Source organism: Diachasmimorpha longicaudata, chromosome 3, assembly GCF_034640455.1.
Source record: "Diachasmimorpha longicaudata isolate KC_UGA_2023 chromosome 3, iyDiaLong2, whole genome shotgun sequence".
In the NCBI taxonomy this organism is placed as follows: domain Eukaryota; kingdom Metazoa; phylum Arthropoda; class Insecta; order Hymenoptera; family Braconidae; genus Diachasmimorpha; species Diachasmimorpha longicaudata.
The window spans coordinates 9,271,406-10,378,088 of NC_087227.1; the positions used below are offsets into that span (position 1 = coordinate 9,271,406).

General features: G+C 39.3%; 143 protein-coding genes, 8 long non-coding RNA genes and 1 other non-coding gene across 340 annotated transcripts in view; 76 read left to right on the forward strand and 76 right to left on the reverse strand.

The window, feature by feature from the left end:
• The first annotated feature begins 309 nt into the window (after nt 1-309).
• LOC135160839 (suppressor of hairless protein) lies at nt 310-5,211 on the forward strand. 2 transcript variants are annotated; one of them, XM_064117899.1, is made up of 2 exons: nt 310-810; nt 2,455-5,211. In XM_064117899.1, exon 2 carries the CDS (start codon nt 2,555-2,557, stop codon nt 4,079-4,081), a length of 1,527 nt encoding a protein of 508 aa, XP_063973969.1. In that variant the 5' UTR covers nt 310-810; nt 2,455-2,554; the 3' UTR covers nt 4,082-5,211. The 2 variants fall into 2 exon arrangements, with proteins under 2 accessions (XP_063973969.1, XP_063973970.1); XM_064117900.1 differs by lacking the exon at nt 310-810 and adding an exon at nt 840-2,110.
• LOC135160826 (myosin-VIIa) lies at nt 5,208-19,686 on the reverse strand. Its single transcript, XM_064117867.1, has 9 exons — nt 19,228-19,686; nt 14,512-14,567; nt 13,281-13,394; nt 12,857-13,188; nt 7,205-12,672; nt 7,008-7,104; nt 6,842-6,939; nt 6,461-6,630; nt 5,208-6,372 (listed from the first exon to the last, which is right to left on the reverse strand). Exons 2-9 carry the CDS (start codon nt 14,527-14,529, stop codon nt 6,160-6,162), a joined length of 6,510 nt encoding a protein of 2,169 aa, XP_063973937.1. The 5' UTR covers nt 14,530-14,567; nt 19,228-19,686; the 3' UTR covers nt 5,208-6,159.
• A 1,296-nt stretch (nt 19,687-20,982) lies between these two features.
• On the reverse strand, nt 20,983-24,310 carry LOC135160843 (WD repeat and FYVE domain-containing protein 2). Of its 2 annotated transcripts, none has more exons than XM_064117915.1 (6): nt 23,930-24,310; nt 23,213-23,376; nt 22,283-22,509; nt 21,807-22,185; nt 21,533-21,732; nt 20,983-21,440 (listed from the first exon to the last, which is right to left on the reverse strand). In XM_064117915.1, exons 1-6 carry the CDS (start codon nt 23,994-23,996, stop codon nt 21,299-21,301), a joined length of 1,179 nt encoding a protein of 392 aa, XP_063973985.1. In that variant the 5' UTR covers nt 23,997-24,310; the 3' UTR covers nt 20,983-21,298. The 2 variants fall into 2 exon arrangements, with proteins under 2 accessions (XP_063973985.1, XP_063973984.1); XM_064117914.1 differs by having other exon boundaries at nt 23,213-23,354; nt 23,930-24,309.
• Nucleotides 23,020-26,608, forward strand: LOC135160856 (protein crossbronx homolog). Its single transcript, XM_064117939.1, has 8 exons — nt 23,020-23,208; nt 24,711-24,907; nt 24,978-25,156; nt 25,430-25,494; nt 25,581-25,681; nt 25,855-26,042; nt 26,122-26,290; nt 26,370-26,608. Exons 2-8 carry the CDS (start codon nt 24,875-24,877, stop codon nt 26,457-26,459), a joined length of 825 nt encoding a protein of 274 aa, XP_063974009.1. The 5' UTR covers nt 23,020-23,208; nt 24,711-24,874; the 3' UTR covers nt 26,460-26,608.
• Nucleotides 26,590-28,962, reverse strand: LOC135160837 (X-ray repair cross-complementing protein 6). Its single transcript, XM_064117897.1, has 4 exons — nt 28,804-28,962; nt 28,396-28,561; nt 27,447-28,262; nt 26,590-27,309 (listed from the first exon to the last, which is right to left on the reverse strand). Exons 1-4 carry the CDS (start codon nt 28,960-28,962, stop codon nt 26,687-26,689), a joined length of 1,764 nt encoding a protein of 587 aa, XP_063973967.1. The 3' UTR covers nt 26,590-26,686.
• Nucleotides 28,963-29,240: 278 nt separating this feature from the next.
• On the forward strand, nt 29,241-30,342 carry LOC135160857 (thymidylate kinase). The gene is made up of 3 exons (XM_064117940.1): nt 29,241-29,374; nt 29,572-29,731; nt 29,874-30,342. The coding sequence occupies exons 1-3, from the start codon at nt 29,251-29,253 to the stop codon at nt 30,211-30,213; spliced, it is 624 nt and encodes a 207-aa protein (XP_063974010.1). The 5' UTR covers nt 29,241-29,250; the 3' UTR covers nt 30,214-30,342.
• A 155-nt stretch (nt 30,343-30,497) lies between these two features.
• On the reverse strand, nt 30,498-34,960 carry LOC135160831 (uncharacterized). Of its 2 annotated transcripts, none has more exons than XM_064117878.1 (3): nt 34,565-34,960; nt 32,690-33,774; nt 30,498-32,459 (listed from the first exon to the last, which is right to left on the reverse strand). In XM_064117878.1, exons 1-3 carry the CDS (start codon nt 34,719-34,721, stop codon nt 30,684-30,686), a joined length of 3,018 nt encoding a protein of 1,005 aa, XP_063973948.1. In that variant the 5' UTR covers nt 34,722-34,960; the 3' UTR covers nt 30,498-30,683. The 2 variants fall into 2 exon arrangements, with proteins under 2 accessions (XP_063973948.1, XP_063973947.1); XM_064117877.1 differs by having other exon boundaries at nt 30,498-32,462.
• Nucleotides 34,961-35,001: 41 nt separating this feature from the next.
• On the forward strand, nt 35,002-87,822 carry LOC135160841 (FMRFamide receptor). 8 transcript variants are annotated; one of them, XM_064117909.1, is made up of 9 exons: nt 35,002-35,253; nt 35,689-35,788; nt 66,325-66,765; nt 78,592-78,621; nt 78,716-79,417; nt 81,463-81,731; nt 81,827-82,016; nt 84,126-84,684; nt 84,901-87,822. In XM_064117909.1, exons 5-9 carry the CDS (start codon nt 79,109-79,111, stop codon nt 84,960-84,962), a joined length of 1,389 nt encoding a protein of 462 aa, XP_063973979.1. In that variant the 5' UTR covers nt 35,002-35,253; nt 35,689-35,788; nt 66,325-66,765; nt 78,592-78,621; nt 78,716-79,108; the 3' UTR covers nt 84,963-87,822. The 8 variants fall into 8 exon arrangements, with proteins under 8 accessions (XP_063973979.1, XP_063973977.1, XP_063973976.1 ...); XM_064117907.1 differs by lacking the exons at nt 35,002-35,253; nt 35,689-35,788; nt 66,325-66,765 and adding exons at nt 70,076-70,806; nt 73,215-73,353; nt 73,433-73,672; XM_064117906.1 differs by lacking the exons at nt 35,002-35,253; nt 35,689-35,788; nt 66,325-66,765 and adding an exon at nt 70,076-70,806 and having other exon boundaries at nt 78,716-78,798; nt 78,856-79,417.
• On the forward strand, nt 39,300-43,297 carry LOC135160245 (uncharacterized). The gene is made up of 7 exons (XM_064116573.1): nt 39,300-39,338; nt 39,383-39,706; nt 40,165-40,821; nt 41,333-41,398; nt 41,480-41,569; nt 42,901-42,950; nt 43,159-43,297. The coding sequence occupies exons 1-7, from the start codon at nt 39,300-39,302 to the stop codon at nt 43,295-43,297; spliced, it is 1,365 nt and encodes a 454-aa protein (XP_063972643.1).
• Nucleotides 45,571-49,660, reverse strand: LOC135160045 (uncharacterized). Its single transcript, XM_064116191.1, has 3 exons — nt 49,387-49,660; nt 48,534-48,911; nt 45,571-48,419 (listed from the first exon to the last, which is right to left on the reverse strand). Exons 1-3 carry the CDS (start codon nt 49,450-49,452, stop codon nt 46,986-46,988), a joined length of 1,878 nt encoding a protein of 625 aa, XP_063972261.1. The 5' UTR covers nt 49,453-49,660; the 3' UTR covers nt 45,571-46,985.
• Nucleotides 80,125-81,581, reverse strand: LOC135160863 (uncharacterized). Its single transcript, XR_010298641.1, has 3 exons — nt 81,444-81,581; nt 81,095-81,294; nt 80,125-80,937 (listed from the first exon to the last, which is right to left on the reverse strand). It is a non-coding gene; the product is annotated as an uncharacterized LOC135160863 (long non-coding RNA).
• A 413-nt stretch (nt 87,823-88,235) lies between the features above and the next one.
• On the reverse strand, nt 88,236-88,761 carry Neb-cgp (Neb-cGP). Its single transcript, XM_064117946.1, has 2 exons — nt 88,581-88,761; nt 88,236-88,488 (listed from the first exon to the last, which is right to left on the reverse strand). Exons 1-2 carry the CDS (start codon nt 88,653-88,655, stop codon nt 88,399-88,401), a joined length of 165 nt encoding a protein of 54 aa, XP_063974016.1. The 5' UTR covers nt 88,656-88,761; the 3' UTR covers nt 88,236-88,398.
• Nucleotides 88,762-88,808: 47 nt separating this feature from the next.
• LOC135160854 (GRIP and coiled-coil domain-containing protein 2-like) lies at nt 88,809-90,379 on the reverse strand. The gene is made up of 4 exons (XM_064117937.1): nt 90,247-90,379; nt 89,463-89,932; nt 89,142-89,348; nt 88,809-89,063 (listed from the first exon to the last, which is right to left on the reverse strand). Exons 1-4 carry the CDS (start codon nt 90,377-90,379, stop codon nt 88,986-88,988), a joined length of 888 nt encoding a protein of 295 aa, XP_063974007.1. The 3' UTR covers nt 88,809-88,985.
• Nucleotides 90,380-90,479: 100 nt separating this feature from the next.
• Nucleotides 90,480-97,923, reverse strand: LOC135160829 (uncharacterized). Of its 2 annotated transcripts, XM_064117874.1 has the most exons (6): nt 97,710-97,923; nt 96,134-97,562; nt 95,796-95,940; nt 95,339-95,590; nt 95,087-95,188; nt 90,480-92,383 (listed from the first exon to the last, which is right to left on the reverse strand). In XM_064117874.1, exons 2-6 carry the CDS (start codon nt 97,549-97,551, stop codon nt 90,806-90,808), a joined length of 3,495 nt encoding a protein of 1,164 aa, XP_063973944.1. In that variant the 5' UTR covers nt 97,552-97,562; nt 97,710-97,923; the 3' UTR covers nt 90,480-90,805. The 2 variants fall into 2 exon arrangements, with proteins under 2 accessions (XP_063973944.1, XP_063973945.1); XM_064117875.1 differs by lacking the exon at nt 97,710-97,923 and having other exon boundaries at nt 96,134-97,697.
• A 409-nt stretch (nt 97,924-98,332) lies between these two features.
• Nucleotides 98,333-99,207, forward strand: LOC135160872 (uncharacterized). The gene is made up of 2 exons (XM_064117958.1): nt 98,333-98,446; nt 98,551-99,207. Exon 2 carries the CDS (start codon nt 98,556-98,558, stop codon nt 99,051-99,053), a length of 498 nt encoding a protein of 165 aa, XP_063974028.1. The 5' UTR covers nt 98,333-98,446; nt 98,551-98,555; the 3' UTR covers nt 99,054-99,207.
• Nucleotides 99,208-99,315: 108 nt separating this feature from the next.
• On the reverse strand, nt 99,316-105,800 carry LOC135160869 (b(0,+)-type amino acid transporter 1). Its single transcript, XM_064117955.1, has 5 exons — nt 105,231-105,800; nt 101,539-102,584; nt 100,143-100,356; nt 99,767-100,072; nt 99,316-99,548 (listed from the first exon to the last, which is right to left on the reverse strand). The coding sequence occupies exons 1-5, from the start codon at nt 105,253-105,255 to the stop codon at nt 99,484-99,486; spliced, it is 1,656 nt and encodes a 551-aa protein (XP_063974025.1). The 5' UTR covers nt 105,256-105,800; the 3' UTR covers nt 99,316-99,483.
• A 264-nt stretch (nt 105,801-106,064) lies between these two features.
• Nucleotides 106,065-108,736, reverse strand: LOC135160873 (cytochrome b5-like). 5 transcript variants are annotated; one of them, XR_010298643.1, is made up of 6 exons: nt 108,472-108,736; nt 108,115-108,259; nt 107,770-107,898; nt 107,612-107,688; nt 107,356-107,503; nt 106,065-106,951 (listed from the first exon to the last, which is right to left on the reverse strand). XR_010298643.1 is itself a non-coding variant. In XM_064117962.1 (6 exons), the coding sequence occupies exons 2-5, from the start codon at nt 108,253-108,255 to the stop codon at nt 107,446-107,448; spliced, it is 405 nt and encodes a 134-aa protein (XP_063974032.1). In that variant the 5' UTR covers nt 108,256-108,259; nt 108,472-108,736; the 3' UTR covers nt 106,065-106,951; nt 107,416-107,445. The 5 variants fall into 5 exon arrangements, 4 of the variants coding, with proteins under 4 accessions (XP_063974032.1, XP_063974033.1, XP_063974031.1 ...); XM_064117962.1 differs by having other exon boundaries at nt 107,416-107,503; XM_064117963.1 differs by lacking the exon at nt 107,356-107,503.
• A 41-nt stretch (nt 108,737-108,777) lies between these two features.
• On the forward strand, nt 108,778-111,552 carry LOC135160871 (torsin-like protein). The gene is made up of 4 exons (XM_064117957.1): nt 108,778-108,935; nt 109,003-109,254; nt 109,552-109,817; nt 110,042-111,552. Exons 2-4 carry the CDS (start codon nt 109,056-109,058, stop codon nt 110,618-110,620), a joined length of 1,044 nt encoding a protein of 347 aa, XP_063974027.1. The 5' UTR covers nt 108,778-108,935; nt 109,003-109,055; the 3' UTR covers nt 110,621-111,552.
• Nucleotides 110,675-117,483, reverse strand: LOC135160868 (protein vav). Of its 3 annotated transcripts, none has more exons than XM_064117953.1 (8): nt 117,083-117,483; nt 116,516-116,993; nt 115,582-115,650; nt 115,136-115,262; nt 113,201-113,884; nt 112,702-113,106; nt 112,219-112,490; nt 110,675-112,009 (listed from the first exon to the last, which is right to left on the reverse strand). In XM_064117953.1, the coding sequence occupies exons 2-8, from the start codon at nt 116,965-116,967 to the stop codon at nt 111,652-111,654; spliced, it is 2,367 nt and encodes a 788-aa protein (XP_063974023.1). In that variant the 5' UTR covers nt 116,968-116,993; nt 117,083-117,483; the 3' UTR covers nt 110,675-111,651. The 3 variants fall into 3 exon arrangements, with proteins under 3 accessions (XP_063974023.1, XP_063974021.1, XP_063974024.1); XM_064117951.1 differs by lacking the exon at nt 115,136-115,262 and adding an exon at nt 114,253-114,448 and having other exon boundaries at nt 117,083-117,480; XM_064117954.1 differs by lacking the exon at nt 117,083-117,483 and adding an exon at nt 114,253-114,448 and having other exon boundaries at nt 116,516-116,588.
• A 331-nt stretch (nt 117,484-117,814) lies between these two features.
• LOC135160870 (plancitoxin-1-like) lies at nt 117,815-120,174 on the forward strand. The gene is made up of 6 exons (XM_064117956.1): nt 117,815-118,099; nt 118,177-118,354; nt 118,716-119,151; nt 119,224-119,326; nt 119,629-119,767; nt 119,923-120,174. The coding sequence occupies exons 1-6, from the start codon at nt 117,993-117,995 to the stop codon at nt 120,091-120,093; spliced, it is 1,134 nt and encodes a 377-aa protein (XP_063974026.1). The 5' UTR covers nt 117,815-117,992; the 3' UTR covers nt 120,094-120,174.
• Nucleotides 120,175-120,901: 727 nt separating this feature from the next.
• LOC135159967 (uncharacterized) lies at nt 120,902-125,451 on the reverse strand. The gene is made up of 2 exons (XM_064116054.1): nt 125,204-125,451; nt 120,902-124,762 (listed from the first exon to the last, which is right to left on the reverse strand). The coding sequence occupies exons 1-2, from the start codon at nt 125,449-125,451 to the stop codon at nt 124,297-124,299; spliced, it is 714 nt and encodes a 237-aa protein (XP_063972124.1). The 3' UTR covers nt 120,902-124,296.
• Nucleotides 125,452-125,499: 48 nt separating this feature from the next.
• Nucleotides 125,500-139,840, reverse strand: LOC135159966 (uncharacterized protein). Of its 5 annotated transcripts, none has more exons than XM_064116051.1 (14): nt 138,671-139,840; nt 136,776-137,625; nt 133,846-134,066; nt 133,180-133,403; nt 132,859-133,073; nt 132,328-132,583; nt 131,896-132,150; nt 131,657-131,787; nt 130,108-130,248; nt 129,800-129,952; nt 129,058-129,207; nt 126,760-126,927; nt 126,258-126,590; nt 125,500-125,774 (listed from the first exon to the last, which is right to left on the reverse strand). In XM_064116051.1, the coding sequence occupies exons 2-14, from the start codon at nt 137,269-137,271 to the stop codon at nt 125,500-125,502; spliced, it is 3,018 nt and encodes a 1,005-aa protein (XP_063972121.1). In that variant the 5' UTR covers nt 137,272-137,625; nt 138,671-139,840. The 5 variants fall into 5 exon arrangements, with proteins under 5 accessions (XP_063972121.1, XP_063972119.1, XP_063972120.1 ...); XM_064116049.1 differs by having other exon boundaries at nt 129,070-129,207; nt 133,180-133,421; XM_064116050.1 differs by having other exon boundaries at nt 126,760-126,912; nt 133,180-133,421.
• Nucleotides 139,841-141,382: 1,542 nt separating this feature from the next.
• LOC135160739 (protein ECT2) lies at nt 141,383-150,993 on the reverse strand. Of its 11 annotated transcripts, XR_010298619.1 has the most exons (15): nt 150,224-150,993; nt 149,396-149,745; nt 148,613-148,969; nt 147,306-148,229; nt 146,998-147,132; nt 146,174-146,423; nt 145,960-146,087; nt 144,802-145,639; nt 144,096-144,250; nt 143,932-144,017; nt 143,682-143,720; nt 143,266-143,440; nt 142,942-142,969; nt 142,704-142,822; nt 141,383-142,427 (listed from the first exon to the last, which is right to left on the reverse strand). XR_010298619.1 is itself a non-coding variant. In XM_064117635.1 (14 exons), exons 1-14 carry the CDS (start codon nt 150,288-150,290, stop codon nt 142,385-142,387), a joined length of 3,024 nt encoding a protein of 1,007 aa, XP_063973705.1. In that variant the 5' UTR covers nt 150,291-150,993; the 3' UTR covers nt 141,383-142,384. The 11 variants fall into 11 exon arrangements, 10 of the variants coding, with proteins under 10 accessions (XP_063973705.1, XP_063973698.1, XP_063973697.1 ...); XM_064117635.1 differs by lacking the exon at nt 142,942-142,969 and having other exon boundaries at nt 147,306-147,587; XM_064117628.1 differs by lacking the exon at nt 142,942-142,969 and having other exon boundaries at nt 145,960-146,078.
• A 149-nt stretch (nt 150,994-151,142) lies between these two features.
• Nucleotides 151,143-156,902, reverse strand: LOC135160749 (choline-phosphate cytidylyltransferase A-like). Of its 3 annotated transcripts, none has more exons than XM_064117654.1 (9): nt 156,399-156,902; nt 155,423-155,588; nt 154,977-155,085; nt 154,799-154,915; nt 154,583-154,734; nt 154,142-154,363; nt 153,774-153,941; nt 153,205-153,326; nt 151,143-153,019 (listed from the first exon to the last, which is right to left on the reverse strand). In XM_064117654.1, the coding sequence occupies exons 2-9, from the start codon at nt 155,546-155,548 to the stop codon at nt 152,917-152,919; spliced, it is 1,119 nt and encodes a 372-aa protein (XP_063973724.1). In that variant the 5' UTR covers nt 155,549-155,588; nt 156,399-156,902; the 3' UTR covers nt 151,143-152,916. The 3 variants fall into 3 exon arrangements, with proteins under 3 accessions (XP_063973724.1, XP_063973726.1, XP_063973725.1); XM_064117656.1 differs by having other exon boundaries at nt 155,423-155,549; nt 156,399-156,898; XM_064117655.1 differs by lacking the exon at nt 156,399-156,902 and adding an exon at nt 155,708-155,869.
• A 713-nt stretch (nt 156,903-157,615) lies between these two features.
• On the forward strand, nt 157,616-160,400 carry LOC135160752 (surfeit locus protein 4 homolog). Of its 3 annotated transcripts, XM_064117660.1 has the most exons (5): nt 157,637-157,802; nt 157,910-158,754; nt 158,817-159,011; nt 159,115-159,789; nt 159,927-160,400. In XM_064117660.1, the coding sequence occupies exons 3-5, from the start codon at nt 158,994-158,996 to the stop codon at nt 160,011-160,013; spliced, it is 780 nt and encodes a 259-aa protein (XP_063973730.1). In that variant the 5' UTR covers nt 157,637-157,802; nt 157,910-158,754; nt 158,817-158,993; the 3' UTR covers nt 160,014-160,400. The 3 variants fall into 3 exon arrangements, with proteins under 3 accessions (XP_063973729.1, XP_063973730.1, XP_063973731.1); XM_064117661.1 differs by lacking the exon at nt 157,910-158,754; XM_064117659.1 differs by lacking the exons at nt 157,910-158,754; nt 158,817-159,011 and having other exon boundaries at nt 157,616-157,802.
• Nucleotides 160,401-160,604: 204 nt separating this feature from the next.
• LOC135160743 (rab-like protein 6) lies at nt 160,605-163,988 on the forward strand. The gene is made up of 4 exons (XM_064117643.1): nt 160,605-160,805; nt 161,368-161,620; nt 161,838-163,343; nt 163,502-163,988. Exons 2-4 carry the CDS (start codon nt 161,387-161,389, stop codon nt 163,694-163,696), a joined length of 1,935 nt encoding a protein of 644 aa, XP_063973713.1. The 5' UTR covers nt 160,605-160,805; nt 161,368-161,386; the 3' UTR covers nt 163,697-163,988.
• On the reverse strand, nt 163,532-167,968 carry LOC135160754 (DNA-directed RNA polymerase II subunit RPB7). 2 transcript variants are annotated; one of them, XR_010298620.1, is made up of 8 exons: nt 167,828-167,968; nt 167,656-167,765; nt 167,428-167,587; nt 167,238-167,288; nt 167,025-167,162; nt 166,758-166,829; nt 166,297-166,587; nt 163,532-165,959 (listed from the first exon to the last, which is right to left on the reverse strand). XR_010298620.1 is itself a non-coding variant. In XM_064117664.1 (6 exons), exons 1-6 carry the CDS (start codon nt 167,837-167,839, stop codon nt 166,779-166,781), a joined length of 522 nt encoding a protein of 173 aa, XP_063973734.1. In that variant the 5' UTR covers nt 167,840-167,968; the 3' UTR covers nt 166,580-166,778. The 2 variants fall into 2 exon arrangements, 1 of the variants encoding a protein (XP_063973734.1); XM_064117664.1 differs by lacking the exon at nt 163,532-165,959 and having other exon boundaries at nt 166,580-166,829.
• Nucleotides 164,683-166,756, forward strand: LOC135160751 (uncharacterized protein C6orf136 homolog). Its single transcript, XM_064117658.1, has 5 exons — nt 164,683-164,818; nt 165,065-165,310; nt 165,574-165,662; nt 165,746-165,967; nt 166,299-166,756. Exons 1-5 carry the CDS (start codon nt 164,696-164,698, stop codon nt 166,435-166,437), a joined length of 819 nt encoding a protein of 272 aa, XP_063973728.1. The 5' UTR covers nt 164,683-164,695; the 3' UTR covers nt 166,438-166,756.
• A 36-nt stretch (nt 167,969-168,004) lies between the features above and the next one.
• LOC135160758 (uncharacterized) lies at nt 168,005-168,512 on the forward strand. The gene is made up of 2 exons (XM_064117670.1): nt 168,005-168,140; nt 168,229-168,512. Exons 1-2 carry the CDS (start codon nt 168,020-168,022, stop codon nt 168,441-168,443), a joined length of 336 nt encoding a protein of 111 aa, XP_063973740.1. The 5' UTR covers nt 168,005-168,019; the 3' UTR covers nt 168,444-168,512.
• LOC135160746 (transmembrane protein 268) lies at nt 168,462-174,602 on the reverse strand. Of its 6 annotated transcripts, XM_064117650.1 has the most exons (7): nt 174,462-174,602; nt 172,735-173,460; nt 172,089-172,469; nt 171,794-171,964; nt 170,700-170,895; nt 169,842-169,927; nt 168,462-169,519 (listed from the first exon to the last, which is right to left on the reverse strand). In XM_064117650.1, the coding sequence occupies exons 2-6, from the start codon at nt 173,329-173,331 to the stop codon at nt 169,869-169,871; spliced, it is 1,404 nt and encodes a 467-aa protein (XP_063973720.1). In that variant the 5' UTR covers nt 173,332-173,460; nt 174,462-174,602; the 3' UTR covers nt 168,462-169,519; nt 169,842-169,868. The 6 variants fall into 6 exon arrangements, with proteins under 6 accessions (XP_063973720.1, XP_063973716.1, XP_063973717.1 ...); XM_064117646.1 differs by lacking the exon at nt 169,842-169,927; XM_064117647.1 differs by lacking the exons at nt 169,842-169,927; nt 174,462-174,602 and adding an exon at nt 174,320-174,459.
• Nucleotides 174,603-174,970: 368 nt separating this feature from the next.
• LOC135160748 (protein catecholamines up) lies at nt 174,971-178,560 on the reverse strand. Its single transcript, XM_064117653.1, has 3 exons — nt 177,471-178,560; nt 177,189-177,264; nt 174,971-177,034 (listed from the first exon to the last, which is right to left on the reverse strand). Exons 1-3 carry the CDS (start codon nt 178,404-178,406, stop codon nt 176,859-176,861), a joined length of 1,188 nt encoding a protein of 395 aa, XP_063973723.1. The 5' UTR covers nt 178,407-178,560; the 3' UTR covers nt 174,971-176,858.
• LOC135160750 (tetratricopeptide repeat protein 19 homolog, mitochondrial) lies at nt 175,001-177,390 on the forward strand. Its single transcript, XM_064117657.1, has 4 exons — nt 175,001-175,234; nt 175,437-175,699; nt 175,838-176,145; nt 176,403-177,390. The coding sequence occupies exons 1-4, from the start codon at nt 175,001-175,003 to the stop codon at nt 176,600-176,602; spliced, it is 1,005 nt and encodes a 334-aa protein (XP_063973727.1). The 3' UTR covers nt 176,603-177,390.
• A 100-nt stretch (nt 178,561-178,660) lies between the features above and the next one.
• LOC135160735 (nuclear pore complex protein Nup214) lies at nt 178,661-184,022 on the forward strand. Its single transcript, XM_064117609.1, has 2 exons — nt 178,661-178,856; nt 179,329-184,022. The coding sequence occupies exons 1-2, from the start codon at nt 178,824-178,826 to the stop codon at nt 183,871-183,873; spliced, it is 4,578 nt and encodes a 1,525-aa protein (XP_063973679.1). The 5' UTR covers nt 178,661-178,823; the 3' UTR covers nt 183,874-184,022.
• On the reverse strand, nt 184,006-187,494 carry LOC135160740 (integrator complex subunit 4). Its single transcript, XM_064117637.1, has 2 exons — nt 187,181-187,494; nt 184,006-186,897 (listed from the first exon to the last, which is right to left on the reverse strand). The coding sequence occupies exons 1-2, from the start codon at nt 187,229-187,231 to the stop codon at nt 184,189-184,191; spliced, it is 2,760 nt and encodes a 919-aa protein (XP_063973707.1). The 5' UTR covers nt 187,232-187,494; the 3' UTR covers nt 184,006-184,188.
• A 182-nt stretch (nt 187,495-187,676) lies between these two features.
• Nucleotides 187,677-189,174, forward strand: LOC135160753 (elongation factor 1-beta'). The gene is made up of 3 exons (XM_064117662.1): nt 187,677-187,853; nt 188,445-188,854; nt 188,968-189,174. The coding sequence occupies exons 1-3, from the start codon at nt 187,774-187,776 to the stop codon at nt 189,120-189,122; spliced, it is 645 nt and encodes a 214-aa protein (XP_063973732.1). The 5' UTR covers nt 187,677-187,773; the 3' UTR covers nt 189,123-189,174.
• An 824-nt stretch (nt 189,175-189,998) lies between these two features.
• Nucleotides 189,999-192,841, forward strand: LOC135160756 (invertebrate-type lysozyme 3-like). Its single transcript, XM_064117667.1, has 4 exons — nt 189,999-190,159; nt 191,573-191,776; nt 192,031-192,104; nt 192,278-192,841. Exons 1-4 carry the CDS (start codon nt 190,108-190,110, stop codon nt 192,413-192,415), a joined length of 468 nt encoding a protein of 155 aa, XP_063973737.1. The 5' UTR covers nt 189,999-190,107; the 3' UTR covers nt 192,416-192,841.
• LOC135160742 (nucleolar MIF4G domain-containing protein 1-like) lies at nt 192,794-195,659 on the reverse strand. Its single transcript, XM_064117642.1, has 2 exons — nt 193,506-195,659; nt 192,794-193,362 (listed from the first exon to the last, which is right to left on the reverse strand). The coding sequence occupies exons 1-2, from the start codon at nt 195,522-195,524 to the stop codon at nt 192,940-192,942; spliced, it is 2,442 nt and encodes an 813-aa protein (XP_063973712.1). The 5' UTR covers nt 195,525-195,659; the 3' UTR covers nt 192,794-192,939.
• Nucleotides 195,660-195,738: 79 nt separating this feature from the next.
• LOC135160744 (2',5'-phosphodiesterase 12) lies at nt 195,739-201,544 on the reverse strand. The gene is made up of 6 exons (XM_064117644.1): nt 200,457-201,544; nt 200,220-200,359; nt 199,712-200,157; nt 199,497-199,617; nt 199,080-199,396; nt 195,739-196,667 (listed from the first exon to the last, which is right to left on the reverse strand). The coding sequence occupies exons 1-5, from the start codon at nt 201,305-201,307 to the stop codon at nt 199,134-199,136; spliced, it is 1,821 nt and encodes a 606-aa protein (XP_063973714.1). The 5' UTR covers nt 201,308-201,544; the 3' UTR covers nt 195,739-196,667; nt 199,080-199,133.
• On the forward strand, nt 195,921-198,978 carry LOC135160246 (uncharacterized). Its single transcript, XM_064116575.1, has 6 exons — nt 195,921-195,976; nt 196,206-196,320; nt 196,399-196,489; nt 196,572-196,669; nt 196,811-196,985; nt 197,067-198,978. Exons 1-6 carry the CDS (start codon nt 195,921-195,923, stop codon nt 198,854-198,856), a joined length of 2,325 nt encoding a protein of 774 aa, XP_063972645.1. The 3' UTR covers nt 198,857-198,978.
• A 402-nt stretch (nt 201,545-201,946) lies between the features above and the next one.
• Nucleotides 201,947-269,193, forward strand: LOC135160736 (TLD domain-containing protein 2). 16 transcript variants are annotated; one of them, XM_064117619.1, is made up of 19 exons: nt 201,947-202,444; nt 240,342-240,413; nt 240,821-240,927; nt 244,701-244,789; nt 248,084-248,315; nt 249,560-249,717; nt 250,020-250,406; nt 250,717-250,935; nt 251,067-251,426; nt 251,643-251,794; nt 252,162-252,329; nt 253,180-253,346; nt 253,851-253,886; nt 254,596-254,758; nt 256,203-256,419; nt 256,802-256,885; nt 264,243-264,524; nt 264,782-264,951; nt 265,036-269,193. In XM_064117619.1, exons 1-19 carry the CDS (start codon nt 202,425-202,427, stop codon nt 265,169-265,171), a joined length of 3,219 nt encoding a protein of 1,072 aa, XP_063973689.1. In that variant the 5' UTR covers nt 201,947-202,424; the 3' UTR covers nt 265,172-269,193. The 16 variants fall into 16 exon arrangements, with proteins under 16 accessions (XP_063973689.1, XP_063973692.1, XP_063973688.1 ...); XM_064117618.1 differs by lacking the exons at nt 201,947-202,444; nt 240,342-240,413 and adding exons at nt 209,210-209,375; nt 217,199-217,710; XM_064117610.1 differs by lacking the exon at nt 201,947-202,444 and adding an exon at nt 229,643-231,264.
• Nucleotides 231,265-235,568, reverse strand: LOC135160757 (uncharacterized). 2 transcript variants are annotated; one of them, XM_064117669.1, is made up of 3 exons: nt 235,187-235,568; nt 232,563-232,664; nt 231,265-232,475 (listed from the first exon to the last, which is right to left on the reverse strand). In XM_064117669.1, exons 1-3 carry the CDS (start codon nt 235,364-235,366, stop codon nt 232,389-232,391), a joined length of 369 nt encoding a protein of 122 aa, XP_063973739.1. In that variant the 5' UTR covers nt 235,367-235,568; the 3' UTR covers nt 231,265-232,388. The 2 variants fall into 2 exon arrangements, with proteins under 2 accessions (XP_063973739.1, XP_063973738.1); XM_064117668.1 differs by lacking the exons at nt 231,265-232,475; nt 232,563-232,664 and adding an exon at nt 234,650-234,994.
• LOC135160747 (uncharacterized) lies at nt 269,179-275,480 on the reverse strand. The gene is made up of 7 exons (XM_064117652.1): nt 274,176-275,480; nt 273,926-274,077; nt 269,955-270,339; nt 269,761-269,893; nt 269,542-269,658; nt 269,373-269,484; nt 269,179-269,311 (listed from the first exon to the last, which is right to left on the reverse strand). Exons 1-7 carry the CDS (start codon nt 274,424-274,426, stop codon nt 269,244-269,246), a joined length of 1,218 nt encoding a protein of 405 aa, XP_063973722.1. The 5' UTR covers nt 274,427-275,480; the 3' UTR covers nt 269,179-269,243.
• Nucleotides 270,393-278,422, forward strand: LOC135160745 (N-acetylgalactosaminyltransferase 6). The gene is made up of 2 exons (XM_064117645.1): nt 270,393-271,149; nt 271,605-278,422. The coding sequence occupies exons 1-2, from the start codon at nt 270,982-270,984 to the stop codon at nt 273,225-273,227; spliced, it is 1,791 nt and encodes a 596-aa protein (XP_063973715.1). The 5' UTR covers nt 270,393-270,981; the 3' UTR covers nt 273,228-278,422.
• Nucleotides 275,622-289,048, reverse strand: LOC135160734 (probable ubiquitin carboxyl-terminal hydrolase FAF-X). 3 transcript variants are annotated; one of them, XM_064117605.1, is made up of 4 exons: nt 288,946-289,048; nt 288,131-288,378; nt 279,402-286,825; nt 275,622-279,285 (listed from the first exon to the last, which is right to left on the reverse strand). In XM_064117605.1, exons 2-4 carry the CDS (start codon nt 288,194-288,196, stop codon nt 279,105-279,107), a joined length of 7,671 nt encoding a protein of 2,556 aa, XP_063973675.1. In that variant the 5' UTR covers nt 288,197-288,378; nt 288,946-289,048; the 3' UTR covers nt 275,622-279,104. The 3 variants fall into 3 exon arrangements, with proteins under 3 accessions (XP_063973675.1, XP_063973678.1, XP_063973677.1); XM_064117608.1 differs by lacking the exon at nt 288,946-289,048 and having other exon boundaries at nt 275,622-275,863; nt 279,159-279,285; nt 288,131-288,273; XM_064117607.1 differs by lacking the exon at nt 288,946-289,048 and having other exon boundaries at nt 275,622-275,863; nt 279,099-279,285; nt 288,131-288,273.
• Nucleotides 289,049-289,157: 109 nt separating this feature from the next.
• On the forward strand, nt 289,158-291,343 carry LOC135160759 (uncharacterized). Its single transcript, XR_010298621.1, has 2 exons — nt 289,158-289,411; nt 289,655-291,343. It is a non-coding gene; the product is annotated as an uncharacterized LOC135160759 (long non-coding RNA).
• LOC135160732 (protein PRRC2C-like) lies at nt 289,955-309,366 on the reverse strand. 9 transcript variants are annotated; one of them, XM_064117599.1, is made up of 15 exons: nt 308,781-309,366; nt 305,509-305,656; nt 304,895-305,152; nt 304,346-304,514; nt 303,386-303,640; nt 302,774-302,866; nt 297,053-302,451; nt 296,720-296,914; nt 296,136-296,627; nt 295,879-296,035; nt 295,231-295,584; nt 294,964-295,109; nt 294,333-294,588; nt 294,075-294,205; nt 289,955-293,822 (listed from the first exon to the last, which is right to left on the reverse strand). In XM_064117599.1, the coding sequence occupies exons 2-15, from the start codon at nt 305,599-305,601 to the stop codon at nt 293,817-293,819; spliced, it is 8,004 nt and encodes a 2,667-aa protein (XP_063973669.1). In that variant the 5' UTR covers nt 305,602-305,656; nt 308,781-309,366; the 3' UTR covers nt 289,955-293,816. The 9 variants fall into 9 exon arrangements, with proteins under 9 accessions (XP_063973669.1, XP_063973668.1, XP_063973673.1 ...); XM_064117598.1 differs by having other exon boundaries at nt 289,955-294,205; nt 296,720-296,899; XM_064117603.1 differs by having other exon boundaries at nt 289,955-294,205; nt 294,985-295,109; nt 295,900-296,035.
• Nucleotides 309,367-309,570: 204 nt separating this feature from the next.
• LOC135160755 (peptidyl-prolyl cis-trans isomerase-like 3) lies at nt 309,571-310,754 on the forward strand. Of its 2 annotated transcripts, XM_064117665.1 has the most exons (4): nt 309,579-309,921; nt 310,027-310,101; nt 310,234-310,514; nt 310,614-310,754. In XM_064117665.1, the coding sequence occupies exons 1-4, from the start codon at nt 309,919-309,921 to the stop codon at nt 310,738-310,740; spliced, it is 486 nt and encodes a 161-aa protein (XP_063973735.1). In that variant the 5' UTR covers nt 309,579-309,918; the 3' UTR covers nt 310,741-310,754. The 2 variants fall into 2 exon arrangements, with proteins under 2 accessions (XP_063973736.1, XP_063973735.1); XM_064117666.1 differs by lacking the exon at nt 310,027-310,101 and having other exon boundaries at nt 309,571-309,921.
• Nucleotides 310,715-317,789, reverse strand: LOC135160741 (sarcosine dehydrogenase, mitochondrial). Of its 4 annotated transcripts, XM_064117638.1 has the most exons (12): nt 317,537-317,788; nt 316,568-317,118; nt 316,423-316,482; nt 315,341-315,463; nt 315,139-315,250; nt 314,437-314,690; nt 314,150-314,362; nt 313,006-313,785; nt 312,358-312,823; nt 311,671-312,220; nt 311,062-311,169; nt 310,715-310,987 (listed from the first exon to the last, which is right to left on the reverse strand). In XM_064117638.1, exons 4-12 carry the CDS (start codon nt 315,449-315,451, stop codon nt 310,831-310,833), a joined length of 2,751 nt encoding a protein of 916 aa, XP_063973708.1. In that variant the 5' UTR covers nt 315,452-315,463; nt 316,423-316,482; nt 316,568-317,118; nt 317,537-317,788; the 3' UTR covers nt 310,715-310,830. The 4 variants fall into 4 exon arrangements, with proteins under 4 accessions (XP_063973708.1, XP_063973709.1, XP_063973710.1 ...); XM_064117639.1 differs by lacking the exon at nt 316,423-316,482 and having other exon boundaries at nt 317,537-317,789; XM_064117640.1 differs by lacking the exons at nt 316,568-317,118; nt 317,537-317,788 and having other exon boundaries at nt 316,423-316,561.
• LOC135160731 (E3 ubiquitin-protein ligase HERC2) lies at nt 317,154-333,761 on the reverse strand. 2 transcript variants are annotated; one of them, XM_064117594.1, is made up of 4 exons: nt 333,646-333,761; nt 333,153-333,426; nt 318,193-332,762; nt 317,154-318,029 (listed from the first exon to the last, which is right to left on the reverse strand). In XM_064117594.1, exons 2-4 carry the CDS (start codon nt 333,343-333,345, stop codon nt 317,796-317,798), a joined length of 14,997 nt encoding a protein of 4,998 aa, XP_063973664.1. In that variant the 5' UTR covers nt 333,346-333,426; nt 333,646-333,761; the 3' UTR covers nt 317,154-317,795. The 2 variants fall into 2 exon arrangements, with proteins under 2 accessions (XP_063973664.1, XP_063973665.1); XM_064117595.1 differs by lacking the exon at nt 333,646-333,761 and having other exon boundaries at nt 333,153-333,639.
• A 378-nt stretch (nt 333,762-334,139) lies between these two features.
• Nucleotides 334,140-338,400, forward strand: LOC135160506 (mRNA (2'-O-methyladenosine-N(6)-)-methyltransferase). Of its 2 annotated transcripts, none has more exons than XM_064117118.1 (4): nt 334,140-334,291; nt 334,540-334,850; nt 335,087-336,771; nt 336,900-338,400. In XM_064117118.1, the coding sequence occupies exons 2-4, from the start codon at nt 334,548-334,550 to the stop codon at nt 337,294-337,296; spliced, it is 2,385 nt and encodes a 794-aa protein (XP_063973188.1). In that variant the 5' UTR covers nt 334,140-334,291; nt 334,540-334,547; the 3' UTR covers nt 337,297-338,400. The 2 variants fall into 2 exon arrangements, with proteins under 2 accessions (XP_063973188.1, XP_063973189.1); XM_064117119.1 differs by having other exon boundaries at nt 334,162-334,291; nt 334,558-334,850.
• Nucleotides 338,401-341,562: 3,162 nt separating this feature from the next.
• On the reverse strand, nt 341,563-343,832 carry LOC135160508 (mitochondrial-processing peptidase subunit alpha). Its single transcript, XM_064117125.1, has 2 exons — nt 343,636-343,832; nt 341,563-343,371 (listed from the first exon to the last, which is right to left on the reverse strand). The coding sequence occupies exons 1-2, from the start codon at nt 343,683-343,685 to the stop codon at nt 341,799-341,801; spliced, it is 1,623 nt and encodes a 540-aa protein (XP_063973195.1). The 5' UTR covers nt 343,686-343,832; the 3' UTR covers nt 341,563-341,798.
• Nucleotides 343,833-344,036: 204 nt separating this feature from the next.
• Nucleotides 344,037-345,317, forward strand: LOC135160521 (glutathione S-transferase 1-1-like). Its single transcript, XM_064117149.1, has 5 exons — nt 344,037-344,331; nt 344,416-344,474; nt 344,533-344,674; nt 344,754-344,921; nt 345,020-345,317. Exons 1-5 carry the CDS (start codon nt 344,188-344,190, stop codon nt 345,170-345,172), a joined length of 666 nt encoding a protein of 221 aa, XP_063973219.1. The 5' UTR covers nt 344,037-344,187; the 3' UTR covers nt 345,173-345,317.
• Nucleotides 345,318-345,464: 147 nt separating this feature from the next.
• Nucleotides 345,465-346,994, reverse strand: LOC135160512 (uncharacterized). The gene is made up of 2 exons (XM_064117130.1): nt 346,860-346,994; nt 345,465-346,690 (listed from the first exon to the last, which is right to left on the reverse strand). Exons 1-2 carry the CDS (start codon nt 346,989-346,991, stop codon nt 345,527-345,529), a joined length of 1,296 nt encoding a protein of 431 aa, XP_063973200.1. The 5' UTR covers nt 346,992-346,994; the 3' UTR covers nt 345,465-345,526.
• A 780-nt stretch (nt 346,995-347,774) lies between these two features.
• LOC135160515 (large ribosomal subunit protein uL3m) lies at nt 347,775-349,561 on the forward strand. Its single transcript, XM_064117137.1, has 5 exons — nt 347,775-347,990; nt 348,062-348,158; nt 348,369-348,904; nt 348,999-349,188; nt 349,253-349,561. The coding sequence occupies exons 1-5, from the start codon at nt 347,929-347,931 to the stop codon at nt 349,499-349,501; spliced, it is 1,134 nt and encodes a 377-aa protein (XP_063973207.1). The 5' UTR covers nt 347,775-347,928; the 3' UTR covers nt 349,502-349,561.
• Nucleotides 349,553-353,085, reverse strand: LOC135160509 (importin subunit alpha-4). The gene is made up of 6 exons (XM_064117126.1): nt 352,664-353,085; nt 352,315-352,417; nt 352,044-352,248; nt 351,616-351,776; nt 350,610-351,529; nt 349,553-350,437 (listed from the first exon to the last, which is right to left on the reverse strand). The coding sequence occupies exons 1-6, from the start codon at nt 352,727-352,729 to the stop codon at nt 350,345-350,347; spliced, it is 1,548 nt and encodes a 515-aa protein (XP_063973196.1). The 5' UTR covers nt 352,730-353,085; the 3' UTR covers nt 349,553-350,344.
• A 137-nt stretch (nt 353,086-353,222) lies between these two features.
• LOC135160514 (alpha-methylacyl-CoA racemase) lies at nt 353,223-356,089 on the forward strand. The gene is made up of 6 exons (XM_064117136.1): nt 353,223-353,438; nt 353,625-353,957; nt 354,040-354,234; nt 354,416-354,551; nt 354,794-355,181; nt 355,324-356,089. Exons 3-6 carry the CDS (start codon nt 354,127-354,129, stop codon nt 355,829-355,831), a joined length of 1,140 nt encoding a protein of 379 aa, XP_063973206.1. The 5' UTR covers nt 353,223-353,438; nt 353,625-353,957; nt 354,040-354,126; the 3' UTR covers nt 355,832-356,089.
• A 101-nt stretch (nt 356,090-356,190) lies between these two features.
• On the forward strand, nt 356,191-358,206 carry Rpn3 (Regulatory particle non-ATPase 3). The gene is made up of 2 exons (XM_064117127.1): nt 356,191-356,300; nt 356,585-358,206. The coding sequence occupies exon 2, from the start codon at nt 356,594-356,596 to the stop codon at nt 358,082-358,084; it is 1,491 nt and encodes a 496-aa protein (XP_063973197.1). The 5' UTR covers nt 356,191-356,300; nt 356,585-356,593; the 3' UTR covers nt 358,085-358,206.
• A 202-nt stretch (nt 358,207-358,408) lies between these two features.
• LOC135160502 (structural maintenance of chromosomes protein 4) lies at nt 358,409-363,557 on the reverse strand. Of its 4 annotated transcripts, none has more exons than XM_064117108.1 (2): nt 363,420-363,557; nt 358,409-362,911 (listed from the first exon to the last, which is right to left on the reverse strand). In XM_064117108.1, exon 2 carries the CDS (start codon nt 362,853-362,855, stop codon nt 358,776-358,778), a length of 4,080 nt encoding a protein of 1,359 aa, XP_063973178.1. In that variant the 5' UTR covers nt 362,856-362,911; nt 363,420-363,557; the 3' UTR covers nt 358,409-358,775. The 4 variants fall into 4 exon arrangements, with proteins under 4 accessions (XP_063973178.1, XP_063973180.1, XP_063973177.1 ...); XM_064117110.1 differs by having other exon boundaries at nt 363,353-363,453; XM_064117107.1 differs by having other exon boundaries at nt 363,319-363,451.
• LOC135160507 (polypeptide N-acetylgalactosaminyltransferase 13-like) lies at nt 363,552-367,810 on the forward strand. Of its 4 annotated transcripts, none has more exons than XM_064117124.1 (11): nt 363,552-363,598; nt 364,044-364,206; nt 364,728-364,882; nt 365,074-365,183; nt 365,288-365,468; nt 365,527-365,696; nt 365,771-365,938; nt 366,278-366,377; nt 366,512-366,921; nt 367,017-367,426; nt 367,514-367,810. In XM_064117124.1, the coding sequence occupies exons 3-11, from the start codon at nt 364,746-364,748 to the stop codon at nt 367,646-367,648; spliced, it is 1,821 nt and encodes a 606-aa protein (XP_063973194.1). In that variant the 5' UTR covers nt 363,552-363,598; nt 364,044-364,206; nt 364,728-364,745; the 3' UTR covers nt 367,649-367,810. The 4 variants fall into 4 exon arrangements, with proteins under 4 accessions (XP_063973194.1, XP_063973193.1, XP_063973192.1 ...); XM_064117123.1 differs by having other exon boundaries at nt 363,553-363,598; nt 364,041-364,206; XM_064117122.1 differs by having other exon boundaries at nt 363,593-363,912; nt 364,041-364,206.
• A 423-nt stretch (nt 367,811-368,233) lies between these two features.
• Nucleotides 368,234-371,955, reverse strand: LOC135160526 (uncharacterized). The gene is made up of 3 exons (XR_010298579.1): nt 370,766-371,955; nt 370,581-370,697; nt 368,234-370,439 (listed from the first exon to the last, which is right to left on the reverse strand). It is a non-coding gene; the product is annotated as an uncharacterized LOC135160526 (long non-coding RNA).
• A 165-nt stretch (nt 371,956-372,120) lies between these two features.
• Nucleotides 372,121-465,442, reverse strand: LOC135160513 (transcription factor hamlet-like). 5 transcript variants are annotated; one of them, XM_064117132.1, is made up of 6 exons: nt 464,492-465,442; nt 450,536-450,634; nt 426,357-426,444; nt 399,806-399,935; nt 392,489-392,613; nt 372,121-376,850 (listed from the first exon to the last, which is right to left on the reverse strand). In XM_064117132.1, exon 6 carries the CDS (start codon nt 376,802-376,804, stop codon nt 375,524-375,526), a length of 1,281 nt encoding a protein of 426 aa, XP_063973202.1. In that variant the 5' UTR covers nt 376,805-376,850; nt 392,489-392,613; nt 399,806-399,935; nt 426,357-426,444; nt 450,536-450,634; nt 464,492-465,442; the 3' UTR covers nt 372,121-375,523. The 5 variants fall into 5 exon arrangements, with proteins under 5 accessions (XP_063973202.1, XP_063973203.1, XP_063973204.1 ...); XM_064117133.1 differs by lacking the exon at nt 399,806-399,935; XM_064117134.1 differs by lacking the exons at nt 450,536-450,634; nt 464,492-465,442 and adding an exon at nt 431,069-431,181.
• Nucleotides 390,208-392,191, forward strand: LOC135160525 (uncharacterized). Its single transcript, XR_010298578.1, has 3 exons — nt 390,208-390,336; nt 390,822-391,074; nt 391,128-392,191. It is a non-coding gene; the product is annotated as an uncharacterized LOC135160525 (long non-coding RNA).
• LOC135160142 (uncharacterized) lies at nt 418,431-420,538 on the forward strand. Of its 2 annotated transcripts, XM_064116351.1 has the most exons (5): nt 418,431-418,899; nt 419,044-419,118; nt 419,287-419,513; nt 419,663-419,831; nt 420,209-420,538. In XM_064116351.1, the coding sequence occupies exons 1-5, from the start codon at nt 418,632-418,634 to the stop codon at nt 420,442-420,444; spliced, it is 975 nt and encodes a 324-aa protein (XP_063972421.1). In that variant the 5' UTR covers nt 418,431-418,631; the 3' UTR covers nt 420,445-420,538. The 2 variants fall into 2 exon arrangements, with proteins under 2 accessions (XP_063972421.1, XP_063972422.1); XM_064116352.1 differs by having other exon boundaries at nt 418,431-419,118.
• Nucleotides 439,355-444,571, forward strand: LOC135160247 (uncharacterized). The gene is made up of 2 exons (XM_064116576.1): nt 439,355-440,579; nt 440,622-444,571. The coding sequence occupies exons 1-2, from the start codon at nt 439,355-439,357 to the stop codon at nt 444,569-444,571; spliced, it is 5,175 nt and encodes a 1,724-aa protein (XP_063972646.1).
• On the forward strand, nt 461,891-463,914 carry LOC135160516 (protein phosphatase 1 regulatory subunit 7-like). Its single transcript, XM_064117139.1, has 5 exons — nt 461,891-462,135; nt 462,216-462,319; nt 462,494-462,690; nt 462,796-463,267; nt 463,350-463,914. Exons 1-5 carry the CDS (start codon nt 462,093-462,095, stop codon nt 463,521-463,523), a joined length of 990 nt encoding a protein of 329 aa, XP_063973209.1. The 5' UTR covers nt 461,891-462,092; the 3' UTR covers nt 463,524-463,914.
• Nucleotides 465,443-465,540: 98 nt separating the features above from the next.
• On the forward strand, nt 465,541-474,368 carry LOC135160519 (serine/threonine-protein phosphatase 2A catalytic subunit alpha isoform). Of its 6 annotated transcripts, XM_064117148.1 has the most exons (8): nt 465,541-465,847; nt 465,936-466,000; nt 466,145-466,271; nt 466,417-466,489; nt 468,508-468,717; nt 469,222-469,485; nt 469,591-469,871; nt 470,016-471,213. In XM_064117148.1, exons 4-8 carry the CDS (start codon nt 466,439-466,441, stop codon nt 470,086-470,088), a joined length of 879 nt encoding a protein of 292 aa, XP_063973218.1. In that variant the 5' UTR covers nt 465,541-465,847; nt 465,936-466,000; nt 466,145-466,271; nt 466,417-466,438; the 3' UTR covers nt 470,089-471,213. The 6 variants fall into 6 exon arrangements, with proteins under 6 accessions (XP_063973218.1, XP_063973215.1, XP_063973216.1 ...); XM_064117145.1 differs by lacking the exons at nt 465,936-466,000; nt 466,145-466,271; nt 466,417-466,489 and adding an exon at nt 473,940-474,368 and having other exon boundaries at nt 465,543-465,847; nt 470,016-470,122; XM_064117146.1 differs by lacking the exons at nt 465,936-466,000; nt 466,145-466,271; nt 466,417-466,489 and adding an exon at nt 473,943-474,368 and having other exon boundaries at nt 465,543-465,847; nt 470,016-470,122.
• Nucleotides 472,960-476,497, reverse strand: LOC135160518 (solute carrier family 25 member 16-like). 3 transcript variants are annotated; one of them, XR_010298577.1, is made up of 9 exons: nt 476,173-476,497; nt 475,829-476,106; nt 475,626-475,718; nt 475,010-475,143; nt 474,681-474,866; nt 474,432-474,588; nt 473,924-474,065; nt 473,740-473,852; nt 473,551-473,682 (listed from the first exon to the last, which is right to left on the reverse strand). XR_010298577.1 is itself a non-coding variant. In XM_064117141.1 (8 exons), exons 2-8 carry the CDS (start codon nt 475,890-475,892, stop codon nt 473,508-473,510), a joined length of 951 nt encoding a protein of 316 aa, XP_063973211.1. In that variant the 5' UTR covers nt 475,893-476,106; nt 476,173-476,497; the 3' UTR covers nt 472,960-473,507. The 3 variants fall into 3 exon arrangements, 2 of the variants coding, with proteins under 2 accessions (XP_063973211.1, XP_063973212.1); XM_064117141.1 differs by lacking the exon at nt 473,740-473,852 and having other exon boundaries at nt 472,960-473,682; XM_064117142.1 differs by having other exon boundaries at nt 473,435-473,852.
• A 149-nt stretch (nt 476,498-476,646) lies between these two features.
• On the reverse strand, nt 476,647-480,292 carry LOC135160517 (lysosome-associated membrane glycoprotein 1-like). Its single transcript, XM_064117140.1, has 5 exons — nt 480,013-480,292; nt 478,692-479,047; nt 477,712-477,931; nt 477,416-477,601; nt 476,647-477,289 (listed from the first exon to the last, which is right to left on the reverse strand). The coding sequence occupies exons 1-5, from the start codon at nt 480,065-480,067 to the stop codon at nt 477,150-477,152; spliced, it is 957 nt and encodes a 318-aa protein (XP_063973210.1). The 5' UTR covers nt 480,068-480,292; the 3' UTR covers nt 476,647-477,149.
• Nucleotides 480,293-480,445: 153 nt separating this feature from the next.
• Nucleotides 480,446-481,962, forward strand: LOC135160524 (RNA guanine-N7 methyltransferase activating subunit). The gene is made up of 2 exons (XM_064117153.1): nt 480,446-480,860; nt 480,949-481,962. Exon 2 carries the CDS (start codon nt 480,971-480,973, stop codon nt 481,298-481,300), a length of 330 nt encoding a protein of 109 aa, XP_063973223.1. The 5' UTR covers nt 480,446-480,860; nt 480,949-480,970; the 3' UTR covers nt 481,301-481,962.
• Nucleotides 481,738-493,987, reverse strand: Pnuts (Phosphatase 1 nuclear targeting subunit). 6 transcript variants are annotated; one of them, XM_064117113.1, is made up of 7 exons: nt 493,852-493,987; nt 493,430-493,714; nt 492,083-492,157; nt 491,271-491,455; nt 487,750-489,437; nt 484,474-484,682; nt 481,738-484,337 (listed from the first exon to the last, which is right to left on the reverse strand). In XM_064117113.1, exons 3-7 carry the CDS (start codon nt 492,083-492,085, stop codon nt 482,943-482,945), a joined length of 3,480 nt encoding a protein of 1,159 aa, XP_063973183.1. In that variant the 5' UTR covers nt 492,086-492,157; nt 493,430-493,714; nt 493,852-493,987; the 3' UTR covers nt 481,738-482,942. The 6 variants fall into 6 exon arrangements, with proteins under 6 accessions (XP_063973183.1, XP_063973182.1, XP_063973184.1 ...); XM_064117112.1 differs by having other exon boundaries at nt 493,792-493,864; XM_064117114.1 differs by lacking the exon at nt 493,852-493,987 and adding an exon at nt 493,048-493,250 and having other exon boundaries at nt 493,430-493,845.
• Nucleotides 493,988-494,260: 273 nt separating this feature from the next.
• On the forward strand, nt 494,261-495,520 carry LOC135160522 (small ribosomal subunit protein mS40). The gene is made up of 5 exons (XM_064117151.1): nt 494,261-494,456; nt 494,528-494,705; nt 494,886-494,983; nt 495,120-495,250; nt 495,370-495,520. The coding sequence occupies exons 1-5, from the start codon at nt 494,403-494,405 to the stop codon at nt 495,518-495,520; spliced, it is 612 nt and encodes a 203-aa protein (XP_063973221.1). The 5' UTR covers nt 494,261-494,402.
• A 76-nt stretch (nt 495,521-495,596) lies between these two features.
• LOC135160511 (pyridine nucleotide-disulfide oxidoreductase domain-containing protein 1) lies at nt 495,597-497,157 on the forward strand. Its single transcript, XM_064117128.1, has one exon. It carries the CDS (start codon nt 495,597-495,599, stop codon nt 497,013-497,015), a length of 1,419 nt encoding a protein of 472 aa, XP_063973198.1. The 3' UTR covers nt 497,016-497,157.
• A 389-nt stretch (nt 497,158-497,546) lies between these two features.
• On the reverse strand, nt 497,547-510,179 carry LOC135160505 (kinesin-like protein KIF14). The gene is made up of 10 exons (XM_064117117.1): nt 509,694-510,179; nt 508,428-509,619; nt 508,155-508,283; nt 502,365-502,525; nt 502,099-502,278; nt 500,741-501,016; nt 500,501-500,573; nt 499,997-500,160; nt 499,460-499,916; nt 497,547-498,456 (listed from the first exon to the last, which is right to left on the reverse strand). Exons 1-10 carry the CDS (start codon nt 509,792-509,794, stop codon nt 497,803-497,805), a joined length of 3,387 nt encoding a protein of 1,128 aa, XP_063973187.1. The 5' UTR covers nt 509,795-510,179; the 3' UTR covers nt 497,547-497,802.
• Trnap-agg (transfer RNA proline (anticodon AGG)) lies at nt 499,038-499,109 on the reverse strand. The gene has a single exon. It is a non-coding gene; the product is annotated as a tRNA-Pro (tRNA).
• LOC135160523 (uncharacterized) lies at nt 504,213-507,824 on the forward strand. The gene is made up of 3 exons (XM_064117152.1): nt 504,213-504,683; nt 505,422-507,394; nt 507,454-507,824. The coding sequence occupies exons 1-2, from the start codon at nt 504,581-504,583 to the stop codon at nt 505,706-505,708; spliced, it is 390 nt and encodes a 129-aa protein (XP_063973222.1). The 5' UTR covers nt 504,213-504,580; the 3' UTR covers nt 505,709-507,394; nt 507,454-507,824.
• Nucleotides 510,180-511,089: 910 nt separating the features above from the next.
• LOC135160538 (uncharacterized) lies at nt 511,090-512,964 on the forward strand. The gene is made up of 3 exons (XM_064117182.1): nt 511,090-512,262; nt 512,444-512,621; nt 512,721-512,964. Exons 1-3 carry the CDS (start codon nt 511,267-511,269, stop codon nt 512,831-512,833), a joined length of 1,287 nt encoding a protein of 428 aa, XP_063973252.1. The 5' UTR covers nt 511,090-511,266; the 3' UTR covers nt 512,834-512,964.
• Nucleotides 512,965-513,408: 444 nt separating this feature from the next.
• Nucleotides 513,409-515,189, reverse strand: LOC135160539 (2-oxoglutarate and iron-dependent oxygenase JMJD4). The gene is made up of 4 exons (XM_064117183.1): nt 514,897-515,189; nt 514,382-514,679; nt 513,995-514,247; nt 513,409-513,881 (listed from the first exon to the last, which is right to left on the reverse strand). Exons 1-4 carry the CDS (start codon nt 515,135-515,137, stop codon nt 513,432-513,434), a joined length of 1,242 nt encoding a protein of 413 aa, XP_063973253.1. The 5' UTR covers nt 515,138-515,189; the 3' UTR covers nt 513,409-513,431.
• A 75-nt stretch (nt 515,190-515,264) lies between these two features.
• LOC135160543 (pre-mRNA-splicing factor CWC25 homolog) lies at nt 515,265-517,093 on the forward strand. The gene is made up of 5 exons (XM_064117193.1): nt 515,265-515,443; nt 515,751-516,090; nt 516,205-516,368; nt 516,469-516,740; nt 516,841-517,093. The coding sequence occupies exons 1-5, from the start codon at nt 515,426-515,428 to the stop codon at nt 516,953-516,955; spliced, it is 909 nt and encodes a 302-aa protein (XP_063973263.1). The 5' UTR covers nt 515,265-515,425; the 3' UTR covers nt 516,956-517,093.
• A 152-nt stretch (nt 517,094-517,245) lies between these two features.
• Nucleotides 517,246-518,998, forward strand: LOC135160541 (speckle-type POZ protein-like). The gene is made up of 2 exons (XM_064117190.1): nt 517,246-518,069; nt 518,176-518,998. Exons 1-2 carry the CDS (start codon nt 517,719-517,721, stop codon nt 518,881-518,883), a joined length of 1,059 nt encoding a protein of 352 aa, XP_063973260.1. The 5' UTR covers nt 517,246-517,718; the 3' UTR covers nt 518,884-518,998.
• Nucleotides 518,878-526,275, reverse strand: Gaba-b-r1 (metabotropic GABA-B receptor subtype 1). Of its 5 annotated transcripts, none has more exons than XM_064117162.1 (12): nt 525,610-526,272; nt 525,136-525,234; nt 524,684-524,818; nt 524,441-524,611; nt 523,731-524,229; nt 523,263-523,390; nt 522,849-523,141; nt 522,527-522,770; nt 522,055-522,298; nt 521,472-521,866; nt 521,237-521,297; nt 518,902-519,485 (listed from the first exon to the last, which is right to left on the reverse strand). In XM_064117162.1, the coding sequence occupies exons 1-12, from the start codon at nt 525,739-525,741 to the stop codon at nt 519,466-519,468; spliced, it is 2,421 nt and encodes an 806-aa protein (XP_063973232.1). In that variant the 5' UTR covers nt 525,742-526,272; the 3' UTR covers nt 518,902-519,465. The 5 variants fall into 5 exon arrangements, with proteins under 5 accessions (XP_063973229.1, XP_063973228.1, XP_063973232.1 ...); XM_064117160.1 differs by having other exon boundaries at nt 521,153-521,297; XM_064117161.1 differs by having other exon boundaries at nt 518,906-519,485; nt 521,159-521,297; nt 525,610-526,271.
• Nucleotides 526,276-527,020: 745 nt separating this feature from the next.
• LOC135160555 (mediator of RNA polymerase II transcription subunit 22) lies at nt 527,021-528,372 on the forward strand. The gene is made up of 2 exons (XM_064117204.1): nt 527,021-527,237; nt 527,680-528,372. The coding sequence occupies exons 1-2, from the start codon at nt 527,135-527,137 to the stop codon at nt 527,997-527,999; spliced, it is 423 nt and encodes a 140-aa protein (XP_063973274.1). The 5' UTR covers nt 527,021-527,134; the 3' UTR covers nt 528,000-528,372.
• A 157-nt stretch (nt 528,373-528,529) lies between these two features.
• LOC135160547 (deoxynucleotidyltransferase terminal-interacting protein 2) lies at nt 528,530-529,659 on the reverse strand. The gene is made up of 2 exons (XM_064117196.1): nt 529,477-529,659; nt 528,530-529,260 (listed from the first exon to the last, which is right to left on the reverse strand). Exons 1-2 carry the CDS (start codon nt 529,571-529,573, stop codon nt 528,599-528,601), a joined length of 759 nt encoding a protein of 252 aa, XP_063973266.1. The 5' UTR covers nt 529,574-529,659; the 3' UTR covers nt 528,530-528,598.
• A 1,672-nt stretch (nt 529,660-531,331) lies between these two features.
• On the forward strand, nt 531,332-542,389 carry LOC135160528 (uncharacterized). The gene is made up of 4 exons (XM_064117156.1): nt 531,332-534,219; nt 537,218-537,391; nt 539,160-539,340; nt 539,742-542,389. The coding sequence occupies exons 1-4, from the start codon at nt 531,886-531,888 to the stop codon at nt 539,963-539,965; spliced, it is 2,913 nt and encodes a 970-aa protein (XP_063973226.1). The 5' UTR covers nt 531,332-531,885; the 3' UTR covers nt 539,966-542,389.
• LOC135160548 (estradiol 17-beta-dehydrogenase 8-like) lies at nt 542,389-543,784 on the reverse strand. The gene is made up of 3 exons (XM_064117198.1): nt 543,607-543,784; nt 542,796-543,288; nt 542,389-542,708 (listed from the first exon to the last, which is right to left on the reverse strand). The coding sequence occupies exons 1-3, from the start codon at nt 543,644-543,646 to the stop codon at nt 542,492-542,494; spliced, it is 750 nt and encodes a 249-aa protein (XP_063973268.1). The 5' UTR covers nt 543,647-543,784; the 3' UTR covers nt 542,389-542,491.
• Nucleotides 543,785-543,957: 173 nt separating this feature from the next.
• Nucleotides 543,958-550,881, forward strand: LOC135160532 (raf homolog serine/threonine-protein kinase Raf). Its single transcript, XM_064117171.1, has 2 exons — nt 543,958-544,663; nt 546,057-550,881. Exons 1-2 carry the CDS (start codon nt 544,091-544,093, stop codon nt 547,794-547,796), a joined length of 2,313 nt encoding a protein of 770 aa, XP_063973241.1. The 5' UTR covers nt 543,958-544,090; the 3' UTR covers nt 547,797-550,881.
• A 1,558-nt stretch (nt 550,882-552,439) lies between these two features.
• On the forward strand, nt 552,440-565,761 carry LOC135160542 (uncharacterized). 2 transcript variants are annotated; one of them, XM_064117191.1, is made up of 5 exons: nt 552,440-552,818; nt 554,170-555,281; nt 561,488-561,641; nt 561,721-561,778; nt 562,750-565,761. In XM_064117191.1, the coding sequence occupies exons 2-5, from the start codon at nt 555,185-555,187 to the stop codon at nt 563,401-563,403; spliced, it is 963 nt and encodes a 320-aa protein (XP_063973261.1). In that variant the 5' UTR covers nt 552,440-552,818; nt 554,170-555,184; the 3' UTR covers nt 563,404-565,761. The 2 variants fall into 2 exon arrangements, with proteins under 2 accessions (XP_063973261.1, XP_063973262.1); XM_064117192.1 differs by lacking the exons at nt 552,440-552,818; nt 554,170-555,281 and adding an exon at nt 556,680-557,172.
• A 759-nt stretch (nt 565,762-566,520) lies between these two features.
• On the forward strand, nt 566,521-570,746 carry LOC135160530 (myotubularin-related protein 2). 8 transcript variants are annotated; one of them, XM_064117164.1, is made up of 7 exons: nt 566,521-566,687; nt 567,406-567,638; nt 567,718-567,936; nt 568,135-568,251; nt 568,477-569,846; nt 569,942-570,146; nt 570,250-570,746. In XM_064117164.1, exons 2-7 carry the CDS (start codon nt 567,423-567,425, stop codon nt 570,406-570,408), a joined length of 2,286 nt encoding a protein of 761 aa, XP_063973234.1. In that variant the 5' UTR covers nt 566,521-566,687; nt 567,406-567,422; the 3' UTR covers nt 570,409-570,746. The 8 variants fall into 8 exon arrangements, with proteins under 8 accessions (XP_063973234.1, XP_063973240.1, XP_063973237.1 ...); XM_064117167.1 differs by having other exon boundaries at nt 566,532-566,687; nt 567,489-567,638; XM_064117163.1 differs by lacking the exon at nt 566,521-566,687 and adding an exon at nt 566,714-566,994.
• Nucleotides 570,747-570,777: 31 nt separating this feature from the next.
• Nucleotides 570,778-574,837, reverse strand: LOC135160533 (nose resistant to fluoxetine protein 6-like). The gene is made up of 13 exons (XM_064117173.1): nt 574,388-574,837; nt 573,606-573,850; nt 573,337-573,530; nt 573,168-573,244; nt 572,753-573,001; nt 572,463-572,688; nt 572,225-572,390; nt 572,087-572,166; nt 571,911-572,006; nt 571,665-571,794; nt 571,354-571,528; nt 571,013-571,155; nt 570,778-570,919 (listed from the first exon to the last, which is right to left on the reverse strand). The coding sequence occupies exons 1-13, from the start codon at nt 574,617-574,619 to the stop codon at nt 570,800-570,802; spliced, it is 2,133 nt and encodes a 710-aa protein (XP_063973243.1). The 5' UTR covers nt 574,620-574,837; the 3' UTR covers nt 570,778-570,799.
• Nucleotides 574,838-574,911: 74 nt separating this feature from the next.
• LOC135160556 (uncharacterized) lies at nt 574,912-579,639 on the forward strand. Its single transcript, XR_010298585.1, has 3 exons — nt 574,912-575,048; nt 575,113-579,523; nt 579,625-579,639. It is a non-coding gene; the product is annotated as an uncharacterized LOC135160556 (long non-coding RNA).
• On the reverse strand, nt 575,635-593,535 carry LOC135160535 (EEIG family member 2). Of its 5 annotated transcripts, none has more exons than XM_064117176.1 (10): nt 593,186-593,535; nt 589,488-590,138; nt 584,150-584,270; nt 583,409-583,599; nt 582,583-582,677; nt 581,521-581,740; nt 580,248-580,832; nt 579,637-579,756; nt 578,683-578,888; nt 575,635-578,606 (listed from the first exon to the last, which is right to left on the reverse strand). In XM_064117176.1, exons 2-10 carry the CDS (start codon nt 589,631-589,633, stop codon nt 578,485-578,487), a joined length of 1,806 nt encoding a protein of 601 aa, XP_063973246.1. In that variant the 5' UTR covers nt 589,634-590,138; nt 593,186-593,535; the 3' UTR covers nt 575,635-578,484. The 5 variants fall into 5 exon arrangements, with proteins under 5 accessions (XP_063973246.1, XP_063973245.1, XP_063973247.1 ...); XM_064117175.1 differs by having other exon boundaries at nt 582,472-582,677; nt 593,186-593,533; XM_064117177.1 differs by lacking the exon at nt 579,637-579,756 and having other exon boundaries at nt 582,472-582,677; nt 593,186-593,531.
• A 397-nt stretch (nt 593,536-593,932) lies between these two features.
• On the reverse strand, nt 593,933-600,528 carry LOC135160540 (uncharacterized). 7 transcript variants are annotated; one of them, XR_010298581.1, is made up of 6 exons: nt 599,965-600,332; nt 599,393-599,416; nt 598,908-599,247; nt 598,144-598,801; nt 597,139-597,198; nt 593,933-594,466 (listed from the first exon to the last, which is right to left on the reverse strand). XR_010298581.1 is itself a non-coding variant. In XM_064117188.1 (6 exons), exons 1-6 carry the CDS (start codon nt 600,010-600,012, stop codon nt 594,451-594,453), a joined length of 1,140 nt encoding a protein of 379 aa, XP_063973258.1. In that variant the 5' UTR covers nt 600,013-600,330; the 3' UTR covers nt 593,933-594,450. The 7 variants fall into 7 exon arrangements, 4 of the variants coding, with proteins under 4 accessions (XP_063973258.1, XP_063973259.1, XP_063973257.1 ...); XM_064117188.1 differs by having other exon boundaries at nt 598,150-598,801; nt 599,965-600,330; XR_010298582.1 differs by lacking the exon at nt 593,933-594,466 and adding an exon at nt 595,336-595,707.
• A 392-nt stretch (nt 600,529-600,920) lies between these two features.
• On the forward strand, nt 600,921-604,998 carry LOC135160553 (SH3 domain-binding glutamic acid-rich protein homolog). Of its 3 annotated transcripts, none has more exons than XR_010298583.1 (6): nt 600,921-601,305; nt 602,419-602,601; nt 603,129-603,281; nt 603,390-603,430; nt 603,657-603,938; nt 604,232-604,998. XR_010298583.1 is itself a non-coding variant. In XM_064117203.1 (5 exons), the coding sequence occupies exons 1-5, from the start codon at nt 601,261-601,263 to the stop codon at nt 603,817-603,819; spliced, it is 585 nt and encodes a 194-aa protein (XP_063973273.1). In that variant the 5' UTR covers nt 600,922-601,260; the 3' UTR covers nt 603,820-604,998. The 3 variants fall into 3 exon arrangements, 1 of the variants encoding a protein (XP_063973273.1); XR_010298584.1 differs by having other exon boundaries at nt 604,368-604,998; XM_064117203.1 differs by having other exon boundaries at nt 600,922-601,305; nt 603,657-604,998.
• On the reverse strand, nt 604,946-609,850 carry LOC135160549 (uracil phosphoribosyltransferase homolog). The gene is made up of 7 exons (XM_064117199.1): nt 609,617-609,850; nt 609,457-609,499; nt 609,224-609,373; nt 608,523-608,667; nt 608,327-608,457; nt 608,050-608,113; nt 604,946-605,219 (listed from the first exon to the last, which is right to left on the reverse strand). The coding sequence occupies exons 1-7, from the start codon at nt 609,751-609,753 to the stop codon at nt 605,191-605,193; spliced, it is 699 nt and encodes a 232-aa protein (XP_063973269.1). The 5' UTR covers nt 609,754-609,850; the 3' UTR covers nt 604,946-605,190.
• On the forward strand, nt 609,368-614,408 carry LOC135160527 (sodium/potassium-transporting ATPase subunit alpha-like). 2 transcript variants are annotated; one of them, XM_064117155.1, is made up of 10 exons: nt 609,368-610,382; nt 610,540-610,852; nt 610,930-611,055; nt 611,133-611,539; nt 611,781-612,044; nt 612,171-612,485; nt 612,561-612,966; nt 613,172-613,460; nt 613,575-614,156; nt 614,325-614,408. In XM_064117155.1, the coding sequence occupies exons 1-9, from the start codon at nt 610,119-610,121 to the stop codon at nt 614,143-614,145; spliced, it is 2,955 nt and encodes a 984-aa protein (XP_063973225.1). In that variant the 5' UTR covers nt 609,368-610,118; the 3' UTR covers nt 614,146-614,156; nt 614,325-614,408. The 2 variants fall into 2 exon arrangements, with proteins under 2 accessions (XP_063973225.1, XP_063973224.1); XM_064117154.1 differs by having other exon boundaries at nt 613,575-614,339.
• A 30-nt stretch (nt 614,409-614,438) lies between these two features.
• On the forward strand, nt 614,439-616,677 carry LOC135160545 (protein obstructor-E-like). Its single transcript, XM_064117194.1, has 4 exons — nt 614,439-614,598; nt 615,246-615,569; nt 615,726-616,122; nt 616,442-616,677. Exons 1-4 carry the CDS (start codon nt 614,559-614,561, stop codon nt 616,569-616,571), a joined length of 891 nt encoding a protein of 296 aa, XP_063973264.1. The 5' UTR covers nt 614,439-614,558; the 3' UTR covers nt 616,572-616,677.
• Nucleotides 616,678-618,026: 1,349 nt separating this feature from the next.
• On the forward strand, nt 618,027-620,580 carry LOC135160552 (protein obstructor-E-like). The gene is made up of 5 exons (XM_064117202.1): nt 618,027-618,202; nt 619,023-619,217; nt 619,307-619,491; nt 619,874-620,106; nt 620,397-620,580. Exons 1-5 carry the CDS (start codon nt 618,160-618,162, stop codon nt 620,431-620,433), a joined length of 693 nt encoding a protein of 230 aa, XP_063973272.1. The 5' UTR covers nt 618,027-618,159; the 3' UTR covers nt 620,434-620,580.
• Nucleotides 620,581-621,828: 1,248 nt separating this feature from the next.
• On the forward strand, nt 621,829-624,025 carry LOC135160550 (protein obstructor-E-like). The gene is made up of 4 exons (XM_064117200.1): nt 621,829-622,196; nt 622,720-622,845; nt 622,982-623,270; nt 623,910-624,025. Exons 1-4 carry the CDS (start codon nt 621,941-621,943, stop codon nt 623,935-623,937), a joined length of 699 nt encoding a protein of 232 aa, XP_063973270.1. The 5' UTR covers nt 621,829-621,940; the 3' UTR covers nt 623,938-624,025.
• Nucleotides 624,026-625,044: 1,019 nt separating this feature from the next.
• Nucleotides 625,045-627,678, forward strand: LOC135160551 (protein obstructor-E). Its single transcript, XM_064117201.1, has 5 exons — nt 625,045-625,213; nt 626,193-626,411; nt 626,576-626,843; nt 627,328-627,462; nt 627,534-627,678. The coding sequence occupies exons 1-5, from the start codon at nt 625,156-625,158 to the stop codon at nt 627,547-627,549; spliced, it is 696 nt and encodes a 231-aa protein (XP_063973271.1). The 5' UTR covers nt 625,045-625,155; the 3' UTR covers nt 627,550-627,678.
• A 43-nt stretch (nt 627,679-627,721) lies between these two features.
• Nucleotides 627,722-633,271, reverse strand: LOC135160546 (protein obstructor-E-like). Its single transcript, XM_064117195.1, has 3 exons — nt 633,023-633,271; nt 629,432-629,839; nt 627,722-628,736 (listed from the first exon to the last, which is right to left on the reverse strand). Exons 1-3 carry the CDS (start codon nt 633,072-633,074, stop codon nt 628,426-628,428), a joined length of 771 nt encoding a protein of 256 aa, XP_063973265.1. The 5' UTR covers nt 633,075-633,271; the 3' UTR covers nt 627,722-628,425.
• Nucleotides 633,272-637,687: 4,416 nt separating this feature from the next.
• Nucleotides 637,688-642,529, reverse strand: LOC135160536 (uncharacterized). 2 transcript variants are annotated; one of them, XM_064117180.1, is made up of 6 exons: nt 642,271-642,529; nt 641,963-642,178; nt 641,083-641,256; nt 640,781-640,975; nt 640,095-640,537; nt 637,688-639,863 (listed from the first exon to the last, which is right to left on the reverse strand). In XM_064117180.1, the coding sequence occupies exons 1-6, from the start codon at nt 642,527-642,529 to the stop codon at nt 639,513-639,515; spliced, it is 1,638 nt and encodes a 545-aa protein (XP_063973250.1). In that variant the 3' UTR covers nt 637,688-639,512. The 2 variants fall into 2 exon arrangements, with proteins under 2 accessions (XP_063973250.1, XP_063973251.1); XM_064117181.1 differs by lacking the exon at nt 641,083-641,256.
• Nucleotides 642,530-650,823: 8,294 nt separating this feature from the next.
• On the forward strand, nt 650,824-655,784 carry LOC135160534 (collagen alpha-5(IV) chain-like). The gene is made up of 5 exons (XM_064117174.1): nt 650,824-651,100; nt 652,072-653,322; nt 654,011-654,153; nt 654,618-655,225; nt 655,317-655,784. The coding sequence occupies exons 1-5, from the start codon at nt 650,974-650,976 to the stop codon at nt 655,318-655,320; spliced, it is 2,133 nt and encodes a 710-aa protein (XP_063973244.1). The 5' UTR covers nt 650,824-650,973; the 3' UTR covers nt 655,321-655,784.
• Nucleotides 655,785-666,639: 10,855 nt separating this feature from the next.
• LOC135159932 (protein obstructor-E) lies at nt 666,640-669,976 on the forward strand. Of its 2 annotated transcripts, none has more exons than XM_064115995.1 (4): nt 666,640-666,828; nt 667,378-667,779; nt 668,447-668,660; nt 669,517-669,976. In XM_064115995.1, exons 1-4 carry the CDS (start codon nt 666,789-666,791, stop codon nt 669,575-669,577), a joined length of 717 nt encoding a protein of 238 aa, XP_063972065.1. In that variant the 5' UTR covers nt 666,640-666,788; the 3' UTR covers nt 669,578-669,976. The 2 variants fall into 2 exon arrangements, with proteins under 2 accessions (XP_063972065.1, XP_063972064.1); XM_064115994.1 differs by lacking the exon at nt 669,517-669,976 and adding an exon at nt 668,847-669,274 and having other exon boundaries at nt 666,641-666,828.
• A 1,273-nt stretch (nt 669,977-671,249) lies between these two features.
• On the reverse strand, nt 671,250-673,748 carry LOC135159931 (V-type proton ATPase catalytic subunit A-like). Of its 2 annotated transcripts, none has more exons than XR_010298479.1 (3): nt 672,981-673,748; nt 671,519-672,814; nt 671,250-671,376 (listed from the first exon to the last, which is right to left on the reverse strand). XR_010298479.1 is itself a non-coding variant. In XM_064115993.1 (3 exons), exons 1-2 carry the CDS (start codon nt 673,641-673,643, stop codon nt 671,582-671,584), a joined length of 1,896 nt encoding a protein of 631 aa, XP_063972063.1. In that variant the 5' UTR covers nt 673,644-673,748; the 3' UTR covers nt 671,314-671,376; nt 671,563-671,581. The 2 variants fall into 2 exon arrangements, 1 of the variants encoding a protein (XP_063972063.1); XM_064115993.1 differs by having other exon boundaries at nt 671,314-671,376; nt 671,563-672,814.
• Nucleotides 673,749-673,884: 136 nt separating this feature from the next.
• LOC135159933 (outer dynein arm-docking complex subunit 4-like) lies at nt 673,885-677,363 on the reverse strand. Its single transcript, XM_064115996.1, has 4 exons — nt 676,865-677,363; nt 676,621-676,782; nt 674,213-674,507; nt 673,885-674,153 (listed from the first exon to the last, which is right to left on the reverse strand). Exons 2-4 carry the CDS (start codon nt 676,771-676,773, stop codon nt 674,020-674,022), a joined length of 582 nt encoding a protein of 193 aa, XP_063972066.1. The 5' UTR covers nt 676,774-676,782; nt 676,865-677,363; the 3' UTR covers nt 673,885-674,019.
• LOC135159934 (uncharacterized) lies at nt 675,085-675,965 on the reverse strand. The gene has a single exon (XM_064115997.1). It carries the CDS (start codon nt 675,750-675,752, stop codon nt 675,171-675,173), a length of 582 nt encoding a protein of 193 aa, XP_063972067.1. The 5' UTR covers nt 675,753-675,965; the 3' UTR covers nt 675,085-675,170.
• Nucleotides 677,364-679,296: 1,933 nt separating the features above from the next.
• On the forward strand, nt 679,297-683,762 carry LOC135160639 (protein smoothened). Its single transcript, XM_064117397.1, has 4 exons — nt 679,297-679,578; nt 679,948-680,825; nt 680,947-681,284; nt 681,482-683,762. The coding sequence occupies exons 1-4, from the start codon at nt 679,558-679,560 to the stop codon at nt 683,179-683,181; spliced, it is 2,937 nt and encodes a 978-aa protein (XP_063973467.1). The 5' UTR covers nt 679,297-679,557; the 3' UTR covers nt 683,182-683,762.
• On the reverse strand, nt 683,582-696,162 carry LOC135160644 (androgen-induced gene 1 protein-like). Of its 10 annotated transcripts, none has more exons than XR_010298599.1 (7): nt 695,931-696,147; nt 694,047-694,355; nt 692,396-692,557; nt 686,622-686,759; nt 686,276-686,493; nt 685,781-686,049; nt 683,582-684,301 (listed from the first exon to the last, which is right to left on the reverse strand). XR_010298599.1 is itself a non-coding variant. In XM_064117411.1 (7 exons), the coding sequence occupies exons 3-7, from the start codon at nt 692,549-692,551 to the stop codon at nt 685,124-685,126; spliced, it is 729 nt and encodes a 242-aa protein (XP_063973481.1). In that variant the 5' UTR covers nt 692,552-692,557; nt 694,047-694,355; nt 695,931-696,157; the 3' UTR covers nt 684,362-685,123. The 10 variants fall into 10 exon arrangements, 7 of the variants coding, with proteins under 7 accessions (XP_063973485.1, XP_063973481.1, XP_063973483.1 ...); XM_064117411.1 differs by lacking the exon at nt 683,582-684,301 and adding an exon at nt 684,362-685,188 and having other exon boundaries at nt 685,898-686,049; nt 695,931-696,157; XR_010298597.1 differs by lacking the exons at nt 692,396-692,557; nt 694,047-694,355; nt 695,931-696,147 and adding exons at nt 688,595-688,815; nt 690,971-691,121.
• A 967-nt stretch (nt 696,163-697,129) lies between these two features.
• LOC135160643 (clavesin-2-like) lies at nt 697,130-703,651 on the forward strand. 3 transcript variants are annotated; one of them, XM_064117406.1, is made up of 6 exons: nt 697,130-697,375; nt 700,818-700,985; nt 701,126-701,330; nt 701,771-701,894; nt 701,974-702,186; nt 702,343-703,651. In XM_064117406.1, exons 2-6 carry the CDS (start codon nt 700,826-700,828, stop codon nt 702,997-702,999), a joined length of 1,359 nt encoding a protein of 452 aa, XP_063973476.1. In that variant the 5' UTR covers nt 697,130-697,375; nt 700,818-700,825; the 3' UTR covers nt 703,000-703,651. The 3 variants fall into 3 exon arrangements, with proteins under 3 accessions (XP_063973476.1, XP_063973477.1, XP_063973475.1); XM_064117407.1 differs by having other exon boundaries at nt 697,139-697,280; XM_064117405.1 differs by lacking the exon at nt 697,130-697,375 and adding an exon at nt 700,365-700,386.
• A 53-nt stretch (nt 703,652-703,704) lies between these two features.
• On the reverse strand, nt 703,705-709,448 carry LOC135160642 (fatty-acid amide hydrolase 2). 2 transcript variants are annotated; one of them, XM_064117404.1, is made up of 7 exons: nt 709,327-709,448; nt 706,214-706,434; nt 705,717-705,920; nt 705,422-705,627; nt 705,005-705,326; nt 704,383-704,772; nt 703,705-704,265 (listed from the first exon to the last, which is right to left on the reverse strand). In XM_064117404.1, exons 2-7 carry the CDS (start codon nt 706,403-706,405, stop codon nt 703,987-703,989), a joined length of 1,593 nt encoding a protein of 530 aa, XP_063973474.1. In that variant the 5' UTR covers nt 706,406-706,434; nt 709,327-709,448; the 3' UTR covers nt 703,705-703,986. The 2 variants fall into 2 exon arrangements, with proteins under 2 accessions (XP_063973474.1, XP_063973473.1); XM_064117403.1 differs by lacking the exon at nt 709,327-709,448 and adding an exon at nt 708,305-708,449.
• LOC135160641 (cytochrome b5 reductase 4) lies at nt 708,442-718,105 on the forward strand. Of its 4 annotated transcripts, none has more exons than XM_064117399.1 (10): nt 708,442-708,580; nt 710,563-710,839; nt 714,393-714,563; nt 714,647-714,747; nt 714,843-714,981; nt 715,377-715,859; nt 716,183-716,477; nt 716,577-716,663; nt 716,741-716,899; nt 717,351-718,105. In XM_064117399.1, the coding sequence occupies exons 2-10, from the start codon at nt 710,587-710,589 to the stop codon at nt 717,403-717,405; spliced, it is 1,743 nt and encodes a 580-aa protein (XP_063973469.1). In that variant the 5' UTR covers nt 708,442-708,580; nt 710,563-710,586; the 3' UTR covers nt 717,406-718,105. The 4 variants fall into 4 exon arrangements, with proteins under 4 accessions (XP_063973469.1, XP_063973468.1, XP_063973471.1 ...); XM_064117398.1 differs by lacking the exon at nt 708,442-708,580 and adding an exon at nt 709,314-709,453; XM_064117401.1 differs by lacking the exons at nt 708,442-708,580; nt 710,563-710,839 and adding exons at nt 711,705-713,032; nt 713,719-713,902.
• A 2,819-nt stretch (nt 718,106-720,924) lies between these two features.
• LOC135159971 (monocarboxylate transporter 10) lies at nt 720,925-782,375 on the forward strand. Of its 4 annotated transcripts, none has more exons than XM_064116058.1 (12): nt 720,925-721,427; nt 723,062-723,277; nt 746,175-746,680; nt 747,868-748,030; nt 755,558-755,668; nt 756,543-756,716; nt 765,973-766,141; nt 766,973-767,137; nt 769,635-769,920; nt 770,758-770,932; nt 774,622-774,828; nt 776,102-782,375. In XM_064116058.1, exons 3-12 carry the CDS (start codon nt 746,507-746,509, stop codon nt 776,578-776,580), a joined length of 2,103 nt encoding a protein of 700 aa, XP_063972128.1. In that variant the 5' UTR covers nt 720,925-721,427; nt 723,062-723,277; nt 746,175-746,506; the 3' UTR covers nt 776,581-782,375. The 4 variants fall into 4 exon arrangements, with proteins under 4 accessions (XP_063972128.1, XP_063972129.1, XP_063972131.1 ...); XM_064116059.1 differs by having other exon boundaries at nt 720,925-721,095; XM_064116061.1 differs by lacking the exons at nt 746,175-746,680; nt 747,868-748,030.
• A 1,390-nt stretch (nt 782,376-783,765) lies between these two features.
• LOC135160463 (polypeptide N-acetylgalactosaminyltransferase 5) lies at nt 783,766-798,956 on the forward strand. 4 transcript variants are annotated; one of them, XM_064117022.1, is made up of 9 exons: nt 783,771-784,391; nt 784,475-784,584; nt 791,742-792,537; nt 792,765-793,083; nt 793,176-793,353; nt 793,859-794,039; nt 796,102-796,340; nt 796,583-796,717; nt 796,918-798,956. In XM_064117022.1, exons 3-9 carry the CDS (start codon nt 791,946-791,948, stop codon nt 797,065-797,067), a joined length of 1,794 nt encoding a protein of 597 aa, XP_063973092.1. In that variant the 5' UTR covers nt 783,771-784,391; nt 784,475-784,584; nt 791,742-791,945; the 3' UTR covers nt 797,068-798,956. The 4 variants fall into 4 exon arrangements, with proteins under 4 accessions (XP_063973093.1, XP_063973092.1, XP_063973091.1 ...); XM_064117023.1 differs by lacking the exons at nt 784,475-784,584; nt 793,859-794,039 and adding an exon at nt 795,036-795,216 and having other exon boundaries at nt 783,766-784,101; XM_064117021.1 differs by lacking the exon at nt 784,475-784,584.
• Nucleotides 798,957-799,022: 66 nt separating this feature from the next.
• Nucleotides 799,023-800,116, reverse strand: Rpl37a (Ribosomal protein L37A). Its single transcript, XM_064117030.1, has 3 exons — nt 799,959-800,116; nt 799,359-799,487; nt 799,023-799,201 (listed from the first exon to the last, which is right to left on the reverse strand). Exons 1-3 carry the CDS (start codon nt 799,959-799,961, stop codon nt 799,055-799,057), a joined length of 279 nt encoding a protein of 92 aa, XP_063973100.1. The 5' UTR covers nt 799,962-800,116; the 3' UTR covers nt 799,023-799,054.
• Nucleotides 800,117-800,214: 98 nt separating this feature from the next.
• LOC135160459 (ATP-dependent DNA/RNA helicase DHX36) lies at nt 800,215-804,032 on the forward strand. Of its 2 annotated transcripts, none has more exons than XM_064117010.1 (2): nt 800,215-800,409; nt 800,751-804,032. In XM_064117010.1, the coding sequence occupies exons 1-2, from the start codon at nt 800,349-800,351 to the stop codon at nt 803,612-803,614; spliced, it is 2,925 nt and encodes a 974-aa protein (XP_063973080.1). In that variant the 5' UTR covers nt 800,215-800,348; the 3' UTR covers nt 803,615-804,032. The 2 variants fall into 2 exon arrangements, with proteins under 2 accessions (XP_063973080.1, XP_063973081.1); XM_064117011.1 differs by having other exon boundaries at nt 800,754-804,032.
• Nucleotides 804,033-808,931: 4,899 nt separating this feature from the next.
• LOC135160462 (uncharacterized) lies at nt 808,932-891,274 on the forward strand. Of its 4 annotated transcripts, XM_064117016.1 has the most exons (16): nt 808,932-809,304; nt 809,370-809,586; nt 809,938-810,121; nt 810,212-810,481; nt 813,383-813,853; nt 874,331-874,491; nt 874,855-875,024; nt 879,724-879,829; nt 879,947-880,047; nt 880,325-880,580; nt 880,765-880,935; nt 881,803-881,924; nt 882,228-882,435; nt 882,511-882,725; nt 882,935-883,143; nt 883,582-891,274. In XM_064117016.1, the coding sequence occupies exons 5-16, from the start codon at nt 813,741-813,743 to the stop codon at nt 883,772-883,774; spliced, it is 2,025 nt and encodes a 674-aa protein (XP_063973086.1). In that variant the 5' UTR covers nt 808,932-809,304; nt 809,370-809,586; nt 809,938-810,121; nt 810,212-810,481; nt 813,383-813,740; the 3' UTR covers nt 883,775-891,274. The 4 variants fall into 4 exon arrangements, with proteins under 4 accessions (XP_063973086.1, XP_063973088.1, XP_063973085.1 ...); XM_064117018.1 differs by lacking the exon at nt 808,932-809,304 and having other exon boundaries at nt 809,357-809,586; nt 809,936-810,121; XM_064117015.1 differs by lacking the exons at nt 808,932-809,304; nt 809,370-809,586; nt 809,938-810,121; nt 810,212-810,481 and adding an exon at nt 811,198-811,658.
• On the reverse strand, nt 858,038-864,597 carry LOC135160468 (uncharacterized). Of its 2 annotated transcripts, XR_010298572.1 has the most exons (4): nt 862,789-864,597; nt 859,715-860,168; nt 858,831-858,912; nt 858,038-858,633 (listed from the first exon to the last, which is right to left on the reverse strand). It is a non-coding gene; the product is annotated as an uncharacterized LOC135160468 (long non-coding RNA). The 2 variants fall into 2 exon arrangements; XR_010298571.1 differs by lacking the exon at nt 862,789-864,597 and having other exon boundaries at nt 859,715-860,334.
• On the reverse strand, nt 891,271-894,068 carry LOC135160460 (DNA helicase MCM8-like). The gene is made up of 2 exons (XM_064117013.1): nt 892,527-894,068; nt 891,271-892,437 (listed from the first exon to the last, which is right to left on the reverse strand). Exons 1-2 carry the CDS (start codon nt 893,842-893,844, stop codon nt 891,347-891,349), a joined length of 2,409 nt encoding a protein of 802 aa, XP_063973083.1. The 5' UTR covers nt 893,845-894,068; the 3' UTR covers nt 891,271-891,346.
• Nucleotides 894,069-894,180: 112 nt separating this feature from the next.
• Nucleotides 894,181-900,989, forward strand: LOC135160465 (serine/threonine-protein kinase fray2-like). 3 transcript variants are annotated; one of them, XM_064117025.1, is made up of 10 exons: nt 894,181-894,364; nt 894,597-894,927; nt 895,016-895,200; nt 899,272-899,382; nt 899,455-899,536; nt 899,649-899,666; nt 900,011-900,070; nt 900,151-900,409; nt 900,515-900,677; nt 900,881-900,989. In XM_064117025.1, exons 2-10 carry the CDS (start codon nt 894,602-894,604, stop codon nt 900,898-900,900), a joined length of 1,224 nt encoding a protein of 407 aa, XP_063973095.1. In that variant the 5' UTR covers nt 894,181-894,364; nt 894,597-894,601; the 3' UTR covers nt 900,901-900,989. The 3 variants fall into 3 exon arrangements, with proteins under 3 accessions (XP_063973095.1, XP_063973098.1, XP_063973097.1); XM_064117028.1 differs by lacking the exons at nt 899,272-899,382; nt 899,455-899,536; nt 899,649-899,666 and adding exons at nt 896,404-896,511; nt 896,597-896,678; XM_064117027.1 differs by lacking the exon at nt 899,649-899,666.
• A 1-nt stretch (nt 900,990) lies between these two features.
• On the forward strand, nt 900,991-904,964 carry LOC135160464 (protein O-glucosyltransferase 2-like). The gene is made up of 8 exons (XM_064117024.1): nt 900,991-901,127; nt 901,256-901,475; nt 901,537-901,748; nt 901,854-902,065; nt 902,135-902,379; nt 902,459-902,696; nt 902,789-903,088; nt 903,177-904,964. Exons 2-8 carry the CDS (start codon nt 901,288-901,290, stop codon nt 903,318-903,320), a joined length of 1,539 nt encoding a protein of 512 aa, XP_063973094.1. The 5' UTR covers nt 900,991-901,127; nt 901,256-901,287; the 3' UTR covers nt 903,321-904,964.
• LOC135160461 (basic proline-rich protein-like) lies at nt 904,960-907,984 on the reverse strand. Its single transcript, XM_064117014.1, has 4 exons — nt 907,537-907,984; nt 907,138-907,296; nt 906,800-907,028; nt 904,960-906,714 (listed from the first exon to the last, which is right to left on the reverse strand). The coding sequence occupies exons 1-4, from the start codon at nt 907,594-907,596 to the stop codon at nt 905,114-905,116; spliced, it is 2,049 nt and encodes a 682-aa protein (XP_063973084.1). The 5' UTR covers nt 907,597-907,984; the 3' UTR covers nt 904,960-905,113.
• A 186-nt stretch (nt 907,985-908,170) lies between these two features.
• On the reverse strand, nt 908,171-909,935 carry LOC135160466 (speckle-type POZ protein-like). Its single transcript, XM_064117029.1, has 2 exons — nt 909,039-909,935; nt 908,171-908,933 (listed from the first exon to the last, which is right to left on the reverse strand). Exons 1-2 carry the CDS (start codon nt 909,793-909,795, stop codon nt 908,647-908,649), a joined length of 1,044 nt encoding a protein of 347 aa, XP_063973099.1. The 5' UTR covers nt 909,796-909,935; the 3' UTR covers nt 908,171-908,646.
• A 3,523-nt stretch (nt 909,936-913,458) lies between these two features.
• On the reverse strand, nt 913,459-921,360 carry LOC135160490 (Krueppel homolog 1-like). The gene is made up of 2 exons (XM_064117080.1): nt 921,006-921,360; nt 913,459-918,569 (listed from the first exon to the last, which is right to left on the reverse strand). The coding sequence occupies exon 2, from the start codon at nt 918,556-918,558 to the stop codon at nt 916,981-916,983; it is 1,578 nt and encodes a 525-aa protein (XP_063973150.1). The 5' UTR covers nt 918,559-918,569; nt 921,006-921,360; the 3' UTR covers nt 913,459-916,980.
• A 12,712-nt stretch (nt 921,361-934,072) lies between these two features.
• On the forward strand, nt 934,073-935,462 carry Smb (Small ribonucleoprotein particle protein SmB). Its single transcript, XM_064117089.1, has 3 exons — nt 934,073-934,233; nt 934,568-935,102; nt 935,221-935,462. The coding sequence occupies exons 1-3, from the start codon at nt 934,231-934,233 to the stop codon at nt 935,334-935,336; spliced, it is 654 nt and encodes a 217-aa protein (XP_063973159.1). The 5' UTR covers nt 934,073-934,230; the 3' UTR covers nt 935,337-935,462.
• A 121-nt stretch (nt 935,463-935,583) lies between these two features.
• LOC135160487 (uncharacterized) lies at nt 935,584-939,365 on the reverse strand. Its single transcript, XM_064117076.1, has 9 exons — nt 939,161-939,365; nt 938,686-938,860; nt 938,247-938,425; nt 937,910-938,163; nt 937,197-937,799; nt 936,988-937,107; nt 936,550-936,896; nt 936,300-936,454; nt 935,584-936,209 (listed from the first exon to the last, which is right to left on the reverse strand). Exons 1-9 carry the CDS (start codon nt 939,219-939,221, stop codon nt 936,016-936,018), a joined length of 2,088 nt encoding a protein of 695 aa, XP_063973146.1. The 5' UTR covers nt 939,222-939,365; the 3' UTR covers nt 935,584-936,015.
• Nucleotides 939,366-939,620: 255 nt separating this feature from the next.
• LOC135160488 (uncharacterized) lies at nt 939,621-941,961 on the forward strand. The gene has a single exon (XM_064117077.1). It carries the CDS (start codon nt 939,803-939,805, stop codon nt 941,777-941,779), a length of 1,977 nt encoding a protein of 658 aa, XP_063973147.1. The 5' UTR covers nt 939,621-939,802; the 3' UTR covers nt 941,780-941,961.
• Nucleotides 941,951-951,309, reverse strand: LOC135160494 (TATA box-binding protein-like 1). Of its 3 annotated transcripts, none has more exons than XM_064117086.1 (5): nt 951,146-951,309; nt 947,677-947,976; nt 947,283-947,533; nt 946,748-946,845; nt 941,951-946,619 (listed from the first exon to the last, which is right to left on the reverse strand). In XM_064117086.1, the coding sequence occupies exons 2-5, from the start codon at nt 947,965-947,967 to the stop codon at nt 946,390-946,392; spliced, it is 870 nt and encodes a 289-aa protein (XP_063973156.1). In that variant the 5' UTR covers nt 947,968-947,976; nt 951,146-951,309; the 3' UTR covers nt 941,951-946,389. The 3 variants fall into 3 exon arrangements, with proteins under 3 accessions (XP_063973156.1, XP_063973157.1, XP_063973158.1); XM_064117087.1 differs by having other exon boundaries at nt 947,677-947,992; XM_064117088.1 differs by having other exon boundaries at nt 946,751-946,845; nt 951,146-951,308.
• Nucleotides 951,310-951,696: 387 nt separating this feature from the next.
• Nucleotides 951,697-954,837, reverse strand: LOC135160493 (uncharacterized). 3 transcript variants are annotated; one of them, XM_064117083.1, is made up of 5 exons: nt 954,661-954,837; nt 953,774-954,070; nt 953,233-953,612; nt 952,700-953,092; nt 951,697-952,558 (listed from the first exon to the last, which is right to left on the reverse strand). In XM_064117083.1, exons 3-5 carry the CDS (start codon nt 953,267-953,269, stop codon nt 952,038-952,040), a joined length of 951 nt encoding a protein of 316 aa, XP_063973153.1. In that variant the 5' UTR covers nt 953,270-953,612; nt 953,774-954,070; nt 954,661-954,837; the 3' UTR covers nt 951,697-952,037. The 3 variants fall into 3 exon arrangements, with proteins under 3 accessions (XP_063973153.1, XP_063973152.1, XP_063973154.1); XM_064117082.1 differs by having other exon boundaries at nt 954,159-954,837; XM_064117084.1 differs by having other exon boundaries at nt 953,233-953,604; nt 953,774-954,837.
• Nucleotides 954,838-955,123: 286 nt separating this feature from the next.
• Nucleotides 955,124-965,813, forward strand: LOC135160486 (CD109 antigen-like). Of its 2 annotated transcripts, none has more exons than XM_064117075.1 (13): nt 955,124-955,373; nt 958,829-958,899; nt 958,994-959,186; nt 959,335-959,559; nt 959,624-961,018; nt 961,146-961,200; nt 961,481-961,631; nt 962,388-962,505; nt 962,625-962,814; nt 962,899-963,059; nt 963,164-964,029; nt 964,115-964,851; nt 965,435-965,813. In XM_064117075.1, the coding sequence occupies exons 2-13, from the start codon at nt 958,844-958,846 to the stop codon at nt 965,635-965,637; spliced, it is 4,350 nt and encodes a 1,449-aa protein (XP_063973145.1). In that variant the 5' UTR covers nt 955,124-955,373; nt 958,829-958,843; the 3' UTR covers nt 965,638-965,813. The 2 variants fall into 2 exon arrangements, with proteins under 2 accessions (XP_063973145.1, XP_063973144.1); XM_064117074.1 differs by lacking the exon at nt 961,481-961,631 and adding an exon at nt 962,010-962,232.
• Nucleotides 965,814-965,913: 100 nt separating this feature from the next.
• LOC135160489 (uncharacterized) lies at nt 965,914-968,593 on the reverse strand. Of its 2 annotated transcripts, XM_064117079.1 has the most exons (3): nt 968,082-968,593; nt 967,549-967,995; nt 965,914-967,470 (listed from the first exon to the last, which is right to left on the reverse strand). In XM_064117079.1, exons 2-3 carry the CDS (start codon nt 967,975-967,977, stop codon nt 966,136-966,138), a joined length of 1,764 nt encoding a protein of 587 aa, XP_063973149.1. In that variant the 5' UTR covers nt 967,978-967,995; nt 968,082-968,593; the 3' UTR covers nt 965,914-966,135. The 2 variants fall into 2 exon arrangements, with proteins under 2 accessions (XP_063973149.1, XP_063973148.1); XM_064117078.1 differs by having other exon boundaries at nt 965,914-967,995.
• Nucleotides 968,594-968,723: 130 nt separating this feature from the next.
• LOC135160492 (uncharacterized) lies at nt 968,724-972,559 on the forward strand. Its single transcript, XM_064117081.1, has 6 exons — nt 968,724-968,894; nt 969,010-969,408; nt 969,524-969,701; nt 969,848-970,063; nt 970,249-970,500; nt 970,874-972,559. Exons 1-6 carry the CDS (start codon nt 968,831-968,833, stop codon nt 971,112-971,114), a joined length of 1,350 nt encoding a protein of 449 aa, XP_063973151.1. The 5' UTR covers nt 968,724-968,830; the 3' UTR covers nt 971,115-972,559.
• An 830-nt stretch (nt 972,560-973,389) lies between these two features.
• LOC135160496 (putative pterin-4-alpha-carbinolamine dehydratase) lies at nt 973,390-974,661 on the forward strand. Its single transcript, XM_064117090.1, has 3 exons — nt 973,390-973,536; nt 973,771-973,890; nt 974,092-974,661. Exons 1-3 carry the CDS (start codon nt 973,426-973,428, stop codon nt 974,275-974,277), a joined length of 417 nt encoding a protein of 138 aa, XP_063973160.1. The 5' UTR covers nt 973,390-973,425; the 3' UTR covers nt 974,278-974,661.
• A 338-nt stretch (nt 974,662-974,999) lies between these two features.
• LOC135160699 (DNA mismatch repair protein MutL-like) lies at nt 975,000-982,827 on the forward strand. Of its 2 annotated transcripts, XM_064117536.1 has the most exons (7): nt 975,000-975,117; nt 975,191-976,667; nt 976,744-976,856; nt 976,940-977,063; nt 977,157-977,489; nt 977,593-977,756; nt 982,693-982,827. In XM_064117536.1, exons 1-7 carry the CDS (start codon nt 975,070-975,072, stop codon nt 982,732-982,734), a joined length of 2,301 nt encoding a protein of 766 aa, XP_063973606.1. In that variant the 5' UTR covers nt 975,000-975,069; the 3' UTR covers nt 982,735-982,827. The 2 variants fall into 2 exon arrangements, with proteins under 2 accessions (XP_063973606.1, XP_063973605.1); XM_064117535.1 differs by lacking the exon at nt 982,693-982,827 and having other exon boundaries at nt 977,593-977,966.
• On the reverse strand, nt 977,785-982,313 carry LOC135160700 (endoribonuclease CG2145-like). 2 transcript variants are annotated; one of them, XM_064117537.1, is made up of 6 exons: nt 982,153-982,313; nt 981,256-981,357; nt 980,948-981,037; nt 979,271-980,393; nt 978,389-978,818; nt 977,785-978,313 (listed from the first exon to the last, which is right to left on the reverse strand). In XM_064117537.1, the coding sequence occupies exons 1-6, from the start codon at nt 982,205-982,207 to the stop codon at nt 978,080-978,082; spliced, it is 2,034 nt and encodes a 677-aa protein (XP_063973607.1). In that variant the 5' UTR covers nt 982,208-982,313; the 3' UTR covers nt 977,785-978,079. The 2 variants fall into 2 exon arrangements, with proteins under 2 accessions (XP_063973607.1, XP_063973608.1); XM_064117538.1 differs by lacking the exon at nt 980,948-981,037.
• Nucleotides 982,828-982,830: 3 nt separating the features above from the next.
• On the reverse strand, nt 982,831-985,765 carry LOC135160708 (endoribonuclease CG2145-like). Its single transcript, XM_064117569.1, has 5 exons — nt 985,542-985,765; nt 984,908-985,483; nt 984,116-984,461; nt 983,582-983,999; nt 982,831-983,486 (listed from the first exon to the last, which is right to left on the reverse strand). Exons 1-5 carry the CDS (start codon nt 985,591-985,593, stop codon nt 983,253-983,255), a joined length of 1,626 nt encoding a protein of 541 aa, XP_063973639.1. The 5' UTR covers nt 985,594-985,765; the 3' UTR covers nt 982,831-983,252.
• A 403-nt stretch (nt 985,766-986,168) lies between these two features.
• Nucleotides 986,169-989,632, reverse strand: LOC135160698 (endoribonuclease CG2145-like). 3 transcript variants are annotated; one of them, XM_064117530.1, is made up of 6 exons: nt 989,510-989,632; nt 989,068-989,442; nt 988,145-988,648; nt 987,240-988,074; nt 986,702-987,119; nt 986,169-986,558 (listed from the first exon to the last, which is right to left on the reverse strand). In XM_064117530.1, the coding sequence occupies exons 1-6, from the start codon at nt 989,559-989,561 to the stop codon at nt 986,325-986,327; spliced, it is 2,418 nt and encodes an 805-aa protein (XP_063973600.1). In that variant the 5' UTR covers nt 989,562-989,632; the 3' UTR covers nt 986,169-986,324. The 3 variants fall into 3 exon arrangements, with proteins under 3 accessions (XP_063973600.1, XP_063973601.1, XP_063973604.1); XM_064117531.1 differs by having other exon boundaries at nt 988,433-988,648; nt 989,510-989,631; XM_064117534.1 differs by lacking the exon at nt 988,145-988,648 and having other exon boundaries at nt 989,510-989,628.
• A 694-nt stretch (nt 989,633-990,326) lies between these two features.
• On the reverse strand, nt 990,327-991,375 carry LOC135160726 (stimulated by retinoic acid gene 8 protein-like). Its single transcript, XM_064117591.1, has 3 exons — nt 991,215-991,375; nt 990,931-991,071; nt 990,327-990,647 (listed from the first exon to the last, which is right to left on the reverse strand). Exons 1-3 carry the CDS (start codon nt 991,264-991,266, stop codon nt 990,514-990,516), a joined length of 327 nt encoding a protein of 108 aa, XP_063973661.1. The 5' UTR covers nt 991,267-991,375; the 3' UTR covers nt 990,327-990,513.
• Nucleotides 991,376-991,918: 543 nt separating this feature from the next.
• LOC135160711 (uncharacterized) lies at nt 991,919-1,001,606 on the forward strand. Of its 2 annotated transcripts, XR_010298615.1 has the most exons (7): nt 992,588-992,977; nt 993,656-994,234; nt 994,386-994,483; nt 994,551-994,586; nt 994,656-994,860; nt 994,992-996,429; nt 996,517-1,001,606. XR_010298615.1 is itself a non-coding variant. In XM_064117571.1 (6 exons), exons 1-6 carry the CDS (start codon nt 992,803-992,805, stop codon nt 995,105-995,107), a joined length of 1,209 nt encoding a protein of 402 aa, XP_063973641.1. In that variant the 5' UTR covers nt 991,919-992,802; the 3' UTR covers nt 995,108-1,001,606. The 2 variants fall into 2 exon arrangements, 1 of the variants encoding a protein (XP_063973641.1); XM_064117571.1 differs by having other exon boundaries at nt 991,919-992,977; nt 994,992-1,001,606.
• Nucleotides 995,687-996,461, reverse strand: LOC135160725 (uncharacterized). The gene is made up of 3 exons (XM_064117590.1): nt 996,314-996,461; nt 996,040-996,171; nt 995,687-995,845 (listed from the first exon to the last, which is right to left on the reverse strand). The coding sequence occupies exons 1-3, from the start codon at nt 996,420-996,422 to the stop codon at nt 995,715-995,717; spliced, it is 372 nt and encodes a 123-aa protein (XP_063973660.1). The 5' UTR covers nt 996,423-996,461; the 3' UTR covers nt 995,687-995,714.
• LOC135160717 (glyoxalase domain-containing protein 4) lies at nt 1,001,102-1,002,885 on the reverse strand. The gene is made up of 6 exons (XM_064117581.1): nt 1,002,606-1,002,885; nt 1,002,479-1,002,528; nt 1,002,046-1,002,311; nt 1,001,716-1,001,871; nt 1,001,430-1,001,605; nt 1,001,102-1,001,345 (listed from the first exon to the last, which is right to left on the reverse strand). Exons 1-6 carry the CDS (start codon nt 1,002,693-1,002,695, stop codon nt 1,001,232-1,001,234), a joined length of 852 nt encoding a protein of 283 aa, XP_063973651.1. The 5' UTR covers nt 1,002,696-1,002,885; the 3' UTR covers nt 1,001,102-1,001,231.
• A 104-nt stretch (nt 1,002,886-1,002,989) lies between these two features.
• LOC135160691 (bifunctional glutamate/proline--tRNA ligase) lies at nt 1,002,990-1,009,461 on the forward strand. Its single transcript, XM_064117512.1, has 7 exons — nt 1,002,990-1,003,149; nt 1,003,240-1,003,419; nt 1,003,519-1,005,293; nt 1,005,614-1,005,853; nt 1,006,435-1,008,869; nt 1,008,970-1,009,113; nt 1,009,197-1,009,461. Exons 1-7 carry the CDS (start codon nt 1,003,107-1,003,109, stop codon nt 1,009,351-1,009,353), a joined length of 4,974 nt encoding a protein of 1,657 aa, XP_063973582.1. The 5' UTR covers nt 1,002,990-1,003,106; the 3' UTR covers nt 1,009,354-1,009,461.
• Nucleotides 1,009,462-1,010,400: 939 nt separating this feature from the next.
• LOC135160716 (X-box-binding protein 1) lies at nt 1,010,401-1,011,731 on the forward strand. Its single transcript, XM_064117580.1, has 2 exons — nt 1,010,401-1,010,852; nt 1,010,967-1,011,731. The coding sequence occupies exons 1-2, from the start codon at nt 1,010,614-1,010,616 to the stop codon at nt 1,011,580-1,011,582; spliced, it is 855 nt and encodes a 284-aa protein (XP_063973650.1). The 5' UTR covers nt 1,010,401-1,010,613; the 3' UTR covers nt 1,011,583-1,011,731.
• Nucleotides 1,011,732-1,012,485: 754 nt separating this feature from the next.
• LOC135160706 (leupaxin-like) lies at nt 1,012,486-1,026,696 on the reverse strand. Of its 8 annotated transcripts, XM_064117560.1 has the most exons (10): nt 1,022,824-1,022,841; nt 1,021,881-1,022,001; nt 1,020,087-1,020,259; nt 1,018,094-1,018,253; nt 1,017,832-1,017,964; nt 1,017,371-1,017,554; nt 1,015,892-1,016,380; nt 1,015,391-1,015,621; nt 1,013,796-1,013,916; nt 1,012,486-1,013,678 (listed from the first exon to the last, which is right to left on the reverse strand). In XM_064117560.1, exons 2-10 carry the CDS (start codon nt 1,021,972-1,021,974, stop codon nt 1,013,533-1,013,535), a joined length of 1,731 nt encoding a protein of 576 aa, XP_063973630.1. In that variant the 5' UTR covers nt 1,021,975-1,022,001; nt 1,022,824-1,022,841; the 3' UTR covers nt 1,012,486-1,013,532. The 8 variants fall into 8 exon arrangements, with proteins under 8 accessions (XP_063973630.1, XP_063973636.1, XP_063973632.1 ...); XM_064117566.1 differs by lacking the exons at nt 1,021,881-1,022,001; nt 1,022,824-1,022,841 and adding an exon at nt 1,026,555-1,026,696; XM_064117562.1 differs by lacking the exons at nt 1,021,881-1,022,001; nt 1,022,824-1,022,841 and adding an exon at nt 1,025,214-1,025,438.
• Nucleotides 1,019,282-1,027,834, forward strand: LOC135160730 (uncharacterized). Its single transcript, XR_010298618.1, has 4 exons — nt 1,019,282-1,019,723; nt 1,020,784-1,021,042; nt 1,021,346-1,021,813; nt 1,022,002-1,027,834. It is a non-coding gene; the product is annotated as an uncharacterized LOC135160730 (long non-coding RNA).
• Nucleotides 1,027,003-1,029,385, reverse strand: LOC135160709 (RING-type E3 ubiquitin-protein ligase PPIL2). Its single transcript, XM_064117570.1, has 7 exons — nt 1,029,200-1,029,385; nt 1,028,569-1,029,104; nt 1,028,301-1,028,449; nt 1,027,900-1,028,172; nt 1,027,682-1,027,833; nt 1,027,259-1,027,594; nt 1,027,003-1,027,143 (listed from the first exon to the last, which is right to left on the reverse strand). Exons 1-7 carry the CDS (start codon nt 1,029,229-1,029,231, stop codon nt 1,027,065-1,027,067), a joined length of 1,557 nt encoding a protein of 518 aa, XP_063973640.1. The 5' UTR covers nt 1,029,232-1,029,385; the 3' UTR covers nt 1,027,003-1,027,064.
• Nucleotides 1,029,386-1,029,501: 116 nt separating this feature from the next.
• Nucleotides 1,029,502-1,033,208, forward strand: LOC135160707 (zinc finger CCHC domain-containing protein 8 homolog). Its single transcript, XM_064117568.1, has 4 exons — nt 1,029,502-1,030,493; nt 1,031,106-1,031,319; nt 1,031,409-1,031,580; nt 1,031,701-1,033,208. Exons 1-4 carry the CDS (start codon nt 1,029,646-1,029,648, stop codon nt 1,032,177-1,032,179), a joined length of 1,713 nt encoding a protein of 570 aa, XP_063973638.1. The 5' UTR covers nt 1,029,502-1,029,645; the 3' UTR covers nt 1,032,180-1,033,208.
• LOC135160727 (small integral membrane protein 14) lies at nt 1,032,972-1,035,654 on the reverse strand. Its single transcript, XM_064117592.1, has 5 exons — nt 1,035,496-1,035,654; nt 1,034,894-1,034,981; nt 1,033,827-1,033,881; nt 1,033,581-1,033,720; nt 1,032,972-1,033,487 (listed from the first exon to the last, which is right to left on the reverse strand). The coding sequence occupies exons 2-5, from the start codon at nt 1,034,963-1,034,965 to the stop codon at nt 1,033,440-1,033,442; spliced, it is 315 nt and encodes a 104-aa protein (XP_063973662.1). The 5' UTR covers nt 1,034,966-1,034,981; nt 1,035,496-1,035,654; the 3' UTR covers nt 1,032,972-1,033,439.
• Nucleotides 1,035,655-1,036,050: 396 nt separating this feature from the next.
• LOC135160701 (sodium-dependent dopamine transporter) lies at nt 1,036,051-1,044,477 on the forward strand. Of its 3 annotated transcripts, none has more exons than XR_010298613.1 (13): nt 1,036,051-1,036,713; nt 1,038,141-1,038,345; nt 1,040,435-1,040,569; nt 1,040,854-1,041,175; nt 1,041,265-1,041,403; nt 1,041,477-1,041,611; nt 1,042,008-1,042,111; nt 1,042,279-1,042,516; nt 1,042,650-1,042,778; nt 1,042,859-1,043,059; nt 1,043,163-1,043,330; nt 1,043,411-1,043,763; nt 1,043,832-1,044,477. XR_010298613.1 is itself a non-coding variant. In XM_064117539.1 (12 exons), exons 2-12 carry the CDS (start codon nt 1,038,171-1,038,173, stop codon nt 1,043,645-1,043,647), a joined length of 1,983 nt encoding a protein of 660 aa, XP_063973609.1. In that variant the 5' UTR covers nt 1,036,051-1,036,713; nt 1,038,141-1,038,170; the 3' UTR covers nt 1,043,648-1,044,477. The 3 variants fall into 3 exon arrangements, 1 of the variants encoding a protein (XP_063973609.1); XR_010298614.1 differs by having other exon boundaries at nt 1,043,846-1,044,477; XM_064117539.1 differs by having other exon boundaries at nt 1,043,411-1,044,477.
• A 1,417-nt stretch (nt 1,044,478-1,045,894) lies between these two features.
• Nucleotides 1,045,895-1,053,525, reverse strand: LOC135160728 (uncharacterized). Its single transcript, XR_010298616.1, has 4 exons — nt 1,053,316-1,053,525; nt 1,047,523-1,047,670; nt 1,047,123-1,047,226; nt 1,045,895-1,046,953 (listed from the first exon to the last, which is right to left on the reverse strand). It is a non-coding gene; the product is annotated as an uncharacterized LOC135160728 (long non-coding RNA).
• Nucleotides 1,046,387-1,053,314, forward strand: LOC135160713 (guanine nucleotide-binding protein subunit alpha homolog). 2 transcript variants are annotated; one of them, XM_064117575.1, is made up of 6 exons: nt 1,046,387-1,046,608; nt 1,048,821-1,049,081; nt 1,049,597-1,049,647; nt 1,049,820-1,050,037; nt 1,050,172-1,050,310; nt 1,050,441-1,053,314. In XM_064117575.1, exons 1-6 carry the CDS (start codon nt 1,046,387-1,046,389, stop codon nt 1,050,549-1,050,551), a joined length of 1,002 nt encoding a protein of 333 aa, XP_063973645.1. In that variant the 3' UTR covers nt 1,050,552-1,053,314. The 2 variants fall into 2 exon arrangements, with proteins under 2 accessions (XP_063973645.1, XP_063973643.1); XM_064117573.1 differs by having other exon boundaries at nt 1,050,172-1,053,314.
• Nucleotides 1,053,526-1,054,551: 1,026 nt separating the features above from the next.
• Nucleotides 1,054,552-1,078,052, reverse strand: Frl (Formin-like). 2 transcript variants are annotated; one of them, XM_064117514.1, is made up of 9 exons: nt 1,077,245-1,078,052; nt 1,063,122-1,063,205; nt 1,058,963-1,059,049; nt 1,058,515-1,058,594; nt 1,058,285-1,058,424; nt 1,057,983-1,058,161; nt 1,055,648-1,057,780; nt 1,055,444-1,055,557; nt 1,054,552-1,054,801 (listed from the first exon to the last, which is right to left on the reverse strand). In XM_064117514.1, the coding sequence occupies exons 1-9, from the start codon at nt 1,077,476-1,077,478 to the stop codon at nt 1,054,589-1,054,591; spliced, it is 3,264 nt and encodes a 1,087-aa protein (XP_063973584.1). In that variant the 5' UTR covers nt 1,077,479-1,078,052; the 3' UTR covers nt 1,054,552-1,054,588. The 2 variants fall into 2 exon arrangements, with proteins under 2 accessions (XP_063973584.1, XP_063973583.1); XM_064117513.1 differs by having other exon boundaries at nt 1,058,515-1,058,621.
• Nucleotides 1,075,888-1,106,683, forward strand: part of Sprt (sprite) — a 73,088-nt gene continuing 42,292 nt past the window's right edge. Inside the window, exons 1-2 of the mRNA XM_064117541.1 lie at nt 1,075,888-1,076,111; nt 1,106,018-1,106,128. The gene's annotated coding sequence lies outside the window, so the exon portion shown is untranslated. The remainder of the gene's footprint in view (nt 1,076,112-1,106,017; nt 1,106,129-1,106,683) is intronic.
• The window catches only part of LOC135160704 (uncharacterized), a 44,591-nt gene continuing 17,457 nt past the window's right edge, over nt 1,079,550-1,106,683 (reverse strand). Inside the window, exons 2-15 of one of the 15 annotated variants that reach the window (XM_064117544.1) lie at nt 1,102,289-1,102,700; nt 1,101,850-1,101,991; nt 1,101,539-1,101,556; nt 1,101,355-1,101,372; nt 1,100,322-1,100,423; nt 1,100,074-1,100,091; nt 1,098,005-1,098,144; nt 1,097,078-1,097,175; nt 1,094,843-1,095,052; nt 1,090,571-1,090,636; nt 1,090,116-1,090,244; nt 1,088,162-1,088,454; nt 1,085,151-1,085,282; nt 1,079,550-1,084,395 (exon numbers count right to left, since the gene is read on the reverse strand). In XM_064117544.1, the coding sequence (XP_063973614.1) occupies nt 1,084,170-1,084,395; nt 1,085,151-1,085,282; nt 1,088,162-1,088,454; nt 1,090,116-1,090,244; nt 1,090,571-1,090,636; nt 1,094,843-1,095,052; nt 1,097,078-1,097,175; nt 1,098,005-1,098,144; nt 1,100,074-1,100,091; nt 1,100,322-1,100,423; nt 1,101,355-1,101,372; nt 1,101,539-1,101,556; nt 1,101,850-1,101,991; nt 1,102,289-1,102,577 (1,881 nt within the window). In that variant the 5' untranslated portion in view covers nt 1,102,578-1,102,700 and the 3' untranslated portion in view covers nt 1,079,550-1,084,169. Of the gene's footprint in view, nt 1,084,396-1,085,150; nt 1,085,283-1,088,161; nt 1,088,455-1,090,115; nt 1,090,245-1,090,570; nt 1,090,637-1,094,842; nt 1,095,053-1,097,077; nt 1,097,176-1,098,004; nt 1,098,151-1,100,073; nt 1,100,092-1,100,321; nt 1,100,424-1,101,354; nt 1,101,373-1,101,538; nt 1,101,557-1,101,849; nt 1,101,992-1,102,288; nt 1,102,701-1,106,683 lie in introns of all 15 variants that reach the window. The other 14 variants (XM_064117543.1, XM_064117548.1, XM_064117545.1 and 11 more) reach the window with 14 other exon arrangements.

Below are 1,106,683 nucleotides of genomic sequence, written 5' to 3' on the forward strand. Positions count from 1 at the left end.
CTCCTCCTAAAATGTATTATGCAATGTTTCCCTAAAATCTACCCTTACACCGATAATCTCGATACAGTGATCGACTCTACAAGTAGTCCCTCCGCTCTCAACAGCCAATTTGTAATCAACAATCGAAGCAATTAAAAAAATCCTTCTCCACGTGTGAAATCAAAAACCAATGGTGGTATACCCTCCCCCTTCCATGAATACCGCGGCGCTGGGGTCGATACCACACCGTCACTCTTTGCAATGGTAAAACAATAGAAACTTCAAGGGACTTTGAGCGACGGTAATAACTCCCCACTGTCCCACGTTTTGTTTTAGTTGCACCGGGAGTGTCGGAGCACGAGGACGATCCCTCTCAACGCAAGCACCTCCTCACGTCACTGTTATTCCCACCACAGATATGTCACCCCATCACTCAATGAGTCAACTGATTAATTAATAATTAATTTCCTCGTGTCCTCCACCCTTGGGCATTGCCTTGTTTCACTGGGAATTCGAATTTCCCCGCGTAATTTAGGGGTTCAACTGTTGGCAGGACTGTCGGAAAATTTGGAAAGTGAACAGGTGTTTTTTGAATGGATCCGAGAAGGAGAGAATATACAACACAAGCGGGGGATTAATTCGGTAGCGTGTGTGTCAAATTGAATAAGTGATTTTTTATTGGGAGTATTTTAATGAGTGAGGAGTTGGGGATTATTTACTGAAGTGGAGGGTTTGAGGATTTTTGGTGGATGTAAAGGGATATTCTGGATAAGGTTCTATGATGCTTGGGTTAGTTGGAGAATCCTGGAAGCAGTGAACAACAATAACAGGGTGAGAACCCAATTTTTTCGAGTCGTTCGATTTTTCATTGGGTTTTGGGCTGTTATTAGCGGACATTTCCTTTTTTTATTCTTTTGAATCGTTGACGAATATGAAAACAAATTCATTATTCGTGTGCTTGTTATTGTGTTTCCAAAGGTTTTTCCAAGGCTGGGAGCCAACAATAGCAAACGTCCGGTGAAAAAAAAATTTGGAATCGAATTGATTGGCACAATTTTTGCCTTTCGGGGTTGATTATCAACAGAAGAGAGGGTGCTGAGCAAGATATTAGTTACCCTGAGGGATATAACCTCTACGTCATGACTTAGGGGGGGTCAGTAACAAAATCAACGTCCACATTTTAACACTGGATTTTTATCTCGAGAAACGAGAGAAAATGAGCAGAACTTAGTTGCTAAAAATTGGTAATTAAAACAGTGGACACAATTGCAAGAAAAAATGTGGGAACCTCTACACCGTTCGAAAATTATGATCCCTCAACTCCGATTGAACTCTGAGATCTAGACTTTTGAAGACAAGCTCACGAATAACTGACGATTTATTGGTCATTTGACCTTAAATAATGTAATTTTGTTGGCATAAATAATCATATACTTTTTTTTGAAGGATTTTCTTCTTGATATTCATCATCATGAATGGCGTAGGGACAAAATGATTCTCTGCATTCCTACTATCATCCCCAACTCTGTATTTTAACCTCGAAAAGCGAAAAAAATCGGAAAATCAATTCTCAAAACCCTGGCTTCAATAAATTAAACTAACAATTGAAACTGTAAAGACAAACCCTGAAATAATTGACGAATTATCCTTAATCTTTCGTCACATAATTCGATCCAACAACTAAATAAAAAAATACACAAACATTGCGCAATAGAATGCAAGGGGCAAAAATTGTGTCAAAGAATAATGCCCCAGAGGCAAATAAAAAACACCCGAGACTTGCCAATTAATTTATGCACATGAAAATGCACACATGGACTAGCTCGTCTATTCTGTTTTTGCATTCGGAAGTGACAGAACGAGCCACTGTAATTGCCACTAACTCCCCGAGGTCACAGTTTTTAATTTCCTTGTTATATTTTCATTCAATTCAATGATAACTCGTTCCCCCAATTCCATTGAATTCAGTATTTTCACAGAACAGTATTTTTGAAGATCACTTCGAACTCTTCAAGTTGTGGAGAGGAAAAAAAAATCATGACAATGATCATCATAAAAAAAATACAACGGCCTCGACGATGTTCCCACGTATCGTACGCATTTCCTCTTTCCTGTCTCGCTAAAAACCTAGGTAATTCCCAGGTTCATTTGGAACACCAGGATTTCTTTCCTGCATTAATTATTAACAAGCAGAACAAAACAGGGGATTTCTCACGTATTATGAAGCTGTACAAAAGAAATCCAGAACTGCAAGCAGTTGTTTTAATAATTATTCAAAATGTTTAATTCCTGTTTTCATAATTTACGTGGAAAAATACTGAAAATAATTTATAAATTGTTACGATGCCACTCGAACACTGCGCCGAGACGAAAATCTGTCCAATCCTCAAGGACAGCAGTAAAATGCTTGTCTACCTTCGTAGATGAATATTAATTTCAATGTTCCATATTTTTTAATCTCCCTGATACTTCCAGATGATCTCCATCGAGTCGCCGCGCATCTCAATGCTATGACGATCACCTCCTCTCGACGTGCCCCCCAGGATCGTCAGTTCCCGATCATCTATCTCCAATAATGCCCCACCAGTTTGGTCTGCCAGCGATGGCACACGGCATGCAGTCCCCTCCGTCCCCCACCGCGGTAATGTCGTACCCCCGTTTTGGCACTAATGTCTACCGTCCGGACCATCACCAGGATCAGAAGCTGACACGAGAAGCAATGGAGCGTTACCTCCGTGACCGCAGTGACATGGTGATAGTGATTCTTCACGCCAAAGTCGCCCAGAAATCTTATGGCAATGAGAAGAGGTTTTTCTGTCCTCCTCCCTGCATCTACCTATTCGGCGATGGCTGGAGGATGCGTCAGGAGCAGATGCTGAGAGAGGGTGAGAGTGAACAATCCGCCCAGCTCTGTGCATTCATCGGAATCGGCAATTCCGAACAAGACATGCAGCAGCTGGACCTCAACAACGGCAAGCAATATTGTGCAGCAAAAACCCTGTACATTTCGGACTCTGACAAGCGAAAGCACTTCATGCTGTCAGTTAAAATGTTTTATGGAAGTGGTCACGACATCGGGGTCTTCCACAGCAAGAGGATAAAGGTGATATCGAAGCCCTCGAAGAAGAAACAGTCCCTGAAGAACGCAGATCTGTGCATAGCCAGTGGTACGAAGGTCGCGCTGTTCAACAGGTTAAGATCCCAGACAGTGAGCACAAGGTACCTCCACGTGGAGAATGGCAATTTCCACGCCAGTTCGACCCAGTGGGGGGCCTTCACAATTCATCTGCTTGATGATAATGAGTCCGAGTCGGAGGAGTTCCAGGTTCGTGATGGTTACGTTCATTATGGTAGCACCGTGAAGCTTGTTTGCTCAGTAACAGGCATGGCCCTTCCCAGACTCGTTATCAGGAAGGTGGACAAGCAAATGGCAAGCCTGGAGGCTGACGATCCTGTATCGCAGCTACACAAGTGCGCTTTCTACATGAAGGACACTGATCACATGTACCTGTGCTTGAGTCAGGAGAGGATTATTCAGTTCCAGGCTACGCCCTGTCCAAAGGAGGCCAACAAGGAGATGATCAATGATGGTGCATGTTGGACTATTATCAGTACTGACAAGGCGGAGTATCAGTTCTTTGAGGGAATGGGTCCTGTCAGATCGCCAGTGACCCCAGTCCCTCTTGTTCACAGTCTTCATCTTAATGGAGGTGGGGATGTTGCCATGTTGGAACTGAAGGGGGATAATTTTACTCCTAATCTTCAGGTGTGGTTTGGAGACGTGGAGGCTGAGACCATGTACAGGTGTCAGGAGATCATGCTCTGCGTTGTACCGGATATATCGTTGTTCAGGGGTGAGTGGCTTTGGGTTAGGCAGCCCACACAGGTACCTGTTTCCTTGGTCAGGAATGATGGAATTATTTATGCCACTGGACTCACTTTTACGTACACACCGGAGCCAGGGCCCAGGCCACATTGTCCACCTGCTGACGAGATCATGAGGGCTCCCAGGGCTATTGGGCACAATCAGGCCAGTATGCCACCTGCTATCGCTGATGTTCCTTGGAATTCTCATCATCCACCCACGCAACCTGGGCTTTGATACTCCGGGGGGCTGCAGGAACGATCACGATGAGGGAATTTTGGGATTCCGGGGGGAAGAAACGTGATGGGAGAGTTTAGTTAGGATTTTTTTTCAATGAAAAGTCGACCGAAATACATGGGCGATTGGTAAAAATGAAAAAATTGTCTCATTACGTTTCACCTCATCGCCCCCTCGAGGTAATAGTGCTCCACTCATAAAGGACTGTTTCGTAGATGTTAAATACGGAAAGGATGTGTGTAATAATTTATGATTTTTAATACCAGAAAGAGATATTTCTATTATTCTTCGCGTGTAGAGGGGCTCAAAGAATAGTTCCTCATTAAGAATATATATAATAATTAATTGTAAGAGTAAAATTTTACTTCAGTTGAACATTATTGCTCATTTAGAATCATCCCTCTGGATGTCACGTTTCATTTGAGTTTAGCTGCAATGTCTCATTTTATCTCATCCAGTGATTTTCAATTACTAATAATTAACTACAGTGAATGTAAATAAAAAAATGTCTGAGTGAGCGGACAAGTGTGGATCAACGAGTGCAAATAGCGACATCTTAGTCGATTTTATACGATATCCTATAAATCATTGATGTAAATACAAAATTAATCTTGACATTATAAAAAATTAAGCATGTTTTACAGAGAATTCAGAAGCGAAGTTGATTATCTGTTAAATCATCAAGATGATAATGGGAATATCTCTGCAACGGCTGAGTGTACAAAAAACAGTCACAAGAGATTTGTTGCAGGAAATTTCCCGCTCTGCAGAAAACATTCTCTGACAATTTCTTCTAAACCCCCTCATTCTTGAGATAATCTAACTTTTAGTAAAAAAAAAACTTTCAATTTTTGTATCAAAGTTTTATGACTTCGCGGCTGAATAAAATATTGGATGTGAGATAAAAACTTCAAACTTCTGTAAATACAACGGCATAATAACTCCATATATAGTGTATGGATATTATACATATGTACACACACAAAAACAAACCTATAAACTCCTTTAATCGTAAGAAAATCCTAGGAACTAACTATATCTCTGATAGTTTAACGAAAGGATTAAAAAACTGAGTTTGTAATGGAATAAAGACAGCAGATGAGTGAGAAATAAAGTGAGTATCCAATTTTCTTTTTGTAACAATGCTCATTTTTTTAAATTATCATTTATTTTTTTTTATAAATTTCTCCTCTCCAGCCTCGATTTAATTACTAGATATAAATTCATTATAATTAATTAGTGAAAAATAGTTTAGGGATTTCGAAAAGAATTGGCATACATTGAACAACACTTATGTGCTTCGTGAGAATAAAAAAACAAGGAAAAAATTAATAATACACATGCATACATAGCACATTTTCAAAGAGGAAATGAGATAAGGATCGAAATCCGCAGTTGGGCTGTACCTCGGTAACATCCCTTCTCAAAGTTGTATTATTGTTACCAACGCAGGAATGTTGGTAATCCAAACGTGTGGGAATTTACCCACAATTAAATAATCCTCATTGTGACCAAAGACGTGAATCCATCAGAAATTCACACGAGACAAGAAAAAAAAAAAAGAAATCTGTGGCCTCTGATGATGAAAAGAAAAAATTCTAGAAAAAATAGATTCTGAGAATAAAAATATGATTTCAGCACGACAATTCTCGAATATACCTACTCTGTATAAATATGAATATTTAAAAAATATGTAATTAAAATATATACACTCATTCACCCACGAATCATACAATTTAATGACGAATTGAACGAACGAGATAAATTTCTTTAATTTTCAGTTCTCAGAATTTCACGAAAATTGCATCTTTCTCATCATCTGACAATAGCTAAATGTCAGGAGTGAATTAATCTCGTTTTGTCACTGGCCAAAAAAATTGAAAAATAGATCATTCAAAAAAAATATGTATCATTTCGACTTGCAAAAAGACCATTGCGATTTAAAAACAACTATTAAGCCCTATTGTACAAATTCAAAATTTCGCGACAATTTTATAATGCTCATCTCCACATAAAAATATCAAGAAATTCATCGACTTTAATCTCCTCATTACACGAAAATATATTGGAGATGATGATTACTGCTTAGGTATTCGTATTGTTCGCTGTTTATTCATGTTTGTGAGCATTAACGATATGTAAGAGGTGAGTAAATCATCCATTTTATACCCTAGGGATGTCTCACAAAGGAGTTTGGAACCCCTCACTAGATTACCGATTGTCATGTGGAAGTAGGTGTTCCCTGACGACCAGTTGGAGATTCTCGTGAACGGATGAGTGACCAATATATCCTGAATGAGGAAGGAAACATTGATTGGATTGCAAATTAAATTACTGATATCCCCTCCCCTTCACGGTATTATGAAATTGTAAATTTACCTTGGTTTGCGGATGAATTAAACTCACTCCGTGTTTATTGATAGCAATGAGCAAGAGTTCTGGGTAATTGGGCTCCGTTCCTTGTTTCACTTCGAAGAATGCCGATCCAAATGTTGGCCAACGATAAACAATTTTCAGAAATGTAATTTTGGCGTCCTCGGGGCTCATTCCTGACAAAATCAATCAACTAATTATTATATAAAACTTGATGACGAAACGAAATTGTTGTGGAGATATTTCCGGCATACACTTAATTTCCAGAAAATTTTCAAGCAAAAATGTCACGTAATTCATAATAATTTAATTTTTTTAAAAAAAGATCTCGAACCATTCCCCAGCGAGTTTATGTTACGTAAATTATTTTTGGATTGTTCTTCGTACCTGCATCTTGATTGTAGGCTGCTATTATCGAACGTTTCCAGTCGTTAGCACTCTGTACCTTCACCAAATCCCCGGGGATAAGTTCTCTCAACATTTGTCTGAAAAGATACAATCGAGTGATCGTTTGAGATGATGTCCTTATTTATCCGGGAAATTTATTACTCACGGTATTGCCTGCAGCTCTTGTTTACTCTCGCCAAATCTCACTCTGTACACCAAAGCAGCCAGTCTCGATGCCTCTTCCTTCGTGCACTTGTGATATCCTTGGGGAATAATGTAGAATTAGATAGAACGTGAAGGAAACAAAAGTAGAACAACATTCCACTTGTACAAAAATTTCGTTTCCTGAGATAAATTTCTCACCTCTCAGCAACTTCGGCAACTCCTGATGAAAATGAAAGATGAGATCTGCATTACGGTCTTTCCCCGGCACAGTATTTGTCCAAAGTTTCTTCATAAAGAACACTTGATACGTGAACTGTGGAGCTACCCCATCCTTCGAGGGTCTAGTCTTCCGGATCCAGTCGGTCAGATGCCTCACGAAATCGAAGAAGAAGTCACCCTCGGGGACCGATATAACTTTATCAGCAATTTTCACAAACAAGCTGAATCCCTCTGCCGATCTCAGGTTCAACCTCTGCGCAATATTCTGACAGAAATCTTTCGCTTTCGTTGAGGAATCCACCTCGAATGCCTCGTCAGTGTCATCAGGAAAATAAACTTTATGAAATATCTGCGTGGTTTTATGCTGAATCGCCTCCACCTCGACCTGATGGGGCGGATACTTTCTTTGTCCATTTCTCAGCGTCTTCTGGAGTCTCTGCAAGGAGTCCTGGCTGATAGGATGCCTCCTAGTCCTCAAGAACAGTGTCAACTCCTTCAGCAAACTCTGGCTGCACACAAAGAGTCCAGTGGCAAGCCACATCAGCTCCCACCCCCTCTCCTCGCTCAGTCGATTTCTGTTGTCCGTCAGTTGCTTCATAATTTGACAGTAGATCTCATCCCTCAGGATCTCATTCTTGAGGGGTCCATCGAAGATGACATCAGTGTACTCGTTCCCAATCCTCGGTCTTTTAGTGGGCAGATCCCCCATGTACTTGAGAATTGCATTGAATGCGAAGCAAGCCTCCTCAGCCAATTCCTCCTTGGACACGAGTTTCCTGAGAAGAGGTTGCTTGATTGGCTCCCTGGAATGTCTCCAGAGCTCGTCAACATGTCCCCGACGTGCAGCTGTCAACGTAAGAGCCTTTGACATAGTCCTCTTGGGAGGAGTCCTGAAATGATCGATAGCATATTCGAGAAGAGTGTGGGGTTTATCTCTGGGTTCAACACCATTAATCTGCTGGGGACAGAGTCGCCTGCCATTTTCACTGCCTTCGATACTGAACAACGCGAGAATGTCGTTGGGAGGCTTCGACAAGGATGGCAGAACGTAGACAGTCTCCGCTGGGAAGTCTCCCTTGTCTCCATTCCTCTCACAAGTCCCGATGCACCAGCCAGAGTTCAATACAGTCTCCCCAGTGCTCTCCTCATCGAGAACAATCAAATCCCCCTTGGAAAAATTCAGGAACGAGGAGCACGTACCCTCTCCTGGGGGCTTATAGTCCTGAAGAGCAATAACGTACTTGCTGCGTTTCTTCAGACCCTCCAGGAAATACACCACGAGGTCTCGAATATCTTCCGCATTGGGGCTCTGGAAAGTGAACTCCTCTCCTCGCACTGTCGACAGACTAAACGTTTGCGTGAACATCTTATTCGTTTTTTGACTAGACACCGTTGTGATCTCGGGGAAGGACAGCTCTAGGAGGACCTGTTCCTGGTCGTCAACAACGTAGACTCCGGTCCAGTTAACAGCGATAATGACATCGTTCTTCGGGAGATTTGGCCCGGAGTTGCGATAGGCTTCATAGAATCGGGAGAATAATAAAGGCCATTTGAATTTTGCGTATCCCACGATGTCCTCCTTGACTCGCAATGCTGGCACCTTCTCCTTAACGTAGTAGCTCTTCTTGAAGGCCTGCAGAACCAGATGGCCCCACCTCTCAATGGCCTTATCGACCCCAGTCAAACAATAATCAGGAATATAATTAGGAAGGAGAGCAAAAAGTCTGTCCACATTCATGTCAATGTGGTATTCAATGTAGTACTGTTGAGCTGCTATCATCGCAAGATCCTCCTCTTTATCGCACCTGTATTCCCCGAATTTTACCCCTCGCACCACCTGCTGATAGATTAAATTCGTCGCCACCTGGTCCTCAGTGGGTTCGTGCCAGGGTGCAAAGATCTCCTTTCTGAAGAACAATCTCCATGGGGCATTTCTCTCCTGGGCCCCCTGCTCCTTAGCATACTGTTCACACTGGGAAATAGCGTCCATTACATGATCTCCACCGCTACCCAATGAGGACACCTTATCAAACAGAGCGATGTACAATGAGAAACCAAATTGATCCCTCAAGGAGATCTTCTCCGAGAGCTGGTTGCAGAGTTCTCTGGCAGTGGTGGCTGAATCAGCCAGGAGTGTCTTCGTATTGCCATCCATGAAGGTAATTGGTAGCATAATGGGCTTCTTGGATTTAGTAGCTTGCAGCTCCAGCCAGCTGGGGGGTTGATTTCTGGTTCCATTATTAAAGGTACGCTTCAAACGATCTTCACAGTAGGGAGCGTAACCCGGTGGTCCCTCACGAATGAACGCCCTGAGATAATTGACGAACTTTTCCGAAGGTGCGAAGCACCCAACGCAGAGAGACAGGAGGATCCAACCTCTGGCGTGAGAAGACTTGGATGGATTATTCGTCAGTTGCTTGCAGATCTGACAGTAGACCTCGTCCCTCAACTCGGCCCTGAGTATTCCATGTCCAATGATGAAATGGAGCTTCTCCAGATTCGACGTGGGACGTGACTCCAGCCAGGACTGATAGCTATCAGCAGTGTACTCATCTTCCTGCAGTCTCCGCCTGACATCCTCGCCGAGTTTGTTCTTTCTCTTCAAAGTAAGTGAGACCAGCTTGTGTCTGATGGACCTGGGCTTCTGTTTAAAGCTGTCGGGATCCATTCCCATCATCTGGGCCTCCTGGAACTCCTTGCTCCTGATGAAATTCCTCCCCAAAGTGGCTGTCACCTTCGACATGACCGAGGTCGTGTCTCTGTTCATGGTGTGGTACCTCGGTTCAGGGAGATCCCCAGTGAACCTCAGAATGGTGATCCAAAGGGCCTGGGCCGCCAGCTGATCCCCTTGGGTGTGCAGAGGCAGCAGAGGATGCTTCAGAGGCTTCCTCGAGTAAGAATGGTTGATATTCCCTTGGAAGTAAGTAGCAGCGAATTTATTGAACTTGAACTCCGAGAGATCCTCCTCGTCCTCGGAGGCTGTCTGAAGGGGGCTGATGATCTCTTGCTGATCAGCCTTAGGTGCGGGGAGATCATTGAAGACCGACGTCTCCCTGGCTGGAGTGGGGGCCTCACTGCTTGAGTCTGGAAGAAAATCGAACATTGCCTCCACGAGTTTGCTGTCATCTACGGGCTCATCCTGCTTCTTCGCCGCGTCGTTTATTAGATTCTTCTTGATTTCCATTCTCCTCCGGTCCTCCAACTCCATCTCAATCTCCTTTCTCTCCAGCTCCTGCATTCTCTCCCTGTAATTCTGCTCGGCAATCTCCTTAGCTCGCTTGTTCCCCTGATCCTTCAACTCCCTCTCCTCGATTTTCCGCAGACGAAGTGCCTCGATGTGCAATCGATATTCATATTTAACTTTCTTAAACCGCCTCTGGGCGATTAATCTCCTAACGTGCGCCTGAATCTTCACGATCGCCCACATCTTCTTGCGATACATCCTCCTCACTAGGTGCCCTCGAGCCCGCGCCTGAAGTGCTACAATGTGACCCCGCAGATGTCTGAACCTGTGAGACAAAACCCTGGACCTCACCAGTGCCTGAAGTCTCATGTACCCACTGCGCATTCGCTTATACCTCTGCCTCTGTGCATATCCCCTCCAGAGTTTTTGCACCACAACAGCAGCTGTTCTCATCCTTAAGAATCGTCGCCTGTAAACCCACCCCCTGATATTTCTCTGGAGAATCAAGATTTTCCTCGTCAGTACCCGATCCCTCTCTTGCTCCAGAAACAGATCGTGAGCGTCCTTGAGGAAGACCTTGGTGTGCCCTAGCTGATAGTCAGATCTTCCAAGAACATGATGGCAGATCCTCGCAGTAGCTCCTCGGCAATCGGTCTTGTGTGCGGGAGGAATACCAGATATCAAGAATCTGTACCTTTCCACAAACTCCGAGAAAGCGTGACGAATGGGATAGCCAGCCCTGCGGATCCTGATGGTCTCCATCATCCCGGAGTATCTCAACTGCCTGCAGCACAGGCCTCGATCGAACATCATCGGTTTTTTATACTCATTCGGCTTGATGCATCTGATGAAGAAGGGCTGGCAGTTGCATAAAGTCCGCATGAGAGAGTCTAACGATTTCTTGAACTGCGTTGAGAGAGTCGGCGCTCTCTTCCTGGTCTCTGAGCCCATCCCTATGTCCTCGACGAAGCACGTCTGCAGGAACTTATTGGAGGATATGTGAATCAACTGAAGAAGATCAGCACTGAAGGTGTCCCTGTTCTTCTCCAGGAAGCTTCGCGTGTCGTAGAAAACAACACCAGCGAAGTGATTCAGGCCGAATGAAGTGTTGATATCGGATTTTGGCTTCAGGTAGTTCCTGTGGGTGCCGTGGGTCTTGTGGATCTTGGCCAGCATCGTCTGGTCAGTGCCCTTGGGGAACTTTGATTCTTCATCAATCAGGGCCATAATGTTCAGCTGCTTTATCGCGATCAGGTCCAAGGCGTCTTGATTATCGACGAATTCTATGTGCTGCCAGTTTATCCCCTCGTGATTGTACTCCTCTTGCTCGAGTTTAAATATGTGCTGCACGAAAAACTGCTGTAAATTCTCGTTCGCGTAATTAATACAGAACTGCTCGAAACTGTTGTGATCGAAATTCTCAAATCCGAAGATGTCCAGTACACCAATTGCACTTCTGGACTTGTGCTTTGGACGAAAGATAGCCTCATTGATGCGCTTGACGATGTGTATAAAGAGTCTACCGTATATCCCCTTGACGAAGGCGTCTCTGATGTCCACTGATTGGTCCCTCGAGAGCGTCGAGACGACTGTCTCACCGTGAGCAAAAATTGTTCTTCTCGTGAGGGCATCCACTAGGGACGGAATCGGTACACCCAGGAGGTGAGCGACTCTCTGGACAGCAGTGTGTTCAGATATTTCCGTGGCATCCAGATTATCAACGACTGTCGCCCTGTACTTAATGTTTCCCATGTGCAACAAAGCAGCGAGCAGCCTCAGAACCTCCCAGATCTCGGGGTCTGAGAAGAGAAGAACCTTCATCGCTGATCTTATATCAGCGAATTCAGCTGCATCGTCCCGACCTTCACACGTTATGCTGCCTCCACCTGTGAGGTATTTGTAGTGGGACGCATCCTCGAGCTCCAATTTTTTCTTCTCCTCGGAGGAGAGCCCAGCCAGCATGCAGTAGAAGATGTGATAGTTTCGTTCGTCAGCATTCTGAGAGACTATCCGGGATTTCTCCAGGAGGTACTGCTCGATCTTGGCGCCCTCGATAACCCCCTGATCGTTGAAGTGGATGTCTATGTATTTTCCGAAACGCGAAGAGTTGTCATTGCGAACAGTCTTGGCGTTGCCGAAGGCCTCGAGGATGGGATTCGCCTCCAGAATTTGCTGTTCTATCCAGGAGTGCTTGCCACTGATTGCTGCTAGGTATTGAAGAATTAACTTTGTGCTTTCGGTTTTACCTGCTCCGCTCTCACCACTGGAAGCAGAGAATTCAGGTAAGAAGCAGAGTTGTGCTATAGAACTGATTTTTTATCAATTATGCTCGTGACACGTGTCAAGAGACTTTTCATTGGACATCTTCGCCTCACACTTCGTTCACATTTTCAATCTACAAAGTTCTGAGGACCTATCGGGCAAGTTTATAAAAAACAAACGATTACCTGATGACGATGCATTGATCCTGCCCATATCTATTCATATGAGCATAACTATTATCACCAATGGCGAAAATATGAGGTGGCAATTCACCAATTTTTCTATCCTTGTACAGTTTAATCTGCTCGGCAGTGTAGATCGGCAGAATTTGGTAGGGATTAACGGCGACTAGAATAGAACCAGTGTAAGTGTAAATGAGATTCTCGTTGTATCTTATGAGGAGATTCCTGAGGATGCCAGCCTCGTGGAGGTCGCCGAGGCTTATCATATCCTCGACGCCCTGTACTGACGTGGCGTGCATCGCCTTTATTCTTCGTTCTGGAGTGAGCCATTGCTCCTGCAAAAATATAAAATAAAAAAAAAGCCACAATGAGAGCCAGTCCAAGTTTTATTTAATTAATTATGTGATTGTTGAGAGGGGATTCTCACGTTGTTGTCGTCGTCTTTAACTTGAATGCGGCGTCCCTCGGCGGAGACTACCCTTGCTCCTATGGCGACATCGAATTCCCGTCCCGATATTGGTTCGATCCATATGTAATCACCCTGTTGGCAGACATTTTATTTATTATTACCCTGGTGAACGATTCTTTATTATTAACGCCTGGGGTATCCTCCACCTTCTGATTCACGTCACATTCGTCCTTCCCCACTAACTTTTAACGTTATGGAGATTTTTAGTGTCGGGTTGATTTGGTATTCAACTAATATCAAATAAACTAGTGGTATAAAGCCTATCAAATGGCTGGAAATTCCGTAAGTTTTACAGTTAATGGCTCACTGTATAGAATTCTCTCGAGATAACGGATTGAATAGTAATTAAATTGATTCATGATAATGATATAGAAATGAGGCTCAGCTCTATTCTGAGTGGAATATCCTACTTTTGAAAATTTTTCGGCTTAATTGTATGACAGGACTTCCAACGAAAGGGCACCCAGTCAATATCATCTAGATTAAATTTTCTAAAATACTGATATTCTTTTAAAATGCTCATTGCTTAGGAGTAAATGATACAACTAGTTTTCCGAATGACTAATTATGATTAATTAACTCCAGATTATCAATTCGAACCCGTAACACCACCGATTACGATTACTCGACCGAGTCAAAAGAGAATTCCTATAGATAATTGTGCACGTTATATCCACGTATCGTTGAGCGCGTGTGTCCGTACAATATATTTTAATGTGTGCGTCCCAATTGTTCGGTGTCTCGGAACATCGGGAGAGCGAGAAGAGTCCGCTTGCCCAGTTGCCTTTTCCGCTCTTTGGTGGGTGCGCACACACAACTGGTTAATATTTTTTTTTTTTCACCTGGATTATCAAAATGGTGATCTAATAGTGGTCTAGGTATTGTGGGATTTTTTAATTTCCCGTGGGGTGGACCACACTCGTCACTTCCGGGTCGTCTCCCCTAGTGTTAAGAAAAACTTCCGGATTTTTTAAATCCGACACTTTCGTTTCCAGGTCAACTAGTCGTCCTTACGTGTATTTTTTTTCAGCAGTTGATTACTATTATTTTGTGATTTTCAATGGGCTAACGACTTATTTTCTAGTTTTCTTCAAGCAAAAAATTACTAGGCTCTATTCAGGAATCGTCTCTTGCAAAAATAGAGCTTTAATCGATTTCTCCAATTATGATACTTTGTTCATCGATTTACCCGGGTAACGATGACCATCTCTCGAGTCTCGTTCGACGTGCACACTGGCCCGCCACCTAAAACATAAAGAAATATTTAATGAATAAAAGCACGCCTCAAGTGTCAATGGATTTAGTCAATAAAAACTGCAGCTGTTGTTGTAATTGTAGCTGTTACTCGTCTCAGCGCGTTATTTTAGGAGAAAACATCGGAGGGATCTCTTGACATTTTCTCTTAAAACGACTCATCAAAAAGGATTATTTTGTAAGGTGTGAAAAGCCAACTTGTGGTTTTATGATTCGTCCGAGAGTTGAATATCTTCTCGAAACATTCGAAATCTTGAGAAACAATGGCAAGACCATGACTATTATCCGGCCTCTTCAACTCATGATGATGATGATGTTGTATATTTTTTTTTTCATTTTAATTCTAATGTTGTTCTACCAATTTTTGTACAATTGTTGTGCAATGACTTGACCCTAGAATTTGTCTACGCTTTCGACTCTCTAATTTATGAGTAAAATAGTAAATTCCATGTTTTCAACATCGAGTTTTCATTAATGATATTCACCTCACGTTAGAATTAAATCTTCGACATCCGGATCTTTCTCCCCAGTATCATCAGACGCACCAGTGAACGTCATTATGATTTTTGAGAAACGAATTCCTCGGGCTACCGAGGAGAAATAATATTCCAGAAAAAAAGTAGGAAAAGATGATCAGTGGCCTTACATTAACCAGTTTGTGCAAGTAGATGTAAAAATGTAATGAATCTTCTCAATATCATCATCAATCATGTGCTAGGATTATCCCCAAGGTCCATCGTCAGATCCTTCTTGAGTGATGTCATACCCACTCATCAATATCCTCTTATTTATTTGTCCAAGAGTGTCATTAGTACTTTATTAAAATTAAATGACGTGATAAATCTCCCATTGAAACCAATTTGTCGTGAAACTTTTCAAGATCTCCGCGACAATATAATTACCCAGTTTATTGATTAAACAGTCCGCCAAATGCTTGGAAATCATCAAAACCTTCAATTGAATCAGTGAATTCCTTCCATGCCACAATCAGCCGGCTGGAATCGCGTGATGAATTCATAAACCAAAGAAATGCTGTTACATTCATAGTTCAAGGTAAATAACGAAAATAAATTAAAACCTCGTAAGTGGGCGCTGATAAAAGTGGAGATATAATGACTGAACAAACGAGAGGAATCAAAATCAAAGGCCAGAATGAGCCGTATCCGCATAAGAATTACCTAAATACCTGGAAGATAAGCGGTGAACTTGTTTAGATAGTGATGTATTCAGTCAGAAAAATGCTGTTGAAATTTGAAGTGAAAGACCTTCAAATTTTTAACAACAATAAATCATCCAATATTTGCTAATGTTGAAAATGCTCTGACTCAAATTTCAAAAAATTTGCAACAGAGTCTCTTGCGTGAGCTCGAGATAATTCAATTGCTTTTGATTGATCGAGCAGGACTGAGACACTCGGAAAAACATTGACTTCAATTCTTCCAATTCTCGGAGAAGAGAAAAAAAATGATAGGAGACGTGGATACATATGTGGCCTGATGTCCGTTAGTACAGAAACCGTACGTTGGTGCTCCACAACGTGCACAGAGAATGGATAAACCTGTTCGCTAAGTGGGTTAGCTGCGCGACACTAGTCCCCTTGGGTATTCCACACTCGATTCCAGACGAGAAGTATGACTTAGTTCGTTATTACATCGGGGAATTCGAATGGGAGTGATTCCTGGAGAAAATATTGTTTTTGTTTATTTACTTTTAGAAGTGGGGGGAAGGCATAAATGTCTGCCCATTTAATTATGCCATCTTAATGAGTCAAAGCTCATTACTGATTGAAGAAATACCATCGAAATGAAGTAAAAAATTAGTTTCACTCGGGCAATCTAGAGCTATTGACGACCAGGTGGGTGCCCTTATTGCCCTGCTTCGTGACTAATTAGTTTGATTTCAATTTCAATTCTCCTTGGATAGCGCAGTGGTGACGAAAATTGCGATTTTTTTGTGAGAACCTTTTTTGTCGAGCACACCAAGGACTACAAAAAAGTTCTAACAAGAATTACGCTATCTCTCTTAGATTCCCGTCTATTCAAGGAGACCTAGCATTGAAATGAAATTAGTTCAAACAAAAATTGGGAAAAGTGAGCAATTTTCGAAGGAAAATATCTCGAGGTCGGTTGATCGCAGATGAAAAATGATTATATTGCATTGTAGAGACCGATTCAACCTTTAAAATGAGACCAGACTCGTCGAAATGGGGTGATTTGTTCAAGAGTTATTCAAATTTGACAAAAAAAAATTTCTTGCAGTGCTACATCGTTTCGCCACTTGGCTGTAAAATTGTGGGACTGACGTAAAAATTTCTGCAGCTTTCCACAGCCCATTGAGTCCCAATTTCCCTATTGCGATTCCCTCCATTTATATCGGCTATAAATGATTCTTTAATGGACCATTTCTAAAGAAATTTCAATAATCATCTTTCACTGTTTTGATTTACAACAAATGAAAGTTGCATTGACATTGATTGGTGAGAATTCCAAGTATGGAATAAAAGAAAGTAGAATTTTACGGTGGATTCTGGTGTTTCAAGGACCCATCGGGGTATTGATCTTGTAGTTTGAGAAGAAATACGAGCCGTGCGAAAGTACAGGATCTACCGTGCAGACACTAATACCCGGACAACTGTCTGCGGGGTCAGTGTCAGTGTCCCTCGCCTTTTCCGGTTTTTACTCTGTCGGTCACACTAATTTGTATGACTAAACGTTCGATTGAGTATTTCGCAGAACAAATTTCAGTCCAAGTAAAAAGCGATAAAAATCGTTTCACGTGTTGTTGAGCATTACTTCGAAGTTTTTTTTTTACGTTTTCCGTCAATCGTCCAATAAAAAAACCCAAAGGTCTCTTGACATATTTTTTTATCTTCGTAAGGATATCCGTCTTCTAAAGTCTAGTGCAGACCACACAAGAAACAAACACTCGGTGCTATTTCTTTTTGCACTAAATTATATGTTTTTCAGTTCTACCGATCCAAATGACACTTCACCTGTAGACTTCAAGTTTAAATAATAAATTAATTGGAAAATGTCGAAGACATTGGGGTCAGATGGGAGTGACCTGACAGCACTGACGTTCGACAATAAAAGTAAATGGATATCCTGAAGTGGGAAGAAGACTAAGTGATTAAAAAGTCAATATCCCAATGACATTCTCTATTATTTATTGACAGGAGCCAATAACTGAAAGAGAAATTGAGCCTAACCAGCAGAAAGTTTTCCCTCTAGGCCCCTAGAAATCCGTTAGCAACAAATAATGGGACAATTTCCCATTACGAATCGATTTTTTACATCTTAAACCCAACAATAATTGCATCCGACCGAGAGAAAATGGTCTCCAACCATTGAAACATGGATTTTTCGCCAAAAGGATACCTCAATGCTCTCTGAAACCTAGTCGTCAATGACATAAATATCCTGGAGCTGTGTAAAAAACTCAGAACGTGAAATAAAAAATTGCCATCTCGTTTTTCACAACATCGACATGAAAGACAAAATTAGTATCATTAAACGTCATCCTCTGCACTCTCATTTTTTTTTCGCAATTGACGAGCACTCGGGGTGTATCCGAGTCCAAAGGTAGACACAGGACAAGGAACTGAGGGGGAAGGGACTTTGCAGCACATAGCACAGGGATAATATTCCATGTAACAGGTGTCTCTCGAAGTTGTGCGCAGGGAGGGAAAGAAAAAACGAGAAAAACTGTACAGTACTGAACCGGGCAGGTGTCATCTACCTGTCTGGAACGGTGACCTTCCGGGCCTTTACAAATTCATAACAAAACCAGTGATGAACGAGGAAAACCGGGGAACATTTATATTTTTGTGTTTTTTAATTGCAATTATCCATATGCAACTGAGAAAAAAACAGAAAAATATATGTTATGATTTAATCTTTACTTTAATGTTCTAATTTGCAATACAGAAAAGAATAAAAAAAATTATTTACCATTCCAAAGTAATAATAAGTGAATAATAACAAGAAACAAACTAATTGGAATTGTTTAATATCTTCTGATCCAACGAAGCAATTTGAATAAATCTGGACGATTTTGAAACCATCCAAAAAGACCTTGAAAATTAAATAAAAAACCTGAATTTCTCTCTCCAGATACCTAGTTACTGACACTTCAGAATGACCCGGTTTTCCATCTCGTCCGGAACGTATTTTACTCATGAACTTCTCCCAAGTGACTAAGTTTTCTATTTCGGTTGAAATTCAACAAAATATGCTATCATTCATGATCAATCCATTGGACTAGTCAAGTGATGAATACTGAGTATTTCATCGTAAAAAGTTCTCGATAAAAAGATTTTTATCGAATAACTTTCGGCTTGACCGGTGACGCAGGAAATGAGTATAAAAAAGAACAAGTGAGAATATAAAAAAGCGTCTGGTTGGCTTCTATCCCCCGGTGAAGCCCCACACATCCCTTTCCCAACCGAAAAACAATAACCGAATCCCTCGATTCATCACTTCATCTACTTGTTGACAAACAAGGTCTTGGATCCCAGATATTCCTGATCCACTTCTCCCTCATTGAAGATACCGAATGGTAACCGATAACCCACATGACGAAAGATCGCATTACGAATGAAAAAAGTTAATCTTTGGCACGCGAAGTCAATAAAAATCCCAGAATGACGTACCTTGTGGTCTTGATGTTGTTCTTATTCAATGATTTTCCACACCTGAGGACGATTATCTCCAGGTAAAATTCACTTTTTCTCTGATATCACCGTAAATCATTGACCCCACTGTGGCTCTCTCACTAAATAACGAAACTCACTGTAATTCTGTTCACCAAGTCACTCATTCCGGAGCATGAACTTGACGACGTGGACATGTACAAAATAATGAAGCAGTTGTAAGTGCAGATTGAACTCTCTCACATTCGACCGGGCAATCGATTATCACTCGCACTTTGACTATTGGGAGACGGGTTAAAAAATTCCAGGGGTGGCAGGGGGGATTGTTACACTGATTGGGGATACAGATGTGAATAAAAATCGGCAAATCGGCCGCCCTGGTAAGCGATACCGAATGTGTAGAGCTCGGGCGAGCACGCCAACAGGTAACAACCGCGTATAGGTAGCACGGGGTACCGTCGGGGATCCATCGGTGACCGGCACATTAACACGTTCGTTCGGCGGAAGTCGGGGGGACTCGGCATCACAGGATCTTGTACAGGTGGGGTTCGCCAATGGATCGAGAGAGACAGTCTCTGTCAAAATCGTATGGAAATTGCTTCAAATCCGTTGTCTATTCACTGATTATTTATTCAAATAATGAATTCTGGAGAAATTTCCCGTTGATTTTACGACAGACTGAATAATATTCCATTGCTTCCATGAAATTAAATGGAAAATTGCTTTTGAATACCAATAACATTTTTTTGCTAGTGATAGAAACGTTGATAAATTCGTTATTTTGTATTTTCGTAGTATTGTTTAAATAAATTACGAAATTTAAAAGAATTGGAGCGACGACGACAAATTCTTTGAGATGATTTTCGTGTCAAAATAATTTTTGAAAGTTTGCATCAACCCCACTAGGGATTTAAGCTCATAAACATCGGGTAACCACCTCGCTGATCTAGGGGAAAATGGTAGAATAAATTTGAATAATTTATTGACTTGATAATAACGTCATATATTTCTTTTATCAATTGTTTTTACACATGATCGAGTGTACTTAAGTAACGAATACATCACCATTCTGAAAATAAATTGGAAAGGAATCTTAATATTTCTTAGGTACAATACATACATTAATAATATTTAAATTTGTCGAGTAAAGGGGCTGCCTATGGAATGGATTACACAAAGCATTATAGACACAGTGATCAAGGGAATCTTGACTTTCCTTGTTACATTAATCTCTATGGAAGCGCGTGTATCTCATTCAATTTTTATGAATCATTTGATACGCTGGAAATGACGGTAGAAACATTTTTGCGACATGCATGCAGTCATTCGTACTATCGAGTAATATACAGTGTTTATTTGTGGTGAGGGTGAGTGGTTGTTGTGAAGAGTACAAAGGATGCAATTTATAATGCATTCACAGAGAGGAAAAAACATTAAGAAATTTTCATTGTTCAATTAATTTCATTGATTAGTTTTCCTGGATAATCCGGGGGTGCAGAGGGCGTAGAAAAATGTCACTAATTTTTAGACAGAGATTTCTTGTGATGTAAGAATACATTTCTTGACTTTTTCATAAAAACAAACAAAAAACGATAAACAAAACCGTAAAACTCGTTCCATAAAATTCTATGGTTTACAGCTCTTTCAATGGATGTGACTGAAATATTTCTCTCTACATGTCAATACCTTCCCATTCCTATATTTTTACATTATAATTCAATGGATATAATCATTCTTTCAATTAAATACAAAAACTCGATGGATATTTCAGTTTCATATTGAAGTACAAATCCCACAGCAGTGTTTCTCAAGAATTATTTACAGTAATTGAAATAATTTTTTATCCAACATTGATGAAGAAATAGTTGTAGACTTATTATTCCCAAAAATATAGTAATTCATCTCCTAGAATTGAATCAGGCGTGCTAGTTAATTAATTTTAATCGTTTTGTTTTGATTCGATGAGTAGCAATTTCAACACACTTATGAAGCCATCGTATGCAATCTTACAGGGTTTTGAACCCTTCCATAAATGTTTTATGAGTTAGATCACTCAAGAGAGACTGACGGTTTATTGCTGGAGAAGGGCTGTAATGTCCCAAATTTTAATAACTCGGTCCTGACCGACTGTTAATAATTTCCTTCGGGAGACATCGAGGTCCATCGCTGTGATGCTGTGTTTTGCATCGTGAAATGATGCCATTGATGGTTGACTAGAAATTTATTATCAAATCATCATTACGTAAATAAATGAATAATAATGATGTAAACAATCTCGAAATTATTAAACAGTAATGGCACTGACTTGGCAGACTTGAGTTGAATGTGGCAGGGATCACAGACTCTAACTTCAAATTCAAAACCCATGGCAGGAATAGGAATCCTCTGGGATGTGCAGCGATCACACAGGGCCCTTCCACAATTCCTGCAGTGATGCTGTCTCAATCCCAATTGTCGTTGGTCCATCATAGCCTTCATATTCCAGAAGAATGGTCGTGAACAGCCCTACAAAGATCATTAAAATCCACCATAAAACCAAAATCAATGACAACTGGATAATTACATCGACCAATGCTCACTTGGCAAATATCGGACTCTTCCCAAGCAGCAGTCTCTTTCCTGGCCCCAGCCATGCTCCAGCCCACAATGACTCCATCCTCACCCCCAGAGAGTAACAATCTTTCGTTACTGGCAAAACACAACGCTGTGACTTTGTTACGATGCCCATGCAATTCATAAGCAACTCCCTGACGTCCTCCAATATCCCATACGATGATATTCTGATCGAAACTGCCAGAGAAGAGTAACTGCTTCTCAGAGTCCCATGCCAGGGTCCTGATGCTGCCACTGTGAGCATTGAGACAGGCTACAAGGCTTATGGATTTTGGTTCCACCTTCAGCATTGTGATTTCACCACCGTAGTCACCGACAAAGGCGTGTTTAGATTGTTCGTCAAATCTGACATTAATTATTGTAAAGAAAATTCAACTGCAGCTATAAAAATTTCAATTTCTAATGATTCATTCGTTGATCTTTGGCATGATAAAAAGGATACTGCAAAGCTGTGAACCAACTGTCGCCTAGATAACTAGACTTGGCTTTTCCAAAAAATCCCAGTCGCATTCCAGTGTCTGCACAATGCAACTGCAATGATTTATCTCTCCCGACGCTGAGTACCCAGCTATTAACTGCCGAGAATACTACACCCGTTACTCTACTCTGATGGGCCAAATACTCCCTCATTGCTGTCATTCGATTGTAATCCTGCTCGAGGAGAAACTCCTAAAAGCGAATGTCATCCTGAGTCAATTAAAATTTCTTCTACTCCTGCAGAGCATATCATAGTTCTTGGCAATTTCAACGCTCAGGAAGGAGAGGATAAACTATAAATTACTAATTGACTAATGCTTCTAATGATGGTTCATCCGTTTCTCATTAAGGCAATTTCTTAAATATCAATTTACAAAAAGCAATTGTGCCTTTGAAAATGCTTCTAATGCTCATTAAAAAACAATAAGTCATAGACGCTCTGTGTTAATTACAGGCAATCAGAAAACGATAACTGGGTCTAGGGCAAAAAGTTGAGTAATATTCATTTAGCGGAAGACGTTATCAGTAAAGTCCCCTTCCAACATTTACTTTGGCGGCATTAATCGACGAAATGATTTCCTAAGAAATTTCTCCATTGACTGAATTTTTTATTCTGTGTTGACGTCGCGCTATCTCTAATCAGAATAAGAAACCATGGACTGAGTCATCATTCGTAGTGATTCTCCCATAAAACTACCATTCCGTCGATTTAGTGGTGCGCCTGCAGTTGAAAATAAAGCTCCCCAAGAATGTAATCAATACTGAAGTGACTCTAGATTAATTTTTAAACCGATCAATTGTATATGAGTCACCAAACCAAACAAAGACAGTGCCCTTCTACAAGCAAAATTATATAAAATCCCTGGATGTGGTGAGAAAAATACGAGACACGTACGTCAATAGATCCATTCTCCAGCCCCACAAAAAGTCTTCTGCTCTCCACATGGTAATGCATCGCAGTGGCTCCAGCAGCCATGTACTGGCACACACTGGGCCAGTACTGGCCAGAGTCACGTTTCAGCCATACTCTAACAGTCCTGAAACCGAACAAGTGGGACCCTGGTCTTACATTGCATATACTGCATTAATTTTTGCTAATAAATCAGCAATAAATTCTCGAACTATCGCTGTGCCAAGAAAAATGGATTTTTCGGAGTATTGGGATCAGAATAAAAGGTCGATATAATGCAAACAATGGAAAACCTATGTTGAAGCCATTATAATGGCTTTACCCGGAAGCAAAGATCGTCAATACGCGAACAATCTCAGGAGAATGAACCCTGAACGAACAAAAGCATCAGAATTATCATAATTGGGGCAGAAGATAAATTGGATTCAATCGTCAATAATTCGGGATCGGTAGAGTAAATTAACAATTCCTCTTCATTTTCGAGATCGGCAGAGTGAACTCCAACGATTTTTCTTTCTCTTTCAAGAACTTTTAGAGACTTGAAAATGAGTCGTGACTCAGAAAAATCGCATCATTCGTTAATCAGATATGGAAGATTTCTGAAGGGTGGCCTCCCTCGGCCCCTCTCTGCCCCAATCAACTCCTGGATATCCCCTTATCATTCTCATGAACAAATTAATGTCAACTGAAACTAAAAAATACCTATCATCACAGACACTGATGACTCCGTCCTCTTTGGGTATAATAACAGCAGCATTGACATCGTCATTGCATCCCTCTAACTTGGACATAAGTATTGGCTTCCGGCTCGTACTGAATTTGTCATTATTAGCACCGGTCGCTGGTTTTATCTCAGCTGCCATTTCACCTCAATTGTTGTCCCTCTTCACCACCAATCGTTCAGATTCCACAATTATCACAACAATTAATCACATTCAACAACCGTAAGACTACCATTTGCCGAGAAATAAACCTTGATGTCGTTGAAAAACTATTTGTTTGTTCATGAGAAGTTTAACAAGTGTTTAATCCTGGGCCAAGGTAGCACGTCCTCTCTGACAACTCAACAAATATAACTAACATATTTACGCGTGTGGGTGTGAGAAATACGGAGTATTAGAAGTTCCACGATGTACGTAGTGAGGGCGCGACGAATGGCTTGGCGCTATTTTTTTAAACAATTATTTACGTGAAAAATTATTTGTCCTGTCTTTCCAAAAACCTCATTTAACTTTCAACCTTTAATTTTGAGTAGTAGAAGCGAATAGTTATACCTCTTGGTATAACTGTAATTGTTGTTAGGATCAAATGCAGCCCTTGTCTTTGTGTTTTGATAACATGGCGGGACAACAGACCCGCCACCTGAAGATAAAATTGAGAGTCTCAAACCCAAACCCTCTGAATCTCTCGACAACCGTTGGTTTTTTTTTTCAGTCTCTTTGTATTGAGTTAATTAATTATTTCAGTTGAATTAATTCATTAGGGAAATCAGATAACAGCCATCTTTGAACGCAATCATCATGTGACTGTGTGGTGTCTGTGTTGAATTGAAGGAGTAATCGATTCGTAGAGATGGCCAAGAGCTGAGTAGAAAGTTCATTCGTTTTCAGAAGACATTTGAGGAAGTAATTAAAAGGATTAGTCAGAATGAACGTCAACGTTGCAGGATCCAGCTCAAAGGTGAGATGACGACGGTCTAATTGGAGAGATATTTTTTCGGGGATATCTGATGACAGGATCTTTCATGCAGGCAATGGGTGTCGAGGATGAGCTGAAGAGACGGGGGTCCTTCAGAAAAATATTGCCTGGTGGATCTGGGGGAGATTCACAGCTCAATACGTCTATAAAAATGATTGACCGTCCTGATGTTGCTGGGAGTAACAGTGAATATGTGGTTTATCTGCAGGAGTACAGTATTTTATCGGAATAGTAAGGAATTTTTATTGTTGTTTTTTTCTGGTGACATCCCACTCAAACCAATACTCAACATTTATGTTGAAACCCTAACGCCCACAATGAATTTACATAACTAATTTCTTTAGATTATTAGCAACTGAAAATAATTCTTCTCGTCAATTTGAAAAATCCTCAGTCTAATTTAGGGAAACATGACAATCCCGACATTAACAAGCACTATAGATAAAAAACCGATAAATAACAAAAAAATATGTCTAAAAATATTAAATTCTAACTTTTTACTAGTAACGTCCTTCAGAATCAGGATCTGCGGGGGATTTATGTGATTCCATCAGCAGAGAATTCTTTCTGTACGTCAAATAATCAGGAATTCAATAAAACATCTGAGATTATTTTTATCTCTCCCAATAATGAAAACATCTTGATAAATTTGCAGTGTGGTTCGGAGTGTTATTCATACGTCAAGGATTCTATCAAGGTGGAGTCTTCAGATTTACGATGACCCTGCCTGAAAATTTTCCAGACGGTGGCTGTCCGGTACGTAATTAAATAAATGCCATAAAACGAGATTTAGACGTCACTCTATCTCAATACATAACTCAGAATGAATGAAGCCGTAGAAAATGTCTTTGATATTTCATTCATCTTATTTACCCCTTTACCACTAAATTATTATTTGTTTTCTTACCATTAATTTTCTTTCCTCGTAGAAAGTTGCCTTTCAATCAAACGTCTTCCATCCACTAGTTTGCCCAGAGACAAACGAGCTCAACACATCTGCCGGTTTTCCGGAATGGAAAAAAAACAACAGGATATATCAATTAGTGCAATTTATCGTTAAAGTGTTCACTAAAGTTGATGGAAAACTGCCATCGACAAATGTAGAAGCGTCCACGCTGTAAGTGAATCGCCAAACCAAATGAATGACGAGAATTTCCAAATATTTATTTACCTGCTATTTGTCATTGTTGCAACAGATTAGATAATAATATAGAAGAATTTCGTTCTCGTGCGAGAAAATGCGTACGAGAAAGCCTCGACCACGTCTACGATCCTCCAGAGACTGAGGATAGTCACTACATGAAATTCACCTCATGGGATCCAGAGATACACGAGCCAATTAGACAAAAAATTTACGAACCAAAGGTGAATTATTTTCAGTCACTCCTTCAAGGACAAAAACCTACAAGTTCCATTCATCTTGATATTTTTCTTCCCTTTACAGAGACAAGAACCAGAGAGAACGCCCACCGGATTTTCCTGGGTCCAGCCTGGTTCGCTTCAACCGCTATCGAAACTCGAGGAGCCAAGATAACGCTTGTAGCACGTGGGTAGGTTACAATGTTGACGAAAATGCTCTAAATTACACACTGCTTGCCTTCATACACTTAAACAGAGGAATGAATACGAAATATTTTTATAAAAACTTACAAACTCAATAAATCTTATTGGATTACAAAAAAATACGTGAACTTTATTCACTTCTAATTACGTACATTTGTTACAAGATATTTCATTTATTAGATTGACAGTGACTTATCTTTACATGGCTCCCGCATAATCCTGACATCTCTCAATGAGAACAGCTTTAACTCCAGTAATTGGCTGATTGAGGGCCCTCAGTAGAGCCCTCAACTGAGGAACCGTATACATAGAAAGATTTCCCTGAATCATTCTCTCGGCGGTTTCCCTATCGTACCTCACCACCTTGACCGCCTGATTGATCTCATTCTCCATCGTGCTGCGAAAAATCTCGAAGAACGAATCAAGTAGGCCTCTCTTACTCAGGCTCATCTGCAGGATATCCACTGCAGGTTTCGTGAAGTCCTCAAAGTTCTTCTCTTCATCCCACTCCTCGTTCAGAGCTAGCGCCAGTATATACTGTTGCTGCTTTGACAATTTTGGATTGGGAAATATTGCAGGGCTGTAGTTGATCCTAAACCTTTTGATTACCTTCTCCATGATGTTCAGCTTCTTCTCATCATTGTACATCTCTAGTCCATCAGTTGCCTCGCTCTTCATTAAGGCCTCGTGCGATTTGTTGATCTCCTCCTCAAAAGGGATTCGAGTGAAGTTGAAACCGTGGTATTCAGGGCATGGCCACATCCTGAATAAATGTGTTCTTCCATTGGCTCTGACTGTTGCTGCGCAAATTGCCATTACTCCTGTAATTAAATTATAGACCCACAGTTCATTGGTCACTTGAATGAATTTGAATGATATGCTCGACAACAATATCCTCGGAGTTCGGGATTGCAAGTCACGATTATTGTCATAAATAATATTGTGAAATAGGACAAACCTTTCTCCTGACATTTGACGAACAAAGCAGCGAAGAGCTTCTTCTCATTAGGGGACGCATCAACAGGAACCCCGAGGAACAATGCAGGAGGAATGTGATACCAAGGAGGCTCTTTCAAAGCCTTCTCGAACCTCAGGATCTCAATGCCCTTGGGCTTCAACTGATTGATGCCCTTGGCTTCCTTCAGCGTAAGAAGGATGTCCCGTCCACCCACCCGCTGCCACTTCCTGATGCTTGAGTTCATGATATCCTCACTGTCATCATCATCTTCATTTGGCTCTTCATCGTCGAAGAAATCATCAATTTTCTTGTAATGAAAGTAGCTATCGAGGGGTTCATTGGTCGCCTTATCCATGGCGATCTTGCGTAGCGTAGGACGAGTCTTGGTGATCGTCTGGAGCTGGACTTTCATCAGGACTTTCTCACCAATCCTCAGGTCTATCTGTCCCAGAGCCACCTGCCTTTTCATGACTTCTCGTTCAATATCCAAGGGGAGTGATCTTTTGGGTTCCTTGTCGCTGTCAGACGCCAGCATCTCCAGCTGCTTGTAGAAGTCAAAGCTCCAGGAATCACCGAAACCAACGACCTTAAGGCCCACTTGAATGTCCTTAAAATTTTTGGCGACAATAAAAGCTTGCTGTCGTGCATCATTGTCGTTGAAGGGAGGATCGTCGTGGCAGGTGATGAGGTTCACTTGACGAGTTGTCATTTTTTTCTTTATGGAGTCGAAGGAACGTGCGGCGTGGAGGAGAATTTGGGAAAGGGGATACGCTACCTCGGAGGCGATGCTCGCGTAGTAGGGGAGCTTGCGATTTTCTGGAATGGACAATAAACCAAAAAAATTTCATTGAAGTGTCGCCGCCATTAAGAACCACAAAAAATTACAAAAAATCCAGGGATACATCCTATGATTTATCAGACATTGTAGATACTTCTGTAATTTTCTTACGTATGTACAAGAGTTTTTTGAGCATCTCCACAGAGACTTGACCAAACTCCAAAACCGTCAGAATGTTCTTAATCTCAGGATCACTAGTGGTTGTAGCAAAAAGCACTAAACCCATCCAATCGTCCCTATTCCGAATGAGTTTTTGTCTCAAGATTCTCTCGTACATCTACAAGGAAACGGATTTTTATCGACACGGTAATCTCATCGTCTCTCGATAAGGGCTGAGTGAAAATCGTCAAGTCTTTTAAATTGTGACGGTATTTTTTGGAGCTTCAAAATGCCATTTATTCATCTGAATTGTATCGTTGAAGTACGAGATATTGGAGAGAACCTCGATTAACATATGGAGTTCGAAGAAAAGCTTACACTTTCCAGTTTCATGGTTAACCAATAGAATGATAAACTTACGGCAAGAGCCTCTTGGAAGTACGAGTTGGTGTTCGGGCCACGATTCCTATGCATACCCTGCGTTCCATCAACAATAAACAAATTTGCACACCGAAATGAATAGTCCACTTCTGGGTTTTCATTTCCCCTTTTCTCTATTTCCTGGTGGTCTTCCTCCATGATTTGCGCTTCACACCCACTTGTTTTCAACTAAACAGCTGCCTTTATCCAGAGGCTGACTAATGTCGATGAGCACTGACTGCTAATGCCAACAGACCTTGAACGAGTTCTAACCTGTACCGAGCTGATCAGCTGATGGCCATTACACATTTCCCGGTAAAAATCAGTCTTCACACGTGTTCACAAGTCATTCGTGAGGAGTTGACATTGTGCACCGTTTGGATATTTTCGTAAAGTTGCAGTTAAACTCGAGAGCGAACGCATTTTGTACAAGTGGAGTCAATTAAAATGTCTCGAGGAGCTCTATTGGTGCTAGAGGGTTGTGACAGAGCGGGGAAATCAACTCAAGTTAAAAAACTTGTCCAGGCCCTCAACGATCTGGGAATTCCCGCCCAAGAGCGACGATTTCCCGGTGAGTAGACTCTACAGAATTCACTAGTGGCCTAGAAAATGGCAGACCAATTATTTTTGAAATTATATTCATCAATTTATAAGCTATTTCGATTAATGGACCATTTCGCAAATGCACTGTTTCATATCTATAAATAAAGTTGTCATAATGATCTCGAACGAATTTCCCTATTTAGAAAGTGTTTTTTCATTTTCCAGACAGAAGTACAACAATTGGCACAGTTATAGACCAATTCCTGTCGAATAAAAATGATTTACCACCTGAAACCGTTCACCTGTTGTTCTCTGCGAACCGATGGGAGTGTGTAGCCCACATGCAAAAGACCCTTGAAGCTGGAACGACGTTAGTAGTTGACAGGTAAGTTGAAAAATAAATAAACTTCAGTCTGAATCAACTTTAGTTTTTTCCTCAATAGCTGGAGGGTGAAGACTATAGAAAACTAATTCTGGAAGTCATAGCGAGAAACACTTCTATAAAGCACTTTTGATTCTTTTGACAGATATGCAGCTTCAGGGGCTGCCTACGCAGCAGTATCAACAAAAAAAGATTTATTCTGGTGCAAGGAGCCAGACAGAGGTCTACCAGCCCCAGATTTCGTGGGTTTCCTAACCATCGATAACAACGTCCTGGCTACAAGAGGAGGCTGGGCAAATGAACGATTTGAGAAGCAAGAATTTCAGAAAATAGTGGCTGAGAATTTTCTCAAATTGAAAGAAGACACGTGGAAAGTTATACAAGCGGATCAAGAGGTCGATGTTGTCCACAATCAGATACTTAAAGAGGCTCTGAGGGTTATTAAAGATGTTGAGGGCCAACCGATCAAAAAACTCTATGAGTGATAAATGCATATGTTTTTCAGAAACAACTAAATTGTCAATTAATTACTAATTTTCCTAAGTACTTAAAGAACAAACTAAATTCAAAGCTATCAATTTTTTGTAATTGCAAATAAAAGAGCCCCCCATTATCAAACATCTCATGTATTTGTCAAATATGTAACCAATACAAAGAAACTTCCATCCTGCTCGTAAGCAATACAGAAAAAAATCGTGAAACTCAAAAAAAAAAAATTCTGAATAATAATGAAGACAAGCAACTATTCAGTTTCCCTTCGCCACCCAGTGGACGAAGTATTCCACTCCCTCCGAAACTCCCTTTGAATTTTCAATTCCAATAACATTCAATAACTCGTGAGAAACATTCAACGTACCAAACTTAATATCCAAACCAAAAAACAAAAAGAACAAAAAAATATAAACTTTGTACTTTCCTCCTCAATTCTGCTTGAGCAAGAGAGCCTTGCAGCCCCTCAAAACTTCTTGTACGAGCACGAGGGTCCAGGGGTCTCCTCAGTGCACCGGAAGCCACAGGTCTCCTCACTCTTTACCTCAATCTCCGCCGACACCTCCACTTCAAAATTCTCCCTTTTATCGTTTCCCTCTTCAAAATTGTATGGTCCAAAAACTGGAAAATTCTCAAAACACTTGGCCCAGTTCTCCTGCATCTGCTTTTTCTTGTGAGGCTCTTCTTCGTCTCGCTCGTCCCTCCGCCTCTTCACGGCTTTGTAACAATGGCTGGCCTCGGTCTCCCTCACGAGGAACTTACCCTCGGAAAACCCAGTAGCCTCACTAAGCCCTTTAGCCTCATTCAGAAGATCCCGCAGAAGCGAAGCCGTCTCGATGCTCTGCTTGCTGGACCTCGAGCTGTCCTCATCATCGAAAAAGCGGATCTTCCTGGAGGTATCACTGGCCTCCAGATCCCTGAGCTTCTCCTCGAGCTCCCTGGAGGCCTCCTGCAGGGCAAACTCCGAGTAATTCGTCTTCTCCAAATCATACTGATCCTGCACAACAGGGGTCGTCGTCAACGCCCTCATCTGGGAGAGGCCCTCAGGATAATTCTCATGTGCCTCTGATTTTGCTATTGTCTCGATGGTAGTGATCTTCGAAGCCTTCAGGGATCGATCTTCCGACTGCAGGACCGCGTTATCAAGAGAAGAGAAGTTGTTGGGGGTTATCTCCATGGGAATACCTGCCTTATCGGCGATTTGAGTGAGACATGGGGCTTCTTCCTCAGTGGAATCATCGGTCAATACGTTGCCCATGCCATTGGACTGGTTTCCAGCATCCAGTGGTCCTGCAGGATTGCTTTCTGAGATATCTGCCTTATCCTCTACCTGTGAATCCTCTGATACTTTACCAACAACCTCCATTGATTCCTCGGTCTCCAACCCTCCAGATGGTACATCCTCATTAAAATCATTATCCTCTGAATCATCTTGATCTTCATGAACGGTTGAAACGTAATATTTAATTCGTTCATCAACGAAATGTTTGGCAGTGAGTATTCTCCCTTCGTCTGAAGTGTCGAGTACAAGATCCGAAGTCTCCTTGGATTGATTATTTATGAATTCAGTTGCTAGTACGTTAACGAGAGGTGTGAGAACAGGAGCTGACGCGTCCCCTCTATTTTTCTTCGTTTCTTCGTCACCTTTCACGGACGAACCGGTGCACGAAATGTTCATTGATGGTCTAGTAGTTGTGGGAGAGCTTGAGGAGAGTTCTACTTCCATTGATGAAGAACCACTCACTTCGTTTATCTGAGCTCCCCCTGACGAATCAGCCACCCCAGAATCGATGAAGGAGTCGTCACTACGGCTGACTGTTGTAATCACACCTTCCGGTTTGTCTTCGGGGATGAGAGAATTGTCGAAAGTCGAGTCGAACTCTTCAGTCATCATTGACTCACCCCTGGACATACTGTTGAGGCTCATTGTGTCTTCGGATTGGACGAGGGATTCACTAGCTGCCACCAGACACGAATCGTTCACGTCGTTCTCGGTGAATAGCTTTTTGACTGGAGGGATATCATCAGTTTGATTCAAGAAACTTTCTGAAGACAGACAGTTGATGGACGTATCAATTTGTCCAGTACTTGGCGAAGGATTATCACAGCTCTGAAAGGTCTCCTGGGGTGTGTCAATGGTATCTATCACTGTCACCTTCACAGCTTCTTTCACCTGAACATCAGAATCTCCCTGAGGATCGATAACTCCACCTTCTGCAGGAATTCCCTCGCCAGTCTGTACCTTCTGCAGAAACGAAGAATCAGTATCACATTTCTTTACTGTTGAAGGGACTTCCCATCACAGTTAAAGAATAGTATGATTACTGATAGCTCAATTTCCAATAAATAATTAATTAAATAATTGAAAATTGCAAGTGAAATTTTTTTGTTCATTAAGCACTACTGAATTTTGGAAAAATCATTTTTCAAATAGTCATGCAGACGTCAATAATGAAATAATGCGGGACTCACCTTCTGTACAACAGACGTCTGCACAAAAGCTCTTGCCTCCTCCTGCCCCTCGACGTGATCAGTATCACCAACTAATCTCCTCTGACTTTCAGGTGCCCCCGAAGTCCCCTGACCCTCAGAACCCTGTTGACCTTCTGCAGGCTTTCTCGTGGGTTTGAGATTGAACTTGTGCTTGACATTCGTTAAAAACCTGAAGTCGTCTCTCAGGGGCCCCACACTTTCCCCCAGATGATCGTCAAACGTGACGAACCTCTCAAAGGTCACCCCAGTCTGCAGTCCGTCCCACTCTGGGTACTGGAAATCCGTGAAGGGGTCGTCATCCCTGAATTTAGTTCTCTGGAATCTGACGATTATTGTCTCTCGGGGGAGTTGAAGCCACGCGTTCACGAGGGTCTCAGAAATTTCTTGCGGTGTCCAGTGTTGAGCTTCGGGTGAGCACAGCCTCGAGACGTAGGATTTACGATAGACCATTTTGATGGAGTGCATGACGTCCTGGCGGAGAGGCTTGAGGTGTGATGGGAAACGATAGGGGAGAAAGACAGGAAGAATGTGAGTCAGACGCACCAGCTTAAGGACATTTATTCGGTTGCGATTCATGAAGAGAATAATCACACGATTGCTCTCAGCTATTCTGCGATTCAACATGAAGAGATAGGCACTGAGAATCTCGTCGGAAATTCTTGATAATTCGTTCTGAATGTACGTGTAAGTCTCGTTGTCCTGAGCTGGATAGGGGCCACAGACCAGGGGCTTCTGCTTCTGAGTGGCTGTGGCGTTGCAAACCAGGAGCATCGTCGTTTGATGCATCGCTGGGGTCGTTAGCTGCAGCTTTAGGGTTGACATGTCTACTGGGGCATCTGGGACCTCGTCAGTCTCCAGCTGGGAGGAGGGGAGGAAATCTGTGTACATTGTCAATTCGTCCAGGTGGTACTGGTCCTCGTAGCTGTACTGGTTTATCAGGCCACGGATCATCGATATCCAGGTCTGGTAATCGTCGAATATCGGACCAATACCCTCGCAGAGGTTCGTCGTGAAGTGGTAACGCTTCAGGAAGAGCGTTAGCCAGGACTCCGAGCATTTGAAGGCTGAAATTATTTGGGAGAGAGGCTCAACCAAAGGTTGTGCAGTCGTTTTGAAAAGTATATTAATTATAAATAATGGAAAATGTGAGAAATCACCACTGAATTCGTGTAAAATATATCCACCATATATTGAAAGCATGATATTGAATCCGGTGAACATTTCCGCACAGATACAGACACATATTTCACACATCGGAAGATGGATCTTCCGTTGGATTTTATTCAGAAGTGACCCAGAAATCGATAATTAATGGCACATCTGGCCCCGATTTTTCATTTCCCAAAATCATTAATCTTTATTCTTTCCCTGAATATTTATGGATTATAATAATGTCTGCATTCTCGTTGGTTTCACCCAACGAATCCGTTGGCTACCGGCATTTAGCCAAAATGTTCAAAGCTCTTGTACCAATTTACATGGCAAGTAAGCACTAGATTATTCAATATTTAACAATTGAGTGGTGAAAATTGATTTGCTCTAAACTTCATTAGACGTTCCATCTAGTCAAAAAATGCTCTGTTGTTTACTTTCGATTCCCCTGGTCCTCGTTCTCGTCAAAAATGGTACAACTTCACTTTGAATTAATTAATGAGAGATTTGATTGTCCAACATTGCCCTTGAGGAACAAAATAAAAAGGGAATTCCCCACTTCCTCAACGTAGTTGAGAAATTCTCAAGAAAATTTTTGTCTGCAATTTTGTCAGCTGTCAGAAAAATCCCCGTAAGGGATTGAGAGCTGTCATTTTTGTTTTTCTTCAATCTCTCATTACAATTAAAAAATTTAGTACTCACACGTCAGCTCAAAATGCCTGACGAGCTCATTAGCCTTTTGTCTCAGGATATCCCGGTCCAGGAGTCCATTGGTAGCATGCTGGATGCACAGCCACTTCAACAACTCCTCTTTCATCACATCAGTTATTTTACTCTGCGATCTCTTTCTCCCCGACATTATCTCACCACCAGTTACAACTTTTTCATGAAAATAAATAAATTAACGCAGTTGCTGTGATATCTAGGACCCGCAGACAGATGTCTACGGTACGTGTGACGTGTGAGGAGTCGATCGTGAGAAGTCGATTATTCTCTTGTTCCGTGCGTTCAGAAACAAAGGACCAACGCTCGAGGGTAATCGTCGTTGGTGTATCTATGCGTTAGGACTTTCGGATGGTTTCCGAACGCTCTTTCGTCGCCAAAAAAGTTTTTGTTCCTTCTCTTTCACGCTCAGGCGAAATTCCGGGAATGTACGGTTGACTCATCCATTTGTAAACAAAAAAATCTAAATAGTGTCGGACATTCGAGGCGAGTGATTAGTGCGAGGGATAGAATGGGTCGTGATGAATTCTCAGTTTGTTGGACGCCATTATTTTTATTGTCCCATTGTGATTATCATTTAGTGAAGTGGTGAAGGGGTGCATTGTGGGGAAAATGAGTGGAAAAACGGCTTGCAGAGCAGATCGTGTCGATTTTGTTTGTTATTTTGTGTAAGTAAACATTTGTCAAGTTTGGTGGACGCTTCTATTCGAAATTTAGGCAGTTGGATAAAAAGTTCAATGTCGTTTTCTCATCAGAGAGCTTGTGCCTAACATGAGACGACGATCAAGGTCCAATCTAGTTTATATTTAAGTTGATTAACATCTACCTAAATCTTGTATTGGGAAGAGGACAAACAAAATTTGTCTAGCTGCATCATCAATAGTTCATGTCCTGATGATGCAGTTGAGATGAATCAGGGTCCATTAGAGGCCTAAAAAAGCCCTTTTGAAACGACAAAGAAACCTCGAATTAAACTTGAAGCCCCTCCCCTCCGCAATAATTATCCCGTTTATCTGGAGTAAATGATTTGACTGATTACCCTGTTACAAAAATTCTTCCCCCTCCTTTCGTCAATTAATTAACCTTTAATCTTACTTCCGCAGGTGCACCACAACAGTTAGTCGACGCAACCCCTTCGTTGAGACCTCAATTAACAAGACCAATTACCGATAAAGGAAGTTGCACGGGTCGTACTGTATATGAGTGAGTAATATCAGATTTTTTTTTCTTGTTATTGATACGACAACAGACGTCGATTAATAGGTATCGATTTAGTGACACAGCCGAGTGAACCTCGCCCAGAAGATCGAATAAAAAAAACTCAACGTAGAATTTTCCCACGTCACAGCTGAAAATCATTTTTTTCAGATTTATTGCGAGTTATAACGAACACAAATCGCTGCAACTATTCCCCTCGATTCTTTTTTTTATTCACTAGCCCGTGGAGCTGAACGTAGATTCATTCAGATGTATCTCGTGTCCATTCCCTCCCCAATTAATGATCCTTCGATTCGCAATTGAATTCTCCTTTCACGTGCTCGTTTTTCTTTATATTTCGATGAATACAAAATACAGGGGTTGTGAGGGGAAATTATTGGGTCATGTTGTTGGACTCTATAACGAGTTTTTACGGATCTGTACATTCTCATATTTTTTTATTTGCTAGTACTATTCTAGCATCAATAGACAAAAACGTAACTCGCAATCAAATTGATTTCTGTACTTACCGAATTGATATGGCATCTGCTAATAATTAATCGACACTTTCCTTTGTTCTTATTTTTAATTGTTGGAAAAATTTCCTTGGAAGATTTTTCAATTAGTTCCTACTTTTTCCTCCACTTGATTTGTTGATTAGACGTGATCTTAACGCCTGCTAGAGTCATCTTTCAACTCAAATATGAATATTTTCTATCAGACACCCCCGTCCATAATTAGCTCCTACGGTTTGATACCCACGTTGCTCTCCTCCTCAACTTTGTACATTCAACTCTTGATTCTCTCGAATCATGCTGAAGGAGCGAAAAAAAAATCGATCATCATAATAAAGAGTCGCAGAAAATTGTAACATGAATCATCCAATTCTCCTCTCCCTTCCCCTCAATTTTCCGGAAAATACCTCGAGAAAATTGAGGTTTCAGCGTGATGGTCAAGGTGGGCGTAAGACTTCCCGGGTACTTGAAAAATGACCGCACCTTAATGGCTCCGGAGCCATCCGGCGATATTACAAGAATCGATGCGTTGCTCCCTCAGCTAAGCATTTTGACAAATTGATCTCTGCAGTTCTTGTGCCATTATTCTCATTTCACCAACTCCAGAGATTCATGCATCAATCCCTCGCATGTGTTCCATTCCGACTTGTTCAATAAGAGACAAATCAAATGGCTATTCGTCAAAACACCAATCAGTACATTGGTAATTGCAGCTGTCGAAGTGAGAAGTTCTCACAGCTTTTTTTCCTCCTATTTGCGAATTTATCACTTCTATTATTTTTTGTGGCACATGAATTGTTGCGTCTGCGGGGGGGGGGAGGGGTGCGACGTGGATAGATGAAGAGACCTCAGGGTGGAGTATATTTACGAGTGTGTACTGAGTCGTTGCAGACACGAAAGCTCCTTGTACGAAAATTTGAACATATTCCCGAGCTCTGGGGAACGGTTCATAATTGCATCCTTGACTTTTCTATTTATCTCGTCGACACCTTATGTTTTAAAGATGTACTAGGGAGTGAGTCGCTTGAGAAATTGCATTTCTCCAGCGAAAAGCTCTTCTTCAATGATTACAAAATTTCCAAACGTGAGTGATGAAATTGTTCAGTGAATTATGGACCGTTAAATAATTTTGAAGGTAAGACATGTATTAATATTTTTTCTTCATCAGTGTATTTATTTAGCAGAACATTTCAAACTTCCTCAAGTTTATTGGAGCAATATTGTACAATGATTTTATTATTCCTAAAATTTTAATCATTTATCTGAGTATAATATTAGACAGAATAATAATTTTTCGCCAAATGAATATGAATTCAGAGAACGTTTTCTGCTGTGTAAATTGCGGCCTACGCTAAACTGCAAAATATCATTGGAATATCCTTAATATTGTCCCTTTCATCAGTGAAATAAGACATTTGAAGAGGCCGTCACGTCTATGAAAATGTCCACTCGCGTCATAAACTCCAAATGTGTCTAGCCCCGATGAAAATTTCATCTGGCATTCGTGATGAATGCCAACACATTTCTGGGCCCACCCAGCAGTCAGTCTTCCCTCAATTCACTGTTCATTTCATCAGGATATTACCATGACCAAGCTATTGTATTACAACGGATAGACGAACAGTGAAACTGAGGGCTCTCACTGAAAGGTGATATTTGCATTCACTAATGTTCAGGTAACACGACATTTCCGCATTGTTTCTCCATGGATTTTCCCTGGATGTAATCCAGTTCTGTTCTTATTGAAATGAGGGGAAAACCGGTCATGAATTCACACGAGAAAATTCATTGCGAATCTTGTGGAAAGTGATAGAACAGGTATCAGTCAATTTTCCTTATCTTGTTGAATGTCTTCATCATTTTTGCTCTACCCCAGGGCTGTCCCTCATCAGGTGAATACATTAAATATCTCAGGACTTTGTTTACTCTCCTCTGGGTGCTAGGAACAGGGTGAATCTGCAAAAATATGAATCTGCACATTTCATTCATGTTTATCTAGGGAGGACAGATAAAAACACAGCCCTGTGTGTCCTCATGTACTTCAATAATTCATTCTACATGACGTGGAATAATATTTAACAACACGTAACCAACCAACCTCACGACATGCATCGAACCGTGTAATATTGCTTGTGTATTGTGCTTGAAAGCTGGTGGGGAGTGTACGTTTACTTAGTTTTATCCACGACATGACGTAAAGGGTACGGGGAAAATTGAGAAACAGGGGTGAACCACGGAAACACTCTGAGGAAAGTGGAATAAGTTGCGAGGTGAGTTACATGCTCAGAGCTTTTGTCGGAATATGCGATATCAAATATGGAAATGGGCTTGCTTGGTGGGAATGTTATTCTAGCGTAGGGTAAATCTCGTCAACTATTCGTTTTTCAATTTATCCCATTAAATTGGTGAATTAAATCTTTTTAATTCCCAGAATAAATTCAACATGAACATTTTTAAATATTTGAGAAAATGTTCCTTAATTTGCTTAATTTGTAATATTTTCTTTGGAAATATTATAGAGAGTTGGCTTTGTTTCTTTAATTTTATTTAATAAAATGTATTTTTCAATTTGATTCATGGACGTGACCTCTTCAAAAAAATTCATGAAACTCAAATTTGTATCAGGTAAACATTAGCTCTCCCCTTCTAAAAAACATGTTTTCCAATTTTTCATGTTTTCAGTAATCACAGCAATTCGTTTCCCGCCACTTTTATTTGTTTATCTAGTTCTCTTTACCTCAAAAAATCGATAAAACCTCGTCCTATTGTACAATAGTTTTGTATCGTGTGATAACTAATGACTCTAACACGAGTAGCGTGGGTTCACAACACCTAGGCAAATCCTATCAATTTATTGTCCTCTGTAGAGTGCTATCCTCTTGAGGTTTAATACTACACGAGGGTAAAATCCATGGTATCACTTAAACTCGAGATCTCCGCTGCACATTACGGCATTTGTTCGAGAAAACCTCTGGACAATTAATTTACTCATTGTTGGAAAAATGGCACAACGTGTCCTCAATAATCTGATAATAATTTCGGTTGGAATCGAGGGAAGTGCTGAGCTTTGAATATCTGCTTGCAGATATTTTTTTCCACAATGCAGATACGGAGGGTTGGGTTCCTGGGGGGTACTATCAACAAAACCAAATCGAGGAAGCCCACGGTGATTTATCGGGGACCGGAGTCACCACTGTACACCGCAGTCTGTCCCTTCGTCTACGTGTTCAGGATATTTGGGCTTGCACCTTATGAGTTTGCTGATGACATTCTCGTTCCCTCCTGCTTCAATGCGATATTCTCGTTCATGGGGATGGTTCTTTATTGTTGGATTATCTATGGGGTATTGGCGAGTTTCTATCATGTGGATAGGGGAAGCCCCGTGCTTGGTCATACGGAAACTGTCAAGGTAAATATTTTCGTATTCAATATGAGGGGATTTTTTTTTTTAACTTCCGGCCAGGGAGAATTTATCTCGGTTATTTTTTTCGATGAAAAAAATTCTCGTGAATAAATATTGACATTTTTCTCGGAATTCACTTGTGATGAAGATAATTCAATGTGGAGATCGTGCTGTATTTCTATTTTTTCCATATGAATTACCTCTATAAAATATAGATGAGGTGTTTATATGGAACTGAGGTCAACGACTGATGCTCAGTCTCTGGAGAATGTTATTTTGGAGCTGTGGATTTTTTTTCTTTGTTTATTCGTTTTCAAAGATTATTAAAAAATTGGTGTGACTCTATCTGAGGATTTTTGGTTCAGATACTTGGACTATTCATTAATAGTTGTCGATGGTTAACGTGACAATAATATTATTTTATCACTTTTTCTGGTAAATTACCTGACAACAATATTTTCCAGACAACTTTCAATTTCTGCGTTGCACTAATGGATATCGTCGTAGCCCTGTACTACCGTAGTGAATTCACAAAAATATGGAATTCTATTCAAGATCATGACGACAGAATTAGAGAGCTTGGGTATAAAAAAAATGAACGAAAGACAACGATCTTCGTGTGGACAAGCCTAGTCCTGAGTTTTGTCACGTGTATATCAATCAATCGTCTGGGAATGAGGGCTTTCATTCAATCCTGGTGGGACAATATCTCCTATCTCCTACCGTACATCGGCACATCAGTGTCAGTTGTGAAGTTTTCTGGAATTCTTCTGCTACTTGGTGATCGATTTTATCAGCTCAATGAAATAGCGAAGGAGAATATTCCAGTTAAACCGAGATGGATGAATATAGTGCCTGTTGTGAATGCCAGAAACGTCGAGCATCTGCACGACAATCTGATGGTGTTGGGGGAAAAACTCGAGTCCATGTACTCGTGGTCTCTTATGGCCTGGGTCATAAACTTGAGTTTTCATCTGGTCTTCAATCTTTATTTTATTATTGATTGGATTCTTAAGCCTGAAGTTATATGGGCGCCTGTCTTCTGCTTGCTATCATGGACAGTAGCTTTTGCTGGGCAACTCATCTTGCTCCATTATGCATGTGATTATGCATCTCAAGAGGTTAGAATAATAAATTTTTCATAACATTATTCATTTCCGGGGATTTAGGGAGCATCAGTGGGTTCTGAGCATTTTTTCTTTCACGGGAAAAATAATTATTCAAATTGATTATATTACTCATTGAATTATTTTTTTAAATCTAGAAAACACCTCTAAAAAGTGTGGAAAACCCCACTCATTTGATATGAAATACCTCATATCTATTTACTCCCCTTCAAACGTAAATTCTCAACCTCTCGAATAATTAATCCGTCGAAAAATCAACACGTAAAATAATTTTTAGTGCTATTTTCCAATAACCTACTGTTTTCCAATCATCGATTCTCTTCACAATCTCGAAATTCAATCCTCAATTGTATGAATTTGCAACCCCCGGGGTTTCACTAAATCTGCCCGATATACGAGACAACAAATACCACCGGAATCTCCGGAATTTTTCGATAAAAATCCAGAGTCATTAATTTTTCGTTCGTCTATAATCGACGTATTGATTCGATGAATTTCATTCCAGGCCAGCATGATGGCTTATATAATGCTCTCATGGAAGCGATGGTTGTGCACACGCAATGGAAACTGGGTAATCGTTGCAATGATTTTATTTACCTTCAAATAATTAATGAGGGATGTCGATACTTTAATGGGAATCTATCATGCACAGGTTGTGGAAACTTTGATGCATTTGCGAAATCGAAGACTTCAGTTTTCTGCCGCTGGGTGCTTCGATGTCAATCTATCGTTATTGCGTACAGTGAGCAATGTTTTTCTCCACTTGATTTTATTTGATTTTGTCGACTGCATTTTTTCATTTGCATTTGATTGGATTTTATTTCATTCTTTTTATTTTCTTTGCTCAGCCAAATATCAAAGTACCATTAGCCAATATTATAATGATATATTTTGTGGCAAAGGACTCAGCACATGAGTCTCACCCTCTTATCGAGCTTTTAAATATTCCATTCACACTATGAAAATAAAAATTGGAGAAGCAAAACTCGTGGTATAGCAGGAAAAGGAGAACAAAGGGACGTATAGGTTGATCCTGATCCTGATAGATTTATTTAAAAATATTCGTACACTTTCAGAACATCCTTGCAATTTATACAATAAAAATAACGTTGGCTATTAGCAGTAACTCTGGATATGACCCAGAACATGGAATAAAAAAAATAGAGACAATCGTTCTAGTCTTCCAGTCATGAAAAAATCCTAATTAATTTTGGAGAGGGCGAGGGTCAGTGGTGGGTTCATTTAGCATGGAATACACCAGGCACCCTGACATTTGACAATTCCATTTCTAATATTGAAGGATTCATGCTAAAATTCTAATAGAAAAATTCCCCAGCATCCTTTTTCACCCATAAAAAAATCCAAATTGGATTCCATAATCTCTCTCCCTACATGGATACACCACCGAAAAATGAGAAAAGTTATTTGTCTTCTCCACCCCAAGTTAAAATATTACTGCAGCATAAAAATATTTTTCTTGAATTACCCAGTAGAGGAGCCTCCCTTGCATCTCTTACGATTGGAAATCCCTCGATTTCTCTCGGATAAAATACAGAATTCATTGGTATTATAATCAGAAATAAATGCGGATATATCCGAAAATGTGGAACTGTTGGAAATACGAGGAAGTGTATCGGGATATAATATCTCTTTCGTATATGTGAACGGATTTTCTTTCGGGATTATGGGATAAGCTTGAGTGGAACTGAGATTTAGAAGTTCGTGAAGGATTACAGGTGGAAAAATATTGTCTCCCAAAATACAACGCAAGTTTTACCCCTAATTTTGTTTGAATTGCTCGAGACACCCGAGATTATTCACGACAAAATCATTCCAATTGTTGGGGGAAGTAGATTATTATTCTCTCCCTTTTGTATTATTTATTAATATCATCTGAGTGAATGAATTTATCACGTACATTTTATTATTTTCCTTTTTATAAGGAAACCTCAGCAAAGATAAGTGTTCTCAAATATTATCTTCAGTCTCGTTTCACTCAAAATTCATTGTTCATTCGTTTATTCATAGCATTTAAAATGTTCCACATAAATTGTCAACCCTCTTCTTCCACAGATAGCAGCCCTTTTGACGACGTACTTAGTGATACTCCTTCAATTCGAGTCGTCAGACTGAAAAGGCCCTCGAAAAGTAAAACAAATACCAGAGGCATGAAAGAGAAGTGCTGTTGAGTGCCATTCATCACCAGCCAGTCTACCGCGCTACATTGTAGACGTATAATAGTGCAAAACCCTCCCTCTACCTCGTGAATTTACGAGGGCCGGTTGAATTTTACATCTGTTTTCTTTACAATCCCGGGCATGGTTGTGGCAGGACTTTATTTTCTTTCTTCTTGTGGCAGTCAATGCTGACATCCTGGTTGCATCACGTGCAGACTCTCCTTTTTTTTACTCCCAAAGGAATTAAACACGGATTTAAAAAGCGTGTGCTTGCAGCATCGACCTTGAACTGATTGTGAGTGACGGGAATTGTTCCTGAGTCGGGCTGTGCTTTTAATTATTCACTGGAGACTGGGGAAATCACGAATTAACGTGGTATAGATTATTTTGTGAAGGAAGATTTTTAAGAGATTGGGTTTTTGGGGACATTGGAGTGATTCCATTACAACATTTGCTGTTCCACAGCTCATGTTGAGAATCAAGCACCTGTGGAGCTATCCAAGACACTTTGTACGATTGGGATTCGAATAAAAAGATAAAAAGACATTGTACACGGTTAACTGACGACGAAAGGGTGTATGTACCAGAACATTGGAGTTATAACGTGGCTGGGTCACCTCTTCGATGGACGTTCGCGTCAATTTTCCACGCCATCACCCCGGAAAATTGCCTTGGTTCTCTCTCCACCAGGGGAAACTGATATTTACATCTCTCTTTCTTACTCTCTGTGGAAAACATGAGCTTTTTGTATTTATATGACACATGAGACGCTTCGAAAATTCAATAAAGAAAGGGAAAAATTATACGTTTAGCCTCTGAGTTTTCTGTTATTCTTTCCCTGGTGAATTGATGCCATGGAATAACAGGGGGCCGGGTGATTATTGCACAGTATGTGCGCAGATCGGAAGGTAGTTGGTTAACTCTACAGTTCCAGGGGGAAATACCACGTCTCGTGAATAATAATGACTCTCATATTTTAGTCTTATTCTGAGATAATCTAAATTAGTTATTTTTATCAGTTTCGAGGGTATCTGCGATGTCGTGGATTAAATTAGTACTTTTAAAAATCCTCCAAGGGTCACTAAAACTTCGCGTTTTAAGTATGAATTATTGATCTTAAATCAAAGTCAAGGGTATTGAAGAATCTCCAGGTGCGTTATTTTCGACTCTAGAAGAGATTATTTCAATGAAAAAACAGCAATCAAACCAAGGAAACAAACCACCAGTTTATTTGTTTGCAAAAAAATGGAACAAAATAATTTCTCTATTTCCTCCCCAGAATTTTCGAATACATTTCATCCTTTATTACCGTAAAAGAATCATAAGAATAAGCTGCACGAAAATGTTATTTTTTAATTGAATTTATGAAATAAGAGTTGTCTCTGGATTTTCTCAGACAATTTTATTCATTATGTTCATCACGTCGTTCATGTTTTCTTCTTTATTCTCTTCATCCATTTCCTCATGTGCTATAAAGTGAAGGAGGAAAATGCCTGGTGTGACCCTCAGCATCTTAAAGGCTCGTGGTGAGGGTGGAAAGGAAAGAGGGGTAGAAAAGAGTGGTGACGCGGTTGAGTCTGACGGTGTCGTTAGACGTAACTGGATGAAAACCTAAACGACAAACCTATACCAATGTTTCAGCAATTGCTGTTGAATCACCTTCTCTGACCTTTCCACAGTCTGCCTAATTAATTGGTGCTAACAGTCGAGCGAGAATAATCGTAGAATCGTGATTGGAGTTTATTGGCTATTACGGGGGTTGAATTATTTTTTTTATTTCCCTGCCGATTGCTCCGAAAAAATTCTCACACTGTATTTCACCTCTGAATCCAGCTATGGGAAATTAAGAGAAATTGAGATAGGGGAATTGGCTGAGGCTTTAATAAACGTGTGATGAATTCGGCTCTGTTTAATTAATTCGTCAGTCTACAGATTTTTACCGATAATACTGTCTATTGCCTCTGTATTGTATAGCTTTAGTATCTAATTTAAAAAATAATTTTAAAAATATAGCGCCAAGATCTGCCTTCTGCCTGTCAGGATAATTTTCAAGACTCTCTCTCTCTCTCTCTCTTGGCGCCTGAAAACTTGGAGGAGCCCTTTTAAACCACTCAGGAGTATAAACATCGCCTAGTGCCTCGCTTACACGTCACATAATTTTTTTTAGAGAGCTTTTTCCCGGTGTAATATCACGTCAGCCCTGAACTCATTGGAATGCAAAAATGCATGCCATGCTTTTGAATATTTGCATGTCTTCGTTCAGAGTACATTCGAAGTCTTCGGGGAATGCGAGGGTCTGATTGGAAATGAGAGACGGGAATAATATAAGTCAATATTCGAGAGGCATTATTGACGTGTCATTTGACATTTCATTTCCATTCTTTAATTTTTTTACTCCATGTTTCAAGGATTCCAACAAAGAGACGGCATTACTACTCGTATATTTCCCCATAGAGAAATTTTATTTGAAGCAGTTTTCGCTCCCCCTCGTAAAATATCGAAAATAAAATGGTATTTCCATTCGATTTTTATGAAATGGCTCCCTTTAAATGAAAAATTAATCTAATTTTATACGTACACGTGTAAATTTTATTGATAATTCTTTTCTACAGGCTACAGGGTACTATAATTTTTCTATAACATTTAAAAAATATTTTTACATTTCTGAAATACTCTGCGACAAATAGACAGAAATAGGACCTTCAAGTACCTTCATATAAAAATTTAATATTCATTGTATAAAATTGGATCCAATTTATATTTTTTTATCATGTCCTGAAAAAGTAATTGTTCATCAAAAACGTCAAGTAACTCTTCACGTTGACATTTACAATATTTAATATTGTATCGTTACGAAAACATTATTTATTGAATGTGAGTGACCATAATTCGGCTGGTGTTCAAATAATTTCATTCCATTCTCACGAATTTTATAACTTTGAGTAAATTTGGCAAATGGAGTAAGTGTAATTTTCAGATCTATTGGAATGTAGCAATTTTTCTAAATATTGATCAGTTCATTATTACATTATGGGTTTTATCGTAGACAATCTGGCGACAGTTAACTCGTCTTACGAAATATCTCTCATTTTTATCGCTCGGTGTATGGATTTGATTTTTTCATTGAAGAATGAAATGGTCTTTAATTCCTTCGAATAGTCGTACTGATAGCTCCCGAAGTATTTAAAACACTGTTAATATTAAAAATTTGATGTAATCTCCAGGATTAAACTCTCCCCAAAAATCAAGCGCGTTCTCTGTTAAATATTCGCGTGTGCGAATACCGGAGACGCTGGGCGTGAAAAAAATCCCCAAAAATAAGTATCACGCTAAGTTAAACATTCTCTTTGGTGAACTGTCACTCTACAGACACCCCAAAAAGCCCCCAAATTGAGTTTAAATCCTGGAAATCAATGCGGTCGACTTCTCCCGTTACTAAGTGACATGAATTTTCCCCCTGGATACGTCAGTTCAATTTCAAGTATTTGACCCTCCAAATACGAAAGACTAGTACCGCTTCCCTTTCTTTTGAAATTACTTTATACTCGACAATTCCGAGATAGACGTCTGATTGACGCAGGAAGTAAATTTCGACCTAACGTATTCCTCCATATCACGCAAACCACTGCAGGTGGCAAAATTTTCGGTAAAATCTTTTTTGGAGATTTTTTTCTTCTCTACAAAAAAGTTCCTATCGAAAATTGGGCCAATGGCATCAGCTTCCGCGATATCCCTAAAAATAAAACAAATCATTATTCACTTACCATAACGTTACCCACCTGTCTCCTCAGGTCTCAAGTACCTGTAAAATATCGATAAATATTGAAATCCACTGAAAAAAATCAAAACTTTCGTCTGAATCATGCCTCTAGATCTGTTTCTGCGCTATAAAGAAGGTCCTATTGAAAATTTTCCTGTCTCCATAAGCCTCCGACATATCCTCAAAACAAACAGCCGCGTCACCCGCTCCCTCAGGTCCACCTAAACCCTATCAACAAGACTCAAGTTGCAATAATGGGATGTTCCCCCCCTGTTATGCCAGTGCAGATCGCTCATGGACCTGAGCAAGTCCTGACTGGGTACTATCTTTCGATTCCGCGGCTTCACCGTCGCATAATGAGGCTCCTCCTGCTGACAACCATAGTACCCTGATGGAGCAGAAGGTATCGATGCTGCCGCCATGTAGGCATTCCTCCTCTTCAACGAAAGTGCATCCTCGTAAACACTGGACTTGGGCCTCGGAGGGAGCTTAACAGAGGGAACGTCGTAGACGTGTTCCTCGAAGGACAAGTTACTGCTTCTGTTAAGGTTGTTGCATAATCCGGGCTCTGATCGCGACAAATAGCTTCTAGGTGTGTCATACCAATTCTCATCTAGGAACTTCCATGCAAAACCTCGCAGCTTGGCTTGATTGACATTCTCATTGGACAGTGACAGTTCATCAGAGTCATCAAGGACATCCTTGGAGGAGATGTAAGGATGCTTGGGAAGTGGTGGGATGTCAAGGCTGTCCTCATCGCTGTCCAAACAGAGGTCGTTGATGTCCTCTGAGGCAATGGTTGAAACACTTCGTTGTCGCATTATGAAGGACTTCAGAGGAAAGCTGGGGCCAAGAGAAAGACGCACTTCGGACCTTGGAATCTCCTCGAAGACGATCTTGGGTGCGTCACTGAATGTGTCTGCGTCGTTCTGGTCCTCCGGACCCTCCAGACTACTCTCCGGATCCTTCAGAGCCTGAAATGTTGAGAGACCGGTTCGCATGTAGGTATCTGAACCGTAGTTCTCCTGTTGATGAGCTACTTCAGGGAAGGATGTCAGGGATTTGAGGGACGATGTCGATGAGGACTTCTCGTCGTATCCAGAGTCGTGGTGCTCCTTACGATTTTCCTCTGGAATATTTGATTGGGATTGTGAGCCGAAGAGTTTGCTTCCTTTAGAGGCGAAACTGCGACCGGTTAGGATTGACAGCAGCTTCTTGAATGAGTGCTTTCGAGGGAGCTTCTTGCCGGTTATGGGGATCCAGTCGATGGCGGTGTCCTCGACTTCGATAGGCTTCTTCAGGAAGGCTCCAACAATCTTCGGGGCTCCCGGGACAAGTGGAGGAGATGAAGGTGATGGAGATGGGACGATGGGCCTGGGAAGATTCGCCTCGATCTGCACAGGAGTGCTTGATACCTCGGTGAAGGTGTCTTGGGTGAGGTCCATGGACGTGAATGAGGCCTGGCTGATGTCTACTGTCGTGTCCAAAGCGTTGAAGGAAGCGCTCAAGTCGTCCTCGTAGGGACTACGACGGTCCAGGTCGTCGGAGGATTTTACTAGGTACGTCTCGTTGAAGGAATTATTGTTGGACTCCTGGTGACACTCAGACACGGATGGCATGCTGCGGCGTTGCCAGCGCTTGTTGGCCATTTCATTCTGAAAAAAAAACGAGGGAGTGAGATGTTAGTTTGATATTTATCTTGACAATCAATGGATTCAATGGTGATGTTGATATATCCGGTTGGAGATGATGCGTGAAGTGATTATTACCCCGGGGGTTTTGAGATTCGAGCACTTCTCCTCAAGGGCGGCCACCATTCTTTTAACAAATTCGCCGTTGGCCCGGGCGTCCTCATGTGTCATCTGTTTTGCTGGGGACAGGTAGTTCTTTTCAAACTCGTTGACAATTTTCCCCAAATCCTGGGCGGCCTGGGGTGTCGGTAATGTCGCTGCTCGTTTTATAGGCATTGGATCGACGGAGCGGTACACCATAGGGGTTGTTATTTGCACGTTGGGGCTCTTGTTTTTGCTTGTTGATGCACCAAACTTCCACAACCACTTGGATCTGCCGCGCGGCGAGTTCTCCACGGGTTGGGAATTAGTTACCATTGCTTCTTCGGCTTCAAGGTGATGGTAATGATTTCCTGGCTGTCACAGGTGTGAAAAAATTCAATCAATTAATTTATTTTTGACAATATTTGGAGTTTTTAAAGCGAACTCATTAGTTATTGAAATCGCATTATTTTCGCAGTCGTTGAACAGAAAAAAATAGAAAAAATAAAAATAGCAGGGGAAATATTTCCAGGATTATTCATAAACACATGTTACTCAAAAAAATTAACATTAAATCCAGACTCTTTCGTCCCTTCGTGACGGTGTGGAGGGCCGAAGGACCTTCTGATCCCCGCGTTAAAAGTTTGAATCAAATTATTTTCACGAGAATGAATCCTCTCATCATTCTCAGCTCATTGTCATCCGAGTTCAGGCAACTTTTATCATAATCTTCCCTCGAAAGACGAAAAGCGGAAATGTCTTAGCTCTGAGTTCTGAGAATTAATTTAAACTTCCGGTGAATATTAAAACTGATACTAAATCCTGATCTAAAATGTTGAATTCAACTCACCTCGTCCTCGTTCTTTCTCAATATCCGTTGGAGGAAAACGTTTACTCTCGTCGGTGTTGACACCATCCTTCAGTAATTAGTCGATTAAAATCAATTATTCGATTAAAACTGTAGTCCAAAATAACATTCAAGGTCAAACACGCTAATCACAGAAAGAACTTCTTATTGCTGGCGTTCCGGCATTTGAACACAATATGACATTTTCACAAATTTTCGAGCATTCGTACTTGAGTATGACCTGGTGGGGCTGAGGGATTCGACCAATTGCAAATTTCCCTGGAACTGATGACTATCACCACCACCCCCCCTCCCATTCCCCTTCCCCAACCTCTGATACCTTCGACAATTTGGTGAATGTCAACGAGTAATACCAAATACCTTTTTGAATTTACCCAAGTAATACCTGCATTACTCTCGGTCTGGAAGATCCTTATCCTTCCGGGGTGGGGGAAGGGGAAGGGGGCTAAGTCTTTCGGGGAATTAATAGCTTGAGGTGTGTGGCGATGGACGCTACACCTGGGACAAGTGGCAATTGACAAATTCTAGTGTCTGAATGTTTGAGAGTTTTAAAGGAAATAATTTTGGACGTTCGGTTCTTCACATACAATTTTTCGTAAATTTTATTTTTTGCGTTTTTCAAAGACTGAATGATATTAGTCAATTAATAAAATAATGGGGTCATAAAATGTATCGAATGCCCTCATTATTAATGACCTTTGAATTTTTTTCATTAAGGAATTGGATTTGAGAAAGGAAAAAATTTACAAACATTTAAGTAAACGCGGAGTTTCACATTAAATTAAATTCATGGGATGGTAGAAACTCCTAACATTTGCATTCCCAAGAAGTTGAGAAACTCCCCGATGAAACTGTCAGTGAAGCTGGAATAGCCGCTGTCGGGTACTTCGGTAAATCAAAATTCCGAGTATTTTTTTTCCCTAACAGTTGATGAATCCTCATAACTTCGCAGGGTCTCCTCGTGTAATGAGAAAAATTCCAAAAAAGGAGATTTTCTACACGCTTCGATCGGAATAGGGAATATGGAGACAGCCCGCGGCAGATTTCTACCTCCAATATAAAAAGTTTTGTTGGAATAGTTTTGCACAGGAATATTCTAGGAATCCAATTATCTCCGATGGACAATTAGAGGGGAGTTTATTTAAGATTATTACCCAGTGAAATTGGGGATAGTAATTTTTTTTGAATAAAATCATTTTTTAATGGCAAAACAGAATAAATTTAAATAATTGTGAGAGGCCGCGTTGAAAATATATCGAATTTTGCTGGGGAAACAGGAGAAATTAATACACCAATTTCCATATTTAAATATTTGTAGCAGCGCACGCACCTCAACAACCTGGAATATTTGGAAATATTTTTGTATTTGGGGAATGGTCATTTTTGTAATTATATGGGACATCATTAAAATAACATTGAATATTCAGCAAAATGTACAAGCTTTATTTATTGCATTGGAGTTGTCCAGGTACCTGGAATATTCTGGGTTATACGTGCGGTGGAAATAGTTTTAATCCCCAGTCCCTTAGACCCTCGTTCTCAACGCTTTTCATAATTCTCATCGATTGGTCCCCACATAAACCATCGGGGGACAAAATTCATTTGACCATTCGTTTACCTCTATTATTACAATTCGGAAATCATAACGCGCCGGACGTTGAGAGTCGGACACTTCAGAATATAATCCCGGCAGTGGACCGACTCTATTGTACTACCGACGATCGCCTGTTTCAGGGTGCAATAAATATTCTCCTGAAGAATACCATTCATTATTGCCATCGAACAACTCCCACTGCCGTCTTTCGAAAATTCCAGTTTCTTATTTCATTTTCACAAAATAAAATTTTAAATTTTGAATATCGTGACTTCACATATTTAAAAAAAATTAATTAAAATTTATATTTTTCATGATAAATTATTAATACTCTCTACGTTCTACTTCATGCAGATTTTTTTTTCAGAATTATTCGAAATAAATCTCACTAGTTTTGTTTCTAATGAACGTGACCGACGCGTCACCGCGTGTCGGTAGTTTCCAAGATTTTTGAACTACGCGGGATAAACTTGAACCAATGAGGAACAGGTGGGACAGAATCTCGATATTTTCCATTTGATTCGAGATAGGAGTGTATAGGACTTATCAAGTAACCGCCGCATTTATTGATCAGAATAATTAATAATAAAAATTAATTAATTAATAAGAATAATTAATAATATTAGTTATTATTAATATTATTTTATTTCTGTGAATGGTGTTAGGCTTATTATAGACTCATCCACTCGTGTTAATTACTCACGAAAATCCATCCAACAAATAAATTAACTATAATAAATAATAAAAATAGAACTCGCGAAAAAATTCCGCGGTAACTTCTGTTACACGAGAGAAAAAATATTTCCTTTTATCAGGCCAAAGGACAAATGAATATTTCCTCATGACCATGAGCTCTCGAAAATTTTGTCGATGCAGATTATCGTGGCGCATGTAAATTTAAATTTCTCATCAGCTCTATTGAATCCCCCGTGACTATTCCCTCATGTAGTCTACCCTATCGCCAATCTCTTCAGTCCGCCACGTCCTCATTAGGGCTGCGTACGTTTTTGCCACGTGTATTGTCCAGGGAAAATGCAAATGCATGATGAATCCGAAGACCACCTGTTGACTCGCCACGGGAAATCATCAATTTCCAATCAGCGTCGTCATTTTATTCTCCATCGATCCACGAATTCAAGGCGAAAACATTAGAAAAATTATTGATTCTTTGCAATTTAATATTTCCCTCACTTAATAGTGGTGGGGTAATATGCGATGGAACGCGTCAACATTTTACGTTTTATTTAATCGCCTCCCCCCCCCTCCCTCCGCCACAACGCGCGCCCTCACGATGCGCAGAATGTGATAATTAATCTAGTGAATGTCTGACGTATGAGTTTTTTTCGCATTTTTCCGGCGTTGTGAACCTCTTTTTACATTTACCCGACCCTCAAATGAGTTTACCGAGTGTTCTGAAGGTTATGAATGCAGAATAGATGAGATCCTGACCCTTTATGACTCCTAGTCCCACGCGTCATTCTATTTTCCATTGAAAAGAGCCTAAAATTATCTCTTAAAATGCGCTGTTGGCCGGGGGAATGTAAAACTTTTAATGAAAGGCAAATGAAATGGCTGAATTAATCTGCGGGAATCGGCCATTAAAAAATGGGAATTTGCGGGATGAGAAACCGTAGGGGTAGCAAAATGGAGATAGTCGCTCTATGAAGGCCACAGCAACATACGATACATAAGTTTCATGGAGATTATTTATTCCTTTTTCCGGGGTTGTAATCTTCCTTTGAAGTTCACGCGATCCCCAGGTGAGTTCATGGACCCTTCTGACCTTTATGAATACAAAATATATAAGATCGTACCCCTGCGACCCTTAAGATCAGGCGCCTTTGAGTACCAATCTTCTTTGCACACCCCTATTGTTATCATATAGAGAGGAAACATCATAAAATACTTCAAAGATTTTTTTCATTATTTTCTATCACGAAAAGAAGTTTATTAAAAATTATCAAAAAAGTATAAATCATCATTGAATTTCGTAGAGTCATTTTTTCCAACTATTCGGGCATTTTATGGACCAGAAATAACTCATGAACTTCATAAAAAAATTTTGAACGTTCACTGCTCATTTCAAAATGCGTAAATTGTAACGTAAATACGTAAATTTTTAATCAACTCAAAATAACATGAAACTTAATTACCTGTCATTCCACATTAAAAATGAAAATTGCAAACTGAATCCCTGTATCCGACGTTATTAACATCAGCACTCATATGTGAATATGAATAAACATTAAATACATTTTTTAATTCAATAAAATATGTCAATTAATTTCAGTTTAAAAAATGTAAATTCCCCGGAAGCGACGGCATAACCCGGCGTATGAAGATTAGAATCACCAATTTATGGACACAGTAACATTATCCCCCTGCACTCAAAATTGATTGGAAATTCGTGTTATGCGACTGCGATGCAATACAGTGCATTAGGGCAGTTGCACACTAGCAATGAGTATTAATCTTTAATAATTAATAGGAACATGAATCAGTTAAGTTGGGCGCTGTTGGCCGAGCAACATTTGCCCCTGGCCCGCATAACAATTGGCTTTTGGACAATCGGGGTAATGCCGAAAATTTCGCCTCCCCTGAAATGGAGACATGTCAATTTGGTCGGGAACTATGGGGTGAGTGTAGATTATGTCATAATTGTTTCAGACGTATTACTGACCCTCCCCGGATTTTTTGGCGTCGGTTGCTGGTCTCGGGCGCCCGTTGTGATTAGAATTTGCACAAAAGTCTCTCGCAAGCCTAAGTAGGGGTGTGGAGGGGGTAGGGGCCGCCACTCTAACTGCTGTAATCATTAACGTCTGGGGGACGATAATGCTCTTTAACAGAGTTAGGTGTCTGTCTTGGCGCCGGTATTTTTTCGGTTTGTTGGGGAATTCATTTAACTATTTGGGTTTGGGAACAGACACCTCTCAGGGGTGGGGATAGGGGCGGAGGGGAGGTATCAGACGAATTTTCAGACAATTATGCAATAATATAATAAATTCAAAAATGCTCGGTTATTTTTCAAACAAATTCAAACTGATTTTTTCATTCGTTATTTTGTTCATCGTACGGTGATATGTTATCTTTCGATTCTGCTGTGCATCGATCTTCATCAACATCTGATAGAGATTAATGTGCTTCGATTTGGAAAAATATTGATGAGTTGGCTTTTGGAGTCACGCTCTAGCCAGATTCATGTCCAGTCAACAATAATTTGAAAATACCAATACTCCCAATTATTCTCGTTCGTATCAAACTATCCACTGTTTACACATGTAATATTCCGCCAGACGGGCTATTCTCCCCCAAAAAATGAACAAATGCAGGTTCATCATATCTCCTATTGGATCTATGTTGCAAAAGTCAACACGTTATCGAGAGTTTCACCTCATACATCCGTTATTCCCGGTTTTTATGAGATTTTACTGTGTACAGCCGCGTGAAATATCGCTACAATTCACGGATTAAAGGGGTGTTATAAATTCCACCGTAACCGACTCTTAATTTATACAACTCCCTCGGGGAGATTATACTGTTCCAATTTTTATCCTCAAATGAGAATAAATACGAAATATTCAATTATGGGGAATAATCCTGGTTACATTTGAGGCCAGTGATGAATCAATTCGATTGATATTTTTTATGGTTTTGGAAAAATTGGATAAATATTTTTTGTTATTCACAATTTATCACTGAAATTTTCAGAGTTTTTGAGTTTGAGTTCTTAAATTTCTCTGGTTAAAATCTAGCTTTTTATTTTATTCAAAAATTAAGGGAAAGGGAGTTTTGGAAATGTGGGTTGAACCGCTGATTATTTTATGTCAGAGGACCACGGAAATTCCGCAGATTAAGGCATCAACATTCTAAATTAATTCAGAAATCGTAATTCTATGACACCACAGCCGGATTATTCCCAGCTCCCACCCGCACCTCTGATGTGTTTTTGCATCAGCAACTTTGAACGTAGGACGCTGGGAGACAGTCTGTGGGGCGCCAGCCCAGACGTTGATTTATCTCCTTCGCGGTTATGAAAAAAAAATCAATTTTCATTCTCGCGTTTTCCAACTTCAAAGGAAATTTTCTATCATTCGCGCGTAATTTAAACAAAAGTTTTTGTTTGGAGATTTGACAGAACAAGTGGCTTCATAAAAAAAATTTTTTAACTAAAAAACAAATGGAACATTGGAAGGTAATTTTAAAAAATTCAATGCCTCATTCGGTTTTTGTTTTGGTTCAACGCCCCTTGTCTAAAAATGTGTTGACCCCAACAGCGTCTGGCGTCGGCTAATGTCGGGCGACCCAATAGCTGTAAAATCCGCCCCCCATTAGGCCCCAATAACCCCCTCTCCACTAGCCCTCCAAATCCCCCCTTCCACTCCGAATCCCCCTACCCCTTCGAATCGCCCCCCACCCCTATACTAGATCCGACGAATTCTCGACCTGGTAAATACTGCTTGCATTGCTAATTATGGCACATAAATTCACCAGCAACCGTCAGGTACACTTTGGCTCTGCTAAACATAACTCATAAAAGTGATAGCTACAAAAATTGTGCAGTCGGTGTTGAATGAAAAACCTACAAGTCTCCTAACGCCACTTCAAAATCTAAATCAAATTGCTAAAATATTAATTATATTTGTTTAAACATAACTAAACAACTTATAAAAGTGATAGTGAGAAAAATTGTGCAGTCGGTGTTAAATTGAAAAACTACAAGTCTCCTAACACCACTTCAAAATCGAACTCTTATTAATAGAATATTAATTATTTTAAAAAAAAATAAAGTGCTTGGAGTGATTCGTGAGAATGTCCTCTTGGTGGGAAAGAGCAAAATTGCTTTGCTACAACTACGAATTACCGCTCCTTCGTCCAGTGCCAATGGAACAGACGAATGACAATGACACTTTTTATTTCCTCTCGGGCCGGGATTTGTCATCCCTCCGATTGGACTCACAAGTAATGAATAAAGTGAACGGTGATCTTCCTGAATGTCCTGAAGCCGCTGAGAGGAAATCGATTTCCCCCAATAACATTTCGCCAGTTGGGGCAACTCCACCAAAATCCAGTGAAGTGACTCAAGTCCTGGAGAAGCTGAATGAACGAATTTCCAGGGAACCGACACCAGAGGAGTCGACATGGAGCGGTATGTCATCGGACCTATCTTTATCATGTCTGATGATGGCGAATGATAATTTCTCCACATCTTCGCCAATTTTCACGAGAAGAAGCGCGTGGCAAAAGCGAAAATATCCAGTGGAGGATACAGTCATCGCTGGAATGTCACCGGACGGTACTCCAACATCATTAATGTTGTCCACCAATAATGACACGTTTTGTGACTTAAATGTTCCTGAAGTGGAGATGGAAGGTGAACCAATAATCATCAACTGGGACAATGACAAATGTGAGAGTCAAGCGATTTCAGTGGTGGATGTACGAAAGGCGATAATAGCGCTATCGAACGGCAAGCCAGCGGGGAATGCCCCCGGGATGATATCAGGCGCTGCCAGGATGGAAGCGTGCCAGGAGTTGTTGAGGCATGTTGCTACCAAACTGAAGCACGCTAATCGTCGGCAGGAGACAGTGGGGGAGGTGCCGTTGGAGGAGATGTCTGGAAGGACCTTGGATTCTTTGGACGAGGACGACAACGTCATCAGGGAGGCGGTGCCGCAGACACCGATCAGACAAAGCGTTTACGAGGATAACTCTCCTCCTAAAGTGGAGCTACCCCACGCCATCTGGGACATCACTGGACATGAGCTTTCCAGTTGCATATACTCTTCATCTGGTGACAATGCGACAACTGCGGGAGGAAGGAAGCAGCTACCAGTCCCGGATCCATTTGAAGGATTCGATCAGCCTTTCCAAAACCTCATACAGCTGGGAGCATGAGGTGATGTACAGCAGCAGCCGTTATTCATGTCTTCTGGTCTGATTGACTCCGACAGTGATTTCGGCAAAAATTCTAGTGAGAAAAAAAATCTTCCAATCAAATAATGTCTCTGATCAAGTGACAAGTTGGTATTCTTCTGATAGAAATTTGAAACGAGCTCTCTGGTGGAAATTTGGGGGATTTAGTTATTTAAGAGATGATTGGAAATATTTTCTTTTCTCAGAGTGTAGCTTTCTTTGATGTTATTGATGATCATGGTTTATGTTGAGAATTAAATTGAAATTTATTACCAGATCAGAATTTATGGAGATTTTATCGGCTGGTTTCTCTCAATTAGACTAGTTTATGTCAACAAGAATATTGAGGAAGGAGGAGTACAAATATCAGTCCTTTCACGTACTTTCAAATATGTACTTTTATTTTGAAGGGAATTTACCATTTGAAGCCGCTGATGTTTCAGTAGTTTTGATATTAATTTTGTAAAAACTGCGCCCGATTTTTATAATTGTAATGTTGATGATTAACATTTTATTGTCACTGTCATATGAATAATAATGTATCACAATCGAGAACGTAAATGATATAATGTACTTTGGAAAAATGTAACAGACAAACGAATAACAAATTCTGAACACTAGGTTAATATTATTGATGATAATGATGTATATGGAGCTGTCAGAGTACTCTCAACTCGAGCTCATGTAATGGGTAAATCTAATTTGTGTAGTTAAGAAAAATTTTCGAATAAAATATATAATAAAAATCAATGCGATTTATTCTCAATTAATTAGCCCACCTGAATTGATTACCGCTCCATTACTCTGTCGATGTAATTTCGCAACGGGAGAATAGTTCAGTTGAAAAAATACCGGGGATAATGAGGAACAGCGCACTCGGGAGAACAGATGCTCTAGGACGGACGTTGACAAATTGCATCAGAGAATGCAACGGGGAATGCGCGAAGAGCACAGAGAGGATGCCACTGAACGTTTTACCGACTTACTTTTGTCCCCGGCTTTTCTCCATTGTCTCTTAAATTTGTCCCATCTAAATTTGACAAATGTCATTAAGGCGGTCATATCGTCATCAAAATCAAGAATTTTAGCCCATATTATTTACCATACAACACACGTTGAAGTGGTTATATTCTGATAGAAAATTATAATATCAATTTCTTCATCTAAAAAAAATTGCTACCTTTTATATTATTTATTTATAAAACTCTTTGCAGAAATATTAATAAATTGAGATAATTTTCTAGAGGACCTGATACTCCTGAGCCAACATTCGTGCATAATGATCTTGTTTTACATTAATTTCGTCGCAGTCATTTTTCTTTCTCAGTCTAGAGACTTTTTTTAGTTTTTACTTTGAAGTCGAGTAACGACTCTTGATAATATTCAGCTGGTTTTACGCATGATGATACGGGTGAAAATATCTGTGAAATCTCTGACAGTAGAGCATGTTCTGACGTTAATATTTCTCTTCCGGATGGTGTATCTCTTAATTAATGTCCTGTCACCGAATGTCCCACAGTCCGACCATAACTGGAAATTCTCAATGTTTCGATGATTAATTGACGTTAATTTATACATCGGATATCCACGCATTATTACCAAACCCGGAAAGTTCCGGTTGGGGGACGGACTTTTGGTGGTTGAAGGGGTATTAGCTCAGAGGGACTAACTTGATTTTACTCCTGAACTTTGGAGTGGAGAAACCCCTTTCTGCCCTGTTTCCCCGGGAGTTATGTAGAGCTTATTTAAGCAGTCCTCGACTATTTCTTATCGCTTTACGTTAATTTTTAATCACGGAAGTTCAGTGGGAATTTTCTCAGACAACTTTTTTCATAAAACTTGGAGCGAGAATGGGTTAAATGTCAATTAATTAAGTGAATCTGAACAACGATGACTCTTTCCAAGCATTTTTTGATTCAAGATTTAATGAGATTGAAAAAATATCAAATTGAATTTCCTTTTTGAAAGACAACTACTGGAAAATCCAGAGAAAAGTTTTCTTCAACTTCAAATTTTAATCATAATTTTTTTTTACAAATGAATACATTTTGCTAAATTAAATGAACAACTCATTTATTTCAAAGAAGTCTTTTTCTTAATATTAGATAATTGTTTATTCGATTCGAATAAATTATTATGTGCCCGTAATTTCATCGTCAACAAAAATCTAATAAAAAATCAGGTCCCAATGAACCATTTTCTCGTTCCAATTTCCAATTTACCCGACGATTCTGATGAAAAATAATCTGGTTGAATTTCCCGGGCAGGAAATTCGTCGGGTCCATCAAATTCACCCCCTTTCCGTCCCATTAAACCGTAATGATCTTCATCGAAGTGTTTGATCGAAGAATATCCGAAAAATCAAGGTCTAACTTTTGGAATATCTATACGACCGGTTAAAGTTTGCTCAGGATAGCTCAAGAGTAGCCTCTATTTACGTTTAGTTTACGCTCGACATACCTTTCCCTCCCTCGAAAGCCCTTTTTGTTGGGTGTGGATAAACGAAAGAGGACCAGAGTCACTTCGCTGCGCAACTTGTTCCCGCTCTAATTGTTCTTCGGGGATAATTACATCAGGAATTTCCCTCGAGAGGTGGGAAATGAAAAAGCTGGGACGAGTAAATAGCAACTTTTGTGATTTCGTTGGGTTGTCAGAGATGAAGATGTGTAGGGGGCATCTCCCCACGAAATGGCTTCCCAAAAATTGCATTTGCAGATTTATGTCTACAGTTTATTTTAAATCGATGTATTTTTTCAATTTTTTTGGAGAAATGAGCGTTTTCTCTTCTATTCCTCATCCAGTGAACCCGTCGACGAGTCACGTCGATGAAGAACATTTCAGTTAATCCTCTGATATTCCCTAACAAATTCAATACATGATATCTTCTGTGACAACCAATTTTCCATCAGGATCGGTCCCCATGATCCCGGAATATGCTGGAAAAATACAATAAGACGGCGCCAAAAGCTCGTCTCCAGCCCCCACAAAAGAATATCGAGGAAATAACAAGAAAGTCATGAAACGTGATTGGTTGCGACGGATAATAGCGTTCAATAAATACAGCGTTACAGAGTTCATTGATCTCCTCAATTTTTTTCTCCTTTATTTATACGATTTCTGCTCTTTTTCTCATCTCAGAACCGAAGAGATCACGTGCTGGGTGGGATTTATTTATGATAAGATCGCAGGTCCTCCCGTTGGACCCATCAGCAGACGCGATTAATTATCGATTTTCCAACGGTTGTGCACCTGCCATTGTCCCGTGGGGCTTTCACCCGGAAATTATTTCTCCCCGCGGGATAATTATTTCGTCGCGAATCGAGGTCATGTGACAACTTGTTGAAGTCCCAGTCAATTGTTGGAAGAATATTTGGCGATTGACATGGCATGTCATGTTTGGTAATTCACGATATTGTATGTTTCAGTTTGGAAATATTTCACTGAACTGTCACTCGTATTTGGATTTTTTTCGAGTTGTCAATAGCTCCTGTAAACCATCGATTTGTATTAAACACTAATAACTCCCAATTTATTATCTGCAAATATTTCTATGGGCTATTATATATATTCCATAAAATTCGTCAATCGTCGAGGACAACTGACGGAACGGATGTCTTTTCACAGCGGGGACTCATCAGGCGGTTCGTTAAATTTTCCGGAACATGTAATAGAATTGGGGTTGCAATTCGTGCAACCTCACTTCCAACCCATTTTTTAAATGAATTCCCCTTCATTTCGTATTACGTTTTGAACCGTAATTTTCCTGATGATCTTCATTGAATTTTTATCTCCTCGCAGTTTCCCCAGAAATGACTTTTTCATTCTCTCAAAGTTCTGGGTAATTTGCAGTTATTATCGTCTGAGAGAAATTAAACTTTGGGCTATTATGATTTAGAGATAATTCACACTCGTTTGTATTTACTGCTTCATTATTTGATCAAGGGGAAGCTCATCCCCTGCTATACGAGTTCTTGACCTGGAGTGTTTCATCCACTTTAGAAATTTTAAAATCTCCCTCCGACGAGGAAGTTGTCCTTTTATGGTAGTTTCAACGTCGCATTTTATAATGACTACATTAATCTATACGAAATAATCCTCGGTAAGGATGGGTTAATAGGTTTTCCGATAGTGGCCTACCCCTATGAGATTCATCTGCTGAAACGAGGCCTTAGAAACGTCTGACTCTCATTAATGTTCATCCCTTTTAACAGGGGGTCGTTAAAAACATCTATACTACCTCGTTTACAAAGTTTTCTAACTAAATGATGCGGTATCGTTTGCAAATGAACATTCTCGAATATAGCCCGATAAAATGCTGTCATTTCCGGAGAAATTAATTTTTCCCTGATTACGATTCTATGAATAGCAAATTTCATTGTTGATATCAGGATGCGTGGCTCATCTCCGAGCTTTAATGGGGTTTTCTCTTGAGAGAATTAAGCGTTCATTAAATGCCTCGTTCTTACCCTCAAACCGCAGAACCTCTAGCAACTATTCTCGTAATGATTCATTCGTTTTAAAAAATTAATTCTGGAATTTCCTCCTCTTCGGGCCTCCAGACTTCAAGAGTGAAGAGCTAGAGGTTGTCCCCTCCATGACAACAAGGGGTGTGGCTCCTCCAGTTTTGTAGCAACACCTTCCCCTCCGCTCAATCTCCATAAAAAATAAATTATACTTTTATCAAGCACTAGAATAATAGCCACCTCTCCCGTGTATCTCCACAGGAAGCGAACTAGAGTGGCTATTCCACGATACATCGAGTTGAACGTCTTCCAGAAAGTGGGTCCAGACCGATTGACCCCTTTTCAGAGCGTCAAAATGACCTCCAGATTGTGCCCACATACGTGCGCCCCATTATCGCTAGTGTTCTGGCCCAGTAATTGTGCATCCCTCTTCCATCCATTTCACTCCGAGATTCACTATCGACGTACCCTCGATATAAAATGCCAATGAACGATGATGAGACTGAAATCACTTGCAGAATCATTTTCTAGATGGTTGGACATAATCCATTAGCGCCAATGTACGAATTATAAAATTGGATAGGGAAGGGAGAGGGACTTGTCACGGGAATTCTTTTTATTGCTGACCTACTTCGGCATTTGTGGAGAAATTTTCATAATTTTATAAGTATTGGGGGAGAAACTGGCTGTTATGCGTGGAGGGGGCTCTTTCCCTGAGGGGCAGAACAATATTATTTATGGAATTATGGTTTTTTCGCGCTTTATCTGATCACACAATTTTTTATTATCAAATTACATTAGATAGTGGATCCTCAGTCGTCTGAGCAGTTTGAATAATTTTTCAAATTTTTTTATCCAGGTCTTGTGTTAGTTTTAATTCTTATGCCATCTTGGACTGCATTTATTATTAATTAATATCAACAAAAGCTTTAGCGAATGAGCGACTCAGCTGATTAATTTCAATCTCCATGGATGAAAGGAAAGAAATGATTGGAAGATTAGATGAAGGAATTCAGGAATTCCGCTTCCGATTTTCGTAAATAAAAAAAACATTTGAGGTAGTTGTTATCCCAGAAAACACGAGGCTCTTATTCTTAATGTAAAACTGGATCTGACGACTGAAGAAAAATAAGGAGAATTGGATTATCGAACGATGTCAAGACTCGAATAAATGCGAGTCTCTTAATTCACCCCAAAACCGAGCTATCGTCTTTTAATTAAATAGAGTTCACTCGGAGTAGAGTTGAGTGAAAATTTACGTGAGTTACTGCCCCATATCGGATTATTCACAATCATCTGGACAATTCGATCCTGAGGAAAATCATCTGCTGTTAACTATACCGAAACATCCCTTTCGTAGGTGAAGGGTCTTCTACCGCCACAGTTGTGAGAGTGACTTCCGGAAGGTATATCCAGTTAGATTGCACACGAGATTTCCTCTCGTCTCTGCTGTAACGTCTCAGGAAAGTGTAATAGTCGGGGAGATAAGAACGAAGAGATCTCGGGGTGGATGGAGATCCCGGTGGGTTGTACTCACCGAGGATTTTGCGCTCGTTCATCACCAATTCAAGATCAGCGTTGGGAAAATAAGATAAAATAAAATTTTTTATACACGAAGATCGATCTCGCGAGGGTTGGGTAAACAGATGGGCTTTAACAATTTATATTTTCTGACCGAACGATGCGATTTGGATGAATCAGGGCTCATTTTGGAGATTAAAAAATTATCTTGAAGCTGTAAAAAAAATAGAGAGACTCAACTCTGCCATTGACGAGTTATAAATTATTGAATATCTTGCAAAAAACGATTAAACGATGCACGACGTTTTTGAATATGACTTTTTGAATAAATATCTTGTTAAATAACAGAGACAGCTGTTATTTAACAAGATATTAACCACAACATTTTCTATAGTTCTCTAACACTGGACTTCCGTATAAAATTCAGAATTTATTAGGGGCGATACGTTTATTCGCTCCCAATATCTCAACCTCAAAATTCAAATTTAACAGAAATATCAGGGAAGTTGAACATAAACATTCTGAAATACCGGAGGGGAAAATTTATCGCTGGTGAAAAAAAAAAAATTCACGTACGGGTGGAGCCCACGCAGAACCACTCGTTATTCCTCCCCATTTTTACCAAACCTGAATCCCGGAAATATTGCAGAACCATCAGGACAAAAAGCGACAATGTGATCTTTGCCACCATAACGACACCTCAGCCAATTCCTTCTTATGTACCAAGAAAAGGGTGATGGAACCTTGAGATCGATACTGTCGCTTTGGGTTTCGTTGACTTTGCGACGATGTGAATGAGGGTGAAGAAACTTTCCGTTTCACTGCTTCCAACGACTAGCCATCGAAAGTGCATCAGAGAGGAATTGAAAAGAGTTGATGCAGAGCAAAGCTCTGGTTTTTGGAATCGACGGTTCGTAAACATGTCTCTTTATCCGTCTACTTTCTCGGGATATTGAATTTGCGAGGGTTTTAGCAATAATAAGAAACACCCTCAGTCAGCCTTTGATAATAATGTCGAAGAATTTGTGGAGATAAAAATATTTTCTGGAAGATATATATTTCAACCATGAGATGAATCTATGTCTGTTTAATGGCCCGAAGAAAGTCTAGAAGGGACGCAGAGAAAGGCTTTCTTTAGAGTACCAATTTATCTATTTTTCTTTAAGGGTTTAAGGTCTAAACATCGTCGTTTAAAGGTTCTGAGTACTTTTCAGTTTGTTGATCTTAACAGAAGTGAGAGTGTCTTCCTATTCAGAGAAGAAATCATTCTGTCGCCAATCGTCAGGAAGACACAATGAAGACGGATTTGGAGGAAGTATTGGGTGGAAAATTTCAAAAACTCCAGAGGGATACTTTAACCCGTTCCGGACAGTGTCCCATCGATCAAGTCATGCTGCTAATAATTCACCGATGGCATATGCCCATAAATTACGCGGTACGATCCATTAGCTGTCGCGATATAGTATACGTCGTTGAATGAGGAATATTGAGGGCTTCAAGCTACTCTGTGATCTGAGATACGACAGCTAGTCATAGCTAGGCCGAGATTAATACCTTAACGTCAGATCGTTGTGACGACGGTTCTTCCCGAAAATGGAAAAAGTACTTGACGCTTTTTTACTCACTTCCCAAAGGAAACGGTGATCCGTATGAGGTATGACGATGGTGGTGGTGGTGCTGGTGAATGTCATTTTATATAGAAAACAAAATGCTGATGTCTCTGGAAAATTTAAAATAGCTGTGGTCAGCCTGCGGCTGCAAGTCGTTTGACCGAAGATAATGCACATCCGTCGAAGCGAAAATTCACTCCCCCTATAATTAATTAATTAATTAGCACTTTGCAAAGTGGATGCTAATAACACTGGGCATCATTCCAACAGAGTGCCATTTGTTGTACATTTACGTCGTGCATTTTAGTAGTTATCCACTTGAAACTTGGACCGCTCAAAATCCCCAGCAACAAAATACTGCTCAAACAACTTCTGAAAACTTTTCAGGATGCATTGATCCAATTTCAAACTATGGGTACACCGCCATTTCAGTTGGTGGTTTTATTTTACAGCTTTTTACTGTTACTTGGGACATTTCCATTGTTCGCTACGTAGTCAGGGGGTTGTGATCTGTTGAGTAATGAATTCGTTGGGGTAAAACTTCGGAGACCTTTTTAACGACTCCTGATTCTTCATCAAATAGAGGAATGTAAAGTGTCAGGGGGAGGAATCAAAGTGAAAGGAATTGAGTCACTTCTAATTGAAAAGTTCTGGAGGAGGAAGCAATGAACTCATGTATCGACCTTCGTCTTTTAATCTTTGAAGAATGGGAATTGCTCTCAGTGGTGGAATTGAATGAATTCAAAGGATCATGTTTTATTCAAGAGTTGAATTGATATTGGTGAAATGTTTGAGTGAAGGTTACAGCCAAAGTTTTTGCTCCTTCATTTGGGATCCTGTGGAAAAAATTAAGAGAGGGTCGTATGGGTTTGTAGCAGTCGCCAGAATCGATTGAGGGGAAGCAATTGAGCGCCAGGATGACGAGGAGTAAATAAGGAACGGTGGGAATGTCTTTGAGGAATATATCAGGAGCTGAGGGAAGTGGGAAAATTTTTGAAAGTTGCAGATATTTATCGAACACTTGAATTCTTCTGGAAATTCAACTCCACGAGAGTTCCCTCTTACCTTGACATTCTACTGGGAAAATCCGAAATATAATCCCCGAATTCTGAGATAACACTTCCATTAACATTGGAGCACGAATTTGAGATTACTCAGGATAATACAAGGCCACTAACGGGAATTGTGCTGTGGGAATGTATCGAGAGTTGGGATACAATCGATAAGAGACCCAGCCACACCGATGTTATTACGTGAAACTGTGAGTGTCTCAAGCTTGAGGTCATTGATATAGATTATCAATAGCTGTGATATTTTTGTTGATACAATTTGAAGAAATTGCATCGACCTGCATCCTGGAAGTGAGGAAGTTCATTGAGGGATTGGGGGAAGATGAAACCTGATACAAATAGAAATTATATATCATGTCAGTTGACTCGTCCATCACTTGAGATCATCCACTTTGGCAATTCAACTCTGGATAATCGCGGTAACATCTGATGAATTCGAAACCCGACGGTATCGATATTTGTATTCCGTCGGTGCCACACCTCGTGCCAATATCCGGTTGTTTTTATCAGTATAATCAACGGTAGTGGTATTGGAAAATCTAATCTTTTGGGTGGCTTTGATATACAGTAGCTTCAAACCATAATTTTCGTTACCGATGAAAATAGCAGAGCTGACAATATTATCTCAAAAAATTGCAGCAAAAAATAGTTCAGTCGAAAATATTTCTAACGATAAGAAAGTGTGAGTTACATTTGAATTTATGGAAAACCGAAAGCCACAGGGATCAATAATTTTCCTTTAATTGCAGATAAGTCCGAGGAGTTCCAGCGCAAAAGAGGGGTTCAGTCACGCAAAAGGTAATTGGGCCTTATGAGCGTCAAAGTCCCGGAAAAAGCTGAGATTATTCCGGAGGTATTTTCGCTGAAATAAATAAAATAAAAATAGAGTCGACAGCATATGGAAATGAAAGTTCTCTTTGACGAAAGATCAACGTCGCGATTTCGCCTGGCCTGGATTCGCTGCACCCTTCGCGCCCAGGTATGAGGAAGGACGTGGCAAATTGCTGGAGGAAAATGGAGCGAACGAATAGCCAGACGTCAAAGTGATTTGTGAGTTTTTGTTCCGCGAAGGGGGAAGTAAGATGTCCTCGTTGAGAACAGATACCTATCTTCAGGATGGAGATGATTGTGGGGAGATTCCAGTTCATCTGATTGTTGATCTCAACGTCTTGATCATCCCCCGGGGAAGGGTGAGTTTGAATAACAGCCACTTTTTTTTCATTTTTCTTTATTATGTAGGGATCTCTCCTGAATTGTTGGACCCCCGTATTTCGATTATGATGACATTCTTGAGACCCATTCCATATTTTCTCGGGTGTAAAAATCGATGAACAGATTCTATCAGATACTTTTATTTAATGCTGGGCCATAGTCGATAATGAAAAAAAAATCGTCACAACGCTGTTAATAGACGATAGGATCAGTTCGATATGGTGGTAGGTGGCAAGTGGCAGGTGTTCCTCCTGCTCCCCCCCTGATCACGATATTTACCACAGGGGGTGTATCCTAGCACTAGCCATTTTTCATATGAGCTACACGTCGCCCATTTATGAACACTTGATGGTAATTATGGTTAATAGCGGTCATGGTTAATAAAGGACCTAGTGGGCACACGACGCTCCACTCAAGATGTGATATTTCGCGATAAGCTCGGATTTTCCACTGAAAATAGGTTCTTAATAATTTTAACAAGAACCAGAACACGCCAGTTCTCTATCGACGTAATTTTAGGGTAATAGGTTTGTCATTATCGTTCTCCATTAGAGTACAATCAAGGTAATAGAGTTATTCATATTTAATAGTGAGAAATTATCCGCTGGCATGAAAGACCAGCGATTCTTCACAATTCGATTTATTAATAATTTGATTAAAAATTATTTGAGAGCAGGTAGAGGACGTTCTATCGTCGTCGATAGCTTTTCAATTCTTTCCTCGCGTATTGGTCTCGCGATTCAAAGGCATTTCACATCATTTCTATCGAATAACCCCCTCCTCATTTTTTTATTGAAAGCCTTGAGACGACAGTGTAACGTAATTGGGACTTAAATTGGGGGGTATTGTTAGACGCTGGCCAATTGAGATTTACGACCCGATGGTACGTGAAGCTTATACATCATCCTGACAACTATGCGACACCATTGCAAAGTCTATTATATGTTATATTATATGTATATCGAACGGCAACACTTGAGCGTACGTTAAATTTATCCGAGAGCTTATAAATCGAGAAGTTGGTGAACTTTCTTGGAGAGTATCAGGGGGATTATCACGGAGGCCAGTTAGGGAAAATGCCAAAATGCTTTTACGGTATGACTTACCCCTAGAATCATCTGATTCCTGCTCTCCGGGTGCTATCTTTGTGGGCTTCCTGTCGTAAAGCTGAATATCGTATGGAGATGGAGATTTAAGAGTTTATGGAGTGAGAAATGATGGTGGAGAAAATGTGGTTAAATATTCAGGTACAAATTTGCCCTTGCCCTTGATAAAATTTCAATTTTAATTGATGAAATTGGAGGACGTAGTAGGGAGATGTATTAAGGCGTCATAAATCCTCGAGTATTCAACTAGGATCTGAACAGATATAGATTCACCTCGATGATGACTGTAAATCGAATCACCATTTAACTTCGGAACCCGTATAATCTAGATGAGCAGATACATCAACAGTAATTGGAACTGCGAATTCAATTCACATCAGTGTTGTACATGAATGGTAAAACGAGCAAACCTGTGATGTATGTAAGGGTTTTGGGGAGGGCGGGAGGGGGATTAATGGTTAGTAAATGCAGGGAACAGCTATTTGACTGAGATAGTCTGGGGGAAGTGCTACATTAACGGATTCCAATGTCTCAGAGATAATTTCGGAAGTTGGACCAGTTGGAGATATCCTCATGACTGATCGCTATTTTTCAGTTATCAAATAATCGGTTAAATTAATGTACTATTTGTTGAGAATATTCAAGTACGTTGGATACTTTTTGGGAGACAGTTGCAATTTAAACTAGACAATTTCAAGCCCTGAATGAGATAAACAATCCATTAATATTCACATTTTCTCAATTTATTTTTCTCCCATTGTGCAACTCTCCAAGTTTCCCTTGAATTTATTAAACTCTTCGTAGAGAAGTTTCTACAATTCGTGGATGTTAATTGCCCAACTTTTCTCCTTTTGCGGTGTTGGCGGATAAATTAGTCATAAACAGAGACGAGTTGCGCTGGTTAATTCTCTTGTTGAATTGAATTTTTCACGGGCTCAAGTGAGATGAAATGGGAAACTTTTTCTCTCCTGATCGATACGGAAATTCGTTCTTTGAGTTTACCGACCGTTTTATTGCATTTGGCATGAAAAATTATGGAGTTTATGTTTCGGAGATAATGCGATAGCCTTGGGATTAACATATATTAATACTTTCGAGGGACGAGTGGCAGCGACGCGACAGGGAATGAATATTTAAATAGAAAAATATTTACGTGGCTCGTTTATCCGGGAGGTGAATCTTGGCTGAACGTTTTTCCCTTTTAATTTCATTAACCAGAATGACGTTTACATTTCATGTTTTTTGTAAAATTTTTCTTCTACTTAGTATGAGGGTTTTAAAGAATGCTCTACAACCTTCCCTCCAAAATTGCGATTTCTTAAAAATCTTCCTGTACCATTTTCAATGATGGTACATGAAAAATTCCCCCTCATGCATATGCAACAATTTTTGGCGTTCTCCCTGCATAAATTTTCATGTAACTAAATCCCCGATTCACCAACACTCTCATCCTCATTCTATTTATATCTCGGTGGAGAACAGATAAAGACATGAAAATTATCTCGTTTAACAAAAGAATAATTCAACGGGGTCTTTGTAGTGTAAAAGTTGAACAACCAGAAGAAACTTCTTAATACCCACCGACTTTAACTCTAATCGGTTTTCTTGGCTGTTACCGACCACAGCCAATTATCCCTCTGCCATCCACGATTTTTCTCCCCTTTGTCGTCATTTTTTGAGTTTCAAAGTTTCGCGATGAACAGTGGTATCCCCACCGAGAGGCTCCGCTATATTCGGCAGCAGATGAACTATCGAATTTTTTTGTTCCCCAAATGACACTCGCATGAATTTAATTTATGAAAATTCATTAAATACTTCAGAGATAATCACAAGGGATAATTTTAAGGAAAAAATGTTGTCTTCTGGTTCGTAAAATCGTTGGAGAGGGTCTAGAAAGTCAGGGACAAGTGGAGCTGATACGAGAGCTTTTACGTTCCACCGCCGAAGTATTAAAGCATTGCACTGGTGAAAAAGATATTCAAGGTATTTGCACACCCTTAATGATGCATCTTCCCCATGCACTCCATCCTCTCACTATCGATACTTGGAATGCAAATGTAAGAAAGTCAGTTGACGTCTGTCGAAATTGCGAATGCGAAGAGCGCAGGCGGCGATCACTGCCAGGGTCATTTCTGACACCCTGACTGGTGGTCGGGTCTCGTCGTGGAGACTCGGTTGGTTCACTCACAGTGCGCTTCAGAAGCGCTACGATATTCTCCCGCGATCCACGCCGGTCTCTGCTCCTAAATTAAAACTTAAATAAAAATCCAGTGATTTTTCGGAAGAACGTGACATAATGTGACAATTATAGAAACTCATCGATGAGTAGTCGACGACACCAAGTGATCCCAACATCACTCTAAAAATTAATTAATCAATCAATCAATTATCAGACGTGTTGCTAATCCCCTGAAAAATTATTTTAAATAAATATGAAATATGATTTAAATTTTTTATTTCGTTTCGGAGAAATTTTTCAGTTAATTTCGGTGGTTTATTTTCATTTCAATAGACTGAGCCGGTTATGGGGATTTTTAACGTGAAAAAATTTGCTGTTTAAATCAAGCCCTTGACAATGACGAATACCAACAGAGTGAATATTTTCTGGTTGAAATATGGAATATACAAGTGGAAATGCATTCCCCAGGCTGAGTATGCACGACGTCTAATTTAACAAGGAGCTATGGGGTTTTATTTATATCTTCGCATTATACATAACCGGAGCCTGCTCGTGTCGTTTGTCATCTGTTAACCCAGTGCTAAAGTAAGTGAATCGTGATGCAACGTTTTGGATATGGTGGTTGCGTCGTGAGAAGTTCCAACAGTGTTAATCATTATTGTGGAATGTTTCACTTAAACTGGAGGACTCGTCAAATTGAGGGGATAAAGTCGAATGGATTGCCAAAGTTTACGGTGAATATGAGAATTTATTGATAATTAGTTTTCCTGGGAGGAGGAGGAGGAGGAGGAGGGGGTTTGCTTTGCATTATCCTTAGGTGTTGGTATGTAAGGAAATTGTATTGGTAATTTACGCTGTGTCAGGATAGAACAATTTCAATGGGCAATTTTGAACTGGCGAGTCATTCAATTATTGCAGAAGAAGGAAAATTACAATGAAAAAAATTATTTATATTCATTTATTAATTAAATTTTAATATTTAATATTTGAATAAATTTCCTGACTTTCAATTTATTGTCTGGTACATAGATAGAGGGGCTCATTGACACCTGATAGGACGAAATGAGTGGTTTATGCGTCTGTCACCTCGAAAAATCAATTTAGCGAGCAAAATGCACAAAACAAAAACAAAAAAGGTTTCGAATGAAAAGATTCTCTTGCAGTGTTTACACGAATGGCTGGGATTCATTAAAGAACAAATGTACAGAGCTGAGAAAGCATTCTTGACGAATGCTGCTGGCCTTTAGAAAGTATTTTTTTTAAGCTCCGCGTTGAAAAAAAAAATGGGACAATACAACTGACACGGATCATCTCGAGAGCAAATCTGTCTGCAGCTCCTCTTATCTTTCATTTTCCCGTCATTCTTCCCCTCTCGCCCATTCGCTTTAATTCCCATCCATTATCTCGACAATCTCAGCGCGGTCTATCAGAAGAAAAGGACTCAATTATCCCTTCTACATTTTTTATGACTTTGCTGTAGTTGAAAACGAGTGTCATGACATAATAAGTATTTAGGATTATTAAGTACTAAGTTTTTTTATGTGAGATCATTTCTCAGTTCAAAATACATTTACAGTGCTCACATTTATTGAATAATTTGTTCATTCAGTGATTTAGTAACTTTACTGAGAGTAAATTCATTCAGGAAAAAATTCCTCAGGACAGATTGCAAATACATTGACGATGGCAATTAACGGATTTTTTTGCATAATTTAAGTAGTTCACAATTCACACAAAAAAATCTTTTAATTAATTTCTGAGTGAAGAACGTTAAGTCCTTTTCAACGATACAATTTTTCACTGGATAATTCTGTATGGAGTACCTCCAAAGATAATTTTTTTCCAATGATCGATTTTTCTAAGTGACTGCTCGCAACGGCTCTGAGCCCTATTTCATCGCTCATCATATCGTAATTCCGAGCAGTCGAATGGATTTTTGATTTGCGGGAGAATCTCCAATTATTTTCCAGCACCGGGATAATCTCAGATTCCCGTCGATTTATTCAACAGATATCGTATTTGAACGAGTACTCATTGGATTTTGGGGGGAGGGGATTGATTGGCGCCATAATCCTTATTTACTCACAATTATGACAAAGTTCGACGGATTATTCGGATTACACTGTGATGCCATGGGCAATGAATAGAATCACATTTTTATCTTGAATAATTTCTTCGACGATTTAAATCAAATATTTTCCTCGTCAAATTGTCAATTCAATGAAGTGTGATGTGATTTTTTGTGTCCCTGAGATCATCCAATTTAGACAAATGGGCACTTTGAGTGGAACTTATGGGAATAAGGGCGATATAATTGATTTACGAGCCCCCCCCCCCCCCTCCCGTGAATGCGCAATTGTCATCACTCTTATCGCGATCCGTCACTATTAAGAATATTTGGAGATTTGAATCAAGAATAAATTGTGACATGAGTCTTCCTCAACGTCAAGGGTTGACGTCACTCCAGGGCTATCGTTTCCCGCAGTGAATTGATAAGACAGTACAGGGATAGAGTACCATTGCTGATTTCCCTTTGACGTACACAAAATGGAGAAGCTTGCATCAGACCAAAAATCGATAAATTAATATCTGTCTATCATTCATAGCTGCAATTTCCCCAAACAATTCTCATAACTTCATTTGATATATCTGAATAGACCTCGTCCCACCATATATGAGTGACTCGATTATGGACATGGTTTAGAAATCTCAGGGGGGAGAAAGCGCTTTCAATCAATTCCTTAATACATTGAGGTTGACCGTTTCAGTGAGGAGAAATGATTTAACTCGTTTATTCAATCGAATAATCCACGATAGTAATTTTTTCACTCGACGTAGCTCTCATCGAGAGCTAAAATTACCAGTGCGAAAGGGGTGAAATTCTTCGTGAATTTTATTTCACATTTTTGTGATGTAAAGACAAAAAAAACGTCATCTTGAAATTTTCTTATTGAGTTATTTATTATGTCAATGAAAGAGAAATTCTTCTGATGGAATCCATTGAGATATAAATTTGCCTCGTTGGGGTATGTTCACTTCTTGGACTTCTTCAACATCTCCATTACCGAATGAAACGTAACTCGTAAAATGATTTTAATGCCCGTGAAACTGCAACTTTGGTCGCATCATTTACATATTCCAGTGAGTCTGGTGGAATGCACTTAAATCTGCTGGCAGTGTTTTCCCCATTATCAGGTTGCGGTACCGGGGAAACTTCAGAGTACCTGAGGAGAGCCAACATGCCCCTGCGAACTGCGAGAAGTGAGATAAATAACTAAGGGGTAAATAATGAGAGTAAATCCCTCCAGACGTTTCATGGCTCTCCAGTTATCTAGAGGCTCTCCGTCTCTTCGATTTCAGATGATCCCTTTGAAAAGCCTCCAGATCGACTTCCCATCATCGGAGGAGCTCACGAATGAACGGATTATCGTCGAAATAATGGAACAAAAAATGTCAGATCCCTGTCACATAATTGTGGCCGTAGGACGGAATTTTTTATTGCACAAGCAGATTCCCTCCACCATGTGATGTTCATCGGGAGAATGTCCATTGCAGAGCTACCTAAATAAAACTGATCACCTCACCAGGGGACACAAGCTCGTATGAAAGTATATCTGTTATTGTTATACTCGAGAAATTTTCACAAGGGGCAACAGTGCATGTGGGTAGGAGAAATGGCAGATATGCCAGGTGATAACGTGTTTGCATATTACCTTCGAGCATTCCACTACAGTTACAATTTACCACTATAGATGCATTACATTGTACATGGTACAGGTGGCCACAATGCCATTGCAATCCCGTATTTTCTTTTCGTACGTGAGGCTCTGGCCCCGGGTAATTATTTACGAAGAGAATTTTCATATGAAAAATTGCATGAAACACTCGCTAATTGAAATTCCGTCAAAAATTTCTCTCTAGCAAATTCAACTTCTGCCTAAAAATTGCCTTCAGGCAATGAAATCCCATTCTACTTCCTCATTCACACAATTTTATTAAACTGAATAAAGTTTCATTGTATTTTTTATCAGTACAAAATACAAAATTTTTGGGATAATAAAAATAACTTTGCACGATTACAGTGCATCCCCTGGAAAGCGAACATTGACAATTGAATAGTATTGAAAAAAATAATCGAAACTTCACAAGCCCCGGGAAAAAAAATCGAAAATATTCCACTAGTCGAGTGCGCTTTTACGCACTGACCCTCAGAACTCGAAATTGAACAACAAAATCCAATTTAAAATATTTGCATGCACAATTCCCGAGTCCTTTGAATATTTATTCGACCGGACGAAATGACGTTATTCAGGGAGTACAATTGACCCCTAATTTATGTCCGCAAAGGATAACTGATATTAGCTCAATCGTCCCCGCGACGAGCACAAGCTCATCCCTAGTTTTATTTGTCTGCTAATTTATCCCGTGTACGTTCCGGCATCGAGAATAGACGGAAATTGAGGGGAAAACCGAAAAGACAATTAAGTATATCCCACCCGTTCACGATCACGAGCCACATCACACGTGTATCGGGCTTTATCCCCATTGTACCCATACATTTCACGTTTTATGTGCCCCACCGCAGCTAACCCACTTTGTTTATTTTTATTCCACGAGTATTGCGTAGAATTTGCAATTTCTTCACCCAACTCCTTTCCATTTATTCGATAATGGCTATTTCTTCGTACGTTTCAATGGTAAATTTCAGATGCTTATCGTTGGAGGATTCTCTTCTACCCTTGACCTTTAATTTTCGCGAGAGGGTGCGTTCTCTGCGGGGGAGTCATCCCCATTTAATTTGGGGTATTGACGAGTCTGAGAAATTAATTTAGAAAAATCCCAGAAAACTGGGGTACCAGTCAATGCAGAGACAAGTGATACACAAACAAATTACTCATCTCCATTCCCATAATCACCTTGTGACGCATGAGCGGAAAGGACGAAGTACTTCCAATTACTTCGTGTTGATGAATTACGTCCATTGAATCAACACAATTTGGCACATTCTTAAATACCGAAATTCAAGGTCACTGTACTCATCAGCATCTCCACTCCCCACTCGGTATTGTCCGAGTAAAAATAGCTGGGGAATAGCTGAACGTGAATATCAGACGTTAAAGAGAAGTGTGACTGCTTTTTGTTAATTTAACTAGACAAACAGACAGACAGACAGAATCACAACACTTTCGGACTAATGGATAAGTGATAGAGGATCAGTTGTAATTTTTTCACAACAATATAATTCAGAGAATTTATATTTTATTGGAAAATCGATAGTTATTTACCATAGACAGCACAATTTGCTTGAAAAATCATTAGATTCTCCGTCAGAATTAGGAGTAGGATGGCGTTATTTTTATTGAATATTCCCTTTGCATGAAATTGAATTCGGTGTATTAAAAATTACGTGATTTTCGGATTATCTGCTCGTCTGAAGTGCAAAAAAAATTATCTGGATTTAACGACTCGAGAATTTTTATCTACTTCATGAAGCTGATGCAGATTTACGTCCTAGGAGAGAGGTCTGGCGGACAGTAATAACATGCAAGTTTCAGTGTTGATGTCGGAGAAAGCATCAAGTGTAAAAGGAATAAAAATGGCGTCAGCCAGTCGGGTCATTGCTAAGTTCGAAGAAAACGACTTGTTCCACCTCAGTCGTGATTCCCGTATTTCCACGTGTAACTTTGGGGAAATTTATTCACGTATCAGGGGACATTGCTCACTCCTTTCATTGGATATCGTAATTCCATTTCAAGGGAGAAGGGTTCAACCTCGGAGAACCAATCGGATAATAGTCGAAGCACGTTCATCCAGGAATGGTGAAGCGTTTGTGCTTTCAACGTCAGAGTCCTTCAGTAATAAAATTACCCAAAAAAGTTATCCCTCAGGATTGCACTCTCCAAAAATTGGCTGTAAATTTTTTCAAATTCTCAGAAGACCAGAACATTTTTTTCATTCCATGGAAGTTCCTCCAGTAGTATATCTTCCTCCGAATATTGCTTCTCATTTTTTCCTCCAATATTCAATATTTGGCTCCATATGCCAAATCGGAAAAACCTGCTTTTCCAAAAATCACTCTCCCACAAGAATTTCTTCTCCCAAATGTGCTTAACCACGTATCGCCTTTCACTCACCGCCAAATCTTTTATTAAATTCATCCATTCTCCCCATGAATATCGCAAATGTCACGGAGAAATTGGAAGATACGTAAGATGAAAATTCTTACAGACGCAGAATGTTACCCAAAATAATCTCCGTGCCATGTTGGATGGGTTTGGCACAGTGAACTACCGAAAATCACTACCGTGAATTCTTTCGTCATTCACGAGGTCGCACGATTTCACATTATATTCAATGGACCAACCAACAAGTCGTCAAAAAAAAAATCCCACCTCACTTCTCTCTCCTCAACACTGCAATTGAAAGTTCAAAAAAATTGTTAATTACCGATATACGTTGTTTAGGAAAAATTTCCTAAACAAAAATAAATAACGGACAAGACCGTCCGACATAATCCGGTGATGGTGAGACTTTGCAAAAAAAGGAAAGTCTATGAACTGAAGGATCTTTGATGATTTGTGAGAGTACAATACCAGCTGTTGGGGAATTCGTCACAGCAAACGAATTATTAATAAATCCGGCGATTACTCAGATTTATAAATAGATAAAACACTGAAACAAACACTCGTTAATCCATGACGAATGAGTCTGCCCCGTTGACCAACAAACAGCTGGAGTAAAAAATAGTGAAGAGTCTGGGGGAATTGACCTGAATGTGAAGAAGAATAATACCTCGACGATTGAGCCTTTGATCGGCCGTGTTAATTTACCGGTGAGCATTAATCGTGATAGACACAGCAGCACGATGACGTATTCGCATGACAACAGCCACCCATAATGATGAGATACCTGAAGTGAATAAAGTGTTCATCTAGGCTGATGAAGCCTCCGCGGGAGTTTTCAGTATCTTCGCGCCCCTGTGTGATTAATTGCTTCATTACTGTGCTAATTATTCATATTAGACGTCGATGGGAGGCAGCTAGTTGGGACACAGTGGGAGGCCAATAACCCAGTTTGTTAGAGATTTTTAAAAAATTAATTAACAATTGCCCCGGGCGTCAATTTAATATAAAACTAATTTTATGGAACGATTCGGAATAATTTCGCAGGACCCTAGATGTTATGTTAAATTATGCTCCCCCTGAATAACTTTTCTCAAGCAGACAACAAATTTTAATAATCAATTGGATAATTTTTCTTTAATGACCACAATCACCAAACGGTCGGGTGATTTTTATCGAATTTTTCTATCTGTGTAGTCATCCGTTAAAGTCGACTTAAGACACTCATTTCCCTCAAACATTCCCATCCGGACATAAATTAAGGTCTCGCCATCGTTCGTACCCCGAGATATCGATCATATTCCTCATTTTTCAAATGAAACATCATCACTTCACCGCATTCAACCTCATTTTTTCCAACCCAATGTGGAAAAAAAGCCGAAGCACAACTCTATCACCTTGGGTTTCTCCATTCAACCCTTGTTACTCATTCTTCAATTTCACCCGGCCTCTATCGAAACACCGAAGTGAGTGGAAAAATACGTGCACCGGTCAGACACGGCGCTGGGTGAATCCACAATCTATCACGAGCACTGACATAAGCATTAATATCCCAAGCACATACTTCCGTGTCTTCGCGGGTATCCATGACACTTGTCGATTTACGAGTACCATTATTACGCTCAATTTACCCCCGCTTGAATAAAATAATATCCCCCATAATATTTTCATTTAACGCTGGACAAATCATTCCATCGAAATGGGGCTGTTTTCGTAGGCTGTCGGCACGGGAGGATTTATTCAACTGTGAAGGGTAGACAGACAGGATGGGGAAATGCGAGGAGCAATTTCACATTGTATACGAGTGTTAGGCAGTTTGACATACTGCATAATGAAACCACTGAATTGTTGCCTCGAGAAATTGCCACGTCGATCCAACCATCAGTTATTTTAATTATTTTTCAATGGGTTTTGTCTTCATATCGGCATTAAAATGCGTCTGGATGTGATCGATTTTCCAGCTTTGCCTGGGAGTAGAAGAATGAAGGGATATTTAGTGTGAAAACATCGGTAACACAAGTGACAAATCTCATTTCCTTCACTTGTGGAGTAAACAATACTCGGCTCTCATTTCCCATGCGCTCATACACACCTTCAGAAATTTTTGATAATTAAAAGTAAGTCGCTCTTGAGTTGCGGTTATTGTGAATATAAATTTAATTCAATATCAAATTGTTCCGGATCAAATGCAGGATAATTAAATTTTTCACGATAGACTATCGCAAAAATATTTCTAGAAGTCTACGAGATTTAAATTTAGGAGATATATATTAGGAGAAAATGAAATTCTACTGGCTTTTTCCACTTATAAAATCGCAACCCTCTGGAATTCCTTTGCACGTGATAAATTGAGAATACAATAAAAAAGCTCGCCTCATTTTTCTCTTTCTGTTCCAGATACGCCTCAACCAGCCCCTGAAATCAAAGGTAAACCCGAGAAGTGATTCAACAAAAATGGAATAACACTGTTATCCAAAGAAACAGGACTTCCCCACCGAAAACTTATATTTTATTTTTTCAGGATATTAAAACGCGTCTTGAAAACTAACCGTCTGCCGAACTCAACGAAAAAGCCCACATTGCGATACGAAAGTTGAACTAGAGGTAACAAAACTTCTGAATAAAATAGAAGAATGGGAGTGCAGTGGTAGATCCCTGAAGATTTTTCCAGTTGGAGTGGGTTTGCTATCGAAGTGAGAGGCTGGCGAGGAGAGAGAGGCGGGAGCCCAAGGGGCTGGACAGACATCTACAACTGCACGGTGAGAGAAACGACGATGGTTACGTGAAGCGCCGTCAAAAGACCAGGGTAAAAGTGGCCGAAGTGGAGGAGGACGACGAAGAGGACGAGGCCAAGTTGTTGATAAAATTTTCCCGAAAGAGAAGAAGGAAAATAAAGCCCTGAATAATTGAAAGCATGATGGAACTGGATTGGACAACGGTGAATGTCACCACTGAATTCCCAAGCGATTGGACTAATTATGATTCAACAGTTGTTAGTCTTCATGGAGACAGTAATCTTACACTAGAGTGCAACGCTGAACTCAACGATGGTGCTTTATTCGAGTTCATCACTAATGGAATTCTGTTGAATCTCGTCGGGCTGTTTGGACTCTTTGGGAATATCATTTCGATGATTATTTTGTCGAGACCGCAGATGAAATCCTCCATCAATTATCTGCTCATTGGACTCGCCAGGTGTGACACAGTTCTCATCATTGCCTCGGTAAGATCATGTTTCAAATATTTTTCTTATCCTGTGGGAAGTTCGCCTTGAATTCAGACCATTATTTTTTGTGGATTAATAAAATCCTGGGTCTGACTCGGGGTAGGCGTGAAAAAAACATTTATCCATCGGCTTTTATAGCTTTTGAAGGTTTTATTGACACGTGAAGGGTGAATTAAAAGGGAATGAACCTACATCTGTAGATAAAACCAATTGGAGCCAGATAATATCGTTAGAAAAATTTATGTTCTGATCAGTAAAGATACCGATGTCATTTCATTGTGATTGAATAACCAGACTTTTTTGAAGTTTCAATTGATTGAAAGGATAATAGCTCATAAAAAATGCATTGATAGTCACGACTGGCTGAAGGTCTTATTCCCATAGAAACATCAACCCTTCACCAAACCAATACTCGATATTCTGCATACTTTACGGAAGATCACTCGTAAAATTCAGTCGCGTTATCTATGTACATAGGATCGTTTGCATGCTGAATCACCCAAAGCTCTTCGTGCACTACGTCTGCAAATGAGAGTCTAGCGTGAATGTTTTGTGCTTCGTTTTCACGATCGCCAGTAAATTCTGCATGAATGGGGGTTGATCAACGGGACTTCTGATATTTACAGTTCACTTATTTCTACTCGTTCCATTGATTTTCGTTTCGCATTCTGCCAAAGAGAATACGAGTATTATCGAGGAATTTATTCGTGTACTCTGATGAATAGAATTGAGTAAAAAGGGCTGGGAGTTCAAAGGGATTTTTTCCCGGTATTCGTAAAATTCAGAACTGTTGGAAATAAATGGACTGATAAGCGAGTGAAAATCCACTTCAATATTTTTGGCTATGTAAAGGGGACTATGTACACCCCACAATCGCCCAATATCTCGGAAGGAGCCAGCATTTTTGGAGCTCAGAGGGAGAGAAATTTGAATGCAACTGAAGAATGCAACGAAACCTCAAAGCATTTCTCTGTATGCCCTCGAGAATGACGTGCATTCCAGACCCGGATGCATTGATATTTTTTATTCAGAGCTTCGAGGGATGGAAGGGAGTTTACAGACATGCGGATAGTTTATTTTTTTATTGAAAATGTATTTGACGGAGTTTAGGGGAATTTAATGGCGATAAAGTGGTAGGTTTCTGCCGGGGGATGGCTGTGATTTCATCGGTATTTGCGCATATTCAGCAAGTATATATGGCTTTATGGGCTATCATGTGGACGATGATGTATATGACGTGTGAAATTCAAGTATCATTTTTTATTTCAATTCGACGATATCGTAAACTCTGCAGAATCAACCCAATCTGGAGTCTCCATCTTGGCTTATCAGGGTTGGCTCGTTGTTGAGTGCATACGGAAAGCTCGATGTTATCGAGGAACAAGTGGTCTTTATGCTCGAGTGGTTTTTACGCAAGTCATTTCATTCTGTTTCACTTTATTGTGTAATTTTCCTGGGAAAAATTGGAATTTTAAGGATAGCTTCTGGAGAATTTCCCACGCGGGCTATCTTGAATCCTATTAAAGGGTAGGAAATAATGAAATTCTTAATTTCATAGGAAATTGAGAAATTGAGAAATTTTTACAAATTCAAGTCCGCAAAATTCCAAACGACTTGTCACTCCATAAATTCCATAAATTCACACAAAATTGTGGTATAAGGAAGTTTACTTACTCTTGAGCAGATGCTGATACGGGCGTGACCTTTGAAAGTCTCATTTCTCATTTTAATGATTCCAATCTGCGTCCTCTATCTAATTTATTATAGTTGTTTGGGTGCTGAATATATACGAAAAGCTCGGTAGTATCGAGGAATGCATGGAGGTCACGTTTTATTTTTTCTTCAAGTCAATTATTCTATTTTATTTTGCTATTCTATCGAGGAGAAATTAAATTAGATTAAGAATTTCAAGGGAAACTCACACAAAATTAAACTCTGAATTGATCAATGAAAATAAAGTTGCACGAGTTTTGCATAAATTTTTTTCAGATGCAAATTGATGCAAAATTTCAATCTAACTCACGTTACTTTTCTCTGAGCAGGTGCTGATACACGGGCTGCCGGCAATTTATGCATACACCGGACTCCTATTTGACTACAAATTTGGTGTATTTCCCCAAATAGTAAGATACTTATATCCACTGTCCTGCATGGCCCAGATGGTAACAGTGTACCTGACACTGACAGTAACAATGGAGAGATACGTTGCTGTGTGTCATCCACTGCGTGCAAGGTCATTTTGCACATATGGACGAGCAAGAATAGCAGTTCTCTGCATCGTCATTGTGTCGATTATTTACAATATGCCAAAGTGAGTGGTGCTCCATTCTCATTTAACATCAGTGATTTTATTCAAGGCATTACCGATAAATTTTATTCTGTTTCTACTCTTGCTTCTGGTTCAAGGTTCTGGGAGGTAGACCTCGAGGAGGAAATCCACTGGAAATACAATGTCACTGTGTACTGCGTTGTCCCAGCTATTTTACGATCAAGCGATATTTACATAACTATTTATGTGAATTGGATGTACTTTTTCGTATACTATGCCTTTCCATTTGTGGCCCTTGTGGTGTTTAACATCGCTATTTATAGAAGGGTAAGTCTTATTCTGTTTGTTTATTTATCGTTTCAGTCATTTTGGTTATATTGACCTACGAAGGGGACTTTATAATCCGCGGCTTCTTCCATTCTCTAATGTTTCTGGGAAGTGGGAAATTTTCACTCAATATTTTCACCACTTTAAGGGTCTCCAAGTACTCGGGTTATTATGAAATTATGATAATGATAATGATAATTATTCATTTATTCTTTAAAAAGGTAAAAATTGTTATTTTTTGCACAATTTAGATTTAATTACGTGCCATATTCAGTTGTCAAAGATTGAAGTCCCACGATACAGATAAATAACAGTAAAAAAATTCGAGCAGCGACGAATAGAAAAAATTCCAAAACAGTCTTGGGGTATTAATTCAGCGAATTGATAACCCAGTTTCCATTCTCCCACGGGATTTCACTAGAAATGTAATACGTACGAAGAGCGAACTCGAATAGATATTGCCCCGAAACGACTCACCCAGACTTTACAAGGAAATTTCTTCGCCTTGGAACGGAGTCAAACTTCCACCTCATCGGGTTCTGCCATCAAATTTTTTCGCCGAGCAGATACTTTTCCCCTTGCTTTTAGAGAGTTCGAAGGTAAAAACAAACTGCGAGGGGTCGCTATGTGGGTGCTAGATCGCTGAGGCAGACAGCCTTTCTAACATTTTTCATCGGGGAATTTTTTTACTTGTCGATGACATTCATTAATTGTCAGTAAACAATAGAGTTGAGTGCGGAAAAACAAGAGGAGTATTACCTGCAATTATTTCTTTTTTTGGAACTTCTGCTCCCACACAGATTAAGATTTTGATAACGAATACTTCCAGTGCACGAAGAACTCGAGGACAGAATGTTTTTCGCTGAGAAAAGCAAGTGGAGAAGTCTGTAGAGAAGCGGTAAAACAGTTTACGTGGATTTTAACGATTTGCCGGTTTTCAATGAATAACTCGGAATTCAAGGGAGATAGAAAAATTTTGGTTATAAGAGTTTTTGTAGAACGTATTGAAAGCTGTAAAAAAGTTATGACGAAAACTTTTCTATCTCCTTTAGGTTCGGAGCTGTACTTCAAAAACTCAGCGGAAAGCAAAAGCTTCTTGAATCGTTTTCCGGAAAACATCAACAATCGGTTTAATTTTCATTAATAGATGGATAGAGCTCAACAATATTCAAAGGGTACAAAATTCGCTTTCCTCCATTAGTTTGCGAATAGTCGAAAATAATTTGTTTACACACTCTACATACAGACATATAAATGCCCAGATAAATAGGCAAAAAATGTATCAATTTATTTTACGTCAGGCGATGGTGAATTTACATTTTTCGACTGAAATGAATGCAATACAAGTTTTGTTTCATCCCGCAATCGGAAAATTCCATAGTACCACCACGGGCATTACTACCCTCTCAGTATATATAAGGGGTATACACACCCCGTGGGGGCACTTTGGCAACATATTTTTCTCACTCCTCTCTGTCTCTCTCTCAAGCTACGGGCGCCAGATCCGCAGCTTTGCCGTCGAAAAGTATAATGGTGACTGGTCGCCGTGGGTTACACAGGATAGAAAAATGTAGCCAAGAGTAAAAAAGACTGAGAAAAAGTTCCAAAGAGAACAGGCGAGAGCGAGCGAGAGGGGAAACAATACCCCTTTGTCCCCATTTTTCCCCAATGCTCTCGCTTCTATTAGAACAACGGAAAAATTGAAAAACTTTTGGTTTAAAAATCGTTTTGAAATTCTCACCTATAAAAATAGAAGGAATTTATCGCTACAATTGTTCGTGATTTTTTCGCTGATAGCAGTTTGGGGAGTAATAAATCGGCAATTTCCTTTTTCAATCGGAAAAAGCATAAGAATCATTATTTATATGGAGCGTATGGAAATTTCGTAGGGACATTAAACACAAATAAACAATTTGGAAACTGCTTTCATTCCAATGGCGAAAAACATATCCAAACTTCTGACGGCAAAATTAATTATCCTTTCACAAAAAAATGGGGAATTTCCCATTAGATTTGAACAATGCTTCCACCCGGAAGTAAAATTAATCTTAAAAAATTAAGGCAACGATTAATGGTGTACACTGCATAAAATACATGAATTATTTACAGGTCAGAAAAGCAAACCGGGATCTTCAACAACTGTCTCGTCACCAGAGACGCGAGATTAACCTCGCAACAATGCTCCTCTGCGTAGTTATAGTTTTCATAGTATGTAATGTCCTTCCATTAGCGTCAAATGTATTCGAAAAATTTCAAGTACTGCCACCAGCCTGGTTGGTACAAGCTGGTAATCTCCTCGTAACAATAAACAGCAGTATTAATTTCATCGTTTACGTTATATTCGGTAGAAACTTCAAACGATTATTCATACGACTGTTCTGCAGCTCCAAGTTCTTTGGAGCCGGCAGAGACAGTCCTGAGTTTCAAACCAATGATGAATCGATGGTTACGAACACCACGAATATTGAACTGAGAAATTCAATACGACGGTGCCATCTGCAAAGATCTAATACGACTGTCCCGAGGAGTAATCACTCTAGTGTACATTTGAATGGTGGCACAAGACAGAGCCCTTGTGTTTATTATCCAGCTAGGAGTCCTGTCCGAAGTCCAAGTCAAATATCATCTAGGTCGTATGTCAATAATGGCTGGAGCAAGAATAATAATAGTGAGTCAGCACTTAATTAATTAGCGAGTCAGAGTAGCCAGATGTTTTTGGAAATATCCCGAAATCTGAAAGAGATGTGAAAATTTTCGTTGAGACCTTTTTTACAGAGCGCTGTGCGACCTACAAAAAAGGTATTGATGAAAATTTTGCTGTCTCTGATAAATTACAAGATATTAACGAAAAACTAATGAGCGCTAATTCCTTGTTCTGTTCCAGCGTTAAGGCTATCCAAGTGCTTTCGGTATTTTTTCTATAAATGTTCTTCTGTTTTTAAATGAAATAGCAGTTTTAATTTGAACCCCCTTGAGCTCCAGGTTTTGGAACATTTTACCTGCTGGACACACTTGGATATCCTTAAATGACCGATAAACGAATTAAAAAAATTTCACCTCCTCTTTGGAAATAGAAAAATCATTAAGAGCATTTCGAAACTGTAATGGAATTTTCGGTCGACATAGTGTGAGCAAAGACTCACCCACGCCATGAGAAACAACCGAGAATTTAAACTTTGTCACCGATACCCCAGTGACTTCTAACGATGGAAAAATAAAACTCAAAAAGAGTATTATGATAGCTGAGCTGAGCTGAGCTAAAAATTGAAGGCCTCCGTACGTGTCACGTACTTGAGACTTCCTCGTGCAAATAAATGGGATTTCATACGTATGATCAGCAAGTTGAGAAGTTTCTTACGTATAAGATGAGACACCTACGAAGAACTTTGATGCTGTCCTGGGGGAGTGGTTTCTTCTTGCGGTATATGAGCTTCGGGAGGGAGATAAACAATTTAGTACGAGAAGTATCGATACTCATCAAATTAATTTTGCGTATTCTGGGTAGATACAAATTGAGGAGGTCCTGGGGGAAAGTCTTTTCGATAAAATGAGTCACCGAAAATTCAGTATTGAAACGATAAAACCGATAAAATCGATGCAGTCCTCGACGATGTTTTTGAAAAAGGTTTCCTCATCCAAGCAAGATGATAGACTCTTTGCGATTATATTTTTTGCAGATCGAACTGAGAGCTACAAAAAGTATTGACACAAATTCCACTATCTCTCTTAGATCCGGAGATATTTTTCATAAAAGCTGACCAGTAATCCACATCGACGTGAATCGTTTCGTTACGCTGTTGAATTTTATTTCTCGAAAATAAATTTTGTGGGAAGAATTATTGCTCTAGGATACTCATGCACTGAGAGAAAAGTCGACATAATATCACCAGACCGTTTTTTGAGTGAAAAACAACGCTATTAAATAATATTATTGGATAGACAAAGGAAGTTCAAGAGGAAAATCATGTAGTGGCTTTTCTCGAGGCCAAGTAAACAATTTCATGAGTTGAAAAATTCCAAGTTTGTGGCCAAGTGTTCGTGTTCAAGTCGTGAACATTTCAGAGGATTTTTGAAAGAGCTGCTACATGGAGAATTTTTATCCCACGAGTGTTATCCATTAAAAAAGCTACATTTGACGCGAGAAATTGCTTTTGTAATATTATGCCGATATTTCTGTTTTGTAGCTAGAAATGTTAATGCGCTCATTGTGGCATTAATCATTCACAAATATAAAGAACGATTTTTGTGATGAAGTGATCAAACGTGATTAATTCGGCTTGAAAGTATGAAAAATATATTTTTTTTTTCGTGTTTTATCACTTCTCTGCGGGAATTATATTCTTTTGTTGTAAATTTATTTCACTAAAAGTGGAAAGAGTGGTGTGAACTGAGAGATATAATTTTTTTATAAAGTAAAGATAAACCATTTGTACAGAATAAAATAAGATAACTTGAGAGGACCTGTAAAGAGACAATGGAATAGGTATTGGGAAGAAAAGTACCTCAAAGTTTTGATGTGATAATAGAGAATGGGATTAAGAAGGATAGAACAAGCGAAGGATGGCCTTATTTCGATTTTAACATAATTTTGAAGTGACAAATATCATTATTTTCAAATTAAGGACCGAGGAGCTTATCTTTCCACATTCATAATTTAAAACATAGATACCATTGGATGTTACAATACTCAAGACTCCCCAAAAAAAATATAATTTCAAGTAATAAAAAGAAATTGAAAAGGAATTTTAATCGCAAGATAGTCTCCTGAAGAGTGAAAATACTCCCCTGTGTAAATATTAAAATAAATCTTCATCACAAATGATAATCAGCAGTACCTCACTATGATTTCCAGAGTAATAAACCTATGAGTATTTTTTTCACGCGAAAGACACAGGTAACTACTCATCCGAGAGAATAAATTTAACTGTTTAATCAATCTGCCATCCTACTCAATTATAAGCATTCAGTGTTTAAGATATGAAAAATAAAGAGGGAAAAAAGACGCTCTCATGGCTGTAACACGAAATAAATACGTATTCTAGTCATGAATAATTCTATCAGGTTAATTATCTAGGGTAATCAAGTGTATCAAGGGAAAATTCACAAAGAAGGGGTGAAGTTAGACGCTTCTCCTATTCCTAGACCATTCTCCTATTTCTCATCAGAGCTGGATAAATATGCAATTTATTAATTTGAATTCTAGAAGACGGAGAAAATTACGGCATATTAAAGGGAATAGTGAAATAAATGAGCAATTCGTTGCGAAATAAATTTCAAATGCAATTTTTATTTTATTCTGATGTAATAGCATCCAGCTCTGTGAAATATAAATATTCTTCACAAATAAAAGACACTAGAGATAAAAAATTGTCATCAAGACATTATTGGCTAATCAAATCTGTAATAATTATCGCTTTGATATTTACGACTGCGATCCAACAACTCTTCGATCTTCAAATTCATCTTGATAAACTTTGAATTCTGCAAAATTCGTCATTAGGGAACGAGAGGGCAAAATGGACAGTTGAGAATTTATTTTTCATGTTCAAACCTCACTCAATTATTGATGAATGTCGGTGATTAAATTATACCTAAGCTGGAATATGAAAAAATATCTGGAGTGTCCATTGTGTCCATCTTCCCCGATGCAAAAGCATTTAGTTATTCAGAGGTGGAATAGAAGTATATCTGCTATGGACGATAAAGTACATTTTTTTACAATCGAATGAAAATATTTATTCTTCCTTTACTATAATAGTTGTATTTCAAAGTTTATTGTAAATAATTATTAAATATGAAAACAAGACCATCGTTGTTTGATTTATTTAATGAGAAATTTGAAATTGTAGCAGAAGACGAATGAAGTTCAAATATTCTGATTTAATTGAAAAAATTTAGTAAACAAGGTCAGAAATGAAGGTAAGTTCTTTCTACTTAAGCTCTCCCCTTTGAGCTTTATCATTATTTGATTATACAAACTTTATTTCATTTTTTTTCGTCACAGGCTTGAATATTAATCTCAATAGTGAGCTCTGCAAATTAAATTGATGGGAAAGCAAAATTTTGGGCACTTCCCAAAATTAAAAATAACGTGATAATTCATAGAAAACAGAGGAAAACACTCGAGGAACCTTAAATAAATCTCACAACTAAATCACTACGTTGCCACTGAAATCCATCCTTCTTCACACTCATAAGGGTCAGTAAAGCATGAAAAAGTGATAATAAATGGAGTATTTATTTAGTCATTTATTTGAAGGGAGCAGAAAGTAATTTTGAAGATACTAACAATATACGAAGATACGAATAATCGGTAGGTGTTACATAAGCGATAGGTCCACATCTCGATCAGCTACACCTCCATAACATATTCTCCCTGATTCTACTGAGTAGGTGCTGGCTTGGCTTTCTTTGGCTTCAGGACATTGTAGGCGATGACAAGACCTAGTACGCTAAGAGTGAATTTCGCCACCTGATTTTATTAACAAATCAAATTAAAACATCAGCTTTTTAGTTGTAATTTACAGGGGGTGGAGGTTAGAAAGTCGAATTTTGGATACTCACATTCGCACGGCCATTCACTGTCGTGCTGTTGAAGTATTTGTGGATTCCAGTTAACTTCTCACCTTCCTGCGTCATATTTTCTTAATTATTTTATTTAAATAAGAAGAGAGTACGAGATTTGTGTGCAACACTCAGCTGGGATTTTCCACTTTTTAGCCGTAGAAAAATTACAAGCAGGAGAAAAACGAGGTTGCAGGGACTCATGAAAGATGGCAGGAGAGAGCACTGCCGCTGAATTTTGAGTAATTTGAAATTTGAAATACTCGGACAGTATAGGACCACTGATTTTGTCAAACTTCTATTAGTTATTGAATTGAATTGAATTTATGAACCGCAATTACATGAATAAGTCACTGCCCTCTTTGTTCAGTTGAAAGATCTCAATTATTTAATTTTGTTACAATTTTATTGTTGAGCCTGAGATCGTTTGCGACGCCAGTAGAGAAGCCCCAAGACGATTCCGGCGATTGTTAATTTGGCTACCTGCAAGGTAATCACCGAGAGTATTCGAAAGACAATAGAAATCAATTTTCTGGAATTAATTATGTGGAATTGCCATACGTTCGCACGTCCCGTCGCGGTTTCAGAGTTGAAGTGCTTCGTGAAACTGAATTTTCTGAGTTTATTTCGAATTTCCGGGGAGATAATGGACTTGGGAACGAATTTTTCCTCTTGTGATGTCGAAGTGGACTTCTTCGACTGCATGTCTGGAATTTTTATTTCTGACAGCGGCAATTTTGGAGGCACGGGCTTCTGTACAAGAGAATCCTGTGGAAGAGGAGTTCCCGATAATAAAGGATTAATCCCTGGAGAAAATTAGATTACATAATTTTTCTATGCATAATATTAAAAAATCCTGATATCATAAACAATTCCATCTACCTTCAAGGAATGCACGAGCTGTCTGCGCGCACTCATTATCCCCTCATTATCCTGGTTCAAGGTGTTCTTGAGATTCTGCTTGAACGAATCCAGCTCGGGCAAGACGAGGAACTCTGTCAGATTTTCAGTAATTTTTTTCAACTCATTCAATTTCCCTTCAGAGATTTTAATGAACTCGTCGAATTCCTCTGCAGTGACGACTCTTTTCTGCAATTTCTCTTTCACTTCATCAGTGGATTTTGAATGGTCTTCAAATATTTTGACAATAGTGGATTTGTACTCCGTGAGAATTTTTTTAATCTTATCTAAATCCTCCTCCGTGTGATTCTTCAGGCCCTTCATCTCATGCTCGAGGAAATCCTCAACAATTTTATAGATTTTATCGAATAGTCCTTTGATTTTCTCCTCAATTGGAAGAAACATTGTGGTTGGTTGAGGGTTTTTAGATTTGAAGAAGTCTCGATAAAAGTCTGATTATATTTTTAAATTTAAATCGAAAGAAATAATCTCACAGATTTTTTAATGGTAAATTGTCTTGGAAAAATTTTATCCTCACAATAAGAATTTGGAATATTTATGATAAATGAAGGCTTCTCATATTCAACTAGAACAGTAGGAAAGCCTGTCACTCGGAAAAAAATAACCAATACACTTGGGCCTTCTCAATACATCACGATTAACAAAAATTGTTAAGATAAAACATGAAATTAAATTATCTAGGTGTAGCTCCACAATAGATAATGCTCTAGAAAAATCACAAAGATAACCAAAATCATCAACTCACTTTGTTGTTTCAACCTCGCAAACAAATTTCGAAAGTAATCGTACACCCCAGTAATAGCCGGCCCTGTCTCTTCCACCCTCTTCTCCACAATCTTATTCTCATTCTTCTCTTTTTTACTCTCCCCATGGGGCATAATTCATCAATTCCTCGAAATAATGAATCTCATCCTTCCCATTCCAAAACCACTCGTCATTTGTTCATCTCCCCAGTAAAGAGAAAAGAAAACAACGAACTTCCAATCCCTCTTTCCGAAGTCATGGCATTATATTTATTGTCATTTCAACAGTTTCGTTAGAAAATTGCTCGAGTAAAAAAAACTAAATACACCTTTTAGTCGTTTTAAACTAAAAAAAATACTTTTTAACAAACGCTATGATTAATGAAACATCAACGTCAACGTGTCATCGTTCCCCAGGAACAAATCTCCGGACGATATTGATACCCAAGGTCTGCTGTCAGATCCTCATAAACAATAAAAATTAATGATGTGAAAAAAAAAACAAAAGCTTTTGACTTGATTCAGACAACTTCTCTGCTCGTTTAAACAAAAAGATAAAGCTTAATTATTCATTTGTCTGATGGCCTCCTTACAAGCCCTGAAGATTTGTGCAAAGTCGTGGAGGACAGGATGATGAGACACTCCACAGTTACTAGTGTATTGCCGGAGATCCTCTTGGGACACAAGACCAAAGGCCCTCAACATCTTGCACATCACGATATTCACACCCACGAGATAGAACGCATCATACCTTGCCTGTGCGTAATTGTCACTCCCCACTACCTTCCTCTCGATAATATTGAACATTCTAGGGTTCTCCTCTCTCCTGATAACTCTGAGACAGGTCTCATCACGTCGTTCAAGGAGAATATTTGTGATGGCAAGATTATCAGCGAAGTTCGTGAAAGCCCGTCTGAACTGATCGATAGTTATCCAGCCAGAGCCATTCATGAAGAAGATGAACACTGGGCCTCTTAAGAGCTCGACTTGCAGGCAGTCCGGTTGTCTGAACGATCTATTTTCCTGAGTGGTTGACAAAACATTGAAAATCGTATTTGCGGAATTGAATTCCGGAATTTCATTTTCATTTTTGGGCAGCTCTTTTTGTGGACTCTTCAGTGGGGCCACGGGTTTGAATCCTGGGGGCACAGAAATACCTCTAGACGGTTCTGGAGGTTGACAAACCTCTGAAGACGTCCAGTTTCCATTCTGCTGAACAAACAAATAATTATGGTTCGTCCACATCTCGATATCAGACCTGCTGAAGCTCTGAGACACGGTGCTATTCCCTTCTGAGACTGCCTCATCATCAACTCGAGACAGAGTGGACATACTGCATTGTTTCTTGGTGCGTGGGGGAATGGGGGGAGGCAGTACCTTCTGCTCGACATGCTCTGAAAAAGGAGATGTTGCCCTTGATATCAGATCAATCTTGAAGGGATTGGTGTCAGCTAGATCGTAAGCAGAGTACATGGACTCGTCGCACTCATCCAGGATCCTGATGGAGCTCCCAGAGTCGAAGGTGCCGAGATCCTCCATATCATTTTCATCCAAAGACTCCAGCCCCACCGGCACCTCCTGAACGTTGACATATCGGTGAATATCTGTAAAGATTTGTGCTCCCTGACTTTCGTCAATCTCTTTGGCGTTCTGGGAGGTACTGAGGGACTCCTGGAAGCCCCCTAGCTCCTCCTCAAGCTCCAACGTCGCACAGGCTACGTCACGTGTGCCATTCAACGACTGATCGATTCCGTTAACGGGAACTGTTGTCTCGTCATTTTCATTTTGAATTGTTTGGGTTAAAAAGCTCCAGGAGGAGTGGGGCTTCTCTGGGCAGTACTTCTCCCAGTCCTCGTGGATGACTTTCTCCAGTAAAAAGATGGACTCTACGTCGATCATAGACATGTCCATTCCCTTGGAATTCATGATTTTAATAATGTCGATAAGACCCATCATCTGTGCCCCACGCTCAGCCAGCCGAGTCGAGGCAATAACACCATTAACCACGAGATTCTGAATGATGGGATTATTTTCACTATTTCCTGCAGTTGCTTGAGACTTCTGCAAGGCATCTTCCGTCCGATCCCAGTCGTAGTCCTCAGTGTATTGTTTTAAATCGTCGGGATCGACTTTCACTCCCTGAAACCAGAGGGGGACATTCGTAAATAACGAGACCATTCAGATTTTTCGCTTACTTTATTATGCTTTATAAGGTATCATACATTTGGTTTCAAAGTAACGGAACTTTATTTTCTTCGTTATCTTTAATTAGATATATTTACCTAATTTTTGTTCGCCTATTTAGAATATTTCACATTAATTTAGTCACTGAATTAAACTTAATAGACTCTCCATTAGATCACGATTCAATCGGTATCATTAATTCCTAGATATTTTTATCTAAATTTTAGTTTCTGAATTATACAGATGGCGAGTATTAAATTTCTGTACTATAAAATTCCCATTCCACTCCATAAAAATCCAATGGCAAAATCGTTCAACACCATCCCCAAACGTCAGTATCAAAACTAAAGAAAATAAAACGAATGATTCGCCAGAACCAACTGAGGTCATACCATCAACCCGAACAAAATATGAAAGATAAGGCAGAAAAGGGAAAAATTAATCTGAAAGTGTCGAAACACTTACGAACGAGTCATCAGTCTCTTCAGGAGATCTGTACACCTCTTCGACATCATCATCATCCTCATCTCTCTTAATCTCATCAGATGATTTCAAGCTAAGCAGTTTGCAATTTTCTTCATTGCTGATATCTTTCACATAAGTTCCATTTATCGTTATTTCTCTAAGTCTCCCGATGTCCGGGCTCAACCCATAGAATTTATCTTCACCAGCAAGATAAACATCGAATTCTTCATCATCAGATGAAAAATCGGAACTATCGTAGATAGGAATGTACGTATAATCTTCAGAAATCCCGTTTGTTAACTGATTCTTTTCGTTGTTAATCAATTCTAGTCTTGAATTATCTTCTAACGATTCGCCATCACTATATTTTGATTTTAATTTGGACGTTAATGAATTGTCAATTGATTCCGTAGGAATTATCTCGTTATTATTCTTCTCAGTTGGCTCGACAGTTCCTGGGACATCATCCTGATCGATTATTTCAATTTTCTCGATCGACTTATCAATACTCTCTTTGTCATTAAAAATTTCCCTCGATTCATCGTCAGAGTCCAGCTCAGAGCATTCCTCAGTACTGTGGGGCTCGAGGATTTGTTTCAGGAAGCGCGGAGACTTCTTCAACATTTCAGCATAGACCGAGACCATGTCTACCCCCTCACTATCTTCGGAGAACGACAATTCTTCGATGAGAACTCTCTGCTGCCTTGGAGTTTCTGTATCAAGCGAATAATTGACTTCCTCGAGATTATCTTGAATGATGGTGTCGTCTAATTCTCGTTCAGCTGAAGGAATTTCTTCAATGAGTATCGTGGGACTGAGCCCTTCCGTAATTCCTGGAGTTGTCTCGAGGAGTGGGGAAAATTCAATCGTCTTCTCGTTATCTTCTAGGTCTCCATTTGCTCCAGCTTCTTCATTAATTCTAGTCTCTTCTCCTGGCAAACCCCCATTAACAGCGTTCAACGATGATGGTTGCACATCCAATGACTGTAAAACCCCATCCAACTCAGCATATTCTTTGTTAGCAACCGAATTATTTACTGCAACTGAAGGAGAAAGTTCTGATGGTTCTTCTCCTCCACTTCTTTTCTCTTCAGTCTTCTTTAACTCAGTGATAGGGACTCCTGAAGTCTCGGACGATTGTCCAAGACCATTGGAAGTGTGTCTCTCCCCTGGGATATCTCTCCGAACAACAACCCTCGAGTACTTCAATTCCTTCTTATTATTCCTCAAAGCCTGATTGATAATCGGTAGAATCATCTCCTGTTTGATTTCCCCCAATTCTTCTTCCCACTCTGCTGCACCACCTCCCCACGATGCGTCATCGAGTAGTTCATCAGTCGCAACAATTTTTCGTTTGGGTTTTGGGATGATCTTGAACAGTTCTCCTTTTTCCACTGGCTTTGGCTCGGAATTTGTATCGATGATCGTGAAAGTCTCCCAATCAATAATTCCACTCTGAAGAACCTGTCTCTGGGGTTTCATGACTGTCTCAAACTCAGACACCGTGTCATCCACATCAATAGTGACTGGTGGCAGCAGGTGCAGAGGTTTCATTCCAACCTCGATAGAGACTACAGTTTCATTCTCTGGGGTATAAGGAGCTTCGACGAAAATTTCTTCTGGAGTCTGAGTTTTCTCATCGAATTTTAAAGGAATTTCAATTTGATCAGCTGATCGGTTCGACTGTACGGGAATGTCATCCGCGGTGAGCCCCCTCTCCATCCATTCATCAGATGATTCTCTCGCTGGAGGGATTGCTATTCCTGGCATGTAGCCAGTCTCTACCCAGTGTCCAATCATCTGCATGGCAGTTCCATGGAGACGAGGAACTTCATCGTATAATTTACCCACCTGAGGCATTACTTCTGCCTCGACTGGAGATACGACTCCATTGACTCTAGGAATATCGGGGACTTGCTCGATTTTAGGATCAGGTAAATTAACAATGGCATGACCACATGTGGGGCATGTCGCTGCTGATTTAGCTGGTTTTTTCTCAAAAAATTTGGTTCTCAAACTCTCGACTTTACTAATACTTCCCCTAGTGTTCGATAATTTTGATACATCGGATGGGGGTGAGGTCTTTACAATTGAAATTAATTTCTTTATGGCTTTACGGGATTTCTTATAAGGTTGAGGAGCTTTACAAGTCAGTGATTGTTTGTATGGGAAATTTTTTGGCCTGATACGCACCATCGAACCGTACACCGCAAGCCCATCATTCACCAGCCATTCGCCGATATTTACGTCCTCGTCGCTCGATGTGTCTGTCAGACTGAGCAACATTGAGTTGTTCTGGAAATAATGGAGAATAGGAATACCTTGTACACATGAAAACAAAAATTCTGGGGGACATTAAAAAGACTATTCAGATTCTTCTCTCAATTTTATAAAATTATATTATTAAAAATTTCCTCGTGGACAGTTATTACAACGATAACTCACCTCATAAAATTTTTTTCCACAAATGGCAACCAATGGTCTGTCATGAACTCGTTGAACAAACCGACGACTGGTGTCGATGGACCATCTCACCTTGCCATCCGGATTTCGGAGAGCTTCATAATCCTCTGGTGGCTTAATATTGTAAAGGCCACAGGGAATTGCCTGGGCTGGTAAATTCGAGAAAATCCGATGGAGGAAGTAAATTTCATTGGCCGGATATTTGTGCAGAGTTCCATAGTCGTAAAAAAGAATCTGCAAGCAGATTATTCATTCGTGAGATTATTTATGATTTTACTGTTTCATAGACAATAAAATCCGCCCACTTCAACTTATGTCAATTGAATTTAATTTTCATGTTGTCAATAAGATATAAAATTGGACTGATTGAAGAGTCCATTTAAAATTTCTGGATAAATTCAGAAATGAAGTATACGAATGAATGGTTGCCTTCACTTACAGCTGTCGTTGACTCTGCATCTGGCTCGATATTTTTCACGATTCCTCTGTGCCATTTCCCATAGAATTTGCAGACAACATTCAGCCCCTTCTCAAGAAGAATCAGAGGTACACCGTAACTGCTAGCTTTTTGGTCGTAGAACACCCTATAATTCCATATAAAATAGTAATCAAGAGCGATCCCGAATCAACATTCAAATAGTGACCAATAAAGTTTAATATAAAAATAATTCAAATGAGAGCTCAAGTAATAGAATATCTGGAACGAGGATAAAATTATATATCCTGCAATTCCACTGAACTACTGAATAATTCGCTGGAATTCCATAAGGTACGCACTGCATTTCGTCCATCATACTAGTATGCTTGTAAATCTTTCTCCTCAGGTGAATCCAAAAGAACGAAGGAGTGAAAGCATCACAGACAACGATTTCCTCGTAACCCTTATCCTCCTGATTGAAAGAGTCAATGAGAACCTGCCCAACGCTTTCACCGAGTGGCACAGCATCCTCGGGAATCAGTCGATTACCAGTCTCAGGGGATAATCTAGCAGGTATCGCCCTCACCTCGTCCTCAGGATCCGGATAAATCCGATGAATGGCACTCAAAGTCAACTTGACAGGCATGACAGCCTCTCCTTTGTCTCTATTCTTGGCATCGAACACCCTGAAGTCGGCTGTGGGACTGGGCTGAACGCAGTAGAAGATATCAGGAAGATGAAGAACGAGATCGCTCAGACTGTTGAACCCCAGCTGCTGCCATTCAAGATTTAAATTGTACTTCTCATAGTACATTTTTGCCAGTTCCGAGCACCAGATCCCCCCAGGACAATTTTGAATTAACTTCTCAAGCCTGAACCTCATTCTCTCGTTGATGATCATCTCCACCTCGGCCTGAGTCCTGGGATCGTTGACACCCAGATTCTCCTCGTTTCCTCGAGCATCTCTCTGAGTTATTTGTGGCGCCTCCTGTCCCGCGGAGATTGCCGCCACCAGTTTATCGTTCTTGACGGTCACCTGATTGTTATCGTAATCCCCGTAATCATCGATACCAGATTCATCCTCTTCCTCCACCTGGGCATTCCTCACGATCACTGGATTCTTGGGTGGTGGTGGTTCCTGTTGATTACTATCCCACGAAATCTCATGCTGTCGTCCAACCTTGCTTGCTGCGGACACCATCTGATCGTCGATGATGACTTTCCCCCCGAGACTGTGCAGAACGTCGTTGAGGGTCTGCATATCGAAGTAGCCCGGCTTCTTCTCCCGCACCTTGTACATCAGGATAGTCTTCGTAAGTTTGATCGGCGATTTTTCGAGAATCTCAAGAGTTTCCGAGCACAATCGCAAGAAATTGTCACTCATTCGTGGGGATAATGCACTCTGGCTTCTGCTAAAATATCCAGATGGTACTCCACGGGGACCCTTTGTTCGAGCCGTGGATCTACTCCTCTGGCACTTTTGACTGGTTTTTTGCTTCACCACCAGATCAGTCAGTTCTCGAGTCTTCTCCGAGCCCAGAAAATTTATGAAATGGGTACCGTCACGCACAACTAACTGAATCTGTGGAATTGTCCTTAAAAATTCCACAATCGAGGGGTAACCGAGCAGTTTATACGGAATCCTCTCGGACTCTGTCGATCTGTACAATGACTCGAGCTTGGGAATCGGAATGTTGTACGATGGCTTCTCTGTCACGAGAAGAGACACTATCGTAAATACCACCTCTTCTCGATTTCTAGCGTTACTCCCCGCCATTTATTTCGTCACTGGAATTTTCAGAATGCAAGACGATGAAATTTGAGATGAAAAATATAATTTCTTGTTGATTTAAACGCACCGAAGGGCACTGGCAGACTAAGGAACTCTTTGTTCTCCGGACGCCACAGACACACGGAAAAAATGTAAACACTTACCCCGAATTTCTGATGACGCCACACAGCAGGAAGAATACCTTTGTGCAGACTTTTGCTAAATCTAACGCTCGAACGCGACTCTCGGGAGTGATTTCCACGCGGGGCAATGAGGAGGACTGGGAGAGAATTCTTATTTTACTGATGAGGATTTATCTCCTCGGAATAAGCATTCAAACACCAGGATGTGTGGTGCCGGCAGGCTCAAACACGCAATTGCACCAACGTCTGGGGGAAAACTGCTGGAGGGGGGCGCTCGTGTGTCCGCGAATGGGGGCTTTGATTCGCGGGGAGCGGCGTGGAAAAATGGCGGTGGCAACGATGATTGGGTGATCTTCAGCCACGACGTTCCCGCTAACTGAGAGCGGGAGATATTGGAATTTTTCGGGTTTTATGAATTTTTGGAAGGTATCATGATCCAATGAAATATCTCATGATCACGTGAACAAAGAAGGTAACCTCAGAGGCTTAATGATACAATTCATCTGGCAAAAAAATTGCGTATCTTTCTGACAGCTCAAAAATATATATCAGAAACTCAAAGACTTCGCGCGAATCCCCCCCCCCTCCTGTCGCTGTTCAGTCAACTGCAGACAGAGGTCGCTCCGTACATTATTTATGGACAACCTCAACATAATACCTCGACCAAACATAACCTCTAAACAACAACAATCGCGTTTGACACGTGAATTCCCCGACATTAGTGTTATCTTCATCTTTTCTACTGCGAAAAGAAGAGTGTAAGATTCTTTATTCCATATTAATATCAACCACGCCACACGATGCCCTTCCTAATTTATAAAAAGTGTTCTTGCCATCTTTAATAATTAAATTCCTGTTTCAGATAATATGGAAGACTTCGTTCCGACTCGTTGTGCCCAAGTGAACAAAAACCATGAAAAGGATTTCCAGAGTGTCACTTACATAGCTCACAAGAAGAAAATCCCATCTCCAGATGCCGATTCTCAATGCAAATCGCAGCTAGATAGTGGAAAACCTTCAGTTGAAGAAGCTAAACGTCAGCAGGAACGGGAAATGAAGAGACTCCGTTGGGATGTCATGAAATTCGGAGCCTCCGGGTTCTCCGGAGCCAGGAAGAACCAAGCAAAAGTCGCTCTTGTCCTCCAACTCGGTGGGAAACCAGTGAAAAGTCGGAAGAACGAGAATTACAAGGAGCTGAAGGTGAAGAAGGCCAGGGAGAAAGCCCGAGTGGAGAGGATAAAGAAGAAAGAGTCAGGTTTTTCTCATAGTTTAGTTAAAGTTAATGCAAAGACAAGGAGGAAAAAGGAGTCCGGTATTTTGGAGGTTTATGGAAAGGTGGAGAAGAAGAAGAACATGAGGAGATGACGATAATTATATTTCAAATATTATTTAACTATTGTTAGTTTTCCGAGATGAAGAATTCATTTTTTCATTGTTCATCTCCAAATTATTGTAAAAATAATTGATTCTGTGAATGAAGACATAAAGGTAAATGAATATAAATAGTGTGTTCCAATTATTTTTAAAATGTTTTTATTATTGATCTACAAACTCTCAATTTTCCCACCTCCATAATCTCGTCATTAATTAATCATCTCACATTGTAATCTACTCGACAAACAACAAGTAATAAAATAATATTTATTTGTATAATATATAAATAATCTTCGTATTATCGGATGCCCCAATGGAATGATTCGGCACTGATAAATTCTCTTTCTCTTTGTAATTCCTTATGTTTATTATCAATAGTTGAAAATATTTCATTTCATTCAGAAATCGAATGATTCGTCAATCAATCGTAAGCGGCTGCTGTTGGTGCCACTTCCAACAGCATTTGCAGAAAGACATTGACAGCTTCTGTAAGTCATAAATTTCCTTATTTACTTTTGACTCTAAAAATGAACTTCTTGAGACGAAGCACTCAGTCGTGAAGGTAGAATTAAATATTTAAATACATTTGTTATCTTGTTAAATAGTATTTTTAAGAGAAAACATCAAAGATCTTTCCTCACACTCAGTTAGTTCTCCTTCGCAACTGAATGAATTTTTAAAAAATAGATTAAGCGAATACTTACCCATAAACTTGGGCACATATCCATACTTAACAAACGGGAGGTAGACAAACACACCAGCAGCGATAAAAGCTGCGGCATAAACATACTCAATCTGCGGTTTATCAATGATTGGAGCAACAATCAGGTACACGGATATTCCCAACACGAGAATGGGTATAACAAGCGGACACTTGTAGGGTCTGGGATGATTTGGCCGGGTTTTACGCATAACCAGGAGAGCCAGCATCGAGCCACCGTAGAATATCCAAGCGGTGAATGAGAAGAAGTCGATGAGTGAGTCTATGTTGCCAGAGAGGACCATCGTGGCTGCAACAATTGCGCAACGTTAATTCACCAATTCGTTGCCATTACGATAATGAAAGAATCAAATATTTACCGGCTACGAGTGAGTGGAAGATGAGACCTGGGGCAGGTGTGAAACGGCGCACGTGCACGTAACTCAGGCAATCCAGAAGGTGACCTTGACGTGATGCGGCAAAGCACAGGCGTCCGGCGGCAAAGAGGGTGCCATTTGCCGAGCCAAAGGTACTCACTGCCACTGAGAAAGGCATCAACCATGCCATCACTCCCAGAATGCGATTTCCGAATGTCTGTGAATAAAAGATTTTTTTTTCATGCATTATGGAAGGAAATTGTGGGGAGAGACAAGAGAGATGAGATGATTTATTGAATATCGTTGGACTGATTTTTTTAGACTGTGACGCTGGCTTTGATCAATTTCAAGGGATGGAAGAATATATCGGAATGAGAATATAAAGTGGAACTTTAATTCTTAGTATAAGAAGTTGGACATTTTAAATTAAACATTAAATTTCTGCGAATTTATTCACCAGGAATAATCAACAAAAAGGGCAAATAATGATCACGTAACGATCACATGCTTTCTAACATAAGGGCGCGGCCTCCTGATTGTTCAACGTAGATGAGAATGTGACGCTTTCAAAGTCAATATCATGATAAAATCTATTGACTGCGAGTGAAATGTTGGAGGCTTGAGTTATGTGGGAACAATGGGGATTCAATTGACTCTCAGAATAGAGTGTGAAGGCGATAGTTCAATGAAGGGAGGAATTCTGATTTTTTAATCTCGTTGAGTATGAGATCATCTCTGTAATGAACGATTTCACGAGTGAAAAAATTTGTGAAGCATTCTCTTGAATTAATGCGGGATATAATACCATGAATATTTATACAAAATAGAGCTCATCCCCCCAGGAGCATTTCCACACTTTCACAATATTGAATCGTGCAGCAGAAGCTCTGGAAATTTCAACATTGAATGTTTCCATCAAAAACTTTTAATTGAATCCTCCCAAGTCCAACAGTCAAATCCAATTTCAAAGACCACTATTTGCTAAGTCAAATAATCTCCCCAACCATTGAATTCTATTTTCCATTTCAATTTCATGAACTTGACCCTCACCCTTGGGAAGCACGTGAGAAACTGTTATTCCGTTGCGCGTGGTATTTATTTTTGCTAATAAAAATTTTATAGCAAAATGCCTCCGCTTTTTCATTTTACAGATCATTTCCTTTTGTCGTGTAAATTCAGTGCACTTTGTGCTTGTTCCCCTTCCGTGCACTTAATAGCTCTTCTACAAATACTATCTCTCCCTCCAGCCCTTCGACAAGCCCTTAGTAGAAATATTTTATTTACACTCATGCATCTCAACATATCCAAAAGTTAAGATTAGAAGGACTACAATGTTTTCATTTAGAAGGGAAAATCCTCGAATGAATCAATACCACCCTCAATCCTCCGATAAACTTACCACAGCGACAGCCTCGCTCTCGATCATCTCCGTGGGCGACATGACAGCAAGATACGAGAGATTGATAAGCGCATAGCAGACAGTGACCAGGGGAATTCCAATCATAATGGACCTCGGAAGATTCTTGGAAGGGTCCTTGATCTCCTCCGTAACATAATTGAGATTATTCCATCCATCGTACGCCCACAGGCCAGTATAGAAAGCAGTGGCAAGTCTCCCCACATTGATGAGATCTCCCCCATCCATTGGCTGAAAAGCCCCACTGAGATGCTGAGTATTGCCCTTAGCCAATGACCAAGTTCCCCCAGCAATCACCACCAGAATGGCAATGAGTTTGGCAGCGGTGAATGCATTTTGCACACCAGTAGCCAGATTAACGCTGTAACAGTTGATGAGAAGGATCAGAACAATTGCCAGAAGGGCAACGAGCTTCACCAAGTGCTCCGGAGGCTGGCAGTCAGAGGCAAAAGCCTCCACCGCGTACTGGGCAAATGACAGGCAGATGATTGCCATCTGCGATGGCTTGAGAACCAGTGTTGATGTCCAGGAGAATAGAAAAGCCGGTGGTGCACCAAATGCATCCATGAAATATGCGTACTCAGCTCCGCTGCTTGTGTTCATCGTACCCAGTTCGGCGTATGCCAGCGCCCCGAAGAGGCTCAGAACACCACACGCAGTCCACACCAGAAAACTAATGCCAATGCTACCAGTGCGCACTAGTAAACCCGAGGGTGATACAAATATTCCAGATCCGATCATTGTTCCAACGATTAGAGCCACCCCACTGACGAGTCCCACCCGTCTCTTGAGGTGAACAGGGTCGTTCGTCTCTGGGTCCTTCCCCTCCAGCCCTCCGCACCCTTCGTCTCCCGTTTGGTTGTGCACCACAGGTGCACCCAGTCCATTTGTCTCGTAGGAGTCACTTCGACGAAATTTCCAACGATTACGGCTGTTGCTGGGGGCCGCGTCACTTGTGCACGGCATCTCCAGGACCCCATTGCCGTGGGGTGATTCGTGATTTGGTGAGGTTTCATCCCTGCCAGTTGCTGAAATATTTCGATATTTGTGATTAAGGTATTTATGGCGTCATCGGGGAGAATTTCAAAGCAGCAAGACTTTAATATTTTTTTTTTACTTGTAGGTCCTTTGATTTATAGAAAGAAAACACGTAATCTCAGGCTGCCCAGGAGAGTCGAGATAAGTATTGGAGTTTCCGAAGTGGTGGGCCATGCATGAGAAATGATTTTCTATTTTTGTAGACGAACATCAGAGCTACGAGTCGAAATTTCGTAAAATATAAATGTACACGCAATTTAATTGACAAATTCGACGAGTAAAAATACCTCGAAGACACTTGAAAGTTCTCCAAGGAATACATCATAAAATACGTCAAATCTAATCTCCTAGAAAAAGACAGGAGCTATTCACTGATAATCTCGGTTGCAATTGGATTGAGTCAACTGAATAATCTTAGCTCTCTTGAGATCTCGTGATATTATCAGTTTCGTCTCACGATCGTTAAAATCGCTCATGTGGAATTTATTACTCTAGAGTAATTTCGGTTTTAATAGGGGGAAATTGTCATCTGGTGTATTGGAATTATTTAGAGACAAGTGAGCGGGTGTCTAAAGGTGACCGCAGACGCTGCTGTTCACCGTATTGACCTGAATGGCATTTTCCCAATGTCATTACTGCAGTTAAAACTTAAGGAATGTCGATATGAATGAAAATAGCCGACGATTCTACAACTTCCGGGAGTTTTGGACGAGTGCGAATCACAGAAAAAAAACAACTGCTAATTTTTAGTCTCCTGAAATATGGAATTATTTCAAAAATGATTGGTTTTGGGAGAAAATGTCGTATGACCTTTTCTGTAACTGATGAAATTTCCCGCAAAAAACCTATCGTGAGATTTTTTTGTAAATCCCTTCGCTAGTGAAATAATTGCGTAACTAGGGAGTAATAAAAATTGACTCTTCAACATCCGCAGCTTCACGTTCAGTTGTATCATCTGCGCATTGAAAAATTCAATAAAATTTTTGAAACGCAAAAATGACATTCAATTCCTGGAGGTAATTCGAGTCTCGGCGTCACGTTCAATCACTTCTCATTGTCCAGGCGTTATACTCTCATGTGGTTTTACAAATGGCGTCGGATTTCAATCAAAAGCCCTTCGTCGCAGAAGACGAAAATAAATCAGAAAAGAAGAATCATCTATGGATGAATCGATTCGTCGATACTCGAATGAAAAGACAGAGAAATTTCGAGTGATCTATATTTAATCGCGTCGGAGGTAGTTATTTCAATCTGTCCAACGCGTGAGTTTGACGAAAATAGACAGTACGATACTGTCAAAAATCCACTGTCTGCACTTGACTCGATTTCCTTGAAATTCGTCCAAGCGTCCGACAATCAGAGAAAATATTCACCAGAAACAATTATTTCAAAACTTCCATTTCCCCTGTTATCCTGATGGGACGACGCAATTAACGTTTGTACTACTGGAGAGTGAGAGAATTACATAACATGGAGAAATTCACGAATATTCGGGGGGAATAAGAGGGAGAGGCGTTAATGATTCATGGTGGGAATCTCCAGCTGTTCCACGTGTAATTGTATTGTTGATGGAGGGGAATCCGACGCAATTATATAGCCCCGAAATGTGTTGGATAGCGTTACCACGCGTCCAAGCGCTCAATCAATTGAACTCAAGGTGATGGCAATTTATAAGTACAACAGCAACCGTCTCAACTTTGTTTAGTTACAAAATTGCGTTATAGGAGGAGAGTCGATCAAGCAACGACCAAATACATTTTCGTTAATGTTGAATGAGCTGGGTAATGGTCGGTTCCACGTGAAAATGTGAAGAGGATTTTTTTGGGGAAAATTCCTCAGAATTACAAAAGGTTTTGGGCGACTTTCATTCAAGGCAATTCATTTAGGTGATAAGTCAACAATTATAGAGTAATAAATGCGTGGATTGGTAATCAAGTTTATTTTCGATGCCTCAATCTCAAGGAAAAATCTCTTATTATACTTGTCATCGGCCTGTGGAAAAAGAACCTGCTTAGACAGATGAACCAAATAACACGTCAGCAAATCCCTGAGGAGATGGCCAAGTCGCAAGTTTGCACTGGGTGACCAACTCCACTCGGAAAAAGAAAGTTTTCTCAGAAATGCGTCGTTACTTTAATCAGGAAACTCGTGGATTGAAATTTATCAGAGGGAAAATAGCTTGCAATGAGGGAAAGAAAATTTTCTTTGAGAAACTTTGCGTCTCGAAAAATTCTCGTCCTCCCTTTGCTACCAAAAAAAATCACCCCATCATCCGGATGGGCGCACGTGTCCTCTCCTCCCAATGACGAAAATCCACCGTGAAATTGCACCATTCCGTCGAAGCAACTTTATTCTCAGTCAGTCTGAGTGCGACGAAAATAAACGAGTCGCGTCGCTTTCTTAAATTGGCGCGAAAAAGCTATTCATCGAGTGATATTGAGTTGATTGAGTTAACTGGATAAGCAGGCACATTCATTGGCCAAATCACGAAGCCCCAGGCCCCCAGAGGCTCCACAATTCCCACAACGAGATCGAGTATTGGGATCAATTGATGAGCAACGCAGAAGAGATAAAAATACCCCTCCATCTTCGTGAAAATAAATAAATAAAAAAAGTGATAATAGAAAATATCTTACCTCGTTTGAAAGGCGCGGCATGCATGACTCTAGGAAGGAGTGATAAGAAGGGCGGATCGTGAAACCGCCTCTCATGACACTTTGCCGACGTTAAATAATATCTACCACTCTGTCCTCCTCAGTCTCTTGTGCCTCTTGACCAGTAACTCGTTTATGACAAAGTCCCCTCGTGTCAACTGCAGGTCTAGCAATTAAACTCAAGTGTCTCGAGTATTATCGTCAAAACGATTCTCTTCTGCACTGTTTACTTTTACCGTTTTGCTCTGGAAATTTGGCGAACTGAACAAATCACAGGTGGACCAGGGGTGAGGAAAGAGACGAGAATTTACTATTCAAACGCAATAACTCGTGACAAAATGGGCGTGATGCAATTGACGATATTTCGCCGGTTGGTGATACTCAATAGCGAGAGCGATGTGCACTCGGGGTGTGAGTGAGCAGTTGTGCCCACCGGCCGCTCCTGCTCGTACATTTTCCCCTGGCGTCGGCGCTACCGAATACTCCCCCGAGCGCCGCTCGATACTCTCCCTCTTCTCCTTCGTTCGCCTCCGCTCATTCAATTTTTTTTCTCGACAGCCTCGTCGTAGCACTGGCTCTTTTATTTTCATTTGGAGCGATTTTAGGGCGAGGGCTTTTTTCGGGGGATTTCGGGGGAGGGAGGGGGGTAGAGGAGTAGTTGAATTATTATATATCCCATAGGTTTTATTTGTGTTTGGGATTTTCCTACTTCAGGCTGTTTGTACTTGAGGGTTCTTCGGGGATTTCGGATCTGTAAAAATTTAATTTCACGATAATTATCTAGCGAATGGTATTCTTCAATCAATAAATGTTCCCTCGTGTTTCATTTTGATTTATTATAACGAGAATCATACACAGTAATAGCGAGTCATAGCCGAAAAGATCTGTTTTCCATAGATAGAAATTACATTCAATAAATCCGAGCGGCCAAGTGATAAAACATGACTAAGTCCTTTACCCTTTGAATTCAACTTTTCCTGCTCTTCCTGCAATTACTAAATTTTATGAAACTATATTATTCACTTGATCAGCCACCGAGGAAAAAAATAACGCTGCCGAAAAGATTAACGTTCCCATATACAAAATTTTCTTGCCTAAAAAGTGTTTTCCTCCACGAAACAATATTTTGCAGGGAAATAAATTGATTCTTTCGAGTAGAACATGAGTGAGTCAATGAAATAGTTTCATAAACAAGCAATAATCATTTCAGGAGGAACACCATGAAAAATTTACATAAATCCATTTCCCCGTGAATCGTTTCGCTATTGAACTTGTGCTACAATGGCAGAAGTATTTGACATTTGTCCAGAAAATATTCAATAGAACGTATGTAAATATATTCATGACATTTGACTATCATCGCTAGGCCCACTGATCCCTGGATATTCGCACATGAAAAAGAACGTTCCCTAGTTCTACATAATACAATGTAAAAATAATAAAAAGTATTCATATAACAAATTTGCTGTATCTACTCCCTCTTCGGCTTTGTGTATTAACTCCCTGATAAAGCGTTAGAGAGAGTGAAGGATGAGATATTGAGTTGCGAATCTCATTTCTGTTATCGAGGAATGTATTCTTCAGCGAGCACCGATGAAATAACGGTATACGATTGTTGCGAGGACTCCCAGGGTGATTGGAATCAGCCAGGATCTCCATGAACCACTGCAATTGCCAATCATCACATCAGCACGCAGCAGCGACTATTTGCATTTTTTTTGCAAGACAGTGGACGAATTTCGTCAGTTGTGAAGTGGAAAAACGAAACAACTTAATTAATTTCTATTCAATTTTGATTTAATCTTGACGGGGGTGGGGCACTACATGATTTCTTTACTCTTTATCGCGATAAATTTATTTGAGGTATTCCATGCCGGCCAACAACCTTAGAATTGTTCTGGATTAATCGTATTTCCCTTTTACTTAGCAGAAACAATTGAATATCCAGTTCTATTCATCTAATTTTTTTCTGATGATATGTCAGATAAGGCTTGAGACTCATTTGGCAGGGAATATCCCATTTAATAATGAAGAAGTTAAGTAGATCAGTGAGTTCTGATTAAAGATGAATTTAATGACGGGAGTGAAATTTTGTCACACTGTTCACCAAATTAATTGTAGAATTAATTCATCCTCATTCCATTGAATCCATCAGCCAATTACTCACGTTGTTTTTCCATTTCAATGCTGATAGACTTCATAAATAAATGCAATAGATATTGTTAAAATATTTTTGAAGATATCCAGAATCTTTTCTGTTAGCAGAATAAAGTTGGAACAGGGTTAGTAAAATAGTTGAGAGCTCGGTTAGAATTTAGAGTACTTGTTATGACCTCGGGTGCAATTAAAACATGAAAAAATACCTGGATCCGTCGTCTTCTCCAGTTCCATTCGCCCCATCTCGCTTTGTATCGTCTTTCCAGGGGGGAGTTCTCTCCTCCTGTGGACATTTAGAATTTTGCATATTAGACATAACTACAATTAACAAATGTGAAATCAATTTCTCATAGTTTTTCTTTACCTCCACGACTTCTCCAATTTTATACTTTTCCATCATCTGCCGGGCGTCACTGGAATGCCCCACGTTTTCAAAAGGATCACTTGCATCGAGTCCTGATTGTTCTATGAGGAGATCTGCACCTCCAGGGTGCTACGTACGTAAAAAAATTATTCTGCAACCACCTTTCTTCAAACTTCTCACCTTACATAACCAAACTACTTAGCGTTTCGAACTTTTATTTTTTAAAAGAGAATTTTACAATGGCTGAGACGATAGAATTGAGTGGGGGGTCGAATGTATGGAAAGTTCATGAGATGGAATTATCCTCCTGTCTTCTTGTAAATGGCAATAAAGAATCCATCAAACCTTAGCAAGAAAGTCAGTGACATCATAGACACTATTGTGAATAATAATCCAAGTCTCATCGGTTTCGTCATGCCGTGAGACCTCATATCGCGTAAACAACCTGACTTTCGATGATGATGCCGGGCTCGTCATGTTCTCCATTTATCTGTCAACAATTAACAATCATCATCAAGACAACAGGGCACACCCAAGGAGTGTTTCCCATTCGAGCATGGTCACGAGATTTTTCAAGGAAAGTAAAATTTCATTTAAAAAACATCACAACAAAGGTTAGAGAATTCCAAAAGTCCTTTTCAAAATTTAAATAAACACAGACATGATTAAATGTTAACACACATTAGTATTGATATCTCTCACCAATTACTTGAGGATGGTTGCAGTTTAATTGTGAAGGAATTCTTTTAACAATGAGACACTTTACTGCGAACAGTTAAAAAAAACACTGGTTCTTCAGGTCAGAGCTCACCTTTACCAACAGTAGTGTTCGACATTACCGCCAAATCTATTGATGTCGGGGACGTTTGCGCTCGATATATTTGCAAAATTGTTAACGAATGGAAATTAGTTGTTAGATTTTTTTTCTACCAACTTCTGTTGACTTTTTTCTCACGTGAGTTGTGTCCATTGATTGTTTTTATCTTCTCCACAATCGATACCAGCCACTCATTCACATCGACTTATTTTCGATATCGATACTTTTTGAACATCGATATTCCTATCGACAATGAATGTGTGGTACCAGCTACCGGCATGTAAAGCACCAACTTACACATGAAGAAGAACACAAGAGCAAAACTCCAAGTGGCCTTGAAACTCCAAAGGTGCATAATGAAGTTTAATTAAATTTATAACCAATATTCATTTTTTGTTGTTCCTTTGCATGGACAGAGACCGTAGTGCCTTGAGAAAGGAACCAGGGGAAGTACAATCATTCGAGGAAAATGAGGTTGACAAGTGCTGGAGTGTATTGCATCCTTTTCACGGTGATTTTGCAAAGATGTGATGGACTCATTGATCCGATCACCGGAACCATCGCCGTAGGTTTCGTTAGTGCTCTTTATTACGGTTATAACCGGCACAGCACCAGGTGCGATCGTGAGGAGTGCTGTGAGTCAAGATACATCAAAGAGGATATCCCATGCAAGTATTTAATCCCATGTAAAAATCATTCAGGCAAAAGACATGCACAAACTGTTTCTGGTAATTAATGCACCCGGAAGGTTTAGAATAATGAAACTTTTTGATAAAAAAAATCTTCTGTAGCTTTTGCCCTGATCATAACAAGATAAAGCATCAGTTTAGGAAACAAGAATAACTCAAAAATAAATCTAAAGACAGAAGAAGAAGTCTGATTTAATTATTCTCATAAATTTCGTTTCGTAAAGGTCTAGGGAAAAATTGAAAATTCGATAATGAGTACATGTAAAAAAATTCTAGATTTGTATACTATACTACGAAAAAATCTGTTTGGTCAGCACATAGTGCTCAAAACGGTCTTGGGTGCCTTAGCTGCTCACAGAGCACTCGTCGATCCACCAAAACCCCTGACCATGAGTTTCCATGGGCTGGCAGGCACTGGGAAAAATTATGTTGCTCAAATGATCGCCGAAGCTTATTTCCTGAACGGCCAGAAGAGCAAATACTATTATTTCTTCAATGGACGAGCTGATTTTCCACTAGCTAGTCGATTAGAATCATACCAGGTAAGAACAGTCACAATTAATTACTAGCCGGCGTTGGTCATGGTTACCCTCTTTTTGAACAAAATTTAAAAATTAAAACGCTAACAATAATCGTCACTTTGATTTACTGCTAAATTTGCAAATATTTATATTTTGTACTTTCATATATTTCGCTGGAAGTAATTGTCTTGATGGTTTCTGAAAATATGATTTCCTAAATGACAAAAATACGCGATTCACAACAGGATGACTTGACGAATAAAATTTTTGAGGCTCTCATCCGTTGTCCCGACTCCATGTTCGTCTTCGACGAAGTCGACATGATAACTCCCGGTGTTTTAGACGCACTGGTACCCTTTCTAGATTATGGACACAGTTTGAGTTGGAGGGAGTATCCATACATTCAGAAAAATTCTGCTGTCTACATTTTCCTATCGAACACCGGGAGTCCGGAGATTGTCAAGACACTGACAGAGCTGTGGATGCAGGGAAAGAGCAGAAACGAAACGACCCTCAGTGATTTTGAGAGTTTGATACTGACTGGTGCCTTCAACGAGAAGGGAGGCTTCCATAAGAGCGACACCATCAGGACAAATCTCATCGATCACTTTGTGCCATTCCTCCCCCTGGAAGAGGAGCACGTGATAAGTTGTGTGAAGGCTGCTTTTGCCAAATTGAGTATCAATCCAACACCAGAGATGATTAAGGAGGCCATGACTTACGTGTCATACAGTCCACCTCATAATATTTATGCCAAGAGTGGTTGCAAGAGGGTGGAACAGAAAGTCAAGTCTATTGTATATCAACGTCAGTTCAATAATTAAGTCTTGAGATTATGTGCATTACTCATAATTTTTTTCGAGAGAGAGAAAACTGCATTTGTGGTTGAGAAATAAAATAGTGTATTTTTTATATGTACATTAAAATTTATATCTATGTATACAATTCATTGACTTAACGATTTTCTTATTGGCACAATCGGAAAACATGTGATGTTTAAAAATGAGGTCATTCAAGCGAATAACACTGGACATTAGTTAACAATCAGCGATACAGATAGACTTAGGCGATTTCTTTCATGATTTTATACTTTTAAAATTTCTCTCGTTATACATAAATATCTCTTTTGTCACGTACGATTAACAGAACCAATAATGTTGCTAAAAAGTTGGGCAGTGAAAAAAAAAATTTCCACAATAAAATTAGATATTAAAAACGCCATAAAAATGATAAAAATATTAAAATAATTGTGATAATGATTAAAATCCAGGGACTAGTTGAATTATCCTGTGTTTATCCTCACAGAACAATGCATTCTCTCTGGATCTCTTTGGATTTGACACATTATGTATGTTTTATAATTGAGGATGTACAGGAAAAATAATTAGATAGTATCAATAACCTAGTTAAAAATAAGCTTAAATCGTTCATCAATAAATTGATGGCATATTTTCAAATGATTTAGCCCATTTTCAATACGAAATATGAAGGTCTGAAGAAACTGCCTGCCAAGGAGCAAGTTGGTATTATACTTTCATATTTCAAACTATTGTACATGACTGTGACATAAAATAAAAAAATCTAAAAATAAAACCATTACAATGCGTCCATTCGGAAGCCGTATAAAAAATCTCTAAAATCATGTCAACAATCCTGAGACTATGTCTCGAGGATCACCTCTCAGGCATTGCATTCCATCTAAAACAATTTCATTGCTAACAAATTTTGCACCAAAATAAAGCATTTTAAATTAGAATCTCTACTGATTGAAGAATTATTGTTCTGCTGTACATCCCACATGCCCTTACGATTAGAAAATAATTCTTCATATACTACTGACGGTGGTAATTGCTGTCTACTCCTCCTCAACGTACTCCTTGGGGAAAAAACCAACTTGATCGCCAATTTTTCCCTTCCACCAACCCCTTGCATCCCCCTCCTTGCTAAGAACAACGACTCGACATCCTCTGCGAAGGTTCAACTGATTGCGCTCATTAGGACGAAAATCGAAAAGGGCTTTGGCTAGTACCCGCCTGAAGGGCCACAACAGCCGCTGATCAAGCTTCTCGAAGTTCTCAGAGAGTGACGCGCGCTCGTAATATTCTACTAATTCGACCACACTCTTGAAAAAACGTGATTCACTCAGGTAATACAAGTCAGCACCGTCAACGTCACGTTTGAATACTCTAATGTGTTTTACTGCGCCATCAGCTCTGAAAAATTTAAACATTATTAAAAACAAATGCAGAGTATTAAATGCAATCAACTTTTCTTGTCAAACACTGAAGCTTTCCTCCCTTTTGCGCTTAATTTACCGAAAATTTTGCAATGAGGCTAATCAAAAATTAGGAGGTTTACTTTTTATAATAAATTAATGAAACAATTAATACGTTTGAGTAAATGAAAAGATAATTTTACTAACTTGATACTGAGTGCATAATTGGTTTCATGTTTTAATCTCGGCAGCCCGGTTGGTCGCACCCTCAGCATGTAAGTTCCATCCTCTCGTGCTTCCAATTTATGGGCAGCCCGATCCCTTCCCAACTCCCCGACAAACCATAATTTAGCGGATAATGCCCGTTCACAGGGAAGAGGAGGCGGTGGTGGAGGTGGTGGTGGAATAGGCATGCATCGTCCAGCGTAGGAAATGCATTGTTTGTGGACAGCAAGTCGACAAACTTCACAACAATAGCCCTGCCGAAAAATATTTTTAAAACACCTGTAGACCAACCTTTCTAAACTAATTTTAAAAAAATAATTAAACCAATTACTATTCTCTTTTCTACTATTGATAAAATCCAAAACCACCGGATCATTAATCGTTTAATTGTTAAGACTACTCCACTAGACAATCAATAATTTTCCATTCATTGGCTAAAAAAACATGAAAAACGTTAATGCAAACCTGAAAGATTCGGCCCTTGAGGAATTTCCCACACCTCTGGCAACTCCTTGCACTTTCGAATGTGGTCAATCGAAATTTATGATTAGTCTGACGACAAGCGGCAGGACTGACATTGTCAATAGCATCCTGGAGAGCCTTGATCCACATCTGCTTGAGCTCCTCAGTCCTTGCATACAATGTATAAGCGGTATAAGCGTGTTTGTGAACAAGTAACCACTGGTAAGACCATCGCGCGTCTCTTCCCAAAGTCTTGCGTGTAACGGGAACCTCCAGTCGATAGTCGTCTAGTCTGAGGGTCTCACGGTAGCAATACTGGTCACCTCTTCCAGCTTTGCACACGAGCACTGCTTGCTCGAAGATGAAGGCATAACGAGCTTTCAGTCTCTGATCTCCATGTGCTTTTACCTGTATGATGTTAATTGAAGAATATATTTTAATGTCAAATGATTTATATGTCAGAGCCTCAAGATTAAATAGTAAAATAATGATAAAAAATTACTTTCAACTCTCCATCCCTAAGTAAACGGCCAAAATCTTTCAGCTGCGTGTCCTCAGGGACCTCCCAATCCACAATAGACGCCTGTATATCCTTAATAATATCTAGAGTATCGGAATCCCTCTTGACTTCATTAATATATTGAGCAACATCGACCATGACTTCCCTGGCCTTCGCCAGTTGTCGAAGATCATCAGTCCACTCCTTGGGTGTCTCCTCGACCAATTTATCCAACAGCAAGTGGTACTTGAGAACCCTCTGCATTGGAACTGACAGAATGTCACGTAATTTAAACTTTCCATTATTGGCTTCCTGTTGGCATTTAATCACCTCCTGATTTACAAGTTCATTTTTAGCACAGGCTTCCTGAAGTGTGTTCTGAGCTAGTGTCAGATTGGCACAGTAGTCTCCATAGATGAGAAATTTTTCCCGCCAGTCCAGGAATACTTGGGCAATTGCAGCACCATCCCTGGCCTTTCGCAATTGACAGTGTACACCCCCGTGGATCTCCGCGAGGTCTTTTATACCGAAAAATATTCTCGAGGCGTCCTCGGGACGCAACAGTGAGAGCAGGGGCCTTTGAAAGTGTCGGATGAGACTGTTCAATACCTCGGAATAATTTTTCTCGGTCTCTACCAACTCCTGGATCACGTAATCTCGCTTTTCCCCACCGGCAATTGCCCCGCCCTAACGAGAAAAATTTGTTTAATGGGGAATAGGGCTGAAAGGAAGTGATGAGATATTATTCTCCATTTAGCTGATTGAAAATACCGCGGAAGTAATTCGAATACGAAATATGGAGTTGGATATTTGTTTCAATTGTTAGAGAACTTAAAACTCTAACAACCAGAGATGAAATTAAAATTTACATCCAATGATAAAATTTCCTCAAACTTCCATGAAACTATGCGACAATAATTTCAATAAATTGTACAAAACATTCTAGCCAAAAAATGTTTCAAGTATTGCGCATGAACTAGCCCAGGACGTTGAATCTACCATGCACGTGCAGTGCCGCAAAAATAATAAATAAAAAAATAATAACAAATATTAACCTGCACAGAAGATGGGGGAGGTGGCAAGTGTAGACTACACAAATCCTGGTAGATTTCTTCACTCTGTGCATGACTGCAAAACACCCCGTAACCGTCCTCCTCATTGACAGCATCATCGCCGTCGACCCCCATCCCACAACCTGCCTCTTCCCCATCTCTCCTGCGTAACCTTCTTCGCCGGCCCTCATTCTCTCGTCTTTTTTTGCGATGCAAATGGTATAGAACGAAAAGATAACGAGGGAATGAAATAAAATAAATTTCGAATGAATGAATTGAAAAAGAGAAACATTGGCCATGCAATGTGGAGGTGGAAGTAGCTAACAAATTCAGGGAGTCAGTATCAAAAGAGAAAAACGAGATAACATTATCGTCTCTTTGTTTCAGAATTCAACTCTTTAAATATTGTCTCATTTATTTCATTCAAGCACTACATTATTTATTTTTGGTGACCTTGTTGCATATCTCATTATTTATAGTTACTCATAATATATGATAATTAGAGGAGAAAGTTATAATTTTTTCCAAGTCCTGAGAACTTAAGCAAAGAAGATCAGAAAAATCCTCGTATGTTAGAAAATGTATCTTTCCAATTTTGTTTTCCGTAAAAAATTCTTGTGCATAATTTTTAAAGACGGAATTTACGATACTCCATTTCAGTGCATCTCATAGAATGGTAAGAAAAAAAATGCCATTCATCCAAAGGAATTCCCTCTCGTTTTGCTATTTTAAACCAGAATAACGTCAACAAAAAAAATTAGGGGATTGAGTGGCACAGCTGATACGTATAACGAGTGCCACAGCATAACATAAATACAATATAACACCAGCACTAAATAATGAATTCAATCAACGAGCTGGTGATTATTCAAACGGTGGAATGTACCTCCTTAGGGAAGAACCAATCGTTATGGGGCGTTGTTGAAAAGCAGAGTAATTCCTGATAAACATCCGACTCATCGAGCTCCACTGCCCTGGGTTTTACGGTTAAACCTACCACTGGGGCTGTGGCACTAAACCCACGAAGATTATTCATGATTACAGATGTCTGTCCACTTTCAATTGATAATTTCAATCTAACAGATGTGAAGGTAATAATGATGGTGATATTGATTTTAGGCTCTTGAAATTTTCCTCTGGATAATTTCATGTAAATATATCCCATGTCTGTACATATTAGGCCTTATTTTTCGTTACTGCTGGGGAATTATAGACGTGACGATTGCGCATCGATTGTACAATTTTTTGTAGACTTTGAGTAGCAGTATTTACATTATTTTAATGGTTTCATGAAAGCGAAGGCAAGGAGATAAGAGAAAACTGGATAGTTACCCGATCCCAGCGCTCTGAAGGTCCTTGTAGGCATCTTCATGAGACCTCTCTGTGCCAACGGAAAATCCCCTGGTAATGCAAAAATATTTTCTATTTAGTACCGCAATTTACTCGATGGACTTCAACAATTTCAAGAAATTGTCGTGCAAAGCTACAGAAATTGTGTGAGAATTCGATGAATCCTTGGAAAACTTGCGGAATTATAAAATTTTCCTTTAGAGAAAATTTTCGAACTGACGGCTCATTAAAATTTTGACATCTCAAGAGGAAAAAGGGACCCCGGAAGAGGGAATTTCCTTGAGAAAATATCCCGCTCGTTTTTTCAACCTATTTTTTCCTCTCATGGAAAGGGGGGCAATATTGATTCAGGGCGAGAAACTTTCAAGGTTCACTTCCAGATTTAACATGGGAATTAAAAATTCAGTGGTCATGCCATCAGCTGCGCAAACATTGTCTGCTTTAATTTAGGAAATCGAGAAGAGCTAATGTTTCTGTGCGATCAAAAGAATATTGAAGATATCCAAGTTGGTGATTTATGGTTTTAACCCCAGATTTTTTCAATTACGAGCATCTTTAACAAATAAAAATCATTTGAAACTGACCCATTGACCTAATTATTTACGTAAACAAGATTCTCGACTGAATAATTGTATAGACTCTTTAAGAAAATTTTAACTGGAGATGTGAACCAGAATTCACAGTAACAAAACAATTAATAATTACATTGAGAAATAGGCGACGAAATAGATTCCTCAATTACCGGATGCCTGGCACATGATTATAAACGAGTAATACCGTAGAATGAAGAGCCAATCATTTCAGTTTTCATTCTATTATTCAATAAATATTCAATGGAAGTTAAAATCGATCAGAAACTGTCCTATTGACTCGAATTATTTACATAAAGCATTGAATTAATAAAACGATAACTCACGGGATCCCTTTGCGCCTGAACTTGGATGAGTAAGACAGGGCAGAAAGTGTGCAGAGGACTTGATGGAAATTCGAAAGATCAAAGAGAACTGAAGCTTCGAAGAGATCCGAGTCAGAGAGTCCAAAAGTAGAAGAACAAACGCTGAGAAACAATTTGATATTTCTCAGACACAAGAACTGGGCGAGTTGGGGTTTTTGGCTGACATCCTTAATGTCGATGCACCCAGTATCAACGAGGTTTAACAAATTGCACAACAAAACCCCATCTCTGAGGGTGTAGGCAAGATCGAAAGCTGTTGCAGTGGGCCAATTAGCCTTGTGATCAGCGCGCAATGCACCACATCTTGTCAGCCAGCTCGCACACTCCTGCCATCCGCACTCATGATCAGTTCCATTTTCCGATGAGGCTTGAGCACTCATTGCGTTCATTTTTCCAGTCATTGTCTTCCTCATGAATTTCGAATGGCTCTCTACAATGTCTGAAAATAATAATTGAACATCTAACTGCAATTAACTGTCAACAATTTACCGAGCTCAGAGCAATGAACATTTTTTTTCCATCACAAACCTGTGAGAGCAATTCCTACCGTCCCTTGACACTCCTTTGACACAAGATTAGTGATACACAAAGTTGACAAATGAAAGGTCCATTCAGTGTGTTAACCCTTCTTTTTGTACATGGAAATGTCTCGTTGAAGGGGCTTTCATCTGAGCACGTCTATGTCGAAACATCTTTCCTCCCAATTGAGCACAATTATTGATGTTGTTAACTGAAACCTCACTCGCGTCAATAACAACCGATAAGATTGATCTGCAGAATTGTTAGATCGGTTGAGTCCATTTTGGTGTTTGATATAGTATTCGCACTCGAAATAATCTCTGAAATTGTGGAGTTGGAGATGTCGAGGGCGAGGACGACCTGAGTGCAACTACTCCCTCGCCTCGTCACACTGCATCATTATCATTCTGGCCTTTTTCCTGTGCTTCAAGTTTTCAGATATCGACGCAAGATGGCGAGGAGTGTACAGACAGTGGTGCCCTCGTTCGTGATCGACTTTTTTTTTAAATTTGCCAATTTTCTTGAAGATTCTGTTAAATTTGGTACATCTGTTAAATTAGTCAGGAAGACATTAAAATTAATCCTTATCAGTGCTAGTGCAATTATTTTTAACCGAATTGAGGATTAAAATGAATGTTAAAAAATTAAAAAACAATATTTCTTGTAAAGTGATGAGGATCATTTTATGCGAAAACCAGGAACCTATTAGTCACTATATTAGTCACCATGGTGGATCATCGACCGCGATTTGTCAGACTTTTCAGTATCTGTTATCACCAAAGATTAAACAATGTGTGACGACTATAGCAAAGAGAGCGGTGGAGTGAGGGCAATGTCAACAGGTTAATTCCTTCAACGATGGATAAATTGAGATGGCTGGTGGTAATAGTCAACCAGTTTACGACGACTTCGTCCAGAGATGAAGACTAAGTTGATTCTACTACTATGTTGCTGTGCATTGGCAGCTGATGCCACTGATCTGGAATCCCTTCAGTGTAAAAATGAAAATGGAACCATTGTTGATTGGTGAGGAACCGTATAAATATTAGTGAAAGTTGAGAATAAGAAAGTAGAAAGTGAGCCTTCGTGGTGCTTTATTCCAGGTATGTTCTCTACAAGTTACCAAAAATAAGCAGCAGTTCGAATCCTTTGATACGCCAGGGCGTCGCATATGCCTATATCACTAATGCTACTGTGAACCAGGGCTGGAAACTATCAACTCGGAGTATCAAATCTGCACTATCTATCCCGGGGAGGACGCTTGACCTTCTATACAAAGATGTGAGGGCAATTATTTTTTATTCCTATCGATTCCATAGCAGGAGGCGTGTCTGAGTGAATTTTTGGTTGAACAATTGCAGAGATGTCTCTTTGTTTTTCATTGGAAGTTTGACCTTGTAGGATAGTCATGTAGGTGCCAAGAACTATATTAAAAAAACACCAGGAAAATGCATTTCAAATACGTTTAAATTGACTTCAATCAATGACAAGTTTTTCAGCTTTTTGTTCTAAAAAAAGTTTGTTCATAGCTGTTTCGGAAGATTATAAAAAGTGGGCACTTACGGGACTAATGAATGTTCTTTCGTTTCTGAAACTCCGCAAATCTTCTGCAAGTTTCCAATTAATCTAATCATTATTATAGAATGTAGCCAGGAAAATTGCGTGGCTCCTGTACAGTGATCAGGCGCCGGATGTTCCAGCCAAACCAACATTTGGCCATGCAAAAGGGGCTGTAGTGGCAGACTTAGTAGATGGATTCTGGATGATCCATAGTGTCCCGAACTTCCCTTCAGATACAAGATACCATTATCCAGACAGTGGGGAGCGCAATGGTCAGAGTTTTCTCTGTATTTCGATCAAAAGTGAAGAGCTGGATGTCATTAGCCCGCAGCTGGTTTACAATCAGGTTATACCATACAGCTATCATATACCTGAGGACTTTCCTCAGAGGTCAAGTCTCGTTGATGTGAGTCAACGCCCTACGATTAGAAACCCGCCATTCTACCGAAAACAAGTGATAAAGAGTATGCGGGGAACGGAGTTTACTTCCTTCGCAAAGACTAGCAAATGGCAACGGGGTACTTATTCATAAAATATTCATAAAAATCTTTAAAAACCTGCGGATTCTCAGACATACATGTTCGTTTTAGAGCTCTACGGTGATTTCGTCGCTCCCCAATTACAAGCTAGCCTAATGGTTGAAAGTTGGCAAAATGGACGAGGGAAATTACCCTCGAAGTGCCAAGCAATGAGGTAAATATTGCTAATTTTCTGCGGCATTGTATTCAAGTATCTGTTAATCATCCTTATTGAATATAATTTTTTTTCGGAGAAAATATATTATGATGATTAATAATGTATATTTTCTCCCACACACACGCGCGTGCGAACAACTCCTGTTCGATTTCTTTTGCTGTATTTTACTACTCTTTTCATTTATTTTTCTGCTTAACACAATATTTTGTATAATTTCATTTCTTTAATTCTTACAAAACGAAAAATTTTTGCTCAGCCATGAAAATCACATCATAACTTCATTATTATTATTTTCGAAGAGTTTATAATGTGGATTCTATCCTCCTGGAGGCCGCGAACATTCAGTTCAGCAGTACACTTGATCACTCCAAATGGGCAGTTACAGCGAGTAATAGAAACAATAAAAACTGGATCTGCATAGGCGACATTAATCGAGCTGTGAGTACTGCGCCATTTTCACTTCAAAATTTTCTCAACTTCCCAATGAGTAATGCCATAAAAAACTTGAAAAACTGGGAGATCATATTAAACGCATGAAAATGCGATAAATTCATTCCACTAATTGAATCGCTCATACTCCCATTTTCCAACAGGACGGTCAGTTAAACAGGGGTGGCGGCACCGTCTGTCTCAATTCGTCAGCCCTCCGGAGGGCATATAAAGGACTAATCAATGACTACGAAAGATGTCCAGAGGTACGCAAACAGGTTTCAACAACCTCCGCTCCGAAGGTGACACCTACAGGAACTACGTCCAAAAATTGAAAGTGAAACCAAATGTAACAAAAAGAAATTACTTTCTTGTAACAATTCCGATATGAAGGAAAATAAATATGAATATTGAAATACTGTCTGATTAATTAAACACCTTGAAAAGGAGGGGGGGGGGATTTGATGAGTGAAATAGTACATTTGGATACAACTGTAACGAGGTGTTGCCAATTACACGAGTTAAAAGAGACAAAAGTGGAAAGGATACTTGTCAACGAAAAGACACTTTTCGACTTGGGCTGAATGTAGGCAGCAGTGACAAAAATAAGGATGTTATTACAAACCCTGATAATGGAAAAATTAAACTCGAGTCAAGATCTTCATGTAGAGACCATAATAATGAATAATAATGCAAGACAAGGATTTTTGATCATTAATTTATTTCGATTCAAGAAAATTTGTGCAGTAAAGAAAATCACTGAATTATGTTTCGTTCGAGGATCAGCATCTTGGCAATTTCCCTTTAATTTCTATGCAAATTGACTAACCGTCGGACTGAAGACAAACTCATGATATAAATTTTCAGATACATCATGAAAATTTTTTATAGTTACATTGAAAACCAATTGAAATTATGAAGGGGAGTACATACAAGTTGTCAATGATTTTTTCAATTCTGTGGTATAATCTTTAAAATTAAAATCAACGACTAATGCCGAGTTGAATTATATACATTAAAATTTCATAATGATTTACAAATGCGAGGAATATGCAACTCTTGTTGTAACAATAATAAAGTATTTGATAAAATCAATATTAGGTTGTATAATTAATTAATGATAGTTAGAGGCAATAGTTGATATTTGTTTTTCATTAAATATGGTCAGTTCAATTTATTCTCTGCCTCTTTTAACGCCAGGGGATTACAGCTGTTGTTTTTCACGTTCTTATCGATGACATGTGATTTTTGGGAGTGAGGTGTAATCAACTGGATTTGCATGCGGTGATTGCTATTTGGACAATGGGATTCGGAATCATTAATGTCATTTTGTTCGTCGTTCGTTGAAATATTTGAAAAACATTCCCATTAAATGTTAATAATGCTAATGGATTCTATACAAATGTACGATAAGAATCATTCTGACACAAATTAGTATCTGAAGGTCGTATATGTTAAAAAATATTGTCTAACTCTACGATACTTTTCAATAAAATGAAAATTTAGCTGGGCTTCATTTGTTCATCTGGAATTCAATCAAATTTTTGATTGATTTAGATATTTTGAGGATTTTAAAAATGTTTGCAGAGGGTGTATAAAATTAAAGTATTAGTTTTCGCACTATTTCCCTGCATTTTTGGATTCTTTCAGACTGGAATTTTAAAACTAGAAATACAAATCATATTTTCTGTACGAACGGAGTATTTGTGCTCTGCCTTCTGTCAATTGGATATTAAAACGAATCATGGGCACAGGTGGTCTCTCATCATACAGCGAATTTCACTGTCGCATCATTAAAACCATCGATTTTTCATAGTATTACGATTTAGTATTATGTTATTGTTATTAGCGGTATTATGACTAGAATTTAGCAGTAGTATTTATCAAGTTCTCCTGTTCTCAATCGTCTGGTATTAATTCCTTAATTCTATCGGTAGATGAGATATTCATTTCAATTAGCAAATCCAAAGTATTTTTTGTACAGAAAAAAACGCACTGCCATGATCAAGATTGATGAATTATCTCTGAATCTGTAATTGTTTCCCTCATGACGGTTTTCTTTTTAATTATCGGGGAGCTATGAGATATCGTCAGTGCCTCACATATGCGAGAATAAATTTTTGTGTGAATGAGTGATAGCTCGTGGAGAATTAAGTAGTGAAGGACCAACGTAGTCAGACAATTCTGACAGCGCTTACAAAGAAAATCAATAATTTTTTTCCTTGTTTTCGTAGATATCAAAATAATGCAATGGGAAACTGGCCTAACGGCTTTTCTCATCTCAAATTTTGAACCTGAATTCGGCCAAAACAGTCTATGCAGTAATTTTGTTTGCCTGTGAATGGAAGAATTGTAAACAATCCAACTTCAGGCAAGTTTCCCATTGCAAAGATTTACATTTAGATTAATTTAAATTCGATGCGCTCACAAAATCTTGATACATGTGAATATTTCTAGTTGAGGAGTTTTTTCATCTTGACTCAACATGGCAGTAAAATTGCAGAATTTCATTCCCTATTGTGTCTGTCCTAAATATTTATTCACCTAATTTTCATAATTTAGAAGTACCTCTGCCGTAAAAACATGACGAATAATCGGAATCATATTGTCTTGGATGAGTGTAAGTTGAACAGTTTGAATTCAATCAATGCCCCTAAGTTGTTTTCAAAATTCGTAAAAAAGGTACGTTTTCTTTCAATTACGTCGAGTGACATCGTTGTATGAAAAAAGGCATTCTCAAAATCCCAAGTGATGGAACGGATTTTGACCAATGAAATAATTCTATTTTTTCCGTTTTCATTTGTCCTTCGATTATCCGCAGGTACTTCATCGATTTATATTGTTCATAAAGACACTTTTCACAATTCTTGGTAATTCATGAGACTAGGTAATGAAGAGTGGATTAGAAAAGGGAAGTGATTAAACACGAGGAATTACTTTACTCGAAAATATCTTGAATTTCGCGAATAAATTCCTCGCGTCGTCCTCCTTCACGTATGAAAAAGTTCAATAGAAAAATTTTATGTTGATACAATTTGTGCAAAAAACACAAGGAATCCCCACCGATCTTTTATCAAATTCACAAATATCTCTATTGATTTTTTTTCATACACTCGTCACGAATGTTTTTTTTAGTTGCAATTATTCATGAATGGTGAGAGAGTGATAATTTGACTCGAGTTTTTTCATAAAAATTTTAGTGATAAGATAATGCTCGCCTGAAATAGAGAAAAGCAATGGACTCCGAGTGTTTAATGAAGATTGAAGCAGGTATTGCTTGGTCCCAAACACGAACCGTTCGTGTTTCATTGATAACAAAAAAGCGCATCAAGCTATATGATTCTCAATTTTGCCATTGCACTGCTCACCCTTATAATTATTAATTACGAATTAATCCTAGATCACTCCATTTATCGGGATCTTTGGTTCACATCACTCATCACTTTGATCGTTTTATTTTCATACATTTCTAATATTCATACTCCCTAGGAAATTTCGTGTATATTAATTTGAATAAACGCCCTCTAGTTTACCCTCCCATTTTACGTCAATTTTTATTATTCTTGGCAGTTGACTATGTACAATTTTCATTTATAATCGTTGAGCAGTGAAGTAAATTCACGTCACATCCTTGTTAGATTTGTTTCACTATCGATTAAAATAAAGGAAATCATCGAACCAGTCATTCATGTCACCCGTACAAAATATACAACATGTCAGTTTGTACTGACGTCTCATTTAATTACTGACTACGATGCATTAATTTAGTCAATCGGCTTTGGGAATTGAAAATCAGGAGCGAAGTGGTAAAACATGGGATGATTTTTCCATTTCCAGGGATTGCCATCACTACGAAATTTTTGCGATTGTGAATGGATTTGAAACATTCACTGATTAATGTATCAACATAGATAACATGTGTAACATAAATTTCCAATTGATGATGACTTAAATATATGATCATGGGAAACCAAATTTTTTATTTAAGAAATTTTTTATTTACAGAATAATCGTCAGTCTTTTCAACAGAATCATGGCCAATGAAATAATTCAGAAATTCAATTTCTATAGGGAAGGGGTAGCACGAGGTAAGTTAACTCATCTTCAACCTAGTTTTCTGTTCCGATGAATATCTAATAAATAATGGGCAATTACGGAATTTTCGGAATAAGATTTTTTTGTAGAGACCGATGGGTTCTGCAAAAAAGTCTCGATTAAAATTCTCCGATTACTTCTAGATTTTTGGATAATTATCAAAAACCCAGATTGGAGATAAGTTAACTGAACTCATTTCACCACAGATAGCCAACTAATTTTAATAGTTTACAAAATCGTAATTTGAATATTCATATTGTTGATTGCTACACCAATTACAATGTTAAGACCTCTGTTAATAATTGACACCTGTAAAATTTAACGATAGTCCTGATTAATGGGTATGGCTATCTCCACGTACATCACTAAAAATCACATGAAATCTGTAAAATGACGAATGGCCCCTAACGTTTCACCACTTCCCCCCGGTAAACCATAAATATTTACACGAAAAGAACGAGCATGCTGTCCAAATACCTCCTCGCTTGCCCATTAACTTTCGAGCCATTGGACTCCTGTCCATTATCCTCATCACTGAAAGCCGACACATGTTCAACAATCGGTGACAACCGATCCGCCCCATCACTTCCCTTGGCGTCCCGACAGCTCGAGCCGGCATTACCATCATCCAAATCAGCATCCAATAACTGATCGTTGACCTGAATTTTCACGACAGCATCGACAGGATAATGCCCATTATCACTGGACGATGAGTTTCCGGGTTGTCCGCTCTTTCCATTAGAGTCGGTCCCTTCAGTGATCGGCTCGTCGCATGTCGAGCACAATCCTGGATCCTCGTCTTCGCACCGGAAGCAGATCAAGTCAGTCTCGTCATGAGTATTTAGATTGCAATGGGGGCAGTGGCAGTCGCATTCGTCGCATATTTTCGCCCTGTCCTCCTCTATGTACCTGTCGAATTTTTATTGTTCAACGAGATGAATCGAATGGTGTTTTTTTTCATTTTAAAGCTTGAAATCAATCGATCCCATGTCATTGACCATTGAAACCCTTTTATTTACCTTCCCTCTATATTTTTACCCGCGATGAAAAAAAAGTATGTGGGGATGAGGTACAATGGAACTCTTTTTATTTGAATTGGTATACTGGCAACAGAGATATGAAAAAAAATTTAATGGAAAATAAAATCATTTTTATACGTGTCCATTTTACTCCACCCCCATTATTAAAAAATATAAATTGGATTTATTTCATGCGCAAAAAAAGTGTCACTTTAACAGTGGGAAAAAAGTGAGAAATCCTCCTCTCTCCTCCACATAAAATGGCAGACGAGAGAATTTATTTTATTTATTGCATAATCGCATTGCCACTACGTCTTCATTAAGAATGTACCTGTCGAATCTGCTGGAGGGGGTGTGGGGTCTGTAGGAGCAGGCGCGTGCCTCCAGGTCACACTGGATACAGAGGAGAAGATTAGATTTACTTCCCGGATGAGACGAGAATCCATTGCATGTGCCAATCTCACTGGCGTTATCGCTCTCGAAGAATCGCTGACTGGGACTGCCTATCGATAGTCCACAGGGCGTTGTCGGGGCTGTGATGGCTCTGGTCTCGTCGAGGTATCTCGACATCTTGTCCATTCTGTCTGGTCTCAACTCGCCGCGATCATCACGCGGCCGAATTTCTCGTTAAATGATGGACTCACGATTGCGTTCATTGTCTTCTATACTTGACGTAGAACTTGCACCACATATCTCCATCTCAATGGCAGCTAATCTGTGCTCAACTTCCCACTGTTGCTGGTTAAGTTTTACGGTCATGGATGCATTCTCGGTTTCCAGACAGATTAACCGCTCTCGGAGACGCTTTATCTCGGCGAGAAGGGCTTCGTGACTGCTCACAGCTAGAACCGGGGTTACTGCACCCTCGGACACTAGTTGAGTCATACTGTTGCAGGTCATTCCTACGTTAAAGGGGACAGACAATGGATATAATTTTACATCACCTGGAATTACGTTGAAGAGACTTTTTGCTGTATTTTTTTTATTGAGGGTGTCGCCGGCTGAAGGATGATAGTAATAGCGATTGGTTATGGGCCTCTAAGACTCAAGGGAACAACTGAAGTCTTATCTTTTCACTGAAAAATTGCCCGTCTCGGCTACAACTCACGGAGAAAATAGTACATCTGTCCGGGGAGAAATTCCGAATGAATTGCTGAGGGACAACACAAAGTCCCTAATAAATCTGCGGAGGAGGATAATGACAGATCGAGAAAAGTCGTCTCAATAAAGAAAAAATCGATAATTAGGTCTGAGTCGAGTCAACAAATGAAATTAATCGACAGCTCGGATATCAAAGTTTGATGATGAACCTGAAAATTAGCCCGACATTTTTTACTTCTCTTCCATTCGAGAAGTTTCATCATTTTCCTGTGTGATCCTCTCACCTGAATGGGTAGACTGTTTTCCAATGGATAATTGAGTCGCAGTGGATCGGGGAGCTCGTGTCGTATGATCCTCACTACTCCTCCCACTGCTGGTGGCACTCATCGGACTATCGGCACTTCTACTGGGTGCTGTTGGAGCACCAATAACAGGTGCACCCTCGGTATCAGCGGACCTCAATCCGTGAATCGAGGAACCTGTTATTGGGCTCGGACTGGGGGAGAAGAGTGAACGTGCGGTTCGTAATTCCAACGGTGATATCCACATCTCGTCCAGGGGCACTCGACCCCGAGACTCTATCAATCCCGGAGTGCTCTGGCTTCGGCCCATCGCAGCTGTGCATGAAATGATGATTTTTTGAATTTTTAAAACATTGCTGTGACCCCCATAAAGAAATAATATTGGTTGTTTTATTATTTTTCGCTGTGTAATATATTGTATCATATAGAATAAAAGAATAAACTATTGATTAATTGTTCACTAACGTGCAATGCAAAAAATTACCTTTCTCAAGTGGTGCTCTTTTGTACTTTTCCAGTCTCTTAACAGCTATCGACTCGAGCCTCACTCTGGCTGCAGGATATTCCTTGAGCACATCCCACATGTCCTTCTTTTTTAACACGAAGAGATCAGAGTAACCGACGGATCGTACACTTGCTGTACGTCGATTACCTGCGACGATGTAGCCATTTAATGGTTATCGCGTTAATTAAACAACATTGAATAAAAATCTTGAGGAAAGTCTACGAATTATGTACATTTTGCCTTAACTAATAGCTGATTTAATAATTTGTTTTTAATTTTTTCTTTGTTAAATTCTTGCTATTTGTTTCAAAGGAATTCAACAAAGAAATGGAGGTGCGTAGTTCCACTGAAAAAACAAAGTTATTTTCGACGTACGTCTTCTCTCATGTTAGATCAACATTGCGACAACGAATATTTGAATTTCATGCAGATTGTGCTGTAGACATTTATTAGACAATACAAAATGCCTGAATAGAATTAACGTGTCTGAATTTCAAACATGAATTGCGATGTTTAAGCATGTGCTCGAGAATTGCGACGCACTTTCATGCTATTCAGGGGTTTTTTAGTATCTGAAAAATATTTGCAAAAAGTGTCTTGAATTCAAATATTCGTTTTTGTTCGAAAAAGCACGTGGTTCGATAATTTTCAAGACCAAACACAAAAAGAATTTCCTTAGAAAAAATTTTATTCACCTTGACAATGAGGACAATTTTTTAAAAAGAGAAAATCAAATAATCTGCTTCAGGGCCTCTTAAATTATCCACATCGTTCAGAAAAATAAAATTTGTTTTAATACTCATATTGTGCCCTTGATAATTCTCGAATTCCATGAATTTCCTGCTAGAGACGTACATCTCTGAAAACTCTTGTCTGGTCAGTGTAGCAGAGTGAATCGAGATAATTTAAAGAGGAAAGCAGCAGATCAGCTACTGGAAAATGTTTCACAAATTCTGAGCACAAAGAGACGCAGAAGTGTTCATCTGGAAGTTACCTGAAGTTAATTTAACTCATCTCACGTTTTCGCTTCACTCCTCATACGTCAATAAATTATTATCATCTAACTTGTTATCATTGTTAAATTATCTTGGAATGCTCAACACTACTATAGCGGATGCAAAGTGTGATCCAAGTCTACTGTAGGCAGTCAAGAAGAAGCTAGTTCGATTATTATCAAGGTATCGTATAAAATGAAGCGGTGGGTCTATTGTAGCAGCCAAAGTTGCCCAGTTTTACATTCTTTCGCATCACGTCATTATCAAAGATCATGAGATAATTTATAAAAAGAGCTTGCACGCAAGAGAGAAGTCAATCAGAAACGATGGCGTCTAAAATTTCTGCAATAATTTAAATGTCCTTTTTTTCTTTGAAAAGAGTGAATTCGAGGCTAGTATGATTCTAAAAATAATTCAACTATTTTTCATGAAGCGTAGCTGGTGAAATTATTCTCATTCATGAAATGCTACTTAGTTCGTTAAAGAAAAGCCAAAATCGGGAGTCGAATGCAGCCTATTTTACAATTGAAAAGCGAAAGAATTTTTATCGAAACCTTTTCTGTTGTAAATATAAAATGTTGAAATAATGTCGGACTATTTTCGTTTTAGTTCACTGCTGAAACATCTCAGTGACGTTTATCTTGTAATTGAACAAATGAAAGAATGTGAGGAATGTACATGGCACATCAAATTGATTGATGATGATAAACTACTCAACGCTACAAACACTTTTTATAATGATTAAATAAATGATGTATAGAAAATTGCACACAAGTTGTGCTAATTTATCTTGGATGATGGAAAAAAAATACAGCCGAGAGCGAGATGAAAGCGATAAAATTCTTATTAATTGGGATGCTTGTCAGACGTATTATTCACATGTTTAAGGGTAACTTGATAACATAAATTATCGTAATTTTTATCGTATTAAATAACACAAAAATGCGGGAGACAGAGGATTGTCTACTAATTATTACGAAGAAATTGGAGAATGTCAGGACAATTGTCACGAAAAATAAATAGTAGTCAACAGTAATTTACTCTAAGGAAAACGATAATGCTGACAGTAATTAGAATAAAGGAATTGTAAATATAAAAATGAAAGAAGCTGATGAAAATTCATAAGAAAAAATGGACATTCAGGGGCTCGCGTTGGTCAATGAACGAGTTGACATAAACAGTGAAATATACGTGAGAAGTGTGTAATTGATAAAATATGGGCGGGTAACGGCTCTCACGGCTATTCATGACTGGCCACCTGGACTGCTCTTGGAATATTTACCGCACTCTTTACCTGCAGTCCCCATATTGAGAATGCTGATTTCCCCGAAGTACGAGCCAGCCTTTAGTGTTGCTAGCACTGTTTTTCCGTTGTCTGCGACCACTTGCAGACGGCCCCTGTTCACGATGTACATCTCCTTTCCCACCTCACCTGTTAAAAAATATGAAATTCTTCCTTCACAAATTCGATCTCATCAAGGTGCCTGGCGGAAACATTATGATTTGACGTCATAATTTGCATGCAGCGAAACATTTAGTCAACATTATGGAGGAATTCACGTAATCCGTAATGGGCTGTCGTAATTTCTCCTGGAGGAGTAAAGCCTTATGAAAGCTTTGGACTTATTATGCCTATAAAATAAAAAATTCTCGAAAGTTGAAATATTTTTATGAAGCTGGTGAGATATTACTACGATCCGTTCCGTAAAATCGCACAATCGTTGAGGAAAAATTGTGAAACGACTTGTTGACCCTACAGCGCTGAGTCATTAATCGGATGATTAATTTTTACGGAATAAATCGTGGAATTTGAGTGGCAATTCGTGCAGGTTCACTGCCGACTCATATTTTTTATTGAATTTCATTTCTCTCGGAAATTCTTTCTGCTATTTTTTTATTGACTTCTTCCCTCTCAATGAAAATAATTTTTTTTCTATTATTTTCCGCCGAGCAAACATATTTTAAATGGCGATATTCATTATCCCAGGCCATCATAATACCGGAAAATTTGATAAAATACTCACCCTTTCGACAGATGTAGTCCCCCGGTGAGAACAAGACAGGCCTCAACCTGAGTACCAATTCACATAGAAAACCAGCCTCCGTATTCTGAAATATCTCCACTCTCCTCAACGTATCCAAGTGCACATTAATCGCGATCTCTGCCTTGAGTTTGTCTGGAATGCAACGAATAACGAATGTTTGCTGGTGCTGACAGTGCGATGGGAGTACGGGTTCTCGAAATTTTTGAAATAGCGTCGAGCCAAGTGGCCGGTGTTATTTGTCAAGGAACAAGACATTGATCGACGATGCAGAACTTTAATCTACTCACCAGGTAGACAGCTCACAGCTCTCTCCTCGTCCGAGCACTTTTGCGTCAGCCACAAATAGTCAAACCACTTGATGACCTTGACCTGAAGATGATTAGGCACTCGACGCATTCGCATGTACGTCTTGACGCCATCAAGTTTAGCTGGAAGATCATAAATCACGGGTGAATTATTCAATGGAGTGGCTGGGGGAAGGAATTGATTGATTGAGATACAATCGTGAATAGCAAGCCCTGAAATTCGTGAATGAACATTGATCCGATAGAAGAATAATTATCTTACGAATTTGATGAATTATTTAAAGTGTACGAGAGGCTCAATGAAAAAGGCACTCTAATGTAATTTTATATTTTCAAAAGAAAACCTCGCCAAATGCTAAATATTCATTGGTTACTTCTCCTAAAACGACTTTATACCCTCGTGTTTCCCATACCATTACTTTTCCCTGGGATGTTGCGGTTGTAACAGTAACTATAAAACTTCGTAATAAGAAAGCAATCCTGGAAACTACATTCACCGGCCACGATGAGAATTCAAATGTATTGCCGAAGGCCAAAGATCTTCGATGAAAAATCCATAAAAACACCAATAAAAAGAAAATCCATTAAAACAAACCACTAAAACAGTTTGAATTTTTGTTGAATAATTCTTCTGACATTTGTTGGGACCTATGGCGCCAGAGGGTCATTGCACTTATTCCACAAGAGCACATTCCTCGTTTATTCCACCCAGATATGTCCTGGAATAATCCTTACAGTCCCGAGAGTGCCTGGGTTGCATGTTACGAGGGTTGAATAAGAGGGTGGAGATTAAAATTATCACCCAGAATTTTCACCCACGAGTTACATGGTCCGGACGAAGTAGAAGAACCCCGTGATGGGATATCATAAATATTCTAAATTTCATTCGACGACCTCAGAGAAGGTGGCTCACTCCTGATGGTTTTTTTTCAACTGGAATTGCATCGACCATTACTCTTTTTGCAATTTCATTTTTAATCCGGGTTATTCTGTGTGTAAAGAGTTTTCATTTGCCACTTTCGAGATAACGGAATTTCTTTGCTTTGTACAATGGGCTCTTGCGGACTTGAATTATTACACATCTTTCTATGGTGTCGGTGAAATATTGACGAAGAATGCAGTTACCTGGTCTTGTTCATTGTCGAGAGCTATTGATCAAGTATTGAATTTTTTCGTAGATTGATATATTTTTTCACAATAACTTTTTTGTGGGGAAAAATAATTCTCCTATTGACTTTAGATTTTGAGAGAGTTATTAAAACCCAACGCTGGAGATGAGTCTACTTAACTCATTTCACCACTTCACTTCAGAATTAAGCATAAACTTCGTACTACACGGAAGAAGTACTCGAAAACCTCTCATTTTCTGAGTGTATACAATGTCAATATTTAATACATTTCATCCCCCTCGAGATGGAGATACCCAACATGCCGAAAATAAATATTGATGTTCTGAATTAAAAAAAAATATATATATAAAACAAATATGTACTAAAAATGATGGAAATATTTACACAAAATAGCAAGTTACCTTGAAATTCTTTACGTGCTGCACTAACCGAAGTGACAATATTGGCAACATGACCGAGAACTGTGGCGAATAGCAGTAGACCAAAGAGTAGTTGAGCTATAACAAATAAATACTCGCCCTTGCTTCTTGGCCTGTAAAAGAAAGTCAGAAAGAAAGAAAGAAAGAGAAGGAGGAACAGGGAGAAAAAACCGGGAGTGATAATTGTTGATGTTGAATGGTATGAATAAAGGGACACATACCTCGGCAAATCGCCTATCGTTGTCAGTGCCAATGTACACCAGTAGTAGCTCTGAAGATACTGCTTAACAACGTCCGCCTCTTCCGAATCGTCGAACACCCAGTTTTTGCTCCCAAAACCATTGTTCTTATAAATAATGTGGTAGAGGCACCCGTTCCAGTGGAATATTACAAGGAGATAGTGGACCAGGGAGGTGGAGCGAAATAAATTTGGATAATTTGTGTGTCGCTCGGTTCTGTCCATGAACGCCCAGAATCTGTTAAGATGCCGAATATATAATAATGTATTAGAATGCAAACGAGAGCGTCTAAAGATCTTGATATTGAAAAAAACAATGCGATATTGATTTTTGGAGAATGCGAATATTTTCTATGGAGAACTTATGGACAATCCAGTCAGTAATTAAATTCAGAGAGAATGTGGTTGCAATTACCGATAGATTTTAACCAATCTAAAACTCCGCAGGATACTGTTAAATCCTATTGATAAGTACAAAAAATCAAGGGGCAGCAGACATAGGCAGTCGATGTAGAACGTCGTACTATTCATGTAGTGATTCCTCAATTTGACAGCGTCTGTCTGCAATACACCATCTTCAAGATAACCGGTGCGAAAGTGAAAGACTATGTCGACTAGATAGAGAAGATCCGAGAAGTAGTCAAGGCAGAACCAAACTACCAGGGTTTCACCTGTGTGCAAGATACATGAAAAAAAAATTATTTTGAGATATCCTTAACTTTCGGACCAAATCACCAGAAGTCGATTATTAATCTTGTAATCCCATAAACAGGTGAATAATCATTAAAGAAGGTCATTCAACATCACGTGCAAATAATCCTCCTCCAGAAGAACACGATTTTCACAATTAAAATTTAATGACTCTCCCCTCCGGAGATAATCCGAGAAAACAAGCTCCCAAGTAAATAGTTGTCAAAATATCCGAAAATACAAATAGTGGACTAACCATTGATTTCCTGAAAGGCGAACCTGTAGATAATGACCCAAAAGTTGTACAAAAAAGCGAGAGAAACGACCATTGACCAGTAGTAACAGAGTCTCCCCGCTGGATCGAAGACGAACGACCAATTGGGTGCACCTGTACGGAAGCCCCTGGTGCCCATTTGTCCAGGATATCCTCGACTGCCTCGCTGTTGCTGTTGTTGCTGTGCCGTATACCTCCTTGAAGCCACATAATATCGAAAAAATGAATAATCCCTTGATGATACAATTTCCATAACCAAATTGACTGATCAAGATTCACCCTTGATTTGACAATGCAACTCACGTTTCGGTGCCGTTGCAGCTGCCGTTGTTATTAAGATGATTCGTCGATACCAATGTACGAATGTGTGGGCTCTCCCTAGTCGCACCAAGACCAGGTACATTGGGAAATTTTAACTTGCCCCTCGACTGATCCTTCCGCTTCGGCTTCCTACTGAGATCTAGTTCGCTGGCACCGCGGTTAACATACGCAGCGTGTAACGAGTCTCTCGACGAGTCGAAGTATCTCTGGGAGACAGAATAAATCTGTAAAAGTTTATTCATTCCATCACTCACGCATTTCCACGGGGGTGCGCGTATACGAAACAGTCTTTAATGCGAATTTACGTGCGTCGTAAAGCGTTTTTCTTTATGAGAAAACAACATTTAATGACGCTTTTTTTTTCAAACGAGATAACTGCTCTGATTTATCTGTTTTTTATTCGAATAAGTGCATAATATCCGGAGCTGGATTTTCTTGTTCACTTTCAATTAGTCGCATTTCGTATTTAAAATTCTTGGAGATAAGTGGAGATCTCTTACTGCTGAGAGGAACTTAAGAGAGATAATCCGATTTAAAGTGCCTCAACTACTTTCATAATTGATTCTAAACCAGTGAAATATCGTGGAATTCATTGGATGTGATAATTGTCCGTCGTCCGGAGTGACTGAATTAAGATGGGATTATTACCTGCTGCTCCTGACGAGCTCGCGACTGATCCGGACGATTTGGAGCCGGTTGGTAGTATCTGTTCGGTGTAGGATTGCGCGAGTTAAACCTTTCTCCAACGAAATCTAGGAGACTCTGTCGAGATCTGGATGCTGCACTCTCGACGCTCTTGCAGTCCTCTTCCGAGCGTAGTATTGTATCCCCACTCTTGAATTCGGTCCTTCCGCCGTTTTCTGGGTGCCCTGAAATGATAAATTGAAGATATTTGAGTGGCAAAAGTCATTAAAAGTCGATGTCAAGGGGGTGGGGTGGGCCAGCTCAGCGGTTGAGGGAAATTTCGAGTTTGGAGTAAGAGAAACCCTTGAATGGGGATGTAATAACCGGAGGGAATTACTGAATGTTTTAATTTACAGAAAAGTCGTTTTAAGTCAAAACAACGAGACAAAGGATAATTAAATTACGTAGGGAAGTGGTAAAAGGAGATAAGTTAACTCATCTCCAACTTTGTTTCTGAGGATAATTTAAAAAATTATGGGAAACGAGATTTTCATGAAACACCGCGGCTGACGCGACGTTTATTTTACTCCTGATGAAGAGCGTAGACAGGTGAAAGGTGAAATAATGAGCACAATATTCGGTTTATTAATTGAGGAATATTCAATGGCTGTTGAATCCCTTCAAATAATAATCCTACTGGTCATTAACCACCTTAGCAAATTTTAATTAAATTGAAAGTCGAAATTAATACCAAAATAAGTATCTCATCAATTTCGTCGACAAAATGGAGCTCTAAATAGTGTCAAGGGGATTTCTCGAAACGGATATGAAAGAGTAATTAAATAACTAGAGCGTTAATCAAAGGTTTGACAGGTTCGAAAATTGACTTTCAATTTAATGAAATTTCCAAATTTACTTACAGAGCACCAGGAACCATAAATGCATAGGAGCAAATCTAGTAAAAAAAATTCGAACTCGCGATTTGAGGAGAAATTCATCGGAGAATTTTAATAGAATCCCATTAGAGTTTTTAAAGAATCCGTTAAGTGTTTCTATTAAATGTTTCATGCATAAATTCATTAGACTTCGCCCTAGACGCTCACTCAATTATTGTGAATTTCAATTTTCAAAGTCACGTCCTCGTCAATTTATTCAGCAAAATAAGTGCACCCCTCGATATTCCGATTATTCATGATACAATAACATTCCAATGACCCATAATCCAGCGGATTTTTTCCCGCACGTAGTGCATACATTTGTATAAAATGAAATTGTTCAGATTGGAAATGATAAAAGAAGGAAATTTCCCCCAGTGGGTTTAACTGTGGAGCTCATCGATAGTTGGAAAATGGCCAATTTGAATGTTCGCTATCAGTGTGTGTGGATCCATCGATAAAGTCAGGAGGCCTAGTGCTCTGGCGTTTGGCCAGGGTATTATCAATGCTGGCTCATGCTGGTTCATCGATCAGCAACGGGTAGCACTGGTCCACCGTGTTTTACCAGCCAAACGCAAACTCGCTTAATAAATGAAGAGGGAAAACGTGTGTGCCGGACAGTACTGAAGAACTTGATGAGAATTTGTCTGGGTGCGATGTTGTTTAATGAAATTTCGCCAGGGAACTCTGGTTCAGTGGTCTAACAAAGAGAATGGGGACAGTGGGCAGGAAATTACGGGATTAGCGAGAATATCGTGTGGTCATTCATTCGCACGCTTTTCTGGAACTACCGAATGCTCGCTCCGGCTGGATGAGGAGTATTAGGTGGGCATTGTCTGATGCCTCTGAAGAATGACTTTTTTTGGCAGGGGGAGAGTAGAGATGGAGTCGCCATTAATGCCGGGAGAACAATATTCAGTAAAAACTGCAGAACTAGCTGTAGAATACAATCCGCAGCAAAAAATCATTTGCTGGAGATTTTTATTAAATTAAAATTGCAGAATTACTTGTTTGATTGGTATACTTTCAGTTGCGACTCCCATTTTTGATTGGATTCCCCTGCGCTTGTGGATTACGTTTCAAAGCGGAAATTCTCACGCTTTTTTTCTGAGGATTTTTATTGAATTTTTCCCTCCGTGTGAAGCTCCATGAAACAGCCGAAGCCAGTTGCATTTGCACATTTTTACGATTTCTGATGAATAAGATGCTCTGGATAAAATAAATTGAATTTTTTCCATCGACAATGTTTTGAAATCAAACACAAATAGAGGAAATAAAATCGAGATTCTGATGCCGCTTGTTTTAGAAGTCAATACTGAGTTCATTCTCAAAAAAATAAAATAAAAAATGAAATACGTTTTTACAACGAGTGACGCTATTCACGTCAAATATTCATTTCCATCTGCAGACAAAATACAAATGGAAATTTTATCAGATTTCCAGAGGGAATATTGAGCTGTTAAATGGTGAAATTGGAACGTCCATCACAATATCACAATCGGAGTGCCAGATTTTTAAAAATAAATATGGAATATGGATGAGTGGCTGTCAATCAACCGTTCGTCTAGCTGTTCTTATTCATTTTCAATTGATCAGCCGAATGGGAGCACCCCAATTTCTCGAGAATTATTATTTTTTAATAACTACCTTTGACATATCGGGAAATTTTCCCAAGATCATTTAAAAGAGAAATATGTAATAGAAATGATTCTACGATTTTTTTTCCGGAGCATTCCGTAATTGTTATCAAAATTCACGATAAAAAAAGTCCATCCCACCCCTTAAATTTTCTCAGTCCCTTCCGTAATCGATAAGGGAACACGAGTTCCATAATTTTTACTGAATGTTACTCTCCCTGTGCCCGTCAAAATGTGCATTATATCCATCAACTTGTTGTAACCCAAAAACTCGATACCCCAACCCTCGAATTCCCTCTCTAATCCCCAGCTTCCCCTTCAGAACATCCCTCCCAAACCCATTCAAATCTCCTACCCCCGAAAAATCTCCATAATCACTAACCCACTGTGGCATTGCTCCTATTCCTGGACGCCAGCAGAGTTGAACCAGGCGCAGTTGGTACAGATGCAGCGATGCTGTACAAAGTCTGTCCACTTCCATACTTCAATCCTGGACAATGGCAGGGAGTTGTCGGTGTTCCCCCGACCACAGAAATCTCATCGAGCTCATGCCCACTGTCATAATGACACAATCTCGTTGCACTTGTGCTTGGTCCACCGGCTCCAGTCCCACCGCCACTCTCATTACGACTGTTGGGACCAGTACCGCGGCCCCTGAGCGACTGTACAAGCCGCTTGGCCCCCGAAGACATTCCACGAATGTAATCCAGCCTTCCAAAGGTCACCGCAGCCGCAGCCGCTGCCGCCGCCGCCGCAGCCGCGTACTTCCACACTCTCTTCGGGCAGTGCCGCCTCTTCTTCCCAATAATTTCTCCGTTATTACCACTCGCTCCACTGACAATCCTCAATTTCTCACTGCGCCCGGCACAAAGACCCATTCATTTCATCGAATCAAAAATGTTCCTTCATCCAATGTTAATGTTAATAATCATTCAGCCGTTGATTTATTATCGTTGAGCTTGACGCGGACACGTCCAACGACTGGACGTTGCGTGTTTGTCACCGGCGTTGAGACACGTAACCCTCTGTCATTTTGGCAGGTGTAAAAATACTTGTCCACTGATTTGCCTCTGACAAGGCTTTTTTTTCCCCCGTCTTCCTCTTCTTCGTCCACCACAGCCACTTACGTCACGCTCGAGCAACAAGTGTCCTCCATGTACCAGCGATTCATTTTCCCCGCGTCTCGAACCAATGATCCTGATTACTCAATTGTCCGGGGATGTCTCTGTCACCTAGGGATCAGAGAAATTAACATCAGAATTTCTCGGAATTAATTATTTCCCTCCATCAATCACCAACTTTTCTCGTTAATTATTTTTTCCTCCCCGCTCCGGACATTGTTCGATTACTTGAAGTCTCATCTGTCGGGTTTCGTCACTTCTGGCGGAGACGTCAGTGGTTAAATAGCGGCACGTTCGACGAACAAACGTCCGTGAATCCTGAAAGACGGCGCGCCACTGGCGAAAAACTCTCAGTGGAAGCCCCCGACGTTACCATGGCGACCGGTACGACGTCCCGGTCCAAACGACCCCCCGGCATCCATCTCGCGCTAACTGAAAAACCTCACACTTTGTGGGCTTTTTTTTTTTCTTATTCTTCACGAGTTATCGTTAATGTCGAATACCTACCTCGGTGCTGCGTGGTAGACGTGGCTCGTGCCAGTGTTACTTGCAGATGCAATTATTTCGGATAATGAAGGACGGGGCATAATAGAATTGTGACCTCTTCGGAATTTCCTGGGGAGGTGAGGGCTTAAATAGGTCACGACTGGGGTAAAAATAAATGCTGTAATGAGGGGGGTTAATTACCTGGTGAGAAAATATGTCAAGCTTTTTAAAGAGGAGGGAGGGAGAATAATTGAACACGTGGAAGGTGAGTGAGGGAAAATGGCGAATAGGATTGTGAAGAAATTGTCGAGAACAGAATAAATTTTAGATGATTTTTTTCACTGAATTTTTGTTGATAAAATCAGATAAATAAAATGTAGAAAATTTTTCCATGAAATATCCTGATCTCTTTGGGATTCGGAATGAAAATTAACTGAATTATCTCGTTTGCCCCTTCAATGCCCAAATAAATCCGTCATTTCCAAATAACTCAAGCAGAATTAACTTATCCTGTCGCATCGCTTCGCTAATGAATCCCATTATTTCTCGACTCCTGATAAATCTCTTCAAGATCCTCTCCTTTCCCCCTCATCGTGCACCTCGAGACGAGAAATCAATCGAAGCTCTCAATAACAATGAAAAGAAACCGAAAAGACTAGTCTCCACTTACATGTACTCAGCGGGAACGGTGGCACGGTCATCGTGTTCCTCAGACGTCGAAAAATCCCTCCTAACCTCAGGGCGAATACCGGAAATCGTCGATGAGATGACAAATGAAACAGCGATACAACACTGATGATAAAAAACATTGATACACGCATTTAATGACGATTAATCAACGCACTTGCGTCCGCCATGGTGTGTCCTGTATTCTGTCCTCATGATAGTCAGCCCTCACCACTTGGGGAACGGAAAAAGCCGCAGTGCTCAATAAAAAATATTCCCGCAAATAAGCTGACGCGACACGTCCGAATCCCCTATCAACGTACCATACTCCTTTAACCACTCGTCTCAATCCCATTTTCACACCATTAACTCCAATCGTAAGACAGAAACTAACGTTGGAGACACGATTAATATCCCGAGATGGCGCGTCTCAAGGCAATAGACATCGGATGTTATTGAACTCAGCATCATCAATATTTCTTGGACAATTTTTTTTTCTCCTTGAGAATGTTAAGAACACTTTCAACTTCACTGAACACTCATTCTTTTATCCTCAGGCACACACACACACTAGCGAAGGCCCATTTTCCTCATGATTTTTTCCTCGCTTCTGATTAATAACGACAATTATGATACTCAAGACGATGAAATGCCCCCATCGGGAGTCAATGTTTGTGCATTAATCTGAGATAATTAGTACGCTCTTGGGGAACATGTGCTGATTAATTGATCAATTCTGTCAATTCAGCTGATTAATTATCATTTATTATATCGAAATGATCCACGGGAGCGGCTATGGCGGCGGCCTGGCCCTCACTGCTTCAACCCCCACAGCTTGCTCTTTATTTTCCTCCCCTTCTCCCTCCTCGATGTAAGTCAGAGTTAAAGTAATTCGTTGTCGTCGGAATGACGCACAGTGATGCTTGCGCAGGACCAGGGGGATAACGTAAGAACCGATGGGTTCTGTTGTTGTTCGCTTATGTCTGATGTATGCTGAGTTTGGGGGATACTGAGACGCAGCATCAGGGCGCAGGACCAATGGGGGAGAGTGCATTGCCAGACGAGAGCTCGTCGATAGGGGCGCCTGTCTTATATTTTTTTACTTTTAAATCGAAGCATTCGTCAATTCAAAGAATTTCTCGCTCTGAGGCCGGCATCGATAATTTTCCCATCAGGAGTTCGAATATGATATGGTCAGACCATGAATGGGTGTGTGTTTGCGGCCGAGCCATGACTGGAAAAATTACTGAGAAAATCGCTGACGTGACAGCTAATGATAGTCATTTTCTGGGAAATTTAAAAAGTGACTAAAATGAACTTTGTTATGTTCCATGTTTTTAACATTTAAACAACTTTTGACGTCGCTGGACAACCACTGCTGATGGCCGAGGAGTTGGAGTTTTTTAAAAAAATTACGAGCGGTTAAATAAATTTATGTGAATGGATAATTGTTGAAATGGACTCCACTGTGATTTTAAAAATCCGTCCCAATGCAGCGAGAGTTTGATCAGGATATTGATTGCAGCAGCATCAATTGTTCACCCGGAGAGCAATATTGAATGAAAATTATTTTTTCCGTAATTCCGGAGTGAAATGAGGACGTAGAAAATTTTATGGAGTAGTCACGTTTTATTAATTTTTAACCGATGAGCGAGCGTTGCATTCCGTAATTTTTACTGAGCAGGTGCCCAGCGTGCGTGTGAAGAAGGGGATTTTTACGGTCTAGTAAAATAATTTAATGATTTTTTCATCGGAAATATTCCCTTCGTGTATTATGGAATCTGGACGACTCCAAGTTCTTTCGATTCGAAGAGAAGAAAATAATGAAATTGCATTGGCTCATCAATGATTAACCATTTTCACGATAACACGATTATAATTAAAAATTTGAAAAATCTTGAGAATTGTATTACGTAAACAACGGAGACCAAGAGAATCACTAAATTTTTGTCCTTTCGTTGGTGAAATTTCTTTCAGTCTAAATTTGAAATGATGAATCGTAAAATTCTGTACAAATTCCACATTTCCTTGTTCATTTCTAGGTCACAGGGGGGGATTGATGTAAACAACATTGAGGATTTTTGTAGAAGGGACGTGGGCGATTATTAATGAATCATTTAGCCGCTCCACTCTCCCCAGTCCCTTGATCCACTTCTTCATGAGATACGATATAAAAATCCTGTCATCATGTCACAAGGGGTGCGGGTAACCGTAGGCTCGGACCAGGGATTTAAAAAGCTCCCTCGGCCATCTAGCATTTGTTCAGGATTGTTGGAACCGTTAGAATTGTGAATTTATTTCATCGTTAAAAACTTCTGGATTTTAAATATTAAATCTCAATTATCTTCACTATTCATTTATTCAATTACTCTTCTTTTATCTCTTCCTATGAATAAAAACAGACGAATCAGAGAAAAATAAATATGAAAAATAAATGGAAGAAAAGTAGTCGAAGAACCGCAGCATCAAGAGAAGCCTTAAGCCCGCATTCTCCGGAAAATCAATGCCCCTCAGCATCTGTACCACCTACTAGCCATCCCGATAACATGTTATCAATTGAGGTAAACTCAATTACCTAAAATGAAGTTTATGAAATTCGACGTCTGAGAGAAGTTGCGAAAATTGTTATCGAATTACCAGCAAAAGTGATGGAAAACACAGTTGTCTCCAACTTAGTGGTGGTCCGAGATTGAATTAAGGATTAATAATAAAGTCGTTCTGATATTAAAATTCATCTGATTATTTTTTACAATGTATTACAGTGTTTCAATATAAATCGGTTTAGATAATCCTTAATGAGATTAACCGAATGGATCTCCTATCGTTGTAATTTATCATAAAAAATATATAATTATCCTTTTACGAACTATTCGGTTAAGAGTATTCACTGATATTTACAATCCAACGATCAAAATGTTGCTTCAATTAATCGTAAACGAGCCTAATTGACGTGAATTTCAATTTTATCCAGGATTTTGAAATCTCCACTCGTTCAGAAAAAGATACTAAATAACATAATAATAATTAATAATGATAATAAATGTATGCAATTTAGGATTGTCACACCACAGCGCAGCTGTGTCTTATCATAACCACGTAAATTGCGGTCAGCAAGGCCACTTAATCATCGATAAACAATTAATAATAATATTAAGCCTCATGGCAATCTCAGTACTCTCACATTTCCCAATCTACAAAATCCACCCCATCCAGTGTAGTAAGATTTACTCAATCTAATTATGAAGGAGAAGAAAAATAAATAAAAAAAAAACATCGCGGACGCATCCCCATGCCATTCATCATTCATGATCCTGTTTTTTATGTACTAATTGTAGTCAACAAAATGCTATTCGAGGAACTGAGGAATTATTTTCATACGATCCCCTATTTTCACTGGCTTCTAACACTGAAAATTGCATCAATTTGATGGATAATAATTTGCTTAATTAACTCCACAATTGATCAATTCAATGCCATATTTTTTTTCAAACACTCAAAAAAATGCGAAGAAAAAATTATGAACATTAGTAGTAAAGTGAAAAATGAGATCGATCTATTAAACTATATACACTGTGTTCATACTGGAATTCTATTGGACACTCTCATTCCTCAGTTTAACGTTAATGTAATGATAATCACATGTTTACTAGCTTGACGTTCTTTTAATATCGCGTTACGTGAAACGATTAAAAGCGCTGATACGTAATTCAAAAAAATCTCAAAGATTTGATTTGTCCTCAATGACCTCCTCGGAGCAGTTTCTAAACCACAAAAGAGAAAAAAGGGATGAGAGACAGGTATTGCAGCCACTGACACTGATTAATGCTAAATGACAGTGATTACTCCAACTGAAGAGTCTTCTCTCGATTAAAGAAGAAAAATTGTTAATTCGTGTCTTGACAGCCTTGGGAATTAATTAAATTACGTTTTGGGGAAAGCATCGGCGGAGAAGCAATTAAAGCAGTATGTGTGATGAATGCTTGGGAACCAGTAGCTTCGTTATCGTGTTATTAATTAGGTAATTAAACCCTTACAACCTTCTTAACGAGGCGATACTCAGGGAGCTGCATTTTGCTTTTCTCGTAGGTTGTACTGACATTGGAGCAACGAGTACTTCGTCTCTAGACGACGAATCTGACCCACCATTGCCCAGTTCCTGGAAATAAACATCTCAATCATCTTAAATGAAGAATTTATTAAACATATTCCATGAAGGATTACACACACTCCTGAATAGTCATGCCGATTAGAATATTTGGCGCTGCATTTACTTACTAGACTTACGACGACAGTCTTCCTCATACTAGTGTTAAGCATTCAAAGAGAATCGAGAATTAGAGTAAAGAATCATCGAGGAACAGGAAATTATGCAGAAAAAAAAATGCAATTTATTCAGAATCCAAAAGAAAAATCAAGCCAAAAATAAAAATAAATAAAAAATTGTATAAGAAAGTAAAAGAAAAAAAATCGAAGGGATAAAGAAAAAGAAAGCTTGATGCTGAATTATGAACTTTTTAGTTGATAAGAAGAACTGCAATAAAAATTGAACTGAAGTGAAAAATCAAAGCCCAGTCAGACGATTATACTGAATCAACTAACATTAATATTGTTACAACTGGCCAATCGCATCTGCGCAAGCTGCTGACTCGCTGGTGTTAGGCTGTGTGTAGATCCAAAGGGTGACATCATCGTCGACATGGCCCTTTTCAGTTTGCTGGGTGTCTTATTGAAACTGAATGCTCGGCCCACCTTCATCTTCGTACGGGTAGCAAATCTAATTACCAGATTGAAATAAGTGTTATTAATGGCTGGTGAAATGATTCCTGTGAATGAACTCGATAATCATTTATCACTGATTATTTTCACACTTCAAACTCCACATTTTAATCCCACATGCCATAAAGCCACTCAGTTAGCTCTCGATATATCTAAAACGACGAGAAAAAGCGAGAAAAAAATATATCTAGGCGAAACAGACATTTGTGCCACACATGCTATTGAGTAGGAACACATACGGATCCATATACTCCAGGTAAAAATTATGAAATAGGCTCCTGTAACCAAACGTCATGATGTTTTCCCATTATTGTATCCGTTCCCATGCAGAAAGAAAAATAAAATACATTAACAATGATTGTAGTGAAATAAATGTGAAGATTGAAAAAATAATATGAAAATTGATAGAGTATCCTTTGACATTGACAGTGCCAAGCCTGATGTTTACAACATTAACTATTTAACTATGCCATTTATTCAGGTACTCACTTAAATGCTTTGCTCAGTGTTCCTAGAGCAACGTCACTAGTATCAATCTCCAGTTGGTGAGAGTCCAAGCTAATGAGGAAAGTGTCCTGAAAAAAAAAATTAAAACAATTATCCCCCCGTTTCGGTGAATAAAAAGGGAATAATAAAGTTAAAAATCGACTTACTGCATCAGCTTTGCAGACAGTATTGGCCATTTGTCTACACAGCGTCTTCAAATAATTATTCTTACTGACTTCCTCATCGGTAATAGTGAACGAAAATAATTTTTCTTTCAACTCTTGATTGCTCCTAACCATCAAAGCGAACACTTTCTGGCATTCTGAGTGAAAAAATAAATGAATAAGATCAGCGTTGTGATATGAAAATATTTTTCATATTTGTCTGAGCCTGATCAACACATTTATCAAATTATTTTCTCTTCTTATTAATTCCAATTGCTAATTATTAAATCCTCTGTAACTCTGTAAATGTACTGTTCTGCAAGATTTTATCAAGTATATGAGTAACAAAGCGTTTAAGAGATTTTATATGACTCACTGAAAACTTTATTGTCCATAAAAAAAAATTAACTGAAGTAATCTTGACAATTTCGTAATATGATTCTTTTGCGGAAAATGAATTTATTTTCACCATGACATGACTGAACGTATAATTATTCAATAATTATTTTCATTGTTATTTTGTGTGTTGATTATTTCGCATTGTGTGGTTCTAGTAGTTTCAATATTCATTGTTTTAATGAAACCATTAAAAATTCTATAGTCTCTTTCCTACGAGACACTTTTAACCTGCTAAAATATGATGAGCAAGCTTGTAAAGAAAAAAATACTAGCAGTAATGAAAAATTTATATTCCAGTGGAATAACTCACCCTCTGTTTCACGAATATCCACAACCTTTTTGATAGTGCTGAGAGAGAGCATTTTAATATGCTTGTAAGGCTTTCCCTGGCTGAGTTTAGCTGTATGCAGACCATTAGCCATGTTGGGGCTCTTGAGTGAGTTGAATGCCTTGGAGCGTTTCTTGCAAATTTCCAGTGTGTCAGTGAACAAAAAAAGTACCAAATGGTCACCCCTGCCACTCAAACCCTCCCCAAGTTCCATAACATCGCATTTACCAATAAAAGATCTGTGTGACGAGACTAGATGTGGTGGACAATTGTCGATTTCATTGAATATATCGAACATGACAAGCTGGCCCTCAGTTTTTCTCTTGTCCTCATTAATATGCGTCATAACCTCTTTAACACTGCTGATTGCCAATTCCAAGGCACTGTGGTCTGGATTATTCTTATTCGTATGCTTAAGAATATCGGTTAATAATAGACTAATACTGGGCAATCGTTGTACAGGCTTTATCATCAATTCTTTAAGACTCTGTCTACCACACTCGGGCTTTGTCTGGCAGATCTTCAGGAAGGCATGAAACCGGGGCTTGTTTTGATCACATTGCTCCAACATTTCCTTCGTATTCTCGAAGAAATTCACGTACGGAGGATAAGTGTCCACCAAGTCGGGGGCGTACTTTAAAAATATGTTCCCTATACTCGTATCCTCGGTCCAGTGAGCGGCACAGTAACGAAGCTCTTCCAGCATTTTTTTGTGAACCTCGTAGATTGGAGGAAAGTTACCGAAGATTATTTTTGCTTCTGTACTGTTTAGGAGCTCGTTGCTGGTCTCTATGTAGTCTTCCAGGGGAGATTTGAATAGCTGGGGAATGAGAGAATTATTTAGCTAATCGTTCATCCCGATTGGGTAGATTTCAATCGCAATGAATGAGGTAGAGCAAGAGGAATGAGGCGATTTTACTTCAGAAAATATTTCACTTGACAATTTCATTCATTCATAAGGGAGGACTTGCCTTTTATTGCTAATGAGCAATATATTGTTGGATTAGCTTTAATTCGAACGATTGTGAGCCGCCATTCGGAAGTCAAAATGTTCCATTTTCACAGAAAATATATCAAGTGCAACTGTCTAAACGAATTCCGCCAATTAAAAATAAAAATAAATAATAATCTTGACATTACCGTCATGATTGTACTGAGAATTCCAACATAATTAGATTCTGTTTGCACAAGTTCCAAAACGACTTGATGCCTCGGGGAGAGATTCTTGCGTGCAGAGTCCGTTGTAACAGTTTCGACCTCTGGAATATCTATTATTGATGAAAAATTCATTGTTTCATCTCAGAAAAAGTTCAATCCGTCAAATAATGCTGGTATTAACACTGGTTATACGAACCATCGAGCATTTGTTTATCAGGGCTAGCAGTACAGTCTAAAAAACTCCCACTGACACTCAGATGGCCAGCATCACTGATACTAGAACGTCTTTTATGAACTGCTGGAGAATCGGCTCCGTTCTGAACGAGACTTGAGAGCGTCTCTGCTAGGCGTTTACGTTTTCGCCTTGTCGATGCTGTTGTCGGTGTCGCTGCTGATTGGCTCTCCCTTCTGGATGAGGCACTTGGCGACATAACTGATTCGAGGTACTGGAAGAAACCATGAACCTATCAGATCAAGTTAATACCTCCGGTCATGCTAATACCTCAGGTCAATTTTCAGATTTCGGGGGAAAGGGTGAAATCAGATAAACTAAGATAATCTGAAAAACCATCTGGAGTTGGCAGTAATTATCTTTCAAGATTTAGCAAATGGAACTTCATGAATTTCTTTTTCCGATTCCTTTTGAAACAAACTAATTAACCTCAATTAAGAGAGCAGAAAAAATAATTAGTTTTTTATTACTGTAATTAATAAATTAAACTCAAGAACTGAATTTTTCAAATTGGCCGGAAAATGTGAACTCAGATAAATGATCTTTTGTGTGATAATTCATATGAAGTTTCCATTGAATATCCCGGGAATAATTAATTTCGAAAATTCAATTTTCAATTGGGCGGAAAAACTGAATTAAGACACATCATCTTTATCTGAAAATTAGTCGGTAGCTTACAATAAATAGCTCTAAATTTAGCGGACCCAATAGAATTCGCCTTCATTTTATCGTGTGCTATTGAAAATTGAATTAATTGTAAAATACAAATGTGGAGCTGAAAAGCTTACATCTTCAAAACGATATTCCTTCTCATCCGCAGCGCCCTCATTTTGTACAGACGTCCAGAACCACTCAGCCTTAACGATATGCGCACGAACGGAGGCGAGGTCCGGCAGTGCATTGACATTGGACTCGTCGACTACCTGGAAAAGTCCCCAAAAAAATCAGTAATTATTCCAGATAGACAAGCACCCTCAACAATAACCAATGGCAAAGACAAAGACTTTTTATTAAGGACACCACGATCCCCTGATATTCGAGAATGCTGCCTGCACCAACGATCAACACGAAAATAAACTCGATAAAAAAAAAATACCGTTGAAAATTTCTTGTCACAAGCTTTCAAATTCAGTCTCAATTGTTCCAATTTCATCTCCCTCTCCTGAATTCCCTTGGAGAGATGAGGAAGAGCACCACAGGATACCGTCTGGGAGAACTTGGGTGGAAACCCTTTGGAGGGATCGACCCTTCCATTCCGTTGGATCGATCGTTTGGGTACGAACGGAAAATTCACATTATCCAAAATCGACATTAAGGAAGGGGCCCCCCTCCGGCCCCTCGACTGGTAGCGGTTCCACAGCTTTCTCTTGCGACTCGGCTGAAATTTCCTGGAGTTGAGGGTTGACGAGTCAGTGAGAAAATCCTCATCATCATCATCATTTTTCTTCGATAAATTTGGTTGCGAGTAAATTTTGACGAATCGAGATTGATTCGACGTGTCCAAAGGCGGAAGAATGAAGCACGACCTTGACCTTCTCCACCTGAAACGCCTTTTGGTGGGGCCATTTCTCTTGAAGTAATTAACAGCAGTCTCGTGACAGTCTGAAACCTCTTTGAAGAGTCTCATACCCTCTGAGGATATGTGGATCGAGGACGACGTGCCAGAGTCGTTACGCGTCAGATTCACGCTTGATAAGGACTCTTTGCTAGTGTAGTCCATGCAAATAGCAGAGTCCTGACTCTGGTTCTTCAATGATTCATTACTAACCATTGACTCTAACGTTGAGGATGAGATCAAACTGTCGTGAGAGGTGGAGATATCCTTGTCCTCTGCCCCCAGAACTTTTTCCTTTGGGGGGAATATCTTGGGACGGTATGGGGGGAGCTTCAATCCTGTGCACAACTCGGGTTTCTCGTTGTGTAGGGGCGCGAACAGATAGTAAGGGTGATCAAAGCATATTCGAGAGTTAATGTTTGAAGTGTCCGCAATCTTGTAGCGGTTATTACCTAAATCCGTTACCTGAGGGTGTTTTTCATAAAGACCATTGTGAGTAGAGGAAGAAATACGTTAGAAACACAAATTCAAGGATGAAAAGTTGTAATTCTCCAGGGAAGTGGTCGATTGATTAGCAGATCTTTTTTCCTCCAATCAAATGTCTTCAACCTAGTTTACTATCTTCTCAGTTTTGGAGATATGGGCCAGAGAATGATGAAAGAAAAACTGGAACTGACCACTTCGCTACTGAATTACATTTTACAAAAATAATTTCTGTGAATTTTCTCATGAAGGACCAAAATTGCAATGAATATTCTTCAATAAAGAATTTTCACAGAAACTTGGGCAGTTGATGCTGTCAAGATGGAAGAAAATTGGTGAGAAAAAATCAATTCTCTTCAACTTACCACATGCGTACACTCTGGATCATCGATTTCCGTGGGCTCGCCACCCTGCTGCTGCAATACCTCTACCATGTGCTTCTTCTCATCATCTGGGAAGCCGAAGAAGCACACGCGAGCACCGTAGAAGGGCTTGAGTTTGTGTTGAACGATGAAGTCGTCATTGTTACCATAGCTGAAGATATCGTTCTTGGCATCCCAAAGGGCCAGGACCCAATTCATTGACATTATGGGTACTCTGAAGGTCACGGCGTACCTGTACTTCTCACCACCACAGCAGTTGGCGATCAGGTGGGTTACTTTGGCTCCCACCTCCTTGCGGATACTGCCGCCCATGCAGTGAATCATGTTTATGAGCCTTGTCTGCAATTTTTTTAGGTTTTTGGACGATTTTTCTTCTTGTTTTATTTTATTTTCTTAATATTTTCAATTTTGGGGGAGGGAGACGCAAATGGAATTTCTAATAGTTAAAAAATGATGAAGCAGAAGGGATTTTAGAGTGATGAGGCTGTTATGCGTTTGATAAGTTTCGAGCCATGAATTTCTGTATATAATTTATCTATTTTATGTCCAATGAGTCAACACCTGACCCTCACCTTTATGGAAATCCATCTCATTTTTGGCTGTGATTGAGGAGCCAGGCAAATTAATTTCCCCGAGGATTAGCATCAGGCAATGACTCATTTGGCGCCGAATATTTCAAATACAAATCTAACTAAAAATGGATGAATCCCCCAAAATGTCTATGACCAATCCCTCCCCCTGTTTTTTCGCAAAAAAAAATCTCACCAATTCGTCCTTCTTCCTGAACCCCGTGAACACAACGACAGTACCAAGCATAGCTCTCGTGTACATTGGCCGATTGATGCTCGGCAAGGACTCCTTCTTATGTGCCAGCTGCAGCAGAGCTGTGGGCCCCAAAATTCTGTGAGCACTCTTGTGCAGTGTCTCATACTCCGGTCCCTCAAACTCCCTCAGAATAAAATACGTGCAGTAGGCTGTGTCCTCGATATATTCAGCTCCAGTAATGGACTTAAGAACAGGCACCCCGAACTGCTGAGCAGCAGTACCAAGTGCTGGATCACTGCTAGCAGCGCCCACCAGACATATTCGCTTCTTCCTCGGTACAACAACATTGGCTGATGCCCCAAGAACACGAAAAAAAGCTGTTTACATCGATAGTTGAGAGCAAAAATTCCAACATCCGCACAAACTCATGACCCGCTGACGTAATTTCACAATTCTCAACTACCGATAGCCCAAGGACTCTCTCACTGTCAAGGAATAAGCGGTTAATCCTGGCAATTACTCATGACTAATCATCTAATAATCCATCAAGAAAAGAGCATCATCATCTCTGATTCCCCCTGATCGTCAGACATATCCGTTAATTGCTCTCGTTATCCTCGAGATTGTGGCATTTTGGGTTAGATTCATTGGTTATTTTGATACATGCATACCCAATACCACCGTCAGGGTCACCGAAACGTATCTCTCGAACTCGAGGAAAAATAAAATTCCCCTCTCACTCTTCCGACCCCCCCATCATCCTCATCGATTCATCCGGTGATTTTTTGAAATGTCGTTTAAGGAATTGAGAAGAAAAAAATTACTCACGTTCAGTCTTGGCTGGCTCCTCACTATTTATATCGCTGATACTGCTGTGAACGCTCTGCTCTTCCATTTTGGCTTATTTCGTTACAACATCGGGACGCCCATGTATCGTTAGCACGACTATCGAGTACTTTCGCACGTTAATTTAAACTAGAATAACATGATATGTTGTTGTGGATTATTCGGGGTTCTACTGATGAACAACATCACTTGAAATCCATTATGGGAGAGGGGGAATGCAGAGGCACTTGCGGAGCTCCCACTGGAATTATTGACGATGAACACAGGGGGAGATGTTATTCGCTATTGCACATTTATTTTTATTATTTTTTCCTCGTCGAGGGGTGCTTTGTTTTACTGCCGACAACCACACGATAAATAGAGGCACGGGGGCACGCACTTGATGGCTTGGATTTGACGGTTTTCGATGGATTTATTGTCTCTCTCACACTTTTGGTTGTGTTCGGAAGGCGAAAGCACTCGAGCACTCACGCACACATAGAAATTTCGTGTCTATAGCCACGGAGTAGGAGGCAAAGGTGGGAATCGATTTGTGATTCAACGGGATTTGTCGGTTGTCAGGATCACTGGAATGGAGAACCGGTAAGGTTTTTGAATTCTTTGAAGGCTTTGCTTTACCATGTTGAGTCACGCTTTTGGAATTATCTGTGGAGGTTCACAAGATAATGTCGAAAATGAAGAAAGAAAAAGACACTGCAGTGCGCTGCTGACATCTTACGGACAGCGGGATTTTTTAAATACTTTTTTATGTAGAAGTTTCTTCATATTTTTTTTGTTTATTGTTCATATGTTCAATAACTCTGTTGATACTGTTGAAGTTCTCATGAAATTAATAGGATCAAGTTGATGACTCTATTCAAGGAAGTAGATTCGAGGGTATTGACGTTTGCGAAGCTGATAATTGCAAATATTTACACTTTATTCAGATTTACTGTTTTCATCATATATTAATATTAAATAACGATCTCGATATATTTTCGTTATCTCTATTTATCTAATTTGTCTATCAATATTAATAAATACATGGCAGGGAGCCATTAACATCTTAATGTCTAACTTTTTTGCCTTCGACAATTGAATCTCCAACACTTCCAGCACTTAATCACTCTTCATTCCGAATTTTCACTACTTCGTTAAGTAAATGGCCGCAATTTACAATGGCTCAATGATGTCTTCCCAACAATTTAGCCAGTGCTCTCATTAAAAAACCCAGTCAAGAGAATCAAACGTCTCTATTACCGAAAAAATTTACCCAACAAAAGGACAAAAATCAGAACTTGGAAAGTTCTAGATGAATGACAGCTGTGACTGCCATTTTGCTTAGATAATTGAACAAAAGGACTTTAAAAATGGCGTCCACTCCACCGCCTCCATCCCGAACTCTTGGAAAGCGCTCCCCAAAGCTCATTCAACTTCTTCCTTCCATTCACTTCGTGGAGATGTATAATTTTTCGACCTATCTTTCAGACTTATATGTCCCCTTCAGATTGCAAATCTGTGACGCAAATTTTTCTCCGCATTTCAGCAGTTTTTCGTTGGATTAATTATTTCATAAATACATTAGCACAAATGTCAGGATCACTGTAAGACCCCACAATAGGCACCATTGGTTAATCATACGGCCCAGAGCGATAGATAAAATTCTACGCACTGCATTGAGAAAAAAATCATTAAAATATAAACTTTATGCATAAAAAAATTTATTCTGTAAAAACAATTTTTATTCTCAATGGCAAATGTACTAGTCTCAATATTATCATTAGCAAACGGCGTCTAGAAATGAAGAAAATAAAAAATTTCATATTGTCTTTTATCGAAATTTTTACATCAGCAAATATCAATTCCGATGATTCCGCTCGCATGTGCAGCACACTGCGGTGAATTAAAATCGTAAACTACGGGAGCTAATGCCTGTGCGAGAGACATTCATCAAATCGGCGGAAAAACATTGCAAAAGGTGATAATCAATTCAAATACAAAAGTGATGACCTGATAAATGGGAGTGAAGCAGTGTTCCAAGTCCAATCCTCGATATCTCACGATCGGCTGAGTGAAAGGTGACTATTTTTTCATGCTCTCAAGATAATTTATCAATCTTCAAAATGAGATGTGACTCATAGAAATTGCATCGTTGGTTCCGGAGATATGGGGGACTGAGCGAAGTTCATATTGCTTCACTTGCTATGAAAATCAGGGAATCTAACCTGTCACGTCCTTCGTCCCCCTCGGTATCGCAAATAAATATATTACATTCACACAGACATGTTTCATTAAATAATCCACTCACATAAAAAAAACTATGAAAGAACAACAAGTGTCTTCTAATGCTCATAAATGAGCTCCATTCACAATATCAGATCTGACATTAGATTTTCACTGGGTGCAGCTCTCATTCAATCCATTGAATGAAGTTCAATGTTTGGTGTTTCTACGAATACAGAACCGACTTCTCAATATTCATTGAATTTACAATTTTCTTAAACATAGTTGTCAATTTTTCATAAATTAATGAGTCAAAATCTAGTTGTGCTTTATCATTTGCATCTCTATTGATAATGTATCGTGATTTATCGATAAAATCGCTGCACAATGGTGATACAATGAAGTATCGTAATGATGAGAAAGGATGAAAAGCGGGAGAATGCAATTGATGATGCTGATTATTTTAATTTTAATCATTTTGAATGAAGATGGGACTCTTCATCATCACTGTAGTCGTCACTAAGGTAGTGACTCGGTTGTGAAAATTCATAACGGCCAGCTTTTTTCGGCGGTGGACTGGAAAAAGAATCTATTATGAGCTCCTTCATTTATACTAAAATGAATTAATAATTAATTGGAGTAACAGGACGTATCAGGCAATTTTTAAAAATTATTTTTGGTCAAAAATTCTTGACTCTCTCATGAGCATAACTTTAAAATCTCAATTGATTGTCAATTGACAACGATCTTCAATTACTAACCTGGTATGATCATCATCATTGTTACTACTACAACTACCATCAGGACTTGCTGCTCGTTTAGGACTAGCTGGCGGGGATAATGCCTGCATGAGCCGACCTTTACTCTCGTTCCAAATTGTTGACTGTGAACACAATTTTCCAATAATGTTTATAAGTAATGAATAATTTTCCACAATCAAATGCTCATATGAAAGGGTCACAACAAATTATTTTTGGACAGAAATTACCTGTATGCAGCTTACTCTTGACATTTTGACAATTACTTCAACTTCTTTAGCTCATTTCCTCGAAAAAACGAAAATAATGATAGGAGAATGGGTATGGCCTTATCAGCAGAAATTATTTATTCATTAGGTTGAATCATCTTTCATAAAAGATCGAAACTAAATTAGGAGTAGCAAAGGAAGTAAATATAAAAAAAGCCTAGTAATGAAAGTTCTTCAACGAAAATGATTGATTTTTCTGGCTGAACTCTGGACTATGAATTCTGCTGCTATCATCAAACCGAAGAGAAGGATTAACATGTAAAGGGTGAATCCGATAAAAACCCCACATTCTCGTATACCCACCAGTCTTCCTTCTCTTCCGAACAACAGGAGGAATGCATCGATAAAATCTCGTGATTTCTCTTCCCATTTGCTTATCATATCCATTCGTTTCTCCTCTATATTCTCCATTACCCGCTTTCCTTTATCTTTCAGATCGTCCAGCTTGTTTTGAATTCGAAATTTCTTTTCCTAATTGCAGAAAAAATTACGACTCAATCATTGTTAAGGAATGGACAAACAGATCAATTTAATTAGAAAAAAATACAGGAAAAAACGATGAAAGAACAAATTTAATCAGCAAATAAATAAATTCATTGATGAGTGAGTCGATTGTCCTTGAAAAATGTGAAAAACAATTCAATAAGATGGGTTTAAGTAAGAATACTCACGTTAAGAAATGAAACATTCAATTCTTTAGCGCTGTACCCCCTCGCCAGATTTCTCCTCACATAAATATCGTAATCTTTGACGATTCGAGCAACGATATCGGATGTTGAAACTCCCTCAGTTCTCTGGGTAGCAACAAACATTCCTTTGGCCTTAATCATTGCGTAAACGTCGTCAGCATCGTCTGTCACATAGGGAATATCGTCGTGCGCGACGAAATCAATCTGTAACGCCGAAAATGAATACATAAAATTCCAGAACGTGATGTTTTGAAAACAGAGACTGACAACAATCGTTACTTCGCTCATATAACAAGACATTTATCATGAATTAATTCATGTTCATTTATTTTTAGAAAAACACCTTTTAATGATTTAATTAGTCTTCCTCCAAGAATAAATTGGCTGTTATAATTTTACCTATGTCTATATGGGAATAATTACCTTATGAGCTGCCAAATACTCTTCGTCCAGTTCCCACGGTGCATCACGAATAATTTCATCTACATAACGGCAATGCCTGACAGCCTCGTACCTCTCCCAATCGGTCATTACAGTACGACCTTTTTTCTCATGCGTCAATTGATCGTTGCAAACTATTCACATTTGGGAAAAATTAATGAGTAAACTGTAGTGAGAGGGATAAACATCATTAATTACCTCCGACGATCAGGTAGACATTTGGAAAAATGTTCTTCGCCTGCATCAGCTGTCTTGCGTGGCCTTGATGGAACAGGTCGTAGATACCGTCTGCGTAGACCCGCACACGTCGAGGAGCTGTGGGAATTATTGAGATTAGGATTTGAAATCACTGGGCTTTAGCTATATCACAGCTCACCTTTTCCACTTTTTGCCAATTTTAGGGTAATTTTTGTGGCGTAATCACAAGCTTCTCGCTCCAGAATTGCGTCTGGATCATCGCTAAATGGTGCTTCTTTGTATATTGACTGTGAATCAAACGGAAGAGGGAAACGTTGATAAATTGAAATGTAAAAAGTGAACTAATAAAACTTTGTGACTGAATTGAGGAAAAAATGTTTCCCATTAGTTTAGAAATTACTTTTCCAAATCAATGATTTGAACATTAATGATGCCCCGGAAATACTTTCGTCAAGTTGATATTTTTTTGCATATAACATTACTCTGGAGCTATGACTGTATCTATCATCTCATTTCATATAAAAATATAGCATTTCCTCAAAGTTACGACTCTGGGAAATAAATTCCCAATAGAAATGTAACGTAGAAAAATCTGTAACAGATAACAACACCAAAAATACTCACTGGATACACTGGGGAGCTTTCCCTCTGAATAGGTGATTCATCTCCGTTCCGAATACTCATCATACTCGTCACCTCCTTATCATTCACCTCGTTATCCATAATCTCTTCGACAAGCTGCTTGGGCATCCTGCACTTCCAATATTACCATATAAATCGTCGTCTGTATCTGCAAAACCAGATTATTTATTCATGACCACCACATCTCATTTGTTCCCACACAGGAATAACAAGAAAATGTAATATGTGACGTGGGACGTGCCCTAGAAAATTCGTAATATCATTCACCTCTCGATCACTTTTATTTCTTTCAACAGTAAAATTTTCAGGAAAGACGATTGCCAGCAAATCTCAGAGGAAATTGTGACAATAAATTGACACCGCTGTCACTCGAGACCTTCTGAATGTCAATTCGAGGTTATGATCATGATTATGACAGTCATGTGTTCGTGTTCATACGCTCCAATTTCAGTGTACAAAACCCACAGGAAACAATAGCCACTCAAGTTGAGAATAAAACAGCTGTGAATGCAAACATATTTCGAAGAATTGAACCCTGAAATTCGCTGGGTCATCACTTTTCCTGCCTCAGGAGCAAAATATGAGGTGCAAAGCACATTCCGAACGCCAAATATATTAATATTAAATGCATAATAATAAGTAACGAGATCTCAGATGAAGACAAGAACGTGATGATTAATAACCAGCCCCTTTTCTAACCTAAATCACACCACTCCCACGAATTTCTCCACATTCCAGGAAATATTCATCAACTAAATTCCAAACTTTGTAATTGTAATGCCTGATAACAAAACTACGTCGTACTATTTTCTGAAATATTTCCTCTTGGAATGTAGTACCATAAACCGTGGAATTACCATTTATTTCGCGGACTGATGCCATTGACAGTGGATCAAACATCCAGGAGACGATTTTTGGTGACAATAATTCACAATCAAAGAGTAGTCAGTGGAATTACCTAAATTACTCCGAGTTGTCTTGGACGAAGGCAATCAGGAGAGATGTTGCCTCATGTCCCAGGCCCAGATGATCCTGTCTGATTCTGTAGGATGATTTTACTGTCACAAAAACCTCACTTGCAGCCGCTAACGATCAACAAGATCAATTGTTAATTAGGAACCACTGAGTCAAACAGCCGTGACACGTTTAGAATGCCGGGATGAAATAGAAGTACCACCGAGCCGCTGGGGAATAACTGAAGGTTCGTGGCGGCGTAGGCTATCCTCGCATGATGATCCCCCAGGGGCGTAACAAATACTTGCCATGACAGCAGACAATTTTTTGTTCCGTAGATCATCGACCGACCAACTTATTTAATCTAATCATCCGGAGGAACGTGTCGCCAATTGGTTTTTCTTTTGGTTTATCAATTGTCGAGGTATTCACGATTTTGTCAGGGAGTGGAGCGGTCTGGGAGACACTAATGAATATTAAAAAGTGCCGGTACATGCGCGAGGGGATTCCACGCTGATGAATTTGATGACATAATCGCAATCGGGTGATGCACTACGTCATGCATTTTCTACATTGTACTCGGCGTCTGCAGAAAACCTGTGGTAAAAATTAGTTTATTTGGGAATGTTAGGTTATCCTAGGACTGTGAAGAGGCCACGAATGTCTGAATATCCCACGCTATTTGTAGACATTTTTCAGACACCAAGAAACGTTTGAATAAAAGGAAAATTCGTCCAGGATTCAACCATGAACTAAAATCTTCAGGCACCTGTTCGTCTGAAGAGCAGAAAAGTTTAAATTTTTTGCAGATTTTTTTACTGTCCAGATGACTGCAAATGGTATCTCCAATTCAGCCAGGTCTTTTGTGTTTATCTCCTCTTAATTATTTATTTACTAAAATTTACCGTTAATGAGTAAAGCTACCTAATATTGAGTCCATGCTCTCTGCCCCGATTATTCATCAACTTTCGTTGCTCTCGTGCGCCTTGAAACATTGACCTCCGAACAAAATCCATATTTCCCGCTCGACCACGTAAACGGAAATGACGTCTATCACAACTCCACATCATTCGCCGTTCCGTGACGGTGAGAGCGCAACAATATGTACACACAGCCACGATACACAACACGCGTGGATATTCGCGCGTGTGATACCCACACAACTCCCCCAGAGGCCCATACACAGGAAGAAGGAGCTACGTGTTCGCCTGTGTAGGTGGGGGACCCAGAACCTAAAATATATGTCATGTACATTCCACATACCCTGACGGCGTGTGCAAGGGTTCGCGGTTAAAGTACGTGCGGAGTGGATGGATCTCCGTATTTTTTTTTCCACCGATTTTTTGAGTAAAGCATCATGGTAATCCAGCAGGAGGTTGTGTCCAAGGCCGAAGAAATTGCGGATCAGGTGAGATTTTGGATTTTCTCACAGGATTTTTTCCCTTCCCGTTGACTTTCTTCTTTGGAAATTTCAATGACACGTCAATTACTTTCACTGGATTGTTGTGGGAACAGGATGACTTCCCCGGGGAGGACAGGTGGATGTCAACGTCAGCATTATTGCAACTATTGTTATTTCCCAGTGGTGATATATGGCTGATTTATTCTCGTGATGTGATATCGCTATGACGGATGCGGTGGTATGGTTTGTTGGGTACAGGTTATATTTCAGAATTTCTTAATTGACAATGGTCCCATATTTTGGGGCTTTGTCGGACCCCGGGATGAGTGGAGAGGTTCTGAGGGCCTTCAATGAGGTGATTTAAGGGGATTTTCGGCGATAGGGGATTCGAGAATTTGTCAGGGTGAAAGGGTGGAACTGTTGTCAGAGGGTGAAAGGGTGGAACTGCTCTTCAGGTCCTCGGTGATGGGGTTTTGAGGGTTGATGAACATTATGGTGATTATTTTTTGTCTTCGGAAGGAATCACTTGATGTGGCTGAGGAGATCGGTTGCCACGTCTTGGTAGATCTGAATGTTGTCAGGAAATACTTAAAAAGCAATTAACACCTATTGACTTTTCCCTAAAATTTCAGATTCCAATTACGATGCTCTTTGAAGTTTCAGGATAACTGACGCTTGATCGACGATTTTCGTTGTCGATTTTTTTTTCATTTCTGTAGCGATCTATTAATGTCTCTTGGTTGAACCAGTTTTTGGGAGAAATCTGTTGTGACATCTTGATGCAATCAGCCTTGTGATGAGCTGTTCGAGTAAACGATTCTATAACACACAGTCGACGAAATAATGAAATTCGATCCATCGTGACGACTGACCCGCTGGCATAATTTCTTATTATAAATGATAATTCTCAAGTCACTTAAGTTTCCACTCACTACATGGATATTCAATATAAAATAACGTTTGTATTAATTATTAAAAAGCTCAAGAGTATATTCAACTGGATTTCGAATAATTTTCCAGGAAGAAATCAACCAAAATGAGAATTTTCATCAATTTTTTCCAAGATGTTGAATTTTCGCTGTCAACAGCCCTATTACGACTACCTTCCTCAATACCCAGCAACAGAGGTTGACTGAGCAATTTTTTAATGAAGCTGAAAGTAGCAAAAAATTCACCAACTCAAAATTCGATTTGTGAATGGAATATTCAATGGAGGTTGTAATTGACCCGCAGACATTAACCTATTCCCCTACATTTATTTAAATGCCATAACTTAATTACCAGCAACTGGAATAACCCAATGTTTCCAAAATTTCAGGTGATTCGTAATGGGAAACATGTGCTACCAACTCTCGCTCGTCTCTGCCTAATCGCCACATTCCTGGAGGATGGATTACGAATGTGGTTCCAATGGAATGAACAACGGGAGTACATGGACATATCCTGGGGCTGTGGAAAGTTCCTGGCGACGTTATTCGTCCTCATAAATTTACTAGGACAATTGGGTGGTTGTGTAATGGTAATCGGTAGATTTAAAGTGATGATAGCCTGCGGAGTACTCTTCTTCATTGTGGTCCTTCAGACATTTGCCTACAGTATCCTCTGGGACATGCAATTCCTCTTTAGAAATCTCGCTCTCATCGGTGCACTGCTTCTGGTCCTCGCTGAGTCCAGGGTCGAGGGGAGGTCGCTGTTCGCTGGGGTACCAACTCTCGGTGACAATAAACCGAAGAATTATCTACAACTGGCTGGACGAGTCCTCCTGGCATTCATGTTCATCACGTTGATACGTTTCGAAGTGTCTTTCATGCAAATTCTTCAGGATATCCTTGGAAGTATTCTCATGGTTCTTGTCACCATTGGATATAAAACAAAACTGAGTGCTCTTCTACTTGTTTTGTTACTCTCGGCCCTCAACTTTTATCATAACGCCTGGTGGACTATTCCTGATCACAAACCTTTGAGAGATTTTCTTAAATATGATTTCTTCCAGGTAATTACAAATTTATTTTGGTTTCATTTTTTTCCTTTTGATTAGGAATCGAACTAAACATTTATAATTGGTCTAAAATTGATTTTCTCTATAAATGTTGGAAAATATGCTAAAAAATATCAATATCTTTGTTCCAGACATTATCAGTTATTGGAGGGCTCCTGATGATCGTTTCTCTCGGTCCAGGTGGAGTATCCATGGACGAGCACAAAAAGAAATGGTAGAGAGTGCCATCAGGATAATGCTTTTACCTCCACTCTTCGTTACTGCGGCTCTTCCGGGTGTTGATGCATCGGGGGAAACCTCCCTTTTACTTCTCCTCCTCCCCGCAATTTTTCCATTTCAATCGAAGTTCAAACTGGTTTAAAATGAAATCGAGTGCATGGGATCGAATGAGTTCATTGACAGAATTCATTACTCATCATGTATTGCAATGCAAGATGGGAAATATTTTTCTTGAATTATGCGTACAGAAATCAATAGAATATATGTTGACGAAACACGAAAAATTAAAATCATAACAGACAAGACTAATTTATACTATCATAATAATAGTTGTAATGATTGTAATGGCATTGTACATATTACAGCGGTGAAACATTTGATTACAACATGCGAAATTATTTATGTCATTACCTAGATGATTAAGTTAAGTCTCATTATTCTTTAAAGGCTTGAATTGTCAATCTCATTTTTAGTTCTTAAATTTCAGCCATTGACAAAGTAAATTTCATTTCCAAACTTGGCTTTAAAAAATGAAAGAAAAACGCAAGAGAAATTAGCAGATCCTTCCTCGACTGTGGCGCCACTTATAATAATAACAATTCTCAAGATTTCTTTCACTGACAAGTGCTTTGTACCGTTTCTATACGGCTTCGATTCAATGAACCTGAGAACAGCTGTTTCTTCTTAATAAAATAAACTGTCTTCCCCTGTTATCAATGTAATTCTACACTTATCGGAACAAATAATGGTGTTGAGTTCAATTTGTGGGGTGAAGAACGTATAACATCGGGGTAAGTGGACACTTGCTGAGTGTTATTATCGGTTAGTTTGATATGACAGTGACAGCACCTCCTAGAATTATTGACATTTCACTCATTCGAATCCTAGGAGAATCAGCAGATTCAATTTTTCATGGAGATTAATTAAACTACCTAATTAGACAGGGAAAGTGACAGGAGAAAGCTCACCCGCATTTGAGAGTAGATTTGCTTTTTGGAGTTATCTCGCAATCCAAAAGGGACAGCGATATTTTTTGCCAAAACAAAGCTACAACATCTTTTCTGTAAGATGTACGGTATTTGGCTCGAATTCCCAGACATGAACCAAAAACTAATTGTTATTCTGATCGGGGAAATTGCATCTCACTTTTTTGTTCACTCGTTTTTTGGAAATATCTTGAAACCTATGGCAGATATCGGAAAGCATGCTACTACCTTTTTCGCAGCCCTTATATTTCTCTACAAAAAGTGTCTTGGTTTTTTTCCACCATCTCCTCTAGATCCTGAGATATCCTCAAGGAATTGATTTACACGGCCACCCTCTTGGGAGCTAACCCCCTAAAAATACTTTCAGATTCTTCAACCCCTGCAGAATGTTGTCCGCCTTCAAACGCCTGGCCGGGAAGCACGATGCCCTCCCGAGCCCTTCTCCCCGGCCGGCGCATCAGACAATGCCGTCGACGCTCCAGCGAAAATTCGCAAAAGGTGTCCAATATAACATGAAGATAATAATAAAAGGGGACAGGAATGTCGGAAAGACCTGTCTGTTTCACCGTCTCCAGGGTCAGAAGTTCATCGAGGAATACCTCCGCACAGAAGAGATTCAAGTAGGGATAGACACGATAAAACGCCTTATTTTTAAAGCCATTATTTAGTTGGCATCATTCCCAAAATTTTCCTCTTCCCTTTTCTCAATTCAGAAACTAGTGGAAGTGACTTTTCTAATTGTTGATTACATACCTAAAAGGTACAATAATGTGCGATGATGTGAGTATGTTATTCTAGTCGATGAAATTAAATATTAGTCGCTCCTCCTGGCTCCAGGTAGCCTCAATCCAATGGAACTACAAAGCCACCGACGACGTGGTGAAAGTCGAAGTCTGGGACGTCGTGGACAGAGGACGAAGACGAAAGAAGCTCGACGGTTTGAAAATGGACAATTCCTCAGGAGAGGGGGTGCTGGAAGAGCCCGCTCTGGATGCCGAGTTCCTGGACGTCTACAAAGGGACCAACGGAGTCATAATAATGATGGATATAACGAAGCCGTGGACCTTCGAATACGTCCAGAAGGAGCTTCCCAAAATCCCAGAGCACATCCCAGTGATTGTCCTAGCTAATCACTGTGACATGTCCCACCACAGAGCCATCACGTCGGACAAGGTCACGTATTTCATCGATTCATTGAAAAAGAGGATGACCCAAGTGAGGTACGCCGAGTCATCGATGCGAAATGGTTTTGGTCTGAAACTCCTCCACAAGTTTTTCAACCTGCCCTTCCTCCAGCTGCAGCGTGAGACCCTGTTGAAGCAGCTGGAAACCAACGCAGAGGAGACACAGCTGACGTGCCAGGAGCTCGATCTCTTCCAGGAGAGTGACGACGCCGATTACGATAAATTCCTGGACAATCTGGTGCATCGGAGACGGGTCATCGCCGACTCGACCTCAGCCACTGTTCTAGTCCCTAATGTAACGTCTTCTCTGAGTACTCACCATCATACACAAGGGGTCGGTGGGAATTCCTCAACGCCTGAGGTCCGGAGATCCTCGATATCGAGGCCCATGGGGGGAGGTACTCCCATCCCTATCAAGCAGCTGGAGAAAATCCCCAGAAAGTCGAGTAGTCTCAGTAAATTCAGCTCTGGGGAAGTGAATTCTAGCCCTAGGGATTCGGTGGTCGAAGCTGAGGATGTGATTCAACAAATTGGGAAGAATTCCCTGGGCAAGAGAGAAGAGGGCACTCTGATGAGCGTTGAGGACTTCGTGCCTGACGATGGGAACCTGGACAGATCCTTCCTGGAGGACAGCCAGTCGTCGCCATTGAAGAATCAGAACGAAAATCCGGACACTGACAGTGACACGGAGACTGGAAATCCCCTGGTCGCTGGGTACGAGGATGATCTGTCCTCTGGGGATGAGACTGCGGTTCCTGTGGAGCCCAGGCTCGTGGAGAATCCGTTGTGCAGGCGAAGTAAGAGGGTTGAGGAGAAGAGTGACGTCGAAGGGACGAAGAGGGACTCGATGTCGTCAAGCGAAGAACTCGCGAATTCCAATGGAGCACTGTCGGGGTCTAATAGCCAGCAGGATGGCTCTGATACCTTTGACAGCTGGCTCGCCAGAGACTCAAAGTGGAGACAAAGCCCTGAAGGTGGGGAGGACGTCGCTAGCACTGGGACGAGAAAGGATAAACTGGAGTTGAGTGACAAGAGTCTTGATGTCAGTGTCACTAGTTCTAATGTACACTTGGAGCTTCTGGATAGCTTAAGCATACGGAGGGGCGACTCCAATTCCAGTAGTCCAGTTTTGAAGGAGAAGAAGAAACACAGAGAAGGGGTGAGAATTTTTATTCAACTTATTCACGGGGGAGGTCTTCTTATTGGGGAATCGTTTTTTTTTATCTGCATCAGTTCTATAATTTCAATTAATCGATCATGCTTACGAAATAAAAAATTATCATCTCCTGTTCTCCTAAGCTGACGTGTGATTCACAGGGTGAAGAAAAGGAAAAACGACGGAAGAAGAAAAATAAGGATAAGGACAAAGACAAATCCGAGAAAAGCGAGAGGAGAAAGAAGAAATCACACCATCGTTCGAGAAATGAGGACAAAGGTCGAGACGAACTCGAAGAATTTCTGAATGGATCGACGACACGTACACCAGTTGACATGGCTTACGAGGCACTTTAACCAACTTGTCCTCTCAAAGACTTCATCAATCGCTTATCAATGTATCCAGAATTGTTATACGAAATTATAAATTGTGACGAAAACAGTTATCAAGAGGGAACGACAAATGCCAGAACTGCTGTCTCCAACCACTATTTTTATCAGTCTGTCCTAACTCTGCCCTAAATTCTCATTATGTTTTTCTCCAATTATTTTCCATTATTTTTGAGTATTGAAACCCTTATTTTCATTTTATTATTGTTATTTATCTTTAATGATATCTATAATAGAAAAAATCTGTTATCCATTCCTATTTTATGGTACAACTTTGAGTTTATGAATTTCCGCTAAAATCCCGTATTTTTCACCAAATTTCCTTCTAATATGCCCCTGTCTCTTCTGTGAGGATCGCTTTTTAAATATTTGTCTTTCAATCTGAGACTTTTCATTGCAAATGAATCCGACTTCCAACGGATTAACAGAGCAGTCTTTAATCGTGAATATCGCGGAATTGGCTGAGTGAACTTCAACATTTTTTATTTCATTATCAAGATTTTTTCATGAACTTGAAATCAAGAAATGACTTACCCAAGTCCGGTAACGCATTCCTTTACGTTACCGGATTCGTTGTATAGCCAGTCTATACTAAAGTCAGCATAAGTTTTAACATCGGGTATAACCCGAAGTCTACCCCCTCCCTTCTTCGCGCATGCGTAATTTCAGGATATTACCGCGTTACTCACATGAAGGGAGAAGGGAGGGGAGACTTCGGGTTATACCCGATGTTAAAACTTATACTGACTTTAGAATATCCATAGATATCATACATATATACCATACATACATATATCTATCATATACGTCTCCCTCTGCGCGTGTGAAAGGAAATCCATCGTGCAGTTGCCGAGAACATGGCTGGCACGAGGTCCGCTGTACAATTGCCCGAAATTTCGTGAGGAGTTCATTTCCAAAAATCCCCTAACACTTGAATAAACTTTGAACTCCAATTATTCAATAAAAATGTCACAGTGCGTGCGATCAGTGTCCAGCAGACTGATATCCTGCGTTAACTCGAGGAAACGGCTGATGGAAGTTGATCGCCGGCTGCCAAAACACACGAAAAGATGCGCACTGCTTCAAAAGGTACATTATCCCCTCATCAACCCTAGTCTTCAATTATCAAACACACCAATTAATTTTTTATTAACAACGTCATGTCTCTGGTGCTTGGACATTGTCATCATTGTTTGCCAGACGTTGAACGTTCTGGTAATGCCGCTCGCGTTAACCTCACATTTTATGACGACTTACATAATATGGTGGCTAACTGTCTTTACTTAGTTTTTCCACAGAAAGAAGAATTAACTATTGTATGTTAATAATTTCTAGTACGACACATTATCAATCAGTCCACCAAAAGTCGATGAATTGACAGCACCGTATCTCACAAACCGATTTGTCGTCGGCATTCATGGGAATCCCTTGAGACCTTATTCAACTGCGTCTAGTAGTCCCAAAGAATCTGTGGTTGTGCAGAATTATGATAATTCTCCAGATAATGAGAAGGGAAATGAGGAGAGGAGGAGACCCACTCCGGAGCAAATTAAAGCTGTCTATAAGGTTCTCGAGGATAATGTGAGTTCCTTTATCTCAATCATAACATAATGAGTGAATTTAGATCAACTTTACGATTCAGTTTTTCGTGAATATTACCGAGAATAAGAGATGATGGAGGTATAGTGAGGAGCTCTTTTGTAGTCCTTTCTTCGCTCTATTAAAAGAGTCTCCATGACAACGCCTGTATCTCTCGTAGATACCGCGGTATTCGCAGAATCCTGAAGTCGAATCTCAGCTAAATAATGATTGATTCAGAGAATTCAGCATTGTTTTTCTTACAGCTACCCAAGTTATTTGTAGCTCCTCTCGATTATCACATCTATCATCCGGACATAGAGTTCGTAAATAATTTCAAAGGAATAACTACAAAGTTCGTATAAAATGTCAAATTAATGAGAAAATATCTTGACAATTAATTTACTTTGAATGAAAATGTTATCCTGGTGGTTCCAGAGGAATCACTAGTTACATAAAACAAATGTTATACTTGAGGACGTCAGCCCATGTGATGTGTGCCTATGTTCGACTTGAAGTATTGAAAATAACGATGCACCCCGAGGACAATACCATTAAAGTCCGATGGCGAATTAGAACTTTATCAAACCTCAAGGCCTTCACAATGTTTTGGAAAATCAAGATCCTCAAGCTGTCTGAGAGTATGCAAGGGCTAGAATCGTAAGTGATAATTAATGTGATTATTCGTGTTATTATTAATTTAATATTTGATAATAGACTTGACATTTACGCATCTTGGGAGAGGGGCAAATTCCTCTACTTCAATCTCCAATAACTCATAATTGGTAGAGTGAATTTCATTTTTTCTTCTTCTATTTTAAAGATATTTTTTTATTCTTCAAAATGACACCTGATTCATCGAAATCGTATCGTTAGATCATGAAATATTAATACCTTTAAAAAAAGTACATTTTTCATTTCCTTGTATTCCATGTTTCCGCCATTTAATTTCTCAATAAAAGTTCTAAAAACGGCTCAAAATTACTTACAGCTGGTACGACGGTTTCTCCACATACTACATAGGCCCAGATGGTCGAGTAATAAGGCACGTTGCTGACAAAATGATGCCCGACGACGAGACGATCCCAGCAAAAGAGAAGCCTAGCATAGCAGCCAAACTGGCTGCGTGAGTTTTGCTCCCAGGATCTCGAGTAGATCCAATGATCAGCCCTTTTCGCCAGGTTTCCACTGCACGTATTAGAAAAAAAACTCCACAAAGCCTTTACCCACAGCAAATCGTGGACTCATCGAATTGACCAGCATTCAATGGAATAATTCCACTTAGACATATTTATTTATGATTACAATACGCGAAAAATGTTACTCTCGATCATTCGTAAAAAGTAATCAGCAAACTTTCTCCAGTCTTTCATCTCTAGAGTTCGAATGAATAGTTGGAGCTTTACGTGTTTGTTGATTTTATGAATAAAAGTCAATTTGATTTATATACACATGTGTTTGGGCGTGAAAATTATTCGCAGTTCAGTCCTAGGTAGTCATCCATCAGTGTTCCAATGGCAAACTGAAAGGGAGTTGTAAATTAATTCGTACAGTCGTGAGGATATCCAAGTACCCTGGCTATTCTATCTCCAGCAAATTTAATTAATCAATTTGATTATTGAAAATCGTTAAATCTCTAGTGGTGTGTGCATCAAATTATCCAAGATATTTGGATATCCTAAAATGATTTTTCAAAGGATATTGGTGAGGTTCTTACGATTCCAGTGGCATCGACACGTGTGCCCACGATTTTCAACCTGATTTCATCGTCTGCTTGTATCACTACATCCTCTTCTTTGGATTTATAACATGGGGGACTGACGTTTGGACAAAATTGCATGTCAGCTGGAATTGACTGGAATTTTCATGACAAAAATATTATTAACATGTCTCATCGTCGCTAGAAGTCACTTCTGATTGTTTTACTCACATGATGAGATATGAAACAGGAGAGAGGTCCAATTTCGGCGAACATTCCAACCTGGATCGATGAAATAAAACGTTACACCATTCAAAAATTTCAATTATTCTATTATCGCGGAAATATTGCCAACAAAAATCGTCTGCTGATTTTGACCGGTTGAAATTTGTTTTAGTAATTATAAAAATTGTTTGCATACTTTGTTAACTTGTGTGACGATGGCGTCAAGGACTTCTCCCTTGAATGGCCGGAAGACGATGGCCTTGTACTTTACAGGATAAACGACGAAGCCCTGACCCGGCTGGATGATACCAGCTCCAATGTTGTCGATCGTCGTCACAGCTACCACGAATCCATACCTGAATTCCAACAAGAAAAATTAATCAATTATTCCCTGGACTTCCTTAGTTCCAGGAAATGAGCATACTTTCCGGTGCATGTGCCTTCGACTTCTGTATACAATTTCTGTTTGACAGTGTCTAGTAACTGGGGCCCGAAGTACCTCGGATGGAGAAGGATCTCGTGTTCTAAAGAAATCTAGAAATGATACGATCAGAGACTGTTCATTGGAACTCAAGTCTTGTTTTTTTATTACTCACGTGATAGAACATTTTAACGATTTTTCGGGAGTTCAGAGGAACTTTAGGACCGTTTGGCGGGGTTCGTCAATCAGGTTATGTTGACATGTTGCTCGTGAGGGGCGATGGAAGGGGGATAATGGTAGACGAGCTCATGCATAGAGGGCGTCTTATCTTTCTACTCATCAAAAACAGAAAACAGTTGGAATAAATATGTTTGGAAATAAGAGAAAAAACTTGCCACCGAGGCCCAGTTTGCCTCAAGCAGACCAGATAACTGAAGATCTGAGAATTCCAACCACAGATGATGTTGTGTTTAGCTTCAAAGATCGAGGTTTGTGTTACTTCTTTGTCCTACAGAATTACAAGCACTCTTTTTCATTCAATCAGTAAGCAGTTTTGTTCACTTGGCTTTGATGCAGACGACATGCAGCCCAATTTACATTTTCCTACGAATGCCTATGACGTTGAAAACATATATGGAAAAGCTCGAACTTACCTGAATGGCAATAAACAGTTGAAACTCCTCGCTGAGTCCCTGGACATCGAGAACAGTGAATTACAAATAAATTACACAGCTATTGTGACGTTAGCTCAAGACATTCGAGATCAGGCACAGGCCGTTTTGACAAAATAATAATAATCTGCTTCAGTGTTCATGTAATTACCTTATTTACTTTATTATAAAATCTTTATACATGAATAATACGTGTAAAGATATGTTCATTTCATTTTCCATCAATTTTTCTATAAAGGAAAAAGTATAGAAAGGCAAATACTTTTTGTCATTGCAACATCATAAATTGGAATTGTATGATATCTCTTATCGACTGGACGGATAACTAATATCAATCAATATTTGAGGTATTCTATGTCAAATGAGTCAACAGCTGACCTACCTTTCCGCTTAAAAGTTAATCTGGATTTTTTTTACTACGAGGAGAAAAAAAGAAAGATGAGATTTGAAAATTCTAGTTTTTTAAACGGTACCATGATCACTCGGTGACTAAAAAAAATTATACAAAATATTTTGTGAATAATCCTTCAATCGTAATGAGAATCAATTTTCATGAGGATAAGGCTCAATTGTTGACTCATTGAACAGGTGATACCTCATTTACATTTAAAGGCACGTTCCCCTTGTACACTCCGGCACATCACAGAAGAATGTCTCAAACTCAGACAAGTTGTCAGTTTTTTCAAACGTTTTTTCGGGTCTAAAAAATATCTATAACCGGTGTGTTGAATTTGGACATTCGTTTCGACTATGGGGATGTGGGCATATCTTTCTTAAGAAACAACTAATTTCTATAACTACATTCACAACACTGGTAAATTTTCCCTTATAAACTATTCTAATACTATTTGAGAGCTCCTCCAACGACTTCCATTTTATCCATTTTGATTTAGATATGTACTTGGATCAAATAAAATATTGTTATTAGTGTTCATTGTCACCCTTGGAATGAATTGTGAAGTAAGGAAAAACTGATCTTTCTATGAGCTGTTCGATTATCTCATTAAAAGGCGATTCTTTTATCACCTGAGAAATCGATTTGCAACATTTTCTGGTAGCACTCCACCACTAATAGTTCACTACTTAAGGAAATAAAATCTATAAACTTCAGTTTGATGGGCTCACGTAGTACGGAGGATCATACCTAATGGCAGGATCACTCAAGTATGAGCACCAGGTGAAGCCCGGTGGATATCCTGGAAAATTCACACGAAGAATTAACAAAAGTCACCAAGAAACGCTCTTTAAAAAATACGACCTCTTTCCTTCGTCAAAAAAATCCGAAAACGCCCAAAACTAATAGATCTATCGAAAAAAATCATAAAAGTTTTTCTGGAGCTCTTAAAATTTCGCATAAAAACGCTGTATCATATTTTTCCATAAATCCACTAGTTTCAGAGATACTCCGAATTTTCTGAAGAAACTGAATGAATTTCTCTACAAGCCTTAAACTTCTACCCAAAATGGAAAAATGTTAGGCTTAACAATAACCCTCCCCAACAATGGATGTATACTTACGAATTTTTCACAACCACAGTATTTTTCTCAAGTATTTAAAGCGTGATTACGTGATAGCACAGATATTTGTTCCACTTTCCTTCCAGCTGCGTGCAACAATTGCCCATAATAAAATTAGTCAATAATTCAAATGAGAAGAGAATGAGCAGAATAAGGGGGTAATTAAAAACTGACATTGATAACCATCATTTAATAAATTTTATCTAACACAATTACATATTCAATACGTAGAAAAAAATATATGTACTTTCGTACATAAATATATGCACTATTTTTTTTACATATTATATTCACAGTGTATCTTATATCAGTTATCATGTTTTTAATCTGAATAAATCTTTAAGTACATGAGAACTCATAAATCTACAGTTAATTCGTATCGTAATCATCGAAAATTCAACATTTGGACGGAATTGGTGGTAAATGGGGCGATGATTCGCAGTCGTTAATTGGGGGCAAGGGGAAATCGTTAGTCGAAGGAAACTGATTGATAAAAAAAATTATAATCACCGTCACCAATCTAATTACATAATTCTAAGAGTGAAAATGGCATTGCGAGGTTCGTTGGTTAATCACATGAGAAACAATTAACGAATTATCACTTTAAGCAACTAGTTTTCATGATTTATCATTAAATACCATTATAAGAATGTTTTGAGTACGATACAAGGAGAGAAATAGGAAGATTTGTGACGTGATGATCAACGTTTCCAGAATGTCAATCTAGATTTTAAGATAATGGTTAAAATCCAAAGCTAAACATAAGTTAACTTAACTCGTTTTTCCTCTTCGCTATAGAATTCTCCCCCTCTCAGTTAAAATTCGGCATTTTAAATAATTGACGTAATGTAAACTTGCCTTTGGGCTTGCATTTGAGATGATCCTCGATAAACTGACAAGGACAACGGGCGAATATACAGTGACGGGGAGAAGCTGTAGATCCAATGATGACCCTGTTACGATCCTGTGAATCAACAACCAGGTCCAGCCTGTGTCTGACAAAGTTACGAGCCCATCGTGCTGCATATCTCAGCAACAACAGCTCCGCCCGCTCCTGCCAACACACCGTCACCAGTTTTGTTTTTACGAGAAAAAGCCTCAAAACATTTTAGCAAGCAGATGAAAGGTCTAAATCATTCAAAGGTTTTGGATTAATGAGGGAGACGAAGCTGCACTATTACAGAGAATCTGTCTGCAAAAGTTGAGAAGTCAAATTGGAGGCTAAAGCAGACTAAAACAAAATCAGCAAGAGACCGGGGGAGAAGGGAGGAGGAGGAGGAGAAAGATGATTAGAATCCTCGATCTCTCAGGAAGCTGCTCCACCTGGGGCAAAAGTCTCTGCCCTGTACACGTGGTTTATTTCTCAGCCACTCCTCGATATATTGACAGGGACAGAGGGCTGATGCCAGGTGACGTGGGCATGTGGGGTTTCCACCCTCTTCGTCAACTGTCCAGTCCAATCGACGTCGCAAGTAATCTTTCCCCCAGCGCTGCACGTAACGGCATAACACTTGTTCACTTTTTCCCTGACGATGGATTACACATTTTATTGGGGATTTTATTCTGAGGAGAGATTGGTGAAGAGGAAGATGGATGAATTTTAAAACAAATATTTCAATTTTGACTTCAAACTTTTTATGAAGTTTCCACATTTATGAAATGCAGCAATTTTTCTCATTCTTCGTGTTTATGATAATTTCCTCTATATGAAAAAAATCGAGAAGGGGTCTCAAACAATTTTTCCTAGAAAAAAGTTCTACCTAAAGGTATTCAAATGTTAGCGATAAAAGTCAAGTTTCTTATCTCACTCAGCTACTTCTTCATTGAAGCAGTTATCTGGTATGTATCACCAGGAAAATGTAGGTTTTCAACGATCACTGTCTCTTCGATTAAACACGAGAAAAACGATGTCATGCTGATAATTGTTATCTTGGAACTACCATTTGACTCACCTGTTTACGAGACAGTCGTGTAGTGGAGGAGCCTTGAATAACGATATCACTATCATCAATGTCCATACGCTGCTGCAATTCCTGTCTCCGGCGTTGCATTTCGCTCGTCTCATCGCCACCAATCACTCGACCGTCTCGTTCTTCTCGTTCAATGACCTCTTGCAATTTTTTCTGTCAAAAAAAAACATATACATCCGTTCAGTCACAAATGTCTAGCACCGGAACAAGTCATGCTCATGGCTCCCTCATTTTTTCCTCCTCTTTCCCTTTCAATTTTTATGAATAAAGGTCTTACAATGCAATCAGTCGTGTCAAAATAAATGAAGCACAAGTTGACTTTGTGACACGATATCTTCCCTCTGTCATCCAGCCCCAGCAAAATCTTGTGGCGCAACAGGTGTTTATTCACTTGAGCCATGCACTTCTCCAAATTATGATTGAGCTTTATCTTAACGAACATGCAGAGGAAGATCGCTGCTGCGTTCATGATGAGCCACATTATTCCAAGACCGAAAAGAGTCAGTCCTGTTATACCTGAGAACAAAAGCCCCAGGAGAATGACGAACGCTGTGAAGATCCACAGTACAAGAATGCGTTTGTAGCAGATGTTGTACATGTTGAAGCGCACGTCGTTGACCAGCAACTCCATTATGTGGACATAATCTTCCACTGTTAACTGAAATTATTATTTGTGGTTATTTGTTTATGGGGGAACGTCAATGAAGAGGGTTGTGTGACTCTAAAACTACTTGAACAATTGGAAATTTGGACTACAATTTTATGTCCAGTGATATTCCCATCGGAATCTGGAAAATGAATGTTACGTTACTTCAGGCCACTTGACATTACGTAACACCAAAAAGAAAGTTTTTGAAATGGTGGATTAGAATTCGTTGGTGTCGTTCCATTTTGTTCTGGAGAATAGATGAAAAATATCTTACCGTAAGTCCCTGAGCCATAAGCTCCTCCGGCACAAGTTCAGGTCGAAATTTAGCAGGTGTAATCCAGGGCCACCTCGTGTTTACGGGTAACAGGGTGACAATGGTGTCCCCATTGGCAAATCCTCGTCTTATGTTGCCAATTGGTGTACTAATAACATTATTAACATGACTTCTACCGTTGGACGTATCCCTAAGGTCAATAGTCTTCAAAGAGGCACTTTTTGGGTCCGGAATTTTACCGTCCGAAGGCACATTATTCTCAGGACTGTCCGAGGATATTGATCGGCTCAATCCCGATCTGTCTAAATTGAGTTGGACGGATTCGGTTGCTATCACAGCTCCACTGTACTCGTTGCCTCTTGGGCTCTTCCCCTCGTTCTCCTCGATGGATTTTTTTATCTTCTCGGGGTCGATGGCCACCACCTCGGGTGGAGACTCCTCGGGGCGTCCATGATTATCCCGAACCTTTGACGATGGCACGGCTGCCGCCACGGGCTCCTCCTCGAACTGCACCCAGTTCCGCGTCTTCTCAGAGATATCACTGATGTTTGGTACCACTGCGTTGTCTGGAGTGTCCACTGACTCTGGAGTACTCATCTTTATCCAGTGTTTTCACTCTAATGAAATTCAAGTACTTCGGCTCTTCGAGTTCTCAAGAGGAATGCTAAATGCGGAGACTTGGGGAGCTGGGGGAGAGCTCGATCATAATTTCAATGCACATGGGATCTGGAATTCAGAGCAATCGATTGGTCATTCTGGTGGGCTGACAACACAACCGAATGACAATGAATGGAGACATCGCGATCGTTCACATTTGAGTTTTTGATTGTTCTGGGTCTCGTCGTTCTATCGAGCTTAACTAGCATTCAATTGATTCATGAATTTGATGATAGTTGAAAATATTTGTCTTGATGTAATGAAAACAAAATTAAAAGATGATTACGATAGATATTTGGGTCAATTTGATTTTTACGATTATTCTCTCACTTCAAAGATATCCACTGCAGCCTGAGCCCCAAAAAAATTCACTCAAACTCTAGATTTACACAAATGGTTTCTGATCCATACGAGCTAGCAGAAAACTCTTTAGAACCTTTTTAATAGCTGAGAACTGCCTCTACGAAAAAGCTTATGATAAAAAAATTGATATCTCCATGCAATTCTGAGAAATTTCCAAAAGAAAAATAAACTTCATCTCGCCCTGTCCATTTCCCACATTCTCTAACAGATCAATTTCACTCCATCAACGCGAATGGGAACAGATTGATCCATTCATTACCAACCGTAAACACCAATTTAACGCAATTAACGACAACGAAGTAATTCAAACGAACATGTTGTTCACTCACTCCCACAATTAACAAGTTATTCCGCCATCTTTCGGAGATGTTGTGTATGTAAATAACAATAAAAACAGGGAGTGTCCGAAGCTCCGAAAAATCGGAGTAATCGACCTGATACAGATGAATGAAAAGCAATTGGACAGAACCAGATGATCCCGGAAGCCCCCAGACATCAGTCCCTTCCTCTGATCCCACCCTCAACTTTACGCATATTTACGCAAGACAATACTATGCCAACACACCTCACTCCGGACATCTCCACTAGCATAAATCACTTGGCGGTTGTGAGTTAAATATGGGGATCACCTCTTTGTCGATTTGATGACGCGAACCAATTCCGATGAGGTGTTCTAGAATATTTCAATACTCCGTTTAATCACTCACCTGATCGGGTTACCGTGGTACCTCCGAGTGTGTGTGCACACCTCCATCGTATGTTACATCAAGGTGTGTTCATCGAGCAGGTAAAAAGAGGCAGGAAGTATAGTGTGGAGAATCGTTACCTGGTGGTCGGCGCTGACAACAGGGTAAAGGTCATGCGGATAATTTAGAGAGTAATGAAAGGAGTGATCATCGAATGTTGGTAAATTGAGGGAAAGGAGATGGAGAATAGTGAATAAATGAATGAAACTAATAGAGATATTTCCATTGATGAATGAATTTGTTTAACAATGTGGGGATTCAGGGATTTTCCTTTGATGGTTTATGTTGATCATTGTTAACAATGATGCAATTGTTGGAACTATGATGAGCAGATTTTTTTTCAGGTTAAGTTGAAACTTAGTAAACAATTTAATACACATACTAGAACGAATCTCTTTTATTAAAAAATTAAATGCCATTCCAATTTCATATTGATAATTATGACATTATCGTCAAATATCTGCTCTTCATTTCAGGTTATATAGAGACTCATATGAATAATGATGTTGGGGAGGAGAGGACTGCAGGCGATTTATCTCATGGTACGAAGAGTAAATCCTTCGGTTATCAGAGCTCCTGTTAGACGTTTCCATTCTCACAAAGATACGGCGGGGTCCAAAGGGACGATTGTCGTAGGATTCAGTCTTTTGGGCTTCCTCGGGTTTGAGAAGGAAGAGGAGGAACTGGAGCCTGAACTTATCACCACCATCAAACGTTCCATTTTGCTCATTCAAGTAATCGCAAGATTAAAATTTAATCAGTCGAGAGTTTAGAAATATCTGAAGGCAAAGGAGATCGTCAACATTTCTCAGGACCTTTTTTGCAAGAAAATCTCAATTAGAGATTAGGCTTCTTCATTTTCAATATGTTTTGAGTAAAATTAATCAGATTTGAGGAGATGAACATATCTAATTGTTAATTGACCTGCAATTCTAGAACGGTGAATTTAAAAAAGCTGAGCAGATGCTCCACGTCGCCCTCCGCCAGGCCCAAACTCTCCAGCACTTCGACGGAATAACGTATGTCTACGACGTAATGGCAAATTTGGCGTTCCAAGTTCAAGAAGTGGAGAAGGCGAAAAAACTGTTTATTTCTGTGATGCAGCGACTCATGTCGACTGGAACAACTGAGGGTGACATGAAGATGATCCACATTAGTCTGAAGCTCGCAAAATTGTACGAGATGAGTGGAGAACCTGGGTAAGCGGTGGGTTGCCATTTTGCTATTTTACTTTCTTGTTGCTCTTTCTTTTTGATTTTATTCCAATTAGACATGTGTGAGAAGTGTTTTTACGTGATGCAAAAAAAATGCCAAATAAAAGCATTTCATTGCTGCAGCAAAGCCGAGGACGGTTACACCTTCTGTCTCAAGCACATTTTGGATCGAGCCAAGGAGACCCCAGAGGACGAGGATGTCCTCCTCCTCTGGGGGATGACCCTCGACTGGTACGGCAAAATGCTTCTCTCTCAGTCCCGGCTGAATGAGGCCTTAAAATGCTACCAACAGGCTCACAAATTATGCCACCAAGTCCATGGAGATGAGCACCACCAGACAGTCGTTCTCCTCAATGATTTGGGAACTGTCTACTGCCTTCTGGGGGAGTACGAGCAGGCACTGGGACATCTGTCCGACGCAATATTAATTGGTAAATTCACGTTACGAATTCAAGTTGTTTTGGGTTCTTTCGCAACAATTTTTTCATTTTATTCCCTTTTATTAACTTATTCTATCAGATGGAATGGGCAAGAATTAATTCATTCAAGTACCTATTCGTATGAATTAATGCTTGGAATTAATCTCATTTTCTTTGATTGCACTAAGTATTTAATTGATTAATCCAATTCCTTATGTCATTTAATTCAATAATTACATGATAATTAATGCATTTTATGCATTAAATAGGACAACGACTACCTGAAATGTCAGACTTAAGTTCAATTCACGTAAACATGGGCAACGTTTACCTGAAGAAAAATTTGTACAACGAGGCACGCGACGCCTGTCACACGGGACTGGAGTTAGCTAAGAAAAACAATGATATAGAGTGCCAGGAGCAAGCGAACGCTTGTCTCGAAGAAGTGAAAAAATTATTGAGTCAATAATGACGACATTTACAGTGGGAAAAATCTAGGCTGATGTCATAAATCGATAGTGAAAATTCCAGGAGGCAAATTGTAACAAAAAATGACAGAACAGAAATGTAAACAAGAATGATCTAAACCTATTTCCTTACAAAAATACGATTCCTCCTGGGAATTGATGAGGCGAAGGACTTTGTAAATATATTACAATAGAAAATTATCACAGGCTGTTCAATCCTGTACGATTCGATGATTCATTCTCAATCGAACATTTCATTCACTCGTATTGAGCTATTAGCACCATCATGTAAACCCCTAGGAGAAGAGCGATTATTTCCTTCAAGGATTGCCAGAATTTTGTGTCTGTTAGCAATTCTGGGATCACTGACACCGTCGCGATATAGATGAAACCTCCTGCTGTGAAGGGGAGTATCCAAGCTGTTGCTAAATCCCCTGGAATTTTTGAAATTCGAAATGTACTTTGGAGCACTTGCAATTTTATCTGCCAAAGTTTGGATTATTTTTTTAACGTGAGGCATAAGGTCTGTCTCTGTTGATTAGATTTGATTGGCATATCACTGAAATATCTAGTCATAGTGGTCCTTACCCATTCCTTCAGCAAGGAGGGACACATAAGTGCCACAGAGAGCTCCAACGGCTGTTGTCAATTGCAGCAGCATCGCCTGTAATTAACAATGCTAATGAGGACCTAATTTTTTTAAAATTCTAGTGTAACTTAGTGAAGTTTATTTAATATGAGATCATGATGAAGGCATTGTGTGAGGTAAATTAAATGAATTTCTTCTGAATTAATGGTTTTTTCCTATCATCATCTCCCTCATCAACAAAATTAAACGACTGTGGAAAATGGAATTTCAATGATAGGAACCTTTCGTTTGCTGCATCCACTCTGAATGAGAATAGCGAAGTCCCCGATCTCATGTGGCACTTCATGAAGAAGAATGGTGACTGTGGTGATATATCCAATGCTCTCCCCAGCGAGATAGCTGGCCCCGATGGCAAGGCCATCCGTGAAATTGTGAAGAAAATCAGCAGCAAGATTCAGGTACCCAGCAATTTTAATTTCTCCAGCAGGAGCTACACTCTCCTCCTTCTTTCCCTTATCCTTCTTGCTCTTCTCCTCCTTCCCAGCATGACTGTGAGAGTGTGAGTGATCCCCCTTGATCAACCTGATGCCCTTCTCCACCACGAGGAAGACAATGATCCCCAGGAGAACACAGAGTCCAACAGTCATATCATGGCCATGATGCTCATGATCATGTCCGTGGGAATGTTCATGTCCATGATCGTGTCCATCCGCTCCATGAGAATGGGGAAGCAGTGCATGAGGTATGAGATGAAGAAAGGCGTCTCCCAAGAGGCCCCCAGAGGCAAAGCTCAGGAGAATCTTCAGCAGAGGCTCACGTTCCTTGGTGTTGTCCAGAGGAACGAAGAACAGGAGAACAAAAGGAGCCGCTGAAATCAGCAGAGTTGAGCCCATGGCCTTCAGCATGATACTGCCCTGTTGTTCACGCTTGGCCTCCTCTTTGAGTAGCTCGTAATCATGAGCCTCCATATAAGGAAGATTGTGTGGATGCTTCACGTGCTCAAAATTTTCATTCGCCTGTTTCGAGTACTTGAAGCTCGCTGGCTCATCGTGGTGATGATGGTGATCGTGGTCATGATGGTGGTGAGCCTGGGATTGGCACAGAACTGGCAAATCCAGGAAGATTATCAGGACAATAGCTGCTAGGGCAAGCTTAATCCAGATGGTGTGTTTACTTGCTGATAATGCGCTTTCTGCTCTGTCCTCTTTTCTCTTCATTTCGATATTAATTAGCAATTGCTACAAATTGGTAATTAATCAACAAATGTAGGTCTCGGTGGTTATGAGGGATGACTATCCCTGCTCAGGGAAATGTTTTCGAGGGTAAATCAATTTTTAATCTACTACGTGCTGCTACGTACTCACTACTGATTCGTTTCTACACCAAACATTTCTCGACGTGGAGAAGTGATGAGTAAGAGGACCTGCCTGAAGAGGCGCTGGAAAATATCGGTTAGTCCACCGTCTGGAACGCAGATGTCACTACAAAATACATAAATTCAAAACCTTGTGTCGCTCTGTACATAGGATGTTTCAATAATTGTGAAATGTTTTCCTATCGAATTGCTACTGTTGGATATTTATTTGATTGATTGTTCACTCGGAATTGCAATAGTGGATCAATAATTGGGAGAAATGAAGGCGGCGCCGAACCCTGTTGAGATTCAAGTAATTATTTATAGAATTATGCCATTTACAAATGAATGATTTACTCCAGAAATTTAATTCGCCGGTTACAACCTTATCAAAATTCATATGATTCATGTGATAGAGAAATTTAATTGTACCTGGATTTACTGTTTTGCTAATGTGAAAGAATAGTTTGCAAAATGACGCAAACCATCGACGTTCACAATATGCCTTCGCGATTGTTTTTCCGGAATTCTGATGATTCCTAACCTCTAATGATTTTTCTCAAGGTGTACCTTTTCGATATTTCCAATTATCGAATTCTTCAATGTCATGGCATTAAACAAATTAAAAATATCTTGAATATTCCGCCTCATTTAAATGGTACATTGTGCAGAGGGTTTTCATTTTTTTAACCCTAAAGTATCGAAATAACAAACAATCACATAGCCAATTAAAAATATGTACCTTTGCAAAATAGTAAGAAGAATACGTAATCTTTGCATTTCAGCACTTTCAGTTCAAGCAATCGACATCTCGTCAGGTGTGCGATCCCCTGAAGCCGATTCCAAGGGCTTGTAGTCTGATCGCAACAGATTGTAAACGAGGTCTGATTTACACAGCCCACAGAAATGAAATCACAGTCCTCCCCTGTTCAGAATCTTCCACCAGCTCGCACCTTCAGCACACTCTCCCACGTCCCATCACCCGAATTTCCCTCAGCTGTGATTTCACCTATCTGGGCGTGACCTTAGACACCGCAACAGCCTACATTTACTCGGCGTCCTCCGTCAGCCGCCAGTCACTGGAGCTTCTCCACGAGATCCAGTTGTCCTCCTCCCCGCAATCAGTCTTCACTTATGACCTGAAATGGAACCCCTCGATCCCCGGGAATTTCTGCACAATCTCCAGCGACGACTCTATAGGCTCCTTCTCCCTCAATCTGGAGCAAAAATCAACCATAAGCATAGTAGCCCTGGAAAAAATTCAGGGCTTGTCACCTATCTGCGTGGCTTGGAGTCCAAAGGGCAAGCAGTTAGTGGTTGGTTGCAAGAATGGCAGTATAATCCAGCTGAAACCAGAATTGAAAGTGGCAAGAAGCCTTCCAGGGCCCTCCCCCAGCATGGGAGAAGTCCTGGAGATCACCTGGATCAGCAACTACCAATTCTGCGCAGTTTACTCAGACTCAAACGATCGTCGAATAAACGTCGTGATAATCGACGCCCCAAAAGGCCAGCCAAAGGCGACATTCACCAACTACGAGGACATCACGTTTGGAATGCCCCCTGGAGATGAGGATTACCCGAGGTACTACATTGAACATGTACCAGAGTGGAATATCATCCTGGCGGGGAGCAGTTGCAGCCCTGAAGTAGCTCTCCTTGGATCGACTGATACTGGAGTCACGTGGGAACAGTGGCTACTGATCGATAGTGGAAGGGCAGCATTGCCATGCATAGGAGGAGACGAGACGTACCCCCTAGGAATCAGCATCGATAAATCCCCTCAGGATGTCCTTCCCTGGGGCGATGGAGGCAGCCTCCCTCATCCGGTGCCCATGCTACACATATTCGATAACTCTGGGAGGATAATTTCGTTTCACATGGTCAACTTGACACCCAATGCTCCCACACTATGCTCAGCTCCTTGGGAACCGGTGACGATAGCCTGTCCTGCTCCACCTCCTCAGGAACAAACCAGGACGAGTCTGTTGCCCACGGAAATATCATTTGCTGCGAATTTAGCGATCACGAGTACACCTAGACCGAAGCAGAATGATGTGGCTATTGTCCAGCCTCCGACTGTCGCGACTAATCTCTTCGATGAGAGGATCACGACTCCTGTTCCTGCTGCTCCGAGTATCATTTATCCCGTGGCACCTGTAGTGCAGACTCCGGCGCCTCTGAATCCTCCAAAACCCAAGGTTGATCAGGTGGAATCTGTACCTCCGAAAGTGGAGACTCGTTTAGTTAAGGATCAGCCAACTCCACAACCAACTCCACCACCTGAGAAGCCTGTCATTGATGAGAGTATTTGTCTGCGGGTTTACAGGGAGGAGTACAGTTTATTCGAAAGTGAATTGAAACAGAAGTTGGAGCCACCGGTCTACGAGTGTGGGACCAATGATGAAAGAACAAGACTGACAGCATTGTCAACAATAATTGAGCAATTTCTTGGGGAGCTCAGAGAGACCACTAACAGTCTAACCAGTGACATATCTTATTTGAAAGCACTTCTGCTTCAGTCCTTCGCCTGGATCGAAGAAACTAAATCTAGGAATTCGAACTCTCTCGATATTCTTGAACGTCACGACAAGACTAAAATAAAGGAGCTTCAACGTCTCTATATGAACACTCAGTCCCAATTGTTGCAGGCCACGAAAGCCCTGGATATGGACTGGGCAGAGCGTCAACTTCGAGAAAAATCAAAAATGAAAATTCCGAGTTTGGAGTTCGTCTACCAGAGTTTAAAACGCCATTCGGAGATAATCGCCAAGGAGAAAGCAAACTTGGACAATCACATTCAGAAATGGAAACTGATGTCGAGAAGCTCCAAAGTGACGAGTCTCAATCGTTCAATGTCGAAGCTAAGTCTGGGGAAGACTTCTTTCACAGCTGTGAATGGAACCAGTGTTGATGGAATTGAAATTCGTTGCAGGACAATCGCCAATAACACCAAGAACTTCAGCAAGGATAAGCACATGAAACTGAGAGACATTCTATTCCACACTAAAACCAGAGTTATAAAACCGATGAATTCGTCGCCCATTCAGGATAAATTGGAGGCTACTCTGTCCTCTTTAGCATCACTAAGTCCTGTCCCAGCTCCTGTGAAGCCTAGAACTATTCCGAAAGCCATTCCAGAACGAGTAATCAGTCAGGCCCCTTCAACAACACCTAAACCATTAACGAATCCTCCAAGTCTAGTGAAACCTCAGCCCGCAGCAAGTGCATCCCCAACTGTGGCAGCACAGCCCTCACCATCGATCCCACCTCCAGCAATGGAGAAATCCATTCCAACGAGTCCGCTGGCCTCGTTGAACTCAATTGTAGCACAACTTGGAGGTGCTGGTGAGAAAAAGCCATCAATCATTCCGAATAAATCCCAGCCACTTCAATTCTCCATGGGTTTGCCATCCTCCCAAAGTCTCGAGACTGCAGCGAAAATTAATTTGCCTTCTAACTTACAATTGGGAACACCTGTTCCTCAGGTCAGTGTTCAGCCTGTTGGAAACCAACCAGCACCAACATTCTCCAAGATTCTCAACGTCTCCTTCCTGAATGCTGACCAGAAACCCCTGGGGAATGCCGCGAATTCGAAGGAAAATGCCAACAAGCCTGAGACTGTTCTGTCCTTCGGAAATAAGGATACACAGTCAGTTTCCAGCACAACTAGTCTCTTCTCCGAAGGGTTATTCAAAAACGCGGCACTGTCTATAACGAAAACGGGGCAATCATCTCCACAGACTCCGGCACCTGCTCTAGGGCCCGGTTTATCCATTTCATTCAAAGAAAATCCACCTGCGACTACTCAAAGTGTCTTCAGTTTTGCCAGTACTCCCGCTTTCTCCACTCCATCCTCGACAGTTCCATCCTCCAATCAAGGAGGACTCGATCTCTCAAGACTGACTACTGGTTTGTCTGCAAAGCCAGCAGCTGAAACGACATCGCCAACGTCAATGCTGGGAAAATTATCTATGCCATCTCCAAGTATCAATTTCGCAAAGTCGCCCATTGCTGCGACTCCCTCTACTGCGTCAACTGCTTCTCCAGGGAGTCCAGCTGTTCCTCAAGAGGTGAAAATTTCCGTCAATTTGCCAGCAGGAACAACAATAGAGAAGCGACCAGTCACAACTTCATCATCAACGACATCGTCAGTGTTTGGCTCGACCTCCCCCAAAGCATCTGTCAGTATTTTTGGTGGTCAGACTGGACTCACCTCCTCCATGTTCGGTGGAACTGCAGCCAATGCTGTCTCACTCGCAACATCATTACCATCAACGTTCAATTCAACTCAGGTGACCTCAACCCCCACTACAACTTCAGCCCCAACTTTCGGAGCCAGTCCGTTTTCTCAAGCAGCAGTGACAACCACCTCTACTACAACCTCGCCAGCCTTCGGCGGTACCCCTTCCTTCGGCTCGACGTTGAACACTGGTATGTCAAGCCTCAACTTCGGAAAGTTGACTCCTTCAGGGAATTCAGCACCTGCACCATCTTTCTTCGGTATAAGTGTTGCCGCCCCAACAACATCATCCCCAGGGTCAATTTTTGGGCAGGCCCCATCACTCCCTTCATCATCCACATCTGGCTCCGTCTTCGGTAAGGCCGCTGTCACGACAACAGCTTCAGGATTAATGTTCGGACAGACAGCAATGTCACCAGTGACCACAGCTTCAGGATCAATTTTCGGTGGCGCAACGCTTCCCCAAACTCAGACGGCCCCAACAGGTGGAACATTCGGCTCTCAAGTAGGGAATACTTCAATATTTGGAACAGCATCTCCAGGGTCATCGACGAACATCTTCGGAGGAGGTACTGCACAGTCATCAACGGCAGAAGGGGCCTCTATGTTCGGGGGTGCCCCGGCCGCTCCCTTCGGCTCATCAACGTCTTCATCGATATTCGGAGGTGCGAAACCCACTGGTGGAAGTGTCTTTGGGGGATCTGCTAGCTTTGGCTCTCCAATGGGAGCGCCAACATCTCCACCACCCCCAGCCTTTGGCGGTGCACCCGCTTTCGGGGCTAAACCAGTTTTTGGAGCTGCTCAACCTGTCTTTGGATCTCCTAAAGCAGAATTCGGAGGGAATGCCTTTGGGGTGCAGCCGACATTTGGAAATCCCGGGGGTTTTACCACTTCTCCGACTATGGGGGGATCTCCTGGACTCGGTACTGCCAATATGGGAAAAGTATTTGGAAGTCCTGGAAATTCGACGTTTGAATCACTCGCTGAACAAAACGGGGGCATGACTTTTGGCAGTTTAGCGCAGAAGAGCCCGGAAAAACCTCCTCCACCTGCGTTCAGTGGAGGCAGCTCTTTCTCCAGTTGGCGATGAATGAATGCTCTGTTGATTTACATTTTTATTTTATAAATTAGACGATCTTCATTGAATTAAACAATCATGCTCATTTCTTACGGAACGAAAATAAAAGGAAAATCGTGAAGGGTTATTGATGAATAAAAAATATTTTTAGAATGTATAAATGATTTTTATTGCTCCCATTTTTATCTACTTCTTTCGAGCTTATTAAACACTTATTAATATCACTTAATACAATAACAATTATAAAATTCAATAACGTCATAGCCCACGAGGGTTTCGGATTGATCTCCAATGTAAATAATACATTCCCAGCACTACTACTCTCAACTAAATCGCCCTTTTAACAGATTTAGGTGCTATAGCCACCTTAGTCGGTTTACAAAGGTCCAAAACACAAGGATCATCATTGGTTGGGTGAGTGCAGGCAAAAGTAGAGGGTGCAGCAAGTGCAATAGAAATTTCTACGTCACAAGCCTCCATCCACACCTGATGTGACAGTAAAACAGTAGTTCTCAGCCTGTAATCACCCTCCTCAGGGTTCTGGAGTTTGAGATCAGCCTTGCAAGGTAGTAGTAGTTGCACCTGTTGATCAGGATGCCTAAGTTTAATCCTCACGGCGCTGGGATCTCTCAAATTGAGGATCTTCGCTGTCAGGGGAATTCCAAGAAGTAATCCCCCAGTGAATTTGAAAGCAGCGTCACCATTCGGCTTGGGTTCTTCAATAACAGCACGACACATTTTTATTCTGGCGGAGGGCCTGGGGAGTCTCTCTTCACCCCTCAGAGGAGGGGTCGTCAACAGAGGAAGAAGAAGTCTGGAGAGGCTTCCAGGTTTGGCCTCTCCCAACGAGGGAATCTCCATGACCAATTGCCTGGAGAATGGTGGAAGCCTCGAAGTGTCCTGAGGTAGCCCATCAGCTTCAGAGAGAAAGTGCTTGGCCAGAGGCAGAGCACTTCCGGTTGCTCTTTTAGTCACTCTAATCAACTCAACAGCAAGGGCTTTCAGCCATACATCAGTTGCCAGGGTCACATCTGTCTCATCGAGACCAGTGAAGAGTCTCTGCAACTGCTGGGTGTACTTAAGTAGAGTTGCCAGGTTACTGTTGGACGAGGAATTCGAGGAATTCATGTCCACAGGGGCTTCGGTAACTGTCTCTTTGATGACAGATCTCAGAAGCAAGAGGGATCTGACGTACAACGATGTGAAGTGTGCAGCTCCTTCCATTCTGCTGTCAATCTCAGCAACTCTATCAAGATCAACAGCAGCAGCCTCCAGTAATTGGATGTAGACTTTACCCCCAGGTCTGGAATTTTCGATTCCAGTCGCCATTCTCTCGAAGAACTCTCGTCCCTTTTTATCTTTGGCTTCCTCGTTCGGTGTCTCTTGATCGTGTCCAGGTGTGCCAGGGGCTTTCACCAGTGCTGGCTTCAACTTCGGTACCAGGTGGGGCATTGTGTCCCTCAGGTAATGATAGTGCTTGTCTGCGTGTTCAGAGAAGAAGGCGTGCATGCTAGGGCAATGCAATGCTGCATTGAATACGAGAACTAAAAGACTAGCATACGATGGCTCATCCACGTCAGGCTCTGGGGTGTCAAAGAACGGATGTATCCCCAGGAGTTCTGGCACCAGAGGAAGTGTCAAGTAAGGATGGGATGCTCCTAAGGCTGCCAAACAGCTTCTGATACTGTCCTTATCTTGGGGATAACGTGCCAAATTATCAACGAGGCGATTCACACACATGTGGAGGCAATTGGTCGTGGCTAATCTGCTCGCTGCCAGGGTGGCGTGTAAACCCTCCCTGACTTCATCGGAGAAATCTTCCAGTGCACAGAGAATCGTTTCCAACTGATCCTCTTGGAGAGTCACGTTTGCTGACATTTTTCTCAGGGACTCGATTGCTCTTATCCTGACGTCCTGAATTTCATCGTTGAACATGTCCACCATAAAGTCCAGGGTTATCCTGGAGATACCTGGTTGCTCCAGGGACAGGGTACAGAGGGCCTCTACAGCTGCTGTTCTCACCTCGAGGAACTCATCCTCAAGGCCATGGATGAAAGCACCACATGCTGCACTCCGCTCCTCGATTTCCGAACCCTCGTCTTCTACGCGTTTCTGTTTCTTGTCGAGGGCTTGCTCAATGTATCTTTGAGTCACACCTTTCATTGACCCCATCAGAGACATTGCGGACGCCCTAACCCTGGGAGAAAGATCTCCCATAAGTTCACATATCTTGGAAAAAGCGCAGTCTATCATCCTGATGTCCTCACCATCTTGTCCAGCGACGACATGATCAGGATATTCATTTCCCAGTATCCAAATGAGCTTGAGAACGGCTCTCCTAACGATTTCATAGTCATCCCGAAGTGCTGTGCACACTTCAGTGAAAAAATTCGGAGGAAGTTTGCAGTTTCGTTGTGTCTGAATTTCAGCCATAGTTTCAAAAGCTGTTGCACGAACCCTGGGGTCCTGAGACCTCGCGTAATTCCCGACGAGGGTCAGAGTGTCGTCCGATGATGTCGGATGTAGAAATCGTCCAATGATTGTGAGACAACGTGTCTGAACCCCATGCCAGGTGTCCTGGAGATGCTCCCGAGCAATTTTGATGACTCCACTTTTGTTGAAGTCCCCCAATTTAAGGAGAGTCGAGAGCCCTTGACTCTTAACCCTGTGAGACTCCTCGGACCTCAGCAGGCGGGCAGTCTCGTCAATTATAATATTCTTCACCGCGGGATCTGTTGTCACTTGGCCCAATTCAGACAGGACCCACAAGATTTTGGCGCGCACTGGGGCCTCTGTCTCCAGGTGAAACCTCTCGACGAGTTTCGTTACAGTCACGGGTACGTCGTCCGAGGACATGCCCGAGAGGGTGTCCGAGAGACGAACGAGAAGTTGGAGGGCATCATTTCCACCCTTACACTTCTCCAGGCACTCTACATAAGCTAGGGCCGAACTTCCATCGGCTGTTGACGTCGAGGCCTTACCTGTTGTGAGACGAAGAGTTCGGAGACGCTTCAAGGGGGGTTCTAGGGTTGTTGTCTGGAATCATTCGAGGATTGTTTACTTTTTGGAAGATCTTTGGACATATCTGTTAATTCCAGTTATCCAAGTGCCTCGAAATTTTGTATATAACTTTAATTATCTTTAAATATTCCTTATTTATATACAATAATAATTAAAAATATCTCCGTTAGATAGATTGTCCAACAACTTAGATAAGAGCTGACTAAAGAACCGGACAACTTACAAAACGTGAAGGTTACAAAATGTTAATCTGTCAAGAAAGCACAGGTCCCAAAAAATAAATAATTGTTGTATTTACCTGATTCTGACTGAATTCTGCCAGCACTCGTTTTTTCATTAACGCAGCCATTATTGTTGATTAACTTCAGCTTTGTTTATTTTTCATTCTATGAACAACGATGAGGATAGGGAGGGATTATACACTATTTCTAATTCCAATTTATTGCCCGGAACTATCGTCACGAGGAAGTAGTTTCTGTCCCGATTATTTGAATGAGAATAATTAAACAATTTTTGGCATTGAAAGTCAGTAGAATTTGTTAGTTTTTTCTTGCTCACGAGCATGACATTTACGTGTGTGGTTGTCTGTGTTGTGTAGCCATCGGTGGACTTTGTAAATTCTCCCAATAGAGGGAGCTTTGTCTGGAAAAATGTGGGGTTCCCGTCATTACCAGCAGGCAGCCCGCCGACTGCTGTACCGATTGAACCCCAACAGCGCCGCCAGTGGAAAGAAATGTCCCTAGACGCGAGAACCGGAACAACGTTGTGTTCCCTCTACTCGACAATTCAGAGCCTCCCGTTCTCAACTTCCCCCCTTTTCCGCTCTAAGTAGACGTGTGAGTTTCACGGGGTTTCTGATTTTTATTTATTGAAATATAAAACCATATTATAATGGCCATTGGTGATTTGAAAACCCCCCAGGGTCTCAAGGACCTCGATACTTATCTCGCCGATCGTAGCTACATCGAAGGGTAAGTTTTTATTTCGATGTTTCACGGTTATTCTGTCCCTACACGTGCTCATTCTGTCGGCATCTTGAAGGCTATTTTAGCCTGACAATTTTTATGCCCGGGTTCGGTTGCTCCTTATTGTGTTCCGGACGAATATTGTTGCGAATACATGAGCCATCAGTGCTAACCGTCAAGATCAATTATTGACGTATCGGTCCCTGAAGGTTTTGACAGATGCTAATGGGAGATGAAATGCCTTTGGGCGTCAATAGCTCGGAATTGACCGATCCAATTTTAAGACGTCGAGGCTCATTTTAACCGTTGAAAAAATATATCGAAATTAAAAAAAAAATCAGAGAATTTCACTCTGCCAGTCCCCAGTTATTCAGGGTTAAAGGCATCGAGGCCGTTCTCAATTTTCTTGCTATGCTTTTGTTTTTTTATTTGCAATGGACGCATATGTTATTACAGGAAAATAAAAATAATTGAATAAAGACTAGCAAAAGCTTCTACAGTCACAATCGTTTTTTTTGCGACAGGAATGTTCTCCCATGTTTTACATTTTGAATTCCAATTGGCATGAAAAAATTATGGAAATATTTCGTAAACCAGATATCAAGCATCCCAGGCTGATGTGGCAGTGTATGACGCTCTCGGTAAGGCCCCGACATCAAGTAACCCCCATGTTCTGAGATGGTACAACCACATCAAGTCCTGCGATCAGAAGAAACTTCCAGGAGAAAAGAAAGTTCCCGCAGTTTTGGGTGTTCAAGCTGCCAAACCAGCTGACGACGACGATGACGTTGATCTCTTTGGCTCTGATGAGGAGGAGGACGCAGAGGCTGCGAGAATCAGGGAAGAGAGACTGAAGGCATACGCCGAGAAAAAGTCCAAGAAACCCGCCCTCATCGCCAAATCCAGCATCCTCATTGATGTTAAACCCTGGGGGGATGAGACTGATCTCAAGGAAATGGAGTCTTGTGTCAGGTCTATTGAGATGGACGGTCTTGTCTGGGGAGTTTGTAAGTCATTCGGAATAGATGAATGGAGGCTGTCCAAATATATGTTAACTATTTTTGCGTCAATGCGAAGTAACAGGATAATGATGCTCATTTTTTTTATTTTTATTCAACAGCAAAATTAGTGCCAGTTGGCTATGGCATCAAGAAGCTCCAAATCCTCTGCGTCGTCGAAGATGATAAAGTATCAGTCGACGAGCTTGTGGAGAAAATTCAAGAAAATGAGGAGCACGTGCAGTCTGTGGATATCGCTGCATTCAATAAAATTTAAATGATCTACTTCGTCTTTTACCCTGGAATAAATGCGTATTAATTGTTTCTAATTTGTTGTATCAATCATTCCAATTACTCCTGACTCACTGCGCCATACGAGAGAAAATGATGATAAATCGTGCGGGTCGTTGTGGATTGATGAATAGATTGACCTGTGTCGTCTGCAGCAATTTGATAATCATGAAACATAGACTCTTCGGATTTTTCCATTTATTCAAAAGGATAAAATAATATCAGTAAAAGTTGACAACGATAGTAAACAATTTAGAAAATTATTAGTTTTAAAATTTTCGAATATGCCCGAATGAAAACTGATGGTTAGAATTGATTTCAGTTATTAATTGGAAAATCATTTCGATGAAGTCATTCGATGAGTCCATCTCTTTCATTTTCTTTTCAATGATCTTCGTCTTTTTCAGTATTTTAATCTGACCTCGAGTCAAATTCGCGACACAAATTATTAACAATCTTCAGATCCATTTAATTATGGAACACTGAAAAAGGCAATTGTTGTTGCGCATGTTCCAGTGAAAAATACGACTTTTTAACGATCATTTCTTATATAATCCTGGGTTTTTACAGATATTAATCTCCGATTTATCGAGAACAATTACACATCTCCCCAGAAATATTTATAATTACAGAATATATCCTGTTCCCACAAAAAACATTATTTCATCGACAAAGTAAGAACAGTCTGTCAGCGACAAATTTACACGTTTCATACAAAATTTCCTCAGCGTGGAGACAAAGTAATTTTTTTGTATTTATGTCCACTTGCTTCTCGTATCCAAATCCCAAATGTGTGTGCGATCCTCCCACCTGGATCTCCATGTCACTGAAGGACATCGGTATATAAGCCCGATGTCCATTGCGAACCGGTCAACACTTAGAAGAGTTGACTCCAACTGCTCGGAGCTCACTAGAATTTTTTCTCCTTTTTCAGTTGAATAATAAAAATCGCTAGACAATTAATCGGTAAGATGACGCAGAGAATAGCTCTTGTCGCTATTTTGTTAGTGTCGTGTGCTCTAGGTAAGTTTTTAAAAGTTCTTTTCAAGTGCAGATCATTGAACTTGAATTATACTGATATTCTAGTGTTTTAACGCCGAAAAGATCGTGCATTTCATTAATTGATTTAGAAAATTAAAACCAGTCGGTTTTCAATAAAATTTTTAGTTTGAATTTTTTGCTGTTTTTTTTTCCATTCAAGTGACATCTCGTGTAGTAAATTTATGATATTATTATGGTCATTTCAAGGACTCACAATATAATTGAAATGGATAATTACGTAGATTTTATTTATTGAGTGGAAATATTAAAATCGTTTGTCTTTGAATTGAATATAAATTCAATTTTTTTCCTGGGATTTTTTTTCAATTCATATGACATCGCGTGTAACAAATTTATAATTTTCATTTGGTCGTCTCAAGGCCGTCCGGAATAATAGATCCGTACAATTACGTGGAATTAATTATTTATTTAAAACATAAAACTATTCATCTTTGGATTAAATTCTAAACTCGATTTTCTCTCTGAGATTTCTGTTTTTAATTCAAGTGGCATCTTCTGTACTAAATTTGTAATTTTAATGAGATCGTTTCAAGGCCTCAGATAATAATAAAAGCATCTAATTATAAGCTTATTTATGTAGGGCATTTACGTCTCTTCGTTGTGAATGAAATTCCAAAATAAAAACTTTTTACGAGAATTTTTTCATAAATTCATCTCACATAATAAATTTTCCAAGTTTAATTCAACATTCCGGAATGTGGGTGGGCGTAAAAGTGCGTCATCCGCGCGTACACCTTGACCCTGTCATCCATAAATGTTCTTGAACAAAGGACACTCAGGATCGCGATTGGGACTGCCGGAGGGATCCGGTTCCTTCGAGAATACATCTATTACTATTCCCAATTTGCCCTCGAGGCAGTCTACAAGTTCAGGAGTATCTTGTTCCGCGGGGTGATGGCGATCGGCGATTCTTCTTCCTTTTATCTAACGAAAAAAACTCTGCCCTGAAGAGAAACAGTTATGCAAAAGCGGTCTACAAGTTTTTCTGCCTCAGACAAAGTTCTAAAATAACTCAAATTTTATCGAGTGGCTGAAGACTTATTGAACGCCGAAATAACCGCCAGAAGAACGAAAAAAGGTGTAGAGATTAGAGGATCGGAATGTTGGCGATTTGGAAGGAAATCACGTTCGCGATTTTTTTCCTTTTGCAGAGATCAATGAGCTGTGATAGAAGAATTTTAACAGGAGGAAAAAATCTCAGAGTAGAATCTTATTATCCTTTTGTCTTGGTATTGGGTGGAATACATTTGAATTTCATTTCCTTCTGACATTCCGCTTGTGATGAATGGAAATATTTTTTTGGATGGGAGAAATTGTTATTTAGTTGTTAGTTTTAATGAAACTCTAAAAATAAAGGAAATTAACGTTTCTTAGCTCAGGATACCCCAAAAGCAAGTGCAGGGGCGAGTCAAAAGATCAGTCAAACATGCTTTGGCTGCATGTGCGAGGCAGCCTCTGGTTGTGACACGACTTCAGGATGCACAGGTGATGTCTGCGGACCCTTCCGCATCACCTGGGCCTACTGGGCTGACTCTGGTAAACCCACCCTCAACGGCGAGGCTGCTACTGCCCCCGGAGGTGCGTAATCAACGGAATTAACAGTTTAATTCAGACTCTTATCGATAAAGACATTCAGACTGTTCGTGAAAAATTTCTCCAAATCCAAGGAAGATGACTAAAATTTCATTATGATCTTTTTTGTAAGATATTTCGCAAGATAGACAAAAGAAAAACTGGTCAATCGTCAAAGTTGACTCCAGTTTTATCGATTCGCTATCGAACTCTTCACAGAATTGATCGATCATTTAGAACTATTTCCCTTTATGATTCAGCTTGGACTCGATGTGTCAACGATGCATTCTGCGCCTCTAAAGCCGTTCAAGGGTACATGGACCAGTACGCACAGGTGAGATTAGTTTCAATGTTATTGTCATTGTTTAATTCAATAAGTTGTCCTAGTGTTGAATTGAAAAATTTTCACGCAGTTACTCCTGAACTAGATATATCAGGATTAATTTTCTGCCACTATAGTACAACAGAATGAATAAAGCTGGTGCTTTAATTTCAATTCTTTCCTAGGATTGCAACGGCGATGGTGTGATAAATTGCGACGACTACGTCCGAATTCACCGCTTCGGAGGATACGGATGTTCCGGACAACTCGACGCCAAATACGAGAACACGTACAAAAATTGTGTCAAAAAGTTTGGCCTTTAAACTCCAGCATTCCATAAAAATTACGTCAACTTGCCGCGAGATGTAATCGATAAAATCTTCAATCATAAATACTCGTAATTAAGTGATCAACTCTTCATCAGGGATAGATAAACAAGATAATTTTTTATAAAGTACCAACATTGTCGTGAATTTATAGAAGTTGGGGCTCGTGTGGGCGTGAAGGGAACACCTTGTACCGCCTGATTCAATCGGTGAAATTTAGGATACGATACTACAAGGATCCGGTTTGGGTGGAGTGTGTGGGTGTCTGTTGCTATTTTCGTATTTCCGAATGAGAGACTTCTGTTCTCTATAAGGTGTCTAATTTAGTTTTTAAAGAATTTAAAATTCTTTTGACGTTATTAAAAATTCTGCAAGTGCCTTTTTAAATAAAACTTTGTTTTTTCTATAAAATGAAAATAACAATTTTCTTTTCTCCAATGAAACATGTCATTGAAGTAACTAAATCAACCATGACTTCATATCAACACATTCTATTATAAAAATATGTCCTCTGAATTGATTCAGAGAGTTGTTCTCATGCCACGAGATAGAAGAATTTTATCCACTAACCCGGCCCGGCTCGTCAGCCTCTCCAATTGCTCCCCAGAAAGCGGTTTCTCACTTGCATTTTTCAGCATAAAATGGCTGATGAAGAGCCTCAGTCCTTCCCTGAACGTCTGCAACTGAGTCGGGACCGAAATCCGTTGGAACACCTGGAGGCACTCCTCGTCGTTCTCATGGAGAAGTAAACACAGCATTATTTGTCTTATCAGTCTCAAGGTGGGCTTGTCCAGTTCTCCAAACTCCACGACTTTTAGAACCGACAGTGGGAGGCCTTTTTCCAGGAACAGATGGCTCAAGAATTTTGCTAGATTCCTCAACTGAATGTTTGAATAGTCATCCAAGGCCTTCAATTTATCCCACAGTGAATATTGTAACGTCATCTGTATAAAGAAAAATATCACTTTGTCAATTTAAATATCCTTCGATGTATTAACTTAATTTATTTTAATATAGTTAAAATTATCGAAGGGCATAAATTAATTTGAACGAAGAAAAATAAACGATCAATCGTGATATTACTGACCTGATTTTTCCTGTCGAAATCGCAGAACTTCTGCGCTAGGACAGCATAATAAGGATTGAAAACCTTCTCCTGCAGGCAGCAGTCCATAAGAACGTGAATAATCTCCCTCGCCTGTTGATCCTTGAGCCCCAAATGATGGATCTTCTCAAAAGCGTCCATATAATCTTCAGCCGTCATCAAAATACAAAAGATATTTCTCCTGACATCAGTGTTCATCCTCTGCTTCCTGGCGAGATCCAGAATTTTTTGGCTGTACATAGTTTCCCCAGAACTACTTTTAAGCTTAGACTTCGTCGAGTCAAGATTTCCCGTCCAGGCAGATCCCACAATCCACCACTTGCCCCTCTCATCCACCTTCAGAAGATCGTCGAGAGAGATATTAAATTGAGTAACAACGTTTCCCTTTCTCAAAAAAGTCTTGAGAAGTTTCTTCAGATGCTCCACGTGCGAAGGATCGTACTGGGGAATTTTGTTCATATTATTATTTTTAATTGCTAACAAAATGTCCAGCATGAACTGAATCCTGGAGTTGGATGATTTAACCGCTGCAGCCTTCTGCTGGAGCTTGACGACTAGTTCCTTGAGGGCCAGAGGGTCGTCCTTCCTCAGCAGAAAGCCCACAGTCTTTAGGACTATTAGAATGAGTTCGATCTCCTTCTCCGTGAACTTCTCAGCTAGTTTCTCCAGCACTTCGTACAATAATTTGCATCCAAAGACTTTGAAATTGTAGAGATGAGATATCATGAGAATCACGTTGTCCAGCTGTTTGTCTTCCACCTCTTGATGTGTCCCCATCAACTCGTCAAACTTTCTGATCAACGACAGCAGAAAGTGGGCTCCCACCTCGGTGCCCACGTTTGCATGGAGAATTGCTATCAGCATCATGTGCTCGGCGATGAGGCGGTCTGGGGTTATTACTGGGGATACGATTGACTCTGTCATCAGCTTGAAGAGGACCTCGTTCATGTTGTTTCTGCTGTTTGACATGTAGAGCTGATCAATTTCGTTGGAGATCGTGTGCATGTTGTGCTCGGCCAGACGATTTATGAGACCCTTAAGCTGCTTGTGGAGTCGCTGTATCTTCTCTTTTTCCTCGAGAGACTGCTCCAGGTTCTTCAAACGCGCTGCTGGGGGGATGTATTTCTCCGTTGTGGGGAGAATATTTCCGGATTTGTCCCGTTTCCGACCGTAAATATCTTCCCATTGGGAATTAGCAGAGGTTTTTGGGGAGGAGCTGTCGTCCTCATCCTCAACTTCATCATTATCCTCAACTTCATCGTCATCTTCGTCAACTACTTCTCTTGACGATCCGTTCGATTTGGCTTCAGAATTTATTCCCTCATCATCATCATCATCATCATCATCATCATCACCATCGGAATCTGAATGTTCGTCGTCAGAAGCTCCGATTTCTTCATCAGAATCCAGAGATTGTTCTTCCATTTCACTTTCTGAATGTAGATCATCATCAGGGGATTCTTTCGATGTTTTCGCTTTCTCTTTACCTGTCACCATAGCTAGATCCTCTTCGAAATCCGAGTCTGCGTCCTCGCCCAGCATTTGCTTCTCGGTTTCAACAGCTAATTTTCTGTCCTCATCGTTGCAAAAGTCCAGCAAATAGTCCAGTCCATCCACGGCGAATGACTTCGGGGTGCTTTTGCTCTTGCGTTTGTTGAGTTTCAACTTCTTCTCCATCTGATGGATCATCCGATCCTCCTCTTCATTGTCTCTCAACAACTGATTTTTTCGCTTCTTCACGTTTTCCAGGGCAATCCTCTGGTGTTTTTTCTCCTTCTCCTGCTGGAGTCTGATGTTATCGATATTTTTTGGGGCTTTAACCGCTGGAGGATCATCTTCGGTGGCCTCAGGCTTTCGGACAAATTGCCCTGGCACCCGCTTCTTCTGTCCGTGATACTGGGCTCGGTGGATCTTCTTTTCTTTACGTTTCTCCTTTCGTTTCTCTTTACGAGTTTTGTGGATCACGGGCTTTTTGACTTTACTCGATTTCCGGGACTTCATGATTTATTTATTCATTTTTCACTTTATGTATTTAACTGTGGATTTGATGAACTGCGGGACTTCGTGAAATATTTTAACCTCAAATGTCAACAACATGTGGGACAACGTGCGATTGCGGAGCGCATGCGCCGGTCTCGTTACCTTGCGCGAAATATGAATGACCTTTTTGGTTTCTTTCTCTTTTGTTTTGGTTCTCAATTATTTCAACATAGAGTTTAATTTTTTTTTATGTTTTTAATTGCTTTACAAAAAAAAAAATACATTGGGAAATAAACCATAAGCAGCTTGAATTTTGGTATACAAAACTTAAAATTGAAGGATGATAGAAATTCCTCTCGATGAAATGACAGTTGAAAAATTTTCCAATCGATTTTTGACAGCACATTTTTTTTGATAATGATAATTGGAGAGATAAATAAAGCGCAACACTCTGAGATAAAATTTTCTCAGACGTAAACTCTTAAAATGCCTTAGATTGGTATGACTCACCTCCGATTGCTCTACATTCACTTAAAATAGTAAGAAATACTACGAAAAACGCGGAAATACCATTTTTGTAATCCGGAAAACGGTTTAAAAGGTCACAGAAAACCCCCGATTCGTCTTATAATTGACCACTTCCTCAATAATCATTAATTAAGAGGAATTTTAGCTGACTTGGCTTGTTAATCGACGGCATAGACATTTTGAATCGAGTACTAGTGGGCCGATTCTGAAATCGGTGGAATCATGTGAACAGTCCAGTAAAGGGTTCACAAAAAAAATCGCGTTTCTCAAAATTTATCAAATTATCAAAGTAAATTTCTCGGATCTCCACGAAGTTTCTTGTCTATTCGCCACTCAGACCCTAAATGATCGATCATTCCTCTTACAGAATGACGTATATTCATTTATTGTTCGCGACTTGTGCGTCTGTTACCATTTTATTGTTCTGACAATGATTAAATCCACGCAATTTGTCATAGGCACTTCATTGCCGTTATTATTCGCTTCATATGGCTGCACTAGATTAAATAAAAACAGAGAGTGGCGTGGATAATTTTTTAGTTGCTCTCGAGCTCTCCAGGACAATAATGAAGTGCGTTTGGAGCATCGGTTCTGTTTGTTGTATTTTGGCAGTGGTTTACCTCCAGGGAATTGACGCTGTAAGCACATTGTTTGAAATAATCTGTCAATAACAATATTAAACATTCAACGAATTTAACATTGCATATAACCAGATCAATGCATTGCTCGACTGAATGGATAAATATTTATTGGATGAATGTTGTTATCTATTATTGCAGTACTATCCAGGATGCATTGCACATTTCAGCGGACTCTTGGAATACCCCCATGATTGTTCAAAATTTATACAGTGTGATAATGGAAGAACATTCATAATGAATTGCGGTCCAGGAACTGTGTTCAATCCCCACCTACGAGTTTGCGATTGGCCTTACAACGTTCCTGGTTGCGGTGGTAATTATTTTAGGACGATTTTTCATTCGATTCTGTTAGTTTCTGCAATGTCATTCGGTCATGTGCTTTTGTGACTTTCAGGGGTGATACATCCCGAACCAAAGCCTTGGCACGAACACGACGATTCGTGTTGGCCTGGACACATACCGAAACCCACGGAACCGCCAGAAGAACACAAACCAGAGCATCCAAAGTATCCTGAGGAGCCTGAACCTGAAGAACCGGAACATAAACCTGAGAAACCTGAGCATAAGCCAGAGAAACCTGAACATAAACCAGAGAAACCTGAGCATAAGCCAGAGAGACCTGAACATAAACCAGAGAAACCTGAACATAAACCAGAGAAACCTGAGCATAAACCAGAGAAACCTGAACATAAACCAGAGAAGCCTAAACCTAAGCCAGAAAAACCGAAACATAAACCAGAGAAACCTGAACATAAACCCGAGAAACCTAAACATAAACCAGAGAAACCTAAACATAAACCAGAGAAGCCTAAACACAAACCAGAAAAACCGGAACATAAACCAGAGAAACCTAAACATAAACCCGAAAAACCTAAGCATAAACCAGAAAAGCCTGAACATAAACCAGAAAAACCTATGCATAAACCAGAAAAACCTACACATAAACCCGAAGAACCTGCACACAAACCAGAGGAACCCCACCCTGAATACCCTGATGAAGATGAGCCTGAAGAGCCTGGCCAGGAGCCTGAGGAGCCCGAAGAGCCTGGCCAGGAGCCTGAGGAGCCCGAAGAGCCTGGCCAGGAGCCTGAGGAGCCCGAAGAGCCTGGCCAGGAGCCTGAAGAGCCCGAAGAGCCTGGCCAAGAGCCTGAAGAGCCCGAAGAGCCTGGCCAGGAGCCTGAAGAGCCCGAAGAGCCTGACCAGGAGCCTGAAGAACCTGAATACGAACCAGAAGAGCCTGACCAAGAGCCTGAAGAGCCCGAAGAGCCTGACCAAGAGCCTGAAGAACCCGAAGAGCCTCATCAAGAGCCCGAAGAGCCCCAAGAGCCTCATCAAGAGCCCGAAGAGCCTGAATACGAACCAGAAGAGCCTGACCAGGAGCCTGAAGAGCCCGAGTACGAACCCGAAGAGCCTGAAGAGCCCGAGCATGAACCAGAGGAGCCCGAGTACGAACCCGAAGAACCTGAAGAGCCCGAATACGAACCGGAAGAGCCTGACCAAGAGCCTGAAGAGCCCGAAGAACCTGAACAAGAGCATGAAGAACCCGAATATGAGCCTGAAGAACCTGAACACGAACCGGAAGAACCAGAATATGAGCCTGAAGAACCCGAACACGAGCCTGAAGAGCCAGAACATGAGCCAGAATATCCTGAGCATGAACCCAAGGAACCTGAACATGAAACGAAAAAACCTGAGCATAAACCCAAGAAACCGGAACATAAGCCCAAAAAACCTGATCATAAACCTAAAAAACCAGAACATAAGCCTAAAAAACCTGAACATAAACCGAAAAAACCCGAACATATGCCCAAGAAACCTGAACATAAACCGAAAAAACCTGAGAAACCAGAGCATAAACCCAAAAAACCCGAACATAAACCCAAAAAACCAGAACATAAACCGGAAAAACCCGAACATCCGAACAAGGAAAAACCACAAAAACCTGAACATCCACATAAGCCTGAGAAACCTGAACCCCCCATCAAACATAAACCAAAACATCCTAAATATCCACCTCAACATGAACCACATTACTCCCAAGAGCACGAATCAGATTCTTCCGAGGAACATAATCCAGAGTATCTTGACCATCACGAATCCGTAGCTGGAGACATTTCATTTGAGCCCGAAAATCTGCCCCAACGTAGGAAAGGGAAAATCGATTACAGTATCTTCGACTATTAGTTTAGTTCGGTTAATGCAAACGTAATATAAGTTTCCACATTATTGTTACTTTTATAGAGAAAGATTGTACAGTAGAAAACATCAGGATAAAGAATAAACACTCCATTGGAAATGCAAAAAAATGGAGTCTCATGGGTAATAAAATTTCATTTCTCTTCCCAAGAGTCTCAGAATTATTTTTTTTAATTTTATGGTGGAAAAAATTGTCGAAATGTGTACATACCTTTAGAATAAAACTATCCTCATTATGTACAGAATTGTTGGATACACAACCTCATTATGAGGTCCATCTAAGGTCAGCACAAATAGCCACATGATCACTGGGAAACACAATAGAAGGAATTGCCCCGTGCAACGAGAGCTCTTCTTTACTGGGCATTGGAACCACCTGTGTCACTTCAAGTTTATCCGTCTGGTAGAAAATGTAATCCAGGCAATCAGCAAATTCGACGGTAAAATTTGTGTATTCTGGAGTTCCACAGGCACTTCCCAGGGACAAATCGTGGGAGAGAGATACGTTTTCGATTATCTGCTCAGGATCTGCAACGAATTTTTCATTAGTAAAAGTCGGGGGGATAAAAAAGAAATATTTCGAGAGAACTAATAGCCAGGAATTTATTAATTTAATTTATTTACTCACTTGACTTCCAATTAAAGTGATCCTCAGGAATATATTTTTTCGTCATCAATTCGTAAATGGCGTCACCAGGACTACTATTGAAGTCTCCACTGAGAATTAATATTACATTTTTGTCTGGATGCTAAAATTCAATTAATCAATCAGAATTAATTACTGAGAATTGAATAGAATTGCGGATGAATTTAATTCATTTCTGGAGGTAAGGGATTCCTCACCATTTTTTTCGTGAATTCAACGGTATTTTGACACTCTGTCAGTGCGAAATAACCCTGCAACAGCCTTATATGATCGGCATCGGGATGAAAATACAAATGTGTGTTTCCTACGACCAAAATTTCGTCTGGATTATCCCTAGATTGTAACGTAACGATCAACAGAGAAGTATTTCGATCTAAAAATCGTTGCCTCGTGTTTTCATTCTGTACTTGAGCCCAAACTCTTTTGAAGGATTCATTCAAATCGACATTTTTGCTCATGATGGCGCACTTATTGTCTAAAAGTTGGAAGCGGTTTTGGTCGTAGAACACGGCCAGTCCCTCAGCTGTGTCTCCCTTCGCAGCGAATATTCCGTTGTAATTCACGGAAGCTAGGGCTGAGACTATGTCTTTCTCATAGACCTTTTTGTCGACCTCTTGCAGACATAGAATGTCTGACTTGTATCCTAGACGGGACAAGAACATAATTGAACTGAATGTGCGGTTAATAATTTTGACTTTCACTTACCTATCAATTCTTTAACTATCAACAACTTTCGATAATCAATTGCTAAGGCATATGGGGGGCAGTACGGGAACAAAACCGTTCGGGAGTAGTCTGAGTCTGCATAAGTGTCCGCTAAAATATTGTATGACGTTATCCTGAAACTGAAAAATAACCAAAGGTCTATTTCATAACCATTCAGTCAATACAATGATTTTCATTAATAATAGTACTAATTAAGTAATAAAAAATGGAACCTACTCTTTTCCGGACAATTTATTCTTCGTAAACTGTTGCCTAATTTCAAAGGGACAGGCTCCAGGTCCCGCCTCGACAGTGGATTTTCCCTCGACCTGAACCTCAGGTCCCAGTTGATTCTCATTTCCAGGAACACAGGAAAGTCTTAATCTGCAACCAATGTCCTCACTCCTAGGCACATAAATGAATCCTTCACCAATGATCTCCCAGGATTCTGCCTCTTTCTTCAAGTTATCGCTTTTCGGTATTCGACTCCTGTACCACCTGAACCTGGAGTGAGATTTATCTGTGTACATGGCATCGAAGGTTGAAGGATAAACTGGAAATCCAGCGAGAATGCAGGTAGGCAGCTCGATGTCAGTGACCCAAGGAGCATTGAACTTGATGACGTATTTTTCATCGAAAATCATGAGAAAGAGATCCCGGGGGTCTGCGATGAGCCTGGAACAGGGCATCTCCCACTCGACTTTATTTTCACCCTTCAGTAACATTATTTTTCCCTCCTCCACGTTGTCCCTCGTCTCCAACGGCTCCTGAGTCTTTCTCGATCTTTTCTTCTTTTTCTTATCCAGAACCTTACCCAGGTTAGTGTCAACTCTCTTGAGGAAGACGTCCACATTCTCGTTCACTCGTCGAGACAGGTTGAACTGTCTGTCGACATTCAGGTCTGCCTGGGTGTACCTGAAGGTGAAGTTGAATGTCTCGTCGCCTTCCACATGCCACAAGTAGGCCTCGTGCATCTTGAATACCGATTTGAAGGAGTATCTGCGAATGTGAGAGGCTTTGATGGGCTTCAACAGAGAGGTTAGGTACTTGGGTTTACAACAGTTCGAGAGAATCAACGCACTTGTCATCGTCTCTTTGCAGTATCGATAATGTTCGGACTTTAATCTTTAAAGAGTTGCTTGAAATTCATCTTTTCCTGGATTCAACACAATTTTTCCACTATCCTGAACGACTTTATGTCGCGATATTTCCAAACCGACAGCGGTTTGTGATCACACATGGAATGGTTTTTATCGGTATATTTTTTCATATGGATTACATTTTTTTATCATTGTTTATCACCTATTTAAAAATGACTATTAAAAATTACATTATTCAAATAATTTTTCATATCGATCTTTCCAATATCGATATTTCTAGACTGAACCGATTTGTATCGATATATTTTTTTACGGTTAATATTTAATTATTAACTATTTAACAATTAAATTAATTCATTATTTTTTCAATTCTGTAAAATACCATTGGCAGGTAAGATATTTCCATGCTCAATATCGATAAGCCCTATCGACTGTTGCTCACACCCACAGCAATCGATTCTCGCACACTTCGATCTCCTCCTATCGACAGACCCCAGTTCAACGTTACCCCACGCCTCCACCAGACGGCGCCACAGTCTGAGAAACGTGAAAATGGAGGTGAATTACCTTAAGAGTCCCCTGAGGAGCCCGAGGACGTCAACAATCGATGACAGTCGTAACGTGCTGCATTCTCGTCGACTTTTGACTCTCCAAGCTCCGAAAATTCACCAATCAATCGCACAAAGCGCATAATCCCTGAATCTCGAGTGCTGTCTGTTCCGCACGCGTCGCCAACCCCGCGGGCCCCCCTCGCCAATCAGTAGCCGGGAAACAGCTGCTGAGCCGACAATTATCATTGAAAAGTATTTACCAAGAATTGTGTTTATTATTTTTCATCGTCTCCAAGAGTCAAGTAAAATTGGCGCGCGCACGCCGTTTTGTTTCCTGCCACCTGTGCTTGTGTGCTTGTGTCTGTGCATCGCCGGGTTGTTAACGCCAATGTCGAGACATTTGAACGTTCCAGTGAATAGTTTATAATTTTTGTGCTGAAGCATTATCGCTGCACGTGCAGCGGTGTCATCCCATGGACTTGATTTTCACGTGAATATTCAGAAAACAGTCACGCTACTGCCGAGGAGAGAAGGCCAAGACCCACTCGGAGCGAATGGCTGACCCAGGAAAAATGTAAGTTCATTCATTTATTCTCTCGCTAATTCCCTGAGTAAGTTTTTCATCACGAAAGTCCTCCAACATTTGATCTCTGGCTTATTCTGTTCACCTTCGGGGTGGTCTATCCTCTGCTGACGTACGCAGGGGAGGTCGCACGTTTGACCCAATAAAAAATTTTTCCATTATTTCGGGGAAGAAAGTGCAGGAAAATTTAGGAAATGCAGTGCTTGGTTTTTTGGAAGGATTTTCATTGCATTTGGAATCATTTATTCGTTAATCCTGTATCGTTAACTTTGCAGATGAGTTGTAACAAGATTGCGACATTATCGACTCGTTGTGCTGCTTTAATTAATGGGGGTTTTATTGCTGTCTTTTAAGGATCAATGAATGCCTCATTTTTACTGTCGTCCGCCTTGGGCACTTTGATATGGATTTTTTTTTCTCGCTTTGTTTAATGTTTGAGGAGTGGAAATGGAAGGCTGTGGAGTGACGTTCGGGAGAATCGATAATCCAGATAGAGCCCGAACAATTCGCAGATTGACACAGTATTTTTCTTGTTGATTTTTTTTTTTCAAACAGATGGAGAAAAATCGATATGCCAGGGTAGAGTTTAAAGGAGAAAAAACGTATTCCAAATGGTAATGGATTATTCGGAATTGAGAGAGTTCGCGGCAATTGACTCCAATTGGCACATGGGAGAGGTTTTTTTCATTGGTTGATCTTTTTTTTAGTTGGGGGGAATTTTTTTATTAAAAATCTAAAGAATCCAATAAAACGTGGTATGGTTTTTGTGAAAACCGCAATAACTTCAAGGGATTTTTTCTGCAATCCAGAAATCTGGTGGAAATTTAATTGAATATTCTGTGTCAACTGACTGAATTTCAATTAAACAAAAATTGTTTATTGCTTGAATCGAACAGGCTCTCACCAAAAAAGGAAATTCGTTTGTAAGTTCTTTTGGGAAAATCCATACTAAAGATAAAGACCGGATGATTCGCAAATTGCAGACTTTTTATTGCCAAATTTTTTTTCAAGCAAACGGGGAAAATCGATGGGCCGAGTAAATTTTAGAGCGGAAAAAAACGAATTCCCGATGGTAATGAATTATTCGAAACTCAGGGAGTTTCCGGTAATTGACTCCAATTCGTTTTTTATTGCTTGCGAATTTTTTTTTAACCGGAGAGAATTTTTGACTGCAAATTTAAAACATTCAATAAAAGATGTCATGGTCTTACCAAATACCACAATATTTGTGGGGAATTTTCTCGGAAATGCAAAAACCTTATAAAAAATTCAATGAAGAATTCTGTGGTGAAGTGCACAATAAAAAATTCAGAGCGGATTTCGAGTTTAAGTCTGCAACAAAAGGCATAAAAACAAATTCAGACAGATTTTGGTGCGGATGTACGAATATTCATTTAGGAGTTGAGTATTGACTGGAATGAAAATTTATATCGTCATTGAGTCACCGCAGACATAACAATCACTATAATATATTATTATAATTAGAATAATAATCAGTCAAATTTGATGAGACAAACCCAGCCGTCTAAAATTCGCTCCATTCACCCTTTACTTCCGTTTTACCCCACCGTCTGCTAAACAAAGAATAAGCGAATATTGATAATCAGCAAGAATAATTGATTAGCTTATTAGGAAAGACAATATTATTGAAAGGCGAAATAATTGGAAAATTTAGTTTCTCGACTATTGTGCCAATTACTTCAAGATTTTAGTTCACCCTCAGTCACTCGGGGCTAGAAAAATAAATAAATAAATAAAATGTCCACAAAATGGAGGAAAAACAAATCGCACGAGGTTTCGAGTTCTCGAGGCACTCCTCTTCAGGTGTAAGATATACTTATATCCTACAAATGAAATGTCACGGAAATGATAATTGTACAAAAGAAGAGGCCATTGCGGGGGTCAGTACTGGGTGAGGGGGCCTACTGTAGCGTGTTTATCATTGTGCAATTATGATATTTCGTTGACATTTAATTTCTAAGGTACGAGTTGTATAATGTACTTGAGGAGGAGTGCCTCGAGCACTTGAAATGTCGTACGATTTCTTTTTCTTTCGGCTCACAAAGTTTTTATTTAATTATCTAAATAATCAGGATGGATTTAATCAGTAAATTTTTATGTATTTCCTTCAAATTTTTCCAAATTCATTCATTCATTTGCTTCGCAAATAAATTTTCCGTCCTATCAGAATTTTTTGAAAGTTCTTACTTTATAATATTTTCATCGTAATAAATACTTCGATTAATATCACCCCTTTCATCACGGTTATCACTTGACACGAGATGATGCGAGGGCAAGGTCAGACATAGTGTCTTTGCGCAATACAGAACGTTGGAACGTTGCGGTGTGGATTCAAGACGTATCAAACAGTATTGTTTCGTGTATACAGATGTCCGGGGAATAATCAGAACTATGTTGGGCCATCGATTGGATGTGGGTTATAGGGTGGAGTGTAGTGTAAAGCCTTAGGCAGAGCCCAGTTACAAATTATTCACCCAAAGGCAAGTGCACTGGGGAGCACTGGTTAGGCCTAACTATTGCATAGATATAATGCTGGCACGATTATTTTTTACCTCTAGTTTCTCGTATTTTTTCTTATACATAGTTGAGGTATTCCCGAGACACTGACAGTTGCTGGTTGCTTATCTAGTGGTGATGGGTACCCTGGATACATGAATGTATTGTTTATACAACATGCAGTGGATGTACGAGGACATGAAAGTATTTTTAAGACTTAAAATGTGGATTTTATGGTATTTGTTGAAAGAAAATTGCAAGTTCAAGGAAATTATTTGGAAGGCATATTTCAAGGTCAGGAGTAACTGGGCATTTAAATTGATTAGACGTTATTTGCGTCAACTGAATTTGTCTCACACTGAATATTATTATTATTGCCCAGAAGCTGCATATTGCATAAGCCTCAATAGTGAGAAAAAATTAATTAGCTCTTTGAGAAAAATTTTTGTGAATGAAAAAACCTGGAATATTAATCCCAGTGAATTTGACAGAGCGAAATTTCAACAGAATGGATTACATTCAATAATTGACATGCTTAAACATTTGTTGTTGAGAAAATATTCATATTCCACCATGTTTGGATAAACAATAATTACAAAACCAGAGTTTCCATTGGATACCCCACACACTGACCCACAATCAGTTTCTCTGAAGTTTATGTCAAGAGTAAATTGAAAACTTTTATTGCTTTTCCACCCAATAAAAATTTATTAGCCATATCGCAATACCAATAACAAAATTGAAGGGAGCAATGTTCAGGAGTAATTGAAAATTTTTATTGATTAAATTGCCTCGAACTAGGAAAAGAGTATTGCACAAAGAAAAAAATATAATTCTGTCAATCAAATATTTTTCTGATGAGAATTTCATTTGGTCTTGGAATGAGAATTTCGGGAATTCGGTTGTTGAAGGTAAATACGATTAAAAAAATTCTATTTGTTGCTCAGTGTCGGTCAAAACCAGTTATTGTTGTCAAGAAACTGCAGTTTTAGTGGAAAACAGAATTGCTCAATATTCTGTGAATAAGATGGAGGGAAAATCATGGAACAGATGGACAGGGTTGCAGTTGGCACCAGCTTCCAGATATGATCATCATCCTGTGCCTAAAATTGGAATCCCATACGTGCTGGGAATAATGGCAGTAAAAATGTTTCCATATTCTAGGGAATGAAGAATTTCTTATGCGTGACACAACATAATCTCTGGTTAATAACTCCCTTCTGCATTCCGATTTAATAATATTTTGCGTTTTATTTTTATTTTGTTGAAATGAGGTTGAATATTGGATTATTAGCAGCGGGGACGTTCTCGGGAAAATTCAGAATCAGAGTGGTGCACAAAGGCCTCGATAAGGCACGCGCGACCACCAACACCACTACCCCAACAATATATATTTTTTTTCATCTCCCTTTTGCACACAATCGTTTATTTTTTTATTCTAAACAACTGTCGTTTATGCTTATGGAGTGATGGTAGATTAGACGCAATTTGCCATTTTATGGACGATTTTGTTATTGGAATAACGATAAATCTTTTGCAGTCGGCTGGTCAGGTACAGGAATGTGGTCATTTTGCGGAAATTTCCATGATAAAGAGAAATTTTTGCACGACCACGGGCACTACCCCAACGATATATGTATTTTTTTTTTCTTACTCCCACTTGCACACAATCGTTTACTATTCTTTTTTAAAGTCTAACATTATTCCCTAACATCCATGAGCATAAACTGTAGCTTATGCTTACGGAATAATGGAAGATTGGACATAATTCTTCATTTTATGGGCCATATTGTTATTGGAATAATCATAAATCTTTTGTAGTTGTTAGATCGTGAAAAAAAATATGGCCAGATTGTTGAAATTTTAACGGTGAAGTTGAGTTTTCATTTTTCTATGGAGATTTTTCTTGAGAAAGGGACTGATAAAACGAGCATATAATGAATTATAAGAGCCATTTTTGCAGAAAATAACGCGAAATTTCTTTCTTGTTAGCTAATAATTTCCCTCGTCTTCAAGACAAGTTCCAAATTTCTTAGAAATTTTTTCTATTGCAAGAGACTCTGTTTCCAAAATTTTTCAAACCTAAAATTCTTTGACATAAGTAGAGGAGTATCCAAAAACCAAAAAAAGAGAATCCACTCGAAAGTGAATGCCTCATTAAGCGGAAATAATGACCGCGATAATTAAAAAAATTAAAATTGTCAAATTGTTTAGAGTTTGATTAAAAAAAAATGAATCTCCATTTTTTTTTCGTCATCCGTTGGAATTTATTCTCCAGTTTTATTCAAAAAAAGTATCGCAAAATAATTTCAGGTATTTGGTTCGATGTTGAGTGGAGCTTTTGCCGAATTTCGGTCACGACCTTGTCGAGAGAGGCTCGATGGAAAATCATTAGGCGTTGACCTCCACTATTTTTACTCCCTCTCACTCTTTTTCCTCCCTCTCTCTTTCTCATTCGCTCCTTCACCCCCGGCTTTTCCACCGATTTTTCAACCCCTCGTATTTTTCGTTTTTCTCACGTAAAATATTTTAACTTGCCTCCACCATTCCTATGGACTGTCCGTTACCAAAGAGGGGAGAAAATACTTGACGTGTTTGGGGGAAGGAGGATACTCGGCTATTCGAATTCTGTCGATATGGTATAGAGCCACGACGACCTTGTGCCATCGACCAGATGCGAAAAACCTCCTACATTTGTATCAACTCGTTTGCTGCTGTTGGTGCGACACCTGCCATCGATTACTGTGGTTTACCTGGGTTTTTTGGTTTAATTAGCCTGCGGGAACAGTAGATTTGCCTTCGGGTCTAGTTATTATTGAAGCAACGATGTGCTTTACTGGTACAAAAATTTTATTGGATTAAACCGGAATTTTCCCCTGAAAATTCCTTCTGTGAACAACTGTCGGAAGTCAGAATTTTGGAATTTAATTTGGATAATTAGAAAAATTATTTATTGATAAATTTTGCTCTGCACTATTCACCAAAATAACTGATCTCTTTTGCTCCGATCGTCCGAAAATTTCACCCCCGGAGGTAACACAATTGTCGTCCTTTGATACCGTTCCCTTTTGATTTTCGATCAATTGTAACAAGTTTAGTTCCCGTATTCGAGCGCTTCTTTTCCCCGAACTCCACGGGAATGACATTATTTTGGAATCGATTTAATACCGAATAACGAATCGAAAGCATCGATGGGATTAATTAATTCTTGGAGTCAGGTACGGGGAGGGGGAGAATTTGGCAGAATTGGGTCAAACAAAATTTCCGGTCAGGCACGAGTGCTTGGTAAAGGGTAGGACTGAGGGCTGCGGGGGGGAGGGGGGAGGAGGGGCTAATGGAAAATGAAGATTGATACACCGCAAATCGGGGATGACATGGATGAGGCGATATACGAGTGTTGTCATATCAAATCAATTGATATTCAATATGAGTACTATATCAGTGTTGAAAAATTTACGGATGATGGCTCCATACATCCGAAGAATTTTAATGGTTTCCGGAATTTTAGGGGCACTCGTTCACTGGAAATTCATAATTTGATGGGGGGTGAACTAATGGAATGTCAGTTTCTCTCCAATTATTCAGTGAATATGAATGAAAATTCGGAGAAATTAATTACCAGTTTATCTAATTGAATATTAACTTGTTCCTGAATTTTCAATGAACTTGGTCATTGATAGGTTATTTGCGTAGCTCTCCAATTATTCAGTTCCAGCAAAAATAGAATATCAAACTCCACATTTTTCATTTTTTACAAATTCAATTTTAATTGTTAATTTAAGAGTGAAGAGGAAAGGTGAACTTTGAATGATAAAATTGCGTTAAATGTCAACGAAAATATTGAAAAGATAAATTTTTTTATCGCAAAATCATGGGTAATCAGGGGAGTGAGAGAGCGTTTATCACGCCACAGACACATTAGTGTCAGTAAACTTATGTCCAAGGGATGGAAGATTGTAGAGGGCTCTCTGGGGCTGAGGAGGATGAAAAAAAAATAAAGAACAAAGCTTCTGTGCGTGCAGATATGTTCGTTCCGGGGTGTGGGGGTGACGGGGTGGTTTATGTTAGAGGGGAAAACCGTTGAATAGCCGACTGGTGGGGGAGATTCGACGCGCACTGAGGATGAGGCTCGAGGGGCGGGTTGCGCGTTTCCGTTCACCACTGAATACCGTCGGGCAGGGGCTCCTAACGCCAGTTACCCCGTGACTCGTCGTGACGCGATATTTCACTCTCAAACAACCCAGAGAATAAACATAAGTAGGGAATAGTTGCCTAAGCATATTAATTCCTCTGCGATCATTCACTTTGATCGATAATTAACAATAAATTGTACGTTTGTCTTCGCATTCTTATGGTTTTCTACGCACATTTTTGAAGATTTTTTTTTAGTAAATAATTTCGAGAGGTGAGAGATATCAAATTTATTCAGTGTTTCGAGTGAGAGCTGTTGGTTGTTGGTTACATAGTTAGTTAAGTCAAATTTAATTACTTCTACTATTTTTTATTTTTTGTTATTTCGCTGTACACTGGTAGCAATTTTTGGAACTTACAGGGAAAATTAGACAGTAAATCTCATGAGAATGACATTGAAATGGATTTAGGAGAAAATGGTTATGAAGTTTTGAGCTTTAGGTGAAATTCAAGGAAATTCATGAACTGTCACTCATGAAGTGACGCGAAAATTAAACGACTTGGTAGAATATTCAAGGGAACATTAATGTTTAGAAACAGAAAGTCATGAATTTTCAATTGTTCCCTGAATTTTCCGGATTTCTCAAAATTTTACTGAATAATCAAATTGAAAAATCCAACATTTTGGAATATTTGATTTTTTAGCCCCAAGATTTCCCCATTTGTCCGTTTAATCATATATACAATGCAAATTTACAGGATTTTTCGCGAACAAGTCGAACGTTAATTTTTAGTAATGTAATTGTTATTGAAGAGTTAATTTTTCGAATTTTCTCAGAAAGTAAAAAATTCATTTGCGTTAAATTTTTTATTTGAACTTCCTCTTTTAGTGGGTTGGTGGGTGAGCCTGCTCCTCGATGCATGACAAGCCCTCTGTTTATTTTTTATCGGGCGTGTTCATCAGAGCGATCGAGCTGGCTCATCACAACTGCAGTATAAAATAACGAGGGATGTTTAGAATTTTATTTTTAGCGATAGGATTATTTTTACCCTGACTTCTCATCCGGAAACTTCATTATAGAGGAAGTACCTCCGATCTCACTATTTTTCCTCATTATTTTGATTAAAAAGCCATTCGATTAAGTCGATGTTGCATTCAATAGATGGAATAGCCGTTTGTCAAACACAATTCCATTGAAATTGTCACTCCAACTCCTCATTCACAACGATTTACGCTTGAATTTACGTTTATCTGCCGCAAACTGAACGAGAAGAGTCTACGGTAGAATGGAAATATGGTGAAGATGAAAAATAAAATAAAAAACACGGGAGAAAAGTAAAAGTAGCTTTGAAACGGAGGTTTATCGCTTCTCAATCCGCGGTTAAGTGGAGGAGGAGAGGGTAGTAGAGTGGAATTCTTGAATACAACTAGACTGTTATTGGAATCGAGCCAGAGAGGGATGATAACCTTCACCCCAGATTGAGAGAAAAAAATACTGGCTAGAGCATCTTCATTTTTATTTCTCCCCCTTCTTTCAATTTAGCCCTGAAATTATGAGGAGGCGTAGTCTCGGTGCATCTTCACTCTCGTCTTGCCACTTCTCGATATTAAAATTTCTCCCGATACTTGTCTTCCCTATTTTGGGATCGCACAACTCCTCGGGACATGGCAACACGTATTCTCATTGCTGGAGAACAAGGGAAATTCGCGACAAGTAGATGGACTTTCCCTTTGGCTCCAAAGGGAGGTTTTCCTACCTCGCAAATTTACGGGGTTAATTTCCTTGGGATAACTGAATATGGTATGAAATGCATGCGTGCGTATCTCACAATTGTATTATTTTTACCAAACAAATCTCACAGGGAATTATTTTTTATTTTAATTTTTATCGTATCTTTGTTCTCCCTCGGGAAAACGCGGAACTTTAATGTAATTTTTATTTAACAATTTTTCTCTGGGTCTAATTTAACGTCGTCTTAATCAAGTGCCATCTAAGTCCTGAGTCTAACCCTCAAAATCGGGGTAAAATGACTAAATTTCAAATAAATCCCGACCAAATCCCGGATAAAATCAAAAAATCAAAAATACAATATAATTTAAAATATCAGTCCCTAGAAAAATATTCATCTCGAGAAAGGGTATTTGCTAATAATAATAATAATTACACATGTAGCCTCATATTTTTCCCCACTCATCTATCTCACCCTCGAAACGAATATTTTTATCGTCGCCCTCGCCATTCGTATTTCGCCTCGTCTCAGCAATTTTACAATGTTAGCTTTGGTTACTCCCTATCTCGTTAATGAAATTCTAGCCCCCTACCTCCCCCCTCCCCCTCTCCAACTGTGTTTGCATAAGAGAATGACATGTTACCAGCTCCATGTGCGTTGCTGAGTTAAACGGTCAGAGAGGAAAGGCATCTAGTAATTAACGGGCCCATCAGTCTGGAAATATTCGCATCAACGGATCGAATCAATATCGTACATTCGATATTCAATATTCTTGTTTTTGGGTATTTTTTAAATTTAACTAACAGAGATAAACTGGGACATATCGACACCGGGGGATATCCAATTATTTGCGAGAGGATTTTCTGATTTTTTTTCGCCCTTTGGGTTGATACATTCGCATCGAAGAATTGTTTCTTGAATTTTATGGGGTCTCGTAGTGTCTCGTTTCGATTCGCTATGACTTACCTCGGAGGTAATAAAATGAGCAATATTTTAACCCCGCTAATGAGCACTTTAGGTGGGTAGCCCCGTTGATAACGCTACCTGAATCCTAATTGCGGTCGCAACGACCCGATGGGACGTTTATCGCCCTCACAACCCTAGGCCGTCTTTTGTTACATGCAGATTTGCTCGTGAAAAAGGGTGATAAATTAGGGAAATAAGTGAAACGAGGGGGAATTGGTGATTAAAAGGGAATACGGTGTTTTAGGGGTAGTCAAGTGGGTTTTAGGGGTTGATAGAGGACAGGGAGACAGATATTTTTCATAAAAATTTGTCCTTTATTCAGTTTTGATAGATTAGTTTATTTCTGAGGATGATTGAGCTTTATTCGACACCATGTGGTTTACCGCAAATTAGTGAGGGTGCTCGAATATGCGACCACACCCCCTTGATTTCGCGAGGCTATCAATCAGACGCAATGGTGCCACTCGGGTGCTGAAGGGCTTGGGGTGTAAGTGATATGGATCATATCCATCGTCTCTTATCCATTTATTTGTTTATGTTTGTGGGTCTTTGTGGGATAAATAGCTGAATTGTACGTTTAAAAAAATGACAACTGAAACCATAGAGATATTTTAGGAATAATTTTTAAGGGGGAGACATTGCACGATATTTTCCATTTTTTTGGGATTTACTATTTTTTGCAAAATTACTAGAATTAAATTCTGCTTTTATTTTTGTGGAATATGAAAAATTTCCGGGTTTACCTTGGATTTTGCTGAGAATTATTGTCGGTAAAAGTCGAACCTTCAGATGTCCTTAATAAACAATTTTTTATGATACAAAAAAATGAGTTGCCGTTCCACTGCAACTGTCGTTTAATAAAAATGTCCAATACGTCTACTGGAAAAATATTTTACCAGCGTATGAAACATCTTTTCATCTCTCAGTTGAATTTTTATCCGTCGTCTCATCCTTCACAACCCTGAATTACCCGCTAAATAAAACCCTCAGAAGGATTCATCTCCGTGTTTGCGTTACTGTAAAGGCTGGTACACGTGGAGTCAGCCCCGTGCCCTTCTTCGGTATAATTCGCGCGTGCACGTGGGCCGATATTGGATTACAAATGGAAATCCTCTTAGAATGCACGGAGAATCACCTCGAAACTCCCAACCACCAATGCCACACAAACTCCATAAAAACTTCATTTTCCAAACTACATAAATCCCATCAAGTTAGTGGCTGACAGCTCTCACGCACTTTCTAACACAATAAGAATTATTCATTGTTTTTCCTGCAACTTTTTTCGTCCAACATTTTGCAACTTCGTTGATAAAACATTGTAAACAATTGATAGAATTTTAGTGGATATTTTCTTTAAAAAATTCCGCTGGAATTTCATTTGAATTTAACGTGAAAAACATTTCCTATTGAACCCTATTTTATTTATTCATTTATTCTTTAATTTAGTCATAATGTACGACAATTTGCCTTGTTTATACGAGAGCTTATGTTTTTCACTCTTCTTTCACAATAAAATTCGAAAGATGTGTCGATTCATTAGGAGAGCAGAAGAGGGAGAGGATGAAAACGTTATTAAAGTCAAACGGAAATTAAAACAAGAGAAAAATCAAGACCTCAACACAATTTCCTAGAGCTTCTTATTTACCTCGGGTATCTCTTCATTTTTTCTAATCATCAGTATTATTCTTCGTAGTGACAAATAGTGCAAAAAAACGGATGAAAAATACGGCGTTTAAAATGCAAATTTGACGTTTCGTTTTCATCATGACAGAATAATTTTTGCTTGACAAATTCATTCAGCGAGTGAAACAATATTTTCCTTCATCGTAATGGGAAGCTGGTGGTCTTCTCATTCGTGCATCTCCACGCGGCCAATTTTTAATATAAAAAATCTCCCTTTATTTCTGGAAATGAGAAAATTTTTCAATTTCCCTCTTGCCGAGGAATAAAAAAAGTGGCGAGGAAAATCGAGGGATCAGAAAATCAGAGAGCTCTTTTGCACACGTGTACAGTTGTTATGGAGCCTCGGGCGGAAAAAAAAAGTCGAGGGGCAAAAAATTATTTCGTCGTCGGGGAGGGAAAAAGAGGGAGGAAAATACGGGTAAAAGTTCTCTGTCCTTGACGTCAGGTATTGGGAGGGGGGTACCCTCCATCGGGAGAGGTGGTTCTCCTATTTTGCACGGGCTTTCCAGGCCCCTTGGCAACGAACCGACCGGAGCGCAACACCCCGTCAGGCATTGTGCGATTGTCTGCCCAAAGTAGGCCGTCACCACTGCCACAATCAGTCGGCAATACATTTTATATATTTCTCCGTGAGTCTACACTACTTTCAGCACAACGTCGCCTCCTAGAACGTGACATTTCTGGTGGCGACGGGAAAATACTGTACGCGAAAAAAAATTATCTGACGTATTTCAACAATTTTTTCATCAAATTTATCGCACACTGGAGGGGCTCATTAATTACCCTTCAAGTTCAATTTACATATCGTGATAATTGATACTTTAATTCATCATTATTAATTAAACTAATTATTCCGTCAACTCTTCGATGATCTTTCATTTTTTTTATTAATTTATCATAGGAATGAACTTCAGAAAATTTATTACAAATAAAATCCAAATCGAAACAATGAAATTTTGATGGACTATAATGGCAATTTAATTCACTATAATTCGCATTAATTAATCAATAGCAATTGAAATCTGTTGTACCACGATTTTACCCTCTGGTTTTTTGCGGTTTGCACTGATTATTATTATTAACCGACATAATGTGTCTGCACAAACCGAATAATTTCCCAGGAAAGCGTCCATTTGATCTATGCGGTATCCCAAGTTCATGCAAATGTTTGTTGTTCATTCGGCAACACATCCCCCGTCGACGGGCGGAGGGCGGGATGGGGTAACCCGGTTTATTCAAAACGACTGGGATTGGAATAGAGATGTATAAAGAGAGTTTGAAGAGGGGTCGGCTGAGAGGGGCAGGGGGGAGGGGGAGGGGGGGGCTCGAGGGGGTGATATATCGCATCTATCTCTCGCACGTGGCTTGACCCATTTGCCCCATTTTATGGTGCGTGAAAACTGTTATCCCGAGTTGAAGATTTTGCACCAACTGCTCCTGCGCTGTATAATAGCAATAAAGAATGAGGGGGGATAAGTGGCAAGAGTACTCGAGTGGTCAGCCCCGGTGAATATTCTGTAATACTTTGTCTTTGAGTGTTTATTGAGATTTTGTGAGTCTTTGCTCCTTGTTTTACACATTTTCGGGGAGGGGGAATTTTAAGGGGTAGTAAATTAAATTTGAGGGGAAAGAGCGGTAAATTACGGGCTTCGTTGGAATTTTAATGAAGTTGCATTTTTGGAGGACGAGAATTAATTTTAATGTAACAAAATATTGAATGGGATTTGAAGGGAGCAATGGTGTGAATGTTTATTTATTGTTGTGGAATTCTTAAATGGAAATTAGATATTTTTTGATGAATGCTAAATGGCATTTAACTCCCGAAAAAATAGAGACAAAATATTGCCATTTTCCAATTTAGTAGGGAATAAAAAACGAACTGTTGATTCTCTTTGTCTCTTTGAAAATGCAATTATCTCATGTGACAAAGTACGGAAACCGTAGAGGGGACACAAATGGCTTTTTTCAATGTTTTACACGTTTATTAAAGTGGGATTAAGTGTGACAGTGAATCAGATTTAGGGGACAAAATACAATAATATTTATTTATTATTATGGAATTAGTTTTCGGAAATTAAATTTCTTTATCAAAACTTTAATTTCACATAGTTCCATTACAAAATTAGAGGCAATATAAATCATTTTCAAAATTAGTGAAAATAAGGAGCAAACATAGTTATGAACTGTTGTTTCTTTTTGTCTCCATGAGAATGCAATAATCTGATATGAGAAAATATGAAAATCGAAGAGGGCATATAAGCGGATATAAGTTGATTGACAGACTCAATATTGAAGTGTCCCCGTCCGGTTTGAAGCGACACACATACCTCAAATTATCTAACGATTTGTTCCCATTTTATACAATCTCATCCACCCCAAGTAATTCTCATTGATTCAATAATCGAAAATTAATTTCACTTTTACGATGTTCTTTATCCGAAACACCTGATGCCTTCACGATTCAATCAACGTATTCATCCGGTGCATCTGTTACCCCTTCGAATCCATCAGTAAATTGTGGCAATACATCATCTGCAGTCAACTCCTTTGACTTTCTTCTCTTCAATTTAATTTTCTGGGGGAGCAGTATGAGAATAAGAGGGAAAAAAAAGTTGGGAAATTGCAGTAGAAAATTTACTTCTCGTTCAGACAAAAAATGATAAAAATAATCGTTAAAGTGATGGAAAAATTGAAGGTCAATATTTTACTCAGTTCAACTGGTATGCTTTTATTCCATAAAGTAGGTAAAGGCTTTTACTCTCAAATAAACATGTAAATTCTTCAATGAAACTCAACGTTTATAAGGGATAATGTGAAAATGTTTGAGAGATGTGTCCTCAATCGTCGTGGGGTATTAGCCCAAGAGCTTATACGTTATAGAACTAGTACATCAAGGTGGGGACGAGTACAAGGTCAAGCTCACAGCTGTTTCCATCTACCCCTCACCCAATGGAGGATCTTGTTCACTCTCAGAGTATTCTTTCCACCACCCTCAGACCCACGGAAAGGCCTGTATTGATCCCCTTTCACCCCCAAACTCAGCCAATCCCAGCCTCCATCCTGTTTTCTCACGTGGAGAATCACCTACAAACATATTTTCCAACATACATGTTTATGTTGGGTATTTCCGTGGATCGATGGAAAATATTGCGTTTCAATTATTACCATTTTTCCTTTTGATGAAGAGACCTGAATATGAACGTTTACAATTGACGGTAACTTCACGAATAGAGAGATAAACGAACATTTGAATTTTATTTGCATTTTGGAAGGATTTTTCTACCACTGAAAATTATGTTTGAATAAAATGAAAATTTATCTGAATTTTAAATAAGAATTAAGACGTTGTGGTGGGAGGGGGCGGGGGGCATCTGTTCACCCAGAATTGAGACTAATTTTCATTTTATTCAGACGCTTTTAGCGCCTGAAAAAAGTTTACTAAACGTGTGGGAAATTCAGACATTTGTTTTCCCTGTGGGTAAAGCACTTAGCATATATTTGAAAATTTATATTTTTTTCTCCACTGAATTTTCACTGGTGGAAAAATTAAAATTTAGGAAAAAAGACGCATATGAGAAATGAATGATTATTTTCCAATGTCATTAAAAAAAATCCAACATCCAACAGCCACTCTCACGCTCCAATAAAAATAATAAAATAATTTATTTGAGCGAGAATGAAAAATAATATCAGAACGTAAAAATAAATTCCCCTCAGCTACAGTGTGAATCATGTGAGAATCCACAGACTCCCTGGAATATCTCGTCTGGCTCTCGAGTAGTTTTAGCAAAAAAACAGATTTACAAAACAAGTGCGTGTGCGCAGTCGACACAAACAGACGGATCAAACGATCGGAGAGAGAGAGAGAGAGAAAAAAAAATATAATAATCACAACACTTGTAGTGAACGAGAAGAGACGAGAGGTGATCGAACGGTTTTAGAATGTCAGATGTTGGTGAGCAACCGTGCGCCAGTGGTCATTGCATTCTAGAGGAAAAATCAAATTGACAGAAGCTTCAGAAGTTGGTGGTTTTTTTTTTCGCGCTTGAATCGAAACGTTGACGGGTGAATAAAAGAGTGGGGGAAAGTATAGATTAAAAAATGGCATTATTCTCGGGGGGTGGAAATTCGCCGAGAGCTCAAGACAATAGTCAATCTCCAACACCCGCCAGGCAGCGCAGCTTCAAAGATCGTCTGCGGGAGGGGCTGAATGCTGGATTCAACTGGCAGTGAGTGAATTACTTCACATAAAAACCGATTTTTTTTTGAGTCTTTTTTTTGACTCACACTTTTAGTTTGCATGCAATAAATAATATACATACTCTTATATATAAGATCTAGGTTGCATTGACAGAGATTTTGCTGGAACATTTGTCCAGGAATTCGAACGATTTATTGTCTGCACTGTACCCTATCGGAAGAAAGAGAATTACGGACTTATTTTATTTTTCATGTATTCTTCTATTATCATCTCGTCCCCAGTCTTGAATTCATCCGCTCAATTATTCATAACAATCCAACAGTTGAAGTTAACAATAAACTTCACCATAAGACATCATTTATTGAACGCGTTATTCCCTTCAAAAAAATCATTGAATTTTATTCTGAAGATTATTTATTATTGTATTTATTGTTGTGATAATTAACGACATTATCATCTTGAACGATTGAGCCCAATCGCCCAGAGATGGCGCATTGAGTGTCACTCCTCCTGGCCATTGCTCATGAAATTTGTACTTGAATAGTCAATTAATTCAAAATTATATTCCTGTTGTCAAACTATCGAATAATTATCGTTCCCAGTGGAGTCGAAAACTACAATTCAGTTGTTCGAGTGCGACATTAATTATCCAAAATGACAGAAAGAAAAATCAGATTACCTCCAACTCTTGTTTCAACGACGAGTACCGCGTGACATTTACCCTCCGCAACCCTTCAATTTCCCTCCCTTTCCCTCCCCTTGGCATTGGTCAGTGAAGAGGTGACCATGAGTGTGACGTCAAAGGGTCCAATCGAGGCCTCTCTCTATGCGGTGAACAGCCATCGCAGAACTCCCTCTGCATACGTGTGGGGAAAAAGAAAGAGCTTTTCCGTGGAAACGTTCGAGGACACGTCGGTTACGGAGAGAATTCTACATGTCACACGTTTGTGATGTAGACCCTACCGTGACCTTGCTTGGATATACCAGACATGTGAAACAAAGCCAGTCGACGGCTACAAACGATACAAATGTTTTAAACGCTTCTAGTTGTTCATCCCTCCCCTCTGCCCTTCGTGGCTTCCTCTTTTCGTCATTGTTGGACAGAATGATACAGGTGTGCGAGAGAGCCTGCACTGCCAATGTGAAATTGTGCCGATTCACTTGGGGTAATACAATGTCGCTGGATGCTCAATATGAGACCTTCGATATTTATGACAACTGATGAATCCATTGTACGTTTTATACGGGAGAATTGAAAGTCATGGGTTTGATTCAAAATTTATTTTTGTTACTGAAGGCAGGGGCTGATCTATATTGATATTTCTACTGATATTTCACGTGTTTCAAGGACGTTATCATATGATATTTTTTGGGAAATTAGTACTCACTGTGATAACATGAGGGTTTAAGTGAAAAATTGACATTTGAAAATATTTTTGGTTGAGAATTGAGGTGAATACAAAAACAAGGAAGGACGTGTTGTTGATGGCGGTGGTGGTTATTTTCTTGATTAGTCAGAAAAAGTTGTTTAAATTATTAACTCAGGGGGATGAATAGAGTAGTTGGAATACCACATGACCAGAAAAATGATTGATTCGTACAGTAACTCATTGGAAAATAGTCTCAGTAAAGTTGAGAACGGCAATTGCATGATTACGTTATCGATGGACTTGAGTTTTCTATGGAATAAGGTTGAGGTAGTTGTTGGATAGCAACGCGCAAGATGTATTTATGCATTTGAAAGCTCCGGCGATGGGAAAGGCCCATTAGGGACGAGAGGATTATTCTTCCGGGATGGATTTGCGAATGGCCGTCAGGCATAATCGGGATGAAAATTTTCCGCTCGACTTAATTTCGAAATATCCTGGACATTTTCTCGATGTCTCCCCAAGACTCAATTTCCACACCGTTAAATATACATTCAATAAACATTTCTATTTTTTAACTAATGCTGGAGCGAAGTCTACCGCCATTGTCATTGAATCGCGAGTATTTTCCATGGGTTTCTGTAATTTCTCGTGAAATGGCCGGTAAACAATTATCCCTCGATTGCAAATCGCATTGCGTTTCTGCTTTTCGAGCTCTGCCAATGGGAAAGACTCATTAGGGATGAGAGGATTATTGTTCCGGTATGGATTTGCAAATGGCCTTCAGAAATAATTAGGATGAAATATCTCCAGCCAACATTAACTCGCGATATTCTGCTCCATCTTCTCGATATTTCTCCTATTCACATAAAAATTCAATTTCAAGGACTGAATTTCCAAGACTTAGTTATCCCTTTCAGGCGTCCAACTTCATCGAGCACTCGAGTTTATTTCTCTCATGAGTGGTTATGAATTCACAACAAGTTGTCGACGTTGATCATTCATACTTGATACACTTGAAACTCTTAACGAGACGGTACATGAAATAAATCCACCAGTGTTGGCATATGCCCGAGTCGCACAAATTCGTAACCTTGGCCCCATTTTTTACCCCTCAACAAGAAGAGAAAAAAAAATACTTGTCAGATGTACTTTCGCCGATGGATGAATTTCCCATTTTATCATGAATATCCGAGTTATCATATTTATCAAGTGAGAGAATCCCCAATTCGTCGGCTGCTCCCGTCAATATTTTCTCATTCGTCCAAATAAACCACTTTTTTCACCCTCAAACAGGGGAATTAAAATATATTTCCTGTTGCACTCTCTGTTTGCTTTGGTGATTAATAACACCCGAGTTTAATAATTAATAGCCCCGGGGAAAAATGCTTTCACTGGCAAGAAAATAAATTCTTCATCACCTCCGTTCAAAGGACTTCATTAAATTAATTAATTTCCCCTTAACGGCGCAATTAAATATAAATAATTCAACCTGTCAGCAGCAAGGATGAAATACCCTCGAAGCGGTTGTCCCCGTGCGGTCGATGCTCTCTTCACCGAATAAAAAGGGGATTTAAATTCCGCATTCAATATTTGGTTCAAGGATTCACAAGTCTTTATTGTTCTCAACGAAATACCTGGCCCTGAGGTGATTCTATCAGAGACATCAACCTTCTGGCTAATATCTGGGGTAGGGCCTGATGTTAATCTTTCCCTGAAATGAGACGAGGGGGAAAAAAAAAGTAATAGGAAAACAGAAGGGAGGGCTGATCGAAGGGCAACGAAACTCACTTGATTGCTTTTTCCGAGATCCCTCATCTCGTCAACTCATCTTTTTTGCACACGTACAAGCTTAGATGCGCCCCCTCCTCTCCCTCTCTCTCTTTCTCTCTCTTCACTTCCCTTCATTTCGTTCATCATCTCGTGGTTGAGCTTGTTTGCCCCACCGCGTCGCACGGAAGCCTTTCAATCAATCGCTTCCGTAAGTCTAGTGTATTCCCTGGGGGTTAACACACTTTCATGAAAATAAACAGTTTTTAGGTGGTGATGGGGACTAGGGGTTGATACTGATAAGGTTACCCGCTTTTTTAGAAGAAAAAACACGAGATTTTTTTATACTGATTGACGAATTCTTTTTGTTAAGCGCATTTTATTTAACTAACTATTTGAGTGGTTAATTTTTTGGGTTTTTAATGGCCTCGCACACCTGTCGGTCCCCCAAGTCGCTGGGGGTACGGGATGGCTGGCGCTGTAACCGCACCAGTCGTGCTCACATGTTGTTACAGAGTCGCAAAATTCGGTGTGTTGAGCTGTTTGATTTATGGCGAAGAGCCCCTCCACGATACTATGTAAATTTAGATACGGCACGATAATACGGTACTGACCCACATTTCAATTCAGGGTCAGGTAGAATTTTTGAGAATGAAGGGAGGTGAGAAATCAGTCTCGTGGGATTTTGTGGGATTTGGTGGACTCTTATTCATTTTTTGACACTTCTGGTATTTTTGGGGATTTGTGGGAATTTTATAACAAAAAAATGATGAGAATTATGAATTTTTGTCGAGTTGTTTAGTTAGAATTAGGGGAAATGATAACAATCAAGGAGAGTTGAGGTAACATTACTGAAAAATTCAGTTGTCATGTTGTTTTGATATAACGGTTGGAAGAGGCAAATAATGGGAATAGTTGGCTGTCAAATTAGTCAGAAAAAGTTGTCTAAATTAGTCCCCCATTGCGGGGAATGGAGTAGGTCGTATACATATAGCCTACGAATGACCGCAAGCACGAGAGAGGGAAAAATAATTCATTCGTGCAGAAACCCATTGGAGAATACTCTCAGCGAAGTGGAGAACGGCAATTGCATGATTAAATTATCGATGGACTTGGGTTTTCTATGGAATAAGGTGGAGTAGTCGGTGGATTGCAACTTGCAAGATGTATTTGTGCGTTAGAAAGCTCCGCCAATGGGAAAGATCCATTAAGAATGAGAGTATTATTCTTATGCCATAGATTTGCCAGCGGCCCTCAAGAATAATTAGGATGGAAACTCTCCATCTTCGTGGAGCGATATTTCAGGGGTGAATTTATTTGCGAGAGCTTTTGTACAGATAATCGTTACGATTACAATATTAATTGCAATAGAAATTTACTGAGTTAATCCCAAGAAACAATTTTTGATAAAAATTGAGGAATAAATTCGGTAAATTCTCATCTATTGGAGATGGGGTAATTTTTAATGATTCGACTTTTTAATAAACATTTTACTTTCTTTTATTTATATGCCCGGATAGTCACAACCCCTTTGGTTCATTTCCTCAGAATTTACCCCCATAAAATATTCCGATATAATAAACTTTGTAACCTGTATTTTGTATTTGCCTTCTCTCAATTTGACTCGCAAATTAAAAATCCAGAGGACACGATTGACATTTCATGCTGGTTACATAACCGATGTCAAACTACCCGGGTCGCATGAGCACTTCGCAGACATTCAGATCTTATTTGCCCAGTTACAAATATATAGACAGTGTACAAACATCGTTGATATGGCTTCCGAGCTCATAACGGACTAATCGTTTCAACGAGTCCAGCTAATTTGTTGAACAATTTCATACGCAAATCGCCTCGCAGTTTATTTTCCTTTCACTTATTTTTAACCAACCGGAGAAATGTAAACAATGATAAAGGGAATATAACGAAAACTCGCATTTTCTTTTTCACACGAAAACATCGCTACTGTTTCCTGTAATCGCTAATGTCTTTTTCGTTTTATTACGTTCAGACATCAAGTGTCATGACATCTGCTAACTGACACATCTTTCTGTCATTGTCAGTGTATATATTACGTGAAACACATGGATCGGTTATGAACATACGTATGTAGTTTACGTGGAAATGTGCTCAAGGTGCGTCTTTATTATTTAGATGTTACAGCTTTTTAACTGCTCTGAATGTCATTTGAATATTGAGCAAATGGTGATTATGAATGGTAATGCAGGTGTTGGGTATTGTTTTTCCCTTCGGTTAAACGATTTCAGGGTATTGCTTGGTAATTTAAATAATGGAATGGAGGTTTTGGCAGATGAGTTAAAAAGTGTTCAAGGATGTTGGGAGAAAAATTACTGCTAATTGGTGGATATTCTTTTTTGTGCGGTGGCAAGTGAGTCAACCAGTGATCCTCACCCTCTTGGTAATTGATCTTGATATTTTCTACCCGAAAGAAAATTTTTAATAAACATTATCCTACCCTCATCTTTACCTCAGTATTAAATGAAAACTAATAGTTGATGATTAGTAATTATTTATGATTAGTGAACGTCTTCATCTTCTGACCTTTTGGAAGACTCTAGTGAGCTTTTCACTAGAATTTTTGAAAACGTCCACCACGAATCTTACCAGGAAATGTTCCTCAACAATGTCAGCGTGTCGTGAAAGACAATTCAATTTCCTTCACCCCTGGAACTCTGGAAAATGATTCAGAAGCGTTATCATATTTATCGTGTCCTGTGCTGTTGGTATTTTCGTTTCTTAATCGCAATCTCCGTCACGCTTGAAGCATGTCTCGGAGACGCTACAACCTGACGTTTTAGTCCCCTCGAATTTTCCACAATGACGCGCACACGAAATGATCTAGTCAAAAGCGGGGATTCCCGAGATTCTCAGTGGATGGATCACAACCCCCCGGTGTCTCCAGTCGACCCGGGCTATCCTTTCAGTTGAATTTTCAGACGACGTACTTCACCCGACCTGGTTTGACTCCGTAAAGGATGAACTGACCCTGAGGGATTCGTCCTCCGCCATTTCAATGAACTGAAAAAGAACAAAATTCGTAATTCTTCGTTTTTCGAGCTGAGGAGAAATCCAATGAACTTCTGGAGACTTAATGTCAGAAGTTTTCCCGTGTGATGGTTTTTTAAAGAAGAGCTTTTTTCTGGTGATGTCCGTTGGCTCTTTATTTCATTCGTTTAATCTCCCGTTTGGTTTATTTTTCGGAAAAATTATAAAATTGTTGATGGAAAATTGACGGTACATTTAGTCATTTGGTGTTTTTTCAATTTTTGTCCACCAGTGCAGTTCCCTAGTTTATTGTGATCGTAGAGAAGCTCATAATTCTTGTGAAGTTTTTCCCCTCATTTTTTTTTTCATCCTCTGATATAAATAATTTTGACATTTATTGACTAGTGAAGATGTGTCGTTTGCGGGGAGAATGGGTGGGACATATCCCCCAGAATTGGTCAGTGGATGGACACGAAGAAATATGCCTGTGGATCTCTCCCTTCATCTTCTGCCTCTCATGCTTTACGGGAATTCTATTTATAGTTACATTCTCGACTGGTTACACCTCGATGAATGGCAGCGATTCGTTCGCGTCTGGGTCGCAGGAAAAGAAACTGGTTTGCACGATACTGCTTTACATATATATTCCCCATATCTCAATCATTCCGAGTACAAATTCGATATAGAAGAAGAGCGTGTGATCGAATAAACTCTAAGAAAACCGAATTTTTCCAGAAAAATTCTGCATTCCATCGAGACTGCGACGTTTATTAATGCTTTATCCTTTATATGTTTATTGTGCAGTTTATTCCCCCTATTTTTAGCCAAGAAGATGGCCAGACTTCCGATTTCAAGTGCAGTTCACGTGAAGAGAAAAAAAATCACCGTGAGCGCGCGAAGTAGTAAAATCCGTACCCGTGCAGACAGCGCGGAAGGTCTAGGGAAATAATTGAATAAGTAAAATTCTCGACTGGTTAGCCCTCCATGAATGACAATGATTTGTTCGCGTCTGGTCCCAAGGAACGAAACTGGTTTATATGTATATCCCCCACATCTCGATTATTCCGAGTGCAAATTCCACATACGAGAAGAGGATAAGGGATTGAATAAACACTGAGACAAATGGATTTTTCCGGGGAAAAATCCTGGATTTCAGACATTCCAGACAAACATTAAACTTCATTTTACTCTGAAAATATTTCCCCTGGAATCTATCCATATATTTGATTATATCGAGAGATATTTCAAGTATCACATTATAGATTCATCATTGATTCTACTGAATAAATTGCATAAAACATTGAAAATAATTTTTTTCATGTACTCGGATTATTTATTAATTCTTCCTACGTATCTTATCTCCATCGTTAATTAGCATTTTTATTTTGTTGAATAGACAAAGTGAAATATCTCGGGAAATAAATAAATAAATAATTTTTCTCTCTCCTCCTCGCATAAAATATCATTTTTTTTTCAACGACAATTTGATGCTAATAATTCTGAAACGCTCGAGTGATGTTATAAATTTGATTTTCTCGTCACGATCGAGGCAGAAAATGGCTTCCCGTATGGCGAACCGAATCACGACGAGATTCCTTATTTTCCATCATCATCTACATAGCAACACATTCAGTGATATTCTATGTACTATGTGCGTACGCAGAGAGAGGGGAATGAGCGATTTTATTCAACTGGGAAAGATTCCGTACACGTACACTGACAATGGACCTACTCGGGGTTCTTATTTTATGCTTCCTAAAAGCATTCTTTTATCTATCAAAACAATGAATAATTTTTTCTCGCATTTTTTTTTGTGTTCCAGGTGAGTAATCAATTTGCTACGTTAGACCTTTCGTATTCTGGTGGTGGCCTAGGGATGGAGTACGTGAGTATACGTAGATGTGTGGTTAGATGAAGTTAAGAGTTGAATTTCGACGTTTGAAGTGAAAACATTGGATTTTTTTCATTTTTCATCATAAAATTCCATTACAAGGTAACTTTCAATTAAATAAATTGTTTCATTTTTGTAAAAGCAATTTTTATGGATGCCAGGTGAATCTGCACAGTAGTTTGAGAATATTTGATGTTAATTATTTCCCGAATAACTTCGAAGTAGAGTAGAAACCTCATAATTCCCTCGAATTTCGATACAGATTTTTATATTATTTTTCAACGAACTTTAATGAATGAGTCGCAATTTATTTAATCATAAAGCGAATGAAAATATGTATTGAAGTGATTGAATCGGCCAGGTACTAAACAAAATCTATTATCCGGACAATAGGCCATCGATAGATCGTAGATAATGCCTATTAATAATGCAAAAATGCAATGGCAGAGGACAAAGAATAAAATTTGTTCAACTGCGTCATTATCGTAGAAACGAATATTTGTACGGATGCAACTGGAAAGGATTCACCAGTGTGGCAATCACGTTTATACAAAATTGTTTGAAAATACATACACATTGAAACACCTTTGGCAGGGGCTCGAGGAAGACGTACGACTCGCTATAAAATCTCAAATACGTTACGGATTGTTTTCGTTTCGTCAAACCACCACGAGCGAGAATTTCTCGGGTGGAAATCGATTCGCTGCACGTCGTGATTATTATTTTACTTGTTGGAAGGGTTGACAGTGAATTTAATTAGTTAATTATTCAAATTGTTTGGTAATAGGTCACGAGGAGTTCAGGGCCTGAGATAGAATTTCCTTTCTCATGTAATTCAATTGTTTTAATTTTTTTAAACGACTTGAAAATTATCAGAACAGAATTTTTTTGAGCTGTTTTGGTGAATCAGCACTTTGTGGCAGGTCTGTCATAAAATAAAGTGTCAAATACTCAATAATTTTTATGAATATCGTCGGGCAGAGACATGTATAACAGGTGCAACGAGTTTTAGTCTCCACGAAGAAGACCTTGAAGGATACTCTGCTCCACTTTAAACATTATACAGCCAATACAACCGCCCATTTTATCGGCCATTCTGTCAATTTAATGGCTGCCAATTACTCTCGTTCATAATTTTTCGTTCGTTGTTATCGCACGGTTTATTCTTTTAAGCAGGTGCATGAATGTCTTTTTAACCGATCGATTATTCTTTATCGGTAATCGTAATGAAATCTTGAGGATGTCAACGAAACAATGACTACCGAGTCGTTGAGATAACGAGAAAACATATCGGCTTTATTGCAAAACTACAATTGCGTACTTGTTTCATTTTCAAAGTTGTTTGCATTGATTCGTGAATTTTTGCTTCCGCATAGAAACTTGATAATGGTAGGAATTTTATCAATACTGTAGTGCTATATACTGGATATATTGATAGTTATACTCATTTATTTATCAATCGTTTTAATTCTGGACTGACGATAGCCATAGGATTCGTATCGTATTGATAGAAAAATTTAGCAATTATCAGGAGGAAATTAAAGCGAGCTATTTTCGACCAAGGGAGGGATGAACAACGCCGAAAGGAAGGAAATAAACCGAGAGTCATTATTGGGAGTTAGTCCGGCTCGATATCGCGTACCTTGACCCGAAAAACATCACCTGGAGTATCACAGGAATTGGTGTAGATGTATATCGTGATACGAATGTCGGGGAAATCGCTCACTGCCTGAAGCAGTCAAGACCTAGTCATTAACGACTTGATCTGCACTCAAATATTTTTCCTCCACTGTTGATGATCGTTATCATTTTTATGATTTTCAATGCCACATGCAGGGGAATATCAACCTTGGGGACCATTAAAAGAAGGGACAGGTTTTTTTCTATTTTTTTTTTCTTTCATTACTTTTTTGTGTTCTTAGAAAAACGATAGCATTTCCATAATTAATTCGTGGAGTATTCAAAATTTTAGATTTTCTCTTTATTCATCAAACAGAGGATTTTCAATAAAATGGCGCTTAATAAAAGTTTCCACCATTTGAATATAAATATTGAAGTTACTTATCACTCGCGGGATTTCTTTCTGAGTAATTTTTTTTCTCAGATAATCTCTCTCACATGTTTCCTCCTCAGTCATTTTCAAACTTTCCAGAAAAAAGAAGTCCGGAGTATTTCCCCAATTTCCTTCCGCGAAAATATTTATCTCTCGTGCACTCCTGAGGTATTTGTACTCTGATTATCACTGGTGACTTTAATAACGAGAGAAAAAAAGGTACGAACGTTTTCCTGATGTACTCAGCCCACTGCTTTCACTCATCCAGTAACAATAGCCAGTCTGCACCACTAACTCCATTAATGCCCTTTGACACTTTCGTCACACCAACGTGTTAATAGTCACGTCGTTACCATTCCCAGCTTCCTCAGTAGAAGATGATTTTTACATCTGTCTCTGATAATTTTTTTTTTTATCTCGTCACGCGCTACCGATAAAGACTAAACCCTAGAAGTCACGTCGAATTGTTTTTCGGTGATGTATTTTTACGAGTTGAAACTAAAATTTAACGCGACGAGTACATTTTTATGGCAGGAAATAAACCACAAGTTTAATAAACGAAAAATGTCTCTGGTCTTTCGTGCAATTGAATTTTTTTTATTCATTTCTGGTATTTTTATTTTGCAATTTTCGCAGTGACATTGAAAACAATTTTTTTTTTCTGTACATGATGACAGAGTACACTAGGTACTAGATGTGATATGTACAGTCTACGTCGTTCTCCATCCAAATATTTACATCTCCCTCCCACCCCAGAATTTTATCGTCTTGGTTGTGATTCACATTATTTTTATACTCACAAGTTGCTCGATTATCGCTAAAATCAGTTGCATATTCAATACTTTATCTCCAGGCGATATTTCCATTACAAAAGTTATATTGTTAAATGAACTGAAATTTTTACCTTGACATTTTCCATTAATTTCCGAAATATTGGCAATATCAATCGATCAATGAATTTCTCTCTGGTGATTATTTATCTGTTACTCATAAAATATCCAATGAGTTCAAAAAGCCATCTCTGCACATAAATAAATAAAATTAAATTGACGTAAAATGGGGATAAAAATAATATCATCGTATGCAATTCCCTTCTCAATTGAACAATAAACTAATGAATCAACGGACGAGCAAATTCCCGAAAACAGACTGACAACAACCTGTTAAATGAAAAATAAAAACAGTTTATGCCATGTGAATAACGCTAATCCAATTAAATCAAATTAATAAAATTAAATTAACGTCGAATGCGGATGAAAAATAATATCATTGCATCCAATTCCACCAATTACCCCCGTAATTACTCGACTGGCTAATAAACTAATGAATCAACGAGGGCACGTATTGCCGTGGAAAACCATAGGAAAAGCACAAGAAGTCATTAAATGAAAAACCCCATTAAATTTTCATTCTTCCAAATAACACAAAAATTCATTTTGACTTGTGAGGGCTCTCTCCACTACACATTTAACGAGAGTCGGACGTGCAAAGCGGTGGAAACAATTTGTCAATTTGAAAGCGCAATTAGTGAATTGCAGCGATAAAAATACACGGATGTTCGTTTTAATTCGATTAAGACCAATTGACCTCGGCAACACTCGTGAAAAGAAAAAAAAAAACATATATATTTTCAGAGCCTCCAACGTATTTACCCCCTCCGAGGGGCCTTTTCACAATTTTCATCTCTAAAAAACTGTCAAACACTTTAATCTACGATCAGTGATTTTTGTTACGAAAATAGGAGTTTTTCATTTTGGAAATGATCTTGTGGTAAATTTATTCAATAATAAAAGGCGCTCATTGCGGTGGGGGTGATCCCGTATGTGGGTAGTCGGTCTGTTGACGTATAAATACACGACTGAGCGATCGCTCAAGCTTAGTAACGCTTTATCTTATATCGAGACGACTTCGTCAAGAGAGAATAACCAGTTTATCAAACTCGCGGTGTGTGAACAAGTACTCATTAAAAATAATCATTAATCATTGAATATTGTTCGTTATTTTGATGTTCAATTGGTGGCGTCCGTCGCAATTCCGAGGAAAACAAAGTGCTTAAGACCCGGGAATAAATGACAAGTGGATTAATTGATTTTATGACCAATGGATACTAAAGACTAACGAAAAATGCTGCCGGACAGAAGTGAACCCACGGACGTGAAGCGAGAGTGAAAAGTTATTTGGATTTTTTTTACTCTTCGTTTCCATGGGGTTTTGTTTCACGATTGTTAATCCGAAATAAATGAGAGGAAATCGGCCTCGTCAAGGCCGACTGGATACCAGCGACAAATCAAGACGATTTGTGGGTATGTTAACCTCGGAAGGGCGTGGATTTATATCCCTCTGACGATTGTATACGCCTCGTTTCATCATTCCTTTCTGTTTATCACCAACGAAAAGTCGACGGAAATATTGGATGAATAATTAAATTGATTGGATGAACTATTGAAAATTTCCTGCAGTCTCCGGAAAATCATTACAAAAATTCCCAGTGAATTATATCAAATAAAAATCAGCACCACTAAAATACACAAAAAACAACAAAAAAAAACATGCCAAACACACTGAGTAGGAATCGTCAACTGCTGGGGAATTATTCATAAATGTTTATGGTAAATTAACAGCGTTTGAATCCCCGAAAAATCATACGTCTCCGAAATAACAATTCGGCCGACGAATGAATGTTAAAATAAAAAAAACTCATCAACTGGGTACAGGCCAACGCTCTGTCCCGGAGTGAAAAGGCGGTCGCGAGCCTGTAGGTCGGCTTTCACCCGGTGTATTTGCCACCAGGTTGTAGCTGTAGCCCACGGCATACCTCCAGTGAGTGCAGTATTGTCGGGCCGAGCGGATCGCAATGACGCTCGCCAACATATAAAGACAAAAAAAACAACATAACGTGATACCACAAAGGACGGTGGGACATTATTCAAGTGTTTGAAATCATAGCATGGAAATGTACATCACAGAGGCACCAGGTAGTGGCCAGACTGGCCAAAAATTCGCCTCAACAAATTCAATTCCTCTTGCTATCGAGGAATCATCGGAAAAATTACCGTCAATATTGCTGCGCGACACGAAGGGCCGACGGCACAGTGTTCTCGATGATCTACGTGCCAGGAGGGACAGCCTGTTCCAACGTGCAAGACGCAGCAGCATATTCGAGGATAAGGAGAATAAAAAGGACAAGGAGAACAAGAGGAACGATGATAAGAAGGAAAAAAGAAGAAGCAGTGAGGGCAATCGACGGGGCTCGGTGTTCTATGTGTCTGATGATTTGCTTGAGGAGAATCCTGACACAATGAAGGAGGAGATTGAGGTGAAAAAGGGACGTAGGAAGTCGTGGCATCCGTTGGTTAAGCCACCCAAGGCCGATAGGAAGAGGAAAAAAGGCCTCACTGGTATAACAGCTGATGTTGGTAGTACTGAGGGACTCTATGGAGGCAGACAGAAGAGGCTGTCTTGGTGGAATATTTTTGTTCCTGATTCTGTCACGAGGTACACATTTTCCATTATCACAGCATTCGTAATTCATAACAGAGATGTTACGCTTTTCTGTTGAATTATTTGAGCGAATGTTTTTTCTTTTTACTTTTATCAATGATTTATTAACTCGGGGGATTGTCGAGTGGAAGTCCATGGATAGGGTATTTCATCAATTTGTTTTCTTTTATTGCATCATTCATTTTTTTTTTTGTAAATATTCCTCATTTGGATGGCAAATTAGTTGGTTAAATCGTTTGAATAAAAATGTAGTTATTCAATCAAGTTAAATTATATTAGTCTTTGAATTCCCTCAATTTATTTTATCAATGAAAAATCATTCTTAATTTGATTTTAATGAATAACTATTTTTAGAAAGCAATAGTGTTGCATCCGGAATTTCTATTCAACGACACTATTTTTAGTGTTCGAATAAATAGTGACTATGATTCATTTCAAGATAGGCGCTCCCAATTTCGATATAAACTTATTTATCCAATTAATTTATATCTCATTAGTTCCCTAATTTACCCAATTATTTTATATTGTGAAAAAATGATGATTCTTTATTCAATTTTAATGGAGAATTATTCGTTGAAATGGTTTTGTTTTTTTCACGTATTTTTCAACGCGGAATTCTCATTTAACAATAATTATTGCTATTGTTAATGTTCAGAAGTGAAAATGATTTTACGAGTAAGAAAAAAATAAACATTAAACTCGGTTCGTTCGTTACATTCAATTATCGATTTTGCTCTCAACATATTTCTCTTTCGTCGAAATAATTCATAAGAAATCGGTTGACCCTGAAACACTACAATGTTTTCAAACTGCATAATAAACGTATCAACGACGATTGCTCGATTGACTCAAGCATCTGCAATATTTTTTTCTCCGCTGTGTAGGACCATAAATGTCTATTTGTGAGGGAAGCACGTGACATGTTTAATTGGCTCGAGATAAACTCGTCGCATGCCAGTGAAACGTGAATTGTTAAGTTATTGGAATAAATAGTCAATGGGGGGAATGAGCCACGCAGACGACCGGCCGGAAAAATCTTCCAAGTCGGATGGATCTTCTTTATTCTTCGGTCAGTAATTTCCTTGTGCTGAAATCCAACGGTCGCGTTATTAACGTCATCACGACGAGCCTCTTATTTTCAATTTCCCAACTGTTTTATTAACGTCACGATGATTAACTTCGGGAAGAAAAAAATCTGGTTTTAGCTGAAATTCCCGGGAATGTCTTCAGTTATTACACGAAGATTTTTCTTGAGCATCGGAAGAAGTTCGATTTATTGCAATTTTAATTACCTTTGCATCATTCTGTGCAGGAAACGGTGAATTACGCACGCAGGCGTGTCCGGAAATAATAGGCTTCCCATTCAGTCCAACAATATCTTCCGAAAATATTTCCTGAAAAGATTCTAATTATCATTAACTTTTGATGGAGCCTCTCATAATGTTGTCAATTGTAATGAGTCATTTGTCTTATTTGGCTTCTAGAATAATATTTTTCCTGTCCATGAACTTCTCAGTTATTTCCTCAAAAAATGATCCATTCGTTTCACACCATTCGTGAATAAATTTTTTTTCCCTCCCAATCAAGATTTTCGCTCCTCCCATGAATAATTTTGCAGAAAAAGGTCAAGCAATTCACTCTCCGTAATTTACGAGTTGATAAAAAAATCGAATATCGCATAGTTAAAATTTGCAAATCACACAATTCCCTGACGATACTATCTCAATGTCACACTGACCTTCTGTATGCATTTTTGATCAATGGTTTTACCACCGAAGTGATGTGTCATTACCTAGCGATTTGCTTCCGCCACTGTTGCATCAACTACGAAATTTATTTCATAAGCTGTCTACCTTTTTACCTATTTTTGCACCATGTTTTTCTCCTTTATCGAGTTATTTCATTCATGCAATTTAATCAAACTCTTATTGACATGATATCCATCAATACAATGAGCCTGAGAAAAAATATCTACTTAGATGATTAATTGTTAGAAGAGCCGAGCTCTTATTTAGCTCAGATACGAATCCTCTCCGGATCAAAACATCAATCAGAGATAATTCAAATTCCGGTTATGTCAAGCAATGAACAGAAAGCTGTTACTGTTATTTATCCGAGAAAATGTGAAGTTCTTGGTTTACATTCACAATTATTCAATGAAATCGTGTGAAATTATTGAAATATCGATTCAGAAAAAAATGAGATTTCTTTTCTGCGAAATCTCCGAGGATAAATGATGACTTTCACTCGGAGATATTACGCTATACCTGTCCACAGAATGATGAGCAATATCTAAGGTTATTTGGAGAAATCTTGGGATTGGTAACTGAGTTTCTTGTAGGAGGGATAGGCGAATGGAATTATTTCATTATGTTTGAATCGTTGCCATCGTTACGTTGATCTACGATTAAATGGTTTATCAAATGACTGCAAATTGGGGGCGATTACATGGGTATTATGTATAGTTCCGGGTGAAGCGATTTTCAGGATTGAAAAATGCGAACAGAAGAGATTGAGCTTCTCTTAGAAATTTTGTAAATGTGGGAAATTTACAGTTTTAGATATTAGTATTTTCCTTTTCATTTCTATTTTTGATAAAACATAAATTATGCTTGAATTTATGTGTGGCCGTATTTATATTTTGTATTATATAATATCTAATGAAATTTCATGGCCAAGACGGAGACATAGGTCGGGATATCGGTAATTTATTTTATTTTAGATTTTTAAATTATGAAATATTTTACAGAACACAGAGAGAAAAATTCTGTAGAAATTACCGTGTGGTTTGGTAATCGTCTTTTATTTTGGTCGTTCGGGAAACTTAATGAACTATTAAATAATTTTTTCTAAGCGGCTTGACAGGGAAATCAATGGTCCCTTATAAAAAATGCTTATTGACAATCAATGATTTCAATAGCCCGTCATTTAATGAATTCCATCAACATCTCGTTAGCTATTCGTACAGGTGACGATACACCCAATCGATAATCAGCGCGAGCTGTCGCCAACGTAACTCGCCACCACAATTATGTTACACCATATTGGATTATGCGTCGCTTCCCGTCGATATTGTATATCACACTGTGTGGTCTCGACGAGAATTATAATCATTGTCAGTGCACTCTTATCCAGCGCTGTAAAAATTGATGTTTGTTGTTTGCACAAGAAGCCATGTCATAAACACCTCAGGATAAGAATTTATGGAGCAAACACTAGGGAGTATTTTCGCAGGAAAAAATGCAAATTTTTCCATCAACATACGGGATATATAGTTTCGCTTAAAAATTATGGTAATTTCATTATTGGAAATTCCAAATTTTATGGAATAATCACAGGAAATTGTGAAGCTCAGGTGAATGATTTTTATTTTTTGATCACTGAAAATTAAAATTCAGTCAAATTATTCTTTAAAAATATCTAAAAATCTAAAATTCAACGTTTCCCCTCAGAATAAAGCCCGTCATCGCCCCTCGAAAATAACAATTTATCACCTAAAATTTTCATTTCACTCCCAACCCCGTATTCATAAAACACCCAGTTTATTCATTCCAAACAAAGCGAGGAAAATTCGCCTGGCTCCCCTCAAAGATTCCATCAATTTACCAACCTCACCAGAAATTACACAGCTGATTAATTCATCCAGCACAGAATATCCCTCAATATCGAAAGAAATATCGTACATCTCCTGCCACACAACAATCCTAACGCCCTGATTACTGAACTGAAAACACAAAGCCAAAAAAAATGGTAAAAAGAATTCAGACCGCGGTAGATTGCTCAACGCAGCTCTTGAGCGACCGGTAATTGACGTCGATTCGCTGCAGTGAATCCCGATTGCGTTTCAGCATATACCAAAAGCTTCAGAACCAATGGAATTCACTGGGAATTTGGTCTACCACACATTTAAACATACCCATGCCATTGGCGAAATCCCACTGGCATCAATTTGCCTCAATGCCTGCTCTCCATCGAGAGTCACTGTGAATTTGAGCACTCGGACTTGAAAATGTCCCTCGATCCTTCTGGTCATGCACTGATTAACCTGGCCTTTCACTCCAGGTCGTCCACCTCCCTCTACCCAGGAAAAAGCCATTCTCGTATTCACCTAAAATACCAAAAGATGAATAGAAATACGTTTCTAGTATTGCCAGTGACGCTTTGGCTCCGATCCAAGTTTAACGAACTTGCAGGGATGATTCCAATGACTCCCACAAGTGCCACTCGAGTCTCTTATGGGGGGTTAAAAAGTTTCTCAACATTGGACAATTCAACAGCACACGTATGACGCCTAATTAACGCACAATTAATCCGCTGTTGTTCGGACAGCGATTTTTGTTTTGAAAGAAGTGATTCTATTTGTATCACGAAACACGTGAGTCGACAATTATCGAGTATGATATCGCGCACTAACAAAAAAATCTTACGCCAAGAAATTCTATACTCGTCCAAATCATGAGGGCAATTGCTTCATAACTGTTGTAAATATTTTTCAAGCACTAGGAGACGTCGGAATAACATAAAAATTTGGCTGAACCTCAGACCAACAGGTACTTAAATATCTCAATTTTTGGATGAACTTTTCCCAAATTTCTGTTTTACTCAGACCTTCTTGGTGAATGTTTTGAAATAAACAATTTGTCCCGTCTAAAACCATAATTTTTTAATGGGCTCATATTCAGATGATGCGTCAAGATTTTCTGAAAAATCCTTGACTAAGACACTCCGGCTTTTCATAACTTCTGGTTTAATAAACTGGGGCCAGTAAAAGTGACTCATATTTAAGACAACAAACGTCTTACATAATGGGACAAAAGTACCTTAATTTCATATCCTGCTATACCAAGTAAGGCTCTACTTTTTTTTGATTTCCTCCTTTGTTTTATTATTATTATGATTTTTCATTTTCTTCCGGTAAGTTTGAAGGTCGCAGTTCATCAAGCCTAGCAAACGAGTAATTACCCTCGTTTCTGAGGGGCTGTTTTGTACGTCTGAGTGATAAGTGCTCGCTTACTGGGTCAACTTGGATGGACGATAAGGTCGAGGCTCTCGAGGATCTGAATTTTTTTCGGGTTTTGTTAATGTTGGAAATGAGAAAAGGTGATGAATAGGCTTTTCCATGGACAATGAAGAATGGAAAACTTCAAAGAAAAATACATAATTTCTTCTCCTGACATTATCAGACACAAGAATTCAGGAACTTGGATAGAAAATTGCTGAAGGAATTATCAATTTGTAATTTTGATCACCAGCAGCGGTTATTTTTGATGGTCTTATTCAAACGCTGATCACGTGTCGTGCTCCATGTAGAGGCAGGAAATGAACTCGCTTAATAAGCTGGTACATGTGCCAAGCCCAGTGCCTCTCGTTATGCTTCGGTGGTCATTATCGAAATTCCAATGTTGTTCCAAAAACAAAACAATGGGCTAATGCTGATGATGGATACTTGATAGATGATCCTTGGGATGTGGTTATTTGACACTTTTCAACCAAACTTGTTGACCCTGGTCACGAGCTCCTTCGTCCTTTGTTCTCATTAATTCAGAGGTCGATTGTCTCTCGATTCGTGAAATGTTCTCCATAAATCACGGTACAATCAGTTGAATGTCATTGACTTTCTAGAAGCGTTCGAAATGTATTCACCTCCCTCAATATCATGGTGACGATATTCCATGTAATTACGTTTCACATCTGCTTCGCAGGTCAACGACATTGCCATTCCACCTCTACAGTTCTCACCAGATTCTCTTTAAAGCAACAAAATAATATTAACCATTCCTCGTGATCTAGATTGCAAAATTCCAAAAAGGAATGAGTGAGTTGACCCTGATGATGGATGATTGATAGACAACACGATCCTTCGACTGTGGCCATCCAACACATTTTGGCCAAAGTTGTCGACCCTGGTCACAACCTCCTCCCTCGTTTGCTCTCATTAATTCAAAGGTCAATTGTCTCTCGATTCGGCAAATATTATCCATTAATCACGAGACAATCAACCGGATGTCATTGACTTTCTCAAGCTGTTCTAAGCGTATTTCATTCTCTCAACATGATGTTGAAGAAATCCAATGTAATAACGTTTTGCATCTGCTTCACAGGTCGACGACACCGCAATTTTAGCTCAAGAGTTCTCACGACATTTTTCAAAGTAAAAAAGGAAAAAAAACTTGGTATTTCCGCTTGCAAATAATCGCAAAGGCAAAAGTTCTGCGGTGTTATCACGGCCTGTGGTTCAGCAGGTATGTTGGTTGGTGTCTGCGCAAGAGAGGCGAAAAGACGATTTCGAAACCACTCTCTTGCAACTCCCAGACCGTTTATAAACTAGAACCCGCTCTGTACGTCTACGTTTGTCCTTTCTCACTTTCCAAGGAAGTCGATAGCATTCGCCGAGTTATTTCAAAAGCTGTACGTGATACTAGTCACGCTCAGTTATAGCTCAGTTATATACACAGGAAAGGTCCAAATTCGACCTTCGATTGGCACCAATGAGGAAATTCATTACGTGAGATACATTTACAAAATGGCACATGTCATAATTCACTTCCATGACGAGTTTAGTGATATCATTTTCAAGTCATGCAATAGAGTACTATTTTTCGATGGAGTATATCCCAATGCGTTCTGTTTGTTCATCAATTTCCAATTGTCTTCAATATGTTTTCAATTCAATAATTATTCACGTGGAAATGATTCAAAGGTACTGAGGAAAATTCGTACCAAAATGGCACCCAGTGACCTGTCAATTTCCGCAGACGTCACATTGATTTGGATTTGTAACGAAAAAAACTAGGAAACTTGAGCTGAATTTTCCTGATTTCCCTCTGCAATTAAAATTGTTTCATGATGACATCTTTATTTTACGCCATGATCATGTGCTCCACTGATTTCCGGAAATTTCCTCGTGACAATCAAGTAATAAGGACAAAACTGGGGGATAAAAAGGCAATGCAATATCTCGAGAAAAGACGAGAGTGCGTCCAATGAAATTACCCCCAGTATAATAAACATAACGGCTCAACTGCGAGGTACCACACGTACCGGGTTGGTTTAGGGTTGAAATACCTAGCCGTCGGGCACACACCAGCACTTAAATTCTGTTAATGTTAGGTGCTTTAACCCTGCAATACTCGCACGAACGCGTTTAGGTAAATGGAACGGTTGTCTACGTTGAGTTGAACGATATAATGTAATGCCCCCTGCGATAGCCCTGTTAAATCAAACGGTGCATGATTTTACAGTGGGAGGCTTTCTCGTGGGTGGTTGATGGTTTTTTTTAGATTCAACATTTGAAAACAAAGACACAGGGGTGGGAGGTGGACGGCAGATTGCCAGATAACTCGAGGATATTTTTGCTCATCTACTCAAGTTCGTTTTTATTGTGTGATGGTTTTCAACAGGTGAGAATCATAGATGGGCGTGGCTGGTCTCCAACGAGACGAAAAAGAAGAGTTCTACGTCTGGTTGTCAGCAGTGATATTTGTTTAGGACAGTCTGGTCGGGGTGATTGACGTTACACTTGTTTATTGCGTGAGGTCTACTTAAGTACGATGATTGGAGAGAAAAAGTTTCTTGTTTTTGGAATGGGTTTAATGATTTATGAAATCACTGGGTCTAGCAGAAACTGTCCTTGGGTTTATAATCATCATTACGTAATGATTAGCCGAGTAACTATTTTAGAAACGTTAATGGGGGAAATATGAAGAGGAGTACGAGGGTAATTTACTCGACTCGAAGATAAACGAATTAATTCCTCAGCTGTACCAATCGCTAATGGAGAATTTAAAATCATTTTTCCGGGAATCTTTAGGGTTATGAGATTTTGCCGGTGTTATGACATTTTCCCCTGAATCAATCCTTCGATTTTAATGCCGATTTTGTTTGGATGATTTTATGAGTTTGCGAAAGATTCCACGATGGGTACACAACTGTATACTGTCAGCAGGCATTTTTGGAAATAGTAAACAGCAGTGATCGTAAGATACTGATTTATTTTGAGAATTGTTCGGCAGTTGGTCGTCCTCAACCGATTCCTCAGCCTCACGGGAAATTTATTACTCCATGGAATGCGGAAATAGAGATGTTTAATCATATTTTCCACGATGTATGAAGGGAAGTAACTGCAACATCGACCTTGGGTGATCGGAATTTCAGCCTAAAATTATCGTTCGTCTTTGGAAATTGAATAATGAAGCGGTTAAACGATTTAAGCCGATTGAACTGTCAGTTTTGGCGAAATATCAATGAACAGGGAACAACGGCGTGAACTATTTTATCAATTCATCATTGAATGTTAATAGTAAAGCTTTTGTCGTCGGGATCCCTTACATTATCCATTGTTTCTAAAGAGCAAATAAATGAAACTCAAGGTTCAGCAGGAGAATAAATGTTGCTTCGTTATTTCTCCTCGTTAGAGGTCGACGCTCTCCGCAAACTCGTATTTCTCGGTGAAACCACCCCGGACGTAAAATTCGCTGAGACGATATCTTGTCTCATGCGATAGCGCTGGTCAGAAAAGTGAAATGTAAACTAGATGAACAAAAAAAAAGATAATCCATCAATCGCCGACAGACGCCATTGAATTATCGTGAACGAGTGATGTGGAACATTCGTATGCATGAAAGTTTTGTGTCCGACTCATCTGCATACAAATTATGCACCTGCAAGCATTCCGTAACTGACGGCCTCACAGCGTCACAGGCCATTCCATCCCCTGAGTAAAAATTGCCTTGGAAACTAATTAAGAATATCCAAGTACCCGTACAATTTATCAGGTAAAAAAATCTTGTGAAAAATCAGGTGACAAAACGTTATTGCGAGGTGAAATATTCTTGTGGATTTTTTATTTACAACATTTATATTGTTGCTGCACTGCGCTTTCACCAGAACGGCTTGATTATTTATCAATTAAACTAATTATCCAATGGCTCCAATGATTTACTGTGAGGTAGTGATTATTTTTTTTTTAATCGACATTATTTTAATTTTAGTGCACGCCAGCTGCATGTTACTTACACGTATGTTTTTTTTTTTTCTTTTTTTCACGTTGTGTTTATGGAATGACAACCCAGGTCACGACGCATGTCACAGCAAGATGTCTCTCAATCGAGATCCACGGAGAACCTGACAGCCTCATTCTTCCGGTGCGTATGATATTTTTTGTAGATACTAGAAGCAATATTGCCTGGCTTAGCAACTTCTGTTATCATGTTTCCTTTTTTATCCAAGAAATTACATGTCATGTTACTATTTTGAGGTGGCATGTCAGTTTCAGGGGAGTATCAAGTCAATGATGTAGGAACGAGTTGGGCAAAATGAAATTAAAATTATGAATTTCTGTTTTCGAAGAAGAACGTAAGTCATAAAGAAAATTTTCGAATGTGCCATCGATTGCCAGGTGGAAAGATATGTTAGTTAAAAATGATTTTGCGCCACCTCTTCTAACATTTTTTTATATGGTGAGGTTTATCGTCAACCGGGTAATAAATAACATTTTTCCGCAATTACTCAAGAATTTTGCAATTAATTTGAATGGGTTTTTTTTTTCCAGGAGTAAGAGCCGGAGTGTTGATCATGGATTCTCAACGCCGTACGATCTGGAATCACTGCGAAGCAAAGTCGAGGGTCGTTTCGAATCAGTCGACAAGCTTTCCAGAGGTAAATGAACCTTCAGTCACTGATAACTATAAAAGTATCGCGTTAATCCGGTGCGAACGTGTAATAAAACAATAATCGTTACTTCACGATGATTTCAACATGGTATTGAAGAAACACAAGTATTTGACAGTCAATATGGTCGAGTACACTTGATAAAATATTTAATCTAGATAAGAAAAATAGGTTTTGGGTAAAAAAAAAAATTCCTTGATCCAAATAGACATTCTACTAATTAGAATGAATCGGGGTGAGATACTTATCATAGTTATTTTTTACACTTTAAATATTTTTATCGTGTAAAGAGATAGAAAAGTTTTAAACAGGTGTTAAACGAATACGTCATCTCTGTGGACGTAAATTAATTTTTTTTTTAATGTTAATGTATGAACATTTTTTCCCTGTGTCGACTGGTACCTTCCCCGGGGATTCCCCCGCGACAAGTCCGAAGAATTCCCATAATTTTCAGTTTACATACCATCAATCACAGAGAGATGATGCATCGACTTGTCTCGCATTCAACTATTCATTGAGACCTCGACCCCCTCAATTGTATCGCATTGACTTACTTTTTTCAAAGTCAAACAAATACAATCCGGGTATATCTCCTGCCCAATAATATCTCAACATTCATAAACTTTACTGCAAGAATGTTGATTTACAAGTGCAATTGCTTTACAAAAGGCCCCTTTCTTAGAACAAACATTTCTCTTCTTCTTGTGAGTAAATTTCCTTTAAAATCAACAAAATCCTCGAGCATTATTCCTATTTCCATTTTGTTTAGTTTAGGTGGAACGAAACACAACAAAAGATATACTTATCTTATGGTCAATCAACCACTCTCATGACTTCACTCTCGTCAGTATAAATCCAATTATATAAACAAGTGGTGCCACAGTGTTTATATCCTTCTATTTAGTCTGAAGTGAATGAACGAATGCACGAGTGAAATGAATGACGCTGTTTGTATCAGATTTTCGGCCTCATTTCGTCGCTAATTTCTTTGTGACGCTCTCAGTCTCGTAAAGAGTATTACAGAGTGAAGACGTGGCTCCCCATTAATAGTCAGAGAGTGATCTCATTTCGCGGACAGAAATATTCAATACAGATTACGTTAATTTTCCGCAATTTCGGAGGAAAGTGTCGCTGTATGAAATTCCCAGGAATTTCGGAAAATTCGATGATAACAATGTCAGAATACTTTTCAACAGAGGGATTGTGATTGTTTCCAGTACTTGTACGAATTTTTTTTTTTTAAATTAAAGCCGTGAGTTTGGATAAATCGCCAGCTTTGGTCTGAGAGCTCGAATCTCTCTCGTTCCCCTTTTTATCCACATCTCCACAGGAGTATATATTGCTATATTTTCTGTGCACCGTCCGATAAGCCCCCACGCCGACAATTTTTTCTGCCTCCATCAAACAATACGCCTGTATGAACTATGCAACGATGACGCATTCTCTGTAGCATAACCGCAGCGGTACCGTGAGTTGACGTGCTGGTGTCAGTTTTTTCAATATTCCAATTACTTGAACACTTGAGTGTGGCGTTTAACTTAAAAAATAGGCTCGTCGAAGCGTGATTCGAGCGTAATAATTGATCAATCGATCGATTCCGCCATTTTACGAAATTTATTGTGCCTTGAATCCAGGCGTTTCCTCGAGGAATCGACAATTGCGATGATTTTTCAATTTTTATGTAATTCTTAACGTCCCCTCTACCACTGACACATTCTATCACACACCTTGGCATTCAGACTTCATTAATGAAATTCCAAAAATGATCAAGCGATTAAGATACCTATCCACAGCACGTGACCAGTTCAGCCATCAGCGACAGTTTGAGTATTTCCTCGTTGGATTATTATTTAGCGTGATTAACGTCTGTCGATTCTATATCTGACTTTGAGAGTAGAGTATGATTCAGTTGTCCGTTGACGCGTAGACTGTACAGTGCGATCATAAAATCCGCAGGGGGATAACACAAAAAATTGCAAGAGATAACAAGCAAATATTGCTGCTTTGATGAAGTTGATAGTCTTCGTGTATTTTTTGTGATTGTCGAACGTCCCAATAGACAAATTAACAAAAAAATTGTGAAGAAGACCAACTAGTAAACATTGTAATACCGCACAAAGTGAGCATTCCTCATTATACAACGGGTTTCAAAGGAGACCCACAATTTTTATGGTTTTTGGCTTGAAAATAAAATGCGTTTTACTGATAATAACTGAGTACAAGATCTCCAATGGAGTTACTCCCTTCAATTCTGCAGTAAAGTGTGTTTGGAATTGATATAGAAATGTTATTGAGGTGGTGTGGTGTAAAAGAATAACCGGAAAGGGTGAAGCGATAAACATTGTGGTCTTCAACCAAAGTTATCGCAAAAATCATAAGAGGGAGAAGCTCCAGTGGTTTATGAGATATTATGGTGTAGACAGGGAGTTCGACATTCAGTTTCAATTCACAAGTGCAAATGGATAGTTGGGTGATATGTGATGCTGTGGGAAGCAGCATGGAGACTGAATTTTCCCTGTCTGAGGAGGAATTTTCCGAGTATGAAACATCAAATGTTCACATACTGGAGGGGAAGTTTGGGGATTGGGTTGTGTTATATGCAGTGCAAGGCGAACCAGTTGCTACAAAGTTTTGGCCCACAGGTAACATACTCCTCGACGTTTATGGTCTCTACATTATAACGGATATTACATTACGCCTATTGTGGAAATACTAGACTCGGAGGGTTGAATGGTTCAGTTGATGACACAGTTATCTCGTCATTTGTTAAATATTAGCCGAGTGATGGTGGAAAATTTTCATTCCCAGTATTTTTATTCACCATTAATTTGTATTATTCCTGATAAATATCTTATGGTTTTGCCGAATTCATGGAGGATATAATTTACACAGTTGATGAGATCAGTTCCTAATCATTTTTACTCATTAATCTGCTCTTTATAAAGTCATGAACAGTCAGAGGATCGTGAACATTTATTTCCGGAAATATATTCTCCCCTCTCTTGCATCATCATTGGATTTTCCACAATAAAGCTGGGAAATATTGAAGTATAATCAAGAATCCCCGATAGAACGACAATTTTTTTATTGTTATCTCCGGGACTCATCATTCTGAGTGCCTGTGACCCTGACTTGGAAGGTCTGACAATTATAATCTTCATTTCCAGTTAACACACCGTTGAAAATTCTCGACATGGATTGCACTGCACGTGTATCTTTCGTTTGTTTGCCAGAGGATATTAAAAGAATTATCATTAAATCGTTTTTATCGCTGATGTCTAGGCGATAGACTTTTCTCTCCAGATATTGAACGTTTTATGGAGATATACCGATTACAGCACCGAATTTACTCATCAATAATCATTAATACTGATTTCCAAATGGACAATTGGAATATTTTTAACGAGAGTGATGACGTTTTTTGCAGCCCCCAGATCGCTCTTCACAAAATTTTATCACCAGAATTTTTATATCTCCCGTAAGGCCCGGATCCATTATCTGTCGAGTGCTATCTAAATTGATTTTTATGTTCGATTTTTATCTCACAAGTTCAATTCGATATGGGCTTACTCAGAGATACTGAGACATTCTAAATTTAGGTAGTAAGAAAAAGTGAGTCGACTTCTACTTACATTCGATAAAAGTTTCATCGCTTTCAATTTTTTTACCGATCCCCCGGCTGAGTTTTAACCTGAACTTTAGTGATAAATTTTGAGTCTTCCATTTTATTCCCTACAATTACCGAAATTATTTTCTTTCAGATTCTGACAGTGATGGGAAAGATGGGACAACCATTCAGGAGAAGAGACAGGCACGTCTCACTCAGCCCGAAAATACGATTGCTTACAGAGTGAGTACATAATAATTATGAATTAACTTATAGAAATTCATTCAATGGTCGCGAAACACTTGTCGATGAGAGACAATGGATCGAGTTCCCTGATAAAATTAATACTCGTGCATTCCATTAATTTCCTGATTTATTCGACATTAATAAGCCCACATTTCCCGCCATTTTTCGATAATCGAGGACATTGTCATCGGATGGAATACCGATAACGTCGAATCTATTCCTGAATTTGGGGATGGGAAATTCCTGAGCCACTGGCATGTCAATCATGATGCCAACAATTAATATATAGGAATTGTAAATTGCACTGACCTAGAAACTTCGGGGGAATTGAAATTTCTGGGCAGAAGAAAAATAGGAAGGGAATTTATTTGTCTATTGTTTACGAGTATCTGAGAAATTCCTGATGGACAACACGATTGCACGATCGATTTACAAAAGATGGGATTTTACTGAAAGTTGAGGGAATCTAATTCCTAGTGCAATTAATACCTAATTTCTTCATGATGTCCTCAATTGTTTCCCCTCAACTTTTCATGCAAAGTTTCAAAAAAATTCTCCAAAATTCTCTGTGAACCGAATCCCCCTCTCTCTCTCTCTCTCTCTCGAAGTTCCCCCAGCTCCTACCACTTAGCCTATCACAAGAGACCTCCAACTCCGTTGGGAAATTAGTCTACTATGAGAGAGGAGTTGGTAGTTTGGAGGATCGTTTCCAGAGTCGTACCCCTGTCCATCCAAAATTAGGACAAACGAAAGTACACATATGAATGTGTAGTCGAAATGACGACGAACAACAGGAGACGTCAAAGCTTCGGAACGTTTGTCGTATTGAAGACAGATCCACTCTATGAGGGTCACTTAAGTGTTAAGCTCATTCAAATGAGGCCTCCATAATCGCAGAGGTGATTACAATCGACTCTGTGAAACTACAGTGAATCGATTAATGGGGATTGAAACCAGTCTCCGCGATTTGGATAGGACACAGAACGCCTTCATCGGTAATCAGTGGACATGAGGGGAGAAACCAATTAAATGCATCCTTTGAATTATCGAAATTGCCTGCTGGGTAAATTGCTGCACTCCATCGATTATAATACCAGTGACCTAAACTCCTTTGACCGATATTGTTGGCCGGCTACGAAGCCAATTTTGCAGTACAAAAGAACGAAGTTTGGATAATTTCCCTAGGAAAATTTTCATCTTCACAAACATTGACATTTCCCCCAAACAAAATAAGTTTGCGATCTAATTCCAGTCCTATCGGGTTTTTCAGACGAGATACAATTTTTTTAAGACTTTACGAAGAACCGAAAGTCCATTTCAACATCTACCCCGAACCCCCAGAGCCAATGGGATCATGAATAAAGCTTACGAAATTCTACATTCATAAAAAATTTCCGAAATTCGTTTTTCCCTCTAACCCAAAAAGTAAAACCATAAATTCCAAATGAAAAATGAAAAGTCACTCACATCTCCAACACGAATTGCTCCCACCGAGGATTATTTCCACTGTAAAATTCCTCGAGTTATCATTCCTCCAATCCCCAACATTGAACCGTAGAAACCCACACGCTCTGAAGAGACCGGAGGAGATTCCTCCGGGTGTCTTTTGTGTGCCATCAAGAGGGCTCTCTTTGGCTCCTAAAAAACAAGAATCTCCCCCTTTTTTCTCCTCACTTCCTCCTTTTTTTCCCTCCCTCTCTCTCTCAACTTCTATTCATGGGCTGGCTCACATTATCCCCCTTCGCTTTCCTGTTTCTGTCTTTGATGGCACTCTTATTCGGTCATCATTATCCCTCCCTTTTCACCCCCACACCAAAGTACTGGGCTATCTGGAACAAGAACTGCTCGTGTCGTTTCTTGTAATTCCCCTCACCAAATATGTTTCACTTCTTCGTCACTCGTTGTTCACTTTGTTCCATTCTTCATCTTGAGGATAAATAAAATTCAATTCCTCATACTCCACCGAGAAATCAACTCCAGGTATTGGAACTTCTGGAATAACTTGTGGAGCAAAACTTATTGCTCTTGGATTGTAATTTTTTTTATTACATTTCCCTTGTGCTCATGTGAAATAACAAAAAATATATTCGACTCGAATTTCTGAGTTATTATCGATTTTCTCACTTGTAATGATGAAATTTAAATTTCCTACTCCTCGGGGGAATTAACTTTGCCCTCTCCCAGAATCGATTTCACCATTGCCCATCAGCCTGAAGGAGGATTACATCGGAGCTCATGAATATATTCGCATACGACGTTATTCATAATCGATTATCGTGATGAAAATAACCACGAGTCCTGTTATTCAAGATGGAATTTCATTTTCGAAATAACTACTGTTGCAAACCACCGACCGAAATACTGTGACATTGAAATTTATCCAGAGAAATTTAGCTTTGAATTCCAGAAATTATATGCTAGGTATTCTTCAGGGGAATTGAGGAAACATTTCGTTATACCTGAAAGTCCATTAATTTCCTCTGCATTCATTCATTCCACTGTTGGTAAATCTAATTCAATGGAAAATCCTTCATTTTTATTTCATATAAATAATTTTTTAAATGAAGAATTGAGTCCTTTTCACATGCAATAATTTATACAAAAAAAAGCCTGCAATGCATTTTGAAACTCCAACGGAACTACAGTTCCCCGAGACTGAATATCTCCAAAATATCCGGAACATTTGGAATCCATTCGGTGGAGCCGATTTTCTTATTCGGAAAAATGAAAATGTTGAAATGCAGTTTTGTGGTTGATCCGTCGTGCCAGATATTACAGAGCATTACTGGCAAAAGCATTATCATTGGACCGTGAAATTAAACTCTCCGGAGATATTCGGAAATGTATGGAGAATATCCGGAGGAAAGTTGTTCAAAGTGTTGGCGAAAACCATCAGTTTTCCTTTCTCGTAATTGACCCAAATTTGGGGTGCAGCGTTATCGTTCACCATTGTCTATGCACTTGGCCGTTACAGCGTTCATTGATATCACGAGAGTTCAATTCAAGGGACCGCGTATCACAAAGAAATTATCAGGAAAAATCACGGAACGTTTTCCGGACGATTCCGTTGGGTTTTATTAAAAAATTCCGTAGACCTTCATTTTTCCATTGAGACATTTTCAATAAAACTCCACTGCATAACTCAATCGGAGAAGTCGAGTAGAAAAATGACATTTTTTAAATTTTCTTATTTACTGTATTTTCCGGTGGAAGAATTCATTGGTAGATAAAGTGTCCCTGCCTCGCCTCTTCATTAATCATCCGTAATGAACAATTTAATTTGCATTTCAGGTGGGTGATAGAGATACTCTGACATCGGTAGCCGCCCGGTTCGATACAACACCATCAGAATTGAGCAAACTTAATAGGCTTGGCAGCACATTCATTTACCCGGGACAACAACTATGGGTTCCCACAAAGGGTGAGGCTCGTCTCGGTCCTGATGAACTTGGCTTGGATACACCCAGTCCTGATCCCTGTCATGATCACGATTCTCAGGATGATTTACCGCCTGAAGAGAAAGGTAAACACCAATATTCATAATTGAATATCAAATTTTCCCCTCCAGACACCGAAAACTTCCCTATTAAAATATTGGGGGAGAGAGGGTGACCTCCCATAGCTCTCTATTTAAACAATTAGTTTAATTTGATTTATCATTTCTGGTTATAATTTCTTCTATACACTTTCAAAATTTGAATGACGATTTCCCTGATTTTCCTCGAGTTTTCGCGCTCAGTGAAGATGTCCTCCGGCTAAAGTGGCCCCGTGGAAGCCGATAGAGCCCTCGGGGTCGAAGTAACGATAAAAAAAATTAATGAAGAAGAATAAACAAAAATTGTGAAATGTAAATATAAAAAATGGAAAACTAAACCAGTTGATTCAACAGCGGGAGATTAGCGTCACAATATGGCGTCTCTGATGTCATTCGAATCTCACGCTTGCGTCCACCACTTCTAACCACAGAGTGTAATAGGTGTTGAAGGTAGCAGGAACACAGGAAAAATTATTTCTAGTTTTCGTAAATTATTAATAGCTGCTTACCTCGGATCCATTTTGCGAAATAATCGCTGTTCGGGAGATCATGGCTGATTTGATAGGTACCCTGTGCTCCATTAACCAATAAAATAGATAATTCATCAACTAAAAATGAAATCCATAAGGGAAAACTGTTATTATTTAATAATCGTAGAGTCATTGCCACGAGCAATTAATTTTTTTACTTTATCGTATTAACCTCACCATTGCAGATCATTATTTAATACATACTCAACAGTAATTTATTAGTCCGAATTCTTATTTACACCAAAAGGAATAATTAATTAATTAATTAATCTGTTGATATGTCGTGAAAAATTGATTTTTAATACTGATTTTTTGATCAGTATAAATGATTTTTTTTAATTTTCACTGAACACTTGAATTCTTCAAGCGCAGTTTAAATTCGGAGATGTTGACACGAGGCAGGGGAATACCTGTTATCAAGACGATGTGACACGGTGATGTGGCTTATAGTCGTATAATTGAAATAGTTCAACAGCCAATTGTAGTAAAGCACGACTGTTGATCTAACAGTAGTCTTGAAAAATATTGTTTGTTAAAACGTAAGCCCGGTACTAGATGCCATGTTCCCTTTTTCATCTTGTTATTCTCCGCACTTTCAGCGTTGGATAGAGATGTTCAGACGTAATATATTATCACAATGCCTCGACAATCGGACAATTTAAGAGATTCAATGGTTTAAATATTTTTAAAAATATCTTTCAGAACTTTTGGACAATTTGCGACCTGTTTCACCGAAACCAGGTCACTCGGAACGAGTTAAAACGCCACTAGACAGTCGCACTGGTGCCAGGGATGAGGATGAGCCACCGTACAGGGAGAGATTCTTGAAGATAAATGTTCGTCATATCACAGACGGACAGGTGTGTATTTTTCATTGTACAAAATCTCGTAACCATTATCGTGATGAATATTTTTCTCTGGCATTTATTCATCAAAATAATATGTCACACATTTACGTTGACGCTATTATTGGGTGATAACAACAATGGAAATGACAGTCTGTGATTTGTTATAATTTTTCGGAATCACAATTCTTGAATTGATGTAGTTTTTTACTCAATTGTGGAAATTAATAAGTTAATATAACTTAAATAAATAGTGAAAGTGGGACTTTATACCTGAATATAGGAAAATTGTTGCATTATTGATTGTATTTTCACAGGGTGTTGTTGGTGGTGTTCTCCTGGTAACACCAAACGCAGTGATGTTTGATCCAAATGTATCTGATCCCCTTGTAATTGAGCATGGAGCTGAATCATACGGTGTCATAGCACCAATGGAATTTGTAGTTAATGCCGCAATATACTACGACATTGCTCACATGAGGGTCAGCCACACAGATGCTCTCGGTACAGATAAAAAGCCAGAAATTTATTACATGGAAAAACCAACGAAAGATGGAAAATGCCTGTCCCCTGGTAAAGATGAAAATTTTTCTGAACTCACTGGTGATGATAATGAGAGCGTCTGCAGTTGCGCTGAACGTGAGGGTGATGCATTTCCAAAGGCCTTTGAGAGGGATCTTGTTACTCCCACCAACCTTCAGAATGTATGTTTGAGCATTTAATTAACGTCTTTACCATTCCCATTTGTTAATGTTATTTAATTCACTGGGAAAGGAACCCTTTTCAGGAAGAGCTTACACATTTCCTATTATTATTTCCTATGAGTAGACATTTCGTATTATTCCAGGCCTCTTATAGACTAAAACTAGTTTTTTCATTACTTTGAGAGTATTCACCTATAAAATTTCGAGAAAAATTTCAGAAAAGATCATTGAACTACCGATAAATAATCAGAAAGGCTTTTGTCCTGGTTACCAGCCATATCTAAGTGCAAAAAATATACATTCTCCATAGGACGAAGGATCAACATCCAAGGAAGCCGAGAAGGAAAAAGACAAAGATAAGAAAGAGGAGGAGTCAGGAACAAGTGATAAAGAGTTGAGTATCCAGTCAATGCGGACCCTCGAGGAACGCAGGCGTTCCATGCTGGATCACCACTGGGCAGTGCCCAGCAAGGACAGGAACTCTATGTCAGTTGACGATGAACAGCAGGACTCCCTGAACTCAGACAAGGTAAACAAAAATTTCACCGTAAAAAAAGTATAGTTTTTTCTAATTTGAAGCGAAATTCATGTCTCAATGTTGATATATCCATTTGGTATTTTCTCATGTCAATTTTCCTATTTGTTCTGGACAAATCACAGGCTGAGTCATCAAAACCCAATGCCATACCCGAGGAGGAAGGATCTCTAGTCAAACAGTCGTGCTATGATTCTGGTATCGACATACGTGAATGTATAGCCCCTATTCCCGTAGTGCAGCCTATCCCATCGAAAAAAATGTATTCGGATGCGGAAATAGTTTTATCTTCAGATTGGGTACCGCCGATCACCATTGCACCAGCTCACATCACGAGCACCAGTACTCTGGATACAATTCCATCCGTCAATGGAAGGAAGAAGGCCAGCTCAGTGTCATTCAGTCTTGACAGCAATGCTGAGGAGCCTGAGGCGGATGTGGAACAGAAACATGAAGATGATAAACAGGAGACACGCAAAAATAAGGTGAATTGGATAGATTTTTATTACTTTTTCTGTTTTCATCTGAAAAAACAAACGAAAAAATTTGAAAACCTTCTAACTCATGTCTTCTTGGACAGGAATTTTGATAGAGAAAAATTGTAAAAGTGCTGAACAAGTCCTGGAATGTTATTTACGAATTATAAACCAGAAATAAGCGCATGAATGATTGAAAGTCCAATTATAATTGGTTGTTACCAGATGTTGAAGAGGCTGTCTTATCCCCTGTCCTGGATGGAAGGCCTCACTGGGGACAAAGACGATGAATCCAAAACAGTACCTGAAAAAGTACCAAGTCTCCCAAACAGTGCCGACAGCCACCACTCTTCGGTATTCAGTAAAGTCTTCTCGAGGTAAAAAAATCCCTCTTCAATTGCCTCCAACTGTCCTCCTTCAAATGATTAATTCCACTGATAAAATTTTGAATTTTAACGTTTTAACTGAGGAATTTGGCATTTGTTTGACGCATTGAATTTTCTTAAATGCTTAAATGCGTGATGTTTGGAGTTTAATCTTAATTATTAGCGAGAAAAATTTCAGTTTATATGCTAACGACCACGAAAATTGGCAAATAGATTCAAATGACATGAATAAATTGAATTCAATGAATAAATTGAAGTATTTCTCGACGCAAATTTGCTGAACAAAAAAAAATCATAATTAATTCATGAGTGAGAGTGAACTAACAAGTACTGTGTAATGGTGGTGGATAAAATAAAGCTCGCCGATCAACCTGGTGAGTGACTTTAGCTCGGGGCTATTTGCTAAAACACCGAGTGAAGAGAGCAGCGGAGGCGGTAGATCTGGTAGTACACCACCTCTTACCGCCTCCTCGCTCTCCCAGGACCACAGCTATCAATTTTCACCAGGGCCCACTAGCCTCTTGGGGTGAGTCTAGTCCTCATCCTCAGTCCCCCACTCCCCCCCACGACGTAAAAATATCTAACAATTTGTATTCTCACCTTCATGCTTAAATTGTACCAATTAATCTGTTGTTAAATCAAGCCATTTGATTCAGTACTTTTTTTATCATATTCAATTCAATTGAATTTATCTCCTTTAACAATATATGTGGTGTTTCACACCGAGTGCATTCATCTCTATTTAAAATTAATTTTTAAGTCCACTGAGGAGAGATAGTTGATTGATTTTTAACTATCAGTCGGCCGTCGTTTGGTTTGATAACAGAGAGTAACTTTCAACTTGAATAATCGTAATTTATCAACACAATAGATATAAATACAGTAAGGCTTTACCTGTTATTCACCGGGAGAAATATTCTTTTAAATCAAAGAATTAAATCAACTGAATAAATCAATGAACGAATAAAGAAATTTAGAAAGTGCTTCATTTTATTTAAAACATTATTTCTCTGGGTGTATCCTTTCTAACTGTTGCAACTATTGGAAAGTATCTGTTGTCAATTTGTGTTAACTTCTATGAACTCTTCGACCTCGTTCTGTTGCTTCTAGATGCATTATGACTTTTTACAGGCAATTTTTCCCACTCCATGATAAGTGGACCCTTGAAGACTGCTTGCAAGCGACACACAATCAACAAAAAAAAAAACAAAAATAAAAGTCAACAAAATACACAAATCAAATGATAAATATTGTACCTGTCATGCAACTCTGAATGTTCCTGCCACTTAAATGTTGTTAAACTTCTCCTAGACATGGTTGTAATGTTGCATTTGGGGTTTTAATTAGTGATGATTGAGTTTTAATATTATTTGCAGACGCTCCTCTGTCGGGACCTTCATTCGCCAACAGCCCTTGACCTCGTCAGGCAGCAGCAGTGCTGACAGCACACGTGGTAACAGAGTAACGACACATGCACCGAGGGTGGATTACCGCAGCGTCGTGTCTGTCGATGATAAGCCCGAGCTTTTTGTCAGTTTTGACAGTGAGTATTTTCATTCTAGACGTACATGCGGGGACGATATGTTTGATTTTACTGAAATGATTGTTGAAATTCACAATGCTGAGATTAATTGGCAGCTTCATCTAGTGACCTTGATAATTTGAGAGACAAAATTCGAGGGGAATTGAATGAATCACTCGGTTAATTATCTGAAACGAAGCATTGCAAATTTTGTTTCTTCATCATAAGATCCTGAAATTGATTACATAAACTGGGGAAATCTCTATTTCTTACTTTAAAAAATATTTTACACGATTTTATGCTTGTGATTGTTCAAATTTGCAACACTGGTGTTAATTTCCAACTTTATTTATTTGCCTGGAGATTTTGCGAGGCAAAATGTAAGGAGAATTGAACATATCACTCGCAGGAGATCATGAAGTTCAAAAAAACTAAAATATTCTATTATCATTGACATTGAACTACACGAACTGCGGAAAATTCATACTAATCTAGTAATATCATCTATTTCTGTTATCCCTCTAGTCCAAGCACCCAATTTCCCCGACTTTGAAGACCTCGGTAGGTTCATACTGTATTAGTTAACTCATTTCTTCTCTCTCTCTCTCTTTTTGCTCTGATTTAATCACAATTTCAACGAACGACTGAATATTCTGTTTCCTTGGCTTTAATTTTCTCACGTTCCACTTTCCATTTGATTTTCCTATTTTCTGGGAGTGTTTTTGAAATATTTTCTGAGGTAATGAGAAATATCGTTTGGTTTCTTTGCTATATTGTGACATCATTACCTTCGGCTTATGCATCTGAGATCCTAGGCTTTGAGTCCACGTGCAAAGATTTTTGCTTTTTTTTCTCTATTGAATACTTTTTACCCCACTATTTTATTCATCTCATGTTTACCACAGGACAACACAGACATGTACATGGTCCCCTGCATGTGAAAATTTAGTAGCGAAATGATGAAACGATTTATGTAGATTGTGGCTGTTGGGTGATTTTTCATTAAATAAATTGTACGCGAATATACATTCATTTGAAAGACTAAGAAAAATTGTCTTGAATGCCTGAATTAACTTATTGTGTTAAATTGATTGGTAATCCAATTTTTTGTTTATAAAATTTCGCCACTTTTTTTTCCTCTGCTGATTGTGAGTGGTGTGAAATCAGCATCCAAGCAATACTCAGGACCTCATGCGAATGACAAATCCTTGACATTTGTTCTTCGTTTGGTTGACGATATGCTCGAGAATTGAATTTTAATTTGTTTCAGAATTGATTCCAAGGCCAGCGAGAAGCTGTGAGGATCCACCACTGTACCTGAGGCTGCGCACTGGTAGACCAAAGGACAAAAAAATTCCTCAGTCAACCCCAATTATGAGCTACGGAAAAAAGAAATTGCGACCTGAGTATTGGTTCAGTGTTCCTCGAAACAGGTGAAGTACAATTCCAGATTTTTTCCTCAATTCTTCCGGCTACTTGACAGCCTTTCAAAAATTATCCTCCAATCACTTATAATATTTAATAAATTAAACATTGCGTTAAATAACGTGAAAATGGCAATAGTCTTAGAGGAATTATTTAAATTAAAAAATACATGTGACGGAATAAAAAAGTATCCTTCAATTGGAAGATATAGTTAAATCTATCGAATGAATTCGATTCCTGCGGAATGACTTTAGTAGAAGTAAAATAATTATTCAGTAGTAAAAGCGCATTTTCGTGAGATAAATATTTTTATTTGGTATCAACGTGTACGATAAACCAGTGCAAAGTTCCATAATTAATACTGAGAATTCTCCATCTACGATGAAGATCATTCCCTGAATTCCTAGTCGCGATCGAACGTCTTATCATTTCATTTATTTTTCCCGAAAATCGGAGGCTATCAGCGTTTTATTTTTGTACCGAGATGCCATCACCGATAAACCCGCACGTCAGTTCATTTTTTCACAACCAAATGTGTCATCAAATCTTGCCAAAACATTGTTGCCTCATCGCCGTTAATATTGAATTATCGAAATATTTCCGATGTATCAGGTGCTTTGATCAGAAAATACATTTGTCAGTCAACAGAACCAGTCTATTCCCAGAAATGATTCAATCAAAATAATTCTTATCTTAGAATTAAAATTCTGGTAGTGAGGACCGATTAATACAGCTCACTTTACGTATTTCAATCATATCATTAACTCCTGGCTGAGAATAGGTGGGAGGAGAAATGACTCGTGTCACATGATAATAACACGTGCTTTTATTCATCACGTCGTTTATTGTGGACTCGCAGTAAACGCCTACAGATTTTTTTTTGTAAATCTCCACGTAAATATCATTAAAATTGTCCCATCCCCTCGTGTTAATTATTTATTTCAATAGGACAGAGATAGATTTGCACATATAATTGATAAATCCATATAAAATGAAAATACTTTCACGAATAATGAGACCAGCTCGATTGTTGTTCAGTCATCCATATGTTCGTGGAATCATTGAATTCTCTGTCCCATTTTTCCACCGGAGGTAATCCTGCAGATTTAATGAAATTTGTTATTCGACTGTTGTTGTTCTCAATTGATCAGTTTTTAATGAATACCTCGCAATGTATGGAAGATAGCAGAATTATCAGTAAAATATTTTCTATAGCTCTCAAAGAGAAGGTTAGGATAAAAATTTTGCCATCTTCCTTCAATTCGAAGATATTTGTCAAAAATTCAATTGACAGCGACGTCCACTTAAATGCTTCTGTTCATCCGCTTATTAATTATGATCTCATTATGATAATACTGGATTAATAATTGAATCGGTAATGAATTTCCCATCACTGAATCAGCCACGATATTTTTATAATTTAATTAATGAATGATTTCCCATTGATTACAGGGTGGACGACTTGTTCAGATTTATTCATTCGTGGGTACCAGCATTATACGGTGAGCTTGATGAAAATTACTGGATTGAGCGTGGTTACATCCTCTCGGACACGGACACAGACCTATCCCCGGAAGCTTCGCCTCAGGAAGGGGGAGATACCGGTGAATCCGTTGAGGAGACCAAAACCGGTGACGAGATTAGTGAACTGACGCGAGAGTCATGGGAGGTGAGTTATCATTAATTATTTTTTAAGGCTAGTATAATGAGACTCATGAGTGTGAAGGAATTATAAAGCTCCTCATTTTCCCTAGGGAAAAAGTCAAATAATTATTTGATCAATTTGCAGTAATAAGTTGATTAGTTCAAATGAATTTTCGATGGGTTTCGTGATTTCGGTGCCTCATCTTAGCTAATTTGTCAACAAAAAATTGAGGAACAGTCTTGAAATAGTCTTCACAAATGAAATAAACATTGACATTCGATAATTCTCATGAAGAAGTGCACAAAAATTTGATTGCAATTAATGTAAAAGAGAATAATCGATTGTCAAAAAATTATGAAAGAAAATTTTTAAATAACTTGGTGACCATGTGCATTGGATAATTCAGCGGCTCAAGGCACCGTACGTAAAGTTATGCAGCATGCTGGTCTCGAGTACGTCAGCGGACTCAGAGCAGCCCCAGGATGCCCAGGTAGCCTTTAACACCCAAAAAAAAACGAAACAAAAACAGTAAAACTAAAAAAACAGGCTTCCAAGTAATTGTTTACCCCCGAGACACTCGTGTACACGCAAGATGTCTGCACTCATTGTCTCTGTGTTCCTCTGCACATTAGAAACTGATTGTGGATGTGAAGAGTAATTTAATCAATTTCTCCAGGCGCTGATATCTCAAATTAATGGTCCCGAGAAATGGCCCTAGTTTCTTTGTACGGTTTTTTTTAGTACTGATGATTCTAGTCCCGTAAAATCAGTAGTTTTCGTTTCTATTTGTTCAATTAAAAAAATGTTTCTCAGGATGCAAAAAGACAATTTGCACTGCATCATGGAAAAGCTCAGGAAATAAACTGACAAATGACGCATGCCATTCATAAATTTGCAGATATCAACTGATTAATGGAGAAGGAAAAAACAATTTTACCCATTAAACGCAGCTTTGAACACTTCCTTGGTTCATCTTCCATTTTTATTTTGCATGAACTTAAAGTTCAATCCTAACGAGGGAACTTCATCATTATGACGCGTGTCAAATTAACTAGAATGATTCCATTAACGCAATATGTGTCTTTATTTAACGAAACTGTATTGGATAGACGCACGAGCGTCGATAATTCTGAGAATGTCCCAACATACTTCCCAATTTTGAAGATCCCAATAAGGATCCAAAAGCGGGTACATTTTTCACAATTCATGAGAGCAAAACTCTTTAAAAAACAGTAACATCTTGTATCAAACTTGAATTTTCATCCACAACTCCATTCAGAATTTTTCGTATTTAAAAATTCCAAACTATAATCAGAACAAAACAGTTGTGTGCGATAAATCCTTTTTAATCCCCACGTCAAACCGATAACGAAAGAGGAATCCAAAATAAATTCCAGAGAATCTCAAGGCGATGGACAAAAATTAATGAGTGACATTTAATTATTTATTTTTTCCACGTGTCGAGGTGAGAGAGATGAAACGAAAAAAAATTTCAAATTATTTTGGACTTTGGAAGTGTTCCAGAAGGGACAATAAAAAATATTTCTTTATCCATTGGACTGCTAAAATTCACCATACATAATAAAAACCATAAAAATTCCCCCTGGGGAATGTGTCCTACGTTCGTTGACTCGTACTAGATTTTCCATAAAAAAAAAAATCATTGAAGCTCATGAATAAAATCCTCGATGAAGGTTGTGCAGTGAAGACCTCGTATTTGGTGGCCAGTATTCGCTGGCGTTAATCCAACATTCTTGAGCTCTTGTTTATAGCCTTTCGCACGGGTTATTCCTCTGCATTATCAGGGAAAACCGTTGTCATTGATTGCGCGGGGAGAATGAACCATTTCAGAGATTATTTTTTGTGGGAAGTAGTGGTAATAATTATCCTTGCATGGAACACCTTTTCCATATCGCCATTAAGGGATTCATTACGCTGTATTAATAGCCGTGCGGGTGGTATTAGCCATTATCCTCACTGGCTATTATCATTAATCACGTGCGACAACGTCCACTTTTACCTGATATATGCGAATATTGATTTTTCAGCGAATTGATTATTGGAGGGACTCAATTCTTTGTGAATTCAAGAGCAATAACAATTTTTTCCCTATTGTTCATAAACCTCAATTTTCTTCAATATCATTTTCACTTGATTGGAGCAATTTCTGAGTCATTAGGAAGATATTCTTGAGCTCATTGCATACAAATTAATTCAAACACGGTGGAAATATCCGGGGAATGATTGAATGCCAGTGAACACTTCATCTCTGGAGCTGTAACGTGAAAATTGTCACGTAGAGTTAATTTCCTGGGAGATACACAAAGCATCGTAAGCGCAGCTAATGGCAAACAGCTGCGAATTGCGGTTGCCTATGAGCTCAGTTATCAGAGGAGCGCTTGATTTTCGGTCAATATTTATTGGTCTGGTGGAAATTCAACGCGAAAGGTCAAACAATTTCACCTGAAATTAAATTATTCCCACTTTTCAAACCGTCAATCCAAAACACTTTAAAATACTCCACATATTTATCATAAGTAGTACATTCAGTAGATTAAGTCGCGTAAATATTTTGATAAAGTTGGTAGACATTACTGATACTGTCAATCAATTTTTTCGACTTAAACACTTTGAATAATTGCTCGGAAAAATTAAAATAACTGAATGAAATTTGAATTAGGGAAAACAACGAACATCTCCGCGAAACACAATAGGAAATCAAAATCGTTGAGTCCAAAAATGCCACAAAAAAATTATTTTGCATTCACATTTCAAAGAGACCACTTCAACAACATCGGGGAAAAAAACTAGTATCTAATAATATCCTCAATAAAAGAAAAAAAAACATATTCCACTGATTAATAATTCATGAAATCCTCACTCGTTGCTTCGTCTCAAAAACGAAACCGAGATAAATCTCCCCCGGACGCCGAACACGTGTTGCGCAGTTATCGATGCGCCATGAAAATTGAAAATACAACAATCTTGTGTATTAATACAATTCACTTTGCGCTCTAGTCGACGGCTATAACAAGAAGTCACCCGGACTTATCCCAGTGTTGCTTCAGTCTCCGTGAAGTGAAGCTCGACTGAATGTTCAAGTGATAGATAACAGAGATATCACTACAAAATTGAATGTCAATAAATTTCAATAATCAAAAAGTGGTCCGAATTTTCAATAATTCAATGTCGATAATTTTTTATAATTGAACGACAAAGAATGATATCTCGGAACACTCGCTGAGGAATTTCAATCAATACGCGATATTCTCTGCATTTTTTTTTCAACATTTATTCTACTTGAGATTATTTGCATACTGGAAATCGTGCCACTGTGGTATGCAGTGGAGAATTAAGATTTCAAATTATATTCAGTGAAATTGACTGGCTTTTTCACTGACGTCTCGGCGGGACTGTCATTTTTTTCGGAGCTTTTTTAAGTCCTCCCCTTAGAGAGACTCTCATTATTACATTTGGCAAGTGCATAGTAACTGGGGTCATACATTCGAGAATTTTCGAGGCAATAAAACAAGAGCGTGTGATTGAACTCAATTCAGTGCACTGATTCTGACGGCTGCTGTCAACATGCCGAAGACCAAGTTACCAAATCCAATTAATAAAATTACGAAATTCCTCAAGCAACGGACGAAGGTAATTTTTTGTCTTTCCTTGTACTTAAATTTTTTTGGCGCAATTATTTTTGACAAATCGTCGATGTCGGAAAAATTTCGGAATATCATTCATAATAATCATCCTAAATTAAGCTATTATGATTGCAACGCATGATACGAGATGAAGAAACTCTCAAATTGGATTTTTATGGGAAATTAATTCATCCAGAGATTTTTTTCGGAAAGTCTCTTTAATAAATCACCGATCTTATGATTTTGAGGTAAACTGAAAATTTAAAGATAACATCTATCATTATTCTACTGCATTCAGTCGTTATGATTGCAACATCTAGCATGTAATAAAGAGACTCAAATTGGATTTTTATGGGAAATTAATTCTAGTGAGAAATTTTCATTGAAAATTCTCGGAAATTTCGGTGCACAACTGAGTCATTTTTATTTTTAAAAATTGTGTCATTAGAATAGCTGCTCTCTCGTGATTAATTAAGCCAGTAAAATTGATAAAGACCTCCGATGTTTTCGTTATCGATACGATGGCACTGATAATACCTAAGGCATCCCAATTCTTTTAAACCGCAAATCGAAATAAAGACGAATTATGATAAGGAATGCTCAGATATTTTTGCTTATTTAACGGAAGCATCCTACGCACGTGCTCCAATCTCGTCATTATTTGAAATGTCTTATCTGCTTCGTATGACCAGTGGGATTGTTTATTTACCCTTGTTGAAATAATAACTTAAACAAGTGTAATGAAATTTCCCACTTTCACAGCGGAATTCTTGCAAATATCAGTTTGACAAGACAAAAAAGATTTTTCCTTGACAACAGATTCTTCTTCTCGTATTAATTCAATTAATAATTAAATTATTATTAGTTATCAAAAGATTTTGATTATCTGACGACGTCCAACATTATTCTCCTGAATTTAGTTAATTGAGTCGATCATTTCCTCTAAAAATGATCAACTTTATCGCGCTTAAAAAATTATTGACATCATTAAAACTGGGATGTAAAGATTTGGGATATCGGAGGAGAGTCACGAGGGATTCGCTGCATTTCCTGATCGCCTTGAGTTAACCCGGACAGTCCCTGAGGACTAATCTCGGAATGAAACCGCAAATTGAAATTTTATCTCAAGAAAATAATGCATCTTGAGAATTCTTCACGTCACTCATTAAAAATGACTCGTTAAGATTTACCACAAATCATGAAATTTAAAATATTAAAATTGTTGTACATGTTCTTTGTACACATTTGGAATTTCGTAGAATTTTCTAATCATTGGGGTAGTCCTTATCGTTGCTATTGACTCAGTAACTCTAAAAAGAGATCGCTGGTAAATATTTTCCTTCCAGTTGAGAAAGAGGTTTCAATAATAAACCCAGTAAGTTCAACGTCCAGTTGGCGCCATTTCCATTCGCGAGGTCAACACATGAGCCCCATATACTTTTTGATAAATTGGAAATGTGAAGGGAGTCCTCCAGTCAAACTCGTTATGTGTATTTTAGGCCCTGAAAACTGGAATAAACATCAAGGGCTGTGATCCTCAGTCTCAGTTGAGTTCGTGCTCTCGTGGGGATCAATTCGTTCATTTTATTGATTCTTCAGAGACAATTGTTATTCATCAATTTGATTGATCTCATTGTTCATTTGATTTCCAGTTTTTCAATAGTTCTGTGGTTAAAATGATTGCAGAGCAATATGCAATCTTGAATTATGTGCTACAACACTCGTCTCGATTGCTTTCGGTAAGAGACATATTTTTTTATTGGAAGGAAAACGGTACTGTTACATTGGTGGAAGACAACTTGTCAAATTAAACGTCAACGTTTGACCTTAAGTCTTCGGACATTTCATTATAAATTTTCAAACACGATAGATCTTCTATTCAGCTCAAACTTCCAACATTGAGCATTCAAATGGCTACTTAAATTTCTGATGATTCTCCCACCTATTTAATTCTGCATATTCAAACGCTATTTACCGCTGTTTGTCGAGTTTTTGCATTCATTGGTCTTACGACCCACTTGCTATACGTCACCAAGGTCACTTTCGATAAATCTCTTGGAGAAACTCCCTCCGACTTGATCACTCCGAATTTTCAATCGCGACGAGTCCTCTCTCTTTTTTAGATTCATCGCCGGCAACTGTTGGGTAATTTTCGGTTTAACAGCTCATCTGTGGCAATAATGCTGCAATAATAACTGTCATCACTGTCAAATGACAGATATAATTTAGCACTCGACATTTATACGGACACGACCCATCAGTTAGTAGGAAAACACTTGGACACAATTCATCTGCATTTGAAACGCGGAAAACTGCGTATGTGTCCCAGGGAGGGAGAGAGAGACAGAGGGAAAGATCATGATAATTTTAATGTCAAACTCATGAATTCCTGGGGAACAAAAGTGCACAACTGTGTCCAGCTTCATTGTTGATATGAGTAATTCAAATGAACAAGCACTCATTTATCAGTGATGTAACATCGCTCCTCTGTCTTGTTTTTTCTTTATTTTTAATTCTGAGGTACAAGTGCGAGAAGTCAAGGAAAAACGATAAACTCATCAACTTGAAGTTCATCTTGGGTCGGGAATGATTACCCCCAGACAAAAAAAAAATACCCCATATTTTCAATAACACTATGTCTTAGGATTTTATTCTCCCTAGATAAATAAATAGCATTCAGCAAATGCCATTTAGTCCGCGTCACTTGAGCTGATAATCATCACGATGATTTTTCCGTTATCATTAGTCATTTGCGTTTACCTATTTTTTTTTAATACCAAAGCAAGTGAGCAATTATATTTTGTATAAATGCTCGAATAAAATGAACGCTCTCCAACTGAATTAAATTTTCAATCTTCCTTCATGAATATCATTAAAAAAACAGCCCCAAGTCAGTAATTATGCAAATACATCTCATCGATATAACCCGCGACATTATAATTGCAATGACGTACAGTATCGGAATCACGGCATTATTAATTTCGAATCAAAGCTGATTATTGACGTATTTTCATGGCCATGCCCTGGGGGGATGGATTATTCACGAAGCATTTTTCCACGCGTTTGTGACTTTCTCTCACTTCCAAAAAGAACAATCAGGTCTCGTAAATCCGGACAATCGTTTTGTCCGGAGAGGATTAACATGCAGATGTTGAATTAATCAGCTCAGTTACATTAGTAGGGATTTAAAGAGGAGAAAAACCAGTATTTTCCCCCTCGATTTTAATGCGAGGCATTGACTACAGGGCCACTGGTCTGGGAAGCATATGCACCTGACCTTGAATTTTATTTTGTTGAACTTTCATGATTTTATTTTTTCCACAATTTTCATCTTGAAAACGATTTACTTTTCCACAATTGCATTTTTACGCAGTTTAAACAATTTATTAAAAAATGTAATCTCTCTCTATAATTGTTTTCCCAGAGCAAGTGTTTATTTTTTTTCACTTCTCTAAAATTTAAATGTCAATTATAATTGGATTTGTTACGGGGTTTCAACTAACAACCCTGGCACGTGTCAGTATGGAACGAGATGCATCAAATCAACTGACCTTTCTCAATAAATAATAATAACAGCGATAAGGATCACTTGGGTATTTTTATTTTACTATCAAGAGGTTCTAGTGGATAATATGGAACCATAAACATTAAATTGTAAGAGAATTAGCGAGAAATGCTTTGTTTCTCAATCTCGGTGTCTTCAATAATTCTTCATGTTTCTGCACTGAATGTCTAATTCCCCCTGCACCTCATAAACAACAATCATGAATGATAACACAAAGTACAAAAACAACGAACAACACTGAATGTCAATAACAATGTGTCGTAGCTGGTAGAATTTAGTACTAGTACAGTTAGAATGTTATCTAGTATCTAATTAGTTACCTTGTATGGAGCCCAAGGCCGGGGGTATCGTAGTCGTAGGTCAGGAATAATCGACAGTTGCAATACATTTTTATAATCCCTCCTATTGAATTTTCAGAGTAAAAATGTCTTGATACGTAATGTCTGCGTCGATACCTCCTCTCCTTGAGTGGAATTGATGATATGCAATGCAAATTACTGCAAAAATGCCATTTGATTTGTGTTTTCACTCGGAAATAATAATTATTAGATACTCGGGGAGATAAACAATGAGAACACAAATTAAATTGGTAATTTATCGAATGAACAGAATATTAAATTATTGTTATTTTATTTCAGGTATTGTCTATGAGCGAAGAGCTTCGAAGAGCCTTGTACGCAAACAGTGCAATATCCCTTGACATTGACGTCATTGTGCCTGATTTAGTCGGCACAACTGAGATACTGAAGGACGAGCACAGAGAGAGTCTGTGCCGGCATTTGCCAGCGAGAGCCGAAGGCTATCTCTGGACCCTTGTTTTCAGCACAAGTCAGCATGGTTTCAGTCTCAACAGCATGTACCGAAAAATGGCCAAGATTGAGAGCCCTATACTTCTAGTCATTGAGGATACTGAAGGAAATGTAAGAATAATCGAGATATTTGCATAAATAACAGGCCAGTTGCAGTTTTATTGCACTAGTTCACAGTGGAATTAATTAAACTTGATGGGGAAGACCTTCGTTAAGGATTGAGAGCTCTTTGAATTTCTGGAATTGTTCAATTGGGAGATTAATTAGGTGGCGAGTTCATTGTTTGAAATTTATTGAAGGGTTGTGTATTTTGAATTGAGGGGGGATTTTTAATGTTGAAAATTCATTGAGGAATTGCTTTTCTTCAGGTATTTGGTGCCCTCACGTCCTGTTCTCTCCACGTGAGCGATCATTTCTACGGGACAGGGGAATCACTCCTCTTCAGGTTTACACCGAGGTTCCAGGCGTTCAATTGGACAGGGGATAATGTTTATTTCATCAAAGGAAATAATGAGAGTCTGTCGATTGGCGCTGGAGAGTGAGTACCAATCAATTTTTGCATCTACGTAATTATCTGTAGGTTAAACTTATTTGATAAATTCCATGATTTTGTGCCAAACAGTGGTAAATTTGGGCTGTGGTTGGACGGCGATCTGTATCAAGGACGAACTCAATCCTGTAGCACATACAGCAATGAACCCCTTGCGCCCCACGAGGACTTTGTTGTTAAAACACTAGAGTGTTTTGCATTCATATAGGATTCGGCCACTTACAATCCATCCACCACAACGTTGGAGCCTAATTTGACCTGAGCTCGGGATTTGTAGTGGAAAAACAAATCCAAGTATCAGGAGAGATCAGACTTATTGACCATTTAATGAAGATTAAAGATGGAGATTCATGTACCGAGAAAAAAAACTGTAGAATTAAAAAGAGAGAACTAAATTGAGGGAAAAATACTGCAAGTATTGGAGGGAGGGGGGTGTCGATTAAAAAAGAAAATTATGATACTAAAATACTAGATAAATCGACACCAATAAATTCAATCAATTCTGTTGGGAGATTTAATTTTAGAAGAACTGATGCGAATGACGATGAGAATTGTGAATTTGCGCTTTAATTGCCGGAATGTCTACTGATCGATAGACTTATCGTTAACACTTTTTTTATTTATATTTATTTTCATTATTTTGTATTGTTTAACAGTTAGTTGTTACCCGCCGATAGATCAACGATATTAATTTCCTTCTGATGCAGCAAATAAATCGAGTTTTGCGCCTGAATATGTAAAACTTGATGTTTATTTTACCAAACAGATCGATAAACTCGTTCGAGGAAAAAAAAGAGATATATATTTTTTTTAGCCACTGAACGTGATGAGAAAATTGAGATAATGGTCTTTGCTAATTGCTAATACCTCAAAAAGAAGAGAGCGAGGGAGATTATGAGATGCTACCAAAAACCAATGCTAACTAACCGTTTGTTGATGTGTAGATAATGTAGATAGTGAATGTACATATATATATATATATATTGCAAGTCGTGTAGAATGATTAATTGTAACGCTACAAAAAAAAACGCAAAAATATATATTATACAAAGAGAATTAAAAAAAAATCAATATGTTGGATCGTATTATATCATGTATACATGCTATTACTGTAATGTGAGACTTGGGTGGGACTCGAGGTGAGAGACCATTCGAATCTGCCTAGGATCTGAGATAGATTAGTGTCACGTATGAATCGTACTGATTAAATCAAGGGATTTTGAATGGATTTTAATGAAATTGGTAATGTTTGATTATTGTTGATGAGATTTAGCAGGTAAATTTAATGTAGAATTCTACACCAGTATCACAACGAATGCAAGTGTCTGTGCATCATTCTCTGAATTAATCATCTTTCATTATTTGAAATCAAGTGAAATTGAACGGTAGATTAATCGAAAATTTTACGGTTCATTTGGATTTTATTTAACTTACCATTTACGAAATCTAAATCACGAGGGAAAAAATTTGAGAAACTGAGTGAATTCACGAGTCATCGAGTCCATGATTCATCGAGTGCTTCACAATCATTAGATATGATTGGGGTTTAACGGGGAAGAGAGATCGAGGGGGAATTAATCGAAGTTACAGTGCTGGATAGACAAATGTTGATGAGTAGCACCTAGAGGAGAGAGACATAATTCACAATAAACGTGAGTTATGGCTGACGAACTAGCGTATTATGCATATCAAGTCTAATGATTCAGTGCATTAAAGGATACTTTGATAAGTCTGTGTTATTTTTCATTAATCTCCATATAGTGATGATTTTTATTAACAATTTATCAATGAAGAACCGACGATTTATCCGGCATTTCATCATCAATATTTTAACGTGATAATAAAATACTAATTCATAGCGTAAACTCGTTGACTAATCAGCAAATGATTAATGAGTGAATTGCAGCTTTGGCTTCGATTTATTTGCATTTTCATTCGATAGAACACAATTAAAATGATGGAGGACGAGGGATAATTAAGAAAATAATCATTAACGATTGAAAAATATTGATGGAGGAGTTTTTTTGATAGATGTCAGCTTGCTAAATGTAGAATTACTCAAGCAAAATCATTAGTAAAGTTGGTGAATTAATGAAACATTAAATTTAAAAACAACAAATGGAATAAAATCCTAGATGTATTGTTTGTGATATAAAATAACACAACATTGCTCCCAGATTCCCCTTTTCTAACAACACGTGGATATATACTATTGGGGTAGAATTTACATCATAACTCAATGAGTGTTGAAACAAACGAATTTGGGAGCTTATATCCAGCATTGTACAGAAATTACAAGAAAAAAATTTAAAAATTGGAAAAAAAATATGTGCTACTGCCTATACACACTTGTAGGAGTAGATTTAACATAAATGTGAGTTGTTGAAGAGAAGACATAAATATCGGAGGACAAGTTTGATGATTTCGAATATAATCCTCAATACTCTTTGTGACTCAGGAAGTTTTCCATGAATCAATGTCTAAAATTGGCTGAAAATGTCTAATGATTAATTAAAAAATGTTTTTAGGTATGTAATGAATCGCCTGCGGTTGGTAGCTTCGATTATCGGGTGATCGAAATGGGAAGAATTCGATAGGTCGTTCAATTTCTTTAGAAAATATTGCTTCGAAATTATTTGAGACAATTTTCTAGGTTTTTTTTTCCAAATTGTTCTTTTCTAGGTTTCCTTTCACTCTGCAATTCGTGGGAAGTATCAGTAGAGTAGGACTCTTGTAAAACTTTTCTCCAAATTCTTTTCTTCTTCATTCCAAAGATTTTTAAATGAGGGACAAAACTTTTTCACACAAAATTCAAGAGAATTGATAGCAACTTCCTGTTTCTTCTCATTTCGTTTAGCCAAGAGAATAAAATAAGAAGCAGTTAAAACCGTACACACATACCCAGAGCGATGTTGATCTGTCGTACATTGTCAATTAGTTCCAGACTGACTGCAGGGATTGCGAGAGCGGATAACAGTTGTGTGTCTCGGTGTTTCTAGCCAATAGACGTGTCGTCGTCATCGTCGTTGAACACATCATTGTTTTAAAGAAATAAAATAATGTGAAAGCTTATAGTTGGGCTGTCGTCTATATCCGACGATGCGATACTTCAAAAGGGTAATCGAGTCTTCCTTGGGAGCAGATCAAATTCAGAATCGAATTTGAATGATTTCGGGGCCTCAGGCCTCTCAACACAAATGACCTCCTTCAAAAATTGATATTCTGTCCGTATTGAACCTGGGAGAGAGAATACTCGGATACCCTTAAACAACAATTTTCTGTCCAAGGCCCATAAATGCCACATTACACGCACGAAAAAGTTAACAGAAAAATGCAGCGAATACGTCGAAGCTTCTAGCAATTTTCTAGAGGCAGCGAACACTATTCGATTAATCTGTATAAGTTATTCTCAAAAAACTGATAGGAAATTCAGAAGAACTCCAGGGAATTCGCTGTTTTCCTGTTAATATTTTTATCCGTGCACTCCAACTTCATAATAAAAATTCAATGAGTGACCCAAAAAAATATCATTTAACTCCCTTAACTCTCTGTTAGACACACAATAACGGTTGAAAGATTGCAGAATAAAAAAAAAAACATAAAATTATGGAATGAAAAAAATCTCTGGACCAATGAATTTTACACTTTATAATTAAAGAGAAAAACCTAACTTCTTGAAATTGCTACTTCTGCGACTGCTTCTAGCACAATCTCTGGACCCGAATAACTCATTGATGATAAAATTTAATGTATAATCAGTAGAAATTGTTTCGAAATATTCGATTATCGTTATTGTATTGGCAGTGATGCCATTGTCGTGATAAAAAAAATTATTGCAACTTCAACGACACGAGATTAGTGTGGTGCTGATACTAGCTACCCACCCCCAGTCAATACCAATTGGAGCTGTTTGTTGAGTGATAATTATTCGGAGGGAGTAGGAGAGTTGAAAAGGCTTTTGTTGAGATGATAATTCAGATGAAAATGGTCTGTTTGGTTTTGCTTATCAGGATGTGAACGATCAGGTGCTGATCGAAGGGATGAATAATGATGCTGAGTGATGGTATGGAGTACGTACGTACCAGTGCGTCAATTGTATTTATGTAGATCATTATATGTAAATATACCTTGGGCTTGTGTGGGCTCACTGTAACATTAACACGAACACAGAGAACAATTAACACGCATATATTAAATAAAATGCCAACCAATGTGTTGTGAGTGAATTCATTCTAATTGTTCATTTATTCGTGCTAATTTACTGTAATATTACAATAAATTTACAAGCGGCTGTAGACGGACTCGTGGACAACCATGTCCCGGGTCACCTCCTTCAGAGATCTGCAACCTAAGAACAGAGAGATGGTTAGCAATTTATTTTTTTCGGATCTTCGTTATTGATAATTCACCGGCTAAGGCTAGGGACTCCCTGATCTCCTTCCTCATGAGTTCCAGAACTGCAATCGCTCCTTCCTCACCGGCGTGAGTCAACCCCCAGAGGATTGGTCTTCCGAGGAATACCTGGGGGGAAGTAATTGTTTCATCAAATTTTCAGGGCTTCTAGTCAATTTTAAGTACCATTTTAGCACCGAGTGCCAGCGCTTTGAAAACCTCAGTTCCCGTTCTCACTCCTCCGTCTAGGTAAACCTCTATCTTCCCGTCGATTGCTTTAACAATTTCCGGTAATGCCTCGATCTAGAATTAAGTGATGAAAAAATTTGTGACTGAGTGAAATGAGCGAATCCCTGGACACTTTTTGGACAAAAAATCAGTTCCATTAAGAAAAATTGCAATTACTGTTGCCGCTGTTCCATCGATCTGTCTGGCTCCATGATTCGAAACAATGACACCACTAGCTCCATTTTCCACTGCTAAAATTGCATCCTCAGCGGTCAAAATTCCTTTGAGTACAATCGGTAATTGTGTAACGCTAAAGAAGAAAAGAAAAAGACCGTCAAAATCATCCCGCAATCTACAGCCTAAAATATTACCTCTTCAGCCATTGCAAATCCTTCCACTCCAGTGAATCATCGAAGAGATCCGTCACGTACTCGCTCAATCCCGATCCTCCGGAGCTCTGATTGATCTGCCTTGACAATCGTCCCTCGAAATTGGCGAGCTTCAAGTGCCTCGGCAGAACGAACCTGTTCCGGACGTCGGCCCTCCGCGTCCCGAAGAAGGGGGTGTCCACGGTGAGGACCAGGGCCTTGAACCCAGCCCTCTCCACTCGTCTTATTAAATTTATAGTCACATCCCGATCGGTGTAAACGTACAATTGAAACCATTTTATGGCACCGGGAGCTGCCGCCGCAACTTCTTCAAGGCTGCTGGTGGATATTGTCGATTGGATGAATACTGTACCCGATTGCTGTGCAGCTAGAATGAAAATTGGCAAATTCTTTATTTAAAATGTGAGAGATTTTTTAAAGAGAAAGTTATCGATTTAAAAAAATCCTTAATGAGGGATAAATTGTTGACGAGGATCTCATTTAATGGTTCCATCTATATATTTTACGTTCCTGGGCTATGGATAATAGTTCCATGGTCAGCCGCCTTATTTGCTGGTGTCGCTTTTAATGTCACCTGCCTCGGTGGTTTCGATTATCGCCGCCATTTTCGATTAATCGATTCCACAGATGGCGGACCGCTGCGTTTCCCAGCTTCCCGTCGCCGTCAATAAAAGGATGAAAAAAAATACTCAGCACATGAGTCCGACCTTGAACAGCAGCGGTTGCTCATGTCACTCATCCCCGCCGATCTGTTTGATTCCAAATGGGTACGGATGGTGCGATAAAAAACGATAGTGCTCAGTTCCCAAAGAGACACCGAAGTCACTCGCCGCACGATTGTCTCGCCATCGTGTCCAATCATTCCAACACACCACGATAGTCTGATTATGTGATAACAAATGGACTTATTAGGCACAACTTGAAATGGCCCGTTCACTCGCAATTGCACGAGAAGACTCACCATTCAATTGCTGCACCCTTGGAATGTGATAGTAATATTACCGGGAAAATGAAGCGTAACGCTGTTAGTCTGATTAAATTCGTCTTCCTTGCGGCGATTACAGTGATAACGACTGTTATAGTATTTCGTTATGTGAGGAGCGGGAAAATAAGCTATTCTAGAGGGGGTCATTCACTTCAACTGCATAATTATCCAGAAGATCAACAAAAAAATGAGGTATTTTTAACGAGACTGATTTTTATTTTTTAATAATAGTTCAAATCAATTTAGCAAGTTCTGTTGCATCCTCATTCCGTAAAAAAATTTCTATTAGTTTTTCCCTGATTCTATTAATTAAATTATTCACGAATGAATTTAAAGTTCTTCCGTTTTGTCTCGCTAATGAATGGAATGTTAAAAAGTTTATTCGCCGAGGCTGTCTGATGCTTTCAATTAATCAGCTTTACATAATCAGCCAGAGCCAGACAAAAATTTCACTAGAAATCCAATAAAATTGTCCAACGAATTGGCAAGATTAATCTAGCAAATTTTATCTAGCGTGATGCATGATAAAATAGAAAGTAACTTTCTAAATTTAATTATTCGCAATCCGTGAAGAAGGTACCCCATGACACCTAGGCATCCCCCCTCGATGCAATCCCCCACCAACCATTAATTCCATTAAATTCCAGAAACTGGATATCGACTCCCCAGCGGACAAGATAGACTGGCACAACTTGAAACTGATAAACGAAGAGTCAAGAAGAACGGGAATTGGCGAGCAAGGTAGGCCAGCAAGTCTACCCCCATCGTCAGCCTCCCAGAAGGACAAGTTGTACCAGGTGAATGGTTTCAACGCCGCCCTGAGTGACCTGATCGCCTTAAACCGATCGATTCCAGACATTCGTCATCCGGACTGCAGACGAAAGAAATACCGAAAAAAATTGGACTCCGTATCTGTGATAGTATCATTCCACAACGAGCACTTCTCCACGCTCATGCGCACCTGCTGGAGCGTAGTGAATCGCTCGCCACCGGAACTCCTCGAGGAGATAATCCTCGTGGACGATGCAAGTACAAAACTCAATTTAAAATCGAAACTTGAGGACTACATTTCTAAGCACCTGTCCCTCGTCAAGATCATTCGTCTTCCAACTCGTTCAGGCTTGATAAGAGGTCGATTAGCGGGTGCCAAAGTGGCGCGAGCAAAGGTCCTGGTGTTCCTGGACGCTCACACTGAGGCAAATGTCAATTGGCTGCCTCCCTTGTTGGAGCCCATTGCCGAGAACTACAAGACGTGCGTTTGTCCCTTTATCGACGTGATAGCATACGACACATTTGAATATAGGGCGCAAGACGAGGGTGCCAGGGGTGCCTTTGACTGGGAGCTGTACTACAAACGTCTTCCCCTGCTGCCTGAGGACCTCAAGCACCCGGCGGAGCCCTTTAAATCCCCGGTAATGGCCGGAGGACTCTTTGCGATAAGTGCAAAGTTTTTCTGGGAGCTTGGAGGGTACGACCCGGGTCTTGATATCTGGGGTGGGGAGCAGTACGAATTATCCTTCAAGATATGGCAGTGCGATGGGGAAATGTACGACGCCCCTTGCTCGAGGGTCGGCCACATCTACAGGAAATTTCCCCCTTTTCCGAATCCTGGAAGGGGCGACTTCCTGGGGAAGAATTACAAAAGAGTGGCCGAGGTTTGGATGGACGAGTACGCCGAGTTTATTTACAAGAGAAAGCCTCATCTGAGGAGCCTGGATCCTGGTGACCTGGGGGAGCAAAAGGCACTGAGGACCAAACTCCAATGCAAATCCTTCAAGTGGTTCATGGAGAACATTGCTTTTGATCTCGTGGAGGTTTATCCACCGATTGAGCCCGAGGATTTTGCCAGCGGGGAGATTAGAAACATTGGAGCACCTGAGATGTGCCTCGATGCCAAGAAGAAGAGGAAGGATGAGGCCGTTGTCATGGATTCTTGTGTCAGGGATTTGGGGAAGAATAATGGGAATTTTGAACAGGAGTTCAGACTCACTTGGCACAAGGATGTGAGACCCAAGGGGAGGACTGACTGTTTGGATGTTTCTAGGGGGGATTCCCGAGCTCCTGTTACCCTCTATCCTTGTCATGGCAAGCAGGGGAATCAGCTGTGGAGGTATGACCTTGAGAAGCAGTGGCTTATGCACGGTTATTCACAAAGGTGTTTGGATGCTGACCCTGGTAGTAAGAGGGTGTTTGTTACTGCCTGTGATCCCACGAGCTCCACTCAGAAGTGGAGAATTCAGGACGTCAATATGAAAGTTATCAATGGCTAAAATAATATTGGACCAAAAGCTGAGTTGAGGGGCTCTGATCATTCCGGATATTCATTACTTTAACTAGTCATTGGAGCTTTTTTTTGGAGGAGGCACAACTACTACTTCTAAATTATTTTTCGTGGTAAAGTGCAGAAATAATTTACGAGATATTGAAACAGTTCTTTGGTAAGTCAACGTCATTTGCGTCTGAATGAAGCATCTGAAGGCTTAATTTTTCTCAACTCGTTCCTAATTTAATTCCGTTCTATCAAGAGACTAATTAGGAGATTATGAGAGTGATTTCGATGATTGAGAACAATTGTTTCCACTCCTCCGAGCTTAGATTGAATCAATTACGAGCCTCAATTAATGGTAATTCAGTTATCCATCACTTTTTTCTTCATGTGCAATGAATAATTATCAGAAAATGTGATTATTAATTTATTACCGAACTGATGTGTAAATAAATATTTCGCAGTGCCTTATGATGCATGAGAACCTGTACTCCTGTACTTTTAACGCGCACACTTGCTCAAGTTATTTTTAAAATTTCGTTTACTTGCCCTTTTGTCATTCATTTTATTACCCCGAGATGACAGTTGAATAGCTGTAGGTAGGATATATTTTTGTAAAGCCTGCGACCGAATGAAGCATTAATAAAGTACTCGAAAGTAACGAGAAATTTAATGACGTGGGGTTAATTTTCATGACTTTACCTCTTGCGGTGGCGCATTCACCGTCTGGATGTGCCATCCGTTGCATTGCTGTTGGGGCCACACCGACGGGCATGGAAATCCTCTCCCCGAGGGCTTTTCCACTGATATCGATGGTCGAGACATTTCTGAGGACTCGAGGACGAATCCTATATCTGTTCGTAAGCAAAAAATAATAGAAGAGCCAGCGCTTTTTTTTTTTCAAAATTAAATGAGATTTTTGCGAAAATTGATTATGTAATAATCGACGTACTTTCTAAATGCGTTTCTATTCCACTGGAGGGTCACCTCGTCCCCAGCTCCACTCCTATAATAATCCCTTGCAGATATTGGGAGTCTCTTCAACGCCGACTCTTCGAAATCTTGAACACATGTGAAAGCCTCCATAATGCGAAATTCACTTCCAAACTGAATAAATGAAGGATACGATGTAAACGCACGAACTAAATGCCAATGAGATAACTGGTGAAGCAATCGATCATCTCGTGACTGATAACTCCGCATGAATGTTCCTATTATTCACAGGAAGATTGCTTATCATTCCGCGTTGAGAGAATATTAACATCTCCATAGTGAGAATGTCTCTGCATAAATATGACAATAATTTTTCCAGCGAAAGTTGGATGGGGTATTTTTTAAACAGAACATGATCCTAGTTCTAGGGGCCTCAAATAAACTATCCGAGACGATTCAACATTTTATTATCATTCGGTAGAAACAATACACAAACTGTCGTATTTCCTCAATTTCCAGTGAATTCAAACAGACTTTGTTCCACTCATTGATGAACAAAAAAACCTCAAGAAATTTTAATTCAGCGTTGACACAGGCTTATGAAGAGCCAGTGTGGGACTGAAAATGCTTACAATAAATGCCTATCAACAATCATAACACAATTATTCGTTTAATTTTCATCTCACTCGTCATTCAATCTCCAACAGTGATGCCGCGACATGAGAAATGGCATTTTGTCATCTCATCTTGAGATACGAGTTTTTTATTTCTCCTCACGTATTGCTGAATCGAAAGTTGTTCTCGTCGTCTCCTCTGAGAAGATAAGGATTTTTTGAGAAGCACATCTTTACTTGTATCAAGATGATAATGAATTTTCACGAGTTCTATATTTTTGTTCTGAGTACAAGACATTTTAGTCCTGAAAAAAATGGAAAGCAGGAAAAGTAAGGATTACAAAATATAGGAGTATTGTCTATCTCATTCCCTCGACCAACTGTTCTCCTCTCGTATCGTCTGCTCATGTCTATCTTGAAACACTGTCTCATCTCGTTTCTCTCACAGCATCACCAACCCCCCAAAAGATCTAACCCTGCATCTACGAACTATCACGCACCCCAGGAAATTGCCTTCGCCCCTCTAGTCTGGAGACTTGGTCAATGCACTATTATTCCCCAATAATGAAAAAAATCCTCACTCATTCATCTACTTGTTTCTCTAAAATTTCGTTCCATCGATTCCTCCCTAATTTCCCCTAACAATGGAATCATCAGTTTAAAAATTGTCCTCGTGAGGCCCGTAACGATGTTCCTTGATAACCTGGTACCATTTAAAGTCTCTAGTTCCGTTATCATCTCCTCCTTGCTGACGAAAATATATTCGATACTCTCGTGTGAGCCAATTGCCCATTATTTTTCACAATTCATCGAGACGACTTGAAAGCACCGATCAATGACAGTGACACATGTCCATGTAAATACCTATTTTATTTACAGTACAACGTTTACGCGTTAATTATATATATTTTTGAGTAGAAACATTCTCCTCCAAGACATTTCATCTCTTTAAATACAATCGCATTAAAAGTGCATTATTCACTCGATTATTCTAATCTCTCTTTTATTCCTGAGAACCTCAAAGGTTTTTCAAGGCTCCTGGTGACATTAATCATGTTGGCATTGTGTTAAACACTCAATTGTTCAGTGTGACCTGTGTGCAAACAAAAAATTATGATTAAAATAAAAGCGCAGATGTTACAGTCATCAAGTTAGTCGAGTAATTTATTTAACTGTTGAGTTTCTTTTTCTCGATATTTTTTGTCATTTATTTTGGTTTTTTAAAATTCTTTTAATATCATATGTTGTTATGTACAGGTGTTTGATTGCTTACGGTATTAACGTTCTCTTATTCTTGTTCCGTACATTTATTCAGTAGCCCAAAGTGACATGCCATTTATTTAATCGATTTCCGAGTGAATTGCAAGATCGATTGATATTAAAAAATTCTAATTGAACACTTCCTCAATTTTTTTTTCAATCGTTTTTTCATCATTCGTTTATTTTTTCTTAAACTCGAAGCGTGTTAGTATCAAAGTCGGCATGATCATTTCTTTTTTGGCTTTGGTAAGAATCTTTTACATATAATATATTTTTGTATTATTTTTTTTCAACTCTCATCGCTAAAAACTAAATTCCTCTGAACAATTTACGCCATAAAAATTGTGAGAATAGCCATCAGTTGTTATTTGGTGGAATCAATTCACATGGCAGTCTTGAGCGAGAAAGTAAGGGGATTTGTTTAAAATTAATGTGTAAAAACACCTCAATCATTGATGACTGGACTTGCTCTTCTTAATATTCTTTACATTTATCCTTTTTCTTTTGCTTTAATCACTGCTTTTACTGACTAGAATCCCAATGCACTCAGCTATCCATTGGTGATTTCTAATTCGAAAGATTTAAATTTTGTGATAATTATTGGAGTCACAAAATCCAATCAAAAGCACAATATGTCGAAGGGCCTGGGGGGAAGACTGTATTTCACAAATTCTCAGCTAAAGGGGTGAATGGAAATCCATGACAGAGGGCTTGAAAAAATTGTTCATCTTAGGAGAGTTTGATGAAATGAAGCGAAGGTCATTCCAAAGGGTTAAATAGGGCCCTTGTGAAATAGGAAGGCGGTATCTAAACAAATTGGCAGCCACAACTGTTTGAAAATTATTTCATCTCTTCGTATCGACTTCAGCTCGTGCCATTCAAATCCCACACAAAAAACCAATTTTTCAACTATTTTCATGAACGTGGAAATTCCATGTGAATGTTTGTTTGTTTATAATCATAACCCTATATTGTTAAAAATGTAGGTTTCCATCCCCAATCAGCTGATAATTACAAACACTAATTTTCCCCCTCTACCAATCCCTCAAGAGAATACGTCCTTGCTGTCGATTGAGGGAAATATAAAATCCATCGCTCAAAGACATTACACTCAGTGACATAATTAAATAATTAAATAATTATTAACTATACTGTTCAATAACAAAAAGAAGGGATGAACTTAGATAGTAAGAGTCTCTGTGTACAAAAAAACCAGGATTTACAACAGCTCCGCTCTCAAAATTGTAAAATAGAAATATAATAATTTTTATCACATACAAAAAGCAGTTATTATTATATGTACATATTTTTTTTTAACCCAATATCGGCAATAAGTTTATTGATGGGGAAATTCAACTCGTTAATCATTGAACAGTGAATTTCAATAAATTTTTTTTTCGTTTAATATTGAAAATAATAAAACGTCAATTCATAATGATGGCTTTTCTGGGATGTCATGTGGGATAGTCGTTGATTAAATGTCTCTGAATTCATTAAATTGTCCACGTACACACGCGATTGTCACACTTCAATCTACTCGAGTGACATCTTTTATTCGGTCTTATTTAATATTTATATAACATACGTTATTACAAGTAATGGAGCTGTGATCAGTTCAAAATAATGATTTCATTACCCCAAAAAAACTATAATTTATTCATCGAACAGCCTCAATCCAACGATTCGTAAATTTCGTTTTTCCGAAGTGATGAGTTATACGTAATTCATTGAAAATACAAATGTCTTGGGTTTTTAGAAGAGACCACAGCTCCAATACGATGGCTCGTATCTTACAGCGATACAACTATTGAATTCTCGTAATCAAATGGAATAAAGAGAAGAAAAATGCTCAAGATTCAATGCTAATCGTTAAATTATCAGTGTAAATTTTAATTTTAAAATTTTAACAAGTTGAGATGGCCAAATTTGCAGGTGCAATAGTTACCAGAACAATTGATCCACCAAAAACACCCTGAGAACGATAAATAATACTCTCAAAGTGCAAAAAAATGAGCCTTAAATATCTCCGCGATCACCAAAGTGAATTAGTATTCGATCGTTGCCATTTCTAATCCTAAAATTTTCCCTAACATCCCACGCACATAATTCACCCCATCTCTTTATTCCCTTTAATTTCCAGAATTATATATTCCAGTAAAATTCGCAGTATCTCTCATGCATCAATGTATCACCTCTACCCCAAAAACTCATAAAATTTCTTTCAGTACACGGTAATTATCCGGGATCCGTCCATGGTCGTATTATAAAAACGTATAATAAACGTTTCACAATTCTAAATACATTAAACATTACACTTCGTTTATGTGAAAAATCTTACGAATTAACGTAAATTTACAATGAACGAGGGGTGTCTTGAGGGAATTACTCTTCTCCTATAAAAATTTTCACGACTGGTGCTAGTGCAAAAGGAAAGGCACAACATTTCAGTTTATCTGCTTCCATCATAAAAAAAATGTAAAGGAAAAAAAAACTGTGGGAAGCTAATTGCTACGAAAAAAAAAATGCGCGTGATAAGGTATCACTCGAGATGTTAGTGATTAAGTACAAAAATCTTGCGTTGCACGGTTCATAAACAGAAAAATGTCACTCATTTCTGGCCTCAATGCTCACTTATCTTCTCGTTACTTTTATTTCACATAACATTATGTTCAAATTTACATGGAGAATAATGACGAAAAAAAAACGCATTATGGTACTTAATTTGTTGTATTCTTTCGACATTAGACTGGATCCCAATAATCACAATTAACTATACATATTTATGACTTTAATTGTTCATCTTTCAACAATTTTAATCGTCGATTAGATGGCCATAAATTATCCATTCGTCATTTGCTAATCATCTCCATTGGAAATTAAAGAAAGAAAATAATGAGACAGATGTGACAAGTGATGAGTCCGGTGTAAGTTCTGTACAATTATCTCTCATAGCTTCCTTTTTTTCTATATTAATCCGGTAAATTCATTCAATCGTCACTGTTTTTTTATCTTAATAATTGGTGACGATTTTAATCGTGAGAGCGGAATAATCGTGAGTTGAAGTGTACCGTTCATTATGGATCCTGATTAGTTGTCTGTGGTGATTCACAATTCTGGGGTGTCTGTACCTGGTGTGAAGAGTGAATCGTATGGACTGGAGATGGGGTAGGCTGCTGTTGCTGCTGTTGAGACTGCTGGGGCTCGGGTTCCTCTTGCACTTGTTGGGTAACTGTTACGTCCGGCTGGGCTGCATAACTGAAATGAACAATTTTGGAAGATTGGTCAATGTGTTCGCGACGGGAAATTCAAATGGGACGCGCGGAGGGCGCATTCGCTCTCGTTTATTTTTAATAATAAAAACTAATGCTTACATCGCCTCCTCGACCTCGGGCTCCTCATCAGGACAAAGTTCAAAGGCTCTCTCCAGTGTTTTCTTAGCCGAATTACTCCTCTCCAGATAATACCCATTAGTTGACTCATTAGACTGTGCTGGTAGTGACCAATTATTATAAGTATGACTGTAAGGTGGAGCAGACGTGTATGGCCTCTTCTCGAGTTCATCCTGCAGCCAGTCAATGGCATGCAGCCACTTCCTCTTCATCTCAGTATTCTGATAGAGAAACTGATGCGCAGGTCGGCACTTGCTGAAGAGCTGTACCATGCACTTGATGCACTGGTACGCTCTCTTCTGATAATGATTTTTGCTTCTCTGAATGGTCTCAAAGAGTCCCTCCCTCTCATCAGGTACTCCCTTGAGAGCATTGTGAACCCTGTGAGTCTGCCACGAGTCCTCCATAAAGAGCATTGCCAGCAAGAGATCAGTGTGATGTCTCAACTCGTGAGTGTAAGCAAAGCCAATCTGCCACAGCAGTTCACTCAAAATAGTCCTGGACAAGTGAGGATTCTCCCAACAGCAGTACTGCAGTAGCTTAACAGTGTCCTCAGTGATGTTGACATCCTCGATGAGTTTCTTCATGTAACTGGTTCTCGTGAAGAGTATCTCAGCAGCTTGTGGCTGAATAGTCATGAGGTAGTCGTTCTGGCATTGGGGATCTCCATAGGGATTGGGTAGAACAGTCATTCCCGAGGGTGCCTGACTCGACTGACACCTGGAGGAAACGTCGCAGCATCTTATAAGCATACTGACAACTTGATGGAGCTTGGTGAGCTCTGGATACTGATACTTAATGGTGGGACCTGGTCCCTCGTCGATAGCCACAAGCATGAATGTCACTGGGACATTTAGCTTAAGCAGTTGCTGCTTCTCAGGCAGTCCCAGAGTCGCGTAAGAATGGAACAGTGAGAAGTAGTGAGGCAGGTGTTTACCATGATCAGATATTTCTCGATGGAGCAACGAGAGGACAGCATGGAGAAGATGATCACTGAGTGTTGCTGTTGGATCCAGGAGGATTGAGGGGGCATTGAGGCTTGGAAGTGCACATGGTCCGTCCTGGAGGGAAAAGTGAGCCAGGAATACCAGGATTTTAAGAAATGCTGAACGTACTTCAGTGCTCGGACAACTAAGCAGGTACTCGCAGAACCTGTGAGGATGATTGAAGAGGATATTGTGGGCGAACCACGAACGAACAGCTTTGCTGTTCCTCAGGTGATGGCATAGTATATCGTACCAATCCATGGCTGTTCCTCTCAGAGACTTCTTCGTGTGGAATCCAGTGTAGAATAAGAATCTCGAGGCCAATTGTACTGACAGCATCGCCAGCTCCTCCGCCTCTGGACTCAATTTATCATTAAGATTTGGCCGAGTTGTGTGAGGTGGATTGCAGGAAACCAATTTCCTGATGAACTGAAAATACTCAGGACTGAATTGATTCCTGTTGTGCATGAACTTTATGTTCTGCTTTCTGACACTGTGCTCAATAGCTGGGGGCATTTTCATGACTCCTAGTTTAGTGTACAACGACAATTCGTTAACACTTTTCATCAGTGAGTTCTCCTCCACATCAAGACGAGTGTAGAACAGCATGTAGGCATTCCACCATCTTTTTTGGCGTCTAAAATTCATTCGTTTCAACATCTGATCGAACACCTCACCCATGTAATCACCCCCAAAGCACTGTGACTTCATTTCCTCAGCCTCCTCCATTTTACATTCCGTCACATCACCATCGTCGAACTTGTACCACTTGGCAGTGCCATCATTCTGCCTGTGAAGTATGTACGAGTAATAGTGTCCACCACTTGCTTGACCACTGTGAACAACAATTCCACTCAACTGATACTTTGTACACGTCCCCTTGTTAACTTCCTCGTAATCACAGTCTATGACCTCTCCCTCGAGCTTAGCAAGCCCATTAACGGTGTAAGGCTCCATATCGAGATCCCTTGGGAACTCAAAGTAGTCGTTAAACTTAATAGCACAAACACGCTCAAAATCGTACTCAAATCGTTTCAATTGTATTGCAAGAATTGGGGGTAATTTTTTAACACACAAACGCTTAACAGTTACAACTTTCTTGTTGCACTTGTCGCAGTGATAGGCATCAGCACCCTCGAGAAGTTCTCCCTTAACGTACTGTTCCAACGAGTCTAGCAGATTACTGTGATTTCTTATATCAACACTGATCACACTGAAGGGCTCCTCCTTGGAGTACCTGTGAGGACAGCCCTTGCAGATCTTCTGATCACTGTAAGAGCCCCCCAGGATCTTCCCCATGATCTGTTCGTGGCCCAGGGCCTTAAGTGCCTCATCCAGACTCTCGACAAGACTCATAAAGAATTCCACAGCATCTTGCTGCTCCCTGAGATTAACAGGCTCCCCCTGGAGCTTGAAGTGCTTCCAGAGGCCCCTAGGTATATAGTACTGAAGTTTACTGTAGGCCAGGTGACCGAATATCGCCTGGACTTGCTTGAGAATTCCAATATTATACTCTTTTCTGGACTCGTCGATTCCACACTTCTCCTCGTTGCTGTCATTATCACTGGCCTCGATTGTCTGCTCCCCGTCGATCCTCTCCTCCCCCGAGAAATCTTCATTCAGATCCGTGGCTGCTCCCTCTGCCATTAGTAGCCCCACCCTGATACTCTCCACCATATACAGCTGCTGGAGAACAGAATTCATGTAGCAAGTGGCACCAGCATTTTTCAACCCCACGAAGCCCTTGAGAGGTCTTGGACCCACTGGTGGCAGATAATCCCATTCCTTCAGTGGCTCATCGCGATCCGAATAAAACATGTCAGTGAGCATTGTGACTAGAAGTTTCATATTGGGAACACATCCCAGGCACAATCCTACGAGCAGATCGAACGCAGCACTCGTCGATTGAGGGGTTGTGCAGACCGGGCTTGCCTGGGTGGAGCTCAGCTCCCCCGTGCTCCTCAGCTGTAACATAAGCCTCGACGCTGGAAATATGAAGTCCTCCACGAGTTCCTTGATGAGATTATCCCCACGTTTTTCATCAAAACCGAGTTCGTATTTTTTCGATGGTGGAAGAAATGCCAAGAGCTCTTTGGTGAGGCTCAAGTGACCCTCGAGAAGGGCCTCATCTATAACTATCTCTCCAGACTCCTTTACAGCTTCTTTAACCTTCTTCAACCAGGCAACCTCCACCTCCAGGAGTGTCTCAGCTGACATCAGAGGGCATCCCGATATGTGGGCACAACTCAGGAGTTTGCAGAGTAGTAGGAAGTACTCGTGACTCTGCTTCGCATTCTCGATGACAGTTGTGTCGAGAACATCGGTCAACAGAAGAATAGTATTCTGAAAGGAGAGATGATTGGAGTTGCACCAGGTGAATATCAGAAGAAACTGCTCAGCAGCGGCTATTCGGATAGCCCTGGAGGGACTCCCCAAGACGAGATCAGTGAGAAAAGTGGGCCACAGCTTCTCCTTCGTGAGTGCGGACAATGCAGAGGGATTTAATACAAGAGCAATTGTCAGGACCTCCAGTGCCTCCTTGCAGACAAGCACGTCATTGGGATCTAGGCTCTTCGGCTCTCGCTGATTGGCCTCGTGCATGGCATGCAGCATCTCCACAGTTCCATCGGCGTGATTCAAATTCCCTGAGGATGCTGCCCAGGCCAGTTTAATTATGGCACGAATTGTCGCCATGTCAGGCAGCTCCCAGGACAATCCCTGGATGAATAATTGACGACAACGATCAGACTCTGTACCTCCAGACAACATTTGGCTCGCCAAGTGTTGCGCCAATTTTGTGGCAACACTTCTCAGCATGTATTCAGTATTCTGATTGGGTACAGTATGCAGTGCTTGCTTCAATATAGCGACTAAATTACGATTATTCTGAAAATGTGTGTCATGATTCTCTGGTATTGTCGCCTGCTGCACCTCGTCCATAACGCAGGCCATCAAATTTCCAATGACTGTCAGCAAAAGTTTGCAGAGTTTGAGAACAGTCAGATAGGCTGATCGTTTGGTTGTCTCATCAGCATTTGGTAGGAACTTGTTCTTCGTAAGCATCTCGAGGATGACACCAGCCTCACCACTCTTGATGAAATTCAGTTGAAACTCAAAAGCTTTCTCTGAAAGGGGATCGAGTGCGGGCATCAGCAGAGTGTACAGCACCTCGAGATTATACAAAACTTGACTGGGAGATGCTGCAAAGAAAAGAGTATCAACACTCGTATTCTGTTCGTTGCAGTGGGGATTCAGTGACATCTCGTCGTTCTTGTAATGTCCGAAGAGCCACTGAAGCCTGAGGACAGTGAGTGCATCGGGAGGCACCAGTTGCAAGAGATTACGAGCCCCATCGCGAAGATTCGAGTGCTTCAGGGAGCAACCGAGGTCTGACAGCTGAAAGAAGAAGGTGGCATGCTGAACACGCTGAGACATCACGACCCCTGGTAGACTGTTCTCAGCTTCTAGATTGGGTGCATCGTATGGATGATGTGGTGAACTTGTCGATGAGTCAGAACTGCTGTCCGGTGAACTTGGCATGTTGCTGTTAATTTGTGACAACTTGGCTGATAGTAGCATCTTATCTCGGAGAGGAATTTGCGACAAAAGTTTTCTATCGTCAGCTTGCTCCAGAGACTCTCCATTGATAAATAAATCTAGCTTGACGTTTGTCCCACTGGCCTTGATTCTCCGGAGGATCTGACGTCTCAGCGATGCCAGTGTGTCGTTACTGTGGGTGTAGATTTCAATGTCGTCGATACTTCGGCCTGGATTTACGAAACGAATCACCAGGGACATGTGCTTGCCGCGTGCAGCACGATGAAGAGGTAAAATCTTCCTCTCCCCGGGAAAAGCAGTGTCACACTCATTAATGTACTCCTGCAGGACCTTCATAACACGACACATCTTCAGTGCCTCATTCTTAATCTTGTTGGAGACCTGTTCGTCCGTCTCCTCTTTGCCATCAGTGTGCACATCACTCAGAACTGTTACTGTATCGTAATGGGCTCGAAGTCTGTCCATACACTCAGCAATATAAGTCTCATGAAATGCAAGGACTGACAGCTGCAGTCGTGGTCCCAAATTTGTGTTGACTTCCTTCAGCAGTTCAATACCACGATTGGCAATTTCCTCAGGGCTGTTGGTAACCACTCGCCATAGATAATCAGTGCCAATGAGATCGACATCGTCCATCAGAAATGTTCGTCTCTTCAACTTCAATTTTCCTACCTTCGAGTTAACAGCCTTGAAAAAACGCTCGTAACATTTTATTCCACTTTCAGTGAGCAATGTAGGATCCAGTTGAAGAATATTGTTCTCAAAGAAGTCCTTGTTGATTGCTGGATCGAGGTCTGGCTCCTCTCCCATTAACTTGGAGAACCACTTGAAGCAGGCTTCTCTGTCAGAGACAAAAACAGCCTGATCAGCGAGGCACTGCCATATCTGTTTGGCTTGTTCAGCGCAAAGCCAAAGCTGTCCATCCTTGAGGAGAAATCTCAGGAAATCGAGTCTTTCCTGTACCTGCATCACGTGATTGTAACGACTATCAGGCGTGAATGTCGTGGCATCAATATCTGGTGTCTCTTTGACGAGAGCCCTGACCTTGTCCATATAATTGGTCAAACTGTTTGTTACCAGAATGACAACACTGTGCTGATTCTGCAGACGTTCAATCACCTCTTGCCTATAGTAAACGTGATGAGTCCTCTGGCTGTTACCAATGAGTGGATTGGGCTCATAAAGACAGCAAATTTCTCGTATCTGATTCAACGCTGGTACTGACCACTTGTCCCCATTTTTAAGTTCCTCAACACACTTATCAAGCCACACCGTCTTCTGGGCGTCCCTGTCTTGTGAGCAGGAGTAATCCAGAATCTTAACGTGAGCACTGAGCGCCTGTTCCATTATTTCAGTCGGCACTTCATCAGAATGAGCTAGATTCCAGAAGAGAGTCAGAACTTTGTGAGCCATGACACCATCCTTGTCGTCCTCAGCAAGTCTCCGGATTAATTCAAGGAGTTTTTCTCTTTGTTTCTTGTTAGCTGTCTTCCAACTCATCTGGAAGCACTCGAATAGATGGTCCAGTTGCTCTGGACTAAAATCCCAGGCGACTTTGGCCAACAAGTCATGAACATTCTTGACAATTGCCTCGTGCTTGCCCGCCTGCGCTGCCCACACAGCGTCCAAATCCTCCAGAGTGAGGGCCCGCTCTTTAATTATAAAACGAAGAATCTTCTCCAATTTCTCCACATACTGTGGCTGATGCAACGAGTCACGCAGCACTATCTCCAATACACCATTATCCTTTATCCATTTGGCCATTCTCTCAGCTGTCAACCACTCCTCATCCTCGAGAGCTGGATTACGATGTGGATAATAACTGACACTCGTTATAACTTTATTAACTTCATTAAGTGCATTCATTTTACCATTGAAGGATGATATCTGCAGCAATCGCAGTATCATTTTCAGTCTCAATATTTCCAGATTCTTGATCATAGCCTCCTGCATGGGTACACGCGACACCAGACACTTCATGGCTTTTATTATGGCCGATATGGCATCATTTTTGGATTCATTCTTAGCTTCTTTCTTCAGCTCGTCGTCTGTGAGATTGTCCAGAATTACTGGCACCATTTCAATAATTGGCATGAGGTATTTGACTATTGTGTGAACAGTGAGGAGTTCGTAGCAGAGGCCAAAGGGTCGCAGTAGTGCGTGAATAACGGGTATGGTTAGATTTCTATTGCTTTGGAATCTCGATAAGAGAATGACGAAGCCATCGAGACTTCCAAATTTATTAATGAGATCGACCAGCCATCCTCGGGGACTTCTCGGATCTAGGGGTGGACGAGCGTAGAGCTCCTCATCTGGTATATTGCTGCCTGGGGGTACACTCGCTGATGTTCTTGCTGCATTGAATGTGTGGAATTTATTGTTTGGATTAAAGACCATTGCCAGCAGGTCCAGAAGGGGAAACCAGTCCTCATCGAGCTTTCTTACACAGAGTTCAACTAGTCTGTCGCAGTTGGCGTTTATGCAGCTGTGGATGTGGGGCTTCCAACTGTTGACCGCTTCGTCGGTCAAGATTTTTGTAAAAGATATTGTCAGACCCTCACGAAAAAAACGCTGACAAGCCTCGCTGTGTACGTCGATTCCTCTCTTGCAGAGGTCTATGCTGGCCTCCAGGAGGCAGCGGAGCTCCTGATCCGGGAGCACTGGTACCACCCATCGTGACGAGGTGATTTTCTCGTCGAGAGTGGCAAGTTTTCCATGGGGAAAATCTGGCTCCGCTCGGGGTCGATTATTCTCCTCCAGGGAGGGATCATTTTGACAGTCTGTCTGGTGGGATACTGTTTCCGTTAGCTGGAGACCCGATATTGCGTCGGCCAGGTGCTGAGGACCTTGGGGACTGTGCATCTGAAAGTGGGAGACAGTTTGTTAGGGAACCACGAGTCCATTGGAACTCGTGCGACTGATGATTTTTATTTTCTGAGGTTATCCAAATACGTTGGCCTTTTTTTTCCTACCAGTACTTCCTAGTTTTGAAATGGTGTTTTTGAAGTCTATTTAAAGAGTTATGGCCCATTGGGTTGTCATTTTTTTTTATCAATTTCTCGGAAACCAAGTATCAGTGAATATAAAAAATATGCTGTACAAAAATTTAAGGCAGTTTTTTTTTAATTCGTCGGATCATAATCGGTACAAATTTATTCACCTTCTGGATTTTACGAAAATCGATATCATGCCTGAAAAGATAAGGCTCGTCAAATTTTCAATAAGTTCCATTATTTATTTATAAACATCGATTGCTTTAAGAAATAATAATACAGTGGAAAATATAAATCGATTGACATTGACGATTTATTTTCTTTTTTCAAAATGGTTCACGGAACGTAATTGAGGAATTTGATAATTGAACATAGTTCACGTTAATATGATCTGATAATTGAATATAATGTAAACTTTGAGCTGGAATACTTGGAGACCTTCAGTGGTGGACATTTAAAGATCTGATTCAATCGTTAACGGAACTCCTCATTTAGGTTAGAAATCCATCTTTAATTGAATTTTAAAATGACTTGAATATTTAGATTGCTGTCCACATTACAGTCATCATGATTGCCATGTGCACTTGAAAAAATCAGAATTTTGAGACAGTGATAGACTGGAAGATTCCGTAGGGCTCTGATGCAGACTTTTCTTTAAACTCATCAGAGTTTGTTTCTCTGAAACCACTTTATTTGTTTTTAATTCCGACGTGGCTCTTGGGAATTGAAATGTCGACAAAACCATTGAACCCCATGAGGACAGGAGGAATGAGGTGTTCACCAGTTTCATCGACATTTCAATTCCCAACAAGCACGTCAGAATTAAGAACAATTAAAGTTTCCAAGATACACATTCTGATAAGTTGGAAGAAAATCATGTCAAAAAAGTGTTACGAGCTTCAACGTCACTTCTTCGCCCTCCCATCAATAACTTGGAATTTTTTTTTAAATATTTGGAGGGCTTGAATTCCGGGTGAAGTCTCATACCACAAATCTCCTTCACAAATTTTGTCAAATTAATTACCGCATAAACACGGAGAATAATAATTGTTGATAGCCAGTACAGCTACTTGTCGGAAGGGAATGTTCATGAATATTCGTATAAGACGTGTAATTTTTCCTCAGCTAATGAATATGATTGGGAAAAAAATGTTTTCTCAGTGGATGTTCATACCTGCGTTGTCTGCTGATTCTCAGGTGGATCAATTCCGACCCCCTGCCCCCTCGTAGCAATAGTCATTCCGTCAATAGCCACACAATTTTTCCCCAAACTAAGTTCAGAGTTATCGATATCTCAAGCAAAATGTGAAATAACAATTCATCGACATTCACAATCGTTCACTGACATTAAATACAAACGTTAACGTAACGTCTTGGAGGCCTTTATACTTCACTCAATAAAAAAACCAGTGTCTACATTATCTGAAACCAGAAACAAACACGAATATCAATAAACCAAGAAATCGGCTTCCCTCACAGTGTGCAATCCATGATATTCACGATTAAATATTAATGGACGCCCAAATTAAATTAAAGCACTGCCTTCCCCCAGTTCTCCCCACCCCCAGAGCCCAAAAATGCCCAAAAATAATTTCTCGCAGTAGCAATAACGTGAAAACGACTGGCTAAATTCCCTTAAAATCATGGAACGAACTATTAACAAACTAAAAAAAAAGATGACAAAGACAATGACTCGGACGTTGTCGATGTCTCAATGAATAAACAAAGAATCCGAGGGGAAAAAAAAATGTGTCAATGGTTTTTCATAGCCTGAAGTGGCTTCCCTATGGAAGAAGAATCACAAGGGTCTGGCAATCCGATGGTAAAAAAATATAAACGACGTAGTGCTACGAGACAATAGACATAAAATTCACTTTTTCTTGGTGCAATATCACTCCCACCAAATGGACTTCCCCTCGCTAACCCCTCGCAAATAAAAAATCCGCAAATTTGTTATGGTGAAAAATAATAATAATAATGAGATGAGACCGGCCGCTGGATGGTACCCATGCGTCGTCAACGATCTTTGGGCGAGGGTTGCACCTAATTTTTCGCCCCGTTCGTCCAACCGGGCCTCCATCGGACAAAATGGCGACCCACCTAACGATTAGCACTGCCAATACGAAACTATGTGGATATTTTGGTTGTATATTACACGGTACAACACTAATTAATGCATCTGAGTAGGCACGAGGGCACGGGTGAGCCGGGGAAGGCGGTGGAAAAATTTGTTAATCGAGGGTGAACGCACCTTTTACATAGTAAAATCGTGAAATTGGAAAGAAATTTTTGTTGCAGTTTTTTGACGTGACGTTACGGAACTCACTGCCAATCTGTAAACACTACTGGGAGGGCGCTGGGGATTGGAGAGGGGGGTTTCTTCAGAGAAGGGAGGTGCTGCCACCTCGTGGAGAGAGACTGGGGCCATTGATATCGCCGAAGAACCGACGGATGAGTAAAAAATTCATGTTTTTTAATGATTTCACTACATATCGATAGAGCCTCGTATGTAGTTCAATAAATTAATTTGTCTAATTTTTGGTAAATATGGAACACAGAGGTCACTACTTACTGATGCACTGTAGGTTCCATTCTGTCAATCTCTGATGTCGTCGAAATTTCCTTAACTGTAGTAATTTTTCATTATAGTAATGAGTTGTATTGATTAAAAACACTTAAAATTTAATCTTTTATACAGATTCGAACAACAAACTATCAAAAATCGCTTTATCAACGATGACTTTATGAATTATCATTAAAATCGAATTAATGATCGCTCGAAAAAATTGATAACAATGTCTCCGCGGGTCGCCGTATATGTTATTGACGAAATCTGCTGACAGAGGAAAAGATCTAAGATTTTTGTGACACCTCAACTATTTAATGGACTACAACATAAAAAAATTGCAGAGAACAAACAGTTGGAGTTTCTCCAGGAAAAATTATTGCAGCTCGTTGCCCAGGAAGTGATCGGATGAAGAAATAACATCACTCAATAGACTGTATAGCAATGAATTTTATTACCTCCGTATCATGTCCGAGTGTATCGTCAAATTGGTATTTTAGTATCTCCACAGTCCTCCCGCATTACCTCATAATCACGTACTTTCTAAACATATGCAGTGAGAACAGTTGACTCCTCCCTAATTTGCATATTTATATCCTCGTTTTATCCATTTATTTCTCGTCGATACAGAAATCATTGTAGCGATTGTTAATACAAACATAAGAAAGACCCGTATTTGGCGTTTCATTTTGCGGGTGTTCCAGTTGAGATTTCATCAGCATCATTCAAATTTCACTTTACATTTATTTAATTTTTCATATCAATTGTTGAATCACGAAAAGAATAATTAATTAAACATCTCTCAGATCATTCACTAAAACATTATCTTTCATACGTGATTATCATAAAGTGTCATTGCGAATGCGATTCTTATCGTATTTTTAAACATTAGTGCAACATTTTTTGCTATGTTACAAAGCTAAATTAAGGAATTACAGTTTGATAAGTCGGACACTAATTAACAAGTGCCAAAATTCATTTTCTGTACATTATACATACATATTTAACTATTCCTCAAAAAGTTATCATTACTCTTTATCATTTTGTTTGTTTAAAACAGCCAAGGGGATTGACAGTCTTAGATGAGGTTGGTGGAGTATAATCAACGAGGAAAATTACACGAGTTGTAAAAAAAATCAAGCAATTCGTTGTTTAAAAAAATCACCTGAATTCAATTAAAATTTCAATAAACTCAGCCATCAATAATTTCCATAATTTTCCTCGTTCCCTTGTCTCCAAAAAATAATAATCGTATTCGCAATGCATTCAAAGTAAACGACATTAATTTTTTTTCCACTTTATTCAAATCCTGAAGAGACAGAATAAGGAGAAATTAAATAACATCACGCACACAAAATCAAAAATCATCGATAATTCATTTTCCCATTTTTTTTTTCATTAGATTTGAAAAATTACTCGTACATTAGTTACCAAAGATAATTCATTTCCAGTTCTTAGTAAACAACAATGATTCTCGTTATCAGATAATGAATTTCTCAGAGGGATGTCATACCTTAAAATTTATTGAATTGAAAAAAAATCTTATCGCCGAATAAAAAAATTTCATTGCAATTTCTTTGCCATATGAACGTTCAAGTTGCTCTCGTCGTGTACCTAACTAACAAGACAGGTCAAATTCGGAGGCTGTATTATTTTCTGGGGGGTCGAGAACAAGGATTCATCTGCAGCTTAATCAAGAGAAATAAATTAACTCTTTTCTCGTTTACCTAAACGCTTGGAATAAAAGCGAAGAATCTCTCTGTCCAGCAGTCTTTCGTTCAAAAAGTGTCTTCAAACGAATGAAAAATTTCAAACAATTATTTTCATTTATCGTTTAATTCGCGCTGAATGTCTGGACAAGTGTTCCAACACTCATGTGAAATTCAGTCTTAAAAATAAAAAGGAAAAACCATCGGAACCCAAATAAAATCCACGCACTGGCTCTACCAGCCCCTTCATCGAGAGCTTCTCAATGAATCCTTGTTCAATTAACAGAACCTCACGCCCACCCCAAACCCCCGGTTATTGTTTACCGTTCTCTCGTTAAAGGTGAAAAATTACAAATTAGTTAGCGATTGTGATTTATATCCAGTGTTTCTTCATCGACAATGATTTTTACTATCAAATAATGAATTTCTTGGAGGGATGCGTCGTCGCTTAAAATTTATCAAATTAAAAAAAAATTGTATCTCTGCATGTGATTATTTATTCATCAAATAAACATGTAAGTGGCGTCATTATGTCACTAATTAATAAGACAAAAATTCTGAGGCTTTCCATTAATTTTCGGGCGTCAAGAGCAGGGATTCACCTCTAATTTAATCAAGAAAAAAAACTGATTCCTCAATTAACTAAACATCTGGAATACAAGCGAAGAATCGCTCTGTCCAGCAGTCGATTGTCCAAGATACTGTTTGCGACCGAGTAAAAAAAATTTCAAACCATTATTTTAATCAATCATTTACTTCGAGTAAAATGTCTGGAAAAGTCTTCCAACACTCCCGCGAAATTCAGTCTTGAAAATAAAAAAGAAAAAAAGTATCAAAACGTAAACAAAATGTCCACAAACTGGCTCTGCCAGTCTCCTCCATCCAAAAATTGCTGAATAAATTGCCGTTCAATCGACAGAGGCCCACTCCCAACCCTAAAACCTGAATTATCATTCCCGTATCCTCTGCATTTCCCTCTAGACCCTTAAATTATTCTAATCCCCTCAACTCCTGCATTTTACTATTCGCAGCTCCGACTAATCATGTGAGTGAATCAGATTTTCTCAAGTAAAAATCAAGATAACCCGAGTGTATTAGTGATATTACCGTAGAGCATCGTGAAAAATAATGTCAATATATTAATTAACATTGTCCCCAATTAAACCTAACGTCCCCAGAAATGCCGACAATTTTTCCGCCCCGAAAGTCACTTATTGAATGAAAGAGCCGTCATTAAATTCAGAATGTGAACTCCACGCATCAGTAAGTCCCTAAAATTATCCCTCCCCCGCCCCAATATTTTAATTCGTTTTTGTGCAGCAGCGTGTCGAAGGCACTGGTACCTTCATCCACTCCATCACCAAATGATCTCTGAATCATTCCCTCTCAACCCCAAGAATTCGTCATTTATGTACTCAAATCGTGATTTATTTCCTTCAAAATTCTCTCATCGAGCATCCTCAAAGTATTCAGACAATAACGTAAATTCTTAGGCGAGCAAAACGATCACATCGTGTATTACAATAAAATTTTGAGTTTCTTCCCCCTCAACTGATTCTCAAAAAAAGACATTTCGCACATGCAATTCCACACTCAGGCTTTCCCTCCCCAATTGTCTCCCTGACACGTATCGATGACGTGAAAAATGTTCAGTTGTCGTCAAACACGACTGGCAGTTACATGAAGTGAAAAGTTTTATGGATATTTCATTTCTCTCACCAATGCCAAATATATTTTCCCCTTCTTGGCCCTGCGTGTGCATTCAACAATTACCACTCCACTCACTCTTCTCTCTCTCTCTCTCGCTCATTCTCCTATACTCGTGTGACCGTTGTTCATATATTTTTTTTAAACTTCCGCTCAATGAAACTAACAACACGACGGTATCTTTCTGTAAATACTAGCATTTATTATTTAATAGTATTATTATTAAGATTATTATCAGTAATCATTATTTTTTTTCTTGTATCCTTTCGAATAACTGTTTTTGTATCATTCAAATATTATAATTGATGCTTCAACTGCAATTGAAAGCAGGAAAATATACAATTGTACCCCTGACATTGAGTTTTATCGTAATTTCATGAGTCCTCGGTAAACACAATCCGTTTTTTTTTTTCACTTTAAATTCAAATTGAGAAAATTGGCTAAGACACGAGGAGACGATTTTTCATCATTCATTTATTGGAAAAAATTAGGGTCCCCTCAGTGCTGCGATAAAGCGGTGTACAGTTTACATTTGACAGCGATTGTGACTTATCATTTAATTTATCATTTTTTTTTTCGAGGGTTTTCTTTCATCATTACTTTTAATGCTCTAGTGAGCGGAAAAATCAGTGTTCGTGTGACACGAATTCTCATGTATCAAAATGTCATAATCCAGTGGTTTTTATTTTTATATTAATCGAATTCTCAATCTCGAATTGGAATTAACGATTTCAGGAGAATTTTCAAGTGCTTACCCCCCTGAATATTGCGTTACTGGTGTTTTTATATGTTTCCATTACCTCAGTCGAGCAGGGAGAATATCGATAGGTCATAGCCTTTGCCTTTCCCTCATTACTTACTCCCATTAAACGTGAATTCTACACCTACAGAGGGCGAAATATTTACTTAACATAAAAAAGAAAAATGTTGCACGCTTCAAACGTTTTTTGCATCAAACTACTTCATCTAGAGTTTCATAAAACTTTTCTTTTATCAATCGTTCAAAGCTAGTGTGCAACGGAAATTAATGTTTTTAACTAGTCATTCTTCATTGTATCTTTGTTGTTCAACCGGTTGACAATATCAAGATTGAAATCGTTGATTATTTGAATTATTTAATCGGTTTGTTGATTCACCTCTTCTTTAGTGTCAATTTCCTGTTGTGTTACACTGACTTTTGATCCTCCTGATTGATTACCAGACGATGAATCTGTGATTTTGTCGTTGTGAGTGTCATTCTTATCTGTTTGATCGATTTTGACGTTACCTGGAATTTTAGACAATTGAAATGGTAACGGAACGTAAAACAATTGATTTTCAATTTTCATAGGCTTGTTTAATCCCTCATTCACTTCCATAATGCAAACGCAATTGTCCAATTCTTGCTCTATTACCTTGCCCAGAATAATATTGCTGCTGCATCTTCATGTTCCTCTGCTGCTGTTGATGAATATTAGGTCGGTGACGATTCATCTGATTTTGCTGCTGATTGGGCATACAATTCTGCTGCTGTTGATTGGGATTATTTGGGTTTGGCCCGGGTGGAAATGGTACCACAGGCCTCTGAATTGGCGGTGGATACCGCTGCTGGGAGGGCTGAATTCCACCCCTGGGTGGCATTCCCATTCCACGAACATTCTGTTGCATCAACTACTTTTTAATCATTTGTGCTTTCTTCCTAATTATCATTTCTTTATTCACGATTTTACGAAAACCAGGGGCTATCTCATAAAAATCCAATGGCAATAATATGGCTCTTAATAATATTACTTTAATTTATTCTACAATTAAGTGGAATTTACCAATTACAAGTTATCCAGAAAAATTTACTCAATAGAAATCAAAATTTAGTAATCATTGTGAAGATTTTAAAATACTTGAGCTGTTGAGATTTCCCCCAGCGTTGAAATTAATAAGTTCTCATTGTACTAAAGTTAATTATTTAGAATTCATCCTACAATGAGCGATGAAGTATTAATAGTATTTCTTAAAATAAATCTAAAGTAATGAATGAATGATACATACATAGTTACTATAGCCGCTTACCATAGCAGACTGACTGACCCCTTGGTAAGGTGGATATTTATGGTGTTGTGTTGGACTTGGTTGTGGCTGTTGTGATTGGGATTGTTGTTTGCAATTTCTTGACTTGGGTGATGGTATTTGTGGAGCTGGTGACATTAAAAATTCATTGTAAAAACTAACAAATACTGGAATCACATTAGCATTTAAGTAGAGAAAAATATTGGTGAAGTAAACCTTGGATATCTTAAATTATGAAAAATTACTCACTCGAACTGAACACTGATGCTAGAACATCCTGTTGATTGCCAGATGGGCTCTTCAGTTGTCTCGGTTGTTCCTGTTGTTGATGCTTGCTTAGAAATGTTGCTGCAGCATTAGCTGGTCCTGGTAGCCCACCAGTGGGATTGCGAAATTGTTGTGCAGCAGCAGCTGCGGCTATTTGCAGACCAGATCCAGATAAAAATTGTGAACTAAAGTTCTGAAGCCCAACAGGAGTTGCATTGCCAGGTGTTGCTAGACTCTGGCTATGCTGTCCAAATCCCTGAAGGCCATACGGAGTACCAGTTTGTTGGCCAGCACCACCTGGTTGATAGAAACCAGTCTGGGAGCCTGGAAATACATCTGTAACATTTCCAAAAATGCCCCCATGATTTTAATAATTCCATAATTGTTATATGAAAAAAAATATTACGATCATTTGATAAAATGAATATTTTTTTTCATCAACAAAGCAACACAAAACAATGATTAAACACTCAGAGGATTTTTATGTTATCAACTACAATGATATTTTGGTGTGCGACAATGACAATTATTAATTGCACTGTTAATCACTTTACTACAATGACTAAAATTGTGGGAATTATTTAAATTAAGAAATGTTATAAGTTAGGAAAGTAGATCGGACAAGCTTACACAGAGAGATATTAGTTTTACCGGCGGACGTGGCGCTATAATAGCTATTTGCCGATGGTTGTACACTTGGTCCTTGACGCTGTACTAGCTGAGAATTGCCCATGTAGTTGCCACTTACACCGAGCACTTGACTTGGATCGTATGGTATATAAGCCAACTGAAAAAAAATGATGACAATTGAAGAGAGAATAATTTCACTATTAAAATGAAAATTGAATACGAAGGAACAACTTAAAAAAAAATGATTATAGACTCACCTGATTGGGCTGAGGTGCCGACTGTGCCTGGAAATGTGGTGCCTTAGTGCCAATAGCACCAATAGGCTGTGAGGACGGTTTGACACTAGCTGACATGAGTGAATTTGATGAAGAACTGATCAAAACAGTATTAGGATTATTGCTGAGTTGTTGATTCTGTCCAAATGGTGGTGCAGCAGCCGTTGGTATACGATATCCGGACAAATTATTCTGATACATATCAGGTGCTGGTGGATTTTGGGCATGCGGTGGTGGTGGTGCTTGCTGTAAGTACACATTCTGCTGACTGAATGAACTCTGGAGTGATGGAGCATAGGGTGGATATTGAGTGAATGGCGATCGACTCTGATCCAATTGGAATGCACCGTATAAGCCACCAGCTTGGGCTGGCAATTGTCCAGATCCTGTGTTGAATAGAACTGCTGGTGGTGATGGAATAGCTGACATACTGCCATATTGAGCTGCTTGGGAGCCTGGATATTGTGGGAATTCCTGAAACAAGAAAATAAAAATAAAAACAACGAAATTAATTCAATTCTTACATCAACATTTTTTTGTTTAATTAAAGTGCTTTGACGACTCACCTGATAATTCATGTGTGAAGGCTGCCCAGTAGAGTTGAATGGAGGTGGACTGAGTGGTGCCTGAATGCTAGCTGGTGGATGACCAATGGGACTCTGTCCAGGTCCAATGGGACTGGGTCCTGGTACTGTTGAATTTGCCTGTGCCCCACCACCCCCAGATGATTGCTGCTGCGGCTTCACCTGCGGGGGAACCAGCTGCGCATCAGGCAAAGAGTCAGCACAATTTCCCACAGGGGATAAATCCATTTTGTTTGTTTTTTTATATGATCGATCAGAGTGATTCGATATTGAATTAAAATTTTCTTTGAAAGAAATAAAAAATTATTTTCTCACCTTGCAAACATTGGTCGACGTTGTGATTTCGTTTTTCATGCTCGTTTGATTGTACTGCTGATGTGGGCTGTAAGAATCATCAACATCTGCTGCCTCAAAACTCTGGGGAAAGCTGTTGGCATTTGAAACAACACTGCCATCCTCATGTTCAACAACGGTTGGCATTGCTGCATTCTCCCAAACTTTTTTAACCGAAGCAATTTTTAGGTTAAGTTCAGCTGTTGAAGGGGATATTGTACTGTGTCCGCCGGTCATATGCATGGATCTGGGCATACCCAATGAGCCTTTACTCTTATCATCAGTTAACTGTGAGAGATCAGCATCAAAAGTGAAGTCCAGCTTCATATCAGCATTATCCTCTGTTTTATTGAAGGACAATGGCATTTGTATGGGATCCTGGGATGGTTTTTCTTTCAATGGGTCATTTAATTTATTGGCAAAGGCAACAGCCAGTGCCTGCTGTTGTTGTTGAAGTTGACTACCATCTTCCTCAATATCTCTCTTATCAGGACGTTGTTGAGATCCACTGTGTTTCATGTGATTCGAGAATTTGGACTTAATAGCCATGTCCGATGATGTTTTAGTCGTTTTGGAGTAATTTGTATTTTCAAAGATGAGGGTTTGAACAGGTGGTGAAGAAGTGTCTGACACATTTTTATCACTAATCACTTCTTTCATCCCTTTACCCTGAGCTTTATCAGTATTTGGAGAATTTCTTTGACTGCTACCACTGCTATTCACCTGATCATTGCCTTCGTGAGAGTGCTCACTGGATCCAGTCAAACCTGACATCAATTGAATATCAGCTGGAACGTTTGAATTGGGAGAATTTGATCTCATCTGACTGGTGAAGGGCTTGTCCCAGGCATTGACAGACGGTGGTGCCGGTGTACCACTGGAATCTTTCATGTGGCCAGAAGAATTATTAATCTTAGTGTCTCCATTGCCCCCTTCACCCTGGGGATGTCCCAGCTGTTGTGCCTGTTGTCTGGCCAATTTTTGCTTCTGGAATCTTGGAGCCAATTTCTGACGACTGGAATTCCTGTCAAAGCCCTTAGGTGGCATATTGGTAGGCTGGGGAATGGGCTGACCAAGAAGTGGAGGAATATTCTGAACTTGTTGGGTAGTTGGTTGTCCATTTGACTTTGATTTGGAACGATCGCGTTCCTTATCCTTCTCCTTATCTCTCCTTGGTGGTTTTGTCTCATCCTTCTGTCCATGTCTCGATGGATCCTTCAGATTCTTCTTCGACCGGACTTCCTGAAAGCCATCAGTATCAAGTTTCATGTCCTCAGTGCTATTGCTGCCACCATCATCACCCCCTGAAGGTGACAAATAATTATTTATCTCTCCATCAATATCAACCTGCTTCTTGTCTTTACTCTGTCCTTTCCATCCCATGTCCTTCAACGCCTGATCAACCAAATTAGCGTCATTCAGTTTTATCTCATCGACTCTGTTAACGGTAGTTTCCTTTCCACTGGTGCTTTTCGACGACGATGAATGCTGACTGTTGGCTGACCCCTGACTCCTCGGCCTTCCATTCTGATTGTTTGGTGGTTGCATAGAGGCACCCTGAGGTGGCATACTCATTGGAAAATGATTTCGTTGATTGGGAAAAGCACTTATACCTTGTGGACGTTTGTCGACCTGGCCAGGAGCTGAACGAGCAGTATTCGATGGTTTATTCATGGGTTTATCCCTATTATTCATCTGATCATTTCGCCTTGATTGTGGCCCAGACTGCCCGTGGCCCTGACGTCCAGGAAAGGGCTTATGTCCCCGCGAGTCCTTGTGCTCATCTCCATGCTCCTCACTATTCTCAGATGTTGTCTCCCACTCCTCGTTACCAACATCCGAGGAATTTTGTTTCGTAGCTGACGAACGAATTCTGTCTCTATTCTCCCGTCGTCTTCTACTGCCACTCCTTGTCCTCTTGTCATCCTTCTTCTGGCCCTTTATCCCTGAATTAGCATTAGCCTGATTATTAGACTGATTATTCGGTGATTTATTTCGTCGTCCGGGCATGCCAGTGATACCAGCAGTGAGTGCTTGCTGCTTAGCAATAATTTTATCATCAGCGGACTCTGATGAATTATGATTACTGTTGTCATTATCAGTTGAAGTATTCTGTTGTACTGGTGGTGATGTCTGTTTATCATCATTAGTTCGATCTGATGAGAATGGGCTTTTACTCGGTGGAGGTCCATATCCCTCCATTCTAGCTCCAAGGGTTGATCCCCGGACTCTAGCACCTCCTCTACCACGTCTTGATGGCTCCCCTGAGGGGGCAAAACCTTCACGTGGACGTGTCTCATAGTTAGGACGTTTATCAACCCCTGAACGTACCTGAACATTTGTTCCATAATCTCCACTTCGTTTTTCCTCCCGTCTTGTCACTTCCCTGTTGCGCTCGTCTTTATCAGATTTCTGCGCATCAATTGTTTTACTTGATCCTGTGGGCCTTCTGTCCTCCTTTCCCGACTCAACACACCCTGAAATCTCATCACCACTGATATCGGAGTCAGTATGAACCCCATAAGATCCACTCTTCGCTGATCCAGGACGTCCCATTGATCGTGAACCAGTACCACGTCTACCACGGGATTCTGGTCCCCTCCATCTGGAGTACATGTTGTATCCACCCCAGGTACGACCACCTCGTGTCTCACGTCCCCTGGAGCTCGAGCCACTGCCACTATTTGTTCTGTTGCGAATATTCTTATCGCGTTTATCGTCCTTTAACTCGTCTTTGTGAGAGTCCAGTTCTTCTCGTTTATCGATGGCTAATTTATCCATGTTCTCCTTCAGCTCTTCCTCAGGTTCCTTCTCATCTTTATTCAGGGTATCGGCTACTTTATCATCCTCCTTCTCAAATGTAGGAGAGACAGCATCAGCCCAAGCACAATTCAATCCTTCACGCTCACTTCCCCTGGGTATTTCAGGTGTTCTCTCAAGCTTCCTATTCCACACATCAGGCTCTTTATCTTTTTTAATGTCCTCCTTGGGAATCTCCTTTTTCTCCTGATGATCAAGCCTCTTCAACTGCGTCAGCTGACGCTTCTCAGCTTTCAAATCATCAGCCTGGAGTTTCTCCCTGGTTATCGGTCCAGGTGGTGCACGCCTGTCCCTCTCGCGCTCCCTGTAGTCCTCCCTCTCCCACCTTTTCTCCTCATAATCCGACATCTCGTGAGCCCACGAGGATGTCTCCCTCTTATGATCATCATCACGAAGTGACGTCCTGGATTCCCTCGATGCACGAGAGTCCCTGGAGTCTGGGCGTTGTGGCCTCTCATTTCTCTCAATCCTCTCGTCTCTGTCACGACGATCTATCCTCTCATCACTCCTTCGACCCTCTGCTGACCAATCATTTGTCTCAAATCTCTCACAATCATCATCAGTAGCTGGTGACTTCCAATCGTAATCCTTCGAAGCCTCAAAATCTCTGGGTTTATCGTAATCCTTTTCACGCGGACGATCTTTATCCTTGACATCACGAATATCCGAATCTCTCTCTCGAAAATCTCTAGAATCCCTAGGGCGTACATCCCTCATCTTATCTTCATACATACGATCCCTGTCACGCTCCCAAAACTCACGACCATGTCTCTCCTCGTGATCATTCTTGTATCCACGATAATCATCGTGATAGCCGGATTTTCGCGAGTCAAAGAGATGATGCATTGGAGGTCTGAAACGATCATCACGTCGTCCATGAGAGCTGTGACTGCCATGAGGGATATGATCCCTCGATGGTGGTCTTGGATCTTCCTCCAGGGGGCTGGACAAACCATGATCAGAGTCAGCACGATTTCTTCGAGGCCCTAGGCCCATGTGAGACTTTATATTCCCTGATGATGACCATCTGCCTGGATCATACTGTTGGGAGAATGGAACATTTGTGACATTTGGTGATGACAAAGTCCTGTCAGCACTCGGCGGTGATACTCTGTTGTATGTCGAGGATCCCCTCTCTGCCTGTTGTTTCTGGAAACGAGGTGGCAAATTGCTCTGGAATTTACGTGAAAATGCGGGCTGATCGCGTTCCCTGTTGTCTCTTTGCTCACGCTGATCCCTGTCACGTTCACGCTCTCGATCAGCTCTCGTTATATCCGGTCTCATAAAGTTTGTCCTTGTGGAAAAATCCTCCCTAGTATCTCGGCCCATCGGCTGCTTGTCCTCCTTTCCCTCTGATGAGGTGCGAGAACGTTCTCGGTTCTCACGTTCACGATTCTCACGCTCTCTCTCCCATTCAGGAACTGGAATTGGTACTGGTGGAACTGTTATCAATCCCTTCGGCTCTGCCGCTGGTGGATCCTCCTCGATCTTTGCTTTATTCTGTTTCATTTTATTCTCAAGATCTTGGAGCTTCTTGGCAGCTGCCTGTTTAGTCTGCTCCTGAAAACGCTTTTCCTCTTCCTCTTTACGTTGACGTGCACGCTCAACAGCTGATGCCAACTTCTCCCCCTGCTCCTTGCGTCTCTGATTCCATATCTCCTCCTCTTCGACACCTCGGAGAGGATGGGGACGTGGCTGGGATTGGTTACCACCAGTGCTGTAGTTATCCCTCATTGCAGTCATATTGGGTCCATTTGATGATGCACGATAGTCGTTACGTGTCTGTGGCTGTTGCCAGGGACGATAAGACATGTCACGATTGTCCTTGGAATCACGATTGTCCCTAGGACGGGGTGATTCCTTGTCATCGTGAACAGATGAACCACCAGTATCAGTCACTGGTTTATCATCCTTTATATCGTCTTTTCTGGCTTCTTTTCTATCCTCTTTTTTGGGTAATGGGGCCTCTGTCTCAGGCTCATCATCGCTGAATGCTAATTTCTGATTGTAATCAATATCATCGTGTGCTGCCCAACCTGGCTCGTGTGATATGTCATCCATTCTAGTGAGATCCTCCTCCTTGATTATTGGACGACTTATAACCTCTTCGTCGTGCTGTGGACGATCACGTTCACCAGGACGTGGGCCCATTTGGCCAGGTCGTTCATTGGAATTATTGAAACGTGGACGTGGTCCACTGGTACTAACGTTAGATGGAAATTGTGAGGGGAAACCACCGGGTGGAAAATTTCCACGGCACATGAATTGGGGTATCAGTCCACGATAGTGATGAAGATTTTGTCCACCCTGGGTAGTTTGATTTTGGGGTGTTGTCGATTGAGCCTGGCCTGCCTGGGCCGATACCGTGACCGGAGATTGGCCCAAGTTGGCACGAATGCCAGGTGATACGTCTTGGTGGGATGATTGCAGGGGTACACCTGTTATTCCAGCTATACTGCCTATCTGGGGGACCTGGGCCACTTGTGTATTTCCATTTCCTGTACCAGGGGATACGGTAGAGCCAGGTGTGCGACTTCCACCTTGGATCCAGCTTCCTTCTGCTGTAACACGAGGTTTTCAGGGTTGTTAGGGGGCTTTCGCAAAGCGATGTGGGGATGTTTGAGGATTTCCAAGGCTTTTTTACAAATTGGCGAGAATTTTATATTATCTCAATATTTCTTCAATTATTGTTGAAAATATAACAGCTGCATGGACTCAAAAGAGTGGGGAGTGAATAAAAAAAAAGAATCAAAAAAATCTTGGATGCCCTCATCAGTTTCAGCCTCTTTTAGTTAGTTGGTTAGTTGATTGCAAAAAATTATTAAAATTTTGACTCTACATGTTAGTTTGATAAATTATTATATTTCAAACAAGTGCAATTACTTTGTGGACGTAGGCTCGGACCAGGGCCGTACTGTGCGTTCAGCTCCCGATTTTGTTGCGACTGTTGCTGCTGTTGGCCAGCCGACGCACCTCCTATTCGCATAACAATTTTCATCTTTTACATTGAACGTATTTTCCTCGCTAATAATCTACCTCTCTCTCATGTCAATGTTCACTCGTCTAATTAAAATTAGACGTACGACCAAATAAGTGATTATGACTTGAAAAAAAAAAATGAAAATGATGGAAAATCAAGGTGTGCACAATCTACAAGTGGATGAAAATAGAAAAAACAACAATTTGTGGAATGCCCTGGATTGTGGGATATTCACTGAAGTGATGTGTCTAAAATAATAACAATGGGATTAAGCAACACATGTACAACCCATTCGTATCTACGAAATAAAATTCAATAAAACCAAACAACCTTCAAGAGAAAATTCTTCAATTGAAGATCACGAAGAATTTCTCTTGAATTGTGAATTTTCTCCAGCATGTGAGGCCTAAAAATCAGGCAAAAATCTAGGGTTTTATATAAAAAAAAAAGGGCTTTCGAAAAGGCTGGGGGACCAAAAAAAAGAACAAGCATCTAGATTTGCAGAGGAATCCCACCTGCATGATTGTGGGAATACGACTGTTGCGGTAGCAACTGATGCTGGGCATTTACAGATATTGCATTTGATGCTGTTGAGGTATGCTGTGTCTGGCTCTGAGTGGAGACCGAGGGCTGTCCACTGAGACTGGGAAACTCGTGTTGGAACTGCGGGGACTGGTGTGCGAGGAAACTCAGTCCTAGGGTACCTCTTCCCGTTCTCCCGCCCCCTACGAGACCCGCATAACCAACCGCAGTTGAAACGCCGGGTGTACCTGATCATACGGTTTTTTTTTTGCTTTTTTTTGTCATTTTGGGGCCCGTCGTAGTACTTTACCCATTAAACAATTAGAGTAATAAAATGACGGATCAAATTTGATAGACAACTGATGTTGTCATTCTCTCGAAAATCCCTTGCAAATCTCTCAACAACTGATTAACCAGAGTATTACAATATCAACAAATAAAGTTCCATTAATTTAACGCATTAATATTTTACACTTACCGTGTAATTGGAAATACAATCAATCGAAAGAAATTTAAACAATCAAAATTTGATTTACTGGATCATACGTTTGTTTGTTGATATTTACTTTGAGGGCATTCGAGATATTTCACCCACTCTACGTTTCAAGCATTGGCTTTTGTAGCTATTCGAAATATTCCACCCATTGAGCAATTCAAAGCACAAACTGACGAATCAAATATCTTGAAAATGAACCGAGTGGTTAATTTGCCGACCCACATCCACAATCCACAAACAAATCTGCGGTTTAGGGGAATAAAGGAGCGATGATAATTGAATTTTCCAACCCCCCTGGGGGCACGATAATGGGAGGTCAATGAAACCCTTGAAATATAGTAATGGATCTTTATTCCTCTCAATCACAGAATCTTTTTATTTTGCTTCGTAATGTCCAAAAGAGTAATGAAGGAATGAATAAAAGAAAATGATATTTTTAATTGAATTTTTCACTCACCGAATTCTCCGGGTCTTGTCATAATTGCACTCCATGATGATTTTCCTCCTACTTCTGATGGATGTGGAGACTGAGACGTATTCTGCTGTTGACCTGGCAGTGACGGATCTTGCGATGGCGTCGATGCGGGAGTTGTTGCAGCCACACATTGTGTAGGCGATGAATTGCTCTGGGAAATGGAATAAAAAATTAATTACCTAAATATTTATCTAATTGTCATCTGGAGATTTTTTTCGTGATATTAATTGTGAAATTGGGGTTCATAATTCATTGTTAAAACTTGTTTAAAGTAATATGAGAGAGCAAAAATGATGATTTCCTTTAGTAATAAAAAATTAATTACGGAAGTGAAAGTTTAAATTCTTCTTCTTTTTTAGTTTTCAGGATTTTAATCTTTTTCTAGTAGTATCAGCAATGAATGCACCAAAGTATTATCAACATCAAATTGGCTCACTCCTGTAGAAAAATCATCCAAATTCCCTGAGAATTATTCATCCACTTCTTAACATAATCACCACTTTCTTCTCAAAATATCAAAAAGATAATTACGGTTAAATTGTCGGATGATTGGGCTGATGGAGAGTTTGTAGAGGTAGTAGTAGTTGATGATGCTGGTTCCTTGGTAGTTGCCCAACCGCTTCCACCGCTGGGTACAAGACTGACAGCTGGATCACTGCTGCTGTATTCACTTTTTAAACTAGGCAAGTTAGCGGGTGGACGCCGTGCCGAAGGCACCTTTCCCAAACTCTGCATTCCATGTTTGCGTGGTAATGTGCTTTTCTGCTGGTGCTGCTCCAAAGATTCTCCCTGCAATGTTTACCGTTCCCCATGAAATCCAGGTTTTTATTGACGACATTGAGGGACTTGAGCGAATGATTCATAAAATAATTGAACAAAAACACAATATTTCCGTTGTCTTTAATAATTTTCATTATTTTAATGATATATCAAGAACTGCAGTAAAATTCTCGGATATCCTCCAACAAGCCGGGACATGTGATAATATTATATTTAGTGGAAGAGAGACGTCAATCATCTCATGTCAATTAATTGGAAATCTCGGATTATTCGCCAGTGATTGTTTCGAAAAATTCAGTTTCCCAATGACGTTTTCATCAAATTAACATTTCACATCACAAATATACGAATTATTTGCCACTTACCCTGCTGACCCGGTACAAGCTATTGATATCTAGAGATTGAAACTTTGATTTTCCTTTCTCCCCCTTCGACACAATCCCCGACAGAGTAGACATGCTGTCTGCAGGCAACCATTTAGTACGACTCAGACCCAACGAACGAACCCTTTGTCTGTAAACAAAACAATTGTGAATAAAGGAACATTGATTAAACAAGCTTAATTCTAATTCTGGTTTCATTCTTCAATCCTTTTTCTTCCAGTTTCCGACTCTTATCAATATTGGATGAATTTAATTGTCATTATGGTAAGATTTTGTATTTCATTATGGGCTTCATAAATTAATCCTTACGTTTATTGAAAATATGAGTAGTTAATAATAATATAGATAAATGTCATTACTGAATGATTGATGATTATTCAATCATTCAAATAATCCCCTAGACATTTTTTTTTCAATCCCACCCCCTCGTGCACGACCTAAAATTATTTGCAGACCCCTACATTACCCTCGAATTGAACGTCACGAGTGTCAGGTTCACAATTTTTTATCGACGGTTCGGAGTATTTTCTCTATTTCCCAAGTGCCTCTTGCAAAATAATTATCCATAAAAAAATAAAATGGCTAAACCTCTTCAAAAAAACCAGTGAAAAAAAATGTCCCCAGTCAAAGAACCCATTCAATAAGACCTAACCCGGAGTTGTCATCATCAAAAACTCAGGAGTGATTGCAATTGAGGCTGCATTTCCCCCAGACTGAATCATCACTGCTCAAAAATACAACTTCCCTGATAACAGTAAAGATTAGCCATAAGCATTGTCACGTTAATTGCTCCGAAAAATTTTCCCCGAATTTCCTAGTGAAAAAGAATTCTTTCCAACATTACGAATGATTGCCCCAATGAGACTTTAAAATGCCGCTGACAAGAGATGAGAGGACAGATAGAATGAAGATAGAGTGTGTGTGTGTGTGTGTGTGAGAGAGAGAGAGGGAAACACGGAGAATTGGCTGTTCCGTGCAGCCCAAGGAAAAGCTTTGTTAGGTTGTACACCACCGAGCAGAGCTCAACGGCTGAAACTCGCTAGAGAGAGACAGATGTATTATCCATCTTTTTGTTTTCACTGGCGACATTAACTTAGAACAAATAATCACAGTGATTTAAAAACTCAATGAACCCTGGAACGAATAAAGAATCTCAGAGAGGCAATTGAAAGGGGAGAGAAAATCCTGACACAATTAAAAAAAAAAACCCTAACAAATATCGATGAGTAATTGCAAAAGAATTATTGAAAATCCCTCGTGGACAAAACATTGCTTCACTAATTGCAATAATAAATGAACCTCCATCGATAAAAAAATTACAAGGGATAAATCAAATGAATTTCAACAGTTTTAAAGGCTTTTTGGATGTGCTTTTGGATTTGAGAAATCGGAAAAATATGATCTCCGGAAGTTAGCGACAAAAGTCTTTAATTTTTCACCGAAATTCTCCGACTGACAGCAAGACAAGTATGTGGTTTAATCATTTCAGGCTTGCTCCCCTCCTAGCTCCCTCCCAATCTCCCGTTCACCCTCCTAATGCCCCTCTCACAAGCCTGTCAACCCCAAAAAACGAAGCGACACACTCTTAAGGGGAAACGATAGCGGTTGGTCTATATCACCTTAAAAAACTGTTTTTTCTTCAACAATTATTAACTTTTATCTATGAGACTCCCATCATGGGTTATCGACCCAATCAAAGCATTGCTGAGTCAGTGGAGTAGTTTAATAGGAAGAATTGATTGCAGAAGAACATAGAATTCTAAAAATTGATGTAGACACAGGGCTATCGCATCACCTTCACAGAATAGGCACTCACCTTGGTCGATCCAAATGGATTACTACTCAACACTTTTCAATCCAAATGAACAAAATGACAGAAACGAAAAAATGGCATTTGCAAAGTAATGATAAACCCATTGAGGAGGAATTACAGTAGCACAAAGTAAATATCCCTCGATCGTCAGATAAACTCTCCTAGTCCGTCATTCCAACAACATTATGACTTTTATGAGAATTTCCCTTCCCCGACATTTCCTTAGAACAAATGACACAGACATTAAAAAATTTAATGAGTCCTGGTTCAATAGAAAAAATCCTCGCCAAGGGGGAATGTCTCCTTGAAACTGCGACGCAGTTTAAGATCCCTCAGAAATATCGATGAACATTTACGAAAGGGCTATTGAAAATCGCTTGAGACCAAAAAAAATGTCTCCCTACTAGCAACAATAAATGTTTCTCCAGGGATAAAAAATTTCCCAAATAAACAAGTAATAAATCCCAACATCTAGAAACCCATTTCAAGCTTTTTGAATCTCACAAAATTTTTCGTCCGGACTAACGGTACAGCAAATGAATATCCTCATACTTTCTGGCTTATTCCACGCCTCTTTCCCTCCGGAACACTCATTGACCCCCTGAAAGCCCGACACCCCCAAAATCCATTAGGATGCCGCCTGCGCCCCCAAAAATAACGAGTGAAAAACGAATGGGAAAATCTTAACCGTCCAAATGGGATACAATTTGCAACACCGATTTCCACCCGAATAAAAAAACCTGACAAATGAATTACCCAGGAATTACAATAATGCAACACAAATCCGTCGGTCACAAAATAAACTCTCTCATTGCCCAGTGCACGAGATTACTTGTCTTTTGGACGAATTTCCCTTTCCCGACATTTCCTGAAAGCAAATAACCACAGCTATTAAAAAATTCAATGAACCCTGAACGAGTAAAAAGATGCCCGTGTCCGGCGGAGGGAGGAATTCCACCGAAAAACCGACAGAGTTAAAAATCTCGGTGAAATATCGATGAGTAATTGCCAAGGAATTGTTGAAAGCCCTCGTGGACAAAAGAATCTGCCTCGTTAATTGCAACAATAAACGTACCTCCGCCGATTAAAAATCACCCGAGTAAAAACTTGATGAACGCCAACAATTTAAAGAGCTTTTCAAAGCATTTTAAATAGACCACAATCGACAAAAATTGTATTTTCTATAATTCAGCCCCAAAAGTCTATAATTTTTTTTACCGAAATTCTCCGGCCGGGCTAACGGTAAAGCAAGTGTATAGTTTAATAATCTCTGGCTTGCTCCGCTCCTCTTTCCCTCCCAATGCTTCCTTGACCCTATAGGACCCCCTTCAACCCCCAAAAGCCACGAGAATGTCCCTCGGAACCCCCGGAAAATGGAAAATAACGAATGAAAAATAAATGAAAGCCAGAGCATCGTGTTAACAACAAAATAAGCACTCACCTTGGTCCGTCCAAATGGGTTACTATTTGACAAACGGATTTCAATCCAAATAAAAAAAAAGAACCTAATAAACCGATTCGCCAGGAATTACAATAACACAAAACAAATATCCCTCGATCACAGAATAAACTCTCTCGATGCCTCGTTCCAATGAAATTATATCCTTTACAATAATCACACCACTAAAATTTCCTCGTCCAAGATGGCGAATGGCTTGGCGAATGCGCGACTTTCGTTGAGCCACCTTCTGTATTTTCCCCCACTACTCCTTATTCCCACCTCGAGGTTTCCCTAACGCCGATCAATACAATTACGTCATGCGTTTTTCGGTGTGACTAACTGTCCGGTATACTCCACTTGCCCAACTACTCACTGGTTAATCTATGCTGTCACTGTATTATTTTTCTTCACGTTTTTTGGATGCTTATTCACCGAGAATTTGGGACTATTTTAGACAGTAGTTTGTAATGAGAGTACTGGAGAATTTATTGCGGAGTTTAATAGGTTTTTTTATCGAATGATTATGCACGAGAATTTTAAGAGTTTCGCCTAACCGCAATGTGCCAAACGTGGAGAGTGGAGTGTTTCGGTAAACTAGAGAAACAGTGTGGGAAGATGGCGCTGGCGTTGGGACTTCAGGATCAAATTCAGCTTTTTAATTGAGTGATTCATTTTTACCCTCGCTGTGCGGATTTTAGCAATTTGTCAGGGATTTAAGATTGTTGCTGAGGGAATTTTAATGATTTGTTCTTCGGTTAACGGTATTAATTAGGATCTCGATGAGCGGACTGACTAGAGCAGTGATGTATGACAATCCAAAATGGCGGGTGTGTACAGTTAGTTTGTTTTTCCGGTTTTGAGCAGGTTTTGATTTTTCTTTGGAATAGTTTGTGCGTGTTTACAGAATTTATAGGGAAGTTTGCTGACGCTTATGGAGATGCTTCAACTACATAATTTCGTAGCGGTGCTACCTGAACTACGATGGTGAACGTATCTGTCGGTACGGCAGTACCACGGAGAATATGGCTACCCGGGCTGAGGGACTTTTGCCCTATGAGGCCCAGGAGCCCATAATCTCTGGTGTTTACGTCAGTTTGAAAATTCAACAAACTTTGTTGACCGGCTTGTAAGGGACACTATGGTAATTATTAGAGATTTAACCCAATAAGCGGATTTCCTTCAGGCTCTTAACTTGACATGTATTCATTTTTAATGCACATTTTTATTGGTATTGATTTTTAATTAGAGTGTCACTCTGCATACGGATGTAGGGGATATTAAAATTGAGTTATTTTGTGAATTGTGTCCGAAGGCGTGTGAGGTAAGTCCACTCAGTGATCCAGACTCTTATTTTTCCTAATTGTGAAACAATAGTGACAAAAATCCATAATTAGAAGAGACGTTGACGTTCTTAACCTCAAATAGAAAGAAGCTTCTTAAAACATTTCTCCAGAATTTTTTAGCATTATGTGCAAGTAATTACTACGACAACTGCACATTCCACCGAAATATCAAAGGGTTCATAGTACAAACGGGAGACCCAACACAGACCGGGAAAGGTGGTACATCGGTATGGAATAGAAAATTCGAAGACGAATTCAAGGAAGAGTTGAAGCACAACACGCGTGGCTTGGTATCAATGGCGAATAACGGTCCAAACACAAATGGAAGTCAATTCTTCATAACTTACGCTGCCCAGCCCCATCTAGACTTGAAATACACCTTGTTTGGAAAGTAAATAATAATTCTGAAATAAAAGTCATGTCTCAAACCACAATTTTGACGAGGAGCCCCTGAGAAGCGGTTTTAAACGATTAATAATTCTTTTCTCAGGGTGATCGATGGCCTGGATACCCTAGAGCAACTGGAAAAACTCCCCGTGAACCCAAAGAACTTCAAACCCCTCACAGACATCAGAATAAACAGTGTAACAATTCACGCTAATCCATTGGCTGGATGATCTAATTGTATTCCTATTTATGTTTTGAAATACAAAGATAAAAAAAAATATACAGTATTTCAATGTCATGTGGAGATTACACCTAATGAATCAGCTATAGTTGCCAAGCAGTCTTTTGTTTTCCGGGTCAAAGGGACTGTGAAGAAACACCTCCGCTGGGTACCTCGTACCCATAACTTCCACCTCATATTTCCCAGACTCTAGGAACTGTTTCGTTACTTTATCGCTACTGGGGTTGGAAATATATCTGCAAGAAAAGTCCTCAATCATTAGATTCCCAGTAATTCTTTGAATGATTCATGACTCAGATTAATTACTCACGCATGGCCAATACTATTGTTATATACGTATGAGTAATCCCCTCGCCTAAGGTACCCCACGATTTCGTCGTCCCTGTAGACAGCTTCCAAGCCCCAAAGTCTCACAGGGCTATGAAAAATTCATACATCAATGTTTTTCATTTCTCCGACTATGTCACTCCTCCTGTGCTTTTTCAATAGCCAGTTATTAATTAGAAAAGAAAAACTATTTTTAAGAGACTAAAAATGGTGATGGGTTGCCATGGAATACTTATCAACAATTAATATCGCATGCAAATGCCTCAACTCTAAAAATAATTATTGATCGTAAGTCAATATCCAATTTCGCCAGCTGCAGTTTATCATTCATTCACTTTTTAAAAATAATATCCAGACGTTTGTATTTTTCCTCTTTTTGCAAATTTTTCAATAACTTCAAAGTTAATTTGCGTTGCCTATTTTTTGGGAGCGCGATATCTTTACAATTAGAGGAAATATAATTTATCGTTTAAAAACATCTAAGGCTGAACCTCCTGGGTAGTCCAGGATGACACAGTATCTTCATAATCACAAAAGGGATGTACATAAAGGAACAAAATATTGAATAGAGGGTCGGTAGTCCCTTAATTACCTCTTCACATGCAAATGCACCATTTTCTTTGTAACTCCACTATTCCTTAGTTTCTCCACCGCCTTCTTTCCATTGTACTCCCCCTGTCGTCTGCAAACGTACCCGAGCCCAGCTTCCACTGGATTATCGTCCATCCTCAGGTCGCAGTTCCAGAGATGATATCCCTTCTCACAACTAAGACTGTACATTGCTCGGAATCCAGCTAATTTCATTCCATAAACTTTACCCGCCTCCATCAGTGCTTTGAATACTTTTTCACATGATTGACTAGGGATATGAAGCTCATATCCAAGCTCACCGACGAAACTCAGTCGAAATGCTCGCACCAGATTACTATTTATGTCCAAAATTTGACAGGTCGAGAAGGGAAAGAGTTTGTCGGATAAATCTTTGTTTGTTATATCCTCCAGAATATATCGACTATTTGGCCCTTGCAGGGAGAGAATTCCCATCGTGTCTGTGGCATTGTGAATTGTCGCCTCGAAGCCTCTCTTTCTTATTATTCGATTCAGATGGGAGTACGTGTGGTACGATGAACTTCCTCCGGCGACTAGGGAAAACAGAGTTGAGAATTCATATTTCCCTGCAATTTCTTACATTTTTTGACGAGATACAGATTTCAGTGGGGACCTGGTAGAAATTTTCACCTTCATTTTGACTATAAAAATGTAAAAAAAAATTAGTTACCAACGTAGAACGCCTTCCTCTGGAAAATTGGATCAGCCACTCCTCCGGAACCCGCTTCAATAGACGTAACCGTGCAGTCTGCCTCCACTCCCCCATACTTATTCAACGAACAAGTATAAATAGTTCTATTGGTTTCCCGATTGACATTAGCGGTGAACAAAAAATCTGCGGCTTCCTGGGCTTGGGCTCCGCAGAGATAGAACTTCCCGAAGTAGGAGAGATTGAAAAGGGCGGCCTTATTGCGACAGGCGAGGGCCTCCGAGCCGATGAGACCGTGATGCTCGGGAAAACCGAAGGTGTACTCCCTCTTCAGAACCTCGGCGTAATCGTTCCGACGATTTTTCGAGGATCCGTAGCTTCCCATGTAGTCGTAGGGCTGAATATTTGTGATTTTTCCAGGTTGATAATAGGCTGGTCGCTCCCATCCCAAAGCTTCCTCCATCACTGCTCCATTTTTTATCAGCAACTTAAGAATAAGATTGATTTTTTTTGCGATTCAGAGTAAAACTATTTCGTTAATTAAGTCAATTCGTTCTAAGCTGCCTTCCACTTACCAGTGCATCATTAAACAACAATGAAATAATTTTCCCCTAGAAAAATAAAACCAAAGCCTCCCAGTGCTCTTTCCAAGTAAATAATAGAACTCACATCGTGAAATAAATCCTTCTTGAACTGTCTGCCGCTCAATGGTGCATCATGTGGAAAAACAATGGAATAATTCTTCGCATAAGACTCGTGCGACCTCTCATTAGCCCACACCTGATCCCTCCTCTGCTCCGGGATAAATCTCCTGATGTCATAGCTGTACATGTGCCTCTCAGGCCTGCCATCAATAATCCACGAGGCGATTTGCTCCCCACACCCACCCCCATACATCATCCCCGCGCTGTTGTACCCGCACGAGTAAAAAAGCCCCGCACACTTGGGATCCTCACCCATAATCGGTTTATGGTCAGGAGTGAAGCTCTCAGGACCACAAACATTGGATTGAATTCCACTGGTTTTGATTTTCGGGATGAGTTCGACCACCGAATTGATGTGGGTGTTGAAGACAGTCCAATCGAGCTCGTAGAGGCTAAATGTAAAGTCTTTGGCGAGGGACTTGAGAATGATGGGATTGGGCTCGTATCCTCCAATGGCCAGGGATGAGCCCTGAGCCTTGATGTAGATACTGCCGTCGTGGTCCCTGATGTTGGGCAAACCCTGGACTCCCTCTATCCTCTCGGTTACCACGTAGGCGTGCTTCATAGCAATCAAGGGAATATCTACTCCTGCCATTTTTGCTACGTTCTTCGACCAAGCCCCTGCAGCATTCAGAACGCATTTTGTTCTGATTAAACCGAATGGAGTTTCCACTCCAGTTATCTTTCTCCATCCGTACTCCTGCTCCTCGGTGACTATTTTCGTCACTGGGCAATCCTCGATGATCTGGTGTCGAGTGGAAATTATTCGATTCATCAAAGCAGGGAATGAATTCAATGAGTTTGGTTCATATATTCTACGGAATTTCTTTGGCTCAATCATTAAGTTATTTGTTCACTCCATTTTTGTTTTCTTCAGATTAAAGAAGAAAAGAAAAAAATCTTGCATTTGATATTTTTATTTTTACCGAGTAATCAATTCTCTTTTCGATTGAGATATGAGAACACGAAAAAAAGAAGAGCTTATCAATAAAAAAACGATCAATTGTTCAGAACCTCGGTAAAAAATAGAAGAATAAATAATTAATTATCAAAATTGTTCTTTAGAGAACTACGAACGGGAGAATTAATTAATATGAAAAGATAATTACCCTTGCGCCATGATTCTTGGCAGCTTTCGTCAGGGCTGCTGTCAACATTGTTGGATCCATCGATCCATCCTGAGGGCAGTAAATGGATCCCACGATGACTTTCTCATCCAAAAGAGGAAACAACTCTTTGGTCTCATGTGCGGATAAAATGTGCGCTTCCACCCCGAGATATTTTCCCGCTGTCACGAGTCTTCTGTACTCATCCATTCGAGTCTGAAACATATGTAAAAAATTTACTCAACGTCACATCATCCCCGGAGTGACCTCCTACCCTTAATCAATCACACCTCATTATGCGCTATAAAAATTCCACCGTTCTGGATATACCCCGGATTTAGTCCTGTTTCCTCCTCTATATTAACCAACGTCGTTCTCGTGGAACTCAACAACTGGATGTCAACGTCACTGGGCCTCAGCCTCCAGTACATCCCCGCTGTGTGCCAAGTAGTTCCCGACGTCAATTTACTTCTCTCCAATAGAATGGCGTTTGACCCGCGCTTTGCCAAGTGATAGAGAGCATTAGTGCCAGCACTACCTCCTCCTGCATTACACGGGTAGACATTAGTACTCCAGTAAATCACGTGGAAATAAAATAAAATAATAGGGAAATTGAATTAAATAATTACGATTTCCACTAAATTTCGAAATTAAATCGAGGAACGTCACAAGAGAATCCACAACATTTTGAACATAAATAATCATAAACGTTTCAGGATTTTTTTAAACAATAACAACAGAAGATTTGGAATAAATTAAAGAAATTAACTGATCATGAACAGGCAATGGAACAACAATTTGTTTACAAATGCAGGCACATGCACTTCCATGTGGAGACCGTCTAAAAATTGAATTTCCAAACTTTTTCGGACATGACAGCTCCATTTAACACATACGTTAAATTTATACAATTAAAATTCTTCGATTTGGCCATGAAAAGTTATGATAAAACTGATAAATCAGAGAAATCGCGTTCGTTAATGTCCTCTCACCAATAATGACGACATCGGCGAATTCCGGAAGTGTCGGTGTCTTCTTCAGATTTTTATCTCCAGCATCAGTGAGAATGCTCCTCCTCGTGGTGATCTTATTCCATGAGGTCAACTACGATCAATTCCATTAATAAATAGATAAATTATCGATTGAAACTATCGAGAGTCAATGACCAGTGAAGTGATAAAGATAGTACGTTACCTTGGTCTTGACCGCTCGAAACATATTTCCTGTGCGGTTGACGATGGTCTTGATGCCACTACAATACTGTTCCCACTTAAGAGGTACACGGACTCCTCTCAGTCTCGTCATGGTCGATAGCAACTATTTCAAATAAATTTGTTATCAATAATTCTGTCTTCGTTGCTCTCACCCGTTGGAGGCTGTGTTCCAAGAGGCGAGAAATCGTATGAATTTCAGGGAAGAGAAAGAGAGAGAATAAATTGCAAATCGGAGAGCAATCAGCGCAAGTGGTGGGGCTTCGTTGCCTCAACTTCAATCGGGAGTTTTGCAATGCCTTGCACATGATAAACAGTGGGAATTCACATTTACCATCGGTTTATGTATTTCTGTATCATTACTTATTTAGTATCAGCATTATCGCAAGATGATGATAAACATGTTTTTGGTTCTTTGGATTTTAAAGAGCTGGAAATGTAGTTCATTGCTTAGGAAATATGTTTAACAGAGACTTAATGAATTTCTAACAACAAGTCAAGTGTCATTAACGTCATTATGTCATGGGGTGATGTTGGTGATTGACTTTCGCCAAAAGCCAAATTCACCAGGTGCTGAAATAATAAGTATTTTAAAATCCAAATTATACAGACGCGTCTAGTGCTTCAAAAGATAAGTCTTCACTAAACAAAATATTATTTCATCGCGATAACAAAAAATAAATTCAACTCAGTTGATTATTATTGAATTTATTATTTCACATTTGTTCTCAGTGCAAAGAAACCATCAATTTTGCGGACGATATTAATTACAAGTTGTTGATCTAAATAAAATGTTATGACATCGTTTATTATTCTCGTGAAGCCAATGAATATGATGAATTCCGATCCCTCCGTATTTAAATGATAAAATAATTTCTATCAAACGTACCTAGTACTTCAAAGGAAAGATGAAAATCCATAGAGAAAAAATATTATTTATTCGCTTCACCGAACCATCCTCAAGAAATTGTGCTTTTGCTTCAGAAAGCAAAGACTTTATTCAAATAAAACGACTCATGCTCCCGGGAAGCTCGAATTCCGTCGTCAATACTCCATCGGTCTTACCTTCTACATTGTCTCCACTTCCGCGTACAACCGCACCATCCGAGTAAATTAAAAAGTCACCTACATAAGTACAACTCATGAATGGAATGCCCGCACTTAATTAACTATCTCTCCGTTTAATGCACTCGTCCACATCTCCACTTACCAGACTTCGACATCGATTTCCTCCGAAAAATTTCCAATCTCAATCACAAAATCCCCCCAAACTTCACCTCTAAATTTTCCCCGAATATTTTATTATTCAAATAATCTATTCCCACTTCTCCGATAGCGTGACGACTTGACAATGAGTTTAAACTGACCCCTCATGTGTGCGTATGTACCACAGACTCATACACATTCATCATGTCACTTCAGTTCGCACATAAATCCCAGTGTCTATCCGCAGCCTTCGTTTGCCGTTCTCCCCTGAATGAAAAAAATAAATAAATAAATAAATTACTTGATCATGAGAATAAGGGCCCAATTACTCCCCTAATCGAATCACCAATTAAGTCCGTCAATTTAGCGAGTTGTTTAAAGTCCCAATCCGGTATTTAATTCCCCACAGCAAAAAATTTCAAGTCAAAGAACCCAGCAAAGGAAAGAAGACGTCCTTGAAACTCCCTGGGCTTCCAATTGGCTCTCGACTCATAAATATTTCAAACTGCAGCATCGCCAACGCCTGTTGAATTGTTGCAACAGATAAATCAACTCCTGACGGATGGAAAGACAAAAAATTTCATGAGAGGTCGTGTGTCAGTAACTCATCGTTTAATGATAAATAATCAGTGATTAGTTCTCCCCGAATTTCATGAAACATTGTTTCTTTTCTCGTACTAGATAAGATTCGTTGAAACTATATCTCACATCAATCACAAAACTTATAACAAATGAAATATCGATACAGATCACTATATTCAATGTTCAAACTTAAAGATAGATATTTTTCAGTCGTAAGAAATATTATCATATAAACAAAATGTCACAGTGTGCATATGGAAAATATTCTACGTCAATTTCATTGCATTCGCACCACCCCCAGGCACACCGACACTCACATCTACCCCAGACAAATCTTAATATTGTTACAAATAAATATGTGATAAGCGTAAATAATGCATCATGTACACACCCTCAATCACCCAATCATTGTATTAAATTGTATTTCCTCTCTCGTTTTGCATCTCGATTCTTGAAAATAAATCTTCGCCATTCAAAAGCCAGGTCCATCACACGATCCCTCGAATACCGTTCCATTCCATCGAGGAAAATTAATGAAATTTAGGTTGACATTTGTCAGAGTAGTTCAAGCGGTGCTCAACATTCAAAGCCGCAATAACGTGAATATACACTTATATTCCACATGACAGTGTCTAGGGATCAATCTACAGCTAGAGAGACGTATGCTCCTCACTCGCGAGACTATCCGTATCATCGGTGTCGGAATTTGTGGCCGGCTGAACTCTGGCGTATTCGTCTGTGTCGATGCTCTTGCAGAAGTGTATGGCGTATTTCAGTTTTTGACGGAGAACCGATTTGCAGGAGTATCGGGGCATTTTCAGGAGAAAGAAACACGTGTAGCTCTCGGGGAGAAAGTGGTCTGGTGGATTGTACTTGTCCATCACCTGGAAAATTCGACAAATTCGATATTTTATCATGGGAACAGAGATAAAGGTCGCAATGAACACAAATGATTTGATAAAAAATGCAGTGAATTAGCTAAATGCTTCTGTCCATTTCTCTGAAAAGTATGGAGTCAGTCTATGCTCCAGGAAAAAGACTAATTACCTGTAGAACAAAGTCTCTTCCCCGGAAATCAGCTATGGTCCTCGGTAGTCTGGTCCTCCCCCACACAAATCTCAAGAACAGTGACCTCTCCTGATTAGAAAATTCCTCCATAACCTCCCAAAACCACTGGACAAGCCCCGAATTGGCTTCAATCCCCTTGTAAGTAGCCACCGACTTGAGTAACCCCAGAGGAATATCCGGACTTCCACAGACCATCGTCTCCAGTTCAGCCCCACTGAACAGAGCGAGTAGAGGCACAGGAATCACTTTGGCCATACCCTCCCTGACAGCATTGACCTGAACATCGAACTCGTGGAGCCTGTAGTTGAGTGCTAGCCTGACGTACTCATGCCTGTTCTCAGGGGCAATTTTTCTGTACCTATTGGAGAGTGGGACATCTTGACCAGCTGCTGAGGGTGTGGAGAATGGCATCTCCAGTGTCTGGAAGACTTTCTCATCAGGGTCCATGTCTCTAATGCAGAGCAGTCCAGGAACATAATCCCTGTCGATTTCCGTGAGATCCCCAGGAGTCAGAGAAATCCCAGCCAATTGCTTCCAGACGGGTTCGGCCAGGTTTAGACTCAGTGGGCTTCCAGTTCTTATAGCAATTCCCATGAGAATCCCCAAGAACTGGAACATGTTCATGTGCAGAGGGGTCTTTGCCATGGGATTAAACAGAAAGCAGTCTCTGTTCGTTCCACTGTCATCCCGCCCATTGGGTGTGGGTATGAATAGTGGAAGGGAGCCGTTCTGCAGCTCATCACACATCTCGGCGATGCTCTCACTGTACCCCCCGCCACAGTCATCAACACTCTCCCCGACGAATTTGACCTTCCAGACCCTGTGAGGCAGGAACAAAACGTCCTGAGTCAACAACGCCATCTTCGCCACCATCTGTCCAAAGACAGACTTAATCCCATCGGGTCCAGCGAGTCCAGTGCCCTTGCTCCTTGCCCTCTTCACCTGAATCCTGTTGAGCTCGATGACCGGTCCGTGCTGCCTGTCCCTCACCATCGTCGCTTGAACAACTTTCCGGAACGTGGCCTCCTTGATGCTGTAAACCAGCATGGGAGCCAGCTTGTTGAGGCCAATGTGTCCAGCAATTGGAAACATGACGAGCGAGGGACAGAGTAGTTCGGCGAAATGGTGCAGAAGCACTAGGCGATTGTGAAGGGCTGAGAAAGGAAGATCCTTAACAAGATCGTACTCCATGGGAGTTGAAGCTGGTAATTTACTCTGGGTGGCTTTGGTCGTACTCCAGGCGAGCGTGTGAGCACTACCACACGCCACGCGCGTGATCTTCTTCCCCTGGAGGGCGTGCACGAGCCTCGGTCTCTGTAGGGCACTAGTAGTACCATCTCCCAATTGTCCTTCGTCGTTGTCCCCCCAGGTGAACACTTCGCCTTTGTCAGAGCAGGCGACACAGTGCAGAGAACCAATAGCTATTGAGATGATCTTCTTCCCCTGAAGAGCCGCGACTTTCCTGGGTCTCCTGACATGATCGTCAGTGCCATGACCAAGGCGATGATAATCACCCTTTCCCCAGGTGTAGACTGCCCCGGATCTAGTGAGAGCGACGGAGAACTGGCTACCGCACTCTACCTTAATGACTCCCAGTCCAGCCAACGATTCAATCTTCATGGGAGTCTTACAGCCATCACTTCCTCCTCGTCCCAATTTACCGTAATCTCCATCTCCCCAACTCCAGACATTATCGTCATCAGTAACGCAAAGGGTTTGCGCATCTCCACTGCCACAAGCCACGTCCACAGCCTTGTAATCCTGTAGCGCAGCCACTATCTTTGGTTTTGTCTGGTCATCACTGTCCCCATGCCCAAGTCTCCCATATCTTCCCTTCCCCCAGGTGTACAGTAGCCCAGCACCACTGATTGCTGCACTGTGATGCCCACCGCACGCGATATCCACGATCTCAGTTCCTAAGAGAGCTTCCACAAGCTTTGGCCGATCGTACGACATTCTGTTACCATGTCCCAGCTTTCCGTCATCCCCTTCCCCCCAGGAGTACACGTGTCCCTCCGATGAGAGAGCCAAACAATGCTTTCCCCCAGAGTTGACAGCAATCTTCTTGATGAAGACGTGCTGAATAGACTCAAGGAGAGTAGGTACCATTACCGAATCAGTCCCCCCAATTCCCAATCGTCCAACAGCTCCATACCCTGTGGCATAGATCTTGCCATCGGCAGTCACTGCGAAGAGAGTTTGCTCACCACCGGCCAATTGAACGGGCCTGAGGGCTGAGAGGCTCTCGCATGGGGAAGGGAGCTTTACCTTAGCCCCTTCGAGACCTCCCAACTGTCCTCTGTGGTTATGCCCCCAGCCGTAGATCGCTCCAGAGCCATCCCAAGACAGTGTCCAGTCCTCGGGCCTTCTGTTCAACCAGAGAAGCAGCTGCTCGTCGTGCTCTCGTTTGAACATATCGTGGTTCTCGTGAGGTGGCTTGTTGCTGTGGCTGTGATGGCCCTCGCTCTCTGCATTCATCATCTCGTTGATTCTCTTCGTGACATCGAGGCAGAAGCTCTTGGGCAAGGCTGACCGGTTGATGAGGGCCTTGGCGACTCTCGCCGCGAGGCAGTATCGTTTGAACCAGGACCATTTGTGGATCTCTGAACAGCAGGGCATTGTGTCAAGCTCCAGATCACAAGCCAGACCGACTAGGACCTTAAAGAAGTCACTGTGCATCAGTTGTTTGCCCCCTCTCACCGCCGGATCCTCGTACTCGTACTGCTTGAGGAGAGCTTGTGGGAGGGATCCCAACAGAGCTGACAGAGCAGTATCGCTCCTGATCCCTGGTCCACAGCTGAGGTAGACCACCTGCAGCTTCTTCAGCGCCCACATCCTCTGCTGGGCCGTTAAGATACTCAATTGACTGCACTGTGCTAGGCTAGCGACGAGCCTCGAGATGATGCTTTTCTCGGTTGAATTACTAGCAGTGGGGACGATCAGGGCATTGTCCAGGAGGCACTCTGCCAGGGCGATCGAGGGTTGTGACAGTACAGCACGGTCAGACCCCAGCTCGTGAGGGGAGAGTATTGCCAGGATTGGGTGGACAGTGAATCTCCAGCCCCAACCGTTGACCGATCCATCAGAGGTGAACCGCCAGAATAATTCGTCTCCTTGAATTCTGATCTCTGCTGACCACTCGCTCCACTCCCTCCCTGATTTTATTGCAACGACCCTTCCCGCCCCGTCCATTATCGTCAGAGGATCGTGACGGCGCTCCGTTGAACACTGCCTGTCGAACTCTACTCGAAGGGCCTCAGCCCCAGGGATCTTGACGTGGCCAGTGAGAGTCGTATCGTCGATGTAAGGATGAGGGGTCTCCTGGATCATTGGCTTTGGTGCGTTACTCATGCAGTGGGAGTTGGCTGTTGTGTCCTCGAGTTCCGTGACGCACAACTCCAGCAGCATGTTCCGGATGGTCTGCGGGCTTCTAGAAGATTTCGCCAGAGCTATGAGGACCGAGGAAATGGTCTCCTTGGCGCCCTCACAGACTCTATTGGCAACAGCCAGTTTCAGGAGATCCACGAGCATTCGGGCGTCGTCCTCAGTGAGGGTGGATGTAAACTCATCGAGACCATTTTCCCCAGGGTCGTGATCTTCTCCGACGACCTGAGCGTTGGAAGTCAATGTCGCCGCAATGACACTCATCGCTGCTGCACTGGTGGACATTTTGGAGGCTCTCGAGGAGAGGCTGGCAGAGCTGGACATTGAGGGGAAGTAATTGGTGACGACTGGAGGGATCCCCTCCTCCTGTAGGCCGGTGATAGAAGCGGAGATGGCTCGAGGGCTGTTCTTACCAGATGTGCTATGGTTGTGCGAATGATGGTGGAGGTTTCCCACTTCTGCTGGTGCCTCTCCACCGCCTTGGGCGATCTCCCCCACGTTCTGATAAACCCCAGTCAAGTTTCCGCTCATTACCATGGGGGTCGTTGACATGGAGAGCTCCCCCGTGGGAGTTTCCGGTTGCGAAACATTTTTCATTGTTTTCATGAGAGACGATCCCGATCCTGTCAAGGCGTTATGACTCTTCAATGCGATGACAATGGCAGTTCTTGCTTGGATGATGTCGAGAGCGTTGATGACGTGCTGGAGTGCCTGCTGTTTAGCGACATTGCTCTCTAGGGACAGGATAATATTCGACAGCGATGGTCTTATGTTCTGGGCGGGGATGATCCCAGGTATCGTTTGTTCCATCGGAGAATCTCCGAAACCCAGTGAAGCCTGCCCCAGGGGATCCTTCCCACTGGAGAATGTCACAGGCTCTTGATTGTTGGTGGCAGGCTGGTCAGAAAGAATCCAAGCGACACTGTGGCTAGAACCACAAGCTACTCTATTGATCTTCGTGTCCTCCAGGCCGTGAACCAACGAAGGCTTTCTGTTGACAATCGTCGTGCCATTTCCCTGCTGCCCGTGGTCGTTATCCCCCCAGGCGTAGACTTGTCCGGCGTCAGTAACAGCGAGACAGTGGAGTGCCCCGACAGCAACGTGGGTCACTTTCTTCCCCCTAAGGCTCTCGACGACAGTCGGCTTCCTGACGTGCTGATCGTTCCCATGACCCAGACGATAGTAATCCCCTTTTCCCCAGGTCCAAACTTCTCCATATTTCGTGAGAGCTAGGGAGAACTGGGCTCCACACTCGATCTGCACGACACCCAGGTTATTCAGACGATCGACGAGAAGAGGGGTGTAGCAGCCGCCACTTCCACCCCTCCCCAATTTTCCGAAGTCCCCGTCTCCCCAGGAGTAGACAGAGCCATCCTCAGTGAGAGCAAGAGTTTGGGCATCCTTACTGCCACATGCGATTTGAATGACTCTCTGTCCTACTAACGCCTCTACCAGTTTTGGTTTCAATTGTGTGGCAGTGTCGCCATGCCCCAGACGTCCATAATCTCCCAGTCCCCAGGTGTAGAGTTCTCCATTGCTCGAGATGGCAGCTGAATGCCCTGAGCCACACGCTATGTCTCTGATTCTCTTGGATTTGAAGGCTTCTATCAGTCTCGGTTTGTCCAATGACAAACGATTCCCATGTCCCAGTTTTCCATCCTCACCTTCACCCCAGGAGAAGACCTTGCTATCCTGTGTGAGAGCCATAGCGTGAGTTCCCCCAGAATGTACCGCCACCTTCTTGATGATGTATTGACTGAGAAAGGGGATTAATTTCGGTTCGTAAACGTTATTGTTGTCCCCAAGGCCCAATCTACCATTGGTTCCCTCTCCGCAAGCGTAGAGTTTTCCTTCCTGAGTGACGATGAAAAGAGTTTTGCTCCCACCTGCAATCTGAACTGGCTTTAATTTGGATAACACATCGCTGTAGACAGGGAGCTTAATCTTCGAGCCTTTTAGACCACCGAGTTGATCTTTGTCATTGAGCCCCCAGACGTAGACAGCTGAGTGTTGCTGAAGTTGTTCATGAATCCTAGAGTATCCATCACCTACGACGACTCTTCCCCTCTGAGGTGTCCCCGAAATTTGTTCCTGCACAGTCTCCCAATCAGACGCCAAAAATGAAACAGACGTTGCCAGTTGATTCTCGAACAGCTTCTTCTTGCCAAGAATCTGGAGACCATGGATTTTGCAGTCGATTCCTCCATTTCGGCACTGTTTTATAGCGATTTCAATGCAGCTGTAGTACTCCCTCATGTTCTGAAGCAGCGTCACACACTCATCACTGTTCCTAACAGTGATTGCAGCTAATTCAAGAAGAGAGTTGAAAGAATATCCAGCGTTGACAGCGATCACCATAGGCATGTAACTTCCGTCCTCCGGCTTGACAGTGATCTTCAAGGATTCTATCAAGATGTCAGGCATCATCTCCAGACGAATCCAGTGCTTTCCCCTCTGGCCGCAGCTCTGCCAGAATTTACCAGAGCCGTCCACAAGCCTTGTCGCCCAGTTGTCTCTCGAGGAAACATTCAAAGTCCTTATGCACTTGGACCAGTCGTCAATCAGCGATGACTCAGTGATGTCCTGACGATAGTGATACCTTCCAGGTTTACCGGCGTACACAGCAGCCGAGCCAGGCTCAGCAATTCTGTTGAATCCATGTCGATGGCATCTCTTCGTGTAGAAGCAGTTCTCGCAGAGATTGTAGTTTTCACAGACTTTGCATTTCAATCGAGCCCCAGAGATAGGTGACAAGTGGCAGGAATTGCAGGTGACAGCGTGGTGACACGAAGGGACTCTCTCCATCTCTGACATGCAGCCAGTCCAGTTGCTCTGCTGAGGAAAATCCACAGACACATCTTTCCCATTATTGATGATTGCAGTGAGCACTCCGACACTGGAATGATTGACAGATCCCCATTTGTATTTGGGTACTGTCACCGAGGTCTTCACCCTGACTTTGTCCCCGACCTTGAGGGCAGCAGGGGGTGTGGGCAGGGTGGGAGGGTGTCCGAGAAGTTCAATGTGAATGAACCTAACCCAGTAAGTGCCATCCTTGTGCTGCCAAGCGACTTGAACGTTCAAGTCGTGGAGCCCCTCGGGATCGATCTTCACGACCTGTCCAATGTCTCCATACTCGACCTCCTCGTAGCTCTTGCAGCACCTTACCAGCATCCCAACTGTGACATTATCCCTCACGTACATGGCGTACTCATCGAAGGAGAGGAAGTCAGATCGTTTCATGAAAGTCTGGGGGGCGTTGGCAGCTGCTGTGAGGACCTCGTCGTAAGATGATGGGAGGATAACCGGTGTTGTCATGCCAATCATGAACAAGGATGACTGCTCGTTGCCATCTTCACTGGAGGAGTCTTCGGAATCGTCAGATCCAGCGTCCGAGCTTGATAAAAGGGGAGTATCAGAATCTCCGAAGATAGTATCAGCCTTTTCCAGCAGCCATGCAACGACGTTCTCCGGGGTGATGTTGCCACCCTCTGTTACACTGAGGTTCCTGATGGCAAACTCCACACTCTTCCTGGGGAAGCCCATCTCTGTCAGTTGGGTTACCAGGGGGTTAGAGGCCTGTCGAGAGCTGACGATCTTCTTTCCACTTCGGCAGTGTCTTTTCTGACTAGAGGACAACGAGGCCAGAGAGCAGTCTGACGTTGGTGTCGTTGGTTCTGAGATGATGCCCGGGTTATGAATTCCAGCTCGATGTCTCAATTCCACTGCCAAGTACTGGGAGACCGCCAGGGCCGCACCCTCCAGTTCCTCCCTCTTGAAAATAGGTTTCAGGGGCTGGGGTTTGATTGCTCTTATCAGCAGCTCTTGAAAGAAAATCCTTCCCTCAGTTTCCTCCCTTCCATCCTCTTCGTCCTCATCGTGATCAAGTTTCTCAGCTGATATCAGTGACAAAGGGCACTTGAGTACCTGCCTGAGCTTCGTCTGGTGCTCTAGAAGGGTTCTTCCCGCGTTCAGAGCTGCCAACTGCTGCTGTTGTGTGCGAAGGATTGATGCATTCACCACTCCTGCTATTACAGGCATTCCTGACCCTGGCCTTCTGCCGGTCATATTGCTGTTGTTGGTATTTCCAAGAAGCAAAATGTTCGCCCAGATCGATAAGAGAGACTCTATCATGGGCATCCTGTCTAAATGAAACTTCTCGGAGACGTTTTTCACCCCAGGGAAGGGGACCTTCTTCAGAATTCCTGTTCTCCCACTTTCCTCGTGCATTTGGAGGACTAGCTTTGAATGGGGGGTGAATCTACTGACTATTCCCACTTCGTTGTCCACCTCGACAGTCCCTCCGATTCTCGGACGATTGTCCAAACCCCCGACGACAATCAAAGCGGCCATCACAGTCTGTTGGATCGTCATACTGTGCTCACCACCATTTTCGTTCATTCGAATGTGAAAAAGGGGTCCATCGTTTAGTAAATCCGACGCCAGTGATAGTTTTGAGGCGAGGTAGCAGTTGAGTGCGAGCTGCCATCCAGGAAGCAGATGAAGCCCTCGAATCAACTGAACCATCTCTTCAGCAAGAGTCGAACTGTAAGAAGCTGTGATAGAGACTCTGCACTTCGTAGAGTGAAGATCGATGGATTCTCCAGAAGTATTCACGGTATTGGCAGCACAATGCAGTCCAATCTGTCCGAGTAATCGGAATAATTTCTCCAACAATTGAGTCATCTCCACCTCGTTCTCCGGCCAGGATTTCAAGACGGCGAAAAGAAGTTTTAGGGCCATCGTCTGCTTCGCAAGATTTGGCTCCGATTCTTCAGAGATGATACTGAGAAGGAAGTCGATCCAGGCTGGAGTACTCAGGGCCTGGCAGAATGACACCTGAGAGTTGGCAATGGTTTTTAACAGGCCCAGAGTCGCCCAGGAATCGTGATGCTCTTTGGCAAGATCAGTGGCATGGGAACTCTCCTCATGACAGCCTGGCTTATTAGCAGCAGAGATAATTCCCCTGATGATGGAGACCAGAGTCTTGATAGCTGTCCTGTCGACTCCATTAGCATTAATCCCACAAGATAGAAGTATAATTCTCAGAAGATTGGTGGAGGCTCCCTTGAGATACGTAGTTGGATGAAACTCTCGATTTCCCATTTGACCGTCGTCGCGTTTTTTACTGGAATCACCAGGTGGTGATCCAGCGTCGCTATCAGAGTCACTCTCGAGAGGGACCGGAGGTTCAGCCAATTTTAGGTCATATTTTCCTTCCTTTCCCATTCTGTAAGAATTGGTGACGCCATTGTCCCATTCTACTCGGATCCACCCATCTTCTCCCAGCTCTCCGATGACCTTTCCCTCGCCAGGTGGAGGGCCATCCTGCTCTCCCCACTTCCAGTCCACCCCCCGGATAACCCTTGTTCCAATCTTCATCAAAGCAGCCAATGCAGCCCTACTCAGCTGTACAGCAGGTGGTTTATTCTTCTGCAAAACGTCTTCATAAATCGCAGACACATTCGATGACTTCTGCGATCTCTTGATCCTCATGGATTCAGTCATCATACCCATGGGGGTGGGGCCAATCTGTCGCAACAGAGTCAAGACACTGGAGATGAGTCCAGAGTTCACCAGCAGTCCAATTTCATTGGCATGATGATGACTGGTCAGCATTCCAATGATTGTCAACAAAAATCTAGCTCTCGGGAGTTTCCTCAGCCAGGTGTACGTCCCCTGGTTTAAACTGCTCTTGCCGCTGACTTTGTCCTTGTTGGGTAGCTCTGCCTGAATGACGTACGTTCTCAGGGCTTGGATCGTCCAACAGGTAATCTCAGCCTCCGATATAATGATGTTGGCTCTCTGATAAGGCGTTACCAGCTGAATATTACTTAAACAATGAGTGACAACTCGATCCTGCAGACGTTTATTCTCAGGAATCAACCCCAACCAACCATTCAGCAAAGAGTACTTAACAGAAGTGATGAGATAATCCTTCTTCAACAGCTCAAGGATCATGTTGATTCCCCTCTCCCTCACTTTCACCCGTTGGATCTGGCAGTACATGGCCCTCCTCAGAGTCTCCACAATATTTCCTCCCCCGTCCTCGGAAACAGCAAAATTCACTATGTCATTCATCAGTTCACCAGAGTCACCGCCCAAAGATCGAGTATTCAATTTGTCCAACAGCTGAAGCGCAATGTTCCTCATGGTCTGTTTATCCTCAAAGTACTTGGTTTCCTTCTCCTCAGGAACGCTGGAGATAGACGTGTCCTTAACAGGTCTGGAATTTTGAATGGAAGTGTTGACGATGTCATCAAGTTTCCCCCCAGACTCCTTATTCTCCTTCTTTTTTTTCTTCATCATTTCGTGGGCATTTGTCCTTTTCTTCCTATTGTCGGCAATGACGCTCAGAACGACCCTCTTAAATTTGGGAACAGTGTGTAAAAGTTTCAGTCTTTGGTATCCAATCACTTCGTAGCTTGTGGCAGGTCTCACTTCGTAAAGGAGAAATCTGCACTTCTCCAGTACGGGGGCGCAGACCTCCTTGTAGCTCATGTTCTGTTGCTGCCTGGTCCTTATTAAATTCCATTTGGTCTGGTGGATCAGCTTGACCATATCGACAAGGGGTTTAGACAGTTTTGCGTTATCGTCAGTGAGCTCTTGATCAACTAGGGCCATAGTTTGAAATCCCAGGGCAAGATGCTTGATGATGATCGCCATGAGAAGCCTGCCGACCTCCTCCACTGGATGATCCCCGTAGAAATCGACATGTGAGAGTAGATTATTCGCCTTACTGTACTTCTCTACCATTTTGAGGAAGGTCTGCACATAGTTGTCTGTCTTGTGACCCTCAGCTAAAGCTTGAATGAAGGCAGTCACCCTAGAGTCATTCGGTTTCATTTTATTCTGGAATTTGTCCTTCATCCCCGGAGTCCCTCCCGGGTTTCCCGCCGAGCTCATGGTGTTTGGAGTGATGGTACTGGCGGTGACGACCCCACTGGTAATTCCAATTGCTCCGGAGATTGGTATCCCAGGCTCAGTGGGTGAGTTAGCTGCTGTTGAGTGATTGCTCTTGGCCTCGTCCTTCTCCTCCTCGTAAGGGTTCGAGGGCTGAAGCACCTGTAGGCCTCCCCTGAGGAAATTGGCATTTAGCCAGATCCCCGCTTCCTCCTCAGCAGGCAACAGAGCAAGACTCCGGCGCATTCTGTGGGCGTGAAGACCCAGAAGAAAACTGAGGGCCCTCTCGACATCCAGAAGAGAGGAGCACACGTCCATGATATCAATCGTGAACTGCGTTGAGTCAGGTTCTGATTGACAGTAATAACCAACAAAACACGACTCCATGACTCCAGAATTCAGTTGTGATATCGCATTTTTGGTGTTAGAGATGTCCTTACTGCCGTCGAAGCGACTGCCATCAGTCTCTCTCGCCTGAACCATGGACGATGATAATGAAGAGGACGAAGAACTGTCACGTCCTTCCTGGCAGAAGTCCTGGACATCGTATACATTGTTGTTAACGACGATCCAGAGACCACCGTCGCGATTGTGATTCTCCAGGTCAGCCCACCTGATGAGCGTTGGCTCCTCAGGAATGGAAATTGCCTGCCTGGAGGTATTCCCCTGTTGTGGAGCGATGATCCCCGGCCAGGAAAGGTCATCGGCATCGTCCTTCTCGAAAGTAGGGGCGAGTCTGTTAAACTGATCAAGAATATCAAGCACTGGCGCGAGAATCTCCATCCAATTCATCCCATGGAGCAGCAGTGGATAGTCCACCTGGAGGAGAATCAGACAGATCACCAGTTCTGGTAGCAAAATAGTAACGATATCGCTCTTCAATATCATTGTGACTAGAACAAAATTCTTGCTACTGGTGGCACCTATCTCACAAGCTCTTGGGAGCACATCATTAACGTGATTGCAGATCTGGAGAATGTATTTCTGAAGAAGGGACTGGGAGCCGATGGTCTCAGGATCCTGTGGGTCCTGATTATGCTTGATTTTATTGATGCACTGGTAGATTTGGGCTATCAGCAGTCGTTGCCATCGAAGAAGAAGATTTGTGCTTGGGGAGTTGTCGAGCCTCTGGTTCTCTTCGTTCTTTTTCCCTCCCTTGCCCACATCCAGGGACTCCAGTCTGGCCTGCGTAATGCAGGTGCCGTTCTTTATCAACTGCTTTACCAATTGAACCAGAGAAATTGTCATGTTATGTTTTTCAGAACTGAACTCCTTGGATTCCTTAGTTTCATTCTTGAAATCTGGTGTGGAGTTTGACGATACTATCGACTCTTTATCATCGGATATATCGATGATTTCAGCTTTGATTGCTGCTTTGAGGGCAAATTCCAATCCTCCATCAGCCATCAGACTGGAGACCAAGAGGTCAGCCATAAACTGCTGTCCCATGTTGCTGCTATCACTAGTATTATTATTACTTATCGCATGATTGTGATTGTTATGATGATTCTTATTACTGGAATTGTGGAGATGATTAGTACTGAGGGATTTAAAATTATGACTGGAATTTGGAAGAAAGCTGGAGAGAGTCTTGGCTCTCTCATTGGCCGTTGGCAGAAGAATGCTCCATCCAGTTTGTAGAAGGGCCTGAGCAGCTTCTTGGATTGTTGCGAGGATTCCAGCTTCACTGGCAAGAGCAACACACCTGTGCTTCAACGAGTTCAACAGGCCGGTACCCCCGGCTAGTCCCACCGACTTGGGGTCGATCCCATGGGAGATCATCGCGTGCAGCTGAAGTCTGAGAAGATTCAAGGTGGCAACAGCCAGACACTCCCTGTCCTGAGTCGGTGGTCTGGTGCCGGGAAGTCCCTCGCAGGATTTCGTCAGCAGTATGTCAAGTAATTTAAATGTTTTCTCGCAAATATCCACGACGAAGGGGACCCTCGTGGCGACTGACCAAGTGGATAACGACCAGGCGAAGCTCTGAGTGGGACCACAGACAATTCCAATGACATTTTTTCCTGTTAGAGCTGTACACAGAGATGGTTCGGATACCGTAAAGCCCAAGGCTGGATCAATCTGTCCATAATCATTCCTCCCCCAGCCGTAGACTTCCTGATCTTCAGTGAGTGCAAGCACCAGGACACTTCCCACCGATAATTCCTTAATTTTTTTTCCTTTAGCTTTCAGGGATTCGATCATCTTGGGATATCGCACGTGGTCCTCGTTTCCATGGCCCAAACGATAGGCAGTCCCCTTCCCCCAGGTGTAAATCTCCCCCTGAGCAGTCAGAGCAGCTGAGAATTGTCCCCCACAGTAAACCTTGATGACATTGACATCCAGAAGCTTATCCACTATCTTCGGGATTTTCGATCCATCAGAACCCCCCCTGCCCAGCTTTCCGTAGTCACCATCCCCCCAGGAAAATACAATCCCTGAAGCTGTTACACAGAGTGTTTGGGAGTCTCCACTGCCACATGCCACGTATACGACAGCGTGTCCGTTCAAAGCTGTCACAGGGGTGGGGATCATTACGTCGTCACAATCACCGTGACCCAGTCGTCCGTAATTTCCTCTTCCCCAGGTGAAGAGCTCCCCAGTGGCTGTCAGAGCTGCTGAATAAGTGCTACCACAGGCGATGAAAGTCACTGCCCTTTCTGAAAGTCCCTCTATCACCTTAGGATTCTCATAAGACGTGGTATTGCCATGCCCAAGTCTTCCCCCATCGCCGTTCCCCCAAGAGTACGTAATACCGTCTTCAGTAAGAGCAAGATAATGCTTTCCATCGGGATGAGAAGCAATCATGCTTATCACAGTGTTTTTCTTCACTACTCCAAATTCAACTTTCTGCGGGTACTGTGTCTCCGATCCATAATGCATCATGTAGACCCTCCCACTTTGAGTAAGAATCATTAAAGCTCGTTCTGTGCAGCAGAGCTGCCTCACCCCCAGCTCCGCAATGGCATCACAGTAAAAAGGTGAGGCACCATTTCCAAATTTCACACCACCCCAGGCGATGACTTCCTGAAAAGTCGTCTGTGTCGTTTGATTCTTCGAAACGCCATTAGTCCCATTGCTGGAAGAGCTGGAGATGTTGAGAGGGGGCAAATGAGGGCTGGCAAGACGGGACATATTGCACATGACAACGACAGCTGCCTTGCGAAGATCCACCGGTACAGAATCATTATCAGGGAGTAGTAAATACTTCAGAAGTACTTCACAAGGTCCTGGATTTAATTTACTCTCAGCGCCAGCTGGTCTTCGTGATTTTGTCGGTGTAACCGAGTTCAATCTCCTCAAAAGGGGGACTAGAGGAGCACAACTACCCGAAACTGGTGGAATGACTCGATTGTCCTGGTTGATGGTTTTCTCGCTCAAGTGGAGAAGAAGAATAACCGAGTCCAGGAGGCTAGATAACGTGGCTCGTTGTGCCACGAGTTCTAAAAGTAGACAGAGAGCTGTGTGCTGATCAGATACTGGAACTGGACACCTGGTGGTGGTTGTGGTAGTGGTTGTGAGCTGGGCAACGTCGCCAGTTACAACCTGACGAAGAAATTTTGCGGATTTTTCAACGACTTCGAGCCAGACCTGGGAAACGTTGTTTTCCTCGAAGAGAGTGGCCTCTGGGAGAGACTGGAGGGTCTCCAGGGACTCCGAGAGGATCTCACTGCAGAACTCCACATCCTCCCCGGACCGCCAGGCCCTCCTCAAGTAGGCGAAAGAGAAATTTAAAGCTGCTCTAGTGCCAACTCTTGCTAAACCCACAGCAGCTCGTTCAGATGACTTGACTGACAGTTTGGGAGGTTTCTGAGTGGCGTTGGAGAGTTTAGAGCTCGTGCTCATGGCTGTGTCGATATTTGTCAAGGGTTTCTTTTCCTCCTGGGGCTTGTGCCTGGAGAGGGCTGTGAAATATCGCCTGGCTATCACCAGTCTCTGTCGTAATCTCGTAGCTGAGAGGGTGCTATTGGCTACCTCGTTACACAGCCCAATTTGATCTTTTATCAGGGCTTCTGTGCTTGTCTCCCAGTCCGATCGGGAGGGTTTTGTGCTCCATAACCAGGAGTCCATTGTCGTGTGAGTCAGGGGAAAGGATTTCTCGGTGGCTTTCAACAGAGCTGCTGCCATCTCCTCGTACAACGCTGCTTCCTCCTCGTCAAGCTTCTGACAGGGGCCACAGTTGCAACCACTCTGCGGACCGCAGATTCCGTCACAGCAGAGACATGACAGAACTCGTAGGTTGCAGTAGTAGTGGCCACTGTCACCTGTAATTAGTGGGGGCATTCGAGTTTTCTTAACAAGTCCTCGATGTACGAAAAAATTTAGAAATTCATTGTTCATTTATATGGCCCCCAAAAATTTTGGGTCTTGATGAATTTTGTGAGTCGAGAAAATACATCAGTTTCCATTATTTTGAATCCTCGTTGACTTACAAAACAAATGTTATCATTGAGAAACGCAGAAATAATTTTTACAAACAAATATACACAAGACTTGTTTTTGTTTCATCGAAGTAAATAAAGTTCATGAGAAGGACAATTACTCTACTGTTTGCACGGGTTTAGTGTTACAATAACAGCCTCATAACGGAGTAAGACGATAAGGAGAAAATCAATAAACCTCGAATAATATCTGAAAACAGAAAATATCATCACCTTTCCTCGAGATGACTCCAGCAGCATTGATGAGCCCATCGCTGAAACTTCCAACAATTTCTCCATCCCTAACCATTCCATTCCACAATTCAGCGAGTCCATCTCGACACAGAAACCTCTGGAGATCAGTTTTCAACCACTTTGCATCGAGACGTGACTCTGGCCTCACTGTTATGCTCAGCTGACCACTCATTTTGTTTACTTCCGATGTCTTTTCCCTCGGAATTTTCCTAGATATCCATATTTCCGTCACTTCCTCTTTTATCACTCTTCACTGAAATAAAATATCGAAGCTCAATAGTTTAGAAATTCCCCACAAAACGAAGTATTGATGATGTTCAATGGGTTTGATTGATATGACATATCAAATGAACAGAAATGTCAGACTCAAATCTGAGAGATTCAGTGTTGAATAATTATTCTTGTTGACTTTTTTATTTATCTATGAGTCGAAGAGTTTGGTGATAGCTTGAAGAGAAGAAAAGGTATTTACGGTTTGACGGAGACTAGTTTGACTTCTCTCATCAGCAGTTATCAACAGCAATTGTGTTTTTGACATATATCAGGGGGGTAACCTACCCTAACCTGCACTAACCTGCTGAGACTGGCTCAAATCGACGTGAATTGAGACGAGGAAATGAAACCGCCGTAACTCTAAGCAATTTTCAAGTTGAGTCCTCGCTCTGTTTTCCTTTCCCCGTCCTTAAGAATTTCTAACCAATAAATAGGAAAGTTCAGATCACGGATCAGAAAAATTCTGCAGAAAATATTTGAGTAGAATAATTGTCTGGGAAAAGGCTAATGAGATATGAGGAGAACTTTGCATCATTAATGCTCAGGCTGAAAGGAATCGGGGAGTCAACGAAAAGCATCGACATTCGCAATCAAAATCCGGACGTGTCCAGCACGCCGGAAGTCCCCAGAGGTTCGCGGTTCGTCCGCTGGGCGCTTCGTCCGTTCAACAAAGACGTGTTTGCCGCACATGAAACTCATTGCCCCGCGTTTTTCTACACGAGCAAAGGAGTATGAGCAAATGGCGTCTCACAGGTGGAGATTGTTGCGTCAAATTGCCAAAAATAATGACTGAACTGTCACAATAACCATGAAATACCTCTGAAAGACCATTTACATCGGATGTGGTAAGTCCCACGAACTCGATAACATAAAATAATCCCGTGAAATTACGAATTTTCCCGTTAAAACGATTGATTTTTGCGGCGCCTACTGCCGTTAGTATGTAAACAAAACACAAACTTTCGGTCATCTCCCAGCCCTGAAATTCAAACTCTCCGCAACTCGAGGCAATTCAGATGAAATCTCCTCTGACTCCCAATTATTTCCGGATTTACCAACAATTCGCGTTATTAAAACTGACGATAATTTAAAGATAAAAATATGAATGAAGCGAGTGGGGGAAAGGAACAAACGAATACACAAACTTGGGAAGCACTGTCAAATAGTCAGCAGTTATCGGGCCTAGCCGGTGCAATGCACCATCATCAACATCCTCATCCTCATCCCCATCATCTGCATCACGCCACGATGATGCAGCAGGAACAAACAGTGTCGGCTGTTAGCCAGGTTATCGTACCAACTCCGGTTAAACTGCAACCACAAACACTTGCGCAAACGGCGGGAATTGTCGAGCATGGTCCACCGATGTCCCATGTGCCACAGCAAATGATACCCATGGCCCAGGTAATTATTATTCAATGGAGATAATTATTTCTCACTCGGTCCTTTAAATTAACACTATCATCTCGGCGATTTTTGCACTAATTTTTAATATTTATTTATCAGAAAAAAAATTTTTGTTGGTTTGACTTTGAAAATTTTACAACTACAAACGTCACAATCTCCATAATCTATCTCTCATGGGCTTGAATTTCCAGTTTTTCCACTTGGTCAATTGATTGCCCCCCAATTTTCCCCAGGTGGTACTCCCAAGCGCCTTTCCCGAGCCGGAGCTGAGTCCAGAGCTCCAGCAACAAGGTTGGAAAAGGTTCTGGAGTAAACGAGAGAATCGTCCCTACTTCTGGAACAAATTGACCGGTGAATCCCTCTGGGTGATGCCCTCGCTGAAGCCTCAATTTGACCCGATAACAGATCCCCTCGGTATTTGTGGTGGCCCCGTGGTGTCTCCAGGCAATGGTCCCGTCCCTCCAGGCACCCCAGGAGGTCCCCTCAAACGTCGAGCCTCGGAGGATGGTAATGCAATAACTGGACTTGGTGCAGGTGCAATAAAAAAATTCGTACTGGCAGGCCCCTGGGATTTGGAAGTCGGTACAAACGTTATAATATTCGAAAGAGCCCAGTCCACTCTCTTCCAGACTCATCCCGATGTCGAGGCACTACGTTGTAGCCTTTTGGCAAAGCTGCGTCAGTGCTATCAGGAGTTGTGCCACACACGAGAATCGATAGACGCCCCCAAGGACTCATTCAATCGTTGGTTGATGGAACGAAAGGTCATTGACTGCGGCTCTGATCCTCTACTCCCCAGCCAGTGCTTCCCAGAGATCTCCATGTCGATGTATCGAGAAATTATGAACGACATTCCCATCAAAATTGTTCGTCCTAAATTCACGGGAGACGCTAGGAAGCAACTGTCGAGGTACGCAGAGGCAGCAAAAAAGATGATCGAATCTCGTGCAGCATCCTCCGAGTCTCGGAAAGTCGTCAAATGGAATGCAGAAGAGACGTTTCAATGGTTACGTAAAACAGTGGGGGCAACATTCGACGATTTCCAGGATCGACTCTCCCACCTGAAGCACCAATGCCAGCCGCATCTAACCGAGACCGTCAAAGGAAGTGTCGAGGGTATCTGCATGAAGATATACAATCTCTCCGCAGAATATGCGAAGAAAGTGCGGGACAAGAACAATCAGATAATCAAGGACAGTGGCCTGAGTGACATACTGAGGCCGAATGCCCCACCCCAGAGAAAAGTCTGGTGTTACCCAGTGCAATTTGTGTTGCCAGCTCCTCGTCTACCAAACGTCGAGTACCTTCCAGAGCGTGAGCAGACGATGCTTCGATTTCACGGTGATACAGTCTGCATCAACAACAATCACCTGACGAAACTCGAGCATTTGTACAGGTATAACTGCTTCGATGATAAAAAATTCGAGATGTTTCTGCCGAGAGTGTGGTGTGCACTGAAGAGATATCAGACATATCTCGGAATCAACGAGGGCCAAGCAACGCAGATGGCATTGCCAGTGAGTGTATTCGAGTGCCTCCAAAGATCCTTTGGGGTAACATTCGAATGCTTCGCCTCCCCCTTCAACTGCTACTTCAGGCAGTACTGCTCAGCTTTTGCTGATACTGACTCGTATTTCGGCTCGAGGGGACCTTTCCTCGATTTCAGGCCCATCACAGGCTCTTTTGAAGCCAATCCACCATACTGCGAGGAACTCATGGAGGCCATGGTCAATCACTTCGAGAGACTACTGGCTGATTCCACTGATCCTCTCTCGTTCATTGTCTTTTTACCTGAATGGAGGGATCCTGCGCCCAATGCTCTTGTTAAGTTGGAGGCCAGCCATTTCAAGAGGAAACAAGTTGTTGTACCTGCTATGGAGCACGAGTATAGACATGGATTTCAACATCTTTTACCGAAGTAATTACATTCATTGTATTGTTAAAATTTAAGAACATTCAACTTATTAAAAAAAAATTATATCCACATTTTATCGAAGAGAAATAAGATTAGATTAACAAACATAAATTATCTAACGATATTTTCAGAGCTGAAGTGAACATCAGAGCAGCTCACGGCACCCTAGTTGTTTGGCTGCAGAACACAGCCGGAGCAGCTCGTTGGGGCCCTACAGAGGAGCGTGTGGAGGCCCTTCTGGAGGCGTGGCGACCAGGCCGAGAAAGAGAGAGAGACAGACAAGAGCTACTCTCACCTCCGAGGCCAACAACACACCAGGCAATGCCGTCCACAACAATTTCTCTATCATCAACATGCACCCCAGCAACACCAACAACGATCAATCCCTCGACACCAATAACAACAGCACCATCGTCAATACCACCACAAGTGCCAAGCACAATGCCCTCAGTGAGTCTTAATTCAAATTCAACTGCAACACCAACGATAACACCTCTGACAGCTGTAACAGCAGCTAATCCCATTTGAAAATATCCTAGGATCTCATTGGTAAGAGTAATTAGATTTATTTAGAGTGATAAAAATCATTTATTTTCTGCTCTGAACATATTAAACTTGTAAATAGATGAGTTTACGATAATCAGAATTAACCTGAGGGTTAGAATTTTTTATTTAGAGATATGAACATGTTTGATATGATTGGGGTTCTATAGTGAGGGAAAATTGGAAATTTAAGGAAATTTTTCTTACATACACACTACCGGGTCGATATGTAAATCAATGAATTTTCGTACTACAGAAGTGTTTGTTCGATGGGAAAAATTCTGCAATAAAAATTTGATTTAATATTGTTTGAGGCAATATTTCGATAAATATTTTTTTTTCTCTTATTGGATTTGTCAGGCAAGAGTATAACAGCATAGCTTTATCATCACGCGAGGAGACTATACAGAAAAAATTATTGTCAAAACGTTACGTTACAATAATTGCAATGTATCTATTATATAGGTTCATTATGATGATGTGGATAAAAGTCTGTGTATTTTTAAATGACTATTTCATATATTAATCTTTTATCGAATAATGTTATTTGTTGTCTCAAAGAGTTGATGTGTTCTCCTTAATTACAATTCTTTCTTTTCTGCTGACAGATTGATATATAAATTGAGCTGTAGTATATTTAATATACTTACTGTACAAGGAGAACTAAAGTCACTAAAATGATTTGTAGTTTTACAATAGTTGTTAAGGAGAGGTAATTAATGAGGTTGATTCAAGTGTTATACGACAATTTCCGATGCCTAATGTAGTTTAGATGCGTAAATGCTGATTAATTTCGTGTGGTCATTATTTTTTAATCGATTATCTTGTAAATAAATTATACCATGTCAATAAAATCATTTTGTTATGATGTATAAAGATTTTTAACTAATAATTTCTCACTCAAGGGGTTTCCTGCAGATTATACATGATTTTTTTCCATATTTCTACACTAACACCAATTGATCAATCTCAAACATAACAACAATGCACAAATTCGTTGATAATTCTTGTGGAAAGGGATATATCTGTAAATAAAATGTGGAAGAATGTAAGAAATTGTAAATATACGTTATCAAATCGCAGAACAAACGTCCAATTATTTCTACCCATAGTCAATAATATAATTTTGGTATAAAATAATTTAAAAAATCATCAGATTGGGTCAGAATCTTTAATTTTTAAACAAATCGGATCAGTTCCAAGGTTCGAGAGTATGATCATTTTTGTTGACAATGATATATCTGTAAATAAAATCTGGAGAACGTAAGGGCGGGTAAATAAGAGCTTTATCAGATCACAGAAACAATGTCGTTATCTTTCCCCCACGCGTCCTAGTTATTACGCAAGCGCAAGAGCTTTTCCTTTATCGTCCTTCGACTATTCCTCCTGCCTCATGCTACCCGGTTATTCTCCCGTTGGTATCGCCTCCAAACTCACCTCAAAAGCCACCCCATTTCCACTATCAGTGACAACAAATTTATCCCCAAAGCATTCACCTCTATTTCATCCTGTTAATAATTCACGACCTCACTTCCGAGCAACTCATGATATCCTGCTAGAAACTCAGGTTGATGCTTTGAAGCTAAACTTTCACAAGTTCATAATTCAAACTCGATTCAACAGCATTAGAGCACCTTGGTGATCTTAACACAAACTCTGGAAGTCCTTTGATGTTGTGACAGCGGGTAAATCCAGTCGTCCGAGTCCAAAAGCTGACAAATCCAGGAGAATAAATAAATTCACTAATCGAATTATCAGCATTCACCGGGTTTTTCAATGGTCGTTAAAAATTATTTTCAACTTTTGATCAATTGACAATCGACGATTCTGCTATCCTGACTCCACAAGATCCATTCTGAGGACCATGCGGCAACATCCGCGTCTTTACTCAATTTCCAGATTGAGCCTGCGCAGGAATTTCCTCATAGTTAATCTAGCTTTCAATAGTTATACGATCCTGATGGTGAGAATGCTTCTGGCGCCACTCGTTTGACGAGTGACGAGACATTGACGTGTCCAGAAGGACCTCTCCCTCTTTTTTTTTTACTCATCGTCCTCTGGAGGCAAGACGAGGGTGTCACTCTCAAGACACCGCAAATGGTCAATCGAAAGATTTCTCCATCTCCTTGAAATATCAGCGGATTCCCCGACCATGCAATCCTGATTCGTAGAATACTTTTTCCGATGGAAAGTGCGCGGAATTCGAGATCTCCGAAAGGAAAAAGTACATTCTTCAAACTCCAAAGCTCCTGCGGTCCTGATGATAGGAATATTTCCAGGGGGTAAATAATCCTCAGTTTTTGTCGCCTCAGTCATTCAAGGAGAATTCATTCTACGTGTCGAACGCGGTCTCTTGCCCTCGAGCATTATAACTGTTGAATGGAGCAATCAGGAGGCAACAACCGCACCCCAGAGACATGAATGAAGCCGATTGATGACTGAGCACATTGGGGCGGGTCAGTTTCTCCCGGAAGGACGTAAGATAAAGTATTTCGCCTCGAAACGCATACTTATCGCCCTCGACGGGATCAGGAAGCCATAGACAACCAGCAGGACACGCCAATAGTTCAACCATCCTGACACCCACCAGGACTCATCGCCCCCTGATACCCGAACGTATCCAACGGTTTGAAGTCTCCTACATTATTTTCATACTAAAACCCATGAAATTCTTATGACAAACATCAGCATCCAACCGGATAATTTACTCGCACCTGGTGATTCCCAGAGTTGTCTTTGTTCCTCCGTCTGACCGGACTCCCACCGAGCTACATGAGCCGTGACATGTCCCAACACACCAGGTGATTATGCCAGCCCCTTGAGAAAGCGGGAAAGCCCGAAGGACATCTTCCCTGATAATTCTAGTATCCTGGGAGACTTCCAAGATTTTCCACGTGTTAGGTTGCATCCATCACAAACACCATGCATGATCATCATGGTGGGGTGATTGTCAACTTTCTCACCCGGAAACTCTTGGAAAGCATGAAGAAGCAGAATTCTTTGAGTACTCTTCCTCCATGACCTCCAGCCCAGGCTACTCCCCTAAAAGCTCACTTCCTGCACTCGTCCGGTGTCTCCAGCGATTTCGTTCCCCCCAGACTTACCTCCGAAAAGTTGCCAAAGGCAAACCGGAAGAGACTTTTGGCGATGGATCGTCATCAAGGCGGGTCTGCTTCATGCTGCTCGTTCTTACTGCTGTTCTCCTGTCTCTTAAAACACCGCTGACTTCTTGAAGTGCTCTCTTCTTGACTCTGCGCTGATGAAGCCCTGTTCGAGGGAGGGCGACCCTGTCAATACACCAGAATGGCGCTCAGGGAACCCCCTGCATCCTGCACCCGAGTCATACACGACATTCAGGACACGCGGTATCCTGCGACCTACACAACTGCATGTAACCTTGATCCGGAAATATGTTTCGCGTTTGAGGCAATTAAGTGCATTAGCGTAGGCGCTGGCCCAGCGACGACTCTGGCAACTGTGAAATTGAAGCTTTCATCGTCCCACCGCCATTGCTATTTCAGGGAATTAGTTGTGATCACTCGTGTCATTGGATTATTGGTTGTGGCTCGAGGGGATGGGCGGCATTGGGAATGGAATTGTGGAGTGGATGTTGGGGGTGTTGGGGTGGCAACCTGCACACTGTGATGCTCTCCTCGACGTGGGCGTCGCTTGAAAGCTCCACGTAACCCCGACGTCACAGTGGCACACTGATGCTCCCCTCGACGTGAATGTCGTCTGAAAGCTCCACGTAACCTCGACGTCACAGTGGCTCGATGGTGGCTTGGAGAATTTTCGTTCGGATGACGTAAGAAGGGGTTGTCTACGTGACGTGACACACTCGTCTACGTACGGGGTTACGTAATGTGACGTTGCGACAGTGGGATGCTTTGTGGGACAGGGGAGCAGGAGCCTGGTGGAGGTGGCTGACTACCCTTGTGGCACACCCCTTCGGTGGATCGATCTGTTTTGTTAGGGCAATTCGTGTTGTTCTCTCGATATGGTCATTGGGGGTGCTGGGATAATATCGACGTCTCGGGTAGAAGCAACGTGAATTAGAAATTGATCCAGTTTTAATTTGACTCTTTTTTTTTATTTTTTAACAAATATAAATAGATGAATTGCCAATTCAATTTTATTTCCATTTCAATTTAAAAGGATTTTAATTCCATATTATCGAATATAATATCCAATATCGAGATTCATGTTTAAATTACTTTAAAAATAATTTCAAGACAATGAAAATTCCATTAGTTCTATCGGTAACAAGATTTATTTACATGTTCGAATTTAGTGTCATTACAGTCAACCTTTGTCGTCATCGAAATAAACATTCTGGAATTCTACGTATAAATACTTTCGAATTTATTAATAACAAATTGTAGCACACAACTTTATACAATTGTTTGAGACCTGGGATGGAAAAGAAAAAATCAGTGGAAAAAAAAGGGTGTGTTATTTGAAATTCAATATCGGAAGAATCGAAACAGCTAACGAAAGAGTGATAGCCTGCTGCGTGTCCCAGGCATCCTCCCCTGGGCATCATGCAGTCCAGCCTGAATATCAACCAGAGTGGGAACATTTCTGACCTCCCCTCGAGCAGCAACACTGGGTGGCGACTTGAGAAGTCTCTTGGCCACCCTGTGCACATCCTCCCTCGTGATCTCCTCGATCGCTTGCATGAAATACTCCGGTCGCTTTCTCGCGCCAGTGGCCAACACCTGTCTGCCAATGTCCTCGAAGACCACTGGCCTCTGCTCGAGATTCATAAGAAGCATGGACTGCAGCTGCTTCTTGGCCCTCGCCAATTCGCTCTCAGTCATAGGCCCAGCCATGGCCACCAGCTCCTTCACGACCACCTGCGCCATCTCCTTGACGTGAGTCGGTGTCGACGACGCATGAATGCAGAAGACTCCAGTATCAGCATAAGCGTGATTGTAGGCTGTCGCACTGTACAGCCAGTGGTACCTGTTCAGCACATTAGTGTAGAGTCTCGTGTACATGCCTTTGCCAGGTCCACCAGCGCTGAAGCTCCCGCCACCGCCCATCATCATGTTGAGTACACACATGGCAATGAAATCGGGATCCTGGTGGGAGCAGCCCTCAAGGCCCACAACGATGTGGGACAGCTCGGGTAGACCACTTGGTCCAGCGTAGACTGGAATGCTGCACTCTTCGACGATGTAACCCCCTGTGTACTGGGCGACAGACTCGTCCACGATGTTGGCACCTGCATCAGGAAGCACAAGACTAGTATCCTCGTCCCAAATTGGCCTGTCATCCACAAAGTATTTCTCCACAGCACTGACTAGCTCATTGTGATCAACTCCCACTCCAGCGACTACCATTCTCTTCGGGGTGTAGTGATTCTTCAGGTACGTGAATAAAATTCTCCTGTCGATTTTCTCGATATTTCCTTGGGGACAGATCTTGGGGAGGCCCAGGGTGTTGTCCCTGTACGCTGCTGCATGAATCATGTCTATGAGCAGTGGCTCCTGCTCCGGTCTCGTCAACAGGGACTCGAGTTCGAAAGCCACCGTTTGTCTAGCCACGTTCAGCTCATCTTCAGTGATGTTCGGCCTCAGGACGATGTCACCCAGGACCTTGGTGACTGAATCGAGCCCGTGACACTCTGCAGACGCTGCGTAGACGAAGGTGTCCCTTGATGCCTGGCAATCGCAGATACCACCGTGCTTCTCCAGCAAGAGCATTATGTGATCTTTACTCTCGTAGTTTTTCGTCGAGTTGAATGCCAGCTTCTCGAGGAAGTGGGCGATTCCACTGGGGTATGCCACCTCGAATCTTGGTCCTGAGTCTATCAGCACTCCAACTGTGCAGAACTGACCGAAACGATTCTCAGAGGCCACTCGCAGGCCATTTGGGAGGACTGTTATTTGGGTGGTTTGATGCTCCTCTTTGGCGGTTGAGTAGATCGCCTTGGCGAGGTGCGGGAGGGGCTGTGATAGAGGGGGAAAACCGGTCACACTGGGACCTGGCTCCGGCGGTTTGCTCTCTGATGAAAAACATTTTCTCCAGGGTGTCAAGTACTTTGAATGAGCTGAACTGCAACATCATGATACAAACGTTGGAGATGGTGATTTTATTCTCTTGATATATTATATTATGTTGATAGTTGTTGACTCGATTGATTGAGTCGATTCTGTCTGTGACATGACGAATGGAAAGAAAAAGTCTAACAAATGTGCTGCCAAGTTTAATCGGTCCTGTCAATTTATTTCAATATTATTTGTGAATTGATTTGAGGCGAGAGAGGGTTAGTGCAGAGATCACGGTAAATAAAGCGTTTTATTGATTTAATCGGCTTACGCAGTCTTGAAAGCAGTGGTCAACGGCCCTTGGGGTATTCTCGCCAACATCTTAATGTCTGTTTGTTTCTATATTCATAGATTTATTAGTTTATAATAAATTGCTGTACAGACTTTTTTTGTACATAGAAAACATGCGAACGGGACTGGTCGCGTTCTTACACCGGCGATTGTCGCTCATGTGGATGTGGTTTTAACACGACAAAAAAAATCGCTGATTTAGATTTCAATACGAATTTGGCCGACAGATCAGCGAAAATTGATATTTTTCAATAGGCTCTCCACATCGATAGAGAATCATTTGTACTTCAATAATCTATTTGTTCAATTATTGATTAGTGGAAAATCTGGCACAGAGAGGTCGGCACTTACAGACGCCCGGTCGACATGAGGATTGTGACAGCTCGACCGTCGGCAAGTAGTTCAACCAGACGATAGAATTAGTTTATTTTGCAAGAGGCAATGACCTGTCGGCTATCTCCAAATGACATCAGCAGTATTGGAACTCTTCGCTCCAATTGTGCTCTCAGTGTTGTAAGAGATTTTGATAATAATGCCACGACCGATCTTGTACTCGACGATAGTCAGCCAGCCCTGTCGAGCTGTACTTCTTACAGCGGATTCCATTGGATTGGAATTAGAAGTTCGTGAGGTCAGCTTGATGGCCCAAGACCAACTCAAGAACAGCTTCACAAAAGTAAAACCTACTTTAGTATTCCTAAATAATCGGCATAGAGATACTCGACATCTTATATGTGACATTTCATAATCTTGTGGGTAGATAAATCCTCAGCACACAGTTCCGACACTGGATGACAATGGTGATATCATTTGGGACAGGTACCTTCTGCAAAATTTAAATTTTAGGGAGGCATATTTATTTTTTTCACAATTACAGTCATGCAATCATGAGTTATTTGGTCGGGAAATACGGGAAAAATGATGATCTCTATCCGAAAGACTTGACAAAGAGAGCACTTGTGGATCAGCGATTGCACTTTGACAGCGGAATCCTCTTCGCTCTTCTGCGGCAGATATCGGTAACTGAATATCCCTCAGCAGCTAGTGTCCGCGATAAATATCGATATCATATTATTACCACAGCAATGACCCTTTCAGTACCCAATATTCTTCGATAACGTGAAGACGGTACCAGAAGAAAAAAATAAACTGGTGAAGGAGGGCTACGACTTCTTGAATATATTTTTGGAAGGAAAAAAATGGCTTGCCGGCGATTCCTATACTCTGGCCGACATCAGTTGTGTCACCACCCTCACAAGTTTGGCTGTAAATGAATCTTCCTTTCAATGCGCGAGTGATCTTCGTGTATTTTTGTTGTTACCCTCATTACTGGTACTTGTAATCTTGATCGACGTATCCCACAGGTTTTGGTGCCCATTGACTCATACCCCAATATTGTCAGTTGGGTAAAAACCTGTGAGGACGAAATCAAAGGATACGCGAGACTCGGAGCCCCGGGAAATACGGCGTTCCATGAGAAGATCCAGAGCCACTTACAATCACCTGGACAGGACTAGAAATACAAGTCATACCGATGGAAGAAACAGAAAGATAAATTTTCAACCTTTCACCGATTGAATGTTTCTTCCTGATCTGTTTAACAGAACCGGTTCAAAACTCTTCGAACGTTCGATAAAAATCCATTAGGATTTGCCAACGAAATCCGTAGGTTTTCCTAGTATACGTTTTTTATTGATGATGACTAATGAACATTCCCACATTGCTATATAAACGATCAACTCAGTCAGCTCTAATTATCGCTCCCGGAAAAATTATGTAAGTTTTCACAGCAGTAGATGACTACGAAAATCCTATTATGTTGTTATTATTCCTCAAAATATGATACATTGAATTGTCTTAAATATACGATATCATTCTCCACCGGGATAATTAAGACGATTAAAACTCTTATCCACGAATCTCATCCTGATTCCGTCTCTCTCCTGAGAAACCGCGATGGTCGTTCCATTGACATCCCAAAGATCTCCAAATTCAAAAACCGAATTCCTCGTCTTGATCCAGGTGTCCGGAACTCGTTCATATCCCTGCCAATCATACACCGCCCAATCATTGACAGCAGCCGTGTGCTTCTTCACCCTGAGCCCAAGAATCAGGGAAAATTCGACATTGTCCGCTGCCTTGATCTGCAGCGGATGGAGTTTACCCACGACATTCTTCTCGACGTAGGAGATAGATCTGCTGAATGGGGCATGTGCCTCGACCTTACGCTCCAGCCAGCCGAGCTGTTCGGGCCCCCCAAAGTGCTGGAGTTTGTCCTCGTAAAACGACTTGATGTTCATCGTGATCTGCGTGGAGGCTTTGAAGTAGGCGTGAAGAATCTCTAAGAGCTTTGCATTGAACATGAATCGCGGGTAGACAACGTCAAAATTATTTTCCCTTATCCCGGATGAGTGAAGGATGTTTCGTTGGGCGTGAGTCAGCGGAGTTGCCGGCATCCAGCCGAGGAGATTGGCAGTTGGTAGTCCTGGATGAGCTTCTGTGGTGAACGGCGCAAGCTCCGGGGGCAAGTCCCAGTGGGGATTCCCAGCAGTGTCTCTAGTATAGGCGAGATCTTCCTGAATTGCCTGGGCGACAACAGCAGGAGCTGGCAAGGACATGTACTTCCAGTGGTTTGAGCTGTCAACCCGGCCGAAGTGGCCCTCCTCGTTCGGCCACATGATCACCGAGTACTCGAAGAACTGGCGATCCCCGGATCGTGGTGTTATCTGCAAGTCCCCCAGGTTGTACAGGAAAATGAAGACACTGTAGGGAACGCAGGACGCAACTCCGTAAACATGCTTCGCAAATTGCTTCTCCTCTTCGTCACCCAGACCCTTTGCAACGCGAATTTGGGCCAGACGAGCGTATAAATGCTGGATCATGTAGTAACGGTACATTGAGAGGGAGATTCTCTCTTGGAAGCCCTCGTCCTTGCTCGCTTTGATCCAGTAGGCTCGGTCTACCAGGGGGATGAAGGATTCGTAGGTTGTGGTGAAGCTCGCACAGTCCATTATGTAATTACCACCGTGAGGATCCTGCGAATGATAACGCAGTTACAGGGGACTGAGGGCTTTTGGCGGAGGGGTGGTGGAGGTCACTATTGAAGGAGTTCAAAAGTTTCATTTGATTTTACGGACACTTGCAATAGAATTTTTTTTGATTGTGGGGGATAAAAAGCGGAGGTGTGATAACAGTTGTCATTACCCTTTTCACTTTATTCTTTCTGCCACTGCTATTCATGATGCAGGGGGAATGAGAGGCAACACTGCCCACGATCAGTAAATGTAAACTGAATGTGGAAATTAAGAGAATTAAGAATAAATTGTTTCCCTCCATTTTCAACGGGACTCGTAAGGATCATCAGATTTCTGAAAATATTGAAACGTTTGAAATACTATAGAAAAAAAATCGAGCGAATCATAACATCGTAGTACACGATCGTATCGTTTAAAGTGACTATTTGAAAATTTTGAATTTGGAAAGTTATAATTATAAGACAATTTAAAAAAAAAAATCAAGAAGATAAATTTTAATTTGTGGGTTTGAGATATTTAATATTGGAAACGCACGTTTTTTCACTGTATGAAGATTCTGTTCCTCACGTCTTGCACAATTGATCTGTTTGTGATCAAGGATAATAATCATTCTGAGCGTATAATGTTGCACTTGCGCCTTGAGAATATAAATTACTTTACGGTAAATAGATCTCACCGGTTGGTGATACATATCTTGTTGATTGCTGGAATAATTAAGGCACCTGGAGTCATCGATTGAGGATAAAACCTCAGCCAGCAAATGATTTTTCCTGGTTCGATCGGATATTCTACAGGAAAATGAGAAACACTGTCAAGAATTTATTAATTTTCTCGAGTAAACTTTTGTTTTTTTAATTCATTCAAATATTGGGCGACAAATCCAACCAAAAAATGCGGAAAATTTTAACTAAACAATACGAATTATTTCTTAATTTTAAACAAACACTATCCTCGCCAATACTTTGTCGGCGTTTATTTTTTTAATTTCCAAATTAGACTGTCATATAATGAGAGCGTTAACAACAATTAAATTTTCCCGCCGAATATGGCGATATCCTCACAATTCCACAGATGGCGGCCGCCGCCACTTCCAAGTGTTTAATTTTTTCTTCATGTGAAACCACATGAGACGGGTCCAACAATTGTGGTTATTCCAATAATTAATCATCCGAATGAAATAACAAATGGTAGTGAAACGTTGAGAGTCTCTCCGAGCTCATATTTCTCCAGTAAATATCATGGCGAAGTTGTTCCGCGCTTGTTCTGGCTTCAACGTCTTCACAAATTTTCTAAAACCCAGGTAATGTCCAGTGTCCGCCGTTCCTTCAAGCATTATTGTTTTTTCCCAATTAATTACAATGTTTATTGCAGAGTTGAAGTGTTGACAGTGCCCAACAGGGGAGGGAAAAGAATCAATCCACCCCCTAAAAAACGGCACCCCTTGTGGTTTTTGAAGCAGGAACGTGCGGTGAGTATTTTTTCCGAAAAAAAATCCTAAAGTTTTGTTTCATTTTAGGTTTCATTGGCATGAAGTCAATGTTATTTTTTCGGTCTCAACTAATTTTTCGGTCATCGTAGATTAATTCTGTTTGACATGCTGGAAATGTTTTGGGAGAATATTTGGATACTCCCCAGTCAAAAGATCTTTAAAAAAATCACAATCAACTGCCTCTTACAGCTAAATAAAGACGACATAACAACGGAAAATGCAGCGTTCGTTCAGGAAGTAATACAGTCGAAATATGGAACCCCAGACCCCCAAACTGGCTCCTACTCCCCCTTGAAGGTCCCCCCAATCGAACCGACAGCCCAATGGACCCCAGACTCCCGTCGTACAGGAGTGATTGCCAGGAAGATAGGCATCTATCCCATGTGGATGAAGAACGGTAAAAAAGTCCTGGCAACTCTGCTGCACGTGTGTGACAATCACGTGATAAAATATATTCCCCCTGAGGACTGGACACCGTTGATTCAGCCGTCGAGAAAGACCGTCATCCCCAGGAGAAAGCAGGGCTGCCTGCTTGTTGGCGCTGACAGTGTTGATCCTCAAAAATTCACAAAACAGTATTGTGGACTCTTCACCGAAGCTGGAGTCATGCCGAAGAGGCTTCTCTGTCGTTTTATGGTGACACCAAATGCTGTATTGCAGCCAGGAACACCCCTCATGGCTTCACACTACAGAGCTGGTGATATTGTGGATATCAGGGCTAAAACGTAATCATCAATTTTAGAGCCTCAATAAGTCGACCCAGTAATTGTAGTTTTGAGTGGATTAACTCCGAGGTAATTGCCATGTCATTTTCCACAGAATGGACAGAGGTTTCCAGGGGGTGATGAAGCGCTGGGGCTTCCATGGTATGCCAGCGACCCACGGAGTCACGAAAACCCACAGAAGACCGGGAAATATCGGCTCTGGTGGTACAAAGGCTAGGGTGATGCCGGGAACTAAACTCCCTGGACACATGGGAAATCGATACAGAATGTTCCGCGGTGTCAAGGTAAATTTCCCTCTTCCAATGGACTTTGTTGCGTAATTCACGTTATTAAAACATTTTTCAACAGGTTCTCCGTGTAGATCACAAGCACAACGTCCTCTGGGTCTTGGGGCAGAGTCTGCCCGGTGAGACGAATAGTCTCCTCCAAATTTACGACAGTCTCCTGTTCCATAGAAGGATAAAGGATGTCGAGAAGGCTCCACCCTTCCCGACTTACGTCCCTGGGAAAGAGCCACTACCAGAGGTGCAATGGGAGGAATCGATGCACCAGTTCGACGCCCCAACGATAGAATTCGAAGATCCAGATAAAAAATAATGTTCCAAACCCAATGAAATAAGTGTAAAAATGATAAAATAAACATCGTCATTGTTTAAATTTCCTGTAAATTTATTCATAGCTGTAGATAACTTTGGGGAATACAGGATTGTTGCTAGCTGTCAACATGAGTGATCCTCGACATTGAAAATATTTTTTTAAAAATCAGAAATGATGAATGTATTTATGCTACAGTTTTATTGTTGCTGCTCCGTACAGAACGCCCGTAATATTTAAATCTACTGATCAAGAAGTAATCGATTCCAATTGATTCTGACAACCAATAGTGACTATAAATTTAACATGCCTAAAATATACACGAACAGTTGTTATTCACCGCGTTTTTAGCCTTCTTGTCTCCCAAAAGTCATTATAATTGAACCAAGACTCCAGACAGTAGCGTATAAAATCGTTGGTAGTCAAAAATACGAGATTTCTTTAATCAATTTCAGGGCACAATTTTTAATAAAAAAATTCACATCGAATCCAGTTAGCCTAGAAAAAAAAAGTAAACGAACAAATAGATAATTAACATATCACATTATTCTTCACCCAACTCATGATTGCAAATAATAATTGTCACTGTTATTTATTCCTCTTGCAAGAAAGAGTTGTACAACGAACTGGACTCTCGGTTCAAACTAATGTACCAGGGGCGCAAAGTTTTGTTATCATATTGGAGGAAGAAAAAGAAAGAAAGTAATGAAAATATAGTATTGAAGAGCGCCTCGTTAATTATCATCGGAGCAGTATGATCGTATCGTAATACAAGATAAAGTAAAGCAATGTGTCTCCGTACTCATGTCGAGTTAATGACGTTACAATTAGAGATGTGAGACGATCTCAGAATTTGAAGCCTTGGCTTGGAATTGATGTTGTTGGATCGAATTCAAATGTTACGTCATTAACCTGAGGTGCAAGATTTGTGTCGTCAGTCTGGAAATAAAAAAAACATGAATTAATTATTTTTTAAAAATACTTTTCCAGTTAGACCATATCTAGCAAGTGACTTGGATCATTAAAGAAAATTGGACAATTGAATTAGCGTAAATTGGTTCAACAATGGCCTTTTAAACAATCTACGTAAATGAAATAAAACAGTAATTACCTCCTCGGAGAAGTATTGTTCAATAATATCATAAGCTAATTTGTATATTTCTACATTTTCATGTGTCTGCAGCTGTTCAATTTTATCCAAACCATTGCACTCTTCGATCATATTAGCGAGTTGCTCGACCTCAGGGCCAGCATGTTTGAGCATATTGTGAATGCCATCAAGCACAACTTGGATAATTTGGGTGTCCTTGCATGATAGAAGATCGCAGAAGGGCTCGATAACTCCCTCGTGCACCAGTTGCGCAACTTGATCTCTATTTCCACTTATCGTGAAGTTGCTGATCGCCCAGGCAGCCTCTTTCTGAGTTTGAAAATCGGATTTCGAGAGATTACGGATTATCAGAGGAAGGAGACCGGCTTCAATGACAGCACTGACTTGTGCTTGATTGCCAGCTGTGATGTTTGACAAGAACCAGACAGCCTCCTTGCATATTTTGTCCTTGGAGTGTGTCAGAAGATTTTGGAAATGCGATAGTGCACCACAATTGATGACAGTCTGGGTTTGTTCGTCAGTGCCAGTTACGATATTGCCAACAGCTCTGAGTGCGGCTGTTTGGAGTTTAACTTCTTTGTGAGAGAGCAGGGGAATGAGACGGGGTACAACACCACTGTCTAACACCATCTGTATGTGCTCATTACCACTGTCTGTCAAGTAACTCAATGCCCATACTGTCTCAATTAGAATATTGATATCAGAGTGATGAATCAGTATGTTCAGGGCTGGGAGAAGTTCTTTTATCGTTTGAAGTGGTGGTGGTGGGTCTTTGTTCCTACACAAATTCACAATTACCCACGTAACGTTTCGCAAAAATGTTATTGGTATGTCTGGTTTTATAAATTGTAACAGGGGTTGAACAACACCTAGGTTGATTACGTAGTCTCTGGGTGTTGGACCATCACCAATGATATTCCCTGAGGAGTGAGAAATCATGTTAATGCATACGTTTATGTCTAGAATTGTTTATCAGTAGATGACAGAACAGTAACGGAGTATGTACCTAAAGCCCATACAGCTTGTTCGCAAACATTCTGTTGGCTCGACATCAACAATTGTAGGAAGAGCGGTACAGCACCAGCGGCCACAACCGCCTGAGTTTGAGCTGATGTGCCACTCGCGATGTTTGTCAATGCCCATGCTGCCTCGAATTGCAACGAAGGGCTGTAAATGACAAATTAAAATTTGTTGAGTATAGTTTCTAAAGATTGCAATTTCAATCAACAGTGAGGGTGAAATGGTACTCAAGTGAAAGCTCAGCCAAATTGATGAAGGTTATCTTCAACCTCAGACAAAGTTTCAAGTAGGATTTTGTTAAAATTTACTCAATGTCATCCTTAAGATTGTGATATCTCCAAGATTTGAGAATATCCCTAAAAAATATTGGCGGGCGAATAAGTTACCCGTTTCGCTTTTCAAATATTTACGTACTTGTCATGCTGCTCAAGAGAGCGAATTAAAATTGGTAATATTCCACTCTGGATGAGTGGATCAATCGGTGGATTTTTGTCTGATGACAGTAACTTTCGAGCAGATTGAACCGCTTGCAATTGTTTTACTGGATCACCCCCTGCTGCTTTCTGTACAAGTTCCATCAAGTTTATTTTGGACAAAGTCTTCTCGATGTCGTCTTCATCTGAGAATAAAAACATAATTATCCACTCGTTGATAAATAAACTCCAAAGGCTAATCCTCTATTTACCAGTTGAATCTGCAATGGGAACGTTTCTTCTCTTTTGCAGTGTCTCCTCTCTTTTATTTTTCCGCAGCTCCACTGTCACTTCGTTTCGTCGTCTCCTCATCTCCTGGCAAAACGTGAAAAATTTATTAACCATTTCTGGAATTGTTTGAGGAAAAAATAGCTATGGTGGACAGCTGAAGTTGAATTTTTTTTTCTGCAATAGTGCGGGAATGCCTGAGGGATGAATCACGCCGCATTGCAACGGATTCTCCCCGAGGGCTAGCCCCTCACTTCGATGAGCCCTCAACACTCTCCACCAGCCCAACCACCAATAGAAATAAGAATAAGAGTGACAAATGTGAAAACTCACGTCTTGATCCTTCCCTTTGTTCTTAAACACCATCATCCGATTCTTGTTTTGCATTTCGGCGGCCATTTTTACAATAACCAATCTGCGAATCTCGGTCGGGTTTTAACGTACAAAATTGATATGCCGGTACGAAATTTACAGTGGCACACTCCCCCCCGTCCGCCAACTAATGTCCAACGGTTAAAAAAAAAGCAATTTTTCCCCGAAACCACGCGCAACACGAGAATCACTTATTCACCTGCATTACGTATATCATTCGTAACTCCACTTTTTTTCACAAAATTCACGAGTATGATTATGCGGTGGCATGCATAAATGTCCAACTTTTCCTACACAATAAATTTTTTTTTGGACTTTATCGGCGGTTTCAATAACGGGCAATTGGTGCAGTCACGTTTTTTTCTGGAGAGCCCATACGCAGCTACAAGGCGTTTTAGAGCGCAGGCAACGGCGAGAGAAAAAACGAGAAGGGAGATGAGAGACACCAAGTGGCCAGCTCACGGAGGCGAAAATTCGTTGCCAAGAGTTTCGACAGCGAAGACAAACTTTGTCATTTTCACCATTGCGACAGCTGCCATCGCTTTTGAATATGGGTGAATGCATATGGAGAGGTTTTGTTTAAATCTGTAGATTTTATTATACTCCAGATGATTCCAGGAAAAGTTCTAAATTTTTTTCTAGTAAAAATTTTCACTTTTCAATTACGATTCGTTTTTCAAAGCACAGGAAGTGTGTACTTGATTTTCGTAGTGCGATAATTGCGTTTTGGATAGTGGTGAGTGTTTGAAATTGATTATAAACTGCTGGAGGAGGTCAGTTGGTCAATTTTCTGTGTAAAATGTCCGGACAATCAATGAAACTCTGTTTTGTTGAGCAAAGCACGAATTTTATTGGATAAAAATACAGAAATCATCGCTAGCAGTAAATAAATTATTCCGGTATTATTTTCTCTGTCTGTAAGGCTCTCGATCGTCTCAACTATTGACAAGTGATAATTTATTTAAAAATGAATGACAAAGTACCGAAACATTTTGAGCTCGGTACAAAGGGATACAAACCTACTACAAACGATAGCATTGTTTCATTTTGGAAAAAGCAATCACCTGTCGGCTATGTACATACGAAAAAAATGTGACACTTGTGCATTTAAATGAAATTACCAATTGAAATGGAAGAGATAATTTTCCCACTTGGTAATTATGCGCGAGGCTCCCAGGTTAAATTCTGGTTGGGTAGGATGAGATCTACCCCTTTAAAGTCGATTGTCATGGTCACTTAGTCAGTCGAATTAGAGGTCTGTAGCATAACAATTAACATAAATATTTACGAGACAGCAGAAAATGGTGGTTTTTCTATTGACGAACTGGAAATTGTAGGCTGTGACAATCTACTGACCTTTGGAATCGTATAAAGTCCCGAGGATGGTTGGTAATTGAGCAATTTGCTAATGACAAACATTTGAAATGCCTCTGAAGAAAATTAAAGTTCTGGAACTGGCAGGGCTTGCTCCAGGCCCTTTCTGCGGGATGATCCTCGCGGATTTTGGAGCCACTGTCATCCGTGTAGATAAGGTTTCCATTGACAATCATTATTACATTAGAAAATAGAAATATTACTTGGTAATCATAATTTATGAGCTCGTTTCATGGTGATCATGCACTGCTTGATTGTCAAACATATTTCTGTAAAAGTGTATTTTCCGAGTGAGTTTTGTGGCCCACAAATTTATTTGATGCTTTTATTTTTATTCAGATAGGCCTAAAACAACACGATTACATCGCACATGGAAAGAGATCTATTGCCTTGGACTTGAAGTCCCCCAAGGGAGTGGAAATATTTAAAAAATTGAGCAATAAAAGCGATGTGCTAATAGATCCTTTCAGAAAGGGTAAGCAACTTATCATTCATTAGTTATTAATTAGTGAAAAAATCATCGAGACCAATGTTCTTCCGAAGACATAAAAAAATTAGAATCTATAAACTTTTCCTATCAGTCCATTCACGATTTTTGTCAGTCTGTTTACAATTTTTAACAAAGTGACATAAAAGTTACTAACCTCCCAAGGAATCTGTTTATTCGTAATTTTTTATTTATTCGTTTATGCTACTATTTCATTGTCATACTTCAAGGGGTGATGGAACGATTGAAATTGGGCCCTGCAGACCTCATGAGCTCCAATAAAAAGCTTATCTATGCGAGACTCACTGGATACGGTCAGGAAGGTCCTTACGCCGAAATGGCAGGTCACGACATAAATTACGTGGCATTATCAGGGCTTCTCTCCCTCCTCGGACGGGCCAAGGAGAAACCAACACCTCCCGTCAACTTTGCTGCGGATTTTGCTGGTGGAGGACTGACGTGTGCTCTGGGAATCATGATGGCTCTTTATGAGCGAAGCCAGAGTCAGATGGGGCAGGTCATCGATGCATCCATGGTCGAGGGCTGTGCTTATGTTGGGAGTTGGCTGTTCAGAACGCAGAAGAGTGTGTTTTGGGGAAGACCACGGGGACAAAATATGTAAATAAAAATTATTTATAATACCGTAATAATAATTATATAAACGTTTGTGATTAAGAAGATTTTCATTCATATTCTCAGATTTAATTGACATTTTCTAGGAAAAAAAATTAGTAAATAAGTTACGATATTTTTTCAACAGAGTGGATTGTGGTGTTCACTTCTACGATACGTATGAAACAAAGGATGGAAAATTCATGGCAGTGGGTGCACTGGAGTCCAACTTCTACTCGATATTCCTGGAAAAACTAGGCCTCACCGACGAGGAAGTACCCCAGTTCTCGAATTTTGAGGAAAACAGGGAGAAGTTGTCGGCTATATTCAAGCAGAAGACCCAGGACGAGTGGAGTAGAATTTTTGACGGCACCGATGCCTGCGTGACCCCAGTGCTGTCCATAGAGCAAGCCCCGAACCATCCACACAATAAATTCCAGAATTCCTTTGCTGTGGGAAACGATGGAATTGTTGTTCCTAAGCCGTCTCCGAGGCTGTCCAGAACGCCTGGAAAATCAAATTTCGAGGAGAAGAATCCAGTCCCTGGGGAAAACTCCAGGGAAATTCTGTCCGAATTTGGCTTTGGAGCTAATGAAATCGACGAATATGTTTCTTCGGGAGTTGTGCAACAGGTTCTTCGAAAATCGAAGCTGTGATTGATAATAACATTTTTTGTAATTAGTTTTTTCGCATATATGGAGTAGGATTTTTTTTATTGACATGAGGTGATATGCAGGAAAATAGGTTTTAGCTTGAAAATCATTGACGTTATTAAGAAGAATTTGAAAACTGAAGAAATGTTGGAATTTTATTTATTTTTCCTTCTTCCTTATGCGAAAAGGGAATTAATAAGTTAAATGACTTTATTAAAAATATATATTGTTAAAAACGAGGAATAAATGTAATCATTTTGGTTTGCTGACTAATTATTCAAATTTGCCGCGTCAGTTTTCATCAATCGACCCTATTGGCGAATTCCTCTAGCAACAGCGCCATTTTTTACCTATTAGCCAATGGTTAGTCCTAGTCTCTTCAGCGTTGAGAACGCTCCAAAACCGGGCTGGAGAGTGAATTGACATCTTCCAAGTACAAAGTAACCAAACAAGTCATTCAGTGTATCACCAGGTAATTATTCAGGATCATTCTTTCATCCAATATCCTAAACTCTTGGGAAATGTCGAGGAATATCGATAAATTTCAATAAGTGCATTTGTGACCGAAATAATGTCCCAGCAGTGAATAACTCGTATACTAGGTTATGTCAGCCTTGTTTGAAGTCATCTTTGTCAACATTTTCTCCTAAAGAATTTGTGACCACAAAAAAGTGCTTTCCCTACTCAAATTTCAACTTTCAAAGGAGAATAGAATTAATTTTCCGTCTCTGAACCTCTCGATTTTCTGCCCTTCAGCCCCAAAAGATGACAATATCCAAAGCAACCGAAGCGATGGAGGTGGAGGTGTCAACCGAGCCCTCGACCACTGAGGAGGTCGTCGAGAAAAAGGACACGGACCTGCAGACCATCCACGATCTTCGCGAGCACACTCGCCAGATCGAGAAAGCAGTGCTGAACAAAGAGCCCCGTTTTATCCTCCGAGCCCTCCGAGCCCTACCCAACACGCGTCGCAAGTTGAATCCAATAGTCCTCCGCGGAGTGATCGGTGGTTTTTACACAAAATCAGCAGCTGAACGCGAAGCCCTGCTAGCCTGGGTCGAGGAGCCAATGGATACCGAAGGAACTCAAGCAGCGATTCAACGCTTTAAGAGCTCAGCATCGCCCCTTCTCCCCGAGATAGACGCCTACATTCACCTGCTTGTGCTGGTTCGTCTGATAGACACGAAGAAGTACGGGGAGGCAGTCCAGTGCTCTGAGGCCCTGGCCCAGAAGATAACAGCGACAAATAGAAGGACAATGGACCTGATAGCAGCAAAATGCTATTTCTATCACTCGAGAGCATACGAATTGGTGGGCCAGCTGAACAAGATCAGAGGATTTCTCCATCTTCGTCTGAGGACAGCAACTCTGAGGAACGACTTTGAGGGACAGGCTGTCCTCATCAACTGCCTCCTGAGGAACTATCTTCACTACAATCTCTACGACCAGGCCGACAAATTGGTGCTGAAGTCGACGTTTCCAGAATCAGCCAGCAACAATGAGTGGGCGAGGTTCCTGTACTACTTGGGTCGGATAAAGGCAGCAAGACTGGAGTATTCAGCGGCCCACAAGCACCTGGTGCAAGCCATGAGGAAGGCTCCGCAGACTACAGCTGTTGGCTTCAGACAGACTGTTCAGAAGCTGGCGGTGACTGTTGAACTTCTGCTGGGAGACATCCCTGAGAGGCAGATCTTCAGGCAGGCTGCTGTGAGAAGGGCCCTGGCTCCATATTTCCAACTGACTCAGGCCGTTCGTCTCGGTAATCTACACAGATTTGGGGAGGTCCTGGAGAACTTTGGACCCCAGTTCAGGGCTGATCACACGTTTACTTTGATCCTGAGATTGAGGCACAACGTTATCAAGACTGCTATTAGATCGATTGGATTGTCTTACTCGAGAATTTCGCCTGCTGATATTGCCAGGAAGCTGGGCTTGGACTCGGGCGTTGATGCAGAGTTCATCGTTGCTAAGGCTATCAGGGATGGGGTCATAGAGGCGACATTGGACCCTGAGAATGGGTACATGAGGAGCAAGGAGACGACTGATATCTACTGCACTCGTGAGCCACTTCTGGCTTTTCATCAGAGAATCACTTTCTGCTTAGATCTCCATAATCAGAGCGTCAAAGCTATGAGGTATCCTCCCAAGTCTTATGGAAAGGACTTAGAGTCTGCTGAAGAACGCAGGGAGAGGGAACAGCAGGATCTCGAGCTTGCTAAGGAAATGGCTGAGGAGGATGATGATGGTTTTCCTTGAAGATTTCTTCAGTTTGTGGAATTATTACTTGATTTTTCATGATTTTCTTTCCTATCTGATAACTATTCATTTCTGTATCCAATCCAATTTAATAGATAACAATAAAGGTAACATAAAATGAAGGCCTTCGTCAGTATCATTATTTTTTTACAATAATTTGTCTTAATTTCATTGAACATCATTTTTCTCTGACGTATCAAGTATCATTGTCAAAAATAAATTTAAAGACTTGATTAATGTAATTATTGCAGCTCTACTCTCTCCTGCATTTAATTTAACATTATTTTAATAGAATGGAAACAAAACGAAAATTTTCTATAAATGTCTTATTTAGTTAATACATTTCTTTATTGTCATAATTCCACTTATTTCACTAATACTCCATTACCTAGAAGAATTCCGTCATGTTAAGATAAAATCACATCTTGCTCCTCCATCGATTGCAAAATGAAAAACCCTTGCATTTATTAATTTATAATGATTGTGTTTCGATTTGTGGCACGTCACATTTGAACTTTACTTCCCTGCTCTGTTTGCACTACTATCTTGACCAATAGAAATTCTTTCAATTCTTCACCTAATTATTAAACTCTTTCTTAAAACTAGAAGAACTCGTGTCCATGAATACGGTAGAAATTTGAGATCAATGACCTTCGAATTCCCCTCACCGAAAAAAAATGAAAATATAAATTTAGGGGTTAGTCTCTCTCAGAGATCGTCGCGTTGTAAGAGGAGTGTCACCTCCCAGAGACCTCCGGGTCAGGGCAGAAGCTGGAGGGTCTGGTAATGGAAACAATGATTCATTCAAGTCTACATCGGTAGGTGCCAGGTTCTCTCTGTTATCCTCAATGTTCTCCAGAGCGGCAGGACACGTCAGGGGAATTCTATTCGTGGATTTTCGTTCAATAGCCACACCAACCTGACTAAGTGAACCTTTCCGAAGGCGTATCTCCGTAACTTTCGCTCTTTCCCTCTCCTCAATCACTGGATGAGCATTGTAGACCCTCTGCATATCAACTGGAACACTCTTGGTGGCATTGAACGTCTTGTAAATTCCGATCAAAGCATCCGCAAGTTCAAACATCTCCGATCTAAGACTGATGACAATAAACTGTGCATTTTTCGTTCGATCCTTGATGTAGCGGCCGACGATGGAGACATTTTTAAAGTCCAGTGCTGCATCGATCTCGTCCATGAAGTAAAGAGGAGTAGGTTTGTAATGGTGAAGGGCGAAAACGAGAGCCAGTGAGCTCAACGTCTTCTCACCACCACTCAAATTACTGATATTCTTCCAGGACTTCTTAGGAGGTCTAACACTGAAGGTGATGCCCTCGGTGAATGGATCCAATGAGTCGACGAGCTCCAGCTCAGCGGCTCCTCCCAGAGTGATCATCTGGTACATCTCCTTCAGCTTAGTTGTGATGACGTTGAAGCCCGCGTGGAACTCCTCAGCTCTCCTCTTCCTTGCTTCGTCGTAGGCATTCCTCATTTGATTTCTAGCAGTGGTGGCCTCCTGCAGCTGTGCAGATCTCTCCATAAAGACCTTGTCTTTCTCCAGATAATCTTTGATAGTTTGCATGTTGGGTATCTCTTGGGGAAGTCTCTCTTGCGCAGCAGCAAGATTATTAGCGACAGTTCTGGTATCGAAATTGGAGATCTCCTCATCAGTGTAATCGGCAAGTTCTTCTGTGGGTTCGTCCGGAATGTCGGTGAGTTTGAGGGCCTTGATGCTCCGTTCATACTTGTCGATCTTCTGCGTCAGTTCAGCCATTGTGCTACTACTAGTCTTGAATTTCTGATCCAAATCAATTTTCGTGGCCTTCATTTTGTTTTCTCGATCCTGAAGTTTATTTATTTTCTCCTTCAACGACGCTCCAGCTATATCCCGTTCCTCGAGAGCCGTTTCATGCTGTTTCATCTCATCGATGACCCCCTTGGCTTCTTCCTCGCAGCCCTGAATTTCCACCTGAATCTCCTTGAGCCTGTTCTGACACATTTCGATGTCAGCCTGCAGCTGATCTATTCGCTGAGTCGTCTTCTGGGTGTCTCTCTCAGAGCTCTTAATACCGACTTGAAGTCTGCAGATCTCTTTCCGAGCTTTGTCGATAGCCTTCGATAAATCCGATATCTTCTTTTGGTGCTCTTTGACCCTCCCTCCAGACAACTCTTCGATCTCCTCGTTGATACGTTGAACAGCTTGTTCAGTGGATTGTGAGTCAGCCTGAGTCTCCTCTAGTCTTCCTCGAGCCTTGTCCACAGCTTTCGTCAACTCGCGAACCCTCTCAGGACTGGATTTAGCCTCGATGACCCTCTTTTCCTGGGCCTTGAGCTGTTGCTTCAGTGAGGGCGCCTGTTCCTGAATCGTTTGCACTTCGATCTCAAATTTATCACGATTGAGAGTCATCTCCTCGAGCGCCGGTGTCAGAACTCTGATCTGCTCCTCGAGCGGTGGCTGTTTCATTCTCAATCTATTGCACTCCTCGTAGATTCTGTCAAGATCCCCCTGTAGCTTATCGATATCAGCAGTCGAGGGCTCGTTTCTAACAACTTTCTGTCCAATCCTACCCTTGGCCGGCCGCCCTCCGCCGCTCATCGTCCCCGAGGTCTCGATCAACTGTCCCTGAATGGTGACAACCCTCCACCGTTGTGCACCATAAGCGATCCTGGAACCTTGCTCCAAATCTCCAGCGAGTAGGGTATTCCTCAGGCCAAAGTAGAACGCCGGGAGGATCCTCTCATCCTCGACCTTGATGACATCGAACAGCCTGATAACGTTCTCCGGTGTATTCAGTCTCTGCTTGTAAACCTCCACCAAGTGCTGCTGCTTCTCCAGGGGAATGAAATTAGCCCGGCCAACATTCCCCCTGCGAAGGGACTCGATGCACTTCTGGGCAGTGTCAACAGTATCAACGACAATGTGATCCAGTGGCCCACAGGCAGTGGAGACAGCAATGTCGTACTTAGCATCGACAGCCCCCAGATCTCCAAGCCGTCCAATAACTCCAGGCAATTGACCCTCGCGCTTCTTCTGCATGAGAAAATCCAGGACTGCACTTCGCGACTTGGAGGCATTCATTGCTGACCTCTGCTCTTCAAACTGGAGTCTCATGCGCTTGAGATTGGTAGCAGCATTTAATTCCTGTGCTTTGGCTTCAGCAAGCTCAGTGCTCGCGTCTTTCAGACTCTTCTCTGTCTTCGGGATTTTTTTCTTGAAGACTTCCAGCTGTTCCTTTCTGTCTCGCAGAGTCTCGGCAGCATTCTGCAGGGTCTCCTTCAGCTTCTCCAGCTTTTCTCGCTCCGTCTGTTCGACTGACGTGTAGATCTGAAGTTCAGACTCAGCTAAATCGAACTTGGCCTTAGCCTCGTTGACGTTCCTCCTGTAATCGATCAGTTTCTTCTCCAACTCTGCTCGGTTCTTCATCAGGGGCTCGGTTTTCTCTTTTAAAGAACCTATCAGCTCTCGCAACTGCTCTTCCTCCTTCTCCTTCTTGGAGACCTGTCTCTTGATGAGGACCTCACACTCGTCGATCTCCGCTGCATTTTTTTCGGGAACTTTTGACAGCTCCTCTAGTTTATTCTGCTCTAGTTTGACAGTGGATATGTTTGATTTTCTTCTCTTGTTGGTTTCAATGAGCTCTGCATGCAGGGCCTCGTCCTTCTTCCTGATCTCCTCGAATTTACCAGCTGCTGCGTCTCGTTTCGCCTGTATCGAATCCCACTTCTTACATTTCTCCTTTAATTCCGTCGCCAGATGGTCTTTTTCCTCGTGTACCTTTCCCATCTCGGTCTTTAAATCATTTATATCACTCTCCAATTCTTTGTGGGATTCCTCTTTTTCTTTAATAACCGCCAGAGTGTCGACTTTTTTACAGTAATACAACTTGTGTTGCAATGTAGTAATTGTATTTTCAATCCGTAAATAAGCCACAGCCTCCTGCATTGGCTCCTTTAGTGTGTCTCTGTCTTTCTCCGCCATTTTCACACGATTCGTTCTCTCCACAACTCGTTCGGACATTATCTCGACCTTGGTGACAAGTTTTTCAAGTGGTTCTTTGTACCTCGTTGTGCCAATTATGTCCTCGAGAAATTCCAGCATTCCTGTGTCATTCTCGTTCTGTCCTTTGGGCTTCATAAGGGCAATCTGCTCCACCTCACCCTGGAGAATCAAGAAACGATTGTGATCGAGGTCGACACCCTCTTGTCTCAGCAGCTTGGCAATATCCTTGAATTGGACCTTTCGTCCATTCAATTCGTAGAAGGAGGAACTGTCCTTGAAGGCTGTGCGAGATATGATGATCTCACTTCCCGGGACTTCCTCGTAGGTTTCGTTCGGCTTGTCGATGATCTTGCGAAAGTGCACAGAGACTGTACAGCTCGAGCAGTTGGGATGCTCATTCGATGAGTGGATCAACGATGAGACTTTCTTGGAACGGATTTTAGTCGCTCTGTAACCGAACACGAAGAGCATGGAGTCGATGACGTTGCTCTTGCCACTGCCATTGGGTCCCACTATTGAAGAGAAGCAAACGTTAAAGGGCCCTATCTCGACGCTTCCTGCGTAACTTTTGAAGTTTTTGTTGATAATCTTGGAGATTATCAGGCGGGGGTCACTGCTGGAGTGCTCGGTGAGCTTTTTAGGGGGTGGAGGGATGTAAATATCTTCGTCTATTCTAATTCCTCCCTCCTCGTCTGAGTCGTAGGTCGGAGGCTCGTTCCCGTCAACTTCCATCCCTTCGGGGTCGGGATTCTGGGGCTGAGGGTGCTTCGCCATTCTAGATGGGCCGATTTTTTTGGTGTACCAACACTTACTGTGTTAGTGAAGCAATGCTGGAAACAAATGAATAGCACATCGGATTCGATTTAAAAAATTCACGTCCTCTTAGACCCTCAAAAAGGTCCTTAAAAATAGAAGCAAAGTCAAAAAAATTCACTCGACCGCTTCCGGTTAATTGACCATTCAAAGAGAAATTTTCTGTCATTCTCTTAAAGTTGAGTTCTCTGGGGGAAAAAATCGATTAAAATATCCACTCAATCGACGAAATAAACTTCTTCCCATGAATTATGAAGAGAAAGGAATGATAATTCCCCCTAATTACCCACCTTCGCTGTCCCATTACCAAAAAATTCCGCATCAAATTCCCCGACAGATTTCTTGAAGCAATCTTCACGAGAATGAGGTTAGGTCAAAAAACCGGCAAACACTTTGTCTCCATAAGACTGCGGGATGCACTAACCTCTAAAAATCACCACCAATCATCCCAAACACACCTTGATTTTTGTGACCATGAATTTTTGTCCTCGAAGTCCCACAAAACTCAAAAAATCTCACAATTACCTTTTTCTCTGGTTCTCCCAACCGTCAAATTCAAAACGTAAACATTTTCGGCGCACTCGCTCTGCGCATGTCCCTTCTCCGGCTCAACATCCTATAGAGGATGTACTTATAACTGTACTTTCCGGGGACCTGGAGACCTGGACTCAGACCACATCGCTGTATACCACAGAATCCTCCGCGTACGTACTCATCTTCCACCGATTTTGTTGTTTTTTTTTTTTCATTTCACTTTGGAATTCATCACTCTTTTGCATAACAAAAATCCCGCGAGGTACTTGTGAACATGGCGGGAAGTTTATAAATTTATTCTGCCATTTGTCACTGATTTTTCACACGATATTAACCGATAAATAGTGGGGAATCGATGATTGGGAAAGGATTAAATTCTGCGTCCTGGAGTTGACCATAAATGTACTGTTGAGAGAATGATCTATTGCGCTGACATCCTGGGATGTTGTTCTGACACTGTTTGCGAGAAAAATTGAGGAAAAGTGTGAGTGATTTTCAGACGAGTTGAGAATGTCTAGTCGTGGTTCATTATTCATTTAGAATTTTGGGGATCGTTGAAGGGAGGTCGTACGCAATTCAGCTGATGATAATGCAATAATTACGCAATTTCAGCAGAAAATGATCTTCAAACTCACGCGATGACCTGACCCAGAGAACGAGGCCCATGATAACAATTTGTGGAAGACTTAGAACGGAGTGACTGATGTAATTAGAGCAGATAATGGCATATTCATAGATCATTAGTGAAGGGAGAAGTCGACTCTAAATTTTGGATAAGGTGAGTTCACTGGATATTTTTCTTTCTTCTTCTGGATTTTTCTTTTGCGGAGTGAAAATTTTGGTGTCAGCTTTCTCATTTGCGTAAATTCTATATCTCCTTTGATTGCCAAAATTTTTTTCTATTAAATCTGAAGTTATTTCTTCGTGAATTCAACTATTCCTTTGTGGTGATGTAGGAGAATCCCCTGGTGTTCTTGATAGTGCTGTTTTATGGATCCTTGAGATCATTATGAAAACCTGAGGGCAAAGTAAATTGGAGGTTCTTCACTTAGTGGAATACTATCATCATCATTATTTTCATTATCCCTTTCTTCTATACAACTGATTCTCTCCTTTACGGTTCTATAGTTCTCCTCGCTCTTTCCACACGATATTAATAGAAGAATGCTCTTTGTACGTACCTCAATGAAGTTGAAACATCATTGCAAATTTTTTTTCCGGTAAAAAATTGCCAACTGAATTCCAGAAGCATGAAAAAAATTAATATGTCCCCTAGATGATGATAAATTCATTTTCAAGGTTGAAAAATCACGGAAAATGTGGCCACAGTTGCGAAAAATATTTCGCGCCTGGCCCCTCCTCATCTCAACCATCTTCATCATCTGCATGGTGCTGATATGGTCCCACAACAGACAGCGTGGCAACGATTACAGTGATGACTACGTATCGTTGAGGTGAGTAGAGTGCAGCCTTCCACCAACTGTTGTCCTCGATTAACAGTTACGCCGGGATAATGACACTGGAAATTCTCATCTCCCCGGGGGCAAGTGGCATACCACCGTTTTATACCATCCCTCAGAGCGTGACGAATGAATTCCACGAAAAATTATTGGATACGTTCACTGAATACCTCTTTTTTTTCTAGGCTTTTAGATGATCAGAAGGACTATATAGATCGTAGAGGGATTCATGTGGTTGTTGGACACTACATAGGGGATTCGGTGGATCCCTTGAAGAGTCCGAATGTCACGAAAGGTGAATACTAGATGAAGTACTTCCAGAGAATTTCCAATAATTGTTCATTATTATTCATTGCTCTTCGATGAGTTTGTTCATTGATTTCGCTAATTTTCTTTCAGAAATTGTAAATAAAAATATGTTTAGCCCGAAGCCATTCAACGGAAAGAATGGAGAGCCTGTTTTAATCTCACCAAAGGACTTTATCGTAATGCAGCAACTGTTCCAGATCAATAGGTTCAATTTAATGGCTAGTGATCGTATTCCACTGAATCGAAGTCTTCCAGACGTCAGGAAGAAAAAGTAAATCACGTAAAATCTTCTTCGTTGTATTTATATTATATTTGATAATAAATTTCAGGTGTATAACAAGGTACTCAAAGCTGTCAGGACTTCCCAAAACCTCTGTGATTATAGTATTCCATAATGAGGCCTGGAGTACACTCCTGCGAACAGTTCACAGTGTAATGTCCAGATCTCCCCCCGACTTATTAACGGAAATTCTTTTAGTTGATGACAATAGCGATCGGGGTAAATTGAAATTACTCCATTTTCATCGTAAAACCATAATGTTGAGACATTGTTAGAGTATTTATGGTTTTCAGAATTTTTGAAACAACCATTGGAGGATTACGTGAAGACCCTGGACATACCAACTCGAGTTTTACGATCGTACGAACGAGTGGGTCTCATAAACGCACGCCTTCTCGGTGCGAGGGAGGCCGCGGGTGAAGTACTTACATTCCTCGATGCACACTGCGAATGCACGGTTGGTAGGTAAGCTATGTCAACACTGAAATGTTGATTACAGGTATCTCCTCACGTACGAAAAAATTTCATTGAAAAAGCTGCATGTTTTTTTAATAGGTCTTGTAAATGTCTGATAGAAAGTATTGTTTAGATTTATTATGTAGGAGTTCTTCAGCACGATTTTTTTTCAATTTTTTTTATTCAAAGAAAACGATTATTTCTGTTAACAAATTAATAAGGAAGTCAATGCAAATTCGTTAGAATCGTTGAATCAACTGGATTCTTTGCCCTAGATTTTTTGATGAATTATTTTCGCACGTGTTTCGATTCCTGAGCGGAAGAATTAATTTCTGTTCATTTAGGATGGCTCGAGCCACTTCTTGAGGCTATTTCTAAGGATAGAACGAGGGTCGTGTCACCTGTAATAGATATCATCAATGATAATACATTTGCGTACACCAGGTGAGCACAATTTAATGGGGAAATTCAATTGTCATGTTAAAGATGGGTTTATCAATTTGTTGATGTTGAAATTACGGAAAAGAGTTATAAAAATTCGGTCTTATTGAAAAATAATGAGGCCTAAAAATTTAAAGATCTTTCGAGCTGCACTGGGGCGCATTCAATTGGGATCTTCACTTCCGGTGGCTGACCCTGAGTGGCCCACTGATGAAAGAACGCCGTGAGAACATCGTTGACCCCTTCAAGACCCCCGCAATGGCTGGTGGATTATTTTCCATGGATAAAAAATATTTCTTTAAACTGGGAAGTTATGATGAACAAATGAAAATATGGGGCGGCGAGAATCTCGAGCTCTCGTTTCGTGTTTGGCAGTGCGGTGGGAGTGTTGAAATAGCGCCTTGTTCACACGTCGGTCATCTCTTCAGGAAGTCATCACCGTATACGTTTCCGGGTGGAGTCGGGGAAATTCTTTATGGCAATCTCGCGAGAGTTGCACTCGTCTGGATGGATGAGTGGGCTGAATTTTATTTCAAATTCAATCCAGGTAATTGCCATTAATTAATTATCATTAATTTATCAAATTGTCTCATTAAATTGCATGTTATTATAAATCATTGCCCTTTAAAATATTTACTTCAGAGGCAGCAAGACTCCGAGACAAGCAGCAAATTCGATCTCGTCTGGAATTACGTAAACAATTGAAATGCAAAAATTTCGAGTGGTACTTAGATAACGTTTGGCCAGATCACTTTTTCCCTAAAGACGATCGTTTCTTCGGACGAATAATGCACATACAATACGAGAAATGCATTATGAAACCAATAGCCAAAGGTATATACGCCCAACCAGCGGGCTACGCTGCTTACGAGCCTTGCATGAATCCCCCCAATCTCAGTCAGATGTTTGTAATGACTAAATCAGGGATCATTATGACTGATGAGAGTTTGTGTATGGATGCACCTGAACGAGATACCAGGCATGAGAGGCCGAAGGTGAAGATAATGGCGTGCAGTGGGCTCTTCAAGCAAAAGTGGAGTTACGATCAACATGTGAGACACACCATCTTTGCACGATTACCCTTTAGTTTCCCATGATTTTCACTCAAGAGAAATTAATTGCATTTTTATTTTCTCTAGACGAGGGCATTGATTCACACGGCCAGTAAAATGTGTCTCCATGTCAATCCAGAGAGCAAGGAGGGCCCTGTAATAGCCACCTGCAATGGAAATATTGAGCAACAATGGAAACTAGAAACGATCGCCTGGAAATAATCAGCAGGTTTTATCGGAGAATATTTGTTTTTCACACGTGTAAATACTCAACTCACACGCGCATTAAATATCAACGCCATGAGATTAATTTTGTTAACTTGATTGCATAAGTTTTTTATACAGTGAATAAACGATTTAATTTCAACTGTTGTTTGATTTATTCTGGAGTAAGATGAGCTATAGAAATTTCTCGTCCGAAGGAAAATCATGATTAACATCTCTCAATTCAGGATTTATGAACTGTGATGGAATAATAAAAATAATCTACTTGTAATTCACGTTAAAATAAATCCTCAGAACTTTCCCAGCAATCAAAACCATCACGAATCCCCTCAATAAAATGATAAACATTAATAATAAGGCTAACAAATTGCTCCCGCAGTATATTGACTCCGTCATCGTCAAATGACGAATTTTTTCTTCAATATCCCCGTCATGATTGATTACTCTTCCTCTAGACATTACGAGCGCTACTCCCCACAGTACTCTCAGTATCCGAAGAATTCACGATAAATTGATAACTCCAACTTAAATGATCAATCATTCCAGCGCATCATCTACGAATGACGCACGTGGGTGTCTCAAGCCCGGCCCATCTATCCGCAACAGGTGACTCAATAGCACCATTTTTCCCCCCCAACTTCCTGACTCATAATTCCCATTATCATTGATTTTGCGTTCATCATATTACAATGATACTCATCAACAAGTCCCTGCGGTTGCGTTCCAAACAGGTTCCTCCACTCCTCTCCATATTCGTGAGGAGAGAATGAATAAAAAAAAATAAAATACGTGGCATCATTATCACTGTACTTTACCTTGTGCAGCCCAATGTCGCCGAGACAGGCTCCTCTCTCACCTTGAGGTCCGTTCCTGGATTGGGGGGAAAAAAAATAAAGAACACGACAGCTGGACTAATTCGGCAGTGGCATGAGTCCTCATCGCCATGGCTGGTGAACATTCGAATTGACCGGACAATTGTTGGATGATTCATACCCGCGAGGCTGCATCGCTTCTGTCTCATCATCTACAAGGTTGCGCTCAGCCAGCTGCCTCTAATTTCAAGTCCTCGTTAACGCAGATAACGTCTGCGTTCTCATTTGCTTATTCCAAGGAAAAATAACATTGTGTATAAAAAAAAATGACAATAAAGTGTTTTTATCCTGTTTATGGGGGATTGATGGACTTCGGGTTATTTTTTACACTTCCTCTAGTCCATATTATTGTTCCATTGCGTTTGCATGGAATATCTAGGCCTTGATCTCGATCCTCAAGGCAAATTTTCTGAAATTTTTCGAAAATTCATATTCCTGTTAAAAAATAATTAATGAAGAAACAGTTATTTTTCTTCCTGGGTATTCCTCTTCCGCTACGCGAAATGAACCCTGATCCGCCGGTTTTGTTTTAATATCATCATCGTTAAGAGAATTTTTATGGTGTCCAGTGGTTAATTAAGTTAATGGTCAACACCTTTTTCCGGTTTCTTGTGGGAATCGTGTTGAGCATTTTATGCGAGGGAAATAAACTTCATTGAATGTCAGGAGATGACCCCTTCGGAATAACTTGATTATTTCTGCTACTTAATTAGATTGACTACTGCACAATTGATTTTCAGTCAAATAATAAGATTAATTGACATGCGTAGGTAGACGGTAATATTAAAAAAATTAATAGTTGTACTAACGACCTGGCAACTTCAAAAATCAATAATAATTCTAATTTATGGATATGGCTATCTCCAGTCTCCATAAACCATTCCACCGGTTCGCTACAATATGAGACAAGTGGGAAATTGCTGCTGTATTCCCTGTGGACGACTTATTTTTGCTAATAAATCAGTAATATACTTCGGAATGGTTATTTTGCACATCGTTTTCTTCCACCATGAATAATTCATTATGTATTGTATTGAATTGAATTCGAATTCTTCTCATTATGCTAATAAATATTTGAACTTTTTAACTCATTCATTTTAGAACATTTTTTTCCCTTATCATAGGACAATCAACTGAAAAAATCCAACACCTGAATTGGAAAGATTCCATTGCTTTCATTGTGGAGAAAAATGCGATGGCAAAATAGTAAAATAAATAAAGGGAATTTAACCGCGCGACAGGAGACAATAAACATAAACTAAAAACAATCATCAGCGCAAGTAGTGAAACTGGGAGTAGAATGCTAGCAATTTCCCTTCATTCCATGCGGTTGATGGTTTAAAGAGCAATTGCAATCGAGAGCAGAATAAATTCCAGATGAAAAAAAAAAATTCAACAATTCCCTTTTCATCTCATGTCTGCAGCACGTTGTAGGTGAATTGCATCCCATGTAAACGTAGCGACACAGTTTATACCTGAATGTGGGTCAAAGTCATGTCCTTACTGAGGCCAAGAGAGCCCAGTACCATCGCTGGAGTAAATTCTCATGCTGTTACCCGCCCTGCTTCATTTTTTTTTTATCCCCGTCCTTCATCCCAACTTTGGCACGTGATGAGCAGATTAATCCGGGGGTTTCGTATTACTTTCAAATTCCCAGGATTAAACGAAATGAAAAACATGGAATTCACGAGAGCTGGAGCTTAATTACTTTCCGTAAAAATGTAGGGAGAGGATCTTTTGGGCATTATTATTTTCAAAGGGGTCTCTTTGTCCGGAACTCGTGGAGCATCTTTACACATAATTTGTCTACTCGGTCACGTCTTTCGCTGTCGTCCAGTGTTCCGGTTCTCACACACCTATGACCCTCACTTGACCAAGTAAAAAATTCTCCGGTTCTCACATTAATTGTTGGAGGCCTGAGAAAAAGAATCATTTCGATTGAGAAGAATTTCAGGCGCGGGAGAAAAAATTCGTGGAGAGATCTTGCGAAGAAAAATTGAATTTATTTGCATTGCAACAAATTTATTTTGAATAGTTCAAACATTAATAGCACTCACCATTTATTTAATTTTGAAGTCGGTCATGTCATTCGATATTTGTATTCCCGATTATTTGATCAATTAACTATTAGTTCGGAAGATAGGTCATTCACTATCAAAATGCGTTACCTTTCCCTGCATAATGCCATAAAAATAATTAATTAGAGCGCATATAAAGCAAAAAAAAGTAAAATTTCTCCTACCTTGATTTTTGAATTGTTAACCCAGTTCTCTGTTGATTTATCCTGATAAAATTAGCAATAGAAGGTGGAGACTAAAAACCAACACCCAACCACCTGATGATCGTCCACTCCAGCGAGAGGTGAAAGCCGGACTCTCTTGGTGTTTTTCTCGCACGTTCCTGCACTTCTTCTCCTTTTTTTCCCCTCATGATCGTGCCATCCAGCCGCAATAATCAAGGTTTAAAAAGCCCATTCACGGCATTAAGGACAAATAAAACGTAACTTCGTATGTTGTTTTAATATCGAATAAATTTTTCATCCAACATTTTTCTCGTTATTTCAAATATTACAGTATTGACAATATATACAGTCACCACTAGGCTAAACACGTGACTATGCTAGAAGCTTATTCAATCAACAATTGACCAATAGCATGGGCACTTGCAGCAATTCAACGAATATTGAGTATCATTTTGGTCCCTCTCGTTATTAATTATTACTTCTTCTACCTAAAATCATTAATCAAGAAAAAAATTGTATGATGCATTTTCAGCTTTATTTATTATCGCAGGTGCATCTGTCAGGAATTCCGCTGATCATTATTTATTCACGTTTAATAATGACACAGGATCATCAGCCAGATGTACCTGAGAAATGTTCTCCTTAAGACTAAACACGAGTCGGCTCATTCTCATTATCTCTTACTTCAATGGCTATTTCTCGTGCCTCTACTTTACGTATAAATCGGTAACCTTGAAAAAATCACAATCGTAGTAAAAACTAATTCAGAAATGAGTCGGTTGAATTCATAGCGACATCCCCCTCCGAATAAAATCACTCATTCGAACTATTTATCCTCAATTCATTGGGGAATTCACTCGCCCCTAGAGTAATTAATCTATTAACAGAACTGTATTTTCGTGAAAAAAAAATATACATTTTTTTATTGGGATTAACCCTTTCACCCGGAGGAAAAAAATCAAGGAGAAATTTCTAAGAAAATCCAGGAAAAATTCTTTTCGCCTCGAATTGGAAAGAAAGAACTTGTGATAAATTTCCAGGAAATTTATTATTCATCTTTGAATTCTGTCCTTTATTTATAATAAAAAATCGTGAGCCACAATTTTCGCCTGATTTTTTTTTCTCCTGTGGTTGTCGTTTGGTCATCAAAGGAACTGTCACATTATTATTTTTTTAATATTAAGAGTTATTGTTTTAACCACCGGGCACTGAAAGAAAGTGAAACGACTTTGGCGTCAGCCTTGCGGCTCGATTTCGAAAGTTGAGACACTCCCGATCGAATCGATATGAGTGCATCGAAGACGATCGATTCTTTCGATTGTATTTTTATTCCCTTATTCATTTTACTCGATATTCTCATTCGGTGGGTTTTCTGCACAATAATAATGTGCAAAAAAAAATGTTACGAAGATGTGGCGATTCTTCTTTCGCTCTCCAAATTTATTATTTACTTTTCGAGAGACATTTTTCTACTCCAAGAATACTCATGAGCTCGTAAAAAATGGCGGTGTCGTTGTTGCCCACGAGGAATCATCCGAATTGAATGAAAAAGGATCCAAGTCCTTGGGTTTTTTTTTTTATTTGTTGAGCGTCAGAGCTTTTCTTTAAGTTCCACATGAACGTGAAATTCCGCTCATTTTCGAATGATTTTATTTAGAAAAAATGGAAAAAATTGTAAGAAAAGTGTTTACTTAATTAAAAAATTGATGTACAAAAGTTCTAATAATTTCCATTGTTCATTTGTAGGCAAAGTAATTCTGCGGACTCGAATGATTTTTCAACTGAATGATTCCTGATTTCGATAGAACGTCGATAATCGCAAAATTGTGAGCTTATTATACGGCTGTTCTCTCGACGTTCGCTCTGACTATTTTACGGTATATACAATAACTAATGAAAAACAATAATACACTCGGAGAAACTCCAATTAATCACCTAAATTGAGCCTCGATACGAAGTCTACTCTCGCTACAATAACATAAAACTTATTTTCTATATTAAATCTACATTGATATATTAACAAATTTCTTTTTTACATTAAACTCGAGACATAAAACTCTTCATATATATTATTTATATCAATCCTGTGATTCTCGTTATTTACAAAATCGTAAGTACGAAGAATGTTTGAAATTTGCTTAGGTACGTGCGGCGTAAATAATAAAAAAAAAACTTTTCTCATTTTTTACCGTGTGATCTAACGCTCTCAAATGTTGTGCGGTATTAAAGAGTCGCGGAGAAATCAAGTGAAACGGGAGCGAAAAAAAAAAAATCTTTATTCCGGGAGGAAAAAAATATAGAATTACGAGCTCGACGAGACGTGCTAGTATTTCATGAATAGGACAGCTAAAATTTTGATTCGAGAGCATAAAAAAGTGAAATGGCCGAGAAAATTTAAAAATAGCAAAAACAAATTCAAGACAAATTGTGAAAGAAAGAGGAATTTTTTTATTTAAATTTTTTATGGAAAAATTCATGCTTTCATGGAAAGTACCAGGAAATTACAAACTTTATATTTTATCAGTTGCATTGAATTTTTCCGGAATTTCTTCACAGAAATATCGATGAAAAATCAATGGGAACTGTAAATCCTAGTTCAATGCCAAGGAATAATTGAAAAATTGTTCGACTATTGCGTAAAATTTCCAATTTCCCCATTTTTCTCCGCCTGTATCAATTCAATGCAATTCATCTGCGAATAACAAGTGATCTATTCATGAAATTCCAATGATTCCCAGTATTGTCCAACACTATCCCCTAAATATCTCATTCTCCTCCCCCCTCCCCTTCCTTTCCTCCGCTGTTTCTTCATCAAAGCTAATTTTCATTTATCGAAAAAATAAAATTTTGATAATACCTTATGTACTCTGCACTTTAACGATCCCCACATAACGGCAATTTGCTCGCGAGGGAGAGTAGAGGTGATGAATTAACCCCCGGTACCACCGAAGTATCAATCAACATGTGTCGTATAACCCAGGTCTCGCGTTTATTGCGTTTCACTTTCCCGAGATGAGCATGGGAGATGCTGGGGCGTGGCAGCAACTGTAACGCAAGAGCAGACCGAGGCCGGCACTTTCAAACGCGTATGTGCATCACCAGGAGAGAAGAGAAAAAAAATTGCCGAGTCAAAATTCTCTTAAAAACAGAATTACAAACGATATTAGTCAACGACAAAAGAAAAAATGTGAAAAAAACCTTCAATTGATGCTTGCCAAGGCGGGGATCATTTGAGCATCATTTTGCATAAATAAACTGAGATGGCTGAGAGTGACGTGCAGAGTCTCCCCCATCAGTTAGAAAGTTTGAGCTCCTGGAGAGAAGGGTTGCAGCGGAAAAAGAAGTCGGATACATACGCGCTCCGATTAAATCGTCGTAGAGAGTTTATACTTGGCAGTTGAGGCCATATCACTTCACTTCTACTCGAGTACAAGCATAAAGTTGCCACTGGGCTCAATGGGGGAGAGGAAATGCCTCGATTGCCACTTTCGTGTGCATAAGTAGGCGCGGATGCTGCGTTCATCCCGTTTCGCGGAGAGAGAGAGAGAGAGAGAAAAAAATGAGAGAAATGTTGAGCGAAAAATAAAAATGAAATGGGATGAAAAAATAGACTACGAAGTCCGTTACAATTTTCATATCTCTCGTTTTTCCTTCACTTTGACTTGGAAATACCACGGTAATATCTTCCAGGCACGTTTCATCCTCCTTCCCACGATCGCGCCATTTCCTCTCTTACTTTTATGTGTACTTCACCGACACCATGGTTGTATGCACGCCTTCCAGAATTGCAACTATAATATTCCTCCCCTCCCTTCCCTTTCAGCCCGAGGGAGGAGGGAGGTTTGTTGGATTGTAATTTATGATTTTTTGTTGGGGGAGGCACGCGAGATGAAGCCAACTGCATTTTTGGTGGACTTGTTGGAGCTATCTGTCATGAAATGGTGAAGGGAAAATTCCCGGCTCTGGTCCTGAATTTTCACGGAAAAATATTGGAAATTGAATGACAAAAAAACATTTTGTACTTGAAGTATTGGCAAGTATTGACAACCTCTCCCTCTCTCGTAATATTTTCCAACATTTAATTGGAGTATTTCATATTTAATTGGATCCTTCCCATTCGCAAATGTTCGGTTCATTGAGTGAGGTGTCGACGGTGAACGCCCATTCGATTTCTAATCCTTTTCACCAACTAGGGTTTATCGACTCGATCGACAAACCTATCTGAGTGTATTAGCAGTGAAGCTATCCCCCTTATCTGCCTCTGAATTCACTTTCTAGGTCGTAAAATCCATCGTCAACCCGTCCACTTCCTACCGGAACGAATGGACCAATTTTACCCACCGATACCACTTTTTTTATTTTCCTTCACCATCTGTTGCAACGTTATCCACCTGTATTTCTACCACATTTTCCACGAATACCTTTCTCGTTTTTCTGACGAAATAAGACGAGAGAGAGAGAAAAAAATGAAGCGATTACGAGATTACCCGATGCTCGTGCTGAACTAAATGCTTTTCGACTATTCGAAAGAAAGATTTTTTTTTTTTTATCGCACAACATTCTCACTTTCACCGCTCATAATTTTATGCGATTAAATATTTCATTTTTATACACCGACATTCCGCCGAGTGTCATAAAGAGATGATATCCCTGAACGCCAGCATCTGCTGGCCAGGGAGTCTCACAATTGTCCTCTCTCAAATCCATCACAGAATTCAAATCGGTAACTCATGATACAAAAATCTAGTATAAAACCCTTCAGGTATTGTTGCCAGGTGATGGAGGGGTGTTACTCTCCCTCTGATCCTCGTGAACACTCTCCGCCCTGCTGGCACTGCTGCTCGACCTGCTGCTGAGATTATCCCGATCGCTGAAGTACGAAGAGTCGCCTCTCTTCTCCTCCATCTGCAGTTGCTGCTTGTCACTCCTGAAGTCATCAGCAGATGGTCCCAAAAGTCCCGGAAAATACGGTATCCCCTGTCTCTGAGACGTAATCTTCCCCATGAAACTCCTGATCTCCTCGAAGTACGATTCATCAGCCCTTGGGAGCTGTCCATGATATCTGGAGCGTACCTCGTCAAGTATCGTAGGCCCATCTGAGTCGTGTTTCTTCAGATGTCTATCAAGATTCGTTTGCTGTCCAAAACACCTCTCGCAGAGTGGACACTTGAAGGGCTTCTCCTTATTGTGAATATTCCTGACGTGTCTCTGAAGATTGCTGGAGATGCTGAAGGATCTCTCGCAGTATTTACACTTGTAGGGCTGTTCGCCTGTGTGAGTGCGTAAATGTCGAGTGAGATTTGCCGACCTGGGGAAGACCTTTCCACAGAACTTGCAGGAGTAACGGTCCTTGGGTTTCATACCACTGGACACTGACACCGAATAAGTTGGAAGACTCGCTGATGGCTGAGGTGTTGGGGCATTGGGAACTGGGCTCTGTTGGCTAGGTACTGGACTCGAGGGTCTCTGTGATGACGTTGATGATGTTGATGTTGTGGAGAAACGATTGGTGGGTAGTGGCACCATTGTTGGCAGTGCTCGCACCTGAATTTTTGGTAGTTCATTGATGGGTGGCTGATGGTGGGATCTGTACATGGCTTCCAGTACCAGAGGATGGACTGCATGATGCTGGGGAAAGAGGACAGTGTGATAGGGTAATCCCAGACCATTCTGATTGAGCACCTCGATGTCATTCTGATTTTCATCACGGAGATGCTCCTTCTTGTGATCGACACGCAGATCCAGGGGCTCGCAGTCATTGCTCTCTTGTTCCTGGTGGGATTGGGGTGGTCTTGCTGCTGGACTCATGTGCGGCTGTTGGCTCAGGAGGGATGGGCTGCTGCGGGAATTTCCATGGCTAAGGTCGTACGGTAATTCTTCGGGATCCGTTACACGGACACTCAGGGGATAAATGCTCGCCTGTTTTGGGCTTATGTGGCCTGGCATTTTTCGAGGGCTCGAGTCCTTCTCCCGCATCGCTGCTGGTGGGTACTTTGAGTCGTGATCGAACGGGGAGAGAGTGCCGAGATAGCCACTCATCACAGGGCCTCAGGACGCCTCAGATTATTTGAGTCTTCAGGAGGATCTGAAAGCAGTCAATGTTTTTCGGATCTTGAGAATAATGTCTTATGGGGTGGGTGCCGATGATGAAAGGGGCGTTGAGTTTATTTCAAAAAATCATAAACAATAATGATAGAAATAAAATAACTGGATAATCAGTTCATAAGAAATCATATTCAATCTAATGAACGTAGTAAATTATGAATTATCCCATGGTAGAAGGAAATAATGCGCTAAATTACCATTCGGAAAATTGTTACTAATTTATTAGTGACATAACTATTCTGTACGCAATGTAACAGCAATTTCCCAGGTGTTTTTCTTTTACCCAACGCCTTGCTTGGCCAGCAGACAATTTTGTTATAAAATTTTTTGTAGAGTAAACTGATATGGAGATTTCGGGGCCTTTTTTCGGAAACTCATTCAACTCAGTAAACAATAATTAGTTTCAATTGATTGATTGATCGCTTTTCTATGGGTCAACATTTGTAGTTTTCGTTTATTCAGGTAAAGAAAATTTTCCGGACCGGATGTGGTGTCAAGACCACGAAAATTATCAATTCAAATATTTCGTAATAATTCCACTTTTAAAAAACGATTAGGAGTGAATAAATGACAGTTTAGAGAGCACTTATGACAGATTTGAATGTAGATAAAGAATGAAAGTGTTTCGGGGGCCTTTTCTAACATCAGTTGCTTTAAACGCGGTGATCCAGTGTGATGGATTGTCCGTTATTTGTCAGTCGGAAACGGGAAAAGAGGCGTTTAATGCGGGGTTGACGGAGATGAGGCAACTCAGGAGCGTTTAGTGCATTCAGGGTTGATGACTCGAGGTGAGGAGTTTTGTGTGAAAGTACCTACCGGTCTACCACAACTCGGAATTCCTCCGAGATTGGTATTTTACGATAAATCATCTACAACGTGGTGAATGGAGTCTTGGATTTGATTTTTTCCACAGAGAGATTCATCGGGTGCAAGACTCATGGGAGGTGTTGAAAATTCAATTAAAGCTATGGGGAAGGGGAGAATCTGTGGCCCTGAATATTCCAGTGATAATTTTTGTCGGAAATTATTATAGATTTGCGATAATCAGGAAATGAGAATTTCCACTTTCATTCGTCTTTTCATGAGCTAATTTTTATCCCAAGAATTTTTTTTAACATTTTCTTCATTCAAATAAATACTCTACTATTGAAAAAAAATGTTCAGACAGTGAAGAGAACGGTTTCATTAACTGACGGCAATTCGACTGATGAGTTATTATTTCTCCGGCCGTCTGTCTTCTCAAAAATAACTCCAAATACTTTTCACCGAATTTCAAACCTCCTGGTGAATAATAATTGGCTGAGACGCGGTCTCGCAACTCAAAAACTCACCTCCATCAAAAGCCCCCATATCCCATTAAACTCTTGAATATTAAAAAGCCCAAGCGTACAAACATCGATTGACATAACTCTCCAAAACGTCAATCCAGATTACTCCGATTTTAAAATTCCCCCAACAAAATTAATTCCGAGCTATTTTACGAGGTCCCGATGACGAGACTCGATAATCCCCGTCCTATATATTAAACCATTTATTCATTTTTTTTATGAGTTGAAAAAAATTAACGGGATCGAATAAATATCCGGTTATTGCAGGCTCTGTATCATACGTAAGGTGGAGGAGCGTTTAATCTCCCTCGATTCGAATCTCTAGTTGGTAGTCGAGAGGAGGGGGCATCGATGTCTCTTATACCATCGGTAAATGGTGGGCTGATAGTTTACAGCGTTCAACCGGCCTTCCTGCTCCAGCATTGATGTCTCTATAACGATACGAGAGAACATCGAGCTTACTTTGTATCAACGTGTCAACCACCCACATCGAAGGGGAGATTTTTTTCTTCTTCAAGAATACAAATGAATAAACCGTTTTTTTGCCCTCCCCCTCCCCCATCAACATTCGCCCTTTTTCTTTAATTTATTTATTTTTTTTAATTTAAATGAAAGAAAATCAATGAAATGAATGAGAAAATGTTCTAATCAAAACAATTTGTTTTTCTTTTTGCTATTAATGATCGACTGATTGATTACATTAAAAAAATTTCGGAGACAGTACTAGTTTCGCCGATTCCTCAACAAAATAGGGAGAAAGGACATGTTGTTAATTTACGATTAATAAAATCCCATTAAGACCATTCGCGCACTTTATTCAGAACTAATGGCTTATCCCAACTCCAAGTCCGAAGTGATTTGAGACTGATAACTTTAATTTACAGCATGCAAGTGTGTTTCACTTTAAGAACCGAATAAATTTAATTTACGTTTTCAATGTCTCCGAGGGGGTGATAAAATTCTGAAATACTTTCATCTCACCAGAATTTTCGTTAAAAAAAATAGGGGGAGAGGGGCCAGGGGTATAAAAAATTGTGAAAAAAAATTAATGTCGTTTTCTCCCCAGATAAACCCATAAATTTATGTAGCAATCTCCGTCTACTTATCTAGCAATTTTTCATGAGAATTACTTAATCATGCCTGCATGCATAACACTACAAAAAACTCACGATCTCCAACAATTTAAAACTCCTGATCTCTTAATTCGCCCTAACGATCAAAAAATTCCACGCCATCAGGTAAGGGGGGTGGGATAGATGATGGAGTAGGGGAGGTGAAGAGGGGAATTGGAACGCGCGAAAAGCAAACATTTCTCCGCAGTATTTTATTAATTAAACGACGTTAATATCCCCCAGCGTTGTAACCAGCATGAAAACCGCAACATCAAATGAACTATGATTTTCTCGTCGCCGGGGGAGCCCCATGATTCCGCCATTAGTAGGCACTAATCCATAAGAATTTCCGAGGATAAATATTCAGAGGTGAAAATTCACCGAGACTACTATAAAATTCTCATGAGTGTTTATCAACGGTTTATAGTCTTGTAATGGTTATGGAGTCTCTACTAAGGAGAGGATATACTATCATTGTCCAATAATTCATCGGCCTAAGAAAGAAGTTTAATTTTCAGGAATTGAGTTAATGACTCTATGAAGCCCATGCCGATGACGTGCATTTGTTGGGAAAATGACAGGGAGAAACTGGTGACTCAATTTGTGAATAAAAACATTTTTTTATTTATCGTTGAGACTGACTTATGTATTTGCGGTAGATATTTTCGTAAATTTTTCATTCGAAATTTTCGGGAAGAGTTTGAAAGCTAATTAAGTTTTATTTTCAGTGGAAAATTAAGATAGTAAGGGGAACAACGGTTTTTTCATTAGTTTTCCTTGATATTTTTGCAGCACTGGCACCAACTCATTGAAATTCAACCCCAGATTGAGCCCTGTAATCCATCAAATGCTAAACTCTCCGCAGAATGCAATTCCCTGAATAATAAATTCAGTGTCCACCTAGAATCACGGAACAGGAGAGAAAGACTGAGTGTAAGAACTGGATGTACCGTTGTGGTCTCCAGTTACTCCAGTTAAACTAGACCGATCCCGGGGCTCCACCTCGTTCCCCCGGATGAAAGAGAAACCTGTCAGTGGGCACGTGGTTGTAAAAAATATCAATCATAAAGAGAACAAAGTGTCCATCTCACCAGGAGTCGCATCAGTTGAGAATAAAATGCTCGAGAGAGATTGGAAATGCAATAGTCCACTACCTGGGACGGACAGAGTGGAAAATTTGTGGGGCTGACAATGGGTGAAAATCCTTAATTACAGAGTATTGGGGAATGTGACGATGCCCGGAAGGTACAGAGTGGAAAGTCTACACCATTCACTGATGTAGGTCCCTCTCTTGAGGATTAAAGTTGTGTCGACACAGACCAATTTTATAGATTAAAGTAGGAAATAATGTTTTTTTTTTTCGTGGAAGTTTCGTGAAATAGCAACAGCTGAAGTTCTGAAATGTTCGCATTGAGTTGGAGTTAGTTTTTTTTTTACTATTGCTGATAATTCATTTATCGATGGAGAAAGAGACAGACGTTATGAGGAATTGAGTGTAATATCACATTTTTCAAATAATAAATCATAGTTTTGATCGAATTCCATTGACTGGTTGTCATAAAAAATAGAAGGAAATTGGAGTTTTTATCTCACGACTTTCAGAGAGAAAAAATTGTTCTATTACGGATATATGTAATTCTATCCATTGAGAAAATTTGTTAGATGAATGGAGTCGGAATTTGTCATAATGTAATTTTGATTTGAAACTTTATGGGACTTTTATTCGTGTCTTTAATTATATTAATCGGATTTTATTTAATCTAGAGACGGCATTAGTCAAAATTCAACTGTATCAGTTTTTATGGATTCATTCTATCGGGTCTAATTGATATATTTTTATTGAAATCTGTAGAAAGTAATCGAGATAAAAGAAATAGAGCTGGGAAAACAATTTTTAGGGAGACGAAACAAGTTTTTTTAATTAATATTATTAAAAAAATATTTCTGGAGTGGCATTCATTCAATTAGACAAACTAAATCATTGGAATTTTCCGTAATAGAGTTTTTATTCAAATCTTAGACTGGAATTTCCTTCGTGTTTGTAATTGATTGGAATGAATTATGAATTTTATGGAATTGAAACATTTCATCCAAATAAATAGAAAAAAATCAGGAGGAAGAATTTCAGTGGATCATTTTATTCCAGTCCATTGAATTCTGTCATCCCAAGGAACAAGTGTAAATACATCTTCAGGTGATAATATTTCATGCTTCAGTGAATACACAGACTAGGGGAGAAGTTGTGAGAAATAATCAACAATTCCTGATGACGAATAAATCAACATTCCTCGGGCATTCACCACAGATTGCTGCATTTTTTTTTTCTCCTCATCAGGTTCATTATTTCTCTCCCTTAGTCAAATATTTACCTTTCGCCGGAGGATCGAACCTCATAATTTCATATTTACATTGATGCGATACCCGAGGTTTTTGGTTTGTAGAAAGTTTCGAGATGAGCCACAGGGCACAGTTGCTCTTGAATCATGTCCTTGATATGGTTTCTCTGGGCATTCACGTACATACATTACCGTAAATTCAACTGCAGTACGAAGGAATTCCCTACATAAGCCTATGGAATATATTTTTCACTCCTCTATTAATTTTCTATCAACTTAATTAATTCGTCTGAAAATTTACTCTGGGAAATAATGGTACAGGATAAATTGTGAAACAACTAGACTTCTCCTATTTTTTAACGGAATATTCTCTGCCCAACGTATGTGCAATAATACCGTAGATGAGTTTGCGAAATTTTCAAGAGAATCGTCGAAAAAGGGGGAAAAAAAATCACCAGAATTTCCCATGTGCCTCGACGTGTATTCGTCTTTATGATGTTGGGATGCCTCGAGGTGTATGCAAGAGTCTCAACTCCTGGCGTCCACCGTTCACTGAGACTCGTTAGAAGAGCCTCGCCCACCAGCAAACGAGGGACAGGGGCTCCAGAAGCCTCAGTTCTTGTCAACTGCGAAGGAAGAGGCGAACCCGCTATTCCACTCCAATTTCTTTGGTATATAATGCACTGAAAGCTCTCCCAGCGTGCCCCCAATGGCTATAAAACAGCTCTCCGGTGCAGTATCTCTTTCCTTCATTTTTATTCCCTCTTGCTCCCCCCCTTTTTTTTTCAATTTTATTCCAGTCTTATTATCGTCTCGTGAAAAATGTGATGTAACTGAGGCGTGGTATTCTGTTTTCTTTTTAATTGTCCCTTTCACTTTTCGTTGAAACGAGACATTTATTAATTGTCAGGTTTCAGATGATTCTCGAGGTTTTTTTTTTTTATCACGTCGGTCTGGTCCCCGTGGGCTTCAGGGGGTTAATGAGGAGATTTGTGGGATTGATACACGGAAAACTCCGGATTTGGTGTTGTTACAGATGTTGCGGAAATTGTCGTCTGAAGGACGAGCTTTTTTTAAGGGAAATCCAATCCCGAATGGAATTGATTTTCCAGGAAGTCTTCGAGAAATGTCAGCCGAAAATTTTTAACACCGGAGTATTGGACATTTTCAGCTGATATTTCCGACAGACATTGTAACATTTTTCCTCAGGTACTTGTTTCGATGGAAATAAAAATAATTTGCCGAGCGGTAAAATGATGATGTTTGACTCTTTGATATAATTTCACGGATGAAAAATCGCTTTCCCACGAGTATCACACGATTTTTTAATAACAACGAGTGGGAGAACACACGTCAAGTGAGGGAAAAATTACTTTTCGCACTGTGTAATAAAAAATATATTAGTTGTTCACGGTGCGATAAAAAATTCATGTGAACTGAGGAATTCCCGCAGTCTCGCTGTGAAATTCCTTGGAAATGTCACTCAAAAAATGTTTTTTTTTCAATCCTCTCGTGTCTGAATAAAAGCAGACTTCGTCTTTGTTCCACCTAGACATCGAGAAATCAATGTACAGTGTTGGGTATCGGTGGGAGGACCCAAGCGTCGCCCTATGCGCCACACATGGGTGATAATCCGTGACGATTATAATTTATTATTCTTAGCGTCCCTATGAGGCTCAGTTATTCTCATGTCAGAGTGTTTAAACTACCCACGCGTCAAGCATGCGCCTTTTTCCCTGGTGCACTAGGTGTATCATACTAGACGCAACCTTGCTGGGGTCTCGATAGCTCTACACGAGGCACCGGTTACTTTGTCTCACGGGTGATTATGCACGATAAAAGCCAATTCACTCATTGCACTCGTGAGAAATACATCGCGGATGGGGCGTCAAATTTATTTATCATCGTAATTAAATGTTTTCAAGCGATAGACAATTTCACTTCATCTCATCCGATGTCTATCCACTCGCCATTTTTGGCGTTCCTCGACGTTATTGCGACATGAAGAGAAAAATTCTTTAAAAATTACGTCCCCTCTCCGTAATCTGCCAGTCAAAATGGTATATCGTGGACGAAATGAAATTTTGGATAAAATAAAACCTTTAAAGGGCGAAAGGTGGGACGAAATAATGATTAGCTATTTTTTAAGTCAAGTTTTGTTGGAATAAGGGAACGATCATTCGGTCCGCTGACGCGAAGGGTCAACCCCTCTGTATACGGTATTAATAAAAAAAAATTGATTTATTCATTTCCTGGTTTCAAGACGTTTTTTAATCTTCAGAATGAGATGTCCCTCGTCCTATTTAATGCCTAATTTGGAAGTTTCTTTCCTCCTCGGTGAGTTCCACTTGATTCGATCCAAATACATACACGAGATCGTAAAAATGCGAATTTCGAAGAAGTGAGCCACATTGAGTAAGAAAGACTGTGGAATGGATTTAAATACAAATATCGAGGGTAACCCCGTATCTCAAATATAATCCCCCTTTAAAGATGTAAAAATCAATCTCTTCATTAAATCAAGAGGAATAAACCGTTACGCATTGTTTTTACAAATCCAACGGTTTCAAATATCCGGATAAATTTGCTGGTGAAAGCCACATACGAGATGAAGCAAAAAAAAAATCCAAGTCGGAGAGAAAAATTATTGGTTCGTAGGCAATTATTCAGTGTCTTCTTGCAATTTTCATTTCGAATATTAAATTATTTTGCCTTTTTGGAAAAATAGGTCTAGTGGTTTTATGAAAGGCAAGTGTGATACTGGGTCAGTCCGCTACTTTTTTACTGATCGATGAATTAAAATTGGAAAAAGGGTGGATTGATATTCCAATGAATTCACGAGTCCCCATCAACTTTTACAGACAATGTGACCCTAATAAGTGACATACGGAGGAGTTAATACAGCTGTGGATGGATCGGCTTAAGCCAAAAGACAATGGACGATGACATTTCGGAAGAGAACAAATGCGCATTTCGTGATGCTTCCTCCGCGTCTTTCAACTCCTCCTCCGGTTGAGATACGAGTGAATGAAGAAAATCGATTGAATTAACATATCTGATTGGCTCGGATATTGAATAAAAAAATTCCGGACGGGGGAAAAATAACTCAAGTGACTCGATTCAACTCATCAACCGATACCATCTTCCGATAATTTCTTCCCTCGATAATTTCATTAAAAATTAACCGTTTGATAAGAAAAATGTTAAAACGTCAAATTTCAGATCAATCATCGAAGTCTTTCAACTTCCTCCGTTGAAACCCGGATGAATGAAAAGAAATCGATTGAATTAGCATTCGTGATTGGCCCTAGTAGTGAAAAAAAATCTCACGAGGAAAGAAAAATAAATCAAGTGTCGGATCAAGTTATCAACTGCCTACACTGAATTTCCCTTTTCCAAAGAAATCAATCAATGTTGTTCCCGTCGATTTGTCACGGATCCCATTGAGGAATCATGGACGAGCGAGGGAAAGGGCAGCGTCAAAAATGTAGAGCCGCACTTTCGTAATCTGTCAGCATCGATTAGATATCCATTAAAATCAATCGTGTCCAACGTTTTGTTGCACAATGAACCGAATTATTCGCCGGGAGAACACGATGACCCGTGACCCAACAAAAGGTGGAGTGAAAAAAAAAAAAAAAGTTTTTAATTTTCAGCAGGACTACGAGATTACCACGTGCTACAGTGATGCAACGATCACTCAAGTTGATCGATTTTTTATCGTTTGTTGTGAATTTAATGTTGAGAGTTTCGAGAAAAAAAATTTTTGTTGGAAATATTTTTTTTTCAATATATTTTCATCGTTGGAAATAAAATAACTTGGAAAAAATGAGAGACACGTAAAGAAGTACTTTGATTGACGCAAATAGATTGTTTTTTTTTTTTAATAAATAAGGAGTTTCTCGGTGGAGAGTAAATGAGTAAATTCTTCCGTGTAATTAAAACATTTTCGTTGAGAAATACTTTTAAAATAAAAAAAAAGAAACGTTGGAATTTGTAAATTTTTTGTTGTGGTTTTTATCTCGTAAATGTCAGAAGAGAAAAATACTTTTCTCAATCAATACATTTCAAGTTTTTTCATTTATTTCAGAAAAAATATATTGGAAAAAATGAAGAACACTGAAAGATGGTTTATTTGACTTAAATAGATGGTTTTCATCATATATAGATTGACTTTATCGATTAGGAATAGATGAATTAATTATTCCATTTAATGGAAACCCGTTCATTAAGAAATACTGTTGAAATGAGTGAAAAAATGTTAAAAAAAGATGCAAGTTCATTAATTTTTTTACCGCCGGTGTTTTTATCTTGTAGATTTTTTTCCAAAGCATTCTTCAGTTATAAATAAAAGATATTTCATAAATAATAGACGCTCAACGAAAGGCTTCATCTGTCAAAAAATTAATCGTTTATTTTCATGAATGAATGGAGGAATTCTTTGGTGTGATAGATTTTACGGTAAAAAATACTGTTGAAATGAAGAAAAAAAAACAGAATAAAGAGGTGGAAATTCAACGAGTGCCGAAGGAGAGGACAACGACAATGGTTCTCACGGGAGGGTACAACAGTTGCTTGGAGATGGCAGATTGAATGAGAAAAATAAAAGGTGGAGTTGTATGTGAAAAGGAGGATAGAACGTGAGGCTGAGGTAGAGATATCACTGATCAGGACTACTTGATGCTCTCGACTCGTCCGAGAAAGAGAAAGAGAAATAAGGGGAGGGGGAGGGGGGTAATTTTCTTTGAGTGGAGTTTGCAGAAATGACTTCTTGGGCTGGCGGATATCCGAGTTTGCGAAATGAAAGGAGTCTTACTAGCCAGAGACTGGATGAACTAATCATTTTTCCTCTTCATTTGCGACTGATGGAGAAGTTTAAAATTCACATTGTGATGAGTGGGTGCTGACTGCGGGGAGGGATGAGGTGCTGAGAGGGAAATAGTGGTTTCTTGGGACAAATTAAGGTGCAAAGTGTTGGATAATGCAACCTGTTGGATTTTATTAGTTGAAATTGGATGGTTTTCGAGAAATTTCGCCATTTTAGTTGAATTATTCCACGAAGGTTAATGGAAGTCTCGATAATTCAGGTGAATATATTTTTAGAACTTCAATCGATTAATGATTCCGAGGAATTTTTGTAATTATTTTTTTTTGGGGTTTTTGAAAAATTATCAAGTGATTTTTCGACTCGAATCGTCACCGATCTCAAAGAAAAATTAAAATACATAAAGTAAATAACTCGACGTTTAATTATTTATCAATGAGTGGAATCAGCAGGTGGAAACGTAACTTTTACCCAGCACTCACTGTCAAAAAAAGCCATTCAGGTCAATTGCATAACGCCCGACCTATTTTTACACCCCGTCAACACCTGAACGTACAAGTACTATCTCACGATGCTCTTTGTCAAATTAATGAAGATCTACGGGGGGAAATATATTTTCTTGCTCAATATTTCTCTCTCTCTCTCTTTCCCCTTGTTTCTCCCATTTCCCCGGGATCTTACAGCACCGTTCGATACATCAGTTGTCCATGCCCATCAACTTCCCGATCCTCTGTTCCAGATGAATAAGAAAGGAAACGGTGGTGATACGGTTCTCCCTTTTATTCCCCCATGGGCGACAATCGAGTTTCTCTTTCGTACGTAAAGATCCCACGTTTCATTCGTTACCTTGATATCACGAAGAATGAGGAATAATAAAATTGTCAACTCGGGTCGTTGACTTCTAACAAAAATAGACATGAATAATACATTTTCTGATCTATTTTGTTTCCCAGTCTTTCATGGTATCACATGTTAAATTGAGGGAATACCCTGGGTTAAGGTTTTTTTTTGGCTTTCAGAATTTATTATTATTTTTTTTTTACCAATTTTGAATCGAATAATTGACAATAAAATCCTCCGAATGTCGATAATTCCGGTGATTCTAGATCCTTTAATTAAAAGAATATTTTCAAATTTAAATGACGGTATTTTTAATAAAAAAAATAAATAAATAAAAACAGAAAATCAAGAAAAAGAGGGGAGTATTGCGTTGACTCGTGAACGATGATTTCGTCGTACCGCGTGAATATTTCATGAGCAAAAAGGGAAGCGAGAGAGTAAGACCGAGAAATCACAACGAGATCAGCGGTAAAATGTACCAACGCGAGAAGTAGGGAGGAAGAAAAGAGAAAAAAAAAATGAGTTGAGAGAGTTTAAGGGGGGGAATAAAAAACATTGACGAAGGTTACTGTTGATGTTAAGCGTGAAAGATTATCCATGCAGATTCAGGCCACTGTTTATAACCCCGGGCTAGCAGCGGCAAGGAAAAATTCATGAAAATCTATTCAATTTTCAATGATGGTGTCGACAATTTATACGTCGATTCTGATTGATGAGAATATGTGTTACACCGTGAGCTCCCTTTTACGGTTAAGCAAAAGGACAATAGCCCAAAATGGCTGAAATGGCGATACAAGCCCCCTCCCCACCCTAATTTTTGCGAGAAATATTTGTTATCTTATCTGAGTTGAAAAGAAAATAAGAAAATAGAACTGAAATAATCGCAGTTTCCGGAAGCTTGAGGGAGCAGTAATAAATTCCTGAAATCCTTAATGTCCTTAATGGGGCACGAATTGAAAAATCGCTGACCCAAATATTTTCAATCCCGAATAATTTAATATTAGAACAATGCGTCGAGCTCTTGAAAAATAGAGATAAGCATCATGAAACCGAGAGGAGATGAATGGAGAGTATTGGACACTAACGGTACCCTCCGAATTCTATTGTCCAGCTGATCAGAGATACCTCTCACCTCCGATATTTTAAAATTTCCGTGATTTATGCCTGTGCTCTCAAAATACTCCTCAACGTCTCCTCTTGTCTTTTTTTTTTCCTCCGGTGAATTCTTTCCTCCCACCGATGACAATTCATTTTTATTGCCACGTTTTACGCCAGTCGGGGGATCACAGAAGTCCTCCGCATCATTGTTAACTTATGCGCTTGAGAATTTCTCACGATTGTCCTCCTCATTCTTGTAATAGTCGGGTATTCAAAATAGCGCGTTTACCCGTCCTGTTGGCGCAATTTAGGAGAACAAAAACGTCGGACGAGAGTGGAAAAATGGAGAGTTTTGTGAATAGATGACAAATTGAGGTACTAAATGACGAATAAATTAAGTTTTGGGGAGTTCCACCTGAAATCTCTAGTATATTTCATTCGAATTTCTATCAAATGATTGTTCTTCTAATATTTTATCTCACAAAACGCATATATCGCTGGAAAACTCGATGCCAACTGTCAATATCCGCCCAACAACCCCCCAAAAGCCAACACTAGTCTCATACATTCCATAATTATTAGAAATTCCTCTCTTTTCACTCATAAAAATTCCAAATTTCCCTCAATTTTCAGTGAAATAAAAAATGTTTTTTCTCTTTCTCCTGACATTATCAATTATTCGTCAATAGCCTGAACTAATTAAAAAATGTGATATGAATGGATTTACACGTTTCCCCCAGAAGGGTTGATACACCTGAATTTATGACCGAGGAAATTAACGCGGGAGTGGCTGAGGGACATCACCATCTCGATGGCAACCGAGTAAACACGTTGTCCCCGTGCCACAAGGAATAACGTGGGCGACGTGATTTTCCCTGCCTCAAAGACTTCCAGGAACCTCAGCGATTTCCCAATCCAAGTGAAAAATAAAAACTCCCCGATAACATCAAGCCCAAGTGAATGAAAACTATTTGAAATTAATCACTCGACATAACTAGGCCGAATACCATCGATAACCTAATGAATATAATCACAACGGGACAGGGCCATCAATCAGCGATATCGTCTCAATCCTGAAAACCTCATGTTGATTGACATCATAAATATTAAACCGGTAGTAGGGCTCCCCATGATGAACTAAAAATCAACTGACGATGTCATCTAATAAAATTTACCTTCTCCGTCATTCCATAACGGGCATCAGCTGCCGATAGACAACGATCACTCACACCTTGTCTCGTATCACTAGATAAACCAGAAATAAAACTCAAAATATCCCAGTGCACAGTCAGTGATAAAGCACGTGTTATCTCCAACCACTTCACTGTTCCTCATAACACCGAATAAAACCAGAATGTTTTCATTATTCAGACAGCCACTAGTCACCACCCTCACTCTGTCAATTTCCCAAAAAAAAAATAAGAACTCAATCTCAACGAGACTAATTCACAATCCTCGTAGGTATCCCAGAGGTATCCACGTGTCGTCAGGACAGACGAGTCCTGACTGATGCCCCGTTCGCTGGCATTAGTCAACAAACGAAGCCAAAAGTTCCCCCCAAAAAAAAAAATAAATAAATAAGCCTGGAAAGCCCTGGCTGTTGCACGTTACACACTCGCTTCGACAACTGGTGAACCGTAGTATGAGGAGACGGTGAAGGATTGAATGAAGGTGGTGGTTGTATCGAGGAGTAGGAATTGTAGTCTCGAAAGAATATCGCAAATGCGGGCAACTTGGGCGGGGATAGGTTGAGACCGATGTTACGGGTGGGTTTTCTAAGTAGGTAGTCCCAGCCAGACTAAGACAATTCCCAACTGAATAGTTGTCTTATTTTTCTCCACAAGTCCCCTCGGCCACCCTCCCCCACCGAGTTATTCCAGCGATTCTGGTGTACCGTTGTGGAATAACACCGATATACGTTGGTAAGGTAAGTACTCAACAACTAAGAGGTATATGTTGGATGAAATAGCCAGCAGCCGAGGCACAAATCCCAAGCACCACGCCGGCACGCGACCTGCCCTCCCTCTCCTTTGATGCCTCACCAGCTAGATCACCTCTTACCATCTCTCTTGGTCTCTTCAATTCTTCGGTGATACTTGCTTGGTGTGGTCCCTTCTATATTTTACCACTCCTGCTAACGCCCAGCCTCCCAACTCCGTGAGCCTTTGGCCTCCCTACCTCTTACAGATGAATCCCCTTCTCTGGTATCAAGCCTCCCACCGGTTTTCCTTTATTCTCACACCACACTAACCGATACAACACACAGATGAGAGTTCTCATCGTGAACCTCCCAGATACACTAATTCACATTTGCAACTGTACCAACACCCCACTCTTACCTGACTTACTCGTCTATCGGCGAGTGGAGTGGAGACTGAAAGGAAAAAGGATTGGTGACTTTAGTCGTTGCAGGGCGTCACAGCGAGAAGCATCACAAGATGAAAAATTAATCCTCGAGATGATCTGATGAATGTACAAATTATCAGCCCTGGTATTTTGGGGACAATGATGATGGATGGGGTGGTAGAGCATCTGGAGGAAGGTGGAGATTGTTTGAGATCGTTGGCTAATTTGGTCTGATGACATGTCTCCAGACATCTTCGAAGAACTTGAAGAAATATTGAATAACCCTTTTGCTGGAGTTATTAGAGGAATAATGGGTTTTGTAAGTTGCTTCGACTCTTCAACTTCCTGATGATTAACTTTTTACGCTTCTAGGTTACACTTTTCCCACAGGATTGGTAACTTTAGACGCAGTAGGGCGTCATACCGAGAAATATCACGAGTTCAGGAATTAATATTAGCAATATTTTGATGAATGCAAAGACGTAGCTCTCGTGGGGATATTAATCAGGCTTTTGACTTGTTGATTACCAACTTTTTAAGCTGTTGGGTTACGCTTTTCTCGCAGCAGGGCGTCACATCGAGAAACATTACGACTTCAGGGATTAATCCTTGACATGTTTAGGGGAATGAGAAGACGATTGGACATTACGATGACGTTGACAATGAATTTGAACGAGGCTATAACTTCAGCAACAGAAAATTCAACTCAATTGAATCCAGAAGTCTACAAATAGTTTTAAGTCATGCGCCAATTCATTATCATGACACGTCTCCAAACACCTCTGAAGGACTTAAAAGACCATCGAATGTTACTTTATATTACGAATCATTTCCTGGAGACATCAATTAGGAAAATAATCGGCCTCGAACTCGTTTCGGTTTTCGACTTCCTGACGGTCAAGTTTCTACGCTTTTAAGTTGGTTTTTATTGGTCCGGGGGAAGCTGAGGCCAATTAGGATGGTGATTTAGTTGGCTACGGCCTCCGGGAGCTTCCGGTTTTCTTGCCCATCGTGACATGATTTAAAGACATGGAAAGTTCATGCGAAACACGGCAGTTTGTCGAGGGTCAGTTGCATGACATCTCGTGGGGTTTTGTGAAAAAAAAAAAAAGAAAATTATGTATCACGAGACTACACAGGCGTTCATATTGGTCAATGTGAATTGAGATTAAGTCGTGTTCTCGAGAAATGGTTTGAATGGAATAATGGGATGATTAAATGGATTAATTCCTAAGTTTTAAGCAGAAATTTTTGCTCTGATATGAATATTTAGTGTAGGAATTATCACTGCCCCGAATTTTTTACCGACAGGAAAATTCTGTAATGTGAGTGAATAAAACAATCACGCAAAAATCAGATAAAATGTTTAAACAATGCATTTCCCTAGCCGCAAGACGATGAGGAACCGGTAATTTGTCCTCGGTGAAGTTTTGTCATTCCCTTGGAATATTAAACCACTCTGGTGTACCAGTTTTGAGTAATCGAGATTGTAAATTGAGGAGGTAAGTACACCAGATCTTCTGGGAGCTATATCGGATCAGTAGATATTCGTGCTCCATCGTTTTGATTCACCTCTATTCGCCTTCAACTGTTGCCTATCTTGCGCAATTTGTACGAGAGGAGATCTAGAGCGTCTTGACACAGTTATTATCCGATTCCTGGGCGTTTCAAGTGAGAGCGGAGGTGGTAAAAAAATATATACGGAATTGAAGATGACAAAAAAGTTGACTTACCGAAAGAACGATCGATGAGGAACCGTTTCTTCCAGCATTTTTTCCAGTATTTTTTCCCTCTCTGCGTGACATTTCGACATGGTCTCGATCCAGAACGCACGTGCAGGTGGACCATAAAAATGGAACTGTAAAAAAAAAAAATTATTGTAAAAAAGTGGATCAGAGGGAAGACAAACGTTTATCTAATCAATGAGATGTTTATGCTTCCATTGTCATCGGTCACAATGTAATCTGCGGTGTATGTGAAAAAAAAAATGGCATCACCGTGCGACAATTCGACGAGTGGAGATTGTGGAAGTATTGTTGATCCATCGATATGTTAGGAGATCGCACGCTCACGATTTTCTGCCACGATATTGGGGCATCAGGAATTTAATAACATTTAAATTCACGGGTGTCATTCATTTTCGGAGGGATTTATCAATTTTACGTGACAAATTTGTCTTCGCTAATGAAATATTTCTTCGTAATTTACCGATTAATCATTCGTTCTGAAAGAAAAAATCTGGGCACTATCGTGAGTTGAATGTGGCTGCGGGAGAAAGTAAGAAAGGGGATTTTCATGAGTGGAATCATTTTGCGACGATTTTTCATAAAGTAAAATGTCAAAGTCAAAATAGTATTCAATAAAACTACGCATTTTTTTTACTGAACGTTCTGGAATTTTTCCTGAAATATGGAATACGTATTATAGACACGAAATTGCAATAAAAATTCTGCACTAGAAATCCCAGAGCGCGACATGGAAATTTCCCAGGCCCATGTCCAAACACTTCCCCTTCAGTTTCAATCGCCTGAACCTCCAGCGATCATCGACCCAAATATTGCCATCCAAATCGCCTCATTGGCGGGACGATTCGGGCAGGCCTTCCCTGACACCCAAGATTTACGTTTGTTGAATGTGGAATTGGCCAGCGGGACAACAAAGCAAAGTTTTTTAAACGGAAGATTTAAAGCCATCTCGAGGCAAAATCCTGTCTGCGCCAAATATCCAAACTTCATGGAGTGGAAAAGGTTTCACTGGGTGAGGAAAGTCTTCCAACGACGGTAAATCATTCCGGTCCATTGCCTAATTTATTGAGTAATTTTGTTTGTCCGAAGGCACAAAAGAAATTGAAAATACCAACACCGGTGAAATTGAATCATTCAGGCATTTCTCGATCATTAACAAAATCCTTCACGACCTTTTCACTAAAACTGGCTCAAACTATTGTCACGTGGGCTCGTTGAAATTATCCATGGTAGCTTTATTAGGATTTACATGGTGGTTAAATCCCAAGATCCTGGTTCAACTGGATTCAGGATACTTACATATTCTCAAAACGTATTTTATCGAAGTAAAAAGTGTCCTCTTGCGAAAGACAGCCGATTCCCTTGAATCCTTGAGTATTTTTCGACGGATTAAAATGGGAATATTCTCACCACAAAAGGCATCTCACGTCGACCCAGTTATCCTCAGCAGTATCTCTATTAGGATTGCTGGTGCGCGCCCCCGACACCCGGGCATTGCAACCGAGTTTGATGGGCCAAGAGGCGTTGCTTCCAGTATTTACGAACACCACCGAGTGTTGCACAAGTTTCTGGAGTTTTTCCTTCCGAATGGAAGTGCTGTAATCCTCCAAATTTAAGGATAACCAACTGCCTTTCAACCTTTCGCGCTACACACGACGATATTAATCTAATAATTTTCACTAATTAAATTCGTCAAATTTAATTGGGGGAAAAAACGTTGCCAGGAAGGCCCATTTCAGTCACTCGATAGAGCTTCATAAATCCATTGCCACAGGATATCCATATTAGTCAAGATATGATCCGTCAATCGAGAAATCTCTCGATAAAGACGTTAGACATCACCAACCAAATTAGCAGGAAGCGAATCGTGATCTTGACACCTCGAAGGCATCTTATCGAACCAATCATTTCATATGTCTACATGAATTCCAACATCTTCACAAACCGGCGATAGTTTCCCCTCATCTCCCCAACGTGGGCGTACCGTAATGACGAATCTGCACAATGGAACGCGTGGCTCACACGTGTCTATCCCCGAAGGCCCTCGCGTCATACTGAGGCCCAGATTAACTGCTAAAATAGTCAAACCTTTGACTGTAATGTTAAATAAATTTCTAGAGAGCTATTTTTTTAAGGGAGTGAAAATAATTATTGGGGTTGATGACCTCTCGATGTGGAAAATTTTATTCTCCAACAACCCTCGAAAGTTGAACGATTTACCCTGAGAATAAAATAACGAGCCCTTCGGGATTGGTTAACAAACCGTTACATTATAAAGTGGGAGGAGTACAACCGGCACGTGAATATCCGCAAACATACCATGCATGCATAATGCAAGTTAACCTACGTAACTGTCATCAACGATGCACATTGCCGTCATTCTCACTTGTATGAAAACACCCATGCAACAGGAGACAGTGAGCGTAGGGTATTCCACACAACAAAATTAAATCCTGGGGGTCGAAACCACTTATAATCGTTGAGGATGGAGAATCGAGAGGGAAGGACACCGGGATTATCTGAATGCCTCTTAACAATTGTCGGCAATTATTTATCAACATTATTCTGCATACGGGTGTCGACACAATGCATCATGTTGCGTCAATCACTGTGGGATTTCTCTCCCTCTCTCTTACTCTCACATGGTAATGGGACTTGAGGCCCATGAATCCTCGATTATATCCTTGACTTTGATCATCTCACCGATGAAATGATGAAAATATTTCGGCCTCATTATTGAATTTTCGTGATAACATAATTGAAAAAGAGAAATTAAGTGAAATGATGCTTTTGAAGGTCACCGCTTCGGTCTAATAGTCCACAAATGACAGATGGATTTTTAATGATCTATCGGTAGTCCATTATAGGTAATGAAACAGTGAAAGATCGACTAATAATTATGACGAAATAATTTCACCAATGATCATTCGATATTTGTGTCGAGTCAATCATTTGTAATGATTTTATAAAAAGTGACATTGCCTAATTTAATAATCTTTTGTCACATTTTTTTTTTCTCCTCATCACTGACAAATCGATGAAAAAATTTTTATTGGGGTCGTGATCAGCAAAACATTAGCGCCAATCACTCAAGCGTAATGCTTAAGGATGACTAAACAAGAGAATCAAGTTGAAAACATTAGCGTTTGATGCTGGCATCTGGACAAGGTCTTTGGTGGTCTATACAATTCCTAATGTCCGGGACAATGCTCGATCGCCTTGGCGATTTAAACGCACACAATGTACCAGAGCGTTTATGTCGATCAACAAGTTGTAAGTTAAGCCTTTTAATGCTAATATGGCTGTAAATGTGACGAAGCACCACCACTTTTGTTGATAACTCGATTAATTTACTTTTTTGCTGAAACTTGTTGATGATCATCTGCGACCAGCTGGTCGCTTTGGTCTTGCAGAGATCTTTGTGGGGGCTTTTAGTCAGTGATTCGCTATTTTACCTATTCGTCAAATGAAAAGGTCGCGGGTGAAGTCACCACGTGGAGAACAATGGAACCAGGACGAATGAATCCCCTCCGACTGCAATTTTGGCAAATTTTTTCTCTGGGAATTTTTGAGAGAGAAATTCAGGGAAAAATTTGTGAAACGATTTAAAAAAATCCAACAAAAAAATTTCCTCGATCTCTTTTCCCATTGCTATTTAAAAAAGCTCATGTGCAATTCATCGGAAAGCAATACTTGATTTATTTTTCACATAATGAACGATTGTCAGACGCAATTCTTAATGCCTCATCGTATGAAAAATGACAGCTCCATAATTTTCCACAATTCTTTCTTCCCAAGTCAGGTGAATACAACACCATACCCGGTATAATGCCACCTGGAGGAGAATAAAAACCACCGACAGAATCCCAAAGTCGCACTTAATGTCAATGACGCTCATGTCGAATTATACGCAGGCAATTACCCGCGTAATAATTCCTTTTTCCCTCGTTCTGGTATCGTCTCAAGTGTGGTCGTGTCTCGTCATAGCTACTGGGGCTCTTCAATGTGTGGAAAATCAGGGTGATGATGAGGGGTGGGGTGGGAAGGAAGGGGGAATAAGGCTGTTGTGCCTTCCTGTAATGGGGCTAACCCGTAAACGGTTTGGATGCTCTCTGGCCCATAAATGGAATGCCACGGTAGTGGAGCGTATCAGGAGTTGGCATCCAAGCTCTCGCGCATTTTGCCCCTCACGTACACTAAATCGCAGTGTGTGTCCTAACACGTGTGGGAAGAATGTGAAATTATCGTGTTGTGGAATGAGGTAACCCCGGGATTCTGTTTCAGCTGTGATAGTGAACCGAGAGAAATAAAAAATATTATCTAATATCACGAAAATAATTTGTTGAACCGATGGAATAGCTCGTGTATTCAATTTATTCGGAGATTTTTATCAGTGTTGGACAAGTTGAAGGGCTGCAACTCTCTCAAGTACAGTAAATCTTTCCCATTTCACTCACATAACTCGTCTATTTTTTAAATAAACCGTACGGTTGAGAACGGATTTGCAAATTTTAGCGGAATTGCAAATTTTACCAAAATTTTCACTGAAAATTCAGTCCAATCAGAGACTAAAAGAATTTTTCCCCAAAATTCCGTGAAATTCCAGAGGCAATTGTGCTTGTCAGATGGCTCTGTAGGTCTTGGCGAAAATTATCGCAAAAAAATTGCAACAACTGCTGCGTTATTTAACCAAAATAATCCCCCGCAGACTAATGAAAATCCGTTAAATGTCTCCCAGCCGTAACATTATTCCGCATTATCGCATGGGTGGGGTTTTCTCTTCTCGCCTCGTCCTCGGTTTTACTTTCTAAGTCCGCCTCCTGCCCCCCTCCCCCCTCCCTTCCGCCCCCTCCGGGAATCAAAAGAATCCCCAAGTCTGATCCTTGCGTTGAGGACGAAAAATCCGTCTTTTTCCGGAGGACTTGTCCCTCTCCTCTCACTTACGCCTTCACAGATCGAGTTCTGCGGGCTCGTTGCACTGTATCTCGACATTTCTAAGTGTAGACAGTACCCCGTTTTCCTTTTTTTTTTTTTATTCATCTCATTTTTACGGATTATTTTTTTTCCTCCGTTTTTTTTTTTATTCTTTCAACTTTTGCAGCTCGAAGTTACCGGTTGAACGTGTGTGAGCGGAGAGACCACGCCAGGGTGGGGCTCACAACTCGGCGTTTTCAGTTTCACTTTCTAAGTTACCTCGCCCTCTACCCCACACCGCGTACTCCCCTGCCCTCTTCGCTTCATCTACGTCGTGATCCTCGGGACGTTTTTATACGTTTGCCTATTTTACAGTGTCAGTGTGTTGGGCTTGGGTGAACTGAGGATGTATAGGTGGCTCAGTCGAGGCGAGCCACCCCGCCCTGCAGATGCCATGCACCGAGGATTAACGGATGCATTGGAGAGACTGGTTACGGAGTCGTTGGTGATGAAAAATTGAAATTTTCGCAGGGAGAGTCGTTAAATAAATAGTTTGATGAAAAATATATAGAATTCATTAGCGCTTTTCATCTCATCAATTTGTGAATAGTAATAGTAATTATTCACGTCAGAAATGACGGTTTATTGTAGGAATATTTCATTTTTAAATTTTGTGGTCCAATTTACAGGCTTGAATGACTCGGTAATTACGCCAAACCCACCCCCAAAATATTTAAAATTCTTGTAGAATATCTACCTATTGCAAAACAAAGTATTATGCGCATGCCTCTGTGGTTAGCATTCGTAATAACTCCAGTGATTCTCCATTAAGTCACCCTAATTATCCAAAAATTCGTAATTTCACGATAAAGATGTTTTGTTCCTCTCGGTGCGATTACCCGTTTCCACTGTCTGACTCGAAGGTATAAATCTACTGGTTAATTGGATCGATGTTTTTCCCTGTTGGCGGTGGCTGTCAGTGTTGCCAATGAAAAAGGGGAGAAGGTGACAATTGAAACTCCACCGATGGATTTATTTGACCGTGTACAACATACATATGAGACTGCCCTTTTGCGACTGTGTGGAAGCGTGAAAGTACTTCGTGTTTTTGGTAACTAGTTGTAAAATATCGTTTCCCTCGATTCACCCGACTTTCATAATCGGGGAAATTTCAATAGATTGAGGCATATAATTGCCCGCTGTGACTCAGCTCTTTTGGAAATAATTGGGACATTCTTTTCGTCACAACAGAATCGCTCTTTTAACCACTAAATTACTTGTTTGCTTTTGAATGACATTAAAAATTGAACGAAACTAATAGCCGACATTGTTCCAACGTAGACAACTACTTTTACCCGAACGTTATCAGTGAATAATGTCCCCAAAGTAGCCACCAGTATTGCCCCGACTTTGCGCCGACAAAAAAATTTTTTTTTTTAATTCCCCTGAATTTTTATTTGAAATGAAAAGAAGGTGACGTGCAGGGAGCAGGAAAAAATATGAAAGCCAAAAGTCAGAATCGGCAGCGAGCATATCAATGATCAATGACTTGATAGTTGGCTCCTATGGGGCATGCCGAGGTCGCCCAGCGTGACGCCCAGTCGCGTGACTCTATCCATGGTGAATTATTTCTTTGGCCCGGGTCTTCGAATTTAGGATATCGTCGATGCGTGACAAGTCGGTCAATCAAGGAAGCATTTCTTACCACTTTATTTCTTTATATCTGTTACTTTGTTAATGCGCACGAGGCACCGCAGGAGCTCATCTACAGCTTCCGGAGATGAGAGGACTTTTGAGAATAATCGACAAAGCATTTCCAAATTTTTTTGGCCCACAGAATTGAGATGATTTTGAGGTGCCTTTCGTCAGTAGAAAAGGGAAGAAATGGACAGACAATTTTCTGATGAACGATAGACATGAAAACTCATGGTCATGCAGTCGATTTAATTCCGGAAATGAGCGATTTAATAATCAAAAATCCAGGAAGATCTCCCGAGATTCACCACAACGAACGAGTCAACATCGATAGCGCCCGTTTACGCGTAATGACTAGCAGAAATTAGGGATCATTAAGGGGAATTTCAATTTCCGTTGGGGCGTAGGTGAAGACGTGCGATCGACTAGGGAAACGAGTATGACTTTCACGGTTACCCGAATCAATGATTTCTACTTAATTTTCCAAGGTTAAATATTGCATTACCCTGAAAACAAGTGTCTTCAGGGTGTCTTCATTTAATTAATTAAAATAAACTACGATTTTTCCGTCTCACCAAGTTGTGCAGACAAGATTTTTTCATAATGCACTTGATCACGTTTCATGGTATCCAACAAAAGAAAAACTGTGTGCAAAAGGTATGTAAAATTCAGGCATTAATTTTTCTGTGCACTTACATTAAATCAGGAGTCTTATTGCACCCGTCATTTCCTGTCTCCTTCCCAATCATCTTTTCCGTGGAATTCAGCGTCACTTTGTTCGACGCGACTCCTCGACTTTGGCCGTGGACTCGAGCCCCCGATTCGTCTGAAACATGCGCCAAGGGAGACGAGAGATTTTTTAAAATGCTAGTGAATAAGTGAAGTCGGTTTGTCGGACTCCCCTTAAAAGTCTAGTGGACAACGAATGCCTGTCAATGCCGTCATGACACCTGGCCTACGGTGATGCATGACACCATATATAAAAAATCATTTCCGGTGTTAGGGGGCAATTGGCCTGTCTTGACACATTTGTCGACATAATTCAATGCCCAACCGGTCGTCTTGCGAGAGGCAAATTTATTGGACTTTGTATTAAGGGATATAATTTTGATTTTTGACAGGACGTGACATAAAATGTATCTTCTGGCATTTTTTTTTCCAAGCGACATTATTTGTACTGAACTTTCGCGAAATTTATGTCATCTAATTACTGTACTTTCTGTTGATTTTATGTTAATTATGTAATTGGGCTGTGTGGTGGGTCGATATAAAATAAGAAGGAAACAGCGAAGTCAGAATTTGGAGAGTGAAAATTGTGCCCTGGGCTTGTCTGACCATAGCCACGTCGGGCGGCTATTTCCACTTGCAGCGGGGGCAAGCGTTTTTGTCCTCGCGGGAATATTCAAAATTTCTGAGGAACAAGTATGGACATTAATCTGTAATGTTGGAAAAAAAAAATGTTGAATATATTCCTCATCCAAAATTTACCGCGTGCCAGGGTCATCATTTTTCGAAAATTCAAACTGAATTCGTCTATTGATTTAAAATGCAAATTTGAAGGAATTTTTTTTCGATATAATTGAAAATTTGCGGTGAAAAAGTATACCGGAAGCCTAAAAATCCCATGAAAATGCCCGTTAACCCCAGCGACAGTTACTTTTACCCCTCAAATTTCTGAAACTCCGCCCACTGAATCATTAATCCACCTAAAAATGCACCTCCTCCTGTTTAACGAGCGTAACTAACCACTATTTAAGCGCTCACTGTGCGGAAGTCCCCGTAAAATTGACAGTCTCATGATCCTTTCTCCGACCAAAAATCCTCCTAGCCAAACTAGTTACATTTTTCAACACTCGTTATCGGCCAAATTGCGCAATTCCCACCTGAATCATGCATTCTAATTTTTTATTCATTCTCCCTCGGTCCGTTTATTCGAATCCTATTCGGAATATCAGGTGTAGACCTCGATATTTCAACTCTCTATATGACTCGTGTCTCTAACTTGTTTCGATAACGTAAAAATTTATGATCTACTATTACAATTTCAGGGAGTAATATCGGGCATTCACAACTAAACAAACGCATACTTGAGGGCTCGGGGAGTCATTGAGTCAATGAAACAATTTTTTTTTCATTAAATTCAATAATTCTCACTTCTTGATAAGTCAATTCTCAATTTTTAGAAATTTTTCCAATTTAATAATTAATCGAAAGACTTCATGACTAATATTTCCCAATATCGTCGTCTGCATGAGGGACTTGGGCCATTTTTATTTTCTGTCATTGGCGTTGTGACATTGAAATGTCATCTCTAGCATTGAAAAATAAGACATTCGAATTCGGGCATGGGCTTTTCCCACGTCAAAAAATATTTCAGTTATTGAATCTATTAATAACATTTCTTCGGTTTCATTCGTCGATGAGCAATCGATGGGACGGTGGATGGGCGAGTTTTTAGGTGAAATGTTTCGTGAAATACCGTAATAGGGCATGTCGCTTTGGTAACGTGTAAAACATGTGAGTGATTAATGAAAGACAGGTACCAGAAATATAATTTATGGTGGGTGCGATGAAATGAAGCTCCTGTAATCTAAGGCCACGAATTGAGAATATCATTTTGAAATTTCTACTCATTTTGTGACTAAGCATTTGCACTTTTTGCCACGAAAGAGTCTCTTTAAACCCCATTGATCCAACATTATCGGAAACTCTGCAATAATTTTCTTATTATTTATCCTCTCGATGTTCTGATTTCCCTGGAATTCCCATAAAAATTGAAAATTTATTTCAATCACCATTATGCACTCCATTAAATTTAATCCAAGTCTGAATAATTCAGCTAAAGCTATTTCAATAAATTCAATATTTTTCCAACCGTCATTTGAATATTCTCAATAAAAACAAGTGGAAAATTTATTGTTGATAAATAAATTGGCAAAATCATTGATATTAAAATTTTCATGCCACAACATTATCACTCCCATTCAATGATCGATTGAATTCGCCATTCCCCCAACCCCGGCGTTCATCATCATAACGTTGGCCGCCGACCCAGCCTCACTCACCTTCCTCAAGAAAAAAATCAACCAAAAACCACTGAGTAAATGGCACGAAAAGAAAAAGGATCGATAAACGGCAGTTTAAAATTACGAAAGACCCAGTGGACGCACATCCACACCCGACAAGAGCCATTGCGCTCTTATCGTATGCTGGTGTAGGTGTTATCGCGTCAGGGCGTGTCGCCAGTCGCAGAAAGGCGCTCAACAGGGGAGAGTTAGTGGATGTGAAGGAGAGAGCTAGATCCCGGGCTACGACCGGCTGCTGCCGCAACGTGACTCCGTCAGCCTCCGCACGAGGCGATCCGGATCCGCGCCGGAGACCGTTCCGTTCCCGTATCTCTATCTCACTTATTTAGCTTTCGCATTTGTACACACCAGCTGCTTACGTCCATAACTCCCCTCCCCACCCCTCCCTCCCACCCTTACCGCCTCGCAAGTCGTTATATTTCAGGTATTTTTTTTTTTATATTTATTTATTTATTTATTTATTTTTCTTTGTTTTTATTTCTCTCAACTTCGATGGACTTTTGCCGATGTATATTTTTCCTCTGCTCACGGCACCGTGAAATTCTGGCGGGACAAACCGCACGGGTTATCGGGAATAAACTCTCCCCCCTTCCCACCTCCTCGGCCCCCCTCTGTACCCCACGGTACAAAAGTGTATACTCGTTACTCGTGATCACCTTTCGGTAAAGCCGCACACGAGACACTCAGCTAAAATCCTGCGGGCACCAACTGACAGGACAATTGTGAAATGTTTATTTTCAGGAGATTGTTATCGGTATTTTTTGTAATTGAATTTTAGTTGTAATGGAGTGTACCGAGGGGTATATTAAATAATGGATATCTTCGGTTGGATGGGTGGACTGTTGAGGGTGATAATTTATCGTTGAAGTGTGATAAATGTCGGAGGAAGAATAAATTGTAGAAATGAGAATTTCGATTTAAAACTGAGGGTTATGGAACAACAGAAATGATGGTCGAGATTTAATGGTGTAACTGAGTGGGAATTGAAGGGGGATGGGTCCAATTAACTGGATGTACTAGTTATTGTGATAATTGACGACTTAAGAGGTACTGAAGTAGTCAATGAAAAATGAAAAATCAAAATGAGAAGTATTTTTTGAGGGATTTCAGATGCCAGGGGACATCGATTTGATTAAGAATGAGATTCTTAATTCAATAACTCATATTCCTGAGTGAATAGGGCTATTCTAACGAATGGTGTGGATAGTCAGGTGTATTATTCAATTGTGTAATTGAGTTAGCATGAAGGAGACATGTCTCCGGTTGACTGCATGAACAACCTCACGATATAATTGAATTCATGCCCTGTAACAAAACACCGAATAAAACGTGAATAATCAAACTAAAAATTTTTTTATTATTTATTTAAACCTTTCAGGTGTCATTGCATATCTCGTTGAATATGGGATATTTATAATATTATCGTTAGTTCAATCATTCACTTCCCTGTGTGAATCGGGTATTATTCAATAGTTTTAATTAAATGTTATAATGAATAGAGCGATTGCGCCTGAAATAATTCACCGCTTCAACTTCCCCACTGAACATTGTTACATAATAAACGAATAATTATGCAGATATCAGTTATCTACCTAACATTTACATCAATGCCGGCAGTGAATCACAATGACTATCGGTGAATAAGTTGAGAGACAGGGGCGGCAAATTACGCATATGTGTGTATGTGTGGGTATTTGCTGATGCTGGTAACATTTGCCGGAACACATTTCTAGTGTAAACCAAAGTTATAGATACTTAAACACGATCGACTTCGCCCTCTCCACACACCCCTTCCCTCTCACATGTATGAGACTACATACGTGGTCTCGGCATGCGCGTAGAAAGTCCGCCCACCGTATGACACGATCCCTGTCGCTTCTCACTCCTAAGAAATATACGGAAAGAATTTTTTTTCTTTTCAATTTTTCATGCAGCACTTTCCCAAGCTCCTTCGCCTGTATTTTTTGATTATGCAGTTGGATATTTTCATGATGCGATAGTACCCTTTGAATTGCAAGGAATTTCATCATCAAGAGTGAGAAATATCTTTAAATTTCAGTCGGTGTGAGTAGAAATATTTTTGTGGACTGAAGAAGTTCTTGCAAAAGGTCTTGGGAAGATCGTTCTGGTGATTCAAAAAATGTTTTTTGGGTACCAGAGAAGGGTTTTGATATTTTTCTGAAGGTTTGTGGAACATCTCCGGCAGAGAGATATTTTTTAATGGGATAATTTGGAAAAGCTCTGGGGCACCCCGAGAGGAGCTTCGGAAGAAAATGCGGAGTTTTCTCTGCATATTTTTTTGAAGATTCTTATGAATATTTCTGCGACATGTTCTGCGACAGATGTGACTCCACGCATGATTCCTGAGGGATTTGGCAGTTGAAAATTTTGTATTATCGAAAGACCCCAACCTAAAATTCGTTTTTACATCACAACTAGCTCCAAGTGGCATGACCGCAGTGGAAATAATGACGCAATGCAAAAGCCGAGTCCATTAAATAAACCAAGTTGAACTCCCTCGCAGTTAGCTACCTATTCATTACTTAACAGACTGTCGATCAGCATCAAGGCCGCTGGCCATTGTTCCGAAATGCTCGTTTGCTCTCGGCACGTGTTAAATTCCGGCACCAGTGGTACATTATGAAAAGCGAAAGCCCCTCTCGCTCATCGTGTTACGCTAATTCTTATCATTTTTACGTTCATCTGTTGCACAATATGTCCTCAAGCCCCTCAGACTGACTCCTCTTATCGGTGCGAGGGTGGAGTCAGTGGAATGAGAATGAAATTAAAAAAAAAAAAAAACTAAAATAACATTAAACTATCCGTATCAACCTGAAAGCTATGGGTTTTCAATCGAGGACTAACAAAATTGTGTGGGTGGTTTTGCATTGCTTGAAACACCGTAGGAATAGCATGGCTGTATGCTGGCAGTGTGCACCAAGCCAGTGAAGGAATTTAGCCTTATAAATCAGCAACATGACTGCGCCGGCGCGCCACACCTTTCCCTTCTTGGGGCAATCACGAGTCGTCACCGGTATCGGCAACATCCCTCTTCGTATTAAAACCGACGGAAATCGTCCTGTGGACGAGACCAACGCTCCGTTACGTGATTGCCGAGAGCCGCAGGGCTACCTTTCGCGAATACTTGGGGAGAATTTTTTTTTTTCTTTTTTTTTTCACTTATTTATTGGGAAGGGGCCAAAGTTCACGAGAATTTGGGGGTGAGAGGGAGGCAGTTGGTTCGGAAAATTTTAATTCTGTAGATGAAACTCATCTACAGAAGCTGCAGTATCCAGATAACTCATTAATTATATTTCCGGTGTGAGTCGTTCATCAATCATCGGCGAGATGGACTATTAAGGTATTTCCGCTGAGAAGTCGGCCATCAATTTCATCAATCGTTATCAATGAACGAAGACGAGGAAAAATTATTAATGAATTCAATAAATTTCATATTTCGGAACGTGGGAAAAGTACGTGTCCGGCATTGGATGTCACATTTCCCAATGATCGAGATCAAATTTCAATGTTCGAACTGGACGTTTGAAAAACATTTGGTTGAATTTCAAAAATAAAATTTTGGGTTCAATTAACATCGCTCAGTCCACGAAATTATTTGCTGGATGAGTTTTATGAACAAAAATGAATGAATGGATTCCTTCGATTTTTTTTTAGATAGACAATACAGTTAAAAATGTTATCCAAGTCTTATTAATCATCTCCCCATTATCGACAGTTGCGCAACTCATAGTTGAGATCCAAAAACGTCGTCCACGAATGTAAAACCCCGTTGCATTCGAATGGTCGCCTTGAGGGCACACGCTCTCGTTTAAATACCTCGACTATCCACTGTCTTCCTTCACGAGGAGATCCGGAGATTTACGGTCATGAAATTTTTTTTTTTCCCCCAAAGAGAATTTCATTGTCCCCCACTTTTGTCCTAAGAAAGTTCCGTTCGACTATTGCTAACCGTACGACATGGAATTTTGATTGAAGAGTCATCGAGAGATTGGCTTCAAATCCGAGTTAATTAAATTACCTCGTCATCATTCACATAATTCAAACGAACCCTACGATATCCTCTAGAAAAATAATATTTATTGAATTCCCTCCTGAATCGTCTCATAACATTGTTGTTAATTGAAAGAAAAAATGGCAGACTGCGACGCAGTATATATCCATGGACATATTACTGTGGGTGCGACCGTCTTGATCAGTCAGGAGTTATCTCAAGGCCCCAATGAAATCAGATCGAAGGTATATTAAAATCATCTGCCATTGCGCGGCGCTGACTCGCGACGGGCTCATTACAGATTCACAGATCGATAGCTCATCCGTGTGAATAGAATAAATATTGATGACTGAGCGAGGGAAGATTGATTTCCGCCGATTATATATATTGCACAAGTGATTTGTAATGTTGTGCTAGGGAAGGTCGTTTTGCGTTACTAAATGGCCCTTGCGTTCCTAATTCAACACCTTTCATTGAAATTTATGTGATAGAAAAGGCCACTGGAATTCCGTTGATACGAGCGAAACATCGTGCATCGGTTCCTATTATCGGAAATTATCGGACGAATGTGCGCGTAAACTTTCAACACGCGACACGTAAAATTTTTAAAAATTTCATCGTTTAAAATGCACTACTTCATGGAAAAATCAAATAGAACTCTAAATCTTAGGTTAATTATTCAATTAACGCAATCAATTCACTTAAGGACAACCTAAAAATTGATAAAATTGAATTGATTAAATTAAATTGATCAATAACAGGAATTTATAGAAATATTGATTGAATTTTCACCTAAAACATTCAAATAAATCATCGCATTCCATTAAAATTCATCATTTGTCTCTATAAAATTATTTCTAAAATCCTCTCGACGATCAACACTGCCGAGCGTTCTATTTCTTTATTCAAAATTGGAATTTGTCATTCACGTCAATTCGAAACGCCTGACGAAATACCCCGACATAAACCATCAAGCCCTGGTCCATTGATAAATGGAAAAATAAATCAGAAAAATTTGTGTCACCGAGAAACTGATATTTCAAATTCTCGCAAACCTCTGAGGAAATACCTGACCATACCATCACAACTGATCTCCTTAATTTACCAAAAGCATCAATCAAAAAATCCAGATCGCGTAAGAATTGATATTTCAAATCGACGCGGTTTGGTGTTACCGTTGATAAATTTTATTCAATTAATTTACATTAGTCTGCTCACTATAATTAATTTATCAAGCTGAAAGTTATCGTTCCCACGAATGTCCCCCTGAAGTTCTGAGTGTCTAATGATAATTTTTTTCGTAAATCTCCTGCGAATCCCCTGATTCTCCTGAATAATGAAATTAATATTGACAGTTCCCACGAGCATCTCCAAGAAATCATGAATTTCCAATGACGAAATTCTCTGAAATTCCATTAAATCTCCTCTCCCCCTCCCCTCCACCGTCTCACGTGTAATCTTCCAAGAGTACGCCTCCGCATGATTGGCTTGCAACTCCACAATCCACGAGGATCTCCATTCGATGAAAAATCAACGAGTGAACGGTCTGTCAGAAAACATTACAATTCACTGAGTTTTTTACTCGGAAATCAACTGTTTATGCGGCAATGCCATGGAAACAAGATCACCGGGAGCGTGTGGAAATGGCTGGACCATTTGAAAATATACCACAGGGTAGAATATAAGTCCCGTGGAATGGCGAAGAAGTAACCGCTCCCATGTTGAAAACGCACGGAAGTAACGGAATGAGCGTCGACAGGATCGTAAGTCTTTGTCGAGTGGAATCGGGTCGATTCACCACGGCGATTCATGGCCAATACAGTGCTAACCAGTGGCCCTGATAAGACAGCTATTCGAAAAGCTCAACTATTATTTTCCCACTTCGTTCAATGCACGAACTCCTGAACGAATCCCTCTCTTTTCTGGGGGTGCAAGAGGGTACCACAAACGATACCACTGGTGAACCATCGATTATTATCGCTAGTCGAGGCACCGAGCCTAGGCGTGTCCTCAGGATGGCCTTTTCTTATCTAGATTACTCTCGAGGACATCTTGTTGAGCAATTGACTCCACCCACTGATCTGGCATCCACAGTATCTTGGGAATTTAAAAATAGATTGGCGACCGTATGACGGAAATGAGGGCCTCGATTTTATTCCACGGCCAATTAGTGAGATGATGAGGAGGAGATGAAATGATGGAAAAAAAATAATTAATAATCACATATTATCGAAATTTGTCAAGGGAACAGGGAGGAGGAGAGAGAGAGAGAGACGTCAGAAACTCTGATATCTGAAGGAGGATTTTTTTTTTTTTGGCGAATTTGGGAACTGATCTGATCAGAAATCTCCTGCACTCGATACAGCTGTTTATCCGCGTAAAACCGTTAGTGATAATGGTGAGTTAAAAATCAGGGATTATGAGGGCTGTCGAGTCACTCGCCCGTTGGATATGAATCGGTAAAACATCTCATTTTATTTTCTGTTTATCTTTACTTCGTTTTTTACGATTCGACACGCTTCTCGTCGTGAGTCCAAGTTTATCCGATTATCGCTCGACGCTTTCTAAACTACTCGCCGGACTGTCGCCCCTGTAAATCGCATCGAGACGCCCATGTGTTGTGCCCACGATGTTGAATTATTTTTTTTTTGTTTTAATGCAGTATAAGTGGAAGTTACACAGAAGTTTTTCGCTAATAATTTATGAAAAAATCATGGAAATAAATAAATCAGTAAGAAATTAACCCCCAGAAATTATTCACGTACACTAGTTCCATCATTTTCCTTCATTAATTTCCAAGATTAATGATGAAATGAGGTTTTTATTGGTGAGTTAATTAATCAGAGACATTCCCCGGGGGGAAAAAAATGCTAAAACAATTTAGAAAACGTCGGAGGAGCTGTGACAGACCCCCACAGAGATAAACTGTCCTTCAGGGCGGACAGTGACGTCAGAGGGCGTCGGTAAGGAAAGAGTATCGATGCTTTACTTTGAGTGTATGGTGTGCATACACAGTTGATGCTGGAGAACGCTCACCCGCGAGTTGCATGCCGTTTTATTTACCACGGTGTTGTATGGTTATTCGTGTGTGTTGGCCAGTCGCCCTTGCACCAAGAAGCCCCCCCCGAGGCACGGGCGTGGGCCTTTCACTCCTGCCATCCGCATCGTTCCTCTCTACCGCCACCGCACGGATATACGAGTTCCACCGTTCACGTGTATGAGGCCAAGACACGTAAAAACGGGTTTATGGACTGTGCGATATTGATATTACGGAAAATATTGCTTATAGGAAGATATCTTGAGATGTGATAGGGTAAAATGGACTATTTGAATTGACTCGCTGGGGAAAAGTCCTGTTTTTTTTTAGCAACAGGAAGACGGTACTTCCGCGATTTAAATTTTTCTTACGGGAATGAAAAACATTCGCTGCCAATTTTTTTTTTGGTTGGTCTTCGGGATTTTTCAATCGTTCTGCAGAAATAATGAGACTGAAATTTACATAAATTTTCCCACATTTTCCCATGAAATGGCGAAATTTTCATAATGCGCAGAGATAAAATTATAAAATAGTGGAATCAACCCTTTTTTTTATTCGATATTATCTAAACTCAAGCACCAGCGGATAGTTAACAAAATGGAACAAAAATGCTTCACATAACATTTTTTTGTAGTTTATTCAACTTATGTAAATATTGCAAATAATGATTCCTTCCTTTTTTAGAAAAGAATCCAACATTTTTTGTCAGCCACCTATTCCGTCATGCTTGAATTAGGATGATTTCTATCTTCCACTTATATATCCCATATACATTTAATAAAATACTACAAAATCAAAAATAGTATCTACACTCAAAAAATTTACTGCTAAAAAAAATTATATTCTGCACCACGCGGGGAAAGTGCTCCCTTTCCTCCCCCTCATCAGACACCAAAGTACGAGCTTTTGGTACAGGTGTGTTGAAATACACTATGACGTGGTCCTTCCTTCAATTATTAAAAAAAATCTCTTTCACTAAAAAATGTGCTACGTCAAGCTGTCGCCCAGTGGCACCACAAAATCTCAATCCAACTCCTCCCCCCCGGACCGACGAAATGCCATCATTGTGACGAGGTCCACTATCATCGGACACTCGGCAAAAGTTGGGCAGTGGCATTGTAACAGACCGACAACTATTCGTAACTATGTGTTCACGGGCAACGGTCCTGGAATCGGTTACGATTTTTATCTTTTTTTTGTTCCCCCCCCGCCCACCCCCCGCGTGCGATAGACCATTGGCAGGGTATCTTGCGCCATCCCACTCGGAATACTCTCTTGGGGCATACCGCGCTCGACCAATTGATCAATATCCCACCCGTTCCGATGATTTACTTTCACTTTGTCAGTTACTTGAAAAAAAAAAATCTCTATTATCTCCCTTGTGATATCCTATTTCAAGTAATTTACACTTTTACTGGCCTCCGAGGTGATTTTTTGCTGCTCCTCCCGCAGAATTTACACCGACATTCACCCGAGATAAAAAAAAATTGATGTAGAGAAGTTAATTGGCATAATTGAAATTAAGGGAGATAAACGAGAATAAATGGCTTCTTTTTTGCGAAAATTTATAATACACTGATGTCGAGAATTCATGATTTTATGGAGGAATTTATGGAAACTTTAATTTCCTGTTCATTGATTAACGAAAATCTATATTTTTAGTGATTGAATTCGTCGATTCTGGACAATAGGACTGATTTTTACTGCAATAAATTCTTAATAAATTTTTTATCTCAGTTTCCCCTAGTCCTCCAAAGAAGATAAAACCAAAAATCTTGCGAGCTCCCTAATATTTCGAGATATTCCCAAAAAATGAGCAAAAACCCAAAATCCCCCACCGTAAATATTCAACTTCTCACCTGAGAAATATTCAGCGATTCCCGACTCAATTACCCATTCAATTTTTCTCCACCAATCGATAAAATAAATTTCAATTGCCCCCACCCCGACCTCGTTAGCTCATACCCCATAAAACAAAAGATCGACGGTATCTCCGATAAAAATGACTTTCCCTTCAACGAAAGAGAATTAAAAAAAATTCCAAACAATCGAAATGAGTGCGGTGAGTTTTATGATTTTTCCGGTAACAGCTGTTCTCCCCTCCCCCCCCAATACCCAACGAAAGTTAAACATTACAGATGACCTTCGATATGGGGAATCGATGGCTGATAGATACCAATGCGATATGCACACGTTGCGATTGCAGTGTTAACCATTGAACGATTATACCGACTATTACACTGCGTTAGGGGGATAGGTTCGGGGCCATGGGAGTACGTACTATGGCTAGTGTTATATCCATTGGTAACGACGGTACAATCTCCACCTCTTTGTGTCCAATAGACATTGCTTATTAACTTTGTTTGTCCGGGAATAGTTTATCCGCATGCTCTACAGTGGACTAACGGTCATGCTTTAACCGTGTGTATATCGTATAAATATTACCTCTTGTACATAGTCGTGTGGCCATATAACACGAGGGAAGGACCGGTTGCACCCAATGCTATCGCCGCTGAGGATAATCGGCTAATACCGATTGCACCGGTACAGTTATACCTATATAAATATATCTACACGACTTCGATTTATCTTTCAATAAATCATGGAGAATATTCCACGTGATTTTTCACGTTGTCACGTGGTGGTTTTGTTTTTTTTTCACGGGGGAGTACATGCGTTATGGCGATGCGTGATTAAACAAATTTTCACTGTGAACAAAAATTATTTTTGTTCACAGTGAAAATTTGATAATTAAAAAATGAAGATATTGAGGCGCCACGAATGTTGCTAAAAAACAAAATCGTCCCTGAAGTGTCATTTTTCTAACACTTCACGAAGGACTTCACGAAAATGAACCCACGACTGTACTCTCGACGTCTCGAGGACGTGCCCAATACTTCATCCGGTTGTTTTTATTCAAACCTGTGAAGGTCACCCGAGGTGATCTACAGTGAGATCGATACTTCTCAAGGCGATGAAGTCCCTCTCCTCCCAAATGCAGATGGAAATCGTTCGACCGGATCGACATTTCTTGACACACAATAAAAAAAAAGTTGTACTTCATTTTCCCCCGACGCACACCCGTATGGGATTTATTTCGTGTCGGCTGTCACCACCAGTGGGACAAAGAACTGACCTGTTCCCCTGTACATGACGCACAATTTCAGGTGTCCTACGGATCGTTGCACACCCGCGTACGATAAGAGAAAGGTTGCACCTGACTTTATCATTTTTTTTTCAAATGTATTATCAAATCATTAAGTCAGAATCAATGACTCATACGTGATTTATCTGATTTGCACGGTGTCAGATTGGTGCATGACTTTTGCATAAACTTATTGCATAAAAAAAAAAATTAATGAAAATATAAAAATGAAGTGCACGGGGGTCGTGCGTGTTTCAGTGGAAAATTTACAAAGTTTTGTGGGCAATTGAGTGTGTCCGGAAAATACGGCAGAGTTATAGGTTGAGCGGTGACGGAACACATTCAAACGCCCACTTGCTGTAATCCCCACCGAATGATGGTTGTAAATCATTCCTGTGATGAATGTATTTACAACCGACAATTTTTTGATTTTTTTTTCCACGAGATAAAAATATGGGAATCATCCAAAAAATCGTGGAGCACAAAATGGAAAAGAGAAATTAAGGGATGGCCGTGGTGCAGTGGTAAAATTATAATTTATCTAATTAAATTCATAAATACGAGAGGAGACTTCACTGATCCCTAAACTTGAACTTAATTCCGTAATCTCGTTATCCACGAAAAATCCATCTCGAAAAATTTATGACTCTGATATTCTCAATTTTTTTTCAGTCACAACTACTGTCACGATAAAGAAAAAGCCAAGATAAATAAACAAAAGTAAATGAAGAGAGACGCTTGTGTGGCGCCGTGGGTAGAAAAGGTTGAATTCAAAGGTAATGGATTGCGACCCCTCTCAAGAGAAACAGGCAAATAGCGTAGGTGAATAAATGCAGCCTGTACCACTACCACTATTCTCAATGTGTTATACAATATCAAATTCAAAAACCATGAATGGCCGGATGACACGGAGGTGTTTAATGGTACACGTGAATAACAAAACACATGGAATTTCACGATAACTATTAACAAGAAACATCGAGTTTAAACTATCTGTCGTATCTTTTATTTTGACACGACTACTGTTTTATAAAGATGACGTACAAACTTTATGAATGAATACCAACAATATTAGCATTTCCCATTCAATTCGAGTTCAAGGTAAATAAAATATCATTTCACAAAATGAATCCTTTGATTATCATAAATCTATTCATTTTTTCATGGAAAAATATCTGGCCAGTTCAACCGTTAAAAAACATTTGATTTATATTTATCAATTGTTAGGTTAAATTTGTTTGGAGGGACTGATGTACGAGAGTACTGGAGAAGTATTGTGGAGCAAAGTGGCTGGTCTCGGGTGGCTAATCGCTTCGAAAAATACTATGAATAATTCAACCAGTCGGGGAAAAAGAAAAAGGCGCCCAGACGAAATCAAGCGACAAGGTAGTTCGTGCCTCGTAAAGACCAAAGCAATACTAGTGTGCATGTCTACAGCTCCAGCATATTTAGACCCTTTCCCCTGACTTTCCTCCCCATTTATCCCCAATCATCGCACCCCAATGGCCTCAACCATTCCCTTAATTTTCAACCTGAAAATACAATTTTTTCCCTCCACTCAACAGGAAATTCTGGACCACGTGATGACGATGGCAAATGCTTCCAGTCACCTGGGGGATGGTCAATACCTCTTCGGCTGGTGGAAAAAGATTTTCAAGTTGGAGATACGTGAACGCCTAGAGAAGGCATTTTACTTTATCACCAGCCGACGCATAGTAAACGGATGCCTGAACACTCCTGTCCTCTCGTATTTGAAACATCGGGCGAATATCTACTTACAGTTGTATTCGTGGGGATTATTTTGTGGGTATATGTATGGGTACGTCAACGGTTAGTTATCACCTCACCCACCTACCATGTGGCTTTTATTACTTGGTTTAACGATGGTATTGTTCAATGGGTAACGCCACGCACGTCCAGAATGACGTCTCAATAATTTTTGTCAGGTATGGACCACGAAGAAGGGGCCAAACCAGCGAGAAAGTCCGAGTGAAATTACAACTCATGTTGCATGTTACATTGCTCTGACTTCATTGGAGGTCTTCATTGATTTTTTATGTGTTTATTACATTAACTTTTATTAAGGCCATGAGCTGGAGAATTTATATCTAGACTTGAATTAACTTCTGCTGTCAAAATTAGGTTTAAACATTTTTTTTTGTTTTGTTCTCCTCATCTGTTCTCTTTGATACTGAAGAAATACGTGTCAATGTCAAATTGACATTAAGAGTAGTCTGTAGTAATGAGATTGAATGTGGACTGGAGGGAAGGAGAACGAAATGGAAAAAAACCGAGAGAATTAAAAATATATGAACAATAAAATAGACAAAAATAAAAAATAAAAATTCATTTTTATGATGTCCAGGAAATCTAGTCATTGACAAATCAAATGTGCTCAATGATTATCGAAAAATAATGGTAAGTGAACTTTTAACTGCAATTAAACTCCACCAGTGTAACCCCACCCAACAATATCAACGAGAGTGAGCTAAAACGAGGAACAAATCCTACCAGAAGTTACCAATGTTGTTTATTCTAAAATGAAGAGATAGGTGAACTCCCATGTGAACCGACAAAGCCCACGAGTGTGTGACGATACAGACTCCAGGAGTACCGAGTCTCGTCTCTAAGATAAACTTTGGCGATAGAATATATATCCCTCTACTCGTTTTTTATCCTTTTTCATTTTTACCGTACCTATAATAAGTACGGGTTCGAGACGTACGTGAGAATCGGGACGGTTACGCGATCGAGAAGACGTTCCCGCGATCGCCTCGCCCTCGAGACTACAGCCTCTCTCTCTCACTCTCATTCAACAGTATTACACACGTGTTTGGAGTCTATATACGTACATTGTGTATAACCAGATGAATTTGAATAAATGGGGAAGTGAATTAAAATGCTTCACGGATTTATTCTACGCGTAATTAGCTATTTATTCTAGTTGTTCATTCATGAATTTTCGACTTTGAGTTTTTCTTCTCTTTTACTTTGATTTATCCGATATGAAATAACGAAACGTCAAATTATTTGGACAGAAATAAATTTTAGGTAAAAATTAGATCCCCAGGGGACGAAAGTCTAATTTTTTCAACAAAACTTGACTCAAAAGTGATTAATTGTCATTTTGTCTCACCCTTCGCTCTCTAGAGGTCTAATTTTTATCCGAAATTTCGTACCTTGTGAGGGAATAATTTATTGGACTTTTGAATTAAAAAGTTTCCATGTACTTGCACTGCTCTTTGTTCAATAATTTTTTTGTTCGCGAAATTCATCAATTTAGATAAATTCTCTGTCTAGAACTTGAAATTTCATTAGGATGTTCTCCGCAAATCAGACGCAGATCCCTCTCAAGGGAATTCCCCGCATATTCACCATGAAATTTCAAAAAATTTTAACAGTATAGAAAGTAGTAGAATAATTGTAAAATTTAATTTGGCACAAGCGAAAATTCGGTCACGAGAAATTAAATTTTATAATTATTACTGTAATTTATACTTTAATATTTTCATTGTATAAAATTAATGGGTAATTTGTAACAAATCTTCCAGAATGAATGAATTATTCACGGAGAAGATTCACCCCTCGGGCCCAGACAAAAACCCGAGGCGGAAAAATTCGATACCGAAGCAACGATTTACGTACACACAATATAGCCCAACACACCTAGACTAAACTTTCGTTTGCATCAAAATACGAGAGCAGGAAGTCGTTGAGTTACGGGGACAGCTTTATTATCCCCCCGGGGATAACCATAAAAAACGTTAAATACTTGAACAAAAGGATTTGTGATTTTTCCACCGAGATTTCAACGCACCAATTATTCGAATAAATTTTCGCATAGTTTTTCTCATAATCTATGAATAGTTATGATGTATAATATTTTGAAATACATGTAATAAAAGAGCGCCCATTTTGTGGAAATTTTTTTTTTATCACAGAATAGCTCACCGTGTGGGTACATTTGTCCATTTAATAACTCATGCCGGGTTATTTACTGGTACAACTTTGTGTGCATATATTTTTTTTGTACATGACTATTAAAAATACGGATGTCTCGGCTGTTTTCATTGATGGAGACAAGAGAAAAGGAGAGAACTTGGCGATATGTAAATTTCTATCGCGTGATAGTAACACTAAAATTTGTTGGAATATCGAGGGATTTATTGAATTAGCAAACGATAAATGAAGTTATCATTTGAAGACGGGAAAAAAACAGTATTTCCGAACTCGTGGAAAGTCTGGACACTCCAGTAGCCGTACGATATGATTTTTTTAATTGGCCTGAATTTTCAATTAAAAAGTTGATACACAGGACTTCATTAAGAGAAGAATAAGAATATACTGATACATTCTTGAATTTCAAATGAATCCAGCTTTCAGTGTAATCCAGTCCTGAATATTTTAACTCCACAAATTTTTCTTGAATTCCATTCTAGTTTATAGAATAATAATATACCTATTAAATAATGGAATAACAGTCATGAAATTCCAAAATATTTCAGTGGATTATTACTAACAATATATGCCCTATATTTTTCCCAAGTTCAATTCGTCTCCGCGAGACGATAAAAAAAATTAAAATAAGATTCAAAATTAATAAAAAAATCCAGTAGCCCTTGACTCCAAAAATAGCCCAAACGACTTGGGTTACCTTAAACTATTTCTTCTAACAACACCGCAATTTTTTTTTATCCTCTCTGACTGAGCACCAGTAATACCCACTGCTTTACGATCGCAATGATCACCGGAGTAATTATCCGTCCTCGTTTCGTCCCCTGGAATTTTTACAAAAGCTAACGATGCTCAAGTGGAAATTATCCTTGGGGGAGTTTCCCTGTATTTGACCTCATTGACGGTGAAACATCCTCCATACCTCGAGGTGTATCCACCGCCTCACCCAACTTAGAGAGAAGACATTGCCACGAATAGCACCCGCTTATCGATAAGAGTCACGCGACGTTTAATGCTAAAACGAAGGACGAATTATTCCAGGATTTCTCTTTTCACCTTCTTATCAAATACAATTTTTAGCCCCTAGTTTTACTGGTGTTGGGGCTTTGCTCGGATTTTCTCATCTTTCAATCGACGTTTTGTACTGTGAGGTACTGGGTGTTTGTGTTCATGAAAAACACGACCTGGTGCATATGCACCGTTAACGCGCAATACAACATATCATTCTTTGGGTCTGGCTCTTATCAGAAGCACTTCAAGGAACTCTTTGCCCCGGTTCTATCGTCTCCACGCCAATTCTTTTTTTTTTTTCCACCATTTTATTCATCCTACTTTCAATAACTAGTTTAGATACTTAATCGGAATTCATGAGAGGTATATTTTTAACGTCTGCCGATTAAAATTAATGGACAAGTTCAATATGGAGTTCACGGATAGTCTATCATCTTCAGAAATTTACTATCAAGAGAGATTGAGGAATTTTGCCTCGTATTTGTCGTATTTGTATAATTTGAGGAGAGGGTGCAGCGTCGGGGTAGGAGAATAATTATAATTCGATTATACTATTACATTATACCATTAAACTATCTAGCATATATTTACCTATGCATATCAATAACAAAACTCTAAAATGATTAAATTGAATAATTAATTGAATTTAATATTTTATATTGAAAGCCCTTCTAAGTACACGAAAATCAATTTTAGGTTAAAATTAGACCTCCAAGGGGTGAAACGAGGGCCAAAGGTCAGCTATATCACAAAAATTCGTCTCCCAAGTCTAATTTCTCCAACAAAACGTGACCCAACAAGTACATAATTGTCATTTCATCCCACGTTTCACCCTCTAGACATCAAATTTTTATCAAAAATTTATTTCCCGGTAGAAAAATGGAACGTCTCGAGTTCCGCAAAATTTAAACATTGCGCGGGTCACATGGCAGTGCTACCACACGATTGCCCTTCCCATCTAGTGATACCTGGATACCCCGCGGCAAGCAACGAGAATGCGCCTTGCGTTTCCAACGGGCGATCTAATATTACGGCAAGCTTGCCGCTAGAAAAAAAATCCATTAGTACCTGCGCAACACTCACCACTACCGTCACGCAATATTATCTCAAGCTCGCACTTGTGAGGTTATACGAGAGCTACGGGTAACCCAAGAATTCCCCGATTCAACATAGAATTTCACCAATGATTTCATTAAAACTCATAACTACTTATTAATAGAATGGTAATCAGTCAACGTGTAAGTATTTTTATCACGTAAATATTGCTTAGGCGTGATATGAGTGACCAAGATAAACGAGAGAAAAGCCAGTCGAGTGGTTATTACGAATATATGGAGACACTGAGGGAGTCAATGAGAAAGGAAGAAGTTGATCATGTTCAGCCAACTTCGGATGATTTTGGTGAAAGGAGAGAACGAAATTCACCGCATCCACCAATTACACAACGAAGAGGAATAAAACGTAATGCTAATGGTGATGATACAACCAGTGATGAGGAGGATAATGGAAGTGAGGGGGAGAGCATTGATAAGCCAAATGATGAAGGTAATGCGTCTAGAATTGAAATAAAACAACTGAAAATATGGGCACTTCAATATCAAATACCACCGGCTCATTTGGAGCCTTTGCTTGTTATATTGCGTGCACGACTACTTCCAACTTTACCGAGATCCGCGAAAATATTCTTAGATGATTCATTGGTACCATCCGCCAAGAAGAGACGAGAAGAGACAACAGAGAAGAACGAGTGTTGCAGTCCTGCCAGTAAGTTTATTAAAAATAAATTCATGGAGTTGAATAACCGATGGAAAAATGTGCCAAAAGTACACGAGTCACGTGTTTCTATATTTTTATTCGTCGTCTTCCAGCCAATGAATTTTATTCGCCAAATAATTTCCATTAATTTACACGACGATTTATTCATTTTTCCAGTTCTTAAAGAAATTTTGCGAAAATTAGTTTCCATTGAAACGGACGTGAAAAAAAATCGCGAAACCCTGACAAATATTGAAGACTGTCTACAAGTAAAAGAGGACTTTGTATCAGCGGACTTTTCAATTCCCACGAAACACGAAATCGAATTACCAATAAATTCCGTAGACGCCCTTCTGCACTTCGAACAGAAATTGACGGATGACAGAAGGTGCCTCTCCGATACTGTAAGTATTCGTCATGAATTTGGAAAGTTGATTAATGGAAATATCGTTCACCGTTAGAATCAATTGCGTAATTATTCCATTCATATATGATGTTTGAAAAATTATGCCATTAATACACTTGAAATTTCATCACATTATATTTTGTTAAGCTACAAGTGATGAAGCGGCTGAAGTCGTCGAAGGTCTCCATAAGTGCTACATCGATACTGAGAAAATTTCTTGGGAGGACTGTGGCTATACAGTACACAGCTACAAAAAAAATGACTGATAAATTGGTCATGGAAACACATGTACCAAAATTTATGGGATGTGTCCTAGGTGAGAAAAGAAATCATTTTTTTTATTCCTTCACGTGTGATAACATGTTGTAATCTATGACAGTTGTGAGATACAGTTGAAGTACTTCAATAAAACCTTCAACATCAGATTTTTTTTTTAATAAAATGAACTGCACATCCGAAAATAATCAATAAATCTACAAATAATTTTCAATATTAGACAATACACCCACACCGACCCAGTAGTTGCAAATGTTTCGTGAATAATAGCGTTAAAAATAAAGTGAATAATAACGGTACAGAAAGAATTCGAAGCGAAATAAATAATAAAGACTATCATTAACCAGACATGTGCAGAAAAAGACACACATGAGGATAATTGCATCAATGTAATATGATTGTAATTAAAATCTCCAGAGGCACTTATGGCTACTCACCAGGGCCTCTCGGACAAGGAGGCTAAGGCAGCTGTGGGCACGGCCCTCACCCAATCCAAAGGCTGGGACGGACAGAGATCGGACAAAGCTAAAAAATTGGGGCACAGTGCTATGACTGTTATTAAAGAAGAAGAGGATATTCTCGACGCCGACTCCATCATGTCTAATACATGGATGGGGGAGAGATTCAGGTTAGACACATCGGCGTCTGAGTAGAAACTACGACTAGTGATAGACAGACACAGATCATTACCGAGTTCATCTCGCTTTATAATATTTTTCTATAAATAAACACTTGAAAAATGAAAAATATTTTCCTATTTATTTTCCAAACCTTCTCCTTTATCTTTTACTCTTTCCTAAATGTGAATGGTTCTTCTTCCCACCGCAAAAGTTCATCAGACATTCGAAAAATGTTAATTAACAAAAGGATTAATGTCAGTTGGAAACCCACCTTCGAACAATGTCAAGTGAATATTGAAATCAATGATTAATCTAATTATTACCAAAGTAATTTCCTACTTGTTTTACTCGATTCTATTTTCAATCGATTTTATCTGCTATCGATGTCGGCATATTCATGTCTATTCATAAGTAATTTCCCAGTGGTATCATCATCGCTTCAGATATATACCTCATTGGAAAATAGTAGCCATCAAATGATGGTATATAGTCAGTTGAAACCAGGTATAAAAGCTACGGCGTTATCCGTGAGTCGAGTGCCACGACTTGACACCATTGACCCATGGCGTTTCACGATACATGAAGGGGTCAACCAAGGAATCGCCGAGGATTCGCTACTTGCACGTCTAGCTGCACGAGAGAGGGACGCGCCTCCACCGACCTGACGGATTAATCGCGCAAAGTGCGAAGAAGCCGCCTCCACCACTAACGACTGTTTATCATTCACCTCAACTTCTGAATATATCGTACATAGACTCGTAAACATTACTCAGACATTTAACCAAGACATTTATGAGCTATGGGAAAACAATTATTGAACACTTATACGGTGAAGAATTCGGTTGAATATGAGTTTTCAGAGGAATGGTAATTATGGGAAGACTAACGAGTATCACGATTATGGAAATTGCCTCATTGAAGAGGGGGAGAAAATTCAATGGATTATGAAGACATTGAAATCATTTTGCTTTTAAAGTTCAGGGGAAAATTAATTTTCTTGAGAGAAATATTGTTGTTAAACGAAAATGCCCAGCGCTCGTCAAAAATAGTTGACAAATAAATTCTTTCTAAAAGAGTTTGTCTTCCGAAGATCCTCTTTAAGTCACCAAAAACCTTTATTCATTCTACCAATCCCGATTGAAATTAATTCAACCCCAATTATGAAAAATTATCATCATTGTTTATACCAATTCGTCATCTATTGCCAAATAGCGCGCCTAAAATTTACATCCCAATGTCTCAACGATGTTTCACAAGACTAATCAAATTCATTTATGAAAATCAATGAACGAAGATTCAATAACACTTGTAGACGTCATTTATTTTCATATTGTTTCGTACCATCGTCAGCCCACTAATTGAAACCGAAAAGGTACAATTTTCAACTCATATTTATTAATAATTTATGAGTGATTTTGGTATCTGTCTCAATGTCTTGGCGTCAACCTTGATGGGGGCCAGTTGAATGGGCCCCAGATGTCCGCATTACTGCATATATTATAACTGATACGTCAGAATTCCCCATGAATATCACCATTCATCAATATTTCCATTCGATTAGAAATCTCTCAAAGGTGGGAACAGGCAACTCAACATTAACACTTGCACTTCTCCTCGAATTATCATATACATTCTACATTCCACGTCCGTGTTGACCACCTATTTCATATCCCTCTTTAATTCTGACCAGAAAAAAAAAATACGACAGAATAATACCGGTGTATCGATACAATTACTGAAGTATTACATGACAATTTAACGACTTTTTAAAATGTCCCAGTGGCGCTAAGAGATAATTGCTGAAATCTATTAACTACGCTTGCGTGGGGTGAACTAAGCACTATTCAATAGCCAATATCTGCCAACCCAATGAGCCAATTTCATTGCGTCAACGCCCATTTCAAAGCTTCAAGAAATACCTTGAAAATGAAAAAAAAAATGTTATATTTTACTCTGCCATTTTTGAGACACTGAAGGTCAAATAATCCCCCATTTTTTTTTCCCACTCTCTCCTGCTCTATCAGTATCGCACTTCCTTGGAAACGGAAAGTACTGGGATGAAAGAAATCAGCGCTCGTCCGGGTGTTACTTGCATACAGTACATTCACCAGGTGTCCGACAAGGTCGTCGACTGTGCTACGTTCATTGTTCATAAGAATTGAGAATAAAATCAACGGGGTAGAAATTGAGAGTTGATTCGATCTCAATGAGCTTCATCTGAATCATCAGGACCACTCCAGGAGGTATATTCAGGTCAGTTTTAATGGTTTGTGTATTTATCGATTATTCACGCCATTAAACCACCTCACAGTCCATGTGTCTGCTTGTAACGCATTTTTGCCAAAAGATTTATGTGATGGAGGGATGATATCAGACATAATGATGATTTATTTGGATTGATCGTTCGTGAAAGGAGCAATCATATTAAATATTCCATCTACCTCACGAGGAGAAAATTAAAAATTTAACTCTGCAGCATTGAAATTGCAACTGTCAAAATGAATTGCAAATTTTTGATTCACCAAAAACAATGTTACCATTTCTAGAAGAAAAAAAAATTCAGAAATCGCAGGGAAAATAAATTTTTCATGATTTTCTTCACCACATAATCTCTATTCCAACTAAATCACTGCCACCATGTCACAATTGCCCGAAGACGGCAATAGATTGGTGCGATGAGTGTCGATGAATGCCCGCCGGCACAAAATCTATCGCACGAAAGCAAAAGCCCGTAAATCACCAGCATTTCATATTAACACAGTTCAGCACGTGCGTCCCGACACTTATCCCCCGATTTTAATTACAAATCTCCACTCATTGATTCTCGCATTAAAAAAAAAAAAAAAAACACTCATCAGAGAGGAAACTAGTCGACTCGAAATGCCCCAGAACGTCGTTGGTGAGAGTTGGAAAAATTAACTTCGATTGCGTTGAGAAAAAAAAAACGAGAACATTAGAAATAATGATCGAGATGATAAGCCTACGTAGGCATTAAGATATCCATCATTTGATGCTGTTAGGCACTCAATTTTTCATGAAATGCTAAACGGTACTTCACTGCCCTTTCTCCACCCAATGAAAATTTTCGGAGGATGAGAATGAGACGAATGGACAGAACGGGAATTCTTGGGTTAGAGATTATTCATATGTTCGTAGTTAATAACTACAGGATTTACCTAAAGATACTTATGCGGATGAAAAAAATCAGGTAAAATCATTCATAAAAATTCTCTTTTTTTTCTCTCAATGATTTCTTTTCTTGAATGGAGAGGAAGAAAGTTTTTCAAGTTCAAAATGAATGCGATAAACATTATTTCTTAAGGCTTTGGTTGCACTCGAAAAAGAAAGTGCAAAAAAAGAAATTTTATTCCAAAAATTAACCCCCAAAGTCTAATTTTTCCACCAAAACTTGACCTAAAAAGTATTTGATTGTCATTTCGTCTCACTTTTACCCTCCAGAGGGCAAATTTTTCATCATCTCCTCGGAAAATTCCCTCACCATCGTTCACCCTATCATTTCACCCGTGAAATATCTCAATTTCACTTATTTATTCGATCCACCTCTCCCCCTAAAGGAAACCTCCCAGAGTAGCCCTTGAGTATCGCCACTAGCCACATCTAATGGATGCATTAGCATGCCAGTGTGCTTGCAACACCCACCTAGAATATTTCGTTGTCAGTTGTACCGAAACAACCTCTCGCACACGCCACTCTCCATCCTCTTGTCCAATTTTCCCCCGCAGTGCAACACTCACCAGTAACGACTGGGAAATGAGCACCGGGGAAACGACTCGGAGTAATTGTGGAAGGCATTGCCTCTGGTTGTACACATTTGCCTCGTAAAGAGATAAACCCCAACGTTAGACTCCAGTACCCCGCCTTCACCTCTAATATCTCAAATTTTCACAAATATCCTTCCGACAAGCTTGATTGCACCATTTATTTATTATTCATAGTCCCCGAGGTATGCCGAACGTCCGTCAGTTTATCGATTTCTTTGTTAGTCCATGGGCTGTGGTGAAATATCTATTGGTGAGTTTTTTTTTTTTTTCTTTTTTTTCTAAGTCATAATGTAGTTATTATGGGGACGATTAGAACGGGGTTGTTTGCCGAGAGAAATAGTTATGCATTAATGGGGGCAAATGAGTATGTTTACATGAAAAAAAAAGGACTAATTTAAGAAGAAAAATTTCCTAAATTGGGCAGACTACAGATTATTGGGAAAAAAAAATGTTAAATTCCAAATTTTACGCATGTACAATGGAATTCAATAATTATTTATCAACTGTCCTTCGATGGAATTTTTAATGGATTCATAAACATTGTGGTTGATGTTGAGGGCTTGGAAGGCTGATTTTCTTCTGTAAAATCGCTTCCTATAGACTTTCTACCCACGCAAACCGCCATTTTTCCAATAATTCTCATTGAATGAGTTTTCACGATGCACAAAGAGCCGGTGAGGAGAAAAAAATCGATCAGGCGTTATCTTGATTTTTATTAAAAATCTGAAAGTCACTGCTAATTACTGCAGAGAGCATTAGAAAACGGCCAGTCAATTTTTCGATGAGCGATGACCTTCGGACACAACTGAGAGTTCTAACGCCATGAAAATTGTAGGGATAGGTTTGGAGATTAATTTGAGTGGACGATTGCCGAAAGGTGGGATTGGGCCAGTGGGTCGTGAGCTCATTAATCCTGCAATGCCACGTTACCTTTCATATTTTTTTTTTCACTCATTCTTCTTTCGTCTAAAAATACATCACAATCAGAGGCGATAATCGAAACAATGTGAGAGGACCATTCGGGCGTGCGGGATTGCGATCAATCTCTACTCTCCATTCGCCAGTTTCAATCTAATGGATGAAGTATTTTATGGAGGCTGTTATGGTCGACTCGAACTTCGAGAAATGGAATTTATGACCGAGATTTTTTAGTATCAATTTTTAATGTGGGGAAAAACAATAATAAACTGTTGATTTTTCAGCAAATGAATTTTTGGTAGAAATGAATTTTAGAAATGAATTCATAATTATGGAATTCTGATGATAATGACGAAACGTAAAGGCAATTAAAGGCGAACTCAGTGAATCTACTGTTGATAACGATAAAAAATTCAAGACAAAATTCGTTCCGCTCTAAATCGTCCACAAGAACCATTTTTCCCCCCTGAATGTGTAGCACGTCCCAAGATCCGTGCGGATAGAATACGTGCACAAATGCCCAACACCCAATCGAATAGATAAATGTACAGAGAAACCGATACAATTACCGATCACCGAGTCTGTGAATAAAACACCCTAGTTTGTATATATTGTTGGAGTGATTATTCTTTTTTTTTGTATCGCTACAACTCCAGCGATCATAATCGAACACTGAAACGAGGACTTATCGATCTCGCTTTTTGCGTCGGTTTCTTGAGCAATCCACTGTAAAACACTGAGAAGGAATGCCTAAGTGCGGATAAATACACATTATTCTCTCGTAATAATTTCCGTGAGGATCGTTTTTATGGGGTTTACCCATTTCGGCTGGTGGGACTTATCATCAGCAACGGAACGCGAGTTATGTGGAAATTTTTAATTGTAAGTTTTTTTTTCTTTTTCTATCGTTCAAGTTCTTTTCAACATTTGATCTAGGAAATTTTAGTTATGAAATTCCTAACGCAGTCGAGGAATGGTAATGACCATTTCTAATGTGTTTTAAAAATTTCAGGAACCGAAAAAAGTAGATCAATTTTTTTTCACTCAATAAATTATCTAAAAATTATCACTTTCACGATCTTCCTTTCAAGTTTGGATTGCGTGACATTGTTTGTACCAGATGTAGGTACCTGACGAAATTTTTCCGGGGAAATTCATTTCCGCAATCGCTTTACGAAAAATAAAAACTAAAAAAGTTCCTCACAATTTCAAGTGCGGCATGCAAATATTTTCAATTGGACTCACCGATCGATGCATCATCAAGTCGAGGTCCTCACCGCCTGCGGTGCCTTCCTGATCGGACCTAGCACCCCATTCCAAGGTCGATCACGATCTGCAACCATGAAATATTCCATTATTCTACCGTGCATATGCCATTTTTCCTCACTCCCGCATTATAGTTTTATTTTATTTATTTTTTTTTTCACTGCGGCACGCTTTTCCATTTAACGCCCTCGGCCCCGCAGTAACTGGAATATCCTTTCCCGAGATTAATTATCAACTTTTACACCACCAAACGAGTTATTTGAGCCAACATGTAATTTACGATTGGAAAAAAAAATCGATGGGACGGTGAGATAAGAAAAAAAAACGCGGCTCGATGAAATTAAAAAATGACGTGTATTAGCATCATGAGAGCAGTTGAGTGAATAAAATTGAATTTTTTGGCAAATTAAATGGCGATATTTCATGTGAAACTTCTTCTAAAATAGTCATCAATTTTTTTTACTCCACTCACTTAATTTTTTTCCGTTTGAAATAATCAATTTAACCTCAAGCCCCTTTCATTCTGAAATATTTCAATAGTAAAAAATTAACAGTTGAATATTTGATATGATAAATTTTCTAAATTGTAAAAGATTTCTAATCAAATAAAATCAACTTAGAAATTTCCAAAAGTTTCCATTAAAAATAAAACTTCATCATTGACTTCTTAATGACATTAGTGAGTAAATAACTGTTACCATAATTTATTAATTCATCTAAAAACCTAATTCCCCGTCAACAAAAAAAAAAATGCTAAAAACTTGAAATGGACGAGCCATAATAGACGATGTTTTTTTTTCTCAATAAGAGGCACCAATTGGAGTGGATCTCCTAAACCTCTCATCAATTTTTTCGCTCCCAAAAATTCATCCCACTCAAAAAAAAACAGTTAAACCTCCTGGAGCCTCCGCTCCAGCTGATTTTAATCGCCAAAAAAATTCATCTGAAAATCTACGATTGTCCCTCATCCAGCGACACATCCCAGACCTATTAATTAATCCCGCGTTAATTTGATAGACGTTGCATCACTGTTAATGGACTGGACCAAAAACCAGTTTCTCGCACGTTCACCTCACTCATTTTTGTCCCGAGGATGGGGCCAACGATGATCGAGAGGAACAAAAAAAAATATATATAATGCGATACGTAAAAACAGAGTGAAAGAGATTACAACGTGAGATAAAAATGTTGAGGATTCACATCGGAGAAATCGATGCTCGTGTTATGTTAATAAGTTCCGCAATGGTTCATTGCTTCTCATACGAGTTCATTGATGGATTTGTGTTATATTCAGGGTCAATTCTGACATTTGAGGAGCAATATCTCGTCTCTATTTCTCCAGTTAATAATCCCCTAGGCAATCAATCACCGTTGCATTCTATTCATCATGTTATTTTCTACTCTGTTCAACTTATTTCATTCACTCGTTATTTAGGTTTTTTCCTTTCTTTTTTTTCTATTCACTGTAAAATAGGAAAAAGCGAGGGTGTGTACGAAGGTGTGTTCCACCAGATGTTGAGAATTTGCACGTTGTATTTTAGAATCTAATGCCTGAAACTCCCGTTGAAGGTATCAACGGGCGCTCTGTGATGCAATAAGTGAATGTATAACGGATGTCAAAGCACACGCCACACGCAACCCCCCTTTTGTGTTGATATCTCCCATTGAAATATATTTCAAATTTTTTTTTTAACTCTTTCCCCCCCTCTCTCTCTCTCTCTCACTTTTTTTTCCCCCTTCGTCGGCGGGAGGAGAGACTGTTGACACTAGAGGTACGCGGCATTTCGCCAACGCATTTTGTACGCCTCGGTGAGTATCAACCGGAAGTACAGGATCATCGATCAATTTTTATGTTCACGGTAGTTATCATTAGATCAACACCCGGAGACTAAAGTCATCAATTTTATGGGATTGAAATTCCAGGGGCTTTTTTGCAACATGTGTTACTGCGGGGGGGAACATGCAATTGGTGGTTTTGGGTGAGATAAAAAGTTGGTGGTGAAATGAGGAGGGAATTGAGTGAGGACATAAGGATTTTCTTTTAAATTACACACAAAGAAATTTTAAATAAAAATTAGAGCTCCAGGGGATAAGGAACAAGGGTTAATTTTATCATAAACATTAGCCCCCTAAGTCTAATATTTTCAACAAAACTTGATATAAAAAGTGGTTGATTATCATGTCATCCCACGTTTCCCCTAATTTTTATCCATAATTTTTTTTGTGTAAAAGAGAGAATAATATTTGTTATTGTTATCACAATATAGCATAAGAGGATTAATTAATTAATCCGGGAAAAATGAATTTAAAGAATTAAAAACATTGGTAATTTATTCTCATCATCCTCAATTAATTCTAAAGTCTAAAAAAATGAATTCTCCCCACATACCCCTATTCAAACGTTAATGCAGAATCAATGTTAATTCATCCCACCCCCAGTAACCCAACACCCAAGCATTCCTCAGAAACAAAATCTCGAATTTCCGGAAAAGACTGTGTTCACCCCATAAATCGAGCTGTCACATTCTCGTGAATCCTCCGGATCGCACCAAACACAGTAAATGTCCCCGCTTTTTTCAGACAGTCGATACGGCACTAAATACACTAGAAGAAACTAGTATAGTGTCAACGGTTAAGACACTTTTGTCCCGACTTAATACATCCAGAGAATTTTTATTGAAGATGTTTTTCCCTCCGGTGTTGCCATCTTAATTAAAACCCGTTAATTTATTCTATTTTTAGTGCCCGTCATTGACTGTCTCGCTTTCATTGATATTTATTCCTGATATAGAATATAATGAGTTCCTGTCTAGAGTGGAATTTATTTCCTGTCTGTAATGAAATTCCTGTCGAGGAATAAATTCTTCACGCAATAGAAATTAATTTCCAGTTTAGGAATAAATCCCTGTGGTACCATAAATTCCTCTATGAGGAGCCCACCCCTGATAAAATTCTCGTCCCTCTGAGTTCCCGATTTCGTCCACGAATTGCTAGGTGTGAATTCCTCAATTAACCGAGGAGACAAACCCCCCGAGGCAGACGACGATTACTCAATATAATCAACGACTGGATTTCTTTCACTCTGGTGTTACTGTCTTAATTGGAACTCGTAATATACTTTTTTTTTTCATCATTTTTTTTTTCAATGCTTTTTAATTAACTCCAATTACTTTATTCGTCTCGAATTAAAATCGCGTGCTGCCATACGCATTACAACAGATTTTCGGTCACCTTTTTTTTTTTTGTTTATCCTTGATACAGACGCTATTATCCAATTATCCAGTATTCCAACCCCCCAACTTCTGTATAATACCACCGGAGATCGATTGAATTTTTCGACGTTGATAGACACGTTAATTGACAGTTGCCTCCGTTATTCGCCAGTACCCGAGTTACCGACATTTTGCTGCCACAAACGCGTCGTTAGAGACGCTCTCGCAAGCCCGGATGCCGGGTATTAGAAAGTGTGTTGAGTGTGTGAGTGAATCAACTCCATATATCAAATAAATTCCGTCAATTTTTTCTGACAAGATTTCAAGTTTTTCCTTTTTTTTTTTCCATTTGTTCAATTCCTTCAGTAAAAATTGAGGTCTTCGATGAAAATATTTAGGAATTGGGTGACAGTTGTGATGGAGTGGATTTTGATTCAATAATCTGATCCCAGATGTGGGAATATTGGAAATTAGATCAATCACAGACCCCAGAATTTAAATTGTCACCACATTATTTTTGTACCACAACCTAATGGCGAGACTAAATTTCGCAAAAAACGTCACTCAACGGATATGAAAAATCCACTAGATAATTATACCGACAATCTGTTTTGCCCCACTAAATTAATTTGGTCGGTCTATTGAGAAAAATGAAAAAACTATGAATAACTTTGTATCGTCAAATTTCCGAAAGAAAAATAATAAGAAAATGGAAAATAACCAGACACTTTGCTTTTCTCTCTCTTCAGATAAATGCGTGTGGGGCAGAAAGATCGTATGTTCGAGGCTTGCACACAGTCCCGATAAGCCCAACTCTTATATATCTTTTCTCTTCAGAGGTGAAAAGAAGCGAAGACGCATTGCACGCGTCACACCAGGGTACTTTATTGTCCCTTTTGGACAGGCCGTTTATTACTTTATTGTACCTCCCAAATTCATACACACCCATTCAACCCATACACACACTAAGATGGTACCTGAAAAGTTTAAACTTTGAAATTCATCTTAAATCTTCTGTCCAACATCTTGCCCACAACGCTTTCGTGAAATTATTTTTATTACACACTCGATAAGGACATACTTGCGAAATTCCATTTTCAGAGGGTATAAAATTTCGCCGAGGATACAACGATTATGTATAGGTTATCAGGAGTGATCTCAAGATGATGCCGCATGGCTGGAATTTTTCCATTCAATTATTGTCATTTTATTATTTCTCAAGTGAAATTTCTTTTCAACGGTTTTCACTGTTATAGAATTCCCCGATTTTTTATAATTTATGACCGACATAAATCTATGTGCCAACATTAGTCCTCCCTGACCTGAATCTCTTTCCAAATATGAATTCATCTTGAGCCCCCGAGGGTCCCAACCCCCATACGACTTTCTGCCCTGAGATAAATTTATTTTCTGCGTTCCATAAATTCATATTTCAAGGAATCGATGCACCTGTATGAATTTCTATCGTCCACAACGTACCATAAGCGCATGTCCGGACATAAATTTGTGTTCAAAATGAACCCAATCGAACCATAAAATCATCAGACCCAAATGATATCATATTTTCATCACTCAACACATTTCCCATCGAGATTCACTCTCTCCTACCCCTCGCTGACACCACCATCACAAGTTTCCTAGTCATTAAACGATGAAGTCTTGTGTCCACGTCCTTGAGCAACAGTAACACTCCCCTGGTAATGCACTTTTATAAATCCGTATATTAAAATCGTGGCTTCTCGCGTGTACACCCACTGACACGCCTCTATGACCGTCTCTCGTTGCCAACCGGGATCCTGCTTCCCCACTCATGTGTATAAATAAAATGTTTATCGTATTGAAATTATCAACGCGGTTTGTTGCACCATCACTCGGTCAGTGGTCTATGTTTAAAAAAAAAATGCGTTTAAATAGAAAAAAAAAAATGAGTGGAAAAAGAAACGTGTGATCCGGCTCTACGTGGGATGACAAATCGATTCTGATTGACGAGAGGGAAAGGAAATTAATAAGTTTAAGTTTTTGCTACTGTTGATTGAGTTTTTCTATCACTATTGCTAAATAAGGAAAAAATCCAGCGAAAAGGACGAAAAAATGGCAAAAAATTCACAGCTTTGGACGTCCTACACTTACGATTTGTCAATATTGTTTTTCTGATTAATTAACGACGAGGAGTAGTCGAATGAAGGGAAAATAATTCAGGAAATATCCCCTTTCCTATGCTAGGAAATGAAAAAAAGTATCATGAGGATGACTGAGCTATAAATTAACGTGAGATGGCGTCTGCACTTGATATATCAACCCGGAGGGTTCCATAATATATTTTAACCAGCACTGTACCGCCTCATAAGACTGTTTTCTCCTCGATTCCAAGGACTCAATTAGTGCCGATCGTTTCGGTTTTGTTGGATATCATTGCCGTCATCGGGCCCTGGTTCTACGAGCGTCGAACTTTGATGATTATGTGGATTCTCATTTTTTTTTATCTCACTGTTGTTTTTACGATTTTAGAAATCGAGCGTAAGGACACGAGAAATCACTGTGACATGTTCAAACTCCTTCCGGGGATATTCTCAATTGAATGAGCAAAAAAAAAAAATAATGTAAACAAATCGACGAAAAAATATAGGGGGGGAGGAAGAGGAGGAGTGGTGATCAATTATGCCAAGGCAACAAAAAAATTCTCGATCCTAAATCAATATTATTTTTGCATAACTTTCGTCAAATAAATCAGAGAACTTGACACTAAAATAACGAAGATGAAAATTAGTTCACGGATGAGTGAACCAAACAGATTCATCTGGCTTTCGATTATATTTTATTCTGCAATTTTTTTATTTTCTTAATACTTTTTACAAGTTTTTTCTTTTTTTTTTTTTCAACCCGTTATTGTGCCCGACACTGGGATAATTGAGTGTGTGGGTGCAAAAGTGAAACCACAAACAAGAGCAAGAACACTGAGCGTCCCCGGGTGATCAACGATCTCGGAAGCGAAGGATAAACTTTTTGTCCAGTGGATTTACAGCCTCGTTTGTTTCCACACTTTGTATTTTTTTTTTTATCATCGCATTTTCCTTTTTATTGTTCAGATTCTCGAGCAACGGAGGTGGGATTTTCACGGAATTTTTCCCGTTTGCACTCGACGGAGGTCTACGGCCTTCGTATCATGGTCGATATTTTATGGAGTTGTGTTGCATAAATTGTGACTGACCAGCGCAATTGTAATTGTTGCGGGGGTGAGGTTGGGGGAATAGTCAGATAAGAATTCTTTGCATGAAAATTCTGAGAAAATTATCCCCGAATATTCGCCTATAAACGTGCCATTGATTGAAAAAAAAAATCAAAGTGTAGGACACGACATGAAGCTTTACCAATACCATCAGCAAAACATCCACATAAATCAACCATAATAAAACAAAAAATGCCTCTTGCAATTCAAGAAATTAGATGGAGTGCGTAACGGTGAAAATAATTTGCAGTGGCCTCTTGAAATTGGAAAATCAGACGTATAATACTGAATGACGTTATGATACTACGAAGATACCCACCACCAGAGAAATAAATCGACATGTAGATGGAGGGAGTATGACGGTGAACGTTATTAGCATAGCGGACCACCCATGACTCGACCCTGCCCAGGCCTTTCCCTGGTCAGTCCCTCAACCTTATAATAAGCCCCCTTGAATCTCTCAGTATCTTCATATCCTCTCTCTGTACCCTCTTTTCGCCGTATGTTACCGCGTCTCCAATCCACCCAACGTAACAAGTACCGCTCATGTTGCCATCCCCCATATCTCGATTTATAACGATATCGATCCTTTATTGGCGTCGATACAATACCATTTCTATATCCAGTGATTTTACTCGCCCTTTCAGCATCATCTATCGTGCCGCTCGTCCTCGTATTTTTATTTATTTATTTTTTCAATTTATTTTTATGTTTCTCACTGAGGCATTTACGTTGGGATGACAAGCACCATAAGTTCCCATCCAATAGAACTATATGTTTATCGATTGCAATACAATGAATCTTTGGAATTGATGTTACCAGGGGTTACGAGGGATTTGCCCCAAGAAATTCCCATAAAACTCATAAATGTCGAAAATTAACTAGTTAATAAACCCAGAAATTCTTTTCCCGACTTCTGCACCTCAGGCAAAATTTAATTCTCCCCCTGTTCAGGAGAAATATCATTCCATCGAACTTGACATAAAAATATTAATGGACCTCCTTGTCCAACCCCTCATCTCAACATCTGTAAATAAATAAATCATAACGACTCTGTCATCACAGAAATTACTCAATTCACCGAGGAATTTCTGTTAAGATTCTCATGGTAATTTAACATCCTCAAACTCCCCTCATCACTCGACTATTTTTAATCCACCATCCCATTCAATACACGCCTAGACATGATGACAATCTAGTAGAGCTGCCATCCTGAAGAAATTCACGTCAATATAGAGAACCCGTGGCCGATGGTTATGTTGAATGTTGTAATATTACATGGGCGTGTTGTATCTCGGGGATCACTCACAGCAAAATACCTCGAGGGCAAAATAACTCCTGTTCCGTCACCACATTGGGTTATACAGACGTTGTCAATCCAGCTACTTGTCCAGGCGGATTGAATTTATAACACAGGGTTGCTACCACTTGTGTGGACTCACCACGTCAACTACTGTCAAATGTGATGGAATCACGACAGGTGAAGCTGCCACGTGCCAACGGCATGCAATTCACCGTGATAATACGGAGATTAAAGTGCCTTTACCCTTGCGGTTATTTAAAAGTTCATTGAAAACAGTAGATAATTCTCTAACAATTGAAATTGTAATTTTTCTTCAATTTTATCATCATTTATATTTTTAAAATAGAAAATAATTACTCGTATAACCACGTGATGGATTCACAAATTTCAAGGATTATTGCCATCGAAAATTTCCCATTCAATAAAAAAACGGGAATCACTTTTGAATATTGCAACCCCTTCTCCTAAAAATCGAGAAAAATATAAAAAATCCTCGGGTCCAATAAATTATTAATTTAGCCAACTTTTTTCGTCGAAAAAAATATGTGGATCGTGACCCCGAGAATATTCTCGTGCGGCCAAACGTCCCGACATCCCCGAGCCACACCAAGAGTATTCAGATCGATCACGAAGATGGTGACGACATGAATTGATCGATCCATCGAAATCCAATCACAAAATAACCGATTAATTTAAAAAAAAAATTGCGAACGATCGAATCGCATTTGAATGAATTTGAATATCTCAATTATCATAATGAATGATCCCAAGTGTCACACATCGTTGACAAATAGAGTATCAAAATAATGTCTCATTAATTATCCGGATGATCAATAAATAGAGGATTTGTGATATTGGCATCGGCACGTGTTAAAATACTTGAGGATAAGTCAGAAGTATCGGGTGAAAAATTTCCCGTGTGACAGTTCCCCCACGATGATTTCACAACATTCACTGGACGAGTTTCTCACCGGGAGAGACATCATGTGTATCCCAAGTATCAGTGATACAGTTTTAAAGCAAGGCGTGTTTGCTCTAATATCATCGGCATTAGTCCGAGGAAGGTGCGTGGTACAGGGCGCGTGGCTTTACTTTCACTTGGTGCTGCCCCACCTCAACATCACTTTTCTGGTTTTAGTCGCACGCTTCCCGCTCTTTTCGCACTCTCAACAGGGAATGTCGATTTTTCATGTACAATATTCCGAGAGGGATTGCCATTTTTACTGCTCTTTGCGACGCCATAATTTCCACACGTTAAGAAACTTTAAATAAAAAATTCTACTCCTAAGGGGGTGAAACAAGGGACGAAAAGTTAATTTTATCTTCACGTTTCAACCTCTAAAGCTCTAATTTTTATCCAAATTTTTGTCCCGTCCAATTATCATTATCATTTAATCGTAAAACTGATTGTGAGTGATTTTATCCACTTGACCAGTCAATTCAACGCACTCAGAAATTGATTATCCGAATCATTTAACCGCTGCACTTCTGCAATAACTTCAATTCTCCATCACCAACATTCCCTCTCTGTACCCAAGTGAAATTGCCTCATCCAGTTATTCCCCTCCACCAACAGACTCGAGAAGAATTTTCCTGACTTTGAAGCGAAAAAAAAACTACTGAAGTTACTTCCGCCCACAATCCACCACCAAATTCGTCCAATGGACCTGAAAATCCAGGCTCACCGATGATCAATCCATGTATTCACCCAGTACCCAGTTTCCACACGTATTTTTATAGCTTCAAGACACCAAAGGATCATTGACATTCCACTCTTGCTCTTCGCAGCCGGTGAAATGATCCGTAGCGATACGAGATCACTCGCCACTTAAGTTTCACCGGTGTTTTTCCCACCTCCCGTCCCTCTTTAACAGTTGGCAATTGCGCAAAATTCATCTTAAAACTAGCTGTCGAGCCTCAACACGGCTATTTGATTTCGGCAATATCCTGTTTCCTCCTGCGATTGCACTCGCACTCAATTTAACTATTAAATTTTTCTTCACAATATTTTTTACCTGACATTATTGGGATGAAGTTATGAAATGAGAGAGCCCGGGGATCAGTACAACTGTGCACTTTATCTAATGGCAAATAAGGTGATATGGGGCGAGGCATTCATCTAACCGATCCTTTTTTTTTTATTTTTTTTTTTTCATATTTATTTGGTGACAATTTTCCAATACCGCCAATGGCCATTTCATGGCTTTTGGCGGTACCCAACCGCCGGCAATTAGACGAGCCAACTGGCACGTTGAGTTCGACTACTCGTCTTCTTTCACTTGCGCCATGCGAAGGAAAAAAAACGATTGAAATTTTTTTTTTCTCAATTCCCCAATTGATATGTATGAAATTTTCTCATTTTTGAATATCTATTTTCTAGTACATTAAACTCCTGAGTTACGAATGAGGAAATTCAACGACAATTTTGAGATCACCCGGGAGTTGCTGGAGCTATCGTGGGCGGGGTGATGCCAGAGAAAGCCTAGTGCAAGCACGCTTCTCGCTCCGTTTCGCCTAAAAAAATCGTGTACACACACTCACGTACAAAAAGGCGTGTGCCCGCGATTTCTTTTTCATTTCACTCCTCGTCTCTCATTGCCCCTGATTTTTCAAACACTAGGGCGAGTGACTTTTACACCATGCACACGACCCCAGTGAGACTAACGCCACTGATAAGACCTGAGCAATTTATGAATCTGTTAAATGTCATTTGTAGATTCAAAATATTCGGTTGAAAATTCCAGTCGTATCCTGAATTTATTTTACTTGAAAAATTCCAGATAAAAAAATGCCAAATGAACACTGCTATTTGCTAATTTCGTGGAACACCATAAAACATAAAGAAAATCATTTTTCGCAACGAAATAAAATTTAAAAATCATGATAACTCCCCTTCAATTTCCTAATCACTTCCATAATCGATAACTGAACTTGAAGTTCATCATATATTGACTAAATCTTTATCTCTGCGTATGAAAAAAAATCCTCAAAATCTAATTAATTTGTTCCTGTCATTATTCCAAAGTCAATCATTATGTCACATCGCCATTTTTTCCCATCCTTTCACCTTTGTCTATTCCCCCCAAAAAAAAATCCTACTATTTACATACAATTACGATCCTTCACGACGTAAAATTCCCCTCGACACTGATGAGATTACAAATTAGTATTGAATGAACCTTTTTTTTTTTTTATCCACTCAAATCAATGAAGGAGTTCTATGTAGGTATGATTACCATTTCCCTCTGTTAATATATTCCTCTCTAAATGTCAGATGTGTCCAGTGCGTGGGTTAGAATAACTGGCAACCCTATCTGATGGCAACAGATGTCTCACCAATGAGACAACCAGTGTCCAATGATCCACGTCCGGTCGATCTAGTTTTCATTATTCGTTCCGCGATGAAAGCGAGAAGAGACTCTCTAGTCCGCCTTTGGATACAAACGAGTGATACTGGATACATCGGGAAAGTATATTGAAAGTGAAGCAATTAATGTCCACTGCATTGAGCCCTCATTTGCATGATGGGTGGGGAAGGGTGTTACGCGGGAGGGAGGGGGTGAGGGAGATAATGGAGATTTTTATTTAATTTTTTTTTTTTCAGGGTAATGCAACACCTCGGGGAGACGCAGGGGGAGGAATTGAAAGATAATGAGATTTGTAAAAGTAATCGCGTGTGCGACGTACGGTCTTAGGACATGGGTTTAGTTCGCGTGGCAGGCGACCCACATCCAACGCTAGATATAAAGGAGATAAAGTGCTCCAGGAGTGGAGCAGAGGCTCTCAATGTGACCCCGCCTCTATCAACTGTGATAGAGAGGAAAAATCATTGTTGGGGATATTTGTATTGAGGTTTTTGTAGATTTTACCGTGTGTTCGGTCGCATATATAGTCATAAATAGTTATTTTTTCGACAGCTGGGGAAAACTTCTTTTCCCCCATTTTTTCTCTTATGTTATCAAATAATTAACTAACTTTAATCCCTTGCCAGTCGACGCAAAGCACGTACAAGTCGTCAAACCATAAAATTCTGCTTCTAAAGAAAACCGTGACTACACTTTCCCACGAGTTTTGTCTATTGTCCTTAATATTTTCCCAAATTCCTAAGAGCTATAAAATTTTCACGAATGTCCTCTTCCCGAGAGTTTATGAGGACCCCGTTTTTTTGCTCTCCGCGTCACAGCGATGGACCCAACCGAGCCATCTGCAACGCGGCAGATTTACTCCCTGCAATAGTTTTTCCCTTCAACCAAGAAATTTTCCTTTCCCCCTCTCTTCCTACCAAGGAACAATTACTCACACCCACTTTTCCAGTTTTGTAATTGAAGAATTTGTAGCCGTCAGTACACCAAAGGATTTCGAAGAGACAACCTCGTGATACAACCCTCTGTTGTAATCCGAAAATCGGGAAAAACATCTATCGTGTGAGAGTTATCGAAATAAGTTTTGAATATTGTGTGTTGCGTGAAAACTAATTCATTAATTTTTGTAATTGACTATTCTAATAAGTTTTTAAATAACCATTTCTAAAAATACAACCTAAGCTTTTAATAAATTGTGGCTAATTATTAAAATCCCGTTTATTAAAACCCACCTATCCTTCTGCTTTCGGGTCACTCGTCGTTGGCAGCAGTACGGAGACAAACCTGACGTGCAGAAACTGCATACTTGGACCTTACAACCCAAGGAAGGGTCGACATATAAAAACCAAATCGACTATCGCGTCAGTTACCCCGTACATTTAATGGTCCTTCGAGCCGGATTTTTGGCAAATAAAATCAGTGTTGTCCTGAATCATAAAGAATTCTTTGGAAAACTCACATCATACAGTGAAAGAAAATAATAATAGAGACCTGAAATCATTCAAATAAACCGAAGACAGTGCGTTCGAACCGTTACTTTGAGTGAACTCTGATTATACACTTTCGTTGAACATTAAAAACTATACTTTGAGAAAAAATTACTGTTCGAATCTTCGTCAAGTGCGTTCGAAGTGAAAATCATCGGACTTTAATTTATACAAGTGCGTGCTCTGAAGACAAGTGTCCAGTGCACCCAATCACACCAGGAACGAAGCCGCAGTCACGGATCACCAGGAAGCTGAGATAGCCACATCGCATCCAGCTACATCCATCAATCCAGAGACAACTCAACGGTAAGCTCCTAATATTTTGAATCGTCAGTCCTTATATTTTTTCGAATTTCCGTAAATCCCTTCGCCTTTTCCTCGATCACAATGGTTGAATTAACCGAAGCTCAAAAAGCGAAACGCGCGTCTCTAATTCAAGCTCGCGGTCAAATTAAAGCAAGAATAACAAGGTTGAGCAACCACTTAAAAACCGCTGGACTTTTCGCGAGTAATGAGACGATAAATCGAACGTTACCAAAAATCGAAGAGGGCATCGCGAGTCTCCCGAACATCGAACACGAACTCACGATGCTTGAGCCTGAGGGAGATCATGTCGAAGAAGGTGAAAACATCAGATTTGATTACGATGACATGCTGGTGCTAATTAGGAAATTCAGGGATCCTCATCGCGAAGCCTTTATAGTGAATCAAGCTCCCGTACGAGAGCATTCTTGTCAGTCAGGATTAAGGACTACGGATTACCTCTCCTCACTGCCAAAGGCGGAGGTCAAAAAATTCGACGGGAAATTGGAAAATTATCGTCCGTATCGCGACTGGTTTTTAAAATTCATCCATGAACGTGAGGGCTTATCGGATTCCCAAAGATTAGATTTTCTTACGAGAACGTTGACGGGAGAACCCTACATAATGATTAACGCGTTTAAAACGACTGACGAGAATTACGCTGTAGCATGGAAATTACTGGAGTCTACATACAATATCGAATATGTTCTAATTTTCCGCCACTGTGATCTCCTCTACGACACCCCAGCAATGAAAAATAGTTCCCCCGAAGAAATTCGCAAGCTGGTCAACAGCTTACAAACACATATTCTCGCCATGAAGGCACTTGGAGAGCCAGTGGAAAACTGGAACACGCTCATTTCTCACATTATCATGAGAAGAATGGACACGGAGACTGAAAGAGAATGGAACAGATCCAAACAGGGAAATAGAATCCCAAATTATGAAGATCTGTTGAGCTTCCTCCGAGAACAGGCAATCCATCTCACCTCGTCCAGGATCTCCAGAACGAACCAGACCCATAGTTCCAGTGGCTCACAAAATAAGCAAAAAAGAGGAAACCACGGAAACAGAATACAGACACTGCTCACTGGGACAGAGCTGAAAAATTGCCCAAACTGCAACGAGCAACACTCATTAGAAAGCTGCGAAAAATTCCTTGCGCTGAGTGTCCCAGCTCGAATCGATGCAGCCCGTGAAGCAAAATTATGTCTCAATTGTTTCCGCGGGAATCACAGGACTCGTTTTTGCAAAGCAGATAAGTGTAGCATCTGCAAAAAATCACACAACGCCCTACTGCACCTGCAGGGTGATGATCTGAAAAATTTCCGGACCTCATCGGCATGACAAGAACCGATAGTTGCCTCGGATACACCTGCGGCGACCGTTCTCATTGCATCCCTTCCTAATAGAGATGCGATCGTCACCGCAGTGATCACGGTGCTCGACGCTGCGAAAAAACCCATCCGTTGTCGTGCCATTCTAGATACTGGGTCAAGTTCGAACTTTATGACAGAGAGCTTCGCAAACCTATTGAAATTGCCCTTAGAAAAGCTCAAACTGTCCATCGAAGCTATGACCAATTGCGATTCTACAACCAATCATCTGGTTACGACAACGATCAACTCAAGATTAAATGGATATGCCAGGACGCTCAATTTTTTGACCGTCCCAAATATTGGTAATTTATTCCCCATGCAGCCTATCAACCGCAGTGACCTCAACATTCCCAAGCACCTCAAATTAGCAGATCCAGCCTTCGATCGACCTGCACCCGTTGACATCCTCCTAAGTGTTGGAATCACACTCGCCTCCATCTGTCAAGGTCAAATCCAATTGAACGACCCCGGGGAGCCAGACATGATTCTACAGGAAACTCGTTTTGGATGGATCATCGGCGGAAGTGCCCTAGCGAAAAAATCATTCACCAGAAAGAGTCCAGTGCAATCGTGCATTACTTCCATCGACACTGAGCTAAAAAACTTCTGGACAATGGATGATTTCAACACTTCCGTGCATCTGTCGAAGGAGGAGCAAGCCTGTGAGGACCACTTCAAGGAAAATACGACACGTGACGCAACGGGGAGATATACAGTGGCCTTACCATTTAACGGGAAGGAGTCGCAATTGGGAAACTCTCGCGAGATCGCGAAAAAACGGTTCCGATCGTTGATGAGGAAATTCCAGCGCAATCCAGAGTTGCAAAAACAGTATTCTGCAGTGATGCAAGAGTACATCGACCTGGGCCATATGTCGGAAATACCTCAAAACATTGAAGACGAGAACTGTTTTTACCTGCCTCATCATGCCGTCGTAAAGGAGACCAGCCTCACGACCAAGGTTCGAGTCGTATTCGATGGGTCCGCTAAAGGGGAGAATCATCTCTCACTCAATGACACTCTCATGGTTGGACCCACGATACAAGAAGACATTTTTTCGCTCCTTGCTCGTTTTTGCACGCACCAGTACGTCATCACCGCCGACATTGAAAAAATGTATCGGCAATTCTGGATTCGTGCAGAGGATCGACGGTATCAACGGATTTGGTGGACGGATCAAGATGGAAATGAGAAGGTGTTCCAATTGAACACCGTTACCTTTGGCCTTTCTTCAGCTCCTTATCTAGCCATCCGATGCGTCCATCAATTGGCCGATGATGAGTGCCAGGAATTTCCAAAAGCATCAAGAATCCTCAAGCGCGATTTCTATGTAGATGACTTACTATCAGGAGCTGATTCTTTCGAGGAAGCGTTACAACTGCGAGACGAAATCACCGCATTACTCCAGAAGGGACAGCTAAATCTACGGCAATGGGCCTCCAACGATCCTCGTCTTCTACAGGGATTACCTCAAGACAGCGTTAATTTAAAATTGAATATGTCTCACGACTCAACAGTAAAAACACTAGGCCTACATTGGGACTCATCGCGTGACGTAATCGTCTATACGATCAAACCGATCCCCCTCACTGGAAAGATCACAAAGCGAATTATATTATCGGAGGTGTCCAAAATTTTTGATCCTCTTGGATTCCTTGGCCCTGTGATTATCAAGGGGAGGATGATTCTACATCGGTTATGGATCGAAAAACTGGGTTGGGACGATTCCATTCCGCTGAGCATCCTTACCGAATGGAAAAATTATACATCTCAACTGCCCCAGCTAAACAATGCGTCTTTTGATCGGAAGGTCATTATTTCTGAAGCTAGAGACATCCAACTACACGGTTTTTGCGATGCCAGTCAGAAAGGGTATGGAGCTTGCATCTATTTGCGCTCCACTGATGCCCATGGAACCATACAATCACGGCTTCTCTGCTCAAAATATCGTGTCGCTCCCATTAGTTCTCCCACATTGCCTAGGTTGGAACTATGCTCAGCTTTACTACTATCCGATCTTTATGTCGCTGCCAAGCAAGCTATCACACATAACATCAAAAGAGTCATTTTCTGGTCAGACTCAATGATAGCCTTGCATTGGATTAAAACTCCTCCGAACAAGCTGCTAGTATTTGTAGCTAATAGAGTAACCAGCATCCAAGAAAAAACAACTGGAGCAGAATGGCGACACGTTCGCACTCAGGACAACCCTGCAGATCATATTTCTAGAGGCTTATTTCCCTCTGAGTTCGTCAAAGATCTTAATTGGAAACAGGGACCAACATGGCTCTCCGATGAGGAACACACCTGGCCGATCAGCGAGCTCATCATCCCAGCAGAGATTCCTGAGATGCGAAAAGCCCAGTGCCTACTCAGCACGGCAGTCAGTGAAAAAGGATCTGAAACTCTAAATGTCACCGAAACGCAATCGAGCTTGAAGAATAAGTCCGATCCACCATACATTTTGCGATACTCATCGCTTGGACGCCTCAGTAGACTTTTTGCTCTCGGTTTGCGTTTCCGGAATAAATTGAAGGGTCCGATTTCAGCGTCCGAATTGAACCAGGCACATGATCGAATCATCAAGCTAATTCAAGAAGCCGAATTCCCAGCAGAAATCAAACTTTTGAGAAAAGGAGACGCATTACCACTGAATCATAAGTGGAGCCGGTTCCGACTGTTCCTTGATGACAAAGGACTACTGCGTGTAGCTGGTCGCTTGAAAAATGCTCACGTGCCCTATAACCAAAAACATCCTCTGTTCCTCCCAAAAGGGCACCACATAACAAACCTAATCATCAGAAACGAGCACATAACCAACTATCACGCGGGAGCTCAAACCACCCTGTATGCCTTGCGGAGAAGGTATTGGCTGGTGGATGGACGACATCAAGTACGGAGGATCATCAAGAACTGCACAGTTTGCGTCAAGGCTGATCCACCGAGGAGTGAATACATAATGAGTGATCTCCCAAGATCTAGAGTCACCGAAGCCAAACCCTTTAGTAATGTCGGCGTGGATTATTGCGGCCCCTTCTTCATTAAGGAGAAAAAATTCCGCAACAGGAACCGCGTGAAAGTATGGGTCGCGGTATTCGTATGCCTGGTGGTCAAGGCCGTCCATTTGGAGGTCGTGACTGATCTCACCACCGAGGGCTTCATCGCAGCCCTTAAACGATTCATCGCTCGTCGAGGAAAACCTGTCCACATTTACTCCGACAACGGCACCAATTTCCTCGGAGCCAGCAACGAACTCAAAGAACTATATTCATTTATCCAGTCCAAGAAATATAATGACGAGATCCATCAGCATCTCACTGCTCAGAACATCACCTGGCACTTCATTCCCCCTTTATCACCTCACTTCGGAGGACTTTGGGAAGCCGGTGTTAAATCCTTCAAGTATCATCTAAAACGCGTTTGCGATGATTTAGTAACGTTCGAGCAATTTACCACTCTTGTGATCGAAATCGAGGCTATTCTTAATTCCCGTCCTCTCACTCCTATCTCCTCTGATCCCAATGATTTGATTGTCTTAACTCCCGGTCATTTCCTCACTGGCGATTCATTAATGAGCTTGCCAGAACCAGATTTTAGCGAGACTCCCGACAATCGTCTGTCATGCTGGGAATTGATCCAGAAAAAACAGCGAGAATTCTGGAAGAGATGGTACAAGGAGTACCTGAATGAGCAGAATCAGAGGCACAAATGGAGCCAAGGAAGCCACGATATTCGAGAGGGTACTATCGTCATCCTGAGAGAAGACAACTTACCACCTCGACAGTGGTCTCTAGGTCGCGTTACAGAAATTTATCCAGGGGCTGATGGGATCATTCGTGTAGTGAAGGTCAAAACCGCTAAGGGTGAACTCAAACGGAACATTAGAAAATTATCCCCGTTGTTGAGTGATGAAACGAACTGAATAGACAGTGTAAAAAGATTATGTGGATAATGGACAAGTTCAATTTATAAACTTTAGTGTGCATGAATGTGTGAGGATCTTAGATGTGTAAAGAGAATGCGATCTCAAATTGTTTTGATAGATTAAGTAATAATCTCTCAAAAGGGGAGCGTGTTCGGTCGCATATATAGTCATAAATAGTTATTTTTTCGACAGCTGGGGAAAACTTCTTTTCCCCCATTTTTTCTCTTATGTTATCAAATAATTAACTAACTTTAATCCCTTGCCAGTCGACGCAAAGCACGTACAAGTCGTCAAACCATAAAATTCTGCTTCTAAAGAAAACCGTGACTACACTTTCCCACGAGTTTTGTCTATTGTCCTTAATATTTTCCCAAATTCCTAAGAGCTATAAAATTTTCACGAATGTCCTCTTCCCGAGAGTTTATGAGGACCCCGTTTTTTTGCTCTCCGCGTCACAGCGATGGACCCAACCGAGCCATCTGCAACGCGGCAGATTTACTCCCTGCAATAGTTTTTCCCTTCAACCAAGAAATTTTCCTTTCCCCCTCTCTTCCTACCAAGGAACAATTACTCACACCCACTTTTCCAGTTTTGTAATTGAAGAATTTGTAGCCGTCAGTACACCAAAGGATTTCGAAGAGACAACCTCGTGATACAACCCTCTGTTGTAATCCGAAAATCGGGAAAAACATCTATCGTGTGAGAGTTATCGAAATAAGTTTTGAATATTGTGTGTTGCGTGAAAACTAATTCATTAATTTTTGTAATTGACTATTCTAATAAGTTTTTAAATAACCATTTCTAAAAATACAACCTAAGCTTTTAATAAATTGTGGCTAATTATTAAAATCCCGTTTATTAAAACCCACCTATCCTTCTGCTTTCGGGTCACTCGTCGTTGGCAGCAGTACGGAGACAAACCTGACGTGCAGAAACTGCATACTTGGACCTTACAACCCAAGGAAGGGTCGACATATAAAAACCAAATCGACTATCGCGTCAGTTACCCCGTACACCGTGAAATTTTAGGAAATTGCTGAATTAAAAAAATTTTCTTTTGAGAATAAATCGATGGAAATGGAATTGCAGTTGAAAAATTCGATTCTTGAATTTTTATAACCCAAGTTTGAGGGAGAATTAACGAAATTTGGAACATTTCAAGCGAAAAGGAACTTCACCTCTTGAATTTTTTAATCAAATAGTTCGACAGAAAGTTCAATAAATTTCACCATTGCAAATTTCCGATAAAAAAATTCGTTACCGGGGAAGATTCATCTGTTTACGAGTGTATAATTAATTATCAAGTTTTTTTTTTGACTGAATTAATCTTCAATAACTCATATTTAAACTGGTGAAATGGTCTGAATGAGATTGAAAAAATTTGGGGAGCGTCGGAGAATGGAAGAAAGTAGTTTTCTATCTGTTCATGTTCATCTATTTACCGGAATCTAAGTGGGACCTTCACTCGCTTTGATATTCCGATTTACATCCACCGCTTCGTGAATTCGAAATTCAAGAGTTTGAATTTCATACGTATAAATCCCTTTTTTTATGGTTTGAGTGAGAGTGCGTGGAAATAGCGACCCTGCGTGCGGTCCACTTATAACATTCTTTGAATTACTTCCCGTACACGAGGTACACGATTACAAATCTCATTACACTTGAATAAAATCGCGCATTATGATTATTCTTCAATGTTCAGGAGAATTGAATTATTTTTCGCCCCCAAATACTGAACTATATTTTTACTGTGAATTATCCTCAATTTCTTTCAATATTTCTCTCGCAACTTAATCAACAAATTCAACGATCGCAAATAATAAATATTCATCGACCCCACACCACGTCGCTCTCCATCATAATCTCCTCGAGTTCAATGGCCTTCGATTGGCAAAAAATATCGATGACTTTCGGAGGATAATTTTCAAAAAGAAAAAAAAAATTGCAGAGTTATCGGCAGTCCACCGCCTTTGAAAGAAAATTTCTCCAAAATGTTTTTTATAATCTGCAAATCGCATGCAACGAATACGGAAGTAGATATAGCCCCGACACAGTCAGACTCCCGCCATCCATCTTCGCTCACTACATGTGCATGTGTACATAGGTGTTTTAATACGCCTCGGACATCGGGAGCAACTCCCAACAAAATAGAAATCTGCGTGCCGGTTTTAAGTTCTCCTATATACTAGTTTTAAATGCCCCCTGGTTGCAAAGAGAACAATTTTATGTATATAAATGCGTACACGCGACTGAACCTCTAACGACGTTCGTCGTGCCGGTGAACGGATTAACGTCAGCCTCCATCTGCGTCTCCGCATAATTATGTTCACTTTTCTCCCCATTTTACGTCAGACATGATGAATTATAAATTTTCTACAGGTTAAAAAAAATATATATATATACACATGTATATATATATATCCCCCCACCTCCCCCTAAAGACCCAAAAATCATTTTCCCTTTTCATTTTCACGTGCATTTATTCACTTTTATGAGACAATTTTTCGTAAAAATTTTACCACAAATTCGATAATTTGATGGCTTTTTTCAACTTTACGACATGTCTTCACACTTTATTCTCATGTTTATGCACTTGACACGCCTCGCGTTTTTCGTGAATGTTTTTTATCTCCATGAGGGAGGCTTTACGATCCTGACCTTTTTGGTTGAAAAAAGAAAAAAAAAAATACCAGAGCAATTTCGGCGGTGTTTTAAACACAAAAGTACACAGCGATTTTCGCCCGCGAGTCTTTACGACTTCTCTGTTTTACGGACAATGGTATCTGAGATGTTCAAGAATTTCACTGCAATTGTATGAGCCGTGGAGAATAAAAGAAGTGATACAAACAAGCAGTCGAATGATGGTTAAGGATATACAATGTTTGAAAAACAAATTGCGAAGAAAGTATGGAATTACAAACATGAATATTCAATGGAAATTGAGATCTTGTAGAAACAGGAAGAAGACAATTGTAAATATTACGCAGCACTTACTGACCAAACAATTGTATAATAATTGACAGTAAATAAAAACTATTTGTTTTTTTTTTCAAAAGACGTTGAATTTTCAATAGATTCCAAATTCACATGCCTACAAATTTTAACCTCAAAGCATCTGCAGCAATTTCATCATTCGAAGGTCTCAATTTGATCTTGGATTCGACGGCTTAATAACACCCAAGATACACTTGTCCATCATTAAGCTGTCGTTTTTTGAACCGTTAGGTAACATTTGAAAAATCTGACGATAAAAAATTAGAAAGTTCGATTTTTGAGAAACTTTTATTTTTTTGATATCACGCCTATATCATGAATAATTCATGCACTATCAATTTTGCACTCTAAGTGATTTTTTCGAAATCATAACAAATTCCTTCAAATACAAGTCTTTTACAGAAATTAATTTGAACCATTTTCATCATTTTTTAAACCAGGAATATTAAAAGTGAATGTACACTTCGAGGAAAAAAAACTAAGAATAGTTTTTCAAATTCTCTACCAAACAACAATAAAATATTCGACCAATACCGAAAAATTACTGGAAAAAATATTCCCTAATAAATAAAATGATAAAATGAATGAATTCTTTACCGCGATTTCACCCCAAGCGGATCAAAAAAAAAATCAATAAAAATGAATAATAACAGTCCCGTGTGAATATCAGGAAGAGGCACAGAGATGCCGATAGATCTCCGTGGAATCGATCACGGAAGTGTCCAAGGGATCGATCGATAGATCGTCTCTGGTACTTCCTAGATGGCCTCGAATATGGCATGAAGCGTTGCACGAATGGCCGAGGCCGGGAGCGAGGAAAACGCAGAGGCGAGATATCGAGGCGGATCCGTTGTGCTCACGGGGCAGAGGCTGATCCAGTTGAAGCTACTTACAACTGTCTCTCTCTACCTGCCATATTAGTCACGCTTAAACGTACACGCTTGTACATACAAAGAACGCCTGATGTGCTTCCTAGAGTCACGAGTTAACTTCATAAAAGCCCATACTTTTCGCGTATAATACCCCTCAACATTGGCTAATTAATTGATGTTTACATGTGAGTGACACAGCCGGAGTAGCTTTCGTAAACATCCTCATTTGTTCAGTATTCATACATCCACGAAGGTCGAATTTAATGACGATTATTATACTGATGAGAATATTAATAAAGAGGAATTCACTACAATTAACTCCCCGAAGAGAAAAATTCAGTAGAAATGGCACCATCATTTGCAAAAAAAATCTCATTCCATATTTACCCAACAATCAATCCTTATTAAAATCCCCTAAAATAAAGAATCCGTGCTATACCTAAAGGTGGAATCGCAAAAAACCATCAAGAAAGCGGAATGAAATCGATAGCAATAAAATTTCCGATCGGTAAAAATCCCATAAAGAAACTAGACCACCAGAAGCAATAAAAAAAAAAAAAACGTCGTAAACCCGGGGTATCGACAAAAATCAATAGAATTCCTGTTCACTATTACCCTCACAGCTATCACAGAGTCCTTGTCAGATCGTTCAATTGAACTCTAGAGTCACGATCGCGATGTCCACCCAAGTATAATTGATAAGACCTGGAGTCGCATAGGTGAGGTGGTCTCGATGCTGACAATCGCATTGCACTTTGATAAACGATAATATGTCATGCAATTTAAATTTTAAAATTCATTTAATTTTCAACAGATCTTCAATTTCAGTATTTAATTATCAATAGAAACATCTCTAATTTTTCTAGTTGAAAAACAATTTAACGTGGGATGAATATCAGTGCAATATTAACCGCCAGTATCGGAGTAATATTTCCCATCAACATCGTAATGACATTGAATTCAAATAATAAAATTCAAGTCAAGAGAAATTTAATTGAGAATAATAGAATGACGAAAGTAATATTTCACATGTCATCTAATTGATTGCCCCAAAAATACCTCTCAAATTTCACCTCCAACATTCTCCATTCTCCCTCATTCGACCTAGTCACCAATAATTACCCCCGTTAATAATTTTCCTCATTACATCCACTACAACTAACCATTTCTCCAATAAATTCCGTTAATTCCACTTAAATGTCTTTTATGTTTTATTAAAAAGCTGTCTCGCATATGATAAAAAAAATTTGTACTGCATTTTGATGAGCAATAACCCAGCATGAAACACGACATTGCAAGATCCCAGTAGTACCAGTAAAAAAAAAAATAGAATAAAAGAAAGGCAAAAGAGATGAAATAAAAAACGATAAGATGTTGACTCTTTAACAACTCCGAAGAAGCCACCGAAAAAGGTACAACGTGACTATCGCATTCCCGTCTTGGTGTGGTCTTATCTACCTCCTATTTCCAACCACGATTATTATAACAGTAGGCAACTCTCGGTATACTTGTGGAGCAGCAAACCTTGTGCATGTTATACGGCCACAGCAATCATAACGGTACAACCCATACACTCCTTATATTAGTCCTTATTCAGCATCCCAATGGTCAGTCTAATACATCGTTGCACTATATCGTGATTATTAATTCAGTTCAAACAATCTTGCTAATTAATTGTCCCTAAAATGTGGATACAATTTCATGGGTATCTAACTGACCTGTTTGAGGCTAATTACACAACCCGATAATCTTTCTCATTAGTTTCAATGAAAATCAGATATATTTTTTTTTTATATTACCGATTATTTCAAGTTAATGTCTTGGTTATTTCGACCTAAGGATTATCCAAGTACTTTGATGATTTTTAACCTGGTAAAAGAGCCCTCATTAACGCCCTACCTGGACTCGAATGCCGATTTTAATTGTGGAATTCGGATAGCGTGGTAGTTTAAAGTTTTTAGATTAATCGGCATTAATATATCGAAGGGAGAAATGCGCTATTATCTCTTCTTCACCCGTTTGTGCACAAAGAAAACATCAGAGACACGCGGACGTTGTTCTCTTGTTATATCTAGTTTAAATTTCATTAACTCACCTATCGACGTCTTCGAGGAGTGCGATGGGTGCGCGAAAGTGAGGCTGGAGCTCGGTTGTGTTGAGGAAGGCCATGGCTGCTAACCCCAATCCTTTTCACCTGCATTCAAATGTAAAACTCGATTAGAATAAAGCACACGAACATAAACAGATACTAAATTAATAAATTATAAAAACAGTTGTTAATTCATTTTGTCAATAGCCATCACCAAATTTAATTCGATATTTTTATTTCACTACCATGAAAAATTGTGATTAATTATAAAATTTCATCGCATTTCATTCTTAAGGATCCATAAATCATTTTCGTCATAAAAGAAATAAAAATGATTGTTCAATTTCAAGAACCAGTCGTTGAACTTCTCACCCGACTAAATAATTTAAAAATAACGCATCATAATGATCAACTTCCAGCGTGAAATTGTATTTTTTTTTATCATTCTCCCATAAAATCCTTCAATTCCAATTTCTCTACCCGCAACATTTATAAAATTGCTTCCTCCGGATGTAAATCAACGCGAATAATACGTATTAAGAATATCCACGTTTCTTTTACTGGTTGATATAGGCCATACCACACATTCAAAAATTTTCACTTCCAAATTTTGTCAATTAAATTACACTCTGTGAATAATTTTTCAAGTTCTCGACAAATTCCAATGGATCGAACAACTTTAAAGCCTCCAATATATCAATTAAATTTCCAAAAAAATCACGATTAACTCGATGTCCCTAAATTCAAATGACACTTTAAAAAAAATTATTTTTTAACTGTCATTATCCATAAATTATTCATAAATTATTTATCCACCCTCCTGCCACCCCCATCCCCCGACCATCCAAAGATATTCCTCCGTAAAAAACATTCTTTTCCCCACGACCACAAATTTTATGTAAAAATTAGCCCTCCAGAGGACAAACGACGGACGAATATTAGTTTTATCATAAAAATTATTCTCCTAAGTCTAATTTTTCCAACAAAACGACCTAAAAAAAAGTTGATTGTCATTTGATCGCACGTTTCATCCTCTAGAGATCTAATTATTACCCAAAATTTCATTCCGTCCACATGTCAAATGTACATGAACTTAAGGTCGTTCCGTTGTCCATTTGAATGACGCAAGAGGCAATTTAGTGCATCAATTTTTTAAACCAACATTTTTCAACTCAACTTCCATTCTCTCTCGTATGTGTATTATGTGTGGCGCAAGGGGGAAAACGCCGAATGACTCTGCTCGATCCTCCACTTGGCTTTTTCTCTCATTTTTTTTTTTCTTCCAATTTTTTTTTTCCCTCTCTTTTATGTTAACCGGTGGTGCTGTGTACATTATCTGGACGTACATTTGTGTATGTGTGTATGTGTGTGTGCAGTGATCGGGCGTGGTCCCGGTGGCCATGGAATGCGCTCACTTTCACCGTAGTTGAGACGAGAGCAAAGGGAACAAGATGGAACGTACAGCCTCATGATCTCGCGGGTGCCTCACACACTTGCACCAGGCCAGCATTGATGTTTATGTGTATATGTGTATATGTGTGTGTATGAGTTGACGTTTAACAGCGGGAATACACCTACGTAACTCCACCCGTTTCGCTGAGAATCGAGATCACTCGTGCACAGGACGAGAAATGTAACGACTTAATGCCAAATATCAGAGGATTTTTCGCACAAGTGTAATTGCAAAAATGTTTATTTAACTTAAGACATGAATACGGCCCTTTTTTCCCCAAAGGAAAGCTTTTATAATTGTATGGTCGATCAGAGCTTTTATGTGAGGTCCATTTGACTCCAATTTACCGAACGTTTTACGATGATTTTATTATCTAACTTTGCAGGTATGAGTTCAGATGTCGATATTGAATTTTTAGAAAACATTTTGTTGCTTTCAAAAAACCAATAACCACTTCCGTGTTGCAGGGGGATGGTGAAATGATTGAAAGATTGCAATTATTAAATATTTACGAGCAGTTTCTTTAAATAAGTTATATTATTTTTTTGTTTTTGTTTGTGAAATTTACTAATTGGTTGGTAATTATTTTTTTTTTTTCAACTAGTCAGTTGGTTTCATCAACCAGTTGTTGAAATGCACCAAATCATTTTCTCCGGGTTTACGACATTAGTCACTAAAATGTATCTCAGTGACTGACTTCGTAATCAAAAATAATTGGAAGACACTTTACGGTTGGGTACATCAACCCCGTTGCAACATGAAATCATTGAATATTTTCAATGACTCATACAATATTTCCATTCTATTAAAGTTCTGAATTTATTAAGAAGTAATAATATTGCATATCAACAAAGGAAAAAAATATCCCAGCATCCTTGGATTTTCAATGAAACCGTCAGCCAATTATATTAAATTTGCAAATGACTGAACGTTAAAAAATATATTCACTTGAATTTTACGTATTTCAATTAATTTTCCTGGAATAATTTAATTTAAATTTATCAAGGCCATTAATTTCCGCATTAAATTGAGATAGAGACCGATAAAACTACGAATTTTATTTTAATTAACGGCCCTAATTATGTCGAATACTCAATCAACTGAAAATTCAAGAACATTTGCACCAGAATTCACTCATCCCCATTAATTCTCGTATAAATCCGATTAAAAACTTTCAACCCTGAATCAGCGAAAAATGATCCCTCAATTGTGAAAAAAAAAATTGATGCACTAAATCGACGTCGACTTGCACAACATACCAACCACAAAACGTAGCGACCTTACATCCACGTGTGTTGTACACGAGGCAACAGTATTTTTTATCCGTCCTCTTCACCGTATTTTCTCCTGTTGGGCTTTATCGGTTCATGCACTGGGTGGAGCACTGGGGCTTTAACACTGTTAACCCAGGGATATCGTAACATAAATCGCCCAGGTGTTTCGGGCTACATGCGGATATATTCACCATCGTTCCGACTTCCTGAATGGGTTACAAAGGTATTATGTGAATTTTATTCACCGTTGCGAATTGCTGAGATTTTTTTTTTTGTATCAAGTTTCATTTGTTTACGAGGAAATTTACGGAAATTGGGATGATGTTTTTTATAATGAAGTTTCGGGGTTGTTTTACCAGATATTTCAATTCGAGATTTTTTTATTTCAATTATTGCTGAATAAAAAATTGAGTACTCAAGTGGATTCAAGAATTTTCAAAAAAATATTGATGATTTATTCCACCGAAATAATTGGATTATATGAATAATAATTCATAAAAATAAAATTATGGAAAAAAATTATCATAATCACCCTGAAATTTTATAAATAACCCACGAAAATAAATACTCAAGCATTTTTAATCCCGCGGAGATGGTAAAGAGAAAAGAGACTGTTGAATTGACGATGGGCGTGGATAAAAACCTTGGGATGCAGCGCAAAGTGGACTGGGGTAATTGATGCACCGAATCGTCGAACGAGATATCCAAAAGTCTTTCGCAATATCACTGGGTTGCCTCTTCCCTACCGGACATTTAATCCACAGTGAGATGGCGGCCAAGGGCAGTCACGCTCTTCTCTCCCCCGAGTATTCCCTTCAAAAAAAAAAAAAAAAAAAAAAAAAGTCCCATCGAGAGGCCGATTATGCCGTCTCTTCTCGATTTTACTCACTTCAATTTTTACTTTGCATTGGTTATTTTCGAGGCCCTTCTGCCTGACGGACAGATGAAAGTTTAATCAGCGAAATACTTTGGGGAGTCGCAAAAAGCCGCATCGCTTTACGCAATGCATTATGACTTCTTTTTTTTTTTTCTTTTTTTTTGTGAAAGGCCTTGATGTTGAAAATCAGGTGGAAGTGACGCTTCAATTACCCTTCTTCTCAACGGACCGTGTAATTAAACGATGAGACTAAGTATGGGGAGAGACAGGAGATCTTGTTCGACATCGCTCATCAGGTTGTTAATTGTTTTTATCTCAAATTTCAGGTATAATGATCGCACTAGTGGGGGTTTTTTTATGATACCATAAAAAGAACAGGGAGGAGCTGCGATTTTGTATATTTAGTAATTTTTTTCGACAGTCGAGTAGTGATTTTTTTCAAATTCAAATGATTTTTTACCCCTCGCAACAGCTCCAGTGATATTTTTAGTACAATCACACGTCGAGGAAAGTTCCATATAAATTACCCAACAATTTGGTAACAGTATTGTGCTTTAACCGTTCAGGGAAAATTACCCGAGTGCTCAGTAAAAATAGTTAACTGCTTAATAAAAGTTATTCACATATTCAGAAATTTTTTTATTAGCTGCTTAATAAAATTTGTAAAGTCTTCCGTGAAGCATTACCTAATCGCTCGGTAAAAAATTTTTACCCCATATATATAAATTTGGTGAAAATTTATTCATACAGTGCATATTTTTGTTGACTGCAAATCCATAATCATTAATTGTACATCAGAATAAATCAAATTGAATGCATGAAAATCACGAAATTGAATGAAACAATTTCATTTCGATATTATCAGTACCACCGGTGAGAATCACAGGATCGTGTCTCCAATAAGACCCGGTAGATAATTACAATACTCCAACCCTATGCTCAATACTATAAGAATGCCCATCGTGATGACGAGAAACGATGATGCAACCTCTCATATCTCAGAATAGATATTGATTCGTGATTCATTTCGGACCCCTCTGGACATCCCTCAAAACCTCACGATCTCCCTAACCCCGATTTTCTCCAATTTCCATCACGAAATCGGGACTAGACTACTATTCAATCCCGAGAAAATTGAATCACTGAAATAACATTGATTTATTTTAACGAAATTCCAATTTAACATTTTTCTACCGTCACGTCCCGTAATTCATTGATTTATTAAATTATTCATTATCTGTCGAGAAGAAACTTGAATGCGATTTTTTTTGTTTAAAAAAAATATCGGTAAAGTTATTAGAAATTTGGGTACAGATCATATTGAAATATAAAATCATTGGTTCATTTAATTGAAATATCAAATGATTTAATATTGAGAGCTTTAATGAGTTTCAATGGAAAATTAATTTTTATACAAAATTTTTGATACCCAAACCGTCATTAACACCGATAAAATATTTTTATTAAAATTTCATCGGCTTTTAACTTCAACACTGATTTATTTTAATTAAATGCCAATTGCACATTTTTTCCTCGTTCATGTCCCGTACTTCATTGATTTATTAAATCATTCATTATCTGTTGAGGCGGAAATTTAATAAGTTCCTCGTTGTTTAATAAAAATATCATTAAAATCATTAAAAAAATTATGTACTTGATGGTAAAATGTAAGATCATATCCTCATTTAATTGGAATATCGATTCGATTGAAAAACACCGGTTTTAATGAATTTTTTTTTGGGTGGAGTATCGTTGCGATTGTCAATAATAATATATCGATTGGTATGCCCGAGATCTGGGGATGCCAGTGGCCTCGACCATACGTACACTCGCTTGTCCCGGTAATTCGAGCTTCGATCGATCGATTTAACGGCATTTCGAAAGCGAAATTAAACCCACTTTTACACTGTCGTAATATATATGTATTTATCGAGCGGGAGGAGTTAACCAACCACTTCAGGCACCGTAATACCTTTGTTATTTAAGAAAAAAAGGGTAATAATCCTTGAATGGAAGAGGGATACCCCACGATTTTTATCCATTAACACCTCCCACTCATTTTCTCAATGAATATTTACATTAAAAATTTATTTTACTTTAAATGAAAATTTCACGATGAAGTTGTGAATCAGTTAATTCACTTAATGCTCAGGAATGTTTAAATATTTCAACTACTCTTGCCTCCAATAAAATGGCTAGTTAATACAACTTTTCGAAAGTTTAAATAATTCAATGATCCATTAATAACCGGAGAATCCTTACAAAAATAATAATCCGGTCCCAAATATATTTCCAAGTGACGCCGTATTTTCGATGTTATTTTTTATTTTTCTCACGCAATTTCATTCACAATTTCGATCACTGAAAATTATTGAATGACATAGTGTGCTACCAAACTGTAAAAGATACTCGGATGTCTATAAATAGACTCCTATCAACTGTCCATGAAATTCCAATTTTTTTTTTTTGCCTAATGCAACCCAAGAATTGTCTCACACATATGTTGTGATTGAATATTTCCTCACGTATCGATCCAAATCTATTAAAATTATATTCCTTCCACGATGAGTAAGCAACAATATCACCGGTTGAGTGAGGAAATTATCGAAATTTGGCAATGAGATATTTAATTACAATTTTAACCTCATTGTTTCTGAATAGAATGACCTGACGATTCTGCCACTGGCTATGAGGCCCCTGTCAAATTCAAAATTGATCGTTCAACGATGCACTTCAGGGTGGATTACCTGTATTACCTCACCATTAATGATCAAAACCAAGTGTCCTTGAGACGTAAATTGAAAACGAGTGGGCGATCAATCGTTGTGTGTCTAATATTGCCCGAGGGCATAGTCGCAGACGAATACATTTTCGATTAAAGTATTCTTCAGAAGTATAAACAGGAAGAATATTGAGAGCAAATTCACGGAGTAATGATCAACGAATGATGTAATATATTTTAAAGAAACTGTAATCATTGGTGATTTTTCATCATCAAATTAAGTAAAAAAATTACGTCTTGAAAAACTTTGGAAAAATTCTTTTAAAGGGGCCATTTTTTTCAAGCTGTTAACGAATTCAGTAATTTTTTTTAGTCAATCAAATCATTCATTTACAATCAACTATATAATTTTTTCAAAATGCAATGGTCTCCATAAAATTTTAACTTTCCCGCAAAGATATTTTATTTAAAAATGAAACCTCCAGGGGGTGAATCGAGAGACGAAGGTGACTTTTACCCCAAAAATTAGCTTCCCTTGATATAAAAAGTGGTTCATCATCATTTCATCCCGCCTTTCATCCTCCAGATATCAAATATTTATCAAAAATTTATTTCCTCATAACAATATAAAAACACCTCCGAAATAACCCATTAAATAACAATTTATTTTCGCCCATTGGAATGATAATTCCCGGGGTATAAAACCCCATAAATTGCGTAAAGACGTTTCCTGGTGTAATGCATCCCGCCGTCAACAACATATGTATCGCCACCCACACTGAAAATGGCCAACCGAGCGAGAATCGAAACGATCGATAGGTCGAGGCGTAGGCCCGTTAGTACCAGTGCGCCCGGAAAACACTTGGCTTTTGTTGAATAAAAATAATCCTATAACTGTGTATTTGTGTGTGAAAATCGTGAATCTATACACCATGGTGAGGAATACACACGACTAAACGTGGATGACGGTGAGCAAGGCGTGGTCATTTACGTAACAACGATACACATACCACATACTCTCACAATATTCATCACTTTTATATTATTCAGTAATTTTTTATTAAAATATCATTGTGATTCTTCATATCGATCATCCGACTCCCGCGCTTCGATTATCTACATTGGTACCCCGGGGGCTGATTCACAGCGATTCCCTGACATTTTGCCAACAACTTACAATAACCAGTGTCTACTGCTGAGCTATATTCCCTCCCACAAATCATGATCATCGTGATTCTTTACTAGTGATTGAGCAATTATGGACGAGCTACGGGAGGTTGAATTTTTAATTTTTCCACTTATTATTTAATCATTATTATCCCCATACAACGAATTTTATCATTCTATTTTATTTAGCAATTGCAAATCACGACAATTATCCTGATTATTTTCATTCGCGAGAGATAGAGGGGATATACAGACTTCATCAAGTTGAACTGCTATGATTTATTATTCTAGAATGTGATCAGTAGAAAAAATAGCTAAAATGAGATTTTAATCATCTCTAAGAAGTATCATTTACAGCTTTTTTATCATACCGCAGTTTTGTTGAAATTTCAAAGAATTTCATCATGAAAATTCTCAACTTGATGAAAGCATTAACCTCAACAATAAATTTGGCCCAGAATTCCATAAAACGATGATAAAATAAATAAAAATATATCGACTACATAGTTACTCTTCACTGTCACAACACAACAGATCAAACTAAATATAATAATAATTTTAATGAAGTAAATTACGAAACGAGATCATGGAATGCAAGTGGTTGATAATTTAAATGGCCACTTGAGCAGATCGACGATTGAAATAACACGCAAAGGAAAAATCGTGGGAATTATTCAACTGCAACGAGTAAATAAACACCAGCCAGATGATACAGTGCGTGGGCAACTATGATGCATCACAATAAACTATACGAAGGTGTCGATCGGAAGCTATAACTCAGCAAAAAAATTATTACGATTGCATAAATCATCGCTTCTTCTGAATAAAATTATCGTTGTCTACCAAGGACAATCAATCCTTCGTGAACATTACTTTTTCATCTACTGCGCATTATTATTTTTTTTCACTAATAAATAAAGGACAACTCACTTTGTAACATTGCAAAACAATAAAATAAGTTCATTTTTCATTACGAGTAATTAAACGAATCTAACGATTATTCAATGAACCCCCTGACGATGAAAACAAACAGAAGTTTTTCTTCTTCATAATTAAATAGAGAAAATTCCATCCAAAAAAATTAATTTGGGAGGAAATGGAATATCCCGTGTGAAGAGGAATATTCAAAATTGAAATTTCACCCCAAAGAATAATATAATATTCAGAAAAGTGGGTATAATGTATCAAAGAGGGTGCGGAGGTACTCGGCGAGAAAACTGACACAATTACGAGTGTATTCCCTCGAATCCACATGGAATTTCTAGTCAATATATATTAGCCGATGTCTATTGGTTATAATCCAGGGTAGAGTGCCTTTCTCAATGCTCGATGTACCCCAACGACACACACGCGCACCTTAGAGAGGCAAAGATAGCCACGTTGTGTACCGGCGAAAGATAGTAACGGATTAGAGATTAGTGGGTGTGTTACGGGTCGATACGGGTGTGCGACCATGCGTTAAAATGAAAGGAGACGCATCCTCTCTCTCTCTCTCTCTATCTATGTCTTGATGAAAAAAAAAAATTTTACCAATTTTTATTCCCATCATGGACATCAACTCTCAGTTAGAAGTAGAATCGATTGCCGGAGTAAATTTACGTGTCAAATTGAGGAAAAATCGCTGATGAAGAATCCCATTAGTAATTACGATGCAATAAAACTGAATCCCTCAACTGTTAATAAGGAAATGAAAATTGTTGAAATTACTCGATAGGTGGATGTAATTGAAAATTGATAAAAATTAAGGTAACTGTGGGTTAATTGAATGGAGTATTTAGCCTTAATTGAATTTTAAGGAAATACGTAGTCCAATTTTAATGATGAGTTAATGACAATTAAATTTGGACCACGGAAATGCCTACACTACCCCGCCCCCTCAAAAAAATTTATTTTCAGTTCCGAGGGGGTGTCTTTAGACAGAATAAATCACTAGTTGTCGACGAATTAAAATTATTTGTTTATTTGTAATTGAAAATCATGAGAACTTTATTTTTATGAACATAAGCCAGACTGTCTTGTAATGAAATGATCAAAATGAATTGAAATGATATTGATAAAAATGTCCAACTAAATTGAACAAGGTGTTTACTCTTAATTGAATTTAAAACAACTACCTACTTCAATTTCGCTATTGAGAAATTGTACTCGTGTGATACATACCATACGTGGACGTTTTTTTAACGAAAAAATTTCCTGGCATTCCAGTGAAACTGTCCCATGATAAAAAAAAAAAATTGTAATCAATTCAGTGAATAATTCCCCAAGTACTTGACTGTCCAATCAAAACCTGAATATTCAGTACTCAATTACGCCCATGTCCGTTAATTTTCATGAACCAATTACACAAAGATTGATAGTGTTCCCTGATTTGGTCATTAAATTGTGAATTTTCAACTGAAATATTTCACAAAATTTCCGTAAAACTGGCCCTCAATTAAAAACTAAATTCATTGAAATAAAATTAATAAAAATATTCATCTTAATTGACCAAAGTATTTATCCTTAATCGAATTTGAAGAAAATACCTAGTTCAATTTCGCTAATGAGAAATTGTACCCGTGTGATAGATACCACACATGGACAGCACGTACAACAAAATAATCATCCGGTAAATCCAGTATCCATTAATGAAGTTTCCTGGTGTTAAAACGATAACTCATAATGAGTACATTTTCCTTTTACTCTATCGACAACGTGAAACCAGAAAACTTTTGATTTCGATGAAATTTCCATTCTCGTTTTTTACACTTCACTTTTTTTTTTCTTTTTCTTACTCTGGCATTCAACTTTCCTTCGTGTTTCCCAATAAATCATTATCTCAATGGGATCTGGATGAACGTTGGAGCTCACATCCGCAGGAGTCGTGAAATAATTTCAATTATCGTTTTTTTTTTCCCCTCAAGAGTTCTTTTTTGTCGCTTTCTAAAACGTCAGAAATTGATTTCCCGAAACCCAGAGGGATCTTCTGGATTAGCTGAGGCAAGAGATTTTTTTTTTACTTGTTCCTTCACCCAAACGGTTGGCAATAATGTTCGATGGTGCGTAGAGGAAACGGTTACCTCATCTGGGATCACTAGTCCAGTTGACTTGTCATGTTCGAACGACTAGACGCGAGACATTTTTTTTCACTCCTTTCTTTTTTTCGCTTCGAGGGAACATTGTTAATCATTTTTAAATTCCGCTAAGAGTCTTGGACCTTTTTAACAGGTGGCATTTCTACTTTCAAGGGATTTCTCTACCAAAGTTCCTAATGTTGCAGAAAAATCTATTGAAGCTACACTTTCAGATTCATTATACCCATAGAATAAACGAAAAATTCGAAAAATTGATTGAAGACATTCGGCAATTGCAATAAAAAAATTCAGAAAAATTTAGCAGTAAATACTTTTTGCTATTGATTTTTCTCCGTTAAATAAATTTTATCAAACGGTGTAGACCATCAAAAAGTTTACACTGAAGTTTCGGTAAAAAAATTTGAAAACAATAATGTCTTCAGTAAAATTTTAATTAAACGGGAAATTCCCTGCTTTTGAAAACTCAGAATGTCATTAAAGTTCCAGTGAATTTAGAAATTCCTAACAAGATCAATTTTTCACAAGATGGCCACAGCGTTCGACAATCTTTGAGTCTAACTATGTGGCAATTGATTTCTTCGCAGCAATATCCACCCATTGAATTCACTGTTCCCAACCCACCTGCGCCGCGGGAATGCGTCGTATTCTCCACTACTACCAACTACCCTAAAGGTCCATTTCCATAAAAAAAATACTGCGTAATTCCATTGGCGTATTCTCCTGGATTCCCGCGAGTTCCCTAGATTCGCGATTCCTGAGATTGTCTACGTTCTGATTGGCTAATATTTACCCCCGGAGGAGAATAAAAGGGGAAGATAATGAGGATACGCTGTGGCATCTCTCACAAGGATAAAGTCATCTAAAAAACAAAATAACGGACTGTGGTGACCTGTAGTCTTCTCCCTCACCTCCTCAATTTTTATGGCATTGACTATTTGTCTCTAACCATTTTCTAATCCTTAGTAGAGAAGATAATTTCGTTTGACACGTCATAAAATGGAGAACCACCATGGAAACAATGATAAGGCAGTGATAATAGGTAATTCTGCACACCCTTGATAAGATATTTTGTTTGGATAACAAGGTTATGATTTTATTCCTGTAATTACTATTTCCCAGATGATGACAGAAGCGAGGGGTCTGTCGAGGTGGAGCCGGAAAAAGGTGAAATCGATGGTGATGAGGAAACCGAGAAAATCTGCATAATAGATCCTGATACTGAGGTGTGACTTCAAAAATTTATTTTACTTCTCAAATTTATTCCCTAATGACATTGATTTTTACCGATTTATTGATTAGACCGTCATCTTAATACATACGAGATTAATTAATTAAGTAATTGAGGTACGTTTTTTTAGGATTAAAAATTAAATACCGATATTTTTTCTCGCGTCCAGGAACTTGATTTTAATCACTCGAGGCTCTCAAAACTGGAGAATCTAGAGCCTCTGGCCAACATCAAAAAGCTATGCTTTACCTGGAATTTAATCAAGAAGATCGAGAATCTTGACACCCTCACAACACTCGTCGAATTGGAACTCCGGGATAATCAAATAACTGTGATCGAGAATTTGGATGCTTTAGTTAATTTAGAGTGAGTGAAAAAATCCAGAAGAATATCCAGTTCTATCAATTAATTGTTATCCACCTCAATTGAATTCAACGAAACATTCATAAATCTATTTATTTTCTTATCTAGGATCCTAGATCTGTCCTTCAACCGACTGAAAAAAATTCAAAACCTGGATAAACTCAAGAGCCTGCAGAAGCTCTTCCTCTCATCAAACAAAATCGCAAAAATTGAAAACCTCTCTCACCTGGAGAATTTAATTCTCCTGGAGTTGGGTGACAATAAAATTCATAAGATCGAGAATCTGAATGGTTTGGAGACCCTGACCAATCTGTTTCTGGGAAAAAATAAAATCGCAAAGATCGAGAATCTGGAGCACTTGGTGAACCTAACACTCCTCAGTATTCAGAGCAATCGACTCACAAAGATAGAAAATTTGGAGGAGCTCAAACAACTGGATCAACTGTATTTATCTGAAAATGGATTGACCTGTATTGAGAACCTGAAGACTCAAACAAAGCTAACGACACTGGATTTAGCAGATAATCAGATAAAACAAGTGGAGGGAATCAGCCATATGGAACTTCTAGAGGAATTATGGGTAAATAATTGTTTTCATCCCTGAAAAAATCAAATGACTTTGATTATGTGAATTCTAAATCTCTTTTTGGCTCTCCCCCCAGATGAACAATAATAAAATTGAGGACTTGACAGCCCTGGAGTCCCTGGCAGCGAACAAGAAACTCCAGACAGTGTATCTCGAGCACAATCCCATCTCCAAGGACCCCAACTACAGAAGAAAGATAAAATTACTGCTCCCCTGGTTAACTCAACTCGACGCAACCCTGTGCAGATGAATCAAATAACCTCACACCACCAGAAATGCAATTAATTTATTAGCTGTTGCACCTGAATGGGAACACAAACCTGTTGATTCTAAAATGTCTTCTCAACCCGAGAAACTTCCTTGATAATATAAATCAAGGGCTTCGATGTTACGTATTGAATGAAGCTGAACTAACAAATCTTCAGTCTTCCTAAATTTAAAATAAAAGTATTGATATTCAACTCCTGCCCGATGAAGAGAAAACCTCTAATTGTTGATTGTATAAAAGCAGTTTTTCTAAATGTTCCCTAGTAACTCCTCTCAGTCAAATTTAGGAAATTTGCACTTGTATTTTACCAGTGGTTATTTATCCCTGATTTTTCTAATAAATGAATAAATAAACTCACCAATTCAAAACCATTGATCAATATTTTCCCTGAATTATTTAAACTTAATCAATATTTATCTAAGGAAGAATTTATTTGTGGACAGGTGAAGGAAAACAGATCCTAGAGCTTTATTATGGTTAATTTATTCTCCAAAAAAAATATCCCTGGGATTCGTTCCGATAGAAAATCGGTGAGTTTAATCAACTGAAAATTTTCCCCACAATCAACCCCGAAGACGCCCTTCACGGAAAGCTAATGTAAGGTCAAACAGTCTCGTCAGACCAGTTCCAGGAAGCCGAGGCTCTCGTGCCCTCAGAATACCCAATAAAATCATGAAAAATGCTTCAGAATATTTGCATCAATCCATTGAAAAAATGGCGGGCCTCCCAACCGCCAAATCTGCCCCCCCCCCTCCTGACCCTCCACAATACCGATCCAATCCATTAATAACCCTCAAAACCACATTTACCAAATCCATTCATTTCCTAAAATCTAATTCACCGCCTCAATTCTAAATTCATGCAAATAACTCCGGAGATTTATCGATGTGTTTCAGGTTAGGCTGGATGAATCAATTCAAAATAACAGAGAAACTATTGTCCGGACTCACCTCCACCGGCATCCGGCATGTTCTCCAGCGGTTCTCCTCGCCTCCGATGAGTAATAATCCTCGATCAAACACACACACACACACCCACAACACTTTTTACACAATAAAAAGTACTTCACTTCGTTTAGAATCACACGACACGAACTGCACATCCCGATTGCCAAACAAAGACTGAGAACAGTGAGGGACCAATACTTATCCCGCAGGGCCTCGCACACGGACACCAAAGTAAATAAACACTTCTACCTCATTTCGCGGAATTCTATCCTGTCGACTATTTTCTCTTGTCGAATAGAATATTCACACTGGGGAATTAAACGAACGTTGTAACCGGCACATTTCATTCCCTTCTGTTTTATTAAATTGTCGGGATCCCAGTGGTCAAGGAATAAATCTCAATCTATGAACCGAATCATCTGATTGGACCGGAGTCCATTACCACTGAAAACCCCCAATAACGCTTTTTATGCAAAAAAAAAATTATTTTATGGAATTCAACTGCTTGACCCCGATTTACGCCGGAAAATAAGCCCTGCGTTCTCCGCCATTTTCCAGCGTCCCCAGTTTCTATTTTACAAAGTGAACAATTCCCGTGCAAAACCTCCGACTTTGTGGAGTCGTATATCATTGTAACCCCCCAAAAAAATTTGTTACGATGGAAGAAATATGTTTAATGTCGTTTAACTGCCCTCCCGCTGTTTGTTTATGATTAAAAGAAACAAAGACTTCGGTGGCGTCCCTCTTCCAAATGCGAGCTCTCCATTTTGGAAATTTTAGGGGGTACGCAACTTGCAATTTTCTCGAGTCAGGTATCATTTTAAAGTTAAAAAAAATACCTTCAAATCACAGTCCAAAACACCTGCTCTTTTCGTCACTTGTATTGATATCTTGCCGATTAAAAACACAACGTTTGGTCTTAACTTATCCGTATTTACGAACCGACGCTTTCAACGGCCGGCAGCCGACTCGTCGATGGTGGCGCCCTCACAATGGTACTATTCTCCCCCACCCGTGACCAACTGGCCTACGCGTGACGTCACCTCTCGACACTCTGAGAATCGGCCATTTTGTGAGTGTGTACTCCGAAACGGTGATATTTGTGTTGGGTGGGCAGGCATTTTTCACTAAAACTAAAACCGATGATTTAGTCTCAGCTCTAACAATTAATTCGTAGATTAAATTGGATTTCAAATTACATGTGCTTGAGTGTTAGGTTTACGATTTGATATAAATAAATAAATCTGTGGGATTACGATGGAGGAGAAGGCATCACTCAAGGAGCTTGACCAGTGGATAGAACAGTTAAATGACTGCAAACAACTGACAGAAAGTCAAGTTAAAAGTCTCTGCGACAAGGTATGGCTCCTTCAATTATTAACAATATTAATTGTTGGAAAAATAATTTGTCCTATGTTCATTGATTCGACAATTCCCGGACTTCTAGAATATTTTGTCGGTCTCTGCTTGTCCAGAATGCGTGCGTTGAGTAAAATTGGCAAGGATTGGGCGGTATGTCATGCTTAAACATTCGTTAATGAACATTCAGGGCCACTGGTACCAAAGAAATTCCGAGGATTTTCATTTACAAGTTATTATTGTTGAGACATTACAGTTTATTTTTCGGCCTGAGGGCTGAATTGTATTTTTTTTTAGAAATTCAGCCTTCGTACTACGTCATGAGAGGGATGTGATTCATTGATATGTCTTATAAACGAACTTTTTCGTTTGTTATCGGGAGGATTAATTTGCATTAATGATCGAGTTAATTGATACTTTTTAGGTAAGCTCAGTTTGTGGTTTTTTATCGGGGCCAATCATAGCTTTCTCATTATCTGAATGGTTCCCACAAATCTGCGATGGTAATTAGATAATTAGAATTGTTAATTTTTTTTATTTTCTTGTCTACAATATTATTTATTTTCAAGAACTGATGTGACATAATTTCTCATGTTGTTTGGCCTCTCACGTTTTTTTTTTCAACTTGGTTCTCGATCGAAGGTTTGTTTTTATTTTTTTCTCTTATTGAAAGAATTAATTGTTATAAATTGTTTGGTAAATATGCGATGATGATCAGACGACTAAGGGAATTTTATTTTTTTCCAATTAAGAAAAATCGATTCTTTTCCCAAAGTGATTGACAATAATTGTACATATATTTTTTTTGCAGGATTTTATTTGTTAATAAAGGGGATTTTCTCAGATTATTGGGTGAGAAATGATGGAGACCTGAAAATTGTCCATTCACTCTGCATTAACTTCTTAGTTTTTTAATAAAAAAAACTATTCATTGAGAAATTATGAAATCTAATTTTACAACTTTTCCTTCTATCGAAGGCTCGTATTTATTATTACCACCGACCGAAACATTGAGGATATATTAATAGACTCGAGGCAAATATCTAACAGTTAATTAATTAGCAACAAGTAGTTATCTCCCAAGAGCCCTGATATGCCAATTCATCAGTGCTAAATATTTATTTCCGCCTATGGGGGAGTTGACTGTCAACATTCTGCAATTTCTCTTCATACTTCATCATTATCACTAATCATTTGATTCATCTCTACTAATTTAACCTTGTGAATGAGTCATTTCACTCTTTTCCCGATGAAAATAGACCTTTGCAATTTATGCGTGTTGAAGCTCGAGAATTAAAAAAAAATCTTATCAACGAAAAGCTCTTTTTTCATCTTCAGAGGATTTTCCAGATTATTTCGCAATACTTTTGCTTCAATCGAATACCTCCACTCACCATCACCATCAACCGAGCTCAATAATTATTAACAACTGGTTGCCCGAATCAACTCCGAAATCACCTCGCAATATTGATTTATTTTGTACTGGGTCAGTATAGTCACGAAATTATGAACTGTCTCTCCACATTTCATCATCAAGTCCGCAGAAAAATCAATAATCATTAGATGATCATTCATTGCTTCGACTAATACCAACAATCTAAATTTTTTCCATGTTTCGTCCTCATTAATCATTTGTCAAAGTCAGACGAAGCCTTTGTAGTTAATTTTACGACTCTTTCTCCTTCTGTCGAAGGCTTGTATTTATTATTATCGACAACCGAAACATTGAGGATATATTAATAGATTAGAGATAATTATATCCAACGGTTAAATAATTAGCAACAAGTCGTTATCATCGCTCCTCGGGGGAATTGCCGCTCGATATTCTGATCTTTTTCGGACATTATTTCGTGTGGAGGATGAAAACGAAGCCTAGTAGGTATTAATTGAAATGGGCATTGTTTATTTCTTCCGCACAGGTTCAAAAATTTAAATAAAAAGGCAATTGTTTTGTCCCGAGAGGATTGATTAGATAATTTTTCAATACTTTTCCTTTTACTAATTTTTTCTTTCCTGGCTATTATCATCATCGGGCTCATTGGGAATTTATTAGAAGCTTCGTGCTTGATAATTATCACTGGCTTGTCCCGAATCAACCCCGAAATCGCCTCGAAATATTGATTAACTTCGTTCTGGGGCAGTGTATTCATAAAATTATGAAATTGCTCTCTCTATTTCATCATCAAGTACGTAGAAAAATCAATACTCATTAGATGCTGGGAAATTCGCGGAATAATCATTTCAACAATGAGGAAAGAATTGCGAATTTTCTTCTTTCATCATAAACAACTCCGTCATTGAATCTAATTGCAGACTTACCGGGAATAGTGGTTAATGCACCAGGAAAATATTTGGCCGGGAAATTATCTTGTACGTACAGTTCGGTATCTTCAATTAGTCGATGACAATGCAGTTGTTATATTACAAAATGAAAACATTTCCGCGAGTGGGTGGTAAGATTCCTATCGCTTATTCGTTAATATCTCAGAATATGCAGAGTGGAATTTTACCATTTTTGTCCGTCTTCGGTATATCTTTGCAGACTTCAAAATGAGAGTTGATTCGCCCAAATCGGATCATTCCCTCAGCTGATACAGGCGATTTAATAGGGTCACCATCAATCGACATCCGTAATTTGAGATGATGAAAAATTGTTTCAGGCTAAAGAGATACTGGCCAAGGAATCCAATGTCCAGGAGGTCAAATGTCCAGTAACAGTATGCGGTGACGTTCATGGACAGTTCCATGATCTGATGGAGCTGTTTCGAATAGGTGGCAAATCACCCGATACAAACTACCTGTTCATGGGGGATTACGTCGACCGTGGATACTACTCCGTTGAGACTGTAACCCTTCTTGTTGCACTAAAAGTTAGTTGAAACATTAAACTCATTATAGAAAAAAGAAGCGACTCACGTGGAATGACAGTGGAGATCAAAGGATTGTCTTGAAAAAAATGTTAAAAATATAACAAGCAAAATAGTAACAGCAGAACACTTCCAGAGCAATGAGGAAGAAGAATGTCAACATTCACAGAGAATTCCTTGAATAAATGATCATAAATTAACGAACAAGAGAATGCATTGATCATCACGATGCCAGCACGAGGCAGTGAGTCGTTTCTGTTCAGGTCACAATGAGCTTTTTTGGAATATCTCAGAGTTTAAGGAAAATAGATGATTTTTTATCACTATTGTTTTTTGTAGAAATGAAAACCACAGAAAGATCGTAACAAAAATTTTACAACCGCTTTCAAATTTTGAGATATTTATTGATAACTAATCTATGGAAATTTCCTTCATTCAAGAACATGAGCGAATAATGCTCCCATAATTTTCATAACAAGGATATTAATAAACTTTGTATGTATTAAGGTGAGATACCGGGAAAGAATAACTATTCTTCGTGGTAACCACGAGTCAAGGCAAATAACACAAGTCTACGGTTTCTACGACGAATGTCTACGTAAATATGGAAACGCCAATGTGTGGAAATTTTTTACCGATTTATTTGATTTTCTGCCATTGACTGCGCTGGTCGACGGTCAAATATTCTGTTTGCACGGTGGTTTGTCACCTTCAATCGACACCCTTGATCACATTCGTGCACTAGACCGTCTCCAAGAAGTGCCACACGAGGTAAAATTCTCGAATAATGCACTTTTACAATTTTAATCACGAGTTAAACAGATAAACATATTTGTTAAATAATGATCTATTGATTGATGTTTGTTTTTAATTTAGGGACCAATGTGTGACCTCCTATGGTCGGATCCCGACGACAGAGGAGGATGGGGTATCTCACCACGTGGTGCTGGATACACATTCGGCCAAGATATATCTGAAACATTTAATCATTCAAATGGTCTGACTCTCGTATCAAGGGCTCACCAGCTCGTTATGGAGGGCTACAACTGGTGTCACGATCGCAATGTCGTTACAATATTCTCAGCCCCAAATTACTGTTATCGTTGCGGTAATCAGGCTGCGATTATGGAGCTGGATGATGCTTTGAAATATTCATTGTGAGTGTACCATTAATTTCTCACGAGAAAAGTAAATAGATGATTTTAAGAATTCAATGAATTTTCTCTCGTGATTTCAAGAGAACCAAAATCAGTCGTTGAGTTAAGAGATTAAAAATAATAATATTTGAATTATCTCTACAGCCTTCAGTTCGATCCAGCCCCAAGACGTGGCGAGCCACACGTAACCAGACGGACGCCCGACTACTTCCTGTAAGATGGTTCACCCCCTGGGAGGATAGATTTATAAGGTAGGGGATTGGAGATGGCGTCCTAGTAATGCCACAAAAACAATTAAAAAAACAGACACAAGAAAAAAAATAAACAATTCAAGCAAATATACAATGAAAGAGAAAATTGATGATGAAACAAGAGTAATGAAGATCCTTGCGCCATTACATAGCCCCAAATATTGTACGGCTGGGTCAACAGTGTTTATTCAGAACGAGCCACGTGTTCATGTCTGCTGAAACTTAAAAGAGATAAAACATTTCGATAAACACATTTATCTAGATTAATAGACACAAACACTTTTACACCGGAAAACGATATAAACACGAGGAATGGGATGAAAGAACATCATTGTAGACATAAATTAAAATTGGATAAATCGATTCACCGATTGAGTTTAATCTGCCAACTGATGGCTTATATTTTTACGAAGTAGAAATAGTACAATTAATACAACAGGATGAGGATGTGTTGATCAATAATAACTAGCCACATGTCAATGTAAAGCTCTTGACTATTGGAAAAACAAACATTGCAAACTCATGAGCTGTTTGTCGAATAAATTGCATAGAGATTCATTATTGAGGGGGACTATTTTTTTTCAACAGCTGCTCTCCATTATGAGTACAATATTTGTATATCTATTTGTGACGTAATTTTGGGGAAAATAAACAAACCACGGAGTTGATTAACGAATATTTGGAATTAATAGAGCAGTTGGTAATGGGTTGATGCAATAGTGACTTGACCCGTACTATTAACTAACAACCGATGGAACTATCAAATTGAAAATAAATGAAATAGGGGATAAATTGTGAGTTTTAGTGTTAGATGTTTAGCCGTTCCTCGATAAATGATGATTTAAAAAAAAAAACAGTGTGAAAATGAAATTAATAGAAATAAGATTTGAGCAATCGAGATAATCTGTTGTTGTCGGTGAATAAAAGTTTTTCCATGTGAGCTACAGCGGACCACTATCACAATACGCTCCTTCAATAACATTTATATTCTGTACAGACTGCGTCATTTCATTGAGATCATTGATTATTATATCCTCCATATTATCGTTTTTCTTTTCATGGTAAAGTAATAAATAATACAATTCAACGGACTATTATTTTTATTTATTTTTTTGTGTTCATTACCTTCGTGTTTCAGGTGAATTGTTTCTCATTATATTCGGTGGAAATACACTCTTGCATCAAGCCACAATCTGTGAATTTTTGGAGAATCAAATGGTCGTTCTGATGACCATTTCTATTGATAAGGATTAATTATGCTTATGGATAATTAAATTGTATAATGCAAGCCAAAACAATCCAGCGATGTTGTGTCGTATCATTCACTACTATTGAAGATAATTGTGTGAGTCATTCCAAAGAGACAATTTGACAAAAAAGACAAAGTAAAAATGAAATAATTTTTTTTTTCAATTTCATGTTCTTCAGTTTTTGGTAAATATCTTAAAATCTAATGGGAGGTGCGATTTTTTGTTATACTCCTGTCTACAGACAAAAATGAAGGTGGAGTGTGATATCTTCACAAAAATATCGCTATCTCGTTTAATTCCGAAGGTATTCACGAAACCCTGAATTACGAACGAAATTAACATTTCTCATTACAGAATCTCAAAGCCATGAAGAACTATTCTAAACCAATCAACACGATAGAGAAATGTATTCATAGGATGTATTCATAAGCATGCATAATGGAATAATGAAAAAAAATATTGTAGTGCTCGTAGAGTGGCTTTCAGATAGGAATAACCGAGAAAATCTGAAAATTGAGGAAAATTTGAAACCCGAGACAGATGAGGCACAAGTCGAGGGTTTAATTGCGCATCGTAGATAATTTAAAAATAATATAGTGAATAGCGCAGAAGACGAAATGAATCATAAAAATATCGCCCGACCTGCGGGCGACGCCTGAGCATTTTTTCCCCTCATTTTGTATCACATGAAACGTAAAATGATCAATGAAAAATGAAAATAATACATGAGAGTGAATTTTTTCCTACAAAATGTTTTAAACAATGAGTGAATCATCTGCAGGATTGTACTAGATTTGTGGGTGGGTACTTGATACAGAACACGAAAAAAATAGACCCTGATGTATAGATAATTTTGTATTTACTCTATTTATTGTATTCAGATGATTCTCACGTTTTGCGTAACTCTTCGACACATTGCCTGATTTTTTTAAACTTCAGAAGATGCTTTTGTGTCTTTTAGCATTATGTTTACTCAATCTTGTCGAATTCGTGATAATTCACAGGAATTTTATATTTTTTCGGAATTATTTGTGAATTAAATTGAGTTCATTTGATCGAAAGAGCAAATTTTGGCAAGCTGACAGATTAACTTCAGACTCTGTTTATTTGTGATTCAATCCAACTGCCGATTGTGTAATAAAATAGTTTTTCGTTGCTGAAATAATAGGAAAAATGTAAATAGGAGGCTTCATTCGAGATGAAACTTTCAATTCTATTAAATTAATGAAGTTCTGTTCATGGGAATTAATTTATCACCGTGTGATAAGAAAAATTCATATGTCAGCTTGTTAAATTTTCACGATTGCAACACAGGTCAAACACAAAACACAGTGGCTCTGCATATTTCTCATTGATGAGAACCTGATACATCAAAAGTTTATCAACATGTACTTGTGAAGCGAATAATTCGCCTTCTTCTTCGTACCTCTTACAATCACCTGATTTTATTCTTTAATTCAGAAACGGAGAAATAAATTCTAACAAAAAAATCATAAATTAAAGTTATATGTTTTTTTTCTATCCAATGAAAACTAGTTTGTGAACGGAGTCGTGATCGGATATTGATTGCCAATAACACTGCGCTCGTAAAAAAATATTTCTGTTTATTTCTCATATTTAATTTTACAATTTCGAGAAAAGAGTCGTTTACTGTCTAAAACCCTACAACCATATTAATACAGAAAATAATAGGAACCCAAATTTTTTATAATAATGATTTTGTGCACCTTTCTTCTTAGGAAAAGTTGACACTTTTGTTCTCTTTCTTAATTCTTGAAATCTTTCCAAATTAAGTTAGGAATATTTTTATCATCTACCTCAATTGGGTTGAGTCCTCCCCTATTAATCCAGTAATTAATCAAAATAAATTGAGAGATAATGCATTTTGTACATTGGCCAGTCTCAGAAAAGAATAATTAAATAATCATCTAGTAACTATTACTGTCAACAACGGCTGTCTCTCATCCTCATTCAAGAATGTATGTAGAATTCTCCTCGTGTCATTTCCATCGACCTCAAATGTCACAGACCACGAGATAAAGTTTCTTTCATTTTTTCTTCATTCTATTCATAAAGTTTCTCCCACTGGTACTCATTTGACATTCATCAATGAGAAAAATACGTATCTATTCTGGTTAAATTTTCATACCAGTATCGAGATCGAGCAATTGTTTCATAACTTCGTAAGTGGTAAAGCTGACTGATACCATTGGAATGGCACGGAGGTAGTTAATGCTCATGCCTCGATACAACCCTTTGACGATGCCATTCTCCTTGTGAATGAGTTTCATTGTCAATATCATCCCAGAGCTGTTGGAAAAATGCTGAATTATATTTGGGGACAACGTGCTGGAGACTTTGACATACCTTAATTTTTAATTAAACTCAAATGGACTGTGAAATAGAAAATTTCACAATTTGCCGTCAATTAGCCAGACTTTCTAAATTTTTCCTCAAATTTTGACATGTTACCAGTTTTTCTTTAATAAAAAATCAAGTAATAACCCAAAATTTCGATAGTCACCCATCAGTGAACCAATAAATAATTTACCCATATTTGTGTGTAGCAGGATTCATCATGGCTAATTGCATTCGTCTTCTGGTGACGTCTAGTGGATAGGAGAAGCTTTGTGCTACAGCTCCTGCGATACCCCCACAGAGTAATTTCGCTGGCAATGTTAATACAAGGCCACCTGATTAAAATATATTATGTATCATTAACCATTATTCTCTTTGTAATGCACAAGTATTCCTTCGATTACTATTATTTCTTAACTATTAATTTTATTGTAGTAGATATTGATTTAAATCAGTCACAAAACTTTGGATGATAATTATCCTATAATTGTCACTGATAAATATCCGATAATTATCAACAGGTGATTGAATTTAGGGAAAACAAAATCTCTCGTCACTCATGTTTCAATCACATTTTTTCATTCATTGTATCATCTTATGCTAATTGAATACGTATGTAATAAAAGAATATAAACGTAGAGTTTTAGTTATTTATGGTTGCACCATTGTTACTATATTCTTTCATCGTTATCATCACTCACCTGTATTACGGGGACAGTCATTGCAGAGGTACTGGGGTGCGTACTTCATGCTGAGGAATTTTAGATACTCGAAGGAGTAGAAGGAGAAGCCGGCATAGGGGATCATACCGAAAATTGTGGGCCAGAAGCCTTTGTAGAGGGCCGATAGTCCCCCCTCCTAAAATTCATTAATAATCAAGCATGAATCATCAGTCATCAGTATTTAACAAAAAAATCATCTGAAATTCTGCTTTGAAACTAGAAACTCACGTCTTTAAAAATCGTCACGGCGGTGTGAACAATGCCAGTGTAAATATGCTCCCCAGTCACTTGAAATGCTAATCTTGCTCTGATCGTATCAAGAGGATATGTCAATGTAACAGCAGTCACTCCAGCACATGAGCCCGCGAAGAACTTGTCTATGTGCGTGTGTTTTCCAAAAATAGTTCCTAAGTACTGTTATGAATTGATATTAGATTATTTTACACATTTTCTTCCACTTATCGCTTATCACTGCCCATTCTACTTTTAGCTATCCCATGTTCCCTCAAAAACATCCTCACTACATTGAGAATCATAACTACGTTTCCAACTTTTACCTTTTTGTACATTTCGAAAGATGTATATTGGGTAGCTGCGTATGGAAAAATTCTTATCATCTGGGCGAAGTTTCCTTTGTAAAGAGCAAAGAATTTCTCTCTGTGCACAATTTCCTTGAGTCCGGAGAAAACGCCTGAAATATACATTCATTTTAGAATTGATTTCTTTGAAAAATTATTGTCCTGAATTTTGCGAGCGAGTTCGAATAGGAAGGTCATTGCAATCTCATTATTGACATTCGTGCACTGGTTTTATCAATTTTAGATTGAAAGATATTGGTGCAAAAATAAATAAGACTCATTAATTCGAGTTGAAGCATGAATTTTGATTATTTCCGATAAATATCTTGAGCGCTAACACAGATGATGAAATTTATATTCTAGAAAGTTTTTAAGCTCTTATTTTCTTTTCCAAACAAAAAGCCATTCCCACGACGATTCCCCTGTCGTTTCTAGATTCCAAGGTGTTAATGAACAAACGAAAAAACCGAATTAGTTAATTTAAATGGATCTATTGCGTAACGAATTAGAAATGTGGAAAGTTTGAAAAAAAATTTCTCGCCCCTCTGGACTTGAAAAAATAAATCTACCAAATGGAATAGAAATGTTTCCTCACCCAAATGTTTATAATGCTTGCTATGAGCCTGCAAAAGAATTTTAATTCTGTCTAACGGTGCAACCGCAGTCTTGGAGCACATTCCCGCCACACCTGTGCAAAAAAAAATCATAATTAAATCCCCAAACTTTCCGGAGAACCTTTGCCACCCCGTTCTTCCCCAGGAACCTCCCTAATATTCAAAAAATATACTAGACTCTCACCTCCAGCGAGAAGACTCTTGAGCACGAATTCATAGTTCCTTTGCTCTTGTACCTGGAGTGCCATGTTTACGCTTCCTCACCTCAAAATGTTTTGAAAGAGTTTAAAAAAAAATTCCTCGCCCAGTGGTTTTAGAAAGTTGAGTGGAATCCGAATGGAGAGGTCGCATTGGCTGGCTGAAGATGATACTATCACGCTGCTGAGGGGAAATGAGGGTCACTGGGCCATAGGATAATTACAGAGCTCTGCCCAGCCGAGAGTGCAGCTGATCCGCTGTCACCTGTATAAAACAATTCCTAACCTCTACGTCTACGACGAAAATCCACTAAAATTCGAAAGAACTCACGTCAGGTATCTCCACCAGAGCTGGATCGTCTGGAATTCTCTGGATTATGCCACAGTCTGAAGTGCTTTCATGATGTTGATGAAGATACTGATGAGGGAGGGATACCAGAGTTCGATGACTTTTGAACCTCACGGACTTTTACCCACTCTTTTGGGTACCGGATTTCCACTTTTTCTTTTTTTAGGTGGTGAGAAAGGATCGGAGAGAGGGCGCTTAATTTTCCACACAAAATTCAAACAAAACAATAGTTTTTTAATTTTTTTAAATTCTGATGAAACCTGTAGCAGGACAGTAGATGTTAAAAAAAGAGTAATACTATCGGTTTTTTGTCACATGTTTTTATTTGATTTTTCATTTAATAATCTAAACTACTTCCATCTGAAAGGCATAAGAATATAATGATACAGGAATTACACTGGCGATTAAAAGGAATAATAATTCGGAGAGGGAGCAGGAATGCAAAGTACAAAAGAATATCCACAAAACATATAATTTCATTGCGATGTAAATATAATATACATGATTCTCATGATTCCAATCTACAAAAAAAAAACAATTAAAAATATTAATGAATAGTAGATTCATGATTTCTCCAGATCATCAGGTAATTTCACATAATTTTCGAATACATTGAACGAATAGTGTTCTCCATGTATCACGTAGAGACTGTATAACTACATATTTAAAAAATCTGTTCATATAAATGTTCTACGCCATGTATATGCCCTTTCTGTTAATCTCTCAATCATCGCATTTGATTCATGATCTTCAGCGGTGATATTAGACCACAATCGCGCTTCCAGTGAACAGAAATAATGGGTAAGGCCAATTGAGGGAAGAATTAACGAATAATGGTACTTAGGAAATAAGGGGAATTATCCACCCAGCTGCATAACTGTTTGCTGATTAAACTGCAATAGTTTTTCATTGGTTGGATGTCGACAAACTTTCGGTTGGTGGTCCGCTGAGACTTTCCTTTACATACTAACGTAGCCACGCGCCTGACTTCGCCTGCGTCCCACCAGGTAGGCTACTAATACGATAACCACAAGGGCTATTAGGGCACAGCCAACTGCTATTGGCACCACATCTTGAGTTTCAAATGTACAATCCTCCGCTGCAAATTAAATTCATAGCAATATTATTAATTATAATTAATAAATTGAATTGGCGCTTGTTGATTCACTTAATTTAATCAAGTTATCAGTGGTTAGTGAATGAACTGAAATAGGATATGTCTCACCATATCCAAATGTTGGGGTCTTATCAACTCTGAACGCCTGGAACTGTAGCTCAGAAACCTTGGCAATTGCAGTTGCATTAGTTGTATTGGTTGCCAGTTTCAATTCCTGAGCCCTCATACATCTGTATGAATTGCTCAACGACGTCTTGTATTCACTCGCATTGTGAATCATCATTACTGTACCATCTGCAATAAAAAAAAATTGAGTGTATAGAATAGGGAGGAGGGAGTGGAAATTCAATAGTCGTTGCATGCAATGGAATTTGAATTAATTTATTTTATCAACTATCACTCACTGGTGTTGATGTTCGGCAACTGCTTCGGGGTGATGTACACCTCAATGTGATGGAGGGAGTAAGATTTGGTGTCATTTTTCACGAAGTGTAAGACTATGGAGTTATCGGAATCATTTCCTGTGGGTCTCCACTTGATGTTTATGACTTGCTCTTTATCTCCACAAACTCCGGTTGCATTGGTGGAATTGTCGCTTGGTAGAGTTACCAATTCATGGACAGTCTTAAATATCAAGAGCACGCGAGAATTAATGTATTTGTTGAATATAAAAGTTATTCAAAGATTGATAAAGTCTCGAAATTAGCAAACTCCATTTGTTAAAAAAAGATCAAGTTTGACTTAAAATTAATTGTGGAATGATCAATTTTCAATCCCACGTCATCGAAACTTTAGAAAAAACCTTGCAAACAAATAAAAGTCTAACATTATAATTAAGTTCTGAATTTAAAACCTCAATTAAGGCTAATGACTCTTATCACTTCTGACGAATCTGAAATTAAAAACTTGGTTTCATATCACCAGAGTGTGTCTCATATTAACAGTATTCAGCTGCTGAAGCCTTAAAATTTTTTTTATCAATTTATGGTGTCCAATAACTAAGAATTGTGAATCTAATCAAACCTCTACATTATCTAAGTAAGAAAATTATTCACAAGAGCAACCTTACTTAGCTGTTAATTCATTAAGTGTAATTTGAGGTCGTCAAGACCATGTTAAAAAATATGAAGAAAGGATTGTTATTATTTCTGAGTAATTCTGAAGTATAAGACTTCGTTCCATAACAATGCAACAACGTCAAATTTGTAGTGTTTATAAATTAATAACGCGAGAACTGCTAAAACCTAAAAATTCCTTGAAACTAAAAACGCGTCGTTGAAAGTTCCCTCGAATGAAAAAAAATCAAACAAAGGATTTTTATCACTTCTCGATAGCCCTGAAATCGTAGATTGTTTCATATCGCCATAACGGGTTTCGTATTTACCTTGTTATCAGTATTGATATACGTAACATTAAACTGGACAGCCATACGAAGAACAATGCACGTTGTGTTTGTTCCATTGACCACCCATTTTCCTGGTTTTGCATCGGGTGCTGGGGTCGGTGGAGCCGATGTTGTTGTGGGTGCAACGGTTGTTGTATTCGGAGCCACTGTGGTTGTATCTGGTGGTGGTATTGTCGTAGTTTTGGTGGTAGTTGTAGTTTTTACTGTAGTTGTCGTGGGAATTTTAGTGGTTGTGTTGGGAGATATCGTGGTTGTGGGGGGCTTTGGGGACGTGGTGGTTGGGGCAGACGGGGTAATCGGCGGTTCTGGTGGTAGTTTAACCTCATCGCCATCACCTAGAATTCAACATTAACTTTAACACTATCTTAAACATAAGAGGTGATTCACCCCAGTTACATAATTTCATGAGTGAATATTCGGTATTGGATAAAATTTCAATTGTAACAGTATATTCAGAATTTTGTATAATTCGTGTTATTCGATACAGGATAACTCGATAACTGCAGAGTCAAATTTCACGATTTTGTTCGTATTTTCAAAGTTTTTCCTAATCTTGAAAATGACCGGTGATTCACCCCCATCGTATCATTTTTTCGCTAGATATTTCATACAGTTCCAAAATCATATTTAGATATCGCAAAACCTGATATTCCCAAAGACTGTAATGCTCCGTTGACAGAGTTAAATTCCAAAAATTATTTATCCCACTACAGACTCTTCATATTCCTGACAACAAAGACAAACCCACTCCACCCCTTTCCCCACCGTTTGGCCCAACAGTTTTTAAATTCTCATCATGTCCCATTAAATCTTTCCTCGATGTTGCAATCTCTCAGGACAAAATCTCCGTCGCCGGAAAGTCTTGCATCCGCCGATATTTCCGAGAACCGTCCCCGCCATTATCTACAAATTATCGCTCCTATAATACCTCTAACAAGTTCATAAAAACCCTCCATCACTCGCGAATGCGTAGAGGAAAAAACGATTGAACCAATGGGATGAATCATAGCTGCAGCTTCTGTTATCACTCTAAAACCAGTTCCCAGCCCCTGCCCCTGGGTTTTTCTCTACTCCCCAGGGATCCGATTCCCGGCTATTGCATAAAGCTCCAAATAATTGCCATGTCACTGTCTTTGCGACGAATTTAACCTTTAATTTGCCATAACGAAACCCTGCCCCGTCACCCCGAATTCCATGTAATTACATTTTATTTGTCTGCCCTTTGTCCAACAAGGGACTTGCGCCATTCTGTGCATCCCTTCTGACCCCAAATGCCCCAAAAATGCAAAAAATCATTTACCAGATACGAGGAGGATCGCCGAGCAGAGCAAAACCGCGGTCGTCAGTAGCTTCATCTTCACCAGACAATTATTCTCACGAGCCTTTTTATGTCGTAAACCCTGGAACTGCCACTTCGCCCTAGGAATAACCCTAAAGGCAACTGGAAAAAGTTAAGCCTAATTCGCGTAACACTATTCAAAGGCTTAAAGCTCACGATGAGCAAACCATGTACTGCTGATTTGTTCTAAAATGGCAGACAAAAGTTTTGATTCTCTTCAGTCGTGTCTGTCTGGCCTGTTATCCTAACAGCTAACTACGAACTTGTGTTCCAGGGGACGAGTGAAGCCGAGAGGGCGAGATAATGCTACGAGAGTTACCGAAGTGTGACGAGCTACGGTATAGCGCAACCGATGGCTCGCTTATTCGTAAAAGTATCGATCAAAATTGTCGTACACACAATCAATATGTCAAATCATTCAATATTTTTCAAAAAAATACTTGGCCCTTTGAATTTTCTAAAAGAAGAATTATGAGACAAGACTTTTTTCTTTCTTTTCAAATCCAAGGAAATAATAAAGAGACTTGATAACTCGAACCAGTATCAGTAAAAATTATCGCGTGGAAAATCGATACAGAAAAAATATTGCACTGCAAATAATTTTTGTAATGTAAAATTTTTTGTTTTTCAATTCGCATTCTGAAAATCCAAAAAATGGCTAAAAAATGGAAGAAAAAAAATTCGATTCAATCAGTCGCTCCAAATATATCGACCCCAACAACTATCGATATATGGAATAATCGAGATCTCATCGCGCACCCGTCACTGGAACTAGCCTTCACTCTATCTCTCCTAGCCTTTATTCAGCGGTTTGTAGTCATAACAATAACAACAATAATGAGCAATTAATCATAAGTATAATAATAATAATAATAATGTGGCAATGACATTCCTCAGGAACAGTACTTCCCATTGTTGAATGGATAAAGATAAAATGGAGAAGCAGCTACTCTCAGAGGAGCAGCAGAGCTTCCTCGCGAGCTGCGAAGAAGAGTTCAAATATCGTTACACTGATGATGACACTGAATTTATGAAATACATGAATGCAGAGAGCCAGAAACCACCCATTGTTGATCCTTGGTACAATAAACCCAGGAGACCGCAGTTCGACTGGCGTCAAGGAAAACGTAAGGACTGGGATAACAGGGACAGGGTGAACAACATGTATCAGAGGAGTGAAAGAAATTACAGAGGTAAGAGGCACGCTGGACGGCATATGCAACATGGAGCATCTTCGAGACCTTATTGAGATGGGAAAAGGTGACTGGACAATTTTCATGATTTTTACAAGTGAGATTTATTATAATTCACAAAATTTTATCCCCCAGCCGAAAGTAATGTAAAATTAATTGATGAAATGAAAATATTGTATTGGCTTTAAGAGGATACTGCTAAATATTTAGAAAGTCTCATCATAGAATGACTGTCAAGAAAATATGTTCAACTAAAAGGGACTCTCTTTCGTCAGGCAACTAAACATTAGGGGGAAAAGGGTCGAGGGGGTAAAATGGACACTCCAGGTGGTTTTTTAAATGTTGAAACATCTTTCAATTGTTCATATCCGAAATAAAGTGCGGAGTAAAATCATTCCCCAGCCATAAATAATGAAAGATACATCTGCAGTCTCCATTTTGTGCCTCCTCTCCCTGTGGGTTATATTACAATAATAAAAAATGTAAAAACTGATTGAAAAATAATTATCAATGTATTTCATCAATCAAGCATTGTCGTCTACCAACAACATAATGTCCATACGTTAATTACGATAATATCAGCATAACGCCTGCTGTTTTATAATAAATTTACCTATATAAGATTTACCACAAACTATACAGACATAAGCTACAAATCACTATATTAATAAATCCATGTTTCAGCATAATAAGAATAAATTATTCATTGATATTACAATTTTTCTTCGATCCATGGTATTCATCAACGAAAAGTGACAGCAGTGCTTTACAATTCCCTCAGTTGTCCCCCTAATCCCTAAAATAACAGTCTCATGGAAGTAGACTCTGATAACCGTCTCTTATCTTAGTTCTATATACAGTGCATCGTCTTATGTACATTTTTTAAAAAATTGATGCTCGGAGCGACATTTCTTCGAAACATCTAAATATTCTCTGGGAGGCAGTAGAACCCGGCGAGGCAATAACCCTATCACAGAACGCATTATCAACACCCCAATAATAATCTCCACTTCTGATTGCACGATTATTGAGTCGAAGCCACGTAGAAAAGAAATGTATCAAAATGTATTTTGTATAATTCGTTTAAATGAATAGTATCTTGCTGTTTCGCTTCCGAGATATTCCAGAAACGTACTAAAATTTCTATGATCAAAAAAATTGTTTCCTTTTTTAAATCTTATTATTTATTCGTGAGCTATTGATAGGTCATTTGTATGTAACGAGAAATTTCATAGAACGAGGAAGAAACCAGATGATGGCACCGGCATCTGTGAACCCCTTTGTATTTTTGAAATTTTTCTAAAAGAATTTTGAGGTCGGTTCCCCTATTCTAATTAAATTTTCCAGATTTTCCCATTACTTTTAAAAAATATTGCTAAAATACGATATGAGGATCATCATTCTCACCGGGATACTCAAAGAAGATGGCGTCCCCATCTGTTCCCCCTCGTATTTCCAAACGGGTCTTTAAAATGACTCTTTTTTCAGATAACGCTCAACCGGTTTCTGCCTGTCTCCAAATGAACAGAACTTTTAAACACTTTTTTCCAATCCATAACCCCCTTCTCCTGAAAAATACAATTTTCATACATTTCTCTCCGTGGAAGAGCTCTCGAATCCCTCCCACATACCCCCAATTAAAAAAAACCGTGGAACCGAGTGGTTTCATACCACCCCTCCGCCCGCCCATAGCCCTCCTCAAAAAGGTGGACAATTAACCCCAGGATGTAGATACTGGCACTTATCCCCAACCCTGCAGAATCCATTTTTCGTAAACTGTCGGCAAACTGGTGGTTGTTTGCCTCCCCTCCAGTTACCCCTCGCCGGCCAGCCACCTCTCATGGGTCCCATTCCTCCCCTGAACCACCCAGGTCCTCCTCTCCCGCGCATACCAGGCCGGGGAGGTGGTCCCTGAAAATTAGGGCCAGGTCCAAACATCGCTGGTCCCTGAAAATTATTCTGCATATGTCCAACATAGTTTCCATCGTCCATCATCATAGGTGGAAAACTTTCAGGATTCTGATGGCCAGGATGATGCCCTTGATGATTGAACATGGCAGGTGGAGGCATCATATTGGGAGGTGGGAAACCCGTCATATTCGGCATATTGTTCATTCCAGGCATATTGACATCAGGAACAACGACTTTGCCATCTCCAGTTCTCCATCCGCCAGCGCCAACATCCGGAACCATGTGATTCATTCCCATCATACCAGGGGGCACATTCTGTCCCATGGACATGGGCATCTGAGGTGCAGGCATTCCCTGGGGCAAGGCCATTCCCGGGGGATGAGTAAAACTCTGATGATAGACGGTGGGCACCACTGGAGGAGCCGGGGAAATCAGCGATGGCTTTGGCTCTGGCCATGGTACCATCGTGAAGTCTTTTTCACTCTCCTTGTTCCCAGTGAGATCGTCCAGGGGGATGATCTTGGGGTCCACCAGCACGTGGTGCCTCTCCTCATCGGGTTCAGCTGCTGAATCCGGTATCATTCCACGGTTGAAATACAATGCCTGAAGTATTCCCTTTTCCCGCGCATACTGAATGTCCTTCTCCTTGGACTCCTTGCCAGGCTCAACTAGGGGCGGTGGTAGATCAATAGGAATGAGAATCCTCCACCTCGTTCTCTCCTCCATCACATCCTCGTTGTGGAGCTTTCTCGCCATCTGGAAGGCCTCTCTCTCGCCCTGTTTCTCCATTTGTTTCATGTCGGTGAAAGTTTTGGTGACGTTTACGCGCTCCGTTTCGTCTAGTTCGAAGTACCTCACTGATTCCAGCTCCTCCTTCCATTTCAGGCTCTTCTTCGGGCCCTTTCTTTTCTGCAAGAGGAGAACACTTCGTAAACCGTCGACGTATCGTATCTCCGGGTTAGGGCTGGATGGTGGCCGTTGGAATTCCTCGGTATCGTCCGGCGATGCTGGACCCTTTGAATCCTCCACTTCTTCCTCGTTGGTCGGCGTTCGGCTGCCCTCGTCCTCATCGAATGTATCCGACTTCGAGAGGTCTTTGGAGTCGTCCTCCTTCTCGGAGTCCGGAGAGTCCTTGTCTTTCTCTTCTTTGTCCTCGTCGGTCTCCAGAGTGTCTTGATAAAACTGAAAGGGAAGATGAGGTGACGATTAGGAAAAATAGTTCGCGATTTTCAATCAAATACACGAGGTTTGATTTTTTGTTATCAAGATATTCCATAATTTGATTTTTTATATGCTTATTGACAATGGAGATATTTACTTTGAAGTCCGGCTTTATCGATATCGGGGAGCGTTCATCGGCCCCCGTTGGCGATGCTGGTGGTGGTGTTGTCTCCTTAGCATCTTTTTTGCCATCTGCCTTGTCATCCTTGGACAGTGAACTCCGCCTCTTTCGTTTTCTCGGCTCTTTGCTCTTCGTAGATGCCGTTAAAGCGTCCATGAACATATCACTCTCCTGGAGGACCATAGCTACAACATACACCAGACAATACTTTTAATTAATTCCCTCAGTTCTCGCATTGAAGTATTTTTCAATAAACGTTAAAGCATAAAACATTGTCATCGTTGCATGTAAAACTGAAACAGTAGTATCGATAAAATATATCATTCTATTTAATTATAACATTGTCATCGTCTTAATTCTCCATATTAATATCTCCCTTCTTTGTGATTGAATGTTGCACGCAACTACAAAATCTCAGGGGAAATCCATTGCAGCTGTGGAATAAATAAGTGATAAATTCAAGTAAATAAACTATCTGACGCAACTGGTCATTAAAAAATTTAATAAAAAAATCGGCGTCATGAATCATATCGATAAACGTCTATAGCTTCATGAATCTTCATGACTTATCTTCACGTACAATACAGTACGTACATCCCTCTGCAAAGAATAAATGTTATTACGATAGGAAAGGAAATTACAGACCAAAGTACTTTATTTCCTCATTTCTTTGGATAGTTGGGGAGATAAATAAATTATTTGTCGGTTTTTTTATTCCATAAAATGCAACATTATCCTGGATCAATACCAATCATTACATTTTTATTCTGACCAAGTGTTACTGAATGCATGACGTAACGCTGGTGGTATTTATAGATATTGTTGTCGATGAGGAAGAGTGGATTTCCTCCCCTGCGTGGAGGATGGCTTCTGGATCGGGCGATTTATTAGACAACGATACAGCTCGAGGGTGCCGGATTATCAGGGGAGGACGGGGTGAAACGGGCGCCTTTTTCATTTTTTAATGACTCATTGCTTCAATCACGAAATTATTTCTGTTTAACGAATGACTAATTTATTTCCTAGTGAATAGAATAGTTCACTCTTGGAGTGAATCTTCGCCTACTACAGGCTATCGCTCCGCGCATTTGATAAGAAAACCTGACGAATTCGTTGCCAATTTTTTTTCTTTCATTTTTTTTAGTCCTGCGAATTTTTGAATAGGAACTACCCGGTATAATTGTCTCCACTGGCCTTATTAGTCAGCAAAATGGTAATCTATTGTTTTCTGTTGAAATATTTTCTACAAGAATTCCGCGGCATGAGTTTGACAGATAGGACTATACAGTAGCCTCTATAGAATTTTGTATCCTGCCCATTTCTATGGATAAACATATAGATGAGCAGCCGAATTTGAAATAAAAAATCTCCAATACAAACTATTTTATAGACGAAGTCAGTAAAATTTGATAGTTTTGTCCAAAAAAGCCGTATCTGTATCGATTGCAATTCAAAATGCAGATGCAGACTTCGAATATTGATTTTTGAATTCGTTTGGTTTTTCTGCGCAATTGTTTCATATTAAAAATAATTCAGCATTACAAATTACTGATCCTCGTTTTGTAATAGAGAGCTTCAGAAAAATTAATAGAGAAATATTGCTCTCATACACATAACGATTGAAAATATAATGGCATATGATTTTTTTTCGATTATCATCAAAAAATTGAACGAAGGAACGAATGATTGATCTGTACTACTTGTTGGTACCTCGCAGACGTCCCCCATGTCCTCCATACTCTTGAAAGCTGGATCCCCCATCAGTCCTTCCATTACGAAGTCAATTATTATCCAATAGTTTACTTTTTGATGGGCTAATGCGGGAACTTAAGAGTTCAACTAATTTTTTATACTTTTATGATAAATTTATTGGTTTACCTCATTTTTTTTCACACCTATATGTAAGTCTACACGTATATACAGGCATGTACATGTACAAAAGAAAATGAGAATTTTTTTGTATTTCTTTTTTTTTATATTAGCTAATCGTATTTGGTGCCTTACCCAGACGACATACATTAATCCTTATCGATGATCTCTACGACGCACAACTCATCTTCTCGTGTCACTTACTTTAATTCTTTTTACACATTATATACAGTTCCGAATTGATATATAATGCATTATGATTTAATCACAGCACTATTCCCCCTGTTCCCCGAAACTGACTGATTTACCTGACATTTCCTCTTCACTTTTTGAGTGATAAACTTGTTGAGCCTGTCATCTAGAAGTGGATGGCGTTAATGAAATGAATAGTGAATAAATAATGAGAGTAAATGATGAATGGACATTGATTGGAGATTGGGAAATTGCAGATCCAGAATGGTGAGCTCCTTCTATTCCATGTGAACCATCTGTAAACTTCATTTTTAATTATTAATTGTGCATACGAAGTTCGCATACCAATTAATGGAGAATCGTTGACAATGACAATGTTTTTCAATAATCAAAAACTAAGTGCCTGATTGATCTTGGAAGAATTGTAGTAAAATAGTAGTATTCAATAAAATGAAACAAAGATGTATCAAATTATTTTTTGACAGTCTCCATAATTTCTGACTTATCTCAACCAAAAACGATTATGCAAAAAAACATCGGGAGGATATTTTTATAGCTTAGGGGAGTCTGCATATAAAAATATTTTCTGTTTTTTCCTCATAAAACTCCTCATGTTCGAGATATTTCGAATTTTCAAGGAGGAAATTCCAAGAGAACTGCAATGATCCTCAGACTTTCAGGCCCTTGATTGAGAGGTTAATGTTGTTAATGAAATTAATAAATAGTGGGTATAAATGATGAATAAATATTGCTGGAGGGTGGGAATTTTCTGGTCCAGCCATTTGGTTTCTTCCATCCCAGGTAAAACCATCTGTAAACTCAATTCTTAATTAATAACCATGAATGCAGAATGAATTAACCCCTTGATCACATTTGTATAGTAATACGAATTAACGATGACAATGTTTAACAATTACCACAAATTATTTCCTTGAGTTATCTCAAAAACCTTACCAGACTCAATTTTTTAAAATATTTTGTTCTCTCTAAACCTAGACGTATCTTGGCAGCAAAGGATTCTATGAAAAAATGTTGTAAGACCATTTTTTAAGGTTGAAAAATCCCCCACAAAAAATGTCTTCTGACATTTCCCCCCAGGACCTCTTCTGCTCGAGATAATTCCATCGTTACAAAAAACAAAACCGTAAAAAAACCAATAGAATGAATAAATAAATATGCTCAACAACTTACGTTTTGGTTTAGCTGGGATAAGTTTAATGGCCCCCTTCTTGTCCTCGCCGAGGGTAGGCACAGGGACATCAATGGTCAGCTTGGCCCTCTTATCAGCAATAGCCGTCTCTCTCAACGGCGAAGGCCTTTTCAAAGGAATCTTGGGTGGCAAAACCACCTTCTTATCATTTACACTTGGCCCTGCTGGTTTCTTCGCTGCATTTCTCGGTGGAGGTGGCTTGACCTCCTCCTCCAGTCCGGTGGACCTAAATTTCGAATTAAAAGTCTTCACAGTTTTAGGACGCGCGGAATCCAACGAGTTCTTTCTATTCTCAATGGAAATCGATATATTCTTCTTCTCAAGAACCCCCTGAACCGGTGACTTCTTGGGATCAGTCTTATCCTTGTTCTCCTTGGCGCTGTCCCTGGAGTCAGTCGATGATTTTCTGACCGAACTGTCAGTCTTCTCCTCGTCACTCTTTTTCTTGGGAATTTTTCCAAACTTCGTGGACAACGACTGTCCCTGCACCTTCTCCAAGGTGGCCTTGTCCTTCTCCGCTTGATCCTTCTTCATCTTCTCTTTCTCCCTCTCCTTGTCTCTATCGGACTTTCCCTTGGAGCTGCTGGAGTGTCTGCTGGAGTGGTGTCTGTCCTTGTCCCTGGAAGACTTACTAGAAGACCCCTTGGAACTGCTGGAGCTGGATCTATGTGATCTGTGCGAGCTAGACCTTGAGCTTGAGCTATGCTTGGATCCACTCTTCGAGCTGTGATGGGTCTTCTTCTCTACTCCTGTTTTCTCCTCTTTCTTCAACTCGTCCCTATTCTCCTTGTCATTACTAGACTTACTATCACTACAATCTTTAACATCCTTCACATCTACATTATCTTCCTTAAAGCTAATTGAAATAGTCCCATCAGTGTTCTTCGTATCCTCTACAGCACTACCCTCCACATCACCATTATCGCACTCACTCCTCGCAACAACATCGTTATCATCCACAGTATCAGTATTATCAACATTCTTAGGGCTATCGTTAATAATGCTTTGTATATTAGTAGCATCAGTCTCGACTTTTGTCAATACTTGTTTACCATCACGTATCGTTATTTTATAAACTGGTACAGATGGTGGATGCTGTGATGAATTCGATACCACGACAAACGATTGTTTTTTAATTTGCATCGGTTGCGTTTGCCCCGGTAGTGTTTTATTGACAATTTGTAATTGAACAGATTGTATGGATATTTTATCGTTTAATTGTGACGTCTGCTGTTGTTGTTGTTGATTAACAGGTGCTAAGCGAACCTCAGCCACCTCTAAATCCTGCACTTTGACTGTTGACACGACGCCATTATCTTTTGCTTTCGTCTCCTCGGCGTCTGCTTTTAAGCCCAGGTGCTGATTACTAGAAATCGCTTGACTAGGTGGCATCGTTGGCTGGGGTTCCACTGGTGATGGCACTGAGTCCTTGACTATCTTCAGCCACTGCTCGACGAGGCTACAGGCCATCAATCTCACACATTGGTTGCTTCCCTCCTTCGAAAGGCCTTTTATCAATTTTGGATTGTTGTTGGATTTCAGACGAGTTATGTCCACTGGACATAGCAGAAGAAGTTCCAGGAGCTCTTGAATCAGAGCCCAGTTTTTTGCGAGAATTGCGTCTGTCAGCCATACGTGAATCAGGTCCCAACCACCTGTGCTCATAAATCTAGAAGAGAGGATGGTAAAGGGTTATTTGGGGGATTCGCTACTATTTTAATTGGGGATATTGAAGGTATTGTTTGGAATGTTTTTCATCGTAATCATTGAAATAGTTAAATAATTTATAACGCAATAATTGCTACAATAGCTGGAGGAGATAAGTCTAGAGGGAGAGGGTCATAATGGGTCGTTGGGAGAATTCTCTCGCATGCTCATTGGTAGAATCATATTTATCATTCGGTTTTCATGTATAATAATAATTGGAAGGACCGATCGATAAGCAGGCACGCATGCGGAGACCGAGTGGACGCTTCTGTTTAGTGACAGAAGGTATACTGGGGCTCTGCAATATCGACCAGCTGTAAGACTGAGGTTTCCTATGGTTTCTCTCGGTACTGATGCTAATACAGTACGTTCAGGGAAACATCGGTCGCAGGGCGCCGCAGAGGGAGGGAACAAAATGGAAAAATCCAAGGCAGTATAGACGATGAAATTAAAATAATAATAATGAAAATGATTGTAATAAATTTCAACTGTAATGTTATGATTTGGGGAATTTTTCCCTATTTTTAAGACACCTAAGTATCGAAGTCCTAACAGTGCAGCCAATTTGATACGAATGACTAACTGAATAATGTCCAAAATTTCTATTGACCAAGTATTGAAGTTCAATTGTCGACCTTAGGTTTTTTAATTTTACTTTGGTCTTTGAACACAATGTCTTTAAATCTAGAATGTCCTCAAGCGATTCTTTTATCTCAATGTACAATCAAATGCCTTGAGTTCAGTTTACTGCCTTTGACAAATGGCTAATTAAATGTATCGGTTATGACTTTCATTTAAAAAAAATATATAATTCACATTTTGATATTGAAAATAATTATAAATTTCATTTGTAATGACTATTAGAACAGTTCTAGAAATTGTAACATTTTTATTTAGTAGAACCGCAACTCTTCTCGGCCTTATTCCAAAACTGATCTGATCAGCTTTCGTAAACTCGTGAATAATTTTTATAAGCGTTAGGGTCTCAATAATAAGGGGTGAACGATCTTGAATCCCATATTTTCATTCAACTGGGGCGAGTGAAATAAAAAATGAAAAAATATAATTTGGGAGATTGTTTTGTTGATTTTCATTCTTGACAACTGATTTGTGATATTTTCCAATTTGCTCGTAATATTCAATACGACTCGAACGAAACTCAGCGTCTTCATTGACAACTTCTTGATTTATCGCAGCAGTTTAATTAAAAAATCATCTCCTCCCTCGAATTACTAACAATTGCGATATTGCAAATTGAGAACTCTACGAAAAAACCAATGGAACGGAATTAGACGGAATTCAATTATTCAACGAGCATGATGTAATCAATATTACAGAATTTTTAATTATTTAATAGTTATAATTCAATTGTTGTTGCATGACTATGATAGAAATCGGAAGAATGCAAGTGATCGGGTCAGTCTTTACAAATTACTTAATGATTTTTACGGTCTTCGCTCTTTCCAAAATTCGTGGCAATGTCCATGAACATCTAATTTCGATTAATCTGGGATCAATTAGGATTTTGGGGCTGTTGGACACATATCAGTAAGTTCGACTCCTGTAGTGAATCGCCCAATGGTTCAGAGTCCGTTTAATCTAGCATGTTTAAAAATTTTACCGAATCAATACCTCAAAGGAGGATATCGACCCGTCTCAACATGCCACTCAATTCATTCATGAAGCTAAATTTGTTTAGCGTTAAATCTTTGAACAGAAAAAAATTGTTTTCCATTTTGTATCCTAGGCAAATAACTTAATCATTATAATTTTATTCAATAGTATCTGTACTCACTGGTTGAGCAAATCAGGACTTGTAGTCTTTAATATTTGAATGTAGATGCATTTGGACACGAGTTTCTTTGAAAATTTGGTCATAAGTGTGGCCAAACGATCGACCTCCTTCGCCCCCTTGATACCCCCACTTGGGCCCAATAAAACGCTCAGGCAGTTGAGCAACGCCAACGGGTCAATGCGTGGCTGTAACACAAGAATGAAAAACATCATTGTTTTTTTGCAGAAATTATTACGTAAATTGTAAAATTGCTGTGACGAATTCACTCACACTATACAAAGCAATAGATTAATGTGGGCAATGTAATACATGTAAAGTTCAATGACTCTACTGAAATTTTATTGTCTTATCGTTACTGAACTTGCCCTCAATTTTGATTCACTAATGGTCCAACAAAATAAGACATGGTTTTTATTAAACTATTGATAAATTTTGATTTTGAAATTGTAAACGAAAAGGATCTCCAACGGTTTTGAAATAGTATAGTATTTTTGATAGAAAATATCTTCATTATAAATTATTGAAAGTGTGACAATTGTTGAAAGGAATTTCTTATCATGCGCAACAAAAAACCCAATGTACAGAACTATTTCGCAACGATAATTAGAGAAAAAATGTGCGCCAGGAGGTCATCGTCGTTATATACAGTATGACCAACAGCTGGCGCCATCTTTTCCACAAAAATTTTTCTCCACATGGGGCGTCTTCCTGGAGAATTCCTCCACAACAAAAAAAATATATAAAAACCACAAAACAACGATTCACTTATCACAAAACAACATCACGATAATTCAATGAGCAAACAAACTTACCATCGTTAATAAAAAAAATTCACTCTTTATATCAGTCTAGACGAGCGTTCTTTGATTGACTAAAATCATTGCAATCTGGAAGAAGAAAATTGTTGAGAAAAATTATAAAACGATAAACAATTTCCCTGGTCATTTCCGAAGATAGAAACAACACATGTGAATGGCTGTTGTCCGCCATTTTGTGGTGACACAAATTGAGATATTGACAAATGCACAATTATTTTATAAAAAAAAACGATGTGAATGAAAAACCGAAATGAAAAAACGATTTAATCGTTATCTAAACTACCCACCTATCATAGTACTCGAAATAATGATAAAATTAATCTAACTGCATTTGGGTGGCAATATCTAGACGAATTAATTTGATATTTCCCTCTAAAATACGTTTAATCCACCCCCGAGACCAATTAGTATCTCCAATAATTCCTGATCGTCTCGACAAGCGAATCTCCTTTTTCCTCAATTCTCAATAATTTCGCGTGAACGGAAAATATGGCAAATGATAAAATGGTCGAATCTCGTGTCTTTGCAGACCAAGTCCCAGTCGTTCTGCTGACTGGAGAACAATTTGCTGCGCACCACAGCCCGCGCATCCCCCTACGCCCCCTCTAGAGCCCGATCGACATAACGTAGTGACGACGAAATGCCAGAAACGACCAATGAGAAGGCAAGTGTAACCGAGAGAACCAATCAGAGTCCCGCCCACCGTGACGCTGCACCAGGAAAACCTGTCTCTGTCGCCCCCACGGAGTGGGGTCGGGACATATCGGTCATGTCCGGATACGCAAGAATGTAACTTTCTATTTATAGAAACGGATGAAACTGTTTTTCAGCCCGACCGAAATGGAGAAAATCTATAATGGGTGGGGCAGGAGGGGAGTCGCCACAAAATATTAGATATCTCGTAAACAAACGATGCGATTCTAATGATCTGGAGGTCATTTTAAAGTTTATGAAAATACCTTTGAAATGAAAAAAAAATTATCCAGTTTCACTCTGCCGATGTTGCAAAATCGATGGTTAAAGTCTCGCCACTACTGCAATTTCCAAAATTCTGAAGTTTTTTTTTTCTTTCATTCTAATGAACAAATTGGGTCTCTCACTCTTCCACTATTTTTTTGTTTGTTTTCCATGAGAAAAACCGTCGTTCAGCATGACGTCATCACTACCCGAGCACGATCGATACGACACAGAAATTTAAATAATTGGAGATGAATAAGTAAACATTGGACTTGGGGGGAAATTATCTCGTAATCCTAACGCCCTCAGCCTTGTATGTTATAAAAATGCGATATTTGTAACAAAAATATTTCATAAACCTTGAGCGGTCAGTTGGCCACTTACATTGGAACAATAGTCTCCTTATGGATTACCGTTATCTCCCAACATAATTGTATAAGAAAATGATTTCAGTTCAATTATACAATTGCAACCGTTGTATCATTGTATTAATCTATTATTTTGCTTTTTTTCTTTTATTTTTTTCTGTTCTTTTGTCCTGCGTATTTTTGGTCAGACTCGGTGGCATCAACGACTCATTAGGTTTTTCGTATTTCGATCTAATGGGTGGAGACGCTTTACAAGCCTCTTGTGAGATAATCCGCATATATTGTGTCGTCAACCTGCCATCTGTAACCAAAAACCCAGTAAATGGAATTTGGGTTATATGCACAATAATTTTCACTAGTTATTTCAAATGATTTTACTCTTCTTCAAGTGTATTTCTTTAAGTTAAACTTGGACGAAATATTTTGGTCTATGCTCACCTAACTACGTAGCACCAGTTGTAACGATACAGGAAATACAGCTCAACTCGAGTTTGGGCTGTGCAGTCAGGACGCCATTGAGCACTTCCGCTTTTCGTTTTTTGTTATCAGAAATTATTTAACCGAACTTCACGGCAATTATTCTTATGTCTACTCCAAAATTTGTAATTAATAGAATGTTCTTTGTTCATAACAAGAATTCATTAATTCAAAAGCGAAATTTATTTGTTTTTTTGGCACAGGGGTTCTCAAATAATTTGTGAAAACGAAAGAATTACTTCCACCACCATTACATCTTTTACTAATAATAAAAACATGTTTAATGAATTTAGAATGACAATTAATTAATTGCGGAGAAGAATTAATATTTTTTAATTTTGGGTGTTATATAGACTAGAGTAGTTGACCCAGCGGTTCTCATCCCCGCCTATCTGTCGGCACATGCGAAAATGATAATGACAATAACCTCTTCATAATTTCTAATCGGTGTTTACCACATTATTAATAATAAAGAGTGAGTTCGAGGATTTTCAGAGGTTCGAGGGATTGTCATGGCATCTCTTCTGAAATTTGTACAATTCCTGAAGCCTGACATCGTGAATAAGGTTAGTCCGGGGGCCGCAGAGTTCATTTTGAGAACGTTTTTCCTGATGAGGTAATCAACACTCTTATTTAGATTTCAGTCAGATGCTTTTCTCGAGGAAGTACTTTGTGGAGTAGTGAAGGGGATGAGGTGAATGAGGGTAACGAGGTTCAGGAGGCTGCTGCCAATAAAGCAGACAATATTCATCCTTCCAAGGATCGCAGGAAGCAGATGCCTGTGGAGACCAGTATTCGTTATTTAGCTAGTGAAGGTTTGTTCCGATGTCTCTTTCTATTATCAACTAATTGATTTTACCATACAATTCACTTTTATCATTTTTCAAAACATGACTTCCAGTGTAATGAATTGATTTTGGAATCAAAATGTTGTGATAATTCTCATAATCATAAATCGAACTCGCATTGACAAGCAATTTCGGAATTGATTACAGCATATAAAGAGACATACGGTGAAGCTCCCGTTTGGAAGCCCTACAGGAGGAACTTCAAGGGAGGAATACCCCCTCAAAAGACCAGGAAGACTTGCGTGGTAAGAATACGCCCTATAGAACTGATAAAATTCTTCTCTATCAGCCGACCACTGGTTTAACGTGCTTTAATGGTGCAGTTAATGATGAATAGGGATTCCCTAGCCCTTCATCTGAATCAATTCCAATTTCTTCCAGAGACAAGGAATAATCACAACGGGAAATCCTTGCCCCATCTGCCGAGACGAGTACCTAGTCTTTGATCATAGAAACACAGCCTTGTTGCACCAGTTTATATCTGAATTCAATGGAGAAGTAATTTCCTACAAGTGAGTTGGTGTCATTCTATCCTAATTGTTTAGGCATTAAGTTAATTTCTCCTAAATTCCATCAAAACAAATTAAATAATCCCTGTCGGTCGTCACTGAATCGTCCTTGAAATTCTCAGAAAGACCGGAATTTGCCAGAAGCAGCATAAAAACCTGCTAATAGCTATCCACCGAGCCAAGGACTACGGAACAATAACATACGACCTCCCAATGAGGACGTACGACTACTCAGACTGGTACAAGCCCGAGAGTCCTCCCAAATCCCCCTAATACCGCATCCGCCAGTCACTTTCCCCATCGACCAACGATCGCCCATCCCCGCGCCCTAAATCATCGCGATACCAACATGGAAGCAACCTTCGTCATCATTGGGGGAGGAATATCCGGCGTATCCTGTGCGAAGAGCCTGGCGTTCCTCGCCCCAGAGGAGTCAGTCCTCCTGATCACAGCCAACTCTCTCATTAAGCTGGTAACAAACATCGTTCCCCTGGGGAAAGTCTCCATGCAGCTGAACATCTCCGAGGATTCATCAGGATCTCTGACCTCAGAGAACCCCTCGATAAAAATTCTGAACGATACGGTGAGTAAGATAAACCCGACAGAAAAAACCCTGGAGACTGCGAACAACGTGACAATAAAATTCAAGAAACTGTGCATCTGCACAGGAGCCAGACCTCGTCTGATCTGCGACAACAATCCCTACGTCCTGGGCATTCGTGACACAGAATCAGTAGAGAACTTCTCTAGCCGAATATCGAAGGCGAGGAAGATAGTCGTCGTGGGTAATGGAGGAATAGCCACTGAGATTGTCTACAAGATCAGAAACGTGGAGATTGTGTGGGTGATAAAGGACAAGCACATTTCAGCGACGTTCGTTGATCCTGGGGCTGCTGAGTTTTTTCAGTCGAAGTTATTTGGAAAAGAATCATCAAGTGAAGACAGCAAAGACAACGATCATCTCTGTAAGAGGATTAAGTACAAAGCGACGAAGGTAGGCAGTGGTGAGAGAGGAGTGGAGGGAGCAGCCCTGGGCCCTGATTGGCAGCAAATATTCACCTCGAGAGGTCTGGAAAGCACCAGCAAAGTGGAAATTGAGTACGAGTGCGAAGTGTCTAGGGTGATGAGCCCGGATGCTGCGGGATCTACTGACTGGCCAGTCTTTGCTGAGCTGACGAATGGAAAAGTCATTGGATGTGACTTCATTGTTTCAGCGACAGGTGTCCGGCCAAATACAGATATAGTCGGTCTGGTGGACGTTGAGAAGAGTGAGGACGGGGGAGTTTTGGTGGATTGGAAACTAGAAACATCGTGTGAGGGTATTTATGCAGCTGGGGACGCGTGCACTGCCAATTGGGAATTGTCTGAAAATTGGTTCCAGATGCGACTGTGGACTCAGGCTTATCAGATGGGCTGCTATGCTGCCAAATCCATGGTCTCCACGCTCAGAGGTGAATACTTTCTCCAGGATTTTTGTTTTGAGTTGTTCACACATGTCACCAGGTTCTTTGGGTATAAAATCGTTCTTCTGGGGTTGTATAATGGACAGAAACTCTCGGGGGATTATGAGATTCTTCTCAGGGTGACTAAGGATGAGGAGTACATTAAGCTTGTGCTGAAGGAGGGAAAGCTGCAGGGGGCTGTACTCATTGGAGATACAGATCTCGAGGAAATGTGCGAGAACCTCATTCTTAATCAGCTGGATGTGTCTATCTATGGGGAAGATTTGCTCGATCCTAATATTGATATTGAGGACTATTTTGATTGAAGGGGACTTTCCTTGTTGTTCTTTGGAGTGTTATGTTTAGGGTTGTTGGGGATAATCATTGAGTTGTAGATGAGGAGATCAATTCCACGTTCATTTGTATTTGTTGTAAACATTCGTCATGAATAAAGAAGAATAATGAGGAGCAGGAAATTTATAACTGGTTTTGAAAATGGCTATCGGAGTTGAAGTTGTCTAGTGTCTAGGGTGATAACCTCAGATGTAGTGGATTATTGTGATTGAAGAAGACATTCATTATGCTTCGAGGAAATTATGTTTTGTTCAGGATTATTGAATTGCCGATGGCGAGATAATTGTGCTGTTGGGGATAGTCATGATGAGTAAATGGAATATGAGGAAGAGAGAAGTTCTAACAAGTCTTTAGGAAATATCTTCGGCTACAAATGAATCGCAAATGAATGAAACTCTGAGGAAAAGCCTTGAGTAAATCTTAAATAAAGTCTGGAGAGTTATGAGAAGACAAAAAAACAACTGGAGGAAAACCGGTGAATCATTTGACACTCAAGTAAAAAATTGACTCATATGCATTTTTTATTGTTCTATTCTCCTTTATCACAATCAGCGATAAAAATGTAGATAACACTTGTCGTCGTAGATTAAGCGATCGACGTGATGTGTGACTTTGGTCCTTAAAAATTTTAGTAATCTTAAAATACAAGGCAAGACGTTACGACAAATACTCGAGTTCATAAAAATCTGTACAATGTCAGGTATCTTGTAAAACAACTAGAAACTTCACTGAAGTGTTGTCACTTCTCGATAACGAATGTCAGGGTGATCCCTGAACGTTGAAACGAACTGCTTTCTCAGGAATAATTTGGCGTTTGGCAGTTCTCGGGGACCTGAGGGGACTTCGTGAGCTGGAAGTGAAGCCCCTGTTGTTGCCAATGTTCTTAAGAGTCGCAGAACTGCTTTTGTTGTCGACTAAGCCAAGAGCCTTCCTCAATGAAGTCAATATTCCATTAACATTTGTGAGCGATTCAGTAACTTTTTTACTGACGTCTTCACTCTCGTGGTGACAGAGTTTGCTTAGGGTTTTAGCAGCTATCTCCATTTGTAGGAGGCACGCCTTCATGTCGTCACGTCTCTGAGTAACGACATGTGTTTCGTCAGGTGCCTCGAACAACGAACCATTCATTGATAATTGGAGAAGACTCTCGTTCAATTGTCTCTTTATTGGGGTCAAGTTTATTGAGATACGACTGCTGTCCAGGGAGTCCTCTAATTGGCTTTCGTCGAGGGCCTCCCAGTGTTCCGTCGAGTCTATCAAATCCTTTTTAGTGCTCTCCCCGTCCCGGAGGCGATGCACCCAGTCGAGAAAGTACATGGGCTCCCAGAAAGCCTCTTGCTTCCTGTCTCTGTCCCGCACGCGGATCATCGAACGCAAACCGTTATCCGTTATCACCTTTTGCTGGAGGAATTCCTAAAAGCGAAAGAAAATTCATTTGATCATGGATTCATGATGTTTTTAATCAACCAATCAGATTTTCATCGAATGCTACAGTGAACTGTCAAATGAATTTTTTTCGGAAAAAATTTAATGCGAAAATCCAACAAGAAGTCCTGCAATAAATTCCCCAACAGAAATTAAAAGCCAGTCATCGTGTTTTACTACGCACCAGTTGAATTGTTAATTACATTATTCGCAATGCTCCAATTTAATCATGCATCAAAAATCATACGATCGAGGCCTCGAGGTGCAAACAGACACAAAGCGAATTATCCAACTGCGTAGCAATCACTTCTACGTTTAAAAATAGAATCACATTTTTCGATCGTGAATCGTATTTTGCCGGATGGATTGCCTTATTGAATAAATATTTCTATATTTTTTTAGATAATGGGCATCATCGCATTCGACTCGCAACAGCCGTTAAATTCTCATTAGTGTCGCGAACTTTTTTTACCATTTACATAACATTCATAAGAAATTATACAAATTAAAGCGTTTGAATGGTATTATGATTGAGTTCAAAGAATTAAAATTTTGTGAAAAAAAAAATCGGGCTCGTCCGGGATTTGAACCCGGGACCTCTCGCACCCTAAGCGAGAATCATACCCCTAGACCAACGAGCCTCAACTGCTTAAGCATTATGAAAAATTTTCTCCAGGTCAAACCGTAAAAAAAAAGAATCCACGCATTGGAACCCCAAGTTATTAAATTATTGACCAGAGAAAAATAAATATTAAATAATAAAAGAATCTCACACGTTATCGGTTATATTTCAATGGAGATACTTAATAATTTAAATGAGAAAAGTAACTGAATGACTTTTATATTCGACTAAACAAATTCTCATCAAAAACCTAAAATGAATCAGATTTGTTATTAACTAATTCATCGGATGTTCCACTCAATTCATTTTGATTCAAGTAGTCTTTCCTGCTTTGCACAATAGAATGATAAAAAAATAAAAAAAACTTACATAATGGAGACCGATGTCACGACACCTCTCCTTGGCCTCCCTAACGAGAAGCTGCATCTCGTGTAACGTAATGCCCCCAGATCGCATGCAATCTCTATTAGTGTCATTACTCAATACAGCCTCAGCATCATTCGTGGTTTCGGTCAGCACTTTTTCAAGTTCGTCCAGGAAATTCGATCGATACGGCGACACACGTGGGGTCTCCACCGGGGGAACCTTCTGTCTCGTATTCCTCTCGATCTGATGAGTCAACATTTCCTTTTCAATCTCCAATTCCCTCTTTCGTTTGGTAATTTCCGTCAACGCCTGTTTCTGCTGCTCTAGCGATGACCCTAGACATTCTATCTCCCTCTCGTAATTAATTTTTTGCGATCCCAGCTGCAGTTCTATGTCGCGTTTTGCGTTTTCCAACTCTTTTATTGCCTTCTGTTTTGATTCTTCAAGTTCTTTCCTCAACCTGTGATGTGAAGAAGGTTCGAGACGATTAAAAACATTTCTAATGTTTCCCTCATACATGACAGCAACAATATTACTAACTTTTCCTCCTGTATCGTGAATATCTCCTGATGTGCAAAATCGTAGTCAACGGATTGCGAAGTACATTGGTCATTGCCATCTCCTGGATTGCAAACTTTAAAATAGTGATTTCCGCCGATAACTAAACGATCCCCATGCCTCAGTGATATTTCATTACGTACTATCTGCAATGCAAGTCTCCATAAATGGACATGAAAAAATAGCTGAGAGTGAATAACAATACGTAACAACCAGCGTAAATAAGTGGGAAATTGCCCTGATTTTGAATCGTATAATTATTTTTGCGAACAGCTTTAGTCGTAGAAATACAACTAATTGTTACGACAACTGCTACATCATTAATTAATAAGAATTAAGCACGTATTAATAATGATTTTTAAGATAATTGCTGGATTACTTATGCCTCATTTTATCTATCAACGTGAGAATAGAGATCAGTATTCTACTATCTCACCGTCAGTTATTTAAGTAATGGTATCACAATGAATAAATTACGGATAATACCTGTCCATTGACGTAAGTATCGCTATTTTCTTCAGGCTTCAATGTCAGATGTCCCTCGTTGTTCTCAATAGTGCTGTAAAAGTGTACAACAAATAATAAATAAAATGCGCAGTAAACACCAGAATGTCTTAATAAATCAAGATATTTCTTGATACAAATCAGTAAATTCACTTGACAGAGACGAAATATCAAAATAAATTGGTAAATCGATAGGAATCAAGAGATGGTCAGTTAACTAACCAATGCAGGGGTGAGACAAGTGGTCCATTGAGAAGAATATCCGGGGACACAGAGGAACGCCTCGTGCCCTGGGTATTTCTTCCTATAGACACTGAACCCTGTGGTATCAAGTACAGGAGTGTACCAGAGAGAATTGGATCTGGTGCCAGGTGCACCAAACAGGGAGACTTTATATTTTCTGGAAAATCAATTTCAACCGCTATTCCACAACGTCGGAGAAAATTTATTTCTACGCCTTTACGTTTTTCAGCCTCCTCCAGCTTCTCTGACCAGGATCTGAAAGAAAATGTTACTGTCAGTTAAAAATGAGTGATATTATGAAAAAATGAAGAGAACTTTTTTATAGTGGAAAAAATATGCAACAGATAATATTAAGCGACGAGTTAGGCACAAATGACACGTTATAGAGATAATTAAACATTCAATAAATACATAGCAACAAAGGAGAGAGAGAATTATATTAATATACATTAGTGTTGAAGATAAATTAGTACGCGATATTTTATTAACATTTTCATGTTTCATATTTCATGCATATTTCACAATTTATGATGAATCACAGAGGAGTCCATTGTCATCGTCGTGATATTCCTTTATCACGAGGGATCAAGCAGGTGAATAAGGATATTCAACGTCATTATTAGAACTAATCCTGCATAACTTGTAAGTGACGACCACCATAAACGATAAATTTATCATTCTTTCGGTTTCATAATGAGTACTTTATGATATTGAACCTCTCATTAATGCAGGATAGCACCAGTTTATGCGGGTCGCCCCATAAATCACTTTGGTACCAATCGTCACTATAAAAATTAATGTCCCTTGATAATGACGGTCTCAGGGGAGATACAATGGCAACTAATTGGAGGCAGATCAGCCACATCGGGGGAAGTAGTGATGGGATTAGTAATATTGAGATCCCTTTTGCCGACGGTAATGGCAAAAAGGTTTAGGTGATTAGAAGACAAGTGTTTCTACAAATAGTTGAGATTTGAGTTTCCGAGTTTTATAAGTTGTTACAAAGAACGGAAAATGTAACAACAATTGTTTCTGGGATAAAAAAAATCCATTTCCATGCTGACTTTAAACTTGTTTTTCCTTCGAAACTGATGATGAAAAAATTAAGATCTGAGTATCACCGAGAAGACATTAAATGTTTGAACGAGCAAAAAATCATTTCATAAAAATTTTATTACGCTATCAAAATGCAAAGATCTGCATTAAAAATTCATTCAAGTATTCAATGTTTTTGTCAATCCAGTCGCTTATAAACTCAAAATTATCAGTACTGTACCAGGAATATTTAGAACCCCCCAGGCTCCCCTTTTATTAATCCAGTGAAATAATCCTCTTACTTCTGTGTCACCTTCAACTGCTCCTCTGTCTCTCTAAGTTGATTCCTAAGTCTCTCAATCTCCCGTTCCTTATCCTGATCCCGAGCTACGTCATTAGTTCCCCGGAAATTCCTATTCCCCAGCTGTTTCTCGTAGTTCTCCCGAACTCCCCGCAGTCTCAGAACCTCAGCCTTCAGCTCTCTATCCACATAAACATCAATAGATTAAATTCCACGATGAGACGAGTCTTCGTAATCTGCAAACGAGTGTTTGCAAACAATTCAAACCTTATCAATTTATCATGTGGATCCTCGTTAATGCGCACTCGGTTGACAATGGATCTCGCCTGACAGGCATAGCGGAGGGTGGCCAAGGTTTCCTCTAGATGCAAACTGCTAGGAGCCACAGTCGCCAGCATTGCAGTTTTAGAATTTCCTCCGAGGCTTTCCTAAAAGGAAATGTTTGATTAACAACTCGATAAAACTGGGCTTCCCTCCATTTCCGGGCTGACGACTTGCAGCTGGTCAGAAGGTCGCGATCAGTTAAAAAAACATACCGATTATATCTGGATTTTGTTTCGAGGGGTTTATCGGATTATAACAATGATTATGAGTGTCCTCATCTATCAGATCAAATTGCATTGATAAAGCCTATTTTCAGGTGGAAAGAGGTACTTTGGACATTCCATATTGCTTAATTAATTAATTTTCGCCGGTGATAATAGTTTGCGACATTTGATCATGAGAGCTACATCAAAGTCCACTGCCACATTCCCTGGAGTAATCTCCAAGAAAATAATCTAAAAAATATTCTAGAAACCTGGTTTCCCCATTCACCGCACAATCCAGCTAGAGTTCTTCGAGTGTTGCGATATCTAAACTCTCAAGTGCTGATACGTATTTCCTACGTGCGTTTGATTAACATGTCTATACCAGCAACATTCCGCTAAAGCTCCAGCTACCTTCGTGAAAAAACGCGCAGTATTTTTTTTAAATTGTCGTCTCTAGAGTCTAGACTGTTGGAAAAACAAAAAAATTCCGAGTGAATTTGTGCTCGATGAGCAATTTATCCTGTCATATAAAATACTCAATCATTCTGGAGTTTAGTTAGGATATAAATTATATCTCCACACTCTCCTCAACGCCTAATATAATCTTATCAGACATTCCCCTCCTGAAAATACGTCCCATCGAGTCATCAAATCCTCGAATAACAATTCGCATGCCAGACCTCAGCAAAAAAACAAGTCTCCGGATTTTTTAAATTCCTTGTTTACTTTAAAAACGCAAGTCGCGCACTTACTAATTAATCTCCCCTCTCCCTCTATGCCCCCGTTAAAGCCGTCGTGTAAAAATATGCGCATGTAGCCTCGGCACGCAAACAAACACCAGAAATAGCTCGACGAGAAATTGTTTATGTCTGAATGAGCCTAGCCAACAGAAAGCTCATTGCGCTGTATCAATAATCCTGCAGTCTCGTGGGAAGTACGTCTACGTTGCAGCTGTCACGTGCGCCAGAAAGATCTGATAGTCTTTTACTAGCCCAAAAGGTTTTGACAACCAAGCCTCTTCTTTCGCACGTAGGCAAAGCTATTAATGATTTCAGTCCAAAAGTTTGTAGGGATTGTCAACATTTTCTCCTGATGTATATCGTGACGTTTATGGATGAGACATAGAATGCGTAGAAATCTATAATTCTGAGGGAATTAACATTCCCTCCGTTCATTTCCTCACATCGCTGCGTAATTTCAGCGTTTCATCATTTTGTTATTGAAGCAGTCCCTAAAGCCGACTCTCCGGCCTCCCAAAAGTTTAAAATTGTAAATAATATTGGAAAATAAACATTGAAAGGGTACCGTCTTTAAATTAGAAAAAAATATAATAGAACGAAATCCAAAAGAGAAAAAACTTCGTCCAGGGTTTGATAAATTGTAAAAATTTTTGAAAAAAAAGTCAAGACTCCATTTGCTCCACACTCCTCCAGGTATTGAAAATTGCAGCTTTTAGGAAGGGCGGGAAGGAGAGTACGGGCTAAAATTTAAATTGCGTTACAATTGTGACCTGTTCATTGGGAGTAAAAACGCTGCGAAGGTCGATATGGTGGGAGTAGTTGAAGCAGCTCTCTTACTGGTAAACATTGCGTGTGTCTCGTCGTTCCACGGTAGTTCAGAATAAAACGCCGTTGGATTCGCAACAGCTCCACCTTCGAAAGTTGAAGTGGCAAAACCAGTTTTCCCTCGAGTCTTATTAAATGACTTCTCAAGATTGAGGAAATAATTCAAAGAAATAAACTCCCATTGACTTTCTGAGTAAACAAAAATTTTCTGATTCGTGAATTTTTTTTTTCGCGTAATTCTGGAAAGGAGAGTCTGTTACGTGCGCCAATATTTTTTTATCTACTCTCACACTCTAGATTCGCTAAATATAACTTGAATCGTGTGGTCGTCATTCGTGTGAGAATATTCTCGATGCTGTAGAGTAACAGGAGCTTCAAATTAACAAAAATGGATTTTGTTTATATGCCTGAGGTGCTGGCATACGGTCCTCTGAGGAGTCCTGTTTATCGGGATTACGAGCAGCCTTGGAACAAGGATTATTTCACTTATGGTTAGTTTATCACAGAATATTATGAACCACAACATGACTGGTAAAGATGTATGGAGGCAGTTGGCAATAGCGCGATTACTCGTGAATTATTAACTGTTGACACTTCAACCAGGACATTATCATCTGGAAAAATATTACATTCGATTTTTATGGTTTATATAATTTGAATAATTTGAGTAATTCATTCGAATCCATTAAAGTTATCGGCAAGTTTCCTGAGAAAGCTTTTGTGGACGTACAATTAATTTTTACTCATGTTTTTTCGCTTCGGAAAATCGTGTTCTAAAAAATAAACAATATTTTTCGTTTCAAGTCAAGATTTCATTATTTGTCAATTAACGTATCATTAGCACAAGTCGGAAAGCTTTGGCTTAACATTATCGTTTGGTTTAATTGCACTTCTCTCGAAAATGTAAATTTTGGAACGGAAATGTTAATTTAATTACACAGAGTTGTGAATTTAATTTCATTGGAGCAAACTTGATTTCTATTTACGTTTCCATCAACAAATAATATTTTTTTAACTGGAAATTAATTTTGTTGTTGATGCAAATGAAAATTAGATTTTATTCTAATAGAGGACTTATCGGGAATTAATGCATTATTTATTTCATGTAGTTGAGAGCTTTTTCTGGGAATATATAATTTCAATCATTTCCAAAGAAAACATTATTTGACAAAAAACGCTGGAGTTCTGAAAAATTTGATAAATAATCCTCCGATTTTTTTTCTCTTCAGGAAAGTCCACGTCTCAATACACGACTCATCAGGAGAAAATTGCCTCCCAAAAATCGCGGTGCGATCAGTGTCATTTGTGCAAACAAAACAAGAGGCGAGTCCTGGGGACGTACATAAAGAAGTGTCGCTCCAACTCCGGCAACGATATTTTTGAGGAAAAAGAGGAAGGACTTGTTGAGGAGATGGCAGAAGAGGAGCCTGATAAAGAGGTATGCCAGGAGAAGAAGAGTACCCCTGGTGAAACAGTCAAGTCAAAATTCTCCTTCCTCAGTGGAAAAAAAAGTTGAGGTTGTGGTGAGATTCACGAGAGAAAGATTGAGTAGTTGTTAAGGATTAAATTAAGTTCGATAATTAAGACTTATTTTGATATTTTGTTTAGAATTTTAAGATGCTCGTCCAATATCAGATATTTTGAAGAGAAGTGTAACACTTCTAGAATCTTTTAAATCCACTTGTTCTTAACGGAAGGCAGACCTTCACAATTGGCCCCCAAGTCCTTTCTTAGCTCGATAATTTGGAATATTTGTTTTTCATCTAATAATACAATGGTGTGATTAATTAATTTCGTCGCTCTCGATAATTGTGACAGCATCAATGTCAAGAACATGCGAATACTGAATAATATGTCATCGATATCTTACTAGAAAAGGAGCAAAAAGTCTTGAGCTTCGTTCAACAAATAATTACCACCATTTAACAGTGGTTAATCATTATTGATATGCGGACATAACACAAATGAAGCTTTATCATACCAAGTACTTGCTATTGAGCCACTGTCTTATCACTGCAAATACGATTTTTTTGTAACAATCGGTATCACCCAAATTGAAACAAGTTTTAAGTAAAAAAACGTTGAGATCGTCAAGAAGAACACGATCTTCTCAATTTTTCTATTCAACGTAAATCCTTCATTGTTTGAATGAGAATAAAACCGGTTAAGAAAGTGTTCATTTTTCAAAAAATGATGAATCGAGAAAAGACAGTGGATAATGAGTCCTAAACGAGACGTCCTTCGTATTTCTATTTATAAATAGATCCTAACGACCTTTATAAGAATAAATTTTATATCTATGTAATCTATTAACTCTGTGGATGATTTTAATATTAAGATTGGAATACTGCAAAAATATTTGGAATCAGATGGGCGAAACCAACTAATTTTGAAAATAAAAAGATTTTTACAGAAATGTGTGCTGGTTTATTGAATTGAATGGTTGCAGAGGGCAACAGCATTGAGCCTACGAAGAAATACAACTCAACTTGCAGTAAAAAAATTAATTAACTTTAAATTGCAGAATAAATATTTAAAGAGGTTTAAAAATTTTTAAAAACAGATTTAGACAAAATGGGACCGCATTGAAGAGTCCTATAATCAATTTGCAGGATTTATTTGATACATCAAAGATTTACTTGATATTTTTTACTCAGAAAGTCTATTCTTAATAAAATGTTGCAAATCAAGTAATTTCAGAAGAGAGGGATTCTTTTCAAAAATAATTGCTTCGTAATCGATTTCTGAGTTGGAGAGGGCGGCAGCGTCAGCTCCTGTTGCACACGGCGCCAATAAATGGCCGAAAGAGAGACATCAGATTTAATTTCAAATAAAAATTTCAACTATTTTCCCTCAAATCAAAATGGTCAGACAAAGACTAAAATCTTTTAAAAATTGTGGGTAATCTTACGATCAATGTCGAAGGATAATTATCATGATATTCTTCTAATAACTCTCTAACATAGAATGAAAAATTGAAATTCCTTGGTACCGTGTGCAGGAGGAACTGTGGTATCGTGTGCAAAATGTATAAAACCCAGATTGATGCTAGAGCACCCAGTGGCTCAATAAAACTTATCAGAGTACTTCGACTTTGTCAGTCGATAAGGTAGAGCTTAAATATTTAACGATTATTCCGGAACAATCGAGATGGTGTGGGAGTTGTTGAAGACTCGTAAGGCCGAGGGGAAGAAAAATCAAGGTAAGTGACCGACTCTGACTAGTCATGACGTTGCATGACTCATTCGATTCGAATTCTAGATGACGAAGGCCCGAAAGGAAAGAAGACGTGCAAATGCGATGAGACTGGGGGCTGCAGATGCAACTGCAATTGCCGATGCAGGTGTGGAAGGAAGAAAGTACACATTCGACCTCCAATGTTCAATTATTACACTGACATGATGCATTGAGAGGTCAATCTGACATATAATTCAAAAGAGAGTGGAAAAGAGAATTTTTCTTCCTCAAGTGCTTTTACTAATAATTTTTTTATCTGTTTAAACCGGGGTATTATGCGAGTGTGATGCTATTGTTGTAATTCAGACTGATTTATTTATTAGTTGGGTAACTTTGTTTTCGGATCTGTCATGTATGAGAATGAGTAATAAAAGGATTAAAGAAAGGAAAGAGAAGCACTGGGTTATCATTATGAATTTCCTATTTTTTCTACTTCAGTCCCCTGTGCAAAATAAACGAATAGTTATTACATAAAAAAACGAGGTAAGTGACCGACTTTGACAGACCCTGACGTAGCATGAGTCAGTGGATTCTGAATTGTTGATGACACAGGCTGAAAGGAATGTTTGGAAGCTGAAACGTTGGCTCATGAGAAGGGATTCTTCAACGATTCAACTTCATTTCAGATGAAAAATTTCTGGAGGATTCAGATCAATTTCGTTCCATGTAATTTTTACGAATAATTACAATGTGACAAGAACCTCTTCAAAAGCACCAAAACATACCTTTAACAGCCAGGTGAGGATCGACTCTCTATAGGGGATGAATCCACGTTTTCGATTATTAGTACTCTCAGCTAGGGATGCGATTACTTTACCCAGAGTCAGGAGAGATTTATTAATTGAGACTCCTTCCTGCAATAATTAGGAACGTTGCTGTTCAAATCATTCATTGATTATTCTTATCTTCTTTCCTTTGCATGGTTTAGGGTACAAATAATTATAGTACCATAAATAAAATTTTGAACTGTCTCAAACAATAAAAAAAAAACAAATTACCCGAAGTCTTTCTCCACTGGCACAAGTCTGGCTAAGTCTCTCACTGCCAGCAAGATCCACCAAATTGATCTTGCTCCTCCTGCTGGCCTCCCCCCGGGAGACCTGGCCCTTCAGCGTTTGCGTCAGAACAACGCTGAAAATACTGTGGGACCTGGAGCTCTTCTCATTCATCTCCGTGGCAGCCGTAGCCTTCTGCGAGCTCCCCACCTTCAGCCAGCCCTGGAGATCTCCATAGTTCTGAATGCAGTGCTGACTGAGGTCAACAACATACGGCCCAAATACCGGATGCTCCCTGACCTTCAGAGGAGTTCGCTTCTTCCCACTGTTGGAGGTGCTGGCCAGCAAGTCGTGAATCTTTTCGTTGTAAATTTCAAAGTAACTGATCTCGACGCTTGTGAGGAGGTTCTCGTTGTCACTAGCTCGGGAGAATATTTCGTGACAGAAACGTGGGATTATCCCGGCTCCCTCCGGCAGTCTGGGCGCGTCTGGGTTCTGATTGAACTCGGAACCCATCATGCTGTGGCTCTTTCCTGACCCAGTCTGTCCATAAGCAAATAGACAGACATTGTAGCCCTCGAAGGCACTCTCCACCAGGGGCAGAACCATTGCATCGAAGATCTTCTTCTGGTCCAATGCGGAGGACTTTGACGTGGACTTGAAGCAGTGATCATAGTTGAAGCTGTGCTGGGAGCAGTCAGAGTCAACGGTTACTGTATTTTCTCGGACCTGGACAACTGGCTTTGCCTCGGGGTCGTTCAATTCCCGAAGATTCATCGGTCTGACTCTCACACCGACGGTTAAATTGCTGCTTTCACCCTCGCAAATGGTCATCTCCTCGAGGGGATTGTCTTTCTTGGTACGTGGGGTCTCCACTTGGACGGGACCGAAGCAGTCTGGGGTAGACTGGGGTGAGGGGTCCGTGAAGAAACGACGAACTGGGGTCCTGAAGGGTGTGCTACTGGACTTCTGGGGGTGATTTGGGGTGCAGAAGAACGTGGGGGTCTTCTCGGAGGACGATCGAGCTGGCTTGGAGGTGTGTGGAGTCGTCTGAATGTCATCCGTCATCAAGTTGCCAAAGTAGGTCTTCTGCCGAGGATTTCGCGAGTTTGGGGTGTTTGGGGGGTGGACATTGCTAGCTTTAGCCGCAGACCTTTCGGAGGAAGTCATGGGCGAGTTCGAGAATGTCGGGCGACTGGAAGGACAGACGATTATTCATTAGAGGAGGGATTGCGAAAAAATATCAAAATAATTTATTGAACTACTTACGAAGATATATTCCCAGGAGTTTTGTTTTCGTCGTTGAAACCTGTCGGGCAGCTCGAAAAAATGGCGCCACAAAAGCCCCTGTTAACCGGCTGCTTCGCCATTGTCCATCAAGTATTTAAACAATTAAACTTAACTGACCTCCATTCAAGGCAAGAGCCCTTGTACCAAATAAATTCACTCTTTCCCTTTATCTGGCATTTCAACACATGGCCTTGTCCCTTCCCCTCGGCAGCAGATGCAGCCGGTCAACGGTCATGTCATAGCTTTAAAAAAAACGTTATGAAGATCCAATAAAAATGTCACTACCCTTTTAACTCCAGTAAATGAATAAATACAACGATTATGAAACAGATACAACACACGGGGACACAAGACTTGTCCATAAAACTACGGACACAACGTACGATATTTATTTTAAATCGCTTTTATCCGTTTGTTTACAGCGACTTCAAACTTCAGAAAACGTGTCTGAACTCGCTGCAGTAAGCGGTGTGAAGTTAGCGGCAGTCAGGTTTTCCAGAAAACCGTGGGGAATTTGAGGGAGATTATAGGGGATTCACATAAAATACGAATGGGGAACTTGCATGATTTTTTTTTAGATTTTTTTTACATAGTTAATGGTCCCAATAATAGATTTTTCATGAAAAAACATTTAAAAAATCGTTTAACAATTAATTATCGATTGTTCAAAAAGTGAAATTTTCAAATGCTCCAAAAGTTGTCATGACGTCATCAGGCGGGTCCTATACTTCCGCATGTGGCGCCATCTACCGGATCATAGATTCCTACCGTCGGTATATCAAATTTACCTAACCCTAACTGATTAAACCTATTTAAACTGATTTAACCTTAACTGATTAAAACACTCACAAATACTCCAAAATGTCAAACGACAGTAAAAAAGTTAAAAAACAACCATACAAATATTGTTTTGTACCATCGTGTGCGAACTCAACTGTGTCAACCCCGAATTAAGTGTTTATAACAGTTCCTGCGTGCAAAAATATTCGAAAATTGTGGTGTGAAGCCGCAGGTTATTCTCACCCATTACTGGGCAGAAGTGACATTTAACAATATAACCTCTACTGTTTGTTGACACCGGCTTACATTTAGAAAAATATCAGTGCTGTCATCTAGTGGCTGCAATAAGAACCCGGAGTCACCGCCTGATGACGTCACGAGCGTTAAAAAGTGGTTCAAAATTATGCAATTTTCGATTGATTGTTAAAAAAAAACTGCAATGAGTTAGAATGCATTTTTCATTGGAGAGTATTCCATAGGCGTTAAACTATTTATTAATACACTTATTTCTCAAATCTGGGCCGCATGCAAGTTCCCCATTGCATCACTGTGAGAAGGCAAGAAACTATAGGGGAGGATTGGCCAAATTTTCACAAGCTGCAGCTCATTGCAAATGCCGCATATCAATTCGTTTTCCAGTTCTGTCAAAACCCATAATCACTCCATATCAATAATAATAAATAGAACCCCCTGCTCTATAAAAAGGGCTTGATGATAACCAGGAACCCCCCTGCGTTTTCAACCCCCACATGGTGAATCCTCCAGCAACCCCATGAACCTCCCATCCCCAAACATGAAGTCCCTCAGTGATGTGAGACGACCGAAGGATCTGAAAAGAAAACGTGATGATAGTAATCACGACGTGCGACTTGATAAACAATTAAAAGTGACTGATTTTGATACGAACAGTAGTATTAACCTAGACAATAATGTGGTGGAGAGTGCGGGATTTTTCGATGAGTACTGTCAGATATTGTTGAAGGACAGCACTCCGAGCCAAGGGGCTGTCATTGATGATGACTTGTTGGGTGACAAGGGACGAGACATATTCAATGAGATGAATCCTGCCCTGGTGAGGGTACCCTTAGCAATGAGACTCAAGGCCTGGGCCGTTAGAAACTCGGAGAACCTTAGAATTGAGGTTATTGACGATCTCCTGACTATTCTGAGGGACGAGGGATACCTAGATCTTCCTGACAGTGCTGTGGCACTTATGGGAGGAGAGGGACCATCAGTGGCGCCTGAGGGAGCCAGAGACGATGCCCTCACCGACGGAGACCTGGAGAAGGTCGACGTTTGGATAAAGAAAGAGGAGTCCAGTGAATCGATGTGGCCAAATGATGACAACAACAGTTCGGAACCACTGTCTCACGACGAGATCGAGGCCAATATCAAGAACGATATTATCTGCCCGGACTTTGCTGTCACTGATTTCATGTCTGATGACAATCACAAGGTGAAGGATGAACAGAGGGGAATTGGGGGGGAGGGTGAACCAAAATTTTGCTCGGTTATGAAGGGGGAGCTTCAGAAGATGGAGCAGAAGTGGGCGAGACAGCTCGAGAGCACGAAAAGAAGTCTGCTTTATGATATGGTGAGGAAGTACGAGGATCTCAAGAACAGGATTGGCCTTTCTACGAGAGCTTTGGGCACCGGGTTTACCGATGACAGAGAGGTTCTTGGAATTAAACTGCCCTTCCTGGATGTCGATACGTTCCGAGATTTTGATGAGGGCATTGCTGATAATCCGGAAAAGGAAATTGCAATGGTAATTTTTTTTTGGTAGAATCCCTGAGGGTTAATGAGGGCGCAAATAAATGACTAATTCTCTTGTCATATTTTGGGCATTGACATAAGACAGGATTTCGATTCATTACTAGGCTAGCGCTATATCCATGCGCACCCAAATTTTTAAATGACATAAAATGACCCCCTGTTTTGGTCCCTAGAAATCATTGATGACAACTTTATGTTTCGGAGCTACATCACTCAGTAACAGTATTGGCTGTACCTTATCAGCAATTTTAGCAAAGGACGTACAAATGCAATATAGTGCATGTGGAAAAAAAATCAGAGGAATTAAGAAATTAAATTTTGGAGACACGAATACATTTAGATATTTCAAAGGTAAAAATCATCGATTTTTCATAATTTACAACATGGGTATGGAGTAAATTATTAATTAATATTGTAAGCATCAATTAATTATGAAAAATGATTCTCCAGATGTTTTGAGAGAGAAACATGGCACGAGTGATGCCGAAATCGTCTCGAAAACAAGTCGCTGGTTTACAGGCGCTGGGGATCGTGATGGAGGCAGGAAAGAGCGCAGGAAATGATCAAAATATCCCGCTCCTGAGATTAATTGGCAGCCACATCGATAAGTGATAAGCAATTTTTTGTAGAAAAACTACAAAATAAGAAAAAAATATATAAACCTTGTACAGAATAAAATATTTTACTTAGGCGATTTTCATACTCTCTGTATATTTAAGTGTAGCTTGAAGGCATTCAACCAATTGCTCGATTTTCCCCTGAGGATAAATAACATTACATAGGTTCTTCTCAAAACAATCGCCATATAGTGGATTCGCAATGAATTTTACCATTATTCCAATTACTAGATTCATCAAGTCAAATTTTGCGAGAATAAATAAGTCTTCATTTCAAACCAAAAGATATATCTCACGTGTGTACATTTTTGCTCTCAACCCCTTAATTCCCAAGACACATTCGGCCATGAAATTATTGAATTCGTCTTCAATCTCTATTTAATCGACTGCTCATTCTTTTGAGCTGGAGATCTCGATGAAAGCAGAATATAGAACATCCCTGAGGTTAATCAACAGATTCACTGATAGTTGATTAATCATTATTTGTAGAGAAAGGAGAAATAATATAAAAAATTCAGGCCTTATAGAGAATAAAATATTTTATTTAGGCGATTTTCATACTCTCTGTACATTTAAGTGTAGCTTCGATGCGTTGAACCAACTGCTCGACTTTCCCATCAGCAAAAATAATATCACATATGTTTTTCTCTTTCGTGTCCTTGATTAAACTAATTAGCACAGATTTAGCCCGATGTACATCAAACACAGTGTGATTAATCCCCAATTGCCAGGTATCGAAGTTGACGCAGGATTTTCGGGTTCTCAAGGCGTCCAGACGTCTCTCGATAATGAAAGACAGAAATTGGTAGAATTGAACGTAATCCATACCGTGTGATGCCTTCAGAAGTAACTGACATTGAGAGGGCCAATTATCCATGTTACTGCAATCGTCGATTTCCTTCATTACAGCCACTAGGGCCGTCTTCAATTCTCGCCAGATGTTCCATATGTTACAGCCATTAATCCAGTTATGATTTATTGAAATTGTGTCTTCCTGTTAGCAAAATTGATTTAATGGCCTCTGGGGCAAATCTCAAAGGAATTTCATAATTAATTACACATATATCTAGCCATATTTTGGGATAAAATGATGTGAAGAGTCATTACCAGGTTCCAAACTTGGTGATGCCATCCAGAAGGTACGAACACAATTTCTCCAGGTCCCTGAACTATTTCTAAAGACTTATTCGATTGTTTTAGGGGTAAGTTATTGTCTGGGGAGTCGATGTCATAGGGTAGGTGTCCGCGAGCATCACAAAGATTGTCTTCCTCCCCTGGAGGGAACAGAAGCCAACGTTTCTTTCCCACTATGTTGGCAGACCAGCTGTATGATGCGAATACGTCGACGTGCAGAGGTGTCCTGGTAAATTTGTATCAACATTTCTTTAGTATTATTCTGTTCAGTTATAAAAGCAACTTATCAATTACAAATATGGGCAAATGACCAAAATTTTAATTGCATTCAACATATTCATTAAGAGCAATTATGATTACCAAGATCCTTTGGGCCCCATATAAACAAACATGTAGTCATCCTCCAGATGAGGATGAGCGAGGTAGTATTCATTAAGCCAATCCGAGCCAAAGTACTTGGGCACTTTGTAGATCTTGGCATTGGGATGAGCCCTCAGGCAGTGCCAATCCTTTAAGTACAAGAGGGGCATCTCGCAGGGATAATTATTGTTTCTATATTCTTGCCAATAATCTATGAACTTTTCTATTTTCATTGTCTCCTTTAATTGAGCGTTGTAATATTTTATGCCACAGTTAGCTACAGGTACTTTGGATTCTCCTGTAATTCAGAGCCGGTGTATAATTATTTTGCTGCTAATTAAACGAAGAGCTTCATTCTTTTAATGTTTACGAAGCAATTTGGCTAGAAGCTGCTAGATCGATAACAAAGCTTGGAAATAAAAAAAATCACAAACATTGACTCAGCCAATCCAATCATATCAGGTCCTGCTTGTCGATTTAATTGTTGAGACTCATTAAAAATGCAGAATAATTACCATATAATTGTTTTAGACATTTAAAATTTGGCGCTTCATCGACTCGCCACTGCTGCGCACAGGTCCACTCATTAGTAATTCCCGATTGAATAACACAAGGCAAATTTGGCAGAAGATGCTCGGAAAAAAAATCATTATACGTTAAGGAACAGTCAACACTTCGATAATTCTGAATTACAGACTCATTGTCACACTTGTGCCACTTTTTGGGGCTTTTTTCATCGATCTCAATAACCTCCATCCTCCCAGCTGATACCACATTTTTGGAGAACTGGTGAAGTCACCCAGAAAGTCCCTACATCTGGGATTGTTATGTTCTTGGCCGTTGGTAACTAGGAGGCGTTGCGCAGTTCAGTTTTTGGGTTCGACGAAGTTCTTCATTAGGATCTCGTGTATTTACATTTTTCATCGTTGCGGAGTTATTTTGGACTACTTTTATTTACAAATACCAAAACTTTTGCTCTGAAAAGTTGTTATTGCCATTTGTGAGTGATTTTTTGGTGATAGTTGGGACACAAGAGCATTTAAAATGGGTGGAGGCGATTTGGTAAGTGAAAAAGCTCTGAGAAATTACATATTTTCTTTAAAATTCAATTGATTCAACAAAAATAACAAAGTTAACCTCAAAAAATAGTTCTTATTATTTTTTACCTCTTGGTGTAGTTATTCGTATTCATAATTTGTGAGAAATTATTTTTCCATTTGATGGAAATATCAAATTAAAAGGAAAGAGAAATTAGCCTGAAAATATATTTGTATATCCTTCTATTACAATTCCACAATTTTTAATGAACAATTAATGAAGTTCTTGATGTTGAATTATGTGAGAATACAATCAATATTGTTGTTTTTAGAACTTGAAGAAGTCCTGGCACCCCTCGACGATGAAGAACATGGAAAAAGTGTGGAAGGCGGAGCAGCAGGATAATCGAGAGAAGAAGAAAATAGCTGAACTGAAACGAGACATTGAAATGGAAAAGGACAGGGAGGACATGACAAAATATGCGATGCAGCAGGGAGTGATTGCCAAGAAAGACGACAAAAAACTGGACTGGATGTACAAAGGACCGAATCAGGGAATCAATAGGGAAGATTATCTTACTGGCAAAGCTATTGATAAGACGTTTGAGCAGCAGGCACAGGCTGAGCGAGATGTTGAGAGGAACAGAATGCCCAGCAATCATGTTGAATACGGTTGGTATTGTTTTAGATTCAATCATTTCTACTAAGTATTGTGCTGATTTCTAGAAAAATTTGAAGATGAATACATGTTATAAACATTTGTTTTCTAATAAATTGTTCTTTCAGAATGTGTACCACCTTCATTGCGATTTTTTTCTGGCAATGAACAAGTGGATTTGCAGAAGAAACTCCAGGAGGATCCATTGTACGCCATAAAGAAGAAGGAGATGGAGTCCAGGACGCAATTACTAAAGAATCCTGTGAAGCTTAAGCAGCTCAAGGAATTAGTTGTAAGTAAAAGTCCTCTGTAGAAAATTTGATGAAAAGTTTTGTGTCAGGCTGCCATATGATAGGAAGCGTAGAACATTATTTTTTCTTGATGAATTACAGAGCAAGAAAAGAGGCAGTCCAGAACGATCATCATCGAAGCACCACAAGTCCTCGAAACACCATAAGGAGTCCCACAAATCTAAGAAAGACGATGGTAAACAACATTCGAAGAAGAAAGCCAAACTCTCTGACGAGGAAAAAGAAAAAAGACTGAAGGAAATGCTGGCCAATGCCTCCTGGAGGGATAAGGAGCGAGCGAAAAATATCAAGAAGTATCGAGACCAGGACAAAAAAGAGCAGAAAAATAAATCATTTGACAAGGACTTCATCAGGTAAGCAATTTTATTTATCATCAATTACTCACAAAACAATTATTTTCGTTCTTCTTATTTACAAGGAAGGAAAAATAATTCTTTTCTATTTTTTTTTCAGAAAACACTTGGTAAAGGCAACAGAAGTCGAGACGGTGGCGTCGCGGATCAAATCAAACATAAATAACATCCAAAGATCAGGACGGGCGATGGACACAAATTTCGCGAGGAGGTAGCGCTTGCATTGAAGGTCTGAGATCAATCAACTTCAAACCTTTAAAATCTTTTTTGGTAGAATTGTTGAATTTTTAATTTATATAACTTTACAATAAGTACGCCGACGAATGAATAAAGCATGTAATGAATGGATTAAAGCCAGTGCGTCATATCTAATTTATTTTTCAACCGTCTATGAATTGGGAGCTGTATGAGAATCGCCCCAATATTACCGGAAACTTCAAAAACGTCATTAACGTCCCCCATTTTCACAATGTAATTTGTGTAAGCAACAAGACATCACTAGGGCACTGTGGTCAGTCTAGACTATAAGACGGTTCAGCTTTGATGGCGTCTATCATTACATTAAGCTTCCATTCAATTCTGCCTAATTACCTTGCTGCCTAATCCCTTCTCCTGAAAATACCTACCTGTACCCTTGGGCTTATCACCTTGGCGACATCCTAGTCTGCTAATTTCCCCATCAGGTATGCTAATAACACAACCCAAGTACCTGCAGCCCCCCCTCCATATCCAAAATTCGGAAGGGAACCTGCCGTTCCTTCTTTCTAGCCGCAGAGTTCACTGAACGTTCGAAGCGGTCACATCTCCTCTACCTCTAGAGAATATTTTATTTTTTCAAAGTACTATTTTGAAGTGTTTGTGAATCAAATATCTGGAGACATTGTACTATTTAAAATTAGTTTCTCCAAGATATCCTAGCCGGACAACAAAAAAAAGTGAAGAAAGTCATTTTTCGTGAAGTGTCATTGAGCTTTAAATATGGAATCATCGTCTCTTAACGTGGTTGACTGCAGCGGAATTCGCGAAACAACAGGAGAAGTAGCAGAACACAGTTTTAAGTGGATCATTCGCGACTTTACCAACGCAATTAAAGGACCGAGTTATCCCCAGCTCAAGTTCAGCGTGCCTGAGGGCATAGAAGGGTGGATGTCGCTCCGTCTTGTGGGTGCAAAATGCGTGAGTGTGTCGACGATAAGCGAAATGCGCGCTTTGAACCTGCAGATCATGACCTACAACGAGGATGAAAAGAAGCGGAATGAGATGGAGGTGTCGATTCTCAATTCTGACGGATTCAAATGCATAACGAAAACAACCCGCCTTACTACCCTCGTGAGTTTCGAAATTTTAATAATTTTCTATATATTACATTTTTCTATATATTTTTTTCCATGTCAAATCGTGAAAATTTAATCTAACAACCGTTTGTCATTTGCAGAGACGGATTAACGTGCCTTTCAATAAAAAGATGATCGCCCAGGATGTGACGCTTCTTGCCGAAGATGTGCTGACCCTGCATTTCACCGTCAAAATGAACGTCCCCGCGCCTCCTGCTTTCAATTGCAATCGCTTATGGGCATCGCCGGAAAAGAGCACATTCGCAACTGAAATGGAGGCTCTGATCGATCATGAAGTATTCACTGATATCAAAATAACAGTTGGAAAGCGTGAATTTCGGGCGCTGAAGGCAATTTTGGTTGCTCGCTGTCCAACACTCGCCTCCCAGTTGTGGGTGAAACCGGACGCGATGGGGATAAGCCTCCACATAAGTGATATTCGTGAAGAAGTCTTCGAGGAAGTCCTCTTCTACATCTATACGGATCGAGTGAGGGACGTGAATGACATGTGGGATGAATTTCTTTACGCCGCACGGAAGTACGAGCTGGAACGAATGATAGATCGAGTGGAGGAGGGTTGGTTGTCGCCTCTGACTCCTGAAAATGCAGTCGAGAGACTCATACTCGCTGATAAGCGGCAGGACGAAGGACTCAAGAAGACTGTGCTCTACTTCATGAGGAAACACATAGTGATGGTGGTGGAGACCGGAGAGTATAAGAAATTTATACGAAGTAAATGCCCTTTATCTGCAGAGTTTTTAAAGTATTTATACCCTCAAATAGATGTTGAACAATGGTTGTCAACTTAAAAAAATTGTTTAACTACGTCAAAACACAATTGTTTATGCAGTTTTTCAATTGCCATTATTGTACCATGACTTTCCACAAAACTGTAATAAATTCCTTTAATAATATAACTTTCAATTAGAAAAAATTATTTATTTATTGATTGATTCAACCTTCCTAATAAAATTTATACTCCACTTCCAAATAATAAATATTCGTCGGGAAAGGAGAGGACAATTTTCAATAAAATTTCTCTGTAGGTCATATATTTGTAATTCTGTTATCAATATAGAGAACAAGTCATACTGCAACAACTCCAACGAATCTCATCCCTCTTGAAAGATCCGAGATATTGTAACTACAAATCTCGAATCGTCAACATGTAATTATCTAAATTCAATCGTCTGTTGAATTAGGAATTCATCGAATAGTCTAGCGCTTTCAATCTGTACAGATAATCGCTACGAGAACACTTATGTACGAAATCATTACACCGGAAATTTCATTTTCAAAAAATCGATCATTTGAGATATGATCGAACGTTCGTCCGTCGATCCAGACAATGAATTTTAATTAGGTTCAATTTGACGGATGGTATCCAATTTTCAGCCGTTGTGGTCCGTCTCTAGAAACAGAAACAGGAAAATATGCTTAATATTGAGTACACGATTTTTTCAACTTTTGACCCATTCATAAATAATATTCCAAGTATTCATTTGGTGTATTCATTATTTTGGGGGACGGGGGAATATTTTTATTATCTGTATTTCGTCGATACACTGGCTGAACATTCAAGTATCTCACGACAAAGCACCTCATCAAGACTCCCAAATTACTTATGAATGGTACTTGACCCTTTATCAGTGGTTAAATCTCGTTAGCACGTGAGTCTTGTATATGTATTTCTTAAAAATAATTTTATAATATCTCACGTATGAAAAAATTTAATAGCATCAAAAGTCTCTGCAGACGGATTTTTCCTACGAAAAGTTAAATTTTTTTGTTATTGGATTTTCCAATAAAAATAACTAAAAATCTCTGGCAAAATATAAAGCACGAAATTTCTATAGAAAAAGATCGGTTTCTGTTTTAACTTGAAATATTTATATTACACTCGACATTTTTTGAATTTATTTGGGGGAAAAAAATCAATAAACACGGCCACTGAATTTTCCCGTACGTGATCAACGCTATTTCTCGATTTTTTTGACGACTTCTTTTGAATAAATTTTATCATTTTTTATTATTAAAATTTGGGAGCACACTTCATGAGGTTTACATAAGCGAAACATCAATTATATATCTGATTGTCTAACGAGATTTAATTGCACTTTATTAATTCTATTTAATGGAAATAGACATGCTTCTCCAAGGCGTTTTTTTATGGAGATAAAAATAATAGTGCAATGGTATTTCGATTGGAAATGACATGCAATGGTGATGTGCTAGGAGCCGTTATTTTAGCTTCTTCGGTACTATAATTTATGCATTAACAGTTTATTTTTATTTCTAGAGCGTTTCAATTCGCAATGTTTCAGTTGTTCACATTCTTGGACCCAAATTGTAGTGAGAGAACCGATTGCGAAGGTTGACAAATGATTTTTTGGGAATAAAAATGTTTTATTGAAATCTAACGACTTCCCATGAAACTCTAGTGGTATTTCCTCAGAATTCTGATGATTTGATTTCTCGAATCCAAATTTCATGTTTTTTCTGATATTACCCGTGAATTTCTCCGCTATTATATACTTTTTGAATATGGAATAAAATTGTAGATTAGGCCGATTCTATTTGATTTCATATTCTTCAGATATTCTGATGCTCAGGTACTCTCTTCAAATAAACAATTTTCGCAGAAAATAACAACTTCGGCACTGAGAATGCGGTTCATATGCCGTTGATGAAACGATGACAAAATTATTACGATTTGTATTTCTTTCTGAGGAGTTTTGCAGTCAAGTGGTGTTTAAACTCCAGTTTGTACTATTGGTTGAATAAATTTCTTATGAGGAATCGATAATTCTCCCTCGACTCAGGAAATATTAACTATGAACATTCTTCGTGAATTTTCAAACTTTCAAAAGATTAAATAGCAGTCGACGTTGACAAAATTTCTTGTACAATCCGTTAACGAGTTCGTTCATATAAACTTGAAAAAAAAAAATTTTTACGAGTCCTCCAGGTAGAAATAATGGAGTAGAAAATAGAATTGCATAGAAATTTAGAGGTATGATTCGGAAAACTCAAAATCAGATGCAGATGCACGTGAGGACCTCGTATAAACTGATATACCCCCACCAATGGCACTATCTGATGTTCCCTCGCCTGTTACGAAATCAGCTACTATCAATGAGTCCTTAGGTATGTGCCCTGTACCTCCTCGTGATGCGTCCCGCTCGGCTAGACGCTGTTTCAACACTTTTATTTTTTCTTCTTTCTGAAAAGCAATCAGATGGCACAAAATTTAAAAAATACCCAACTGCGATTGATTCTCAAACATAATAAATAAATCAGATCTAATAAAAAGCTGTTTGTTTGACTAAAACAAATAAATAAATAAATAATTTTTCTGAAAGTCTTTGAGAGGTTGAGATCAAATGAACCTCCGCACCTGGGCAATCAGTTTCTGCAGTTCATCATTCTCAATCACGAGCTTCTGATATCTTTCCTCGTCCTCCTTGGACATTCCCACATCCGGATTATACTTAGACTCAGCCTTATCCTTGGGATGTCTGATGACTTCAATGACTTTAGGCACAAAAATAAGGGCCATGCTGAGAAAGCAGCAGAAGATTATCGCCAGTGCGACGAATGTGAAGCTCGCATCCTGTTGGCTAGCTATGACCATCGTCACTGGGGCCGTTATCAGACAGAGTACAACTACATTGTAGATTGACATTCCGACGTAACGTGAATCGTTGATCTGTTTCACTTTTATACTTCGAGTTTCGTAGGCGAGAAACAGTCCGAATACCAGGACAACTCCTTTGTATCCATAAATTAATCCTGTGAATTTAAAATGATATTCGTGCTGGAAATATCGATTGGGAGGCGTCAAAACCAGATAAACAAAATTATGATTTACAAATTGAAAGCTATTGAAGGGAAGGGGAAGCCTGAAGGGGCTTTATTAGTGCAAATAAGAAGATGAATTAATTGAAAATTTATGGATTTTAATTTCATGAAGCCCATACCAAGCCATACTCCATTGTGTTCACTCTCGCAATGCTCCAATTCCGGACGGATCCTGGCGTCGTCCTCACCGTAAGGTGGCATTTCCAGCTGAAAGACCTCAATTTGCCTCTGCAAGGGGTCCAATCCTTGCCACGACCCTAGAATAACTATATCGACCGCCAACAGGGCACTCACCATTGTGTATAATTTCCACGGTTGAATATTTTTTTGTACTGATGATACTTTCTGTTTTGCCATGAACAACTGGAACATCGTCAGTACATCATTCCATTGTCGATTGTGAACTAATGAAGTAGTAAAATTAGACGAGTCGACTTCATTCATTTTCTCGAATTTTGTTAAAGTGTTTCGATGAAATGGGAAAAAAGTTAAAATATCTAATTGAAACAAAATTAATAAAAATGAAAGAAATCGATTCGTTGCTTCCTTTTTACTACTTCACTACTAAAAATACCAATTGATTGCTATTACTTTAGCTTGATCAGCTTTTGTTTTAGTCGTCAGTCTATGTACTCTCCATACTTTGCTGAACATCGCTCCAAATGCCAGGGTGAATCCGATTGAAAGCACCCAAGCTCTTCCTTGACAAATGCCGGCATATTCAGAGGGCTGAACGAAGCGACCATCAATGCCCAACAAGAATACTGATACGAAGCAGGCAATAACACCTACCAGCATGATCGTATTGCAGACCGGATGCGACGATAGAATTACTCTGCCCACAGACCAACAAAATTCCGTTAAAAAATCTGTTCGACTTTGCCTCGATTAATTTTTTAAAGCAATTATTCACCTCCTGTGACGATTCCAAATATTAAAAATGATGAGGAGAATGGCAATGGTGATTCCTAGTGCTGAAATTGCGCACATGCAGATGAACAGTGGCAAGGATACAGTTCTTAAAACTCTTCTAACGATCGTCCGATCCTGTGGGACCTTTCCAGCGATCCATCTCTCCATGTTCTTCCAGGTCAGATTATCCATCTGTGTGTCGTAGTAACCCAGCTTCACATACTTTCCATCGATCACCTGCTCTATTTGGGTTAATGCTATTCTATCACCCTGAGAGCTGAATGCCACGTATCCCTGGGTGATTGAGGCAGCATTGGTGTCGTGAGGAAAGAACCATTTAATGATTTTCTTTTCGTTATTGCTACTTTAGCTACATTGAAATTTATGAGTTGGGATTGACTTGTTATGAACTCACCGAAACGCCCAGGAATTGAGTGGAATTTATTGCCGAGTATATTTCATCCGCTATTTCTTTCTCCGTGTAAGTGAAATTCTTCAAACTCTTTCCCGATTTCGCCAGTTTTTCCATCGTCTTATTGAATGCTGGAATGACAAGTACGAGAGCACGTCATTTATTTCAACAATTACGCGTGTAAGAAATATTTCGATTGAGGGTTCTGCAGAAAAAAATTGTACAGAAAAATAAATGTCTTTGGGTTAATTAAATTATTGTTTGATATTCACAAACAAAACAGACTGAAAGGAAATAAGTTAATGGAATAATTTATACGACACCGAATGGCGCTCCGCGCGCCCTATTTCAATTTCCCGCTTGGAACACATTGATGATCTACGTGACTAATTTAATTTTTTGTGCTTCTGCTTTCATAAATAGGATAAATAGAAAATCGAATTTCTTAAAAATGTTTTCGTTGTTTTTTACCCAGTGCAACAGACCAAACAGCATCATAGGCCAGTGGAGCTTCCTGATAACCCTCGGGGTACCGATTCCCATCGATGTCATATCCATCCTCCTTCAGCAACTGATTAAGCCTCTGCCTGAAATCCTCGGAAGTCATTCCACTGATAGTTGTGTCATTGTTCTGGTTCCACATTAGGGCCTCAGTAGTGAGATGACCCTCCGCGGCCATTCTCATCTGTTCCTTCGTGCAAGAGATGCCCTCCTTGTCGAGATTGATCTCGAACCAGTTGTCCTCGTACCATCCGATGAAGAACCAGACGTAGCTCTTTCCGTAGAGGTTCTGGTGGTAGACCTCGCAGAGAACTCGACGTGCGGCTACCACGTAGAAGAGGCCGATTATTATCCTGGCGTCCTGACGTCGGAGATTTCTAACTGCGTCCGCCGGATCTGAGAGGAAACTCTGACGTGTCACGATCTCGATTCCCGCTTCCTTGCAACGGGCTTCCAAGTCCTCTACTGTCTATTTTGAGAGAGGAAAACGAACTAGGAAGTGTTAGTGTGAAAAATTTTAGGAAGAACTGGAGGTCCAGGAGAAATTTCATTGAATTCCGGTTGAAATTCTCCAGGCAACTGACTTAGACTGAGTTCCTGTAGGAATTCGCGGGGAATTCTCGAAGAATTAGGATGAGAAAATGAGATATAAATCATTCCATCAAAAATAATTACGTTACCGATATGAACACTTCCTCGGCCTGTTGTAAAATAGCAACTCTAGACCAACCAAATTTCTGCATCAACTTTATTCTGGTTGGATTATGAACTGTAGCAGATGGATGGGTTCGAAAAAGTGTCGGGAAGCGATTGCGGTCCGAGAGTGCTGGAGATGAGGCACCGTAGCATAGCTGGAAGAACGGTAGCCTAAGAATTTATAACATAACATGAGGAAAAACACTACTGAACCATAACCATCTTACAACAACTAGATTCCACATTTTCGAAGCTTCTGCCACAGTCGTGCAGACAGTACTGCATCCTGCCAAAAGCATCAACTTCTGGGGAGCATTGTACAGCAAATTATACATCACAGAAGCTCCCAGACCAGGTTCGCACTAAAACCAAAATTTCAGTAATCGAATTATTCGTGTCCTTGAAGTATCAATCGCATCATGTTCTGATGCAGTAGCAAAGTTTGATGAGGAAATAACTCAATTATCCCAGGGAATAGTATTGGATGTGGATGTGTGGCTATATGCTTTGAATAAAATGTACATATTTTGGGTAACTGATATTTGCATATCGTATGTACCGTACACGCGGTAATATGCGAAATTCTATAATTAGGTAATTAAAGTGATAAATTTATTTGGTGCCGTCGGGTGCGTGTTATCACTTTGCTACTGCATTGGCTTCATGAATATTAAATCACCTCGCTGTCATTAGAATGCAATTTCAATTCGAATCCCGGTAGCAGGTCCTTCGCCTTATTGACGTCTTCCAAGGCGAGATTAGCCGCTGGCATACACGCCTGAAACAAACGTGCCGACCAAATTCATTGATATCATACATCACGTCCTCCAATACAAAGTTTCACTTCAATAAAAATTCATTCAAAATTGCAGCAAAGACTTGCCAATAAACCAATATATTTTTCCAATAGAAATTCAGTACTGAATTTCCACAGGAAACATTTTCCCTCCTTACTCTGCAATATAAAATACTCCAACAATTATTTAAAAAATATTAACAAAAACCCCAATCGGTTTTTTGCATCCGCCATCGAGTTGGAAATCCATCACAGAATAAAATGAAAAATTAACAAATAGAAAAAATGAACACATCAGATTTTCTTATGTACAGAATTTATTGATACATTCGATTCACCCCACGAGTCATAATTTACCTGCCCTCCTTGCCATCCCCCTTCTCCACCAATGGGAAAGATCCCCCCAATATGAAGGATATTATCTTCCGAAGCAGGTGAAGATCCACAGGCCAACGACATCATCGACAAAGCCCCGATTAATCGCATCATAATTAACTGTAAAAGCCACCCCCTTCGCAAATCAACACTCAAATTCTCAATGAGAGAATCGTCTTCACGATGCCGCCGGCGAATAATCGGCTAATCCTCTCCACTGATCATTTTCCCAATTCAATTTCCTCCACTCACTATAATCCATTATCATCACTTGTTGCCTACGTTAAATTGTGATAAACACTTGACCCACATAACGAGGAACCATCACACTGTCATAATTTTATTGAATAATAAAAACCACCACTAATTACTAATGACAGAGCGATTCATCAATATTGTGATGACTCTGGAGAGGACAGAACGACGGAGAACTTGCTCGGGTATGAATCATATTGATTCTGTTCCAGCAAAGTATTCCTGAGGGTCGTGGTGGAGAGGTCTACCCCCTCTACGAGGTAGTCATCGGAAAATCGATGTGCACAAACCCCGAAATACCCTTGCCAGTTATTCCCATTTCTCTCGTGTGTTGAGTCTATCTGTCAGTCATTTAAAATTAACAATCCGGGGAGAGGTTTATCCGCCTCCTGCTGTGGCCCGAGGGTGGGGGATGATTATTAATTGAGGGGGGTGGGGAGGATTAATCCGGAATTAAGTATTTATGTTTATGCGGTGGTCTTGTCATCGTGTTTGCTTCGGCGCCTTCGAATTTCATCCCTTGGAAACCACTCGGCTAGTGAAGTTGATTCCTGCATTATCTCTTTTATTTGTCTTTATATATTTATTTATTCAATTATTTATTTATTTATTTAATTTCATCGGGTTTTTGTTAACATTCTGGAACTTGTGTTGATATTGCGATGGAACAATAAAAAATTCAATGTTGAGGCAATGTTGACTGCTTATGTGGAATTCCATGAGTTATTCACTTCCATGTAAACCCCGTCATTACAGAAATTTCATTCGGAAGCGAATTAATAATTTATTGGCAGGAACATATCGATTGTGACGAAACCATATTAAAACTGAGGAAATTTCCATAATTTTTCGCAAAAAAATCCGAGGAGAATGACTTCTTGAAGATGTGTCACCTATTGACCCTTTCCCCTCGTTATTTTCCCGCATTTAAGTACATCTCCACTTCATTCATAAATAACAATACGGTGAGAGAGGTTCATCCGCTATTTACACTCCGACGACTGCTGGAAATGATTAATTACAGAAGATTAATCCGCAATGAAATATTCATGTTTAGGTGATGGTCTTTTGTAATCACGTCTGCTTCGGCGCCCTCGAAGTCCACCCCTCTGAGGTCACTCACTCGATGGAATCGAGTCCTGCATTATCAACCCGGCGAAAGCGCTTTATTTTGATAAATTTTCGTTGTTGATCGTCTTCCTTAGTTTATCGCAATTAAAATAGTGAAATTAAATAATCAGTTGGTGTAACAATGTCTGTACCGAGAGCTCTACCACAGAGTAAAGAGGCCCTGTTGAAATCCTACACAACTAGACTGAAAGAAGATGTAAAATCCATGCTAGAGAATTTTGAAGGTTCGTTCTAACCTCCACGCAGTGGAAATTATACATGTGCACCAAGGGAAAATATTATTTTTGCCAAATATCCACGTACTTGAGAAAAGTGATTATTAATTAAATAATTTTAGACAATTATATTACATAGACAAGGTTATGTACAACATAGTTATCCTCTAGAACAACGTGAGTGCGATAATTACAACCTAACATGGCTCGTTTAGAAGTGACTTGCCAAGAAATAATTAGAAAAATACTTCTCTCATGTAAATGAATAATTAGCAGAATAATTTTTTTGTCACAATACGATGACAGCCCAGCGCTGATTGTCAACAGAGAATTTGATGAATTGTTTTTTATTCTACACAGACTGTTTAATGAAATTTTCAAATATCTGCAGTTGAATGGTGGCTATTTGGTAACAATTCATGTGAAAGGTTTCGTCATTGCTCTGTTACAGAAATCATAAAATTGGCCAAAGGGGAGAATGACTCGCAGTTGTCTAGGATGACTCAGTGTGAACAAGACACTTACGAAATGCACGTGAGAGCTGCTAACATCGTGAGAGCTGGCGAATCCCTGATGAAACTTGTTTCTGATATCAAACAGTATCTGATCCTCAATGATTTTCCATCTGTTAATGATGCCATTGCGACGAATAGCAAATTGTTCAGGCAGAAACAGGCGGAGTGTGATCAAAAACTGGCTGCTTTAAGGGACGACATGGCTACTGATCTTTATGATTTAGAGGAGGAGTATTACACGTCTATTTATAAATGATTTTTGGACTACTTAGGTATTCAATTTTTTAAAAATTTAATGGAAGACCCTAGCACTTTTTGCAAGATGCTCGAGCTATATTTATCTGAAGGCTGTGAGCGGTTCATTGGAATTTTGTTGACATTATAATTCCATAGATGTTTTCTTTATAATTATCTGAATTCTTATAGCATCTTAATTGGAATTTAATCGGAAGAGCTAGGGTATTTATATATATCGAATCGCTGGGAGGAGCTCCATGTTGCATTCGAGGATCTCGTTCTTTCTCATTAAGTCACTGTCATTGTTAATATTCAAGTCGAGCCACATTTGTAATATATAGGTATAATATATACGGTAATTAAATAAATGCTATTTTTTACATTAACAAGAATGAGTTGTAATTTTAAAACGACAATATCTGAGAAGAACATGAATTTACAAACTCCAAAATAATATTTTCTTCAAAGAATTGGGAAAATTCATGTCGTTTAGCTTTAATTCTCATCGCGTCTTCATTTAAGTAAGGGTGAAATAAGAAATTAACTATGTTTAAATACAAAAGATATTTTTATTCAATTTTTTATACGCTCTAACAACATGTACAAACGAAACAAAAATTATTTCTTCTTCCCTTTCAATTTTCTTGCATGTCGATGAGCCTTGTACTGCATCTTCCTCTTTTCATCAACAATTTCCTTGTATTTTCGTTTATTATATTTAGCAAATTCAGCGTCAGCCATGAGTTCATCGACAATCGTTCGCTTTCTCTCCTTCTTAGTTAATCTCCCATGGTAGAAGTCCAGTGGTGTGTCAACAACTTTTCCAATTTGGAAGAATTTCGGAAGAGTCTTGATGTCATTCTTCTTGTAGAATTGCTTAGGATTTAGAACCGATCGCATTTGAATAATCTCCAGGTCGTGCTTGATTTCGTCAGTCATTTCTGTAGCTGGCAGATTGAACCATTTCTTCCCTTTAGATTCTTTACGTTCTTTCTCAGCTCTGGCTTTCCTCTGCCTCTTGCTTAATTCATATTTAGGAACATGCATTAATTGTTCAAATCCTGGCTTAATTGCCGTCTTCCGGAGGATTTCGGGGACTGGATCGACCGCCTGCGAAAGCTCTTGGACGTCAAGAATCTTTGGAACTAGGGATTTCGTCTTTTTTTCTTGTTTCCAGCCCATTTCGATTTCGAATTCATCGAGATCGATGTCGTTGGTTGCAAGAGTTTTCCTTTTCTCCTTTACTAGCTTTTTAATTTTCAGTCGAGCGGGGTCTAGATCTAAAAAAGATATGACATGAACACATTTAGTGGACTTGAATTGCAAAGTCCTTTTGTTTAACAAATTTTAGTCAGTTCATATGGACTAATAGGACTGCCAGAAAATCGTACAAACATTGAGAACAAATTACATTGAGATCTGTCTATCAAATTTTGCTACACGTTCCCATAACCTCAAAATATATTTCATATATTTATTCTTCATATTATACTCACCAGATCCCTCGAAATCCACATCGTCGTCGCTTTCTACTAATGTTTCTCTGTTTTCGAGACTCGATTCACCTGCAGTATCGAAGAACATTAGAGCCATTGTTTATTTTGATCAATAAAACAACGTGCTATCAATGGAGGAACGATTTGGACTGTCGTCGCCCAGGAGTGGGGAGTGGTTAGAGTGGGGGACCTTGGATACCACTTCCTGGGAAAAAAATGCATGGGGTTTTATCAACATGTTTTATTGGTGTTTATAAACGGTTTCCTGTTTCACAACTAATTAATTTTACGTGCGATGAAAATTAGCGGACAAAAATGGGTGCAGTAGGGTTATTTATTACTTACAAAATAATAAGTAAATATATTAAATTCTTTAAATGCAAAAATAACTGAAATAAATATTTACAATGAAGAAAAATGCAGGAAATAAAAGTATTAAGAGGTAGATAATTGTTTCTATTAAAAAATCTGATAGTCTGGCAGGAAATAATTTATTTAAACAATCGCGAGGAAACGTAGAGTCACTTCACGGAGGTAATTTATTTATTTTGCCTCCTGAGGTAGATTATGTCTGGGATATTTTTTTTTTATTCGTCAAAGACCAGAAATTACCTAATAAACCTGGTCATTGACACTTTAACCACATGGAAATCGCCACTGATCGACGAGTGTATCATTTTTCACAAAAATTTGCTGAGGTTTTAACTAGATGTTTATAATAAAACCAACACAATTTTCTAATCCGTTCTATTGGGCTTTCCCATCATTTTTAAATTTTCAAGTTTTTTTATGTATATCCAGAGATAAATCAATGGTCTGTAATTATTTTCGACCCCCAAATATCGAGAGAATGAGTCCCATAAGGCCCTCTTTTGTGTTGCCCCCTGAATACCGAGGGCCGTATCCGGTCTTTTTTGAATATGATGATGGTCGTTCGCAATCCATAACTGCTCCATTTTCCATAAATAAGCACTCTTGTGCGTGAGAAAGAGAATACAAAGGTGAAACTGCATGAAATTTTTTGCTTCAACAGCGAAACGTTCAAATTAATCCATTTGATCCCTTATGGACGACTGTCCCTCCATTTAATGAAGACATATTTAATTAAGGACAAAATAAAAACGACGATATGTAGTCACCGACCGTGAATTTAATTCAAAATTGAACCATTGAAACAAATTTGTTTATGAATTATTTTGTCGCCTCAAGTAAAACAATTTTGAGGGCATAATACGGCAGGTAATAAACGTCAATCGCGGAAATGTTCCGCAATTCAAGATGATAAGAATATTCTATTCACCGCATGTCAGAGGGATCAATGTTAATTACTAGATCGTGTATTTTTCAGTAATTATGCGCTATCAAGGTTCATGGATGTCTTGATGAATTATATCCTGAGTTAAGAGGAAATTCACGCACAAAAAAATCTAGTATTAATACCTAGCAAATACGTTAGACAATTCTATTTGATTTCTATTGAATGTTCTCCAACATTTCAGTCCATTTTATTGAAATGGTCAATAAAAAATAGCAATAAAATTAGAGGCTTTATAGCCCTCATTTTCTTCGGACATTTTTTGCTGAATTTCCTCCATCAAATAGAATTTTCCACCAGTTTATTCAATAAATAAATAAAAGGAACAATCAATAAACTCGAACTTCCTATTCCAAAAAAAGCATTTAAAAAAATATTAACCCAACTCAAGGCCCCTCCCCTCCAAAATCCCCTCCCCCTCCTGATGGAAGTTAACCTTCCCCTGTCAAACAGATCGAGTGGGTCGCGCGCAACCACAGCACAAACACTTTTCGATTCCCAGTGTCGTCTCAACGACAAGTGTACCCCCCCTCTCCCCCATATCCACATACACACGTAGACAAAACCCCTGAAGCCGGCAACACCGAAACAAGTCGGGTGGGAAGCATGAAAAAAGATAACCTAAGGTGGCAAAACGACGCGAGAGGGGAGTGCATAACCCAGGGGGGGATTCGTCGCGAAAGGGTCGACGTCGAGCTCTACAGACAGTAGTGGGGCTAAATGGAAAGCGTGGTGGACAGTAAGTTGCAGTGTTACGGCAAAACTGAGTGTTTCGCGACGTTCGCCTGAGTCTGACAACCAATTAATCGATTTTCCGGTGAAACCTGTGAATTCACCTGAAAAGCACGTCGGGGAGCCGCGTATTTTCTCGAAAAAAACCTCGTAAATTGGTTGAAATCCCCGAGAATGGAATCGCCGGTTATTTTTCGAAGCTCCCCCCACCCACCGAGCAGCAAATAATCAAGTGTTAGTGAGTGATAACCAGGAAGTGTTACAAGCATGCCCAAAAATCCCAGTGGGTCTCGGCAAAATGAATAATAAACTAAAAACAAACTAGAGGATTTACCGGCCGAGTAACAAAGAGCAAAAGCCAAATGATAGAAGGAAACATGGCCACCGGTGTGAATGGAACAGAGCCCGCGATTCCTCAGTGGAAACGCGACCTGATCCGGCGTAGGCAGCAGAATCGTGGTATATCCCCAGGTGGAGTCTCGCCAGCAGGAGCTCCAGGTGCAGTTGAGCCAGGTGTCCCTGAGGGGCTGGACTCCACCAGTGATAACGCCACCGCTGATGTCCCTAATTCATCCGAATCATGGAGCACTCAGGTTACTCCAGTTTTAGTCCAAAATACAACAGCTAGTGGCGCTGCGAGCCGAGAGTTTAACGACAGTACCCTGGCTGGCAACGTAAAGCCAGTCGCGTGCAGCATGCACCTCGAGTCGAACGGATCCCTCTGTCCGGAGGAGCCCGCGACCCTTAAGAATCACCCCATGAATTTCGATAATTGCGATGCAAATCGATACAAAAAATACGTCAGCCCTGACGAATCACGGGAATCACCGAAAAATAAAAAAAATCTCACCAACGAATTTTGCATTCGCGAGAGGAGCGTGATAATGGATGATTGTGAGAGTGACAGTTCCGAGGAGTTGCAGTACGGTCCGGGTATCGTGAACAAATTGAAGAGCAAGTACCTGAACCTGACCCTGAGGGAGACGAATAAAACCCGAGGCTCTGTCCAGAGATTCCGCAGGGCAGCGAGCCTGGAGGATCTCTTGGACTGCGATCACGAAACCGAGAAGACGCGAAAGTTCACGAAGAAAGCCCCAGGTGTCTCGGTGAAGCCCGAAAGGTACCGCAATTCCTCTCGCGGTAACGACTCGATGAAGCGAGCCAGAAGCGTCGAGACCCTGATGAGGTACCAGTCCGATGATGATAAAATCCCTCCGGGCAAATTGAACATCCAGAAGGAGCCGGTTAACGATCACATTGTGCTCATCGACAGAACGACTGTAAACATCGAGAACAGACTGATGAAGGATCGTCCCAAGGCGATGAATAAACCTAAGAGAGTCAGACCATTGTTGGCTGACACCGAGCGACCGCCACCTGATCTAGTCAAAACGACACTGCGACTCTTCGAGGGCTCTGTTAAAAAACTGAAGCCGAAGGGAGAGGTTGCTGCTAAGGTGGCAACGTTCAAGACTATTAACGACACCCTCAAGGCACAGACGATCAAGAAGATTGTGCCAAAGCCACCGCTACAACCCAAGCCCTTCGTCAATGGGAGTCTGAAGAGCTCGGGCTTCCCCAAGAAGGCCAATGACTTGGAGACTAGTGAGCTGCCCAGAAACGGTGTAGCCAGTGATCCAATTGTTCAGTCAGTCTCCTCAGTGGTCTCCAAGTTCCAGATGATCGAGAAGTCTGCTTCACCGGAGCCCCCTCACAAGTTCAAATTCTCACCTGCACCGAGCCCAGAGCCTTTCCCAACGAGGGTCAAAGGTACAGAGGGCAGTGCCAAAGCTGTGCCAGTAGTTTTAGGTTCCCAAGGGTCCAAGAGAGACTCCCGACCCAACTCATGTCCAGTGTCAACGACGACCACTGAGACAACTTGCCAGATTTCATCGCCTGAAAAGATGGAGGATCTGGAGGTTGGACGAGATACTAGTGGATTAATCGAGGGCAGGGTTCTAGAGGATAATAAGGAATTGGGGGAGAACGACGAGATTGAAGGGTCCAAAATACCAGCGAGGGTCTGCGAGGAGCCGAGAACGTTGGTGGAGGTCGACGTCGAGAGTGAAATCCCGGCGAAGTGTCAGGCCCCTACGAATGGAGTGACTGATCCCCTCGGGGAAAAGACCGATGCTGACTCCACGGACTCGAAGGAGACGTCGAGGATCGAGGAGGCTGAGCCAGAGGTGAAAGAACCCAAAGTCGATGTTGCTGTGACCAACGAGAAGCCTATCGGCGCAATATCGAGTTTGGGATTGATAAAAACTTCCCCGATATCGTCTTATCCGTCCACGAAGGAATCAAAAACGATAAAAAGTCAGAAGTCCGGGGGCTCACCCATTCCGAAACAAATTGGAATAATTCGGCCGCTGGTGTCGATGAAGGCCCAGGTGCCACAGCAGAATCTTAGCAATCGTGAGCTCGAGAAAAATCTTATTAATCGAGTTAAAAATATTGAACAGCCGACTAAAGTCGTTGTCAGCCTCAAAACAGCGGAGGAGATACAGCCGGTTAATAAAAGTTGCTCCGGTGGAGCTGGGGGTGAGGGCGGTGGAGGTAGTGGAGGACTGTGGGACACTAAACCGTGGAATCAGCAGAATAATACGATGGTGTTTAACTTCAGCAACAGGAAGGACGTGCCAGATTATATCGAGAACGATGGCCTCATTATTAGGAGGAAGAGGGATAAACCAAAGGTATTGTGGGGAATGTAAATAACTTGGAATTTTCCCTGCGAAGGGAGTCAGGGAATTCCCTGGGAAATTATGTTGAATTTTGCAGGAGCCTCTAGTCGACTATTTTCTCTTATTTTACGTGGGAAATATTTTAGGTGCTTTTTATATACATTTTTAATTCTTCTGGTGGGGAACAAGGAAGACAGAATGAACGAAAAAAAAATTTATTATCAAAGCTATTTCAGCAGAGAATGTCTCCTATAAACTAAATGGTCCTATTAAAATGCGCAGTAAAGGTGCAAATGGAGTGATTTTGTTACTAATTTGCAGTGACATAGCCCCATAATTAAAAGAAAGGGGGATAAACTGAGGGTATTGTGAGTAATGGGAATGAGAGTAGTTGTAATTTCTCTTTGAGAGTTTGAGGGAATTGAACGGCTGTCGAATTGCAATGGAGCGTTGCTTCCTAGTGCTGAGTGATTTCTATGGGTTTTCACCTGAAGGGGTCTTGCTTGATGGGGATTGTTGTATTGATTCCTTTCTCTTTTTTTTACGTTAAGATAGATGCGAGAAACCAATTCATTATTTTGTCGTTAAATTATGAGGAATTGTTGCTAGTCCATAATTTTCGCCAGTGGATGAGTTATCCACGTACTTTAGCCACTTTTTATCTAGTGAAATTCTTCAGTTGTACATGAGCGTTTTTATTTGATCCTCAATAAGTTTACGACTGAAACTTTGCACGTCTACATTCCTCTGAGTCAGAGCATTTTAAGAACATCGAAACCACAAGTAAATTCACATTCGTATAATTAACATTAAATTAATTGATGCTGTAAAAGTCTGACCTATGACGTCACATAAAAACACCCACATGCAAAGTATGTGACGTTGAAACGCTGACATTTCTTCGTTCAGCTCGAATACCCTAATTTTTCCTCTTTTTCAAAATAATGTCCGTATGAAAATTCAAGGTTACGCTTTCCATTCAATTCCCCATGATTAATGAGGAACTCGTTTTTTACGCTGATATGCGCCCCTCTGAGAGTTTATGGTTTTCTCACTGGACCCGTCCCATGTGCATTCCAATGTCCTCTGACGTGGTGGGGGAGGCTACCCTGAAGTGGAATTTTTGAGACCAGACCGGTCGTTACTGCACCGTTAATGTAGCCCCCCCCTTGGAAATGAAAAAAAGTACTTCGTAGAATTACACCTTGGAAAATCTTTGGGTTTACGAGAAAGTGAGTTTTATTGAATTGTTATAACGTATGGTTATGAATCAAGTTATGACCCAGTGTACTTAGTAAGAAGTTATGGGAGCATTTGAATGCCGAAGGACTCACTTACCTCTTCGTGAAGCATTTGAATTATTGGGTAGACAAGCATTTGGGTTGTTTCATTAGAATTTTAAAATGCTTTACGGATCAGTGTTTTATATTCTGGTACATACTACAGTAAATTACCAGAATAGTTTTTATTCAGCTTCATTGAACATACGTTTTGCCGAGAATTACTATTCTCTTGAACCATTAGTTGTGCTAATCATTAAATTAATATCTACGACGTGAACGAGTTACGTGTCTTTTTAAAATTTGAAAACCCACCTTCAAAATGAGATAAAAAATTGGGAAATGTCAATCTACCGATGCAGAGTTATTTTGGATTAAAATCGTCCTTTCTCTGACACCTACACATGAAGAAATCATTGAAAATAAATTGGAATGAAATGAAGTCCAAAGGTGTCGACTGATTTCTTATATAATGAATTTATATAATAGATGAATTGACAATGTATCAGTCTGATTCGCCCAAAAACCCGTCCTTTTGATATCTGATTGCCCGTTGATACCACATCGTTACGCGTTTCATTCTCCTCTTCACTCCATTCATCGGAGCTACGTTCATCCCTTTGAATTCCTTGGACACCATCAACATCCAAATCTCACCCATTCAATTCAAATCCCATCATTCATGGAGAGTGAAATGGAATGCTTCATCTCTCGGGTTTTATATCAAATGAACTATGAAGAAAGTGAACTGTATGGAAACCGTATAATGGTTTTATCGATGAGTCATGGTCTATTCAGTTATCAACAGATAGCTAGTACAGGGATGGAAACCGCAGATAATATAGTGCGTCACATCCTTTAGTTGGCGATTTATCGGAATTTAAAAACACAGAAAGTTAATAATATTAATCTAAAATCGTAAGCATTAATTTTTTTTTTCAACTAAGAGATAAAACATGTTACTCCTTTTATTTTGATAAAAAAAAATCGAATTTCTTGATTTTATGAAGATTTTATTAATTAACTGGACCAGAATGTCCCCGAGTATTTTCAAAAACCACCGAAGCTGTCATGTTTGATGAGTTCAGAATACCGATCAGTCGCAAACATTTCAACCGGTATTTCTCTCGAATTTTTTTGCGAATTCATTTCAATTTCACTGGAACTGACAGTAGCCCCCGGAGCCAGGAGAATATAATTGGAATACAAAGCAAAAAGCAATTAACGAGGAATGTAAAAAATCGGCTGAAGGGAGCAGACGGGAAAACGGCCTTGATCAACAGCATTCCAGTTGATTACGTGGAATCCACCGTAGAATATGGCGGTTGTAGAGCAACTTACGGGGATACAGCCTGTAGATGGAAATTTAGCTCTTGAGATCCGTTATCCCCTTTTTAGAAACGCTCGGTCGACAATATTCTGTCTCTCTTGGCTGAACTAGCTGGAAGAATTTCAGGATACAGTATGCTTCGTATTGGTTAATTTTTTTTAATGTGCAAGAACATTTCGTGAAAGATCTGGCGCAGCTGCTGATGAAATTCCCCTCGAATTCTGGAGGAATTTCATGATAAATTGTTGCAAATCAAATTAGTTTCATCTCCCCCTCGATAAGGGGCACCTGTCTACCCAATTTCCAATTCCTTGTAGTTAATATTTAACTGATAATGCTCTCAAAGGAATGTCACTTGCAATAGCTATCGATTAAATCAACTCTGTTGTATTCTCCTCAGGTGGGCGATGGTGGGATTATTGTTCTGGATGCAACCTTGGATGCCTCAACGACGGATGAAGGGGATTGGGAGATGTCCAGAGGACCTCCATCACCCTGCGATGTCCTCTTTATCAACGACAATGTGCTGATTAATGGTCGCAGTAATCTGATAAGGACTCCGAGGAATCACAAGGTATGAGCAAGTAGTTTTGTTAATTCTTCCAAAGTGATGAAGCAAATGGGAGAAAAATTGTTGGAAAATTAGAGATTAGAAGAAAGGCAGAGGAATCCTGTGGTAGAATTTTCTAGTGAATTCGCTAGCTTTTTCTACACACTTTTTCGTTCCCGGAAAAAAAATGAAGGAAAGTCGTCAATGGTAAATGCTAATTGCTCGTTTGTGCCACTTTTGCTGTGCAATGTCAATGCGATAATAAATCCCGGAAAAAAATTGATTCTGAATTCCAGTGTGGCTAGATTCTTCGCATCCACAAGCGATCATGTTCAGTATGTGGTAGCCGAGTGAGGAAAAGCCGTGATAATTGTGACTACCTGGTCATCTATTCTATCCCAACATCCATGGCGATAAGGGAGATTACAGATAGAGCAGGGAAAAATTATTAAATAATGCCGCAGTCAGGGATTTATCATCCTCTGGATTTTTAAACTCGCGTTATCTCACGTTGAAAAAACGAAAGTCAACTTTGGAAGGCTTCAAGATAGGTGACAGGGCTGTATAGGTGTAGAGCTGCTGTTCAGCTTTTTTTTCATATGTGGCAGCGTTTATCTGATTAGTTTGGATCGGGATAAACTTCTGGGAGAAAATATCATTCTATTTCTAGTGGAATAACAATTTGTGGGATCTCATTAGAGTTACTAGCTTCGTGCGATGTCAATTGATTTCGCTTTTTCTATAAAAATTATTGGACATAATTTTTTTGTCGGTGTCTATTCCAATTTTTTGATGAACAACGAATTTCGATAAGCAATAGGTCATTGGAAATACTGATTGTAGTTTTAATGCATTTTCCTACAAAATATTTCTGTGCGTGAAACCGCCTGGAACAAGAATTCCGTATTCTCATCCTCCGACTAGAAAATCTTATTGGGTTTCTATTAAACTTTCTACTATTTAAGAATTCCGTTCAGTGGAAATTCTGCAGGAATAAAAATAGAATTTGGTTCTTCTGTAGGATTTTCCTGTACATTTTTGTTTCATCAAACATTGGTCAATAGAATTTTTAATAGGAATCTCGTGTAATTGTCTATCGAAGCAGCTAGATTTTTCAATGAAATTTTTTTCGTCCCTGTAAACGTCTGGAACAACAATTTTTTATTCTCATCCCACTATTCATATTAGCAACGTGGCACAAGGATGACGCTGGTAGGTGCGCTCCCTAGTTCGATACTCAACGAGTGTGACCGGTTACTGTTATGCGAGGTTACATACCGTGCCGTCAGCTATATCCTCTCCATCTCTTTCCCCCTCCGGACAAGCATTCTTATCTGCCGCATGTATAAGTTAACAAAAATTCGTCAAAACACTGGCACAGGGACCTAAACGTGAAAATATGGTGCCAAGGTCAGCGAGAAGCGATTGTTCGTATTCATGATCCGTGGGAATTATCGGTGGTTTATATCTAGCATGGAAAAATGTCGGGGATAAGGATCGCGATGGGAAATAAATATGCAGCGGAAATAAATCTAATTTACTAATCGAAAATCAGGTTGGAGAATGTACCATCGATCGTACAGATTTATTGGTCAGAAACAAACGGAATTTTATCGAGAATTCTCTAGAGTTTTAATAGATTTTTTGCGGAGATGAACGCGATAGGAATAGCAGATAATTAAATTCACGGAGCAATTATAAGATAATAATTTGAAAAAAATAACGTCAAACGATAGATAATGTACGATTGAAATACATAAACGAATTATCATGTGATTGGTTTTGTTTTTAGCATCGGATACAGTTCGATGATGAAGCGACACGAACATTCGAGTATCCATCTGAAGCTTCTATGCTAGAGGATGATGCTAGTGGGGAATCGTCAGCAACGGGCCATGATGATCATCAGTCAGCTGTTAATAACAAAACCACGTGTTCCTCGACGACGGGGAATTCCGCCTCGCCGATTCTGGGTGAGTTAGACCTCGGAAAAATCCAAAATTTTATCTCATTCATCGATAAAAGTAATTTAATTGATCTATATAATTCTATTGATTTGGCATTGCAATTGTTCGGGATGAATTTTGCAGCAAAATAAATTCAAGGGACTTTGATCAGGATTTTTCTAGAATTTAAATGGGGATTTGATTAAATTTGAAAGTGTAATTTAAATATTCTTTTCAACTCTGATGTGATGTCATAGCCGTGGATAAATGCTCTTCCTTTCAATGCGTAAACTCTCATTGTGTGTATCCACCTGTCGATAAAGAGTACTTCCACAATACAAATTATCTCCTTCCTCCCATCATTCACTCTACCACTGAATATCCCCTGAAACCGCAATGACTCCAACATTTCTTCGATTGAATTGCAGGAGGAGGTGGTCTCGCGAGTTACACGCCAAGTAAAGTAGACCTCACATCCGACGGTTTTGAATTGGGCATCACCAGATCAGTCCATCCCACGACATGCGGAAGTGGTCAGCAGTGGGAGTTGGAGGAGAGCACCACCGATGGAACGAGCGACGATCAGGAGCATCTGGGGGAGTCACACGACGCTGCCTGGGGCGTGGAAGCCACCGCTGATCTGCTTTATTGATGAGGCTATTCTCTATTGACGTTAAAATTCGGAGAGATGTGCATTGCTGAGAATATTTATACACCTTTCCCAGGGAAATAACATCTCCTACGTCATGGGAGAGGAACTTTCACGCTTGACTGAGGCTCAAAATTCTTTCGTACTTTCGTGATTTTTTTTTAACGCAGGTATGAGGAAATTCAATAGGAAATTGGAGAAACATGAGAATTCCATTGGCTTTGGACGGGGAAATCATTAGATTTGGATTGAAATTGGGTAGAAAAATGCCCTGGAGATTTTATTTTCAAGAATCCTAGGGAAACATTTTCTGAGTAAAAACATAATGAACTATTTAAACCAGAAAAATTATGGGGAAATTCTTCAATGAGATTCTCAAAATAATTGGCTATTGAATTTTTGTTTCATTTATGCGGCATCGTCACTAAGAATTAAACTTAAAGTACATTCCATTCTCGATAAATCCACTATTTTTGAGACATAAAATACCTGAATGCATGGAACATGATTAACGAGGCTGGTTAAAACTGTTTCGGACGACAGAAGTGACTGAAACTGCCAAAACAGCAGAGACTGATGTCTCAACTCATCGTTCTCTATTGACCGAAGGGGATTGACAATTTTCTATGTACAATAGATTCTAGGCCATGGTGACCGATCAGTCGGAGATGAGTGAACGGTGGTGTACACCTTTGAAATTGTAATTTTCTCATTTTATCGATTTCAATTTCTCGCATTGCTGTTTCTATGGAACTCTGTTGTAAAATAGGAGAATATAAATCAAACTGGGTTTTCTACGATTTTTTTATCGTCATTGGGTGATAAAATTTTTATGGATTTTACGATTTTTATCATATCTATGCGTCATGTGAAAATTCATAGACTATTTCACTCATGAAAAGATTCATGGAAAAACGTTTAGCTTTTTGTAAAAAATTCCGGTGCATTTCTGATGAAAATTCTGTTGGTTTTTAGTGGGTTCCGTTGAAAAATTTCACCGTTTTGTGGTTTTTTAAATAGAAAATAGGTGATAACAATTATTGTTCCAGTGGAGCTCCATCTTTCTATAAAATTTTTTTCATTAAACATCAGCAATACAAAAAGTGGAATTTTCTTCAGAATGCAGAACGTTTTCTATTGAATTTTTTTTATAAAAAAAACATTCGAATTATGGTAAGATGAGTCGCCCACTAATACAATGAATGCCGATTGATTGAATTGCAAATATGATTCAATCACGCAAAATGAAAAAAATTAATGCCTCGAGAATGCAATACCCTTCACTGCTCAAAATCATTGTGTTCTGTTGAATATTTGTTGCGTATCTTGCAGTTTTCATGATTGAAAATTAAAAAATGAGGAAGAATGATAAAGTTGTCAAATATTTTTGCAACTAGTTTTTTTTTCGTACTCGGTAGTCTGACGAATTTTGTATATACGATAAGTTATGGTTAGTCTAGGGATAGGCATTCTTTCCTCATTCACTCCAAATAATCATTTGCGATTTGAAGTTGTCTCCAAGGGAGACGAACACGTGGAAGTATTCCACACTATGTATTTTGAAATCAATTGGAATGCATTTATTTAGTCTGAAAGAAGGCAGAACTGAGGAGAAAGTGGTTTCTACAGTGTGAAGTCAGGAGACGTGTGAGAAAAAAAATCTGGAAAATTTCTCTTGAATTTTTATTAAGAAAGAAAAAATTAATCTCATCCAATTCACTCAATAATCTCTGCTAAAAAATAGCATTTCAGTTGAACTTTTTCGTGTACTTTTCTCATTCGTGAAATTTTCCAAGTTATTCAATGAAAAATTCTCCCCAATAAATCATGAAAATTTTCCATTTATCGATGTCTGAAAAATTTGCGATTCCCCTCATCTCTTTCGTTTGGTGTTGTTATTAATTTATACTATAAATGTGATATATCCATTAGAAAAAGACAAAAAATCGTTTCGAAAGTTCGTCCTACTTCTACATTGCATTCCTCTCCTGGCCACAATCAAAAAAAGTTAATAACAGTGAATATTTTTACACTGCTGTGACATTTTCACGATCAGAAACGTTACTGTCCAATCTAAATATATATATTGTGAATGTGCTTTGGTTATCTTTTGTAAATTATTGTTGTACAGTATGTCTAGGATAACGAGGATATGCAGCGGTAAATAAATGAGTCGATGTCAAAGTATGGATGATGCAACTGAAATACCCATTGAATGTAGTATTTATCGTTAAGTGTAGATGTAGGGAGATATTAAAATTTTTCGAGTAAGTTTTTAATTATTGTGAAACTACTTATGTACCAAGTGATTAAGCGATTATTCATCGTCAGGGATTTTTCCTTGATTTGAAACTTCAATACGAATATTGAATGATATATAATCGAAGTGTAATGGAAATTAATGGAATAAAGGAACATGTAAACGATTTTGCAGTAGAAATTTTTCTGTAATATTTTACAGTCTGATCCCATTCAGTTTAATAATTGACATAAAATAAAATTGATTTATCTTTGACTAGTGGCTAAAGACTACCGCATCCCTCCTGTTATCTCGATGGAAGCTCCATTGATGTAGGAACTCTTCTTGGAGGCTAGGAACAGCACCAAGTCAGCGACTTCCTCTGGTTTTCCTATTCTTCCAAGTGCTATTCTCTTCTTGAACATTTCCCTCACTTCGCTGGGGATGGTTTCGATCATCGCAGTCTCAATGACACCTGGAAGCACCGCGTTGACCCTCACACCGAACCTGATCGGGATAAATTATAATATTGTATATTAAAACCTTTAAACCCTCACTTCGCCCCGAAATTACTGAACAGGATGAAATTCGTACTTTCCGAATTCCATGGAAGCACTCCTCGTGAAAGCTTCGACCCCAGCTTTGGATGCACTATAGTTACACTGTCCAATATTCCCAGTCTTTCCAATAATCGAAGCTAGATTGACTACCGAACCCCCATGAGAGACATTCGCCTCGATCATGGAATTAACACAGGCTTTGGTCACGAGGAATGTTCCTCTCAAATTCACATCTATGACTTTGTCAAAATCTTCCACAGGAAGTTTAAGCAGAAAATTGTCTCTAGTTATCCCAGCAGCATTCACAACAATCGTTGGCACCCGGGAGAAGTGACCGATTGCTTTTTTCAGTGCATCGTCTACACTGGAAGCACTCGATACATCGATTTGAATGGGCAAATGATCAGAACTCGATAGTTCGGAAATTGTTTCTTTAGCTGTCGTGATATTTGCGTCAGCAGCTACTAGATCCGCACCCTCTTTTGCTAAAGCTCGACAGACAGCCCTTCCTATACCGCCGCCAGCCCCTGGATTAAAAAAAAAAATTCTCATTGCTCGTTAAAGTTCAATTAAGTCATTAAATTCTATCTGAAAAATGATAAACAATGGAAACTTCTTGAAATAGTATTATTGAAGCTATTGAAATTATGCGGATCTCTAAGCAATAAATTGAGATAACGTATCAAACGATTAAAAACCAAGAAAACACTACGTCATGAGCAAAACACGTAGATTTCAAAGCTCATTCCTACTTTTGAACACTCTGCATTCAAATTGGACAATCGTTTCCAAATGTTCTCCAACAGAGTTGAATTATTATGTTATTTAATATTGTTCATTCGAACCTGAGACGAAAGCAAGTTGTCCTCTCAGCATGTTCGACATCTCGGTCTGTCAATATTTACTTCTACTTTGCTATCAACATGTTGGAAGGGGACAGCAACCGAACGCCACCTTCACTCTCCACAAGTGGTCAAAGTCCATTAGATTATTGTTCATATTGAATGTTACCACATTCATCCGATTCAGCTGGTAAATTTAAATTATGATGCTTTTCCAACTCCCTTGTTGGAGGGGCCCCGATTTTAAAGAGGAAAAATCGAGAAAGTGTCCGGATATTGTCCCTAGTTGGCGTTTCAAATTTTAGCGCTGAATTCTAGGGACATTGGAAATCGGTAGTCAGGGCAGGTGTTCACCGGAAAAAAAAAAGAATGGCACAGACGGTAAAGTTGGCAGGAGCGTATTTCCAGTTTACAGGAGTCCAGTTGCGCGAATAAATCGACGCAGTAGGTTGGGTTAATCGCCCACAATGGTTCACGAAGTTGTAATATGGCCGTAATCGGCATATCGAAATTCAGCTCGGTCAATGATAACCAAATATCGTCAAGATCGAACGGTCCGTGGTGTGTCGTCATTGCAGACGATATTACGTTCAACCGTCGACAAATTATCAACAATTGCGGCATTAAAAAGTCGCAAACAAATAAAGTTGTTAGATGCGTTATGTCTTCACCGTCACATCGCGGCAACAACCAACATTATGAGGGAGATATCAGTGATCCCGATGATGCTTATATTGATACTGATCCAGTCAGGTATGAATTACGAAATATTCAAAATGTCATACACGTGACAAGACAGAATATTGATGCGTTGAACAGCCGTTTCGCTGCATTCCAGCATCCACCCTCGATATACCTGACTGAGTATCAAGAATTAACAAGTAAACTTCATGAGTTGGAATCTAAAGAGCACAAGCTCAATGAACTACTTAATTCGGCAAGTAGTGGTGCATCCGGTTGTGATGATTTGCAATTACCGGGGCGTTACAAGTGCCAGAGAACACCTCTCAAGTCATTACTCAGGGCACACTTGCCCAATCAACAGAGAACAAGTGTACAGGTAACTTCATTATCATTCAGTTATTTCCTGGTGTCTCACATTGAAGAAAATCTCATCCAACCTCGTCGTGGATGGAAGAGAATCTAATGGAAATCCCAATTTTTTATTCTTGAGGGCTAATTTAAAAATTAATTCGTATGGATTTTCTCCTATTGTTCTCCAGGGAATCGATGGAACTGATTTTTTTTTGGCAAATTTAGGTGTTGTTGAGCTCTCAATATCGCCAGGGATCGCAATTTAATTAATGCATTAGTTTTATGAATTATTGGACTTTTGAATTCAGGGTATGATTGCATAGAGTCGTTCGATATTCCTTTGATGAAGTTTGTACGTATGCAAAAATGCCGTAGGGAAGCTTACGAGTTTCCTGGAAAAGTATATAGTGGTTCTACTGAAATCCTCATTAAAATTCTATTTGTTTTTAGCCCAGATTTTACTTGATATGTCACATGAAAAAGTCAATAGATTCAGATGTTTTAGTTGAATTCTGCTCTAGGGATTTTATCTGTGGGAATTGAGGAGATGGAATAATATTTCGGAGGCTTGGAATATTAATGTGGAAGAGTTTCCACAGAATTTTCACTTGATTATTATCATATACTACATTTGTTAGTATGTCATGTAGAAAAAAAAAATCAATAGCATAATGGGATGGCTTTTTCCAAGAATTATATTATGTATGTCATTGTTTCGCTCCTCTATATTGCAAATTCCTCAGTTTTTAAACACGGAATTGTTTTTATTTAGAAAAAGGCAGTAGGTTTCCGGTTGTTTACTGAACTATTTTCAATAAATTTTGTTGAACATTTGTCTCATTGAAATAAGTCAAGTCATCCGCCCCAGAAGCTCAATATAAATAGATTTTTCCGTTGAATTAACGTGAGAAGAATGAAAAATTGTGAAGGAATTCCTGACAAAAACATCTCAACAGAAAGACTTGTGAAGGAAAATGAAATTCCACTGACTTTTTCTACAAAAAAACTTTCTCTTCAACATCTCCTACACAAAATGCAGCTGCAGCTGAGAAAATCTTCAGTAGAACCGTTCAAACGAATCAGTCGATTTCTACTGAACTCTTTATTGAGAAAAAGTTCAATAAAATATATGCACTAGAGCAGGTCAAGAGAATTCTTCTTTTTCATTATTTCCGTGAATTTAATTTTTCCTTCTTTTCATTCATTTATGTTCTTCTCATAAACAAAATGAAACAAAACCCTTTGAACATGCATATGACATAAAAAGAACCGAATGGAATATTAAAAACGTCTTTCCATTAAATTTTTCCGTCTGCCAAAACAATCCAGAATTAAAAAGAATTTCAGTAGAAATATGTCAGTAAGAACCCCAAACTTCCCGCTCACAATTAATAATCTCCCCCTTATCTTCTCCGCAGGTACGGGAGGGAATGGCCCTTTGTGACGCCCTAGCAAAAGCAATGAAACTCCGCAACTTGACAACCGAAATGTGTATCGTGTACATACTGGACCCAGATGGTTCAAAACATCCAATACCCTGGGACACAGACATATCGTCCCTGGAGTGTGACGAAATATCAGTCGAGATATCCGACAAATTTCCTATAGCCACCTCGATCTCCCACAATTTCATACGAAAGACCTGGTTCTCCCTGACATTCTGCGAGTGCTGTAGAAAATTGTTATTCCAAGGTTTCTACTGTCGTACCTGTAACTACAAATTTCATCAGCGATGCGCTGGTGGTGTGCCACCCCTGTGCACCCAAGTGCGAATGCTGGACGATTATTTTCGTGCCCTGTTGGCCCACAATCCCAAGGCAAGCACAGGAATTGTTCCTTCAGGTTACTCGTTCAACAGAAGTATGTCTCCATCGTTGGATACATCGCGTCAGAAGCACCCTAGAACCCTCGCCCAGCAGGATAGATCGAGTTCAGCTCCCAACGTCTGCTTTAATATGGTTAAACCAGGTGGTGAGCCCATAATTGTGGATGATTACTCAAGATCCCAGATTCTGAGCAGACCAGTGGACATAGGGCCATCACCAGCATCACCGGGCTGTAGTCCAACGAAGCACAGTCAGTCGACCCAAGCAAGTCCAACAAATACACTGCGACCAAAACGGCCAAGAGCAAAGTCAGCTGACGAGTCATCGAAGAATCTCCTGGCACCGAGGGAGTCCATTGAGGACTGGGAAATCCCAGCTGATGAGATCCTAGTGGGTCCCAGAATCGGCTCCGGATCCTTTGGAACAGTCTACAAAGCCCACTGGCATGGCCCTGTCACTGTCAAAACCCTCAACGTCAAGATACCCACAACTTCGCAACTGCAAGCATTTAAGAACGAAGTTGCTGTTTTGAGGAAGACTCGTCACGTTAATATTCTACTGTTCATGGGCTGTGTCAGCAAGCCACAGCTGGCGATCGTCACCCAGTGGTGTGAGGGCTCCTCTCTGTACAAGCATCTTCACGTTTTCGAGTCCAAGTTCGAGTTGCTGACACTCATCGAGATTGGCAGACAGACTGCCCAGGGAATGGATTACCTTCATGCCAAGAATATCATCCACAGGGATCTGAAGAGTAATAATATTTTCCTTCACGACGATCTCACTGTTAAGATCGGGGACTTTGGACTGGCCACTGCCAAGACCCGGTGGTCTGGAACTCAGCAGTCCAATCAGCCCACTGGATCCATCCTATGGATGGCACCCGAGGTTATCAGAATGGCTGAGAAAAATCCATACAGCTGTCATTCCGATGTCTATGCCTTTGGTGTCGTTCTCTTTGAACTTCTTGCTGGACAATTGCCCTATTCAAATATTAACAATAAGGACCAAATACTGTATAAGGTGGGAAGGGGTTACTTAGGACCTGATTTGGATAAACTCAGGTCAGACACTCCGAAGGTACTCAGACGACTCACCGAGGATTGCATCAAATTCTCCAGGGATGAGAGGCCCATTTTCAGACAAATTCATGCCAGTCTTGAGGGCTTGATCAGGGGACTACCGAAAATCACTAGGTCCGCTTCGGAACCGAATCTTAATCGGACTCAGCTGCAGTCGGATGATTATTTTGCTTATGCTTGTGCATCACCCAAGACACCTGTTACTTATCAGTTGGATCCATTTCCATTTTGTCCGATTGGTGGGAATATTTAAGGAGGAAGATTTATTAATACATCACGAAAAACTATTTTAATGGTATTATGACAAGAGAATTTGAGGGGAAACCTGGGGTACTTCTGCCGAAATTCTTTTTCATGACGTTTTTAGTTAAACGTAAGTTTTTATTTTTTTTTTAATTATGTTTTTAATCTTTAGAATATAAGTTTTACGCAACGACGAAGATCTATACGAATCTATCTGTCCTATAAAATTTTTTTAGTCATAAAATCCACAAATTTCCATGGTTTCATTGCAGAACCAATGAGAACAATTTAGAAAATCTAAATTAACTAAAATGAATACGAATATCAGAATTTTCTACCACAAACCCCAGGTTTTTCCATCGATTTTTCAAAAAAGCGAAGATATTCAACTTCACAACTGTTAGTGTCATCCTCATGAGATGAAAAATCCTCACTCATCGTGGGAAATTCTCGGAAAAATCGTTCGTTAAAATTAGCAGTATCTCAGTGTACATAAAAATAGTGAAGTGCTCGTTGATATTTCCCTTAAAAATCTTCACTTCTGGGAGATGGGGGAGAATCCTTGACAAGAAAGAATATAAATAATTCATATACTCACTTTTTAGCAGTACAGCATTCAATTAAGTAACGAGAATTATCGTTTACTTGTGATATAATGTTATTCTGAAGAAATACATCAAAGTTCCTGGTCTTATGATTTTTCTTCGTGCTCTTTATTTCTCTTAGCTTCGATGGGAGAAATAATGTAAGGGGTGGTGTAACGACAGGATGTAATTTTTTTTATTCAGTCGGTTGAATAAATTACCTGAAAATATCTGTATTCCAATGATGATTGTCATCATGGGAAAAAATTCAAATTTTTATTCACCGATTTGTGAAGAAAAAAAAGATGATAGAGATTACTCATGTCGGTAAATGTTTAAGGGTCCTCAAGAGTTGAAAAAAACTACTGAAATGTGATGAAAACCTGTGTTACAAATTCTCAAGTGAGTGGAGATGAAAAAAATCTATAAGATGTCTTTAAAAAGTTATCCATTTTATGGAACAACTGCATTCCATACTGCACACGTGCATTTTTTTCTCCAAATGTCTCCTCCGAAGTTGGCGATATTTTGCGAATTCATTAGAAAATTCTATTGGAATACTATCAACATTCTCAGACACTTGTTAAAATGCTTTTTATTTCTTTTTCAAAAATGATCTCTAATAAGAATTCTTGAAATAATTAATAGAGTCGCTGTAATATTCTCACAGAATTTCAATAGGCTTTTCCATCGAATCCGCCAAATGTTTCTTTTGTTTTTTTTGCTCTATTCGTCTCGTCTTATTTAATAAATAAAAATCCTGTAATTTATCTCAAGTTCTGCAACAGTTTAAAATGATTTTAAATTGAGTTGAGATATGTTTGCAACATGATTTGATTCGATTTTGTGTTTTTGTTTGTGCTGAATAAATTATTGCTCCGATAAGGATCATTCTGTGTGTTCGAAGCTTAGGCAAAAATTGAAATTTTTTGATCTTCTAATGTATATTATTTTACAGAACTAGTAGAATTATTTTATATGACCACGATTGTCTTAATACGAAACTGTATAATTCAAGCACGAATTGAGAAGTATTTCATATTCGATGAAATTGACGTGAAACAGAATATATCTCTTAGATAGATAGATGTAAGCAATTTATTATTTCCCCGAGATACAATAATCCCCTGCGGGAAAACCCAGTAAGCCTCCAGTTTCTCCCATTAATATCCTTCCAGGCACGAAAAAAACTATAAAAATAATCTATCGAGTGAGGAAATTCCATTGGATTTTTATTGAACGTCCTCTTAAAATTAGATTTTTCTATGTGACTCATTCTCTTCAGGTTTTTTCTACAGAAGTTTTCTCCATAAAAGGTTCAATAGAAATTCAATAGAATTTTATAATAAATTCACTAGCGTTTTTATTAAGTTATTTCATACGTGTCGATTCATTCAATAATTGACATGTCGCAGATTCATCCGGGTTTCGAATAAATTATTCAAATTTGAGTAACTGGGTGGGTACTACGATGAGGGACGGCACAGGGGTTCCTTACGAGGGTTGGGAATTTTCGTGGGGTCATGGAGGAGGGTCTGAGATGTCACACAGGGGGAAAATGAAAAGGATATTATCATCAGAGTCCTTCAAGCGGAGGGAATGAAACCGGGGACGTGCCGAGAGAATGTGGGTTAGCTTTTCCGGTTCCTGTATGTCACAACAAGGATAAATAATTTTCTCTAGATCATTTCCGATTCGTTAATTTCGGGTTCCTGAAGAGGACCCAATTTTCCAAACTATCGCTCATAGTTTTCCAACTCTGCGAATTCATGACGCGAATTTGTTTTTCCTCGAATTTCAGTAGTTTTTTTCCCCCCAAAGACTAAGAAAATTTTCACGCGTTCTGAGAGGTGATTGATTTTATTGAAATGTTTTCCCACAATATGTGTGTGTGTGTGTATATACATGTAATATCCTAGGAATGTGTGTAGAATTCGGGTGGAGTTTCATGGCGATTCCAGAAAGAGATAAAAATCAGTTAATAACATAAAAACGCAATGTCTGATAAGTGGACCGCGATGGTATTCGATTATTATTTAACGTCATCTTGAAAATCATTTTTAGTCGATTTGGCACAACTTAGAAGGCCTAAATGATTTCACAATGGGTTATTAAGCATAAAATTAACATTAATGAGAGAATTAAAAAAAGATAATAATGCTCGAAGTGAGATATTTCATTCCCATTCTTTAAAAGTTATTTATTTATTTATGTAGAATAATTTTCCAATCGATCACTTGTGCGGTGGGAAGCATGTGAGCTACTTAAGACTCAAGGGATTCTCCTGAGGGAGATAATGGGCCAGGATTGGAGGGACAGAACAAATAAAAATTCCTATTGTATTTGAGAAAATTAAAAATAAAATTCACTCGACCTTATGACTTTTTTCAGATATTGATTGATTTCCTGACATCAGTTTTGATGTAAATAAGTTGTTGATGTGGTAAGAGAGATTTTCTGTAACGAGTTTGCACATTTAACGTTAAATATATACTCATTAATCAAATGGGATTTCCATGAGAAAGTCATTCCAAATCAATTTTTTTCAAATTTCAATTTTAAAAGCTACAGTAAAAATGAAGGTCTAATTTGGTTGAAAACAATTATTTATCTCCTTTAGACCGCCGGCGCTGCTATAATTATCGCAACATTTTCCCCGATAATCGTTACCATTTCGCGTTGACAAAAGCCCCATTGACCACCCACAAAATTTCCTGCAAATCACTCAAAGCTTATCATCCCATTAACCACATTAACACTGCGAGAAAGCCCACAACAACACATATCAACATTGAATAAATACAGTAACGCATGCGTATTAAGCAAATAGCGGTGAAGGTGATCCAAAGACGATAAATAATTTTTAAAAATGTTTACAAACACCATCTTGCCTGAATGCTTCTTCTTCTGCCAGAAAAATATTCCAAGATGGCGGTGTCCTCATCTGCGATTTTTAATGATTTCCCAAAATTATTTATTTCTTTCAAATCGCCCTCAATTCATTGTACGCGGTTTCTACAAAGTGAGCAAATTTTTCCATTTTTTGGCCGAGGAAATAGCACTTGGAGACCTTCCCAAGACCCCCTAATCCTTCTGAACATTGCTCTCTAATATTAAATAATTAAAAACCCACAAATTTCTACCGACATGCCACGCGCAGCGGAAATGTCTTATCTCGTATCTCCTCTTCACAAATTAATTATTTCACTTTTAAACGATCGCACGTGATTTATTTATTTCCAACACCAGTTATCCCACATTTACCTCAACAACTCTCACCATTTCCTCGTCAACACAACCCGACAGCCCTCCGAGAAAAATTGTCCAAATCAACAAACACTTATCATCACATTACGCACATTATCACTGCGAGAAAGCCCATGATATGTATCATCATTGAACAAATAGGGTAACGCATGCGTATCAACTAAACTGCGGTGAAGGTGATGTGAAGAACATAAATAATTTTAAGAAATTTTTAAAAACGCCATCTTGTCTGGACGTCTCTTCCCTACCGCAAGAACCATCTAAGATGGCGCCCTCACCACCTCACATTTTTAAAGAGGTCTTAAAATTCCTTATCCCTTTCAAATTGTCTTAAACCTCCTGTACTCGGTTTCTATAGACTGAACAAATAATTCCATTCCCTTTTGGCTGGGGAAATAAGGACCGAAGTGCGCCCCAGGCCCTTGGAATTTCGCCGGGTATTCCCGACGAACACTAATACAGTCAAAAAACCACAAAAAATTTACCCATACTCCAGCAAGTGGAATGTTTTTTCCCATTTATCCTCATCAAAAATTAATCCCTTGAATTTTAAACTATCGCGTGTGATTTACAATTTACTTTAACAACTATCGCGCAATATTTTTTTAACAACTGTCACCGCCTCCTGTTCACCAGAACCCTATTGACCTCCCACAAAATTTCCTCAAATCAACAACAGCTTATCATCACATTAAGCACATTATCACTGTGAGAAAGCCCATTACGCGTATCAACGTTGAACAAATAGGGTAACGCATGCGTATCGAGAAATCCAGGCGCCACCGTTGCAAGTTCACCAGTCGATGTCGAATCACCACACGGAGAGGGTGCATGTCTGACCAAAAGGGGTATAATCTACTGTAAAAATCGTGATTAATTTCACAGTCCAAATCTAACTGGAGCGGCCGGAGGGCAGAACCCGACTTTTTTCTTTTCTCTTGCATTCGATCGATTGAATTGTTTCTCGATGAAGAATCTTGATTTATTGATAATCGATGCGCCCTCGCTAGCGACTTATGTTGATTAATAATTATGTCGATATTGAGAGGAGCGTTGGGTGACAGGAACATGTGGATGTACTACTCTGTACTCAGCTTATCGTGTTATAAATCAAGTGTTGTTAAGTGAATTTGAGAGCGGGTTTTTTCGTCTGACGATTATCGGGCACTGGTTAATTGCAGGTGAGTTTGTTAAAAATTATTTCCAAGTTACAGTCATTATAGAGCTTAAATATGGAGCTTGCGCATGTTTAAAAATATGCAACAAAGATCACATGGATTTAAATATTTTAGGGGAGGAGTTAAAGAGGTGAATGAATTGCATTGGATTTCTATTGAACTTTTATTGATTATTTGATTGGTTTTGGTCGGTTCACTGCGCGTCTTTCAGAGACACATTTAATGCAAACTTTTATGGGAGAAATTTTTGAAAAGGATGAAACTACTGATTCTTCAATCCTATTCGATTTCTTCTTCTTTCCATAAAAAAATATTAAGCGACAAAACTTGATGGATTATATCAGCGGTATTTTTACAATGTGATATTTTAACACAATAAGTTCTATAAAAATCGCATTTCATTGATTCTCCCTATAGAATTTATCCTATTCAACGTCCCTATTAAATCTGTCGATTTTTTCCATAGAATCTCCCCGTAACTATCAGGAACTTGAACAGAATGATGAAGTGGTAATTATAATGAAAGTGAAGGACTTTTCTATATGATTCTTTCATACGGGATGAAGGGAGGGTGGTGAAGTAATAATCCATCATTCGATTTTCCGCTCTCCCTCGTAGTGTTTCCAGTCAAAAACGTACGAAGGGAGAGGAAAATTTTTTAGGGGGTTTCCTGCTTCACGGTTTTAATAATCTGATTATTCTGGACGGTCGATACCGGCATTGGGGTGGAATACTCCAAAGTGTCGGGTTGACCACTGCGGGGTGGACCCTCGCCTACAACTGCAAAACTTTAGATAAACAAACTGGAAAAATAATTTATGAAATATTTGAAAACCGACGTTTTTCGGAGTCAAGATATTTTTTACTAAAGTTAAATAAATATCTGGTTTTTGAAAATTCATGGAGAATTCCTGAACAGTCTACGTTAGGGTGAAACGACGACTTCTGTAGTGCCTTTGGGATTTTTAAATTGAGGGGGACAATTTATGTGCTATCGACAGGTGTCTGTATAGCTGTTCTTCACTCTGCTAGAAGGTGGCGTGCAATCCCTTGAAATTGAATTTTTCTACTCTCCAACGACAATTTATAAATACGATTGCATTTTGGATATTTATAAATGTTCCACTTATCAAATTTGCTAATTAAGGTTCAATAGCATGATTGGGAAAAATTATGAATATTCAAAGTAATTAATGTTACCTTCATTCTCCATAAATAAATAATTAAAATTGGTTTAATATGAACCATCAATATTGGAATAGAAAAAATTATAACTCCCTTAATTTTTGAATAAAAAAAATCGTAAAATCATGAATCCTTGTCCCTATCTCAGAATCTCTTCTTCAATTCCCAGATAATTGCCATTGTCGACGGTGAATCGACCCTCCAGCTCCTCGATAAATGCCGCAAGCACCGGCCTCAAGCTCACCCCCATAAAAACCATCAATAGATGACACAATCGAAGAATATGGAATCTCAAGAATGGCTCCACTACTATAAACCCAATACTCACTTCAATGCATCTTAACAGACGTGTAAAATTAACTTCGCCTATTCGTCTCGTCCTCGACTTTCCACGAATATTCGAATCGTCTCTCTCGTTTTGAGTTCACGTCATTAGAGGGTTTATTTTAGGAATTTGGAGCGACTGGCGCAGGCTCCAGACGCGAAATTCATCGGCATTTTCATCACATGATGTGCGGACTCATCAGCTGCACGACAGAATGACGATCTTGTACGTCAAATGATTTTTTCCCCTCCAGGGGAGAGATATGGAAGTCAATTCGACGATTGGGAATGCAAACCGCGGGTGATGGACTTTCGACTTTGATAAGTCAATTTGGAGCACTTCTGGCAGCTGGGGTAGTCCAGCAGGTCATGGGGTAGAGCACTCCGGTGATGACTAACATGAGGGAGACACCCGACTGCAGTGAGAATCGACTGCGATTCATCGAAAATCAACACGTAATTTGGGACAATCGTAGCAAATAGTCTTGATACGCAAATGGTTTTATCATAATTTTATTCAAATGTTCAAAGACTGATTCTGGCTGATATTCCCATGAATGCATCACCACCTGTCAACGTCAGAACATCACGAGATAATTAGTTCGTTTGTCTGTGGATTTTCCGGTGAAATTCCGCTCAATATCGATCTCCCGGGGCGGGGGTGAGTGATAGACAATTTGAGGGGAAGTTTTTGGTTGCGAGGGGATGTGATACGCGTCGACGAGAGGGAGTGGGACGGTTTATGGTGGAGAATGTGACTCTCAGACATGTGACGATTAGGTACTTGGGTGGTCAGGTGAGATAAGAGGGAGTTGCGGGTACAGTTGTAAAGTGGTGAGGAGGAGGCCGGAGGAGACAGGATGGGTTGTGGGCAGAGCAAGATTGGGAATATCTACTTGAAGAATAGGAAGAACAAGGATGGCAAGGATGGTGGGAAGAAACAGAGTGAATCGTTGGGTGAGTTTTATTTTTCTTTCTTAATTGAGACAATTTTTAATGCTCAGTAGTCAATAGGAAATTAATGAGTCGAGATAACGATTGAATGAGTTTTTAAAAAATCGTAAATTCTGAGGGTCGTAAAACATCGATTTTGGACTGAATTTATTTGTTACATCCATCTGTTGTATTAATAAATAATTGACATTATTCACTTCTGGAAAATTAATGGAATATGAGTTGTCTCAGTTTATCAATTTACTACTGAATTGCGGTGCCACTTCGCAAGACTTTAAATAATAAAATTCTGTTGAATTTCTATTCATCCTCCAGTCATCGCTGATGAATGTTCCTGAATGAGCCCATCATCAGATTGCTCCCGATTTTGTTCGAAGGTCAAGCATAAATGTTTATCTCAACACCCGTTGTCCCCGGTAACACTTGATGTACCCTTTCATTTGCCATTTGCGTCACACTTATTCTTTGTATCATCGAGTACCAGAAGTCGATTGAGTGATATCGATAAGATACTCCTTATCTCTCTGTCGTGCTTTTTTTAAACACTGGTTATCTCCCAATATTCAGTGTGATTGACATCTTCAGCGGATGTACCCTGTTCAGCCGAAATTTTCAATTTTTTTTAGTTCTATCTAGGACTCTCTGAGTCAGGCCGAGAGGAGCTGGTGGAGGGGCTCAGACGTACGTGGCGAGACACACGTAGGCCTTTTAGGGATGTCGAGGGTCATTGCAGCTGATGAGTAAACACTTTCGTCTTGTAGCACTTTTTTTAAATATTCGCGAGGGCATTTGGATTGGAATTCTCCGTTCGCTTACCAATTACAGAAGTGACTCGGTAAATCAAAGCGACGGTATTGCAACTTTTGCAGACGATTCGAGTCAAAATAGCGAGAATTTCATCACAATCTTTTTTTGCGACGGAAATTTTTGTCTGTCACGACCGTACACGAAATCCCGGAGTTTTAATTCATTAAAACTGTAAAATCGGTAATTTTTCAATTTCGAATCTACTGAATCGAATTTCCTCCCTAAAATTTTCCTCATCCATTTAAAAATTGCATTCACGCGCACATCGATGTCCCCACCCCACCTCCCCGAATTTCACAAAACCCACTCCTAAAAAGAAATAGGCGGCGCGCGCATGTTGTTTACGTTGAAAAGCCGGTTTTCCCTCGCATATCAGTTCCACCAATGTCCGGGCAACAGTGTTGCCGATTTCTCGCCAAGATGCGCGCGCACCTCACCGCTCGGATAAAATATGCACGTTCCGGCGAATTCCAAGTGCGTATGCACCGGCGTCCGCCAATCCCAAGGGGAGGTGTGACTGGCGCATGCGCACTGGATTTGAGCGGTTGAACACGACTGCAAAAATACTTGTTATTCGGACAGATCGGAATTCATAATTTGTAAAACGTCAGTAGTTAGCGCTTTCCGGTCTCTCCGCGTGGGAAAAGACTGTTTTCGGGCTGATACCGATTACCGAGCGCCTGATTGTACTCGTTGCCGACGCAATATCTAAACATCGCACAGCATACGTGATATTGACGGCGTGGCGCCTCCGCAGTCTTGACTTTTTTTTTTGTTGGCCTACGTGAGCAAGTCTGTTACCGTATAAATGCGTATCTAACATACGCCTCGGGTTTAGTCATCTTCGAGATACGACCGATCGCGATCGCTCTCGGAGGTTTATCAGAGTGATACGGGATTTATTCAGTGCTAATTGCGGCGGTTGAAACCGTTACAGTGGAGTGAAAGTCGGGGAATTGCGGTGGTATCTTGAGACTTTGGGAATTACCGGAAGTTAAGTTGGCGAATCAGAAGAAAAAACTTGAGGCGAGGATGTGGTTGAAGATATTGCGGCAGAATATCATCCAATTGGCACGGAGGACCAGAGGTATCAATGATTTAATTTCATGCATAATGAATGTACCATAATTATGTGATTTTTGGAAAAAAAAATCGGTGGAAGTTCAGTCGCCTTTTGGGGTAATTTAATTGTCGAATATTACGCAACGGTGTCGTGCACGTTTGAGATGATATTTTGTGAGAAGCAAAACTGTAGATTATTCTTCTGTAAAAAAATCTTGTGCTTTGATTAGCCCTTTTTGATGATTACATTTATTCAATCTGCAAAGGGAAAAATCTCTGAACTTTCAGAAGTGACAATCAAAGCCCAATTGAACGACTCAGCCTTGAAATCTAGGTACAATTGATTGATACCCGTATCCAGTATCGTTATATTAGTTTAACTACTCGTGAATATGCGCTAATAATAGAACCAAAAGTGATACAATGTTAAAGCGCAAACAGCTACACGAGACAGAGTTCTGGGCGTTCAACGATTCGTAATGAATTGAAATAAAAAAAACCCGTGACGGGTCCGATTCCCCAGTAATTTTGTCACTGCATTTTCGGATGCATTTCATACGGGATAATGATAAAGTCATCATTTGAATTGCTAATCGACGAGCCGATGAGTCAACCCCGCGATCATCCCACGGTTTTTACGAGGATGAATAAACAGCGATGAGGCAGAACAATGTTTTCATGGACGAGAGAATTTAATACGAAAACCCGGTCAACTGACCGGAAAACCCTATTGAATTCCTATGGAAATTATGTTGGCCGGCGGGTGATTCAATTTAATTATTTCAGGGTACATTATTTTCTCAAAATTCCGCGACCTGAATTTTCCGAGCGCCTCCACTGTATTGTCCATGTGCTTTTAGTGATAAAGTGGACAACAACGTCAGACATATTTTTTAACTTGTCAATAGGAAATTATTTGTAAATGATTTTTCCTGCAGTTGATTTATCCCGCAATATCTTGACTCTGCGAGGATTTTATTGGCTCTCAATTATTACACCCGCACTTCACATTATTCAAGAGGCTAGAAATACTTTAATGACCTAATTATGCGTTTTATATTACGATTGGGATAAGATAAGATAGTTGTTCATCCCCGCTAATACTTATAAATGTGGTTTATTTTAGATATTTTCAATTGACGTCATCGGAAGCGTGTCGGCTTTCGCAGGCATTGTTTCACGATTGTTAACCTCGTGCTCGTGGTAATATTGTGCAGTGAAATTACGGTATAATCGTTGATGGACGCAATTACCGTCGAACAAAAATAATGAAAAAAATTGCGGAAGAGTTGTCGCATGCGTCAACAAAATGCAATTCAGTCTTTAGATAAGAACTTCGGAAAGTGCACTTTTTATATTTATTTATTATTCATTTATTTTATTTCTCCGGATGATTTTTCAGTATATTTTCCATTTGTTCAATAACAAAGAAACAGACACTTCCACATTTTCGTGTGAATAATTATTATCCATTTATTTTCAACGTTGTGGGTCACTTATGAACAAAAATCAGGAAAATGTCGATTTTTATTATCAGAATTTTATCTCCATACCTTTGCATATCGTGTGGTCTTCCTCATCACAAACACCTGCACCTTTCCTTCCATACAATAAATATTTATGAAATTACGGTGCTGTAAACAATTCGTCGTCCGATGCAACAACCGTTTATTTTTGTATTTTTTTCTTCGGTATTTTACCGTTAAAAATTGAAAGCAATTTTTTATCAATCGAAATCACGGGGGAACCTTCACCGAGCACTAAACCCCTCGACCTTGGCCCGAGAAAGGGACTAGAAAATAAAGGACAAGGACATTTCCACAATTTCGACGCAGTATATCCCAGAAACAACGTATTGTGTCCTAGGAATGTGCACGTCATGTTTTCTGTCAAAAAGGGAAACAGAAATTTATTTTTCGATTCTTCTACGACTCCCCGACATTTCTTCCTCAACTTTTTTTTTCTTTATCAACGACCGTGGAGTACGTTCACCTGAAAAAAAATGAAAAATCGTTGAATGTCCTCACTATTGTTTATAGAGCCCTGGGATTCGCTGGAATTTTATGGAAAATTATAGAAATTTTATAGAATTTCAACACATGACGCCGGTCGTTAGGGGTAACTACACGAACGACCTTTGCCATAAAATTTAAAACGTGTTCACGTAAAAAGAACAATATGAACCATTACGCTTTGAAAATAAAAAAATATATTTACCCATTTTTTTATGCAGTAAAAAATTACTTACACGATGACCTATCACATTGTGCTCTTCTCTTAACTTGTGTCTTGTGTGAATTTTTTTTCTCACTTCAGTTGTATATTTGAATTGCCTCCACAACATGTGCGAGTAAAAATCTGGTGGAGTGCAATGTGCTCAGAATTATGTGGGAATATTTCCCAGAAGATGGGAAATAGTAAAATTTACAGGCAAATCTTTTTTGTAGCCCATACTTTGCTTTGTAAAAAAGACTCCAAGGAAAATTTTGCTATGTCCTTTTATTTATGATTTATTAATCGGCAATCAACTCACTTCCCTTTATCACTTCACTTCTGGCCGAGGAAAGTAGCGCTGAATTTCGGCTTTTTGATTATTTAAAAATGTTTACCTCTCACAAGTGTACAGTAGACCCAACAATTAATACATACAGTTCATCTCGTTTAGCGAATTGGTTAGAAGGCCTAGAATACGTTTGGATCAAGGTTTATGTACAGATTCTAAAGTTGGAGGTAGCATTGAAGTATTAATGGACATTGTCTTGAACCCGTGAATTTTACCGACGATTTATTTTTCACTGACTATGTTTTCGATTATCTTTGAGGCTCAAGATAAACCTACACATACTACATCACTCATTCAATAAATCCATTGAATCTATAAAAAATTCCTCAGTCACGAGACTCCCAGAATTACCGTTGGAAATTCTCGAGAAATTCTGCAAAATTTTAGTGGAAACTGTGGGGCTTTTTAACTGAAATTTTGTTCTGTATGAATATTTAAATTGATCGACTAATGAATAATTGATACTGAAATAATGGAAAAGCGTCTAGAACCGGGTCAAACGGGCTTTAAATAAAGCTCTGCAGCGGTTGAAAAAAAAAATAATAAAAATTTCAACAAAAAAATGACCTCTTTTCAACACAACTACGTGTGTGCTCACTTCGACGGTAACAAAATCTCTAAGCGTTTAAATGGTATTTTGAATCACCTGCGTGACTCGAATACTGGGTCTTGCTTTCTATTCTTGAATTACATGATTTTTTTTTTCACTGTTATACGGTGAGTTCATTATCCGCTCCGGCCACCGATGAACATTCTTCTTGTTAATTAATTCACAGCAGTCGCATCTCCTTCGATGTCTCACTCGTGCCACCATTATGATATCAGTTATCAGCCGCAGTCATAATTCAAAACACTTGTCCGACGTATTGACGCCTTTGGTGGAAGATAATCCATGTTTACCAGAATGAGAATTGTATAAATTACCAGACCTTTGGCCACCGGAATGATAAAAATAGCAGGCGCTCATTTTTTTTTTCCAGTCAGCTCGAGAATAGAAGAGACATGCGGAGTATTTGGAATTAATCATTCAAATGTACGCGACAATATCGTTGGATTATGAAATACAAATATCCGGATGTGTTCTCTTCTTGTGTACTGAGTTACGAGGTCGCAGGTTCGATCTAATACGACTCAGTGTTTTTCTCCGACAGGAAAAAAAAATCATTTGAGGATAGGTGTGAACAGCTTCCCCTGCGGTTGACATTTGACGCTTTTTCGAAATGCAGGTCTATTTTTGGCCGGAGAAAATAATAAACTAACGATATTCTATTACAATTCATTTGTACTGAGGCACCAAAAAATTTAATGGAACGATTGATAACAAAATATTCTATAGCACGAAGAATTCGATTTTTCTGCACCACACGTCATCGTCTTCAGATGTCAGCTATGAAATATGTTAAGAGAGTGGACCAAAACAGTAAATACTTGAGGAAAAATCTAGGAGAATTTTCCGACGAACTATTCGACGTCAGATTTTTCTATCGAATTTTCTTTCACATATGATATGCCTGGAATGTTTCTGTGTATCTGTAGCTGCCGGTATGAGAGGATGGAATTTTTCTGTGTATCGAGAATACCATAAAATACCAAAACAAGAAAATTATAACTTTATTCTATTTTGAAACTCCATTGAGCTATTCATTCCATTCATGCACACATTTGAAGAGACTCCGTAAAAATACTGAGTTAATTGAGCGCACGTGAAATCGTTTTCCCTCTGGCGCATTGGACTCGCATTTTAAATTCCTCATTTGTCTGTTTTGCATGATTTCAGGATCAGCCTCCATTGACCAGAAAAATGGAAGTGCCAAAAACAACAAAACCAACAACAATGGGGTGGAGCTCAATAGAAATGAAGATCACAATGGCATTGACGTGAAAAATCCAACAAAAAAGAAGAGTGGAAACGGACCGCTGCTGCAACAGGCGTGAGTTTTTCATTTTTTTTTCCTCACATCAAGTGAAAAAAAAAAAATCCATGTTATTCAACATCCCGGATATTTTTAGGGAGGTGTCGTCCAGCCAACTCGACTTTTTCCGCATGCTGGACGAGAAAATTGAAAACGTAAGAGTTTACTTCCGAATGGAAGATTTATTATTCTACGAAATTCGTTGATATCTTATATTTATATAAAAATTGCTTGGATTCGCGATAGCCAGCCATTTTCAGTAATCAAATTGATCGATCACGAGTGTTCAGCGTCATCAACATTACGGCTTGTGTATAATTACTCTTTAAATATTCATTGTTTATAAATCAATACTGGAAATCATGATTCTGATCAAATTTATTACGACTCTGAATAAGTGGAAAATTAATTGTTCATAAATTATTCATAGGTAATGCTCACAATCTTCCATAGCTGCATCAAAATATCCATCTTGTTTCCAAAATCAATTTTTCAACGATCACCCGAAACTAGTAACCAAAGTAACCGATAAACAGAGCTCAAAAGAATTTGTCGAACTAAATAAAAGACGAAATCATTCACAATCAAACTGCCAATTGACGACGATTATTTATTGTGATTAAATTCGAACGGAAAACGAATGCAATTCTTGCGAGACTCCGAATGCAGAATTATTTGACAGAAGGAAATAATGCGCAGATTTTATATGGCATTTTCAATTGAGCATGATACCATACCATCAACAAAGAGAACAAGAGAATAATGAATAAGAATTAAAAAACAATCCATTCGGGAGCAAATTGTTAATTGATCAGTAGCAACAATAAAATTGTCGACGTGTATCCATGGAAAAGTGAAACGTGCAACAAGTCCGTTAATTAATTGGCAATTTGTTTCTGAATAGAATTATTTGTCACGATATTCTCTCGGGCTGCGAATGAAAAGATGTTTTTTTCCCTCGTCAATGAAAACATTTTGAGGAATATCAGTTAAAGAATCGAATACTTCGTTCGTGAAAGCAAAACATCGTAATCATCAATCCCAATCATTTTTCCACACAGCGTGTGCTGATAAAGTGAGGAAAAAAAATCGAGATAACAATTTTCCTTTGAAACTTGATTAACAGGGGCCAGATTACGATGAAACATCAGACGTTACGATCGGCACTGAGGGAATAACCGATCTCCTTCGCCGTTGGGAGTTGATGGGCATGACCTGGTCAAGTGTCAATGATTTAAACTCAACCAACATGACCAGTTCACATGTGCTCAAGGATGCCCGGCCCAGTCTCACGGCCAGAGATCGCGAAGGCATGAGAAATATTATCGGTGGAAGACCAGAGACCGCTCCAGTGTTCATTCGCAATGCCAATCGTGCTGATGGCTTGCAAGATGTCAATTGTCCATCGCCAAATATGCCGAGACATCCATTAGAATCAATAAGCCAGAGTCCAACGCAGAGTGTCAAGCACTCAACACCACCTGGAATGTCACCTACGGGCCTCCATTATCATGATAACAAGGAGTACAATAAAAATATTAGACAGACTAGCCAATGCAATCAAAAACGTAGTTATCAGCAGAATCAAAATGATTTTGTAACGCAACAGGCACTCTATCGTGAACAATATCTCCAACAGACTGGGATTATTTCAGTTCAGCCTCAGTATCAGGGGGGTAATGTACTGAGAAATAATCCTTATGTACATCAATTTCAATTGACGGGTCAGGAACATTTTGCTGAACAAAAACGGTCATTCAATTCTGTTGAATTAACGTGACCTGTGATCAATGAGCTGTTGATGAGATAAAGAGACTGATGCATTCTTCAAATTATATCGAGATTAGGAAGGGTTTTGGAAAATATTTTATGATTTTCTGTACCTGATGTCCAAAGCAAAATTCACGATGTCTCGGTGTTGATGGATGGGGGATTTTCTTGGATGAAAATCGTGGGCCTAAGGGGGATGTTTCTTATTCATCGAATAGGGGGAGAAGTTGTTGGAGAAAATTCCAGATGATAATTTAGTATTCACCAGCTCGAATATCGACTCGTTCATGTTTTATCAATTTGCTACCGGAGTAATCCGTAATTGTGTCAAAATAATGAGAAAAACGAATAAAAAAATATGTAGAAGAACCCAGCGAATGCAGTAGGGAAGTCTATTGAATTTCTATTAGTTGTTGATCGACTTGATTGAAATGATCAATAGAAAATATGTGGTAGAAAAATTCACGAGATTTAAATTTTTATAGACATTTTATTTACTTATGGATCAGTCTTTTTAGAATGGGCCAGAATAAATGGAAAACTAAAATGAAGCTCAATTCCTTCTTTGGGAAAGTGGAGAAATGAGGTAAATTAGCTTATCTCGTTCTAGCACTTCACTATAAAATTCTCTAACCAATTTGCTAGGTTGTTCTATCATTTTTTCTGTCCTGAGAACTGTTTTCTGGCCTTTCATACCAATTTGAGACTCAACTCCAGGAATTTCCTGACATCTCCTTCTACGAGTATTCGAGCAGAATATGAGATGTTGAAAATTGATTGCAACCCCTGGAGGGTTGCACTTGCTTTCTGTGGAAAGAAATATTCGAATAAGGATTAACGATTAAGATGTTGTATAGCAGCTACAAGTTGAGAAATTTCTCAGTATAATATATTATCAGTGTATATTGTTAAATTAGGAATATCCCTGCGCATCCGTTGGCGCAGGGGTAAAAAGTAATGAAGATTTTTTCTGCGCATTGAAAATAATAAGAAAATGTTCAAATTATTGTATCTTTCTATTTTAAAACTTCAGTTAACTGTTCATTCTATTCATGTGTCCATTTTCAGTGACAATGTAGACATTGAGTCCAGTGCGTACATGTGGAATTGACTTTCGAAAACTATTTACATTTTGTCGATTGGGAAATCTAGTCGAGGTAACGAGTTTACGAACTATTTTCAGAGATTCATTAAAAATAGGAGATTGAGAACTATAAATGGATTACTGTTGCCGACATATCAGCAATGGGCCAAATGTTGTATTCAACGATTTCATGGAACTAATCAACGATTTTTCGATACAAAAAAAGTTGTTTCTAATCTAATATTCAAAACTGGCCTTTCAGTGATTTGTCTCTTGATATTGTTAAACGTTTTTTTAATGTCAACAGTTGTGATGTAATAGAAAATTCTTGAGTAATTTATGAAGAGAATAATTCTAAATAATGACATAGTTTTTGAAATTCAACAGAATTGAACATTGATGTGACAAATGAAAAAATCTCCAGAATGATTTCATCTGTAAGTTTTTCAATGAATACAAAAAAGGGAGACCTTCGATGCACCTGGGGTCACGTCCCCTCGGATGTCATGCAGCTGTCAGCAAGGCTGTCTTGTAACTCGGTCTCGAAGAAATTATTAGTCGATAATGATTTTACACATGAACTAGTCATCGATTCAAGGTGACCATGTTAATCTGTTTATTCAGTTCTTTCCGTGAGGCAATTTAACTGAACAATTCAGAACTTCCGTTGAGAAATTATCACTTTCTAATTATTGTTAAAAATTCTTTCTCGATTGGTTTTACTTTTGATTTTTAATGCATTTAATTTTGTTCTGAAAACGCGCGGAAACTGCGGTGTATCATCATGATATCAAATTGATTCGCTTCGGTTTCATTAGCCGAATTAATCTATTCAACTAAAAACTGTATCTCGAACAAGAATACGTCAACTGCATTGTAAACTTATAGTCACAAACTGAATACGAATCAAAGAAATTGCAAAGATTTTCTTTCATCCTTATATTTTAAACGCAATTCCTGAATGTTTAATCGTACGGAATTCGCGATCGATAATCAATGTAATGATTATATATTTATATGTCTGAATTATCGATAAAAGCAGTATCAAAGAAATATACGAATGTAGATACAAGTTGTGAAAGTAGTTGCTATCCATAGTTGATGATTGAGAAAATTTTATATTTCATGTTACATGCGATAATTTTCAGAACAGAGAAGAATTATATTTTATATTTTACTGTATCGTGACATGAGAAGAAACTTTTTTTTACTTTTGATTGTATTGGTTTAGGATCATCTTCATCTTCTCTTCATTTTTCAATAAAAAATCGATTGACAACCGAATTTGCTGTAATTTTATTTTAAATTTTATTTAATGTTCACCTTGGAGTCAACCACAGATTCAGAGACCTCAGAAGGCAAAAAAAAATCCCCTGAAACATGGAATAGAGTAATTAAAGTTGTTTAAATAACTCGGTTCTCCACGTGTCGTACGTTTCAGTCCCTAATGTCCCAAACAGAAAACCTTGGGGAAGAGTGGAGTAACCATACGAGTGTATGTGAACTCGTAATCCTATTTGAATGACTAATGAGATTGTCTATGTGTCACGAGCAGCCGTACGTACATTTCATGCGAACTCATTCAAATTAGATTTGATGCATGTCGTAGTCGGTAGAACTTTCAATGTCTCTCCCCAATCCGCTTAAGGGAATTCTGGTGTAGTTTTATTTATAGTAATTTTCGAATAGTTTACATTGTCTGGACCTCTGAGAGTAAATAACTAATGAATAAATAAGTTATAAAGTTAACACAAACTAGGAATTCACGACAAATAATGAATTCATATAAATTCTGGTCTTCGAAGTGAAATATTTTTGGCAGTTCAGACATTAGTATCTTTTGGCAATTGAACAGAACAAACATTAATATTACAAATGGAAAGAAATACTTAATCTTTCCAATAACGTAACATTCTGAGCATTCTCATGACTTCATCCCCATCTAATTATCGCCTAATGTTCACAGACACCCGACAAATCCAATTATTCATAAACCAACATCATAAAAAAGCTGTACACTCACTTTGGAATTTGGAAGGTCTCTCATTGGCTGGTTGATTGCCACTGGCGTCCCCTGCTGGCTGCAGACACAACGATAATCCAAAATGGCAGCTTCTGTCAAGCACAAACTTCACAGGTGACAGAAGGTTGTCGTTCAACAATCAACTTTTCATTTTCGCTGACGACAACAAAGTTAACGGTTTCTTGAGGTCAGTGAACATTGATCAGTACTTGTATTGTCACTTTTGCATGCAATATCATGTCTTCCATCATCATTTGCGCTTTATTTCGTTGCTAACGAGGGCGTGGCACGAGAGTACATATTTATTCATGTGTTTTTACTTTTGAGAATTTATGAATTCTCTTTGTCGAAGCTTTCGGTAAATGGGATATTGAATCAATGATGTTGTGCTCTTGCTTTCCATTTCGTATTGGAGGATTGCTATGATCTCTTGTAGAGAGAGTGAATGAAGCCAAGTGTTGTCGGAGAGGTTATGTTTCAACGTCAAAACACACGTACGAAAAAAAAATCTAAGAAGAATGTAACGAATTTCATGGAAAGTTCTCTTGGATTCCCATGGAAAGTTTCAGTATTTATTTAATCTGACAATTAGTGTCTTGGAAAACACTATATTGTTAATTAAGTATTGATCAAAAGCGTTATCTGCAACGGGTACAAAAAGAATGAGTAGCCTTTCGTCTTTTTATAGAACTTTTTCGATAAGAATTCTCTGGTACGCGGTAAAACATCAAATTACAATTTTTTGGGGGGAGCTTTCGGAATAAATGGTCCCATGGAATTTTCTAAACAATTCTCTTCGCTTTTCCGTGGAATTTTCCTATATGTTCCCTACATCTGATGCACAAATTATGATTTCCCCATTATTCGCTTTTTTTGTAGTTTTGCACATTTTTTTTTCATTTTAGATACTAATTCACTAAATATGAGCATTAGCACACAAGACACGATAAATGGACACGAAAATAATCAAATACTGTACATTGATCAGGATACACATGATTCAAATTCACCTAGCGCTGCACCATCCATGTCAAAGAAGAGTGATAAAGTAGTGACTGTACCAGTGGTAGAACCCAATAGATCCTTAACCCAGTTACCATCCTCCGAGGATACTGGAAATTTGACTTTCATGCATAATGTACGTGTCTCAGTGTCATTGATATTTCCTATTGACTCATGGGTTGATGATTACTCATGAAATTTATTTTTATCAACAGCACTTTGGGAGTGACAAAAAAGTTGGAGATGGCAATGCTGATTCCTTTGATAATGATGTGAACACTTTGAAGAGACGTTTAACAGGATTAACAGTTATGGAGAAACGGGGCAGTACGGAATTGCTGGGCAATGAACATTCAGCGAAAAATGCCAGCTCCGATTCACTTAATTCCGAGAGCAAGAGCTCATCACTTAATTCTAAAATGGGACAGGAATCGGTAATGTTGAAGATTTTTTTCTGTGTTGGAATTTTTGAGGGAAGTGGTCTGTTCACCATGTTCCAATTATTTTATGAAAATACTCTTTATTTTCGCTGACCACTTCACTCCTAAATTCAGAGGGTTTCAATTTTTATGAGAATTAAAAATGTACTTGTGCATATAAATAACTTTTGTACTCCACCCATGCATACTCAGGAGTGCTGGGAAAAAGCTTCCAACTCGAAAAGCTTCTCAACCAGCTCAACATCCACTGACAATAATATTGTATCTGCCCTCGAAGCAAAGAAAGATTTTAATGGAAAAGTCAGTCCGGTAAAATACTTCAGAAAATCAAAATTCTTCCCTGATTTTTACATTGAAACATTTGAGGAACTAAATATCCATTTATGAATTTATTTTTAATTTTCTGCACGATTCATGGATTTCCCAGTAGTGTATACAAATATTCCTGATTCTTTTGATTTAATTTCTTCTACGTTCCGTGCTAAATTACAGAAGACCCTTGGATATCATTAACTTGTTCCACTAATATTCTAGAATTTATCGGGTACCGATACAGGTCCACCCCTCCTGAACGGCGAAAGACGACAAGGTGTAGCCCGCGACGTCACCTACTTATGTCCATACTCTGGACCAGCACGTGGTGTTCTTAGTGTAACCAACTTTAAACTCCATTTTCGAAGCATCGATCGAGAAACCCCATACGTGATAGAAGTGCCACTAGGTGTTGTGAGCAGGATTGAGAAAGTTGGAGGTGCCACCAGCCGAGGGGAGAATTCCTACGGTATCGAGGTGTTTTGCAAAGACATGAGGAACCTCCGATTCGCTCACAAGCAGGAGAATCACTCTAGGCGAGATGTATTCGAGAAACTGCAACAGTATTCGTTTCCTCTGTCTCACAAACTTCCACTTTTCGCTTTCGAGTATTTCGAGACCTTTCCAGAGAACGGGTGGACTGTTTACGAGCCTATTGCTGAACTCAAACGAATGGGGGTGAACAATGACATGTGGAAAATCTCTAAAATCAATGACACATACAGTCTGTGTGACAGCTACCCCGCGATATGGGCAGTGCCAGCAGCAGCGACTGACGAGGATCTCCAGGCTTCTGCATTATACAGAAGCCGTGGACGATTGCCAGTTCTATCCTGGATTCATCCAGAGAGTCAGGCAACTATCACTCGATGTGCTCAGCCACTTGTTGGTGTTGGGGGAAAACGAAGTCGTGAAGATGAGCGCTATGTTCAATTTATAATGGATGCCAATGCACAGAGTCATAAGTTATTTATCATGGATGCAAGACCAATGGCTAATGCTATCGCTAATAAAGCCAAAGGAGGTGGATACGAGAGTGAAGATGCTTATCAGTATGCTGAATTGGTTTTTCTGGATATACATAATATTCATGTGATGAGAGAGAGTTTACGAAAATTGAAAGAGCTCTGTTTTCCAACAATCGATGAAGCTAGGTGGTTGTCAGGGCTTGAATCTACAATGTGGCTTAAACATATTAAGTGTATATTAGCCGGAGCTGTCAGGATAGTGGATAAAGTGGAAAATCATAAAACTTCGGTTCTAGTGCATTGCTCTGATGGTTGGGATAGAACTGTACAGCTCACAGCACTAGCTATGCTGATGCTAGACCCTTACTACCGAACGATAAAAGGATTCGAGGTTCTTATCGAAAAAGAATGGCTGAGTTTTGGCCATAAATTTCAACAGCGCATTGGCCATGGAGATGAGCATCACAGCGATGCTGATCGTTCACCGGTATTTCTGCAGTTTATCGACTGTGTCTGGCAGATTAGCCAACAGTTTCCCAATGCATTTCAATTTAATGAGCATTTCCTGATAACTATACTGGATCATTTGTATTCTTGTAGATTTGGAACTTTTTTGTTCAGCAGGTACTCGTTATCTTTTCAATTCAATTTATCTAATCAATTTTTTTCCATTTTTCGAGTCATTTACAGTCATTTATTCAATAATAATGATCTTGCAGTGAGAGAGAACGAGTCCAAGAACAAGTGAAACAGCGAACAGTTTCCCTGTGGTCTTACATCAATAGTCAGTTGTCAATGTATCAAAATCCTCTGTATTGGGCTGGCCTGAATTACCAGTTGGTGTTGATGCCAGTGGCTAGTATGAGGTACATAAAACCTTGGAAGGCTCTTTACTGCAGGTGGAATCCAAGCATGAGACAACAGGTAAATACTAATGAGAATGCTGTTCACAGTGCGTTGAAATCCTTCTCAATTATTTTTTAGAAAGCCTATCTAAGCTAACAAAATGATTTTCTTCTTTCATCAGGATCCTGTCTACCAACGTGCTCGAGAACTTCTAGTCCTGAAGGAGCAGCTGGAGAAACAAGTGGAAGAATGTCGGAGAGAGCAAGCATTGCGAGCCAATCGCTCGATGGCGTCGCCAGCCCCTCCAGCACCAAGAATACACTCTCCTATTCACTCATAGCTGGGAGTCTTGTGTGATCTAGGATCTATATAAAACTGGACTGATTTTTTTAATCATCGAACGTCTCTAATCACATGTATGTACAAACACCTCTGTTAATAAAACTATTACATATTTCTAACATAAATATTTTGATTTATCGTCACACTGATTATGACGAAAATCATGGGACGTCGGGTAAAGAGTGATTGGTCATAATCAATCGTCGAATGAATTTGGTGTAATAAATATGGAAATTAATTTATTGATTCAATGCTCGTTACTTGGATATGATGCACTGCAATTTTGTACCTTTAGTGCTAAAATACTTGGAAAAAATACACGATTTTTTTCAAGAATTTGTTTTGTTACTTTTGAAGTTATTTCCTCTCCGCTTCATCCACTTTGGCTTTCATCTCTTTTTAGTGTTGAAATAGAGTTTCAGCAGTAGAATGAATGGCGCCTCGAACATTAAATACATCACAAATGCGGCGGCATAGGATGTCAGCAGAAATCCGAAGGAGGTAGTTCCCTAGAAAATTTTGGGGAGCTACTGATGGCCTTCGAATATTCTAAAGAATTGACTAGAAATTAACAAAAATGTAAAATTTTGAATTGAACTTACGTTTAGTAACAAATCTGTGTGTACTGTTGCCTCACTACTGAGGTAGACTGAATCTATGATGAAGGGATTCAAGAGATAAGCGCAATACGTCAGTTTACTCAGTGGTATCCATCCTCTGAACGTCAAAATTGTATTAATGATTCCTGGAAGAAGAATAATCAAGGCGCTACAATTGAGTGTTCCTCTGAATTTAATTGTCATTCATAGAATTCTACTGCTGTTTCCTAGATAATAGTTTTGCCAATTAGGACAGGGAAATTGGGAAAGGGGCGCGAAGCTCCCTGGATACTAAGTAAATCAATACTATTGCTGAAATGAAGAGATATTGTGAAATGCTTTACCTCCTTGATTCGTAGAACAAGCGATCACGATCCAGGCAATACCTACCCCCCAGGCGGTTCTATTCAAGCCCATGTAGATAGACACTGGAACAATGGGCACTGTTTTGTTATACATGCCGAAGAGAACGAGGAAATTGCAGGAGCCACCGCATATCCAGAGGAACCATAGGGTTTTCTAGACAAAGATATTACTGAAAAATTACTTTTCCTTGAAAAACAAAATTTACTTATTGCACGACAACTGAAAATCATTTGGAGATTTGACAAATTAAGTTTATCAAGATTATTTGTGCAATAAATAATTTTTTTACCCTCCCGACGTTTAATTTGTTCTCCAATTTGAATAGTAAGTAAGCTGTCGCCATTCCTACTAGATAGGGACCCATTCGCATCCACGGTGGTGCATAGAAAATATGAAACGTATTCCATAGCTCATCAAGTCTACAAGAAGAGCATAAAAAAAATTATATCTTGAAAAAATGAAACTGAAAGGCAGACGTCAGAGTTGCGTGGGAATTATTGTATTATTTCATTAGAAATAATGACAAATAACTCACGTGGGCACATAATCGTAAATATAAGCTACGTATCCAGGAATCAGACATGATGCGAACAGCGATGCGATGAAAATTCCGACCGCAGTGTGAAAATATCTGAAGAACATAAATCAGTCAACATCTGAGTAAATCAGAAGTTATTTATAACGTGTGATTGATGCGGTTGATATTTTTACCTCGTTGATATTAACAAGAGGGCCATTCCAAATATGAAATATTGAGTGTCATTCGAGAGGTACCAGCTCCAGGATAAACACTAAAAAATAATATTCAGACATCATCTGGAAGATCAAATGGAAAAATTGAATAATTACCAGCTCTTCACGACTATAAAAATTATTGATATAAAGTAAATTTCGCCACCAGTATTTGGGACAAGTGTCCTGAGGTCTTTCTATCATGTAAAAGGTGGATGTGCGGTTGTAGAAGTGAGCATTCATTTCGGCAATGCCAATGACCATCATGTAAGCAGGGGTCAATCTGTAACAATAATGATCCATGACATCGTACCTCAGGGCGATTCATTGATATTTTAATGACTGTCATTGCCACCTAATGAATCTCGCCACGATTGCTTGGGCGAATTTTTCCAAACCGAATTTCTTTCGGGGTTTCTCTTCAGGGAGCATTGCATCCTCACTGTACCTCGCCACTTTTAAGAATATGTGGCATAATAAGAAGCCACTCAGGAAAAAATATGTATCCACAGCTAGAGCCCCGTTGGTGAGAATCTGCGCTACGAAAGTCATACCTGTTCTCAACGACCACGTTTTATTATCTGGAATTAATTGAATTCAATTAATAGTTGAGTAAATGTTGGCGTTGAAATAAACAATTATTACCTATAAACTCTTGTCCAAATAATGATGTGTGGAGCATGATGATCCAGACCATTCCCAAAAATCGAATCCCATGGAGTGAGGCTACTGACCCTTTAGTCAATGAAGTTCTGAACAGATCTTTTGAGTTTGTGAAAACCGAGAAGCACAAGATTATTTTTCCAACGGTGCTCAGGGAACTTGGGGGTGAAGATGAATTTTGCGAATCTGCACTGTTCGAGGAATCACCGGTTTCCAAACTCAGCTGTTTCTCTAGAATAGTCCATGAAGAATAAACAAATGGAGAATTTATTTATTTATTTTTTCTTCATTGCGATAACAAAAATGATCAAGTAAATGCTCAGAGTTTCTTTCCGATTTTTTTTTCATAACGTCGAAAGCCTCATACAAACTGTCATCATCGATGCAAATTAATTACCAATAATCCTCCTATGCATCTGGACGTCATAATAGGTTCCAATGGTCATTATCATTAGGGTTGCTAATATCATTGATCTACAAGAAATTGTTTTCCATATTAGAATCAATTGTTCCCGATGATCGTAGTAATTACTCATCATTTGTTCTCATCGTATGGAAATCCGTACATCACGATAATTGTCCTCCAATTGACGAGATCCTGAAGGTCATTCTTCAGATCCTTCACATGAAGCAGTTTGAAGTCCATCCCGTATAATTCCCCGAGTGGTAAAGTCCGCTCATCGAATAGTTTTTGTAAAATCAGCCCCAACTCGTCTGTCCCACAGGTCGCAGGGAGACATAATCCTAGTGTCATAATGTTCTAAAACCATTCATTTATTTATTCAATCAAAATTTAAAAATTGCTCAATCCTTTAATGAGAAAAATTCTCGTTACTTCGTTTCCTATTCTGTGATGGTACTGCAGCGTACTATTGTGCTGAAAATGAGCAGCGAAATAATTCAGCTGATAGGGTGCCAACTCTTCCTTCGGATTTCGATACAATGTGTTGTTTGCCAGCCATTTTGGATGAAGAGACAAGGGCTCAGGGTTCAATGTATCGTAACACTGACTTTTACTGCCGATCCAGTAATTATTTCCATAGATGAAACCTGATCTTGGAACTCCGCTTGAATCTAACACTGGAATCACAGATTTTAAGATACTTGGAACCTCCAATTACTGCTCTAATTAAATGTAAATAAAAATACAATGATTTGTTCAACGAATGGCCCAAAAGGTCTGAGGAATTAGCTGTAGAAAAAAATCTGCAGATTCTGCGATTTAAATTATTTAAATCATTTAATCGCAGAAACTCTCGATTAAAACCCCAAGACAATTACCCACATAATTTGAACACATGATAACTGCTATGAACGATTCAAAACGAGTTTCTTGTATAACTCGTTCAGTTCAAGACGGCAGCGGGAAAGTCCGGAGAGTCGGTCGGTTATGCACTAAAATCATCTGCGTAATACACCACATGTGTATGCAAATAAATTGAATATTATTGATTGCAGTGCTAGATATGAGAGCATAATAGGATTAGTTTGAACAGAAGTGACAGAATGTCGTGAAAGCGACTGAAAAAAATGAAAATCCAATAGAGTTGTCTATAGACCTCTTCACATTGTTGAATAACATTTTTTAAGCGTGAAATCAGACCAAATAATACCTACTTCTGAGACTCCACAACTTCCGGGCATCAACAGCCTCCCGGAACATCTCCAGCTCCGCTCGGCATTTGCTGGACTCTGCCAGAAGGGCGGATTTCTCTGCTATAGCGTACGCAGGTAGCACGTGTACCATCGCCTCCGTTAAGTTATCCGCAGGATGAACAACACCCACCATCGAGGCAATTAAAAACGCCGAAAATCCCAGAGTCTTCACCGACATCATATCACTCCTCATTCCAATCAATACCAGAATTACCACTTGAAGTCTAATTAAATGTCGTCAGTGGATTCAATGCTACACTTTTTTCACATCACAAATAATTCATTATCGTTAGTTGAGGCTTTTCATTCGATTCGATTATCCAACTGCAAAACAGAAAGAGAAATTTAAAAAAGATCAATTGATAGGGGAGAGTGAGGAACTTGATTGTCGAGGTGGTGAGGTGCTAGTGGATCTGCGAAACGTAACGTCTCTTGAGGAACTCTTGTCCTGGCTCGAACGTACGAGTTTAATCCCACTCTCAGGGTGCCAGTTGGATGTGGGAATCAATGCTTAGAAGTGGATGTCTTTGATCTTCCGAGATGTTGAATGGTCACGCTGCAAAGTTTGAATTTTTTTCCTGATCGAGAGCAGCGATCATTGATCACGGCCGACCATGAATAAGTAAGAAATGTTGACACTTGACGACACGCTAATTGAATTGATTAATTATTTGTATTGTTTATAGGGGTTCAGATTGATGTATGTTGACCTTAGCTCTGGAACAACAGGAAGCAAAAATAGCGTAAGCAAAATTATATTTGGAGGATCGAAAGGTAAATTGTGTTTGCTTTGGCATCTGGGCGTCGACTTTTTTCGGAAAATATTTTCCATTGAATACATCGATCGAGTCAGCTAAAAATTGATAGATAGCTCTATAGAAATCCACTAGAGTATTATCTCGGCTCATCGTGAAAGCATCGTCGCGTGGTCCCACGATGATTGATAGACGTTCGGAATATTTCATGGAAGGGAAAGGGAAGAGAGAATAGTCGGACATTACGTCATAGAAAAGCCTCCCGGGAAGTTGTCAGCAGCTCTGTCGCGTTGCAGAGAAAGCGGAGGAGGTTTCCGCCTCCCGTTTTTTCCTGCAGCTGTCGACGAATTTTTATTGAAAATAAAATTCAAAAACAATATCGTAAATTGAAAAAAAAAATCTCAAGCACCTGAAGAATTCAATGAGATTAAGTTCAATGAAATGAGGGAATAATTCTTCTCTTCAAATATTTCTTTTATTGTTTTGGTTTGATTAACACAACTGTTTAGAGAATTTAGACTTCATGGATTTTCGATATACATGATAATCTATTCAGTGGAGTTGTCACAATTTCGTTGGATCGTTCATGACTGAACGAATGAAGAATATGAGTCCCGCCCTTCAAATGAAAAATTCCATAATTTATATAATACAATTGATAATACAGTAATAATTCTTTTCCCCCGCGACTGGTACAATATTAGAAATATCACAACATTAATATCTATCTCACACGGATATAAATAAGAAAAAAAAACCAGTTAATGTTCTTCAGGCGAGATGATCATAGCTGAGATGTTCCAATCGAGTGAAAATAGCTGAGGAAACGGTTCAATTGATGGCTTTTGAAAAATCAAGTTAAAGAAAATGCCTTAATTTTATATTCCTACAAATTTGTATAAAAAAATTCATTCACATTTATTATTCGCTGATGCTTTTACATACGCCATTAGCTGTTACACAATCGAATAAATTGAGGTTTTTATTGTTAAATTATTAGTTCATGGTGAATCAATAGTTGAGGCACTGAAGCCTGGCAAAATATTCTGTTAAATTTTTTGAAGAACGAAAGCACTTTATTTTCTGTTTATTTGAAATATAATTTTATCACTTTAATACCATTAAGCAGTTCAGTCATTTTATATAAAATAATACTCAAACCGAGCTTAGAATAAACTTTTCCATCATGGGTCCTCCGTTTTCAATTGAAAAAAACATTCTTATGCAGCTGAGAGATTCAGTAGTACGCAAAGTAATGGAATAAGTGAAAAGAGTAAATCACTTGATTATTGCTGTCAATAAATCAAAATATATTTCTTTGCTGCTGATATACCGGAAATGATGGTCAATCAAGTGACTAATGAAGAAGCTTTTGATCAGAATTTTTTTGACACATTTCCAGTGACGAGACATTCACTTATCCCATTTTGTCTCACTATCAGAACCATTTTTGGCAAGTCTAATCTCAACAGAAGCTGTCTAAAATCTCTAAAATAATTTTCCAATGTCCCCACCTTCCTTAATTTAAAATGCCCCAGCGAATTCATTAATGCATCAATTCCTCATAATTTAGCTATGGCAATGGGAAGAAAACCTCGATAAACGATAATAAAGGATTAATCTGGCACACAAGCATGTGGAATTCAACTTTGTCGTACGAAAAAGAAAATCTTATGACATGTAATTATAATTTACACTCCTCGACTCATGATGCATTTATGATGTATGAAACGTGGATTTTCATTCACTAGATTTCAGGAAACTTCCGTTTGTAGTATTTCTTTTTGCTGCCATTTTCTGTTTTTTTTTGTTATTCCTTTTTGATTATGGAAAGAGAACAGTATGTATGATCGGCCATTTAGCTACATAACAATTACTAGGCTAGTATATACAAATGACTATACTATACAGGGGGCTTGCACCAATCCAATGCAGTCAGACGTATTATAACTGTACATACATATACAATAGATTTTTTTAAATTCACAGCGGAGGCGTATTTGGAGTTTTTCAGGGGTTTTATTACGTTATTTCATGTATTTTTACCTGCGGTTGCTTGTGTTGCTAGAATTTGATTCTGGGCTAGAACTTGTGATCCTTAATTATTGAATTCAGAGGTGGAGAGATCAAACGATCGATCAAAAGCTTCGAAACTTCGAAATAAAAAATATTCGAGATTGGCGGAATTCTAGGGAAAACGTAATTGTAAATGACCTTTGAAAAATTGTCAATCAGTCGATGCCGGTTATCAACGGAATATTGAAATTATGGGAGAATACTGCACAAGATTTAATACTCACAATAAAAATAAGGGAAAATCACGGTAAAAATAATTGTGGCATTGGTGCAAGCTCAGCAATTCTTAATGATAATCATTAACATTTACGATTTTAATTCCATAATTCATCAGCTTCATGAATAATCTTCACTAAACAAATCGACAGTGGAACGCGTGTTTGTGCAGTCGCTTCTCATGTAAAAAAAGGAAGAAAATATATTTTCCCGCTTCGCCTATTCACGATTTGTCCCATAATTCCGCATTTCGGTATTTAGAATTTCAACTCTTCAATTACAACTAATACGATGCAGGGAATGCAATTAATACCAACTAATGAAAATAATTAAGTTTTCTTTAATTTAACTTCCATTCTTGTCTCCGCAATGAACGTTTGACTTTATAATTAATGAAAATAATTCAGCTGAGAAGTCTTCGTCTCGCGTGTGCGTGGATCCAGCAAAAATGGAGGATCTATTTTTTTTTAATATTTTAATTTATTTTTTCTATGGATTAAAAACAAAATTCCGGTGATGGCGCACCATCGTCTCATGCGTGAACAAAATTACAATAAATCCTAGTGAACTGGAGATAAAATCATAATGAACTTCTAGTTTTTGGCCGATTTTATTAAAGAATTTTGCCGCTCATTTCGTAGAAATTATTTAACAGGAGTTATTTTGTATAAAAAACGGCAGAGTTTTATTTTTTATGGAGTTTTATCTATAGGAATTAGTTAAGTTCATATTTTCTACAGAATATCGATTTTTGCAATAAAATCGACTAAAAATCAAGAGCTATTCGATAGAATTTTCCAGCCAATTCGCAGGATTTGTCAATTGAATTTTTTCACACGCGTTTTAATCGATATTTTACTATACTTCATCATCATATTTGTACGTAAATTCCGTTTGGTTTTACTACCGTGGCTCATAGGCCTCGTACACAAGTTCTGGTACTAAGGCAAGTGCAAACGTCGTTGATGTCGATTGTCGCGAATACTGTCGACGTGACGATGTTATTTCGTGTTACCTGTTATTTTCTTCCATAACCACTTGTTTAAATACACCAGCGGGCATCTGGCTCTTCACTTCGTGACTACCTAATGCTGTTGTGCCGTCTTTTGCGATAAATAGTTGTAATCCAGATGCTGGAAAAAACATAATTAATCATTAATTGAAATGTCTGGAAAAAAAATGTTAAAAAACAACTGAATGTACACTTACTCTCAGCGCTCTCCAAATCAGACTGTTCGAGATTCGTTGCCTTCAACAACTCGTCGATGAGTGAATCTGGATTAGGACGTGTGACTTCAACTCGACACTGCACAGCATTATTACCAGAATCCTCAGCCTTTTTTCGTCTCTCCAGTGCAGCCTTTGCCCGATCCAGGGAGCCTGTTTCACTCAGACCAGAACCACCTGACGGATTCCTAATGTAGAAATGAAAATACTTCTCGTGAGGCCCAGCTTTTGTAATCAACTGTGGATTAGAGTATTAGCTATCCTATGCTCGATAACAACCACAAAAAACTGGAATTTTTAGGTCGTTATTCTCGTGTTTATGAAATGAGAGGTCTTTGCTAATTCTATAATAGTTTTCGACGAGTTTGTGACTCATTCATGCATGAAAAATTTTATTAATCATTAAAATCAGGGAAGCTATACGTTTTTAACAATAAAATGAATCCATTTAACTCTAGAGTTTTTTTCTGAATATCTCTAGATGGTGGTTGATTGTTAAAGTAGGATAAATAATATTTCTGGCACTTGATCATCGAGCAGAATAGATTCATGTCCCACACATAATCTAATTAATTTTCTTAACGTCCCCTATTTTTCATGTACAAAGAGACACTCTATATTGTTATCCTTCTAAATCAAGAACGAGGTAAAAAATAATTAACTTCTAATGAGATGCAGGTGTACTACTAATGCATGAAGTTCCACATGCGGGAGGATAGAAAAAAAATGTGATGAAGGCAAATGAAAAAATGGAGAGAAACCATTTCCACTGGAGTATCCCTCATAAAAATAACACGAACGCACAAAAGTAATGGATCGAAAGGTAGGAGAAATGAGAAAACCATGGGGCAACCAACCGAGCATTAACAAAAACCATACAGATAAACATGAGCATGAACTGACGGTGGGATAATATTGTTACAGTGTGGTACTGACGACGTTGTTAGCTCCATAACAGCCAGCGTTGCTGACTCCTCGGAGTCTGGGCTCGTTGTAACAGTTGCCAACTTGACACTTGTACCGTCCAATAATTTACGGTGACCCCCGCCGATACCCCTGCAATGCCATATTAAAAAAAAGCCATTCCAAAGAGACTATTCGATCTATTGCTCGACGAATACTAGCCTAGGAGCGCTTGAACTTCCGAGGGAAGTGCTTGGAATGAACAGAATTGTAGGAAATTTTTTCAGCTTAAAAATTGTATTTTTACTTTGACTTCACAAATTATCCAAAAACAGATAATTAGACAACCGAAAACCGTTCACATTAAATTTTTAAACTCATCGAAAACTCATCGAAATAATCCATCAGTTCGATTCTGTTCTCCGAGCCCGTTCCCTCCACCCCTTGATCCCCCAACTTCGCCTCCCTCACGCACAAGTGCCCCCCCCCCCCTGAATGGGGAAACTGGATAGGACGGCAGGATCAGAAGCACACCAGAGTGAAATGGAAAAAGCTTGAGTGAACGTGTCAAAAAGTCGCTAAGCGAAATCAGCGAAAAAAAAAGTGAATGAACGAAAAAAAAAAGTTCCATCGGTGTGACCTACCTGAGGCTCTGAGCTGCCGTTGTGGATTGAAGCGAGGAGGATCGAGGGGTGTCGGGCCTGTGTAGAGGATCAGGTGAGGAGACAGCACGTGTCTGATCAACCAGTCTCAAAACAGGGCTTGTTTTTCCCTTCTCAATGCAATCACAAGTTTTCGACATATTTCTCCACCTAGCCTGACCAATATGTGGCTTAACCACTGGCTTATCATTGCTCTTACTACTTATCATGTGATTGTCCTTGATACAATGCTCCAAGTGTCTTCTCGAGTATCGCAATACATCCTGAATTCCCGGCACTTTGAATTGGCCAACTGACGTGTCAGTGATATTGTTATTCAATGCACCATTTGTAATATCGTCATTGGATGGCTTCGGAGTGCTGTGGGAATTTTCAATGGATGGGTCACGTCGAGAAGACACTGGGGTACGAGGTGTGCCTGGTGACCAGAAACGATTTGTTTCTTGGGTTATTGGATAATTTGGAGGTGTTAAATAGGTACTGTCATTTCCAGACTCATTTCCTGTGTAACATTGATTTTGGGATAATGTAGGGAGGCGTGGAGCCCATACCGGCCAGGAGGGTGACCTATAAAGATCACAACACAAATTCGATTTCTTTTTTATTTCATGCAAAAACCTGAGCTGGGAGAAATACGATTATTATGCATTAAAATATAATTAGAGATAGTTCACCCACGGTTCATTTATTCACTCCGAGGGATTAAATTGTGGTTGAAATAATTTACCAGAAAGAGATACAAGGTGAAATGAATATTTCGCTTTCTATTTTCATTGAAAACAAAATTGAGATGTATAGACTGTATTAATTTGTGGTCTCGATTTATTTAAATAGTATTGACATATGCCAATAGCAAAAAGCTCAGATTAACTAATTTAAATATTTTTCAACGGTAAATCCAATAGTTCCCAGCTCAGGTGTAAATAATATAGAAACAAATCTAAATAAAATAATGAGATAAATGAATATATTTACGTTATTACGAACAGAACATTCAAACAAATTTAAATAAACTGTTCACCCATAGTTCTACGTACACAAAAATGTAAAATAAAACAAAAATTACTGAAATAAATTTTCAAGAAATGCTAATAGTTCGGGTTATTATTTTGTACGAAGCGTATTTTTTGGGGGGGATTATTCTGTGGGATTAGTCAATGATCATGATAGTCTGAATTTTATTAATATGAATTAATTAGTTTTAATTTATATTAATAGATTGATTGATTGATTTTTTAAAAATTAGTTGAGTTACCTGATGTGACCGCTATCTCCACTGCTGCTTTGCCTACTGTGTTGGCTGTGGGAGTTTAGGGAACCGTAGCCCGAGCCCTTGCTCAATTGACTCGTGTTGCTACTGTTTCTCGAGTGACCAGACTCGGTGTGGGCCTCCGTCAGGGTCTCCACTGGTACCGTTGGAGGGGCTATTTCATTTAGGGTCATTGGATCGAAGGATTCCGTTCCACTTAATAATTCTGAAATGAGAAACATTTATTTTAATGACAGATAACTCTAAGCAATTTCAAAACGATTTTGAGACTGTTAAACTCAGACTGAGTTCTTCAAATCTGCTTAATTGTTTAATTATCTCGTTTAAAAGTGGTTCTCGGAGAAAAACTCATATATTTTACAACGGAAATTTATTCAATTGCAGAAGAGATTTTACGACATTTTCTGCGAAAATCGCTCAATCATGAGACAAATGCAATAGAACAATTTTTTTTATGTTGGGCAATTTTCTTTGGGCTCATTTCGGTTGGAGCATTCCAGTGTATTTAAGAAATTCTGAAATGAGGAGCATTTTTTAAAATGAAAGTTAACGCACCACCACCTCAGAGTGATTTTTCAAGTGTTGAATGATTAGTTTTTTATTATTGACAAGCGTAATTTGCAACAAGCTGTCTTAATTGCTTAATTGCCACGTTCAAAAGTAGTTTTAGCGGAAAAAGTCATAAGTTATTTTATGACGGAAAAATATTCAGCTACAAAAAAGATTTTATGGATTTTTTGCTAAACATTGTTCATTTATGAGCAAACACACGGAAACAAATGTTTAAATGTCAGGTGACTGGATTTAGGGGCATCGGCTAAATTTTTTGTGAGAGATAAATTCCCGCCGGTTATTATTGACGTGTTATGTTCTCTCCTATATACGTCTCATCAGAATACAAGGATTTCATCTCCTATTCAAGTGATGCACACAAACCTGAAGAGAACAACGCTGGTCTTTTCTTTGGAAGACTACCGAATCCACTACTTGCACTGGCTATTGAGCCAGCTAGCGAACCACTAGAGACGTAATCCTCACGATTCGTACCTCTATCTGGACCGATGACTTCGTCTGTCGTCGATGTGGGACCACCTGGGACACCAGGCACTGCCAATTGAGTCTGCTTCAGCGACGGTGAGGGTCTGGAAAATAATTCTCATTTTATTCAAGCTTCATTTCCCCTTCGTGGATCATAAATTATTATTCCTATCCCTTGAATTGCATTACCCGCTACTGAATTTATGACATCGAGTTGAGAAAAAAAAATTACCCATTTATTTTTATTACATAAAGTGGAATCAAACTGAGTGAAAGAAGAGTCAAAAGATCACAATAGTTCGGAACATAAGTTGCTTTAATTAAATACTTTCAAGGGGTTTTGTTTCAGGTTTAATAAATCTACAATAAAAATACTTCTGGAATAGCAGGAGATCTTTGAAGTTTCTGAGATTTATGAAGTCCTCATTCCAGAATAATTTTCTGTTTATTAAAGTTTCGTTTACTTTTCATCCGTCATAAATTATTATTATTATCCTCTGAATAATAAATATTACGAGTTTTTTTTATTACCCAAACTGGATATTTCCAGTTTTCCAGATGTTTTCCCCATTTTTTAACTACTTGCATGCAATATCAAATTATTTCAAAGAATAGGTTTCCGAGCTTCATATAATCGAAATAAAAGTACAACTAAAATAAGAAGAGATCCTCGAGAAAGTCCCCCAAGATTTATGAAATACTCAGCCTACAGTTGAGTTGACTCATCTACTTTTACGGCTTCACTGTTGTAATAATTACACCCCCCAAGAAAAATAGAACTTAACGAGTGATTTTCAACTGCAACACAAATTGCGGAGAAACTTCACAAACTTACACTTTAAAAAGTATGTCACCGGATAACATATTCATCTTTATTGCTACTCTGAGCATGGAATTATCTTGTCTATGTCTGGCGTCGTAACCCTCAAGGAGGCACCGTCTGTGGCACAGGCCCGCACCAGCGAATTCCGCGAGATTAAGATCGGTGAAGCCGAGTTTCTGGAAGGACCTGCCTCCCTTCAGTTCCTGGAAATTGATAAAATTGATAGAAAAATTAATCTAACGATCAGCCACTCGAGAATCGTGAGTTCAACCCGGTCAGTGCACCAATTTTTCTGACGTCTCGATTTCATTGTTGAATGGGTCAAAGGTTTTCTCTCGGGGTGAGGTTTTCCCTTAGGTGATGGGGCACTAAATCGTACAAACCCGATGAGATATACGAATGAACGGAAATTTTAAGAACAAGCAAATATCGACGTCTACACTGGAAGACTCATTTTTATTTCATTCTTAGCGTATGCTACGGATGGATGAGAGTTGCGAAGAAACTGCGGAAAATAGTTTCTCCCCATTTTTCATTTGCCTTCCTCACATTTCTTTTCATCCAAGTGCACGTGGAACTTCATGCATTAGTATTTCATCTGCATCTCATTGGAGTTTCATTCAATTTCATCTCGTTTTTATTTTTAGAAGAATAAGAAGAGAGAGTCCTTCGGATGACACGAATAGAGAATAGGGAAGGTCAAGACAATTTGTTAATTACTAAAGTACCAGAAATATAAGTAATAGCTCATACCTTTCTCACAGATATCCTGAGAATACAGGGATCGAGAATCCCAGTGGACGCGTTCGCACTCATTTTACAGAGGAATTCAAATTTAGCATTCCATCTCACCGTGTGTTCCACTACTTCCTCCCTGAAAAAATTCAAAAAAATTAAATATGACTTTTATAACTGGACGATTTGTCAAATTATTCCAGGAAATTCCAGTCATACAACCGAGATCAATTACATGACTTGAATAATAAAGGAATAAATTAGATAAATAGAATAAGTCAATTTATTCCAGATAAATAGGTACTAAATATTCCAGAAATGGAGGGAGATGCAACTTCACTGAGAATCTTTTGTGTTGGTCTGAGGCAAAGTCATCAGGATAGTTGTATCTCCTTCAGATCTACAGATATTCATCGGGTATTCATCTCCCGTCTCATTTTACCTCTTCAGTGCGGAACTGGTACAATGTACAATGACACGAGCAAATGGTTGAGGTATTGTAATACTGTAAACACTGAGACACCTTTCATTATCGACAAGCAAACACGTAATTAGAGACCTGTTACAATTCCGTACTAATGTGTCTCATCTGCATTAATTTGACCCGATGAGGAACGCACAGCGGCAAATCACTAACGAAGCGTTAAAACCTAATGAGGAAAATACAGCCATTCTGCTGACTGTAAAATAATACTTAATGAACTCAAAAAAATTACAACATTTTTTTATGGAAAAAGAAATTTTTTACCTGAAATGCGTTACTGGAGATTTTTCTGTAACTAAATGGCAGGGAATTGGTCTGTGGCAGGAAAAAATGTCTCTGAGGAAGATTTCATAATTTTTTTCAAGTCTTTGATATGAACATAATTATAAAATAAATAAGATCGGAACATGTAATAGGTCAAGTATGACATTCCTATTAAAAATAGAATAATCTTGAGACTGAGTGATGTGAGTATATGAGTACATCTTTTTCAGGAAATTTTCTCAGGTATAAGGACGTTCCTGAAATATTTTCCTGAAGTTACTCATCAGTAAAGGAATGAGATAGCAAATGAAAAATTTTTTAAACACATTTTACCAACGATATTGGAAACAAAAAATAATTGTCCGGGTGAAACAAATTTTTTGTTCGTTATGTCGTGAAAGAAAATTTTTTTACGAACTACGAATCAACTATTATCATCTGGTATTGCGTCCTCATCACAGCTGTCTCGGATCTCATGATTTCTGGATGAAATTTATTATTGATTATTTGACTCTACCGATTCTATTGGATCTACTTCCGTCAATAGTGAATTGAATTATTGCCTTCGGCTGTGAGATTCCCGTTCAGTAAATAAATAAATAATTGGTTATGCTAACACAAGAAATTGAAAGTTATAATTGGAGGGATAACAAAGCTTTCGTACGAGGTGAAATAATTTTCAATGTGACTCCTGTGGAGTACACATTGACGAGAGAAAATTTCATTGTCACTGTTATATGTACATTGACAGTGTATCGTTGGTACGATCATTATAGTCATGTGCCAGCTGTGTACTATTGCTCTGTAATGCAATGTCTACAACATGTATATACTTATCATAATACCATTGACATCCAGTCACGTTTTTAAATGGCTGCTCTAATGAGCCAAGTCCTCCAACGAATATCCATATATCCTATTACGAAATGCCCTCGCCGATGATGATCTAAGACCAATTCTTGTCATTTAAACACATCATTTGTGATCCCACACGTGCGCACATCGACGATTGGCCATTATAATCTCAGCATTGGATTAAAAAAAAAGTTGTTATTCTCGAAACAACTGGTTTGGCATTTTAGAGTCATGAAAATATAAACTTATCGAATGACCACGAATTAATCGAAACGAAAAAATAATCATTTCCAAGAACTACGGAAATTGGAATTTTTCCAATGCTCAGACGATTTCTTATATAAATTTTTTCAACTCTGAAATTTATAATGAGTATTTCGACGACTTCAAGGTTATCTTTTAATGGAAAAACTTTTTTATTATCTTCATTCTAGAATGTCTCGAAATCTGAAATATAAAGAAATTATTTTTTGTTAATGAACTGATTGATTATAGAAAATACTTTGGAATCCAATTAATGGTTTCTGACGTTTTATCATCAGTTCCATTTGGAAAAATTATTTGTGTCGATTATTCGTGACCAAAATGGAGGAAAAAAAATACTGAAAATGCTAATTTGTTTGTCACATTGTTCACTATCATGGCTATTAGACGAAGTGAACACGTGACGATGCGTTGGAATCGGGTTTGTATGACGCCATCATCAGTGGGCTATTGGCACGTCATCGCACGATACGAGAGAAAAAAAAATTGGAGAAAAAAATAGAAACAGATGGCCGAGAAGCCGACGTAAAGCGGATATTCTTGGATCTTGCTTGAAGATGACAACACAGAGATGCTTGGGGAATTACTTAACTGAATTTTTCGCGGAGAGTGTCTTAGCAACGACGAATATTACGTTGAAAATTTACATTATTTCAATCTCTTCTGAGAATACCACCGGATCGAGAAGTTTTCGGAGGGTTTTTTAGGGGGAAAAATGAGAACTGTGGAAGGAGCTCTCGTGGGGATTTCGATATCACAGTTGGGTTTGGGGATATTCATGAGAAAGTTGACGTGGAGTTGGGTCAGCTCGTCTTACGAATTTGCACATGAATTTCCAATGATTGATGAAATACGTTGTGGAAGATTTGGCGTACTTTGTTGGGAAAGTTGAGTCAAGATTTTTTTTTCTTCACGATTTTTTTATAAAAATGGCTTAAGAAATTATATGCTACAATAATTGGCTGTAAAATCCCAATATTCAACAACAAAAATAGGAAAAAAAGTTATAAATCAAAGTGCCATCATTATTTCATAGCTCAGTGAGTCCTCCTAGATTTTCCACAAAACCTATCATTAACAACATCATTAAATATTAAACAACTTCCTTAGGGTCAGGAAGTTAACGATATCAATAAAAAATACACATTAAACGTGGCGTGAAAAATTGCTTCTTCATTTTCGTTGTTGAGAGATTTTTTTATATATTTTTTACCCTTTCAGCTATAATGATTCATTAAAAAGAATGAGTATTTAACAGGTATTTTTTCAATCTCCTTTGTTGACTATCAATTTATTATGTAAATAATAAATGACATATTCATATCAACTGTGAATTACAACTATTCAAGTTGACATCGGACTTCCCCTAGATTTTCCATCAATGTCCCTCATTATCAAGACGATTAAATATTAAACAAGACATGGAAAATTGACTCATTCTGTTCTGCTCTGTTAACCATCAGCGCTCCACCACTGAGTTTACCTTTTATCCTCCACCTCTACATTTCCTTAACTTCATACCGCGCACCTCGAAGGATTTGTACACCAGAGCCATAGCCAAAGTGTCGTGCATCGACTACTGACGATATGAATAAAAATAGAGAGGAAGAAAGTTGATAAAGGGAGAAATAACAAGGGGAGGGCTTGTGGTGCTGTTATCTTTCCGCGAGATCGATCGATTCGAAAAAAAGGTCGAGGGTTGTCCTTTTATTTCTCATTTCGAAGGTCTGAATGACTGGAGTTGTCTGAATTCCTGGGTATTTTTCAGTGATTTTACTATTTAAAATTTGCAGGTCTCCGTTCCAGGCTCCATATTAAATGTATTAACTTATTGAAAGTCAATTCGAAACATCCCCAGATTTCCCTAAACCAAAAGCTTCGTAAGCGAATTTTCTGCTAGCTTCACCTTCATAAACTTGACAGAATGCTATTTATTTTACCGAGTGGGCAACGGTGATTTGTGACGGTTTATCAATCTTCCTCCACACCCTGTGCATAGAATAAAGGAAGCACTCGCGCTCCTTTTCACCCTAGAAGTAGATCAATAACCCTAGCATGGGTGGTATACCTCGAGCAATTTACACATTAGGGGAGAAACCTGCATGCTAACTCAATCGTTTGACATAATACCTTTTAGTGATTGCGAACAAGCTATCATTTCAAAACCTAATCCTCAGAAATAAAACTGAAAGAAGGAAGATGTGAGGATTATTCTCCAGGAATTAGGGGAAAACCTAGAAAGCTCACATGGGAAATTTTCCTGGTGTTGAATACAATAATATCATTTTCCCCCACATGATTCATTTGAGTAGTGTGGTAAACCAGAACAAGGAGAACTTTCCGACCAAATTCTCCCAAACTCGATCAAATTTCTGAGGTCACTCGAACGAAATAATTTTTACCTCAGTTTATTTATCTCAGTTTACCATTTTCCTAAAAAAATGTCTACGGATCGAACCGTAGAACAAAATTTCCCTCAATTTTCAGGATAATTTTCCCTTGACTTATCTCTCGCTCTAGTTTTATCTGTTCTGTAATAATACTTTTCCTCATCATCTAAACACGCATATATGGGACGAGCATTGTTGAGGGACTTGCTCGACAGGACATTGTCCATTATCACATGGGTCCCTGCATATCAAATTGCTAATTTCACGTATTTTTTATCACTGTCAGTTCAGTCTGATAAAAATCAACACTTCCGGTGGTCTCATAAATCTCAATTCGAGGTCGAGGTGAATATTTCAAGTTTAATGCCGACTCTTAATGATATATGAGATCAATTCAGGAGGGGAGGAAGATCCGGTTGAATTAACTAATACGTTTTTCCCCATATTCCAAAAGATATAATTCCCCTGAAGATAAAATTTATCCAGAAAAAAATACAGCCTCATTTTTCGTGAAGAATTTTCATGACTAAAAGTCTTTCTGATTTTTTTTTTTCGGAATTCAATGTTCAAGAAATGAAAAGACAATTGAGGAAAAAAATCAAGAATTATTTTTAGCAGGAAATTTCCTTGTCTATTCAAAATTCCCACGAGGTTTCCTCCCTCTCCCGTTACCGTTACAAAGGCATTCAAAATTGTCGATTTATCGAGTGAACCAATTTCCTTCTTGGCAAAATACGTCATCGCCACAATAGAATTTTTTCCTGAATTCAACGTCTTATCGCCGTGAATAAATCACAATAATCGTTTCTAGCTAATTCTTCGTTCTATTAGAAAAAGAGTGACCGAGAAAAAATAACTTTAATGCTGTCACTTCACTCTGTTTGATTCACCTCGTTGTTTGGCCCTTATTTATTTACGTCAATCGTCGATTAAAAAACCTAACGAGCACTGAGGGTCGAATACTATCTCGCATTATAACGAGTGCTTTCGAGGCATAAAAATAACGAGATTTCACATCTCTACTCCACCGGCCTGGGCACCCTCAACTCGAGCTAACAATTAATAAATTATTTTCAGCATCAAAAATTGAATATCTCACCTAGTGGAGTGATCAACGAATGAGCCGCCGTCCAGCAGACGTAATTTAGCAAACAGCACAGCACTTACGAAAGGCACTGCGGTGAGCTCCTCAAGGCCAACCTCAACCGAAAATTTGTACTTTTTCTTTTTCATCATGAATGCCATTTCAACGTTACCAGGACACTTCACTTTATCGGCCTTCAATCAATATTTTTAAACGTTGAAAATAAAATCGAGTTCAGTATTTATTCAACAGCACTTTTGTTAGAATTAATTTCCACCCCTCGAGTGGATATAAGTCGAGAATCACCTCCACTTCATTATCACCTTCATTTTATTGTTTTCTTTTGATCGTTGGGAAGACACTTCTCCGGCATCTTCACGAGTTGAATTTTGTTTTTCTCCCCTGGCTCTCGGTGAACGTCAATTAAATGCTAATTTGCTGATGATGGAAGATGAACTCTGCTGATTTCTGATGAGTAATTTTCACACGAGTTTTCTGTAATGGCTATTAGTGATCCGATATACTCGTGATTTCTGACATCGTTATTTGGTTTTTTGGGATTATTTTTTGTGTGTTTAGGGGAACTGGTATTTGTCAGTTGATTGTGCCGCTCGCCAGGAAGGCGACCGCTGCTCTTCTTCCTCGTTTTTTTGTCATTTTAACAACCTGCAGATATAAAACACGAGATTATTAACATTTTATATTATACAGGAAGGATAGCATTTGTATTCAACAATTATCCAGCTGAACTCAATTGCAAAATATGAACTGAAATATCTCCAAGATCACTATCCAATTATCAGAATAAAATTACTGATTCTTATCGTCGAGTTATCGCAAAGAAAACATGATGCTGATAACGTGGTGACTTTGAAGTGATCACTCTAAAAAAACGTTATTCTGAAACGTTTTTCCCGGGACGAAATGATAGATTTTTTATCACAGATATTATTCGGTGTATGTGAATTCACGTGAATCTTATCTGCATTATCGTGAGTCACAAGGCTCCTGCGTCACAAGGACATGCAATAGTTACGTCAAAAGGTCACATTTCAGATAATTTACGGTTGAAGAACCTTTTTCAGTCGGAATGGATCGTAAATATTATCGATTTTCATGCTACATTCTCTAATTTTCCCAAACGAAGACGTCACAAAACCTTGAACAGTTATTTACCTCTCAGGAGAAAATAATTAAATAATTTTTGCAGTAGATGGTACTTCTGAAGAATATTTTTACTCAATTTTTAGCAACTGGCGACTCATGAGACATTTTTCAGTTGATCAGAGTCTCGTAAATAATCCAGGGACTCTCTCAATTCATTCATGATGTAAAGCATGAAAATAACACGAAAGACGAATCAATGAATTTGTAAAAGTTCACAGGAACAAGAGCGTCAGTCGAGATGAAACATTTTTTCCACCTCCTGTTACACAATAGTCGCATGCGTGAAGGAGCTGACACAGTGTCTCTTTTATTTTTCATCCAACAAGTTATTTATACACATGCGACAAACTTTCTTTCAGACCTGCGAGTATCGGAGCTCCAGTGGAACTGAATGGTCAATCGATGAATTCCATGGGTTATAAATTGAACGAGTTGATGATAATTGAAGAAAAATTTATTCGTAAAGTTAGACGAGGGGACACAACCGTACAAAATCTGAAAATCCAAGGCAGAGAGCAACACTTTTGTCATAACTTTTTTTGCACATCTCAATACGCTCCACAAAAAGGGTCCGGCATAAAATTTTTCTATCTCCATTAGGTTCGGAGATAGTTCCAGTTCCCAGAGAAGTTGGAAACAGTTCCCATAATTTATTCTTCAAGATGAAATTGTTGAAATGAATAGATTAATGAATATTGCGCCATTGTTTCCTCTACTGCTCATGGGCTTCATATTATTTCTAAAAAAATCCCCGGGGAAATTTTCATACCAGATGTCGGGTAAAAGAGGACGGAATCTCTTCACGTTTTAATTGTTTCGTCCCCGAATGATATAGAATTTATTCAGTGTCCAGACCAGGGCTGTGGATCATCACGCAATTGTAAAACTATGTATTATTAACAGTGACGGGGTGATATCGAGAATCATGTGGAGGAATGACAGGTCAGAACGACTGTCAGAACGACTTATCAAAGACATATGGATACTAGAGCTGATATCCCGTTGATTATTACCCGGAAAGCTCGATGTGTCGAAACTATCGAAGAAAAAAAAAACAGATTTATAGGAATTCCATCAGATTAAAACGTCAAAGGAATTGTAGAATAACATGAATATATTTTTTCATTACGAAATAAATGAATTCCTGGGATTTATTTTAGAGAAATTATTGGAGCAGGACTTCCAAGCTCCCAGTTCACGATTCAATGAAAAATCGGGAAAAACCTAGGTTTCTAAAGTATTAATCAAAAGCGCCTGAAATTTCAATGGGCTCCTCGTTTTTCCACTAACCCAATGCCATAAAACCCCCAAGACACCATTTCCGGGGATAAATTGAGATTATCTCCGCTGACAATACTATCACGGCTTGAAAAAGTAGCAAAAACAACTGTTAAAGAAATCAAGTGAAGCAGAAAATCAACTTAATGTAATACATAAAACGAAATAACTTTTTCTACCCCGTGAAAGAGGCACTTACTGGACAATTTTGATGTGAATGTAGCTTTGGGACGGAAAATCAAAGATTCTTCGATCGTGCTGACTATGCAGAATTCTCGAAGTCAATTATTAAAACCCCAGAATGATATAATTATCACTCTTTCATCACAAAATTCCATGACATTTCAACTTTCATCTTCAATATGAACTTTCAACGTTAACTCAGAGCCATGAATAAATCAGGAGAACGATTTGGAGCTTCACTCCATTAGTGAACAATCAGAAATCCTCAAACAAAATTTGAGGCTCTGAAACGTCAATTAGAGCTCCCGAAAATTAATGAAATGCTCTCAGTTCCGCAGTGATCCAATGGAAAAAAAATCTATAACACAAGCACAATCATCACAGTCAAAAAAACAGCTGTTGAAGATACCAAGTGGAACAGTAGATCAATTCAATATTTACACATGACACCAAATGACTTATTTCAGTCCCGAAATGCGGCATTTATTGGGCAATTATTATGGAAATGTCACTTTCAGAGATATGGAATAATCTCGTGTTCAATCAACGAGACATCCAAATGATACCATTGTCACTCATTCCTCAACAAATTGGCTGTTTTCACGTTCCTCTTTAATCTTTAATGTTAATGAAGAAATATAAAAATTATTTGTGGAGTGATTCAGTGCTCTCACTCTGTTACTGAGAGATGAAAAATCCTCGAAAGATCTCAGACTCTGAAATATCAATGAAAAGCTCCAGGAAATTCAATGGACTGCTCTGGCTTCTCCACTAACCCAATGCCATAAAGCCCCCAAGACACCGTTTCTGAAGATAAATCGCGATTACCTCGACTGACAATACCATCGCAGCCAAAAAAAGGGACAAAAACAGCTGTTGAAGAGGTCAAGTCAAGCAGGAAATGAATTCAATGTGATACATAACAGAAAATAACCTCTTCCACTCCCCAAATGAGACATGTACTCAGCACTTCTGATGGGAATACAGCTTTCGGAGGAGAAATCGAATGATCAACGACTCTAATGACGATACAGAGCCTGCGGTACAAATCGTAAAGACCTCGGAATTTGACGATTATCACTCACCTGTCGTAAAATTAGCTTTTTCATTGAACACACATCCTTTTTAGCCAAACTCGTACACTTTCATCGTCGATAATTGGCCACTTTTAACCCCATCGACACACAATTGGCTTTCGTTATTTACTGCAGCCCTTTTCCAAACTTCTATCGTTATTTACCACTCACACACTCGCACATACCTCACGCAGAGCCTTTATGAAACCCAGGAAAAAATGAAATCGACGTTTTACTAACTGTTTTTTATCTAATCGTTCTTTTTTACTGGATTTCCGTTGGATGTACTGACACGCTAATGCTAATCCGAGGAGCAGTCATCTGCAGACTGACACGAGAGCCTCGAGCTTGGATTAAATTCAACACGTCGAGACGATTTCAATGGGGATTTTGGAAATCTTGCGATTGTGGCGTCACACATCGACGACTCTCCAAAGCACTTCGTAACCTTGGCGTGTCAGATTTCGAGCGACTGATTACTCATTTTTCTGAGCAAGTCGATTGCGAGAATTTGGATTAATTCAAGAGGTGAATATTAGTGGTTCTTGGTGAGGATTTTCATTAAATTTTCACTCAACCGCTGAAATTGCTTGGTAGTAGACAGCTGCTGACATCTATGGAGAGAACCAGTCACTAGTGTCACTGCTTGATCGACGAAGCAGAGAATATGGGATTCCAGCGATAGAATTATTTTAAACAATTAATTTTTGAATGAAAATTGTTGAAATACATCTTGGACATGAAAAAAATCGATAATTAAGAAAGTCAATAATTTTTTTATTTGGTACTTAATTTATATTTTGTTGCGATATTCATGACATGGGGTTTATTTTTTATTGTATTCCATTGATATAGCTGAGGCCATCTAAATGATCTGAATAATAATTGATTGAATTTAAGTGATACAGATATTGAAAAAAAAACAGCTCCTACCCTTTTATTCGAGCCAATAAAATAATTCTTCCAAATGTAACCTCAAAATTCCTCGTTAAATATTTTAAGAATAACAGGAAAATGTACACAAGCTCAATATATAAAAAATGGGTTGAACATTAAATATCAGGAGGAAATGGAATTCTGTAACATTAAAAAAAATTATGTATTCATCATTTATCATGATCAATCAAAGTATTGTTCCTGCGTTCAGATTTAGGGTATCCTCTGACGTGGAAACAGCCCCTGTGAAGTGCCAGATCAGCTCCACAAAAAATGGTCAATTTGTTTATATTTTTTTTTCAAGTATCTGAGTTCATCTCAGTGCATCCAATGTCTCCTCATCCTGGCTGCCATCTGACAAAAAATCTTTGTTAACTCATGCCTTAATTAATTAATTGAAATAAATAGTACATAATAAAACGCACGTCCGGCCATTAACTAACAAAGATGAATTCGCAACGAGTTTCGTTAATCATTTGTTCTTAAATGTTTGTTAGAATTTTTTTTTCTTCCTTGAGGGCTTTCTCGCCGCATCGCACATGTATCAGAAAATTAAATAATGAAGTAAACATTGCTCCTGTACCACCAATACTAGAGAGACTGTGATATGAATGATAATGCGAACGATAGTGTAGAGATGATTATGAGTAAAGTGTAATTGTTGTGAAAACTGAAAATAAATGCGCAGTATTTTCTAAGTAATTGAAAGCAATGGGCGCACGCACGCTTCAATAACATACCTTTAATGAGAATTATTTTTTTTTCTCTTTTTCGGATCACAATTCGTCGGTCCTCTACGCAATACGCATTTGGGCGCGCGTTTTTCCGCTAGACGTGGTCATTAGAATTGTGTTCATAGATAATAAGACGAACACGATTTTTCTAGATAATAGGAGTGACGGGCTGAACTATGAGAAAAATTCAAAGATTACTAAAAACTAAAAAAAATAGGATTTGGATGTTAAAAGGTTCTCTTGTAATCGAAGATAGTTTGACTCAGTTGTCTAAAGAGTTCTAAATTCTAAAAATCCTCTACAGCATAAATATCCCACCCCAATAATTGTCTATCCCCAAAAAATGCGAGTCCCAATAGTCGACCCCAAGCCCGTCTCGTCAGCATTTCTCTCTTTCAAAGGAAGGGAAGAGAAAGGTTCATCATAGGATCAGAACAAAAAAAAAACAATCAAAAGAAATGAAAAATGTGACACCTGTGCGCCCACGGATTACTCTCGACGAACGCAACAAGACGCTTGTCTAGTCTACTATTCGGTCATTTATTCATCATTTTTGTGCTACACATGTACAAAATTCCATTATTTTCCACATCAATCCTTGCTAGTAGTTCAAGGAATCATTGATTTGAACAATTAAAACATTTTTGCAATGCTCATTACATCATAAAAAATCATACAGTATTTTCTTTAAGATTCTACCATTTACAGCGCACATATCGCATTAATTACGTGAATGTCTAAACTATTGGGGACCATGAACTCGTCTTCTATCCTATCGTGTCCGCTATCAATTGAAAAATTAAAGTTAGTCCCTCTTTCTGTTAATCACCATTGAATCCTCTTCTCCAAATTCTTCGTCCTCTGCAGGTTAAAAACAATTATGCTTATTCGATCTAATTTCAATTGTATTTTATTATCAATTCAAGGTTGAACAAAAAGTATCGTTACAGCTTAGTCGGGTGATACGCACTATTCAAATCAGAATTAATCATTCTGATACTGCCTAAACAATCAAATACGTAGACTTAATGTACCTTAACGCTATTTATTTTCATCGTAAAAATTTTCACGGTTTGTATCGTGGAAAATCGAACTATACCGTGTTTAAATGTATTATTTGTTGTTTCAATCATTCAGGTGAACTCAGTGTTTACAGTGAATGCTCGCCAGACGCAGGACAGTCCTTCGATATTAGAAGGCAGGACGATGAGGCATAGGAGACATTTTTTTTTTAATTATCAAAATTTATTTCCTGTTTCTTCCCATGAAATTATTTTGTTTTTGTTCGCATTCTGACACGCTCTCCGCTGACAATTATACAGAATAAATGTCATTAACGGTGCGCGACTATTTATCGTCTTTTAATTAATATCGAGGGGGGTACACGCATTAGTACCTCGGGGGCATTGCGTCTGCCGGACCTGGGAAGCTAAAATATTAAAAAATGAGAAAATAATCACATCGCTTTCAGGATTTTTATTTATGGTTAATGGTAGATTTTGGCGCTAGGCACGCGGTGAGTTCGATTGAATGGAAATCGATTGTATAAGATGTAACGTTTTTAATTATTGTTGATGGGTAGCTATTTCGAGAGGACAATTCATTAGGAGAATGGTAACAGAAGTCGATTATATCAAAATTTATCGAGCAATTAAAAATTGAATTAACTGTTGGATTCCGAAAATAAAAAAATTTAAATTCCTCAATTTAAAGATCGACCTATGCCGTCTTACCACTCGTCTATTGAATCGAATAAGACTCATCGAATCCTTCTTAATTTCACTCGAGATAGCAGTGTCGACTGTGCAAAAATAGCAATGACAAGTTATTTATGACGACAGTCTCGACACTATGTCAATGAAAATCCTAAGTAATTAAATTTACGCATTAATCTAACGCAAATCGTCATTGGAACTGTCAGGCAATAATCGGCGGGTTGAAATCGCATTATGACCGATGATATATCGCTCGCAACGCTCGAACGCTCGCTGGCTCAACGCACATACGCAAGGTCGCATTAACGAGCCTCAAAGATTGTAATTATCAAAGTAAGGAAAGGATAATTTATACTCATAAATTCATGAATTTCATTGACTCAGTAACTAGAATATCATAATACGTTACACCTTATACGTTAACTCAGATGTCAAGGATTTCGTTATCGACGACAGAATACTTTTTTTTCGAAAGTAACGATAGTCGCAAGAACGATGGACGCACTCAATTGCGCTCGTAAAAATGTACGAAATAGAGGAATAATGAAATTTGACGTAATTAGATGTTTTTACTTACCGGCCACCTCCGCCACCACGGGGTCCATAAGCGTCTGGCCTATCATAACCTTCGGTATAACTTTAAGAATAAAAAAAAAAGTAATTAATTATATTTTGAGGAACCTTCCGGGGAATTCAGTGAAATGCGATTTGGGAATAGTTTTGCTTGAAAATATTTCGTAGGATTTTGCGTACATAGAAAAACATCGCAAGAGAATATCTTGAAATACATCGAACCAATTTCATTTTTATTTGCAAAATATTTGAAATAATTGAAAGAGTCAAGTCTCTTGAAAGGAGTGACGCAACCCATAATAGTGGCATTAACAGGGTTCATAGCAGCTGCGTCTCCATCCTGGGCAATTGTACGAACTGGTAAAGCCTGATACTTTAAAAAATAAGTGCTGCACGGCACTGTGAATTTATATGAGCGTCATGTAACTGAAATTGAAAAACCTGCTTTCAAACGGGAAAATGGGGAATGGGAAGTCCCCAACATGTACGTAAAATGTCCATGTAAATAAATGTAATACCTCAGAATTTAAATTCATTTACAGCACCTAGGTTCCGACCAGATTTACGTCGAAGTACCTCAAGATTGAGGCACTAAAAACGTAATAAATTTTTATTTCTCGTTCATATATCCTTTCGAGCAAATCCCATTCAGAGTTTTACGATTTTACCCCCTTTCCACCCTCAATCCCTGTACCGCGTTCGTCAAAGCACAGGGGAAATCTCACTTGAGGGAAAAACCTCCCGTTCACTAGTGAAACTGTCCGATTAGGCTTCCACAAATTTCAAGGCACCATTAAAAAAAATAGTTAGGATGCACGAAATAATAATAAGTCATTCATTCGTCATTCGATGAAGTATAAGTTCGTTGTTGTACGGCAAAATCCTTTGAATAAAAATATTTATCTATGTGAAAGTAGTCAGCAAGCTACATCATCCAAAAATTCTTCTAAATTTTTCAAAACCAATCCCATTTCACCACTTCACAAATACCAATTAAAAAGATAATAACAATTACCCTCCACCAACAGGTGGGTAACCTCCACTGGCGACTGAATTTCCAGGGCGTCTGCTGAACATATCGGTCTGAGGCCCAGGTCCACTGTTGTAATTGGGTGCTCCGCTGTTGTAGGAGGGTCCACCACCCATAGTCCTGCCATACTGGCCTCCATCAGAGTATCCAGACCCATATCCCCCCGACGAAACAGCTCCCCCGCCATTGCGCATGGGGCCAGCAGCATTACGATCATAATCATTTCTCTGTGTATACGGATCAGCAGCCCTGCCACTGCCAAAATTATCCCCACGTCCATAATCACCCACTCCAGGCACACCACGATTGAAATCCCCACCCATTCCACCACCAGACTGGAAGTTACCGTAGTCAGATCGACCACCGAAGTCATTAGGTCGACCATAATCACCACTTCTTCCATAGTCTGATGTACCACTGGGGCCATACCCACCAGCGGAGCCACCTGAGGGCCCATATCCACCTCCACCCATACCCTGAGCTGATGAACTGTATCCACCCATGCCACCTCCACCTACTCCCTGGCCATAGCCCCCTCTGTCACCATATCCACCCCCTGGGCCACCATAATCACCACCACGATCTCCATAACCACCACTTCCCCGGTTACCGTAGTCAGAGTATCCCCCGCCACCTCCTGAAATTGGAGAATAAGTTGATAAGGTTGTGAAATAATTACATTCGAGGTACATTGGAGGAAAAATATCATTTTCCCAATTGTGATTTCAATATCCTCTAATTACCTCTGCGATCATAGGGACCGGGTCTGCTGTCCCTCCCACCGTCTCTTCCTCCACGACCTCCTCTCATCGGGCCACCCCGTCTGTCGTCACGTCTTCCACCTGGGCCACCCCCTCGGGACTTTCCAGTCGACTGTTCGACATTTATCGTAGCTCCTTTGAAATTCGTATTGTGAAGAGCTTTGATAGCCGCTGCCGCGTCTTCCTCACGCGCCATGTGAACGAAACCATAACGATTCATGACGTCACACTCCGTTACTTCCCCGTAACGAAGGAATAATTGACGCAACTCATCGCTACGACAATTCTCAGGTAGCCGACCTACGAAGATCTTGGTCTTCCTCTTTGAAAGGAAAAAAAGATTATTCGTAACTCATAATTCGCTGGAGCTGACACTAATAATTTATTAACATTTATTAACGATAATAATCCTCCTACAAGGTGCAGGAAAAACAAACAACTGAAAAATAACAAAAACAAGCTCTTACCGGCATATTTGAGGAAACCATTTTCTGAAACAAAAAAAGACGAGACATTTCGATTAGAAACTTAGCAATAACAAGTGGTACAGCTAATTATAAATAGCTGTATCTATAAACATGTTGAATAATATTTGGTTGAAGGGAATTATATTTCATGTCAATTGATTTGTCAACGAAATTTTCAAAAAATTCACTGTGCGATTTTTCAAGCCTCCATTTCCTTTATCAAGTAATGGAATATGATGTTTTTATGTATTTTTTTATGTGCCATAATTTTGTCTTAATGGCAGCTGTAAAAAATGAAAATGAAAAAATAGTAACTGATAATTCTCTGCAAGATATATTTTGACTACACTAACTATTGATAATTTCCTTTCCTCCCGGAATATAATGAATGAATTTGATGATTAAATAATAGAAAACATTTGGACATCCTCGCCATGTTTTTATAGTTTATATTTGTAATATTTTCATTTCTCAACTTGACTAGACAGCCAGCATCACGAAGCCACGTTGTCGTGTGAAACGGTTATGTAATATCGACATTTCCGTCAAATATCTCGAAAACAATGCGATACCTGCGAGGAGTTGTCCCAATTAAAATGTCCAAAGGTCGAGTAACGCATAGACTAGAATATTTCTCAGGAACATGACCGAGTAATTACAAACACAAATCAATCGTGTGAACGCTTTCAAGGTCTCGTGAGACAATCAAAGCCACTTCAAACCGGAGCATTCCCGGATTTTAGCCTCATCTAGGCGAATTCCCCACTATTAATTGAGTAATCATAAATTAAAAGTACGGAGTCAAGAGAAACAAGGGAGGAACACTTGGTTAAAAGACAAAAAAAAAGAGAAATGCGAGGGAGGGAACGCCGGCGAGGTGAATCGTGTGTGCGGCTCCATATCCGAATGAAATGTAACAATCGAATGAATCGGTCAATCAATTACGTTGGTGGCAAATTAATTTTTTATGGATGTGGAGTAGTGGTGGTGGTAGTACTTACATTGTTTGATGACGTTTTGCGTTGAAGGAAACGGAAATAAAATGACTTTTCACACTGCTGTAGATGCCTGAGGGAACGAAAAGCAAATGGCGTGCCAAGCGTCTGATTATTAGGCGCGAAGGGGGGGGGGGATCGGTCTACAGTGCCGCCACTAATGGCGGGCTAGTGAAATCACTAGCCTCAGCAGAAAGTTACTAGATGAGCGCGGGAAATTTGTTTATTTTTCAAACGGCGACGTTAACCCTTCGTCAGTTTCGAGTGAATTTGTTATAATTGATTGTCGTAATTGATTGTTGATATCAGATAAATTCTAATTGTTATTATAAAAAAAATAAATGGGTGGTTTACAATGCGCTTCGGCGCTCGGTTCCCCCTCCACTCCGCGCTGATGACGTAGTCAAAGGTAAAATAGAAATCCGGACGAAGTTTCCGAGATTTTCTTTATGCTCGACGCACTTTATCAATATTAACGATGGAATTGATAATCACGGAGCCCTTCACCTGGTCCTTTTTGTAGTTCAAAGTCTCCTCTGCAAAAAATGTCTTAACGAAAATCTTGCTAGTCTTCTTAGTATCAGAGATATCCTCCGAAGAAGACAACGGGGAGAAGAAACAGTTGAGCCTGGTCCCCACTCCTGGTGTTACTCATTTTGCTTATATATACAATAACCTGATGATACAGGGAGGTCCATAACCAGCCAGTTGGCTTGTGGAATACATACGCGCAAACATTCACACTCGTTTAGCCAGTTAATTAATGAATTAATCGAAAAACGATTGGGGTTTTTGGGTCGTCGATAAATAAATTATTGACATTCTCGTGCAGTTGATAGTGCGGATTCTGTGATTTAAGAGTTACGGGGCAAAATGGTGGTGAAGGTTTACATATCTGGGATCAGTGGGAACAAGGAAGTGAGTATTGAAGGTTTCTGTTACGTTTTTTCGTGGAAACGGTTTTGTTTTTGGCGATTATCGGAGAGACCTTGGGCACTCGGGCATTTGTACTTATGACATTTCTCGACGTGGGATCATGTTACCCGGATTTAGTGATGATCGTGATGATGAGGTGTTGAGTGAGATGAACAACTGGGATTTGTCTCCATTTTTTAAAGATCATTTGGGCTTTTTCAGGTTTCTCGGATTGTTTTGGTGACTCGTTTTGCATTGCTGAGATTTCATCCAATTTTTATTTATTATTCGATTAAATTTATTGTGTCTGAAGAACCAGTGAATTTTTGAGAAATGTCAGTAGTTGTAGTCGATCTTGAAATTCATTTTCGCAGCCTGGAGAACCTCGGTAATTGGTCAGGATCACCATGATGAGGTTATTGGAAATTAGGGGATATGATTTATCGGAATTCGGGGCATTTTGAACGAATGTCGGACTCTCTTGACGATGGGTTTGAGACTAACAAAACGGACTGATCAAAATGTATTTTTTGATTTGTTGAATTGAATTAGTGGACTCAGGTGGAAGGTCTATTCTCGTTCGTAGTCGGGGTAATGTCAGGGTTTATTAGAATCATCCGGTGGGATGATTACATCGATCCGGTGTTTATTATTATGAATTTTGTTGGGGGGGAATTACAAGGAATATTGCGACAGAAATTGCATTAGCTTTTTTGACTACATCTCGGGAACTAGTGGGTTTGAGAGAAAATGACAGATGACAATGTTTGTAGATCGTAAAATAGTCGATAAAAAATGGCTTCATTGAAGTCCATTAATTAATTACTGCACTAATCGTATTGTGCAATTGTGTGGAACGTCTAGGTCAACTATTAAAGTACGTGATTTTGTCATTCGTCAGAGAGCGAAACGTTTTATTCGTCTCGATTCGCCTGTCATTGATTTGAATTTAAGGCGTTACTTCCGCGAATGACTCAGTAGACTCGTTGTTTCATGCTAATTAAAGAATTGCAAAGAGTCACGCAGACAATAAAAAGCAGGTGTGACTCGTCAGTGAGAATTCCCGTGAGAATATTCCTGGGGTTGTTGTCATATGATGTACGTGTTCTCCAATAGGTGAAGAAGCGCCAGCAGAGGGTGATGATGATCCTCGACAGTAAAAATGTTGAGTATGAAGTCATTGACATCACCGAGCCAGGAAAGGAGGATGACAAGGAGTATATGCAGTCGATGAGCAACGCCAAGGATAACAAACATCCTCTACCACCTCAGATCTTCAATGATGAGGACTATTGTGGGGTAATTATGAATATTATGACGGATTTTTTCTGCTGAGCTTGTGATGAGCGTTTGCTTATGATTGAATAGCATTCATTCATTTCTAAAACTATCCCATTGAATTTGGGACGAGTTTTCGCTTGTGAATGGACGCATTATACTCTTGTTTGATTTTTTATGACTCAAAAACATCTGGAGAGATGGAGAATGACTTTATGTGACAAAGAATATACGGAATTCAATCAATACTGAATGAAAATCGATTGGAAATACCATTAATTCGATCATACATGCCTGAGTGAGAGAGTAAAAAAAATATTTTTAATAATGGCACGAATATGATAAGCAAGTATGGATATTCTGAAGGACATTGCCCGTTAATTAACAGAAATGGTCACTCTCATTTTTAATTAACAAAACCGGAAAGATTGGGGAGTTATCGTCAGACTTTCTAGCGAATAAAGTTATCACCATTCGTGATACTCATAGTGCAACTCTACTAATTAAACCGATAAGATAATGGTATAAAAAAATTATTTCTGCTTTAGGATTACGAGGATTTCGATTTGGCGAATGAGATCGACGAATTGGAGAAATTCCTGAAAGTTGTTTCCCTAGACAGCTCGGCGGAGGGGACTGCTGATCAGGATACAGAGGTTCACATGAATGTCAGGCAAAATGGAAATACATCGAGTCGAGAGGTAATTTAAAAACTGAACCATATGCATATTGAGTTCATCAATTTTGCTTTAAAAGTTTCCTAATTATTTATTGCCTTCGTTGATGACGTTTATTGATTGTTGTTCCAGGCGTCCACCGATAAAGATGTCAGCGGTGTTCCCTCCGAAAGGTAAATATCGTTGCGATATAATTGTTATGAGCGTTTTTACTCAGGAAACGTGTGATAAATTCGTTTGAATCGATGAATCACTCGTTAAATATAGAATTATCACTTCAATTGGTGGTTTTACGACAAGTTTTCATGACACTAGTTGTCACAAGGCTACCAGTGAAGCTGGTAGTAAATGTTTCACATTTATTTTGATAAACTATACGTTTTTTTACTTCTGTTGTAGTGAAGTTAATGAAAGACAACATTCGACGATGGAAGACACCGAGGACCAATCAAAGACTGTAGATGATGATTTATCAACAAAATCACAAGCTGATGATGGAGAAATGGACGATAGTATCGACAAAAATGAAGAGAAATCCGATGACCAAGAGAAGGAGGAATAAATCGCTGACAGAGTATTACATGCACTCATTTAATTTTCTACTATGTTCATTATTTCCATTAACGTCACTCCAAGTCAACAAGTACTGCCAGATGATTGAAGACAAACGACGGAATAACTGTGAGATTTTAATTTCTCGTTAATAATTCTGTTGATCGAGAAAAACAAATGAATAGAAAAATATCTATCGTACCATTTCGCAGATATTTTCGAGAGTAACGAGTTCACAGGAAAAGTCACAGGCTCTTTTCTGTAGAGAATTTTGTAACCTACAAAAATGACGTTGTGATATTTTTTTGTAAATCGAGGAATTTTGATGATATTCGCAAAATAGGGCACGTGGAATTTTTTTATTCGTTAGTTTTCACAGATTCACTGAAGAATTGAACTATTTCTTCCTTTACATTCGGTAGTCTCTCATCAAGATGATAATTGCTCATGAGAATCCATCACAAATAGCAGAAATCAACAGAACGTATATTTATGTATAGAAGAAAGCGGCCTAGTTCTCTAGCTACATTTCTTTTTCAATAACATAAACTTTCTCAGTGGGACTGGCTTTTATGGAGCCTCCATTAATGCGTGAATACTCAATGGTAAAAGGACTCCTTGCACATTAATTACTCTTCATTAATTCATCGAACGAAAAATTGGAAAACTATTCGAGTCGTTATTCCAGTGGTCAAATATAGAACAGGACGATTGATTCATTTTCATGCGTAAATCACTATCTTCCGCTGGCATGATCTTCATTTAGTTCTACGAAAGAGGAATTGCACATTTTTTGCCCCCATAAATATCACAAATAAGGTTTAAGATAACGGAAATGACTAGGATTAGTCCGGCGAGATTAAAAAAATGCCTGTGAATGAGAATAAAATATAAACAATCGATTTACTCGACAAATTTGTTACGACTAATTGGGCTTTAATAATAATTAGCTTTCCTCTACGGGGAAAGAGGTTTAGGAAGTGAATTTTTCAGCTTCCAGTTGTACAATTTTGATTAATGGCTGTTAGTATTTAATGTTACTTCGAGTCACTGAGCAAATTTTAAATATATTGCGCAACATATTTGCAAAAAAAGAGAATGGAGAATAATATTCAATGAATGATGTACGACTCAACTGTTATATAAATACATGAATTTACTAATAAAAATATTACATGATAGATAACAATATTCTTTGATATAATTTCTATAACATTTTTGGTAAGATTGATGAATTGATTATGACTAGGACATTTTCACGAAATTCACGAGGTGATCCTCAGTTTTTCAGAGTTGGAATGATTATTTTTAGAAATTTATTCGTCTCACCCAACTGTCTTCAATAATTCAATATTCGCTCCTTTTTTACTTTTATCTCCTCTCACAGCCTCTCTCCTCGATTTGAACATCCTGAAATCAATTATCAATATAATTAAGTTTTTTGCGCTTTTTAAATTTCTTAATGAGACGAAAATATGCTTCGCAATAGAATTATATCAGGGGAGGAATTGAAGGGAGCTATTTTAATAAAAAGAAAATACGATACGATAAAAGAAGTGCCACGACGTCTTTTCCTACAAATTGATTTCTTATCAAAATAATTTGCTATTTGAAGTTTTATCATTCAAAATATCTAGTAGTTATGGCCACTCCATTAATTGCCTTATCATTATGAAAACAGTTTAATTATAGAAACAGTGCCACCGTAATGAGGCAGACCACGTAATTGCTCAGAGATAAAGAACGAATTATTTTTAGAAAACAAGTTGAGAAAAAAATAAAAATAAAAATCAACATCAATGTGTCTTAAAATTCACAGTTTATTCCATAATTTATCATAATAAATTCACAATTTTTTCTCTCCGCATTCCCATCATTCGACGCTTTCATTATTCATTAAAAATGTTTAACAAATACATGATTAAGTACTCGCGTACAAAAAAATCATGTATATAATATTATATTTTTATGTTCTTCATTTCATATTATGTCATCGACATTATTCTAATCGATACAGTTTCATACTGCATGCAAGTAAAAAGTAATCAATTATAAATTCTCACAAAGTTTTCTCTTCGTTAATATGCAACCCAGTGAATAATAACTACACTAACAATATCCAAGCATCTTTAACAAATTCGCCAGTCAAGTTACATTTTCCACAGAATTGTTTTCTCTTTTAATATTCAATGTCTCTAAAAAAAGAATGAAGATTATTTTTCAACAAAAGTTTTCACATTAAAAAAATGAAATCTAACTATTTAATATTGAGATTCAAATTCAGATCTAAACAAATCAAATAAAATCATTGGATTTAAAAAAAAGTTCTGGTTCTACTGAAAAAGGGGAAACGAATTTCACTGGCGAAAAATTCCGAAGTACTTGGATATCTCCCACTACCCTATCTTTAATGAACTTTATTAAATTTCAATCAATTCGTACATAAATGCCAGAAACAGACAATTGTGGTAAAGGAAAAAAACAAGCAATAAAAATTTTCTCGACAAGAAACTGATTTTTTGTAAATCCATAAAAATTGATTTCAAAATAAAATTAAATATTTTTAAAAATCACATTCTTCATCAGAGAAATTTACAATATTTTATTCAAATTAGACAATCAAAATTATGCTTTTTTCAAACTATAAAAAAATAAATATTCTTTTTCAAAATCTCTTTTCAAAAGGGGGTTCCTCCATGCGATCTTTCATGGATATTTCATATAGTAATACTTCACAATTCTAAATACTTGAAAATATTCAAGTTACAAATCCAAATGAAATTTTCCAGCTTCTTTCAATCTCTTCCAATTAAATAATTATGCCGCACCCTCAGGAAGTACAACAGATATTTTCCCTTTGCAAAGGGAAAATATTGCACCTCAGATCAATAATTATGCGATATTTCATAGTAAAGGTAAATATAAATAATTCCTCCACCACCTCTCGATACTGACGTCTCACACAACCACTGAACAATAATTTTCCTTTGACGTCACGATAGAAAATAAGAGATTCATAATGAAATAGTATCTGGTGGTGAATCACACAATTAAATTTATATCATCTCAAAATAATGCATTATAGTACAACGAAGTATCTCTTCATGCGAAGAACATCGTAGCAGTTCAAATTGAACAAAATTATGAATCATAAGCCCCTTATTTCAGTTGACTGCTTAAAAACTAATATCAAAGTATATGCACACAGTCTTACGATAAAATTAAAATTGAAAATTACAATCTAATGAAGGTATAAAAGAGCTGTGCGTGATTATCAGTTGATGAATAGACTATTTATTTTACTTTTAACGAAATTCGTTGCAACTGATCGCGAGACCTTGCAACTGGCCATCGCCCGAGGGCCTTTAGCCATGAATAAAATATTCGGCGATGAAATGTTTGAATGGCAGATTCAATTGCTCGACATTTTGTGAATGTCAAGCACATTGAGAAAATAAATATTTCGCCAGATATTCAGCTACGAAAAATATCAGATACAATTTTTTTATTATTTTTAACCAACGGAAATTTAACGAGCTATAGACGACTACAAACGTCTGGCTCATGACGTCACAGCTCGTACGAAGCATTGTGACGTCAAAGCATAGACTTGTCTACAATGGGCTGTACCTGAATTTGTTTAAATAAAAAAATACATATCTAATATTTGTTTCTCAAATTTTCATGATTCGTGAACTCTTTCAGTTGAAAAAATCGTGCAATAAGCGTTTTCTTCAGTTGATAATAAATTACGTAGTTCGCTCAAAGTCATAAGTAACATTGTTATCCTCTACAGCAATATAATTGTCATAATTGAGCTGACGAGCAATAATTCCACTGGAGGAATATGGAAAAAATAAATATTTGCCTCAAGTAAATGGATATTTGGCCGAAATTTTTCTCAATTAGATTGAAAACTGCCAGGTCGAATGAAGTAGAGAAAATAATACTCTGAACTCCTTTTCAAAAATACTTGGACGAGTCAGGACAATATCGGAATCATTGCACTGGAGTAAAAATAGATGGCATGATTTCATTCAATGCTTACCATGCATTATTTACAAGAATTATGAGGAATTGAGGGTGACGATTGGCTCGAGATAATGATTCTGGTGACCGTGATTGTTAATTTAATGTGACCTTCAGTAGTTTGCAGCTTTCGCAAGATCTATGGCTACTCAATTGTTGGTTTCATTTATCAACTAGTAGTTTATGTTATTACTATTTATTCAGTCCGTACCAAAGTATTTCTGTCCGAAGTGGTTCGGGGCGACGTTGTGAATTTCTGACGTTAAGAATTTCATCTGGAATTGACAATTTTCAAGTCATTAAATTGATAAACATCTTAGGACGTGAATGAAGAGATTGCACGAACTGGTTATTGCACTATTTCAATCTTTGAAGAATGAAAAATTCTAGTCTGAACCATTTCATGATTTTGCGGTCTTCTGCATTCACCAAAGCTCATAAATTTCATGATGCTGACATTTTCATGCGAATAATATGAATATCATTACCTTGGGAAAGGCAGTGACTAGAGTTTTGGCAGCAGGTGGCGTGCAAAATAAATTCGAAAGAATAATATTCTCTTCAGAGACGTTATGCTCTTTCAAAACCGCAATGGCCTTTATCACAGTATTTCCTGTGCCTGGAAACAGAGAGTTGATCAGAATCACGTGTGAACTCATTCAGGATTTAATTATTGATGCTCACTCATTATGGGGTACATTAGTAGGACTTTTCTATCGGCAATGTCGTCTGGGAATTTTGCGTAAACAACTTTGGCTTCGTGCGTGTCTGCGTCACTCTCGACGAGGATTTTCCCGATTCGTATACTACGACAGCAGTCCCTGAGCCCCTAGAAACGTCAATAGATCAATAGCAAACGTCATCGATTCAGAAGAAAAGTGGCAAATGTGGGAAATTTCTGAGAGCAGCGGTTGAAGGATAAAAAAGTAGGAAAAGTAGAAAAGAAAAAGAGTCACAGTGAAGTTAATGTCGGGTGTAATTATTTTTCAATGTTTTTACTTCAGGCGAAGTAATGGGATTTTTATGGAGGCTTTTGCATGAAGTGTAATAAGGAAATGATCAATAAAGAAACCCAACGTTCTTTCCATGAAATTCTGACGAATTTTCACTGAAACTATAGGAAACACGGGTACATAATCTAAATACTATGACGAGTATAACTAAATTCGTTACGATTCTACCTAGGTCATTTGTATAAGGGCAAATTTATCGATTATAAATGAGTAGCAGGAAACCTTTACCATTTTCAAAAAGAGCAATTTTCGGAATTAGTACAAATGAGCTCCGAAAAACATCTTAATGACTGAGGAAGTTTCATTATTTCCAATACAACTGGAATCGGTCAGAATAATTTCCGGAGGAAAATAATTAAATAAATAAATTACCTGTTCCATAGCTTCTCCACTCCTGACAATGGACACCCCACAATTCCCCTTCTGGTACTTGAGCCCATTATACTTGGCGCCAGTTGGAGTGGTCACCACAAACTTAGTAAATGGCAATTGATTGAGACTCTCCTCGATAACGAGTCTTATCTAGAATTTCATCATTACGTGGATTTCGTCATCCCACAAAGGACAAAAATTCGAAAAAAAAAAAAAAATTTTGTGTCAATTACCAAACGATCGGCGTAGAACTTGAAATCGCTTCTCGTCGTGTTCCTGAATAAAGAGAACAATACATTTAAAATAAGACCCAGAGATTCTTGACCTCACCAATTTTTTTTTCTCGCCATGTGACAGGCGGTCTCATTATCATGTAATTGCGAAATAACTCACTTGTCGCGGAGGATGGTCTGGAGCTCTTTAACTTGAGCGTTGGTTGGGAGAATTTTTAAATTTACTCCATACTCGTCCAGCAGGTCATTGCCTTCGCACCCCTGTTTTTTCACAACAGCTGTGTCTGCAGTGCCCATGATAGTGGCAAATTTGGAGATTCCGGTGAGATTGGGAGATCTGGTCTAAACATCGAGGGATGCCGACAACCACGAGACTGCGGTGAGCTCAGGCTAAAGTGTGATAATGTATTGGGCATTGAACAGGAAATTTTGATGATGCACATTGACTTGCGCACGCATCTCTCTGTTTTCTTCCGGTCGGTGCACTCGATTGTTGAGGGAGCGCTGCTTTGCCGACGTTTACCGACGCTGAGGCTTTTTTTATCGAGGGAGGGGATCTCTTACCGACAGTTATTAACCTTGAACCGCTTCGTCTCAGTCTAACTGCAGAGGAAGTCGCTTCGGCTTCCGTTTTTCAAATTGAATTATGATGTGAAATTGAAATGTTTGGTAGGAGTAATCAACCCGAGGCTGGGGTAACCGATAAAAATTCCCTTCGTGAGGATATTGACACAGATGTGCATACGCGGGGGATCAGTGAATTGCTGGAGGGCTTGGGGACTGATGTGAGGAGAGGGTTATCGTCCTCGAGGGCTCGGGAATTATCGGCGGAATTCGGGGCTAATGCCCTGACGCCCCCGAAGAAGACGTCCGAGCTTTGGAAATTAACGAAATGCTGTTGTGGAGGATTTTCGACGCTCATATGGGTCTGGAAATCTTCAATTCTCATTCATTTATCACAGGGTTAATTTCAGAGAGGATTTCATGATTCACATAAACCCACATTAATGCGCTGATTTTTCAGTTGAAAAAATACCAAGATCTTCCTCAAAATAGTCTTTAAAAATAAATTTCCATCGATAGGCGGGCGCATTCCTCTGCTTCGGCAGTTACATTTTAGAATCAGCGACCCAAGAAGACCCCTCCCAAGACCACCTCTGGCTCGGCGTCGTTCTGGTACTCCTAACAATGCTAACCGGAATGTTCAGTTACTATCAAGAATCAAAAAGCACTAAAATCATGGAGACATTCAACGAACTTCTCCCACAAAGAGCTGTTGCACTGAGGGACGGTGAAAGGAGGGAGCTCAATGCGACTGAATTAGTCCCTGGGGACATTGTCCTCATCGAAACCGGTGACCGAGTCCCTGCTGACATTAGAATCCTGGAATGTCAAGGTAATGCCTTTCTTTCTCCTTTCACTTTTCTCATCGTTTTCTTTTTCATTCTCGTTGGTATAATCCCTCGGCTTCAGGTCTTAAGGTCGATAATGCATCGATAACTGGTGAGTCAATTCCACTTTTGAGATCATCAATGACATCAGGGGGAAGCATTCTTGAGAGCAAGAACATGATTTTCTTCTCCACAAATGTTATTGAAGGTAAATCACTCGAGGTTCAGTTATGGGGCCAAAAGTATTTATAAAATTTCAATTAAAATTCTATTTCTGGACCAAAGGTACAGGTAAGGGGGTGGTGGTGGCATGTGGGGATCAAACGGTTATGGGAAGAGTGGCTAAACTCACCTCGAGACTGTCTCCAAGGCCGACTCCACTCGCTCGCGAGATAAACTTGTTCATGAGGTACATCTCCTGCTGGGCTGTGTTCCTTGGTTGTTCGTTCTTCATAATGTCCCTGGCGATGGGCTACGGTTGGATCGAGTCTCTCGTATTTCTGATCGGAATTATCGTGGCTAATGTGCCTGAGGGCCTCCTCGCCACTGTCACTGTCAGTCTGACAGTCACTGCCAAGAGGATGGCGAGTAAAAATTGTCTTGTGAAGAATCTTCAGGCTATTGAGACTCTGGGATGTACTGCGGTTATCTGTAGCGATAAGACTGGTACTCTCACGCAGAATAAAATGACAGTATGTTCGCTGAATTGTTGCCTCGGGGGTGCGAGGCAAAATTGGCAAAAATTATTTGGCTAAATCCTGGGAAAAAAGTTCCTCCAAAAATTCTATAGATCAATAAAATTGTAATGGAATTCTCAGAGCTCTAATAGATATTCCAACGTCTCACTAGGATTATATACACTTGACATGTCATGCCTCCGCACTCCTGAACTCATTTGACGAAGTCCTGAGTCAGTAGTTCCGGATATTACAGGTCAGACATCTGTGGTTCGACGGAAAATTGCGAGAGGTGATGGCTGGGCACAATTGGCGGTGGTACTACAACAATCCTGGATTCAATAACTTGGCGAGAATCGCCAGTTTGTGCAACAGGGCCGAGTGGGCGCCGATTTCTGGCCCCCCTCCGCCCCTGAACAAGAGAAAGATTTTGGGAGACGCTTCTGAGGCTGCCCTTCTCAAGTGCTTGGAGGTGCTGGTCAAGGGTGGGGCGGCATTCTTTCGGAGGCAGTATACCAAGGTATTTCATGAGGGAAGGGATGAAAAGATCAATTTTCCAAAGATAAAAAAATTGATTAATCAGCAACTCGAGAAATAAATGAATAGAAGAACAAAAATATTTTTTGTCTGTTTTTTTTCTCTCAAGATTTTTGAGATTCCCTTCAATTCTACGGACAAATATCAAGCGAACATTCATTCCTCCAACGGCCGGTACCTCCTGTCCCTCAAAGGAGCCCCCGAGAGGGTCATAGAACACTGCTCGATGGTCTCCTTCGGTTCCGAGACTCGAGAACTGACAGATGACGTGAAATTAGCTTATCTCGCCGCTTGCGATGATCTCGCGAAAAATGGGGAACGGATTTTAGGATTCGCTGACTTGGAGCTGCCCGACGAATTGTTCCCAAGGGATTTCCAATTCACTGGAGACCCTCCGAATTTTCCACTGCAAAATCTCAGGCTGGTGAGACGTTCCTTTCATTACTATAAAATTAATTGAAATATTTGAAACCCCGTAAATTGCCCTGAACGCTCTCAGGTGGGTTTAATGGCGATGATCGACCCCCCTCGGCCAACCGTCCCCGATGCTGTCTACAAATGTCGCCTCGCCGGGGTGAAAGTCATCATGGTGACGGGAGATCACCCCGACACTGCTCGAGCAATAGCCAAAGCGGTTGGAATAATCACAGAAGATCCCCAGGTCGACTCAGCCCACTCGATCGTCATCACCGGCTCAGAACTCCGGGAGTTCGGGGATGGAGAGTTGGATGGTGTCATCAGAACCCACCCGGAAATTGTCTTCGCGCGAACTTCACCAGTGCAGAAGCTCCAAATCGTCGAGAGCTGTCAGAGACTGCACTTGATCACTGCTGTCACTGGTGACGGGGTCAATGACTCTCCAGCACTGAAGAAGGCGGACATTGGAGTGTCTATGGGAATTACCGGTTTGCGTTCTTGTCTGTTATAAGTTTTTGATGAATGCTGCAGGCGAGCATTGAAATCATCATTAAAATAGATAAATAGATCAATCAATCAATGAATTCATGAGTCGATGGGGAGATGAACTTCAAAGACATCAAACAAATTTTTACTCGTTCATTTTTACCAATTTATGATGATCGCTGATAGAGATTTTAAATTCATCATCAGGATCAGATGTTAGCAGACAAGTAGCTGACTTAATCCTCCTCGACGACAATTTCGCCTCGATAATCACGGGAATCGAAGAGGGTCGACGGATCTTCGACAGTTTGAAATCAGCTATCGCTTATACCCTAGCCAGTAATGTCCCGGAGATAACACCCTTCCTGGCGTTCATTGCGTTTGGGATTCCCCTCCCTGTCGGCATTATCTGCGTTCTGTGTATCGATTTGGGAACAGACATGTGGCCGGCAATAGCTCTGGCCTATGAAGAGTCGGAGAGTGATTTAATAAAGAGGTGAACAATTTTTCTGACTCATAAAGAACAGAATCAATACCTCGAGCAAAAATCTCATAGTTGATAGAATGAAAATAAAAATTCCGTCAACCGAAATTCCTTTATGTCCCGCAGACCTCCGCGGATCCCCCAAACCGACCATTTAGTCAGCAGAAAATTAGTCTTCATGTCCTACGGACAAATCGGAATAATCGAAATGGCAGCGGGTTTCTTCACCTACTTCGTAGTGATGGCAGAGCATGGGTTCTGGCCTGGGGACTTGGTGGGGCTGCGAGCGGCCTGGGATAACCCAGCGGTGAACGATCTGAAGGACAGCTACGGTCAGGAGTGGTCCTACCAGCAGCGCAAAGTCCTGGAGTACACCTGTCACACTGCGTTCTTCGTGGCAATCGTGATAGTCCAGGTGGCGGACGCAATCATTTGCAAGACGAGGAGAAATTCCATTCTCCGTCAGGGAATGACCAACTGGGTGCTGAATCTGGGAATTTTATTTGAAATCTTGATGGCTTGTGCGGTTTCTTACGCTCCTCACATGGACGTGGTCCTCAAGACGTATCCACTCAAGGCCCACTGGTGGCTTCCCGGAGTTCCTTACGCCATTTTGATTATTGTTTATGATGAGCTGAGGAAATTGTGGATCAGGAGACATCCGGGGGGTTGGTGGGATCGCGAGACATCGTATTGATGGATCCGATAGTGAGTATTGAGTATTGAATATCTGTCATTATTACCCAGCAGCTGGTGAAGCTGGTGGTCGTGTCCTGAAGGATCATACCAACAGATTCTCTAATCCAAATTCTCGAAAATTCGTGAATACTATTATTATTATTATTGTTGGTGAAGATAAATAAATTTAAACGGTAGAAAATAATGCTCCACCTGGACACATCTACGTATGGCGCATTGCCGGGTGTTGTAACTCGCCGACACGCAAGAACGAGTGGAAAGTGGGGGAGGCATATAAGATCCTTGGTGGCACACGACGCCCCAGTAGTCTCTAGTCATCACGCTTTGCATCTACAAGAGCGCATTTGAAAAAATAAATAAATTAAGAGGGCAATTGTTGACACTCGTGTGCAGAGACTTTCATCCGTCAGGATGAAGACCACTACTCTTTGCCTGATTCTAGCATGTGTCGGTGAGTCACGAAAGGACTTTCTCATGGCTTTTCGACGGTTTTTCTAGCCTCGATAATCTCGAAAGTGTATGACCCAGTTTTTCATTTCTTCATCGGGTATTTTTTTTTCTTGCACTGGATAATTGTTGAAAGTTTTTTGTTAGTAAGCTGAATTATTCACGCGAATTGGTTTTCACTGGGAGAACGAATTGTTGAATGATTTTTCATTTTTGAAGATCCTATTGGTCGGGAATATTTAGAATTTATTTGGCCCTTATGGATGGAAGGTGTGCAGCCCTTCAAATTTGATGTTGTTATTTTTTCTCGTGTAGTTTGCTGGGTCAATTTGATGAGGAAATTTTTAAAAGGGTTTTTCATTGACATCTCCGTTGGCCTCAGTCACTTTTACCCGCGAATAACAGTGGAATATTCGAGAAGAAACGCTTGTTTTCGTTGTGAGAAAATTCTCGAAACCGGAAAGCAGTTGTCACACGTATATCAAGTTTAAACATTAAAACATCGAAGCACTTTCACGCTTTCTTCTTGAAGTAGTCGAGGTCGACCGGGCGATTCGTTGCTTCACGGTCGCTGGGGAGGTCTCAGTAAACTCGTTTAAAATTCACCGGACACCGTTGGTTCTCCCTCATATACCATTATGACCTTGACAGGACTGACAGCAGCATTGACGAGGAAGCAGGAGGCGGCGGAGCAGGGCAGACGAAAGATCGGCTATCGCAAGCAGCAGACGACAGCGGCTCCGGTGGCTCCTGAAGACGAGGAGGAGTATGAGGAGGTTGATCTACCCGAGGAGTGTCCGGAGCCAAATGGCTTCTTTCCGGATAGCAAACAGTGCGACAAATACTACGACTGCAGAGACGGAAAGTTCACTGCCAAGTTGTGCCCGGATGGGCTTGTCTTCAATGATTTCAGTCCTCAGCAGGAGAAGTGCGATCTTCCGTTTGGAATCGACTGCAGTAAACGACCGGATAGACGTAAGGGAATTTTTTATGAGGAATGGTAGATATTTTGGAGAAAGGATTTCCTTATATTTATTTTATTTTGAGATGTGAAGAGTACAAAAAGACAAGAACAACTCTCATTAGTTTCCCAGTGCTCCACATAATTTTTAATTAGCTTTGTCTTCTCAGAGGATCCCCAGCCCTCTCCCCACTGTCCCCGAATGCACGGCTACTTCGCCCACGAGACCCCAAATATCTGCGACACCTTCTACTACTGCGTCGAGGGTAAATTCAACATGATAACGTGCCCAGACGGCCTCGTATTCTCTGAAAAAACCGGTATCTGTAACTGGCCGGACGAAGCCCAGAAGAAGGGCTGTGGCTCCAAAGAGCTCTTCAACTTCACGTGCCCGAAGGTCGACGAGACAGTGGCAGCGACCCACCCACGATATGCAGACAGTGAGGACTGTCAATACTTCTATGTCTGCGTTAATGGGGAAATTCCGAGGAGAAATGGTTGTAAGATTGGTCAGGCGTTCGACGAGCGCACTGGCAAGTGCGATTGGGCGAGAAAAATTCCTGAGTGGTAAGTTTTATTTCATCATTGACAAAGCAAAGATGCCCTCTGGGGTACAGAACGTGTTTTGCATTATGATAATGAGAAAGCCCCTCCTTGATGACAAGCCTCTGAGGCCTTTCACTGCAGAGATAACATTCTGGAGATTTTATTTTTAATTGGAAATAAGTCATGAGTGTCGATTCAATCGGCTGATTGATTATTATTGATGAGTGATGAATGTTTAGGACCAGTTTTTAAGATTTATTTTCTTTGGTTCTTTTGTAATTAGATGTTACATATTTGTGGATTATTAAATACAGCAAAGTATTTTGTTTTGTAATTATAGCAAAGACTGGTACAAAGGCCAATTGACTGATGCCGAATTGGACGCCCTGGAGAATCCCCCACCAAAACCAAAACCCACAGGTGGTCTCAGCAGGCGAAAAAGCTCGAGACCCACGAAAACACCCGCCTAATATCCAATCACTATTGACTAGAGATATCTATTATTTAAAATGTTATATACATCATTTTCTATTGTACTTTAATTGTAAAATAAAGTGATCATTTTACGTAAACACAGATGATTTATTTTTCCACTGATAATTGATGTTACGTGTGGCTTTCGGTTTCCTGAACTGTGGTTGGTGGAAATGAGGAAGTGGTTTTGGAAATTCGGGTGACGGTCATCGATCAGTGGAGAAGGCCTAGGTCTCAAGTCAATGGATGAATGATCTTCTCACTTTCGCCAAGTGGTCAATGAACGCTGGCGACTTCTACATGTCGACGAGATCCAGTCAGCTGGGGCATCACTTTCATTTCGAAGTGTGTGAAATCTGATTCTTTTATTTTTTCAAGAATTCTTTTAAGAAAAATTGACAGAAAACATGAGGGACGTCGACGAGGAATTGTCTCGCGATCATTAAATTCATGTTTATTTATGTGGGAGCTATTGCATGGAATTTGACTGGAAATAAAATAAAATTTTGTTTGACAAAATGGTAAAAGACTTTTGACCACAGTTCTTTGAAATCCATTGCGTCATCTGAATATGTATTAATTATATTTCTAAAACTGGAGTGACAGAAATTTATTTTTTAATGATTTCAAATGAAAAATGGGTGGCATTTTCACGCAGTGATCAATCAACGCTGGACCCACTTTCATTTCGAAGAGTGTGAAATTAATTTTTTGTTTCGTGTTACTCTTGTTCCGTTTCTCATGCCCTGAATATCGATTTAATCTTTCTATTGAATCTATCGATTCAATATATCGATTTAATTTTCGTTTTCAATATTGAATAACATCAAATTCTCAGGATTTTTAAACTGATTTCTTTGATTGATAATTTCCAAATATTATTTAACGCCTTGCGTGATTCTGAAATGATAGATCGTCAATAATATTTTATCCTGATCAACCACAGATAAAAATTTATTTTGATTTACGGAAGTCTATTTATTTATTCATATTTCTCCACTGAAATAATGTACACATATCGTTTTTTCTGCCGCAATGAAAAGAAAGCAGCATTTTCTATTCCATTTCACTAAATATGAAAGAGGAAAATTCTTTTCTTTTCATTTTCACATGTGATATTCAATAAAACGAAAGCATAAATAATTCCCGAGAGCATTTTATTGGCAGGAAATTCCTGTCCACGAAAACTCCCCCAAAAATGAATCCCTAAATAAATTGGGCAATGAAATTGAAATTGATTGAGGCTTTTCATCGACAAAAACAGCTTCAATTGTAGTTTCAAGAGCCCAAAAGGTGAAAGGTGGAGCCCGTGAGATTTTCCACAATCTTTCATCGACTTACATGTCGAAATGAATAATCTCGAGTATTTAAACTGAAGCTATTGCTGGCGAAAGTGGGAGAAATGCACGATGAAGTGGGGATGAACAGGGTATACCCGATGCTGAGCCAACGGATGGAGGCAGTGTCTCTCGACGTTGAGGCTCATCCAAAGAGGAAGTCCAAGACAATAACAAAACCCCAGTGAAAATACCTCTTCCAAACCATAAAATAGTCTTATAAAACTTTTCATCTATAAAAATAATAATGAGGGTGTTCTTAATATTTTTGGCTGTGGCCTCAGTCTCCCGTAAGTACCCACATGAAACCATAAATTCTATTGCAAAATATAACTGGAGAAATTGATCAGTCTTTCCCACTTGAATTTTTCCGCCAAAATTAGACGTTTGTGGAACTTTCTAAAATCTAAATGTCAGATATCTTTCTCCAGTTGCATAAGGATTTCCAATGAATACTGAATACCTAATTATATAAGTTAAAATAAAATGATTTTACGAGTTAATTCAACCGGTTATCATTAATAACTCAGATGCAAAGGGGAAAATGCATTTTAATTGATTTTTCAGTCTCATTAAATTGCTTTGGTTGTTTATGTCGCTTTGACCGATGTTTTTCCATTTCATCAATCGATTTACGACTTCTGGGACCTAATGATCGACTAGCAAATCGCTCTGGGGGTAAAAAGTAAATCTCAATTCCCAATTTTCGAATATTGTCACTTACACAAAAATGAAAATATAAAATAGGAAAATATTTTTCGCAATCACTTTGTCAATGGAGCCTCCGGGTCATTGTTTAAGTCACCGTATTAAATTGACTGACATTTATTTGCATAGTACCGTCAGATTTTCAATTTAGCTGAATGCTATCTTTATCGTTCTTCTCGTACTTTCATTCACCAGGCGATTGCCTTATGGTCTTATCACTCCCATCACTCCTTTGTTGCTCCGTGGGCTGACATTCTCGTCCTAACTATGTGGCATTTGCTTCAGGAGCTGCATTCCTTATGCACCTTTCGGTCTTTATATTTTCGTCCAGAGTTTTCCTGGAAATAAAAAAACAAATATGTGAATAAAAAATTAAGGAAAAATTAATTATTGACCGTGCAGAAGCTGCCTTCAACTGCCCCAAAAAAGACGGTCAGTACGAGGACCCGGTGCAGTGCGACAAGTACTACCACTGCGAGGATGGTGTAGCTACTGAAAAATTATGTCCAGACGGACTCGTATTCGATCCCCTCAATCGCAAGATCAACAAGTGCGATCACGTATTCAACGTCGACTGCGGTGAACGTCTGGAATTACGTGAGTTAAATTTATGGATTTTTTTTTCTTATTTACCGTTATGTCTGGTAGGCGCATAAAATTTTTTATTGAATATTAATGGCTTCCAGAGGCACCGCAACCGATCAAGAACTGCCCGAGGAGAAATGGCTTCTTCGCTCATCCTGACTCCAGCGTTTGCAATGTTTTCTATAATTGCATTGATGGAGAGTCCGTGGAGATTACTTGCACTACTGGACTGCATTTTGATGAGTTCAGTGGCACCTGCGTGTGGCCAGAGAGTGCGGGACGTGAGGTAATTAGATGATTTTTTTATTCACGAGCTGATGAATACGAGAACGAGAGGTGAAAATAATTTTGGTGATGTCGATGGTAATAATTGAAGGTTTGCATGAGGGAGAACTGTCATTATTTAACCCGCAAACATTTTTTTCCTTTTATTAAAAATATTCCTCTATGTACTAGAAATTCATGTAATTTTTTTTCTATTTTCCTGGTCAGAATTTCTCATTTTATTGGCCAAGTGTTGAACTATGCCGTAAAATATTTTTTAAGAGAAATTTTTCCAGTTACAAAAAAGCTTTATGACATTGTCTCAAGCGGGATCTCGGTCTCCAGGAGTAAAAGCCCAGTTTTTGTTGCACTCTCGAGATTGTAAGGGGATTATTTAATTTCAGAACTGTGGAACTGTTGGAAAGACATTGAAGGACGGATTCGAGTGTCCCAAGGATCGTCAAGTGGATACGAGAGGAATGCTCGTGGATCATCCGAAATATGCACATCCGGATGATTGTCAGAAATTTTATGTATGTTTGAATGGAGTGACTCCACGAGAGCAAGGCTGCAGTGATGGTACTGTCTACAATGAGGCAACGCAGATGTGTGATGCACCTGAGAATGTTGGTGGCTGGTAAGATATCCTTCCTCATTGAGAAATTAAAAAAACAATCCTGAGTCAGAATGAAATAGTGCCATTGCGGAAAAAGATATAATTTGCATTTAGTTGATGTGCGATATCTCTTAAACTATGAGAGATAGTAAAATTTTTATCTAAACCTTCTTTGTAGAGAGGAAAAAGATCTACAAAAATGGTTTTGACGAAAATTTTGCTATCTTCAAGGGATCTCAAGATATTTACGATATTTTGATTGACAGTTTCAATTAAAATCATTTTTTTCATTATTCGACATTCATTTTCAGTGAGGACTGGTACAAGGACGACGCCAAGAAGCCCTAATGCGCCTTGGAGGCACCAGCTGTCCCGCATCGGGACCCAGGCGTTTCAACTTTCACCAAAATTTCGGCGTGGTCGCCAAAAAACGAAAAAATTCTGTAGCCATGTAAATGTTTTTATTTTTAATAAAACCCTATCTCATTAACTGTAGTAATAACTCTCGAATTTTATTGAAATTGTTTGTTACTCCTTTTGTATAATGGCTATCGAATTCCACTTCCTGCTTCGTGTATGTTTCACTCTTGAAAGAACGCTTTCACTATTCTCTGCTGGGAAGAGAAAAAAAGCTCGACCTCGCGTGTTATTATTCGCCTTCACGGATGAATTGAGTCCAGAATTGAGTGAGTCTGGGAGACCACTCTCTAACGTCTGGGTCAGCAGTGGACCTTGAAGAATAATTAAAGCTGATCGTTGATCGTTAAATTTCAGATTTGAGGATTCATGAATAAAACATTTAAAAAAATCCGGCTTTTTTAAATGTTTATGAATAGAAAATCCATTATTCCTGGGATAAATCCAGTGTTTTATCCCAATTCTGCGTTAAAAAATGGAAGGGACATCAAATTTATATGACAATGCATTCTCAAGTGAATTTGGCTCCGTAAATTAATTACTTTAATCAACAACTAAATACACAAATCCTGAACTGGCGTGCAACGAATTACGAAACCGATGATTCCGAGGAATTCCCTTGACGCAGTTATGGAATAGCTGAAAAAGTTGTTTATGTTTCCATAACTCTGGAGGTAATAAATTTCCTATAATATTGAAGAGAGGGTCGACGACCTCCACTCACTAACTCTATCATTAACGATTAAATCGACAATGTCAGAGAAAGGTGAGAATGTGCATAGTTTATTCCCTGCTAAATCAGGAAACTTATTTACGAAATGTCAGAGTGCACTTAATGTGACTTTTTGCTTTTAAAAATTCATCTTTGAATGCCATTCTTCCTCAACTTCATGGAACACCACTACACGAAGAAGAAAATCGGGTAAAATTACGGTTTCACAATTTGAAATCCTTATTGACGCTAAACCTGAGCTAAATTCATAAAACTTTCAAAGTTTTGCGCTGAAAATTATTCTAAACAATTTAATGAATCGCAGGGGAAAGAATTGGAATTCAAAAAATTTGAGAAGAATATTCTGATAGAGATTTCCAATGAAATCAATGGGTCTCCCCATAAGTTTCAGTTTGACGTTAAAAAACCGAAGAAATTGCTGTTTGTGAATAAAAATCATGAACAATGGGGTTGATAAATCGTCATAATGGAAAGTGTATACGTGGCAAATGTCTTCAGATGCCTGGAAAATGGTGGACCGTTCGTGAGAGTGACCGGTGTTTCGGCGAAAGGGGTGGGGGGTTGTTGGAGGTGGTGTAGAGGCCCAGTCGAGCGAAACGGGATCAGTACGATACGACTTCACGTGGCGCGTGGCGACGAGAAGATTATTTCGAGGATTTCCGGGTGTTCATAATCTCCATAATCTCGTTCTACATTGAAATTGTCATGAGACCGTCAATTGTGTGGTATTTGGGAGTGGGTTTGGTGGTCCTTGTGGAGACTACCTGGGGGCAGTTCCAGTGCCCCGAGCCCAAAGGATTCTTCGGGGATCCTGAACAGTGCGATCTTTACTACATATGCACCAACGGAAAACCCGAGGAAAAGCTCTGCAAGGACGGCCTCGTCTTCAGGGATGACAATCCCAAGAAGGAACTCTGTGATATACCCGCTAATGTGCCTTGTGGAGACCGCACGCTGTTGCGTAAGTGATCGTTCAGTTTATGGGGAAATTCATGATGATTTGGTATTTGTTGGAGGCTGAGGCCTCAGGAAAATGGAAAAACTTGACCGGTTTGGTAATTCTGGGGTCAGGGGAAATGAGGGGCTTTCGAAGGATTAAAGGACTTTTATCTATTATTTCTCCTCAAATAATTAATTATCAATGAATTATTGAAGAACATGTCAAGACTCTTAAAATGTATTCGTGATTTCTAAAACGGAGAAGACACTTAAATAATTAATAATATCATATCTATTTTTTTATACCTAAAAAGCTTGACTAAAATATTTTTTATCACTCTCTTATCCTTCAGCTGCCCCAACCCGCCCCCAAATTTACATTTCTCATTCGCTAAATAATGAACCGTCTGCTAGATCGAGTTTAAAAATAAGAATGACCCATTTCCAAAAAAAAAATATTAGATCACAATCTCCCCAGTATCCGAGGAATTTCCGAGAAACAGGTTTCCCTAAAACCGGTTTTGATTGAAATTTCAAACTTTCAGAGGAGCCTCAGCCGTCGAAAGGATGTCCACGTGCCAACGGCTACTTCAAGCACGAAGATCCCCTCATGTGTGATCGCTTCGTCAACTGCATAGACGGAGTAGCAACTGTGATGTCCTGTCCACCAGGTTTTTTTCCACAATTTAATGAATCGAGTGTATATTGACTTTACAATAATTGAGGGTCACAGTTCTGGGTATTTCAGACGAGAGATGCATTATTTATAAACAATATCCCTGAAATCGGTGATTCCTTGTCCTCTAGGTCTGCTTTATGAGGACAAGATGGGCGCCTGCGTCTGGGCGGTGGACTCCACCACCCCCTGTCACTCGAAACGCGAGGTACTCGACGATGGGTTCTCCTGTCCTGAGGAGAACGTCGCTGGACCTGGGGGGAGGATCCTGCCGCATCCTACGTATCCCCATCCCGAGGACTGCGCGAAATTCTACATCTGTAGGAATGGGGTGCAACCGCAGAAGGGACAATGCGAGGAGGGAACTGTTTATGATGAGGAGACCTTCAGATGTACTGATCCTGAGAATATTCCTGGATGGTAATTAGTTATCTCTTAATTATTTTTATAATGCGTCACTTGAACAATATTCTCTTCGAATTATGAAAAGGAAGAATTTATTTCGATTGCGTGAGTAATTAGGTCATTTTGAATTAATTATGTATTTAGATCGAACAGAGGACTCATTTATATCAATTAATGCCTGAGGCGAATGCTGATTGCGTTCATATGAAGTTCACTTTGTTTGAATTTGTTATGCAACTTTTACTGTCATTTTCGTCTAAAGGTAGTCGTTATAGGAATAATAACATGATTATTATGACCGGGAGAATTTATTTTTCATTGCACTTTTGAATTCGTGTGAAGTGGTTTTGGAATATCTTGAAAATTAGTAAAGGAGACTTCATAAAAACAGTTTTATAGCCGAATGAATGTCCAATAAGACAGATTTACTGACTTTTTCGTTTAAAATTGCTCATTATAGACATAATTCGATAATTAACAATCAGGTAAAAAGCTATTTAATTTCCTACATCCATAGCTTTCCTAAATTGATTGAGTATTTCAATTTTTAGCTGTTCAGATAATTGAATGTTAAAAAAGCTCTTTTCCTTACATCGCATCGCCTTCCAGTGGAATTGACTGTTAAAAAAATTGATAATTTCGTTTAACTTTCAGTGAAAACTATTACAAGGAAAAGAACTGAGGTGCCAGTTGCAAATCCCCAACTCTCCCAATACTTTTTACAACAATTATTTGTAAGAAAGACAATAAACTTTATCTTACATAACTCATTTGTGCGTTTTGATTATTTTTTTTATGCACAATTTCTACATTACGTAACGCCAAGAATAATATAAATAACAAGTCACGCATTATTTTGCCAGTGAAGGCAGTTTTGAATGATCTGGAGAGAGAAAAAAAAATATCAAATTTCAAATTCATTTCCGGTGATTGTCTGCATCCGTAATAATTTAACTACTTTCTCTAGTCGACAATGGCACATTGCCTTATTGTTCTGTCGGATAGATCTGGTCTCAGGGGTCAGGGGAAAATTTCTTCTCGTCTCTTGTGATAAAATACTCAGGCTGCAACAGTTAATTTTTGGGTGAACCATAGGACGGCTGATTGTCTGTTTCCACTGTTGTGCAATCGTCAATGCTACCAGCGTTGGATTGACTGCTTTCACTGTATCCACCGGTGGATCTGGTTCCCTCCTCCGGGCAATTTATTGCACAACCAGTGTAATACAGCCTGGTGTATTATTCGTAGTCGGGATGATTAAAGGATTTGTTGACAAAATCCCCGGTGGCAGAGGGAATTGAGAGGATAAAGAAAATTATGGAGCAATGAACATAATAGTTCCATTGAAAAAAATTGGTTTTAACACTCGAAAATGCGATTATCAACTATCAATAGTGCTTACACATTCAAAGGATTGGCACATCTTTGTTATTTTAGGGCAAAATTCCTTATGAATATTTTTAATTGGAATTTAGTCGATAGAACAAGTGAATGGGATTGAAAATTTGGTTAAATTGTGGAGCATTCGATATTTTTAATGGATAAATACTATGAGATGAATAGTTGAGTTCCATTGCGATGTGTCAATTCTCCTAATTAACATTTTACTGCACATCAAGAGTAATTGTTTGCCGGCAATAGCAAGTGTCGTTCAACGACTCGTGACAAATTTTCCCGAGAATGCACTAAAAAACGTTTTAACTTAAAATTTAAAAAAAAAGTGGGGATTAATATATACAAGAAAGACCCAGCAAAGAATCAGTTGATGGTTGTGGTACGAGTGAAGGGGCCCACCTGGGTACGTTCGAGGCCATGTTGTACCTCTCCATTGCCTCTCAAACTCAAATAAGTTGTCAGTAGTAACGGTCCCTGTATCGTGCAGACAAGACACCCATAAGCAATGAACGTATCCACGATAGTCCTGGCACTACTGGCACTGGCGGGGATCCTTTCAAATGGTGAGTAAACGAGGATATAATATAAACGTGTACATAATCCCATTGAATGCATCTCGGGTGCATCAACACTATGCGATTATTTATTTTTTAATTCACGTACATTCAGGCGCACTCGAGTGTTGAACTTACGACAGAGTGAGGGGAATTTTCTTCGGGAGACCGCTTTCACTGTCTACGGACCATATGGTTGATTGACGAGAGATGATATAATGATGGGGATTATGGGGCGAATGGGGATCGTGGGAGGATTGTACTTTGTTGCGCATTTCTTCCTTGACCACACCTTTGACTTAATTTGCATTTGTGAACTGCGTCGCGCTTTGTTAGATGGGGTCATTTGAATTCCATATTTTGTCAGGGTTCGAGCTTTTTTTATTTTAGTTATTGACTACATCCAATTGTTTTTTTTATGTAAAGTAAATACTGTACAGGGGGAAGAATTGATTTCTCAAAACGTTTTTCTTTGCAGATAATTTTTAGAGGATTTGGAATTTTTTAATTTTTTTGTAGCTTTCAAAAACTGATCTGAGGTGTGGAAAATTGTTACTTTCTAATTCTTTCATTTTTCTGGCTATTAGAAATGGAGAAGAGACTTCATAGATGAGAAATTTAAATTTTTCATAAATTTTCTAGGGTTTCACTAGCAATTTTCGTTTTTTGGAAATTATATGGTGGGCATTATGGGAAGAATAGGAACTGTGGGAGGATTGTACTTTGTTGTGCGTTTACAAGTTGCCACACCTTTATCGCAATTTGCATTTTATTCCTGCACAACGACTGATTAGACGGGTTTATTTGAATATTTAATTTTTCCCGATGATTTCATGTTTTTGGAATTTTTCAAATGTGGATATGTTATTTTTGCTGTTTAGTGTGAATGACGCAGTCACCAGCTTCCTAAAAAATTTAGAATAATCAATTTGAAAAGAGTAGTGCCAATAGAAAGCAAAATTTATGAAAATTTTAAATAAACTTTCAGGCCACGCAGTAGCTGTCTTCGGTCCGCCCACGTGTCCCGACCCCTACGGAGTCCACGCTTACCCTCACCCCGAGGACTGCGCCAGGTTCTTCCTCTGCACCAATGGCACATTGACCCTAGAGCAGTGTGAGAATGGACTTCTCTTCGACGGTCATGGGGCTATTCACAATCACTGCAACTATAACTGGGCTGTCCACTGCGGTGAACGCAAGGCTGATCGTAAATATTAACTATCAATTATATTAAATTCTCCAGTGAAGTGGTAAAACTGGATAAGTCGATCCTGCTCCACTTTATTCGGATTCAGTCCCTAGATCTTCAAATTTATTAATTAACTTGATCGGTCATTGTGTCGTAAAATTAACGTAATTATAAAAATTCAGTGACGCCAATTAGTTCACCCGGCTGTGAATACCAGTTTGGTGTTTATTCCGAGAGCCACTCCTGCAGCACCAACTACATCAAATGCATCCACGGAGAGCCTCACCTGGAGGCCTGCACTCCGGGTCTCGCTTGGGACGACAAGAGCCACTCGTGCGTCTGGCCCGATCAACTGATCCCCTACTGCAATCCTGAGGCTATTGTTGGGTTCAAGTGCCCCACGAAAGTGCCTAAACACACCGCTGCTGCTAAATTCTGGCCATTCCCAAGGTATTTGAAATTTTGTCATTAAAAAAACAATTTGCAAATGAGAAGTCTCCGTGGATATTCGTTAAACAGTTAACAACTGGCAAATATTGCTGTGGCAAGCATCATTAATTGTTTCATTCAACAATGAGAACTGTTAAATAATTATCTAACGATTCATTCAATTTTTATTTGTTTATTTCTCCTCAAAAAGTGGTTGTAGAGACAATAAAAAAACCCATCACGAGGCTGTGAATGTCTTAATAATTTAACTATTAGAATTTACGACTCATTTTATTAATTGTTGAATTATCTAACGAATGAATTTTACTAGGAAATGTCAATGGAACCTCGAAGTTATCTCCTAAAGTGATCTATGAAAATTAATGAATGGAAAAATTGAAGATTGTTATGTATTCTCTTATTTTATCGAGGAATTTAATTATAAAAAGGTCTTTATGATCTATAATAACGGTACAACAATTTGTGCTATTGCTATTTCTTTCAGATTCCCTGTACCTGGAGATTGTGGTAGACTGATTACCTGCGTTGATTACCACCCCCGTTTGATAACCTGTGGCGATGGAAAATTATTCGACTCTATTACCTTGAGCTGCATGGACCCGGACGATCACCCACACTGGTAAATTTTCTAATTTTCCATTAGAAAGAAAAATACATTTGTTTTTTAACGAATGAACATTTGAATTTCAGCGCCGATGGACTGTAAATAACGCAATCCCCGAAGATCCTAGAGAATTCCATATAAAATTTTAGCCGATTGAATCACCAAAATGAGCTGTCAAAATGTAACTAATGTACATGAAGTGGAATGAAAAATAAAATCTGTACAGAGAAATCAATGTTTTTTTTTTTACTTTATAATTAAGGACATTGGCGTGTACACAAAATATACAATAGTCTTTATTAGATCAATCTCGTAATAAACGATAAATCTCACACGATTATTAAAATGTAGGACGTGGGAGTATTTACAGAATCGTGAGTGTTGTGTGGGGTGTGCTGAATTCTTTAGAGTAAACAATCTAAAAATACTAATGTTTTTTTTTATTTTCTAACGTAAGAAATAACGAATGTCCCCTGATTTTTAGGGGCAGTATAGTCACTTCAACGAACGTGTTGAATTTATGTCGTAATAAATACCCCAGTGGCGTCATTTGATCCTAGAATTCATAATTTTGATTAGAATTTTTTTCTGCTTGAAAAAACCATCGAAAAGTTTGGTTTCCCGCCCGATAAAATTCCACAGAATAATCTATCGCTTCCATTAGGAATTTCTATTCGGATTTCACTGGGAATTTCGCTGTAATTTCTTTACAAACTGAACTATAAATTTTTTCGACAGATTTTCGGTACATAAATGCTGTGGACCTTCAATTTACCTCGAAAGGGCTTGAAAAAATCCCACAAGTCCTTGTAGACTTTCTATTCACGTGAATGTCGATCGATAATTTTCTATAGATTTTTTTCCATAGAAACGAATGTCAAATTGAACAATAATAAAATATTCTAATGGATGCGTGAATTTATCGATGAAACCAAATGCGTGAGTTCGTTGTCTTCCCGAAAATTTTCAAAACCCTTTTTAGTTTCTGGGTCTAGCCCTGAGATTGACGGGCACAGCCCCAGAGGGCAGGGGCGGCACTCCGGGTGGTAAATTCTCCTCCTCGGGTTCCTGCTCATTGCGACCATCTGGCAGTTCACCCTCGAGGGTGGCAGGTGTTGTTGGTACATCGCAGTCCTCAGTAGGTGGTACAACACATCTCAGCGATCTCCTGTCGAACACCAGCATTGCCGGACACCTCTGGAGACGTGGATATCCGCCCTGGCACTGCCAGTAGCGATTGCAGGATTTACCCAGTGGCACATTTCCATTGGCATCGTCATTACACAGCGCTAATTCAATGGAAATAAATCTCATCACTGGATTTAAAGTTTTAATTAGCCGGATTTTCCGGAAAAAAAAATGGATAACGTGGGACAATCGAGTTATGTATGAAGGTGCGACGTGTGGTATTACGTGAATGTAAATGAGGATTGTGCCTCGCCCAGTCACCTCGGGGCAATGACTCGGTGTTGAAAGGTAATGAAAGTTGAGGGAAGTGTGATTAATGGATGGAAGATATACCGTTTCTTCGGCGAGACAGGGAATTCGAATTTTTTTTTAATGGAGAATTTCATTGAAGAGGAGTCAAAAAGGTCGAGACTATTTTTGGAAATTATTTCCGGAGCCTATTTTATCATAGGATTTATTGAGGATTCGGTGAAGGGAATTCTTTACTGTGGCATTGAGAGGAGAGGCGAATTAAATTACTCAGAATTGCACTGCGAAGCTGTTAATTAAGGAATTAACACACGATAGATGCTCTGTCTGACTATAATGGTTTTACTACTGGCGTTTAGCACTGAATTCTTCCGATTAAGAGTTATAGTATTTAAAATTGACTGAAGACATTTTTTGTTGAACAACTTAACTACGAAGAGTATTTCACAAGTACTACAAAGGTCCTTGGGAATAGTAATTAATCAACAAGGAGAATATTTTTGAAATAATGAAAATGAAGAGAAAAAATAATATTGTGGTGACTTACGATGCTTTTGACATCCTTCGACATTCTCTGGCCAGTCACAGGAGCGTGCCCTTTCGTTGTACAGAAGTCCACCGATGCACAATTGTTCGGTGGCAGTGCCGTTCCAGCATGTCCAGTACCTGGTGCAGGAGGTCTCGTGGCCGAAGATACCGTAGAGCCAGTCGCAGTGTTCCGCGCCGATTGGCGGATTAGCCTGGCGTTTGCCATCGCAGTAATTCGCCCTCCAGGGGTAGTCACATCCCTCGGTGACACCACGATGTTTGCCAGCAAATACTAGACCATTTGGACAGTCGAATAATTCGGCGCGTCCGTTCACACACTCCCAGTAACGATCACAGTAGTCTAGGTCACCCACCACTCGGGCTTTTGTCTGACAAGGGTCTTCCTGCTGCTGTTTCTGCGCTGCACCTGGAGGACGAGCATTTAATTTCATTGGAATATAATTATAGCTTCCAGATTAATTCGGACGTATTTAATTATTTTTTAATTAATGTGAAGAATGAGAATAATTAGAAATGGAAATTAGAGTCGAGTGAATTTTTTCAATTAGGAAAATTCTAATTGGGCGGTACTTGGGTGGTAAAAAACGTTGGGTTTGTTTGAATTTATTTGAATCAAAGCTTTGAAAAGTTTTGTAAAATGTCCGTAATGAGGATTTATCGAAAGGGAAATTGTAAACAGTGGAATTATACGGGTGGGAAGCCATGCGGAACAGCACTCCCAAGTGATCGAAGTGAAAGTGCTTTCAGCCTTGACTTTAGCGACCTTCGTTCATCCTCATAACTGTTTCTAATCTCCATAATCTGATTTTAATCAGCCTCTTCCTCATCCGAGGATCTGGCTCTTCCCAAATCAAGTAAAATTATGGGAGTAGTTAATTTTGGATTAATTTGAGGCAAATGCGAAGCTCCTTTCGCCACAGCAACCGACATGTTTCAACTGATAAATTACGGTTGCTCTCGAGTGGAATTTCTATCCAGATGTTTTGAAATTAGATTCAATGGAGGATTCGAACCCGGGGGTATCTCGAATGGATGGAGAAAGTAAGGCGGTTTTCATGAATACAATTGTCTTGCGTCGAATTTCCATGAAGATCGCGTAATAGAGGAAAGAGAATTGAATGTCATTCTACGAAACATAAATGAGTCGTAATTTTTTAAATCATTCAGGTCAGAAAAAATAGAATCATTCGACTTTCTTAATATTCCGTTTACTGAGGTTCGTTCAGAATAATGTTGATTATATGGAGATTAATGGCCAGTAAAAATGACGGAACTATTCACGTAATTCACGAGATGAAATCGTTTTCCGGTTATTTTTTATAGGATGAAATAGAAAAAAATTGACGAGTTCAGTGACGTGTCAGATTCGTCATCGCAAATGTTTGTGAAATTGTCACGTCATTTTTCTTGAACAGGTGAAATATTAGAGGTGATTTTGGATCTCCACGTTTCGTTAGCAAAATTTTCCTGTCGTCCCGGATGAGTCAGACAGATTCATCAATTTTCCAGAACAATTTTTAGAATTTTAGAATCAGAAGAGAATTTTTTCTCAAGATCTTTGGATGGTAGTTTTCCGTTCTCATTTTCCTTTTCGTTTTTTTTACCTATTTATGACCGTCGCCCTTCGGTGGACTCACAATCCGGTTGAGTTAAAACTCAGCCCCGGGCAATTCTCCCAGACACATCTCTTCGAGATCTACACCGGTCGAGTTACATAAGAATGCTCAGTGGCCACAGTATCCTCGAGAGGTTCTCTCTCGTGGCGTTGGCTTACTTTCCCTTCCTTTACGACTTCTACAATCGTATCTCGGAGCTTCGACCCGCCTCGCTCGTGCTATTTACTTCAAAACAAATGTGGATACGAATACCTGGGCTCGTGGACACGGTAAAAATGAATAAATGCCCTGGGTAAGTGATACGCCTCGCCTTAAGGTGCTTTGACCCCCGTTGCCAGTAAACACTGTGGGTATTTCGTGGAGGAGTGCTTACAGGGTTTAGATCTAGTTTTTTTACAGGGAGTGGAGCCTGTAGATTTATTGATCAGGCTCAAGGTGAGGCCGAGGGATATCTCAGGAATTTTTTCTATAAGTGGATTTTTTAATTTTTTTTTAACGAGGTGGGGGAGAGACAGGTCTCCCTCTCATTCTAATGGAGAATTACAGATTGTTTTCCTAGAATTTTTCGACGCTTAGTTATCTAATTTTTGTTGGCTGGAATTGGAAGAGAATTTAAAACTCTTTTGGTGTAATTAAACTGACTTTTCCGATTTTCACCTCCACCACGAATTTTTCCTCCGCATTTCCGTATTTCACGGATGATTGATTAATCACCAAACATAAATAGTTTTCCCAAAGCGACCTCAACACCTTTCCAACCGGAAGTGAAAAATCCCACAAAAAAAATCCTCAAAACACGTTCTCACCCATAACTTATCAGGAAATTACCCGCATAATTTAATTGAGATTTATGAGATGTGATTAGCAACCGGCTTCAATCCCCCGCGATTACATATTCGAGATTCTCTCACACCGGATTGACGTTTAATTACGAGAAACGTGAAACCGAAAGGACCCCTGGACATTTGTGGTGCCACTGGCTCTGACTGGAGGGCAACATGAATTCATTTTTCATAAAGGTGGATTGAGAGAGAAATGGCAGGAGAGTGTAAAGATACTCTTTGGGGCTGAGCTACTTTCATATTTTCACCCGTGAGCCACTGGGTGAAAGTTCTTTCTCTCGAGATGTGTATGTGAAATTTGAAATACATCAGTGACTCCTATTGTTTTTGAGTGATGCATATAATTAAATGAACAATGTATTTTTTTTTTACCGACAAGATGGACTTCATTCCCATGAAACGTTAAAAAATAATAAATTAATTCGAGATAAATGAATTACCCAGTGATTCAATTAAATGATTAATTAATTGATGACTCGTCTTTCTTTCTAGACAATCAAAAAATTCACACATTAATCAATCAATTAATTTTATGTTTGGTTTCCAATTAAATCTTGGGAACGACAATTGAATAATTAATTGAATAATTTTGCCAATTATTTGTTATACTGTCGACGACTGAAGAACACCTCTCAACGATGATTTCCCTGCCAACCGCAAATGAATGTAATTTGAGAAATTACGTGGTGAATGAAATTTCCCACGAAATAAGTACAGTTATGTACAATAGCAGGATTTGATCTCACAATAGTAATTAACAATTCATAAGTGGTTAAATTATTCAATAATAATGGTATGAATTTACAATTGATCGTGCGGTTATGGAGAGTAAAAGTGAAAGGAGATTTTTTTATTTCAAATCACATATAGGATATAGTTGGGAAACAAATCAAGTGATTGCACTCGCGACTAATCGATACATCGTGGGCCTCAATCATGGCTAATGAGGGAAAAAAATTAATTAAACTATTCAATTAACACCGGCAAAACAACCAAAATTATCAAAAGCAAAAAATTGACTGGACAATCAAAAAGAGAAAGAACAATTCTGCTTCCTCATTCTCATCGGCTCTCATTAACTGATTAATTAATTAATTAATTAATTACATAATTAATTGATGAAATTCTTACCTTTGGCAGCAAGGAATACCAGCACGAATGCAACGACATGAATCCCTCTCATTATGAAGGTCAATGATTCAAAATAACTGAACTAGAAGATGACTTTAAGCTCCAACGTGAGGAGCATGAAATTACGGAAGGAACTTGATAAAAATCGAGAGTCTTCTGACAGTTGTAGAGTTGTTATTGTGAAATATATTGTGAGGGCCCCCGAAGAAGCTTTGCTGATGGGTTTTCGTGTCGGGACTGGTCACTGGGAGAGGCGTTTGGCTACGGGTCTTATATGAGGCCCCCACTCTAACCCTCCCGCGTCTCCTTTTGCCACTAGGAAGGCATCATGCTTACCACTGGATTCTTCATCGTTGAATTAGTGTCTCTGGGGGTTCCGATTTTTGGATTCGAGGATAGCCCAGTGGATCAAAGGATGAGGGGTATAATTTTTAATTGACAACATCCTGGAGTAATTAAGAGCTTCTTATAGACCAGTTATAGACTCTACCACTTTCAATCATTAAAATTTTCAATTGCATGAACGATCGTTCCTTTGACATTAATTTTTAATTTAATTTCATTCTAATTTGTTTTCCTGAGACGAGAAGTGTATCTTCTAATTTTTCAGCTGCTAAAGTACGAAGTCAATGAATGATTTGTTCATGTCATAATTATGTCAATAATTTTTCAAGAAGGATATCATTCAGTTGAATTTATTTTTCATGAAAAATAATTGTAATCATCGAGTGGAAATATATTACATAATTTTCTTCGGCTTAGAGCCAACTAATTTGTCAATTCCACATCATCTCATTAGCACATTTATATCTCTTTCGTTTCACCCATCAACTATACCAACAAAATTACCTGTTATTTATCTCCCATGAGAAAAGAAACTGAAAGAAACTATCATCTCTCCGCACGACACGAGTTGTCCAGGAGCACATTTATTTTTAATCCCCAAGCCTCAATTTTTCTTATCATCTCTCCACGGTGTTCAATCGGAATTACACGGCTGTGCGTAAATAAAAATAGAGGGAGTATAAATTAATGTTCACGGTTTCTTGGGACTCTTCAACCGAACCATCTCCGGTCTCCTTCACGCGATCGAGAGAAAATAATGGGTGAAATACACCATGACAATTGGCAATGGAATTTTATCACGAAGTTCGAGATATTCACGATCAGATGGTCCGAGTAATTGGAATGATCCAGAAATCCTGGTATCACGAGTGTTTATTCAAGGCAATTATTTGTCTTGAATTTTCTCCTCAAGCGAATGGCTTTTTTGTCCCTCTCTTCACCGGTTAATTGGATCTAATCGTTGAATCTGTGTCGAGACTGAGTAGAAAATGACAATTAGATGACTCGAGGATTTGTTGAGGTCATCATAAATCATAAATAATTTCAACTCATAATTTTTGATCTTTTGAAAGTTTAGCTTAACAATTATGAGGAGAAAATTCAAGTAGAAAATCAAGCGTTTTATTCGAATAAAACTTTTTATTGAACATTTTTCTTCTCCCATGAAAAAAGATTTCATTTATTTTCATTTTTCATTCATTCAATGACTAATTAATCTCTTCATTTGAATTGGTCATTACTACAGACGAACAATTGGTTATTTGATATTCTAGTTCGATAAAAAATTGTTAATTACAACCAGACAATATCTTCGATTAATTATGACTCCTCGAGTAGAAAAAAAAATGGTGAACAAAAATATAATTATCCATTTCCCAACAAAGCGTGGGTAATTTCAGGTCTATTTTTGAGACTGATGAGGATGTGGTGATAGTTTCCTCTTCAAAAGCCTCGACTGACATTTCACAATAGAATCCTAAACTCAGGTTTTATTAATCCCAGGATAGATTATCTCTCATACATGTGAGAATGCTCAGCAGTCTCCCAGGAACGTTCGAAATTTCATGACAATGGTGTGGAATTTCGAAATTCAGTGTGCGTTGCCAGTGTCCTCACCCTCGTTCAATGGGCTTATTTTTTTAAATGTTCAACTGATGACGCCCGACCGATGTGAATTTTGATGGTTTAGCCCTGGCAACGCTGATGAATATTCAAGGGAAATTTATTGTAACACGTGCTCTCGGTGTCAATGGCGATTACGAAATTTTTACCGAGAAATTTGGGTTGTGAGGGTGAAGGAAAATTCTCTCATTCTACCATTCAAATTGCCTAATTATCAATCAATAATTCCACTCCACCGACACCAGATTTTTTAGTCAACAAATTTTAAAAGCCCTTCAACAATCGCAGAAACCAACGACTGAGCTGAAAAATCATTCGTGAAATAACTGATAGTCTTATGAATAAATTATATGAATGCAAAACCAGCATTTGATTATCTGTCTAACGAATTCAATAAACCCTATCTCTATATGATCATCCTGATAAATCAGCCATTTCCTTAATGATACTCAACGACAGACATCGCGCCAGTACCAGACGATTATATGATCCATTTGAAACCGATAGTAATCACGAAACATCTTCGATAACATTAAAGTAGAAAAGCCGGTTTTCTCCCTAAGAAAGTAAAAGTTATCTTCTATTTCGCTCTGGAGATCGGAAACATCGTTTCCCCGTTTATCCAGCGAATTCAAGAGACACCTGTGATGATACCTCTGAACATCGATCGACTCTAACAAATCGACGATGGTAACTGGAATTAATTAAAATACCGTAAAACAAAATAAACAAAAAAAAAATTATTTTATAAGTCATTTTCCTCGCAGGATTCGCATACTAAAATAAAATGCATTTAGAAAATAAATAATCCTTATAAAAATAATGATGAATAAATTATTTAAAGAGTAATTTGATTTTATAGATCTAAATAATCAATTTGAGATGATCATCTTGAATACCATTAGCTCTTCGTAATTAAAAATTTTAAAAATCGATTTTTCTTATCGATATATTGGAAATAATCATCAGCTCCGGTGATAAGAGGTTTCTTCCCGTAGTCTGATAAAACAGATTTGTCTCTGAACCATTAAAAGTCAAGAGATCATCGTCCCTTCTCAATGGATCCCAAGTCCAACAAAACATCGCGTCAAGGTCGCTCCTAAAACCTTCCAAAGCCCTTTTTGAAAATGTTAATTTATCCCCTGGTATATCCCACTGACTCCAACGCTTTACGACCCCCAAACTCGTAAATCCGTTGAAAATATATTTTTAATTTATATTTCGACGGATTAGAGGTACCCCCATCCCTCCCCCCCCCCCCAATGCCAGGGAATTGCAATGGGCCCCACGAGAGCAAAGACCCCGAGGCCTTGACGCGTCCCTTCTCCACTTTCACGCTGGCATTTCAGTCCCTTTTTTTTTATTATTTCCAACATCTTTCACTTTTTTATTTTTTTCTTCTCTCTTTTTCGATCCTTTCTTTTCCATTCTGACGCACTTCGGTTTCGCCGAAAATTCATCCCACCCTTCATTAGAGCATTTTAGGGCCACGCGGGACTCACGGGCATTCGCTGAATTATCATTGAAATGATGAGAGTTACGTGACGGTGAGAGTCATACGTAAGAACTGCGTCTTACACACAGTGAGATAATTATCGTTTGTTACACATGTCCGGCCAAAAAAAAACTCTTGGACCATTGAATTTTTTCCCTTTTTTATTTTCACTGAAGATCATCTCTCAGAGCGCGGGAGATGATGGGGAGGTGGAGAGGGTACTCGGGAGATTTTTTTTACCAGAGTAACATGTTCAAGGGTTTTTGTGTGCACCTTTCGTGTTTACTTTGGTTGGGAGATAATTGGGAGAAGGGGGACTGCGGCGTTGAGATGTTTTATGCTTTAATTTTCGGCTTCTTGCACGGAAGGACGGCTGTGAAATCGGGGATGGTATTTTTGATGGGAAATTGGTGGAATGGTCGGTGGGAGTTGTCCAATATTTTTATACCACTTTATACTACTCTACACTAGGCTAAAGGCCCTCGAGCGACGGCAGCTGCAAGCTCCCGTGCTTGCAACAGATCTCGTTAAAAATAATAAAAGATAAGAATGAACCCTTTAAGAATTCCATCCCCTCCGTCCGACTAGCTCAATCCCCTGTCCTTGAATCAAGAAGCACTTTCATTGTCGATAAATAAATTCCCTCGCCCTCCTCCCTCCCCCCCCCCCCAGCCACCCGTAGTAAAAACAAAACTCCAAATGAGAAGTAATGTTGCCCTCAAACCGCAAACAACCAGCGGTCTTGCCACACGAATACTCCAAATCAAGTTCTACGATAAAACGGAGTTGCATTAAGACTCAAGAAAAACCCGATGAAAGAATTCCCTCACTTCCGTGGATTATTTTTTCTCCACCCTATCACCGTGAAGATAATTCCTCAGCAACTGCTGCAGCCCTGCGAAAATCCCCCGCCATTTTTCTTTTTGCAGCTCAACTCAGCAGCGATTCTCGCATGCGTAATTAACCCGGAATGTAATTATGGAAATCACGATGATCAGCAGTATTTTTTTTTCCACCGCTAATGCCCGATGATAAATTTTCACAAATTTTTTTCTCATTATTTATCATCTCCCCCTCGTGGCGCCCGAGATGATCAGATTACACTTGTTGTCCGGAGTGTCGCCAATTCGATATTTCATTAACTCTGGGATCCTCCGAGGGGGCGGGGGAGGATCCTCATTACCCAGGTAGGAAAAAACGAATGGGCCAACCTTGGTACAAGCACGGCCGCCGAGCTGCCGTAGCTCGGCACCCGGGCTCCAGCCAAACTCGCGCCGAACTTGGCTAGACCCTGGGATGATAACACGGGGCCAGGCCTGGGACCGAACTTTGGCCAGACTTCGGTCGCCGTACTTTGGCCGCACTCTGGGCTTACCATTCGGCCCGAAATTGGCCCAGGCCTGTTGCCGAACTTTGGCCGCACTCTGGGCTTACCATTCGGCCCGAAATTGGCCCAGACCTATTGCCGAACTTTGGCCGCATTCTGGGCTGACCATTCGGCCCGAAATTGGCCCAGATTTACGACCAGAGCTGTGGCCAGGCTCCAACCGTTGCCTGTATTGGGTTCAGAATCACCAATAAATATATGAACGGTATATCTGATAAGCAGACATGTATTTATTACCTTCAACATTATACAGAAAACAGTTTTATTATGTGACAAAACTTATATTTAAATTTATTAAATCTATTGACAAAAAAACTCAGCCAATCAAAAACTTTTTTCCTCCTATCGACATAGTACATGTTTTCATCCGATTTTGGTTGAACAGTTAAAGATATGCAGTGTTTGTATCTCCAATTTTCATGAAAGATAATCACAACTATGAGATTTTTCCGCGAACAGAATATGAAAACTCAAAAAAATGATTGCAGGTATAAATTGTAGAAAAATCTTTTGTGGATTATTTTCATCCGCTTTTAAAATAAATAATCTACGTAGATCATTTGAATCCGAAATTTAATACGACATACCATATTAAGTCTTAATAAACTCTCTCTTACAATCTAATAATATTAGCAGTCAGTCTTCAGAATTCGAAGATTGTATTAACAAAATATCCAACAAAATAACGCACCAATGTTATTTTTTAAATTAGTAGTTTAGAATTGATAAATTATCGTGCTTCAATTCAAGCATGAAAACAGTCATTATAATAGCAATATTATGGATAATTTATTCCGCTATGGATGATAAGAATTAATTCTTATATCCATAGACAATTGCTGATACGAATTATCCTGATAAGAATTATTTTTTCATCTCGGAAAGACGTCCTTTTTTTACAATAATGTCTTCTCCATCTGCAACTCCGGAACACAGAATGATATTTAGTTGCATTGATTGTGTGCTAGTTCTATATAATATTGCTTATTATATTCACTCTTTCAAACAAACTTAGAAATATAAAAAAGTCTTGGATAGGATTACATATAACTAATTAATTTCAACCCTTAAATTTGAAATCTTTGGGGAATATGGACGCAGTCCGATTGTGAAACTTCAACCTTATAAATATTATTTGACTTGAATCACCAAATACTGAAAACAGCTCTCAATGGCTGAAATTACTTTCATTAGAATTTTTCTTAAAAATTAAAAATCCACTTATTATTTTTCCCTTTAAACTTTTGGACATAATATTTAATCCCTGAACCAACAACGGATATTTATTCCCGTGATCTAACTTATGAGGAAATGACATAGAAAATACTTTATTATGCTAAGATACATCACATTTTCCAATTGTTATTTCCATCTTCTGGATTTCCGACCTCGCCAGGAGAAATATAATAAATATAATTAATACTTCAATGACAGCCGAATACTAAACAATATTCATATATTAATATATATTCTGCCCAATGAAACGCCTCGCGATAAAAATATATTGATAATATAAACTTTTCCTATTAATCGTACCTTTTATCAAGAATATCACAACTAATACAATTACGAAAATGAACTAATGGAGTCATATTAACACAGTGATTTTACAATTCCATTTATCCCGGAAAAATGAAGTATTATCGATTGGTATCAAAGGAACAAACTGAATTATTCTCGTTATGATGACTTGACCCGCGTTGTCGTTCCTTACGCCCACCCTCTCGATCGCCAGAACGTGACAACCAAGTACTTACTTCTGACATTATCTTCTTCTCATCAGTGCTGGATCCTATTACCTCAATTATCACATCAATCAGTACTTTGCATACTGTAGTGTTATAAAAATTTTTCTTTTTCTTTCCGCCAGCTTCCTTTCCGTAACCAGAATAGTGCAGTGACACTGTCTTCCTCAGAACCGCAGATAGGATAGTGGAAACACATATTTTCATCTCTTTTTTATTGCTTATCAAAACTCTCATGAATAATCGCTAAAAATAAAAGAAGGGAAATTTTTTTGAATTTATGAACATGAGAAGACATCTTTGGGCTCATCGCCAGCGGGTTGGTTCTATAACCAAAGCGTTCCAGTGACGTAGACTTGAGTCCCGGTGATGAAAGATTTTTTCATCACCAGAAAACGAACCCAGTGCATGTGTCACCGCCCAATTTATTGATTTTACATAAAAAAGAAGAAAAACGATCAATTTCAGATATATTACCAGTGTTTCTACGAGATTTGGGTCCGTTGTCAATATCGCTTCGTATTCCTGGAACTTATCATCCATTTCAAATGGTAGTGGCGTAGACATCTGCTTCTGTATTTCAAGCAAGCTAGGACCAGAAGCTGGGGCTAGATTAGTGCCAATGATTGTGGTCTTGAGCTCATTCATAGACTGCTTTAAATCGTAAGCCATCCTGCGTCTTAAATTTTCGAGCTTTTCATCTAATTGCTGATCAAAGTAATCTCGAAGGGAGTTCAGGATTCGACGTTCATTATCAGCATAATGACTAGATGACAACTGGTTTTGTGGTCCCAGCATTTTTGGCATCTTAGCAGGGGGTACCATCATTGATCGTGAAGTTTTTGGAGTTCCTGGGCTCACAATCGAATTCAATCCGTCTTCAGCGCGTGTAGTAGACGATGCACGCCTTTTTCGGTTACCTTATGAAATTAAAGGAGGACCAAACGATATAAATTGATGGGTAGCAGCATCAGATGAAAAAAAAACTACCCAAGCCCCCACCAAAAATATATAATATAATCTAATTCTATATAAGTTCCGAATTTTGTAAAGAATGTTCAAAATATAAATTGGACCATTTTCAAATATTTATAAATATAAATTTTTTCATGCGGGAGGAACTTGGCCGATGATTGGTCATGGAATATCCGAGCCGATTTTACCTGAAGCGTTATGGACTAGTGGTGAAGGAGGCGTCAAATGAAGTTCTTTTCTTGTATTTCTCGCTGAGTCCATCGATTTTGTAGGTGACTGCAGAATTCCATCGGAGGAATCATTGCTCTCAGATTCATCAGTTTCGACGTCTTTAAGCAAAGTAATATTCTTCCTTGACCGCTGTTTAAATGATAAACATGCACCTGGAAATTATTGAAAATGATGATTTATCCCTGACCGGATCATTTAATTAACACGAACTTAGAATTACGTGCTACAGTCCCATATTACCTCAAAATTGATTTATTACCTGTTGGTACAGATCGCGATTTACTCGACATTTGCAAAAAGCCAGAATTATTTTGAGCCTTTGAGGCTCGAATCTCCTCAGGATTAGCTATAAGACAATCATGATTTTCGTCTTCAGAGTCAGATCCACTCTGGTAAATGCTTTGAAATCTTGTCTTTGGTTTTGCTTGTATACCTACGAAATTTTACAAGTTTGTAGTGAAGTAGTAACACAACGTAAGTTGTCTCCAGCCTTTGTTTTTTATAGCTATTTCAAAGTGGGGAAAGAATGCATGCATTTGAAAAAATATTTTTTTTGTAGAACCTATCGCTCCTACAAAAAAGGTTTCTATCAAAATTTTACCATTTTCCGTAGATGTTCACTTTGATTTACCTCTTCACAACAGAATTATAATGCTTTCCTACATAAGAGATGGTGGGGAAAAATGGAACGTTTCTCGTCCCCTCAACATTCCAATGCTTTTATGTATAAACAATCATATCAAGTGTAAATCATAAATTTTCCACTTTATCTTGTTCGCACGTAGTGATTTCTGTTAGCGACTCAATTTTTTGATGAGTAAAGAATTGCAATAAAAAAAAATAACCTAATATTTTTCGACCACAACATAATAAAAATTTTCTTATAAAATCATTCAATGCGATTCTCTCTTAAAACGATGTTTCGAGACAAATACACATGTAATGACTGCACAGATACATAATTAATATTTATTTTGTAAAAGATTTCAAAAATTCGGTCAATCTAATTCCCAATTTAGGGAACGATGGGTCTTTTGATGTTAAATACGAGAGTTGAATAAATTGGGGATGAATAATTGGGGTTAAGAGTGGTTATAATTGTTGATAATTGACTTTTACTTCATATTAACAGGACTTACCAGACTTTGGAGTTTGATTTCTAGGTGGAATCGGGATTTTAGTACTAAAGATGTTGTTTAGTTGAGACTTTGATGCAGTTAAGGGTTTTGCTGAAATTTTTGCTTTCGAGGAAGTTTCGGACCTCCCCCCCTTTCGATCATTTTCACCATCGGTTGTCTCACAGTTGAGAGTTACTTGGGCCTTTTTTAATCTTCTGCGACCCTGATCCAAGTCAGCTGAACACAATCAACATATGATCCTTTAATATTGAAATGAACCCATCGAGCAATTCATCAAGTTATAAGTGGAGTCATTTCAATTTTTGTACCTGCTCCGGTGATGAAGCAAAATGGATAACTTTGCCAAGAGTCCTTGGGCGAGTGCAATTTTTCCAAGTAGTCGTCAAGTAGATGATATTCAGTTGTCGGTGGGAATTTACAGGTGTCTTCTTCTGCACTATTAAACCATTTTTTCGGCACCAAATCAATGCATGGTAGCCCTTTTTCGTTTTTCTCGAGAAATTCGATGACTGCGAATGGTTCGCTGAGATTTTTTGGATCGCGAGATGGATGTGAGGTTTCCGACATTTTAGGTTATGAAAAAAAATCACGATTCGTACAATTGAACCTGGTGTTTTCGAGTAGTTTCATATAAACTGATAACTTTGCAGAATGATGCATATAGCTTATTATTTAACAGAAAAAATTGCGTTTCTATTTCCATGTGTTTTGAACGGTTTTTTGTCATCACCCCACTGATGCTTCTTTTTTAGCGCCACTATTCCTTCAAAACGATTATATCACAAATATCTGTCAAACACTTAACACACATTTAATTCACATTAAATTCTCACTTCTTGTAATTTACCGTCAACTTAGTTGGTGAAATCCGAATTTGAGACAAAAAGCCCGATAAACGGATGATACGAGCAATTATGAAAGGTTATGTACACGGACGCCAGATCTAACCGATTTATGTCCCACTTGCATGTAACGACTCCACTATTGAAATTTTCTAACGACCTCGATGATCGGATTTTCATGTCGATTGTTGATTTAAAACATAAAATTGTTTGTTTCTTCCACAATTTTAATCACGAGTTCAACTAAAACATATACCCTCATTCATATACCCTCTTACCAAAAAAAAACTGCATTTCACAATGCGAACAATTTTTACGTTATTTTCTAGTGGAGGAGGGATATGGCGTATTGTCGTCCAGTTACATTTAATAAAGCACATTTGTGTTTAATTTTGTGTGCCTTCTTACATGTCATTTCAGCTGCCCAGGACTTAATGTAGAATATTCCTACTCGACTGGAAAAGTCTGGATAACTAAACGCCTCTTCCCTACTACTTTCCTGGTGTCCGAAAATATATATACCAGTAAGATCATCACAAATTTTGGATTTTCCTGATTTAACGAGAATTTGTGAAATTACGAAAACTTTCTCAATATCTAGGAGTACCACGTTATTTGGATGACTTGTCGTCAAGGTTAGACCATTGATGTTGATCATATTTGATGTTAAATGAATTTCCCCATCAATTATCATCGTTGTAGGCTTTCTCGCGATAACCCAATCACTCAGTATGTGTTTCTGATTAATTACCATGGTTCCTCCAGACTCCATCTCAGTTAGTCTGTTGATAATTTGTGTGAGTGGTTTTATCGAAGAATGAACGAGTTTTTTAAATAAACCAATGTAACTCTCTCCCCAAAACGCTGAGAGCTCATTCAGAGGAATTTTAAAGTATTGGGCATCATTAGCAACGTGGATGATACTATGCCAACTGAGAACTTGAGCCCCTTCATCATTATAAACATCAGGTAACGTCTCGAAACAAATTTTTAGCAGAGATCCAGCATATTCACTCAAATCCTTAACGAATTCCTTACTGTTTAAAATTCTGCTAGCAAAGACAAATAATGAGAAATGACAACGTAAAGGTTTCGGTAAGAAATCTTGTAACACGACGATACCACAATAATTAAGGAAAAACTTGAATTGTGATGCTTTCCATCTTGAGATATTATTCACATCAAATTCTTTCCTTTGAAATTCAATAGGGATATCGGCTTTTAATGACCTCATAATACCATCAAGCCGACGAACATCAGCTAATTTGATCCTCTGGGCTGAACTTCTCGTTAGCCATTTATCCAGCAGCCATTTCATATTACCAGAATAGAATAAATGCATTAAATCTAATGGCACTTGTTTTGTCAGATCGAATCTATCCAAAGAGAGCAGCGGGGACACAGAACCTTCATAATGATGTTCTGGTTGAACTCGCGTCTCGTAGGATACTTTAGTGCGTAAATTTGCATTGGTCACTGGATATATGCGTTTTCCTCGTCTTCCACAACCTACTGTAATGCCCTTGGTGAAACACCTTCCACAGGCATAGAAGGCTCCAGGAGCTTTGTGGCAGCAAATGAATGCTCGAGCTGGCGAATCAGCCACTATTGCTACAATTTTCACCTCAAAAACCTTGTCATCAATGCGCAAACCATTTTCTTGGAGTTCATTGGCCTCTTCAACAAAATCAGTCATGAATTCTGTGGCTGATAATGGTTTCCCATCCCCACAATAAATCGCGGCAGCAAAGGGTTTGGTAGTGTAATTTGGATGCTGTATTTTTATTGAAATTGGCCAAATTTCCTTCTTAGCATTCCGGTATACCTGCATACCGTCAATATGAACCAGAAGAGAAATGTCGTTTTCTCGATAAATTTGAGTTGAAATTATTTTTCTGAGTCCCGAGGCGATTCCCAAATAAATGAATTCACCTGGAATCTCATGAACTCCTCTCATGGTTGTTAGGTGTCTGCAATGGGGAGTTTGCAAAAGCTGCCGTGTAGTCTTGGGTATTGATGTGTAACCTTCACTTCTTAAAATGGCTAACAATTCATCGATTGCTTCTGCTGTTGTAGCTCTTCTGAATTTCACTGCCCATTGATTAATTTTTTGCTCCATTCCCCGCGGTTCCAATTTGTCCAGAGTTTGTGTATTCTTGTCTCCAATGCTGTCAGTGAATACTTTGTTGAAATCATTGTCAATGTCATCTGAATCACCATCACAACCTGAGCCCCCAAGAATTGGTTCATCCCTGTCTCCAACGCTGCTATTGGATTCACTGATGCAATCATTAAGATGCTTATACGAGCCACAATCACCATCACCACCCGACCAACTATCACCACAAGCACTAGCATTATCATCGAGATGTCGAACATCGACATCTCCACTAATTTGATCCACAATAGATCCACTACGGATAGTTATTTCATTGGCTGTTGGCAAACTAACCTCTTCCTCATCGGCATTATTGCGTTCACTGTAATCCGGAGTTTTTTCTTTAGCGCCTTCTACGTTTACAGATTCTTTTTTCTTCAGTTGATGAAAATGTCTGTATTTTTTAACCCGTGAATATGAACTCTGAGACATATTACAATAGTAAAAGAGTAATATTAAAATAATAAATTGCCGCACACGACACTCATGTCTACTGCCACAATCAGACTACTCAACACGCCATCTTACGGGCTGTTGTCATAGAATGTGTGGTATACGGTGATATCCACGCATATTTTCCCCTGAAATAGTATGTTCAGAAGAAATAATGGTACCTTCGGAAGAAGGAGAATCAAAGGACGAAAAATTTAGTGAAGGAACATTCCCCATGAGAATTCAATTTTTGGAATGCTGTTCCATATGGGACCCAAGCCTGGCAAACCATGCCCCTTGTCTGCCTGGCCATGTCTCGGGGCAAGCTTGGTGACCCAAGCCTGGCAAGCCATGCTCTTTACCAGTCTGGCCATACCTCGGGTCAAGCGTGGTTGCCCAAGCCCGGCAAACCGTGCTCTTTGCCAGTCTGGCCATACCACGGGCCAAGCTTAGTGACCCAAGCCTGGCAAGCCATGCTCTTTGCCGGTCTGGCCATGCCTCGGGCCAAGCTTGGTGGCCCAGATCTGGCAAGCCAGTCTCGTGCCAGACCTGGCCCGTTTCGTGGACATTGGCATTTCCTACCTGGGTAAGGGCCTCCATGTTAGGTTCGTGATGTTTTCGCGTGTCCCTCCCCCTCCGCCACGGCATCATGTGCGGAAGGTTAACAGCATGAGGTGCATTTGAATGGGAATTACGGTACCTCCCCCTCTCCCAGAAACCCGGGGAGTACCGTTTCGACGATGAACTTTTCCTAATTCATATTCGGATATCGATTATTCATTGTCTATAAAGATATCTATTTGTGTTGCTAAACGTTAACCATGAATCTCCCAGAACATGATTATAAATCATGGCGCCACGGGGGTAATGGATATTTTAATGAACATATTAATTCACCAGTGAATGGTGAAAAATTGTAAATTATTTCGCTACCGGATGAGCACTGAATTAATACCCCAAGGGTTTAATGTGTGAAATGGGAGAACGCGTTGACAATTATTTATCCGCGAATGTAAATTCATGTTTATATTATTTGTAGGGCGTGTTTGCAGTTAAATTCCCTGAAGGGAATATTTTCAATTTAATGTCACAACTCAATAGACCAACAATCTTCTCCACGCAAATTATTTAAAAAAATATTTAGTGGAAGGAGGGCTCCACCCCCCTCTCCCCGCAAATTATGCGAATCGTCGTCACCCCTTCTCTGCCCTCCCACCCCCGAACGTCCCCCTACCGCAAATATTCAATATATTAATATCTAAAAAAATTTATCCAACGTCCCTAAGTAAAATCTTCATATCACCTTCTTTCTCCGGATGGCTATCATTCCACTAGGCATGGAGTAAATTGATTAATTATATTCCTCTAATCCTCATCTGAAAGATTAATCCTCACCACCGCCGATTGAAACATCCCTGCCGCAACATGATGGAAGATGACACGTAGAAGATGCCGCAGTTATTTATAAGCTCACATGAGAAGGCAACCGAAGAAATAAACACGCGTCCCATCATGTCCACTGTTTCCCCTTTCCTCCCCCCTCTCCCCCCATCCGGCCCTTAAGTGCCCGGTCGTGTATATAAGCCCATCGAATTTATTGGACGATAAGCAAGAGCCGATACTTTTTCTCTTACTCACCGTTTTACTGGCTTATCCGTAATCCACGTGGACGTGTGGTACATATCACCGTGAATTAATTGTTCCCCAACGCCCAGGATAAATATCCCTTTTCGCATCCTTTTTTTAATCCTTATTTCATTTATTTGGGTTTGTCCGGTTGTTTGTGGGGCCCTTGCATTCCTCCTGTCCACTGCCTGGGGCCTTGCCTAGACCCGAGTCGATTCACCTCGGGACTCACACGTGTTGGGGAGTGATGTGGGACCGGGGAAGGGGGAGAATTCGGGGGATCGGTTCGGAGAAAGGGTGAGGATAAATATTGAGATCCCCCGGCGCTTAAACATGGGTAGACTCCGTGGATATTACGGCATTACACGCACACGCGAAGTTTATCTAGACGAAACGCTAATGAGTCTGACAATGTAAGCCATTAGTCAGTGATTTTTCGTGCTCTGGGGGGGAGGATCGGATTGAAAAAATCGCATGTAAAATGCGCTAGAGCTTTTACGGCGATTTTGTTACTAGAGCACAGGGAGCGAAATGCAAAGTTCAAGATGAATTACCTCAACAAGTAAAATGGAAATGTCTTGCATTCGGAAGCAAGGAAACATTAACTCAATGACTAATTAGCCGATACCTCATCAGGCAGCATTAATCAGAGTCAATTACCCTTGTATTCATCCCTCCTCGGTCTCATGAATTCCTAATCGACATTCGAGTAAATTTCCACGAACAAAAAGTCATGCGCCATGTTTTGCCACTAAAATAGTGAAATGCTAATTAGAAATAATTATACATCGTGTATCTGACTTCTCCGTTGTTATTATTTATTCTGATAACCTTGGGTATCCACCACGCTGTGAATTCGAGTCACGATCATGTCCACGAGCCAGGACAACAGCTCTTCATCTCTAGGACGACGTCGGCTTCTCTAAGTCTCCCACGTTTCATTACATTCCGAGTCCTGTGAGTTGGCGTGAGGACTCGTTCATCTTCATTCCTCATCGTACCCCCGTATTTTTTTTTTGTGGCATCAGTCCCGAGGGCGACATTATCAGGACATTTGTCGCACCCAGTTCTGCATTTACGGATAATTTTTCTAAAAAATGGAATAAAAATAATGAAATTTGAATGGGGAATAAATTAAAGTGTAACCTGGACTTTCCCGCAATTCGTAATTATATTATAACGGTATGGAAAATATCCTGGGAACTCGTTTGATTTTTTTTCCTTCGGTATTTATTTGCCGAAGTTTTTCGCTTCCTCATTGCCAAAATTGAGGAGAGGAATAATAAAATTCCGACTGAAGGTGACGGGAGAACCGGGACCACTCGGGGCCATTCGAATAATCGACTCCTGCATGTATTTGTATTTTTATTCTCGCCTACATGGAGTTGATCGGTGGAGGGAGTGGGGAGATTCGTTAGGGGACTGGTCATCCTCTTATCTCTCCCTGAAAACTGTGGGATGCGGAGACCCATGTCCTTCCGCGTTCTTCCCCATTTTCGGACATATTACGACGTCTGGACGCTCTTTCATGTGTCAAGGACGTGGGCAATCATATCTTATTTTTTTTTTATTGGGAAAATATCTTTTACGGTTACATTTCGTAATGAGGGGCCAGAAATACCCGGGACAGTTACAGTGACGTTTTCCGGAATTTCGGCATTCAAATATCAGATATTTTACTGCTGAATAAAATTCCAATTTATCATTAGTGTCATTATTTTTTACGATTACTTTTCCCCTACATTGTCATTTAATTATTCTACTAAATGAAGTCACGCTTTGATGTGCATTGAAATTGTTTCTAAGACGTGAATGGAATTTTAATAGAATCAGGGAAAAAATAAAATTTCCTCGGTAGCATCTCGTACACCTTCAATAAAAAATTAATAGAATTAATGAAAGAACTGGGAATTTCATGGTCGATAGGCCATAAATCGATCCCCGACAGCTACCCATTTATCGAGCAATATTTTCCACCATAATGTCACAACAAATGGCAATTTATCAACGTTTATCGAGCATAAATTGCTCCCATAGTGAGAAAATAGGGGAAGAGTGGATTTCGATAAATCATATCAGCATCGGCGGGCATTCTGCTCGGCATGTATCATCGTCTGGTGACCTTGAAGTCTTAAAACCAGTTTCGAAAATTTCACACCTTTGGAGAAAATTAGTGGGAGCGGCAGCATTGATGGATGAAGTTACTTTACCGCCAACTCATCGTCCTTCCTGCGACTGACGAAAAAAAGAAGGTAAATTGCCGCTTCTTTCTATTATAAACTTCCCAACTGCGGACAAGTACTTTACATAGGAGAACATTTACGCCAAGTACCTGGACGGAATTACCTAGAGGCCCTTATATATGGGTGACAGCTTACGCGGCTGTGGTTATTGGCCTTGTCCTCGCGGTTTTAGTCTTCTTCGTTTTTATTGGGTGGCTAATGTGGAAATAGAATTCAGGAAGCGGGTAATGGACTTAAATGCGCCAATCGGGATTTTATGTTCTGTATAAAATGACGGATTAATGTTTTTTTTGCCGAGAAATGACACTATAAGAATAAAATAAATAAAAAAGCTTAAAGCAGCCGCAGCGACTTGATAACCACCCGATTTTTATTGATTTGTGGATAATTTTGCTGCGGATCTCTATAAAATGACGAGTAAATCCTTTTTGTCGGTGATAAGACAGTAAAAAATAAATTTCCAGTGGAAACAATAAATGTGTTCTCCCCCTATGGGATCGCAATCGCAAGTGTCGGACACTTGAGATTTTTACAATCTGAATTCGGGTCTGAGTTCATTCGTTGTCCCATTCGAGTTATTTGACTCGCGTTACCAAACCCAGAGGACAGCAACAGGTTCTGTGCAACACCGATCGAGGAGGAATTGTATTTCTCGTGAATTTTATTCAAGATGAACAAACGAAATGCATTTACTCTCGTCGATTCATAACTCGGGGTTTTTAACCCGCCTTTTTGTTATGCATTCACGCCCACCCACTTCTCCATCATCCCCAGGGCTCCCGGTGTTGCGAAAATATTTAGTTTCAGGCCTCCCATAATATTTCATTCCATAAATGGCTATCTTAGAAATATCCTTGAATTTCGCTGACAATGGGAAGGGATTTTCAAAAGAATTTTTCTGATAAAAAATATCTAGAGGAGAAAAGGAAATTCGCTGTTAAAATTTTCTGTTTTCTGTTCTTCTCTGAATTTTTCTACTAGCAATCTAAACATATCTAGTCAGACAAAATTTTGGAGTCAATTCGTATTTGTCGCAGTAACATCCAGATGAAAAATGCAATATATTATAATTTCCTCCTGAGATACTGCCCTCATCTCCAGCATATTGATGCCATCACGTGCATTTTCTACCCACGAATCAGCAAAATTTTCCCCACAAAAAAAACATTGCTCACGTGTGAAGAATGCACGTAAACAATTTATTGATCCGGCCCCCGACCATGAAGAGCCCAATAACCAATAAGGATAAATTTTTCAGTTTTATTCTCCCCAATTCACTTTTATCACGGTACAGTTGGCTTCCAGGAACCATCAGGGGTCAGAGTATTCCAAAACCTCTTGAATGCGTTTAGCACAATTTCAAGTCCACGTGTTATTTTCATTGGTTCGTTCGCCACTGGGGGGAATCATTTTTTTTAGTGACTGGCCAAGGGGGAGGGGACATCAGAGTGCACTTCCTGCGCATCCAAGGATGAGCAAAGTTTCAGAGTCCCGTGTAATTGGGGTCCTGCGGATTCCCCTGTTTGCCAATGTGGTGGGGGTTGCCCTATGTAAGCCCTCGGACGAACGGGGTCCAGCCCATCCAGCATCAAGAGACCAGCCAAGGTCGAGCGTAGTCATTCGCGAAATTTTCCCTTTGACGGTTGGAATTAACGTGATATTTGTCTAATCGAGTTTATTCATTATTTCTATTGACTTTCTCATCGAGAAATGAAAATTCTAATATTGTTATTGGCGTTGGCGGTGGGTTTGGAGGCCGCTAGAACAGGAAGAGGCAGAGGAAGAGGAAGAGTGCGATATGGGGGCAGACAGCTACCCTTTTCCAATCAGCCTGAGAGTGAGTTTAATTAAAACATTTACTTCGTTTCGTTAAAACTTTGTCATTGATAATTTTTCTGTCAATAGTTTGATCGATAATGAATTTCCGGTCCTTCGAAAATCGGGACATATTCATTCATTAATAAATTTAAGGTATAATTATTGGCGAATGTTTAACTCAAAATAGTTACGATGGGGAAGAGTAACTTTGGGTGGGGTAATACGACTTCAGACGATAATAAAAATAGAAATATATTGCTAATGAGTTCGATTTGAATCGTCAAGAGAGGATATCGCTGCGGGAATTATCGCTAGGTCGTATTTATAATCCGAAATCGTAAACACATGAAATATCGATTAATTATCGGTGGATATAATAAACCGAAGGTAAGTTCTCCCTTATTAAAGCCACCTGAAACCACTTTAAGCAAAGACAACTTATTCGTTGATAATTTCCACACACAGTTCAGAATTGATAAATAACATTTAACATGTTCTTTCCCATTCGATAACTCATATTTTACCTTCAATTACGACGCTCCCCCTACAGCAGGTAAATTCGCCGGTTCATAGAGGCACGCTACTTGTATTAATTAATAAAAATAAATTGCAACCATTCGCGCACATTTAAATTAACACATAATTACAATGGAATTAATTGCAACCTCTCGTTGGTATTCTAATTAACACCAAATTACAATGTAAAATTTCTTGCGATCAAGAATTTATAGCATCGCGAGGCCACAAATACTTGTCTTGAGTATATAAATCACAGGTCTCGACGCTGAGGAAAGATAATTTCGCGTCGTGTAATATAACTACAGGTGATAATACAAATAAAGCTGCCTTATTTAAACATGTAAACCCCCAAAATATCGGACACTATGTCAAAGATAAATTATCCGTAGATCAGATGTCAATACCACTGCCAATAATTATAGTAATTTAATCAGTCAAAAGTCTCAAATATTTTTTTTATTGTACAAACAGCATCAGTAACCGAAAATACGTGGGACCGAGCGGACATTCAGAAACTGGACCCACGCACCGAATCATGGCAGACTGATTTAGAGACAGATAGTGTTGCATTGACAAATCCGGTGGAGACAGTTCCGCCAACGGAGTCATTTATCCCGAATGGGGCACGACAGTATCCGGGCTTTCCGGGTGGTGACGGAGAATTTCCACAGCCTATTCCACCGCAGTTTCCATCGAATCCTAACCAGCCTGGGCAGCCTGGACAGGGGGGACAGCCAGGAGTGCCTGGGCAGCCTGGATTGCCAGGCCAAGGATGGCAGCCGGGACAACCTGGGCAACCTGGACAGTCTGGACAGCAGCCAGGATTTCCTGGACAACCTGGACAACCCGGGCAACCTGGACAGCAGCCAGGATTTCCTGGACAACCCGGCCAGCCAGGATTTCCCGGACAGCCTGGCCAGCCAGGATTCCCTGGACAGCCTGGTCAGCCAGGATTTCCAGGACAGCCTGGTCAGCCAGGTATTCCTGGACAGCAGCCAGGATTTCCCGGACAGCCTGGACAGCCTGGACAACCGGGGCAGCCAGGATTCCCTGGACAGCCTGGGCAACCTGGACAGCCAGGAATTCCTGGACAACCCGGGCAACCTTCACAACCGGGGATCCCCGGACAGCCAGGCCAACCTGGACAAGAATGGCAACAGCCTGGACAGCCAGGAATTCCCGGACAGCCTTCATTACCAGGACAGGGTGGACAACAGCCAGGGATCCCTGGACAACCGGGTCAGCCTGGCCAGCCCGGACAAGGATGGCAACAACCTGGACAACCTGGACAGCCCGGGCAACCTGGACAACCTGGTCAGGGTGGACAGCAGCCAGGAATTCCTGGACAACCGGGTCAACCTGGCCTGCCAGGACAAGGATGGCAACAACCTGGACAACCCGGACAGCCTGGGCAACCCGGACAACCTGGTCAGGGTGGACAGCAGCCAGGAATTCCAGGACAACCAGGCCAGCCTGGACAACCAGGCCAGCCTGGACAACCCGGTCGTCCAGACAGACCTCAACGTCCGATTCCCGCTCCCGGTTGTCCCGCAGCTCGCGGCCAATTTCCAAGCCCAAAAAGCTGTTCGATCTATCTGAATTGCTGGGACGAGACTGTAATTGAACAGGAGTGCCCCAACAATCTTCTATTCAACGAGAAGGTCGGGTACTGCGACTTTGAGCAAAACGTCAACTGTGGAAATAGACCTGGACCTACACCAAGTAAGTCTATCCCACTTCAAAGACCCATCCACCGCCTACACAACGTGTTTCGCGTCGGGAATATCGATTCAGTAATTCAGTATGATATATTAGTGCCGGCCAGTGAAAAATGATGATGGAGTAGCTTGTAGTGCCATCAATAAGTCTGTACCTCTTATTTCACTCTGAACATGTTGTATTGGCTTTAAGTACGCTTGTAACTATAACTAACAATGTTTAGATAGCACCTTTCAGTCCAATGAAAATCGTGAATAATTTTCAATTGAAATCCTTGAGATATCTTCATGGAGGATCATTGACACGCTCCTACGCACCTTGGGCGAGGCTAAAAATTATAATTGATTTATTGGATAAATCGATCCGATAATCCTATATTAACCGATTTTTATATTAAGCCCTGCGTTCGCAACATGTTTGACTGCCTATTAAAAAGAACCACGACAAGATCGATCCTCGCGATTAGCCGGTGATTCATTATGCATGCGGGTTTGACCGAGCTGCAGAATCAAATACCAGATACAAATAAAAAATATTGGTGAAGGAAAAAAAAATGAGAGAAAGAGAAATTGCCTTTATAATTCGCCGGTAAAAAATCATTTCACTTGATTTATATGGCCCACTGTTGCTTAAACTGATTGTACTTACGATTAATCACCGGGGAGATATAACGTATGCCACGTTTTCTCAGAACCACCACTGGCACCGGGTTCCCGCAGATGTCCAGATCCAAGCGGCCGCTACAGAAGCCCAACAAACTGTTCAGAATTCTACGTGTGTCTCTCTGGCAGTCCAATCAAGTTCAACTGTCCTCAAGGACTTGTCTACAATGACGTGAGTTCCAAAATTCATCTTGAATATAATGTACCAGGCTTTGTGGTCATGGATCATTGAAATTCTGGTGCGTTGGTGGTGGAGTCTTTTCGTTTTAACATGTTTCGAATACCACATTTATCGGGGCTGATCCAAAACCCGTTGAATCAGTTGTGGGATGGGGAAAAAAATATTGGAGGTATGCGTGGGGAGTCAGGAATATTACGCGTGAACAAAATGCGCAGATGTGTTTTAAAAGATCTTGAGAGATTTTAAAGTGAAATAGTTTTCTGGGAATTCCGGAGGGAATTCCAATGACTAGAGAGTACTAATAAGTAAAGTCTATGGATGTTGCATTGTCCCGAGTCTATTGTGTCGGGAGTCAATAAATTTAAACATTTTATATGAAAATACAAGTTCAATAGCTCAGTAGCACTTGAACATAATTGTATCCAAAGAAATAATTTAATAAATAATTTTTTCAGGCCTTCGGGGTTTGCGATTACCCTTATAACGTAGATTGTCAAGGAGCTGCCACCCCCAGACCCCCTCCGGCAGTAACCCCCGAGCCAGAAATCCCCATTGGAGGTTCGTCTGGAGTTTCCAATCCAGGTGGGTCCTCACCAGGAGGTGCAAGCCCAGGAGGATCTTCTCCAGGAGGTTCCAATCCAGGCTCCCCAGGCTCTCCCCAGCCTCCCGACCAGTCTCGCCCCCAACCGCCCGCCGTCACCTTCCCACCAGGTCCCTACCCCCAGCCCCAATGGGGCTTCCGAACCCAGCCTGATCCCTGGCATCAACGTCCCACTGCGAGTCAAATTGAACTGGAGAACCAACAGACCCTCTACAATGATCCCAGTGCCCTGGAGGGCTCGACTGAGGCACCTACTGTGATCAATCCATGGGGTACCATGCACACCATCCCCGCGGAGCTGATGAAGCTACCATGTGAGACAGGGAAAGTACATCGACTTGATGAAGCTTGCACCAGTGTCGTTGTCTGTAAAAACAGCCGACCTCAGCTGATTCAGTGCGATGAGGGTCTGAGCTATGACAGACCGTCCGACTCCTGCAGACACTTCACCTTAGCTAAATGGTAAAAATATTTTTTCATGTCAATTTTTTTTTGTATCAAAGTATTAAGCAATTAGGGAAAGCAATAATCCGAAATATAATTTCCTTTTCAGCTAAAATTCATCTAGATTCGAATCATCCGCTTGCCGCCATCCTCCAACACTCTAGACATATATCTTAGTGAATATAGTATTAAGTCTATAATTAATAATTTAAATTTCACCCTCAACCGCGAGTCACTCTTCTGCAGTTGGTAAACAAGAGATCGCGAGGATATTTCGTGACTGTTCCACGAGGGAACAGCACCGAGCGGAGTTGCCATTTTGCTTAAGTAGAAAAGGCCCCTGTTCCGCAGCAAGTAGAGCAAGACAAATGGGCCACGTGTCTGACCAAAAAGGACAATGAAATTTTTAGAAATCATCACGATTACCTCCTGGAACAGGAATTGTCTCTTCACTACTGACTGGAACCACACATTCTCTATTTTGAATTCGTTTCTGTGTCACTTTCCCTTTCATCCTAGCTGGAAACGACTTTTATAGTCGATGAGAATTCTTTGAATAAAAATATTACAAATTTAATATTTCTGTCGTCTCCATTAAAACCCATCCAATCAACAAGTATTCACAACAATTTTTTCTTCACAGCAAACCAGTAAAAAGCAATTTAAACATATTATTCGCATGATTTATTTACTTACTTAATGTTGTACGTGTGTTCAATCTTTGATTGCACGTATTTAATAACCGTGATTGCATTCACTCGATTCAAATGGATTCAGAATAAATTTTTAACCGATTATTTCACCACGACGTGAAGATGCAATTCCACTTTACAATTTTTACCCTCTACTAATTGATGGAATTGGATGCAACGGTGCATCGACGATTGAGAAAGCCATTGAACGCACCTGGAAAGTTCAAGGCGTGGTATATCCACTCCATACAATTTGAATAAAAATCATCATGAAAGCAGTAAGACCAGAAGTATCTTTAACACTTAGCTTGTGCAATTTTCAGGAATTTATGTGTAATAATCAGTGAATATCAAGTACTGAAATACACCAGTAGAAAAAAAGTTTCTAATATTTCACCTAAATTTCATTTTTATTCCCCTTCAGTTCCTCCTATTATTCATATTCCACAAAAAATGAAACCCACTAAGTTCGAAATTAGAAATTTTTTTTCTTCAACCAGTGGAGTAAAAGTCCACGCAGAAAAATTCATCGGCCAATTGGTAAAACACTTTGAACAACAATACCTCCATCATGAAAAATAAAATCCCCTTTAACGAGCCCATTATGGCTTCCACGAACGTAAAGATAAATTCGTCTATCATCGTTATGCAAAGTTCCGGCTTCCGTAATTCAATTTCTAATATTTTCATAATGGACGATTAAATTTTCGTTCGTCACTACTTTCCAATATCTCAAAGCCAACTCCCCGCGAACAACAGTGGAGTCACAAATTTTCACATTAAGAAAAAAAAGTAGTGCGTAGGTTTTAAAACCAATATCATAATGTATGTTCCCCCCTGTGATCGAGGGAAAGAGTGAAATGCCCCCATGAGTTCTTGTATTACGAGAGTCTCGAGCGAAAGTTGGGCGTTGGACAGTTACGAAAAATAAAGAAATAAGAGATGTTGAGGAGAAAGAATTGAATATTCTCATTGGCCTAGAGATCCGACCTCTACGAAACCAAAGGCCAGGGGGGTGTGGTGGAAAGGGTGTCAGAGGGGGTAAAAAATTGAATTTTAATCTCCCCCAAAGTGCCTCCAACTGATGAGTCCTGGCATCACCACAACTCCATTGAAAAATACTGATGAATTATGTAAACATAAAGTGAGAGTGGTTAGAAGGTAATCGGAGGATGTCTCAAAACAGACGAAAGGCCGTCCTTTGTCCTCGTGTCTCTCCCTGGAGGGAGTTCAGTGACCTGGCGAGTCTCTATTAACTACGAGTCGTGACATGGGTGCGACGCTGGAAAAATGTCAGCCGAATGGTTCTAGAGTAGTTTTATTCCTGACAGAAGGACTGAGACAACAAAAATTCAATAAAAAAACATTTTATCCAGGGAATTTCCACTGGAGTATTTCCCACAGGACTTCCTGCAGGAAATGTATCAGCGGAAAAATGTGACCATATCAGGAACCTCTCCCGTATCGCAATAAAATTTCTCAATCATTAATGACCCATAAATCAACGCGGGTTTTTTATTCCCCAGTGAATCCAGTGAATCTAAATGTCCGTAAACGGTAGAATAGAAAAATGGTAGGAAACAATGGGAAGGAGATTCAACACAGTAGGCGTCCCCACAGGCAGTGTCTTCTCTCTTTATATTTCTAGCTTTCCTCAGGAACATATCGACTCTTCGGTAAAGACAAAAAGTACAACATAAATATCGCCTCTGTGTCACGTGCTAGAAATGCAGTTAGACAGCCCACACGTTCAGTTGTTGCCCACGAGTTGACTGGTGACAAAATCATAAACAATGCACGTGTAATCGATATCAATTCATGGGGAATTTCCGTGGTATGTGGAGAAGTTGTTGTCAAGAGCAATAATCAAGAAATTTAAAAAAATCGAGAACTCTAGGCCAAGGAAATCAATCACAAAAAATATGAATAAAATAATTTCAATAAAAAAAAATCGAATGCTATTGAGTTCTTCGGAAAAAGATTTTTTTTTAGGGAAATTTTTGCAGATTAGAATTTCCTAAAATAAAAAAATGATGAATCAATTTAGTGATGACCTCGTCGATGAAAATTCATCAGCAAATGGGCATTGTTCAGCCTACTTAAAACTGTCTGAGGGTGGTGGATAGTAACTAGGTCACCTTGCCGGAGGTTTTGCAATGCACCAGGGGGCATATACAAGTTCTAAGGAACTCTACATACCTTGGGGGCACCACCCGTGAGGCCCTGTACGTTGAAACGTCGAATTAAAAGGCACAAAAAATCACATCGCGAAGAAACGAAGTTTATATTTACCCAGAGGTGACTCGAGGAAGGTCCTGAGAATCCGGTTTGGGAAAAATAACGAGGGAGGGGCGGGAAGGAGGGAATTCTCGGAACTGGCTAATGATTCTGGATGCGCCAACTGCACTTTTAAAAGATAAGAGGCTGCGACTTTTAGTTTAATTATTATCATTTCTTTTATCGACGCCATCCGAAGGTAATTGAATGTTTCAATTTTCGTAATGATGAAATCATCTTCAGGTAATTATTCATTGACACGAATATTCGCTGATAAATGAATATTTTGCTCTCACAAATTAATAATGCAAAGCCCCAAGTGCTCAGTGGGAAGATTTAAGCTGCAATTAATTTTAAAAAATATGGAAAACATAAATCTGTTATGTGAAAATTAATAAAATACGATACGAAACGATTTTTGGAAGCGATTCTGAAATTTCTTTTTCAAGAAAAATTATAAATTAAAATGACTGCACCATAATTTACGAATTTTGTCGCTGACGTGTGTAATAAAAAAGTCTAACCCTTTGAAATGGCGCATGATTGTCTACACACCCGGTCATTTATCAAGATGTTTAATCGTCTGAATTGTCGATTAAATTGTTTGAAGAGTATTCGTGGGATAAAAAATTTATTGTGAATGGAGCGTTGATAAAGGAGACTCTAATCGTCGAAAGTAAAAATTCACGAATCATCGCAGTTATAAAAATTAATCCCATCGCCAAAAATTAACAGACGACACTACGAAATGATTTTTGGGAGCGAATTTTCACTTCTAAAGATAATTAGAAATGAAACCGACTGCATCGTAATTTATGAATTTTTTCCGTCACTCGTGTAATAAAAAGCGTTGGAGTCTTTGAAATTACGCAAGATTGTCTATATAATCGTTCAAGTCTGCGTTAAGGTTAAACTCCAGTGACATTTTGGATGACTTTCACTGGTAGTTTCGAGTCCCGGTAACTTTATAACTGATATCCAACGCAACTACGAGATCTGCTTTCTTCGTTATTTTAATTTTGACAGATAAAGCCAATGGGTGCGGTCGAACTATGGGTTACCTCGCCCGACAGATCTCACTGGACTGTAATTCCTCAATTATAAAGTGGTGCGAATCACCCGCTGGTCATCCGGTTGGCCGTGACATAAATATCGGAGGAGCGAAAATGTCGAGGATGCGGGGGGGAAAAAAAAACATTTTATATTGAGGCCCCAAAGAGCCGCTGGTGGTGCAGCTATAATCGGATCGTATCCCTGGGACTTGAGATTACGCGAGAGCGAAAGTATATTATGGCGTTGGACGAAGAAGTGAGACCCCAGTCGATGCGATCCGGGAATGCGACGTCCGCTTCGAGGTCATCCCCCCGGTCGTTTTAGATGGCTCGAATGTTCCCCTGGATTCGAGAAGGACGTAGACATATTCACCAACTACCTTTCTTTTTTATGCCACTAGCGCGTGAAAATGAGTACAAATGAATTTTCCATTATTTTTCCTTTTTAGTTCAGTTTCCAGGAAAATTGCCGCAAAACTGACCAGTAATTTCTCTCTCATTCTCAACATTTATCACATTGATTTTCACTTCGTTATGATACGCGGAATGCAATGTGTTTGTCCAATAAACAATTAATGAACTGAGCCTGAGCGGTTCCAATAATGAAAATTTTCCACGTGTTTCGTGTGCGGCATTAGAATCGAGGCGCAGAGTATCTAGGGTGCAGTTAAAGTCCTGAAGCGGTTATCCTTGGACGTCGATGCCGCATTCCGGTTCCCTATGCATCTCACAAGACTTTTTTTCTCTTACTCACCGAACCTAATACTCCTGTTTACCGTTGCTCGAGGCTTCCATTTCCCTCAATGCGATTCTATCCGACGACGGTTGAAGACCGATGAGGGTCTCATTGAAATTCCTCTGAGTAAGAGTACCACTGGATTGTCCGTTATGTAAAAATAAAATATTGTTAAATCGCAGTAATAGTGGTGGAAGATTTTCGAGTGGTGAATGCTTACGCTGGGTCATCGTGGCCTCCGGATTTGGAACGGAACCGACAGACTTCTCTGCACATTTCGTACAGAGAATGAAAAATTTGGAAATTGAGTGTTTTGTTCTATTTTTGAAACCATTTCGTAGGTCCGGGATTGCCTAAACAGCCAAAGGGTCGGAAGGATTTTTATTTTGTTAATTTATCTTTTCAACCCTCTTCTTCTTTCTCTCTTTCTCTCGCGGTTCTTCATCAGCTTTGGTAACCCTTGGACGTGAGGCCCTATCCTGTCCCCTTCTTCAGCCAATAGACTGCACCATCAACTGAATTTTCCCTCCTCTTGACAATGAAACGGTCCAAGGATCAACGATTCAGGTTGCAACCTTGCGATTCTCAGCAAAAGGAACGAGAAAAAAATTGGGCGACGTTTAAGAGTCGTCGCGCACACGTTGACAACAAAAGAGAAAAAAAAAAGGCCCATTGAAACAGCGTTCGAGGCGTGAATACGCGGAATAAATTGACAAGGACACACGGAGAGAGAGCTCTCGACTAAAACGAGTAAGATTAACGGCTTTTAAATATTTAAGATTCACTTGATTTTACCCTGATTTGTATTGCGATCATGGGGAGGAGTTGACGCTAAATCGAGGGGGCATTCCCTCACTTTCTACAATTCGAATCAAATTTCGTTTCTCTAATGAATAAATTGATAAAACAGGAAAATTCCACTGTTCAATTTTCTTATAACGGCAATAAACTCCCGATTGTCCTCTAGCCTCACTCTTTAAAAATTAATGAATGTAAAAATGTGAAAATTGTGAAGAATAATTTTTTCACAACTTCATTTATCCTTCATGAAGAAACTTCCGTTCTGAGAAAAAGAATGCACGTGTATTACGTGCCCCAATGACTGACCGAAGAGCCTCATTGGCATTCGTCTGAGTGAATCCCACCCGAGGCGCCTTATGGAAACAATCTAAAGTGTCAACAACCCCGTTGCCTCCTTGGTCACGATTTGAAACCACTGCATCAATCATCATAATAGTCTTTTCCCCCTTTCATTCCCCCACCGAACCCCGCCGCCACCATCATCACCAAAAAGGCATTCATCATATTGTCCTCCGCCTCCATCAGTTTTCCACCTTTAGAGTACCACCTCAATACACTTAGGATGCTGTACGGTACACAACGACTTCGTCACTTTCACTCGATTCAAATCCAGGCGAAGATAAAAACCGTTGCATTACTCCTTGTTGTGTAGAAAATGGTGAGGGTTCGCTCGAGGTTTCGAGGCAGATAGAAGAAGTAGTCGAGGACGCCGGAGATGCGCCGTGGATTCCTACATTTTTTTTTCTCTTCACTATTGCACAATCCGGCATCTAGACATTACGTTATGTCGCGCACCAGTAGAGTCGCGATAACCGATTACAGTTTACTTTTTTATGGATTTTATTTACGGGTAATTAGTGGATTTTTCTCGTTTCTCAAGGAGCTTCGGTTCGATACTCGATATTTTTTTGTGAGAGAGGATTTTGTGAGCGAGGAAAGGGTACATTGGGCTCGCCAACATTGAAGTGACATAGAATTAATTAAATTACTAAATAATTTGCGGTGAATTATTAAAAAAATATAAGCTGCACTGACCGAAGAATTTTCCAGTTATTTTTATCTCACAGATCTCGATTAAACAAATAATATTCTCGATCCAATCGACTTCAATCCTCAAAGGCGATAGCTATCTCTGATGTTATGACATGTTCCCAGCAGTCTCACTGTGAAAAGTTTATTTCTGCACTTCATAAAATAGTAAACTTCCTCAGCCATCCAATAACCCACTTCTGATCGATTATTAACATTACTTTCTCGACCGATTCAGTTTTCCCTTAACAACAAATTTTACAGCATCAATGCATCCGTAATGCCTCGAAAGTCGAGAAGATTTCCAATAGAAAATTCCGCCAACAAACCGCGCTCAATCCTTCGCAATTTCATCCTCGCTCGTATTCAATAAACCAAGCGAACCAAACCGACAATAAAAATCATTAATCTTGTTATCCAACTCTTTTCACCGAGACATATCCAATAAATAATTTCATTGTGCGTCCTTGGTGCAGTGACTTCTCTCATTATTCAGGAATTTCTGAATAATTCATCGGAAAAATTGTCTAAACAAATGACATGTTAATGCTCCACGATCTAATCACATCCACACTTATCATAATTATCGATTGAAATTCATCTAAACTGCAGTGATACCGTTACAACCCGGAAACGAATGATTATTCGGGTACTGTTTTACTTCCGGCTGAGACACCTGTCCTCAAGCCCCTAGAGGTGCAGTTCGTTTCATAAAACTAAAATGTGACAGACGTGTCTCTCCGGGCTTACGGGATTGCTCAGTCTGAATTTGTCCACTTCCAAAATCAATTTGACATTCCTATCTGTCCTATCGCACGTGACGATGGTGTCGGTACTTCTAAGTGACTTTTGGAGGCTCCCAAAAGACCATGACAGTTAATTTTTTGGGACGAGGACTCTCCGATGATCTCGAGTGTTATTTAACTGAATGATTTTAATATCGAGATTATTTATCGTTATGTATCGTGAGTAGGAAGGGCAGGATATTTAACATGCTGATCATTCACGTGAGGAATTATTCAGGAAAACTGGATCGTCGAGGCACGAGTGTAAGCGAGAAAGTTATCCGTTGTCGCTGAAAGTCCAGAAACTGGCATGTTCGCATATATTAAAATGCTTCTTACTTTATGAGTCCGGTGGTTTGCTTCGCGGCCTTGGTTTTTACAAACCGGGGACAAATGTCTCTCATTCTCACTCACAATTCATGACGGAAGTTGGATTAATCATTCAACCGCAAAAGGTTGATGCTGTTGAGCAGCGATGATGATGGGAGTGATACGATGTGATCAATTCGTTGTTGTTTCATTGGAGATCTTACTGTAACATAATATACACTATTACACCCCTTTGATGTTACCGCTCATATTACCCCGCAGAGAGTGATGGCGAACAATGTATGCAAAAATAGGTTGAAGATATTTTTTTTGAAGAACAAACGTAGAGAACAGAAAATATCATCTCACTTGTTACGACAGTTGAATTCTTTTAATTGTTTGAAGGATTGTTCAGTTATTTTTTTAAATACGAAGTGCTCAATGAAATTGTCCCCTTCATTTAATAAGGTGATACGTGTACCCGAGAGAATTGACTTTTATTTTCAATTCTCAAGGGGAGCATTGGACGAGTGGCAAACAGGAACTTGGTAATTCGCGACGCGTGATATTTCGCAGTTGGTGACGAGACGTTTGAGAAAAGTGCCGACCTTCGAGATGGCTTTTCTCGAGGTGATACTTATCGCTGAGTACTTGAGTTTAATATTCATTGATTCGACGAAATTATGAATGAAAGGCGAATGGTTAAAACGCATTTTCGGGTGAGAGAGAAAATATAAATTGAGTGATGAAATATTCCCCTGGTTTCTCGAGTATTCGATTATACAGTGGGAAAATGGGAATTTAATGACTTTATATGAGGTATAAATTTTGAATGAAAATGAAATACTGAATGTGGAAGGGGGATCGCAATGTCATCAAGGTACTTCGTATGTTTATAGGACATTTAACCGTGTTTTTATGAACATTATCAACTGTTTAATACGCGCAGATAACTGCGGAGAGATTGATGAAACGCGTCTGACTTTTATTTTAGGTGATAATGGCAACAAGAGGTTTGGATGACTTCTCACTTTTTAATGTGGGATATCGCAAAGTAAAATGTGTCAGTAGTAAATCAATCAAAGTGCGAGTTTATAAAAAAACCTAAAAAGTATAAATAGCTTTAAAAAGCAAAACTTGCCGGCTCTCTTCTTTATTTTCCAACAACTCTCGTTATTTATTCATGAGATCGATAGATTGCAAGGACAATGAAGTTCTCAATTTTTTCGTGTTCAATTCTTCTTCAGGTGATTTAATTGATTCAGAGGCGGAATAAAAATTGAATAGTTCATGGAATTGTGGGGCAATGGTACTTGAGTTTGATATTCATTCATTTAACGAAATTGTAAATGAAAGGAGAATGGTTATATTTGACATTTTGGGTTGAGAGGAATAAAATGTGCATCGAGTGATGAAATATTCCCCTGGTTCCTTCTTCTCTCGATGAGTTGAGGGGAAAATTGGAAATTAATGGCAAATGACGTATGTGGATTTTTCCTTTCACGAAAAAAGGGTCAATGGAAAATAAACTAAAGTATTAGTTGATGATAAAGCCGAAAAGTCTAAATGTGCATAAAACTGAATAAAACATTCAGTTATTCATGAGACAAAAACAAAAAAAATTCAAAGACATAAAGAAATTTAAAAATAGCAGAGTTTATGAAATGGTGTCATAATCATCCACCTACACAGACTAGGTTTTTTGACATCGTTGAAATCTCTGAAAGGAATATCATGAATGAGCCGAATTCCGCGCTCATGGCGAAGTAAAAAATGTATCGAAAATGATGCAAGATTCTATGGCATTTAACTCTCCCAATTTTGAATTATTGACCATTGAAACTGATCCATTTAGCCCTGCTTTCTCTCACAAAAATACTCATTTTCAAGGCTATTACACAGGAAGGTACAGGACCAATTTTGTTATAATTGAGGCGTAAAAAGAGTGAAGCAGATTTAATAATTATTTTTTGAGATACTGATAGGTGAAATTTGACAGGTCGTTTCCATCACACCCAAAATCCGGTAGACATTTGATAGAATTCACTCTTAATTAATTCGACATTTTATTCTCCCAGGAATGAAAAAAATAAATAGAAAAGTCGATTTCTCTGTGAATTTAATTGGATTTTTATGAGAATTCTATTGGAATTCTATCAGAAATGCTTCATAAATCGTCTGATTTTTTAAATTTAATTTTCGAATTTTCTAACACATAAAATCCCACCAAAAAGAGTTGACAAAATTATGTTCAGAGAATTTTATAAGAAAAATGTGAAGGTAATAATAATTTCCAAAACCAATCAATGCAAATAAGACCGTAGAATTAATTACTGAAAATCTAAAAGTTCTCCAATAGAAATTCGAGTGAATTTCTCAGAGAAAGCGCTGGGTTTCCCTCTTTAATTCCAAAAAACAAATCCAGTGTTAAACAAAATCTCTCAGAATGTCTTCAGAATTCTATAATAATCTCACGACTCCTGAGGTTGCGTCAGACATCTATTTTTGTAAAAATTTTAAAAAGCGATACCTAAAAAACTGACATTTCAATTCAGCGATGGCCCACAGGTTGAATCTGCGAAGAACTCGTTTGCGAATCCAGTAATCCGCTGAAGAATAAAAATTCCTCGTCGTTTAGTCCTCTTGACAAAGTCCAGACGGAGGCCCTAAAAATGGCGATAAGAAATCCAAATTTAATATGGTTTTATTTTTTGTAATTCTAAAGGTTGGCATGTGGATAAACGCAACCGTCCTTAAGATATTTAACCTCTTGTCTTACGAAACAGAAGGTTGATATTTTTTTCGATAGACCTTGTCCGTTAAAAGGTTGACTATTTCCCTGAAGCCACGCGGTAGCAAGTAGTTACGGCCCTCCGTCTGTCACAACATCGGGAAATTCTTAAGGACCTGTTCAATATTTGATCATCAATGGAGCAAAAAAGGATCCGCCACATGTCTGACATCGGATGGGCTTTAACCCCTGCCAATGATGGTTTCAATTCTTTTTTTTCTACTCGACATGCTCTGTATGCTTTCTATATTTGACTATGATTATGTACCATTACTTTAAATGCCTTCAGACCGTGTAAAGGGAGTGTCTTTAGTATGTAAACTCCCTGGGGCTCGTACACTGAATAAAATAAAAAACCAACAAATAAATAATACATAGAAAATGCTCGTAATATTTAAAAACTGTCATTTTCAATGACTTCATTAATCTCTACCAGTTCAAGAGAACTTTCTATTTTTTTCCGGTTAAAGAAATATTTTCTAGCGATTCAAGATCGAGGATGAAAAGTTAGACCAGCGAATTTTAATTATTAAAAATCGTTTGTAAAGTCCCCAGAGCTTCGCGTTAGATCGAGCTCAACATGGAAGCTCTGTTCAGGTGAATAGAAAACGATTTCACTTGATAAAATGTAGCCAAAGAACTTGGACATCCTCAAATAAAAAATTTCGTCAGTGCTATTTAAATGAACTCATTCATTTCATTCGAATAAGCTTCACTTCATTTAAATAAATAATTCCTCTGGGTGTGAATAATAGACGAGACTTAAGGATGGCATTTTCACAAGCCCCTCTTCTCCCCGAAGGTACATCGTTTCAGAGGTACGAAGCCATAGGGACGAAGAAGGTGGGACCCAATGGCGCTGGATAAACCTCTTCATGACGGTCTCGTCAATGCGTTCGGAAAGTCAGGAAGGGGAACGACACGTGACCAATGACTTATATAAAGCCTGAAGACCGGCAGGGCGCCAACACAGAGTTCTCCTTAACCAGGGGATAACCAGTGCCCTGATAAAAAAAAAACTAAAAGTTCCTCCGAACAGTTTCATTATTTTTGTATTATATTTTACTTTAATTTAAAAATTAGTTATCAAGAAACAAAAAATATTAATCATGAAGACGTTCATCGTTGTTGCCGCTGTCCTCGTAGCTGGTACGTAGATAAAACCAGTGAATGTGCCACATTGTGTGTGATATATTTAATAAATCGATAATCATTATGTGACATCGCCGAAGACATCGACCATTTTTTCAATTGATATCAAGTGATCGATTTTTTTTTCATCTATTTCTTCATTCGTCGTGAAATGCGGAATAAAATCGTGATGAATTGAAAATGAAAATTGTGATTTTTTTTTCATTTATTAGTAGATTTTTCTCTTTTTTTTCAATCGAGGGGAGGTATTTTTGAGATGGATTAACAGTCAATGCATCATCGAGATCATTGATACCGCGGAGTGAACGGGATGCTGGGAAGAATCCGGTACCCCGTCGGTTTGGCGAGTGAAAGTACCTCGGCGAAAGTCTTTGTGCCCCTTACATAAGACCATCCATATTCTCGATTTTATTTCCATATATTGGACACTCCCGAATGCACCCCAAACATCATTCAAAAGCCAAAAAAAACGCAAAGTCACGAATGAAACTAAAAATTATGAATCATCAACTCATCAGTAATTAATTGAATTAATTTTACTTTCAGGGTCAAGTGCACAGGACTCGTTCAAATGTCCCGATGACTTTGGATTCTACCCCCATCATATATCATGCGACAAATACTGGAAATGTGACAACAACGTTGCTGAACTCAAGACTTGCGGAAATGGTCTGGCATTTGACGCATCAGATTCGAAATTTTTGACTGAAAATTGTGATTACATTCACAATGTTGAGTGCGGAGAGAGATCGCAGTTGGAGCCACCAATTTCAACCCCACACTGTGAACGACTCTATGGAATTTTCGCTGATGATAAGAAATGTGACACGTTCTGGAACTGCTGGAACGGCGAGGCCTCCAGGTACCAGTGCAGCCCTGGACTTGCATACGATCGGGAGGCAAGGGTGTGCATGTGGGCGGACCAAGTGCCAGAATGCAGAAATGAGGGTGAGTAATATAATTTATTCAAAGTGTTTCTGAAAAAATTAAAATTCTCCTGGAAACAATGGAATATTTGTTTTTATATTTTTTTCCGTTTTTGCAAGTCTTCATTCCGCGTTGCCATTTATTTTCGCGCAATCAGCGTATCCTATTCTTCCCTTCCCCCTCCACCCCTCCCCCACGATGATTACATCAATCTTGAGAACAAAAAAATAAGTTTACTTCTCCCAAAGGAATAATTGGTTCGACGAACGCCAAAACCGATTACATAATTTCCATTTTTGGAGAAAGAAACTCCTTCTGACATTATAAATTCACCGAATGTTCCCTTCAATACGTAACAAATTAGTATTCAGATCAGATAGCGGCGATAGTGTTATTTAACACGTTTAATTCACACTTATATCCCAGGGAATGGAAAATAAATGTCTGAGTGTCGTTAGAAAGCTGGCGAAATTGACTACAGCAAACATTTTAAATTATTTTATTCACTGGTTAAACCAGACACGTGAATTTCACTTGAGAAATTATGACCCTTCAAACGTTATCGCGGCATCCACCCAAGATTTCTACAAATCTATTTTCAGCTTCAAACAAAAACATTGTATCCACACAAACTGTTCAACACTAGGAATTCAGTAATTAAAAATCATTCCTACGATTTTTTCTGCAGAAGTTGCCGGAGGTTTCAGTTGTCCAGCAGCTGGTGAAGTGGCTGGGGCATCCGGAAGTTTCTCACGTCATGCTCACCCAGACGATTGCAGAAAATACTACATCTGTCTCGAGGGAATAGCCCGCGAATACGGTTGCCCCATCGGCACAGTATTCAAGATCGGTGACTCTGACGGCAGTGGTGCCTGCGAAGACCCCGAGGACGTTCCCGGATGGTGAGTTTCCCCCGCCCATAAATATTCAATTAATCAATTAACCGTTATCTCCCTTGGGTCTAACTGTCAGCCTGCCCCCATTTGTTCATTAAACAATTGTTCATGAATCGCACGTACGCACATACATTGTAGCACAAAAAATTATGCATGACCTCATCCTGACCCCCTGTCTCGTCTGATCCACAGTGAGGATTACTATGGTGACCTGGACCTGAAGAGCATCAGGAAGAGTGAACTTCTGGCCGGTATTCAGGGCTCTGGAGAGTCGAGGGTGGCTAAACCACAGGCTAAACCCAGGCCAACGCCAGTGCCAAGACCCTCACCCAATCAAGAATAAAAAACCATCTCCCATCCTAAAGATCAAAACAACAAATTCATTCACATTCCAAAAAAAAAACCATCTCCCGGATGAGTCGAGAATTAATAACACTGGAGTGCCAAAGCTGTGAAGATTTAATTAGAAGAAAAAAAAAAACGTTCATTCTCGACTCAACATTCTTCCCTCTCCCTCTCCCCCACTTCCTCCTCACTTTATGTTTAATTTGACGATAAAACAAGACAAAATTTCGTAAAATAAAATGACAAAAAGAATAAAACTAGAAAAAAAAAATTAACTCCTGGTGTCTTGCACTGCACTCATCCTTAATTCCAGATGATACATAATTATTTAATTGCATGCTGATCCTGATTGTTGTGTTAACGAGAGTTGAGGAGTTTTAGAATTTCAACGGACGAAAAATGCAAGGAAAAATGTCACTGAGTGATCTAACACTTGTCTGTGTTCAATCGTGCTTGACAAATCACTCGTTAATTACTTTCTGTTTCTTCTATTTTTATCAAACTGAAATTACCCCAGCGAGGATTACTACGGCGATGTGGACCTGAAGGCACTGCGCAAGCTCGGCTTCAGGAAGTAATGAGACAGTGGAAAATTGAAAAAAATGAGGAAGATGTAATCAACGGGATGGAAGTGCATCAGGAAGAGTGAACTCATTAGTATTCAGGGATCTGGAGAAGCGAGGGGGGCTACACCACAGGGTGAACCCAGACAACGTCTGGGACGAAAGCTTTACCCCTTTTAAAATAAAAATCATCTCCCATCGTAAAGATAAAAAGAGCAAAAATTTTAAAAGATAACGATCGAGTGCCAAAGCTTTGAAAATTTAATGAGGAGAAAAAAAAATTAATTCTGGACTCGACATTAGCCCCACTCGTTCTCTCCAAATCCTTCTCACTTTATTTTTAATTTATCGATAGAAAAAAACAAAATTTCGTAGAATAAAATGACAAAACGAATAAAACTGGAAAAAAATCAACTCCTGATGTCTCGTACTGCACTTTTCCTTAATTTCAGACAGTGTATAATTATTTAATTGCATGCTGGTCTAATTGATGTGTTAACGAGAGTTGAGGATATAGAAATTTTAACGGATGGAAATGGAAAGAAAAATGTCGCTCACTGGGTGATCTAACACTTGTCTGTGTTCAACCGTGCTTGACAAATCGCTCGTTAATTATTTCATTTCTCCGATTTTTCTCAACCTGACTGAAACTACTCCAGCGAGGATTACTACGGCAATGTGGACCTGAAAGCGCTGCGCAAGCTCGGCTACAGGAAGTAACGATATCCATGAGATCGAGGAAAAATCGGGAAAACGTAATCAGTCCGATGGAAATGTGTCTCATCGGCAACAGCAGTAGACTACCAATAGAAAGAGAAGTTGTTTTCGAGGAGATAAATCACTGCTTCGTGTATGTGGATTATCAGTCACGCTCTCTAATTCCCCTGAAGAGTTTTTTTTGTTGATTTCATTCAATGGTGAAGTGGTTAAACGAGAAAATTCAATTTCTCCCGGACTTTACATGTTATTTTTTAGGGGATATCTTAAATATTCATACGAGATAATAATAATTCCACCACTGGACTTCTATTTACGTTTCAATCATATCAATCCTTCAGTGTAAAATTGAACAAAAAGAAAAAAATAAATAAAACAAACAGAATTTTTTTTTCATGTTGAATATTTTTTTCCATTTTCGAAAATGTCGTTTGTTCATTTCAGGAAAAATGAGAAAATTACTAAGTTTCTAGAGAATTCTCTAATTTCCGGAACAATAAAAGAAAATCGTTTACGTTTCTAACGTTTCGGGTGAGCAAAACAAAAGGCTAGTTCAAGGCTCGTGTCCGCTTTAGTAATATCCTCACAAAGTGCTATCCCACCGATTTATCGTTCCCAGTCAATTCCACGCGTCGATGATTTGGCGAAAGCAACTAGAACCTCCATCTGACAAGACGCATTTTCCCCTGCGCTTGATGAAGTACCGTCGAAATCCGTGAATTCCGCTCCATGTTCGTTCCACACGTTAGAGCATTAAGATTTCACCATTCGATTTCACATGCAGACGTATTAGAGCAATTGATGAGCTTTCAGATTTAGTTTGAATCGATTGGGATAATAGACACGTGGATTAAATTTCCAGATATACGAAGATCGTTAACGCAAAACGATAAACCTTGAACTCTATTTTTAGGTACATTGTAACAATCAAGCGTCATTCATCAACTAGTGAAAATAATGATTAAAAATTGCTCATCACTTGAGAGGGACTGAACGCTGCTGGCGCCAGAATTCTTGGCGATTCTTCAGGAAGGATATGCCCTCCTCTGCATACTTTGTTATGTGCTGAGCTGATTCTTGATGAGCTGCTTTCACATCTGAAACGATCAATCAAATATTCCAATTTTCATAAAAGAAATTTCCCACAAGAAATCCGCAGTCTAGCGTATTTTTCTTGCTTCAAAAATTGTATTTTATATTTGGCTTTGATTAGAAATAATTAGCAGAGCGTTCTACGACCTCCTATGCCACCCTGAAGTATATTGTCCACAAATGCCAATGACCTCATGAAAAAATAAAATCCTAATGATGAAGCATCTCGAAAGCTCGAACCATATCCTCATAGATCCTCCCAAAAGCTTTACTAATCTTCTCCTCGCCGTCCTTGATCGGATCCATAAACTTCATATAACTCAGTCTATAAATGATCGGCCCCATCGTATCCTTGACCCCCTCCCAAGTGATCCTCTGCCCCGTCCTGTCGTTCCTCTTCACCGCTTCCATCGAGCAATCATGAAACTTCATGATATTCCTCAGCATTCCGAAGGTCTTATAAAACGGGCTGAACCTGTCATAAGCGGAGTAGCTATTCTGCTGAAGGAAGTCATCCTTAAGCATCTTCGAGACTTCCAGCACAACCTTATCACTCTCCGACAACGATCCCGTCCCCACCAGCTGCACAATCTCATTAAGCTCCTCCTCCTCCTGCAGGACTTCTTTGGTCTTCTTCCTGAGCTCCCCAAATCCTCGGAAATGTTCGTCATAGAAATCGTCCAGGGTCCTCAGATATTTGCTGTAGCTCATCAGCCAGTTGACAGCGGGAAAGTGTTTCCGTTGTGCCAATTTCTTGTCCAACGCCCAGAAGACCTGAGTGATCCCCAGAGTAGCGCTGGTCACGGGATCGGAGAAGTCGCCTCCTGGAGGTGATACTGCTCCCAAGATGCTGACAGAGCCCTCCCGCCTAGGGCTCCCAAGACAACGAGCCTTGCCAGCTCTCTCGTAGAAGCTAGAAAGTCTTGCCCCCAGGTAAGCCGGATACCCAGAGTCCGCTGGAAGCTCTCCAAGCCTTCCACTGATCTCTCGGAGAGCCTCTGCCCACCTGGACGTTGAATCCGCCATCATGGAGACGTTGTACCCCATGTCCCTGAAGTACTCGGCAATGGTGATGCCAGTATAGATTGACGCTTCTCTAGCAGCAACAGGCATGTTGGAGGTGTTGGCGACGAGGGTCGTACGCTTCATGATGGATTCGGTGGCGCCGTCAATCTCGACCGACAGCTCCGGAAAGTCTCGGAGGACCTCGGACATCTCGTTCCCGCGTTCTCCACAGCCGACGTAGACGATAACATCTGAGTTGGAGTATTTCGATAAGGATTGGGAGATCACTGTCTTCCCGCAGCCAAAGGCACCCGGAATGGCGGTGGTTCCACCCTGGACGCAGGGGAAGAGGGAGTCGAGGATTCTTTGGCCAGTCAGGAGGGGGTGGGAGGCTGCGAGCTTCTCGCAGGTGGGACGAGGAGTTCTTACGGGCCATGTCTGTTGCAGCGATGGAGATATTAATATTCAGTGAAGACCAATACCTGAATGCGTTCACCTGTATCACCTGATACAGGTGCACTGGATCGGTTAACATGCACTAGTCCATTTAGTACTTTAATGGGTACCTTAAGGACTAATGTTCTTAGTCCTTTGGATGACTGACCTGAAGCATGCAGTGCTCCGTGCATTCGTCGTCGAATTCCACCTCAAGAATTGTATCGTCAACGGTGTAGCTTCCTGGAGGGGCGAGGTAGGTGACCTGTCCCTGGCACTTGGGCGGGATCATCATGTAGTGCTTCACCAGGGTGTTCTCGAATACCACTCCGAAGATGTCGCCCCCCGTTACTGGGGATCCTACCCGGACGTTGAAGGGCTGAAAGTCCCAGAGGGATCCCCTGTTGATGGGGAGTACGTGGATGTCTTTGGGGATGAATATCTTACCCGACACTTCTGCTATGGTCTGCAGGGGTCTTTGGATGCCGTCGAATATACCTCCCAGGATCCCAGGAGCCAACTCCACCGATAGTGGGGAGCCTGTCTTGAGGACTGGCTCCCCGACGGTTATTCCACTTGTGTCCTCGTAGACTTGGATCGTCGCGGTGTCATTGTGGAGGCGTATGATCTCACCGACGAGCTTATTGTGACCTATTCGAACAATTTCGTACATCGCGGCACCCGACATTCTGTCGGCTGTCACTACTGGCCCCGAAACACCCATCACATAACCGTATTCGGTTTCGCGGATGCACTCGCGGTGGAAATGAGTTGAGGTGAACTTTCGACGTTTTTTGTGACTCCATTGACAACCGTCACAGGCGACCGCCATTTTTCAGGGGAAGATCCGTCGTTGATAAATGAAAAACGATTTGCTTTTTTTTTATATTCGTCCACTGTACGCTACTGTGTTCGATGTTCAAGAGATTCAAAAAATCTGTAGCCACTTCGATTGTAGATTAACCCGTTAATAAAGAAAAAAAATATTCATTCAAAATCTTCAGAAGAAATTCAAAAGAATTTTCTAGAAAATTCGCCAGGATAATTAAATTGCATAATTAAATTACCTGGACATTTCAACAAGTCCTGAAGGTACTTTTTATCCACATTGAGCTGTCCAAGGAGATTGGGACAGTTATTTTTTCGTTTACTCTGTGACGACAGTCTCCTTCTATCCCCCGAAGACTCACTCATCGTCTTATCAGCGCTCATTGATCTCTCCGGCTCTTTCGCAGCAGTCGGTGCAGGATCCTCTGGTATCTCCAAGTTGGCGGGAATTTTCGCCGCCTCAGTTTTGTTAATCTCCTCCACCCTCGCAGCGGGATCGATTTTAATAGGCACACTGTTGTCTGAAATAATTCACACTGAGGATTTATGGAGTAATAAAAATAAGCTACACACCTCCCAGAATGTTTTGAATGGCCTCCTTGGCCTTTTGCACACCCAGACGAAATTGATCAAACTCCGGTCTAATCCGCATACCACGGTAGTAATAAACCAGACTCAATTCAAAGTCTCCTAGGTGATAAAGGGCCTCCGCTTTGTAGTACATGGCCCGAGCGTTCCCAGGATCTTTGATTTTCTCATTCAACGCCGCCTCAGCGTCCTCCAGGGCCTTCTGCGGCTCTCCCAGGAGAAGATAGCACTTGCTCCTTGCTAGCAGTGCGTTCTTATCATTCGGACTCATTTCCAGGGCCTGGAAAAATTGTTAATCATGATTAAACACGATGGGCTCCATTATTTGACGTGATTGCAACATGAAATTGTGTGAGAAGGAAAAAATCTAATTCGATTCAACTTTAATAAGACTTTGGTTAAATGCTCTTCTTGATGAGTCATTAAATATCCCCCTAATAACCACCCCTCTCCTTCTGGCAACTCCACGATTCCTTAATCGTACTGGAGTCAGGCGGTACCGTGTTATTCCGAGACATCGTAAATCACGATAGATTATCGGAATACCCCGCCCAGTCCCTAAACCGGAATACCGCAACCGCATCCACAAATAAATAAAAAACAACCGTATTATCAACCTGTCCCCATCCGATTGCATGACCGAACCAAATTGCTATCATTCTATTTCCCGCTCCTTAATTTCCTTTTTCCACGATGTCACATTATTAAAACGGACACGCAGTTGGATAATTCGTAATTCAATGACCTCCAGAGGACATGTCAACAGGGAAACGATAAATCCACTTGAGTTGACTTTGATTGTTCCCCAGTTTTTGATAAATATTTCGGAATCTAAGAGCGATAGCAAAATTTTTCTCACCAACTTTTTTCTAGCCCTGACTTCGATCTACAGAAATGATTCAGACGAAAATTTTCCTATCTCCCATATGTTCCCAGATATTCATCAATAACTTATCACAGCTTCGTTACTGATGTGAACCTTGTGAATGCAGTTGATGGCGATATTGACGTCTCCGGATCGCATTTCGCGTGCGGCCAGCGCCAGGAAGGCTCCAGGCTCGGCCTCTTCAGGAGTCTGCAGTGCCTTTGATCGATCCTGACGTCGTTTGATCTTCAGCGATTGAATGATATCGCGACTCCCCATGTTGACAGCAGCGGCGCGATCCTTGTCGGTGTAGACCTCCTCCTGTTTCCTCTGCTCCCTGCTCCTCTTCTTCTTATTCTTCTTGGTCTTCTGCTCGGCTATTTCATACTCGGGTGATCCTTTGACAAGTCTACGTGTTCGTTTCGGTACCTGATCGGGCTTGGCCCTTGGCGACACCTGCTGAGTGTCTGATCTTGCCTGAACTTTCTCCTTACTCTCCTTTCTGGTGGGCTCCATCAGGGTGGATTTTTTCTTCGGCTCCGGGGCACCATCGTCCAGATCTATTCTCACGAAGCTCTGGAGGAAGTCGTTGTCCTGGAGCGTTGGCTTCAGAATGTCCGATACCTGGGATACCACCGCGTCACCAGTGAACACTTGCATGATGATAAAAACTTGAAAAATGACAGTTATGAAGTTGTTTAGGGAATTGTTTAATGACACTTCCGGGGATAGGAGAATATATTTGTCAAAATGTCGGAATTTTTTCACTTTTCGGTACGTGTGGATATCGACACCTCGGTCTAGGTGGCTGGTAACCTAGGGAACAGTCAACAATGCGCCACATTCCGTATCTAGCAGGTTTTTCGGCGTCGTTGGATAAACTCCTATATCGCTTCATCATATTCGTGTTTACACGTTGTTTTCGTATGTTTACGTCATGCGTATGTAACTGGGTCTACGAGATATGTAATGTCGTCTCGGGGAGGGTTATCGTGCCATTCGTGGTGCACGTGAGATTGTCAAAATCATGCACGGGTATCACCTGTTGCCATTATAAAGGTCATTTGTACATCCTGTTCTGGCTGTCACCTTGGTTATTTTCATTGGATGCTACTTGTTGATTGTTGGATTTCGAGCAGGCGTTAATATTTTATTCGCTGGTGGTCGTAGGGTGCGTAGAAGAGGGGCGCAACCGCAGGAAGAATTTATTAAATTTTTTTATCAGGGGTTTTCATGTGATTGGTAATGACATACGACTCGTGATGACTATTTTTGTTTATTTCAAAGTTTTAAATATTGTTATGGAACGGGATAGGACACTAATACCCCAGGAATTCAACTATTTCTTCCCTGATTCAATGGCTTTGAACTCTTGCCCTGTGAGACCCTATTTCCGAACGTGCTATGACAGAAAATATTTTAGGGGAATTTAAAAAACAGGAAGATGGAGGATGAGGAGAGCAATGAAATGTATATTTTTATCGGAATTTAATTAACAAAATGAACCTTTGAATGAGTTAATACTCGCCTTATTATACAACAGCAGAGCTTTGTTATAAAGTTTACTCTTAAGATGACCCCCAGCCTCATCGACGCGTAATTTCGTTTCGATTTGTGTCGCGCTCTTCTTGGTGTTGTTCCCATCCTTACCCTTATCCTTGTTCTTCTTCTTAGACTTCATGCCGAGTCCCTGAGACAGGACAAACAACGTGTGATGGTACCGTGAAAATATTGAGCCCGAAGACCACCTTGTATCGCCCGTGATTACATACCTTCAGTTATGTGCAGGTGAGAAACCACTGAAAATCATGAAAATCTATTTTTACGAAGGAATGTCGATTAGCCTCTGCCACAGCACTGGCTTCTACGTAAATTCAAAACTGGAGTAAATAACTACCAACAACAGTTATCAGCTTGCACGAAAATAACGATCCCTTCACTAGGAACCACTCAACACATCAATCTTCATTATGAACTTTACGGATAAACCTTCCACTAATTAAAATTCACATTCACTTAGTTATCGCCCGTCAACACGTGTTAAAAATCCGTGAGAGTTAATCCTGGGGTGATAAATAATTTAGTGAACAAAACTTGCTGGGCTTAATTACAATAATTAACGGACAGTGTTCATGATGTTTCCGTTGGGACTAGCGTTGCAGCGGCAACTGGCTGTTACGAAAAGTACAGAAGCTACTGAGAGGTAAAAAAAAGGGGGTGAGGATATTTAGGGGATGAAGAGCGCGCAAGCTCAGGATGTTTCCCTCGAACTCTGTCTCCTTCAAACAAACACAGGAGAGACCGCTTTCACCGATTAACTAATGCTCTTATGTGTGCTTTGAATACTAAAGCTGAGGGAGGAATATACTGATGGCATATTCATGAGCCTATCATATCGTGATATTGCAAGGGCGACACGAGGGGGTGAAGGGAGCTGGGGAAAAAATTGAGACGAAATACTGGGGGACGGAGTTATAAAGTCTCGAGGATTGCAGGTAATTAGGGGTTGCGTGCAATAAAAAATTTAGTTCTCAGAGAACGATCATCTTTCATCCCTTGTGAATTATTACTCATTATTGTTCTCTTTAAAATATTGACAATGTTGGAAGATAATTAGAGATAGGGTGGAATGAAAATTCCACTTCTTAAACAACGATCGTCTTTTGTAGCCCATGAATTATTATCCTTACTTGTTCCTTTCTTTACCATCAAGTTGGGTGAGGGAGGATTCGGGGGAATATCGTGAGGACACGCTTCAACCCCAGGCGGTTTCGACATAAATCAGTCAGAAGTTTTTGATTGTTTGAGGATGTAATGCCGGAATTTTCAGTGGCTTGACCCATACCCACGAGTACCTTACTTGTAATTACCAATCGATACTGGGAAGGGAAACCCGAGTGCTTACTTACACGTGATGGGGAGATTGAAGGAGGCCAAAGAGGAGTTTCAGCCCTTGCGTGATACGCTGTGTCTTCTGTATCTATTTTTTTTTAACGTCACAACTGAGTATCGAGGAGATTTCAACGAAAGTAGTATTGAGGTTTTTATTTCTTTATTATTCATGTAGCTCGTTGCATATCCAATGTATTAGAGTCACGTAAACCACTGCGGGAATGCACTTACTTCGATCGGATAATGAACATGATCTTTTAACTACTTTTTTTGGCTGGAGAATCGGAGATATTGCTCGTTGCGTGGATTGACATACGGTATATTTTATGATTTTCATGTTTAACACTGAGTTCAACTGTAACGAGGAAAATTCATGATTGCATCGTGTTATTTTCTTTCTCAGAATTCTTCCTTTCGCTTTGCCGGAGCGAAAAGTTAATTATTGAAGTTTTCCAACTAGTTGAAATTCAGTGGCGAAGCTATAAATTGCAAAAAATCGATTTTGAGTTCTGGAAATTGTTTAATGGATGTCTCGGAATCTAAGAGATACAATAGAACTTTTCCCATCATTTTTTTACTCTTTTTTTTTTTAATCTGAAGATAAAAGCTTTTATCAATTGAAGGGCGTGAGGTATTTTTAAAATTAAAAAAAATTTGATAATTACTAAATAATTAATTGTTTCAATACCTCATCATTTATTTTTTCTCTTGATGGCGATAAAATTTCTTTCCAATTGTTTTCAACATTTATGCGAGCGCTCTATCGTCTAACTCAGCTTCGAACCCACATCCTGACTTTACCGGCGGAGGCCCCTGCAGGTAGAAAACTCCCGATCCGGGTGAGCAGGACAAACCTGTTGAGTGAAAATCTCGTGCCACGTGTTCTGACATATAAAATGTTTATGTTTATTTTTCTGAAATTATTGTTTTTTAATCTCCAAATAATTTATTTACGAATCAAAATGGTTATCATTGATCAATCATTGCTTAATCAAATATTATTCGTGAGAATTTATTTAATTTTGTACGAATACCTTTTACAGACATCAGGGTTCCAGCGGTGGCACAGAGAGGTCACTACTCATATTGTTTATTTAAAAATAAATGAGAAACTAACGAAGCATTTAAACCTCTGTACAAACGGGTACAAACCTACCACCAACAACATAATCTGTTTATGTTGCAAAAATTAATCACCTGTTGGGTAAATTATCCACGGGGCTACAAATAAAATTAACACATGTACAATAATGTACTAACGATCTACAATCATGTGCATTCGTTAGTTTTAGTATTTGCAACTTCCCCATGGCTAAGTACATTGGGGTAAAGTATTTCCGAATAGCCCAGGGTGGAAGTGGGGGCTGCAATAATGAGGGGTACATCGTGGGTGGCCCGGAGACGTTCTAAACGCTTGTGTGGTCCTCTGGGTAGTTCTGTAAGCTGGATACGATGCTGCCAAGGCCCTAAAGACGATGTGTACGACGCTTTGTCGACAGGAAGAGGGGTATAGACGCTCGGCCGTGGCTTCACTACCTCATTCACGATTATTGCAAAATTCCCCGGCTGAACAATGACATTACTCCACACTAAGGTATGTAAATAAACAATCCTCATGACTTTCACAATTACTGTATTTTGATTTCTGTTTTTTTTTTGGATCCTAACCTTACAACACACCTGTTTGGAAATGTAAAAAAAATGTGTTGACATTTGATTTTGATTGCGAATTAAGTATGGTGCCCAATTATAAAAGGGGTGGGGCAAAAGGGGTACTTTTTAGATGATCATGACTCATAAATGGATTTGCGAAGCACAGCATGTGTCAAAACAAATAGATTTAATTTTGTATTCGTCTGTATTTTTGAGTCAGTTACAAAATTATAAATAGTTAAATTTTTTTTTAAACATTGCCACATGAAAAAATGACCCATGACTTCCATTCTCTCATTAATATTCGCAGACTGCTTTTTACTTCTGCATTTTAATAATCTCCAACGAAGTAGCATCCGAGTTATCCCGCAATTTCATCGTAACCGACAACAACGATAATGGAACCTGGAAGGAGTTAAGTCTGAGTCTGACGGACTCCAGCTGTCGGAGGCCATCAAAATGTGTTTCCCTGGAGTACAGGACATGTCTGGGGACCCCTCTGACCTACGAGCAGACATCCCTGGACCTTCTCCCCGATAATCACTCCCAGGACAAGATAAACGAGACTTTGACGATGCTGGAGAGCCTGAAGTACATTCCAAAATGTTGGACAGTGGTCCAGCCACTGTTATGCGCAGTCTTCATGCCCAAATGCTCGAATAATCTTCTGGATCTGCCCTCTCCAGACACCTGCAAGAAAATTCTGAAACCCTGTGGCATTGTCATGAACAGCACCGTTTGGCCGGACTTCCTAAGATGCGAGAATGAGAAAATTTTCTCCCCTCAGTGCAAGAATGACTTTAGGGATGTTAAATTTGGAACTCCTGGCAAGTGCTTGAGCCCTTTGGTGAGTGTCAGCTCATCGGTCAGTGGCACTGATGAGTCCTTCGATGGAATCGATGGCTGCAGAATCCCATGTAATGATCCCATGTTTCTACCTGACGAACTCGCCCAGATTCACTCGTTCATTGCTTGGGCTGCTGGCATATGCATATTTTTCAACATGTTCACGATGGTGACTTTCTTCATTGATTGGAGATCTGCCAGTAAGTACCCAGCAGCTATCATCTTCCATATCAATGGCTGCTTCTTGGTGTCTTGCATTGGTTGGCTTGTACAATTCACTCCTGGCAGCAGGGATGTCATTGTCTGCAGGAAGGATGGAACACCCAGGATCGGAGAGCCCAGGTAACTTTGTTTTAGAAAATAGCTGGATCTTTTTCACGGGAATTATGAAGATGAGAGCATTTTCGAACTGATAATTTCGAAGTTATCTTTATCAACTTAAAAATTAAATGTATCCTTGCAGTGGAGAAAATATCTCCTGTGCAGCAGTATTCATAATGGTCTACTACTTCTCAATGGCAGCACTCGTCTGGTTCGTCATTCTGACATACGCCTGGCACGTCAGTTTCCGAGCCCTCGGAAAAATTCGTGACAAAATCGACAAGAAGAATTCGTATTTTCATCTCCTCGCTTGGTCAATTCCATTCGTCCTGACTGTCCTCACTTTTGCATTTACCAAGATCGACGGTAACAGTGTCACAGGAATTTGTTATGTCACCCATGAACCCATGGCCAGAGGGTTGTTGGTGCTATTGCCACTGACATGTGGGTCACTAACTGCTGGGTACTTCATATCTCGAGGTAATCAACCAGGCAAAGTGATCAATTTCTTCTGATTCTAATACTCTTTCCTCAATTGTTTCATGCTCACGAAATACTTGGATGATTATTTGTAAGTTTAAATACTGCGAAAATATTTTCTAATAGGTTTTCCTTCCATTTTAAATTTATTGAAATATTTTCATATTCTCTCAATAATCAACTCAACGTCTCCACAGCGCTGATCACCCTGATCGGCATGAAGATAAGCAGCCAGGACATAGTTCATGAGCGCGCGAGTGCAAAAATTCGGGAGACAATAATCCGCATAGGTCTCTTCACCCTCTTCATCTACGTATCAGTGATAATAACAATCTACTGCCATATCCATGACTTCGTCAACTCCGATAAATGGTCCAAGAGTTTTCGTGACTACATGTGGTGTTCGATCTTGACAAAATACCAGGGTACCAATCAGTGTACCATGGATTCTCGTCCAAGCATCGCAAAACTCCAGCTCCACCTGTTGGCGCACTTCTTTGCTGGCATTCTGATGTCCTCGTGGGTGTGGACAGGCTCCACCGTGGACACCTGGACACGGTTCTTGAGGAGGACATTTCACAATGAGACCGAGGAGCCAGTTAAACTGAAGAAGCACAAAGTAATTGCTCAGGCTTTCGCCAAGAGGAAGACGTTTAATAATGCAGGACGTTTGTCCATCAGTTTCCATCACACCCACGAGGACCCAGTGGGTATGAACTTCGATCTTAATTCAGCGGCATCACAGGACTTCAGCTCGACGTGGGCAGCAGCCCTTCCTAAATTTGTAACTCGAAGGGGAGCTCTTGTTGGCAATAACACAGGATCATCATCGAGTTATAGGAGAAATTCTGTTGATTCAGAGATTAGCATAAGTGTGAGGAGATTCTCCGTCGAGTCCAGAAGAAACTCCCTGGACTCTCAGATATCTTATGGCGTGCAATTCGCGGAATTGAAGACGACGAGAAAGGTTGCATCATCGTCTGGGCATCGGTCGAGACGTGGAAAACGAAGGAGGGAATTCAGTAAGTCCAGATCAACGAAGTCAGGGCATTTGTTGAGGAGGGGCAGTACGACGTCACAGGAGAGTCAGTTGGGTGCCCAAATCCTGTCAGCATTGACTATCGGTGGGACTCACGTGCCCAATATGAAGAGAAGATCGGCGACAGTGGGATTGAATGGAGAGACACTGGGATCCAAGATCATAGACGGAAAGGAGATGGGGATGCTGATGCCTTTTTTGTTTGGGGGACAGAGTGCCAGTGACGACGAGGGGGCCAGCAGTGAGGAGAAGGGGGGCAATAATCGGGATGTGGAGGCTGGGGTCGTCGAGAAGAATCGTGAGAGTGAGAGTGAAGAGAGCGAGCCTGATGAGGGGACCAAGATGATTGAGCCTGAGGGGCAAGAGAGGAGCAAGAGCAGCGATAAATCCTCGAAGAGTTACTCTCACGACAGTGGAAGGAAGTGCAAGGAAAGCAGGAAGGGGAAATACGTGATTCAGGATGAGACGGTGCTCAAGCAGTTGATTCAGGAGTCCAAGGAGATCGTTAGGAGGGACAATGAGAAGGAGAGCCATAGTAAACCTGTGATTGGGGACTTGGCGTCGAGCTTGACGTCTCATTGCCCGGAGCTCGGACGACTCATGATTGGAGATGGCCAGAGTAATGCTAGGGAGATGGCAACCCAGACATCGTTGCCACTAGATGTGCTGGAGATGGAGGAGTTGAAGCAGAGTATTGATGAGATTATCAGCAGTAGGAATTGCAGTTCAAAGGGCACTCAGATCTCTCCGCAGTTGAATAAAGGCACTCGAAGGGTTGAAAAGGTCTCGGGGGTTAGTCCAATACCGGCACCGAGACCCTCGAAAGAGGGGAAGAAGAAGGAGTCGAAGAATGTTTAATGGTCCTATTTTATACGCAAAATACCCAGGGAAGTAGCGATTGGGTATGGGAAAAATGAGAAGTGGAAAAGAAGACGGATGTTTATGTTTTTTAACGTTTTTTGCAACGTTAAGGCTGCTCCTGAAACCAGTCAAGTATTTTACTATGGTTTCTAGATACCTCACAACAATTTTTGAGATTGAATAATTTTTTAACTCCCTTTGGGCAATATTTTCTACATATTTGTACTTAAGACTTACGAGAATACTCATTAATTCCATGACATATTTAATTGAAACTCTACTCGGCCAAATATTATTGTTCTATCGCACGTTAAGAACATTAGTTAATGAGAAGATATATTTTAAGACTGACATGTCAATGAATTCGTTTGATACGACAACGATACTGAAGAGTATATTTACATGTAGTTTGTAATTTTTATTATTTTTAAGACAATGCAATACATGACGTTTGTCAGAATAATTTTTTACCAATTTTCGATTCGACTTTTAAATATTTGTCGATTTGTGGAATGCACCTGGAATTCGTTAAATTTGTAACTGGAGATTCAAATAAACTATTCCATTAATCTCGCTTATTTCGTTATTGTTTCTTAAATTGTTTGACCAAATGATTTCAAAGTGGACAATTGTCCTGAAAAATTCATCACTAATTAAATAGTATTCATTAGTGGTGGCAGCATTCACCTAGGCACAGTAAGACTCCTATTAAGTAGAAAATCATCACATTCTCTGCATTATTACACCGTGAACACATTTTTTTTACTCTAACTAAGGCAACAATCTTTCCTAATACCCGAGGAAACTTTAATCTATTTTACTTTTCACATTATCTATATGCATCCTACTGTTATCATTAGTGTTTGATTTAACAATCTCCCTAATCATCGCTTAACGCTAGTTTCAGGATGAAAAATGGGTACAAAAAATTATAAAACTCTCTGGAATCTATCACTGATCGACTCCACTCGATCATGAAATTATAGTATTTAAAAAGAAATTGATTGATTTAATACTTCAACAAGTGAATTTCGCGGGCGAGTTGAAATTGCCAATTGACTTGTTTACTTGGTTTTCTTCTTCTTACTAGTCTTACTGGATGTTCTTTTGATGGCACCTGCAAACAAATTGTGAGAAACATTTCTTTTGTATTATGTAACATTGGAAAAGACACATGCGAGTTTAATGTACAGGTGTTTATTGACGAACAATGATGACAACATTGACTTAAGAATGTAGGAGTAAAATAATTAACGTTAAAGTGTGGCAGAAAGTACGCAGAACACAGATGTCAGAGTATTTGTTCAGCTAGGCAAACGAGAAAATTAATACTATTTACAAAAGTCATTGAGATTGGTCGGGAACAGAAGAATATGTTCAGAAAGTGGGACATGGGGATAATTTGGAAAGAAAGGTCAGAATGTTTTGTTGGTAATTTTCTGAGTTAAATAATCAGCCATTTTCTAAATATACGATTGAATATTAAGTGCTCTTTGCAATCGCAAGTCACTTACGATTCGCCACTTTACTAATGAATTAATTAAAATCCTAAAGCTAGAGCTGTGGATATCTATTACATATTCAAGTACTTGCAATTGTAAAACATTGATAAATGCATTAAAAGAATGCGAAAAAATGCACTTTATAAATCGGTAAAAGGCTAAAATGCAGCAGTACATCGTGCAGGACACTAAGTGATCCAACAATGAGTTCAATGACATGAGTTTGGCACTCGAGTGTGCACTCAATAAACTTTAAAGTGGCGCCTAATAGAATGCAAGTCCCTGATGACATTAAATTTTAAATCTCGTCTCTGCTAATAATTAGACTAGAGCCGGCAAAAATCCCTTAACGAAGCAGAGATTTATTGAACTGATTAAGGCAATTTCCTTGGCGAAGTTTTAAGCCGGTAGTTATCTCGAGTAAGCCATTTGGTTGCTCACCATCGGCGATTTTTTTGCGTTTTAAATTCCTCGTCACTATCCTCTGCTAGTTTTCTCTTCCCTACATCCCAAATATTGATGGATAAATTCTCTAGTTAATACCGATTTGTGCTTAGTAATGTGCCTTTGATTAATGCGCTTTCGTGCTCGCATTGAATTAAGTGAAATGAGATCGAGGAAATTTTCTAATCAACGCATGCTTTTTCTAGTAATGAAGCACTAATAAAGCAAATTGGAAGGAATTTTTTGTTAATTTTATGGTCGTCAGTTGTCAATGATTCACATGTTACTTCATCGCCGCCACGAGTTAATACGATTTTGAATAATTAAGCTGAGATAATTATTTTTATAAACTCATTAGTATTTATTTATTTGCATCGATAAAGCTGGAAGTCAGTGTTGGATATTTCGTTTTACTATTTAAACATTATTCCGTGGGAGGAAATTCATAGAATGCAAATATAATATAACTAATTTTAGAATCTGCTTCTCTATTTTGAATATTTAAATTGCATTCCATTCAAAGCGTTCAATTAGTAAAACGTGATAAAGACCAACTGAACGATGATATTAATTCATCGAAAGTTGAATGAGTGCTCGAGAACCATAAAATTATCACGATTTTTCAATATGAAAATAAAATCGATATTCACCACCACCAATTCCACCACCGATGAGAGGAGAGCCCACGTTGCCGTCACCTTTCGGTGATAACTGACGTGGCTACTTGGTTTTCGAATGGCTTTTCAGTTGTTTAGATTGTTCGTTACCCCAGAGAAGATGATCAAAGTACTCTCCGACGAAGTAGAGCAAACAACAGAAGAAGAACAAAGTGATGTGAAAAACGATCCTCAGGGGGATTGAGAGGACCTCCAGCACTGGGTACACCCAAATGCCACTCTTGTAGTAGATGAAGTGAAGCCTGAGCATACAAATAATATTTATGAGTATTAAAAAATTGCAAAAAATTTTAAAGCATTTTTTAAAGAATTCAAAAGACCATAGAAAATCACTGAAAATTCGGAAAAAAATCCAGGGAGTTTCTAGTGGACCTTAATTAAGTTTCCGTAGGTTCTATTGGAATTTCGCAATTAATATTTATTCTACGGAGTTTTATTATTAATCTAATTTTTGGGGAATCGTCTTACCAGACTAAATACGAAAGCATGAGAACTCCAAGTCCTCCGAGGCCGTGCGATCTCCTTGGGTACTGTCTCGGGGCAACAAGCATTTCAATAACTGTTGTAACCATAATCATGGTATGCATGAGATGATTCAACCACCATGGGAAGTACGGATCGAGGGCTTTTGGTAGCACTAATTCACGGTCAACGAACATCAGTGACCAGAACGTAACGCCTACAAACTGCAACATAATAACAAATATATTTTCCATCAAACTCCATTTTTTCTCACCACTTCAATTTTATATTTAGTATGAGAAGGTCAGCAAATGTTAATATTTATACTCAATTATCTGAAAATGGAACTTACCATAGCAAGTGGAAAGCTGAACGCTGCATGGAAATAATCTTTGATGCGTCTCAAGATCGGGGCTTTCTTCGGCTGAACTTTATGCGACCCATAGAGATCATTCAGGATGCAGAGGAAGAAGAACAAAGACTGCACTATCTGCAACACAAAGAATCACAGTAGAAGTACTATTATTTCGGAAAATCGTTTAGGTAATATCAGGAAATATCGCTGGGGAAGTTGAGTACTGATAAAAAAGGCACTGTCAATGTTTTTATTAAGGAAATTTTTTCATACGTGATAGTAGCCAATTGATTGACTCTGGTGGGCTTGGTGCACCCACTCTATTGAATAACTCTTGACATTACGCTTCAAAAAGGGGGAAATCGATATTTATCTTTGTTCGGAATAATCGTCTGGAAATAACTTCGCGCTCTCACGATGTAGTCGGACTTTGTAGAAAGTTTAAATTACTCGTTATTCAATCCCATCAGGATGTAGGATCCTACTGTTATGATCCTCTGACGTTGACAGAAATTACGGAATGGCCTCGGTCAAGGCATCGGGGATGCTGGGCAATAAAAATCATGTGGAAGGTGCCCGATAAATTTGATGTGTGAGGAATCGTTCGTTAATTTAGAATTAAAGAATTATTTTTCCCAGTAATTGGAGTAATTTCGTGCTCAGCATTAATTCTGACTATTCGCCTGGAAGTGCTGATAATTTCGATAACACAGGATTTAACTTTAGGTGGTATTATCCTGGGATACACCTCAAGAGAATGATTCCTCTGGCCATTAGTGCGGATTACAGAAACTCCATAAATTCAAACAACTTGCTGCTCGTATTTTATCATTAGAGTAATTGCTAGTGTTCTGTGTCTTCCCTTCACGTGAGTTTCGTTTGAGTTAAGTTTTCACTTCACTCGTTACATAAACTGGCAGTCCTTCTACATAAAATCGAAGTTGTCGAACCACCGACCTGAGCACCGGAATATGTGGAAAATTTGGTTGTTTTTTTACAACGATTGTCAATGAACTGAGTGATGGATTGGTTGGAGAGAATCGAGTAGAATCAAGTCTCCACATTATTTCATTAATATTTGGGGGAGAAATGGGTCTAACAAAAAAATAAAAATATGCAATGGCTACAAAAAATTTATATGGTACTTTTGGGTAAATCCAGTGGCACCAGAAAATTGACAACATACAGTCTTTGGACTGATTGCATTTTGTCAGACTGATAGGAAATTATTGGAACCGGTAATGGCCAGACCGAATCTGTTGGGAAATGTAGAGCGTGAGGGAAAATTCACGCGGTAAAAGGAATTCGGAGTGACCCATGTGTGACACATGTGCGAAGGTAATTAAATTTTTTTTGTCCCGACGTGATTGTGGAATTTGATTTTTATGGCAGGATTTTCAGAGAGAAATGGCGAAACTTCTCGCTTCCTGTTTTGAAAGTAATGTGACACAGTACACTATATGCAGTAAATGCTAAAAATCTGTCTTCCTTGCAAAATTCATTTTATGACAATAGAACCCATAGACAATCGTTATCTGACGCTATATTCCAACGTAAATAGAAATTTTCTTTACACACATGACTGCCCAACGAATTAGTGACACTCTTCAACCCTAGGTTGGTCACCTGGTATGCGGGAAATGCATCAGTCCGTGATTGTTCATACATTACTCTCCCAATTAAAGGGTCTAGAATATTACTTTGGCAAATATCGTCAGAAAATCTCTTCCAAAAATTTTTCCGAGCAAAAATTATCCCCCGAAAATGTTCCAAAGATTTTTTTTATCACCAAAAAGACTTTTTGAAGATCCTTCGATGATTCCTCTGAAGATCTCTAATCGATCTTTGGTGGAAAAAAATGTTTGTAAGTGGAGTTTGATTGACGCTTCATTGACATTCACCGAAACACGTTTCGCGCTTTCCTTGGCATTTACCCTATTCAATAAATTAAAAATCATTGAGGTACAAACCGCATCCCAGAACGTGAGGAATTTGAACTTCCCCCCGTAGGCTCCGTGCATCCTGGCGACGGTGATGGGTACATTGGTAAATGTGAAGTCATAATAAACAGCGAAGGCGAATTGTGCGCATGCTATAGCGTGAAATCCAATCAGTAGAGGCTGTCTCATGTTGCCGATTTTATTCGATTATTCGCCGTTGTGTCTTCTCTATTTTTATTTCACTCCGGTGTCTGCAATTAATCGATTGAGAATCGAAAAACGCGGGGAGTAATTGAGTAATCGATCTGGGAGATGCTCTGATTCATTTGACAGAGAGATAAAAAGGGTGACGGTGTGTGGGAAGAGATCGACCTAATGTATATCTGGACTCGGTCGAGTGGTCGATCGGTCGTTGGCTTCTGCAAATGTGTTCAACTTTCTCTCTAAACTTATCAGGCTGCTTCTGCCGGGATCGATTGGGTAAAAAGGGTCGACGGTTTGAGCTTTAAAAACACGGGGTATTTTTGGTTTCAAATGGAATGAGTCACCTGTACATGAGCCGTTGGGTGTAACCAGACAAAATAATTTTGAAAAGTTGAAAAAAATGATCAAAAGCCCTCACATTCTTTCTTCAATTGTGAGGTTAATTGGCTTCACTTCTTCCACAGGAGCTAATGAATTGCAATAATTGGATATAATTTTTTTTACTGAATTGAAAAGTAGTTGATAAAAGTTCTCGCCCTTTCCCGCTTGATCACTTAAAAGAAATTGAATTCCATTAATCGCTCGGCCGCGTGACCCAGACTCCAGGAATTTTTTTATCATTAGACTGACGACTAGCTCATCAGAAGAATTCGAATTAGAAATAAAGAGACTCGTCCACGAATATTAGAATTAGAGTCACCATTTTTTAAGGTGAATCGTGTGGCTAGAAAACCACGGATTGCGATGCACAAAAGGAAATTTACATTTTTCATGGACAACTCCTACTTTTGCATTGTTTCTATACACGAATGTCACAATCTAAGCACGTGAATCTAATCACTGGGAAAGTGGTTCCGCCCGTCGGGAACAAAAGAATACCACGAAGAGTGATAACATTAAGAAGACCTACTTCAAGAAAATTTATTCAATCACGACAAATAATTTGAAATTTGATTCTCAGAATGATATTGTGCCTTATGATTTTGCTTTGACAGGATTCCCCAGGTATTCGGTCTAAATCGATTATTCTAAAATCGTGAAGCCATCATTTAATTAGAGCTCGATTTTACAGTAACTTAATAAACAAAAAATCAATGTTGGGGGCTCATGTTGTGTCACAATAATTGAATAAACCTCGTAACTATTAGGTTTTCTGAAAGCATTTCATTGGCGTTGTTGCGAAAGAAAATGCGTCAGTTTCACCTGAGGTCGTTTCGAAAATATTTCGAAAGCTAAAAAGCGTCGCCTCGCTATCTCTTTCAATTTCTTGAAAGAAAATATTCCTAAAAAATCGCCTCCATAACATTTTTCAGGTTAAACATGTCAACTGAGTCGATTGGAAACTGCTAGAAACGTTCGATAAACAATTCACAAGGTCTTCCCACTGAATTATTCCATCCGCATACGTCGAGAACAATAAAAAAATTTATTATGGGTTTAAAAAAGTGCACCTAGTCGGTTACGACAAATTCTCGTTCTGTTAAAATGACATAGTCCTATATTTCTGACAACACTTCCAGAAATTTTTATGAAAATTTTACAAAAAGATGAAGAAAAACTGTCGTTTTTCGCAATGATGATCCCAGTGGTGACACTGCAGTCTTGTTCAGACAAAAAATTGTGTTGCGTGTGTTGGCGATCAGTAAATACACCAACAGAAAAATAATTATCTGAACAATTATGCGCCTGATCCGTAATTTTGACTGAATATTATTTTGACTGAAAGATTACGGAACAGACACGTAATTTTTCAAAAAAATTTCTCTCCGCGTACGGACATTATCGGTCAATCAAAGTGACATAACTCTCGTTCCCATTCAATATAAATGTTGAATATGAATGAAAACGTAAATTAAACTTGACAAAAACGCCCCAAAAAATTAATTCTCATTGAACTACCCCCTAGTTACATAATACTTCTGAATACTCTGGGTCTCCTGTGCTAGAAATCACCCACTAAAAACCACTGCACCAAAACACCCGAAAAAAAATCTATCAGAGCATCTCCTGTTCCCTACCAACGGCGCCTAATTCCCGTTACACATAACCTACTGAACCCTATGATTTTCGGGTAACCTGAGAGGACCGGCGTGAGTTTTTGTGGGCGTGTCCTCGCCTGATACAATTGTATCGCGTATGCTATGTGCTTCCGGGTTGGCGCGCGATGCTGACTATTAACCCAAATGCATTTCGCAAATATACCTATTTTTATTTAAAATTATCACTGCAAAAAACCGCGAACCGCACACACGATAAGCCCGATCGCGTTTTTTCCGGACTTTTCAGTGACAAAAGTCCAGGAGATGATTCGAAATCTCTCGGAGTATTGACGCGACTCGACTGAATACACTTGACTTACTGAAGAACCCGACGAGACGCGAGTGGCATGAGCACCAGCTGGAGACAGCTGACAGAGTACATAAACGTCTTCGGGTGGGGGATGAGATGCTGCGGCGTGCGCGGCAGCCTAATGACACTCACTAATGAATTTGGTCGAGAAATTAAGAAATTCCATAACTACTCAGCGGGCAATTTGTACCAGAAACTCCTTCATAAAAATTTATTAAGTTTTTGAATCTGATTATTTTTCACTTTCGCTATAAAAATTTAATTTCGTTGAAAATCGAGTACACAAATTTCTCAGACAATGAATTTTTATGTGGTTGTCATGGAAATTGTATCGACGAATCGAACAAGAAAAATGTTAAACTCGAAGAATTTTCATGGAAAATCAAATTGAATTTCGGGTACTATCGCTGTTCTCTATAGAATAATTGATTTTGTCCATTTTCATCGAGTTCGACATCTAGATAATCTGCGAATCTCATCCCTCCAATCCCCAGAACAAATCGAATTTAAAATAAAAGCTCAATAGGACCCCCCTTTATTACTCATGCTTTCAATCGCCGCTGAACTGTTTCTCTAATTACCCAGGAACGACGACATTTATTGACACTTATGTTTTATGCGCATATTTTATTGACGGGGGAATTCTTCGGGATCGAGAGAATTGGAGTGACACGACCTCGGGCTTATTCAATGCCGTGTATTGATTATCCAAGGGTTGACAATGGGCATCGCTCCTTTTGTTTGGAGTACTCGTTCAATATTGGGCTTGTGCTGGTCGTACATTGATTTATGACAACGATGAACCAACATGACGCTGGTGTGACAAGAGATGAAGACATTATCATTGCAATATTTTATTTTTAATTAGATACTCTCAACGAACATTAATCACTCGGCCGCGATCCCCTCAAAATTAAATTCTCAATAATCAAGATTTTCTCTTCAATTACTCCCCGAAGTTTCATGAAACTGAATGTACACTGTTACAGATAAATTACCCAGCCTCATGCGACTGTTATTATCACGTTATATAAGTCTGAATTTGTTGTTGCACAACGATCAAAGGGGGATTCATAATAATATACACCGGGCCCGGGTGGATGAGTCGGTGGGTCGTAGGGGAGAAAAGTCATTGCACAATTGATTACCCGTTACATGATATAAATTATGTTTTCAGGGATCTTTCGTTGAAAGTGGACACGTCCAAGTGTCAGGAAATGTACGGGAGTATTGAGAGATGATTTATTATTGGGTTAATGATTGGACAGTTGTACTCACCACTCCCCAGATCGTCAGGTACTTCAACTGGCCCGGGTCGAAGTCTTTGAACCGTTGGGCCAATATCGGTATGTTCAGATTGAACATTGCCTGGTACAATGTGAAACTGTAGGCCGTGAATGCCGTGAGGTGAAATAAATTCAATAGAATTCCCATTTTAATCTGCAATAAAATTACAAGTATTTTTTATTAATTTTAAACGTACTCTCTATAAAAAAATCATTAATTAAATGAGAAATATTCCTGGGTTTTTATATTGCTGAGTCGATATTGCTGACTCTGAGGCACATTTATTACTCGACATTGCAAATTTATTAGTAAAAAATTGTCTTCCGGCGAGTGCCAGAGCTCATCTCCCGTCTATTCATTTAAATAATTTTTTATCTCCTTTTATTCAGATCAGTTTTTATTTTCTGAGCTCTGATCTTGCCTTTTTATACCCCACTTATTGCGTAAATAAATAGAAACGGCGGTAAATATTTATCTGCGAGGGAATAGAACTCATAATCGGCCGTCTGATTACACACGATCTGCAACCACTTGCGTTTGAATGAACTTGTTCCTCTGAAACCTTGACGTTTGCCTCATGGGAAACCGGTTTTCAGTGCGAATATCTTGACTCTTCCTCCACCCAGCATATTACACGCATAGTAATGCCCCTCGAATGTTATAACGAGTCCCAATTTGATTCACCAGCTCCCATGGGCACTCACCAAACGTCTGCCACCCTTTGCGTTGGTTAGCGAACTGATGCGTTCGATTGCTCACTCGTCAGCCTCTGATAGGTCGCGTGCGTGTTCCAATCGCTTTATTTCTTCCATTTTTATACTTTTCGCGATTCACCTTCGCCCTCCAGACGGACAGTTCAGCGATTGGTTTAGGTCAATGAGACGTTGCGGGGATAACGGATTTTAGATAAGAAATTTCCAGAGGAAATTCACGTAACAAATTGGGTAATTTTATTGCAAGTCATTCCCTTGACAATCGATCTATTCTGTTTATTCTAAATATTTTTGAAAAATATTTCAATGAACTTTTTCTACACAAGTTGCACGTGGAAGTCTCGGTTAATGTTTTCTTAATGACTATCATTTGTGTGAGCAAGTTTGAAGAATTCCTGATCTAAAATTTTACATTCATTTTATATGAATTTTACATTTATTACTGTAATCAAACAATTTACAATTTATGCGTATTTCGTGTCATTCCAGGACTCTCATAGCGTGAATACTCCTGTCCGAGGAAATAATATTTAATCCTTCCGTTGAAAAAATTAATTAAATCCAGAAAAACAGCGAATTTTCAATATATTCAGCGCTAAATGCTCCCGTGTAATTACCATAACTAACGAATACGTTTTTAATCGTTATGTTGAATGAGTTGACAAGTGCTTCACCAGCATTGAACAAACACACTACAGATAAGCAAATCACGTCGCTGAGTAAACGATTAGGCCCAACACTGAGTAAAAATTAATAATAATTAAACCGCGACTGCGTGTTTTGGGAATCCATTTCCCTAATTACTGGGATGGTTGATGATGACTTTGAGTGCAGTCTCAGGTACTTCCTGAGCTTACGAAAAAAAAAATGACAGCCCCGGAGAGTCCCAGACTCCCCGAAATATGAAATGCCAGATAAAGTCAGCTCACCTTGAGATGCGGGAAGGGGTCACTGTATTTCAGCCAGAGGTAAATGGCTCCTCTGGATTTTAATTAATGACGAGGTAGACCGTTGTGATGCCGCAGGATCGACGAAACCGTGACGAGGCCGGAACGACAACTGAGCCAAGGCTGAAACTCCCCCATTTGTGGATGAATCTTGCCTTTATCGTGGTGGGTTTCAGCGCCCCGCTTCGGTATTCTACGGTGGCATTCCGCGTGTTATCACGAGCTTGTTCTTATCGACACGATATTTATCGCTGATGACAACGGAAGCGCGAATTGTCGGATTCTTTACATCTGCGGATAATCAGAGATGATCATCATAGATGTGGACGACGGGATAATCTACACGTGTGGGTGTGAAGAAGTCGGAATATTCATTTGATTTGAATTTAACAAATTTCGATAGATATTTTTGTTTTGGTGGTTTGGTGGGCAGATTTGAATGCAATTTTATGCAAAAATGGGAGCCTTGTTGGGGTCGATGATTTTAGGGGGTTTCTGTCAGGGTTTTTCAATATTCTCGAGAAGAAATTTCTATTTAATTTTGAGAAATAAATTTTTAGTGAATTTTTTTGGGAGCACGGGGGGAGTAATGGAGATTCCTTCGAGGAAATTCAGGAGACCTTTGAGTTCATGTTTGTAGATATTTTTTTAGGGGAAAATAGTCTAGTTTGATGCGCATGAGGAAGTGATATAGTTTGAGCGGCGATGGGTCCAAAAACTGATAGACTTGTCATTAGAAATACCAGTGAAATTTAATGGGAATTCTTAGTGGGGATTCGCGGGCTCTGGAATTCTCAGGGGGCCGAGAAAAATGCTGACTTTAAGCCAATTCCAAGGACGACAGGGAGTCAACCCACTGTGCGACGCGACTCCGCGATGCGAAGTTCAATGTCGAGTGTGGGGTGTCGCTGGTGGAAAATCAATTGTGACCATGAGATTACAATATTTCTAGTGCGATGGTCATAAGGATGACATGCAGAAACCAATGATGAGTCCGATTGCTTGAATCTGCAGCCGGAAATGAATTTGCAGAACGTGATGAAAGAAAAATAGTAAATCATTGTTTTGGGATCAGATATAATTGTTCCAGAATTTGGACGAAAATATTTTTTGCGGAGGCATTTTAAGTGCAAAAAAATTGAACCCTTTTCGTTGAGTTATAAAAATGCACTAGGAACATTCTTCACATGCCAATTCGTGCAAAAATAAAAGGATAATAATCACTCGAGTTGACATTGAACTATCATACCCGAGCTGAGACGAAGAAATCCGATTATGAAATATTATCTGCGGTTTCTATTCTTGAGCTGATGAGAACAAAACATCAATGCATGCGATCATTACATCATCAACTAGTCCCGAGCTCTGCATAGTTCTTGATAATATGAATTAAACAACAAAAGGACGTATGTAAAATATTCCGAAATTGAAGTGGCAGAATACGATAAATCAATTGAAAAAAAAAAATAATTTCTGTTCTTCAAATTTCAATTGCACTACAACCAGAATAAATAGATTGATGAATAAATTTCTAAGAACATCCAAAAATTAAGAAAATGCTGAAATTAATTTGATCAAATTGTCCTATTGATTATTGATTTTTTTATAAAGCTCTCCTCATGCAATAAATATTGCGATATTTTTTCCAAGGTCTTTCTTTACTCCATAATAATGTCCTTGTTCTCAAAAAAAATCATTCAGCAACTGAATTAAAGAAAACCTGAAAAAATTGCATTTTGTCCGCCCTGAATCGTCCTTACCTACTGCACCATTGACTCACCTCTCAATTTACCATCCCATCAACTTCTAAATGAATGGACCTGCAAAAATTCATAAAAAATAATTTTCTATCAACAATTATCTCACCTCTATCACCCGTCGTCTTCCGAATTTCCCAAAATGCAATAATTTTCACGATATTCGCAAAACAAACTTCAAACGTTTCCACTTCTTCTTCTTCACCACTTCACGCCACCAATTACGCCCCAATTGAATCAATTACCGCCTTAGAATTGCTCTCCCCATCCTCAGCCTTCACTCGCAATCTCGCAAAATGTTTATTCATCACTTCAGTACGAATAATAACCGAAAAAAATGAAGGAGCAACAAATGTCAAATTGCAGTACCTGCTCTCCCGATATAACAGCGTTGCCGACACCTGTGCAGGTACCATAGTTTCACTTTGCCGCGGATAGTTTTTAGAATCTCTAGCGTCCTCTGGTGGAGCCTCCAGGAACCCGAAACCACAGGATATTCGTGACCTGCAATCAACGATTGATTAAATCGACAATAAAAACATTCGTAATTAACTCCATCGATTTAATTCTGCTCCCTATCGTATTCAATTCAATGCAATAATCAATGTTCAAGTTATTATTATTTTTTTTTCAACTTTTGTAATGCAAACGACCGGAAATGTTGGTCAGAAAAATGTTGTGGATGTTCGATATAAATAAAAGTCTCCAGATGTTGATTTTTTATACGAATCGCAGCACTTACGCTCCTCTCGTTGATTTAATCATTAAAAAGCGGTAAAAATCCAACAATGAATAAAAAATTTATGCAAACAAGTGGAAATTGACTCTTGTATGGCATATGGGATAATTACTTTTGCTAATAAAGCAGCAATTTGCTTTCGAATGGTTGTTTTACACGTCATTTTCTCCTGTCATACGTAATTCTCGCTCAACTCCAGTTCAATAAATCGAACGAGATTTATTCAACTGATTTCATCGGGTTTTCAACTTAATTCCCTGGATTCATTAGTGAAGGATTGAAGGAGAATTTTGCAGCACACGTATATCGTAGGCTACCCTATGGAGTATCGTGATGAGGTGAATTAAGAAAAATCAAAAGTTGCAAAAATGCAAGTGGCTACAGCGCTGTCAGCGATTCCTCTGAGGGAACGGAAAAATCCGAAGAAAGCGACTTTTCCAATTAATATAATTTTCATCCATCAGCCATTATGTGCACATTTTCCTCGCATATTATGTTACGTTTTTATACAATGCACCGTCATGAATATAGTCCGTGGAAGTGGTGGTGGGTTTCGTGGCGGTCACTCCGCGCTACTCGCATCAGTCGCTGTAAACTTATGTGCGCGGACACAACTACTTGCAATGTGCCGGTGTTATATCTGATAAAACGTGAGGATAAAACTAAGTGCTGAAGTTATAACAGTTATCTAATACGGGATTCAAGCAATACAATACTTAGGTAATAGAACAACGCAGACGCACATCAGGACGAAGGGGAAAAATTAAAATTTTCAACTCTTCACTGGCGAACAACTGCGATTTTTCAATTTAATGGTCAGTTATTGTCTTGTTTTTGAAATCCGAATTAATGATTCATTCGCATCATTCGCTTTTACGTTTTGCGATTAAAAAATGATCGGTGACGTGTTTTTTTTTCTGTTTTTCCATGCCGCAATGTGAACGATTACGTTAATGTGTCATTGTTCGTTGCTGTTAATTGTCTTCCCTAAACATTTATTGTTAACGGGCGATGACAAAGGAAACAAATGTGCACGTAATGCAACAAAAAACCGGTGTGGGTTCGTGGTGAGCACTGGGGGGGTCACATGTTCAGGCCTTTTAATCCTCAAGGTCTTGCGCCAGAATAACTATTGAATTTTTATTTCCCCCACTGGTTGATAGCATTTTTAACGCTGGGGAATCAATAGTTTATCGAGGATAGAAATTGGGTTCTGTTTTTCAACTATCTTCGTGATTTATTTATAGCGGGAAATATCACTGGCGACTCTCATTTCCTGGTGCATTCATATTTATATTTCACTTGAATTACATATTTATCTACTATATTTTCTTCTAGTTCTGAAACTGAATTATGTTAGTATCGTAAAAATTCACGACGCAATTGCGTAAAAAAATTTAATTAAGCAACAAAACCCACTCACTTCAAGTGAAAAAAATGTTTTAAGTCGGACCTCGGCGATTCCCGCAGTAAAGAAATTAGAAGACAGGAAAATTCTGAATCATTTGAATATTAGTTAAACTGCAGCAGTGGATATATTGTTATTCCAAAGAAGTTCTATATCTTAATAAAAAAATGATACGGAACGTCAGGAGAAAGGAAAATCGTGAAAATGGATAAATCACCTTTACAACTGAATTCAAATAAAAATTCTAATGCAATTGGATTGTTCTGCCTCGACTAGCTGTAGGTTCTTTCCTTGACTGTCCTAATGATGAAGAATTAGTAACAAATAAAATAATTAAACAATCTAAGGACCTCGAAAAAAATTTCCCCAATTTTTTGTATTTCTCAAAAGTCCTCGGTTTCACCAGCAAATAAAAAACTCGTTTCTCCCCCAGGAACAAATATAACTCCCCAGAATTTTGCACTGACTCATGCAAGTCATTCCCGGAGTGGTAGAGGTGACAACAACCTGTCGATGATACCTGTACATGTCCATTTCATCCAACCATTCAAATAAACTCCACCAAGGTTGAAAATGTTTGTGGAACGATCAATACATCGTCACTTCCGTTTTCAAACATGGAACAGTGGCCACCAGTTGCCCCAAAGTATCAATTGCCGGGTTTTCTCCATTTATTATGAAATAAAATATTCTGCCCTCAATTTTTTTTCCCCCCGATTCCGCCACAATCGTTTCACTTCCCATTTTTAAATAATCGCGAAGTGTTCTTGGAAGGCGTTTCGCTGGTCGAATTATTATTTAATAATTCGTTGTGAATCCGGGGGCATTGGTTTGTGGAAACGAGAGCGTGCAGGTATAAATGTATAAATTATGTAATCAGGGGAATTGATAGCCGCAGGAGAGCGTAGAGGCATTGGGAAGGGCTTCGCCAGAAATGGTGTTGTAATAAATGCGCAAGTGGATATAACATTCGCGTTGCGGCTGAGTCACTCGGCGATCCTTTTTTTCATTTCGTTTATTTTTCAACGATAAGACCCACCGTATATGGCTTTCTCTTCGGTTCCTGCTGTTTTATTGTACTGCGGAGACAGGTTTGAGGGAAACGGATAGATATTATAGATATTAGTTTCGCGTTCAGGTTTTATTAGACAAAAAGTTCGCATCGGGGATAAAAAAAAAACCACATTATTGCAGGAAAGTGGGCAGGAAAAATTCAGATATCAGGACTGGAATTATTATTGTTGTGGATGTGAAAATTTTCCATGGATTTGGTGCGAAAGATGTGTAGATCTCACGTTAAAATTTTTACGACACGTTAATTTTGGTAGATTTATTAAAATAAATTCGTTTTCCCTTGTTAATATATTTTGATTTTTTTCCTTCGTGGGTAATGATTTTTTCCAGTGGTTTCCCACTGCTGTAGAATATAGTAGGAGCGTAGGAAACCACAGGAAATCTATGCCGGCATATCGGCAAAAAATTATGCGCCACTTGGGATCGAATTCGCAAACTTTCGTACACTAGATTCATATCCAGCCGACGCAAGAAATCCACCGACGTCGGTTTGCTACTTAAGTCTCACTAGAAATAAGCGTGAAAATACAGTGCCAAGAGAAAATTCTTGTTCTTATCAGTACTGCATCGTCGATGCAAAAATTAAATGACTTGAGGAGGTCAAGACCACGATCCGAGACTTCTAAGACTCATCTGAAGCCTCTTGACGTGAAATTTCAAACAAAATGGAATTTATTTTCCGCTGAAGACAGGAGCATCTCTCTGACATTGCAGATCCTTTGAGGATGATTTATCAGTCGCCACAAACACCACTACCGGAGACTCATTAATTTCCGACGCAATTGCCAAAGCGAATGGAGGAATTGAAAATAAAGTTCTACGCAATTAATTTATTGAGAATGCCTGGAGCCTCAAGAAAATTGTTTCGTTGAGGCGAATGGAAAAATCCAAAATGAAGTTGCATCCGCTTCCAACGCGTCGTTTAAAAATAATTTCCCAGAAAGAGAAAAAAAATCGAAAAGTACTCGACCTCGATAGTTGTTCAAGCGAATCGCCTAATAGTCCTTCCTGAATTTTTCTTTCCTCGAAATTTTTTCTCAACCATAAAATTCATTAAAAACAATAAGATGCCCTCCGACGTAATAACAGGCCCCGAGAGGCCCCTCGATTCTTCAAAATCCCGTGAAAAATATTCCACTCCATTCGAGAGAAGCGAAACTGTCGAAGCCTCGGAGTAACGGTTCTCTTTTTATTTCACTGAAAAAAAAATCTTTCTCATACCTCAGACTAGTTTTGAGATTCCGTTCGGACGAGTTGTGGTGACTCATCCGTGAACGTATTACCAGGATACCTTGAAGGTGCTTCGGAGGGGATATCTCGATCCCAAAGTGTGGACAATGAGAGGTATTCTACCGCACCGCTTCATTGAATCTCTTTGTTCTTCGTATCATAGCTTTCACCGAGTTTTCATGATTCATTCGCATAAAAAAAAAACAATGGACTCATCGATATAATTTTCCGCAATTCCTTTCTCTGATCTATTTGATAACAAGTGCATTGTCAGGAAAGCCATAAAATCATGTGGAAATGTTTGTCGAAGGAGATAAGTTTTTGGGGCGACGCTGTTTGCTTTATCATGTGCCGGATTTTCCCATTTTGCGTTCAACTTTTGCAATTGTTCATAGAGCGTTAAATAACTACAAAAATCAAATTGTTGCTCCTGAAATTCTCCAACTCAAACACCTCAGAATTTTCCAGTCTATAATATTTATTAGCGCAGGGTAAATGGTCTCCCCGTCGCTCCCCGAATTTCCATTGTTTTTTTTTAATTCCAGATAAAAAAATGTCGGAATATTGTGAATACATGTGGGACCCAACCCGGGGACATGGAAGCACAGAACTGGCCCGAAGTCTCTACCACGAAGAGGCTCGTCTCCAAGCAAAAGACAAAAAGCTCGCAATAAAAACCGTTCGCGCTATTCTCCGAGAAATGCCAGGTGTAGGTAAGCATTTCGTGTCGGAATAAAATTAATATCCCCAGCACGTTCATGATTTCTCAAGTGTGTATATCCTGCCTCCTGTACGTGAATCCTTTACCATTACCACTATCTGTATAATAATTTTATCATTGCCATGCGCTCAGACCTGAAGCAGTGTAACGACGAATACATAACGCGCTTCCTGTTGGCCCGGAAGTACCGGACTGAGCAGGCCGCTGCCCTGATTGGAGCTTATCAGGCGCAGGTGGCACATCGTCAAGATATTTTTGGAAACCTCACTGCTAGGGATCCAGCACTGCAGAGGGCTCTCAGGGCGGGAATTCCGGGGGTTCTTCCTGCTCGCGATAAGTGAGAATCATTTTTTTTTCCTTCAGTAATATTTATCGGCCTGAGATCACAATACAAGAATTATTTTTTAGACCGATGTTGAAAATCGGGCCCCAGGGGGCCAGCAAAGTGGCCCTGGGTTCGTTCATGACGAGGAAAAATTATTTATTGAATTATCTAAATTGATTTCACAAAGTCCCTGATTAAAGAACTTGAAATTCTAGTAAATTTCAAACAGTTCTGTCTCTGCGAATGAACAATTGCGATTCACAGTAGAAAATTATTATCTGCTTCCGGATTAATATAGCTTCCGCCCATAAAATTCCCCCCATCTCTGGAGTAATAAATTCTCCGCAGATTCTAAAGTCAAAATTTCATTAAATCAAATGATTGATCACAAGAATTACTTGACGTCCACGTCTCCTCGATTTAATACCTAATGAGAGCTCAATGACTTCCAGAAAGGGGAGGTGTGTTCTCGTTATGTTGGCTTCTCAATGGGACCCCATAGCAGTGCCCGCACTGTCAGTACAACGTGCAATTTTCCTAGTTCTCGAAACTCTTATCCAAGACCCACGTAATCAGGTAATTGGCATTGTAAAGTGCGAGAACCTGTTATTTTCGTAATTAGAAAATTCATGGTGGAAATTATTTTATTATCCAGCAATGTGGATTTGTGATTGTGGTTGACTGGTGTAACTTCACACTACGTCAAGGAAGTGCACTTGGTGCAGCGGCTCTTCGTAATTTGATAGGAGCACTTCGGGGACGATTTCCAGCGAGATTCAAGGGCATTCATTTTCTCTCAGCCCCGCTCTATGTTCAAGCCACACTGGCGTTGGTGAAGCCCTTCCTCGATGAAAAAACACGTCACAAGGTAAATTTATTATTACCTGCCCCTTGTTTAATTAATTGTAAAACAATTATTTATTGTCCACCGACTTTATGGTACGGTAAAAATTTAAGTATGATCTTTCTCACAAATTTTCTAAAGTCATTAATGGGAAATTGGGGTATTATTCTTCGTCTTCAGATCTATCTTCATGGAAATAATTTGAGTACTCTTCACGAGCACCTGCCAACGGATATCCTACCAGCGGAGCTCGGTGGAACAGGCCCCTCGTTCAACCCTGGTCTCTGGGCAGAGCCGGTCATTCATTCTGCAATGAAAGAGGCCGAGTTGGCCGCTATAAAAAAAGACAAAGACTCAGCGGATAAACAAGGAGAGGTAAAAGAGAGACACAATGGGGACGCAATTAGAACCAAGGCCACCATCGAGGGAGAAAGTAAAAGTGACAGGGTGGAGATACCCCTCGATGCAATCCATAAATCCTCGAGCGTATCGGTAGACGATGAGAACAACAAAAATGTGGACAATCGCAGGGTAAATGTGCGAAGAGAAAAGAATCAAATGGACAGCGAGACAGAGACCATCCTGGACAACGACTCGAGGGTGAAAGTCTATCGTGATAGGGAGGACAATGTCACCACAAGGAGAATTCAGTCAGAATCCGACATCGAGTGTCTCGATCCACCTTCCGAAACAAATTCTAATGAGTTTGAAATGATCTCGAATAATTTGGATAGTGAGGAGAGCAGGGATAACTCCCTGGACAGTCTCAGGGGTGAGAGGGTTAGGGTAAAGGGTAGCAAGGACATATTGCCTGAGGAAACGAATCTGATTACTTGAGTTGAAGGAGAGGAGTGAGACAATCAATTCCTTTTTTTACTATTTAGATTATGAATCGCATGTTAAAATCTTGCAGTGCAGACGTGTGGAAAAATAAGTAGATAAAATTGACGTTTTTTAAGGAACAGACTGCGATAAATTGACAAAAAATGAAGTTTCTGACTTTTTCTAACGAAAAATATCCCTCCAGAAGCTCGTGGCCAAATTTCAATTCGGTGATTTTTTTTTTCTGAAAAACGTTGGATGTTCTATCGTATTTTTTCATACCTTTATAATTATTAATAATACAGACTATTATGGTATTCTTCTGTGATCAAAAACTGATGATACAACTGGAACTCATCCCACAAATTCCAAGGCTTCCTTCACGTGCAATTGAAGTAGTAAAACATAATGAGTTGCCTCATTCTCATCTGTCGATGACTCATGAATCTTGATCATGAGTCACTCCAGGACAAAATGTCAACCGCATTTTTACAGAGAGATTTCTTTAATGAATTTTTAATAAGGAATTTCCTCAGCTGTGAAAAGGCCTCTGACATTGCGTCTCATAACTTCAATGTTACAATCATTAACCAGCAGGAAAAGTACCCTCATATGAGTATGATTTTTCAATGAACAATTAAGCAGAATAAAAATTCCAATAAAACAACATTAGTGAGATAATTACCCTCTACGATCCATCCAAGGAATAAAAATCCTCGCTATAGATACAAAAATTGTATTTTCACATCGGCAAATTGACTCTTCACACAACAAACAGTATAAATTTTATAAATACTTCAACAATGAATTTTTAGAAATAGAATAATTCTAGATAAATTTATCGAAATAAATGGTAAAAAAAATATTCATCATCACGAACATGATAAGTTAGACAGGTGGCAAGATTTTTCCCCAGCAGAAAGAGTCTCATAAATTATCACGAAGACATGGATAAGTTTGGAATGAGTCACATACAATTTGTAAATAACTGTAATTGTGGAATCATTGTTTAACTGATGGCACTTGCCAACCACCAAAGGCACGTTCGATTTCCTCGGCAACGGCTAGGGTCAAATGATCCTGATAGAGACCTGCGACAACCTGAATTCCAATTGGTAGGCCATTGCTGAGTCCTAGGGGACAGGCGGTTGCTGGCAATCCGAGGACATTGATAATTGCTGTATAGGCGAAGTTGAAGGGTTTCAGAAGGGGCTCGTGATGGAATGGTGCAGGGGTTGGATGTGTTGGGTAGAGGAACACGCCATTTGTACCCAGTAAATCCTGAAAAAAAATCAGGGGAAATAAAAATATATTCGGGGGAAAATTTCATAGAAAAATTACGAATATTCACCGGAACTTATTGCAACAATTTAGCACAACTACATGACTAATTATTACCGAAAACTCTCTTCTGAGATCTTGACTCTCTTGCAGCAGTCGTGCCCTCTTGTCATCTTTGAATCTCATGCTCAATCCCTCAAAGGTTGCAGTAAATATAGCGACAAATGTGTGGGACCCGGTGCGTGTGAACCACTTGACAAATTCCCACCAAACACTGATACGTCCTTTCCTATTGGATAATTCCCAGGCGAAGTCCTTGGCCTCTGGGGATGTCATATTCGCGAACCACAGGGCTAGACTTTTCTTGAATTTTTTTATCTTGATTTTCTCGGCTTTGACGTTGTGGGCTATTTCCAGGGTGTAGAGCAGTTTAGCCATTGCCGATTTGATGTCCTTGGAGACTGGTGACACCAGAAATTGGCCTCCATCATCTTCCATGTAATAAAACTGTTGGAATTAGAAGATTAATGAGTTGATTAGTGCAGCAGAAAACGGGCTAAGGGATATAGGTCAATTCAAGAGAGACGTGAACTTCTTGCAACTTCAGTAACTTCAGGTTTTGCTAAGTGTTCATGAGATTGGAGTAGATATTGATGGAGGTGGAGACCATATCCAGGAATTCATTTTAAAAAGAAATGATTAATAATTATTCAGGATAAGTAATAAAATTGAAATGTACTTTGAGTTTCGAGAGATCAACTTTCGCATTGAGATCCAGCTTTCCTGCATTTTCAGCAGCCATTATCTTCAGCAATGGTTTCAGGTCAGTGGCAAAACGGCACATGGGTCCAATTCCCAATAAATCATTTTGCTCATCAGTTTGGGTACTCGGGTGTTGTCCGTCATTCGATACAATTCCTTTGGAGGGTTTGTGACCGAATATTCCATTGAAGAAAGCGGGCATTCGGATGGAGCCGCCGATGTCCGAGCCAACGCCAAAAGCAGCACCTGCTGCTGCCTGAATGCAACCCTCACCTCCAGAAGACCCACCGACAATGTGCCTGAAATTATAGGCAAATAATTGAGTATTTTATCATCTCAAAATAATCCTTACGAAACATTTTATCTTTAGAATTTTGCTACTCTACTCTCTCACCATGTGTTATAGGGATTCCTACTAGTTCCGTACACCAGATTACTCGACTCCCACCACATTGCAAGCTCGGAAACATTGGTCGTAGCGATAATAATCGCTCCAGCTTTTTTCATTAACGAAATAGCCTCAGCGTCACGTTCAGCACGAATATTTTTTCTCGCGAGTAATCCAGCGGTTTGTTTCATATTTTTAACGCCAATACAATCCTGAAAATTGTGTGAATACATTAACAAGTCTGGTCTCGAAGAAACTTCATGAATATTCAGTATGAGAGGATGTAAGTGTTCTCTTCTACCTTCGTTGTAAAGGGGACTCCGAAAAGGGGCTTATTTTTCTCTAGTTCCTCGGCAGACGGAGCGTCTGGGGAATTCAATAATTTATCGCACTCTTTGGCCTCTTCCAGTGCCCCTTTGAACCTGTCCTCAGCAACACAGTTCAATATCGGTTGAATTGTTTCAATCCTCTCTATGTAGGCATTCATCACGTCCACACACTTCAACTGCGATGACATAAATTTATTGACATCAGTTAGCGAGAGAAATTGTCTTCGTCACGTCATTGTCAACATATTTTTGCGGATAAAATAGAAAGTTGAATTTAATATAGCCCCGGGGTTGGCTGCCAACATTCCCCGACATTATCTCAATGTTAGCTGCCAACATTGTGTCATTGTGAATTTTTTTTTCCTCGGACTTTTGGTCAAAAATATTTTTTTATAACAAATAATAGAATCGACTAATGATGTTCTCCATTGACGTATCCTGGAACATTTAAACGATTTGAGAAACTCACTTTTTTCTGACGTATCATCATGGCTAATGCTTGGGTATTGTGCATCGTAATATTATTATTTATCGGTGGCATGACTTCCGGTTTGCCTGTGATTTCCGCTGCCGCAAGAAATAGCCATCGCGCTATGAATTCGATAAATCGATGGATAATGGAGGCGATTCTTCCCAGTTGTTTCAACATACTCTCATCCATTTTTCACTCTTCTTTTTTCCTCGGTTGACCTATTGAAACGTACAATTACGTTAATAATTCAGTAGGGAAATGGGAAATTGCACGTAAACATGAAGAGATTGATTTTTATGTGAGCACAATCATCAAAGGAAAAAAACCATTCCGAACCTAAATGAACGCGGAAAAACGTCGGGAAAATTAATTTTAGCTTTTCCGTATCTCTAACAATAATTTTCCAAGATTCATTGACTAGTAACTGTCCAAGGTCTAGTCTGGATGGGGTAAAGTAGACTCAGACGGTCGACGATATCAATACAGAGACGAAAAACGCTTGGAAATATGTAACATAAATGCAAATTGCAAAAATGTAAATGTAGAGTCTTTGTTATGCATTATTACTATACATTACTGTCCCAGTATTAACTGAGACTGGTGGATAATGACATTAACGAACGATTTGGAATATATATTGAGTAAAAATTGTTTGAGAATTGCACATGCGCGAGGCGGGAGATATAAATAAGCCAGCGCCACCTAGCTGAGGTGAGGGGTTCCTATTTGGGCCCGATGGACGTACCAATGGCAAATCCAGTGGATAATTTAATTATTTATAACTAGGTATAACTATTGGTAATCAATTTGGAACGCGCCGTCGAATAATTTATTGTCGGGCTATCACGGAAACTGGAACCGGAAGGTGGTAATACTTTATTTATTTAATTATAAATTATTAACATCCATGAACTGTATATTTGACGGGTCAATCAGATAATCTATAAATGTACAATGATTATTTCCCGGTGCGCAGAATAAAAAAATAACGCACACACGAATGGAGAAACCGCGAAATCCACACGGATGAATGTAAAACGAGTCTTGTTATTTTATTTACATAAGCATGGTGAGGTAATGAGGCAGTCTCGAATGACTTCGCGTGGATTTATTTGTCGTTGATTGACTTATTTGATTCGTCATCAGTCCAGGAGGCCCTCGTAATTATGAAAAATTGTTATTTTTTTTTTTGAGGGCATGAGCAATCGACATCGGCGAATCAAAAATTATTCTGTTACTTTATCGTCATTTTACCACTGTCCTTCCACTTTACATTCCACTATCTGATGCATCATCCATTATATGTGTGATACATTGGACAGCGGTGTTGGGAAAGGTCTGAGCAAAATAAACGTCAGCATCTCCCAAAGAAACGATTGTAATGCCATAATTTTTCCGTTTTTAAATATCAAAGGGGAGGTCACTTTTTAACATATTAATTTACATTAATTTAACATATTATCAATAATTCATGGAACTGGGGAATGAACAGAATGACATTTTTTTCGTGTAATTAAATTCAATAATTGTAATATTCAATAAATTCAACAATTATAATTAAGTCTCGAGACTCCCATTCGCTCTATTTAAAAAAAATCTGAGGCACAAAATATTATGGCTAAAAACCCCATCGTGAAATAGTGAAATTTAATGATTCTTCTATTAAAAAATTTCCCGTTTTCTCAACCTTAAAAATCCCACGATCGTTAAAGCACTCGATGGCAAAACAACTCCGAGAATTTCTCCTCAATGAAAATCGCAAAACGAAGAATTCCATTAAGTCATCAAAATTTCTCCCTCATCACTCGTATTTTCCCCATTAAACGAATTCATCCCACCCTGTCATTATCCCCCAGTCATTCCCAGGTGTTCGGTATCTGAAATAATCGCTTATCAGTCCCCACGAGACGCCGATAAGACGCCTCAATCGAACGCACCGAGAAATCTATGTCTGTTCACCGGGAAAGTTATGCGAAAGTGGATAACCCCGTACTAGTCAGACACAACGATTCCCTCAATAATATTCATCTGACATTCACAACTCGCTGATGTGCACGTGACGGCTCAATTAATTCATCGAGTACTCACTAATAATTATCCGACGAGATGAATTGTCACAATTTCCTTGTGGTATTGACACAATGAATTGTCACTCAGCGTTTTAGTTTAAATTATCACACGGAATCGGGAGATAGGGGAAATAGTAAAAGTACGTCGGATGTATGAGCGAGTGATTTTCGCACGTCCGTCGGCGACGAGACGATTCGCTACTGTGGCTTGTGGCCCTTGTGGCATTTGCCTGTGCTCGTATTCACGTACGATGAGAGGGGCGGTTTGATGATGCCGCCTGTAGAGCGCACTATGGTACAGTAAATTCCTTCATCTTTTTTGCAATATCCATTTCTCCCGACACCAGTGAATTCCCGAAAATTCCGTTCGATAAAATAATGGAATTGAAGCGTTTTAAAATTGAAAAATGTTAATACAAACATTTTTCATGAATAACTGATTGAATGAGCTAATTAATGCTTAATGAATGGATTTATAATCCTCTCTGGCTGGGAGAATAAAAGTATTCGGAAAATTGTATTGGAATAACAGATTGCAACGAGCCATGTCAAGCTATTATGATCAATTTAAAATCAATAAATGAAGCAATCACCGATGAATCGATGTATAATGTACTTTAAGATCGACTCGTCGGGCTGTAAAAAATTTCCACAATCACACTGGGGTAAAAAAGTGTAGCAAAAAAATATCGCATTGCAGATTTTATAAACAGTTTCTTATTCTCAAAGATCTTTACGTGGGATGAATAAATAACTCAACGACAAAGTGATGAGCAGCGGATCCATTTTTGATCACCCCTTGACATTATATCGAAATTCTCCGAATTTGATTCGAATAAAAAATTCAACTTCCGAAGTGTTGAAACGGTGCAAAAAAATTGCCATAAATATTTATTGTTATTTTTATGAGTGCGTCATGTCTGGATGGAGCGAGAGTCGACACTTTAAAATACTAGAAACGTCGGAAAAACCCGTAACTGCACGTGAGTGTGTAAATGTGTGAGTGGGGTGCGTTGGTGTTTAGCTAGTGATTGAACTCACGTTCGTGTGGACGAGGCAAGAAGTCTCACCGCCAATTGTTGACCACTTGTCACTGATTAATCCTGTGAAAGAGTCGGAGTTATTTTATTACCGAGCACTTGTCAGCGAGCAATCACCGACGACTCCTGTAAGTTATAACCAAGATGATTCTGTCTCAGATCATGTGTTTCGAGGTTATACCCCTCGATTCATATGTTATCTCGTGTTAGCGATAATTAATTTGACAATAGTACTGTCTCGTTGTGGTTATGCAGACAAAACTTTGGGGGTAACAGTGGGAAAATTAATTAACTGTCGAGTAAGGGTGGATAAACCCGTTAGGCTGAATGCAATTAGGTCAGCCCTGGAGATGTCACCCTATGGTGAACATTTCCAGTTCAGATTGGGTTCTGAACATAATGAAACAGGACCGAGAAAGCTACGGCAAAAGCACAAAACTTTGAATTTTGTCTATTAACTTGACGTGAGGGATGCTCGGAGTAGTTGCGAATTATTAATTAAATTGTTTCGGTACTTGAGGCATGCTTTAATGCATAACTATATGCAGTTGAAGTTGCGCCAAGTTAAATGAAAAGGGGGTCGTCTCATTTCGCGACAATTAGTTGAGTAATTAAACTATCACAAATGAGAATGTGATACGGGTACAGGAGTTATTTTCTATTGGTAATATCGTCTAGTCTAACAATTACAATTGAACAGCCAAAATTTCCGCTGAAATTTGAAAAAATATTTTGAATATGAAAAAATCTACGTGAACTCCACTCTGCCCTTTCTTAATTATTAAGAATGAAAGGGTTAATGATTTAGTTGAACTACAGTTACTGGAATTTATTTTATAAAGGAGTATTATTTGTAAATATCGGTTGACTGACACAATTGCTGAGATGTTTATGTTAATTTTTTGGTAGCTCTCATTTGGCTGTACAAACAGATGTCCATAATAATTTTTCTAAATCCTTTGGACTCGGAAATATTTATAAAAAATTCAGCCTCTGAAGAATAATTATTTCTTCGAAGTTTGAAATACCTTGGTTTCCCGCCCCGTCGATGGGAGCGCTGTTAAGCCTATGATAGAATACCGGGAAAGATAGGAATCCCCCTCAAAGGGCCCGCGCGAGATGCTGCCAGCTCGTGGATCGTATTACATCTATATTTTCCGGCGCGAAATTCAAAATTTCAAGAATAATTTTTCACCGACAAAAATTCGTATATAAAGGTCTTATGAATGTCCCCCAGGTTAGATGAGGACATTCTCTGGTGATGATGGAGGCCGCAGATAGTAATCAGCAGTCCGAGGGCTCAAGGTCAAAAGACAGTGACAAATTAACTGATATTAGGAGTAATTGCGTAACGGAGACGATGAAGCGAGTGGATATCAAGCCTTCGTCATCGCCAACGAGTTTCTTGGCGAAGAGTTCGGTGCTACTGCCAACCGGAGTTGCTCGAGTCAAACAAATATCCGCTATTGCATTGGAATCGAGTAAGAGTCTGACGGGAAGTGGATCTGCGACAGGCAAGTTCATTTTTAATAACAATTTGATTGATGTCATTTAGAATTTTCGTTGACCTTCCTCGAAGAAAATGTTTAGCCTCTAAATGGAACCATATCTCGATCACATCTGAAGTTTCTCTTCAATCCAATCTATAATAAATTCTGGCCTCATTTCGATTACGCAATTCAACGAATTTATTATCAGAAATCCATTGATTATATCGCAATCAACGATCAACGTAGTGAAATGATCGACTAGATTCAAATAACATTTTGCAAAAATTCTTCTCCCTCGGTTCTCGCTAATTATTCGACTCCAAGCGTTTGTTATAAAATTACGAAATTATACTTGAATATCGTCATTCCTCCCCTCACTCTCCTCATCGCTCGTCCACAATTTTCCCTTCAAATATTGATCCACTCGTTATCACCCGAGTCTAATTCCGCGGTATGAAATGAGAGCCCGAGTGTCTGATTCGAGTGGTCGGAAAAAGAATGAGAGACACAATAACGATTTACCAACACACTAGTCATTTCTCAAAACCTGTTGAGTTTGAAGGGGGGACAGAGGGGGCAACAAGTGTCTGACATTCTCCACGACATTCTCGTCCGTTTCAAGTTGATTTGAGACACTGCGAGATATTCCATGACAGCATGCCACGAAGTCCTGACACCGTTTCAAGTTTTTATCGTTTTCCGGGGATTTTCATGGGGATCCCTAAGGGTTTTGCATTATAGAACGCGGTACGGTATTATTTATGACTAAAAACAAATACTTTCCATTGAGAAAATGAAACATTTTTGTTAAAATAAATATTTTGAGAAGTATTTCCCAGTTTGGCATAAATAGTTAAAGCTTTATCAGGAGGAATTGCAATTGAGAACTTGTTCTGTGATTCCTTCTGTGATTTTTAAGGCTCATAATTCTCTCCAATTGATAGGAAACAGTAGTTCAATCATTTGTTTCTATCAACGCGATCCGAAGAATTCCGGAATAATTTGTGTGAGCGTTGATATTAACGACTATTCTCTCGTTATCGAGGTATGGAAATTTCAGGCTATTGTACCTCATCAATTTGAATTCAAACAGGAGAGTACAATGCACACATTCGTCGATCTCTCCATTCAAATTTCAAATCAATTTCCGGGGATGCTCGACTGTAGAAATAATACGATTAATCCCTTTTCAGTTTGAATCAACAGAATGAAATCAGTATCAACTTCAAATTGACTCTGTTCGACTTTATTCTCCTTCCGTATGTTGTTTGGGAAGGAAATATCGTTCTGATGGGCTGTTTCAGATGATTGCAATCATATTAAATTGACCCGAAGACTTTTCCCCATAAAATTACAGAGAAACTAAAAATCTCTTCATTAAATTCTCAGCGATCAATTAATAAATTTGAAGAAGTAGTTGAGAGATTTCGCTCTCCAGGTTCTCCTCAAAACACATGAATAAATCTCGTCCTCTGCATCTCTTCGCTCTAGTCTGGTACAGAAAAGCATTTGCCCATTTCATCTTCACCCATTATCTTCCATCCATCAAGAACTAAATCTCCAGTTGTTCGGTCTGACCCTAGCACTTCGCAACCCAATGGACATCACCCCATTCTTAATCCCCTAACAACATTTGTCCAGTAAATGTCATTTGGATGACTGTTCCCAGAAGATTGAAATAATTTCCGTGCCCGTAACATCGTTACCACCCCATTTCCCTCGCAATCCACCCCAGAAGTACAAGTCCAACTTCATTTTTCTCATTCACCCCATCGCCATCTTTCAAATTGTCAGAACAAATTCGTTGAGTACTGGGTATATTCGCATTCATTGTCAGCCCTCAACAATCAGATCGGAATTTGTTGACCCGTTGAAATACTGAAAATAAAATGTAGGCGTGTGAGTGAGAATGAAAGAGGTTGAGTGAGAAAGAGCGAGCTCGAAAGGTCCTGCGTGCTGAGCGAGTAAAGGCGGGCAACTATATTGATCTATCTGTCTCTCACTGGGGGTATATTGGTACCGCGTGCTCTACGACCCAGTGCCACACAGTACATTCACCAATTCTCGCGAGCGGAAGTGCCCGTGTAAACATTGTTTCATCAAACACCTTTTTTTAACGTCAATTTTGTCCCGCCAACACTTTGTGCCACAAAATCGGTTGTTAAGTGCAAAGCAAAATTTTTCTTGTGCGGTTCATTATCTCAAGACTCGAAAGGGGTAGGAAAATTTTTGCCATAATTTTGTTTGCCGTAAAAAAAATTGAAGGAATTTATTGGGTTTATTTCAAGATAATCAAGAGAGTGGGATTCAGGTGAACATTACAATTCAATTGCTAAACACAACTGTCCGACCAAACTAGCCGACTACATGTGATTTCAAATTCAATTGTGAAGTAGTTGAACGGTCAATGTCGCTTGGAATTAGAACAACAACGAATTCTCTCTCTGCTCTTAACTGAATTTAAATTGTTTTCACTAAAAATTAGATTTGAAAAATGTTGACTATTCACGAGAAATTTCGAAAATCTCTCCCATGAAAAATTCGCTGAAAAATCTCACAATATTTCATGACTTCAGGCGCATTCCTAAAAAAAGCTCAAATTGACTCATTCCATTTTAAAACTCCAGTTGCCCTCGATTCCCCAGAAATTCTCGTCTCTTCTGTTGAATCACGACTAAAGTTTTCCGTATCTGTATGTACCATTGGCTTTATTATCCCGCGATGCCGGGTAAATTCAAACAATAGAATTGCTCTATGTGTGCTCTCCAAATACTGTAGACGAAGTGAGGAAGATGAAAATTTTCACTCACAGAATTTCACATGCGCAAATGTTTCGATGAATCGTAGCTAACTCTCCCACCGTACACTATTCCCTTCTCACTCCGCCCTCACCTCGGTCACAGATCGGAGTAGGCCACGTGTACTATTACAGTGTGATAAAAACATTGCGATCGAATTCAGTGACATAATTGTGATGAGATGATGGTGATCAACAGCTGACGATGCCTCGTTGCTGCGGGGCATCGCCGGGCTCCGTAATGGACGGCGATGGATCACCGCAGAAGGTCGAACTTCACATTCGAGATGGTTTGTAAAATAATGGGTAAAACATTGTCATTAGTGGAGTCTCACCGATCGCATCCCCTCGGTCTCCCGACCTCAAGTTAATTTCGCTGAACGCAGGGGAAACAATCGATTTAAAATAACAGATCAAAATTACATGTAAATAAATAAATATATTCTGGTCTGGTTCACTAGAATTTCTCTGACAATTATTTCAAGCCCGACAGGACACACGATTACTACTGTGTAATTTTAGGGTGAATTTTAATTGATATATCGCTGCAGGTGTGGAATTGGGGTGGATTTTTTTCATGATCTATTTGGGGATTGTGTGTCATTAACTCGAAACATATTATTGTTGACGAGGGGTGTGTGAAGGACAAAGAATTATTAATATTTATCGGTGTTGATGGTATCATCACAATAGTTCCAGCCTACGACCCTTTCACCCCTCGAAGTCACGAATCTTTCACTCCACCGGAGCGCCTGACCATAATTTCCTCTTTCTCCTCAGGAAATCCGAGAAACAAAACGGCCCTGGCACCGGGCCACAGTCTGATGGACTGGATTCGCCTGGGCTCATCGGGAGTTGATCTTACTGGAGTTGGGGGTGTTCACCAAGTCATAACACTCACAGAACTCGCGAAACACAATCAGAGAAATGACGCCTGGATTGCTATCCGAGGTTTGCATGAATTAGAATGACAGACTTGTGTGGAAACTGTTGACAATGTGCCAGACTTATCAAAACAATGTTTATTATTCCAGGCATTGTGTTCAATGTTACCCGGTACATGGACTTTCACCCTGGTGGTGTGCCAGAGTTGATGAAGGGAGTGGGAAAAGATGCGACTAAACTGTTTGAAGACGTAAGTTTGTCACAACAACTGAGGTTTGAAAGTCGTTAAGTGGATTAATCAGAGGGTAAATGTGAACTCTTGTATCCGTAGATCGTTCATTCCAGGTGCACGCGTGGGTTAATTACCAGAGTATTCTGCAGAAGTGTGTGGTGGGAAGGTTAATTAGGGGAAATGGAGTTGAAGCGCCTACCAGTCCCTTTGGAAATGATAAAATTACGAAATTGTCGCCACTTGCTGCTGGAGGTGAGTTACAAAGTTCCTTTTTTCTCGCTCAACCATGTGGTTTCGAGAATTTTCGGCACAAAAAGCCACTTGGAGGTGATCCAGAGTCTTTTGAAATTAATTTTATATGCAGAGCTTTTGAACGATAAAGGGAAACAGGTCTGCTTGACCTTTTTCAGAATTTTTTTCAAGATCATAGTAGAAAAGACGAAAACATCTCGTCAAATATGAATTCAGAGTGTTGGCATTGGCTGACCAATTAAAAATATCTATCACTGTTAAACTTTAACAGTGAAATTTCTGTTCCACTCTCCTCCACTGAATTTTTTTTAAACAATCTAGCACAAGTTGTGTAATTTAAACATATTCCCGACTGCTGAAATCAATAAAAATCATCAATTACTCGTTGTGTTCAGCGAAAACTTCAGGAACTGACGGGAAGACCTCGACAACCCCTCAGACACTCAAAAGCGACTGGAAGCAAACGACCAACACAGTGACCTTCGTATACAAGCCATCGCGAAGCCAACAATCTCCCACTTTTCAACTAACACATCAGAGTCCGACCGAATTCACCCTAAAAATTCAATTTTCAAGCACTTCCATTCGTCACGAGTATGACCTAGACGAGGGGGTGCAGTGGCCACCCACATGGCGTCGAAATTACGAGTCAATGGAGGTCGAATTCACCTTTACAAAGACAACTGGAAAACTTTGGCACTCATTCGGAACCCGAACTGTCGCTTTTGACACGAAAAATGATAGATGTTACAGGGATTGGGAAGTCGTTAGTAACACATCACTTTGTGAATCCGTTAATCTCTTAGTTTTAAGATGTAGAGATTATATGGAGGTAACGCCAGTCGGTAGACACATAGACGTCAAGATGAGTTTACTAGGTAATTTATGATTGTACCTGTCCGGATGAGAAAATTTTATTGAAAAACCCCTGCGAACTCAGTGAAAAATTAAATTCTATATCCTATTACTTTTTTATTGAAGTATATTGCCAGCAATAAACCAGTAGTCTGGCCACATTCACTGATTCCGTTTTACATGAAAAATTGAATTTTAAATCTCGGAGAGTTTGACCCCAAACAAATCAATAGATGATACTGCACAGGAAATTAACTTGAATATCGCTGTTTTTCCATAAAATTTTTTCGTCCCTGATCTCTCAACAGAAATAATTCTCGTCGTTAATGCATCGCAAAACAATTAGGTATGGATGTCTCAAGGCCTTACACCCCAGTTCCACCTTCACTCCATCCCGATGACGAGGCACCTGGTTACAAACCGAACAGCCTGTGTCTGATGATAAAACGTTACGACGATGGCGCCCTTACTCCGTCCATAACAGCTCTGCAGCAAGGGCAATGCCTGAGTTTGAGTAATAGCCTGGGTACCTTTGTGGCTGAATCCTTTGATGACTGCACCGCCATTCACATGCTTGCCGCAGGCACTGGATTAACACCAATGCTGGGTATTATTCATCGGTCACTCGGCCGACGCAATGTGTAAGTGGAGCTCGTTATTGAGAGTTGAATAACGATCGTCATTCAGGATTCAGTGAATTGCGATAAAAATATTGGGATAATGAGAATTGTTTTTCACAGGAGTTCGATAAATCTCGTTAACTTCAACAGAGATGAGAAGAGTATTTTCTATCGAGAGCAGTTGGACAGGGTTTGCTCTGATAACAGGTGAGGGAATACTTTTCATTTCTTTTGTACGAAATATAACTTATGTGGAGATAATTCACTTTTGATCTCCCTTCCAGATTAAATGTTGTCCACGTGCTCTCGCAGGCTGATGAAAATTGGGAAGGCAGACGTGGAATTGTCTCCGAGGATTTAATTAAAGAAGTTATTGGCGCGTGTAACAAGCAGGCCTGTGTCTTTACGTGCGGACCCAGAGGATTTATGACTGCTGCAAAAACGTGAATTTTTCTTGATTAATTCAGTAGAAGAGAGAACAAAGTCTTTGGGGAATATCTGGAAATTTATTGAAGATGTGAACTGCACGGAAAGGGTTGTCGGTCCTTCCGTCGGTAGAGGGGGATAAACAAAGACAAATTTCAGAGCCCTTTCTCGAATTGCCGACGTCTCGGCTTATTCACGAGGTCCCCTTGAGCTTTTTTATTTGAAAAATCTGTGGGACAAGCATTCAAAAAGAGTACAGGATCTCAAAGGAACCGTAAATCTTTACCGAAATTGTTTGTCAAGATATTCATTAGATTTAAGTGGAAACAGATGAGAAGAACCGACAATTTTGCCTTCTCCTTCCGTAAATAGTCGTTCATTTCAAGATATTCATAATCAAAGTTATCAGAGAAACATCGTTCGATCCATTTGGAATTTCAGTGATTAATCAGTCTAATTAATTTTCAGGTCGTTATTGAAACTAGGTTGGCAACCCTCTCAGATGCACGAATTCGATGGATAGTTTTAGCCTCACCGAAAGTACTAATTGGTCCAAGTATAACCCATTTAAGGATTGAACGACTGAAACAATTAGTGATCCTGATCGATGAATTATCGATTACTAAGCTCCCGGTTGGCTGGGTCATACCTGCCTGAAACATATGAAGCTACTTCATCCTTCCAAATGGCCCGAGGAAAAAAAAATAGTGAAAGTAATTCAATTTTTTGGTTCTCAATGGCTTGATGAAAATTTTGCTGTAGAAGAAACAGAAACATTCACGATTGAAGAGTTCTTTGCCAGTTTCTCCATCTCTTTGATGTCTCCGTGATAAGTAGAGTACAAAGAATTTTATCATCTTTTTGCGCATAACGTGGTCAACTTTTAATTGTAAACATAGTTAAATATTAATGGGAATCACCACGGGTAACGTTCAACCATAATTCATTAATTTATAGATGAAATTTTAGAGAACACTTGTTATGATAAGACGTCGGTGGAATTTAGAGGTCAGATTAATGAAGAAAGTTGTACAGATGATGAAAATGTCTTTTTGAGAATTTTAAGTGGACTAAGTGCTGAAATGTTCCATGAGTCGTAGAATTATGTACATTAATTACATGTAAATAAGGAGGAGGGCTATATTTGTATGTGACTTGCACCTGAACTAAAAAAAACACATAATGTAACTGGAATAAATTGATGATATCGTTGACACAAATAATTTCTCTGAACTTTGGAGATGATTTCATGAATGAGATCACATCATTTTGGTCTTTTATTTATTCTCATTGCTCACCAACTCTGGTTTTTACATTCGACTAATGAAGCAGTAGATTGAAACCCGAGACTATTCTATCATAACCGACAACCCATCCGATTTCAAATTAACCCGGAACTGATTTCATAATTCTCATTGAATACACTAGTGAGTGTTTGTCAGTTGTTAATTTATCTGCCGCATCAAAAATGAAATTATGCAGCTCCAATTGCTGAATTTCAGCCCATATGAGTCTACCATTCTAGCAACACAACACACCCAATCGAGCAGGATTTGCACCCGAAACTTTTTCCACGTGAATCGAGTGTCCAAGCAAGAAAATTTTAACTGAATAGTGAATGAAGGATCACGAGTGGATTAATTCCTCATTGATACCCCCAGCGGAGAGCTCAGAAAATTCTGACTGAATACATCAGTGAATTAATCCCTCACTGACATCCTCCATTAATAATTCCCTTGCCACATGGACGTCAGCTCGGGTGAAGTTTGATAATGCAAACTGCGGCAAGAACTGGAGTCAATTTTCCTGTGACCCGTGTCATTCGAGGTGAGTCTATTGATCGATTCTAGACACTTTGTTAAGAACTTCCTTTCACTGACATGTCATTCTTCCTCATAAAATCAGACAAGCCAGTGTAGCGAATTCCTTTTGGCCATCGCCGGCTGACTTCTTACGGATAATTAATCGCCAGAGGTCCCACGTTTCTGCTCTGCTAAAACTATGTTCTTAAGACGTGTTGATTTATCACATCAAACATAAAACTATGTTATCGTTATAAATTAAGACGCTCCATAGATTTTTAAAAATTGTTTTAGGTCAATGATTTGTTAAAATTTACTATAAATCACATGCAAGGACAAACCTAAACCTTCATCACTCCTCCTAACTCGCATCTAGACTCATCATTACCCAAATTCCTAGTCAATCACTCACGAATGTATTCTATTTTTGTTAAAATAAAAATATTGGGGAGAATTGATCGGGGGTTGGGAAATTGACACTCGCGAGTCGCTGAAAAATTCAGGAACATGTCTCGTCTGAAGTGAAATGGAATGATAAAGCCCCGGGAGTTACCGGTTCTGGAATCGGATGCCACAAGCATTCTATTCTTGCAAAGGAATTGAATCGATTTGTCGGAGGTGTTGGAGAAAAGGAAAATGAAAGCTAAAATGGAAAACACAATTGATACGTATGAACGTGAGCTCTCACTCCCTCCGTCTGACGCCTTCGATCGCTCAACCCTGTGTCTGACCACACATAGGGAGCATTCACTTGGCGGGTTTTTCCCTTGATGTTGTTCATTTTTTATTCACTCCTTGCAGTGAGAGGGCTCTTGGTGACTTATCACGTGGTGAATTTTCCGTGGTTAAGCAAGGGTGATGCCGGGTCACGGAGATTCGACGCTCAACGGGTTCCGTCGTAGGATTTTGAGGTGCAGTATTAGAGATGAAAATTGTTTCTTCGTGGAGGGTTGGCCAGTAATTTGTAGGGGAGTGACATTGAGCTGGATTTGGGAAGAAAAAAAATAGAAAATTGCAGGGGAAATCTTAAAAATACTCTTCATCAAATTCTTGTGAAAATGGTCATCTGTGATATTCTCGACGTGGGGAACATCCCGTAAATACCAATAACATCTCACAATACAACCCTTATCATTTCGACGAGACGGATAGACACCAAAGGCTCTCTTCCTGCGCGTGAATATAAACGGTCGCTCGATATATCACAAAAGCCGATATAATCCATAAAATTCAGGCATTGGGGGTTGTACGGGGCTCTTTAACGGCGCCTCTGTGATATTACACAACCGACGTTTTACCATTAATGTATATCACGCGTTAATGCCTCCTTGGGTTGTAATCCGCAAATTAATTCCAATATTTACCCCTTCGTGTGCTGAACAAAGTAGTTAATGTGAAGTGTCAATAAATTGTAAGGGGTAGTGGGCGGGTAGACGTGTTGCACTTAGTCGTTGAGAAATTCGCTTCTCGGTTAGTGAACACGAGGAAAAATTTCACAAACAAATTTTAAATTCGAGTGACTATTGGGTTCAATATTTTTTTTTCTTTCCGTCTCCCACCTCCTTCAACTGTACCTTGGTAAGAAACATAATATAATGGGAATTGTTTTCAACCCTTGACAAGGGCATCCACGTGGATAAAGACGCCCGCTGGTATCCGCATACGTCAGAGCCCAACGAGAAGGTGAATTATTTTCTACGAGCCTGTGAATACGGATATTTTTATAGTTTCCCCGAGACAACAGGGAGATCTTTATGCGCAAAACAAAAACTGGAGGGCGGGGGATTTGGAAGGCACTCGTTTAAATAGTAGACATTCGTATGACAGAGGAAAATGCATGAGAAAAGCTCACCGGCGATCTGGGAAATTGCATACACCGAGAGAAAAAATATATTCGCAAGTGAGTTCAGTTTGACCAGAGAAAATCAAAATGAAAATTACCAAAATGGCGTTGGAATTTTTTTTTAAGCCCCAAATATCACTCTAAATTCAGTTTAAGGGTTAACGCAATAGTCCACATTTTTCCTGAGGGTCAACATTTCGATTGTCACGTTATGGGTTTTTTGGGGGAAAAAATATTAGTTTGAGGGCAGTTTTTGTCTACCGGTGTGTGACTGCCACTCAGGGATTGAAAAAAAGAAACTGCGGAGGGGCGAGATGTGACAAGGAAGGGGGTTGCAGCGCCTACACGGGGATATGATGGGGGAAGGAAGGTTAGGGATGCTGCGGGCATTCGTTCCTCGCTCAGTCGCGCGACGGCCCTCGCCCTGGCCAGTCGATCGAATCGTTAAATAAAAATTGCTCTCACAACTCGGTTGCGAGAGGCTCCCAGTGGATATCGAGATTCACTCGGAGTTACTGTGGATATTAATCCAAGAGCGTCAGGCTACTTCGCCCGGTTTAAATTCATGGTACCGCTATTTTTTATCCCTTCGATGAGAGCATATGTTTAGTGAACGCCGGAAGAAATTGAGGACTTCTGCTGGCGAGTATCCTCGAATTTCCATGCGATAAAATTCGCATTATTGGATACTGTGGGTACGGGGAGACCGACATTTATCGTTTATCTTGTGAGAAAAAAAATAAACACGAGGGGAAACTATCTGTACTGATATTGTCGACCTTCAAGTTTGATTCACTGAACTTGAAATGCATTGAAGAAAAATTTAGACATGTCGATACCAAGGCACCAAAACAATCAAATCACGAATATTCTAATTACATAAGGGCGACAATTTTTTACGTAAGTTCAGGAAATTATTATAATGTAGTAAAAAGTTGAGAAGAAATATGGACGAATCATGATAATTTTCAGTGTGGAACGTGCACTAAATTCGTCGGCAATTCGCTCGACTGTAATCACGATTTCCAAGTAATTTCCTCGGTTTTCTAAATTTCAGGGGCTGAATGGCTTCCTAAATTCCGGTTTATTTTGTCACACGAGGCTGGACAATTCGATGGGTTATTTTGCAATAGCGCGTGGCTTGCTCGATAAACCGTGTGCGGTTCGCAAAACTAAATGGGCAAAACTATCACTATCAGCCCGCTATTCCCGATTTCACGTTCAATATATTAAGAGAGTTTTATCTCTGTGTTATAAAATTCTCGAACATCTAAACGGCTTTTCATCAATTTTATGACTCTTCTCAGAATTTTATTGACCGTTTTCTCGGACCTCAGGATATATTCGGTGGAAAATTTTTATATTTATCCTGTGAATCAAATGTATGAAGCCAGGGATTGACGTTTAGAGACTTATATTGGCGAATGGGTAAAAAAGTGCACGTGAGGGAGGAACACATGGCGCTACAAACGTGAATTAAATCTGATTAATTACATCCGGTGATTTTACATTTCTCAATTCCACAAATAAATGTAAAAAAAAATCTCATACTTCTGTCTCCTTTCATCCCCCTATTTTGTCTTCTCTCGAGTCCATCAATGTTTCTACCCCGAGAATGTAGGGACGGGAATAAATGAGTTGAGCCTCTCGATCCCTCGACGTTTGAGAATTTTTTTAAAGCCCAAAATTATTTTCACTTCAGCGAAAACACTCGAATTCCCTCTCCCCATCCATCCATTCGTATTACCCCTCACACCCTCACTCCTCTCTCCCTTCCCCCCTCGAAACAGCCATTTCGGTTAATTTTGAAAAGTCAGTTTTTGTTCGATAACACCACTCTGGGGTGTCACGACCAGCGAATACTTGTGGCAAAAACCCTGGGGACATTTGTCCTCTGTAACACTTTTCTCGTGTCTCTCTTTTTCCATCTCTCTCTCCCTCCCATAATTCCATACCTCGTGCTCTCATTCTCGGGGTCGACACCGTACGTTGCGGGGGAAAAATACATACAGTATATGTATGGGTGAAAAAAATTGTAGTTGAGAAGTGTTGTAATTTCTCACCGCGATAACATTTTCGAGGCTAATCCTAGTTTACGATCTCATCCCTTCGGAAAACTTTCTCCTGTGAATTTATATTCTCGATGAAAGGTGTCAAAGGAGGGGGGGGAGGTGGAAAGAGAAGTTTAGTAATCAATGTCCTTTTGAATTTAATTAATATCGAGAACAACAGATTTTTGTTTATATTTCTTCCCATGAAATTTTCTATTAATTGTTCCAGGTGAATTAAAATAATATTTTTTTTAGTAATTTAAAAATATCGTATGGCAATTGATGGTGCCCCACCTCATCAGAATTTTTATTCGTTGTTCATTGAAATAAAAATTGCTGTGAGCGATACGATTCAATTAAATTGGAATTCTTTCCAAATTCCTTCATCACAAATCGATGCGTGGAAATGAATGAAAAAATTGAATTTCACTTTTTATTTATTCAACAGAAATCACCGATGTTTTTTTTACTCCTCATATACAGATAATTAAAAACGAACGGATATGGGAGTTTGTGTGTAGCCATCACCGCGGGTGTGAAATATGCGAGTGAGATAGGAAAAAAAGGAAGAGACGGGATGGATGGAAAATAGTGTCGACGTGGACTATATCAAGATTTAATGCATTTCCAATATATCGTGGATTTTACACAGTGAAGGCTGAAAGGACCGCCCGCGGACTGCATTCCACCACTTCCAAGGTAAATATATCGATAAAAATAATTCTATTCCCCGAAAACATCGTAAAACAAGTGATTGAAGTGGATCAATTGATGATAAAAATTGTTCGGACAAGTAATGAAACTAATTGATGGGATAAATGAGTGGACAATGGAATTTTTTTGGTAAATTACTGGATCGAGGGACTATTGTTAACAATTTTTAGGACATGACTCACTTATTTCAATTCTCGCTATTCCCATCACAAAAAATTGGAAACTTCACTTTCAGCGACTACAAAGCCCAAATTTGAAAGGAAAAAAAAACTATTCTTGAATGAGAAGGGGGTGGGGGTGGAGGGAGAATAAATGGACACGCAGAGAATACAAAAGTGGTGGAGAAATACACCGGGGGAAAAACTATGCCGTTTACGTAGCTTCGACACACAGGGGTGAGCTCGTTAGGGAGAGAGATGAGGCAAAACTGGGCGTCGGACAAATTGAATTACCGGTAGCTGCGTTTTGACTGTCCCATTCTGTACTAGTTAAATTCATGACCACCATGAAATAAAATTGTTATTGCCCGAGAGAGAGAGAGAGAGGCAAAGAGGAACCACTTGAATTTTTTTGACAATTCATCCACTGATACGCAGAAACGGTAATATTATTTTTATTGACATTCCTCGGGAACGGAATTGGCAATAGGAAGTATGTTTTGTTGAGCACTCGAAATTGTTGATTTTTATAGCCGGAGGGGTGAGTTATTCATCGTATGGTTACGGGATGATAAATTTATGATCGATTTATATTTCGTGATTTAATACGGCAAACTTCATTTTTTCATATTCGCTTCCTAGGAATTGAATAATTCATGGATAGGTCTATATACAAAAGGCCGGTAAATAAACATATACTTTTTGTTTTCGAGTCATTTTGACAGTTAAACGGATTAAACTCCACCATCGACACGAGATCGCTAATGTCCCCGAGAATGCTTCGCTCGATTTTTTTTTTAAATTTGTCCACTGATCCGGAGGAACGGTAAAATTATTTTTATTGACATTTCCCGGGAACAGAATTGATAATGAGGGGTACGCTTTATCGACCCCTCGAAGTGCTTAATTTCTGGGTGAATGGTTGATCGGTTGTTTATTGACGGTACGATAAATTCGCGATCATTACATTTTGCAAGTTCCAACCGACGAATTTGGTCCAAAGGTTCCCTCGCGCAGAAAATGATGAAAATCGAGGGTAATGTGGGTTCATTCTCCGTTAAAAATCACTACACATTTACTATTATTATTCAAACAACCCCTAATAGAACAAACAATACCCACATTCCGTTCCGAGCCCCGTGTTCGCTAAATCTCTGATGAATAAACTCGTTAAATTCCATCGTCCGTTATTCGAAAGAATCTGAACCATCAGGCGAGCCATTGATGTACCAGTCCATCAATCAAAGAGGAAAGCAGATCGATAATTCATCACGTGTCGGGCCCTCATCAGCTGTCACACGCGGTGGGAAAAATTACCCCGACTGAATTTCTCAATTTTCCGCAAAAAGTCAGCCACAAATGCGGCCACGATTGCGTCCTTCTGCTGCTCTGTATCCGCGAACAGCTGTTTTGTTGTCCGGGGGAGAGGGTGGAGGACTTGATGAAGAGATGGGAATGCGGTCGTCAGTTTTTGTCCGAGATAAAAAGCCTTATTGCACACTCCTAACCCACATGAATTCTTCTCTTTCCGCGTATGCTTTCACTGGACTTTTTTTTATCCACTCTCAGATTATGTTGCACTATCAAACCAGGATCAGAGCGGCTACATAAGACGAGCCGAGTCCTTTAAATCTCGAGTTTATCGTCGGCCCGATGATCTTGATGGGAATATTACGCGAGGTGAAACTTAATTAAATTGCTCCTTAGTGGTTGTTCTTTCCGGTTGCAGTCGGTTTCTTCAGTGAGATTATTTCCTACCGTTCCTTGAGATCAAAGGGATTCCCCCAAAAAAGCTTTAATAAAAAAAAACAAACTATGAGGGAGACACGAGTGCGAAGAGTGCGAATAGAACCGTCAAACCTCCAATTATCGATTCCAAGAGTTCGCAAGTAATTGGTTTTTCCATCAAGTGTCGAAACACTGTAGAATCGTAATTCCAACATCTGCAATTAAATCCCTGTTTAATTGTTTTCCACCATCTCAAAGATTTCTATCTGGAAAGGAAAGTCATTTTGCCCTCGGTCCAACTTGAAAACTGTAACAAAAAGATTTAACAACGGAAGTCGTTAGGAATGGAAATGGAAAAATAAAAACCCGTTTTTACAGCTGAATCTTCTCGTCGTTGAGTTTAAGTGTAAATGGAGTTTTTTTTCTCTTTATTGATCGTAATTAGTGGACGATTATGCTGAGTAAGTGTGGAAGTCACTTCCGTGTACGCAAATATTTCTTAATGAGACAGTTTTTGGTCTCAAATTACATGACAATGCTGTACATGACAGGATAAACGCGGTGGCGAATTTCCAGTGAATAAAAAATTGGTTGCGAATGGGATTTTCATGGTGGTCTGTTTCAAAGTTAATTAAATGGTTCATCGAACCCAGTTGGCAGCCACCATTGCCCCAATGTTTTAAAATAAAAAAATAAATAAAAAATGTAAAGCTCATGATCACAAAGCCTCCATATGCGGGATAAATTTCAACTGTATTTTTTTGTGAGGGGTAGATCGCTCGTATCGAGTTGTTTTCAAGGTACAATGGAGAACTGAAACGAAACTGATATAATATTCACGTTGGATGTCTATCGTGGGGGCTCCTGATGCAGTTGACGTGAAATGAGACGCGGGAGAATAATGGAACAATCGATTCGCAGTGACGTTTCTGACGACGTCCTCAAAACCAATGACACTTTACAATTTTTTTTTATTCCCTCTGTTCTCTGTCCGATGCGCTGCTATGCCTCAAGGGACTTTTGAGAGACTTTAAAGATGTCGGGGGGTGTCCTAGTGCTGGTGAAATAAAAGTTTTGTGGGATATTGCATAAAAAAGGTTATATTATCGCTGAATCTCGTTGGTCGTTTTCAATTCGCGAGAAAGATGATTTTTATATAGTTTTTTTATAACAAAATATGACGAGCGCTCTGCTCTTCATTGAAATTTAATATAAATTCACGTTTATAGAGTTATAAATGCATTATAAAAATCGTAATCATAATAAACAATATATTTTTACTGTTAAGTAGAAATTCGCCATCGAATGGAAATCCCATGACACGATATTTTAAATCGCTGTAAACAATTCATTGAAATTAACATTCATAATTGCCCCAGAATTTGAGAAGCGAGGAGGAACATCGATCACTAGACGAAGAGACTTGTTAAACTGTACCTGCTCTTCTTAGTTCATTAATAAACTGTCTGCCTCCGTTATCACTTAATTACATATCTGTCTGTATTTCTTCACGAAGGATAAAAATAGACAGGCGAATGATATATAGAATATCCTTTATTCACACTAATATATCGTCTGTCAATGGTGCTATATGTTTCGTAAAATTGCCGAAAAATTGCACCCTTCAAAAACAATATTGCTAATTCATCAGTGAACCAACAGCCGTGGATGACAAATGAAGCAATTATCCACTTGTTTCAACCGAGAAAATTCTTACGATGACAATCACTTCCGAACATTACACTTCTAAGGACATTATCGCCGTAGAAACTGGGTTCAGCCCTCCACCTGAGGAAAAAGTCGCTGGCCAAATTTTTTCGTGATGGATAGAATTAATGAAACTCACTCCGGGTCTTAATTGCCAGCTCGCTACCCCAGCAGGATATCAGGAGGAATTGAGCCACCTCACTCCTGAGCACTGCTGATCCTTTTTCCTTTATCCTTTTTTTTTACAAACAACGAAGTCCCACAAAGTTTTTCTCAGCATTCGCAAAAAAATTCAGCGACTCACATTCTCCATGATCTTCAGAATGAATCATTGTCAGGTATATCAGCCCCTAATGTCTTCTTGGATAAAATTTATTCTGAGAAAAGGAATGAGATCGAGGTAAAGAGGTGTCTAAAAGCCAATGGACTATTCTGTATATCACTTTGGTGGAAAATTCGTGAATATTTTTATGCATTGACGCCATCGCCAGGGGTACCCTGGACACCAGACCCTCCAAGACGTCCCAGTAATTAATTAAAATGACGATAAAATCGTCCAGACGAGTAAAATATAAAAATACCCTGGAAATAAATAGGAGCCCCACGTGGACACCAAGTGGAGCTAGGGAAATACAATCGCATTCCCGGAATCGTCTTCCCCTGCGGCCTCAGGGCTAGTCAGGGCGACTATCTCGAGGGTCTACTCTATTCAGAAAAGCTCCAAGAGAACGTCGTAAAATAAGACACGTCGTCCCTCGCAAACCGAGAAATTTCCGTAATTCGAGTTGAAAAATGAATGAACCCGAGGTACAAAGTTTCACGGGGGCCTTCATTAACCCCCATGCCATCTGGCTACCCCTTTTGTCAAACCACGAGCCGGCGGTTCGCGAACCCGTTGAGCCGAAACTTCGGCATTCGTCCTCTGACAAGTGTGACACTGCTAATAGAATAAACATACCAGTCTGGGCTCTCCATGGTTTACAGTACTTCTGCGGCTCCCTGATTAGGGTGCAAAGGTGGTAGGGGTGTAGAATACCCAGCCACGTGACTAGGAAAAAATTGAGGAGCCGGTGGGAGCTCTCACAGGGGCTGGAAGACGCGGAAAAAAATTATGACGAAGGCCCTGGAGCGTGATTTTTGCCTCCCACAAAACTCCTTACCTGAGTATAATCAAGTTTCCTCTTTAATTCAGAGAACCAATCAGTCTTCATTTTTTTTTTTCAATTCCCCAGGGCTAATTACTTTCTAGAGTACTTTTTTTACAGGGAAAAATTCACTCCCTCCAACATCACAGAGATTCCCTCCTTCCGATGAACTATGAAAGAAAAATCAGAGTTAATTGGAAAAAAAAAGGAGGTGAGTCGCGTGATCCTCAGGTGAGATGGTAAATATTTTGACACGATTCTTCTAGTCTACTTCATCGGAAGATCATTATACGCTTGGAATCCGTAGCTGTCTATCCACTCGATCTCGCCCTGGAGATCACAGAGAAACTGGCACCCTCGTTAATTGAACGCGAAGCACACATGACAGAGAGTGTGTGTGCGTGGTCGATTAAGGGATGTAGTCATCGCGTGACTGTCTCTGTTGAATTTGGGCACAGTAGCGTGCTTAGATAAACCATCGTTACACAAACTCATTGTTTGATAGACATCAATTGTCTCGTACTGTCGACGGGAATAAGTGGCGCATACAAATTCGTAATTAATACCGCAATCTGGTGGGGTGGGGTCGGTTGGGGTTGAATTGTTGTCGTGCTGAAGATGTTTGGGGGATGGAGAATGTCTGAAGTCTGTGGGCGATATTATTGAACTGTCGGGAAAGTCGCGACAGAATTTTTGCAGCTGACGGGGCTATTTGAGTTTTGAAGTTTTCCAAGTTTGATGCATCAATTCTATTGGTGTATCGCTTGGCAGCCGGTGGCTTTGGCGTCTCCTGGAGGTATCGTAAGTTTGGAGCAAAAAAAATCGGGAACAAAAGCAGATTATTCCTCTACGTGTGAAGTTACCCAGTGACAAATGACCGGGAATCTGATACTGCCCAGTAATGAACCACCAAAATCGCCCGAAATTGGGATCACCCGTTTTTCCCGGATATCTCGGAAAATAATAGAGATGAGGCACCACATGGACCACCAAAAGTACATTAGTATAGTTGCACAAAGCTCTATACATTGGGCGTTAACATCAGCTCCATTAGCATCGAGGATCAGCCAAATTAAATGGAATGCTATTGTTCTGAGGGATTAATTTACACGGAGATCGAGTGAAATGTCACGAGAATCGTCTGGACCTGGTATGCCCAATTACGACAATTATGACGAACTAGCCGCTCCAGGGGAATATTCCACCTCACTCAGACGGTATAATCCCTCCTCGACAAATCCAACTTTTCTCATTTTACTTCTGGAAAATCGTGAAATCTTCATCTCATCATACTTCTGCGCTTTTTCATTGCTTTCAGTCTGCTCGAGGGTCGGTCGATGGAGTTTATGAAATTCACCATCATTATTGGGGATGAGTATGCTCCGAATTTCTAGAGAATTAGATTAAAGAGGAGCACCGAATCTTTAAGCCTCAACGCTCGGAGAAGAGCCATAAGGAGATAGACCCCATCTCGAAATTTCGAGGAGTTGAATTGCGTATAATCGAAAGATAAGTGGCTGTTAAGGTGCCGGAATCTTTACGAATTGCTTCCAGTCGAGGGCTCCCTCGACGTGTTTTTAGAAAGAAGAATAACGGGAAATTGATGACGAAGGTGATCATCAGAAGCCCCCATGACCCTCGTCACCCTCCTCTTCCAACTGGAGACAAACGATGTTGAATGACTATTGGAATAAACTTATCGTATTATACTCCGTCGCTGGATCAATCCTTTTAACAGGATTCTCCAGCCATCCAATCACAACCTCCTGTATGAAGTCTTCATCTTATCACATCTCTGTACTTTGTCATTATTATGAAGGTACTGAAGGGTCAGTTGGTGGAGTTTATCGAGTTGGGAGTCATCATTGAGGATGAACATCTTGCCGATTTCCAGAAAATTTGATTAACGTGGAGCATCGAAGGTTAGGGCTCTACAATCAGCCAGGAACCGAGAGGATGGCGCCCATCACCAGACTCGAAGGAGTTGATTTTCACATAATCGAAAGGTAAGTGGCTTTCAAGGACCCGGAATCGTTCCGAATTACTTCGAGGGGTCATTGAACATGTCTTTAAGAAGAAGAATGATCTCAAATTGATGACGGAGGTGATCATCAGGAAGTCTTATGACCCTCATCACTCTGCGCTTCGTAGGGGTCCCCGGTATTATCCATCAGAAGACAAACGATGTTAAATGACCATAGAAACATACTTATCTCATTAGTCTTTCGCTAATGAATCTCCATTTCACGTCTTTCAACAAATACTATTATTTACTCTCATCCCCCAACGAAAATATTCTGAAATCATCATCTCATCGAATTTCCGGACATCTCCACTCCTTTGAATCTACTGAAGGATCGGTCGATGGAGTTCATGTAATTCGCAGTCATTATCGAGGATGAGCATGCTCCGAATTTCTAGGGAATTTGATTAAGCTCGAGGATCGAACGTTTAGGGTTCAACACTTGGGGGAGCTATCAAAAGGAGATGGAGCCCATCTCCAGATTCGAAGGAGGTGAATTTCGTATAATCGAAAGGTAAGTGACTGTTAAGGTCTCGCGATTTTCATGAAGTGCTTCCATTGGTCCTTCTCCATGGCCTCAGAAAGTTCAATAATTCCAGACTGATGACCGGGATCATCACAAATTCTAAAACAATGTGAAATGATTGTTGAAATCCACTCAGCTCATTATAGTCCTAGGATGCTCAATCGCCAATTCGATTGAGACTCGCAACAGTCTATTCTCATCCATCCAGTAAAAACCTCCTGGTTAAAACAATGGATGATTGTGCCTCATTGTTCCCCCAGAGCCACATCACTTGACAGACAACAGAACTGACAGTCTATACGTCCAAACTCTCTTTGAAGATGAATTCGTCCGATGTTGATGTGATACAAGCCTTCGAGTATCGATTTCAAGCGAGAGAGCGCTAACAATGAGTGCACGTCAGGCGCATGCATCTTGTCATCAACATCAACAGGACAAGCATAAATGCTGGATAATGAAGTCACTGGGAAATTGGGTCGTTGGAAATTTAGCTACTGCTGCTTATCGGTTTTTCCACCCTTTTTTTTTCGCTCCACAATTCATTCACTGATTGCGATGTGATGAATTATATCGGTGCATTAACAGACATGATGTTGGAGCATAATTCTCAATTATCCCTGGTCATTCCCCATGGGCTAACATCGAGCCCATTTCCGGTACATCTTGTCCAGCCTCCCCCATCGAGTATCGTGTGAAAATGAAATTTATACGATTCCAATATCAAACGGTAATTCGATGGGGGAACCGTCAGATATCTTCCTGGGTTTCAAGCGTATACAAACCATTTATGCCAGCCCCGATCCAGTGATCACTGGACAGTGTATACTGCTCACTGATGAGTCTCAATAAAATTCACTTGACGCTCATTTCCTGATTATTTTTTCGCTGTTATTTTGATCCCTTTTTCGGCGCCCCTCGATATTTATTACGCTCGCCCCTTCCAGAAGGTCAACAACCGAAGTTGATAAAAAAAAGAAATTGAACCGATCAATTAATTCGACTAATTTCCACCCCCTGATTCATTGTTTTTAATTTGATCCAAAGAAGATAAAGAAGGGTCAATCCCGGGATACACTTATAGCCCCGAATATTCGCCCGTAGTTGGCCGACACTCGTCTAAAATTGATCAGACTTGATTTTCGGGTTTCTAGACAGATTTACCAACACTAATAAATGATCAATGGGCCAATATTGATCATGGGCGGGTCCAGCAGTGGTCACCATTGAGCTCCCACTCCGTAATTTCATTAATTTCAAATGATTTATTTATTCTCCGATTATTCCCCCAACTTCCGGTCTACATCCCTCATTATGCTTCGCTTCATACCAATAGTTTATCCCCGGAAACGATGTGGAATGGTCAAGGCGACTGTGCGATTCCAACTTTAAAACCCGATTAGAAACTTTGCTCTGGGATTTTCTCCTCTCGTTACACATAACCATGTACACGAGTATTTCTACCGAGAAACTGCACATTCTGTCGTTACACTTGCAGAGGGATTTTGCCCCTGAACGAGATGGAGAAAAAAGATATTTGTAACTCCTGTTGTACGATAACTACTTGTGTATTCTGCATAAAACGCAGTATCAGCGTTGGAATATGAAACTACGAAAGAGGTCGAAAAATACTTCTGTCACAACAGCGATAGTATATTATCCCGAATAAATTAATAATTGCAGTAAAATTAATTTTTAATGACGATATATTTCAAGTTTAATTTGTTTTCGATCAAATTGAAGACTTGTAACGCCTCAACTCGGGGAGCAAACTTACCCTTAAGAGTTCGTCTTCCATTTGGAAGGGAAATGTCATAATTTACCCGACCCGCTGTCGCACCGGGGCCGCTATTGATGGTGTCGATGGCGGATTGAACTCTTATTGAAATATTTAGCGGGTATTCTCTAACCCTGACAACCTGTTGCACCCGTCGTGAAAAAGATTTCGTGTCGCACGACTTCCAGGGCACCGGCAACGGTAGATATACCTCACACCAATAATCATGATGGGAAATAAAAAGTTGAGGTTCACAATGAGATTTCAATGACTTCGGTTTCGGGGCATTTCCACTAGTCAGAAATTTCTTGTTGCCCGTAGTCCTTCTCAATTGGTTCGTCAATAGCAATTATAACTCCGGAGTAATTGAGATTCCGGGTAAAATTTACTTAGTTGTTGAAGCCTTTCGAAAGCATTAGCATTTCGGAGTTTGATATCAAGCGGAGTCTCGAGTTTTCACTTGGAACAACTGGAAGCTGTTATTATCCTCTTCTCTGCTTTGTCGTTGTCCTCGGGAAGGATACTGTGCAACTATTTTTCCCCGGGAAACGGCAGAGGTGTCGGGTGAGAGAAAGAGCTCTCTGACATTTGTAGGTACAAGGTGGGTTGGGCATGTACACATGGGTGGAGAGCAAGTCCCGTAGGATCAACTGGAATAGTTCGTGCTCTTTTACCACTCAGTGACGATGTTCAATTCACTGCATCGTATCTTGGAATTTTCCGTGACAGGCGCCTCGGAAGATATGTGAACTCTTTTGTACTGAATGCACCAGGTGTATAGGAGAATTTATTCTCTGTTGAGGACGAAGCAACAGGGATTGAAGGATCTGGAATTCGATCTTGTGATTTTCTGCATAATTCAGGAGTCTCTTATTATTCATCACGTGATGTGAAAAAATCTTGGCTCGATATAGCCATGAGAAGAAGATATTACCGTGCGCTGATAGATTCAGTAGTGGAAAAATTCAATAGTTCGGCACTTGCCCTGATTCCGGTGGGCGATATTTGGGGAGTGGGTTTAGTGCCAATAGTTGAAAGTATATTCTGATAATTTGGTAGCGCGATATTCACGTGGAGTTGGGCATTCCTTCCGGATACATACTCAAGTGAAAATGTGGTGGTGAATTATTGAAAGAAATTCCAACGTGATTTCTCATTTGCAACAGCCCAAAGCACTCTACAACACTGAATTATGGAGGAATGCCTTCAAACTCCACTGCATACCTGAGATACCCCGAAATATCCCAAAAATGTAATAACATTGAAGTTATTGCCTTCTGCACCGCAAAGTATGTCACGAATGTATGTTTCTTTCAATAGTTAACGATGATATGTATTCGTGTAGTTCTCTCATACCTCTCAATCCCTCCGGACAAAAAAATGGTAGTTCTTTCAAATCTCGGATCCATGCGCATGCACACTGTGTTGGCCACCTCGACCACATCTGGGGCAGAACAAATGCCTGGGGATCCCGTCTATTCGGTCTACATTCGACGCTTTGTTCCCTTTGTACCGTAAAATCCAGGGTAACGCCGGTATTTTCATTTTTCTTCGACCCACATTGCACTTCGACCATCGTTGAAGATTTCAAAAACAGAATGGGATGCAGAACAAGCCGAAGTGCGAGGGTAAAAAAATAAGACGAGTTGAGAAAATTGCCATCAACTCGGAGTGAAAGCTCTCTATTTCGTCGATGCAATTATTCCCGCCAACTGCAGAAATATGCAAAGCAGGGTGAGTACCTGACCGAGTGGCTACGGAGAAATAAAAAATTAAAACGAATCCATTGGGCTAATGAGTTGGAGCTGCAGACGCTCCCGATTAGAATTTCCCTCCCCAGACCTCATTAGTCATTTGAATTATTTTAATGCAAATCTCGGGCAGGCAATTGCATGTCTCCGTTATTCATTCACGGTATATAGCACACTGATGGTGGAAAAGTTTATCGATGAGTTTCCCTTTCGAGGCTTGAGAGAATTCACATGACCCCGGGCTGTTTTCCCGAACGATAATGCGCGCACAAGGAGAAGTTTCGAGGGTGGACTTAGTCGGGAGTTTCAAAGTTCACGGGGGGATGAATAAATGTCGATTCATCGGTTGTGGTGATTCCTTCAGAATTGGTGAATTTTTTCAGTGTATTTACCCCCATCGGGAGCTCTTTTTCTCCAGTCCCTCATCACCCTCGTCCCACGCCAGTGCGCTAAATAATAATTTGATTTATCACTTTTGAAACATCGCTTCACCTGACACTTTGTACACCCCCCTGCCTCTCTACCTCAACCCCCTGTCGCAATATTCGTGAACATTTAACTGCCACATCGCCCAAAGATAGTCATCCCTGAAATACGATCCGCTCGAACCTTTCGAGGGAACTAATTTCAGTCTGGAAAATTCGCGATTCCGCCGCAACAATTTTCAATGAAACCTCCCCGAAACATAAGCTAACGAGTGGTTCAACCACATGGCAAAACTCAGACTGGGTTTTAACGTTGGTACAATGGCCCGCAGTGTGCTCATACATTTCAAAAAGCGACCGTGGTTTTCGATCCGGTGGATGTTATACCGCGTCAGTTTCCATTGGCTGTTGGAAAACAGCAAAGGGACAAAGCTCTCACCCCTTTCACATTTACATTACCTTTTTGTATTTCACCCAATGTATTTGTAATCAATATGCATGAATCAATTAATATGCCGTATTATTTAACGGATATTGAATCCAGTCATCGCCGTGCGAGCATTACAGCTGCTGGCATAGCACATTGTTACGTACTTTGTCCCTTCGTTATTTTATTTTTGAAAATCCCCGGAGCAGGGTAAACCATCGATTTTCGATTTTCCGAGGGGTTTTTTTTGTGGTTCTGTGCCCCATTGTCTGCAGTCTTACACGGGCTTTTACTTTTAACTGGGTTAGAACAGGTGGTCTGTAAAGCTCTTATTTCCAGCTACGGTGCGCAAAGGAAGCGCATGGCGGAAAGTATATTACATTCACACTATAGCATCCTCTGGGACAGCTAAAAAGATGATGAAACCTCTCATTCTTTCACTTTGATGCGTCAAAGCACTCGCAGCATGCTACATTTACCCATTTCTCATGAGGTATTCTAAAAATACAGTTTGGTTTCACGAAATTTTGATACTCGCTTTTAATCTTCCGGCAAATTTAACTTGCAATTTCATTACCACGAACTACCACAAATTACCACGAACTGCAAGTCTTGGCTCAATATTGGTAACGAAGTTTCAATTGAATTAGACGAATGTCGTTCTGGAGGCAATCAAATTAGACATGATCCTTTCCACGAACTGTACAGTTATAATACTCCTGAAACTTCAATTAAACAATCTTCAACTTTTTGATAAAAAAAATCAATTGACCTCTCTGAATGTCCTCCATGTCCGCAATGAATTTGGAAATTTCCGGAGTCGTTGAAACGTAATTGATAATCAAATTTAAAAACCCAATTAGCCCGCATTTTCAAACTCAATGAGGATCCGTGACCAATTTTATTCGCACATTGACTTCAAATTCGCATATTGAAAATATGAGTGCAATTGCGGATGAATAAAAAATCGAATCATGTATCACTTAATCCCAACATCCGCCAAATTATTCGGTGGAACTTGGGAAAATTTCACAACTACTCGTGTCTACCTCAGTGTATCGCAAACCCAGACATAGTACTACATAATTACCAATTATAATGGTGAATCCACGTGAGCCAGTTCATGCTTCAGGTACTTTGATGTGCCCCACAATCTTGACTCAACCGTTGAACTCATCTATAAACTCGACGAATTAGCCATCATCCTCAGCTGGAAACTCCGAGCGAAAAGCTTAATTACCAGCTCCAGGCACCAATAATTCCGGACTAATTATTACCCGGAAAATTTACCGAACCAATATTTTCCAAACTATCACCAAAAACTTTAACCCAAGTTTATATCTTGTTTGAAATACTACGGAACTCTGACGTTGTGTTACAACTGGTGAGTATGTGTGACAGCTTTCATTGAAACTCCGATATGTCCCACGAAAACTCTTGGTCTACCAGGGTAGCCTGGAGGCAAGTCCGTGGGACTTGGTTATACATAAAGGTAGCACCGGTAATTGCGGGGATAGGAACACCAGCGAGTGGAAGCCTACTTGTGGCGCTTCTTGTGGTCCACCACATCGCTTCCTGATCCCCGTGAAACTTTACGGAGGGATTTCAATCCCCCCAACTCCATCTATTTCTCAGGCCCATACCACTTATCGCTGGAAGTTTCATGGAGACATTTGAAATCGTCTCAGCTGACTTGGCAAGAGATTAGGTGAGAAATTCTACGGCTGGTGAATTCATTATTCCGGAAACTAGAATTCAAGTTTGTTTATTCATTCTGTAACAATAGCCAACTGAACCTGGATTCTGTAACATCAATTTGTCATCCATCCACAAGGACAAGATGAATAAAAGAGAATGAGATCGATAGAGGATTGATCACAATTAACTACCTTATGTCACCCCAAAATCAATTTTCAAATAGCACATGGACTCAAACAGAAAATGGAGCTTCTCTACCTCGAAAAAGCTGCAATGAAGGCACTAAATCCCACAGATCCACCCTTGATGGTACAACTTTGAACACCAGAATCTTAGATATTGTAATCAACGTTCATGAACTCCGATAAGAACAATGAAGTGCTTCGTCTCAACTGTCTCAGGCAAAACAGATCCGTATCCACTTCAACAAGAGCACTCCACTCCCATTGAAATAAGCGAGACACTAGAAGGTAATTCAAACTCGGAATCATCTATTATTGAATGGAGATAACTCGGAATTACTCAGGAAAGGCGACGTGTACATTATTACCCTTGATATTATGCTTATCGTTGATATTATGCTGATCCTGTTTATGAGGGACACCTGAAAGTTCTCATCGCTTCTTATCAGTACCTCCTGCTCAATCAGCTTAAGCTTACCATCGAGGTTTGCTTATGCAGGCTCTGATTCCAGTTCCATTGAGTTGCTTGAAACGATTTGCAATTTATGGAAGAATCGAGGAAGATCCGGATATCAATTTCCGCTTTCTTGCGTTTTTCCTGAGCTCCAGTGCTCCCAGAACATAAAGGGCCCATTCACCGTTTCGTGGACATCTCGAAAATTAAATGGGCCAACGTCCTAATTCTAATTCTGGTCGATTCCCCGGGCGATTTACGATTGTTCTGAGGGGATGGTAATGACCAAAAGTCGATGTCTCAGCTCCTGTGCATCGTAAAACAAAAAGAACTCTATAATTCGTGATCGCACCGGTCTTTCGATTGATATTCTATGGCCTCTCATCCAGATCGTAAACTGTCGGAAGCGCTGGAGCATAGAAATTGTGTCTTCCAACGAAATCTGGGTTCTACAAAAATAGGAAGGCAGAGCTGGGTCGCTGAACGTGCTGAAGATGTTATTACCGAAGACCTTGCACTTCAACGTACTCATGGGATGGGGAATGACGCCATTCTGATGGAGATACTGATACTGCCTCCGTCGAGGACCGAACGATAATGAAGTCATGAACGATGCAAAAGTTTTTAACGAGATGATACCGTATAATTGATGGGTAACCAAGGTCATTAGGATTGACCGAGGGGTGATAATATTGGAGCGACCTTGGTGGCCAAAAATAGGCCACCACTTCCCCGTGAAACATTTATTCAAGATGATTATTGGGTTGGACCAAGGTTACGCCGTGATAATCACTTTAAAGGTAGACACTTCAAGTGAGAGCCAGACGAGGAGGTTCAACTCTGGCGCGCCGATATTCCGAAGGACTGGCTGTCGCTCGACGGGACTCGCTCATGTTCACCCAGTACTGAGTCAACACTGAGAACGCAACTGTCCAAGATGTCATTCCTTGAGGCCTCCGCTTTATCTGAATATGAGGGTTGACGTCAATTCTAAAAAATGTGGTAATTAACTCAGGGATAATCTAGAGCTCCATTGCGACATGCCACCGGCTACTTTATGGGTCAGGACGTTTGAAGGAATTTATCTTGATGATAAAAAAATTCGCAAATGTCAGATGTCATAAAAAGAGCGATTTCTCGAAGTTCACAGGAAGGATAATGTCTTCTAAATTTATTGCTCGGAGGTGATAAAAAAACAATTTCAATGAACTTTCCCAGGGCTTTGAACCGTAAAGATGATAAAATTATGTACTCACCGTTGGCTATCTCATCCATAAAATCCTCCGGCTGTCTGGTGATTCATAATTTTATGCACTTCCCTGGATTAAAAAAAATTCAAGTAATGCACTATTAATTAAAGGATAAATCTCCTAGAGAGATGATGCTGTATTACGTGAGTAGAAGATACATGTAAGTGTGAATAGTTGTGTACGTGTTCACGAGATTAGCCGGAGTATACAGTGTGTTTGGCCCGGCAGTCGTTACTCAACGGAAGTACCGATGTACATGCATACCATGGAAGCGAATAGAGACAGATTGTGCTAGCATATGCATCTACCCGGTATTAGAGCCCAATGTACTACTTCCGGATATAGCTGACGCTGGTGAGTCAATGGTGACAACTTGACACATTCTCATAACCAACTAGGGTTTCCGGAGTTAATTAGAATGTCTACAGCGAGTCATTCGAACAAGGGAGAACTCTCAAAGCCATCGAACTTCCTTGTCAGCCCTTTCTGCCCATCAATTTTGTCAATCTGGCGGGTGGCAACTGGAAAGTGACATTTTCCCCAGAATTTTTCAATCCTGGCTCACTCCACCCTTCCACCGTTAATTAAAATATTTACGAAGGGTCAATTGGCCGAGTGCGACTATTGTATTTTTAAGCATCAACGATACGATTGAAAGAGGGAAAGAGTGCACGATAAATGAGGGTAAATAGACGGTACAAAGGTCCGCAGAGGTGAACAAGGGAAATAAAAAAGTTTGTAATCTAAACTCAGCCGGATTGAGCTTGTTTTTTCTCTAATACTGAAAGCCATTTGTTTTTACGTTTTTCAAAGGCGATCGATTTATCGCTGAATCGTGTGCTCTCCACACTGACCGAGTAAAGCTTCGAATAACCTGTTACACCTTTCCCTTCTCCCTACCCAGCCCCCCCTCGCCCCCCTCGCGACCCTGTTGCCGCGTCGCTGACTGATCGCTGAAGGGTATTAACTACTTGCTGAGCCCTTGAACTGTGTAATAATCGATTTGATGAGGAAATCTATTGACGGATGTTAAGTAAAAAGTTACGGACTCTGATATATGTCAGGGGAGGGATTTTATTTTTCGTCCCATAAATGTCAGTCTGACGATGGGTATTGAGGAAGATTCATGGATGCGTTTAAATGAATATTTAATAAATCCGATGGAATATTTTATGAATGCAATATCGGAATGGATGGAAGGAATTTAATGAGATTGCAGGGACGGACGGCTTTGAGGAGACAGCAATGGCGGAAATCGACGTAATTTATTTTCCTTCCGTGTCGGGCTTCTACGGGAAACGCTTCTGGAAGTTGTATGAGAGAAAATTAGGCCAGTGTTTCACCAACATTGGCAAGCAGTGGTTTGTGAGTAATGAAGTTTGGTTATACTTAATTGTCAGCTTGGGAACTAAGTCTGAAGTCGCCAGTAGTGCGCCGATGCACTGCCGACATTTCACCATTAACGTGGAGGATTTACGAAGGGGGAAGGGTAGTTTCAGGTGTACAGTGAGGGATATCGCGGAGTGTCAATGTTAAAATAAGATCGATTTGCTGGTGATGGGCCGTAAAATTCAGCATAAATTTAATTTCAGGGCCAACATTGGACCGACCTTCTGCCAACATTGGGTGTTTGGCAGGTGCGATAATTTCTATCTGTTCCTCGACATTTCTGAGGTTCAGATAGTTCAAACATTTCGGTTCTCACCCCATGACGATTGCTCAAACTGAAATAACAGTTATACCACGACATTCTGGTGTCCAATTACGTTTGTCAAATTCATAGAGTGTGCTTCGGTCGACGAGAGTAAAAAGAGGTACGGGGGTATATAGAACATTGGTAACAGGGGTTTCCCGGTGCTGTGAGCTTCGGCAAACACTGCCGAGGTAGGTGAGAGAGACGCTGTGAACGGAGAAAGGGGGGAGAATGAACGCAACCGGAGCAGAGGGCAAGGGATGACGAGGGTGGTGGGTATATATACGGAGAGGAACATGTTGGGATGGGAGCACAAGTTGCGTGGGATGAAATCAATAATACACCTCCATTCAAAGCTTGTGCTGGTGTCTCCACGGCTTTACCAACTCCCCCGGATATCCGGTGTTGTTTCACGCACCATGAATGGACTTTTTTAAACTCATATTGTCTCGTTACACCTTTTTTCATATCTCCAGTCTGGGTGATTTTATTAAAATTGTCGGTTGTTATCCGGCGCAGTCCAATTCATTTAAATTGTTGATGTAAACTTTTTGAAACTGGCAGTTATGCTGGAGATAAACTGGAGATATTATTTTTTTGTTCAAGTAATTTATTTATCTCGAGACTCGTAATGCCTGGGAGACTTGGCGAGAAATGAATTTCATAAGAGAAGGATTTTTCTCCTGTCTCCTGACAACTGCTGGGTGAAATGAGGTGTTTAGTTATAATTTGGGGTAAAATGCAGGTCTTAAGGAAACGCATAATGGTCGTATTAATTTTCCAGATGAGAAGGTAGTGCTCGGGATTTATCAGGAACAGCACAACGAATGGTTAAGGTCATTAATTGAATTTTGAAAAAATCATATTGTCTCATTATGACTCTTTCTCTTCAGTCTGAATAACATTATTCATTTAAATTGTTCATTTCATTCTTAATATCAACTTGTGGAGAGTGAAGTTCAAGTTTCGGGCTAGTTAAAAATGTTTTTCTTTGTTCAACAATTATTCTCTTCATCTCGAGGCTCATCACGTCCTCTTGAAAACTTGACGTGAAATGAATTTCACAAAAGAAAAGTTTTTCTTGTGTCTCGTGACAGCTGCTGGGCGAAATAAATTCGTCAGTTATAATTTGGGATCAAATATCTCTCTTCAATGTCGCTCACAACAGCCGCATCAATTTTACGAATGAGAATTTAATTTTCGTCATTTATCAGGGACAAACGACCCTTTACAATATAAAAAATGATAAATGAGGCAATTATCCACTGACACAATTGTTTTTGTGCGAATGCTCAAGTCCATAAATTGGGTTTTTAAAAAGCTGTTTCGTCTCGTTACAGCTCTTTTTATCTTGCTCCTCTGAATAACTTGGTTCATTTAAATTGTTCATGACATTCTTAATATTAACTTGTGGAAAGTGATATTTATGTTTCGGACTTGTTAAAAATTTTCTTCTTTGTTCAGCAATTGTCCTCCGCCCCTCCACCTCATCCCGACGTCCCCAAAACTTGGCGAGGAATTAATTTCATTGAAGAAAAGTTTTTATTCTGTCTCTTGACAACTGTTGCGGGAGATAAATTATTCGGTTGTAATTTGGGACGAAACACCTGTTCTCCACAGAAAGTATGAAAAATGATGAATTAATGCGGGAATGCGGGAATGCGGGAACTCTCCGATTATTTTGCACGAATGGTTGAGGGAAAATGGTCCGGAACAGGAGTCGATTCGATTACTGAGAATTCCTCACGTCTCGTTCCACCGGGACATTGTTAAACTGAGGGAGTCTGGTGTCAACGCCAACACCTGTGGGCTGCAATCGTGCTCGAGTATAATAATTGGAGTCCCGTGGACAAGCACGATTTTACGTTATTCCTGGTGCCATTATAGGAAAACATTGGAAACTTTCGAGCTGGTGCGCGTGGCCGATGGCACAGGATCTCACCACTTCCACCGAGGACAACATTCTCCTATGTTAGAATTTCCAGGAGCACTAGGGCGAGAAAAACAGACTGAAGTCGACGTTGGATTTTTAAAATAATTTCACTGCTTTAATCATATATTTTTACCCTTCCGTAAGAAAAGCTTTTCAAGTATTTTTCGTTAAAAAAAAGGGGGAAAATCTTGAAAAGTTTAGTCCACTTTTCCCTCCGAACTTTCCTACTCTCATCTCTGTGACTCCATCTATGCTCCCGCGGAGATGAAAAATATTGAAGCGACGGTTTAGTCGGGTTTTCACACAATAAAAAAAAACTTCTAGCCAGAGGGGAAAGCGTTCGGGATCTAAACTTTTCATTTTTCAAGAGCTTCACCGAGGTTAAACCAACAATGTGTCTGTACGTACTTTTTCCTCGATAATTTCCCGATGACTTAATGTTTTTACCCCACCGGCCACTCCAAACAGATATTATTTATCGAAGCAGCTGACTTGTGAAGAGAACTTTCCAAGTGAACGATGCATTGGTTTTTATCGATATATTTGTGACAACAAGAGAACGAGAGCAACACGAATGAAGTTTCCCTGCGAATCAAGAATTATTAGAAAGTATTCTGTGGGGAAAAAAATCACATGGAGCACTCTATTTTTGGTATAATATTTGCCCAGTCAAATTGTCCCCTTTTTGTCATTCGAGATAATGTGGTGGAGAAGAAAAGCAGATTCTCGTGGGGCTTTCCAGTGACTATCCAACCGAGAAGAAAAAGAGCTAAAAGAACAAAAAAAAAATTGAGAAGAGAATCATTTCATCCGGAAGCTCGAAGTGACTGTCAGCCGCCAGATAGTGATTTTTTCCAGTTATTTTCATTCATCCTTGGGATCGACATCCCTCAAACCCCGCGAATGTGTTCACTCGAAAGGAAAAAAAGCCGATTTCGGGAGTACAGTAATCGCCGAATGAATCGATACCGTGAAAACTCTAGTGAAAATCCGCTCTAAAGTGAGCGACAAAAAGAAATTGGTAATTGCTTTGATCCTAAAATAGTTGACCGTGGGATTAAAGGTCATCGAGTACAAGAAATCCTGCCCTTAAAGGGACTATTATAGTGCTTATAAGGCGCCAAGATTTTTCTTCCTTTTCATTCTCAATAGAAATGAAAGAAAAAATGTTGAATTAAATCGAGCTTCTGAGCACAGCTCTCGAGAGATGTTTTCAGAGAGGAGTTCAACGCCAGAATAAAAAGACGAGAGAGAAAATAGGGAAAAAAGGAAGATGAGAGAAAGGATGAATCCAAGATCGGGTATGTGGCACCCTCACGGTTCGAGGGGTGGATTCAATCTAGTAGGATTACCCTCTATTCCCATTTCTTCGACACCGCAGACGGTCGTAGGCGACCTGGCCTATCGGCTTCACTCTTTTTTTTTCCTCAGCTTCTTTTTCCCACTGAGTGTGTACACGCGTCAAGGGCTCTCCTGGTTTGCAGCTTCATATCAGAGAAGATCTGAGTGCTGAGAAAAAAGGGAGTCCCGATATTGCCAGGACTGGCGATTCGATTTTTCATGATGATGGACACTATCGAAGCTGTCATTCTTCTTTGGGAAAATCTCCTCAATCTTGATGACGAGGAGATCTGCTGTCGTGGCGAATTTCAGTTTTGGATTTATCAAAATTTTTACTGAATAATACGAGCCTCGGACCCTTTATATGATCTTTATAAAATCTTCGTGTAGGTTCAACGCTTCCATCACATTTAGAGATTCAATCAAACATGTAATGACATTGTGCAAAAGTCAATTTATCTTGTCCAGTTCCTGTCTCCCTCGTCCGCAATACTGTTTTTGCAATCAAGCAGCACAACGTTACAGCAGAAAAGAAATTATCGTTTCTGGGAAATGGTTTTGCAAGGAGTAAAACAAAATGTAAAGAAGAAAATCACAAAGTATCTGAGGGAAGATTCAAGGGAGCGAGGAAAACCACTGGGGCCAAAGCACTAATTGGAAAAGCGACCGCGAGACGAGAAATACAACAGAAGGGCGACGAGTCGTTCTTCAATGTGAAGGAGAGGATGAAGGGAAAAAAAAAGTTGAGTTGAAAGTTTTTCCCCCGTGGATACTCTGCACTACTTCCGACTTCGTGTGACTGATATTGTTGGCTAGACGCTGGGGTAGAGATCTTTTCTGTTGACATTTCCAGCGATAAGAGAGAACGAAACAATTTTATTCAACTCGGTGAGAGACTAGCAATTGCTCAGCACTTACGGATATTTGGAGTCACTTGTTTTTTTGAGGATAAAAATTTGAAAACTTTGGTCTTACAAAAATTTATTCGGGCAACAACTCCCAGGAATCTCTTTCATCTCGAATTTTTCCGGCTGAACGATTGAGTTATAGAGGAGGGAAAATAACATCGAAAGAAATTGACGAGATATTTTTACAGAAGAATGATTCAAACATGAAAATTTACTGATGCGGGAAATGTTCATTTCCACACCAGTTAAATTTACCTATAGGCAATTTCCAATTTAAATTCATTCGTATAAGCTCTGTATTGACACGAATGACGTATGCGCAGTATTACTCCAATTATCGCAACCTGGGCGGCCGACGTACCGTTATTGTACAAACGCCTCGTGTGTTGAATAATAACCAAAATTTCTAAAACGCTTTGTGAGAGCAAGATGAAGAGAGTTACGCTGCGAGATATCTCGACGGCATACTAATAATGCAATCCACTTTGTATTTTTGTTAACGGGGGCCTTTCCCCACCGACACTATAAACAACTGTGGATTTACTTTTGCTCGTTACATCATAAATTCATGAATGCAAATTAGAAAATGGAGATCACTGGGAGAGGGTGAAACTAGTAAAATTGATTTTCTACGTAGAATGTGTTGGGAGGAGCGGAAATTAAATTGCAGATAAATTAATGGCTTTCTGCAATATTTTTTCCGCACACAATTTTTCCCATTTCCCAAAAGGAATTATATCAATGTCTTGACCTAATTCATCGACGTCTCATTGACGTCTCCTAGTTATATTTCCCTAGAAGTTTCAAGTTAAAATTTCCCCACCAAATATTGGTGTATCGCAAAAATGAACGAGTTGAAACGAAGCAGAACTTTTTTTGACTTTTGAACGTTCGCCAGTCTCATACATTAAATCAATGAAAAAAAAATTGGCTGCCTCGGTTGTCTCTACATCTGACGCTTCCAACATGACAGGAGAAGGTGCGGGAGGGGGCGGGGGACAGAGTCGCTTCGCAAATGCATAAAACACATTCCCACGATAAATCTCAGTGACGTTTCTTGACTGCTCCCGGCGATGCTTGATTTTGTTTTCTGCAGTTGGTAGAACCTTCTCATACATATTAAATATTCCAGCGGCGGCTGACGCGCGAGACTGTCCAAAGCTTTTCGCGTTAAAGCTTACTTGCTACCTAGTTCTCTCGTAGGAGGGGAAGAGTAAAGATGACGTACAATTTTCCGTGATTTATGAGGAGAGAATCTGGCTAAATTCGAAAGTATAACAATGTCGGCCAGTTCAATGTTTACTATTCATATATCTCTCGTAGTTAGTTGAAGGCAAGAGTCCAGCGCTTGACTTTTCCTTTGTAGAGGGAAAGTTACAAATGTGATATATGATATTTTCCAGGCTGAATCACGATACCTCATACAATTTCATACATTGCGACCACGAGGGAATCCTTGCCCCATCAAACTTTGGCGTTTATTTACCGCGCCTAAAAAATCAAATTCCAAATTCCCAAGAGCTTCCCATCGGACCCGAGGTCATCAGGATTAAATGTTACCAACAAACTTAGACAGTCCTCTAATCAACTGTCGTTGTGCCTAAACTTAACCCGCTTCACACAGCAAAAACGAATGTCTGATAGATGTTTACAAAGTGCGGGGAATTTAGACCCTCGTTATTGCTGCATGCAGTGATCCTCGCATCCTCAGCCTAATTGCATGTGAAGCATAATGTCTTTCTGCTTGCATTGATTACAGATGTCATTACCGATCCTGCAACAAAACTAAGGATCAAATGAACTTCAGGATCACAGGAACAGTTAACCTGAGCAATGCGAATTCAATGAATCGTAGCATGCACTAACGATTGAATCGCTCTTCGTGCGTTATAAAATGATCGGAAATGATCGAGGAAGACAATTGCAATTGCCCAGAAACTTTTACGACGTTCGATTAGTGAACGCGTAAGTGCGAAACGGTTGAGACCGAGGGAAACTTGAAGGAAAAGGGATAAAAATCACTGGGAGCGAGTGAAAAACATTACCAGAGGCCCGTAAACTCGTTCTAATGTCCCGTTCAAACCAATAAAGATGTTGGTGGACGAGTGCGGGGGTGCGAGTGTGGGATGGGGTGGGCCACACGGGATGAGAGGGGGTTGGTCTACACCTGGTGGCTGCAGAAACTCGGCCATGAGCTTTACCGGCAGTGTACCTTCACTCCATCCAGCGGGATCGATGAGGTCCCTTCGATCCCAGCATTCTCAGGTAATTACCGGATATAAAATTCTCGTTGTGGTTTGATAAGGAGCATCCGGGTGCAGGAATGGGGGAAATACTGAGTGGGGATGATCAGGATGACAATTCTTTCATCGTGATGGAATAATATATATTTTTTTTCAATCTGAAAAATCTTTTTGACTCCGGAAAAAGATTTACCCGCGCGATATCAACTGTAGAAGGAATAAATCCAGGGGGTAACAATAAAATGAGGGTAATCCATTTAGATGGGGGAATATCAGGGGACTTTGAACGTTTGAAAGAACACACGGAACCTGCTGGATATATATCTCAACTGGGTTTCCTGCGAGAGCCGAGTTCACGCTAAGTTTACGATTTTCCGGGGTGAAAGGCCCCTGTGCATACAAACCCGTTGGTTCAGAGGGAAAGGTCTCGTTGGAGGGAAGGGGGTAGATTATTGCACACGTTTCATTTGTTTATATTCGTGGTGCTGATTGATGGAAGAGGGAAGACATGGGCTACGGCACGAAATATACATTCAACCTGAAAGATTTGTAGCCCATTAGCTCGGTTGGTAGTGAAGGATGGGGATTTAGCCATCGAAAATCTATCGCTGTACTGCTGAGGGATAATGGACTCGGGGAGGATTTTTCTTGTCGAACTGAATTACTAATTTTATCTATTCTCGAGGGGGTGCAGAGGCCTCTCCACTCACAAAGCCCTCATTGGTCAACACAATGAAAGTATTGTCACATTCTGGTCATTCATTTTTACCACTTTGCGACTAGAAAATTCCAAGAAAAGAATCTTTGGAATTTATTCCTCTACATGAGATTAAAAATTACCGTAAAAAATTCTCATTCTTCTGATTAAAATTTTCCACCCGCAACATTGGAATTTTTTCCCAGCCATAAATTTTCTGTCCGCGTACTACGGATTTTTTTTTAACAACATCGTAAGAACTGTTGTCTCATAAGATGGGAAATCGAGTTCCAGGGGGACCCATAACTGTGCACTGGAGGCAGTTGGGATTTTTTCCATAACTCGGAATGCCATAAACATTATTCATGGAAAACATGGGGACAATCGTAAAAAAAAAATGTGTTTGCTGGGAAAATATCCAAAGTATATTAATCAAATTCTCCCTCATTTGGCAAAAATATTTTCCTCTCAGTCATTCCAAACTCCCCCTCCATAATATTAAAATTAAACAGGTTCCAGAAACACCCCGACGATGTCACCACTGCCACCCGGTACACGTGGCTACACCAAATAATTACGTACCTCATACACCAGTGCAGTATTACACACCGAGTCACTGCATGGACGGTCACAATGGCACGTACACGCCGCACCGTGGCAACTCCTACCACGGGGGTGAGTTAAGTTCATTTTTCAATTAGCATAAATCTGGAAAATTTACGATGTTAACGCTTACTGCATCCCCATGCACATCCCCTTCCGTTGGTTCTCCCTCCCCTCCCCCTTGCAGATCTCCACCATTGTCTGTTTACCCAATCCGATATCGGGCGAGAGGTTTGATTGATTGAATGAGGCGAATTATTGTGTTCGGGAATACTGACAATTCCCCGCGGGCATTGGGGACGATTTTTACATCATCATAATATCATTCGTTGTGTCAGAGACTCCGTCTGTCTGAAAATAGTCTCCATAATCACCCTCTCCTTTCCCTGAAGCCAACAGGGCGACCAAATCCGGAGGGTTTTTATTTCGGTAATAATCAGGGTCGATCTTCGTTAAGTTTCAATGTTTTTGTTTAATTTAGTACCTGAGGGATAGCACCGGCACACTGACTCCTAAATAATAAAATAGTTTAACAAAATGTTCACGTAATAATTTAATTTTATATTCCCTCCGTGGGAGGCGTTACGATGTCAAACGAAATGGAGCAGCGGAGATTGTCAGGGGGTTGAGGGGGTAAGAAGAGATGGTGTGGGTCAAATCTACGAGATTTTATCGCGGTTAACCCAACAATATATCCTGCGGATTACCTATTTACAATGTGTCCTGTGCATACGTCGCGCTGGGTTTCTCGTTTACGCGTCAGAATTTACGCACAGTAGGAAAGTTTGAGCGGCCATTTGCTGGCCTCCGTCTCACTTTGGTCTATGGTGCTCCCTTGCTTTTCCCATTTGTATGTTTACACTGGGGGTGAGTTGCTGGAGAGCAGTCGTTCAGCTGAATTAATACGCTACCGGGAGTAACTCTCTGGCGTTGGCATCCTCCAGAGGAGACCAGTTGGAATTATACGGGGAATCGTAATATAATGGTCTGGTCGAGGTGGACGGGAAAATATGGGGATGAGAGAGGGGTTTCATGCGAGGTATAGATTTAATTTGATGTTATGGTAAACATAATTATTCAGCGGATGAAGAGGGAAAGGTATTTTTTTTATTTTTACAATTACGTTTTTTCATTTGGGACGAAAAATCGATAATACTCGGCCATTTTTGCAGTGGATGGAGGATAATTGACCGGACATAGGAAAAAATTGGTAATTCAATTTATGGAAAATAATATATAGATTGTCTGATGACATAAAGTATTGTTCCACTTGAATATTGAGCCAGGTCTGGCACGCACAGCGCGCGGGCAGTTTCTACTGAATTTTCAGGGGAAAATCCCGTGTCGTGAAGACAGAAAAAATTGGTGAAGTTCAAGAATTCATTTTTTTTCTGAAATATCTTTAATTTGAATATCGAGTCGCGTATTTGGTGTTCACATTACGGGGATTTTCCCATAGAATGGAAGTGGAAAACGCCTCTCTTCGATGGAAATCAAACCAGGGAGAGAATTCAGTGCAGATCAGTCTATAACTATAGATACGTAACACAAGTACATTTATCAATTATTCAAAACTCAGTTCGTCCAATTAATGGAAAATTAATTTAAGGATTAAATTAAATCAAGTCAATCAGCAATTCAATACACAAGTATTTATCGAATCGTTAAAAGAAATTATGGATAAATCAAATGAAGTGATAAACTGCTGTAAATTGGAATTCATTTTAGCCAACAATGAGTACTCTTGAATAAAATTGGAAATTTTCCTCTGACAGATTGCTATTTCCAGACTATTCAAATACACGATGCCTTCGCCCATCTCCCGTGGAATGTACGAATCATGAGTCCCATTTGTCAACGGCATCGAATGCCGTCACTTCGTCACGATCTCTCACACGAGATTGAAAGGACATTGACTCACTGGTTGACCATTCAATTCGTGAAACGCACGTCTCGCATAACTGTACTCTCTCCACAACCAAGACCTATCCACGACAATCAGCCAACTCTGAAGATCTATTTTCATCATCCAACTTCGCAATATAATTCCGCAATATAAATCAAACCGCAAATTCAAATAGAACTGCAATTTTCCAGAAAAAAATCATAATTCTAACAAATCCAATTTCCTATTGCCGTGAAAAAATACATTAACGAGAAATTAATTTCCAATTAATATAAGAAATCGTCCAATGGTCCTCATGACCTGTGTGACCCCTCGAAAAATCGTGAAATTTCTCTCAGAATTTCTTTTTCCTCTGAATGCAGGACATTTTCCGCTGGAAAATTTACACGTTACGAGTATCCCAACACAACCAAACAGATTCATCACAAAAACTTTATTTGCCTCACCGTACGAGGACCGAAACCTCGTTAAACCCCGTAAAACCCTCTCACCTCCCCCCACACTAGATCGCGAACTCTCGCACCGAGTGGTTATCGACTTAGTAATCTAGTTATCGACCATGGCATTGACCTCCGGCTATCAACCTTGACCACAGGAGGCGTGACAGTCGTAGAATAATGCCAATGGCTCACCAATGAAGCCCCGACAATCGGCACTCGCGCTGTACGATTGGCTGACACCAACAACTCGCGATCCTCCCAAAAGTGTTTTTTGGCAGCCGTCGCCTCAACTAAAAATAAACTCATGATTTTCAGTATTAGGTTTAACACGATCTGAAAACTAGGTCAAGTAATGTTGCATTAAGTTTTGTCACGGAGTCGCGATAGGAGAGCACTGGAGGCCCTTCGGGAACGTCTTGTAGGGACTGGACAGGTCATACGATACCATAAAAGGCGTTAATTCCAGTGAGTGAGTACTTGAACACTTTTTGCAGTGAAACGGATGGTGTTTCGCACAGTAGGTGGTCTCTCTCGGCCGTAAATAGAACAGTTCCAGTGGTATTTCGTGGTAAAAAATAGTGTGAAAGTACAAGTGCTAGAACCAGTGATCGACGATAATTAGTTTAAATATGCGGCTTGCGGCTGGAGCCGTTTGCTCTTGCGACATGCGCCATATTGGGATTATTCGATATCAAAGACATGGAGGGGAGGTGTGATGGTGCTTGAGAAGTGCAATTTTAATTTGTTCAGGATAATTAATGGAGTAGTGCAGCCCCGTAGCTCAACTTCTGAAGAAATCGTTTACCGTTCAGGTGAGATGTTATTGAGAGGCGATAATCATCACACGTGGAAATAATTACTTGAGGGGAAGTAGACGTGCTCTTTCATTACGTTTGTGTGCAGATGATAAATCGAAGTGATCCGATAATTTTTATTTTTTTAGATTGATTTACAGTCTCCATTGAATGGAAATTAATTAATGAAGTTGATAAAAATAGGTAGAATGAAATTGGGCATTTAATTAGCGAAAATAATTTCCAAAGGGAAAAGAATTTAGTCGATTATCTCTAGCAACGTTTCCATGCAGTACCGGGGAAAAAGTTAATCGAGAATTAAGAGACGTGAAGTAGAGCCTGGAGAAGAAAGAAAAATGTAATGGAATAGTTTCCACTTGCGTGAGTTTCATTCGAAATGTTTTCTATCGCATTCGGACGTCCATTAACCCATCGCTCTACTGATTTATGAACATTGAGGGGTAGGGGTTCAATTGAAGTTCACAAAAATTGAACATTTATTCATCGATACGCATACAACTGGTAATTGGATCGATTTGGGAAATTGAATATCCGCTGTGGGAATTGATGGCAGATACAAACAAGGGGTATTCATTGGCTTTGGGAATATCAGTGCGGAGTGTTTGATCTCTCTAGTATAGTAATGCTCATTATGCCAATTACCAGTGATGAACACGATGCAAATGATCTTGCCTAATGAAACGTACTCACATAATGTGGGATATTTCTTTTCATTCTGGGGAAAACTCCAGGGAAAATTATGGAGCGCATCATAGCAGTGATTTTATTGAACCGAGAAATCGTGTTGCAATTGCAAGGGATGGAATTTCATTGTTTAAATAATTTTTTTGTCTGCGGTGTCGTGATTTTTCGCAGACGATTTGAGAAAAAAATCACAGGAGGATATCGACGATTTTCGTGAGGACTCCATAAAATTTTCTCCAGTTCTCTTTTCGTCTGGAATTCCGGACAAAATTTTTTTAATCTACTGGTCAATTCCTGCGCGGGGGAAGCGGCAATTGCTGGTCTCAGAAAATTTACCTTGAATGCCAAAAAAACGGAGTGAAGTGTTAATTTAAAAAAACAAAGGACGCCCAAGGAATAAAATTCACACTTTATGGGAGCTGAGGTGGATGAGGCGACTGGGGATGAGGTTATTTAACATTTTTCTACGATAAAACTTTTCTTTCGTTAACGTAATAATGCACCAGAGTGAAAGGAACGAGTGGAGAAAGCGAGAGAGACGGGGCGCTAGGGAAATAAATAGATTGTGTTCTCAGTTCTCAGGAACAGAAACATAAAAAGGGTTGATGAGCTCGGTGGCCTTTTTGAGGGGATATCCTCCTGGACGAGTACAATGCGGAAATATTCACGAATCTGGGACTTTTACTTTATCCTGATAATCACTAAAGTTCCATTCAGAACTAAATAGACGATTTATCGTAACTACAACTGATGATAACGAGTTGTGTAATCGAATTATTATCATTTCCCGGACTGCGGAATTTTCACCAAATCCGTTTTCTCACATCAGTCTGATCCTGGGAAGGTCTTCGTTTCAGTCTCCTCATGTTTTTCAACGAGTTATTTTTTTACATGACACTTTGTAACAGAAGTATAAAAGCCCCGCACAACGAATCAGCGATGAAAAAGTTATATAAATGAATCAAGACTTAAATTGAAAGAAGAAGAAACGCTAAAGGAAGGAAGAAAACTTGGGCGGAGACGTCTTAATGGCTTGAAAGCTGCACTCGAGTAGTCGTGGCATAAACGGGCAATAGCCGCGAGATGAAAGATATTTCACAGTTGTACAAGGTGGGGCAGTAAAAAAAAAACTACACACACAGAAACTGTGAAAAAAGTTACAGACAAAAAACAAATAGAGGGAAAAAAAATTGAACACAAGTGGCTTTTTCTCGTGGAAGAGTCGATACTTGGTACACGGATCCTCGGGTTATCGAGTTGGTGGTGAGAAAAAGTAGATAGCTATTTTCACTTTGAGTAGAAAGACACGGGAATTCGCTGGTGATACAAAACCCTCCTGTGCGCCCCTTGATTTTTGCGACGACATGGGGAGGGAAAAAACGTGTGGAGGATTCGCAAAAGAAGAGAACAAAATCACCGGAAAAGTGGAGGTATGGGACAAAGCTCGTTGGAATGCTTGAGCAGACATCTTGTGAAGAGACAACAACATTTTTGGAGACGAAGAATTCCCGTCCAATTTGTGAGGGAGGAAAAATCGAGAATTTCGAACTCTACTGTCACCTTAGACTCGGATTACTCGACATATTCGCAACCCAAGTGTCTACCGCCGTCGCAAGTGGAAAAGTTTCGGTCCAAGGTGACTTCGAGAGCAAAGGGTAAAGTAGCAATTGGTACTGCTGAAGCTCGGAGCTACAGAATTGACCAAGAAGTATTTTTGCTGAAATTTCTTTCAAAAAAATTACGAGACAAACAATTCTTCAATTATTATTCAACTCATTCAAGAAAAGGTCATTGCCCCCGTGACATGCCCCCAGAAGATTTCTCCAGTAATGAAATTTGATATTTCATCACCTAATCTAATGAAGAAATTATCAAGAAAACTCGCCTCCACTTATCTTTACTCCAGGATAATTAAGAGGATTAGGTTTCTTCTTCACGTCGGTTGGAGTCAGTGTAGTTTGTCTTGTGGCCCGTCCACCGCAGCCGCTCCCACCAGCTTCCCATCCACCCAAGTGTAATGCATCCTCCCTTACTGTTACTACCCGTGTTCCTTTTATGTATTACACTAAAACACAGCATCTGCGAGAATCCCTGGACGTGGCCAGCCATAAGTCTGCTGTCCCAAGGGCTTTGAAAATGATGCTGGGGATGATTATTAGATCATTAAATCCTTCTGGAGTTATTCCGGAAAAGTAATTGCTTCCTTCGGATAATCTGGAAGATAGATTCCGCTGTCGGTTTGAATTCAAGTTACAGGGACGACATTATTAATTAATCGGAGGACTGATAATTAACGGGATTTCCCGAGCGCAGTTGTGTGATGATTTATCGCTTGATATATGAATATATTCTGTGTGAGTGTGTGACAATTACTAATCAATGCCTCGGTCTTAAAATCAAGATATTGAATCACGAAAATCAATAGAATCAACATCGAGGTCTGGGAAAGTCATTAGTAATTTTTTTAATTATCTGAACGCATTAGGGAACCAGTAAATCCTTCGATTCGCATGAAGATCATGTAATAATTATTCAGGAGGTTGTTAAGGTCCTGGTGACTCTGGAGGACCCTCATTAGGTTGCAGGGATGTCTTATGGCTCTCACAATGGTCAATACCAGCGCAATTGAAGTCGTAGTAATTGTTTACGAAGGTAAATCCTGGGAATTTCCATGTTATTATCAGTAGGATACCACGAAATGAAAATACTTGAGACAGTGAGTTACATTGGCAGTGGATCTCAGATACATGAGATAGGTATATCGGTTCCTGTTCAGAGAGAACAAGCACTAGTGTAGGGTTGAACCAACAGAGTGGAATTGAGGGGGAATCCACCTGGTATGGTACTGTCTCGTTTACTATAGGAAACCTATATCGAGTCTACTTACATCCTGTTATACCACTGAGAAAACAAGACGAGTTACTCGATTCGTTGAGCTGTGCAACAGATTTTATTCATTTCCCCAGGATGTGGAAACTCGGAAAATATTGTTCGTATCGTGGCAATGCAAACAATTAAAATCAGAGGTTTTTAGTTTAGGGAAATGGGAGATTACAAGACGATGAAGTTGTGTTCGCCTCATTGCTTCTTGGGAAAGTTCATTATTTCGACGGTAAAAGAATAAAGTTTTGTTGGAAATATCGTGGGGTAACAAGATTATACGGAAAAGGGAGCAGAGAGACACAATAGATTCAAACTTTTTCGTTTTGTCTGAAGTGGAAAGGAGGGAAAATTCTTGAATTTCATTAGGAGAGAAGGAAGAGCTTCGTTTCTCCTGGCTTTTCCCTGTTCTTTTGCGCTTTCCACGTGAGGCTTAATGTGACAGTGGAATTTTTCTATTGATTATTTTTCTTTGATTTGGAAAATTGAAAAGAGTTCTTTCTAATGCAGATTCAAGTGAAATAATTCTGATTTATTTCTTTTTATTGCACGTGGAAAGAAAATATTTCTCGTATTTTTCGACACCTTCACCCGTATATTCCCACAATTCTCCTGCACATCCGCAAGTCCGGAAATTAGACCGATTAATCGACTTTAATTAAATTCACAAATTCCCAGATTATTCACGAGAGACTTATTCATCCAGGGATTTTAATAACCCCAGTTTCGTTTTATTCCCCCGAAAGGAAATTAACCAATTACACTGAATCAAACTATTTCTATCCCCCATTCATATTCCGCCAGCATCTGCATGCAACGCGACTGAAAAAAGATTTTCAAGTGTTTTTTTTTTTTTTCATTCATTCCATTGCAGAACCTCGTGTGCGCTGCATGGATATGGACGAGAGTATGGCCGGGAACACAAATTGGGTTCTCGGCGACCTACGTAGCCTCCACCGTTGTGTACCAGCACTTCGACGAACAGGTGAGCGTGAATTTAAAAAAAAAAATCTTTTTTTTTTTCATGAGAATGTAACGAGGGCAGTGATCAACTGCCGCTAGTTCCCAGTTTGTTGCCAGTCAATTCCCAGGAGGCTGCAGCATATAACGCATCGTCTGTATTGATTTGCACATTCGTGTCATGATGCATTGATAACTCGTTATTAATCGAAAATTCGAGGGTGGGTTGAAATCGCGGTAGTCACCAAATAATACTACTGTTCCCTAATTAGAATAATGATCAACTTTTCAAAATTCAAAGTGAGTTCATCACCAGCGCCGGGAAAGAAATTTTTGATAAACATTAGCCCTCGAGGGCGAAACGTGGGAAGAAATGACGATAAACCACTGTTGTGATATAAATAATTGTAACCCTTCAAGGGTGAACAACCTTCCTCCCTCCTTTCGCCCCCTGGAGGTCTAATTTTTACCGAAATAATCTTTCCGTGCGGATTATTCAATTCCATTAATAAACGGAGCATTGATCACTACAATTCTGGCCCTTCTGTCGGTCCCAATAGATTTCAAATTACCATGAAAGCCTCTTCCGAAGATGAAGGGATCAGTTGAAATCCCTCACCCTCGAATCCACATTAGCAACGTCGTCATCAGAGTAGGAAGATACTATTGAATATTAATCAGTGAACTTTGCTGTACATCAGTAAAATCCACTCTGACATTCTGCCCAAGTCAAAGGTCCTGGAACTACAAGTGATGAGACACTCGTCTTTTCATAAAGTCGATAGAGATTACAGAGGATGAGCTCCTAAATATTTAATTTTTCATTCCCAAGTTGGATTAAGATACGAGTCTAAAAAATTATGTCGTCAATTATTAATGTTTTCGTCTTGGGTTTCCAGGACTCGATGTAACTACCATGCGAACACACTTCTACCCGGAGGGTGGCTGGGGGTGGCTGGTGTGCGCTGCTGGGTTTTTGGCCCTGTTGCTGACGACTGGAATGCAACTAGCTTTCGGCATGCTGCATCTGTATGCTATCCGTCATCTTGGAGAAGCTAATCTGATGAATATTGGTGAGTCACATGAATCTACATTACTATTATCCACTGACTGTTGCTAAATCTCCTTAAATCAATTTTTATTTACGGAAACCAATGACTTTCCCCCACCATAAATTTCAGCCTTCTATCCCTCTTTATACCCACACATATAAGTATCTATAAATCTCCAGTAGCATGTGTAGGTAGCTGTAGACATACGTCTAAAATTGAAAAAAAAAATTACGGGAAATAAAAGCTCTCTTTCCTAATCAGACAAAAGCTGCTGGATATCAGTGAAGAAATCCCGGTTTTTTTTTAATGCCGTCATGTATGAAGTATATATATGCCAATGGATACAGATAGGCAGTTTACCTATGACCCGTTCCATTTACCCAGCTGCATTCAGTACCTACATAAATGACAATGCTCAGCCCTATCCGTTTTCCGGGCTATGTGCCCCAGTAAAATGGGTTACAAACGGATCGTTCACGAAGTGAACATGCCTCATGCCACCACCAATCATCATGATGACACTAGACGTGGCACAAAGTGCTCCCCGTCCATTATGTAATACAATTATCTCCAGGAATTTCCCCAATCTCCCTTAAGCGGCAATTATTTTCCCAACAACTTGAGGGTGACATTTTGATTGTAAAAAAATCTTCTCGTGATGTACATCACCAGTACATCTTGACTTTTATTCTCCTGGTAAAATATTTGATAACAGAAAGCTCAAGCAATAGTTCTACTGTATTTTGTGCAAGCTCAGGCAACATGAGCACGCAACGACGATAAACTTTTCGTCGACTCCGACCAAACGATTTTCTTTCCAGGCTGAAACTTGCGAGGATAAATCTACTCTCGTGTCTACCTCCGTTACTCCACTCACTCCTCGTGGATAGCTGTCTTCGACCCACTCCCAGGCACAAATGGAGTCTTTACGCGAGTCAGTGGTTATTTTACTCAATACGATATTCCCCCCACTTGCAGTCCAACCGTGAAAAAATAGGGGATGTCAATTGAATTTATAAAAGGGTGAATTTTTTCGTGGAAACAAAGGTACGCGTGGAGACTACCCTCGATCTTCATGATTTATGGATGAAATAGGTACGACCCAACATCGTACATATGAGCATCTACATCTACTTCTAATTCCCTTTGAAGTTATTTGATGCCTCGGTGGGAGTTAAATTTCTGCTGTTCACGATACCGCAGTCGGGGAATTTCTCGACGATCGACAGTCCAGGGTCCGATTCCCGGATGCAGGAAGGACCTCGGTCCCTCCAGACTTCTCACGGCGATTAAAAGGGTCTCATAGAAGTCACAGACACCCCCTCGAGGTGTTATCAATGTCCTATACTAGATGAATGATTTTCTGGCGGTTGTTTTGATTGAGGTTTCTCGAGATCGCCAATCGTGACCTTCGCCAAAATCGATCACTCGTAGAGAGCACCTGATTCGAGGAGACAGGTCTAAAAAATTGATCCGAGCCATATGGCTGTACATGATTAATAGTCACACCCTGCAGGTCGCCAGGGGTGAGAGAGATGACTGAGCTCTAGGTGGAGTTCCCCAGTATGGAATATATTTCCACACAAAGAAAATTGGCTCATTTTTGTAGATGAGTCATATATAAGGATTATAAGATTCATACATCATCCGTATGTAGGACACATGTTTCCCTGCATATTGCTGCGATATATCAAATATATTGAATTTTTGGTTCATCTATTTTCACCCATTTCCTCCCACCACCTCTACCCCTCATTGATGCATTGCCGCAGAGGTCGCGGGGCCTTTTGCGAAATAAACCAGTACTTTTGTACTTGTGCATCGGAAGTTTACAGTGCCCATCGAGTTTTAGTCCCTCTTCAACGGCGGATTAATTACGGCTTTCAGCGGTATCTTGAGGATATCCTCGTCAACGATATTGCAGTAGATACGTCCCGAGTGAATACACACCACGCTGTATTATACAGGACGCCTCTAAAACCCTCTGTGCAGCTTAAACTCGGGGGGAATTGCACACCCGATGATAATGGCAGGACTCGAATTACTATTTTACGTTTGACGGTATTCAAAGGGTCAGGATTAACGGTGGCATTGGGCATCACCGCACTGATAAAAGAATTCCATTGATGTTAACGAGGTTTGATAACTATCCTCGAATGACCTTGTGGAGTTAGAACAAGGAGATATTTGTTAATAGCCACCGCATGGGGTATTTTAGCCCAAATAAATTGTTGGGGATAATTACCGATTACGAATTTACGAGGTTCATATTTTTGACGATATTTTTCCCTTCGTTATCCACCTGTCATATCACTGTCGACTGATCGCTGGCCCACGACCATTAGTGGATATCTCACCGGTGTCAGATCAATCATCAATCATTTTGGGGCTTCTCCTGGTGTTGTCGATGGCCTGGAATGGTCCCAGAACACGCTGGGAAAAGTTGGTGATTTTTCGAAACTCATCGCTTAGGGGAACTACGAGTTTTGATTACGTAAAACTTTTTTTCTCGAACTTTTTCATTTACTTGGGATGATTTACTGCGGGTGTTTTTTCTACGGTCAGAGTAGATATACCCAAGTCCTTCCCGTCCTTTTTCGAGTCATTGATTTCAGATTATTGGGAGTTAAATTTGAGTTTCGATAAGTAGTAATAACGCAGTAATGTCAGCCAGGAGTTTAGTCCCACGTTAAAATAACTGGAGGGGAATTTTACGTGGTAACATACCCTTCAAGACTGAAGGTCGCTTCACTCACATTTTTCTTGAGGTTCACGGGACTACCCCCGAGATGTGTGACACTGGCTTTTGCCTTGTTCGCCTTTAATTTCCTCGCGCCATGCTGGCGCGAATAAACAGAGGGAATGGGGAGAAAAAAAATGATGAGGTTGCATGTAACGCTCAGGAGCAGCTTTCGTGCTTACTGTGGGATGAAAATTGTGGAGGAAAAATCAGGGACAGTAGATTCTTCCGAGGGGAGGATTGATTAATACGAATTCATCGCTTCTACCTCTAAAAAAAATCGTATGACAAATTGAGACACTTTCCCACTCTTCTTAAGGGCGTCTCTGATTTCAAAATTTGACATTTTCAACGCAGCAACAATTATTTGTTATGAGGATTATTGAGGCAAGATGTTTAATGTTCAGTATCATATCGAGTTGAACTGCCTCGTCATAGGAAATTTAACGAAAGCAATTTCCCCGGAGCTTCCTCTGTTTTGACAGTCTTCATCGATCGCATTAGCAAACATCAAGATTCGTGAGCATTTCCCACGATTATTCAATGGCCACTTGTTACTTATGCAGACCACCCGATGGCCTCCATCCGATATAAACCATGACTGGTGATGTTCGCCCGCAGCATTGAGTGGAGCCAGATTGGATGGCCGAGGGTGACTATTCCACGCCAACAACCAGAATACCTAGGCAACTCCTCATCCCCACGGATTTGCCAGCGTCTGGGGATATGAAACCACGGCAATCCCTCGTAGCAATAAGACCACGTCGATATAATGTTCACGTGGATTAACCATGAAACATATATTGGTAACAAACCAGGGTGACATCGTTGCCAACAAAAATTGATGACCAACTACCCGAGATTTTTCTAAATGCAAGCTGAGCCACGGTGTACCTCGGGGGAGAAGACACTGCGAAGCTTTAGGGATCTATTCGTGATATACGAGAGTGACCCGAGCTTTAACCGCAGAAACGTGTGGCCGGCATTTAAGCGATTTTCGATGTAACCAGTGGAAAAAGTTCAGTGGTTCAAGGCAACCGAACAAAAAAACAATACAAATGGTCATGAGGAAGTGCCATCAATGTTTAACAACTCACAGCGGTTCTATTCCTGTCAGTCTATTGTTAGTAAAAAAAAAAACCTGCGATGTTTAAATTTTTTTATTTATAATTTTGCGGCGGTAATTAAAAGTTAATTAGATTAAAGTAAAACCAATGAATTATTGAGTCGGGGCACAGAAACAGCGTCACAGAGATGCCATTCAAAAGCTAATTGGTAATTAATTAGCGAATATCTATTGGTTATTTTATGAGAAAAGCAATTTCCCATTTGCCTTTAATTTATTTAGCTTGGAGCGTATATTTTTAATCCTATTACTGGCTTCGGATATTGAATTCAGTAGCGATGTGGTAAACCGAGATAAGCCGACTTATCTTTCAGTCGACTTTTTCAAAAATATTTCCGAATCCATGGGAGATAGTGGAGTTTATGTAATTACATTTGTTGGAACTGTGTAAAATACAATGAAGGGCGTAAATTACTTCGCTAAGTATTTAAATAATTCTACACCACGTGACTAAATGATACGCAGATAAATAGGACCTAAATTACGCACTCAATTCTGTTATCTAACTGTAAGAACTTCACTAACACCAGTGTCTCCATAATTTTTCTTGGACTTTTGTTCTCACTCAGGGAATTCTCACGTAATTTTTATTGAACGACTTCTCTCCGCATATCCGAAGAAGCCCGAAAATAGACCCCGAAAGCTTTAATAAAAAAACAAATGGACTTATCTCATACCGTTTCGCCACTAAACTGCTCTTTCAATGAAATAAATAACAGATTAATTTTATCAGTGTGTCTCACGGGAAAGCTCCCGTCCTCGAGTGAAAATGGTGAACTAGAACAACGTGGGCGGACAATTTTTGGTATTCTAGGGCTGCCTCGGAGATAACAAAATGTCAAGTGTGAGAATTGCTTCATAATGGTCTATCCGAACCCATTAAAGCGCGGACATCTCCCCACGTGCGTGACACGTCATCGTGACGGGATCCGGTCAATGCGATTTTCGATCAACCGGAAGGGAGATAAATAGTTAACCTTGTCTCTTGCGTCAGAACAATAAGTGAGTGGGAGGCTTTTTTTTATTAATAAAGATTGTATTGATTAGTTCGTGACGGGCTTATGGTGCACGTGATCCTCTATTTTCTTCACGGGGGAGTCTGTGTGCATCGCATCGTCTCCCCTTTTTCCGATGATATTCTCGGTGAGAGGCTCTCGGTGAACTTCCGGAGGGTCAAGAATAAATAGAAGAGATCGGGAAGCGCCTGGATAAATGGGAGAGTATAACCTGTCGAATCCTATCAAGGGACGATGGTATATGCGCTTCAAGGCTTTCAAACCTCTGCTGGAAAAATAACGAAAATATTTTCTGAAACACGTATTGTTGAAGAGACAATAAATATCGTACAATTAATTTGTTGGATAATCCTGTTCCCGGACGAAATGCGGAATTTTTTACTCTCAGTCGTTTTTAATTATCAATTGTTTTTATTTTTTTTAAATGTGTTTGAGAGGATGTTTTGTAATATCATTCCCGCCATCTTTCCAATCTATCCAGCTTTTTCCAACCCCGAGGCCATCGTGCGGCGCCAGTGAATAGAGTCGGTGTTGCGTCAGCCCGGAATAATGATATTCAGTATTAACCCCATTGTCTCCGCTGCACAATAACTCATGATCGGCTTTGATGCATCAGGGTTTTTCAGCTGATAGCAGTCCGTAAGGGCAACAAGTGGAATGCTGGAATATTATTCTAAGTGATTTATTCAATCTGCCTTCCTGCCGGAGGAGACGGATGACACCACTGGAATTGGACGACATCCGTCCGACGTTGAATCAAATCAACCCAAAATTTAAGGAAAATGTTTTGTGAGAGGAACGAGTGTCGCATGGAAGTGCGAAAGAGGATTGAGATGAGTGATAATGTGAGTGCCTGTTTAAAAATTTCTCTTGACATTTCTCATGAAAAAATATTTCTTTCGAGAAATTTTACCTGACGTTGATGGTATCGTGATATTTTTTTCAGGATAATTTCGAGGTTTTTCTTTTCTATGAGTCGGTATTAAATTTCTCTCAAATTGGGAGGGAAAAATATGAAGCGAATGAAAAGTCTCCCAATCGACTAATGGAGTATTAAATTACTTGAATTCTCGTTCAATTTCATCGCTTCATTGGCAAGAAAATTGAAAAAAATACAAGAAAAATCGCAACTTGGATTTCAACCATTACGATAGGTTGTTTCCTTCGGATCTAAAAATACCACCTGATTCTCTTTCGCACATAACGTTAGGATCATTCTGTCTGAGCAGTAAAAAAAATCCTGGCGAATGTATCTAAACTTAAAAAAATTGTTGCCTGTAAAGTCGGTTTTACGGGCGAAGATTTTACGTGACAACGTCTTTTTCTCGGTAGAATATTTATTGATATGAATATAATTAAATTGCACAATAGGAACAAGGAATTGAATGAAAATAAGAATTGCACAAATTTTAACTATAGAAATATATTTTGTTTACTAAAACATTGTACATGTAAACTTAAACTTAACTAACTCCTATTTGAGACCGATCATAGTTGAGTGGGAGAGAGACGCAAGGCATTCGGCGGGCCTCTCTCTCGTTCGGTGACTCATCGTAACGTTACCGGGCGTTACACTTTTTCATAAGTGACTCCCAGCCGCAACCTAATTTAAGACGTTGTCACGTCAAAAGACATGACGATGTCGTAAAACCCCTCATTCGCGTGAATTTAAATTTCCCCATGATGGCGTGAATTTTCCAGGGATTTTTCGAAGCACCGAGCTAGACATAAACAGCCTCGTTGCATATTTTCCCTGGAGTACCGAGGAAAGCCATGAACTTATTGATCGCGCCCTCAAACATCCCTCGGCCTTGATTCCCATCGAAATATCTCTCCTACCTGTTGAAACGTGCACCGACGAATGACGGGGGGATGCTTCTACCTGCTCACAAGTCACTACACGAACTGGACAATGCATATTCATTCAATGGGCAACTACAGTGCCTCCCCAACCCCATCAATCCCTCCCCCATCGCTCATCCACGCCCACCCCTGTTCCCTGTTTTCGATCCCATGATTCGCTGTTATTTGTTTTAATTATCTGCAGCTTCTTATTATTCATTTGAAAATTCTCAAATCTCAATCTCTCAAAAGCTTTTTAAACTTCTCTACCAATTTTATTGGCAGCGATCCAGAATTATCAATCAACATTGCAAAAAAAGTCGTCAAATTTTTCAGAGTAAAAACGAGGTCATCAATCGGAATCTAATATTTACGAAGCCATTAGTTTTATCTGCCTCGTTATTATTTCATCCCCACCAAACTGATATGTATTGCATCGAAAATTGGATTAAAAAAACACCGTCATCATTCTCGATGGAAAGCCGCATCGCTGGGGTTCATTGGACTGAAAACTATTCCTTGCGGGTCATTCGGTATTTAGTTTTCAGACCGGGGTGGGTTTATCCCCCGGACAGTCACTGGACACAACAAAAATTCGATAATTCGTAAATATTCAGTTTCGACCCAAATACGCTGAATACAATTTTTTAGATCAACGACCGAAATGGACTTTCAACCTGAACACCCGACGGAATGATGAGCACTTGGCTTTTATGATCTGAAACTCTACTATCGAAACGAATGAATCATACTCACACGCTATTCAATTTATTCTGATTTTTTTCATTCATTTTTATGAGGCGCTGATGGGAAAATATCGCCGGGGAATAGGCGATGGTCGTTAACAAAATCGAGGTTATTGTTGAAATTTTTGGTGCGGTAAATTCCGTGGTTGAGGCGCTATTCGGAAAATCCTATTTACCGGACGTTCGATTTTTTATTCTCATCGATTTCATCTTTGATTACTGTTGACGAAATCTTTAATGATATGGGATTTATTTATTTATAAGTACTTAAGTGAAGATGTCTAATCAATCGCACTAGTCGACAAAATAAACAATGGAAAACTCAAACAAATATAACATAAATAAACAAGTCAATAAAATTTGCAATTTTCATTTACATTGTCATAAAAGCGTGACTTTTAAGCGCCATAATTCCTGAGAATGGCAGTGAAGCTGTCGCCAGAAAATAATTTCCAAGAAGTTCACTGTAAATGTCAGCAAAAATTATTAATAGTTCGAGAAGCTATAGGTGATGTCATCCAGGGGTTCGGCTAACATTTATTGCCTCCCAGCAGGTTTAATCCCGAATAAGTACCGGCACTCGGTCCTTAATTCTCCAGGAGCGCATCAAATTCCCATGGGTATTTGTAATAACACTTTCAGACCATTATCCGGGCCCATCGGTACGTGAAATCTCGTTTTATTCAACTCGGTGAGAATTTATGATTACGCCTGCGGGACCGCGGAAGAAGAGACTGAAAAGACTTTACCATTGATATTCCGGGCAATCCGATTTGCCAGGAGTTAAATGCGACAAACTTGATAAAGTATTTCCAACAGAGGTGGAGTGGGGAGTCAACAGTGGAGAGAGAAAAAGTTGACTCAATACGTCAATAATTCTGGAATGGAAAAAACTTGGGGAGTGACAACTTGGCGAGAGGCATTGACGGAGAAGAAAGTTGAGGGATAAATCAGCCGACGAACATTTTCCTGATGTAAAAAAAAATCGTTATAATTTTGCAAGACGTCTCGGTGCTCGTTGTAGCAAATTATTACCAGATTATAATTCAGGAGCGAAGCACAGTTATCAAAGAATATCTTGTAATGAGTGAAAACTGAGAAATTATTAGCGATAATATTTTTTATAGAGAGAATTGACATTTGCAAAAAATCGTCAATTCAAAGATAATGATTATTAACTCAAATTTCAAAGTATCGAGGTTAGTCTTTACTTATTCCTTCACCACATCATAAACTCATTCACCTCCCAGACCTACCCCACCCTCAAAATCCCCCTCAGCCCCTCCCCACCCTATTAACCTCGGAATCCCCTCCATATCATTTATTTTACCCAACGAATTCATTCAGAGTTCGTTCAATCCCAGACGAATGGTTCACCACTTGAAACTGAAAATCGAAATGGAATATCCAATGAGAATGACCACATTGAGCATTCACCTCTCGTTTCAATGCTAAATCCCGGGCTGGTATCGTTGTCCCGGCCATAATAGCCACCTCTACTGAAACGGACCCCTCGATATTTGATGGAATCCGCTCTGACTTTTCCCCCCTCAATTATCCTGAACTTCTAAAGCCCTGATTTCTCTGTCCCCTGAATTATCAATTTTTATTCCACACTTGTCATCGGAAATAAGCGAAAGCCAGTAAATACAGAAGATACTGTTCCCCTATAAACCAAATCGAAGGGGTTTGGGTCAAGGGCTGATCAGGCTGACGTGACTGCTCGTTATATATTTTTCCTATTTCTTTTACCCCAAACGTTCGGTTTTTTAAAAAAAAGGGCATTGGTTTTTTCGATTTATTTTAGCCTGGGCTGGAGCTTTGAGTGCTGCTGTATCACGTGGTTCAGCTCCACTGGTAGTGGGTGCGTGCCGACGAGGAAGTACGAGGCTCACTGCTGTAATTGGCGGTTTCGTTTTTGCCCTCGCTTCGCTCTTCACTTCGTTTGCTCTTCACATGCATCAAGTGGTGATAAGGTATGTTGATGAGGAGAATCGTTGAGGCTATCTGATCAAAGCTTGCAGACCCAACCTGACAAATTCATTGAATAGATTTTCCCAGTCGAAAATATCTTAATCTAAAAAATCTTGACTTAATTATCCTGCGATTGAAACACATAATTAGCTGGATTTTTTTTCATTATCAAAGTATTAAACTCTTTCTCTCGAGAAATATTCCCAGCCCTGGGATAAATAATTTCGTGGAGTTGAGGTGGGCATTAAATAAATACAACGATAATTACGAAGACCCTGAATATTTAGATGAGGCCACAAGTTATAAACCCTCACGAGAATGAAATTCAAGGGAGACGAGAGATAGAGTTTATGCCGAGTTTTCCATAAAATATCTGCACGTCGTCCGCAGCGGTTGCAAATAAGCAGTCTCATTTTCAAAATATCACACACAATTTGGTTTCTCATTTATTTCCACTCGCGTAAACAGAGGCAATCTCTCGTGCCATAATTTAGTTCATGATTTATGCCAATCATTTTTGGCGTATCGCGAATGAGATAAACAGCCCCCATCAATACAAATGCCAGGACAGTATCGAGGGAAAAAAGCTGCTCCGGAGGTTACGAAAAGCTGATCGAAGAGGAAAATAAATAAATATGAAAATTCGGGGCAGAAGACAGCGAAAGATCGGGTCCGTTCGGGGACAGAAGAGTAACGAAAAAGCTCCAACAGCCGGTGACGCCAGGGTGTCGACTGTTTGCTTCAATACCGCACAGTGCTTTTACTACTCACCCTCTTCTCCTCCAGTTAAACCCCCGACACTCACAGTATTTACTTTTTGCAAAATGCAACAGCTATGGTCTTGTCCTCGGGGCTGGAGCTGGATTGGTGCGGGAAACTGCCGGCTTGATCCTCGGCCATTACTTCAAGAAACGACGGGAGTTCGTCGAGATGGTCTTGCAAGCTGGCACCGGGGTGGGAATAGCCCTCTTCAGCGTCTTCTACAAGGAAGCAGTCGGGTGAGTCTGCTTATCACTCTTTCCTACTTCTCGTCTTCCCTTTGTTCACCGCTTCAATTACGGGAATGTTTAATTAAACTGCGACGCCCCTTCAGCCGTCATCATCACTTGGGTCGTGCATCGTTCGCGTGACGAGTGAACTGCGAGATATTGTTCATTCGTCCTCAGGTAATTCGCCGACAATGAGGGAACACGGGTCTGGGGGAATTTCACTGCTGACCAATTTTCAATTAAATAAAATTTTCCAATTAGAGATCGGAAATTCACTCGGGAAATTAATGGCATAACTTGGCAGAAGGGTTTCTGCAGTTCTTTACAATTTTAATTTTGAAAATTAAAGGGACAACTTGTTCAATTTTTAGTTCCCAAATTAAGCTTCAGAATTATATTGAATTTCCATTTAGAGCTTCGAGCATTCGATTGATTAAGAAACATCGGGGTAAAAAGCTCAAAATTCAGGGGAAGTAGACACTGTTTTGGCAGGACCTTTTTTCCAGCCCTTAATTCGCTCTCCAAAGAAGGTTATCATGAAAATTTTGTTACCTTTCTAAGTTTCGTACATGTGCCTGGAAAAGTTGGCGCATTGTTAAGTCGGCTTAAAGTGATTTACCACGTCGCTTCTGAATTACTGAGGGGGTGAAGAATTTGTTGGAGAATGAAGGAGAACATTTTAAACAAGAAATTTAAAACTCGTGCTTTACTCATGATTGAATTTACCTAACAAAGCGAATATTTTCACCAATAACATTACGCGCGTCGCTCAATTAAATCAAGGGTGTTCTGCGATTAAAACAGAGACCACATTGCAACGCTCAGGGGGAATCAATCGAGCGTAGTATTTAAAAAACCTGAATAGTTATAAAAATTGATTGCAAAATGAAAATAAAAATAAACTGTTATAAAAATTTTTTACTCGCGGTCCGTTGCGCAAAAAACCCCTCGAGCTTTTTCATTTATTAAGTGTCTCTTGAAAGCATTAAGTTTATTTTTTGGGAACTCCCGGGGGGTTCTCTGCACACATTTTCACTCAGTGTATGTAAATACACAAGAGGATCAAACAGACATTTGCGAGTGGAAGGCAAATGGAGATTTATGAATTTAACTTTTACGAATTACTTTGCAGGGTTCATTTTATTCGGAATTAACATAGGATGGGTCGGGCATTTAAAATTAATCATGTGAAAAATTGGATAGGATGTGCAGGGATGTGAACTAGAAATATTAATTTTTCCTCGTTTTTCGAAAGCTGTCGGATTCCTCGATGCTTTCATTTCACAATTATGAACGTTGCAGAGTGATTGTTCCCTCAACGCCGCGAGCGAGTTTCATCTCATATCACTGACCTCATTGTTCCCGTTTTCGGAATTACATTCTCATTAAAATGGAAAGGTAATTCAACGGCTGATGAATTATCGTTTCTTGAAGTCTCATTAAAAATTGGAAATCCCATTTGATTGGAGTGGACGTCATAAATTGAGACATGAATTTTCTGACAGATTTTCCACTTCTCCCGTTAGATAAGCTAAAAATCCCTCAAGGTAAAAAATAGAAATTAATCATTCTCCCTCTCCCTCTCAAAAAATACAACAAGTCCTCCCTTGACATTCCATTTTATTACCAACAATGCGTCCGAATCGTAAAAAAAACTATTAAACTCCCCGAAAATCTCAAACGCCCTCGGTTCGAAAATCATAAAAACTCTGTGCGAATCCCTGAGCACTTTATACGATCAAACGTGGCAAGTTCTCTCTTCAATCCCGATTCGTCTTACGCTCTCCCCCAGCAAGTGGAAAAAAACTTCGACAGTCAGACACGTGCAGTAGCGAGCGCCCCTGGTGTGTTCACAAAGCGCCCTGACGTACAAAATAAAAACAAAAACTGGTGAATCTACCGGAGCGAAAGCCACTCGTGTACAGAGTGTGATCCGAGACTCACCTGGAACTCCCACGCGTTTCAACCCCCGCCCACATCCTCTAGTCTAGGATAAAAAAAATGGAAAAACTCGGGGGAGATTTTTCACGGATGAACGCGCGGAATAATATATTCCATCCGATGGGAGAATACAGTGAAAATGGGGCACCACCGGTGTTGCCGGGTGGACAATTTTACTCAAAATTAGAGGACAATTCGGGAGATTATCATTCTTACCCTTAATTGGCCCGGAATTACCCCAATTTTTCAGTTTTTTCGCCGACAATTTTTATCCCCTCACAATATCCCGAGACCTTCCAGGGACTTTTCCTTAAACGAAAATTCTCCAACCTTCGCATTAATATATTTGTTAGAGATAAATAAACTGATTTAATACAACAATAGCTTAATAATTAAATAACCCAATAGTAATTTATCTTTTGCTAATCGTGAAATTGTTCCCTCGATGCGAATAAACCGCAAATACAAGATAAGATTAAATTGGAACGAAAACACAGTAAAACACATTTGCAATAATGAAGAGAGAAGAATAAACACGAAATAAAATTAAAAAATATAATTGTAGAGGCCTTGGCTGGAGGCTGGGACTTCAGTCGGTGACTGGTGCACTGTCGTTGACATTTTTCCTCGGATTAATCTACAGAAGTGCATCGCTGTATCATCCACAGCGCAGGGCAATAGTTCACCTTAAAAATCAACGCACAAAAGTTAAGGAGAAAAAAAATAGTACTAATAAAATGCCACGACAACCATTTGTGGACTTGAGCCCCTTGGGGAGTCGACCTGTACGAATGCTCATGCTGGCTGCTGGCTCCGCAGCGTTTGGACTCTATACACCGGCCTTTTACATTGTAAGTTGAATACAAAAAGAAATATGATGGTAAAAAAAAATCGTGGTTAACTTTTTCATGCGAAATGGGGGAAAAGCAGTTTTTTTCCTGGGGGAGATGGAAATAATTCAGAGCGGTGGATGTAGGAAGCATGAATAGATGGAGGGGAATAAACTCAATTACAGCTTTGAACACTCGAATGGAATGTAGAGCAGAAAAGCGTAGGATAGAGTGGGAATAGAAGATTATTGTTGTACACAAAAAAGGGATTTATATCAATTTTCTGTTAAATAAACGAATGAAAAATCCTGATGGCGATATTGTGCTTGAGAACTTTTTAAGTCATTTTTACGCGGCAGAACCGGAAATGTAAAAATTAGAAAGTTGTACGAAAGGAATTTCATGTCGAAGAAATGGCCTTTTTACGAGGATCACGAACCCTTGAGAGAGCCGACACGTGTGCCATTGTCATCGTAGTTTGCCACCTCGCGTCGTATAACGTCACACAATCGAGAGCTTTACGATCCACCACGGGTGGTAGATTGGATGAGAACTGTGAGACCTAATCGACATAGGCTTCGCACCAATCACGTCAACTACAGTTTCATTTATTTTTTTCCAGTTTGTCCTGGAGGGAGGGTACAGAGTGACTGCAGTCGAGCATAAAATAAATAAACTCTCCCCCCCTCGCCTCCCATGAATTAAATTTTCCAATTTTCGTTTTTGATAAATCCCCATAGGCGAAAAAATGAATGAAAAAATTTAAAAAAAACACATCTGGAATTTTGAGGTACCCCAAGGGCTGGAATCATGATGTTGATGGAGGTCATATGAAGATTCGAAGGTTCATTGTTTCAGGTTCTCCAGGGAGTCCAGTGTGGGCTTGAGATAAGTTCCCTAGTCCTCCTCCAGTCGTGTTTAGGGCTTGCAGCAGCTCTCGGGTGCGCAGCATGGGGTACAGTAACAGCACGACCATCAGCCCAGTGTCTAGTATCGAGGCAATATCTGTGCCAAGCCGCACTAGTGGGAGTTGGTGAGTACCTACTTGTAATCCACACGTACCCATGAACCCTGGGGGAAGTCCGGTTATCCCCGGTTAACTATAAACTCAACGGAATATTTCCGCATCGTAAAGGGTATCGATAGCCAGTTTTCTCATCTCTTCCGGGATCTTCACGAGGGACGTCTTAAGGTTATTGGCAACGTTTCAGGTCTCAATATTCAAGTGTAAAGTTTGATACCTCCTGGATGCTCGTCGTAACGTTTTACCACCATTTTAGAATTTCCTTATTTCATTCGACGGAAATTCAAGAATGTGACGGGAGAAAAAATGAGTCGCGATTCAGCAAAAGTCGGATATTGCTTTCGTAACAACATAGTCCATATATTTTTCATAACAAATCATAAATTCCCTGTGTACGGACTTTCTACAATATATTGTAGATTGGATTGGGTGATTCGTAATTCTACGCTGCCCCAACGTTAGCAGCCAATATTTCCCTAGTGATCGAAGCCGAAATAAGTCCGACATTGGCCGCCCTTTTCGCATATCAATTCCACCTGAATTTTCTATTTAAAATTTGAGATAAAAAAATTAACTAAAAATTATTTTCTTCATTCAGACATAAACACTTCTGAAAATAATAATAATTTAAATAATAGCGTGCAATAAATTCATATTCGGAGTGGGCTTTTGGAAAACATTGACTTCGCTGAAGAATAGGGAATTCTGAATTTCGTGAAAGACCTTGAGGTGCGTTAACACAATGGCAGTCTACCGCAGAATCAGTGGAAGTTGGATTTCGAAGGATTGGGTGCACGTGAGCTCACTTCATGTACCTAAACACCGAGATTTAGGTCTTTTCCATTCCTAGCTGGGTATTTTAAGCCCCCGGGAAGCTTTGAGTGGAAAAAAATCGGGTTTATCGCTTGTAGGGGGAGTGAAAAGCACTGGAGAAGGTATGAAAGGGTTAAAACGAGATACGAGGCTCGTCTGGACGAGGGGATTTGCAATTTCCTGAGCGAGATACCTGCGTTAAAACGGAGATGATGCATTTTCGTGCTATTATGGAGACCCGTCACTCGCTTGAGTGTTGAACTGACGAGACAAAGTGCATTTGCAATTGAAAATCAAAGGGATTTTTTCTACGAAAAAATATAAATAAATTCGACGCTGCCCGTTTACCTTTTTTTCATCGTGATATTTTAAAATAAAAATACTACTGTGACCGTATTTAATTTAATTAAGGTTTATTCCAAAATGTAAAACATTGTCACGCTGTTATGGAGTTCCTTTCCCTTAAATTTCGAAGGGAGAAACCCTGGTGCATCTGAACTGGAAAATCAGGGAGATCCTGAAGATATTAAACCGAAAATTTCTCGTCACAAAACAGCAGAATTATCGAGGGGAGGTGGAGAAAGGGGAGAATTATTAATGGAAATACCTGAGTGCTGAGCATATTTCGGAGTTTCTATTTAACTCTCACCTGGGCTTTCTCATTCAATTTCCCCCAGTATTTGCTGAACAACTCTCCGAGCACTCAGATTCAAAGAGAACCACGAGGTACTTTGTTTAGTTGAGTAGAGGGAACGTTCATTTGAATTTTCCTGCACGCTTCAATTAAACTCCCCCTGGATTATCCAGGCGTCTTCATCAACTCAAACCAAAAATCCCAACGAGAATAAAATCAAAATTTACATTCTGTACTAAATGAGTTGTTACGATGCAAACAATACAAAGTGGCAAACGTTCGTTCGTTTAATTCCCCGAGTGGGAAAAGTTTTCACTGGGCTAAATGAAATACAGTCTTCGGGTGAAGGGAGGGAAAACTGAGGAAAAGCCCGATGGAATGAAGTTGTGCAGCAGTGAGAATCCACTGAGAGGAGGATGACAGAGTCCCGTGAGTGTGAAACGCGACAGATCGGGTTAGTCCCATCCCCGATCCTCCCTTCTCGTCAGGGAGTCACGGAGAATGCGCATGATATTATCAGTTGGCGATTTGTAAATTATCGAGATGAGAACAATCTTCCTGGGAACTCGTTCAATAATAACCCACCAACCGGCCAGAAAATTCTATAAAATCACCAGGACATGAACGCGAGAATTACGGTACGATGGATAGTCCAGGAAGGGGTGGAATTCAATAAAATTGTCAGCCGGAACTGATATTGTTCGGCTCGACAGGTACATTCTACGAATTATTTCGAAAATTTAACCACCTGTTTGGTGACTCGAATAGAATTTTTGGTTTCATAATTAGGAAAATTAATTTTACAGATTATTGTACTTGATAATAGTGTTATTGGATGTTCCAAGCGTTTGTTTACTTACTTATTCAGCCGGGACAGAGAGGTATTGAGCCAGAAAATAGTAAATCCCTCAAGTCCGAGGGAAAAAAGTTGAAAGGGGAGAATAAATGATAGTGCAGCATGTCTACACCTCCCAGTGGGAATTACGGATACGGAAAGCCAACTCATCTCTGTATCGTACGAGTGATAGGGAAAATTGTAAATTCAAAGTACCCAGCAGAGACAATATAACAGTGAAAAATATTTACCATGTTTTATGACAACGATGTGAGAACGAAGGGGAAAAGCCGGAGATATTCTCCCAGCAACAAAATTTCCATCTTCATTTTATCCGACACGTGCAAATGCCTGTTGGCAAGAAAATGCCTTTTGATTTTAACTGTTATAAATTGAGAGAGTGTTTGAGCCACAGATGTTTTTCTCTATTTCGGCACGTCTACAACTGGCACAGTTATGAATTGCAAATGAGTCAAGCGCAGGGACTTCTCCCCATATTCAACCTGTTCGGGATGCCATCCAATGGTTGTATTACCAATTGAATAATTATCGTGTCACGTTTAACGATCCCAGTATTAAATTCAATTCTAATTAGGGATAATTGGATGGTTGGGTTTATCCAATTATTCGTGGAGTGATAATTACGGGCTTTTAATTGAAAATATTATCAATAATTTTAACACGATTGTCTATTGATCTGCCAGGTCTTCGAAGGAAGCCTCTCAGGAGGCAAGTTAGACTTGACCTTTTCCCAGTGATAGCCCAAGATCTCAAACGATTTTTCATTCTAGAAATGAACTGATTTCAATTAGAATTATTTATCGAGTCGAAGAAACTCTCGTGTCAGTAGAAAATTCCGTACTCTGCAGACAGGGATGACCAGAAATTTCTATTTCTTTTTTTTATTTCTGAAGATAGACCAGACCTAAAATTAGGAGCAATATCCACCATTTAACGGAATTATTTTCTCCCCGCGGAAATCATGGAAATTGAAAATTCCGAAGGAAAGTGGAGCGAAAGTGCTAAAGTGCTTCGTTCACCGATTCCTGAGGAGATGAAATTTTGAAATGAAGTGGAATAGGGAGATAAGAGGACTCAGTTGTCTGGGACGTTAGCGAAAGTTTTCAGTTACATTCGGTGAACTTTCCGGGTAATAATGTCATCACTCACGTTAAAATTGAAGTACCGAGTTCACACAGAGGTGAAAAAAAATCAATTCAATTCCCTGTGCCGACTCAATCGAGCGAAAGTGGCAATTTCTAGTGTTACAAATCGCTAAATTCCACTGGCTATCCAATGGCAAATAGAACCGTAAAATTTGGATTATCTTGTCAGTGTTTATCGGTCAAACAAACATGACCGGGCGATTATCGTCATTGCGCTGGAAAATTAACGTCCAGTTTGTTGATTTTACAGCTCTAGCACAAATAGCACTTGGTAGTGTTGAGGGTTACCATGGTTTGGTATTAGCCTCTGGATTATACGGTGCATCACTTGGTGGTTCCCTCTACTCTCTGAAGATGCTAGCACTGGAGAGATTACGTGCACGACACTTTGCGAGATCTTGGGCACTTGTTCAAGCCGCTGAAGCGCTGCCAATTCTTCTTGGAGTTCCTCTCACTGGTGAGTATGATGAAAAAGCTGTTATCATTGAAGCCGATGCCATTGACAATTTCCCTCAATATTTTCCCCGTAAAAACCGACATTCGTGCGCCAAGAAATAAATTCTAATTAAATTCATTCATCAATTCTGAGAGTTTCACTCAATCAATCATTGGAACTCTTCTTGTTCAAGTTCTTGTCGCGGATCGATTGAACTTTTATTGGTCATTTGAAGAAAATAATTGCCGATTGTGGGGAATTTTAGCGGAACCTCGGGGACGTTCCCATTGCTCTTTAAAATTAATTCAGCGTAAACACCTAGAAAATTGCGACGGAACAGTCAATTAAATTCTCATAAATTAGTAACAATGCAGCGAAAGCCATCCACGAACTAATATTAAGACAAAGAATAATGTAAGTGAGATAGAGAGAGGTAACTTAGCTACCGTCATCACCATTGCTAACAATTGAAACTAATTACATCTGATCGTCTCTCATGAACGAAATTAAACCCAAGTGAGAGTGAGTAGATGGCCAGAGACGAGTCGAAAGTCACCCGAGAAAGTTCAAAACCTGGGAACATTTTTATGATTCTCTCCCGCGTCAGGATTATTTGCTCAATCAAACTGTGGAAGCCGTCGCTTGAGTGCGTCCGTGACTACTTAATGAATCGAATAAAATGACATAATTAACACCGGGAAAAATTTCGCCTCATCATTTTTTCTGGCGTATCTGATACCACTTTAATTACAGTAAAATTGACGGTGAGGGGACTCGATAAGAATTCGCGTTTCCCCCGGGATTTCCAAGGAGTTTTTCATTCAGAAACGGTAGGGAAATTACGCGCAAAAGGCCCATTCAATCGTGAATGATAAGACCATCAAAGGCTCAGTGAAATACCCCGTTCCATTACTTTGAATTTCTTCATCAATTAGTTTCAAGATAGTTGAGAAACAATTTTAATAAGTTTGACATCGTCTGGCGTGTCCCGCAAGCTCTCAAGTCACAAGAACTCCCGCCTGTTTTTGATGTCTCAGACTAGTTATTGTTGTCCAAATTATTTTTTCAAAAATTATGAGAATTTAATTAATGGAAACCATTAAATCAGAGATCAGCCAGAACTCCTCAGGAATTCCCAGATAATGATGACATATATTAGATAAATCATCTTCTACCTCTTCCCCTCGATGGACACATCGATAAATCCATAAACTTAAAGCACAAATCGATTGTTCATCCAATGTCTTCCAGGCGATTTCTCAAAATTTCATGCGGTAAATTGAATTTCCCTCAGGTTACATGAACGCAAGTATTCCACGTGTTGGTTACTACGCTTGCACATTAAGTTCCTTATGTGGTGCTGGGCTTCTATTTCTCGTTGGCTGGGGTAGACAGCCGTCGTCGCCAGTACTTCATGCATCGCAATTGTCCCACGTTAGCCAACAATTGCCACCGCCATGCGCTTGTCCACCACCTCCTAGGCAGCGTTTACCAAAATCCCAGTCACTCCATGTACCCCTAGATATTGAACAAGAGATGAGAGATCAGCCGCAGACACCGCTCCATCCCCAATATCACGAAATGCCGGAGCACAATTGTGTACACGTTGGAGAACACCACTACTGCCAATCTGTTCCTTATCATCATCACCATACCCTTAGGCCGAGCAAGAGTGTACCTGAAGGACTTCATGGCAATCATGATACGTATCGACCAAGACCCAGGCGTTATCGAGATGTCACTGTTATCGAACAAATCACCACCAGTGTCTAAATATTATTAACATTAAGAATTTTCGGGTGCGTCCTTGCAATGGAATGGGTCCTTGGAGAGTTATATTTCTGTCTGTTATTTTATACAACGACTGGGTGAATTTTATTTATCGAGAGAATCACTTTTATGTCCCATGAAAATAATAATTATCTTATTAAGCATTTTATTGATGAACTTTCGATATTTTAAAAGGAGGAGAGTGTTTATCGCGCCCCAATGCCTCCTTGACATGTGGAATCGTGAATTTCTTTTTTATGCTTTTTTTATGCAACGAATTGTCGGTTATTGTTCACGCGGTTATTTTTCATCATTGTTAGAGTGGAGGAAAAGCCGAATTGTAATCTCCCGGAAACCCATACCATTGCAAGACCTTTTCCCTTTAACATCCCGAATATTCTCATGGTCACAGGGGAATGAGCGAATTTTGAATGTAAAAACAGGGCTCATTCCCTTGTTTATGTTTAATGAGATTTTTTATTATTTCGTGTCGTTTGCACTGCAAAGCAGACAACATAACAGGGCCAAAGATAGAAAATAACCTCTGAAACAATTCTGCATTTACCACAAAACGTAATGAGCATTTCTGTTTATCTAGAGGAGATGGCCTTTTCGCTTATAATTTTTGAAATTGAATTTTAATGTACATAACGAAGAAATGTACTCATGTTTTTAATGCTGATGCCACTCTCCCCTGGTAGAGTTTTTTTTTCTCGGACAGATGTGTGGTTCTGTCTCCTGGGGGAATTAAAATTATGTACATGTGTTCACTGGATGAACACTTATGATACCCTTCAATCCAACTGAAACCAAAAAATAAACATAAACAAATAGATGCAATTTTTTCTCGATCATTCAATTTAGGTAAATACGCCAGAGAAATGTTGCGGAAAAATCGAGTGAATTGATTAGAAAATTTTATTGGATTTCTTCTTTCCAATAGGAATGCTCAATGGAATTCACTCTATAGAAAATGTAACTTAGAAAATTGCTGCTGACAATGAGTTGACGGGCTTTTTGACCAGGAATTCATCAAAAATCCAATAAAATCTTCTAAGGTAAATTGGTGTAAATGGGAGAGCTAGTGGAGGTCACGATTGAAGATGAATGAGATGGCGTGAGTAAACACAATTTATAGCCATTGAATACTGACATATACTATATTAGATATTTATAAATAAAATGCGTTGCTAGTTGATAAAAAATTTATAGAACATTGGCACAGATAATATGCCATGGACACATGGGAGAGACGAATTCTCAAGTTGATGATATTGTTTTTTATTCAAGATTTTATTCATGATTTTACTGCCAATGAGAATGTTGTAAAAACATTGGAAAATTCTATCAGAAGCGATTAATTATTGAAATAATTGATTATTAGAGGAGAAAAATACTGTTAAACTGCGAATTGTTCTCTTTTACTTCGTGTAATCAGTTTATTATTGTTATCAAATCAATGACAATATTGACAATTGATGAAATTTGTTCCTCCCGTTCCCGAAAAATACTTTGAGATCTGCCGGGACATCCCAGGATTGCAGTAGATCAGAGGAATTACCAGCGATTCCAGAATAAAAAATTGGAATTTAATATGGGGGATAGAGTCACGTTACATACGTGCCATGTCGAGAGTTTCGGAGGGCCTCCGGTGGGTGTTTATCGATCACAAAAGGGGAAGGTAAGGAAAGGAGGGTGGCTATTAGGGCGAGCCATCAGTTAAGAGGGGGAGGGCAAAGTACGATATCCGTGGCGTAAAAAAAAATTACAATTTTTTCAAGGTTTTTTATTGGAGAATATGGGGAGAATATCTTAAGGCTTTTGTTGGGGACTTCATTCTTGACGAATGGGTGTGCAGACAGAGTGTAAATTTCATAGTCAAGAATGGCATTGACAAAGTAGTGCATCGATGTCGTTTATTGCGAACTTTTTGTCTCATTTTTTAATCAGAAATTCGCTGGATTTTTTTTGTTTATTATTCTGCTGTGCAGCGATCAGTTGTCCCAGACTATTAATTTAAATCCAGTCTTACGATTCTGATGAGTGAATTGCTTTTGTCATAAGGTGAAAAATATATTTTGGTTTATCCCCGATAGTTCGCAGAATCAACAGATACTCGCATTCAATGAGAATGAGAATCAATGCAATTAGCACAGAAAATGAAAGTGATTATGAAACTGTACCGAGGCCATTGGCTGAAGGAAGCGATGAGTGAGACTCGAGAGAAGGGACAATCGCGATAGTTGTTTGGCCAGACGCGTCAGTGAATCCATTTTAAAATGAGAACAATGGATAAAGGAGTAAAACGTGTGAAAGAATTCCCCAGTCGTAGACTAGACTACTCAGGGATCGTTATCGGATTGTCTTGTCTCTTTCGTTTTTTTTTCTCTCTCGCTATCTCATAGCCCGTCTCTAATCTCAGCCTTCATCATATGAAACTCTTCAGTCGAGTCTGAACAGGGCTTTGAGCGTTGATTCAAAATAAAATTCATAAAAAAGTGCATTTTTGAAATTTCCTTTTAACTTTTTACAAATATCTCGTTTATTCAATGGAAATTATGAAATCTGCATTGAAACCTCTCTGGAGAGCTCTTGATTCCCTTACAAAATAAATCGTAATAGAAAAACTACTAGCGCCATTCATGAAAAAGCTCATGAGGATTCATTAAGGCTTTCATTAAATTCTGGATAACTGAAGGTTTCTTTTTTCCTCCAAAATATTCATCGCATTTCCCTCTACATAATGTCAATGAATAGGACGTTTCATTTGTTGAAAAGATAGCAACTGGATCGAGATGTCCCCTCGAACCAAATAAACGAAAAAACGTCGAAATTGAAGTTTCATTCAACAATTTACCCTGAAAGTGCAATTTTATTTCATTCGAGACTGGCAGACAAATTGTTTACATTGTACACGACATCCAAGGGGAGCTGGCACACGTATTTATTGTCAAACGGATGCAATCGATACTTGGCCGATGTTTGTCGACAAACGTCAAAGAAACAATTTTGCAAAATGAAAAAGTCTTGGAGCTGCACTGAATGCCTGAGGGGCTTTAAACTTTTGAGAAATGCCATCGATAATTAAATCGAAAAATTGTTCGCGAAACAGCCGGATTATTTGGGTGCATACGATACCCATGGCTTGACATTCCACATAAAAACAATTTTTGTACTCAATGCAAATAAAAAAAAATTTCCTTTAGTGGAGTTTGCTGATTTTAAAATTGGAAAAATTCTTCTCGAGAACGAAAAAACGAGATTTGAATTAAAATCAATGGAGTTACGACCAATCACACATTTGTAATCACTTCAATTTTCATATTGAAATAACTAAACGTTAATAAACAATAAGAAAGTAGCTAGGATTATCAATCAGCGTTTAAAAAATCATTAACGAAAGGTAAAAACTGAAAATAAAAATGTAAAACAATGACAAGGGATCAACGCACGCGATTTGAACCACGTTTTTTCGAGTGATTTTTTAATACAATTAACTAAAAGTAATGTGTCAATTCTTTGTTTGAACATGTGACGGACTCATGTAATCAGATAACTCAACGAATTTAAGCACTGAATGGGACGTGAAATTACACTTAGGTGCATGTGAGAATGTGTGCAATTGCGTTTTACAGTAATTTTATAAAATGTGATTCTATCGATGTAGTTATTCAGCAGGACCAATTGAACACAAATTATGTCTGTCGATTTGCACAATGTGATGATGATGTGTTATCCTAGAAAAACTTCATTCCAGTTTAGTCAAAATGGTGCGGAGGGTGAAATTCACTGTTGGGGGTGTGCGAGGGGGCAGCCCCTGCTTCAAAAATAATTAGAAAATATACCGGGATATTTATTCCTAGGAAAATTGTTTTTCCGAATTTTCCAATGTAGAATTTCAACTTTAAACTCCCAAAACCCAAAAAAATCTGTAGAACTGTCGATGCAAATTCTACTAGTGTTCGGTGTATTCTATTGAGGACTTCCACCAATTGACTACGCGTTTGTCAATAGCAAACGTCTAACGGAAAGCATTTTTCATGTCTCTACACATACAACCTGTTCTACTGAGACATTTTCGTGACATGAATTTTCCAATTTTTTCCAGCGCACGATTTTCTCTCTATTAATTCTCCTCTTTTCCATGTGAAGAGAAGAAATAAGCGGAGTTTCTCCGGAAAAGCCGTCAATAGACCGATTGGTACAGAAAAATTTAATGCTATCGATTTTTACCAAACACTAGGAGAAATTCAATGAATTTTCAATAGGACTGTTCCCACCCGATTAATCGGCAGGAATTAATTACTGGAAATATGATTGATAATGTGCGCTTTATGTCCATCAAACACGCTATTTCGAATGCTACATTTCCAGAAACGTTATAAACCCACATGAAATTAAATAAATGAATAATTAAATTGATGAACTCATTTGTCGCCTCTCCCAAACGTCCGAATATCCAGAAATTCGCCATTTCTTATCCCCATTAAATTCCGCGTGCTACCTCACTCGTATATCCTCGAAGTAATTCATCAAAGTGAAATTCATTTATCTGAAATGGTATCGTGCCAGCAAATTCTCGCGTTTGAATGACAGACTGTCGTGTCAGAATTATTCGTTTTGCTCCAATTCGTTCTCCACGTGTTGTGGTACCTGTGATACATTTTATTTCGTGTATTCTATTTTTTAATTTCTACCAGAAGTTTCTCACGCGAATCGCACTGATCAATGTGTTGGTGAATAAAAAAATATATATATAAACACAAACAGTGAGTCATTGAATTGTCAACAGATGATAGTGAGATTAATTCAGGTGTGTAATGAATGGGTTTGCAGACTGTGTGAAAGTCGAGATGTAGAAATAAACAGAAATGTAAATTGTCGAGTTATTTTATTGTCGTTAGGATCATTATTACAGAATTAGAATTTTTTTTGAGTAATTGTGTGAGTCGCAAGCATCCTAAATGTAGGAGTAAGTGTGAGAAATGAAATTTTTTAATCAACTAACTCACGTGCGAAGAAATTCAATAGAAAAACCTAGTGCATCCGCTTGAAAGTTCTAAGCACTTGTATCCTACCATTTTTTTTATAAAAACAATTTGCGTTTTACGAAATAAAAAATCGATGTCAATAAATTTCAACAGAATAAATTCCGCAGAAGGGCGAAATTCAAATGATGTTATTTACCCAAAAAAATAAGCAAATGCCCTAGTTTTTTCCAGAGAATTTTTTTGTCATTTCCTAAAAAAAAATAACTGTAAACGAATTTTTACTCATTAATGTCTTCATATCTAAAAATAATACACAAAAATGTCAATCTAAAAAATTAACGGATATTGTAGTTGTTCTTTTTTTTCGGCTCCTTTGCATAGGATAATTATCAATTTAATTTTTTTATATAAGGAAAACTGATGTTTAGAAATGATAATGTGATAAGTTGTGAAATTGCAAGAATTTCTGAGAGGATTGGTGGTGCGTCGTGATTATTCTTCTTTGTGAATACTTTCCCTCGGATGCATCCTTGAAGATCGGTCGAGCACACTCGCCATTCATAGACTTATCCTCATTTCCCCACCTCCCCCCCTTCCATAATACTTCCACAACGAGCGGTACGTAACAGTGCCGTGCGTGCATAGCGGTATTAATCTTGCAATTGTTAACAAAAATGTAAAAAAAATAGCATCCGGATCCGCTGATTTTCGTAATAAACCTGGTTCTACTATCCACTTTGTTATTGACTGAAAATTGTTTAAAATCAATGTACCAGATCCATTGTAACTATCCTGTAAATAAATTATTATTTTCAAGGTTGAAATTGCCTCTCATTTCAATTGACTCTCGAGGGATTCCATTAATTAATTAGCTTTTCAATTCTTTTTCATGAAAATTCTTTATATTTTTTTATTGTTTATCACGATATGTACTAGCATAAACTAATTTCAATTTATTTTCGTCGCAAGAAAATTATTTCACCGGAGTCTTAAGAATAATCCGATTGTAGATCAATAGAAGTTTAGCAGGTCGCAGCGACATTTGGTCAATCATCCCCTCGTCTATTTTTGATTGAACCTTACTTGTCTTCAATAATCATTAAATTGACAATGACTGTGGCATTAAAGATGTGGAAATTGATGATTCACTGTGCGGTTTAATCGATTACGCGCTTGTCCGCGGAATAAATTTCTCTTTATTATTTCCCACCGTTTACCAGATGGTTTTGCCAACAGGAAAAAAATTGAAGAACTGAATAAATTATGAGGCAATTAACAGGAATGACCAAATGGGAGAGAACATTATTTTTTCAAAGCAATAGAAATTCTAATTTTCCACATGATTAAACAGATTTTGAGATTGGGATTATTGGGACAATAAATAACTCGTCATTAGAAAATTGTGACTATCCAACGCGTTATTAGGAGCATAAATATTAATCACCTGTATTTTTGCGAGAATCCTGACTGATTGGGAATTCAAACGAATGCCCATTTCGATTGAATTTCAAACGAGTTCGTCAAGTTCACGAAAGATGGCACTAGTTGGTCGTGCCTATAATGACGGTGCGCAAACCCCAATGCGCTTATCATTGGGGTTCGCTACCCCAGCCGCCAGGATCGACGCTGGCGCCTCTCACCGCCGGGGTCGGTACTAACATCGACGTGAGCCTCTACATTAGTCTATCCTGTTTTCCAAAATAGTGTGCAAGTACCTCGGGACCCCGTGTACAGCGCTGTGTACTGTGTGTCTTCAGCAGGTGACAATTGTTTAATTATAAAAATGGATTTTTTATTTTTTTTTCCAGCCAATATCATGAGCAACATTAAGATGTTTACAATCATGGAGATTAGTTAATTATTCCGTTTGTATTTCCTCGTCTAAATACATTGGGGCTCACGACCCCGACACAATGGGGACATTCGGCGCCAAAACAGTCCTTCCTTTGAAAACCAAACAGAACTTTCCAAAATATTAACACTAACGCGTTGAGTCTTCAATCAATTTACCAGCTTTTGCATTAAATATCTCTCAGTTCACTTCACTAATTAGCCAGAAAGCCAAAATTCAGAGAAATTCAGGAAAATGGATGTATTCAAACCCAGAAGTTCCCCCGCTCTCCACGAGAGAGCACCACCAGTCATATTCCCGTTCCACCATTCCCCCCTGCTCTTCCCAAAATGGCGGTCACCGCAGCCTTGAAACATTCGGTTTTGAAGCTAGAGGCCCCGGAAAATCCTAAAATTCCCCCTGAACGGTGTCCAGAAATCCTGGAGATCCCCTTTAGAACGGAAAAGTCGTAACTATCACCCTGTGACAAGTGATTTACCGGTGCTGCCACTCACCCTGGCACAGGTGTCCCCACCTAAAGCTCCTCATTACCCCCAGAATAGTTGTTTTCGATCAAAACTGCAGTTGTGGGGAGGATCCCAGCGGTGTCGAGTGTATTGTGTCAGCTCCTCACCCAGTACAAGTTACCGAAGGCCTTCGCAATGTACACCTGCGAGGAATTTCATCGCCACTAGGTCATAGGTGTGTATACCGGTCCTTACAGCCTCATCGTATCAGTAAAAAAACATTATTTAAAAATTGTCACTCATGACAAAAATCAAAACGCTGTAACAAGTGCTCCAGTGTGACATTGGTTTTGGATTTTTTTACTCATCCGTTGAGATTATTTTGCATCACATCTCGTGCATGAGACTGTCCTGCATCCTCTCGTTTATCTCTCATCCACGCAGTCGAGAGAACATTTCCCCCTTCACGTCCTGATTCCAACGTCATGTGGATGGAACATTATTTCATCGAGTTGTAAATTAAGGGTGAGGTTAAAACAACTATCTTACGTTTACTGTATCTTGTGATTGAATGATGCGATTTTGATGAATTAAATTTGGTTTTGAAGATTGAGAAAATAAGATGGAGTGGATGAAAAATTGAGGAATTTCACTCCGCCGATATTGAGTAATGCGTGATTGCAGTTCAATCATTTCCAATTTCGCGTCTGACAGTTGAGTAAGTTGTCAATTAAATAGTTTACCTTAAATGAATCATCGAGAGCTCCGGGACTAATGATGCGATTTAGATAACTAAAATTGTTTTGTAAAGGTCTCACGAGGATCATGATAAGGATATAAAAAATCGAGAATTTGACTCTGCAAGTCCTGAGTAACCGAAAAGTTTATAATCGAGTCATTCTGCTATTTTCAGAAAGTAAGGATTAAACGAATAGCCTTTAATCAGTGGTCTATATTTGTAAACCCAATGATGCGATTTGAATGGATCCACAGTCTCTGGAACTCCAAGGATATCTCGGAAATAAAAAATAAACTGAAAAATTCCCTCTACTCGCTTTAAACAATCGTAAAGACCTTCAGACCCAATGACGTGATTTTCATCGCAGAGAATTTTACACCTTTGAAAACTACTGATAACGAGAAAAAAACTCGCAAATTTCACTCAGCCATTCTCAAGTTGTAAACGATAACACCAGAATTCGTTTTCTCCCGCAATATTTTTTTATTCACATTCAGCTATTCTCTCGTTCTTTTATCGCGCCAGTGATGTGGCCACTTGTGTAGCGGTGAGTTGGACCCAAACGGGCTATAACGATCGAATACAAGATAATAGATACGAGTACATATGGTTGTAAGGTTTCGGAATACCTGAAAAAATCACGGATATCCTGTGCATCGTAAAATCATTGATATTGGAAGAATTTATTCTCGCCAATGTTTTTTTGGATATTGAGTCCTAGAGAACGGGGCTTTTTCGGGTAAAACTACTCCTGCATATTGCTTTAACAGTGTGCTTATCGAAACTGAGGGTTTAACGCACTGGGCACGTTCAGTGTTGTGCCATGTGGCGTGGAGGTAACGGTCTCATGATTCCGAGGTACCTTCGTGTCAGAGATAGTCTCACACGTTTGACGTGTATGAGGTACGGTTGGCGTCGACAGAAGATTTTAAAATAAAATGAATGAATTAAATTGTGATTTTTCAACGATCATACGGTGATCATCTGTTATTCAGCATAACTCGGAGCATTGAAATGATTTTTTGAAGCAGTCGCCTCCAAGTGAAAGGGATTTATCATAACTTTTTGGTAGCGGGGGAAATTTCCATTAAAAAATTGTTTTTTCCATTTTTTCGTAACATGGATTTACGAGATTATTCAATATTTAACTTCCAGGATGAAATTTGGAAGCAACTGGGGGTTTTGCACAACAATTCCATTGCCAATTGACCACTGAATATAACTCGGTTTTTTTCTGTTCCCAGATGTAAAATCCCCCGGCGACTAACGTTTACATCAATCAATTACGATTGATAGAAATTTTTTATTCATCCGATTTTCTCTAACTCTATCTCTACCCCCACAAAAACGGCTCGGTAATGATATTGAATTTTAAAGTAAAAGTCTACATGTTTGCGCCGAGATTCGTGATTCCATTGAAGCCCCGTTGGTAGAGCCCGTACTATATTGGATTGCAGAATTAATGCGACGATGCGTTAAGAGGGTATCTCTCGTTCATTTGCTGCGGTATATTCCCCCCCTTCACTCCGCTGCACCTGGCTGACACACCATGACACCAGATTGCGGCTAACCAAAATGCCAAATGACCAATTTAATCTCCCATTAACTCCTCCAAAATTTCGATGACGTGTCGATTCTCCTTTAATTGGGTAATCAATCGGTGGAATAATTTTTTTATTAATAATTCGAATAATGATTCGTGCGAAGAGGCAATTGAGTGCGAAATGTACATACAGTAATTCCCCTAGTCGATCCATACTCAGATAATGGGAAAGTTCATCTTTTTTCCTCAAATAATTATACTAGAGGTGATTAATCGAATGTCCAGAGTAAAATCTCGCTCATTCGCTTATTTTTTAATTGAAATTTCCGTCATTTGGGAGGTGATACGTGATAACAGCGATTCATTTGCTGAGGAATTTCGGTAAGACTCGGTGGAATGCAGTCGTCCCCGTAGCTAAACTGTCGTCATTTGCTGACTAAGTAAAAGTTTTCTTCGTTCACGTTGAAATAAATATTCAAGTTAAATTTCCATTTTTAAAAGAGACTCTTACACAAAAAATATAATAAAAAATTCGGATACTTTCTCCATGCGATTTTATAGAATTCGTATTGAAATTCGATTTATTTCTTGTGCTGATTCCATTAAAAATTATGTGGATCTCCGGTTGCGTTTCTATTTCCATAAAAAAAATCGAGGATGCATTCATCGTACCCAGATGCATATAATATTGATTTGAAAAAACTCAAAGGGGCTTATTTCACTCGAAAACGTTAGTCCTCTTTCAGAGAAACCACAAAAAATAATTTCTACTATGTCATTTCCCTCAGTCTCAGAAATTCTCGTGAAATACTGGACAGCTCGGAAATTGACCTATTCTGTTTTACAGACAGCTCTGAAATTGACCTATTCTGTTTTACCTCTGCACTAGTGATGCGAAGAGCCTTGGGAAAGTGAGGGAAATTCTCGAATGAAGATTGACATTATCCAACGGATCGTAAAATCATTCGAGTGATCAATCATCCAGGCGCTTTTGACAATTTCCCCCCTTCACGAGTCGTTACCTTTATTAAGATCTTTCAATTTCCGGACACTTTTTCTATATCGGGAGAATATTATTTTATCAGAGGACCTGAACCATCAAATGCCCTGGTCTACAATCATGCTTCACTGGGCGACATGTCGGAATTGTTTGCCGATTCGATGTTATTGATTGTTTGGGTGGGCGTTGATTGCATCACAATGTAGGAACTCATTCAATTGATTTGGCATTAATTAAAAACGCATCAGGAGATTTATGGGGTACTAATTGGGGTCTCTTGTCGATGTCGGGGGGATCGAGCGAATTTTCAAGAGTCCTGTCATTTTTAACGATCTGAATCTACATGATTACGACGGAACGCGGGTGGAGGGAGGGATTTGGAATTTGGTTTCTGGAAATTTGTCTTTTTTTCCTCAGACGATAGATTGAATTTCACTGATCGCGTGACGCAATCGGTCATCCGACCTTTTGAGTGGTTTCCAAATACATTTGGAGGCGTTAAAGGTCATCGCAATTGAAGGTATCGAAATCAAACACCGGAAAATTGCCACAATTGTAACTTTAGAGGGTAAAAAATAGAATATCATTACTGGGAAGGAGAGGACATCAATGCGAATTCATGAAAATTAATAAAGACTGTGGTTTCAGGTAAATATATTCCTGAATTTTCTATTACCTCAACACTCAGCGTTTGATAATGAATATTCATATTTTCATGGGATTTCAGGTGGTCGAGGGAATTTCCGTCTGTGTGACGCTAAAAATCGCGAATATCTCTGGCTTTTATGGAAACTTCGAGCAAATAGATGTCCTCTCGCTTTGCTGGCGAAATCTGTCCATAAAATTTTGATTGAAATTCACTCTCCCAAATAATTACCAATTCAAAATTATAAGAATTGGAACGAATACAAGTTTAACTCCCGATTAACTGAAAGTTCTGCTTGAAACTTTTAAATGTTATAAAATTTTCATTCACCCGAAATTCCTGCTAATGGCTCCATGAAATTTTAATTGTTCACAACATAGTAGGTACTAAATAAAGAATATTCATTGTTTCTAACTCCACTTTTCCAAACAATTATCCTTGCAATAATAAACTTGCGCATTACGACTCCAAATGAAAGACTGATTGTGAGATGTAATTAATGGGGTTATCGTCGGACTTCCTGCCATTAAAAAAGTAATTTTTTTTTTGCTATTTCTTTTTGTTTCGAGTTAATGCGAATTTATACTACACGTATAGTTGCACACGCGTCGTTCACGCGGCTAACTCCCTTTCTGCTTGGTAAAATAACGGTTAACAATGGCACGCACGGTCAAGCCCGAATGCACTCTCCGAGAGATTGAGTGCGATAGACGCGTGCTCCGATACCGGAATGCACCAGCAGGCGTACGGTGGCCTATGTAAAATATGGATATCCATGGGTTACAGGAGGAATCAGGTTTTTTTGGAATCTATCAGATCCAGAGTGATATTCATGCGCACGTTGATGAGAAAAAAAAAAGTACGGTATCGTTGTTGTTGGAATTTTTTAATGCACTTTTATTACTGATGGAGTAATTTCCAGCCTCCAATGGAGTTGTTGATGGAGTTCATGATTTATGATGGAGATGGGCGATGATGAGGGACTTTGAAAATCACGAATTTCAGGGAAAACGTCGATTTTTATTTTAAATGTTAAAATGCAAGTTTAGAGTTGATTGAAGAGTGTTTATTGAACACTGAAAATAACCCATCGAGATGGAAATATTTTATCGGGTAATAAGAGTGGAAATTTTATCTTTATTGATTTACTTATTGTAAGAAAATATTTAAAATGTTTTGTGGGGTATTTAGACGCATGTCAATGCGCCAAAAGAATGGTATTACTGTTGTTGAAATTTTTTTAATGGAATTTTATTGCCGGTGAAGTAGTTTCCAGGCTCCAGTGGGTTCTAGAATGGAGTTGTTGATGGAGTTTATGATTTATGATCGAGATGCTTTCATCTCGCTAAAAAGCTTTGGAAGTCAAGAGTTTCAATGAAGACGTTAATTTTTATTCCTAGGACGAAAATTCAAGTTTAGACTTAATTCGAGATAGAAAAATAGTTATCAGCGAGTCTCCTGAAAGCATGAGTAGCCTTAATGGTTTTCCCAGTCGATATTTCAGGGGAAACCACTCTGAATACAAAGGAAAATGGCCCATAAAGTAGAATACAATTGAGGAAAAATCAATAATTCATGGGAACACATGAATAGTACTATTCATACTATTAAGAAACCGGATTATTTCCCTCCTAATGAGATTCACGGTGGTTTCATAAATACTTCACTTGAAGGAAATTGGTCAGAAAATTCCCTGTTAAAATACATTGATCAATCTACTCATACATTGAATTCAGAAGGTACCTCGCGTTAATTAATACTGTTAAACAATAATGTCAACTAAAAATAATGAGAATCATGGACCAACCTCTAATTACCTCCATAGGAGTGAAATTTCCGAGAACAACTTAACATACCAATTGGCAAACATATCTGAACGATACATCCGGTTGAAAATACCGGCAGAAGTTGTCTCTTCATGCCTCCATGATCTGACATATTTACCGGAGCGTAAATGCATAATATTAATTCACGTGGCGCTCCTTTGTCACGGTGAACTCTCCACAAACGCGTGAACCGTGAACCAAAGTATCAATGACCGTGTCAATGATTCCCCCATGTATATTTTCTTTGTTTTCATTTATTCGTGATAAAAGTTTCGTATGTTAAAAATAAACGGTACTTGTCCGGCCCGAGGAAGGGGAATATAATTCTTTCACGATAACGTGATACGGTGATAAGACCGATTGTTGTTATCGATGCATTTTCGTACATTAATCAGCAAAGGTTGTCGAGAGACAAATTGGATGATTTCATGACAATGTACAGCAGTTGTTTGCTAAATATTGATGCAGAAATTAAAATTTAATTCTCAATTTAATTGTATCTGAATGCCAATGAGTAGTTTATCGAGACTTATGTTCATAAAAATTCATGAAATTCAATCAATGGAATAAACTCGGTGAATGGTTACAAAGTGTTGATTCAGAAGCGGTAACAAAAATATTTATGAGCTTAAAAAAGCATTACAGAATAATCTAGTGACTTTCTTTATTCTTATCTTATCCTCCCACTCATATTCAATTGCCTCCGACACTCTATTTGATGGGGAAAAATGATTGTTAATCACTTCACCGACTTCACTCTGATCTAAATATCAGTCGATAAGGTCACGAGCCCATTCACTTATCATAATTAGACCTCCGGAAGAATGACAAAATGTCAAAGGATTCAATTGATTGGAATTCACTCAAAGCATTTCACCTTCTGTTGATAATACAACGCCTGAATAATTCCAAGGCAATAATAGGAGCAAACTTTTACCTGGTACTGCGTCAAAAAAACACTAGCTAACAAGTAAAACGTGAGAAGCTGAGGGGATTTTAATTTGTTTGCACAGAAAGAGAAAATTATCCTGTTTGTCTCATCTTTTTGCGCCCCAAGTGGGGCCTCCGGGCACAATTGAATTTCACGTAATTCAATTTCTGATAATCAGTATGGAAATGCATTGACATAATTCGGAGGATAAATGGAAAAAATAATGCTATTAACGTTGTTTGTTTGAAATATCATGCGAATAATAATTCTACGAAATTCCGGGGTTGAATATTCAAACTGTAGTTATTCATAACAGATCTCAATGATACGATAAATTTGAAACTGATGGGGCTGTATTTCCGGGTGAATTGATGCTCCATTTCACTGTCGCTTGTCAGTGCCATAGGAACAGGAATACTTTTAATTTAATGAATTCAATAATTCGGTTTATGCATCACTGCGGATTTCATATGATTGGTGGGAATATTCTGAATTGCATCAGGTGCACCAGGTTACGATTGAGTGACCCTAATAGAATTATTTTAGTTGAAATATATTTAAATGAAAATGTCAGCTCGAGATGAAAATATGGAGTTGTTAAAGTGTATTTTCTGATTTTGAGATTTTTGTTTCAAATGTCACTTAGTAAAAAATTAAGTACTGAAATTTTTTCCATAATCAAATGACTTGAATTATTCAGATTTTAGAGGGAGCTTGGTCCCCACCCCCTCGTACACCGCTCAATACTCAACGAGACATGAAGAATCGAGTCGTTCTGTTCTGTTTCATCCTTTTACTGCTCCATAACCCACGGAGTTGAGAAGTTTTTATTATTTACTAAACTGACGGCTACTTTTCGTAATAAATTAACACCAGGGGCTTGGCCCCCTGCGTGTTCAACTCGCTCACCATAATGTAACCCCGAGTTATCGGATCCTTTTTACATCATCCGTCTGACAGTCCTACATGAGACTCTTAAGTGACCCTTATCGAACGTCCATACGAACTTAGCAAGAGACCTAATGCTCTTACAGCCTCTGGGAGCGGTGGTCTTGGCCCTCCACTTGATTCACCCGTCGCGGGACATCCACAACCTGTAGATGGACAAATAATTATTCCCAAAAAATATCCTATGTTTCCTACACATTAAAATAACCTCGGACCAATGCAAAAACCTTTTGATGTTTCAGAAATTGCCGAAAAAACCTCCAAACGATGACAGGGGACAGTAGCAGCCCCTGAGGTCACGTGCAATCCTACGAGAAAAGTTAGCAGATCTCCGCGAAAGTCTCCCCCGCAGAAATCTCCAGCGAAATAGGAATATAAAAACCCAGACAATAGTGTCAGGTGATGAGCCGAGTATTACCCCTTGTGAAATATCAAGAAAGAAAAAAATGTTTCGCTCAAAGATCCGTATTCACACGTGCCAAGTGATACTGCTGACTTCTCTGGTATGGTTTCTGGTGGATGTCATAGTGATAATGCTGTACTCTGACTGCATACGGGGTACAGGATGGGGTTGTCCTGACAGCAAACAAATAACCGAAGAGATTGGAAATGCACCTCATTTACAATCACCAAAGAATGATATTGATATGTCAAAGGACACGAAACACAAGCTGATGAAGTTTAAACTGTGGCGGCCGGCTAAGGTCGTGAAGGAGAACAAGGGAAAGCCCGGGGAAATGGGCAATCCTGTGAGAATTGGACCGGAGGATGAGGCGAAGCAGCAAGAGCTCTTCAAACTTAATCAATTCAACTTGATGGCTAGTGACATGATAGCGTTGAATCGCTCGTTGAAGGATGTCAGGTTCAAAGGCTGTAAGGCCAAGACCTATCAGAAGACACTACCAGATACTAGTATTGTCATTGTGTTTCACAATGAAGCGTGGAGCACTTTGCTGAGAACAGTTTGGTCGGTGATCAATAGGTCGCCCAGTGCATTGCTCAAGGAGATCATCCTCGTCGATGACGCCAGCGAAAGAGGTAAATATTGTTGTTATTTGGTTATGTTCCCATGAAATCCCATTGACATCACTTGAAATAAGCCATCGGTGTCCGGATATTCAGCAGCGAATGACCCATTGCCTTTAGCGGTTTGCTGTTGAATCTCGCCACGATTTTTTTTTAATTATGTGAATAATTACGGGGCTGGACTGGCTCAGAGCGTCTACCCAACAGTAAATACATGAAAGCCAACAATTTATGTGCAGATCACCTCAAGCAAGACCTGGAGGACTACGTAAAAACATTACCGGTTCCAACGTACGTCTACCGCCAGGAGAAACGATCGGGGCTGATAAGAGCTAGACTCTTGGGGGCTGAAAAAGTAACAGGTCAAGTGATAACATTCCTCGATGCTCATTGCGAATGCACAGAGGGTTGGCTCGAGCCACTTCTAAGCAGAATAGCCAGCGATAGAAAAACAGTCGTCTGTCCCATAATCGATGTGATCAGCGACGAGACATTCGAGTACATAACAGCGAGTGATATGACCTGGGGTGGATTCAACTGGAAACTCAATTTTAGATGGTAATTTTCCAGGCTTCATTTTTACTTCCTCTGTCTTTTGTGGGGGGGTCCTTTTGCATTGAAATAGTGATGGTGATAATTGTGCCAATTAGGTATCGAGTAGCGCAGAGGGAAATGGACAGGCGTAATGGGGACAGGACAGCTCCATTAAGGACACCCACAATGGCCGGTGGATTATTCTCCATTGATAAAGACTACTTTTACGAACTTGGGGCTTATGACGAGGGTATGGACATCTGGGGTGGTGAAAATCTCGAAATGAGCTTCAGGGTGAGTTATTAGGGGTATATGCTTGAGTTATATGTTAATGAAGGGGGTCCAGGGATAATAGTCTAGACGAAATTCTCATGGGAATGTCTGAGGAGCTGAAAAAGTAATCCATGAATATTTTGATCTCCTAATGATTGAATGAAAAAATGGAAAATTACATTCCACAATTGCAGTTCCGACAGATATATAATTTCCGTTTCCATTAAATTTTTCCGATAATTGCAGTTCCCTCTCAATCAAAATTTTGAGTAATGCACTCAGCCAGACATTCCCACAATCATCTGTATAGAATATCTTCCCTTATCACCTTCCGCCACTTCTCGGAGGCCAGCTCGCTCCCTCCTCTTACGTCGGTCGAATAAAACTGTGATTTCAACTGCCTTAATTCCCAGGAGCACTAACGAATCATTACAGCTCTAATTTCCTTAAAACCGTGTGAATTATTCAAGGAGTTTCCAACTTAAATTTGTAGAACTTTTCTGTGAAACTTGGAGTTGAATTCTAGGTGTGGCAGTGCGGTGGAACATTAGAAATAGCCCCATGCTCCCATGTGGGCCATGTATTCCGTGACAAATCACCGTACACGTTCCCTGGTGGTGTCAGCAAGATTGTACTTCACAATGCTGCTAGAGTAGCCGAGGTCTGGATGGATGAGTGGAGAGACTTTTACTATGCCATGAACCCAGGTTAGCCATGATACAATACCTCAAATAATTTTATTTACCAACAATTTAATACAAATGCTATTTCTTTTGGCTCATCCGCGCTCTATGTGATAGTTTTCATTGTTAAAAAATATTTTATTTCTCCTTTACTGGAATTACTAATGCTCTTAACAATGTGGCTTTTGATGAACGTTGACAGAATAATAAAAATTGTCTCGTTGCACGAATTAAGTAAGTTTAATTATTTGTTAACCGAAGTTCCAGCGATTTTAATTGAATATCAAAATCAAACGGGTATCTGATATTTGTGTTGCTCATAAGAAGTCTTGGAGAATTCAATTTTAGACTGGTTATGAGTTCATTTCAGGTATTGTCACGTATATTTATCTCGTGAATTTGATTAATTAATACCGGATTTTACACGTCTTAATGTCCCACTCATCCATCCAAACGACTAACATGAAAACACATGTGTTTGACCAACTGCTGTTTCTTTTAATGGATTATTTAGGTCGTCCAGGAACCTGAAGCGGGGCGACAGCGATAATATCTTCGATTCCATAATGCTATTATTTCCGAGAAATTCATTGTAATGCTGGCACGTGCGATTGAATTTCATGGAAAAACCGAGGTTTTTAAATAAAAAATTCCACCGGAATTTTATTGAAAAATTTCACTGCTTTTATGAACTTTTTTGCATTAATAAAGTCATTTAAATTTATTCGCTTTTTAAGCGAGGATTAAAATTCTATTTAACGCACCTGTGACTATGGATAAAAATTAATGGCAACTGACAACATGGGAGATTCTGATTGAAATATACCATATATTTCTTGAAAATTTTTGTTGTATTGCCATTGCACTGAAATGTTGTAGAATTTCGTCACAAAAATTACTGCAGACCTTACAGGGTGAAGTTTTTCAATGAAATGAGATTCATAAAATTCTCTTTCGACGTCCCCTCCCGCCCAAACTTAACAATTATTTCTAACACACTAACCGAATTGAGTTGGTCAGATATGGATGTGTGGTGGGACATTGGAAATAGCAACGTGCTCACACGTTGGTCACGTCTTTCGTAAATCAACGCCGTATACATTTCCTGGTGGTACGAGCAAGATTGTCAATCACAACAATGCCCGTCTTGCTGAGGTGTGGTTGGACCAGTGGAAGTACTTCTATTACAACATTAATCCAGGTAGCAACTAACAGAAGGGAAGAGAAAAAAAACAGAGTAAACTGAAATTCATGGGGAGATTCTTCTGCACAAAACATGCACACAAAAATTAGGAGAGGGAGAAGGGATGGGGGAGAACAAGGGAATACAACAATGATTCAGTGCCTTTTTGCCTGTCTAGCATGTTCTTTCACATATCATTAAAACTGTGTTGGCATGCTCCCACGATACTATTTACCTACTGTCTTCCACCACCGCTAGGAGTTAACATCGATATGACGGTCTATCAGATACCCGTTGCATATTTTTTTCATTTGAGTGGAATAAAAAAATTAATAATTTAATGATTCTAGTAATTAAACCTTGCAGGCTAAGACGTTAGAGTTCACTAAAATTTAAAGATTCAACTGAATTTAATCGGAACGAATTTATTCATATGCAGAATTCTGTTTTATTTGCTTATTTGTTAAACACTTGTGATGTCATAACTCTTTGATTTTTAGAAATCTTCCTACTGTACGCCTCTTCACAGCTTTGAGCTAAAGAGGACAAAGAAATTTATAAGCAATTAAACATCTTAATGATACACCCTGATGTCACTAATTCCTATTATAAATATCTTTTTTGCCTAATAATTACGTTGTAAAAAATGCATTTTATTCCACTCGATTAATTTCTGTTGGCGTTCTCCTTGAAATTTATTTTTGTATTTATTTATAGGTGTTGTTTTACGTTTATGGCTGGATATTCGATGTCACGACACTTCACATGGACCTTAGCACATGATATCACATATTTTTTTATTCTCATTGCCTTCATTATTTTGCACATGAGCACTGCTGCATCAAATAACGGATTTCATGTCATTGATATATTTTTATTTTATGGCGTGGTATTATTTTGCAGGTGCCAGGAGTGTGCCAGTGGGCAATGTATCCGAGAGAGTGCAACTCCGAGAGAGATTGAACTGCAAAAGCTTCAGATGGTATCTTGAGAACATTTATCCTGAGTCTCCAATGCCCTTGGATTATTATTACCTGGGGGATGTTAAAAATGTGGAGATGAGAAATTGTCTGGATACTATGGGGAGGAGAACTGGGGAGGCTGTCGGCTTGAGTTACTGTCATGGACTTGGTGGTAATCAGGTGAGTATTCATTTTTCTCATTTTCCTACTGAATAACAGCTCTGCAGCCCTTCCTTTCTCCAGTGAATATTAATTATTAAACTTAATTTAATCCTCACGGTCTATGAATCAAATGGCTTTTCATAATGTACAAAACATTGATTCTCTCTTATAAATACCAGGGAATATTCATCACAATCAAATAATGTACTACCGGCACGCAACGCTCCTTCAGTCTCCTTCATCAAATTTTTTATTTCCAGGTGTTTGCATACACGAAGAGGCAGCAGATAATGTCCGACGACATGTGCCTCGACGCAGCGAGTCCTCAGGGTCCAGTTAAAATAGTCCGGTGTCACGGAATGGGGGGAAATCAGGCATGGGTATATAACGAAGACGTAAGTTTAACGGAGTTTTCAATAATTTACGATTTTTTTTGTTATGAGGGCATTAGATGACAAAAAAATCAAATTTCTTGGAACAATCCCAAGAGAATTACTATCTATTCTTTAATTAATCAGTTTAATTATTATTTATTAGTGGTAACACGTGAATCATTATAGCCTTAAATGAAATCTAATTCAATCAACAATTTCAGACAAACATGTTCAGACACACAAACACTGGACACTGTCTATCGATACCACCCCCAGGGGGTGCAGCCCAGCCAGTTTTATCCCCGTGTGATGTCCGCAATTCCGGACAACAATGGATAATGAAGAGTAAATTCAAGTGGCAGGCAAGCTAATACACACCGAAAAATGAATTAATCAGCAGGCAATACTTGTTAATGTATTTATCAAATTCTAATTTCAAAAATGACTCTCAGAGAGTTCTGGACGAGTGGTTGTGAATCAACATGAATTATCAAATTGATGGATATCAGTTAATGATCATCAATTGGCGAATAAATGAATGAGAATGTGAATGGAATAAAATGGAACAATTAACAAAAACTGGAGTGACGCAGTTTGCAAGTTAATGTTTCAATCTGAAAATCGTCTGAGATTTTTTATTATTAAGAAGAGTGTCTAGACAGAGCAGAATGGAGCATTTACTGCCATTTTTTATGGTATGCCTTGATACTAATTGCACCTGGGAGGAGATGAACAAATCGAATAAATACTTTTGTGAGTCTTGAGATATGAAAATCGATTTGCAAGGCATAATTAGAGTGATTGGGGCAATCATGAGAGAGTCTAAGCATATCAAACCAATGTTGAATAAATAATTGTTGATATAGAGAATAATTTACTTCGAGAAATATTTTTTTCTCCCAATTTTAATTACTTTGTTCTTTATCACATACACTGTTAGAAATTCCTTTGAAATTGTAGTTCACCATTTTCAACCCGAAATTTCAGGAGCAATTTTCTAACAGTATAAAATGAGTGCAATTCGGTTTGATATAAGTATGAAAGTGTCTTGACATTGAGACATTGTTTGAATGTAGGTCGCAATGATGAATTACTTAGAATAACGTAGAATTTATTTGGAAATGTACGGGGAAAGAGTCCTTTCAAGTTCCTCCATCACGTTCTTACGAAGATTGAAACATAATTAAAAATTATACTGACGAGAATATCGATCGTCAAGACTGTACTTATCATTCAGATCTGTCTTAGGGTTTTACTTACTTAGTTACCAGGTCTGTAGTTGAAGGAAATGAGGTGAGAAATTGCATTCTAGGGCGATATGGAAAGCCATTCATCTCAAGACCGAGTGATTTTACGATGAAAAGACTTAAAACTTTTTTCATGGGAAAATATCCAAGGACTTTTCGTCGTAAAGCCATTCACACTGCGGAGAATTGAATAGTTGAGATAAGCTTTATTCGTCTGAAAGTTGAAAAATACTTATCAACTCATTTTAATTAATTACTGAATCGATAAAATTCTCTGACGCTCTTCCCACTTGTTCAATTGCTCAGTGATGATTATTGAAGAAGGTATTAGTTATCCTTGCGACATTACCATGAGATTTCTTTTTTTTATTCTTCTAATTAGCTAACAATGAATATTTGGACAATACTATTTGCACTCGAGCCCCAACTGTTGAGGCTTCGAACATTTTAATAAAGTTTCAAGAGAAGAGATGAATGAAAATCATACATTAATGAGGTGGAAGTTCCATTTACCTGCAGCTTGGATTGTATTTAATGAATTTCCTTTAAGAATTGCAGTATTTATTTTTGTACAGATTCCAGAATCTCTTCTGTATGGTTGTTAGTAGAGAAAAATCACCGAACAAATAATTGTAATTTGATTCTCCCCCTTTTAAATGTACTCAAGAGGTGATTCAAGTGTTGTGACAGAACCAATCGTTCTAATTTCTTCGTTCTTCCATTGATTAGTTAAATTTTTTTGTAATTAAATTGGTCAGATTATCATCTTTTTCTGTATATTTTTGTGTACGAATTTTCTTGTTCATGTGATGAAGGACTGGATAATGTGTCTCGACAGTATTTTATCCTAATTCTCTGTTAGATTTAATTTTTACAATAATATTTAGGATATGTTGAAGAAATATCTTGCTCCATTCCATCAGCACATAGATGAACTTTTTAATGAACAGAGAAACTTTCCATCTTGCTTGTAGCTCTATAAATATCGATAAATACACAAATTTGTTACAAAACTGTCTTATGGTTTTATTTCCAAAGGTCGACTGGGGGATTCCCACCAAAGAAAGTGAAGGCTGAAGTACTTGTAAAAGTTTTTTATTGAGTTTATAATTTACTGTTCCTTAACTTCACGCAATCTTCGGACTGCTGATCTGACGGATGCTGCAGCTGTTGTGGCGTATACCCAGGCACCTCCAGCCACTGTCCTCTTGCAACGTTTGCAGGACCAGATTCCAACAACACTACGTTTCATGGCGTCCTGGGTGAACAAGAAAATTTAGCCATTTATATTTCTGCTAGAGCACACCATTTCAAATAAATTGAGACAAGCACATTACAAAAATAATTAGATTATCTTACGAGATATTCGGTAATCTTTGTCGATATTTTTTAATCTATGGATAGGGTGTTCTTACCTTGCCACAGAAGGTACAGGTGTATTTACTGTGTTGGGTTATTTCCATCTTCTTCACCATCTTCCTGAGGGAGGCACCATAACGGGTACCATACTTCCCGGTGATTCCAACCTTCTTTGTACGCTTGGCCTAATTATGAGAGGAATAAACAAACCATTAAAACCGCAATCACTACATTCCAATGCCATTCTCAATTATAAAATCCTTTTATAGCGGAATATCGATGACCAGTGCCACAGACTAGCTTCAAAACACTGAACATAACCAAGAATTGAATGACTGCTTCGTAAGAGTGAACATTTCTCCAAGACTTGGAAACCCATGAATTAATTAAATTAAACTATTGATGTGATTAGATTTGTTTCTGGTGAGATTTTCACCGTTTGTTGACAGCGAAAACATCATTCACATTTGTAATGCCTATCCACGGGTCACCATAACCTCACTCATCACAAAACCGAACTTTTTAATCACTCTGATAATGCCATTTTATAAATATCATGATGAAACAATAAAGATTTTTCTCCTGATAACACTGACATCGATTATTCCAATTATTCTTTTAGGATTAAATAATAAATTGACGATGACCGATCTTACCATTTTGGTAACAGTCCAATACACCCGACAAGAGGACCGGAAAAAGAAGTGCTAAGTGGGAATCAAATTTGAAATCAATTTTTGATTCTTAACTTAAAAAAACCAAAATGTTCAACTCTCACTGGAAAATTACAGTAAAAAATTTAATATGAATTTCTGGGATGATAAAAATTATTTATATTTACTGTAAAACTATATTTGGAAGATGATAAAATAGCCCTGATTATTGCTCAATTGACTCCAGTAGTCCGTGAGTTCCTACCCTTGCCGACCGAACAAATGGATTGTATGTCAGTCTTTGTGTCACAGGACGCAATAAAATTTTATATGAAAACAAATTAAGCGTTTGAACAGTTTATTGAATTGTGTGATTGATGAAGGACGATTAAGATGTCGAGATTTGTGCGCACTGGTGATCGAGGGGATAGACGCTTCCGTTTTGGGGAGGCAGGTAATTTCACTGGCGATTGTCAGGTTTTTTAGCCTCCAAAAATTGTTATTTGCCGCAGGGAAAGTAAACACAATCCAGTGCAGGAATGTAAAAATGAAAAAATGCACATATAAATTACTTTTACACTTAATAAACTCAAAAAATCACTGAAGGTATTTTTAAGGAATTTCCATGAAAGGCAGATATAATCTGATCGTCGAAATGAAATTACTCAATTTTTCCCATGTTCTACAAGAGCAGGGAAATCCTAAACTTTCATATAAGTTATTTTTCTGCCTTCAAATAAAATTATTTTCCCTATTTTTCGTATTTTAACGACAAATCCTTCGTCTGTCCCCTAGAAGACTCAGTGCCCAGCAGCTCCCATCATGGATATCAAAATGATGCCGGTCATTCTCGTGGTAGGGGTCGAGGTGGACGTCGGGGCCGAGGTCGAGGTGGTCACCCAGCCGGGCTAACAGGCAAGGAAATAGGTCTTTACTACCGCGAAAAATCCCTTCAAAAGGAACAAAAAGCGCACTACTTCTCCCTCGAGCCAATGGTCGAAGGAACCGTGAAGGCTCTTTTAACTCGGTTGAAAACCCCATACGTCCAAGAATCCGATTCGCCGGACGATGAGTACGATTATTTCAACGATAAATACAACCACATCAAAGACTCCCAGTTCAAGCGAAAATTTCTCGACATTGTATCTGGGAGTATTCAACAGAATTTATCTCGTGCGTTATTAATGAGTTCGAAACTGAGGAAAAACGCAGAAATCGACACACAATTAGTAAATGATTTCATGGTGGATTGTGATCGCGCTAATTATAAACAAATGAGTGCCTCTCGTTCGAAATTACCCGTCTACGAAATGAAGGAAGAAATTCTAGATCTGGTCCAGAACAATCAAATTGTTGTGATCAGCGGTGAAACGGGCTGCGGTAAAACAACACAAGTAGTTCAATATATTTTAGATCGTGAGATAGTTCGAGGTCGTGGAACGACAACGAAAATTGTCTGTACCCAACCGCGAAGGATATCAGCGATTTCGGTAGCTGAGAGAGTCGCTGCAGAACGCGCCGAACCACTAAGTAAATCCGTTGGTTATCAAATTCGATTGGAGAAGGTCATGTGCAGAGATTACGCTAGTATACTCTTCTGCACAACTGGTCTCCTTCTCCAATACATGCAGAGTGATCCAGCATTGAGGGATTTTTCCCACATAATCCTCGACGAAATACACGAGCGAAACACAGAGAGTGACTTCATAATCACTCTGTTGAAACAAGTCATCCCCAAGAGGCCGGACCTCAAGGTTATCCTGATGAGCGCTACTCTGAATGCTGACTCATTCGCCCATTACTACGACAACTGTCCCATCTTACATATCCCAGGGGTGACCTATCCCGTCAAGGAATTTTACCTCGAGGACGTCCTCGAATTCACGAGATTTAAATTTCCACCGGCCCAGAAGCTGCCTGAGAACTACAAGAGGCATTTGAAAAAGTTCAAGGACATGCAGGAAAAGGTGAATAGTTTTGAGGCTTTCATTGAGCCAGCTGTGAGGGAGATGGAGGCCCAGGGGACATATCGCCCTTACGTGACTAATGAATTGAGAAATCCCAACAGCGAAGTGTTGTCTTTGGACTTGATTCGGGAACTTTTATTATGGATTACGGCTACAAGAGAAATCGGGGCCATTCTCGTATTTCTACCGGGAATAATGGACATATCGAAGCTTCACCAAAGTCTCCTGGAGTGCGGTAAATTTCCCTCTCGCTCGTTTCGCATTTATCCCCTTCATTCGCGACTTCCAACAGTTGATCAGAAACAGATTTTCATACCATCCTGTACCTATAGAAAAATTATCCTAGCGACGTCTATCGCTGAGACGTCTATCACAATTGAGGATATTGTGTATGTCATCGATTGTGGGCGTACGAAATTAACCAGATTCGATATTACCAAAAACTTGGGGACGCTGGAGCCTGAGTGGATCTCTCTAGCGAATGCCAAGCAGAGGAAGGGAAGGGTTGGGAGGGTTCGGCAGGGGGAGGTCTTCAAGTTGTATACGAAAGCAAGGGAGATGACTTTCGATCAATACCCGACCCCAGAAATTTTAAGAACACCCCTGGAGCAAGTGATACTGCAAGCGAAGATATTGCAGTTGGGAAGTGTTGAGGTTTTTCTTGGAAGTCTCATGGATCCACCAGAGGAACGGGCGATTCATCTCGCTTTGGAGCACTTGAGAACCCTTAATGCTCTCGATAGTAATGAGCGTTTGACGCCACTAGGTTATCATCTCGCAAAGCTTCCACTTGACCCCAGAACAGGAAAGATGATACTGTGGGCATCAATATTCTCCTGTGTTGAGCCTGTCTTTGCCATTGCTGCTAGTCTAACTTTTAAGGATGCATTCTACTGCCCTCTTGGAAGGGAGGAAGAGGCAAATCGGGCCAAATTGGATCTGGGAATGGGACATTACAGCGATCACATCGCACTTGCTGAAGCTATAAGGCTGTACGAGAGGGCTTTGCGATCGGGTAATGCTGGCAGGTTTTGCTCGGAAAACTTCTTGTCGTCAAATACTCTGAGGCTGTTGGTGGATATGAAGCGACAGTTTGCGAGGCACTTGTACGAGATGAAGTTCCTGGAGAGTGAGGATCCTGGTGACGAGCGGTCTAACAGGAATTCTCATAATCTCGCGATGGTTAAGGCCATTATCTGTGCCGGATTGTTTCCAAATATTGCTACTGTCAAACAACATGGCAATTTTCCGAAGCTCAAAACTGCTGAGCATGGCCCAGTGGCGATTCATCCTAGTAGTATAAATGCAAGGGCGAAAAGCTTTCCCTCACCCTTCATTACGTACTTCCTCAAGCAAAAGTCTACGGCTATTCATTTGCACGATACAACGTGTGTTAATGAAGCAGCACTAATTTTTGCTTCCCCCAATAGCTCTATCAGGGCTGAAGGCAAGAGGTCTTTGATTGTATTGAATAAATCTACCTCGTTTCTGTGCAAACCCGAGACTGCGGGACTCATTCAGGAGCTCAAGGAGGAGATGGATAAATTGCTGGAGCACAAGATCACGCATCCTGGGACTATTAAGGAGCAATCGCAGGAGGATACTGTGATAAGGGCGATTATTGCACTTATTTCGGATGATGATGCTAGTGTGGATTTGGATATTGGGAGGTATCGTCGTACTGATTATTGATCTCGGACCCGTTCGATTGATGAGAACAGTAACGGGGAAGTGAGGGGTTGATTTCATGTGGAGATTAAGTGAAGAGAAAGTTTAAAGTGAATCTAATCGTTGAATGTCGAGTTGTCTCTGTGGCGAATGTTTCTTAGCGTAAATATAAGCCGAATTTCTATTGGGAAATGTCCTCCCAGAATTAATCGTTTCGAAGATAAAGAGATCGTTGATAGAGATGACAAAATTGATTGGTCAATTTCTAATTGGCGATTAGGGTATTACGTTTTTCGGAGGATATTTCACAATTTTGGCTCTCTCTTTTGAATGCCTGAATGTTTACGGAAAATTGAAATAGAAATTTTCCACGTAGGAAATGAAAAAATGAATAAGTGTAAAATCGTTATGTTGAAAAATAAATAAACAGTCGTTTAATATATATTTCATTCACTTCACTTATTAACTTTTATTTCATACGTAATTAATAAATTACGAATTAGAATTTTCAGTTTGATCGTTCTATCATTCACTTGGCCCTCTAGAAGTTCATCTTCTGATTGAAAATTCTAGTATAATTGCCGGCACTAGATAAATAAATCCTGTTGATATTAGACCGCATTCATTCACTTAATTTCTTTCTTTGACTTCAAGGTGAGAAGGGAAACTGGTTGAATCGAGTGTCTTCATGTTGACCCTGCAACCGTCAGTGTCAATTTACTCTTCCTCTCGACCCACTCCTTTTGTGTTGTGACCCATTAAAGTACTGAAATCGACGCATTGAAATCGGCAAATTGCAAATAAAAAAAATGACAATTTCCTGGGTCATCTTTTAAATAACAGCAGTGTGAGACATTGGAAAAAACATTGTTTATATTTGTTATTTTTTTCTGCTAAAGCCAGACTAAAATCATATTGGAATTGTTTCACTCCAAGTTCCAGCCTGAAAAATTAAAAAAATTCTACCAATGATGATAATTCAAAAGAAATAAAATCTTGGAAAAAAATTTAGTTGGACTCATTCCAACGAATTAAAATCTGCATTAAGTGTGAACAATAGTAGACGAATTGTTGACATTAAAAAATAAATTGTATCATTTTCGAATATTCAAGGTGAAAAGGGAAGCTACTTAAATCGAGTATTATCTTAATATTGATCCTGAAAGCATCCCTGTCAGTACTATTCCTTCCGACCCACTTCTTTTGTGTTCAATACGTACCCTTGTGCCGCTCAAACCCACCTGGAGGAGTATAGAAGTGAGAAGGAAAGCTCAAAAAATAATAAATGTCGGATATAATATACCCACCGACTGGATAAATAAACATTTTCCATAGCCATAAAAAAACGTGCGAGAATACTCGTGCGATTTATATGGGTTATATGCAATTCCATTCATTGGTACCGTTCGCGTCCCAATTGTGATCCATCTTCCTTTGTAAGCCCTCTACAAAACACTGTGCAACAATGTAGAAGTAGTTCAAGGGGCACAATCATTTAATTGTACGTTACACGGGACTTCGTAACGTTTTACATTGGTTTACTGCTGCTGATGGGGCAAAAAGGGGATCCTTGACTTCTTTTCTTATCCCCCTGCCCCGTTGAGGAACAGTCATTAATTATGGGTGTTTTAGTTCGAAAAAGACTTCCGGATGGAAGTCATGAGTTTCCTCTGGCATTTACATAATTGTTACTTCCGAATGGAGGTATTCTTATCGCAGAAATTAGCATATAAATTTCCGCGGAACTTTGATTTGACAAAAAATTGAAAAAAATGCTAAACGAGACAACATTTTTTTGCAACAATGATCAAGTATTTATGAAATAATTTTCCCCGTTAATTTTGTCCCATTGGGTAGCTCCAAGTTATTCAAAATTTTCGACTAATCAAAAATTGAGAAAGGATGAAACACCTGAAATTTCCAAATTTGTATCCACTCTCTTCCATTAATTTTTTCATTCGCTAAATTGCTGAAAAATTTAGTGAAATTGTCATTGAGCTGAAGCTCTTCAATCATTGATGGAGAAAAGCGATGTGACTGATGCAGTTCTCCCTTAGTAGATCCCCCCAGCAATTCAATAAACCAAACTGCATAAATCCTAGCCCAAGTTATTCGCGAACGAACGGATGTTTCCATTAAATAATGCCACATTGAAGAATGAGATAGCGATGTGGGACACACAGAGGCACGTTTTCGTGTGGATGAAGCGCGTGAGATGCACAGCGTGAAAGCGTGTGCACCAGGTCCACTGGCGGTTGGCAAAAGTCGTATGTTGCACTGGACTCTTCGTGGGGTAATGTCGGAAGGGGTATGAGGGGGGCAGAGGGGCCCGTGTTAAAGAACGTTTATCTTTATTCAACTAAGCGGCTGTATGTACTCATCCAAAGGCAAATGTGTCGTCGGTTTAAAGAAAAATAAAAAATTGAGAGAAAAAAGGGGCAACTTGCGAAATGACTTTTCATTCGAACGACTCTCTAATTAGTAGTCTTTATCGCTTGGTGCATACTGCGGTTGTCTGTTGAAACGGGTGCGCCATATTCTACGCAGTCTCGTCTCTTTTAATACGAAATGTCGTTTTCATGTATCTCAGACATTGGGATTTATAAACGCCTTGCATTCATCGGTGAAGTCTTTCAATTTCCTGTCGATCTAGATTGTAATATCCGGTTATTCAATTTTTTTCCCTCATTTTTTTCGGAGGACAATCTGTTGTTGAAGGCTCTGGAGGTGGAGTATTGGATTACTCGAGAGAGCTTGTGAGGATCCTGCCCTCGAATTTTTTGGTATTTTTTGAGTTGTGCTTGTGAATATGTCAGGTGTTTTTTCGTGTGTGTTTTATTAACTAGTCGTTTTGGTTGAAGTCTTAATATGAATTTCTGTATTTGTATGAAATTTTAGGGAACGATTCAGGTAAATTTTAGTGTCCGCTGATTTTTTCATTAAGTTGTGTTTTTTTACGGTGAAATTCCCTGAAATTTTGGCGTAAGCTTAAGAGCTAGTGCCCAACGATGGAAAAATATTTATTCAGGAGGCAGTTGACCAGATGGCTTCAAGAAAAAATAGTGCAGTTTCGAGAGTTAATGGAAATTTCATCGATTTTTAAATTTTTTAACAGGAGGTGGACGAGAATCTCCCAACTTTCTTGAGTGTTCATTAAAAGCATTATCACATCTGCTTATTCAATTTTATACCTCGTTTTTCATGGCAGTCTGTTGTTGAAAGCTCTGGAGCTCAGGTATTGAATTTCTCGAGAGAGCTTGCGAGAATCTTGCCCTCGAAGTTTTCATCATTTTCTTCGCTAGTACTAATTATTTTCTTCACTCGGATGTTCGATCTAAATTGTCAACATTTATCTTGCTTTTCACAGACTTATTAAACTGGAATTTACAGTCCCATTGGTCCCTTCATTAAATCGTGTATTTTTAATTTGAAAATACCCAGAAAAGGGAATCCTCCAAATTAAATGTACAGTTCGTTAGTCAATGCCTTTCAGAATCTTTCGAGTTGAATATCGCAGACTAGCAATGGGAATGCAATTTTTTTCTTGTAAATGTTTATAAAACCATTTGTGTTTTCAACTGACATGTTGACTGAGGGTCCACGAACTCTGAAAGAGCCCATGAGTGCAAACAACCGGTCGACGAGCATTCCAATTGTCGGGTGAAAGTTTTGGGGGGCATAAATCAGGCGCCCTCCACCACCGTCATTTTCAAAACTCTTTATTCCGTCAATTTTCTTCTCCATGAACAACAGTGTAATGTGACTCTGGGTGCGCCAGGAGTGCTGAGACACCTGTCTAGAATTACAGGAAATGGAATAATCATTAAGGATACGCAAGTGGAACAGACACTGCGTAAAAATTTATTTATTTTGAATTACCTTTTGATGTTTTTCTCGAAGGAGACGAGGTTGTTAAAATTTTTTACCTGAGATTTGCCTTGCCCTATTTAAACATTCCCAATACCATTGAATTCCACAGAAATTTTCTATCAAAAAGCCTGTAAGGCTTTAACGTCTCTAATCTTTAGTTCAATATTGAAAAATTATATCTAAATCACATAATTGACTTCAATAGAATCCTTTATTCGCTGTCAACCACCTGTGGCTTTTAAAACTTGCTCAACATGTACTTCCGGTAACAATGACTTCACGAATAGTTAAAATGATTTCCGATTGAAATGTCTGCATAAGTACCTATAAACTACGCACTTTTCGATTTGGCTGATCGATGTTGAGATTATTGCCTTCCAAAATGGAATGAACAATTCTCAATTTCAAGGGCAATAAGACAAAGAATCGAGAGTTGCTCGAACCCGAAAAAAAATTCTTACAAAACCTTCTACATACCATTCAGAGTGACAGTTTCTACCAGCTGTTAATTTCCCATGACTTTTCGTGTAAATATCGTAATGAAAAATGATGACTATCTATTCGAAGGCCCAGTGATTTCGTCATTGAAAATTCTCCTATGAACACAACCACAAAAGAATCAACACCAAATGACTGTTAATATTCATCAGACCAATGGGTTTCAATTGGATTACGTCTCACTGCTCTCAGTCACGTGAAATTCCTTACTATTGTGGTAAAAATTAGTTGAGAAACTCTGCATTCCAGTCAAACAAAGTATTCGGCAAATAAATACCAATTAATTACGTAAAATAGGAGAAGATAATGTGTGAACGTAATACCATATAAAGACGAAGTGGGGAATTTCCCACTCGTTAAATTCAAATTTATCTAATTCAATCAAATATTCATTCGGCCCATTTCCCATCCACCAAATCAAAAAATGTCGTTAAAAATGAATGAATCACTTCATCAGTAGCTTCTCAAACGTGAAATTAAAATAGTCATCACAATCCATTTAATACGCACTTTATTCCATTGTAGGCGAGAAAAACAAATGTTTCGTAATATTAGAATGTGTGTGCCTGTTGTTTTTAATTCCCCAACGTGCCAATGGATCCCTTCACCTCGGTCTCTTTTACGACCTCCATCCTTCCTCCTCCCTCCTCTGGATGCGAGGTCTAGGGGGCCCTTCCTCATCGCCTAAATCTCTACTCCATCATCGATACGACCTCAGGGACTCCATGGCGATTGCCTCGAATTTGTTTTTCTCGTAAACACACCAGCCAAATACCGGTCGACGTATGAGTTCGACGACCGTTAACGCAGTCTTTCGAATTGCCTGGCGCTCACTCACACACACACAGTCTGACGTCTGATAACTAGCGCCACCACTTAACTTAAACTTCACTGCGCCCTCTTCACTGACGCTTTCACATTAATATATCTTCAGTGATTTTTCGGATCGGTTTTTGCATTCATTCTTTTTGCAAAATTACGTATTGAGGGGGTTCTGCATTCGATATTTGTTCGCGGCATTACCTTTCGACTCTAGTGCTCTTTTATTTAAAAAATTAGGAATTATATTGAAGAAGAAAATTAGTGTTCGGAGAAATTTTGCATTACATTAAATCCATTAACTTTTGGGCAAAATGGTTCTACTCTAACCTGACAATTTTGGTGGTAATAATTGTTTTCGTGGGGCATTTGTGTATCTAGATATTCATAGTGACGATTTTTGCTCAATAATTTCGAACAAAGTCCATTGTTTATAAAAAAAAGTGTTAGTGACAACAAAGTGATATCGACGGAATAATTTTTACGTGAAAATATATTTTTTTCCTCATCCCTGTGCTTCTTCTATGGTATAAAAACATTCTTCGGACAATAGAGCGTAATTTTCTCTTGCTAATTGTTTGACTTCTTCCAGGATATTGAAGGGTCGCCTCCCAATGGCTAATCTGGCTCCAGTGAAGATGTTCTCCAGCATCAAATATTTTCAAGCAGAATATAGACTTCTTCAACAAAGTTAATTTCTCTCCCAGTACACCCTGGAACACCTGTGGCAAAATAAGTTGACCTGCCCCGAAAAACAGCAGATTTCGACATTGCCAAATCCAATCCTTCCACTCTGGAGCGAAAACCAAGTAAATCTCAGAAAACTACACCATCAAATCTATTTTTCCACTCACTCCACGAGTTCCCACATAAACCCCTCTAAGACCACTCAATCCCACACCACCGGGAACGATAAAAGAAAAATCATTCCAAGTGTAAAATTGAAAGGTAAAACTGGTAATAAAAATCATCAAAACGAGAGAGGAAAAAAAAAATTTCACAAGTGCGAGTTTAATTACATTATAAACAGGCATGTCGAGTAAACGTTAATTGCAGTGCACTTTGTGGGTAACCATGCAATTTCGTTAAAAGGAGGGATGGAAAAATATATACAATGCTGGGCAATTGGGTTAATGGAAGAATCTCCTTTTTGTTGAGAGTTTCAGAGGGATAATTGTTACGTGGCCATCGATGGTGGAATCATTAGGTGCAACTCAACGCCTCTCCCACATCCAAATTCCAGTTAATAATAATGGAAAACAAAAAGGTGAAAAAAAACTGTACTGCTCCAGTAAAGTCACTCAACAGCCGGAAACTTTCACGAAAATTACGAGTATCAGAAGGGTAACGATAAAGCATTTATTATATTACCCTTTATGTTAATAATATTCTTGTGACATTGGTGAGCTTCTCTTTGTATTTTCTACGAGGCAGTATGTTCCCATCGATTTCCTCTGGATTCGATGGCGTGCGGATAATGATCGATATCGCAAAGGGGAAAGGTGTACACCGGCACAACGATTGGCCCAATTTCGATTGGCCGAGTCATCTGTTGCATGAAAGGAAAGATCTGCAATGTATTTCTGCCCCTCCACAACTACCAATTCAATACCAAAATAATGAAGGAACGAGTGGATGTACGTTATACTTACAATGGATAAATTAAACAGGATGTGCTGGAGATTATGAAATACTTTCAATGAGGTATGATATTACGGTAATTGCGTCGTCCTTTAATTCTCGTTCTTTTCGATAGAAATTTTTGAGGAATCGGGTTCGATGGTGCACGCACAGGCCGGGCTGTCTAGACCTTTGTCGTTTAGTTTGTCGTGCGGAAATGAATTTATTTTTAGGTATTGAAGGGTTTGGCACAGTGGGAACAGATGATCAAATGGTAAACGGGTTTTTGACGAATACGAATTACGTGAAGTGGGGAAAAGGGGGGGGGGGTTCTTTCTAGGTTAGGAGAAAAAGAAATATCTCGATGCATGTAAGGAGGATTTTTCATTAATGATTTTAGTTACGTAAATTAATGGAGTAACAAGTTACCCTCAATTGAAACCTCCCCAGTTGACCCTAACTCAACACTATTCGTCAATTGCCATAAATCCTACATTAATAAATTCGCAATAAAAATCGTGGAGTCTCCTCCGTAAATAAACAATGTGCCAGCAGTCATCCCTTCTCCCCCAAATACGGAATCTCCCTTCCGCGAAGCGCTCGCCCCCTCCGTCGTCCGTAAGCTCCAACGAAAAAACCGCCCCCAAAAAAAAAAAAAAAAAAATCTCAGGTGTTCTGCACTTGAGCTCCGCCAGTAGTGACTCCCTCCGTCACTCAGTGTGTGGCGTGCGCTGTTGATAGCCGATACGAATAAAAGCCAAAAAAAGGGAGGACAGGCAAGCGGCGGTGGCGGCGCTCTGCTTCGCCTATAGACGCCGCACGGAGCGCACCGAACAACTCAGTCTACATCCGACCGTCGTGAGTGTCGCGCCGGTCTCGCTCTCGTTGGTGATATATCCTACTAAATAAAGCCGCACTCATCATCGCGCGACGAGACTCTCAGTCCAACCGATCGTAAGAGAAAACCAAAACAATAGACCTTTACATGGTGAATTTAAATGAATAAGTAAACAAAACAAGTGTTGTTGTGAATCATCTTGAAGACATTCGCGGTGAGGGAAAAAATAAAATATCCGGAAAACCTTCGTTGGGATATTATTGGAGACAAGGTCGTACGCACAACAGGGGGAGAACGAGAAGAACTTGAAGATTGGAATCGCGTGTGGAAACGATGAGAGCCAGTGTGGACCGTCTGATCGCGGTGGGGCGATAGCGCCCATAATTTTTGGTGCTCTCGTGTCAAATACAGCGGTGACAAGGGGTCAGTGTACGATAATATTGTGTTGACATTAAATCACATCATTTATCGCACTTTTTTCATTCAACTTTCATACGATTAGAATCATAAACACCATTGTTTTCACTCGAATTCTCACGCATGCGCTCGAGCCTGTTGCAATAGATACTAGTGTCGTTATTATTACGAGGATTTTTTCGCTGGGAATAATGTCTTAAATTGGCCATTGACACCCTACTAGTTTTAGATATTTGTTTAGAAGGGCGTCAGACAAGGGGGAGAGAGTGGTTTATTTTGTGTTTTTGAGTACCAATTTGTCAGTTTATATTTTTCTTTTGGGAAGAGGAGGGCGATGAGGTCTGACTCCAGACGTCCTGATCTACTTCATCTCCAATTCCCCCTTTCCGATTTTTTCTGGGGGTTGAGGGGGTCTTTGGGGGGGAGGGAGAAGCGCTTAAAAAACTTTGTTAAAAGCATGCGGGTTCATTGACTGCGACTGCGTGCCCGCAATGGCCGTGTGTTTCTCCCTCTGTCTTCGTTTTTAGTCCCGGCTTATTCTTGTTTCTCTCTGTGTCGCCCCGATCTCTGGCGCAGTTGCATCGGTGACGGACAGACCCTTCTGAATTTCTCACTGCCATTGCCAATTAATTTTCATCATACTTGGTGTTTAAATAGATGGGGTGAGGGTTGAAGAGGGACTGACCTTTTTGAGAGGTTTTTCTTTTGAGTGGTTGAGGGTGAAGCTGAAACCGGGAAATGATTTGCCAGGGGAAGATCCGATTTAGAGGGGTGTAGCAATGCCTTTGAGGGATGAGCAGAGTTGTTAGGAGGGTTCGAGTTTTATTGACAATGACGTGAGAATGGCTCAGTGAAATTCGATGATTTTTACTCCACTTGACAGGTATTTTTATAGACTTTCTAATGAGATTTGAATCGTTTTAATTGAATCAGAGAACCAGGAAGAATTGGTGATTCCTCATGCTCTCATTTTTTATGAAGACAGGAAGTTTCATGGAAAATTAAATAAAGATTGAGTGAAATGTAAAGATTTTTTTGGCGACGAAATGAGCGCCTGACAGATCATATCCGAATCCACTGAGTACCACAGATTAATGAAATAATTCCCAACTGTGTGACTTGATACAAAAATCATGTTTTCCACTAGAATTTTTCCTCGAAAAGGACATAAAATGACTCCCCTACAACCTTCTGTAACTCAGGTTGCGCAGCATGAATTCAGGCCATTTTTTTTTCATTTCCAAGACATTTTCCCCTTCTTTAAAATGAGATGTCACTCCTGCAAATGGCCTGAGTGACTCCTATGATATTCACCATTGAATGAATGTTATATTTTTCCAGAGAATTTTGCTCTGAAAGTCACGGAAGGTTTTCTTTATTCACAAGTAAAAAAAACAATCTTTCATTTTATCTCCACCAACAATCTATTTATTATTATCAGTAGCAAGATATCATCGAAAGATCATTCACATCAGTCCAGCGAGACGAGCCCCTCCCCCCGTAGTGCATTTGCGCTTCTCTTTTTATTTTCTTTCCTGACACAGATTGTTGAACCGTTTCAGCTAAAAATTACCTCAGTGACACTAACGGGTTAATCTCCCATTTCTTTATTTTCCTTTCCCGTTTAAATACGAGTGTTGGATCACAGCAAATACCCACTATTATTACCACCCAACAAACACGCCACGAGACGTTATTTATTTAATCATCTCGAATTGCTTTATTTTCAGATTAGAGAGGAGTTGGGGGAGCTAAACCCCGGGGGTGTGCTTCCACCAGACACTGGAGTTGAAAATTATAGTCGAAAAATTATCGACAAAGGCGCGATTAAATGAAGTGAATGAAAAATGACAAGTGCAGTCGCGAATAATTTTCCAGTTGAAACTAAAAAATTGTGATTTTTCAGTTTAGTCCTAATTTAATTATATTTTTTTTTGTTCGTTTCGGGGCGCGGAGTGCAGTGCTTTTAATTCGTGTCGGAAAAGTGGGGGGATATAAATCGGGAATTGAGTTCCGTGATTGCAAGAAAAAAAAAACAACGGAATAAGTGCCGGAGGGCAAGGTGGAGGCGTCAGCTAGGCGGTTGACATGATTATTTCAAAGGATTTGTTCCTCCTCGGCGACCAAGATTATCTTCGCCTGCCAAGCAACGAGAAGCGCCAGCAGCGGGCAATGGGACGTCCGATCATCAATGCCCCCAGGTGAGTGTCTCATTTATTAAGCTTCACTTTCACTGAAACAACGGAAAAAACGAGGAGAAGAGATACGGCGAAAGATCTTCTTTTTTTCTTCATTTGGGTTTTTTTTTTTTTCGGGGGGAAAATATCACGTTTTTCCCTGAGGCAGATGGAGGTTCGCATGCACCCGGCGCTCATAAACTCTTCCACTGTATCTTGTCGGTGAGAAAGCGCTTGCCAGTCTTCCAAATGTGAATTCGTACGAAAATGTCCCTTGTCGAGAGTTACGAGGTCTGGGGAGGATTTGAGATAGACGAGGTTGGGAATTTTGGATTGGGTCGTTAGTCGCGTTTATGGGTTTAGAAGTGAAACAAAAGACTTGGCGAATGGGGAAGTGGGGGATTGGAATAATGAGGGAAATTATGAACGGAGAATTTAATTGAATTAATATTTTATGATTGTACCATTCCAGAGATTTATTTAAATCAACAGAAATGAGTTACGTTATAGCAGAAATTATCAGAACTGTGAATGGAATAGTTAGAATAGTTTGATTTTCACGATCACTCGTCGTCATAGTAATTCAACACTCGATTCCGATTCCCCTCTGAATTCCATCCTTTGAATTCCTTTCTCATTCTCTACAGCTTCTAGGAAAATCCGTGCAAATAGGCCACACGCCTGTGATTCCCGGCAGACAACGCGAAAATTATAAAAAAATACGAACAATACCACGTCTTGGGAAAAATCAAATTTCACTTTCTTCCGATCGATGAATGTCAGGGCCTAAATCAAATAGTTTCATTGTCGTCTAGTTTTCATCCCCATTCTCCACAGCTTTATAAAAATACGTCCAAGTAGGTCATGCGTCTCTGATTCCCAGTAAACAACAGGAGCATTACAGCAAAACAAACGAAAAAGAAAAAAAAAACAACGTGGTGTGGAAAAATCAAGTTTTCACTTTTCATCAGACCGAGTAAAATTCCCTTTTACCTTTTATTTTCTTTTATTTAAAACGAAAACTATTCTCGTGTTCCAGTTTTAATCGTCGTCTCTTTGATAACGCGTTTCATTCCTTCTCATCTTGTACGAATGAAAAAGAAAGAGGCTATGGTAGGGGGCCCAGGGGGGTGATGATGGTGGTGGCGGTGGGAGGGGTGGGAAAGGGGGTATATACGGCAAGTGTCTGCTAAGGAGTGGACGCAAAGAGATTGCGGCCTGTTCACTCGTGAAAATACAAAAACCGGTTCGACTCGTGGCAATTCTCCTCTCGATGCCAGGCGCACACACGTGATTTTTGCTCTCCTCCCGTGTGGTGCACCTTCCAGTCCTAAAAACTCATTTCACTGCTGTGTGTATGCAGCATTTTTGACTGTCTCACACGCATGTGTGATGGTTAAAATACATTTTATTTGGTAGTGAGTCCGTTATTCCAGCCTGGGTTGAGTAAAAATCGGTAGCCACTCGGCAATTAATTATTAATGCTGGTGGAATACATTAATGTATCGGTGTTATTAAAATTATTCAACGGTCCACGATTACGACGTAGGAAATGGAGAATAATAAATGTGGATAATGGCCAGTGAATTTTTAGTTTAAAAATTCACGGAAAAGTCACAATCACGATATTCAGGTCAATTATATTTGGAAAATCAATAGGTGGGAAGACTTTGCGTAATTTGATTGCGATCAATGACGTGGAATTTAAAAATTTAAAGCAATAAACCACTGACTTATGGCTCGCATTTTATCATTTGGGATTTCATACAATTTTCAGAAAAACTCGCAATATTGCCATTCGAAATTGTTCCAGTGATATTTCTGACTTTTCTCGGCTGAATTTTTTTACCTGAACTCAAAAAAATGGTTGCACACGGAAAATTTTATTGCTTTGTCAAAACTTTCTGCTGTAATCCCTCGTAGATTTTTATCGTCTCGTAAAAAAATAGTGTCTCTTATTGCATTGTAGTTTTTAACGACAAGGGAAAAATTCTCTTTTGAAAAATTATAATCACAATAAAATACATGAATATTTTAGGTAAATTATTTGGCCTTAAAAAATTCGCATTATTTTCCATTAATATTTTAGCTACTAATATCGCTCATTAGAGTTTGGATAAATTGAAATGAATTCTAGAACAACTTGAAAAAATCACAACGCAGTAAAATTTTACTATTTTTCACGATTGTTTGCAGTAATCCCTCGTAAATTTAGTAATGCTATCCCATAAAAAATAGCTTCCCTTATGGCACTGGATTTTTTTAACGACGGGTAGACAATTCCCTTCGGCTATAAAATTAAACAGTTTAATATTCCAGAAGTAGATTAATTTGGTGAAAATAAAACGCATGGACCTTTCCCATAAATTGCCGGCCCTTAAAATTTTCCGAATCGTTTAATTCGTCATTTTACGAGGAATCTGTTGACATAAAATTTTCCGAAAATTCTTAAACGCTGCCGTAAAAAATAATCAAATTGGATAATGTTAGTTTCGCAATAGAAATCGTAATTACCCTGAAGGATATAGGAAATTACGTCGGTTTTATCGCTTGAAAATGGGAGAAGTTCTTTAAATATTCATTAGAATTAGAATGTTGCACTTAAAAATAATTTTAAAGCTCTTGATTTTTATTTCACATGAATACAAAAAATTCAATTCAAATTAAATGAGCCAATTAAAGACCAAGATCAACTTCCTTCACTGCATTTTATTTTTCAACGGCAGGTGCAACATTCTCTTCAGCAACAAAAGTAAACATTATCATATAAATTTCATCGCACATCATTCATCCAGACAGGCCTGTACATATCACACTATGAAATGCACATCAGAAATGAAAGGGGAGTGAATCGGAAAATATGCAGACACGAAAATTCTGCCCGAGTTAACGTTCAGTACAGACAAGAAACATTTAGTCGTTTTAGCGTCTCACAGTGCGAAAAAACATATAGACGCATGTTTGCACGTTTCTTCTCCCTCTAAACCAAGAACTAGTGTACCTAGACGCTACCATAAACAGTAGACGAGTTTATTTTTAAACTGGCGATTAAAAAAGAAAAAAAAAAGAAAAATCTCCTTAGGAATAATATGGTTTTTTTATTCGCTTCACGGAGAAAAGAAAAAGAGAATTGTAATTATTGAGGGACGTGACGTGATGCTATGGAAATTGAGGACAGGTGGTCGGGGATAAAAGCTATTAAACAGATTGAATATTACCCTATTTTACCTGAGAATGCAATCAATACACCGGGTGAAACAAAAAAAAAATATTTCAGCCTCTATTTTTATAGGTGTTGGTGGTTGAGGTATTATTCCATCTTTCTCGCGATTATCTAATCCAAACCGCTGACTTGGGCACGCGCTCTAACCGCAGTAGCACCTGCACACGCTAGTCTTACCTCTTCTCTTCGCCGTCTTAAAGGGCAAATACCAGTGTCTAACATGCACAAACTAAGATGAATGGTAAAAATTAGATTAATGTCTACCGCGAGTTTCTCATTCGAGTTTTATTGATTACTCGACGTTCTTATTCAATTATCGAATGGTAAACAATCGTGGGCGTTAACCACAGAATATTACCTGGAGATAATGAGTAATTTTGGTTGAACATATTTGAGAAAATGAAATTTTCAATTAGCCCAGTACTTAATGACGAGTTGTTAAATTTCTTGATCTTGCAAAAATGTTTATAATGGTTTTACTGTTGGAATTAAACGGAGATAGATCTTAAAGAAGTGGGATTTCCTTAATTGTTTTTAATTATTAATTACTCAAGATTGACAGGGGGAATATGATCGATTTATTTTTCATTTTGGAAGTAATTTGATCTAATTTAGTTGAATCGTATAGTTCGTTCAGGGAATGGGAAAATTGCAAAATTTTTTCCTCGAAATTTCATGACTAATTATCGAACAGTGAAATTAACACTCGATTCGGCTAATCGCTGTGCGATGTTAAATGCATTGCCGTGTATATACAAAGTCCATTATTGGTAGACGCGCGAAAGATCAACGTACGGAGTCCTCCCAAGGTCCGGTGAAGTAGAAAATTACCCGGAGCCAGCTATGGCTAGTCGCGACGACGCGTAGCACACGCATCTCCGTGAGGTATATTGGACACTCGCCAAGGGATCTCCTTTCCCTCTCCCTCACAGTTTGTCTCCCTGTTGACGGTGTATGTGTCGTCCTGGTCTCTCTGGTACGCACTTCATGTATCTCATCGGCCCGGGCTGTCTTCATCACAAACAATAGATTCTGAAGATTTTTCTTTTTGTTTGCGATTGAAATGAGGGAAAATAAGTCTTTGCTGTATTAGCGAGAGAATTTTAATTCTCATTAATGCAGAGTGTCCTGTAGATTTCTTGGCTCATGTCACTCGGTAACAGGTCATTCGTCTGGTGCATAGGCGGAAGAAACTCGGTGTGGAATTAGAGAAAGAAAGAGTCAAGCGGAAATTCAATTTCCCGAGCAGACGACAATACCAAAGAGCGTCGAAGAAATTCATCCCTCGATGAATTATTGAGATTGCAATGGAGTAATAAAAAATTCATATGCGTGGAAAGGGAGGGGGTGGGAGGGGGGAGGACGGAATTCGATAAATTTATGGAAATGATGAATTTTAATGTTAAACCTTCGGGGGAAAATTCGTGTTGTGGAAGGATTCACGAGACTAGATTGGGGGGTTTCAAACGCATTTGGAGATTAAAATCCATAAGTAAAATTGAGGAAAAATGATATGAGTGATCGGAGGCTTTTCAATATCGTTTGGATTATTCTAAAAAAAAATATGTGGTTATATGGAAAATCATTTGGGGGGTTTCAAAGAACTTTGTGAATGCAATATTATGTAGGAAATTGAGATAATGACCTGAATAATCGGAGATGCTTGAATTATTATGTTGAAATGATATTTCCCCGAAACATGTATTTATTTGGAAAATAATTTTTGAGGGATTTTTGTTGTGAAAGGATCGGTGAAACTCGATTCCAGATTTGGAACGCACTTGTGGTTTCAAATGCATGAGTAAAATTAAATAGAAATGATCCGAATAATCCGAGACCTTTGAATTTTGGTCGGATTATATTTCACAGAACATACGTATTTATTTAGTGAATAATTTTTGGGGAATTTACGTTGTGGAAAAATTGATGAGACTGAATTGGGGGTTTCAAGCGCATTTGTGGATTGAAATGCATGGATAAAATTGCGATAAAAATGACCTGGATAATCACAAATGGTTGAATTATTTCGTTGGGATTATATTGGGAAAAAAAAATATTCATTTATTTAGTAAATAAATGCTGGGGTTTTTAACTGCATGAGAGGATTTGCTGGAAAATGTCAGGAAAAATCAGTGGTTTTTGGATGATGTTCAGTAAAAAATATCCAATAAAGCATTATTGACATTTTCAACCGTCAATCTCAACCGTAAAATTTACATTTCAAGCATTTCGAGATTTTTTACAGTGCATTTTATAAATTAAAATTGCATGAGATGAATTGAAGGGATATGCCATGAATAATTGGTCGGATTGAAATTATATTCCACGAACAATGCTCATTTATTTAATAAATAAGTATTGGCATTTCAAAATGTATTTGTAAATTAATACGCATGAGGTAAATTGAGTGGAAATGACGTGAAGGATTCGTATTATCTCGTTTTTAAATTATTCAATCAATAATTTCCCACAATTATTAATTATTTACGTGACCACAAATATTGATAAGTACGAAGGGAGCAAGGGAATCCCACGTCACTGACCTGCCTCCCAAAAGGCCGTTGCACCTCCGTAAAGTTGCGTCCTTGGGAACGAGAGCGACGATACCTTTCCCCTTGTCTGCGTTAAAGAGAAGATAACTCAAACTCCTGATAAAAACAGTGCATAGACACGTTGAAGAACGTGACGCTGACCCACCTCATGGAACAGGGCCCATGGGAATTCATTGTGATGAATATTGTCTCAGCATTCAAACCCATCAAACGTATTATTTTCACATTATTAAATTTTTTATTTTTGTTTATTTTTTTTACCCCTTATTCCCTTCTCTTGTGAAAAACACTCGGAGGTAAAGAGTTTTAACACTCGGCATTTGTGATGACTCGATCCGCCCACAGTCACGGATATATAACCCGTGCATTACGGGGTACAATGGGTGCAAACTGCGTTACAGTGACTCCTTTGTTATCGCTCTTGTCGACGTCCCAGTTTCTTCGCTCCGACACACGCGAGAGACCCACCGAGCACTCACTCATCGTTTATACCACTCACCGGCTATCATCGTAATATATACGTTGGAGGTGCCTCGCATCACATGGGGATACCGTTTTACTTTTTTATTTTTATTTTTCTTTATTTTCCTTCAGGTACTGCGGGTCATTCATTCATTACTCGCGGGCATTTAATTTCAGGCCGTTCAGATCACGCGCTGCAACAACTTGCGATCCTCAGTCGATCAATTATTTTGGTTTAGGCAGGGGGGGGGGGTTATAGAGAATTTGGAATGAATAATAGGTGGGCCTGAAGGAAGAAATTTGAAAAATTTAAGGAGTCAAAAATTCAACGCATATTCTTCGGTGAATATCTCTGAAACTAATGGAGTTGGAAAAAAATGTGAAGAGACAAGTTTTGTAGGTCACGAATATCTGTAAGAAAAATGTCTCTTGTCATTTTTGTCTAAGTGTTCTTGCTTCAGAGATATTTCCGATGTAATATGCAAGTCTATTTGAATTTATTTTCTATGAGAAATCAAAGTCTACAGATTATTTTTAAAATACTTTAGAAATGAGTGGTTCTAGAGAAAAATGACAGGAGAACTTTTTTGTAGGTCATGACAATCTCTACAGAAAATGTCTTTTGATACTTTTCTCTAATTTCTTTCCCTCCATAAAGATATTCGCAATATCACGAGTAACTCTAGTCCAACAAATCTTGATTCATAAATAACTATTTCTCTCTGGGTCGGGAGGTCAATTAAACAGCCCAGATTACTTGCGAAATATCTTTCGAGTTAGTAGATTTGAAGAAAAATATTGAGAAAACTTTTTTTGCGTTTCATAAAAAAATTCAGATTAAAAATATTCCATCATATTTTTTTCCTCAACTTCATCACTCGCCTATTGGCAATAATCATTCCAAACTAATGTCATCAGAGTTGGTTTCATCCAGACAAATCTTCCTCATTCCAACTCACCTACATATATACACTACCCCACATTATTCGGCAAAGACCTCGTGTGCTACATGAAAAAACATCAGACAGCAATTCCCCGAGTTAATAAAATCCTTTACTAAATTTGTCTCTTCGCGCTTGTAAATGTCTGCAACTCAATCCCAACCTCACCTTAAATTTCCCAACAGCATTATAACCCACGAGTACGTAAAACCAAACGAAAAAAAAAAAATAATTCAAAAGAATGGAAGCCACCGGAAGGACCACGGTCATTAATTCAGTCGTCAGTTGAAAATTTTACGATGACCAGTCACTCTAAATTCTCACCAGGCATTCAAACTTTACGGGTCTTCTAATACCAAGGTCTGCCCTCCATACATATGCAGAACCACTTGACCATATAATCCCTCAACCCCCCTCAAATTTACCCAGCAATATCCCATCCCCCTATTTTTCCCGTCTACCCTTTCAAAAAATAAAAATAAAGAAAGAATGATTACCGGTGAAGACAATTAGCCCTGATTTGATTGATGCCCTCGCCAAAAATACCAAGAAAAGATGATTATTTATCGTTGGACGAGTGTTTTGCCTCACAAGTTCTCACATCCCCCCTTCCACCTCCTCATCCTCCTCCCCCCTCCCGCCATCAACATTTCACAAGCCCAGGGCAAATGAAAAATTACTATTGCCCTGTTCTTGTCACTTTGAGACATTTTCGCGTTGCAGTAGAGAGGGTACGAGGTTGGTAAGGCATGCGTGTTACGTACCCTCCTGTGAGGCCATCGCCACAAGCACCAAGATGCGCCTCCAAGTGTTTGTTGATTGGTACGCATTAAACCCGAAGGGGGTTGGTGTGGGGAGGGGGGGGGGCGGAGGGAGGAGGTAGACTCCTATGTATACCAGAGGCTTCTCGCGTTTGCAAATGCCAAAATAGCATCCCAACCCGTTGGAAAGATGTGCATTTGTATCGTCTGGCACACGCAGTCTCACTAGTCAATCGTTTCATGCGATGTTTTACATCATACGAAAGATATTGAATACATTTTTCGAGACGTTTACACATGATAAATAATTTTGTTGTTGAAAAAATTTGTTTGGAAGATATCGATGTTTTGGATATTTAGGGATTGAAATTTTGAATGTTGGGATTTAATCGGGGGGTTGGAATGTATTAATTGACTGAATGGATGGATCGAAGTGAAGGGTTAACATATAGATCTAGCAGATGGATTTATTGATCCGGTATATCGATACATTCATTTTGCGGATGGATATAGGTATTTAATGGATGACTGCATTGAAATATTTGATTAATTATGGGAGTTAATTGATATCGTGGATGAGTGGTGTGGGAATGGATGTTTCGAGCTGGTGGAACTATACTGATTCGAGATATTTGAATAATCGGGTGATATATCTTCATGTTCTCGCAAACAATCGAGATATTTTCGGTAGTTGTAGGTTGAATAATTTATCAGTAATGTTTTCACCTTTTTATCGGTTGTAATTCCCTTTCTCATTCAACAATATCTTCAGAAAAAAATAGTCACATGATCCATTGTCAATAATTACCAATAATCAGCTAATTGGGGAATAAATCGTTTCATCACTTGAACAAAGTACAGATATAGTTGACATGATACAATGTTTTCGATCGTTTAACATTGATTTAATACTCAAGCCGTAAGATCGGTATCATATTTATCGAGTAGTAGCCAAGTCATTTGTCGCACTGACCTCCGAGTATGTCGAGGTTAATTCCACTGTAACTCTGAACGACACGTTAGGACTATGTTACTCTCTATACCTAGGTTACGATCCAATTGTGAGTTAATTCATCACTCTAAATTAATCAGTTATTTTTTGCAGCCCCTTTTAATTATCTCGCGTTGTTGTTTTTTTTTTCTCGTCGTTTTTTTTAGTTCATCTTTTTTTTTTTTTCGCTCTCGCCTCTGATGAATGACCACTGGGTTCAACGAGGGATATGAAAGATAACACCGAGACCCTAGTGCAGTTTCACTGCAGCTGAAAAACAGGAGAAAAAAAAATGAGGGGGGAAATGTTAACGCATATCCATGCACCAATGACTCTCCAGTCCTCTGTCGATTATGACTGTTTGAGACGCGCTAATGACTCCATATTTACACTTATTGCCTCGGCTTTAATGAAACAGAAAGCAAACGTTGGAGGGAGAAAAAAATGAAATATTCGTCTAGACAGATTCAACTTTATTAAGAATTAATTGGGGAGAAAATTGAATTTTCCGTATGATTCGGAATTTAAATGGCAATTTTTCATCTTTTTCTTGGGTTTGTTTCACTCTTTTCGGTTGTTTTTTTTTTATGGGGCACATTATACGGACAGGACCTTGAGGCGGACGGACTGGTTACGAGCCTCGCACGCACCTCTTCTACCGTCCATTTTTTTTATTCATCCTCTTGGCTCTCTTTTGGTCGTTTTTTCCTCCAGTCACCCCAATCTCATCGGTTCAGGCAGCTGGAGAGGTGGAATCGTAAAATTTTTTAGGGTTTGTTTTAGGGGGAAAATGGGGAGTGTTTGCTCAGGGGAGGATTAATTGAACTCAAGTTGTTCAGGTATTTTTCCTTTCTTTATTGTGACTTTTTTTTATGGTAAACTAATTGGGGATTTAATAGCGAAAATTCAAACTTCATTATTGTTTCCGATGGAATTAGGTTTAATATTGATCTTTATTATTGATAACAGTCATTCAAACTATTTCAAGTTTATAAATTGGGGAATTCTGGCCACACAATTTTTTGCGGCCGAAGTTCTATTTAATATTGCTTCCCTCAAAATTGTTTCCAAACTTTCCTTCAATTGTAGTCCCACCACCGCTTATCTAAACAATTTGCCAAAGTTTTGCTCATATTATCAACTATCATTCTGGTCGTCCACTTCAATCCCCTAGGAATCTGCATCTAGCAGTTTGAATATTGAAATTTTCATCACAGTGAATAGAAACCAGGAAAATTCATGGAAATACTCTATTGAATTTTCATGTAATTATCAATTCACAGGGGTATTTTGTGATAAATATTTGATCTCTTTTTCTTCAATCAAATAGCCGAGTTATCAGCTTGCTATTGTCAAAAACTTTCCTTCCCATAAAATCCCAAAATTCATAATTTCTGTCTCCCAACGTCAATTTAATATGACTCCTCGGAAAATTGCCTCCAAACTTTCCTCCCATTTTATTCATATCATCGTCTATCTAAACTAGGTCCCAAAGTTTCATGCAACTCACCTCTCATCAGCAACCCCAACTTCCCCAGGAATCTAGATCGGAAACTTTAAAAATTGAAATTTTCCATTTAATATTCCAAGAAATTTCACCCCAGGCAATACACTCTTGAACCCTCCGTTCTATCTATTTAAATTAATTATAAAATTTGCAATTGTCAAAATCAGGCAAACGTCTTCCTGAATTCACCCCCAGGGGTAGTCCTAGTGAAACTCTGACAATTAAAATTTCCCAAAAATCTTGAAATGTTATTAATTTTCCCCTGAATCTCACTGCAACATTGCACCCCTGAAAATCACATCCAACCGTTCATCTAAACAATATCTCAAAGTTTCGTTCATATCATCAACTCTCACTCTCATCGCCCACTCCCTCCCCCTCCTACTCTCAGCGCATGTGAGCCTCGTCTGCATCTGGAAGGAAAAGACGATTTAGCGATGGTGGCGAGGGGTCTGTCGAGGCGAGAAATGAGAATCGACGGCGATGAAGAAGGAGAAGAAGTCCAGTGGATGAGAGAGAATCGATGGTGAAAATACGCCTGCGCCCAGCCAGTGGAAGCAGGAGGGACTGAGAATGAAAGTAGCGGGGTGGTAGGGGGGGGAGGGGCGGAGGAGGGGTGGCAGAGGCGGACAGAGGAGACCTGGCAATACACGGGATCATTGAACTCTAGAGCGGGTACCAGTGTGACGGTGTGCGTTGGTGCGGCATTTGCGAACGGTGCATCGTGCACCGCCTCGAGGGGGGTGGGGGGGGGGATAAAGAGAAACGATACGGGGAGAGAGAATGAGGGAGTGAGGGAGAGAGGGCAGTGCAGGGGAGAGTATAAGGCCAGGCCAGTCAGTAACGATGTCATTAGTTTAGTCAGTCAGCGAGTCAACAACTGGCGCTGCATCGTCCTCTGCTTCACCGGACACTCATCTCCCTCTCGGTCTACCGATCGTTCCCCCATTCCCTTGGACTCTTGACTTTTTTTCCAAAATGGTGGTGGGAAAATTGGTGAGGTATATGGGGGGAAGGGAAAATAATCCCCGAGACTTTGAGATGACCGAAAATAATTGATGACAGGGGAATTATAATTTGTCGGTTGAAGATATTCGGAGTGAGGCGACATGCCTCGTTACTAATTTGGCAGAGATGTCGGATATGTGATGCTTGCGAGTCGCCGAAACTATTAGGACATGACACTTGTGATTTTTGGGATTTGTTGGATTCCAGGGGGACATTTGATTTATTTTTGGCGAGAGGGGGTAAACAGGGGAATTGTTGTAAATGAGGCATTGAGTGCTCTGGGGGTAGGTTATTAGTTTATTAGGTGGTGAGAGAGGTTGTAAATGGTGAATGGATTTTTCATGTTTTTATGCCTTTCACAGGTCAATCCAAAACTTCCCAATCTTTTCATCTGTGAAATTCATTCCAGGAACATTATTTATTTAACTCCCGGGAATACATGCAAACAAATGAATGATAATTAAATGAGGCTGTTGTTTGCCAAACAGCTGAGGAAATGTTTCGTACTCTAACAAGTCGGAAAAAAAAAATTATAAGAATTATGAATCAAGAACGAGTGCTTAATTCCACTCTAATTGTAATTCATTCGGGCACGTAATGTCTCGTGAGGGAATGCGATAGATGTGGAAACGTGAGTGTGAATCGTTGAACGTTATATTCTCAAAGGCAATTGTACTCCGGGGAAATTCAATAGTTCACACCTTTCTCGTTTCAACTTTTTTGATAAAGCATAGGGGGAGAGGGAGAGGGGTGACGTAACCGCTTGCACTTTAATGTTGAATCGATTGAATAGAAAGTACTATCGTACACCGAGTAACCTAATGAATTTGGATTCATTGTTTTATTGTTTATTTATCGGGTGAATTTAGTCCTGAATTTTTCAGGGAATGTGAGAGTCTTGAAATGAAAGTAATGCATCAATTTCTTTTTGTTTGTCTGTTTTGACTTGGTGTAACGAGTGAGAATGTGGATTGATGCCCGGGTACGTTGATACGCGGGCCAACGATCTTTTCCATCGTCAAGTCGGTCAGTCGTTGAGAGGCATTTGGCGTGAGGAGGAATAGAAGCCCGACATTTTACGACCCTTAGCGACCTTAGTTCTTCCATGAGGTTTTGTTTAGTCGAGAGTTACTCAGGGTCAATAGACGAATTTTTTTCGTCTACATTATTCCACACGAACAGCAATGTACAGTAAAAATTACGGTGAGATAAAAATTCACTGCAATTTTAAATATTTTCACTGCAGCTGAAGAACAACTGGAGTAATCATCACTCTCCTCTTCACAGTCCCAACTAAAATTACCATATAAAAAAAAATCTCCAATAAAATAATTTTAACACGCAGACAAACATCTGAAAATCCTCCAACCTCTTCATCATAAATTCCTCACTCCACGCAGATTATTAAGATAACTAGAAAGGTAACCAGTGTGAATTACCCAATGAGATGATTTCAAAATTCCCAACGTCGAGGAAAACAGAAAAATAAGAAATAGAGAGTGAGTGAGAGAGAGAGAGGGGGAACTGTCTCTCGGGCACACGACTATCGTAATAATAACTACCGGTGGAGCACAATCCCCTCTTGATACACAAAGTTTAATAAGAGAGACGGAATAAGCGCATCAAGTGCTCCCCCCCCCCAGGGGGTGGTGAGGAGGTATGGATGGGGAGGGGGAGGTGTGCCGTGTGGGTGCCTCTTGCGGGGTCGGTGGCGAGAAAAAGCGTTTCATGCATCAGGCGGGTCAACGATCTCCCTCTTTCGCTTCGCAATGTGTCTCCTTTCCAGTGCGTTTATGTATCAAAGCGATTGCGTGACGACACGCGTGTACATATGAAATACAGTATATACCACTGTGACCGACGACTCGACGCCTCCAGAGCATCGCTGGTATCCGTTCGATATTAAATGTATGGTAATGAGGCTTTTTGTCTTTAGTGGGGAAGGGAGAACAATAAATATTGTTTAATTAGATTTTTCGGGACCATTTTTACTGCAATTCTCGGTTTATCGGTCTGACATTTGAATTTTATTTTGCGATGGGCTTTCAGTTGACTCGTGGTGAATGTTTATGCGTCTATTTATTTGTTTAAATTATTTTTTTATACGTGGAATGCGCGGTAAGGATTTAGTCTGATGTGAGAAAGCCAGAAAATTCTTTCACTTTATTTGTGAGGTTTTTTTTCGGGGATATTTATTCGGTGATGAGCTTTGGGGTAAATCTTGGGGGAAGTTTATCCATTTGTTTAACCATTTATGTTATTTATTTGAGGCATTCGTTTATTTGAATGGTTTTCGATATTCCGATGGGGGAATAAGGCTTAAAGTCTTTGTGCTGCAGCCAGAAAGCTCAGTTTTATTCATTTTTTCGTTGATATTTCCGATCCAATGGCCATTTACCAGTTGACATTTGAAATTTATTCGATGATAACCTTTGGGTTGAGTCTTTATGAGAGTTTATGGATGAGTTTAATTATTTTATTTCATTGCAGACTATTTTTATTTTTCCATGATTTCGAAATGAAAAGTTTATTGATTAGTTATGAAGAAAGGTTGGGATTAATAAATAAAATGATATTTTTATTCGGAAAAGTTGTCAATTTAACATTTCACGGGAATTCCTTTATTTATCATTCAGTTATAAAATTAAAAATATATAATTAATATTTCAATATTGATTTTTATCATTTGTTTGAAAAATTCATATCAACGTAATGATAATTCACGTAACAAGATCGTAATAGTCCAGGTGTTGCACCTGGCAAAATACATCCACCTGAATTGTGGGCAAAGTGTTTGACTACGTAACCACAAAGTGCCCTAAAAAATTAAAATCCCTCTCCAACTATTTTTATTCTCATTTCGCAGTATTTCTTTTTCTTCGTCTACTTGGCTTTATTTTGCTGAATTAAATGAGGCAATTTGTTATTGCGTTGATGACGTGATACACTGATGTCATTTTAACGTAGGTTTTTCACAGCAGGTAGTTATTTAGTTGTTGTTATTATCGATTTCCAACAGATTACACTCATCATGCGCAAGACCAATCGAACACAATATTTTCAATTCATTAAATTCAACATCGCTCCAATATTGGCAGTTAATCTGGCCCCCAATATCTTCCTCCCATGATTACTAAATATTTTCCACCATTGAACAATTCGCCGAGTAATTAATGCCCTATCGCTGAGCTGGAACTAATTGTCCTCGTTACTTATCAACCAAAACAAATTCGAAACAATGATGTTGATGGAATGAAAAGGAGAAAAACAAAAAGCTTCGACCTGACAACAAAAAAAATTTCCATTGTCCAATATCGATAGAGTCATAATGGTAGGCTCAGTGCGTCAGACGTGTGGTCGCCAGTAACGATTACATGGTTAATTAATTTACCGTTTGTCTAATGTCAATGTACGACCCGATTCACATGATGTTGCACGTCGTATTTTTAAATTTTTTTTTAAGCTCTTTGCGTTGAAATTGAATTGACGATTTTTAACGGAATTATAAATCGTGAAAAATTACTTCCTCGTGGGAGGAAATGATATTAATGTAATGAGCCCGTTATCGCGGATCTCAAAGACAATAATAAAACGAGTCAATGCCAATGACCCGGAGAATCTCGACGAAAGCCTTGATGCAGATTTATGACCCGGCTTTATAATGTCATACTCATTATGTGCAGTCGACGATTTTCCTTCGCATTAAATTGATGTTACTTTAAATAATTGGAACGATTTGCCAATCAATTTCTTCTTTGTTTTTGATGAAAATTGATTTGTAAAAAACGATCCGACTAGTCAATGAAAAATAACAGTACAACTCATACTTTATTTTTAGAAGCCGAATCATTTCGTTGTTAATCAATCGTTTAATTCAAGAATTCCCTATCCGACAAATATTTCCAATGTTTAACAATTAAAATGACCAACTTAATCAAAAGTTATTCGGTAAATTAACCATTTTTTTCATTTTATGTTTCAGGTAAGAGCCATTTTCAAGTAAATAAGCCCATGAGAATTAGTTCCACAAGTTCAAGGTAGGATTTATCAACAAGAAACGATCTTTAAGTCAACGATTATATTCTTTTATTTATATGTTTCATTAATTTGAAAATCATCTGAAATTCTAATCCTCGCTTTAGAGATTTCTTTGATCCTCAAATTAATGTCTACTTCTCTCATTAACACAGGGAATTTTCCAATCACGATTGTAATTAAAAATGGCGGATGATATTTATTAAATTCGGTACCTTTAATTCAATAGATTTTATTTGAATGCTTGTTGCGGGGTATTTTTCTCAGACGAGTGCGAGTATTTACGGGTGGCGCGTGTGTCCGCCAAGTACAAACTGGTTTTCACGAATGGTATCGGTTTCCGTTGGAATCCGGGAGCAGTTGAGTGCACATATGCAGGGGTAACGAATCCAACACGTGAAAAAGACAAGGACCAATATTCAATACAACATTCAGTGATTATAACGATTGGAATTGTCGAGGTGCAATTATCCGCGTGCTAGGTAGCAATTTTTTTTATTGACAAAGTGATTGATTATTAGTACAGCTGATTGGATGGGAGTGGTAAATAGATGGGCCATTTATTTGTCAATTTTTGCAAGAATGATTGACAGAATTAAGGGGGAGACGAGGTGGGGTGGGGTAAATATTTTTGCTGGATCGAAAATAACGCGAAGGCCAGAAGGGGATTATTTCACGTGAGGTCAGACACGAGGGGTTAACGGTTGACATCTAAAGGTTTCGCCGTAGAATGCCTTAATAAGGAAATCACTCCCTTGACGGACAATCGGTGCAACAAGTCCAGACGGCGATGGAGATGTGTTAAGACAGAGCGGGAATGTTGTTTTTGCATTCGAATTGACGCACTGAATTCGTTTAATTTGCAATTTGCAATTTTTCTGGGCGGGATAACTTATTTTGACCGAAATAGTGTCAATCGATTTTGTTCAGGTCATATGCGGATGTGTGTGTGTGAAAGTCACTGATTGCCTGCCTACGATAGTTGAAAAAATCCCTTTTTAAATAATTTCAATTCACTTTCTTCAATTGGTGAATGAAAAAATCCTGAAATTCCTCGAGACTTGAATGAATTTCCCTGTCGTAGTTTACCCATTTCTCTGAATTCAAGTGCCTCGGTAATTTTTCACACCACGATCACGCAATCCTTGACCTTCCCCTTCGCATTGTCCCTCCCCCTCCCACAAATTGGCGCCGGTATTTCCTCCATTCGTATTTTTTTTTTTCTCCTCATTTATTCCTTAGCACAGTTTACCGACGGGTTCACTGACTCCTCCTGGAATTTCGCACTGTATTTTATTCAGTACTTCTTTTTGGGAGGGGGGCCACAAATTCAATTGTGCAAGTTGCGAAGAATAAGTTCAGTGGTGCCATCACCCTGGGGGCCTCTTCGTGACGTGGCTTGAGTGCATGAAAAAACATACCAAGGGAGAGTCGAAAATCTCTCTCCGGGTTAGGACACGCGATTCGTGACCGTCGCAAATCACTTACTCTCATTAACGTTAATTTCACACACTCGTTTCGTCCTTTTATTGTCTTTTTTTCATGGTTGGAGATTAAATGAGAGATGAGGATAGGCTTATTTATTATTTTATTTCTGCATCGGGTTAATTTTTTTAATTGAGGAGTAGATTATTTCTCGGTTTGCATTTTTTTGTCTTATCAAGGAACATTTGATATGCGTTAATGTCAAAATTAGTCCATATAGTCCACACATTCGATTCACCTTGAAAAAATTTTACATAATTAATAACTGGAAAGAAACAGGAGAAAATTCTTTCGTATTCGAATTATCTCGTGTCATTATGAGCTTTTCAACATCTTCAAGTGAAGTGGAAGTCTTGTGTTATAGATAAATGCAATGGGGCTCAGAAAATTTTATCAAAAAGAATATCCAATTCTCACGAATATTCAGCTGCTCATTAATTTGCATTGGGGTGACACTACTGTCCAGTAATAATAATTTTAGTAATATTAATTAATGTCAATTATACTTATTACCATTATTTGTCTAATGATTGGTTGACCGAGGGACAGTTATACTATTTCATTGGGTAAGAGGGATCGTTGGCTCTTGAGTGAAATCTAATTATTATTAAAAATTCAGGGTTTTGAACAGTTGAATTTTATGAACACCAGAGACTGAGTCCTTCACTCTCTGAAGACTCCAGGTATACCCAGACTGACATTTTGACGTATCGAGGACACGCGATACCCGCTGTCTACTATATATAATTTTTGCATTAATAATTATCCCGAGAAAAACGTCTCGTGTTATCAAAAAATACTGGGGTGTCAGTTTGTTAATATGAGAGAAAGGGGGATTTGGGGGAACTGCTGCCCGTTAAGGTGATCCAAGGCGTTATAATCGAGTCACATCAATCGAGAGATAACGAGTTTTTTTTTTCAATCATCGGAGAATGACGATTTTTGATGCAAGCATTCATTCAGATGAAAAAAAGCCAGTTTTTTTTTTCAAATAAATTTATTTTATATTGCTGTTGAACATTATTTGGTCCAGAAGGTCTTTTAAAAAACGGGAAACTGCCCCCCGGGTCAATCTATCGTTGCTAATAAATTTCCGATTCACTTTTGAATTATGACAGAGTAAAATGATAAAAAGATAAAGACAAATTTTTTTCAATGAGATTTCTCTTCGAATCTTTATAAACTCCCGGCTGAACCTCGGAAAAATCAAACTAATAAATATAATTCTCCATCTATACCCCATCCATTAGGCCCCTATGTGCCCCCTCTTAATCACTCGCAATTACCCGAGCAAATTGTAGATCGATTTCCGTCGGTTAAGTATCCCCGTACCGTCCCCAGAAACACCCCCAGCAAAAAAAAAGTTGAATGAATATACCAATGAAGAAGGGGATGCACTCATCGGCGTAACGATCCTATTTTACCCTGACTGATTTCACAAAACATCATCTCAGTATCAACCATCCACACTACCATACCACCATGAATAACTACCGAGGTTTTAATGAAGCCGTTAAACTGCCCGAGTTCGTAATACGAATAACGTGAATGACGATAATGCAAATTTTGTGGACGATGGATGCGTTTTATAACTGGACGTCAGTTGTCCGGACAAAAGGTGGATGAGTGGGGGAGGGAATGTACAGGATATTACATGGTAATGAAGCAATTGGTGAGCGCTGGTGGGGTACCAGGGGAGGGCCCCCGGGTTGCATCTTTAAAAGCCATGAGTCTCTCAGTGACCTCGACGCCACATGCTAATGCCGTTGGCAATGCACAGTAGCCACCCTCAGGTGAATGAAACTACTGATTATGGATTGGTCATGGATCGTTTTTCAAATTATTGGTAATTGTCAGGTATTAATCGAAGCGAGTGGATTTATGCGGTGATTTTTAGAAATCTTAATGGACTTGTTTTGATAGTGTCTCTTGGTTTATGAAGTGGAATTGATATGGCTTGTTGACTTGGATGTTGAAATATTTGATAAGAGGATCATTATTTTATTGTGGATACGGAGGGAATGAAATTTCACAATTGTTTTTTTTTTTTTTGGATCAAATTAAACCTTTTTTTTCTGAGTCATTAAGTTGTTTTTGGTGTTGGACAGTTCTCTGTCGAGATAATTACACTATTTTTTGAAACGATGGGGAACATAAAATTTGGGGCGGTGAAGGGTCTTCCGGCACCCGACGTTGCCGAAAACTTGATACACGTGTTCAAGTGGTGTAGGGTGAATTTGGCAATGGTGGCGACCGATTACCGAAGCGGGGGGTCCCACCGGGGGTAACGGACGGGGCACACAAATTATGTGCAGTGTAAACAGCCGTAAAGATACTTGTAATTTATTAGTAAAAATAAGTGAACTATATCTGGTATAAAAGAAATTCCTCAGCTCATTAAATTCATATTTGAACGTCTAATTTGAATACATAAGAAAAATAACAAACAAAACAAATGAAAAAACCATCAATTACCGTGAAAACGACGTGCAAATGACATTTCGATTGTCATGATTGAATCTTCAACATTCATCAGTGTTCAAGGTGAAGGAAATATTGCTGGTGGCCCGGCTGTCGAAACATTTGATAAGAAAATGTCATTATTTTATAATTGAAATCATAAAAATGTGAATGTTTTGGGTAATGTGATGACTTTTCGTAATATTTTTTATCAGAAAATTCATCTAGAATATTAACCGTTGGTCTTTGATTGGAAAAATGTGAACATATTTAAGATCACCACCTGGATAAAATAATTGAGCTGTTCTCCATAAAACTAATTTGTAAAATTTAACTAAACGTGTTCAGGGGAGGGTAAAATGAATTTGGCAAATTCACAGCTGCTCACACTGACGGAAGTGGATTTAAAATCCATTTCGATATTTATATTTGGCTACGAAAATAAACAACTAAAGGATGAAAAAAAAAACCGATTAATTGTCCTGAAAATCCGACGCAAATAACATTTCGTCCGTCATAACTAAATCTCCAACATCAATCAGTGCTCAAGACGAGGAAAATATCGTGCAAATTTATGATATCGTTACGCACGTTCCCCTCGGGGTTTTGAAATTTGATCATGAGATTCCGGGGGTGACGGAGTTGATCGCCCCACGGGACTTGTCCCGGATACAACGTTAGGTCGTTCGGTACCTAAGGAGTCGAGACCCCTCGACGTACCTCGTTCACTCAGCTCCACCCTCTTTTCCCCTCTTGGAATATTGGAAGAGTAGTGAGAAGAGACACCTGGCATTGCTGGGTGATGGTGGAATACATGTGGTGTTTCTTCTCGCACACGCAGGCGTCGTCCAATCCCCCTGCACCGACGGAAGAATGCGGCCAAGCGAGAAAAATTGACAGAGATATTTTTGTGGGCAATTTCAGTCGTTGTAACTTATATCTGTGGGTATTTGAGACTGGAATAACAGCAATTCGTTGGTTGATAAAATTCTTTATTTTCCCCACATTTTTCAATGGGAAAAATTTTGAATGTGCTATGACGAGACAAAACTATCACTGTCATTATGACAGTGGAAAGTCTCTTACTCTGTCAAGAGAATTTTCGTTGTCAAGTGCTTGGTTCGACACGCAACTCCGGAACATGACCAACAGAAATTATGATCCTCTGAAAGCCATGAGAAAAGGGGTAAATAAAGACAAATGAAATTATAAGATCCAAGAGCCAATGGGACTCAATCAGTCAGACATCCATGGCACGCCAGTATTCAACCATTGCCACACACCATTATCTCTGATTTACCAGCTGTCCATTCTCCTCACCGATAAATAGTCTGAAGGAAGAAGAGACACGTAAGCAAAAGCACTGTGTCCTTGCATTTGCTTTGCAATATACAGCTTTGGGCATGGTCAACCATTCGATACACGAGAAATGCAGGAGTGAAACTCACCTAGCCTTGAAGATACCCCATGGTACGGGTGTAAAACAGGACCCGGAGGCACCTCTACACTTCATTTTATCTTCCCAACTTCTTTCAAAAGGAGAATTAAATCAAAAAAATAAATAAATAACAAACAAAAGGACAAAATCAATTTATCTCGAGACTAATTTGCCTCGGACCTAATTCTACCAAAAATCGTGACTCAGCTGCGTCACCTTCAGAGTGCTAAATCTTGGTCAGTCGGGCTTGTAATTTAGTAGGCGATGTATTCTGACAAAAGCCCGTCGAGACTGAAAGTGTGAATTTTAGCACCTCATGGGCTGCAAGGCCACCGAAATATTCACCAAGTGCAAATAAATTACCCTGAGGAATCATCAATACATTGACATTCGGCTGTTCCTGTCAGTGATGCGTGCTGCGGTATGAGACCAAGTAGGAATGAAAAAAAATTCACATCCGCGCCTGTGTGGCCTTGAGGCCCAGGTGACCCGGCCAAGGTGGCGGTATTTTGGAAAGGGAAAGGATTTTTTCGGTGGTGTGACTGTACCCCTGTGAATTTCTTCATTTATTTCGAGGAACCATCGACTGGTGGAAGATTGAGTGAACGCAAATTCATATTTTCTCAAGGAAACATATCACCAATTATCCAGACTTGAGTACATACCCTAATAGCCCATCAATTTAATTGAAGGGATGATTCAGGAGATCAGTGGATACGGGTCAGTTGCGAAAGGACAACCACCTGAAATTTGTTGATGGATTTCAGAGAAGCGTTGGAGTTGCGACATCAGGGAAAAAGGTTCCAATGCTTGTGATGTCAGTGGTGCCAGTATTTTATTACGGTTTCGAGAGCTATGAGATTTTACGATGGTTAGGGCAGGACCCAGAGGATTCATTAAGACCTGAAAAATCACCGAAGGTTTTTATAACATCACGAGAGAATCTAGGTTTCGATATTACTGTCATCAGGTTCATGATTAATCATGTTAAAGAGGATTAAACATCAGTGGAAAATAACTGATTGGTAAATTGTGTAAAGAGAACTTACTATTCACTCAATCATTAATTCAGTCAGGTTTGATGATGATTGGAATTTATGTTGTGACAATTTGATATTTATTTGCGAATACATGAAGACTTTCGCAACGTTGATAATAGTCTGTGGATTCAAATAAACGTGCGATTCAGGAGAATAGATGATCTCGGTTAGTTGCAAAATGATAACTCACTGAAATTGCCGATGTCCTTGGGTTTTACGTACCCGAGGGTGTAAGGAAAGTAGAAGACGTGGGGATTTCGGAGACAGATTGAAATTGTTACGTCATAGGTAACTGGTTCCAGGATTTGGTTCCGGCTGGGACAAGACCCAGATAATTCATCAGGATCTGGAAAATAGCTGAAGAGTCTTACCCACCTCTGTGACAGTCGACATTTTGCTATTATTCCAGAGGATTAAACATACATTCCTGCTACACTTCTATCCCACGTTCTCATGGAAATGAACAAGCGCGTGCAGTTGAACGTGAAGATATGACATCTACAGTTTAAATACTTCGATAATTTTTGAAGTGTGTAATTCGATGAATTCAGATATGTATCAGGTTCTCAAAGAGATATTAGCTCACTCGATATCGTATTTTCATGATGATTTCGAGAATTTCAACGTCCACACGAGTGAATATCCGTTAGTCCACACTGTATTGGTACCTCTCACCAAGATACGAGAGAAGACCTCGATGAAAACCGTTAGATGGTACGAAACTGGTCCAATGATCTCTTGGGTACTCCTGGGTGTCTTGTCATCATTGGTACTTTTCAACTGGTGATACCTGTGCAAGGCTCGTCTCTATCTCTTTCTCGCTCACAACGAGGAGATCGATAATGAGCGATTAATCCAGCGTTTTACCAGGGCGAGACGTCCAAGAGCTCCTTTGCCAATTCTAACGGGAGAATCGCGTGTTACGGATTTTGTTTTTTCTCTTTTATTTTTTCACTGACATTTTTTTTTTTAACAGCATCGCGTCTCCTGGATTAATTACGGAGCCCGCGATTAAACATCTAATTTGTAATTACTAGGTTGGCTAGAGTATTGAAAAAAAAAATGAACATTATAAATGTTTCAACGTTGTCTGATGGGTTTATTTATTCAAGAAAAAAAATGATATATGGCTTTCATAAGTTTAGAACGCTCACGGTGGTTTCGTTTATTTGCATGTTTTTGTTTCACCGGATTTCGTTTGGTGGATGACTAATGTGGCGGGTGGCGAGGGGAAGAGAGAAAGCAAAGAAAGCCGCGTTGTATCGAGCCCTGTCTAGTGTATTTTTAATAATATTATTTTTTATTTCTATCTAATGGGATTAATATCGGTGAAGCGATTAGAGTGCTGAGGACTTGCAGTTATCTAATCTCGATAAATGCTGAAGGCACTCAACATTCCGAATCTAATTGACATTGAATTGCCTTCGCAATCAATAAAATTAAAGTGGCGAAGAAAATATCTTCATTTTGTGATGCTCTCTTATCAAATTGAGAATATCCAGGTGATGCGATCGAAGGTTTTAAATGATGTCAGTCGCAAGCCAGATTAATTTAATCACAAGTTCATAAATTACGACTGTTAGAATTTTCAACTGCAGATGAAATTTTGTAAACTAATTTCAATCATGTCATGTTGGGGTGAGTGTTTTCCAGAAGATGAGACTTGATGATTTCAAATTACCACATGGCCCCTCACCAAAGTCACCTACCAGCCTCCAGACGTCGTTTGGACTTTTTTTTTTTTGAAATAATCAGTTGTTCGAGACTATGGGCTTGAAAAATTCACGTTGATGTATTTTTGTCGATTTTCCTTTTTTCAAATATCAGGAAAGACTCTTTCGAGAAACGATTTTAGTCTTTACGATGGTTATTCTCGTCCGTACGAACTTTTGTATACCACATATTTTAGCTATTCTTGGTTAGTCTTGATCCTCTCTGGTATCAGTTAGTTGTCATCTCCCAATTTGACATGAAATATCAATTCTCGTAAATCATGCGTTCGTCTGAATCGATGGGGTATTATCAGAGTTGCTTCAGTGTTCATACACAATTGTGAATACATATTTTCGTAGATACGTATCGGCTTATCATGATGCAAATCACACTCGATAATAATCACCCTCTTTACCCAGAGTGCACATCAAACAGAAGCCTGAAAGACGCGTCGTCATCGTATCGATTCTCGAGATTTCTTTCCAACCCAGTTGGAGAAGGAAGTGTAAAGGTTCATTATCCGTGCCAATAATTCATGAGAGCACACAAAAGAAAGATAAACGCCGGAGAGTTGCAGAAGTATGGCAAGATCCAAAAGGGTTGAACCCTTTCTTTTTTGCATCATGATATCCTCTTGAGACCAAAAGGGTGCACGTTGTGACGCACATCGTACCGGGGGGGGGAGGGGGGTTGAACACGCTTGTCCCCTTCAATGGACCATGTAATTACTAAGGAGAAAAGCAAGGAAAGTCACCCTCCACTTGTCAACCCTCGGTATCCTACCAGTACCGTGGTTTTTCATACCGTACGAATGTTGGGTGAAACGAGAGGCCTATTTTAGTGGTGTCTTTATATCGCTATCAATCTTGATCGTCTGTTCTCATCCCATTTCACTGCAGATGTATCCTTGGTGTCAGGGCCAAGTTTAAGGTCACAAGTCGAATCGATCTGTCAACCGTCAGCAGACACTCATCATGCAATAACCATTCACAAAAGAATCAAAATGAAAGATTTTAAAATAAAAGGAGAGGGGAAAAAAAATATATGAACCCTTCAGGATCCTCGTGGCTTCCAAGAACTTCTTCACCGTCTCTCAATGAAACATCAGGATGAAAGGATTGCAAACCATTGCCTCTCTGGCTTTTCAGTTCCAATATTTTATTTGTCTTCAACTGCCCCTGGAAGAGACTTTGTGATTACAGTATTAGCTACATGCGAAGTGAAATACACCTGATGGTAAGGCGATCAATTTGCCACTGTTGCAGCATTTACGATCTCCAGACCGATTATTATCCTTACTTCGTGAAAAAAAAAAAATCTGCGGGCCGAAAAAAAAAAAAGTGACGCAGTGGAGAAGAAAAAGGTAGAAGACAACTTGCAACTGTCATTACTCGATTTGGTATTATGTATTACTGGCAATTACCTCTACCTTTAGCAAGCTTCGGCCTCAATTATCCGGTTATCATTCCTCAAAACTATCATCATGATGTCTGTGTACCATCTTTATATGCTCAATGGACGGATGTTCAACACGTGGACGTTTGGAATTAATGGATACCTTGGAGGGGGAGCAGTGAACATTGTCGTAGGTCTCTTTGTTCTGGTGAACTACCTTGCGCTAATCTATCAGCATTCATGTCTTGTCTTGTGTATAGTCCATAGAATGCAGGTGCATCAGTGCTGATAGAGCATTCAAAGTGAATTCTATCGTCTCTTTGTCTCTTGTTGATTTTAGTTTATGGAAATGGAGATGATTTTAGTCTTCCTGGAGATGGTTGGAATTGTATTTAATTTTGGTGAGATGAAGGGCGACCTGGACAGACTTTAATTGATTAATCTTTCGGGATTAAATCATTCGGCACAGATAATTGACTCAGGTTGGGGATGTCATTGATTTTGATGTAGCTAGGAGTGCGATGACAAGTGTGAAAGGGGGAGTAAATGATGGCGCTAGGGGTTTTTACACTATTGTAGCGATGAGGCCCATCATCATCTAGGATCAGGAGTGGAAAACTACGCGAATTATGAGTAATGTGGATGAATAAAAATAGTTGATAGTGACGTATACGTTGATTCTGGGTAAAGATTGATGGATTTTATCATCTTACCATAACTGGTTATTTCGGTTAATTGAGGTTATTAATCCGGGAATGTTTGTCAGTGTCGTCTAGAGATTACAGTCTAGAAAGAACGGATCAACTGATGATTCAGCAAAGGGGCAAAAGGATGGAGGAGGTTAACACGAAGTATCATCAAGATCCTTTCCGGGGGACCTAGGGTCTCAAGAAAAATGGTAGGGGCCTCACATTACCCAACGAGAAACATCAGAAGGATGCGTCGCACACGAGGCCCTACAGTCCCCCCCTCCACCCATTATAGCCCCGAACAATGTAACAAATACCCTCATCAGACTATCTCAGACGCCATTGTGCCTCACATTCTACCTCACCTCTCGTCCCAACTGCGGAATGCAATTTTTGTTTTTCCATTTTTTAATCGGTGAGGGGAAAAGAGGAATCAAGAAATTGAAAGAATGAAAATAAAAGGAGCTGAGGGGTGTGAGAAAGGATGAGATGACCTGCTGCTTTTGGGTTTAGGCCGCTGGGATGTAGTGGTAGGAATGCAATAATTCGGGAAATTAATGGATATGGGAATATATTAGGAGAAGTTTCCGGAAGGCGGTCTCGGTCAGACGAGAAATTTCATCTTTTCGGGGAAAATAACGAAATTCGAGGCATTTGAAAAAGATTGTCATCGAGATTTTGATGATAATCTTGTCCGACTTGTAGTTACAAATTCATGAGGAAGCTTTTCCCATGGGCTTTGGGATAGTTATGATCCTTGGGATATGGGAATATGTCAGACGGAAAAGTTTCCGGAAGACGTCTTATCGGGCGGAGATGTTTTTTTATTTTTCAAGGAAACAATTGAATTTAAGACATTCGGAGAAGATTATCGGGGAATTTTTTATGATAATCTTATCCGAGTTGTCATTGCAACTTTGTGAGAGGGAATTTATCATGAATTTTTTTCTGGGTTATGCCCCTTTCATCAACCCTTATCCGTCAGATTAGTGTGGGATGATTGGCTCTCTCATGGGGAAAATTGCTTGTATTTGTGCATTTTTTTTTATTGTTCTCTGGAAACATCAATGTCATGTTGAGGGCACAGACGCGCCATTGATCTTGACGAGTATATCCAAAGGAAAAAAAGAAAAAAAAAAGAGTCACCATACAGTATATCTTTACGACTGTTTGAACTCTACGTCATTCATCGTCTTTTGACGTTTCAGTGAGGATTGCGTGCAGTGTCTTTCACGTAACCTTCACCAACGAAATTCACGCATACGTACGATGAGAGAAGAAATAAAAAGTGATCCGCCCTCTTTTTTTTTCTCTCACTTGTTTCACTTTTTTTTTCATTCAAATAATCATGACTCGGTGTAAACCGACAGTGAAAATAATCCCCAAAATCTATTCTTCTCTGGATTTTTACATTCTTACTTCTCGAAGTGCTTCTTGTATTGATGCTCATCTCCGATATCATCTGGCATAAATTTTTATTAAGGAGTCACGACAAGCGTGGGGCCTTGACCTCGCCCGAAAATGTATACCACGCGCCTCTGTGCAGTGTTTCGTAATTTCTTTTTTTTTTTCTTTTTCGCGACCTCAATGTGAAATCGTCATGGTGGAACGAGGACTTCTTCGCCTGCCCAAAATGCTTTCGTGTGTAATTTCGATGCATCGCGAGGTGTTCCTCAATGACAATCGACTTATCTTGGGCGAAATAATTATATGATTGACTTTTCATCGTGTGGAGGGGTCAGTGTTTGGAAATTTTGGCTGTGAAACCTTCGTCGTCTGTTTGAAATTCAGTAGCGGAGCGGTGAATTCGATGATTCCAAAATGTTCACTTGAAACCATTTGATTTCTACGAAATTTTATTGAGAAATTCAACGGAAATCGATAACCGGCACGGTTTTCTCATTAATTCAATATCCCCACTGACGTAATTCTCTCGAAATTCCAGTGAAGCTATAACTTGATAAGGATTTCCAATGCGCCAAAATTTTCGAGCAGAAAGGCCTTCGCCACTATCTCTTAAAAAAAAAAATATCCCGATGTTTTTTTGCGGGCAAATGTTTCAGTGGGTTACGAAGTCCCAAAATCAAACTCAAAAATTTCATCGATGAGGAAAGAAACATTTCTACGATTCCCAGGGCGATCCCAGGGTGGTCTAAAAAGTGATACTTAAAACGAATCTTTACGACGCACCAGCCGGGTGGTGTTTTTTCAAATGCGTTTGTATTCTTTTGTGAATTCGCACGGTCAAAAGCACACATGCATGGGTACAACATCGCGTCACGCATTGAGGGCGAGTGAGAGAGGGGGAAAAAAAAAGAATGAGTGAGGGAGAGAGGATGCAAGGAGATGCTATCATCCATGCTAAATTGGATATTACTCGGGCACACCGAAAAAAAAAAAAAAAAAAATTCGCGCTGTGTTCGTACGAGTTTTACTGTTTTTTTCTTCTTTCTCTGGATGAGAGAAAAAAATGTACACCTCCCCCTCGAGGTAGCCTTGGACGTACGAGAATCCCCATTCGTGGGATTAAGCGCCTTGATATCGTCGAGTGCCCCTTTCTGATGCGATAAATATGGTAATCGGGAAGGTCAACCGGACGGTAAGAAGTAAAGTGTCACGATCAACCGAAACCCACGCGTTTCAAAAAATTGTGAAAAATCTATTGTTGGGAACGAAACGATAACACCGAAATCTCCAATAGAGGTTTTGTTTTATTGCCGAGCCGGAATGTATTATTTATTGATGTTGGCGTGGTATTTGTATTGGTTAATTCATGAGTGGAGGTGTAGGCATGAATATTTATTATGAAAAAAAATATCTGAAAAAATATTGAGAAAATTCATTGACAATTAGCGATATGCAAATTAAATTCTGCAACAAGTTTATTCTTAACGCCATTTTTGAGGTTTTTGAATTTTAGATATGAACATTGTCGTCGTTAGGTTCTCCTGAAACAGAGAAAATAAAAAATCGATATAATAACAACAATAAGGCGAGCATCGAAATAATTAAACAAATCAATAGAGCCCAGGAAGGATAAAGAATTGTTTATTTCAGGAGTGAGAAGGCTTTTTCCCTGCAAAATTTCCGTTGGAAAAAAAAAATTAATGCTTGAATGAATTGTCAAACAACAAGTCCTAATAGAAAAACCTCCATTGAATAGAAACCACTAGTCTCAGCCGCCCGTTATTCAGATTAATTGTCTTTTAACGGGTCGTTCCCCGTATTAAATGGACGTGCGTATTGCCTACGAAGAGAGAAACAAACCGGTGACATTGCCCATGTCACGGTGTCATACCCATTAACACCCTTACGTACTTGCATACACACATTATAAGCCACTGCGTCATTAATATCCATCTACTCCGATAGTTGCATCACGTCAAATTCATGCAACAAAGTCTTTATCCCCCGTTGAAATCGGCTAAACAACAGAGCAAAAAAATTATTCGTGTCAAACGCTGAATTTCGAAGCTCTTTGAGTTGCACATTAGACCTAATTGTGGCAGTCAGGAATTATTGATAACATAATGAATAGAAATTTCACTGAAAGAAGAATCCTCCGGACAAGAGTCGAGCTTCAAAATTAATCCGATATTTCTCTCCAGATTTCCTGCATAAAAATGAGCCTTTCAACTTTTCCAGATAAATCTCTCACGCTTCGGGCTCGTGATTTTTAATCTGGACAGCTTGACTATTGGAAAATGTGGAAGCTATAGCCAATATAATTTGGAAGCTCTACTATCCCACCCAAAAATTCCCTGCAATTCAATAGCGAATGTTGATATTCGGTTGTAAATTTCAATACACCGAGCAATTCTCCTCCTACCGCTCCTTAAAATTCTGGAATTTTACTAAATTGCCAGTAAAACCTGAAATTTCATGATTTTAAAATCCTCAAAACCTCCTCAATCCCCTCAAAACGTTGAAAAACTGATTTTTGAAAACATCTCTCCCAAATCCACACTGAAACCGACGCTCGTGCCCACTCCACTGATAGAACAGTCATCACACTTTTATCGAGTTTTTAAAATAACTGAAAATAAAAAAAGTCGGCTGAGCGTCGATAATCGATTGCCCCCAAGACGATACCCACCAAGCACACACCCAGACAACTGCATCGCCCCCAAGTGTCAACGGTTTTTCTTACGCAAGAAGTCTCGATGCAAGATCTATGTATAAATTTTTATATATACCCACAGAGCCGTATGTACACATCAACACAATGACCAGAAACGATAGAATTATCTTCCGGTAAGCGGGTGTGCACATCAGCCACATGGGCTCTTGTATTTTCTCGACCTAGAAATAAATAAATAAATAATAAAAATCATGCGTTGCAAGTCAATCGGCCACTTTCACCGTGGAAAATAACTCAAAGTTCATCGTTCCCTGGCATGCAATAAACAAATAAAAATGAGCGGAGAAAATTTGTCTTCATCCATTTTATCTAATATTTTCCATTTCATCGTATGTGTGTATGCATACATATATATATATGTGTGTGTGTATGTGTGGACATGTGCAACATGTTTTGACGTGTAGCTGCCCACACGCACTGAGCCCTTGTCGATGTGTGGAGGTATTTTAATGCACACGTACGAGTGACTGCGATCTCTGAGACGTATGTGTGTGTGTATGTGTGTTTGTGATACGCAAGTACTTTCACACGAAGAGGTGAACAACACAGTGCGGTATCCAGGCCAGGGGTGGCCAACCACTCCTCTGGCGATTCACTGGGGGAGAAGTTGCGGTGTCTTCACTCAAACGTCCTAATTATACGGTAATTAATCGGTATTGATGGGTAGGAAGATACTGTGATGTTGAAAAATTATATTTCAGGGACGATTGAATACACTGACGTGAAAAATTGCTCTTGTCAACGCAGGAAAAACTAGTGGAGAATTGGGGGTGGGTTAAAATGGTTAGGGGGGTTGTTAGCCTGGGGGCAAGATCTCACTGATTACTAAATTAATGAATGAATTAGTCATTAAGAAGAGTCGGAAAATATTTTCTATATTTTTTCACTGAACTAAATATTTTTTTATTTTATGTTTCAGGTAAAAATCCGTTTCATGTGAATAATCGAATGGGAATTGGTTGCACGTAGTCAAGGTAGGATTTATCCGCAAGGAAACAAATTGTTAATCTGATTGAAAGTCAGTGAATGCGTCCAATCAATCCTTCTAATTGAATTTAACGTGACGGTTTTCCACACGCCCGCAAATATTGGATTCTCTCGATTGCAAACCTTTTCAGAGGGGAATGTTAAAAGACCATTTTGGCTCACAATTTGCTGTGCCGCAAAAAATTGAGTTTCCTATTGTTACGTGAAATCGAGAAAAATTCTAGAACTACTCAATTAATATTTCATATTTCAATTAATTGAATACAAAACGTCTGACGTAATTCCCATATCTCCCTTTAATGATTTTTATCCCGTAGAATTTTTCATTCTCATAAATTATTAGGCAAGAGAAATTAATTGATAGTTGATTATCATGAAGTCAATTATCGTTTTTCTCCATCAAATGAATAGGAAATTTCCGGCGGTTGATTTCATAGGCATTTTTCTCATTTTTCCGTTAATGAAAGACAAAGTTTTATTCTTTATAAATATTTCCGGTCAATATTTTTTTAGTAAATCAAATACCCGACCCTTTGACCCTCCTAAAGGTCGAAAAATTATTTAAAAATTGCTATCAATCCCCCGACACTTATGAGTTGTTTTTTTTTCTGTTTAAAATTCTCGTAAAAAAATTACTCCATCGCTGAGCGTTTTAATTACAACTTTACATCCCCGAGGAGTTGGAAACAGGCTCTCAAGCGCCCTTCCCCCAGCCCATAAATTCACTATTAGGTGGATAATTGAAGGTTCTGGTACATTAAATCAAATATACCGTTTTCCCCTTTCGCCTGCGGTAGAAAAATAGCCCAACACGCATTACATGGCCCACTCGGTGATTTTTCCCTTACGTCCGTGCGAGAATACGTGAGAATATATGTTGGCAAGTTCATGTTCCCCCGGTGTCGGTGGGTGAAGGCAATTGTGATTTTTTTTTTCCGCTCTAGTTTAAGTAAATAATTCGATAAATAATTGCTTCACTCGTTTCTCACTGACTTGTCATGACTTTTATGGTAGCAATGTGAACCTACATCAACTTGTTGAAGTTTAGTTTTTCCACTTGCACTTCACACTTCAAGTTTACACTTGAAATTTGACGTGGAAGCGCGATGATTGAGAGTGAAACGTGCGGTACGTGGCGGAAGCGACACAGAGCATTTAATTTTGTGGCGTTTGAGGTGTTTCCTATTTTTAGAGAATTTTCGGGTTTTAGAAATATTGAATTTCGTCAGTATTCTGGGGTTTTATTTTCTGGGGCTCCAGGGCGGAAGATGAATGATATTTTCACACGAGATTATCATTTTTTTGCGGGAGAAAATAATTTAATAAACACAAGTAACTAAAAAATTATTTTCTCATAACATTTAGCGTAGGTTTGGGAAGCTCCTGGGGCACATTCACACGAGAGAAATTTTTCAAAAAGCCTTTCAAAGAGACGAGTACTACCCTCGGAATAAATAAAAAAATCACTCGGTGTAGATAAAAAATCAACAAAACATTGCACAAGACCCAACGAAATCCGATGACGTCAGTCTCTCATTTCACTCCCTCTACAAATTAAACGCTGTAATCTCAGATTATTCACGTCTGATCACGGTGGACAGGGACTTAGGGACATTGTAAAATGATCCTTACAGGATCGACTTCTTAACGTTGGAATTATGATCTGTATGGTGAAGTGTAACGAGAATGTCAGTTGGTCAGCGAAATAGTATTGCATAAACAAGCCTGAAATGATCCTATCAGCCTCAATCTCTACTACCTTTTTCCTTTTGCATTGTATTGGTTAAGACTTGGAATCGAAGAGAGCAGTGAGCCACCTCTCGCATCAAGAGGCCGGTGAACTCGTCTGATATCCGGTTTTTTTCAATCCCCTTTGGTTGGCTTCTGGACTAACCTGTGCCATCTTAGTTCGTTTGAAAATTTAATGAATCTTTGGCATTCTTAATAACCCATCCGGAAGGTCATTCCGCACTGCGGGAACACTTCAGGATTTTCTTGGATGGAAAATCCCCTTTTCTCATTGTCACAATCTCTACGTCGCTGTCATTATTTTGAAAATTATTTGTTAATAACTGAACAATCCTCGTCCTTTGCCGCTTCACAAATTGAAATTTTATTTTAAATTACATTTCTGCGGTCACTCAAGTCCGTAAAATTTTCCTAAAATGTCACTGTTGTCCTGACAATTCACCTACGCTGTCCACAATCATTAAATAAATTTTCCACCGATCTCCTCTTATCAATCCGCAGCTGATTGCATCTCAATATCCTGATGCGGTGTTATAAATCACTTCCCTGGATGAATACTTATCACCATCAGAATGATAAATGACAATTTCCCCATGGCCTTTCCGTTAGGAGGTAAAGGACATCGATTTCTCTCTTTCAACCAATGAATTCATTGGAAATCGTTCAGTACCGTCGGCGAGCTGCATCAGCTTGCACCACTGGATTTCATTAAAAATACAGTGAATAATCGGATATCATTGTTTTTCCTATTAAAATCACGACAATGAAACTGAAAGTGAAATTTTCCAGACAGCCTCTCGAGTATTCCTATTCTTCTCATCTCGTTGAATTGAAAATGGGGAAACATGAGACGAGTCGGGGGTTGAGAAGGAGTGGGGGGGGGGGGTCGGTGGGGGGATGACGAAGTTTCCCTTGACGATGAGACAACCAGGAACCAGACAGGTTGAGAGACGGGGGTATAATTGAGCGGACAGAAAATTTAATAGCACTCGACCGCGCGGGCGAATGACGATGCATCGATTAGTTCGTGTCTGTCGTTTATTCCGTACTTACCCCCACCCCATCGTCACGATTTTCTGATGTCTGGAGGGCGAAATATAGGCATTCATTATTCACAAACAAACGTGTGATGTCTGAATGCCCATGGGAAATCGATGAATATTAGGGGAATGGGTATTGCAAAATTTTTATGACCAGAAAAACTAGCGGGTGTTGTAATAGGGAGATCTAATTTGTCTATTTGACTGTAATTTTGGATAATCAATGTAAATAATTGGTGATAATGCATCGGGAGATCGGAATTTATCAGTTTTATTCAATTTGAAGCAAAATCCGATTGTAATTAAAAATTCAGCGCTAGACTGATCACTTTATTTCGATTTTCCGATGTCTGGAGGGCAAAATATTGTTATTCATTATTCATAAATGGACGTGTGATATCTGAATGCCAGAGGGCATCGATGGAATTGAGAGGATATTGTGAAATTGGTTAAATAATTTTATTTTCGATTATCGCGAGGGAAAAAATGTTATGTTAATGTCGGATTTTCGAGGGCTTTCCCACTATTTCTAAGCCATTCAATTGCTAATTCCATGGATAGTGCAATCAAATTGAGGAATTTTTTTTTCCTGTGAAATGAAAAATATTCAACATTCCGAAGGTGCATTCAGAATGTGAAATTCTGCAAAATATCTCCCTCAATTTTCATCATGTTTATTAATTATCATGGAATAATTGAACTGAAATTCAAAGCTCCAGTGGATTTTTATAAAATTCCAATGTTTGAATGAAAAAATTCTTGAAAATTAATAGAACTATCACATTCCCCAAATTTTCCTATCTCCCCCACCTGCTGTCATGCATTCTCCACGCATTCCAAAATCATCGCCTCTGCATTATTCAAATAATTGTTCACTCCACCAACCAATCAGCTAATTACCAGCTTCACCAGCCCCACCTCCCCAACCGAAATAACGAAACACGCGAGTTAACCCGGGACGCACCATTAAAAAACCAATTTTTCAACGCATGACCTCATTGTCAAGCCCCAATGATATTTTCTGGTAATTCATTTCTTTTTGTTTCACGAAAATGCCCCCCACTGGTAACATCAACCGCAGATGTTCCGTTATAGTTACAGTGAGTTTTTGAGGGGCAAAGGAGGTGGATGGGAAAGGGAGGGAGGGGAATTCAGTTTTCGGTAATTACACGGTGAATTATTGCGGTTCGGTGCACTGCAATGCGACCCCACTGTAAATCATCAAATATAATTGTCTCTTCTTCGAAAGAAAGTCAATCATTTTTTTTCACGATTATTTTACAATGTTTATCGTTTTATTTTCTCCCTCACTCACTTCTGAAGACAATTTTCAGTGGAAAGTTGACCCCTCTCTCGATCCCTATCTCCTGCTATCTTCCTCGAATTCAGCACGATTTCGTGGAGAATTATTGAAGTGATGAACAGGAAGGGGAAATGACAAGTAACTGGAGAAATGACCACAATTTTGATCGAACTTCCGAGGGTGGAAAAAAACAAATTTTTTTTTTTTTTGCGAATGTCTGGGGTGAATGGGGCGCATGTGCAAGGTGCATGTGTCGGGACGTTGGTTTGCCTCGGCGATCGATACAGGCAAGCCAGACTAGGAAGTAAACCCGGGCATCAACCTCCGACCCACCCACACTCCAGCGACAGTTTCACCTGTCTCACCCCTCTTCCTTCCTTCGTATTTTTTTTTTTTCGGGTGCAAAAAGGCATTTAACAACCTGTCTTCATCACGAATGACATCTTTACACTTTCTTAATCTAATAAAAGGGGTCTGGTGACTCGGCACGTCGATTCTTTTTCATTTGTTCGTGGCTGAGAAAATTATTCGCTAGGAAATTTAAACCGGAATTGCTCGAAGGGATTTTTTTTTTCTCATTTCACTTTCGCGGTAAATTGGTGAAATTTTTTCACTGAAATTTCCGGTGAGGGTCTTGGCAATCTCTAACAAGTGACGTGACCACTGGAATGTCAAGGAAGTGGCTGAGCGACTTTAGTTGACTTTAGTCTTAGCTGAGCTTTCGAGGAATATCTCTGAGTGTGAGGGAGATAGCGCGATTTAAATAACTATTTTTCACAGTCCACAATTCAATTTATGAAAAATGATCGTCAGGGGAATTTCGTTCTCTGTTGAATGGCGGAGAACACCGGATTTAACTTTTTTATTGCCTGGCTACTGCATCACTCCATGAAGACTGGAGAATAGTCAAGATGTTAAATTTATTAGTCAATTTGTGGAAATGCTCCGGAGGAAATTCGTTAGATTGAGTTAAGAAATAGGAGGGGCGTGAGAAAATGGTCTGCAGTCTGGTTAGATCTTGAGGGAGCCGGGAAACCGACCTATCGCACTTCATTTGAGCCACGGCACGTCCCTTATAAGGGCGTTGAAAGGTCAGGGAAGTGTTTCGATGGTCAGGCCTGTAAGACAACCGTCGACACGTGTGACGTAATGGGTTTTCCCTCGTGCATCAGTAATTTTCGGTGCTCCTGTGAATTTCTACAGGCATCAGTAATCATGATGTCTCCTACCAGAGTTCTCATTATATTTTTTTGAAAGGCCAATATTCCTCTTGATCACTGTCATTCACCGATCATACTTTTTCATGGCCCTGGAAAAATTTCCCGCTTCTTCCAATCACGGTAATCACAATCCCAAGTGGCACTGGGTCTACTAAGGAAAAATGTCACCGCCTAAATTAACCTCAATATTTTCAATGCTTTGAGAAAACTAATCTACCCCAGAGTTTTTCCATCCCCTCCGACAAATCTCTCTAGCCAAATAATCTTCCCAGTGTCGGTACAGATTACCTGTTCATCCCCGAGAAATGAAGATACACCGACCACAAGGAACAAAAAAAATTGATAAGAAAGATAAGACCAAAAAAAAACTTATTACGATAAATTGATTTCATGCATTTCCCCCCAAGTTCCCAGATATTTTGAAATAATTTTATTATTGAATCTCTGCGTATATCATTTAGAATTATTTATTTATAAAGACAATCTGCACTAAATATCATTCGGACGACTTTAACTTCTCAATATTTTTGATGCTTTGCTAATCTTTTTCAATCCACTTCAATTAAAAATAATCGTAACATTTTCTAATCATTTTAGCACACCACAGCCCTCCCTCCCCCTTCCCCCGCAATATCATCAACTCGAAAATCTCCTAAATGTCTCTTCCCCGTTATTCTCCAATTTCCTTCCATCCCAAGGACACTACAAAGTCATCGAATTGATCATTTGAATCTCAATGAGTCTTCAAACGCTCGTGATTTGATTTTTAAAAAACGTTTGATATACTCAGCGGGACGTTGGGGATGGCCGGGGGGAGAGGAGAGCTACGTGTGAGGGCTCTTCATCCATAATTTGGCATAGTTATCAAAAAACCCTTCACGTGTAATTTCCAAGATTCTCCTTTTTATTCAATCGCAATGAATTTCAATGAGTGACTGATGGGCCACGAGATGAAGATCAGCTGGAGTCTGCGGGCTTTGAGCGTAACACGGGTGTCAGCTATCGACCCCGAGTTCACTGACCTCTTCTCACTACCTTCTCTCCCGTCGACCTCTCACTCCCTCGTAATACGACACAACCCCCTTCGTGCAACCCGCTGCCAACGACCTCTCTCTGCCGCCCTCTCCTGCACCTCATGCACTTCTACTCCCCCACTTGCCGAACACACCGCATACTCCCGTCTGGCTTTCAACTGTGTGCAATCCCCTCCTCAGTACTTCGTCTCACCCCCTCATCACCCTTTTCGCTGTCGCCACCCGCCTCTTGTGCTCGCCATCCTCATCTTCATTTTGCCCCTGAAGCCCTCGCTTTTCAGTTTCGCATGTTTTTTTTTTTTGTCAACTTTTTTTGTTTCTTATCGTCTGTATATCTTCATTTCACGGGTATGAACGGGGGTGTAATCTGCCCCGACACCGGGCAGTTCATTTAGGGGGTGTAGGTAAGGGGGAGAGGGAGATATGGGGGGGAAAATGATTTTACTTGAATCGTGGGAGGGAGAAATTTTTTAGAGACGTTGAGTAATTGTTACCCCGTTTAGCATAATTTTTTGCAACAACAATTGTCTCCCCCCGAGTCAGTAACAATTCTGCAACTCGAGGAATAATAATTCTCCGTGAATTGAGAGCCACATTCGAGGTCTAATTAACCATTTGGCAAATTGAAGTGTCTCTCCCTCGAATTTATGAGGTACAATGTTTTTCTGAATAACAAATAGGTTTCTCTGACAAGAGGGAGCATTATCCTCAAATTAGGAGCAATATAGCGCCCTCAATATCCCAGCACTTGCCAATAAAACTCGTGCTCTCAGTACAAAGTCAGTCAGCAGCAGTAATTGATGTTTAATTATACCCATCGATTGTAACCGAGACCCAGGGTTGGCTTATCAACCCCCTGGTACAAGCCAGAGTTACCCGATCCCCCTGGCATCACAATGCCTACAACTCAAAAGGTCCCTGAACTCAAGCTCAGAGTGCAACTACCATCATTTCTCGTTCATGTATACACTCATCTGCGATACTCGCGTGTCTTAGTTATCTATCGCTCACTGGCCATATACCACCGTCAACCGATCGCGTGCACGCGCCGACGCGTTGGAATTTGAGTTGAGAGAAAATGAAGGGGTGGGGGGGGGGGTGAGAAAAAAAGAATGAAGAATAACATAAACGACATGAAGAGGCGCAAAAAAATGGCTGAAAATAAATGTGGGTCTCGATACAACTCGTCCCCGTCTTCCGGGAGTCAGAGCACGAATTCGGTCTTTTCGGGCACTGGTGAGAGCCCGGTAGGGTGGGAGGTGGCCCTGGGCCTAACGCTTCTCTAACGGTCGTTTCTTTTCTGTGAAAATATGCGGGGTCAAAGGCCCTTTCAATCGAAACTGAGAGAAGGAACCCTCGTGCGTAACGGCATTGTCACGCGAGAAACCGGCCACCAAAAAAGAAACAGTTACGGGGGCCTTTTCGACATGTTCAAACCGTCTTTGAGTTTTTTTTTTCGCCTTTTTAATTTCTAAGCTCGTCCTTCAACTCCAAATTCTAGTTTTTAAGGTTTATATTTTATTCATGAAGTTGAACCCCTGGGAAGTATTTTTTTGGTATTAAAAAATTTCAGTGTTTAGTCTTGGAGGAAGATTTGAAAAGATTCCTTTCAATTTAATTGATTCATCGATATTAATTGTTTGAGAGTAATATTTTATCTTCTCCTTCCAACTGTTTGGTTAGACAACATTTTCCGGACATCGTTTTATGGAGTAAAATGGGATTAAATGTTTGAGCCCTTTCCGTTATTAATTTCCACGGATTAAATTGAAAAATGGTAATCTCATCGTATCAAGAATATTACAAAGTGGACGATTGACAAGGTCTTATATTAAATCGCTCTGAAAAAATATTTCCCTCACAATTTGCAATAATCTGGATTCTAGTATAACCAATGCATGTTGATTCATGTGGTTTTAATATTCTCCTTCCAACGATTTTTGATCCTCTACTCATTCATTTTTCCGTCCACGTGATGAATGGGAGATACGATGTCTGTGATACTTGAGAGTAGGCGTTCCACGTTCCACGTGTTCTAGCGATTACACGACAATTTTTGTTAGACACGTGATCCCCCAGTGTGGATTTATACCCAAGTTTAGATTTACTCTGAATCAAGTGCTTATCTGAATCCCGAGGGGATTTTATTATGCCAGGGCTCACTCCCTTCCCTGGAAATGGAAAATTCAATCTTCGCATATTGAAATTCATCGAATTGTTCGGTGAACTGAATGTTTCAGGTAAGCATTCGAGTTTCGAGTGAATAGTCGAGTGAAAATTGTTCTCATGGGTTTAAGGTTGGATTTATCCGCAGGGAAATAATTTGCTGGAGTTATTGAACATGAAGGACGAGTCCGATTGACACTGAGGGATGTTTATCACAAATGAATGGATAGGAAAATATCATTTCCCATCAAAGACTCTTTCGATAAAAAATTCAGTTTCTCTGTCGCTAAAAATGGGGCTTCGCTTCAATACGAGAAGAAATTCCATTGACCTTTTCCCTTTGAACCCAATTGAAGGTTTTTTTTTTTCTTCACAGAGCTCACCCAATTTTTCTTCAACGGTCCGCTAGTTCTTCCATACAACCCCATTCCCAACAAACCCCGATATCAAGCCCAACCCATGCAAACTAGAACCCGAGTTGGGCAAGAAACCGTCGGAGAAAACGAAATTGTGGCCTCGCACTCCCGCAGAAGCAAAGCAAAAACGATGAAAAAAAAAAAAATAAAAAAATAGTAGAATCTAGAAACAGTGAACCACGAGAATCGAGCAATCGCACGCTCGGTCGAACAGCCTCGTACGCCTCCCCCCCTTCAGCCCCCCTCCCGTTCAGTGAACGGTTCGAAAAGGCACAGGCCACACTTTTTAATATTTTCGTGGGTGTGCCACAACCTCCTCCGGGCATTGAACCTCGCGAATAAAAAAAAAAGCGGAAATGACAAAAACGTAACACGAACTTTATTTCGATTTTTATTTATTTATTTATTTATTTATTTATTTTTTTCGGCACCCGTTGATTTCTTTTTTTTCACTCCTCTCTGTGCCAAGTGATGCGCATACGATGGACAAATCCACCTCAGCAACAAGATTTCCTCGATAAGGAGGTCAAGGCCATGACCTAGTGGTAGGTTGTTGCACCGAGGCATTCTCTCGTCCCCAACTTGCCATTCTGGGCCCCTTTAGCCCCTCCATTCTACCCTGAAATTAATTTTCACATTTGCACATGAATAAAAATAACGAGAAAGGATAATTAAATGGTTGAGGTGATTGAAAATTCATAATTCTGAGGTTATTTTTTTTTTTTTCGTCCACTTTTCTCTTTCCGTCGGGAGAAAGGCGAAGACCCGTGTGTGGCTTTCCCAACGGCTCATCACTGAACCCCCCCTTTGCTCGAACCCCCCTTCGTGCAATTGCGATTGGCGATAAGCGCTCGAAGGTAAACTAGGATTTTGCTGCTTCGAAAAAAAAAAAAGATAAAAGAGACAGAGAGGGGGTGAGGAGGGGGGAAATTGAGGGAAAAAATTCAGGAGAAAGGCGAGAAATCTAACGCGTGGGCCTCCTTGCTGCGGTACTTCCACACCAGAGTGTCTCTCCAGGACTTGAAAGCTGGGCAAAGTCGTAATTATATTTTCGCCTACGTTCTATTTCGACTCGATGACAGGCGGGATTTGTAAGCGCTATTTATTGATGTGAGGAACAACTTCTTGAAATAGTAGGAGAAATTGCAGGGCTTGATGGGTTTGGGGGATTCGCTGGGGAATAGTGAATGGCAGGAGAGGATTGGGAGTTCTTTGTCTTAAATTTCTTCGATTGTAGCGAACCTAATTATTTTTTCATATTTATCCTGCAGCAAATATTGAACAAAATTCATACTGTCGTGCAAAAAAAAATTAATAATTTCGTGAACATCCAATTTAAAATACCACAGGGTGATGTTGTCTATCCACGAATTGATTAGAATGTTTCTCACGAAATTTTATCATGATACTCGCTAATAGAAACTCCCCAAATGGACATGTTCAATCGTTAGATCCATCTCTAATTCTCGTATCGATTTCGAATACGCCCTCCTTCCCCATCGCCCACTCATTTCCTCGCCAATCTAACTGATTATTAATTCCAGTAGCACTTCAACATTAAATTTTCAAAACCCGTCAAATTCACCGCTAATGCTTCCCGCCGGATAGATCTCCAATTCACCCGTTGCTTCCCAATAGCGCCATTACTCATACCCTCGAAGGACACCAATGGCGATATTTGCCTTTTGTGTCGAGGGGTCATTCACCCTGCAGAAAAATAGAAAGGTCCTCGTGGTGAAAGGGCTCCTAGATTTCAGGAGAAGCCTTCTGATCTCAGGATCTGATTTTGTCAAGACGTGAGAAGCGAAGAATCGTGAAAGACTATAACGATCTCCAAAGCCCCCACTCACCTCAAGATTCCCTCGAAACCAACGGGAGCTTCATCTTCAGTAATTTGTTCCTGCATTAATCACGATAAATCTCCCCTTTGCATTCTAAAATCTGGGACTTCTAAGACCCAATTTACCAACCACCTCACCCAATAATCCCCCAACTACTCCAGGTGCTCCTGCTGACCAAAAAAAACCTGGAATTGGAGGCCAACCCCACCAGACCATCTCCTGCACTACAGCACCCCAATCTCACCCCTTAAAAATCGCTTCTCAACCTATCACCCAGGGATATCACCATCACTCACCCATCCGAAGGACAATAATCGCGATGTTAGCCTTTTGTGTACCGAGGTTATTCACCCAGAAACAATGACACATCCTTCTTAGAATAGTCCAATCGTTTGAATCCCTCCACCTATCATCACTATACAAATCCCCCCAACAATGACAATCGAATAAAAAAAAAACAAAAAGAACCGAGTTAATAATCAGCAGGATGGGATTGCATAGGTGGGCTTCCGGTATTTTTTCCCCATGAATTATTGAAATGAAAAACCGTAAGAAGAGAAACTGCATTAAACAAATGACAAGTGAATCGTCTAGATAACTTCATTGGTGAATAAACACGTCCTCTCCTCATTCTTTCTTCTTCACCATCCAATGTCATTGCGCCCGCAGTAGGGAACGGGTCGCATACAGATCAGGGCCAGGCACAAACGTTGGTTGGAGACATGCTGCGGGGGAGAGTGAGATGGAAGTGAAGCGAGAAAACGGCTTGAATACAACGCGTACATACTGCCAACCCTTGTGCACGCATTCACAATGCCCAGGGTGCAACAACCTCCACCTTGAGTAAGGGGGGGGAGGAGGGGGAGGGGGGGGGGGGAAAGGAAGAGTGAAAAAAAAATAACAGAAGTAAAATGAGATAAAATAAAAGTGAAGTAAAAAAGGGATACTCGCAGAGTCGGCCCCGCTTTGCTTGTCTGCAAATAATTTACGACAGTCTAGGAAAACTCGTGGATTGCGAATATACACTTGGAAAGAGGCAACAGGCACGATGAAACTCGCCAGGGTCACAGAACAAGAGTCTTCTGTGGGTGGAGTGAAAATTGTTATGGCTTGTCTTGGAACCGTCAAAAAAAATTAAACGAGGGCTTGAAGGTGAGGGATTGGCGCAGTTGGAACGCCGAGGGTTTGGTTGTATGGATCCAGGAATGAGGATTTTTATGAATATTCGGTAAGTCAATAGACGTGGAGATGGATAACGAGTTTCACGAGTGACGAGATGCAAAAGCTGGGATTAAATAATATCTTCTGGTTTTAAAACGCTTTTGCTTTGACTTCACTAAAATAATTGCGTTGGCAATTACAGCCGCGGGCTTGCTGAGTTTATTAGGATAGGAGAGCTAACAGGATGAGTAGCTGAGGAAGAATTTTCATAATATCCTTGTAGAGAAGGGGATCCTCCCCTTATCAGTGTACACGACAAAGAACCTCAAGTATCTTCATTACACGTTCAAGACAACGGCAGCTCGCTAACTCGTTTGAAGTTCATATTTCGATGTCAGTTCCTCGAATATCACACCTCCCTCCAAGTCATTGTTCGTAAAACGTAACTGGAAACCAAATCGATGATATTGATTGTGCAATTCACAAAGAACTGAACTAAAACTATGGAAATGCTCCTTCAAACGAATTCTCTCTCAACAAGTGTATGAACTCCAAACTTTTAATGACAATCGTCCAGATCTGATGTCCAACTCCATGACTTCATCATGTCCCTAAACAGTCCCATCTCACGAATAAAAAAAAAATCTAGGGAATAAGAAGTCAGATGGTTTGCGAATAAAGTTTCTCTGTACATGTCATCAATGAAACTTCAACGAACGTCTGAAAGGGCGTCGCACTTGTAAATGGGCGCAAGGACCTTCAGTTCTCTCTGTCCAACCTTCAATACAAGCCATCTAGCTAAGATGAGCTAGAGACTCAACTCCCTTCCCTATTCTGAAGGCTAAAGGCCCCGGGAGTGTTGCTCCGACGTTCAAGTCGAGACAGAAGTCGTAAAACGCTTTATACTCCTTTCCATGGCGTGAGTACGCTTCTTCTGTACCTAGAGATACTTCTTGCATGGGTAGATGGGTAAGGGGGGAGGAGGAGGAAGGAAAAAAATAAAACGACGGTGGTAAAAAATTAAAAAGAAAATTGAAAATGGAGAGGGTGCCACCCGGATGCGTGGAAATATACTGCGTGACGATGACCTTTGCAAATAGCAATCTCAATACTGAAATAAATAGAATTTGGAAATGCAAACAAATCAAGCTGATAATTTTATTTTCAATGGTACTTTGAATAAACTGAAGTGCTAGATATTTATACTACTAGACCGGATGTCAATCTATCACTTCGTTTATTTGCAAAAAGTTGTCTTTCTTCATTCAAATATGAAGTGTTTTGAATTTAATACTGAAAAAATTATGTTCCGGGGTGGGGGTTGTGACGTCTCGCGGGGTCGTTGCACCAGCATAATTTGTAAAATCTCCTCCCCCCCTTCTCCCTTCACCCACGTAGTGGAGTCATGAAACCCTTTATCCAAAAATAGGGTGAGTCGAAATATCGCTGTTAGAGCGCTGTGATGAGCCTTCGTACTCATGAAATTGTCTCGGTCCAGACAATTCGAGGAGTATGAATCCTCGACTTCCCACGCTGAGGGAAAACTACGGGGAAAATTGCAGTAGTTGATGTGAGTAACGAAACGCAAACCGTATCATTCCGGATTATTTTGCGAAAAAGTAATCAGATTAGAGAGGAAAATTCTTTGAGATTGACGTCTTTCAAATGGCATCTCCAGAATTATGTTTTGTCAGTAGTTGAGGAGGGGTAAGAAATAATGACGTTGGGGCTGTAAATGGTAAATTTAAGGCAGAAATATTCAGCAGTACATAATTATCGATAAATGTAGAAATAACAAAACAGCTGGAAAGGAGATTGCGAGGGCTTGACTCTAACCCATCGGTATTATTTTTTCTCTCGTTTTTCCCATCCATTTGTTCCCTCTTCGGTTGTTTGTGGGGCCGGATGGCACCGGGATTTACGATGCAGTGGTGGCCCAGGGGTGGTTGGCGGGTGGCTGAGGCTTCCCACGGAAGACAAGAGGATTCTTCAAGGGCTCATCCGGCTCACCCAGTCGAATGCCCATGTCGACCGTTAATGTCAACACTGAAACAAAATAAAAAAAAAACTAAAAAAAAAAATTATATATGTTTATGATGACGTTTTGAATGTTTGTGGAGAGAAATAAAAGAGAATGAGAATAAAGTGTTGGGGGAATGTTCGTGAAAAAATGAGGAAGAGGAACTGGTGAATTTTTGACGCCACTTATGTCCTCGAGGAGTAATTCTTGTCTTTAAACGTACCGTTAATCCTCCTCCTCAAGGCTTCACTGGGAAACGGGGGAATCACTCGGTACGATCTATCTTGATATGAGTAGTTTTTGACCTGTAGGCGTATTAGGTGATACGTTAGAAAGCTGTGATAATGTGGCATTTGAATGTAGGGGGAAAAATTGATTGTGTTGATGAAATATCGGATTTCGCAGAGTCAATGGCCTCGGGTACACATATCCGGGAATTATCATGGAATTACGGATGTTGTTTTTGGAATTGAGACTATCAGAGTGATACGGTAATTTCGTTGAAAGTCATTGAAATAAAGAAGGGAAAACCAGTAGGAATTCGCTCATTTCCAAATGCAATTTCTGTGACGATCAATTTCGAATTTAATTCAATGATTTTTTTAATTTAATTCATTACTCCAGCATTAGTCAGTGTTAGAGAGCGTATTGGTGTTTTACCTGTTCCAGACTATCGGTTTCTAAATATATTATTCTTGTCTAAATTGCTAGCATAGAAAATTGGGAATTAGTGTCGCCAATTACGTCTTCAAAATGTAAATTAATAAGTAGATTCAGTCTCCCAAGTTGAAAATCGTCAATCGATTCCGCAAAATAATTAGCTCCAACAGTTCTTCGCTCTCAACTCATTTCGCGATTATTATCTCTCATAGAAACGTGCAGACTTGCATAAATCTATGTACCCCAGATTTTCTCTAAGACTGTTAGAAAACTCCATGGGATATTCAATTCTCCCCTTAAAAATCAAACCGGTAAAACCGATTTTTCCCCCTCATTTCCCCCTCTGGGCAGTCTTATCAGATAGAACTTGTTCTCCAGTATGAAAAATAAAAAAAATAAAACATATCACATCAGCTATCGCAAATTTTCCCTGACCCTGGGTTATACCTAGGCCGCCCACGATGGAAAATTTCTTTCGTCTCCCGAACGAGGACGAAAAAGGCATCTCGTGCGGTAAATACCACCCACTCAGCCGGCAATTCTCTGTCCTGTTCTACCCCAGTTCTATCTCCGTCACCAGTGTTGTTTATTTTATCCTGGTCTCCAATCCCCCTTTCGCCGCTATCTGCTCTCCATTGTGCAAAAGTGTTCGACTCGTGATTACTCTGGTCGGCAAGAGACCAGCATCAAGTCGGCCCACAAACCCGTGCAAATTCTCCGTCACCCGGGGAATATCGAGGTATTCAGGACTCTACACCCACGCGAAGGACTTTTTCTGGGCCGAAAAATTCAAACCGGGGTCGGTTACTTCCGTGTTGCCGATGCCAGTGGAGCTAAACCTCTTCTCCATCAGATGAGGCTCCGGTTACAGCGCCAGGAAAATTTCCAAAAAAATTTTCCACTGGAAATTTTGATACTTTGATTAATTATTGCAAGGTAATTCCTCAGACGCGAAAATAATTAGCAGAAATTTCAGTTTTATTGGTAAAATATCGGATTAAAACGGAAATTGTCATGGACTTCCTTCTCATTTAGGAATATCGAGGTATTCAGGCCTACACACCCACACGAAGGACTTTTTCTGGGCCGAAAAATTCGAATCCGTCCGTTCACTTCCGCGTGGCATTCGCCGAAGGCTCATGTTTCTACTCGTCAATAGAAGAGGTCGCGATTGCCTTATTTATTCCGAATTAATTACAATTTTTTCATTTTTGTACGCATGTTAATTGGTTCTCCGATTAAATCACCCGTTTATTCATCAATTTTTGAGGCCATCCAATGATTCGCGGTGTGGGGTAGGGGAGAATGGGGGTCTGGGGCGTGGCTGGAGTGAGAGCCAGCGGGGAAAATGTAAAATTGAATGATGTTGTTTTTCAAGTGACGAGATAATCGATCATTTTCCTTCCTGCTGCATGAGATAACCCCGATTCAACATTTCTCCGGGATTTTTTTTACCTCTGTATCTAGCTCCCGGGGAAAATCGGCTTTTTATCCCTCATTTTTGCCCTCCCATTGCCGATACTCCATTGTGGTTCATTTTTTTTTTTACTAAAATTTTTTATGGAGAGAGGGGAGTGAGTGAAGGGGTGGGATGCTGCAACGCGAAATGCAGAATTCATTCGTTTACTATTTTCCCTTGTTGCTAGTGATAACCAGGTTTTCCTTTGTTTTCACAATAAAACAATTCACTTTTCATACTCAATTGCCCGGAGTTTCCAATTATTCAGGGGAAATTTCATTGGGCTTCGAGGCATAATTGAACCAATTTCAATTTTCAACCCCATGGGCTGTGGAATAGTTTTTTTTACTTTGATTTTAGTTCAATTAGACGATAACTGTCCGACCGAATTTCGACTTCTGTATATTTTTTTTTTCGTAACATGATATGAAAAAGCTCTGGTTTCCTCTCATCGTGCCCTCTCGAGAGTAAAAATTTATGAACCCTCAACAATTTATATGGAGCTTGTGAGTTATTTCTACACTTCGCTCCGCAAAAATTTCTCAATCGTGAAAAGTTACGGAACGACTTATTGTCTCCACAGCGATGAGTCACCAGACAAACGGTTAAATTTTACGGAATAATTCGCACAATTTGAGTTCCGACGGTTACATTTTCTCTCTCGTAATTTTCACTGAACTTCCTCTCCGCGTTAATTTTTGCAAATTAAAATTTCTCCGAGATAAATATTCGATTGACAGAATGATATTTTTTTTGTGGGTGTGCGAGTCCCTGGAAATATAAAAAGGGGGGAAAGTCTCTGGGAACATTCTCTCATCATCCCCAAGTCTCGCTCGACTCTTCCGGGGTAACTTCCCTTTATCCTCGATTTTCACCCTTTCAACGCTGGTACCATTGCATTGTCTTGAATTTTCATGCTCTCTGGTGAGATAGAATAAATGAATGAAAGATGCTCAACCGGGAAAGGCACAACTCACTCGGTTACAATTTTCTCTTGTTACCGGGGATAACCTCGATTTGATATTTTTTTCCATCAAGGTCCCGGTTGCAGGCCCATCTCCTTGTCACTATACCCATGCCAGTGGGCATTCAGTGTTCTTCTATTCGACTGGCATCGGGTCGGCTCGTTTGCGGTTTGTGAAAGGTAGCTCTTCGAGATCATTTTCTCCAACAGGGCTCGGGGGTGGGAGGAATGGCGGGCATTCATGGGGTAACCTCGATTTTATACTATTTTTTCCGTAATTTTTTGCATTTTTTTACCGCTCCACAGATTCACATCCTTCTCTCTCACTCTTTCGATTTATTTATTTACCCGTTTGTGGAATTTTTTTTTTTTCTACTTCACCAGCAAGTTGAGGTTAGACGCCCCGAGATACTGACGATTGCGATGACACTAAGACTCCTCGTGAAAGGCACACTCAGCATCCTCGTGAAATCCAGAACCCGGTTTCACGTTAGTCCTTTCTCAAACGTTTTACCTAGATCTTGCTGGGGAGTACTTATGTTTATTACAACATGATAATCATTAAGCATAATTGGTGAGACGTTCTCACGCTGGGGAAAAGAATTTTATGAATTGTGATTGGAGGAGGAGGGAGAAATGGAGACGATCTTGTTTCGAATTCTTTGATCATTTTTTATTGGAATTCCTGGTACAATTTGCTAGAAATTTTTGTCCCACTTTCCCGGGAATTTTGAGGAATTTCATAGCTCTGAACGCAATTTTATCAACAATGCAGAATAAATTCTAAAAAAATCAAGGGAATTGAGAGGGAGACATTGTAATTGTTACTATTTAATTCATGAAATTCCCAACACAATTCGATTGTGAACACCCGGTTCAATCGAAAATTCCTCACAATTTCCTGGTGTCGTGATTTCACCCTGAAGTACCCAATTTCATCTGAAGCCATCCCTCAAAAACAACAGCTCATACCCCATTTTTAGCAAATTAATTCCCCGAAAACTAGGAACAACATTCGTGCTTTCTCAACGCAGTTTCCAGAATACTAGAACTTAACAACGAAATTAAAAAAAAAACTAATTCCCAGAAATTACATACCAAATCACCAATGTCTGACTAAACATTGAGAGGCCCTAAAAATTAACGGGTAAAATTCCGAAAAGACCGGAAGCAAAAACATCCAGAAAACATGCCGGGGCCATCGACACGTTCACCGCTCAAGACACGACGACTAAGGGAACAAACAATCGTGCCCGTTGTTTGTTCCAGCTGTTATATCACTGACGTCACACAGCCAGGGGGAGAGAACTCTCGGCGCCGATGGAATTAGGCCAACTCTACCCTCCCTAGTTTACACGAGGCGACTCTTTCTTTTTCTCCTATTCTTCAATTTTTATTTCTTCCATCACTTTTTTTTTTCCTCTCCTCCCCCTCCGCCCCTCGTGCACGCCGATAGGAGGGACAGTCATACCCAGCACAAGGTAGTCATTGAACTCAGCAAAGTGCACAGATAGATGTAACGCATTCACTCCTCCTTTGCTAAAAGCCCATATCTGTATTTTGTGACTACGTGTGTTATCAAGACGCCTGTAGTTGAAAATCTCGTTAGTCGGAATAAATGATGGGGGTGGTGAGGGGGCTCAGAGGAGGGGGGTTGATATGGTGGGGAAGAAGAGGAGGTATGAGCGATCGTTTTAACCAGTGACTTGCAATGTACATGAATTACCACCCGAATGGCCCCCCCGGCTATCTCAGGCGGATTGTTGTCTCCTGCGTGTTTCATTGCTGATGACAGTACTGTATTGCTGGACAACATTGACGACTATTGTTCAGAGTTGGGTTAATGATTCACCGGTGCATGAAGTTTACCTTTTCCAGCCTAGTTATAGGGAATTGTCTGGTCAGTGATGCGAGTGACGGCTCAATGACATCTGGAATTGAGTTAATCTCGTGGAATGAGCTGCCAGTGAGAATATGGGAATTAATGGTATTGGTGTTATCCTGTGATGATTTGCACTTGTTGGACGTTGTGGTGGATAGGTTGAAGTAGCAAAAGGGGTATTATTTTAATAACAATATCTCGTGGTATTCTGGGGGATTTATCAATGTCCAATTATCAGATTTATTGCGATTTCAAAGGAGGAGTTTTTATTAATTTTTTTTTTGGGTAAATCAAGTCATTTTCTCCGTCGGAAATTTTCCACTCACCTGATTGCAGTCAACCACGAAAATTATCAACGAGAAATAAAGGGACCATCAGTTTTTTTTTTGTGCATGATCGAGTTTTGAAGTTATTTCGATACCGCAGACACCGTTCAGTCGGCGTTTTACGAACCCGCACAGCAATAAAGGGCTTTTTATAGTCAGAGGTAATGTGTTGTACTTGAAGGAGAAAAAAAAAATGGTCCCTCCTCGTCCCTCGTCTCACCACCTCCTTTATTCTCCATTTCGGAGCCACGAGAGAGGGAACCCAGGGGTTTTTAACCACCACAGCTGCAACAGTATGCACAGAGCCGAGTGCATCGTACCAATCTGAAAGGAGCGGCCGGGTGCTGCGAAATTGGGCCAGTTGGTCAGTCCAAGTGAATGGGCGCGTCTTTGAGGCCCGCCGAGGACAAGATGTGCAATTAAAAATTCTTTTTTTTTTCCTCCTTCCTCTCCATTTTTTTTCCTCACTTTTTTTTTTCTACTCGTTCAATGACTCACTCGATCCCCTCTAGATAACGAAGAATTTATTATCAGTAGCGTCGGCTTTGTCCAGATTAAATTCTCATTAATCTTTTGTTTATTTAAATTACCCGCGGGAGGGAGGGATTTTATTATTTAAATAAGGAGGTACATTGATTTGAATTTTTAATCATGAACACCGTCGATTGAATGTGCGAGAACATTTTGACGAAATTTATAGTTGTGGAGGAGAAAATAACTTGGAAAAATTTTGATAATTAAAATTCCGTTTTTCCAAAATTCAATTAACAAAATTACACCCACGCTATTTTCAATTTAAGAGGTAATCCGTTACCTGGAACACGGAGAATGCATTTAATTTTCCATTGCGTGGAGAAGCTCGTTTGTTAATTAAAAAATTCCCCCTTGTTTGATAAAAAAAAAACTGTGACATCACCGAGATTAAAAAATACTCTCGCCCTCGAAAATAATTGTAGAGCCAAAGGGCTGTAAGTACGTTTACTCACACTCCTTACTTACGCCCATTTAGCGGCACAACTACGGCACAGCCTCGGTGCATTGTAAACCCTCATGGAATATCAAATGTAAATTCATGAAAATTTTCATCGGCGCAAAATTCCCAGCAATTTTTCGATATGAAAAGAAATAATTTCTGGTGATGGCAATCTGCGTCACTGGCTTCCTCCGTGAAACCCGTTTTCAAACGTCCTCGAACTGCTGCAGCGAGTTTGGAGTGCATCGGAGAAGCGTTTCTCCACATGCATTGAACATACATCTACATATATATAAACACACGGTGAAAAGACGCATTCCATCGGCACTTTCCTCGCTGCCTCGAGTCTTGTACCTTTTTTCAAATATTATTTTTCTTATTTTTGTTGTAACCATCACGAGGACGTGTCTATGGTTCTCCGTATCTGAGAAAAACAGTATTATTTAATTACAAGGTGGGAAGAAAGTGACTGATGTGCGGTGGGATTTACGCTGCTGCTGGGAGAGAGGTGAAAATGTCTAACTGGCAAATAACTAGGTGAATGTAAAATTTATTGGAGCTCTTACTGAGGAAGCAAATTTTGTCTGATGAAGAATCATCTGTTCCGGGACATGTTTTGCATTGATTTAACGATATCGAAGTACTCGGTATATTTTATGTCAGGTGAAAGTTTTATTCCATTTTTTTAATGCAAATTCAGAGCTTTCAGTTGAGCCCAATTTTACCGGGAGCTTCCGGCTATTTTACAATTATTCTATCACCTGAATTTTTTGTATCAGTATTACACTGTTGGAAAAGAATTTGAAAATGTTAAAAAATTAGAAAGTTTACGGTTGGAGGAAGATTAATGGAGTAATTAAAAAATTACGATCGTCAAATATTACAAGGATTTTCTATACACAGTTTCTAGATAATAAATGGGTAAATAATAATAATTGGCTTCGATCGGGGAATTTCGTCAAGTTTTCTTCACATTTTTGGACAGGGTCAATTAATAGATTATTTGACTGATCGCATTTATATAAGAATAAAAAATTCTGGTAATGAATCAGCATAACAGAATTTTCAAGCAAATACTCGATTATCGTCAACAATGTCAGTGTGTCTATGATTATTTATACTTCATTTTTTTTATCTCGGTTAAAAGGCACACGAGAAACTCGAGATATCGTATCAAATTGAAACGACCAACACCAGGAAGCCAACGGCGCAGTTGGGGTCAATGGCCAATGAGTAAAAGGCGAAAAGTTATTCATTAATTTTCCGCTTAAGTTTTTTCGCCTATCGGTGCCTTCTTGTGCACCTTTTTTTGTCTGAGGTATGAGTAATCGGTGGTGAATGGAGTTTTGTCGGAGTTCAATGGGGAAATGGGATTAGTTAAACAGAACTAATTCATTAGAATTTTTTATGCAACCGTTTGGACGACTACTTAACGGTTAATTTTAGAATTTAAGGAAATCCAAATCGTAAAGTTTTCCATTTTATTTCTTATTATTTCGTTGAGTTATTTGGCGATTCGGTCTATCTCGATTTAAATTGTCCAGTGAAGTCGATTCTGTCTGCATTTTTCCGAAATTCCGTAGTTCCAGTCACTTCAATCTCGAAATATCCGGGCAAAAAAAACAAAAATAATGTTCACCATATTAGCACCAAATTTACGGAATATTTATGCGAGCATATGGCTGAAGCTGCGGGTCATCGGACTCTCGGATATTCTTAGCCCCTACTTTTACCTCTTTTTCCACCTCCCACTCAATGTCCCCCTCCGAACCGAAAAACTCACCCGAAATTTTAAAAGGGAAAACTTCTCGAAACTGTAACACACGTGCAATGATCCTGGTGCACTCATTTTTTTCACATCGCATAAAGTTTTACTGCATTATTTTTTTTTTTTTTCATTCGCTTCTCTAAAAGCTTTCGCAATGATGCAAGAAGCCAGCGCCGACGCCCGAGAGCGGAGGCGAACAAGTGGCAAATAAATGCCACTTTGTGTTAATCAAATTGAAATATTGCCGAGTGCATTACCCTCCTACTGAAACTTTTTCCATTAAATTGCTGAATTTTTATTATTTCAGTTTTCCAGAAATTGTGATGTAATGGATTTCCTGAATCCTATGACATTAAGCGGAACATAAACAAAATATTACATAATTGTATAATACCGACAATAATGTAATAATAATTATCACAGCAATTTCTAAAACCCATTGCAATTTTACAATAAATTTCGTGAGGGCAATTCCTCGCCCTTTAAATTATTCATAAATGAATCAACAATTTTCAGTGGACAACGAGGATGCTTTTAATCATGAAAATCATTTTTAAAAAATGAAGAAAAGCTCAATTAAAATATGATACAAAGCTCAGTATCAAAAAAATCCTGAAATGAGGAACGTTTATTCCTCACGTTATTGCCATTATGATTATCACCCGAAGTAGTTCTTCCACGAATTCATTTCAAACCGTCTGAAACCACTTGAAGCGAAAAATTGAAACCGCCAGTATTGATTACAATTTTATCCTCTGATATGCCCCGAGACACGTTAGGGGTGTTCTCTTGGAAGGCTTCACTCGTTGCTTGCCGCAGTTATGGCGTAGTAGAACCGACAGCCACTGAAACGAGGTTGCTATGGCCTCGGTGCCCAAAACTCATCGACTGTCTCACTCGATATTCTACGATTTTTCTGCCTCCGAGTCCCAGTCCCTCCGCAAAAAATGGAAATTTACCGATTTCACAACATAGTCCCCCACAATAACTTAATAACTATTTAAAATTTAATTTAATATTTCGTCAACTGCGAAGTCAATATGATACGATGCCCAACATCGGATCCACCTTTGGTCCATGATTACCTCGTTATCCTGACCCAAATAGGTGGGAATTTTCGATTTAATGAATACAATACGTCCATTCGGAAGCAAAAAACTGAACGCAGCAGAACAATATTTTCTATTGCGTGACAGAACGTAAGAAAAAAATTGAGAGGGAAAAAAAGGATTGATAGAGTCGAGTGCATCGGACGCTCACAAGTAGGTACGGCTAGTGACCAGTCAGACGAATCGAGGTTAGCGCGGCCTCGAGGGTTCAAGCTCGCAGCTGCGACACGCCGCAGTTCCGATGACTACGCGGGGGATTGCATTTGTGGAATATCAAAGTGCATCATTGAGGTACTACTTACAATTCACCTTTTGTTCGGAGGCAGTAAGAGAATTCAACGAATAGTGGTTGTTCATCCGAAACGCTCACTTTTTTCGTGCACAACATGGCAAATCTCCCCCACAAATAAATAACTCCTTATCCTTCGAATTAAACATTCAGAGAAATTAGTTTCAACTCTAATTTCATTCCACTGACACTCAATGAACTTTGTAACTAAATGAACTTTTTTTTTTCTACTGTGACACGTCATCTTTTGCGAATTATTTTCTTCTGTCGAAGAACTTTATTCGAATCGAAAAAATTCCGTGCATTTACGGTTTAAAAAAATAAATAAACAAGAGACCACATACCTGTCATTAAATATTTCATGTTCACATTGTTTAAGCCACATTTGGTTACTCCAACAGAAAAAAAAATTGAAAACTCAAAGTGTGAAGCTTTCACTCGGAACTAAAACCAACGATTTGTTTACCCACTGCCACAAATATTACTATTATTTCCTCTGCAAACAGCGTCGAACCCTCTTACCCCACCCCCCCCCCCCGATGAAAAAAAAAAAACGATCAATTTTCACATGTCACACCTTTCACAAAAAATTCACCTCGACCACGCAATTAATTTCGGTTGAACAAATAAAAAATAGTAAACGCAGCAATGACGAAACTGTTTCGAGCCATGATTTCGATCAGTTGATTTCACAACGTCAGATATATGTCCACAAGAACATGATCCCTTGGTGCATAATATCGTTTGGTACGTGGGTGAACCGGAGGACTAGTTTCCCTGATAATTTGTCCGCGACAATAATGACCTCGAGAGGGGGGAGGAGGGAGGGTGAGAGGGGAAGGGGAGGGGCTTACATAATTCAAGCAAACTCGACTGTACCGCGAGCAGTTTATGCTAATGGTATTGTTGCTGAATGCAAGCTGGACCATAAAAACCCAGTGCATGAAGACTTTTAATCAAATTTCTCTTACCTGTCATCAGCGCAAGTTCTCACACATTAATCTCCAGTGGAAAGGTCACGCAATGATCAGACGCCGGGAACAGATAGTGCGATATTGCGAGGTTAATTCAGAGGATAATTATACACAAATCATCAATTCAAGATGTTGAGTGATAGTTGCTTTGGAGGGAGAATCCAGGAATTTTTTTATTTAATTCAGGTGAGATATGTCGCTCTAATAAACTAACAGACGTTAACTCAGAACATTCTCGAGATATGTATTTGCGTATTTATGGAGACAATGTGGGAGCTGAGGTTAATTTAACAAGTCAGGAGATCGTTGTCGCGGTGAATATGAGTTAATTAATTTTAGAAAATCGTTGACTATTAACTTTATAACGAGGATCAGATTGAAAGTTTCATGAGATTGAGTCAAGCGCGATCAAGTGTTTTTTCTTGAATTAATACTATCTATGAATTTTTAAATTTTGTAAATAAATAGCTGGTGAGTTGTTTTTTCAATCGCACTCAGTCATTCTTGTATTCCTCACTTTATTTTTAAAACAATGAACAATGAAAAATGTACCGTACGAAATTTGCATTTTTCTAGTCTTGCAAAATCACTTTTGAATTATTACTTTTCGATCCACTGTTGCAATATTCTATACCCCACACCCACCTGTCATAAATTTTCAAAATTTATCCTCAATTACTGCGATTTTCCCGTCTCTACAAAAAAAAAATATCAAAGAAACCTTTCCCCCTAATTCACAATAAAATTTCGTCCCCTTATGGCACAATTGAATCTCTCGTTGCTCCCAACAAAAGAAATCTGGCGTATCCCCTCTCCTTTACAAAATCGCAATTTCCCCTTTGAATAATCGACAAGATATCACAATCTCCCTGTTATCTCTCGTCGCGTTTCTCCCTCTCCCTCCTGACATCTCACTCCCCCATTTCCCGAAATTTCCATGCAACAACGAGCCAACGAAACCTTCGATTTATCCCACAAATGCCATCATTACCGTCATCCCCTAAATTCCCCGGAAATGAATTCCCCCAGATACTTATCGACGCAAAAAGGTTAGAGATCAGCGAAGAGAATGCATGCATGTGTACATGCGCCGAGGCGTCGTAACGATAAATCTTAGACTCGTGCAGTGTCGGTTGTATGTACATGACCGGCCTCGTAAAGCCAATGTCGTTGGGAGGCCTGTCTTTGCTGGCCATAAACGATTTGTCTAGGTGGATTTACAACAATTCACGAGACCAGACGCGATTAGATTTAAACACTCGGGCTTCTGTCTCCAGTACAATGAACTCGAGTAAAAAAAAAAACGAGAGCGAGGAGTGACAGAATCGTGGGACAATTGAGATGTTAATTTTTTGTGCCAGTGTTGGTGCAACAAAATGGAGGGTATTGGTTATTTGTACCAGAACCGTGAGAAAGAGAAGGAGGCAGCAGTAGAGAAATCAGGGATTAAGTAGAACACATCAAATTGTTTTCATTGAATATCTTGAAATCTAGGGGAGATAGTAAAATTTTTGTCATGACATCTTTTGTAGTACTTAGTTTGCTCTGTAGAAAAGGATTCTATGAAATTTTTTGTATCTCTCTCAGATTCGAAGATATTCGTGAAAAAGGGAAGTGAGGTCTGGGGAGATCTGGACACTGCGTTGGTGAATGTTAGGATTGAGATTAAAAAATGATTGGCCTATCAGGAGTTCTGAGGGCATGACAGGGAAGGTTGACAACAGAAGGGAAGGATTAGGATTGGAAGTGGCACGTAAATCACGAATAGTGATATTTTTTGAAAATCAAGACTAATTAGTGTGTGGGGTCGAGGTAATAGAATTTCACTATTGCTTGAACTACTCTGCACTCCAGAGAAAGTACGAGAATTTAAGAGGATTAAGGATTAGGGAACTAGGATTACTGAGTTATCCACTGTTTAAGCTCATTTAAAAAGACTATTTAAACGAACTGGCTCCTATCCCCAGTACAATGAACTCGAATAAAAAATACACGAGAACGAGGAGTGACAGTATCGTGGAACAATTAAGATGTCAATTTTTTTCTGCCAGCGTTTGGTTCGAGAAAATGCAACGAGTGAAGCGAGAGAATGACTTTAGTGAAGTAATTTGGTCATTGCACTCTGTCCGTCCAGACGTTTCAGTGGTGTTTGCTGGAGATAATGATAATCCTCAATCAAACAAGGTCGAATATCGCGAGCCGCCTCAACAGTCAGAGAAAAAAAAAATGTGATGGTTGGGAGATTAATTACTAAGCTGTTATTTTCTCCAATAAAGAAATATTGTAATTGGGATAAATTTGTGTTTATCTGCGTTGGCGATGGAGATGTTACGATGTGGATGATGATAGGGTGATAACAGATCTGGATTAATCAGTGATACGACGTGAGAAAAGTTTGTGGGAAATGTTTTTGTTCGAAGTCTGGAAGGATTAGGACATTAGAATATTTGGGGAGAATTCAGGGAATTCAGGGAATGCAGGGGGATGAGATGGGTAGAGGATTAGAATATTAGGATTCGGATCTTTCTTATCGGCTGTGGTAATGGGGGAAGCGTTTGATAATTGTGGAATATTAATTTTGAAAATTGGGAGTTTCCATTGTAAAAAATAGTTTATTTAAATTACATATCATTTGAGCCTCCAGTGCTCTTGTTTCATTCCCTGGTTGGCAGCCGAATATGCGGCTCCCACCGCTGGACGAGAGTTCAACGAACCTCCCGGACTTTTAATTGCGCGAGAGAGGCGTGTGTGCTTTTTTATTATTTTTTTTTCTACTCCAGCAACTACGAAAGCGTTTTATTAGCGATTCTGGACGTTTCGCTGTTCCAATAAGCTTTAGGTGATATTTTCGTTGGTGCGACGAGTGCCAAAAGGCCCTTTCATCCTCCCCCCCAGTGGTGTTCCAATATTGGTAAAAGACTAGGGAAAACTTTGTAATTAAAATTTGCCAGTGGTGCGGTCTTGTTTAACCGCTTTGATTACAATAATTAAAACATCTTTCAGTATTAATATTTTCTGCAATTTCATATCTGGTAATATAACCGCAATCAACCCTTTTGGGTTTTAATGTTGTTCTCAAAATTAAACACGAGAGGATAACCTTCTAAATAGACAATTTTACTATTGAAACGATTAACAGATTATTTTAATTGCCGCGTGGATTAACCGTAAATTGATAACAGTGTGTGCCCACACTTTTATCAGAGTATCATTGAAATCCGGAAATTGACACTCCAAAGTGTGTTCTAGAAAAAATTGAGTGGTAATTAACATTGAAATTACATTCAGCGAACATAGGAATTAGAACACGATGAAATCATTTGTTGTGATATGAGAATTTAACAGCCGATAAATTGGGACATAACTCTCAGCCGTTGTATCAATGTTTGCAATGGGAGAATTAAAAAAAAAATTTTTCAAAATGACTCGACTTAACATTTCTTTAATATTATGCAGCTTTTAAAAAATTTCGCCCCGAAGAGGAGTGCATTTAGCACTCGAAGCGTCGGCAAGAAGTCTCGAATTAAAGATAAACTTTGCATATTATGAGCTCATAATGGCCTCAGGGGGATATTTTTTTATTAAAATTCACCAGTGCTAATGCTGAACTAACGATCGTTGTTAAAGTCGAACGAATCTCGCTGTAGGCACTGAGTTCACTGAACCCAACACAATACATCGTGATACGACAAGCTGTCGGGAATTTATTATCCGTCGAGAAATGGCGTTTCGGTTCTTTCCCGTTCTTCATTTTGCTTCCACATTAATTCTCGTTTCTTTTTACTACATTTGTCTTCACTCCATTTGTGGGTCTCGTGAGTAATAGTTCCGGCTATTTCATTAGTTTGATGACACAATCCACGACTGCTTGTCATTTTATCGAGTGTTAATGTGTTCTCACAGGTGAAATGAGGGTTTTGGCGCCCAACGAAAATTGCAGGTACGTCTTGTCGATCGGGGGGGATGGGGGAGGGGGATGGAGAAGAGGCAGTGGTTCGTGATAATCAGGGTCTATTTATCTATCACACAATATCTGTCTAAATTTATTAGTTTACCTGTGCAGATTTTTTTAAACTCATTAATAGATGAAGAGTAAAGCGGGAGATAAAGAGCGAGTCCACATTGTTATCAATTTTTACTTGGTTCACACGGTAATTCAATTAATCTGTTGACCATCTCACCAATCAGTTATAGAATCTCTCGTTGAGATTGGAAATTTAGGACAAGTGATGATGCCGGTCTAGATTATTCACTGATGTAATTTTAATTTTTTTCCGCTAATTGAACTTAACATGAATCTCGATGTTTCAGGGGAAGACTCGCTTGAATTTATAAATTATTTAATAATCTCCCGTCGCGTTCACCCGAAAACTGACGAAAATCGGTGACTCAATGCGAAATCGAGTAATAATATCCGATGTTGAACCGGAATTGTCAAACGCAAGTGCAAGTGATAATTCTTTTTTTTTTTGTTTGTCCAGTGGGAAAAAGGTTAATTGAGAAACAAGTTTCGATGATGATTCATTAGGTACTGATTTCAACGTGAGAATCATTTCCCTCTTTCTGAAACAGGTCTTTGTGTATTCTCGGGAATTTGTTAGAAAGTTGAGTACTCGCGAGTACGATGACAAAAATGGACGTAAGTGCGCGCCGATGAGTCCAGATGGTCTTCTTGTTACTCATAAAATGCATAAGATGTTCTGAACATTTTTTTTGACGTGAACGAGGTCAGGTGGGAGGGGGGGGAGCAAATGCTGAACATTTTCCTGTTCATTCATTATCCACACAAGTTCACAAACTTGGGAATTTAAAATCGGTTACAGATTATTTATATTGGGACAATGATGAAGGGAAAATTAAAGGCGATTACCATTTTGGAGTGGAATTGTCGTCGATTTTCGTGACCCAGATACTTGGGTTAGGAATCCGAGGTCTCAAAATAATACTTACAAATTATTGATCGCCCCAAATATTTTAATGATGACAGAATCCAATCGGGTGATGGAAGAGCTTTTCGCGAAAGCGAAAAATATATTTTAAGTGATCCTCCTCGAATTTTTCCGCCTGAAAAAAATTCATTCAGATCCCCAAAGATGCGGAAAATTATCATTAATGATAAACTGACAATTTCCCAAAAATAGACAATAAGTTAATTGACACCTCTGGAACACGCATGCGAATTTCACACAAAGTACTGCTGCTAAAAATTCATAAAATATTTTTATCCGAAACTTCACCCGTAATTTTACAACTGTGTAATGATAATTACAATTCATTGACATCATATAATTAAGAAAAAATGTTCCCTTTAATTTGCAGAGTGGAAAGCTCAGCCCTGCAGTTAGTATGCCCGTTGGATTCTCGTCCAGTGCAGCTGGTCTTCCGGGGATTGCAGGTGTTCAAGGAGAAGCGCGCCCTCCTTCGCGATGTTTCCGGGGTGGTAAAACCTGGCGAATTGTTGGCCGTTATGGGACCCTCAGGTGATTGTTTGGTTTCGGCTATTATTTTCATTCCCTACTCCACAATCATAACATTTGTGTTGCCCCTCCCAGTCTCGCTGAGTGAAGTAAATCATTTGGGAATGACGAGGGCATGAACTCCACGGGGAACACACACCAGAGAGTTTCTAATTTCTACTCCACCTTAACGTGACATAAGTGAAACTGTTACTTTCCAGGGGAAATTTTGGAATTTTTAATAAAATTTATCGTTTCCCTCTTCGATTTCAATTTATGTCTGACCGTACGTTGAGTAAAACTTAGAATTACACTCCTCTGTGTGCACCCTCCGAGGCAATTTTTCATGTATTTTTCCATCCTCTCAACTCTTTTATGTCCCTCCAGGATGCGGAAAAACGACACTATTGAATTGCCTATCCGGCCGAGTGGGCACGGATGGCGGAGAAATCTGGCTAAATCGCGAAAGACTGACAAAAAGATCGCGTCGAAGGATCTGTTATGTACAACAGCAGGACGTCTTTTTTCCCGATCTCACACTGCGTCAGACCCTCGAGGTAAGCAACAAAATTTCTTGGTATACGTTTTATTTCATCGTAAAGATAAACCTTGAAAGATAAACGTATAAACATATCCTTGATCAATGTGAAAAAATGTATTATTCGTTGAAAAAAATATTGTTAATTTGAGAAAGTGAGCCTTGCCCCCAGAGCAGGGATTTTTCCACTTAATGGAGGAACTGTCTTTGACCTCCATCACTGAAAGTCATTACATACTGGTGGAACGTTTTATTTATTAAAAAGACCAAAGTTTTTCAGCTGAAAATATTTTTCAAAAACAACATTTCGAAATGAAGTACGTACGTGTTTCATAAGATCTTTATTGCTAGAAATATAAATCAATTCCGAGAGAGCAATATTCATATCAAAATAAACAAAAGTATCACTTAATCTAAACCCTAATTGCAGTATAAATTACTGAAGATTAGAACTTTATCTTCTGATTCTATGGAAATTCTCTTAAGATTGAATTAAATCATTTGTGGCTCTCATTTGTAAGGACTGACTCGTAGCTCATCCCCGAGAGATGATTCTTGGTCCTCAAAAATCATCAATTTTGCAAAAAAAAAATCTGGACGTAGTTTTCCCTTTCCAACATACGCTAAACGATTTTAAAACAAATAGCCACTTTCCGCACGTATACAATCAATCTCAATTATGCTTAAACGTTTCTTATCGCGTCACGATATCTCCCGCGTTAACATATGAGGGCATTAGAAACCCAACAAATCGGCCCCAACCGCCAAACCGAAATGCTCCGAAACTCTAAAGCTACCAATAAATCAATTATCCCCAAAAAAAATTTTTCCGCACAAATAAAAATATAATATAAACAAATATAAAAGTTATCAACAAACGACCTATCGAATCAACTTACCGTACCACCACGATTACATCAAAATAAACAAAAATATCAGTTGAACTAAATACTTTTTCTGACGTAAATTACTGAAGATTAGAACTTTATCTTCTGATTCGATGGAAAATTTTCTTAACAATGAATCAAGACAAGAAATTAAGAAGAATAAATCATGTCCCGTTGGCCACGAGTGATCTGAACTGCTTAAAAAATATATTCTCAGGATAATTAAAAAAATTGCGAAGTAATTTTTCCCTTTCAAAACAATCTACGTAAATTTAAAACAAATTGTCACTTTCCGTGCGTGTACAATGAGTCCCAATTATGCCTAAACGTTTCTTATCACATCACGATATCTCCCGCGTTGACGTTTATCATCGTCAGAAACTCAGGAAGTCAATAGAAAAAACTTTAAAACCTGTCGATATTGCTCATAAATAAATTATTTATTAAAGAGAAGAATCTTAACTCGATGCAGGGCGCGGATCAAAATAAATGAGAAAACAATTAATTAAAATGCTACTGGAGTCATAAATACCCAAGACCAGAATTTTATTTTCCACTCCTCTAAAAAATTGAAAACAAATTAAGATTAAATAATATATCGTTCCGTGAAAGTGCTCTGACTCGTCCAGACCATGAAAAATATGCAGGAAATAACCGGAAAAATGGTGATGAATTTTTCCCCTCCAAAAGCATCAAAATAAATTCAAAATAAATTACCACTTTGCGCGTGTACAATCAATCTCAATTATGGTTAAACGTTTCTTATCGCGTCACGATATCTCTCGCGTTAACGTACGAAAGCATTAGAAACCCCGGAAGTGGGGCCCAACAACACCCGTCAAATTCCACCGGAACCGGAAAAAAAACCGTAAAAACTCTCGATAAATCACTTATTACGGAGAAAGATCTCTCCGCGCAGATCTATCAGCCACACGTTTATGCGCATGCGCAAATATGCTCGGTGGGTAACCGTTACGCGTTGTTTCACTACCTCTTATCGTCCACAACAGGGAGAAACGATCACTCCATGCTGTGTGACGTCATAACTCGGTCAGTGAACCGTGTGTCTTACGTATTTGAAAAAGCATTCGGCGCCTGGGTTCTACACGCGTATCATGTGCGGTATTTATTTGGCCCCCACACTCACATAACCTCCGAAATTGGAGAACGGCACTAGGGGGAGCTGTCAACTGAAAAAAAAAATATGGAGAGGGCTTTTTGAATTACTCCGGAGTCGCTGAACACTTGGAGGAGAGAAAGGAAAGGCCAAGTCGATGGAATAATTTCAAGGGTCTCACATATTTCATCTAAAACAGCACCAGGAAGTACTGGAGGGTACGTCCATCGAAAACTCAAGGGGATTTTTGAGGTTTATGTACTTACGAAAACCTCTCAATTTCCGGACTTCGTTTTATTCTCAATACAAACGTTTTATCAACTTGCAGACAATATTCCTCGTTCACAGTTTGATTTTTTTATCATCTCTTCTGCAGTATAAATTGCGAAAATATTCACAGAAAGAGAATTCACGGTTTGTCTCGTCTGCAAATGAACAAAAATTAATTATAAAAATGGAACAACGTCGAACTGTTTTTTTTTATAAAAAAAATATTGTCCCTCATATTTCCATGTTTCCATCATCTCTTTTGGAAAATAAACTGTCCAAAATTGGACCGGTGGAGAACTCACAGTTTCACTCGTCTCCAAATGAACAAAAAAATCACAAAAATGTCAACGCGACACTCGTTTTTTTTAATTAAAAAAATCACTCATCCATACCTCCATTTTCCATTATCTCTTGTATAAAGTACAGCATGATACCAATATCATCGAATTACTGAGGACAAATGATAGTATTGAATTCGTAATTTAATACCTCATAAAAGAGACGAGGGGTTTATTTTTTCCGGTTGACAAAAAAAATACAATCATCTCTCTGGCAAACTAAAATATGCAAAAATAATTCACAAGAGAAATCCGAGTTATCTGCCTCCCCCCCAAACAGGAAGAAAAAAAAATCGATTACGAAAGACTAGAAATGAAAGAGATATAGAGTTAAAGTGAATAGGAGCCATCCAATTGTATCTGGCACGTGCGTGTAATGCGTCGAAGAAAGTCCAGCGCGAGGATATCGTACGTGCAGAACGACACGTGAACGATAAAACAGTTTGAGGTGTCGCAATTCCCTCGGCTTTTATTCCCTTTTTAAAAATCCACCCGAGAGAGAGAGAGGGAATGAAATTGGATTAACGGTACAAGGGGCTCTTTTATGGGTTAGAGAGGCAAAAGGTCTGTTCCACCGAAACAGAACTCGAAAATGTTAATTCTCGAGACACAAAGCAAAGAGAAAGTTAGCCATTAGTGTAGGTGCTCACCAGAACCCTCTCAAGACGCTAAAAAGGGCCCCCTGGATGATTAGCTGGAGCTAGTTTTATGTGAGATGAGGTGGAGGGGAGAATTTTAATCCAATCGTAACAACTGCAGTGCAGATACACTCAACAAGGGGAAATGGACTGTAGTGGTCGGACTTGCTGAACTCGTTTCGTGTTCCATTCTCGACAAATCGAATCATTCGATGCATTTTGTAATCTCTTATTCTACTTCTTTAATGCAACGATCCATAATAATAAAGTGTATGCTGGTTAAATATAAGGGAATTAAATTGTGACAAGTTTGACGGGTTGAAATGAATATAAAATTAATTTTGATTAATATTGATTCATGCTCCATTTATCACTGCTGCTACCATTATTCATATCATTTTATTATTCCTATTATAAATTCCCTTTACAAATATATCGTTATTGATAAGAAAAATATTTCAATCGACGAAAAGGAATTTAATGGACATTGAAAAATCAAATTAGCGAATCAAAAATTTTATCTCGGAAGTAAAAAATAAAAATACCTGGTGAATTCCAGCGCAAGGTCATCCCAAGATTTACCGGTACAAAGTTGTCCCAATTTTTTTCGTTTTAACACGTAAACATTTTATTTATTTTTTTTTTCGGCTCTTACTATGAAATACAACGCCGGTTTTAAACGGGACATCACGTAGAAGACACACGGCATAACGGCACCTACCTTTTCGCCTCGCGTATACCCCACGAAGACGAAGAGGGAGATGGGAAACAAGAAGAGTAGATCACAGGAGAGAATCCCTCCTGTGTCCCTCCTCCCAACCCCCCTTTTCTCCTTTGTCTCTTGCTCTGTCTCTTTATCTTTTTCCCTGTGGACTTTTGTTGCTTTGTCTTGCTCTCTCGTGCACATGATGGAGGGATTATACGGGGCCTTACGATGACTATCGCGGTGTAACTGTTGTTTCTTTAGCTACGGTGCGGTAGGTAACGAAAGGGCAAGTGAATATCAGCGAAGAATCTATTTTAATTCTTCTGGAAGTATTTTTTTTGAGCTGCAATTTATTTTGATTATGAGGAGGGGAATTGGGTCCGGTTGGTTTCCGAGTATTGGAGACAATAATTCAAAATGACTGGGCAATTTTTAATTCAATAAAATGATGAAGCCAGAAATCAATTGACCAATTAAGCTCATTCGGGACTGATCGCAGGGAAGAAAACCTGTGCTTAAAGGAGATGAAAAATTATCCCCTTCAAATAACCGTTCAGTGAATTATCAACATTTTTAAAAAACCAGAGGGTCCAATCCCTAGGGCCCCAATCTCTCCTGTAATTATTAATGAAATCACTGAAGTCAATTTTTTCCCTCAATGTTTTCAGGCACTATCTCCAAGTAGGTTAATCCTTTATGAGATGATGTTTAAAATTTTGCACGTAAGATGTAACGTGCTAACGATACATGTTTTAATTTTAGTACCAGGCACGTCTGAGGCTTCCGGATACACTTTCGCACGCCCAGAAGATGCAGTGCGTGGATCATATCATCGAGGTTCTCGACCTCACCGGCTGTCAGGATACAAGTGAGTATATAGCTCTTAGGTACCCCAAATGTCGTACGTTGGATCACCAAAATGTGTATATATTTATTATTGACAAATAGATGACATAATATTAATTTTTTTATTCTTCATCAATAGTTATTGGCGACTACACAAAACGTGGACTCTCTGGAGGTGAGAAGAAGCGAACCAGTATAGCCTGCGAATTACTCACGAATCCATCTTTAATGCTTCTCGATGTACGTTCGATAATTCAAATTAACTGAGTATTTAAAACATTATCTGATTAATTCCATAATCAATTAATAGCAGAATAAAATCAATTTTACTCAATCAGTGGGTTCCAAAGATATAATGTTCAGGAGAAAAGAGGTCTCCAGTAAATTTCCTCCTTGATTCAAACATTCATTAAAAGCCCGTTTGATTTAGAAGTTCAGTTGATTTAACTCTGCACGCTATCACTGCCCAATTCCAGTAACAATTCGTAATTAATGGATTTTGTGATTGATGAATCAGGAACCAACGAGTGGTTTGGACTCGCACTCAGCCCAGGCACTGATATCCCGGTTGAAAAAGTACGCTGAACAGGAGGGTAAAAGTATCGTGGTTACCGTGCACCAGCCGAGTTCCCGCATGTTTCACAGTTTCAGTAAACTACTATTACTCAGTCGTGGACAAGTGGCGTATTACGGCTCCACAGCTAATATTGGTAGATTTTTTGCTACTATTGGACTGACTTTACTACCACATTACAATCCTGCTGACTTCATTCGTAAGTGTTGAATGTTTGAAATTAATTTTTTTGGAGAACCCTAACATATTTATAATGCCCTTTGATACAGTTGGGGCATGTCCCCCCCAAATCAACCCCTTTCCCCATTTATTCCCAGATATCATTCGTGAAATTCTTCTGTAGGGAACCCCCCGTGATTTATTTCCATTTGCAATATTTCCAGTGGAACAAATAAAGGGGCCGGAAGAGGTTCGAGAGCGGATTGTAGCTGCAGCGCGAACTGCAAGACAGGGACCGGACTGTCCACCGGAACTACGTCCCGAGTATAATCCCAGCCAACATCCGCTCTGTGACCATCTCATCCATTATCACGAGCATCACATTACCCACAACGGTATAGTATGCATACTCATCCACTCCACCGATACCCCACCTATTTTCAATGACGTTCAGACTACCGCATAATACCGACTGACCCAACACACTGACAGTTTTATCCATTACCGGAAATGCTACCCCGGTTTAACCAATGTTCGACCCAGGTTCGACGGTGGTGAAATCAATAGTTGACTCCAATAGGAGAATTTATTTGCTGAAATTGCGATTGATAAGCCGATTAGAGAGATTCCCATTGCATTGCGGCATGTTGGAGTGATTCCTGCGGTGCAGTCCAACATTTTTAACGGGCAATATTGACCACAGCAGGACAGAAATGTTGGAAATAGCGTAGATATGTTTGATCTGATGAAACTCCACTCAAATTGAATTAAGACTTTTATTTGCGCTTTTGTCTGCTTCGATACGATTTTAGTCGAGTCAAATGCGGTAACCATGGCTCTTCAACGTTGGGAAATCTCTTTTATATTTTCACAAATTTACTTGTAAACAAAATAGTGAATAAATACTAGATGTCTCCATTCATTACCCTATTAGACTAAATAATAATGTACATTAACCGCAGAAACAATTGCCTTTGAAAATCTAATAATCTCTAAACAGGTATAACAAATCGATTACCCGAAGCCCTATTCGAAATAAATTGCATAGTACAAAGTGAGTCTATCATTACTATAACGTAATAACCGAGGTACAACGAGCCAATTGCTTATCGCTCAATTTTAAACCCCCTTACCCCCACAAAACCATAAACGCCTCGTGAATTCCCTGTGTTTACGATCGCCCATAGTTCCACACTCGTGCACATTTCTCATTCATCATTTTTTTTCGTGAAAACTCATTGCACGATTTTTACGGTTTGCAGTGAAAGAGGATGAAGGTCGTACACTCTGGCTGGACACACAGAGTCACGCAAGCAGCAGCGCAAGCTCGACAGACGACGATTATTCCTGGCAGTGGCCCACGAGCTTTTGGTCCCAGTTCAAAGTGAGACGTTCAGAAATTTTTTTTTTCAACAATTAGAGAAGACAATGTCTAGGCAATTTGCTAATTTTAGCTTTCAAATATGGGTGAAACCCCTGACAAAGAAAAATCCGAAGATTAAATTCCCTAGAAATAAAATCATTTTTTTCAATATCCTCAACATAATAAATTATTTCATTTGTATCGAAATATTACCTAAAAATGTATTTTCGTGAGTATTTTCTCTTCACAAAAGAGTTCGATAACTTTCGAAAAAACAATAAGTCCTTTCTCCCCAAAAATATGCAATTACCCACTTGTTTTCAGGTATTATCAGAGAGAAACTTCCAAGAGGCGAAATCCCGAATGTTGTCTCGACTGAATTGGCTCCAGACAATAGGCCTGGGAATACTCGCAGGACTCTTGTGGCTGAGATTACCCAGAACTGAAGCAGCACTCCACGATATCCAAGGATGGATGTTCTTCAGTACGACTTATTGGATGTTATTCGCGCATTTCGGTACACTGTCCAGTTGTAAGTGCTCCAACAATTCTTCCCTTCCTTCAGCCATAATTTACGATCTTGAAATTGCATTTTCGACGTTTACAGTTCCTCCAGAGCGTGAAGTCATCAACAAGGAGCGGCTGTCAGGCTCGTATCGTCTGTCTGCCTATTATTTAGCCAAAATGGTGGGTGAACTGCCACTCACGATAACTCTACCAGCAGTTTATCACATCATCAGTTACCCAATGCTTGGATTCCACAATCCGGCTGTATTTATCGCACTTCTCGCATTTCTTCTACTCAATACTGTTGTTGCACAAGTGAGTTTTTTATGACATCGGTAGGGAATACATCTGGGGGACTTTAATGGGACATGCAATGGATTCGATTGAAAATTCCATTGCACATTTATTAAAACCAAAAAAGATGAATGGAATTTTTACTGCAATTGAATAAAAAAGAATTCTATCGAATTATTTCGTACGTGAAATGACAGAAATGGAAATTCTGAATAACATTTATTTTGCAGAGTGCTGGATTCTTCGTTGGTGCATGCTGTCTGGACCTGCAGGTCAGCATAACAGCGTCCGCACTTTATACTTTAGCAACACAACTACTTGGTGGATATTTGGCAACGGCTGTACCACCGTGGCTGGCGTGGGCACGATATGCCAGCATGGTACACTATGCTTACCAAAATATGCAGATACTCGAGTTTGGTGTCGGTGATCCAATAACGTGAGTCTACGACAATTTATCATTTTGTGAAAACTACTCTTTATTGTCCCGGTTAAATTAAATAACGTAATTAAATAAACTTGTAGAGTGAATTTCATACAAACATTATTCTTTGAATTCTCTTCGAAGTCAACTTATTCAGGAAAAAAATTCAAAAGATAATTAAAAATGTATATAGAAATGACTATGGAAATGAATAAATAACGTCAAAAATACAATAGCAGGTGCTTATAACCGAGTTGTATTCCGGGAGAGAATATCAAAGCGAATTTTTTGTACCAAATGTTAGCAATGAGTCAACATAAAGCTTTGATATTAATTTCTCTCGGCTCCCCCCAACCCCCTCCCTCAAGCCCTAATTAAATTCCTTCTTCAAGTCCGAGCCCCCTAATTAAATTGAATAATTAAAAATAATTAATTTTGATGTATGTTGAACAGGTGCTCACAACCGAGTAAATTCCCAGAGTGCAGAAATGGGACAACGATACCAGTCTCAGCAATTCTCGAGAGTCAAGGTGGTCGTGGCTCGGGTCTACCCCTTTGGGCAAACACCGCTGTTCTCCTAGCTTTCCTCGTTGTGTTCAGGACCCTCGGTTATCTCGTACTACGCTACTACCGGGTTCCCAAGTGAACGACAAAAAAAAATTAAATTAAAAATCGACCACATAGTATGAAAAGAAGAAATGTTTATATGTTTTTTTTTTCTACGACTTTTCATGAATCTTTTCACTATCAATTAATTACCGATTAATTCATTTATTACGACTACGGTTTTAATGCGTTACGATGGGTGATATTGAGTGGATTAATCGACAGAATTTTGTTTTTTTTTAACGCGAGCATTGGAAAGTCGTCACTGTGGGGAAACACGCACACGTCCATTCATCGGAAGTTGGGGAGAGGTGAGATGAGTTGAATTAATTTTTGGATGGAATAACTGTTTATTGGTGTCTTAGGATCTAAGAGATTTTTTTGGAGAAATGCTTGGGTTTTTTAAATTCAGATCAATCTTGAGATGTTTCCCTCAATCTTTAATCAGTGAAAATTTAGTTGACAATTTATGTGAATTTTCTTCTTAATATCCATCCAGTTGAGAAAAATTCAAGACAGTTAATTTTTTACATGCCCTTCCACTTTCGTCTTGAAACTTCCGAAATGACAATTCTTCTCCCGTTCCACAATCCCAATTCCCCTTGAAAACAAAAATAGTGGATGCATTCACAATTTTTCTTATCGTGAGCATTGGAATGTCATCCCTCTAATGAAATACGCGCACAACTCATCGACGCTTATCATTCTCATCAGTCGTAATCCACCCTCAATACTACTCATCGATACGAGAAACTAAATAAAATAAATAACGCGAGACTAAGAGACTTGGCGAATGAAACCTACATGTAGATATTTTGTACGAAAAAACCACAAAAATTGAAAAAAAAAGGTTTAATGATAGTGCGTTCGAATGATAAATCCATGTGACGAATAAAAAAAGTTTAATATTAGTGTGTGTGAGTGATATCCGCGGCAAGAAAGGGTATAATAAAAAATATAAATTGATCACGATACTGCCGATAATGAGAGGAAACCAATTGACTGAACTTTTTACGGGCGATGAACATTTTTACGAGTACGAGAGAAAGCAAAAAAAAATACTACCGACATTTGTATTTAAGAACGTTTGATTTTTACGTTAATTAAGCTTTTAGTTATGCTCCCTTTAACGTTATTAATTATTCGATCAATCGTTTCATTAATTTTAAACCCATTTTTTTCGTAAATACATTTATTATCCTATTCTTAGATAGATTATCTAGTTTACTATGACAATTGGATAATAAAGAAGTGTGTGAAGTGATGAAACATTGTGCTGCCAACAAATTAGGGAAGAATGAAGTCAGGGACAAGTGCGAAAAAAAAATTCATAGAAAATTCTATTGGATTGTTATTAATTTTTGACCGATTTTTTTTTTCAATAACATTCTATTGAATTCATTATTTCTGTACGGTTTATTTTACTGAGATAACATTCAGTATTTGTCCTATTTGTTTTTGTACCGTAAAAAATCGAATGAGAAAAAAATATTGTATTGAAAGAAAAAACTGTACGAAGTTAGAAATCGGATGAAATTTTCTATGAAATTCTCTAGATTAAACTCTAAAATTTCTTCGTGCATGTCTGTTCATTGTGAAAATTATTTCGATATTAACCGTGTATTTAACATTAATGATATTCAATCATCGTCTTTGTCGGACGTTTGGTGAATACGTTAAAACAGTCGCAAGCCTGCCTCCAAACTATGTAAAACCCGGACAAGAGTTCCATGTATAGGAACAAAGTATTTATAATTACAAATCGATAATCGATAATGTCGAGACATCCACTAGACAGTTTGAGGTACGTGATGATGAAGGGAATAATACAGAGATAAAACTTTATGAAATGAATATTGTAATTACTCATCTGAGTCTACTCTGTTATTGCGAATTAGCAAATTGAGTGGGTGAAAAAAAAGTGCGATATTATCATTTTACTTTCTACCATGTACATAGAAAAACACAATTATTATTAACCACGCATGTACCATGCCTAACGGACTGAACGATAAATGGAGGGGATTACACCTCCTCTACTACATTATGTGCATGTATTTTATAAATATATGAATACATTCGTGTTAATCGACGAATATTTACGGCTAAAGTCCCTTAAAAAACTGAGAACGTTTTTAATATCAAAGTGTTTTGGAATCCTTTCCTCGTGGAAAGTTCGTAACAGTCGTCATGAACAAAAATAATATGAAAATGCCAGTGTTTGTTAAAATAATATATTGATAGTTATATTATTCCTATATTATAGGCGGATGTTGTAATGCATTTTTAGGGTGCGTCGGGAGAACTCGAATTTCAATCGATTTGTGGTTTTTTGATGAATGCTCCAGTTGCAGAGGGACAGGTGAGGGAACAATTCTTTGGGGAATAGGTTTTGGTGAATTGTCTTGGAGATTGTAGTGAATTGGAATATCAAGTCAATTTCGTAGTGTATTTTTTAATACTTGCACATGGGTTTTTAATTGACAAAACCGGACTTCATCGTCAGGTTCAGTTTTGTAAGATTCACTGTTCTTTACTAAAAATTTCCAAATTTTAAGAACTTCTCCAAAAACTTAAAATTTGCTTACTCCATCACTGAATTCAACCAGTGAAAAATAACTGGCTCACCCATTCTCGCCCTCACGACTGATCTCTCATCAAACCACAAACAAAATTGACAAAAAAAATTGATAAATTTCGCTGAGCGAAATATTTTGTTTTGTTTATCATCATCTGAAATATTTGCTTTTTCGTTTATATAAAATGCAAGATCCACCAAGTGTTCAATGTGTTTCTGATTGAATTTGCGAAAATGGGGAGAAACATTAAAAGTGGAGATACCGTCTTCTTGTGGATTAGACCAATAAAATGAATGTGTGGCTAACAGTTTGATTTCCTCACTTGAACAATAAACTGTAAACGGGATAACGAAAGATAAAAAAAAATACTGTTTTTCAAACAAAGATTTGGCTGTGTTGTCGGCATCGTAAACGTTGTTTATTAATTTGTACCATTTTTCTCCATTTTTTACTTAAACCAGACAAACCTTTATGAACATTTTAATGAATGAGCGAGTGAATGGTGTGCGTTAGAGTGACTATTGAGGGGGGTAATACACCGAAGAGAGGAAGAAAATTAACGACGAGAGCAGTACCACAATTTTCAACGTCGAAAAAAAATCTATGATACTGGAAATAAATGTTTTATTTCTGTGATCCACGTGGGTCCAAAAATATTTCGGGTCTATATACCTATTGAACTCATACTTCCCTCAGACGTTTGATAACACAACATTGAACGTTGACTTCTTCGTTCTATACAAAGTAGTTTTACTCCAAAAAAAAATGGAACGAGTCCTTTATTTAAAACTTTTATACGTATATTTGTATTTCATACCTTGTAAAAAAAAAAAGAACGAATTTTTACGCTTTTACAGTAACAATTTTACAACACCGCAAATTCGGTCGTTTTGCGGAATGAGCAGAGAAAAAGTTTTAAAAAATGATAAATGAAAAATATACAATTTCTGTCGAAATGGCCCACAGGTGTAATTCAATCAATAATTGTTATTATTTTTCATCTACTCGCTTTTATTCCATTCTCCATTAAACCCACAAATTGATCATCAAACGCACGGCTTTTGTGCTCTCACAAGGGGATTATTCTATTCACATGAGCCATTCAATTCATTTCATCATTTATTCATCCCGAGGCGATTGTTACCCTCGATTTCAAAGCAGTGCCTTTTTTATTGAAATGAAAAATCTAACAGCAACAAAACGAGATAAATCGTGCCAACCGAAATCGGAAGATTGGGTCTTTATAAAATACGAGGTGATTTTTTTTTCAGATTATTCCAGTTACTGAGTGAGTGATAAGACAGAAGATAACAGCCGGAAGTGACTCGTCTGAATGATTTTCAAAAGTGCGAGGTGAATTGTGGGTGAATGAGCTGAATGGACTCCAGATTTATGTATGTGGGACTGACTAAGGGACATTTTAGACTGAATGACGTGAGAATTTAGGATACGTAACATACGTTGAGGGGGAACTCACATATGAGAAAAATTTCATGGAAAAAATTGCGAATTCATAACGCGACTCTATTGGAGTGGTAGAGAGATTCATAAATTACAATTATTGTTGACTATTGAAATGGTTAATTCGTTCATATCGCTTTAAAATTATTCAATTAATCATAAATTTAATGGGTCGACAGTACGTGCTATCAATTCTGTGAATTATCATCAGTTATATAAATTTCAAAAGAAGGCCGATAGAATTGTCTAGCAGCTTCGTTAATTTCCCATTAAATTTTTTTCATGTGTGATTAATTGGAGGCATAGGGGAGTTAGAGTGATTGAGGGTCAGGATTTTTTTGTTGTTCCCACAGGATTATTTTCTTGTCATGTAGGGGAATTTGAAGATGTGGGGCGAGAGGATGAGATTGGAAATTAATTTTCTGTGGTATTTTCGATGGTTTCTGGGACGAAAAAATCTAGAAAATCATGAAAAAATTTACCTTGTAGAAAATTTCACGACTTATGAGGGAAGTATCTTGTAACTTGTTTCCTAGATCCATTAATTTCAGACATTTCCACAATAATCTATACAAATTAACTTCTTGAACTTTTCTCATTCCTCCCACTACCACTAGACCATTCTTTACATCAAATGAATTTCTCCCCTCACGCCTCACCCCAATAGACATGAGAAAAATGAATAGCAAAAACCCAACGCTTTCTCTAAAAGATTTTTTTGATTTCCTAATAGCATTTGATCAGAATTCTATCAAAAAATTCTATTCGTTTTCATGACTGTACAATATTAAATTATAATGTTGTTAATATTCGATTTTTAAAAGTCTCTATATGTGTGTTCTTCTGTAGCAACTTTTGACTTTTTTTCCTTTATTTATCACACTTCTTTTTATTGTAAAAGGCCCGAATACTGCAGAACTTTTAATTCAAATAGTGGAATAGAACAAGTCATATAAAACAACAATCATCAGACTGTTTTGTAAACAGATGTCTCTTTAACTCAAGAAGAACTATAATACTCAACGGAATTCGCCCAAAAGCGAATAGAACTTTTCAATAGATTTCCATTAAAACTTCACTGGAATTCCCCAGAGAAAATTCAGGTTTTCCATGCGAAAAAATTATATAAAAGAAACTTGATTTTGACTTGATTTTTCTGTTGCAACTTATTCCATTATGAGATTTGAAATCTTTTCTCTAATATTTCCTCAGCTCAAATTTGTCAAACTTTTGGTTTGATTTTCGACAGGAATTTCCAAAATGCTTTCCTTTCCTCTTTTTTATTAAAAAAACATCAATAGAAGTTCAACAAGTTTGTTGATTAAATTCGCTAGGTATTTCACCCAAGATTATTCCTGCGTGTGTTCCATTACCTTTTCTCACTCGTGAACACCTCATACCCCGCCCTCAATAATATCATACCCCATATATCACACCTGTAAATAACGACACAACCCGATGTTGTCAACCCTAATGCTAAAAAACCTAAAGACAAAGTGTTCTCGTTAAACTTTCCAAAAGATTAATCGGAGTACTAAGGATGCCAAAAAGTGTTCCGTTTGACTCGTGTACCACTGGCCAATCAGTGGACAATCGACATTACCTAACATATGAAGAACCGCAAATAATAATCAATCTCATGAGTTAATTATTGCATGAACAAGGAGAAAGGGCCGTCTAAAGTGTTAAATGCGACGAGGAAAGGGGCGTTCACATCTGAATATTTCAAATAGCTCTCGTTCCAACAAAAAAAAAACAATTCAACAACAGACAAACTAAATTCATCGAACAATGCACAACACACACTGAACTGTAAATACTATAATTCCCCAGATCACATCCCTTTCCTCCCAATCAATGTACATATATGTCCAATTAACACTAACAAAAATTCAGCATAAAAAAATCTAATAAACCTATCACTATACATAGACGATATAAATTAACCAATAGTATTATTCCTGTTGTCTGAACTTGCGAAATAATTTTTTCGCCGAATTGTATACTTAGTACGTGAGAATGAAATTTTTCAAGCATCATTTGTTCACCTATTTCTACTCATTACCCAGAAACTGGGGAAACTGAATTTTTATCCCTTCCCACCACTGTATTTTTTTTTAATTTTTATGCGTTGTTATCTCACTCGCAATTCTACTATTACAAAACTCACTTTAATTTTCTTCCGATCAAAATTATTGAGAGACGTGCACATACCCAATTTTAAGAATTAAATAGACGAATAAATACGAGAAAATAATGTGAGTGGGTGCGCGAGAGAGTGACAATGTTGTGTCAAATTATGTCTCCCAAACTTTATTCATCGGCATTTCCACTCCCTCAGGCACCCCTCGGCCCCTAGGTAATTACGATAAATAAACGTTAGAGAATCATGTCGCATTTTAAAAGTATTCGCTTCTGCAATTTATTGTAGCCGTTAATGACCAAATTGAGGTGAAATCTGTTGGAAACAAAAAATTTATATTAAGAAAATGTAGCTCTTCCTGAATAAATTACACCATGATGTTGAGAAATTGCACAAATACGTGAATTAATGGAGTTGATGGAGGAGAATAAAAAAAAATTTTGATCGTAATGTGAGAGAAATGGCAAGGCACTTTGTTCATTAAATCAATGTGGTCGCTGGCTGTGCTGTGTAATTGTTAATTGCAATGTGATATATCGAAGTTGCGATCTGGACTGTCTCCTTTAAGAGCCATTGCATTAAAAAAATAATAGAAAGGTATTTGTGGACTTAAGGGGAAATTAGTAATTCAATAAAACGATTGAGATAATAATGAATGGAAAAATAAACTGAGTGTGATTGTACGTGTGAATTCTGTTACCGTTTTCGGATCGAAAAATATCCATCATACTGATAAATATACTATTTAATATATCGTTTATATATATCTTCAATATATACCTGTATATATTAAATTCTATTAGTAAATGAAAATGGAAAACAACATAACGAGTTATTTATATAGGATATAATCACTGAATTATGACATTGGACTCGACAGCGGCAATGGAATTCTATCAATGAATTATAATAATTGATGCAATCATTACATCTAACGCTACAATAAATCATTTAACTTATTATTTATCACTGTATTCAACTGCATGATCATCAGAAGTTGAATTGCGACGACGAATTACATGCGAAATTATGATTATTCTCAAAGTCTCAAGTTGCTGGCAACTTTGATATGCCAACAAATTTTTTATTCTCGTATATAATTTCTGACTAATAATGTATGTTCAATGATTTTTAAATCAGCACGTTTCTCTTTGCATTGAAATTCCATTAAATAACAAGCAAATTATCATAACTGTAATTGTTAATTAAGACGTTGACAGGTGGAAACTAAATGAATGGAAAATGATAATTGAAAAATTGATGAACCATTTTTTCCTAGTCCTTATAATTCAAATTCATCGTCATAATTTATAATCAATTTCAAACTATTAATTATAATAAAATGATGTTAATAATATTTTCAGTCTCTTTATTACCCCAATATTTACAATCCAGCCAGTAAAACCACCCTATTAATCTATACACAAAATTACATATTGACGAATTTGTACAAATCATGCCCCCTTTTGATCAAGTACCCCTCGTCATTGAGCTTCCCAATGAACCTCGAAAACTCATTGATGATGATTCCTCCCTGAGTTGCTATTTCCATAAGATCAGTCTTCGAAAAGAGACTTTGCTCCCTCTCCTGCTGATGCTGCTGCAGCAACGAGATAAACGCTGATACTTTATTTTTAGTAATTCTCCCAGACTCATGACTCAACGAGGGGCCAGAAGTCCCAATCGAGGGAATACTAGCCAGTGTGTGTTTATAAATCTCAATGATCTCCTGTGCATCAGCATCAGTGGCTTCAATTCGTAGCTCCAGTTTCGCTCGTGCCTCAGTCAGTCGTATCAACGCTTCCAGCTGTCTGTGGAAGACAGGAAGATGTCCAAAGATGTTATTATTCTGCCGAAGAAGGAGATAGTAGTCCCGGAGTCTGTTGGCAGCTTCAGGTGTCAGTTTGGGCTTCACATAGAGCCTTGCGTACGACACGTACTTCCTGAGAATTGACTGAGGGACCAGATCCTCTTTATTTCCTTTCAAGGACAGCCTCTCCTTCAGCGTGAGGGCTGTAGTGAGCGTCTGATTGGCTCTGCCAACGTTGAACTCAGAGAGATTCGATGTTGAACGAGTTGGATAAACTTTTTTGAAGCCAGTGTGTGCGTTCATCACGTGAGCGCACATGAGAGTGTCCATCTGCTCGCTGGGCTCGTCCAACAGCAGGAAAATAAGATCGAATCGTGAAAGGAGGGGTTCACTGAGGTTCAAATTCTCGGTGAAACTTTTTGCTCGATTGTATTTTCCACCTATCGGATTTGCTGCTGCTACTATCGAAGTCCTAGCTGGGAGGGAGCAGATTATCCCGGATTTTGCCACTGAGACACTCGACTGCTCCATTGCCTCCAGCAGGGCCTGATGTTGGGTCGGCATTTTATCGAATTCGTCGATGAAACATGTGCCCTTGTCTGCGAGAACCAGGGCTCCTGGCTCCAGGGCAAAGTCGTTTGTACCATTTTCCTTGGTGAGGGTCACCGTTAATCCTGATGTTGTGCTGGAATTTCCGCAGACATAGACACCTACAACGAGAATCATTGAGTTAAAGTACTCAATCCAGCATTGCAAGAATGCTGAATAATAGATTTCCCCGAAGAGAATTCTCCCTCACCTTTAGTACAAATTCTCGAGCACGCCTGCAACAGTTGGGACTTGCCAAGTCCCGGATCCCCCACCAGCAGCACATGGAGATCATTCCTTAGCGAGTCATGCTTGGCACATCCTCCAAAGAGGCTCAGCAGGAGCCCAGCCTTGATCATCTCATTCCCGTAAATGGCTGGACACAGTGATCTCACGAGCAGTGAGAAGACATCTGGATTGTCATGAATGTGCTTGATAAAAACGTAGTCCTGGTGATCCAAGTCAACTCCCAGAGCCGTTCTATTCCTCGCTTTATTCTTATTATTCATCACGGAAATAGCTTCGATGTACAGGGCATTGGCCTCAGCAGTGGTTTTCCTCCTTTCCGAGCCATCATCAGTCCCTCTGATCTTCACGATCCCCACGATGGTGATGTCATCTCCAGGCATGCAGCTGTCTACCAAGTCGTCAATCAACTCCACCTCCACAACCCTCGGCATCTTGCCCTTCTCGTCCTGTTTGTCATCAAAATGCTCCTGCAATTTGATCACGAGAAATGGAACTGTCTTGACGTGTGGTGAGTCCAATCTGGGAGTGAACTTGCACGTTCCACATGCTTTGCACTTCTTTGGAAGTTTGTAAATACCATCGGGCTGTCTGATCACCGTCCAATGGTGGCATTTATCGCAGGAGAAGGGCAGCCACTGGGCCATGTACTTGGGCCTTCCCACCCTTATGACACAACCTCTGGTGGCTATCAGTTTCCCATAGGAATCGATCATGATGTCCCGGAGAGCCACCAGTGGCTTGTAATTGACCAGCTTGACTCGAATCATCGGCAAGTTGATGTCTTCCTTGGAGTTGAGGCTCGTTTTGCTCAGCTGGGACTGCACGAGCACTTGATGGAGGGCGAGACCTAGGACGTTCAGGGTCTCTCTGGGGCTCTTCTCGATGTCATCTTTAAAGGTTTCCCATTCTCCTGCAAATTCTGGATCGCTGGAGAGTCGTTTCATGTCGATGTTGAAGGAGGGCCCAGACTTGCTGGGGATCAGGGCATCTGGATTACGCTTGAAGAACGATTCCCCTGATTTTGTGCGATCGATGATGTATCTCTCGGTGGTTTTGGGTAATTTATCGAAGTAGAGGTGGAAACCATATAACGAGTGATCTGGGTTCTGTCTAGCCTCGTAAACGTCCAACGTCGGATCATCTTCATTATTATTTTCGTGTATTGAAAGCCCGTCTGAAGTTCCTTCCAGGCTATCATCAGGAGCCTTCGACGGTGCCGGATCATCGGGAGATTTTCTCTTATTCTTGTTGTATTTATTCCAGCGCCTGGGACCACCCATTCCCACAATTAAAAACACTCAGTTAATTTTTTCTGAGGAAAGAATCCTCAACCCGACATCATTGGAAAAATTAAAATGGATTAATTATCTACGAGACTACAAACAAAATCAATTGATGTACAATGATGTACTAACGATATACAATCATGTAAATTCTTTCGTTTTCCCATTTGCAACCTCCCGCCATCTAAGTACATGGAGGTAAAGTCACGTGGAGTACGCACGGTGAGTTTCAGAAACTATGACGCCACTGGTCCAACCGGACGTCGGCCATTGGCTACAATTCATCGAGGATGAACGCATGCGCAAGTGGTAGCGTCTAGAAAGACATTTCCATGTTCTTGGCTTCTACGCACTTCGCATTTGACATCCCGCCATTGGCCTTTTTCAGGCTTTTCTAGTGTTCTTTATGTGTTCAGAGTTGTTTATTTATTCGTGATTCGTATTTTAACTTGCATGTAACTCATATTATCTAAACATTGATCCTTCTGACGCTGTGGTTCATTATTAATTTTCAAAGGTATGTTTTTTTGCCATGTGACTAACTTGTTAGGCTTGTAATACTAATGAGAGAGGTTAGATTACGCTTGAAACAACGACATGGGGTCATATGCTCGCCCTTAGTGAATATATCCAAACACAATCAAATTTATCTCACGAACTCCTCTTTTCATTCGCTTCTGCCCATATCCAACAACTGTTTTTTGGAAATAACATAATGCGTATTAAATTGATAATCGATTTTCCGTCAGTAAAAATGCGACGAAGCGACAATAGATCGAAAGAGTATCGGGACCCGAAGGATTTTTTATCCAAGGATAGACTGAAAGACCTGGAGAGAAAAAGAAGAGAATGGAGAATTGAGCAGGAACGACGTCGAGAGCACGAAAAACGCAAAGCGAAGATGATACAAGAGTGGGAGGCAAAGAGAGCTAGAGAATTAGAAGCAAAGAAGCAACGAAGACGATCCAAATCACGATCAAGATCAGCGTCACCCGCAGGCAGCAGACGACGTGATCGAAGTAAATCTGCAGAAAAAGGAAGAACTCATTCCAGCAGCGGCGTTCCTGTCATGTCTGAGAGGTCCGCATCCAATATTACCTGTCATGGGATTTATTTTTACTTCAGTTATTTCTTTCTTTGATTTTAATAACAAACTTTACTATTTTAGGTGTGATACTTCGTCATCGAATAATACTCCACTGTTTAAGGGCAGTGAGGGTAATAAAATTAATGTTAGTGAGCTTAAAAAAATTACAGTTAATATTCATCGAAACCTTTCAAAAACTGAAGAAACATCTGAGTTGCTGAGGAATATTACCAGTCCTGATGAAATCATCCTCAAACGAAGAGCAGGTAACTGAAGTTTAATCGTGTTCTTATTCCTTCTTTGATTGGTCCTGGGGATGTTTATGGTAAATAGTCACTGAAAATTTGGGGAAATTCCTCACTGAAAACATGGAACAAAGTTTACTTGACTTCTGTGGGATATTCATCAGTGAAGATTTCATAAACATCCTGAAGTAATCAAATAACCTTTCGTCGTCATCAGTTGAAAAATATGGTAAATGAACAACTTGAAAATGATGGATACTTCGTTTGGAAGAAACTTATCGATTTACGAAGCATGGAAATCATTTCGATTCATTTTAGAATATTGGAAATGGGTTATAAGAAATAATAATTATTCAACAAGTGATTTAAAATATTTTAGTCTTTGAACTCACATGATTATGCTCGGAAGACACATCCACTCTATATCGATTCCTTATTCCGAGGAACTAACTAGATCTACAAAGGGAAACAACATCCTGGACCTTCCAGTCACATGCTCTCAAAGAGTCCTATTCATTTCACTTTGTCTACATACTTAAAGTTAACCCTAAATATCATACCTCACACTTCTCAGAATTCGAACCCATAAAAATGTCTTTCAACACTCAGAAGAGAATAAGATTGACTTTTGTTCTTTATTTATTTTATGAAAAATCCAATATAGAATCACGAGACATTCAGTAGTTGATTCAGTAAAAAAATGACTTACTGCATTTTCTTAATAATCAATTCACTTTCACGTAAATGATAGGCATGAATTGTCGTGCTATGGTTTTTAAAACTTGGAGAACTGGAAAAATAAAACATGAAATTAATTTTATGTGAGTTGTGGGAAAATATTCGTCTGTGAGGACTTCATGAAGATGCTGTGTTCAACGGAAGCTGAATTAATTGGACAATTTTTTATGTTCTTTATTTTAAAAACCATCAAGATTCATTGGAAGATATTCAGTTTTCACCGAAAATCAAGAGTCTTTTGAAGGACAGAATGAATTCATCAATTTATGGCAAATAGAGAAAATTTTTTAATTATTGTAGAATCGTTCCATATTCCGTGCTTCATTCGGACTAAAAACTTACTTATTAAAATTTTTCCTATTTTTTTGTCATTTCAAATCGAAAAGAAAAATCTAATAGACAAAATATTGATGTACGTATAATCAACATCATTGAAGAATTAAAATTAATTATTTTTTAATGCTCTTTGCCTTCATCTTTCACTAGGAGAGGGCGCAAAGCCAATTTTTGATCGCGAAGAACTGAGAATAAGCGAATGCAGTACAGATGAGGCTCCGGAACGACGAACAATTGTGCTTCGTGAACCTAAAACAGGTAAAATTATCAAACATTTTGGATTGTAATTCACCTCATATCAATAACGATATTTCTAATGAACTTTCAACTTTTCATTCTTCAGGTAAAAAAGAATCATCGAAAAGACGTTCCAGGTCAGTAGATTCAGAGAGGTCGAGGAGTCAGAGCTCGCGGAGATCGTCGCGGTAAGTAAACACTCACACAAGCCCAAGAATTATTAAAGAACAAATTCTTTAATATGGATTAAAACTGATTGGTTGAGGAACATCGTACTTTCTGTTGAATTCCTGTTGATGCCGTGTATTTGAATCAATCAGTGTAACAATCACAGCAATCCGGGAGTTCCAATTGTACTTGTTCTCATCGGAAATCATATTTACACCCTTATTGCGTTTACTAATTCATACTTATTATAGCTGGTTCAACAAGTTGAAAGGAACAGTTACTACATTAAAAATTGTCAATGATGTAACAAATAGATGTTACAATTTTAGAAATGGCTGTCTTAGACAGAGTGAAACACGATCGAGAATCACGAATTCCCAGGTTTGGGCCCCAACCAAACAACATTTTCCCACGAATTTGTCACTGGTAGTGTGGCCCTCTTGGTTGAAGCATGTCATTCACAATCACAAGTCCCCTGTTTAAGCCTCAGCCGATCTAAATCGCTGACTCTAGGATTTCGAACTGAAAAAAAAAAGTTTAATTGTTCAAAGACCGTCTTGGCAGGTTATCATCCTGCGATTAAATAACAGTATGAGTTTACAATCTGTTTTGTTCCAGTTTACCTGCATTAATCAGCATTTCAGAATAATGTGCAACATCGTGAAGATTATAATGAAGATCATCGAGCGATGTCAATGAAGATAGCATCCTGCGATTAGATAACAGTATGAGTTTACAATTTTATTTTGTTCCAATTCACCTGCATTGATCAGCATTTCAGGATAATGTGCAACATCATGAAGATTATAATGAAGATCATCGAACGATGTCAATGAAGATAGCATCCTGCGATTCGATAACAGTATGAGTTTACAATTTTGTTTTATTCCAATTCACCTGCATTAATCAGCATTTCGGGATAATGTACAACATCATGAAGATTATAATGAAGATCATCGAACGATGTCAATGAAGATAGCATCCTGCGATTCGATGACAGTATGAGTTTACAATTTTGTTTTGTTCCAATTCACCTGCATTAATCAGCATTTCAGGATAATGTGCAACATCATGAAGATTACAATGAAGATCATCGAACGATGTCAATGAAGATAGCATCCTGCGATTCGATAACAGTATGAGTTTACAATTTTGTTTTATTCCAATTCACCTGCATTAATCAGCATTTCGGGATAATGTGCAACATCATGAAGATTATAATGAAGATCATCGAACGATGTCAATGAAGATAGCATCCTGCGATTCGATGACAGTATGAGTTTACAATTTTGTTTTGTTCCAATTCACCTGCATTAATCAGCATTTCAGGATAATGTGCAACATCATGAAGATTACAATGAAGATCATCGAACGATGTCAATGAAGATAGCATCCTGCGATTCGATAACAGTATGAGTTTACAATCTTGTTTTGTTCCAATTCACCTGCATTAATCAGCATTTCGGGATAATGTGCAACATCATGAAGATTATAATGAAGATCATCGAACGATGTCGATGAAGATAGCATCCTGCGATTCGATAACAGTATGAGTTTACAATTTTGTTTTGTTTCAATTCACCTGCATTAATCAGCATTTCGGGATAATGTGCAACATCATGAAGATTATAATGAAGATCATCGAACGATGTCAATGAAGATAGCAACCTGCGATTCGATAACAGTATGAGTTTACAATTTTGTTTTGTTCCAATTCACCTGCATTAATCAGCATTTCGGGATAATGTGCAACATCATGAAGATTATAATGAAGATCATCGAACGATGTCAATGAAGATAGCATCCTGCGATTCGATGACAGTATGAGTTTACAATTTTGTTTTGTTCCAATTCACCTGCATTAATCAGCATTTCAGGATAATGTGCAACATCATGAAGATTATAATGAAGATCATCGAACGATGTCAATGAAGATAGCATCCTGCGATTAGATAACAGTATGAGTTTACAATTTTATTTTGTTCCAATTCACCTGCATTGATCAGCATTTCAGGATAATGTGCAACATCATGAAGATTACAATGAAGATCATCGAACGATGTCAATGAAGATAGCATCCTGCGATTCGATAACAGTATGAGCTTACAATTTTATTTTGTTCCAATTCACCTGCATTGATCAGCATTTCAGGATAATGTGCAACATCATGAAGATTACAATGAAGATCATCGAACGATGTCAATGAAGATAGCAACGATTGGAAAATTTAAATCGTACGGACGCCTACACTTTTACACCCAGTGAATTTTTCGGGGGATTGAAATATTGAATTTTCATTAAATTATTAACCCTTCGTCACTCACGTGGGATATAAGACACAACAAAATTTTTTTCACCACTTGAAATTTGAAATATGCAAAAGAGAACATTGTTCTTGCTAAATACAACATGACATTCGTCGTCTAGTAGTTCAACGACGATTCTTTAAAAGCAATGTCACCTCGAAAAAATATTTTAAAAACTAGGTGACTAATGAAGGGTTAACTGACAATATGGCAAATTAACTTCTGAAGGGGGGTGGGGAGTAGCAAAACGCATTCAAACAATGTGCTATTACAATGGCAATGGCTGTTGAGTTGTGCTTCTCCCTAGGTGAAGGATCAAAACCCATTTTCGAACGCGAGGAACTGAAGGCTAAGGAAAAAAGTATTGTCGACATCCCAGAACAACGTACAGTAGTTGCTCGCAATGATTTGGAAACTGGTGAGACTTTATTGGATAAATTTGTCGCGAGTCGTGCAACAGGAATATTAATGCTTTTTTTCTATTCCTCAGATAACAAACGCTCAATAGTGCGACGATCGAGGTCCCTGAGCTCAGAGAGACGTTGTAGACACAGCTCTCGACACACCTCAAGGTAAGTGTTTGTCCTAGGCGTGAATCTGCGGAGAGATTTTCGAAATCGAGGACAAAGTTGCAGCTTTTTTTCCTTTGAAATTTTCCCTGTTCTGTTTTATTTTAACTTACAGGCTTTCAGACTTTATCAGGTAAGCTAATGCCATTCCCCTTTGTTATTTCAGTTTATAAATTCATGTTTACAGGTTATAGTTTAAGAAAATGCACTAGTTAATAAGTTGAGTGAGCATTTCATAATGTGACATACATTACGAAATAATTCACTGATGAACAATTGACGTTCAAAGTCATCTTTCTTGATCTTATGGATATAACACGATATATTACCACTACTTGGCATTTCTCTTGTTTGCAATTTTTTTTTTTTGAAGATGTAAAACTCTGAAGACAAGTTCATGTGATGAGAGAGATGCCATGCCATGAGTATTGCTAAAAAAATTCAGGGAATATCGTACTTACTAGATTTTTCTCTTAGACATGACAGGGCATCGAGGTCACATGGAGAAAGCCATGACAGAATTCATTCCTATGATAGGTAAGTCATTGAGGTTCAGAAAAATAAGGGCTCGAGATGATAATCGAATGAGGATATTGACTGAATTGGCATTTATACAGGGCCCGTACTTCTGGCGATAGATATCGTGATTCCAAATATTCTACCCGTCGTACGTCGAGTCGAGAACGAACTCGTGATTCCAGATCTCGTCGTTCACCAGACAGAGCTCGAGACGCACGTTCTGGGTCTCACAGAGACTCTGCGCACAGAGAATACCAGGATTATGACGACCATTCCCATCGTAGGAGGGCTGAGCCCGATAGAAGATTAGCAACTTTACCATATGCCGAACCCGTCCCCTTCCCGATGTACTATGATGTGAGCATCTGCTATTTATTGACGTTCTGTAGAAATTTATAATGAGACTTTTTCCACTGATGAAAGTCCTTTGATAACTAATTTTATTATTTACCATACGTGCAGAATCTGGTTAGGCCTGTAATGATGAATCCCATGATGATGATGCGACCTCCCTTGCCTGTAATGAGAGGGAGAATGCCGCCGATGACGATGCCTTTCAGACCCCCGCTCAGACCGAGATTCGCGGGGCCAGAAATGTTTAGAATGAATGGCCTTCCAATCCAACGTAAATAGATATTTTCTCATTGCACGATACATTTCACTAGAAGAAAGTCTACCTGTGGACGTTATGGATATTCTAATAAAGTTAATAATATATGAGGAGACACATTAGACTTTTTTCTCGCGAGCATTTTGTGTATATGTTTAAATAGTTGCAAAATCAATATTTATTTTTAATATTGGTGAATTTTATTTTTTTGTTCACAGGATATAACCGCATGTTTTAATAAAAGTACACACCGGAAAGCCATAACCAAATATGGAGGAAATTGATTGTAAAAAATTTATAAATAAATCTTTTAAACAAAATAATAAATTTATTGAAATTCTAATTATGTTATATCAATGCTGCATGATGTTACCATGAATTTCTTCTCATGGAAATTCATGCAATTGATCATTTCCGGTGCGCATTTCAAATGATGCATTGCCGGTTAACCTCAAAATGTAAACGGTTAGTTGAAATTGTCAGCAGTGTAAACATCATTGTTAGGAGCTCTTTGCAACTGGTTTTCCCTGCTGGTTGATGACAATAACTGGCAGACTGATTACTTCATAATAATTAGTATCTTTCAATTATAGACTGTTCAATAAAATAAGTAAATCCATGACAAATGGAGAGGATGATGTACAGTGCCATAGTAGCCCTCATGTTGATACTCAACCTGGCTACAATTGCATCAAGTGATAAATATGAGATTGATCCATCGAGAACAATTCTATGGGGTCCTGGTTTGTCTCCGGAAATAGTAATGCGAAGTCGTTACTTTTTTCTGCAACTAGTGGACGTCAATGGAAACAAGTAAATGAAATCGTATAAAAAATGCAATGAACTTAGGGAATTTACAGTATTCATCTTTCAGTGTTACTGAAGGTGTTGAGAAGGCTGATATCAGGGTAACTATTAGAAGCACAAACTCAAATGGTCATACATGCAGAGTGTGGATACAAACCCTGAACTCTAAAGATGGGAGCTACATAGTTCGTTATAGATTGTATCAAACCTGCTACGATTTTCGTATCGACGTTACAGTCAATAATCGCACAATTCCGAAGGGATCGATTTATGAAAAAGGTATTCATGACTCGTATGTTAAAATATGTTAGAAGAAATTTATTGAGATTCATTTGAAATCTCACTCTAATTGAATTGATTACCAATGCCCTTAAATCATTATAGGTCCTATTTATGAGGAAGAATGTGTGTGCCCAACTCTTTCAGTGCCCGATTGGTTAGAAAAATACCAGTGTTCATCAAACTACTCTCAAATATTAAATGACTTGAAGGATTTCCCCCAACTAAATTTCAGTAACATCAGAACGCAATTGATAAAAAACTACGCAAAACCCCACAGCGTCAGTCTCTGTCACTATGTGATAAAGAACAATAGGGTATGTAATTTCTGCCCGTCATCTGGAAAATTCATTTGATAGTTTTTCCTCAGTTTTATATTTTTTTAGATTTTTAGGAGATGCTACGGAGAACATGTAGGCTTTAAAGTATTTTCTGATTCTATTTTGTTATCATTAACGAGAAAAGTCGTCCTACCCGACACGGAATTCTTCATGAATTTGGGAGATTGGCCACTGGTACAGGAGGGAGGACCGTTGTACCCAATATTCTCATGGTGTGGTTCCAACGACACCAAAGATATTATTCTCCCAACATACGATATCACTGAGTCGTCCTTAGAAAACATGGGGAGGTAGATCGTGTATTTCTCTCCGCTTTGACCTATTTGTCTAGGATAGAATCAAATGGGATTGATGCATTCAATTTTTTAGGGTCATGCTTGACATGTTATCTGTTCAAGGTAATATTAAAACCCCATGGAATGGAAAGATCGAGAAAATGTTTTGGAGAGGACGAGACTCTCGTCGGGAACGATTGAAACTCATTGATATATCGAGAGAACATCCGGATCTGTTCAATGTCTCGATCACCAATTTTTTCTTCTTTAGAGATGAGGTAGCAAAATATGGGCCAGGTCAGCGGCCCATATCCTTTTTCAATTTTTTTGATGTGAGTATCGAGGAGTAACAGTGGTGATATGGAATATTTTCCTGCTCTATTTCTCTCTCACTTTGTCATAGATATTTTTTTATCTCGAATAGTACAAGTACCAGCTGAATATTGATGGAACAGTCGCAGCCTATCGCCTCCCGTATCTCCTCGCCGGTGATTCTGTGGTTTTTAAACAGGAGTCCAAGTACTACGAGTATTTTTATGATCGTTTAATTCCTGGGGAGCATTTTGTACCGATTAAGACCGATCTATCTGATCTGGTAGAAAAAATTCATTGGGCGAAGGATAATGACAGCAGAATGCGACAAATCGCTAAGGCTGGACGAGCCCTGATGCGGGAGGTTGCCTTACCTCATCATGTTTTCTGTTATCATGTATCGCTCTTGCAGGTATTTAGGGGAAAAATTTATCCGTTTGAGGAAATTTAGACATGTTGTTGGACATCATCGCCCCCTAACAACGCAATATTTCTTGCAGATGTGGAGTGAAAGAGTGAAAAGTACAATTTCAGTATTGGAAGGAATGGAAGAAGTCGGGCAGGTGGAAAATGGATGTCCATGTCATGCTCACAAATTCTCGACTGAAGCGAATGAGGGAGTGCGCAGTAAGGATGAGTTTTAAAAGTGATTATCTATTTCAGGAACTTAAATACAATAAACGATATGCGATAATTTGAAGATACTACACAAATCTTAATTGAGCTTCCATGAAATATCAAGAAAAGTTACGTGGAATTTGTATGGAAACTTCGATGGGATTTTGTAATGTAATTTTGTTTGTAACTTTTTCGACCGTTAGATGGCTTACGAGTAATTCAAATGGTTTCTCGCAGCTGAACATACTTCGGGATAACGTATAAACATGCTGCAACTCGAAGTGTAAATTACACATTCGATGTGGAAAATATGTATAACAATTTGATAATTTTTGAAGCGGATAGACCATCCCATGAAATAATTGAAAAATACTTCTCTTACAAAAAAGTTGAAAAAGTAATTATCCTCAATTGCTCCTTTATCTTCCAACTGAATAATTGATTTCTCATAAAAGTGGGTGTATTATTTAAGAACTAAGTTAATTATTATAAGTCGTGCAGACGATTACCAACCCAGTCCACCCTCAAACTTTGTTTAGAATTTATTTCGGCCTTTAATATACAAACTTTACTACAATAATGAAGCATATTCACAATTTGAGTGGCGATTATACTACTTGAATGAATTAACTAAAAGAGTAATCAGTATGAATTGTGTAAATCAATTTTCATCATTCTGTTATTTGATTCCCGTTGTAAGCGACTAATCTAACACATCTGATTTTTGCTGTGAGTTACTCACCAATAGGTGGCGTACGACTTTTTTCATGGTTTTCTCGTTGGTCAAAAATTCTTTGTTATCCTATAATTACACATGAAGCGCGGCAATCTTACGAGGTATGATTCTCATATCCAATTTTCGTAAATCGGATAGGTTAGTGAAGTATAACTTATTTCAGTTAATTTTTGAAGCGGATAGACCATCCCATTTAATTATTTAATAAAAATTCTATGTCGAAATGATCATCCGGTCCAAGTCGACTGAACGTTTCCTTCAATTCTCGGAAAATATTTTGAAATTGAAGGGCGACTAGGAAATTTTTGCATCAGTTGACTATAAATGCAATAGTTGCATCACAAGCCTACAATTTTTTTCGGGAGCTATTCGTTAATCATCAAGCAAAAAGCCAAATACTCTCAATGTTTCAATCACGACTGTGCTTCCTTTCTTTGAATTATAATTCCGTCATAATTCGAACTCAACTATACTGTCGATAAACTATTTGCCGGTAGATGGCCGTCAAATATTTTCGAAAAATTTTCCGTAGGTATTGGAGCTTCTGGAGGCAATATAGCATTTGGTAAGCTGCATACGAAAATGTATTGAAATTATGAGTTCAATATAAAAAAGGTATATTATCAAAGTTTTATAAATATACAGATATTTTTGAAGCGGATAGACCATCCCATAATAGTTGAAAGATATTTCCACATTAGATGAACACATTCTGAATATTCTATTTCCCGTTGGTGAGTAAATCGTCTAACATAATTGATAGACACCTCGCTAACGAAGGATCTCATGAGAGTTATTATGAGACCAATGAAGTGATTGCTGTAAGAATTAATGAAGCTGCTGATGCGATAGCTAAAACTAATGACTCTGATGAGCTTGTAGAAAATTTGCAGTTCAGGGGTAGGATTACACAATAAATATTCAATAACTATGAGCTTTGAGACAGAATTTTTAATGATAAATCGACAGTAGTAATCCACAATCAGTTAATCCTATAGTACAAACCCGGATCTTCACAAATCATTCCGAATCACAAAAAAGTTAGAAAAGACATTACATCCAAGCATTAAAAAATCGTTTCTTTCACTGTGGCGGTTGCTGATACCCATACCCCCCATACTGATTGGGTGGTGGGCCCTGTGGTCCAGGGGGTGGTGGCATGTGTCCCGGAGGTCCCCTCGGAGGATACTGCGGATATCCCTGTCCTCCCGGTGGGCCTGGATGGGGTGGATAATTCTGGGGAGGATACTGAGGATGCCCGTAATGCGGCTGTCCCCCTTGGCCAGGAGGATGAGGAGGATATCCCTGCGGAGGTTGTCCCCCGGGTCCAGGGGGCACATAAGTCTGCGTCGTAGCCGGATGGGATTGAGGGGGTCCATACCCGCCTGGAGGCTGTCCTGGGGCCGGTGGCCCTGCGTTACTCGGAGGTCCCTGCGACGGAGGACCACCTGAAGTCGGTGGGAAGTTTCCAGGGCCAGGGCTGGGGGATTGCTGGTGCGGTGGCCCAGTCTGTTGACTCTGCTGCTGCTGAGGTGGTTGTGAAGGTGGAGGTTGACTCTGCCCCGGGCCCTGACCCTGTGACTGCTGAGGAGGTTGACCCTGCGGCGGTTGCGAGGAAGGCTGTGACGATGGGGGTCCAGGTTGTGTGGGTCCAGGCTGGTGAGGAATCTGATGAGGTCCTTGATGAGGGCCATGAGGTGGCTGATGAGGCCCCTGATGCGGGGGTCCTTGGTGAGAAGGCCCGTGAGGGCCCCCTTGATGAGGAGGTTGATGGGGCTGATGAGATGGCAAATGAGAAGGCTGATGAACAGGATATCCTGAAGGTGTGGGCATGGGGGGCACGTAACTCCCTGCCTGAGATGTCGCTGGTGGAGGCCCACTACTGGGATACGTCTGGGTAGATGCTGATGGTGTACTCGTGGGTTGGCTGCTCTGGGGATACGTGTTTGCTCCGGATACAGAGGTGGTACTGAATGGTGGAGACGTTGACGTGGGACCGTAGGGGGTGGGAGGACCACCAGGACTCGGTTGACTCGAGTAGTTGGGCTGGGGAGGCCCTGAGGACTGCTGAGGGGGCCCAGGCTGCGATGGTTGAGCAACGTTATTTGATGTGGCTGGTGGCGGATAGTTCTGAGGTGGAACATTGTTAGGATAGGGTTGATTGCCTTGAGGGGGTGGAGGGTAGTTCCCAGGAGAGGGATTGGATCCGTAGGCACTCTGTGCCGGTGTCTGATTGGGGGGTTGATAGTTTGGTTGAGGACTCGGGCTGCCATACTGGCCGGGTTGTTGCTGAGGTGGCTGTTGAGCGTTTTGGGAGAAATTCTGTTGTGTTGAGGTGGCTGGTGAGTAGCCCTGCTGACTCGGAGGAGGAGGCCCGTAGTTTCCTTGTGGTTGGGGACCTCCGGGTGGAGGATATGCCCCCGGTTGACCTCCGTAGCTGTTGACAGTTGTTGGGGGCCCGTAGTTCTGTTGGGAGCCGGCTGGGTAGCCCTGTTGTTGAGGGGGGTTAGAGGGCGCGAACTGAGCTGGCTGGTTTGGTCCGTAGGAGGGCCCCTGGGGACCCTGGTAATTCCCGGAGGGATTCTGAGTACCATAGGAAGCTGGGTAGCCTTGCTGACCTGGCTGCTGGGGGTAACCTTGAGGCCCTCCACGGAATTGTTGAGGTCCAGGGCCTGGATTCACTCCTGAGCAAAGAACAAGTTCAGAGGATTCGGAGAATTAATTTAATCTGATCACATTTTTAAATTACGATTATAGCGGGTCCCTTACGATTCATAGCGGGTCCCTGGCCAGGCATCACAGGCCCTCTATACCCGGGTTGACCCATAGGCTGCCCCTGTGGAAACCCTGACATTGGCAATGGCTGCTGGGCATTCGGTGGCATATCACCACCTGGCCCAGGTGCATTGGGAGGCGCTCCCCCTAACGCCGGAGGCCCTTGGGGCCCCATCATCGGGTGCTGGGGCCCATTAGCAATTGGCGGCATCCCCAGGGGTGGCTGTAATCCCCCCAAAAAATAGCTTATCATGAATTTCGAATAAAAAGAAGAACTAATCTCATTGTAAAAAATTGTCAAAGATTCAAAATTGGATAGAAACTTCAACTACCGGCAGCAGAGCTTGAATGTTCTGATTTGCATCAGCAATGGACGCCAAATACACAAGGTTTCTGTGTAAAATCTGCTGATACTGAATGCACTCCTGGGGTTTCCCTTTGTTTTGGAAGTCCTGGATCGTCTGAATCAAGTGACAATTCTCATCTAACATCTGAAAAAAATAAATAAATTTCATAATATAAGGCAAGAAATATCTGAGGTATATCATAATATGGGAAAATTATTTAAACTATTTTGCCCAGCAACTAGACCTCTACTTCCCAAACTGGCTCTGTATCAATTACTGACTTAAAAGAAAAATAAAAAAGTTCTAATTCTTACAATAATCAGTGGGTGGAACAAACACGAGCAAATAATTGAACATTAAATGGTATTTCACTCAAAAAGTTACCTTTTGTATCTGTGCTGGGCTCGGTGGCGGCCGGCCGCGTTGTGCAAAGGTCACCGACATCCAGCCCCTTAATTATTCTCACAACAATGTAAAATCACTAGCTGCAACTCACTCAAATATACTTCAAACTTCCGCACGTGGTCTCACTGAGTATTTTGAACACTCGTACTCAAGGGTCATAAAAGATTCCAGACTCCAATCAGGAGTCCAGTCTTTGATCAGACAATGTTACCTGCGAGTCCTTCATAATTTAATATATTTGTGAAGATTAATAGAAAACTGGTGATGATGATACTGAATTGTTCACACCACGAAATTCCGAAATTGATTCGATGTTTGATTAGGTGTGCTTGATTTGTACAGCGGTTTATACGTGAAATCACGAAAGAACGTATTTACTCGTGGGCAATAGCTTGTGTAGCAGCCATTTGTAATCCGGAGGCATTCTCACCGGTAGTTCTTGGCTTCGCGGTGAGGTTAAGGAGGCGCTAGTGGTCAAGTCTAATGGAGGGAGTGATTTTATCGATAAGATGAAGGAAAATTACGAAAGATTTTTTTCCGCCCAAATTGATGGCGGTTCCTACGTCTGTTGAGATAGTGTGGGGGGGGGGGATTAATGAATAACAATATAGCATTGAGAAAAATATTTTCTTTTTGTACTGATCACTGCAGTTATTTCTGTACTGTACATTCCTTTGCTTTTTAAATCTCGTTGTACACAAATGTTTATACTTTTTGGAATGACAAATGTTCTTACGATACTGACAATCTTGACTCTCTAAATAAATTTAAGGACAAAGTACTTTGTTGAGACTAGAGATCTAACGTATTTAATATGAAATCCTGAAATTCTTGACGAATAGAGAGACATAGGACTCTCGTTATTATCGAATAATTTTAGGAAGGAATGTCAAAATATTGTTTAGGGGCAATTAATGACCTCAACTGAACACCAAACTCAGATTTCATGAACGACAAATAAATTTTTAAAGGCATCGAGAGTCCCTCAATGATTTCAACATCCTTACAAAACAATTAATCCTCAATACCAGTTCTTAACCAACATCGGAAGACACTCTCACTAAAAACAAAATTCAAACCCCATCATCTCTAGGTCTTCAGCTTCTTCAACTTCGGTTCCATCGCCAGAATAATTTCAGTCAGCAAACCTGCATGCTGTTTTTCCAGTATTTTGTATCCAGGAGACTTGACCACTTCCTTGAAATTTCTCGTCATAAACTCAATGACACATTTCTTCAATTGTACTGCTCTGAACAACTCCGCAGTCACGAGAATATCAGTGCAGTTGCCAGTGGTGACTGTGTCGAAGAGAATGGGTTCACACATAGCTTTGAGGCTGTCGAGACCAAACCTCTCAGCAACTTCCAGCAGAGGACCTATTCACGGAGAGTCTATTTAGTCATCTTGGATGTTAGTTGATTCTATCATTCAAAAATGATAAGGGAGAAGTCAACAAATCCCTACCAGCGATCTCTACTTACCTGCCGCCTCCTTGAGCTTGGGTACAGTATCAGTATAAAGATAAGTGATCATGGCTTTGAAGACCTCAGGTTCGATATCATTGATAGGAACAACAGTCCCATAATACTTGAACATGGTCTCGAAGACGACGCTGCGAGCAGACAAGACAGCTCTATGAGCATGAATCATCTCCCCAGCCAAGTCAAAGGTGATGTCCCTGAATTTGGCCTCCTCCGTCAGCAGCTTCCCCATGTCAGTCCCCAGGCAGTTCTCCACTTCATTGAACTTGGGTTTATCGTAAATGGATGAACCATCAGCCCCGATGATCGTCAACTGACACAGGAGAGTCAGAGTGTCATCGGGCAGATATTTCTCACGTTCACCAGCCGTCAAGCAATTTTTGTGGAAGAATCGAGTCGGGCCAAAAGGACGACCAGACACATACTTGTGAACCCAAGTGGTCGAGCAGTTCTTCTCCTGGTGAATAGATAGGACTGAAACTTCTACCTTCATGTAAATCTCATAATGTTCATCCGATTTGAGGCACACTCTCATCGATGTAAAGTTCGGTTCATTCCGTCGTGTCCCGTTTGGGTAGAACCTCAAGTACCACTTCGCGCCGGTCGTTGCACAAAGGAGAAATACTGAGGACTTTATACACTGACCTGGCAGCTCCGGTCGACTGCTGAAGTCCTTGATATTCCACTCGTAGTGATATGTGAATAGCTCGGTGCGAGTGCGCTGGGTTAGGACTATCTTCGATTCTGGATTCGACATTTTTAAGGTTCAGTGCTGTTGATGATGTTGCGAGGAGTTTTGGCTGTCGAGGAACTGGGGATTCAGCATTCCTTAATGACTGGGGGATTTCTGACTGTTTAGCAGTGTTTTGCGACGTTCACAGCAATGGCGGGCTCTGCTGTGGTTCGAGTTTTGCTCCGCGACTAAGGAATTGACAGGGGTGTCTTCATTATCGACTTCAATTTGCGAAAAACGATGTCAAGTCCCCCATTGCAAGCTTGGAATTTATTTGGGATGTGGCTGGAGTCGTGGAGGCCTTATGGACGTCCCAAAAAATGTAGAAGATATTTTTAAGGAGAATTCCATTGACAAACATCTCCAGGATACTGATTTTACCGACAGGGTAACCTCACTATGGTAAGTCGAGCGACTCAGGCTGAACATGTTAGAGGAGAGTTCTTTGTGTCTGTAGGTAAGACACCATCTTGTACAGTAATATTTTTTGTGGACAGCGGGATGAGGGCACTACCGTCCACATTACCGGTTAAACGTTTTGTAACGAACGAATATTGAGAGTCGCGTTCAGATTTGCAAAGTTTAAACAATTGTTAATCAGTTCAATCATTGTAATACAACAAGATGACACAGTCTCTGGTAGCAAAAATCAAAGAAGAAGAAACAGGCAACAGTGCAATATGTCCAACAACTCAGTTCCACGAAGAATTGGCTTCCAATCATCAAAAGAAAAACTCGTTATAAAAAGGACGCTCATCAACACCTTAACAAGAGACAAAAGCATCATCCAGGAAACTTCTACAGCTCTCATTAAACGACCGATCTGAATTATTTGCAGATATTGTGGTGAGTTTGGACTATCATCGATACATTTAACATTTTTCTGAATCATGTGCGAAGAAGTCGGTTAATTATAAGTAGAGATTATCTAGCCCGATTGGATATTTATATTCATGATGCGTTGGACAAATTTCCATAAGTTTTCGGAACACCAGTACTCTGGAATGATCATGCAACGGTCATTGTTGCAGGGTGTGATGGGAGATTTTCTTTCTCCCAAACACATTTCGACAGTTGACTGTACTCCCCATGAGATAATTTTCCTGGGTAATTTGTTAAATAACATATGCATTATTGCACTGCCAACACAATAGCCAAGTACTGGGATATCCCCAAATTCCTTAGGGCCACAAAGCATTCGTTTAGAAGCAGAAGGAAAAATGAAGTCTCCCTCAAACTCCCAAGAATTTATTTATCAACCGTTTTGCCCGCACCCAAACAAAGAAAATACCTCCTAAAACGCTCCCCCCAGAAATCGATAAAAGAAAAAATTCTACGCAGTATCTTCTGCATCCTCCATCAAGAATCCTCAAGAATCGTTGAGTTGCGGCGTTTGGGGTGCTACCCCAGATTCTCCCCCATCTAGCTCCTACGAATCCATTAATCGTAGGAACCCCTCGGTCAGGAGGGTGAAAATGCCAAAGGGAGTTGCGTAAAAACGAGGCCAGGCAATACAGAAGGCGTGGTCCATGCACGCAGCAACGAATTTCCTTCCGAGTTTTTCTCCTTACGAATCTCCCTTCCCAGCCTATCTATTCTTTTTTTTTTCGGGTGTTGAATGGCCCTATGTGGGTTGCTGGGTCGACAATACATGATAAAGAAAACGGGAAGGGGAAAAGAAGGGCTGAAGCATTTCCTCCACTATGTTTTTCCTTTCTTCCCCTTTACGTCACGTCCCTGATGTAAGAAACGAATAAAATCGAATTATCTGGGGTAGTAAGGGCGGCAGGATCGCGCAGTTGGGCTTGATCAATACATGGGGAAATTTCTTGTTTGAAATTCAACGCATCTATCTACCCATTTTACCCCGGTACTAAACATTCTCAGAATTGTCTGCTATTTCACGTGCACCGAGAGTCACAATTATTTTGTTTAAGGGATAACGGAACCCCTGCCCTTGGATAGATTTACAAAATTGTGGTTGCTCCTTGAATTACTATTTTTTATTTATGAAATTACTTCATTGACTCAACCATTCAATCATCGAGTCGATAAAAGACTTTTGTGGATAAAAATAAGTAATTGTAGGAGAAAAGAGAATTCTTAAAATTCATAGAGACAAAGAAGTTCCGTTTCAGCCCAAGTGCTGTTGATCTTTTCTAGGGACTCGAGTCTGTTTTTTATTTCAGTTTTATATTGCTTTTACTTGTGTCTTGTATCCATCTGGTATTCTATAATTTGTAACCCGGTTCTTATACCAGCTTCCCCCCGTACAAAGGGAGTGTTGTTAGCATGTAAACTCCCCAGAGCACGTTTATCGAATAAAATAACAATAAAATGCACAACTATGGTGCTGGGATCAGGTGCCGTTAGGTATTACAATCAAGAACCCTGGATTCTTAGAATAAAAAACGTTGGTCACCAAAAAAATAATATCTAACGTCCTAACGAGTGCAATGGAAAATTATTCTGGATATCCAATGAGACCACTACATGTTGGCTCTTTTTTCATGAAAAAAATTGATAAATAAAATGTTCTCCCTTGAATATATAAATTTACAAACATGGATGATAACATAATTCAAATAACTAAGTGGTTTATAATCCTGAGAGTGTGGAATTTACGGATAATTCGGGTTCTCGTGTGAAGATACCTTATTTTATAAAAAAAAACAATCGTATGCAACAAAATTTTACAATACAAAAAATATTTTCGCGATGGATAGGACGAACCGCAAAGAAAAAAATTATTCTGAAGATAGATTATTGCTTCGGAACACCTTGAAATGCCAAATGAACCTTTTAAATGCCGACTAGACCAGGGATTTCCCTGGCGCTCCCACAGAACAGGTGGAAAATTCCTTTTCCTGTCTCTTCAAAATATTTTCGGGGGTTCAACGACCCATCGTTGCTGGTGGATCGAAGGGAAAGGCAGTTGAGCGTGAAGAATGGTCAGAGTGTAGGGACGGAAATTTTTACCTCTGTCCTTTATTATTCCTCTGTTCGGTCGAGGGACAAATAAAGGGAAAGTCGAAGTCCTCGAGATTCGGGGGATTGGCCCACCTTCCCTGGGTTCAACGCCCCCACAGTCGGGCCCTCGTCAGGTCAATAAAGAGAGAGGAGGAATGGTCAAAGAAACCTGTATACAGATAGCCATAAGCATGAATCACAGGTTTTAGTGGTCACTGGCCCTTTTCTATTAATGGAAGTGGAGAATCGATTTCGGAGGCAGGTTGCAGGGCCACACGTAATGCCCTGTGGAATTTTCGGTTATGACATCGAGGGCAATAGCCTCGATTTAATAGTCATCCTCAGCATGGGGGAAATGTCCATTTTCTTTTTCCAGTGCCGATGCGATCTTATCCGATGTCATTCGATACGTTCAATAATACTTGACATTCTTAATTTTCTCGCTTCCGAATGGGAGTGTTGTAATCATTTGAATTGAAGGGTTCGGGACAACGCAGAAGTACTACAGAATTTCCCAGGCAGCTTTTGAGTTAACTAGAAATTTCTACAGCGAATAACTTACACCCAAAGCCGATTGAAGACCAAACGATGTAATAGTATAAATACCATTGAAATCCATTGAGTCAGTGACTCGTGACCAAAGGATGGGCAGGAGATTCATTATACTTAGAGTAACTCTTCGAGACATCTCAAAGGTATAAATGAAAACAAATGATATTTCTCGTAATTAAAAAGTTTAATCTTCCTTAAATTCTCTCGTTCGTCGAGGTGCATGTATTTTTCATTCACAAAATGAAATAATTACCACAATAAATCAATTATACCATAAATTATGTAATCCAACAGACAACCTCTTACACCTAAATATATAAATTTCATTGATTTTCGTCATTATGTACAAAAGAACTAATGCGAAATGAAAAAGACAGTGAGAAACTTAAAACAACGTAACAACACACGATCATGACAATACAGGATGATAGATATTGAATTAAAACCCTAAAATCATTAGGTTACGCATTTATGATTAACTAGTACGTTTTTTTTTTGTTCATTTCAATTCCATATTATGTAATGGAAATTCTTTTCACCGTGCGATTGTTTCACTATCGATTTTCGGGCAATTCGTTTGAGTATGAGAATGTAACATGCTTCAATGTTAATTCATAAATAATGTAATCAATATATACAATGCACACACTCACAACAAGAGTCATTCGGCAGAAAACTTCGCTTTAATAATTTTTTTTCTCCATTTTTATCTCATAATTATCTTAATTACTTAATTTAAGATATATGCTTGTAATGGCAGGCGGTTCCGTATTCTTTTTATTCGATCAGACTGGCACTAATAATTATTCAATTTTATTTTATCATTTTATTAATCAAATGGGCGAGATCTGGGATTAATTCAGAAGTGGATTTGTTGATTATAGATTTGAAATTTGAGTTTATCTCGATAAGGAGGCGGTTTAGAGATAAATGTGTTGAGACCTTGTTGAAAGATAATTTGATTCTCCATAAAACTGCTCCTGTGACATTTTTTTCTAAGTCGACTCGTTTCCGAGTTAATGGCAATGGAAAGTCTCCAATTTTGAGGTTCATCGCCGTTGTCTATCCTTTCACTACTCAATTATCAATTAATCGCGAAATATATTAATTATGTTTTGAGATATATTTCTTAACATTAGCAAAATCGAACACCGCACGTAAATATATATTTCGCACTCCAAATTTTCTCTTCTAGTTAAACTCAATCAATTTCTTCATTTTATCAATTAATTAATCAATCAATAGTAAAGACAGGGTGTGCCCTCTAACCATTACATCAGCCTCGAATTTTAACTACAATATAATATTCTTTAATCGCACACACTCTATTGCCAGTCTTTGTACACATACTTGAGAATGTAACGAGCGAATGATTATACTCGATTATGTTCGTCAGAAACATTTAAAAATATGAAATTTTCGTTAATTGCCAGCCGGACGATAAGCACGAGGTATATATTGTAATGAGCCCAGAGGTTTAAGGCAACACTGGTGCATGAAATAGTGATTTCAATGCATGGGATTATGACACGGCGACTGGTGCTTTCGATAACCGGTGCTGGCACTATTTTTTCATTTATCAGCTTGATGAAGGGAAATTATTTCGATGATGGGGGAAATATACTGGACTATCGTGAATTCATCCCAATAAAAAATTGTTCCAAAGTTCAGGGAATTTTTTTCTTTTTCCTTGAGGGTCAATCGACCCTCGAGGACGTTCAGAGTAAAGGCCAAATGATTGTGAGGGCGTCATCATTCGTAAACATCTTTGGAGCTGAGGTTTAAATCGTTTGGAAAACGTTTAGAATTGAGAGTCAAATGGCTAGTAAACACATTTAGAATTGAGGTCCAATGGGTATTGAGGATATTCAGAGTTGAGGGTCAAATCATTTTGTGAGGACGTTTAAAGTCCAGGGTCAAATGATGCTGCGACAGTGAAGGTGGAGGATCAACTGGTCGAGTCTTCAGCAGTCCTTTTGACCCTGGGCTCCATAAATTCCTGAATTGTGCTCATTAGCCATTTTTCCTGATTTTTCGTTGCGTCCTTCATGTCCTTTTATTAAGACTGTTCAGTGCGGGAATAATTTTTCGTTAAGCATGATAAGAATAAACGATGTATTTTGTTAACAATGGTTTTTATTCATCATTTTTTTTTGAGAATTTTCTATAAAAATGGAGATTAATCTCCAATTTTTATTGATGCTGTGACTTTCACTCAGTTTTGGGGATGAATTCACCTCTATTCCAATCAAAAAATTACCTTTCTATCGATATAATCCACCCCCACGGCTCTTCCACTTCATCAAACTTTAAAACGAAACTATTAATCATCTACAATATGTATCTATGATGCCCCATGTAGGGGCTGTCCTGAGAATTTTTGGAAAACCTCGTTTCATATACTATGAAGGAAAAATAATGTTGAAACTAAACGAATGAAAAATACAATTTTAATGAATGAAAATAACATTTTGAGGAAACAGTTCAGGCACTGCGTGGCGTGATGTTTCTTGAGAAATGTTTTGTTTATCTGTTGTGAAAAATGATTTTTCGATGATTGTTTTTTTTATGGTTGTACACGTAAATATCAGTCTGATAAGTCTGCAATTGTCAGACAACGTTGAGACATTGAAAATGATTTAAATCGTAATAATGGAAATAAGGAAAATAATTAATAGGTCGATGAGGAGAAATTTTAATAATAATTATACGCTTGTACTGGCAGTGGGCTCAGCTACCCTCAATACTCTGGTAGTACGGAGTTCTTATCACAGAGATATCAATTGTTTGGTGCTTTTTTAGTCTAGCCACGACGTTTTTAATGAATAACAAATAAAAAATAATATTAAAAAAAATAATAATATTAAACAATCGAGAAAATGATAAATGTTTGACATTTTCTTTTTCTTCATAAATAATAAATTCTTTTGGGTAAATTTTTAAAAACGGGATTTGTAATTTTTTTCATTTTTACTTCTTGTTTTTTTTTCTCTTATTCGTGAATTTTGCGACTTGAGATAACCGAATTATAAAATTGAATTGATAAAATAATAATGAGATTAAGGGACGATTACACACGTACACGAAACGACACGATTCAAACGCTTGTCCCAATATCGGGACTTTTAATAAATAACTCTCAAAAACTTTACGATCTCTAGATTTCGAATTCACGTGCTCTTTTAGGATTGTTTTTGTTCATTAATATTCGGCACGCTTTTCTTAACATTAATTTTTGTGCAGGGAAAATTATTTCTCAGAGGAAAAATGACGGAGACGATCTTTCTCGCTTCTAATCTCTCAAAAATTCAGAGAACGGCATCGAAGGTCCTTTTCCTTCCCCTCTTCATCAGCAATAAAAAAAACCCTTCAATGTCTCCGCCCTTTCCCACACCTTTCTGATATTTTTTCAGATTAACAATTGAAAAATCAACATTCGACTTAAACTCCAACTTCACAGAACTTTTTTATGCCGCATTTACTGAGCCACAAAAAAAGTCCTGCAATATTTTCAGTTGAACCCCATCATTGTCAAGATAATCGTCAAATTCTGAATGGAATACTTTCAACAGTCGAAAAAAGCCAGAATACCTCTTCGGTAAACGACTCCCGACTCCACCCCAAAGATCTCACTCATCCCGATCACTTTCTCCCTGCACATTCTCCCCTCGTCCTCACCCCATCCCACTAAGACGCCCTAGCAAACTGAATAACCGAGCTATGTCTCTGTGCAGCATTCTCACACCTCTCACTCTCCATGCTCTCCAGAATCATCTTTGACCTCTTCCTCGGTGGCAAGATGAGTGTCTCCCTAGCAGGTACAGCCAGATCCAGTGGATCAGGAGACGGTGCTGGTGATACCGGATTGCTGCTAGGCGGTGTCAGTATCTGCTGCTTCATCATAATCCCTCCAAATTCCCTCCTCTCGACCTCCACTGCCTCCAGAGCAGCCTCCACCCTCCTCCTGGCATCATTACCAGCCAAATTCATCAGTGTTCCCTGACACTCCTCATTAACCTGCAGCGCATATCCCTGCTCATAGCCACACCCAGCATCCTGATACATGTAAACCGGTGCAGTTGGCACATCCTGCGCGCCGAATACCTTGTCTTCAGCAGCAGCCGCAGCAGCGGCAGCCGCCAATAATGCAGGATTGACTCCCTGTCCCTGCCCATACATCCCCTGGCTCTGCTCCCTCGGATACAAATAATACGGAAACTCCCTATCTCCAGTCTCGTAAAGCTCCCTCACCTCCTCAGTCTTGCTGTTCTCTTTGTCACTGCTGCTGCTGCTGATAACACTTCCATCTGAGCTACTCGAGTGCTCCGAATGATTAGAGTTTATATTGATTCCATTGATGCTCTGCGATATCTCAATAACCGGCTCAATCGGTGAATCCCTGGGTGATGTTGTTGAGTCTGCATGAGTTTTGATATGCGCCTCCATTGTCTTCTTCGAATTAAATGTTTGACAGCAAAGTGTACATTTGTAGACTTTCTGTCCATAATGAGCTACCTGATGGAGCTTCAAGACATGATTGTAACCAAATGATTTGTTACAGATGTCACAGGTGTATGGTTTTTCACCTGTGTGGGTTCGTGTGTGGACTTTGAGCTGTTTTGAGCAGGTGAAGCCCTTGCCGCATGCCTCGCAGACATACGGCTTTTCTCCTGTGTGTGTGCGCATGTGGATTACGAGCTGGCCAGACTGGATGAAGGTCTTGGAGCATATCGAACATTTGTGAGGACGCTCACCCGTGTGTATCCTCATGTGTCTGTGAAGTTTGCCAGAATGTTCGAATGCACGACTGCATACATCACACTTGTAAGGGCGTTCCTTCGTGTGAATTCTGCGGTGGACACTTAGGTTTTCCTTAACCGAAAAGGACTTGTTGCAGTACTCGCACTGATAGGGCTTTTCACCCGTGTGGGTGCGATAATGCCGGGTCAAACGGGCTGGGACTGCAAAAGTCTTGGAGCATATATTACAGCGGTAAGGATCCTCACCGTCTTTACCGTGTGAACGGAGGTGAGTCTGGTAGAGGTTCTTCTGGTCGAATGTCTTTTGGCAGATGAGACACTGATAGGGCTTCTCGGGTGATGGCTGGGGGGCTGGAGTTAGGCGGGTTAAGGTCGAGGATGGAAAGATTGTGAGGTCTGGTGAACATACTAGAGATTTCAGGGGATCTTGCTTCGGAACAACGTCCGGCATCACGTGCGGATGACGAGGCTGACTTATTGAGTCGGGATGGTAGTAGCCAACCATCTTCGTGGATTCTGGAACAGAAAGATCATTTTTGTTAGGGACTTCTATTGTTCTATTGAAATTCCTCGCGATAAAATTTTATGATTAAAAAATTTCAGAATTTTTTATCCAGATGTTATTGAATATAAATTATATTAAGCTCCAGCAGACTCGGGAACAGACGGCTACCGTACGTTAGGGGTTAATTGTCACCAGTGACGATGAAACTATTCATGTGAATAGGTTTTGAGGGATGAACAGACACAATGGGATCAATGAACTAGAACTATGCGCGTTAGATTCCTCTTACGAGATCACACTTCTTGTAGAACGTACCCGTATTTCAGCACGTAGTCCATATTGATATTTGCCAAATAATGTGGGCTCATTGGCTTTTAATTAAAGCAATAGAGTACCGATTAGTCGGCAAATATCGGGAAAACTAGTAGCGGTGGTAATCGTCCAAATAGGCAAGAAATATAATGACCCAGTGAAACGTGTACGCGATTGATTTGCAAATGGTAATGCAAGACCTTTGGAAAAGGTTCAGGGAAGGTGATCTATAATAGTACGGTAATTTTTACAATGGCATAGACGATCCCAAAATGAACAAGTGGCCTCTTGATATTTTCCACTCGTTTCCGAGACACCGCCGATTAATAATCTATTTACCTAATGACTAGGTCTAGCGGGAAATGTCAGAATATGTTTCCTAGATACTAGAAATTGTCGCGCACATCGACCGACTACGAATGCTAGCTTGATAAATTTCCGATAAACAGTTACTGGTATCATCTTATGGCAATATATTTAAAACGAGTAGCTTCAAGGGCAGCTAAATTTGGCGTGTGCTATCTAACGATTGTCCGTTTCAATATCGAATAGACGAGTGAGGGGTTGATAGTGTAAAGCCACACTAGGCTGACGTTTTATTGATTTTTCTATTACTGCTATGGACAAAAAAATTAGGAATTACCAGTGTGACGTGCTGGAAACCCTTTGGCATCTTGTCAATGGCTCATTAATTAAATTTTTAAAAATTGAGAAAATTTACCGAAAGAATGACCCTCTCAGTACATAATTGGAAGATAATCTGACGTTTCCTCTTCAATTTCCCGAAATGCCACGTAACTTCCGCTTCGAGGGCGAAATTTTCAAGAAAATAGCCAACTCTAACAGCCAATAATTTGCAAATCATTTTCATCCGCCTCATAACTCCCACTCTCGTTTTATTAATGTCATAAAAACTTTTGATAAGCGAAATCGTTTCATCTCGTAAAGAACTTTTTGCGAGGAAAAAAAAATGTGTTGATATGACGTTGGTGGCTTCAGTACGTACGAGTTGAGCGAGTCGCAACTTTATTAACGTACGATGAGCGATAAAAGTGGCGTTGGAAAGGGGGTTGTAATTGCGAGGGGGAGAGGACTTACACGTGGGATATTCGCAAGAGGCTGATACTGGGGGTTGGCGGTTGTATTCTGTGCAAAATTGCAAAATGTCGGGCCTCCATTCTGGTGAAAACCCTGTGCAACTACCTCCACGTGTATTCGCCACATTTTTTTATAGCGATCACCGACCTCGTGCAACTCGTAGCGCGGTAAGGACGTCGAGTTACATCACAAGTAGTACAAGAGGTACTAGCGTGTAATAGAGGAAGATTCATTGAAAGTGTTTATGAATGTGCGAAGGGGGGGGAGATTTTTTCGGATGATTGGCGAAGAGGGAAGGGGAATATTTTTTTTTAACATGTTTTGAAGGAGAGATTTGGGCGCTGCGCGCCTGCCCTGAAAATATTATCGATCGCACGGGTGAATTTAGCTAGGGGTCCTAATGCCGAGGGGAATTTTCGGACTGCGCAAATGCTCAATGCGCATTTTATTAGATTTTTTTATGACGCTCCCAGCCCCTAAGAGGCTTCGAAAATGATTTGTCAATTGTAAACAAATATTTTTTTTCCGCTCATTTTTTTACTGAATGAAAAACCGACCTTTCTTTCTCGTTTTAGGGCGACCCAAATGTCGATCAATTATTATATTTATATATAATGATTGTAATGTCTAATCACTGTGTGAATCACTCTTTCGATCGTTAAAGACCTTCATTTTGGCGTTTGGTTGATGTCGATAAAAAAAATCATTCACAAGTAAAATGAAGAAGGAGAACGAAAGGAGAGAATCTCTATTTTGTCTTAGTTGTTGATGAAAAATTATATCGACGCTTGTTTGTTATTGAAGCGTCGGTATTAGCATCAATCAAATATTCGAATAGAGTGTCAACGGATGTGCCACGACAACTTCTAATTATTTGTCCCCTTAATTAGACTCGGCCGTCGAGTCTCCACTAACTAATGAATATATTCCATCCTCGGAAACGAGAAAAGAAAATCTACGAGAAAGAATTTTTTTTTAAATTCTTTAAGCTACTTAAATTATTCATTAAATCAAATTAAAATTTCACACGTTCTTACCTCAATACTTCACTCGACGAATTATGTTTGCGTCTGAAGATTCCGTCGCATTGACATTAAATTACCACAACCTCACTCAACAATGACTATTGAAAAAACGATAAATTGTCGGATAGTTCAATAAAATTGTTCTGCGTCAAAGTACCACTTAATTCCTCAAAATTGTTACTTCTCAGATTAATCCAATCGAAGATTTATCACAAAAATAAATTATACGTCAATCCACTTTCTCGGACAGATGTTGTCTCATTGCGCTCACTAATTTCACTGACGTGAGGCCGTACGATCCAAAACAAGGAAAACCAAAGGACCCGCCTTTGAATGACCAATCCAACACTCTGCAATGTTTACCTCCTACTCGTACCGTACGATTACACCCGATCATCAACGAAGTCACTTCGTTCAATCTCTCCCCACCATTGCCCTCTCCCCCCTCCATTGCTCTTCACCTTGCGCGTGGTTCCCCCACCTCGTCTCTCGCGTCTTCCACAAAACGAATGCGAAAACCATTGCGAGAAAATTCAGACCCCTAGCGATTGCCATTAAAATCATTTTCCCGCAAAATTCAAATTGAATTTTTGCAAAAAAAATTGTTTCAGGTGTTATTCGCAAAATGTAAGGGATCTGCAGGTGGCTGTGATCCAATAATGGGTCTAGGGATGAATAAATAATTCTCCCGTGGACGACGCGAGTCAATAGTTTCCCAGCGGAGGCGCGCCGGAGTCTCCACGCAATGACGACGACGACCTACAATTTGGGGCGACCGAGACCCCGGCTATTCGCAGCACGTGGAGGCAGCCGTTCGGGTTTCTCCTCGCGGACGCGCGTGCGAATTCAACAGAGGCGAATGGGTGAGCGGTTTTTGCATAGCTTTTGCAGTAGTGATAGTATATCGAGAGAATTTCATCCACTATTTTTTTAATGATTGGAAAATTTTCGCAATGAGAGATGGCAAATTGTTAAAGGTCTGGAGAAGAATTGCAATTGCAATTCACATGATTTGGCGATTTTTTGGCGATCGCCAGATTCTTTAACCGATGTCTCGGCCGCTGGAGGAAGGACAGGGTTCACATGTGAGCCTTCCAGGAAGGGCAGGAGGGGGAGGTGTGCAGAAAAATCGTCTCTTGGGGGTCTCAACCCTTTAGTAGATGCGCTAGTTTTAGTAACTCCCTCCCACTGAACAGACTTCCGATAGAACTTTGTTTTTGCGACTGGGATATTTTTGTGATGGGGCGTTACGATTACATGGCAGATGACTTGACGATGGGTTTTTTCTGCCAATGGGCAATTTTTTTTACGTATGTCGTGGGCGCTGAGGGCCCGGCATGTGGGCCTTCTCCGAAGGGGACAATGGGGAGGTGCGCTGAAAAATTACCTGTTTGGAGTTTTAACCCATCAGTAAACGAGTTCTTTTTCTCATCTCATATTCGCACTCCTGGGACCGACGTTGCGTGAGAGAAAATCTCTAGGCGCGCCGGTTGTTATGACGCGTCAGGAACCCGTGGTCGGGGCACGTGGAGATGTTCTCTCTGCGTAACATTGAGTATCCAATGATTCATTATTCGCCGCGATTTTTGCGATGAGCAGTGGGAAAAGCACTGAAGAGTGTTATCACTCTTCCACTTATTTCCCCATCCAAACGATTTGTTGATTTGCTCATTTTTTTGCAATGGACAATGTTTTGACAGATATCCTCATACAGGAAAATTCCTCGTTTACGATCTGTAATATGTAGCCCTTCATTTTTTACGGTTTGCAGAGAGGTTCCGATTGGAGGGATATTTCCATGAAAATCGTTTTTCCAAAGTAGAGATGAGGTTTTAAACGACATTCCAATAAAAAATCTATAAATTCAAACTCGAAAATATTTCCTAGACTGTCTGCGGATTACATCAGTCACCCATTTAAATCCCTGCAGTTCCACGAATCGATAACTCGAAATTTTCCAGTACGAATGCACGCAACAATTCCGTTTACCTCAACAATAACATCTGACGCCACCTATAGACGTATTTCTATTGAAATCGAGAAGTGCAGGATAAAAGAAACCAATTTTTCACAACATTTACAAAATTACGTAACCACTCCACGTGTCGAACTCAGACCTTTGCAGAATTCCACGAAAGTCATTACATCACCGAATCAGCTCCTACAGCAAACAATCATTAAATAATTAGATAGAATCTCGTTCTCATCCTGTCCTCCACCATTCGACTCCATAATCTTCAAAAATAAAAAAAAAACCTTTGTAATCCCTAGTCTGGATCCGCCAACCAAATGGAATCCGCAATATCTCGTCAACGGAGCCCTCAGAAGGACCCGGGAGTCCCGGGAGCGACCAACCGACAACGTGAGAGCGAAAAAGAGCGCACAGGACGTCGTGACCTGCGGGGATGGTCTCTCCTGGTGCCTTTGACGCGTGCAATTCACAGACGTAAGAGGCCACCACACAGACGCAATATCGTTCAACTTGACTTCTCGTTTAATTCCGTCTACAAACAAGGAATGTACACCGATAGGGACTACGTCATTGATAGCGGAACAGGGGGCGGGCAGAGGGGGGAGGAGGAGGAGGAGGTTGAGGAGGACGCGCGTGTGTAATGCCACGCGCACTTACACCAACGTCATGCTTATTTCGCTTTCACCTCGACTGTTTTTTTTCTATACCCGTGGAGTTCAGGTCGACACGCGCGGCTAATACGCCCCACCTACTATTTTTTCAGGCACCTTGTTTTTTCCTGCCCACACGTTTTGCAAATATTTTGATGAACCGCCGGAGGAGGATGAGAGGCCGACGGGGGGGATTTTATAATCAGCAGCGAATGTATAAACAAGTGACTTTGGGAGAAGTGATGAAATGAAACACAACTTGACTATTTTATTGTCTCTTATGATAATTAGGTGTAGTAATTTTTGGTGATGAATTGACATTTTCGAATGGGTATTTTTACATAAATCTGTCGAGATTGTACCAACGATGAGGGCCAGGGTTGAACCAACTTTGATGAAATCTTGGGCAATGTAGGCTCTGCCTTGGAAGAAGTGGGGATTATTCTATGTTGGTTGGCTCCAATGCTGGGTAAGATGGATCTCCGGGGTGAGATGGATATCCATTAGAAATGGTTTCATTATTCATTTCAAAAACTTTTCTAGTTTCCAATCAATATTGGGGGATTATTAGGTAGTTGGGAATTAATGAATTCGTAGGCTGACCAGTGGGATTCCCTAAAAACGGAAAAAACTCGCTGGTGAGCATGTTGACTGTCTCTAGTCACTCGAGTAGACAACGCGAATCCCGATGGGAGCGAAAAAAAATAACAGTCCTCTTCGCTGACGGCACCCACCTACCCACCCATAAGAACTTTTTACTTACCAACATTCTTCTGAAAAGTTTACAGTCGGTCACTTTTTCATTTGTTTTTGACGCAAGCTATAGTTTTAAAAGTCACTTTCGTACGGTGGTTCTTTCTGAAGTTATTTTTTCTTGAATACTAACGTACGAAGTAGGAATACTCCACGTGTGTTTATCTGACGAGTCACACGACAATTATTTTGCATCGCTGATAATTGATTCTATAATGTCTCCACGAATAATTTATTTTTATACGATTCTACGAGGAATAAATTATTAACTCATCAAGAAGTGCAATAAAAGCCTCTACAGTCTTGAAATTTAATGCAAACAACGAAGCGATTCAACTCAAACTACCGTTTTAATGAGTAATTTCACTTTTTCGAACCAGAATGTTGACAGACATGGTTTCATAGCCCTCTCCCAAGAGATTACCTCAAAATAATATTACTTCAAGACCCCCAAATTAATCTACTTGTTTTTTTTTCTTCTATTCCAGAACTGATTTATCTCTTCGTTTTAATTTTTTTGTTTACAACCTCTAGGGTAATTTAGGACGAATTTCATGACTAGTGTAGTGTCTCAAGGCCATAGTAGGTGTAAGTGTTTTTTCTCGTATCTTTTTTTTTAATAGCCAGACTCTTACGAAATTAACGACCCTGAGGGACACACGTATTCCCGCGAGACCTCTAGGCTCTGCATAATAAGAATGTATAACAGAGCATACGTAACACAACATAAAGTCCAAACAAATGTGTAGATACTTGATGAATAAATCCCTCATCCAGAATGGAAAAAAAAATCAGGAGAAAAGATCGAAAAGCTAACGTTTCGGTTCGTAAAATTGTAATTATCATTATCGATACTGCGTGGCGGCGTAATACTTTGTTAAATAAACTATCGACAATGTTTTTAACTGAAAGAGAATGTCAAGTGTGCGAAAAAGGCCCGCTTTACGGACCCTAAATGGTTGCGAATCATCCTCATCTCCCATTTTTCAAGCTGCATGTCTCGACGGCTGACCAATAGTTACCGAGACTACTGCAAGACCAGTGTCCACTTTTTTTTTCGAAAATAAAATCCTTGATATTGGCTCACCTCCTCGGGGTGTTAGCTAAACGCAAGTCAATATGTTTTCCCTTTTCCTTTCTCTTGAAAATTGTTGATAAGATGAAATGCGTCTCGACGGACACGTGTCATGCCTTGATAACTGAAGGATAGGCGCAATAAAGAAGGTAGTGGACCCTCCGCATTAGCGCTGGCTTTTGCCGAGGGTCCGGGGGGAAGCAGAGGACCCGGAGTCGTAGGAACTAGCGAGGTAAACACCTCGTGGTGCCATAAATAACTCAGAATTATTTTATGAATCACAAAAAAATGAATTATTGAGGAGTATTTTCGCTTGAGTTATTTCTCAATCGAAAGCTTTCTCAAATAAGTATTTACGCTGTATGTAATGAGTGTTAGTTCAAGGCTTCACTTTATTTTTATTAGAAATTCAGGGTCATTATGGTTATCAAAGATCACGCGGTCCTTCTAGAATTGGCAAAATAATTTTTTTCCAGAGAGATCTTGAGCTGATTTAAATTGCAAATAGTTGTGAGATGACAAGGGTCAGGTAGACATGTGTGAGGAGGTTTTTTATGTAGAATTTTATGGACTACTAAAATGATCTTCCAGCTCCTTTTAGAAGAACCATTCATTCATGCGATAATTGGCGATTTAATAAACATTTTGTTACGCCGCCAGTTATTACAGTCATTCTAAATAATACAGGGCATTTCCTATTATTCTAATTGCAGGGTTAAAGTTGATGTATGCAGAGGGGCTCCATTTCTCCCCAAGGGTGGTTGACCCCCAAGACCACTTGGCTGTCAATCCTAAAGGTCATTAACCCCCCAAGTGGTGGTGCTCTCCTGGCATCTCACTCGCTCGCTAATGCGCCTCAAGAGAGCAAGGAAGGATTTTTAATCCTCACCTCGAAGCATCTGTAAGGGTCGCTGGATTGAACAGCTGGACAGTCAGGAGTGAGGGTCAAACAATCCTCAGGGTTAAACGAATTTGAGTTGACCCTTACTTCGACGTCCTCATGAATTTTCTCATGTCGAAGATCATTTACCCTCAACGGTTCGTCCTTGAGTGTCTACCTAGCAAAAAGCCTGTGCCGTCTGAGGGAAAACCTTCCCCGTGAATACCGCAAAGGTGGAACTTCCCTTGAAGGTACGTGAAAAAGCTGATATCTCAACTCAACCATTTTCAAAATTACGTATAAATAAAATAATTCATGAATTGAAATCGATGAACGGAGAGATAAGAAAATTAAATGTCCATGCAACGATATCACCGAAAAAAACCATGCACTGCCGGAACTGAAAATGTAGAAAGGCATTCGAGAAGGAGCACAAACCCGAAATAAAATTCACGGAGCGTGCAGTTCGGTGCGGGCGTTGCTCGAAAAATAAATAAAACAACATTGGAGTGAGAAGGAGGGAAAAAGTCCATCGACAAGTGTCGGGGGTAACGATATCATACTTGACGGTGAAGCGGCATCACAGTGCAATGACCCACTGGTGTGGTTGGCGGTATGCAGCACGTGCAAATGTGAGAAACCAGTGCGACTGCCTCAGCTACGTCGTGGCCGAAGAGAGAACGTGAACTTCTGCCAAAAACCCATTTCTCTTTTCTCTGTCTAGTGCACGAAAGTCTTTAAACCCGACGGCAACAGGAATTATTTTTTTATTCTTTGCGAATTTGGATGTGGCGAATCGTTCTTCGCGCATATATCAGAAACTGGTAGATTTAAAGGAAAAAATCAAAATAATATTTTTTGCAAAAAAACAGTTCAACAGAAATAATTGAGAGGAGCTGGAACATTTTTGGTGTTCTCCATATTTATCTCGGTAATGAGTAGATTATTGCAGAAATGGATAAACAATAGAAATGAAGGCTTTTGCCAATTTGTTAATTATCGGGATAGTCAATGATTAGATGGAAAAATGGCATTAATTGCTTGTGATTCAAAGCCTTTATAAAAAAATATATTTTGCAATTTTTTCCGCAAACGTTTCTTTTCGAGGAAATTTGCAAAATGAGAAAAACAAAGAAAACAAACAGTTGCAATTTGAATAAGAATTTTTTGAATTATGCGAAAGACAGATTATTTCATTTTCATGAATATTTATTAGCTTTTAAATGAGAGGTTGTTTTTTTAGAGCTTTGACAGAGTGGAGTGAGACAGAAAGCGTAGACACGTGGATATCCGCAGTCTTTTTGTCAGGGGTCGACTCGGTGAGTGGGGATATTGCATAGAGTGGGGGGAAAGAAAGAAGAGATATTGCGTAGTGGGGAAAAACGGTCTAGAGCCGGCTTGTCGTACCTTGACCAATCTCAACTCGACTTGTTTTAAGCTATGCCGCAACGACCTTAGAAGCTAAACTGAAACTGAAATGGCGTAAATAGGCAAACAGCTCTCAGGGCCATTTTTTTCAAATTGTGTTATCCATGAAATTAATACTGTTTTTCATGCCTCCACAGAATCAATAACAGAACGATTGTGATTTCATTTTTCCATCACTAGTGCGTAAAGTAAAATTTCACGAAGACAAAAATTTCCACGAGTCATTAACACAGATGTCAGCAGAAAATTTTAACAGAAAATTGCACACGCATATGGTGCGTAAAATTGCACTTAACACCCAAGTGCTAAGATTAGAAATATTATAAAATAAATTCTTCTGAAGGCTGAAAACTTTTCTGAAATCATACGAAAAAAAATGGAAAGAAAAAGTTGTCAGTGAAAAAAAACTTTGAAGAATCACCTTTTGTAATCTGGTTTTGTCCAAAATATACTTGACTTTATCAGTGGAGTCTGGAAAGCAAGACATGAGATAATGTAGAACCCACTCGTCCCCTGAGAGAAAAAAAAAACACGAAAAGACGAAAGGACTCGCACGCGCCGAATTCGACTCGTCTGTCTCACTCTACTCTCCACGTGTAGCCGAAATAAAAATCGATAGCGGGGCTCATTCGTTTTGGAGCGTAAGTTGGCCACTTTTTAGGTGTTCTTTTTCGCGGTATCAATTGGGGAGTGGAGATGAAAACAGGAGGGAATGGAGTGGAATTGAACAGAGCAGAATAAACATCAGTATCAATGACTGCGCAATGTTGAGTGGAGTTACGGTGGTTTTTTTTAGTATTTTATGGGGGGGTGCTGAGAGCCAATGGGCTGTTTCTATCGATGAGATTGGGATACAAGTGTTTACTTCTGAATTAGTTGAGCAATTTTTTCTCTTACTCGAAGAACTTCCATTTTCCAATTTTCCAGGGGGCTTTATTCAGTATTTTTCATTCATCAGAAAGGAAAAAATCTGAAGTTGTATTTTTATATTTATTTTATTGATTTCCAAGTAGTATAAATGTACTGCGGCTCAGCGTAACGACGCAAAAAGCTTTCTAAAAAACATGAGCAATATCTCCAACGAATGGAGAAAGTAAGACGATTTTCATGGGTGCAATGATCTCGCGTCGAATTTTTATGAAGCCCGGCTGACAAACAAAAAATAAATGAATATCATTCCGTAAGACATGAGTAACACAATCATAAATGTCCAAATAATTTAAGCCGGAGTAAACTCGAATCGCTTCACTTTCGCAGTATTGCATTTACTACAGTTTTCGTGAAGCAGCTGATGAGAATTATTTTTCTCTAAAAAAGCGGATGAACAATATTTGGTAAATATCAACTCAATTAGTGAAAGAATGTTTTTATCTGAAGTTTTTGAAAAATCCCTGACCCCATATGGTAGGGAAAAACCGCCTCTTTGTCGATCACTAATGAGAGCCTCATTAGAATCATTAGGGGAAATTATGAAGTTGTCTCAGGGTTTTAACGCTGAAAATAGGAAAATCTAGTGTAGTAAATATTTTTGGGCGATCACACGAGCTATTAATCAATTTAATTTGACTCAATTTTTTTTATTATGATAGGCCCGAATGAAATTTACTCTTTAAAATCCTGACATAATTTATGACTTTATTTACGAGCTACCAGAACTCCAGTTAAGCTTATGGATGTGAGATTTAAATGGAAGTCCTTTCTTTTTATTGAATAAAATCAGCTATTGATAATGTCAACACGCAACCTCTTACAGGGACCCCATGAATTCAGAAATCAAGGAAAACGGTGAGAGTTGTATTTATTAAAAAATGAATTGTTGGTAAGAAAAGAAAGTTGGGCTGAATTTTAAAAAATAATTGCCCTTCAATTTTAACCCACCAAATGACAGTTCCAATTCTCGAGAATATTTGTCAGAATATTATCGCATGTTGGGTTGTCAAAAATTTCGTTCGTAAAAAAATCATGGGTCTTGGTGAAGTTTCGGCTTCTTCAGTCCGGGCTTCAACTTGATTTAGGTCGTTGACCTCTTTTTTCTCTCATAAACCATTCGTGCAGCCGCTGGGCGACGCCTTTTTCGACTGTCTTAATTTTAGAAGAACGAGAGAGTAATTTAAAATATGACACCGTCATGCAACTCGGCTTTCGAAATACCCGGCCCGGCCAATGGAAAAAGATTTAAAATAATTTCTCTAATGACATGTCACGACAGGCAAATGCAAAACACTGACATTGTCTCCTCCCAATGATCTCAAATTTCCGTTTTGCGTATTTGCTGGGATAAATGTTGATCAATTGTGAACTTTTGCTTTGGGTTTCAACCCTTGGACTAGAAGATCATTTTTTCGTTGACCCAAGAGTGAGGTTGTCAGTATGAGGATTGTGTTCTGGGCTTCAGAGACTGCACGAAAATATCCTCTCTAAAAAAGGCATGCGCAGCATTTCGAATCGGAAATGGGAACTCAAATCTTGCGGATATCTCAGACGAATGGAGAAAGTGAGGCGGTTTTCACGAGGACAATCGTCTGGCGTTGAATTTCCATGAAGACCGCCCATCAAACGAAAGAGAATTGAATCACATTCTATGAGGGATGAATAAATGAATCTTAATCGTCCAAATCATGTAGGTCAGATACAAATAGCACAATGGAAAAATTCATATCTTTTTCATCCGAAAACCCAATATTAACAACCAATTCCAATTTTCTTAGATGAATAAATAAAATCAGCGAATCCAGTTGTCAACATTAAGCTTCTGATTTTAATTAGAAGCTGAAAGCACTAGGTGACAGAACTCAAATTTGACAGCTGGTGAACTGAGCTATAATTTTAATAAGCTCTATTTGGCTTTTGCGATGGAATGATAACACGAAATTAATTGAAAAAGTCAACAAGTTATTAATAGAAATAAAAACAGTTTTAACCACCTCCCCAAAAGCTTTCCTAATCTCGTCATTGGAATACTCCTTGCATCATTCGACCCATTCGTTCTTCCTCATATTATCATGAGCTATCCCCAATTGATATTATAGCCCACCCAACCGTCACGTAAACATCTTTCCCCTCTGAAAGAAATCAACGTCTAAAAAATAAAAATTTATCTCTCAATTCATCTTCTCTCCACATATTTACGTGACCCGTATTTCAAATCATTATGTAATAAACGCGTAGATGACTACAGGAGAAAGCAGATGCATTAGGTCTACGTCCTTGGACGGGGCGAACACAAAATCGCTTTGCCTTTCAGTGCAGGCACTGTTATCGCTCTTCTTATACTTACACGAGCCGCCTTTCTGGGACAGTGCTGCACGTGCTTCTCGGTCAACGAACCCCACCCCTTGCTCCCCCAAGTCACTGTTGACAACCGTCTTCAACGCTTGTATTTTATCTGTCTTCTTTATCGAATCAATTTTTTTTCGACAAACTGCAACCGTCGCTTTCATTGGCTAAAATAAATGAGTTTTACTTTTTTCTTCATAATTGACAGCCATTTTTTATCTATCAATCTTCATCGCCTGGCCCAGGGCGGATAACCAAGTCCTTGAACTATTTTTTTCAGCACTTGTGCTGGAGGAAAGGTTTACGCAACTACGACGTGGGTAAAGCTCCACTTTTCGCACAGGATTTGAAACTGGTGGGGGCTGACACGTGTTATAGATCTTCCATAAGTTAAATAATTGTTTAAGACAGTGCTGTCGAATTATTCAACGGAATTCTATGGAATTTTGTGGATGTTCCTTGAATTTTTTTGAATTTCCCGAGACCTTCTTTGAATTTCCAATGAAACACTCCGAATTTTCTAAAAAGCTTTTCTAATCTTCTGAGACTTGAGGGAAATCCTGTACATTTTTTAGGAATTTCGGGAAAGCCCTCGAAGTGGTCTCAAAATTTTAAATTTTAACGGAAATCTTGTATTCATACCCCCATTTGTTTATTTACAATTAATGTGATTTTTCATGTTAATTATAATACAGTCATTTATGCACTACAGGTAATTCATATCAGCCGCATCGATTAACTCTATCCAATTTTGTTTTTGCGTCGGATCTCTCTGGAATGAATAATCGTTGGGGTGCCATCGAGGGGCGGCATTTGGGACGTGGGGAAACTCCCGAACAAAAACAGGAGGGAAAAATATTTTGTGCGTAGTTGAGGATGAACTACGCAGTAGTGCGTAGAGTTATATACAAACAGTGCGGATGTGTACCGAGAAATAAATCGTTGTAATTACTGGAAAGCTAATGTTCGTACTCATATAAACAGATGATAAGAATCTCGGGAGAATAAAAAATATTCTGGCCTATTGGAATATTTTATTCCCTGCACTTTACCTGCCAACAACGTTTCATTAATTATAAATGAATGAGAAACATCATTTCGTTTCCACTATGACTTATGAATTAGTTAAGATGCCATTAAGCTTTGCTTGATGTTCTGCAAATCCTTAAGTGAATAGATTTCTTCCTTATTTTTATTTTTCCTCACTTTGCAAAATCGAGAATAATTTGTTATTAGAGTATTTTTATGTTAGCGAACGTACAAAAATCCCTTAATTCAATTTTATCTGTTCTTCATGTTTATTGTGGATTTATTCTTCCCTTCATAAGGTGAATAAAATGTCGGTATTCCCGCACAGAAGAACATCTGCAATAATAAAATTGAAAAATGTTTTTTTAAGACCTTCGGAGGCTTTTAGAGCCGATATATATTTTCGAATATTTATATCGTAATAGTGATAATGGGAATACAGATAAAAAGCGATAGATTGCCCTAATCGGGAGTAATATTTATCACTCGAAACGTAGAAAAATTAAATCGGCATAAAAGGCTATTTTCTTCCTTTTAACCCTAGATCGATCACTCTATGGGGGAAACACCGCACCCTTAATAATACTCTGACAGTAGTACAACAAATTGAAATGTAAGTTGATAAGACGCAAGAAATTCAAAACTCAAACTTTGTACAGCACAGATTCACTTCCATTCAGAGATAAGAATAAAATCTATTTCTGGAAAATCATCAATTCAGTTTTACGACAATCGTCCAAACATTTCTACGTGATGTCTGTCAATACTAATTCAACAATGTCGAGAATAGAAATGATGTCAAGTCTCCACTGCTCTACGACTACTTTAGATTTTCGATTTTTTGAACGTGTAATTTTGACATTTTTACGTAACGCCCTGAAGCCGGTGAAAGTAAAAATGTACTTTGGGGCCGATAGCCGAGGGAAGGGCCATCGAGGGTCGACGACCCCCTAAAATGCGTTCTGAAGGTGCACACTGCCCGGATGTGACCCACTTAGTGTTTCTATCTCTCCGTCATGACGAATTCTGGCCGATGGTGCTTGCCACCTTGTCTTTCCCTTTTTATTTTTAAATATGTCCGCTCGTCGGTTTTTTACGTTGCGTAAGGTCTACCCAGTACATTCGTCGGTGCACGCAATCAAACGATCATCACTGGCCACTCAGAGGTCATTGAACTTCATTCGATCGTTGAAAAGTGAATTTTTGAGGGGCCATCACTCCCTCACGTGAAAATCAGTTTTTTCCTTTATTCTAAAAGGGAATCTCCTTGATTCCCTTTTGGATCTCTTTGAGATTTAACACAGTTACAAAAATACAAAATTACATGTGATATACAATGTATTTATAAGGTGATGTAAATACATATTTACTTCGTCTCTTGTTGAGTTCTCACTTAGAATAACTTTCATAAAACGCTTAAATATTTAATGCGGAGGATGTCAAGAAGGAATTAATGTGCAAGACAACCTTTTGATTGAAAATTTTCAAGACTTTGATTTCGAAAGGTGGAGAGAGCCAGTTTAATCCGATTTAAAATTTTGGACGGGTATTACTTATGTGTGGGACAGTACCCGAGAAAGGAATCGAAATCCTCATTCGAATTAAAGATGCAAAAACACTGTAATTTTTAAATGTGCCTCACATGAGCAAAAAAGTTTCTTGTGACGGTCACCTGACGGAAAAAATTTCCAAATACTCATGATTGCAAGGAATAACTTGTAAACTAATTGTTATCCCATTCTTGAGACAGAGGGAGATAAATAAATAAATAAACATTTACAATTCTTTTCAAATTTCCCTGGCATACCGACACAGTATTCCGAACTGATCGACTGTCCGGTAGGCATCCGATCGTTGGTAAATCAGTGGGTTATTCATGGTATGAACAAATGAGTTCTGGGAATGGATAAGTCCACCAGGAAACTGGCCATTTTATGGCGCTGAAGGACATCTAACGTCTGAATTAGTCACTAAGGACCGACTAGGTCGATAATATTGGTGGAATTTCAACATGGCGTCGGTGTAAGTGCCGCCGCCTATAACACCGCAGAACACCATAGCCTGGCGGGTATTTGGCCGGTGTGTTCTCCGAATTGTTATTGATTGTGATTTTGTCAAATCAACGGACAGTGATAAATATTCGTTAAGAGAAGAGGAATAAAACACTCGTCAAGATGGTAAGTAGATCAATTATATCATACATGGGGGATCATTAGAGGGTTTTTCTTTGGGAAAATGGAACGCGCGTCTGTGACATAACCTCATCGCCAACGTTTAATGATGTTTGATATATTTCGCTTAAAAAAATCTGCCATTTCATTTAAAAAAATTCAAATGAGAATTTCAAAGGAAGAAGTCGAGAGGTGTTTTATGGGGGGAATATTGTCTCCGATATTTTCGCATGAATATGCTCATCAACGTGAGCAATTCATGAGTTGTCGGGCAATATAACCCCATGAACTACTCCAAAATGTAACTAAATTTGAAACTTACGGTAACTCCCCCCTTTAGACGATCGGAAAGAACAATAAAATGCTCCAGCACATAAACTACCGAGTGAGGATAATCCTGCAAGACAGCAGGACCTTCATCGGTACATTCAAGGCCTTCGACAAGCACATGAACCTGATCCTTGGAGACTGCGAGGAGTTCTGTAAAGTCAAGCCCAAGAACACAAAGCAACCAGAGAAGGAGAAGAAGAGAGTCCTGGGCTTTGTCCTCCTGAGAGGCGAGAACATTGTCTCATTGACTGTGGAGGGACCCCCACCTCCGGAGGAGGGTCTCCCACGAGTGCCAATTCCTGGAGCAGCCCCGGGACCTGGAATGGGTCGTGCAGCTGGCAGAGGTATGCCTGCCAATGTTGCTGGAGTGCCTGCTGGCCTCCAGGGGCCAGTCAGAGGGGTTGGAGGACCCTCCCAGCAGATAATGACCCCTGCTGGTAGGGGACAGGTGTCTGCACCACCTCAGATGCATCCTGGAGCTCCTCCAAGAATGCCAGTCAGTGGGCCACCACCTGGAATGATGGGCCCACCGCCTGGAATGATGGGTAAGTCATTCAACAATTTATTTACTGCATGATTTTTTTTTCATTGACAATGCTGATGAAATGCAAACAATGTATGAGTCGATTTTGTCAGAGTATTGATGGAATTGATGTTGTCTAGGAATGCCACCGGGAATGCCACCTATGGGACGTGGAGGGCCTCCCATGGGGCCCCCTGGAATGAGAGGACCTCCTCCAGGAATGATGCGCGGAGGACCACCACCTCGTCCATATTAATAAACATAATGCCTCATTCCTAATAAAATAATAAACGATTAAATGAATACAGAGAAAAACAATAAATTTTCTAACATTGATAATGAGATAGACGATAAGAAATAAAAAATACTGAGTTCACGGGAAGTGGAGATTTCTCATTTATTTCAATACCCTCACGCATTTATAATTCTCTAAATAAATAATCCCTTATTCCTCAGGCAATCACTAGATTCTCATTGAATTACTCTTCAGCATTTGAATAAAAATTAAGACAGTCTTCCTTTCACAAAAAAATTGTTTTATTTCCATTTTTATAATTAAAATCCTTTCCATTTTATCAATTTTCTTAATACGAAATCTTGCAAAAAATATTCTTGGCACTTATTTTCATAACTTAGTTTACAAATTCAATGATGAGCAATTAGCGTATTTTAAAAATAAATTTGCTCTTCTCAAAAGCCATTGTTTAGACTAATAATTTATCTGACGTCGATTATTCTCTCTGCATAAATTAAAAAAAGGTTGATAACGCTGTCGAACAAAATCCATCGAAACTTACATATACACGTATAAAATATATATTAATAATATTCTTCAAGCTGTGGTACGTCATAATGATTTTTTACTGTTTTTTTTCCCACGAGTGATTGAAGAATTCAACAATTTAGGATTTTATGTCCTGCTATCATCTAATTTGTTACGAGTCGTAATGATTGAGCTGCTCGACGTGAGACGTCGACACTGGTGGGGAGTCATCCTCAAGGATGTCCGTCTCCTCTTCATACGGGTAATTTTCGAGGGCCACGACTTCGGGGGTCAGGGGAGTCGTGAGAAGGTCCAGGGTGGACGTTGGAACTGTTTCTTCGATTTGAATTTCACAAACAGTGTCATCTGAGAAGATAAAAAAATTATTCTACTTTAATCGTGTCTCGAGAGACTGATTTGAGATTTGAATTAATTTTTCATCACTCGAAGACTCACCAGTCGATTCGAAATTATATATTTCAGTTTGAGCATCAATTAGAACAGTCTCATTCTCCTGCTCAATGAGTATTCCCTCTGCGACGGCTTCCCCAGTGTCTTCAATCGTTTCTACTGCATCTTCCACACAATTTCCATGGCCAGAGATGTCATTACTACAATTTAAAACCGTTTATCGTTTCTATAAATGATAATTTTTCCAAAAATTCCAGTGTTCCCCTGTCCCCCTGAACTAACCCATCAAATTCACCTTTGCTCAGTATCTTCAGCAATCACACCCATTCCTTCTTCAATATCCTGCATGAAATCCTCAGCTTTTCCACCTATCGCATCACCATCATCACCACAGTCTTGACTTTGCTCCCCCATTGAATCGATCGAATTCGTCTTGCAGTTCGTGTTCTCTAAACAATCCTCGTGGCTCTCTAAATCTAAATCATCCTGCCTGATGTCTAATACAATAGTGTCCACTGATTTTTTAACGTCTGAATTTATCACCTGCTCGGTATTATTGGGGAGACTATGATGAGGCAGTATCACCAGGGGTTTGTTGGAGATTCTTAGGCTATCCTCGGCAATTACTTTATTTAACATACCCTGTAATAATGTATAAAGTGCGGACAGGGAGATTTTTCTATTTTCTTTCAAAATAGGTAAATGGATGGAGCTGTAGATATTTTTTTTTTACCTTTCCACCATGAGATAACGTCACTCCTTTTTGTACCATAATGATATTTCTTGTCGAGTCTAATCGATAATGATTTGAACTGCTGATATTTATTGTGCTATTGGAGTTCAATTTAATCCTCTGAAAGCAAAGATTTGCAGATGCTAATACACTGGAGAAAAAATATCCACAATACTTCCTAAGAAAATAAAAACAATTGTACTCGGTACCTTCTTCATTTCTGATCCATCATTGTGCACGTCAACCTCCGACTGGCTTCCCTCTGTCGTCTCTATATCTTCCTGAGCGTGTGCAGATTCACTGGACTGTGAATTATCGTCACTGATGTCCTCAATCCCTTCTAAACAACTAGAAACATCTAAATTTTTCCTCTCATAATTTGTACTTTGTATCCTCTGAACACTAGACATTGTCAGCAAATCTTCGTCCGTTTCCATCTCCTCTAAAGCACTTGCTTCGTCATCAATTCTATGCACATTATTTCTTCCTCTCCTATTTTCCTCTTCTTTGAACTCCATGATTTCTTCTTCAATTGTCATTATTACATCGTTAGGTTCGTGTGAATTTACCTCAGGACTCAGACTTTCTGAATTCGAATCAACGTCGTAATTAACATTGTAGGGGATTTTTGTAATGGCAGTATCTGGTGTTCGATTTATCTCTAATTGGCAATTTATTGTATCTGTGCTTTCGTTAGTCTGGAGTTTATTTATCGAAGGAACTGTACAGTTTTGGAGTGTCTCCGAGGAGTCTCCAGCGGGTTGAGGAGTTTCTGGCGATTTTGATATTGACATTTCTGTATCGTTTACAGCCTGAAAGAGGAACATGATGTTGGACGGTATTTTTTTCATCTTTTACTGCTTTTTAAAAAACGTTTGATATTTACGAACTGGTCAAATTATTTTTGTAAATAAATCATTACCTCGACAGAGTTTAACGGCAGTGGGGACGGCGATGTTCTTACTTCTCTACTTAAGTCATTAATAATGGAGTTAATAATTGAACCATGATTGTTCACATCAGTGGTACTCAGTTTGGGATTTTTCACGTCTTGACAATTCTCTACTGATGATTTTTTTCGTTTTCTCCCACGTATCTTGGGTGGACAGAGCTGAGGCTTCTGGGTAGTCTTCTCGGGAACTGTCAGGTCGTTCCCAGATGCTGTCTCTCCTTTAACTTCAATCGATGATTTTTTAGAGAGACCTGAGACTGGAGTGACAGGAGGGAAATACTAGTTAATTAATTAATTCAGTTTATACCCATTGATTCTGCTCGTTTCTCCTCGAATGGCACTCTCTTCTCATTTGCAGTAGCAATTACTAACGATAGAGTATTTGCCAGTCCAGTGAATGCCGTATGCGCCTTTAATCGAGGTAATAGTGGAATTGTTCTCCTTCCCTCGATTGCCCAATCGGTCCAGGTGTTTGGGCCATTCAGTCTAAAACGTGGGTTAAATCACAACAAAGGAAACATCGAACTTCAAAATTTATCAACTGAAATCTATCTAGGCTCCTCATGAAGAGGACAATTGTCCTTTCAAAGCCGAAAACATTCGATTCTTTGGATGGTGGATGGGTTATCAATAATTTAAGGATGAAAATGTTTTTTTCCTTGTAGGCGTCTTCAGTCGTTCAAAGTTCATTATGTGAAATATCATTAACAATTAAGAGTGATCCAGATATAAAAGGGAAAACTCACTGTTCAGCTATAATCGATAGCTTCTCATCGTTCGCAGCTCGTCTGACCTCAGCCCGGTGTCGTTCATTCGAGATATGCAGTACCTTGGCTAGCTCCTCAAGGAGTCTTTTCTTGTCCTCTGTGAAGGATCCCTGGGCCCTGAGCACAGATACCATGTTCCCATACGCATCCAACTCTAGATCACACGAATAACAATCAAATAAAAAATCCACCATAGGTCAGAAATAATTAATGACTTCAAGAATATCGCTAGAAAAAATCAGGCGATTCGCTATCAATTTGCATAAAGTCTGGAGCACTCCAAGGTGTTCTATCACTATCTCCAAGCGATAATTGAAGAGTCACTGTATGGGACGAGGGACTATTGACAAAGGAATCGGGACAATGAAAGAGAAAATTATCAGGAACTGATTTAATTAAGAATTATTGTGAGGTAATTGAAGGTGATGCTTTTATTGAATAAACATAACCTCACCCAGACACCTCAAACATTTTCTGCATTCGTCTCGAGACATGTCGATTCTCGTTTGCCACATTATCACTCTCTATTTCAAGTGCTCGAGTTACTGCCACACATTTATTCTGTTATTTAAACGTATTTCCCACATCTCAAAGTCAATGTTGACAGGAGAACCTTCAGTTTGCAATGAAGTTATCTCCAGTTTGTGCGAAAACTAAAGTTTCTGGGTGAATGTTTATGAATGATTTTTTTCTCATGAGAATGGAGCCTAAAGAGTGCGGCCTTTTTGAACATTGGCATGTTATTTATTTTTTTTTCTAGCCTGGATGTAAAAGCCAGGGTATTTGCACATTTTTTTGGCTTTTATCCTCTAGGAAGAATAACCCTCGACATAATAAATAAAAACCGCACAAATTACATCACGATAGTTCCTCTCCCACCATGAGGGAGCCACTGGTTCCGAAATTGGCGGGAAAACCCTCAGTTCTCATAACAATAATAATAATTTCGGAAGTTTTGACAGTTAGAACTTTTAAAGGAACCCATCAAGAATGGGAATATTCCCAAGTTTTACAAAGTGCAAAACTAGTTGTACCATATCCAAAGCTTGATGGATTTGCAAAAATAATTGCTTCATAGAGGATAACTTCCATAACAATGTCAGAGGACGACGGGATGGCTGGAGCCCTCCAGAGGCTGAAAGAATTAAAAGCCACGAAAGGAAAGAAAACTGTTGGAATTGAGGAAGCAATAACAATTCTCAGGGATGAGGCAGTAACAAGAGGACTCAAGACTGAAGACATTCAATTCATCGTGAACGTGATAACTAGCACTGATCTACGTGCAGGCCTCTGTGTGCCCCTCATTCATTGCCTCATCCCCAGCAAGAAAATCCCTGATACAATTTTGGAGAGTGTGATAAATTATTGGTTCCACAAGTGGAATGATCTGCCAGTTACTGTTGCTAGCAGTATTCTGCAATGGTTAACGGGGCTCTGGGAGTACCAGCTGGTGGACAGACAGACCATCAACGTATACTACGACTGCTTCTTCCTTAATATGCTGAAAAAGGAACGATTGGAATCTCCCACGGCCAAGCTCGTCTACCTCCTCACAAAACCAGAGGACGTGACTCGTCGTCAGGTCTCTCGTCTGCTGCGTCTCCAGAGCAAGTACACAAGGCCTCCGAAGCACCTGTCAGCCCTCCTATCCCTCTTCAAGTCTTACAAGCCCGAGCTAGTGCCCGAGAAGATCCCCTCGCTGAATCTCGAGAGTGTCTGGAAGCCAATCCCCGAGGTCTTTCGCCTGGGCTTCGAGGACGCCAAGAACAGGAGCTCTCAGACCGTTACCCAGAGCCACGAATACTTCGACTGGAACCCAATGAAGCATTCGGAGGGCAAGAAGACAGAGCAACTACTTCCCTCCATCAGGTACTTCCAGATGGGCTCAAGCATCTATCGAGAGAAAATGACGAAGTCGATCTTTGATCTCAGTAACATCGTTGATGTGGGGAGATACTACTTCAGTGTGGAGTTACCAACAAATGCCACTTCTTTGCTGGCGAACACTGCAGGGTACCACTTCCTGACGTTCGCCAATTTCGAGTATCAGAGCAGATTTTCACATAATCTTTATAACACTTTGAGGAGGGCGTTCATCTTGGAGTGCAACCGGTTCTCGAAGGCTCAGAAGTCCCAACTGCTGGAGATGACCATCGAGTTCTGCAAATACATGCAGCAGGGCATTCCTGTGATCCTTCGCTTCCTCCTGGAGTACCTCCCCTACGAGTCTGCGGAGTACCGTCCTCACCTCCTCGGGATCCTCGAGTGGTGTACGCAGATCAGTGTAACAGATTTACAGGAGAACATCGCCCCTCACCTCGAGGAGATCTTCCTGGAATCCAGCCTACCCCAAAGATGTCAGATAATTCGATCCCTCCGGAACTTTCTCCGGAACATTTTTGTCAACCAGAACTTCGGGATTGGTGAGATCCAGTCTTCGCCCTTCCTAGGGCAGAAACCAACGAGTGAACTGATTGATCTCCTCCCTCCCACTCTCGTCATCGCAGAGAACCTCATCCTCAAAGGGTTGAACGCTTCCTTCAACGATCTTCTGATTCTCAACGAAGCCCTGGGATTCTACGAGGAAGTCCACATGCTCGTCAAGTCCTCAGACACTCCGGGACTCATTGTGGCACCAGCCTCAGTGATTTATGGGACCTTTTGCAGCAGGAGTTGCGCTCTGATCTCCAAAGCTTGTGGCTTACTTTTGAAATACAGAGAGACTTGCATGGAACTTATGAGGTTGGGGGTCAGGGGCGAGTTTGCAGAAGAGGTGGAGAGACTCTCGTGGTATGGGAACGACTTGGGAAACGCTCTGTGGAACTCGAGGATCTTCTCAGGCAATCGTGAGGGATTCTTCAGAGGGATAACTAAGGGGTTCGAAGAGATGTTGCCCGAGGATGCTGATGCCAGGCTCGATATCATGCGGCATATCGCATTCCTGCCTTATATTTATACCCTGGGGCAGACTGGACTGGACATCTCCAGTAAAGAAGCTGCCTTGGTGATGGCTCAACAGTACTTTCCAAATGTCAGTGAGTTCATTGAACAGTTTGATCAGCCCTTGGAATAAAGGGGGAACTGGGGTGAGATATTAATTAGGTTTTTAAGAATATTTTTAAGATGTTGAAGGTTTAAAGACAATTTTATCTATTAATTGTATTTTTGCTAACTAGTGTAAAGCTTACGATGATACGAAGCACCAATGAAATCCTTTGATTTGGCGAATAAATCAACGAAATAATTTGATAATAATCAGAGCTCAACTGTTTATTTCTTCCATTTTACATACAAAGTTTCACTTTCATCTCCTTCAGTGATTATCCTCCTCATTTACATCTCACAGCAGTCTTACATACACATACGCTACATTTTTCTTTCCATTATTTTTGTCGTGAAGTAGTGAAACGTGAATACTTGTGAGACCCAATTGATTCTGGAGAAAAATATTGAAAGACCTTAGGTAATGGTTTGTGGGCATATTTTCCTCTACAGAAAGGTCTCTTGATATTTTTCGAAGAATGCATATATGTGATTTTTCATTCTTCACGATTCTACACTTCAATTAGTGGATTCTTGCTGATTAATATTTAGGCACTGGCAGATGATGCATACGTGCATTGAACATATACATGTGCCTCTAACCCACTTGCAACTTCAGTGTGCGTCACTCGAACTATATTCCTAATGATTCTTTCAATTATCTAATTCTTTGTTTCTCCTTAAAGTTACGTTGAAATTAAATTAAATGAGCTAATTACGTCAATTGTTCAAATTTGATATTTTTTGTTAATAATGTGAGCAATTTTGGGGCGAAATCGAAAGTGAAAGAATTTCTCCTTCGAAGTTCGCAAAAAAAAAATTCAGTATTATCTCATTTAATTCAATGACAGAATGCACCTGCGTTCTCAGGGGTTTCAAAAACTCATTTCCAACGTTTTCTCGTGATTAATCATTCCTCTAGGACATTTAATTACCCTAAGAGTGACTTGTACGTAGTTAGATGTGATACCGTACAACCGATAATTCTCGGAGTCTATAATTTATGTTAAATAGTTTTTCACCACCATGAGTTTCTACGTTTTCATAAGAACGAAAGTACAGGAGGATGCATTCTTGAATTGAAGTGATGAAGGATAAGAGGTCAATCAATTCTACTTTTTTATTTAACCGGCAGATGTAAAACTTGATGCCGAGGCTATTTGTTACAATTTTTTGCTGAGAAAGATCAGATAAAAATTTGGAAAAGTTAAACAATCAGGTTAATTATAGATGTTACAATTTATTGACAATCGCTAGCTTTCCCCTGACCTGGAGTTCGATGGCTTAAAACTACACACAAGTAGAAAAGCCAGTGGGGATTTTTTTCGACAAAACTAGCCATGCTAATTAAATCATAACATTCTAAATTAACACTATTGCGCAATTTTTATTTTCCAAGAATTTTTAGCTACTTCCCATCTTTACAAAAAAATTGAAACAAGTCCTCAATTGAATAAATTGACATTTTCCTTCAGAATCACTCGTTCCCGAAAAAACAGCAGAATTAACACAAATATCCTCTTTGACTTGTCACATTCCACAACTTGATTGCTCATTTCGTTTTACGGTAAATTCTTAATTTTGTTCATAAAATTTCGTCGAAGATGCAACCGTTGACTGTGCCAAAGAGAGCAGATACAATAGCCCTTCGATTAATTTTTTACATTAGTCTTCATCGTTGGGAGACATTATTTCAACACTTCCCATGGTAAAAATATCATATTCGTAATATTAATTTGTTATAAAATATAGTCTACCACGAGTATTCAGTAGTTCATAACAGATATTCTCAATGAAAGCATTATCAACTCCTCGATTTAATTGTCTGCATTGTTTTTTTGATATTATTTAAACTTTACCATTTTTTCAATTATTTCACTCGATTTATTCATGAGAGATCTAATACTAAGTGCCATATTTAGCTTTCAAAATCTCATTTATTTAATTCTTTCACGAGGGTTTTCAAAGAAAAGCTGAGAGGCAGTGATTTCAGCGTATTTAGGAATTAATGAAACTGTCAATGATTCGATAATGAAATGCAGTTCCCTATGGCACAAAAGAGTTAATTTGAAAAGACGAAAGCAAGTTGTGAAGTGGTGTAACAAGTGGAATTAATTTTCATTGAAATCTCGAGAAAATGCCTCGACTTTTTTGCAAAATGGCTGTCTTCTCCCACAAAAGGTCGAGATATTTTTCTCCAACTCCACTCATTACCGATGTAATTACGTGATTACCAAAAATTCATATCTAACATATTTCGCATTTCCCCACTTCACGCCAGAAATCGTTTCTTCCAATGATTGGGTGATTAATTAATTAATCTACTCAACTAACGAATTTTCGTATCAAGTCTCAGCGATAAAGAATTAGTACTTTCGTAATCATAAACATTAGAAGCATCATGGTAAATTCCAAAGCAATCATTCCCATTAATACGACCTCTCAGAATAAAAAAACTCACAATACAAGAGGATCTTATGATTTAACTATAAATTTTAAACAACTTAAATTAACACTATCAATGTGGTGTTATAATGTGATCGCTAAGAATTAACGAGAATAATGACAATAAATAATAAGACTCAATCATTGTATGATCCTACGAAATTGAAATAAGCTCGATGAAATCCTGTCGCGTGGAATATTGCATTTTGTTTTGTTGCTTGTGCTTGAATCGCTCGAATGAATGATCATGTCATCAAAAGTATTTAATTCTGCGCTGGTGAAATCGTTTCAGTAATGAAATGTTAAAACGTAAAAACCCACAAAATTTTTTAGTTCTTGTTAATAAAATGTTAGATTGTATCATTAAGGAGTGATTTAACCGCAAAATATCAGAAAACATTTTTGTAAGAAATTTTTTTCTCCACAAAAATGGTTTCGTGAATGTTTTTTGAAAATCCAGTCGTTCTCGTGATACTGCACGTTAACGAAAATTAATGAAATTATTGATGACGCTGTACCACTTGGTTATATTTTTATCGTTGATAATAGAAACTGAAAAATAAACAGTAACTATGATGATTCGTATTTCAAAGCTCGACAGAAATAACTACAAAGGAGCCAAAAATAAATGATCAACGATTACTGAAACAGATTCAATTGAAACTAAATTTAAAACTAAATCTAAAAAGAAACACTTTTTATTTTGTTCTAATATTACAAATGCTCGAGCAGGGATGGACCGCTCTTTCTCCACTAAATAATTAAATAAACTAGGAACATTTCTGCTGTTTAACTGAACGATACAATTAGCAAACTTGTTTTACTCATCATTTCATCAAATCCATAAATTTTCAAATGAAAATATCATTTATTCAGTAATGAAATGACAACTCGAAATCTATGTCTCTGTTACTATATCTTCCCCAGGGAAAAATGACATAGAGTGCCGAATATATTCGATAGCAATCACTCCATCACTGATTTGTCGTACCATTTGTCATGAAAGATCATAATAAAATTTAATTTACCTAAAGAAATACTGTAATTATAGTCAATAGTAATAATAACGAGAAGAAAAAAATGAATGGAATTGAATTCATATGAATCGGGGAACAAATCAAAGAATGAAAATTCAATGAAAAAAAAACTCTTCATTCAGGTAACGAGAAAACACCACAAGTTTGCTAATTTTCACTTTAAATTTCGAACATCCATCTTTGGCACAGTACATTAAGTAAAAAAAAAAAGGAAAAATATACGAAACAAAAGCAGAAATTGAATGCCAGCACTATAAATGTTCACGAAGAATCCAAAACTGAATTTTAACCTGCCCTGGAAAATTTTGATGCCCAATCTTTCAGCTAATGATGCGGAAAATTGAGTTCAAACATCAATTTAGGAGAATCTTTATCGAACAATTCAATTATACCAGCTCTTCCGAATGTGACATCTTGTGGGTTTTACACTTTTCTCCGAAAAATATCCTAACAAAAATTTTTCCAATTCCCATAGCGTTCAAGATAAAAACAAAAAAAAGTAGTAAAAAATCTTAATCAATGAGTCCAGTAAATCGAAAAATAAAAGAAAAAATGAGAAAGGAAAAATTTTAACGAGGATATTTTGTATAGGTGTTAAAATTCTCAAAAAGAATCCACAAACATGTCGAGATATCGAGAAAAAAATTAATGAAACAAAAATTATTCTGTCTTTCAACTTCCTAATTTCCCCTCATTCATGTCAGATGAAAACAGGCAAGAATTACTATGATAAATGATAATAAAGGGGTTTCATATTGCTAGCATGAAACTGTGAACATAAACGATGCTCTGTTGATGATAATTTACTTAATGTTTAAATAATTACGATTATTCTTCCGTTGTTCTTTGCAAATATGCTCTTCTCTCCTTTATCGGTGGAAATATCTCCAGACTTCAGGGAAAAAAATCGAAGATATTTTTTTTTTCATCACCCACTTCACAACTTAATTAATAATGATGCAGAAAACTTGAGAAATATCGAGACATCAGGATCCAGTGGAGAAAAACTTTTCTCAATTTTTCCTTTTCATAAAATTCTCCTGGAGTTTTCGTCACTTCACTGAAGAGAAAATACATGTTTTTGTCCATTGAACACTTCAGTACATCCGAAATCATTTAATCGATGAATAAAATGAGAAAAATTCATCCAATAAATGATTCAGTCCCAGTCTCCATCGCTCTCGAGGGCCATTTCCTCGTTCTCATCTATGTCGGATATAATAGACTCCTCAGTTGGTTCGGCTTCATCATTTATGAATGAGCTGCGAGCACGTTTCACTCCTCTGCGTCTCCTTGCCGCCAGTTCCTCCTGTGTACGAGGCTTACGGAACTCCTGGACTAGAGGGAAAATTTTCTCAACTGCATTGGCCACCAAAGCAACACTTGATGCTGAAAGCAAAATACAACCAATTTTCATGAAAATTAAAATGTAAAAAAAAAATAGAAAATTTGTGAATTGAGTACTTCTTATTGTTTCAATCGGACCTCAAAATTGTCCATTAAAATAAAGATACAACTACCTGTTATGGTGACATTGCCAGTAGAGAAGATTTTTAACGTTGCTTTAGGATCTGTCAGTTTATACGTCACTCCAGGATGTAACTCTGGCTCATAGCTAATAAAGGAAAATCATCGGGAATTAATGGAATTCGTTACGCATTGAAAACAAAAATTCTTTGCATTCTTTTCTTCGATCAAGAACCTCATGGCTCGATTATTGTCAAGGAAAACATCTCACCCTGAGGAATGCAAACTTTCCTCAGAGAATTTTGTAACTATCTACAGGATGACGTCAATTTTTTTTAATGCAAGTGAAGACGTACTTGTCATAAAAACTTACTATCTCAGTGTACAATTGTATGTATTAACAAAAGATCGAGTAATAAAACAGGCCGCATAATTTTTATCCGGAAATTGTTTGATATGGAGGTCTGACTGATTCGGGTGTATGAGAAAAATATCTTTTGAGACTGTCAGTGCCTACGTCCTTGGGATAAAAGCGACAGCTTTAACCATTTACACTAGAGAATATGCAATGGAGGCAGTACTTACTCAGCATGTTCTCTGTGAGCCATCGAGAAGAGATTGATTCTGATGTCCCAAGGCATAAGACATGTGCCAAGTACATTTACTACTCGAAAATTACTGAATCTAACATTGAAACCTAGTTTAGCTAGACACCTAGCTATTTTTCTTGCTGCTTTTTTGGCATCTGACTCACTCTCTGCCCCAGTGCACGATATTTTTCCTGAGGACCAGATTGAAGCTGTCGTCGAGGGATTTCTCAGTTTCATTGTGATCATCTGAAATTCAAAGCATAAATTTTTCATTGACATCTATCTCTTTTTAATTCTGGCGAATGAGAATAAAAAGAGGCAATTGTGTAAACTGATGGTTCACTAGTCAACAATGGAGCTCGATAAAGTCATTTCAAATTTTTCCTCACCCCATGCTCCCTCTTGTACTCCACATTAGCACCTCTGAGCGCAATCTCTCTCAAATTTAGATGGCATCGAACACTAAAGCTACAGACAACATTACGTATGACAATATCAATCTCCCTCGGTGCATCGCTCTCTTCAACAGGCATGCTCGGTGGAGAGTTGTTGGGGGTCTCAGTCTCATTTATGGTTCCACCATTTTCCAAATTATCTACAGGCTCCACTTTCTCAACGTGATTGAAGGAACCATTCGTTAGAGGTCTCATGCCATTCTCTTGAACAGCAGTTGCCATCATATTATCGACCTGGAATCCAATAATTCTATAGCAATAAAAATTTGTTAATCAGATAAACATAAATTTAAAAAATCTACACATAAGTTAGTTTTGATTCGCCCTACACAGACAGCAATATTTTCATTATATCTTTTCTTGGGGGGCCAATTAAGTGCTACAACAGATGTAATTACAAAAATCGCGCTATCTCCCGTAGATTCGAAAATATTGTTTAAATCTCCGTTGAGAGATAAGTCTACTTATCTCAGTTTACCACTTCGCTACTGAAATTTTTTTATCCTGGTATTTTTCAGTCGTGTTAATAGCCATGAATCGAAATTCTCTTTATCAACAAATGTTTTTCCCCAAATTTTTTAAATATCCAATCTCACAATAACTGAGAACAACACCTTCGGGAATGATTGAACGATAAATAAACAATTTACATGTTCTCTTCACCGAGTTCGAAGATAAAAATGATTGTAATAATCCTCATTTACATTTATTTAAAAATATAGCATTTCTTGGAATTTTAATTTATTTTTGTGTAATCTAATGGCTTTTTAAACTGCGACTGTCAGTTTTGAGCTGAATCAATTCAAAATGAAGGCACTGGAACGATATTCAAATTTTACTGAATTCTTAAGGAGAAACAGAATCTCTGAGTTAACATGAAATTTTAAAAATTGTGTGTTCACCTCTAATGGTTATATTTTATTCATGAAAACTAGTTCATTAACCCAAAAATGGAACGATCGAGTCGATAAAGTAATTTCATAGATGAATATTATTAATGCCATGGAAGAAAACACTTTAAAACATTTTTTGTAGACACAGGGGTTCTACTTGCCATTAACGCTTCACACAAGGGGACGATATATCGTATCGACCCCTGCACATGTCACTGCTTCTTTTCAAAAGTAATTATTTCCGAATCTCAAATGTATAACGTGACCCAATATAATTTTGAATCGAAATGCTGTAGCTTCAATTATGTACCGGTTTTGTAATTTTCTATTCATTAGAAATAAAAATCATATTTGAGTCGCACTCTTCGTAACAGAAGGGCCTCGTCTGCGAGGGGTTAAGCCTTAACGGTACACCCTGTAGATCTGAATTTTGGGCCCATCACTGTGTCCCCAGCTCTTCCTATTCGGTAATAAAAAACCAGAATTTTTTCATATCTGAATATTAAGAGCTCCAATACCTGCATTAATTCCATTAATTATAATCAATTCACGACAATTAACAGTTAATAATTAAGAACAGTCATCGAGGGGGTCGGAGTGAGACGTAAAAATGAGGTCGGTGAGGAAAAATACAGAAAACATTGTTGTTAACAGGAGTAGCTGAGGCAAAAGGGGATTATGTCGAAACAAGAATTAACAGAGTTGTGAGTTGAATGGAGAGGTGCACATTTACCTCACCTTCTAAAAGCCACCCCTTCCACGAATAACCCCATAACCTTAATCATCCCCTAAATCTCCTAATTCCACGCAGCTTAACCACCCACGCACGGTTCTCTCCACTCTCAAAACCCTAAAATTGTCCATCCTCTCCTTCCGAAAGTCATTAGGAATAATTACACTCATTGATGTATTCGATAGCGTTTAAATTTCAATGTTGAAGAGTTGAACAAAAGACACTGTTTCTAGTTGTCAATAATTGACATCCATAGAACGATATTTTAGTTCCATGTTGACATATTTTCTAGGAGATAGTAGAACTCAAAAGATAACGATAATTTATAAATATCCAAATCACTGACCTCCATGAATTAACTTGATGCACGTCATATCTCCCCAATCATCAAATCATCTCCCAAATCGTCCACTTAATGAAAAAGTCTCGTAAAACTTTTTTTAGAGCCGAGAAAATTCTCCACAGAAAAGCTTCTTCAACACTATCTAATAAACTCACAGATATCCATCAGTGCAAAATTTCTAATCACTTGAACCATCGTGGCCCTTAGTAATCACCGAAGCCTATCTACACCGATGAGCCCCATGAACAAATCACAGTCTTCTTGGGCTAATCACATTTTCATTAAAAATTTTTCCTAAGCTCTGTGTCAACCCCGCCCCCGTCCGGGATTACTCCAATTATTCCCTAATTTCACTCAGCCTAATTAACCTCTCCCAAAATCGTCTCAAAGGTCCGAAAACTCAAAAATATACTTCATTTTCTCTTGCTCATGAATGCCAACAAACTAGTTATCATCATTATTGATGTATTCCAAACCACGAGGCGTCCAATGGTCAAGAGATGGATTAAATTCACTCCTTCTATTCGCCAGTAGGCCAACATAAATTTAATTACCCCGTTTATTCATGTTAAGGATATTTTTTAAAGAATTGGTGGTACTTAAGAGATGATGAGTCAATTGTCTATTCATCTCACCTCGAGAAATTCATTTGAATCATGTCACTACTCCCTAATCATCAAATTATCTCTCAAATGGTCCACTCAATTGAAGACTCTCATAAAACTTTTTTTGTAGCCTAGAAAATTTTCTACAAAAAAATTCATCAATACGATTCAATAAAGCCACGAATCCACGCTAATATACCACCATTACAACCCCCTTGAATCATGCTACACCTCCCTAATCACTAACCCCCTCATTACGATTGATTCCACCTGAAAAATCGAGAAATGTTTTTTAGAAACTGAACTCACTGAAAACTCGTAATTCCGTCTCAACCCCACCCCCCACCCCGAATAACCCCATAACCCCAATCACCCCCTAATTCCACGCAACTCCCTAAAACTCCCACCGAAAAAATTATTGACCACATCATCGTCCCCAAAAATCTCAATAGAAAAATTAAAAATATTTTCCATGAAATGACGCTGAGACCTCACAAAGTGAAGTGTAGAGATGAAGCGGAAGCCGATGCATTATTCTCACGCAAAAGCTCGAAAAAAAAGCGAAAAAAAAAATTCTCTCACGAACCACAGCGGAAGGAAATCACCAGCAATGACTAATTGCGAGATGAATCGTACATGCTCGTCACATGAAAGAATTATCAAGTGATTGAGGGGTTGACAGTGTTTGAGGTATATTAACACGAAAAATCGTTCATCTATCAGCCGTTTCAGTACTACTATGGGCCTCAAGACTACGACGATTCGTAAATTGTTGTTGAACAATCGTACTCATTGAAATTATGATGATTTTATTGTTGAAAGTACTTACGGGGTGTTCGGCAGTCCTTTGGGCTTTGTGATCTGATTATTCAAGATTTGTTGACAATTTTTTTTAAAGCGAGACGGCGGAGCTAGTCACAACGATTTGCCATTGTTCTCAGCCATGTTCGCTAGACTACCGCCTACCGTTGACCATCCGACGGCCACTATAGACCGAAAAGTATTGCGACGAGGAGTATGAGGTGACTGTGGGGTTTCTAGATAGGAAAGTGGATGAACAAATCGAGGCAATTTTCGGAAACTTGAGGGGTTCGTATGTAGAGGGCCGACAGGTGATTGCTATTCATTCGTTGCATTCCCATTGCTAAATGAACTAATTCTGTTGTTTGTAATGGGTTCGTACTCGTTTGTACTGAGCTTACAATGTTTCATTAGTTCCTCATTTATTTTTAAATAAATAACGAACCCTCATGCCTATAGGGTATTTCTAAGTGGCGACATCTGTGTGTCGCAGGCGGCACACAGTACACAGCGCTGCGCACAGTGTCGCCACAGCTTTTGAAATGTCTCGTTAGTATGTCATGAATGTTGCAATGGTAATTTTCTTAAAATATTAAATTGGCATTTTTTATTTGGTAATATCAACAATTTAAAAATATGGTACAAACGTCTCGTCATTTTTATGGATATTTTACAGGAATAATGCTATTATTAATTTAAAAAAAACAAACATTATGGGCATCCAATTATTCAGATATTACGCCGGCGCAGGGGGAAGGGTAAGGGATGACATTATTCAAAAATTTACTTTTGTTTATATACAAGAATGTTTCACTCCACTGAAAATCCAGCTGGGCGTTATTTAAATAAATAGAGCCAGTAGAATAAACCCTGAAATTCCCCAAAATCTCAAGTCAATATAAAATTTGTTAATGCCACATTCAATCATTAAGAACTATAGTTATAAAATCGAAGAGCAATTCCGGTTTTCTGTGATAGAGCTCCTTGAATTCGACAGTGTTTACAATCTCCTTCTTGTTCTTAAATAAAAATTTAATCGTAAATGATTTCAAGTTTGGAGCATTGTACATATCAGCAACGTCGAGAATGAGAAGGGCATTTTCAATGCTCAATTGTTTGCACAAGTGAATCTGGCACATGTACTTCAAGGACTCAAGGTTGTACTTTTCGGCAACAGCGAGCATAGCCAAGGCCATGTGAACATCGTTCATGGCTGTCGTCTCTTTTGTGTAAATGTATCTGAGGACTTCCTTCATCACCGGAAGCTCAACGTCGTTGATTAGCACTCGGTTCTCTTTTGATTCTTTCATTGGGGTAACAAACATTTTCAAAAATTCATGACTCGATGCTGCCAGGAGGAACTTGTGAACTGGCAGGGTCTCCTCGCCAATAATTAGTTTGAAATCACTGAGTTCCTCGTTCATGAAGAAATAGTCAAATCCTGGAATGAATTATGATATGCGTGAAGAATAGCTAAGTATTGACTCTGGGCGAATCTGTCAAGTTAATGATATGTTGCTCACCTTCTCTTGAACAATTCAGCCCCAATCAAAATAAATTCAATTAAAATAGTAAGGAATACCTGGACTCGACGATATGAGCGGTGGAGGCAGTATTTCGTCCTTGAACCCATACCAGACGTTGAGCACCATGATATGGATCCTCCGCATTTCCTGCAGGACATTGGGCGGGACGATATTGTGAAAACAGTACTCTTCCGTCCAATCATGCAACGTACTCGTCTTGTCCAAAGACACGTCAATGAAGGTAACTGTGATTGAAGCTTTGGCTGGTTTTATATTTTTCTTCGCGATTAGAATGTCTAGCCCCCCTGTTGCATTTATTTTCAAGGAGTAGGTGAATTCGCAAGGATCCGGGGATGTCACAGTCCACTTTTTGAACGCTTTCCACTCAGATTTCACGTCTCTGGGTACGAGGCACTCGACTACCCAGTGTGACGAGGGCTTCTTATTTGCTAAGAAATGATTTTTGGCAATCGAGATGTTCTATTAATTCGTCATCGCGAATCAGTTATAATGGATAATTTTTGATATCCCAGAGAGCGGCGTTTTTTCTTTATGAAATATTTTTACGAAATTATTACTTAATCCTTACCTATACGTTCAACAGTATGTACATTTGTCACTTCCATTTCTCTACGATTGCCCCTTTTTTGTTCTTCGATCTTCTGTTTATCCTCGCAATCAGTTGGCTTTGGATATTTCCTCTTAGAGATATTTACAGCTAACTTGATTGGTTTGACATTTCAGGCTAGTTTATTCAATTCAATCCAGTCGGTCTGACAATGCAATTCAATTTTTTTGTACAATTTATTTTACAATTCTTCTTTGTTTATTAATTCTATATCTGCCCTGAAAGTCGTTGATTCAGTGAATTTCCTTGCATTCCCATATTTTCAGCATTTGCACAATATTGTCAACAGCATTTTCTCTGATGCTCATTTCATGTTATGAACTGCTTCATGATCTGAAAGACTATTGTAGGTGACGCCAATGTAATTGAATTCCATAATATATTTTGAATGAAATAAATTCATAATTTTTTGCAGTTTGGAAATTCACGCATCAGAGTGTGTCTTAAAACCGACTGCCTCTCATCACTAATTAACATAATAAATAACAACGCTAACACTCACCATAAGTATTTGTCAGATAATCTCGGGTGCTAATAGCATCGCCATGTCATTGCGATTGGCAAACACGTACTCTTGTCTTCAAATATAAATACTCAATAATAGAAGGAAAATACGTCTCTACGTAGTTTACTTCACCGTCTTCCAGAACCAAACAATCAGTGTATTCATCGTGACATTCATCGTGATGTTGAGGTTGATGATGGTCAGAAGAGAGAGGAAGGATGGCCTGTGCAGTGGTGACCTCTAGATGAACCGAAATGCGAGGGAAAAAATCCAAATTTTGTGCAGTTAAGTTATCTGGAAAAATGATTGTTCATAGAATTTTACGTATGTCAATAAATAATAGAAAAATTGTTCGTCTGGAAGAAGTTTCATGTGTCCATACATTTTATTATCACTGGGGATATCATGGGAATTTTATTAGAAAGAGCAGTCGACGAAAATTCTAATAAAAACCCAGAGCAAAATCGCTAATGTAAAAGGGAATTCCATTGTCTTTTTTTGCAGAACATTTTCCATTTATAGACATGGATTTTCTGGAAAAGATATATTACTAGAGGATGACCCGAAGGCGAGTTCATGATGATGAAATAGCTATTTTCGTCACAAGGTCGAAAGAACTTTTCTCACGAGTATGGAGGTTGTAGAGCGAGACGAAGGCAAGGATCACATGGGTAAGTCTCGCGAAAAAAATGAATATGGAAACCTAGGGCGTATTCCTCATCTACGAGGTGTTAGTTGACTCTATTGGAAGTTCAATAGCGTCTGCAATCGAATCAGTCAATAGAATTCGATTCTTTCTATTCAATTTATTAAAAAAAATTATTTTCTAGTGGTGCACTCCATATTTTTGGGGACTTTTTGTCAATAATCCTCCCGTGACCTACGTCAACTCTCTCAACCCCCCGACGAAACCCTAAATCCTGCATCCACGTGTAGCCTCTGCTCCACAAAAACATTCAACTACCACTGAACTAAACTTCGATTGAGTAGAACTCCAATTCGTTAACGGTATATGATGCCTGTGTCCGTAATGCATGTGTTGGAGTGGACACTGTCCTCCTCGCTCTCGACTCGTTTCTCCTCCCTGAAGAACTATTGTCCCTCTCGTCAGCAAACTCCCCAATGCCTGAAAAAAAAATACTTACAACATTATCACGAAGGATTAATAAGCACCTGGGAGGTGTCAAGAACATGATACGAATTCCTGGAATATTGGACTGCAGGGAACAAGGACGAAATAATTTTTTGAAGGGATTGTCAAAGTCTTAATTTTTTCAGGCTGGTTGGAAGGAGTCGTTCCCCCTTCTTCGTGGCCCCACGTCTTACTACCTTGATTGGTAGCGTTAGAGTGTGCGCCAGTATACGATCGGTCCTCGAGAACGTCCGAGCCTCGATCCTTGCGTCCATGATTTGAAGTAAAAAAATTGTGAATTAATCATTTGATTTTCGTAAATCTTCGAGTTTGGTGTTGAGTGAAGATCTGCGGGTTGGGAGCACTTGAGGAGTTTGAGGGTGATTTTTTAAAGAAGATTTGAGGATCTGGTGCGTGAGGACTGCGGTGGCCAAGGTGCGCCCGATTTGCCGCAGGTGGGTCCAGGTGAGTCACCAGTGCCAAAAATAAATTAAACTTTAGATGATCGAAAGGTAAGACAATAAAATAATAACTTGAGTTCTCTTATTCTTTTAATTGTTTCTTTGCAATTCTACATCTTACAGGCGTCAGGACTCCCACGTAAAACTCCAAATACATTCAATATCACAATACAGAAGTCATTAACAAAGCAATAAAACAGTTCAGGTCGACTTCATTTGCTGACCAATTTAGCAACAAATATTTGGAAATGGGAGGCTTTGCAAAAAGTATATTGACAAAAATTTCGTTATCTGCTTTATCAAAATTATCAAAGCCATCAAATGTAACTGAACATTCCTGAAAATTGAGATCACCAGAAAAAATAGTTTTCCATCAGTTGTTATTCAATCGGTTCTGATATTGAATGCTAATCGGCGAGAAAGAAATTCCTCTGATTTGTTTACAATCATGAAAACCATGAAATGGGATCGCAACATGAAATAGTAGGAATGCTACTCACCTGTGTGGTCGAATCAGGGCCCATATAGGTGATATAATTTCGAAAAAAAGACCTAGAGAATCTGTGACACTATAGAATTCCAGGGATACGTTGAGAAATACCTCTACACTGATATTGTGAGGGCGTAGGTGTAAGTGAGTACATTTGCGTGGAAGGTGGAGTCATACACCTATCCTACCTACGTCTTACCCTTGGCCACGTCCGATGCGTCCCGAAGACGAAAAAGTCCAAGATGCAGGGGAATGATTAGGTCATTCTTATAAAAATGTTTGGAATCATTTTGACGATGAAAATTTATTCATTCTTTTTTTTGACTGGTGTGAGAGAAAAATCGTGGAGGCGGATCAGCCTTCGAAGGTCGCAAGATTGATCTTAAAATTAATATTCTCATGAAATGTTGTTAATTAACTAGTGCACATTGGTGATGCTGGGGAGAAAAAAAATTATAGATCTCTGGCGGGGAATTCATTAGGGATTTATTTAATCGTAGTGATCGCTAAATATGTCTTTAACTAGTTTGGCCAGCCAGGATTTATAGTACAAGCAATGAGAAACATGTTAACAGCATTCTCGTTCTAGAATGATTTTATTGAATGAAAATAGGAGAAATAAATTTTGGTTCAACCATTTACATTCTTATTAAATTATTACAACATTTTTAAAGATATTGAAACATTAATTTTACTCGTCCAGTGACATTTATGTATTTCTGACCAAGCTAGTTAATTACAGGGACATTTCTCGATTATCTCGATTCAATAAATCGATACTGAATTAATTGAATCAATTTTTCCCATCATTCCCTCGCTTTAGATTCAAAATTTTCTATCACCATTCCCTGCACACCCTCACTTCCTCACAGAGGAAAAAAAATTAATGCAGATCCCATGACCTCTTTTCTCACTTAACACATCCCAAGGTCATTGATCTTCCCGCCGCTTATGGAATTGGAAAGAGCGACTTTAATCCACCATCGCCTCGGAATAAAAAGGAGAAAAAGTAAAAGAACGGGAGAAAAAAAGAAATACGAAGCAGCGCGTCATTTTGTCCGGTGCAAGAAGTATTTGGCCCACTTAGGAGTTTCACGCACGAAGAAGGGGCAGGGAATACCGGCTCTTGATGGTAGAACTAACCGGCGCATAACACTTCCTCAATTTGCACCGAGATATCATCCTGTTCCAATTAGAAATGCCACCTGTCGAGTTGACAGTTATGCAACCTTGTATTAACTATCAAAACATGTTCATTTTTTTGTTGTTCCCCTCTGCTATTTTATCGGGGAATTGATTATTAATTGAACCGCGGGATTCCCAGGCGTAACCGGATGTTTAGGACGGATAGAGGTGACGAGTTTCAATGGAAATCATGAGTGGTGTGGCAGGAATTTATGGTCGTGTTGTCAGGCGAAAATTTATTATAAATCGCCTAAATTAAGTTGTAACAAAAATAAATTCAATGGTCATGAGATAGGATTATCTTCCAAATTTGTTTTTCTGTCTGTGAAAGAGATTTTGCCAACACTTCGTCTGTCTTCTTCAACATTAGCGATTGTAGTTTCTGATAAATTTTCTTTTTAAGAAGTAAACAGTTGCGGTGCATTGAAAAGCTGGCAATCAATTAATTTCAATGCCATGGTGTCGCAATGACTCTCGCTCACAGAAGTTGACGTTAAACAATTCGATGAAAAATAAATGGAAATAAGTGTGTTTATATTATTGTTTCGTAACTACTGATTATTAATGATGAGTAGTTGAATGGTAGCGGAAGTGGGAGGGTTTTGTTATTTGGGACATTGTAGATACAGAAAAAATAATGTTTTGGTTGTCAGGGACATATCAGTGATATTGAAACTTTACAGCAATTATTAGTAATTGTGATGACCGGGGATTTCCTTCCGGAAATTTATTGATAGATTGTTAATGATTAGGAATTGGTATTTGAAAATTAGGGGTGACTCCATTGACCAGTGACAATTCAATGGTATTCACCCGAATAAATCATGAACATGAATTCCTCTGAGTCTCTCACACTTGCAATTTTCCATAATTTCCCTCATTACAATAAACAAATTCGTCTCCATTAAAAGATAAGCGAAAAATGTTTTTTCAATGTCATAATGCCACACTCTCACGTCATGAACGATAAACATTCCGATCAACTCATCAATTGCGAGAATAATAAACGCCGTTGATTAGAAAATTATGAAATATTACGTGATTTCCGTATTTAATGACAAGTATTGTTTATGTAATGTGGGAATAGGGAAAACATGTGAGGGAATCCCCGGGGAAAAACCGGTGTGCCAGGTCAAAGGAGTCGAAGTGACAGCAAATAGTGAAGAAGCTGCGATAATTAAAGTTTAAACATTGTCAAGGAAAAAAATGTTTTCCTCTCGAAATTTCCACTGCAATTTTTCGAATGCCATGAAGTACAAAGATCCATCAAACAAATCAACGGTTCGGTGATTTTTCACTCAGTATTGACTGGACATTTCATTATTTATCATTGTTTGCGGTGTAATTACGGGAGGAGTGAGTTATGCAGCTGAAACCGTTGGTTTTCGCCCCAGCGAGTCAACGTCGATTTGTCGACTCTGATCTCTGAATAGAAAGTAGGCAGGAAAAACAGTCGTAAAGGAACAAAATATATATATATGTGAAATTATAGTTTTTGTCTATGGCTGTGAGTGGAAAATTTAGCGACGAGTCACGGCAGACGATTTGTCCAGGTGTCGAGTGCCTGGAAAAGTCATAAAGTTGTATTTGAGGTAGACGTTAATCATATGGCTAACAAAAAGGACGAAACTATGAACATAAAGAATTTTCCCAAACTTCCCTAGTTGATAATTAAAGAAAATTCCACTGAGGAACACATGGCTTTTGTCAAAGAATTCTCTGAGATACTAGAGACATCCAATAAAATAAAGAAAATCAATAACAAAAGGTAATTTCTTCTTCAGATTTTCCACGTCAAGATGAGGACATTATTTCCCGTCCTCCTCACCGTATTAGCGACAGTGACAGCGGAACCGTACGTACAAATACCTCAGCTCCAGTATTGTTACATTTCCAGCGTAAATAATGGCCATGAAGTGAATTATATGTGTCTTTTTCTCCAACAACAGATACTACACGGTCGTTGCTCCAAAAGTGGTGCGTCCTAATTCTGAGTACCACGTAGCCGTTGCTACCACCGGTGTATCAACACCATCAACCATTATCATTGAGCTTGATGGGGAGCTTGATAATGGCGAGGTCTTCAGGGTCTTCCATCAGGATGTCGTCGAGCCATACCAAACGAGAATTTTCAAATTGGATGTAAGACCGCGACAAAATGCCTTTCATTGAAAAGTATAACAGCTTTTTAAAATGTTAACAGTTATTTTTACTGAAAAAAAATCACAAACTTCCTTCCGGGTTTTGCAACTGGCCGAGAGTTTGAATAATTTAGAGTGGTTTTTTGTAGATTGGAGATACGACACCAGGAAGATACCGCTTGACCGCAAAAGGAGTGGACGGACTTCTTTTTAGTAATACGACGGATGTTCACTACATGCACAAGAGCTACTCTGTGTTCATTCAAACGGATCGAGCTGTCTACAAGCCTGGAAGTAAAGTCCTCTTCCGCTGCATAGTTCTGGATTCGAGATTGAGACCAGCACTCATCACACAATTTGATGTTTATATTACGGTAAGTGACTCTTGACCCATTGAATAGAATATCCATAATCCTTACCACGATTATCGCACCCCAGGACGGCAGTGGTAACCGCATAAAACAATGGACTCGTCCTCCCCTCACCCGCGGCATCTTCACCGGAGAACTCGAGCTCTCCTCCTCCCCTGTCCTCGGAGACTGGCGAATCATCGCCAACGTCGCCGATCAGACCTTCGAGAAGCCCTTCCAGGTCGCCGAGTACGTTCTCCCCAAGTTCCAGGTGTCCATTGACGTTCCTAAACACTCGACTTTTAAATCCGGTAAGGTCGTCGCGACTATCCGCGCAGACTACACGTATGGGAAGCCTGTCAAGGGTGAGGCCACCATTACGGCATATCCGGACATCTTCTCGGGTGTTCTCCAACCGATCTTCACCCCTCCAGTCCGTAAGGTCTTGCCCATCGATGGCAAGGTCACCGTTGACTTTGACATAGCAACTGAACTGAAATTATCGGATGAGTACGAGCGTCCGATTGAGATTGAAGCGACTGTCGAGGAGGCCCTGACAGGCAGGAGGCAGAATGTTTCTACCCAGATGACCCTCCACAAGCACAAGTACAAGATGGAGTTGATAAAGACGTCTGAGTACTACAAACCGGGTCTGAAGTACACAGCCTACATCAAGATCACCCATCACGATGGGTCACCAGTCAGGGACAGGACCAATGCCGTCATCATATCGTACGGTTACACCTTCAATCAATCGGCTTATACCAACATCACCAGGATGCTGGATGACAACGGCATGATTCAGCTGGACTTTTACCCCCCAAAGAAGATGGACCCTGAGGATGTGGCTTCGCCCCTCAACATCGAGGCAGAATATCTGAACCTCCACGAGTGGTTCCCAGCGACCAATCAGGCCATGTCCCCTTCCGGAAGCTACATTCAAGCAGTCGTCAAGACTGTGAACCCTAGGGTCAGCCACAAGGTAGAGATCGAGGTGAATTCCACTGAGGTACTCAAGTACCTTCATTACGAGGTCCTCGGGAGGGGCGATATCCTCAACGCCGGCTCTGTTCCCGTGGATGGGAACGTAGGAAAGTTTAGGTTCTTAGCGACTTATGTTATGGCACCAACCGCGCATATCTTGGTTTATTATACCAAAGATAATGGTGAGGTTGTGGCTGATGCCCTCGATGTTGAGTTGGAGGGGACCCTCCAGAACATGGTCGATGTGAGTGTGAAACCGGGGGAGACTGGACCCGGACAGACGGTGGACTTGAATATCACGAGCAGACCGAACTCGTTCGTTGGAGTTTTGGGAGTGGATCAGAGATCGCTGCTACTGAAGAGTGGGAATGATATCACTAGGGAGGATGTCCTGAAGGAGTTGCGGGGGTATGACATGAGTGAGGAGAGCCCTTACGATGGGGAAGGATGGAGGATGTTCTGGAGGCCCGGAAGTGCTACTGCTCAGGATGTCTTTGATGTAAGATTTTCCTAGATGAGTCATTAATTGATGTTACATAAAAAAATACTGGTTCTAGTGCGCGTCCGGGTGATCCGAATTTTTCGATTTCAGGTTTATTCTAATATTTGCAACCTTTTATTTGCAGAAAACCGGAACTGTTATTTTAACAAATGCTCACGTACCTGAGAACTTCCCAATGCGTAAGTACCAAAAAACCCAGCTATTATAATCGTAATAACGCATTAGTCGCATTCAAACAAATGACTAACCACACACCATGCAAAATACAATCATCAGCATAATTGAATAAAGAAAATGTGCAACAACATGACTTAGTCAGTGTTTAAAAAAATAGTGCGGCAGTAAACCGTGTGAGTTAGTAGAGCATAAAAACCCACAAGAGAAATTGAAGAAAAAAAAATACAATATTTCCATTTTAACAATAGGTAACTCACTTCGACTATCTTTCTATGTCCGTAGTATTCTACAGATCAGGCTTGGGATTCCTCGAAGCAGCCGCGGTCCCTATGGCACCAGCAATGGGTTCATTTGGGGCAATCCCTCCCGCCAACAAGCCCAAAGTACGCAAGAATTTCCCTGAAACGTGGCTTTGGCAAAACATTGAGATCGGGTAATGCCGTAACATCAGTTTAATTTATTAATTATCATTAATGAGAAGAAAAACGATTTGCTTGAGAGGATTTGCGTTTTCTGCTTTTGTATTAACATCATCAATCCTAACGTTTTCATGAGATTCCTAATTTTAAATTAATTTATTAATAGTGGTGGAGGATGCTTCAGTAATTTGACGAGAGTTATTCTCAATATTGGAGTGGGGTAATTATTATTAGATAATTCAATAAAGTATAGACAAGTGGTAGAAGCCTTTGAGTTAATATGCGATGAATTCATCCGAGACTATTAATGAAGCCCTGACATGGCACTTGATTGATTCTACCACTTCACCGTTGAATAAAGGTGAGGCAATTAGTAGATAATTGGATTGCAGGGCGTCCAGGATATCTGGAGGGTAGAGTACGAGGCTCTGGCCACGGGGAGTCAACCCTACGTCCTGACATTGGTCCCCCAGTGACCCACAGACTCGTCACAAGACCACCACTGGCTGGTCCCTACGCATTCTCACGTATCCCAACCCCTGTATGGAATAGGCCCCGTGTTTTCCCTATGCATGACATCTCCAACACTTGGCTTTTCACCAATTTCTCCTCAGGGTATTTATCTGCTATCATTTCTATCCATTTTCCTTGTTGATATCATTTGTGAAGTCTTCCCACGTGCAATTTTCTCCTCTGTCACTGTTTTATTCGTTTTTTCCGTTCGGTTTTCTTTTGATTTTGGACAGAAATTGAGTCATGAACTTATTTAGGCTGCAGGGAGAGACTATTCTTCGGAAAACTGTACCTGACTCCATCACCTCATGGGTTATCACGGCTTTTTCCGTCGATTCCACTTATGGGCTTGGACTCATTGAGGCTCCAAGAAAGGTAATATAGTCAATCACTCCATAAAAATTTATATGAATCATTAATTACTCGCCAAAATTTTACGATCCGGGGAATTCTTTGGTGGTGTGTGAAGTGTATTTTCACCGGAAAATTTTCAGCTCAAGGTTTTCAAACCATTTTTCGTCTCGGTGGACCTGCCATACTCCGTAATGAGAGGTGAAATTGTAGCGATACCCATAGTGGTTTTCAATTACATGGACCGTGATGTTACGGCCGATGTTACCATCGAGCACTCGGGACAGTTCGAGTTCGCTGAGGTTTCCAATGAAGTCCATGATAACGGTCCAAGTACGAATTGCTGATCATTCTGTTCAAACCATTTCTTTAACACCACGAACTTATCAATGATTCATCGCAATTTTTCCACTTCAGAGTTGGAACTGTATCGAACGAAGCGAGTGGATGTTCAGGCCAACTCCGGGGCGAGTGTCTCGTTTATGGTGATCCCCAGGGAACTGGGCTACATTCCGCTGAAAGCCACGGCTGTTAGTAAAATCGCTGGAGACAGTGTTGAACACAAACTCCTGGTCAAGGTATATTCAATTCTGACTTGAATTTTATAGTTGCCGATGTTGTTCGACAATTGATTTATTCCTCAATTGATAATAAAATCACTGAACCCACAAACTACTTGCAGCCTGAAGGAGAGACCCAATACCGCAACCGTGCGGTTTTCCTGGACCTCCGCACAGCCTCCTCCCTCTCCACAAACATCAGTGTGGATATCCCCAAGAATATCGTCCCAGGATCTGAGCACATCGAGATCTCGGCAGTTGGTGACATCTTAGGACCCAGTATTCCCAACCTGGAGTCCCTCATCAAGCTTCCCTTCGGATGTGGTGAACAGAATATGTTGAATCTAGTCCCCAACATCGTGATCCTGAACTACCTGAAGAACACGAATCAGCTGACACAGGCAGTCCAGGGAAAAGCCCTACGCTATCTAGAGGTTGGTTACCAGCAGGAGTTGACCTATCGTCACAAGGACGGTTCCTTCAGTGCCTTCGGTGAGTCAGACGAGTCCGGAAGTACCTGGCTGACAGCTTTCGTCGCCAAGTCTTTCAAACAAGCGTCGGAGTACATCACAGTCGAAGACAGGATTATCAACGAGGCCCTCCTCTGGCTTTCCAACGTTCAAGCCCCCAATGGGTCCTTCCCAGAGGTCGGGAGGGTATCCCACAAGGACATGCAGGGCGGTGCCTCGAAGGGCCTCGCCCTCACCGCATATACCTTGACAACTTTCTTGGAGAACCCCGAGGCCCAGCAGAAGTACAGGAATACAATTAACAAGGGGGTGGACTACATCGTCAAGAATATGGAAGGACTTGATGACCTGTATGCCTTGAGTATTTGTGTTTATGTGCTCAATCTAGCTAAGCATCCTTATGAGGACGCAGCCTTCGGAACCCTCGAGTTCAAGGCCACTACGAAGGATGACATGAAGTGGTGGAATAAGACTGTGGATAAGGATGACAAGAATCCTTGGTTTGACACTCTTCCCAGGTGAGGATTATCTTTAATTTTAGCTGTACTAGGGGCGTAATGAGGCCTGATCCTCCCTCCAGTGCTCAAACTTCTTTCTTCTCAGGTCTGTCGACGTGGAAATGACTTCTTACACCTTGATGACCTACCTCCAACGCAATCTCGTAGCTGATGCTATTCCCGTCATGAAGTGGCTGGTGAAACAGCGAAATCCAGAAGGCGGTTTCTCCTCCACCCAAGACACGGTCGTGGGTATCTACGCCCTCTCCAAACTCGGGGAAAAACTTCTAACGAAAAACAACAACATCGCGATCACGATCAATTATGAAGGAGGTGGTAGGAGCACCATGAACATCAACGGCGCCAATGCTGTGATCTTGCAGAAGCACGTGCTCCCGAGGAAGACTCGGGTTGTCAACATCACAGCGTCTGGCAATGGATTCGCAATAATTCAGGTCTCGACGCAGTTCAATCTCAACGTGACGGGGGCCTGGCCCCTCTTCACGTTGGATCCTCAGGTGGATAAGAACTCGAACGAGAATCATCTGCAGCTATCCATCTGCTCTGGGTTTGTTCCCACGAAGGAGAGCAATGAGAGCAATATGGCGGTGATGGAGGTCAGTTTGCCATCTGGATTCACTGTGGACAGGGACTCGTTGCCGAGTCTGGAGGTCTCACAGAACGTCAAGAGAGTGGAGACGAGAAATGGGGATACTATGGTGGTTCTGTACTTTGACAAAATGGTGAGGAAGGAGTACTGCCCCACCGTGTCGGCGTTCCGGACGCATAAGGTGGCGAAACAGAAACCCGTGCCTGTGTCCATTTATGACTATTATGATTCATGTGAGTATAATGATTTTTATGAGCCAATGCTTGATCATTATGATAGATTGATTTCGCATATTTCGAAGGTACATATGCTCTCGTTATTTCACACGCAGACCCATAACAAAATAGTGCCAAATTATGAGAAAATTCTATTGGAGTTCTATTGGACTATTTACTAGGTCTTGCCTCCCCTTCACTTTTACCCCAGTGGCCATTTCGACGAAACGACCTTAAACATCATCCCTATCATGCCATGACGAAGCTTTTCTGATAAACCGATTCCTGTGCTGTGTTGCTAACGACAAACAAATACCACAACATTCGTCTTAATTCTATTTAAATAGTGGTGGACACTTAGATCGAATCCATGAATTAAGCTCCCTATGTGTTTATTATTGAAAAGTATAAATATTTACGTCTTGCGAGATATTATATCACCTCGCGTATGAAAATTCAAACACGCGATCAGAAGACTCCATTCATCATAGCACTAACAGTCATTTGGATAAAAAATAGCATAGGGGAGCTCAGCATTATTTACAGCACAAATGATATTCTTTAATTGTATTTTGACTTGTCCCCCTTCTGTTTTCTTTAGCAAGGAGAGCAAGAGTGTTCTATGAGCCTCGGGTATCTACCCTTTGCGATATCTGCGAGGGTGAGGACTGCGGAGATTTGTGCACGACAAATCCCAGTGTCCCGGGCACTCAGAAATCAAAGGATCCCAATGGTTCCTCACCGTTGCACACTTGTACATACTTGCTACTTATCCCAGTGTACCTCATCCTCACGAGACACTGATTACATTGTTCGAATTGTTGAAAAATTGTAATAATTTTTATAAGATTTTATAAATGCCGATGCGTGTTTTTCCTGTGTAATCAAAGTGATAATTAAGTATTTATGTAGAGTTCTTAGAGTTAAGGATTAATATGTTTATTTTTAATTAAAGAATATTAATTAATATCATACAAGAAGTTCTCTTATTAATTGCTGTGGTGAAACTTGATCAATTGAAGCCGATGGATCTCGATACCAGAATTGAAGCCAGGTTTTCCGTGATGAAAAATAGTTAATTGACTTTTAGGAACTCGTTTTCTAATATTTATTTTTAATACTCTTTTTGAATTTATACATAAATATTATTATTTAAACTATGAACGGAAAGCTGTGTCTCTCGGAGTCCCCTTGTTCTGAGAAGCCATATGGCTTGGATTTCTCCAAGTGACGAGATCAACAGTAAAGATCGTTAATGGCTTCCAATGGAGACAAAAAGTGAAAATAATGAATTACAGATCATTACTTCCTGTGTATCGTTTTCTTCTTAGCACGCTGCGTAGACACAATGTGGAGCTTCTCAATCAGCTTTTTGACATGATAAACCAGCAGTTCTCCAATAAATACGATCGAGGCGAGAGAAATTCCGAAAACATTAAGTATAATAAGAAATTTCAGAAACTTAGTTTCCGATTTTTTATTTATCCCGTTTGCTATATCATTTTTATCGTTACGGTACATGGTCCCATTGTCAGTATCGGAAAACCAACGATTCAAGAGGCCGGATTCGCGAAATCGTGTCATAGTATTTCTCAATTGTTGTTGACCAGGTAAACCGTGATGAAAATAGATATTGCGTTTGTAATAGCCAAAAATTGGCTTTCCTACTGTCCAAAGCTCTTGACGGTTCATTGAAGCACATTTATTTTTAAAATGAAAGGCTTTTTTTTTGGTTAGTAAATAACAAAAATTTGTTGGGTTATTCATTTCGTCGGCAAATAGCTCATTATAGATGAAAACCTTATGTTTCAAGTTCAATTTAGCATCTTCTGCTCCTATGAAAATATGAAAATCGAAATTAGTCATCTTCAAGTACAGGCCTGTTTCATCAATATCCTCGAATGTATTGTATGTTCGTGCTATCAATAGCGGATCAGTCCCTATATTTGTTAATGAACTGTAGACGTCACTGGAGTACAGGAAGCCCAAAATGACAATGAGCAAGAATAATATTCTTTGATTCGTTCTAGAAGGCTTAGAACTGACAGTAATTGAGAACATCATAGCAAAAAGATTTGATGTATTCCAAATTTTCTGATCCAACTTTAGAAGAACTGCCAGTAACGAAATGGTCCCAATGATGGCAAATAAGAGACTCATAATCGCAATAGATTTGTTGATCAGCGTTGTGTTTAACTTATATGTGTTTGGAATTAACATCACGAGTTCTATTGACCGCATCAAGTCTGGTACAGTGAAATTTGGTAATATCGGATTATCATCGAACATAATTTCCGCCCCGTACAACATATCGGCTTTCATCTTATCATAAACTTCCAAGATCGTAAAGTTCAATACTGGAGCCATATTTTTGACAACTGGTCGGTAGAAATTACGGGGAGGCCATACCACTAGTGGATGGCCGTGCCTATTTTTTCCAAAATTTGGAAATATCTCAATACCACTTTGGAACACCTGATGATAAAATATTTTGGCGAAAAAATTGAACTGATGCATAATCACTTGGACTGAGCTGTCGTCGATGATTTTGCTATTCACTCCATAGCATGCCAACTTTTTACAACCAAATTTCGTATCGTCTGCTGATACTTCCTTGTTTTTGTGGATTTTCTTCACCTGTTGATTCTCGACAATCAAAATGTTCGACATTGATTCGTTCCAGGCATGCTGTAAAATATTTTCTATACCTCTTACCACGTTTCCAGATGTTCTCAGTATGACGAGAAGGTAATTGATCGACAAGTCTGGCAGTTGATTCACCTCACGCATCACTTCATATATTTGTCCATTGTCTCCAGAATAATCCGCATAGACTATGAACAGCAAAGCAGTGGTGTACTTATTGATAACACCAAACTCCAATGGTTTCCACTTAATGACTCCATTATCCATTTCAACCACAACACTTGGAACAGTCTCCATGATTTTCGGAAATAATTCGTTTTTCACAGTGTCAGCATTATCTGAACTCCTTTGATTTATAATTATAGCTGTGTGTGTATGACCGGAATGAAACAGACGAACAGCTACACTGTCAAACCAGTCGAGGTCTGGACGACTCTGAACATCGTTCGTTAGAATCGTCATGAAGAAGATCAGCAGCAAGGTGTCCCGAACCGACATGATCGTTGTCTTTTTGTGCTGAGAAGATTTCGTAGATAGCAAGAGGGGTAAATTCAATTCGACTTAATTAATTCTCTAAACCATTTATGTTTGGTTATACTTACAAATTATCAAACTTTTGGATTATACAGATTCTGATAATGATTTTCTATAGCTCTTCATTACACAAAGCAATGCGAAATTATTCTGAATGGGTCCTTTGTTCTTTTGAGAAATTATTCTACCACTCGAGAATACGCTGATATCGTATCAGGCTCCACGTGCAGACAGAACTGAGGACAAGGGGTGACAATCAGAAGAGTTGGAAAATATGACACTCGCCCTGCAGGTACTCTTCCACCATGACTTTAACTTCTGCCAGTTAGGAGCAAGATCAACACCAATTCCTGGACTGGGAAAAGTGAAGAGCGTATAGAAAACTGTATTTATGGGGACTTTTCAAATATTTACTCATCTTGGAATGATGAATGTCATTTAAATACAATGACTAACGGAATTTTCGAAACATTAGGGACTCTGTCCACATAATCAGATAAGCAATTGCTTAGAGGACGTGAAAATATGTTTATTATATTTTTGTGCAATAGAGCAGTAATAGATGGTTTTCTATAATTATTCTGATACCCACTGAATTCAAGTATTGAATTGGGGGAGCTTTAATAATGCATCATCCGTCATCAATAGGATCATGTCAATTATTTGAATTTGCCGCTATATTACGAGTTGCCTACGCAGGCGCGTCTTAAAACTTTATTTTTCTCGGCAAGTATAAACACTCTGTGCACACGTGTGGCCGAACGAAGCTATAGCAGATAATTTCTTAGTTAATTTTGGTGATAAATAATTATTTATAATGAAAGTGGACGCAGAAATTGAGGAGGTGGTGATTCAACCCCGAAAAATTCAGCCGATCATTGGTGAGTGATATTTCACTTCAAAGCTAACCTCTTCAACTTCTCTCTCAGATTTTTTATTCCATGTCATATGGGAACTAATGTCTTGCTAATGTCATTGTCAATTTGTGTTTCATAGTTAACTTCCAAAATGGTCAACTGAAAGACACAGAAGCGAAGAAAATGAAGTCAGGAGTGTTTTATGACGAGAAGGCGAAGAAAACCCTTGTGGCAATGTCCAATGGTCAAGTTGTATATCGAGGGTACCGACCAGATCCTGCCAAGGAGCTGACCTACACGATGTTGGCAATTCACAACAAGAAGACTGGGAAAGTGCGACTAGTTCAGGCGGAGCGGTGGCAGGTAGCTCCTGTGCTGGACCGTGAGCCCGAGAGGAATAACGATCTGGATGGAAACAGACTCATGATGCTCAACAGAACGTTCGGCTCCAAGAAAGTCAAACGAAGGACTGAACAGTACGAGAAGATGAAGGTCAATATCGAGGCTGCCCAGGAGCAACTGGAGGAGACTATCGCTAGTACGTGGATTTATAGTTCTGGGGATGAGCTATCCTTGATGATATGTTTAGTTGATGAATTTTCTAGATAAATTACACGAGAAGACTCAGGCAATCTTTTTTTAATTTATTTCAGACGTAGAAATTAACAGAGACGACCTGACGATTCAAATTGATGAGCAGTCGGCGCACTTACCTCCATGCAACAGAGAAGCAGCACTTGTGGAACATGTTTACAATCTCCATGATCTCATCCCCAAGGATGTTCTCAAGACATTGCAGTCTCAAGCGGAATATATTCAAGCCCTGGAAAGGTACCGTATTTAAAATATTATAATCTAATGTGTTATCCACCTGCAGGTGTCTAATGAAGTGACGTTCCTGATCTCGTTATTTTTTAAATATTGATTGGGAAAAATTTTCCATCCCAGGGTATTAACCTGTATTTATTTCGTTCTAGGAATTCGGAATTTTATTCACTAGCGCTCAAGAATATTGCGGGCAGTCCCAAGATGGACAAAAAAATCGCTGTATTGGAATTTATTTACTCGGTTGCTACCTGGTTGAATATGCCAGCAAGAAATATGAAGAAGAAGACGAAGGACATTTGTTCTGTTTCTCCAGAAGCTTCGCAGTATATCCTCGAGACTTACAGTGTAACTGGTGCCTCGGAAAGGTAAATTTGAGGATACAATATTAACCCTAATTGACCTTATACTGAAAATTCAGTTTGGCTGAAAATTTAATTTGAAGTCCTTAAAAAAAAATTGGATTCAAGGAATAATTGAAATGTAACAATTTACGATACTTTTATAAATAATTTTTGGATAGTCAATCGAACCGTTATTCCGTTTTCCTTAGACTACGACCCACGAGTATACGAGACAAGGCCCTCCTCCACTGCATGATCTTGGCGCTCATGATATTGGACTTTAAACTAGACCTGACGTTGTTCGCCACTCTCATAACGGGCCGATTAGGTCTGAAGAAGCTTCAAGATTTGGCTAGACTAGTTGGTGCAGTTCCAGTCAAAACTGATAAGAAAGTAGTCGTCTTAAAGGTGCCATTACCAGCTGCCCCAACCCTGGTACCTCGTGGAAAGAAGAAAACCATGTAAATTACAAACTAGAATTATTAATTCAGCAATTCTTCTACTTTAATGGACTCAATAAATGATAAGATATTTTTCATGTTTGAATTTTTATTACTCCATTTGTGTTTGTTTCGCATTATTCTAATGTAGGGAAGAATGAGTCATGCTTGACCAGGTTCTCTGCATAGAAGTTATCAGAATAATAAATCATAATAGTTATCATATGCGGACATGAAAAATTTCTAAGAGTTGACAGTGCATTCATAAATTAAAAGTTTTCACACTTCGAAAAAATTTCAATTGTTGAAATGGTGGTGTTAATTATGTCATTATCTTGTTCATGAGTGATTTCAGGAAAGATTTCTTCACTTTATAATTTTTCTTATGTTTAAGCTTCTCGTGGTCGAAGAGAAAAAGAATTACTTTGATGTTCTCAATAGGCTTTATTCCAAGTGGAAAAATAGGTTACATATTCTTTTATATCTACTTTGGACATATTGATAAGACAGCTGGGTATAACGACGAGAACACGCCGCAAATCCACACGTCGAAGAACTCCTGGGCTTTTTCGAAAATCCGAGGTAAATCACCAATACACAGTGTATACCCAGAAATTGTCATGCATCTTCCTTGATCGGTCACATCTAAGTCTGTGTTATCTCCTATAATCAAACGCATTTATTTAAAATCCAATTCAATCAGCAATTTTAGTATTACTTAAAGGGATAGGCTCAGAAATTGGGTAATTATTTCGAATAGTCCGTTCCTCTCGATTGAAATTCAAACAGGGAGAGAAAGGGAGACACTAATCCTAATATTTCTTCCCATTATTTCGCGAAGCCACTTTGAACCGAAATAATCCACTTTTTCACTTTTATAACATTTAAAAAATTATGAAAAAATCATCACCACTAGGCGCAGCAAAGGTACAACCGATGAGAGCAACAGCTGCCACGATGAAAAATATTTTAGTCATCTCCATCACTATTTTGTAAACCAACAATAGTGTTCGGTGGTTGTTCCCACAATGAAGACCGAGTGGCTAATGCAATTCGGTTTTACTTGTCCTGCAATGGGCAAAGATAATAACCCGCCTTATATACTATCAGGGCAATATTTCCTCGTGTTTTACGCTTTACATATTTGCTATTTCCGGGAAATATTTAGGGCGGGGGTGGCGTGTGAATAGATAATCAACTCCGGAAAAGAAGGAAATCACAATTTGAAGTTTTCGTGGGGGTCTATTTTAAACTCCGAAGGATTTCGCTCGGGTCTGTGCCTCAGATGGCCCCGAATTTCTTCCTGGAAGTTCGAGTAATCGGATCGACTTTCAGGTAGTTGCTTCACCTCCCCTCTTGGGATGAGATATCGTGAAATATTTTTTATGAATATTTTGTCAGGTGGAAAAGGGCTTTTCCATGGTATCGCTCAACAGGGATTTTTCGACATGTTAAGGGATTTTTTATTAGCAGAACTTGTCTTCATTTAATGTTTAAATTATTCGGAGGAAAGTTCTGCTTGCGCACTTGATGCACGATTCCATTAGTTAATTTCTTTATCAGAGCAGGAATGTCCAGTTTTAGCAATAGTTAATTAGACAAAATAACTCGAAAAACTGTGGAATGCGGATAATCCTGACGTCATTGGCAGCCGAGCGATATGTTGTTGTCTATGCACATTTTTGCCTTTGCATAAATAATTTTCACTCCATATTCTGGCAGGTACTATAACTCACTCATTGTTTGTTCATATTTTCCTCGTGGAATGACTCGTCATCAACGTCGACAATTCCATTGCAGCTTCAGAAAAAATGAGAATTCCAGAGCAAAATAAATTCCAGTTCTTAATAAAATTTCTTTTGGGTTTACATTTTTTATGCTCATTACACTTTATTCACTATAGTTTTAATTACACAGAAGCATTTACAATCGGTAGGTCATGTTTGGAATATTCTGTCAAGAGATCTTGGGAATAAGTGCCCCAAAAAGATAGGTAATCAGGCAAGTTACATAGATAAATGTAATTCCGAATTTGAAAGGACTGAGAATAATTGAAGCCATGGGAAGTGTGATTAGAAAAATATCTAGAAGAATATGGAATAATTGCAGTCATAGTGTAATGAAGCAACTCATCTGTTAAAGAACCTGTAAATAAAATAGAAATCACATTTGTGCTTCTCACTGAAAATTCCCTAAATTAACGATTAATAATAATTTCCGAATACTCTGAAAGACCATACCATTAGTCATCACGTCTCAAAGACTGCGTAATACTTGCAGATGCGAAAGCAGCACCGCCGAGGGCAACGGCTGCCACAAAAAAGATAATTTTTAGTAATGCCATAGCTTAGTTTAACAATTTCAAAGCCTGCGAAATTTCAAAATCTTCGAGACTTTGTACAATGATTTTTCCAAGTGCTGCACAAAACATAGGTCGCCTTATATATATATGCTCACTGGTCTTGATATGAGACTTTATTCGGACGTCCACCTATCTTGGTAATATTTCGTGGTACTTTACGCTTTTGTGCTAATTTTTATCAGAAAATAATATAACACTCCTGACCGAGACAAGTGTTCATTGAAAATATGGAAAATGGCAAGACTTCATATGACAAAAATATTTTTCCAGCTCATAAAATTATTTATAAAAAATATTTTGTGATGATTCCTCAGCAGCTCTTTCTTCTTGGAATATTTTTAAAATTGACCATAATGTTCTTACCCAAGCCTGATTGGGTCCTGATTATTCTCCATTTGTGATATTTAAATATCTGAAATGGAAAAAAAATTAATAACCTCGTTCTTTCCGTGTAAATACATCGAATTAATTACAATTCGTGAATTTATTTATAAAACATTACTAACGATAAGATTGAATCCGCGAAAAATCATTCGGTATCAAGTGAAAGCCATAGGTTATCGATCGAAGGACAACAAATAAAAATGGCGGCAGCGGTAAGTAAGCGGGTGTTGACGAGTGGGGGAATTCGATCGTTATTCCACTCTCCCTCATTGTCATACGCCACAACTGGACCAGTCACCAAGAAAAAGATGGTAAGTAATCATTCTTTCAATTATATTAGTCATCTCGATTATATCAGCAACAGTTACGAGCATTTCAATTAGCATTTTGAGGTTGTAATTCTGTTTACTGCCTGATGAGATTGAGATCATGGGCTCCGGCGAGATTTAAAACACCTGTTGACTCGATGTATGTCATTAGGTCTTGAAGAATTGATTTTACTTATTTATTCTCATATTTTTTGTGATTTTTTTATGATTTTGCAGGGGAAATTGAGCACTGAGGAGAGGAAAACCGTGTTGACAGGATTGGTCAAGAATGGGTGGACCCTTCGAGAGGAGAGAGATGTCCTCTACAAGGAATTTACCTTCAAGGACTTCAACGAGGTGATTATGGTTGAGTAATACGGGTGTGACATGTGATGAAGTAGAACAGAAAGAGTGGATTTTTTATATTTTCTCTAGGTTCGACGTATCTCATAGTGAATATCAACTATGAAATAAATTAATATCCTACCATATTATAACATTAGCTTATCATTTCAAGTGGAATAACAAATCGATTAGAAATTTGATTGCCTTTCACAGGCCTTTGGATTTATGACGAGAGTCGCGCTGAAGGCAGAGAAAATGGATCACCATCCTGAATGGTTTAACGTCTACAACAAAGTTAACATTACATTAACATCTCATGATGTTAATGGAGTGTCCCAGAGAGACGTTACTCTAGCTACATTCATCGACAAAGTGTCCAACAAACCTATCGAACAATAAATTACAGCCTTCTCCCTGGACGAATTGACATCTATTTAATGATGTTCCTCGAATGCTATATAATATGAGAGCATATGATAGAAGACAATAACTACCGACTGTTATCCCGGGTACGAAATACGTACACAACGAAAGCCATAAATTTTCTTTCCTTCTTCATGATATGAGCAGGGAGAATGAGAGGAAAATATTTTCTATTCAGTTAGAAAATACAAAACTCTAATTTTTATTTATAAAAGTGATGACAATTTATTATAAATTGTGAATGCAGGTCTTCGATCATTGAGAATGGCTTCTAAAATGATCGAAGTTGAACTTCGTTTATTGTTGAAACTCTGTCTATTGAATGTTGTCCAAATAAAAATTGAATAGTTATAAAACAAATGTGAAACTGCTTCTGCGATTTTTTTTTCATCATAGACTCGCACCTAACACTATTAATCAATCTGGTTGTACCTGCATAATGTATTTTTCTATTTTAACACGTGATAAAAAATGACGAAGATATAGACGATTAATTGTACCTATTGTCTCAGTCAATCAATATAATTAGTCGACAGAACAATGGAGAATTTTGTTGGTCGGGATAAAAAAATGCCATGTCGAAAATATCGATCGACAATGAGTCGCCCGTTGCGAACGATGAATAGCAATGCATGGGGATGAAAAATTTGTCTTCGATTAATCGATAATCCTTCTTAATCCATTAGTTCGGTGTCCGACTCGTCCGCGTCCGGGTCCATCTGATATTTTTTCACGAATTTTCGCGTTTTCTGAGGCTTCTGTTGAAAGATGTCTGAATCATTCAACACAATTGTTCACAAGTGTCTGAAGGCTCTCGTAAGTAAAATATTTCTATTTCCATTGTTCCAAAAGAATGGCATTGAGTTAGCATTCCCTCGTACCGCGATAGGTTACGACTTCTTTGAGCACAAGTGCATCTTGCATCGTTATTCGTTTTCACGAGAAAGCCCTTCGTCTGCTTGTGGGTGATAACGGGGAAGGCCTGTCCCCCGATGATTTGGGAAATATTGCGAGTGAAAAGAATGCACCGGCATTGAGGGCATCTGATGCTCTGCGATTGTTCGAGAAGAACGTTCTGGCGTTGCGAGCGGTTACAGCCTCCATATTTGTTATGAGCAGATACAAAGATTACGATACAGTTGGACAGATCCTGACGAAAGATTTGGTTTGGAAGAAGAGCTCGATCCCGAGGCGTGCATTTCCGGGAACGACCGTTTCTCTGAGGTTTAGCCGAGACAAAGGCGATGCCACCAGAGTTCATTTCCATGAGCTGAAGGCCATTGTTGGGGCTTTTGCATTGAATAACCCTCACGTATTCTTTTCACTGTGTGACGACGAAAAGAAGGAGACAATTTTCCGAATTAGAAGACAGAACGAAACCATACACACCCTACAAACAATCTGCAATCAACCCCTGGCTCCTGAAAAGATTCATTCCATTCAGAATGAGAGAATAAGAGATCGAGTTCTGACTGGGTACTTTGGCTACGACTGTTCTCGAGAAATTATTCAACGAATATTCTTGAACAACGAAGAAGTGAACTGTCCAGAAATCAAGAAAATCATCATCACCAACTACTTGAAGACTGTGAATTCCTGTGGCACTGGGAATGGTCTTCACTTCAGCCTGAAGAAGGAAAAAATTCTTTTCCTGCTCTACATCAACTCTCCGGATGGCTCCCTCCAGAATTTGGTCGAGGACGAGGGGTTCTTGGAGACTATGGAGTTACGTATCGTCAGGGCACTTTTCCTGCAGCTGGAGGCAATCCCTCTGAAGGACTTGAGGGACAATTTCCTATTGAAGGTCAATGAGCCTGTCACGAGGCAGCGAAAGGACTCGAAAAAACGAAAGACCAAAGAAGGGGAGCGTCCAGTCTTGAAGAAGAGATTTGCCTCAGACCTGAAACAGGTCAGCCTGCCTTTGCTCTGCTTCACCTGCAATAAATTTCGACCCTCGACGATGAAATATCAGAGCTCTCACAAAGGGATCAAGGGAGATTCTATGGGAAATGCTATTAATGAGCCTAAAACTACCTGTGATGTTGAGATCATCTCGTTGATCGAAAGTCCCGAAGACTTTGAAGAATCTGATATGAGTATACATGATGGGGGAGGGGCACATGAAGCAGGGGTAAAAGAGGGAAACTCCTGGGAGAACTCCTATGACCTGGAGGATCTTGGTGAGTGGTCTGATTGGATTTATGAAGGCTCTGAGAGTCATGAGTTTAATCAACAGATGTATTACAATTTTTTACCCCAGAAACTTCGACCTCTTCTCCCCGTAAAGCAGCAGTTGACGAGGAGAGAGACTTATGATCCCTCGAGAGACATGGGGGGCCTCAAATGGAACAGGAGAGAGCATAAAAGTGAGTAATTCTTATTTCTCAAAAGGAATTTTCAATTGACCACATAATCGGCAATCTCATTACTCATTAATTCTAGTTGAATACGGAAATTTATCAAGACGTCAAGACTCTCATATCAGACCCTGCAAAAACTCCCAGAAGAAAAGAATAGAACTAACCTTGGAAAAGTCAATATTAAAGAACATGAAGGTAATTACCACAATAATTGTATTAACGGATCAGTGGAATCTTTGAATTTCGAATAATAGAAATGACATGACCGTTTGTTCCAGGTGTTAAACCAAGTGAATAAGGAATTCATCGCTGGAGTGACACAAAACGAGAACAAGAAATATCTCCTCATCATTGATCAACATGCGATGGATGAGAGAATCCGTTATGAGGCCCTTCTACGAGGTAGGGCTCTTAATTAGAAATTCAATGAAGGCGATTATCTAATCAAAACATCTTTCAATAATGAATAATTGAGTTTTGTAATTTTCGTTCCAGAATACAGATATAATCAAAATACTCTATCGCTGTCCCATCTGTATTGCCCACTGGAGATTTCAGAACTCCCTGACGAAGTTATGCCTCTGATACTAACGAACTCACAAGTGTTAAAATGTTTTGGTGTCACATTCAAGCAGAAGAGCAGAAACAGTGTAGAAGTGTCAACAGTGCCAAACTGTTTCTTGTCAAAAAAATGCAGCAAAACGGCGAATACAATGAGAAGTGTTAAAGAATTGATCATCGAAATTGGAGAGAAGTTGATCCGCAAGAGTGGTGTGAAGTGTTTGCCTATTGTGATTCATAATGCTATTGCTTCAGAGGCTTGTCATGGTAATTTTTTTTTTTCTTTTTGAGACTGAGATGAAATTTCGTGAAGGGCAATCCATCAATAATTTTTCTACAATCGCCTATTTATTTCTGTCATCTATCTCAGGTGCTATCAGATTTGGTGACGTATTGAACGTGAATCAATGTGAAACCCTTGTGTCTCACTGGATTGAGACGGAGCTACCGAATCGCTGTGCCCACGGTCGACCAGCAGTCGTCCCCTTGATGGAGATAAACGCCTACAGTCGGAGACATCAGAAGGTGTTTAAGGTAAGTGGAAAGAAAATTATACAATGTCTTTGGTTGTTTGGACTTTTACTGGCGAATATACGTCCATTTCTACTGATTTCATTTAGTATTTGTTCGTTACAAAATCTCGTTGAATTAGAATGTTATCACATTGGTATCTGAAGCATTCGGACTACCAGCTGGTTCCTCTTACGATGAGGTTCACTCAAGTATCACCATTTTTTTCATAAATCATCATATCTCTTAATGGATCATTATAAAATTGTTCATCCAGTCCGTAAAATTTAAATTTCAAGTTTAACACATTAAAAAAAGTAAAAATGGTAAACTATTGAGAGGACATTTTAAATCTCTGGGTACGCTGACACCAGAATGTCTGTCCCCAAATAATTTACTCTATTAGAAATGATCGCGAAATCAGTGCCACCAAGTTTTATCGGACAGGGGTAATTCGGTCGGGTGTAGAAACACATTGTATACAAAGCCATCTCCAGCTCTGGTGATGTGCCAACAAAAATTGTTGTGACTGGCTGGACGATTTCATTAAGGGTCGATCGAAGTTTCACGATTGCCCCTTTCTGTAACAGAAAAAAAATCGGTTCCACGTAGAAATTATTTTCCCGCAAGTCTTGCAAACTTCTCAGTTCACTTACATCTCCAAGAGACTCTTGCTTGATGTATCCCAAGTAATTCAGCTTCTTCGCGGCCTCCTGTTTGGCGTAATACACCCAATTATGCATTCCAATGATCTCCTTATCGAATTGTTCGGCTAGGAAGACCGTTTCGAATCCAGAGCTTCCAGCGTCTGCATCAATTCTCTTGAATTGAGTGAACCAGATACGCCGTAAGGTATCCTTGAAATCATATTCATCGTTTGTGACGTATCCCTTCTCCGCTAGGAATTTCAATGTTTCCTGCATTATCTCCGTTTGCATAAACTGATCCAAGAGATCGTTCTGTTCCTTTCGCTTTTCTGGTGTCACGATCTCCTTGACTTTGATATCGAGCTCGTAGTTATCATGCAGAGCGACGACTGCTTTTATTGTTGGAATTTCGTAGGCTTCGTCTTTAACAGTTAATAAGCTGCCACAGAAATAGGGAAAATTAATAAATTGGTGGGTACTCTTGGGCTGAAGAGGAAAACCGGTTCCAGACAACAGTTAGATATTTTTGAGTGGTGCCATTACGTTTAAACCGAGTGATTCTACGACCTGATAAGGAATACATTTATGAGATGTCCTTTAACATTTAACCTGAAACAAACTCATCTGCTGCTTATGAATTAACCAAAAGAGAGACTCAGGGGCTCGTCCATTCCTCTTACATTATCGACCAGTCAATAATATGGAAAAAATACTGAAATTATCGTTAGCCCATTTAAGTAAATCATTACCGGGATTCCCCTGCTTCTGTGGTCTCTCAAATGTCAAAAAGTCATAATATTGAAATGACATTTTTCTTCAATATCAAACAACTACAATTTTCCCTAAAATTTCGTATGGGTTTAAATTAGAAATTTGAAAAAGCATACTCACGGTTCAGCAGCATCATCAGTGACACTGTCATCTGTCTTCTGACCCTGCAAATTCATCGTGATATGCTTAAACGCATTATTTTTATCTTTGCTCAACAAGTCCTCAGTCAGCTTCTGAATCTCTGCTTTGGTAATCACGTATCCCAGGGGACTCGGAAATTGAGCTTCCTCACTGGGAGGATTAGCCGGTTTCGGTACCTCTCCACTCGCCGGTTTATCAGGACTGGCATTGGTGTTGGAACTCTGACTAGGTTGTTCTGGAGCCGGGTTAGCAGCGGGTGCCCCAGCAGCAGGCGCAGGAGCGGATGCAGGGGCAGCCGCTGCTGGAGCAGCTGGTGCAGGAGCTGCGGCTGCTCCTTCAGCAGCGGGTTGCGGGGCACTTCCATTATTGTAATAATTATTATAAGTGATCTGGGTGTGAGTAGAGGCCGGAACTCCCACAGCTCCACCCCCTCCGCTGCTACCATAGTGTCCAGAATTTCCGTAAATTCCTCCAGGAATAATCCTGTTGACGGCAGCGTTGACACCAGCAGTGACAGCACCGAATACAAGAGCTTCCTTGGCTAACTGTCCTATTCCTGGTCGGGATGATGCACCTTGGACGAGTATTGTTTGAGGTGCATGACCCACTGGAGGATTGTATCCGACCCCAGGAGATACTGAATGACTCTGATAAGGATTGTAGGCTGGAGGTGCGTGATATCCTCCTGGTGATTGGTATCCACCGGGTGCGTGGTAACCTCCGGGCGATTGGTAACCACCAGGTGCATGGTAGCCACCTCCGTAGGATGGAGGAGCTCCATATGATGGCGATCCATATGCAGGAGGTGGTCCGTACGGCTGATTGTGGCTCTGTGGGTGATATGTCTGACTGTACGGAGGGGGATTGTGACTACCTACGGACGGATTATACGGTGGTGGTGCTCCTTGATGTCCTGTGTTCGTCGAAGGATTGTTGGGCTGACCGTTGGCTCCGTAACCACCCGAGGGCTTCCAGTTGGAGTTCTGGACGTTGGTTGCACTTGTCTTGGAGACGGTATCGGATACTGGGGCCGAAGGCTTCACGTTTGATGTTGGGGTTTGCTTCGGCGGGACGTTCCAACCGATTGTTCCGGTGTTGGAACCTGTGGGAGAGATTCGTGAGTGATTCCGGGGAGGGAAAAAAATGTTACGGAGTGAAGAATTATTTTTTTGAAGAGGGAAGATCTCTTGTAACGAATCTGTTAGAAAGTCGGGTTGTATGATCACCAGAAATTCATTCTGCTAGGCACTGGGATGATTTTAAATTTACTTCGCTAGAAAACGATCCTCTTTACCAGAAAAAAACCTCGTCATCAGTAATTAACATTTCAAAAGAAGAATGAAGTTCACATAAACAACAAATAAAATTGACTCCAATTAAAAAATAGCCGGTAATATTCGTTTTGATGTGCGAGTGATAAATGACGAACATTAGTGATTTTTCAATAGTAAGGGAGATGAGTCATAAAAACATGTAAACATGGCGTAAGGGAATCGACTTATGTAATTAGGTGAATCATGGATTCAATAGTTCGGCGGAGAGATAACGGCAGATGTGTTATTAATGACGAGATTATTAATGAGACTCACTGGTTCCACAAATAATTTTATCATATCGCAGGTATTATAATGAAATGTGATGGGACTAGTGAAGTACCTGGACGACGATTCTCAGTTTTATGATTTTTTTCTTGACCAGCCCCGGTGAGTTTGCTTGCCCAGTTTCTGTACTCCTGTCCCCTTTGAGCTTCAAAACATTGAAATGATAGGTAAATGGAAAACTACGGAACCAACTGCAGTTATTAGTTCCACATGTCATCATTCAATTGTGATTCAATGAAGTGAATGAGATTCTGAGATCCCACACACATACTTAAATTCAACGTAAACTTCCAGAAAGGTATTATATGAATGCTGAATGGTAATGAATTGAGGAATCGTGTGATTTGTATGGGAATGCGTTACCTTGAGAGTGTTGAGGCCGTGATGTTGTCCTAGAGTAAGACGAACCACGATTGTGGCTATTGCCTCCTCGACGGCTGCTACTTGTTTTCCTTGCATCGATGCCTAAAAATGTGAGAACCAATTCGTGAAGTCGGGGTAATAAAGAGAGAGCTGGGAATGAGACAAACTTGACAGAGAGAAATACTCGGTAAAAATTGAGAATCTCCGGATTGACGATCCTGGAATTCAACTATCGTCTAATGGTGAAGAAGTAGATTTTAATTTCTATTACGCCAGGGATGTGGATTTTTATTATTTAATTGTTTCATTATCAACTCAAGAAAGTTGGAGAAAGTTCTGTTGCTGAAGAAATAATTGAATAATTCCTGACTATTGGACGAGCAGATTTACGTAGAAAACGCCGGGATAATTCGTTAACAAATTAATTTAGGAATCATGATCCAAGAAAATTGCCTCTGATGCTGTGAATTGAATAATTCGTCTATGAGACATGGAGTTCAATTTAACACTTTATTCTGAATTGTTTGTCCCGAAGTATCGGAGTACTGCGTGGTACTGTTGTCGTATACAGGCCAATTTTTTGCAATCTAGAGAATTCGTAGAAAGCGTTGTAGCACGTTACCAAAGACAAGCAATATTTTATGCGATGATTTATTGCTTAGAAATATTATTATTCTTCGACTTCCTCAGATCCCCTTTATATCAAATATTCGGCACAAATTCAATTGCAATTGAATTTGAATTATTCTTGAAGTTATTTCACACGTTTCCCATCAAATATTTTGGAAGGCTAGAATTGTTCGTTCAACCGAATGGAATTCCGATGTTAAACTGAAATCTGAGTCCTCCGAACGATTTCAGGCGTTTTTTTTTATTGAAAGAATTATTGTTACTCACCACTAATAGCTAGCACAGCAATAACGAAGATAAAGAGTAACCACTTCATCTCCATGCTGAGGATATGACAATTATTGTTTTCGATTTGAGATTCCAAGTGCTGAGGATAGTTTCTCCTTCACTAGCAGAGACAAAACTGACGGTCAGTTTGTACCAGAAGGTAGGGATCTCTCATGACGTCTTATAAAGTGAATCACTCGTAGGCTTTCTCTTTCCACTGACCGTTGCCCAAGGTGGGGGACCACTGGAAAATCGAGTTTGTTTGGGCGTTACAACTAGTGTGTGGCTTCAAACACGACTGAGTTGTTTGAATAGACAGCCTTGAGAATATACGAGTGATCTTGATTTTCAGTGATTTTTTTGTTCCGGTCTAACGCATTTTCACGCTGAAAACTTCTGGTTTTATTTATTTAAATCATTCCCCGAAGGCTTGGTCGCACTGATTTGATGTTTCAGACTAACATTATGAGGTTGAAATAAGGTGTTAATAGGCGCATCATTGTTGTGGAATTGGCCTGTCACTTTTATGTATTTTTATAGGAAAAACTCAACTTTGGATCATTGAGGAGGCACTTTAAGTAATAATAATTAACAGCGGAAATATTGAACTGATTATTCCAATGAGGAGATAGGGTATATCAATATTTCATATATATTATAGCATTGGAAATGTATGACTCTCCGTGTAATGACTTTATTGTTTAATGGAAATAAAACAGTTTCCATCAGATTACTTAGTAATGAGTGTATCGAAAAGCGTTAAATATTGATGAAAATATTGTTTTATAAAACGTGATTGATCAGTTTGCTACATAGTCCTTCATATTCGTTCGTCATTATCATATAAAAAATAGAATAGGAATACGATCTTAACTTAAAAATGTTTAACTATTTTCTGACCAGTTAATTTCAATGGCGGGACCATAGGAAATTAACGGTTTCGAAAATTAAAAGACATTAGTTGCTAAAGCTTTGGCATTGTTCTTTAAAAAAATGCGTTCTTATGTAGAGAATCCCCACGGCTTTGATACCAATAGGGGAACTGCCTATACCGACATTGGCTCTTCAGACTTTCCAAAATTATACGAAGAACGGGTCCACTAAAGGACAAGAACCCCAATATCGATGAGATCCTTTCCGGAGTCTTGGAAACTGTGAGTGTAAATATGAAATTTATTTCCTCCAAGTGAGATCGGACAAAAGTCGTCGGGTCTGGTGTAAAAGCAGATAGTGTACAGGGCCATTTCGAATTCCGGAGACGTTCCAATTAACATCGTTGAATTATTTTTCGTTACGTCTCTCATGCTGAAATTCACACTCAGTAATTTCGCTTTCTGAAAATTAAAAATTGCATCATGAACCCTTTCATTCAAACAATATTGTAAATAAGTCTTATTCTTCATTAACTGGAAAGAAATGGATTACATACATCGGTCAGATTTCGCTCTTCAGTGTACCCCATATAATTGATATTCTTCAAGGACTCTTCGTATGTAAAATAAATCCAATTTTGCCCTCCAAGTAAATTCGAATCTGGGTAAATTTCGGCGAGAAATATTCGCTCAAATCCGGAGGTGGTTCCTTCGATTTTTGTGAACCAAATGCTACGCAGCACTTCTAGCATTTCAGCCTCAGTCGGTCCAAAATAATCCTTGCTTGCTAGCCAGTTCATCGCGTCTTTCATGGGAGTTGTCTTGAGGAAGGTATCCACGAGCACATTTTCCCTGTTTTGCTGTTCAGTTGTAATCGGTTCCGTCAGGGTCGAATTGATTTCGTAATTATTGAACATTTTGTGAAGTGCCCTGACGGTTGGTAGGTCATACAAATCCATTGATGTATACATCAACCTGGCAGAGTTATTAAAATATGTTGTTATTGTATTTTGTTCGTTCAAAGCCATGGATTTTGATTTAAGGAGATTCAGGTGGAGTTTATGTAAATAATTTATTCTCTTATGACTTACGGGCCTGATGCCTGATCTGTAGAATTTTCCGATGTCACCTGGTTCTGCAAATTCACTATGCAGTAGTCCTTCAATGTTGATTCCTTCCTGGTGAACAGGGCTTCTGTCAGGTTCATCAACTCTTCTTCAGAAATATCGTATTCAATGGGAGATACTGGTATCTCGGGAGTGCTATTGCTGTCTCCTATTTGTCCTAGCTGGGGAGGATGCACCGGTTTATGATCACCCGCATCCTCGGTCATGGTGGAAGGAAGTCCAATAAGTGAGCTAGGTCGTAGAGGTGATGGGGCATCCGTTGATTGGAGTGTCGAGTCGGATTTCGGGGTCACTGGAGTCGATGTCTTTTCTGGAAATGAAGACACTGAATTTTCTGTTCCACAATTTTTATAAAGCTTATGAATTGCCCCTGAAGTTATATAAATCCTTGTCCAAGTCTCGGATGGAACACAAATTTAAACTGATCTCTGACGTTTGCTCAAAGAGGACATTAACTTATGCTTATGTGGCGTGACTCGAAGTTCCGGTGTAGATGGACCCATTAATCAAGAATTCAGCTAATCAGTAAATAAATGATCTTAAACATATATTTTCACTGTAGGTTGTACATTGTCCCAATCTTTTTTAGTGATTCATATCAGCCATCGCCTCAGCTGCGATGACCGGATGAGTGTCATTATTTCCAAAATTATAGCCCTACCATCCAGTAAATTTCTCATGTCTTCTTGGAAGTCATTCCTCCAGTACCAGATTTTGAGGAATTATTTATACAGAATTGAAAACAAAATTACAAACCTGAGTGTGTTTCCGCTCCATTTATATCCTGTACTACTCCACGACTCCAACCCAAGTCTGGCCCGGGTCTTTCAATTTTAACTAGCTTGAATAGACCTTCTGAATTTGAAGCTTCACCATTCCACCAACGGCTTAACGCCTCTGCGTCTAGTATAGGAAATAAATCATCGTTATGTTCATGCCTTCTGAATACCAAGCCGGTGTCCTTATTATTGAATATATCCGGAGGAGGGTCGTTCACGTCAATCGATTCTGGTGTTGAAACCCCATCAGATCCTAGATGTTGATCAGATGATTCTGTCCCATAATTTCTGCTGGCGGATCCAAACGACAGAGGATTCCCAGACCCGTAGCTATGACCACTATTCAATCCACCAATTCCATAATTCATGGAATAGCTTCCACCATTACTTTGTCCGTTACTATGTGTTGAACCATAACTGTCATAGCTCTGACTGTGAGTGGGAGTATGGCTATTTGTAGAATGTGTTCTACTGCTACTTCCGAAAATACGTTTGAAAAAACCTCCGTGACCACCTCCTCTTCTACCTCCTTTACCTTTGGCTGCTGTAATATCTAAAATCAAACTTCATTTATATAAACAATCAGTGTTGACGAATTTTGGTGAACTTACAGATGCAACAGACAATTGTTAGGACAAAAATAACGAGTCTTTCACTTTTCATGATACTGTGGTCACAAATTTGGAGTAAGTTCGCCGCACGTTGTTGAAGTAGGACTGATCTCCGGTGCTCCGTTGTAGGGATTATATATGTACTCGCCGGCTATCGTAGATATGTGCGTCATTGTGAATGACACGGAATTCCCCACGAAACGAATTAGATGCCCAAGATATTAGGCTTTTATTACTCTTTTAGAGTTATTATTTCTCGCGTGAATTAGGGCACGAAGTGGGCAATGTTTAAGAACCAAGAGAAAAAATAAAATAACGTAAATACTGTCATAGTTATTTCTATCGCTATTGACTGAAAATCTTTCAATAACATAACGTAATTTCTAAACGAAATTCATAGTTTTTTATGAAGAAAGACCCTGGCCCTGGAGCGAGACCTCTGATCTGGGCTTCAGCTGCCTAATACGTCTTTGCTTTGTATTTCTAAAAATCTATCATATACCGTGACCCATTTGTAAAAAATATATACATGAATGTCAATGGGAGTGAGAGGTAGATGATAAAGGGGAGAAGAAGAATAACGTTTTTTAACCCATGCTAACATCTATTGCAGATCGACATACAAAAATTAAAGTTACTACACTCTTATAAAATGAAAAAGTCATATCGGGCCCAGTTATAAAATAGGATTATAGACATATCTATGAATCTAATCGTTGTTCAAATATTCATCCTTAAAGTACATGTCATTTTTAAGTTGATAATCACAGGGGGTACAATTACTTAAAATGCGACGATACCAACGTCGATTAGATCTTTTCCGAAATATCGAAAACTGTGAGTATAGAGATAGAATTTAGTTCCTCCGAGAGAAACTGGACAGATATCATTCGGTCTGGCATAAAAGCAGACGGTGTACAGAGACATTTCGAGCTCTGGAGATGTCCCCACCAGCATTGTAACATTCTGCTTAACCGCATCTCCCATTTTTACGTTGATCTTCAAAAGCATCGCTTTCTGCAAATAATAATCGAGCATATAAAATAATTAAAAATATAATACGAGCGGTAATAGATGTAATTGTATTAATTATCAAAAATAAGTGAAAATTCCTTTCATGGAAATTGGAAATGGGCTTTCATAGAGAAGTTCAAGCTCACCTCTGCTAAAGCCCGCTCTTCCGTATACCCCATGTAATTAATCTCCCTCGAAGGTTCCTTTGATGCGAAATAAATCCAGTTTTGGGCTCCAATGAAGCTTGGCCCGGGGTAGAGTTCTGCTAAGAAAATTCTTTCGAATCCAGATGTGGCGCCGTCGATCTTAGTTAACCACATGTGACGTAGTGTGTCTTTCATCTCGAAGTCATCAGGCTCGATGTAGTATTTACTTGCCAACCATTTCATTGCCGTGAGCATGACATCTGTATTGAGGAAGGTATCCAGCAGCAAATTCTCTTGTCTCTTAATTTCCGAGGTTGAGCTTTCTTTCAATGTCGAGTTGATTTGGTAATTGTCAAACATATTTTTCAGAACTCGCACTGTCGGCATGTTCTCCAATTCTGGAGTCGTGTACATCAACCTGAAAAATATATTCGAAGGACGAATGTGTAGATTACCTTTTCAAGAAGTATTTTCAATTTTTTTACTAGAAATTTCAATGAAAAAATCGTCAAACTTATGGTGATAGGAATTAACTTACTGGGCTGGTGCTTCGTCCGTTACATTTCCCGGTTTCACTTTATTCTGCAGATACAATGTCACATACTTCTTCAGGTTCATTTCCTCTTTAGAAAAGAGAGTTTCTGTGAGTCTCATTAATTCATCATCGGAGATATAGTATTGAGGGGCTGGTGGAGCCTCCGGTGCGACTGTCACGCTCTGATTGGTGCGATGAGCACCGACAGGAGCACTAGAGGCAGGTGGTGGTGCCGGTACCGAAGGTAGTCCACCCCCTACAGGATTGGGAAGACTTCCTGAAGCCACAGGTGGGGGGATTCCAGGTGCCCCAGACTGAGGTAAACCAGCTGGAGGATAGCTTCCAGAGTTACTTGGATTATAGCTTCCTCCAGGACTCCCTGGTGTGTAACTACCAGGGTTACCTGGCACATAAGCCCCCGGTACACTTGGAGGCACTCCTGGAACCCCTTGTCCTTGATCGGGTCCATAATTATTGTAAATGATTGTCGTGTTATTCGTCACCGTCGAACTTCCAGCTGGTTGAACTTGAGGACTGGAGCTTCCATAGTGATGGTGATGGGGTGCTCCATTGATTAATCTGTTGACTCCGGCGTTGACAGTTGAGAACACTAACGCTTCCTTCACCAACTGTCCAATTCCTGGACTGGAGCTACTCTGACTGGGCAGGATGATGGTTTGTCCTGGGACATAGGGTTGGGACATTACAGGACCTCCGTAAATATGGGGAGGTCCATATTGCGGAACTCCTGGTGGCGGTCCATAGTGTGGCACTCCTGGTTGCATTGGATAAGGATTGTTGTGGATCATTCCGGGCTGAGGCATCGGATGGTATCCACCTAAGGGTGAAATTTGAGTTTTGTCCATATGTTTACGACTAAATTGATAACTTGGAAATTATTTCTGCACCTGGATAACCTCCTTGGTAACCTGGGTGCACTGGATAGGATGGCGAATGGGGCTGCAAGTGTGGAGGTGTTCCCAAGGGTGCCGAGTGATGTGGTGGAGTAATATGAGGACTGCCTATACTTGGATTAAATCCAATGTGGGGAGTGTTTGGTTGTGGCATGCCATTAGGATGACCAGATGGATACGGAGTACCAGGCTTGGGTATAGGGTACGGAGGGTTTGATATTGAAGGTGGGTGTGGTACAGACATGCTTGGGAATGAAGAATTCTTTGCATGAGTGTTCTGACCGTGGGGTATAACCGGTGGATAAGGGCGGTGAGGATTCGTGTTGGAATTAGACGGGTATCCAAAACCTCCAGGAGTGCCTATCGGTGGCGGTGCACCTGGATAAGGCTTTGAGTTGGGATGTGATGGATAAGGATTCGTGTTTGAGTGACCTCCCGTTGGACTGCCAATTGATGGTGGTTTCATGCCAGGATTGGCCCAGTCTGGATAAGAAGTTCCTGGAGAGAAGAAGCAGAAGTTTGCTCACAATTTGTGTAATTGAGTGGAGCGTACGGCCCTGTGGGGGATTTCGAATTCAATCATCACAAAATCAAGTTATCCGATCAGACATATAGACATCATGACCCTATGAACCGTTTCTTCGAATTTCGTAACATTTTAGACTAGTTGCAATCAAAGTTAGAAAATCAACATGAGGAGCAAAAACAAAACTTCGATTTTGAAATAAAAATCGCCGTCTCGACTTCTTTTCTAATGTTTCCTGGAAAGATAAGCTTGATTTTAGTGGTCGGGGAGCAGGTCACACCACACACAGATTTGTGGAATCAGACGTCATTCCAACATCCTCAACTGATAATGAATGAGATATTCATAAGGAAATGTGGGAAATTCTAAAGAAAAAAATTCCTTATCTGACCTGGTCGTGTCCGACCTCCACCTTCGTTGTTTATGAATATACTGCTGCTGTCTTTTGAATTGGTTACCCCTGGAAGAGGAGCATTCGGCTTGGGTACGTTGCCGTGTGGTGGGGGCACATGCACTGAAGGATGGAAAATTGGTGGAGAAATTCCTGGTGATGGTTTGTGAACTGGAGGGGAAGATTGGATTGGTGGTTTGTAAACAGACGGTGAAGGTACGTGAACAGGTGGATGGTAAATTGGAGTTTTCGGTCTGGATCCACCATATCCGCCACCTCCCCGGCTACCCCCGTAGCCACCACCACTTCGGCTTCCGCCACTTCGACTTCCACCACCTCGACTTCCACCCCTACCGCGTCCTCCATCAATTAAATCTGAAAGCACATGTTCTCATCTTCTACTTCTAAATTTCTTTGAGAAATAATGGATAGACAAACTTACGGATACAGCAGAATGCTACGAGCACCAGAATATAGAGCACTGTGAACTTCATCGTGATACACCAGAGAAACTCCAACCGAAATGAAAAACGACGTGCTGGACGCTCGAGCGTCGAACAACGACTAGCGTCTCCATTCCCATACACATTAATATTATTCGCCGGCTTCTGGTGAGTCGCACAATCATCAACATTCTGAGTAATTCATCAACAGAATTTCCAAGACAATTTTTATGACTTTCAAGATGTGTGCGCAAGTGTCGCGACCTCTTGAGCTTATCTTTTTTGGAGATAAATTAGTGCCATGGAGTTAAATGCGTAAATACTCAATTAGTTCTTAATGCTTCAGCTGATTAGTCGTATTACTCAGAATGCGAGAATCCCTTTCCTCAATTAATTTATTATCAAAGTGGATTAAGGGTTTCAAGATAAATTTGTAGTTCGCCTGGTTACAGAACCTTTATGACGCGTAATATTAATTAAAAGCAATCGAAGGACTGCTAACAACCCCTGAGTGATTTGTCACTTCTCAATCAGTTATGGAATGAGTCACCTCGGTGTAATCATTCGCATCATCAATGAGAATAAAGTCTGCCGGGGATTATATCTATAGTGTGATAGACAATCACGCGCGTCTTAGGAAAATTGATACAACTGACGTACATGTACGATATTGGTAGATCTATGCCAGTTATTGATTCATTAGAACTCCATTTATTTATTAGTAATTCACCCCGTGTTCTACAATCAGGGCATTAGCAGCCACCAAAATTAGTACTCTTATGCCAGCAGAACATATAAATAAACAGAGCCATAGTGTATTTTTATGAAGTTTTTTATTTTCACAAAAGTGTTGGAACAATATTGACTTCTTTTCCAATACATATGTCTACCAATTAGAATTCAGAATAGTATCTATTCAGCTTGGGTATTGTATTTCTATCCTCATTTTTAATTTTGTGAAATTAATTGAAGCAAATGAGGAGTGAAAACTGAATTATAAACATCAGTGGCCATAAATATGTAACCTAGCCCTTAGATTGTCAACAAAGTTAGGATCACCGATGTTCTTCCGGATGAAATCAATAGGACGACCTGATTCTTCAACTGAGGGCTTCGGAGGTTTTACCTCTTCCTTATCTGGAATTAAATTGAATAACTTAAGTAAAGTGGGGTTTTTACTATCGTTTTGCTTCGTGCGCTCGTGATTTAACAATTGACCACGTCTTTGCCATTTTTGACACTAAGAAATACTGGAAAAGCTTCAATGAAAATTACGTGGAAATTCCCTAATTCACCAACGAGAATAAAGGGCCGATAAAAATTGTAGAAGGTCCAGGCAAAATTACGGAACCCCTCGTAATTAATCCGCAGAAAAATTTAGATTATCTGGGGTATCGTGAATTTAAAAAAACAGGTCAACCTTCTTCGTATTCGTATTCGTATTCGTATTCGCCTTCTTCGTCACCTTCGTCACCTTCGTCACCTTCGTCACCTTCGTCACCTTCGTTCGCCCTGCGCTTGCGAACTTTTTCCGCAGGTCTGGCCTCTGCTGTGTCTGAAACTAAATGTGATACCTCAATTAGAGATGAACTTTTTGTGCCCTTTGTCTTGGTGCTGTTCCTCAGGTATTCAGGCACGTTATAGTAATGCAAAGGTTCAATGAAAATCATGTGGAAGCCAAGGAAACGTATTTTGGATACTTACAGATAGTGCAGACCACTAGGAGAGCGAGGGCGAAAATAATTGTCACCTTCATTGTTAATGGAGATACTTATGAATGAGTAGATCAATAAGTAGTCGAAGTCGTAGGAAAGAGTTCGGTTTAACTTCCTTCTATTCGGTGCCGGTCTTTTATACAGAGCGAATTTAATGTATTGGTTCTAGTGGGCACATGATTTACGGAAAGTGCACAAGTGTTTAGATCATAAAAATCGAAAATCAGTATAAAAAATTCCTGGACAGTGAAAATATTTAGAGTGATAAGTTATTAAAATGACACCGGTGAAAAATACCAGTCAGCTATCATTTAAGTAATGAACAAATGTTCATTACTTAAACGATTACTTCATCACTTAAATTATTTAGAAATCTAAATAATTATCAGCTCAGTTATTACTATTTCTGAGAATGATTTTCATCATTAGTTTTCTCCTATCGACGAAGGCCTAAAGCGGACATTGCAGCTAACGCCAATTTGTTAATTTAGAATCTTCCCCCGGTTAGGGCCTGACCCACTGGCTCACGATTATGTATCCGACGCATTAAGAATTTTTGTAAGGAAAAATAAATTCTACAAAAAAGTCTTCACGACAAATTTTTCATGGCTTCTACATTTTGAGATTATCATAGGAAACCAAGACTGGAGATAAGTTAACTTGGCTCTTTATCAGGTATCATGTTACGTCAAACGTCATGAAGAAAAAATGTCATAATATTTGACATTCGATTTGTGTTGAATGTCAAATTTTTATAGCCAAAAACGGTGGCAGTTAATTCCCTTTTATTTATTACAATGGGAACACGTCAGGCATGTGAAATGTGTTTATCTGTTTTATTTTATCCTTTGACGCCTCACATTTATCATAGGAAAAAAAATCAGCAATGCGAATAGCAAACATCGACACAATTTTTTTAATGAATATCTGCGTCGCAAAGACGTTCGGTATTTCCGTGAAAAACATCAACAATAACAACATGCAAACAAAAGAGAAAATTAAATTTCTTGAATGAAATGAAATATTTATTGATGACTTCCAATTATTAGGCACTCCAAATCTGTTCAGAATTTTTTTTTCACACATTGTTATAAAAAAAATCGTACGATTCTCCTCCGGGAATTATTTTTTGGCTCGTGGATGCTTTTACTGCGCTCGAAAGGAGGTACATTATGATATAAACAGGACTATTGGCGATGAAATTTCGATGTTGCATTATTAATTTTGATTTAAGATCGAATTTCATTATGACATTAATACATAAAATATCAAGAGTGTGTCTGTGATTATGACAGACGAACTGCACCCCTCAGACCCCAGGGGAAACCAGTAATAACAGTTACCCCTCTGTGGCCCCTAGTGAAACCTTCCAGGCACTCGGTCCTGCTTCCTTTTTTCTATTCTTTGGGGTCCAATGGGTAGTTCACACTGTTGTGGCACTGCCATCTACAAGCTAGGGCCCAGATGGTCATTAGCCGTTCGAAGTTTAAATAGATCACTACCACACAGGACCCACGCAATACTTCCGTTTTTTTCCGTGTGTTTTTCGCTCGTAAAAGTGAATAATCAAAGTGATAATGAAGGGAAAATATTGTTTAGTTTATTGGACGGAGACCAAAGAAATTAGTGTATTATTGACGAAGGATATCCCTACGAAAAAACGCCAGGAGGGTGTCTCCACCAAGTTATTGTGGAAGGATGCCACGACCAACAAAGCGACTTTATGGGACGCGAAAATTTTACGATTCCACGGTAAGTTTTCATCACAGAAAATTATAGAATTAAAAAAACATATGATTATTCTATTGATAAGCGTCTTATCTAAGGGTATGGTCTCGTTAAAAATTTATTGGTCGAATAATCATTGAAGACACTGGCATTATTTATATCAGTCGATCAGGCCAAATTTTGCCACTTGAAATTTCAGTTAAATCCTCTTGAATTGTTCAGTAATCCAAAGATACAATTTAATTTCAGAAATTCAAGAAATTTAAGAAATACATTAATCTCATGTAAGGGTGGACGGTCGGTGGAGTCAATCCTCTGCATTCTACAATCTATTACCTGATCAATTAAAATAAAATTATATAACCTTCATTCTGTTTTGGAAAAAAGACGTGGGCCTGGGGCCAACGATTCTCTAGATTTCCTGGTAAAAAAGTAAGGACGGGAGAAGTGGAATTTATTGAATTTCGAACAACCCCAACTATATCCCCTTTTTTGGTCTTTGTATTCATCTCCGAGGGACTTACCCAACCCAGGGGGCCCTGGGAGTCAGTCCCCGAAAGGCCCAGTGGAGATTGAGACCCAATCGGGTGGTAGAGAGAAAAATCTATGGCCCTGAATGGAATCCTTTGTGCCCCTTTTTCGTGGGGGTTCGAGATCTGCATGCGATAGCCTCCCACCATAATAAATATATCATTTTTTCAGATGACCCGATATTTCTGAATAATTTGGAGGTTCAACGGAAAAATGGTACTGTAATAAACTCCAAGCCAAAAGCTTTCACACAAAAAGCTTTCCTACAAAAAAGGAGGCTTGCAAAGCAACGGGCCAAAAGAAGAGCTAGTGTTGACTATGACCACCAAAAAGAAATTACTCAACAGCTACCAATGTTCGATAATTCCTCGTTCATTCCGACTTCTCTGAGCTCCCAGATTCCCCATGATCAGAGAATTCCCATGACCAATGGTCATAGAATCAGTCATAATGGTCAACTATCTCCTGCTCCACAAAGTAATGGACGAAGCGATAATGCAGCTCAGGAAATGCCATCTACGTCCTCCATAATGATAGCGAGAGAGCTTCCCATTATGGCATATCAAAAGGAGAAATTACATCAACACCAAGTGAAGCGTGAGTCATTCGATGGAGAAAACTCCATTATCGAAAGCTCGGAAGATGGTAATTCAGAGGATCGAGGATCAGACGACGAGGCGCGATGTTCGAGACGTCAAAATGGTCATAATCAGAGTTTTGGTTGTGATTGGTTCTACGGGATGAGGCCTCGTAAGCAATAATTAAAAGATTTAATTAAAAGTTCGTAGATTCGAAGATATTCCCCAGATCATGTCCTCTCGCAGGTTTTTTTTCATGTTTTTGGTGCATAAATATTTGTAATTTCAGGATAACAAAAGATTTAATGACAGTAACATTTCAGCTACTCGAGAAGTCATTGCCTATTTGAAAGCAATGGTTCAACATCTGGAGATGATGAGGGAAGCAGAAGAAAATAAAGCAATGGAACGAATAAAAGAGGTACATAATGTTAATAAGCAATTCTAAAATATAATTTTATTGGAATCACAGTCTGTATTTGTTGCAGTTTTATGATGAGGCACACACGTGCGGCATGGGCAAGGTAATTCTTCAACTAACAATTATTTATTGCCATTAGCAATAGCATATTTATGTATTGAATATTTCGCAGATGGAAATCCATCCTGAGAGCAATGTTTTCATCGATAAACAGACAATGACATTGGCAATGGAGGATTTCAACCACAATCACGATTGGAAACAACTGACAATAAATCTTCTGGTCGGAATTTATCATGACACATTGGAGTATATGTCTGTGGAAGAAAGCGAAGGCAAAATCCAGGTTCCTGAGGACATTTTGAGGGCTGTCAAGGGTAAGATACCTAATTTTCTAACGCCTATAGTTTCCACTGGAGGAAAATTCCGACCGCAGAGCTCGTTTGCTTTATCAGTCATTCACTGAATTTCTACGAAGATGACTCAGATTTGGCAAATAAAATTTCAGAAGTCATTGACACTCGAGGAAGTGCTGATAAACTAATCCACGTTGACGACGAGGTCTTCATTAAACACGTGAGAAAAATATGTACTAATCACAAGCGCCATTCATACAATCATTGAGGAAGATGATAGAAGTGAACGCGTTGCAACTGGTTACATTTAATCCGTTATTTCGTCCAAGCAACAATCAGTGTATGCAAATTCTATATAATCCTGACCATATTATTATAGGGATATTTTTGGCTAATGTGTAAATTGTATAGAAAGCTATTGCCAAATATCAACCAAATATTTTTGTATGTTAATTCCGATCCGTTTGACACAAAAAATGTTTATGCACATTTTTATCAGAAACAAAATTTTGACATTTTTGAATATAAATAATATTGAATGCATTCGGAATTAACTGTGAATGAGGCACCATGGATTTTCACCTTCCGAAGAGATTATTTCTCGATCTTTTAAATATTTCTTTGTCCTTTATAAATTTGAAACACCTGAAACTGCACTTATCACAAGCTTTCCTTCTATTTGCGTACAATTTGGGTCTTGAGGAGAACTACATGAATAATTTCTCACATAGATTACGAATATTATATAAGTTTATTTATTGACAAATATTTTCTTACTTAACTGACTATGTCAGTTAATTCTACAAATCATTGTTCAAAATCATTCTGGAAGATGAATTATCTTCACTTCGGCGGATTGAATTCTTTCCACTATTTTAATGCTTTGAATGTCTATCAGGAGTAAGTAACTCCCGGACTTCAACGCAGTGTCCCTTTGTGTTACAGGTGTATCTGACACCTGGTTCAGCGCCCAGGTTACATTTTTCAGGTGTGCAGTGCCATTGTTCTGTAATGAAAAATTTATGGTATCCAAAACTGATTCACAATTCGTACTTGAGACTTGATTCCAATGACTAAAATCGTGGGACTGTAACATTCTAATGATTTAATATGTTACATCCAACAATGGCTTCCAAAGATTTGAAAAATTGAAACGATTCTGCCACTTTTTGGGAAATAATGGGGGAAATTTTTACATACCAGCGCTGTCATCATCGTCATCGTCGGTTTCCACTGGCTGCAGTTCGCGACACTCGCCCTTGATACAAGTCCAAATCTTGTTATTCCCATATAACTCCTGACAATCTTTCACCCTTTTACATTCTTTCTTACCTAAAATTTATAAAAAACTCATGACGAATTGACAAAAATTAAATGAATTATGCGAAGACCACAGAAAGCAGTCCATCAATTGTTAAACATTCAGTTTTACAATATATAAATTTTTTTAGGCATAAAATTATGAACAACTTACCAAGACGATTATACAGATTATTCTCTTTTGCTTGGTAGCCTACGTATTTTGCCGATGCCAACGCGAACATCACAGCGGCAAAAATCAGGAAAATTGACAGACACTTCATTGTCGAGGTGGGAAGTAAAGTCTTATTGTTCGTTGAGATCTAGCGACGACTAAGCATACATTTCCACTTTGACATCGCCCTTATATACCCCCAGAATTCAAGACGCGATATACCGATGCCTTGATGTGAAATAAATGGGGAATTCTCCCGAGGCGAACTGTGAAGCCTAATCCCAACTTCCACCTAAGATTAGGAACTTGCTTCGGGACTTCGGGTAATTATTAGCAGAGTGTTGAAGCGACATTATTTTCTATTTTTTTTTATTTACACAGTCTTTAAGTAGAAGACTCCAGTCACATAGACTTTGTATTTTGATCGATTTATTGTCTGATCGGAGGACAAGTGTAGTTCTGCAAATGGATATTTTTTTATTTACACGATCTTCAAGTGGAAGACTCAAGTCACATAGATTTCTATTTTGATGGATTTTTTGTCTAACAAGAATTCAAAGTGAAGCTTTGAATGAGAATTTCGGGCATTTGGTTCTCTGGAATGAAGACGAGTGGCAAAATTATACATTTTTTCCCAGTGAGGCCCAAAACTCCTGGACATAATCTGGTGAAACTGATTTTCTCACATAATTTTCGGACTGTTAATTCCTTAGTAGTGTCATAATTGCGGAATGTTTATATTGCTCCGAATGAAGCCTCCGTCTGCATTAATTTATTTTTTGTTGATGCAGAACGGAAGTCCAAATCAAATTAAAAATTATTCATTTTCAAGTGCGTCGCAAAAATATTGCTATTTAATATTTTTCGCATTCCTCCTAGACCTCATCATACATCGGGCATTGCTCTACATAAGGGATCAATGAACAAAGAAAATGTTAATAATCTCTCAAACCTATTATCAATAAACTATTTTTTAATTCCATACTAATGATTAGTGGAGAAAATCACATTTTGATTATCTTTCTATCCGATAATGAAAAAGAATATTTCTCATCACCTAATTATTGAATTGCGGCCTAGTAGACTGTGATTATCTTTCTAGTAGTGGGCAAAAATTCCTTCTAATTTCTCCCCTTTTTCGCGGACTTCTTGGCGAAGATCACTTCATTCGCCAATCATCGGACCCTTTCATAAAGACCCCATGAACTGTACAGTAACTGTAAGTTACACTATCAGGTTGGCAAAAGGTCAAAATTCTCGGTGGTAATATGTGATTAAACTGGTAATTAAAATTAATGCCACTACCATTATCGAATCACAGGCTCATGAAAAATGTATTTAGCTCGGTGAATGATCCAAGAAGTAATCAGAATATAATTGTCTTCACTAATCATTAGCATGGTATAGAAAATTTGTTCGTATGGTTTGTGCATCATTATGAATTACTGAAGCAATTAATTGACGGGCTATTAATTTCCTCGCTATCATTTTCCAATTTCACCTTAAAAATTCTTCGGATATCACATTTTTCATCCGCTTTGTCCTCGCTTTTCCTTATGAAAAGAAAATTTAAAAATTGATACTCCGGGAATTTTCTAAAGTCCATTTTTTCGTTTTTCGCGTTTTTCTCGGCTCCTGGGCCTCCTAGAGCAAAACGGGCCCGGATTTGGCATCACACCGTTTTTCGACCATATCTTTGGAAATATCATACCTAGGACAATTTGGCTGGCGCCATTGGATTCGTGAGACGATTTCCGATTTTTCTAGGGCTCGGAAAATAATCTAAAATCAATTTTTCCATTTTTCGCATTTTCTGTGCTCCTGGGCTTCCGTGGTAATGCCTTACCGACGGACACGTTCACCAAAGTAGTTTCAGCGCCACCGCTACGACATTTTCCGGTTGAAGCCGCTCCATAAGCGCCAGAGTTCTCTTGTATAGTCTCTGGTTTGTTTGCATATTTAAGATAATTTTTTTTTTTGATTCAATGCTCTATGATGTCCAAATAGCCCTGAATTTTTCAATTTTATGTGGGAAACTCAAAAACGGGTAAATAATTTCACACATTGATTATTATAGCTTAATTGAATTTATTTACAACTATTTTTATTATCATAAATATTGTCTGGAAGCTTCAAATCTCGTTTCGGTTTCATGAATTGATTGATTTTATGGATTTCAGATGACTTCATTTTACTATTTCCATGACTCCTGATCTTGGGAGTATTATAATGAATTGTGTGGCACAATCGTGCCAGGAGCACGTGCCGGATGAACTGGAACACATAGTCCTTGCGGACTACAAGTGTATCGGAAACCTTGCAAGGCGCGGTAATTGCACTTTTCTTCTGTGCATGTCCACAAATCTGTAATAATGAGTTTATAGTATATACTAAATTAATTCGAGTTCAGAACTTAATTTTAGTAACGACAATTCCGTAATCGAAAAAAATAGAACGGCTCTCCGTATCTCAAATCTCATTATTTATACGTACCAGAGATGCTTTCGTTAGGGGCCTTGTCACTCTTTTCCTGACAAACACCCTTGATGCATTCCCAGGATCTCTTTGTTCCGTACAACTCCTGACAATTATCAGCGGTTTTGCATTCTCTTTTACCTGAATTAATAACGATGATAATAAATTTCAAATTAATTATTCTGTTGAGTGGTCGTCTACGTGCAGTTGGAATTCTTGAAAATCGTTCAGCGATCACATTTGTAAATGATAAATGACAATAATCATTTAATAGCTAGTATTACGAATCAATTACTCCCAATTTCAACGTAGTAATTATTTCGTAGTGGGCGTGTCAGAGGTATATAACATGCGTTAATATAAAGAGAGGGTCCAAAGAAAAAATTATTTTACTCTCATTGACGTTTCTTAATGAAAAGTGGGTTCTTAAGGACTGGTAGTAAAATACACAGCTTTGCAGCCAGACGAAAAGCAATTTTCTGGCAAATGAGCTTGCAGCACTTACCAAAGACTACTTAATGTTATCGGCCAATTAATTAACATTATGAGCATTTGGGGAATGTGCTGGGTAGAAATTCAGAGACATGCTTCTCAATGTTGAGTTCTCCATTATATAATTTATTGAATTAAAAAATTATATAACACGTACCTTTAAGATTATCGACCGTGTCCCATTTTGAGGACTGGTGTGCGTATTTTGCTGATACCAACATGGGTAACACAACAGCAATCAGCAGGAAAATCAACCTTGAATTCATTGTAGAAGTTGAAAGAATGTGTGATCGTTGAGGAGAATTCAGCCAAGACTACCTATGAATTTCAACTTTGCTATCGCATTTATATACCCACAATTGGGAATATCTATCGACCACGTGATATGCAACAAATGTGTCTTTATCACGTGAAAAAATTTCGGGAGGTATGTAGGATGGCATGCAGAAGGCAGCCATACGATTTAAATTTTTGTCTGGATTTTTTGTGGCAAAAAGAAGTTTTAGAACATTTTTCAAACAAAAATTCAGAATTTTGTTTAACAATGGAATCGAACGGTCAATTTTCATTCCATTTTCTCGTGAACATGAACAAAAAGCCAGAAAATTCTCATAAATTTATCCCTGAAAATTCAGGGTAATATGTCGGTGAATATTCATATTAAATTATTCTTTTGTAAATATAGTTATTCATATTATCAATATCTCTACGATGAGTTACAAAAAGTATGGGTTTTATTGTTTGGTTGACATATCTGACTCAATCGTCGGCTATACAATGGCATGCTGTACGACAAAAATGGATGTCAACATTCAGATTCTAAAAATATCTCAACAAAATGAGTTTTTTTTTAATTTCAAACATGGGACATATTGAAGCATCTGTTCTTCTCAAATTCAAGCAAATATTTCATTTATTCAGGTGTTTTTCCGTCTTTGAAAAATATCTACAAAGGCCCGCGAAATTCAGGTATTGGTTTTTGTTGTGCAGAACTCGATCACCAACCAGCCACCAGGCTGGTCTGGAGACTGGTATGAACCCTTGTCGATGAAGTAATTGCAAGTGTTAATAAATTGGTGAAATAATCAATCATCATGATGATTAACTTTCAAGGGCAAACACCTAGCAGCATGACGCCCAAGGGCGACGCTGGTCTTTAGGATTGACAATGAAAAACCCTTTTTGTCATCTTTATCATGATGGACCATTTTCCAACGTCTAAATATCTGTGAAATTGGATTATTCGGCGATTGAAAATATTAGCTTCTCTTATAGGTTTCAAATGTAGGATTCTACGAATAATAATCCTACGTGCTCATTAGTGATCAATGCCAAAAAACACATTTCAATTCTTTTGAAAATTTCTAATCTATTACAAATTATTTTTAAATGACATATTAATGATTGGTACCGAAAATGCCATTCTTACCTCATGGCTTATCTTTCACATCGCACGTGGAGTATATTTCGTTTTGTTTTTAGATAATGACAATGACATAATTTTATGTTATTTGATCCCGGTGAAAATGCAAAGTTCTTAATACTTCAACCTCACGATAATTCTGAAGTGTGGAGCTCAGACTAGGAACCAGTGCTTTTTCTAGTTGTAGCTTTATTTGTTATTCTTCCTCTGCCTCATTTGTTTTCCCTTAAAGTGCTGTGTTGTGCATAATTTTTAACGATATCAATTTTTTTCATGTTGATTCAATGTAGCGCATGGAAATTCTATTCCTATCAACTTCAATTGGAGTTGATCAAAGTTGAAAAGCAAAGGGAAATAAAAATGAGAAATAAAGAAAGATTCAAAATGAATAGACGGTATTTATGTACGTTGTGAATAAAAATATATTTTCTCGCAATTATAGTATAACAACAGAGTTATGATCAGCATCTCGTTTCATTTTCGTTTCATTTCTTTGAAGAGTATTTACAACTGGTTTTCCATTCAGTTTCATTCAGTTGGATCTTTCGCGATGTATTTATCAAGAATCTTTTCACTGGGGTAATCAGGCACTGACAATTGACGGAATCCTTCCTCGTCAACAAAGCAAATCTCATGGCCATCCTAGGGAAAATAAAATAAACATTAACAATTACGAATCATTTTTTTTCCTCGGTCACATTATTCCGCAATCATTTTCGCGCTTACCGGATCTGCCAATATTATTACTCGAACTGATGCCTTTCCTGGTGTGTCCAACGTTATCAGATCCGTCAAAATTTTATGGCCGGACTGTTTAATGTTTTTCTGGATTTCGGGCTGTTCTGCATGAGGAACTGCAAAAGCTATTCTTCCATAGGCCTTTGCATGGTTTATTGGAGTTCCTAGAGTTTAAATAAAAAATTAATTATTCTGCTGCAATGAATGAACAATCAGAGCTCATCAAAGGAAAAAGTGTAGCTATTGAATCATGATTTCTGGGAGTTACACTCACCAATGTCTTTAAGCTCGAGTTTCGCCTGATCGTCTCCGAATCCGAGAAGAACAGTTTTGTCCTTTTGATCATATACTTTTAAATTCAGAATGTCCTTCCAATAAGATATACTTTTCTCGAGGCTTGAACTCGATAACGTCACCTTCTCCACGGGGTCTGAGTCACAAGAGACAGAAATGCAATGACTAATCACATCAGCAAGTTATATCGGATAATAAAAATTTATTTAATCATTTTTATCTGATATTTATTAAAAAATCGCTGGAGAGACTTGAAGTTGCAATGGCAATGAATAAAAAACATAAATAAAATCGAAGCCATGATTGATACCTTTACCAGCGACTTGTGGCTCATTGATGATATAATATTTGTAGCCCCCAGGTGCCTGCAGGACAGAAACTCCATTTTCCTCGTTAATTGGCCAATTATTCTTCTTAGCTCTCTCGATGACCTCCTTCGAGCGTATCGTGATACCTTGGAAATCGTTTCCCAATTCATAACTCTTTATTCCGTAATTGTACGTCAATTCAATCACGAAATGTGTGTCCTCAGGACCATATCCTATCATGGTCTTACTCCAACGGTTAGCATATGGTCTGGAAGCATCATAATAAGATCTCAAGAGGCTGCTAGGGGATAGAAAATTTTGAAGACGAATAGTGCGACATTGCCGGACAGGCCGAGAGCAATTTTATTCGTCAGAAATGTACTCGAAACTAGAAACTGCTTTTCTGCAGCCTAAGGGAAAGGGTCAACTACACACCCATTGCAGGCAGCCTCACACCCATCACTGAATTCCTCATGTCTCAATACCTGAATCAAGGTTAAATGTTATCATGTGTCAAGATTCATTGATGAAGTATCTGGCAAGAGCAATTGAAAAAACTCACTTTCATGCCCAGTATTTCTCGATAAAACTTCGCCGTCTGTCGACGATCTGGAATCTTGAAAACAAAATGCAAGGCTCTACCAGTCACCATGATTATTTATCAATTAATCAATAAGTTTACAATCTGGAATTCCAAAAAATTACTGAATGTGTTCTAATTCGATTTGACTCGACTCAACACGACGTAAATACTACGACACGATTAATCGAACTCGCGAAGCGTCTGTTTCAAGGAATTGCAAGATAATAACTAATCCCGGAACGTACCGGTGATAAGTACTTTTTTTTATTATTGCTGTAGATGCAAAATCGGTATTTCAAGGACGTACCCGCGATTGCAGATGGCACCACTTATTATCCCGCCCCCTGCATTGTTTTCCTTTTCTGTCACAAGTTCCAAAGACCGACGATAGGCACATGGTGGCATCATAACCTCTGCCGTTCCATATTTTCTCACGTTAATAATTTAAAAAACCGTATTAGTAAGGCGAAACCTGCGAAAATGAGTATAAAACTCGTTGTAAATGCTGAGGACCTCCCACTGGGTGAGAAAATCAAGAAAAAATAGTACTGAGGCGAAGTTTTGTAAATTCTAAATGCAAAGTCGTGTCCTTATGTTTTTTCCATCTCTGCAGGAGCTCTTATTGCATCAGAAGTAATTAATTTGAAGAGGAAAGGAGAAATCACTGTGGAATTCTCAAAGGAGTTGAAATCCTCAACGAATATTCAGTTGTCGGTGGAGGGGAAGATCCTCTGCGAGAGTAGCACTGAAATCAGTCGGTTTCTAGCCAGGACTGTTGACACTGATCTTTATGGTGGGTTCACGATCATTCAGCGTTAGAATTTTTTTTATCAGGACATCTGAGTATCGTTTACAGTTTCCTCGAATTAAAATAATCCCCAAATATCCTCAGGTGGTGAGAACGCCCTTGACAGAACCCAAGTGGACAGCTGGATCACGTTCTCCCTGAGCTGCCTGTCTTCCCCAGAATCTAGAGATTCCTCTCTGGATTATCTGGACAAGGCCCTAGTGACTAGAACCTGGCTTGTATCAAAGAGGCTCACCCTGGCCGACATTTTCATCTTCTCCACCCTGAGGACACAGTCCTACACTCCAGCCTCTTCTCCGACACACTGCAACATTAATCGCTGGTTCAAGGAGATGTCCTCCCTACCATCAGTCCAGAAGTACTCGTCTCTTCTGAAGACAGGCTCCCCAAAATCCATTAAGGTGGCCTCAAACGAAACCCCCCGAGTAGAAGGTAGAAAACAAGAGGGTAAATTTATCGATCTGCCCGGGGCAGAGGAGGGTAAAGTTGTTGTACGTTTTCCACCTGAGGCCAGTGGTTACCTCCACATTGGGCATGCTAAAGCCGCTCTCCTGAACGCCCACTATGCAGAGACCTTTAAAGGACAATTGATCATGAGATTCGATGACACCAATCCAGCTAAAGAAAACGCGGGATTCGAACAGGCCATCCTGAAGGATTTGCAGCTGCTGGAGATCAAGCCAGACAGGTTTACCTACAGCTCTGATTACTTCGATCTGATGCTGAAATATTGCGAGCAGTTGATCAAGGATTGGAAGGCCTTCGTCGATGATACCCCTGCTGAGACAATGAAAGAGCAGCGGGAAAAGAGATTACCTTCGACAAATCGTCACAATTCAGTGGAGAAGAATCTGGAGTTATGGAAAGAGATGCAGCAAGGGTCTCAGAGGGGCCAGGAGTGTTGTGTCAGGGCTAAAATCGATTATGAATCTGTCAATGGATGCATGAGGGATCCCACGATCTATCGTTGCAAACCTGAACACCACCCAAGAACAAAGCACAAGTACAAGGTCTATCCTACTTATGATTTTGCTTGTCCCATTGTGGATGCCGTAGAGAATGTCACACATACGTTGAGGACAACTGAGTACCATGACAGAGACGAACAGTTTTACTGGTTCGTCGAGGCTTTAGGCTTGAGGAGACCCTATATCTGGGCATACTCCAGGCTCAATATGACGCATACAGTGCTGTCCAAGAGAAAACTGACCTGGTTTGTGGATAATGGGTATGTTAATGGATGGGATGATCCAAGAATGCCCACGGTCAGGGGCATGCTCAAGCGGGGCCTCACGGTGGAGGGGCTGAAACAGTTCATCCTGGCTCAGGGCAGCTCCAGGTCAGTGGTGTACATGGAGTGGGATAAGATCTGGAGTATCAATAAGAAGGTTGTGGATCGTACAGCGAGCAGATATACTGGATTGAACAAGGATGAGCTGATCCCCGTTCATGTCAGTGGAGCCACTGAAACCCTATTAACTGTTCAGAACCACCCAAAAGACCCGTCAAAAGGTACCAAGGACGTGAGGACAGGTCCATTGGTTCTAATTGAGAGGACTGATGCTGAAACTCTCAAAGAGGGACACAACGCTACCTTCATCAACTGGGGAAATCTCATGATTGAGAGCATCAAGAAAGAGAATGGAGTCATTACATCAGTCAATGCTAAACTCAATACTGATAATAAAGATTATAAGAACACGGTGAAGCTCACGTGGTTGCCTGCCACGAGTGACTCCCAGGGAATCTGCACTACTGGGTTGATTAATTTTTCTGTTTTCTATTTCGAACACATTATCACTAAGGCAGTCTTAGGAAAGGACGATGATTTTAAGGATTTCGTGAACAAGGATACGATGGTGAGTGTAATAATTTAAAAATGTAATTCCCCCGGGTTTTGTTTCCTTTTTCAGAACATAGGGATTAGAGGAAAGTCGATTGTTTTAAGAAAATGAAAAAGTGGACAAGTCCGAGAGAAATAAGAAACGTGTAATTATTTATGACTCAGTACGATGTCAATTTTCCTCAAACAGTTAGAAACAGAAAGAGTTGGTACTTTTAGTCCTAATGATTGAAAAACTAAAGTTCGACGAAACTTATTTTTAATAGACTAATGAACAAAACTTATAGCAGAGCTCCTCAAGAACTTCATGACCTATTTTTACGTTTGTTTCTATAGAAAGAAGTGGCACTTCTTGGTGAACCCGCGTTGAAACGCGTGCAGTGCGGTGAGATAATTCAGCTGCAACGAAAGGGCTTCTTCCGTTGTGAGAGACCCTACGATGAAATCTCACCATTCAGCGGTCGTCAACAACCCGTCGTCTTCTTCCACATCCCCGATGGGCACGCAACTGCGTCCACCTTGGAGTCAGGCCCACGGGCAGCGAAGAAAACTGCTGTCGATGATTCAAGTAACAAGGTATTTCCCATTTTTCTTTACATTGCATCATCCTTTCTCAATACAATGCATCATCAATGCAGTTCCGCATTACACGTCTCCAGACTTATCCCCGAAGGTATTGTAGTCTCTTCGGTTCCTTTCGCTTCTATGCCCCCTCCAGGCGATTATAGGGGAGGAGAAGACAAGATTCTATCTCAATACCTCACCAGACAAGAACTAGCTATACCAGTCAATCCTCTTTGTGACTAGTCTCATTTTACTCCACATTAAGAGCCCGAATTTCTAGGGTTGGCAATATGAAGCGGTTGTAACTTTTGATTCTGATTCTCCCGTCATTATGTTATATGCGATTCCAAGACTAGAATTTCGCCAGACCGCCTGTATTTCCGCATCCATCCCCCCTCTGTAGTCTCACGTGGTCGTAGGTGGGGATAGAATGCTTTCAATCTTTTCACCGTGACTTCCATGTCAGTTACCGTTTCCTATTCACCGACCACGTTGAACTCCACGCTTCTTTCCTTCTCCATATGGATTAAAACTCAGAAAGTACAAATATTGCATTACCTTAGTTCTAATAAAATCATTTCTATCTCCGAAAGGACCTTGGGGAGATAATAAAGAGCATCGAAGTCCAAGGAAATAAAATTCGCGATCTGAAAGCCGCTAAATCAGATAAGAGTGTGATTGATTCTGAAGTTCAGAAACTGTTAGCACTCAAAGCTGAGTATAAACAAATTGCTGGGAGTGATTGGAAGCCTGGGGTGAAAGCCCCGGCGTCAACTTCTGGCCCAGCACCTACCAAAGACCTCGCACAAATAATAAAAAGCATTGAAGTTCAAGGAAATAAAATTCGCGATCTGAAAACCGCTAAATCCGATAAGAGTGTGATTGACCTTGAGGTGCAAAAACTGTTGGCATTCAAAGCTGAGTATAAACAAGTTGCTGGGAATGATTGGAAGCCTGGAGTAACAGCTCCATCAGCAAGTACCCCAGTGCCATCTACTGCCTCATCATCCCCAAAGGATCTTCTGACACTGTACAATAAGGTAACCGAACAAGGTGATAAAGTACGAACCCTGAAAACTGCAAAAGCTGATAAGAAAACAGTAGACGAAGCGGTGAAACTCCTACTAGCCATGAAGAAGGACTACAAAGATGCTTCTGGAAAGGATTGGAAGCCCAACGAGGCCCCAAAGTCCGCATCCTCAAACGATCCTGAAAACCTTTCCAAAAAAATCAAAGAACAGACAGCGATGATTGAGGAACAGATGAAGTTGCTTACATCCCTGAAGTCTCAATTCCAATCAGCAACTGGCAAGGAATGGTCCATCTCAAGTCCGTCATCGTCACAGACCCCGGCTGACGAACTTAGCAAGAGAATTCAGGAACAAGGAGACAAAGTGAGGAAACTCAAATCCGAGAAAGCAGAGAAGAAAATTGTCGATGAAGCGGTTCAGCTTCTGCTGTCCCTGAAAGCAGAGTACAAGACTCAGACAGGGGAAGAGTGGAAGGGATTAAATACGATACCAGTGAAACAAGACAAACCGTCCTCGAGTAAAGCTGACGAACTGTCTCAGCGAATTGCTCAGCAAGGGGACAAAGTTCGCCAGTTAAAATCGAGCAAAGCTGAGAAGGCAGTAATTGACGAACAAGTGAAGACTCTCCTTCAACTGAAAGCAGAGTATAAGACAGCAACTGGAGACGATTGGAAGCCAGCTACGGAGCCAGGTAAGAAGGCAACAAAAGCTCAAGAAAAATCCAAGAAGGACAAGCCCAAAGAAGACAAGAAGCAGGACAAGAAGGAGCCCGCAAAGACAGGAACTCGATTAGGTCTTGAAGCTAAAAAAGCTGAGAATCTTCCAGACTGGTTCTCCCAGGTTATCACTAAAGGCGAGATGATCGAGTACTCCGACATATCTGGGTGCTATATCCTTCGTCCATGGAGCTTTAGCATCTGGGAGGCCATCAGAGATTTCTTCGATGGAGAAATTAAAAAACTTGGGGTGGAGAACAGTGCATTCCCCATGTTCGTTTCGAAAGCAGCTTTAGAACGTGAGAAGAATCACATAGCTGATTTTGCTCCTGAGGTAGCATGGGTGACGAAGAGTGGAGATTCCGAGCTCGCTGAGCCCATTGCCATCAGGCCAACATCTGAGACTGTCATGTACCCGTTCTATGCCAAGTGGATCAAATCTCACCGAGATCTTCCTCTGAAATTGAATCAGTGGAATAGCGTTGTCAGGTGGGAGTTCAAGCATCCCCAGCCCTTCCTCAGGACTCGTGAGTTCCTCTGGCAGGAGGGACACTCAGCTTTTCTTACGAAGGCTGAAGCCGACGAGGAGGTGCTAACAATTCTTGATCTTTATGCCAATATTTACGAGGACTTGCTTGCTATTCCCGTTGTACGAGGGAGAAAGTCTGAGAAGGAGAAGTTTGCTGGTGGGAATTACACTACGACAGTTGAGGCTTACGTGTCAGCTAGTGGAAGGGCCATCCAGGGAGGAACTAGTCATCATCTTGGACAGAACTTCTCGAAGATGTTTGAGATATTGGTTGAGGGGGCGGAGGAGGGCAGTGAGAAGACTTTTGTCTATCAGAATTCTTGGGGACTCACCACGAGGACCATTGGAGTAATGGTGATGGTACATGGAGATGATAAGGGACTGGTGCTGCCACCGAGGGTGGCGAAGATTCAGGGGATTATTGTACCCTGTGGTATCACGGCGACAACCACTGTCGAGGAGAGGGATAGGCTCATGCAGGAGTGCAGGAAGCTCGAGGAGGAGCTAGGTGAGGGTGGGGAGATTAAGATTAAAGGGGATTACAGGGATAATTATAGTCCAGGGTGGAAGTTCAATCATTGGGAGCTGAAAGGAGTACCGGTGAGGATTGAGATGGGCTTCAAGGATCTGGAGAAGGGGGAGGTTACACTTGTGAGGAGGGACAACTCGGAGAAGACGACCGCTAAGAGGAGCCAAGCGAAGAACGATATCAAGGAGCTGCTGAAGGATATCCACAGGAATATGTTGGCCAAGTGAGTTTGTTTTTTGTCTTATTGTTTTAATACAATTTTGTTGTTAGATATTTTGAGCTTCAAGAATTTAATTATTGACAAATATTTTTTTATTTACTAGGGCTACTGCTGAGCTTCAAAGCCACATCAAACAAACAAATAATTGGAATGAATTCTGTAAACTGCTGGATCAGAAGAACCTGTTGCTCTCACCTTTCTGTGGAGAGCCGAGCTGTGAGGATCAAATTAAAGCTGACAGTGCAAGGTAAACTGATACTGAAAACGGACTGAAGAATAAGATACAAATGCTTATTTCGCATGTGCGTTGACGATTTTTTTTTGTTCCAGGAGTGACGAGGAAGAGCCTGGTGCTCCATCAATGGGAGCCAAGAGCCTTTGTATTCCCTTCGATCAGCCTAAGGTGGCCCTGGATTCATTGAAGTGTGTTCATCCAAAGTGTTCCAGGAAACCCAAGTTCTACACTTTGTTTGGAAGAAGTTATTAAACTGAAGAGCACTAAAGAGACAATTTTTTTCTTTAAAACATAAACCAAGAGAACAATGTGAATTATCAGCTTGAATGGAATTTATACTAGTAAATTGAGTATCTTCCACGTCTTCATCTTTATCTTCTCAATTCCCACTCCTCGATTTCCAAAAACTATCATGTATTGACAGTTCAGCCAGTAAGGTGGGTAGAATCGATGATAATCCACCGAGGGGATAGTCGGGTTTGTTCACTCAGACGGTAGACGTTCGACGTTGAATAAATATGCAACCCTATGCATCAGCTGTAGGCCCTATATTATACTACGATCGCATTTGTGAGCCCTTAACAGTATCACAAAAACTCAGGTCGGTGCAGGCGATTTCTCTGCTAGCAAGATCAGAGATTCTTTTCATTCGACAATTCGATTTCACTCAGGATCAATCTCGTTTCGCAATTGCGAATCACATTGCATGCCAAAAATCGCAAGAATCCTATTCAGACTTTTCAATATTACTTTTTGCACAAATCTATTATTCTTTAAACATTCATTATCAATGTTGACATTGAGGACAACATTAGAAACAATCAGATGTGTCCTTAGCGGTTTTTTGATGTCAACAAATAACTTCTATGTCTCTTTATAGAATTTGCAAATTTATTTATTTATCTTTCTGTCTATGGCCTCTGTAGATGTGCAACTCTGAGAGTATTCAAGGCACTAGTGTATCTTATTCTAATCTATGAATTGGAATAATATTTTTGAAACGTAGAAAGAAACAATAGAGTATGTTGTACACTCCAATTGATTAACGTTTCCTAAAAATAAAAAAGAATCCCCCACCCTCGAAAGTGCCCAACACAGATCACCATGACGACACAGTTACAGTTGTGGCGTTGCTAGTCACCAATCCTAAAAGCCCACATCAATTCACTGCTCGTTTCAACCAATCAGACTTCGTTTCACCTCCGGAACCGTAATTTCCTACCTCCTACCACCAACAATTCGCCCGAATCGCGATAACCAACATTCAGACGTCACAACAGTTGCATCAGAAACATGAGGAGAACCAAACCATAAGGAGGAAATAAATAACCGTGATTCTCCAGAAGTGATGCAAGGATTCAGTTTGCGATCGTCTCTTGAAGTTACCGGAAGTGGAATATCGTGAGAAACACAACAATTAACTAGAAGAATCATAAACAAACAATTGGAAATTGAGAGACGTGGAAGAGTTGAACGTCCATCGTAGAAACCTCCAGAATTTAATGGCTTATCATGAGCTTTCCGAGAAGTGTCATCATTACGCTGCCTAAAGGCATGCAAAAGACAGCACTCAGCAACGAAATAAATTTTGCGACTTCGATTCTTGGAGCCAAACCGAAGATGGAAACGAGGAAAATGAAAATTGAGGAGATGGATGATTCGACGTGTGAGATTGTTAAACCAGATGAATGGCTGAGGGGAAAGAAGAGGAGGCTTGATCACCTCACGTGGGAGGAAAAATTACAACGAAAGTAAGTCCACAGTTCATGACTTTGTACTTGAGTTGTTTTGTCTTCAGTATTTTTATTTTCGCTTTAAAATCAATGTCAATCAATCAAACTAAAAAATGAAAAATGAAATTGCAGAAAGCTGAAGAACCGAGTGGCAGCCCAGACATCCCGAGACCGCAAGAAGGCCAAGCTGGACGAGCTCGAGGAAACAGTCCGTGCCCTCCACGAACAGAATGACCTCCTCTCCGAGGAGTGTGCTCTTCTGCGCTCACAGAATGAAGCCCTGATGGCTGAGACCGAACGTCTGAAGTCCGAGTCAAAGAGTGCAACGACGAATTCGCAGTCAGCATCACAATCAGCAGGTTACTGTGAATCGTGTCAGAATCGTGTCGCTTGTGTTAAGCCCACACTGGGATCTGCTGCATCCCCTAGCCCTCTGCCGCAGGGTGGCAAAACACAATCGGCACCAGCTCTGACTCAAAATGCCACGGTAATCTTGAAGATACTGACCCTCTACCTCCTCTCGATGAACTCTTTGGAGATCTTCAAGGGGACGACTACATCGTCAGACTCGAGGAGCTCGCTGAAAGCCTTCTGCGGGAGGTTACCGCTGAAGTGGAAGCAAATTCTCATCGAGCAAATGACAAAGACAGCAGGCAGGAGGATACCACTGAAGAATATGACAATACAGAGAGAATGGTGGGGGAGACATCAGAAAATGTGGAAACCAGTCCAACCACTGGAGGCTTGAAGAACTCCTATTCATCGAAATCTGTTCCAGATTGTTTTCCACTGGTCTACACAAGTCCTGCAAGTAATTTAGAGACAAATAATGACAGTTTAATTAGCTCCAGCAATGCTGGAACCCATTCCGATAAGAATTCCAATTATGGCGGACCGAAGGATCTGATAAAATGTGAAATTAAGCAAGAACCACTTACTAATGATCTCGATACGGTTTATGGAACCTACGACGAGGCTACAAACTGTATTACCATCATTTGCACTGGGGAGGATGATGTCGCCATTCAGGAATGCGTTCAGGAAGTCTCCAGTGACGATAGCACACATTTAACACCAAAATACTCGTACAAAGATCAACTTTCACCTGGTTACACTATTTCTGATAGTTTGTCACCAGGCAGTGTTCATTCGGACGATTCTGATCTGAGGTATAAACATGACGACTGTGGATATGAGTCACATGATGAGCCCAGAGTGGAAAGGAGTCCAAATGTCGCGCAGTTGGGTGACCCCTGGCACGAGAGCTTCTCCATTTTGTTCCCTAGTCTTGCTTGATAAATTTCAAAGCCCCGATTGTCGGAATTTTGAAAATGGGCATGTATAAATTGTCCAAATTAATTCAGCTATTTTCTACTGCATTAAAAAAATGCAAATGCAATTTTTTCCCATTCTCACTATTTTCCCGGCACATTCTAAATTTAATTAAATTATTAATCAAGACAATTCGAAGGCGAATTTTCTAATAATGAAAAAAATGTACATAAAGTGTAAAATAGTGTTTATATATTTTTGTATCCGCTGAATTACTTGAGCATTCCTTTTTACGAATTTTGTTTTGGTGTTTTCTGTGTGTAAAATGATATTGAAAAGATAAGCCTCGTTGTGGGATTTTCAATTGAATTAGGTTAAAATCTTTTAATGGTCCTGTATTTATTGAACATTTTCTTAATGTTTAGGATTATCAATGTTTACTTAAAAAACAACATTGTTGATTGTACAAAGCCAAATAAACAATCTGGAGCCTGATTTCATATAAAACTTGGTTTTTCAATTTCTATTTCACTTTTCTGTTCAGTTAAATCAAGTTCGCACAATTATTGACACTGTAGATTTTTTAATCGCTATTTGGCATTCTCATCGAACAACTAATTTCATAGCTTGAGTTTATTATCTAATACTGTATTAATAGTACCATAAATTGCAACTGAAAATATCTATTAGTTCTAAAACTTCATAATAATAACATTTCGCTTCCCTCCGTCACGTTAAAAAATCAATTCCAAAATAAGAGAACTTCAAAATTAATCAAGAAGTAATGATAACTGTACATAAATATTTGTTAGTTATACCCCACGAGCTTTGGAATGATTGGCCATTTCTCGACAAGCTCTTTATCAATAAATGAACGTCATATTTCCGTTATACACAACAATTCCTTCAGCGTTAACCAAGATTTATTAATTACTCATGGATAGGGTGGTTGAATATGATTCAATGAATATTTATTAATTGTTAACAAATGGGAAGTTGCCGTGATAGAAATTTCAATTGATTGTAAATATTATTTTATATAGTTCATGCAGATATCAAATGAGCTTTGCATTAATTATCCTAAATAAAAATATAAATCGATTTTTCTTCGGGGGACGAGAAGAGGGAAATGCCCGATCATTTTTGCATCTCGAGGGGTATCTTTCAGATTATTTTTTCACTAGAATTCAGTCAAGAGAATTAATGGGCATATTTTGTCTGTTCTGAAGCCCTACTGGCTATTGAAAATTCGTTAAAATTCTAGGAAAAAATAATCGTCATAAATATAATAAATTTAAAAGAATTTAAGAGGAATTCATCTCCTGTATTGCAGCAATTAGTATTTTCAAAATTTCCTCATTGTAATTTCAATGATGGGACTTCTTTAAAATTTTTGCGAATAATTTTTCTGAAGCTTTCTAGAGGATCAACCAAAGAGCTTTTCGAAGCAGCCGTGGCAGTAGGGCTTATCATTCTGTTCCTTGAATGTTCCTTTGTTGAGCTGCTTCAGACAGAACGCGCAGACAAAGTGCTCGGGGTGAAATTTCCTGAACATTGCCGTGATGCAACGACCTAACAATAGAAAAATAAACCATGTGGAATGTACTTACTGATTAGGGTATAAAATAGAGAGTAGACAGCCACAGGAATTTGTTCAGTAACCATGACTATTGCTTATAAATTAACTACCTGTTATTGGTTTATGGCATCCAGCGCATAGAGACCCTCGTTTCGCATGGTAATGAGTTTCACAGTAGGGAAGGCCCTCGTGATCGAAAAATGAACCACCCTGGAATTTTTGCCGGCAGTCCTGAAAAAAAAATCTGGATTCTACAAAATGTCCAATTAAAATTACAGACTTTAAAAACTTGACGAGTACAATGCTTCCATTCGAAATAAAAATCACAAGTGAAAGCACAACTGTCCCACCGGCATTAACGACAATTTCGCGACTTTGCCAAACATTTTCCGTATTTCATCAAAAAACGTGTAAGCACTCTGTCAAATAATGGTTCAAGAGTTTGGCAAATCTCCAAAACCCCAGTATTCACTTATGACTACATAACATCCTAAAAACCCTAAAAATTTAATCTTCCCATTCCGCCCACCTATCCACCCTCCCATCATCTCAACGCCTACATAACTTGACAGTCTTCAATGAAGTCTAGGTCTAGGCGACCTTGACTAGATGACCTCAGAAACCTTGCACTAACCATAGGGAAAATATAACAAATTGCAATTATGTAAAAATAATGTAAAGAAGACGCAATTTTCCTGTTGTTTCTAATTTTGGATCTGGGAATTTTATTCTTGTCAATTGATAGCCAAAAATTGTCAATCCGACAGGAAAATTTGGCATTGCAAATATAAAATGAGAAGTGCATAAAGACATAAACTAGAAAGCTGTCTCCTCGGAACGTAGATGGACCTAGAGGGTCAAGGTCGCCTCTAGTGTGCCCCTGAATATCGAGAGTCAAGGGCACATCCTCAAAGAGAAACAAAAAGCTTAAGAATGGGGACACCAACACCTGTGCCTCCTCATTACATTTCGCTTTGTATTGTTTTTGTTTGTTTGTGTTTTTTTTGTTTTTTTTTGTTTTTTTTAATCATTCAATACATGTTACAATTATAGATTAATAAATATCTATGAAAAATTCGGACAAAAATATATTTTCCCTTTGATTTGTGTGCGCATAGATTTTTTTCGTGTGTTGGCTTTTTATCTTCATAAATTCATCATTTCTCTGGGGTGCGATAGAAATGGTCATTCTCTGAAATTGATAACGAGACGTTTTCTCCTCATATAAAAATAAAAATAAAAATTAACTTCTTTTTTTGGGGAAGGTCTCCACATGTTGGAGTCCAATGGGCATTTGGGTATGAGGAATACGTCTTGAGTATCTCAAGCGGTGATGTTGAACAAAAAAATGAAAAGAAAAACATTCATAAATGGTTTAAGCCTCTTCTCCTTCTTCCTCTTCTTCCTCATCTACCCCCACGCATTTTGGACAGACGGGCTTGCCCTCCATGGCGTAGAATGATTTTCCAGAGACAGCTTTCTTGCAGTCCTAGAATATTGTACCCCGGTGATTACAGGTGGCATAAATACATGTCAATTGTGGACATATTAAAATATTTTTTTAATTCTCCACAAATGTCTGGCTGCTGAAAAAAATCTTAAAATTCAAGAGGATGATGTTATCACATCAAGAGTGCTCACACAGCCAATTCCTGAAAACGTAGAAAAAATTTAATGAAAGAAATAAATTGAAATGTTTTTATACCCTGCAAACGAAGCAATCAGGGTGCCACTGGCTATTGAGGGCTGAGATGTAGTTCTCCATGATAGCACGATTGCAACCACCGCATTTCGGTGCAAACATATCGAAATAATCCTCACGACAGTATGGTTTACCATCTCTCTCATGGAAACCTTCTTCACCGAATTGTTTTCCACATTGAGCACAGAAGAAATGCTCGGTGTGCCAAGTCTTCTCCAATGCTGTTACACATTTCTAGAAACCAAAAATAAATATTTAAAAATTTCCATGAAGTCTTTAAAATAATAGTCCTCTTTCTCTTCTCTCGAAATTTCAATTCTCTACAAGATTAAGGCTTTCAATTCATTGGCAGTGAGTGATGTCCGGAGAAGATATTCAGTGACTTCAGTCGCAGAGATATTTTTTTTAACGATACAAGTCGATGGATATTTTCGTACAGCATCACTCAGCACCTAGATAATTTAACGATTGACCATCATGATGGGTTATATCTGCGACTCTTACATCCAAAATCGGTCCATTGCAATAAGCACATCTCGGTGAGAACAAATTGTGGTAATCATTCTCGCAGTAAGGATGATTTTCTCTTTCAAAAAAATTCCTAGTCCCCAGTTCTTCACGACAATGAGTGCAAGTAAAATGTTCCGGATGCCATGTTTTTCCAAGTGCTGTTATTACTTGGCCAACAATAGGCTTTTCGCAAGCACTGCAGCACCCCTTCTGAGTTGTAGTGACACCTTGTCTACTCATGTCTGCCTGGAGATTACCAAGCATAGAATCCAACTGGTTCTGTCTGATGTGAGTGGTCGTGTGACTACTCTCGCCCTGTTGGGGTTGGTATTGATGGGATGTTTGGGTCTCAGTTATGTGAATTCGTGTCTGGGCCGGAGTTGGCTCTTGAGGCAATGGACTTGGACTACTCTTCGTAGCTTTGTTAGGCTTTGCGTAAGGTGAATCTGTCACCAGTTGTAGCTGATGACTTCCTGAGTTGATCTGGAATAAAAACCAGTTGATAATATTTATCTGAGCGATTGTTTTCTGGTGAAAATTTTAGTCTTAAAAATTTCCAATGGCTGATTTGCTTTTTAAAAGTTCCAGGGCTTTTTTTTATCACCTTAGTGATCTCGACGAGCTTCCGAGACCGACTGAAAGCTTCTGCTTCAGTGTTCTCACTCAACTCTGTGATTTTTAGTTCCCCCCTCCCACTTCTCCGTCAATTTTGCCTGTGATTCCTTCACAGTTTCAGCTATTTCGGTAACATGGCCAGCCAAGAATGGGCAGAGGAGCGATTTTAAACATAAACTCGATTGGCTTAACAACCGCGTGGGATTGACTACAGTATTCAACACGAAAAATCATTGGTAGTTTTTTTTTCATATCACTGTGATAGTTTTTTTTCGCGCAAAAAATTGGGAGCTAGTTCTGCCTTTTGCTTTCATTACGACGAGTTATAAAATTCTGCAACTTTATTGGTCATGCAATAGCAGACTTGCTGCATTGCATATTGATTGATCGATCCTGTTATGATTTTTGCAATCACTAAATTCGACTGACATTGTCAACACTTCCCTTCAGTTGTCATTCAGAAGACACGAATCGGACAGGAAATGGACAATATGCTCGAAACTTCTTCTACTTGATAAGTTTATGGTCATTATGCCGACGTGTCCAGGGTGAATGACAGGCATAACAAAAAGAAGTTCTGTAACATTTTTCTTGTTGCCAGTTCTGTTAAAAATATCACTAGAAACTGTCTTAAATCACGATTTCGTGACAAAAGCCCTTACGGTCGACAACAGACGTCAATGATCTATAAAAATGAATATCTCATTTTTTTCTTCAGGTTCCTAGTATTCGTGATAATTATAAATCATCATCTATATAACTTCGAGCCGAAAGCCCGTCAGACCGAACCTTGAACTTCAATGTTATTCCCTCGAAATCGTGTTTGCGAAAAAACGTAACTCGATGGAGTCTTCTTACCTTAAACTCGGAGAGCGATGCCATGAGGTCGTCCAGTTCCTTGGTTGCACTACTTGCCGCATGGCCGTTGGAAAATCCCCGATGTACTTCATTGTGCGAGAAAGACATGGGCTCGTACACGGGCTGGACCTCGGTCGACGTTTCCTGAACTGTCACTTTGACACGTCCCTCTTGTGGATATTCACTTTAAAAATTCATAGAATTTCTCGTGATATTTTTTTCGCAACGTTTTAAACAATTCAGGAATTAAGAAGTGAAAGACCATCAAATCAATCGAAAGTTGCCGATTATTTCGCAATTATTTTCAAACGGAAAGGACTCGAGTGACTTATCGGAATGGAAATCTCGACATTTGTTTGCTAATTCTTTAAAAAATAAAAAAGGCTGGAAAACTCGGGTTTAAACAGTTTACCCCGGAATTACGGCACGTAAACTTAAACGTGAGGCATTATTTCACCTACACATAGGGTACAGCAGTGCTCAATTCCTCGAGAAGGGAATCAACAGTAGGCCTGGATGTTGACAAACTACTTGATGATCGCATCATGGGACTGCCGGCTCCGCCATTCTGTCCTGCGATTGCCGATCTAGGGTCTAATGGAAAAACCACGACATAGACGTACATAAATGCAAGCACATGGGTTCCATAACCAATACATAATAAATAAATAAAATAAATAGATAGTCATTGCATTATAATTATAGTGATCAATGCTGACTGACCTCGTTCTTGAAACTGAGAATTGTAACGTGCATTGCTGAGATCCTGAAGAAGTGTATCAAGTTCTGAAAGGTTGTTGTTCAGTGATGGCATTTTCCCGGAAGGTTGAGATACACTTGTTGTTACAGCTTCCTCAATTACCTCTCGGTTCTGATAAGTCGGCTGGAATAAAAATAATTTACCAATAATTTAGATCTGTTGGCAGTAATTCGTAATCGCAATTTCTCTCATAGGCTCATGGTGTATCAGAAAAGGCGATGGTAAGTACACTGAGTTCTTGAACTGCGCGGGAGGGGGGATCAAGTCTTGTGACATGTCCAAAAATATTTTTTTATTAGTTAATTTTTTATGAAATTTTTAGAAATGTGATAAAACGCAAAACAGGTGTAGCTTCTCTGTTGTTTTGACTGTTGGGAGCGTGTCCGTCGTGTCGTGTGCCAAAGAAACACATTATTCGGAATGATGATGTCAGAGGAGCGTCGATAGTTTTCAAAAAAAAAAATATATGAATATTTTCCGCAACAAAGTCATTTATTTCCTCATCAGTCAACACTAATCCTCAACCTCTGAACCTTCATTCCCTAATAAATTTCAACATTTCTCCATTTATATCCCAATAAAATGGACGAAAATAAATATCAACTGGGTTAAGCTAAAAATAAAATTTTATGCTTAAAGTTCAATAACGCAGGAATATACAAGAGGAAGAAAACAAGATTTGAATCGTTGTCTATAGTTATTACTTTTACCATGTGATTGATATGTCGAGATAATTATTGAATCAGATATTAATATTTTTAACGAATTCAACATTTCCGGGCTAATTAAATGTTCCTGCGATGAGGAAAATTTCCTCACCAACTGCAATAATAACGATAATATCAAGTAGAGTTTATTTTGGAGTATGTCACGTTAAGTGGCTCTGAAACAAATTGTCTTTGATATGAAATAGAGTTGTACGTGGGTGAATTTGCATCAATTGGGCATGGAATGACGTTTCAAAGGTTTTTCACTTGCCAAGGTTGATTCTCATTTGGAAATTTGATGTTCTTGACTAGGTTTATTGGAAGGTAAAAATAATGACACATTGACGACACATTGAGTCTTGTCTCACAACTAAGTTACATGGCTCTCAAATAATCCGTTCCTAGCAGTTTTTCTTCATTACGTTTTATCAAGGAGTATTTCAATTCAATTTGAAACAATGCACAGAAGTGGTTGCAACGACTTGCAATGAATAATAGATAAGTCCGAGCCCTAGAACATGAAAATCAATGGTTTCTGAGGGAAACTGCCAGGTGCGTCAGGCGAATGGAACTGAAATCGATAGGAAAAGTTCTTCGAACTACCCGTTTCTTTCTCTACCCACGAATGTAAGTAAAACCATAACGACAAAGGAAAATATTCTGCAATTAACTACGGGTTGCTCGACCCAGGAGCTGACGTGCTCAAGAGAAGACGTGCAAATTTGTTCAATGCAGTTCTGAGATCGAGGGTGGACACATAACATGAGAAGTATTAGAACTTGACTTCTAATTATTACGTTTAATTATCGCGACAGGGTTCTGTGCCAATTCTCACGTGATAAGACGTCTGTCCTCGAGGAAGTTGCGTCGTTCTCTAACAAAGAAGGTTTGTTGTCTTGACCTCTATCTATCTCCCCATCAATCATCATTTAGATATTTTCAATCCGCACTTTGCAGAACATACGCGTTTGCCAATTTCCAAAGATTTTCGTATTTGCGTTCGTCGGAAGATTCAAATCGGGCTAAGGTCACATCCGCGAAATATCAGCAACAAGTTTGCAACTTATTGGCGCCACCTACTGTTTTATATTTCCAATTGGGTGTGGCGAAATTACTACTTTATCGATAAAAATAATAATGTTAATTGTGTTATTCCGAATTGGATGCGATATATATTTTTTGCAATTTTTATTTGCAAACAATTTGTAAATCTAAAAGGAGTTAGTGAATGGGACATTTTCTAACTTACCGACTGCGGTGGAAGTGCAGAAGTTCGAGTGTCGTAAGACCGATACACATTTACCCCATGATTTCTGGATCCATTCAGGGAACCGTAACCCGGGGTCGCGTTGTTACCCACGTGGTGGTGTTGATGAGCTCCCTCAGGAGAAATGGTATTCTGCAGGTCAGCCAGCAATGCATCTGAAAATAATAAATTCAACCAATTAATGAAATAACATTCATAAAAATCATAAACATTCAAGGATTGAAATTTCGAAATTTATTGAGTTTTATATTCTAATCTTTTATTTTACAAAATGTCATTAGTCCCAAAATTTTAATAATAACGATGATTTTTCTAGGAATCTTAGAATTGATTTTGTAAAATGATCTCTCGTATTCCTTCTCTGCTATAAAATCGAATGACAATTGATAATTGCTAACAACCAATAAATTTCAATTCTCGATATTGGAGAATATCTCGAAAATTATCTATTCTGTTCAAGTCGAGAAACCTCACGAACGGCGTTCATAATCAAGTTCAATGGAACTGAGAATGACATCACCTTCTTATTGGGAAATTTGTACCACATCCTCAGTACTCTACAGGGTATTACCACAATGCCGATGACGTGAATCCATTGAAACAAATCACAACGTCATTTTTAATTAATTTTGTCCCCTTTTGGTCAGACTAACGGCACCGGTTTTCCCTTCCTCTCTAGGAGATTTCTAGCTACCTCACCACGATTTGCTCAATAACTTCTGTGAACTACTGTGACAACGTTTGGGCAATTATTGTCCAACCGTTACCAACAGCTCTTCAGAATATGGACAAAATAACAGTTCGGAATTTATAGCTCGGAGCCAAATCTATCCAGCAACTGACGTCTAGGTTCATCATAAGGAGAAAAAGCCACATGCTTGCGTGGCAAATAATCCACGTCATTTGCATTTCAATAAGTCGTTCGTATTTCAAAAAAAGTTGAGTATGCACTTTGTTCCACTGACTCGTGATCTAACAAAATTGACTGAACTTGAGTCATGTATTGGAGTAGTAGCACGCAATAAACTAACTGATGTCAGTAGATTAATTATAAAATTCTCGAGAGCCCATAAATAATTCTCAAACAAAATGAAAAAATGTTGTTGCTCTTAGAAACTATCACCCAATACCCAAGAATGTCAATCATTAATTATCAATAAGAAATATTTTTTCTAAATCAAGAATAGTGTGATAAGGAAAAATTCTAATGACCTAGCAATTCATCAAGCTGATGATTACAGATAAAATTAACTGTTGACATGAACTGGAATCTTACCGAGGTCGCGAAATCCACAATTCTCAATTAATTCGGAACAATCTCTTGAAGTGCTCGCCATAATCGCAAAAAAAACACGACAATAACACAATTAACAATCGACAAAATGACTAAAACACTGAATTCTCCACTGATAGCAGAGTAACGCGGAAAAATCAGAGAATCACGTGATAAGGTGCACTTGGATCATTCTTCGTGAATGAATAAAAAATGAAGTGACTATGTGGGTGTGGGGTGGATCATTGGCGAGTGTGCCGGTCGTTTCGTCGTGGTAATACAGCGAAGACCGTGAAGTAGTGGGAGAATTTCCGATACGTTGGAATCAAAAGAAAGTAGAATGAAAACCACGAGTTTAAAACGCCTTATCTCTTCTTCCGGAGTGGCTTGACTGGATTCACGAGGAATTCCAGACTTCGCAAATTCAACGCACTTGGTATGTCCTGAGGAAAATTATTTTAAAAATCCTGTTATCTCTATTTTACTTTGATTTTGTAACTTACCAATGTGGTCTTCCCACGGTTCATGTTTTTGAATCGTCTTTAAACGATTGGGACTCAGGGGAACCACTGGTGAAATAGATCTTGCAAGACTCATTTCTACTTAATAATTTTGCGATTTCAGCTATTCGAACAATAAAAAGAGAGCAAATCAAGGATTTTACAGCAAAAACGTAAGTAAAAATCCCACACACTTTGTAGAAAGATTTTTCAGACCCAGAATAAACAAATGTCTGGCTCTCAACAATGAATTTAAATGGCCAGACATTTGTTTATGTGAATTTCCGGCAAATTTTGATTTTATTGAATGTTTTTTAGTGCTCGAAAAATATTTACGAAAGTCATGTGAAATTCAAACATTTATTTCAGCTGTGTTGTTAAAAATAACATCACTGCACAATACTCCAATGGATTATGCAATATTCATTCTCTTTTCCTCCGAATCTATGCAAGAAATTCCTATAATTTTGAGAAATCAATTGCCAATGATCGATTTGACTTCCCTGTTTTTTTTGAAAGATTCAAAATTTTGTAAAGTGTTAATATATCAATCCAACTGCCTCACACAACTAGGGACACTGAAAATCCCAAAAATAAATTGAGAATTGGAGCGCAAAAAGCGCAGACACTTTCAACATAAACAACTTATTAAAATCCCATCTCTTAAAATTTCTACAAATAAAAAACCCAAACAAGTCACTGAAAAAAAAAGTAGCCCACATGAATCCCCGGGACTGGAAGAAATTAAACAACTCCGTCTTTCCAGTCCGAGAGCAAAAATTCTGTTCTATTTTTCTTCAGATGCTAGAAGACGTCAGCACAAGTCTAAACGAAAAATTAATTAAGGTCAATCACTGGCAATTGATCTCACAAAATTGATCGCAATGGAACGAAAAAATCTTTAAACCGTCGAAGACTGAACCAAAAACGATGAACAGAGTGATACCAAATGTTGACAGTAGAAAAAGATGTCTGACAAGACTCCGCGAAAGATATACACTAACCTCTGCCTCTGAAGGGGCTTAGAAACCAAAAAGCGCGTTCACATTTGTATTTCAACGTTAACACAAAGTCTCACTATCTCTCTCTCACACTCTCATCTCATTTATGTTGCTTCATTGTGTAAGTTGTGCAGTCAAAGATGAATCAGCGTGTTGGGGTAATATATATCGAGAATGGCTAGGAGTACTACTTCTGTCTTTATCGCATCCACGAAACTGAGTTAACATTTCACCTACATACTAAAAATAAACCAACGTAGTGGTGTATAGATATGAATTTCGAAAAAAAAATGTATCGTTTCCCAATGGACCAGGACACAATAAACACACGATTGATCCTCTTCCCCTGGAATCTAATCAATCACTTATTTTCTCTCTGAAGATCCCCCTCCTCCCTCATCCCTCCTCCGTTCGTTGTAAAGAATAAAAAATTGTAAATATGTCTGGACATTCCTCGATTAACCGATAAATATTCAGTAAGCGGCGACTGTATAATTTGATAACATCACTGTGCATTAATACAGGCCGTGCCCAAATGACCACATGGATATCTAAAAATACTTATTAATTGCATCGAGCGCATTGTTATCGTCTGATGTTGTCGGGAACGTTCGAATATTAACGGCTAGAGGCACGTGGGTGCGGAGGCCGTGAATGATCGGTTTCTACGACTCGTATATGGACACGAACCTCGGGGAAATTTAACGTCAAGGATTGGTGGATTTACCCACCCACGAAATCACGAATAAATGTCAGAAAACATCATCAACTGGCCCTTCCTTCCTATATGTCAGCAACCGCAACTCATCACATTTCAAAATTCCTTCATTTTCCCGCCCCGCAAAAATTCTGGAAAAAATCCTGTGTCTGTATATTCCACTGGACTTACTTTTACCGAATTAATAGAAGTTCAGATTTCTTCAATAGATCGAAATCGTATTGATGAAATGATTATAACATCTCCGTCATAAATGAGACTCACCCGTCATCATCATCATGTTCAGTAGCTGATCGATAAATTCCTGGCGCTTTAATTATTTTTTAACAATAAATTAAAGCACGTTAGAAACGATATTCGTATAACACTGGAAGATTCATTGAAATTCACCACAAGTTAAATGGATGATGGTAGCGATAAATTAAATGAATCGTTAGTGAAGTGCAACCGATTCGAATGAATCCAAAAGACTGTGGTATGCTTATGTAGGTTTCTCATGTAGAAGTTCCAGCAGTGACGTCAGATATTTCCAATCATGGGATTACGCGGGCGTTTGAAATCATTGTGGGACGATTTCGATACAGAAATACCAGTAACATGAAAGTGAAATAATATTTTTTTTATATTTTGGGGAGGGAAAAGAGTCACGCCCTCTGCAGATGATACGTGCGAATATTAACTGCAGCTGATAAAATAGATTTTAATTTTCATTTGGCAGACAGCATCTGCGATAATAATTTAGCGTGGGCTATGAGGGTTCAATGTTCTCTACCATCAACATTACGAACCCGTTTACTTCGTCTTGTCTGTCAAGCATTCCACTAATGACCAACGATCTATTTTGGTTTGACAGTGAATTTCGAGTTCAAATGAAAACTGACTATTTACTACTAGAAAGGTTTAACGATTATTGAAAGCATCGCAAATATTCCATTCCCGGATTATATAATTTATTAATGATGTATTTACTCAATTACTTTTTCCGAGTGCTAATACATGTGAAGCATTAATTAAAAAAAAATTACACGACTCTACGTGAACCTCAATGGCTGCATTATTCGTTGCAAACGTATTAACATGTGTTGCAAGGTTATCCTGATTACAGAACCAATTTAATTACATAACTTGGGGAGAAAGAGATGATTAACCAGTCAGTAACGTATCTCAATTAGAGAATATAATTCAACGAATTATTAAAGGGACAGTGGAACGTCATGGAGTCCTCGTGTTACTGAATTATTATTAAATCTCATTACCAGGCGAGACCATGCCAAATCATCGAGACACTCTGCCTGTGTTGCATTTTCTTGACTTGCAAATGGTATCACGGAATATTAAATTCACTGGTTTCTAAAATTAAGGACGAAATTAATAATGAATGAACATCTGATAAATTTAACTTTTATATAAAATATCTAAACTTGTGGAATGGTTGGAGATCTACCAAATTCATATTGTAAATAAATATATTTATTTGTGTTTATTCATATTTTAAATCTAATCACGTCTCCGCTGGGAAGACAAACTTGTACGTGGGGAAAGGTGATCTGTTTCCCAAGGCTCGGGTGTGAAATGCACTATTAAATACCTCACAAATGAATAAAATAAAACACTCACAGCCAGGAGCTTCCGCTTTTTTAGAGGTAATCCTATATGGTATGTACGTGGCTCCGCGATGAACTTTTCCATACATTGTTCTATCCATCGTGACAACAATTAATTAATCCCCAACAATTCTTGTTAAATAGAATTTTCCCATTCACTAAATTACCAAAATAACGAATTTATTATTTATCACTTTGGCGATCCCGAAAATGTCTTCTAAAAGTGAGAGAAAATAGTTCAGTAATTTATCATCATTTTACGTCATATTGTTGTTGTATTAACGTCCATGAAAGAGCTTTTTTTAACCCTCCGGCTTAGGAGAATTAACGAACAGACACTTGTTGCCTACGACCACGAGGTCTCGACGATTTCTTTGAACAATTTCCCACGAACACGATGAATTCACATATTAACCCGGTGAGATTTGGAGCATTCTAAACGTTACGAGTGAACAACAAGTCATACGAAAGCAACTACCGACGCTTTGACCCGACAAAATGAAACGTTTACACACACGCCTACAGCATCCAACAATGTTCAGTTTCAAGAGGACTGTCGTGGAAGTCTGAGTGTCGGGATTTTACGGTTAAAAATAAATACTGAGAGCCTGACGAAATACTACCGGATTATCTCATCTCAAAAGTCTTGTTGCTTTTCATTGTTCAACTTTTTAGTTGAGTGTCATTAACCTGGCTCCAGTGCTTTCCCTATTTCCAAAGGGTTTGTGCCACTGTTCGTGCCGTTTCAATTGATTAATCAGTTGACTTGGATTTCACCTGCTTCTAATTAGTGCTTGCTACATGCCAATATCACAGTTCCGGAACTCAGATTTTTTTATTGGTAACAAAATGCATCCCTTTGCCCAATGGACCGGGAATTATGGTAAAGGTCAGGCTCTGACAGAACCCTGGACCCGTAGATATGTCCACCACTCTCCCTTCCCATCTGTGAAGGTCACGAAACGATAACCATGAAGAGTAGGCATTTGTCCGCAAAAGTAGAAACTTCCGATAATACATTCTCTGATAATAAATGTCAGCAAGATCTAAAATTAGCCCTGACTCACTCACACTGCCATGGAGACCCACAATAGAACGTGAAAAATCCAAATCTTTTAAATTTCCCGGGGTTTGTGTAAATTGACAACAGAATAAACAACAAAAAATCAACAATCATTTTCCCTTGCGAAAAACAATAACATGTCCAGAGAAAAAAATCATATAAATTCTGCCTCTCCTGGAAGACCAATAAACTACGATGAGTAATGAGGATAAAATCAATCCTTGAAATTTTATTTGGGAGATAATTTGAGGTTATAAAGTGACTTAGAATTCTAAGTGTGTATTTACTCACCCAAATCATCCATTTTACTTCGATAAATGGTTGTCCCTCCGTCTCAATGAACAAATGTCACAGTGATTCACTTTTCCGGAGTCTATAGGCACAAGAGGAACGAAAGAACGAGAAATAAAATCTCCACTGCTGACTCTGAGTTGTCTGGGAGGGACTGAAGAAAACAAACATGGTGGATCCGGTTCCAAGGATTCTCTACATAAATTAAAAGATTTTTCTCGTTTAGTCTTATCTGATTATCGCTCCAATCCGGCTACGTCCGACTAATTAGCCAATTAAGTGTTTCCGGCTGCAAAATAATATTAAAAAAATTTGAACTACATTTTTTGTCAGTTTGTTCAATTTCTAGTGAACTGAGGAGGAAAAATGGTTGCAAGAGCAAGTTGTGTTACGAGAGAAGAGGGAGAGGAATGACTGAATAAAAACGTCTATTATCATAAATATGATTCATTTATTCACAGAAAATTAATTTTGATGGTGTAACACTCGGAAATGGGAGTTTCCTCTGATTCACCAACTAGAAAAGTTGTCCAGCACTTGAGAACCTCCTTTTCTCTTCTTCTTTAAAGGCCCCTCCACCTTTGAGGACCTGAAAAATTCAAGATTTATTGGAATTGGCAATGATAATAATTCTCTATGTAACAATGTACTTCTTGGTCGAATGAATAAATAAAGAAATGAAAGTGAAAAATCATGATACTCACTCTAAACTGGATCCTGGCTGGAGATATTTTGCTACCCCAGACCTGTAAGCTTTTAGAACACCGTCATCATCGGCTTTTCTCCCGGATTTCAATCGCTCAGCCTCTTTCGCAGCTCTCTCCAGCTCCTCAGCTCTCTCGGCAGCTAGGAGCTCATCTGCTTCTTGAAATGGATCCACAAATATCTGAGCTGTTTGCAGAATAATATCTTCAATAGGTCTGTCCTTGTTGTCCACTTCGATCTTCTCCATTGCATTCAGAGTCTCCATTCCACCTACGATTTTCCCGAAAATCGTGTGTTTACGATCTAGGTGACGACAGGATCGAAATGTAATAAAACTGAAAGCAAATGGATAAATATATTTTTGATATCGAATGAATTGTCTCAAGTATTCACTGCCTATTGAAAAATAAATAAATGCTTACAACTGAGAGCCATTAGTATTCGGGCCAGAATTGGCCATTGAAAGTACGCCCCGACCCTGATGCACTAAATTCGGCTTGAATTCATCAGCAAAAGGTTTCCCCCAAATCGATTGACCTCCATTTCCCGTATTCGTGGGATCTCCTCCTTGAATCTAACATAAAAATCAATTTTAATGTTTTAAATGAAAAATTTCCGTCTTATGCGGTCCTTTACTCACCATAAAATTTCTTATAGATCGATGAAACTTTGTATTGTTGTAATAACCACTTTGGCAATGTTTCATGAAGTTTTCACATGTTTTAGGCACTAGATCAGCAAACAATTCTACGTTCAATGAACCGAAGTTTGTTACAATCCTCACATATCCCTTCTTCTTCACTCGTTCGTATCTCACCAGATCTTCATCGACCACAGCTGCTTTGTGCATAGTTTCTCGAGGCATTACTGTAGACGTGAAACCTGCTGCTACTGCACCCGTAGAATAGTGAGCCTTATTAAAGAATAGAATAAAAAAAGTTGAATAAATAAATGTCCTAATGAACCATAGCTTATAGTGATGGGTAAAAAGCAATTCACATTTTGTGAATTTCCATAAAATTTGAAAAGAAATGCTCTTACCGCATTAAACTTATCAGCAACTATTGCTGCTGCTTCCTCTTTTTTCTCTGTTGGTTTATAATCTCTTTTCAACTCAGCTAAAGTCTCTCGTGTTTCCATGGAAATTGTTTTCAATCTTGCATTTGGATTTTTACGATCTCGAACGGTATCTGAGAATAGAGAATCACTCAATTAGTTGCTAGTGAGTAATTTAAGTCATTTCAAATTGGCCTCGTTACTATACCCTACCATAGTAGAATATAGCCAGCATGTGTGGAGTCATATTCACCTGCATCTTCCACTCTGAGATTATTTTTAATGTGATGAAATCTCGAGAGATTGAATTTTGACACATTAGTTGGGTCCTGAATCGTAATCAAATCACTTCTGGTAAAAGGTTCGTCATTGATTAAATCCCTCCAGTTTTTTGTTTTTATGTTTAACTGTTCCACCGCCTCGTAGGAGAAAACATTTCCAGTAGTTTTAACAGCGACAATATGCGTGTGTCGTGAGAATACTTTGAATAGCACTGGACAATGGTATTCACCTTCAGCATTTTTTGAAAAATTTAATTTGATCAAACTCTTGACGTCGATGGGTTTGCCAGTCACTGGATTATGTTTAAACTGTTTGATGTAGTTTAAAAGTGGCTCCAGCTCAAAAATATTGCCCTGAGAGTCACAGTAAGGGTGCTCGAAGGGCTGTAAGCTCACACAGCAGTGATTAAAGGGTAAATGTCGAAAAGTTGTATCTTCTGACGTTTTGAAGTCGTCCCCTGTCCTCTTTCCACCATATAGAGTCGTCCACTCGGTGTACGTCAAGTACCTGAAGAGCAATACCGAAATTTTATGCAAAAACGTTGAGGAAATTGTTGTAAACTTCATAATTATTGATAACCTAAAAATATGTGTTCAACGTACATTTTATCCTTTTGATGCTGCTTCTTCCCCATTTTTGTAGATTTCTTCTGAAACGCCTTTTCAGAACTCTCCAAACGCTCGCGAAATTCTAATTAGTTTTCACCACTCTTCACTACAATAATATTCACTTAATTTTTTTTTTATGACACTTTTTAATGTCGTACTTGTGTACAAAATACAGTAATTCACCTACAAATGTCTTGTGGCACGCGGGTTCGCCTACGATACACAGAGGTCGCCATTTTGCATTTTTTGGTAGTGTCTACATTATTTGAAATTGTACCGCCGAATTCTATCTAAAATGGCGGAAGCCAGGGACCCTAGAAAACCAATACAGTCTACTATTTACAATTTACGGAAAGTTCCACGTTCGAAAATAAAGCTCTATTGTTATTAATTCGTGTGATGCCTGTATCTCTGCTTTCGGTAAATAAATAATAGTGCTCATGAGTGGCCATCGTGTTAAAGGCGAAGATGCGGACATCATTTGTTTGGACTCCAGTCAAGAGTCCATTAAATGCATTCAAAAGGCGGAGGAGGATGAAGAGGAGGGTGAGGTTAGTGACGAAGTGTCAGTTTGTGAAAACTCGGTAAAATTCGATGAAGATCTACCTCCAGGAGTTGCTTCGGAGGATTTTATCATCATTGATGAATCGATCGAAGAGCTGACCCATTCACCGCAAGTTCGTCCTGAACCTGAAGATGGCTCCGAAGCGCCCATTTTGAAGGTTATCTTCAGAGATAAGGATGTTGCGAGAAAATACAAATGGCAAATTCAAGACTTTCTTACCCAACTCATCTTCGGTGAAGCTGCAGATGACAAAAATGCGTCAAAACCCACTCTAGACATCTGGCCGACAAAGAATTCCAAAAAACGAAAAGCTGAGGAGAATGGATTGGTAGCAGCTACAGATAATACTCTCTTCATGGTCGATAATGATCCCCGCCATCAGGACAGTCTCGACGTTCCCACGTATGGAAAGAAATTCGAAAAAGTCCTCAAAGAGTTAGACGTCAAATCTGCGGCAGAGGAAGAAAAGGACAAGGCAATGCCGATACGCAATTGCTTCAATTGTTTGGGAAATCATAGTTTACGTGACTGCCCAGAGCCTCGGAATTTTGCAGAAATTTGCAAGAATAGAAGTGGTTTTAATAGTAGGAATTCTTCTAAGTCTGTAAGGTATCATCTGGACGAAGACAACAAGTTCGATCATTTCACACCTGGAGTTTTGAGCAAGGAATTGAGACACGCTTTGGGATTGTCAGATAATCAACTCCCTAGACATATTTTCAAGTACGAGAATTTCAACTGATTTTACTTTTTTATTGTTAGAAAAAATCAAATATATTCATAACTGGGCTGCCAGGGATGGCCATCAATATTCCGATATTGATAGAACGATTCAAATCTCAATTTTGGATCGACCAAGATCACGTCGGAACCCTGAGAGTGATATTGATAATTGATAATTTAAACATTTTATAATAATGTCGGTCTATGGATATGGCTACCCCTGGCAGTACATTTTATGCTTGACAAGGGATGGAATAGAAACTTGGGTCACTAGTGGACTGACAGCTAACAATTATTCTTTTAGGTCAATCCTTTTTACAGCATATATTACAGAACAGTCGAATTGAATTCATCAATGAATCGACTGCTGACAAACGTAAAAGGAGTTTACACAGATGAATTTTTCACAAACATTTTTTTTTCTTTCTAATTAAATTTCTGTGGCTATTCAAACATCTGCCAATGTCTGATGATTTGTTTTTCTCTTGAATGTGAAAACTCAACCTTCTTAACTTATAAGAGAGTCTAATTCTAATCTTACTTTTTATTATTTGGCTGATTCTGTTTGTTTTGGAGTTCATTGATTAATTTATAATTTTCTAATGGATATAGAATGAGAATGCTTGGCTATCCCCCAGGGTGGCTGGAGGAAGCTCGTCTCCAACACTCTGGTATAAATCTTTATAACTCTGAAGGAATAAGAGAGAGGGAGTCGGATGAAGAGCAGGGAGAAATTTTATCAAAGGGGTCCAGGGATAAGTACGATATAAAGAAAATCCATGACTTTCCTGGATTCAATGTTCCAGCACCACCAGGATATGTAGATGTGAGTTGATGTGCTAACAAAACCTTTCACTCAATAAAAATCCAATGAAACTTTTTTTGAAGTGTTTAACGATGTGGTGAATTTTTCAGGCTCCTTGGGATGATGAACAACGAAAAATCCATTCCAAAGTCACCATGCTCGCTGAAATACGGGGAAGAAACGTTGAGGAAGGATACAAGAGGAAAAAACTGAAACGAAGCGGAACAGCCGACGATTTTACAGACATCGAACCAACAACAATGGACCTTGATGTCACAGAAGGTTTGTCCTCAGTTTTAAAATCGTTCTTCTTATGAAACAATTGTAAAACAATTGTTTAAACAATTATTTGCTCATGAAATATTTTTTTCCAATAAATTGAAATGAATTTCTTATTTACAGTTACACCAGTGGAATTAGTACCGATGAATGGCCACTTTGTACCTCCACCCCCACAGGAAACATCACCACAGCCTCCACCTCCTCCGGCGCTTGAAGCGAATACTACCCCAACTGATTCTACAACAGGAATTGCGTCTCCCTCTCTTAGTGACTTAGAAACCACAAAAGAGCAGTTGTTGGAGTCATTGGAGGATTGCAACTCTCAATCTAATCCAGGAATTCCTAGCAGGTCGTCTTTGAACATCCCTGGGACACCGAACAATACGTACAAAATTGGAAAAATTATGTCTGTGGAACTGGGAACCCCAATTTTACAAAGTACATCACCATTTTTAAAATTACCGTCAAGTGAGAAATTTTCTAAAAACATTTGTGATGTTATAAATTTTGAGAATTTACCAAATTCCACTGGTAAATACGAAAAAATGGCCGGACTTTTACAGAAAGTAAGGGTAGTACTTTCTGATACTCCCGAATAACAGAAAAATTTTGAGTTTTTTCAGTAAAAAGAAATTATACAGAGACAAAATTGGACAAAATGAATGCATAATATTTTTGTTCTCACACATCAGCTCGAATTCTACTACAGACTGCATAATGACAAATCATAGCAAGACAAGTTTAAAAATATTGAAATACTATCATGTAGGGATGACAGAGTGGTGGTTTACTTCCTTCTACCATTCATGAAATATTATGGTAATGAATGATTGCAGAGTCATTTATTAACAAGATATTGTCCACTGTAAATTCTGTCGGCCAACAAAATCTCAGAACAAATATCTTTCGTACAGAGATAAATAATTGATTCTTTATTACAAAATTCTATCAGCATCAAACGTTGGAAGTTCAGAGTACAAACTATAAAATTAGAAATTCGTAACCAAGTAATGGTCATGGGTTAGTTAAAAAATTTCTGGAGGGTATTGGGGAATAATAAATTGTTAGCTATCTCAATTGTTGATTTAAAATATGATAAATCCGTCGTGAAAGTTCATTTTCGTCGTTAACATATTGTAAATAAATCTTGCAATTTTTTTTCATTTAAAGATAAACTTTCAGTAGAAAAAACTATCGAATCATGTCATAACAGAGAACATGAAAAGTACTTCTTTACTGTTAAAAACTTTAAATAAAATAAAAACTGTAAATTCAAATGACTCACAAATTTGTACAGAAGACTTCAAATATATTGTCTATTTTTTTTGTAAATTATTACAGTTCATAATACACTTGGTTAGAAATCTGTAGTGGAGAATAAAACATTGCTATTCAGTATGAAAAACCAAAAATTTATTACTCAATATTTTTATTTATACAATTATTAGCAATTAGTTGATTGATGTTAAACATTATCCAATAATATATCTTAAGAAATTTATTGTGGAATTACCAAGTATTTTGGACACTTGGAAAAATTTAACTCTTCACTAAAGGTAAATATAATGTTCATATTCTTAATTTTCTTTCAATAATTTACGTTAATAATTTAATAATTCTTTTTATTGCGGTCATTGCACTAGTACTGTCGAAAAATGATCGTTCACTGTTGTGCAAGCTTTCACGATTTTTTTTCAATGGTTTTTCGCTCCTCTATCACTCACCAATCCAGTTATATTTCTGTCTAATTTGTTTAAACCAATTGTCTAACAATAAAATTTTTTCATGCTAAATAGCTGGATTGATTTTTAATTGGTTTGAATTCATTTCGGTAGTTGATTTGCGTTCTGAAGCAGGCATTAATTGATTGCCGGTGGTGGTGGGGCAGGCGGATCATCGTGTCGGCGCTAAAAAAGACAATTTATTCATTTTTTTAAGTAATTTTTTCCAAAGTTCACCCGTCGCTTTATTTATCTTGAAACATGATCAGTTTTCCTTACAGACGAGTTGGCATGAGCCTTCTCCTCGGACTTAGTCCTCAATGAATTTGGTCGGAGAACGTAAAGCAACAGCATAGTTATCACAGCAATGCTCATAAATAAAAAATCAGATCCCGGCTGATTCGGCGGGAGCCCTGGAACTGAGTCAAATCGCGGTAATTAAATTAATTCTCTCTCTCTCGCACATCATAATTATGGATTAGGGAATTTCAATAGCTTCGTTAAAATAAAAATATAAATACATACGCCTCGAGAAATTGAGACATTCGTTATCGGTGCAGTAAGCCTGTGTTTGTCGCAACTGAAAAGGAAAAAAAAGATAAATGAAAACATAAAATCGGCGTTATCAGTACAGCTGACGATGTGAACGTCTGTATAGCACAGGCGATAGATTTAATTTTTTAGATGGACTGCAGAATTTACTAAATTTTTTCAACTGGACTTGACATTCCAATTAACATATCTTTGTCGCCACGTGGAGACCATAGCCTAGAGCATTTGATATCTTTCTCACGTTATTCCTTATCTACGAACATGTCCTATCATTTCATAATTTTTTATTGTATTTCCCCTCACACATTCCTCCACTTATAAACAATTCCTTAAAGGAGTTTTTATTTTGCAAATCAGCGATCCGAGAGTTGAATCATTCCCGAAATGCGCGAACTGGCTGGTGATTGGTAAAAAAATTCAACAGTTGTTGTGTTCTTTAATAATGTCCCTGACGAAGTATTACCAGACCCAATTATTATTAAACCGAACCAGATGATATTATTTTTTAACAACAGAAAAAATTCAATTACTTTCGTTTTTCCTTTCCACTCTACTGTTTAACCCTTCATTCAAAATTTCGAGAATTCAGGAAGAAATTCACGGTCGAAAGTCGTTTTGCTGATGAATTCATTCAACAACGAGTGAAATTAAATATAAGTCCTTAGGAAACAATATTACGTAAGCATACAATAACGCACGTGTCATTGTTGCATGTCTTCGAACGTTCGACAAAGGAAAATCAGAAAAAAAAAGATCGACCACGAATTGTCAGCCCCACAGAAAGCAAAGTAATTGCGCAATAGTTATTTATGAAAAACATAAAGATCCACTGAAGTAATATTTCATAAATACATATGAAAACTTACACATACCAATACACATGCGAATGATATTTGTTATTATTCTTTTTTATTTTAGAAATAAAATTCAAGGATGTTCATTATCGTTCGGGTAGTGAGTCAGTCACATCGACAAAGTCCAGAAAAATATTTTACTTCATAGCTAGGAATTTTTGGTTTATGATTTTTTATATTACTTACGAGTGATATGAGACGCTGTACAGAATCGTGGTTCCATACATACTCGCACATGTCAAATCCTTCGTCCCCCATGATTGAAATAAAATTTCTGCAGTGTAAAAGAGTAAATTATCAGTTTTGTAAATACAAATAAAAATATACAAAAAGTCAATTACCCGGAAGGCCCAAATTTCGATTTTTTTTTTCCAGAACTGCCATTTTCTATTTTTTATAAACCTATGAATTCACGATAATATAGAAGTTGAACGATTGTTGTCTCATTGCACACGGCATTTGTTCATTGGCTCATGCAGTTGAGAATTATGACCTCTGGGGCAAAACGGGAATGTGGTAGATATTTTTTTGCGATTCAGCGTCAAAATTAGACATTTCGACGAAGGAAAGGTGGAAAAAATTGGGAATATTGAACAGACGTTCTTATATTTTTCATACACTTGTCAATTGTCACAACGATACGCGACATTGTTGTGGTTTAGGAGCAGTGCATTCGATATGGAAACGAAGGAAACAATTGTAACAAGTCAAAATCGCAGGCCATATGATCTCGACAATCGTTCAATCGTCCGTATTGACACGAAAATTCAATGGAGTGAAATGCTCACCTGAGAACAGTTGTTTTGATAATTGCACTGGAATTAACTCCGGAACTGCAGTATTTATGTTTTTATCGATGCGCGATGGTGGCAGAGGTACGCGATGGACGGAGAGGGGTTTCCAGATCGACCGCCACAATACAATTAACGAATGGGTATGTTTTCACGGTAGTATGACTGCCCTATATAGATGTTTACAAAGAATCCCGCGTTCCACATTGGTCCACGTACAACCAATGAGGGATCACGTGTCAAAAAAGCGCGGGAACTTCAAATTATGGCGCTCGAGTTCAAAATCAATTCACACAGTGTTCCATGTAATGACTTATGATCTTTTGGATAATTTTATTTTTTTATTAATTAATATTTCATCAAGTATTACTGAGACGAAGGGAGAGGGGATGTTATCAAAAGATTAATGAAGGGGTCTGATGATTGTCTGCTTTCAATTAGACATTTTTTAAAGTCTGAATGCGTCTCCTGCTTTGAAGATGAAATTATTGTGCAGTTCAAAATCGAAAATTTAAAAAAGATCAATTGAAATACCGCTGCAGGTTAATAAAGCGCCGTGATTGGCCGACTCACGGCGTCCGGATGGTGTCACGTGACTGTGGCGCGTATATAGGGATTCTCTTTGGACGTGAAACTGTCATTCCATGAGTTGACGTCTCTGTGAACCCGCGAAACACCAAAAAAAAAAAATACAAGAGAACTATTCCGCGCTCTTCTGCCCTCGGGAATATTCTTATGTATTATTTCTCTCATTTAATAACAAATATAATGTTTGAAAACGATCAGAAACCGTTACTTTTTAGTCAAGAATAGCAAGAACTGATTCTAGTCGCTGATTTCTAAAATACTTGGTCTCTGGGAGAACAAAATGAAAATCAAAATTTGATGTTGCTATATTATTTTAGATAATTTTAATTCTATGAAGTATCGGAAGGAATTAAATAGTGGGGACGTAAGGGAGGCCGGAGGTAATTTCAAATAGATGTGCCAAAAGTGAAGCGCGAAATCACGGGAATAAAGGCTCGAAGAATAAATGCATGACATGGGTCTTACGGACACGAGTTTTGAACTAATTTTGACACTCTGGCGTGTATCCATGAGAATTTTATTGCCATTTAGTCTCAAAGGGCTCGTGTGCTGTCTCGGTGACTCCATGAATCGTCGGGACTCGATGGAGAGTGGAAATAGCATTGATTAGAAGTATCTTCTGTTTTGGTAAGTGAAATGTTAATAAAAATTCAATACTCGTCATAATTATTCCATCCAATTTGAAACAATTATTTTCTAAAATTTTTTCAATGCGCATTCCCTTTAACAAACTATTATGTTATTCGAAAAATGAAAGGATTGACTCCGAAAGATCAAATTTGATTTTATTCATTCAGTTCTGTGTCTTCACAACTGAATAAATTCCACCAACGCTGAAGCAACAATTTTTGTCGTCTTCAGGAAGACCTGGAATAATTAAGTTTCAGGGTATCCAAATACTGCGGCCCCTTTTTCTCCAGTTGGACATCAGAACTTTGAACTGAATAAAATCATGATGTGAATCGTTTAAAAATTCAATCGTAATTGAACTAGACAAAATTACCTAAAAAATTCCTCCCCATATTTTTATTTGGATGTAGTAATGAAAATTGACAGATTACTATAGATTTCAGCCTAGTTGATCGTGCATGAGAACTGGACAAGTTATCGATAGCCCTTGAGAATCGTGCACCAACCCTTGAGCCAATATAACGAGCTCATTGTGTTCCGTTGACGGGCAACCGCTCAAATCAACCACCAACGGTAGTTATTTCAAAGGCGATATCCTATCACCCCCACCGACCCCTGTCGCTATTCCCATATTATCCAAACGGTTTTCTGTCACACGCACGATTCTCGATCCAAACATCGAGCATTTTAATTGACGTATGACGTGAAAAAGGGTTTTCACTATGATTTTTTTTCACTATTCATTGATTATCATTCGCGAAATTCCACACAGGAATATTTATCAGGTCTAGGAAAAAAAATCCTCCAATCGAGAATTATTTTCAAAAAATGGCAAAACAATTTGCCCAGAAAAAGCAAAAGTTTGAAACAACTCGATGCATTGCCCTTCATTTACCGGCATATTTCAACTTCTTCCTCGTATACTGTTGGAAACCCTGTCCCGCTTGAAATTCTGCATAGTTCATTAACTAATCAGTTAATTCCTTGAATATTCGATAAATTTTTTATTCCCCGGGCACCGAAAGATATTTAATTTTGCGAAAGTTCCAACACTAACTTTTCTGAATTCAAAATCTATTGAATATTCAGCAGTCTCTGCAGCTCATCTTTCACAATGATTTCCATATTGAACTTTTCATTGTAAATTTCCAAAACGAATGAGAAATTTTATGATTTTTCACTTGAAAGAAAAGTCTAATTCCCAACTATAATTCAGATGCGAATAAAATTCTAAAAAATGAGGATAACGTGATGGGGATTATGTGCCCTAAAAAGGGATGAATAATTCTCAGGTTGGGATAAAATACGTCCGTTAGGGCGTGATTCACACCAAGAAATGACGGATCCACGTTACATTTAAGCAATAGTATCCCCCAGATTGAATACCCCGACTAAAATATTCACCTCATCCCTCTCCCTCGCAGGAAAGAAGAGAAAGAGCTTTTCTGGAGATAATGACAAAGCAGTCGTTAACGTTAGTCGCCGAGGGAGTTGGTGTAAGCCGTGCCCCAATCGAGGGACGCGAAACCTGGTCCGGAAAAGTCGATTTTCTTCTCTCTGTAATCGGTTTTGCAGTCGATCTCGCCAACGTCTGGAGATTCCCCTATTTGTGTTATAAAAATGGAGGTGGTGAGTACAGAAATAAAATCTCATTAACTATTATTTGCATTAATATCGAAATCACAGATTGAAACACTTACCAAATCCTTCATTTTCCATGATAATTTCGTCTTAATACCTGCAATAATGACAGAATCATAAAATTACCAATTAACTCTGAAGCAGCGAATTATAAACCAAGAAATGACTCCCGACCTCCTGAGATTTTAGTTGCTCAGTGTCCATTTAATTATGAATTAAGAGGATCCGAGCATCTTAACTATTTCATTTCCCTTCCGTAAAAGTATGATAAAACCTCGACGTAGATTTAATATTTCTTTTTATTGAATTACGACTACCTCATCTCTTCCATTTTTCACTCCACTTTTTTTTTATTTTAGAGGAATTATTGTATGATAGTGCTACAGTATATACATATATCACGGTAGAGCATAATATGGGGAGGGGAAAGTACTGGGGGAGGCCATTAGTTGGCTCTGCGTCGTGCCTGCAGCCCAGGGAATATGATATTATACGATTAGGGCATGACTCTGTGCCACTCGTGATACACTTCCTCAAAAGTGACGGCTAACTCAATTACTAGACAGGATAGCACCCATACGTTCCACCCGGACCATTATCAAACGTGCAAAGATCACTTCTCTAGTGTACCTGACTTTCTCCCGTACTTCTCCTTGTGCAAATTTGTGATAATTGTAATTGAATAATTCTGAGGAATTTGGAACGCCTTTGATCATGATTAAACCATGAATATTGATTTATTATTACCAAACTGCTATTGCTATCGTCAGTTCTATTTATAGTCCACGAAAAAAGGATGACATGTACACATGGAAAGGTTTTTAGGCATTAGGAACCGCTCCATAAAAGGAGGAAAAATTAAATAATAATTTCCTAACGAAAACATTGACTGTTGCACAGTAGATAGCGTGACCTGAATTTGATGATGCAATTAATTTTCTGGGAATTGTGAATGCGTTGACGGATAGTTGGACATTCAACTGGTAATGCGCTGCCTGACCACTGCTTGACTGTATCCCCTGCGAGTGGAGTAGTCGGGAGAAAACCTATTTGACCTCTGCTATAATTCTATGAAGGGGTGATTTGGACGAGAGCTTTAGAATATCTCTCGTTTTCTCTTTCTTGACAGAGAAGAATTGAAGCGGATAAAGTCGAGTGACCTGTTGATCCCTTCCCCAGCTAAAATCCCCCCGAAAAACTCATCCCTTCTGATCCTCAATCTATTCGTAAGCCTGCGATAAGTGTCTACATCATAAAATATCATTTTTTTCATGACAAAAGTTTCTACGATTCATGCACCGCTCTAAGTGTCGACAATTTCATCGCAGTTCCTCTTACTTTTTTTTTATAAAATTGTGATCTCCTTATTCCTTGAAATGTAACAGTAAGTCGAGCATCCTTTTTGAAGACGAGAGAATGCTTTTACTCTTTTCTTTCGTATTCTCCCTCAGCTACTCTTATCTTTGATTCACTTCCGTTCTCACTCTTCAGCATTTTCCCAGGTTTTGTCCTTCACCAATTACTTGGACTTCACTGGCTCGGATCTTCTCCATGCTTTCAGGGGTCTTTGTGAAAGATTCAGTGGCATTTTTTCACATGTCTTAAAAATACATTAATTTTCAATTAGCCTCTCCCACTTGAACCCAATTGTTCCACTCCTAAAACTTGTGAGAATACAATGAGTAGATGTCTTTTGATTTTCGAAATCCAAAGATCTATAGATCTATAATCAGTGATCACAAATGTAATTCAATTTCCTCGGGATCTCCATGAAAAAACCAAGGAAGGATTCACGTAATTTTCGCTGGACTTTGACTCTAGTGACTTCATCAATCTGGATTTCGGGCTTGATGTGGGTAGAAAAGCGGATTATTTGAAGTAGAAACGTCTCATGTCATGACCTACTTAATTCAACTCCGACGAACAGACTAATTCACGTTGAAGGATCTCCTTTTTTCACGTGGTTGATAATAACCTGGCCGAGATCGAATTGATATTTTATTGGCGATTAAAATTTTTATTCGATCTTGAAGAATTAAAGATCAATTTATTCAGGTTATTTTCCGATTTCGAACAGGTGCATTCCTGGTTCCATATTGCATTATGCTGGTGGTGGGTGGAATCCCCCTTTTCTACATGGAGCTAGCCTTGGGGCAATTCAACCGGAAAGGCGCGATCACATGTTGGGGACGTCTGGTACCTCTTCTCAAAGGCAAGTGAACTATCAGAAAACATTTCCCGTTGGGTAATGCAATTACCGAGGGCAACGTTACTGCAAAGTGACTGGAAAATACCAGGAGCTTTCAGAAATTCACTTGCCGTAAAATCCCAGAGCACCGGAGCACACTATTAAAGAATAAAGAAATTAAATCACAACTATATATAATAATATCGTTCATACCATGACAAAAGTACCCCCGACAATTAGAGTTACTGTAAAAATTCCATTGAATCCCATTTTTTTAATTATTCAATTAATTGTCGACTGTCTTCAAGGAATTGGTTATGCGGTAGTTTTAATCGCCTTCTACGTTGATTTCTATTACAACGTGATAATCGCATGGGCTCTCCGCTACTTCTTCGCATCATTTACGAGCATGCTTCCATGGACAACCTGTGGGAATACATGGAACACACCACTCTGCCGAGAGTTCGATGTAAATGTGACACGACGAAGCTTTATACCCTATCTCAGCATAAATCCTGATGAAAATTTCACAAATTACGAGACACTGGCCCCTATTCTAAGCAACACTGGTGAAGATGGAGATGGAGATAATAGAACGAGATATACTAGTGCCGCACAGGAATATTTCAAGTTCGTACATCTTATGAGATTTAGGTGAATGGCCTATTACGTCTTAATTAAATTATATCTTAATTGTTCCTGGTTATTTTTATAATTAGCCGGGCCATTTTGGAGCTCCACGAAAGTGCCGGATTGCATGATCTTGGAATTGTCAAGTGGGATATTGCCCTGTGTCTGTTAATTGTTTATCTGATCTGCTATTTTTCACTTTGGAAAGGAATTTCAACGTCCGGAAAGGTAATACATGATCTCATTGGCAAATTGCAAAAAAATTAATGGATTGGTAAAATAAAAAATTATTCCCTTCCAGGTGGTTTGGTTTACCGCGCTATTTCCCTACGCAGTGTTAATCATCCTCCTAATCCGTGGCATTACTCTCCCAGGAAGTGCTGAAGGGATAAAATACTATCTCAGCCCCAATTTCTCAGCAATTAGTAAAGCAGAGGTGACTAAACCATTATTTTATCCTGCAAAATATAGAAAATAGCGTAGAAAATCCAAGTTATTATTAAATGTTTATGTTCATGCGTCGTAAGTGGTGAACCGACCCTGAATATTTAATTCAAATCCCTCAGTCGTGTTGAAATTATAAAAAGCCTTTTACAGTCCCAAATGAAATATTGCGCGGCATTACGATCCACGAAGGGTTAAGTAGTTTTCATAGAAAGAAAAATTGCGAGAAAATAATTCTCGTAAATGGAAAATCTGTGTTAAGCTTTAACGAGCATTATATTGAGTGCTTGGAGTCGCTCGCTCCCTGAGCCCCTACGTGATTCGCATTCATGGACTGACCATAGACCAGAGATTTTATTCTTTCGTTTCTTATAATTTATTTCCTCAGGTGTGGGTCGACGCTGCAACGCAAGTATTTTTTTCACTGGGCCCTGGATTCGGAGTACTCTTGGCATATGCCAGTTACAATGAGTACCACAATAATGTTTACAAGTAAGTTAAATAATAACCACGCGACAATATATTTTGTTACAAATAAACCATCAATGGTACGGTAAAGTTCAGTGTCTGAACATAGCACTGGTATCTATCACTTATTATTAAAAATTATTGAACCTGAGGCCTTTCCTTGAGATAAATATTTTTTCGGCCATTTTCAGGGATGCACTGTTGACTAGCGTAATCAACAGTGCAACATCCTTCGTAGCTGGATTTGTCATCTTCTCGGTACTAGGGTACATGGCACATGCAAGTGGTAGACCGATCAAGGAAGTTGCTACCGAGGGTCCAGGACTTGTGTTCATTGTTTATCCAGCAGCAATCGCTACGATGCCGGGTTCCATTTTTTGGGCGCTGATCTTCTTCATGATGCTGCTGACCTTGGGTCTTGATAGCTCCGTAATATTTTGTTTATCAGTTTTGAAAATAATAACGCGGAGATCTTGATGAATATGGGATAATTTCGGGTTTAAAAATATTCAATTCAATATCCAGAATCAAAATTGTGAAAAAATATACAATTTCATTTCAGTTTGGAGGATCTGAAGCAATTATTACAGCCCTCAGCGATGAATTCCCATTAATTGGAAATAACCGGGAGATATTTGTTGCTTGTCTCTTTACTGTGTATTTTTTGGTGGGTTTAGCATCGTGTTCACAGGTAAAATCATTTATAAATTTTTATGAGAGGTTCAATTCTGAATGAAATAATAGTACAAGAGTAATACTTTTAATTCACAGGGTGGATTCTATTTTTTTCATTTACTCGATCGATACGCGGCTGGATACTCTATGCTCTTTGCAGTTTTGGCTGAAGCAATTGCAGTCAGTTGGATCTATGGTACAGACAGATTTTGCGCTGATATTAAAGATATGATTGGATTTTCTCCAGGAATTTACTGGAGAGTATGTTGGAAATTCGTAGCGCCACTTTTTATTATGGTAAATTACGAGTACCTCATCCATCTATTCCCTTGTAATTTGTTCAACCGTATAAATTAAAGGATACCGACTATTAATAATTTATTTAACGCTTTCTGTGCAGTTCATCATCGTTTATGGATTAATGGGATACGAACCCCTCTCCTATGAAGACTACACATATCCGGAATGGGCAAATATCCTTGGATGGGTAATTGCGGGTTCCTCAATTACAATGATACCAGGAGTCGCTCTTTACAAACTCATTGTCACTCCAGGAAGCTTTTGCCACGTAAATAATCTTCATTGAATCCCTCAAAACTTCATTTGTGCATCAAACAATAATTTTGCCGATGAATGATGTTTGTCTAGAGACTAAAAGTATTGACTACTCCCTGGAGGGACAGTCATGCTCAATCTGCAATCAGCACTCGATCAGCTGTCTCGTCAGTGGCGAACGGAGCTGTGAGGACGAGTCTCCTTGATGAAGGTGGTTTCGAGAAATTCAGGGACTCTTCGAAAAACGAAATTTCCGGCTTCAAGGAGCAGACAGAAATCATGAGCCTTCCGTGCCCCCGGAATGGTGATCCTCCCCCCGAGTCTGTCTAGGATAACATAATCATCCTTCAGGGCACTCGTTTCCACATTTACCTCTGTTGAGGATTTTTTCATCCCCCTATTTTACCCAAAAATCTTGTTGTTTCTTTATACCTTCATAAGCTTCGGTAAGAAACAGCTTTACTTTTATGAATTTATTCACTGAAACGATATTAATCAAATATCAATGTTTAAGGGAATATTTATTAGGTGAGGAATGACTCCACAATTATGAAGATGTGCTGTGTGGACTATAAGTAAAATGCAATTTCAACGTTGAAAGATGTAATCATCCAAAAATGATAAAGATAAAACATTTTCGCGATTTTCTTCCAAGAGGAAAAGGTGAACTCTAATATTAGTTAATCAATTATTGTGAAGTTGTGATTTTTTTAGTCGATGTCCAGTATTTGTTGACAACCACTTGGGTCTAAATTTTTACAGACGTCGTTCCTTTCGTAGCGGATAATTAGTAACTAGGAAATTTATCGGATTGGAATTTGTATATGATTATGGAAAATCAATAGAGAATCGAAGTACAGTAAAGGATATTGTATATTTTGTACATTGCATCGGAGTCACTGTACAGCCACAGAGACTCGTGCTTTGTTAGACAAATTTATAAATAATGTTCGAACAAATAAGAAAGTAATTAAGGTGCTTCATGTTGATTGTTTGTGTATAGAAATTCTAGGAATCTAAAGCGAAATGTTGTCTCGAGAGCCATATCGAGCCAACTTCTGGGATGAATTAATTCGACAATAAAATAATGGCCATAATAATTCTGTAGTTTTGAACTAATTGAAGGAACAGTTGTGTAAATGTAATAAATCGAATTCCTGCTTTTACTTCCTTTCGGATTCATTGCAACTGCATCCGAAGAAACACAAAATTCATATTTTGAAATCAATTCTCGTACTATATTCAACGAAATAGTCAAATATCTCAAATGTCGAGCGTTGGAAACTCGTCCTAACACCCCTCCGCCGGTAAAATGGACACCCAACTTTTTTTTTTATCTCCAATGAAAAGAGAACAATGGCCACGCCTACACGAGTGATTCACCGGGGAATCCAAAATATGTTGCATATTCGCTTACTTTTGCGTCAATGAAGCAAATCATAATATTACGATTTCGCAAGTGCATGTAACCTTACAGAAATGGCGTGGCTTCGAGTCGTGCATTTTAATAGCTACATAACACAAAAAACTCACGTATTCACATTCTTTTGTTACACTCCCAATAATTTAATCCGTCAACAAGTCCGGCGTAATTTTTTCAGTCAAGAATGATTGCAAAAGATTGGGAGAATCAAGTGATTTAATGAGAACTCTTCCAAATATTTCTCAATTGAAGCCTCCACTGGGGGAAAAAAGTCACTATTTTGCAATGAAAAAAATTATGGGAAATGCGGAACTTGCGTGCAGCTTGATTCATTTTAATTCTCCTATCCAAACATTCTGCGAAACCCAAAAATAACCGAACAGTGAAAATTATGGAAAATGTTGCTCAGTCTCCATTGAGAATATGGGAGTGCTTCTGGGGTTCTAGGGTTATGTCCGCTCGAGCTGTTCCCAGATTGGTCTCGCCGTCCACCATATATGTGACGTCTTCAGGGCACCATTTCAACCCCCGAATTTTTTAACATTAAGCAATTAATCATTGATACTAAACGGACTGTGGAACGTTTGGGAAAATTGACTTATTCGGCTGCGAAAATTAAGATTAACAATATGAGAAAAAACCATCTATGTTCCTTGGTTTATGCACTACCCAGTCGATAAAGCAGAGCCCCATGCATTTCCCCCTCTCCCCAAACATGACATACTCGTGTGACTGACAACAATGCAGCAGTGGGGAGAACGAAGAGAGGGGAGTCTCCGTTTTCCCGTTTGCGGTGCGGCACACACACGATTTTCATCACATCGAGTTTATCATGTAGTACAATCCAAAAATTCTGCAAATTCTCCCGAGATAAGTTCCGTGCCTGTAGCCCAAACCCCAGTGTACAATCATAACTTTGCAAACATCAGTCGAGTGGCAATAATTATCATGGAACAAATTGGTGATGAAAAAAAGGAAATATAACTTCTGACGTGTCGGAGAAAACCGGACGCCCTAGAGACAGTAAAAGCATCAAGCGAAGTTATAAAATCGTCAAAAAAGAGAGGAGAGAGAACTACTAGCACGGTCATACACAAAAAGAAATTGAACCTCAAGATAAACCAATGAATACGGGACACTTTAATGCATTCAACCTTTAAACTCACTCAAATCCCCTCCAATTAACCCCGAAGTGATTATTCAATAATTTCCACATCCTCAAGACATCAAAGAAGATTCACATGACAATTAATTTCACATAAAAATGGATGAAAAAATATCTAAACTAGAGTTTAATAATCGTTTACTGTAAACAAAAATTAAATAAATCTCGGGGACTGTTTAAAAAAAAATAGTGGAGTTTTTTTCATGCAAATTGGTAATATGTGGAAGTGAACGCCCAGGTGAAATGTCGACATGAAGTCACCTGCATTTACCCTAAAAGAGGTTAAATACGCATGAAATAGTTTTACTATTATTAATACCCCAAATGTTAGTGGCTTTATCATCGCAAAATGTTGGAAAAAAAATCACCATGAATATGTATCACATCGTGAATACCACTGGCAGATAAAAGTACGTGAATGAGTGATTGAAAAAAAAAATATTTTAATTGTTTTTGTGAAGGGAGATTGAAGGGGTCTAAGATGGCGGGCTCCTTAACGTGGTCGTGCACTTGTTGTTTGAGATTCAAATTCAGTCCTGAAGAGATTGAGCAGAGGTACAAGAGTCAGGAGATTGATAGGATGCTTGAGAAGGATAGACAGGCATTCAGGAGACAGGTCAAGCTACTGTTACTCGGTGCTGGTGAAAGTGGTAAATCAACGTTTCTCAAACAGATGCGAATTATTCATGGTATCAAGTTTGAAGTGAGTATTTATTTACTTTGGTAGAGGTGTTAATAGCCATTATCACGAGTTATCGATAACGCCTAGGTGACAGCTTTGAATTTTGTTGTCTGTAAAAATGATTTTTTGGTACAGATCCACGAGGACCCCGAGTCCCTAAGCAGTTTAATCTCTTTGAGGCTTTTTTTTCTTGTAAATTTGACTTTCTTCTATGAGTGCAGATGGACGAGTGATTGGCTTTTCTTTCCAACTTTCTAGGATGTAGCTTTATGATTTTGAAGAGAATAGATAACTTTCAGAGTAAATGAGGTACTATGACGAGATTTATTGCTCTAGAACGTTGAAGCAAACTATCATTTTCTTGTCCTGGTGGATAATATCAGTGAATTAGGTGATTATCTCGCTGATGAATAAGAAGAGGTCTAGATATCGAAAGATATTAAGTGCTAACCCTATTTATCTTTCCATATTTTCTCCTGACATTACATCAGACCGACTAATTAAGGATTGCACTGCGAGGAGAATTTTTGCTTACCTTGGGAAATAATATCTGTCAATTATGTGATTATCTGAGTGATGAGTCCAATAAGCAGTCGATGGTAGAAGAAATTCCTTCGGGGCGGGGAATTCCTCGACATTCTATAAATTAAATTAAATTATAAATCGAATCTTATTCAGTGTTGAGTTTTTCTAGCTCCAAAGCCTTCCATTTCGTGATGGAATAGCTCGGTAGAAACTCATATAGAAAATTTTCATATATATTTATCGTTCTAGAACGTAGTTTTACGATTTTGAGGAAAATGAATAATTTTCGGAGCGAGTGAAGTACTGTCATGAGGTTTAGTGTACTAAAATATGAACGATAGCAATCATTTTTTTGTCGTGAAAGAGTGTAACTATCAATTATCCCCAATGAATGAAAATAGATGAGTTACCTGCTTGGGTTATTCGAGGTGGAGTTTTTCATGTGTTGAGAGATGGAATTCATTTTCACCGAGAAGATGATTTGATAGTTTCCGCTATCAAATTGGAAAGTATTAATCCCGGGACTTGACCATCAAAGATTGCACCTGTGCTGAATACCTGTGTTAAAAAAAATTGTGCTTTAGGTGATAGTGCTAGATGGGAATTGGGTGTTTAGATGGGAATTTCCCAAACGCATAAATATAAATTTCTTATTTTCGCTGTTAGATATCCTCAATATGGTCTGACAGGCTCGCATATGCATTTTTTACATGCTCTCTATGCATGTATATACATTGGTTTTTTTATTTAAATTTCCAAAAGGCATTTCTGGTTAAGTAGATTAATTTTTTCATAAAGAGGGAATTTGATAAGCTCCATTCATTGACGTGAATGAATTAGTAGATATTCATAATTTTAGCTGTGGCCTGATAGTACCCAAAACAAATTCTTGGTAAATTTTTTCTAACCTTCTCACTCCGAAGCTATACGCAAAATAAACGGTATGTGAACTCTCGACTTATCTCTTTTTACGACTTTATCACAGATTTTTATTCGTTTGGTGAGTGAAGAGTTTGTGAGAAGTTTCTGCGGGATAGGAATCCACTTCGAAGTGAATACAATATTTCAGTGATAGGATCGACAGTTTTCATTGTTTAAGTTGTTGAACATAATAACTTCTTTACAATGAGTATTCTAATTCTATATTTCTCAAACACCATTCTCTTCTCAAGTCTATTAAAAAAATATTTTTTACCGAATATTCACTTATTTGAGATGAACATCCAGTGTTCCCAAAATCGTATTTCTTCAGTCAAGTCCTAATTAAATTTAGACTGTGTTGCACGTAACCTTGAGTGAACCCAAGCGATTATTGTTTTTCCTAAAGTTCTTATTACCAAGAGAGAATAATTTCGATTAACTTTTTACTATTGATAATTATTGAAGGAGTTCTCCCGAAGTTATGGTGAACCTAATCATCTCTCAGAGCTCTATAATCGTTATAATTGAAAACCTAATGATGAGGTTTATCCGGTAATGACTGGACTGGAGAAATGGGATGGTGAAAAAATAATGATTTCGTTCAAGTAAATGGATATTTCAGGAAAATTATTTTGTTTCTGTGTAACCAATAGTTTCTTCAATATTTTCTGTTGCACATGAGTTATTTATTCGAGTGAATAATTAATGCCTTGTAAAATGTAAATATCAATGATAATTAGAATATGGATAATTTATTTTGACGTTTTTGAATTATTTTCTTTTGCAGCCGGAGTTAGTCAAAGAATATCAACATGTCATATACCAGAACATAATAAAAGGTATGAAAGTGCTAGTTGATGCGCGTGATAAGCTGAATATACCATGGGAAAATCCAAAGAATTATGACATCGGATATCAGCTGCTGAAATTTGAAAATACAATAATACTAGATGCACGATTATTTATGCATTATGTGCCCTCATTGGAGAGTTTGTGGCGTGATGCGTCGATCAGGAAGGCATTCGACCGGAGAAGAGAGTTCCAACTGGTAATGAATGACAATTATTTCCACACGTTCATCCTAAAGAATAAATAACTTATGAACCTAATAAGGAATCTTCACTCATCATGCATTCTCGTCGTTCATGACTATTTAAGATACAAAGTCTGAGATCTTTTTGCAGACGAGAAAATTTTCGGTTGACCTGACCACTAGTGATTCGTCTTGACAATGCGAATCGTTAAAAATATTCCTAATGAGTCAATATTTAATCCTTTCTTCGAAAATACTCCTAAACACAACTCTTCCGAGGAATTCACCTTTACCATTAGGTTATCAGTCAAATAATAATTTTACTTGAGAACTTAAGATACGATACGAAATAAGAGATGACTAATTGACAGTCGTGACACAGATAATTATCTTTATGTAATGGTGGAATAATTTTTGCTAAATCCATTTATTGCTGTAAGGCTTGGCTCCGAGAGACAGAAATAGCATAAAATCATATCTCCGCTGATAATATTTTCTGATATTCTGATAAATATTTTTTATTGTTTCAGAGCGACTCTGTGCAGTATTTTCTTGATCATTTGGACCGAATCGCAAGAACGGTAATAAAATTACATTGATAAATAATTTTTGTAGGACTGTTAGGGATCTGATGATTAAATTCCAGTCGAAAATAACTATGTTTACTCATATGTTCTCGTCACTTATTTCCTGTACATCGATTATTTATCCATGTCTATTTTTAATAATAACTGATTGCGCTCTATGTTCTAGGAATATGTGCCAACGCATCAAGATATATTGCATTGCAGGAAGGCAACGAAAGGAATTTCTGAATTTGTTATTCCGATAAATAATATACCATTTCTGTTTGTCGATGTGGGAGGACAACGATCGCAGAGGCAAAAGTGGTATCAATGTTTCGACTGTGTTACATCGATTCTTTTTCTCGTTTCATCATCAGAATTCGATCAAGTTTTATTGGAGGACAGGTAAGAGCCTCTGGCAAATAATTTTATTGTAAAAATTGAATTAAAAAAATTGTGAAATAGAGAAAAATAGCCAAGGACTTGAAGGGCTTATTTTCAAAATATGATTTCTAAAATAATGTTTTTATTGTCCTTAGGAGAACTAATAGACTTGAAGAATCGAGAAACATCTTCGACACGATAGTGAACAACATGATATTCGGTGGTGTATCCATTATTCTTTTTCTCAACAAAACTGATCTACTTGAGAAGAAAGTCAAATCGTCAGACACTAATGTAAGTTGGTATTTTCCCCAATTTAACGGTGATTCACATTCCATTAAAGACGTACAGAGCTTTATACTCAATATGTTTATTTCTGTTAAACGTGATCCACGTAAATCTCTATTTCATCATTTTACTACAGCCGTTGATACAGAGAATATTAAGGTTGTGTTCAATGCTGTTAAGGATACAATTTTACACAGGAATTTGGAGTCACTCATGTTACAATAAATTCGAATCACGTCAAACATGAGAAAAATAAATATATTATCCTGTTAAGTGGAGAGGAAAAATGATGAAACATTGAAATTTCGTACCGAAAATAAATTTTTTCCTTCATTCCACGCAATCTATCAATACTTGAATGTGGGGACTTTTCTACGTAAATTGTTGCAATATTGAGTGTCGAATAATCATTGATGAATCAAACATTCTGAGAAAAACAACTAAAGTACGAAATAAAATATGTATCTAAATAATTCCCTGTGCCCAGATTTTGTACGTAATCTGGATAGTTCTGTAATTAATGAACAAAAAAAGAGCCACAACTGCCGGATCCATTTTGCATACTCGCGTATTTGCGTGTAACATAGATAATTCAGTGTGGAAGTAGAGAAAGGAACAGCGCAACGAATTTTGGATGGATTTTTTTTGTAAAAATGTACTTGACACAAATGCAGAATTTTTTGCGACATAAGTATCTGCTACACACAATGGAGTCTTCTTTTTTTTATCTTCAATATTTTGTACTAAGATCTTGTCTATAGAAAATTATACTTTTCACATTCTAATCTGAATGAACATACATCGAATTCACAAGACACTGGCAAAAATAATAAATAAGAAAATTGGTAGGGGCAATGCAATATGCACCCTTCGCATGAATCCAAGAAAAATAAAGTTTATCTGATTTGAAAGATTTTATTTTTTCTTCGAACTGCACATCTTGCAATTGTACCTGTCCAAGCCTGCTCGGCTTTTAGCTGGAGCTTTGAGATTATTTTTCTAATATTCGCAGATTAACATTTTCATTACACTGCGGGACTTTGAATGTTTATGGACAAACGTACTGTGTCACCAGTTAGCATTTATTCAAGAAAAGAAAAGGCTCTATTGTGTGTAATCACTTATTTCGTGGAGAAGTGTCAAATATGTTTCTAGTAAATATCTGTTGGGACTTGGGAGCTCTGGGGGAAATGCCAATAGACTTTTTTCATAGTGCAAAATTGCTCTGAATCTTTGGCCATTTTTCTCTGAGCTTCGTTCAGTAACATTGACAAAATAAACTTTCAATTCGTTTTGCACTGCTCCTTTACTAATTTTTTCATTGAATTCAATCATCGAGAACAAAGTTCGCTTTTGTTTATCTTGGAATTAATAGAAAGAGACTCCTGTAAATAATCGATTATCATTTTTCCATTTTTATGTTGTCAATAATTATTGAAAATTGCATATTTATTTGAGAAAGATTAATTTTTCAATTAAGTCGTTGATTAATTAGTTTAGGGAACAGATGCAGCTCGAATATTTTTTTCTCATGTTTAACTTTTACATAAATAGAATAAATAATTGATAGTTTGATCGTGTTATAAGATCAAATCGAAAGAAAAAAAATTAATGGAATGTTTAATTTATTTTTCTGTAATCGAATATATTTTTTTAAATCATTAATTAATTAATTATCCGTTGATTTATTATTGATGTTAACAAGAGAAAGAAACCAAATACTAGAACCATGCCATAAGAACCAAATGAAAGAAAAAAAAATTGAAAATGGAAAATGTGCAGTAAACCAGTTTTGTGTTCATTTGATTCTGATGAACATTAATTTCATTGTTAATTTATGTCAATAAGATTTCCTCATAAGTCAAATTTTTTTCTCCGTAACTTCTATGAACGAGATGATTAAATAATCAATCAGATAACAACGAAACAATGAAAGTAATCCAATAATTCCGAGAGGTTGAATTGAAAAATAAAATTCTTGATTAGACAGGCAGATTCATTCGCTCAAATTCATAATTCATCAAAATTATAAAAATAATTGAATCAGTATTATGAGGCTCGTTTATTCTCGTTCTTTTTGCAATTCATTCATTATTGCTCGACTTAATTTTTTAGGCGAAAAATGATCGACCAGAATAATTCGTTCTTTTCACTCGTCTCGCTTTAGAACACCACTCTACTAAAATATTTTTTGCATGATTCATTCATTTTCTGATTATGTGCCAACCAATTGAAAAAAAATTAAAGAGTTCTTATTCATCAAATAACTTTCTTGAGCCTGTGGAATGAACACCGGAAAAATTGAATCATTTTCTTCCAGAGAAATCGTAAGATTAATTGATTGAGAAATTAAAATGAGGACATTTTTTCATAATGAGATATTGAATAAAGATAGATATATTTTTTACATTCCTAAGGAGCTTTTTGATCTGGCTGAGAATTTTTTTAATGAATAACCACAATTTTTATAGACATTTTTTCTGATAATTCGAGTGATACTCAATGTGTATTCAAAAAATAGCAATTTAGGAGTAGAAACAAAATTTTTTAAATAACAACAAGAAATAGAAAGACTTTTTGATGAAAATTGGAGAAATTTTATAAAGATTTTACACTTTTGCATGTAACACATAATGTATACGTAATAACACGCCCAATTTTTTTCGGAAGTATTTAGATAATTACAGTAAAATGCCTTATTTCTATAGTATTTGTTTTCATTTATTGTGGATTTTTATACATAAAAAATGAATAAAACGGAGTGAAAATCATAGTGAAGTGAAAATACAGTAATCAACTAGCGATGAGAAGGAATGAAAGCTTTTAGCTTTGTATACGAGCATATTCTTCATTTTGTCATCAAAACAATTTGTAATTTCTTTCCTTTCTTACGTATATGAACTGAAGTATGTAGATATATTGTGCCTTTTGTATATTGTATATTTGTATATAAAAATATTGTATTAATTGTAGGTGATAAAGACGACGAATAAACACTTTATAAAACTTACCTGCATGTGTCCTTGTCCATTTACTCATTGATTATCCCTTCAGCCGAGGATTGACGCGAAAACAGAAGATGAGTCAGATGTCTATCAGAAATTTGTTTATTTTGTTCTACCTGGAGAATGTAATATTCAGCTATATCCCGAGATATCGTTATCCCGAGTATATCGTTGCCTAGCAACGAGTGCAAACTCCACGACGGTGGCGTCTTCAGTGCCTGACTGCAAAACTAATAATCCTGATTCTCACTGCACAAAAAAATATTGAGTAGAGTATTTGGAGCCCTTTGACCATTGAGGGATTGAGGATTATGTTCGAAAATAACAAGAACACAAGCACATAAATTAATTTAGCCACATAAGCCATCGGCTAACTTCATACGGAGGGCTTTTTCCTCATTGGTCAATGGATTCTAAGCGGGAAATTCAAGTAGGGCGCGTGGAAAATCTTGCCTGGCGTTCTACATCCTCTGGCATTTGTTAGGCAGGAATTTCAAAGGCCACAATGAGAATACAAAAAACTAAATGATAAAATGCTAAATCATTTTATTCTGCTGCTAAACATTCATTTTCTTTCAGAAAACTGAAATTTATACAAAAAAGTAACCTTTTATATACAACTCTCAACTCTACGTAATGTTATATTTGAAAAACTTACAAAACTCGATAGAAATGTTAATAACTTTTGACTTAACTGTAATAACCTAAACATCACATTGGCATATATCATTTTTAATCGTGAATATCAATCATAATTACATTTCATTGCTTCGAATATATAATCTATAATACAATGTATATACAAGTGCTTTGAACTTTCATATCTGAATAAATTTTGAGTATCAAATGCGTAGAAAAGTAAAAAAAATCGTGAACTTATAAATTTTTCACCAGAACAATCAATATTCAATATCGTGTAATTTCTATTTGTTTTCCTACCAATTTTTGGCCTTTTTCTTTCAGTTCAAAAATTATTTTCACATGGTAACGTATAAAAATAGTTCTACAAAACTATTCTATATATTTTTCGTACATTTTTTAAATTACTGGGAATGTATTAGAGTACATTCGGACTAAAAAAGTGGCGAAGTCAACGGAAAATGGGAAAAATTGCATCAAAAGCCCCTCTCCTAGCACCAACGTAAATCATGTAAAAAATATTGTACAGTATTTCTATCTTCTCCTCTCCCAATTTACCATCATTGTAAATAAGGCAAATCTGTCAGTCGGGAAAAAAATGGGTTTCTTTTTTTGATTCTTTAGAATTTTTAACCTTTTCTCAGAGCTCTAGTTCTTCGGCCGTCCTCGATAATCGATGATTATCGATCCTCCGACGTTGGGATCGACGCACAGCATCAGCTCGACGGTAGGGCTCTGATCTCAGGCCAAGGAGAATATCTTCTAGGGCACCGTTGTAGACTTCGTCCTGCTGAAGGAGTTTCTTCTCTTGCACAAGTCGAGTTTTATTTTTAAGTTCGTTTATTACTGCATCCTATGGGGGAAGGTAAATATGAGAACATTATTTAAGGCTTTCCTAGACTACCCCCTTTATCCCTAATGATGATGTCTTATAAATATGAGATATTCTATTACAAATGAGTCTAATCAATGCTAACACATAAAGAGGACTCGAAGAAGTTGAATAATTAGGAAGAAGCATTTAATTTGTTTCGTAAAAAAAGACTTACATTCTCCTAAAATATAAATAATTATATTTTCAATGTGTTTACGTTTTGAGCTCCAGTTCGTTAAGATGACGGTGTAACAATGTCTTGTTCGTGTTACAGCAAAATTTCGATGACTTTGTTTTATTTTTTAACCCCAAATAAATATGTAACAAATAAAAAATGTTGGTTCCATTTTCACTTAATTAGATAATCAATAAATAATAATTCAAAGACACTCAGAAAACATAGTTGTTCATATTCTTGAAGAAATCTGATGTAGAAAATTCATGCAACGAGGCTCTACATGTTCAAACAACTCTACGCGACCAAAGGAATAAAAAATCTGTTATCTCAATTTGACTATAATTTTGAGATCCGAAAGAGGTCATTGACAATTGGAATATATGTTGAAGGCCATAGAGATGAAGAGATAGACATGCGATCAAATAAATTATTTTGATTTTTACCTGTTGTTTTTTCTGATTGAGTTTATTTCGCTTGATTACTTCCTCGGAGGTATTTAGGGCTTCTGCTGCCGCTGCTTCTAATCTTCTCCTCTGTTCATTCTCCTGATCCGCCGCCTGAAAAAAAAATTAAAAATTGTAGAAATGAACCTGTTCTCGGTTTTATAAAATTCCGATTTGGAAGAAAAAAAACTAGAGGTATTTTACCTTAAAAGCTCTCGCAAATCTAACAAGCAACGAAAAGAAGGTATTAGCATCAGCCTGTCGTGGACTCTCTCCAAAGAATTCCACGCACTCTCGGAATGCATCACCAGCTGTTCTAGCATCTGATTTAAGTCTCCTCAGTTTCTCCTCGGAGTTATTCAGGAAATCACGTAACACCGTGTTATGTTTCTCCTTACCACGTAATTCAAATTCTTTTCTCACTTGATCCATTCCTTTCTCCAATTCATGTACATCAGTCGTAATGTTTTCTAACGAGACAGTCGCTGCTTTGTCAATGTACATCAATTCCGACTCGAAGTTGATTAATTCGGGGAATTTGAGCCTAATAGTAGCCACTATATAATGTAGCAAGCACATTCGCTTATCAGTGCTTTTAGTATCTAATAAAGTATCCAAACTCTGCAATTTAAAGCCATACGCGGGTCCTCTCTTGCTGCTGTTGAGGTAATTTCCAAATGCCAAAATAATTTCCAAAACTGCTCTCAATTTCTTCGAGCTTTTCACCGAACTTGCAGCAGATATCACAGCATGAATTTGGGGCGTAATGAGGTGTATATTATCAAAGAAATTACCGATGTAGTTCATTATTGCTAATTTTGTTGAGATTCTCTCGACTTTCCCAAGTTGCATGAGGAACTTGTCCTCTTCAGTCAGCAGATTCACGTTCTTCTTCTCGATTATGTATTCTCTGTAGGCTTTGATTTCTTGATCAGTAGGAACCATCCTCTGCAACAATTCGACATTTTCCAATGACAAGACCTTCAGATCCAGAGCATTAACAGCCGTGATGACCTTCTCCACAGGCATTTCCATTTTTCTTCTCGAGATGGCAATATTTCTGAGCCTCGTGTGCTCCAACAAGCTGACATTCTCCGGTTTTTTAAATCTCTTCGATGGAAAACTTTGGAGTCCATCCATCTCACTACTTCCATTGGCAACAATTCCCCCAATTCCAATCTTAAATCTCTCCTCAAAGTCCACAAAATCAATGTAATTGTGCAGTCTGTCATCATCCAATTCATTAAAAATTGTTCCTCGGACTTGATTTGGTTTCAATGCCACCCAATTGAGTGTTGGTAATTTGTACTTGGTCTGTACTTTACGTTTAATGGTCATTGCACCATCCGGAGCCTGCATCATGCCAGCTGGAGGCGGAGGAATTGGTGCTGGAGGTGGAATTTTGTCTCCAGGGGCTAGTGGTGCCATCGGAGGAGGTGGCGGACAGGGAGGTGGTGGTGGAGGAGGGGGTGGGGCAGGTGCAGGAGGAGGTGGTAGAGAAACTTCCTGGGGTTGTACAGGACTCGCGGCGGAGTTGCAAGTTTCCGATGTGGGAGAGGTCATTGGGGAGCCGTTGGAGATGCTCATCGTGCTGCCTTTGGTTAAGGTACCTGTCAAAGTTTCGAGCTCAATAATCTTGGACTCCAGGACACTCTGGCGTCGCGCTGAGTCCTGGCGCTGACGTTTTAGGGCGGTTAGTTCTTCCTCGACAAGACGTTTGGCCTCGAGAGTATCCGCATATTCGACTTTGATGGCACCAAGCTCGGTCTCGAGCTCAGCAAGCTTTGATAGAGACTCACGCTCCAATTCAGTCATTCTGTCATGGGCATGTCCAAGCTCATCCTCCAATTCAGCAACTTTTTCTAACGCCGCAGTTTTTGTTTCACTATCCTCCATGAGTGCAGCTACATCAAATACATTATCCAGGTAAGCGGAGATTTGAACCTGCAAATCTTCGCTCTCTGTATGCCTCAATTTTTCCAAATACTCGTCAAGCCCCAGCTTCGTGAATTCATACTGTAGATGTACCCTAAAGTTCATATCCTCGACAGAATGTACGACGATGTTAACGAACTGCATACAGGCAACCATAAATTCAATGTGAAAACTGTCGTACTGGGTAAAATATGCCATGAGTGTTTCAAATCTCTTTCGCTCTGTGCATATCTCTTTGAAATTGTCGAAGGCTGATAATATTATTTCGTGCCCGCCTTTCACAAGACAAATGGCAGCAAGTAATTCTAAGACTAGAGCTTTCGTTCTTAAACTCTTGTGAATTAAGGAAAGGGCAATGCAGTTTATTGCCTCACGATGTTGGATAACCATATTAAAACCGTACTGGAACAAATAAAAACATTTGATATTACTTCACGAAATGTGTTAAACAAATTCAGACTATTCAACGGCCATTAGGTGAAGGGCTGATTCTCACCCTTTCAACAATTGAGTTTAATTTTTTTTTCTGATTCAATCTGATTTTATTAGACCCGTGAATGAGGGAATTGAGATCTGTAGGAGGATGAGTTTTTATTTTCATTACCTTATTATTCATGATAGCTCGCATACATAAAATGCAAACATGAATATCGTCCTTCGCTTCGCCCATGTTAAGTCGTGCAACATGTCTCGATCGCCTTTTTACACCGGGACTGTCTTTTAGGTCGTGAAGGGGAGGCCTGAGGCAACCGTTGTTTATTGATGTATTTTCAACAACTCCACCTGGAAAATTAAATATATCCAAGTTATTTAAAAATTATTTCGACTGTTAATAGCATATTTTAAACCCACAGGACTACAATGAGTTGGGATTGAATGAAGGATATGAAAGCTATTAGAAATTACTTGTTTGGATTTTCTCTTCCGACTCTGTCCTTGACTCCATCAGCCTCTGTTCGTGTCTCATCATCAAGAGTCTAAAACTGAGGTAGTCAATAAGGGCATCCAGCCCCTGGTTTTCTTCGTCTAGGAATTCTCTCACCCATCTTTAAAAGTCCCGAAAGAAATCATAAATAGCGATCTAAATACTTACAGACGAGTTAGAATGTCTCATTCAAAGATGATCATAGACTTACTCTATGTGATTCGTCCTCAGCGAAATCTCCAGATCCCTCAAGACTTGCGTTGACGTTGACTCCCCAACCATTTTCCTTTTCTGGAAATACGCGAGGAAGCGATACGCCTTTTTTTAAAAAATTGAGTTAACAATCCTTCACTCTTTAAAATCATAAAAACGCAAAACTAAAGATAATGCTTCGTGTTTGTGCAAATAAAAATTGTTCGAGGAAGTTCAGTAATGAAGTTATGAACGAACACCAATTACACTGATTATCTTAAGACTATTTGCGACGATAAGCGCTGAAATCCTCAGAAAAATGAGGCTAATTGAATGCAATGTGAATTTTTTTTCGCAAAGAATTGATTTTCTAAGAATTTACCGAATCCACAGTACGAAATTTCTGAATTCGTTTTCTGTTCGTTATCCCCTCATTACTATCAACAATTAGACATTATTATACTCACTCGATGGCTTCTGGAGGCTTTGGGGTCTAGATAAGTCCGTAATTTCGCGAGGTAATGGGAGGGAGGATCTTTTGCTTGAACTCGTTCCTGAAAAAAATGGCATATCGCTAATTAAATAATAAGTGGGAAGACAGTGAGACAGATGAATAAATAATATCATAGAAAACATCCCAACTTATCACACTCTGGAACGTATATGTACATACACTAAGACAAGATATGTATGAAACAAATTTATTTGCCAATCATCAGATAATAAATTTTCTAAACAGGAAGTCATCTAGGCTATTGAACAAAGAGTTTATTGAATTATGAATAGCGCTTATTATTTTTCCGAAAATATTAGTTCCAAACAAATTATTCACAATGAAGAAACAGTTCATTTGGAAACTATCAACATATCTACCAATAACGACGGATGAATCGTCATCAATAACCATCGAATCGCTGCAATTGATCAAATTACTCGTGAATCACTTTTATCTCATGCGCGCAGTTCATGAACTAATACTCCAATCAATTCATTAAAAATTCATATGTGCAATAAGAATGAATTGAATGGAATGTGATTATTTCCTGTTGATAATTATATTCCTTCGTGAACAAACGTACAAAGGGAGAGTGACAGACTGGCATTTTCTTTCGCGTAGGATTTCCTTGAAAGGTCAGTAGAGATCGTCACAGAGTCTTTCAGTTCTTTTCATTTGCTTCCAATTATTATTTTTTTTTTTTTTCAAATAATATGACTCCATGAACATACGGAGGATTAGTCCGGCTTCCCACTCATTCGGAAGAGAAAAAAAATGTGTGGGCCGTATGCATATAATTCGTTGGGTTCTTGGAATCAGCTTATTTTGAGAAAAGGGTAGGGAAGACATAAGAAACCGTCTAGCACATCCTTCTTTTTTAATCTTCGATTCAAGGAGCCCATTCTATACATTTGGCTTCTGTGACTAACGTGAATCATCATCTATTGAATTAATACATTATGTATCGCCGTAGGTGCATTGAAATCAGTATTTTCTCATTACGTAATGATCTAGGTTCGTTAAAATTTTATAATTGATAGTTGCCGAGGCGGAGCTAAACAAGTTATCATGGAGAAGCGACATCCGGGATGTGCAAATTCATATATTCACATGGTGAAGCTTTGGACATTTTTTTTATCAACACTATTGGCACGAATCTATTATTTACGAAATAAAAATTTTGACTTAAGAGGGTTTCGCTCCCTTTCCGCCACAATTTTCCGTTTGACATTGGGAGAAAAAAAATTTTGGTCTATTCAATAAATTCTGAAGAGGTTTTGGGCCAGAAATGAGTCCCTAGGATATCCTTGAGAGCCCTAAAAATCACCTGGTCACAGTATTATTCTCCATTTTTCCAATTTTCTTTAGATTACTATTTTCCACCCCCAAAAATCCCATTTGGAACTATGTCACGGATAAAAAACTCGGTAATTATTCATAAGATTGAAGTTGCCTTGAATAATGCCCCTCAGAACAATTATTGAATTCGTGAAATGCGCTCCTGTTAATGACTGGATAATACGACGTCGAGTTTTAAAAATTACCTCAATAAAAAATTACGATCTCAACCTATCAATCATGCACTGACGTTCCGAATGCGACTTGATTAAGAATGACTTAATTTTCAATAGATGTGAAATTGAATGGTGGTTAAAGTACTTCTACCTCCAAATGTATTTCGCATTCTTTTTTCATGCCAATGAGAAATCGTACAGAGCCGATGGCAGCTGCGGAATAAAAAAAAAAGATGGAAATAAGTTCGGGGGAGGCTGCGGTTCAGCAGAATCTTCGTGAGACCCCTCCCCCTATCTCGTTGTAGTATACGAGAAATAAGTTGCTTCGAGCAGATGATGGGAAGGGATTTTACGTCTCAAGTGGAAATTAATGGAGATGCGAAATGGTCGGGGTTTCAAATAATTCAGATTCAATTCCAATGCGTTGCATTCATCAGACTGAAAATTATAATGAAAGAACTATTTTTGTTACTGATGAAAAACGAAAGGACATAAAAAATCACATGTGTGATGTTTACTGCAGAAAAAATCTTAAAGAGATTGAAAATTAATTTTTCTCTATATTTTTTATGTTCCATTCGTGGTTAATATACTATGGAAGAGTCTTTATAAAATCGTTTGATCTACAGTTAGAATGATCGAGGCCTGCCCTGAGATATAATTTAAAGATTTCATAGTGTAGGTATGGGGTTACTGTAATTGGTCAATGTTCGATTTACCCAATCAATTCAGTGACTTTCGCTTCTCGTCCTCTTTGACTTCACATGGTAGTATGAAAAGTACCGTTAAAGGCTTCATTAAAGTTACGTGACTCACTGCCAGCAACTAATAATAATTTGTTCATAATTTAACTCCTCTCTAATTATTATTTTTCATCGACATGTATATTTATCTCTTTGTTTTTCATGTATTCGAGTATCACGAAAATAAATTTTAAAATACCGATATGATTTTGCGGTGTCCGAAATTCAATCTGGGATGCAATCCATGTTTCGATCGTTATGGACCCAATGGTGAGGGGTGCATGTGCGTAACACGAGACGGATGTAATGCAAGCCGTGCTATTATACAAGAAAAATAAGTGAAAAAGAAAAAATTGGACAAGCAGTGCCAAAAAAATTCATGAATGTGGAGAGTTAATGTAAAGTTGACATGCATCTGTAATTTTGCAGGTGTTAATAAAAAAATTAGGACTGTGTTTCATTGCATATTTAACGGGATACAACGGTGAATTTAAAAAAAAACCTTCACTGGGCCTTGAGGCCCATTTCACACTTTGTCTCAGAAATCCCGACGCGTAAAATATTTACAAAATTTCCCGCCAAAAATGCAGATAAAATTTTCCAACAGTGTCAGATTAGATTGTCTGTGGGATCTGTTGGTGATATGAATGAAAACGACAACTATTGATGACCAGAGATGACGGAAATTACTTCTCACCCCTAGTAAATACACGAATCCATTGAACATTTGAAAACTTTTCTCATAAAGAATATTTTCCTCAATAACTCCGTAACTAATGGGGCAGAATGAGTCGTCATACAACACTATTCAGTGGAAATTCCCGTGGCGCACTCGTGTCATGACTGGTTCCGCCTCAACTCTTCCAATTTTTTCCCATTCATTCGATTATACCCACTGACGTTCCGAGAATTGGTGGAGTTTTGAAACAACTAAATTATGCTGGGTAATTTAGAAAAAAATTTTATAGTGCGAACTCCTCTTCGATTCGTTCTGCCCCGAGAGTCAGCGATTCAACGCACCACTTTCTCCTGTTCAATTACGTGCTGCACGTTACCTCTCTCATACGCCCCGGAACATGTATATATCCGTTATAAAGTCTTATCGATCGTATCCGAGCGTGTAAATAAATTTTTGCACTCTCTTGTATACTCGAAAAACAAAAACAAAAAAAAAATTCGACAATGGAGGGAGATGTTTTTCTTTATTAATCCCTACACGTGTTTTTGATTGATTTTTTTTAAGCTTTTGGTCGCCAGAGGGCATTGACAGGCACCCGCATCTGGCGACGAAAAACGGGGAGGGATAAAAGACAAGTACAAAGGGCAGAGGACAAAGACTGCACATACTGGCGAAAAATAATAAGAGCAGAGGAAAGGGGAGACGATTTGATGGGAGATTTCCGAGGGGGTGCAATTGACGAGACTCACCGAAAGGGTTATCGGGTGTTGGTGATTACGTCTTTCATTACTTGACCTTTTCAGGATGAAAACGGAAACTCGGGAATTATTTTCTATTATTCTTCACTATTTTCGTTCCTGTGGTGAAAATAATTGTGGGGGGCCTTAGGGGAGCTTTCGAGGAAGTTCTAGGGGGTAATCCGTGGAATTGAAGTCAGGAAAAAATTATCTCGAGGTAATTTCAAATGATGCGGGAGTGAAAGATAGGATTGATTGAGTGTAATATTGTTCCAGGAAAAAAATTAGATGAATTGAAAAAATTCACTTCAACATGTAATTAATTAATTTTGAAAGCGTCGGACCTCGAGCTCTCGCTCAAATTGTGAACAAGTCATTGCGCATTAGATTTTTGTCCTTCAAAATGGATTTTTCTGGCAGACAAACTGAATGAAAATAAACCGAGTCATGCACTCACCTGATCACAAATGATGTCCCATTTTTTCTCATTATCATACTGCTTCAGTAGCTTCGCTTTATCCGGTGGTAAATCCATCGAGGCCTGCAACAAAAAAAAACAGTTACATAAATCGTGATCACTCAACATCAGTTCTTTTTTTAAAAGAAAAACAATGGTTATGTGTGAAAATTGAATCAATGGTGAGCAGTAAAACGCGGATTGCGAAGGACAAAATAACGATAGTTATCAGTCATCCAACGGATGCGGAAGTGGTTCGATGACATCATCCACTGGTAAATCCTTTGGTGAAATTAGCTGTGTACATAATTACACGAGGATTGCAACAACCAACTCGTCTGGTCTGAAGATTGAATGATGGCTTGACTAGGCTGACATTTTGATGGCATATTGGGGAGTGCCTTGGAATTATGTTGTAATCTTCTTCAGAAGTTTGGGGAAATTCTTAGTCTGATGAACATGTTTGAACAATGATTGGTTGGGAAACCGGAAATATTGATTGTTCAGGATTCTGTCCCCGGAAAAATTACACCAGAAGATTCGAATTTTTTTAACAGGAATTTTTCATTACAAAATAACGAAGTAATCTCTTTCAAATGAAGTATTAATCGATGTTAATTAATTTTTTGGCATTGACATCTGGATAATGACCGTTGTGTCTAACTAATCGATTTTGTTCAAATCAGAAAATCATTTATTCTCATGAAAAACCTATTTATTTAATTCGGACACCAGCTGAAAATGATATCAATATAAACTAGTGTAATGATTATAAAGTGGTTCCGATGTAGGTCATAATTTATAACTATTAGGATTTCGACAGATAAATAACTCTATTCATTAAAAACCAGAAAGTCTCGAAATAAAATCTGTATTCCTCGCACATAAAAGGTCTGACTGACTGCTACGGTTGCAATTTCCTCATGACCATTAGAGTTGGCGAACAATAGAAGTGGAAAAAGATGAAAATCGAATCTTAATTGATGACATAAGTTTTTCAGGTCGACTGGTTGACTTCAAAGTAGTTAGTCTGAACGATAATTGCACTCGCACTTAAGGAGACCCAAGACGAGGAGAAGACAATGGAGTAGAGAGTGATAATTGAATATTTCTACCATCAGGAACTTATTCTGTCCCCCCACTTCATCGATAACGCTCTTCGAAAAAATGAAAGAACACCCTGACAGTGATAGAAGACCTCTTCTCTCATTTGCTTTATTTCTCATGCAAAAAACCGCTATCAATCAACGACAGGTATTTCTGAAATAATTCATCACCTCTCATCGTCAACATTTGTTGCACATTTGAATTATCGAAGGGCGTGTAACATAGGGAGTGTCATCCAATGATTTATAATGCCATCGTAGAGTCCAAAAGGCTCATACCCTCGGAGAAATTTGCCGGAAGCCTGAAGATAAAAATTCTGATGTCACGCCAGGAAGATAACCGATGCGGAAATGCTGCGGTCTATGATTCTCCACCATTTGCATGTTTATCAAATTTTGTTTTCACGTCTAGAGGTTTCTGTCTGTCCCTTCTCCAAGATTCCTCAGGCATCTCTAACCAAAATCCTCCTGGGATCTGTGTACGTGTTCTTGCATTAATGCAGTTGGTAGCTTTCCAAAGAACTACTAACAAATACTATAAATATGAGCAAGTGAATTTTTATTGCACACATTCAACAAATAAAATAGGGTTTCTAATGAACCGTGCCCTGACGATTAGCACACCGACCTTGAAACATTTTAATAAATCCGATCATTAGTTATAAATGGATCTTTCTATCAGTAAATAAAAACAACAATTTTTACTGTGCCCTCTATTTTTAATTTGATTAGAAAAATATCCTGGTGGTGTCTTTAAAGTACTTCGCCTCCATCTGAAGGCACATGTCAATTTTCATGGTCTTAAAGTATCAAAAGACAACGTAAATTCCAGAAAAAAGTGTCTGTCAGCGTAATATCAGGCTTTGTAACTTCGTGTCAAGTTGCATATTTTTTCCTCCACCATTTTTTCCCCGTTTAGGAGGGATATGAAGGGAGAAAATTAGCTTCCGTTGGCGAAGAAGTGGATAACATCGATATTCCGAGTTAAAAGGAACCTTTTAGCAGAGGCCTCGACGTTTATCGACTCACGTTTTTTTTTTTCGTTTAATACTGTTGACAACCGAAGGACACTTTTGTGTTTGTTTGACGAAGGCTAAGTGCTTCTTCAAATTTCATATAAACGGGTGATGACATCGAATATTCTACCAAACTTCATTAATCTCCTCTTTATTTTTTTCCCTGCGGTTTAGTTTCCAGTTTCCGACTGGAAGCAGTGTCATTCTGAACTTTCCATTCTCTCATTTTGTTTGGAAGTTATGTAGAATAGACTGAAACGTAACAGCAGGACATTTGGCGACGAAGTCTCCATGTGAGGATCTCCCTAGTCAGAAACACCGCAAGGAGGTGGTGGTGGCCCCCAAGAGGGCAAAGGAAGCAGGAAAGGGATCTAGTGGATCTTCGTGTGTACCGAGTCTCCAGGGACTTTCTGCTGTGCTTTGTATGTATGTGTGAGTAAAATTTTCACCGCACCCACCATCGCCAGTTGGACAAAGAATATACCTGGGATATTTATTGAAACGGTACGGGGGCTACGCCAGACAGTTATAACCATGTGTTTGTCCCCACCCTGACGATGACCATCAACAACACTAGAGGGTCAATGAAATATTTGGCCCCTTTGAGTGATTCTCGGGAATTCCATTAGGGTGTCAATTCAAAATGCTGATTATTTATCACTGATCTTTTCATTATCGAATTTGGGTCTAAAAAAATATCCTCATTACCGAGTGACAAATATTATTGTTTATCAACGTCTGTTAAACGTTCTTTCTGTGAGGAATTCGCAATGAAAAATGGAACGTTTCTTCACTATTTGAGTGAGTAAATTAATCTTGGAAACAATTTCTCCTCGTTCCATTTGTAGAATGGAAAACACCGTTTCATTTCCTATCCAAACTCAGTAGAATGTTTACGGCAATTGAATAACAAATATTTTCTAATGACTTGAAGACACGAACAAGGTTAATTCAATAGAAGTTGCCTATGAACATGTTCAATGAAAACAGGAAATAAATAAAATTGAATATCTCCAAATTACCATATAAACGGAACTGATTATATTTCCGAAACAAGAATATAACCATGTGTGACGTTACATTAGAATAGACTTCCGTCCACTGCGGAAACGCGTGCCCAGAGGATGATTGCAAGTGCCTGGAGTATAAAATAACTTCGGCGCCACTGACGTGGTTGATTCATCGTAGCATCACCACTGGATATATTTAAATCAGCTAAAATTGAATGGGAATGAAGAAGTTTCCAATTTCTTTAATTCCAGGGAATCGTTCACTTTCTCAGAAGTTCATTGCTGAAAATTCATTGACAAAAGTTTCTGTGGAAGTTGAAGTTTACTAAACTTTCATAATTTCCTTTGTCATTAAATTTGTAATTACAACGCATTCCCTTGAATTGCGTTCATCATAGCATTTAATAAGCTTAATGCATGGTCCGGTAAAATCCACATTCACATCTGCATAAACACTTCCGTGTTTATCCAGGAAATAATTACTAGTGCTATATGTGTGACTCTTCTAATAAAACAAGGAAATGAAAATAAAAATACCTAGGGTTATGAAAAATTATATGTGGCGATAGGGTGTCTCATCCTGAACAATTACCGAGAAAGTGTTTTCTTGGCGCCAACAATGAATGTTTCACATGGTGCTCATGTTCGTGACTGTGGTGAAGAGATGGGCAATTTAATTTGACCTCTCATTGACCCGAAAAAATGATCTCCAGTGACGAATACTCGGTCACAAGCATTGAAATATTTTTCTCAAGTCAATATATGGTTAAACTTATCTTGAATTGTCACTCTCAAGGACTTTCTACATCACGTGATCTAATTATTCGGGTTAAGTCGTAGTTAATCGAAAACTGTCAAAATGGATAATTTCTGCCTGACTTACGATCAATTCGTCATCGTCTATTGATGGCCCGACAAGCTCCTCGTGATTTCTCGAGGCCATTGTGAGTTTCTGATCACCTCTCGTAGCTCAGTCATGCGTCTGAGTTTTTTCAATGTAAACCACCGAGACAATTATTCCGCAGATGGTGGAGTCATCGAGTGATTCGTGTCGTATATCGCGTATCACGTTCACAATCGTCTTTCACATCACCGTATCCCATCAGAAAGAATCCAATCTTTATTCATCGTATCGGCTGTCAACGATTATCATATATTGTTGGATCAACTCATCGAGTTGGTCATATCTATCGTTATCAGGAACACCAGCAATAGCACATCAAGTGGACGTTGCAAATAATTTATATCTTATTAAATCTCTATGGCTCAGAGCCTAATTTCTGGTGATTTTTGGATTCTACCCTACCACATGATCTCTCCTGTTCGTTCCTTCAATCGTCATCCTAAGAATTAATGAATACAGCACCGTTTTGCAGACTCGGAACGAGCCATAACATACGAGTAAATTTATTTGCGAATCTCCGTAAATTTTACTGAAGACAATTTAATATTCCAATACATTAAACTCGATCAATGAGTCGAAGGAGTCTAACGTAGTCTGTTCATGACGTTCATTGAACCCCAGTCACCAACTAACAGTCATATATTCCATGCACACACATTTGTCGCAACTCTTCTGATTGCACATGAGTGTTTGAGTTAACTCATGCACGAGCAATAATAAAGTTTCATTGCTCATCGTAGAGTCAAAGTAACGCGCGATTTATCACTCATACGTCGAGCCATCGGCATGTCAAATAGTAACATATTATGTTGTAAATAAACCGAGAATTATCATGTGTTTGGTTACTACCTAGCAGTGTGAAAGATAAAAGGGAAAAAATCGTAGACAATAATGTCATTACCACCCGATGTGGCGCAGAAATGACCATCATCCTCGAATAGTGTCGATCATTCATTGCTCGTCTTACTCTGGGTACGATAGGAAGTACTATGGAGGCTAAAATTAAATAATAGCGTCATGCGTATGAGATATGACATCATCACGAGCATTTGAAGAATGCCAACTGCTGGGATAAATTTATGATCTCGGTGTACGCAGTATCTGCAAATTGAGTACATTCGTACCCCTTGGGTGACTGCTTTTGTAATTGACTATGAACGCGATATGACCCTTTTGCAGGGAGAAAAAAGACCTCAGGTTTTTCAGAGGAAGTGTCTAGTGGATTTATATTGTAATTCTTCCTCGTCTTAAATAAGACAATATTTGAATTTTATTATAGTTATCTTTTTGAACTTATTTTAAAAACTCGAGAGCCCCTACAGATGAAAAGTTGTTAAATTAAATTAAAATATTCCACACCTATTTTTTTTATAGTAGTTCTTAGTAGAAAGGGTAGTTTTTGACGGGCTAAATTTTTTGCAATACTTTTAAAAATACCTGGCCTTATAGTTATCCACAAGTAAATCTGCTTCTTAGTTTAACGATTGCCGTCCCATGGGATACATTTTTCAGTAAGACAGGCTTTATCTTTATCGCACCTCGTAAATTTCTGCTATTGTTTTTCGTGCTGCGCTTATATGAATATAATATTGCGTATGTGTGAGGCGCAGAGCGCTTGCTAAAAGGTCTAAAATTATGTGTATTTGTAAATTTAACATGGCTCGTGCGTATACTAAGAAAGGAACGTGTATTTTGGATACAAACGAGAGGATATTGCGTGCACAGGTGAATAATGAAACCATTGTGAGATTGTTCACCTTTTGATAATAAGGGGCTGCTGTTTACGATCCTTAAGATAAGGGCAGGATGCGAATTTTGGCATAAAACATCAGAGCCAAAATGAAATGGTTCAATAATTATCAAAAAATTGTTTCTTCTCTCGAAATTCTAATTTTTTTCTCAGGTTTTTTGCAATTTTATATTATTCACTGAAGATAACGTTTAAATAGCCGATTTTTCACTTGAGTCGAATCTATTAATCTGTTCTCTATTGATTCTGTATCGACGAATCCATCAAAGTGTCATTCCTATGATTATCAAAGACTTTCTGATCGAGTACCACCACTTGAGTCACGACGATCTAATTCAGCTGATAAAATACTGGGCGTGGATGTATCCTCCCCTTAAAACTGTAATCTGTTATCTCAATGAACGAGCATTGGATAAAAGAGAGGAGTCTTTATCGAAATACGAACTCTCTCCAGTCACGTTTTTCAGATATAATCCAAACTACAAACGCGACTCCAGGGGTCGAGATGTACTCTTCCTGATTAAGATATTTGAGATGAAAGAAGCTGTTAGTATTTTTTAATTTCCACAAACCCAATAGTGCATCCACATGGGGTTGAAAATAAAATTACTTAAAAAAATCCCACTCCCCAATAATTGAAAAATCAATGAAAATTTGAGAAATACTCAAGATAAAAATGGTGAGAATGACCTCTGGAGGAGAGTTTAAAAAATTTCCCTTCCACTTCTATAGAAATTTTTGTATCGATGTGCTGTGACATCTGAAAAGTGATTGTTTGGACAAAAATGTCGATGGGAATGAAAACAATGTGATGATTTTCATTGTTCGTTGAATAGGAGAGGTGAGATCGCGCCGGGACTTATCCTCCGCCTATTGAATTTGCGTATCAACCTCAGTCGATCGCACGCTCCAGGGTTTCTATCTCGAAAGACTGTTCGCTCTACCTCAGAGACCCCAGAAGCGTTCACGCGCTCAAATGCCTTCTTCAGTAATGTAATCTGACCTTCGACCTTGTAACTAGAAGTTCATTGATCCGTTCAAGGCATATAACGTAGTTAATGCCAATATTATCTGCCAGAGAATGAGAATTTCCTCAGAATTGCATTTAAGCCGGCATAAAATTATTTTTCATACCCTATACTTGATTGGACGAATGGAGCTTTGCAATTAAAGTGTCTAAAGAGTCATAGTACCTCCGACCAACACAATTTCCAAAATTACTGAAGGAAAAAATTTATTCTCGACCCATTTGTCTTCAGACTCCTATCACTGAAGCGACGCGCGAAAAATTCAAATAATGAAGTACGCAACAATACCCTCACTCACACAACCCTAAAAGCTCTATCAAGCATGACTCATCATTCTCGAAAAAAATATAAAAACATTCCAAGGATAGTGGATGGATTAAACTTCCCAAAGGGCAACATTTTTCCACATATTTTCTTTCCTCCCCCATCATTATTCTTTCTAGTGCATATTCCAAGTGAAGAGGTACTTCAACATGTCCCTTGTTCTTTCTTCGTCATGGGGATCAGTGAACCTGAAGCTGCATTGGGGGAGGTTATGGCCCCCCCTAAACCCACACTGAGTGTCTAACATACACACATTTGTGTCATAGTTTACCCACACTGTCTCTCTGTCTATAGTAGAATGATTCTCGTCTGTGATCGAGGGGTGAAAGAAGGGTGACTACTACATAGAAGAACGGAGCCAGACAACGGGGAACCTGCTGCTCCAGCCAATAAGAGGAGAAGAATTGTACTGCGGTTATTTTACAGAGTCTTTTTATCTTCCATTAAGAATCAAAATGAATTATGGGATTTGACAATGGTACAATACAAATTATTACCGATTACTGACTATTACGGTGTTCAGTAATAGGGAGATAAATACGGTACGTCATTTAATGGTTAATAATTTAATTTCTTTCCTATTTTATTGGTTTTTGAGTTAATGGACTGATAACTCACGAAAAATTGATTTATTCCACAATTCAAAGCTGACGATTCCAGTGAAATCAGAGGAAAACAATGTGACTCATTATGTGGTTGATGTGAACCAGTTCTGTTTCATTACACCCGATAAAGCGTTCCTATCACTCATCTATATAAAAAATAACCCCTAAAACACGTTATAGTGCCTCCCACGTATGAACTCATGTACCTTTATTCGAAAAACCTCACAGGCTCGCCCTCAGTCGCGTCACGCTTGAATAAATCCAGTTGCCCGACGAATAGGGAGACTATAGAGCACAAGATGGGGATGAAGAGGGGCCGGAGAGGGAGGAAAGGATGGAAGGGAAAGCGGAAACAAGAGGGCTGTGAACAACGGACATCGGCGTTGTAAAAGTGGAATTAAAAAAAAAAAATTCACGAGAAAATTCACTCTCCAGTTCATTTACTATTGCATATTTTGTATTCAAGTTCTTTCGTGCAATTTTAGTACAAGCCTTCTGAACTTGAAAGTGTGATTTGAATAAATTTCCATAACTCCCCACCGAATTCTATTGCGCATCCAAATTTGATAAGCAGTGCACTAAATATGTTCTGCTATTAGAAATGTAAAATGATTATAAGTGTGAAATACGTCAAATACTTTGCAAATTTATGATGTCCTAATCTTTTCTGGCTCAACGCATAAATTTGATGCAAAACTGATCGATTAGCTCATCCAGTCGTCAGATTTATCGATTGGCATGAGTAATATTAGAAAATTGAGAGTTGACTTGGTGGCTTCTGCAAGACAATTTAACCATGGATCATCATATTACATGTTAATGTACCATCTTTTCCATTAACCTCCTGGTCATCTCTGAAAAGGATGTTTCATATCCTACCACCAAACAAGAGAACTTGGCAAAGATTTACGACGCGTCACCCATTGGAGTAATTGGCGTTTTAACAACAGTCACACCTACACCACCGGCCCTCGAACTTGGCACTGGAGTTCAAAGCCCCAACCTGACAAAACCCAGTATTGAACAATGAGCTAACTTCCCCAGCTTACCTAACATAAAACAGTCAGCAGAATAAAATGAAAAAGAGTATGAAAGACAAGCTGAACAAAAGCCTCGACGATCTTTTTCCTGTGATTGAAACGATGCTCAATTTGCTAATTAATTCCACTGCTCATTACCCTCACATCTGATATTCCCTTTTACCAGAGAATAACAAGAGAGGGAATAATTTTATTATGACAATAATACAATTAACGAAAGCCCAAGATTAGGTGAGAGAAAATAATCTCACGATTTCTAAAGCCACAGATAATTAAATATCCCAAGTAATAACCACCAATAATCTGCAATCGAATTTGAAAGAGAAATTTCCGTAACTGTCAAATGAATAATAATTAGGGAAAACGTTGGAAAGTATATTTAACGATTAGACTATCCACATCTTCATTAACTGACGATAATTTTGCTAAAATTCAGCTTTATAGCACGAAAATTATGATAAACAAATTGTTCATTATAATCCAAGTCCTGATAACTTCCCCATTGATTCGGCTCATACAACACTCAATTCAACGAAATTATTATCGCTTATTACACCTATAAGCACGTAATAAGATTGTGAAAAATGGAGTGAAGAGTACTCAGCGTAAATACAGAACGAATTTCGAATCCTGCCACTATGAATCAAATTTCTCTTTCACCAGAGGTTGTTGCTCACCCTTGGCAGTCACGTCTATTTTATTAATAGCCGGTACTCACGGGTAAAGCCCCCCTCAATATAGCTTGTCTACACGTGCAGTCACTGAATTTAGACTCAATGTTTATGGTAACACCGAGATACTCAACCTCTTACACATTTTATAAATCGAATTGCACCGGATCTAATGGCCAGACATTGTCGACAATTGTAAGAGCACGCAATTTTTCAAAATTTCTTTTATTCGAAGATTCTCGAGGGAAGGTAATACTTGAATAGTATCAAGATTGTGTATTTTACATGAAAAAGTTGTGACTGTGAATGGTACATTGAGAATGTCCCTCATTTGGTGTGACTAGGGAATTCGTTTCAGATTGGTTCTGGTGGATTGAAGATAGGATGGAGAACAGCTGTGGAGAACCGCTGGTACTGACTTCGGTGAGATAAATATAGAAATGGTAAACGGAATCCTCTTTAAGAGCTTTTGGTGCATTATGGCCACATGAATTTTTATGGTATTGTTGTCTCCATTTCTAGCCAGTATTTAATTCTAACTTCGATGAAGTCGAGCCCATATGAGGTACGGAATAATTTTCCCTTCGAATAAAAATATTATAATCGATGAACTTGATATTTTGGATTTGTTCTGCGATATCGATTCCCTCTGATTCCAAAAACCCTTCGTTTTACCCTTCGGAAAACTCGATCCACTTGGTTCTCTTTAAACTGTTCCTCGTATTAAAGATAAATATTGATTTGATTTGATTTCTCGACAGTACAACTGATTACAAAATATTCCTCAACAAGGCACGCTCGATGACACGCTGATTCGATGATTTATACTCTGTCTAACTTCCCTGTCATCCTAACTTCGAAAATCCATCAATTACAATAATCCTCGAGTTAGTAACCAATGGTTTTTCCATGTGAAAACATCTCGTCGAGAAATGCGTGCATCTAATGGAAAATTATCGAATGCCACATTAAATTATGACCACTCCCGATCGTACGAATTACTTAATCCAGTCTCGTTCAGTAACAGCGGGACACTCCTCCAGTGTTTCTCAACTGGTACCACCAAAGAAATCTCCTTTCCTCCTCATTCTTTCAAGAAATTTATATTTTTTTTAAATATCCAAATGCGGTCAAAGATCCGAGGATGTTTTTTCTCTTACTTCTGTTATTTTATTATTCAGACGTGAGTGTTTCTTTATGGTCCTTTCGGCTTTCCGAAGGCGACCATATAACCGTTCGCCTGTTGGCCGCTTCTTGTAGAAGGCCCATTGTGGTCTGACAGCCAACACGCATGCACATAGACATGCTTAAGAACTAGTGAGGGGCGTGGGCGAGGTTTGATTCATTTGTGGGTGAATTTCGTGTCCCCAATGAAGCCGCCAATTTTCTATCCCTCTTTCCTTACTTTCCATCTCACCATTCATGGATTATATCAATAAACTACCGAGAAAAGATATTGAAAATTCCAAAAATCGCCTGATTCGCTTCCGTACTGCCCCATTGTTGGAAAAAAGGAGAATCCAATCTCTTAGAAATGTTTATGGGTGGCCATGGCAACGACTGTACTTTTTCATTTATGGTGACGTTGTACGAATAAAACCGTTAAAGAATAATCATTTAATTTGATGATTTGAGTCTCTTTTCCTTTCGTTGACAACCATCATCTCCTAAAGTATATAATTAGGTCTTGTTTTCATGGTGAAATACTTTTAATTGCTCTCAGGGTCAGGCTCGTCAACCATAGCAATTGTTGTGTACACGTACAATGCCTTCATCACTATCTTGCCCCATTTGATTTTCCGTATCACCTCATGGAATCTAAGATATTGAACATGTGGCACAAAAGCTAATTGCAATTTACAGGGTGGTTTGGCTTGTGGTTGATGGGTTTTATGCCTCTTTCCTCTTTCTTTTAGTCTTCACACGACCACCTGCAATTCATTTCTGCGTGTTTTTCACGTGTCAGGACGAAGATTTACTTCCTCGTGAGTTCCATTTTATTTTCCTGTGCGTTCAATTGTTGTGCATGTTTATTCAAATTTATTGAGCCAAGTCTGTCAAATGCAGCCATGAATTCACAAGATGCCAAAAACCGCAGACACTGTGTGCTTGCCAATGAATCTCGTTAAAGTCTCTGTGGTTGATAGGAGGATGTTGCCATCATTGTTTTTAGGATAAAATGCTGATGAGTTATTTGTTGATTTTCCCTACGTAGAATATAATGAAAGTAACGTGACGGTTTAATATGCCAGGAAATTAAAATTCCTTCTTGATGACTTGAAGAACTATGATATACATTCGAACGTTGCTTCACAAATCGAAGCAGCGAGAAAGTAATAAAATTCAACGTAAACGTAAAAAGATAAGAGCTTCTGGTTAAAATGATCGGGGGCACTTATCAAACTAGTTCACGGCCTTTGCTATGAAACGAATAATTGTTCTCCAAGCGAATTTCGATCCAATGGTTTTACCCAACTAGTCATCAATTTTTCACAGACAAAAATGAAACGGAAAAGAGACTTAATGACCTGAAACATTGCCCTTGGAACATCGAAAAAACACGGCTACTAAACCGTATCAAGGTGTTTTATCTTTATGTTCTGGCCTTGACATTCTGACAGGTGATTTCTATGATTTGGAGGCAATCATCCAGCCCTACCGATGCATCAAATACCTGACGTCTAACTCTTACCCAGAAATAAACTAAAATGTATAGGCAAAAATGGGTGGCAATGCAAAACACGTCAACTCGTTTCTGGGTGAAACTGGATCCTGAGGCGCCTTTTAACAGGCTTCATGCAAAAATGAAAAAGAAAGAGTCGATGAGAATGAGAAAAGATAGTTTACGATCGACAGTGCGTGCGAAGCATTACGTCTATCTCCACGCGACGTTGAGCTCTTTAAAACAAGTTGATTTTTTTTGGAATCTCATAAAAATTCCTCCCCATTCAAATTTTATTAATTCTTGTTTTCCTCGTGATGTAAAAAGGCTCCATTGATCGAAATGCCTTGAAGAATTGGAAGGAAATGTCCAGGAAAAAAATTGATGACTCATTTTTTTTAGAATAAATCATCCAGATAAAGCGATAATTCATCAAAATTTACAGCCTCCTCTCGTCTACAAAGACTCTCCACATAAAACCCATAACTTTCGCACGCCCTCGGTACAGTAGTACCCAGCCATGACTCACCTATTGAATAAACAAAATTACGTAACATCTCAAGTGATGATAAAAAAAAAATACGTATCTCTGAGTGGATGAGCTGTACTTTCGAGACAAGATTCTTTAGAAGCAAAAGATCATGCATACAGAGTTCAGAGACCAGTCATAGCAACAAGAAGTGAGAGAAGCAGAGAAGGTGGATCATGGGCTCTCTTCATCTTGAAAACGGGCCCTCGTAGCCTGCAGTCACACGAGCCGGAGAGCGTTGATACGGATCAGGCCTCCGAGTCACATTACACCCAGTGATTCTCGGCCAACAGTGGATTATAAACACTCTGGTTTACCCATCGGTGATGTAAAACGAAATCTGAGGTAATTTTTTTTTTTCAAATTGGCGAAAAATAAAGAGAAAGAGATAGAGCCAGGAGATAAGGCACTGGGAAAGCGACGGTAATGTTTATTTCCAATTATGGTTAACCAAGCTTTTGAGGAGAAAACTTATTACGAGTTTTATTCTGTTTCGAGGATTGAATTGCCAATTATTCTCATTCGGAGATTGAAGGGGAGTGGAGTATTAGAAAATTCAAAATTGCCCCTCATTTACCATTGTCAGCACCAAAAAACACGAATTAGATTAAATAAAACTGGAATAACTATCATAACATCCCAGAGAACTGACCCCCTCATTAGGTAATTAAATATTTCTAGACCATTTTAACACAGAATTTATGCCGTCAATCAAGATATTTTTTACTCAATTTACCCACTGCAAAGTTCGTGAAACAATGCAACCTTTAATTTATGCCTAACACTCACGTTTTCATTCCGTAATGAAGAGATAAAGTGAATGAGTCATTTCTACCTAAAGCTCATTTTTCATAAATATCCCAGCATTTAGGAAAGATAGCAGTCGCTCTTAAAAGATTTTTCATGATAGCTTTCTTCATTCCACCAGAAAATCCTTATGGAATTTCCACTATCTCCCTCAGGAATTTCTCAAAAACTGATATCGAAAAAATTAAAATTGACGCCATTGATGCAATTGCTGTCATAGAATATTTTCGAGGGAAACGACCTAAATTAAATTCAAAGGAGACAATTAATTTTCCCTAATCTAAACCAACAATCTCATTATGTCCACCAGGACTTATTGGCTACTCTTGGTCTTATTTCTGACAGGATAAAATTGCCACCATAGACAGCCCCCCTTCAAAATCACAGTCTCGTCGTGTGGATAGAAAAATAAAAAAATATCTCAGTGAAACCTGTCCATGTTCCCCAGTTTTTATGATGACCCACCCACGCCCAATAATTCTGAAATGCCTTCAACGAATTTCCAGTTTGACATCACGTCCCATTGAAATCCATTCTTTCCCTCGATCCGAGCCTCTCGACTCAAAATAAACACTCATATGAATAATCCATCGTCATCCTGACATGCTTCCATAGATTTCAGCTGAATGTATCTATCAACATAATCAAGTACTGAATCATGAAATACTCACGAGTACTTTGGTGAAACGTCTCTCAAGCTCCATAGTATCAGGCATGGGTTGTCTTGGTGGTGCTCTGACACTACCACTTCTCGTGTGTGGTCCACCGAGACTCCCCAGTGTACCCTGACAGTGTTGATGCTGTTGGAAACTCGGTGTCTTTATTCCCAGACTATCCCGCATTCCAATACCGACGCCGCTGCCACCGGCGGCTGTTTCAGAACAGCGGCTCTGCACTATTCCCATCTTTACTCAACTATTAATTTGCCAATTGTATTGCAAATTCGTCACAACTGACCGATTAATTTGTAACACCAATTATTAAATCAACTGTTGCAGCTTCAATCACTCACACACACACTCAACTCGTTGGATTTTGCTCTCTTTACTTTTATTTTCCTCTCCTTCACTTCTTCGGATGAATAGAAACATTAGGTGGTGGAAAAATTTGGAGGTACGAACCCCACATTCACTTTGTTTACTCAGAATTCATATAAATGCACTGGGAATTACCGAGATGAGTGAGATTTTCAGGGATGATTCACTCATTTTTGCTTCTCAGTCGTTAAGTTTCGATGATTTTTCAGCGAATGTGGTGCAACAGGTCCGGTGACGTCCATCGCGGTTTATTAGACGTGAAAATTATGACTGATTTTATGAATTACGAGGACGTGGGGGACAACGTGCGCGATGAGGGAAATTGTCGGGGTGGTGGGAAAGGACTGAGAGGGGGGTTATGTGGAATCACAACACTGGGAAATATCTAACGAAAGTGAGTACGATATGAACTGGCCGATGAATCCGCGGCGTCTGAGATCATCGTGCACTCGAGGCGGTGTTATCGCCTGTTGCGCAGGCGCAGAGATTGCCGACTGACTTTTTTTTCCCTTGGATCTTGTTGAAACATTTGGACAAAGACCTGCCATCTTCTGGGGACAGTGAGCAGCATCTGCTTTATCGACAGTGGGCGGGGCTAATGGGAATTTCGGGTTATGTTCATGAGAGCGACCAGCGCTGCCGTCAGCGCCAACAGTAGCAACTAAATTACGACGCCAGGGGGGTGAGGGACTCCTGACAACGACAATGCAACGCCATTACAGTTTGGCCTTTGCTCGTTAGTACATCTAGTCGCGTCCTTGTCTCTAGTATTTTCGACTTATTGGCTCCAAAACGTAAATATTTTTGTGTGAAACGGTGTTTCGGTGAGAGTGGGGAATAATATCGATAACCAAAACGACGATAATCAATAATGAGGAAATCACCGTTCAGTACACCTCGGGGAAATGGTTCAAGAGGTAGCAGATCGGGATCTGCCTGGATATCACCGGAGAGTCGTAACAGTACAGGTTATGGTGAAAGAAACATTGCTTTCCCAGTTTATCCTACGCATTGGAGTCAGCAAAGCGGTACCGATGGTTTTATACCATTCAATAGTACTTCACCAGCTTTTTCTAATAGAAGTAGCACCCCAAATGGATATTATGATAGAAAAACCACGCCACCGAGTCCCTATGATAGAAATAAGCAAAGGAATTTCTATGGAGGTCGGGGCGGACGCAATAGGAGCTTTGATGGTTCTCTGGGATTTTACAGTGATAACAGAAGTCCGAGGGGACATTCTCATTCATTTTCTCCTTTTAATAATCGGAGAGCTCCCCAAAGAGTAAGTAGGAATTTTCCTAGTTCAAATTTAAGAGAGACTATTAAGAGTTTTCAAAGCCACCAGCTAGTGTCTAAAAGCGATTAAATCGAGCAAAAATTATATTTTTTTGTTCGTTTGCCCTGTAGACACTTGGAGCCTGAGACATAAGTTCTAATTTTTTTAGTTTGCAAGGATAAATTATTTGGAAGACTTTAAACGTCTGCAGGGCAAATGAACATTAAACAATTAATGTTTTTGTCTTAATTATTCATGATTAGACGTCTGTAATTCATACTGAGGAATATTTATGAGATATCTAACAAATAGATAATTTTATTAGAATTTAGTATTAGCCCCGGACTCCATTATCAAACAATCATTCAATGCTTTCAGGGTCATAAAAGTGACTTAGCAACGATGAGAACAAAGGCCATATCTGAAATACTCGATGTGTCGTCGATTCTCGAAGATCCTTGGAAAAAAATAATGAGTAGTATGAGTGGGTCCACTCAACACCAGGCGAAAGAGGAAAGTAATACATCAATTAATTTGGAAACAATGGAATGTGCCGAGCCGAACAGTGTAATCGAGGATAATCAAGGAAGTTTTAGTGAAAAACAATCGCAGGAGTCAGTTGGGTAATTATAGCATAGATAATTACAATATGGACAACAATGATCTTAAAAGCGAATTTATGTTTCACATGGCTGTGAAAGAAATCTGTATATAATGTGCAATTTTCAAATCATATTTTTATAGAGCGATCTAGATATATTTAATGTAAATATCGGAGTACATTTCTCCAATACTTGCCATAGTATTAAATATCATTATTATACTATTTAGATGTCTCTTTTTAATCTCACAATTTCCTTGTGTACGTTACGTTCTCCATCTTTAGGGTAAGACTAGTTTAGGAATAAATTGCTCAGCATCATCGTTATTTTAAAAAGTGAACAGCAATAAAAAAATGTCATTGGAATTTTACATGACAATTTTTTTAGTATTGGAAGTGAATGTCGAAAGAAAAATATGATATACGTATATTTTTATTTTTTTTTAATAATGAAAAATGAGTGATTCGAATGCCCACACATACAATTTACTGTGACGTTCATGATTTTCTTTAATTTAAAAAAAATAAAAAAATACATTAAAATTTTGCATTCAGACCCAAATTGCTAGACTTCCAGGAACATAAAATCCTCTATTCAAATATCGATTTGTTCTCATATTCAGTTTTTCGTTCTTTTTCTATTTTATCAGTGAAGTAGATACATTAGCAATACAGAAACATTTCGGGTATGATAAAATTGTTGCCGATAATACACATTTTGGTACACATGAGTACAAAAAATAGTGTTGCATCCAAGTAATTAGTAAGTTAGTAATTAGGTAAATGTAATGGCGTCAGTGGTGCGTAGAATTTATAAACCAAAATTTTCGATGAGTAATGAAAAAATTTTTAAAGGGAGAGGGTCAGTTGTTGCCTTATTTGGTATGGAATACTTCATTATGCAATAGTAGGGTATTAAAGGAGGAGGGATGGGACACCTGCTGGGGAATCCCCAAAATTAAATAAAGAATAGGACCAAGACAACCATAAGCGCCTTATTGTCAACCCTATTACAGTTGATTGCCAAATGACACAGGTCATTAGTCTTTCTACAAAGAAAATTGAGAACATTAGCCAAAGGATAAAACCCTGCGGAGCCTCTAATTCTCTTTGGCGTCAATTTTTCAGTGTCATTTTTCATGATATTACGTAACAAAGCAAAATTTTTACGTCGTTTTTTCTGCTTAAATTAATTTTCTGAATCGTGTTACATGAACTTGGATTGTAGTGGAAGCGAGAGGTATTTGGGTTATGGAGGCTTTATAATGTCGAGTGGGCACTTGAATTATTTATTGAGTCTCGAAGGAATCAATATAGAAGTTGTATATGTCTCGTTGAGGGTCGAATGCTTTACGGCAACTATATGTTCTGTTACTTCGAGATCGAAAGACAATTTTTTGCACTTTTATTTCTTAATTTTACAAATATAAGGAAAAAATCTGCAATATCATAATTCATAGTTGGAACATTATTAAATAAAAAATTTTTAAACATTTTCCTTTCATTCTTTACATTTGGGAATATTGAAAGCCATAATTTTAGTTAATTTTAATCCGTTCAAGACAACTGTTTACACTTAGTTTCAATTTTTGAATAAAAATTTCCGCTTTTAAATATGCTCTTGGGAGCTGGTTTTTTGTGATTCAGAATTATTATTAATTTCTCATCTAATTCTAAATATATTCAATCTTCCCTTGGTCCCACTCAATTTCGGTGAAGCAACAAATTATTTACCGTTGTAAAAAATTGTAAGAATGAGAGGAATCATTATCATTAACGAAATTAAAATCCACTATTAAATAACAAAAAACAATAAACAGCATGAAAAACCATGAGAAATTATTTATTTCATCGAATAAATCCTTCCAACCATAAGTAATTATGTATTAAAAGGGAGGACAAAAAATGTCGTGGAATTAATTATTCCTGAAAAATTCTAAACCTGATGTCGCAAAGGTGGACATCGAGTGGTCATTTAGCTAATGTTTCTTTAAATTTAATTAAGGTCGGTTTCTTGGTCTTTGTTCTACATAGTTTAAGTATCTGTTCCCCTGAAGATATTTAAATTAATTACGCATTTCCAAATTAATCCATTTCCGTCATTTGAATTCGTTTGATGATTTCATTCTGGAAGAGTCCATGTAATAATATGCGTTTATATTAATTAATATTTCGGTTCTAATGCTCCGTCAGGAATAGATTCTCTTATGTGCTAATTTCTCCACCATCTTACCATTGATACATCATATATTAGTCATTTCAGATATGCCACAATTATTTACATCAAAAAGTATGAGTAGAAGATACTTCAAAACACATAAGCTTCATTTCCCCTACGAAATTCGTTCGATTATTCAAGTAGAGAAATGATAAAACTTGTTGATTAGTAGTTTTTCCTCACAGACGAGTGTTGTTTTAATAACGAGAAAATATCGAACGATCTTCCTCGCGGAGAATAATTTTCCCCACAAAAGCAGTACTTCTATTTTTTTATTTATAAGATCGTTCGAGTCCTGGACAATCACTTTCTACCATTTCAGTTCTGATTTTCCTCATCTATGTCCACTTATAATGACTGACGAATTATTTATAATATTCGCGTTATGTCTATCTCTGTAGATTTAGTAACATCAAAATCGTCAAGTTGTTGTACATAAATAGTTTGATTCATCTTTGGTCTCAATTTGTAAAGCTATAGGCTTAGAAAATTTTTACTTATAAAGAGGAAACACTTTAATTTCCTGCCGTCATCTCAGCACTCCGAATATTGACTCTTCATTGCGTGATTTCGTTGCATTAATTCTACATGATCAATCCACACCAGTGATGCCTCCGCTTGACTGGGTTAAGCAGTTCAATTATATTACCAAAAAAATTGCGATTAAATGTACAAATGTGGAAGTGATATTTTTCTTCATTATGATAATTAATAGCTATGCTAGGGATAAGGTAATGTTCATTATGAAGAATTGCAAACCAATGAGTGAATCATGAAGAAATATACATTTGATGAAGGGGCTTAACGGTACACTTTATCGATTATTAATTATTTTCGTATATCTTTATCCGGTAGTTTATCACACATATTACACGAATACGTTATTATACATTCACAGATCTATGCCAAATTAGTAGGCCAATAGAAACGGTACTAACGATTTTTGTCTCATTTTTTTTTTAATAGTAGCCACACAAAAATGTTCCGAAATAAAAAATGAAAAATATTGATAATTAAAGGAGCTACGGCTTTAAAAATTGATTGAATTGATTGTTATAAGATGATACGTGGACCCAGTCTATACATCAATTATTTACCTTGAGCAGATGCTAGTTTCTATATTATATAAATATAAAGAATTTAGTGTCAGTAGTCTTAGTTTCTAAAAACTGTAAGAATACCGAATACCTCTCCTTTCAAAGGGGTTTTCATATTATATAAATGTGCTAAAGATGAGTTGATCGGTTGAAATCCCGCAGAAATATCCGGGCGAATTTAGAAAAAAAATGATTAAGAAAAACTAATCATTACTTGTTATCAGAAAAAAATTGAGATGAAAATAGCCAGCATTAATTTTTTTGACCTAATTATTTCGCATTTATCCGCTGTCATATGACATTTGTTTAAAGGGGAAGGGGACGGAGAATTGCATTGATGCAGCGAAGTTGTAACCATGCAATACATATATTTCCCAGTGGAGTAGTATAATTGAACTTTCTGATAATTTTGTTCGATATTTATAGGCCTCTGTGCAATATCACTGTTGAAAATTTTATGTGCATACAAAATTCATCTGAACCAGTTTGTCCATCACATGGACCAATTATCAGAAATTTGGGAATGATTAATGAATTCTTGTCAAATTTAGATGCGCCATGTAGGTGACATTTTAATTTAATCAACAGACATTCGTTAGGAATAATTATTTTCCCTGTTGAAATGATGGATTTTTTTGTATCTGTTTATTTGGCTGTAAAAAGCAGTTTTAAATTTTACTAAACGGAAGAGTTTTGTTGATTTCATCATAAAATTAACGTGAGCAATGATGTGATGGGTTGCAATTATTTTCAACAGTGATTTTAATGAAATTTCAGAGATTTTATTGACGAAAGTCGCGTTATTTCCGTGTATTTCCACCGGTCATTGTATCCTTCTTGTTTCATACACCTTTACTACTATATACAGACCGATTTTCGATAAAATTGATCGTTCGTGGAGGTCCTTCGGGAAAAGGTTTCCTTCTCTTTCCTTTTGCAGTTATTGATTCGACACAAATAGCTGACCATTAAAATATTTTTTAAGATAATTCCATCTTCTCTCCATTTAACTGTCTGGATATTTTTTGACTTTACCACATGGAGGTAGACTATTTGCATGAAGCAATCAATGCTGACTGAAAAAAATATCTGCAAATGGAAGGAAGAGGTCTAGGGAATATTCGTCAGGAGATTCGTCTGTTGTAGACTTTGTCTTCTTTTTTAAAATAAAATCTCCTGACAACTGCGGTATATCCGCAGAATAATTTTCCAAATCCGGTGGATGTATCCCCTGAATTTTAACTCTCGAATGCTGGATCATTGATTCATTGACTTTAAACACCAGCTTTCTTTATTAAAAAAATTGAGGGGTAATTGCTGGACTAAACGAGGAGCTCCTTGAGGACGTCCTCGTCAAGCGACTCCTACAAATAATCATCGAGGCGATTTTTTTCATCCGGCGGACTTGGCTCACTGACACTGAGAATTGGCAGACCAAAGTGCTGGGTCTCGATATTCGGTTCTATCGTGTATCTTGTGTAATCGCAGCTTCGTGAGTGACTGTCGGTGTCTGTTGAGCAATGGTGCAAATAACGTGGGTGGTGGGGTTTGACTCTTGTAAAATCTGGTTCGCAGGAACGACGATTTATCCTTAAAATAAAATTATGGTAATCAGAATTTAATGAAGCCTTTCCCGAGGATGAAAGGGGTGGAGACAATTATCTAGTGAATTGTTAGTATTTTTTTTCCGGGTAGGAATTAATGATGAGACAACGGGCTCGAAAAACTCTGAACTCGGCCGGTTAATTTTTTTTATGGTTTCCGATTCTTTTCCTCAATGTCGCGAAGTATTGACCCGAACTTGTCACTGTTCTTCTAGTATAAATTGAGTGGAATCACCGACAAACGCGGAGGCTAATAAAATAGCCAATAACTAGGCAACAGTAGCGCTGACGCACGGTCGAGCTTCATATCCAATCGTGAATTGAAAAATCGAATTTTTCGACAGATTCTATCGACACGTTTTTATGGTTTTACTGTCGTTTTTTTTTCAATTCTAAAGTCAAATATAAACTACCTGAACTTGTGGCGAGTATGTCTACTGCTATTAATATCGACCACAATGGTCGATCAATAGGGGCGAATAAAATGTTGCCAATTGAAACAGTTCTTGATTGCCAATCAACTCTATCATAAATTCCCAATTAGGGAACTAACTAAAAAAATTTGTCTCGATATTGTAAATTGTCGTGGAAAATTCAGATGTGAATTACGGTGCCCTCCGAAAGCTGTCGCGGTTCTAAATCTTTTAAATAAAATAATTTGGAATATTTGGAGTCTTTATTGAATATTTTTCTGCGTGAAAAAGAGTAGAGAAACTATTGATGACTCATTTTTATAAAAACCTTTCATCTATGGAAGCTGGCTGTCGAACAGGACATCTGACATATTCATGACTACCTCCAAATCTCCAGCCCCCAAATCGTCTTCCTACTCCTGAGATGGACGTTGTTGTGCTGTTCCCTGGAGTGGTGCTCCTAGAATATCGTTAGAGATTACAGAGCAACCACCACGATAATTAATTTGCATTCAAAATCCAATATTTACATATTTACATGAAATCTACAACTTCACTGGCATTAGGTACTAACTAGGCCGACGGAAATTGGGAGTAATCAACAATTCCATAATGAGGAAGTTGACTAGCTACTGTTGCTACTTGAAAACTGAATTTATCAACGCGAATTTAGGTGATTATATTATTTAGAATAAGCGGTCTGATAAATAATAGGATCTACCACATGTTTATATCAATAATCGAAAATTGATGCATCGGTGATCGAAAATAGAATTCCCAATTCTTCTACCCTTTTTTTCGATTTAATTTTATGAGTAAAAGTGAAAAGATAAATAAAGCAACGGAACCCAACATATAAAAAAAGGGTCAGGTTGGTGATAGCTCGTGAAATAGGAAAGGGACAGCGAATCTGAGAAGTTGAAAAAAAGTGGATCGTAATGTTTGGATCCTCCTTCAGTCACAATGTCTTCTATAAAATGAAATGAACTTTTTTAACGGCTCGACAAAAGTGGAAATTTTATGATAGCTGTCTCGTGACCCGCGGAACCTCTCCGGTTTTATTTTAGACCAGTTCGTACGAATGCGAGCAAATTTTTGGGGCAACGATTCTTCTCCAACGAACTGAATGAATTGTTCTCCTGTTCGCACATCAGTGAATTTTCAGGGTATATAAAATCCGTAAAAAAACCTGCCAGAAAACGGGTTCATGCGATTTTGTCTTCTATGAACGTTCAATTAATTTACGTATAATGATAATGTGATTGGAATTTTTTCGTATTCGTATTTTTCTTTTTTGATTGCGCTCGGTATCTTATTTCTTGATTCATACCCCTGTGAACTCTACACTACACTGTATGCACTCTCCAATTAGGAGTGGAATGGGAAACCTGAGGAACAGGCAGTTGCTACTAAAGCAAACGTGGAAGCCTCAGGGATATGAATTCATGTTATACAATCGATGCGTCTACCTCTGGCATGATTTTGATTCAATGTTGAACGGAATAATCTCACCAGTCTTCCTATTATTGATATCAAACAGTTCAATTTTTTTCACATCTGTAGGAAATCGAATATCTGTGATTTTGCGGGGACATTGATTAACGATGACAAATATACGATTTTTTCACATGTTATCAATTATGTTGTGTTTTTTAAATATATGATCGTTTTTGCGAACGAAATGAACTCCTCAGGATGTTCAGAAACATTCGATGAAACACAGGGTGAGATCGAATGATTTATTAGCTGATTCATTTTCTACTCTACGGGAAATCTGTTTATCCCCAACCCACATTCATCTGCTGTGCAACGTGGTGAAATATTCTGTCCAGCCTTGAACCAGAAATTGCATATATCTTAAAAGTAAATAAACCCCGGTGAATTAGAAATCCGGGAGTTGAAGTTTACAGAGTCAACAATTTCATTCTGGTTTACCAATTTTCACCCGAATGAAATTAGTCAGACCTATATCAATAGTTTAGTTACTCGCTACGAAGTAAGTTCTGAACTTATGAGTGGGAAATAGTAACAACTAAAATTATTAATAATCTAATGAATTTTTAATTGCAACAGAATTACCGCATTTGATGTTCTATAAATACAATTCACAATTGGAAAATCCTTCCTAAACAGTGGAAGAGTTGATTACAAATTCCCAAATAAAAATACTGGCCGAGTCCAAACTGGATATAAACTACTATATAAACTATTTTCGAATTAATAATTTCAACTACAAGGGAATACCTACGGAACAGAATATTATAACTGAGCTGTGCAGTGGTGAAACAGTTTCAATTAGATACATGTCTAGCTATTTATAAAGCCCCTTCGGTGTGCATCAATTCCATAATCTAAATGTCCATCAACACAAACATTTAATTGTCAAACTAGTTATTATGAATTCAAACTGTTTCACTATTTCACTGCCAGACTGTTTTTTGTTGCAATTATCTACAGTAGAACTTTATCAACACTTTTTCTAGAAGGGAGCGGCACGAAAGCTGCAATTAAAAGCCTTTCCTTTAATAAATAATTATCAATTATTTGCAATAGTCCAGCGCATTGCAAATCGCAAAAGATTAAATTGAAAACTTTATCACCATCATTCGCATTCAATTATTTACTTTCTCGAGAAACTTCTCCGTTTGTTGAAATGGAACTTTGAAAAAAAAAAAACATTTATTCATCATTAGAGGATTTCTCTGTCACCTTCAATATTGAAGTGAAGGAGATAATATACGAATTTTGTCAGGGCATGAAGTAATTGAGCTTTTTATCCGGCCATTTTTAGTACAACTAAATTCTGAAGATAGTATTACACTCTCCTGATCAAATTGCTTCATTTATCATTCCGTTATGGGTTAAATGAAATTACCAGCGCTCATTTCATTTGGTCGGATGTAATTAATCAACTTATTCAAACAATTGCTCCAACTTGTTTGCCGTAGAGATCTGAGATGAAAATATTTCTCTTTACTACGAGGAGTTGTGAATTTCTCTATAAAATTCTTAATTAGCCTGGGGCGTTTAAATCACGGACCCATTCCTTTAATTAAATAGCAAACGAGAAGAGCAGATGTACGAGATTTATCCAGCGAAAGAGGCAAATTCTTCGTTTCATCTTCCCTTGAACGGTATTCACGTTAACTATCGTGGTCTAGTTTCAAAACAAGTACTTCACTGCTGAAGCAGACAGATTCCTTATATCTCTTCACTTCAGTATCAAGTCCATGCTCTTCATTAATTTTTATTTATGCACACAAAAGCATTTTTCTTACACAGAGAAATTTACCCACGAATTAACTAGAAAATTTTGATGATACTATCAATCAATCATACCTGGAGGTGGATTGCTGATGGTAGGATTCAATAAGGGGTGCATCAGTGTGATCCTTTGATCCACTTTCTGAGCTGCTCTGTCTCTTCGACTCGAAGTCAGTCTCACCAAATTTCTCATCGTCCTCACTCTTTCTCGGCAGAAATATGTCCCTCTCTCTGTCCATCTCCATGCACTCATCATGACAGCTTGTTTGTTCGCAATCCTGATGGCCAGATGATGCTAGGGGCAAATTATCTGCACTGCGAACCTTCCGACATAGACGGGATGTAGAGCCGTGACGTCGGAGGAATTCCTGAAAATAAATTAGAAACGTACGTTAATGAGACGGGAGCTGGTACTCTTCTAACTGAAATTATATCGTTGAAGGTCGTTTCACGGTGTTTTAAAGCGCATTAGAATAGTTTCGCTTTGTTCAACTCATTTCTGATCGTTCATTATCGAGATGCGAAATTCAATCTGCAAATTTAAATAATAATATCATCAGAAAAGGTCCTGAGTCATTGGGTAAAATCGTTCAAATGAAAATATTTTCAAATTGAAAATAGTCGATTGATGGAAAAAATGAATTTGGGGGAAAATGATAAATTATTTTTTATGGTTTAAATTTCGAAAGTGCTGCGGCTGATCGTTCCTTCAACGATGAACGTGGTGGAGTAGCATTGGGAACTAATGACTCCAGGAATACATTTTTTCCATCATCAATTTTTAACTCCATCATAATCATTATCATGAAGCAGCTAGGTGCTTTAAATGCCATTAAAGGCTTTCCAATAGCCGCTGAAAATATGAGCGACTATTGATCGTCGTTTATAGCATCGAAATGGCCAAAATATCAGGACCGGAATTCGAAACCAATACCGGTAATGTTTTTAGCAATTTGAGAAGGGAAGTTGGTGGTGACGCACGACCAAATTGATTAGAATTCAACAATAATTCCCCTCGACTGACATAAGGGCGTGTGGGAAACAGGACAATCGTGCTTTCTAAGCGCGTGATAATCACACAAACGTGATCGCATAATATTTGTTTAGATCGTCGTCTTACATCGATTTTCTAATGTATCTAATGGTGACCCACACGTGGCAGTTCTAGGAAAATACTACACAAATAGAGATCAAAGGATCAGAAAAATCGTCAAATATAAATTCTTTATATGCAAATGGTAGCATTGTACGTCAAAGCTTTAAGCACACCCTTCTAAATATGACTTCCCATTTATGCTGAAGCTCTGAAGCTATGCTTCTATACGCAGAGCCTCTCGAGAGTGATTACAAGGATTAATCACGCAAGAGTAAATCATTACAGTCTCGCAAGCTGCCGTACTAGGATTAATGCGATTCCGTCTCCTGAATGTGAATGCGGATGTCATGAGGAGAACTCAAAGCAGGGATTGTGACAGTGATCTCTATATAGAGAGGAAAGGATACAGCTCTACAATAAACTCAAAGAGGAAAAGAAGTTTCCATCATCTGACATAAAGATCTCCTTCAGCAGATAAATTATTTGTCCAATCAAACAAACGAATTTTCAAGTAACTAAAACGCTTGCAAATCACGGAGCTTGCAAGCAAATATCTTCTCAATGGATTCTCAATGGTTATTGAAAAATCATAGAAAATCATCTCCTTTTGGAGATCTTGGCAAAGAGCACACATTTCACTCTCAAGTGGCAAAGAATCTGATTCATGGATTACATAATCCTTGGAATAATAGATGAAACGAGCAGCTGCCCCTTCGCAAATAATAAATATGACTGTTCCTGACTTAGAAAGACTTCGAAATTTTACCACGTGAAGAGAAAAGCATCTGGAAAAAAGTTCATGAATAAACATGACCACTGGTGGAAAAGGTAAATGAATGAACGTGGACTGCGTGGTTTTGGACTGAGGTGAGAATGAGTAACCTTGTGACAGCATTTCTATTATCATGGAATTTATCGATCACATGCCCTCACCTGGGACAGAAAGCCAGCAACGTCGATGGCACTGTTGACTCGAGGCCTCGAGGCTCTTGGCCACGCCATACCTCCAGCTCCACCAGTGCTGTCCAGGGAATCCACGCGATGGCTCGACCAGTGGAGATGCTGTAAATGTTTTACTTCTACTAATTTCCTTTGTAATAAACACCCCAACACATATTTCATTACTAATATCGTAAAACGACTCGAGTCGAAAAATGAACTTTCATTCCCTCTTTGGTTTCTCGCAATAAACATATTCATTAAAAAGTGGAGTAATTAATATGATATTGTCTTTCATGAGGTCATAATAAAGAGGAAGGAAAGTTATTGGGGATTGTTCCCTGGATTGATTAATTGTGGAGACAATTAAACAATTAATTCATGACCCAGTGAGACTCGAAACGTTTTATCTTTTTTTTTCTATTCATGACGTGAAATACAACCCTCACATTTTCATGATTGAAATGTGCAATCGGTTCTGACGTCTCGGCAAGACTCTCCGCACTTCGGCTCACCTTTACGGATATTTTTCGTTTGTCAGTAATAATGCATACCTTTTTTTATTCTATCCTAAAGTACTTGTTGTTTCTAGCAGAGAAATTTAATGCGTCATTTTAGTCGACTATTTTATAACAAAAAATTATAACAACAAATTAGTAAATATAGTTGTAATTATTCTAATAACAAGAGTACTCAGAATAATGTGCCGCACACAGAAGAAATAACTCTGTGATTTTATTGAATACTTATTCTAAAATTCGTGGATCAGAATTGTTCTTGTATTGGTAGTATTGGAGATATGAAAAATTGACGATGACAATTTAATTTAATTTTTAAAAGTCAGTTCCCGGAACCGCTGGCTCAATGTTATAGTATGTTACATTGAAGTGGTCTCGCGCCACTGATAACATTCGATTTATTGATTGAGGTCGAGGAGATAGTTTCAACCTTGGAAAGCATGAGCTTGTAAAACATTTAATGTTTACATTACTCGATGGAAGGATGAAAATTGTAAATCAGGACTGCCGAGTCATTAATTCCAATTAATTAATTTATCCTCCGAATTGACAGTTAATTGTTCAATGATTTTTCGTAACTCCAATGACTTTGTTCAACGTGAACTGGTGTCAATACCATAAACGTTAAGTAAGCATATGTTTTTGCCATATTTTGTCTCGTATTCGAGAGTACCATCACAGTAGACTGATTAATTTCATTAAAATAAATTCACATGTGTCGAAGTGTTACAAGCGTGACGTCAAAAAAACTTCTTCAAAAGTGCTGACAAGTGCCTAATGGTGTTAGTAAAGAAATTCAAAAATTTTTTTTTCTAGTTATGGAAAGAGTAAAATTATCAACTCGAGGCATTTTGTGCATTGATTGTCAGTCGAGATTTGTCTCAGATGGTATATATTGTGCCGAAGTTTAATACTGCATTGTAATTCACAAGTGGACGCACCACTTCCTGACATCAATCGACCACCCACGTGAATTGTCAGAGAATGATGTGACAACCAGTGAATTATTGCTTGTAAATCCGGTACATATATACTCACCTTGTTTCAGTCGATACGTGTTCTTTTTAACGGCGGATCGAGGCGTTAGAATTGTCTCGGAAATTCCAATTCCTATATTTGAATATTTATTGTGAATGAAGAATGAAAGACCTGATGCTAATTAAGGTAGTTTTGCAGGCTTTACGTGGTCTGATGGGCTCCACAATTTTAGGAACCAGAATATTTAATCTATACGATTATATGAATTATTGGAATCATTTGAATATTCAAATAATTGAAAAGATCGAATGGAAAGATGTGACGAACGCATCCACGAGGACGGTATCCAGGTATAGGAAGTCAAAAATGTGGAGACGTAGGGCCCATCGATGAGCGGTTCATAAATTTGGCGAAAGGGGGAAAACTTTAAAATTCCTTGAGAGTATACGCCATTCAGATCTATATCGAACCATACGAGGGACGAGACTGAAGATTTTATTTAAAAAATTCAGTCCGGGGATAATTTTCCAATTTTAGAATAATCTCCGTGTCATGTTTTAAATTTCCATTTGCATGATTCTCCCCATATTCTGGCTGAAATAAGATGAAAAAGAAAGATAAGAAGGATAAATAATCAAATGAGGAAAAAATGGGGCTAATATTAACACAATTCTCATTTATTAAGTAAATTGGCTATATTTTAGCTATAATGAGTATAATAATAAAGAGCGGGGTACAGAAATGTACGAAAAAAATTACTGGCAATTGCATAAGGAGTATTTTGCCTCACTTTATTCAGGTTAGAAGAAAATTATCATAAAATGTTTAATGTAACGAAATCGTGAGAGTATATATCTACAAAAATAAAATGAATCAGGGTAGATATTGAACAAAAGGGAAAAAATTGAAGTAACAAAATAATTATACATAGAATAGCACAAGTCAATCTCATCAGATCAGTGAGAATGTTCAGAAGGATATTTAGAAAAATATCATTTAAAATTCGGATTGCCAATAATAATTTAACCCATCACTTCGTTCCAGAATATCCCTGTACAACGAACAATATTAAAAAGTTGCTGGGGAATTCTGGAACTCCAAATTCCAGTAATAAAAATAGTAAATTTACAAAATCAGAGAAAGAGTACTTCTACTACCTTAATTAGTCAACTTGGCATTTGTCATTTACAGCATATGCGAATGAAATAATTGAAGAAAGAAAAATAATACTGTCATCATAAGTTTAATCCGCTCAACATAATGAAAATTTTGAGTTTCTTTGATTTTTAATTGAAATTTCATCAGTACCGATGGTCACGCGACGTCCGCCCTGTGCAGTAGAGCAAATTGGCAGCCGCACTCTCTTGGCTCACGTGTTCTTCTTGGATAGTGAAAGCACTGGTCCAATACTCCACAGCCCCCTCCCCCGCACTGCATCACCATATCCGACAATGAAGTCATTACCTTTTTTTTATTTGATTTTCATTTTTCATGTGCCCATTTTTTTAATCATTTATGTTTCGTCACCCGTCCGACGGAGACAGATAATTCGGTAAAAAAAAGAGAGAAATACACCGTAGCTGTAATTATTCTGTTTCTTCCTGTGCGGGTTGGTTTGTTAATCATTAAAACTAACTTTTCAATCGAGAGAAAAAATTTATTCCCTTTCGAATTGAGTTTCAGTCAGAGACGTCCGTGGGAAATTGTCAATAAATGTTTTCTCTCTGAGTTATAGTGAATAGAATAAATTCTAATAAAGATCTTAATGAAATATTTTCCAAAAAGTCAGTTAATTTTTCGGTTCTCTTGTTAATTTTATATTTTTCAAACGATTCGATAATATTTCATATTCACTATAATTCATTTGCAATAGACAACGATCAAGGAATACGTCCTCTAAATACACAATTGTGATTTGGAAGTGATACTGCAGTTGATATTGGCAGTATTTCTCATTAGAGCATCAATTCAATAGTCAATTGCCGCTACTGACACTTCCTGCCCAGGGCAGAATATAGAGTGATTGGATACGTCTAGATAAGCTTGAAAAAGCCATTTCCAAACTCAGTAACAATTATAATTGTTCTACTATAACAAGAGGGTGAATACTTTGTGATATTTTCAGGAGTCTTTTCATATTAAACAAATACTCTGTGCGCAGATTTTAATCTCATATTGTATATAATCTTATTATAGAATTTTTCTTCTATGTACTTGGTGGAGTTAAGAAAAATAATTTTTCATCTCCCGCATCATCGTGCTTTTTAATTATTCTTTTAGTAATTCTAGACGTAGAGTAGTTTGTCAATTGAAAGGATTAGCTCAACAGTGCGTATTATTGATCGTTTTTCAGGAGAAAACTTCTGTAATAAGGTGAACAGGCCAGTCATGAGAGAATCCAAATTGTATTGCGTTGCGAGGGGGTAAGTTTTGTTCCTAGAAAAATTACCAAGGGTCCAATAAGACCTAGGGTGCGCTCCGTAAATAGTATACAGGGAGTTACATAATTTTTACGGACCAGGAAGTTCCATATTTTTCATCGGACCCTCCGTAATTTTTATCCGACCTTTGTTTTCACTCGGGAATTACGGAGCTTTCGCGTATTTTTTATTGCACTATTTCTCTTCGTCCATCAGACCATTGAACTTTTGCATTAGGTGGTCCTATAACTGTCGACGGTAGTTGCTGTCAGGCGAGAAATTTTTAATCCAATTTTATTCGACACCCGGACAGAAATATCAATGTAAATTACGTATCAATTCCGTAATTCTGGAGGTGAATGCGGTTGTAGAAAATTTTACGTAACTGTCGCATAATTTTTGCTGAATTCACGCAATCTGTCCAGAACGTTTCGCAATTTTCATCTGAACCCGGTTTAAAATTATACTTAGAAAATTAAAAAACAAAATGCTCTGACTTAATCGTCCTCAGGGGGTGAGTTTTGAGTTAAAAAAAATTACATGAAGTCGTGACTGATCTGTTCCCTTAACTGCAGGTGTACACAGCACTCAATCTAATTTCGCACATGTTATGTAAAAACCTATTTGATTCTGAAATCAGGAAACCACAATTTCTGCATGAATAGCAGTATGATTGATCCACGAATCATGAAGCGATGCGCAATCGAATGGCACTCAAAATTAAATAATTCAATATATCTGATATATCGTCCTATATATGTATAATCGAGTATAACTGGTGTATGAATAGATCAATGCCTCTTACCTGTGAACAGGCATGTTGACTAGAGTGCTGTGTACAGGCAGCATTTGCTGCTGTGCATACTCCAGTCCCGGGTACTTTGAGTTGCTCCTTGTAGTCCGGTTGATAAGGTAACAACATACGTATCTTCCCCCATCGGTTGAAGAACAGGGCTATCGCACCCGCCCATACGAGTAAGACCATCACTACTATCCCAACTTCCACTCCACGTACCTGATGAACAAGCAAACACCAGATTCGATAATATTAGTTGGCAGTAATGTCATTGCTCCCGTGCACCTACTATAGGTTCCCCTCAATTATTCCCTCCTCGTATACCCCTTCGGGTCTGGACGATTTATTTCGACTCTACCACGCAACCCCGGGTACCGCAATATCCGTCGAAGGGCTGGGGAAAACCTCATCTTGAGGGAAGAACCTGTCGAGGGGCGGGAAAAATTATGAAAACATCGTTGCGAAACTAATCTCATTGCTTTATCAAGCTGGAGAAGCCTTTGAAAACACGATAGGATTTGGAATAAAATCACGATAGGATTTGGAATAAAATCACGTAACTGAGGAAAATTCTTTGAAACATGTATCTCTGCGTGGGACAAAAATTATGTATATCGAGCATTTCAATAAGAATTGAGTGTATAAAAGAGAAGCTTATGAAACCATGTACTGTGAGGGGACTCGAGCAGAAATGCTGTTTGAATCTGCGAGCTGAAGTGAGCAAAAAAAAATCTTTTTGCCAAGCACATTTATTGCCCACCAGGAAATCTATATAAATATTCCCATAAAATATATTAATGCCACGTAATTTCTTTCACAGTCAGTAAATAGTCCCGGGACGAAAACATTTTTTCTTATGAATTCCCTTTTGCTTTTGCACTGCCATGATATCCATTGTTTCCTAGCTTTTGAAGAAATAAGTATTTCTGTTTTTCTGAAAAATGCAATGGCAACTTGAACTGAACGCACCAGATGTGGAAATTATTGCGCGATAAAATGACCGATCGTTATTTCTGCAAAAAAACATTTTCAGATGAATGGCTTCAGGCCAAGATATACTGGATCCAGCAGAACAAAACGTTATGCACAACTGTGGCTCGATATAGTTGAGGCGCAATATCCCAGTGGATATGAAAGTGCGGTAAAATTTTATGACTAAACTTATATGTTCGGGAGTTGGTGATCCAAACTTTTTTGTTTTACGATTCCCGTGGGCAGTAATTTTTTGCAAATAATCAATTTCTCCATTCAGCAAGGAAAGTTAATTTTTCAGGCACTCGATGACACATGAAATACAGAAGTATGTCAGGTAAATGCCTTCTGTGTCTCTAATAAAAAAATGGGTCCTACCCCTCCAACGATAGGATTTCAAGTCTTGATTTAGGGTACGATCAGCCCTTTTGTCATTTCCTGTCTTTATATTCTAATTGCAAAGTTAGCTTCATGAAATTCAGCCTCAATAATATTCTAATTATTACCTGTTGAATGCCTCGACGTGATACCATCGATTATTGAATGTATATTGACATGCATATGGTATCGGATGATGGTGACATCGGCCAAATCGATGGAGCCTCGATATATATAATACACAATAGCGGTTACAGAGCACTGAAAATGACTTAATCACTCTATTCTTTGGGTATCCCTGCCGCTGACAATTGGGCCAAATTTCCCCGTTATGATTATCCCAATTGAAGGAAACAATGGAAATCGTTCAACTTGAAATGTCATAGTCGATCTTTACATAAATTATCACGGAATTTCCAATGTAATTGTTTCGGTCACGAGCAGAATCGATACCGCTTCCTATTTCAGGATAATCGAAGTTTCCGTTGCGACACAGGTACAATAACTACATAATTGGTGAATTATTTTGCGGTTGTTCAAATATAGAATTACCAATATCCCCATAGCCACACAACACAGTCACATGCAGCAGAAATGACTAGAACGGAAATGTATCTGGGTTTCAAATATTTACTCAGATATTCTGGTACCTGTTTATTTGAAATGCCGACAAATTTGTATTTTGTTCTATCTTTAAAGTCCCTCTCGCGTATAAAAAATTTTGAAAACAACCAAAATATTTCGCTCGTAGTAAAAAAAAATCCGATGGAGATCGAATAAAAAATACGAGAAGGTGATCTTAAAATATCTGAATAGCCCAATAACTCTTCATGGAACCCCACGTTATTATCTCTTATGTGCTCTGAGTCTCGTAAACTTCTATTATTAACTTACTTGGATATAAGCATGTGGCTGTTGTGATGATGGTGGAGGCGGTGGTATGGGACCTCCTGTGACTGCTGCATCCTGCTGTGGAGAGGTTCGTGGTGGCTCTGAAAATCAATTAAACCTTCATTTATATTTCTATAATATGAACGCAGGGAATAAGGTGGAGTATGAGCAGATCAAGAAAACGAGCCTTCCCACAGATCAATTGGTCATTTCATTTTATTTCTCTTACCGATACTTACCACGTACTTCGTTCAAGTCACTAATTTTTTTCAAGTAGGATTTTTATTGCACCGAGACTCTTGCCATCCGTATACTTTTCCAGATGTCTGATTGTTTCCTCAATTTAATAATACCGTTCCACAATAAATACTGGCAACAAAATTTCATCTTCCATTTAAAGCAATTTTACTGGAATTTTTTTCTATTATGCTGATGGGATTTTTTTTACTACTGGGATAAAATTTGCTCTCAAAACATGATAAATCTGGTCAAGATTAGCTGAACCTACATAACTCTGATGTCATCAAAGTAATAAACTTTTTTTTTCATGGCGACAGCCACATTTATTTGGCAGAAATATTTTTTCCCTCAGTGTTGGAGAGTTTATTGAGGAAGTGCTGTATTTCGCACTTCCTCAATAGCTCTTATACTCTCCCCTAATTCTCCCCAGGACTCACAATAACGTACTCTCCCCTCACTATGACTTGGCAAAGTCAGAGGGCCAAATGTTTAGATCTACGATAAAAAATAAGTACAATCATCTACACGTTTTTATGGAGTGTGCGGAAAACGATCAGATGACTTCGATATTGCTTAGCTCCCCTCGTCCTGAGGATTTTTTTATCACGACTTTGGTCACCAACAATTACCTTCCCGACAATGTTATTCGCTTCAATTTCAACATAATTCTGATATTGTCTGGTTTTTTACCGAGTGTACGGAAGACGATCGGTCGACTTCGATATTTCTTGCCTCCTCTCACAGCTGTGATCACCAATTGGTACTGGGTGTCAGCTTGGAGATCGCTGAGTGTGACAGCGTCGCTGTTCCCTGCGACCAACCGCACCATCCTGTAACTAACCACCGCGCTATTGTGATATGATGAATATTGATTGAAACATTAAACTCAATTCCGTACATTGTTGTCATGCAATTGCATACGATAACGATTATTTGAAACAAATGTATGCTAGAACTATAGCCAAAGGATAATTATTTTGTGAATGTTTCTTTCATGAACTAGAAATGGATAAATTATTGGGAGGGAAATTTTTCTTATCAAGTTCATTATGGATAATTTCAATGTTATGGCTCATCAAAACTGAAGTCCACTATTTTCTCTGAGCATACATTTTTTTCCTGGAAAATAGATAATGGAATTGGAACAAGGTGAGGCACGCACTACATGATCATAAAAACAATCTTGAAAGCTTCCACCGATAGACAAATTCTATATCAGTGAAATGTTTGGAAAAGTGGTGCAGAGGATTTTTGGAGACAAGCGTTGGAGTTCAGTTATCTAATTACTTGAGTTCTCAATTAATAATCGAATAATCCCATTAGATTATACCAATAATATCGGTAGCAATATAATTAAATAAAAGTAAATAGTTTCTAAACCTTTCACGAATTATCTCACAAACATCTGGGATCTGTTCTCATTGCTCCTGGACTATTCGAGTGTTTATTTAACGATTTGAAAATTGCGTGGTTGATAAATTATCTGCTGGTAATTTTACCGCGCTCAACATCTTCCCCTCTTATCGTAAACCAGACCTTATTGCGTTTATGCTCGACCCGAGAGCTTCCTAGTCTCCGTTAACATCCGGAGAAAGCGCTCCAATGTTTTTCTCTTTCACTTAATCCGGAAAGAGTCCAGAGTCTCCCCATTTTATATCTGGGATCCAGATTTTTTGGCGCCTATAAAAAAGCACTACAAAACCTGTTAACGAATACAATTTTTATATTTTTCTAAATATTATTTGAATATTTTTCTCTCTTTTCTTCGAACGCAGAAGACTTATCGAACGTTATTGATCGGAAAACCAAGATTTGATAGCATAAAATATTTTCAGAAGGGCTTATTGAATGCATAGACAGTCTATCGGTTTTTAAAAAGGCCAAGACCTCATTAGGCTGCAATGGTGGTGTGTTTACCCTATTTTTCGATCCCTAAGGAACGGGAACTTTAGCGACAATCAATTTTCTCCTTCTGTGTTGGGAAAATTGTCCATTATTTGCGTCGTTGAGGGAAATTCGCTGAACGCTTTGAGCCATATAAAGTAAATTTGGCAACGCTAGAGCTTGCATAATGCAGTGCCAATCCCCGTGGAGGTGACCAGAGTCACAGGGTCGGTATGGTAACCGAATTAGGATAAAGGGATCAATAATCGAACATTGCAATCGCTACGTGATTCCACGTACAGGTGACTGATTATCAATTTATTCATTTTGCTCGTTAATGAGACGGACTTCACCTTAAAGATTACCCCATAATTGGTAGAATGATTAATATTATTATTTTATATTTTGCGAATGGAATAGCACAGCCCTAAAAGTGGTTATTTAGTTATAAACTAAATAATCTCGGGCGACACGTTTCAAGTTCTTGTGAATAATTATTTAAAATGTAATCCCAATATTGTTGATCAATGGCAAATACTCTTTGAGGATAAATTTTCAATGCCTAAAACTTTTTTATTTCTGTGTGTAAGTAATTATTGAACGTGAACTCTAAATAATCAGATATCTTGAATTCTAATAAATAAACATTAATACACAATTTGGTCGACGAATACATGAACTAATTGTCTTTCATCTTTTGGCACACAAACGCATAACTACTAAAACGAAACATAAGGGATTGCATTTTGGATTCGATTAAAGCCCACTAATTTAATACAAGCACAATTGAATAAAGTTAATACATATTCATGTCTGACATTTTATGGGTTTTTTTTTTCATGGGTAATTCATTTTTGTTCTAAAGCCCAAAGTACCTGTCACTGGTATCGTTCCTTCGCCGCAAAAAAAATTGAAATACCATAAGTTAGAGGAAAATAATGAACATAATTTAATTGTCAATTTTTACATGTTCCTCAGATTTTATATTTGAAGCAATGACTGATGTTCCTAATAATAACTATCGCTTTGAGAGATGAAGACGTCAAAAGCAAAATGAACACGCCATTGAATTTATTACTATCTTTTTGCGCTGATTTTTTCTTTTGACAAAGAAAATTAGTACCTTTCATCGTACGTCTCATTGTACGGTTCGTAGTATGTTAGGCTGAACGTTTCGTTGTATGTTTCATTGTAAGATTCATAGTACTGATCGATGGTTTCATTCCTACGTCGGAAAAGAAACGATCAATTACTAGATGATTATGCTATTTCGTCTTTTTATTCTCCAAATATTTTTTTTTTTCAAAAACTATTCAAACTGGAAAGTTCTAGACTTTTGATTATGAGGTGAATCGTCCAGTGTTCGAGTTTGTATGAGAAGTAATTTGATGGAATTTTAGACTTATCTATAAACGAAATTATTATTTGTGAAACCTTCGCAGCTCGATTGCTGGACGATTTCGGTACTTCCAAGTTTTTTCTATTGCACTTCTTTAAAGTGATATGGAAAATGCTTCGTGAGAATAATTTCGGAATTGTGAAAATTCCTTTAATGAAATAAAGTATTCTCTGAGCAATTGAAGAAGATTCAAGATCAGTTTGCACCTTTTCTCCAACGAAATACTTTCGAATAATAATTTTTTTGTAATTGATTAACTTCAAATAAAATTTTTCTGGACACTTTGACCTTTCCAAAATGATTCTGATTCTTTTTTAATTACACTTTTGACTCTAATATATTCCAACTACCTTCACCGTTGTCTTTCTCATAGTAATACTATGACACAATTTTTTTTCCTCTTCCCCTATCCCTCCGAAGGTCTAAAAGGTGGTATGTCCTACCCCCTCCCCATAGTTGAAAGATCCCTGAATCTTCTTGGATTTGCTCTTTGTTCACTTGCCTGAGAATTCCGAATATTTCTCTGATAACTGCTAGTTAAACAGGAAAGCAGTTTTTTTGACGAGTGTCATCTACTTCTATTTTTCTACCATCTACCCATCAGTGCCGCGTCTTCTTCAGAATTCACCCAATTCTTTTATTCATAATATTTTTCCTTTTTTCATAATACCAATAACTGGTGCAGCACCCCTAAACTATTCTAATATCTAGATCGTCAACAGAAATGTCTCGAATATGTAGGTTGATTTAAAAATACCTGTCACTGAAATCTTCCCTGTGTCGCACGATAAAAATAGCCCATTAAGATCATTAAGGCATGTTACTCAGACCTAACTATTGAAATTTTCTATTTTCGTCAGCCTAATTCAACTATTCTAACTAGCATTTCAATAGATAAATCTAAAAATATTCACACTTTTGGAAAAAGCGCATTTATGTACCTGTCAATAGTAAAATTCCTTCGCCGCCAAAATAACCGAAATTCATTATTACATAAGACACAACTCAAGCTCAACTATTTCTAAAATGCGCTAATCAAAGTGACAGATTAGTGTTCATCAATAATAATAATTATTTTTTATTAGTTGAATTTTTATGAGGATGGTATTAGTCAATTCACTATTATCGATTCAGCTATTGATCAGGAGGTACTGTGATTAGAGGGGAAGTGAGGCTTAGAAAAAGTAAATATCAAGGGAGATAGATGGAGAGTGTAATTTTAATTAGACTCAGCGTAATGACATGCACGCACCTTGCATCGGTTGGTTTGTATGTCACATCGTACTTTTCCACTTGGTCGACCTGGCTGGTGCTCCAGGATACTCTTACTGATGTTGGATTCAGAAACATGACAGTTATGTTTTCTGGTACGCCAGGAATACCTGTCATCGATCCTACAGGAGCAAAATATTTTTTTTTTCATCATAACCGACGTGAAATCTCACGTAGAAAAATTTTTATCTTCAGAATATCTTTCAAATATTTTTTATGGCTTTTCTTGGGTCACCAGATAAATCAGGGGACCCTTCCAAATATTTCAGAAGGATATTCTAACGACAGATATTTTTTCTATTCGCGAGTATACTCTGTTTTTGGCCTGTCAATTAATTTGGTTCGTGATTCTGGAATTTTAATTGAAAAAAATCCGGGATGGGAGCGAAAAGCGGGGATTTTGTTTTGAAAAATCTTACCAACGAATCCAGCTCCATGAAGGAATAGTATAGCGGCCCAAAGGACCATACCGCCAGGGTGGCGGGCCGAATGTGGACCGCTCGTGTTCTCGCACAATTTTCCACCACCTCTTCCTCCTAAATATGACGATGATGATAACTGCACAGCCAGCGCTCTTCCACAGCTCTTCTTCCCACATTCACAATAACCGACATTCGCACATTCAACTTTTAATGAATTATTTATGAGATATTTTTTCCCACCACCGGTTAAACCCGCGATACATGAACAATCACTATCACGACACATTCCGTGATTTTGTTGATCAGAAAATCACACATCATTGGGTCCATCTGATGTCCTAATGGTTAGTGGATATTTTGGTTGTGATCAGCCAAATCTATTCCTCGGTAGTTTCGTCCATGCGTTTACCTGCAACAGAAGAGAAAGGAGGAACGTGATAAAAAGCATCATCTTAGAGACATGAGGGTCAAGTGATGTGTACACATACTTGTAGCATCGAGAATTCTGCTCTCAAATAAATTCTTCACGAAATTCTATAAAATTGCTGACGAGAGCGATTTTGGGGAAGAGGCAAAGCGAATTCCATTATACCATATTTATTTTTTATAAAAAAGTTGAGAGGAATTTTCTGCTACATTTTATTGCCATTTCTGAAATTTGGTTAAAGCAAATTAATGAAATAATTCGTATTAACTATTTTCACACGATAAATTGTAATAGTTTTGTTGGTTGAGTGACAGTGGGGGGTCTTTGTCAGGAAATGATTAGTCATGTTGTCGTAGGGTTGCCGATGTTATCTCAGATTCCGCTCGTTGGCAGCCACTGCACGATCGCACCCTCGACGTGACTTTCTGCGCTAAAATGGAAGAGCGGTTGCTCTCACAAATTAGCAAATTGAGTTGTACGAGAAAGAAATTAATTCGTCCTAAGCCAGACCAATTTACAAGTTAAATTTGTCCTACTTAACTTCATTTCTTTATGTCGATCAAGCACGCTTTCGATCAAGCCTGAGCCTGAGCCTGAGCCTTTACATTTTTCCAACTACCTTTTTTCCATTCCGTGCTAATCGAAAATCGAGCAGTCCATCCCTTCAGAATTCAAAATTACTCTGACACCAGTGGCTTTAGTCTTTCAAATCCCATTGAATCAATTGACATCTCTAAAGCTTCATTCATAGTTGAAGCGAATTGATTCAGTGACACGTTTCGCTGGTACTGAAGCACTTAAGCTCCAGTGAACCTCTAATCCGAAGCTTCAAACTGAATTCCGTGGACACAAAATACATTTTCGAACTGTACTGTTCAATAGCGTGCACTATAAATAATAATTCCATGTTGTTGTATCCTAAAAATTTCCAACATTTCCAAGTGTCTCCCGTCATGCCAATCAAAATATACAGAATCAAACGGTGTGAACGAAAATAAAACATCAATATTCTAGGATTCAGTGGAAAGAGGAGAAATATTACTGAATTCGCACATAAGGAGGGCGACCTGACTATTTTTTGTATCGCAATCATGTGAATGAAAGGGGGTAACCTGACCCTCACAGGGAAATCCGTTGTGTTAGGAACCGCAAAAACCATCATTCAGACCCCTACCGCGTTGTCCTTTTAAAAGTAATTAATTTATTCTAAGTAAAATGGAGCAACCACACGAAAAAGCCTGGTAAACCCTTTAAATAGGTTCTGGAAGGCTGAACGTTCGGAGAGTCTGAAAGTCTTGAAGATTAAAGGGAAGACATAATTGAATTAATTTAATAGCCTGAAGTTCCTAGAGCGTCGCATGGGAGGGAGAAATGGCGCCGTGATCACGTCATGGATTTTTTCCATTTGAGGTACATCCCTGTAGACGATGTACCTGAGAGATGTTGACATGCCATGATTACGATACAAAAAAAATGTTCGCCAAGATTGGTATTTATTTATTGACAGGTTGGCAACAAGGGACCTTCCAGAACCGGACCAACGGTATCGAAAAATCCGGGTGATTTTGGAATCAATTACTTCAAGATCAATTACTCCAAGATAAATGTCATCAACTGGTTAGGTGGCATTCGCGTGTGAGTTTGCTCGCATTTATGAGTTCATAAATGTGGTAATATAAGCCACATCGATAATAATTTCTTCAACCCGTACCTCACGCTCGAGTGAACATGTCCGGCAATTATTTTTACCTTTTTGGGTGAATACAAAGTACAGTGGATGTCGGGCCCGGAGGGTCACGAGACTCAGTGAACACGGGGGGGAAGTAAGGAACACGGATATACTCAAGGCCAGAAATACTGAACCCGAGGTTACGAGGGTAATATCGAGGCACATTAACCAAGGTAAAGTCTGTCGCCTGACTTGAAACGATTATTCAAAAATTTTCTTGTACCCAAATTGTAGTGTGGATGTGAAAAAATTCAGTGAATTGTGAATGTTGACTGCAATGCACCACTCTAATTATTGATACCTCACACGCAGAGAAAAATACATTGAAAAGTAAAATAAACTTCCTCGAAAATTTGTGTATTTCGTCAATGGGAAAAAAAATTTAGGGCGCACTGTTCCTTGAACGAGTCGCAGGATAAATTATGCAAAATTCAGGGAAAATTATTGCTAAACTTAGCAAAATTAGGGTTCCATGCAGACGGACAAAAATTTTCTGGAATAATTCTAGACGGAGAGAAAGGTTCTGAAAAAATTCAGTAATAGTCATGTAAAATTGTTCTTAACCACATTTTGCCCTGCAGTTACGGAAATATAATTTTTGCTGAACATTCCCTTCCGTGTAGTCTAGATACTGCAAAAAATCGCTATCCCCTGGCTGTGAAAAAGTCTAGAGCAATTAAGGTGCAATTATTGGAAATTTTTGAGAAATTTTAACAATGCAGGGAAGAATTCACGTTTTCCTCAATAAAATTACCACAGGAGTTTTTCCCTGGCCGTCATTTTGCGTAACTTTTGTCGTACCAACCACAACTTCTCTCCACATCTGAATATTTCAATACTTGAGATAACTTCTTCAGAGTTTCCCTCCCCCTTCTGTCCCTTGCGGTACATCCTATGTCTCGATGAAGAATTACACCAATTTTTGCCAGATTTCTCTCTCCATTCAGTCAAAAATTACCGGATCTCTTGCGAGGTGGAATAATTTGCAAATTCTTGGCGTCAGCCTCGAAATGAGCAATTATACTTTTTTACTCAGCCTCTTTCATGTCCCTGTCGCTTAGAAATTTACGAGGGGAAAAACTGCATGATGAAAATGTTCTTGGTGATTCATTTGAGATGCAGAAGGAATTTCAAATATGATCCTTCATCAGACTCATTTATGTCTTTATGAAAGACGTTGTATATGAGTTTAATGCACTGGGGTCCCTGATCTTTGAAATTTAGATGTAGTTTGGAGACAAGCCAAAGTTTCACCCGATGACTCCAACCAGGTCGTCGACATCACCGTTCAAACCGGTCATCTTAAACCTATTTTTTCATTGTCTGCAGACTCATGTCGTGCTGCAAGCACACTCCTCTATTATGCGCCTTTGTTGATGGATGAAGCCAAGAGCTTTCAGCCCATCACCCAGAGTTTGTGACAGCAATTTTATTACTGCTCGTGACACAAATTCGTGATGTATTTCTCTGTCCCCATATTTAGCCATTGGCGGAAGTAGAATTTGACAAACAGTAGAGAATAAAAAAAAATCCTTTAAATTATATGTGCGTATGATTGGGTTATTTTCAGTTGAGTGTCGACGTCCAAGAAGTGCCAAGTCTGGAGCTCCAGTACTCCACCCTTCACGCCTCTGTAATTCGTGAGAGATATAAGGAACTCCCAGGGCAATTCTCCCGAAAGGTAAGACCATAAAATCCCTAATCTCACGTTGAAAAAAGTTACAGCTCCTCATTCAATTTTCTCCTTGTATCGATATAAGTTTTATAAAAGTCATTCCATGTTGGAAGAAAATAGGTATGACAGTACTGCCATCAACGCGGAAAAAATGATATCTACGATACATTAATCGTAATGAAATGATTGAGTACTGGGGAGGTCAGTCACCGAAATAGAGGAAGTTCCTCCAAGTTTTTTATTATTGCAATGTATCGATTCCAGGAATATTTACTGGCTCTCCCTTGTTCTGCATAGGAAATTAGGATTTCCAATCGATTTTCCATCAAGCTGTACAGCTTGATGAATGCGAAAATAACGGATCCCGATTTGATGTTTTTATAAAAGCCCTATCAGCAGAGTATTATCTTCAGAAATTATGGAAATGATAAAATAGGAGTTGTCAGGTAAATTTCTGCTAATAAGTTACTAATAATGGTCAAATAGGGCTTAGTGTGTATGTGAAAAAAGTGCAAAGTTCGCGAGAAAAATATCACAAGCGCTAAAATAGACTCCACCGAC

Excerpts from the sequence above, each read along its gene's own strand:
- LOC135160839 (XM_064117899.1), top strand. The coding sequence starts at position 2,555 with ATGCCCCACCAGTTTGGTCTGCCAGCGATGGCACACGGCATGCAGTCC.
- LOC135160826 (XM_064117867.1), bottom strand. Across the intron at positions 12,673-12,856 it reads GATCAATGCATCGTCATCAG|TGGTGAGAGCGGAGCAGGTA; the intron begins GTAATCGTTTGT and ends CTCTGCTTCCAG. Across the intron at positions 7,105-7,204 it reads GTTGCCGAAGTTGCTGAGAG|GATATCACAAGTGCACGAAG; the intron begins GTGAGAAATTTA and ends TTATTCCCCAAG.
- LOC135160843 (XM_064117914.1), bottom strand. The coding sequence starts at position 24,090 with ATGGCAGCTGAGATAAAACCAGCGACCGGTGCTAATAATGACAAATTC. Across the intron at positions 22,510-23,212 it reads TGGAGAATGGATCTATTGAC|GAGTTTCTCCTCGAGCAGGA; the intron begins GTACGTGTCTCG and ends ATTCGCTTTTAG. Across the intron at positions 22,186-22,282 it reads AGTTGGTTCACAGCTTTGCA|ATTTGACGAACAATCTAAAC; the intron begins GTATCCTTTTTA and ends AATTAATGTCAG.
- LOC135160856 (XM_064117939.1), top strand. The coding sequence starts at position 24,875 with ATGAACGTCAACGTTGCAGGATCCAGCTCAAAG. Across the intron at positions 25,157-25,429 it reads TACAGTATTTTATCGGAATA|TAACGTCCTTCAGAATCAGG; the intron begins GTAAGGAATTTT and ends ACTTTTTACTAG. Across the intron at positions 26,043-26,121 it reads AATGTAGAAGCGTCCACGCT|ATTAGATAATAATATAGAAG; the intron begins GTAAGTGAATCG and ends TTGTTGCAACAG.
- LOC135160837 (XM_064117897.1), bottom strand. The coding sequence starts at position 28,962 with ATGGAGGAAGACCACCAGGAAATAGAGAAAAGGGGAAATGAAAACCCA. Across the intron at positions 28,562-28,803 it reads ACTTCCAAGAGGCTCTTGCC|ATGTACGAGAGAATCTTGAG; the intron begins GTAAGTTTATCA and ends GTTTCCTTGTAG. Across the intron at positions 27,310-27,446 it reads CGTCAAATGTCAGGAGAAAG|GAGTAATGGCAATTTGCGCA; the intron begins GTTTGTCCTATT and ends ATTTAATTACAG.
- LOC135160857 (XM_064117940.1), top strand. The coding sequence starts at position 29,251 with ATGTCTCGAGGAGCTCTATTGGTGCTAGAGGGTTGTGACAGAGCGGGG. Across the intron at positions 29,375-29,571 it reads CCAAGAGCGACGATTTCCCG|ACAGAAGTACAACAATTGGC; the intron begins GTGAGTAGACTC and ends TTCATTTTCCAG. Across the intron at positions 29,732-29,873 it reads ACGACGTTAGTAGTTGACAG|ATATGCAGCTTCAGGGGCTG; the intron begins GTAAGTTGAAAA and ends TTCTTTTGACAG.
- LOC135160831 (XM_064117877.1), bottom strand. The coding sequence starts at position 34,721 with ATGTCGGGGAGAAAGAGATCGCAGAGTAAAATAACTGATGTGATGAAA. Across the intron at positions 33,775-34,564 it reads CAGGCATTTTGAGCTGACGT|CCTTCAAATGCTCGGAGTCC; the intron begins GTGAGTACTAAA and ends AAATAATTTCAG. Across the intron at positions 32,463-32,689 it reads AGACGTCTGTTGTACAGAAG|AAGGTACAGACTGGCGAGGG; the intron begins GTGAGTCCCGCA and ends TCGTTTCTGCAG.
- LOC135160245 (XM_064116573.1), top strand. The coding sequence starts at position 39,300 with ATGGCACAACGTGTCCTCAATAATCTGATAATAATTTCG. Across the intron at positions 41,399-41,479 it reads GCACACGCAATGGAAACTGG|GTTGTGGAAACTTTGATGCA; the intron begins GTAATCGTTGCA and ends TATCATGCACAG. Across the intron at positions 41,570-42,900 it reads ATCTATCGTTATTGCGTACA|ATAGCAGCCCTTTTGACGAC; the intron begins GTGAGCAATGTT and ends CTTCTTCCACAG.
- LOC135160045 (XM_064116191.1), bottom strand. The coding sequence starts at position 49,452 with ATGGTGTCAACACCGACGAGAGTAAACGTTTTCCTCCAACGGATATTG. Across the intron at positions 48,912-49,386 it reads TGAGAAAGAACGAGGACGAG|CCAGGAAATCATTACCATCA; the intron begins GTGAGTTGAATT and ends CACCTGTGACAG. Across the intron at positions 48,420-48,533 it reads CGAATCTCAAAACCCCCGGG|AATGAAATGGCCAACAAGCG; the intron begins GTAATAATCACT and ends TTTTTTTTTCAG.
- LOC135160841 (XM_064117909.1), top strand. The coding sequence starts at position 79,109 with ATGATGGAACTGGATTGGACAACGGTGAATGTCACCACTGAATTCCCA. Across the intron at positions 79,418-81,462 it reads CAGTTCTCATCATTGCCTCG|GTGCTGATACACGGGCTGCC; the intron begins GTAAGATCATGT and ends TTCTCTGAGCAG. Across the intron at positions 81,732-81,826 it reads ATTATTTACAATATGCCAAA|GTTCTGGGAGGTAGACCTCG; the intron begins GTGAGTGGTGCT and ends TTCTGGTTCAAG.
- Neb-cgp (XM_064117946.1), bottom strand. The coding sequence starts at position 88,655 with ATGACGCAGGAAGGTGAGAAGTTAACTGGAATCCACAAATACTTCAAC. Across the intron at positions 88,489-88,580 it reads CAGTGAATGGCCGTGCGAAT|GTGGCGAAATTCACTCTTAG; the intron begins GTGAGTATCCAA and ends TAATAAAATCAG.
- LOC135160854 (XM_064117937.1), bottom strand. The coding sequence starts at position 90,379 with ATGCCCCATGGGGAGAGTAAAAAAGAGAAGAATGAGAATAAGATTGTG. Across the intron at positions 89,349-89,462 it reads AGCTCGTGCATTCCTTGAAG|GATTCTCTTGTACAGAAGCC; the intron begins GTAGATGGAATT and ends CCTCTTCCACAG. Across the intron at positions 89,064-89,141 it reads CCGCGACGGGACGTGCGAAC|GTAGCCAAATTAACAATCGC; the intron begins GTATGGCAATTC and ends ATTACCTTGCAG.
- LOC135160829 (XM_064117874.1), bottom strand. The coding sequence starts at position 97,551 with ATGGCGGGGAGTAACGCTAGAAATCGAGAAGAGGTGGTATTTACGATA. Across the intron at positions 95,591-95,795 it reads ATGCAGAGTCAACGACAGCT|ATTCTTTTTTACGACTATGG; the intron begins GTAAGTGAAGGC and ends ATCTGCTTGCAG. Across the intron at positions 95,189-95,338 it reads GTGGAAAAAAATTTTATGAG|AACAACTCAATGTTGCTCAG; the intron begins GTGAGTTATCGT and ends CATTATTTCCAG.
- LOC135160872 (XM_064117958.1), top strand. The coding sequence starts at position 98,556 with ATGGAAGACTTCGTTCCGACTCGTTGTGCCCAAGTGAACAAAAACCAT.
- LOC135160869 (XM_064117955.1), bottom strand. The coding sequence starts at position 105,255 with ATGCATGCCGCGCCTTTCAAACGAG. Across the intron at positions 100,357-101,538 it reads AGAGCGAGGCTGTCGCTGTG|ACATTCGGAAATCGCATTCT; the intron begins GTAAGTTTATCG and ends TTTTATTCACAG. Across the intron at positions 100,073-100,142 it reads CTTCCACTCACTCGTAGCCG|CCACGATGGTCCTCTCTGGC; the intron begins GTAAATATTTGA and ends CAATTGTTGCAG.
- LOC135160873 (XM_064117961.1), bottom strand. The coding sequence starts at position 108,255 with ATGGAGAACATGACGAGCCCGGCATCATCATCGAAAGTCAGGTTGTTT. Across the intron at positions 107,899-108,114 it reads TCACTGACTTTCTTGCTAAG|CACCCTGGAGGTGCAGATCT; the intron begins GTTTGATGGATT and ends TTACGTACGTAG. Across the intron at positions 106,914-107,611 it reads GGAGAAGACGACGGATCCAG|TGGTTCATGGAGATCCTGGC; the intron begins GTATTTTTTCAT and ends TGGCAATTGCAG.
- LOC135160871 (XM_064117957.1), top strand. The coding sequence starts at position 109,056 with ATGAGGTTGACAAGTGCTGGAGTGTATTGCATCCTTTTCACGGTGATT. Across the intron at positions 109,255-109,551 it reads CATCAAAGAGGATATCCCAT|ATTTGTATACTATACTACGA; the intron begins GCAAGTATTTAA and ends AAAAAATTCTAG. Across the intron at positions 109,818-110,041 it reads GTCGATTAGAATCATACCAG|GATGACTTGACGAATAAAAT; the intron begins GTAAGAACAGTC and ends GATTCACAACAG.
- LOC135160868 (XM_064117951.1), bottom strand. The coding sequence starts at position 116,967 with ATGAGGAAGACAATGACTGGAAAAATGAACGCAATGAGTGCTCAAGCC. Across the intron at positions 115,651-116,515 it reads TTCAGGCGCAAAGGGATCCC|GGGATTTTCCGTTGGCACAG; the intron begins GTGAGTTATCGT and ends TTGCATTACCAG. Across the intron at positions 113,107-113,200 it reads TTAGGGATGGAGAGTTGAAA|GTAAAAGCACATGGAGATCA; the intron begins GTAATTTTTTAT and ends AACATCATACAG.
- LOC135160870 (XM_064117956.1), top strand. The coding sequence starts at position 117,993 with ATGAAGACTAAGTTGATTCTACTACTATGTTGCTGTGCATTGGCAGCT. Across the intron at positions 118,355-118,715 it reads TTGACCTTCTATACAAAGAT|AATGTAGCCAGGAAAATTGC; the intron begins GTGAGGGCAATT and ends TCATTATTATAG. Across the intron at positions 119,152-119,223 it reads GACTAGCAAATGGCAACGGG|AGCTCTACGGTGATTTCGTC; the intron begins GTACTTATTCAT and ends TGTTCGTTTTAG.
- LOC135159967 (XM_064116054.1), bottom strand. The coding sequence starts at position 125,451 with ATGGACAAGATGTCGAGATACCTCGACGAGACCAGAGCCATCACAGCC. Across the intron at positions 124,763-125,203 it reads CCCTCCAGCAGATTCGACAG|GTACATAGAGGAGGACAGGG; the intron begins GTACATTCTTAA and ends AAAATTCGACAG.
- LOC135159966 (XM_064116048.1), bottom strand. The coding sequence starts at position 137,271 with ATGGGTCTTTGTGCCGGGCGCAGTGAGAAATTGAGGATTGTCAGTGGA. Across the intron at positions 134,067-136,775 it reads TAGGAGCAATGCCACAGTGG|GGCACCCAGAAAACGGCGGA; the intron begins GTTAGTGATTAT and ends TTATCATTTCAG. Across the intron at positions 130,249-131,656 it reads AGCACGTAAAGAATTTCAAG|CTAAACTTGATGGCGTCAAG; the intron begins GTAACTTGCTAT and ends ATGATCTTCCAG.
- LOC135160739 (XM_064117627.1), bottom strand. The coding sequence starts at position 150,290 with ATGGAAGAGCAGAGCGTTCACAGCAGTATCAGCGATATAAATAGTGAG. Across the intron at positions 146,088-146,173 it reads TGATAAACAAATGCTCGATG|ATATTCCAGAGGTCGAAACT; the intron begins GTTCGTATAACC and ends CATCAATAATAG. Across the intron at positions 145,640-145,959 it reads TTCTCAGTACAATCATGACG|CTATTCAAATCTCCCCTGGA; the intron begins GTAATGTCAAGA and ends CTCATTCCCCAG.
- LOC135160749 (XM_064117654.1), bottom strand. The coding sequence starts at position 155,548 with ATGCCCAAGCAGCTTGTCGAAGAGATTATGGATAACGAGGTGAATGAT. Across the intron at positions 153,942-154,141 it reads TGAATGTTTCATTTCTTAAC|GAAAAGAAATTTCGAATTCA; the intron begins GTGAGTATTCTT and ends TTCTGCAATTAG. Across the intron at positions 153,020-153,204 it reads AATGATGATGATCATACCAG|TCCACCGCCGAAAAAAGCTG; the intron begins GTTAGTAATTGA and ends TTCTTTTTCCAG.
- LOC135160752 (XM_064117659.1), top strand. The coding sequence starts at position 157,752 with ATGGTAATCCAGCAGGAGGTTGTGTCCAAGGCCGAAGAAATTGCGGAT. Across the intron at positions 157,803-159,114 it reads CCGAAGAAATTGCGGATCAG|GTGATTCGTAATGGGAAACA; the intron begins GTGAGATTTTGG and ends CCAAAATTTCAG. Across the intron at positions 159,790-159,926 it reads TTAAATATGATTTCTTCCAG|ACATTATCAGTTATTGGAGG; the intron begins GTAATTACAAAT and ends TCTTTGTTCCAG.
- LOC135160743 (XM_064117643.1), top strand. The coding sequence starts at position 161,387 with ATGTTGTCCGCCTTCAAACGCCTGGCCGGGAAGCACGATGCCCTCCCG. Across the intron at positions 161,621-161,837 it reads TCCGCACAGAAGAGATTCAA|GTAGCCTCAATCCAATGGAA; the intron begins GTAGGGATAGAC and ends TCCTGGCTCCAG. Across the intron at positions 163,344-163,501 it reads AGAAGAAACACAGAGAAGGG|GGTGAAGAAAAGGAAAAACG; the intron begins GTGAGAATTTTT and ends TGTGATTCACAG.
- LOC135160751 (XM_064117658.1), top strand. The coding sequence starts at position 164,696 with ATGTCACAGTGCGTGCGATCAGTGTCCAGCAGACTGATATCCTGCGTT. Across the intron at positions 164,819-165,064 it reads GATGCGCACTGCTTCAAAAG|TACGACACATTATCAATCAG; the intron begins GTACATTATCCC and ends AATAATTTCTAG. Across the intron at positions 165,663-165,745 it reads TTCAAAGGAATAACTACAAA|AGGAATCACTAGTTACATAA; the intron begins GTTCGTATAAAA and ends TGGTGGTTCCAG.
- LOC135160754 (XM_064117664.1), bottom strand. Across the intron at positions 167,588-167,655 it reads GAAGGCACATGCACCGGAAA|GTATGGATTCGTGGTAGCTG; the intron begins GTATGCTCATTT and ends GTTGGAATTCAG. Across the intron at positions 167,289-167,427 it reads TCGTCACACAAGTTAACAAA|GTTGGAATGTTCGCCGAAAT; the intron begins GTATGCAAACAA and ends TCATCGATCCAG.
- LOC135160758 (XM_064117670.1), top strand. The coding sequence starts at position 168,020 with ATGTTTGGAAATAAGAGAAAAAACTTGCCACCGAGGCCCAGTTTGCCT. Across the intron at positions 168,141-168,228 it reads GTTTAGCTTCAAAGATCGAG|ACGACATGCAGCCCAATTTA; the intron begins GTTTGTGTTACT and ends GCTTTGATGCAG.
- LOC135160746 (XM_064117646.1), bottom strand. The coding sequence starts at position 173,331 with ATGAGTACTCCAGAGTCAGTGGACACTCCAGACAACGCAGTGGTACCA. Across the intron at positions 172,470-172,734 it reads TTATGGCTCAGGGACTTACG|TTAACAGTGGAAGATTATGT; the intron begins GTAAGATATTTT and ends TAATAATTTCAG. Across the intron at positions 170,896-171,793 it reads CACGACTGTCTCGTAAACAG|GAGCGGGCGGAGCTGTTGTT; the intron begins GTGAGTCAAATG and ends GTGTGTTGGCAG.
- LOC135160750 (XM_064117657.1), top strand. The coding sequence starts at position 175,001 with ATGATGTTGGGGAGGAGAGGACTGCAGGCGATTTATCTCATGGTACGA. Across the intron at positions 175,235-175,436 it reads GTTCCATTTTGCTCATTCAA|AACGGTGAATTTAAAAAAGC; the intron begins GTAATCGCAAGA and ends CTGCAATTCTAG. Across the intron at positions 176,146-176,402 it reads GTCCGACGCAATATTAATTG|GACAACGACTACCTGAAATG; the intron begins GTAAATTCACGT and ends TGCATTAAATAG.
- LOC135160748 (XM_064117653.1), bottom strand. The coding sequence starts at position 178,406 with ATGAAGAGAAAAGAGGACAGAGCAGAAAGCGCATTATCAGCAAGTAAA. Across the intron at positions 177,265-177,470 it reads GTGGATGCAGCAAACGAAAG|GCGATGCTGCTGCAATTGAC; the intron begins GTTCCTATCATT and ends TGTTAATTACAG. Across the intron at positions 177,035-177,188 it reads CCTCCTTGCTGAAGGAATGG|GGGATTTAGCAACAGCTTGG; the intron begins GTAAGGACCACT and ends CAAAAATTCCAG.
- LOC135160735 (XM_064117609.1), top strand. The coding sequence starts at position 178,824 with ATGAAGGCGGCGCCGAACCCTGTTGAGATTCAA. Across the intron at positions 178,857-179,328 it reads CGAACCCTGTTGAGATTCAA|CACTTTCAGTTCAAGCAATC; the intron begins GTAATTATTTAT and ends TTTGCATTTCAG.
- LOC135160740 (XM_064117637.1), bottom strand. The coding sequence starts at position 187,231 with ATGGCTGCGTTAATGAAAAAACGAGTGCTGGCAGAATTCAGTCAGAAT. Across the intron at positions 186,898-187,180 it reads CAGAATTCAGTCAGAATCAG|ACAACAACCCTAGAACCCCC; the intron begins GTAAATACAACA and ends GAATGATTCCAG.
- LOC135160753 (XM_064117662.1), top strand. The coding sequence starts at position 187,774 with ATGGCCATTGGTGATTTGAAAACCCCCCAGGGTCTCAAGGACCTCGAT. Across the intron at positions 187,854-188,444 it reads GATCGTAGCTACATCGAAGG|ATATCAAGCATCCCAGGCTG; the intron begins GTAAGTTTTTAT and ends TTCGTAAACCAG. Across the intron at positions 188,855-188,967 it reads CGGTCTTGTCTGGGGAGTTT|CAAAATTAGTGCCAGTTGGC; the intron begins GTAAGTCATTCG and ends TTTATTCAACAG.
- LOC135160756 (XM_064117667.1), top strand. The coding sequence starts at position 190,108 with ATGACGCAGAGAATAGCTCTTGTCGCTATTTTGTTAGTGTCGTGTGCT. Across the intron at positions 190,160-191,572 it reads GTTAGTGTCGTGTGCTCTAG|CTCAGGATACCCCAAAAGCA; the intron begins GTAAGTTTTTAA and ends AACGTTTCTTAG. Across the intron at positions 192,105-192,277 it reads ACATGGACCAGTACGCACAG|GATTGCAACGGCGATGGTGT; the intron begins GTGAGATTAGTT and ends ATTCTTTCCTAG.
- LOC135160742 (XM_064117642.1), bottom strand. The coding sequence starts at position 195,524 with ATGAAGTCCCGGAAATCGAGTAAAGTCAAAAAGCCCGTGATCCACAAA. Across the intron at positions 193,363-193,505 it reads ATTTCGACAGGAAAAATCAG|ATGACGTTACAATATTCACT; the intron begins GTCAGTAATATC and ends TTCTTTATACAG.
- LOC135160246 (XM_064116575.1), top strand. The coding sequence starts at position 195,921 with ATGATAATTGGAGAGATAAATAAAGCGCAACACTCTGAGATAAAATTT. Across the intron at positions 195,977-196,205 it reads GAGATAAAATTTTCTCAGAC|ACATTTTGAATCGAGTACTA; the intron begins GTAAACTCTTAA and ends TCGACGGCATAG. Across the intron at positions 196,986-197,066 it reads CAACGTTCCTGGTTGCGGTG|GGGTGATACATCCCGAACCA; the intron begins GTAATTATTTTA and ends TGTGACTTTCAG.
- LOC135160744 (XM_064117644.1), bottom strand. The coding sequence starts at position 201,307 with ATGACAAGTGCGTTGATTCTCTCGAACTGTTGTAAACCCAAGTACCTA. Across the intron at positions 200,360-200,456 it reads AATAAATTGTCCGGAAAAGA|TTTCAGGATAACGTCATACA; the intron begins GTAGGTTCCATT and ends GTTATTTTTCAG. Across the intron at positions 199,397-199,496 it reads TCACTTTAATTGGAAGTCAA|ATCCTGAGCAGATAATCGAA; the intron begins GTGAGTAAATAA and ends AATTCGTTGCAG.
- LOC135160736 (XM_064117610.1), top strand. The coding sequence starts at position 230,717 with ATGGAAATGTACATCACAGAGGCACCAGGTAGTGGCCAGACTGGCCAA. Across the intron at positions 244,790-248,083 it reads AAAATACGATTGCTTACAGA|GTGGGTGATAGAGATACTCT; the intron begins GTGAGTACATAA and ends TTTGCATTTCAG. Across the intron at positions 250,936-251,066 it reads ACTCCCTGAACTCAGACAAG|GCTGAGTCATCAAAACCCAA; the intron begins GTAAACAAAAAT and ends GACAAATCACAG.
- LOC135160757 (XM_064117668.1), bottom strand. The coding sequence starts at position 235,366 with ATGGCTTTTTCCTGGGTAGAGGGAGGTGGACGACCTGGAGTGAAAGGC. Across the intron at positions 234,995-235,186 it reads GGATTTCGCCAATGGCATGG|TTCAGTAATCAGGGCGTTAG; the intron begins GTATGTTTAAAT and ends TTGTGTTTTCAG.
- LOC135160745 (XM_064117645.1), top strand. The coding sequence starts at position 270,982 with ATGAAGCGTAACGCTGTTAGTCTGATTAAATTCGTCTTCCTTGCGGCG. Across the intron at positions 271,150-271,604 it reads AAGATCAACAAAAAAATGAG|AAACTGGATATCGACTCCCC; the intron begins GTATTTTTAACG and ends ATTAAATTCCAG.
- LOC135160747 (XM_064117652.1), bottom strand. The coding sequence starts at position 274,426 with ATGCGGAGTTATCAGTCACGAGATGATCGATTGCTTCACCAGTTATCT. Across the intron at positions 270,340-273,925 it reads TGAATGCGCCACCGCAAGAG|CTGCACAGCAATCGGGTACA; the intron begins GTAAAGTCATGA and ends TTTTCATTCTAG. Across the intron at positions 269,312-269,372 it reads GGAGTCCCTAGCCTTAGCCG|GTTGCAGATCTCTGAAGGAG; the intron begins GTGAATTATCAA and ends CTCTGTTCTTAG.
- LOC135160734 (XM_064117605.1), bottom strand. The coding sequence starts at position 288,196 with ATGACTATTGCTACGAGGGGGCAGGGGGTCGGAATTGATCCACCTGAG. Across the intron at positions 286,826-288,130 it reads AGAATCAGCAGACAACGCAG|ATGCACAGTCCCCAAGGTCC; the intron begins GTATGAACATCC and ends TCCCACTTTCAG. Across the intron at positions 279,286-279,401 it reads CCCGAGGTCGAGGAGGCGAT|TTATGCAGCCCAGCCGGACG; the intron begins GTAAGCATTAGT and ends TGTTCATTTCAG.
- LOC135160732 (XM_064117596.1), bottom strand. The coding sequence starts at position 305,601 with ATGTCTACTCTGTCGGGGATTGTGTCGAAGGGGGAGAAAGGAAAATCA. Across the intron at positions 296,915-297,052 it reads CGTCGACCAATGTTTGCAAG|CTGGTTCCCCCGCAGGTGAA; the intron begins GTGAGAAAATAA and ends CCTGATGCGCAG. Across the intron at positions 294,206-294,332 it reads GCAATATTATTCTGGGCAAG|GTAACGTCAAAATCGATCAA; the intron begins GTAATAGAGCAA and ends CTAAAATTCCAG.
- LOC135160755 (XM_064117665.1), top strand. Across the intron at positions 310,102-310,233 it reads TGTGTCCGAAGGCGTGTGAG|AATTTTTTAGCATTATGTGC; the intron begins GTAAGTCCACTC and ends ACATTTCTCCAG. Across the intron at positions 310,515-310,613 it reads AAATACACCTTGTTTGGAAA|GGTGATCGATGGCCTGGATA; the intron begins GTAAATAATAAT and ends TTCTTTTCTCAG.
- LOC135160741 (XM_064117639.1), bottom strand. The coding sequence starts at position 315,451 with ATGACGAGACTGAGAGGAGTCCGTGTACCTCTTAAGTGGGAACAGTAT. Across the intron at positions 311,170-311,670 it reads GTGCATTTGCATGTGAAGAG|CCCTGTGAGACTTTGGGGCT; the intron begins GTAATTAAGGGA and ends AATTTTTCATAG. Across the intron at positions 310,988-311,061 it reads AACAATAGTATTGGCCATGC|ATATATTTCCAACCCCAGTA; the intron begins GTGAGTAATTAA and ends CTTTTCTTGCAG.
- LOC135160731 (XM_064117594.1), bottom strand. The coding sequence starts at position 333,345 with ATGAGTGGTCAGCTGAGCATAACAGTGAGGCCAGAGTCACGTCTCGAT. Across the intron at positions 332,763-333,152 it reads TGGAGTCATCTCGAGGAAAG|GTGACAGTGGCCACTACTAC; the intron begins GTGATGATATTT and ends CACTAATTACAG. Across the intron at positions 318,030-318,192 it reads GAAGAGACTTTGTTCTACAG|GTGATGGACAAGTACAATCC; the intron begins GTAATTAGTCTT and ends CGAATTTTCCAG.
- LOC135160506 (XM_064117118.1), top strand. The coding sequence starts at position 334,548 with ATGAATGAAGCGAGTGGGGGAAAGGAACAAACGAATACACAAACTTGG. Across the intron at positions 334,851-335,086 it reads AAATGATACCCATGGCCCAG|GTGGTACTCCCAAGCGCCTT; the intron begins GTAATTATTATT and ends AATTTTCCCCAG. Across the intron at positions 336,772-336,899 it reads TTTCAACATCTTTTACCGAA|AGCTGAAGTGAACATCAGAG; the intron begins GTAATTACATTC and ends CGATATTTTCAG.
- LOC135160508 (XM_064117125.1), bottom strand. The coding sequence starts at position 343,685 with ATGTTGGCGAGAATACCCCAAGGGCCGTTGACCACTGCTTTCAAGACT. Across the intron at positions 343,372-343,635 it reads ACCACTGCTTTCAAGACTGC|TTCAGCTCATTCAAAGTACT; the intron begins GTAAGCCGATTA and ends ATGATGTTGCAG.
- LOC135160521 (XM_064117149.1), top strand. The coding sequence starts at position 344,188 with ATGCCACGACCGATCTTGTACTCGACGATAGTCAGCCAGCCCTGTCGA. Across the intron at positions 344,675-344,753 it reads CTCTTCTGCGGCAGATATCG|TACCCAATATTCTTCGATAA; the intron begins GTAACTGAATAT and ends TGACCCTTTCAG. Across the intron at positions 344,922-345,019 it reads CCACCCTCACAAGTTTGGCT|GTTTTGGTGCCCATTGACTC; the intron begins GTAAATGAATCT and ends CGTATCCCACAG.
- LOC135160512 (XM_064117130.1), bottom strand. The coding sequence starts at position 346,991 with ATGGAGGGAAACAATTTATTCTTAATTCTCTTAATTTCCACATTCAGT. Across the intron at positions 346,691-346,859 it reads GAAAGAATAAAGTGAAAAGG|GATCCTCACGGTGGTAATTA; the intron begins GTAATGACAACT and ends TATCATTCGCAG.
- LOC135160515 (XM_064117137.1), top strand. The coding sequence starts at position 347,929 with ATGGCGAAGTTGTTCCGCGCTTGTTCTGGCTTCAACGTCTTCACAAAT. Across the intron at positions 348,905-348,998 it reads GTGGATATCAGGGCTAAAAC|AATGGACAGAGGTTTCCAGG; the intron begins GTAATCATCAAT and ends CATTTTCCACAG. Across the intron at positions 349,189-349,252 it reads GAATGTTCCGCGGTGTCAAG|GTTCTCCGTGTAGATCACAA; the intron begins GTAAATTTCCCT and ends ATTTTTCAACAG.
- LOC135160509 (XM_064117126.1), bottom strand. The coding sequence starts at position 352,729 with ATGGCCGCCGAAATGCAAAACAAGAATCGGATGATGGTGTTTAAGAAC. Across the intron at positions 352,249-352,314 it reads TCCCATTGCAGATTCAACTG|ATGAAGACGACATCGAGAAG; the intron begins GTAAATAGAGGA and ends TTTTATTCTCAG. Across the intron at positions 351,777-352,043 it reads TCTCTTGAGCAGCATGACAA|CCCTTCGTTGCAATTCGAGG; the intron begins GTACGTAAATAT and ends TGTCATTTACAG.
- LOC135160514 (XM_064117136.1), top strand. The coding sequence starts at position 354,127 with ATGCCTCTGAAGAAAATTAAAGTTCTGGAACTGGCAGGGCTTGCTCCA. Across the intron at positions 354,552-354,793 it reads AATAGATCCTTTCAGAAAGG|GGGTGATGGAACGATTGAAA; the intron begins GTAAGCAACTTA and ends TCATACTTCAAG. Across the intron at positions 355,182-355,323 it reads AGACCACGGGGACAAAATAT|AGTGGATTGTGGTGTTCACT; the intron begins GTAAATAAAAAT and ends TTTTTTCAACAG.
- Rpn3 (XM_064117127.1), top strand. The coding sequence starts at position 356,594 with ATGACAATATCCAAAGCAACCGAAGCGATGGAGGTGGAGGTGTCAACC.
- LOC135160502 (XM_064117108.1), bottom strand. The coding sequence starts at position 362,855 with ATGGCGAAGCACCCTCAGCCCCAGAATCCCGACCCCGAAGGGATGGAA.
- LOC135160507 (XM_064117124.1), top strand. The coding sequence starts at position 364,746 with ATGTGGCCACAGTTGCGAAAAATATTTCGCGCCTGGCCCCTCCTCATC. Across the intron at positions 366,378-366,511 it reads AATACATTTGCGTACACCAG|ATCTTTCGAGCTGCACTGGG; the intron begins GTGAGCACAATT and ends AAAAATTTAAAG. Across the intron at positions 367,427-367,513 it reads AGTGGAGTTACGATCAACAT|ACGAGGGCATTGATTCACAC; the intron begins GTGAGACACACC and ends TATTTTCTCTAG.
- LOC135160513 (XM_064117133.1), bottom strand. The coding sequence starts at position 376,804 with ATGAGTGGCTATCTCGGCACTCTCTCCCCGTTCGATCACGACTCAAAG.
- LOC135160142 (XM_064116352.1), top strand. The coding sequence starts at position 418,632 with ATGAGTGACCAAGATAAACGAGAGAAAAGCCAGTCGAGTGGTTATTAC. Across the intron at positions 419,119-419,286 it reads CGAGTGTTGCAGTCCTGCCA|TTCTTAAAGAAATTTTGCGA; the intron begins GTAAGTTTATTA and ends TCATTTTTCCAG. Across the intron at positions 419,514-419,662 it reads GAAGGTGCCTCTCCGATACT|CTACAAGTGATGAAGCGGCT; the intron begins GTAAGTATTCGT and ends TATTTTGTTAAG.
- LOC135160247 (XM_064116576.1), top strand. The coding sequence starts at position 439,355 with ATGGTTGAATTAACCGAAGCTCAAAAAGCGAAACGCGCGTCTCTAATT. Across the intron at positions 440,580-440,621 it reads CGCCCTACTGCACCTGCAGG|AACCGATAGTTGCCTCGGAT; the intron begins GTGATGATCTGA and ends CGGCATGACAAG.
- LOC135160516 (XM_064117139.1), top strand. The coding sequence starts at position 462,093 with ATGGAGAACCACCATGGAAACAATGATAAGGCAGTGATAATAG. Across the intron at positions 462,320-462,493 it reads TAATAGATCCTGATACTGAG|GAACTTGATTTTAATCACTC; the intron begins GTGTGACTTCAA and ends TCTCGCGTCCAG. Across the intron at positions 463,268-463,349 it reads AACTTCTAGAGGAATTATGG|ATGAACAATAATAAAATTGA; the intron begins GTAAATAATTGT and ends CTCTCCCCCCAG.
- LOC135160519 (XM_064117145.1), top strand. The coding sequence starts at position 465,746 with ATGGAGGAGAAGGCATCACTCAAGGAGCTTGACCAGTGGATAGAACAG. Across the intron at positions 469,486-469,590 it reads TCCAAGAAGTGCCACACGAG|GGACCAATGTGTGACCTCCT; the intron begins GTAAAATTCTCG and ends TTTTTAATTTAG. Across the intron at positions 469,872-470,015 it reads GATGCTTTGAAATATTCATT|CCTTCAGTTCGATCCAGCCC; the intron begins GTGAGTGTACCA and ends TTATCTCTACAG.
- LOC135160518 (XM_064117141.1), bottom strand. The coding sequence starts at position 475,892 with ATGGCACTCCAGGTACAAGAGCAAAGGAACTATGAATTCGTGCTCAAG. Across the intron at positions 474,867-475,009 it reads CTTTCGAAATGTACAAAAAG|TACTTAGGAACTATTTTTGG; the intron begins GTAAAAGTTGGA and ends AATTCATAACAG. Across the intron at positions 473,683-473,923 it reads CCTGCTACACACAAATATGG|CTCTGGGATGATATTGACAA; the intron begins GTAAATTATTTA and ends TTTTTCCAACAG.
- LOC135160517 (XM_064117140.1), bottom strand. The coding sequence starts at position 480,067 with ATGAAGCTACTGACGACCGCGGTTTTGCTCTGCTCGGCGATCCTCCTC. Across the intron at positions 477,932-478,691 it reads ATATCAATACTGATAACAAG|ACTGTCCATGAATTGGTAAC; the intron begins GTAAATACGAAA and ends TTGATATTTAAG. Across the intron at positions 477,290-477,415 it reads GACCCCAACATTTGGATATG|CGGAGGATTGTACATTTGAA; the intron begins GTGAGACATATC and ends TTTAATTTGCAG.
- LOC135160524 (XM_064117153.1), top strand. The coding sequence starts at position 480,971 with ATGGATAAAGATAAAATGGAGAAGCAGCTACTCTCAGAGGAGCAGCAG.
- Pnuts (XM_064117113.1), bottom strand. Across the intron at positions 489,438-491,270 it reads AGTCCTGATTTGCTCAACCA|ATTTATGAGCACAGGTGGTT; the intron begins GTGAGTACAGAT and ends CCTCTCTTCTAG. Across the intron at positions 484,683-487,749 it reads TATCCCAGCTAAACCAAAAC|CTATGGTCCTCCAGGAGAGT; the intron begins GTAAGTTGTTGA and ends TGTATGTTGTAG.
- LOC135160522 (XM_064117151.1), top strand. The coding sequence starts at position 494,403 with ATGGCATCTCTTCTGAAATTTGTACAATTCCTGAAGCCTGACATCGTG. Across the intron at positions 494,984-495,119 it reads AGACCAGGAAGACTTGCGTG|AGACAAGGAATAATCACAAC; the intron begins GTAAGAATACGC and ends AATTTCTTCCAG. Across the intron at positions 495,251-495,369 it reads GGAGAAGTAATTTCCTACAA|AAAGACCGGAATTTGCCAGA; the intron begins GTGAGTTGGTGT and ends TGAAATTCTCAG.
- LOC135160511 (XM_064117128.1), top strand. The coding sequence starts at position 495,597 with ATGGAAGCAACCTTCGTCATCATTGGGGGAGGAATATCCGGCGTATCC.
- LOC135160523 (XM_064117152.1), top strand. The coding sequence starts at position 504,581 with ATGGATTTTGTTTATATGCCTGAGGTGCTGGCATACGGTCCTCTGAGG. Across the intron at positions 504,684-505,421 it reads CAAGGATTATTTCACTTATG|GAAAGTCCACGTCTCAATAC; the intron begins GTTAGTTTATCA and ends TTTTCTCTTCAG.
- LOC135160505 (XM_064117117.1), bottom strand. The coding sequence starts at position 509,794 with ATGGCGAAGCAGCCGGTTAACAGGGGCTTTTGTGGCGCCATTTTTTCG. Across the intron at positions 502,279-502,364 it reads CCACATGATAAATTGATAAG|AGAGCTGAAGGCTGAGGTTC; the intron begins GTTTGAATTGTT and ends TTATGTGGATAG. Across the intron at positions 498,457-499,459 it reads GTGACATCGGTCTCCATTAT|GAATTCCTCCAGCAAAAGGT; the intron begins GTAAGTTTTTTT and ends TTTCGCTTTTAG.
- LOC135160538 (XM_064117182.1), top strand. The coding sequence starts at position 511,267 with ATGAACCTCCCATCCCCAAACATGAAGTCCCTCAGTGATGTGAGACGA. Across the intron at positions 512,263-512,443 it reads CGGAAAAGGAAATTGCAATG|AAATCATTGATGACAACTTT; the intron begins GTAATTTTTTTT and ends TTTGGTCCCTAG. Across the intron at positions 512,622-512,720 it reads TACATTTAGATATTTCAAAG|ATGTTTTGAGAGAGAAACAT; the intron begins GTAAAAATCATC and ends ATGATTCTCCAG.
- LOC135160539 (XM_064117183.1), bottom strand. The coding sequence starts at position 515,137 with ATGGAGGTTATTGAGATCGATGAAAAAAGCCCCAAAAAGTGGCACAAG. Across the intron at positions 514,248-514,381 it reads ATGGGGCCCAAAGGATCTTG|GACACCTCTGCACGTCGACG; the intron begins GTAATCATAATT and ends CAAATTTACCAG. Across the intron at positions 513,882-513,994 it reads ATCACCAAGTTTGGAACCTG|GAAGACACAATTTCAATAAA; the intron begins GTAATGACTCTT and ends TTTTGCTAACAG.
- LOC135160543 (XM_064117193.1), top strand. Across the intron at positions 516,369-516,468 it reads AGCAGCTCAAGGAATTAGTT|AGCAAGAAAAGAGGCAGTCC; the intron begins GTAAGTAAAAGT and ends GATGAATTACAG. Across the intron at positions 516,741-516,840 it reads TTTGACAAGGACTTCATCAG|AAAACACTTGGTAAAGGCAA; the intron begins GTAAGCAATTTT and ends TTTTTTTTTCAG.
- LOC135160541 (XM_064117190.1), top strand. The coding sequence starts at position 517,719 with ATGGAATCATCGTCTCTTAACGTGGTTGACTGCAGCGGAATTCGCGAA. Across the intron at positions 518,070-518,175 it reads CAACCCGCCTTACTACCCTC|AGACGGATTAACGTGCCTTT; the intron begins GTGAGTTTCGAA and ends TGTCATTTGCAG.
- Gaba-b-r1 (XM_064117158.1), bottom strand. The coding sequence starts at position 525,741 with ATGATGCGATTAATCGGGGCTTTGTCGATGATGTCGTTGGCCTGTGGA. Across the intron at positions 524,819-525,135 it reads TGCATTCTAATGACAGCGAG|TGCGAACCTGGTCTGGGAGC; the intron begins GTGATTTAATAT and ends TTTTGGTTTTAG. Across the intron at positions 522,771-522,848 it reads ATTTGGAATCGTCACAGGAG|AGTAATTCTATCGTCGCATC; the intron begins GTGAATAATTGC and ends GTCTGTGGGCAG.
- LOC135160555 (XM_064117204.1), top strand. The coding sequence starts at position 527,135 with ATGTCTGTACCGAGAGCTCTACCACAGAGTAAAGAGGCCCTGTTGAAA. Across the intron at positions 527,238-527,679 it reads CATGCTAGAGAATTTTGAAG|AAATCATAAAATTGGCCAAA; the intron begins GTTCGTTCTAAC and ends GCTCTGTTACAG.
- LOC135160547 (XM_064117196.1), bottom strand. The coding sequence starts at position 529,573 with ATGGCTCTAATGTTCTTCGATACTGCAGGTGAATCGAGTCTCGAAAAC. Across the intron at positions 529,261-529,476 it reads TGTGGATTTCGAGGGATCTG|ATCTAGACCCCGCTCGACTG; the intron begins GTGAGTATAATA and ends TATCTTTTTTAG.
- LOC135160528 (XM_064117156.1), top strand. The coding sequence starts at position 531,886 with ATGATAGAAGGAAACATGGCCACCGGTGTGAATGGAACAGAGCCCGCG. Across the intron at positions 534,220-537,217 it reads GGAAGAGGGATAAACCAAAG|GTGGGCGATGGTGGGATTAT; the intron begins GTATTGTGGGGA and ends TATTCTCCTCAG. Across the intron at positions 539,341-539,741 it reads TTCCGCCTCGCCGATTCTGG|GAGGAGGTGGTCTCGCGAGT; the intron begins GTGAGTTAGACC and ends ATTGAATTGCAG.
- LOC135160548 (XM_064117198.1), bottom strand. The coding sequence starts at position 543,646 with ATGTCGAACATGCTGAGAGGACAACTTGCTTTCGTCTCAG. Across the intron at positions 543,289-543,606 it reads ACAACTTGCTTTCGTCTCAG|GGGCTGGCGGCGGTATAGGA; the intron begins GTTCGAATGAAC and ends TTTTTAATCCAG. Across the intron at positions 542,709-542,795 it reads GCTTCCATGGAATTCGGAAA|GTTCGGTGTGAGGGTCAACG; the intron begins GTACGAATTTCA and ends TATCCCGATCAG.
- LOC135160532 (XM_064117171.1), top strand. The coding sequence starts at position 544,091 with ATGGCCGTAATCGGCATATCGAAATTCAGCTCGGTCAATGATAACCAA. Across the intron at positions 544,664-546,056 it reads AACAGAGAACAAGTGTACAG|GTACGGGAGGGAATGGCCCT; the intron begins GTAACTTCATTA and ends TCTTCTCCGCAG.
- LOC135160542 (XM_064117191.1), top strand. The coding sequence starts at position 555,185 with ATGGGTTGTGGGCAGAGCAAGATTGGGAATATCTACTTGAAGAATAGG. Across the intron at positions 561,642-561,720 it reads GGACCGCTGCTGCAACAGGC|GGAGGTGTCGTCCAGCCAAC; the intron begins GTGAGTTTTTCA and ends GGATATTTTTAG. Across the intron at positions 561,779-562,749 it reads TGGACGAGAAAATTGAAAAC|GGGCCAGATTACGATGAAAC; the intron begins GTAAGAGTTTAC and ends CTTGATTAACAG.
- LOC135160530 (XM_064117163.1), top strand. The coding sequence starts at position 566,946 with ATGAAGCCAAGTGTTGTCGGAGAGGTTATGTTTCAACGTCAAAACACA. Across the intron at positions 566,995-567,405 it reads GTTTCAACGTCAAAACACAC|ATACTAATTCACTAAATATG; the intron begins GTACGAAAAAAA and ends TTTTCATTTTAG. Across the intron at positions 568,252-568,476 it reads TTAATGGAAAAGTCAGTCCG|AATTTATCGGGTACCGATAC; the intron begins GTAAAATACTTC and ends CTAATATTCTAG.
- LOC135160533 (XM_064117173.1), bottom strand. The coding sequence starts at position 574,619 with ATGAGGAGTGATATGATGTCGGTGAAGACTCTGGGATTTTCGGCGTTT. Across the intron at positions 573,002-573,167 it reads GATGCATAGGAGGATTATTG|AGAAACAGCTGAGTTTGGAA; the intron begins GTAATTAATTTG and ends GGACTATTCTAG. Across the intron at positions 572,007-572,086 it reads CTCTTGTTAATATCAACGAG|ATATTTTCACACTGCGGTCG; the intron begins GTAAAAATATCA and ends TATGTTCTTCAG.
- LOC135160535 (XM_064117175.1), bottom strand. The coding sequence starts at position 589,633 with ATGGCATTCATGATGAAAAAGAAAAAGTACAAATTTTCGGTTGAGGTT. Across the intron at positions 581,741-582,471 it reads ACCAGCGTTGTTCTCTTCAG|AATTATTAAGTGGAACGGAA; the intron begins GTTTGTGTGCAT and ends TTCTCATTTCAG. Across the intron at positions 578,889-579,636 it reads GTTATGGAGCTAACAACGTC|GAATCCGTCAGGTGGTTCTG; the intron begins GTCAGTACCACA and ends TTTCTACATTAG.
- LOC135160540 (XM_064117187.1), bottom strand. The coding sequence starts at position 600,012 with ATGCGTTACTCGACCTTTGGACATTTTAATTGGGACAACTCCTCGCAG. Across the intron at positions 599,417-599,964 it reads ATTGGGACAACTCCTCGCAG|AAAATGGTTTCCTCAAATAT; the intron begins GTATCGCATTGT and ends TTTTTGTTTCAG. Across the intron at positions 597,199-598,149 it reads TACCCACCTGTTGGTGGAGG|TTATACCGAAGGTTATGATA; the intron begins GTAATTGTTATT and ends TTATTCTTAAAG.
- LOC135160553 (XM_064117203.1), top strand. The coding sequence starts at position 601,261 with ATGGTGGTGAAGGTTTACATATCTGGGATCAGTGGGAACAAGGAA. Across the intron at positions 603,282-603,389 it reads GAAATACATCGAGTCGAGAG|GCGTCCACCGATAAAGATGT; the intron begins GTAATTTAAAAA and ends TTGTTGTTCCAG. Across the intron at positions 603,431-603,656 it reads AGCGGTGTTCCCTCCGAAAG|TGAAGTTAATGAAAGACAAC; the intron begins GTAAATATCGTT and ends CTTCTGTTGTAG.
- LOC135160549 (XM_064117199.1), bottom strand. The coding sequence starts at position 609,753 with ATGGGCACTGCAGACACAGCTGTTGTGAAAAAACAGGGGTGCGAAGGC. Across the intron at positions 609,500-609,616 it reads CAGACCATCCTCCGCGACAA|GAACACGACGAGAAGCGATT; the intron begins GTGAGTTATTTC and ends CTCTTTATTCAG. Across the intron at positions 605,220-608,049 it reads CTTCGGACAGAAATACTTTG|GATGTTCAAATCGAGGAGAG; the intron begins GTACGGACTGAA and ends AATTGATTTCAG.
- LOC135160527 (XM_064117155.1), top strand. The coding sequence starts at position 610,119 with ATGTTTGGTAGGAGTAATCAACCCGAGGCTGGGGTAACCGATAAAAAT. Across the intron at positions 610,383-610,539 it reads GATTTTCGACGCTCATATGG|GCGGGCGCATTCCTCTGCTT; the intron begins GTCTGGAAATCT and ends TTCCATCGATAG. Across the intron at positions 612,486-612,560 it reads CACTGCAAAATCTCAGGCTG|GTGGGTTTAATGGCGATGAT; the intron begins GTGAGACGTTCC and ends GAACGCTCTCAG.
- LOC135160545 (XM_064117194.1), top strand. The coding sequence starts at position 614,559 with ATGAAGACCACTACTCTTTGCCTGATTCTAGCATGTGTCG. Across the intron at positions 615,570-615,725 it reads CAGTAAACGACCGGATAGAC|AGGATCCCCAGCCCTCTCCC; the intron begins GTAAGGGAATTT and ends TTGTCTTCTCAG. Across the intron at positions 616,123-616,441 it reads GCGAGAAAAATTCCTGAGTG|CAAAGACTGGTACAAAGGCC; the intron begins GTAAGTTTTATT and ends TTGTAATTATAG.
- LOC135160552 (XM_064117202.1), top strand. The coding sequence starts at position 618,160 with ATGAGGGTGTTCTTAATATTTTTGGCTGTGGCCTCAGTCTCCC. Across the intron at positions 619,218-619,306 it reads CGGTGAACGTCTGGAATTAC|AGGCACCGCAACCGATCAAG; the intron begins GTGAGTTAAATT and ends AATGGCTTCCAG. Across the intron at positions 620,107-620,396 it reads CCTGAGAATGTTGGTGGCTG|TGAGGACTGGTACAAGGACG; the intron begins GTAAGATATCCT and ends ATTCATTTTCAG.
- LOC135160550 (XM_064117200.1), top strand. The coding sequence starts at position 621,941 with ATGAGACCGTCAATTGTGTGGTATTTGGGAGTGGGTTTGGTGGTCCTT. Across the intron at positions 622,846-622,981 it reads TGTGATGTCCTGTCCACCAG|GTCTGCTTTATGAGGACAAG; the intron begins GTTTTTTTCCAC and ends CTTGTCCTCTAG. Across the intron at positions 623,271-623,909 it reads CCTGAGAATATTCCTGGATG|TGAAAACTATTACAAGGAAA; the intron begins GTAATTAGTTAT and ends TTTAACTTTCAG.
- LOC135160551 (XM_064117201.1), top strand. The coding sequence starts at position 625,156 with ATGAACGTATCCACGATAGTCCTGGCACTACTGGCACTGGCGGGGATC. Across the intron at positions 625,214-626,192 it reads GGCGGGGATCCTTTCAAATG|GCCACGCAGTAGCTGTCTTC; the intron begins GTGAGTAAACGA and ends ATAAACTTTCAG. Across the intron at positions 626,844-627,327 it reads AAATTCTGGCCATTCCCAAG|ATTCCCTGTACCTGGAGATT; the intron begins GTATTTGAAATT and ends TATTTCTTTCAG.
- LOC135160546 (XM_064117195.1), bottom strand. The coding sequence starts at position 633,074 with ATGAGAGGGATTCATGTCGTTGCATTCGTGCTGGTATTCCTTGCTGCC. Across the intron at positions 629,840-633,022 it reads GGTATTCCTTGCTGCCAAAG|GTGCAGCGCAGAAACAGCAG; the intron begins GTAAGAATTTCA and ends CTCGTCCTCCAG. Across the intron at positions 628,737-629,431 it reads CGAAGGATGTCAAAAGCATC|CGCTGTGTAATGACGATGCC; the intron begins GTAAGTCACCAC and ends CCATTGAATTAG.
- LOC135160536 (XM_064117180.1), bottom strand. The coding sequence starts at position 642,529 with ATGTCGGAAACCTCACATCCATCTCGCGATCCAAAAAATCTCAGCGAA. Across the intron at positions 641,257-641,962 it reads AAATCAAACTCCAAAGTCTG|GTATACAAGCAAAACCAAAG; the intron begins GTAAGTCCTGTT and ends AAAATTTCGTAG. Across the intron at positions 640,976-641,082 it reads ATCGCGATCTGTACCAACAG|GTGCATGTTTATCATTTAAA; the intron begins GTAATAAATCAA and ends AATAATTTCCAG.
- LOC135160534 (XM_064117174.1), top strand. The coding sequence starts at position 650,974 with ATGAAAATTCTAATATTGTTATTGGCGTTGGCGGTGGGTTTGGAGGCC. Across the intron at positions 651,101-652,071 it reads CTTTTCCAATCAGCCTGAGA|CATCAGTAACCGAAAATACG; the intron begins GTGAGTTTAATT and ends TTGTACAAACAG. Across the intron at positions 653,323-654,010 it reads TAGACCTGGACCTACACCAA|AACCACCACTGGCACCGGGT; the intron begins GTAAGTCTATCC and ends ACGTTTTCTCAG.
- LOC135159932 (XM_064115994.1), top strand. The coding sequence starts at position 666,789 with ATGAAGACGTTCATCGTTGTTGCCGCTGTCCTCGTAGCTG. Across the intron at positions 666,829-667,377 it reads TGCCGCTGTCCTCGTAGCTG|GGTCAAGTGCACAGGACTCG; the intron begins GTACGTAGATAA and ends TTTTACTTTCAG. Across the intron at positions 668,661-668,846 it reads CCCGAGGACGTTCCCGGATG|TGAGGATTACTATGGTGACC; the intron begins GTGAGTTTCCCC and ends TCTGATCCACAG.
- LOC135159931 (XM_064115993.1), bottom strand. The coding sequence starts at position 673,643 with ATGGCGGTCGCCTGTGACGGTTGTCAATGGAGTCACAAAAAACGTCGA. Across the intron at positions 672,815-672,980 it reads CGGAGCACTGCATGCTTCAG|ACATGGCCCGTAAGAACTCC; the intron begins GTCAGTCATCCA and ends TCGCTGCAACAG.
- LOC135159934 (XM_064115997.1), bottom strand. The coding sequence starts at position 675,752 with ATGCAAGTGTTCACTGGTGACGCGGTGGTATCCCAGGTATCGGACATT.
- LOC135159933 (XM_064115996.1), bottom strand. The coding sequence starts at position 676,773 with ATGAAGTCTAAGAAGAAGAACAAGGATAAGGGTAAGGATGGGAACAAC. Across the intron at positions 674,508-676,620 it reads CTCTGCTGTTGTATAATAAG|GCCCTGGAAATGAGTCCGAA; the intron begins GCGAGTATTAAC and ends CAATTTTTCCAG. Across the intron at positions 674,154-674,212 it reads CATTCAAAACATTCTGGGAG|TGTGCCTATTAAAATCGATC; the intron begins GTGTGTAGCTTA and ends TTCAGACAACAG.
- LOC135160639 (XM_064117397.1), top strand. The coding sequence starts at position 679,558 with ATGACATTACTCCACACTAAG. Across the intron at positions 680,826-680,946 it reads CCCAGGATCGGAGAGCCCAG|TGGAGAAAATATCTCCTGTG; the intron begins GTAACTTTGTTT and ends GTATCCTTGCAG. Across the intron at positions 681,285-681,481 it reads TGGGTACTTCATATCTCGAG|CGCTGATCACCCTGATCGGC; the intron begins GTAATCAACCAG and ends ACGTCTCCACAG.
- LOC135160644 (XM_064117408.1), bottom strand. The coding sequence starts at position 688,753 with ATGAGACAGCCTCTACTGATTGGATTTCACGCTATAGCATGCGCACAA. Across the intron at positions 686,494-686,621 it reads TCAGCTTTCCACTTGCTATG|TTTGTAGGCGTTACGTTCTG; the intron begins GTAAGTTCCATT and ends ATTATGTTGCAG. Across the intron at positions 685,189-685,897 it reads CTTTGATCATCTTCTCTGGG|GGAAGAGAAAACTAGCAGAG; the intron begins GTAACGAACAAT and ends TTTGGGATGTAG.
- LOC135160643 (XM_064117405.1), top strand. Across the intron at positions 700,986-701,125 it reads CCGAGAAATGCCAGGTGTAG|ACCTGAAGCAGTGTAACGAC; the intron begins GTAAGCATTTCG and ends CCATGCGCTCAG. Across the intron at positions 701,331-701,770 it reads GTTCTTCCTGCTCGCGATAA|AAAGGGGAGGTGTGTTCTCG; the intron begins GTGAGAATCATT and ends AATGACTTCCAG.
- LOC135160642 (XM_064117404.1), bottom strand. The coding sequence starts at position 706,405 with ATGGATGAGAGTATGTTGAAACAACTGGGAAGAATCGCCTCCATTATC. Across the intron at positions 705,327-705,421 it reads AGGAATCCCTATAACACATG|GCACATTGTCGGTGGGTCTT; the intron begins GTGAGAGAGTAG and ends CTATAATTTCAG. Across the intron at positions 704,773-705,004 it reads TTGATCTCTCGAAACTCAAA|TTTTATTACATGGAAGATGA; the intron begins GTACATTTCAAT and ends TAATTCCAACAG.
- LOC135160641 (XM_064117399.1), top strand. The coding sequence starts at position 710,587 with ATGATGGAGGCCGCAGATAGTAATCAGCAGTCCGAGGGCTCAAGGTCA. Across the intron at positions 714,564-714,646 it reads CGCCTGGATTGCTATCCGAG|GCATTGTGTTCAATGTTACC; the intron begins GTTTGCATGAAT and ends TTATTATTCCAG. Across the intron at positions 714,982-715,376 it reads GTCGCCACTTGCTGCTGGAG|CGAAAACTTCAGGAACTGAC; the intron begins GTGAGTTACAAA and ends CGTTGTGTTCAG.
- LOC135159971 (XM_064116058.1), top strand. The coding sequence starts at position 746,507 with ATGTTGGTGGACGAGTGCGGGGGTGCGAGTGTGGGATGGGGTGGGCCA. Across the intron at positions 746,681-747,867 it reads TTCGATCCCAGCATTCTCAG|GTTCCAGAAACACCCCGACG; the intron begins GTAATTACCGGA and ends AAAATTAAACAG. Across the intron at positions 748,031-755,557 it reads TGGCAACTCCTACCACGGGG|AACCTCGTGTGCGCTGCATG; the intron begins GTGAGTTAAGTT and ends ATTCCATTGCAG.
- LOC135160463 (XM_064117023.1), top strand. The coding sequence starts at position 791,946 with ATGTTTCGCTCAAAGATCCGTATTCACACGTGCCAAGTGATACTGCTG. Across the intron at positions 793,084-793,175 it reads TGGAAACTCAATTTTAGATG|GTATCGAGTAGCGCAGAGGG; the intron begins GTAATTTTCCAG and ends TGTGCCAATTAG. Across the intron at positions 793,354-795,035 it reads ATCTCGAAATGAGCTTCAGG|ATATGGATGTGTGGTGGGAC; the intron begins GTGAGTTATTAG and ends TGAGTTGGTCAG.
- Rpl37a (XM_064117030.1), bottom strand. Across the intron at positions 799,202-799,358 it reads CCTGTACCTTCTGTGGCAAG|GACGCCATGAAACGTAGTGT; the intron begins GTAAGAACACCC and ends TTGTTCACCCAG.
- LOC135160459 (XM_064117010.1), top strand. The coding sequence starts at position 800,349 with ATGTCGAGATTTGTGCGCACTGGTGATCGAGGGGATAGACGCTTCCGT. Across the intron at positions 800,410-800,750 it reads CTTCCGTTTTGGGGAGGCAG|AAGACTCAGTGCCCAGCAGC; the intron begins GTAATTTCACTG and ends TCTGTCCCCTAG.
- LOC135160462 (XM_064117016.1), top strand. The coding sequence starts at position 813,741 with ATGATTATTTCAAAGGATTTGTTCCTCCTCGGCGACCAAGATTATCTT. Across the intron at positions 813,854-874,330 it reads CCGATCATCAATGCCCCCAG|AGTGGAAAGCTCAGCCCTGC; the intron begins GTGAGTGTCTCA and ends TTTAATTTGCAG. Across the intron at positions 875,025-879,723 it reads CACTGCGTCAGACCCTCGAG|TACCAGGCACGTCTGAGGCT; the intron begins GTAAGCAACAAA and ends TTTTAATTTTAG.
- LOC135160460 (XM_064117013.1), bottom strand. The coding sequence starts at position 893,844 with ATGGGTGGTCCCAGGCGCTGGAATAAATACAACAAGAATAAGAGAAAA. Across the intron at positions 892,438-892,526 it reads CTCGAGAATTTGTACTAAAG|GTGTCTATGTCTGCGGAAAT; the intron begins GTGAGGGAGAAT and ends TTCTCGTTGTAG.
- LOC135160465 (XM_064117025.1), top strand. The coding sequence starts at position 894,602 with ATGCGACGAAGCGACAATAGATCGAAAGAGTATCGGGACCCGAAGGAT. Across the intron at positions 894,928-895,015 it reads GTTCCTGTCATGTCTGAGAG|GTGTGATACTTCGTCATCGA; the intron begins GTCCGCATCCAA and ends TTACTATTTTAG. Across the intron at positions 899,383-899,454 it reads TCGCAATGATTTGGAAACTG|ATAACAAACGCTCAATAGTG; the intron begins GTGAGACTTTAT and ends TCTATTCCTCAG.
- LOC135160464 (XM_064117024.1), top strand. The coding sequence starts at position 901,288 with ATGGAGAGGATGATGTACAGTGCCATAGTAGCCCTCATGTTGATACTC. Across the intron at positions 902,066-902,134 it reads ATGTGATAAAGAACAATAGG|ATTTTTAGGAGATGCTACGG; the intron begins GTATGTAATTTC and ends ATATTTTTTTAG. Across the intron at positions 902,697-902,788 it reads CCTTTTTCAATTTTTTTGAT|TACAAGTACCAGCTGAATAT; the intron begins GTGAGTATCGAG and ends TATCTCGAATAG.
- LOC135160461 (XM_064117014.1), bottom strand. The coding sequence starts at position 907,596 with ATGTCGGTGACCTTTGCACAACGCGGCCGGCCGCCACCGAGCCCAGCA. Across the intron at positions 907,297-907,536 it reads GCCCAGCACAGATACAAAAG|ATGTTAGATGAGAATTGTCA; the intron begins GTAACTTTTTGA and ends TATTTTTTTCAG. Across the intron at positions 907,029-907,137 it reads ACATTCAAGCTCTGCTGCCG|CCACCCCTGGGGATGCCGCC; the intron begins GTAGTTGAAGTT and ends GGGGGATTACAG.
- LOC135160466 (XM_064117029.1), bottom strand. The coding sequence starts at position 909,795 with ATGTCGAATCCAGAATCGAAGATAGTCCTAACCCAGCGCACTCGCACC. Across the intron at positions 908,934-909,038 it reads CAAGCTCAAGGAGGCGGCAG|GTCCTCTGCTGGAAGTTGCT; the intron begins GTAAGTAGAGAT and ends CTCCGTGAATAG.
- LOC135160490 (XM_064117080.1), bottom strand. The coding sequence starts at position 918,558 with ATGGTTGGCTACTACCATCCCGACTCAATAAGTCAGCCTCGTCATCCG.
- Smb (XM_064117089.1), top strand. Across the intron at positions 935,103-935,220 it reads CCCACCGCCTGGAATGATGG|GAATGCCACCGGGAATGCCA; the intron begins GTAAGTCATTCA and ends GATGTTGTCTAG.
- LOC135160487 (XM_064117076.1), bottom strand. The coding sequence starts at position 939,221 with ATGTGGCAAACGAGAATCGACATGTCTCGAGACGAATGCAGAAAATGT. Across the intron at positions 938,861-939,160 it reads AAAATGTTTGAGGTGTCTGG|AGTTGGATGCGTATGGGAAC; the intron begins GTGAGGTTATGT and ends CGTGTGATCTAG. Across the intron at positions 938,164-938,246 it reads GAAACGAGCAGAATCAATGG|TTAAAGGAGAGACAGCATCT; the intron begins GTATAAACTGAA and ends CATCGATTGAAG.
- LOC135160488 (XM_064117077.1), top strand. The coding sequence starts at position 939,803 with ATGTCAGAGGACGACGGGATGGCTGGAGCCCTCCAGAGGCTGAAAGAA.
- LOC135160494 (XM_064117086.1), bottom strand. The coding sequence starts at position 947,967 with ATGATGGCAACTGCTGTTCAAGAGAATGGCATGAGACCTCTAACGAAT. Across the intron at positions 947,534-947,676 it reads AGTACAAGAGGGAGCATGGG|ATGATCACAATGAAACTGAG; the intron begins GTGAGGAAAAAT and ends TTTGAATTTCAG. Across the intron at positions 946,620-946,747 it reads CAATGTCACCATAACAGGTA|CATCAAGTGTTGCTTTGGTG; the intron begins GTTGTATCTTTA and ends TTTTGCTTTCAG.
- LOC135160493 (XM_064117083.1), bottom strand. The coding sequence starts at position 953,269 with ATGGAAGTGACAAATGTACATACTGTTGAACGTATAG. Across the intron at positions 953,093-953,232 it reads ACATACTGTTGAACGTATAG|CAAATAAGAAGCCCTCGTCA; the intron begins GTAAGGATTAAG and ends ATCATTTCTTAG. Across the intron at positions 952,559-952,699 it reads GCTCATATCGTCGAGTCCAG|GATTTGACTATTTCTTCATG; the intron begins GTATTCCTTACT and ends AATTCATTCCAG.
- LOC135160486 (XM_064117074.1), top strand. The coding sequence starts at position 958,844 with ATGAGGACATTATTTCCCGTCCTCCTCACCGTATTAGCGACAGTGACA. Across the intron at positions 963,060-963,163 it reads AACACAAACTCCTGGTCAAG|CCTGAAGGAGAGACCCAATA; the intron begins GTATATTCAATT and ends AACTACTTGCAG. Across the intron at positions 964,030-964,114 it reads TGGTTTGACACTCTTCCCAG|GTCTGTCGACGTGGAAATGA; the intron begins GTGAGGATTATC and ends CTTTCTTCTCAG.
- LOC135160489 (XM_064117078.1), bottom strand. The coding sequence starts at position 967,977 with ATGTCGGTTCGGGACACCTTGCTGCTGATCTTCTTCATGACGATTCTA.
- LOC135160492 (XM_064117081.1), top strand. The coding sequence starts at position 968,831 with ATGAAAGTGGACGCAGAAATTGAGGAGGTGGTGATTCAACCCCGAAAA. Across the intron at positions 968,895-969,009 it reads AAAAATTCAGCCGATCATTG|TTAACTTCCAAAATGGTCAA; the intron begins GTGAGTGATATT and ends TGTGTTTCATAG. Across the intron at positions 969,702-969,847 it reads TATATTCAAGCCCTGGAAAG|GAATTCGGAATTTTATTCAC; the intron begins GTACCGTATTTA and ends ATTTCGTTCTAG.
- LOC135160496 (XM_064117090.1), top strand. The coding sequence starts at position 973,426 with ATGGCGGCAGCGGTAAGTAAGCGGGTGTTGACGAGTGGGGGAATTCGA. Across the intron at positions 973,537-973,770 it reads CAGTCACCAAGAAAAAGATG|GGGAAATTGAGCACTGAGGA; the intron begins GTAAGTAATCAT and ends ATGATTTTGCAG. Across the intron at positions 973,891-974,091 it reads CCTTCAAGGACTTCAACGAG|GCCTTTGGATTTATGACGAG; the intron begins GTGATTATGGTT and ends TGCCTTTCACAG.
- LOC135160699 (XM_064117535.1), top strand. The coding sequence starts at position 975,070 with ATGTCTGAATCATTCAACACAATTGTTCACAAGTGTCTGAAGGCTCTC. Across the intron at positions 976,668-976,743 it reads GAACAGGAGAGAGCATAAAA|TTGAATACGGAAATTTATCA; the intron begins GTGAGTAATTCT and ends CATTAATTCTAG. Across the intron at positions 977,490-977,592 it reads TGCTTCAGAGGCTTGTCATG|GTGCTATCAGATTTGGTGAC; the intron begins GTAATTTTTTTT and ends CATCTATCTCAG.
- LOC135160700 (XM_064117537.1), bottom strand. The coding sequence starts at position 982,207 with ATGGAGATGAAGTGGTTACTCTTTATCTTCGTTATTGCTGTGCTAGCT. Across the intron at positions 980,394-980,947 it reads AACTGAGAATCGTCGTCCAG|GTTCCAACACCGGAACAATC; the intron begins GTACTTCACTAG and ends TCTCTCCCACAG. Across the intron at positions 978,314-978,388 it reads AGCAAGAGTCTCTTGGAGAT|AAAGGGGCAATCGTGAAACT; the intron begins GTAAGTGAACTG and ends TTTCTGTTACAG.
- LOC135160708 (XM_064117569.1), bottom strand. The coding sequence starts at position 985,593 with ATGAAAAGTGAAAGACTCGTTATTTTTGTCCTAACAATTGTCTGTTGC. Across the intron at positions 985,484-985,541 it reads AACAATTGTCTGTTGCATCT|ATATTACAGCAGCCAAAGGT; the intron begins GTAAGTTCACCA and ends GTTTGATTTTAG. Across the intron at positions 984,000-984,115 it reads ACAGATCAGGCATCAGGCCC|GTTGATGTATACATCAATGG; the intron begins GTAAGTCATAAG and ends TAACTCTGCCAG.
- LOC135160698 (XM_064117530.1), bottom strand. The coding sequence starts at position 989,561 with ATGAAGTTCACAGTGCTCTATATTCTGGTGCTCGTAGCATTCTGCTGT. Across the intron at positions 989,443-989,509 it reads CGTAGCATTCTGCTGTATCC|ATTTAATTGATGGAGGACGC; the intron begins GTAAGTTTGTCT and ends ATGTGCTTTCAG. Across the intron at positions 987,120-987,239 it reads ACGGACGAAGCACCAGCCCA|GTTGATGTACACGACTCCAG; the intron begins GTAAGTTAATTC and ends TATATTTTTCAG.
- LOC135160726 (XM_064117591.1), bottom strand. The coding sequence starts at position 991,266 with ATGAAGGTGACAATTATTTTCGCCCTCGCTCTCCTAGTGGTCTGCACT. Across the intron at positions 991,072-991,214 it reads CCTAGTGGTCTGCACTATCT|TTTCAGACACAGCAGAGGCC; the intron begins GTAAGTATCCAA and ends TATCACATTTAG. Across the intron at positions 990,648-990,930 it reads CGAATACGAATACGAAGAAG|ATAAGGAAGAGGTAAAACCT; the intron begins GTTGACCTGTTT and ends ATTTAATTCCAG.
- LOC135160711 (XM_064117571.1), top strand. The coding sequence starts at position 992,803 with ATGAAGGGAAAATATTGTTTAGTTTATTGGACGGAGACCAAAGAAATT. Across the intron at positions 992,978-993,655 it reads GAAAATTTTACGATTCCACG|ATGACCCGATATTTCTGAAT; the intron begins GTAAGTTTTCAT and ends TCATTTTTTCAG. Across the intron at positions 994,587-994,655 it reads ACACGTGCGGCATGGGCAAG|ATGGAAATCCATCCTGAGAG; the intron begins GTAATTCTTCAA and ends AATATTTCGCAG.
- LOC135160725 (XM_064117590.1), bottom strand. The coding sequence starts at position 996,422 with ATGAAGTGTCTGTCAATTTTCCTGATTTTTGCCGCTGTGATGTTCGCG. Across the intron at positions 996,172-996,313 it reads TAATCTGTATAATCGTCTTG|GTAAGAAAGAATGTAAAAGG; the intron begins GTAAGTTGTTCA and ends TATAAATTTTAG. Across the intron at positions 995,846-996,039 it reads TGACGATGATGACAGCGCTG|AACAATGGCACTGCACACCT; the intron begins GTATGTAAAAAT and ends TTTTCATTACAG.
- LOC135160717 (XM_064117581.1), bottom strand. The coding sequence starts at position 1,002,695 with ATGGTGACTGGTAGAGCCTTGCATTTTGTTTTCAAGATTCCAGATCGT. Across the intron at positions 1,002,312-1,002,478 it reads TGTGAGGCTGCCTGCAATGG|ACCATATGCTAACCGTTGGA; the intron begins GTGTGTAGTTGA and ends TGATGCTTCCAG. Across the intron at positions 1,001,346-1,001,429 it reads TAATAATATTGGCAGATCCG|GATGGCCATGAGATTTGCTT; the intron begins GTAAGCGCGAAA and ends TATTTTCCCTAG.
- LOC135160691 (XM_064117512.1), top strand. The coding sequence starts at position 1,003,107 with ATGAGTATAAAACTCGTTGTAAATGCTGAGGACCTCCCACTGG. Across the intron at positions 1,005,854-1,006,434 it reads TCGATGATTCAAGTAACAAG|GACCTTGGGGAGATAATAAA; the intron begins GTATTTCCCATT and ends TATCTCCGAAAG. Across the intron at positions 1,008,870-1,008,969 it reads CACAGGAATATGTTGGCCAA|GGCTACTGCTGAGCTTCAAA; the intron begins GTGAGTTTGTTT and ends TTTATTTACTAG.
- LOC135160716 (XM_064117580.1), top strand. The coding sequence starts at position 1,010,614 with ATGAGCTTTCCGAGAAGTGTCATCATTACGCTGCCTAAAGGCATGCAA. Across the intron at positions 1,010,853-1,010,966 it reads GAGGAAAAATTACAACGAAA|AAAGCTGAAGAACCGAGTGG; the intron begins GTAAGTCCACAG and ends ATGAAATTGCAG.
- LOC135160706 (XM_064117560.1), bottom strand. The coding sequence starts at position 1,021,974 with ATGAGTCTTGCAAGATCTATTTCACCAGTGGTTCCCCTGAGTCCCAAT. Across the intron at positions 1,017,965-1,018,093 it reads TTCTCAGTTTCAAGAACGAG|ACCCTAGATCGGCAATCGCA; the intron begins GTCAGTCAGCAT and ends TTTTTCCATTAG. Across the intron at positions 1,013,679-1,013,795 it reads ATGCCATAAACCAATAACAG|GTCGTTGCATCACGGCAATG; the intron begins GTAGTTAATTTA and ends TTCTATTGTTAG.
- LOC135160709 (XM_064117570.1), bottom strand. The coding sequence starts at position 1,029,231 with ATGGGGAAGAAGCAGCATCAAAAGGATAAAAT. Across the intron at positions 1,029,105-1,029,199 it reads CAGCATCAAAAGGATAAAAT|GTACTTGACGTACACCGAGT; the intron begins GTACGTTGAACA and ends ATTGCTCTTCAG. Across the intron at positions 1,027,834-1,027,899 it reads GATCTATAAGAAATTTTATG|ATTCAAGGAGGAGATCCCAC; the intron begins GTGAGTAAAGGA and ends TTTTTATGTTAG.
- LOC135160707 (XM_064117568.1), top strand. The coding sequence starts at position 1,029,646 with ATGAGTGGCCATCGTGTTAAAGGCGAAGATGCGGACATCATTTGTTTG. Across the intron at positions 1,030,494-1,031,105 it reads CTCCCTAGACATATTTTCAA|AATGAGAATGCTTGGCTATC; the intron begins GTACGAGAATTT and ends TAATGGATATAG. Across the intron at positions 1,031,320-1,031,408 it reads CACCACCAGGATATGTAGAT|GCTCCTTGGGATGATGAACA; the intron begins GTGAGTTGATGT and ends TGAATTTTTCAG.
- LOC135160727 (XM_064117592.1), bottom strand. The coding sequence starts at position 1,034,965 with ATGGGGGACGAAGGATTTGACATGTGCGAGTATGTATGGAACCACGAT. Across the intron at positions 1,033,882-1,034,893 it reads TACAGCGTCTCATATCACTC|TTGCGACAAACACAGGCTTA; the intron begins GTAAGTAATATA and ends TTTCCTTTTCAG. Across the intron at positions 1,033,488-1,033,580 it reads AGGCTCATGCCAACTCGTCT|CGCCGACACGATGATCCGCC; the intron begins GTAAGGAAAACT and ends TGTCTTTTTTAG.
- LOC135160701 (XM_064117539.1), top strand. The coding sequence starts at position 1,038,171 with ATGACAAAGCAGTCGTTAACGTTAGTCGCCGAGGGAGTTGGTGTAAGC. Across the intron at positions 1,042,517-1,042,649 it reads CCTTGGGTCTTGATAGCTCC|TTTGGAGGATCTGAAGCAAT; the intron begins GTAATATTTTGT and ends ATTTCATTTCAG. Across the intron at positions 1,042,779-1,042,858 it reads GTTTAGCATCGTGTTCACAG|GGTGGATTCTATTTTTTTCA; the intron begins GTAAAATCATTT and ends TTTAATTCACAG.
- LOC135160713 (XM_064117573.1), top strand. The coding sequence starts at position 1,046,387 with ATGGCGGGCTCCTTAACGTGGTCGTGCACTTGTTGTTTGAGATTCAAA. Across the intron at positions 1,046,609-1,048,820 it reads TTCATGGTATCAAGTTTGAA|CCGGAGTTAGTCAAAGAATA; the intron begins GTGAGTATTTAT and ends TTTCTTTTGCAG. Across the intron at positions 1,050,038-1,050,171 it reads CAAGTTTTATTGGAGGACAG|GAGAACTAATAGACTTGAAG; the intron begins GTAAGAGCCTCT and ends TATTGTCCTTAG.
- Frl (XM_064117513.1), bottom strand. The coding sequence starts at position 1,077,478 with ATGGGAATAGTGCAGAGCCGCTGTTCTGAAACAGCCGCCGGTGGCAGC. Across the intron at positions 1,058,622-1,058,962 it reads AAGCCTCCAGAAGCCATCGA|GCGTATCGCTTCCTCGCGTA; the intron begins GTGAGTATAATA and ends TTTTAAAAAAAG. Across the intron at positions 1,057,781-1,057,982 it reads GAGCTATCATGAATAATAAG|TACGGTTTTAATATGGTTAT; the intron begins GTAATGAAAATA and ends TATTTGTTCCAG.